Source organism: Gorilla gorilla, chromosome 7 (genome assembly GCF_029281585.2).
Source record: "Gorilla gorilla gorilla isolate KB3781 chromosome 7, NHGRI_mGorGor1-v2.1_pri, whole genome shotgun sequence".
Lineage (NCBI taxonomy): Eukaryota > Metazoa > Chordata > Mammalia > Primates > Hominidae > Gorilla > Gorilla gorilla.
In genome coordinates this window covers 115,768,610-116,922,042 of record NC_073231.2, presented here as the reverse complement: position 1 = coordinate 116,922,042, position 1,153,433 = coordinate 115,768,610, and the positions used below count along the sequence as shown (strand labels likewise).

The 1,153,433-nt window shown below is 34.5% G+C and overlaps 1 protein-coding gene, 1 long non-coding RNA gene and 1 pseudogene across 5 annotated transcripts; 1 reads left to right on the top strand and 2 right to left on the bottom strand.

Moving 5' to 3' along the window:
* Positions 1 to 240,971: 240,971 nt before the first annotated feature.
* LOC134759115 (uncharacterized) lies at positions 240,972 to 1,131,980 on the bottom strand. Of its 4 annotated transcripts, XR_010135028.1 has the most exons (6): positions 1,130,897 to 1,131,327; positions 1,055,740 to 1,055,835; positions 819,053 to 819,110; positions 687,591 to 687,682; positions 479,585 to 479,676; positions 240,985 to 242,308 (listed from the first exon to the last, which is right to left on the bottom strand). It is a non-coding gene; the product is annotated as an uncharacterized lncRNA (long non-coding RNA). The 4 variants fall into 4 exon arrangements; XR_010135027.1 differs by lacking the exon at positions 819,053 to 819,110 and having other exon boundaries at positions 240,972 to 242,308; positions 1,130,897 to 1,131,325; XR_010135030.1 differs by lacking the exons at positions 819,053 to 819,110; positions 1,130,897 to 1,131,327 and adding an exon at positions 1,131,902 to 1,131,980.
* Positions 551,658 to 570,405, bottom strand: LOC101124755 (ataxin-3-like; annotated as a pseudogene).
* On the top strand, positions 1,130,687 to 1,142,057 carry KCNV1 (potassium voltage-gated channel modifier subfamily V member 1). Its single transcript, XM_004047449.5, has 4 exons — positions 1,130,687 to 1,130,941; positions 1,131,368 to 1,132,633; positions 1,133,765 to 1,134,294; positions 1,137,946 to 1,142,057. The coding sequence occupies exons 2-4, from the start codon at positions 1,132,173 to 1,132,175 to the stop codon at positions 1,138,455 to 1,138,457; spliced, it is 1,503 nt and encodes a 500-aa protein (XP_004047497.1). The 5' UTR covers positions 1,130,687 to 1,130,941; positions 1,131,368 to 1,132,172; the 3' UTR covers positions 1,138,458 to 1,142,057.
* Positions 1,142,058 to 1,153,433: the final 11,376 nt, after the last annotated feature.

Here is a 1,153,433-nt window from a genome sequence, read left to right as displayed (position 1 = left end):
ACCTATTAAGTCACTCACAGAAAGGCAAGAAAGAAGAAACAGTGGAAAAAGAATCAGAGAGAAGAAGTGAAAAACAAATAATGAAAGACAAACTTAAGAGAAAAAAAATTCTGGTCCAAAATTTGAAATCTAAAAATGAAATATTAAATAATAAAACAATCTTTAGCCAAAACAATCTAAGAAAGAAAAACTTAGAGTTTTTAAAGGGTAAACAAAATAAAAGAAGGAAATATGCTAAATTATTCAGGAAATAAATTGTAATTGAAGACTTTTAAAAGTAAATCCAGGTAATGTATTTTGCATGTGGCTATAAATATTTGAATGAATATTATATTTTCCCATTAGGAAATTTTTAAACCTATTTATTGATAAAGAATTTGTATAGCACATAATTTATCTATTTAAAATGTACATGTCAATGTTTTTAAAAATATTTTCACAGAGTTGTAATATCATCCCCACATTCTAATTCTAGAACATTTTCAACACTCAAAAAACAAAAACAAAAAACTACATACTCATTAGCTGTAACTCTTTATCATTGCCCTTTCCTTACCACATGCAACTACTTGTATGGTCATAGACAACCATTGCCTATAGTAATCAATTGACTAATCAATTGCCTGAAATCATAGGCAATCATTAATCTACTTTCTCTCTACATATATAGATTTGCTTATTCTGGAGATTTTATGTAAATCGAATCATAATACAATCTTTTATGACTGGCTTCTTTTATTTAGCATAATGTTTTCAAGGTTAATCCATGATGCATCTTGTATTAATACTCTGTTCTTCTTTTGGAATAATATACCATTTATGAATATATGACATTTGGCAAATCCATTTATCAGTTGATGGATATTCGGGTGGCTTCTATTTTTGGCTACTATGAATCATATATTAGCATCCACGTAAAAGTGTTTTTTTTTTAAATTTTTTGGTGCATATAGCTTTTCTTTCTCTTGAATATATACCTAGGAGGAGATTCTGTGTTTAACATGTTGATAACTGGCAAAGTCTTTTCCCAAATGGTTGGAACATTTTATAATCCTACCATCAGCACATGAGGGTTCCAATTACTCCACATTGTCTCCAGAGCTTGTCTCTTTTTTTAATTATACACATCCCTGTAGGGTCCAGCCCTACTGGTTCTGTGGGTTTTTTTCTTCTCGTGTGCGGAGATGAGAGATCGTAGAAATAAAGGCACAAGACAAAGAGATAGAAGAAAAGACAGCTGGGCCCTGGGGACAACTACCACCAAGACGCTGAGACGGGTAGTGGCCCCGAATGCCTGACCGCGCTGCTATTTATTGTATACAAGGCAAAAGGGGCAGGGTGAGGAGTGTGAGTCATCTCCAATGATTGATAAGGTCACGCGAGTCACGTGTCCACCGGAGAGGGAGCCTTTCTCTTTTAGGTAGTCGAGGCGGAGAGAGGAGAGAGGACAGCTTACGTCATTATTTCCTCTATGCTCTTCTCAGAAAGATGAAAGACTTTAATATTCTCACTAATTCTGCTACTGCTATCTAGAAGGCAGAGCCAGGTGTACAGGGTGGAGCATGAAAATGGACCAGGAGCATAACCGCTGAAGCACAGCATCACAGGGAGAGGTTTAGGCCTCCGGATGGCTGCGGGTGTTCTTGACTGATATCAGGCCTTCCACAAGAGGAGACTCCCTTTCCCCGTCTGCTAAGTAACGGGTGCCTTCCCAGGCACTGGCGCTACCGCTGGACCAAGGATCCCTCTAGTGGCCCTATCCAGGCGTGACAGAGGGCTCACACACTTGCCTTCTGGTCACTACTCACGGTGTCCCTTCAGCTCCTATCTCTGTATGGCCTGGTTCTTCCTAGGTTATAATTGTAGAACAGAGATTATTATAATATTGGAATAAAGAGTAATGCTACAAACTAATGATTAATAATATTCATATATAAACTTATCTATATTATATTTCTAGTATAACTATTCTTATTCTGTATATTTTCTTTATTATACTAGAACAGCTTGTGCCCTCGGTCTCTTACCTTGGCACCTGGGTGGCTTGCCGCCCACACTGCCTAGTGATTATGATGTATTGCTGTCATTTTGATTCGCATTTTCTTATTATTTTTGTATTGCTTAAATGTACTTGACATACTTATAGGAGTGACATTTTGAAATAGAAGACTTTTTAAAACATGTTTATTAAAACAAGAAAGAAGGACTAGAAAGAATGATGCCAAGTGGAAAGAGCTGTATGGTTAACACTAAATTAGTACTCTTTTCAGGCTTAGGAAAATCCAATTACCCATCTTACTAAAGATGCCGTTTGCTTTCTTTTAGCCCATTCAGACATGTCAAGGGAATAAAACATTATTTTCATATATTTTCTCATAAAATGAACTCAAGTATGTTAGAATACAAGATACATTATTTATAGATAATAAAAGTCTAAAATAACTCTAAAAATATTACTGTATTTATTTTACAATTTTAGATTTCACTGGAAAACTTCATCAGAAGTAGATTTTCTCTATATTGTAATGTATTTCCAGAAAAGCTGAACACATACCCATCGCTATTAAATATAACTATTTAAAACATTTTTTCCGAACCCCCTAAAAAAACACTTAAGAAAAGTGTTCTGCAAAAATCATCCACAAAGTTCTCCAATTGAAGCGGCAATGGGGGCCACTCATTCTTCCAGGCCTTTGGTCCCAGATCATGTATTGTATCTCCTTTGATTTTCAATTATCATCTATTTCTTGAGGTCATTTTATGGTACCTTACCTGCAATTTAAAAGACTCGATTAATCTGATTAATCTTTTGTGAGCCTTCTAGATGTCATATGATGTTATAGTGTTACTAATTTATATTGTAATATTTCTGGATACACCTAATGCTTCAATACTCATTTGCATGACTAAGGTAACCAAGCAAGTGTGTATCCTGTTGAGGCCTTTAAGGAAGTGTAGAGTTTTGGGAGATAGATTGCATACTCAGAGCATGTGAATGCAGCACAGACACAGAAGGAAACTGAGCTTTAGTAAATTAGGGAAGAAAGATAAAAACTGGAAAATGCTGTTGGAAATTGCTAAATGATGTAAAGTAAGACCATAAAAATAGATATGAATTCCATCAGTGAAATTCCTATCTACATTTCTGAATAGACATTTATCAGGTCTGATTTAAATTAGAATAATCTCTTCTCAAACTAAATATTGAATAGTCTTGTCTTGTTCATTTTCCAAAGTTAGCATTTTACTTAGCAAATATGATTATGTTACTTCACTGCTAAAACCATCAATTGGCTTCTACTTCCTCTAATCTACATATCAAGTATATTTATTTGTTATACCAGGCATTCATTTTGTGAATTATGAAGAATTCAGTGTTTCAAAATGTGTGTACATCAAAGATACTGCATGACCTTGCTGGTGTTTACTTCTCCATTTTAAGACTCTTTTTCTTTTAACCATTCCAAACTTCAGATCTTACATCACAATATTCTATCAAGAAATTGCATGGGGACTGGAGTCAAAGGCCAGTTCTGCTTCTTCCATCCTAAATGCACAAGTCGTTTTTCTTGATCTTCACTTTACTCATTTCAATAACGAGAAAATTTTACTTGTCTTGTAGGCAATGGCCTGTACCAACATAATTATTTAAAGTAATTTGTAGCATATGTCCAAGCAAAGAGCTGCAATTTAAATAAGGCTATTTTCAAAGGGGAGTTTGCTTTTCCTTTTCCTACATTGCAGGTATTAGTAAATCTTTTATTTTTCATATACTGATATAATTTGTTTTATGAGCGCCTATATATTTGCATGTATACTGATAATCTATTAAGTGCTGCACATTTTATATAGCTAAATATTTTTATTTTCAAAATTCTTTTGAAGCATTCCAGGAAATTGTGGAGCTCTACGAAGAAGATCAAGTATTTTCTTATTTTTGAAGATATTGCGGAAATAAATAAAACAGCATCTAGATAAGTGCAAAATGTTGATTACAATTAATATAAAAGCACAGCTTTCTGAATGATTTCCTGTTATGAGAAAAGAACAGTTAGGAAAGTAATTGACAATTACTTATATGTTCATTTATTTAAAATATGTTTGAAGACTGAGTAAACTATTAACATATTAATATACTCTGATTATCTATTTCACTAATTAATACTCTTAGGTATATATACATGATAATATATAATAATAAGTTACTCTTTAGTTTTTTTTGTCCATTTTGAGAGTTTTCTATTCTCAAGTATACTCCCCAGGCTAGAGGGGAGATGGTATTATTGGTAAATGGAAACTTTCAGAACCCTTTAAATCACACTAAGCAAGCATCTACTCCAATCTCTTCCCATTTCAAAGTTGCATAGGAGAAAAAAATACCCTTTTGTTAGGTCAAAAGGCTCATGTTAGGAGCGCTGTACTATAAAGTAAACAATTACTGAATCTCTGTAGGTTTAAATGCCAAAGATAAAAGGATGTACTAGACCTCTGAAATTCTGAAAAGTTCCAAATACTTCATAACTAAAGAGGAGAGAGCACTGGTGATATTACCATCCTAAATACCTCTTTTTTTTCTTCCTGAGATGGAAGCTTGCTCTGTAGCCCAGACTGGAAGTACAGTGGAAAGATCTTGGCTCAAGCAACCCCAGCCTCCTGGGTTCAAGCATTTCTCTTGCCTGAGCCTCCCAAGTAGCTGGGACTACAGGTGCCCACCACCACACCGGCTAATTTTTGTATTTTTGGTAGACACAAGGTGTCACGATGTTGACCAGGCTGGTCTCGGAACTCCTGACCTCAGGTGATCCACTCGCTTCCACCTCCTATAAATACCTAATTCTAAATAAAATTAGAAGTTTTGAAAATAAAGCAGGCCACTTACTTATTAGACACAAACGTGGACCTTTACATAGTGAGAAAACAAACAAAAGATACTCCAAATAATTCAAAAGGTTTAGAAGCAATGTAAAATACATGAAATTTATGGTTAGTAATGTGCTTTAACTTAATTCATACATACTTTTAGTATTACATCTTAATGATCAGCTTTTAAGTATAACCCTGGAATAAAGGTGATTGATAAGTTAACTGATAAAGTTTTAAACATTGTCTTTCTTAAATTATGGTTAACAATATTGCACCTAGCATGTCATTGTCACATAATCAATTTTGATGGACACAGGATTTATAATTCTATAATGAAATACAATAAAATATTTTTTAAAAAGATGCTTCTATCAACCTGCATTTGAATGCCTTCCAAGTGCTTTACTCATAACACTAAATTAATGACATTAGTGTCATTTTCTCAGCAAGAAATCATCAAAGAAGGCTTAAATGTAGGGGAAAAAAGACTTTTATTCAAGCACACAACTTCAATAATGCAAGGGGAGTGTACCCAATTACCAGTAGGCAAACTGGTTTTTGTAGACATGTTCTACCATTGTCAAACTTTCTCCAGTGTGAAATTTCCAACCAAAGATATCAAATATATATATACACACATAGTGCCATTATCTAATGAATTTCATAGGATTTGGTGACAGATGAAAAACACTCTGCTACACGAAAGCAAGAGCTAAATTCCTATCCATCACGAGTTTAAATATGCTATTGATATTTTTAGCTACATTGTATTTTATATAGGTTCCTGAGACTTGCAGAATTCAGTGAGAGGCAACATTTAACCTATGAATTACCACTGAATTGCATTAATATTAAAAGTACTTTATGTGTGTGTGTGTGTGTGTGTGTGTGTATGTCAGTAAGCTACACAGAATTTATGTTTGGAAAGATGCAAAATAACAAAGAATAGGCTAAAAATAAGATTTTGTAAAGCTAAAGTAAAAGGGAGTTATCTATATCTGTATCCTAGATCTCAATTTCTATCTAGATAAATGTATTTGTAGGCAGATGTAGACAGAAACAGATATAGAATAGTGTTTTATTACTTGGAAATATGTATGCTATCCCTCTGTGTTTAAAATTATCAATTTTATAATTAATTGCATTAAAGAAATCATGCACCATTAGTGAGAGTTATCAAAGAAATGATGAAGATTAGTCCACAGTTTTGGTCTTACAATCTTATTTATTTTCTGGTAAAACTACCAACATTCTCATTCTAAAATCAATTTTAGTACTCATTCTTCTTTAGAGTAAATGTAATAATGGTTCTGACTTTATGTTTTTAGGCATATTTGCCTGTCATCATTTAAGTTTCACCTCTTCTTCTTCCGGTTCTGCCCCACCTCAAGGCAAGCTAATACAAAAGCCTGGGTGCTCACTCCTTTGCCACTGGTAGGAAGGTCTAACCACGTAAGCACCTAACTTCACACAGCTCCATAAAAACCATAACCCAATCATCCAATCATCTTTTCCTAGTCTCTCCTCTAAGGTGCACTTTTGTACCAGTTTGGGAAACCTGCATTATTCTCTCCACAAAGCTTCAAAATGTTGGTCATTAAACTTTTTAACTCCTCTTGGGGGGTGTGTGTGTGTGTGTGTGTGTAGCATCAGTCTCAATATCTAAACCAAATTTTGGCTACGAATCCATCCTGACTCTGAAAAATTGCTCTAATAGTGAGAACCTTACAATTGCACATATTTTGTTAAATTCAACAATTATTACAATTTGTATTATTATCATAATTTGATTTAATATTAATTTTGATGCAATTTAAATAATATAACTAAAACAGAACTATAATTAAAAATAGAAAACATACCAAAGTACGGACTTAATGTGTACATAAACTTAAAACATTTCTTAAAAAGTTACAGTTGCAATAAAATAACACATTGCCGTAACATAAAGCTAATTCCATTATGTCGAAAAAAATGCCTGAAATGAATATTCAATTTTAATTTTTATTTATTTGGCAAAATGGTAAAATAAACACATTAGGAATCATGCACCATAATTACTGATTTCCACAATATGACATGGCAGAATTTATAACTCTATAGTCTGCATCACAATCTACGAGTCTAATGTGTTTCGTTATATAACTGTTATTAATATTGTAAATATGTGACTGCAGTAAAATTATAAAATTTATAATTATGAGAATTTCAATATTAATTTCTATGTGTAATAATTATTTTTAAACAGATAAAATATTTTTTAGCCTACATTAAGAAATGCTAGTTTTATGTTATTTATTTTTAAATTAAATTTTACAAGAGAAATTCAATGTAATTACTAATAGAAATTTAAAAAATGAGTTGTTCTAGTATTATCGGGTCAGCATTATTTATATTGACACAATTTGTTCATATCTAACCTTTTTGCACCAATGAATGTTTGCTACAATATGCAATTTATTAATGCATTATGCCATCTTGGTAATTTCAATATTTTTATAACTATAAATATTGATTTATTTTAGTCATAAAATATTAATACCTGACATTAATAACCAAATTTTCCTCTCTGATTATTAGATTCATACCCAGCTACCTATTTCAACATTATGTAGGTGTCAACTAAACTTTTTAAACTTAGTGTGTCCAAAACTGAACTTCTAATACAAGTTTCTATTTCTCTGCAATTGCAACTCTTTTTGTAGTGTGTAAACCCAAGTAGATGTAATCATTCTTGTTAAATTTTCCACCTCTGCTGTGGCTTGAATATGTTCCCTTTAAATTTCAGATGCTGTCATTTTGATAGTGTTAAGACATAGGGCCTTTAAAAGGTGATTGGGCTGTGAGGATTCCTCCCTTGTGAATGGAACTAAGGCCCTTAAGAGAGGGACTTCACACATTATTTAGCTAGCTTGTGCTTCTGCCTTTTGCCATGTGAGGACACAGCAAGAAGGTCCTTACCAGATTAAATGTAGGCATCTTGATCATGCACTTTCCATATTCCATAACTGTGAGAAATAAATTTATAGTATTTATAAATTACCTGGTCTCAGGTATTTTGTTGTAGCAAGACAAATGGACTAAGACAACATTAAATGTCACATTAGTCTGCCATCTACTACTTACACCTCTATTCCCAAAATATATCCAAAATCTGACCAGTTCTCAAACCTTAGAATTTTGCCACATTTTGAGCTAAGCCAACATCGCTGCTTAAAATGATCCTTGAAGATCCATCTTGGTGGCCTCTTTCTTCATAACTACTATGCATATCTCAACTCTTCAGCAAAATTGATTGCTTTATATGCTATGTCATATAGTACTTAATGCATCTTTACTACTGTATTAGATTCCTCTAGCTACTTTAACAAATTACCTAAAACCTGGTGGCTTAAAAACAAAAGGAATGTATTCTTTTACATTTCTGGAGTCTCACATTCCCTTCACAGGCCCGAGGGAACAGTGTTTCCACACTGCATCTAAATTCTTAAGAGTTTCTAGTGTCCCAGACTCTGCTTCCATCTTCATGTAGCCTCCCCCTCCTCTCCTTGTGTGTGTCTTTTCTGCGTGTCTCGTATAACAACACTTGTCATTGGGTTTAGATCTGATGCAGCTAATCCATGATGACCTCATTTCATTATCCTCAATTAATTATGTCTTCAAAGACTCTTTTTCCAAATAAGGTCATATTTACAGATTATAGGATGATTTGGATGTATCTTTTAGGGGCCATGATTGAACCCACTATAACAACTATTTATATATTTAACAACTATTTATATATTTATTTCATCTGAACTTTTTTCTTTCTCTTTTCTCCCTTTCTCCCTTCCTCCTTCATTTCCTTTCTTCCTTGGACTAATGTGACATGAATGAGGTGACAGCATCACAATATTTAAGGAAATAGACACACATACAACTAATATTCAGAATAAGTAACATTATAAGATATTGTTTAAAAACAATGAACCAAATGCCAATATTTTTAATAAAGACAAGGTCAGAATTACTAATTATTTTTTTTCAAGCACTCTAAAATGGTGCTTTTTTATATATGTCAGTTTCAGGTGTCTCTAATTCTCTCACACACAAAACAATGTTAAATTCCTCACTACAGTCTTAACTTTTGTTAAAGGTCAATAATTATCTTTGTCTATTTCACCACAGAATACAACATATAGCATTGATACAAAGGATGCACTAAAGGATGGGCACAAATGAAGGAACTGAGACATGAATTTGTTGTTAAGGAAATTATTCTCCATTCTTTGAGAAGTCAACTGAATAGGATGAAGAAACTGCTCTATGTTATCAAGTTTTTAAATTTTGTATTTACTTATTTACTTTTGTTGTTACTTAAATCAACTTTAAAATAAAATAAAATTTATATTTGAGTACAAAATGGTGCAGAATTCTTACAAAAATAAAAGAAAAAAATAAAGCCTGCCTACAAAAGGAGGGAGAGTTTTACAAGAAAAAAAGAAGTACAATTCAGAGAAATCCATCAGGAGAAGAGATTCTTCCAATGATATTTTCATATAATACATCTCCATTTAGAAAAGATTTGCCAAAAGTTTTGAGCACCAAAGATATATCAGGCCTTAAACAGCATTACATTGGAATCCATGAAAGCATAGTATCTCTGAAAGTATTGTTTTTGTCTGTATTTATGGGGTCAAAGGCAAAAACTTCGTTTATTCATTCTCTTACAGCTCGGGAGGCTCACATTCCCTCCAGAAACCCCAGAAGTAATGTTTGGTGCACTAGGAATGTTTAGAAAGGCAATTTAGACTATCTCATAATTATTTAAATATACCTATTCTATTTCTTTTCTCCTTTTACATGCACACACACACACACACAGACGCACACACTTTTTTTTCCCATATATTACAGGAGCGACTCTTCTAAAGCCATCTAAAACTTCAGACAGGTTGATTGTGGATATGGAAGCAAAAGGGCACAATTTCCCCATTCTCAGAGCCTTAATTTCAATATATTTCAGGTACTTTTCTTCTCATTAATCAATACATCACCCAATATTTATTGTACCAATGTACAGATGTACCGCATACTGTGCGAATTGATAGGGTGCAAGAGAGAACATGACAGACGGTGTCCTTGTTCTCCATGAAGCACATGCTATAGTGAGGAAAAAAAGAAAACAATTACTTAAAGCATTTAAATAAATACATTATTTAAATAAAAATCATCATTAGTTTCATGAAAGAAATAAATTGGGTTCTTTGATGAAGACAATCAAAGGCAAATCCCTTAGAGTGTCTCTAAGAAAACAGAAAGTCTCTTTGTAAAGGGTATATTTATGCCATGTATGTAGAAACCAGAAAGGTGAGAACAAGCCAGGAGTAAAAAGATCTAAGGGGTGATACACACACACACATACACACACACATTCACACACACACACACAGACAAGCACATGCATCTATATTAAATAGTTGTAAAATCCAGGCAAGTTGTTTGAATTAGGACAACCTAAGATCTGTATTTTTTATCAAATCACATATCTATAAATAACATAACTATGAAAAAAAACTATGTGAAATTTTTATAAGTTTTAGAGATATTAAAAATGGTGTTCAAAGGGAAAACTCACTTGTAAGGAAGTAAAATATATATGACTAATGTTTACATTTTATAGAAATATAAATGAGACTAAAAACCATGACAACAAAGAAATATATGGCATAAAATAATGTAAGGTCTTTAAAAATATTGTATTAATAAACAAGTAAAAATTAAACATCAATGTATTTCTGCCAAGAAAATGTTTAATCTTTTGAAATATTAAACAATTTATTACATTAGCTATCTGTTGTTTTTGTTTGTTTGTTTTTGAGATGGAGTTTCACTCTTGTTGCCCAGGCTGGAGTGCACTGCTGCAATCTCGGCTCACCGCAAACCTCTGCTTCCCAGGTTCAAGCGATTCTCCTGCCTCAGCATCCCGAGTACCTGGGACTACAGGCGTGTGCCACCACGTCTGGATAATTTTGTATTTTTAGTAGAGACGAGGTTTCTCCATGTTGGTCAGGCTGGTCTCAAACTCCCGACCTCAGGTGTTCCACCAGCCTTGGCCTCCCAAAGTGCTGGTATTACAGGTGTGAGTCACCGCACCAGGCACATCAGTTTTTAAATAGTGAAGGTACAACCATGCAAATCTATCATGGCTATCAAGTCAGTGACAATGTTACATAATTAGAGAATAGATGGGACACTTCTCAGAGTATTTTTCCAGCTTTACTGAGGTACAATTGACAAACGAAAATTGTATATGTTTGAAATGCAAAACATGATGTTTTATATACATTGTAAAATAATTACCACAATCAAGTTAATTAACACATCCATCATCTCACATAGTTGTCCTATGTTGTTGCTATTGTAAACTCTTAAGCCCTACTCTCTGGAGTCTGGTTAATGGTACAAACACACAGTTAGATAGAAGAAATAAGTTTTATTGTTAGCACAATAGGGTGACTATCAGTAAAAACAATGTATTGTATATTTCAAAATAGTTAGTAGACAGGGCTTGAAATGTTCCCAACACATAAAAATGCTAATTACTCAAGGAGAAGTAAATATTCTGACTTGATCATTACACATTCTATGCATGTAACAAAATATTGTAAATATGTAAATAGCACGTATCAATTAAAAATTGATGTGTTCAACGAACTGCAGGTAGATATTTTAAAACAATAATAAATTGAGGAAGCACCTATAAATTTAGAGAGTAAAAAACATATTAGCCGATTACAGTGTATGGCACTTATGTGAAGAATAATCTATTTTAAAAATCACATTTCAACAATAGAGAAATTGTGAATACTGACTATATAGTTTTATAGGTTAAAGAGTGCTATATTATAATTCTTTAAAGAGTCTTTATCTTTTAGAGATACATACTGAACAATTTGCTAATGAAATGTACGGGATTTTGTTAAAAATGAGTAAAAAATAAATAAAATAAATAAAACAATGTTAGCCATGGAAAAATCAATGATCTTAACAAATTTGAAGTATATATTATTAACTACAGTGACTATACTACATGCTAGAATTCCAGAACTTATTAACCATATAACTGAAAGTTTATATTCTGTAAACATAACTTATGCACCATTATTACAATATGAGAATATTCTGAAATTGATTATAGGTTTACCTCTACTAGTGACTTTTATACTTTCATGTGTTTTCATGTTGTTACTTAGTGTCCTTTAGTTTCAATCTGAAGAACTCCCTTTAGCATTTCTTGTAAGGCAGGACTAGTGGTGATGAACTCCCTAGATGTCACCAAAAAAGGGGCTTTTATTTCTCTAAAAATGTCTTTACTTCTCCTTCATTTCTGAGAACAGCTTTGCTAGGTATAGTTTTGTTGGTTGACAGGCTTTTGTTTGTTTGCTTGCTTTTTTTTTTGTTGTTGTTACCACTTGAGATAATCCTACCCCTTCCTGGCCTAATCTATCCTCCAGTTTCCTGATTATTCTGTATGATTGATTCTGCTGCTGAAGATCTGCATTGATTGTTTTTTTTCAGTTATGCCACTGTATGCTTCAGCTCCAGAATTTCTGTGTGGTTCCTTTTCATGGTTCCTATTTTTTTCATTAAACTTCTAATTTTGTTCATGTATTGTTTTCCTGAACATTATTTAGTCATCTAGCTATGTTCTTTTGGATCACATTGGACTTCTTAAAGATGAATATTTTGAATTATTTGTCAGGCAATCTGTAAAGCTCCATATCTTTGGTGTTGATTACTACCGGGGCTTTATTAGTTTCCTTTAGTAGTTTCATGTTTGTCTGATTTATCATGATTCATCTAGCCTTACATTGATGTCTATGCCTTGGAAGGAGCAAACACCTCTTCCAGTGTTTAGAAACTTCTTTCAGCAGGAAAATGCCTTCTCCTTTCAGGTTCCTGGGATGATGCAATTGCCTCTGTAATCATAATAAAGTGTGGTCAAAGCTGGTTGATGCGGCTTTTGGTGGGTCTGCAGTTAGTTCTTTGTTTGGCAAACCTGTTACCAGGTACTAGGGCAGCTATGGATCCTGTCTGGACCTTGACAGGCTGGCTGCCTCCAAGACCCTGTTCAGTAGGGCTAGTACTGGAACAAGGGCCTGCTTCAAAGTCTGCAGTTGGTCAACAGGTGGGGGGGTCTAATACCAGGTGCATGGATAGGTGAGGCTCTCACTATGCCCTTTGGTAGGTCTGTGGTTGGTCAAGACTGGCCCAAGACTGTGGCTAAAAGGTGCTGGGACCAACTTACAAGGGTTCTTTAGGGTGTGCAGTCTGCAGGCCTGTCTCCAAGGGCACAGATGGGCATGCTTCCTGCTGGCTTCCTAGGGTACTTGCCTCAAATAGTGTTTCAGTGAGTTTTAAACATATTCTATTAAAATGTTCTGTGATATAGTTAATTATGAATAGGAACAATTAGTGCCTTTGTAGTAGTTAAAATACCCAAACACTGAAATAATGATCTTCTCACTATTTTTATATGTACAAAACCAATGTAATTATTATCTCTGCCTACAAAGAACTTAGTTTAATGGAGAAAATACGTAAAGAAACAACTATCATATAAAGTGATATATTCTATTACAGCTGTAAAGCAGAAGTTTTGGGGAATATAGGGTTATGGTTAACCTGGTTTAGATAAGACAGTAATTTTCTGAAAGATGTCAGATATATGCAGAATTATAAAGGAATAATAAGTCAGAATACAATGTTATATAAGGAGATTTCAGATATCTGCATACACACACATACACCCACATGCAAATACCAACAAGTTTTCAAGTATTAATGAATTAAACAAACTCTACAATAGCAAAAAAGGCACATAGAAAACCTATTCCCAAAAGCAGCCCCATCTAAAACATTGGTTTCTTATACTGTTATAGTTTATTTCATACTAATAATCATTACTTCACATTAAGTTGCTTACATATTTGTGTACTTTTTGTCTAATTTTTACAAGGTCCTTAACTAGTTCCCTGAGAAGTGAGTCTCACACACACACACACACACAAATGATTATTTAAACATTTTTAAAAAGGAGTAATTGCTATTATAAGGTGTAATACAGATGGAGAAAATATGAATTATGAGAGAAAAAATAGGAGTATAAATTAAAAGAACGATTAGAAGAGACATTTATGAAGAAGTAATATTTTGGTGCAGACAAAATCAAATTTACATTAGAGTTTGATGAAACTTTTCCAAGTATTTCTATTCCAGGGAAATATTAAGATAAATGTGCTATTAGAATTTTGTCCTTTCAATATCAAACTACTTCAAAGAGCTTTGTTTGTCAGGTATGGTGATTTATTTTGCTAGCTCAAATAAAGGAGTAGAGGAATAGTGTAAAAACATGAAAGAAAACCTATTAGGATTTCAAGCCAATGTTTATCCATGCTTCAGATGAAGAGGACCTAGAAAACTGTAGTTGTTGAGGTCAGTTTCTCCTTTCTCAGAATATGTATGCTTTCTTTATTCCTGTTTGTCTCTCATAGTCCTTATGATTTCTTTCGTTTCTTTTCCTTTCTTCACAGACTGTACTCCTGGAAGATTATTTTGTTTGCATGTAGCCCAACACAGATACTTTCCTAAGTAAATACCAACATACATTCCAGTGGCCACCGCCAAGAGATTATACCCATAACATCTAGCAATAGACAATGGTAAGAAAAAATACTTTAGGTGGTTTTTTGGACAAGGTGCCTTGTGTACGTTTGTTTAACCTTGTTAAAATAAGCTGTTACTCAGAAAATCATGTATATTTTATTTTTTTTTAGAACAACATTGGTGTAATGGTTAATTTTGGTGTCAACTGACTGGATTAAAGAATACTTAGCTGGTATTCTCAGTGTGTCTATGAGGATGTTTCTGAAGGAGATTGGCCTCTGCCCTTAGTGTGTGTGGATACCATCCAATTGGCAGGGAGCCTGGAGAAAACAAAAAAGGAGGAAAAAGAATTTCCTCTCTCTCATACACTCTCACCTGCTCTTGCCCCTCTGCCTTCCACCACGGGATGACAAAGTAAGAAGGTCCTTGCTGGATGTGGACCCCTTGACCTTGGACTTCCCAGCCTCTGGAACTGTAAGAAATAAATCTCTGTTCTTTATAAATTACCCAGTCTCAGGTATTCTGTGTTAGCAGTACAACTGGGGTAAGACCAGTGATTTGATTTTTATTTAGAAAATGTTTCCTATTTGAGTGGTCTAAAGTACACTTGTATTTTCCTAGAACTTTTTTTATTGTAAATGGCTGATGGTGCTTCATATATGGATTTTCACTTTAACTAAAATACACAAATTGATTTAATTAGCAATTAAGATTGACCATGATATCTTCTCCAAGTGAAGTAAGAAAACAATCAAGTTTTGTCACTTGATAGTTCATAACTGTGATAGACCCTAAAATGGCTCAAAAATGATTCCTGACTTCAGGTGTTCATGTCTTTTTATAATCTGTTCCTCTTGTGTGTGGACAGAAGCTGTGACTTCTGTCTAAACAATAGAATTTGGCAAACATTAGGAAAGATTGTTCCTGTGATGTCATACTTTATAAGATTCCATTTTGCTAGTGAAAATGGGCCTTATTATCCCCCTAGCTCAAAGAATAAAGCTGCCATTTAGTGAAAGAGTCTATGGAGAGAACCACAAGCCAATAAACTGCTGGAGATTTCTAGGAGCTGATAGCAGGCCCCGGACAACAGCCAGCAATAACTTGGGACCTCAGCCCTTCAACTGTAAGGAGAGTTCTGCAAACATCCTGAGCGCACTTACAGAAGGATTTACCTCCAGTTGAGTTTCCAGATGAGAACCCTGCCCTAGTCAGTCAACATGTTGAAGATACCTTTTCAGAGGAGCAAGATAAGTTGTGTCCAGACTTGATAACCCACAAAGACTGTGAGATAGTAAATGTTATTTGATTTAAAATGCTAAGATTTTGGTAATGTGCTACACAGCAATAAAAACCCAATAAAAATTCTCAAAAAAAAACAAAATAACATCAGTGTTGTTGTTAGCTAGTCTTAGACAGCATCTTATGTAACACTCCAGGGAAGTAACTTTTGGCAAAATGTTGTAAATGTGTTTCTATACAATATTTAAAGCAACAAATTTCTATTTTCATTTACTTGCTAATTGTATTTTGATTATATAATATTGGTACTTTTTCTAAATAATTACATAAAATACAAACATACATTGATTATAAATAATTCATATGATCTCATAACTGTTGCATACTTATGGTGACTTTCTGTTGAAAATCATTTTGTCATGTTAATACAATATTCCAAAATGTTAGATTGCCAGTAAATTATAAATAATTCTATACTTTCCTCAGACTCATCTTCCAAATAATTTATAAACTTCAGTAATTACTTGTGGAGGGGCATTTTGCCCCTGCATGATCAGAGATGCAACACATTGATATCCATCTAATGCTCTTGGCATTCTTTACTCAACTGGTCCTACTGCCCACCTGTTTTTACGCTTACAATATACAGGTCCTAAAGTTAAGGCTTATCTGAATGCTAGAATACTCCCTCACTTATGTGACTTTATTTCATTATCTATATTTTTCTTCCGTAAGTTATGACCCCATTTATTAACCTTAGTCCCTCAGATAAATCTGTCTCTATCTGAATCCCATGTGTGGCCTGTGTTTAATAACCTCTCTTCCGGGAGATTCTTGGCCACCTGCAAATATAGAGGTATGCCAGGGCTTCTAATTACACTTATGTAAATCCCTGCAAATTAAAAAATCTCCCCAGGTTCACGGCACTTGGGAGTTGGCTTTCCCCAAATCATCCAAAACTTGTCTAGGGCATATAATAACATCAAACAACAGCTTAACAAATACGTATTTAGTACTAACCATAATATAAGATTTTATTATTATTATAAACTCAGGCCAGGCCCAGTGGCTCATGCCTGTAATCCCAGCACTTTGGGAGGCTGAGGCGGGAGGATCACGAGGTCAGTTGTTTGAGAGCAGCCTGACCAACATGGTGAAACCCCATCTCTGCTAAAAATACAAACATTAGCTGGACGTGGTGGCGGGTGCCTGTGATCCCAGCTATTCGGGAGGCTGAGGCAGGAGAATTGCTTGAACCCGGGAGGCAGAGGTTGCAGTGAGCAGAGATCGCACCACTGCACTCCAGCCTGGACAATAGTGGGAGACTCTGTCTCAAAAGGTAAAAAAAGAAAAAGAAAAAGGAAAAAAAAACTCAATGTAAAATAAAAAATTAAAAAGAAGTATAAAAAATTAAAGAAAATACAAAACTCCACCATTCATATACACCATTATATCTCTTTACTTAAGGCAAGCATTCTAAATTATATAATTTATTTATAATACAAATACATAGACTTTCTATTTTCAAAATTATTTTTTAATTATAAATTTTAATTTAAAATACAGAGGTGCTATGGATTGAAAGGTAATGTCCAAAACCTCATGTTAAAATGCAATCCTCAATGTGGCAGTATTGAATGGCAGGGCTTGGAAGAGGTGATTAGGTCATAAAGGCTCAATCATGAATTGATGGATTAATGAGCTAGTAGATTAAAGGGTTAACATGGGGGTGAGAGTGGTAGCTTTGTAAAACGAGGAGTATAGACCTTACCTAGTATGTAGCCTATTTGCCATATGATGCCCTGCCCAGATTTGAGACTTTACAGAGTCTCCAACAGCCAGAATGCCCTCACCAGATGTGGCTCCCCAACCTTAGATTTCTCTGCCTCTATAAATGTAAGAAATAAATCCTTTACTATGTGCATCGCCCCGTTTCAGGTATTCTCTTACAAGCAAGAGAAGACGGACTAAGAGCTATATAGTATATGCATTTTGAAACATTACCTGGTACAAATCCATCTTTAAATAATTTGTGTAAATTTTAATATATTTCACAAATATATACAAATACACACACACACACACAGAAATATGATTATTATAGGTGGTTTTATAATGTCCAAAATGATAAAATTCAGTTTACCTTGACCTTGTCAATACATCATATAATTCTCAAAATAATTTTGTGAGGTAGGCAACAGAGATAAATTTACCTTCATGATACAGTAAAAGTATGGGCTCCAAAAACCTAACACAGTATTTTGTCACAGAATTTCAGTATCCTTAAAAATGCTGGAATCAGAATTCAGTTAGAATGTTCCAAGGTAATGCTAAATGCTTCTGCCAAATTTTCTGGAAGCTGAAAGTTGGTAAAATTAAAAATATGCTTAAAATAACTAGAAATTCAGAAATTTTATTTGCTTGATTTGTTAGCAGCATGGGGGAGTTAACCTCTTGTCAACGAAATTTTGCAATCATAATCCCAGAAAACCTCATTTCTCTGAAAGGCAATTTTCAGATTACCCTGATATTTATTGATTAATTTAAATACAAACAATGTGTTTCTATCATCATTCATTCCTTCAGCTAGTACTTCTTGGCTGCCTGTCTGGCACAATACATAATGTTAGGCTAGATACTCTATCTTTTTATTTGAAATATATAGAGAAATTATCTTTATATTTTGTTGCTGATTGTGTTACAGATTTGAATCCCCATCTGTTGCAAAACTAAAGGGAGTGGACTTAACTTGGTCTTTTGGAACATATCGTCTCTTTAATGTAGTTATTTGTTTATTTTCCCAAACAATATATTCGATGCCAGTGAATTCAGCCCTGTGTGACCTGCACAGAGTGGCTCCTTTCTGAGTGATTGATTTTGACTGATTTAATAATATCAATATATTGAAAGAATGTCTAATAATGCTGATTATTAGACATTATAGTATATTAGACTTTTTAAAATATATTGTTAGACATTATATATAATACATATAATATATTATTAGACATTATAACATGATGTCTAACAATCAGCATTTTTAGACAATATATTGAAAGCCTTTTTAATAATGCTGATTATTAGACATTATAGTATAACAAACGTTTTTCATCTATGTTGTGAATAGCTAATATATTCATGGTTTTAATATACCACTTGCCTATATTAAAGTATTTCATTAACAGCCAATGACAAAAGCAGCTTTCAAAAAAGAAGTCTCCTCTTCTCAAATTATATATATGTGTATACACACATGAGAACACAATAACTGTCAATGAATTAATTACTAAAACTAAATCAAACCCAGTATGTGGAGAACTTAGTATGTTTAAAATTATTCTATCATGGTGAAAAAACACAATATCAAAACAATCATCTATGATTAAAAAATAATCATCCAAGTATATACTTTCATATTATTCTGGTAATATCTTTAAAGGTAAACCACTTTTAGAGCACAAGTTACAGAAATGATTCACATTCAATTATTTTTAATGAACATTCATTTATTAGTACATTAAAGACTCTATATTGGGCACTAGGGATTTTAAAAAACACAATTAGAACTGGGTGTGGTGCCTCACACCTGTAATCCCAGCACTTTGGGAGGCTGAGGCAGGCAGATCACGATGTCAGGAGTTCGAGGCCATCCTGGCCAACATGGTGAAAACCCATCTCTCCTAAAAATACAAAAATTAGCTGGGCATGGTGGCACTCGCCTGTAGTCCCAGCTACTTGTGAGGCTGAAGCAGGAGAATCACTTGAACCTGGGAGGCAGAGGTTGCAGCGAGCTGAGATCATGCCACTGCACTCTAGCCTGGGCAACAGAGTGAGACTCCGTCTCAAAAAAAACCCAAAAAACACAAACAAAAAAACAAAAACCCCCCATGGTTAGAAAATAAACCTTGCTGGAAATAAACTTAGAAAAACATGGAAAAGATATAAAAATTAACTATAAAAAATAATAGTTTTATTATAAGTAATAGTGATAGGAAAACAATGAATAATAATTATTTTTTGAAACTCAAATATTTCATTAAAGATGGAATTTTTGTATTGGGCATGGGTGATGATTGGTGATTTTCCAGATAAACTGGTAGATCATTCCTCAGGCACAATGGGTTAAAAAAAAATGAATACTGTGAATGAGCAGTGTGGAAGGTAAAGAAGAGAGGGGAAGCAGAAGTGGATCAGGGCAGAGGAGAGCTGGGTCATATATATGCAGTTTGGCAGAGTGACCTAGAAGAACACACAGTGGTAGGAGATTAAATGATTGGTGATCAGATTTGTAAAAGGCGATGAGTAGAATACAAAACATCATTTGAAGAGGAGAGAAAAATAAGCAGAAGATGATGGGGTGGCTATTTCAAAGGGCAATGATGAGAAAAATGTTGAACATACAAATGAAAAGAAAAAGTATATAAAAATATTGAATCCATAGGATATAGCAGTGAAGTACAAATCACAGAGCTCTAGTTTGGAGGTTATTGCCAACTAAAATACTGAACATGGGAAGAAAAACAATATGCTGATAGAGATAATCATTGATTTTTTATTTCTTATTAAATTGCATTAACATGTATATGTGTTAGGAAATTCTACTTCTTGAAACCTAGATGAGAAATACAATTATATTAAGCAAAGTCACTTAAATTAAGAATGCCAGTATTTCAATTTTAGCACTTTCTGTGAAAATACATAAGAAGATGGTGAGGAGTTTTGGATAGACTGACATGAATTGTGAACATATAAACAACAACTAGAGTTGAAGGTTTTACTAACTGGAAAACAGATGACCTGAGTGAATTAATATTTACTTGTGAGAAAGAGGAGCAAGATGGCAGAATAGAAGGCTCCACTGATTGTCCCCCTGCAAGAACACAAATTTAACAACTATCTACACACACACACACACACACACACACACACAAACACCTTTGTAAGAACCAAAGATTGGGTGAGAACTCACAGCACAATGTTTTAATTCATGTCACTGAAGGAGGCACTGAAGAAGTGGAAAAAGTCTTGAATTGCTGATGCCACCCCTCCCTCATGCCCTGGCAACAGCAGCATGGTGTGCCCTAGGGAGAGGGAAAGCCAGCAATTGTGAGGCATTGAACTCAGTGCTGTCTTTGTTACTGAAGAAAACAAAATGCGACCAAACTCAGCTGACACCTGCCCATGGAGGGTGCATTTAAACCAGCCCTACCCAGAGGGGAATCATCAATCCCAGCAATGGAAACTTGATTTCCCCTAAGCCTTGCCACCATGGGCTAATGGGATCTGGAGCTCCAAATAAACCTGAAAGGCCTACACCTAGATGAGTCCCAGGGCTGAGCTGAGCCCAGAGAGAGTGGATTGGGTGGTGGGGGGTTGGGGTTGCAGGGCTGGGGGCACATGACCTATTGAAACACCAGCCAGGGTGGGTAAGGGAATGTTGGCATCACCCCTCCCCTAAACCTAGGCTGCTCAGCTTGCAGCTCCAATAAAGGCCACTTCCTTGCACTTGAGGAGAGGAGACAGAAGAGTGGGGAGGCCTATGTCTTGCATCTTGAATACCAGCTTAACCACAGTAGGATAGGACACCAGTCAGAGTTGTGAGGCCTGTTCCATACCCTGGCTCTCAAATGACATTCCTAGACACACCCTGGCCCAGAAAGGAACTTTGCTGCCTTGAAGAGAAAGACCTGCTTCTGGGAGGCTTCATTACCTCTTAACTGAAGAGCCCCTGGGCCCTGAATAACCAGTAACAATAGCCAGGTACTACATTGAGAGCCATGGGAGAGATGCTGAGACTTGCTGGCCTCAGGTGAGCTTCAGCACATTCCAAGCTGTGGTGGCTATGGGGCAAGAATACTGCTTGAGAAAGCAGAGGGAAAAGTAAAGAAGTCTTTTTATTGCACCTGGTACCAGCTTGGCCACAGGTGGGTAGAGCACCAAGTGGGCTCTTAAAGTCCCTGATTCCAGGACATGACTCTTTTACAGCATTTGTGGACCTGCCCTGGGTCAGAGGGGAGACCCCTTCCCTGAAAGGTGAGACCTAGGTCAGGTAGTTTTCACAACAAGTTGACTTGAGAGCCCTAGGGCCTTAGGGGAACATCAGTGATAGTCTCCTCTTGAACCTCAGGTGGAGGTGGCCACAGGGTGAGGCTCCTCTTTCTTTAGAATGGGGAGGGAAGAGTGAGAAGGACTGCATCTTATGGTTTGAGTGCCAGCTCAGCCACAGTACAATAGAACACCAGGTGGACTTCTAAGGTTTTTGACTTTAGTCCCTTGCTCTTGGACAGTTTTTCTGGACCTGCCTGGGACCTGGGGAAACTCACTATCTTGAAGGGAATGGTATAGGCCTGACTGGCTTTGCCACTTGTAGATTTCAAAGCTCCAGGGCTTTGAGTGAACATAGGTGGTAGCAAGGGAGTGAATGAAAGTAGACCCCCATCTCCTGCAATATACAAAAATAAAATCAAAATGGATGATAGCCTTAAATTTGAGACCTCAAGCTATGAAACTACTACAAGAAAGCATTGATTAAACTCTCTAGGACATTAGTCTGGGCAAAGATTTCTTGAGGATTACCCCACAAGCACAGGCAACCAAAGTAAAAATGGACAAATGGAATTATGTCAAGCTAACAAGCTTCTTCACAGAAAAAGAAGCAGTCAACAAAGTGAAAATACAACCGACAGAATGGGAGAAGATATTTACAAACTACTCACCTGACACAGGAACAATAATCAGAATATATAAGGAGCTCAAACAACTCTATGGGAAAAAATCTAATAATCCAATCATAAAATGAGCAAAATATTTGAAAAGGGATTTCTCACAAGAGGACATAGAAATGGAAAACAGGCTTATGAAAAGGTGCTCAACATCATTTATCACCAGAGATATGCAAATCAAAACACAGTGAGATATCATCTCACCCCAGTTAAAATGGCTTATATAAAAAAGACACGCAATAACAAATGCTGGTGAGGATGTGGAGACTAAAGAATTCTTGCAGACTGTTGGTGGGAATGTAAATTACTACAACAACTATGGAGAACAGTTTGGAGGTTCCTCAAAAAACTAAAAATAGAGCTACCATATAATCCAGTATTTCTACTGATGGGTGTACGCAAAAAAGAAAAAAAAAGAATATATTGAAGAGATATCTGCACTTCCACGTTTATTGCAGCTCTGTTCACCATAGCCAAGATTTGGGAGCAACCTAAGTGTCCATCAACAGATGAATCGATAAAGAAACTGTGGTACTTATACATAATGGAATACTATTCAGCCATAAAAAAGAATGAGATTCAGTCATTTGCAACAACATGGATGAAACTGAAGACCCTTATGTTAAGTGAAATAAGCCAGGCACAAAAAGACAAGCATTGCATATTCTCATTTATTTCTGGAATATTAAATCAAAACAATTGAAATCACGGAGATAGAGTAGAAGCATGGTTACCAGAGGCTAGGAAGGGTAGTGAGGAATGAGGGGGACATAGGGATGGTTAATGGGTATGAAAAGTAGTTTGAATGAATGAATAAGGCCCAGTATTTGGTGACACAACAGGGTATCTATAATCAACAAAAATTTAATTGTACTTTTAAAAATAACTAAAAGAATACAATTGGATTGCTCATAACACGAAGTATAAATGATTGAGGGGATGAATACTTCATCTTCTGTGATGTGATTATTATACATTGCATGCCTGTATCAAAACATCTCATGTACCCCATAAATGCCTACTATGTACCCATAAAAATTAAAAATCAAAAAACAAATTTAAAAAAATTTGTGAAACATTCACTTTAAATCCTTACAAAATACCCTTGCTCGATTTAAAGTGGAGAGGGTGACACTTCATTTTTCTCCTAGTCTTTATCTGCTGACATAAATATCCAGGTACACACCACCATAAAATGAGAGCAACTCTTCTTCTTGTGCACAAGTGAATAAAAGCCATAATTCCATCCCCATCTCTATCTCAAACACTTCAGATATCTATTCTGATTATTTACAAGAAGGGATTGTGGATGGAAAGGTTATTCATTCAAAGGATGAGTGGAAAGGCTGGGAAATATGGGTGGGATTTAAAATGTATACATTAGATTAAATATAATTTTGTCCTTAGTATCACTTTTGGTTGGTATTAACAGCTCCTAAGAAAACAGAATTAGCTGACAAAAAATTGTGATTTCATGATTAAAACTAAAATATTGATTAGATGCAAATTGAGTTTCATAAACCATCACATAGATCATTTTGATAAAGACATGCCAAACAAGCAATGCAGTGCCAGTAAATATTCAAGGCAGATTTTACAAGTCAAACTGTTGTTACATATAAACAGCTGTGAAGAACTAGTATTGTGTTTATCAAAACAGCAACTATTTTCTGCTTACATATTTAACAGAGAAAGACATATAAAGTTGATATTTACTACTTAAATCAATATACTAACCTGTTACAATATACCTTCCAGCTTTAATAAGTGCAGAACCGTAAGAAGAATATATTTTTAGAATTGCAATCAAGCCTAAAAATCAGACAATAGGCAGATATTAACCACATACTTAAATTCAGAGTCACAAAATGCATTTCTGAATAAAGCTAACATAATTTTTTCTCTATCACTAATTTAGTGTTGACTTAAATTTGAAAAATATGAACACACATATTGTTTGATTAAAAAGAGGAACTTTATGAACACTCTATTGGCTGTGTTCAAGTTAAGTGCTTTATGTTTCACTGAATGTCATTCATTGATGAGTTAATACTGTGCAAGTCATCTGTAGAAAATGTCAAGAGAATTTGCCTGGTGATAAATTCTTAATGTTATTCTTAGGTCATAAAAAGTAATTTTTATTCACTATTAATGCAGAAACAAATAATCATATATTTTCGCACAAATATTTTAATTTTCTACTAGGTTTGCAATTATTTTTTTAAATTACATAGATACAAAATGATGTTTTAGTGAAAAAATTATACTTTAAATATTTGGATACTTTATAGAAAACCTAAGGGTTTATATTAAGCTTTCATATAGACATACATCATTAACTAACTTAAATCTCAACTTTAAATAAATAATAATAATGTGTTAGTCCGTTCTCACACTGCTATGAAGAAATACCTGAGACTGGGTAATTTATAAAGAATAGAGGTTTAGTTGACTCACAGTGCCACATTGCTGGGGAGGCCTCAGGAAACTTACAATCATAGCGGAAGGCAAAGGAAAAGCAGGCGCCTTCTTTCCGGGGCAGCAGAACAGAGCTAGTGCAAGCATGGGAAATGCCACACACTTACAAAACCATCACATCTCTTGAGAACTCACTCACTATCTTGAGAAAAGCATGAAGGAAACTGCCCCCATGATCCAATTACCTCCACCTGGTCCCACTCTTGACACATAGGGATTATGAGGATTATAATTCGAGGTGAGATTTGGGCAGGAACACAGAGCCAAACCATACCAAATAATGAAGACCATACACATGTACTTTTATAGAACAAAAAAGTGTATCATAAATACTTGAATGTTGGTGCAGGATCAGGAAATATGGAAAAGAAATATAAGTTATAGTTGTAGTAAAAATGTATATTTGAATGTCTCAATTAACATATCTGAACATTAGTTTAATAATTTATGGGCAGTATTAGTCTACTGGATGATTGCTAAATTCAGTGAGATTTCTAACACGCACATATACCTAAATATTTATCATGGCATTAAAAGATTATTCATGATATTATGACAGTTTTCTTCCCAATTGACTATTACTAAATATTTTATTTTACACTGCAAACATAATATTTTCAATGTTCTATAGACTGTATTTGTATTCATTTCATAATTTTGGCCCATTTGTTTTAGAATCTCCCTCCTGCTTCATACGTGACAGAACTCATACTTGTCATCACATTGTTTACCAAAGCTGAGTGAAGAGCATTTATCAATTGTTTCCATGTGTTCTCATCAAAATTTCATTCTAGTAGTACTCACACTATAATCACTTTATTTCCAAACTTCGTGTCCAGAAAGTTAATGGATATAGGATTTATTTCTATTTTATGTTGACTAATTTATTACAAGTACCCATCAGAATGCATAGCAGGTGCTTATTAAATGTTTACTGAAATAACACATGTTAAATTAAGTCACAACTAAATATAAAAAGTGTAACGCTATATAGAAGTACAATTCAGCAGATATAAATCTAAAGTTTAAAAATATACCTAATCCATTATGACTTTATGTTTATATTTAAACACTACTCATCATAAATTTGAGATAGAACATTCAAATTTTGTGTAATTGAAAAAGACACGATATAAAAACGAGTAGCTATCATTACATAATTTCTAAACTTTCCTAAAGGTATCCTTACATGTGTTTATATTTTATCATACTCGCAAATGATAAAATAAATCAGATGGTCTTATTCACATTTTTCCTCCTGATAAAACTAAGTTTCTAAGAAACTATATAAATTGCTTATTTTCATAATTATATGTTATAGCCAAGATTTCCAGGTGCAGATTGAATCCCTTCCCTCCTTCCTAACCTCCTCCCAAAATATTAAGACATCTCTTTAGCAAAGATAGGTTGAATTAATCTAAAATACATCTGGTTCCAGGATCCCCATTAGAAAATGAGGCTCATAATTTGTTCCTGCATTCCCAAGCTTTCCATAATCCAATATCTAGCTTAATCTCTTGACATTTAAAAAAAATCAATTGGATACTAATTTAGATTTTTTTCACTTACCATAATTTTTTGAGTTTCATTTATGTTGGTGCATGTAGGAATATTTTATCACTTTTTATTGCTGTATAGTATTCCATTGTTTAGGCATATTAGAGTTTTATAACTAATGATGGTTATCTGGGTTATTTTGGCTATTATGAATAACAACATTGTAGAAATTTGTGTACAAGTCTACGTGAAAATATGTTTTCATTGCTCTTGGTTAGATATCTAGAAGAGGAATTACTGGAACTTAAGAGAGATTAATGTTTAAGTTTTCACAAAACTTCAATAAGTTTTCCACAGGAGCTGCAGTACTTACATTCTCATAAACAATGTATAAGTGTACCAGTTTCTTTATGTCCTTGTCAACACTAAATATACTTGCTAATTTGATTATAGCCATTCTAATGAATGAGATTAAACTATGGTTTTAATTGATATTTCCCTGAGGACCAATGACGTTGCACATGTTTTGATGTGCTTATTGACAATTATATTCTTGGATAGAATGTCTATTCAAATATGGTGTCCATTTTTAAATTTAATTGTCCTTTTATTAATAAATTGTACACTTTCTTTGCAAATTCTAAAGACAAGAGTTTCCACAGATATAGGATTCTTGAATATATTTCTCCATTTTGTGGATTATCTTTTCATTTATTTTAATGGTGCCTGTTGTAGTGTAGATATTTTTAAATTTGATGAAGCCTAATTTACCTTTTTTTTTCGTGGATTGTGCTGTTGATGTTCTATATAGGAAATACTTGCCTAAGCAAGTCCATGAAGATTTTCTATTACATTATCTTTAAAAGTTTAATAGTTTTTGTTTTTACACTTATGTTTATGATTTATTTGAAGATGATTGCTTTGTACGGTATGTGGTACAGGTCTTAATTCACCCTTCATATATGAAGAGCAATTTTATAAATACTGTTTGTTGTAAAAGCTCTACTACGTCCATTAAATTGGTATGCCACCTTTGTCAAAAATCAATTGTCTATAAGAGTTTATTTCTAAGTTATTAATTCAGTTCCATTAATTTATAAGTGTATCCTTATGCCAGTACCATACTTCATTACTTAGCACCATAGTAAATTTTGAGATCAGGAAGAATGAGTCTATAAACATTGTATTATTTTTTGAAGATTTTGTCTACTCTGTGTTCTTTGCATTTACTATAAATTTTTAGCAAGGACTTGCCAATTTACCTAAAAACATATGCTGGTATTTTGATAGGGATTACCTTGACTCTAGATTGTCATTTGCATAGAATTGCTATTTTTTATATGGCTGAGTTTCAAATGAAGAAGGAATGTCATTTCATTTAATTAGATCTTTTTTTTTTTCCAGCATTGTTGTGTAATAGTCAGTGTACAAAGTTTATACCTCTTTCGTTAAATTTATTTCAGGCCAGGCCACGGTGGCTTGCGTCTATGATCCTACCTACTTGTGAGGCTGAGGTGGGAGGATAGCTTGAAACAAGGAGTTGGAGAATAGCCTGAGCAACTAGTGAGACCCCCCCCATCTCTAGAAAAATAAAAATAAATTATCTGGGTGTGGTGGCACACACCTGAAGTCCCAGCTACTCAGGAGACTAGGGTCGGAGGATCCCTTGAGCCCAGGAGTATGAGGCTGCAGTGAGCTATGATCATGCTACTGCACTGTAGCCTAGCCAACAGAGCAAGACTCTGTCTCTGAAAACAAATCCAAAGGATGTTGTTCTTTTCAATATTATTGTAAATGAAATTAGTTTCTTAATTTTAATTTTTGGATTGTTATTGTTAATATATAGAAATATTGTTTTTATACTTTTTATATTTTATAATGTTTCAATAGTTAAAAAGTATTTGTGAATACTTCATAATTTCTAGATAAATCCCCTCTTTTTGACAGTAGTGAACAATGGAATATGAGTTTGTTTGAATTTTGACTGATAGCCTAGGCAGTTTGTCACGGACTGGCTTCTCTGGAATGAGACACTGAGATATAGTTGGGATAAAGTATTTTTTTTTTTTTTTTTTTTAGAATTTATACCAGTGAGAAGGAGGGAGGAACAGGACTGGGATGAAATAAGGTGAACAGCAGTGCATGACAGAGAAATGCTGACCATTCCAATAGAAGGCTCTGAAGTGAATATTCCCATTCAAATATTCTGTGTTGTCAGGCTGAAATGATCAGGCTTTCATACATTCACCTTACTCAGTCACGGGCTGTGGGCTACCCAGGAAGGACATCACTTAACTTCTTGGAGCTGAAAAGTCAGTCATTCATTGAAAGTGAAAATGGGCAGCACACCTTCATGTCTATCCATGTAATTTTACATAATTATTCACTGAAAGTTTGAAAAAAGATGAAGTTGCTCGCTGCCTGAAAATGGAAGCCATGTTTATAATACTGTCCTTGAGTTACATACTTTTTACTACCAACCCATGTAATAAATTATTGCTCTGTTAGAAGCAGAGCTAGTACCTTGCATGTAGTTTCATAAAGATAATCCAGAATTTGTTGTGGCATGTTTTAGGGCCTTTTCAGTTTTTAGCATAGCCTTAGCCTCTGTAAGCCATAATTTTATGTAAAGGTTAGAAAAAATAATTCATTCAATTACTATTGGAGTTTTTTGGTTTGTTTGTTCAAAAAAAGTTTAATTCATTGACTACTTTGTGTCTTCAATGCTTTAACTTTACCAAGGAAACATTCTAAAAGGTAAAAAGATTATTACATATGTTAGGAAATTCTCATTGGATAAACCGCTTTCTGAAAGTGAGAAAATTATTTTTAGAAGTTTCTTTTTATCCTTTAGTCTTACCTTACTTTTTGTTGTACTCAGGAAACAGTTTTCTCAGTGGATAGAAGAAGTTCACACAAGTCCCACAAAGTGCTAAATAAGCCCCTGCCTATGTATTATTTATAAAGAAAATCTGGCCCTATGTGCTTTTTTCTTCAACATTTTCATTCTATTTCAACCCTAACTTGCTTAAGATATATTTTTTATTCCCATCTTTAAAAAATGTTAAAATCCAATGAAACACAAAAAGAGAACAGTAAAATTACTTAAATTTTTGTACTATCATCAATCTTTAGAAATTTTATGACAAGTAAATCTATAGATATTAAACCAAGCATATATAAGATATAAGGTACCTTTGAAAAGCTCATGTGAAAAGGACAATATTTTAATCTAGATTTTCATAGTATAAATTTTCCGCGCATGATTGAAAATCAACTCGTTTATTTATTTATCTTTTTCTGCCACATCAGGAAGTCATTCAAGAAAATGGCAACCAAGTACCAGCTCACAAATAAGATGAACTATATTTTAAAATTCCTGTAAATATCTGTTATAGAATTTTATTAATATTAAACCTCAAGAAAGAGGCTGCTTTTGTGTCCAATTTAAGTTTAATCTTTAGCTCATATACCTATAAAATGTGCCTTTTTAAATGAATAAATTGAGCCAAAGCCATCTAGGAAATGTATACTTCATATTCATGTATTTATTCTTCTTATAGCATAATAAAAACATGAACTACAAGAATGAAATCATGAGTAAATCATATTGTTAAATCTAAATATTTCTTGAGCAAGCAAAATTTGAAACAGACATTTTGGTGTTAACTAGTGAGTTCTAAACATATTTCTATCATTTTAAGAAAATGAATTTTAAAATTCTATCATAAACAATAGTAGTCCCAAATTAATCCCCGTCACATTAAAATTCACTTTCCCATTACATTCCATTAATTTCTTATCAAAATACAGAAAGAGATTATGATTTTCAGTAAAGTACCAAGTTCAAAATTCTAAATAAATGTATGGTGAGAGTGTCTACTAAAGGCAATTTTGAAAGCTTCTAGCCATTTTAAACAACATGATTTACATTTTTCTGCAAATAATAATTTGAAACTAGAAAGAAGATATTTTATAAGGTCAGCTTTCCTCCTGTTTTACTCATAATTTTTGTATTATTGGGGCAAATGAATATTGATAGATGTTATCAGTATTTGTAGAACAACTTGTTTGTGACAAGAAGACATTCACATGAATAATTTATTGTAAGGTTTTCATTTATTTTTATGTGTGTGTATTCCAGAACAAATTACCTTATGCAGTTGGGACACTGCAATATCATACAAGAACATAGTGAAACCAAGACTCTCACTGAAGTCCAGAATGAACCATAGGTATAGATTCCCCGAGTAAGACCTAGATCAGACTCCAGGAGAGGTTTCAGGATCCAGGAAACAATAGCAAACAAAGTACTGTTCTTCATAGTTAATTGTTCCTACTCGATTATGACAAAATAAAATTCTCTAAATCTGCCTATCTTTACTTATATCATCATAAAAAATTAGCAATTTTTTGCATACCCACAAATATTCATATAATCTATTAAAATATACATATATAAAAAAATCCCCCCTCTACAAGCTCCCTCCTCTATGGATCCTCACAAATCAGCACATCTTTGGAATCAGCACCCAGGTCAATAAACAGACCATTTATCTTCATGTGTTTTGGTATTATGCTTACTCAAACTAAAGAGTACTTTTTTTTTTGTTTTGATTAACAGCTTTATTGAGATATAACTGATATACAGAATGCTGTATAGGCTTAATGTATACAACTTGATGAGTTCGAACATATATGCATTTACCCATTAAACCATCACCACAATTAAGGGAGTAAATATATCCATAATCTTTGAATGTGTCCACATACCCTTTTGTGGTTTGTTTTACGTTTTCGTGATATGAACATTTAACATAAAATCAACACTCTTTAAATTTTTTAATTGCACAACACAATTCTTGTCTACCCAAGAATTCTGTTATCAACTGTAAGTTCATAAGGTTTCCAAAACTCCCCTCATGTTTGATAATTTGCTAAAACAGACATACAGAACTCACAGAAGCTTATTATACTCAGATTTATGTTTATTATAGAGAAATTATGCATTAAAAGCACTCAAGGGAAAAAAACATATAGGGAAGAGTCTGGGAGGGTTCTGAATGGGAATTTTCCACATCCTCAGAACATGTTACCCTTCTGACATTACATACATTACATGACAATGCACTAGAGGTATTGCCAACCTGCAACTATCACCAAAGCTTTAGTGTCTAGAGTTTTATTGAGGCTTCCCTATACAAACACGATTGATTGATTCATTGTCAGTGTGATTGAATAAAATCTCCAGGTCCCTCTCTCCAGAGGTGAGGCAATATCATGTGACCCAAAGCTTCAACTTCCTAACATTGTTGGTCTTTCTACTGTGGCCATATTCCAAGACTACTGGATGTGCCTGCCTGGTCCCACCATCAGGTTAGCACAAACTGTCAGGTGTGGTCCCAGGGGTCTACTATAAACAACAAAGATACTCCTGTCACTCAGGATATTCAGAGGGTTTACCTTCTGAATTACTTTCAAGGAGCTTGAATAAAGATCAGACCTCTTTTTGATGTGTCCACCTTATTATACTGAAGGTGAAGCAGAGAGAATTGTCTTTATTATTTTGGGGTATCTCCAAATTTTTCCCAAAATATACACTATCTCCAGCTTCCAAGTCACATTTATTATTTGAATATTCAAATTCAGAAAGCCTAGAATATGCAGGTACACAATGAATCCCATGGGGAATTGCCTCCCAACATCTTGGTTGATCCCTCCTTTCAACACTTGGCATTAGTTAACAATATATTATAAAATTTGAATATTTTAAACTGTATTCAATGTGTCATGCTTTCAAAGAGTGATGTTTTTATTTAAAGAAAAAGTGAACATCAAATTTTCTGAACTAGATTTTCACTATTAAAGAAAATGTAATGTCTGCTATTTTAATGTAATGTCTGCTTGTTTGTAAGAATGTATAAGTTTAAGCTCATCTGCAAAGTCTAATATATAAAAGTAAAACATTTAAAAACTATTTTAATTTTTGACATGTAATACATTTAATAGGTATAAAGCTTCATTTAAAACAAGATATTTGTTTTGTATAAAAGTTATACACATTGTATTTATGAGTATTGAGTGTGTTTTGGAAAATAGATTTTAGAACATGGTTTTATTTAGCTTAGTTTTTGTAAAACATTTTAAAATCAATTATTTTTATAAATCTTAAAATAGTTTTATGTGGGCATGAGTCATATAAGTTAATATATCAAAGACTTGAAGTTACTTTATATTAAGTAATATATAGCACATTTTATATTAATTTATGTTAATGTGTTACATATCTGTCATAATAGCTCAAATTTAAAGGTTTTTATTAAGCAAATTGTATATGAAAACTGTGTTATGAAAAACCATACATTGAACCAAGTAGGTATTCAATGCTATAAAATATTGAACTAATATTACAAATACTAATTACAATTAACATTACAAAATGCATTTAATTCAAAATAAAATAAGGTAGATCTTGAAATTTAATAAGATCACCCATAAAGCTGTGAGTTTTATCCTACATTTTAAGGTTTCTTAGGCTAGTGGCTTTTGTTTTTCATAGTTTTCAACTCCAATAACACTACCATATTAGAAATATTATGGAATACTATGCAGTCATGATATTTTTAATGCAGTAGTGTTACTGGAATACTATGCAACCATGGTAATAGTTTGGGACATGGATGAAGCTGGAAGCCATTATCCTCAGTAAACCAACACAGAAACAGAAAACCAAACACTGCATGTTCTCACTTATAAGTGGGAGCCGAACAATGACAGCACATGGACACAGGGCAAGGAAAGACACACACTGGTGACTGTTGTGGGAGGGCAAGTCTGCGGAGAGCATAAGGAAAAATAACTAATGCATGCCAGGCTTAATACCTAGGAATTGGGTTGGTAGGTGAAGCAAACCACTATGGCACACATTTACCTACGTACCAAACCTACACATCCTGCACATGTACCCTGGAGCTTAAAATAAAAAAGAAATTAAAAAGAAAAAATATATAACATATATTAAAAATTATCACATATGTTTACTTTGACTGTTAGACACAATTAAAAATAATTATTTCATAGTCAAGCTTTAAATAAAATATCACCTAAACATATACTTGAAATAATGAAAGTGAAAAAATATTTGAACTAAATATGAATTGGACTATGAATATTTACTTTTAATAGTGTATCCTTCTTACTAATGCCAAGTAAAATTAATAGTTGAATCTATGCATGAACAAGTTTAAAGTGGAGTCTGACTAGATCAGAAGCTCAGTAAGAAAGGTAATACTGCGTGTGAAATGCCAAAGTGTGGAGGGAGTCAAGAAATAGGCCATTCCCTTTTTTCAATAGAGGGCTGCATTAAAAATTTTTTAAACAGTGTGCGCATATGAGCCAGGGGCTTAGTGGAGAATCAGATGCAAGCAAAATATACTTTACAGTAAATTACAAATTCAGAATAGAACAAGGATTTTTCTTGATTTAAGTGCACTTAAAATCTAATGCTAAAAATGTCAATTCTCTATGAAAAAAAGTTCTGTATTTCATAGACAATGATTATAATTGACAGAGTTTTCACTGTTTTTAGCCTTTCACTTTATTCAAATAAGCATTTTTCAAATTTCTAAATATGTGCAAGACTGCTAGTTGCTGAAGGGTTTATAAAGGTGAATAAGATATTGAAACAATTGAGTATTTTGCAAGGCAGATTGAATTTAGTACTAAGTAAAAGAAAAATGTGCTATTGTACAGACGGAAAACTTATATTGTTCTTATATGAAAGACCAATTTACATTCTAAACAACAAAATTACAGCCAATAGAAAAGCATATACTTTTATCAAATAACCATATTCACCACTTATGTAATGTGAAACAAAATTTTCTTACAATACATTTAAATAAAATAGATTGAATATTTTCAAAGTGTTTTTGAAGCACAAATTATCACTCTTCTTTACTACTTCATAGGACTTTCTGGAAAGAGAGCAGCACATAATTGGTGGCCTGAAAATAATGCTGCTCTAAAATGCAATGGTATTTACCTTTATGACCAAATGAAGCAAAAAAAAGTAAAAATGAAAATAAAATCAAACGTTAAACCAATAGAAAGTTTAAAAAGCCAAGCAGAAGAGAACCTATAAAAGTACACTGAATATATATATACAGAACAATCATTTTCTAAATATGCTTTATTATTTCTCTCAGATAAATTTTTCTAAACCAATGGTAGCTACCTATATAAATAAACACATGGAAAAGACATTATTTTGTCTAGTAATGTACAACCACTGTGATGTAAATGTCCAAAATGAAGTCAGAGGTGCTCAGGGCTAACTTTTTGTAGTGTTATCTACACATTTAGTAGAGTACATTTTGTTTGAGTGATCTAAGTTTTTAATTCTTTTATTATAAATCCACCTGATTTTATCATCTCCTCTCTATATACATTGTCTTCTACATTAAGTGGACCAAAATGGTCATGCTCTTTATTGAAACTAATTAAAGAACTTTTCAAAATTATTTAATATTATTTTATTTTTGTTATATCTATACATGATGCTACAGTAAGCAATTTTCACCCATAATATTCTCCTTTGGTCTTTTGATGAAGCCTCTTAACTGTCAACTGACCTCTGCCTCTGTCATGGTTGAGAGGACTTTGGTTCACAACTGGGCTTCTCAAAAAAGTTGTCTATTTGTGCACCCCTCAGTTATTCATGTTGCATGTCATTGATGTTCCCAAATCCAAAGAAAAATATGATTTATCGACTCTACATATTTCTTATCATCCTTTACACTATCTTTTTCTAAAAAAAAAAAAAACTTACCTTTTGAAATATTTTCTCTCAGATTCCATAATATTATCAGCATTTTTTCATTAATTCACCTATTGTTTAGTCAACAAAAATTAATTTTAGGATTAGTAAACATTTCCTTCTCTCAAGTGGAATGTAGAGGAATAAATGTATTATAAATTGGTATCATTACTCCCATGATAGAGATAAGTATCCCGTACTAATAGAACAGTGAGTCAGACACAATACAGTTGGTGATCAGAGTAATGGTTATGGGTGTAAGTACAGTTTTCCTGAGGAGGACTATACATGACATAAGCATTAAAAGTGAGTTGGCATTAGCCAAATGAAATGAAAATAAAGGAAAAAGCCAGGTAAGGTAGAAAGGACAGTCTTATCAAAAGAATAGCAATAAACTATGTAGTCCAGTGTCTTACTGTTGCTGGAAATCACAAAGATAATTTGCTGGAGCATAAATATGAAATAAAAAATTAAAGAAAGAAGTTCTCAACAATTTTTTTCAGAAGGAAATATTTCTCATTAGTCATTTCCTGAATGTTTAATTTTTTATAATGTCAATATCTATATGTGCCATCCAGTCTTAACAGTCCATTAACGAGGGTACACATGGAGCCTGTGATGTGAGTTAAAACATATTGATATATCCATATTATATGTTACCACATTCTGCCAATGTATTTCTTTTTCAAAGAGTCCACATAGTGCAATGAGATTTTAAAGAAAGAATATATACTCTATCATGGTCAACAGTGTGAAAGAAAATAAAAGAATATATACTCTAACAATAGGAATCTAAAATAGCCTTACTATATTGAGTTTCCATAAGTATGTTTAGTATTTATTTTTACTTGTCTCTAATAAAAATAAATATAATTGAAAAGACACTTTTCTTCACCTTAAGTCTATTATAAAATGGATTTCTTTCCAAAAATGGAAGCCTAGTTCACTTAGACTAACTAGCTGTCAGAAAACAATGAGGACGTTTAATTAAATCTTTAAAACATCTTACTGAAATCATCAGAAATCTAACAACTCTTTGAAAAACAAGGACGAAATGCTAGATTCAAATATATATATTTTGCTTACAATAAATTGAGGCCATAATTTCGGGAAACTTTTCTCTTAGAAAAATCTGCAATAGTTGATGGGTGCAACAAACCACATGGCAGGTGTATACCTATGTAACAAACCTGTACATTGTGCACACATTCCCCAGAACTTAAAGTATAATTTAAAAAAACCACCAACACAAAATAATCAAATGAACTATACACCTATGTATATTTGCCAACACTTAATAAAAATTTAAAATAGTAGAAAAAGAAGAAAATTAAAACGTGCAATAGTAAAGTGGTGGCTGAGAATCTTGGAAGCTCTTTTAATTCTCCTTTTGGTTGAGGGAGACACATTTTTTAATTTCATAGTCCACCGAATGTGTTGAAACTAATGCTTCCCTTTACATATTTTTAAATGGAACCCAAAAGGATACAACCATGGAATGAAGTAGAGATTGCCTGGTTTTAAGGAAACTAAACTCAAGCTTCAATTATTTTAACCTCCACGATAAACTAGAATCATCTGGTGTTGTTATTGCATTTAGACTCCAGCAAACATAAATTATCTCTGTATGAAGCTATTATCCAACATCTTCAATAATCTCTACTCTTTCCTCATACACTATCCAAAACTCAGTTTAAGATAGCGAGGCTTTCTAAGATATGAGTAAACAAAGAAAAGAACTAAAATGAAAATAGTTACCTAGAGGTTCTTGACAATGGAAATATGATAAAAATAATATTAATACAACTATGCTTAATATGGTTTCAATAGACTATAGCCAAGAAAAATCATTTCTCAGAAAACTGGAAACTCTAAAAAAGAACAAGCCAAATAAAACAAAACATACAAAAAATTCAGAATTCAATGACTTGATTTAATTATTAATGATTTAATCCAACAGTAGATTTAATACAAATAAGGAAAATCTTGTGAAGCAAAAAAAGGGAATAAAGCATAGAGGAACTAAATGATGTAAAATGCATATAAATAGGGGTTGGCAGGTTTGGTTTCTCCTGAGGCCTCTCTTGCTGAGTTGCTACTTTCACCCTTATGATCTCATTAAGCCTTAATTACCCCTTTAAAGGCACTGTCTCCAAATACAGTCACATTGGGTTTAAGGCTTAACATATCAATTAGAGAGAGGAAAACAAAACTTAGTCCAAAACATATGAAAAGGTCAAGCATACATATAATTGGAATTCTAGGAAAAGAAAAGAGACAAAATACCAGAAAATAAAAATGTTTGAAGGAATAAAGGCCAACATTTTACCCAAACTGATGAAAAAAAAAAAAAAAAGATATCAAGTAGCCACTACAAACAGCAGCAAATCAAAGAAACTCCTCAAAATATAGAAAAATATCTGAAAATCAAATCAAATACAAAATTTTTAAAGAAGCCACAGGACAAAAATACATATTATGTTCACATGACTAGAAAATATACTGACAGCATTCTCGATAGAAAAAGTAGATGCCAAAAAAAAAGAAATGGCAATTTTAATGTGTTAAAAGAAAATAAGAATGATATATCCAATAAAAGGATGCTGGATTAATTAAATGCAACACTTTTTTTTTTTTTTTTGCCAATCAAAATCAGAGGAAATACATTACATGCAGACTGAACCAGACGGATACTCAGAAATTCATAAAGGGTAAATATGCTGTCATGAAAGTATTGACTGGATTAAAAATAACATCTTACTGGCTTTAAATACTACAGAGAGTAAAAACACAGGTAGCATATGAGATGTGAAAAGTTGCATGGATTCAAAGTGTCCAAAAGTCCTTGCATCATCTAGAAAGTTGTAAAAGTAACAATACATATTAGACTTTAAAAGCCAATGGTAATCACTCAAAAAAGTAATAAATGAATATACCAAAAATGTTATAGAATGAATGAAGAGCGATTTAAAAAATCAATTATAAGTTAAAAATTAGCCAGATTAATTTTTTTAATATAAAAATGTGAGACAATTTAAACTTAAAGGAAGGGAATAATAAGATGTAATAGTTAAACACAATATATCAGGTTTTGCAGTTAATGAGAATGAACTAAATATTCAAACTAAAGAACAAAATGTTGTAGGCTTTAAAGAATTCCTATACATCATCTTTTATGGAAATATAAATCTAAATATAACGAGAGTTTTTGAGAAAATAAAAATAAAAAATGCTACATAAATACATACAAAAGCAGTTTTTGGAAATGCAAAGACATCTATCACAGACTTAGGATAAATCTCAAGTATTGTGGTACTTTTATATCTATTATTTTTTAAATGTATTTTTGTATAACAGAGTTTTCAGAAACTGCTAAGAAGACAGACAGGGTAGGTGTCAAATTAACCTTTGGACTTAGCAGTAAGAAATTTGTTAGCAAGTTGAGAAATAGCAGTTTTGATGGAGTATTGATTTGGGATTCAAATTGATGAGATGTATGCAGTAAGCAGGATGGAAGTAGGAGTGTCAGTGAAGGGGACTTATGTGGATTGCTTGAGGTACATGTGCGACCTTAAAGAGGCTATCCTTAGGGTAAATGGAAACGTAGGGATTAGGTGAATTTGATTATTCGTTTGTAGGAAAATGAGAGTATTCCTGTGGTATGTTTTCAGTTTACTCTGAGAAAGATATTAGCATAGTGATATTCTGTATCCAGGTGTTAATGTCATCCAAATGAGAAGTACATCAACAAAATGTTAAATTTAATATATATATTAACTGTATATAACTTTTTGAAATATTTATCGTCAAATTGTACCTTTACATATAACTTTGTGTATTTCATAGATATTTTTGTCCCAGCCTTTATATGTCTACAGGAGTATCTAGAGGCAAAATAATATATGCCACCTACTGTCTTGATGTTCGTGGCACAGAACTGTTTTCCCACTGGGCCCCAAGAAGGATCTTGATCTTACTGGAGGTCAATGTAAAAGAGGTTACATGTGACAAATAGACCCAGGCTAAAAATAAAAAATGGGTTTGAGAAAGAAAACAAAAGTCAACTAATCTTTATTGAGAGAAAATATCACAAAATTAGAGATTCAAGGAAAACATACATATTATTTCAAATATTATTTTGAGAAGAGGAAATCTTATATGACTATGGCTATTATTAATGAACATGTCTAACCTCTTCATAGTCATTGTAGCCTAATTAGCTAGGGTGGTCTTATATTTGATGCATATTATTCTGTCTTTGAATTGTCTCATAGGAACACAAATGCATAGGACCACACAGGCTGCAAATTTGGGTTTACTATGTTACATTTAAAATGCACATGTATATCTTGGTATGGTTTGTCTGAAGGACATGAAAAGTGTTTTAAGAAATTTCGGGCTGGGTGTGGTGGTTCACGCCTGTAATCTCAGCACTTCGGGAGGCCGAGGCGGACGGATCACGAGGTCAGGAGATCAATACCATCCTGGCTAACACGGTGAAACCCCGCCTCTACTAAAAATACAAAAAAAAAAAAAAAAAATTAGCCAGGCATGGTGGCGGGTGCCTGTAGTCCCAGCTACTCGGGAGGCTGAGGCGGGAGAATGGCGTGAACCCGGGAGGTGGAGCTTGCAGTCAGCAAGATCCTGCCACTGCACTCCAGCCTGGGCAACAGAGCGAGCCTGTCTCAAAAAAAACAAAACAAAACAAAAAACAAGAAATTTCTAGAAAATGATGTAAGTATTAATAATGATATATCTGTGAATGCAATATGTACACATACGCAAACATATTCATCTAGAGTATACCAAAATGTATCTATGTTTATATTATATGTGCCTATATGTATTATAAGCATGTATACATTATATATACATATGTATGTATATGTGTGTATGGATATGTGTGTTTGTGTATCTCCTGAAAGACTAAAAGAGCTTTCGTAAGAGACTAAAAAGAATATAAAAATATACTCCCTGCCGAAAGAATATTTTGAAAATAAAATTATCATGCTAGGACAATTATTCTAAATATTTTGATTAGATAATTATCCACTATTTCTTTCATTTTTTGAGCATGAATCAAAGTATAAATACAGATCATTTAGCACATAGCTAATAACAGAGAATGTTATCATTTCTATTCTATAGTACATGCAGTTTTGTACAAAAAGCTCCTGATTTCACATTGCTTAATTGTTTTTATCTTCCACCATAGGGTTCTTAATCCACTTTTTGTTGATTTTGGTTTTAAATTATTACTTGGTAGAGTTTACCACCTATCCAAACTCCCTGTAGGAAAAGCCTGTATTTTATGGCTCTTCTATATTTAGCTAATTTTTTAAATTTAGATCTCTTTCAAATTTGTCTTTATGCATGAAGCAAAATATGATTGATCATCTTGACAGTTTATTGTGTTGTACTTATGAAAAAGTTATTTTCTAAGTATTCCATCTTACAGTTGTATTTCTATTTTATGACTTGACTAACAGCATCTCTCTTTGACCAATGGCGAAAACATACTTTTTCCACTAGTCCTAAGTTGAGTTTTTAATACATCAATTATTGGTTTCAAGAGTTTGAGTTTGTTTCTCTAATCACAGAATTTAAGGTGAGAGCTTACATTAAAATACTTTTTTAAGAAAATTATTCCAAAGAACATGATTAGGAGACTTGGAAAAGGGAAAATAGATTAAATGAAAGCAAATCCTAATTGTACTGTTAATCTAGGGACAATTGGAATTCGACATCCTTTAGGACTATCTGAGGAACCAAAAATGGATCTCAGAATTGTCTACCTGACATATAGAAGAAAGTATTTTTCACTGACTCCTTTTCCCATTGATCAATAGTTATTCCCAGGGTTTTCATACCCTTGCATTTTTAGGTTTGACAAAAGTTCCTGTGGAGACTAATGCAAAAAGTTTATTTACTCACTGGGAAAATACCTTTAAGACAGAAAGCTACAGATATCTGTTGCAGTTGAGAAAAGGTGCTGCTTCCAGACTATACCGAATTGAAATCTATTGCCAAAGCAATGGCTGGAACAAAATGAAGGCTAAGAAAATACGAGATATTTATTAATTTCCTACATCCTAGTTTACTTCTTTTGTCCTTTAGATATACCCATTTCCTATATAAAATCCAATTTATTAATATATATTATATGTATATATCTACATCTGTAATATATACATGCATAAATATACACACATATATGTTCACATATATATATACACAAATGCATGCATATATATACACACATATATGTGCAGCTTTAGAAATGCAACAGAGAAGCATTTTTAAGTGTGGAATATACTGCTTCCAGTATGCAAAGAAGCCAACTATGCAATATATCCATTTTTAGTAGTTATAATGTAAGAGGTTCAAAGGCTTGTCCTTTACTACACACAATACATCCTAGTACCCCAAGCTCACTGAACCCATAAAATTTCATGTGTGTGTATATATATGCACATATAGACAACAGTGCTGTTCTCATCTCCTCACCTTTTGTCCATTGTAGTACCTCTTTGCTATAAATTTTTTCCTTATTTCTGAGGGCTATTACATAAAATCTTATATCAGTAATTGGACATTCTTTATAATTGCAATAGGGATGATGGCAGTGATACTTTGTACAAATAAGACAAGTAATTTCTGGAATTTATAATAACTCCCAGAAGTATGAATCTCTGTCTTTTACAGGACAGACATGTTCTACTATAATTAACCTGAGACTGAATGTTGGCTTGTTTCATTAAGGAGTAGCACCATATTGAGTGGACTGAGTTGTTTAACTGCTGACAGTTTGGACAATCAGCAGTGGCAGTAGCATGACCAGCATTTGTGAGAAGGTCAGCATCCAGTAAAGTCTGTGTATAACTTCTATCACTGTATCAACTCTGTTTATAGGACTCTTACACAACTATTGGGTTGTGTAATTAAAAAAAACAGACTAGTTCATAACCACTGGCCTAGTTACATGTATTAAGTATCTATTTTTTGTAGGGATTTCCACAGATTTCACAGATCTGTCTACCTGGTTATTGAGTGGTTCTTCTGTATACCTGGTTATTGAGTGGTTCTTCTGTATACCTTATGAGATGTTTGCTTTCCGTCAATTAAATAGGGCCCTCTGCATATCTCTTTGCCATACATTCTTGCCCTGATATCAAATTTTTACCCTTTCAGCTCCCAACAAGCCAGTCAATCCATTCACTATTTCCCTTGAGTCCATCTACCTCTGAATTTCAGGGAAATTCTCTCTCCACACAAACTAATTTGCTAAGAGCAGTACCTGCAGACCTGTGGGAGATGTTCCCTTCCTTGCTCTCCTTCAGGTTAAAGCTGAGTGTGCTTGCTGTGTGGGATAGTCCATTTTTAGCAGCACAAGCCTAAGGAGTCAACAAATGTATGCACCAGGTCCGAGATTCTTCTTCCTCTGTTGGTTGTTCATATGAAACTTGCCAAGAGTAAGTAGATGTGAGCTGATGTTGGAGCAACAGATTGGTGACGGAGTCTGGAGTATCTGTTAATACAACTTACTCATTAGCCTCTGAACATTCTCAGGACCAGCACTAGATGTACTGACTCCATTATATAATTTCTGCTAAGTTTACCTGACTTTATGAGTGTGTGCTTCTGATAATACTTAGATCCTGATTGACAACTTTGAGCACATAATTACTTAACATCGAATAAATGTAATTGGTACCTCTCTGGGTCTTGTAACAAGCTGAGAAGTTCATTCTGAGCTGTTCTCTACTATAAAGGACTCTTGCCTCAGACATGTACTAAGTACCTAAAATTATTTTCCGTAGGAATTTTCATACATTTCACAGATTTTCCTTCACAACCTAGAGATACTCATAGCATTATTATACCTACTTTATGAGATGGTCCAAGTGGAAGGGCTGCTTGTACCACAGCTTGAGCTTACTATAAAGTCTTCTATTTTTCTGGACCCTATTCAAAACTGGCAGCTTTAGAAATGTGGCAGTGAAGCATTTTTAAGTGTGCAATATACTGCTTCCAGTACGCAAAGAAGCCAACCATGCAACGTATCTATTTTTTAGCAGTTATAAGTTAAGAGGTTTGAAGTCTTGTTCTTACTACAGACAATACATCCTAGTACTCTCTCAGCTCAGTGAACCCACAAAATTTCATCAAAGTGTTATTATCTGTCTATGAGGATCTTAAGCATCCAGAGAAGATGCAACTTTCTGCTCACCAGGTGTACTTGTTTAATGTCAACAAACAGTGTACCAGAATCATGTTCTGCAGAATTTTGAAATGATCAATTTTTTCTGCTCACCAGGTGTACTTGCTTAATGTCAACAAACAGTGTAACAGAATCATGTTGTGCAGAATTTTGAAATGATCAATTTCTCTTTGGATAATGTGAAGGAGAATTAATATGGTTGAAGAGCGAAACAGTTAATATTCTCTTCTAAGAAACACAAACTAGTTTAGATTTTCTTTATGGATAAGGATTGAGAACACATTGACTTCATAAATATTATTTTTTATCAAGTCCCAGAGACAAAACTCATCTGTGCCAGTAAAAATGCCATAATAGGAACATATAATTCAAGGTTGGATAGAATTTAGTGAAGACTATGGTAGTCTAAAATAATCCACCATGATCTATCTTATTATTGAAGGATATATAACTGAATTGAATAATTACATAATAGAGAACCATCTTTTTATATTTTATTCTTTGAATATGTCACTACTTTCATACATTCTACAAGGGATCAAATATTTCTTCTATTTTAATATGATGGCTGGAAGGTGGGTGGATTAATTTTCACTTGAATGCTTCTATTAAAATTATTCTTACTTTACACATCAGGCATAATGTGAGGAGTCTGACAGGTCCCAAGTTTAAATATCCAATTTCGAATTTGGTGATTTGAATGTAACTACAGCATCAAAGATTGAAACATATTGGACCTGCTGTGAAATGGACTTCGATCAAGATTGTTTTAATAATTTTAGTCATAATGGTATTTCAGCCCCTCTGATTTATTTGTGCTTGATCATATCTTGTATTCCACAGCCTTCTAGAGTTTAGATATCTCTCTTTCATAGCATAAATGTTATAAATGTCTTGTAAATCATGTTTTGGTATAGTTTTGGATAAATGCTTATTTTTTAACATTTATGTTTGGTATTAATTCTCAAGGAAATCTAGCTTCTACTTTAAGCAGTATCCTCTGGATCTGATAATTGTCCCAGAAATAAGTGAGGAATTTCAATTCCTTATTTGAGATCTGACACAGCTTTATTCTTCATACCCCTCATTATCTCATTATGGTTTATGGTTTTACATATATATGTGATATATATACATATAATATGTATATAATATGTATAGATATTATATATAATATGTATAGATATTATATATAATATCTATATATATCTATCTATAGAGAAAGATAGAGAGATAGAGAGAGAGAGATGTGGTGTTTAAACATGTCAGGTTAACATCTAGTCAACTGCACATTCATCCATCCCCTAGAAACACTACGTTCTATTAATTATTCCTCTGCTAATCAAAGTGTGATATATCAGCAGCAGTAGCATCATATGAGAACTTGTTAGAACTTCAGAATCTCAGGTCTCAAACCAGATATCTTGAATTATAATCTATATTTCAAAAAATACTCTCCTACAGTTTATATGATTTTTAAAGTTTCAGAACCACTATAATAGTGAGTATCACAGATTTCTCTAGTTGAAGGCACCTGGGCTTCTATTTGAATCTTGCTGTCCATTAGAATAACTTTTAGCATTTGTCTCAAAGAGTGAATTCTGCTACTTAGAATCTACTAATATGGAATTCTATAATTCTTAGATTCCTGATTACTAAGAAGCTAAGTTCCATGGTACCATGCTCTATTATCAACCTTGGCCTAAAGAGGAGAGCTACTCATGAGCTTTTTAAGAAAATGGTTCCGTGTGTTATTATAAACTCATTCTATTATTTTCACCTCTGTGAGTCTTTTGATTGCTTTCTCATCACTTAGGCAAGAAAATTCTGGCATTTACTGCAGGACATTGCCATATATTACATTTTAAGTAATTATTCCTAGAGTGTATTTCAATGAATTCCAGGTGCTCTAGTCAGAATTTAAAGTCCTGATTCATAAAAAATATTTAACATATCAACAAATGGTCTCCCGTGTCCTTAGCATTGAACTGGATGTTCTAGCCAGTGCAATAAGGGAGTTAAGAAATCAAAGAGGATTCAGATTTGTTTTAAAAAGAAATAAAGCTGTTTTTATATGCAGACAACATGATTGTCTATTTTGACGATTAGATGACTGTTAAAGTGCTACTAGAGCTAACACCTAATTTTAAAAACTTTTAAGTATAAAAGAGCAATAAAACTGATTTTGCTTCAAAATGTTAGCAACATTTACTGGGGGTCATATTTTAAAACAACACTACTTATAATAGGACCAAAAATAATACATGAAAATAAATCTGAAAAAAACAAGTGCAAGGCCTGTATGTTCAAATCTATAAAACATTGTGGGCATAACTAAAGACTGATTAAATAAAATATATACCATTAGGGTTTATATACCTTAAAGGTAAATGAACTAAACTTTTTAATTTAAAGGCAGAGGTTGGCAGATAAATTTTAAAACATATATGAAACCACTACATATTGTCTACAAAAGACTCACTTTAGGTCCAATTAAACAGATAAGTTCAGAGAAAAAGAATGAGAAAATATATTCAATGCAAATGGTAACCAATTAAGAGCTAGGATGGCTAAACTAATATCAGAACAAAATAGACCTTAAGTTAATTTTTTTTACAGGGGACAAAACAACATTATATAATAATAAAATTCAAATCCATCTTGAAGATATAAAAATTATGAACATATATGCTCCAAAAAATAGACTCTCAATACATATGAAACATACACTGAGAGAGTTGATGGGATAAATTGTTCTATGATAATAATTGGAAACTTTAATATTCCACTTTTAATAATGAATAGGACTAAAGAGAAAAATTAATAAGGAATAGAGGATTTGAGCAACAGTAAAAAACAAGCAGACCTAAAAGACATATGCATGGTAGCATGCAAAAACAGAATACATATTTTCAATTGCAAATGGAATATTTTCCAAGATAGATTATGTATTAGTCCACAAAACATTACTCCATAAATTAAAAAGTTTGAAATCTTACAAAATATCTTCTTTAGCTCAAATGGGATAAAAATAGATATCAATAAAATAAAGAAAACTAGAAAATTCACAAATAGGTAGATTTTAAACCACACACTTTTAAACAACCAATAATTCAAAAAATAAATCACTGGGAAATGAAAAAATACTTTGAGATGAATAAAAATGAGAATACAACCTACCAAAATTTATATTTAACTGCAGTTAAAGCAGTGATAAGAAGGACATGCATAGCTATAAAGGCTCATATTAAAAAATAAAAAAGAATTTTAAATCAATACTTACCTTTACAATTTAAATAATTAGAAAAAGAACAAACTATAAAATTATTTGAAGAACTAAAGTAATAAAGATTAGTTCAGAATTAAATGAGATAAAGAAAAGAAAAACAATAGAATCAACAAAATCTAAAATTAATTATTTGAAAAGATCATTAAAACGACAAAACGAGGTAGGCTGACTAATGAAGGAGAGAAGAAAATTATTAAAATTATGTATGAAAATGAGATAACTGACTTTTTAAAAATAAAAAATGACAGAAAGATAATGCTACAAACAATTCTACAGCAATAAGATAACACAAAATGGATTAATATTTAAAATATACAAAAGTTCTAAATGAACTGGAGAAAATTAAAGACCTGAACATACCTGTAACAAGCAAACAGATTGAACTAATCATCAAAACCCTTTCAACAGATAAAAGCCAAGGAACAGAAATTTTACTCATAAATTTTACCAATGATTTAATGGATAATTAATACAAATTCTTCTCCAGCTTTCCAAAAAGTAGAAGATAAGGGAATATTACTATCTAATTCTATAAGGCTAGCATTACTTTGATACAAAAGATAAAGGCATTTCAAAAAGAAAACTGCAGAACAATATTGCTTATAAGTACAGACACATAAATTCTCAACAAAATATTAGCAAACCAAATGCAGTAACATATTCAAATCATTAAACACCATGACCAAGTGGGATTTATTCCAAATATGCAAGACTTTTTTTTTTTTTTAATGTTGAGACCTCCAACTTTGGTGCTTGTTCTTTTGATGTTGTATCTAAGAATTCATTGCAAAATCACAAAAGCACAAGCAATAAAGTTGGAGGGCTCAACATACAAAATTAATCAATGTAACATACCACATTAATGGAATAATATAAACCACATGATCATTTCAGTTGATGCAGAAAAATCATTTGAGAAAACCAGCATTCTATCATTATTAGAAAACAATAACAACAACAACAAAACAGTTGACAAACTAAGAATAGGAGTTAACTTTCTAAACCTAATAAAAGGATTTAGGAAAAATCCATGGCTAACATTATACTCAATGGTCTAAAAACTAAAAGTCTTTCTTTTAAATCAGGAACAACACAATGATGCCTGATTTTACTACTTTTATTCAACATTGTGTTGGTAGTTATAACTAGAGAAATTAGACAAGAAGAAAAGTAAAAATACATTTTGGGAAATAGAAGAAAAGACGTATAGCTAACTTATTCACAGATGACATGAATATATCTATTCAAAAAATTCCAAACATTCCAAAGAATTCACAAAAATTGGAGCTAAAAAACAAATTCATCAGTTATGTGATACAAAATCAACTCATACAGATAAGTTGTGTTTTTATAAACTAGCATAAATAATCCAAAAAAGTTAAGTTCATTTACAATAGCATCCAAAGAAATAAAATACCTCAGAATCAATTTAACCAAGAAGGTAAGACTTACATAGCATAAACTACGTTACATTACTGGAAACAATGTTAAAAATTTGAATAAATAGAAAAATATCCCATGTACATGCATTGGAAGATTAACATTATTAAAAGGGAAACACTACCAAAAATGACTTACAGATTCAATATAATCCTACCCAAATCCAAATGACCTTTTTTTTTGCATAAATGGAAAATGAATCCTAAAATTCATAAGAAAAGGGAGCCTAGAAAACTAAAGACATATTGAAAAAGACAAAGTTGGTAGGGTCACACTTCTTAATTTTCAATCTCACAACAAAGCTATAGTTATTAAAATGGTGTGGTATTGGCATAAAAATAGACTTTTAAAATAGTGCAATAGAATTGAAATTCCTGTATGAATCCCATTCCTTTATGACAATTGATTTTTCACAAGGGTGACACTACCATTTGAAGAGAAAATAATAGTCTCTTCAACAAATGTTGTTAGAACAATTGGATATCCATATACAAAAGACAGAAGTCGTGTCCTTACTTGAAACCATATATAAACATTAACTTAAAATGAATTTATAAAAATAAATTTTAAGAGCTAAAACTATTAAACTTTTAGAAGAAAACATATGGGTGAATATTTATGACCTTGAATTCAATAATACATTCACAGATAGTGTAAAATAAAAGCACAAGAAACAACAACAATATAAAAATTTGGTTTCATTAACATTAAAAACTTTTGTGTATCAGAAGGCATTATCTAAAAAGTGAAAGGGCAATTTCTGAAATGGAAAAAATGATATGCATATATTTCATAAAGGTCTAGAATCCAGAGTATATGAATAATTTATGCATTTCGACAGCAGATATAAAAACTAAATTAAAATTTGACAATGCAACTTAGTAGACATTTATTCAAAGAAGATTTCAAGTGATCAGAAAAATGCATTAAAATGCTCAACATTATTAGTTACAAGAAAATGCAAAGCAATCACACAATGAGATACCACTTCAAACCCACTAGGAACATTTTAAATAGAATAAAATGGAATATAAGTGTTGAAATGGAACACTTGTACTTTTTAGGTGGAAATGTAAAATGGTACAGCCACTGTGAAAAACATTTTGGCAATTCCTCAAAAAGTTAAACCTAGATTTACCATATAATACAACAATTTTGTTTTTAGTTTTATACCCAAAATAATTAAAAATAGGTACTCAGACAAACACTTGAACACTGATGTTTCTAGCAGCTGCATTCACAATAGCCAACAACCAGAAACAATCCATGTTCATCAATGGAAGAACTGATTAAAAATTTGTTATAGGCTGGACGCTGTGGCTCACATCTGTAATCCCAGCACTTTGGGAGGCCAAGGCAGGTGGATCACGAGGGCAGGCATTCGAGACCAGCCTGGCCAACATAGTAAAATCCTGTGTCTACTAAAAATACAAAAAATTAGCTGGCCTGGTGGCAGGAGGCTGTAATCCCAGCTACTCTGGAGGCTGAGGCAGGGGAATCGCTTGAACCTGGGAAGGCAGAGGTTGCAGTGAGCCAAGATCGTGCCACTGCACCTCAGCCCGGGCGACAGTGTGAGACCCGGTCTCAAAAAAAAAAAAATTGTTGTAAATATGTATGTGTGTATGTGTGTGTGTGTGTGTATATATATATATATATGAAATTGAATATTATTCACCTGTAAGAAGGAACAAAGTACTGATACATACTGAAACATGGATGAGCCTTAAATATAGTATGCTAAGTGAAAAAAAGCCAGATTCCAAAGCTTATGTATTATAAAATTGCCCTTAAAAAATCATTCAAAATGGGTAAACCTATAGAGACAAAAATCATGATGGTGGTTGCCAGAGTCTGTAGGGCAAGAGAAATGGAGTGTGACTGTTTAATGGGTACAGAGTTTTTTTCTGGCATCATAAAAACATTTTGGAACTTGATATGGTTGTCGTAGTTGCACAACATTGTGAAAATACTAAATTGAATGCTTTAATATAGTAAATTTTATGTTAATGTGAATTTTACCTCAATTTTAAAAAGAAGAAATAAGTGAATGTACATATACCATACTAATTCTACTCAAAAGAATGCTGGAGTAACTGTACTGATTATAGAAAAGCAGATTTTAGGATTAGGAAGATTACCAAGGATAAAAGGGGATAAAGGTGTCAATTCTCCAAGTAGGCATAATGTCCGTAAATGTTTATGCATCTCCAAGAGAATATTAATATACATGACACAGAACCTGCTAGAACAGTGGAACAAAATAGTCAAGTCCAATATGATAACTGAAGATTTTGACATCTCTCTCGATAATTGATAGATTAGTAAGGATATTAATAATCTAAGCAGCATCATTAATCAACTTGATCTTATTGATATTTGTAGGCTACTTTATTCAATATCAGCAGAATAATGTCTTTCTTACAAGTTTGTGTGGAACATTCACCAGATAGACTACACTCAGGGCCATCAAATGCATTGTAACACATTAAAATAATATAAATAATTCAGCCTATGTTTTCAGACCTCAAAGGAAATAAGGTAGAAATTATTAGCAGCTAGATAGCTAGAAAATTACAAAAATATTGGGAGATTAAACAACATATTTCTTTCTCTCTTTTTTCTTTTTTTTTTGAGATGGAGTCTCGTTCTGTCACCCAGGCTGGAGTGCAGTGGCACAACCTTGGCTCACTGCAAGCTCTGCCCCCCGGATTCACACCATTCTCCTGCCTCAGCCTCCCAAGTAGCTGTAAACAACATATTTCTAAGTAACACACTTATCGAAAAAAAAAGACATTTCCAGATAATTCCAAAATATTTTGAATAAAATATAATTAAAAAATTATCAAAATTTGTTGAACGTAGCATAAGACATGCTTAGATGAAAATGTGTAAATTGAATGCGTATATTTGAAGAGAAGTAAGACCAATACTCTAAGATTTCACCTTAGGGAACTAGATAAATTAAAGCAATTTAAGAAACAGAAAATAGTAAAATTTAGAGCAGAAATCAATACATTAACAGCAGGAAAACAAATGTCTTATTCTACAGACATCTACAGACATTGAAAGGAAAATAATGCAATATTATAAACAACTTTACTACTCCAAATTTTATAACTTAAATAGATCAATTCCTTGAAATTCACAAACTAACAAAATCACGAAAGAAGTTAAGAATAGCCCTAGATCTATTTTTTAATTGAATAAATAATTTATAACCTAACAAAAAAGAAATCATAAAATTCTAGGTGGATTTATTGCTGAAGTATACCAAACATTTAAGGGATAAATTATACCTATTTTTTTTTACAATCTCTTCCAGAAAATGGAAGCAGAGGGAACATTTTCTAATTCACTTAATTAGGTAAGCAGTACCCTAATATGTAAATCAGATAAAGACATTACAAGAATGAAACACATAGACCCACGTCTTATGCACATAGGCACAAAAGTCTTTAACAAAATACTATCAAATTGAATACCAAATTTATAAGATAATTTATTTACCTTGATCAATTGGGATTTTTTCAGACATACAAAGCTGGTAGCTCAACAATCACAAATGAATGAATGTAATATCTACTTCATCATTAAGCTAAAGAAGATAAATCATATAATCCTATGAATAGAAGCAGAAAAGCATTTGATAAAATCCAACACCCATTTATGATAAAAGCCATAGCAAACTAAGAATAAAGAGGACTTTCTCAACTTGATAAAGAATATCTATAAAAATTCTGGAACTAATGTTATACATTATAGTGAGAACCTGATGTTTTCTCTAAAATTGAGAACAAAGCAAGAATGTCCTCTCACAGCACTCTCATTCAACAATGTACAGTACTCCTGTTTTATTTCCAAGTTTTTTTAAAAAATTAAATTTTCATATTTTTGTTAATTCTTTGGAATTTTCTACATAGAAAATCATATCATCTGCAAGTACAGGCAGCTTTAGCTTTTTTTTCTTTTCCAATCAGAATGCTTTTTATTTCATTTGTTTTTTTCCTTATCATTTTATGTAGGATTTCCAGTATGGTATTCAAGAACTAAAAGACTCAATATATTTAAGATAATGATTTTTATTATCTTAATCTATAGATTCAATGCAATCCCAAACAGAATCCCAGCAAGCTAATGTGTTAACATTGACAAACTTATTTTAAAGATTATGTGGAAAAGCAAAACTCCTAGAATAATCAAAACAATACTAAAGAAAAAAGTTGGAGGACTCGCTATACTCCAGTTGAAGACTTACTGTAAAGCTACAGTAATCATATAAATTAATTGAACAGGATAAAGAGCAACAAGGGAGAATCTCCAAAATGTGTAATCAATTGATTGTTAACAAAAGTTCAAAGGCAATACGATGGTGAAAGAATAGTCTTTTCAACAAATTGTGCTGGAAAAGTTGTTGACAAGTACGTAAAATCTGTCTCACACACAGACACAGAATTTACACATTTTACAAATATTAACTAAAAATGATTTAAAGACCTAAATATAGAAATAAAAAATATAAACCACTTCTGGGAGAAAATATTGTAGAAGAGCTGTATTTCAGTTTTTTGATAAGTTTTTAGATATGACACTAAAAGCACTATCAATGAGGGAAAAACTTAAATTGGACTTCATTCAATTTAAAAAGTTTTGCTTTACAAAGGACAATGTTAAAAAAGTGAAACACCATGAAATAGTGGAAAATATTTGCAAGATACATATTTGATAAAGAATTTGCATCTGAAATACACAAAGAACTTTTACATTGAAAAATAAGAAAACAAACGAAACAATTTAAAAATGGGCAAAGGATCTTAATAAGCACAACCACAAAAAAGATACACAGATGATATCTAGACATGTAAATAGATTACAATATCATTTGCCATCTTAGAATTGCAAATTAAAACAACAATTTAATACTAGTATACATACCCATTAGGATGGCTAAAATTTGAAAAACTGACAACACCGAATGTTGACAAGGATGCTGAACAATAGGAATTCCCATTCACTCTTGCTAGGAATACAATACTGTACAGCTCCTTTGGAGAAGAGATTGAGAGTTTCTTATGAGACTACACAATCTTACCATATGATCAGACAACTGAACTCCTAGATATTTATGTAACTAATTTTAAAACATATATTCACACAAAAACCTGCATGTGAATGTTTGTAGAATCTTTATTCAAAATTGTCAAAACTAGAAGGATCAAATATGTTCTTTAATAGGTTAGTGGATACACAAGTATGGTAAATTCATACAATAGAAAGTTATCCACTAATTAAAATAATAAGCTATCAAATCATTCAAAGACATGAATAGACATTAAATATATATTGGTAAGGTGACAGAAGCAAGTCTGAAAGACCGCTATATACATCCAACAAATTATGAGACATTCTAGAAAAGGTGACATAATGATTATATTTAATGCTGTATCCTCGATGGAATCCTGGAACACACAAAGAACATAAGCAAAAACTAGGAAAATCTTAATAAGATGTGGATCTTAGTAAATAATTATGTATCAGTATTTGTTGATTAGTTGTGATAAATGTACTATACTGGCTGAAGAGGTTAATAGGGGAAACTAGGTATGTAGCATATGAGAATGTTCTTTCCTATCTTTGCAAATTTTCTTTAAATATAAAATATAAAAGGTTATTTAAATAACCCACATATTACAAATAAATATGAATTAAATTATTATGCCTTAAGCTGCTGTAAAGGATTCTTTTCCCCATTGATTTCCCATCAGTGTACTTAACATTCATACAAACACCTAGGATTCTCCAAGCTCTCTGCAGTGAGAGGCAAATGTCAGTGAATAGTAACTAAATTACTAAAATGATAAAATTTCCATCTTAACGTGTTATTATAATAGTAAGTATTATTATTGCAACTATTTTGAGTTTACTGTATGCTTTATCATTCTAAATAATTTATACTATAATATTATCACTGATTCACTAGAACAGCTGTATGATTTACAGTATTGATACCTTCATTAAACAATTTTTTAAATATATAAAATTTGTACATTTTTACAGGGTACATGTGTTATTTTGGCGCATGCATAGAATATGTAATGATCAAGTCAGGGTACTTAGGGTATTCCTCACCCAGAATATTTATCATTTCTATGTGTTGGGAATGTTTCAAGTCCTCTCTTCTAGCTACTTTGAAATATATATTAAGTTGTTATTATAGTCACTCTACTCTGCTATTGAATATTGGAACTTATTCCTCCTATTAACTATATTTGTACCCATTAACCAAGCTCTCTTCATCACACTTCCCCCAGTGCACGTGCACGCGCGTGCACACACACACACACCCTTCTCAGTTTCTGATAACTATTATTCTACTTTCTACCTTGATGAGATCAACTTTCTTAGCTCCCACATATGAGTGAGAACGTGCAATATTTGTCTTTTTGTGCCTGGCTTATTTCACCTAACATAATAAACTTCAGTTTCAACCATGTTGCCGCAATTGACAGGATTTTATTCATTATTATGGCCAACAAGTATTTAATTGTGTATGTATACCATATTTTATTTATCTATTCATCTATTCGTGGACACTTAAGATAATTCCATAGCTTTGCTGTTGTGAATAGTGCTGCAACAGAGGGGTGCAGGAATACCTTTAATACACCGTTTTTCTTTCCTTTTAATAAATACCCAGTAGTGGGATTGATGAATCATAGGGTAGTTCTATTTTTAGTTTTCTTAAGATATCTCCATACTGTTTTTCATAATGGTTATACTAATTTACATTCCCAAGAAAAGTGTATGAGAGTTTCCTTTCCTCTGCTTCCTCACTAGCATGTTTTTTTAAATGTCTTTTTAATAATAATCATTTTAACTGGGGTAAGATTACATCTCATTTTGGTTTGGATAGGCATTTATCTGATGATTAGTGATGTTGAGAATTTTCAAATATACTTGTTGGCCATTTATATTTCTTCTTTTGAGAAATATCTATTCATGTCCTTTGCCTACTTTTTAATGACATTGTTAGTTATTTGCTATTGAGTTCCGTATATATTTTGAATATTAGTCCCTTGTCAGAAGAATAGTTTGCAATTTTTTTCCATTCAACAGATTATCACTTCACTCTGTTGTTTCCTTTGCTGTGCAGAAGCTCTTTACTTCAATATAGACCAATAGAACAGAATAAAGAACCCAAAAGTAAATCCACTTTTTTATATCTACTTGATTTTTTTTAAAAGATGCTGAGAACATCCACTGGCAAACAGACACCCTTTTTAATAAATGTTACTGGGAAAACTGGATATCCATATGCAGATGTATATCTTGCATTATATATAATACAAAAATCAACTCAAAGTAAATTAAAGACCTAAATATAATACACAAAACTGTAAAACTACTAGAAGAAAACATAGAGGACATACTGCAGGATATTGGTCTATGCAAAGATTTTATGGCTAGGACTTCAAAAGCATAGGCAACAAATACAAAATAGGCGAATGATACCCTCATTTTACAGAAAATCAAAGGGAGCCCCTGGGAACTTAAACATTATGTACCTATCAAGTAGCAAGTCATGCAAGATGTGTTAGCATCAGACTACTATGAAAAGTTTCTTTAGAAAACTCCTTTGATAAAAATATTACAACTAAAAGACTGCCTGGCCTGAATCAGTGGCTCTCTGTTTATAGAAAGAACTTTTTCAGTAATTTGAGGAGTGGCTTAGGTTTCAGGCATGTATACTTTTTGAAACATGACTTCAAGTCTACTATAGAATTCATGAAAAAGTGTTCATTTGAGTATGTGTGCATGTGAGGGTTTGTTCAGTCATGGCAGGATGACTATTAAAGACTATGATAAAAATCAGAAATATTGATTAGGTAACGGACATACAGAGTTTAGGTGTGTGGTCAGGATGGAAAAAGTGTTTTGAAATTTTTTACCTGTAACTGAACACATGGAAGTAAAATAGCTTTTCCAGAAAAGGAAAATAAAAAAAAAAAAAGTAGAGAACCACTCTCAGCATTTTAGTTGAGAACAACACTGAGAGTGGAAGGAAGGCATATATGAATACTACGGCAAAAAAGTGGGTGATGGCTGAAAAGTTTAGAATAAGAAGCAATGGAGAAACTGACTTTCAGGGTGGAATAAAAGTGTCCCTATTTCTAATACTTCGGAGATGATAAGAAAAGAAAATTACTGCTATAGTTGGCTTTTGTCATGCTCATTTGGGCTAAGGTAAGGAAACAACGAGGTAGCAGGCTCTGAAAAAGTGGGAATAATGTAAGCCATTATTTTGAGGATCCAGAGTATGAAAAGATTGTTAAAATTCAGTAGCAGAAAGGAGGCATAGATTAGAGCAACTTCAGCCCATTTAATTTATAACTAAAGTGTGAGATTGTTGTTACGTAACTCATCCTTAAGTATCTTGACTTTATTTACATAAACACTATTGACCTGGGGAGAGAAAACTTTATATGCAGTGCAATGCTGGCAATATGAAAAGACTACATATTTGCCATGGTTGAATTTTAAAAGATTTTTTAACTCAGCTGTCCTTTGAGAAACAAGTGAGTCCTAACTTCCCTTACATCCCTGTCAAATTGAAGCCTGGAGCTTTTATGATATTTATAAGGGTGTCTTCCACTAGAAACAATGATGTTGCTGGAATTACTGAATCTATTAAATGTTATCCTAACATTTTCTTATGTAGGCACATCAAGGGAAAGCATTAAAAATTACATTATAAAACTGCACAATTATAATATTTGTAGAACCATAAAAGAAAAAGAAAGGTTTATGTTACAAATTGGTCCTGTCTTTTTGAGTCTTAAGAACTGGCCTAAAGTGCCTTATGCACAATTATTTCAAATTTGTATTCTTAAACTTCTAATAATTCAGTGGCTAGAAACAGCATTCCATTTAGATTCTGGTGTTAGTGGTAATGTTACATTTTGTACTTTGAAAACATATCAGCATGAATTATCTCTGCTTGCATAATGACAAAATCATTTTAAATACTTATGTCTGGAAGGTTATGTTAACCATGTCTGTGCACAACTAGACACTATCACAATAAAGTGCCCAGAGTTAAATATTTTATTTTGTTCTCTTTTAAGGAAACCCAAAATAGAAAGTCTCAAAAAATGTATTTGTAATATTTCAAAGCCAATTTCCATTTCCAATGGATTATCTCTTTATCATATGCAAATCAATGTCAATTGCCTAAGAAAATCATTTGTATCCATTTCTCCAACAGAGTCACAAACTTGCCCTGTTTTACTGTAACTTATATATCACTGTATTTTAAATTAATAAGATGATTAATTTCTTCCCCTCCACTTCACAGAAACATTTAATTAACTCTTCTTACCCAAATTCTCTTGAGAAGTTTCTAGGTGAAGCGTTTCTAATATCGTCATCTTCTATCACCTTCTACATTTAGCACTTTTATAAGTGTATGCACACAATCAATGCTCCATAAATCTTGATAATAAGTTAAGAGGGAAAAATTCAAATGCTATTTTTTTATGATACCATTCTTTTGTTCAAATGTTAGGGTTCTTAGAAATTTTGTCATTAAAGTACACTATTTTTGTACAATTAATTGTACAAATGCATATTACATGTAATTTTTATGTTTTGCATAACATCCAAATACATTTTTACTGCATTACTAACGAAATATATATATTAAGTATAATTATGTTAATATGGCTAAATTTATATGGCTTTAATTTATATATTAAAGCTCAGACTGATCTTTGACCCTTCTCATTCTTCTCTATTCACCATATCTAATATATTAACACATCTTGTTGGAACTTCATTCAAAATATGTTAAAAATTATCTCATATCTTTTCAACACATCCGTTGGTTACCTTGACCTAGGCCACCATTAATTCTCAGTGAAATTACTGCAATAGTCTCATTACAAGAATAAAAAACAAACAGATTTTAGCCAGTAAATGAGACAAGAAAACTAAATGTATAAAGACGAAAAAATCAAAAAGTAAAATAGATTTCATTTAAGATGACATGCTTATGTTATATGAAATCTTTAGAAATATACCAAATCTCTTTCTTCCCAAAACACAGCAAAACAAAAGCCTAGAGCTCATAAGTAAGGTCTAGTGTGACAGGTCCCCCACTAGATTACTTAAGGATGTAGGCCTGCTGCTTGAACCTTAAAGGCTAGTCAGTGAGTCAAGGCCATGGGCTCTCAGGGACACCAGCCATCGGATTCTTAGGGATGCCAGGCGAGAAGCAGGTGTCCCTGAGAACCAAAACATCCCAGCGAGTAGCTGAGAGCCTACCAAGGAAAACAGTCCCATCTCACACACGCACAGTAGGCAAAAAGCCAGAAAATTAGCTTGAAAGCAGCTTAAAGATGAAAAGCGGCAGGACTCTTTAAAGCTGCCCGGCTGCTGCTCAGAAGTCTCCCATATGTAAGTGTTAATCAACTTACCAAACTGGACTTGTCTGAGTCATCTTTTGGTTGCCTGGCAGCCTTCCAGTTTGGGATGGTGGATGTTACAGTCCCAAGTTTTTCTCATAACACAAGGTTGGTAGAGCTACAGAATACACTACTAATGTGCATAATCAATTGAATTTCTATGTCCTCAGAAGAAACAACCCATAACTTAATAAACTAATTCAATTTAAAACATCAATCATTATAAAACATTTTTACACAGTTTTTTTTTAAATGGGGACCTGCAGCATTGCAAATTACAACACATTGCCTAGATATATTAAATAAGAGGCAAATACATGGAGAAAACTACATGTTCATGGGTTGGAAGTCTTAATAATTTTAAAATGGCAGTTCTCCCTAAATGGACATAGAGATTTCGTGAAATTCCTATAAAAATCCCAATAGCACTTTTTATGGAAATTGGCAAACTGATTAAAAACTATACATAAAAATGCAAATGATTTAGACCAACCTGAAAAGAAAAATTATTGAAAAACAAGAACTTACACTTTCAGGTTTCAAAAATTCCAGTAAAGCTAAATAATCAAGATGCTGTGATACTGGCATTAGGATAGACACATAAAGCAAGGGAACAGACTAGAAATAAATGTGACATAAACCCATTAAAAGATGCTCACCATCATTGGTAATTAAGGTACATGCAAACATACATATACAAAAACACACACACATGTGATTAGACACATCTACACACTTACTACAATGGTTATTAAAACTAATGACAAAAATCAAATATTACAGAAGTTGTGTAGAAAGTAGAGCCCTCATACATTGCTTGCAGGAACATAAAATAGTATAAACATTACAGCAAACAGGGTGGCAAATTATATATCCTCATGACAAGAAAAAAATTAAAAATCACTTATATATAGAAAAGATAGTAGGACAGCAATGCACAGTTACTCTCTTGCCCAAGGGATACACCAACTTTTCAACTGTTTCATATTATATTCTGTGGGAACCTTTAACATATTGATACTGTACAGAGCATCACACAGGTGATATAGCAATGATAACATGTTAATCAGAATGAGTTAACTACATGTTAACATCCAATTACAATGGATGTTATAGTAAGACCCATGTTCATATGGAGGGGATAAAGTCTGCACAAAGTGGTTTCCCCCATTTGTGAAGATTTCAGGAGTTCAAAGATCTGAATCATATTGCAACACCCCTTCTAAGATTAAGATAAATAAAGTATTGTACTGTATATCCCTTTGTCTCCAAGAAAGACAGCTAGTGCTATTTTTCTTTTCCAGTTAAGGTATCACTATTCACATACCCTGTTCCCTTATGTCAGGTCTACTTGACATTTAAGGTGATACATTTCTTCTCTCAACTACTGTTCATTTTCTTACTAAAAATAATAGTTCAGATAAAGTAAATTTTTTACATTTTTCTTCTATACAACAAAAATTTTGAGAAAAATCTATAAATTATAATCCTTACTCTCCAAATTCTGCAATCTCAGAAAGGTTACTTTAAAACAGTAATATTTAACTAATGTCTAACCCAATAGCTGACTCCTAATTATACATAACTATTACAATAGTTAATATTATAATAAACCCCTTCCTGGATTTCTACACTTCACCACACTTCATCTCTATCATGAACCCAATCATTTGAGTCACATCACTTTATTAACATAGGTATAATGTGCAGTTTCAAAATATGTAACTTTCTAAAAAATGATAGTCTGGGCTGAGCATGGTGGCTTACGCCTGTAATCCTAGTACTTTGGGATACCAAGTCTGGTGGATTGCTTGAGCTCAGGAGTTAGAGACCATCCTGGAAAACATGGTGAAAACCTGTCTCTACAAAAATTATCCAGATGTGGTGGTGCACACCTGTAGTCTTAACTACTCGAGAGGCTGAGGTGAGGGAATGGATCATTTGAGGATGGAAAGTCGAGGCTTCAGTCAGCTGTGATTGCACCACTGTACTCCAGTCTAGGAATAAGAGACCCTAAGAAAAAGTATTCTTACTTTCCTCTTTTTAAAAGACATCTTTGAATCATTGCAAAAAGTACAATTTTTAAGAGGCTTTTACATGAACTTTCCATCTTTTTCCATTATTCACTATGGCCCTTTCTTAGAAAAGATTGGCCTTTCAGATTCAATGTGCATTTGGATTTATGCATTTTGAAAATGTGTGCCCCTAGAACAGATAACTACATGCCCCCCTTTCCAGGAGTATAAATTTTCCTGAAAGTTTAGGAAAATATGTTAATATGTAATTATCCAGATATATTATTTAAGGTAATTACATTAATGTTAAAGTCAGACTTCAAATACATGTTACATTGATTAATATTACTTTGAGGTACAGCCTCTGACACCAGGGAAACAGGCACACTATTCTCATTGCACATCTAAAATCAAAGTTCCTGAAGTAAATTTTACATACCCTGTCTGTAGTATTGAGAGGTGACAGCGTGCTGGCAGTCCTCACAGCCGTCGCTTGCTCTCGGCGCCTCCTCTGCCTGGCCTCCCACTTTGGCGGCACTGGAGGAGCCCTTCAGCTCACCACTGCACTGTGGGAGCCACTTTCTGGGCTGGCCAAGGCAGGAGCCGGCTCCCTCAGCTTGCAGGGAGGTGTGGAGGGAGAAGCGCGAGCGGGAACCCGGGCTGCGCACGGCGCATGCGGGCTAGCTGGAGTTCCGGGTGGGCGTGGGCGTGGTGGGCCCCGCACTCCCAGCGGCCGGCCGGCTCTGCCGGCCCCGGGAAGTGAGGGGCTTAGCACCAGGGTCAGCGGCTGCGGAGGGTGTACTGGGTCCCCCAGCAGTGCCAGCCCACCGGCGCTGCGCTCGATTTCTCGCCGAGCCTTAGCTGCCTTCCCGCGGGGCAGGGCTCCGGACCTGCAGCCCGCCATGCCCGAGCCTCCCACCCGCTCTGTGGGCTCCTGTGCGGCGGGAGCCTCCCCGATGAGCGCCGCCCCCTGCTCCTCGGCGCCCAGTCCTGTAGACCACCCAAGGGCTGAGGAGTGCGGGCGCACGGCGTGGGACTGGCAGGCAACGCCACCTGCAGCCCCAGTGCGAGATCCACTGGGTGAAGCCAGCTGGGCTCCTCAGTCTGATGGGGACGTGGAGAACCTTTATGTCTAGCTCAGGGATTGTAAATACACCAATTGGCACTCTGTATCTAGCTCAAGGTTTGTAAACACACCAATCAGCACCCTGTGTCTAGCTCAGGGTTTGTGAATGCACAAATAGACACTCTGTATCTAGCTACTCTGGTGGGGCCTTGGAGAACCTTTGTGTCCACACTCCGTATCTAGCTAATCTGGTAGGGACGTGGAGAACCTTTGTGTCTGGCTCAGGGATTGTAAACGCACCAATCAGTGCCCTATCAAAACAGACCACTGGGCTCTACCAATCAGCAGGATGTGGGTGAGGCCGGATAAGAGAATAAAAGCAGGCTGCCCCAGCCAGCAGTGGCAACCTGCTCGGGTCCCTTGCCACACTGTGGAAGTTTTGTTCTTTTGCTCTTTGCAATTAATCTTGCTACTGCTCACTCTTTGGGTCCACACTGCCTTCATGAGCTGTAACACTCACCGGGAAGGTCTGCAGCTTCACTCCTGAGCCAGCGAGACAACGAGCCCACCGGAAGGAACAAACTCCCACACGCGGCCTTTAAGAACTGTAACACTCACAGAGAGGGCCCGCGGCTTCATTCCCGAAGTCAGTGAGACCAAGAACCCACCAATTCCGGGCACGGTATGAATGAAAATCCAGTACTTTATATTAGTTTCTCCTTTTGGGGGGAAAAAGTATTATGGTGTGATTCCAAGAGCTTATGAGGTGTTCGTTACCTGGATATCTATCTATATATACCACATCCAATTTTAATAAGTAAATTTCCATCAAGTGATATATAGATGCGTACTAACTATTACATAATAAACATTGGAGAGTCTTTGGTACTAGCACAAGCTGGAAAAAGTAATGTGATGCTTTTTTTTTTTTTTTTTTTTTTGAGACGGAGTCTTGCTCTGTAGCCCAGGCTGGAGTGCCGTGGCGCCATCTTGGCTCACTGCAAGCGCTGCCTCCTGGGTTCACGCCATTCTCCTGCCTCAGCCTCCCGAGTAGCTGGGACTACAGGCGGCTGCCACTGCGCCCGGCTAATGTTTTGTTTTTTTTTTTTTGAGATGGAGTCTCGCTTTGTCACCCAGGCTGGAGTGCAGTGGCATGATCTCGGCTCACTGCAAGCTCTGCCTCCCGGGTTCACGACATTCTGCTGCCTCAGCCTCCCTAGTAGCTGGGACTACAGGCGCCCACCACCACGCCCGGCTAATTTTTTGTATTTTTTAGTGGAGAGGGGGTTTCACTGTGTTAGCCAGGATGATCTCGAACTCCTGACCTCGTGATCCGCCCGCCTTGGCCTCCCAAAGTGCTGGGATTACAGGCAATGTGATGCATTTTATACAAAGACAGGCCAGAATACGTAGGCTTCTATTTTCAAATTTTGTCTTCTGGCAATGTTGATACATTTGCACCATTACATCTCTTAGGTAATTTTCAAGCATTTGCCTTTCTTTGTTATATAAATCTTCTCTTTCTAAAGGGATCAGTTGGGATTAGAATTTTATCCTACCGCTAAAACATAAAGCAAAAAGGCCAAAAGTGATCTCACCTTTTCAGAGTAACGCATTTAAATAGCAGCAGCAGGTGCCTCTCTTTTCTGAGCTTCCCTTCACCTGAATGTGGTTCTGGTACTTAAAGGTACAGTATTTATTTTTTACATAACATAGCCCTAATGTAAGCCAATTGCGTACCATGTGCTGTTACAAAGAAGTATTGATCCATTTTCCTGTTGAAGGAAAAGTTGCTATTTTTGGACTTATTGAGAGATGATAGGTGGATTTCCAGCTTGATGTCTTCCTAAGGGATTTAAAGGTGATTTTTGCTTTAAAAGAGCTGAACAATACTATTTTTTAAATGGAACCTTTACATACTGGCTAAGTCATAGATATTTTATTACTTAGCAATATTGTCTGTTTTTCTCTTTATTGTAAAGACTCCTACATATATAATTATCTTACTTGCTCAAAGGTATATTAATAAAGCAAAAAGGTATATGTTAAACTAAAATTCAATGGTTTGAGAAGAAATTTCCTGACACAGTAGTTGAACAAAAGTCTTAGATCGTTCCATCTGAGCTTTCATAGATTACATGTTATTCTTCTTATGAGCTTGTCATAAATGAACCTTGTAGTACTAGGGCACTTTAGTTTACAGAGTCTAATGAGTTTGTAATACAGTAAGAATGGAAATCCTCTTTTAAAAGTAGCTTATGTTTTAAAAGCACATCCTGTCCTTTTATAATGTCAAAAAGTTTAACAAAAATTTTATTTAAATTCACAAGATTAAAATTTTTTTATTTAACAGTCTACTTTGATTCTGATAAGATAAACTAAAAATTGTGACAATCCTAGGCAAAATGTATAGTAAGCTAAGTCAGATTTTAATGTAACTCTCTGTAGCCTAAATTTTCTTAGAACCCAAGAGTTAGCATAATATACTATTAGCATAAAAATTACAGGATTACTCTGGAAGTGCTGTTGTTTCTGGACCATGTTGGGGATTTTATTTCTACTATTCCTACCATCAGTTTTTACATTCATTCTGAATCTGTTTGGGTGACTGTGATTGTTGGTGGCAGTAGATGTGTGCTAACTCGTAATATTGGAAGATGCTTTATCTTAAAGTAATGTAACTCTGCTATAGAAGAATAGTCTGTCCTCCAAAGAATTAGTGTACTTTTATTAATAACTTTAAAATATTAAAGACATTCTCTTCTCCCCAAATATCAGTATCAAACATTGTTTACCTCCTTACATCTTAGTTTCACATGCATTATCTCTAATTTTACAGCAAGTTTGAATTAGGCAGAGACATTAATATCCTACTATTATAAATGATTACAGAAAGCTTTATTAACTTGCTAAGGTTTATACATCTAGTAAGCAAACAGTTGAGAATTCACATACGGATTTTCCGATTTCTTCCCCAATGTGCTTTCCACTGTACCATGCAATATTTCAAATGAAGTATCACTATGTTGTTGACTGTTCAAGATTAAATATGCATGAGAAATAAAAATAAGCATAGAGGATGAGGGTGATAGTTTAAAAGTAAGTAAAATATTTTTATCTCCAAAAAGCTAAAGAAGGAATACTATAAAAGAAACTTTAGTAATTAATATATCATAATAATATTTATATAATTTATCTTATGTATGTACTTAGTATAAGTAAAATTTGTAAACTTACTTGGAACAAAATTTCAAGTTACAGTTTCGATTTAATAGAAAATTTGCATGTTTCATATTGGTGTTGAAGACACTTAATTTTCACACAAAATCTTTCCCAATCCTTTTTCTAGCTTTCGCCTGCCATGCAAACTGAAAAACCAAAAGGCCACTTTCTCGGTTTCCTTTACTTGCATGGAAACCAATCAATGAGAAGTGAACAGAAGTTGGCTAATTAAAATTAAATTTAAAAAATAATATTATTATAAAAAGAGACAAAGTTTACCGAAGCAAACTTTCTCAGTTCTTCCATCATGCTTTCTTTAAAGTGAACAGGTGACTATAGCCATAGTAGCCATCCAGCAACCTTGTGAGAAATATTAACAGAAGAATCATAGACATGAACTTAAAGGTGGTTGAACCATGAAACCAACATAAGCAGCATCTACTGTCGGACTTATTATATCAGGAAAATAAAATTCTATATCTATAATATAATTAAGTTAGGTTTTCCCTTACTTACCAGAGAATTAATGCTTAACCATTTCAATTATTCTTAAAATTTACACTTGGAAAACAGTAGGTGTAAGTTACATTCTTTAAAAGGAAAGTAAATATCATCTGTGAGCTTTTATGACATTATCAAAGGTGAAGATGAATATAAAGACAAAGTCAATATTTTGATAAGTGCTTTGTTTTAAATTTGAAAGGGGCTGTGTCAGTCTAATTCTCCCTCTCCTTTTAAGTTTAGTGACTGAAGGGCCAAAGAGCTGGCAAACGTAGTTTGATATAAACAAACATTACCACCCAAATATTACTTAAGTGGTAACTGAAAGAAATTCATTTCTCATTGATTGCTCTTTCCGAAAACAGATGCATTGGAAAACTGCAAGCTTCTGTATTGCAATTAAAATGGTGAACATACAGCAACTATATAGTAGTTAAGATTATTAAGAGCAAAGCCTTATTAAATTACATATAGGAAATTATTCTTAGAAGAAACAAATTATGACAAAAATGATGTATTTCCTGAAGTTTTGTCTACTTTTCAAAAAAGTATTCTTTTCCTGGATGATATCTGATACTCTTATGACTTGGTTTCAACTACTCACTTTATGTTGGATATTCAAATATGTAGATCAGCAGTTCTAAATCATGTTTCTAAAAACTTAGTACTTATCTTCCAACTCATGTTAACTTCTCTCAAATGCCTTTTGATTATCATGTACCATGAAAGTATTTGTTCTCCTGTATTTTCTACCATATTTTAAGGTACTTTTACCTCCACAGCAGTCAATATTTAATCCAGATCCAGTCTTTTCATTATATTTCATTATATTTCCAGTGTCTCTCAACATCCTGACCTCTTATTCATTTTCACTGTCATTTTAGTTCTTCATTATCTTCCATGGACTACTAAAATAGTGGTAGAGGAGCATATTTCCCTACTTGCAATCATTCCATTTTCTATACTGACTCTTTCCTCAATATGTGTCTATTTTTGTAAAAACTCTTCAGTAGCTTCACAGTGGCAAGCAAACTCATTACAGCAAATAAGGCCATTCACAATCTGGCTCTATCTATATACAGCCTTACGTCCTGTTCTTTCCATAACCAAAGCTATGCTTTGCACAGATAAAACCACATGCTAGCTGATGAACACACAATTATTTTTCTTGCCTCTTTTATTTTGCTCATATTTAAATGCCCTTTCACCTGCTTCCACTTGTTGAAGCCCTATTCATCATGTAAGACATAGGCCAAAGTGTGATACCTACTGATACAACTCCCTGATTTGATAAAACAACAAATTTCCTGGTAAAACTCTGCCATAATGTCATCAGAAGAATTGTCTGAATGAACTTGCTATAAAGAACAGGAGCCAAGAAGGATTCTATTCTATCTGAATGCATTTTATTGGTAGATTTCACAGTAGTGATTTCCTTTGCCCTCATAAAATCTGAACTTATTTATAACATGTTACTTCACATATTGTATTTTAATTATTGTCAATTATGTTTATTACCTCTGAGAGCCTGTGAAGAGACCGTTTCATATACTTTTTATTTAAATACTTGCTGTACACAGTGTCTGGCAAAATGTAGATGCACAGTCAATGTGTTCAAATACTATAAAAAGTCAATGAGACTAAAATTGACAAAGTATGGTTGATACTATGGTTAATTCACTGAACAATTCTTCTTGTTTTAACTTTACTATGATGAAGCTTATTGGCCATAAACACATAGGATAAAAATAATTTTAATGGATTATTTATGATTTTTTGAAGTTTGCCCATTATGTTTCTTTTCTCCCAACAATTACTCAATTTATTATAATAAACATTATTTTTTGCACATACAAAGCAAAAAATATATAAACACTGATTACTACCTGGCACTAAAGTGTGCAATGCAGGTTATATGGCCATAGAAGAGCTACATTCCCTGACATCATTTGTAATTCTACACATACACACCTAATAGAGCTTTAGTGAGTATATTTTTCTTAAATTAATTTTTTCTACAAGTTCTAATACATTGTATTTGAAAAATATAAAAACCTAAATTTGGGAAAAGATGGTTTTGACCAGAGAGATGTGGAAAGAAGTGATATATGCTTCTGATGCCTGAAAAATTAGAAATGGAACATTTGCTTAGTCCTGGAAATGAAAGGCACATGCTGAGCCTCACAGAATGCTGTATCGCTAGATTTAAACAACTTTGGCCAAAATATTCTTCCCAGGTTTTCATCTCAGATTTTTATGGTTTGAGGTCTTACATTTAATCCATCTTGAATTAATTTTTGTATATGGTGAAAAGTGAGAGTCTAGTTTCAATCTTCTGTATTATGCCTAGCCAGCTATCCTAGCACCATTTATTGAATAGGGTTGTTTCGTCAACCTTGTTGAAGATCAGATGGTTGTAGGTGTGTGGCTCTATTTCTGAGTTTTCTATTCTGTTCCATTGGTCTATGTGTCTGTTTTTGTACCAGTACTATGCTGTTTTATTATTGTAGCCTCATAGCATAGTTTGAAGTTGAATAGTATGATGCCTCCAGCTTTGTTCTTTTTGCTTAGGTTTGCTTTGAATATTTGGGCTGTTTGTTACTTCCATATGAATTTTAGAATTGTTTCTTTTCTAATTCTGTAAAAAATGACATTGGTAGCTTGATTGAGATAGTGCTGTATCTGTAGATTGCTAAAATGACAGTATGACCATTTTAATGATATTGATTCTTCCAATCCACAAGCATAAGTGGTTTGTCCATTTATTTTTGTCATCTCTGATATTTTCAGCTGTGTTTTGTAGTTCTCCTTGTAGAGATCTTTCACCTCCTAGGTTAGCTATATTCCTAGTTATTTCATTTTCCTTGTGGCCATTGTAAATGGGTTTGTGCTCTTGATTTGATGCTCAGCTTGGACATTATTGGTGTGTAGAAATGCTACTAACTTTTGAACATTGATTTTTGTATTCTGAAATCTTGCTAAAATTGTTTATCATTTGTCGTGTCTCTTCTGGATTTTGGTATTGGGATTATGCTGGCTTCACAGAATGAGTTAGAGAGGAGTCCCTTCTCCTTGATTTTTTTTTTGGAAAAGTTTTAGTAAAGTCGGCCTTGGCAAAAAAATTATGGTCAAGTCCCTAAAAGCAATTATGAAAAAAAAATTGAAAACCAGGACCTAATTGAACTAGAGAGCTTCTGCATAGAAAAAGAAACCGTCAACAGAGTAAACTGACAACCTTACAGAATAGTAGAATATATTTGCAATCTATGCATCTTACAAAGGTCTAATATCCAGACTCTTCAAGGAATATCCAGACTCTACAAGGAACTTAACCAGAGAAAACCAAGTAACACTATTAAAAAGGGGGCAAAAGACATAAACAGATACTTCTCAAAAGAAGACATAAGACATAACATTATGAAATGTTCAACATCACTAATCACTGGAGAAATGCAAATCAAAAGCATAATGAAATATCATCTCACACCAGTCAGAATAGCTATTATTAAAAAGTCGAAAAACAACATATGCTGGCAAGGCTGCAGAGAAAAGGGAATGCTGATACACTGCTGGTGGGAATGTAAATTAGTTCAACCACTGTGGAAAGCTATTTGGAAATTTCTCAAATAAATTAAAACAGGGCTACCATTAGACTTAGCAACCCCATTACTGGGTATTTAGCCAAAGAAATATAGATCATTACACCAAAAAGACATATGCACTCATATGTTCATCACCATGCTATTCTCAATAGTAAAGGCATGGAATCAAATTAGGTGTCCATCAATGGTGGATTAAATAAAGAAAAATGTGTACATGTACACCGTGGAATACTACACAACCATAAAAAGTATAAAATCATGTCCTTTGCAGCAACATGGATGAAGCTGGAGGCCATCTTCCTAAGTGAATTAACACAGGAATGGAAAATGAAATACCTTATGTTCTCATTTATAAGCAGAAACTAAATATTGAGCATATATGAACATAAACATGGGAATGATAGTCACTGCAGACTACTAGGGAAGGGAGGGAGGGGGACTTGGTTTCAAAAACTACTTATTAGGTACAGTGCTCACCACTTGGGTCAAATATACCCATGTAACAATCCTACATATGTACTCCCTGTATCTAATATAAAAGCTGATTTTTTTTTTCCTAAAGATGTAAATATGGATTGCTCTCTTGTCTTCTAAATTTAATGGTACACATAATAATTCTGGATGTGGCATGAGTTTGGTTCCTTCGCAGGTACTTTGCATTTTATTTCCTTTTTTGTTCATTTATTGTTGTTTATTGATTGTTGTTGGTTGTTCCTAGGCCTGTTAGCTGGCAAAGCAAAAATTTATATGTGTGTGTATATCAACCTCTATTTGGATACAAATCTATACGTTTTCCTGCATGAAACCACTGTATCATTATTGAGCTAATTCATTACCACATACATCATCCCAGTCTCCTCTCATTGCTGATCTGTAATCTAACATTCAAACTAAGAAACCCGGTTTCTGCCATCTGCTATTCATTTACTTAATTGTTCACTTTTTGCATTCTTGTATATTGGCTCCAGAATTGTTAACTCATTCCCGTATAAGACACAACTTTATAGAATAGAGTATAGTGCTTATGAATAGTTCCTTTCACCTGTATTTTTTCATATGCCACTCATCAAAGTTGCTCAGGTTAACATCTCCCCATACCATGCTTCAGTGAAGTTGTTTGCTACACTTGTAAAACAGTTAAATTATTTTGTCACATTTTACATTCCATCCTGGGAAGTTCCAACTTCCTAACTTTTTAAAAAATCTTCATATGTTAGGTTTTACTATTTGTGCTGTAATTCACTATTTTGTCATAACTTTCAATTGGTATTAATAAATGTATAGTGTCATTTTCTACTATTACAGCATCACAAGAAATAGTTGCATAATGCCATGACATTCTCTGTGTTTTATTTATTCAGACTCCCTCTTCTCAAACTCTAGTAACCATTGACTTCTTACTGTCTCTGTAGTTTTTCTTTTCCAGAATGTCATATAAATGGCATATTATAGAATATAGCCTTTTCAGAGTTTCTGTCACTTACGTATATACACTTAGGATTCATCTCTGTATGGGTTGACAGCACATTCCTTTCTATCCTTGGATATACCCTATTGTACAAATGAACCAGTGTTTGTACACGTATTCGCTTATTGATAGGCTTATTGGAGACACTGCTTGCTTTCAGTTTGGGTTAGATTTTAAATAAAACCACTATAAATAGTCATGCGCATGATTTTGTATGCACGTATGGTTTTAAAAGTTGGCTAAATACTTAAGAACACAGCTGCTGGATCTTATGGTAAGATGATATTCAGCTGTGTAAGAAACTGATAAATCATTTTCCAAAGTGGCTGCACCACATAGGAGAATTCCCTGTTGCTCTTTATTCTTGTCAGCATTTGGTATTGCTAGTTTGCAAGATTTTGGTCATTGAAATAATTATGTATTGATACCTCATTCACGTTTTAATATGCATTTCCCTCATGACAACAGAGGTTGAGCATCCTTTTGTATGTTTATTTGCCATATGTAAAGCTTCTTTGGTGAGGTATTTGGCCAGATGATAGTCCATTTTTAAGTTAGTTTGTTTGTTGTTTTATTGATGAGTTTAAATAATTTTTTGTATATTTTGGATACAAGTTCTGTATCAAATATGTATTTTGCAAATATTTTCTCCCGATTTCTGACTTTTTTCATTCTCTTTACAGTGTTTCTCATTGAGCACAAGTATAATTTTAATGAATTCTAACTTATCTTTTTTTTCATGAATTATGCTTTTGGTGTTGTAATTCAGATTTATTACCATACCCAAGGTATATAGATATTTTTCTATGTTAGGTCCTAGAAGTTTACAGTTTTACTGTTTATGTTTAGATCTATGTTCCATTTTGAGCTAATTTCTTGTAAATGGTAAAGTCTATCTAGTACCACCATTTTGCATAGGGCTGTCTAATTATTTCAGCAACATTTTTGAATATGCTATTATTTCTCCACTGAATTGCCTTTTTGTGTTTGTATAAAACAGTTGACTTATTTATGTATGTCTGTTTCTAAGTTCTTTATTATACTTTTTATATACAACTTAGTTTATGTGTCTATTCTTTTTTTTATTTTTACACACATATTTTTTAGATAGGGTCTCACTATTTTGCCCAGGATGGCGTCAAACTCCTGGAATTGTTGTATTTTGTTTTGGTTTTGTTTTTGTTTGGCTTGGTTTGGTTTTCAGACAGTGATATAGTTTGGATATTTGCCTCCTCCAAATCTCATGTGAAAATTCATTGTTAATATTACAGGTGGGGCTTAGTGGGAGGTATTTGGGTTTGAAGGTGGATCCTTCATGAATGGCTTGGTGCCTTTCTCTTCCTCCTGGTAACAAGTGAGTTTCCATTCTGTCAGTTCCTGTGGGAACTGATTGTTATAAAGAGACTGGCACTTCCTTTCCCTCCCTCTTTCTTCCTCTCTTGCCATATAACGCCTGCTCTCTTTCTCCTTCCACAATGAGTGGAAACTTCCTGAACTCCTCACCAGAAATAGTTGCTTGTGTAATGATTCTTATATAACTTGCAGGACTATGAGCCAAATAAACCTTTTTTTTTAAATATAAATTACCCAGACTGAGGTATTTCTTTATAGCAACACCAATGAACAAAGACAGACTGTGTCTATAGTAAGTATTGAAATCAGGTAGTGAAAGATCTACAATGTTGCTGTCTTTTTTAATTTTTAGGGAAAAAAATGAAGAAAATAAATGACTTTAACTTATAAGGTTGTTTGCCAAAAAATATGCCATTTAATTTGGAGGAAATAAAGTCATAAAAGGCATAAAATAATAAGTAAAACATTTTCTAGAAAATTATTAGTAAATTAATTTCCTCTGATGACAATTGGCACAGGTATGGAGATAGATTTGTTGTCAATTCTTGGTTCTGTCACATTAGGTATATGACTGTTTCAATGTTATGTGTAAACAGTAATAATAAAGACTACCTCAAGAATATACGTAAGGATTAAGGTAAAAAGTATGCATTCAGCTGAAATTGTTGTTAGTGTTATTTTTAACATGATTATCCTAATAAATGACTCTGTGGAAAAGCATTTGGAAAAAAAGTTAAACGTGAGTGACTGAAGTGGTTTCATGATTGTAACATTTGATGTAACCTTAAAAATCATTATTAGGTAGAATTGCATTGAGCAACAGTTGACACTCAAAAAGCAAATATCCAATATATTATTGTGTCAATATTTCTTTGCTGGTGTCCCTTTGCTATAAAGTTTTCCTTTTTATATTGTGCCTTTGTAATGGTTACTTTATTAGGTAGAAATTTCTTGAAATCTTTTTTGTAACTTAGAGAACTGAATAGTTTCCTTTTGTACTTGAAGTGTAATTAGATAGAGCTAAGATACTTAGGACTATAATTTGAAGACTAGCTGAAATCAAACAGATGACACCTAACACCAAAGACTCAGAGTATTTTCAGTTCAGATCACAGCTTTTAAGAACTAATAGATGGATGGTGTAAATCTCAAAACAGATGATATACTATTTTCAATAGTTGTTTAGTAGTCCTGTTTTCGAATTAGAGGCAAAACGTCATTAATTCTAAATTAAGAGGCAAAACATCAGTATTTCTAAGTTTAAGATAGAAACACAAAATTCAAAAGAGGTTTTAATATTTAAAAATTATATAATAATTTCTAAAATTTTCTATTATTAATGTGGAGCTATTTTGAAACATGATTACCCATACCTTCTCAAGGTTTCTTATGTAAACTGTGAGTACATCAAACTGGCTTTTTCATAGATTCAGTATTGCTAAAATGGCTATGAGGATTTTTGTCTAAACCATCTCTCTTTTGTATAATATTATTTAAGGAATTGCATTTTATTAGCTCCTATAAATCAAAAAGATGGAACAAACATGAATGACATCATTAAAGAGCTTATTATCTACAAGCAGATAAAGACCTATATATAAAACAAAACCACAAGCAGTGGCGTGTGCCTATAGTCCCAGCTCCTCCAGAGGCTGAGGCAGGAGAATCAGGAGTTGGAGACTGTAATGCCCTGTTAATGCACCTGTTAACAGCCACTGTACTCTAGCCTGGGCAACATAACATGACCTTAACTCTAAAAAAAAAAAGATAAATAAAAAAATTAAAAGTCTAAAGTATTATGTGAGTTTTTAGGACAGAATGGTAAATTGCAGTTTGAGAAATTAGAAAAATCTTTTTTGTTTTTAAATAACCTACTTTTTAGTATAAACTAGTGAATACTAGCTTTATATATTTTCAAGATGATTAACAGAAGAAATAGGAATATAAAATCACTAAGCATCTTAGCACAATGGCAAAATATATTTTATAGATTGATAAAATACATTTTTAAAATATACACATAGCTATGTATATACACACATACAAACATGCTTATATTTATTGGAAATATGTATGCAATGTCAATTTTGCATACATATAGGCATATACATATCTACACACCTGCATAGACACATTCGTACAGACACATATGTGCATGTATGCATACATACATATATATGTAACTTTACCTAAGTGACATACACGCATGCATACAAACACATTGTATATGGTGTTTTCCTGTTAATATTTTATAAGCAATTATATTGGGACAATTCTTCCTCCAAAGATTTCTCTTCTAGCAAAATGGCAGACTAGGTACCCTGAAATAAGTCTGTCATCTAAATTAAATATATCAATATTAAACTAAAAAATTCTAGATACATATTCCAGATCTTATATTTTAAAATAAAAGACTGCACTTGAAAGAAAATGAAGTAAATCCTTTACTCTCGGTTAAATACATAAGCTTTGAAGTAACTAGCTGCCCCACTATCATTACCAATACAAGCAGATTGAGGGTTTTGGTTTTAAAGACAGCTTGGCAAATGGTGTGAGATGGGAGTGGATAGCGGGGACTTGGACCCATGCAGAATCTGAAAAATCTCTGCATAAATGTCAAAAATAATACATCTATATGCTCAAAAAAGTATAAACTGGATATGAAATCCTGGCCCACATAGACAAATGTCAAAGAAACTTTTCCCATCACATTATCGTTTATTGCAAGAAAAAACATCTCTGCTGAGAATTTGAGGCCACTGGCTAGTCTCATTTTGGTTTGGGCTTGAATTGAAACATTTTCATGGCCAATCCAGGCCTACTATATTAATAGCAATTTAAAAGACCCCAGACTTTTGATACGAATAAATACGAAATTTCTCAGGGGTTGGGGGAGAGGGAAAGACTTTCAAACTAAACCACAAAGAATCTTTTAAAGGAGAATGCAAACAAATAGGAGCTTATAGACTCAGTAAAATTTCTCTATAAACTGAATGTCAGCTCTGAAATGTGCGTTCACATCAATAACGGCATCCAGCATGAAAGCTGTAATATAATAGTTTGATTGTTCCCTTTCCAGTCTTCCTTACAGTCCCCTCTAAAGCAATTATTCTGTTCAAAAGAGGATTTGTTTGTGATATTCCTTTAAGAATCTTTATTCCCCCAACAGTTTCTTTTTCTGCATCCGCTGCTCTGTTAAGTGATCACCACATTCATTGTTCTCGTTTCTATTATTTCTGAAAAAAATCTTCAGGATTCTGCTTGTAGGAGTGGATGACATTTTTACAGTGTTTACAGGTAAGGTTTTTTTTTTGTCTAAGTATTAGTTATTATAAGGAATTTACTGAGTATTTGAAACATTAAATCCAAGCTCAAACTCAATTAAATATTGAGAAATTTGTTTTCTCACATACTGGAGATTTAAAAGTAAGGCAACTTCAAACATAATACAATTAGCAGTTTTGCAGCTTAATAAAGCTACTAAGAACCTAGGTTATTTTCTTCCTTCCAAAATAGTAACCCGCTAATAAATAGGTTTTGCTTTCAGAAGGCTAAATTTTGTTGCTTTTGCCAGATTGGGTCACATACCTACCTTTAAACTCATGATCAATAAGGGTCATGGTTCCACTAAGACAGATGAATCACGAATTTCATATAAGCTCAGGATGTGGTCTTCTATATGTAAGTCACCTAGAGGCAGAGTGATGTCTAATCACTCTGATTAAATAAAATCAACATATTTTGTTAGCAAGAATATTGGTTGAGTAACTAAACTTCTAAAGTAGACATAGTTAAAAGAACGATCTTAATTGTTATTTTAGATAAAATGAAACATAAATGTGCTTCTATTGACTTTAAAAGAGTTAAGAATGTGAATATGCCATAATTTACAGAAAAATTATAGTACTGTTATTATTGCTCTAATTTTCATCAATTTTTTGCTATTGCCTAAATAATGTTGTAATGAGAAACTTTGTACTTAATATTTTGCCTTCATTCTGATTATTTCCCCTTACCTATTCATAGAAGGCAAATTAATGTTTCAAATCACATTTAAATGTTCCATCTTAGATATTATGTAAAATTAGTTTTTCAGAAACATTGAATTTATTTCTTCATCGACAATGTAAAATATTTAAAATCTTATAGCTCAAGTCAGAAAGAAATATTTTTGGTTACTTCAACTTATTGACGAATTCAACTTAATTGATTTTGAAATAAAATATTATTATTATTTAATTTAATGGATTTTAAATATTACAAAGCTTGATTATAATATATAATATGAAATCAGTAGCCTACATACATATGCATGCACACTTATTCTGCAAATTGCTTATATACTTTATTTTTCTTTTGTTGACTTTTTCTCTTATGAATATTGGAAACCTATACACATTAAAAATGAACTTTTTGTAATATGTACTGTAAATATTTCCCAGTTTATTTTTTATTTGCTTTTATGGCACTTAATTTACAGTTTAATATTATTTGTATACAAATGTATATATTTTTCTTGTTTTCCAATTACACAATATGTTCCACAATGATCCAACATAATCTGTATTTTTCCACTTATTATCTCTCTGACATAAGCAAGTTTCTTCTGTCAATCTTCATTTCTTAATATGTAAAAGGGAGTGAAAAATGTATTTACTCCACTGAATACCAATGAGAATTACTTAGACAAAACCAAGCTTAATTTAAAAATCAAAAATAATTATTAAATCACTATAATCCTGCTAGTTGGGTAAAATATTGAAAAATCGATTTATCTGTTTATGTTAAACATTTTAATTGTTTATATTAATTATTTTAGGTTGATTATAATAATTTTTCTAATTTTTAAATATTTAGTTTGAAAAATCTAAACAAAATATGCTTCAGAGCATAAAATTAGTGTCTAATGAAAGCATCTTTGTGAACACAATGCTGGATTATTTTATTGGTTAATTTTAAATTATGTCAGTTATCAATGTGTTGTTAGATGGCTTCTGCTTATTCAAATCATGTAGTTTCTAGATATAAAACTAACCCCTCAGTTTTAGTTAGATTCCCTATGCCAAAAAGCCTAATTTAATTTTTCTAGCTTTAGGAAAAAAATAAGAATAACTTTTCAACTCAGTCTATTTCCTTTCAATAACTTCAAATGATGTTTAAAAATCAGCACATTACAAAATTATTTAAAATGTGCTTTGAAACTTTGAGGCTGGCTCCTTTAGTTACTATTCAGATTGCATGTTCCCTTTTATAAGTTTGCTAACCTCTTCTACAATTCGGAAATTGTCAATGATGTTAGGCATTTCTCTTCTACCCTCTGCTATTATTTCACCCAGAATAGACTGGGTAGGGCATGTGCAGCCACTTCAACTTCCACCCATTTTTTATCAACTATTTTCCTAACTAAAAACAGATTCTACATGCCAGTTGATTTTTTAAAACTCTTGTTTTCCTATTCAGATTTTCTACCACTTATTTATTACCTTGCTTTATTTTGAATATTGCTCCTCCTTCATCATTTTTTCTATTATGGGATATATATATACACACACACACACACACATTAAAAATGTAAATATATATATATCCCATAATCTTACTGTGATGCGTCCTCTACATTGTTGCATAGGTGGAGAGAGAGTGCTCAATAACTATTTGTTAACGATAAATTTGCCTATACTTTGAATTCTTTTTTTTTTTTTAAGAGGGAGTTTCGCTCTTGTTGCCCAGGCTACAGTGCAATGGCATGATCTTGGCTCACTGCAACCTCCGCCTCCCGGGTTCAAGCGATTCTCCTGCCTCAGCCTCCCAAGTAGCTGGGATTACAGGCATGTGCAAACACGCTCAGCTAATTTTGTATTTTTAGTAGAGATGGGGTTTCTCCATGTTGGTCAGACTGGTCTCGAACTCCCGACCTCAGGTGATCCGCCAGCCTTGGCCTCCCAAAGTGCTGGGATTAGAGACATGAGCCACTGTGCCTGATCTACTTCGAATATTTTTATAAGATGATTTTGTTTGGCTAAAACTAAGGTTATGTTTCACAAAATTAGAATCAAGCTTACATGTAAATAGACTTGATGTCCAGCAAAAATAGAGGGGATTCATCATTACATATTAATTCCTCCCTTGACTTTTTAATTCATCACAGGGAGCTTAAATGTTAGCTGGGTCAAACTATGTCATGAATTAGAAAGTCTAACTGTCATGAATAATTCCATAAATTTCTGATAGTCTTCTAATATGACATATGAAAGAATACTATTTCTCTTAAAAATAACACTGAGGTGAAGCCCATCTTTGTGCAATGATAAAATTTCATTGTAAGCATGCAAATTCAACCCATCCAGAATATCTACTTAAAATTTTTACATCCTCTCTTCACATTCTCAAAATATTAATAGTAAGTATCTGTTATGATTTACTATTAGTTAATTTTGCAACACTTTGAGGTCAGTTTAGAGATGGTAACTTAGTCCAATATTTTATACAACTCCATACATACGCATCATAACTTAAATAACTGTCAAGTTATCAAGTTTATAGCATAGGAATTTGATTACTTTTATTCAAAAAAAACACATCAATAAATATGAATAGGTTGTCTATGAATTATATAATCACTTAATGTGTTTAGCCAATAGTTGGTGAAACCTTTATTATATTCAAGTGCTATGTAATCAGATAGAAAGAAAGAACATATATGATCATTATGAAATGCACATTCTAGAGAAGATAACATTAATTATAAAGGAAAAAATATTTTCTGAATAGAGCTGCAGTGAGAGCAATAAAGAAATATAGGGAAGATAGATTAAGAATTAATAATATGAGTAGAGAATTAAAGAGATTAATTGTAGTTCTCTTAGGTCCAAGAAAGAAAAAAATATTTGCAGAAAAATGCATTGGTATATACAAATCAGTAAAGACTTAGCATATGCCAAGAAATAAAATAGTTAAGAAACTGCTCATCCAGAACCTTGTGATTTGCTTATTTTTTGTTTGGGGGACAAAGGCTGTTGTGTAATATGGGAAAATGTTAGGAATTGAAACTAAAGAGAAATATACAGGTATTTTATGTGATGCAAAATAATTTAGAATGTATCCAATAAAACATGCTTAGTCTCTGAAAATATCTGAGTCAGATGTGCATATTTGTTTGCTATAAAGATCACTCTAGTGGGAGCATTGATGATTAACTTGAAAGTAGCTAGCCTAAAAGCACCAACTTCCTGGTAGTCTATTTATAGGTCTTGGAACTGTTAATCCAGTCTTGGAAAGCGTTGATGAAAGCTTGCATTATGCCAGTGTGAATGCTATTAAAGAAAAAGAGGCATATATAGAATTTGATTCAAAGATAGAAGAAATAGAATGACTGATCAGATGTTTATCCAATCGGCCATTATATTTCAGTGTTGGAAGTGAAGCTGGGTGAAGATTTCCGGGTAATTGTCAAATATCTGTTAAGCCCTTAGGTTTTAAGAGTTAATGTAATCTCTGATAAATAATGTTCACAGAGAGTGGGGGAGTAGTGTCCAAATTACAGTTTATTTTGCCCTCTCAAACCACCTGAAAAACTCTTTAGAAAATTGTATAAATCAGAGTAAGTAAAAATAACACACATTTCTGAATACCTATTCCCACATATAAATATTTTCAAATTTTGGCCTTTCCGTAAACCTGAGATGTAAATATTCCTCTTATGTTATAGTTAGAGATGTAGTCTATCTTTTAGCTATTGGGTTATAAGAAATATTCCCAAACTCATACTAATATTACAAAAATAATACAATACTGTATAATTATAGCTCATGTGTCATTGGCTGAAATTCACTGATCTCAGTGGGGCTTAGCTTATCAAGGCTGTCTGGCTGAGGTAAATGGGACATCTGGGCTCAGTGTCTGTCACATTTCTCTCATCCTCCTTTCGGAGTAAGCAGATTGGACTGGGACATGATCTTCTCTTCAAGAGGGCAGAAGCACAAGGCCCAATGTATAATTGCTATTCATAACTCTACTTATGTCATATTTGTTACCTGGGTCCCTACATTAGCCAAGGCAGAACACATGGTCAAGCTGAGGTGCAGAGAATTGCACCTTGACTACACAAGAGTATAAATACAAGGAGGAGTGAAACTCCAGGGCCATTACTGTTGCCAATCTAACACAAATAGGACACTCCATTTTTTAAGATTGTAAGCTCTGCAGGAAAAATGCCTGAGTCAATATCCTGGCCCTACCAGGAGCTCTGTAACCTTGGAAAAATTACTAAGCCTGGTTTCTCATTTTAATAAGGAAAGACAGCAAAACTATACCTCATATCATTAATGAGTGCACATTTGTGAGCCCTATATCTAACACAAAATATGTACCAAAAATATTAATTGTATTATTCCATATATGTGGGCATTGAGGTTCACAGGAGTTGACATATTTAAAAATAAAATTTAACATTAATAATATGTGCTGAAATTGTGCTTGAATGCAGAAATTCAGATTTCCTGACTTTGGATTTCAGGTTTGTTAAACAACATCCTGCTATTACTATGTAAAAACATTGAAGTATAATCACTGTAGAAAAAGGAAATATAATTAATCAATTATTACATTCTTTCTTTCTTTCTTTTTGGGGACGGGGTCTCGCTCTGTCCCCCAGGCTGGAGGGGGGAACATCTCAGCTCACTGCAACCTCTGCCTCCTGGGTTCAAGTGATTTACCTGCCTCAGCTTCCTGAGTAGCTGGGACTATAGGCACCTTCCACCATGCCTGGCTAAGTTTTGTATTTTTTGGTAGAGACAGGGTTTCACCATGTTTGGCGAGACTGGTCTTGAACTCCTTACCTCAGGTGATCTACCCATCTTGGCCTCCCAAACTGCAGGGATTACAGGGGTGAGCCGCCGGCCTGGCCTACATTATTAAATTCTTAAACTGATGTTACACAGGCATCATTATAAAAATTACACGGTAGGGAATTAGTTGATAACTACTTTAAAATCTTTAAAGTATGAAATACATACTTTGTTCTATTTATAAAACATGATATGAAATAAATGACATATTAGCTGTATTAAATCCAATAAATTGTCAAAAATAGATGCATTACGTGTAGACTGGTATGGATTATTGAACAAATGTAATAATTACATTTTTAAATTCAAGCTGTCTGATACAGAATGTAGAACTAGGACACTTGCAAAGGTAGCACTGTAGTAAACAGTTTATCTTAATGATATTATGCTACTTTAATACAAGGATTACTATGTAATAGCACAAAGTCAACACTTTTAGGATGCCCGGGTACATACTGGAAATTGACCATTATATTCATTTTTTTCTACAGATATTGAATATTCTTTTAAGGGATACACACAGACAACTAGCTCTTTCTACCAGAAAAGTGTTTTTGTAGACACATTGCAGTTTCATTTTTCTTTAATGACTGACACTGCTCCATATGTTCAGAGCTCATACTTCTAAAAGAAATTTGACAAATTGTTTGCTGTGCATAGATTTTTTTTCTGTCTTTTGAATAAAACTTCCTTGTCTATGGTACATTTTACAAAACAATTTCTGCACATGTGACAGGTGGGTGACTTAGTACACAAATTGTCAGGATTCTGGCCTGTGCTGCTTCAGCGATTTATCCTCTAGGGACAAATAAAGTGTTCCTCTTCCATGGACATTTATGCTCTAACATTTTCTACCAAAGGTAAAAGAGCAATACATCCATTTTACTTTCACTGATCATGAAAATATTCCCATAATCATCATACACAGAATAAATATCATTGCTTTATTTCTGCTCTTCTATCTGAAGGTGCCTAAATTTAAACTGCAACCTCTATGTATCATGGCATTTGCTAACTCTCATCATTTCATCATGCTCAAATTACTTAAAACTAAGATTGGTTCTGGAGTACTCTCAAACAACTTCTTTTTTTTACATAGAAATATTATTGAATAATGGATCTAGGATATCACCCACCTAACTTTACTTGCTCCAGTGTGTATGAAAGGGAAGAGAGGAACCGAGGCAGAGAGGGAGCAAGGTCTGGGTAATATTTACCACTTAGGCAGTGCTGAATATGGGTAGGCGCTATTCTATATCAATTTAGACTTAGATTTATCCTGTGAAGTGGAGATCGGTATTATGTATATTTGCCTAACAAGAAAACTAATTACACAAGTTTACTTGATCAAGTTCACACAGCTAGCTAATGTCAAAGTCAATCAATCTGTCTCCAAAGGCTGGCTCACTACAGTGCTACATTCATTGTTCTAAGACAGGCTCAGAGGAGATGAAGAGCACAGCATAGCAGCTCACAAACAAAACACAATTGATGTCTCAGTTATTTAACATCCAAAATCACACTATTAAGTCTCCATCTTCTCTTATAACATATTAGTCTCTCTGATTCCTGACAATCAGCTTATTGACTTACTGCAGACAAATTCATGGGAATTCACCATACAACATGGCTACTTGGAAATAATGATAGAATAAAAAAGACTTGTGTCAGCAACCTGGCTCTTGTTAGCTATGCCATATAGATATAGATAAGTAGGTAGGTAGATAGATAGATATGTATCATATAAATATATTAGATACATAGTGTATGCATGTATTAGAAATAATGCATAATTTTTCTTTTTGTATAATTAGTTTCTGGTTATAATTCCCTCTTTCCAGTGGCATACAAACATGACAAGCATAATCTCATAAATGAGGAAAAAATAAGACATTAGCTAATAGATGATATCACGGAAAATGTTTATTTAATATGTGTAAGAGAATAGATTAGATGGAAACTGAAACAAAAGAGAACTACAAAGAAGTAGCAAGAAGGACTTAAGAAAATACAGGATATTGTAATGAATTTGATTGTAAAATAAGATGAAATAGTGAAAAGAGAAAAAATAGACAAGTGAAAAAGTAAACAGTGAAAATTAATTAAATAACAATATTTGGAAGTGTGGATAGTTTTCAAGATATTTGTACCCATTTTTAATGAGACTTTTGACAAGCATGGTATCTTTAGAAGGAAAATTTCCAGAAATTATGTAACATTTCATATTAGTGTGTCATTGAGTACACTTAACAAAATACACATTTTATAAGATGCTAACACAATGAAAAATTGCTATAATTTATTTTATTTTCTTATTGAGGTTGGTTCTACACTTCCTTGTAGGTCATTCTTTCTAAGGTTTCTTCAAATCATCTAATTACCTTAGTTTTTCTTTACTGGTGGTAGTTACACCCTTTCAAAAACTCTGTAAGATCCATGTGAAGGTGTGAGCCTACCTTACCAGAACAAGCTTAAAAAGTTAATTTACTTGTAGTTCATATTAAGAAGACTCAGGATTAAAGTTTATAACACAAATATATAAGATTTTTAAAGGTTAAATTCAGTTTTTAGATTCTAAATTAACATACTTAGAATTAATTTTGCTCACACTCCACTAAGAATTCTTGCTGTGCCCGATATTTCAGCACCTCTTCCTGTAATTTGTTTTGACTGTATGGTTTCTTTCAATACTTCTCCTCTCCCAGTCCATTCACATTTCCTCTAGAAATTATTTTGTTCCACAACAGTCACTTCTGCATTTCAAGCTCTTTACCAGTGCTGGCTTTATATTGCGAAACACATTTTTCTACTTGTGAAACTTTTCATTTAGTTCCAGATGAAATTCAACCCTAATGCTTAAACTTGGTAATAGTGCTGCTGTATGCCAAATGTTACTTACCATCTCTGTCTCTCGGTTTCTGATTCCTTTCAATCGTTTCTGTTTATGGGTTGTTGTAATTCAAAACAAGTGCTCTCCATTTTTTTTATATTTGGTGACTTCAAATGGGACACTACCCTAATTATTTTCATGAAATCACTCCAATCATTTAGACTCATATGGGAAGAATGTTTCCACTTAAAATATAGGGAAATGAAAGGAATTTATATAGAAAGACATTCCCTTAAAAGGATTTTTGCATTGCAACTTAACTCTAAAATATTAGGTATTCCTGTCCTTGAATTCTCAGTTTCTTGGCCATCTCCAATACCTGAGGTTTGTTATTATGTGACTTTTTTCGCAGTCTTTCAACATTCAATATTTAGTGCCCATGCAGAATTTCTGTTAATTTCATATGAACAAACATTTATTTGTGTGTCCAGATCTGAAGTAACGTATAAAGCACACTAAACAAAATAAGCTCCCTCTCTCAGAGAAACTCTATCAAATATTTAGAATTTTTCAAATCTTCTTGTTTTCTTACACTTCACTCTTATTTATATAAATATTAGTCACCTAAGCACTAAGAAACTAAAATACTCTTTTGTAAGCGCAGTGTGCTCAATTGGTACTCTTTGATTGTTAAGTTATACTTTTTATAGTACTTATCTTTTAAAAGCACATACATTTTACTTACACAAATCATTAAAGTCAGTTGTATAAATCACTTCAAATTCATTTAGGGAAATTAATTTATGCTGTTATTCAAATGTATAGGAACATGATTGCTAAGTTTGAGATTGATATCTGAGACTTATGTGATATTTTTATTATTAATCTCTAACAGAATGACAATTATTGTATCTTCAAACTCATGTTATACCATTAGGGAATACAAAATGTATTAGCATAAGTATGTAGACTAATTATTGGAACGAATGTAACTTAAACATATCTGTCTCCTCTTCTACCTCTCTGGTAGTACAATTTAGCAACCAAATTAACCATCACAAATTTTTCGAATCTGAAGATCCTCATTACATTTAAGAATATGAGTTCTAAATAGGGCCAAAAGAAATGCACATGGAGGTATTTAATGTTTTTGGCATCAAGGAAATTATGAAGACCTCTGTACCTTAGAAAAAGCTATAGGGTGAGTCTAACCAATCTCTTGATTTTCTGAGCAGATCAGTATGACATCCCTAGCTGTAACTGTAGGAAGATTAAGATTTTATATTACTTCTTTTAGCATTGATAGAGGATTAATGTCAACTTGCCAATAACCTTTTACATATTATATTTGAAAAAAGATGGGTCTTTCAACATAGGCTGCCCCTAAAAAGAAAGGAGTACTATTTGTTCATCTAGTCAACATCAGGCCACTGAGAAAAATACTCAGATATTATTTTTATTGTCTGTTTAGTCTGAAAAGCCAAAACAAATGTTGAAAGATACCACACACAATGGCTGAAGTATCATGACTGAAATAATAAAAAGAAGAAAGAAGACCAATATAAATACATAAGTATATTGCCATAAAGGAGAGCTTAGTGAAAGCAAAAGAGAAAACCAAACAAAACAAAAGATTCCAGGAAAACATTAAGTTACACAAAAGAAATTTAGAAATTATAAAATAAATTTAAAGAAATCACCTCTTTCAGAAAGAGATACAAAATAACTTTATATTTTGAAATACAAAACAAATAAAATATGGCACACACCCTGGAATGAAATTAGAATGATTTGAAAAACACAGAGATAAGGTTAAAAGACATGACAAAGAGTTCCAGGAGAGCAAATATTTAAATAATAGAAGTTACAATATAGTAAACATCAACAGATGGAGGAGAAATAATAAGAACAGGAATGAATGAAGAAAGCTTTCTACACCATTGATGGAATTGTGTTTCAGTTGAAAAGGTTTACACAAAACTTAAGGAGTAATACTGAAAAAGTAACAAATAACATATGCTGGTGAAATTTCTGAAATCCAAAAAAGAAAATAAATTTTAAATACATTTTAGATAGAACAAATAACAAAGTAAACTGATATGATAATTTACATTTTTATCACCTAAAATTGGAAATATGATTAATATTTTTATAATAGGTAAAATAATGCTTCTTAGAAATATTTATAGTATCAGTTGAAATTTAAAATTATCCTACCTATAAGTAAATATAAGGAATGGTGCACACCAAATTATTAATTTTGATTTCTCCAGAGAATGCAATATGAAAAAGGGTGCAAAATATAATTAGAAGAGGTAGAGGAATTCTGTTTCTGGCTCTGTTGGAGTAATTTGTAATAGAATGACTTTACTACTGTAGTTTAAAAAAGTGGTAAAGTATATACATTAGTCCATTTTCAGGCTGATGATAAAAACATACCTGAGACTGGGCAATTTACAAAAGAAAGAGGTTTAATTGGACTTACAGTTCCACATGGCTGTGGAGGTCTCACAATCATGGTGGAAGGCAAGGAAGAGCAAGTTACATTTTACGTGGATTGTGGCAGGCAAAGAAAACTTGTGCAGGGAAACTCCTCCTTATAACACCATCAGTTCTTGTGAGACTTATTCACCATCACAAGAACAAACATGAGAAAAGACTTGCCCCCATGTTTCAATTACCTCCCACTGGCTCCCTACCAACACACGCAGGAATTCAAGATGAGATTTGGTTGAGGACACAGCCATACCATATCATTCTGTCCCTGGCGCTTCTCAAATTTCATGTCCTCACATTTCAAAACCAATCATGCCTTCCCAAGAGTCCCCCAAAGTCTTAAGTCCTGTCAGCATTGACTCAAAAGTCCAGTTCAAAGTCTCATCCAAGACAACGCAAGTTCGTTCCGCCTGTAAGCCTGTAAAATCAAAAGCAAGTTAGTTACTTCCCAGATACAATGGGGGTACAGGCATTGGGTAAATATAGCCATTCCAAATGGGAGAAGTTGGAAAAACAAACAGGAACTACAGGCCCCATGAAAGTCCAAAATCCAGCAGGGCAGTCAAATCTTAAAGCTCCAAAATGATCTCCTTTCACTCCATGTCTCACATCCAGGTCAAACTGATGCAAAAGGTAGGCTCCCATGGTCCTGGGCAGCTTCGCCTCTGTGGCTTTGCAGGGCACGGTCTCCCTCCCGGCTTCTTTCATGGGCTTGCATTGAGTGTCTGCGACTTTTCCAGGCACACAATGCAAGCTATGAGTGGATCTATCATTCTGGGGTCTCCAAGACGGTAGCACTCTTCTCACGGCTCCACTATGTGGTGCTCAAGTAGGGACTCTGTGTGGGGGCTCTGACCCCACATTTTTCTTCTGCGTTGTCCTAGCAGAGTTTCTCCATGAGGGCCCTGTCCCTGCAGAAAACTTCTGCCTGGGCATCGAAGCCTTTCCATACAACTTCTGAAGTCTAGGTGAAGGTTAAAAACCCCAATTCTTGATTTCTATGCACTGGCAGGCTCAACACCATGTGGAAGCTACCAAGGCTTACAGCTTGCACCCTTTGAAGCCACGGCCCAAACTCTACATTGGCCGCTTTCAGCCATGGCTGGAGTGGCTGGGATGCAGGGCAACAAGTTCCTAGACTGCACACAGCGTGGGGACCCTGGGCCTGGACCCCGAAACCACTTTTTTCTCCTAGGCCCCTGTGATAGGAGGGGCTTCTGTGAAGACCTCTGACATGCCATGGAGACATTTTTTCCATTGTCTTGGGGATTAACATTCGGCTCCTCATTACTTATGCAAATTTCTGCAGTTGGCTTGGATTTTTCCTCAGTAAATGGAATTTTCTTTTCTGTCACATTGTCAGGCTGAAAATTTTTCGAACTTTTATGCTCTGCTTCCGTTATAAGGAGGAGGCCTCACAATCCTGGTGGAAGGCAAGGAGGAGCAAGTCACATCTTATGTGGATGGCAGCAGGCAAAGAAAGCTTATGCAGGTAAACTCCTCCTTATAAAACCATCAGATCTCATGAGACTTATTCACCATCATGAGAACAGCACGGGAAAAGACCTGCCTTCATGATTCAATTACCTCCCACCAGGTCCCTCCCACTATACATGGGAATTCAAGATGAGATTTGGGTGGTGACACAGCCAAACCATATCAGTATATGAATTTATTATTTTCAGAGGCTGTAAAAACATGTAGCAGAGGATTAGGATTCCCAAGTTATGGGAAGCAGGCAAGATAAACCCTAGAGTCACAGAACACACAGAGGGCTAAAAGATGCTTGTGTTAGAATTTGCAAATGTAAAGACACCTGGACATTTAGTGAAAACTTCACAGTTGCAATGTTTCACTTGTACAGCTAAAATAGTCCAAGTCAGCTGTTACTAAAACACTTTAGGAAAACTTAAAAAAAATTCAATCAATTCACAAATAAATTGTCAGTAGAAGCAAAGAACATCACCATTTACAGGAAAAAAAAACACAATCAATCACTCGAAAGTATAATAGTTATGATACCAAATGTCCAATCAAATATACCGTCATGCAAAGGTAGGAAATTGTGGCCCTTAAGAAGAATAAATTCAATTAGTAGAGAAAGACTTAGAAACAACATAGATAATGAAAAATATAAATATAAAATTAAAAGACATCAAGAAAAATTCTGGGAGAAACAATACTCAAATAATAGAACTTATAAGATAAATAAATGTAAAGAAGTAGATAAATTATAATTACAGTAATGATAGAAAATGATGAGAAATGATAAGGTTGGTGAAAGAAGCAGGCAAGGACTTTACAGCAGCTATTACGAACAAGAAAAATGAATATAATGAAGTGAAAAATGGAAAAGATAAAAATGACTCAAATCAAGCTACTGGAGATGAAAAATACAATAACAGAAATTAAAATTATACAGAATGAAATTAAAAGCAGTTTAGAGAAAGGAGAAGAAAAAACAAATATATTAATAATTAAATGCGTAGCAATAAAAACAATCTAAACTAATGTAAACAGAAAAAACAACTAAAAAAGATAGAGCCCAATTGATCTGAGATAATCTAGGGCAGTCTGACATACATGTAATTTAAGGCCCAAAAGATGAAATGCAGGAATTAGAAATGTATTTTATAAAATATTGATTTAATATTCAAAACTTGATAAATCATTATGTTCAAAAATGCAAAAAAGTTTATACAATCAGAAAAATGCAAATGAAGCCATAAGTACAATATAAAGACACTTCTGAAAACCACGAATGAAGATAGTATCTTTTAAGATGCCAGAGAAAAAGACATATTACATACAAGAGAAAAAAATTAGAATGACAACCAATTTCTTGAGAGAAACAGTGAAGATAGATCCTGGCACAGAACAGTGGATTATCACAGTAACAGTCAAGCACTAGCTCCAATTTTTATCGTGTGCCAGTGTAGTATCAATTTCAGGAGCAGATTAAAATAGCTTCAAGCACGTGCTCTGCAGCCATGGATCTGGCAAATGTGCTTTTCCAGACATAGAAAGAGCAAGAGGAGAAGTTCACATTTACCTAGTAGGACTAATAGTTATAATTTTAAAGTTTTGTCTTAAGTCTTTGTTAGATCTCTAACTTGATGTTTCAGTATGGAAGAACATGGACAATCTGAACATTTCTTAGAATATGACATTTATCCTCCATCTTGCTGACATCAGGCTAAATAGATTGAAAGAGCAAGATGCAGCAAGAACTTTGGTGAGATGCATGCATTCCACAAGATGGGAGATGAATTCTATGAACACTCCAGGACCTTCCACATCGGTGGTCTGGAGCATGCAGGGACATTTTGTCCAAAATAAAAATTATAGTGTCTCATATCTCCAACCAAAGAAGAAAAGATGATATATGGTGGACTTCTTCATGATCTAGAAAATGCCTTGCTAAATGGGCCGTACAAACAAGCAGACCCTATGTAGCTTACTTATGCCCTTACTTATACTTAATTGCAACTGATATTATTAGTTATCCTAGGTGGAAAAAGAACCCATGTGGAGTTTCTAGTAGTTCCCAGAATGTTCTGGCATATGCCTGTACCACTTGCAGCAGAAAATTATACATATTACCATAAACAGTTCTAATCATCCTAAGAAATGTAATGATGAATATCTGATCATGACCTATCAAGCAGAATTGCCTATCATAAGCTGTCTTTTCTTACATCCTAAAACTTATAAGGTTCAGGGAGAACAAACTGGTTCATTTAGAATTAAGTAAGATCAGGGCCAGAGAGCTTAAGTGAACTGCATGAGCCATGACCCAGATTCCCAAATGATCCATCACACTGCAGCTCTTTACAAGCCCATATCTGTGGCCAAATGAAGAGTTTCTTGTAATCAACAGATGGAGGAGAAAATGCCAAAATTGGTTCTGTAATGGGTCAGCTGAGTATATGGGTATATGCTGAAAATGAAACACTGCTACACTTCAGCCCCATTTAAGTACTTGGAAAACAGTCATCAGGGGAAAACACCCTAAATAGGAAAAACTTCAAAGAGTATACATGATCACGTGGTTATCTAATTTCTGGAGGAATATATGAAGTCTGAGATAAGAACATTTGCAGATTTCCAAGTATATGTGAATGGCTTAGTTCATTGTTCAAGGCACATGGAATGGAATGATTGGAAAATTGTGAGGCGGTGCTCTACAAAGGTCCTGCTTTCAAGATGAAGGAGCTTATTCCTAAACTTCCACAAGTGTGGGCTGCCTATGAGAATCACATCTTCTAGACTAAACGGAGCTGCCTTGTGAAAGTTTGTCTCCCTCCACAGGGAGGATGCTGGATGACAAAGGCATGATCTCCTTTCTTCAATATGGGACATTTGTGAAAGGCCATTTTATCTCTAGAGCTGCCTATAAAATTGGCTTCAGGTGTCAGCCTCAATAAGCTATGCTTGCTCCGTTAAAGATTTTATTATCTAGAGCATTTTTTGTTTAAACATCTGCATGTAGTCAGTTTCCCTGAAATCCTGACCAAAAAGTAGATGTTTTATTATACCTAATGCTAAATGATGAGTTAATGGGTGCAGCACACCAACATGGCACATGTATACATATGTAACAAACCTGCACGTTGTGTACATGTACCCTAAAACTTGAAGGATAATAATAATAAAATTTAAAAAATTGCATTGTTATTAATTGTAAAAATAATAATATATAATAAAAAGAAATAAAATACAGCCACTTCAAGCTCTCAAGGCAATTAAGACTTTTTAAATGAATTCCCTTTATTGTGCCAGGCGTAGTATTAGACGTTGAAAATACCAACGTGTGGAGTCATAGTATTCCTTCTCATGAAACGTACTTTCATTTTACCTTTATTTGCCTGATTTTGCAAAATTATAAACTGTGCTTAGATACCTTCCTTGTTATTCCATATATTTAAACAATTTTAATTGTTAATGGGAGAACTGAAGGAGTAATATGTGGCACACTTGCAGAACAGAAGTTTGTCATCATGTAGATGAGTGTTGCGAGACTTTCTTTCTTGGAGAATTTAATACTTAGTGACAGATTTTATTCTTTAGAAATTTGGCTACAGTGGTTATTTCTTTACACATCCTGTCTAATTAAAATTGGAACAGCTCATGTAGAAAATGTCCTTAAAGATTCTGAAGTGTTTTAAAATAAGTATTTGAAGGTTTTATTGTTTTTATTTCTAACAGTTCATTTTTGCTTGTTGATTATTTTTCTTACTGATTGATTTGTCATCACAGAAAACAGTTATATTCATGCCAATGCAGTAACTTTCTTTAACTGTTTAGTGTTTAACTTTCCAATGTTTCTAATTTTGTTAAATTATCCTGTTATAAAGCTGTACTTTTCTTTGTAATTACTTAGTTATATTTGGTAAGAGGAAAAATTGAGAGATCTATAAAAATAAGCAGGAGCAAATTATAAAGGATAATTAGAAACTGGAAAACAGTGAGCACAGAAGTACTATATGTGTTATAGGTATCAAGGTTTTTTTGTTTGTTTGTTTGCTTTTTAAGCTTCCTATCAGTTTGTCTATGAAGAACAAAATAATGGAGAAAATGCATTCAGAGGAAAACAGATTGGCTATTATTACATAGTAGAAGATAAAAATAAACATTGCTTTTAATTATACCATCTTAGCAAATTATGTATGTTACATTTATTTACTTAATTATAAGTAAGTTATAATTATATGATTACAGAAATTATAAAACATTATAAGAACTTATAATGGTGTACTAAATGATATACATGTCTGAAAAAAGCACACAAGATGAACTTAAAAAAATATATATATATATATGTATTTTTTTTTTTTTGAGACGGAGTCTCGCTCTGTTGCCCAGGTTGGAGTACAGTGGGCAATCTCAGCTCACTGCAAGCTCCGCCTCCCGGGTTCACGCCATTCTCCTGCCTCAGCCTCCCGAGTAGCTGGGACTACAGGCGCCCACCACCATACCCAGCTAACTTTTTGTATTTTCAGTAGAGACGGGGTTTCACCGTGTTAGCCAGGATGGTCTCGATCTCCTGACCTCGTGATCCGCCCACCTCAGCCTTCCAAAGTGCTGGGATTACAGGCATGAGCCACCGCACCCGGCCTGAACTTAAAATATTTTAACTCTGGATCTAATTGAACCAGCATGAGTGATTTGCATTCTAAAGTATCATGGCAATTGCTTTTTAAAAATGTGCTGACCCCAGTAAACTAAATGTAGGATATACTTGATGATGTCTATATTTCTGAGCTACTTAACTGACATCTTGATTCATTTATGCATATGGTTTATTATGCACACAGTCTAGATTTATGGTTGACTTCAATTATTTTTCTTTTCTATTAGAGGAGAAGATCTGAGTAGCATAATATTTTGGAGAAAATATGAAATGAAATTTTTTCTTGTGAAAGATACAGTGTAAATTAGTTTTATTTCTGACTAACCTATGGATAACTATAATCAAACATGTATCAAGTAGTACCACTGAAGAAAGTGTTTGAGTTTACTGGGAACACTTATGACTCAGCCTATTACCCTGGCATAATTATTAATAAAGACCTTTTTGTCCTTCTTAGAAGTGAGCCATTTGGGGTAACACCTTACACTGTCATACTATGTTTAGGTAATTAATTTGTTCTTCTGAATAACCTCTCAACTCCTTTCTTACACCCAATTTTACACAAATTTAGTTTTAATTACTGCTTTAAGAGCTCTCTGAAACCAGGAACTCATTTCTGAGGCATAGTAAATCCTGAGACCACCATGCTCACACAGTGCTATCATGTACTGTATGAACTTTGTAAAATAGAGCTTAATCTTATTTTATAGTTTAAGATAATTCAGCGATTACCTTGGTCCATGTCATTCACCTAGTAAGTGGTGTCTGCATTATTTAACTATTTTATACATTCATTTATTTGTGAAATGTTGGGTACCAATTATACTCATGTACTGCAATTGCAGAGATGAATAACATGTAATCTAGGAACTCAAAAAGTTTAGCATCATTGTGTGGGTGACATATGATTTGAATTAAAGCTTCTGTTTCTTTATCTATCATTCTTACCACCATACACATCGCTTCTTTAACTTCTTTCAAATTAACACAACAAATACTAAGAATTTTATTAGCTGTGGTGTACATCCTAGGTTTATGAAGTAAAATATACTGTTTCTTTTCTCCCACAGTGTATTATTTTTTTATATCAGAATGCATGACCCTGTAGTATTTTTGTAGCACATTTACTAAAACTATAAGGTATTATATTTAATGTATATGTTTTTACCATATTTATAAGCTATCTCTTTCTACACAATTTTATCATGTGCTCTCACACACGTACACATCTGCATTTTATCTTCCATAAGAGAGGTACTGATTATATATGAATAATAATATGCAAAAGTAATCATAATTACCACATAAATGAGCAGTATTAGAATTTAGTAATAAAACATTTTGAATTTTTTGTTCATAAATAGGTATGGTACTGATAGTCACACATGTGTATTATTATCTTTAAACAAAAAACCTTTTAGAATTCATGAGATATAATATTTTCAAATTTTATGTTTTCAAGAGAGATATTTGCCTCCAAAATTCACTCTTATATTGTTGCGTTTTTAATTTTATCAAGATAACCAGTTGAGTTGAATGCATATATGGTGCCATTTCTTTCAGATAAAATTGTTAACATCACTTTAAAAAGATTAGAAATTTGAGGCCAGGCATGGTGGCTCACACCTGTAATCCCAGCACTTTGGGAGGCCAAGGTGGGCGGATCACTTGAGGTTAGGAGTTCGAGAGCAGCCTGGCCAACATGGTAAAACCTCGTCTTTACTAAAAATACAAAAATTAGCCAAGTGTGATGGCACACGCTTGTAATCTCAGCTACTTGGAATGCTGAGGCAGCAGAATCTCTTGAGCCCAGGAGGTGAAGGTTGCAGTGAGCCAAGCTCCAGTTTGGGTAACAGAGCAAGACTTCATCTCGAGGAAGAAAAAAAAAAAAAAAAAGTTAAAAATTTGAAATGATGCCAGAGTCAATGTAAGATGCAGTTTTTTGCCTTACATTGCATTTGATGGAAAATAAAATTGACAGGTCTTTGCAAAACTAGTCATGTAACTTTATTTGGGCAAAGCTAAAATTTCACGCGCAAATAATTCATTATTCATAATTAAATGTTACATTGAAACATTCAAGTTCAAATATTATTTATCTTAGAGTGACCAGCAAGCAGAAATATGTTTTGTTTTTACTTTTTACATATGAAATAAGGTTAAATTTTAAATTCACCTAGAAAATTTTAGATTGCAATGAATACCTTCTTTCTTATTTTGCAATAATTGTTTTTGTGTTTTAGAAGAGTACTTAAAATTCAGAATAGCATGAAGCAAACACTTTAATTTTCAGACATGTATTTCACAACATCATATCTTTTGGAAGAGAAACATCAACAGTACATTCGTTAGAAAAATAAATAATGTGTCTGGGCATTGTGGCTCTCACCTGTAATCCCAGCACTTTGGGAAGCCAAGGCGGGCGGATCACTTGAAGTCAGGAGTCCAAGACCAGCCTGGCCAACATGGTAAAGCCCCGTCTCTACTAAAAATACAAAAATTAGCCAGACGTGGTGGCATGCGCCTGTAGTCGCAGCTACTTGGGAGGCTGAGGCAGGAGAATCTCTTGAACCTAGGAGACAGAGGTTGCAGTGAGCCAAGATCATGCCACTGCACACCAGCCTGAGCAACAGAGTGAGACTTGATCTCAAAAAAAAAAAAAAAAACAATAAAAATAATCAATAAATACATAAAGTATATATATTAAACCTTAATATGCGTGTTACCTATGATACAGCAAGACCATTAATTTTAATAGCATATATGTGTTTAAGTATTCATTGTAATTTAGCTAGTGGGAGCAGTTAACTAAAAATACACTAGAATTCCATTAATAGGATAACAAATAAAATATATGTTGGATGCATAATATAGAATACTACTAAATAGTTAAAAGCAAAATGAATATATATTCAGCAATGTGATTAAATTTAAAAATCATAGATATGGAAATGTAATAAGAAAAATCTAAAACAATATAATTGGAGCTAATTAAAATAATCTATACATACAAAAACAGTGTTGCATATATTACCAGAAGATATATCTCAATAATACATTAAATGAGTATTCACCTGAGAGAGAAGGAGATAACAAAGAAGGAGGAATTTTTAGTGTAATTTAATTACATTAAACAATAATAAAAATATCCAATCAAAAAATAGGATAAAGTTTATCCTATTAATGGAGATGAATCTGAAATCTAAATGGAAATGAATCTAAAATCTAAAATGAATGATCATAATATGTCTTCAATTGAGGAGCATAATTATCTATATTACCTACTTGGAGTTATACAAATTCCTCCAAAATGACAATTGTATATGTGTATAAATAAAAAATAAACATGTACACCTGATTTATTAGATGTCAATATATATTAGCATCTGTTGTATGTTTGGAGTATTGTGCTATAGGTGCCAGAAAAGGAACTTTAAACAAAATCAATTTTTTTCTTTCATGGATCTGACTTTCTACCTCTAGGAAGCAGACAACAAGCACATAACCAGATAAATCAATAATATGTAAAAGTAAAATGTGAAAAAAATAAACATCAGAATAGTCTTTTATAAGCTAATATTTGGACAGAGACCTGTATGAAACATGAAAGAAAGATATGCATGTTTATGCGAAAAGAGATTCTAAGAGCAGACAGTGAGTACACCTCTAAAGCAAAAGTTGATGCTTAGTTTTTAGGTGGTAGAAGTAGCACAGCTAAAGCTCTCGATATAACGTGAATATTTCAAGTTTATATTCATTTTTTCTCCAGGTCAAAATTGACTTATTTTAGACATAAATTTTTAATCAAGAATATTTCATTTGGTGACATGACAGAAACCCAACTCGATCTGTAATAGGCCAAAAGGAAAATCCATTGATTCATGGTACCTAAGTGTAGAAATAAAGAAAAAAAATGACTGCCATCGTTGGAATTCAGATATGCTGTTAGGAATTTGTGTCTGTATTATTTAAAGTTTTCAGTCATCAACATTAGAAACCAAGTTTTGCTAATTCAAGCAGTAAATAAATGGTTGGAAAGAATATTTTGTAGCTCACAAAATTTGCAAGAATTTTCAAGAACCAGACTCAAAAAGTAGGCAGGGAACAAAAAATTTTCTCAGGAAGGCCAAACAACATTTCTCACTAGGGACTGCCTTTGGGACCTTTTGAAATTTATTGGTCCATTTGTGGTTTGAGGATTTGCTATTAACATTTAATATGTGGAACCAGAGATTTTAAATATGCTGCAATGCACCGGGTAGGTCCTAGACCAAGAAAAATGTAGTGACAGAATTAGAACAACACAGAATATTCACTGCTATGTGCCTGGACTCTGAATTCACTGTTCTAAGTAACCTCTATTCCTCTATTTTTACATTATTCTTTCAGTATTAAGCTTCCCAAATTGGGCTATTATTTGGTCATGTATACTTCACATCTTATGGTCTTGCTTTTGGGAATAGTGAAGAGAAAACGTCTACTTTATTTCTCTTCCACACTGAGATTCACTTGTAAAGAAGCCGTTTTCAAATGTTAGGTGACTAAAAATTTCAAATCCCTAGCACAGTATCTCATGACTGCTTCTGCTTAATTTTATTTTTATAGACACAAAATGAACAAGATATCTGTGGCAACCCTCAGGCCATTGACGCCTTCTCTCCTATGTATCAAATCACACATTTGGACTTTGACTGAACCCTCACATGTCAGATGCTCAATATTGAGGTAAACACAGTTGCCCCATGAACAGCTGCACACAGTCTGTGGCTAAGAGTCAATCTCTACCCTATTTGAACTTTATGGATGAGTTCCTTACAAGACATAGAAGTTTTATTTACAGAATAAGTGAAATGATGCTTGAGAATAAAGACAATAGACATCCAGTCCTGTCGGTATGTAGACACGTATTTTTTGTGCATACAAAACTCTAAATTGAGTTATTCACTAATACAGTTTTTTACAAAGTTCAGATTTTTAAAGTATTTTTCTGATGAAAAATACCTCAGGATATACATATAAAAAGTATCTTTAATGCGGAAAGAGGAATGTATAAACAGTTCTTTCCACTTAAAGGCCTTTAAAAAATAAACTTTGTTTCTTGTTTTTAAGGCCAAATAAAGTTATATTTTATTGTTGATACACACATCTACATCTTTACTATTGTGTTTGGCTAAAATTGTGTCTTTGAATTTTAAGTGAACTAGGCAAGAAAAAAAGTGTATTCCTCATTTCTATTATTAATGAAATAAAGACTGAATGTAGAGGAGCTAGATTTAAGACCATTGCTTGAAATGTCAACTAATATCAATGGACCATGGAATGTGCAAAGTTGTAAAAAAAGCTTGCTTTGAAATCTACCAACAAAATATTATTTTAAAAAATCATCCCTAAATCACTCTATAAGATTTTACATTGGCTTCTAGCACAAATAGACATGCCACATATTGTCCCTCCTAAAACACTCTCATATTGTATCACTCACAGGTATAGTAAAAGGGAGCATGAACTTGAAAAAATACGCTTTCAACACAAAGCTGTAATAATATAAGGTCAAATCAGATTCTGCATTGGAGATAGAAAACTCTGAAGGAAGGTAGAGCTGTTTTGTCCGTATCCTAAGTGTCAGTAGCTCTGTGACTTTGTGTATTATTTAAATTCTCTAAGCATTTTGTTTTTCAACAGTTTTAAAAATATTAATTAGTATACCTAATGCTATAAAAATAAGAGGTAATAAATGTGATTTGTGAAATCTTTCCTCAGGATTCTTGAAGATCATAGGCACCATACAGAGTAGAAAATTCCAGTAGACTGTAATAACTACTAAAGTAGCATTAATGCTAGATACTAATGGGAGCAAATACAGGCGTACTTACTACAGTGTAAAAAGTCAAAAAAGCTTTCCATGGAAACTAATGTTGTAAAGATAGCGGTTTAAGCAGATAAAGAGGATGATGGAAAGTATTTCAATACAAATTATAGTATTTGTAAAGTCTTAGAAATGAGAGAGAGCCTAGGCATTTGAAAGAGAAAAAAAAGCACAGAATGGTCATAGCACAGAAAGTGTGGAACTGGTTTAAAATGAGGCTGGAACATTATAATGAAACCAGTTTCTGACATTCCCTATAAGGTATTTTCAAGTTTTTGGCTGAGATAAGTAGAAAGAGCAAATAAAGAGTGAGAAGTGAGGAATAGATGAGGGAGGTGACTTCAAATCCAGATATTCTAACTTCAGTTTCCAAATATTTTACATTATTACATAGATAATACATTTGCTTCCACATTTACTGACCCTTAGCTTTACTTTGATTGTTCTGACAATCATATTTCTCTCTTCTGGTTTCTTGCCTTTCGGTACACATATCTAACTCATGCTTAAACAAAAGCCTTTCCTTTGATAATAACATACATGTTATTTAAGAATTAATGGTTTTTTTAAGAACAGGTTTAGTTTCAAAGCGAACTTGAGAAGGTACAGAGATTTCCCATATACCCTCTACCCAACACATGCATTCCTTCCCCTATTATCAACATCCCCCCACTAGAGTGGTACATTCATTACAGTTGATGAATCAACATTGACACAAAATCACCAAAAGTTTATCATTTACATTTGGGTTTGCTGTTGATGTACATTCTGTGAGTTTGGACAATTTACCCTGACATGTATCCACCACTATAGTATCATACAAAGCACTTCCATTGACCTTAAAATACTCTGTGTACCAACTATTCATCATCTCCCCTCCTACCTGCCCACTGCCAACTCCTAGTAATCATTCATCTTTTTGCTCTTTCCATAGATTTATCTATTCCAGAATGTCATATAGCTGGTATAAGGTATGTACTCTTTTCAGATTGGCTTCTTTCATTTAGTAACATGCATTTAAAGTCCTTCAATGGCTTGAGAACTCATTTCTTTTTAGCACTGAATAGTAATAGTTCATATTCTAGAAGTACCATATTTTATGTATCCATTCATCTCCTAGGTGTATCTTTGTTGCCTTCATGTTAGGGCAATTATGAATAAAACTACTATAAATATCCATGTGCAGGTTTTGTGTGAACATAAGTTTGCAACTCCTTTGAGTAGACACCATAGAGCACACTTGGTGGACTGAATGCTAAGAGTATGTTTATTTTTATAAAAAACTACCAATCTCTTCAAAAGTGACTGAGCCATTTTACATTGCAACCAGCAATAAGTGATGCTTTTGTTCCACATCCTTGCTAGAATGTTGTGGTGTCTGTGTTCTAGATTTTGGTTGTTCTAATAGGAATGAAGCAATATCTCATGGTTTTAACTTTTATTTCCGTTTATTATGACATAAGGTGGGAATTATTTCATATGTTTATTTGCTACCTTTATGTATTTTCGATAATATGTCTGTCAAGACCCGTTTTTTAATCAAGTGTTTTTGTTTTCTTATTGTTGAGTTTTGAAAACTCTTGGTATCTTTTAGATAACAGTCCTTTATTATATATGTCTTTTGCAACTACTTTTTCCCAGTCTATAATGTCTTCTTGTTCTCTTGACATTGTCTTTAATTTTAATGAAATCCAGCTTATGAATTGTTTTTTCATGAATCACGCTTTTGATGTAGTATCTAAAAAGTCATTACCATATCTAAGGTCATCTAAGTTTTTCTGCTATGCTATCTTCTAAGAGTTCTATAGTTTTGTGTTTTACATTTAGGTGTGTGATCTATTTTGAGCCTGTTTTGGCAAAAGGCATAAGATCCGATTAATTTTTTTGCATGTGGACAGCCAATAAGTACAGCACAAGATCCTGATCTTTTAAAACATATTCCCATGGGTTATACTATTTTTGAACCAAAACTATTTAGCAGATACAATTTAACCCCACTGTATAAATAGATTGAAAAAGTCAACCAACAAACCATTTTCCATTTTTTTCTGTTTTCTCTCTGCTTCTAATGCTGTACTTGAATTGCTTTGCTACTCAGCATCCTTTGACTTATCATGAATCAGTTCCAATGAAGAAGCTCATCATGGTCAAGTTTTAGTCAGAACTTAATGCCTTTGTCTACCAAGTGTAACCTGAAGTCTTATAGTCACATCTCTCTTTATATATAAACTATCATCTAAAGAAAACATCACTCCATATGTGAATTTATGTGTCTATCTAGTTAATTCAAAATAAATTAGAAATATATGCATACATTTTATGGATCACACATAATATTTATCAAATCAATACACATTTAACAAAATGACTGTTAGTGAGATTATTCATAACATATAAATTGCCAGAACAAAAGAACCATGTCTTAAAATTTTCTGACAGAAACTTGACAATACATAGCATCTAGCAAAGTTGTGGTCTCTTGAAAGCATTTAGCAACACTTGTTAAACAATCTGATCTTTGACAAACCTGACAAAAACAAGAAATGGGGAAAGGGTTCCCTATTTAATAAATGGTGCTGGGAAAACTGGCTAGCCATATGTAGAAAGCTGAAACTGGATCCCTTCCTTACACCTTATACAAAAATTAATTCAAGGTGGATTAAAGACGTAAATGTTAGACCTAAAACCATAAAAACCCTAGAAGAAAACCTAGGCAATACCATTCAGGACATAGGCATGAGCAAGGACTTCATGTCTAAAACACCAAAAGCAATGGCAACAAAAGCCAAAATTGACAAATGGGATCTAACTAAACTAAAGAGCTTCTGCACAGCAAAAGAAACTACCATCAGAGTTAACAGGAAACCTACAGAATGGGAGAAAATGTTTGCAATCTACTCATCTGACAAAGGGCTAATATCCAGAATCCACAATGAAGTCAAACAAGTGTACAAGAAAAAAACAACCTCATCAAAAAGTGGGTGAAGGATATGAACAGACACTTCTCAAAAGAAGACATTTATGCAGCCAACAGACACATGAAAAAATGCTCATCATCACTGGCCATCAGAGAAATGCAAATCAAAACCACAATGAGATACCATCTCACACCAGTTACAATGGTGATCATTAAAAAGCCAGGAAACAACAGGTGCTGGAGAGGATGTGGAGAAATAGGAACACTTTTACACTGTTGGTGGGACTGTAAACTAGTTCAACCATTGTGAAAGACAGTGTGGTGATTCCTCAAGGATCTAGAACTAGAAATACCATTTGACCCAGCCATCCCATTACTGGGTATATACCCAAAGGATTATAAATCATGCTGCTATAAAGACACACGCACACGTATGTTTATTGCAGCACTATTTACAATAGCAAAGACTTGGAACCAACCCAAATGTCCAACAATGATAGACGGGATTAAGAAAATGTGGCACATATACACCATGGAGTACTATGCAGCCATAGAAAAGGATGAGTTCATGTCCTTTGCAGGGACATGGATGAAGTTGGAAACCATCATTCTCAGCAAACTATCACAAGGACGAAAAACCAAACACTGCATGTTCTCACTCTTAGGTGAGAATTGAACAATGAGAACACTTGGACACAGGTAGGGGAACATCACACACTGGGACCTGTCGTGGGGTGGAGGAAGGGGGAGGGATAGCATTAGGAGATATACCTAATGTAAATGACAAGTTAATGAGCACAACACACCAACATGGCACATGTATACATATGTAAGAAACCTGCACGTTGTGCACATGTACCCTAGAACTTAAAGTATAATTAAAAAAAAAAAAAGAAAACTTGAAGACTTTGCCTCTGGGTCTAAATCCTTTCTCTACCATTTACCTATTAGCTATGAGACTTGGTGAAATTACTTAAATTCTTTGTTCCTCACTTTTAAATGTCAATAATAGTATTCATGGTGTTGTTGCCAAGTGTTACATAAAACAATATATGAAAGTGCCTAGCACAGTGCATAGTGTGTCATAAACTTAGTAGGAGTTAGTTCTTTTTATTTTGTAAGTCTGCTGCTTGTATATCTCATTATCTGTCATAGCATATATTATGTCCAACCTATAATTTAATCACAGAAAAATTAAAATGTGAGATTCAGAACTCATCAGATAAAGTGTTAGTGCAGAGAAAATATAAAGTTAACAATGATGATGAAACTTTTAAAGTCTTAGCATTTTATTTTAAAATATCTGCCCATTGTGGTCTTTTGCTTTCTTGATACCATTTTGATAGGTCTGACTCTTTTTGAATGTTCTGAGATATGTAAGATTTTGTATATATCGGACGTCTTCACAACTCTATTGAGCTGTTTTCCTTTATAGACAGAGACCATGGGATCTTATTTCTCAGCTTCTCAAAATAAAATTTAGGTAAATTCACTGAAATGCCAAGGGAAAAGTTAAGAGATGCTATAATTAGAGCTGTACTGTCCAATATGTAGTGTTTGGCAGCATTTGGCTATTTAACCTTGGAATATGGCCAGTCCAAATTCAGAGGTACTGTAAGTTTAAAATGTATGTGAGTTAGTATGAAAAGGTATGAAAAAATTAATGTAACCACCTCAATAATTTTATAGTAATTATATGTGAAATAATGCTTTTGATATATTGGGTTAAATAAAATACATTATTAAAATTAAAAAAAGAATTAACTAATTTAGTATGCATGGGGGGAAAAGCAAATATTGAAATACAAACTGAGTAAAAGGAATAAAAAGTTCTAAAACTTACTAAAGCAGTATTGTTCGATAGAGCTATGATGATGGAAATGTTCTAGTGGCTAATAGCATTTGTATAGGATAGTGCAAATCAAGGGTTCATGAACTAGAATTGATTATCACGTCACTGATAAGACTGCAGGGCAATTTTAACACTTAAACTCATTATAACTGTTTGAATTTACTTCCTGATTGAAACATTTAGCATACTGTGTTCATAACCATGTAACTAATAATTTAAAAGAACAGAAAAATCATATTATAAAACTATAGATGGATAGGCGCAGTGGCTCACACCTGTAATCCCAGCACTTTGGGAGGCCAAGGTGGGTGGATAATCTGAGGTCAAGAGTTCGAGACCAGCCTGGCCAACATGGTGAAACCCCATCTCTACTAAATATATATAAAACTAGCCAGGTGTGGTGATGGGCACCTATATTCCCAGCTACTCGGGAGGCTGAAGCAGGAGAATTGCTTGAACCCAGGAGACGGAGGTTGCAGTGAGTCGACACGGTGCCACTGCACTCCAGCCTCAGCAACAAAGTGAGACAACGGAAAAAAAAAAAAAAAACCTACTGGAATAAAGATTGAATGGCAAATCTTCTAGACTCAGCAATTAATATCACTGTGATCCTTTCCTCTTTAGAAATTGAGTATAAATAACATTTCAGAAATTATGGATAGTATTTATCATTCTCAATCACAGATATACAAATAATAAGCCTTTCCAATTCTTTTTGTGTTTTTTTTTTTTTTTTTTTTTTTTTTTGAGACGGAGTCACCCAGGCTGGAGTTCAGAGGCGCGATCTCGTCTCACTGCAAGCTTCAAGCTCCGCTTCCTGGGTTCACGCCATTCTCCTGCCTCAGCCTCCAGAGTAGCTGGGACTACAGGCGCCCGCCACCATGCCCGTCTAATTTTTTTGTATTTTTAATAGAGACGTGTTATCCAGGATGGTCTCGATCTCCTGACCTCGTGATCCGCCCACCTTAGCCTCCCAAAGTGCTGGGATTACAGGCGTGATCCACCGCCCCCGGCTAAGTCTTTCCAATTCTATTGAGTATAACCATGTTATCCAGGATGGTCTGGATCTCCTTACCTTGTGATCCGCCCACCTTAGCCTCCCAAAGTGCTGGGATTACAGGCGTGATCCACCGCCCCTGGCTAAATCTTTCCAATTCTATTGAGTATAACCATGTGGTTATGAAAATGTACTCTGGTGACAGACTTTCTTTTAACCCCTATACTCATCTATATATAGTTTCTAGTTGAAGCTATATTTTAAAATGTACCCTCTGCACATTTTAACAAAATAACGCAATCTGGTTATAAGTTGCATTACTTAATGTGCTTTGTCATTTCAATGACACAAAAAAGGGTAACTGTACTTATTTAGAAAATATCCTCCATGTGAATTTTACAAGAAATTGTTCCCTTTGCCCATCCAAGGGACATCTGGAGCAGAGCGCCCCTTGTGCATGAGAATTTGTAAAGTTTATGAGATATGCTCCAGAGAAGCAGTTCCTAAGTTGTGATGTATACATCCTAAAGTGTATTCATTGGTATAACAAACAGAAATTTGGGGAATTTTATGTTTTTTTTTTTAATCTCATGCTCTTCAATTACTATATTTTTGTTTTAAATGCAAATAATAAATTTGTTTACTGCATATCATGTAATTTACAAACATAATTAAATACACATATATTGAGATACAAACTCCAAAAATTTAGCTTATGAAATGTGAAATTTTGAAATCACTGACCAATATCACTCCATTGAGATAGCACAAGCATTCTAGTTATTAATACTTTGGTTTGGTAACAGGAAGCATTTGTTTTTCTTCTAAGTTCACCAAGCCAAATTTACACACAAAAGTCTCTTGAACTTTTATTATTCAATTTGGGTATTTTTCAGTCTCTTTCTTTCCATATTTTGTGTTTCAGTGTTTTACACCTGAAAAATAAAATAGAAGATACTGAAAAACTAGGCATGGAAGCCTACAAGCCAAAGAACAGACTATAAGCCAATAGTAGAATTTCTAAGGTAGCATATTCTCTAAACTGTCACTCAAAGTTTCCACTACAAAGGGACACATTAATCTGAAACACAATTCTATATATTTCTAAAGAGCTTCCTCAAATTTAGCTCTTTATTTATGTAATGGTCCCCATCACTTATTTGCCTCATGTGTCCAAATTTTTTAGTTCTCAAGGGATGAGTTCACATTCTACTTTTCCAGAAAAAGTTACTTTAGTGCTTCCTATCTTAGGCCATGGTATTGAATATTTTTGACTAATCATCAAAACAAGATACCATTGTTTTCCAGCAAGGCATAATAGTGTGAAAAAAAAATTTTGGAAGAAAAAGCAACAAATCTTACTTTCACTTCTGCCACATATTCTGGTATTTGGCAATTCAGCTAATATGAGTCTCAAAATTCTAGTTATATGTTTTTTAGTTATTATATACTAGGATTCTTTTGTTTCACCAAATTTTCAAAATAACAATAAAATAACACTATTCATGTGTGTAATCAGTCTTTGCAATATATCAGCAATGCAGATCCAATTATAATCAACCACTGGAATGTCATGTGCCAAATATAACTTTGAAATATTATCATGTTTTATGTTTACTGCTGAAAGAGATTAATCTGGACTAAGAATTCTGACTTCATAGCTGCAGTCTCCCGAGAGGCTCTGTCAGAAACAGACTAATTTAGTTTACTGCAATCAAAAACAAATTATGTCATCTCTAAATTTGTCTTCCAAATGACCATGAGGAGAAGCAGCATTGTTTCTAAAAACACTAGGGACTGAAACTCCAAACAAGAGAAAGTTGGTATGCTGCAGAAAGAAGAATGTTTAGTTTCAACAGTGTAATTAACACCCAAACCTTAGGCAATTATGTAGCAAAATAAATATGACTATATGCAAATATAAATATGACTATAACTTTATAGCTAAACACTAGAAATATCCAAAGAAAATAAAGCGGCTAACCAGTTCAATTAATCAAGGCTCTATAACCACTTTTAACAATGTTTGCAAATGAACACTCTCTTTTTGGTATATCATTGCAATAAAAATATTTTAAATAAAAACAAAATTAGGCTTTCACAGGTATTGTTATTTTCGCATAGCTTGTATTTTTCATAAAATCCACAATATTTTCATATTTCTTATCAAGCTATTACTCATAATTTTTATACTCCTACAAAAAGCACAAATTATTATTATGTTATAGAAATACATTTTTTTAAACGTGATGCCTCATGATAGGAAAAGTAAATAACTGATGAATTAAAAACATGAAAGGAAATCACTAAGTTAGGAGTAAAGCAGAATTTCGTGTCTAAGTTCTTGGGATCCGGGCTATATCCCAGAAATATAAAATATTGAAATGAAGATGTGAGTTCGAACAAAAGAAAAAAATAAACGTCTTGGGAATCCCAAAAATAAAGCAGTTTTGGGAAATGTATAACTGACTCCTGTAAAATGGAATGCATTTTCTAAGAGAAGTCGTAACCTATCAGAGACAGAACATGTTTATTTATTAAGTATGGAAAATATGTGAATAATGATGCAAGAACATGGGAAAGCAGATATTGCTTTGACATACTGATTTCATTTCCTTTGTGTAACTACCCAGTACTGGGGTTTCTGGGTCATATGGTAGTTCTACTTTTAATTTTTTTTGGGAACCATTATACTATATTTTTCATAATGATTGTACTAATTTACATTATGACTAACAGTTTTGTATATGGATTCTCTTTTCTCTACATCCTCTTCTAACTTGTAATCTTTTGTCTTTTGGACAATAGCCATTCTAACAGGTATTAAGTGATATCTCATTGTGGTTTTAATTAGGATTTTCCTGATAATTACTTATGTTGTGAATTTTTTTAGATACCTTTTGGCCTTTTGTCTGTCTTCTTTGGATAAATGTATATTCATGTCCTTTGCTCATTTTTAAATCAGATTGTTTTCTTGGTATTGAATTGAGTTCCCTATATATTTTGGATAAGAACTAATTACCAGATACTAACTAATTTGTGTGGTTTGCAAATATTCCCCCCCCAACAGACTTATTTATTAAGTAGAGGAAATATCTAGATGTTTTCTAAACCACCTACTAACTGTTGGATACTATATTAATATAATTAATTTTTGATCTTTTTATAAAACTTATCTTACTGTTTTTCAAGGTAATTCTAGCCTCTTGTCTTTAGAATGAGTCATTAAACACAGACAAAAGTTAAAAACAATCATATTTTTTATACAATTAATTAAGTGTCTTTGAAACACGTCTAACAATAAATGATAGAAATATAAAGGGAAAAAGATTATGTGACAGTAAGTATGGCTGTAGAAAATCTAAAATGGCTTGATTGCAAAGTGTAAATAGTATGCAACAAACAAAGCTAAAAATAGAAATTTAATTTTAAATGATGAGGGAAAAGTCATATTATTAGTTTTCAAAACGTATTTGAGAGTCACAGTAAATAAAACTGCATGATTATAATACAATAATACACAAATAGAAAAGGGAAGTGAGTTTTGTGTTCTTTAAAATCCATGGGGAATGAATATATTGCTTAGATGTTGTAATAAACTGAGACTATTTCTTACGTGTTCAGAAACATTCAAAAACTTACTAAAATCAGGTCGTGTGATGCCTCCCAATTTGTTCTTTTTGTTTAGTCTTACTTTGGCTATGCAGGCTCTTTTTTGGTTCCATATGAATTTTAGAATTGTTTTTTCTAACTGTGTGAGGAATGATGGTAGTATTTGATGGAGATTGCATTGAATTTGTGGCTTGCTTTTGGCAATATGGTCATTTTCACAATATTGATTCTACCCATCAATGAGCATGGGATGTGTTTCCATTTGTTTGTGTCGTCTATTATATCTTTTAGCAGTGTTTTGTGGTTTTCCTTGTAGAGGTATTTTGACTCCTTTGTTAGGTATATGCCTAGGTATTTCATTTATTTTTATTTTTTTGGCAGCTATTGTAAAAGAGGTTGAGTTCTTGGCTTGATTCTCTGGTCACTATTGATGTAGTAGAAGAGCTACTGATTTGTGTACATTCATCTTGTATCTGGAAACTTTGCAGAATTATTTTGTCAGTTCTAGGAGCTTTCTGGAGGAGTCCTTAGGGTTTTCAAGGCAAACAATCATATCGCCAGCAAACAGGGACAGTTTGACTTCCTCTTTACTGATTTGGATGCCCTTTATCTCATTCTTTTGTCAGATTGCTCTGGCTAAGACCTCCAGTACTATGTTGAAGATCTGATTTCAAACTATACAATACGGCCATAGTCACCAAAACGGCATGGTACTGGTATAAAAATAGGCACATAGACCAATGGAACAGAATAGAGAGCCCAGAAATAAACCCAAATACTTACAGCCAACTGATCTTTGACAAAGCAAACAAAAACATAAAGTGGAGAAAGGACTCCCTTTTCTCAGAATGGTGCTGGGATAATTGGCTAGACACATGCAGGAGGATGAAACTGGATCCTCATCTCTGACATTATACAAAATCAACTCAAAATGGATTAAGGACTTAAACCTAAGAACTGAAACTATAAAAGTTATAGAAGATAACATCATATATATCATATATATGTGTGTGCGTGTGTGTGTGTGTGTGTGTATCTCACAGTTAGGAATACTACTCAGCCATAAAAAGGAATGAATTAACAGCATTTGCAATGACCCAGATGAGCTTAGAGACTATTATTCTAAGTGAAGTAAATCAGGAATGGAAAACCAAACATTGTATGTTCTCACTGATATGTGGGAGCTAAGCTATGAGGACGCAAAGGCATAAGAATGATGCAATGGACTTTGGGGTCTTGGGGAAAAGAGTGGGAGGGGGTAAGGGATAAAAGACAACAAATATGGTGCAGTGTATACTGCTCGAGTGATGGGTGAACCAGGTTCTCACAAATCTCCACTAAAGAACTTACTCATGTAACAAAATACCACCTGTACCCCAATAACTTATGGAAAAGTAAAATTAAAAAAACTTACTAAATATTGAGCACTAGAAGGATGCTTAAAATATCTGTGGCCAATTTAGACAATTTGGTATTATAGAAAAGATTAAAATAATAAAGTATGCCTTTGTGCTTCAACCTAGAATATCTTCAAAATATAATGTTAACTGAGTAAAAGAAAAAGTAGAACACAAAATGAAACATAATTTCATTCTGAACAAATAATAAATGAATCAAAACTATTTTATTTGTATGTTTGCATGTATGTAAAAATATTGAAGTAATTCTAATAAATAATCATCAAATTTTGAGTGAGAGTGAAAAAGGTGGTTGAAAGATGATTTAAAATTAACTCCATAGATTTTTTTAATTGTTCACATTTTAAAACAATAGTATATTTAACAAAAGAGATTTTAAGTGCTGTGGTGAGCTACTGGAAAAATACTGGAGGACATTAGGGCGGAGCTTGTTCAAAGTGATCAGGCCATCTATATTGTGTAATGGCTGATTGTTTACAAAAGGCTTCTACACTCCCTTGCATAATTGGCGACAGGGGCTCTTTCTTTCTTAGAGCTTTGTTGAGCTATAATAGATTTACAAAAAAAAAAAACCACATATTTAATGGCTACAATTTGATAATTTGAACATGTGTATATACCTATGAAACCATTACCACAATTAAGGTTATAATCATATCCATAACCTCCAAGAGCTTCTCTGTGCTCTTTCTTGTGTAAGTATTTTTTCTTGTTGTTTTTGCATGCCTGTGTGTATGTTTATGTGTGTGTGTGTGTGTGTGTTACAAACACTTAACCCAAGATCTTCCCTCTTGACAAAGTTTTTAAGTGTATAATATAGTGTTGTTAAGTATAGTCACCAGGCTGTACAGCAGATCTCTAGAGCTTATTATCTTATCTAACTGGAACTTTATACCCATTAAACACCTTCCACTTTCCTCCTCCCTCAAGCCCCCAGCAACAACCATTCTACTCCCTTCTATGAGTTTGACTATTTTAGATATCTTATATAAAGAAAATGTAGCATATGCATACAGTGAAATATTATTCAACCTTAGAAAGAAGGAAATTCTTCCAGGTCTGACAACATGGATGAACCTGGAGACCATTAAGCTAAGTGCAATAAGCCAGTCACAAATGACAAGTATAGCAGTATCTTCCTTGAGAAAGGGGTTTCTGGGTTGTGGAACTGGCCAGAGACTAGAATAAGATGTACATCTTAAAGGGGCAAAGAAAGTGTTCATCATTGCAAGTTTTCTGCAAGTAGATGTTTGGGAGTTCAGGGGCGTACAGTCAGGAAGAAACCTGTCTAAAGTTTAGCCAAACTGAGAGAAACAACGTTAAGGCCTTCTTGGTCAATACTATTTGTGTCAACATTCCAAAATGAGGTTTTGACTTGAAAATAAGCAAACTTTCCCATGAGGACCTTACACAATATTTTTCTCACTCTACTCTTTTCTCTATCTCTCCGTAACAGAGAAAAACATTGGGAAATTAATCTACTATCAATGTACAGAAAGTCAATTCTTAAATATAAGCTGTAACAATAATGAAACATAATATTGTTTAAGTTTACCCAGGTTAAGAAACATCTCCACCTAAGTTATCTGATCAGCAGTTTTCAAGCTTGAGTCCATTATTATATTAAATTGCAGAGTTAATTGTTGCGAGTTTTTCTAAGTGTTTTTACCTATTACCTACTGTAAGGAATCCATTATTTGTATTAAAAAAATAAAAAGAAAACATTGATTTAATTCTGTTATATCTATGTAACTTTGAAAAGATATGCTATACAGATAATTTGTATGTAAGAATACCCTGACATATATACCCTCCTCAGTAGTATGTAGGTCATGGACAATGCCTTTCATTTCTATACCACAATGAATTAAGTCAATGCCTCACAGGTAGTGAAAACTCCATAAGAAATGGCTGAATTCACAAATGAATGAATGATAAACTGGATATTTGGTCGGATATTAGTTGTAGGAAGATTATCATTAACTCTCATAGTATTAGTTAAAAGCCTTGTTATTGTATGAAAAATTATATCTCTTGATTTAACAATTTAAAGGGTTGGAAAATCCTCTTTAGTGTTTGTTTAAAAAGCTCCTTTGTACAAACATGGACTTGACCTTTAATAGTGTAGGAGTCAATTTTATGAGAAAAAAATAAGTGATCATTAGATTAGAATATTCTTTTACTTCTAAATTATAGCCTTTTCCTCTATTATTATGTTGGATATTATTTAAATTCCTCTTTAGATTAATAGGTGGCCATTTGCAATAGAAAATCTTTTGACAGATTGAAAGAGCTTTCGATTTTCTTTTGGTAACAATTTTGAAAGAACTTTTTTTTAGAAAAAAATGCATATAGTCCCCCACTTCTATTGCAACACACTTTGCTAAACATATTATGAGTAACAATCACGTGGTTGTAAGAACAGAGCACACATGTTTATTTCATATGTAATATCTGATACATTACCAAACAGCAGTTCCTGAGAGATACCTTTTTATACGTTATCATATTCCATTACCACAATTAACAGTATCTGCATTTTAATGGAAGGGAAAACTAGTTCAAATATGTCATTTTACTGTATCCAGGTTACAAAGCTATTATGTTTCAGAGATAAGATTTGAATGCAAAGCAGTTTGTTCCAAGACTGTGCCATTCCTTAAATTACCTATCTCTACTCTTGGTTTTGTTCATGAAATTATTGTGAGAAAATAGTGCAGATACTCAGATTTCTCTTCTGTTTGTAATCATTAAGAAATAAGTGGTTATCAAAGTCTGTATGTTTCCGAAGCACTTCGGAGAAAATAACTTATATGAAATCTCTCTGATCTCTATCTTCAATAAGTTTATAATGGCCAGAGAAATAAGGCAAAAACAAATGTAAGAGGCCTATCAATGTTTTAAAACTAAAGCCTATAATGGTTAGTTTCACAGGCTCAAAGAACAATAATTAAAATCAAGTTGGATAAGAGGATCCAAAATGAAAAACACACAAAAGCAAATGAACCTAACATAGTACAAATGCATATCATAATTGCACACAAAAGAGAGTGGAGGTAGTGAAGAAAAGAACTAACTTAAGTAACTTTGGAAAACGGTATTTTCTCTATATCTGATAAAACTAAAAGAAAGAACTATAAGCAACTGTGTTGTTGCAGTAAGTAGCTTGCTTTGCATGGGGTATAGATTAGCAATTCCACAACTATTTAATCTATATTCTAGAATTAAACAAACAAACAAAATGTGGATAATAAGAGGTAGATTTTTCACTGTCAGATAAACCAGATAAAAATTAAAAAATGAAGGCTAAAATAAACCTTGTGGACCAGGTGTCAGTGTGAACTCAGGTGGAGGGAGGGGGGGTGGGGGAGAAAGAGAGAGAGAGAGGTGTGTGTGTGTGTATGTGTGTGTGTATGCATGTGTGATGCATTTATCTCTATCCCCTGAGAAGACCGATAAGTAGTGACAACTCAATGAGTATATCTAAGACCTGGATATTATTTTGTGAATTTCCATCTCCAGAATTAGAAACCAGACTCATTGGAGAAATGGATAATTGCAGGAGTAGCATACAAATGTTCAAAATGGAACTAGAACCAATATAAGAATGGTCCCAAAACGTATGAAAGTATTCAAAGGATGATGAAGATGTGTAATAGACAGAAAATCAATTTAAGAGGTTCATAATGTCCAACCAAACATGAGACAATATGAGCCACAAAAGATAATGGTCCATACTAGAGTATTACACAAAAAATAAAATCAGAATTCATGAATCTACACTAATGTAAATGAGCAATGTAATGCATACTTTTTTTAAAAAATAAGGGAAATTTCTTTATTATAGTAGTATTACAACTAATGTAAAATATAGTATAAATAAAAAACCACCATTTGACAAACATTATGGTAATAGGTATAACATGAATTTTATCAATGGATGGTAAAAATAATTGAAAATTATGGTAAGAGAAAAATTTCAAAGAATATCAACAAAACATATTTTTAGTTAAAGTAGAAATGTTGTTAACAGTGGAGAAACTTAGTGGACAACCCCATAACCAAATAACAAAATTAACACAACTAACAATGGCACATCTGATGCCTTGTGCCTGCTGATATGATGCCCTGAGAAATAATAACTAAGAAATATCACACAAGTTCAAATTCTACAAAATAAGTGGCCAATATTTTCAAAAATGTAAAAATCATATTTTTTAAAAGACTGGGAAAACAAAAAATAAAGGAGAATGAAAAAGCATGACAACTAGATTTAATCCTAGACAACAAAAAGTACACTTGTAAAACAACTGTTAAAAGTAAATTAAGTCTAGAGATTATAGTATTGTATCTATGTTATGTTTCCGGCTTTCATATTTGTACTGTGGTTTTGTAATAAGTTTTTAAAAATATGATATACAAGTAACTATAACTGTTTCTTTTTGTTTTGCTTTGTTATTTTCTTTCTACTTTTATTTTAAATTCCGGGATATATATGCAGGAGCAGAATTGTTTTAATTGATTTTGCAAAATTTTTGATCATCATCTGAAATTCTTTCCAGATAAAAAACTTAAGAAAAAAAGATCTAAAATAATTCCTTAATATATGCTGAGTCACATTTTATCTGCTTCACGTTAAGAAGAGAGAGATAAATACATAGGAGCCATTTTGAAAGGCTTTCATAAAAGAGGTAGGACTAATGGGTGCCTTAAACAGAGAAAATAGAGTATATATATGGAATCATATAATGAATGCAGAAATAGATATAGAATATTTGAAGTTGGTGAGGATACAAATGGTATCCAAACAATAAATTATATTGGTGAGCATAAAGATAACAACAACCAATTGACCACCTGTAACATTTTTAACTTAATTTGATAGACTGCTTACTCTCTCTCTCTCTCTCTCTCTATATATATATATATATATATATATTTTTTTTTTTTTTTGAGGCAGAGTCTTGCACTGTTGTCCTGGCTGGAGTGCAATGGCACAATGTCAGCTTACCGAAACCTCTGCCCCCCAGGTTCACACGATTCTCCTGCCTCAGCCTCCTGAGTAGCTGGGATTACAGGCACACACTGCCAGACACAGCTAATTTTGTTTTTATTTATTTATTATAGTAGAGATGGGATTTCACTATGTTGGTCAGGCTGGTCTCAAACTCCTGACCTCGTGATCCATCCATCTCAGCCTGCCAAAGTGTTAGGATTACAGGCGTGAACCCCTGCACCCGGCCTCACAATATTTTTTATGGTCAAAAGTGAATGTGTATGTATATGTTGTTATAAAGAATGTTTTCATAAATGGTTAATATTTCGCATACTCAAAAAAATAACTAAAATACACAAGGAAGAGATGGAAATCCAACATGGAAATCAAGTGAGTCCACTGAACTGATGGAAAAGAATGGACAGGATGAATCTAAGTAACTTTTGATCTTGCTTTAATTTTGAGTTATTTAAAAAAATAAATAAAATTCTTAGCCATCTCTGTGGCAGACCTAGTTAGACATATAATATTAGGTTTCTCAGTAAACTTAGGAGGCCATGTAGTAATGAACATAATCCTGAATTGGTGGTTTTAAGAACAGATTTCATGTTCCTCATTTTCCATACAGGATATGACATTGGCCGGTGTTTTGATGGATTTGAGTCTCTGTTTTTTACTAAAATGAAAGTAGTGTGATGAAGTAATAATAACACTGAATTTAGAAATAAAACCAACATGCAAATATATGTATTTGCATGTTTCTTGAAAGTTATTGTAAACTTATACTTTTATTGTCAGAATCTGAGTGACTGTGTTTGTAAATGGGAATGATTATTATGAACCACAGGAAATTTTTTTTAGAGTCAAATAGGTTAAATGTGAGATTACTTTATAATGTATGAAACAATATGCAAACATATATTTACAGCACTGGTGACTTTTCAAAAATAAGTTCCCTGACTGCAGAAAAAAAAAAAAAAGCATCTTACGTTGTTTCCTAACTCCAGTACTGATCACAGTGCCTAGACTGTAGCATACATTCAAGTATCATTGAACTGCCTGTACATATTAAAGCATGGAATTACGTATTTCAAAATATAGAAATAATGTGAAACCTCATAGGATGCATATACTTTTTGGCTTTAGTGAATAGATTATGCTTCAAACAGTATTATTAATATTTTATAGACATTTTGTTAACCAGAAAACTCTTACATTGTTGCCCATAGCAATAAGGCATTGTCTACTTAAATCAGTAAATGTTGGTACATCATAACTCCACAGTAAGATGGTTTTATTTAATGGTTCCGTCACACTCTGTTGAATGTAGTGCTTTTTATGAGATTACCCAATTTTTAATTGTTTCATTCACTCGGATCTTCAGAGACAATGTAGATAGGAATTTAAAAATCACAGTTAAATGAATATCCTTGTAACTTACATTTAGTATGTGCAGGTATTCAACGATTAAGGTTCCATTTAAATGTCTTTTTTTGGCAATTCTCAAAGGAAATAGAGTATGTGACACATGTAAGCCAGCCACAAACTATATTAGTTTTAGAAGATAACTATAATATCTATTTGCATGATTCATTTTTACTTATAAAATAGTTATACAATTGTGGGCATATATAATGCTCTAGAGACAAGAAATAGCTTATAAGTATGTTTTCAGAAATTTGAATGTGATTTCATTTTGCCTAGACTGTTTTCTGAGCTGGCCCATACTGAGAAAAACATATATGAATTATTTAATGACATGTTTTCAATACTGCTTTTATTACAAAACATGATAAACAAATTTTACTTCCCGCAACAAATAATAACTTGCTCAATATGCTTTTGTAGTAGAATTTAGATATAGTTCCAAACAAAAATTTCCAACTTATTTTTGAATAGTCAAATATTGCTAATATAAATTATGTATCTGAAATAGAGTAAGTTTATTTAATATAGTTGAGATTATTTACTAATTTATTATTCTTAATTTTCCCCAATCTAGTAACATTTGTGAAAAAGTGAAATGATAGTTGCTGGGTATAAATAATGTATTAATTCACCAGGCTATTAAATATGTCTTAAAATAAACATGTCATTATTTGATCAGAACAGTTGCTTTACTGTTATTTTTAATTAGTGGCAAGTAATTTTTTATTAAAAGTGTAACTCAGAAACATTAACTATATATGCTGTTTGCAGATGACATGATTGTATATCTAGAAAACCCCTGCGTCTCAGCCCAAAATCTCCTTAAGCTGATAAGCAACTTCAGCAAAGTCTCAGGATACAAAATCAATGTGCAAAAATCACAAGCATTCTTATACACCAATAAGAGACAAACAGAGAGCCAAATCATGAGTGAACTCCCATTCACAATTGCTTCAAAGAGAATAAAATACCTAGGAATCCAACTTACAAGGGACATGAAGGACCTCTTCAAGGAGAACTACAAACCACTGCTCAATGAAATAAAAGAAGATACAAACAAATGGAAGAACATTCCATGTTCATGGGTAGGAAGAATCGATATTGTGAAAATGGCCATACTGCCCAAAGTAATTTATAGATTCAATGCCATCCCCATCTAGCTACCAATGACTTTCTTCACAGAATTGGAAAAAACTACTTTAAAGTTCATATGGAATCAAAAAAGAGCCTGCATTGCCAAGTCAATCCTAAGCCAAAAGAACAAAGCTGGAGGCATCATGCTACCTGACTTCAAACTATACTACAAGGCTACAGTAACCAAAACAGCATGGTACTGGTACCAAAACAGAGATATAGACCAATGGAACAGAACACAGCTCTCAGAAATAATGCCACATATCTACAACTATCTGATCTTTGACAAACCTGACAAAAACAAGCAATGGGGAAAGGACTCCCTATTTAATAAATGGTGCTGGGAAAACTGGCTAGCCATATGTAGAAAGCTGAAACTGGATCCCTTCGTTACACCTTATACAAAAATTAATTTAAGATGGATTAAAGACTTAAATGTTAAACCTAAAACCATAAAAACCCTGGAAGAAAACCTAGGCAATACCATTCAATACATAGGCATGGGCAAGGACTTCATGTCTAAAACACCAAAAGCAATGGCAACAAAAGCCAAAATTGACAAATGGGATCTAATTAAACTAAAGAGCTTCTGCACAGCAAAAGAAACTACCATCAGAGTGAACAGGAAACCTACAGAATGGGAGAAAATGTTTGCAATCTACTCATAAGACAAAGGGCTAATATCCAGAATCTACAATGAACTCAAACAAATTTACAAGAAAAAAACAACCCCATGAACAAGTGGGCAAAGGATATGAACAGACACTTCTCAAAAGAAGACATTTATGCAGCCAACAGACACATGAAAAAATGCTCATCATCACTGGCCATCAGAGAAATGCAAATCAAAACCACAATGAGATACCATCTCACACCAGTTACAATGGTGATCATTAAAAAGTCAGGAAACAACAGGTGCTGGAGAGGATGTGGAGAAATAGGAACACTTTTACACTGTTGGTGGGACTGTAAACTAGTTCAACCATTGTGGAAGTCAGTGTGGCGATTCTTCAGGGATCTAGAACTAGAAATACCATTTGACCCAGCCATTCCATTACTGGGTACATACCCAAAGGATTATAAATCATGCTGCTATAAAGACACTTGCACACGTATGTTTATTGCAGCACTATTTACAATAGCAAAGACTTGGAACCAACCCAAATGTCCAACAATGATAGACGGGATTAAGAAAATGTGGTACATATACACCATGGAATACTATGCAACCATAAAAAGGATGAGTTCATGTCCTTTGCAGGGACATGGATGAAGCTGGAAACCATCACTCTCAGCAAACTATCACGAGGACAAAAAACCAAACACCGCGTGTTCTCACTCATAGGTGGGAATTGAACAATGAGAACACATGGACACAGGAAGGGGAGCATCACACACCGGGGCCTGTTGTGGGGTGGGAGGAGGGGGGAGGGATAGCATTAGGAGATATACCTAATGTTAAATGACGAGTTAATGGGTGCAGCACACCAACATGGCACATGTATACATATGTAACTAACCTGCACATTGTGCACATGTACCCTAAAACTTAAAGTGTAATAAAAAAATAAAAAAATAATTTCAGACAGTACCTGGCATGTGGCAAGAGCTCAATATTTAGCTTTTCTTCTTCTATTGCTTATTCTGGATATCTGGTATAAATGGAATTATACAATACATGGCCTTTTGTATCTGTCTTGTTTCACTTAGCATAATGTTTTCAAGGTTCCTCCATGTTGTAGCATGTATCAGTACTTCATTGCTTTTTATGGTTGAATAATATTCTACGATATGGATATATCACATTTTGTTTATGTATTCATCAACTGATGGACATTTGGGTTGTTTCCACCGTGTCGCTGTTTTCAAAATAGAGTTGCTATGAACACTGGTAAAATAAATAAATAAATAAATAAAATATAATAAAATAAAGTATTTTCTGGATATTTTGATATGATTCTGACCACTTATTTTAAATGAACTAAATTTAATACCTCCAGATTCACAAAGTAAGTAAGATAATTATCTCTAGTACTTCATAAACATTTCTTGGTTAGCACTGATGCACACTATTCCAGAAAGTCTGCGCATTCTGATGTTCTTGAATTTAATTCACCAGAAATATTCTTTATGACTTGTTGACTGAAAAATAACAAGTTCTAAAACAGCTTGCCTTATATTCATAAGAAAATAGGAATGTGAACCTTAGTGCATGATACATGAAAAAATCATGTATTTCAGTCTTATAGAAAATGACTAAATTTGCTTTCTATTTTTAAATACAATATCTACATGTACATTATTAAACTAACCAAATGATAATTTTTTTATTCTAATTTGCTTTCTCAGGTTGAACCAAATGAAAATTTCAAAAACAGATAAGAATGAGAGGAGAATTAGTATAAGCCAATTTTGCTTGTGTTTATTGAAAGTCGTAAATAAAATATTAACTACTTGAAACCAATAGCATATGAAAAATTATAGCACCATACTTGCATTATTGGAGGTACAGTGACTAAAGTGTTAGAAGACAAACTAAATTGCAGAGGGTTATCAAAGACAGATACTATTTTTCTCATGCATACTAGTAAAAAAATAAGTGTCCAACTGATGCTATGGTTCTACCATTCTTGGCAATGTGGATTGTCAAGGTGCTCCAATTATGAGTGTGAATTAAGTCTATAATAAGTAACTTCCAGGAAATTACCCAGATATTTGTTCACATCACTTTCACTCTCATACTTCAGGCATGAACTAAGCCATATGGCTAAAATGAGCTGCAAAGGAAATTAAGAAATGCAGCCTTCTGATTAGCAGCTACGGGCCCTCCAAGTACACACACACGCCCCAAACAAACAAGAATGAGAGAGGGGAAAGAGAGGCATACACACAAACAGAAAGAGAAAGGGAGAGAGAGGGAGGGAAAGAGAGAATAGATACTGGGCATAGTTCAGTAATTGCTATGATGACCTCTTCTACCTAAAGTCTGGATCTGAGTGTACCCATTATACCCTTCCTCCCACGCAAAGAACACTAATCATTCCTAAGGAAGAAAATTAACAACGCCGTGAGTTATAATATCTGGTTGAAACTGAAGGAGTTCTGTGTAATTAAAAGTCCTTTCTGCCCTGCCTGGCCATGGTTCTGTATGCATTGATGTCTTACAAACTGAAAAAAAAAAGTTATTTTCTCATCTCCATTCCCTAGCATAGACATATTACATGATGTGGAATTGAAACAAGAAAATTGCATTTTAATCTTCCACTCAAAACATAGAAGAATGAAACAAACAAACAAAAAATACTCTATTGTCTTAGTCTACCACAAGCAAAGTCTGGCAGTCTCTTTGCTTTGGTAATGGCATAAATTCCTTGATTAGCCTATAGGATAGCCCATTGTTCTGCTCTCTTAGTGGAATAGCTAGCAGTTGCTTTGTCATTTTTTCCCCATGGTTCCTACCATTAGTGTTGGGAGGTTTCTTCTTTGTTTTTTTGAGAAAGAGGAAAAAGTTGTTATTTTTCATAAAAACTTAAATTTCATCCAAAATACTTGGTTTTCATGAAGAAAGTAAATATCTCTTCCCCTAGTATACATGTGTGGAAACTTTCAGAACCCTGAAGATAAATACGTTTCAAACAAGTGAGTTTGAAAATATCAATAGCAAAATAGGAAGTAAGCTAATTAGAGAGGTAAGAACTAGATGGCTTAGCATTCCAATAATAATATATAACCTTCTTTAAGAGTAAAATCTTGGTGAAAAGACAGATGAAAACTCCAATAAAATTTCACAACTCATGGAAAAGTCTATCTTCATAATTCTTTATGAAGCAAACTATATATATATGTTTTATATATAAAACATATATATATATTTGAGACAGAGTTTCGCTCTTGTTGTCCAGGCTGGAGTGCAATGGTGCGATCTTGGCTCAGGGCAACCTCTGTCTCCCGGGTTCAAGCGATTCTCCTGACACAGCCTTGTAAGTGGTTGGGATTACAGGTGTGTGCTATCATGCCCGGCTAATTTTGTATTTTGAGTAGAGACGGGGTTTCTCCATGTTGGTCAGGGTGGTCTCGAACTTCCGACCTCAGGTGATACCCTTGCCTCAACCTCTCAAAGTGCTGGGATTAGAGGCTTGAGCCACCACGCCCAGCTGCAAACATATTTCTTACATTTTCCAACATCACAAAATTTTACTGAGCTATGATATGTACTAAAAGCTGATAAAGATGGTGTTGTTATATTTAACAGTACTCTGAATTTTGTTGCCATTTCTAAAATTGTATTCAGAGGAAATTATGCCCATGTTTCTATAGAGAGAATTTAAAAAAATACATGAGCATACAAATTTGAGCAACGTTGATTAAGGTTCCATAAAATTGAAGCAGGAAATAGTATAGAATATACTTTTGCTCACTCTATTAAAATAAGTCTCTCATAAGTATGCTTCAGTTAAGTTCGAAGGGTAGGAAAATTAACCTGGAACGGGGCATTCAGATATAAGTAAGTTTATTTTGGAGAAATTTCTATGTCAGCTGAGATTATTTTCTATAAAAACAGAAGAAAGATGAATATCACTAATGATAGCACAAACCACTAATTAGAAGGCAGTATGTAGAATTTTTCTGGAAGAATAAAACTATAAATGACAAATTAATTTTATCAGAAATTGTAAGAAAATGCAATGAGGGTAATAGGAATGTTATATTTGAATACAATGGACAGCAAATTGTAAACTGAATGTATTCACTAACACAAAAGAGAAAATTACTTTTAATGATTGCCTATTGTTTCTCTCTACATAAAGTTTGAGTTTCATGTCTGATGACCTTATGGCTTTTTAAATAGACACTTCATGTGACATCATTAAATTACTTTATACAGTATTACTACATTTCTATGGTAAAATTTAAGCAAGAGATTAATTTTGAAAGACTTTCAGAGAAAGACTTGTAAATACAGACATGAGACATAAATCTGATGTGGGCCTTTGCTTTGTTTTGCTTATTTTCTTTTAGTTTTTGTTTAATAACAAAAAATTGGGGTTTGTAAAAGTTTAGAATACTCGCAGGAATGTTGTCTAGCAACATTTTTGGTTATATTAGTAACATCAACTACATGGAATAACAGCAAGAAATTTTCTTCCATGAAAGATTAATTTTCCATTTCTTTTGCAAGGGGAGAGAAAAAACTAAGTGCTGCATATATCCCCCAAATTATATTTAATTATTTCATACTTAAATTTTCTTTGTTACCACAGCATAAAGGGTTGTCACAGTGCAATGGTGGCACCTATTGGCATATGGGATATATGACATTAAACTGTCTGAATTTTCCCCAAATTTTCTCTTTTCAGTGCATATAAGGTCTAGAATTGAAGAAGGCATGGCTAAAATCAGCACTTTCAATTTTAAATGAACAAGTTTAAAAGCCAACACTAAATGCAATGTGTAAGGTGGCATGAGTCATGAAGGTTTTCTGACCATGGGACATTAAAAATAATGAGAAGAGAAAACAATGTCAATATTTATTTCACAATAATGCTTTTGTGAAACAGTGAAATAATGAAAAATCAGAAATATAGATAGATAGATAGATAGATAGATGCAGATATACACCATAAAGACATACACTAATCAGGGAGCTATTCACTGGAGAGAAAAGATTAAACTAATCAGGTTAATAATTATGTATATATAGAAAAGTGAATCATATACCATATTTATAGACTCACTGTGATGGATCAGTTTTCTCTATATAACATCCAAGCATAAAACGTGGAGAAATCAGCTAATGAGGAGTTCAGTCAGATCTACAAAACAATGATACTGATTCCTTCTATATAATTTTTCTTCTTAGGCCTGGATATATTGTATATAACATAATATTTAATTTGTACTATTTATGATATATAATGTGCAATATATAATGTAAAATAAGATTAATTTTGGAACATGCTCTTACGTTATTGAAACAGATTAATAATGTATATATTATATATTACTCATTATATATATCATTACTGTATATATATTACCCATGCCTTCAGTCACATGAAGAGAGCTTCTAAGTATTAATGTATGACATACTAAAATGAATGAGCATTCTCCACAAAACATACTTTCATCAGCCAATGAATATTTATATTATGTTGCCGATTACAGAGTAGGAAGTATTGGATATAAATACTGTTCTCATGGAGCTTACAGTGTTAATGCATTTGTCTTTTATATCTAATACTTATTATATTATTTCCCTTATTATAAGGGAAATGTATGTTATAGTAATGACAAGGATAATAACAATGATGCAATGAAAGAAAGAGGTGATCAAGGACAAGGGTTAGAATGACAAAAAGAAAAATAAGGTAGTGTTAAATTATATGAAGACAAAGTAAGCAAGAGGAGTTGGTAGATGGATTGTGGGTGGGGGTGCACAATGTTAAACAGGTGATTCATGTAGTCTTCAGTGATATGACATTCAAGCCAAACCTGTATTAGGTTAATCAATGCTGAATCCATTTTTTCTAATGTGGAGTGAATAGTGATAGCACAATTTCTAGAGGAAAATTTAGGTTTGGGGTAGAAATTTAGAAGTCATCAAAATATGTATTTTATTTATGCACAAAAGACTGGATGAAAGTACTAAAAGAGGGTAAATGTTTACAGAGAAAAGAAGAGTTCCAAGGGTTCAGTCCTGAAGTACTCCAGCATTTGTGAGATTGATTAAAACAGAAAGAACTAGAATGAGCGACTTAAAAAAAGAGGATGTGGTTGTTGGAGAAAACACAGAAGAATGTGGTATCTTCCCCAAGAAGAAAGAATAAATAAGAATTTGTGCTAATGATTGCTGATAGACCTAATATGAGGAAAACTGAGTGATTACTATTGAGTTATCAATGTATGTACACCACTGGTGACCTAGAGAAGTTTGGTGAGTGCTAGAGGCAAGCTCCAGATTGAGCAGATTCAAGAGGAAATGGAAACAAGTGAATAGAAGAAATGAACAGAGCTATAAGAATACAGACAGCTTTATGTATGATCTCTGCTCTAAAGAAGAGCAAGGAGATTGGGAGGCCGAGGTGGGTGGATCACCAGGTCAGGAGATCGAGACCATCCGGGTTAACACGGTGAAACCCCGTCTCTATTAAAAATACAAAAAATTAGCCGGGCGTGGTGGCGGGCGCCTGTAGTCCCAGCTACTCGGGAGGCTGAGGCAGGAGAATGGCGTGGACCCAGGAGGCGAAGCTCAGTGAGCTGAGATCGCGCCACTTGCACTCAGCCTGGGTGACAGTGCGAGACTCCGTCTAAAAAAAAAAGAAAGAAAAGAAGAGCAAGGAGAATTAACAAACCATCTGTGTTTTTTTTATGGTTTGTTATACAAGTGTGTAGAGACTCAGCAACACTCTATGTCTATTAGCAGAGTGTCTAAAGTACAATATAGTAAGTGGACTAAGGGATAGTTCAACTTGGTCAGATTAACAGGCAAACATCATAATTACAGCTATGCTAAGTGGGCAGTCAGCATACAATAAGCACTTTTCTAAGTGCTTTACATACATTGTCATAATTAATCCCCATCAAAAACATAGAATATCGTTATCTCATTTTTATAGAAAGAAACCAAGCCATAGACAAGTAAGGGAGTCCTACGGCCATACCACCCTGACTGTGCCTGATCTCTTCAGACAAGTAAGGGGCTTGCCAGTTTTCAAAGGTACATAATTAGAGAACAAAAGCCCAAATAGTACATTCCTCTTACCAAAATGAATACATTTTCCACTATCAAAACTCTTTCTTTGTGAGTAGAAGGAAAACAACAAGGAAATCATACTTGAGCAGATGATATAGAACATAGAATGGCTTGCAAAGAGCTTGCAAAGAAGTTGTGGGAGGTTTTAAAGCTTATGAGTGTGACTGTGGCTTAGAATCATTTTTATTTCAAGAATGAAAATGAAATTAGTTTCGGTAAAAAATGATGGGACTGTCTTAGAACATAGAATATAATATGGACAAATAAATATTTAATATATGAGAATGGAACACAGGAGAGGAATTCTAGTCGTAAGTGCCACTTTGGATGTCATCTGCATAGCATTGATATCCATTAGTTAATGAATTCTATAGTATTTGATCACCTAGTCTCTGAGTACTGAGCTACATGTTACAAGTACAGGAGTGAAATAGACAGACTTCTGCTGTCAGCAATTTTACTGAAAAATAGACAATATTGATAAAGAAGCATAATTAAAATACATTGTGGTGATTGCTTAAACATCAACATATTATATCAGCATATGTAAGCATCTCTAATCTATATTTGGAGGATGAGTGTTAGAGAAGGCTTTCAGAGTAGATGAAATTGTTATTTTTTTAAGAGAAAACATGCAAAGGAAAAACTAACCCAGATCTTTCAAAAATATCTGAAAATAAGACCAAGAGAGTCAAAGAAGGAACAATTTTCTAGTAGAAGATGAATAAATCTATAGACTTTTCTGCAAAGCAATGTGAAATACTGATTATAAAAGGAAACATTTAACAAATACCACCTAAAGCTTTTTTTGATATAAAATTAGAAAAGTACATATGACTTGCTACTGAGTAGTTTCCTCTCTGACAGAGGGAAGGCAGCTCTCTGAACATGTTAAATTAAAGAATAAGTGTCTGGTTAGGAAGCACAGGCAAGAAATAAGGGCTAAAGCTTTCAAAAAGAAGAAAGGTAAGTACAATACTGAGGGAAAACTGTAAAGGCATTGCCATGAAGGGAGAGAAATCACTTACACAGATCAGAATCCAAGAACAGACCAACATAAAGTCAGTCTCTAGACCCTGAGCACTGAATGCCCCCGAGTGAACAAAAAGAAGGCTTCATAAGCAGTGAGCATCAAACATTAGAAGGAATTTCAAATGTGTGTGATCTCTTTATCCTGATGGCTGTTCAATTGCATAATTTTCCATTAGATTGGACAAAGATTGTTGACCTCCCTCTGGTGGACAGGAGTCACCTAAATCAATGATCTGTGGTACATATACTGCCACCTTCTCCCTTTCCCCATACCTATATGCACAGCTTCTGAGACTAAAACAAATGCTGATTTATGCTGCCAACAATCTTCCAATAGTCATAGACCTTACTTCCAGAACAACATACTCTCAAGTAGACAGAGTGAAAAGATTGATCAATCCATAAGAGATCTCAAGTCTACTTTCAAATGTCATTTTGCTTATGATTGAAATGTTTTAAGATAGCCTCACTGAACTCAGCATTATTTCATGCTGGACAGCTCTCTACAGTCTATACCATTCTAGTACACTACAGAATGACATCTTATTCAAAGATGGATACTAAAGTTAGCAGAAAAGACAGATGTCACATAATTGAAATCACAGTTGGGAAGAATTTGGGAAGACATCATGCACATATTCAGTGAGCAACTAATATAGTTTTTATTTGCTAATTTTTATTTTTATTTGAAAAATAACAATGATAAGAGTACAGTGTGATTCTTGATATATGTATACATTATGCAATGATTCAATTAGGCTTATTAACATATCCATCACCTGACATACTTATTTTTTTGTTTGGTGAGAGCATTTAAAATCTACTCTGTTAGTAATTGTGAAATATACATTACATTACTATTAACTATAGTCACTGTGCTCTGTGATAGATCTCAAAAACTTACTCTTCCTGTCTAACTGGAAATTTGTATCCTTTTACAAATATCTCCACACTTTCACCCCACCCCCACCTCCACGGCACAGCTCTTGGCAACCTCCATTCTATCTCCTATTCTATGACTTTTTTAGATTCCACATGTAAGCGAGATGATGTAGTGCTTTGTCTTTCTGTACCTGACTCATGTCATTTAGCATGCTGTCTGATAGTTTTATTCATGTTGTTGCAAATGATAGGATTTCCATCTTTTTAAAGGCAAAATGGTGATCTAATGTGTACACATACCACATTTTCTTTATTCATCCATCTGTTGATGGACACTTAGATTGATTCCACATCTTTATTATTCTGAATAGAGCTGTGATAAACATGGAAGTGCATATACCTCTTAAACATACTGATTTCAGTTCCTTTGCATATACACCGAGAAGGGGGATTGCTATGCACTTTTTATTTTTCATACAAAATTGGAAACCAATACTGCATTTTTGATTGAGGTCTTATTTGTAAAAGGGGCTATGTTGAACCTTGACTAGGATCTTTCTCTGAACACATTCAAGTTGTCAGAAAATTCTCTCACCTACATCTGCCCATCTCTCCTCACCTCCAGCACTTCATCTTGAGACCAAACTGGAAAAGTCTTTTATTAGAATTTTCCCCCAATTGACTCCAATCAGCTTTTCCTTCTCCTACCCCATCGTTCCCTTTAATTCTCAGCACAGTAGGCACGGATCCTGTTAAATAAAAAATATAAAATGTCAGCCTTCCACTCGAACCTTCCTAATGGCTTCCCATCTTGAGGCAGGAGAATCACTTGACCCCAAGAGATCAAGACCAGCCTAGACAACATAGTGAGATCCCTGTCTCTACAAAAATTACAAATAATAACCATAATGAGGCATGGTGGTGCATGCCTGAGTTCTCAGCTACTCAGGAGACTGAGGTGGGAGGATTGCTTGAGATCAAGTCTGCAGTGAGCTATGATCATACCACTGCACTCCAGCCTGGGCGACAGAGAAAGACCCCATCTCAAAAAAATAAATAAGAAATAAAAGTAAAGTAAAATAAAATAAAAGTGAAAATTTTTATTAATACCAGGTAAACTTCTACATGAGGAAAACCCCACCCCCTCCTTTATCTTTCTAAACAGATTCAAGCAGGTCTCACCTCAGAGCCTTTGGACTTGCTGTTCCCAATGACAGATGTGCTCTCAACCAAATTTCATTGTGTTTAAGTTCCTTTACCTCCATTGGTATGTTGCTTACATTTTGTCTTCCCAGTGTTGTGGCCAACACACAGGCACATACATGCACATGGACACACACACACACACATCCACACACACACGTCTTTTAGCTTTGATCGGATTATTGCACTAATCACATCAAATGTATCACTTATTTAGCCTTTTTTTTCTTTTCCATAAAACATAAGCTCCATGAGGACAAAAACTTTTGTCTGTGTTGTTCATTGTTATATCCTCAGTTCCTTAAGAATGTTAGAGGTGTAACAGGTATTCCATAAGTATTTATTGAATTAATGTTATATACATATATATTTTTAATCTTTAAAATTAGGCTTTACACATTAACATGTTTAAACTATAAGTAGTATAAATGGAATTGTGGTTCAAAATTGCCTGTACTATTTATACTCTTTCCTGTCCTCTCTTCTCCTGTTGTCCACTCTTATTCTCTCTCTCTCTATTCATCGATGAATTAACATCTCATAATCTTTAGTTTTATTCCCTCCACAGTCAAAAGAAACAGTCTGAATTTGCCTGTTTAGAATTTTTTCCTCATCCTCACCTCCTAGTAATATTTTCTGTTTCACTAACTCCTCTTATGGGCTGTTGTGATGTAAGATTAGAAGAAAAAACATATAGGAAAATGGGAGGGAGTGGGTTAATACCATGAGCAATATGTTCTTTTAACTATTTTGTTTCTGTTGATCAGTTTTATTTTATCTTCATATGAGAATTTTAAGGCATAGATTAATTAATCATTCTTGTGATGATATTTTTATAATTACAAAGATAAGCCTGTAGTTGTATCATCACAAGAATGAAAAATTACACATTTAAGACTATATCAAAGTACATTTTATTTAGCAGTTATAAAACAATTGGCATAATAACTATATATAAAATGTGAACATTATATTCTGATAAAATATAATTTCATTATATATAAAATTTAATAAATATATTTTCCCATATTAATTAATATTTTCCCTTAAAAAACATAGCTCAAAAGTTTATACTAATAGTATCTAGGGATACAATATTCCTACTTTAATAAATGGAAGATTAATTTTTAATATTTTAATATAAATTGTTTCTCATCCTATGTTACATTTATAAAGGTTTTTTTTGTGTAAAAAGAGAAAACAAATATTTGATTGATATAGACAATTTGTTTACCTGGAGGAGGATCCAAAAACAGTGTATATGGATACCTCTGTGCTTCCTTGCCATCAACTTTCATACTTGTATTTCTAAATGTTAAAGAGACAGAAATTCTCCCAGAAGTTACCCACATCTGCCTTCATTTCTCTTTTGGTAAACCATTCACAGATTTTGTGAGAGCAGATGAGAGATACAATATTATGAGAATTTCACTTTCATAAGACAGATGGTCTATGAGAAAAAATGTGGCATACCTATAAATGTGTATCTTCTTGTAGCATATAGGAATCTATGTCATTTAGCGTATGTATCTATGAATGAGGACAGGTCATTTCATTAGGTTATTTCATTCATATTAATTCTTGTTCTCATAATATTAAAATTTCATATTTTGTGGTTCTCATGAGTAATGTTAAGATAAACACACAGTACACAAAAATATAGCATTGCCCTTTCAAGGAAGCATGAAATTTATACTTAGTTTGGGTTAAATGATATGCCAAATTAAATATCTCAAGAGAGATGGATGAGTATGCATGTATACATGTTTATGTGTGTGTGTGAATTTAGATATCATATTCCAACCTACAAAATTGTATATTATCCGATATTGAGAAAAAAATAAACAAAATGCTTGGTCAAAAGTTATTGAGATGGGATTATTATCATAAAATAATATATTTTCCCATAAACACAGTAAAATTTAGCCATGAATATTGACAATGATTAATTAGTATTATTTAAATTTAATAATAATTTGTTCAACTTTTAAAAAAACTTTCAGTAATTTTATTTTACTATGTGTATAGCAAAAAATACATTGAGTACATTTGCTAAAATGCACATCTGATTATAATAAACAGTTGATATATTTAGAAATTGTCCAAAATTATCTTTGAACAATTTCTAAATGCACAAACTTCAGCAATTACATATGGACATTCAATCAATCATCATTTTGGTTTAAGTAGAGTTTTTTATTTTCTAGTCATATAGATTTGTGCGATTTATTACTCATATTACAAAGAAAAAAACTTAATGTACCATTTCTTGACATTTAAACATTTCTTCACAACCACAGGGGAAAATTAATGGAAAAAAGCCTCTAGAGATCTGCTTGTTACTAATGTTACAGATATATGACTAGATGCCACATCAGTTAACCCCCTTGCTATATTTGAAACCCCATGTGATTTGGGAGGGGATACAGATATTAATTTTTCAAATCTTTAACCTACCTGATTTGTAAAGGTGTTATGAAGGATTATCTTAAATATATGTTACTTATCAGAAAATTATAAATCCTAGAAGAAAGAAGGTAAAATTTTCTGTTCTATGAAAAAAAGATTTAAAAAAGTGAATTATATTTAATTTTACTCCTCTAAGATATTATGGTATAATAAGGACTGAGGCATTTTAATATATATGGAGATGAGTGTTAAATAAGTCAGATAAAGATTTCTATGTTTTATGAATACAAAATCTAAAAATAAAATTTATTGCTTGCAGCATCATGAAAGCTGAACGTTACAGATCTCAACAAATGCTAAAAAATTTACCCTCTAATACATACTGGTTTTACCTGCATATTGTCTGATTCATTTAATTACTCTAAGCCTGATAATTATTTATCCATAACATATAGACATTAACCTTGATCTTCGTGTTGGTCAGTGATATTTCAATTTCAAGGCCAAAACTCCAATCCAAAATATCTCAAGTGATAAAACATGTCCGTTTTTGTAAAGGGGAAGTGCAAACAAAGAAGCTCATTTTATGGATAGCCGTTCATCTGTTCAAGATTACCAGCTCTCTCTCTCTTCTGTTGACCACTGTTATTTTTATTCTGAAGTAGGCTTTCTCCATGCAGCATCAAGTATTGACCCTAGGAATTACAAGCTTATTTATCTTTAACAGTATATATAATTGCTTATATATACTTAAATGAGAGAGAGGCAGAAAAACAGAATGAAAGAGGGATGTCCCTCCAGTGTTATACAATGGTTGTTTGGTTACATGTCAAATTAATGTCTGTATCTTGAGTAAGATCACAATATATTGAGTGGAAAATCTATGTGAGTACTACAGTTATATGTAATATATGGGTGTAATGGAGAAACTAAACAAGAAAAGAGAAACATATGTGTATGTATTTTCCTTTTCGCATAAGAATAACATCTACTTAAAAAAATCCAGTGTCTTTATAACACTCTTGGACAAGGAGACTCTCCTTTCAAAAGGCCTACCATTGTTATTTTCATGTTTATTTCTATAGTGTGAAATAAATAAAAATAATATTTCAGTTACTTAGTAACCAAGATTTGAATACCCAAACGCTTTTGCCTTTAAATATGCCTTTCTTTTCTTTTGCTTTTAAAAATTAAATCATTGGTTACAATATTAGCAGTTTTATACATTGATATATTTATATGATATTTATCTAGACTAATCATTCAAATATTGAATTATAAGGGTAACTTTTAAATAACAGTGTATATATTCTCCTGGATGGTGATTAGAAATAAGTAAATACAAATAACTATATATGTAGTACCATTATAAAACAGACCATTAGTTAAGATTTGCTTCATTTTAGCTCGCTTTTTTCCTAATCACTTAATCCATGCGAGCAAGACGCAGGAGGCTATTCTGAATCACACAGCAATGTTATATCCTACAGAGCTTTCAATTATTGGTTTAAGAACATGATATGTTTTGAGATATATTTTTATTCACTATCCTCAGCAATACTATGTGCAGTGTCTCTTTTGTTGGAACCCATTCAGAGGCTCTGGGAGTAGAAGTTATGCCTGTAACTATGTTTGTATGCACTTTATAGCATTTCCCTATAAATTGGTTTATGTAAATTATTTTAAATGAAATATTGCTTAGATGGCAATACCTTTATTAATTGTTTCAGTATACCACCTGATAAGCTTTTCAGTTTTGGTTAACTTGTATTTATTTTTCTTGCAAATAGCATAGTAATTACAAATAAAAAGTCAGTTGTACTGCTTTAATATCATTTTTACAAAGTACCAAATGATTTAATTGTTTTATAATTCAGTACATTTTGTTATATGTGTGGGCTAACAAATACAAATTTACTATACAAAATAGCAACTTTTAATCTTAAAATTTATATATAGGTTTTGCATTTACTTTGTTTTTCTGCCTCTCTCTCATTTCAGTATATATAAGCAATTATATATACTGTTAAAGATAAATTAAATAAGCTTGTAATTCCTAGGGTCACTTGATGCTGCATGGAGAAAGCCTACATTGGAATAAAAACTCTTCTAAATAAAACAGAAAATTTTTTGAACACTATGACTTTGAAAGCTGTATAACATGAGAAGCATCCAATTCTTTATTTTGTTTTTAAAATTTTGCAATGAATAAAAAAAATGTTTATAACCTGAGACGTAGGGCCTAGTAAAGATTCATTGTTCATGCCCTATTACACTTGTGAAAAAATTCTGGTATTCTTATTTTTTAAGTGATATTAACAGTCTCTATGAAGAGTGTACATCCTATATATCTGGATGAAATGCCCAAGGGAGTTGTACAGTGTTTAATTTTTAAAATATACAATGAGAACTAGGAGAATAGTTTGTGTTGGCTACAATATTGTCATTGAGTTTCATATAATCAATTCAAAAGGAGGAGTGAGTTACTTAGTTAATAAAAACTCTTTCAGGTTGCTATCTAAACAGTCACATGAAAAATAAGCTATGCCATCACAAAATATATATCAAAATACAATTAAAACCCTCATGAATCCTTCATATTCACTCTAATATCCACATTGATAATATTCTTAACTTCCCTGTTTGTATAAAAATATTATCCTCACTTTGGTTTATTTTTGACTCTGCATCCTTTATCTCTCTTTCTCTCTGTCTCTCAAGAATTATAATCCAGATTTTTAAAAAAATCCTCCTTAAAATCAATACAAAAGACAAGATAATAAAAAAGATAATCGTTATAATTAATAATTTATTGATTTTTACAGCATTTAAAAATTCTAATATAGAAATCACAAAGACATTCCCCTATATATTCTTACAATATTTTAACTTATTATTGTTTAGTCTACAGGAAATTGATTGATACATTGTAACTACATGGATGATTTAAATAAATTGTGTAATATTCCAATTTTATTTTGTTTCCCATAGATTACCTATCATCCATGGCCAAGAATTAAGTAGTTGATTGGCTCTCCAATGAGTAACAATTCTATCTCTTCATTTTTTATATATGAAGTTTTCATTTTGGTTGTTGATACTTTTTGAGCTATTTTATTTCATTGGTCCATTTATCTGTACATGCATCAATAAAATATTTTCTTTAGAGAATGGTAATTATCAGATGTCATATATGTCTATTCACACTTTGTCTATTCTCATATATATATATGATTAACATATAAAATAGTAGTAAATATATATTCTAATCAATATCTTTGCAGTCTTTTAAAATACAAATTGACAGATTCTAAAATTTTATGGAAATACAAATGGCTTTAGATTGTTAAATTTATCTTGCAAAAGAAAAAAATGAAATACTTAAATTATTTGCTTTCAATAATTACAATAAGGCTATATTAATCAAAACAATGCAGTATTGGCTTAAGGATAAACAAATAAGTAAATGCAACAGAAGAGATGGTCTACAAATATATCATAAAGTTGTTTTATTTTTATTTTTTGTCAATGCCACTAAGTAAATCAAAACCAAAGCTCAAAATATTTCCAACAAATGATGATGAAATACCGGATAAGTACATGGAAATAACATAGATCCATGCTTCACACCATATAATAAAATTATCTTAAGATCAATCATGGTTCTTTACTTAAAAACTAGACCTATAAAACTTTAGAAGAAAACTTAGAATTTTAAAAAATATTTTTATTATTATGTCAGGCAAGGTTTTTATTTTTTTTGTAACAAAGTTCCGAAAACATGAACCGTGATTTTAAAAATTAATAAAATTATCTTTATTGAAATTAAAATCATGTGGTCCTCAGAAGACACACTTAAAGAAATAAAGACTTGTCAAAGTCTGAAATAAAGTTCAGAAAACTGTGTATCTGACAAAGGGTCAAATCTAGATAAAAATAAGAATTAAACAATAATAAAAACAGACTAATTCAAAAGGCCATAATCTTTACAATGGGAGATAGACAAATAGCAAATATGCATGTGAAAAAATGTTGAATGTCAGTAGTAATCATGGAGTTGAACATTTCCATGTCATATATATTAGAATCACTGAAAGTAAAAAGTCTGACAATACAAAATAGAGATCGGGATGTGGAGAAACTAGAATTCTCATACATTTCTATGTATACCATAAAATATTACAACCATTTTAGAATCCAGTTTGTCGCACTTTTATTAAATTAAATATATACCTACCCTATGAATGTGTAGTTTCAGACCCTGGAATTTGTGCATGCTAAATGGGTAAATTAAAGAGAAATAGAGAATGGAATAATGATAACCAGAGGCTACAAAAGGTAATGCGGGAGGGAGAAAGTGGGGATGGTTAGTAGGTACAAAAGTGTAGTTAGATAGAAGGCATATGACCTAATAGAACAACAGGGTGATATTACAGTCAACACTCATGTGTGCATTTTAAAATAAATCAGAGTATCACTGGAATGTTGTAACACAAAGGAATTACAAATGCTTGAGGTGATACATGAACCATTTACTCTGATGTTTTGATTTTGCCTTGCTTGCTTGTATCAAAATATCTCAGATACCCCATAAATACATACATATCTATTATGTACCCATGAAAATAAAATAATAAGTAAATAAAAGGTCTTCAAAATTTTTCTTCAATAATGTTTATAGCACCTTCTTTATACTATAGAATTTGAAGCAAAATAAATGTCCATCAACAGGCATTTATGAAATTATATTCATAACATGTTATAAATCAAATCATGTGATATTCATATAATGATATTCTACTCTGAAATAAAAAAGGATGAATTACCTGCACATGCAGCAATGTATATGAATCTCAAACCACTATGCTAAGCAAAAGAAAACAGACCCTAAAGAGTAATACTATGTGATATTGTTTACAGGAGTGCTAAAGTAGAGACAAAATAAAGCAGAGATGGGGATTAATGCAAAAGTGACAGAAGGGAACTTTCTGATTCAAAGGAACTGTTCTATGCCTACATTGGGTTGGTGGTTACATGGCTGTAGTTTTCAAAATTCAACTTAAAATTTGTGGATCTTACATATAAATTATGATTCAACATAATGTAGTACTCTAGCTAAATCGCCTATAATTACCACTCTGATTTTCCTTTAACTTATTGTATTTGATTAATTGATATTATTCTTATTTACTTATGAACTCATGTATTTAACATTCTTAGATTTTTTATAGTGACAAATTCCTTCAAAATAAGTAGTCTGTCAAGCTGCCAAATAATAGTATTCAATACTGTCTTTTTGCTACAAGTTTACTTGAGAGTTTTAGCAAATAAATTCTGCAAAATGTCAGTGTTTGAGATGTTTAACCATGCTTATATCCATAAAAATATATAGTACATTAACTTCAAATAAGTATGTCAAGTGTCATTATATGGGGATTCTGGCTTAATCTCAGACTGAATAAAAATTTCTGGTATGCAATATGTCAAAACAGCAATGCAATATATAAGAAGTTAGAGATATAGAAAAAATAGCAATTACAAGTAAGTAGGAAGGAGAGACAAGAATTATATAATAGTAAGATAAGATATTATGAATAAGCATAGTACACAATTTCATGTGAGCTGAAATTCCACATATTCTACAAATGTGACACCAACTTTCTAACAGCTCTTTCTAGGAGAGAGATACAAACATACACAAAACACCATGAATTTAAGATTGTTATGTTAGCCTCAAGCACGAATCTTCTTAGTATTTATTTTCTACAAATTATCTAGAACAAATCATATAAAGAAAAACAAATTCTATTGATCAATGTCTTCCACATCATCCATCCAATATATTGAACAATGGGTTTTTAAAGTTTATTATATTATTATTTAATAAAGATTAATAGATTAAAATTACTAATTATAAATTGATACAATACAATGCAATTCAACAAAATCAAATTGTCCTGAGATAAATCAACACTGTACAGGTTTAAGTTTTTCTGATCGTGTGATTTGATCAAGGATAAAAATCTAGGAGGTTTATATTCAAACCTTGTAAATATTACTGGGGGAGATTTTTTTTAAGAGCTACACCTATTTATTTGTCCACATCTATCGATTGGTTTAATTTTTTATTGGGTGGAACGCAAACTAAACCTGTTGTTTCTCAGTGCTAGCAAAAAGATTAAACTTTTATCCATAAGATACAGAGCATGCCAAACTGCTTCTTTGGTGATTCCCTATTAATAACCCTTTCTGCTGAATTTTATGGACCTTGCCCAAGTGTACTTTTCTCTAATGCCTTCAGGTATGAATCTTTGAGACATTCATTAATTTTCAGTAGGGGATATTAATACTCCCCTTGCTCCATTAATGTTTGAATATTAAGGCATTTGACCCAGTAGCTAACAAATATCATATAATAAATGAAAGTATCTCCCAAGATATATACGCACGCAGGCACAAACCCACCCACACATATATAGTACATAAATTCATTGCTACAAAACGTTTAAAATTCAGAGAGAAGTAGCACTTTATGATAAGACAGCATTCATGTTTTACAGATATATTCCTTTCATCTTTTACTTTAAAATTGCATTTCTCAAATATATCACAAAATTAGAATTCCTGGAGTAATTTTGTTAAAGAGGTAAATTTATTTCCTATTGCTGCCGTAACGAAGCATCATAGCTCTGGGTAGCTTAAAATGAACTATAATTTATTGTGTCACAGCACTGGAGACTGAAAGAAATCTGATACAAAGGTGTGAGTAAGGCAGTATTTTATCTGTTGGTTCTAGGGGAGAATGCTTTCTTGCACCTGCTTGCTTCTGGTGTTTGCCAGCAATCCTTGGCATTCCTTGGCTTACAGATGCATCACTCCAGTCACAAGCCTGTCTTCTTTCTATATGTATTCACATTGCCTTTCTTATGTACACGTCTGTTCGTGTGTCCAATCCCCCCGTTTTTGAGAAACACACCCAACATATTGATTAGAACTCACCCTAATGAGCTCATGTCAATTTGATTACCTCTTTAAAGACTCTATTTCCAAATAAGACCACATTCTGAAGCACTAGAGATTAAGATTTTGACATAGCATTGTGTGGGGACACAATACAATCTGTAACAATGCATTGCACCCTGCTATTATTATCAACCATAATTGATGTTTTAGGTTTGGGATCCAACTCTTATTATTTGTGTAACATGGGAGCATTTACTTAACCTCTCTAATCCTCTGTGGTTTGGCCTGTAAAATGTAAATGTTGGTGTTCCAATTAAATGAGACAATGCTTGTAATTGCTTAACACAGTGCCTGGCAGGAAAAGAAGCTATTTTTATCAGGAGAGGTGATGTGCAACCATAAATCTAAAAATAAACTATCACAGAAATGCTTATCTAAATAACTGAGAAACAACATGCTAAGCACTATTATAAATAAAATAAAAATAATAAAAATATAAAACAAGTGTATATATGTATATATAACTTTTATAAAAAAAACGTTAAAACAAGATTTTAAAATATTTTTACCGGGCATCAATTGATGCTTTTTACAACTTTTCTAAACCATTTCGAACTCCCTGAAAATTCTGCATACTACAAGCAAAATTTGTGGCTGTGGCTGTCACAATCCAAATCAGGCTTCCTAGAATTGCTATGGAAACCTCACTTAAGGCATTGAAACATTCTAAGATTACAAGTAAATGAATCCTCCTTATTTTTTTATTTTCTAGAAAATCTGTTCAGAATTTTTTACAAGAGATGCTGTATTTTTTCATTTGTAATTTTATTTTGCTTCTTGATCATGCAAAGGTTTATCTACTATGAGAATTCAAGTGGGATTGCGGGGTGAATAATAATTCCTCCCTCCATCCCTACCTGGCATCAAGCAATGGCAGCACCAGAAATCAAATTTCCAGAGTTGGATGTAATCAATCACTTTTTTTCATGTCCTATAATTAATGTCACTACTTCTTTGCATTATTACTTTTTTAATTTTTAAGGATCAAAGGACTCTGGGTACTGAACAGCTGGCTTTCCAGGAATGGCTGTAAGAAAATGATCTATACCCTTGCTTTCAAAGTTCTGCTTACAAAGTCATTATCATACTTACCCCATAAATGAGAAAATAGAACTGGGACAATATTCCTGTAGTGTAGTCTTCATTTGAGAACACCTTACCACTGTGGTTCAAACTGCACCTGGAACCTAGTATGACATTCTGAGAGGTTCAGAGACAGTGAAGGACTCCTCAACTTGTCCTCAACTCCATGAGTTGGTACCTTGTGATCTCTACTGGTAGTCCACAGAGCCATGTACAGGCATCTAAATTTTATTTTATCATTTCTATACTCATTCATCTTAGCTGTCATTTCTAAGGGACACTTGAATGATATTGTATTGAGTTACTATCTCTATAAGGTCCACAGTCAATTTATTTAATAAACTTGTTTTACAATTTTGCTTAAATCAACACAAAGTGATTTTACTCTGAACAATAAAACCTCATATTTTGAATAAATGTAAATACTGCCAGAAATTTATCTGCTTCTTGTTCTTTGGAGCACAGGCTGTTCACATTTAAGGGGAAATGCATGCTTTGGAGTTAAGTCTGTCTGATGATATTTGCTTGTACACTCTTATACACTTAAAAAATACATTTTCAGGAAATTCTGAAACAGAGAAAAAATGATTTTTTTGGAATCTTGTCACTCACATGGTGTTAATGAAATTATCATTTATTATTTGCTTACTATATAATCCAGGCACTTCTAGATGCCTTACATATATTACTGAATTTACTTTTCACAATAACCTATGCAGTAAATATCATTTTGCATTATATTGTCAATATTCTAAAAAAGAAAACTAAACCAGGGTTTTATAATTAGCTAACAAACTAGAGTACTTTTTAAAAAAGAGGTATCATAAGAATTTAGTCCACCCCCAGAAAAATGTTCTTACAATAATTTGTGTAGAAATCGTCTTCCTATTAGAACATTAGTGCCTTAATAGTGTTCACTATTGAAAAAGACAATGTATGCATCATAAACAAAGAAAGATTCTAGATTTATGGAATTCATCTGAATATGGGTATTAGGAGTTTCCTTTTCCATTAAAGAGATAAAAATCTAAGTATATTAAAATTAAAATGTATTTCTGTATGTGTATATAAATATATGTATGTGTCTATATATGAGTGAGCTTAGTTATATGTTAATTATGACAGGGACTGGAGTGTGGTTATGAAAGGAGCTATGGACATGCAAATTGAAATAAAAATCATTTTTGTTGTTTGTTGCTTACAATTTATAGTACTGTATTAGGCTGTTCTTACATTGCTATAAAGAAATACCCGAGACTGGATAATTTATTTTAAAAGGAGGTTGAATTGGCTCAGGTTCTGCAGGCTGTACAGGAAGTATAACACAAGTATTTGCTTCTGTGGAGGCTCAGGAAGCTGACGATCATAGTGGAACGTGAAGGGGGAGCAGCCATCTCACCTGGTGGGAACAGAAGCAAGAGAGAGAGAGTGAGTTGTCACACACTTTTAAACAGCCAGGTTTCATGAGAAGTCACTCAGTATCGCGAGGTCAGCATTAAGGGGATGGTACTAAACCATTTATGAGAAACCCACCCCATGATTCAAAAACCCCCCATGAGGCTCCACCTCCAATATTGGAGATTAGAGTTCAACATGAGATTTAGATGGGGACCCATATCCAAACTATATCAAGCAATATTGAAAATTTAATAAGGAATGATATAACAAATAATGGAAAATAAAGGATAAAGATATTCTGAAGGTAACCAGTGGGGCTAAATTTCTAGGACCAGAAGTATATATTTTCTAAGTAACAAGAGGAAGAGAGAATAGAAGGAACTGCCTAAATTTCAGTTAGGAAATGTATATTGAGTTCTATGCTAGATAGGAATGTAATGTTTGTCTGGAAGCCATTGTAAAAAAAAATCTGGTTTTGAATAGAAGTCAAATATGTTTGTTTGTTTGTTTGTTTTTATTGTAGTAGAGGAGAGAACAGATGTGTGTTGAAATGTAGTAAAACTGCATTACAAATTAGATTGTTGTGAAATTTCTCCTGCATGTGCCATTGAGGATTTTCTAGAAGTCTGTTTGTAAACATCAATTATATTTTCATATTTTATTTATTTGTATTATCTTAGACCACTAGCAACGTTTCCATAAGGATCAATGTTAATTAGTACATTTTATATTAAGATAGCATGAGCACTTTACTAATTCACCTTTTCCTTATATTCCTTATGGTCACATAAAAGTATTTTAAACCTTAGTTTTACCTATGTCTAAGGTTATTAAATCAATCTAAAAATTTTCTGTGAATGTTAATAACATTTTAAATAGAATCATAAAATATTTAAGTTCTTTAATTTTTATAAGAGCCTCACGAGAATTTAGAATAAATGAAATGATGGAAATGAAACAGAATTGAATCAGGAATATCAAATATATATGCAAACATGACTTGAATTTTTCAAATATGGTTCAATGGAAAAGAGAATAATATGTGTTAAAAACCGAGTATATGTAATAGAACCTCTTTTAAAATTATGTTTATTTCCAAATTATTACTTTGGGAAAGATATTTGAAAAGAAAAACAAAATAATAGCAAATAACAACAACAACCAACACACACACACCAAAACACAAAACTCTGCGTGCAATCTCCCTAAAACTAGAGACCTCATTACTACTTCTTTTGTTTGCATCATAGAGGCTAACAGAGTTGTTTGAGCCCTTTCTAATGTCTCCATCTCAATGACTTCTTTAGAGTTATTTAATTCATAAAACAAACATGACATATATATATTTTACCTTAATATCTAAAGTGTCATATGGCAATTTTTTTATGTTTCCAAATAAAATTATAAAATTATTAATGTTTGCTAGAATGAAACTTAAAGTCATGAAACATAGCCTCTGGTTTAAAGTATGGAAATAGAGAAACACGTTTGTTAAGTATGAGTAAATATATACACATATGCCAGATGTACATAATTAAATATCTTCCTATGCATATAGGGATGCTAAAATATAATAATACACGCCATAAAAATAAGTCAATTCACTGGGTATTATACAGCAAAAAGAATATTTGTATCTTAAATATAATGTACACATATTACACACACACACACACACACACACACACACACACGGGGATTGGTTTTTAAGAATATTTGTATCTTAAATATCATGTACACATATTACACACACACACACACACACACACACACACGGGGATTGGTTTTTCATGTGATTGTACAGGAATATATATAAAGATTGAGTAAGATTAGTAAATTAGGGTCAGTGAATATACTCTAGAGAAGGCAGAGCATTAGCTTTTCAGCCTCGTTTAAGAAAAAATATTTCACTTAATAATACAAAGTGAAGTCAAAACTAAAATAGGACCATAAGAAGAGTGACTTAAATCAAGAAATGTATGATCTTCAGTCAGAAAGTGTGTGAAAAATCTAGGTATGATTATTCCAAAAATGCCAGACTGATATCCTAATTAAATCTCTGTAATTCAAGTGTGTATATGAAATAGTATGTTTTCTCTTTCAAAAGGAAACTGCTTTGTTCAAACACACACATGCATGTGGACTCATGAAGAGGGACACAGTATAACTAGAATATGGAATCACTGGAGCCAGCAGGCCTTTGAAAGAAGAAAATCCAACGCCATGAACCTGGAACATTTCATGACGTATAAGGGCATTACACTTATTCTAACCATTCCAAGTTAAATATATCAGTAAAAACACGGTATTATACCATTTACCGATGTTTCAAAAACATACATAAACAATATATTGATAAAGAGAACTAATATATGTGATAAAATGATAAGTAGAACAAATTTGGGGAAAATCACAAAATTGATAGTAAAAAATTTGAAGTGCCAACATCCAGTCCTATCATATATTAATTAGAAATATATTTTGTATTTCATAAATATCAAACAGAAACTATATAGAATAAAAGAGAAAAAAAATCAAAAGAAAAAAATGGCCAAGAAAATGTTGACAGCACATCTGTGGTTGGTGCTGTGGTTAAAAACCATGCTAAGCCCAAGTAACTTTAACAATACAAATAGAAGCATACAAAGGACATATAGAAAAACAGCAGGACAAATCATTTTTATTATTTTATTATTATTATCATTAAAATAAAATTTAAATATAGTGAAATAAACAGGTCTGAAGTATATAATTTAATGTATTTGTACCATGTATTATATAATGAATGGTGTAACCAAAACTTATATAAAAATACGATAAATTTTCATTACCCCAGAAAGTTTATTTCTGTGCCATTATATTAAAACCAACCCCCATAAAAACTGCTATTCTGATGTCTATCACTATAAGTTAGATCTTCCTTTTCTGGAATTTCATATAAAGAGATTCATAGAATATACACTTTTTTATTGTGTCAAGCTAAGCAGTGTGTTTTCGAGATTTATACATGTCATTGCATGAATCAATAGGTCAAATTTTTTTACTGTCAATTAGTATACCATTGTGTGAAGATATCAAAATTTTTCATATGCTCTCCAGTTAATGGGAATTTAAATTGTTCATTATTTTTGGCTACAATGAATAGTGCTGTGCATATATTTTCATGTGAACACATGTTGTCATCTCTTGGGTACATATTCATCTCTTGAGTGAAATTACCAACTCACTAGTTAAGCATATTTTAATTTTATATGAAACTATTAAATAATTTTCCAGTTTGACTCTATCATTTTTATTCCCATCAAAAATGAAAGAACACTGTGAAAAAGAATAGCAAAATAGCATCTACTTATACTGAAATTTGGGGAATCTATTTCTGAGGAGGAAATGAAAGGCGAAAAAGAACCAGTCGTATGAAGAGACACATACATAATGTGCATCTTATACCAAGGCAACAAGGTAGAAAATAACTTGGTATGTTTGAAGAACTAAATGAGAGGAACATGAACTTAGCATGAATTACAATAATTAAGGTTGAAAGATTTGACAGACTCTATTATATGCACAATAGGGATGTGTTGCAATGGGTCAACTAGGAGTAATGCGAAAACAATATGAGTCCAAAAGATTATCCCAGTTTTGTATGATAATAGAATTGTGTAAACACCAGTCTAAAATAAGCAGACCACTAAGAAAACAAATATGAAAGAGCAGACAAGAAATGGCATGAATAGGGAATAGTTGAGAAAGGAATGGTAGAATTTCACATTTTGTATATCATTATAAATAGAGCCATGGACATTTGGATGTATTTCTACAAGTGATTTTTCTCATGTTCTTTGATTCTTGATCTTTTTAAATATGCATATTGTAATTTAAGTGTATTAAAAAATTTGTACTAAATTTTATTTTGACAACTGCATACATTTCTTAACTTTAATAGCTTTTACTCTTTCTCTGAAAGTTCTTTTTCTATTTCCCTTTATGGATTCATGGCTACCTCGTCTGCTTGGATATTTGTCTACTAACTAGAGATTTATTTTTAAATATTAATCTCCCACCCACACCAACTATCTCTTTATGCTGCTGTTTTTTCTCATATAGCTGTGATCTTGACTTGCTCCGTACTATTTACAATTTAACTATTAATAATTGGAGATGAAGGTAAACATTTCAATACTTCACCCTATTACCGTATAAGAAAATCTTTGCTGCACCACAGATACTTAATTCAATATTGTCTTTCTTACTGAATCGCCAGGGATACAGGAAGTCTCAGTACAGTAAGCCTGGACATGGCCTACCTGGTGCTTCCTTTAACTGGGGGGAACAATAGATCACTGAAATTGCCTCATGGCAAAATGTTTTCTGATTTTGAACCTGTCTAGAATCAACTTCATAGCTCAGAATGGAAGAAATCAATGCTTGTCTCCTATATTTTTCAGCTATATCTTATTACTTGAAGTGATTGTCCCTGAATTAATTTGTTAGGCTAAATAAACTCACTGAGAGGTGCGAGTCTCCACATATGGCTTCTCTGTAGTAAGCAGGTGAGTAAAAAATCAGTCTCCAAGGCTTTTCTCTGAGGAAGATGTCAACACAGTGGCTGCATTCCTCCTGCTACTTGCTAAGATTCCTTACTATCTCAAACATTTTTAAAGATAAAAACATATGTTAAAAACTAAATTTTCCAACATAATATCTATTAGGAAGAAACTGTTCTGTATGGTTTCATGCTATTGACTGGTTTTCTTAAGTAGTGTCCGCAACTTTATATTCTGACTGTCATCTGTGGTAATTTTGATGGGTTCAGAATCAGGATAAGTTGTTTATCATTGTTTAGGTAATGTCAAAACACATAAGTCTCAATGTCAAAACTTCTCATGAGCAAGATATTACCTCACATTTGTTTATTTTACTTTTGTAATATTCTATGTATGAGTGTGAAAATGTTTTAATTTTATCAGTGTGTTAGAAGTGGTATTGTTTCCTTATGCTTGGTTCTGGCATAAGTGATACTGAATAAAGCAATTAAGAACTTACCTAAACAGTTCTTAAAATAAAATCATTATCAAAAAATTAAAAAATATATAAAACCAACTTACTTCCTTCACAGTGAATACATATTAGAAAATCACATTTGCACATTGGGTCTTGGAAAGCACAGACCTGTGGCTTTAATTTAGATTATGTTGACAATTATTCAGCCTCAGCTTCCTTATTCCTGGCAAAGAATAAGTTTTGTAATAAACGAGAGAGAGAGACACACACACAGAGAGAGAGACCAACACAACCACAGCAACTATTATATTAATTTTTTTAAAGCGTAAAGTTTGAATGGAGCTAAGGGAAATCAACATATTGTGCCATAGCTAATTCATAAGAATAGACAACAACCACAGAGTTGAGGTGAAAGGAATGTTAAGAAGGGAAGAATGTCATATTATCTATTTTTTTCCCAGTCATTTTCTTCCACTAGTTAAGTAGTGGACACCATCATCTCATGCTTCAGGACTTTAAGCGAAGAAGATAGCACAATGAATATATTTCATGCCTACAATTTTCATAAACTTCACTTAATTAAATGATCTAGTAAAAAATAATTTCTGGCTAAAGGTGTGCTGTCATTTAATATCCTAGAGTTATTATTGTTCTACTATACTTAGAATTTTAAACATCAAGCAATTTCAAGGTCAATTCTGTTATAAACAAAATGGTTCTTACCAACCTTTTGCCTCCAGCATATCATGTTGAATTGCCAAACCTTAGCTGTGGTTCTTATTATACTTTTTTTCAAAGTATTTGAAACATTGAAACAACACAATTTATTCAACAAGTATTTGTTGGTCATCTATTCAGTGTCAGGCAGTGTTCTATGTACTACGTACATAACAAGGAATAAAAGGAGACAAATTTCCTGCCCAGTGGATTGTACATTCTTGCTGAAGAGACAAACAGCAAACATAAACATACACACACACAGACACACATACACATTGTACACAGAATGATAGCTAGAGAAACTTAGGGATTGTATTGTGTAGGTTACATATGGTATAAGCTGTATGATACTGACTCCATATCATTTGGATATAGATTGAACATTGATTAAAAGATTCACAGTGCATAATAGCTGCTCACTTCCAGTTTATATAAACTCAAAATTACAAAGTTGGTAAAGAAACCCACAACCAAACAGCAGCAGTCACATTGAAAGATAAGAGTACAGGTCAGGTGGTGCTTCCAGCCCCAATTGGATGCTCCATCCACCTGTAATGGACCTACTTTGTTTGCAACATATATTTTTAAAAAAGCTAGAATGACAATATTGGCAGGGAAAAACAGAGAAAACAGAGACAGTTATGTAAATATTTGATGGGCCAATATCTAAATTTTAGAGTAGTTTTGGCACCAGTAATTATTGCGTGAGTGCTTTCTAAATTTTACTGCAAAAAAGAAGAAAAATAAAAGAAGAGGAAAAAGGAGGATCTAAATATTTCTACACCATACACTGATGATCACAACTTTTCATGGCAACACATAATAACAAGCTTGTCTCAATTCTGTATCATTGTTGAAATGAAATGCATATTAGCTCATATTCAGTTTTACTAGTAATACAACTACCTCTTGAAATAGAGAAAATACCAAATATCATTAACAAAAAGTATATATGTAGGGAGTTTCCCTGAATCTGCTCTGATTCTGGGGGCTGCCCAATTCGTGAAACATTCATTGCTCAAACTCCTTAAAACTTAATTCACCTGAAGTTTTTCTTTAAACAGATGGTGTCAGAAGCAGGGTCTGAAGTAGAGCTTCTAACGACCTCCAGGAGCACTGAGAGAACAAGCAAGGTATCTGCAAGGACTCATTTGTGTCCCTTGATCTCAGAGTGACTGGGAATTCTGGGTAAATTCTCTCTCCCATTTCAGAGCTCCACAGATTTGTGTTTTGAGCTCTCTGAGTTTCTTTGAGCAAATTTCTGATCCAAACTGGGCTTGAAAAGAATTTTTAAAAGAATACTATGGTTAAAAGTCAGCTTAATTGGGGCTGGGCGCTGTGGCTCACACCTGTAATCCCAGCACTTTGGGAGGCCAAGGCAGGTGGATCACAAGGTCAGAAGTTCAAGACCAGCCTGGCCAAGATGGTGAAACCCTGTCTCTACTGAAAATACAAAAATTAGCCAGGCACAGTGGCAGGCACCTGTAATCCCAGCTACTCAGGAGGCAGAGGCAGGAGAATCTCTTGAACCCAGGGGATGGAGGTTGCAGTGAGCCTAGATCATGCCACTGCACTCTAGCCTGGGTGAGAGAGTGAGAATCCTCCTCCTCAAAAAAAAAAGTCAGCTTAATTAAAAACAGATAGTCAAGTTCTAACAGCATGGGACTCCTTGGGAAAAACAGAGGAGGCAGCACAGAACTCATTTTGGGAAAAATCTCTGTTTTCCTCATGAAATCCCAGAAATGGGAGGTGGGTAGAACACTCTGAAGATGTTAAGACTAGATATACTTTTAGCAATGGTTAATGGCAGTTATGGGGTGATAGGAGGCTCTTGGCACATTTGAATAAGAGAAGTATGGTCTTGGCCAACTGGAAGGTATGACAACGTCAACATCCCCACCCCCCGACTAAGAAATAAGGCTCCCATGAAGGATGGGCTAATTGCAAAATGGGCTAATTGATTTAGGGTTGCCATGCAATAAAATGCATAGTAAAAACATTGCACTGTCTTCTGCCGTAGCATTTTCCTCCTTTTCGGGATCTAAGATCTGGTATAAAAATGGGACCCTTAATTTTGGGGAACTGTTTTTGTCTTCCAGCTGTGCCTGCTTATTAGGCCCTAGAAACTGCATGTTTTTCTAGCCCTGTTTCTTGAAGGGCTCCACCTTGAGACCAGTAATCCAATTCAGAAACTGGCAAATGAAACATGCTACCACTGCTGGATCTTCTGTCTGTCTGAGTAGTTATATATGTGTTGTGTGTGTGATGTTTATATAAAAAAGAACTCTAATTGGCTTAAGGAGAAAATAAGCACTTAAATATTTTAAAAGAAAAATAAAAACTATAACTTATTTTAATGTAACTTTAGCAATCTTTGGGAAATATAAACAGCTTTAAGATTATTGGTAAAATAAAGACATTTGGTCTAAATTAGGCAGGTCAGATATTAGTCTTACTAAATGCTTTAAGGTCATAGACTGCTTCTTTGGCTTTTGAAAATTGTTCAACTTGCCTGCTTTGCAGCTTTGTAAGGCCTGGGGACACGTGAAGTTAGCCATGCCCCTAGCTATGCTGGAAAGAGTCAGACCTTAACTCCACCTGGTATGTAATTAAAATAACTTACCAGATTTTTCACCAACATTAAAAATTGCTAAGAGTTACCATTATCACACATAATGAAGATTGCTGAAATAAAAAGCTGTATTACATGCAAGGTGTGTAAGAAAAGTAAAATGTGTTAGTAAATGATTATAAGAAGGCATGTGAATGTAAATTTTGCCTAGTCTGGAGGGATTGTTTAAAACTGAATAAGGTTGATAGGATTGTTTTAAATTGAATAATATAAAGCTAAAGGTTTAAACAAGTTGTGGAAGGTTTGTAAAAAAATCTTGTAAAAAGTTCTATGTGGACATTGGCGAAAGTTAAAAGGATATTTTTAAGTTTTTCTATAAATTGAGCATTGGAATAAAGTCACAAGAGGTTTTTTTTAGAGCACTAATATGCTCTTTCACAAAAATGATAAAGGGTTATGAAATGTTTATGAAAATCTCACCTTATGATCAAACTGATTAAAATTGGATAGATTTGTCTCTAATGTTTTAATAAAAATTGTTATTGACATTAATAGTACACTAATGCAAGGATGAAATTTGTCTTTCTCTGTTGAACAAGATTTTCATGTAATATTAAAAGATAATGAAAGATTTTGTTTGCCTTTTGAATAAACTACTGATAAAAGAAGGAAATGCCAAAAGACAGATTGTTTGGAAATCTAAGTGTTCCCTCTGTTAATCAGTAAAAGGTTTTGCCTTTTTAAAACTTTTGATTCATTATTTCAGCTAAATGAATGACTTACGGTAACCTGGAATTCTATTTCATAATATCAAGTGTTTAAACCTTTAACATATTTGATAGTCTTCCCAAAATCAAATTTCAGCTTTAAAACTGTCTTTTCTGACCTCTAATTTTGCAGTGCCATAGAGGGCTCCAAAGCCTCTAACAGAGAGGTAAACAGGATTATTTGACATGTTTAGTTACATGGGAAGCATTGTAAAAAAAAAAAAAAAGAAAAAAGATTAATATTTAACCTTCTTCAGGTTATATTTTTGTGTATGTCATCAATATGTTCCAAAATCATATGGAATCTCTAAAATTCTAATATGCCTGAGTATATGCTATCAATCATAATTATGGTTATCATGTTAAGTTATTGTAGACCACAGAAATAACCAAATCTCCTTGTCAATTGTGTTTTTAAGTATAACTGTTTAAAGTCATTTCCACAGTTAATTGCTTCATGCTGATGCATGAAGCTTCACAAGTACACAAAATCCTAGAATATGGTGTCTTTGAGGAGGTTCATGAAAGGATGGAAAGGACCCTGAAAAGCACTCTTGAATACAGGTTTCTAATAACATTAAAATCATATCATGGGTAAGAATTCCCCATGAATTCCCCAATTCCCCAAGAATTGGACTGGATAAGAATTCCTGGAACTTTAATGAAAAAAACTGACTGAGTTATAAAACTGCTAACCCAAGTAGAAAAAAAATTAATTGAATATAAAGGAAATACTTTGCCAGATTTGCATGCTAAATCAGACAGTACTGAAATTGTTTATATATACAATTTGAATGAACTCCATGGTCTAAGTCAAATTACCCATGCAAACCCATCAGTTATCAATGCTATGCACTTAATTTGGAGAAAAAAAAAACTGGTATTTAAGAGGATATAAGTCTAATGTTAATTAAGCATGGACACTTGGAAAACTAGAATGACCACCTTGTCCTTCCTGAGTCCTTAAAGCTTTTGTTATTAAAAGTTCTGCATTCCATGACTCATCATGGAAAAGATAAAATGATCTGAATTAAATATATCAGTGTGGTATCTTATGGATTACTTAAATAGTTTATAATCCATGTTTGGTTTGTCAAACCCATATTCCTAGGAAAACAATCAAAGCTTCAGGTACATTTGGCTACTTGATGGGGCCATTTAAACATTTATAAAGGAATTTCATTCAGTTATCGTTTTCATTGCTTGTTTTCTGGTTGTATAAAAGCTTTCCCATGCAAGAGGGCTAATGTTATAACAGTAGATTATTATGCTACAGTGTATTTTCACCACATCAAGAAAGCTCTTTATGGTTCTCTGACTGGGAAAATCAACCCTTTCATAATTTAGAACCTGAAGATTGGATCTTCTGAGAACATCAGAGAAAGACTGTCCTTGCCATCCATACTACAGCAAAACTTTGGGACCTTGAACTTTGGTTTCACAATCTCACAACCAAGAAGGATCCCTCTACAATTTTGGAACAGTACACCCATTGGAAACCTTAAGGTAAAGCTAACCAGGAAAGTTTCTCCCCAGAAGAAGATGGCATCCTTGATGTGAACAGCTTTTCCCAAGAACATGAATTCTCTAGAACTGTTATCAGACTCTTATCTTAGAATATTTTCCTTGTTTATGACTCTATGAACAATAGAATGAAATGAAAAGGGGGTTTGTTATGTGCACTTATGGGGTATAATTTTATGTGTGAATGATTTTGCACCCAGCCTTATACATGGATAAACTTATACTTTAATAGATAAAAAATGAAGGTCCAATGTAAGTGAGAAACTTTAATGGTACATATGTTGCCTCATAATCAGTCAAAAACAGAACATTGATTCACTCCTTTTAACCCACATCATAGGTTAAAGAGAACATTGCCAGGAGATCTTCAGTCTTCTAGAAGGGCCTCATTTGTTAGGTCCTTTTTCCATGGTTTGGAATAAAAGGGGCAATGGTTAGAAATGTATCCCTCATGATATGCTCTATAGAAGATTCTACTGTAAAAGCTATGGTTACACAACAGACTTTAAATTCTCTTGCGAAAGTTATGTTAAATAATAGAACTGGCTGAACAGAAAAGTATCTGTGGAACTGCTGGCACTTATGGCCTATGGAGAAAACATTAGGTATTACAGAGATTCAATTGCAGGGGATTAACAAAGAGACTGCTTATTGAAGTGAATAGACTCTTTAGCCCATTCTTTGATATATTTGATTTTAGGTTGCTCGGTTTATGGGGACCCCGGGTAAGGAGCATACTCCAAACTCTTGATATTATCTACCTGATAGTCATAAAAATAGTCTTCCTGGTGCACTATATTCTCTCAAAGGTTTTAAATGTTTGCATACAGCTATCTCTAGAATTTCAAATGTTCTCTCTCCCACTGGAATAGCAACAGCTGAAATAAATGTATGACCATGAAGACACTGTAACCTGTGAATGACATGTTGAGGTCAGAAACCCAAAGTGATTGTAACTGGGAATTGCGTTAAGGCCCTAAGTTTTGTCCACACTCTCACCTAAGTGAGAACCTGACCAAAAAGGGGGAATTTTTTTTAAAAACAAAATTATAGGAGGCCCTTGTTTTGGACTGAGCTCATTCCCTACGCGCCAACAGACAAAATTAAACCAAAATGGAGTCACTCGTGCTAAATGTGACTAATCAAACTAAGACTTTAAGGAAACACATAGATCTTAGAATATATCCAGGTTAGTTTTTCTCCTATAAACAGGATGTTCCAGCATAAGGAGATACCTTCTACTCAGTCCTTGTTCCTATCTTTGCAAAACTCACTATATACAAAAATTAACTCAAAATGTCTTAAAAGATTAAATGTAAGACCTCATAATATAAAAGTCCTGGAAGAAAACCTAGCAAATTCTCTTCTAGACATTTGCCTAGTCAAAGAATTTATGACTAAGTCCTCAAAAGCAAATGCAACAGAAACAAAATTGACAAATAGGACCTAATTAAACTGAAGCACTTATGTACAGCAAAAGAAACTCTCAACACAGTAAACAGATAACCTAAAGAATGGGAGAAAATATTTGCAAACCAAGCATCTGACAAAGGGCTAACATCCAGAATCTTTAAGGAACTTAAGCGAATCAACCATTTAAAAAAATTTTAAAAAAACATTTAAAAGTGTGCAAAGCATATCAACAGACACTTCTCAAAAGATCTATAAGCAGCTAACAAACATCACTAATCTTCAGAGAGATGCAAATCAAAACCACAATGAAATACCATCTCATACAAGTCAGACTGGCTATAAAACTTTTAAAAAAGAACAGATGTTGACAAAGTTGCAGAGAAAAGGGAACACCTATGCATTGTTGCAGGGAATGTAAATGTGTTTGGCCACTGTGGAAAGCCGTTTGAAGATTTCTCAAAGAAGTAAAAATCGAATTACCATTTCAGCCTGCAATCTCATTACTGGGAATTTATTACCCAAAAGAAAATAAATCATTCTCCCAAAGAGACACCTGCATTCATATGTTTAGCACAGCACTATTCACAATAGCAAAAGACATGGAATCAGCCCAGATGTCCATCAACCGTGGACTGGAGAAAGAAAATGTATATATACACCATGGAATACTACACAGCCATGCAAAATAACAAAATCATTTCCTTTCAGCAACATGGATGCAGCTGGAGACCATTATCCTAAATGAATTAATGCAGAAACAGAAAAACAAATGCCACATGTTCTCACTTATAGATGGGAGCTAAACATTGAATACACATGGACATAAATATGGGAACAATAAACACTGGGGATCACAAAATGAGGGAGGGACACAGGGAGGCAAGGGTTAGAAAACTACCTATTGGGTATCATGTTCACTACTTGGGTGACAGGATCATTAGAAGGCCAAACCTTAGCATCATGCAATATACCCATGCAACAATCCTGCACATGTACTCCCTGGATCTAAAATGAAATAAAAATAAACCACAAAAAATACATTTTAAAAACAACATAATTCATATTTATTATATTTCTGATTACATAAACACTTGAGTGCCCCTCTTATAAAATATTTACCATGTAAGGAACTACATTTTAGCCTACCTCAGAAATAATGTTTTATGCACAAGTATTTTATCATTATTTTTAAAATTCATGCTTGAGATTTTCACACTCCTTGATCTTTCAAAGAGTTTTTATAAAGGACAATTTTTCACGACCAATTTGGTATTTAAGGCAACTGGCAATCTTGCGCTGTTGATCATTGTTTTCTCATATTCACATTTTTATTCCACACCATTAATCTCCTGCCCCCTACCAACTCCTACACTAAAGCTAGCACATCACTGTAGTACCTGTTTCTTTCACATTAAAAGTAAGTACATTTAAAAAGCAAGTACATATGGTACTTACTCGTGAAGTTAGTACTAAGTACCCAAATCTAGTACATTTCTTATAGCATAATTAAGGGTAGGGATATACTATCACCAGATGTACATTCCTCACATCGTAACACTATCTAAACATTTCCTAAAATTAAGAAACAGGCAAATATTTGATAGATTGACATTTGTAATCTCACATGTCAACTGTTATTCACCTTGTACCTAGCAAGTTGTAATCAGATATGCTTCATGTGTCACTTTGGAAATTTCCACATCTGTTCCCTTGAGACTGTGGACTTTCTAAAGAAATATAAAATTCATTTCCCTTTATATCTTTGTTCTTGATAAATGTGAAAAACTATGTTCGTGCCTTTTGATTTATTTTATGGGCAACTTTTTATAACATTCAGAAGAAGAGTATATGCCATATTTGCTTGTTCTCATAGTATGTCTTGATTTTTCAAAATTATTTCCATAACTTCAATTATACAATATTATTCTTAGAGTACATTACTGCATTAAGTCATATTACATATTACAAGTCCCTGAGACAGGGTTTACACCTGGCAATTTTCTTAAAAATTTAAATATTATTTATGCAGAGTTTTATATTACCTTTCCACATATTCAGTAGCTTCTTCATGTCAAAGATAAGTCTCTGGCTTTTATGTCCAAATTTTTATATAACAATGTTCACTAGTTCGGTGTGGCCATTTTTATAACTTCCCTGGTTCTAGATGAATAATTTTACTTTTTCTACCAATGCCAATTTTTTATATATATGGATACACAATTGTTGTACATATTTATGGGGTACATGTAATATTTTGATACAGGCATACCATGTGTAATATTCAAATCTGGGCAATTGGGATGTGTATCATTTCAAACATTTACTCTTTATTTGTGTTGGGAACATTCCAAATGTACTTTTCTGGCTATTTTGAAATACACAGTAAATTATTGTTAGCTATAGTTGCCCTATTGTGCTACTGAACACTAGATCTTAATTCTTCTAATTGCATATTTGTACCCATTAAAACCAATCTCTTTATCCCTTTCTCCTCACCCACTACCCTTCTGAGCCTCTAGTAAACATTATTCTACTCTCCACCTCCACTCCATTAGATCAATTCTTTTAGTTTTCACATATGAGTGAGAATATAAGACATTTGTGCTTCTGTGTTCGGTTTATTTCACTTAACATAATGTCCCCCAGGTCCATCCCTATTGTTGCCAAAGATTAGATTTCATTTTCTTGTGGCTGATTAATATTTCAATGTGTATGTCATATTTTCTTTCATCCATTGATGGGCACTTAGGTTGATTCCTTATCTTGGCAATTATAAATAGTGCTGCAATAAACATGGACTACAAATTATCTGGAGTGTAGATATCTCTTTGATATACTGATTTCCTCTCTTTATGATATATACCCATGAACGGGGTCACTAGGTCAAATAGTAATTCTGTTTTTAGTTTTTTGAAGAATCTCCATACTGTTTTTTTATAGTGGTTATGCAAGTTATATTCCTACCAGCAGTGTACAGGCATCCTCCCTTTTCAGCACATTCCCAGCATTTGTTACTTTCTAATATTTATGAATTAAACATACTACTTGCATACTCTTAATGGACTTAACAAAATAAGTTATTCCTGCTATTATCTCACCTTATTGAGGATCACACCTCTGGCTTCAAAATTGCTGTCAAGAAAGGTAACACAAAAGCTGTGGTTTGATGATGAAGTGACATTAAAATCTATCATATCTGACTTCCATAATTCATAAGTTTAGTGACTTGGCTTATTGCTGTAGTATCTATATACAAACAGGGCCCAGGATCCTCTCTGCAGCAATAACTGTTACAGGTTATAAAGTGATTGTATCTACTTGTAGCCATTTGATCATGATAACCTAAATCACTTTCTCTTACCTTCTCTCTACCACCCATACATTTTCCCAGATTATCTACAATCATCTGTCTGCCTGGCTGACTGGGTGTCAGGCTGACACCACATGTTTCCTCTGCTAATTATTCCTCATTTCTCTGTATTAGCACCTCTTTGGCTTTCCACTCTATCTTTTTTATTTGTTTGTTTGTTTGTTTGTTTTGAGACAAGATCTTGCTCTGTCACCCAGGCTGGAGTGCAGTGGCATTGATCATGGCTCACTGCAGCCTCAATCTCCACATGCTCAAGCTGTCCTCCCATCTCAGCCTCCCAAGCAGCTGGGACTATAGGCACGCACCACCATGCCTGGTTAACTTTTTTGTATTTTTTAGAGATAAGGGGTTTTGCAATATTGCCCAGGCTGGTCTTGAACTCCTGAGTTCAAGCAATCCACCTACCTCGGCCCCTTAAAGTGCTGGGATCACAGGCATGAGCACCACGCCTGGCCTCCATTCATCTTCATCCCAGGACCATGCCAAGCTCATACTGACAGTGATCAGGATGTAAAAAAAAAGATCATGAATAATGTTCATATTCAGTCTATGTCAGTACTTTTGTCTGGCTACCTTTACTAATTTTATCCAACAACTTTTGTGAGCCAGTATTTAACATACTTAAAGTAAGCCACCAGGATTCTGCTCAAATTGACCTCTAACAATAATAATCTAGACTATCTACAGGTTAGTAATAATACTACTGGCTCTCCTTTAGTATTTAGTCTGGAGATTTGCAAAGCCAAGAAAAGCAGAAAAGCTATTCAGCTGACTCCTAGGGAGAAGTCTAGTATTTTCTGGGTGGAGTTTCAAGAACACTTGATGTGGTGGAGGTGTCATTTGTTGAGACATAAGCATGGTCACTGACTAGGTACTGGATACATTTGAATTGTCCCTGTAGTGCTGTGCATGGAGCTATGATATGCATGCCTCAGCTGTGATACAATCCTTGCTGGTGTTGACACATGTCCCAGCTGTCAGCGACAAGCATTACAGCAGGGATTCTGATATTTATCTTGATCTATAACACAAGTCTACTCAGCACCAGTATAGAAATTGTTCCCTCATGGAGTGACCAATCAACAGCTAGCTTTTCAACAGCCCACCTCTAAGAGACAGAACTGGATCTGTTAGAGGCTCTTTTTTTTTTTTATTTTGAGTTCCCAGGATTGTCAAGGGGTTAGCTGGCAGATGCTAATTTAGGACCATCTCATTATTCTTAATAGTATTACATTTTGATGTTTTTAAAGTTATGCCATTATATATTTGAAGTACAAATTATAAAATTACACAATTCAAATGTTCTGTTTAATGAGTTTTGACAATTGAAGACACTCATAATCACAACTAAAATGACGTATAAAACATTTCTGTCATTCTAGAAAATTTCCTTGTGCTCCTTTTCTAGTCAATTTCCAGTCCACAAGAGGTGATTAGTTTCTAAATTTGATCACTATGCAGCCAGCATCATCAGTGCACTTTTTAAAATATATCAGGCAATAAATATTGCAAGTTTTGTGGGCTCCATATTTCTGTCTCATATATTCTTCTTTGTTTTTTAATAATCCTTTAACAATATCTTTTAAATGCTCTATTCAGTGCTATACATATTCAAAATTAGGGAGCAGAATTGATTTGGCCTTGTGCTATAGTTTTCTGACTTCTACTGCAGGTTAGTTTTGAATGTCTTTAAACTTCATTTAAATGGAATAACACAATATGAACTCTTTTGTTTCCTCATTTCTTAGCTCAATCTATTGTATTTCTGGTTCATCTACATTGTTGCACACATTAAGAGATTATTTCTTTTTATTTCTTGGAAGTATACCATTAAATTTTTATACTACAATTTTTAAATCCATTTCTCCAGTTGATAGACACTTAAGTTGTTCTCTTTGGAATTACCTGTGGAATGGCCAGGACGTGGGATATGTGTATGTTTACGAAAATTTGGCATTCCATTCTCCGAAATGATTGTATTATTTTGCACTCTAGTAGCAATGCACATTTTTTTTCCTAGGCTAACACCTTCAGGTAATGGACTCATTTCAACACCTTCAAATCTGGTGTCCTGTTAATAATTAACCAAATCACCAATTGTATCTTGAATAGAATAAACAAGTAGCAGCAGAAGGTTCTGGAAGCATCATCACGATGCAAGGACTCACTCTAACATGTCCTTATGATATTATTTATATACTCTCAGATTTTCTTCAGCAACATTAATACTAATTTAGCAAAGACCTCTTGGCACCAGACACCCTTGTTATGTATATAAGGGTATGAGCTGTCACTGAAGCACAATATCTGAGAAGCTGTACATAGGGCAGAAAAAGAGGCAAAAAAATGGAATATGTTCTTGAAGATTATTTTCAGAGCTTACAGCATGTGGCATATGTTGCAGCATGTACTTTAGCAGAGATTCACCAGAAGGACTGGTCTAATATCCAGGGAAGAGGCTACCACTGACCTCCTGTTCCACAGCTCAATCTTGTCTGCTTGGGTCTTGGTATCCTACATACCGTATCTTCCTCCTCTAAGAAAAACTCTTTCTCAATATTTACTTAGATTTTCTTTGCCATTGCATTCCATATAGCACTACCATATCTCCCATTGCAAAAGTCCACTCTCACAACCCCCGAGAGCCCTGGTACTCAAAGTGTGGTTCATGAAGCATTAGCATTGTTTTCTAGTGTCTGGATCTGCCCCAGACCAACTGAATCATTATTTCAGTTTTAGTTAGATACCCAGTATGATTCACATGCACATTAAAGTTTAAAAAGCATATATGGAAAATATTCACAAATTCAGGTAAATGATCCGGCAGCTCAATATTTCTAACGTGGCAGGCTTCTAATGAGGACTTGTGTATTCTTAGGGCGTTTATATGTATATGTGGAAGGAGGTTCTGTTCACTTTTCTCTATCCTTCCCACTTAAACAAAGTCATCCTGAAATTAAATAAGCAAGCCAGTCCTTCTCTAGGTCTATACCAGGTTAAATCTGAACTAGATTCAAGGATTGTTAAAAATAATCTCTTAGCTATTACTTAACCATTTTTTTTTTTTTCCATTTCAGTTTACTCCTACATCAGTAGAGTAAAAGAAAATGTTATGGGTTCACAAAAAGAGGATGCAAGTAAATAGGTAAAACTAAAGCCCCCAAGTCTCCATAATTTCCTATACATGTAATGCAGCTGGCATGGAGCAAGGAACCCTAGGTAAAAGGGGCTAGAACATGGTTTTATTGTCTTTATTCTGTTAGGATAGAAAAGTTACCTTTCAGAAAGACATCTCTAAAGGCTTCAGGTCATGCTATCACTTACACCAAATGCACTATTTCAGTCAATTTAAAACATCTCCATTATTATCTCTTATAAATTATATAATGGACAATGAAATTGCAGCAGGCTATGTCCCCAAATTCCATAAATCCCACATCTGTTTATCATAAGCAGTTGTATACAGACATCTTATGGTGCATCTTGCTATCAGCATTCAGTTGGTAAGAACTCTGTATTTCTATAGTAATTGTTATCTAGATTAGTATGTTCACAAATGGGGATAGATCTTCCCTGTTTTTCTTCTCCCTCTCTCCCCCACATCCTTGGGATAGAAAAAAAACTGGTTGCTCATTAGCTATTAACACTTTCTTTCTTAATCTGCTACTCCTCTACATCCTCAGGCGTACGATAGGCCTGGCCACAGCCTGCCATCTACTAAACCCTAATACTAATCATACCTGTTAACATTTTATAGGTAGGGAAAGCTATGTTATTTTCCCTCTTTTTCAGAACTGCAGTAAAACTTGTTTTGTCCTACTCTTTTTTTCAATTATGCTTTGTTCAATACCCCTTGTATCCAAATAATATATTATCAAAAAGATTATCTGAGGATCTAAGGGTTGCTTATACCCATGGAATACCAAAGCTAATAAATACAGAAGTAGGTGCTTTTCTATTTAATTGCCCTATTACAATCAACTGTACTAAGCTTTCTCAGACATCTGAATGTTATAGTGCCTGACAATGAGTCCTTAAACACTTGTTTTATAGTGGATTCTAACACCCACTGGGACTTTTCAGCTCAGCCAATAATTGCATCGCCACCCGTTGTTGCCCTTTTAAATCATGTCACCATGGAACTGAGTTTAAGAATACTAAGTATCACAAATTGAGAACATTCTCAGAAAGTGCTAATCACTTGCTTTTATTACTTTAGAATATATACCATCTATATATCAATAAAAAATAATGAAGATTTTCTTAGATGTAATTTTTAAAGGAAAATTTGAGAGAAGGAAAAAAAGAGAGAAAATGAATTTATTTCCATAGATTTAGATTTTTTAAAAAATATAGTTGATCTTAGCATTAACCGTGAAAGTAACTCTGTATCAGTCCTGGAGCTCTTTGAATTTGGGAGTCAACATATGTCATAACTGAATGTGCTGCTCTGACCCATTTCCTGTGTAACATGTAAATGCTAAAAATGAGTAGGGTTTAGAGCAAAAGAGACCTCTGCAGCATGTTCATAGGGCTGTGCCAGTCCCTCTGCCACATAAGCCTTATGACACATCAGACTTAGTTTGTCCGAATGTGTCCAAGGTAAGGATGCTGTATAGAGACTTAGAAAAGAATCACAGCATAAAACTCTTGGGTTTTGAGGCAAGTATTTAGGTTCTTCTCTATGGTTAATATTTTCTTTTTGTTTCTTTTACTCCTATTTTAGGTTCAGGGGGCCCATGTACAGGTTTGTTACATGGGTGTATCGCATGTTGCTGAGGTTTGGTGTATAAATGATCCCATCACCAGGTAGGAAGCATAGTACCCAGTAGGTAATTTTTCAACGCATACTCCATCCCACTTTCCCCTATCTAGTAGTAGTCCCCAGTGTCTAATGTGGCCATCTTTATGACCACGTGTACCCAATATTTAGCTCCTGCCTATAAGTGAGAACATGAGACATTTGATTTTCTACTCCTGTGTTAATTTTCTTAGGATAATGCCCTCCAGTTATATCCATGTTGCTTAAAAGGAAATGCTTTCATTCTTTTTTTATGGCTGCATGGTATTCTTTTGGGAACCAGCTCATTGCATGGTACAGAACCCTGGTAAAGACTAATTGTTTAATAATGGGGCACCAATTACTCTATAATCTCTGTTGCAATGAGGATCCATCAAATCATAGTGCTAATCACATGCAGCAGGAACCCATTATGAAATGAAAGATATATGTACCTGTGTAAGTGTATATGAAATTAGGCTTGAATAGATTGCCACAAATGAGTAATTTGTGTGAGCGGGGGGCTCAGATTCTCAGGACACGTCTGCTTGCTGCATCACCATTCCACTGTCCACACATGCATGTGGCCTAATAAGGAGTTTCCTAACCCCAGATTAAAAGAGGGAAAAAATGAGCTTGTTTTACACAGTATGCTGTCAACTGTTGGAACTGGACTGCTGGCATAGTTCAACTACTGTCTAGAGTGGCACTGATGGACAGAAAAGTGAAATCCTCCAAGTGGGAAGAACTTTGGAAAATACATTTGAATGACCATTTTGCCTCACAGGAGGGAAACAGTGATAGAATAATGCCTCTTCTGAAAGATGGTCCCATTCTAATCTTAGGAACCTGCAAATATGTTACCTTATAGTGCATAAGGGCCTTTTCAGATGTGATTGAATTAAAGATCTGGAGACAGAAGAATTATTCTGGATTTTCTGGGAGAGGACAACATAATCACAACATAAGCACATTTTTTTTTCTCTCTCTGATGTCCTGCCTCCTTCTTATAAGGATAATCACATAATTGTATCATGATAAGAAGGAGGCAAGAGGTCAGAGAAAGAAGAAATATGCTACAAAGTTGGATATGAAGATGGAGGGATGGGTCACAAACAGTCTCTAGAAGCTGAAAATGTCAGAGGAAAGAATTCTCCCCTAGACCCTCCAGAAGGAAAATAGCCCTATAAACACTTTGACTTTAGCCCTGTAAGGCACATTGCAGACTTCTGACCTCCAGAACTGTACTATAATAAAATAAACCTAGGTTGCTTTAAGCCACTCAGCTTAAAGTTATTTGTTACAGCAGCAATAGGAAATTAATACAGATAAATATATTCCAAATACTTGACAATGGCTAATTGTTTGTTTAGTTGGTCAGGTATTAAAAAAAATTTAAAAACCTGTTTTCTGCTGTAATGTCATCTCTATTATTTCAGGCCTGATTCTATTGTTTAAATTTTCTCATTTTGTACTGTATTTTCCTTCTTATTTGAATGCTTGGGATTTTTAAAAATTGTAATCTTGGCATTGGCATTTTTAACTTGCTGGGTGCTGGATGACTTTTATATACCTATACATGTTCTTGAACTTTGTTCTGAGGTGCAGTTACTTGACAGCAGTTTGATCCTTTCGAGCCATGCTTTTAAGGATTTTATGTAGGACCAGTACAGTTTCTAACTTACAGCTAATGTTGACATACTACTGAGGGAATATCCATCTGAGAACTACAGTATATTCATTTGTCCCTGGGATTATGAGGTGATTTACTCTGGATAGTGAAATAGAAACTATGCCAGAACCAAGGATGGCACTAGGTGTTGTTCCCTCTATTTTTGGGGGGAAATATTGTCTCTGCTTCAAGTAGTTTCATCACATGCATTAGCAGATCAATATTTAATTGAAGAATTGAGGGGTACCCTCTTCATATCTTCTTAGCTCTCTCAGTACAACTCTCTCTTCCCTGGTATTATGCCCTGCAAAATCAATCTTCCTTAGTCTCATAAACACTCAGATTGGTCTCTTTAACCCACAGAGATAGTCAGGCTCCCCCCTGATTACCCTCCTTTCCTGTGGCCTGGAACTCTTTCCAGGCAATGAGCTGGAACAAACATTTGCCTTAAATAATTTGCTTACCCTATCTCATGGATTATTACCCAGGACTGCTCAATGTCCAGTGTCAGAAAACTGATATTTCACAGTTTATCCATTTTTAGATATTCTGGTGGGTGGGAAGGTTTAGTTACTTATTATTCCATCTCAATAAACAACAGAAATAATTCACTTGTGAGTTTGAATAATTATATTGCAGTCTTTTTTACTTTATTCTAACAATTACCGCATTTCTACCACTCAATCTGAGCACAAGCACTACAACCCTATCAATATTCCACACCTGAAATAAACTAACATGACTAACACCTATAATTCCATTAATTTTATTATCCCTAGGAGGTTTACCCCCATTAATGGGATTTCTCCCTAAATGAGTTACCATCCAAGAACTTACAAAAAACAACAGTCTTATTACCCCAACCATTATAGATATTATAACCCTACTCAACCTATACTTTTACACACGCTTAATTTACTCTACCTCAGTGACAATATTCCCCACATCTAATAACATAAAAATAAAATGACGGTTCAAAAACACAAAGTCCATATTACCCCTCCCCCCACTTATAATCTCCTCTACCCTCCTCTTACCTATTTCTCCATTAACACTATCTATGATCTAGAAATTTAGGTTAAATAAGACCAATGGCCTTCAAAGCCTTTAGCAAGTAAATTATACTTAATTTCTGCAACAAACCTAAGGACTGCAAGACTCGACTCTGCATCAATTGAACGCAAATCAACCACTTTAATTAAGCTAAGCCCTCTCTAGATTGGTGGAATTAAACCCACGAAAATTTAGTTAACAGCTAAACACCCTAATCAACTGGCTTCAATCTACTTCTCCCGCCTCTGGGAAAAAAGGCGGGAGAAGCCCTGGCAGGATTGAAGCTGCTCCTTTGAACTTCGTCTGAATTTTCATGTTGAATTCAACATGAAAATCACCTCGGGACTGGTAAAAAGAGGCCTTAACCTCCATCTTCAGATTTGCAGTCTAATGTTTACTCAGCCATTTTACCTTTTTCACTCCACTTGTGTTCATCAACCATTGATTGTTTTCAAGTAACCACAAAGACATGCGAACATTATACTTACTATTCTGTGCATGAGCAGGGATAGCAGGCACAGCCTTAAGCCTCCTTATTCAAGCAGAACTGGGCCAACCAGATACTCTGCTAGAAGATGATCAAATTTACAATGTTATTGTTACCTCCCACGCATTTATCATAATTTTCTTTATAGTTATACCAATCATAATCAGAGGTTTTGGCAACTGATTAGTTCCTCTCATAATTGGCTCTCCCGATATGGCATTTCCCCGAATAAATAACCTGAGTTTCTGACTTCTCCCTCCCCTCCTTTCCTGCTATTATTTGCATCCTCAATGGTAGAGGCTGGCAGTGGGACCCACTGGACAGTTTATCCTCCCTTAACAGGAATCTTAACATGCAGGATCCTCTGTGGACCTGACCATCTTCTCACTTAATTTAGCAGGCATCTTTTCTATTCTAGAAGCTATTAATTTTACTACCACAATCATTAACATGAATCCCCCGGCCATATCCCTACATCACACACCCCTCTTTGTCTGATCAGCCCTAGTTACAGCAGTTCTTCTACTTCTTTCTCTTCCAGTCCTAGCCGCCGACATTACTATGCTATTAACTGACTGTAATCTCAACACTACTTTGTCTGACCCAGCTGTCAGAGGTCACCCTGTCCTGCATTAACACTTATCTGATTTTTTGGCCACTCTGAAGTCTATCTCCTTATCCTACAAGGCTTCTGGATAATCTCCCACATCGTAACACACTATTCTGGAAAAAAAGGATCCATTTGTGTGCATGGGCATAGTATGAGCCATAGTATCAATTGGTTTCTTAGGATTATCATATGGGCTCACCACATACTTACAGTAGGAATAGATGTAGATATAGGAGCATACTTCACCTCTGCCACTATAATTATTGCCCTCCCCGCGGGCATCAAAGTCTTTAGCTGGTTAGCTTCACTACATGGCAGCAACATCAAATGATCCCCCACAATTCTTTGAGCCCTGGGATTTATATCCCCTTTTACATTAGGAGGTCTGACTGGCATTGTACTAGCTAACTCATCACTAGACATTGTCTTGCATGGCACATATTATGTTGTCCATTTCCATTACATCTTATCAGTAGGAGCCGTATTTGCTATTATAGGAGGCTTTGTCCACTGATTTCCCCTATTCTCAGGTTATGTACTTAGTCAGACCTATGCTAAAATTCACTTTTCCATCATGTTTATAGGTGTTAATTTGACTTTTTTCCCACAGCATTTCCTGAACAGGGAAAAGTTGAAAGCATTCCCACTGAGAAATGGAACAAGACAAGGAGACCCACTCTTACCACTTCTGTTCGACATAATACTAGAAGTCCTAGACAGAGCTATCAGAAAAGAGAAAGAAATAAATGGCATTCAAATTGGTAAAGAGGAAGTCAAACTGTTGCTATTTGCTGGTGATATGATCATATATCAGAAAACTCTAAAGACTCCTCTAAAAAGTTCTTGAACTGATAAAGGAATTCAGCAGAGTTTCAGGATACAAAATTAATGTACACAAGTCCATTGCTCTGCTATACACCAATAGCAACCAAGCTGAGAATCAAATCAAGAGCTCAACCCCTTTCACAATAGCTGCAAAAAGTAAAATAAAATACTTAGGAATACATCTAACCAAGGACATGAAGGGCCTGTACAAGGAAAACTAAAAAACACCACTAAAAGAAATAATAGATGATACAAACAAATGGAAACACATCCTATGCTCATGGATGGATCAAATCAATATTGTGAAAATGGCCATAGTGCCAAAAACAATCTACAAATTTAATGAAATTCCCATCAAAATACCACCATCATTTTTCACACTTCATGATTCATGGAAGGAGGTCAAAACAAGAGCTTGGAAGTAGTTGATTTCAACCCTCATGGATGACTTTGAGGGTTTCAAAACTTCAGTCACGGAAGCAACTGAAGCTTTGGTGGAAATAGCGAGAGAAGTAGAATTAGAAGTGGAGCCTGAAGATGTGAATGAATTAGTGCAATCTCATGACAAAACTTGAATGGATGAGGAATTGTTTCTTATGGATGAGGAAAGAAACTGGTTTCTTGAGATGGAATCAACTCCTGATGAAGACACTGCAAAAGTTGTTGAAATGGCAAGAAAAGATTTGGAATATTACATGAACTTAGTTGAAAAAGCATTAGCAGGGTTTGAGAGAATTGGCTCAAATTTTGAAAGAATTTCTACTGTAAATAAAATGCTATCAAACAGCATCACATGTTACAGATAAATCTTTCATTGAAGGAAAAGAAAATAAATGCCACAAATTTCATCTTTGTCTTATATTTTGAAATTATCACAGTCACCCCAACTTTCAGCAATCACCAACCTGATCAACAGCCATCAACATTGAAGCAAGACTTTTCATCAGCAAAAATATTATTACTCACTAAAGGCTCAGATAATCATTAGCATGTTTTATCAATAAAGTATTTTTTAATTAAGGTATTTCTATTGGCTTTTTTGGCCCTGCCAAGTCTTATGTTGAAACTTGATCTCCAGTGTAGGAGGTGTTTGGATTGTGGAGGAATGTCCCTCATGAATGACTTGGTGTCATTCTTGCAGAGTGAGTTTTCTTGTTCCCATGAGAACTGGTTGTTCCAAAAGACTGTTACCTCCTCCTCTTTCTTTTTTGCCTCCTCTCTTGCCATGTGATCTCTGCAGACAAGCTCCCCTTCCACCGTGAGTAAAAAGCAGCTTGAGACCCTCACCAGATACAGATGAAAAAGCCATGCTTCTTCTACAGCCTGCAGAACTGTGAACCAAATAAATATTTTTTGTTATGAATTACCCTACCTCAGGTATATCTTTGTAACAACACTAATGGAATAAGATAGATATGTACTTTTTTAGGCATAGTGCTACTGCGCGCTTCATAGACTACAGTATAGTATAAACATAACTTTTAAATGCACTGGGAAACCACACAATTTATGTCACTTGCTTTACAGCAGTATTTACTTTGTTGCAGTGGTCTGAAATTGAACCTGCATTTTCTAGAGGTGTGCCTGTACCTATAGGTAAGTGCACCAGGAAACCACGCAATTTATGTGACTTTCTTTATGGCAATATTTGCTTTATTGTAGTGGTCTGGAACTGAACTATCAATATCTCAGAGGTGTGCCTGTACCTGAACCTGAACCTGGAGCTATTCTACACACAGACACACAGACACACACACACACACAGGCACAAACCCATTTTATTACATGTAAAAATCTGATAAAGGACTATGCAAAAAGGAACAATTATATTTAAAATACTGCAATGATAGAATATGCCATCTGACCCCAGTGATGTTCTTTCCTTTCTACCAAGCTATCAACTTATATAATTAGAAAACAAATAATCTAAGATGCAATGTTTAGATGCTGCCATAAAATTCTATTTTAATTTGATAACTGAAATTCTCAGATATAGAGAAGCATTTAATTATCTTTGTAATATATTACTTATAATTTTTCATTATTAAATAACATAATTTGGGGTTAGTATTTAGTTTTAACATATAAGGGTCAAATCAAATATAGGAGTGAGTTGTTTTGAAGCTGGATTTTCATATTTCAGTTTTTATGTTTATTATGAGTTTTAGAAAAGTATCATACTGGTGTTAATTTAAAATCAAAGGCATATAATAAGCTTTTTAATAACTATTTTTGAATATGACTTTCTGCCCACTCATGAATTTTGAGAATATTTGACTAAGTCACATATCATTTTTAAAATGAACTAAAAATGGAAAACTTCATTAAAAGAATATGTTAGTTAACACATACATAGTTATTAGTGCAAGTACCTAGATGTATCCTGTACCACATAGAGTTAATTTTGACTCTTAGCTGTGACAAGCAAAGATTTGTTGAATGGTACAATTAAAAAAGAAGAGCATAAAATTGCAGACACTCAATTCTTCAATAAGGAAACTTGATATTATCTATACTCAGTGTATAGGTTGGTGTTGTCCTAAATTGTGTGATGATGCTGCTAACTACTTTTATAGTTAACAGCTTTATTGCCCTTGGGCTATTTTTCACTTTTCCAATTTGGTTTGCAACATTTCTGACTTTACCTATTTCAATCCAAATCTAATAGAAAACTTGAAAGGTTTTGTTGACTTTTATTTTGTATCTGGGTATTGAGTCCAACCAGAGTCTCAAGCAAAATGTAAGAATTGCACATCTATCCAAACTGAAACAATAACATAACAGTTCACAAGCACTGAATGACTGAAACAGAAAAATGATAAATTTTGCCCATCCTTGGACAAGCTAAAAACTGGCAAGTAAACATAAGAAAAAAGGAATCCCTCTAGGCTTTCTATAACAGAATTTAAAATCATATAATAATTGGTCATCATAAGTCTAACACTTTTACTCTGTAGCAAAACGTATTTTAGAAATGTCAACAAATGGGATGCAAGCATAATTATTCTCCCTTTCTGTACTATTTAGCTATAATTGATCTCATGCCCTTAAACCTTGTAGATTTAACTATGTTATTTCAGTGGTCTTAAATAAAATCAAATAAAACTTACTAACGTTGTTGAGAATGTAAAAGTTAAGACTTCTGGAATTTTAGGTAATATTTCAGACTATAAAATTAAATGCTGTCACTTTAGATATTAATGGTTATATAAATATATATTAATTGTATAAATATGCTTAGGAAAAATATGTGTAGTATTACTCTATTCTTAGAGTAAATATGAAGTATGACTTTAACCTTCAGTTGTGAACATAAAGAGTCTTTATATTTTATTCAAAATAAGTGAGAATGCATTTTCAAAGAAGCTTTAGGGTCTCAGCAATTCAATGGACAGTAGTGAGATTATTTTTTGGATTTGACCTCTAATAATGACAAATAGCTTTGCGGTCCTTTCCCATGTATTGTGTAAAAATGAACTAGGTCCATTTTTAAATAATAGAGTTACACACAGCTCTGTATCTCTCTCTGTCCTAATAGCTTAAATGCAACAGAATTATTTTGGGTCCATGAAACTTTTTATTTTTTGAGACAGAGTCTCACTCTGTTCCCCAGGCTGGAGTGCAGTGGCCCCATCTTAGCTCACTGCCACCTCCACCTCCCGGGTTCAAGCAATTGATTCTCCAGCCTCAGCCTCCCGAGTAGCTGGGACTACAGGCACACACCACCACACCTGGCTAATTTTTTGTGTATCTTTAGTAGAAACGAGGTTTCACCATGTTGGCCAGGCTGGTCTCAAACTCCTGACTTCAGGTGATCCGCACACCTAGGCCTCCCAAAATGCTGGGATTACAGGCATAAGCCACTGTGCTCAGCCTTGAAACTCTTTTTGAATTGTGAGTATAGAAAGGTAAAAAGATAATACTGAACCTATTGGGTCTGACCTGCAGACCCTGGCTGAACTACGGATGAACAAATGCACTTGGACAGCGATATCCAGTGAAAGAATGGGCTAGGGGATCGGGCCACCCACAGACACCAAGGAAGGTGCTGTACAGAGTCAACAGCCACAGCACTGACAAGCTGGCATTGTTGGCATCTATTCAGTATAGATTTAATGACAAAGGCCTTGAGTCAACACACTTGTGGGCAATTCACGTAGTCACACCCCCACCCCCCCATCTCCCAGAGAGAGTAGTCCTGCACGCGAATGATTAAAGGCCAGGTTTCCAGGCTTAAGTAAACTAACTTATCTAGATCAATTCCCTTACACTTCCTTGTTATCTACTCTGAAAGAATTCAGCTGCCTTCAGCCAAACCCTTTTCTGAAGCTTTCGTAAAACCTTCCGGCCTTCCAAGAAGCTTTGCATCTTTCTCCAAATTTTCCTACCACCCTGACCGATCTCCTACATAAACTCATGATGATCAAATGGTAAATAGCATTAAATGAATGATAGAGGGCTTTTACTGGATATTTTGATCAATCTATTTTCATCAAATGGATGTTTCTTCAGCAAATAAGTACCTGAACATCCTGAAGAAATTGGACACTGAAAATGATTAGCATCAGGCCAACCTTTGATTCATCCTGTAAAGCAATGTGTCTCAAATATTAATGTGCCCACTTATCTATAAAACTTGTTAAGATGTATATTCTAACTCAACAGGCCTGGGATAAATTCTGACATTCTACATTTCCTGTGATTTTCCAAATGATGTCAAGGCTGGTGGGCCTTACATCATATTTTCATAAGCCAGTTTCTAAAAGATTTCCTCCCCATAAATTGATTTTAGATTTTTTCTAGTTCCAATAAAATTAACTATACATATATTCAGAGTCTATGTGAAATTCAGAGACTAAAACCATGGAGAACTATTTAAAAGAAGAAAAATGTCTAGACCTCATTTTGAACAGAATGGAGAAAGAGCTGATTCTGTCTATAAGCCCTGAGAATGTATATAATTCCAAGAAGATTTAAGAGACAGTCTCATGTTAAAACAATCTATGTGAGATCATCCTGATTCTCAACAAGTTCATTTGTAGAAATTCTACTTCTTCTACTAATATATATATATATTACTATATATGTTATATATATTCAGAACAAATAGTATTTATTTTATCTACCATTAAGGAAAAAAGTTTTAAAGTGTCTAAAATACGGATAATTACAATTGCTTTAGTTTTCTCCTTTATTTTGAATTTGAATTTCAAGTTCTAAATTGATTTACTCAAACGCTTGAACTAAAGGCTTAGCAAAAGGAAAGCTGTGTCATTTCCAGGCATAAAAACTATTTATGTGAGGGGGCTTCAAGAAGACTGACTACAAGCATCCAACACTTGCCATCTCTGCAAGGAAGGACCATATTAGTGAGTAGAGAATCACAAGTTGACTAAAGCATCTAAGAGAGAACATCAAAATTTAGCAGTTAAGTGGCAGAAAAGCTGTGGAGCATGAAAGAAGAGGAAAATGAAACAGACAACCTGACCAAGATCAACTTGGAGCCAGGAGACTCTTCTCTGTGCAGGAGAAAAGGTGAGTGAGAGATTCCCAGTGGTCCACATTCTCACTATGATCCTCTGTATTTCTAGCCATGGGAGAGGCCCTCAGCCCTTGCAGGCACTGAGACTGGTATAGGGAGTGGCCTGGATGGCATTGTTCCAAAGAGAGAGAGGTCCTGCTGGGCCCCACACAACTCCCAAGAGCCAAGCACCTGAAGCATGCTGCCATTTTAGAGCCCAGACTCCACCAGACTGCACCCTGCCCTGGGGCCTAACAGCCCCTGCATCTCCACATCCCAAGATCACTGCTGACATCTCCCCACATCCACTCCAAGAGCTGCAGCATCACAATGCCAGCTCAACTGAGCACTGCAGCTGGGTTACATACTAAGCAGAGATCCATGAAAAATCTTTCTACCAAATTCATTGATACAATTGCAATTCATGCCATGTTTGAGTTACCTATATATACAAATGCATTTCCTTCCTTCTTGTTTTCTTTCTTCCTTCCTTTCTCTATTCATTCCTTCCTTCCCTTTCTTCCTTCTGTTTCTTTTTCTTCCTTCTTTCCTTCCTCTCTCTCTATTATTTCCTTCCTTCCTTCCCATTCTCTCTCTACTTCCTTCCCTTTCTTTACTTTCTTCCTTCCTTTCTTTTCCTTCCTTCTTTCTTTTTTCTTTCTTTCATTCTACCTTCCTTTCTCTCCACCCTTCTTTCTCTCTCTTCCTTTCTTACTACCTTCCCTCTTTTTTCTTTATTTTCTTCTTTTCTTCCTTCCTTTCTGTCTCTTTCTTGCTTGCTTTCTTTCTCTCTCAAGTCCTTTCTTTTCTATCTTCCTTCATTTCTTTCCCTTTTCCTTCCTTCTTTCCTTTCTCTTCTTTCTCTCTTTTTTGTCTCTTTTCTCTTTCCTTTCTTCCTTCCTTTCTTTCTTCTTTCCTTCTTTCTTTCTTTTTGTTTTTCTTTTTCTTTTTATTTTTTTCTTCTTTCTTTCTTTTCTTCTCTTTCCCTTCCTTCCTTTCTCTCTCTCTCTTTTCTCTCTTACTTTTTTCCTTCCTTCCTCCCTTCCTCCCTTCCTCCCTCCCTCCCTTCCTCCCTCACTCCCTCCTTTTCTCTATCTCTTTCTTTGTTTGCTTTATTGTTCTTTTTCTTTTCTAATACACAATTATCTTGTTAATTCAGTGTGCTACCTAAAAGGAAATTTCATTGTCTGTGTTCTGTCTTCCTCTTTCCCTCCCTCTCTTCCATCATGCTCTTTGATTCCCTTAATACAATAATTGCTGCATATCTTTAGAAAACTGAAGTAGCCAAAAAAAAAAGACAGCTTATAGAAATTTTATGCAGCACTTCTATGACCTGCCATGTAGGGGTCAGCATTGAATATGGTCAATATAAAGGTAATCTCTCATTATGAAGGCTCTGTAAGAAACAAATTAAGAAAAAATGGAATATGTTCCTTTCATTTCCCATTGCATGATATTATTTTGTTTTTCTGGAGTGTGATTTGTTGGCTTGTTTATTTTTATTTATTTCTTTTTACATTCTCAAGTCTCTTGATGTTGAATTAGTACGAACTTTCAGATTGTTTTTACTTCCAGATTTCTGCTCTTTTGTTTTATATCTTTATTTAAAATAGTCCTAGGTATTTTATTTGAAGCTTGTTTTTAAATCTAATGTTTTCATTTTTTTTATCATACTTTAAGTTTTAGGGTACATGTGCACAACATGCAGGTTAGTTACATATGTATACATGTGCCATGTTGGTGTGCTGCACCCAGTAACTCGTCATTTAACATTAGGTATATCTCTTAATGCTATCCCTCACCCCTCCCCCCACCCCACAACAGTCCCCAGAGTGTGATGTTCCCCTTCCTGTGTCCATGTGTTCTCATTGTTCAATTCCCACCTAAGAGTGAGAACACGTGGTGTTTGGTTTTTTGTCCTTGCGATAGTTTGCTGAGAATGATGGTTTCCAGTTTCATCCATGTCCCTACAAAGGACATGAACTCTTCATTTTTTATGGCTGCATAGTATTCCATGGTGTATATGTGCCATATTTTCTTAGTCCAGTCTATCATTGTTGGACATTTGGCTTGGTTCCAAGTCTTTGCTATTGTGAATAGTGCTGCAATAAACATATGTGTGCATTTCTCTTTATAGCAGCATGATTTATAATCCTTTGGGTATATACCCAGTAATGGGATTGCTGGGTCAAATGGTATTTCTAGTTCTAGATCCCTGAGGAATCGCCACACTGACTTCCACAATGGTTGAACTAGTTTACAGTCCCATCAACAGTGTAAAAGTGTTCCTATTTCTCCACATCCTCTCCAGCACCTGTTGTTTCCTGACTTTTTAATGATCACCATTGTAACTGGTGTGAGATGGTATCTCATGTGGTTTTGATTTGCATTTCTCTGATGGCCAGTGATGATGAGCATTTTTTCATGTGTCTTTTGGCTACATAAATGTCTTCTTTTGAGAAGTGTCTGTTCATGTCCTTTGCCCACTTTTTGATGGGGTTGTTTGTTTGTTTCTTGTAAATTTGTTTGAGTTCATTGTAGATTCTCTATATTAGCTCTTTGTCAGATGAGTAGATTGCAAACATTTTCTCCCATTCTGTAGGTTTCCTGTTCACTCTGATGGTAGTTTCTTTTGCTGTGCAGAAGCTCTTGAGTTTAATTAGATCCCATTTGTCAATTTTGGCTTTTGTTGCCATTGCTTTTGGTGTTTTAGACATGAAGTCCTTGCCCATGCCTATGTCCTGAATGGTATTGCCTAGGTTTTCTTTTAGGGTTTTTATGGTTTCAGGTCTAACATTTAAGTCTTTAATCCATCTTGAATTAATTTTTGTATAAGGTGTAAGGAAGGGATCCAGTTTCAGCTTTCTGCATAATAGCCAGTTTTCCCAGCAGCATTTATTAAATAGGGAATCCTTTCCTCATTTCTTGTTTTTGACAGGTTTGTCAAACATCAGATGGTTGTAGATATGCGGCATTATTTCTGAGGACTGTGTTCTGTTCCATTGGTCTATATCTCTGTTTTGGTACCAGTACCATGCTGTTTTGGTTACTGTAGCTTTGTAGTGTAGTTTGAAGTCAGGTAGTGTGATGCCTCCAGCTTTGTTCTTTTGGCTTAGGGTTGACTTGGCAATGCAGGCTCTTTTTTGGTTCCATATGAACTTTAAAGTAGTTTTTACCAATTCTGTGAAGAAAGTCATTGGTAGCTTGATGGGGATGGCATTGAATCTATAAATTACCTTGGGCCGTATGGCCATTTTCACGATATTGATTCTTCCTACCCATGAGCATGGAATGTTCTTCCATTTGTTTGTATCCTCTTTTATTTCATTGAGCCGTAGTTTGTAGTTCTCCTTGAAGAGGTCCTTCACATCTCTTGTAAGTTGGATTCCTAAGTATTTTATTCTCTTTGAAGCAATTGTGAATGGGAGTTCACTCATGATTTGGCTCTGTGTTTGTCTGTTATTGGTGTATAATATTCTCTTTGCCTGAAAAGTACCTCTCAAACTGACAACTTGTGTTGTTAGAAATAGCCTGTGTTGGTAATATAGTAATCTGCATGCCATTTAACCATTTAACGCCCCCCTCCCCCGCTCCACTAATATTTATGAAAACTTATACTGCATATCCTATTTCCATTATTTGTTTTTTTATAGTACTGTCATCTCAATACCTTCTAATTCCACCTCAAATTGTCCAACCATATCATGCATTTTGTGATTTTTTGTTGTTGTTTTAAAAAAATAAGCGTCATAATGGGGAGAAAAATAAATTGTAGAGTAGAATATTATCAATATCTTGCTGGCTCTAATTTATTTATCTTTCTACATATGTTACCGGACCTCAAATATCTCATGACATGAAGCAGAATTTATAGGTTCCTGACTCTTTTCAGCATTCAGAAAGCCCAGTTTCTCTCCTTAATTCAAATGCCTTTTAAGAGGAGAGATTGTAGGATTATCTTTAATGCTAAGAAATTGGAGACAACTTAGTTGTCAATTAATGGAGGAATGTATGTATAGCCTGTGGTAAATGTAGCAGAAGAAATCAAAGTTCTAAATGTTAATACCAATATGAATGTGTCTTAAGCACATAGGGTTTAGTAAAATACTAATAAAATGGTATAATGTATATAAATGTATTATATGTATCTAGTATGGCTATTCAAATTTTCCAAAAGCATATAGAACCACAGAGGTAATAAACATATTAGATGACCCCTAGTCATCTAATGTCATCTATTGAAAGAGAAATTGAATTGGGGGTAAGGATATAAGAAGGGAATTAAACAAATAAAACGAGAGATTTATCATGCCTTGAAAATAGAAAATTTAAAATGTTTTCTCACACTCCTTTAGGACAACTTTATGAAGTTCATTCTTTTAGTTTCTATTATTTCCCTACATTCAAGGTCCTGAAACTATGTCATGATAAAAACACATACAAATCTGTGTGTGTGTTTGTGTGTGGGTAATTTTAAATAAGTGACATAATTATCATACACAGAGACATATTTAGGGCTTTAAGCAGGCAAATGATACATAAGATATCTCCAGGACAATTCATCTTCCAAAAACATAATGGCTTATGGGAATAAGGATATGATCTCATCCTGATGAGCATCCAGATCTACTACAGATCATGTAATACCTGTTGGGCTTAGCTGAGCTGTTTCACCCCACGTCCAGGTCTTAGCTCCTCATCGCACATGGGGTTTTATCATTTATGTATTTAAAGTTAAACACACACACACACACACATCCATACACACACACACCCATTAGTATTGTTTCAAAGCCCAGCAGACAGGACAGCAGATATCCAGTGAAAAGTTTTCTGATGGCATGGGCAGAAGAACAAGTGGGCAAGAAGAAACATGCAATTCTCCTTAAGACCTAGGGTTTAAAATGACACATGTCACTTTTACTACATTTTTTTAGCCAAAAATAGTGTTAACAGTGGAGATCAAATTCAAGCCTGGAGAGGAATTTCTCAGATCTCTGCCTAGGGAGCAGCCATTCTTTATTCCTTTACTTTCTTAATACACTTGCTTTCGCTTAAAAAAATAAACAAAAAGAATTTCTCTATTCCTCTAGTGAGACAAAATACATAATGGAATGTGAAAGACTGTGGATACAGAGATAATTAATAAATAGAGGCTAACAATTACCTCTATCGCATTCACTCTCTTGGTTACAATTACACATATCTCTCTCATATGGAAATGTATTCACTTTCATATCAAGTTCTCACAAGTCCTTTTTATGCATGTTATTAGCCTTGAAGTTCAATATACCATGTTCTACATTAAGGTTGGATACAGCTCTTCATGATCTGAAGATTTATGAAAATACATGTTAATTGCCAAACATACCCAATGATGGAACCAGGACAGAACAACTGCAATAAATACTCCCTTTGCAAAAGGGGAGAATGAGAGTTCCAAAGAAGAAAGAAGTTACTGGTTCATAATTATTGGAAATCCTACTTGGAAAATATTGTCCTTCTTCCCTATAGACTCAGATTATCCTCTCATTATGCCTCAGCTTTGTTCCCTAAAATTTGCTCCCCAGTGCATTGTTTTTCAAAGCTCTTGGCTGATTTCTTTAAAAGGTTTGTCCTTTCCTGCCTTCCTGCTTCCCCGCTTCTGCAAAAGTAATTGTAGAATATGCCTTTCTTTGTAGCTCAGTTGCTTTATCAGCTTGCTTTCTCAATGTAAAAAGTGGAGGAACAGAAGTATTTTTCATATTAAACCATCTTATTCCCTTTCGATCCAGACTGTCATCATTTTTGCCAACACAACTCTCAAAAAGCTTCTGGTTTTCTTCATATGGTTCCAGTCTGGTCTATGTATCAAAATTCACACTCAAATTACTTTTTTCAGACATACCTTTTTAGACTTAATTAAACAAACCACAGACACTAGCAAATATTCAGTTAATCTTTCTAGAAACCTTTTTTTTTTTTTTCTGGCTAGAGTATGTTAGGCATTTTCTTTACTTTTTCAGAGGCTTTAACAAAAGGTTCCATGGAAATACCTTTTTTTGGCCATAAAAATTAGTCTCCTTTCTTCTCACTCTCTCTCTCTCTCTTCCACCCCCACCCAACCTCCCTATACTTCTCAGACAGAGTAGGAAATAAGGGTTTATTTTCCTGTATTGTAAGTTAAAACTGTCCTTACATCCAGCTCCCTCCTCACTCTACATTTAATATAATACTATTATAAAGCATTGTATTCATTGCTAGAATCTTATTAAACAACACTTATTAAGCACTTACTTTGTGGCAGACCCTGTTTATTATGATCTATGTGAAAGTTATTTTTAATGAGTAAGCTCAAACAAAAAGAAGTAATTAATTTGCCCTAAGCCCTTCTCAATTAATTACTATTTGAGAGGAGAGTAACCAAAGCTATTGATCTTGATGAAGTTTGTATATGGAAAATTTCTGAGAAATTTTTATATCCTAGCAACAGCTCTGTGTTAACTCTATTCTCCTAATTCTCAGAACAGTTTAAAATAATTACCTTTGACAGTTAGGAGTACCAGTCTTCTCATTGTATCCCAGTTGCATCTTACCCCATAGGTGTATTTTAATCAGGACTCATGTAGTTATAAATAATGGGAATGGGTTAAAACACTTTGAGTTAAATGACAGGAGCAGAAGTCATATTAGTCTCTTGTTTTCAAAAAGTTGTTAGTTGCATAATGAAATACATGCTTAAAGCAAAATAATTATGATATATTGGCTCCACTGGGAAGCATAGTTTGGAAAATCTCTGCTCCTTGTCCCAGTATATATATAATTCTTGGTCCCCTTCCACATTTATTGAAGACTTTGGCACTAGGCTCATATTCTTCTCTACATTTCGTTCCTTAGCATCATGTAAGGTCTCAGTATCCACTTAAATAGAATAATAAGCACCATAAAATAAACTTTTGTCTCTTCAAATGAAATGACTTCACCTGCTCTCAAATTCAACTTCTCAATTCCTTGGCCAGAAGTGAGCCTTGTAATCACCCTCAGAAATAATAAATCTTAATATCTGTATCTTCAGTCAGAGCTCCATATTCATATCTCTCATTTATGTGTCACTTTGCTTTCTCATCAAAGAGTTTTGTACGTTTATTCTCCAGTAAGAATCACTTTATCTGATGCTACTGATCGAATTTTCTCTTTTATTTAATTTGTATTTTATGATCAACCACGTAATCTTCCTCTTTCCAGCTATCTAAGGGCCATTACACTCTTGTTATGTTGCATTTTCTGCCCTCAAATAGCCACTCTGGGATCAGTCCTACAAACTTTCTTTTCTCAGGTATACTGAGCCATGAAAAATTATTTGTAGAGAAAGATACCAGCATTCTGCAGAAAACTCTTTAGATTTTCTGCATTTTCAAACTTTCTTTTTCTTCTTAGCATCATTTTAGTCCTGAATCAATCTCCATAAACCCTTACTACTACACTTCCTATTATCTTGCTATCTTCATTGTTAAATAGAGTGCATTAGCATTAGCTATTAATTACCTAAACTCTTTCTACTCTCCCACCTTTTTATTTTATTTTATTATTATTATACTTTAAGTTTTAGGGTACATGTGCACAATGTGTAGGTTTGTTACATGTGTATACATGTGCCATGTTGGTGTGCTGCACCCATTAACTCGTCATTTAGCATTAGGTATATCTCCTAATGCTATCCCTTTCCCCTCCCTCCACCCCACAACAGTCCCCGGAATGTGATGTTCCCCTTCCTGTGTCCATGTGTTCTCATTGTTCAATTCCCACCTATACTCTCCCACCTTTTAACAATACAGCTCAAATTTACCTCACTTTAATCATTAATAAACATTATTTTTCTCTACCTTTTCAAAGTCACTCTCTCAATGGAAACTTTAACCACATCCATATACTCAGAAATCTATTTTCATAAATAATGTTCTTTCCTCTTCATTGTTTTTCTCTCCATGGGCTCATTGAACACTATAAACATAGATTCAAGCCTATGCTAGCTTAAAAAGTAAAATAAAATAACTACCTTTGACCCTAACAATTGCTTGCTATATATCATCACCTTCCAATTTAAAATTTTTAAGAGTAGATTTATGCACTGTCAGCACTTCTCAGATCACACTCACTGTTCAGTTCTGTGCAATCTGGCTTTCATTACGAGATGTGTACTGGAAGTTTTCTTATTAACATATTAGTTTCCAAGTAAAAAAGACAGAAAGAAAATAATCCAGTTTACTTGGCCATCTCCAAACTTTTGATGCTTTAGACACCATTATCTACTCCTTCTGTGAATACGTACTAGTATCTTGGGTGAAGCACTAATGTATCTACTCCTCACCCAGCTAACTTATCTTGGTTTACAACTAATTTTTCTAAGTAGGGCTTGATTTTAGAAGTTAGCATAATAAAATAGAAACAGTGCTGAAGAATTGGCATTTGATCACGATTAAAATATTACAGCTGCCTCTTAAAGAACTCAATATAGATACATTGAATGTGACAAGATCAGAGTATTTTGAAAAGAGTCAACCTAGGTAGTAAGCATGAGAGATACTTTCGCTTCCATTTTTTTTTAAGTGTATAGTGAGACTGAGAAATCAGATAAGAAGTTCCTGCATTCAGGCCACGTCACTCAAAGGACACCCATACAAAGTTGACCCTTTGGAAATAAACTGATCATGCCCTTGGCCTCTAAGCCACAACAGGAAATTGAATTCTCTGCTGTGTCATTGAACTTAGTTCCTGACAAGGACTTCTACTGTGTTCATTCTTTGCGGTTCAGCTGAAAGCTCAGATTGGGAAAGAAAGAAGGAAATGTCAAGTATCAAGTGGAAGTCATGGGCACAGCATAATAAATTAAATTCAAGGGAAGTAATCTCAACATTTTAAATATGAATGTGGCTTTAACTCTTTCTGATCATAACAATTCTTAAGACATATTCTAGCATATTTGCAATATTTTGAAATATTTGTGCTGCTTCTACAGAAGTGTTTTATAACTTCACATATAATTTCTCTTTTTATGTGTTCAGTTTTGTTTTCCAGCAGTATTGTGTGGCTCTTGAAGATGTAAAACACACACACGTGTGCGCTTGCACATATATACATACACGTCTGTTAGTTGACTTAGTTCTACTGCTTCAGTTTCTCTATATTATTTAGCCAGTGTTTGCATGTAAAACAGACTCTTAATAAATACAGATATATACTGCCTTGATTAAATGCAGATGATACTTAAATATTAACCAATACAACCTAAACTTTAGAATAATTTAATGCTTGCAATATTTACAAATAGAATTTGAAAAGACATGTTTATTTCATTGTTTTAAATGTGCAGAGGTAGATATGTTTTAAATTCATTGTCTTATGTTTGGGAGCACTAGTTGCAAAAGAGATGTGGGTATTTACTTTTTCTATAAGTTCCTTATTTGAAATATTTATGCTTAATAATTTTAATCTTCTCTGTGGCTATTAATCTATTCTATTTATTTGTTTTAATACACAAAATATTTTATGTTACTAAGTACATCAAAGCAGTAGTAAAACTTTTCATAGTTTGAATTATTAAAAAGAGCGTTTAAGATTAATTTTGAGTTTATTTTTATAACAAATATGGTTTATTGAATTATTTCATCTTGTTCCAAATGAGAAACATATTAATTATTATAAAATCTTGAACAGAATGAAACACAATTGAATAAATATAAAATTTCTCTGTAAAACAATTTTAAATTGTAACATATCATTACAAAAATTAAAACACAAATTAATATTAGAGTTAATTTCAGTTTCTTGGTTTTTAAAAATATTGTGTATCAAGAAGTGTTTTAATTTTATTATAAAGGGGTCAAATGATTTAAATTTACAGTTCATGGTGCTAAACCGTTGTTAGTTACCTGTAAGTCATACTTTTCTTCCTGTTCATAATTTGAGAAACTACATTTATAAATATAGCTTCTCAAACAATTCATAACTGAATTATGCTATCCTACTTGCAATTACAATCATCACTATATATATAAATTAAATTAATAAGGTATATTCATGACTTTTTATTATCAAGATTTTTCATGCCATTGGTGTTTGACAAAGAAACCCAACACTTTCCAATACAGGACCCAGTAGTAGATCTCTGCTCAATGGCTTCCATTAATCTGGGAGACTTGAGAGGCTTAAATAGATATTACAATGACAGGGTAGATTTTAGAATTTGGCTATTAATAGCATCTGAATTTGTGTTTTTTTCTTAGTTTCTGAGAGAAATGAAACTGGCTGAAGAAGAGCCAGCTTTTTCTAGGTCAGTAGCCTAGGATGTCTCCTTGTGTCAGGAATCACTCACTTTAGAAATGCAATGTCAGCATAATGTTCATGTTGGAAACAGAATTGTCACACATGGTATGTTTTAAAATATAACCTGTAGTGTATATGAATTAAATTTTACCCTATTGGGAAAAATATAAAAGTAGATCTAATTGAGGCCAAGATTTGAATTCCCACTGAAAATCATGGAGAAGGAGTGGTTCACTGGAAATTTTAAAATTTCTTTCTTATTTGTAACAATAATCTAGTAGTGATGATAACATGTCTACATGCATGCACTTTATTCTTGTAGGAAATAAAGAATATTTTTTAAAGTTTTAAAATATTTGTAATTAACTAACTGAATAAACAATAAAAACTTGGCAAAGGCTTATATTTTGCCACAAAAAAATTAAAACAAAGATTTGTATATTTTATATTTATTTTTATATTCTTATACCAGTTCCCACTATTTTTTATTCATTTATGTTAGAGATAACTGAGCAAAACATTTCAAGATCTAATTGAATGCCCAAATTATACAAAGAAAGTGATAGTACTATTTTAACTCATTGCCTACAAAGATCAAAGTTCTAAACTAAATATATAATCACTCTCAAATCAAGTTTATTTTGTTTCACATTTTGTAACAATTTTTTGTTTGTTTTGTTTTTTGTTTGTTTGTTTTAGATGGAGTCTCCCTCTGTTGCCAGGCTAGAATGCAGTAGCATGATCTCGGCTGACTGCCACCTCCACCTCCCTGAGTTCAAGTGATTCTCCTTCCTCAACCTCTTGAGTAGCTGGGACTACAGGTGCACTCCACCATGCCCAGCTAATTTTTATATTTTTAGTAGAGACGGGGTTTCACCATGTTGGCCAGGATGGTCTCAATCTCTTGACTTCAAGATCCGCTCACCTTGGCCTCCGAAAGTGCTGGGATTACAGGCATGAGCCACTGCACCCGGCCAATCGAAACAATTTTTATATCCCTCTGAGAGCCTGTACTTTTTTAGGAAAAGGAGTACATGCAGGTGAAACAGTCTTAGCATGAAGTTAGAAGACTTATATTTAGGTTCCAGAATTAGCCACATAATTGTCTATCCATTTTGATTTTGGAAAAACTACTTACATATTTTGACCCTGTATCTCTTCTTTTTTAAAATAAGACACTAATATATTTTTAACTTATTATTGTGTAATGCAAATAAAAGATACTCTATGAAATTTCACTGATCAATGTAATAATCACATTATTATTACTAATTGTTACCATTAAATATTTTTCCTTCTTACCAACTCAAGACATGATCTAATGTAAAATGGTCAGTGCAGGTAATTATAAAATTAATGTCATTATCATCTTTTTAAAACATCTCAGTATAAAAAAAAAAAACAAAACAATGAAACCAAAAGAAAAAATAAGTGGTTGACGAACAAAATAGAAGAACAAAAGAAACGGATTGTAATTTGAAGTGCCAAATATAGAAATATTTGAAACCAAAATTAAACTCGTTTTCTGTTACAGAGTTTGAGAAATCTGAATCAGCAAGAAGTATTTTAAAAGGTTTAAGGAAATGGTAAAACAAAGTTAAGTTCAAGCCTCTTATATTCAAAACAGTTTATGCTAGTCAAAAGAGTATTAAAAGACAAAAATTCAAAAAGCATAAAATAGAATGTGATGAGATGATATATAACAATAAAGATACAGTAGCAGTGTGATAAAATTACATATCTACTGTAGAATATGTATGACTGTGATAGGATAATGGTGATGAGTTGAAAGATAGTTGACACAAATAAGGAATAACTTAAGTTTCTTTAATTTAAAGGACATAGAAGCTTATCTGCTCCAAGGCAGCTTCAAAGAATAGAGATTAAATAAAGGTAGTTTTTAGGCAGAGACACAGCTTTACTAGCTCTAAAATTTCCACATTGCTCCACAGTGCTGAAAATATGGCCAGAGGTTATAAAGTATTATCAGAACTTTTGAGATGCTTTGGTCCTCTTTTCTCAATAGCTATTTTTACTGTCCTGGCACTTCCTAACTCTTCTGGAAACCACCTATCAATCATTCCGACCATATATCAGAAATCACTGGTATGATAAACTTGTATATATTCCTAACTGTTTACTCCTAGACTAAATTAGTCATAGGTCAGGCCAAGCAGAACTAAATCTCAGGCCTCCTTGAGCTTTTTCCTTTATCATTAAAAGTTTCAATATTGCCAGAAACTGAATGTTTTCGTTTCTGCAAAATTCATATTTTGAAACCTAATACCCAATATGATGGTATTTGGAAGTGACACTTTTAGGAGGTAATTAGTGCCCTTATAAAAGAGATCCCAGAAAGCCCCCTGGCCAGTTCAGCTAAGTGAAGATACTGCTAGAAATTGTCATCTGTGAACCAGGAAATGGAGCCCTCATCAATCATCAGAACTGCCAGTGCGCTGGTCTTGTAGTTAGCAGCCTCCAGAAATGTGAGATATGCTTGTTACAGCTGCCAAGTCTATGATATCTTTGTTATATCAGTCCACACTGATTAATACAATTATACTACCTCCAAGGAAAATGCTCACATTCTTTTATTGTACTATGATTTCCTTACTTTTTATTTTGCATTAAAATAACAAAAATAGTCTTGGGACATAGTTCTTCCTTGTTTTGATTATTTAAAGTTTTACAGCAAATTCCATTTTTAAAAGCTTCATAATATTGACTGATTTAGAAAATGTATAGACATTTCAGGTTTTTTTCTGGAAACAGGGTTACATTTATAATTGATATAATTTTAATAACATTTTTTCAAAAACTAGGGTTCCGAACATAACCATGTATTTTTTTTTTTAGGAAACTTATTTTTATTTCATGGAGTGATGTTGGTTTGTTTTTGTTTTGTTTATTTTTCAATAACTTTTGAAATTTATTTCATTCTTCTTAGTATACTATAAGTTTATAAGTTTCACAGAAAATTTTTTTTCAGATTTGCACTTGGTATGCATATATTCTGGAAGCCATTTCTCTCTGTAAAGATTATTTAAAGTAGGAAATTACTGATAGTACTCATAAACCTATTAGAATTACGTAAACAGTGACTATGCCTGAAGGTTCTTCAGTCTCCTCCACTAACTTAAATCTTTTCACTGTGAGAAAATATGGTATATAGCCCTCAGCCAGTAATACAGCTGGCAGTGGCCTAAAAATATATCCATTTTATCAACAAAAAGTATACTTTGTGATTTTAATCCTCCTTTTTTAAAAAATTAGGTTCTCTTTAAAATACTTTGAAAATATTTGCTTTGGCTTTGAAATTTTCCGTTACTGTTTCATATATGAAATAACAGAGTTCACAAATTATGCATTTGTAAACTAAAAATAAGTAATAATGCATAGAAAGTCTTTTAAAAGCTAAGATTCTTCAAATTAATTTAGCTCCCCAAACAAGAACAATTTTTTTATCGAAATCCAACACTTGAACTATAAATTGAATAATTCTATAGCTAGTGAGTTGGGGTAGAATGGGAAAGTTGGGCATTAGCGACTGTGTGTGTGTGCTTATGTGTCTGTGTGTGTGTGTATTCTCACTACGCAGTTTATGAAATTGTGAGTCTTAGATTGGGTTAATTTGATGTTTAGTGTGGATTGAATATAAGTTTTTGATTTAACATCTTTTCAGCTAATTATTTGTTTATTCTACTGTATTTGAAGCAACATTGCTGAATAGAGATCTTTTCCCTACCCTGAATCAGTCATTTATTAATGTATCAAGAAAACCTAATTATTGATTTTAGACAAATTTTACATGTGTGTAAATACATATATGTATCAATTGCCATGAAAGCAGATTCCTATTCCAAAAAAAATTATTTATTCCCTATATAGATATATAAAAGTATGTGGCATATATTCTGAAAATAACAACATTTTGACAGGAAATATATTAAATGAAATGTGTAAAAGTGCCAAAAATGAGTTCTAAATTAGTTTGGAAGAAAAAAGACAAACCTATGTGTTTTCTCGTGGTGGTGACAATAGTGTTTGTATATTTCTGTGTGTGAGTATATATAATTTATGAACTCAAAAGCTGGTGATTAATAGAAATGGGACTTACACAATTTTTCTGAGAAAAAGTGATTACTAAAAACCTGAAACATTGCATGTGAGGTTTTAAAAAACATCATCTTACAAATTAAAATACGAACATATACGTGAATATTTATGTAATAGCAGAGTAAAATAAAATGGCAAAAATGATTATTGCACCCTTTATAGAATTGAATGTTTATGGTATAATTCATTATTTCTGGGTGGTTTAGTTTTATGTGATTTTGACATATTTAATATTTTCTGAGATTTTCAAAATTGCTACAATGAATATGCATTATATGTAAAAGTTTTCAGAAAGTTAGATACCTTCTGTTTAAATAATTTTAAGTTCTTTTGCCACATGGTATATCTACCATACACCAGCTCTCATTATGTATGATAACTAGAGTAGATGGAACTTATGTAAATATTCTGATAAATATTGTTATGAAATACTTAGAAACATTAGGAATAGGTTAATTAAAATATTATCTTAAATACAAAACAGGATAATTGTAAGTGGTTGCATATGAATTTACAGGAGACTAGAAGAAAGCAAAATGGTAAAAATTATTGTAAAATAGAATTTTATATGTATATGTGTATGTGTTTGTGTGTGTGTAGACATATTTTATTACTAGATGTTCCTGGGTGGTGGTGTTTATGTGCTTTTAGTGTTTTTTAAACCATATACTATATTCTAGGTTTTCAAAATTGCTACAATAAAATAGTGTTTAAAATGTTATTAGAAAAATAATAAGTTAAAACATTTATGCCCAGGTGATTTAATTTTTAAGCCCCCATGATAACTGAACAGGTAATTTCTGTACTATCATCCATTGTGTTAACTGCCCACATTCCCTCGGGAGGGCATTCTCAGACATTTTCTGTGTATAAAAAATGGCTTCTTCATCTCTCTGCCTGTGGGTCCTCTGGCTGTGGAAGCTATTCCGCCCACAGAGGGGGGTAGGCTGAGAGTGCAAACAAATTAATGTTTTGAGGATTCATCAATGAGAGAAAAGAGTTGATAAATAATTTCCCTATTTTTCTCATCCCTCAGGGGCACAAGTGTGTGGCACATATTCTGAAAATAGGTTTCACAAAGTTGTTCAGATAATCTCAATTAAGTAGCATTGAGCCCAATTACCCATGGACACAAACCTGTCGCTAAACATATATATTTTTAATGTCTTATTTTTGAATTGTTAATGTTTATGAATCCATACTTTTTATTAGCTGGCCTCCTTTCTCTCCACTACTTCTTCACTCCCACTCAGTATTCCTTGAATTCACCTCCCCAGTAAAGTACTTGTACTCATAGTCTTGTCTCAGGATCTCCTTATGATGAAATCCAAACTAAGACATATAAACATATGTCAATCAGGTTTTGGTCCTTTACAAATATTTGTTCATTGAATAATAAATGGATATACCAACCACAAAACCAAAGAGAATACATGGAGGCATAAAATTAAAGGAAAGAGGTAATGAACTCATACTTTAACATGACTGGTTTAAGATGACTAGGATTCCTGTAGTCTCTGCTCAGATAAGCTTGGTAATGAACGCTTAACAAATGGGATTCCTGGACAGCAGGCACCCTTCTCAGGTACACTCAGACAAACATTTAAGCAACAAAATTATTTGCTTTATCCTTTTATAGTTGGCATTTTTGGTATAAATTTCAGGGGTACAAGTGTAATTTTGTTACATGGATATATCACATAGTGGTGAAGTCTCAGCTTTTAGTGATTTCATCACTGAACTAATGTACATTGTACCCGTTAAGTAATTTTTCATCATCTACTCCACTCCCATCCCCCCGCCCTCTGTATCCCCAGTATCTATCATTCCACAGTGTATGTCCATGTATATATATTATTAGCTCTACTTAAAATTGAGAGCATGTGGTATTTGTCTGAATTTTTTCACTTACGTAGTGGCTCTCATTTTCATCCATGTTGTTTTAAAAAACATGATTTCATTCTTTGTTATGGCTGAATAATAGTCCATTGTGTATACATACCACATTTTCTTTATCCAATCATCCACCAATGGACACTTAAATTAGTTCCATATCTTTGTTATTATTAATTATGCTGCGATGAACATACAAGGGCAGATGTATTTTTTATATAATTGTTTCTTTTCTTTTGGGTAGATATTCAGTAGTGGGATTGCTGGATTGAATATTGATATGGTTTGGCTGTGTTCCCACCCAAATCTCATCTTAAATTTCCAAGCATTGTAAGAGGGACCTGGGGTGGGAGATAATTGAATCATGGGTGGAAGTTTTTCCCGTGCTTTTCTCATGATAGTGACTAAGTCTCACGACACCTGATCATTTTATAAAGAGGAGTTTTCCTGCATGAGTTCTCTCTCTCTTTGCCTTCTGCCATGATTATAAGGCCTCCCCAGCTTTGTGAAACAGTAAGTCCATTAAACCTCTTTCTTTTGTATATTGCCCAGTCTTGGGTATGTCTTTATCAGCAGTGTGAAAATGGAGTAATACAAACATAGCTGCAATTTTAATTCTTTGAGAAATCTTTATATGTTTTCCATAGATGTGGTACTAATTTATATTTCTACCAATAGAGTACAAGTGTTTTATTTTCTCCATATCCTTGCCAACATCTGTTATTTTTTGTCTTTTTAATAAAAGCCATTCTAACTAGTGTAAGATGATAACTCATTGCGGTTTTTAATTTGCATTTCTCTGATAATTAGTAATGTTGAGCTTTTTTATATGTTTGCTGGCCATTTGTATGTCTTCTTTTGAAAACTGACTATTCACATTTTGTGCCCACTTTTTAATGGGGTTATTTGCTTTGGTGGTGGTGTTGAGTCGAATTCCTTGTAAATTTTGGATGCGTCCCCTGTCAAATGCATATTTTGAAAAAATTGTCTTTCATTCTTTAGGCTGTGTGCTCACTCTGTTGATTGTTTATTTTTCTGTGCAGAAGCTTCTCAGTTGAATTAAGTGACATTTGTCTACTTTTGTTTTTGTTGCTTACGTTTTGAGGTTCTTAAGTCATGAATTCTTTGCCTAGACCAATGTACAGAAGAGTTTTCCCTAAGTTTGCTTCTAGTATTTTAATAGGTTCAGGTCTTACATTTAAGTATTTAATTCATCTTGAGTTGATTTTTGAGTTGATCTAGTTTCATTTTTCTGCATATAGCCATCCAATTTGTCCAGAATCATTTATTGAAAACAGTGTCCTTTCCCCAGTACATATTCTTGTCAACTTTGTCAGAGATTTGTTGGCGGTGGATAGATGGCTTTATTTCTGGGTTCGCTATTCCATTCTATTGACCTATACATATGTCTATTTTTATAATAGTACCATGGTATTTTGGTCATTGTAACCTTGTAGTATAATTTTAAGTAAGATAATGTGATGCCTTGAGCTTTTTTCTTTCTACTTAGAATTTCTCTGGCTATTTGTGGTTTGTTTTGGATCCTCATAAGATTTAGGACTTTTTTTCTAATTCTGTGAAAAATGTGATGTTGGTAGTTTGATAGGAATTGCATTGAAACTGTAGATTGCTTTGGGTAAATGTTCATTTTATTTATTTTTTTTAAATTTATAAGTTAAAAAATAGAGAGGAAGTTTTGCCATGTTGACCAGGCTAGTCTTGAACTCCTGGGCTCAAGTGATCTGCCCTCCTCAGCATCCCAAACTGCTGGGATTAGAGGTGTGAGCTACCATGCCTAGCCAGAATGATCATGTTAATGCAATTAATTCTCTGATCCATAAGCATGAGACAACTTTTCATTTGTTTCCATCATCTATAATTTCTTCCATCACTGTTTTGTAGTCTTCCTTGTAGAGATCTTCTACCTCCTTGGTTAAATATATTCTTAGGTATTTTATTTTTTTGTAGCTATAGTAAACGGAGTTGCCTTCTTGATTGGGTTCTAAGCTGGGTCAATATTGGTATATAAAATGATATTTTGAAAGTTTACTGAATCCATTTATCAAACTAAGAGTTTTTTGTTGGAGTCTTTAGGGTTTTCTAGATATCATATCATCAGCAAACAGGGATCATTTGACTTACTCTTTTCCAATCACATCAAGAGTTTTAAGGAGAAATTCATATGACCATCTCAATAGACACAGAAAAAGCATTTGTTAAATTCAACATCCCTTCATAATAAAAATTCTCAACAAACTAGGCATAGAATGAACATACCTCAAAATAATAAAGGCTATATATTACAAATCCATAGCCAACATCATTCTGAATGGGAAAAAGTTGAAAGCATTCCATCTAAGAACTGGAACAAGGAAATGATGCCACTTTCACCACTCCTATTTTACACAGTCATGGAAACCCTAGCCAGAGTAATTAGGCAAGACAAGACAGTTGATGTATTTAAGCTATGTCTAAGATGCTAGACTCCACAGATAGATCATGTATTAAATGTTAGGATTTTTAAGGCTTGAGGATCAGGAGCCCAATAATGTAATGCCAATAGTATTGCACAGCCATAGTTTGCAAATATTCATTTTATTAAACAGTCCATGTAGGTTTGAAAATAATGTTGATATTTTCCCTAGGTTATATTTTAAATTATGATATTCACTTTCTGGGAAATCTGTATTCATAAATGTTTTAGTATAAAATGCACATTATGAGTAGCTTTCATTCATACAATATAACCAATGTCCTGGAACCAAATGATGCTTTTCTCTTCTGCAAATTTAACTAACTAAGTAAAAGATGATTGTCCCCTTACACTGATGGTTATGTTGAAAAGTAATTAACATTGCACCAATTGATATATATTTTTTCATCCTTTGATTTATTTGGAGGCACAGCATATAGCAACAACCTGTTACCTTTGAGCATTATAAATACCTTTCCTGACTAGGATAGCTTTTTTTTTTTAGAATGTTAAGCTAAGTTAAATTAACACTAATTTTACCCTAAATAATTTCTCTAAATTTATTTTCATGTGCATAAAACAAGAACCGATGCATAACAATACAATTTTAGTAGTGGCCCGCCTTGTCCAAAATGTCTTACAATAACACATAGCTATTTTAACATGTAAGACATTGATGGAGAAAATTATCATCCAACAGATAAAACAAGGACTGCAAATAAAAAATTGCAAATACAAACATATATATAAATGCGTGTTAACTCATATGCTAAAAAAGGTATAAAGTGGCATTGTTGCCTAGTTTTTTATAATGTAGTTATCACTTTCAGAAAAAGAAAGCAATGTATTTGGTCAAATTGACTATCTAGGAAATCATGCCCTAATTATATGACTTTTCTCAAACACCAGATTTATTTCTGCTTCAAGGCCTTTGTACATACAGTTACTTTGCCTGAAAATTCTTTGTTCTTCTTTCATCGTTTGTCTTTAACTGGTATGGGTGGAAATTCTCCATGCTTTCTTTAGTAACCTGTCAGCTAAGTGAAAAGGACTTTATAATAATAGGGGAGGAATCAATCACCGTCTATGAAGAAAATTCTGAGAGATGGAATAACAGTTTCCAATCTGGAGCATAAAGATAGCATGTAAGGCAGTGCTGGTGGATTTGACAGGAATCAAAACGGTACAGACAGAATAAAAGAGTGGTTTGACAGATGTGAAGCTGACTATGTCAATTATGTTCTTATAGATTAATGGGTTGAAATCTATTAAATTATATATATTAAGGCATCTATTAGTAATTTTGAGACAATGAAACATAAAAGTAAAACACACATGACCTATATAAAATCACTGAAACAAAATGATGCTCATTGTAAATAACTTCTGTGTAATTTATCATCCAAATATGGTAATATTTGAGAAAGATGCTGCTATTAATAATAATGCAGTATAATATTCATAGATTGATAGTGATGCAGAAAAACCAGTATGTATGGCCATCCCAATTATGTAGAGAAATAATACTTCGTATGCTTACATAGAAACAGAGGTAGAAAATATTTCATGAAAGCATAGTGGAAAAAAATAGCTGAGATTTCTATGATTGAGAAAACCCATGTATATCTAAAATGAATAATTTTTATTGATATAGACAGTCTTTCTGTGGTTTGGATCACAGGTTAGAAAACCATGGACTACTGGCTAAATTCAGCTTGCCTCCTGTTTTGTATAGGCATAACTTGGTTTTCATTTTTCATTTTTAAGTGGTGACATTTTAAACAATGTTATCAAAAGGTAATATAATCATCCAGATTTTGCCTTTTTCCAAGTCCTAATTCTATTTACTGCATGACCCTTGAAGAAAAAAATTGTCTACCTCTGCTCTAGTTAAAAAACCACCATAGAACTTCCAGTAAGACATGCTTTATAATATAGAAATATCTAAACTATATATTTCACCCGTTAAAACTCCGCCATGTTCTTGATTTTGATACCACTGTCTGTTCTACTTAGGTGGACAATTTAAAATAAATATATATATAATATAATAGATTAATAATTAATCACCAATATATTATTAATTGTATATTCAGTACGCTGAATTTTATTATTAACAACATATATGCATGAATATATGTACTCCAAATAATTCATATAAATACATGTAGGAAATAATCAATTTCAATGGTCTGCAAACACTACTACACACAGCAATCCCTTACATTCCTGGGGTCTCAAACTGTCTTACTTCTGAAATCATATCTCCACAGTCTACCTTTCAGCCTTACCTGATTACTTATCCAAAAACAGGCATTTGCAGAAACGCTTTGAAGATGGGAGATTATGTGGAACCAACGATACATTGAATTCCATAGAATTTCATAATAGTATTGATGACTTTGGACTAGTTGGCATTTGACTTCATGACTGGCATATAGTAGTGCTTTATTACTAATAAATCCACAAGATAAGCTTGTGAGCACAAGCTTTTTTATTATTCATATTTTTAATTGACAAACCCTAATCATATATATTTATGGGGTACAAGGTGATGTTTTGATATATGCATACAAAGTGTAATGATTATATCAAGCTAATTAACATATCTGTCACCTCATTTACCCATCAATTTTTGTGGTGAGACATTTGAGAGTTACTCTCAGCAATTCTGAAATGTACACTACATTCTTTATTTGAACTTTTCTAGTATAACAATAATAACACACATGGGTAGTCATTGTGTTATTTTTCCGTTCTCTATTCATATAAGCTTTATTTCATTTTCTATTCATACAGCAGTTTTATAAAATTTATGTATTTAGTTTACATTTTGGTTTTCCCATTTTTATTTCTTTATTACTCTTACATGTGAAATACACAATTTTAGATAAAATGTGTTTTCTTTATTTCCAAAAAAACAGTTTTTTTCTATGAATTGTATGAATTTTTGTAGTTTATTTGTATGAATTTCAAAGATATTCCTTAGGCTTCACTGGAGGTTTGTGATTTCTTTCTTCATGAATTCTCAGAGACTTCTTTCAGTTTGTAATTATTTTGGATCAAAACTCTGATCAACTTGTTTTATTTAGTCCCTTGATTCCTTCTCAAAACTGAAAAAAAAAGTTTACTCTTAACAAAGATAGGCCACTAACTATATAGTATATTTTATTTATGGTCCCTGGATTTCATAGCTTCTTCTATCCATTCCAGGTCTTAGGTTTCAGTAGTACCACAATCTCCTGAATCTTACTACAACCTTCCATCTAACTCATTATTTTTGTTTATACTACTTACAACTCAACTAACATGAACTTTACAACTTGAAGGGGATGCCAGGAATTTTCTCTTGAATTACCAGCTGTGGCAGAAAAATATAGGGAATAAATGTGAAAAGTTGTAGTAAAGGACAATGACATACTTAATGGCTTGCTACATTTGTTTTTAACGATGTTACAAAATAATTAAGAACTTTAATGTAAATTCCAAAACAAACATTTGTATTATTACATATGTCTACTCATTTTTTCTCACCTAAATTAAATGCATAAAAATATGTAAATCATTATTGAATTATTGAAATTTAAATGCATTTGTAAAATAAAGTATTTTTTCTTTTTTTTGATACAGAGTCTGGCTCTGTCGTCCAGGCTGGAGTGCAGTGGCGCGATCTTGCCTCACTGCAACCTCTGCCTCCTGGGTTCAAGTGCTTCTCCTGCCTCAACCTCCCGAGTAGCTGGGACTACAGGTGCATGCCACCATGACCAGCTAACTTTTTGTATTTTTAGTATAGACGAGGTTTCACCGTGTTAGCCAAGAAGTAAATTTTTTTAACCTAGAATATCTCTCCATTTATTTAGATTTTTACATGTATATGTATATATGTATATACATGTGTATGTATATATGTATATGTATTTTACATGTACTTTAATACATATACATATATGTATGCATGTGTACGTGTGTGTATATGTATGTGTACATATATGTATGTGTATGTGTACATATATGTATATGTATGTACACATGCCCATATACGTGCATATATGTATATGTATATGCACATATATGTATGTATGCACACATGCATATATGCATACATATGTATGTGTGTATACATATATGTATAAACATACACACACATATATGTATACACATATATGTATATGTATTATATATGTATATGTATTTTACATATGTATTTTACATGTATATGTACATGTATATACGTATGTATGTGTGTGTATATATACACACCTAATTATTTATATTTACAAAAATATATGTACGTATACATAATTGTATTTATTTTAACGTATTCTGTTGTATTAAAATATGGTCCTTTTAAAATAAGACTTAGGAATAGAATCAGGAATCTAAATGGTTGGGTGTCAACACTGAGATAATTTAATCATTATTAAATTTTTCCTAATATAAGCACAATAAGGCAGAGAGTGTTATTGATTTCTGTTTTCCACTGTGTAGAATGAAGCATCAAAAAAATAAAATAAAACAAATAAACTCTTCAAAACAACTCAGTATTAAGTGACAAAGTTAACTGTGTCTTCATGTAGTGTAATTTCTTATATTTGTTCTGGACTGACAAATAAAAATTGCATGTATTTGCATGTACAACATGTTTTGAAATATGTATACATTGTGGAAAGGCTAAATTAAGCTATTAACTTATATATTAGATCACAAACGTCATTTTCCATGGTGAGAACTATTAAAATCTAATTTCTTAGCAATTTTCAAGAATACAATACATTTTTATTAACTATATTCACTATGTTGTGTGATAAATGTCTTAAACTTATTCTTCCTATCTAACTAAAATTTGTGTCCTTTGACCAGCATCTTTCAACCACCATCCCCCACCTCCTACACCCCTGGTAACCACCATTCTATTCTGTATTTCTATGAGTTCAACTTTTTGCATTTTATCATACATAAGTGAGATCAGGCAGTAGTTGTCTCTCTGTGCCTGGCTTATTTCACTTAACATAATGTCCTCCAAGTTCATCGATATTGCAAACAAGAGTTTTTTCTTATTTGAAAGGCTGACTAGTATTTCATTTTGTGTATTTATACCACATTTTCTTCATCCATTCATCATTAATGGACACTTAGATTCCACATCTTGGCAATTTTAAATAATGCTGCAATAAAACATGGAGTGATATGGTTAGACTTTGTGTCACCACCCAAATCTCATCTTGAATTGTAATCCCAAGGAGTTGAGGGACAGACCTGGTGTGAGGAGACTGGATCATGGGGGACAGTGTCCTCCATGCTGTTGCCGTGATAGTGAGTGAATTCTCATGAGATCTGATGGTTTTATAAATGGTAGATTTTTCCTGCACTCTCACGTCTCTCTCTCCTGCCACCATGTAAGACTTGCCTGGTTCCTCTTCCACCATGATTGTAAGTTACTTGAGGCTTCCCCAGCCATGCAGAACTGAGTCAATTAAACCTGCTTTCTTTATAAATTATCTTCTCTCGGTGTTTTTTTTTTTTTTTATAGCAGTGTGAGGACAGACTAATACATGGGGTAATTTCAAAGGCTTTTTTCTCAGCAAACAAACTATCCCTGACTCCCTCCACTGTCATATGCTATTATCACACAAGTTATTTTACAAGAAGTCAATTGCAAATACTGTGGATGCAAATCTGAAACAATCTGTAAAAGAACCTTTTCATCCCTAAAGTTCAACAGATTTATATCTTAATTTTCATACCCCAAATGAGATGCCAGATTTTTTATATTTAGATGGTTCATTAAACATAAGTTTTGATAAACAAGTGCCTTTAAGTTAGTCATCAACTGATCTTTCCTAATTAACATAGTATAGAAATGAAATAACTTATTATACTTCCTTTATTAATGCGAGCTCAACTATTTCTCAAAGAAATATTCTTTGGTGTTAGGTCTTTAGAACAGCTTGGGTACTATCATCTCTGTTTCATGGAGCTTGTTCAGGTACTTTAAATTTGTTGTTTCTTGCCTTACTGCTGACGCATTTGTTTATTTTAGTTATTACTTCACACTTTAAAATAAAAACTGTATTTGTCACGTTTTGATTACATTATCTACAAATGTATTCAGTCTCACAATGATATGTTCTACTAAAACATGACTCAGCAATAAAAAAGCAAAAATCTAATTTCCCAGAAAGTAGAATAAGATACCTAACATTCAGCAACAGCAAGGCAAAACTGGAAACTTTTTCTTGTATATGGGCCAAGAACATTCCATTGCCATTCAGTGTGTACTTGATGTTGCCATCTACAGTTCAGTATCAGCTATATTTCATAACAAGCAAAATTAATATATTTTAATATAAAATTTTATATTTTCCCATGGCTCAATATATGTCAGGCATAACATTTACTAAGGATAGAAGTCATTTTTCAGTTAATGAAATACATTTTATGTTAGATAGTATAAATGAGCTTAAAAATAGTCATAATTACTTAAATTATTTTTTCTATTTGAATCTTGGAATCTTGCATACAAAAATCGCTTTTAGAAATGCTAAACTGTTTTTTCTCATGCAATGAAGAGTAATATTTAAACATTCTTAAAATTATTTAAGTGCTCTAAATTTCACAATTAACTAAGAGAAGTAACATAAAAACACACTAAAAGTATTATAATGTTTATGTGGAGTAAATTTAAATAAATTTCCTATAGTGGAATTTAGACAGCTAAGAAAGAGAGAATGTCTTCAGGGGGAGTATGATATTAATTAATATGAATAGAAAATGTTTAATGTCTTTAAAATTATACCAGAATTTTAAATAAAAAGAAAAATAAAAAGAAATAAAGAAAAAATTCTTTTTAAAGCCATTAAGTATGCGTTGTTAAAGAAATTTTATACTTTCTGTAACATTCTCTTTACTATTAAGAAACTGTACATTTATAAAATATATTTACCAATATTTGAATACATGTAATAGGAAATAGTACACTGCAGTTAAAATTAGTAAAATAAAGTATAAGAAATTCTATTACTGTTTAATTGAGCTACTATATAGTTTTAAGTTGTTATTTTCCTACCAAGTACAATCATCATGCTAAATTGATGGCTGGTGCATTTGGAACATGAAATGCATTTCAAATTAATATATTCCCTAGAGTTAAGGAAGCATATTAGTCTCTCTTCTGGAGAGAGGGCTCAGGGAACAGTTTTCTTAACCTTCAAATATACTAATTTAAAAGATGGATTTTGTTTTTTATTGCGTCTAAGCACTATCATCAGACAACAATTAGAAATTCCATTCTCTCCAACATATCAAGACAACCACTCTATCACTTTTCTTTTCTACCTACTCCCCTTCCTCATCCAAGAACTTTTTCTCTCTGACCATATGACAGCTTTTAATGCAATCTGTACAGGTATTATGTTATTGCTTATTCTGTTTACTTTCAGCAGTTTTTGTGTTTTTATTTTTTATTTCCATTCTGTTCATACTAATTGCTGAGGCAAGTCACATGATATTTCAGGAGACCTTGTTTCCCAGATGTCTCTTACTCTGGAGAAAACACGTATATCTCTAATAAATGCTGTGACAATCAGGAACTGGATAGCTCCACAAAATATAGGGAAATACGTTACTGGGTTTCAGCTTCTTTGAAAGTTAATATATTACACATAGAACAGGAAAAAATTGTTCCCATTACATATTTTGTTTCTCATAATCTGTTATGAACAACAACAAAACAACAATTGCAACATATATTTTATTCATCCACAAAGGTCTTGAGATGCTGAGTATAGAAATAGATAAAATACAGATTATATATAACAATAAAGCTCTGACCTCCGGCCTTTTCTCCTACAATCAGTCCAAGAAGACAAACCATAACCTCTACAAGAGTCAGTCGAATACAACCAGTTATTGGTCAATAATTCCCAGCATCTCTAATTTTGCCCCTGCTTTCAACCTATGACCAACCAGAGAAAGCAAAAGATGGCTCTCTAGCCAATCACATAGAATTCCTTGCTTCTACTTAGCCAGCTTACAGCATCCCCATGCCAGCAACCTGCAATTAGTGCATAACTTTTTTCACTATAAATCTTTGACACTTTCCTGCCTACCTCTGAGTCTCTGTCAAATGCAAGTGATGGTGGCTAACTGCCTTCCTATAGCAAGCTCTGAATAAATACCTTTTGTTTGTTCTCATTTAGGTTGTCTTCATTCATTTCCACAGTTTCTCTGGAGGTTCTAACAAGACATGGTCTCCATTGCCCGTTGCTCTGGACCCCAGCCATCACCCAGTGCAGCCGTGATGCCTTATGACAAGTCAGCGCCTGGTCTGAACTCTGCTCTCTTTGCACTGAATTCTTTGACTTTTTATTCTAAGTTCAGTCGTTGGTTTTAGTATTGGTTCCCATCTGCTTGACATCCTTGGTGGAATCGGGCTTCTTTTTTCAATTTCTTTTTGCTGTCTTTTTGTTTTACTGCGTTGAGTAGTGCTATCTAAATGTGTTTATCATAAAAGAAGCAGCACATGATCATAGGCCCATGAGCCTGTTTTTCAAGCCAGCCAAACAGCACATTTAGTTTGACATTCACACTGGACCTCTGTCCATTTTTATAAACTTCGCTGTGGGTCATCAATAAAACTAAATGAAGTTCTCTCCTGATTTTCTGTTATTGTTGTTCTGCATACCTGGTAGTGATCCAGATACAAAGATCACAGTTTCCACCTGCCGAAAAAGCATAGATTTTTAGATCTGCACTTGGAGATAGCCACTGTTGGGTTGCATTGGACTTTCCAGTGATATATGAAATAGTGTTATAAGAGACCCGTTAAAGTTCCGATAGATTATACCAAAGTGTTACCCAAACTTTCCCAATATCCCTTAAAGCTAGAAGCAAAAGAAGGGCTCAGACCTATGATGAAAGCTTAATACATGAAGGTATTATACCCAGCACTAGTCCTTGTAACACTCCCTTCCTATCAATAAAGAAACCAAATGGATGAGGACATCAATATGTTCAAGACCTCAGGACCATCAACAAATTTGTTATCCCTCTCTTCCTGATAATACGTAACCCAGTGAGCATCCTGTCATTAATTCTTCCTGAAGCAACTTGCTTCACTATAATATATCTTTGCTCTGACTTTTTCAGTGTGTCTCTTGACTAGGAAAATCAATACCATTTTGCCTTCTCCCGGAAGGAACACAACATACCTGGATAGTCATGCTCCAGAGAGTCTTTGATAACCCCTCTTATTTTTTCTCAGTCCTAAATCAAGACTTAAAGGAATTACATTTCTCTTGAGGTTCAGTTATGGTGCAGCATGTGGTGCTCTTTTACTTTGCTCAGAGAACAAGGGAGGTCTTTGAAAGGTTTTGTTTTATTTTTGCTCTCAGACTTTGCAGGAAAGGGGCACAAAGTTTCAAAAGATAAATCACATTTTTCCCAAGACATTGTTCATTATTTACATCATGGTATATCTTGTCAGAAAAAAATAGTCTGTCCTGCTAGCTGGAAGACTAACCAATCTTAATTTTTTTTTGAGATTGCAATATCTCTTTATGAATTGACTAAGTCCTTGGTGACAGACCCTCTACTCCGGGAGCCCAAAGATGAAATGGACTCTCTAATCTTAAGATGCTTTTTAACAGCCTTCCCTAGGTGTTACTAACTATTAAAAGTCATTTTGTCTATTTGTGAATGAAATATCTGGGCAAGTCCTTGGAGTTTTAACTCAACTTCATAGGAAACATCAAAAACCTATAGCTTCTCCACTGGCCTAATTGCAAAGATTCATTCTGTTTGTCTTAGAGCAATAGCTGTGCCTACAAAAGTTGTTGATTCCATGCTTCTAATGAAATAGTCCTAGGTCCCCTACTTGTCCTCATGCTTTGTCATGCAGAACTGACATTACTACTGATGGAGAACATGCAACAATTTTCAGCTACCCAATTAACCTCTTTTGAGACTCTCCCTATTACATTATTATTCACTTCTGAAACACTCTAAACCCCACCACTCTCCTGCCCTAACCAGAAATAAACAGAACATCAGTTCTTATTACCTCAGTTAGTAATCTCTGTACCTTGACTGGATGTATTATAGGCACCCTTCAATAATTCTGATCTATTATTTGTGGATACCTTAAAACTGAAACTAGAGGTTATCAAATAGAATATGCTGTCACTAATTTAAGCTCACTCTTATAGTAGTAGTTCTCTACCTGAGGTAAATCAGTACAGTTGGCCACACTTACTGCATTTACTAGATATATCATCAACTAGCCAGACACTAGAAATTAAAGATATATGTAAATAGTATGTATGCTTTTGTAGCATCACATAATTTTGGCATACTTTGAAAAAAAAAAGGTGTCTTACCTCTGCTGGAACCCCCATCAAAAATGGACACTAAGTTAAGGAATTCTTAGATGCACTCCTACTTCCCAGAAAGGTGCCTATGATAATAATTGTGTATCATGCAAATAATAATAAAAGAGTTAAATGGAAGCTACAGAAAATGTTCTAGCAAATTATTATGCCAAGATAAATCAGTATTAATCAAGGTTAAGAGTCTATTTAAATCTTCAAAGAATAATTCTCTGGAGGAATTCAAAGAGGTAATTATAAATCTTCTACATTTAGCCCCTGGTTTTCCAGAAGAAGACAAAAAATAATCTGATTGTAACCTTTACTCTGATCACATCTGATACTCAAAGCAGCTGCTTGGCGGCACTAGATGATTTCACATGGATTTTAGATAAATTTTGCCATGAAACTACTCATCATGGTATAGACTCATCACTTACTATTTTAGTTTATGTTGGTAAGAATCCCTTAAAAACACAGCTGAGGTTATTTGCAAGTCATTTATCACCTGTAAAAAACATAAACCTAAAAAAAAAAAATAACGGTAGGGCATGGCCAGAAACCAAACCCCAAGGGACCTTTGAATAACTTCAGTTGAAATTTATACAGCTTCTACCCTCCCGGGGATTTGAATATATTATATGATGGTTTGGAGCATTGTTCATATTAGGGATGAACTCTTTAAACACAACAGAAAGGTCAAGAATTTCTGGCAATACAGTTTACTATGGAGATAACTGAACAGTCTCTGAACAGTGAGGACCTTAATCTCTAGGCTTCCAAGTTGTTTAACCTCACACCATTAGAAAATGATAAAAAGCAGAAGACTAAGAGACTAAATGTACAATGGTCAGAACTTATACAAAAACAGCGCTATAATGCACAAACTCTGCCGCAAATCCCTTGGGAACCAAACCATTACCTCCCCACAATGAGCCAAAAGGGACCAAGAGTTGATCAGTAACTTGTAGCTTTCCTAATTGTTTTCATTTTCCAGAGGGATCAGATAAACCAGAGAAAGCTGAATATGCTCGTTAACCAAACTAATGGAATGTTCCACCTCTATTTAGCCTGTCTTCAACTTTTTCATGCTAACAGTCTCCAATCGGAGGTTACCTGAAGTCTTTTCCCACTATCAAGCTTGCAAACTGGCCTGCCTGCTACTGAGTCTCTATCAAATACAAGCGGTGGTGGTTGACTCCCTTGCCTTAGCAAGATTTGGATAAATAATTTTTGCTTATCCCATTTGGGTGGTCTTTGTTTATTCCCACATCTAACTAGCCAACATTTAATTGAAGGAAGTCTTTTTTTTTTTCCTACTTGATGTAAAATCTGGTTCCTATGAAGAATGTTAGAGTTGTTTTTATTAGCAGTGTACACTAATGCCAATATCCTAATTCATACTATATTCAAGCCACAAATCAGCTTGAAATCGTAACTAAATATATTCATTTAGTTCATTTTAGAAATTATAGAGAAGCTCATGGACAGGCTTGCTTTATTCCAGATCAATGGGAGAATCAAAAAACAGGAGTCTATTATGGTGAGACAACAACAACTAAAAAACACTTACATAGTAGCTAAAAATGAGGTAATTGAGTAGAATATGGACTCTATTCCCATCTGACCAGTAAAAAATTCAATGAACCATGGCTTTGGATTCTTGGAGTGAAATTTATTACTATCAAGGGTTGCACTGAACATAGGAATTAAAGGAAGTTCAAGAATTTCAAGTGAGGCTAGAGGGATTGAGAGGCATAAGGAGATCTAGTCGTTTATTTGAAATTTTACATTTTTAAGTAAATTTTAGTAATAATGTGCTGCTTCCAAAGCTGAATATTAAATTCTTAGTTCTAGAGTATTTAACTCTATTATTCTACCCTGAAACAACCCTTGTCAATTTTCAGCCCCGCCTCAGTCCATGTCAGTCTTGACCTCTTTTTGGCAGGTATGGACAACCCTAATGATAAGAAGATCCTGGCAGAATTAAAACTGTACCATGGTTCCCAACACTCAAATGTAATGCTCTTTCTAGTGTGCCTTGGAACTCCAGGGAAAAGTTTATTTGGTAGAATGAAACAAATCAGTGTGTATAATTTAAATTGCATCAAGCAAATAAAAGAATAAGAACTACATGTAATTGCATTATCTGCATAAATCAACTTAGCAGTATTTTTAAAATAAATTCAATAGAACCTTTTTGTGACTAATGCATTGAGAGTTATGTAACATTTATCAGATGTAACTTTTATGTATCACAAAGTCTTTCCTAAAACTAAAAAATATATAGATTTTTTCCACATCCTTGAGCAACATTTCACTCTGTGATAACCAAAAATATATGTGCTTAGTGAACTTAATCCATTGAGCAGTATTTTCACAGATATTTTCATTTATACCTGAAGTATATTTTAAAATTTAAAATAAGTTACAGGGCCAGAGAATTTTGAAAATTTCTTCCTCATATATAGAAATGAACGTCCATTATTTTTATAAATATAAAATTTAGGGGAATCCAAAACCTTTCTTACTACTACGTGCATTTCTATAATGAGTAAAACTTTCAAATCCTTTACAAAGCATAATTATATATGCTTATAACAATCATTTTAAGTTAAAATATTGTGAAGATAGTTTATTAACACATTAACTAATGTTATATAGATTTTAAAATGTTCACTGTATTTTTTGTGCTTCATGTTCTCAGTTACCACTAAGACTCATATCCTCATTATGAATAGGGATTCGACAGACAAAGTCATCTCTGTTTTTTATTTTACTTCAAATTCTGCATTAAAAAAATTACAGCTCTGTGAAGCTCTAATAATAGTTCTTTATCAAAATATTATTTTCTTATGCCAGAACATGAGGATCAAAAGCTAAGTAGTAAGGAAGAGTATAAACGCTGATTTATCAGGCTGATGTTACCATTAGTATTATTCAGATAGCTGATTACACAATTTTCAGTTCTACTCTGCTTAAATTCTGTTGTATGATTAAAACATACATCCCATTTAAAAATGAATCTGTTCAATATTCAGGTCAATGATTTTACATAGAATCTTTATTCAATTCTTAATCAGTGCTAGGATGAATCTTAAAGTGTCACTGGCAGAAGGTATTTTACCTACTTTATTAGAATTCAGACATTTATCTTAAAGACAAATGTCCCTGACGGTGAAACATATTATTAGAAAGAGTGGCCGGGCGCGGTGGCTCATGCCTGTAATCCCAGCACTTTGGGAGGCCGAGGCGGGCAGATCACGAGGTCAGGAGATCGAGACCATCCTGGCTAACACGGTGAAACCCCGTCTCTACTAAAAATATAAAAAAATTAGCCGGGCGTGGTGGCGGGAGCCTGTAGTCCCAGCTACTCGGAAGGCTGAGGCAGGAGAATGGCCTGAACCCGGGAGGCGGAGCTTGCAGTGAGCCGAGATCGTGCCACTGCACTCCAGCCTGGGCGACAGAGCGAGACTCCGTCTCAAAAAAAAAAAAAAGAAAGAGTACTGGGTGGTGAAGTAAAAGATCATTGATGAGGAGCATCTGGGGAGTGCCAGAAGTGGCTCTGAAAATTATAACATGATACTTTGTGGAAAATGATTCCACAAAGACAATATGTGTAAGGAACATGGCTGTGCTTTGGTCAAGGATAGGCCAAGGTAGGATGTTTACATCATGTGTGACTCAGCGAGTTTAGAGAGCAGGCATGTAACTCCACTAGTTATCACAGCCGTGCAGCCACAATGCAGGAAGGCTGTCCTTGGCCCTATGCCACTATTGTCAGTAAAAGGTATAACTGCCAGGCTGACACTGTGCACGGGGCTCAGCTCAACATGGCTTGACATGGCGGGCATGCTGGTACCCAGAGAAAGAGAGGGAGCCAGAGTTGTCCATCTTTGCAGACAGACAGGGGGAGCCAGGACATAGCATGGCTCTGCTTGTGCCCAGAGACGAAGAGTTAAGCTGCTGACCCTGAAGGCAGGCTGTGTAGCTGTGTGTGGGAGCCAGCTGCTGAGATGAGTCACTGGACTAAGCAGTTGAGACAGGGCAGACAGTGTGAGAGTAGGCTGCTGATGAGAGCTGCTGCTGAATAAAATCATCTTTCAGTTGCCTACGGCCCCCCGAGTGTTCTTTCTGCTCATCCACCCACTCCCTCTGGACCACAGCATAGGCTGGAACCTGACCCTGAACATAACATTTGTCATAGTCATGAACTTGATAATTGGCATAGTCGGCAGGGTGAGGTTAGTAGATCTTCAGCCCTTGGGGCTCCCGGGTCAACTATGTGGCTGAAGCATGGTTTGTGGTACCGGGTGGCAGCGGTGATGCTCGCATGAACCCAAATGGAAACGTGTGAGGCAGTGGACAGGTCTCCTGCAAGTGTGGAGAAAGCACTGAAGCAGCTGGAGGCACACAGCACCAAGAAGGAATGCACGTTCACTGGCCGAGTCAGATGGGCATTTCTGACTGCACTGTGTGAAGTACATGCTCAGTCCCACAGGTAAGGAACCTCCCGGTGAAAGGTGCATGCTTGGGGGCCCAAGTGCACATCTCGGAGCAAGACCTCAGGGTAGTGGACTTCCAGGTGCAAACAGGGCACTTAGAGACTCAGATAAACAATCTGGAGCCAGAGTTGGAAACAGGTGTCAGCACGCCCCTGCGCCCATCCTCCCAGCTGGACGCTCTCCTTTGGTCTGATGCTGAGGAGGAGGAGGAAGCTCCTCCTCTGTGGTCTTACTCTGTGATCCATCAGAAGATAGAATATGAGAAGCTGATGGGACCCCAGAGGAGAGCCCAGGGACCCCCACAGTTACCTGTGGGACTGAGCATGTACTTCACACAGTACAGTCAGAAACGCCCATCTGACTCGGCAAGTGAACGTGCATTCCTTCTTGGTGCTGTGTGCCTCCAGCTGCTTCAGTGCTTTCTCCACACTTGCAGACCTGTCCACTGCCTCACACGTTTCCATTTGGGTTCATGCGAGCATCACTGCTGCCACCGGGTACCACAAACCATGCTTCAGCCATATAGGGACCCCACACAGTGGTGGAACATACCTCTTATGGTGCTTAAACCTGCACTGAGTTGAGGGAGTTGGGTAGACAGTGCTGGCAGTGTCTGAAGGAGCTGACAGAATTTCTTGCTCTGCCTCTGAGATGGAGAAGCTGGCCTCTATCACAACTCACCCCTCCCTTCATCAACAGCTGCAGCTGGTTGGCACAAGGGCACGGTGACCTCACGGTAATTGAGGGTCTGATGGCAGCCATACGGACTGTTTGGAATGATGCCGGAGACATACCAGAAACTGAGAAAATGGCAATCATATACCGATTTGGTGCAGGTACTCCAGGAGATGAATGTGCAGCAGGCTATGTTTGATCTGAACACCTGGGGGCCAGATAATGAATGCTTTACTTCTCACATGAGAGATCTTGTGCTGGGCTCAGCGTCTCCCAGTGCTTTTGGCTCTCTAGCTGCTGTTCTCACCCCATATGTGGGGCACTGAAGTGATTACCGTTATGGTAGCCCTCAGGGAGGCAGAAGACCATCCGCAGGACCGGGGAGTCCACGCCATAAAGAAGGGGAAAGTGCACCCTCTGCAGGTGACCACCCCACAAGATAAAAAGGGGCCCCAGCAGATGACCTGCATGCAGAGGTCGATTGATTTAATTGCAGCTGGGGTTGCACAAGAGAAAATTGGCAGTCCACCCAATGGAATGCTATTGGCTCTATGGCAGCAACTGTCCCAGAGCAACAATTCCGGAAAATGCCCAAGAGGGGACAAAACAATGTTGCTTAACCCAGCCCCGCCTGGATGCTGCAGCTCAACTTTTTGCAGACAGGCGAAGAGACTGGGCCCTTCCTGTTTGATTTGGGAACTGGCCGAGGTGCCTGGCTTGGTGGGGGGAACTGGACAATCAGATGCTATATGTGGAGCTGGCAAGCCACTGGTCCCCCACTAGTATACAGAAGGTCCTAGCACTGGTAGATACTGGTGCAGGCTGCAGTCTAGTTTATGGGAACCCGATAAGTTTCCGGGCAAAGCTGCATTTATTGACGGTTATGGCAGCCAGTCAGTGAAGGTGAAACCTTTGTCTTTGCACCTTGTCATTGGCTGCTTGGCTCCCTACCTATACACTGTGTATGTCTCTCCCATACCTGAATATATTCTGGCGGTGGACATTTTGCATGGTCTGGACTTACACACTACAGTCAGATAATTCAGACTCCGAGTTCTTGTAGTAAAGCTGATATTGCATGGATATACACATCACCAGCCCCAAGTTTTGCCACAACTCCAATGGGTTACCTCCATTCATCAATACCATTTTCCTGGGGGTCATATGGAGATGACTGAGACTACTGAGAAGTTAGAGGAGGTGCAAATAGTGCATGGAACCCATAGCCCCTACAATTCTTTGGTATGGCCAGTCAGAAAGCCTGATGGGACTTGGTGGATGACAGTGGATTATCGGAAGTGAATCAAGTAACACCCCCTTGTGATTGCAGCTGTACCTTCCATCACAGACTTGATGGACCATTTGACAATGGAACTGGGACAGTACCACTTATAGTGGACTTAGCTAATGCATTCTTCTCCACTGACATTGCTCTAGAGAGCTAGGAACAGTTCACCTTCACATGGGAAGGACAGCAATGGACTTTCACTGTACTGCCACTGGGCTATGTGCATAGCCCCACCATATGTCTCGGTTTTGCTGATGATGTTATAGTAACCTCTGATTCTCTTGCAGGTTTAGAAGCGGCAATGCTCCTCTTGCCTGGAATTGGGATGAAGTGGTTGAGACAGCCTTCCTGGTAGCCAAGCCGGCTATTTAGCAGGCACAAGCCCTATGGGTAGTCGACCAGGGGTGCCCATTTAAGCTAGATATGCATGTGACCACAGATAGCTTTGGTTAGGGCCCATAGCAGTGCATGGAGAGCCTGAGTACGCCAGTAGGTTTTTGGTCCCAACTATGGAAGGGAGCTGAGCTCCAATATTTGTTGATAGAGAAACAGTAATAGAAGGATGGATGCATTCATGAGTAAAGACCCCCCAGATAGGGACAGCACAGACATCCACTTTAGCAAAGTGGGGCATCTACTTAGAACAGCAGAGTACGCTGAGTATAAGTCCCTTAGCAGCAGAGTTACAAGAGGTTTTAGGGCTTGTATTCATATGCGAGATAAGGTGATGGGGCCTGAGGCACCCCTAGACTCTGAGCCATTACTTTTTAAGGAAGGGCATCCCGCCATTCCTAATGAGGCATGGTATACAGATAGGTCTCGCCAGAGTACTACTGCTGCCTGGACTGCTGGTGCAGTCTAGCCCACTACTAACACCATATGTTTCAAACCAAGTGCGGACAAAGTAGCTAATAAGCTGAATTCAGGACAATGTAGATGGTGATCACCAAGGAGGTGACACCTATGGTAATCTGCAGCAATAGCTAGGCAGTTTATTGAGGCTTAACCTTGTAGTTAATTACCTAGAAATTACAGAATTAGCTAGTTAGTCACTGACTTATATAGGGCCAGGTCATGTGACCAAATCTATGAGAGGAAGGATGACTTTCTCCAACCAGGTATGGGGACGAAAGGTACTCTGTTATTGCCTGCCTCATTGCCCCTAAAGTTTGGGAAACAAACAAACAAAAAACTGATATTAGCCATGGACTCTCCAAGCCCTTCATTGCAGATGGTTGGCTATCATAGACCCCTGGGGAGAGGGTCTAAGTATGACTGACATGTTACTCCTTGGGTATTTAATGTGTGGCCTCCACAATTGACTTTTTATAAGTGAATGGCCAGGAAAGGAACCTTCCTCAGAGAGATATATATACTGTCTATATGGCCTATCATAAGCTCCCCTATGACTTTGGTATGTGTACAGGACCCAAAAGAATCATGGGGAGCTGATAAGGTGTGGTATCATTGCCCAGGGCAGAAGCCCTTGGCAGCTGCATAGTTATCCAGAGATGAAAAGTTGGCTTGCATTTTGTCTAAGGGATATGATTTACCCTTGTTAGTACCTTGCTTGCTTTATTGTTTCAGCCTTAGGTTGGCATGCTCCAATGGCATCATGGACTGGACCCACATCTATGCTGAGGTGACCAATGTCTCCAACTGTTGAATCTGCACCACCCTCCCAGCAGCAGCTGCAGACAGCTTGCCCTGCCTGGCATATGCATCCAGCTTCTATGCAGAACTGGACATGGCTAGACACTTGAGGCCCCATCGACAAAGGGTTGGGATGCAACATGGCAAGCTTTGGATTGCGGGCATCACAAAATCCATGGTAGGCTTAATACACAGTAACTGGTTTAAAGAGTACCTCCCTTTTCCCTTTACATTTTTGTCACAGTTTTAACTATCACTACATGAAAAGAGTTGATTGCATTTCTGATACATACATTTTTATTAATGTATCCAATAGCAAATTTAAAATGGTACATTGAGGGTGGGTGCGATGGCTCATGCCTGTAATCCCAGCACGCTGGGAGGCCGAGGTGGACATATCATTTGATCCCAGGGTTTTGAGACCAGCCTGGCCAACATGGTGAAACCTCATCTCTACTAAAAATACAAAAAACAAAAACAAAAACATAGCTGGGTGTGGTGGTGTGTGGCTGTAGTCCCAACTACTTGGGAGGCTAAGGCAGGAGAATCGCTTGAACCTGGGAGGCAGAGTTTGCAGGGAGTTTGCAGTGAGCCGGGATCACACCACTGCACTCCAGCCTGGGCAACAGAACGAGATTCTGTCAAAAAAAAAAAAAAAAAAGGAAATTTATTTTTTGTTTCTTCAGTAACTCCAAAGATTAATGTACACATACATTTGATATGAAATAACTGTGCAATAGAATTATATTTAAAAAGAACCTGAGCTTAAACTTAATGCCGTGAATAATATGCATGGGTATGATGACAGCTTAAAGGCTTTATTTTTCTATGTAGCCTTATATATTCAAGAATGAAAGCATGTTACTTCTTCTTCAAATTGTTTTAGTGGAAAATCATCTTTCCTCCAAGCATTATAAAGCCATCCAAACATTTTCTTGTAATAATATCTACATTCAGAGTAAACACAAATATTCTTAATCTCTGTTAATAATCCATTTTAACTGTAGTCAGTAACCCTTAGTTTTGGCTGTACTTAGTTGTCATCCTTAAATACCAAATAAAATCAGTGTTCCAATAATTCTCCCAAGTTAGAATAAAATTTTCTTATTATAATATTTATTCTGCCTCAAAAGGATTTTTCACGGGACTAATTTGATCAATATTTGAAGTAGTTTTGCATGGTGGAAACTCTAAATCATATGTAGTTTAAAGATGTATAAAACGTGTTTAGAGAAAAACTCTCTCAAACCACGTTTTTCCTTTACTCTCAAACCACCACGACAATCATCAACACAGAAGAAGACGTCTGTGGGCAAAAATCTGGGTGTTTTTTTTTTCTGTACACGAATCAGCAGACACCAGGTGGGTGTCCTCCAATTCAAATTTGACACTGTCTACCTGAAAATAGTGTCAGATCCCACAGGTAAGGGCTCAGTCCCCAAGGCTGCCCCACCCCCTTCAGACACCAGTGCACCTCAGGCCTCTGGAACTTCTGACCCACTGGCTTCATGTCGGGGTTCCCATGATCTCCTTTTGGGGTTCTAGCAATTTTATAGAGGATACAGATGAAGACATGCCTAATGTGTAGTATGGGGAAAGGGGCATGCAGCTTCCATGCCCACCCTGGGTGTTCCACCCTCCAGGAACCTCTGTGTGCTCAACTATCCAGAAGCTTCCTGAACCCAGTCCTCTTGGGTGTTTATGGAGTTTATGATGTCAGCATTCCTTCCTCCAGGGTATAGGAAGGGGCCCTCTCTGGGGAAAGACTTAAGTCCCAGAATCAGAAAGGCAGAGGAAGATTACATTTCTGCCATGGGGCAGGTGAAAGGAGGGCAGGAGAAGGTCCAAGAGATGCTGTTTCCTGAGACCTAACATACCCAATATTATAACAAAAGACTGTAACAAGGGCTATGGAAGTTATGAGCCAGGCAAACTAATATATATATAGTTATATATATATCTATATATATAGTTATATCTATATATAGTTATATATATATCTATATATATAGTTATATCTATATATAGTTATATATATATCTATATATAGTTATATATATCTCTCTATATATAATTATATATATATCTATATATAGTTATATATATAATTATATATATAACTATATATAGTTATATATATATCTATATATATAGTTATATAGATATCTATATATATAGTTATATAGATATCTATATATATAGTTATATAGATATCTATATATATAGTTATATAGATATCTATATATATAGTTATATAGATATCTATATATATAGTTATATATATATCTATATATAGTTATATATATATCTATATATATAGTTATATATATATCTATATATAGTTATATATATCTATATATATAGTTATATATATCTATATATAGTTATATATATATATAGTTATATATAACTATATATAGATATATATAGATATATATAGATATATATATCTATATATAGTTATATATATAACTATATATAGTTATATATATACATCTATATATAGTTATATATATAGCTATATATACATCTATATATAGTTATATATATATAGTTATATATAGCTATATATATAATTATATATCTATATATAGTTATATATAGCTATATATAATTATATATCTATATATAGTTATATATATCTATATATAATTATATATCTATATATAGTTGTTATATATATATCTATATATAGTTATATATATCTATATATTTATATATATCTATATAGTTATATATATATCTATATAGTTATATATATGAACTATATATAGTTTATATATATTAGTTTATATTAGTTATATTATATATAATATATATTATATATTAGTTTATATTAGTTATATATATTAGTTTATATTATATAAACTAATATATATTATATATTATATATATAAACTAATATATCTATATAAACTAATATATATAATATATAAACTAATATATATTAGTTTATATATATACACACACATATATACATAATATATATAGTAGTATTGCTTATATATGTGTGTGTATGCATATATATAAAATATTATCGCTCATACGTGTGTGTATATATGTGTGTGTATATATATATGCATATACACACACACACACATATATGAGCTGTGAGCCAGTAATCTTAAAACAAAACTATATATGATATATATATATATACTCATAACACCACAAAATGTAAAACAAATTGTGCTAGAAATTTCACATAAAATCATCTCCATATAAAAAAGCATATTATATTTGCTTTACTTTAGGTTAAATATTTTATGTTAAGTGTGCACCATACAAGTTATTTAAAAATGTAGAAAGTTATGTGAAAATTGTACAATGACTGTATATACATTATTTTGCATTAAAAAGAAAAATTATTTACCTGGAAAATGCTTATTAGGAGGTTGAGAATAGAAAATAAGATTATGTAATATAGAAAATGTCTAAACTTTCCAGAGACATTTTTAAAGAAAACTATATCTTGAAATAATTTTTCTCAGGAAGACGCAAATAATTGGATAATGAGATCTGACCACCTTTCATCCAGCTTCCCCCATCCAACATTGACATTGTGCATCACTATGGTACAATATCAAAACCAGAAAATTAACATTGGTACAATTCATAGAGCTGGATTAAATGTCACCAGTTATACATGCACTCACTTTTGTGTTTGTGTACATTTAGTTATACAATTTTATTACATGTGTAGCCTTGTGTAAATATCACCAACATATTGATCTATACCATCACCACAAGACACCATCAATTTATCCATTATAGCCACATCCACCTCAGCAACACTATCGTTGTTACTTGACAACCACTAATCTGTTCTCCATCTATATATTATATTATTTGGCACATGTTATATAACCCAAATCATATAATAAATACCTTAACTTCCAGTTTAATGGAATCATTGTTGTGTTTCCTGGTGGCAGTGTTCCTATGTCTGGAACTAAGACCTCCAGGCCAGCAGAACGTAATGTCCCAGGAAAAGGAAGCAACAATTTTGCTAGTGGATTACTAGGGGTGATGATGGGTTAATCCAAGTTGTTGGAGTATCATAAACTTCATTTTAAAAGAAATATTTCTGAAACATATTCCATGGTATAAATGTTGTATTAGTCACGGTTCCCTAAAGAGGCAGAACTAATAGGACATATATAACTATACATAAAGGGGAGTTTATTGAGTATTAACTTACATGATCACAGGATCCCACAACAGGCTCTCTGGAAGCTTGAGGAGCAAGGAAGTCCAGTCTGAGTCTCAAAAGTGGAGAACTTGGAGTCTGATGTTTGAGGGCAGGAAACATCCAGCACAGGAGAAAGATGTAGGCTGGCGGCGGGGCTAGGCCAGTCTCACTTTTTCACGTTTTTCTACCTGCTGTATATTCACTGGCAGCTGGTTAGATCATCCTACCAGATTAAGAGTGGGTCTGCCTTCCCCAGCTCATTGACTCAAATGTTAATCTCCTTTGGCAACACCCTCACAGACACACCTAGGAACAGTAATTTGCATCCTTTAATCCAATCAAGTTTACACACAGTATTAACCATCACAAGTCCACCCCTTGCCAACTAGAACCCATACACATCTTCTGGGATCATAATAAGGTAATAATTATGCCTAACATAATACAACTATCCTTCGTACAACTGAAAATGCACCAATCAAGCCCCAACACAAATACTATTACATAAAGTTAACAGTACTTAAAGGTTGATATGAAGTCAATACATCTTATGTCACATGATAAAGGAGAAAGGAAATACAATGAAGATTTTTCTTAGTACAAGTGTATACATGCACAAACATGCTTTTAACAATAGAAGGAGGAAATACTCATGACAGTTACAGTCCTCGTTTCTGCAGCTGGTCACGTGGTCGTAGCTGGTATTGATGACTACCTTCTTCTACTACACATTCTGTATTCCCTTTGCCTTCAACAAACACCTCAGCAGGTCATGATTTTTTTTCCGGGTGGAGTGGCCCAAACTTTCATTCCTGAGGGGTCTGGATCATTTGTAGTCCTGCCTGGACTGTGCTGTTGTAGTTTCCCATTGACTTTAATTACAGGGTATGGTAATACTAAGGGATGCCTTAATGGGTCTCCTGTATTCCATACTTACTCTTCCTTACATCCCTTATGGAGTAGTAGGCTGATTTCATTCATCTTGGTAGTCTGGGTCAATAACCCCAGCCAACACTGTAACTCCCTTCTTAGCCTGTTGACTTAAAGGTAGGGAGAGCCCAAAGTGTCGAGGTGGCAATCTTAACTTCCAGTTTAATGGAATCATTGTTGTGTCTCCTGGTGGCAGCATTCCTCCCTCTGGAATTAAGACCTCCAAGCCAGCAGAACATAATGTCCTGGGAACAGGAAGCAAGTATTTTGCTAATGGATCACTAGGGATGATGATGGGTGGTGCCACTTCCAATTCCACCCCTTGATTCCTGGACCCATGAATCCTGCCTATGGGAGAAACAGTACCGTGTACTGGATGCTGATTCAGAGCATACACAGCCATCTGGAGAACTTTGCCCCATCCTTGCAAAGTGCTGTCACCTAGTTAACATTGTAATTGTGACTTCAAAAGTCCATTCCACCATTCTATCAATCCAGCTCCTTCAGGATGATGGGGAACATGGTAAGACCAGTGAATTCCATGAACATGAGCCCACTGCCACACTTCTGTAGCCATAAAGTCAGTGCCTTGGTCAGAGACAATGCTGGGTGGAATACCATGATGGTGGATAAGGCATTCCATGAGTCCACGATGGTAGTCTTGGCAGAAGCATTGCATGCAGAATAGGCAAACCCATATCTGGAGTATGTGTCTATTTCAGTGGACACAAACTTCTGCCCTTTCCCTGATGGAAAAGGTCCAATATAATCAACCTTCCACCAGGTAGCTGGCTGATCACCTCAAGGAATGGTGCCAGATCGAGGGCTTGGTGTTGATCTCTGCTTCTGGCAAATTGGACACTCATCTTGGTGAATAGAAGACCATGTTGCTGAGTCCATGCATAACCTCAAACCCTGCCATCATGGCCATTTTGTTCATGGGCCCATTGGGTGATAACAGAGGTGGCTGGAGAAAGAGGTTGAGTGGTATCCACAGAACAGGTAATTCTATCCACTTGATTATTAAAATCCTCCTCTGCTGAGGTCACCCATGGGTGAGCACTCACATGGGATACAAATATCTTCACAGTTTTTGGCCACTCAGAGAGGTCCATCTACGTACCTCTTCCCCAAATTTCTTTGTCACCAATTTTCCAATAATGCTTCTTCCAAGTCCCTGACCATCCAGCCAAACCACTGGCTACAACCCATGTATGAGTATATAATCACACATCGGGCCATTTCTCCTTCCATGCAAAGTGCACAACCAGGTGCACTGCTCAAAGTTCTGCCCTCTGGGAAGATTTCCCTTCACCGCTGTCCTTCAGGGAAGTCCTAGAAAGGGGCTGTAGTGCTGCAGCTGCCCACTTTTGGGTGGTGCCTGCATATCATGCAGAACCATCTGTGAACCGGGCCCTAGTCTTCTCTTCCTCTGTCAGCTGATCACAGTGAACTCCCCATGAGGCCATGGGTGCAGTCTTGGGGAGAGAAGGCAGGGTGGCAGGAATGGAGACAATTGGCATTTGAGCCACTTCCTCATATAACTTACTTATGCTTTCAGGACCTGCTCAAGCATGTATATACCACTTCCATTTGATGATGGAATGCTGCTGTGCATTCCACTTTATGGCTAGATGGCTCAAAAAGCACACAGTTCATGATAGGCAGTTTAGGTTACATGATGACTTGATGACCCATAGTCAAACACTGAGTTTCCACCAAAGCCCAGTAACAGGCCAAGAGCTGTCCCTCAAAATGAGAGTCATTATCTGAAGAAGATGGCAGGGTCTTGCTCCAAAATCCTAGAGGCCTCTGTGGTAATTCACCTATGGCGGCCTGCCAAAAGCTCCAAACAGCATCCATATCTGCCACTGACACCTCAAGCACCATTGGATCTGCTGAGTCATATGGCCCAAGTTGCAGAGCAGCTTGCACAGCAGCCTGGACCTGTTGCAGAGCTGTCTCCTGTTCTGGACACCACTCAAAACCAGCAGCTTTTTGGTTCACTTGATAAATGGGCCATAGTAACACACCCAAATGAGGAATATATTTCCTCCAAAATCCAGATAGGCCCATGACACATTATGCTTCTTTCTTGGTTGTAGGAGGGGCCAAATGCAGCAACTTATTCTTCACCTTAGAAGGAATATCTCAACAGGCACCACACCACTGGACCCCTAGAAATTTTACTGAGGTAGAAGTTTCCTGAATTTTAGTCAGATTTATTACCCATCCTCTGGCATGCAAATGTGTCATCAGTAAGTCCAGTGTGTTTGCTACTTCTTGCTCACTGGATCCAATCAGCCTAATGTGATCAATATAATGGACCCAGTGTGATATCTTGCAGAAGTGAAAAGCAATCACGGTCTCTCTGAATAAGATTATGACACAAAGCCAGAGAGATGATATAACCCTGAGGAAGGACAGTAAGCATATATTTCTTGTTTTGCCAGCTGAAGACAAATTGCTTCTGGTTGGCCTTATGGACAAAAATGAAGAAAAAGGCATTTGCCAAGTCAGTGGCTGCATACCAGATACTAGGAGATGTGTTTATTTGCTCAAACAACAAAACCACATCTGGTAAAGCAGCTGGAATTAGAATCACCACTTGGTTAAGCTTACAATAATCCACTGTCATTCTCCAAGATCCATCTGTCTTCTGCACAGGCCAAATGGGAGAGTGAATGGGGATGTGGTGGGAATCACCACCCCTGCACCTTTCAAGTCTTTGATGGTGGCACTAATCTCCACAATCCCTCCAGGGATACAATATTGTTTTTGATTTACAATTTTTCTAGGTAGAGGCAGCTCTAATGGCTTCCATTTAGCCTTTCCCACCATAATAGCCCTCACCCTACAAGTTAGAGAGCCAATATGTCTCTGCCAATTATGCATTCTGGCACTGGGGAAATGACCACAGGATGAGTCTGGGGACCCACTGGTCACACTGTAAGTTGGACCTGAGCTGAAACTCCATCAATTACCTGACCTCCAGGAGCCCCTACTTGAACTGGAGGACCACAATGATGTTTTAGGTCCCCTGGAATCAACATCAGCTCAGAGACAGTGTCCTGTAGTCCCCTAAATGTCTGATCATTTCCCTTTCTCCAATGCAGTTACCCTGGTAAAAGGCCAGAGGTCTCCTTGGGGAAGGATGGGAGAAATATTCACTGCATAAATTGTCAATAATATACTGGGGTCCTTCTTCAAGGGGACCCAGCTTCCCTTTCATTCAAGGGGTTCTGGGTCTGTAAACTGACTCAAGTCTGGAAATATAGGGGCCGTGATTCTCTGTTTTTATAATTCAAATTAGTCTTTAGTCCATTCAACCTAGTAGTTTTCTCTTTATATAAATTAAGTAGGAATGGAATAGAATTCCTATCAATTTATATTCTAGGAACACTGTGATTAATTAGCCAATGCCAGAGCTCTACATGAGTCAGACTATTCTGACTGTGGCTTTGTCTCTGCTGTCCACTGCAGTAACTACACCCACCTTGCCTTTCATGGTCGAGTGCTACCACCTGGCCTCTGCCACCTCAGGATCAAATTATTCCCATTGTATTTTAAGTTTGTAGTTGAGTGACTATGGTTCCCTTTGTTAGATCTGGCATACGGAGAAGAGCAGTTACGGGGCTCTTCAAAGTTGCAGGTGCCGCCAACACAAATCTATTTTACAAGGCATTGGTCAAGGGTATATCTTCTGGACCCTACCAGCTGGGATGAGTAGATCTAAAGTGACTAATCCACTCCAGCACCCCAATGTCCCTAAGCCTTTGGATCCCTTCCTCTACATTAACCCAAAGGAGGTCAGGCATTTCCAGTTCGCTCACAAAGGGCCATCTTTTAATTCATATCTCAGCCAGCCAAGCAAACATACTATTAGAACCTTTTTTAACTCCCTAAGCTGCAACATTAAATGCAGAGTCCCTATTTAGTGGGCCCGGATCAATAAATTCAGCCTGATCCAACTCTATGTTCCTTCCACCATTATCCCATACCCTTAATATCCATTCCCATGCCTGTTTTCTAGATTTCTGTTTATATAAATTAGAGAACTTAAGCAATTCTTTTTGAGTGTAACACACCTCCTCATGGGTCACTCTCAACCTCACCTCTAGGGGCCTGTCAGGACTTTAGTCTAGTTATAGTTCTAGAAGAAAACAGAGGTGTTGGGGATGGCTCCTGAGGAGAATCAACATTATCTTGCCTGGCAACTGCCTTAGGGGAGGCCATCACTGTTGGCTCAGGCAGCACAGGGTTTATCTCCTCAGACAAAGGTGGAAAGGCTGATGGCAGCATGAGTCGGGAGGGAATGTTGCCACTACTGGGAATGGGGAAGCTGTTCCTTCTGTTGATACAGGTTTGTCAGAGTTAACTAACTCAGCTTCATCAGGGTCCTCCCACACATCCAGATTCCAAGTTGCAGGGTCCCATTCTTTTCCAATCAATGCCCTCAGTTTAATAGACACCTGGAGAGACAGTCCGTGCACCTTTTACTGCAGATCAGTCACTCCCATGATAAGAGCTTGTGTCTGTTTTTCTACAATTTCAGCTCTTTTTCTACAAGATATAAGACTCTTACTCAGGGCAATCTTAACAGATATGAGGCTCAGTGTCTGCTTCTGAAGCCAGGAGACAGAATGTCTGAGTTCATCATTTTCTTTCATCACTTTGTCCACTGAACTTAGGAGCAACCAACTAGCTTCATTACCTTCCTTGGTTCTCCACATATGGTCGAAAGTATGGTGTATAGAATCACTCAACTCCTTACCTCTCACAAGCAGTGAATTAGGAATGTCAAATGCATTTATTTTGCATAACTCTCTAAACAGTTAACACCAAGAACTATCAGTGTTCTCCATACTATTAGAATTAGAGTTCTTAGCATTTTTCAGTCTAATCATATTAAACAGCTAACTCAAAAAAAAAAAACAACAAATTAAAGAATTCCATCCTTAATATTCTATTCCTCTAGGACCACTCCTGGTACCAAAATCTGCATTAGGTAGGGTTCCCTAGAGAGACAGAACTAATAGGATATATATATATATATATCCTATATATATATAACTATATATATATATTTAGGAGATATATATCCCATATATATATATATGGGAGATTATAGGCTGGGTGTGGTGGCTCACTCCTGTAATCCCACACTTTGGGAGGCTGAGGCATGCCAATCAACTGAGGTCAGGAGTTTGAGACCAGCCTGGCCAACATGGAGAAACCCCGTCTCTACTAAAAATGCAAATATTAGACAGGCATGGTGGCAAGCGCCTGTAATCCCAGCTATCCGGGAGGCTGAGGAATGATAATTGCTTGAACCCAGGAGGCAGAGGTTGCAGTGAGCCAAGATCACACCACTGCACTCCAGCCTGGGAGGCAGAGTTAAGACTGTATCTCAAAAAAAAAAAAAAAAAAAAATATATATATATATATATATATATATATATACATATAACATATGAGTCAATGGAATTTTTCACACCAACTCAGGTTAGCTTAAAATGTTAAATTTATTCAATGTAATTCATCATAAAATACAGTATGTATGCCAGTATGATAATATATATCTAAATTGAAAAAGTATATTTGTATTGTAGACAACAAAATAGAGTATGTAGAAAATCACATGCAATCTGCAAAAACTCTACTAGAACGAATAAGTGGTTTTAGCAGTATTTCAGAATATAAGATCAATATAAATGAAATTATTTCTATTTCTACATGCAAGCAAGGAAAATTATAAATAAAAATTACAAAAAGTACCACTTTCAATAGCATCCAAAATAATGAAATACTTAGGTATAAATCTGGTAAAAGTTGTGTAAATTGTATTCAAAATAGTTTTAATTTGGGGACACATTTTTCAGAATATTTTCTTCCTTAGTATTTTTTCACATATTAAAAAGAAACATTAATTGAAATGATAATTAAACTAAAATAAATTATCATTAATCTATTTATATTTTACCGTTTCTAAATCACTTGCTTCTAAATTCAGATCCATATACTAAAAATTAAAAACATTGCTTTTTTATGCATTTTCTCTATACTCTAGTTCTATCTTGAAATTATGAGATCATGTCCTTTTCAGGGACATGAATGGAGCTGGAGGCCATTATCCTCAGCAAACTAACCTCAGAACAGAAAACCAAATACTACACGTTCTCACTTATAATTGGGAGCTAAAATGATGAGAACACATGAACACACAGAAGGAAACAACACACTGGGGACTTCTGGAGGGTGGAGGTTGGGAGGGAGAGGAGGATCAGGAAAAATAGCTAATGGGTACTAGGCTCAATGCTTGGGTGATGAAATAATCTGTACAGCAAATCCCCAAGACACAAGTTGACCTATGCAACAAACCTGCACTTGTACCCGTTAAATTAAAATAAAAGTTAAAAAAAGGACCATATAGTGAAAAGAAGAATGTTTTTATCTTTCTGTATTTTCTATATTTTACAATTTTGCTTCTATGAAAATCATCTAGTTTTACCAAATAAAAAAGTTTTAAAATTAGTTCTATAACACCAGTTTTTACTGATTCCAAACTATAATTCTTAAGAAAACACTCTTCAATTTAAACACGTAAATTGAATTTAATGGTAACATTGTTAGTATTTCAATTTAAATGAAAATGTGTTGGCAGGGAAAGAATGTGTGACCAATATCATAGATGTATATCAATTTCTTATTGTTAGGGCTGCTATTTAAATAAAACGGGACCGTGAAACTTAAGTATAAAGGGTGTTAAATGAGCTTATTTTCATAAAGAGCAAAATGCTGTTTCAAATTACACTGTTATGTTTTGAAAAGGTTAAATGAGCCATTTCTAAATGGTTCTTAGAAAATATATGAGAAGAATTCTCACAAATAATAGAGAAGAGTACTTAAATCAGTAAGTGAAAATTAATTTACCAAGTGCTGTGTGATGCAAGAAAGTAGAGGGCGGGTAGTAATTTTGGCTATTAACAATAAACTAGTAGGTTAATTCCTCATTCAATTTCAGAGTTGTCTTATTAATATCTTAATTAAATACATAATGAAATTTGATGAGGCATGATCAGGTTTTGCAGCAAGATGTTTTTATGCACAATTTGAAAGACCAACAAAGAAATGTTCATTCGAGATATGATCTAATAAAGATATGAGATCATTTGGAAACTTGCCAATTAATCTTGGGCACATGAACAGCCATATTTATTCTTTTCCTTACACCTGCTTTTTGATTATTTGAGACATATTATAGTAACTTTGACATACTGTTTAAACATGTTACTGCCATACTGTAAGTTAGATTCTAAATTCTGTAGAATTTAGACAAAATTGAATTATCATTCTGGTTCTGCCAATTATTTTTGAAGTTGGATAAGTTATATACAATTTTAGTCTTTTTGTTCTCAATATTCTTCCGAGTATTTTTTGTAGAAAAGAAAGTTTGAATTTTAGTAAAAATAATTTTTTTTATTTTATTGATTATGCTTTACTGATGTATCTGAAAACTCAACACCAGCACCAAGGTCACCTAGATTTCCTCCCATGTTTTCTTCCAGCCATTATATAGTTTTACATTTTACATGTAAGCCTGTGGTCCATTTTCAGTATAAGTTCAATTGTTCCAGCAACATTTTTGGAAATAATATTCTTTCTCCATTTAATCGCCCTTTTGCCTTTATCAAAGATGAAGTGACCAAATTTATGTGAGTTGGTTTCTGGGGTTTCCATTCTGTTCCATTGGTTTTCCTTCTATTTGGCTGCCATTATCTTACTGTCTTGATTACAGTAGCTTTATATTAAATCTTGAAACTGAGTATTTCTTCCAATTTGCTTTTTTCTCTTTCTTTCTTTCTTTCTTTCTTTCTTTCTTTCCTTCTTTCTTATTTATTTTTTCTTTTTTTTTGGTGGGAGGACTGAGTCTCACTCTGTCACCCAGGCTGGAGTGCAATGGCACCATCTTGGCTCACTGCAACTGTTGTTTCAAGCAATTCTCCTGCCTCTGCCTCCCAAGTAGCTGAGATTAAAGGTGTGTGCCACCATGCCCAGTTAATTTTTTTGGATTTTTAGAAGAGTCGGGTTTCACTTTATTGGCCAGGCTGGTCTTGAACTCCTGACCTCAATTGATCAGCCTTTCTTGTCCTCCAAAAGTGCTGGGATTGCAAACATAAACCACTATACCCTGCCTCAATTTGTTTTTCTTTCTCAGTATTGTGCTGGCTGTATATTTTGTCTTTCCATGTGAACAATTTTATTAGTATCTCCAAAATAACTCCTGGAGATTTTATTGAAATTTTAGTTAAATTTGGGAAGAATTTATATCTTAATTTTACCAATACATTAACATAGACTGTCTTTCTGTTTATATTTTCTTTATTCATTTCATCAGTGATTGGTAGTTTTCTTCATACAGATCTTGTTCATGTTTTTAATCTTTTATGTATTTATTTTTAGTGATATTTTAAAAGAAAGGTTAAAAATTTTGAATTCCAGCAGTTCACTGCATATGTTCAAAAAAGCAATTGAGTTTTGTTAAATGATCTTTTATCGTGTGTCCTTGCTTACTAGTTTCAGCAGACTTTTGGATATTCTCTAGGATTTTCTTGATAATCTTATATCATCTGCAAATAAAGATAGTTTTCTTTTTTTCCTTTCAATCTGTATACATTTGACAGTTTTTTTGTGTGTGTTTTCCTATGTATAAATTCCTGTGCAATCTTAAGTAGGAGTAGTGAGAGAAGAAGACAAAACTGCTTTGTTAATAATCTCAGGAGGAAAGCACCTAGATTCTCACCATTGTTTGATTTTCGATGTAGGTTTTTGTAAATGATCTTTCTCAGTTTCAGGAAGATGCCCTCTATTTGTGGTTTGTTGATACTATCTGTGTTATGTGATGCTATCTGTAGTTTTCTATAGTGTTTTCATGAATGTGTTTTGGATTTTGTTAAAATAATTTTCTGAGTATATTGAAATAATCATATATACTTTTTCTTTTTTAGCCTATTGATATGGAAAATTTCATTGATTGGTGTTCTTAAGTTGAACTAGCTTTGCATACCTGGAGTAAATCCCACTTGAGCATGGTATATAACTATTTTTATACATTAATGAATTACATTTGCTAATATTTTGTTAACATTTTTGTATCTATGTTCATAGCAGTAATGAGTAGTTACTTTTTCTCCACTGTAATGTCTTTACATGATTTCATTATTAGGTTAATGTCTTTACATTATTTCATTATTAGGTTAATGTTGGCATCAGAGAATGAGTTATGGAATGCTCCCTGTGCTTGTATATTCTAGAAAATATTGTAGAGAATTAATGTTTTTTTTTTCCATAAAAGTTTAGTAGAATTTAACAGTGAAACCATCTGGACCTGGTGCTGTTCTGGCATGGTTATTTATTTTATAATAAATAATAAATTTTAATTATTTTAATAATTATTTTATTATTATCAATCTTTTTGGTAGATACAGAGCCATTAATAAAATCTATTTTTCTAGTGTGAATTTTGGTGATTTGCATCTTTCTTAGAATTAGTCTGTTAAATCTAAGTTATCAATTTTGAGGGCACAGAGTTCATCGTAGTATTTTTTTATTATTTTTAATGTCCATAAGATCAGTGGCCATAACCAATCTTTTTAATTAATATCAGAAACATCTTCTCTTTTTTGTGTTTTTCTCAGGTTATCCTGAATGGAGTTTTATCAATTTTATTGATGTTGTCTTAGAGCTAGCTGTATGTATTGTTGATTTTCTTTATTTTTCTGCTACAATTTTCTCCTGATTTATGTTAATTTGAATAGCCCTTATTTCTCTAATTTTCTTGACGTGGAAGTTTAAGGTATTCCAGGCTATCTTGTTAAGTCTAAAAAGTTCTGAAATTCTCAAACACAATTAATCAACAAATTTTATATAAGGAATTCCATACTACTGCATTAACAATTATTAAGAAAAAAACACAGTTATTTTCATGAATTGTTTTCTTTTTGACAGTTAGATGTAGCAGTGTCCTTGGTTTATTACTTACTTTGGTGAGCCTTAATTAACTTAATTCAGAAAACATTTTGTTAATTTTTTTTCAAGAGTGCACAACTTTCCCTTTCTCTCATCCAATTTATCTTTCTTCTGTAGTTGTAGTTCTCATTTGTCAAATATTACTGCTTCTGGGATGATCTTCGATACCTCTTCCTTTTCTTTTTGGTTTGAATTTTGTGCCAAAACGATATTAATTGATTTAATATTCCAGCTGACTAAATTCCTGCATTCAATCAGGTACCTATGAAATCTACTGAGTGGAATTTCAATTATTATGTTTTACCATTCCAGATCTCTGCTTCTATTTTGCACTGATCAGCCTGTGCATTACGTCAATAAAATAATTTTATCCTTCTTATACTATTAGCTGTACTAATTTTAAAGTTTACTTTATGACCTATTATCTCTGTTTAGGTACTAGAATTTTTTTTAAACAAGAAGTTTATTTCAACAAGACATTTGACTTGATCATGTGGGATACCATCGGGGGAAAAAAAGAGACTTGAAAGAAAAACTATCCAGGATTTATTTTGAAAATAATTTGGCTGGGTAATTATCTATCTTCACCATGATAATTTAACATGATTCTGTCACAATGCTCATTAAGCAACTGAGGAATCTAAATCTCAATATTCAGCTGAATTATCTATGCAACATGCTTTGGGTCATTGTCTTAAGGCTGAGGCTGAACTTTTGTTCTCTGAGTCAGATTTTCAAAATGACTCATTCATGATACTGCTTTTAGCAAGGATCTTATTCCTTCTAAAACTCATGGGTCAGTGGTGCTAGGAGTTGTTAGAAAATTTATTCACTTGAAGCTTTCGATGTATCAAATGTCATGCTTCTGTGCATTGTTTCAATTTTTCATTAAATTATAAGAGTGTTAAGAACATTATTGTGTGTAATATTGTCATGCTTTATAAAAAGGGCTGGAGATAGCAATTCTCCATTTACCTCTTCAGCTAACCTGGTACAGAAAAATGATTCAGTAAGGGAGGTAGCTCACCACAGAATCATGGTTCCAGCAGATATTACTAAAAGAGAGAGAGAGAGAAAAAACTCCACACATATTCCTAAAGCTCTTCCATTGCCACTTTGTTATTGTCTTCCCCATTAAATATGGCTGCCCTGCTTTTCATTTTAGATTGATTTGATCTGTATAATAATGCTCCTACTGAATGCAAAGAAGGTGTTTGATTCACTGATACACAGTGATGCCTATTCAGGATCTGAAAACCATCTCTAGTAAGAACTGATAGCTTTGATTATTGATTAAAAGATCGTACACACATTTTCCTAGTATAGCCAAGCTGTATAATGAGTCCAGTGTGAAAGAGTCAAGAATTCTCTTCATGGTTTATTTTATTTGGGGTGCATATTTTCATAAAGTTTAATTGAAATGAAAGATCACATAAACAGTGGAAAACTGCCAGTCTGACTCAGACTTTTTAGTTACTATGTTCTAGAAGGATATACCAACCTGATTAAACTTTGAAAATAAAGATAAAATAAGGTGGGTATAGCATATTTACATTTCAAGAATAAACAAAATTAGACATGTTTTAATATGCCTGGAAAACTGAAAGAGAAGGTCACCAAATCTGATTTACATCAGGGTTAATAAGGCTACTGTGATTCAAGTACACTACATGACCCAATAAAAATGTTTGGTTGTTAGAGGAGAAGAGAAGATGCTGAGTTTGGTATAGTGCTTGCTGTCCACATTGTAACTCGTTCCCCTCCACTGGGCTCATTCATGCTTTATACAAGGCCCTGTGGTACGTATTCAAGGAAGGAAGAAGTAGACCAACAACAAAAAGGGCACACACCAAAAGCAAGACTCTTGAGTTTGATCTGTAACTAAATAGATATCAACTGTAGAATTAAGATAAAATATTTCATATCAGAACGTGTACAAGTAGCATTTAAAACATATTTATGCAGCCTGGGTAAGAGAGGGAAACCCCATCTCTTAAAAAATTTAAAAAATTACCCAGGCCCATGGGGTGAGTACCTGTAATCCTAGCTACTTGAGAGGCTGAGGCAGGAGAATTGCTTGAGCCTGGGAAATTGAGACTGCAGTGAGCTGTGTTGATGCCACTGTATTCCAGCCTGAGCTACAGAGTGAGACACTGTCTCAAAGAAAAAATAACTGTTTTTAAAATTTTGATTATTTATTATTAATTATGGGTTAGCATTTACTGTTGAGGTTTCTTAAGTCTTAAATAATGTGCTTTAAATATTATTAGTACAGAAATTATTGAACTTGTATGGACTGGGGAATAGAAAAAAAGAAAGAAAAGGAATTTTAAAGAGTTATAGCATAAAGAATCTGTAATGTATAGGTATTCTAAAATACCTATTTTAATATCCAAAGGGAAAGAAAGAAGGAGAGAGAAAAAAAGAAAAGTAAAGAAAGAAAGAAAGGAAAGGGAAAGAAAAATAATCGAAAGGAAAGAGCTTTGTTATCCTGGAAACTCTTCAGCTAGTGCTTGAGCAGAAGATGAGATGCTTGTTGGATAAAACTGTCTTTAGCTCCTGCTTTTAGGGATAGCTATGACTGGCAGGAGAAGCCATTCTCAAGAGCACATAAAAGATGCCACAGAAATATTTAGAAGGATTAGTTTGACAGACTGCAGTTTTTATATCTGAGGTTATAGGAAAGAAGCTATGACATCCTGGTTAATCCTATTATAAAATCCTGTCTATAGAGACAGTTGGGGAGGCCTGAAAAACCTGGATTGTACTTAATCATTGTGGAAAAAAAAAAAAAGAAATAGGTGTTTCTGTTTTGGGTCTACAGAATATCTCATATTAAAAACAAAACAAAACAAACTCAAAAACCCTGATTTTTTTTTAAAGTGTTTATTATCAACATCAACAGCTGCTGGGTCAGATAATGGTTGGTCCATTTAGTCCTTCATTAGTTTTCACTGTCCTAATTTAACTATTCCCTAACATATTGTTTGGGCATATTTCAAAGCATATAGAAACCTGTTTTAGAAACAGTTTTAGAAATGTTTTACATATATTTATACCTCTTTTATAAATAAACAGCATTTATTCTAGGCTGTTGTCATCCAGAATTTAAAGCAAAATCAGAAATTAATGGTAGGGCCAACTATAATACAAAATAGCCTAACCTGAATTTTTTTTACAAAGGTAAGGATAGATTATGATTAATTTACCTGCTTTATTCTTTTCACCACACTGCAAAACTCACTGTTTGTCAGTGTCTTGCTGATCTTCTGATTTTATAGGTATAGGGCCTTCGTTTGTTTTTTGGAAACTCTGGAGTACTCGGCATGCTACCGAGACCTCAAGCTCTTATCACCACAAGCAAAACTGTCAGTTCTGAAATACTGCTGAGAAGAAGACTCTCAGGCAAAAAGGAATGCAAAACAAGCACTTCACAAGGAAGAGGGGTAGGCGCTGCTTCAAGATTTATTAATGAAAGATTAAATGTGTAAGAATAATGCTTTGAGTTCCTAAAGTTTATTTACCACTCAAAACTATGGGATTAAAAATAATCACGTTAGCACAGTTTGCAAAAGTTTGGAGGAGTGCTTTGTGTTAGCTCAGCTAATAAATATTTTCGTTTTGTTCATTTTGCCTTCATCATGTAAGAACAATATAAGCAAATATAATGCACATATTTTAGCACTTTATATTCCTCTTGTATATATATGGGCAAAGTGAAAAAAATTAAATGTTGCCTTAAAACTTTAGGCAGAAAATAAATGCAAAAATGAGGACTATTACTCTATGAAAAAGATTTAGAAATCTAAAGTAGACTCCAATATACCATTTAAATTTTTGAAACTTCCATCTCATTCATTTTTAAATATCAAGACATGAATAGAATTTAGAGGACTTACATGCGTAGAGTTTTTGGTACCCCAGAGTAGAGCAATCTACGCCTATTTTTGTACAAAATCTCATTTTCTCTGATAGCTTTAGTTATCCGCTTTTAACGTGGGAAAGCGGAGGTCCAAAAATCAAGATTGAGTTTTGCCAGTCCTTGTGGCTTTTTATGGCAGGGTTGCTGTTGTATAAGAAGGAGGATAGGGAAAGTCCAATGATAGAAAAAAAAAGAACAGAAAATTTAGGGTAAAACCACTCTCTCCTTTTCCCCTTACCTCTATTTAATACTTTTTTATCAGATAAACTGACTTTTGTATATTTTCACTCTGGGCACCGATATTCTTCTAAAACTCTAATGTCCCATTCCTCAGAGTGTAGTAACAGAGTGATTAGCAGGGAGTTCTCACTGGTGAGAAGTCTGCCTAGACCTCTTCATCTGCTTCTCATCCCGTCTTAACACTGCTGTGTTGAAACTCTGGCAGACTTTATACTCCTGGACCAGTGTTGCTGTTTGTCCTTTTTATGTTGTTGGGGGGGGGGGAAATTTTCACCTAAACTATCCCCACACTGTGGCATTCAAACCTTCTTTACTCTGGGCTGGGATATTCTCATCTGACAACCTTCCTTCAATTTTCCATGGATTTCTTTGTCTTTTTTATTTGGTTTGAAGATCCACATACTCTCATCTTTCATGGTATCTCTTGAGTTGGGGCAAGATGGGGAAATGGAAGTTGGCATTCTTTGCTAGTTCTTTACATCCTCATATGAATGAAATACATAACACTGTCTTAGACTCTGTTTTAAAATTAATTTTACATCATGATTACTTTTCAATTTCAGTAAATATTCTTTGATAACATCATCTTAACGTCTTATAATATTTCACCTATTCTTGTTTGACAATCTTTTCAAGATCTCATGTAAATAACAATGGAGAGAATAGCTTTGCCAAGAAACAGTACTTTGAGCCTCTCATTATCTGAATCTATATACTATTTTTCAATGATATATCTTTCCTAGACAAAGACCAAAAATGAAATTAGAAATCTACTTTACTTTAAAAATGCAGATAAATGAGCTAATCTCAGATATGCCTTTACATAGTAAACCAAAATTATTTCAGCTCCTCCAAGAAGTTTACTGTGACTTGACTCCCTGTCAAACTTGGATAGATTCCCTGTCCTTACTACAATGTTATTTTTTTTTTCTGTTACTGATGTTGTTTATTTCAACTATATGATAATCTGAAGGGAAACAGCTTTTAAAAAAAAATCTGTTCTCTCCTAAGTGTACATCATGTATTATTCATCTAGGTATTATTAGAGACTGGAATATAAATATATAGTGTGTATTTGTAGAATGAATGAAACTGGCACCCATACTGTCAACCTGTCAACCTAAAAAAGGAACATCAGAGAAAATTATATCCAAATATGTTAAGTTTACTCACAAATAAGAAATAAGGATTATAATCTGGAATGCATGGAATTACCAGCAGTACATCTGGAGAAGAATAATAAATAGATGCTTTTATTAGCAAAATGGGAAAGTTTCACATAAGCAAGAAACTAAGTTAACTGGTTCCAGAGACTCAAAGATAAAGTTGTCAGTTTATTGATGGAGATGCCGTTATTGGGAAAGTATTCTTGTGAGAGCAACATCTTATTTGAATTACTGCAGTCCCAAAGAATGTCCAGTGATGGACCTTGTCAAAGCAGAAGATGTGTGAAGGGTGTAAAAGGGTTTTCTGTGACATTTTTAAAAAGTCCTTGGAAACAGTTCTTATCTCAGACATATAAGCACAACACTCCTTTTTTGTGCCTTCCTGGCTCTATTTTGTCTGGGTGTAACAAAAGTGTTTTCATCCTCATATCTTTACATTTTACAACATCTAACACATTATGGAAGTCTAAATAGTTTATTTAAACTTGAGAGTGTCAATTTCATTATATGTAATATTATAAAACTTTCTTCCAAGTGTGTTATATTAGCGTCCCAACAAAATAATAGACAAATAAATCTAAAATTCTGAAGATAATTTAATGAAGATATTAACAGACTAGTAGAAAGAGTTAAGAGAACAGACAACAGATATTGAATTATCCAAGGACAATCTACAGCCAGATGCCATTTCCTTCACTAGACCTGAAGAAATAGTGGGAGAAGATGGTGTTACTGGATCCAGAGGTAGCTAGAATCCTGAAATGGAACAGAGTAAGTCCATCACCAAGATCCAAAGTGAAGAAACATCACAATATCTCACCCCTCCAATCCAGTCTTCCACTTGCACATTTCCTTTTAATTAAACCAGAAGCTAGAGGGTAATGGCTACTAGTAATGAAATATATGAATATCAACCTTGTAGACAACAGAGGAATGAAACTAAACCACAAGCATCGATTATTAACTACATTAAAAAATCATGCTTGTTATGAAAGAGATTTTTGTAATATTATTTATGAAAAAGTATACCGTCATTAATAACATAATATAAAATAATGTTTTTTATTTTTGCATGTATACATGTGTGTGTGTTTATAAACACATACATATACATTAAAAACAGGTTGAAAGAAGATTGAAATATGCCAGACCCACAGTGCCACAGTGCTCTTGATATTTTTTATATTTTAAAAATATTTATTTGAAAATGATTCAAATTAGTATCTATTCCATCATTAGCATCATAAGTATTAGGTTCTGACCATGATATTAACAGCTTTTTAATGTTAATGAATACCTTAAGTGTGTATTTCTATGATTTGTAACCACCCTATATTTTTTATTTTTACCTAAATATTATCATATTCTAAAATCTAGATAGAAAATTATATAGAAATTTGAAAGATCTAGAATAACCAAAACGATTTTTTAAAAATAAAAATATTGGAATACTAACACAATATAATGTCAAGGCTTATTGTAAAGAAACAGTAGTCAAGGCAGTGCAATGTTATATTTCTACACGACACAATAGAGGGTCTTGAAATATACCCACACATTTATGGAGCCTGATTGTTGATAAAGGTACAAAAGCAAATCAGTTGGGAAAGAATAACCTTTTCAGCAAAGGGTGCTAGATATCCCTATTTCAACAACAGCAACAAAAACATTGGTTTATAACTCTCACCATTTCCAAAATGTAACTCACAATGGATCACTGACCTAAGTATAAAACTTAAACCTATAAGCCTTCTAAGTTGGCCTTCTAAATTTGACATTAAATTACTGAAGGATTTCTTTGATTTCTTGAACATGATCACCCATAAATCAATAAAGTAATAGATTAAATTTTATTGCAGTGTTAATAGAATTAAGTGAAAAGCCTCAGACTGGAAAAAATCTTCACAAAGCATCAATACAGTGAAGGACTTACATCCAAAATATTTGAATAACTCTCAAATACAACAACAAGAAAACAAACAAATTAATTGTTTTTAACTAGCAAAAGTTTTGAATACACATTTCACTCAATAAGATGTATATCTGGCAAACATAAAAAAATGTTCAACATCACTAGTCATTTGGAAATGCAAGTTAAAAACTACAATATGATGTCACTATACAACTATGAGAATGCCTAAAATTAAAATGGCTGGCCATACCAAGTGTTGGCGAGGATGTGGAAAAAGTGGAACTCTCACATACTGTAGGTAAGAATGTAAGATGCTACTGTCATTTTGGGAAACTTTTTGGTAGTTTCTTAAATAGTTAAAGATAACAGAAAAAAATGAGTGCATAATGTATTGTTTCATCTATTTGAAATCCTAGAACTTGCAAATTTATATGACCTAAAAAATATCAGTGATTGTCTGGATGCTAGTACATAAAAGAAGAGAGGGATGGGTCACAGACTTATCAAAATATACATTTGAGATATGTGCAAATGACAGCATGTCCATTATATATCAATAAATATATTAGAAGGACAGTAAGACTACTTTTATGTAAATGACAAGTTTTAAGTTCACACAAGCAAAATAGTTTTTCTGCTATCACCACTCTATAAATCATAGGACAGGTACTTAATTGTGGTGTATTCTGATTTCAAATCTCATTCTCATTCATTATTTCAACAAATTTATTGAGCACATATTATGCTAAGCCACTAATTTAGGTATCAAGGATACAACAAATTTTTTAAAGCAAAAAAAGATGAGTCCATATTACAGCTGTTATGTATAATACACACTTTTATGAAAAGACATACAATAAGCAGTATAAATAATCAATAAAAATATTACATAGTGATTAGTGCTGAAGGATGAGAAATCAAGCAGTGAAGGTAAGAAAATATGAGTATGTGATATTTAATTAAAATAATTAAGAAAGTCCTTTAGAAATCTGAAGTTTTAGTAGCATTCACGAATGTAATGAAAGAGACAATCCTGTAGATACCCATAGGAAGAACATTCTGGAAGGCATATGAGAAGAGCAAGTACAAAGACCCAAGCATGAGTTTTTCTAATGTGTTATACACATAGAAAGGAGGCCAGTGTGGCTGGAACAGAGTAAGAAAGTGAGAGGGATACAAAGTATGAAGTCGGAGATATAGGAAAATACATAAGAAGGATGGATAAAAGCATAGAAAGCCAGAGTTTTACTTCATGATGGAAGATTTTGAGCAGAGAAATAAACATCTGACTTACATTTTACAAAACTCATAGTCTTCAATACACACTGGAAAACTCTCTCTACTTAAACTTATGATCTCTCACCCATAAATTGTCACCTCGCTGGATACTGTGATCATGTCAGTACACCTAGATCATGATGTTCTGTAAATGTTTGCTGTATCTTTAGCAATTTCTTAAAAAATTTTAGCCTATTTCCTACTCATGAAATGTTTTCTTGATGTGAAGTGTGTATTCATTAAGAATCACTTTAGTGCCATAGGTAATTAAAGCTCAACTCAAGCTGTGTTAAGAATAGAAGGGGGCTGGGCGCGGTGGCTCACGCCTGTAATCCCAGCACTTTGGGAGGATGAGACGGGAGGATCACGAGGTCAGTAGATGGAGACCATCCTGGGTAACACGGTGAAACCCCGTCTCTACTAAAAATACAAAACAATTAGCCAGGGGTGGTGGCGGGCACCTTTAGTCCCAGCTACTCGGGAGGCTGAGGCAGGAGAAAGGCTTGAACCTGGGAGGCAGAGGTTGCAGTGAGCCGAGATCGCGCCACTGCATTCCAGCCTGGATGACAGAGCGAGACTCCGTCTCGAAAAAAAAAAAAAAAAAAAAAAAAAAATTGGAGGGGATGTGGCATTATTGAACCATATAAATATGACTAGCTTCATACTTAGATCTAACAGTTCAAAGGAAGGACCAGTGCTTTCTCTATCTTTTCCTGTAGGTATGTTTGGCTCTGTTTACTGACTTCATTTGTTTTGTTTTTGTTTTTGTTTTTGTTTTTGTTTTGACGGAATTTTGCTCTATCGCCCAGGCTGGAGTGCAGTGGCACAATCTCGGCTCACTGCAATCTCTGCCTCCCGGGTTCAAGCAATTCTCTGCCTCAGTCTACCGAGTAGCTGGGATTACAGGCGCCTGCCACCATGCCAGGCTAATTTTTGCATTTTTAGTAGAGACACGGTTTCACCATCTTGGCCAGGCTGGTCTTGAACTCCCGACCTCGTGATCCACCTGCCTAGGCCTCCCAAAGTGCTGGGATTACAGGCGTGAGCCCCTGCCCCCGGCCTGACTTCATTCTTTAAGAGGTTCTGAATGCCTGGGGAAAATGGCAACTATTTGCAACCCCAAGTCACATTCCAATGGCTTCCTAATTCAACTACTTAAAATGTCTTATCTTTCTCAGAGAATATAAATTGAACACATTAAATGGTTTTCACTGGACATACCCAGTTAATTTATCTAACCCCAAGCCCAATACTTTGGCCAAGAGGATACATTTTCTATCTGACAGACATGATCTACTCCTATGGTCTAGGAAAGGCAGGTCACTATTATTTACAGCAACTTGTCTTGGTCACATACCTTACTCCTGTGGCCTGAGAAGGGCGTGCCACTGTGACTTTTAGCCACCAGGCATGAGGAGATGTCAGGTCGTGAAAAAACTGCAGTTCTGTAAATGAAGATTGGAGTAGTGATATCAAAGAAGATAAACGGTAAAGTTTTATGAGCAGAGGAAAACCACCAGTACCATAGTCCAAAATGGACAGTGGTCAGGAAATTCAAAGGCAGGTAGGATTAAGAGGAATTCAAGAAATAGATAATACACAATGTTTTATGTTATATAAAACAATCTTACACATGGTTGGCGTAGCACTTTAAATCTGTCAAAGCTTAACTTACTATGCCTTCCGATATTTCACTTCATGTAGGAAGCTTACCTGACCAACTCCATTGAGTTGAGTAAAAAGAGAAGGATGTGGATGTGCATATGAGCATGTAAAATGTATGTTTGTAGGCAGATGTAGGCTAAAATATATCAATATGGATATGTATATAGGTGTATACACAGTAGTAGAGACAGTGACTTTGTTTTTGAACCTCTAACACCAACGACATTAAAAAAATAATAAATTTCCAGTGATAGATTACCGAAACAAGTAATAAATTATATACATGTTTCACATGTGATGTAAACTGCAAATATTGTTTTCAATGTAGTCGTTCTTATATGCAGTAAGGCTCTCTTTTTTAAATAAAAGAAGCTAAATACTAAAACGATATACTCTAAAATTCCTCTTTATAATTATTCTTTTTTTATTAAAATTTACTTTTAAACTTGGAATTAAAATAAAAATTATTTATAGGTTAAATTATGAATACTGAACCAAAAACAAAATTGTAAAGCATGTATGCATGTGTATATTTTAATTAACTTTTTCTTTTACTTATTTTGTTTCTTTTTCATTTTCTTGGAAGAAGTAAAACTAGGTTTTGTATTGCTTTTTTTTTTTTTACTGCTATTACATTTAGAATGAATGAGATTTGCACTATTTTATTAAACACATTCACATTCATTTATGTTATATAAACATATTGTGACAATTGTTTCACCACCTTAAGTTGTTTTGTACAGACAGAAAACACATCTGCTGAACTTGATGATCCCATCTCTACCAAAACATTTGGCAGCCATGACAGGATGCAATTTGTTTTGTCCACATAACAATGACTAAGATGTGCTGATGTTACATCAGCTTTCTAATGTTCTACTATCTGACGCGTTCATTTTACACGAGCTATCAAGTATAGGTCACTGGATATTTCTGAGTACAAGATAATTAAATGAAATGAAAATGAAAAACAAAATCTTAGTTTCTTTATACCGGGTAGTGTAAAATTACAGTAGTACATTTTATATTTTCCAGGGAAGAAGTCATGGGAATCAGCCTGCACATTAAAATATAGAATTTTTATTGTCAAGGGATTCAGCAGAAATTAAATTATCAATTTCATGGGCTGGACATGTGGCAATGTTGCCGTGAAAGATGTGTCTCTATTGATTTATTAATTGCACATTATAACTAAAACAGAAGGAAAAGCAAAACACACACACACACACACAAACGAATCTTGTTTAAAAACTGTCCTTTCATGCAATAATTCTCTAGAAGTCAAATTAACATTTTTCGTGTTTTATAATTACCTGACACTGTAATAAACCACGTTAGATATGCTTCTGTTTGTGAAGCAAAAATTTATGACCAGTTTTCTTTAAGATGAATAAAAAAGAGGCTATTTATTCTGTTAACAGATTTCCCCCACTGACTATCCTCTCCCTTCAAAATATAACATTTTGATTTCTATGTGCTTGCTATACATCTGTCACTAATACATATACACGTGCGTTGCTTGCTAAGTGACCTTGTTCTAAAGAATTCATTTGCAGATACTATCTGTCAGGTATCCTTTCTCAGCAATCTCAAGATATGAACTCAATTGGCAAAAGGCTTTATTGTGAGGAACTTCGTACATTGTTCTCATCACTCTTAAGGCATTTCAGAGTCTGCACAGCTGTAAAATTGTTTTATCTCCTCTTCTTTCTCCCAATAATGATTAGCCAAGGTCCAAGGAGTGTTACAAGCCTGATAAAGCCTTGAGTGCTTTTACACTGAACTTGGAATGAGTCCAAATATTTCTAATTTCAATTTATCAAACTTAAAGTATCACAGAAAGCTCAAGTGGTTCAGAAATCCTCACTGCCTTCAGGACTGAAGTACTCATTCCTCCACCTGCTGGGACTATAATCTCTCAGCTGAGTCCTTCTGAGGAAATGATCAGTTTGAGAGAGACACCTCACCAAGGTTATGTTTCCTTTTGGTGATATAGCCCACATCCGATAACTGGCCGACACAGAGGCAAGGAGGTGATTTGGAGCTGAGGAACTCATATAAGGCCTAGTCCTGTCCTTCCATTCGGGACAACCCTGCAGAGCCACCTGGGCTCTAGTCGTATCAGCTGAAGTCTTTGTGGCAACGACATGCAGTTCTAATTATCCCTCTGCCCAATTCTGTTGTTCTGCTCTGCCATAGATGTTACTCCTGAAAGCAATACACTTCTTGCATGCAAGTCTCTGGAGCACAGCCTATTTCCTAGAGACACTGACTTACAACACAACTCACTTAAAGTAAGAAAATGCAAATCTAACTTGTTAACAAACCAGGAAATTAATACAGAAAATCTTCCTTCACTAGCCTCACTATATGAAATTACAGTGAACAGAATGACAATGATGTGGCACTGTGGGGTGACATTTTTATTGGGTCTGAATATACTTTTGTTTCCTTGATTTGCCTGTAAATTATAAATCAATGTCTAAAGTACAAGATAGTTGTTATTGAGGTTTATTCTTTGCACTCCTGTATATTCTTTCAGAGCTGACTCTCTTTAAAAAAAAAAAAAAAAGGATGATCCCTCTATCTGTATGTATGTGGATGGGGAGGGGCTGTGGAAGGTGGGAGGTTTAAAATCAAAGTTTTACATCATACAATGTTACACTCAATTATAATACACACTTTAGAATATGCCTAACAATTGTTTCTTTGATTTTTATCCATTTCTTATTTACAGTTTCAAAGTTCAAGATATGTTAAAAAGTATCCTGTGGCCTATTTTCTCCCTTCCCCTGGGTCGCTTGTGTTCTTCTTTGCCCTATCTTTTCTGTGTTTCTCCCTGTAAAGTCTCCTGCCGGGTATTAATAAGTAGGCTGCCTCCCATGAACAGTATAGGAGAGTACCATTTTACAATGTTATCTGTACTCCATATTATCTTGTTTGTTATTTTTTCATTTGTCAACATAATAGATGAAATGCGATATAGCTTATTGTTTGTTTTTCCTGTCCAAGATAACTACCAGAATTAAAAATATTTATATACTGACTTTCAACAACATAGTAGAATAACTTGTGGGTCCCTATCACAATATGAATTAATTTAAAAATTGTTCCTAAGCTATTGTCCCTAAAATTATTTCTAATCCAGGTGGGTTAGTGTCTTGTGGTTGCCCTATGAAAGGCAGGATAAAATCTTCACCCAAAATATGGTTTCATTATTCAGAGTGATAATGTTACTCAAGCATCAAGAGGTATAGAATATTAATTACTCACACTGTACAGTTTTCTTGGGAAAGAAAAGAAAGCTTTGGGGTGGCTATGCAGTTACAGTTCTTACAGGCATGACTGGATTATGCATGGTTTGAACTTTCCACCAGAGCCAAGGGAGAGAGACTGTGGACTTTTAAATTATCTTGCTGAGATGTGAGACAAGAGGTGTGTAGGGAGGCCTTGGGCTTGGAAGATGTTAGAGGTCGAATATACAAAATGGAATTAGATTCTATATTACAGTTAGGAATAAAGAGAGTGAAGTACCACCAAGTGCTAGAAATAGAGAACAAACTAAAACCATCGAGGGAAGAGCAGACTGAAATCCTGAGAAGAGCATGTATGTTATGAAGCTGGTTATTGTCTATGGAATCTGATTGACTGAGATGATGGGATGGCTTTGTGTCTTCCCCTAAAGGAATTGGGAATTGGCATTTCTCAATAAAAGCATAAACTTTTAAGTGCTGTCTTGTGCCTTAAAAATAAACTAGCAAACCACCCTGCATCCTTCCTAACCTTAGCTAGAAATATGAAATGATGTTTGTCATCTGTCTATGACTTTAAGTTTTAATAACTTACATTTTTAGGGAAACTGAAGTCTTTAATATGAAATAGATATGGATTTTATAACCAGAGATAAACATTTTTATCACACACTCAAGTGTAGGAATTTACATAAAAGACTTACTGCAAAAACTGATTCAGAACGTGGGAAATATATTGGACTCTGGCAGAACTAGCAAAAAACCTACTTGTAGAAATATCATGAGATACTTGTGGTGTCACTTTGCCAGCCAGAAACGTTTGTGGATGATGGCACCTTTGCCCACGTTTTGCTTAGGCTCTCTGGGCTTGTTCTGCCCACTTGGCCTGGCAGGCTGCACTCAACTCATGCTACAAGCCTGGATCTCACACCTGCTAAGGGCAAACCAGGTGCAGAGCAGTGAGGGGTGCATGCGCAAATGAGCGCAGGATCCAGTCACTGGGCACAGCCAGGCATGCTAGCTTTGGCTAGGTGGGCAGCTCCAGGTTCCTGCACGGGCACTGGCTCCCTGTGAGGCTGAAGCTGGACCAGATGTACTGCAAGCAGCTTCCACTGCTCTCACCAGGGAATACAGTGGTGCCCCAAAACTTGGAGATGCCAGGAACTGCAGAGCCCCAAAGAGGGTGTCACATCCCTAGCCTGGGGAGCTCCCAGGTAGGGGCTTTCCAAAGAGCTGCAGCTCTTCTCTTCTCTCCTTCTAGTGGCCAGCAATGTGGAGAGCATGGGGGTGTGTTTTAGCCCGGTTTGTGTTACAGCTCTTTCAGTCCTGCCATTTGGCAGTTCCCGAGTTTTTGCCCCTCATCCAAGAAGAATGAGGTACAAAAACAACTGGAAGGCGAGCAAGGTGAAGAGATGCTTTTATTCAGTTACAGTACAGCTCTCAGGAGACCTGAAGTGGGTAGCTCCTTTCCACAAGCAGGACATCCTGACATCTGCAAATCTCAATGGAAACAAGACCATAGTGGTAGCTCCTACCTGCGGACAGGTCATCCCAATGAGTATACAGCTTTCAGCAGAGAGGAGACCCACAGTGGGTAGCTCCTCACTGTAGGCAGGTTGTCCTGACTTCTGCTCAGATCTCAGCTGAGAGGAGATACTCAGTGGATAGCTCTTCTCTGCAGGCAGGTCATTTTGACATCTGCTCAGCTCTTGGCTGAGAGAAACCCACAGTGGGTAGCTCCTTTCTGCAGGCAGGTCATCCCAATGTCTGCCCAAGTCTGGCTGAGTCTGGGGTTGTTATGCGCTTCACAAGGGAGGAAGTGCATGCTGATTGGTCCATAGGCAGTCATGGTCAGGCCTGGAAAACGTACCATAAGTTAGCACTCCTGTCCACTCCAGAGCTGGCAGTCTGTCCTTCAGGTTTCAGGCCATCCTGGCCTGAAAGTGGGGCTTCACTGGGGACCTGCCCCTTTTGGCCCAGGAGCCTGTCTGCCTCCTGCTGTCATCAACATCCTGTCTACAGTTTCCAGGCTGTTCATGCCAAGGAGTGTCTGAAGGCCTACACCAAGCTGCCCTCAGCTCCCCTTTGGCCTCCTTCTCATGATCATTGGCATCCAAAGTTTGGAGGGGGCAGACACAGCAGGGGGCTGGTGTCAGTGCCACCCTGAACATATGCACATATAGCGAGGTCATGATAACACCTGGGTTTGGCCGTGACTTTGCTCCAAATTCAGAGCAGTTGCTGAGAGTAGGTAGAGGTCAGGCCACAATAGCAGGCACTTTCAAGCCTGTAGGGGCAAAGGGCTTCCTGGGTCCCTGAGAGATGCCTAGGTCTGCAGCTGTGGCTGGGTGGCAGCAGCTGCATCCAGGAGCGTGGGGCTCCCCTTCCCACTAACTCAGAAGAGGGCGGGGCCCCCGCCTGTTCCTGGCTCCCCCTGGCTCCACTGAGCCTGCAGCCCCAGCCACACTTCCCCTGCTGCAACTGGTATCTTTGCAGCCGCCACTCCAAACAGGCCACTGCTGCCGTCAGAAACACATCTACAACTGAGAGAAGGAATAACAAATGAATAAAATGATATCTGATTATGATAAGATTACCTTAAAAAATGAAAAACAATGTCAAGAAATGAACCTACCAAAAAGGCTAGAACAAAACCCCAAAGAATTAGCATCCATTGAACAATTTAGAAAAAGTATAACATGAGTGTGTTTAAAAATACAGAAATAGCTGGGCAGAGTGGCACAAGCCTGTAATCCCGTTTAATCAGATGGCTGAGGCAGGAGGATCACATAAGCCTAGTAGTTTAAGGCTGCAGTGAGCTATGAGAGTGCCATTGCACTCCTTCCTCGGCAACAGAGTGAGATCCTGTGCTTAAAAAAAAAATACTAATAAAATAAAAATCTTGAAAAATAAATAAAAATAAAAATATATATAAATAAAACTCAAAAATTATACAATTTAATGAAAAGCACAATATTGAATAAAACTGAAGAGAAATTATAAAACAAGATATGATTATCAAACTGTAAAACGTAATGAATAGCCATGTTAAATAGAGTGAAAGAAAGTCTCAATGATGAAGAGACTTAAAAAACATTGACCCCCCAAATACCTTACAGATACATATCTCAAAGTGACACAGAGGCCATTGAAAGGGCTCCCAGTGGCCAAAGATAGAACAACAAAATTAGTAGGGTAGGAATTATGGCTGATAGTAGAACATAATTATATAAATATATATTTAAATCAATAAACTAATGAGGGAAAGAGACAAATCTCTGATGCAGAGTAATTTCAAATAATGTATGTAGATATTCTGCCCTTAGGCAGGGAGAATATAAATTCACACTCTTTATGTATGAACTGTGCCCACTGACTTTTTTCCAAAAAGTACATTATGGAAAAGTGGTCAAAAGCCTAACTTTAGATAACTCTGGCAAACCCTACTTCAGACAAGTCACACTTTGGGTAATCTAGATCAATATCTACAGTGATAAATCATGTTGATAACACGTACCCTTGATTTGATGTGCTAAAAACCTCACTTTACCTTTATGGTCTTTCTCCCAAAAACCCTGAGCACCAGTCTAATCATGAGAAAATGCCAGAAAAATTTCAATAGAGGAGCACCCTACAAAATACTTGACCAATATCCTTTAAGGCTATCAAGGTAATTAAAAACAAGAAAAGGCTAAAAAATCGTCATAGCAAAAGGGAATCTATGGAGACATGATGACACAAATTAGTATAGAATCCTAGACAAGATCCTAAAACAGAAAAAGGCCTTACTTAAAACTAATAAAATTTCAGTAAACTATGAACTTAGTTACTAATAATATATTAATATTGACACATTAATTTTGAGAATTGCACCATACTAATATTAATGTAAGGTGTTAATGAGAGGGGAGACAGTTTAAAATATTACTCTATATATGAATTATCTGTACTATGTTCCCAATTTTTCTGTAAATCTAGAACTGTTATATAAAGTCTATTAAAAATAATTTACTGATTTCCACCTTAAGGAAGATGAAGTGTATGCATTTTTCTTAATCTTCCCACTAAATGCAACTGAAAATCCAGGATATTATACATAAAATAAACAAGATTCTGAAAGACAGAAAGAAGAAGACAACCCTGTATAAACTCCAAGGTCTGAAGGTTGACATGGTGATGAGTTGCCCAGGTACATACCACATTTGGAGCTGAAGAAGCCAAGAGCCCAGAAATGCTCATGACTGAAGACAAAAAAAAAAAAAAAAAAGAAAAAGAAAAGGAAAGAAAGAAAGAAAGAAAGAAAGAAACGTAAAGAAAAAAAAAACAGCCCAAATAAAAACTTGCTGTCTCTTACCAAGGATCAAAAAGAGAAGGTTCAGTAAGACACAATAATTTTAAGCAATAACTTCTCTACCAGCCAAATCGCATAAAATAATTGTGTGGCCACATTCTTACCAACAAACGCTGAGTAGGGAGCGTATACAACCATCTTTGCAAGCCATCCCAAATCTCCCACATGAGGGGTGTCAGAGAAAGCCAATTAGGAAGTAAGGAGCAGGACTGAAATCTCAAAAAGTCTGTAATGATCTCTCCCTGACACCCCAGCATCAGTAAAGAACATGGGGGTAACTCAGATCTCCAACTATTAGCAGGAATTAGATGCTTATGTCTCCCACTATAGTGGCATGCCATAGGCAACCTAGTGAAGGGTCAGGACTTTGATGTAACCCAAAGGTAAAGAGGGCACACTACCACAATGTCAGTGAAGACTCCATGGAGAGTCGTAATTACAATCCCTGCATAGCAGTAATACATAGATTCCCCAATATCAGATGTCAAGGTAGGCCAAGTAGAAAACCTAGAATTCCACTTCCGTCTGTCAGTAATAAGGCTCACTCCCCTTGCCCTGCCAAAGTGGTTTTAGACAAAACCCAGGAACATAGAAATTTTAAGTAAAATCCTGAGACACATAATACTAAAAGGTTCCAGGTTAAAATTCAAAATCATTTATCAAATTGAGAACCAGTAAGATTTCAAAGTGAATGACAAAAGACAATTAGTAAATTCTAGCACTGAGATAAAAGCTGTGTCAGAATTATCTATGTCGAAGATTTCAAAGCAGCCATTATAAAAAATGCTTTAAGAAACAATAATTAACACAAATGAAACAAATGAAAAAAAATCTTCAGGTGAAGAAAGAGAATGTCAGCAAACTAACAAGATATAGAGGAGAACAAAGCTGAAATTTTTGGAGTGCAAAATACAATAACCAAAATAAAAGGCACAAAGGATTGACTCAAAAGAACACATAAGGGTACAGAAGAAAAAATATCAGTAAATACAAAGAAAGAACAGTAGAAAGCACCTAATATGAAAATAGAGACAATTGATAGGAAAAAAATGAACTCAGTTTAAGGTACCTGTGGAACAATAAGAGATCTAATATTTTCAGTCCTAAAAAACTACTAGAAGAAAATACGTCTGAAGACTGTAGATTTGTAAATAAACATGAACTTTCGAGTTCAAGAAGTCAAGTGAAACCTAAACACAATAAACATAAAGAAATCCACTCTAAGGAACATTATCATTAAACTTCTTTTAACCTTTATTTTAGGTTCTAGGGTACATGTAGGTAAATTGAATGTCACAGAGGTTTGGGATACAGTTTATTTTATCACCCTAGTAATAAGCAGAGTATCTGATAGGTAGTTTTTTGACCCTCACTCTCCTTCCACCCTCTGCCCTCACATAGGCCCTTTGTGTCTATTGTTCCCTATTTAAAAAGAATACTCTAGAGACAGTATGATACTGGCACCCAAATAAGACAACTAGATCAAAATAACAAAATAGAGAGTACAGAAATAGATATACATATATATTTTGATTTTTGACAAACTGATATTTGGCAAAGAACAAAGCTATTCAGTAGAGAAAGGATAGTATTTTTAACAGATTATGTTGGAAAAATTAGGTACATATATGCAAAAAATGATCCATACCTCACACCATATAAAAAACGTACACAAGTTTGTCCAGCGTATAAATGTTAAATTTGAAACTACAAAACTTTAACATTCAATGTGATTTACCACTACTGAAGATTATTTACAGTGGTACTTAACACTTTAATATCTCCAAAAAGTGGACATTAGTTTTGATTTACTATATTGGTAGATACAGGCAATTTTAGGGGCTTCTACTAGGTCTTTCATGTAACAACAACCCTCACTTCACAGGTTAGGGAAAAAATATGCAGGTTGTGTTTGGGTCTGAGTATGTCTGAAACACAGACACAGAGAAAACATGGAGACTAATGAGTTCACCGAGAGACAAACCACAACCAAAATTCAATTAATCTTCTGACTTTGGCAGTTTTCTAATTGGTTAATCCCAATGACTTTTGAGGTTTCAGGAATTAGTGTTAATTCTGAACCACTGCCCACAGTTCCATAAAATTATGTTTCCCTTTTTCCCAGTGCTTAGTTATACTAGTAAGTGATTTCAGGTCACTTGGAAAAGACCAAAAGAAACACTTAAATACAAATTTCAGCATCATAGCAGGATTATTCTTCAGATTACTGTATTCTTCTCCATTAAAGAGGCTTTGAGTCTGAATTTAAGAACTGATGGTTGGGCATGGTAGCTCTCACCTATAGTCCCAGCATCTTGAGTTGATAAGGTGGAAACGTCGCGTAAAGCCAAGGAGTTTGAGATCAGCCTGGGCAACATAGCAAGCCCTGCTCTCTACAAAAAATAATAATAATAATAATAATTTAAAAATAATTAGATGGTCATGGTGGTATGCACATTTAGTTCCAACTATTTAGGAGGCTGAGGCCAGAGGACTTCTTGAGCCTCAGGAATTCCAGTCTACAGTAATCTATGATTGCACCACTGCACTCCAGCCTGTGTCACAGAGCAAGGTCCTATTAAAACAAAACAAACAATTGGTTAATGTCATGTGGTCACCTGTTAAAAATACCTAAAGATTTTCCACTTAAACAGATCAAGTAACACTACTTTTGGAGAGAGATTGTCCATCATTTTAGCCCTCAGGTGACCAAGAATGACTAGTCAATAACATTAAACATATCTGCTTATCAAACCATTCTGCTTTGTTTTTCAACTCTACTGCCCATTATGGTTATCACAACTACCTTGTCTGTCACATGTACTTCCTCTATGCATCCAAATTTCTAACAAAATTCCAATCTACCTCTTTATCTGCCCTTGAAAAATTTCAAGTTAAAAAACACTCATCATATTAAATACTGGCCAATTATTATTTTCTTCTTTATGAAATGGCTTCATCTTTTACCTTGTCTGCATCTTGAAATACTTTTATCACTACCTATCACTATGATGTCTTTAGAGAATATTTTATGTCTGATTTCTGTATATTTTATGTCTGATTTCTATATATTTTATGTCTGATTTCTGTACTGTGTTTAGATGATTTCTAACATCATTTCTAACAATTTCTACTGAATTGTGCTGTGATTTTCTTTTCTAATCTATTCCAAAGTAATTTATATTTGTTGTCATTTTAACTTCAATGTTTTCTTCTGAGTCTTTGATGTAATTCATTGAGTTTATTATTCTGTTTTATAACTTGTTAAGAAAACAACTCAAATTTAAATTTGTAAATTTAATCTTGCCTACCTCAGTGATCTCTAATAAAACTAACATTTTATTTTTATGTCTTCAACATAAATCATTAAAACAGCAGTTATTCTCATATGATAATGTCTTCCACATACTAGAAGAGTCAATGCTTATTTTTCAGAAGATCTATAACATTAGTGTGCCATGTTTTAAAAAATAAAACTTTTTCTTTCAAATTTCTATAAAGAAATATACCTTTCTAAACAGGTCCTTGAGTTAGATTTGTTGAAAACTTGCAACATATATTTATGCTTATTGGCCATCATTGCAAATATTTAAAAAAGTCATCTTTGATATTTCATAAAGGTTTTATTGATACTAAGTCATAATTTTTCCTCATATAGTGAATACCATACCTTTAGATCTGGGGGGCAGGGAGAGAACAATAAAAATAATAAAATAGAACAAAGTAAAAGTAACATTATATCTGGCATTATTGAATTTTCTCTTTATTATCATTGTATCTATTTGATTAGTTATACTTGGTATATTATAGCATTTAGAAACATTTACATTTCCTCCTATAAACTGAAATTCTACATTTTTATTTCATATTCAAATGAATAAAATATGACTATTGGACTTATTGTCTATCGAATATGTATTACAGGTTTATGTAAGTATTCTATTTTCTCAAATTGTGTTATCTTGACATTTTAATGTATCTGAAAAGATGACATTTTTCTTTTGCACGTCTCCTATCTTGCTCTAAAAACTTGTGATTTCAAAAAATTTACTTTCTCTTTTTGTTACTTTTGTAAGTTGCTATGCAACTAAAACAGGGGCTTTGCTATAATTTTTTTTCATTTGAACTATTTGCTGTTACTTCCTTTACATTTTTAGGCTTTCAGTATTTATGAGAGATAATAAAACCTATAATGTTAGCCAAATAACAAAATTACTCTTATCATGAATTTAATGTATCAATAATCAAAATTAACCCATATGTTGTTTACTGTATGGATATTCATTTTGGTTTCAGAATTATAAACTATTGAAATTTAATTACTGTGAGAGCGTTGTGATTTTATTATAAAATTACAAGAAAGTAAAGTTTTTCAGAGTACTAAAAACGCACAACAGACTAAAATCGAAATCATTCGTTTGTTAATCTTTGCTTCATTTAGCTAGTCTTCCAGGGTCTCATTTTTTTCTGATATACAAGCTGTAAGCATATTAGTAATATTCTTAAATTAGTGAAAAATTCTAAAGGTTAATCTTGTAGACTAATAATCCAAAGGAAGATCAATATATTTTTCACATGGTCAAATTATTGGGCTAGCAATTTGGATTCAAAAATAGTTACTACATTTTGATTTAAACACAGACCAGGAAGAAAGACAAAAAATAAGTTGAGCATGAGGAACAGTGGAAGGAAACACGAAAAGGGGAAAATGAAAATGAAAGAGGCCAGAAAAAGAGCTGAATTTGTAGGCTGCACTAAGCTATTTGAGATGTTTTTCACACAAGCCTGCCCATATGAGTATGATATGTAGATCAAACATAAATGCTGCATAGTGCTTACGTTATTAAGCCTTCTACAAAAGTGTACTGTAGCAGTAGACCCTTGATTTTATTTTAAAACAATCGGAACATCAGACCTGTAGATTATTAGGATAAAACACCAGACCTTCACAGTGAATATATTAGTAAATGGAGAAATAGCTCTCCATAGCCAGTGGATGGGAGGGACACATAGAGGCAAACACTATTTAGCTATGACTATATAGATATAGGGCATCTATTCACATAGCATAGAAAAAAGTAGTTTTACAATCGCAAAAGTAAACAGAAAAGCAAATATATTTGCTCACTTTAAAAAACATACACGAATAAGGTAGAAAGGTAGAAATTGTGTGGGAGCATCTATCTCTTTCTAATTTAGGCAGATATATTTATAAATATGTCAACACTAGCCCCAAACAGATTGGTTCTCACTGTCAGCAGTTGACTACATCAATGTGAAACTGATTAAGAAGTAACTAAAATACTTTCTGTGTCTCAAAAATAAAGTTTGAGAAGATACATTTTTTTTAGCCCTTGTTTCTCACTGTTTATTGTGGTATTAAGCTTCTTTCTTCCTAATGGGGATTAAAGCAAAAAAAACACCAGCATGATAAGAATGCATGTGGAAGGGAGAAAAATGAGAACAACAACAACAAAAACACGCAGTGAAAGAATTACTGACCTCTGCTCTCCACAAATATTGTTATGCTACAATTTAATGATTGAGCATAAAAAGTCTCCAAATTTTTACAATTTAATGATTAAGCATAAAAAGTCTCATAATGATGAGAAGAAAAACTTTCCAAAGCATGATTAATTATTCACTTAGCCAATGGTTTTCCTGGTTAATTTTAAGGACCTTTAGTTAGAAGGAAATATAGATATTTCTTGGGCATTTTAAATATGCACCATTCATGCCCAAAACAGGATTAAAATTTAGAACCTTATAAGTGGAAGCTAAACTATGAGGATGCGAAGGCATAGAAACAATACAACAGACTTTGGGGTCTTTGAGGGAAGGGTGAGAGCGGTGTGAGAGATAACAGACTACTTATTGTGTACCGTGTACATTGTTCGAGTGATGAGTGCACCAAAATCTCCGAAATCCCCACTAAAAAACTTATCCGTGTAACAAAACACCACCTGTTTCTCCAAAAATCAATTGAAATAATAATAATAAAAAAAACAAATTTAGAACCTGAGACGTACATATCAGCCAAGCTGAAGCCATTCAATAGGCAATGTCAAACTGGCTTATAGATTTTCTTTGCCATTTTCCTCCAGCCTCCCTTTAGTCCTCTCGGCTCTACTCTCATTCAGAATTAATGCCACGATTTGATCACATAGATGACATAATGAAAGCAAAACTAAAATTCAACCAAAATGACCTGTATTTAAAAATAAATAAATCTGCAGCTTTTTGTCGTCCCCATACTTAGTACTTTCAAATCATTATAAAAGGAAAGTGGGAGTCAGAGAGGGAAAACAAACGATTCATAAAGCAATGTTAACATTTGTTACACATACTTCCAATTTTCTCTGACTGTAATCATACAGTAGATACCAAACAAAACACTTGGCAGTGGATGATCTGCTGAAATAATCACTCCTGCTCTGAGGACTGCCTTCTCTCAAGACTGGGTGAAAACAACCATGTTTGTACTCCTTGATCTGTCCCACTGTCTGGCTATGGCTTATGATAACAGGAGGGGATACCTGTTGAAAACAGGAATACTGATTCATGTTCTAGTGATTTGAAATTGGGAGAGATTCTAGTTTCTTCTGAGTATACTTTTAAAGCATGATTATTTAAACGCGGCAGGTGGTTTTTCACCATGTGAAAAGTTCAGACTACTGGCCTGGTGTGGTGGCTCACGCCTGTAATCCCAGCACTCTGGGAGGCCGAGGCGGGCGGATCACAAGGTCAGGAGTTCGAGACCAGCCTGACCAACATGGTGAAACCCCGTCTGTACTAAAAATACAAAAAAATTAGCCAGGAGTGGTGGCGCACGCCTGTAATCTCAGCTACTCAGGGGGCTGAGGCAGTAGAATCGCTTGAACCCAGGAGGCAGAGGTTGCAGTGAGCCAAGATTGGGCCACTGCACTCCAGCCTGGGTGACAGAGCAAGACTCTGTCTCAAAAAAAAAAAAAAAAAAAAAAAAAAAGTTCAGACTACTGAGAAAGACATGGAGAATGAAATTTTGGCACCAGACTGCAGAAGAAAGAGTCTGAAAGAGTGGCTTTCTGCAGTCAAGACCAGGTTCCTCATTTCCATATTTTTGGTGGTCAGAATACTCTCTTATATTTAGCCTGGTAAACTTCTAATGATTTTTTTTTCTTGCTTAATGAATCTCAAGTTTGTTTCTTGGAACAAACAAATAAAAAAAAATTTGACTTTATAACTTATTTTGATCACTACTTACTTTTAATAAGTATTAATTGTGCTAGGGAAAATTAATAAACTTAAGTTGTTTTGTAAGCTGCTTTTCAAAATTTCAAAAACAACATATTTCATGTTCAGATGCATCTGAGCAAATACTCTCATATGCAAATACACATAATTAAGAAAATGGCTGTTAATTAAATGCAGGATCACATATAAAACACAATCATTTGTCCTGACAATAGAGGTATAAATAGGAATTTAACTACCATCATTAAAATTTCTGCTTAAGGATTTATATAAATGGAAATGTATTCAGATTTTGCCTAAGCTGAACAAATAATAATGTTTCAACCTATTCACTTACAAAATAGGTTTATTCATGTGTTTGTTTTAAGGGGGTAATTGGACATTAAGGGGGGATTTTTTTTCCTGTTAGGCAGCCAAGGTAATAATTTACTTAACAAGAGAAATATTATTTGACTAACTTAGAATTACCTTTCAAATGCCTGAGATTCCAGACTGAGATGGAGCCATCAAGCAGAATGTTCCAAATGACCTGATGCATCCCATGAGAAATAATGACTTAAATTGATTGGTAAAAATCAATGGTATCTGAATTGCTTTTTGCCCAAGAACTTTTTATCGTCATATTAAAACACTATCCAAGAAGCAACGTAGAAAAGTGACAACATGACAGAGTAAAGTTGGGCTATGGAAATCTATTGTACATCTTCTATAAATTAAGCTGAACACTTGGTTCTTTAAGATGAAATACAATGTGGTGATTTCCCTTTTCTGAAGAAATGTTGCAGCAATGTAGATTTCCATGAATTTTTTTGTGAAAATGTCCATGTGTTCCCTCTTAAATGAAACCTGGTTTCATGTTTCAGCTTATTCAGGTTTCATTGCATTTTCATTTTACAATAGTGTATTATAATATGCTTCATTATTTTACTTAAAATTTTTATTTCAGTCATTACAAATGAGGATAAATGTGTTTCTGTGCTTATTTCCTGAAACATACTAGAGACTCAGTAGACGTTTGCTGAGCAAGTGGCTTAATAACTGGACTGGCAGAAGTGGATGAATGGATAATTACTGATTATATTCTTATGTCAACTTTTGAAAATTGCCTACTTAAATCCTTTTATATCTGGATTTTTTTTAATTAATGATGTTTCAAAGTACACTATGTGTGAATTTTAACATTCTGACTTTCAATTTTGTTTATATTTATATTATGTGGAATTTTAAAGTATTTTCTTATCATATTTAATCATTTTATTTATTATCACTTTGTTCTTACACTTGAAATGTCCTGCTTTCACTGAGACTAATTATAACCCAAACTATTTGTGTCCTTTAATTTCTTTCATTATAATTAAAGAATTCATTTACTTCAAATCATATTATTAAGTCAATCAAATTTTTAAGAAACATTAATTAATTAATTCCTAGGGCTCTATCTGGTCATAGTTCCAAATACAGTTAAATAAGTGTACTTTCTATTATACACATATATGAATTACCACTTTGACTTAAATATCAAGTTTTTGAAAAGCAATAGCCTGCTACCAGAGGAATTACTTTCCTATGTTATAAATTAATTTATTTCATGTGGCAATGTGAGAAAGTTTCGTGATATCAAAGGACAGAAATCAAACAATATTATAAGCAATCTTCTTATACATTCTACAGAAAGTGATTTTTTTAAGGGAAAATTAGACATTACCGCCACTGAATTTTTTAGGCCTTTGCTGGTGAATTTTCTCTTACTTTCAGATAGCTGAAAAGTAAAGACTAGAGGCAGATGGAATGAAGCTCACTGATAGACAATCTTGCACAGCACTCTTTTTCCAGGGTGATATGTCATGGCCACTACCTCAGCAAGCAAGGCGATTGATAGCAATAACACTTGATTCATTTCTCGTTAGGGGTATGAAGATCACGCTTCCTTAATATTCCAATACATTTTTTTTTCATAAAACCTATGCACAATATCTTAAATTATAAAGCAAGATTGAATCACCTATTCAGAATGGGCCTATACAGTTGAAACACTGAAGAGTATTGTGTCTTTGACAAGCATAGATAATTCCCATGTAGCTTCCAGCCACACCGATTAAACATCATTTTTAGTTCCTTTTTTAAAAACCTCCAGCTATCTTCTGAGTTGTTAAAGTAAAGATACACTGGGTGACTTGAGGCTGAAATTGTTTCCCTATTTATGTTGCATATTTTATATACCTCTTTGCTGCAATGTTCAAGTTATATAACCATTCCCCTTAGTGTTTTTAGAAGATTATTCTAATGTCAATTACTAAAAGTGACCTTATATAGAAAAAAGAAGGTTGTTACTTTTCAGCAGCATATTTCTCAGCTGTATAGCGCAAAACAAAGTTGCAGATTACAGGCTTTCATATTGTAGCTGAAAATACAGGTGGATTCAGGGTGAAAGAATAATGTAGTTGGGTCTTTTTCTACTAGTGACAGCAAACAATCTCCTGGGGAGATTTTTATTTTTTCTCTCAATAATTTTGATCTTTGTCCTCTCATTTATTTCTTTCTGAGTCATTTCTGCTCCCGATAGTGACATATCCATTCCTCTTGCATGAATCATCGATGACTGAAATAGAGCAGTAGACGCAGACACTTTGAGTGTACAGTGACAAGAAAGCACAACTGAATTTGTAGTAAAATATATTTTATTAACATTCCCTTTAAACCAAGCTTTTCTCCTTCCTTAAAGTAGATGAATACACTTACTTCATATGGTTTTAATTGATATTCATTTAAAACACTTAACCAACTCCATGGCACGTAGTAGAAAAAATGAATATCAGTTTCCATTTCCTCACTTTCCTCAAATATTGTATATAAAATTTATTATCAAAATGATGAATAATACATAGATTGTCCAGTTTCCTACGGAGACATTAATTGGCAACTGAAACTGAAATACAGAGCATAGTAGTAATACTGTTGGAGGTTGTACTAATTAATGAAAATTCACAGTAAATATTCATAAAATATTTGCTATAGGGGTTGTGGTGCTATATTTGATAATATTCTATCTTTGATCGCCTACATTCAATGTATTACTATTTTTGAATTTGTTTATTTTAAATCGTCACCAATTTTTCTCCTTATAATTTTTCTATTTTTAATTTTTATACACACATAATAGTTGTACATATTTATGGGTACATGTGATATTTTGATACAAACATACAATGTGCAATAATTAAATCTGGGTAATCGTGATATTCATTATCTCAAACATTTATCATTCCTTTGTATTAGGAGCATGCTAAATCTTCTTCTCTAGCTATTTTGAATTATACAATAAATTATCGTTGACTGTGGTCACCCTATTGTTCTATCAAACACTATAACTTATTTCTTCTATCTAATAGTATTTTTGTACCCATCAACCAAGTCCTTCATCCACCCCTCCCCACTGCTATTTCCAGCTCCGGTAACCACCATTCTACACACTGCCTTCATGAGATCAAATATTTTAGCTCCCACATATGAATGAAAACATGTGATTTTTGTCTTTCTATGCTGTGATTATGTCACTTAATATAATGTCCTCTAGTTTCATTAATATTTCTTCAAATGACAGGATTCGTTTCTTTTTTTAAGGCTGAATAGTATTCCATTGTATGTATATATACTATATATTTTTTTATCCAGTCATCCATTGATGGACACAGGTTGACTCCATATCTTGGATTTTGTGAATAGTGCTTCAATAAACTTGGGAGTGCAGCTATGTCCTTGATATACTGATTTTCTTTCTTTTGGATATATACCCAGCAGTAGAATTGCTGGATCATATGGTAGTTCTATTTTTAGTTTCCTGATGAATCTCCATACTGTTTTCCATGGTCGCTGTACTAATTTATATTCCCACTAACAGTGTACAAGCGTTCTTTCACTGCATTCTTGCCAGCATTTGTTATTTTCTGTGTTTTTGATGATAGCCAATTTAACCAGGTTCACATGATACTGCATTGTAGTTTTGATTTGCATTTCCAAGATGGTTAGGGATGTTGAGCTTTTTTTTATATACTAGTCGTCCTTTGTACGTCTTGTTTTGAGAAATATCTGTTCAATTATTTTGCCCATTTTTAATTGGATTATTTGTTTCATTATTGAGTTGTTTGAGCTTCTTATATACTCAAGTTATGAATCCCTTGTTGGATGAATAGTTTGCAAATATATCTTCTCTCATCCTGTAGGTTGTTTCTTCATTTTTTCGATTGTTTCCTTTACTCTGAAGAAGCTTTCTAGCTGGAAACCCCTGTCTCCCACCATATGAAAAAAAAATAAAAATGGATTAAATACCTAAATTTAAGACCTGCTACTTTTAATTGCTAGAATAAGACATTCAGAAAACACTACTGGACACTGGTCTGGGCAAATATTTCTAGAATAAGACCTCAAAAGTACAAGCAAGCAAAGCAAAAAATGACAAATAGGATTACATCAAGCTAAAAAACTCTGCACAGCCTCTTAGAATTTATTTCTACTTTTTCTAAAGTAAGTTTTTCACTGTTAGTTCAAACGTGGTTTTGGTTCAACTTCCAAATTGATACATTTGAAGACAGCATCTTTTCACAATTTTGATTTTTGAACTGCCAGATAATATTTCTAATGCATTTTCATAATGCAGTTTGTGCCTTGCCTACCACATTTATTCCAAATTACTTGGCTTAATACTAACACTTTCCAAATATGGTAACATTTACTTACCCAAACTCTATCTCACTCTCTCTAATAATATGTTAATTTAAAAAGAAAGTTTTTCACTTCTAACTGAAAAAACAATAAAAATTTCTAGGTTTGGAAATTTGTTTTTATTAACATTCTTATCAAGAGATAGCTTTTTCTAAATTACCTAATTCATTCTGGTAAGTAATTTTCTTTGTTTCTATCATATTTAGTATCAGTATCATAAAAATGATATATCACTTTTTATGTTCATTAATGTTGTCTCAAATTTACCTTTGTATACCACACTATATTTTACTTTTATTTTTATTTATTTATTTTTTTGAGATGGAGTCTCGCACTGTCTCCCGGGCCAGAGTGCAACGGCATGATCTCAGCTCACTTCAACCTCTGCCTCCCGGGTTCAAGCGATTCTCCTGCCTCAGCCTCCCAAGTAGTTGGGATTACAGGCGCCCACTACCACGCCCGGCTAATCTTTTGTATTTTTAGTAGAGACAGGGTTTCATTATGTTGGCCAGACTTGTCTGGAACTCCTGACCTTGTGATCCGCCCGCCTCAGCCTCCCAAAGTGCAGGATTACAGGTGTGGGCCACTGCGCCCGGCCCACACTATGTTTTAGAATGGGAGAGGCACTATAAATAGCTATTGAATCTATGGATTAATGTAAAATTAATTACTTAATAAATGGCCAGGTGAGCCATGAATAAACAAATATAATAATTTGCGATTACTCAAACATAATTTCAGTGATATTATTAAAAAGATACTAATAATTTGAATATATATATTTTTTGACCACTTACTTAAGACTAATAATCAAATCACTCCCCAAAGAAACTATATTAAAACATCATAGTAGCTGCTCAGAAATGTGAACACTTCAATAATAGACAATAAAATAGTCATATATAATATTAGAATTATGGTCAATTTCTTTGGTTATGAAGTTCAGAAAAATTACAAGATATTACTACATTTTAAAATTTAAATATACTATTTTTTGTTATTGTTTTACTTATTTTGTGAATTATGATAATTGCAATTCCTTCTAATTGATTTAGCTTATAGTATTTTTAAGTATTCTATTTAGCTCTATTACAGATATCTTAAGATTTGCATTTAACATGTAGAAATACACATTGATATATTTATTTTTATATTGTTAATATACTATTTTCTTAAGTTTTACAACTATAAAACATAATACCCAAGCATAATCTGAAAATATCACATCAGAATGAAGAGAAACAGAAAAAATTTCATTAATAAAATTAAATTCAATAATTATTATTGAGCATCAAATTCCTTCAATATTGCCTCTTTGCTTATTTCAACCTCACTTTATATCACAAAATATATTATTCAATATGCCTTATACATAGGTCACTTTTAATTACATTTTTATGGCATTTTTACAACCACTTGGAGTAGAACTATCTGAAGATGTTTAGGCATATATGTTTATGTTTCTATAAAGGTAAGTGTACGTATATTTTTATAAGAGTTTGTATTTTATTTCATGTAAATTTTTGCTATAAAATGTGAAATTAACAAATGAAATCTAAATGTATGCTCCAACATTCATCATTTGGTAATAGGTCTTTGAAACTATCAGATATTGCTGAAGTACATAATACTATCCCTAACACAATGAAGCTGCTTATCTGGACCAAGATTATCAGACATAAATATATTTGACAAGCCAATGAAGCAAGTTCAGAATTTCAGCTGTGTTTCTTTTATTTCTCTCTCTTTTCTTCCTTCTATTTATCTTTTTATTCACTCTAAGCAAACTGTAAAAATCTATCTTGACCTCTTTATCTCTCATCTATCATTGCTACATAATCAGACAAAATTATTTGTTTAGTAAATTCATAACGTATTCTTCATGTTACACAATCAAAATTTTGAGACAAGGGTCTTCAACTCTTCACATATTTTTACCAGTTCTGTGATGTGTTTCCATTTATTTAAATTAAAACATATATTGTATAATAAAAGGAATGTAATAAATTTATATTTCAGTTTTTTAAATTTTAAGTTACTTAATGACACTGCTTACTGTAAATACAGAGCTCACATACATATGAGAGAACATTATTTTGGAAAGATGAAGCATTACATTGTGACATAATATTAACTACACAATATAATAGTTATAAATATTGGTTTATAATATTTTAACTACACAATATAATAGTTATAAATATAGTAGTTATAAATATTGGTTTATATATTAAATAAATAGAAATTGTGCTATTTCTAAGATTGTCAGTCATAAAATGTTCTAGTTGATATCTTGTTAAGACATCTAAAATTATTCCATAGCGACATTAATAGAGTACTATTATTCCACAACTAACATTAAACTTTTTCAGAAATACAATAATTTTTAATAATGTAATTTACATAACAGAATAGCTAAGATACTGGAATTCCTCTGGTCTATGAGTCTTTACACATTCAAAACTACACCTTAGAAGAAGAAAGAAAGTTCTAATTTTTTATGTCTCTTCTGGTATATGTTTGAAAAATTACTCTTTCAAATGTCAAATATTGGAGTTGACATGGTGACTCAGGACTGTAATCCCAGCTACTCTGGAGGCTGAGGCAGGAAAATCTCTTGAGACCATCATGGACAACATGGGAAGACCTTGTATATACAGAAAGCTTAAAAAATTAGTGAGGCATGGTGGCGCATGCCTGTAGCCCCCACTACTCAGGAGACTGAGGTGATTGGACCACTTGCACTCAGAAGTTCGAGGCTGCACTGAGCTGTTATCAAACTACTGCATTCCAACCTGGATGACAGTGAGACGTCATCTCTAAATAAATACAAAAAGACATAAATATCAAATGTTATAAATACAGCCTTGTTTAGTAAAATAGAACAGCCTATTTTATTTCAAGTTTGTATATGTTTTACTCTACTCTTGCACATCAAATAATGTGATTTATTATTGGCTCTTGCTGTACGAACATGTAGCATTATCAGCCAAGATCTGCACACGTTATGTTTATTGGTTGCTCCTCAGTGTCTACCTTAGAGTCTACCTGACATATATTCTTCTGGCATGACAGAATAAATAAATATTTAAGGTATTCTTTTCTACTTGTTTGAGCATTAATTTAGAATTGATTCTTAGAAACAAGGAAATTCATCTATTTTAATGGTTTGGGGAACCATATGTATAACACTGGCAGCAGGTAATTATTCCTGAGAAATCTAAAGAAGAAAATAGGTCATTAAATTAATGAAATTAAAAGGTGAAAAAAATAGTAAGTAATCAAGAAAAAATTATTTTATGTTGGCATCTGAGATGTAGTAATTTAATAATGAAGTAATATCCCAAAATGTTCAATATTTTGATTCAAACATCTTTGAAACAGGCTTCTATATTCAGTTTTTTTATATTTGTTTGTTGCTAGCTTGAAATGTATCTACCTTATTTGATCTCAACATGGCTGTCAGATTCTACACTAATTGCTCCTAGTTTTGAATTCCTTCTCTGATTTCTATCCTCAGCACTGCTGTCAGGGTAATGTTTTTATTTATTTAAGAAAAATTTTTTTAGAAACGTAGTCTCACTATGTTTCCCAGCCTAGTCTTAAACTTCTGACCTCAAATCATCCTCCCCTTTCAGCCCTTCTAGTTGCTGGAATTACAAGTGTGAGCCACCACACTCAGCTAAGGGTAATATTTTTAAAACCTAATTTGGACAAGTCACAAATTAGAGGCTCAGAAATGTTTTAATTTCTTTTAAAATTACAATTAAAATGCCAGGACAGATTGTGTCTTTATATTAAATCAGTTATAAAATACACTTAAAAAAATTTAATTCAGTATATTCAAGGATGTGTCAAAGAGTAACAGCAACCAAAGTTGTCACTAAGAAATTGGTTTCACTTACCTACAATATTGGTAATACCTAAAATGCTAAATGGGGTATACTCTTGCAAAGGAACTGTATAAAGGTATCAATGAAATACAAGGAAAATGGCCCAAGCTGTTATCCCAAGTACTGTGAAAAATCACTCACTATCCTTACATCTCGTGAAAATTGTCCAAGGATACATTTTTTTGTAGTCTCCTCTACCCCACTGATTTCACAGTATCAATTCATAGTGATGCACTCTTTGGCTGTTTATTTCACTGTGTCTAATCTTGCTTCACAAACAGAGCACAATCCTTTATTCTACTTTCTACTAAAATACTCTTGGTATATGACTGCTATAGATTTATTTTTAATTCTTTATTCCTTTGAACTTTAGGACAAAATTGGTTATCTCTCCTGATCATTGCTGGGTAACTTCTTAAAAGTGACTTCTACAGATATTTTAGTGTAAAAACCTGAATGTTTATGATTAATTTATTAAACTCTACCCTCCTAATATGTGATATGTCCAAATTAGGCTTTAAAAATATTATCCATAGCTGAGTGTGGTGGCTCACAATTGTAATTCCAGCAACTCCTAATAAATTGAAATTACAGCTTTCAGCATTTTATTATTTTTGAATATAAGATAATCTGGCTTTAAAAAAAATTATTTATCCTTGCTTTTGCATTTTCTGAATATCTTCATTGACTTGTCTCTGGTAAAATTTCAGGAAGTAACACTCACTTGAAAATTTAATAATGATGACTTATATAATGTTCACAAAATCTCATTACTATCATGTTGACAAATTCTAGTGATCAAACTGTTATTCACAAAAGCCCGTATTTTTAAAGTGCTTCTTGATATTCAGCTAAAGTGAAGAAATGCATTGTTTCAAAACAAACTGAAATAGCCTTAAAACCTAGAGATATTTTTCTAAAATTTATTTTAAATCTAACACCATACCTCCTTAAGAATAGTTCATTATAGAATGTACTTTTTCTAATAGTGGTTAAGAAAATGCTTATGAATTATTGCTCTGTAAATTAAGGATAATGTAATAAAATCAATATTAAAAAATATAACCTATTAGTTGATAATAGGTATAAAAAAAGTAAATTTCTGCTAAAAGTAACAAAAACTGTATTCATGATTAGCAAAAAGGTACCTTATGCAACTTTCAAAGAATACGATAAGTATGTAAACATATAACTACATTTGAGCATATATGCATAAGTATTTTAAGTATATACATATATACGTGTATGTGATACAATAAAATATTTGTGAGGTTCTAGAAAACAGAAGTTTCTAGGGGAATATTTTAGATTCAATAACACTTCGAAATCTGAATAGAGAATCTGAAATTGATATATCCTTTGTCTCTCAAAGCAATACCAGCCAATACAAATAAAGAAAATTTCTAACTTTATAATCCCTTTAATAGCCACATTTTATTTTTTAAATACTTTAAATCTTCAAGACTTTGGATCTCACACATCTGACCTTCCCACAAGCAGCCCTCCAACGGCCTTTTTAGATCACCAAAAAAGGTCATATGGTCTCTACATAAAATGAGTATGTAATGCTTTGAAAGTGAAATATGATTGCTAATTATTTAATAGGGATTGAGTAATGAGATTAAATAAAAATATCAAAAATTGAAGATTGGGTATATGTTAAAATGCACAATACAGTAACTTCATATTTCATTTGATATTATTGTTGACTCCATGAAAAGATAATACTTAAGACATTCTAATTTCAGCTGATATCATTAACTGGAAATGGTACATGGAGCTGAATTTTTTGGACAACTTAGGTTATTGATTGTGACAGATTTATTAAAGTAGTTAATCAAAGGTTCAATTTAAACATACTTACATATAAATTGGATGTTTTTAAACAAAATTGCCATGAGTTTTCTTATATCTTTATGTTTGGTCAGGCAACAAAACCAGAAGAGAGAAGAAATGAGAAACAATATTCTGACAAGCAAAAAAGCAAAATTATATGGGTAATGCTACCCAGTGGCAAATATTTATAAAGCATAAGCTTCAAATTCCATGAGATTCATGGACTACACACCATCTAAAATCCTATAGTTCAATAAAGCCATTTGTATCTAACACTGAATATAATTATTAAGACACCAAGACTTCAGACTTTTAAGAGGCTCTCAGCTAGCAGTTTACTAAAAATTATGTCACAATTACGCTCTTCAATTTTTTTAATTTTTGCTCACATAACCATATGACAAGGCAACACATTAGGAAAATAGAAATTACATTATGAGGATTTAGGCTGCTACTCAAAAGTGTCTATTTAATTATGATTCATATAAATGCCCATACATTTTAACACTTACAGCAGAGATTCTGAGGGTCATTTGATAAGAAGAGATAGGGAAATGAATAATCAGAGCTTCAATTCATTAAGAATATTTTATGTAACAAACCTCACATTATGAATAGTTGTTCTCTACCTTCTGTGTGTGACAGAATTACCTAGAGAAATTTTGAAACAATACTGATACCCTAGCACTATGAAGATTCTGATTCAATTGGTTAGGAATAGGGCCCAGCCCATCCTTTCTCTCTTTCTTGCTCTCTCTGTGTCTCTCTCTCACACTTGCTCGCTACCTCCCTGGTAATTTAGGTGCATAGGGATATTTTTTAATGTTCACACTCACCTTATAACTATAATGTGTCTTGATTAAGGATGAGGGCAACAAAGTTTAGCAACTAATGGTATCATACGTAAAAAATACCAAGAAGTACTAAAATTAGAATTCAAATTCATTTCTGCATGACTTTTCATACATGTTTGTACTTTTCACTTTTGTGCATAAGATTAATATAACTATGAAAATATTTGAATTTACAATCTGATTTACCAAAGCCCTACAGTGGGTAATTATATAAATATTCCCCCACTATTCTGTGATATTCACCGGCAATGACTAAAGGCTTTCCTACTAGTAGTCGTCGTCATCATAAGTAAATAGTGATACTTAAAAGTTGCTTATTTTGCACTTGGTAATCTCTTCATTTGAAAGGAACACTGCTATGTGCTTGGTAGATTACAAGCAAAAAGGAAAAAAAAAAAAGAAGGAACAGTACTAAGCAATATTGCATTTTCTGTGCCCCATGGATAACAAAGCAGCCTTGAAGTGGGGTGCCTCCATTTCCTGGGGCTTCCATAACAAAGTACCACAAACTGAGGGGCTTACAACAACAGAAATGTCTTCTCTCACAGTTCTGGAGGTCAGAATTCCAAAATCAAGGTGTTGGCAGGGTTGTGGTCCTTCTGAGACTCCTTCCTTGCCTCTTTCTAGCTTCTGGTGGTGGCCATAAAGCCTTGCTATTCATTGACTTATAGTTGTATGACTCCCTCCATCTTCACAGGGTTTCCTTCTTGTGGGTTAATTTCACATTGTCTTCTTACAAGGACACCAGGCATATTGGGATACAAGCCCACCCTAAAGACTTCATGTTTATTTTTTCATGGTGATGAAAACATGGATATAACACTTACCATCTTAGCCATTTTTAAGTACATAGTATAGTAAAGTTAACGACACGTACGTTGTTGGACAACAGATTTCTGGAACTAATTTATGTAGTAACACTGAAACTCTGTACTCATTGAAAGATTTTACTTTTCCCCTTCCCTAGTCCCTAGCTACTACCTAATGCTATTTTCTGTTTCTAAGAATTTGACTGTTTTAGAAATCTTATATGAATGGTATCACACAATTTTTTTTTTGTGATTGGCTTATTTTACCTGGCATAATGTCCTCAAAGTTCATTCATGTTGTAGCATATGAATGGATTTTCTTCCTTTTTTAAGACTAAATAATATTCCATCGTGTTTATATGACACATTTTCTTTATTCATTCATCCATTAACAAACATTTAGTTTGCTTATGAATTGAATATTGTAAATAATGTTGTAAAAAACATAAATATGACAATATCTCTCCAATATCTCATTTTTAATTCCTTTGGATATATACCCATATGTAGGATTGCTGGAACATTATTGTAGCTATAAATTTAATTTTTTGAGGAACCTCTATATTGTTTTCCATAGTGGCTGCCCCATTTTGCATTCCCAGCAACAGTGCATAAGAGTTCCAGTTTCTCCATATCTTTTCAAATACGTATTTTCTTTTTGGTTTGGTTTAGTTTGGTTTTTAAAAAGGAGTATCCATCTTAACAGTTGTGAGGTAATATCTTATTGTGGATTTGATTTGTATCTCCCTGATTATTAGTGACAATTACCATATTCTCATATGCTTGTTGGCCATTTGTATGTCTTCCTTGAACAAATGTTTGTTCAAGTTCTTTTCCCATTTTTAATATTTTTATTGCTGTTGTTTTTGCTGTTGCTGTTGTTGTGGTGGTGGTTGTTTACTTGTAGGATTTCTTTATATATTTTGAATTTTATGCTTTTATCATATGCATGGTATGCAAATATTTTCTCCAGTTATGTAGGTTGCTTTTCACTCTCTTTGCCATGGAGAAGTTCTTAAGTTTGATGTAGTCCCTTTTGCCTATTTCTCCTTTTGTTGCCTGTGCTATTGGTGTCATATGCAGGAGATTATTGTCAATACCAATATCAGCAAGGTTTTTCTCTATTTTTTCTTCTAGGAATTTTATAGTTTTATGTAGTACATTTTGGCCTTTAATTCATTTTTAGTTAATTTTTATGTTTTTAATTAAGTGTCTAACTTGACTCTTTTCCAGGTGAGCATCTATTTGTTGGAAAGACTATCTTTTCCCCATTTTATGACTTGGCATCATTTTCAAAGATCGTCTGACTGCATAAATGTGGGTTTATTTCTAGGTTCTCTATTCTGTTCCATTAGTCTCTATGCCTGTCTTTATGTGAGTACCACACCTTTTGATTACTATTGCTTTATAATATCTTTTTTAATTAGTCAGTGTGAGAACTCCAGTTTTGCTTTCTTTTGCAAGATTGTTTTGGCAATTTGGGATCCTTTTAAGTCCACATTATGATTGTTAAATTTACGTGTCACCTTGACTGAATTAAGGGTTACCCAGATAAGTTGATTGATGTTACTTCTGGGTGTATCTGTGAGAGTGTTTCCAGAAGAGATTAGTGTGAATCAGTAGACTGGTAAAGAAGATATGCACTCACCAATTTGGGTGAGCATCATCCAATGCCTTGAGAGCCTTAATAGAATAAACATTTAGGGAAAAGGCAAACCTTTCTTTTTTCTCTTGAGCTGGGACATGCACCTTCACAGGCTCTCAGACATCAGAATTTATTATTTTTCAAAATAAGCTTTCTTCATTATTTTTTTTTCTCTGCTCCTTGTGAGATACCAATAATGGATACATTTATCAGCATGCTGGTGTTCCATGAGTCCTTTGGACCTCTTTATGTTTTTTATTTTCATTGTTGTTCTTCCTCTGACTCGATATTTTTAAATGACCTTTTAAGTTTAATGACTTATTCATCTGTTTGATCAAGTTTGCTAATGAGTCCTTCTGGTATTTTTTAAAAGTTTATATTCTCCAGAATTTCTATTTGGTTCTTTTTTATAGTTTCTATCTCTTTCTTAATATTTTTATTTTGTTCATGCACCATTTTCCTAATTTCATTTAGTTTTCTATCTGTGTTATCATATCACCCTTAGCTCCTTTAGAATAATTATTTGGAATTCCTTGTTTTATATTTCATAGATAGGAGCAGTTTTGGAGATTTTTTTTTTTCCTTGATTGAGTCATGCTTCTCTGTTTCTTTGGGTATCTTTTTATTTTTTGTTATGATTCTTGCCTTTTTAAAAAACAACCTCCTGTCTCAGTCCTCATGAATCAGTTGTATACACGGAAACACTTCCATAAATCAGCCAAGCTGGAAATTCTGGGGACCTCTCAATTTTTCATGGAGATTCTTCTTCTCTGGGCTTGGAATGTAATTTTTGAATTAGAGAGGTTTGCAGGGTTTTTTTCTCTTCTTCCTTTTTTTTTTCTTTTTGACGCCTTGTAGTTTCTTACTTCCCGTTGTCTAACTGTGGCATTGTAGATTCTCTGGTGCTGCAACAAATCCAGCGAGCTCTCTTTTGTGCTCAGCAACCACAGGCATTCAAAGCATGTGTTTTTTCCCATCAGTGCCATGAAATAGATGAGAAACAGAAATCAGTTCCTCAGGCATCTAACCCCTAAAGCTAAAACATTTGAAGTATACTCCACTCTTTCCTTTCCCTCCTGAGGAAGCAGCCACAAGTTGGGCTTATCCTCCTCAAATGTGAGCTGTTCTGCTTTGAGGGAGAAACAGAAACAGTTGAACTGGAACAATTTTCTTGTTCCTTTAAATGAGGCTATTTCTGGCTTTGAGCTTACCTGGTTACTATTAATACAAGAGTTATTAAGAAATTATTTTTAGGCAGCTAGAAAGGGTAAAAGAGTTCTTAGTGGAATTTTCCTTTAATAAAAAGCAGCCCCCAAACCATTTTTGTTCTAACAGAAAGCAGTCTTAAAAGTCAAGCTGCAAGCATAGATATGCAAGCCAGCGGCTTTCATATGTAAATGCCAGCAGCCCTACCTAGAAGCCAGGTACATTCAATATGGTAGTTCCTGCTCCTTTTTTCTTGTCACCATGTGTGCCGGTGTCATGGAACCATGGCATCAGCCAGGTAAAACCACATGTGTAGGTGTCATTGTGACCTTTGGGTAGAAGCCACATTTGCATAATAAAAGATTAGGGTGAGAAGGCCCAGTCTTTTTGTGGGCTATGTAGATGGCACACCTGGTCAAGCCAATCCCCTGGGCCCTATGTAAATCGATTGCTGCCTTCTCAAGCCTCTGTACAAAATCAATTGTGTTCCATCCAAAACCCTGAGACGTCCTCTTGGGCAACTTGCTTTCTCAGCATGAGGAAGATTTCTCTCTTTCTCCGTCTTTGTCAATTAAACATCCTTCTCCTAAACCCACTCCTCATGTGTGTCTGTGTACTGAATTATTTCTAGGTGTGAGACAACAAACCACAGGTAATTCCCCAGACAACAAAGCCGTTTCATTTGGGGACTCTTTTGGGATCTGGATCAGAAGGGAGATAGAAACATTGGAGTGGTGAGTATGGAGCGAACCTCAAATCTGTCCTTTAGTCTCAAGACTCTCTTCAAACAAATTTTATTTCATAGAGAACCTTGACATCATGTGCGGGTGGGAGAAATACTGGAGCAACTGAGGATTTTTGGCCAAAGCACAACATGGCATTATTCAAAGGCCTCCAACAGCCCATCTGGTTGTTGGTAATGGATCTCCAGCTATCCTGTCACAAAATTTTCCTTCTTTTCTAACCACAGTTGCTATGTCTTCTATCCTCTCTGTTTATGCAATGTGCAGGAAGTTTTACAGTTCATGTAAACAGTTCTGTTGGGAAAATGCCATAGTACTGGTGAGCACATGGTATTTCTCAGCCAATATCACCACCTATTGGAAATAGAAACCCTCTTGATTGGGCACATTGTAGGTCCTTTGCTGTTAATACAGCAGCTTCCCAATTCTCTCTTTTTGTGCCTCTAGAAAAGCCCCTTCTGTAAATGGGAAAGCTCTGCCTTCAACAGTTAGGAGTAAAATGTCCTTTGTAGCCAAATTTTAGTTCCAATACTGTCCCATCTACAGAAGAAATTGCCATTAGGCCTCTACGTTCATTTCAGGCACCTATTCTGTCTCCCAATTAAAATAGTACTTGATTAGGTAAGGGGATTTTAAGTTTAGAATGTAACCGGAACCATTTTCCTTAAGGGTGAATGTTTTAGCACAGGGCCATAATAGCAGGCAACTAGCACATTCCCTCCTTTAAAGAAGCCTTGCTCAAAAGTGACTATTACAGTCTTTCAGAGATCCATTTTTTCAGAGAGCCAGGCAGATCACACGAGTTTTGGAAATCAAAACGGATTCACAGGAGGATAACTAAGGCTGTGTGGGTAAAGCGTGGTTAAATCCCATTACTTAGTTCATCCACTTCCATGGCTTGGAGGGCCACACTTGCAACCACGGCCAGGACATTTAACTTGGTGCCAGGACTCAGGAACCAAGGAGAGAAAACAGTCAGGCGGACGCTCCCACTGTATTCCACTCCACCCTGGGTCACAGTGAAAGGAGAGAAACTAAAAGGACACTTTTATTCTCATTTATTTTTGTAGATAGGTAACAAACCAACTTCAGCTTGCACCCCACTGGAGTGCATCCTGAAACACTGGTACTCCTTTAACTTCAGGACTTTGAAGAGAAAAGCAACTCATTTTCTTTTGCACAAAGGCATGGCATTTCTACTAAACATTTGCAAGCATTGTAAGGTCAACCCATCCTTTTTAACAGGCATATCAGGCAGGCCTATAGAGAATAATCCCCCAGAATTAAAAAAGCAACTTCCAAGGGATTCATCTGAGAATCCCCCTTATTTGGGGCCACCTCAAGTTCCCTTCTCATTACAGGCCCTTAGGCAAATAAAGACTTAGACCAATTTTCTGACAACTCCAATAGGTACATAGCTTTTCAGAATTTAACTCAGATGTTTTACCTCAGATAGAAGGATGTTATGCTGCTCCTAATCCAAACCTTAACCACAAATAAAAAGCAGGCAGCTCTGCAGGCAGTAGAGAATTTCAGAGATGAGCAATGTGTCTCCTATAATACACTAAAAGGGAAGAAAGGAGATAGGGAAAGTGAAGAAATAGCAGAAACTCCATTCCCAATAGGAAGTGAAGCAGTTCCTCTTGACAACCTTGATTGGAACCTCAATGGCTCTGCAGATAAATGGAAAAGAAAGGACTTTTTAAAAGGCATATTAAAGGGCGTACAAAGAACTAAGGCCAAATCTCTCAATTATTCTAAACTGTGTATGATATACCAAAATTCTGATGAGAATCCTGCAGCCTTTATGGAAAGACTGAAAGAGGCATGAATAGTGCCCACCTCCTTATCCCCTGATTCAGTCAAGGGACAGCTCATTCTAAAGGACAAACTTATGGCACAGGCAGCTCCCAATATTACAAAGAAACTACAGAAGCAAGTTATAGGACCAGAGAGCACCTTCGAGAACCTCCTGAAGGTGGCCACTTTGGTCTTTTATAATAGGGACCAGGAGGAGGCCTAAGAGAAAAAGAGGAAGCTCAGGAGAAGAACAAAAGCTCTAGCAGCTGCTTTGCAGGATTACAAAGTCCAGGACCCCTGAGGCACATCGGCTAGTTGCTATCAGTGTGGCAAGCAAGGGCATTTTAAGGAGTGCCCAAACAGCAAGAGGAAGCCACCTTGACCCTGTCCAGCCTGTGGTGGAGACCACTGATCAAACTGACCCCGGAGGTAGAGGTCACCAGGTTCGGAACCAGTTTCACAGATATTCCAGTAGGACCGATGGATCCCAGGGCTCAAACCCCCGGCTTCAGTAGCTCAAACTGCCATTACAGCACAAGAGCCCTGGGTGATTCTGTAAATCGAAGGAACTAAAGTAGACCTCCTTCTAAGCTCTACAGCTAGTCTCTCTCTCTCTTCACTTCTCTAATCCAGGCCTCCCCTCTTCCCATAGCACCATAAGGCGCATCTCAGGAAAAACTCTAATCCAACATTTTTCTCAACCTCTTAGTTACAGTTAGGAGAACCTACTGTTTACATACGCCTCCAAGCCATTGTCACCATGGCTCTACTAGTCAGAAAAACCTCAGAATTAGCCCTAGGAAATAACTGTTTATACCCAACATAATGTGGCAAATTACTGTACTCTAGGGGGAGCCCTTAGCTCACAAACAGCCAGTAAAGCAAGCGATGCATAAGGCAGGATATGCACTAGTCACTCTAAATAACATCTCTCTCCAGGCACAAGTGCTCAATTAGCTGGACTAATAGCTCTTACAGAGCAGTTAAATTAAGCACGGGAAAGGTAGTTAACATTCACACTGACTCCAAGTATTCTTTCTTAGTTCTCCATGCTCATGCTGCCATTTAAAAGGAAAGACATTTTCTTACCACTAATGAATCTTCTATAAAATATCACCAGGAAATAAATAGGTTACTGTCCTCAGTTTTCCTTCCACAAGAAATATCAGTGATACATTATATGGAACATCAAAAGTGAACAAATAAAGCAGCCAAAGGAAATAGGTTAGCTAATGAGGCACATAAGTGAGCAGCAAGGAAGCTTCAAGGCATCAGCACACTTGAAGCCCTTCTAATCTAGGAAGGCTCCATAAGACAAATTAAACCTCAGCATTCCCCTGCAGACATAAAATAGGCCACTTCTCAAGGGTATTCTTTCCAGCCCTCAGGATGGCTGCAGTCAGAGGATGGCAAACTCCATTTGCTAGCCTCCAGCCAATGGAAAGTCCTTAAAATTCTTCGCCAAGCCTTTCACTTAAGAAAGGATAAAACTTATCAATGTGCTCAGAGATTGTTTTCAGGAAGAAAACCTCTAAATTGGTTAAGCATGTAGCCTCTCTAGCTCACTTCCAACAGGAATTAACACAACTAGCAAAAGCCCAACCCCAATAAAATAGGACCACTTTTACTTAACCCAGGACATTTGGTATTAGTGAAAATCTCCTCTCTCTCTCCTTCCCTAAACCCAAGCTAGAAAGGGCCCCACACTGTTCTTTCAACCCCCCGGCAGTAAAAGTTACAGGTATCAACTTCTGAATGCGTCACACTCAACTCAAAGCCTGAAGAGCTGAGGAAGGAACCCCTGACAGGCCAGAGGAATGTCCTGAATATCGATGTGAAGAAACAGAAGATCTTGAGCTGATAATCATAAAAGATAAGCAACTGAGTGAACGCTACTCATCCTACTCAGTCCCATTCCACCTTACCAGATACTTCTTTATCATTTCTACCTTTCCTCTCAAAATTCACTGCCAAATATTAGAACTCCTTTTTAAAGCATACATGCAGGGAGATTTTAATTATACATGGGATTGCATTTGTAACATCATAAATCCCCAAAGGGAAATATTATATCTTGGCAAGTAAAGTTTTAAATGTAAATTATTTTATTATACCACTCTTGCAGTAATTGTTATACTTACTATACACCGTGGAACCCACAATGTGAAATTCTGGTTGTAAAACTCTACTTGCTACAATATTTCGCCTAATTATCATCTTTATAACAGGATTAATAATTGCAGGAAAGATTTAATCAAGGTTTTTTTGCTTATAGCAGGAGTAATAGTTATAGACAAGAAGTAAGCATGAAAGTTTTACTATCATTAAGCTTGTTATAACTTTTTATTAAAGATTGGTAATGTAGTGGACTCTAAGCTATGAAAAGAAAATTATAAAGAAAGAGATTTTATATAAGGAAGGATCTTATAAGGCAAATTCTTGTCCTAAAACTAAATGACTCGTTGTTTAATGGAAGAATGTATAGGACAAATCAGAAAGTTTAAGTATGTTGTAAGATTGTCTATGGAAGTCATGAAAGAATTTAATAATTAAATGAAAGGAATTGCCAAGATTAACACTAAATTTAACTACCTGATAATATATTTCTCCCAATCGTATTCCAAGTTATAAAAATGGCCTAAATCTAAAATTATTCCCTAATGGCAAGTCAAGGGAGGCATGTATGTTTTTTCTCAAATAAAATGTTACTTCCATATTAATATTTCTGGTATTGTACAGTGACATCTGGTGGAGGGAAAGTGATATTACAATCAATTGGTGTAACTAATAGCTATCAAACTCTAGTATATAACATAGTTATGGTCCATAATAACCCCACTAATAGTGGTAATCTTAATACTCATATTCTAGCCCTATATTTTAAACCTTCTTATAAAATTTGTCTCTTCTCACTAAGAAGCAAACTCCAAATGGTGCTGCGAACAGAGCCGCACACGGACTTGCCATTCTTCTGAGAACCCTTAGATCAGCCTCAGGAGGAGCCCCAACTGCTGTCCCCTCACGTGATGCCCCTTTTAAGCAGGAAGTAGCCAGAAAGAATCGCCATCCAACACCCACTAAAAGCAGTTAGGGTTACATCTCCTGAGGGGAGAATAATACAGGAGTTGTTAAGGAATTAAATTTAGGCAGCTAGAAAGGGTAAAAGAGTTCTCAGTGGAATTTTCCTTTAATAAAATGCAGCCCTCAAACCATTTTTCTAACAGAAAGCAGCCTGAAAAGTCAAGCTGAAAGCATAGATATGCGAGCTAGAAGCGCTCCTATTTAAATGCCAGCAGCGCTACCTGGAAACCAGGTACACTTAATATGGCGGTTCCCGCTCCCTTTTTCTTGTGGCCACGTGTGCAGGTATCAGGGCACTGGCCAGATGAAACCACGTGTGCAGGTTTCATGGTGACCAACAGGTAGAAGCCGCATTTCCATAATAAAAATTAGGGTGGGAGGGCCACTCTTTTTTTGGCTATGTAAATGGCACACCTGGTCAAAACAATCTCCTGGTCCCGATGTAAATCAATTACTGCCTCCTTAAGCCTCTGTACAAAACCAACCACGTTCCTCCCCTAACCCAGAAACCCTCTCTTGGGCAGCCCACTTTCTCAGCATGAGGAAGCTTTCTCTCTCTCTTCTTCTTCTTTGTCTATTAAACTTTCCACTCCTAAACCCACTCCTTGGCTGTGTCTGTGTCCTGAATTCTTTCTCAGCGTGAGACAACGAACCATGGATAATTCCTCAGACAATGGAGCTGTTTCACTATGACTTCATAACTGGTTTCTGGAGTTCTTTTAAAGGTTTTTTGGACAAATATATGTTGCTAAGTCAGTGCTTCTGTGGGGCAGTGAGGTCTGCGGCTTCTTATACTACCAAACAGCTGACATTATCCCTGATAAAAGCTCACGTTTTAAATATCAAAACCAGATTATTCATGTAATAATATGACTTCCATTATTTTGTATGTATACATATATTCGATTTTTATTCATTTGTAATTTCCTGATTGTGAGATAAATGGCATTACATTTTTCAAGAATGTTAAATAGACATGAGCCTCTCATTTATATCATTACTCAGTGAGTAATGATAACTGATAACATTGACACAATTACTATTTATTGCAGTGACAGAACTTCCTAAAAATCTATTGGGTTTGTTCAAATTCTAATAAGCCTATGAAACATATAGCATACTAAAATTATTGGTCAGTGAAGAGCAGGTGAAGAAATCCAATTGAAGAAATTACTAGCCTCCAAATAAAAAATCATATTTTTTCAAAATTGATTAGTTTAATGAAATAGCATTTTTATCTTTGGAGCCCTGAGGTTTGAGAACCTGATGAGTACATCTAAGTTTTAAATATTCCAAAATGTTAGCTTATAAACTAACATAAATCTCAAAATAATTATAGACATTTTTGGGAGAAAAAAGATGACAATTTCGACAGGATGAGAGGAATTAACTGGTACATTTTTTGGACATCAAATTAAAAATTAAATTTTTCTCAGTTAGTCCTCTTGCCTTTCTACTTCTCTTATTCTGTCTACTGAAGCTATCAAACCCCCACCCCAAAATTTTGCTATCTTCTACCTTCTTTTCCCCTTTAATGGAAACTTTATACTTCCTAATGCCTCACTTTCTCTTTCACTTGCCTTAAGGCTGTAATACAATTTAGATATTTATTTTGGTTTTCCTAGCATAAGATTATTATAATATCACGAAGTTGTGTATTTTTATGAATTCACTTAACACATATTTTGTCTTATTCTTAAACAATGCTTTGAAACATACTATACCTATTGTACAGGGTACATACATTATGGTGTAATGTACATTGTGCATATGTTTTCAAACTCTAAGTTTGTAAACACTCTTTCCAGAAGGAGAAGTAAGACACTGGCTCTAGTCTCTCTAATAGTTGGCAAGTTCATAGTAACTGTATTTACATCTCATCACATCCAAAACAGGGCGATAAAAAAAACATTTGCTATATGATGCTTGATGTGGTGATAATAGATTTTAGGCTAGAGAAAATTAAAAATTACAGTCTTATAATTTTGAACATCATTTCTTATCTCAAAGTTATTACATAACTGCTATAGTCAAGCTGTTATGTATGAAATCTATGCTTTCCTAACATAACAGTGTATAATATAGTATTAATCACTGAAGTTATTTTCAGTTGCATATTTTGATTAGATTTCAATTTTTTAAACTACATGAAAGTCTCTAAACCATTTTCAGATTCAGAAACCTTATTTTAAATATATATGTTCAGGAATTTCTATTTCTGCTACAGTATGAAGACCTTAGAAGGCATCACTGTCATCCTTCCTTCAAGAAAAAAGAAAAACTGAACAAACTAAAAATCAAAAAGCATTCTTAAGTGCATCCGAGAATTAAGGTTACGTAACGGACTGATGCTCTTAAAACCAGAGAGACTTTCAAATACAGAAAGTTGCAGCTCACCAAGAACAGAAGATGCTAGAAGAGGAAGAAGAGGAAAACTTAAACGGTTGCTGATCAAGTGTTGGTCACGTTGTGTGTAAAAGCTTCAGAGCTAAAAACTACTGAAGATTCAGCCTTAAGGGTCACTGTAGTGAGCTTTATCCCCAGGAGCTCATCCAGATTCTCACAGCGAAAATATGAAAAAAGCCCCTCATGCTTCAGGAAAAGGAGAGGAAAACTAACCATCATGGAGAATGCTCATGAGAAAGTAACTAATTTGAAATATACTAAAAGTTTATTTTTCTCTGTCCTCAAAGGAAACCACTTTGCAAGAAGTTAACTAAAGTAAAGGTAGGTAAATACTCAGTTTCAGCCTTCTCTGGTCTTAGTTGAGAAAGTTCTGTGTGTATGGTGTTAGTCTGTGTGTGTGGTGGGGGAGGAGGGAGGGACTGAGGGGCACTTACAAACATCACACCTTAAGGACACAGGCCCACTAAAAGACTGAGATTGAATCATGGCATTATTGAAGGCTTCCTCTCCCCACACACCTTACCACCACATCAACAGAGTATCTGTGTCATAGCAGAAGATTACATCTGATAGAACTACAAGGCTCAGACTATATTTAATGAAGAATTTCTAGGGAAACCTAAAGACAACAGGAAAATCAAAACAAAGACAGTAGAGGAAATTGAAGTCATGCATTGGTGCGCACAGCAAACAGTAAAGACTAAACAACTTTCAGCCTCGTAAATGTAAACTCTTATACACAATTTCTATTTCCAAATATAACATGTTTGACTTCCAACAACAACAAAAAATTACAAGGCATGTTTCAAGGCAAGAGAAAATATAATCTGGATAGACAATGAAATTTCAATTTCTTAGAAAAATTCAGACAAGGTGGTAATATAGTCATTTTTAAAGAAAACAAGCATGCTTTGGGAGGCTGAGGTGGGGTGATCACTTGAGTTCAGGAGTTTGAGACCAGCCTGGCCAACATGGTGAAACCTCATCTCTACTAAAAAACACAAAAAATTAGCCGAACATGGTGATGGGTGCCTGTAATCCCAGCTACTCGGGAGGCTGAGGCAGTAGAATCCCTTGAACCTGGGAGGCGGAGGTTGCAGTGAGCTAACACTATTGACTCCAGCCTAAGGAACAGGAGTAAAATTCCATCTCAAAAAAAAAAAAAGGAAAAAAATGACCTAAACAAGTTACTTGATGATTAGTTTGATGGCAACAGAATATGCAATCTTTGAAACACCAGAAAAATAAGTTTGTTTTCTTATTAATACAAATTATAAATGTGATGCAGGGAGTGAAGTTTCCTAAGGAAAACTGACAAGATTGGCTGCTAAAATGCCCTTTTTTTTATGAAAAATGTACATTGCAAAATTTTGAGTGAATTATATTCTTTTAAATTTTTGGATGATGGTGGGTTTTATGTGTGTAAATTACATATTTCTCAAAGAAAATAGCATTATTTGGAGTTGTCTAAATGGCACAGTGAGATCAGAGGAGTTAATTTCAGGAGGGTTGAACAAAAAAATTTATTCAATCGCAAATTGTGAAATCAGATTAACATTTTTTACTTTTATTAAAATATATGTTTTTGTCATTGCTTTTCTTAGAGGTAATCACTGTGCTTCACCTTTTGATAATTATTTTTATGCTTTTTTGTTTAATAGTTGTATGCATCTCTACATAACAGAGTTAAGTTTTGCTCAATTTAAACTAATGTGGATACAATCTTAACGGATGTATTATATTTGATGTTGTCTTGTTTGCTTCATATTATGTTTTATAGATTAATCCCTGTCATAATTTATAATTTTTAGTTTTCATTCTTCTGATATTTATTATACGTATGTAAAATATTTATTTTGCAATTTTATTCTTGATGGATGACTATTACAAACAATTAATTATAGGCATTCTTAAACATGAACACTGGAATGAAACATTTTTACAAGTAGAAAGAATATTGTATAGATAAATGAAAATTTATTCACTGAGAGACCTACTTTTTAAAGTGTAAATGTGTGTATAAACATGTCTTAACATTTTAGAAGCCTACTGTGCACAGACTTACAACACAATTGTTCAAGGGAAAATATTATTATTGAACAAAAAGCTTTGGATTACAGTTCAATGGTAATGTTACAAAACTAAAGATCAAGCTAAACTACAGATTAACTCTTTTCACCCTTTTTGACCTCAGCACTTTCTCTTTAGCATCTAGACTAAAAATGGTAGTCTTGCTAATTACCAATTGACAATTGGCTTTTTGGGGGCTCTTCAGAAACTAATGTCAAATTGACTTTGCTGTTCAATAGCACACTATTTGAAATAAATGATATATTTATGGATTTGGAAAATTCACTTGGGCCCCACAACATATACTCCTGAAAGTCTGAATATTTTCTTTTTTTATTTGTATTGCTATAGCCTCTGTCTAATTATTAGGCCAAAAAGAGTAATCAACAATTATTTTTGAGATAATATATTCATTTAGTCAAATAATAAGATCTATAATATTTATTTATAAGAATTTGTAAATATTTTTCAAAATCAGTTTCCTTGAGACCTCAGGTATATAGTCATAGAGCACAAAGTATGAGAGCCAGGAAGTTGACAAGATTGTGGAGAGGAGGAAAAATACTATTAATGTGAGAGGTGCATATATTTTTTATTTGTGAGGGAATAGCCTGCTGACAACTTTGATGGTCACTGAATGTGTGTAGGGGATCTAAGTAAACATGATGAGACATAAAATATTTGAACTACATCTGAAGTTGCTTAAGTAAAAATTCATGCTGGATGCTTTTTAGAGTCTCTTTATGGCTTTCTGATTTTTGCCACTTTCGAGCTTTTTAGATTTTTTTTTTTTTGCCAGTGATAGATTGCAATGTCTGCCACAAACACATTTGCCTGAAAAGTGAGATAGAGATTATTTAACAGGGAATTTTTTATTACTCTTTTCATGACACATTTATTTGCATCATCTGTTTTTATACTAACTAAATATTTTAACCAGCAGCTATTTCCCTGAAAAGGCCCAAAATAGCTCACTGAACTAACATCCACCATACCTCATTATTGTCCATCTGATTCTGAAACCTGTAATATGTACGTAATATTTTTACCCCTTAACTGCAATGAAAAAATGTAACTTTTTAAAAATTATGTTGTTTTTCTACTGTCCTTTTCATGGTTATATGTATATAATTAGCTAAACTTTTTGATTTTAGAAGTTTAATTTCTACTTTTAAAGATAAGCTAATGCTAAGGGAGGTAGAATCATTGAAAGATAATAAAGTAAAATGTGTAATATTTGTGATTCCGAAGTAAGACTTTTATAATAGACATCATCTTAATATGTTTCTGTAATTTTGGCCAAGAAGAACATCAGCTTGTTAATACATACTTTTGTTCAGCTTTTATAGTTTTGTATCACCAGCTTACAAAAGTTGCATGTTTATAAAATTCTTACAAAAATAAAATTTTGCAAATGGCAAGTAAACAATCAATTGCTAAAAAGAGGGTAATAATGTAACTATTGCAATTATGGCCTTTTGTTGTGGCTACACATTAATATGTTGAGAAAAGGCATTGCAAAGCAGACTATAGAGGTATTTATCTTAGTTGGCAATTCTGAAATATCAGTTGCTATTGAAATTCAATATGATTCAAATGGTCCCAGATTTATTAATTTATCCTGGTGTACCTTGATGAAAAGTGCTCTTATCTGATGTAAGGAAGGAAAACCTTGCCATGGCTTTGAGTTTCTAGAATGTCAATCTGTATTCACAAGATTGCAATAAACTTAAACCAATAGCACTAAAGCATGTGAATAATGTATTTGCTGACAATTTAGTATACTAAAAATAGTAGTATAAAGAGCATGTTAATGAGTATACATGTTATTTCCAAGGTGTACATATTTTTCACATTTTCAAAAAGATACCACATTCTGATTTTATTATCTTTTTATTAACTTATTTAATATATATCATTTCATATAACATTAAAATTTTCATAGAATATATCTGACAATATAAATAATATAGCATAGAAATTATTTCAAATGCTTCAGCTTTCTGTTTACCATAAAATCCACTGAAGTAATTAACTGAATGTGGAAAAAATGACAGTTAAATATTTCACTGATTCAATATAATGTCAGAAAATAACTCATTCATTATACAAGATGTCTCAATACTATAGTAATTTGAGATGCCAATTTCTAAAATAATGAGTAAATGCTTATTTCTAAGTTCTAGAGCACATATGAAATACAATTAGAGTTACACATTTTAATTACCGTAATTACAAAATATTTTGGCTTCCTAAAATCCTTTAAAGGCTCTCACAGTCCTGGAGTTTTTCAATCTAGTCCTCTGTCATTTTTGCAACATCTTTTGATCAGATTTTTTTTTTTTTTTGCTTTACTTACCCACAAGTTCATGGTATATCTGTAACTGTGGAATGTATTACAAATTATATCCATATTTATTCTTTAGAGATTTTGTTTTGAAAGAATACTGTATATTGGTCAACTGCTGACTAGTATAGAGTACAAAGCCTCTTTGAATATTTATCTACTTGATAAATTTTTGTAATTATTGTAGGGACATCTGTTGAGCTTTAAATATTATACCTCTAAAATTGGCAAATGAACACTAAAATGTGTATTTATATCATTAAATCTTTAAAAAATGGGCGATAATTTTTATATTGATGAATTAGATAAACTTTATGTGAAAAATTCTCCCTGCTTATAAAAGGGAACCCTAATATTATGCATAAGAAAGGTGGTTAAGAGTCTTGGCTATGCGGGCTCTTTTTTATTTCCATATGAAATGTAAAGTAGTTTTTTCCAATTCTGTGATGAAAGTCAATGGTAGCTTGATGGTGATAGCACTGAATCTATAAATTACTTTGGGCAGTATGGCCATTTTCACGATACTGATTCTTCCTATCCATGAGCACAGAATGTTTTTTTTCATTTGTTTTTGTCTTTTTTGTGGGGTCCAGCCCTACAGTGCCTGTGGGTTTTTCTCCTCGTGTGCAGAGACGAGAGATCGTAGAAATAAAGACACAAGACTAAGAAATAGAAGAAAAGACAGCTGGGCCCGGGGGACCACTACCACCAAGATGCGGAGACCCGTGGCGGCCCCGAATGCCTGGCTGGGATGTTATTTATTATATACAAGGCAAGGGGGCAGGGTAAGGAGTGTGCGTCATCTCCAGTGATAGGTAAGGTCACGTGAGTCATGTGTCCACCGGACAGGGGGCCCTTCCCTGTTTGGTAGCCGAGGCGGAGAGAGAGAGGGCACAGCTTACGTCATTATTTCTTCTATGCATTTCTCGGCGAGATCAAAGATTTGAATATTCTCACTAATTCTGCTACTGCTATCTAGAAGTCGGAGCCAGGTGTACAGGGCGGAACATGAAAGTGGACCAGGAGCCTGACCGCAGAAGCACAGCATCACAGGGAGACGTTTAGGCCTCTGGATGGTTGCGCGTGGGCTTGACTGATGTCAGGCCTTCCACAAGAGGTGGTGGAACAGAGTCTTCTCTAACTCCCCCAGGGAAAGGGAGACTCCCTTTCCCGGTCAGCTAAGTTCCCAGGCACTGGTGCTACTGCTGGACCAAGGTCTGCTAAGGAACAGGTGCCTTCCCAGGCACTGTCGTTACCGCTAGACCAAGGAGCCCTCTAGTGGCCCTATCCGGGCGTGACAGAGGGCTCACACTCTTGTCTTCTGGTCACTTCTCACCGTGTCCCTTCATCTCCTATCTCTGTATGGCCTGGTTTTTCCTAGGTTGTCAGTGTAGAACAGAGATTATTATAATATTGGAATAAAGAGTAATGCTACAAACTGATGTTTAATAATATTCATATATAATCATATCCATATTCTATTTCTAGTATAACTATTCTTGTTCTATATATTTTCTTTATTATACTGGAACAGCTTGTGCCTACAGTCTCTTGCCCCGGCACCTGGGTGGCTTGCCGCCCACACTCTCTTACTTCCTTGAGCGGTGGTTTGTAGTTCTTCTTGAAGAGGTCCTTCACATCCCTTGTAAGTTGTATTCCTAGGTACTTAATTCTCTTTGTAGCAATTGTGAATTGCGGTTCACTCATGATTTGGCTGTTTGTCTATTATTGGCGTATAGGAATGCTTCTGATCTTTGCACATTGTGAATCGTGGTTCACTCATGATTTGGCTCGCTTTTTGTCTATTATTGGTGTATAGGAATGCTTGTGATTTTTGCACATTGATTTTGTATCCTGAGACTTTGCCAAAGTTGCTTATCACTGTAAGGAGATTTGGGGCTGAGACGATGGAGTTTTCTAAATATACAGTCATGTCATCTGCAAACAGAGACAATTTGACTTCCTCTTTTCCTAATTGAATAGCCTTTCTGTCTTTCTCTTGCCTGATTCCCCTGGTCAGAACTTTCAATACTATGTTGAATGAGAGTGGTGAGAGAGAGCATCCTTGTCTTCTGCCAGTTTTCAAAAGAATGCTTCCGTTTTTTGCCCATTCAGTATGATATTGGCTGTGGATTTGTCATAAATAGCTTTTATTATTTTGAGATACGTTCCATCAATACCTAGTTTATTGAGAGTTTTTAGCATGAAGAGCTGTTGAATTTTGTCGAAGGCCTTTTCTGCATCTATTGAGATAATCATGTGGTTTTCGTCATTGGTTCTGTTTATGTGATGGATTACGTTTACTGATTTGCATATGTTGAACCAGCCTTGCATCCCAGGGAAGAAGCCGACTTGATCGTGGTGGATAAGCTTTTTGATGTGCTGCTGCATTTGGTTTGCCAGTATTTTATTAAGGATTTTAGCATCGATGTTCATCAGGAATATTGGCCGGAAATTTTCTTTTTTTGTTGTGTCTCTGCCAGGTTTTGGTATCAGGATGATGCTGGCCTCATAAAATTAGTTAGGGAGGATTCCCTCCTTCTCTATTGTTTGGAATAGTTTCACAAGGAATGGTACCAGCCCCTCTTTGTACCTCTCGTATAATTTGTCTGTAAATTCATCTGGTCCTGGACTTTTTTTGGTTAGTAGGCTATTAATTACTGCCTCAATTTCAGCACTTGTTATCGGTCTGTTCAGGGATTCGACTTCTTCCTGGTTTAGTTTTGGAGGGTGTTATGTGTCCAGGAGTTTGTACATTTCCTCCAGATTTTCTAGTTTATTTGCGTTTCACATGTGAAAGCTGTTTCACATGGCTTTCAGTATTCCTCTACCTTAACTTCATCTGTCTTATATTTATCTCACTTAACCTTGCTGTAGTTTATGAGTGTTTAGAGTTTCTTTGAATCTTATAATGAAATAATATAAATTAAAATAAACAAGACGTTTTATTTTTCCCTGACACAATAACATAACCTATTTTTTAATTTAAAACCTGTGTAGTTTAACAAAGAAGTAAAAATTACTGACCTTTTTAAAAAATTTGCAAAAACACAGTATTTTGAATTAGAAATTAGTATTAATATAGAATAACATTTTCACACACTCTTGTGAATACTGTCAGTTATTCCTAAAATTAGAGAATAGGAGATAGTAATAATACATTCTGTAAGAGCTGAGAAAAATTAACTTTAGAATATGAATAAACTTTATGTTTATGTCACACTAAAACTTATTTTACTAAATTACTTGTGCAAGCATGTGCACTTGTGTGTTTTATGCTAAACCCATCGAGGTAACTCTGCTTTGTTTTGTATTCAAATCTAAATAAAATTACGTTCAATAACTTGATTGACTGATTTTAAAGAATCTCTTTGAAAGTGACTATTTCTTTATTCTGCTTTTCCAAAATAAGTTTCAAAGTAATTATGTATCCCGCAATATGCCTTAACAAAATTTTAATAGAAATACAACCTTAGACCTTGTCAGTTTTAAGTTAGGAATCCATTTACAAATGAAATTTTAAAACCAAAACACATTTATTTAAAACTAATATGCGATCTAGACAATACACTACTCTTATATTACAAAACATTTCTAGGATCTAGAGTCTAGAGGCATACTGGGCTTTGATTTAATTTTAATTCTTTCAACTTCAATCTAGTTTCTGTGGAAAAAGTTATTAGAGATTCTAAACTAACATATTTTCCACTTAAAAACAGGAATAGCAGTAAGAATCTGTTAGATTTTCTGAGTCTTAATTAATGTAGACTATCTGAAAAATTCCCAGGGCAATGTTTGAGATACAGAAGGATGTCAGGCCGGGCAGGCGGATCACAAGGTTAGGAGATCGAGACCATCCTGGCTAACACGGTGAAACCTTGTCTCTAATAAAAATACAAAAAAAATTAGCCAGGCATGGTGGCGGGCACCTGTAGTCCCAGCTACTCGGGAGGCTGAGGCAGGAGAATGGCGTGAACCCAGGAGGTGGAGCTTGCAGTGAGCCGAGATGGCGCCACTGCACTCCAGCATGGGTGACAGAGACAGACTCTGTCTCAAAAAAAAAAAAAAAAAAACCAAAAAACAAAAGAAAGGTGTCAGTTGACAGTAACCATTACTAATATAAGTGCTTTATTATATCAACTGTAGCAATATTTCATATTTAAATCAAAAGGGCATAAAATATTGGATCAGATTCATGTGTTACACAATGCTGTTAATTATCTTTATATATCCATTCTAATAATAATTTGATATATCCAGTTAATAAATATAAACCGCTGATTTTTTTGCAACCAGAGCCATATTGTTCTGTGCTTTATTGTTAATTTCATACATTCAAAAATACTTGTGTAATGGTTACTCTTCTGTTAACAACGCAAATTCAAAGATTCGCCGATGCCACTTTGAGAATCAAACTTGATTTTTCTTTGAGAATAAAACTAATGATACAAAATGGGTTTTATCCAGTATCATGACTACTTCACTTTGAAAAAGCACTGGACAGGCAGCACAATATGCATTAACGTAGTGGAAGTCTTGTGATTCTGTTGCAACAATTTTGCTATTTCAATTACTTTTGAAAACTAGGTAACAACAAAGAGATTGCCATGGAGGAAATTATCTAAAATACACATACACTCAATATTTTCATACCATTGTAGGGTGTCATAAATCTTTCTATTGCCTATTAGCTTTGAATCTAATATTTAAACATGAATCTAAATATGGTTTATTTATTTTGTCTCAAGGTGAGGATTAAACTGCTTTACTAAAACATTATCTTTTCATGGGATTTCCATGCAACTCATTACTATATTTGAACATGATTAATGTTATTTCTGTTTCCTTTTACCATTTGGAGATATTTTACTATTACATTTGAGCTGATGAAAGAGAACTTCTTATTAATTGTATGGCACACTTTTCTCAGTGCCTCAATTATTTAACATTTAATATAATAAGACACTTTAGAATGCCCATAAGAGATGTGCCTCCTACATGCAGAAATGCATCACCCTGGTTTCTGGTATTCTCTGCTATCAGATTTTAGGACCCAAGAAAACTTTTTATTGAGTATTATTATCTCAGTGGTCCATGACTCAAGCAATTTAGAGTACTGACACCATTTCTTTCAATGGTATAAGGTCTTCTTACAATGCTCTGCTTTAGTTTCTGTACATTATGTCTTCTTTTCTGAGGAACCCATGGTACCTCCCTTGTCCTCACTAATACTGCAACATATTCTTCTCAATCAGGAAAGAGACTTGTCCTTTCCTCTTCTAGTAGAATGGGATACAGTGTAAGAATCAGAAATATTCCTTGTGATAGTTTGCTGAGAATGATGGTTTCCAGCTTCATCCATGTCCCTACAAAGGACATGAACTCATCATTTTTTATGGCTGCATAGTATTCCATGGTGTATATGTGCCAGATTTTCTTAATCCAGTCTATCACTGTTGGACATTTGGCTTGGTTTCAAGTCTTTGCTATTGTGAATAGTGCTGCAATACCCTAGTGCACATGTATCCTAAAACTTAAAGTATAATAAAAAAAAGAATCAGAAATATTCAATTTCCCTGGTAAAATATGCTAATAATAGGAGGAGATATGATAATATATAGTCTAGCTCCTTTCTTTTCACATTTTAACAAGGCATTTCACACCATTTTGGGTGGTTGCTATTTCCCACATCAATCTAATCAGAAAGCTTGGGTTTTCACTCATTAGGTACAAGCAAATGAGTGAGTCAAACCATCCTTCTATTTCTAGTTTTCTTTTTTTTCCTATTTTTTCTTTCATTCAATAAGCCTTACACTCCTATATTTCTAGTTTTCTGAATTTTTTTACACCATGAGACAGTGTGAAATTTTGTGAAATGCTTTTTCTGCATACATTATGATAATTATTTTTCCTCTTTATTCTATTGATGTGGTGCATTATTACATATTATATAATATATATCTACATATCTATATTAAATTAATTATAGATTAATTTAATTATAGATTAATTTAATATATCTATATTAATATAATTAAAAAGAACTATATATAATTTAATTTATATTTAATTTATATATGAAAAAGAACTACAGATAATAGCCCTTATAAATATAGAAGAAGGAAAATGCTAGTAAGCCAAACCTACCAGTATATTAAAATGATATATACATATAGCTATATATCTATATAGATATATATATCAATTCAAATCTATATAGATATATAGATATAATATATATTAATTATATCTCTAAATTAAATTAATCTATATAATCTGTGGTGCATTATTACATTGATTGATTTTCATATGTTAGACCACCATTGCGTTTCTACTTGGTTATGGTGTATAATCATTCAATCATAAAATGCCTGTAATCCCAGCTACTTGGGAGGCTGAGGCAGAAGAATCACTTGAACTCAGGAGATGGAGGTTGCAGTGAGCCGAGATAGTGCCACTACACTCCAGCCTGGTGACAGAGCGAGACTCTGTATTACTTAAAAAAAAAAAAAAAAAAAAAAAAAAAGACAACGCATGATGCATAATACCTACTATGTAAAGTTTTTCTTTATTGGATCACTTTGTTGGCTATCCAGGTTTGTATTTTAACATATTTCTCTAAATTTATTGAATAAAATTACCATTGATTTTTAGTTCTTTTCCTTAGTTGCTTATTAATAGGTAAAATACGTAAATTCAAGACTAGGCTGTATACTTGGGTTTTGCCTTTATTGCTAAACTTAAATCTTTTCAGCTAACACTATTATTTCATGTATAGGAAACTACACTTCACAGCAATGTATTTCAAAGACTATTTCAAAAATCATGTAAACCTGAACCAGGACACAACTCTTCTGCAGACTTAAAATTTTTCTGCTACAACACACTGCCAAAGGCTGCAAATTTACTTTTATTTCATAGTCAAAACTTTATTGATTTTTTCTTTTTAAGACTTAGTATCTCATTTGATAGAGGTTTAAGTTTTTATAGTTCTCCAAATACCTAAATAATAAATTAGTATTTTTGAGATGAAAATTTTAAAAACAGAAGTAGTGATTTGGAATGGAAAATAAACCAGTAACAAACACAAAGAGTATTGTCTTATGACCTAGGAACCTTGATTTTGAGGCAAGGGTAAATACATTGAAATTTTAAAATTAATTTTGTATATTTTAATGATTATAAAAATACATATGTGTGGTTGGTAATTTTTAAAATTTTTATTAATATATAATATTTATACATACTTTTGGGGTATGTGTGATATTTTGATAAATACATAAAATATGTAATTATTAAGTCTCAGCATTTAGGATATCTATTACCTGGAGCATTTATCATTTCTTGCGTTGGGAACATTTCAAATCTTCTCTTCTGGCTATTTTAAAATATGCGGTATATTGTTGTTAACTATAGTGATTCTATTGTGCTAAATAATTTATATGGTGATAAAAGTTTAGCTCTATTTTCATCTTTTGATTTCCATATTTATTAAATGTAAAGAGCATGTATTAACTCCATATTTATAGAAGATAAAGAATAAATAAACTAAATATCATAAACTTTCTGCCTTCATGTTCTTATCGAGTTGTTTGTTTTTCTAGTTATGATGATACTTCTAGTTCTTCTAGTGATCCTATTTCTAACATGAAAAAAAAAAAACAGTTCAGCCTCAAAGTCTTGATGCAACAAATACATAGGGGACTCTATTAAAAAAAAACTATGTATTACTTTTATAATAGTATGTTGCATGCTTTTCTTATACAGATATGAAGGAGTTTGAAACATTCGTGTAGTGTAGAAGTATGAAATAAAATAGCATTTGTGGAATCACATAGTAAAGAACTTGACATGTACAGGAGCTTGGTGGAAATAAAAAATTATTTTCCCCTGGTTGCTTCCTCATTCATGCTCTAAGTATATCAAGAGCTGCTTTTAGTGAAACTTGCAGCTAACCTACTTGGAAAGTGACCTGTTCCTAAAAGGACTTGCTTTATATTTTCTATGAGTGGGTAAATTTAGAGTGCAAGGGTCTGTGACACTTTGTATGCATTATATCTTTTATCACCACAGTAAGCCTGACATTATTATGCATATTTTATAAGTAAGAGGGAAGTATGGTGGATTAAATAAGTTTCCTAAATTCACCTAGTTGATAAAAAGCAGAGCTAAGGTTAGAGCCCAGATTTTTTTCTTAATCTATTCACTAGAGTATATGGTCTATTATGAAAGAGAGTTGCCTATTACAACTATATTCATTATATTTTTAGAAAAGCAACTAGAGAGACTTTTTCCATCACATTATATGTCTGAAAAGTTTAATGTTTTCACATAATTGATTTAAAAATTGAGAGTTATTATTTTCACCATTTTTTATATTTATCATTTTAGAAATTAAAGGATAAATGTGATATATGCTTTTGGAACAAGAGAAATAATAGAATAATATATAAATAAAAATATGTATTTTCTCTCTCTTCCCCTGCTTCATGCCCCATCCCAATAACATAGAATTAACCAAGCTTAATAGTCTGTTTTGTAATCCTCTCAATTTTCTATTTGTTCTTCTGGACCTATACCAGTGTGCACACATGCAATGGAGAACATAGTGCATAAATTAGTCAGAGGCTTTTCTTTTACTTAGTATAGGATAGATATTCCTAAAAATAATTTTAGACTTTATATAGATATATGCATACATGTTTAAATAAAATGCGACATGAAGCATATAACCAGTGCATTTTTATGTTCTTCTGAACTCTTTCTACTAAGGATGCTGCCCACAAGTTCCAGTCATTCAAAAGAAATGACATTTTCTAAAGATTACCCAAGCCCATTGTATAACAAAACCTTTTGATAAATTCTTATGTGCATTTATTATTAGAAATAAAACAAAAAACTCATAATACCAGATAGAGAAGAAACTTTCTGCACATTCTACAGGAATAGACATTTATCCATCAAAGCTCAGGTCATTCATAATAGTGTAAAATTAGTACACACCATTTCAAATAAAAAACAGGAAACAACACAGTGATGCTTGCTAAAGTTATGTCTTCCTTTATGATAATATACCAATATTTCAAAGAGGTATAGTAAGACACAATAAAATATAAACTTTAGAAAGGGAAAAAAATTACATTATTTTTAGATAATGTGATTATACACAGAGAAAACTCTAGAGAGTCACCAGAGAAATTTATTTGAATTAATAAGATTTCAGCAAGGTTGCTGGATATAATCTTAATATACATAATTCAGTTCCACTCTAATATTACAGCAACAAACAGTTATAAGTATTTTAAGAAAAGAATAGTAGCAAAGCTGTAAGAAACTTATTTAAGATCCCTTTATTAAGTCTATAATTGCATATGCTCTGTGGAGTCCTGTAAACTATCCAATATGTGAAATACGTGTAGTTGGTGTAGTTTGCAGGACATTTAAACTGATTTCTGTTTCTATAATGTTTAAAATGGCTAAGGCTCTATTTGAGGACAAGAAAGATGAGAAAAGAAGTGAGGTGAGAAACCACTGTTGCCAGGTTGAATTCCTGGCCATTCCTGTGGGAGATCATGTTCTAATCAGCGAGAGGAATAAAAACATATCAATGACTCTTGGAGTTGGAAGATCTGAGGTGGAGAAAATTAATAAATAGATCATAAAGGAAATCATATGGAAGATAATTCAACCAAGTTTGTGGTTTCTTGAGCACTTTTGCTTGTTTTAGCAAAAAAATGAAAATAAATAAGAAACATTTCAAGGCTGTTTGAACTCTCAGGATATGAATAATGTTTCAGTCTATAAATGCAATGCATATACCAACAAACGGGAGTTGGGGAGATACCCATTTTGATTGGAATATGGTCCTTGTCTTATTGATATTCAGTAAAAAATTATATAAGCCACAGGAATAAAGAATCAAGAGACTACTAAAATTTGGCAATATTTGAATAGACAGTTATGGTTCTTTTTCACCTTTATCAAATATATTATTGGCATGAGTGGAGTGCCTGTATGTAGGACATTTCTGTTACAGAAATCATGAAAGAATGGATTGCTATGCACATCCATTTTCATTCATGTTTTAATTTGATATGTGGGATAATACAATTATCTTTGGAAAATCAAGGGGTTAATTTAAAAGTATATAGAAACAATTAGAGGACATCAAGATATTCTGGTATTAATTAAAATATGTTGGATACATGTGTACTAGTGTCCATAAAATTCCGTGTTTAATACATTACTAAGGCATGTAAGATAAGTTGATGGATTTTGGAGATTTTAACGAAATAACACTTCTTTTTAGTATCAGCTGTGCCTTATATGAAATTAACAATGTACGTTGTGCAGAAAGCTCAGGGAGGTTGGTATTCCTTGACTGATTTTTCTAATGCTTTTTTTTCTTCTATTTTGGAATAACATCAAAGCCATTTTGCATTCACATGGGATGGACTCCAACACACATTTACTGTCCTTTTACAGGGATATTTAAATTCTACAACTTCCTATAGTAAGTACTAGTAAGAACACACTTAAATTTGATTCCATGGAGAAGGACTTATCTATTATTCTCATGATACAATGTTGATATTTCAAACTGAATTCAGAGCTAAAACTAAACTACAGTTTCTTGTTAATCTAATCGAGGATGGCCGATTAACTCAATGAAAGTACAAAGCCAAATTAAAATGATGCCAAGTAAAAATTTACACATAATTTAAAAGGGAATTGTTGATGGTTACGAGGCTTTAGTTGAAATAACATTACAGAAGAAATAACATTTTTCAGGCCTGAAATAGCCAGTTCTGGTTATATCAGAATACTATTCCATCAGGAAGAAAATGCTCAGAATTCCCACATTAGATGGGAATGGTGTGGACTTACTAACTATCTATTCATCACCCAAAAATAGGCAGCTGACACAATCCTTTGGTCCTACTTTAAATACTATAGGCAAATTGGACAAAGAGCAGCATGGTGTGCAGTTATTGACGGATTGCCAAAAATAAGCATGGTAGCTCAAGAGTGGGAGGCCAGCATGCAGTCTAAAAAGCAGTTACATTGTGACTGAGTGATGGCTCCTTTTTGGCTCAGGTTGAGAAAAGATATACCTGTTCAATGGGCAGACTTAAAAGATGTGCTCCTTATGGCACTGGAGAAATTGGATGGTAACAGTAATGATATAAATTTTATGGCTTTTTGGATAGTAAACAATGGACTAACAGTATTATCTGAAAGGATGATCTTAGAAAACTGGGAGAAAAAGGCAACCCTAGCATAAAATACTATGTTATGAAAAACTTCATGACCTTTGGTGGGAGGGAGAAAGTGAAAGCAGAGTAGGGGATAAAATGTAAGTGGGGCATGCATGTGCACATCAAAAGGATATTATTTCAAATTTGAAATATGACTGAAACCAACAATAATATGCCTTCTTTTAATATTTGTTTTTGGAAGTGTTCTCTTAAGTACACAGGATTAGTAGCTGCAGCATGATGGCATTCAAGCAATGTAACAATAAGCAGAAAAAAAACCAAAGAAATAAATAAACATGTATTCCATTATCTCTTTCAGAAGCTTGAAATGTGACTAACATTTGTTTCTTTGTGAATAAGAAAATTAGAAAATATATCTAATCTACCAGGATGGTCTGGACCAACCTTATCTGGTAGGTGAATTACACTGGTCTGCTGCTTATGGTTCCATGTGATTACAGGAGAATCTTGACTAGGATAGATACATAATCTGAAGTTTTACTTGTATATCCGGTAACTGAAGTAAATGCCTTCAACGTAAATAGATATCTAGAGAGAAAATCTTTCATTTGGTATCATATATGATCAAAGAATTTATTTTACTACAAATGCAGTGTGCCAATGTGCTAAGAAGCATCATTTACCATGCACTTATATGGTATATAATACCACAAAGTAGTGCACTGAATGAATACTGCAATGGGCACTTGTAACAGCTACTTTTTAAATGAGGGTAGGGAGAGTTGTGGCTAAAAAATAAGGGGATACATTGGTTTGCCTATTTGAATAAATATATAATAAAACAATATATGTAATACTAAAGGTGATCAGCTTTGGAAAAATTGTTAAGGTATTATGCAAAAAGTAGAACAGAGGATGTGAGAAGTGACAGAGGAACTATATATACTCTTCTCTGCATCTATTTTTTATTCTCCATATTTGCTTGATCCTGTGGTGCCAGCAATTGGATTATATTTATGACTCAGAGAGAAAAGATCAGTTGCTACCCTAACAACATGACAACATCTCAAAATACAGTTGGCCTCTCACATCTGTGGGTTCTTCATCTGCAGGTTCAACCAATTATGGATCAAAAATATTTTTTAAAAACACAAAATAACAATAGAAGAATAGAAATACAAATATTATCAAGTAGAAAACTATATATATTTATATTGTACTGGATGCTAGAAATAATCTAGATATGATTTAAAATGTTCAGGATGATGTGCATAGATTATTTCCAAATATCACACCACTTTATCTAAGGGACTTGAGCATCCCCAGATTTTGGTATCTGCAGGAATCCTAGAACCAGTCCCTCACAGGTACTTAGAGACTACTGTATTATTTTGAATTTCTAAGGAAATGATGGGATGAGCTGCTGCTTTTTTTTACTTGTATAAACTGAAATTAGAAGTGTCTATCTCTATACTGCCCACTGAATGACACTCTAATACATTTACATTTTTCCTATCTAGTTTTTATGGTTGGCAATGTATGAAGTGGGGGCATTAGGCAAACTCATACTTCCATCAGGTGTCAGCCTAAAGAAAAATCAGAGAAAATATTGTCTAATAATAATGATTTTATTCATTAAAAAGCAGAAAGGATTAAAGGAGTAAGCAGAAATAACAGCTATCACAAAGCCACGGATGCATTCAGACAGGAGAGGGTAGAACAAAGCCATTGCTGGCAAAAAGGAGAAGTTCACACAAACTGCTTGAAAACAGAGTTCATTAGCTCCAGAGGCTCAAAGCCAGAGTTGGCATCAGTTCATTGGTGTAGATACCCTTACAGGGCAAGTATTCTTTCAAGAACATCTTATCTGAATTGCTACAGGTCAAAATAAGAAATTTATTGTGGGGTTATATTATAAATGACCCTGAGACATTCCATATCTTATATATACAAGCGTGAGCTCTCCTCCTTCATACTTTCTCAGCTTCAACTTGTTTGGTTCTAACAAAAGTGATTTCACCTGGTGTCTGCAACTTTCACACAGGTCTACTGGTAAATCTTTCAGCTGAATCCGACAGTCTTACCCTTAAGTTGGGGGATGGGTCTGGGTTAAAATTTTTTGACAAATGGAAAGAAAGGAAAGTAATTGCTGATTGAAAGAGAGCCAGTAAGTTCATAATGTAAAAATGAAAATATAACATTATGTTGAAAGTGCACAGCTAAAAAATAATATCTTCATCGTATATTATAAATGCTTTTTTAAAAGTAAGATGTAATAACTGTTGCCCCGTTCATGCACACAAAGGACAATATGTTTGGTAGATAAACAATATTGGTGGTTCATCGATATGATTGATGGATAAGCAAACATTGGCCAAAACATTCTACAATAACCACGGGTGGAATTATTATAACACAGGAAATGTGAGTAGGCAGTCATGGTGTTCTCAGCTCAGGTAGCCTACCTGACCCATCAGCAGAAGTTGTTGTGGGTTTATAAGTGGGTGCTGTGACACCTCGATTCATGGTGCATTCACAAGGACAAAGACCAGTACTTTCCTTGTTTGATGAGAGCCCAGAATGAAAAAGATATAATCAGGACCACCCAGCTGCTGAGGGGGACAGAGGAAGAATTCTGGCACTGTCAGCCTCCACAGCCATGAATCTTCCATGGCTGTCTGGAGGGTACCTCCAATGAGAGATATAAATGCTACAAGGTTCCATAGTGGTTCTTAGATAATTGGCTTCCTTCTGAGAAGGCAATGTATCCTGACTACTGTGCCAAGAGAGAGCAGTGGAAGTAACTGTGGAGAGAAAGCTGGGAGTGAGAAGTTAAGCAGCTGCAAGAGGAAATCCCACCTGGTGGTCCTAAGATTAAGCTCTGCTCCCTTCAGGAAAGGAAAGCAATTTTCTCCCACTGCAGTTGTGTATTGTGACCAGACTCCAGGGAGTAGCCCATGTAGAGAGAGAGAGAAACACCTCACCCTTTATTGTTGCTAGTGAAATAAGTTACAGGACATTCATATGCTTGTCATAGTAAAAATAATTGAAGTGGTCTGGTAAAAAATTAAAAATAAAGAAAGAAATTAATACAGGTCGAGTCTCAGGACAAGCTGAAATTACTTTGAAGGAGAGGAGCCATACGGACTTAGCCCGCATTGGATACTTAGATGTTATTTTGGAAGAAAGAGAAAGATTGGCAACTGGCTTGGACATTCAACACAGCTATAGAAATGCATGAGACAAACTCAAAAGATATTTAAACAATACACTAGGAAACAAATATAGGAGATACCATACATTCTGAACCAAGAGGATCTATTGAGCATGCTTCTTTAGAAACAAGGATAGTCTAAGATTTTGGCAGTGTAAACACAAGAAATACACTCATGACATGATCTATAGCTTCAAGGAATTCATAAATGTATAATGTAATTTGCACAGGTGATTTTGACTGCCAAAGCCCTATATATAAATAACAACCAAATGTATGCAATAATGCAGTTACTAGGAATGGAGAGTCAAGTTAAACTTGACCCAAATTTTACCAGGAAATGAAAAATAGAAATGACTTACAGATAAATTCTACAGGAAATCTTTATCAGTATATTAGTATAAAACAGAATTGTGCTCAACACAATAATGGCTCCTCCTAATCCTTGGAACTTGTTACCTTACATGGAAAAACAAACTTTGCAGAAGTGATTCGGGTTACAAATTTTGAGATGCTGATGTCATCCTGGATTATCACACAGCCTTTAAAAGTAAAGAGCTTTTTCTGGCTGGGTCAGTGAGAGATAAGACTCTGAAGAAAAAAAGAGAGCTCTGATGCACGAAAGGGACACAACCTGCCACTGTTATCTTTGAAGCTGGAAGAAGAAGACCAAGAGCCAAGGAATTTGGATGACCTCTATAAGTGGGAATGGGCCTCAGCTAACAGTCAGCCAAAAACAGGATCTTAGTTCTATAACCAAAAGGAGCTGAATTCTGCCTATTAATCAGTCAGCCAGGAAACAGACCCTCAAGTAGAGATTACATGAAGGAATACAGTTCTCCCAACAACTTATATTTAGCCTAGTCAGACTTGTGTCAGACTTCTGAGCAACAGAATTTTAAGATGATGTATTTGTATTATTTAAGCTACTAAGTGTGTGATAATGTTTCTACCCAGAATTGGAAAACTAATACAAAGGTATATGGCTATTCCCACAAGAGACTTAGAATTAGGAATTAACTGAAACTTAGTCCTCGGTATTAGTCAGTAGATATCAATCTATAACACCATTTGTTATGTAGACAGGGTCCTAGAAAATATTGCTGTAATTTTAATTGAGTGATTTCTTTTAATGACGTTAGTCTGACTCACAATATATCTGCTATTTGGTATAATATTTGTTCAATTGCTAAAATTAATTTCATTAATTGTAACAAAACCTTCTATAATGCTGACATCTGTGATCAAATGCCTTAGGAGATTAAATTTAAAACCTCATAAGATATTGTTCTGATGAAAGATTATTAGTCAAAGTATCTTTTGTTAATAATCAGTTAATTGTTATAGTAAATATATTTATTGATATATCTTATAAAAGTTCAACTTTTTATAATGAAGGAAGTTTTACCTTTCCCCCTCTTTTACAGATGTTAAGCTTGTATATAATTTGAACAAACTTATGCTAGATAATGTGGAAAACTCAAATATTTCTTTAAAGTTTTGCCTAAACTATATTGAATCATAAAAATAATGAGTATTTTTATATTCGTGATTTTTTTCTTTCCAAAAATGGTGCAAAAGATGCAGAAAACAGAATGACATTGGGTAGTTAAAATTGAAGAAGAATTGTGAATGTGGCCTCTTTTAAGGCAAATTAACTTAAAAATGGACTGAGATCAGATTTATCTTCTGGAATGCCTGTGAGTTCAGTACTGACCTGAGGAGAAGATAAGCCAAGATGGGCTAACTAGTAATTGATCATGAGCTATTTAATGTTTGAAATGCCCTTGGTGGCACATGACCTGCATGTTTACATTGTTCAGAGAACTTAAACACTTGTTTCAGGTAATTACATGGTCTGGCATGGCTATATGAGCAGTGGAATATAAAAGGTCCCTCTGTGAACTATCACCCAAACTATCCTAAACCAGATGCTACCTGGTGATTCATAATTGGGAAGAAAATCTCATCCTGTGTGACTTAGAAAGGATGCTGTGTGTAAAATTTTGCCTGGAAATATTTTAGGACTCCCATTCTTGCGTGTGCTTTCTGCTACTGTACCATGTCATTCACATTTATTAAATCTACATGCTCTGTGGAGTTTTGAGAGTTCTTTCAATTGTGAAATACTGTGAAATTGATGGAGTGCCAAGTGGGAAACAATCAATTTAACCAAAGATATCCAAGACATTTATTGAAACAAAATACAAAACTTTGCAGAAGGATAGTTTAACAAATGCAATGTACATACACAAGGTAATTATTTAACATAAATATCTCAATCTTACTCAGATTAAGCTATGCATTCAGTACAATCATAATGAAAATATCCGCAGTCAATTCTAAAATAAATCCAGAAGAAAAAAAAGGCCCAAAATTGTCCTCTTTCCTTTCTCGGCCAGTATACCCAGCCCCCAGTTTCTGTAAGTGTTGGTTCTCAAAGGCACACTGCGGCCTTCTCTGTAGAATTGCCCTCAGTCCCTTGGGAGCTGCCCTGTCAAGGTTTCCTTTCCTCACTCATAAGGAACAGAGAATGGCTAATGGCAAGACAATAGTTGTCTTCCTTGCCTCAATGAGAAACCAAATGAACGGAAAAATTTGAGGCCTAGAGTTCTCCCTGGAGACAGACTAAAGCTCAATTCAGATTCTTGCATAGCTTTCTTCTGCTCCTTTGCCCTGCATCTTTTATTTCCTATCTCCAAAAAACTCTTCCTCTACAGTCATTTAAAGAATAACTCAGTGGGAGTTCAACAATAAGAACACATGGACACAGGGAGGGGAACATCACACACCAGGGCCTGTCAGGGGATTGGGGGCAAGGGGAGGGATAGCATTAGGAGAAATACCTAATGTAGGTGACAAATTGATGGGTGCAGCAAATCACCATGGCACATGTATGCCTATGTAACAAAACTGCACGTTCTGCACATGTACCCTAGAACTTAAAGTATAATAATAATAAAAAAAAAACTCCAGCCTGTGGTTCTCTTTCATTAAACATGTCCTATAACACACATGCTATGAGGCTAATGTTACCTTTAATCAGAGATGTTGGTAATATGAAGAAACACAGTATATGTATGTATTTTTATGTATGTGTACATATATAGATAGGTAGATAGATATAGGTATATTTAACAATATCCATTTATCTATCTACCTATCTATATACAGTCATGCACTGTATAATCACCTTTTGGTCAATAATAGACCACATATACAATGGTGGTTCCATATGATTATAAGTGAGCATACATATAAATCTTATATATGGCACTTGATATTGGCACTGCAGGTCAAGTAGAGGACATCACTGATAATCAATAGTGGTGCTGGGACTTTTTTTTTTATATAAAAATATGTGAATAAAAATATATATAACAGCTAACGTTGCGTAACTATATTCTATGATATTTTAGGCAATGATGGAATCACCTAATGATGCATTTCTCAGAATGTATTCTGGTTGCTAAGTTATGTGTATGTATATACACACATATTTATATACATACATGCACACAAGTGATATTGTTACCATTATTATATTTGCTTATATATATTGCCGATTTCACATAAGAGGATTCGGTGAGGATTCTGTCTCTTCACACTACCAGTTACAACGTCATCTTAGGATCTCTTACCACCAGAATGAATATGGAAAGGGATACCTTAGAATTAGAGGGTTGTGGATGGAAAGTACGTGATAGAGATATTCAACGGATGTCTCAAAAAGAGTTATCCTAAAGATGATGTGACTGCTTGGTTTCGTGGCCATTAACAAAAGCCATTAAATGTGTGGATATTTAGTGTGGCAGAGGAGATCATCCTCTTGCCACCTTTCAGTATCCCTGTCTCTCACTTCAAAGATTAATGCACAATTTGAGCTCCAGTAGTTTCTTAACCCATTAACTTTGCCTTTTCCTACCAGAGACCAATGATTATTTGATGAATGTTTTATTTTAATTGCATGTAATTTTCTAATTTTATTTAAATTTAAATTTTAGTGTTTACAAATTCTTCTTTACTGATATTTTCATGGAAAGGCGAAAAAGAATTGTTTACACACTACTAGATTGATGCTACTCCAATAAAGATAGAAATAACTTTAGTAATTTCCTGTCCAAGTGTAATAAATTGGTAATGAACACTCATGTACAGTTGGTCAACCATCTCCTTAACGTACAATTATTCATATGCCAATTGATTAATCTATTCAAAAAATAAATATTTGCTGGCCCACTTTAGTAGATTAATAATTTCTCAAAAGAGACGTGCTTTGTATTCCAACTATAACATTAATTGCAAAGCACAAAATAGTACAAAGAAAGATACACAAGATACATACTTTTGCACAGAATACAAAAAGTGCACACACAATGTGATAAACCAGATAGATCGATAGATTATAAATATTAGGATTCAATTGTTACAGGAAATAAATTTTATCCTGGGGATTTTAGATTTAAATTTGCAAAGATTCAAAATAAAGGACATGTCAAACACAGAAATTTAGAAAGACACAGTGAATACTCAGAGACTAGGAATAATTTAGTTTGGTGCATACTTGCAGAAAGAAGATTAGAAAGGTTAATTGAGGTTAGAGCTTAAAAAATTATTACTTCTAAATGTACTTAAAATTTGTCTTGTAGATGATAAAAAATATTACAATTGTTTAGTAGAATATTAATACACCAAATTGTTAATAGCTGCCATGTAAAAGACACTCTCTAAGCACTTTAATATAGTACTTATGCAATCATCATGAAAACTGTATGAGGTCTTTATAGAGATCATAAAAGCTCTATGCAGTTTTTCAAGGGTGACAGTTGAAGAGAACTAAAATAATTTAGAACAAAAAAGGGTTTCCATTTTAATTTTCTAACTTTAATCAATTCAAATTAATTTCATATGATCAGAGTACAGTAATTTTCAAATTGCATTTATCTATTTGATAATTTGTGATGAAAATGTACATTGATGATATATTAATAACCAAACAGCTGCTACTTGTCTTAGAATGAACATTGATATATATAAAACTGGCTGCTTTGGTTGAATTGCTATTTTGAAAATAAATTTTAGATCTTTTATTTTATTTTTTATTTGAGAAACCACGTGCAGGTTTGTTACATGGATACATTGTGTAATGGTGACGTTTGGGCTTCTAGTACACTCATTACCAAACAGTGAACATTGCACCAATATATTTTAAATTATTTGTATAACTACACAATATTGGGCTTTATTTAGACAGCAATTTCTCTGGGTTCTTTAACAATACAAAGGTATTGTTCTTTTGTTGTTTGTTACAAAACAACTTACTTAGCCTTCCTGTTTCTGTCAATTAAGCACATATCTTTTCATTTTCAATCTCAAACTTTCCATATAACATATTGTAGTTTGCCAAATAATTTAGAAAAAAAAACCCCAAAACACGGTATGATGAAATGATGGGGCAGAGGTCATTTTTGTTATTAATCAGGATAAACTCCAGGAGAAACAGAGGCAGAAGCCATCTCTAATAATAACCAACTACATGTATCTGGTCTCAAGCACTGTGCAAGGCACATTAAAGGAAACAAAACTCCTTAGCAATACATAAGGCATTGATACAAAGGATACTAACATACATTTTGTATAAACCTGAGAAAAGTCTAATCTACAATGTAAAACAGAAAATGAGGATGGTAGTGTCCAATTTGATTCCAAGGTTTGAGAAGCTGTGCATCCTCAACAAACATCCATATCATATTAGTAATTGAGATTATTAGGAATGAATTTAAAAAATTTTTTCAATTTACTTATTTATTTATTTTTAAAATGGCTATTTGGTAGCTGCTAATTATTTTAATGCTTAAAAACTAGTTCATGTTCTGGTGAGGATGATGAATAACTGCAATCCTCATTTTTATTTCTGGGTTGCAAGATAGTATAGCCACTTTGGAAAACAGCTAGCATTTTATTTTATAATATATTGTGCACTCACCATATGATCCAGTAATCTTGCTCTATTTACCTCAGGATAATGAAAATGCATATTCATACAAAACTATGTTTGTGAATGTTTAAAATACCTTTATTCACAGTTACCTAAAACTGGAAGTTACTGAAATATCTTTCAACTGCTAAATAAATAAACAGTACTGTTTCACAGGTATATAATAGAACTCAGTTACAACAAGGGGGAACAAACAGAAACTATTGATCAATACAACAATATGGATGAATTCCAAATGCATTATGATATGTGAAAGAAGCCAGACTTAAAAAGCTTCATGTTCCATGATTCCATTTATATGACATTTTGAAAAATGACAAAATCATAAGGACAGGAAACAAATCAGTGGAGGTGGAAAAGCCACCAAGAAGCCTCAGAGTGCTGATGCCTGGACACAGGAAGAGGTTCTGCAATGCTCTGTTTTGATGCTGATGAAGTGCTAATAAGAGCCAGCAGTAGAGAGAGAGAGAGAGAGAGAGAGAGAGAGAGAGCACTTAAGCCCCCTTCCAAAGGCCTTCCCATCTCCAACAAGCACTTCTCACTGTCAGAATTTAACTAGTGGTCTGGAAGGGTATCTAAGAAATATAATTTTCGGGGGTCTCGGCTCCCTACCCTCATAAATAAGTAAAACAAAAAAGGATGGGGGGAAAATCACAGAAAAGTGACTTTTATACAATGTTATTTTCTGTTTTCTAGAGGCTTAGAAAAAAAAAACCAGCATCAGTCATATCACCCTACAACAATGGGAGAAGATACACAGATATAGAGACAGAAATATTTATGGATATTTTACTATATATATGTATATAAATAGATTTTTTTCTATTAGTTGGAAAGAGCATTCCTAATTTAGATATAGGTTTAAATATCTAAATTATATTATTCTGCAGATACGAAGAGAATAAATATTTTCTTAGTATTGTATGCTCTTCACAATGTCATGTCACTAATAATACTAAATATTACTTTTTACAAAAAAAATTATTGATAGATTTCTAACCAAACTATGATGTCATTGATCCAAATGCCCAAACCAATCTGGAAACCACTTTAGCTGACATGGAAAGTTTATGTACTGTAAGTTTTCAATACTTAGATAAATTACTCCTTGGAATGTGTTTAAATTTGTTTTTCAAGAAATAGGCACAAAATTGGCTGGGTGTGGTGACTCATGCCTGTAATCCCAGCACTCTGGGAGACCCAGGCGGGTGGATCACTTGAGGTCAGGAGTTCAAGACCATCCTGGCCCACATGGTGAAACCCCGTCTCTACTAAAAATACAAAAATTAGTCAGGTGTGGTGGTGGGCCTGTAATTCCAGCTACTCAGGAGGCTGAGGCAGGAAAATCACTTTAACCCAGGAGGTGGAGGTTGCAGTGAGCTGAGATGGTGCCACTGCACTCTAGCCTGGGTGACAAAGCAAGACTCTGCCTCAAAAAAAAAAAAAAGGCATAAAATTGAAAGACAAGAACGTGTAAATGAATGTGTAGTAACTCAGTAACTGTAGGCGCAACAGAGACTTATTTTTTATTGCATAAATTTGAGGTGTACCACACAATGTTTTGAAATACATATCCAGAGTGAAACAATTACTACAGGTAAAGAACTTAACCTATCCATCACCTTCTAGAGCTAATTTTCGTGTGTGATAAGAGCTCTTAAAACCTACTCTCAGCACATTTTCAATACACAATTTATTGGTCTTATTAACCAAGTAAAAGCCATATGTATTTACAACAGAAGCACTGGGATCCACTAAATTCATCTTCTCTCTTATGTCCCTGGCATGTCTTTTCATCACTGGGAAAGAAACAGTGCTTCTATTTCTACCTTAAATGTCCTCTCCCATTCGGAATTATGAAAAGGCTTACATATACAGTTACCCAATTCATCAATTATAAAAAGTTGTTTTGTTTTCACCCCTGCAAAATCAGCTTAAAATGAAGTTGAATTACGATACTGACAAATGCAGTGTCTTTAGAAACTTCTGATGTTCATTCACTACAGTGAAGAGCAAACATTCACAAAAGTGCATTGGTGACCACTGTAGAGTCCTATAATCATATCTCGGTTATTCTGCACTCAAGTTTTCTGCCTGCAACATCGATGAGACAAACTCTAAATTATTTATAAAAGAAAACTATGTTTCCTGATTCTCTAACTCTTCCCACTCTCTGATAGGCCCCAGTGTGAGTTGTTCCCCTCTATGTGTCCATGTGTTCTCATCATTTAGCTCCCACTTACTAGTGAGAACATGCAGTATTTGGTTTTCTCTTCCTGTGTTAATTTACAAAAACTCCATCTCAAAAAAAAAAGAAAGAAATAGGCATAAAATTGAAAGGCAAGAATGTCTATCCATAGACATTCTATCCAGCTCCATCTATGTCCCTGAAAATGACATGATCTCATTCTTTTTTATGGCTGCATGGTATTCCATGGTGTATAGTATGACATTTTCTTTATCTACTCTATCTTTAATGGGCATTTGTGCTGATTCCATTTCATTGCTATTGTGTACTAGGCTTAATACCTGGGTGATGAAATAATCTGTACAACAAGCTACCATGAAAATTTACCTGTGTAATAAATATGTACAGGTACCCCTGAATTTAAGAGTTAAAAGAAAAAGGAAAGTATTTTTGAACAATTTTTTTCCATCTTGTATTTTCTGTAAAAGCACTTCCTCTTTCTGCCACCGAATTTAAATTGGTTTTAATAACAATTTATAAGTGAAAGCATACTAACCTTAAATCAATAAAAAGAGCCTGGCTGTTTGAAAATGTACTTCTAAATAAAAGCCAACATATTTTAAGTGACTAAGTTATTTAACAGAAGCATTGATGTATATAATATTCAATTCAGATAATAATTACAAATAAACAGAAGCAAAGAAGATGACAATATGAACTATTTTTAAAAAGGCTTAGCATTAGAGTAATGGAGTTATAATTCTTCAGAGAGATAGAAAAAAAAGGAAAGAAAACTAGAAACAGCTCTTGAGATTAACATGAGGACAACTGAATGTTAACTTCCTGGTTATCCTCAATATTCCTATTAAAGGTGTTTGCATGACCATGTAGTAAGACTGTGATCTGAAATATAAGGCTCTGAAATGGGGGTAAGGGGAAAATATATGTCACTCATTACAAACAATATTTCAAAATGATAATGATAAATGAAATGATATTTTTGTAGAGTAATCAATAATAAAAATGCTTGAGGGAAGAAAAAGTCTGTAATTTGTGGCCTATACAGTTTTTGAAGTTCATTTAACAATTTTAAAATGAGAAAAAAATAGATGTGGATTCTGATTTCATGCATCTACCAAGTATCAAAAGTTAGTGGGAATTAAAAATGCTAGGATGGTTAGTAGACAAGGAAGCACTATTAACAGTATTGCTAGAGAACTAATTGTCTGAAAACCCAGAGAGGTAGTTTGATAGAAAATAAAAGTGCAAATAGGAGTAAGTGCAGAGTGAAGAGTTGGAGATCTCTCTCTCTCTCTCATTCTCTCTCTCTCTATATATATATACACATATATATAAAACACACATTCATATATATTTCTTACAGATGGAAAGGTTATATTAAGTCATATTAAATCTGTCTATCTCCATGTGTAGACATTTATTATTCTTATTATTATGGGATTTTTTTTAATATGCATGTTTCCCATGGGCTTACGAGTTTCTCAAAGGCAAAGATAGGGTATGGCTTTGACCCATTTAAATCCTTGTACCAAATTTAGTTTCTGACAAATATTACACATTCAATGGATATTTGTGAAGTAATTAATGTAAAAAAAAAAAAAGAAATTGTTGCGGGAAGTCAGCGACCCTGAACAGAGGGACCATCTGAAGCCACGGCAGAAGAACATAAATTGGGAATATTTCATGAACATTGATTAGTTCCCCAAATTACTACTTTTATAATTTCTTACGCCTGTCTTTACTGCAGTATTTGAACATAAATTGTGAAGATTTCATGGACATTTATCACTTCCCCAATCAATACTCTTATAATTTCCTATGCCTGTCTTTAATCTCTTAATCCTGTCATCTTCGTAAGCTGAGGATGTACGTCGCCTTAAGACCCTGCGATGATTGCGTTATCTGGATAAATTGTAAAACATGTGTGTTTGAACAATATGAAATCTGGGCACCTTGAAAAGAACAGGATAACAGTGATTTTCAGGGAGCAAGGGAGATAAACATAAGGTCTGACTGCCTGCGGGGCCGGACAGAACAGAGTCATATTTCTCTTCTTGCAAAGGAAATAGGAGAAATATCACTGAATTCTTTTTCTCAGCAAGGAACAGCCCTGGGAAAAGAATGCATTCCCAGGGTCGGACTCTAAAATGGCCGCTCTAGGAGTGTCTGTCTTATGCAGATGCAGATAAGGGATGAAATATGCCCTAGTCTCCTGCAGCGCCCCCAGACTTGCTAGGATTGGGAAATTCCAGCCTGGTGAAATTTTAGTCAGACTGGTTGTCTGCTCTCGAACCCTGTTTCCTGTTAAGATGTTTATCAATGCATGCACAGTGGGACATGAAACCTCATCAGCAATTCTAATTTCGCCCTGGACTTGTGATCTCGCTCTGCCCCCATTTGCCTTGTGATATTTTATTGCCTTTGAAGCATGTGATCTCTGTGAACCACACCCTATTCATACACTCCCTCCCCTTTGAAAATCGCTAATAAAAACTTGCTGGCTTTGCGGCTTGGGGGCATAATGGAACCTGCCAACATGTCATGTCACCCCTGGAGACTCAGCTGTAAAAATTCTCTCATTTGTACTCTTTCTCTTTATTTCTCAGAGCAGCTGACATTTAGGGAAAATAGAAAAGAACCTATGTTGAAATATTGGGGGCTGGTTTCCCTGATAAGAAATAACAACTTTTATAAGTTTGATGCTAGCTTATTACCTCATGAAAACAAATGAAAATTCACGGAGACAACTAGACACCACTGAGATAAATTAAAAGTTTTCTGGTTTTGAAAGACTCAAATTTCAAAATTTTCAAGTCTTATGTTTTATATATATTTATATTTTCTCCTCTACACATATGTGATTTTATTCACAGACACGAACACACACACACACTATATATATTTTATATATTTATATATATATATATATGCATGCACACACTTACCATTACAGAACATATGGTAAGTGCTATAAGGTGAAATACTGAATTACAATTGAATTAAAACAACAGTATTACTTTCTTTTTTGATATCAGGAAAATAATGGCAAAAGATAATTAATATTAATGAGCAGTTTACTTATTTACTTAGTGGACTGGGTGGTCAGAAAAACATTAGTCATCTGAAGAGAAGGATCAATACTAGGAGATAAAAGAAATGTCAGATTTTGGTTATGAAAAATTTCTTGTGTCATTTTTTTACTTTTTCTTAATATCATACGCAAAGAAGACCCACAGAGACATTTTCAGATGATGAATGACATGCATAGGTTTGCATTTTACCAAAATGATACTGACTATAAGGAAAATAAGGAAAGATCAGTGTGAGACTTAAGTTAGAGAAATAAGTTAAAATACATCTAAATAAAGCATAAAAATGATGCTTTTTTGTGTGTATGGCACTATCCTTTGGTCCTTTTGTAATACTCTATCCTTTGATATTATAGAAGATTATGAACTTTCTTTCATTGATTTGTATCTAGCAAGAGAATAAGAGTCACATATAGAAGTGATTTGAGCAATTTAATACAGTGTGGAATAAGTGACATACCATGAATATTCCAAGATATTTTGTTTTCTTTTTTAATTTTTGCTGATAACTTCAAAAAAGTTATTTGCTTCAATCAAAACTAAGTCTGAGAAATACATAAAATTTTTTGTATTAACTTCAAGACTACTGACTGAAATGTTGTGAAATACAAAATAGTTTGTTCTATGAAAATAGTAAATATCATTATTCTATTAATTATATAACATATCCTAGAATGTCAAATGACTTGGCTTAAATAGAATTGTTATCTTCTATTGTATGTCATGCCATTGTCAAGATGTAAAGGAATAAATAATATAGTCGTCTCCTACAAAATGAATAATAATGCCAAATGGATGTATTGCTATTATAAATATTATTAAGAAATGTCAAACATTATTAAGAAAGTGGAACAAATATGATAAATTCACATAAATAATGTTTTAGAAAATCATCATGATCAGCTTTGATTATCATATATAATAAGCATTCAAATTACCCAATGTTTCATTTATCAACAGTTTTATGGCATTTTATGATATTCTAATATATTAAAATGATCACCTATAGTTTTAAAGTGAGTTAGCACTTTAAAAGTAGACACATACATATATACGCACATACATATATACCTGCTTACATATATTCATGCATGTATATTTATACACACACACACACACACACACAAATTGATTACTTATCAAAATATCTTCCTTCCTTTCAAGATACAACATACTGTGGTCAAATTCAGTCACCTCCTTCTTAGGTACAAGTCGTTGCTAAATAGTAAACATTCATATAAATAGTAAAGATTTTTATTATCTTTAGAAAATATCCATCCCAGCTCTAAAGAAAGTTTATGTTTATTGTATTCTATACAGTAGTTGTGTAGAGTTAGAGATTACTACTTTTCTATTTTCTACATCACAAAATAATGACTACAATAGTGCACTTTCTGTAAGAGTTGTTCAGAAGAGCAGGAGTCAATAAAAAACGAAATGCCCTAAAATGCCAATTGGCTGAACTTTTATATCATAAGCAATAGATATTCTTTAACAATTCATAAGTGTAATGCTTCACTAGTACTTCTCATTTGATGAAAATAAATTTTATTCTGAAAAAGCTGAGAGAAGGGCATCTAACTTAAAACGCTCAGACTGAACATTCCTTTGGGCTAGGTCTCTAATTAAAAGGTCAAGTGAAGTTCCAGTTTTTCTGGGAGGAAGTGGAAAGGATGGTATTCTCTGGGGTTTATTTTACCAATAAAGTATGAATATGTTTAACAAACATTTATATAGAACTTAGAATTATTTTTTAGACAATATTTCAAGCTATTAATAATATTATTTTACCTCATAAAAGTTCTATGAGGCAGGTATTTATTATTCTAGGCAAACCTTTGCTATGATCTTATAATCCTTTGAACTCATCTGTCACAGCACTTTTTATATTGCTTTGGAAGGAGACCTATACCACAGTATTTTAAGTATGGCTTAAAGCAAGGATGATAAAATAATCATTTTTGTACATTCAGCAACAAAAAATAGATAAGTTAAATAATAATCTGTTACATTTATAAAAATGCATACTGGGGTAAAATATGTACCCATTGGTCAAATAAATAAAAAGTAAATTAAAATGGAAATTATATTCGATATGTGTAGAAACAAAACTTAAAAAAATTCAATTTTGAGTTTAAGTCATCAAGTATCACCCCATCTTTACTGTTTTAATTAGATGGTGGGAAAATTTACCCATTTGGTAACAGCAGTGATTCTTGAAATTGTTGATGTCAATATCACTTCACACTTTTAAAATAATTCAGAAACCCAAACAACTTTAGTTTATGTGAGTTGTTAGTAATTAAAACTGTAAAATGTTTAAAAAGACATTTGATTATGCAATTATTAAAGACACAAAAATGTCTTAGTATAAGAACAATTTCAAATTTAAAAATGACCATATTTTCCTAAATAAAATAAAATTTACTGAGAAGAACAACGAAAATTTATATTTTTGCAAATTTCTTTAACATCTGATTTAATAAAAGAAGACTGGATTGTCTTATCTGCATTTTCTTGCAATATGTTGTGATATTGGTTAAAAATTTCAAAGAATTCTAGGCTCACACAGATACAGTTGAAAAAGAGCACAGTATATTTATAGGCTTTCATAAAATTTTGAATATTCTTTACTGATTCTATACCAAAATTGGCCAGCAGTTGTTTCTTACAGGGTACTTGCAATGTGGCATCTGAAATAATATGAATGGTCTTTTAATACACTGTTAAATTTTTAAAAAGTATATATCTTGTACTTTAAATAGATCTTATGATTCTTTCATAATTTTCAACCATAATGCATTGGTCATGTGGAAAATATTGGTTTGATGAGTTATACAGCTATTCCAGATTTCTAGCATTTCCTTTTTTTTTTTTTTTTTTTTTTGAGAAGGAGTCTCTCTCTGTCACCCAAGCTGGAGTGCAGTGGCGTGATCTCGGCTCACTGCAAGCTCCTCCTCCGGGGTTCACACCATTCTCCTGCCTCAGCCTCCAGAGTAGCTGGGACTACAGGCACCCGCCACCACACCTGGCTAATTTTTTTGTATTTTGAGTAAAGACGGGGTTTCACCGTGTTAGCCAGGATGGTCTCGATCTCCCGACCTCGTGGTCCACCTGCCTCGGACTCCCAAAGTGCTGGGATTACAGGCGTGAACCATAGCGCCTGGCCTCTAGCATTTCCTTTTAATTATTTCTTATACTTTCCCATTTCTCTGCTTACACTACCCATGTATTCTTGCATATAATGCACTTTTTTCTATTATAGCCTTTAGCATATTAATCATAGTTCTTTTAAATTTTTAGTTTTATAATAGCAATGTCTGTCATGTGTAAGTTTCAGTCTCACACTTACTCCATCTTTTCAAGGTATATTTTTTGTCTTAGTATCCCTTGTCATTTTTCTGTTGAAAATGGACATGATACATCTGATAGTAACTCCCATGGAAGCTTGTTTTTTTTAATGTTTACCAGTTTATTATAAAGAATATTAGAAGGAATACAGATGAACAGATGCCTAGAGCAAGGTGGTGGAGAAGAGCTTCCATGCTCTCCCTCCCTAGGGGCTCTACCCTCCAGGAACCATGACTTGTTCAGCTATCCAGAAGCTCTTGGAATCCTGTCCACTGTGGTCTTTATGGAGGCTTTATTACATAGGCATGATTGAAAACCGTTTAGAAATGTGATTGGCCCAAAATCACAGGATCTAAACCCAGCAAGGCCGATCTGTTCAGACTTTTCTTGGCCTGTGTAGCATTCCTTCCTCTAGGGTATGCGGCCCCAGCTGGACGCACTCTGGAATCAAGGTCTTTTGACCCACAATTGGATTAGAGTCCTGCCTTGGACAGGTGAAAGAAGAACAGAAGAAGCTTAGAGAGAGAGATTCTGTTTCCTGAGGCCTAAAGTGCTTCAACATTATAACAAAGACTATGAAAGTTAGGAGCCAGGAACCTTGGACAAAAGCCAATATATAAATATATTACAACAACACAGGCCTCCGCATGGTTTTTGAGAGCAGATCCCTTACATCAAAAGAACATACAACTCAAAAGGCACCACCACATTACTAGAATCCCATTCAGTCATTAATACTTAGTCTGGTCCATTACAGTGAATGAGTATCTCTTAGTATAAGATCACTCAGCTTCGTAGTCTTCCTTTCAAACTTGTCAGGTTCCAAAAGCAGGAGTGCCATTGGTAAATACACAGCTTCACATTGTCAGGCATCTGGAATAACTGAGCTAGGAAACAGTGTCATCTCTTGCTCTGAGACTCTTTTGAGTTGTTAATGTAGTATTGAATTTCCCTCAGTTAATAATCCACTTATTGACTTCCTTATTCTCAGCTATGATTCCTTCTTCTCTCCATTATTATCCAAAATTTTTCACCTTTGAAATGGCTATCATCTGAATTGCCAGTGTGTTGATCTGTATTTAGGCTGCAATACTAGTCTAGCAAGTACCCCCTCCTCAGACTACTCTCATTCAGATAGGGGAAGGTTATATAGGTACAGAACTAATGAGCTATTTTTGCCACCAGGTAATATAGGTGCATTCATGATTAGCTCCAACTTTGCTACATGGGGTGAAAGTATAACCTACCCCCCATTAAGACTTTAGAAATTTTAACATAATGTTTGAAAACGTGGTTACAGTTTATTGCTTAGAAACCATACCTGTTTCTAGCACTTTTTGTAGCCCTGGTCCTAGGACCACTGCATCAAGTAGTAAATTAAAAAAATAATAATTATTATAGGTAATTTGGGGAAAAAAGAACAAAATTGATTCATTATACCAATGTACTCTCCCTTTGTCAAGAGTTACATAGTCATAGTAGTATCCATCCTCCCCACCCTTTCTTCCCCAGATCACCCAGGAAAACAGAAAAATTTACTGGGGAAACACCTTTATTCCCACTCATGTTGAATGTGAGCACACATTCATGAAGGTGAGTAAGCCAGCCCTTCATGTTTTCATTTCCTCCTGTTTAGACAACCAATGTTTTAATTGCCTGTTCTACTTCTCTATCAAACTATTGCACTGAGCAGGCTATCTCTCTCTCTCTCTCTCTCTGCCCATTATTGGACATTATGAGATGTATAATGTGTTCCTTGATCTGAAAAAGTAATGCCTGACCATTCAAATCCATGCAATATCTTCTGTTTTGTGTGTGTGTGTTTGTGTGCGCGCGCACGTGGTGTTTTTTTTTTGTTTGTTTTCTTTGTCACTCTCATTATTTACATCCTCTACTGGGAAAGCAAAGCCTGTCTGTGTCTATTCCTGTCAAGACCCGTTTGTAGCCCCTTAGGGCTATCAATGTCAGTTTACCTCACAGGTCTTTCCAGGTATGTTCATGGCTTTCCCACTAGGGAATCTGCCCCACAGCCATGGGCAGTCTCTCTCGTTGAAAATCAGAACAGTTCTTACTGGCATTGTGTACCTGAGAAGGTACAAAAGGAACATTATCTAGATTCAGCCCTTCTCTGCACTGCTGCAGTACCCCCACCTCCATTTATTTCATGGACCCAGGTGACCACATTAAAGGAGCACATGAGGATACCTGCTTGTCAATTCCAGTCACCTTCTGAGCCTGTAAGGAAATTATCCTGATGGACATTGACTTATTTGACTTTAATGTTCAGATAAATTTCCATAGGGCCATACACCATATGGACATTCTTTTAATAAGTCAGGCATTCATTGCCATTCTGCCTGACTCTATGGCCAGGCCATTGGTCACTGCCCATGAGTCAGTAAAATCCCAAAACAGGGGCTTCTACCACTATTTAATTCATGCAATTCAGCCCACTGAGTTGATCTGTTTTTAACCTTCTTTGACCAAAGTAACAGACTTCCAAACAGAATTTTGTCTATTCACATTGGAACTGCTGTCAGTAAACCAAGAAAATCTTTGTTGGTCAATCAAGAGCTGTTCATAGGACATTGTCTAGTTGTCCATAAAATCCAGCAGCTCCTCACACCACTCCAAAGACAGCCCTAGGATTAAAAAGCTCTCTACCTTTTAGTATTCTCTTTTGCATTTTCCAGATAGCACAATCTTGAATAAACCATTTCTATTTTATTACAGTATTCTTCTGGGTACTACTGTCTCCATTGGAATGTTTGTCTAACTTCATTCAAGACAGCAGGGGTAGTTCAGGTGTTGAGATCATTTTACATCTTTCAGTAATAGGAGCTTCAGTGAACTTCCCATATTAAGGCAGTAAATGCACCTCAAGTGAAAATCCTGCAGTCCAAAGTCCAAAGTCACTGGGAGGTGCTCACAGGCTTTTGCCATAAGCCCTAGTACACACATTCCACAGAGGACTATCAGGTGGAGAATTCCTTCCTACCAGCATTCCAAGTTCTACTCTACACTGTGTGGGCTCAGACAGTATTACTGATCCCCATTAAGTTTGTCCAATTAAAGTTGCTTGAATGGTGGATTTACATGCCTGCTGTTTCACAGTGCTAGGTAGGGGCAACATTCCCCAGTCAGATACAATGTCCGTTTCAATAATACAGTCAGTTAAAACAGGCACAACAAGCATATACCAACTTTCATAATCTTATCAACCCTTACATTTTTATGTTCTGTTCCCAGAAACTTCTCTTTTCCACCCCTAGACCGTTTTACCCTCTCTTGTACAAAAGGTTTTGGGTTCACAGCCAAGGATTGGGCCAAGAGACCCTGGCCTCTCTGTGAATTTTTACCTTGATTAACCTGCCAACCATTGTCCCTAGGCAATTTTAGATGCAGTTCCTAATTGTAATGTTTACCTTTGTGCTTTTAAAATGTCTCCAAGTGGGGAGAAACACAGCAAACTGGTTTGGGGCTCTTTAATGTTGGAGGAACAGCAGGACTCCCTTTGGTCCACCCAACCATTGGTAATATTGTATTAAGACATTTGTTTTAACCTTACCAATTCCCATTTTATTCATTCCATTTTTAAATAATCATCTAAAGATTTCCACTCTATGGGACAAGTCCCATAACTCTCCTCATTCTTTTTCCTCTTAGTTTTACCACTATCAATGTTCTCCTTATCCATCTTATTTTCAAATAGCCATGTAAAAATTTCTACTTTTCTGGATGAATCCTTTGACTCTCCCCTCTACCCTTCACCATTCTCTTGTTAATTAACCTAATGTTTTTATTAGCATCATAAGATCCATGAGGAGAGGCTGAGGTAACAAATTTGATAAAACTTCTTGAACTGTTGTTTGAGTCTGCAGGATTAATGTCATTTGGGGTGCCCATGTACAAAGCGCCCCCTTAACCATAGCATATTCCATGACCTGAGTAATGGGAATATTCAGTGGGTGAATCTCCCTGTCATCATAAAGCCAATCCCACATGGCTTGGGCATATGAAGCATATCAGCTGCTTCATCTAGGGCACTCCACTTGGCATTTATAGGTCAAGTTGGACATCCTCCTTCTCAGGGTATAAATATCTTACAGTGGCTTTTATCCAGTCCAATAGGCTGGCCGTTTCCTCAAGAATAACTTCCTGTGTGTCCAGATAATCTGTAATTATTTGATAATGAGATGTGAAATCACCTTTTCAAAATTATGACAGTAAGAGAAATCTGACTTAGTTGACTCCATCCAGCTTGACTTCCAAGCTGTGTCTTTGCTCATTTCTGGGTGTAGGCCAGGCTAACTTTGGGGAGAATTTAGTTTATAGTTTAACTTGAAAGCAAGGATGAAAATAGTCTCTCCCTAATCCCCTCCTTGCTCAGGGACCAAAGATTCCCTTTGTAAGACTAATGAAAGGCCACAAGAACAGGATTATGGGAGGGTCATGAACTCTGCTACTCTGTAGGCATAGTTTCTATAATCCCTTACTGCTCAGGCATTATGTGGCCAGAGGTCACAAGATTTGTGAATTCCCCAATTTCTCCTAAAAATGATAAAGCTAAGAACCTAAGATTGTTGAACCTAAGATTGTTTTTCTGAATCTTTCAGACTGATTCCACCCAGACTTATGACTGATGACTCAACAGATTCTGTGGCCCCACCCAGAGGCACATAGGGACCATTTTCCACACTCCTATGATTTCATCCTCAACCAATCAGCAGCACTTGTTCCCTAGCCTACCACCCACCAAATTGCCCATAAAAACTCTAATCTTTGAGCCTTCCAGGAGACTGATCTGATTTAAGTGGTAACTCCAGTTCTCCCATGTGGGCTGGCCTCTTGACAATAAAACTCTACTGCAATACCATTGTCTCAGTGAACTGGTTTTATGTGTGTCAGAGGCAGGAAGAGCCTGTCAGGTGACTGTAGCTGTAAGTCCTGTATCAACCAAACATGCTCTTCCACTCTGCAGAGTTTAAAACCAAAGACACTGCTCCTAAATTAGTTATTAGCACAATCAATTTTAGTAAAGGTTCCTCAGAAAGCTGATGATACGGAACAACAAAATGGAATAATTTCTTCACACTTTACCATCTGGTTTCAATAGTTTTGTGGTTTTGTCCTTCCCCCACATTGACTACTTTCTTGGTAACCACAGGTCTCAGAGGTACTTTCTGTTGTCTCTGCATAATTTTGTCCTTAGGGATCAGGTTTGAGGCTGGGGGCTAAAAGTCACACTCACTGAAATCTAAGCTTGGTGTACCATCAAGGCCAGACCCAGCACTCTGCTTCAATTTCATTTTAGCTATTATAGATAACAATAACCAAGGGATTGATTTTGCCTTTTTTCTTATTAGTGTAGATTTCTTTATGCATCTAGTGAACCATCTTCCTGGGAGTTTGATCCATCTCTAAATTCCATCTGATACCAAATTCCACTGATAACTTTTACCTTTAGTAACTGAGAACAATATAGCTTCATGCCATGGGTGACCAGGTAGCCACTGAGGAACCAAATGTTCCTCACTTGCCACCCTTTCATCTTTTCTGTTCCTAAACTACATGTTTCCCTGAGCCTAGGCTATTCCAACAAATCGCACTAATCTGATACCAATTATTTAGGAAAAAAAAAAAATCTCTTAAACCAGGTTTTTTCTCTGTTCTCACACCACAACTATCAACACAGAAGACTTTGTTGTCCAAATGTGTGGGGTTTCTTTCCCCACACATCAAGCAACAGACCCCAGCTGGGTGTCTTCCAATTCAGTCCTATGCTATAGCATCATATCCCACAGGATGAGGTCTCAGTCTAAAACTGTACTCCCTTCCTCCCGGATACCGGCCGCAAGTCTGGGCCTTCAGAACTTATGGCCATCTGGCTCCGAATTGAGGTTCTCATCACCCCTTCTTTGAGTTTGATTAATTTGTTTGAGTGGCTCATAGAACTCAGGAAAAAACTTACATTTACTGGTTTATGATAAAGGATATTAAAAAGGATACAGATGAAGAGACCTCAGGTTGAGGTATGGAGGAAGGGGTGCCAAGTTTCCCTGCCCTCCCCAGGCACACCACCCGCCAGGAGCATTCAATGTGTTGAGCTCTACGGGGACTCCCCAGTGGAGGTTTTTTATCTTGGGCTTCTACTTCAGTATGTTGTGATTCCGCGTATACCTCTGTCTCTACAATTCTGAGGACAGCAGTTTGCCCCGTGACCTCAATTCTCTGATTGATCAAGGAAGACCTATTAAATTTCAGTATATTCAACTATTTTCTGTTGTGAGAACAAGATTGATGACTTCCAAGCTCCTTACATACTGAACTGAAAACCAAAAGAATTTATTTTTTCTCCTAAAATTATGTGGTAGTAAAGAATGCAATAACAAGTACAACGTGTTGCCACTTACTGATTTGTGTGTAAATGTCAACAGTTTTACCACCGTTGCTTTTTGCCACTAGCACAAAGTACAATACTCTAAATGAGGTACTAACATTATTCATACATTTACTAATAAATCTTCAATTTGACAAGTTACTGTATCATTTAAAAGTGGCATTTCTGTGGTTTCCTTTACTAACTTTTTATTCTGCTAGCATTTAACAATATAATATGTACAAAACTTTTTTAGTCTTTTAGCTTTTTGGGCTCACATCTTCAAGAAATGCAATGTAATAACTTAGTCTGTGTTTCCATATTTGTTTTGTTTCCAGTGTAAAAATTGTAACAAAGATCTTCATGTAAATTTAACATTTTCTTTTAAATTTTAAAACATTGATCTTCAAATGATGACACAACTGGCATTATGTATACTATTCAATAAAGTTCTATTTCAAAAGATTAAACAAATTACTTGACATTTACAAAGTCAAATATAGATATGTCATATTCTTATTTCTTTTTAAAATTTTTATTATCATGTTTTTTATTTTTTCTTTTTTGTTTTTATTGTTTTTCTTTTTTATATTTTTATTCCTTATTTACAATTCTGTCCAGAAGAGATTCTTGTTTCCATAAGTCAAAGAACTCTCTGATATGTCAGTTATATCATTTTAACCATATTTGGATCTAGACAGTTCAGCTGCGATTGAGAAAGTGAGTCTTCTAATATTTTTCTTAATTCAGTAATCAATTTTTAAAGATAAAAGGCACGTACTTGTTCCAGAATAATTGTCAAATACTAAAATAATAGTCATTTTAAACTTTAAATTTTAAACGCTTTTAAGACAACAAATTACACTTGTTTATGTGTGTGTGTGTCCTTCCACATGGGCTCAAGGAAAATTTAGGGATTTCAAAATATCAACATTCTGGATGAAAATGAAGTTAAAAAGATAACACATATAACAGAAAGCTGGCAGCAAGAGCATATCAGTAATACTGAGTACAATCTGAGTTAATATCTGAAAATGTACACATATATGCCCTAAAATTATCCAACTTCTTGAGAAAACAGGAATACATATTTATATATTCTATTAGCTGTCAAAATGATGGTGTCATCATATTAAAGGCAAATATCATTTTATTATTATTACAAAACATATTTTTGGTGATTCAGATGGCCTGGTCTCAACAGAAACTTTACGTTTCCTTGGACCACACTTTAAATACCACTGGTTAAAAAAAAAAAAAAAATCTCACATGTACTTACTTTGTTCAAGTGCATGTAAGTGTAACTATGAAAATAGGTTGGTTTGTTTTTAATTTCTCCCTCCCCTTTGAGCTCAATGAGAAAATGACATTTAAGAAAAGCCTGAAGGAATAATTCCCGTAAGTTGATAGAATAAGAAATCCTCTACTTATAGACTACACAAAAACAATAATTTGAAAGCTATCTATAAACTAACATGACTTTGTGGGAGATTTAGAACTCAGGATGTGGTTGCAAAACCCCAGTGGAGCCCAAGACTGAGAAAAGCCATTTTGATAGGGAGGACTGTGCCCAGATGGCAGGTTCACTGATCATGGTACTAGCTATACAATGGAAAACTTCCATGAACCTTTGTGGACTAAGCTAAAGCCCCATTGGTTTTGGTCCACCATTGCCAAAGATGCAAGAGGAGTCACATTCACTCATGTCTCAGATAACAGGTTCAATGACTTTGATCACGGCTGTGGACCTGGAAATAGCCTGTGATCCAGCTAAAGCCTTCTCAACGGTTCTGGCATATTCCTGCCCATTCAGGAACCTGTTGGGAGACATACCTATCCATGTCCTGGGAGGGAAACTGGGAGGGAAACCAGCCAACCTCACTTTAACTGTAGATCCTAAGACAGCCATGTCACTTGGCTCTAGCTTCTTTCAGCTACAGATCAAGAACAGTTCTTTCCACTCAGGGACCCAGCAGGAGAAACAATCCTACAACAAAGGCAGGCCTACCAACCTTGGTTATGGTGTTGAGTGCTGAAGCAGTCTCGTGACCAGGATATAGTCTCATTCAAACAGGAAAAGATAAAGCCTCCCCTAGACAAATAAAACTGAGACGATTCTTAATCACCACACTCAATCTTACAAGAAATGCTAAAGAGAATTCTTAAATATGAAAGAAAAATGACAATGTGAAAAAAAAAATTGAAAGTACAAAACCACTGGTAAAAGTAAGCACATGAACAAACCCAGAATACTCTAATACTGTAATTGTGGTATGTAAATCACTAAGGTCTCTAGTATAAAGACTAAAAGACAAATCTATCAAAAATAACAACAGCTACAGCAAGTTGTTAAGAGATAGGCAATATGAAATATGTAAATTGAGAAAACAAAAAGTAAAAATGTTGGGGGTGGGGATTGAAGTTAATGTGTAGATTTTTTTTCAATTTTTCCTTGTTTGTTTGTTTCTTTTCTTTGTGATCAAGAATTACTTGTCTTTGGTTTAAAATAATGTGTTACATCTGTTAAGATTTTTCTTGTAAGCCTTATGGTAACCACAAAGGAAAAACCTGTGACGGATATACTGAAAGTAAAAGGCAACAACTTAAATTTTATTATTATAGAAGATTACTTATCCACAAAAAAAGAGACAATAAGAAAGAAAGGAAGAGAGGAATTACAAAACAACTGGAAAACAAGTAGGAAAATGGCAATATTCCCTTCCTATAGTCCCTTCCTATAAATAACAACATTGAAGGCAAAGGACTAAATTATCTAATTAAAAGACAGAATAGCTAAATGTTTTTTTTGAAAAATGACCTAACTGCATGCTGCCTACAAGAAACACACTGCACCTATAAAGACAAACATAGACTGAAAGAAAATGGATAGAAAAATATATTTCATGTAAAACCAAACCAAAAAAGAACAGGAATGAATATAGCTTACATAAAATAGACTATAAGTTGAAGACTATAAAGAGACAAAGATGGTAACTATATAATCATAAACGGGTCAATTCAGCAAAAGGATATATGAATTGCAAATATACATACACTGCTATAGTTTGGACATTTGTTCCCCCAATCTTGTGTTGAAACTTGATCCCCAATGTTGGAGGTGGTGCCCAATGGCAGTTGAAGTCATGGGGGTAGGTCACTCATGAATGATTTCGTAACATTTTCCCAGTAAGGAGTGAGTTCTCTCTCAGTTCCCATGAGAGCTGCTTATTAAAGTTCCTGGAACCTCCACACCCCTCCCTGCTTCTTCTCTCACCATGTTTTCTCTGCAGACGCCAGCTCCCCTTCACCTTCCACTAACATAGCAAAGAGATCTCTGCACTCCCATGTTTATTGCAGCACTATTCACAATAACCAAGATATGGAATCACCCTGAGTGCCCTTCAATGGATGATTGGATAAGTAAAATGTGGCATGTATACACAGTAGGATATTATTCAGCCATAAAAAATAAAAGGCTGTCATTGCAGCACCATGATGGAACTGGATGTCACTATGTTAAGTAAAATAAGCTAGTCACAGAAAGACAAATATCTCATGTTAATCACTCATATGTAGAAGCTAAAAGAAGTGTATCTCATGAAGATAAAGGGTAGATGGGCAGTTACTAGAGGCCAGGAAAGGTGGGAGGTTGGGGGTGGTAGTATGAAGAGAGGTTGTTTACTGGGTACCAAAAAAAAAACACACACACACATAATAGAAACAAGATTTAATACTTGATAGATCAGTAGTGTGAATATAGTTAATAATAATCTATTATATATTTCAAAGTATCCAGAAGGGAAGGATATGAATGTTCCGAGCATAAAGAAAATTAAATGTTTGGGGTAATGTGTATCCTAATTACCCTGATTTCATCATTACACATTATATAAATGTGTCAAAGTATCACATGTACTTTTAAAATATGTACCTGTATTATGTAAAAATGAAAAAAGGTATAAACCATGATCAAGAGAGATTCTTCTCAGGAATGCAAGAATGGTTCAACATATTCAAATTAACAAATATGCTACACTACATTTTAAAAAGATAAAAACCATATGATTATTATTACAGATGCAGAAAACACATTTGAAAAATTTTAACATTATTCATATGAAAGGTAAATACCTCAACACAGCTAGGGCCATATATGACAAGCCCACAGCTGACATCATACACAAAGGTAAAAATGTGAAATCCTTTTCTTTAAAAGCAGATACAAGTCAGTGTTGCTCACTCTTGCCATTTCTATTTACCGCAGTTGTGGAAGTACTAACCAGACAAATTAGGCAGGAAAAATTTAAAAAATGAATCTAGACCAGAAAAGAAAGTGTCTCTGCTTCCAGATACCACAAACTCAAACGTGGAAAATCCTAGTGACACTACAAAAACTGAAAACTAATGTACAAATTCATTATAGCAGCAGGATACAAATTCAACATGCAAAACTGTTTTGTTTTTCTATATTAGCCACAAACTTTCTGAATAAGAAATTTTAAAAACTTTCATTTACAATACCATCAAAAAAATTAAGTACTGAGAAATAAACTTAAGGTGAACGTTATGTACACGGAAAACTGTAAGATATACGAATGAAATCAAAGAACACAAATATATGAAAAGATAGCTCATGTTTATAAATTAGAATAATTAATATGTTTTAAACATCCATAGTACCAAAATCAATCTACATATTAAATGCTATCCCTGTAAAAATTCTTATGGCGTTTTTCAGAAAAACAGAAAAAATTCTAAAATGTATACAAAATCACAAAGGGCTCTAAATAGCCAAAATATTCTTAAGTAAAAAGAACAAAGCTGGAGATGTCATATTTATTGATTTCAAAGTATGTTACAAAGCAATAGTAATCAAAAAAGTATAGTACTGGAATGGAATAGTCACATACACATAGACCAATGGAACAAAATAGAGATTCTAGAAATAAACTCATGCATATTGCAGTCAACTAATCTTTGAGAAGAGTGCCAAGAATAGACAGTTGAGAAAGAATAGTCTCTTCAATAAATGATAATAAGAAAACTAAATATCCATATGCAAAAATATGGAATGGGGCCCCTATTTTACACTACTTACAAAAATTAACTCTAACTGAATTAAAGGCTTAAGAGAAACTTAAATTCCTAAAGGTAAACATAGTGAAAAATCTCCTTGTCTTTGGCCATGGCAATAATTTGTTTGGATATGACACCAAAATCACAAACAATGAAAGCAATTATAATCAAGTGGCACCACATCAAACTAAAATGTTTCTGCATGGCAAATGAAATAAAATGAAAATGCAACCTACAAAATGGGAGAAAATGTTTGCAAACCATGTATCTGTTAAGGAGTTAATATCCAACATATGTAAGAAATTCATACAACTCAATAGCAAAAAATAAAACAAAAAACCCCACATAGCCCAATTTTAAAAATGAGCAAAGGATATGAGCAGGCTTTAAAAAAAGCATATTAACGGACACCAGATATATGCAAAGGTACTCATCACTAATTATCAGTGAAATGTAAATCCAAACCACAATAAGGTATCATCTCACACCTGACAGAATGGCTATTACCAAAAAGCCCAGAGATAATAAGTGCTAGTGAGGCTGTAGAGAAAAGGAAATATTTGAACACAATTGATAGAAATGTAAGTTGATAAATCCATTATGGAAAACAGTATGGTGGTTCCTCCAATAATTAAAAACAAAACTACTATATTATGCAATCCAGCAATTCCACTTCTGGGTGTATATCCAAAGAAAATAAAATTAGAATATTGAAGGGTATCAGCATTTCTGTTTATTGCAGAATTATTCACAATAACCAGATATAGAAACAACCTGCATGTCTATAAATAAATAAACAAAATTATACACATATACACATATATATAATAAAATATTATTTAGTCATAAAAAAGAAGGAAATATTGCCATTTACAACAAGATGGGTGAACCAGAAAGACATCAAGTTAGGTAAAATAATCCAGGCACAGAAACACAAATTATTTATGATCTAGAATAGGGAGATGCTAGTCAAAGGATACAAACTTTCACTTACAAGATTAATATATCTTGGGTTTCTAAAGTACAGTATGGTGACTGTAGTTAGGAATACTGTATTACATACTTGAAATTTGCTAAGAAAGTAGATTTTAAATGTTTTTACCACATACACACAAACGGTAATTACATGAGTTAGATGATGTGCTAATTAGCTTGATTTGCATAATCATTTCGCAATGTATAGAAAATCATTGCATTAAACACCTTGAATATATACAGTATTTATTTGTTAATTAGACGGCAATAAAGCTGGGAATCAACAACAAAGGAATCGCCAAAGGAGATGAATGAAATGTTGACCCTCAAAGACTACTCTAAAGACTGTAAGCACATTTGACATGTCAGATATTTGCTCCAAATGATAGAGCTAGCCAACAGAACAGTGAGGATTCTCTTTCGTTTTCTAATTTATTACTGTCCTCCATTTTTCTGAGATGCAGGAAGAAAAATTAAAAGATTCTATAGAATCAGAAGGAAGTCTGTACAGTCCCCAGAGTATTTAAAGATATCTATGCTAATAAATCTGACTTCAAATGCTGACACAAATATTTACTATGTGACATTGACCCATTAAAAGGAATCAAATCCAATTTTGAAAATTGGAGCAGTTTCTTCTTGCATCTAGGATATTTAAGATATACAATCAATCGAAATAACTAACAACTTTCACCAAAAAAACTAAATCAGAACAAAGAGCAAATTAATGACTACATAAATATAATGTATGCATTTAATTATTCCTTAACCTTCCTAATAGGTTAAGAAATTAGAAACTCATATTATATGCTACTAAATCATCATTTTATTTAAAGATAATTATTTGAAAATATCTGATTTAATAATGGTCACTATTATTTTTATCCATCCTTTTCAGATTCAGAAATATAATTATGATCTATAAATAATGAAAGGTGTACAATATAACATAATTAAAATGAGAGCAATTGTATTTATGTTTAGCGTAAAAATATTTTCATTAATATTGACTTCATCTCACTTGATTGTATGTTAATTTACCAATGTTAATAGTTGTTCACTTATTTTCACATATGAATAATACATAGGTTTTAACAATAAGCTATTCTTTGACAAACACAAATATATAGTTTAAAACCTTTTAATGAATTGAAGTTAATTGAAGAACAGCCTTAAATAAAGGAAAAGCTTAGAACATAAGCAACAGAAGTTCAATTCTTTCTGAAAATGAATATTAAATTGTTAGCAAATCTAAATTTAAGGATCATAGCAAGTTTGGGGATACTCTCTAATAATTGGGCTACTCTCAAAGAATGGTTAATAAATGTTATTTAGTTTTAAAGACAAGCTGTGCATAAAGTACAGCTATTTAATCTTGCTAAATTATGCACTACATTTTCTTATTAAAGTTTTGTGCCACAAAATATTTAATCCTCCAAAAGGAATGTGTATGAACAAAAGTTACAAAAAATATAATCTTACCTTGTAATCACTCATAAAGATTAATTCTGGTAGCATAAAAAGTTGAAAAAAGTTTGGCACTCTAGTAGTTTTAGTTGAAAGGAATCCATGCTGACAAAAGATATTAATGACAGTGACCCAAAATGAAGATTCCTTTATTATTGCCTTCCTCTAAAGAATGTTTCCAAAATGAGTTAAGAAAACATTAAATCAGCTTCTGATTTATAGAAGCAGCTCATTTCTTTAGAAATTGCGTTATATTTTGGTTCCCGGCTCTGTTTATTTGTAATGAATTCATCTACTTCAAGAAATATTTTATTTATGAACTTCTGACATGGCAGTGAAAAATTAAAGAGAAAGATTGCCAGTTGTTTATGTTGTAGGAAAATCTCTTCCTGTTGCCAGAGAAAACTTGAGGTAAAAACAAGGCAAAATTGAAGTTGATATATTTGTTTTCATATTGGAAAAATTTATAGGTTGGAAAAATCATATTATATTGATTTCCTTTTTTACACAAAATGCTTATCTGGAGGAATATTCCATGTTGGCTGATCTATGCTGATACAATAGAACAAATTGATTATTGTGCTCTTACTCAGAAATTGAATTCTGATTGGCTTGAACAGTCAGGCATTTAAAATTTTTGTGTAGTTGAAATTGTTAGCACACAAAAACACTAGAGTTCAAATGCAGGGTTGTAGAACTTTGTTTTAGTTTTTGTCTCTGATCATACATTGCTACTTCTTCCTTCTATTTTATACACTTCCCTTTAAAATGTACTTACTCCTTTCTACTATAAGCACTTTTCTTAAATGTTATTTTTAAAAATAATTTTAACTCCCCAAAGATAACCAACACTCTCCTTTGATTGTTGTCTTAAACAAAATGCCTGTCTACCCTCAAAAAAGAGAGAAGCCAGTAAGAATGTGCTGCCTGTTTCATCTTTCTTTCTTTTACTCTCTAGTGTATTGCTCTGCTAATTTTTAATTATTTGTTTTTTAAGTCACATATTTTAAGTTCCAAAGGCCAAGATTTTCATTTTATTTTATTTTATTTTATTTTCTTCTGGGATACATGTGCAGGATGTGCAGGCTTGTTGCATAGATAAACATGTGCCATGGTGGTTTGCCACACCTATCAACCCATTACCTAAGTATTAACCCAAGCATGCATTTTTCCTGATGCTCTCCCTTCACATTCCCTCCACCCCAACAGGCCCTAGTGTGTGTTGTTCCCCTCCCTGTATCCATGTGTTCTCATTGTTCATCTCCCATTTATGAATGAGAACATGTGGTGTTTGATTTTCTGTTCCTGCATTAGTTTGCTGAGGATAACGGCTTCCAGCTCCGTTTATGTCCCTGCAAAGGACATGATCCTATTTCTTTTTACGGCTGCATAGTATTCCATGATGTATATGGACCACTGTTTCTTTATCCAGTCTATTATTGGAGGGCATCTGGGTTGATTCCATGTCTTTGGCATTGTGAATAGTGCTGCAATGAACATTCATGTACATGTATCTTTATGATAGAGTGATTTATATTCCTTTGGGCATATACACAGTAATGAGATTTCTGGGTCGAATGGCATTTCTGGTTATAGGTCTTTGAGGAATTGCCACACTGTCTTCCACAGTGGTTGAACTAATTTCCATTCCCACCAACAGTGTAAAAGCATTCCTATCTCATGACAGCCTTGCCAGAATCTGTTGTTTCTTGGCTTTTTAATAATCACCATTCTGACTGGGGTATCTCATTGTGGTTTTGATTTGCATTTCTCTAATGATCAGTGATATTGGCTTGTTTTCATATGTTTTTTGGCTACATAAATGTCTTCTTTTGAGAAATGTCTTCTTCATTTCCTTGGCCCACTTTTTAATGGGGTTGTTTTTTGCTTGTAAGTTTTTTTATGTTTCTTGTAGACTCTGGGTATTAGACCTTTATCAGATTGATAAATTACAAAAATATTCTCCCATTCTGTAGGTTGTCTGTTCACTCTGATGATAGTTCCTTTTGCTGTGCAGAAGTTCTTCAGTTTAGTTAGATCCCATTTGTCAATTTTTGCTTTTGTCGTAATTGCTTTTGGCGATTTCATTATAAAATCTTTGCCCATGCCTATTACCTGAATGGTATTGCCTAGATTTTCTTCTAGTGTTCTTATAGTTTTGGTTTCTACATTTAAGTCTTTAATCCATCTTGTGTAAGGAAGGGGTCCGGTGTCAATTTTCTGCATATGGCTAGCCAGTTCTCCCAGCATCATTTATTAAGTAAGGAATCCTTTCTCCATTGCTTGTTTTTGTCAGGCTTGTTGAACTTCAGGCTGTTGTAGATGTGCAGTTTTATTTCTGAGTTCTCTACTGTGTTTCATTGGTCTATGTTTCTGTTTTTGCGCTAGTACCATGCTGTTTCAGTTACTGTAGCCTTGTAGTATAGTCTGAAGTTTGGTAGTGTGATGCCTCCAGCTTTGTTCTTTTTGGTTAGGATTGTCTTGCTATATGGGCTCTTTTTTGGTTCCATATGAATTTTTAAATAGTTGATTCCTATTCTTTCAAGAATTTCAATGGTAGTTATTGGGAATAGCATTGAATCTATAAATTACTCTGGCAGTATGGCAATTTTCATGATATTGGTTCTTCCTATCCATGAGGATAGAATGTTTTTCAATTTGTTTGTGTTCTCTCTGATTTCTTTGAGCAATGGCTTATAGTTCTTTTTGCAAAGTTCCTTCACTTCCCTTGTTAGATATATTCCTAGGTATTTTATTCTCTATATAGCAATTATGAATAGGAGTTCATTCATGATTTGGCTCTCTGCTTGTCTGTTGTTGGTGTATAGGAATGCCTATAATTTTTTCACATTGACTTTGTATCCTGAGACTTTGCTGAAGTTATTAGCTTAAGAAGTTTTAGGGCTGAGATGATGGGGTTTTCTAGATACAGGAGCATGCCATCCGCAAACAAAGACCATTTAAATTCCTCTTTTCCTATTTGAATGCCCTTTCTTTCTTCTGTTGCCTGAATGCCCTGGCCAGAACTTCAAATACTATGTTGAATAGGAGTGGTGACATAAGTTATCCAAAGGTAGAGATTTGATCCAGTTTTACAGTTTGTATTGTATATCTCATATCCAGCAAACACAAAACAAACAATAATAATAGACAAAATGTAATTTTCTTTAATAATTTTAAAATTAGTATTGATAGATAAAATTATAATTCTGAGAAAAAAATACTGAAGTATCTATGTTACCATATTTCCATAGGTGAAGTGTAGCAAAATGATTAAAGAAATGGATCCATTTCTACATGTTCTTCCTGTATTCACACCCTTTGCAATATGACTTTGCAACAACTCCTATCAAGAGTTGAAGTTTATTTTATGGCTTCTTAAATTGTGAATAGTCTTATGACTTGCCTTGGCCAAGAGAAGGCAGCAGATGTGACAGTGCACCAATTCCAAATGTAGCACTCCATGGTCTTTGCACACTTTGCATGATTGCTCTTGGACTTTTGCCTCAATGACAAGAAAGAGCTACTGCCATAAGAGACCCTATGGACCAGAAACAAATTAGAACACTAGTCCCAATTAAGGCTACAGACATTTGTGATCAGCTGGGATCAACCATGCCCAGCTAAGATCAAAGGACTCACATGTTCATAAATAACAATAAATATTTTTATAAGGTTAAGATTTTATTAGTCAGTGTGTAGCATTATTATTAAAGATAAATAAAGCAGTAAGAAAAGTAACCAAAAGAATGTTTATCTTATTAGAATGAAAATAAGAAGTATCAGATTAAGGAGAGATTATAGTCTACTCAAATTTATGCAAAAAAAATTAAGGCAAATTTTGACACATATGGCTTGAGCCATGTGTGTCACTAAATTACATTACATTACAGTAATGTACATTACAGTACATTACATGTACTTCAAACATGTAATGTAATTGTATAGAAATAATTATAAAAATTATTTTTCTCCTTTTTTAATGCAAATCCAGGAACTTAAAGCCTGAATCTCTCTTAAGGATTAGGTTCAAGAAGATGCATATTTATTATTTTATAAATGTTATCTAAACTTTGCAAAGATTGAGTCTTTCATTTTTATTTATAATATGCAGGTGTTCAATAATCTAAAATGCATTTAATTCTGAATAGCATAGATTCTAAATCATTTGCAGAGTAAAGCAGTTGAAAATGATGGCATGAACAAAAAAAAGTTTTGAATTGATATTCGACATATAAAAAGACAGCCTCACACCATTGAAAAATATAAGTTTAGAAACATGTAATCTGAGGATATGCATTAATCACTTCTTAAACATAATGATCTTTTACACATTAACTCCCTATACCAGCTGGGCATGGTTGTGTGCACCTGTAGTGGGGTTAGGGTTGGGGGTGAAGCAGGAGGATCACTTGAGCCCAGAAGGTTGAGAGTGTAGTGAGCCATGATTGTGCCACTGCACTCCAGCCTGGGTGGCAGTGAGATCTTTTCTCAAAATAAAAAAAGTGACAGTGGTGTGAATGATCATTTTAATTAAGCTATCATTGCTCATTTTCCATTGATCCACAATTGTTTGCTATGCTTTCATATAGTTTTAAATAGGGACCTACTATTACTCACACTTTGAGCAATAAATACAAAAAGAGAGAGGTGATAATGTATTTTTTTTACATATTGATCTTATTTTAATTCATTGGTAGTGTAAAAATGATTTATTTGTTTTTTTCCAGTTGATCAACTTACAAAATACATTTATTCAATAAGTACTTTCTTTCTTACTACTTTTATTTATTCTATTATTACATATCACAATGTATTTCAGAGTATGAACAAAGTCTGTTTCTGGGCTATCAATCATTCTTTATATCGATCTTCTGTTAATTTAACAATAGGTGATAAATTCCATCTTGGATTGAATACTGATATAAAACCATTATTCAAAAATAATTTGAAAATAGTTAAGTTTTATTTATCAACTAAAAAATGCAATGTTATTACTATTACTTTATTAAATTTTATGTATATTGAGCTGCAAGAAAAACAAAACTAGTGATACTTAGTTTTTATATTATCTTATTAATTACAATTTAAGGTTCTTTTGTACAGTAAAGCCATCCCATTTGTGGTTTCGCTTTCTGTGATTTCTGTTACTTGCAGTCAATTGTGATTCAAAAATGTTAAATAGAAAATTCCAGAAATAAACAATTTGTAAGTTTTAAATTGCATGCCATTCTGAGCACTGTGATAAAATCTTGCACAGTTATGCTCCATCCCACCTGGGGTGGAATCATCTCTTTGTCCAGCATATCCACACTGTAGATGCTACTTGCCTGTTAGTCACTTAGTAGCCATCATGGTTATCAGATCAACTGTCATTGTATTGCAGTGCTTGTGTTCAAGAAACCCTTATTTTATTTAATAATGTCCTGAAGGAACAAAAGTAGTTATGCTGGCAATGTAGATATGCCAAAGAGAAGACATCATGTGCCTTCTATAAGTGAAAAGGTAAAAATTCTCAACCTTAATTAAGAAAAAAAAATGTATGCTGAGGTTGCTAAGATCTACAGTTAAAAAAAAAAGCAAACAAATCTTTGAGTGAAATTGTAAAGAAAAAAAAAGAAACTTGTCCCAGTTTGGTTGTCACACCTCAACCTGCAAAAGCTATGGCTACAGTCCATGACACGTGCTTAACTGAGATAGAAAAGGCATTATTAAATTTGTGGGTGAAAGGCATGGACAGAAATGTTTTCACTGATGGCCCTCGGGTTTGGTACTATCCCTGGTTTCCAGACTCCACTAGGGGTCTTGGAATATATCTCCCATGGATAAGTGGGAACTAGTGTGTTTCTTATAGGCCCAACAATACAATTATATACATATTGTTTTCTACAATTCATTTTTAAATCAGTTACAGAAAGAGAAAAGAAAGATATGCATTTATACCATTTATTATAATTACATAATTACCTTTCTTGGTGCTCTTTTTTACTATTTTTTTATTTGTATTTTTTTTTTGAATAGAGATGGGGTTGCCCTATGTTGCCCAGGCTGGTCTCAGACTCCTGGGCTCAAAGGATTCTTCTATCTTGGCCTCTCAATGTGCTGAGATTACAGGTGTCAGCCACCATGTCTGGCCAGCTTGTGGACATTTGTTGTGGTAGTTGGATTTGAATTTTCCTCTGAGTTTACTTGCTTTCACCTTAAAAATACTTCCTTGAATATTTCTTATAAAAGTGGGACTGCTAGCAGAAAATTCTTTCAGTTTTTATCTTGGAATGTCTTTATTTGGCCTTTATTTTAGAAAGAGAGTTTTGTTATATATCAGATTCTTGAAAGACTGTTCTTTTCTTTCAGCATTTTCAATATGTCATGTAAATGGTTTTTACTCTCCTTTCATTCTTATGAGGTGTCAGCTGTTAATATTACTGAAGAATCCCTCATAAAGTAAGAATCTTTTCCTTGTTGCCTCAAGATTTTCTTGGACTTTGATTTTCATCATTTTATTTAGCATGTGCCTGGGTTTGAACCACTTTGCATTTATCTGATGTGCACTATATTGAACTTCATAGCTATGCATATTGTTTTTCAGATTTTTTCTAACCATTTTTATATTTTTTCTTCCATTTTCTCCATCTGCTCTCTTTCTGATATTCTCGTTATGAATATGTTGGTGAAATTAAAATTGTTCCACATATCTCTGAGACTTCGTTTTCCCTTTGTATCCTTCAGATTATATAATCTTTATTGATACATCTTAAAGCTTTCTAATGCATTCTTCTGCATTAGAAGTAAATTCTTCAAGTAATTACTTCAAGAAGTAAATTCTTCAAATTTACTAATAAGGTTTCTACTTAATTTTTCGTTTAACTTATTGTAATTTTCTACTTCAGAATTTTTATTTTATTCTTTTGTTTAGAATCTCTATATCTGCTATATCTGTAGTGATATTCTGTATTTGATGTGACATTTTCATCATACTTTACTTAGTTAATCATAGTTTCCTTTAGTACTTTGGACATATTTATAATGACTACATAGAAGTCTTTGTTAAACCTGACATCTGGGTCCACTCTCAGGCAATTTCTGTTGGCTGATATACAATATTTTCCTGTGTGGAACACTTGTTCCCCTTTCTTCGCATGTTTCATAATTTGTTGAAAACTAGATATATTAGCTAATATATCAACTGTAGATATTACTTTCCTTCTCCACTCTTTAGTGCTATTGCTGTTGTTCTAGTTTGACTCTTTATTTGTTTTACAAATAGACTAGGTTATATTAGTAGAGTCTATTTAGTAAGCAGTGAAGCCTTTAAAATCATTCCTTGGAGGGCATAGACTTGAATGTGTGCCGTTATCCTCGACGACAGAGGTTTTAGCAGGGATCTTTTTTTGTTTGTTTTTGTTTTTGTTTTTGTTTTGTTTTGTTTTTCTTTTATTATTATACTTTAAGTTTTAGGGTACATGTGCACATTGTGCAGGTTAGTTACATATGTATACTTGTGCCACGCTGGTGCGCTGCACCCACTAACTCATCATCTAGCATTAGGTATATCTCCCAATGCTATCCCTCCCCTCTCCCCCCACCCCACAACAGTCCCCAAAGTGTGATGTTCCCCTTCCTGTGTCCATGTGATCTCATTGTTCAATTCCCACCTATGAGTGAGAATATGCGGTGTTTGGTTTTTTGTTCTTGCGATAGTTTACTGAGAATGATGATTTCCAATTTCATCCATGTCCCTACAAAGGACATGAACCAAAAAAGAGCCCGCATTGCCAAGTCAATCCTAAGCCAAAAGAACAAAGCTGGAGGCATCACACTACCTGACTTCAAACTATACTACAAGGCTACAGTAACCAAAACAGCATGGTACTGGTACCAAAACAGAGATATAGATCAATGGAACAGAACAGAGCCCTCAGAAATAACGCCACATATCTACAACTATCTGATCTTTGACAAACCTGAGAAAAACAAGCAATGGGGAAAGGATTCCCTACTAAATAAATGGTGCTGGGAAAACTGGCTAGCCATATGTAGAAAGCTGAAACTGGATCCCTTCCTTACACCTTATACAAAAATCAATTCAAGATGGATTAAAGACTTAAACATTAGACCTAAAACCATAAAAACCCTAGAAGAAAACCTAGGCATTACCATTCAGGACATAGGCATGGGCAAGGACTTCACGTCTAAAACACCAAAAGCAATGGCAACAAAAGACAAAATTGACAAATGGGATCTAATTAAACTAAAGAGCTTCTGTACAGCAAAAGAAACTACCATCAGAGTGAACAGGCAACCTACAAAATGGGAGAAAATTTTTGCAACCTACTCATCAGGGATCTTTTTGACTTTCCTTCCTTGATTGTTCTATTACCCTGTCTGGATCTTTTGATATTACACAAAGTCTATGAAGCTTCACTTACTGCGAATGCATTATTGTATTGTTTTTCACAGTGCTTTTGAGATACATTGCTCATGAGTCTGATCCAATTAAATTTGGTTAGGGATAATTTTTGAATCCAGTTTTTGTAGTTGGTTCTGACCCCAGAAAGACTCTCTTTAATTATCTCTTTTCCTGGTTCTTCCTGGTGAACTAGTTTAATTTGTAGTTTAACTTCTAATTAATTAAGATGTTTTATTCTTTTTGAGAGCACCCTTAGGTCCTGACTTCCCGCAATCTGTTTCAAATAACCTCATTTACTTTTGGGACAGCTTATCAGCTCTCTTTTCCTATGGACTGCCTCTCCTGGAAAAACTCTCTGAATAGCTACTCAACCACCGTCTTTCTGTGCCCTTGTAGAGCCTTTTATCTGTGTGCACATGGAGAGAGAGAGCTCTGATGTCTCTTCTTCTTCTTCTAAGAAAACCAGTCCTATTGAATTAGGGCCCACCCTATGACCTCATTTAATCTTCATTACCTCTATAAACGCTTTATCTCCAAATACAGTCATATACTGTGATAGTGCAGCTTAGTGCTTCAACATATGAACAGGAAGGAGGAGGGGCACAATTTAATCCATAACAATGACCTAAAAGCTCAAATTATATTGAATGTTGCAGACATCAATTTCAATAACAAACTAAAAAGGAAGGATTGTTCAGAAAAGCTTATTTAGGTCATGGGTGTACTTTTCCCAAGAATTTCCAACAGTCAATTGCTTGAGCAGCAGTTTTTGAAAAATAGTATGTTAGAAATAATTATAACAAAATTGACTCATTGTTACTGAGGATCTTATGATGTTCTAATTACCCAATGTAGGCTCGCAACCGGTGGGAAAGCTGAATCTCATGATAAAAGGTATTCTGAAAGATAAAAGATTACTCAGTTTATGTAAAGGTATTAAATCTGCTAAACAAAAAGCAAAGAGGCAGTATGGGCACTGGCAAGAGTAGCCTGGAAGAGGCAGCAGGAGCTTATAGAGGCACTGTGACCAGAAGTGCATGCTCATCTTGTCACCATTTGTCAACTATCTCTTGTCAGAAATAATTTTCTAAAATTTGAAAATATCATGACATTTTGGATTGAATTATAAGACTCATAGCCTTTACTTTTGTACATCATGAATTTATGGATTTTTGTGATACATTTCTTCCAACTTGTGGTTTTTCCTTTTTTTGGTCACGTGGATAATGTCAACCTTTTATACAATCTACTAAACTCAGAAAAATACTCCTTCTGACTCCATTTATTTTTCATAAACTTTTAATTCTGAATCTCTACAATGCCATTTTTCCAGGATAGAATTAAGACTGAACTACACTTTGAATATTCATGTTAATTGTAAATATTCATGTTTATGTAATTAAAATTATAATTGATTGATACATATACACCTTCCTTTAAAAAACAGCATTAACTATCAGAAACTTGCTCACCAGCACAATATAAGCTATAGTTGTCATAACATAATTCTCTGAAATATTTTCATTCCTATATTATTCTGCCATTAGGATGGGAATTAGTGATCTTGTTGAATATATGCAAAGAAAATACGAGGTAACCAAAAGGAAATGTTAAATTCATAGATTACCAGTTTTACTACATTTTGTAATACAGAGTATAGGTATGTTTGTATTTTTAGTGAGGTGGTAACCTAGGTATAGTTAATATAACATTATAGTGCTTATTCACAATTAAACACCACTTTTAAAAATATTTAAGAAGAATTTATTTTATGCAAAATAGAATTACTTAATTTTATTGAGAAAAATATTAAGTTCAGTTAAAGAAATGCATGGTAAATTGTACTTTCAGTTTAATGCATTTAAGTAGGCTGAGTTTTGCTTAATTTATTTGAACAGATTGTTTCCTCTTGCTACAGTGTCTGAGAAATTCTGCATTAAGAGGATATTTCTGTTACTATGAAAGTCACTAACGAGTAATTTTTCAAATTAAATTGGTGATCTTTGAAGACCAAAAATAGCCTGGCTCTTTGTTATATAAGCTTTATGTGTCTTTCTTTATAATAGACTCACAGTGAATAACAAAATGTGTTGATTAAAAGATAAATGATTATATGCTTGGTGGTGTGCATGCTCATGTTTAGAAATAGTTTCCATAATTGATGTTCAAGGGCACCTTGATCCAATAGGAAAAAGTAAATTAAAGAATATTTGAGCCATTTTGACTATTTGCAATTATTCAAACTTTTTTCCAAATTAACTAAACATATTACAAAATTAAAACTCTCAATAACATATTTATCCAAAATATTCAAATATGAGTAAAATAATAATTATAGAATGTATGCGCAGAATATATGCATCTATTTTAATGTCACATTTTTAAAATATTTTAAAAGTTTTACTTTAGACAGAAAAACCTGAACAGCAATCATATAGAACACTAAAGTAATATGGTTAAAATGAATTTAAAGTGCTATGAGAGATATCAGAATGACATTGGTGCAAAAATTAAGTTAATTTTTAAAAAAAATATTCAGCATTGAAAGAAGTAATGATGAAGAAACATCTTTGATCAATCTTTTCTTCAAGTATTATAGTATGCATTTCAATAGTGATTATACTTCTCTGTGAAATAAATCCCTACAAGAGAAACAGGCTGAAATATTAAGAAAAAAAGATATGCTGAAATAAATGTATATAGTGTCATAATACATTCTAAAACCAGAAAATGAATTAGGATGATGATGTTTGATGAAAATGTATTTTGGTAACTATGCATGGAATTATTTTAAATGGAAAACATTTCATTTGCAAAAGACATGTGAGTAGGCTATCATGGAAATCATAGTAGTAACAGCAATAAACACGAATGAATGAGATGAAGATAAATGGAGAGTAATGTTACAATATACTGATAGGGTTTTTCATATACCGCAGAAAAGACTGGGCTGACTTTCAACCAGTGAAGAATCAGAAGACTGAGGCTGCAATCCCACGTCTAATATTTATTTGTGTGATAGTGGGCAGGCCACATCATCTCTTTGTGTACCCATTTCTTCATCTAGATACTGCTAAGAAGCTGTGATTAGATTCCTTTGACAGTCTGATTTTCTATAGCATTAATTACCTATTTCTTTTATTTGCCTGTGTAGAGATAATTTCAGGACAGAAGTTCTAAATTGCCTGAATCATGAATAGTAACAACAGCAACATTTACTTAGTACCTAAGACATGTCAGACATTGGGAGGTTTGACAGTTATCAAATCATTTGATTCTTACCACAGTACACTGAGGAGGACTGTTTTTATGATTCTCTCCTCTATTTAAAATTAGGTAAGCTGAGACACAGAGAGTTTGGTTAATGCATACAAGATCACACAGCCTTCCCATAAGGCGAGCAGACTTTGAATTCGAGCAGCCTGGCCCTATGTTTCTTCTCTTAACTCCCATTTTATACAACCCCTCAACTCAAGATGCTTGCTCTCATCTTAATGCATGTGTTATGGGATGATGGACTTATATTTTTGAAATTAAGAACTATTATGGAAAGTTCAAAATATCTGGTCTCTTTTCCTATAGGTAAAGTTAGGAATAAAAGTAAAAAAGGATATACAAAAAAAGAAACATGAGTGTCTTCAATTGCAACTTCAGTCTTTTTTTTTTCTTCTACCTATCCTTTTAGAGGTGAAACACCTCAGTTGCCAATATATGAATGCAATAAGGATGATTGTTTCCTTCAGGCTTTTAAAATAATTTCGATTGAAAATTATTTTCTTTAACAGGTAAGTGATGAATTTGTTAATTTTTATGATTCTTTAACAAACTTTAAGTAAACAGGTTACAGTTAAATTACAGAACAAGTGTTTTCTTTCTACAAGAACATATTGACTAAAACTAAAATAAATGATTTCATATGTAATAAAATAGATTTTTTTAAATTGAAGAACTAGTGGAATAAATTAACAAATTTCTTAAAAATTGTATATAATAATAACTACACATTGGGCTGCTTCTCAATTAGGACTGGTGGTTGGCAGTTTGATCATGGATTCTTTGTGTTCTTTCAAATTTCATAATATCTAAAAATTTATATTTAGAATTTATGCTTTAAGTGCATAAAAGTTTGTGATAAAAATACATTTTAAAAAATGTTTTTAACAGGAAAGAAAGCTCTTAAAGCTTTCACTTCCTGTTCAGAAATGTACTAATGACTATTTTAAAAGCAGATATTAACACACAGAAGATTTTTGACCTTTATGAAAATTATGGTATATTATATATCTACATTACTTACAAATATTCAAATGATCATTTTTGGTCAATATATTGTTGCTTGTTATTAAAACAAATATTAAGTTTTTCCTAATCCAGAGAACATTTGGCTCTTCCTTGAAGAGGTTATAAATCTGATGACACAATTTATAAAGGAGATAGTTTTTCAAGTGCTGTAAATTCTGTTACTAAGCAAAATAAAGTGAGGTTTTTAAAAAAAAAACTTTTCTATGCAACTATAAAGAAAATTAATATCATTAAACAAACTAGTTTATAAACTAGTTTATAAACTTTGTTTATAAATTTTGTTTGTAAATTATAGAATTTATAAATTGAATCATAGGCATGGCTTTAATTTCTACATATAATTCCTTAGAAGTATAAAATGCTCCTTTTATGGCAGGAGATATTAGCTTTTTTCTCCATAAGTTTCACATATACTGTGCACACATATATGTACTCATATAAATGAATGAATTCATAGAATATTTTTTAGATCTCAAACATTTTCCTCACTCTTTATATAGTGAAGAAATATTATATAAAATATATAATATATTTTATTATATACATTATATATTATATTTTATATTTTCTGGTTTATGCTAACAATTTTACCCTATCTTAAGCTGCTTATTAAAAATTTAAAATCAGAAATACATATTAATTCATAATTTAAAATCTCTCCTATTTGGACTCTCTTGTGCTTATATTATATAAAATATATAATATATAATATATATAATATTATATATATATAATTAACATATTTATATATATATAAATGCTCCTTTTATGGAAGGAGATATTAGCTTTTTTCTCCATAAGTTTCACATATACTATGCACACATATATGTATTCATATAAATGAATGAATTCATAGAATATTTTTAGATCTCAAACATTTTCTTCACTCTCTATATAGTGAGGAAATATTATATATAATATATAATATATTTTATTATATACATTATATATTATATTTTATATTTTCTGGTTTATGCTAACAATTTTACCCTATCTTAAGCTGCTTATTAAAAATTTAAAATCAGAAATACATATTAATTCGTAATTTAAAATCTCTCCTATTTGGACTCTCTTGTGCTTATATTATTGTGTTTTGTGTACTAATCTCTACACACACACTATGGATAGCCTGATGGATTACAAATATTTTCACAAATTCAAAAACTTTTAACAGTGTAACTAAAATACGTCTGTATACAAGTATTGTGTACCTCTTGCACATTTCCATGCAAAAATAATTATAGAAATCCTTATATAATCTTTTGAAAGTTCTCTATCTTTTAAATAAAGTAAATTAAAATACTCACAAATTACATTTATTTTCAACCAAGTGAAACAGAGTGAGCACCACATTCAGGGAGGAAGGTATTTGATTTTTCCCATATTGTCACTAATTAACTATGTAAATACATCCAACCACTGCACTTTTCTGTGCCACAACTTTGTTATCTGTGTATTGTTAAAACTTTGTATTATTATATATCTATATGTTATTGAAACTCAAATGTCTATTCTTTCTCCCCACAAAATTTTGCATTTTTGGTACAATGTAGAGAGATGTTGTGGTGAACTGAGTTTTCATCTCTTGCAAATCCAAAAATTGTATGATTTTGATAAGTAAAGCAAGCATCTTCTTTTGGAGGTATTTTGAAAACACACTGTAGTAATGCAAAATATTGAAGCAGTGGATTAAGCGTTGTACATCTGTCCATGTTGAATCATAACTTATTATTGCTTGGTATATTACTTTTCCTAGGGCTTCTATAAAAAGTTACCACAACCAGGGTGGCTTAAAACCAACAAAAAAAAATTCTACCTCATTTTTGGAGGTTAGAAGTCTGAAATCAAGGTTTTAGTAAGACAACGTTTCTGCTGAAGGATCTAGAGAAGAATCCTTCCATGCTTCTTCTAGCTTCAGCTGGCTCCTGGCAATCCTTGGCCTACCTTGGTGTGTAGATGATGAATCAATCCAATCTCTACCTCCATCTTCACATCTTCTCTTCTGTGTAGGTCTTCTCTTCTTCTTATAATAACAGGAGTCATTGAATCTGGGGCACACCCTAATCCACTATGACCTCATCTTGAAATCTATAACTAACTACATCTCAAAGGCCCTATTTCCAAATACAGTCACAATCTGAGGTCCCAGGTTGGGAACACATTTTTTGGGACACCATTCAACCCACTATACTGGCGCTATTGTTAGGCTAGACTTTTTTTCTCTTGAAATCAATTTTATTAAGGTATGATTTATAAAAAATTAAGTCCATAATGAGTGTACAGTGTGATGAGTTAGGACCCTAGTAACCACCTCCTGAATCACCCCTAAAACACCCTTTTTCCCTTTGATAGTGCATCCTCACACCCAGGCCCAGGGAATCACTAATCTACTTTCTATCAGTATTGACTAAGTTTGCCTGATACGCATTTTCATACAAACATAATCACACAGTAATTTTTAAACTTATATTCTTCACTATATTTTTCCTGATTCTTCTATGTTGTTGTATCATTTATTTTTATTGCTGACAGATTTCTCATTAATATACCACATGTTATTCCATTCACTTTTGATAAACATTTGAGTTGCTTCTAATGTGGAGCTATTATAAACTGTTAAACAGCTATTATAAACTGTTAAACAGCTGTTTAAGCTGTTAAAACATTTCTGTACAAAACTTTCTGTGAAAATATGTTTTTATTTATTTGGGGCAATTACCTTAGAGTTCAATTGCTGAATATTATGGTAAGTTTTCTTTAAAGTTTATAAGAAACTGCCAAACTATTTTTCAAATTGGTTGTACCATTTCATATACCCAAAAGTAATATTAAAAAGTCCAATAGCTCCACAAAATGTTTTAATGCTTTGCTTATATAAATAGTGTAATCTAAGAATATGAAGTAGGGGGAATTATTAAACATATAAGTAAAAGCTTTAAATAACCATCAGACAGTTATTAGTAAATAGTTTGAAAATTTTGTGGCGTTTTCTTCTATAAGAATACGTTTGTATCCTATTGATATTTAAAAGTTAAAATTGATATTCTTTTCTATACTTTTGTAGTCTTTCTTTTCACTTAAGATTATATCATAACTATTTTTCTATAAAATTAATTTATATACAGAGTTAGTAACTAGCACTTAATGTTATTATCATTAATAGTAGTATTTGAAAATTGTTTTTAATGGTTATATAACATCCTCTTTTGCACATGTATCAAACTTTGTTTGGAAATACCCTAGCGGTTGGTATTATAACACAACTGTTTTCCATTAGTAACTTTTTTTATGAGAAGTTTAATTATTTTTCAAAGTTATAGAGGTTTCACACTTTCAGATAGTCAGAAATGTTGAGATGCTTTCACCAAAATAAAAGGACAATTGACTTTCCTTTAAAAGAAGAGTGCTTATTTCTCTGTAAAATATAGCATGTAAACACCATAATTGAGTCTTCCTTTGCCTGGGAGATTTATAAATACATTTGAACATAACACCAAGAATAGAATCATTTCTAAGGGATGCACTCATATTAACCATTGAGAGAGCTGAGTTTTGTTTTATAACAAACAACAACTGCCACATCTTTCTGGTCTCTGCTCAGTCGTCATGTTAGGAACATTTAATTGGAGAGGTTTCCCTAACGACTCTATTAAAAGAGCATTTTCTCCCCTGTTCCTATTATTCTTTGTGATCCTTATACTGCTTTTTTTTCATTATAAAAGCACTTTTTACCACATAATATTTAATTGTTAGTTTGTTCTCTGAGTACCTTCACACTCCCATTAAATTACAGACCAACGAAAATAGTATTGTGGTCACATTGTTCACCAATATATCTACAGGCCTAGAAGAGGGTCTCGCAGGTAGTAGGAGCTCAATAACTATTTGTAGATTGAACAGATGAATTAAATAAACTGTTTTAATTTTATGAGCCTTTCCTGAGGAAAATTTAAAAAAAGAAAAAGAGAAAGAAATACCATAGCCACATAGCCTATAAGGATATTGTAGAATTTATTGTTTCCTTGTAGGAAAAGTTATCTCTACTGAAAAAATAATTTTGTTTTCTGAGGACCTCACATGATCCTATAAACCAGTCACAGTAACACTTAATTCTCATTTCCACATTGGGAAGCTGACGATCTTTCATGGAAAGCATTTATATAAACGATCTTGCCCATGACTTTACAAAGTAACTCTCGTTTCCTTATAATTTGCCATCATTTTTACCTTGCTGCATTTAATATGTTTTTTAATAAACTGCCTAAGGATAACACTAAGAAAAGACAAATAAATTTGAATGCTTTTGCATTCAATAATTTCCAATGATTCTCTCAAGTTTGTGGCGACACTTTTCTTTTTCTTTTTTCTTTTTTTCTTTTTTTTTTTTGAGATGGAGTCTCGCTCTGTCGCCCACGCTGGAGTGCAGTGGGGCGATCTCGGCTCACTGCAAGCTCCGCCTCCCGGGTTCATGCCATTCTCCTGCCTCAGCCTCCCGAGTAGCTTGGACTACAGGCGCCCGCCACCACGCCCGGCTAATTTTTTGTATTTTTAGTAGAGACAGGGTTTTACCGTGTTAGCCAGGATGGTCTCGATCTCCTGACCTCGTGATCTGCCCGCCTCGGCCTCCCAAAGTGCTGGGATTACAGGCGTGAGCCACCGTGCCCGGCCTGTGGCTACCCTATTCTAACTTCTTTAGTTTATTTTTAAAAACATATTTTATCTGTATTTTTATGCCCATTAACTGACCCTCTTTAAGATCTAGTGTTTGTTAGCACAGTAGGTTGACTATAGTTAACAATAATTTATTGTATATTTCAAAATAACTAAAGGAGTAAATTTGAAATGTTCCCAACACAAATAAATGTTTGAAGTGCTGAATATCCTAATTATCATGATTTAATCATCACACCTTATATACTTCTGTTCAGGTATCACATATACCCCATAAATATTTACAACTATTATACACTTATGAAAATTTAAAATAAAATAATAAATGAAAATACATATCTATGACTTTTTTATTCTTCATCTTCCTCTCTGTAGGGTGCTAGCTAGTTCTCATTTTCTAAAAAATAGATTTTTATTCTTTTATTGAGATGGGGTCTCACTATGTTGCTGACACTGGTCTCGACCTCCTGGGCTTAAGTGATCCTCCTGCTTTGCTCTCTGAAAGTGCTGGGATGTGCCCGGCATCTCATTATACTTTTTTTTGGTAACTTTTATTTTAGGTTCAAGGGTACATGTGCAGATTTGTAACACAGATAAACTTGTGTCATGGGGGTTCGTTGTACAGATTATTTCTTCAACCAGGTATTAATCCTGGGATCCAAAAGTTACTTTTTCTTCTCCTCGCCCTCCTCTCACTTTCTACCCTCCAGCAGACCTCAGTGTCTGTTCCCTTGTTTGTGTTTATGAGTTTTCATTTTTTAACTCGCACTTGTAAGTGTGAACATGTGTTATTTGATTTTCTGTTCCTGTGTTAGTTTGCTAAGGATAATAGCCTCCAGCGTCAACCACGTTCCTGCAAAAGACATGATGTTTTTTTTATGGCTGCATAGTGTTCCATGATGTGTATCTACCATATTTTCTTTATCCAATCTGTCATTGATGAGCATTTAGGTTGATTTTATGTCTTTGCTATTGTGAATAGTGCTGCAATGAACATTAGCATTCATGTGACTTTATAGTAGAATGATTTATATTTCTGTGGGTATATATTCAGTAATAATACTTCAGGGTCAAATGGTTGTTCTGCTTTTAGCTCTTTGAGAACTCTCCATACTGCTTTCCACAATGGTTGAACTAATTTACACTCTCATCAACGGCATGTAAGAGTTCCCTTTTCTCGACAACCTTGTCACCATCTGTTATTTTTTGACTTTTATTTTATTTTATTTTATCTCATTTTATTTCATTTTATTTTATTTTCTGGAGACACAGTCTTGCTCTGTCACCCAGGCTGGAGTACAATAGCGCAATCTCAGTTCACTGCAAACCTCTGCCTCCAGGGTTCAAGAAATTCTCCTGCCTCAGCCGGGCAAGTAACTGGGATTACAGGCGTCCACCACCATGCTTGGCTAATTTTTGTATTTTTAGTAGAGATGGGATTTCACCATGTTGGCCAGGCTTGACTTTTTAATAATAGCCATTTTGACTAGTGTGAGATGATATCTCATTGTGGTTTTAATTTGCTTTTCTCTAATAATTATTGATGTTGAGCTTTATTTCATATGCTTGTTGGCCACATGTATGTCTTCTTTTGAAAAGTGTCTGTTCATGTTCTTTGTCCACTTTATAATGTGGTTGTTCGTTTTTCTCTTGTACATCTTTTTTAAGTTCCCTATAGAGGCTGGATAGACCTTTGTCAGATGCATAATTTGCAAATATTTTCTTCCATTCTATAGGTTGTCTGTTTAATCTGTGGATAGTTTCTTTTGCTGTGCAGAAGCTTTTTAGTTTAATTAGATTCCATTTGTCAATTTTTGCTTTTATAGTAATTGTTTTTGGTGTCTTTGTCATGAAATCTTTGCCCCTTCTTATGTCCAGAATGGTATTCCTCAGTCGTCTTCTATGGTTTTTATACTTAGGGGTTTAATGTTTAAGTCTTTAATCCATCTCGAGTTGATATTTGTATATAATGTAAAGAAGGGGTCCAGCTTCAATCTTCCGCACATGGCTAGGCAGTTATCCCAGCACTATTCATTAAATAGGGAGTCTATTTCCCATTGCTTGCTTTTGTCAGCTTTGTTGAAGATCAGATAGTAGTAGGTGTGCAGCCTTGTTTCTGAGTCCTTTATTCTGTCCCTTTAGTCTATGTGCCTATTTTTCTACCAGTATCATGCTGTTTTGGTTACTCTAGCTCTGTAGTATAGTTTGAAGTCAGGTAGCGTGATTCCTCCAGCTTTGTTCTTTTTGCTTAGGATTGCCTTGGCTATTTGGGCTCTTTTTTGGTTCCATATGAATTTTAAAATAGTTTTTTCTAGTTCTGTGAAGAATGTCCTCGGTAGGTTGACAGGAATAGCATTGAATCCTATAAATTGCTTTGTGCAGCAATCTCATTCTTAACAGTAAAGATTTTTAACAAATTTAATGAATTTTGCTAGAAATTATATAGTAAACACACACATATATGTGCATCTGTATTTTTGCTTATACCCTTTGTTTATAGTTTTATTTTAAATCCGTGTTAATTATTATTGATATAAAATGTTATTTTTGTTGTAATTAATTTATTAAGGCAGATACTTAATCATATATTTTTGTTACATTGTCAGTATCATGACTTTTTTTTTTTGCTTCATAGTTAGATTTCCTTCAGTGACTGAAATAGGATCTGGCTCATGGGTACTGCTGGATAAATTCTGTGTTCATTGACTAAATTTGTAATTTTTGCTGGAGTATATCTAAGTCTGCTCTAATAACACTGTATCTTCCTAGAATACGTGCTTTCCTAATTTGCTAACTAATATGCTTCATTAGAACCTAAATGTTTTAATCCATGAAATTTTGATCGTGCTGATTTTCTCTGTATTCTATTTTCTCTTTACAGGATTTCTCTAATTTTTATGTTAGCTCTTAGATTCAATATCTGTCACATTTTTTCCTAATAGTTTCTTAATTTTTCCCTATTTCTGAGATCATTTTACTGTATTTCTTAATTTACTTATTTTTGCAATGTGCACACTACATTTTCTTTCTCTTATCCTGATTTAATATAATTTCTCATCTCAGCTGGTTCTTGTCCAAAGCTGCTTGCTCATGTTTTATAATCGCTTGGAAATTTATTGAAAACATGAATAAGGCACATCTGAGCACATAATTTATTTCTTAAGAAAAATCTGTTCAGATGATAGAATTTCTTGTAATAAATTTTTTTAAACAATGTTTCTCAAAGTGTAGCATCCTGAATCCTGGGAAACTCTGAGGGCTTTAAAGGTACTGTGAAGTCAAAACTATTCTCTTAATAATATAAAAAATTCATTTGGCTTTTTCACTCTCATTCATTGACTAGAGTACAGTGAAGTCTGCCAGAGGCTATATGAAATATATTATCACCACACATTTAAAAATGCAGAAAAACATTAGAATTCAGCTGTCGTCTCTTAAGCCAGGTATTAAGGAGATTTGAAAAAATTTAAATGAGCCTCTCACCCTTTTCTCTAATTCTTGGAAAAATACAATTGTTTTCCATAAAATGTGAGACATTTATGTTAATAAATATTTTAAATTTCTTAGTTTTCATATCTAATATTGTAAATAGTAATGGACATAATCCACATAAAAATATTCTTTGAGGTTCTTGATAGTTTTTAAGAGTATACAATGTTGCTGAGGCCAAAAGTTTGAAAATTGCTGCTTTGGAGTGTTCTCATTCTTTTTAATTATGGCATATATTTTTTCTTAAAATAAGTAATATATTTGCAACTTTCTAATAATGACTTATGAAGAGACTGAAATGTTTTTTGTTAAAAATTTTGAAGATGTGTGATCAATGAAACATGGGTATATGGCATTAATATTTAAAATTTGGGTATCTGGAAGCTAGGTGCAATGGCACGTGCCTATAGTCCCAGGTATCCAAAGTCTAAGGCTGAAGTAGGATGATCACTGGAGCCAAGTCTGTCCTGGGCAACATAGTGAGATTTTGCCTCCAAACAAATAAATAAAATTTAAGAATTAGGCACCTAGAATCGTAGGACTTGTGTTGGATCAGAAGATGAAGCTGTAGAGAGTTATCACATGTAGCATCAACGCTGTTAAAATAAATAATCTAATTTCCATAAAACTATCTCTTGTGATTGATACAGCTAATGGGATAAGGAACCCTTAGCTTCTAAGGGTGCCAACACATGTCTGCTAAGATTTTCTTTATTCGTTATTAAGATCCATTGCTCTCTCGATGATGGTGTAAGCAGGAAGTTATCACGGAAGAGGGGGGTGGGATTTAACACTTTACAAAAATTTAACACCATTGTCAGTGTACCAAATATTAGAAGAAATTTCTTCTTATAGTATCACATGTATGGAACATACAGAGCCTTCATTTCAGGCATAGATATACATAAACCCATAAATGTTTCCCCAGTTGTGTGTTTCAGTAGAAATTAAGAATAGCCAAATGCCTCTGCTCACAATATCATCTTGCTTAGAACTCTGAGAAGTCACTTTCATTGTTAATCAGTATTATTAAAAAAAAAAATGCCCTGTTTTGGAGAATATTTTCACAGAAGACATTTTCTTTTTGGTTTCTTACCTTCTGAAATCTCTCCTAATTTCTCATGTTCAGATTGAATAAGGTCACACTGGTATTCGCAAATCCTTAGCCAATTAGACACTGACCTAAGGCCTGATATAGCATATTCTAAAAATAAAATAACCAGATATAAAGTAATATTTGCATTATGCATTAATATTTATACATTTACACAGCTTGTCTGTTACCTAAATTGGTAACAGGCAAAGAAACTTGGGATACTAACCAATATTTTTCTTATTTGAGGCCAAGAAAACTTCTGGCAGTTTTCATTTGAGTTAGTTCCTCAGTCTAATGTTGATAATTGTAGTGAATTTAACTCTGTATTTTTTAATTACACAAAGCACAAATAAGAATGTGAGCATGCCTCAACAAAATTTAGTTCCCAAAACCATGTTAAGCAGCCGGTAGGATCTTATCCTTCCCTGAACCCACATGCAACTAAGAAGTCAGTTAAGTCAGTGAAATCATTAGTGTGATTTGTTCTAAGTGTCAAATAGGGAAAAAAAAATTCCTCCATCAAATAAATGAACTACAATGTGTAGCTTTATACTTATTATATGCTAAAAGGGATGTGAGAGTGCTATAAAGTCCTATATGCATGCGAGAAAATATTCTGTTTTTTAAAGCTTGGTTTGATATCTTGCTTGCCCAATGGATTTGATTGATAGTTGTTATTGTTGATTTGCTTTTTATGGAATATGCCTGGGGCAAAAACAAAATTTTCATGAATGATTACCCCAGAATAAAGCCTTACACTGGAAGAGGATCAAAATATTATTAAAAAGAGTTTTAAAAACCACAAAGTGTTATTATCTCACTCTCTCAGACATTGTAGATTCAGAAATAGTAAACATCTGAGTTATGAGCAATAACAGCATCTGACATTATTGTTGTTAGTGTTTTTTTGTTGTTGTTTTTGTTTGTTTGTTTGTTTTTTAAACAGAGTCTGGATCTGTTGCCAGGCTGGAGTGCGGTGGCGCCATCTCGGCCCACTGCAACCTCCGCCTCCTGGGTTCAAGCGATTCTCCCGCCTCAGCCTCCCAAGTACCTGGAACTACAGGTATGCACCACCACACACAGCTAATTTTTATAATTTTAGTAGAGACGGGGTTTCACCACGTTGGCCAGGATGGTCTCCAGCTCTTGACCTCATGATCCCTCTGCCTCGGCCTCCCAAAGTGCTGGGATTACAGGTGTGAACCACTGCTCCCGACCATGTTTGAATTTTCATAAGAGTGACACCATAATCTATATTACCTTTCATAATTAAATAATTCAGAATGCTAGTATTTCCCTTGCTTTTGTCCTTCTAGTTATTTCAAAAAATTTTTAAATATCTAATTAAATATAAGAAAATAGGAAGGGAAAAAGCAGATTACTCAGAGATAAAAGTATGACTATTCTGTAAAATTTAATTAGAGAATTAAATTTATTTTTATCTCTGCAATAATAATTTTATATTAAATTATAGAAACTAATTTTAAAAGTAAATATATGCATAAAAACTGAAATAAACTTCAAAAGCAAATGTTTCTATTTTTCTGATTTTTGTTTTTACTGTTTTAAAAATTGAACAAAGACTGATTCTGTATTTGATCACAGTCCTTAGAGTAGAACTAAAATACTATTCTTCCAACAGGAGTGTGATATAACGAATAAATAGGATGAAATAAATTAACCGAGAAGGAAATATTGATGGAGTTTTCTGGTGTGTTTTTAATTTAATACCGGAGTTTGTATTTACATGGCTATATGCTCTGCCAGATGGAGGAAAGGAAAGAAGGAGGAAAACTTTATTACATCAAATATCATATTTCCTTCTATCTAATACACAAGCAATCATAAAACACACTATAATAGTATATACCACCAAATAAATTTTTTAAAACACCATCAGTAAAATACAAAACACTGTTCTCTTACCATGTGAAATTTTATTTTAGACTTTTTAGACTTGTTTTAAGAAATTATTATGTGTCACTCTGGGATGTATGCAAAACAGGTAATTAAGGTCTTCCTAGGTCTTCTGCATATTGAGAGCCCAACCTCTCTGAGTCACCTTTCAATTCGTGTAATGGATATTAATGTTGTTTCTCAGTATGTTGCCTACAACGTCATCAGTAATTTGGGGATGCAACATTTCTCAAAGTGTGGCTGTGTTGTCATCTTCAGGATTATCTTACAAACAGCAGCTCACAATGATTTGCAAGCTTGAGTGTGAGCATAAAGACAATGAAAACTATGGTAAATGCTAGTCCTACTGCCTAGTCAACAGCAATTATAATATGCACCCCCACTTCATAGATATTAAATGTATTAGAATCAATGAGATAAGAAGTTCATGTCTTTTTCCCTTCATATACAATGATTAAAGTTTCGTATTTTCATATATTTAGCAATATTCTTCTGCTTAATATGCTGTTTGGGAGGAAAAGCACCTCAAGTAATCAAATAATGGACTAGTAAACGAGCATATCTTAAAAGTCTTAATTCACTGAGAACATTTGCAACTTAGCTTACTAATCTTGAATGAGTGTCCTATCTCATTGAAAGAGCATACTGAAAGATATTGAATACTGTGAATGTCAATAATATCTTAAATTAGAGAGACAACTGAGCTAAATCAAACTGTAGTAAACAACTTTACAAAGCATATAATAGCTCTTTGTATGTTCAATTTATTTCCTGCAGCAATCTACAGGTTTCCAATTGTGGCGAAGTATAAAGCATACTAACAAATTGCTTTCAGAATATTCAGAAAGTGTTCGTTTGCTTTAAAAACTGTCCTTGTCCTTAACATTTGTTTTCTGAACTTTTATTGTCTAAATATATTTACTATTTGATTTTTTGACAATATTAAGGCAGTGTTAATAATATGGTTCATTATCTCTATCAAAAGCCAAGGTTGTAAGCTTACATTAATATTTGTGAGAAAATGTTATTAAATTGTGAAATTAACTTTCTATATTTAAAAAAAAATAAAAACATACAAACACTTGCTTATTTTTAACAAGTAATTCATGCAGTCTCCTGGTCAACAGAGATACATTTACTGAGATACATTTATTGATGTCTCATATTCACTCAATTTCACAAGAAAAACAAAATATTTCAAAAGAATACAGTTTGATAGACAAAACCAATGTGCAAGGCTTACTTCAGGTAATACTTTGTATTACACAAACTGCTGATAGGGATAACGGAAGTTCCGCCTTTATATTTTCAGCTTCAGGATAATTTATTGATGTTTTCCTTACAAGGTTAATTTTTGACCTGAAATGTTATCCATTCTCAGTTACATTATATATTAAGCCTATTCTACCTCTGTTTTTCAAATGGAAAGAATTAGCTTGTGGATTCAACAATAGCAACCATTTTCAGATAACAAATGAGTTGCCTAAATTCTTAGGCAACAGTTATTATTCTTCTTGCTTTGTTATTATAAATTATATGAATTATAATTTCTTCTTGCTTTGTTATTATTAATAACTGAATGTAATTTTTTTTTACAGTTTCTCCTTTATTATTGATTTTCCCTTAGTAGAATATCAGTTCCATGTAGGCAGAGACCTTGTCTCTCTTTTTATCACTTATAATCCCAATACCAAGATTAATGTCTGAAAGATAGTTGGTACTTAGTTAATATTGGTTTAATTAATAAATATATAAATGAAAATTACTGAGTTTGACCACAATAGCAATTCTATTAAATCTTGTATATGACTTTCACATTTCTCTTAATCAGTATTTCAAAGAAAGTCATTAGAATAAATCTAAATTCTGCCATATTATAGGATGCTATTCAGCATTTTTCTTGCACAGATCAGTTAGTTTCTAAAGTCTGAAATTCTAGATTTAAATGTTTGTTTTTTTATCTGCTATATGTAATCATGAGTAAATTATTTAATCTCCTTTAAATGCAGTTTATTCATCTGTAAAATAGTACTCCTAACAGTACTTATGTAAGTACAGTATTGGTAGTTTTGAGAATTACCTGCAATCATGCATTTAAATACTTAGTTCAGTGCATGCAAATATGAACCAGCTACGTTTAGTTTATGTATTTGCATCTGTCTTTATGACATATAGGTTGTTATCCTCACATTGCATCACAAGCATTAATACATATATTTTGCTTTTTTACATGTAATTTTGGTTTAGTTCTCAGGTTAATACATTAGAAACGTGATTAAATTTCAAATCCTCTATTTTAGGGTAAACATTTGGTACAGTATTTAATATTTCTAAATATTGGTTTCTCCATATGTAAAGCTGAGATGATACAGTTGTTTTATGATTAAATGAGTTAATTAATGTAAAACACTTAGCAGTGTGCTTTGTATATCGTTTATATTGAATGAATGATAGATAACAATGATAAACATTATTATTAGCCAAGTATTTTATTATATTGTGCACTTTCCTTTTTATACTCATATCTTATTCCTCTATTACACATTGAGATCTGTCATTATATTCTATAATTGGTTAAAATTATTATGATTATGACAAAGTCAGTGATTTAATGCTAATTCATTTACTTAAAATTTGATTTTTGTCTCATGTTAGTTTTTCAATGCTGGCATAAATAATGTTTTAGGGACTTAGTTATCTTAATTGTAAAATGGAATAAAGAATAGCTCAAGGTTTTTGGAATAATTAAATTGTCATAGAATATGTGAAAATATCTTACACACATTAGTGTTATGTGAAATTACTATACACATCCCCCTGTATCATATATGCCAATCTGATCAGTTGGCAAAGCGATTATATAGAGATTTTGCTCTACCAAAGCGATTATATAGAGATTTTGAATGTGATTGTCTTCCTTAAAAAATTAGGATCAACTCATGTCTTTATTTTCTAAGAAAAATGTTGGCTCCTTAAAAATGTTTCAATGTGTATTTTTATGTAATAAAATACATATGGTCTTTCATTCAAAGACCATAATAGCCAGCAGAATATTAATCCAAAAATATTAAAACTATAACTCTCCTTTAGTAATTAAGATATTTGGTTGCAAGTGATAGACATCTAATTCAAACTTATTTTTCAAAAAGTTGTTCTAAAATTATCATGAGTCATTAAGATATAACCATGTTCAAACAAAAAGTAAAATAACTCAAATGACATTGATCCATTCAAGCCATCAGAACTTTCAGTGCATATTTATGTGTTCTTTCAAGAGTTTCTCTTTTTCTAGATGCTCTGTTATTTTTCTGGTTCACAAAGCAGGAAACGTGACTGCCTATACATTGTAAGCGTTCAACACAAGAAACATTTTTTCTTTCTTTGTTTAAGTAGAAATAAAAATCCTGAGCGAAAATAACAGTGAGCTCAGCTTGAATATGATTTCTACCTTTGGAAATACAGACCCTATAGTTATAATAAGGAGGAGTTAAACATATTACACCTAGAAAACTGAATACTAGAACACAAAATTTATTGCTGTCCACTTTATTCCTTTCAGAACTCCATAACACTGATTTTTTTCAAAACTTGATTCTGCTCCATCTTTAATTTTTTTCCCCTACAAGTTTCAAAATGTATACTATTAATAGTAAAATCCCCAGTAAAGTGAACAACCACTTTTCATAGTTGCATGGCTGACATTTGGTGTAACATTTCCAGCGCCAAAATAAAACTTCCCTCAGAAAATATTCCCGAAGAGTAGCAATTTGGCACATCTAAGCTACTGCTGAGTAAATCAACTTCATAGCATATGTTTATTTTACTGTCTATTTATTAGAATAGATTTGAATATTCTTAAACATTCAATACTGAAAACTAGGATTCAGCTGTATATCTGTAACATTCAAAAATTTATTTCAGACAATCAATGCAAATGTGAAAGGGCTTTACTTAGTTAAGGTGATGGACTATTTTTCCCCTAGGAAGAATTAATTTGGGTGAAATTGGAGATGTATGTCAAATTAGTAGTTATTTATTCTCATGTATCTATGATATTTTAAAAGTAAGACAAATATAAGTTCTTTTAACTAGAATGTTACTTGGGGTAGAAGGCTATTTCAGTAAGGAAAGGCATGCCACGGGAGAATTTATTTTAATCTTGAGAATTTATAATTCAACCTCAAATAAACATATAATATGTGTTTCAGGAGCCTGAGACAGAGGAGAAGAAAGGTTATAAGAGAAAAAAAGTATTCTGATATTTAGAGTGGAGTTTAAAGAATCCTAAAAATAGGTTGAGACTAAAGACAGAGGTGATGAAAAATGCTGTCATGATGGGTATGGCTAAAGGACACTAAGAGAAGTTAAATCTAATTAATTTTTAATTATAATAATTTATAATATCAATTATTTATTAAAATATATTGTACACACAAACTTTTTTTAGTCCTCACCTAGGAAATGAAAGATAGGGAGAAAACAGCTGTTACAGATAAAAGAGGGATATGTGGCATTTTGTGTTTTTCATGCCTTTGAACAACTGTGAGGTTGTTTACCTTCAATGGGAGAGTAATATGACTTAACCATAATACTAGCTCATAATGCCAGTTTATAATAATATTTCTGTCTAGATGTTACCATCAGATTAGTTTCAAGAAATTGGGGAAGAGAAAGACCAAGCTAATGGGATCACAGAGACCAAGCTAATAGGAATTTAAGAAGTAATTGATAAAAATACCACATTTTACAAGTTTAGCGCTAATAGAGATTGTGGTTTTGATTGTCATATCCACAGTTAATCAGTTAAAATATAACAATTTGTTCAAACACATTTCAATAAATGAATTACAGTTATTACCTTCTTAGGTTATCTTGCACTGCAATTGGAAAAACATTTATTTTACACATTGCGTTTTAAGTCTTATAGTAGCTTCATGAGTAAGCTATGTTACAGGCTGCCAACTGCATCTCTTTATCTATTAAAAAAGATTGGTGAAATAAATTACATTAGAAAGTTTCACACCTTTATTTTAGTTTAATGGTTCTGAAATCAGGCTCTATGTTGGGATACTAAGCACTACTCCCCCAGAGTTCCTAATTTAGTCTTGTTATATAGTAGAAATCAGTATTTTAAGTTTAAATCTATTTAGGTAGTTCTAAAATAAAGTCCATGTTGAGAAATCATGCACTATATTATATATAAAATCAATAATTTATTAGTATTTGTGTACCAATCTTTTGTTGCTGGATATGTAGAAACCAAGTAATATTTTTAGTGAAGCCTAGATCATTAATCAGTCATCATAAGTGATATCTAAAAATATGCTATGTGTTTGAGAGAAAAAAAGGGGAAGAACTGTTTCAAGTCAAATGTTGCAATAAAAATATTTTGGAACCCATCCTATATCATAATGTTTCTTCCTTCCCCCTTAGTATAAAACATAGGTAAATTGTTCTCTTTTGAGAAAGAGCTGGAATTAGGAAAATGGTTAATGCTAAAAAGAACAGGTTCTGCTGGGAGGCAGAGCTTGCAGTGAGCCGAGATCTTGCCCCTGCACTCCAGCCTGGGCCACAGAGCAAGACTCCATCTCAAAAAAAAAAAAAAAGGTTCTGAAAGGAGTTAGACTGTAATTTCATATATCTTTGGACCCTGTAAGCTCAACACACACACAAGATTGGTTTGTATTTGTTGTCTATATGATTTTCTAGAGCTTGGATTTTTGTCAGCTGTTGAACAATAAGAAAACTGTAATTGGAAACTGTCTTGCAGCAAAATATTTTATTTTTGTCACACAGAACCTACAATAATTAGCAACACAGACTATTTTCCTGAGTGTTAATAAATTTAGTATAAGATTTTATTGCAAGTGAAATATATACCTGGAGCTTTCTATAGCAATACAAAATGTCATTTTTGCTTCCTTTTTTTTGTCCACAGATTGGTTAATGTCGTAGGATAAAAGTATATATTTTGAGATTGCTGTAATCATAGAACATTGGGGGTTCAAAACACCTTAAATATCATCCATTCCATACCCTTTTTTTGATAAATGGAAAATAAAATAGACACATAAAGACGTACTATAATGAAGGGGTATCTCTTCTAACTAAAATAGCTCTAAATAGTGCTTAGAGAACTGGAGCAAAGGCATGAATCAACCAAATGTATTCTTGTTCTTTAAATTTGAGACTATTCAGAAAAAAAATGTATTAAAGTCGAATCTCTTTTCTCTTTCAGAAACAAATGCAAACCATTTTCAGGTGTTTAGTTCATGCCCAAATTAGCCAAACTATTCAGCTATGGTAGAATAGTTGAGGATCAAAACAGCTTTGGGCCATGATAAATAATGAGCGAGAGAATGGACTAATTAATAATGCCATGACAGTGTAACTCACTTCACTGGAGCTTAAATTTTGGATGCCAAGAGCTGCACACAAGTGATTAATATTCACTACTTAAGGTCAATAAAATTTATTTTCAATATAAAGGAATCCAATTTTATACTTTATAAGCAGAGAAGGAAGGTGAGACTAGAGAAGTTTATGACAATAAGGATACAATGCAATTTACATACTATGATAAGAGAAAATGATGGATCTCATTATTATGGAAATAAGTTCAAAAGGATTTTTTTATTAACACATAAGACATTTACAAATTAAAGTGACATAGTGAAATCATAGATTCTACACAATTGTTTCAAAAAATAATTTACCAAATTTGACATACTCACTGTTACTTTTAGGTTTAGAATTTTATACCACATGAATGTATACTTAAGGTTTAATTTTTTGAAAGAAATATAACTGTTAAGATTTCACAAAAGTTTTCTGTTTATTGAGAACCTTGACTTTTTCTAATTTTCTTCTCACATCCCTCAATTATTTGCTTCCCATTGTTATCAGGATCAAGAAGGACATATTACAATATTTGATTCTACTCCCGACATCCAACTATAGTTATGGCTTTAGAAAAACAAAGTCTCACACAACCTCTCCACAAACTTAGATTCTCCATCACTGTCTCTAGCTCATTTTCTCTCTTTCTCTGACTCTCTCTCTCTAATACTATTGCATTAATTAAAAATAAACAAAAAGCAAAGACCAAAGCCACTAAGGGCTTATAACACAGTAAAGGTGAAACATCCAGATAAATATCATATTTTTTATTCAGTCAACTCAATATACTGACATGACTAGAATCTTCTTATCCCTTAAAGTCAACATTTCACAAATTCGCAAAGCACACAGATGCTGCTTCTCTTCTTTTAGTTGTAACTGAGAAAAAAATCATATGGTTGTTAAGAGGCAAACCACGGGGCCTTGCAATATCAACCAAAGCCTAATTGACCATGAATGCTTTAATAATTAAATTTAAAAGAATATTCAAAAACAATATGCATCTATTTTCAAGTATATTTTCTACAAAGAGAATTACTAAAAAACTCATTCTCAATATTCCTTTTTACATATTTATTGAAGTATAATTGATATATAACAAATCTGCACGTTTAATATGTACAATATCATGAGTGTGAACATGTGCATACGTCCTTGATATCATCACTGCAGTAAAGAAAACAAGCATATCCATCATCTTCAAAAGTCTCCTTGTGTCTTTTTGGTTTTTTTGTAAGATCATTTAACATGAAATCTACTCTTTAAAGAATTTTTTAAAAGTACAGTACTTCATTGTAGGCACTATGTTGTACAGCAGATCTTTGAAATTTATTCATCTTTCATAACTGGAACTTAATACCCATGGAGCAACAACCCCCCATTTTTTCTTTCCTCCTGCACCTGGCAACCCCATTCTATTCTCTGCTTCTAAGAATTTGGCTACTTTAGATACCTCGTGTAAGTGTATCATGCGGTATTTGTTCTCCTGTGACTGGCTTATGCTACTTAACAAAATGGTTCATCCATAATATTGTAAACGGTAGAATTTCCCAATTCTATTTTACTTATATACCACATTTTCTTTATCCATTCATAAGTAATGGATATTTGGGTTGTTTCTATAACTTGGCTACTGTGAGTAATGCTGCAATGAACATAGGAGTGTGTGTATCTTTCTAAGATCTTAGTTTTATTTCTTTGGACATATACCCAGAAGGGGAATCACTGTATCATATGGAAGTTCTATTTTTAAATTATTGAAGAACCTCTTTGCTGTTCACTGCAGTGGCTTCATCATTTTACATTTCCACTGAAGTGTAAAAGATTTCCAATATCTCCACATCCTCACCAATCATCTTTTTGTATCTATTTTTTTTTCCAGTAGCCATCCTAGAAGAAGTGAGGTGATATCTCATTGTGGTTTTAATGTGTATTTCTCTGATTAATGGCCTGGTAGCCATTTGAATGTCTTCTTCAGAGAAACATTTATTCAAGTCCTTCATTCATTTTAAAGAAAACAGACGCAGAGATCTCGCTATGTTGCTCAGGCCAGTCCGGAATTCCTGGATTTAAGCAATCCTCCTGCTTCCTCCTCCCAAAGTGCTGGGGATATAGGCATAAGCTACAATGCCCAGGCTCTTTGCCCAATTTTTAATCATTTAAAAATTTTTTTTTTTTATTATTTGTGTGTTTTTTGTGTGCTGTTGAATTATAGGAGTTTTGTGATAGTTAATATTGTCAACTTGATCGGACTGACAGATGCAAAGTATTGTTCCTGGGTGTGTCTCTGAGGGTGTTGCCAGAAAAGATTAACATTTGAGTCAGTGGACTGGCAGAGGAAAACCCACCCTCCGTGTGAGTGGGCACCATCCAATTGGCTGCCAGCATGGCTAGAAAGAGCAGGTGGAAGAAGGTGAAATATGCCACCTTGCTGAGTCTTCTGGCTTTCCTCTGTCTCCTGTGCTGGGTGCTTCCTGCCCTTGAACATCGGACATCAAGTTCCTCAGCCTTCGGACTCTTGGACTGACACCAGTGGTTCGCTGGGGACCCTTGGGTCTTTGGCCACAGACTGAAGGCTGCACAGTCAGTCTCCCTATTTCTAAGGCTTTGAGACTCGAACTGAGCTACTACTGGCTTCTTAGCTCCTCAGCTTGCAGGTGACCTATCATGGGACTTCACTTTGTGATCCTGTGCGTCAATTCTCCTTAATAAACTCCCTTTCATATATACATGTATTCTATTAGTTCTTTCTCTCTGGAGAATCCTAATGTAAGTTTCTTATATATTTTGGGTATTAATTCCTTACCAGGTAAGTGGTTGCAAATAATTTCTCTCATCCCATAAATTGCGTTTTCACTCTGTTGATTATTTCCTTTACTGTGCAGAAGCTGCTTAGTCTACTTTTTCTTTTTTCTGCCTGTGCTTTTCAAAAAAAAAAAAATTGCTGCAAAAACCAAAGTCAAAGATCTTTCTTCTACTTTTTTCTTGTAGAGATTTATGTTTATGACTTTAATCCATTTTGAGTTTATTTTGTGTATGGTGTAAATTAGGAGTCCAGTTTGATTCTTTGCATGTAGATATCCAGTTTTCTCAACACCATTTGTTGAAGAGGTATTCTTTTCCCATTGTGTGTTCTTGGCACCTTTGTGAAAGATCATATGACTATATATGCATGTATTTATTTCTTGACTCTCTATTCAGTAATTCTTAAATAATACATCCTTAAAGTACATAGCACTTACTATTTGAATTATTTAGTAAATATGCATTGCAGATTATGTATGTGAGTGGTACTGAATCTAATTTCTCAAACAGCTTAACACCTTTTTAAAATTATCTGAAATTTTTTACATCTCCTTTCCTCACCTAAAGTACAGAAAAGCACCATTTCTTTTTAAAGTCAATGCTTCTAGCAATGATTTAGGAATTTAATCTGTAAAAATGATGACTTTATATTTTTATTCCTAATCTTTCTTTTCCAAGGAATTGCATCCTTTGTTTCCCAAAAGCTTTCCAGATGGATCCAAGCTTTCCAGTTACCTAGTATTGCTACACTTAGGGAGTTAAAAGACTTAGGTTATAACTCAGCTGTTAAATTGTGAATTAAATTTGCATTGGAAATCTTGGATTTCTCATAAGTCTAGATAATGTTCCACTTTAAAACAAAATGGTAACTGGTGTATTTTGATGAAATGTGATAGAGGGGCTAAGGAAACAGAACTGGAAATTGATTACAAATGTAAGTTTTCGTATCTTGACTGGAGGTGTCCTTAGCATTATTCTATTAATGTTAGAAGGCAACATGACATCTGTAATAATTTCCTAAGATTCTGTAAATCAGACTAATCTCTGTTTCTCTAAATTACTCTAATCCTAATAGGCTTCCTTTATCAAAAGGAAAATCTGCTTTCTGACCACCCCTTTAAATCACTAATAGTATGTTCGTATTTTTTAATTTTTTCTCTAAAGAAAAATGTTCTCTTTTTATTTTTAACTTCTTAAAAATTATTGACAATTATTTCCACTGCCACGTCTTAATTTAGAACCTTAACATCTTTTGTATGGAAAAACAAACAGGATAAAAGATGGGAAAGGAAATTTGTTATTGGGCTTTGTATGGGGGAAATTCAGCCCCCGATATTCAATGTGAGTCCTTTTCTATTTTCCCTAAGTGTTGGCCAGTCTGAGAAATAAAGGCAAAGAGTACAAAAGAGAGAAATTTTAAAGCTGGGTGTCCAGGGGAGACATCACACGTCAGCAGGTTCCGTGATGCCCCCTGAGCCGTAAAACCAGCAAGTTTTTATCAGCAATTTTCAAAGGGGAGGGAGTGCACAAATAGGGTGTGGGTCACAGAGATCACATGCTTCAAGGGCGACAAAAGATCACAAGGCAGAAGGTCAGGGCGAAACTAGAATCACTAATGAACTTCCATGTCCTGCTGTGCATGCATTGTCAGGGTTCAAGAGCAGAGAACAGGTCTGACTAGAATTCCCCAGACTGGAATTTCCTAATCCTAGCAAGCCTGGGGCTGCTGCAGGAGACTAGGGCCTGTTTCATCCCTATCTACATCTGCATAAGGCAGACACTCCCAGGGTGGCCATTTTAGAGGCCCCACCCTGGGAATGCATTCTTTTCCCAGGGCTGTTAATTATTAATATTCCTTACTGGGGAAAGAATTCAGTGATATTTCTCATACCCGTTTTTGGTAATAAGAGAAATATGGCGCTGTCCTGCCTGGCCCATAGGCAGCCAGACCTAATGGTTATCTCCCTTGTTCCCTGAACATCGCTGTTATCCTGTTCTTTTTTCTAGGTGCCCAGATTTCATATTGTTTAAACAATTTGTGCAGTTAACGCAATCATCACAGGGTCCTGAGGTGACATACACCCTCAGTTTATGAAGATAATGGGATTAAGAGATTAAAGTAAAGACAGGCATAAGAAATCACAAGAGTATTGTTTGGGGAAGTGATAAATGTCCATGAAATCTTCACAATTTATGTTCTTCTGCCATGGCTTCAGCCAGTCCCTCCTTTGGGGGTCCCTGACTTCCCACAACAGCTTTGAAACTTTTTTCTTGGAAAATACCCTTAAGAGATGATTTTTGTTTTTTAAAAATTTAATTTAAGTAAAAAATCTTCATTAACTGTATTTCTATAAGCATGATTATATCTGTTCTCAATTTATTATTATGAAAATTGTTTTACTTCTGTGGCTTATCTAGGACCTCTCTTCTAAATGTTTTCTCTTTAATATTCAAAGTAGCATTTTATAAATTGAGCCTCAGTATCCAAAAAATGAGTATTTCAAAGCATAAGTTAATGCTTATAAATAGTGCCATTTTGTTCTAGTATATTAACTTATTTGATGACCCTTAGTTTCATAATTTATAAATGAAAAATAACAATATTTGTTATTATACTGCATTATAATATTATATTTAAATTAAATATCTGCTTTTCAAAAATATTTATCCCAGTCTCTAGTCAATAATAATTGCTAAGTATGTATTCATTGGTACCTGGCACAAGTGTCTAGAATTTACTTGATGTTCAGTAAATATTTACTGTCTAGTATTTTCTAGATACCAGTTAAATTAGAAAAGACTCCTCTTGTCAGGCGTGGTGGCTCACGCCTGTAATCCCAGCACTTTGGGAGGCCAGGGCGGGTGGATCACTAGGTGAGAACATTGAGACCATCCTGGCTAACACGGTGAAACACTGTCTCTACTAAAAACACAAAAAATTAGCCAGGCGTGGTGGTGGGCGCCTGTAGTCCCAGCTACTCGGGAGGCCGAGGCAGGAGAATGGCGTGAACCCAGGAGGCGGAGCTTGCGGTGAGCCGAGATCACGCCACTGCACTCTAGCCTGCGTGACAGAACGAGACTCCGTCTTAAAAAAAAAAAAAAGGAAAGAAAGAAAAGACTCCTCTTTCTAGGGGCATGTTTCTTTGAGATTAATTATGTCAATTCCCTTATTTTTGGCAGAAAATTAACAACATCCACATGCAATTCTAGCTCTATGGACATTTTCAACTTTGTTCCATTCTTTACACATGAGTCAGTGCTTATAAGCACAGGCTGGAACTTAGGTTTGAATCTTGGATCTGAACTTGCATGAATTACCTAACATCTCGATGCTTTGATGTCTGATTTGTAAATGAGGATGATGGCTACCTCACAGGGCTTTGAGCAGCTTTTAAATGAGATAAGATGTTAGGGCCATTATAACAGTATCTATCATACAGTAAGCACTATCTAGACATTAGCTGCAATTGATCTCCCTATATTATTAGACAGTCTCAATTGAAATATCGATAATTAATTAATTTAGAAAGCACTCTATAAGGGCCATTAAATTGTCATCAGATATAATTCTGAGATGCCCATAAGTTAGGATAATAAAAAAAACTCATAACAATAAGGTGCTTTACCTTAAATTTCCCTTTTCTGATCTACATTTCAACATGAATACACATTTCAGCACTAAACAATTAAACCCTTTGCCTCAAAACATTTTAATGTTTACCCAATAAAGTCAAAGCATTTTAGCATGATTTTAAAAAGACTCCATTATAATACAGCAGCTTGTCTTCCTTCCTACCATATGATTCTCAGCTATTCTTCTCTATATACCCAATATTATTTCCAAAAACAGAACACTATTTGTCATGATTTAACATTACCAGTGTTCTTTTTTCTTTCTAAAACACCTCACTCCCAAAATAGACAATACATATTGCTAATTTAAAATGATGCCTCCTCTAAATGCAAAAACCAAAATCCAACAAGCCAGACCTATGTAGCCATACATTTTTTTTTTAACCTTTTTGTCATTTGCCCTGAGAATACTCACCGGCAGCACTTGCGACTGCAGTGTTTACCCGAGATAACTTTGCCATGAAATATCTTGCTTTTACTATTTTTTTCACATTGTTCTAGTATACCAACTTTGGAAACAAACGACTTCATTCTATTTATAACATTCTGGGGTTTTGTTTGTTTTGTTTAGGTTTTCTTCCTGAGTCTCTCTCTTCTGGGCCAGCCTGGAGTGCAGTGGCCCGATCTTGGCTCACAGCAACCTCTGCCTCCTGGGTTCAAGCAATTCTCCCTGGCTCAGCCTCCCTAGCAGCTGGGATTGCAGGCACCCGCCACCATGCCAGGCTAATTTTTTGTATTTTTAGTAGAGACCGGTTTTCGCCATGTTGGCCAGGTCTCGAACTTCTGACCTCAGGTGATCTGCCCGCCTGGGCCTCCCAAAGTGCTGGGATTACAGGCATGAGTCATGGCGCCAGACTGGTTCACATTATATTGATCATTAAATAGTTTCATATTATATTGATCATTGAGTAGTTTCATTAAAATTCTGTTTAAGAAGGCATAAAAGAGTTGTAATGTATTTTGGGAAAAAAACAACACCGGTTACACTAAATGTAATAAACAAAAAAGCTATGCCCATGGTTTAGAAAATTTAGCTCTATTTTTCATTCCATGATGAATATAGTGAAGACAATAGAATTATACCATCATTACACCATAATTCATATAGGAACAAAGCTTATATAACACCTGTATATTCTCCCTATGGTACTTATGCTTACTTCAAGTTTACTATGTTTAGTAATCATTTAAAATAGCAAAACACAAAAAGCACAAACATGCAAAAATCATGGTTGGAGTAAATATAGTGGAAAAAGAACACTTGTTTGTAGTATAAGAGATGAAGCAAGAAGGCAATGCCATGTTGTTTGACCTCATCTGGGAATGTGCATCCCAGGTGACAAAGTATTCACTGCTATAAGCAATTACATTTCTACAAGTGACTGAAAAATCACCGTGAATATTGATTTGGGGGTTACAAATAAATTATAGTTAGTAGGTAGATCTTCAAATACAGATCTGCAACAAATAAGGATTGATTGTGCCATTTTGTTAGAATGCTTTCTATGGAATTCCATTGTTTTTCTACATACTGACTTTGTCTGGTGATATCTCTCTTGTTATTAGAAATTGGAAAGAGTCAAAATGATCCTTCCATCTCCAATTATTATCTAACGACGTTTTGTTATATGTTTTTAATACAAGCACATAGTTTCAAATGACAAAAAACTCCACCATTTAATGAAATAATTCAATGTATTTCCTCAAGCTTTATCACTTTGCAAGTTCTATTCCCACAAACAAACTTAATTTTAATTATTTCAGACACCTTCTCTGTTGTTTATTCTCATATTATTTATTGATGTCCACACTAACTTGGTAGGTGTGGTAAGGTAGAATAAGATGGCACTTTGTTTTGATGAGCATATATTCAGTGGTGCCTAATCTGCAGCTGAAAATTCACATCAAGTCTGCATCTAGGTACTATACATAAACAGACTGCCTGTAGAGTAGAAGATTGAATTATATTAAAAAACTCCAAACATAAAACACAAAATGTTCTGATCACAATTTTAAAATTACTTGCCTTAAAAAAGAAACAAAACAGTGCAACTGGAATGAGAAAAAATAACAAATTGATGTGAAAATTGAGATGAGTCATATAGTAAAATTATGTAGCAAATATTTTAATAAGTAATTCTATAAAGGCTTCAAAAATTATGAAAATACTTGGAACAAATATAAAATGAAAGTCTAAGTAAATGAATGGAGATAAAAACAGGAAACAAAGAAATTTTAGATGAAAAAATGCAACAATTGGAATGTAAGAAAAGCATCAGATTGGCTAAATAAAAGATTGAATATGGCTAAAAACAGAATAAGGCAACTTTAAGAGCAACAAAAATAATCAGGCTGAACAACAGAGAAGAAATAGACTGGAAAAAAAATAACCTCATGAAGGCGAGATAATATAAAATCTGTTATTTGCATAATTTGATTTCCAGAGTGACTAAAATTAAATAATAAACCTACAGATGCAAGAAGTAGAACAAATCCAAAAAAAGAAATCCAAAGAAATCCATGCCAAGGCATATCACAATCAACTATCCGAAAACTAAACACAAATACAAATCTCAAATATGGCTACAGAAAAAATAAATATAGAGAAACACCAAAGCAAATGGCAGTGGACTTCTCATCTCTAATCATGAAGACCAACAGAAAGTGACACACATATTTTGAGTGCTGAAATAAAGTAACTGTCAACCAACACTTGTATTTAGTAAAAGTATTCTTTAAGTATGAACATGAAATAAAAATAATCTCAGACCAAGGGAAACAATCAGAATTTGCTATCAGAAACATATCCTAAAAGCATGGTTAAAAGCAGTTTTCCAAACAGAAAAGAAACAATAAATAAATATTTGTGGAACATCAGAAAAAAGGAAAATAATAAAAAGTATAAAAATATGTATAAATATAATAAATTCTCATTCTGTTTTTGAGTGTTCTATATGGTATTAGATTGTGGATGCCAAATTAGTAACATTATCTGATATGGCTCTCATTGTACATAGAGAAAATATTTACTACTATACTAAAAAGGAGAGAGGGCAAAGAAACCTAAATGGAGGCAAGGAATGTATTAGTATTGTTATTTATTTATTTATTTTGGCACTAATGTCTGATAAGTTATGTATGTATAATAAAATACAGTGACTCCTAAAAATTTACATGGAGACACAGTAAAAATCTCTACAGATAATCAAAAACAGAATGGAAAAAAAATTCCCACACTAATGAAGGAAAAGTAAAACAGAGAAATGGAAAACATAGATAAATAGAAAATATACAATAAAAGGATAAACTTAACCCTAATATATGCATAATTACATTAAATACAAATGTTCCAGATGCACCATTTAAAAGGCAGAGATTGAGATAGTGGATTTGAAAAGTATGAATCAGCTATATTCTGTCTATAAGAAACTCACTTGAAATATAAGATTAAAATAAATGATTTAAAAATATATACTACAAAAATTTTAATCAAAAGCAGACAGGAATGGCTTTAATAATGTTAAAAAAAGTAGAATTCACAGCAATGAAAATTGTCAAGGATGAAGAGGGACATTAAGAAATAATAAAAGTGTCAACTCATCAAAAAGACATAACAATCTTAAATGTTCCAAACACCAGAGTTTTAAAGTATAATAAGAAAAAAAAAACCTGATGGAAATAAAGTGAAAATTAAAAATTTTAAATTATAACCAGAAATTTGAAAAAATACTCTCAAAACAATTGACAGAACTACAAAAGAGAAAAACAGCAAAGATACATTCTTACAATAAAGCGAGCTAGAGAAAAGAAAATGTTGTTAAGAAAATCTTAAGAAGAGAAAACACACTTAGAGTACTGTACTTTTTTATCAGTACTGTTAAGTTTATGTCATCTGTTCACAAGAAGAATCTTCTGTCTGAAATGGTAGAAAACCATAGCTGCAAACCTCAATCTTCAGTGCCTATCAAGAAATTCAACTTTTTTTGTAATGTGATGACTTTTCTCACTACTTGGGAGTATTTCCAGTATTATTAGTGACACTTCGAATGAGTTCCATGGTGTTATTCAAGGTATAATTACATACACACATGCATCATTTGATACAGGAATGTAAAGACATTGTCTACCAATAGGGTTTAAATGGCATGTATAGCACACTTCACCCATCAACAACAAAATGAACACTATTTTCAAGTGTCCATAAATGGTCACCAAGACAGACCATACTTTGGCTCATAAAATATATGTCAATAATCTGTATGAGTTAAAATAATCTGGACTATATTCTCTAACCACATGAAAGAACATTAAACATCAATAATAGATAAAACTTTCAAAAACTTTGAAATAAAACAAAACAATTTTAATGTACATTAAAATTAAAAGGGGGAAAAAGAATGTCTCAAGTGAAATTAAAAACAACAGAACAAATAAAGCAATAAAATAAAAACAACATTTCAAATTTTGAGGGATACTGTAAAACAAACAAATTCATGCTACTAAAGGCTTACAGTGGAAATGAGAGTGACATAAGCAAGATGGCTGACTGTAAGTGTCCAGTGCTCACCACCACACAAGAAAAGACAAAAAACAACAAATAATAACTAAAATTTGACTGGAGTGTTGGATACAGAGTACTAGAGTACAGCAAGATAACGGTGAGGTCAATGTGGTGGTTAGAAGTCCAGGATGACAATGAAGAAAAGGAAACAAGGCATCTGGCCTCTGCTGTTTCATCTCCCCTGCAAGACTGATTCAGAATCAGGATGGACTTCCCTTGTGGAGAAAAGGTAAGCAGATTAAGCAGATAACTTCATCCATCTCCCGTTGCCACTACATACATTTGCAGTCCTTACTACGGGAGAATCACACAGTCCTCACAAGCCATGAGCTCAGATTGAGAAGTTGCCTGGAATTCATGTGGCTGCATTGCTCCAGATATGGGTCACAAATTGTGCCCCAATCCATGACCCATGCTGCTACAGAACAGCCCTGAGCAGACATAAGTTTGAGCCAGATGAGCCACTACATGTCTATGTCCTAGACTGGAGTAACAGCCTAGTATCTCCAACCCCAGCAAGCCAGTCCCTGAGCTGGCAGACCCTCCATGTGCATGCATACCCCCAGCCTGAGGGACAAACTGGTGAGCCCAGCCCTGGCAAAGCTATTCCACCAACACTACAAACTTCCACAGTCTTTGCAACTGAGACACGCACAAACATCACCAAGATGTATTACAGTTGAATAAACTATGCAGAGACTACACTACCAGCATCCACCCAGAATGAAAGCTAATGCACCCCACCCAACGGAGACCTCAAGATCCACTTATAGGAGTAAGTCTTTCCCTATGAAACATATTTTATATAATTGGAAGAGGTAACTATTCCACCAGATGCACAGATATCAATATAGGAACACAATAGATGTAAAGAAAAAAAGGTAACATACCCTTCAATAGGAACTCAATAATTCTTAAGTAACAGACCCAAAGAAATAAATATACACAATGCCAAAAAAGGAATTCAAATAATAATCTTAAGGAAACTCAACAAGATTTAAGAGAATACAGAAAGGCAATTCAACAAAATTAGAAAAAATTATCATCCAAATGAGAAATTCAATAAAAAGATTGATATAAAAAAGAAGCAAACATAAGTCAATGAGTGAAATAAATATAATTGAGAACTTCCACAAATGACTAGACTAAGCAGAAGAAACAATCTCTGAACTTGAAAACATATATTTTGAAACAACCCAGGCAGTCAAAGAAAAAAAAAAAGAAACATAAAAAGAATGAAGAATGGCTACAGGAACTATGGGACACTATGAGACACTATTAATCAAATATTTAGGGACACTATATGGATTCCACAAAGAAAAGAGAAAAGCTATAGAAAACGTACTTAATAAAATAATAACTGAAAATTTTCTCAAATTTTGAGAGAGAGATGAACATTCAGATCCAAGTAGCTCAAAGATCTTCAAATATATCACACCCAAGCAGATTCTCTCCAAGGCTCCTTTTAGTCAATCTATCAAAAGTCAAACACAAAGAATTCTAAAAATAGCAAGAGAAAAGCATCAGATCACATAGAAGGGAATATCCGTTAGGCTAACAACAGATTTCTCAGAAACCTTAAAATCTAGGAGAGAATGGAATAATATAATGAAAGTGTTAAAGAAAAAAAAAAAGAACTTCTCAGTCAAGAATGATATACCCAGCAAAAACTGTTCTTCAGAAATGAAGGAGAAATAGTTTTTCACAGACAAGCAAAAACTAAGGAAATTAATCATCATTAGATTGGCCTTACAATAAATGCTTAAGGAAATTCTGCATCTGGAAGTGAAGAGATGATCACTATTATCATGAAAAGATGCACAATTATGAAACTCACTGGAGGAGCAGATATACCGAGGAGAAAGATAAAGGAATCAAACCTCATCACTGGAAAAAAAAATGTAAAACATCACAAACAAACAATGAGACAGGATTAAAAAAATAAAAGGACACACCAAATAAAATCCAGAAAACTATAAAATGATAGAGCATGTCTTCACCTATCAATAATAACCACGAATGTAAGCAGATTAAATTCTCCCATTAAAGGATATAGACTGGCCAAATGGGGGGGAAAAGACCCTAAAATATGCTGCCAATAAGAAACCCACTTCACCTGTAAGACACTACATGTCTTACAGGTAGTGTAAACACATACACTAAAATAAACATAAACACATACACTAAAAGTGAAGGGTTGGAAAAAGATATTTCTTGCAAATACAAATCATAAGTGAGCAAGAATAGCTATACTAATATATAAAATAGACCTTAAATAAAACCTATAAAAAGAGACAGGAGGACATTATGTAGGAATAAAGGGGTCAATTCAACAAGAGTATATAACAATTGTAAATACATATTCAGTCTGCACTGGAGCACTCAGATATAAAAAGCGAATATTAGATCTGAAGAGCAAGATAGACTCCAATACAATAATAGTTGAGGTCTTTAATACCCCACTTTCAGCATCGGATAGATCATCAAGACAGAAAAACAAAGAAACATTGAATTTAAACCATACCATAGACCAAATTTATCCAGCAGACGCTTGTAGAACATTTCACCCAACAGCTGAAGAACACACATTCTTTTCATAAACACATTAAACCTTGTCCAGGTTTGACCATATGTTAGCACAAAAAACAACTCAAAAAATGTAAAATATCAAAATTATATAAAATATACTTTCTGATCACAATGGAATAAAACTAGGAGTGAATAACAAGGAGAACATTTAGAAATGTACAAATACATGGAAATTAAACAACATGCTCCTGAAAGACCAATGAGTCAAGTAAGAAATTAAGAAAATGTAGAATTCCTAGAAATAAACAAAATAGAAAAACAGCATATGGGATATCACCTATGAGACGCAGAAAATCAGTATTTGCAGACAAGTTTGTAGCAACACATATCTACATCAAAAAAACTAGAAAAATTTCATATATACAACCTAATGATGTACCTCAAGGAGCTAGAAAAGCAAAAATTAGCCAAACCTAAAATCAGTAGAATGAAAGAAATAATAATGATCAGAGCAGAAATAAATGACATTAAAACTATAAAAAAATCAAAAAAATTAAAAGTTAGGGTTTTTTATTGGAAAAAAGGAAATGATAACATGTCTTAACCATATAATCTAAGCTCTAACCTCAATAAAACTAAAATACTAAAAGAAAATAAAACCAAAGTGAACAGAAGGCAGGATATATTAACTATAGGATCAGAAACCAGCAAAACGATTTAATTAATAATATAAAATGCTGGTTCTTTCAAAAAAAGAAATTCTCACAATTTTAGCAAGACTGACAGATAAAAATGAGATTAAACACAAATTGCTAATATCAGGAATAAAACAGGAGATTTTATTATATATCTGACATGCAATACAATAAAAGAACACCATGAACATCTCTAATGTAACAGCTTAGATAAAATAGAACAAGTTTATGGAAAGCACCGAATATGAAATAAATAACTGAGTCGTCCTATAAATACAAAACAAACTAAATTTCTAAAACCATTTAAAGTTTGAAAGTTTGCAAAAGAAAAAAATTGGAGATATACTTTTAACCAATTTTGTCTATTTATAATATATTGCTATAACAGTAAAAGCAATGTTTTATATATAGAGAGATAGAGACATTCATTAATGGAACACAGTAGAGAACCCAGAAATAGATCTGCAAATGCATGATAATTTTGACAATTTTAACCCAGCTAATTTAAAAGAGAAATAACTTCAAGTACTTGTGCTACAGCAATTCGAAATTTGTAATCCATAATAAATAGAAACTTTTACACCTCTCACCATATATAAAAATTAGCTTGAAATAAATCATAAATTTATATGTAAAACAAAATACTCTAAAACTTTTAGATATAAATATAGACAGGAGGAATTTATGATCCAGAACTAAGTGAATAATTCTTAGACACCAAAAACATGTTACATAAAATAAATTTATAGATTGAACTTTATGAAAACTAAAAACTTTCGCTCTGAGATTGTAAAGGGGATGAAAATACACGTTACAGATCGAAAGTGTTTGCAATCCATCTATGTTAGAAGACGTGAATCTAGAATATATAAAGAATTCTCAAAACTCAACAGTAGAAAAAACACACAATACAATTAGAACATGAATAAAAGACTTGCATAGACATTTTATCAAAAAGAATATACTGATTCTAAGTAAGCACATGAAAAAAGATTTAATATCTTTAGCCATTGTGAAAATGCAAATTGAATCCTATGAGATATTGTTATATACTTATTAGGACAGGTACAACTTTTTTTGTAAGAGAATAATATCAAATGTTGATAAGAATGCAGAAAACCTGAAACTTTCATGATGGTGATACAAGAGAGTGCATCTACCCTGGAAAACAGCAGTCAATTTATTTAAATGTTAAGTACGGTCATGCACCACATAACGGTATTTTGTTCAAGCGCAAACCACATATTTGATGATGGTCCCATAAGATTATAATAGAGCTGCACATTTCTATTACCTAGTGATGTCATAGGTATTGTAATATAGTGCAAAGCATAACTCGTGTTTGTGGTGGTGTTGGTTTAAACAAACCTACTGTGCTGCCAGTCGTATAAAAGCATAGCACGTATGATTATGACGGAACATAATACTGATGGCAGCGGCAGCCCATCTGGAGCACCTGCTGCAGGGATGCCAGCTTCAGCGGGGGAGGCATGGCCGGGGCTGTGTGCTCCACAGAGCCAGAGGGGGCTGGGTTGGGGTGAGGTGGCCGGCCAAGAGCCCCATGTTCCCGGGAGCAGCTGCAGCCACCCAGCTGCGACTCCAGACCCAGATATCCCTGTGTTCTCAGGCACCTGGGAAGTCCCCCAACACCTGTAAGCTCAGAAGGGCCTGCCCCTGCTCTTCTCTGCTCCCGCTCTTCTCTGCTCCCAGCACCAGCTCCAATTTTGGAGCAAAGTTGAAGACAGGCACCTGCTCCAATTTTGGAGCAAAGTTGAAGATGAGCGTGGAGGCTGCTGCAACCCAGCCAGGTGTGCGCACACTCGGGCAGTGATAACCCTCCACCTCCTCCTGCTGCGTCAGCCCCCTCTGAAACTTTGGGCACCTAGGAGCTCATGGAGGGAGGCGAGGATTGGAAGCTGAGGGCGACTCAGTGCAGACCTGCAGGTGCCCCTTGGCACAAACAGCCCGAGCACCATGGAAGACATGTTGGTGTGAGGCAGGCGGGTTCCTGGGCTAAAAGGGGCAGGTCCCCAGTGAATCCCCACCTTCAAGCCAGAGAGAGCCTGAAGCTTGGAGGGCTGGGCTCAGTTCTAGGTGGAGTCCACGGCCTGGAGTGAGAATTTATGGTGCTTTTTTCTGGGCCTGCCCATGTCTGCCCACGGACCAATCAGCACGCACATCCTCCCTTCTCAGCCGGTAAAAAACTCAGACTCAGACTCAACAGATGTCAAATGACCTGCCTGCTGAAAGGAGCTACCCACTGTGGGTCTCCTGAGAGCTGTTCTGTCACTCAGTGAAGTTCCTATCCCCCTTGCTCACCTTCCAGGTGTCCATGTATCTCACATTCTTCCCGGACATGGGAAAAGAATTTGGGACCTGCTAAATGGTGGGACTGAAAGAGCTGTATCACAAACAGGGCTGAAACGTTGCCCCACTCACCACGTTGCAGGTTATGAGAAGGAGAGAATACCTGCAGTCCTTCAGGGAGCCCAGACCTCGGGGCTCCCCGATCCAGGGCTGTGACACCCTCTTTCGGTCTCTGCGGTTTCTGGCATCTCCAAGCCTCCGGGAGCCACCGCATTCCCCACATCCAGATGCTGGTACCCACAGTGGAAACCACTTGAGGTGCATCTGGTCCAGCCCCAGCCTCACACAGAACCGGCACCTATGCCGGTGGCTGCAGCTCCCCACCCCACCACAGCAGCTGAGGCACCTGGTTGGCTGTGTGCAGTGCCCAGACCCCGTGCTCACTCACTCACTCATCCCCTGCTGCTCCGGGACTGGTGCAGCCTTGGCTGGTATGGGACCCGTGGCATAAGCCAAGCACAGCTGCTGGGCCTAGTGGGCGAAACAAATCCCGCAGATGTGAGCAATATTCAGACAGAAGGCACCACTGGCTACAGAGGTTTCTGGCTGGTGAAACGACACACTAAAGATCCTGTGACAATACTTGATAATAAACAACTATGTTACAGGTTTATATATTTACTGTACAATACTGTTTATCATTATTTTAGAGTATTTACCTTCTGGAGCAATGCAAAGAATGAAAGATATAATAAATATCACCCTACACATGAGGATACCTATCCTATAGGTTAGAAACTCATAAGATATTAATCTGAGAGTTTATATGGGAAAGGGATAGCTCCTCCCCAACACCCACTTCTGAGAAAGAGAGGGAAACCTTTGCTCAGAATGTGAACAACAAATTCTCCTTGGGGTTAGATGGGAAGAAACATAGTTTTTTATTTTATTTTTCTCTTTAGACTACAAATAAATGTCTCCAGGGTGAAGATAAGACAAGAGTCACCCAGTTTAAATCCCATGGAATGTATCCATGGCTGCAATCTCATGCTACTTTGAAATACAAACATTTACCTTTGGAAAATTAAATCTTTTATCAGTAACTTCCAAGGCTGCTTCTTTCACCCAGGTCCCAGTAAAACTTGTTTGGAAATGCTTATCCATGAAGAAATATTTTATATATACATGTATATATACGTATATATATATACATGTATATTTATGTATATATATACATGCATATATATGTGTATATGTACATGTATATATGTGTGTGTATGTATCTCCAATTATATATGTAGTGTATATATATACACATGTAGTTACATGAATGTTATATGTATAAGTATATAATTTTTTCTCTATAACACATTTATGTTTACACCAAATTTCATACAACAATGTCCATAACAGATTTGTAGTCACACATGGGAAATAAATGCCTTTCCATGAATGACTCATTAACTTGCAATACTACTCAACAACAAAAAGGAACATACTATTGACACACACACAACGTCTTGGGTGAATCTCAAGGAAATTATTCTGAGAGTAAAGAGCTAATATTGGAAGATTATATACTATATAAATTCATTCATATAAAATTTTTGACGTGATTGAATTTTAGAGATAAAGGACCAGTTAGAAATTGCCAGGCATTAAGGACTATGGGAACATAAAGGGAGATGAGCTGACTACAAAACTATCCAATAGTTCTTTATTTTGATTGTGGTGGTGGTTACAAAAATCTATACATAAAATAAAATCGCATAAAACAACACAAAGGTATGCATGTACACACAAATGAATGCATGTAAAACTGGTGTCTTGAATGTTGTATATACAAATGTCATTTTCTTGGTTGCAATATTGTACTGTTTGTGTAAAGTGTTGCTTGCTACTGGTAGAAAATTGGTGGAAGGTTTGAAGAAATTCTGTATAATTTTTGCAACATTTTGTGAATCTATAATTCTTTCAAAATAAAAGCTTAAAAGATTATGTGCTGATGGACAGGCATTATTACTTTTCAGTACCTATATGTGTAAAAAACCAGTTTCAAAAATCATATATATAGAATCTCATTAAAGATAGGTGTTAATAGATAAACTTTTGCAATGAATTTTAATAATAGGAAACATATTTTGAACTTCTTTTAAATAAAATGTTTATTCCAAAACAGGTTTAATTTTTCTCATTAGTAGACCTATATTATGAAAACTATGCATATACCATTATTATTTTTAAATTTAGAATTTTACCATTAAAACTTTGTAAAATTTGTTTCTCTCTTGTTATATAAGTAACTATATGATATCCTTTATTTTGCCTCTTGAACTGCAAAAACCTAAAATAATTACTCTCTGGCCTGTTGCAATGAAAGTTTACTCACCTTTTGATTAGTTTTTCCATTTGAAGATGTAATGTCAGCTGTATCTTTCAAGGTTTTGTTTTGTTTGTTTTTGAAGGGACTTTTCTTCCAATTAGTCTTCCAGTGAAGAAGCTATGGATTTTCCTGCTTTAGATGATGAACCTGGAATTAATGTGTTATAAGCCAAGGAACAAAATTAGGTGGCAGAGCCTCACCCTCTGATATGAAGCCTCTCATCTAAACACTTCTACTAGAGGAAATCACTCAGATTTCCCTGTGTCTGAAGTTTAGGCTATCATGAAGGAATAATTTCCTAACCTTTTGAGAAGTTTGGGATGGGTTGTATTCAAGGAGTTGCACAAGGAATTTGCAGTAGAGGTGGTGAAGATTTAGTATTTTAGCTGCTCCTTTCACAGACTGTCACGCGATAATCCATTCAAAACTACACTTTATCCTCATCTTTCAAGGTTCTCAGTGTTATTCATTGCTGAACTTTTCAGGGATTCTGCAGAAAGAATCAGCCTTTTTCTCCTTCATATTATCTTTTGTGATTACTCTGGTATCAGCATTTTTTACCCTGATAAGCCAGTTATGAATCATCCCTCTGCTTTTTATCTTCTAACAATGTATTGGCATTTCTTATCTACTTTTATTCCCTCCCTCTTTGTCCTTAAGGATTTACATCATTTTTATTTATTAATTATATTTTAGGAAAATTTTATGATAAATGAATTTTTTGGTAATTATTTTCCATGTTTTATGGGAACTTATTTTCTTTAAATTTAAAATAGCTAAACACGTAGGGAAGACCATAATAGCTATTATAACTTTCTTTCAGTGAATAAAAACATTTCATCAAAATGGTTTAGAATAATTAAATACTTTTTGTTTTTGTATGTAATATTAAATAAATGAGCCTAGATATCAGATGATTTATGTAGATTCCATATTGTTAGTTCTGGAGTAAAAATGTAATGCAACTTCTTTCTTTTGCAAGGACTCACCAGAAATAATTGTGTCAATGCTACCTAAAATTCAAAAGCTTAAACATTTCTCCAAATTTTATATTCACACTTCTGGGTATAAGTTGCATCTTATATCCAGAATATATATAAGGTACAAACTGTCAGAAAATATATGGAAAAATGTAAATCTTAAATACTACGTATTCTACCAATGGAAATTATTTAGCTATACTTCTCTTTATTGCTTCTGGATTCATAAGATGCAGATATGAAAAAGGTAAAAAATGAAGAATGGGAATACTATCTGGAGTGGATATTCAATACAGAGTCACAGGATACGGCCAAACCCTTTTCATGACTCCTACCCTGCTCAGTGCCTGGGGGCTTTACATTGTCTTTAAGATAATCTTAAGATGAAAATGCTAGAATGTGTTCAAGTGTAACTGCATGTTCAGTTAAGCACAGAATTGTCAGTCTGGGGAAGCAAGTTAGACCTATCTTACTGAAAAGGAACCCTACAAAACCTAAATGTACCACTCTACTGCTATAGCAAGATTGTGCACAGTTGTAAAGCTCTGGCTCAAAGCAATGTAGAGGTGTAAAATTTAAAGGGCAAAGGGACAATGAGACCAAGTTAAAAAAAATCACATAGCTCAAGGATTTAAAAAAATCCTTGTGTGTGGCAAGCCATTTTTTGATAGATTGGTGCTGCAAGTTTTTGTGCCCCAGAGCATACAAATGGAAATTTTAACCTCTACTAAAATGATATTAATCAGTGATCTGATATTTTAAAATATTGAAATATCTCCACTGAAATGAACTCTCTTAAAGGGAATTCTTACAAAAGCCAAAAGTTAGTGGCTGTGGAATGATTTTTAAATAGTCCTATAAAAATATTATATTCAACATTTATATAATCAAACCTAGAATTGAATATGATACTTTCACATTTACAGTGAGGCACATAAGTCATGTGGGCCAAATTGAATGGGCTTGAAATTGATAAAAAGAATTAGGTATAGAGTAAGAAGACATGGCATATTGAAATTTGGTAGTGTCTCTTAGAGAACAGAAATCCCTGTATATATATATATATATATATATATATATATATAAAAATATAAATATATATAAAACTCTTAAATCAAGGGAGTCCAAAATTAGTTTAATTTAGAACGATGATTGATTAGTTCAGTGGTTACAATATATTAATAGAAAATGTAGGATTGGCTGTTACTGTGGAGTTCATTGACAAGCTGTTTTTCATAAGGATGGTCAAAGTGAGAAAAAAAGTGGTTATTTTGTTTTTCCTGTTCTTACAAATAATGATCTAAACTTCTCTTCTTTCTTTCCTAATTAATCTCTCCTTTTGAAAAATAATTTATCTACAAAATAATGTTTTCCTCCCTCCTTCTCCCCCTTCTACCTTCCATTTTCCTTCTTTTCTTCCTTTGCTCCTTCTACTCTTTCTACTTCCCTCACTTGTTCTTCCTTTAGTCCTTCTTTATGTTAAATACAAGGCTAGAAGTAATTGAAGTACAGATTTAAATCCTTGCTTTGTGATCTTAGGCAAGATACTTATTTTTCTAAACATTAAAAAAAATCTTTGAATTGGATGTAATTTTATCTTAGAATATTCTTCGAAGCATTAAAGATCCTATCATTTATGTTCCTAATTCAATGGCTGGCAAATGGCTGATATTCAAAACAGGATAAATATTATTTTATCTTTTTTATACAGTATTATCTTGGTAATTATCCTCTCTTCAACTCTATTAAATCAGCTATCCTTAAATTCTACAATATCACCTAGTAACCAAGAGGCTCAGTTTTATATATAACAGGAAGAGATCTAATTTTGAAATGTAATGACTCTGTTGTGTGTCTAAGAGAATGAGTCACAATTAGACAATCCATCTTTCAATATGAAATGCTATACAGAGTTTTTAAGGGTGGGTTATGTATGACAGACACTAACAGCTCAGTAAAGGCTCTCCTGATAGTCTTAACGCAATTAATAAGTTACCACCCCCAGTCCCTCAAAAAAATAAAACTAATGTCTTTCTAGAGCCTTCTTAATTAAGATTGGCATGGAGAACTAGTCACTTAAAGAATTCCAAAGTCTTTTCCCAACCTATCTTTGCTGAATCAACAACACAAACCTTGAGAATCTACTAAATTCATACTCCTGTCTTTCCAGGAATATACCTTGAGCATTTTTTCCTACAGTGTCTTACTTATGACATCGTTTTTCCTACAGCATCCTTTATTTACCCATATAATACCAATAAAATTAGTTAATCTACATCAAATCAGGGCATTAATTATATCTGATTTTCCCAGTATTTAGTCAGGGAAACACTAGTATCAAAATCACCTTTGGAATTCATTTAAACTGCGAAACCTTGACTCTCACCCAATAAATATTAAATAAATCAGAATGGGGGTTGGTGTTATTAAATTAAGCAATCCTAAGGGATCCTGTGTACACTGTAACTTGAGAACCACTGATAATAGAGACAGATAGATGATAGATAGATAGATAGATAGATAGATAGATAGATAGATAGATAGATAGATAGACAATAGATAGACAATAGATAGGCAGATGATAGATAAATAGAGATAGAGGTAGAAGAAAGAAAGAAAGAAAGAAGGAAAGAAAGAAAGAAAAGAAAGAGAAGGAAAGAAGAGAAAGAAAGCAAGAAAGAAAGGAAATGAAAAGAAAAGAAAAGAAGGAAGGAAGGAAATAGAATAGAATAGAATAGAATAGAATAGAATAGAATAGAATAGAATAGAATAGAATAGAATAGAATAGAATAGAATAGAATAGGAGTAGAGTAGAATAGAATACACAGATTGTAGTTTCTTAAGGTTGTTACAACAAAGTACCACAAACTAGGTGGCTTAAAAGAACATAAATTTACCCTCTCACAGTTAAGGAGACTAGAAGTCCAAAACCAAGCTGCTGGCAAAGTCAGTTCCTTCTGGAGTCTCTGAAGTAGAATTTGTTCCATGCCTCTTTCCTAACTTCTGGTAGTTGCCAGAAATCCTTGGCATTTCTTGGCTTGCAGCAGCATCACTTCAATCTCTGCCTTCATTGACATGCATTTTCTCTTTGTGCACATAAATCTCCAAATTTTCTTCTTTTTCAAAGGACGTTAATCATTGGATTAAGGCCCAGCCTAATTTATTATGACCTCATCTTTGCTTCACTACATTTGCAAAGACCATACTTCCAAATAAGATCACGTTCATAGGTACTGGAGGTTAGAATTTCAGCATACCTTTTTCAGGAGGTTATAATTTGACACACACAAATACACACATGCATACATAAATATAGTCAATCATGTTAAGCTAGGTTATGCTCTGGAAGAAAAAAGAAGTCGTATTGGTTTAAAGCAATAGGTATCTGTTTTTTACTCCTGCTATTCTATCATGAGACTCAGTCTGACGAAACCTCATAACCTTTGATCATCATTAGTCACTGTGTCAAAGAAAGTGGGAAAACATATGCTGTTCCTTAAATCTTTTTGATTAAAAGTGGCATGTTTGCTCATCATCACCAAAAAAATCAAATGGCCACATACAATTTACAGAGATACAAACAAACTTTGCACTGAAGGTAAATCTGGCCATATACCTGAAAGGAGGAGAGTTTATTCAAGAAAAATCATGATAGATTCATTTAGGTTAATTGTGTACACCTGCACTTTAAATTATATTTTACTCTAAGTTAAATTCCAATGCAGAAAAAATACTACTTTATATTTCTGAGTGTTTTTAGTTAGTAAGATATGTATATATATTACCTAATCTTCAAAAAAACCCTATAGATTTAATAGTGTTAACTTGTTTTTCACAGATTAGGAAAGCAATGTATAGACATAGTTATTTACTAAACTCAGATTTTGCCTTCAGGTTAACTTTTGAAGAAGAAATCACCTTGCTTTTCACTTATATTTTAATGGAACTAAGCTGTGGCATAAATAAGTACACAAGAAAGTAAGTATGTATGTAAATAAATAACTAAACAGATAAGCAAATAATCAAACACATAAAATTCATAATTTTAACTTCCAAAATACCAAGAAGAATGCTTAGTTGATACAGATCTTCCATCTTCATCTGTGACCCTCCATCCTGGCTTGCCTGGGACAGTGTCACCTAACAATTGTGAATTCATACAGAAGAAATTTGTCTAATTGTTTTAATCTGTGTGACTGCATTTACATACATTGTGAAAAAAAAGAAAAGAAGTCTAACCCACCGTCAGAACCATAAACACTTTTTGGAGAAGAGAGGAGTTTGTGATTTGGAGGATGCAAATCACAGGCTTCGGGGATGTTGGCAATGTTTCATGTCATGTCTGATTGCTGGTTACATGCACGCTTTATATATTTATTTATTTATTTATATTTATTTTTCTTTTTGAGATGGAGTCTCATTCTCTTGCTCAGGCTGGAGTGCAGTTGCCCTGTCTTGGCTCACTCCAACCTCCCTCTCCCAGATTCGAGAGATTCTCCTGCCTCGGCCTCCCAAGTAGTTGGGATTACAGGCGTGTGCCATCACACCCAGCTAATTTTTGTGTTTTTAGCAGAGATGGGGTTTTGTCATGTTGGCAAGGCTGGTTTCAAACTCGTGACTTCAGGTGATCCACCCGCCTCAGCCTCCCAAAGTGTTGAGGTTACCGGCGTGATCCACCGGGCCAGTAGATGCATATTTACTTTAAAACAAAGCACTAAGCTGTAAGTTTTGTCTTTTTACTTTATGGAATTTTCTATATGGCTTTTCTTTTAATAATTAAACATTTTTTAAAGAGGAAAATATTCAACAAATAGAGAAATATCAAAAAAGTAAAATTACACCTGAAAATTTTAGATATATAAAAAAACAAATGTATCTCTCTACAGAAATATGAATGCGGTTGACTGTGGGTGCTCCTCCTGACTCTGCAGGGCTTGTCAACTAAGCTGGAATCCTGAATTCTAAAACATAATGAGATTTCAGGTGTTTTTGTTGAGTTAAAAAAATTTATGGACATGAAATAATAATTATGTGAACATATGAGGATGTTTGAGTATATAAATAGATAAGAACCAAATTTATTATTTCTAATAGTTATTATTTTTTATTCTTTGTAATGATCATGATGACCAACATGATACCAGAGCTCTACTAATTGATGATTAATTTTTCAATGACAACAACATTGCATTACAGTGATTAGGATTTTTGCCCAAAAAGACATAAGGAGCAGTACTGATAAGTTTCCTGTATCTAACTGTCCTCTCAGCCAGTGTTGTTGTTGTTATTGTTGTTCACCAATGTATTAGACTACTTGTGATTTAACTAGATACTCATATCAGAGATGTCATATTTTATTCACAGATCTTAAAGGGGTAGGGAGTTCTTATATTCCTGATTATAATTTAGGGAGAATGATAGAATATAGACTAGAGTAGGAGGCACAGTAGGTCAGGCACAATGTGGAATCTATAACACTGACAGCTAATTTATATTAGAAAAGCTCAACCGGAATAGTTTAAAATTATATTGAAGGCATTGATACCCACAAGCGAAAATGGACCGAATTCCTGCCAGGACTCCTTGACATTTTCTAAGTAAAATGTTAATACAAGTTTAGCTAAGTGGTCTCTTTCTTCAAAGCTGTCTCTTGTGTTTAATTCTCATTGGCCTCTAGAACAGACAATGCTACTTGTCGTTAGTTTGTCATTTATGGGGTTGAACATATGGTTAGCCCAATCATAATTAAAGAAATGATTTAGCATAAGCATGATAAAATTAAAGTTCAATAAATAATAGTATAATTACAATCCTATTTTGGGAAAGGTGCCCATAAATTTGAAGTCATCAAGATGAAATAATTATATTACATTTGGACATTTGGAACTGTTACTCCACAAAGCAAAATTGATGCAAAATAAGCTGTCTGTAATTCTTTTGCAGCATTACTCACAAAGAAAAATGAAAACACAAACAAAAATAATAGATTTATATACAAAACTTTCATAGAAAGAGTTTCTAACTTACTAGTAGGCTATCCATTATTTTTATTGGTTTACCATTTTTTTTTTAAATTTACCATATCATCAATATGGGTATTTAAACAAAAAAAGTATTTTCTTAAAAAAGAAAAATTAATTTGCTGTGTTCCAGATGTCCACCCAAAGCACCATATAGAAATGTCCCTAACACTGATAAACTTATCCTCTGACAATATAAAAATATTCCATTAAAAACTCAGATTTTCACAATGAGACAATGATATCAATGATGTTAAATATTTACTCATGACAATTTTCCCAAAGCTTTGATCTCTCTAAAGTTGGGGCATGAAAAGTGAGAAGCGGTAAGAAGAGCTTTAAAATTCTGGTTTGACTAGTACTGTCGTGTAATTTCTAGGGCTGCATTGTATGTAATTCCCCAACACCATGATCAAGGATTTTCAACCTGTATTACTGTAAGTTACCAGGAAAAATGTTTAGATTATGGACAGTACCTACTCCTTTTTCAATCATTCTGTAGCCAGTAGTGCCCACAATTTCTTAGGCTGATTTCAATTTTCTTTCTAGAAGGCCCCGTGTCAAGGCAAGACCTAAGACTTGATGTAATTTTGCTTTATACATATATATTTCTGCCTGATTTCTATGGCTAGAACACATTAACTTTCCTCAGTCTGAGTAAATTATCTTAAATCCTCTCTTCCTTTTACTATGTTTTTTTTTCTGAAACTTATTATATTATTTGTTCTTTATCTAAAATATTCTTTCATCATTTTATTTATTTGTTTTTCACTCTATTTGGTTGAATGGTTCTCTGTTTTTCTAGTTTTTAATAGAAAAAAGGCACATACAAAATATTCTATAAATAAATAAAACTTACAGTTTAATGAATACTTTTAAAGTAAATACTCATGTAACCAGCAAGCTGGCATGACATGAAACATTTCCAATATCCCTGAAGCCTATTATTTGTACCTTCCAAATCACAAACTCCTGACTTCTCCAAGAAGTAATTAGGGTTCTGACTATATGTCACTTCTTTACTTTTCATCATAATTTATATAATTAAAGTCATACAGAAAGAATCTAATTTTTTCACTTAATAGTTTGTGAGAGTTATTCACGTTATTTTGTAAAGCTATAATTTATCCTATTTTATCATTGTATAATTTTCCATTCTTTACAAATAGAAAAAATAATGTACTTATTCTTCTGTTGATGAATTTAGTTTTGGGATATTATAGATAATTCTATATGAGCCTTCTTATATACATCCCCTTGTGTGCACATATATCTAATACTGTTAGGTACACAGCTAGGTGTAAACAAATTTGTCTTATAATATATGGATATATTCTTCGCTAATGGATCCTGTGAAATGATTGTCTTTCACACAGGGCTTCTACTAAAAGACCATTGTTCCACATTCTTATCAACACTTGGTATTGACAGATTTTTCTTCATTACCGTGTAGTGAGTTATTGATTTACATTTCTGAGATTACTGAAAGAATTAGTGACCTTTACATTTTCACTGGTTGTTCAAGTCTTTTGTCCCTTTTACTATTGGCTGTTATCTTCTTTTTTATGATTTTCTTTTAATCTGACTTATGTCTTTACTGAATTTCGTTTTTTATTGTATTTATTATTTTTTTTAAAGATAGGGTTTTCCATGTTGTCCAAGCTGCTCTCAAATCCCTGAGCTTGAGCAATCAGCCGGCCTCAGCCTCCCAAAGTGCTTTGATTACAGGTATGAGCCATAATGCTCAGCCTTTTTATTGAATTTCTTAAAATGAATACTACAATATTAAAGTATTTATTATTTTATTGTTGCAGTATTTTATATTATTCATGTCGAATCTCTTCTAATTTCTTTACAATTCATTTTAGACCTTTGTGTTAATTTCAAAATATTGAGAAAACATATTATTTTATTAATTTTCGGCTTATTTTATTGGTTCGGGAAACATGCTTTGTATGATTTCCATCTTTGAAATGTCTTAACAGTTGCTTTATGGTACAGTATATTACAATTTTTTCTTTATTTTTATTTTATATATATATATTGTATATTACAATTTTTAAAAAATGTTCTGTTTGTGTGTGATGTCTAATACTGAGCGTCAATTTGATTGGATTGAAGGATGCAAAGTGTTGATCCGGGGTTGCTCTGTGAGGGTGTTGCCAAAAGAGATTAACATTTGAGTCAGTGGGCTGAGAAAGGCAGATCCACCCTTAATCTGATGGTCACTATCTAATCAGCTGCCAGTGAATATAAAGCAGGCAGAAAACTGTGAAAATGTGAGATGGGCCTAGCTTCCCAACCTACATCTTTCTCCTGTGCTAGATGCTTCCAGGAGTACTTGAACATCGGACTCCAAGTTCTTCAGTTTTAAGATTCGGACTGGCTCTTCTTGCTCCTCCAGCTTGCAGACAGCCTATTGTGGGAACTTGTGATCATGTAAGTTAATACTTAATGAACTCTCTCTCTCTCTCTCTATATATATATATATATACCCAAACATATATATATATATACACACACATATATATACACACATATATATACACACACATATATATACACATATATATATACACACACATATATACACACACATATATATACACACACACACATATATATATTATATACATATATATATATTATATACACACATATTTGGTTCTATTAGTTCTGTCTCTCTAGGGAACCCTAATTAATACAGATTTTGGTATCAGGACTGGTTCTGGAGGAACAGAATATTAAGGATGGAGTTCTTTTGTTGGTTTTGGGATTTCAGGAGTTAGCTGCTTAATGTGATTAGACCCAAAAATGCTAAGGACTACTTCTAGTATGGAGAACACTGATAGTCCTTGGCATGAACTGTTTAGAGAGTTGTTCAAAATAAATGCATTTGACACTCCTGATTCACTGCTTGTGAGAGGAAAGGAGTTTAGTGACTATATAATACCTTTGACCATATGTGGAGAATCAAGGAACATAATGAAGCTTGTTGGCTGCTCCTAAGTTCAGTGGACAAAGTGATGAAATAAAATGATGAACTCAGGAATTCTGTCTCCCTGCTTCAGAAGCAGATACTGAGCCTCCAATCTGCTATGATTGCCCGGAATGAGAGTCTTATCTCATGTAGAGAAAGAGCTGGAATTGTAGAAAAACAGACACAGGCTTTTATCATGCAAGTGGCTGACCTGCAACAAAAGATGCATGTACACGTTCACCAGGTGTTTACTGTTAAAGTGAGGGCTTTGATTGGAAAAGAATGAGACCCTGCAACTTGGAATGGGGATATGTGGTAGGACCCTAATGAAGCTGAGGACACTGAGTTTGGAAACTCTGATGAAACTTTTTTGCCAGAAGAAACAGCCTCCCCATCTCCAGTAGTGGCAACATCCCCTCCCTGACCCACACTGCCATCCACCTTTCCACCTTTGTCTGAGGAGATAAACCCTGCGCTGCCTGAGGCAACAGTGATGGCATCCCCTGAGGAAGTTGCCAGAGAAGATAATGTTGATTCTCATCACAAGCCACCCCCAACACCTCTGTTTGCTTCTAGACCTATAACTAAAGTCCCAGGGGACCCCTAGAGGTGAGGTGTTGAGTGTAACCCATGAGGAGGTATGCTACACTCAAAAAGAACTGTGAGTTCTCTAATTTATATAAACATCAATCTGGAAAACAGGCATGGGAGTGGATATTAAGAATATGGGATAATGGTGGAAGGAACATAGAGTTGGATCAGGCTAAATTTATTGATTTGGGCCCACTAACTAGGGACTTTGCATTTAATGTTGCAGCTCAGGGAGTTAAAAAAAGGTTCTAATAGTTTATTTGCTTGGTTAACTGAAATATAGATTAAAAGATAGCCCACTGTGAGTGAGATGGAAATGCCTGATCTCCCTTGGCTTAATGTAGAGGAAGGGATCGCAAGGCTTAATGAGATTGGGATGGTGGAGTGGATTAATTACTTTAGACCTGCTCATCTCAGCTGGGAGGGTCCAGAAGGTATACCCTTGACCAATGCCTTGCAAAATGGATTTGTGAGGGCAGCACCTGCATCTTTGAAGAGCCCTGTAATTGCTCTTTTCTGTATGTCAGATCTAATGGTGGAAACCACAGTCACTCAACTACAAAATTTAAATACAGTGGGAATAATTGAATCCTGAGATGGCAGGGGCCAAGTGGCACCTCTCAACTGTCAAAGGCAAGGTGGGAGTAGCTACTATAATGGTCAGCATATGCAAAGTGGCAATTAGAATAGTCCGATTCGTGTAGAGCTCTGGCATTCGCTAATTAATCACAGTATTCCTAGAAGTGAAATTTATAGGAAACCTACTGCATTCCTACTTAAAGTATACAAACAGAAAAATCTAGGTTGAATGGACAAAAGACTAATTGAATTATAAAAACAGAGAATCATGGCCCCTTAATCAGTTTCCAGGCTTGAGCCAGTTTACAGATCCAGAACCCCTTGATGAAGGGGAGGCCAGGTCCCCTTGAGGAAGAACCCCACTACATTACTGACAATTTATGCAGTTAATCTTTTTCCTATCCTTCCCCAAGGAGACCTCTGGCCTTTTACCAGGGTAACTGTGCACTGGGGAAAGGGAAATGATCAGACATTTCAGGGACGACTGGACACTGGCTCCGAACTGAAGGTGATTCCAGGGGACCCAAAACCTTATTGTGGTCCTCCAGTTAAAGTAGGGGCTTATGGATGTCAAGTAATTAATGGAGTTTTAGCCCAGGTCCAATTTACAGAGGGTCCAATGGGTCCCCAGACTCTTCCTGTGGTTATTTTCCCAGTGCCAGAATGCATAATTCGTACAGACATACTTAGCAGTTGGCAGAATGCCCACATTGGCTCCCTGACTGGGAGGGTGAGGGTTATTATGGTGGGAAAGGCCAAATTGAAGCCATTAGAGCTGTCTTTACCTAGAAAAATAGTAAATCAAAACCAATATCAATCCCTGGAGGGATTGCAGAGATTAGCTCACCATCAAGAACCTGAAAGACATCCCCGTTCAACTCTGCCATTTGGCCTGTGCAGAAGACAGATGGGTCTTGAAGAATGACAGTGGATTATCATAAGCTTAACCAAGTGGTGACTTCAAATGAAGCTGCTGTACAGATGTGGTTTCATTGCTTGAGCAAATTAACACATCTCCTGGTACCTAGTATACAACCATTGACTTGGCAAATGTATTTTTCTCCATTCTTGTGCATAAGGGCTACTAGAAGGAATTTGCCTTCAACTGGCAAGACCAGCAATATATGTTTCCTATCCTACCTCAGGGGTATATCAACCCTCTGGCTTTGTGTCATAATCTTATTCGGAGAGACCTTTATCGCTTTTCGCTTCTGCAAGATATCACACTTGTGCATTGCTTTGATGACGTTATGCTGATTGGATACATTGAGCAAGAAGTGGCATACACACTGGACTTATTGGTGAGACACTTCATGACAGAGGATGCGAAATAAAAATGACTAAAATTCAGAGCCCTTCTACCCCAGTAAAATTTCTAGGGGTACAGTGGTGTGGTGCCTGTTGAGATATTCTTTCTAAGGTAAAGGATAAGTTGCTGCATTTGGCCCCTCCTACAACCAAGAAAGAGGCACAATGCATAGTGGGCCTATTTGGATTTTGGAGGCAACATATTCCTCATTTGGGTGTGTTACTCCTGCCCATTTATCAAGTTATGTGAAAGGTTGCCAGTTTTGAGTGGGGTCCAGAACAGAAGAAAGCTCTGCAACAGGTCTAGGCTGCTGTGCAAGCTGCTCTGCCGCTTGGCCCATATAACCCAGCAGATCCAATAGTGCTTGAGATGTCAGTAGCAGATAGGGATTCTGTTTGGAGCCTTTGGCAGACTACCATAGAATCACAGTGGAGGACTCTAGGATTTCGGTGCAAGGCCCTGCCATCCTCTGCAGATAACTACTCTCCTTTTGAGAGACAGCTCTTGACCTGTTACTGGGCTTTAGTGGAAACTGAACATTTTACCATGGGACATCAAGTCATCATATGACCTGAACTGCCTATCACGAAGTAGGTGCTTTCTGATGCATCTAGCCATAAAGTGGGTCGTGCGCAGCAGCATTCCATCATCAAATGGAAGTGTCAGTATATGATCAGGCTCGAGCAGGTCCTGAAGGCACAAATAAGTTACATGAGAAAGTGACTCAAATGCACATAGTCTCCTCTCCTGCCAACCTAACTTCTCTCCCCCATCCTGCACCAATGGTCTCATGGGGAGTGCCCTATGACCAGTTGACAAAGAAAGAGAAGACTAGGGCCTGGTTCACAGATGGTTCTGCATGATATGCAGTCACTACCTGAAACAGGGCAGCTGCAGCACTACAGCCCCTTTCTAGGACATCCCTGAAGGACAGCCAGTGAAAGGAAATCTTCTCAGTGGGAAGAACTTCGAGCAGTGTACCTGGTTGTGCACTTTGCATGGAAAGAGAAATGGCAAGATGTGTGATTATATACTGATTCTATATATATCCTTTTAGTTCTTTCCCACTTAGAGAACACTAATACAGTGTGCTAGAAAGATACATGTTTTTTGTCATCTAGTTTTATATATTTCTGTTTAAAAGGAAACTGTTTGATTTTGTTCTTATATTAATATAGCCTATATTTTTTTCTGTTTCTTACTGCTTTTGAAAATTCTGTCTTTTGATTTTCCAGCTTGTAATGTGTCCAAATGTGATTCATTTTTGTTTATTCTTTTGGGGTGTTATTAGATATCTTAAAATTTTGTTAATATTTTTTATTAACATTTGATTAAACTCTTGCCTTATGTCAAATATTTAAATATGATTTCTACCTTAAATTGCTATTTTTTTCTGGGACTCAGTTACTCATATGTTAGAAAATTTCAAATATCCTATGTTTCTCTTAACCAGTATTTTGTTTTCTTGTTTTAGTCTAATTTTTACTTTATTCTGCTTTATTGTGGAAAAAGTATTCTAACTCTCTTGCACTTTATTCATTTTCTTTCTAGCTGTGTCTAATTGTTAGTAAGTAATTTTATATATCATAGATTTTAGTTTTAGAATTTAAATTAATTTTTTAAATATTTACATTACTTTAATTGAAAAATAATTGTATTACATTTATGGAGTAAAATGGTGATGTTTCTATACATTCATACAATGTGAAGTCATTAAATCAAGCTACATTTTTGAAACTGGTTGTATTATTATTAATAGTTTGGTATTATCTGCAAAAAAAAGTTTTTAAGATATCCTTGATTCAAGAAAACATACTTATTTTTAAGTCTGCCTTATAACTTCAATATTTATAGTTCACCATGGACTTATACATTGCCTTAAATTTACGTCAGTTTTTAATGTTATATTTTATTTTAAAAAATTACGAACTAATTCGTGAGTCAAGGTGATACTATGTTTCTTCAGGGTATTTTTTTTTCTTCCTACTGCCAGGTACCTGTGAAACAATAGCAATCTAGGATCACCTTTATCTACTTTCTGGCGACACAGAAGGCTTCAATCAGTTACTAGGTCTGTGAAAGTACTGTGTTACTCCTGGTATCCAGCCTTTATGAGGCCTTAGGGAATGTGTAGAGTTTTACGGCTCTGGACTCCCATTATTTTTCTTTTAGCTTCATAAGGCTGTAAAAAATGCTTTTCGTCCCTTTAGCCTTTTCTTTCTGAGTATCTGATATACTTAGTGCAAAGAGCCCTAAATGTTGTACACAACTCTCTCATGTCTTTTTCTGCTTGGTTTTGTTCCAGTAATGTTGCACTGTAGTGTTTACTCTGTGAGGCTTTCCAACATACTTTCTTTCTGACAGGATTTCAGTTATTCTGAGCAGGAGAGTTGATACAGTTATCTCATCTGCCAATATCAAAAATGAATTCTTTTCTGGATTTTTAATTTTAGGATTTCTAATAAATATGGTATTTCATTAAAAATTAAATTTTAAATTATTTTTCATTGTTGTTTGTGCCAATTAAAACGATGTTTTGAGACTTTATTGCCTCTTTTGATTTTTTTAAAATAACCCACATTTTAATTATTTATTTGCCCTTATCTGAATGAATCATCCTTACTCAATGGTAATTTCTTTTTGTTAGCATTTTGTGATGTTAAGTTTCCATAAATCTCTGTAACTTGTGTTAATACTATTCTTATTAAAATATGACAAAGAATTAATCATAGGACAAATAAGATTAATCTAGGTAATGGGCATAAGGTTTTCTTTTCTACTCTTCATCAACCACTGTCCTCTAAAATATGTGCTCCCTCAAGTGTGTTACAATCTGAGTTGATGGATTCAGATTATAAAACCTAGTACTCTCTCATGCAGCTTATTACATTTCTTTGAGATTTTTTCTCTATTAAGGACTGAACGTAAAAGCTACCAGTGTAGTCATTCTGGTAATGGTGTTGTTTTCATTATTAATTCAAGAAACATTCATGTAATGTGTCCCTGGAATTGCTTCAGCTGTTTGCAATAGCAATTTTTATAATATGTATTTACCTTTCTCCAAGGAATTTGAAATTTATTGGGATAGTACGTTATCTAAATTAATAGTTACAGTAAAATGTAATGTTATTTTTACCATCATGAACATAGAAAGTGTTGTAGAAATAAAGAAGGAAAATTATAGCAAGATAGTAATTGATAACTAATTTTATTTTAAAAGATAGTTTCTTTGCTGTATGAGATAGAATAAATTTTGGTATCTAATTTCTTCTCATAGAAACCTTTAGTCAGTTTTTATTTTTTCAGATCCACCTATAGTCTTTTATACAGAGATGTTTGAAACCTCCACTGTGGAACTTTCAGAGTTTGGTGGTATAAATAACTTGCCTCATGGTTGCCCCTATTTCTATTAAAGGTTACATGGTTTAAGGCTTATAAACTCAGTTAAAATCCTACATTTGCTTTTTAGCTCCCAAAATTGGATGGTTGCCCTTTCCTATACTTTCTGCTCTTGAAACTGTATCTGCTTATATTGTCTCATCTTTTTAATTGTTTGTTTAATCTATTAATTATCTTATCAGTTGAGTTTTGATAAGGAGAAAAGGCAAACAATATATGATCAATTAGATATGTTTTCTATTCGTCGTAATTTGAAGTCTCTGAATATAATTTAGTACTTAGAATTGCAGAGTGAATTCAATATCAATTGTACAGTATTTTTTCATTGGTATACTATGTCTAATTTATTTTAGAGAATGAATGAAAAGACAGGTATAGGAAGTTTATAATAAATTATTTAGTTTTTGTCCTTGTTTGGTCATTGGCAGATATGAGATATGTTGGTAGTTGAAACACAATTAAATGGAAAGGGAAGATAAAAATAGAAAGCAGAGGAATGAGAGAAGAAAGGTCAGACTAACTTTTAGTGAGAAAGATAAAAATTACCAAAATATCCTCCAAGGAATAACCTTAAAGAATTTCTAGGAGTGTTTTAATGAGAAACTTTTCAGTTCAGTGGTTTAGGTTATTAGGCGAAAGTAAGAGCTCAGGATAAAAAGATCTCCTTTCAATTTTGATTATACCAATTACTACTGAGTAACTAAAATTCATGGCTTCTAACTGGATGCTTTTTATCCAGTTGTTAGTTTTCATAGAGAATATAAAAATTAAATGAAAATGTACTATGGATTATTAACATCATTAAACAGCATTCTTAAATTTGAGTTATGGATATAGAAATTGGAAAATTGCAGTTATTATAAAAACATAGATATTTAATAGTGTTTTCTTTATTACTGCTTTAGAAGGAAAAAATAGCTATAGTATACAATAAGTTTATGTGTCAACTCAACTGGGCCACAGGGTGCCAAGAAATTTAAACAAACTTTATTCTGGGTCTGTCTGTGAGGGTGTTTTATGATGAGATTAAAATTTCAATTAGCAAACTGAGTAAAGCAGATTTTTCTTTCAAATGTGGGCCTCTTCCAGTCAACTAAAGTCCTGAATAGAACAGCAACAACAAAAAGGCTAAATAAGAGAGATCTTCTCTTGTCTGACAGCTTACTTGATTCCTGGGTCTTTTTCAGACCTCAAATTTCATTGGCCATCCTGGTTCTCAAGAGTTGGAATTGCAGATCTTAGGATTTCTCAGTCTGTATAACTGTATGAGCCAATTCTTTATTTTACAGAGAGATAGAATGATCGATAGATAGATATTCTAGTTCTCTGAATAGCCCTAACATAAAGAGTTTAAGGCTTATAATCCAATGCTATGCAATATTTAGATTACTTAAACATTAAAATATGGTGCTGTTTCTTATACTTGCTTTTATGGATTTTTGTGCACTTTAATTATTTTAAATTTATAGAAACAATTGCCCAGAAATTATGAGTTACTCTATTGACCTACCAACTTTCAAATTTTAGATTTAAGGCCTTAATTTTTCAGAATCACATAGGGTAGTGCTAGATTACCCTTCCTTTAGATTAATTTTCTCTTAGCATCAATCATACTTAATTATGTTTGAACATTTTGTAGTTTTACACTTTTTTATGGAATTAGTATAGTTCTTAAGAGGCTTTAGCTCAGACTTTGCATTTTAATCCATTAAAACATGAATGTTCTCCTTTCAGATTTATATTACAGTAATACTAATAGAAAAAATTCATAATTATTAACATTTCTGTGTAATTACTAATGCTGTTCTGCATGCTTTACAGGAATAATCTCGTCTAATTCTCATAGCTACACTATAATTAGGAACAATCATTATCTACATTGTACAGATGACTTAGTGATATTAAGTGACTTGTCCAAGTTCACAAAATAATTGGCAAAGAGGCACTTCACAGCCAGGCAGGCTGACTTGGGATGTCACACTCACTGGATGGACTCCTAAGTTCTCTCTCCCTTAGTGGGACAGAGAATGGGAGCGGTGGTGACACAGAAGGTGAAACCTGATTTGTTAGGCCAAAGAAGCATTGTTCGTTTACATGGTGATTTTACCATGATCATTCTGTAAAGTCACCTATCATAGTTTTGCATCTTTCTCTGCCCTATTGTAGGTCAACAATTTCCAAATGTGGCCCATGGGTTCTCTGAACATGCCATGGTAAAATAAAAAATTCATTGTCAAATAATGTTAGAAAATTTGACATTTCATAATTTTCTCTTTAAGATTCAATATGTAAATTAACATATTAAAGTCTCTAAGAATTCCTGAGTCAAGAAATGGTCTACTATGGAGAAGTGTTTTGATTTAGACCACTATTTATAAAATCGTTACCAATATTCATGATAGTAAAATATCTAGAAAAGTTTGGCCTCAGAGAATAATCATTAAAATATAGATCATTCATATTTTCTTTAATCCAAAAATGTTTATTTAGCACCTATATGTGGGCCAAGCACTCTGCTAAATTATGGGGTGCAATGGTAAGAAGACACAGTATGTGAAAAAGTTCAAAGTCTACCGAAGGAGACAAAGAAGTTATATTTATAAATATATGCCACAATAATGTGCCCTGTTATTTGAAAACATGTCCCAGTACAAAAGAAGCAAAAATCTGGAAGTTGAAGAGAGAATGGCTAGGTTGGGAATTTCCATTTTGTTCGTATGACTGGATCAAGGCATTTGAAGTGTGCCAAATTTGAATTAGAGTGGTGATAAGATAGCCTATCATGAAGAGTCACAGCAATTCTAATAAAGAGTTAGGGCTCTGTAGAGATATTGTAATGAATGTTACTGAAATGTTCAGAGTCTTTCATGATTTGGCTGTTGCTTTCTTTTGTGTTTGCAGAGCGATCCTCGGGCAGAAATAAATTATTTTTTACATAGTCAAAAAAAGGCACTGGTCAAAAAAAGCACTGGAATATTTTCATCTTTGCATTATATTCTAAAGTAATAATTATTACATCTATTCCACAAAACACATGCCACACAAACACACTCTCTGATACACACACACACATATACACACAAACAACCACAAAACATTTTAAGAAAATGTCCCATTTTACTAAAAGGAAAGAAAATTTAGTCTCTGCTATAAACTAAATATGTACATGCCCTCAAAACTTATATATTGAAGCCTAATCCACAATATGATGGCATTTGAAGGGGCCTTGGGTGGTAATTAGGTATGAGTGTGTAGACCTCATTCGTGGGATTAGTGCCCAGAGACAGGGCAGAGCTTCTTTCTCTTTTGCTGTTCTCAGTCATATGAAGATACAGTGAGAAAATGGTGACCTACACACAAGCTGGGAAGCAGGCCCTCGCAAGCGCTCACCAGACACTAGAACTGTAGGTGCCTTGATGTTGGAATTCGCAGCTTCCAGAACTGTGAGAAATAAATGGTCATCATTTGAGCCACCCTCTATGTTATTTTTTTTTATAACAGCCTGAATTGAGTATTACAGTCTCTGTAAAGATACTGATACAAAGTTTTATTTATAAAAATGACATCTAACATATTCCCAAAGGAAGTAATCATTTTTAGATATTCATATTGTATTTAAATAGTTTCATATATAAAATTAATTTAATGGACATGAAGGTGCTTCCAAAAGAAAATAAAGCAAAACAACCTTGCTTTCCTCAAAAATTAGGCAGTAATCACACAAAATTTCTTATAATTAGCTGTTCATTTATCTTTTGAGGTGAAATAACTATTTCTATCACCTTGACTGTGTACTATTTTGAATATTCTACGTAGTGCAAATTGCTAACTGGGGCTCTAATTGCTTTAAACTACTTGTTCACAACTCTCAAACATTAGGAATAACTGACAATCATAATAGAGTGGACATTTCTATATATATTCATAAACTGTAAATTTTTAAAATACATATTTGGTTTTATAAATTGCTTAATTGAATAAATAAATTGTATAAAATATTTAATTCAAAAATATTTTTGTTACTCTTTTCTAGTATTTTAAGGTTTGAGTAAACTAGTATATCTTCTCATACAATAGTTTCTTTGGACACTATATAGTCTATTTTTTGCAAGCTATTATTTATAAGGTGCTAAATATATTTGTATGCATTATATAGATCAAAATAAATTTTATAGGTTTATTTTCCAAATTATATTATTTTTCTAAATATAAAATTACACAAAATTAAACACAACTATATTTAGTAAAACAATAAGTAGATTATAAATACCGTTAAATATATTTATTAGATAAGGAAATGTGGAAATCAGAATCTCATTATATAGAATTCTAAAATCCTTCGGAACATCCTATAATGAAAGTTACCAACTTCAGCAGTGTAAACTCTCATTACAGTGAAATTGTCAAATTATTATGTGTTTCTGATAGCCAAGATATTCTGGTCTAAACTCCAACAGAGACAGATATATGCTTGCTCTGGGAGGTCTATGGTGATTATTCTATTTTCTTATGCATCCTTTGTAATTATGAGAATGCATAACTAGAAAAAATAAACTTATCTTGAAACTGGAGGTGCAAATGAATAAGCTATTTATCCTGAATTCTTTTATGAGTAATTAGGGAAAATGGAGCACTGTAGCAGAATAGAAAAGTGAAGCAAAGATGAAGAGGTAAATTTTGTTTTGTTGTTTGTTCTTTTTAGGTACCAAATGAGTTCCTAGAAAAGCATGGAAACATATAGCAAATACACAAAGGTTAATGTAAAGTGTACAAATCACAACCTTCCTGAAAAGGCAATTGGAAATACATGAAACAAACTTTAAATCACCCACAGCTGTTGATCCAATAATTCTATTTCTATGAATATTCTCTAAGGACATCATCAAACATTAGCGTAAAAATGTAGTGCAAACTCATATCTATCTATATGTTTAATATCTAAAGTTCAACAGTGGAAATGATTGAATAAGATCTTCATATGTTATAAGTCCACTTCATTGTACAATCACATAAAGCAGGGAGGTGGTCAAGTAAAATGACAAACAAAACCTTTGGACTATGATGAACTAAACAGTAGATCATTATATTATTATCTGTATTATATTATTAAATATTTAATAATTAGAATAATAAACAGAATTAGAGAAATGCAAGAAATTATAGTATATTGCCAAGTGCCAAAAATACATTTACTCTATGCATTTTACATAATGCATAAAAATTGGAAACAAATTGATTTAAAAAAATGGTTAATAGATTGTGTATAGTTATATCATTTGATGTGTTATTTTATTTGTTAATAATAAGTACTTTCTTTACAAAAGAGTATGTTTTTAAAAGAAATACAGAGAAGGAGAAAAATTAGTGTGTAATTAAATATTTAAAGTGTTTGTCTAATTAGGGTTGCCAGATAAAGTACGGGATGCTCAGTTAAGCTTGATTTTCAATTAAAAAATGGCCTATTTTTAGTATGTCTTGCATTTTCATAAAGTAAGTGAAAACGTATAAATTATACTTAAAACACATTGACTAATATAAATTTAGCTTTAAAGGTTGTGAATAACACACTGGGAATCACTTATTTCTATCCAGAGAGATTTAATTTCTATAGATGTATTATTCTATTCAGGCAATTAAAATGTTTTGGCTTTGTTAAAATGCATCAGGTTTAGGGGTGACAAAAACACTAATTAAAATATGTGAATATTTATTCACTATTTTAAAACTAAAAACTAAAAACAAAGAGGACAAATCTTACAATTAAATTAAGTTTTTGCTTGGATGATAATCATTAACTTTTATATCTTAATTAAAGGCAGACTTAGTTAAGTTTCTTCTAGGTACCAAGTATGATTTACCTCTGTCACCAAACTGAACATGCCAATCTCTAGTTGATAGGCTGAAGGGGAAGCATTATAAAAAGAGTAGAATCATCTCTTCTTAGCAAGAATAGAATAACTGTGCTAATTCATGTTGACCACAATGATGACCTAAAGCAGCCATCTTGGGGTGGGTGCCAGTGGAGACAGTGATAGGGTTAAATGAGTACATGCAGATGAGAAGAGCTAGAGGGAATTGTTTCAGCATACATATTCTTCTGGAGCTTAGAAAATGTATAAAAATAGTTGAGAGAGAAAATTTTGGCTTATGTCACTGTGTCAGTGTTTATGCCATGCTCCTTCCTATGTATATGAAGGATTTCAAATTTACAACCCCACCCCAAAAAAGTGTATTTCAAGATAAGTAATTTAAAATTCAATTGAATTTCTAATGAATAATTCATATACTTAATCCTGTATGTGGAAGTGCATTAACAAATATTGTGTATACATTAATTCTGATATATCCATAATAATACAAACACACGCACAAATACATTCTCTAAAGTCAATAGTCTAAATGTTCTTAAAAAGTCACAATTACAACATTTTATACCAATAATCTCTAAATACATATTGTAATTTTAATTTTAGTATCAATTATACAGAAGACAAAGAAACTGAGTTTACATTGACATGATGTTTGCTTCGTATTTTGCATATTTTTGCTGACATAAAAAGGGAGTATTTGGGGATCAATTACATTTGGTCTTCTTGGTTTCTTTGGAGACAAGATTGAAGTTCAATTTCTGGATGACTTATTGTTTTACTTCTTTTCTCAATTACTAATGTAAAATCAGTCGGAAAACTGCGAAACCCTGCTGAAATATCCCAGTTTGATTCCACTGAAATAGATATGCATGAGTATATATTGAACTCATCAAAAAAATAGCTGTCTTTTACTTTTTAGCTTGCTTGTCCTTTACACACAGTCTCTTTTTCTTTTAGTACTTTATTTTTAAATTTTACATTTATTTTTTTAATAATGGACAAATAATAATTATACATATCCATAAGGTACATAGTAATGTTTGGTACATATAATGTATAGTGATCAGATCAAGGTGATTAGCATGTACGTTAGGCAAACATTTATCATTTCTTTATTCTGAGAACATTCAATATCCTCCTTCTAGCTACTTGACACTGTATAATATGTTATTGTTAACTACAGTCATCCTACAGTGGTATAGAACACTAGGAATTTGTATATTTACCAAAAAAATTCACATCTCCTGAGCCACATGCTGATACTTTTTTTTTCAAATATTGACATCTAAAAATGTGTCTCATTATTTTACAATATGTCACCTATTATAAAATAGTGTGCTCTGCTCCTTTCTTTTTCCTCTTTTTGACAGATTCCTTTTATTTCTATCTGATCCCTTTATGACAAAGATACACGTTGAGCCTTATGGATTATAAAACAATCATGGCATTTCTATTAGTTTGCTAAATATTTGCTAAAAATAACAAAAGGAAAAACCAAATGCCATAGCAAAAGATTGATATTCAGTTTTTAAATGAGTTTGAAACAGTTTATATGTCTTCTTTGTATTCTTAATAATTAAAAGAATAATTGACATGCACACATATATACACATGCTCACATTTCCTGAAAGCTGCTAACTATATATGCTAGCTTCCACCATGCAACTTGACATCTGTGAATGACAGACTAATTAGTCATTTATGGTCATGAAACTGTTGAAGTCTGACAAAACAAATTTACACTTTCTTCTTCTATAAGCAATTCCTTATCCTCCACTTCCATTGCCATTTTTACATAGTTATTGACTATTGCCATCCCTATTTACATAGAACAGAGGAAATTAACTATAATCACAATTCCTTTCAGGGGAAATTTTTATGCCCAATCAATATAGGTGGATCCTGACTTTGTGGAACCTGAAGCATATAATTTAGTGGGGGAGTAGTTTAAGAAAAATTATACAAAACTACAAATTCATAATCAAACACAACAATCAATATTATTTGGAACAAAAAATCACAACCAATTATGTGTAAAAATTCTATAAACATACAAACATAAAATCCAGAACAAGTATATAGTATTTTATTAATTTTCCAGACCCTCTTACACAAATATTTAACTATACTTTTGTAGCATAATCTTTGGTCATTTCTTTTATCAATAATCTCATAATTGTTTTTCATAAAGAGAATATAAAAATAAAACTCAGTATTTCCTCTATCAATTAGGATTGAATGAAGGGATCATTTGAAGCAGAGTCACTGTTATTGGTAAAGTTAGAATTATTGCAAAACTCTAGAAAACTAAGAAATTTCTGACATATATGAGATTTAAATATTTTTTTATTTTTAAAACTAGTACAAATCTTTTTCTGTACACACAGAAATAATGTAAAGTTATACTGTGTGCAATTCTTATAAAAAATGAAAATGTGGTGTATTTATAATTGTATACACTGTCTTGTCAAGTATATTCCTCACAGGAGAGAACTTTTATTTTTTTACCAGATATCAGTGAGAAATTAACTTTCTGCTTACAGTTTTATATATCTTATGGTTAGAAATAAAGAATGTAGCCTCTGCTATTGTCCCAGGTGACCACCTGGAGAGATTTTCAAGTTTGCAGTACAAGGGGAGCCCAGCATTCTCCAGAGTTGAGGCAATGAAGCTGAGAGACCTGAAAGATCAAGGCAGCCAGATTGGATTTATATTCTCACTGGGAAGTAAAAGGATTACTTGAATTTCCTTTGCTTTGAAACAATCTGTGATATGTCTTGGTAAATCTTAAGTGTTTAGCCTATATAAAAAAATAAAACAAGTTCTGAATTATTTTGTATTATTGTCTGGGGGTTTGTTATCTGTAAGTTTATATCATCTAACTCTTTCTAACTTATGTGATTAATTTCATAAGTAAACATAGCAATGCTACCCATTTTGAAAATTCTGTCTAGAACTCTCTGTAATGTACATCTTTGCCATAACACAAAATTTCACATTTTACAAATTTTATAAATTTAACATTTTCCATGTGAAATGATTATGATAAGATATTCGTGGCACATGCTTAAAGTTAAGTGTCATTGATGAATTAGGTAATACATTTAGACATACCATGGTGGCCTTGATATTTTGTTTTATCTTCCCTTGTTTGGGTCCATCTTTTCATGTGTTTATTTTTTTAAAAAAAGTTTTCTAGTTAATATCATATTGCTAAGATCCTCACACATTTTATGAAAAAAATGTTTTTACTATGGATACAAACTCACACAATGAAACTGAATTTCATTAAAGCAAATTAAAAGCTTTATTATCATAAGTGTAGTTAAATAACTATAAATAAGTAATCAGTAATATCTCTCAATTTTTAAATCTATCTCTTAATGTTATTAAAATTTCATTTTGTAGAGACATTTGAAAAGGGCATATTTTTCATCTTGATTTTATTTATATCCTAACAACAAGATACAAGGTTTAAATAAACATGAAATTAGAACCAAGAACTTAGAGCTAATTTGCTACTATTACCTAAAAGTTTCCTAACTTTATATGTGTTACTTCTCTCATGTAATTCATTAATAGGTCCTTTGCAGAAACAATATAAAATGCCAAAATTATGAAATAACATAATTATTTTTATCTTATAGATATGTAAACTGAGGTACAAAGAGATTAAATATATACAGGATTTAAGTACAATTGTTAGAATACAAACTTAGGTGTATTTTAGAATCTATAACGACTCTGCAGTATTACAGTATACTGCCAATAACAATTCTACATTTATACTGTAGATATCCTCTTCTAATCTGTAATTCTAATTTCTCATTAAATTTAATATCAAAATTTAAATTTAAAATAATGATAAATAATGATACTACAGAAGGTAAAACAGATATTTTGGTTTTGTTATTACAATGTTTTGAATCTCGTGGAAAGTCAATGTGGAGGGAACAAAACAAACTAAAATATGATTTGAGAAAATTGTGGTGAAAACTTGCAGTGAATTAAGAGAACCAAGCTTATGTAATGCAAGAAATTATTGTTGTAGTTCCTTTTAATTTCTAATTTTTTTTTAACATTCTCAACCATAGCAACAAGAAGTCCCAAAGCTGTGCACTCTTTGTTGACTTACTGAGCAATTATATGGTCTAGATTCTCTTAACCAAGACAAAAAGTTGGCATAATTTATTGTTCTCTCAACTTATATGATCTTGGTTTTGGCCTTAATTACTCAGGCTCTCTGATATCACCAACCTACTGATTATTTAATCTCCCACCAAACAATTACATTTCTACTCTCTAGATTTTCCAGCATGGTAAGAGACTGAAATATAGACTGCTATTTGGTTCATTTTGTTGTCACTAGGTACAATAAAACCCTTATGAGAGCAAAACTTGGAAACTTTTCTCAAATTTTGAAATTAACTGGTCAGTTAAATGTTTAAAAATAGTGTACCACAATTTAAAAGCTGAGTTAAAGAAAGAAACAACTTTGGAAAATAGTCAGTCTCTAGAACTTCTTTGTATATTTGCAGGATTTATTTTCTAAATTTATACAAAAAAAGAAATATGAGATTATTTAAATTTTCTTTCCTAGAAAAATTTGTGCCCTGCATGGGGATGGAATTTGTTATATTAAAATGGGAAAATTATAAGATGTGTATGCGAAAATACTTGTATCTGTGTTAAGAGAAAAAGAAGAAAATAGCCTCTGACATTGTGTATGTAAGTAAAATAATAAATAGAATAAACTGGTTATTTGATATTAACTTTATGATTAACAGGAAGCATGATTGGAAGGCCTCGAACAACTTACAATCATGGCAGAAGGTACAGGGAAAGCAAGCACCTTCTTCACATGGTGGCAGAGGGGGAGCGAATGAGTGAGCAGGGGAAGTGCTACACACTTTAAATAACCAGATCTCATGAGAACTCTATCATGAGAACAGCGATGGCGAAGTCCACCCCCATAATTCAATCACCTCCCATCAGGCCCCTCCTTCAACAGTGGGAATTACAAGTTAATAGGAGATTTGGGTGGGCACACAGAGCCAAACCATATCATACACAATGAAATATAATTAGTCAAAAAAATGAAATTGTGTCATTTGTAGCAACATAGATGAAAGTAGAGATCATTATGTTAAGTGAAATCAGCCAGGCACAGAAAGACAAAGACAAGTATCACATGTTTTGAGTTATATGTGGGAGCTAAAAATGTGAATCTCATGAAGATACAGAGTAGATTGGTGGTTACCAGAAGCCAGAAAGAGTAGTAGGAGGAAAACAGCATAAAGAAAGGCTGATTAATGTGTATAAACATATAGTTTAATAGAAGAAATAAGACCTAAGGCTTTATGAGTAAGTAGAGTGACTCTCGTTTACAATCATCTGTAGCATATTTCAAAATAGCTAGAATGCTGACTGGGCATAGTGGCTCATGCTTGTAATCCCAAGAATTTGGGAGGCCAAGTTACAAGGATCACTTGAGCCCAGGAGTTTGCGACCAGCCTAAGCAGACCATGTCATTACAAAATAATCAATAAATAAAAAAATTAGCTAGACATGGTGGCATGCACCTGCAGTCCCAGCTACTCAGGAGGCTGAGGAAGGAGGACAGCTTCAGCCCAGAAGGTTGATGTTGTAGTCTGAATGCTTCTTAAAAATATTATATAGTTATAAAAAAAAAGGTCTCTGTTTTGTTTTGAATTAAACCCAAAATATTTGTTATGTTTCGATCAATGTAAAATGAAAACTGATTAACCTGTACTTGTGAATTTTGCAACCAATTATAATTTTAACAGAATATAATTAATTAATAGGCTAATAAGTGATATCCAATCAGAATACAGAATGATGGACATCTGGAAAGTTGGAGAAAACATATTTGAAGGCAAAAATATGATGTGGTGGCAACTAGCATAGTAAAGCTGAAATCTGACAAGGAGAGCAGATAATACACTGAATGCAAGAATCAGAAAAAAGATCATATTTTCTTGCATTGTATTTGTGTCATCCAAAGACCAAACAGTCAGACAATACAATTCTTAACCTGCATCAAGATTTACTAATGATTAGCAAATGTACAAAACAGAAAATGTACCATATGCAACTTCAGTATCTCGGAAGCCCTGAACCTGTCAGACCCAGCATCAGCTCTTAAATTGCAGACTTACTTATAACAACTAGACATCAAAGTGTACCCTTCAAAAGCATTTCTAGTTCACTGCTGAGATCACTATATCTGTCTCCCAGTAAACTCTGTCGATAGATGTTTGCAAGAGGATATGCTTAGTGTCAAGCTTGATTATTAACTCTTTTATTTGCAATATTGAATATTTAAGAGCATCATGATCTTGGCATCTCACAGTATATTGTTATCAGAACAGCCATTCTCACATTGGAATGATACAAAGATTACACTGTGTACAATAATGGGTAATAGAATGTTGGAGTATTACAGATGAAGTGAGATTTTCTCATTATATATTTTATACTTCAAACTTTTTTACTTAAGGCAATTTATAATAAAATTTTCAGTAGTACTATGAAAGTTTAAACAATATGATATTTCCTAAACATATAATCTAAAATATAACCACATACTTCTGTTTCTATCATTAATTTTCTATTGGTAATCATCATTAAATAATTTAATAAGTTGAAAAGCCAATCATAAGGTTAACAAATAATATGCTTACCATCTCCATATTTTATAAGGCACTTCACATTATATACTTTGGGGGCATAATACCTAGCTTTTAGAGTTTAAAAACCTCCAATTGTTACATGAATCATTATTGTATTAAATTCATATAAAAACTATCTATCTCCATCATTCTCAGTAAACTATCGCAAGAACAAAAAACCAAACACCGCATATTCTCACTCATAGGTGGGAATTGAACAATGAGATCACATGGACACAGGAAGGGGAATATCACACTCTGGGGACTGTTGTGGGGTGGGGGGAGGGGGGAGGGATAGCATTGGGAGATATACCACCAGCATGGCACATGTATACATATGTAACTAACCTGCACAATGTGCACATGAACCCTAAAACTTAAAGTATAATAAAAAATAAAAAAAATAAAAAAAATAAAAAAAATAAAATAAAAAATAAAATTTAAAAAAAAAAAAAAAAAAAAAAAACTATCTATCTCAATATATGAGAGCTCAGTTTACACACTGCACTATTGACATACAACTCTTCCTATGACATAAGACATTCTTAACTTGGATTTAAGCCATAACTGTATTTCAGTTTCCAATGCCATATCTCGATCGTTTTCCAGAATTCTTGAGTACATTCACAGTGAAGGACTTAATACCTTTTCAGTCTACATCATCTAGGAGCCACAACATGTGCAAATTTTGACCTTTTACGTTGCTCTCCAGTGACAGATTTTTAAACCGAAGACAAAGAAATAAGAAAAAACTGCTTACTGAAATGTTAAATTTTCCTTAGCACTATATAGTTTTTCTTCGTTTTAATAAAGTTGAACTTATAATTGTTTACTTTTCCAAAGAGAGGGGATGAGACTTAAACAGGTAATGAACTATTCTACTCTCAAAGCACAGAAAGCAGGCGTATAAAATGGAGAAGTCAAGATAACTCAAAAACAGTTGCCTAGACTCATGTGTTCTAATTCTCTCATTCCATTTAGAGCCTACTAAACTCAGGATTTCTTCCTCGCTATGCTATCATGGTATTTTTGTTGTTGTTGTCAAGTCCTCCAGTTGCCTCTCCACATTTCTTGGCTAATAGTCTTTAGGTTTTATTTTACTGAACCTGTCCATAGCATTTGAGAAAACTCAACAGTTTTCCCTTAAAATACTTTCATTTCAAGACACCATGTGCATCTGACTCTCTCCTCTCTCATTGGCTACTCCTTTTAAATCTTTCCTGATTTTTTCCCCTGTCTTCCCCTTTTCCTTAAGGTTGGCATTTTCAGGACTCCTTCCTTGTACATCCTCTGTTTTTTTTTTTCAGTCAACCCTCACTCCCTTGGCAATATCATCATCAAGCTACCTAGCCATACATATGGTCACTCTCAAACTTAAATCTGTAGCCTACATAACTTCCCAGAACAGGCTGACACAAGCAACAAACCATTCAACGTTTTCAATGAAAAGTTTTGTAAAATCATCAAACTTAGCTCCTGCTGTTCAGCCTCAGCGCCACCAAATAAGCTTCTAACTCTCTACCCAAGTTTGGTTGTTTGTGCAACTCAAACACTTAAAGTCCTTTGATTCACTCTTAGTTTTGATTCATTCTCTCAGTAAACACTTCCAGCTCTATCTTTGCACACATTAAAAAAACTTTGAGCACTTCTCAGTAATTTTATTGCTACCACTATAGCCCATGTCATCATCATGGGCTTGAATAATTGCAACAACCTATCAGCTAGAATTGCTATTTCAACTTCTACCACATCAGTGTATTGTCAACGCAGCAGTAATACTGTTAAAATAAGAGCCTACACAGTCTATATCCAGTAAATAGAAACATATCAAATCTGTTAAAGCTCATAAGGTCATAGTAATACTTAAACTAAACAAAACAAAAACAAAATGACAAAAAAAATTTTCAATGCCTACCTATGGAACATGCTTAATCTCCTAACTTATTATTTTGAAAATAGGCAATTGAAGCAAAATAAAGAAGGTTATAAAAAAAGCACTATTTTAAACTCTTTAATAAGAGAATGTATCTAGCCAATGATCATTTATAGCTACTAATATTACAGGGATTTCGTGCTTCTTATGGAGGTGGAAAATAATAAGAAAAAAATATGAAATTGTATTGCAAGCAACCAAAACACAAAGACCAACGAAGCACTTTGATAAAGACATCAATGTATAGAAAATGCAGCACAACACAATAAAAACACCTTAACAAACCAAAACCAAAAAATAAACCAACCAAACAAAAACAGTGAAGAACATGTTAAATGACACGAAGGAAAGGCGAATATCCAAACTAGGAAACCATACAAGGCATATATACCTTGTTTTCTTTAGCAGCTATATTGCCAGGGGATAAAAAATAAGAGAAAGATATATTAATTCATTTAAAAAGACTAAATAATCTATCAAATGAAATGTTGAGATTTTATCGAACAAAACTACAAATGCAACAGAAATAATTAACAGTAGGCCTTAATATAAATCCCTTGTTCTCTCCTTGAAAGATGTTGGTCTTCACTAGAGCTCTTCGCTTTCAGCAGGATTGTGATATATATTTGAATTTTTTAATTTATGAAAAATAACTGACTAGAGAAGAAAAGCTAGTTATGTATATGCATATAGATAGATAGATAGATAGATAGATAGATAGATAGATAGATAGATATTATATATATATATAATCCCTGGGTTATTAACCAGATATGAAATCTAAGAGATCACAAATTAAACACCTCTCTCTGATTATGTTGACTACATACATGGTTAGCACAGTGCATAATCTTTAACTAAAATGTGTGTGTGAAAGGAAGGGGTAATCAATCAGAGAGTTAGATTTTAATATTACTACCCTCAAGAGAGAGGGATGCTATGTTGGTACCTCTTTTTATTTTTATTACTTGAATTATTAGGAAAGTTTAGCATTGGGTAAAATCTATGATTGCTATGAATCTCTTTGACAAGTTAACACTTGTGATAATGAAGAAAGCAATTGGGGAAATTTGGACTCTGATGGATATTTTATTTTATTAAATAATTATAATTTTTAGGTGTAACTATTTTAGTTATCTTTGGGTTTTTTTGGGTTTTTTTATTTTTTATTTTATTATTATTATACTTTAAGTTTTAGGGTCTTTACTTTTAAGAGTTATATACTGAAATATGTGTTAATAAACCAATCTGATGAAGTATGTACTGAAAATAATAGAGAGAACTGTGAGGAGTAATTAGGTTTGTAGATTAAACCAAATTGGCTAAATGTTGATGATGGAAGTTAAGCAATGAGCTCATGACAGTACATTATACTATTCTCTCTGCTTAGGAATATTTTTTAAATATTCTATTCATATGCATTTATAAAGGAAAACATGTTTTAGAAGGCTTGAAAGTAGTTGTTAATCTTACAAATAAACAAACAGATGTGGGATGAATCGCAGAGATATTTGAAATAAGCAGTCATGATATGTCATTTAATTGCTGATAGTTTTCGAAGTTTAGGCACCACTGCAATTCAAAGCAGAATTTGTTGTGACAATGTGCATCTCGTGTACAGAATATACACCGGTGAATTGCATATGGACCAGAAGAGAACACTGACAGTTCTCATAAGAAAGTGAATGAAACTTGATTGGGATGTCTGGTGTTAGGGTTAGAAAGAAAAATAGCTTAGAAATAGTAGTTCTAAATTTAATATGCATTCATGAATTCTGAAATAAATATGCTTTCTCAAGCGTCTCCACACCTACTGATAGTAATAATGTAGCATGATAGAAAATGTAATGCTAGTGTCCAGGGCTTCTTGAAAAGCAGTTAGGGCAAAGATAAAAATGAGCTTGAGATATATTGTTGGGAGGCAGAAATATTCTCAAGGATTTCTCATCATACAAAAATATAGGTAAGTGAAGTGATAGACATAGTAATTAGCATGATTTAATCATTCCACATTGAATAAATGTGTGAAAACATCAAATTCTACCCACAAATGTATATAAGTATAATTTTTCAATCAATAATAATATTAACATTTATTTTTAATAGGACAGAAGGCATACAAATTAACATGTAAACCGAGGAGACTTCAGAATGAAGTCCCAACTTTCCAGTGAGTTACATAAATTTATATACCTTCTTGAGATTTCAGAAAGAATGAGGGCTTGCATCCTGGTAAATAAAATAAATTATTATGGGGGAAAAGAGAAATTATACTGAGGGGCAATAAATGATTGTTAAGAATAATGATTTGATGAAGGAACAAGAGATTAACTTGTACATAGTTTTCTTTGGAACTTAAATGATCCTTGGAGAAAGTCATTATACTCATAAAAAGCTCTGTTTAGGTATAATCAAATATTGGTTTTCTTTTCTGCAATACATAATGAGATAACAGAGAAGGGAGGAAAAAAATCCATTATTCTCCTGGGTGGGTCTGGATCTTCAGCTTCTTTGGAAGAGACCATGAGAAGTTTCAGATGAGGATGTTGGAGCTCAGAAACCATTACTCTAAATGTGACATTTTGACATGCTGAACTGAAGAAGAAAAATAATAATAATCATCAGTTTTAAGGAAATATTTTGTAAGGTACTGTTGAGATGAGCAATGACCAGAAAGTTAACGAGATATCTATCCAAAAATTTGGCAGAGCAATGATTGAATGAGTGAGAATAGCAATAGATATTGCCATCTAGAACAAGGCAAATCTTAAATATATATATATATATATCTATCTCAAATGTATGTTAATAAAAAAGAAAATAATATTATTTTACTTATTAAATAAATATTTAATATTATTTTATTTATTAAATAAATATTATTTAATAATATTAATTATTTTATTTTATTCAATTAAGTACAGTTAAATTAAGTTTATTGGAATTTTCTAAAAGCTCTCAGGCTGGTTATCACAATTTGTGAGATTAAGAACAGAGGAAATTTCCAACTTGTTTATGAACTTCAAGTATCATCATTATTGCTCACCTTGGAGACATGAATGTTTCATTTCTGAGTAAACTAAGTTATCCCCAAGATAAGATAAGTCAGCTAATAATAATTAGGTCAGCCTTATCTAATGGGTAGAAGCTTGGGAGAAAATAGACCTATGAAAAATAACTTCCAAATTCTGATTAATAACCTTGACTATGCACATCATATAGAATTGTGAGAGTGCACATCCTTCTAATGAATTTATTTTCTGAGACGTGGTTAAGCCCATGATGTTTATGAGGTACCCAGTGCAACTACATCATTTTCAGTGAAGCAATGGCTATCTCCAAAGCATATGTTCACTCCATATTTGAGTAGCAGAATCATAAAGGAAACCTGTCTTGGTGCTTGGAGGGCAGTGTTCAAATAAGTTTATATTTGTTATCACCCAAATAATAGATCTACTTTTTAAATAAATTGACACAGAAAATATGATTTTCCTAGCTTCACGGGTTCTGAGTACGATACATTATCTGTCATCTGTATAATCAATACTCTGTAAGTCTTTAAGTTTTACTCAGAATAAAAGGCGCCTCTCTTACATTGCCTGCAGATTTTATGTAATCCACACCTTTCATATGTTTTGTTTCCTCTCTTGCCTACTTCTCACTTGCTTACTTTGCTACTTTGCTTCAGACAAATAAAGACAATGTCCTTGATCCTCAAACTCACCAGGTGTGATGTTGCACTTGTTGATTCTTTTAACCAGACCTCTCCATCACAAGATATTAGGCTGACTCACTTCTTTACCTCTGTCAGAAGTGTACTCAGATGCCGCCTACTCAGCAATAACTTCCATGTAATTATCTTTATAAACTCCAACCTAATCTAGCACATCCCACCAGTTTTCCATAATTTATTTTCGTAGCCATCCAACACAGTCTATTTTTTAACAATGTATTTTTTTCCTGACTCCCCTCAATAGAAAGAAAAAAAAGACTCCATGAGGGATAGAGTTGGGGTCAGTTTTGTTTGCCTCTGTGTTTCTATCATCTAGGACATTACCATTTAGATAATAGGTAAATTTAAAAGGATATCAGTTGAAGAAGAAAAATAGCTACACATATCTGAAATTGGACTTTTGTATGTTCCTCTAAATACTAGAATATCTTAATGAGATATATAGAGTTTAATGTTTATCATTATGCAATTTTACTCATTTCAAAGGAAAATGAGTTATATATAAAACCTAGATACAAAAGGTTTTATTTCAGATGATCATTGACATTACTTTTGTCAAGAATTGTCTTGTTTTCTATCTACAAAAGAAAAATACATATTATAACCCTTTTTATCATCTTATTAAGGCAGGGGTTGTCTTTGTTCCATTGATGAACTAAAAAGACATTTATTAACCTATATTTATAAATAAATGCTTCTATCTTTCATTTGGGGAAGACAAACAAAAAACAAAACAAAACAAAAAACCTCTAGGAGTTTATGCCCTTGAATAAGCTACTGATTCTGGGAGTAACTAATGAAAGCCTGTTATACACATCTACTCCAAAGTAGTTCCATCTCTCTTCTCCAAAGCCACTTTCTTGCACTTACTTCAAGCCTGACTATTGTTAATTACTGTTTCTCCCTTCAGGATTTATTGTCCTCACATCTACATTACTTACAGAGGCTGAGAGTAACATTTCCAAATCTTTTAAGACAAAATGTGCTGATTCCACAGCATGGTATCTAGGGATCTCCATGATTATTCTCTACAACTAACTATATTTTCTGACCTGCTGCTAGATCACAGATTTGTTCTTGTCTGATCAAACTATTGATAGTTTTCTGAATTATCATATTATCCATATTTTTCCTTATGATCAAAATTCCTTTCATGAATTTCTGCTCTTCCTTCAAAGCGAATCTAAACTACTGGCTTTTTTTGCAATTTATTTATTATGTCCTATTTTTTACAGTATATTTTAATTCTTGACACATTTATAATGCTGTTATCTTTGTTTTCAGGAACTGTGTTACACCACTTTTAGAACTCTAGTTTTTAACAGAGCCTATTTTCTCAAAAGCCTAACTCAACACACAAAAGAATTTCACAACATTTTGTAGATTTACTCAAGATACGTAATATAATTCTGAGCATGAAATCAAAAATTTTACTATACTTCTAATTTGTTCATGGGTTTTGAAATGCTGTCAATTTTCTTTCCTTTAGAATTACTACACTCCTGACTTTTAGAGCTGACTCATCTTTTAAAATTTCTGGATATGTCATCATAGCAAGATTACCTCAAAATTATTTTTTGAAATTTTCTTATTTTTAGGCAAGAAAAGTGGTTTAAGTTGCCTACTGTGGAGTTAAAATGAACCAGAGAGTTTCATATAACTTGCTATGCAACTTTCTCTTTACTTCCAACTCTTCAGCCAGCTCTTCCTTATTGATAGGAAGTCCAGTGTAAGTTTCCCTCCCCAACCTTTTATCTGAGTGAGAGCTGAAACTGTCAGTCAAGTCAAAATTTTTTTAGATGCTCAGTTTTTAGCAGAATATAAGCTCCAAAGGAAATTTGTCTCATTTTCTTCCATTTTTTGCTCTATTTAAATGTGATCATCTACTTAAAAAAAAAGTCAAAGCTTTTCCCTGCAGAGTGAAACATAAACACATCCACACACACACACACACACACACACCCAACACACCCACCCATACACACACACACACACACACATACACTACACCTTGCTGTCTTTTCCTTTCATTTTCCTTCAAATTAACTTCCTAGAATATTATTTTCACTCTAAATTTTTGGTTTGTTGGGCCTTCTGAAAACAGTTCTCTAATCCCCACTTAATCCTTAAAACCAAGGAAAGACATCACCTTACATTTGGAAGGAATATGAAAGTGCATTTTCTTCCAATACTTCTCAGGCACTTAAATTTCTACAAACATTTTCAATAAATGTTCACCAAACCTCAGCTTGAAAATCTCACATTTCCAATGTGAGAGTTCTCCGTGAAGTTGGAAAAAACAAAAACAAAAACAGAAACAAAAAACCTCAAATGTTAGAATAGCCCAAAGACAAAATGGAGTTTTTGTTGCTTCTACCGATTGGCTGGAATTATACTCTTTGGTATAATACAGAACAGGTACTTGAACTTCCAGAAGAAAAGTCCTTCAAATATTTGAAGGGTGCTGTAATGATTTACTAAACTTTTTATTTGTTAGTTATTTTTACTGTTAAGATATTTTCAAAGTTTAACAAAGGGAGCAAGTAAAAGTTAGCATACAGTTTCAGATATCTTAAGACCAATAAAAATCTTTTGAGTTTGAAGAGAACGAGGTGCTTTAAGACTGACAAAAGCATCCTCAGGTTGCTGCCAATAGGCTTCACTTCCAACGGTTCGGAGGCTAGGACCAACTGCATTTTCAACCTCATGCTTTTGTATCTGCCAGACTACTTTTAACCTTTTAATACTTTCAATTATGTACAAATGCTTGCATTGTATACAGGCAAATACTTTCTTGACAACATACCTACTCTATTATCCTATTAGACTTCTTCTGAAATGCAAGAAGTTTTGCTTATTTTTCCATGTTTGTGCATCATTTGTGATTTTTAAAATTTATGTATCTGTCATACCTGGTGTTCTTAAGTTTGCTTGATTAAAACTATTTTTTCTGAACATTATTTCTTCTTCTGGTTATTTATTTTGTTTTATCTTATTAAATTCTGCTATAAAATTACAAAACTAACACAATCACCATAACAAGTAACACAATGTAAAATAGTAAAATATGTAAAGAAAAAATAATCATCATTACCTACTCCTCCCCCTTGCTACCGCATTTGCCTAAGAGAAGCAATGTTGAGAAGATTGTAAACATCTTCCACAATTTCCCCCATGTGGATAGAAATGTGTGTGTGTGTGTGTGTGTGTGTGTGTGTAAAACAGAAATATTTTATTGTTTTTATTGTTGTAGTCAATTTACCATACCATATGTATTAACCTACATTTTTTCTCATTTAATAATATATTACATTCTTTCCTCTAGGTCAATAAATAACATCAAGAATGCTCATTTTTATAGCTGTATAATGTTCTATGGTATTTTTGACCCACTGTTTTACATAAATATTGCTCTAGGTGTTTTTTTTAATATTTTGTCATTCTTTGGCTGAATGATGGTAACTTATTATCACTTTAATATGCTTGTCACATTAAAACTCTTGGAGTGTTTTATAAAATTTTCTGCACTACCCTTTTATTCTCCTTGTCGTGAGTTACACTGTCTCCATTTTCATGAAGTCATGATTTTCTTATCAAAATAATTGACCCATAAACCTAGCCTTATGCAATTTAAGCAAGTGGAACAGGTATTGCTGAAAATACTTATCCTTCATGTATTTGCTGTATATGTATGTACAACTCAGGTTTATTTCACCTGGACTATAATGCCACCAAAAATACTACTACATTGCAAAACTGCGGGGATTCATTATCTGAAAACCTAAGCAAATGCCTGTCAGGTGTCGGGGTTAAACGTTTTCTTCTTTATAACAAAAGTCTACCCAATTCATGACTTTTAACTAAAAGTAGAGATGAGAAGACCATCTCAGTCTCTGTTAGCTTCAATGTGATGAAGGAGACTCAAAAGTCACTAAAAATCTAACACTTACTCTAGCCACATGTTAATTATCTTATGAAACAGTGAAAATTAGCAGTAGAGGTAGTCATTTAGAATGCACACAAGTTGATCTTTGAATAACTTCGCTTATATCCTGGCTAGGTAAAACTTTCAGAGATGTATTTACCTCATTTATAAAGTGGAAATAATTGTACCTTCCTCACAGCTTACCTGTAGATATTAACAATATAAAGAATATTGGTACTTATAACCACAGCTTGGGCATAGTAAACTTATTTTTATTTGTTCACTTATTTATTTATTGTTTATTTAGAGACAGGGTCTTGTGTTGTCACCCTGGTTGGAGTGCAGTGGTGCCATCACAGCTCATTGCAGCTTTGACCTCCTGGGCTCAAGTTATCCTCCTATCTCAGCCCCCTGAGTAGCTGGGACTACAGACATGTGTTACCATGCTCAGTTTTTTTTTTTTCGAGTATTTTGTAGAGAGGGGTCTCCCTATGATGCCCAGGATGGTCATGAAATCCTGGGCTCAAGCAATTCTTCCTTGGCCTCCCAGACACTATTATAGGAGTGAGCCATCACACTTGGCCTAGTCAACTTGCATAATGTGTAATAGCTAGAATAGCAGAGTCTCTGTATAGTAATTCAATAAGCATCTTTTAGGCATCTACTGTGTGTCTGGTACTATTCATGGCCCCAAACTCAGTGACAATTTAAATATAATGCTGCTTCTCATGGAATTCATAGAAATGGAAAAATTAGTGAAAGCTGGGTGATTATTAAGGTCTTCAGTCGACGGAAAGGTGACAAAAACCTGGATGTGAGAGAACAGAAGGCATATGGAAACAAAAGCATTTTGTTTGATACAATAGGATAAAAAATATTAATAAAGTAATCGGATATAGAATTGGTAACTTAGCTGAAGTTAGATAATTCAAAATTTTAATGCCACTTATGTACCCCATTAGTAGTCTTCAAATATCATTATGCATTTCTTCTAAAGTGGCAACATGATTCTTCATAACATATGCCATCCTGTATTTGGGGGATCTTTGTGATATATTGCAACAATTACCTTTCCAGCAAAATCTGACTGTAACTTATGACAAAGTAGCACTGTGTTCCATCCAGATGTCATTGATATGTTTATTCCTGTCCCTTTTATAAGTTCCTAAGTAAATACTAAATCAATTGTTTCACTATTTACAGCTTTTCTACTTAGGAAGGAATTTTCTTTCCTACGTAAAACATACCTGTCTTTGCATCATTTATGGGGAACAAAGTATTACTTAACAAAGACTTAGAGAATTTTTCCATGGTTTCATAATTCTCTTTCACTAATGCAATAGTTATACTAGTTACAGAAATACTTAGGTATAATATAAAAATAACCACAATAGCCTACTTATCATTAATCTAAATGAGAAACTCATAGCATTTTTTATTCCCACTAAAAATGTCACTGAATAGCAGTCCCCAAAAAGTGAATATTCACTCATTCTATTATCATTTATAAAATGTAAGAATAAGTTAAGAAACAATATAATATGAAATAAATTTATTTTAATATATGTAATATCTAACAAAAATTGAAAGATTGAGTTAGTTATTAGGATAATTTAAGTTTTTAAGGAAATTTATGGAATTATCTATCTTAAGCAAATGAGCCTTTTATCTCAATTTATAAAAAGTGACCTTAATTTTTTATGGTATTCTGCGTAAAGTCAGGAAAATCCTATATTTCCTTTTTTGCTAAAATAAAAATAGATATAATGAAGAGAAAGCAAAATCTATACTGTATTTTATGATAGCTACATAACTTTCCCTTTAAATTATATGGTTGAATCTTATCTTTCAAAGCAAAGCAAAATTATTTTAAGGAGAATAGATCTGTATATTGTTCACATATATTTTATAACGTGAATGTTTTCTTCTTCCTTGATTATGTTTTTTACACACAACATCAAATGTTATCTTGCTTTGTAACTATCTGTAATAGTCTAATTGAGAAAAATGGGATAATTCCTACACATTTTTCAGCAAGAAAATGGATTTTTAGAGACCAGAAAAGTCAGGAACAGGTGATGATAAACTAAATGTGTTCCTCTAACTTTCTCCCCACCAAGAAATATAGTTTGCTATTTTAGGAGGCCCATGCTTTTGAAGACTATATAGTCAAAATTATCAGTGTATGTAACACATAATGATATCCCTAGCTTCTTATATTTTTAAAGAACATAGCTTTCTTGTAGTAGCTTAAAAATGCCCTTTGAAAAGTTTACATGCATCCGAAACCTCTGTCCTTCCAAGAATTCTAATTTAAAACTCTTTTGTAGTTATATTAACCCTACATACTGAATTGAACTCATACTTTTATTTCAGCTGATTAATATGAGTTTTTACTTTCTCAGATTATTTGATAATCTGTAATAGAGAAGATACTTGAGTTTGATAGATTTGAAACAAGATTCTTTCAAGGAAATAACAAATCAATGACTGAATAGAAAAAGAGAAAAGAAAGCAAAAAAAATTATATATGGACAGGGAATAAAATAGTGGACCATTACTCTCAGGAAATATTGCGCACAGTTGAAGCATGCTCCTGGCTTACTGAAAAGCTAACATAGTTAATGGCTCTTCTATGGCTAAAGGCTCTGCATCACCTAGATCTTGATAGAATTGCAGACTTTCCGGACCCACCTAGGATCCATTGAATCAAAATCTACAAGATCTGCAGGTGATTAGTAGACAACTCAGTTTTCAGTTAGTGGGCAACAGAGAATTTCTGGATGTATTTGATTATCGATGATGATGATGATTGATGATGATGATGATGATCATATGAGTAACTATCGGTTGAACACTTACTATATGCTAGCCTTTGTTGTAAGTCCTGTATGTTGATTGTCTCATATAATAACTTTTATGAGTTAGGTGCTAGCATGATTTCTGTTTTATAAATGATCTCATGATCTTGATGACCATGTTACAATGCATATACAAGCATCAGAAGAATCCATGCATGGAATAGGTGCAAATCTCACGTGCAAAAACTATATCAGCAACTTTGTCTGTAATGTAATCTGTTTCAGAAAGGGAGAAGCAGAAATATTTTTGTTCCATTGGTTTACTGTTTTGTTAGTATATTGTTTCATTTTGTAATATTTTTCAAATTTACATAATAGTCTGTTATTCTACCAAGCAAAACAAAAACAAAAATGAAAAAAGCAAAAAAATACTAAAAATAGAGACTTATTGGAGAAATAAATGCTTAAAAAAAGGACAGAGAGTGAACTTTCATTTAGCTTTAAATAGGCTATAATTAAACTGAGGAACTTTTTAAAAATTTAAAACCTCCATTTTATCCAGTGAAATTAAATAATTCAAACTTAAAGTTGCTGGAACTTTAAATTATCCTGATCCTTGAGAGCAATGTGGCTATTCAGCCTGACTATAAATGTGGCATAGAGTTTCGACTTCTGCCTTTTTTTCCCCTAAATAACTAGGGAGATCAAATAGCACCAAGGATAACTCCCCTCAGATTACTACCCCTCCTCATGGAAGAATAAAATAATCTTCCTTGGAATGTAGAAATCTGTAACCAATCAAATTTGCTGTAATATATGCATTGGTTCATATGGAAAATGTGATCTTGCTAAATTTTTTCTGTGTCTGCCTATGTAAGTGAAACCTTAACTTCTTCACTTTAAAACTCTGACCCCATGTTTTTGGAGTCTGTGTTTCCCAGGTGACTCTCCTCATCTTCAAATTTTTCACTCAGATGAACTTTATACTTAATCATATTTTCCAAATACTATTCTTTAAAATTGACAATTCTTAAAGGGTTATATAAAGGAAGGAAATCCATTTAAAAGCAAATAAAATTTTATGACCCTCTAAATTTATTATGCTAATGGAAAAGTTAAGCCCTAGAGATTGAGTTATGTAGCATATATCTTCTGCTTCTTAGACTATGGAGTAAGTCTCTTCTTTATTGTTCCTGTTCTGTAAATGACTAGGAGAGACCAGACACCAGGTCTCCTTCCCTGCCAATCTCTGATCTTTGTTACAGATTAACTGTCTCCTTTGTTGTTCTGCACCTAGCTCAAACCAGATGGCACAAAAGATCTCATGACTGTTATATCTTCAGTGGGGAATATTAAATACACCTTTCCCAAAAGAAAACTACCATCTGAGCTAATCAGATTGTTGTAACTATTCACTAAACTTTATGTGGATAGATGTTGAAATTCTGTAAGGCTTCCCTAAAATTTGTCTATACAAACTTTCCCAAACTTCTATACTTTGGAACACTAACCTCCATTCTTTGGAATATGTGTTTTCCAGGCAGTTTTCCTCAAACTTTGTGTTGAATAAGTTATCTTTAAACTAGATTCTGACCCTTTTGATTATTTTAAGTTGGTGTCATTGACCTTGAAGAAAATCCTTACACCTCTCTAAAGGAACTTCTTTCAACAAATGCTTTTAACAGCAAACAAGTATTAATTGAGTACATTATTTTATTTATTTATTTATTTGAGATAGAGTCTCACTCTGTTGCCGAGGTTGGAGTGCAATGACACAATCTTGGCTCACTGCAACCTCCGCCTACTGGGTTCAAGCAATTCTCCTGCCTCAGCCTCCTGAGTAGCTGGGATTACGGGCGTGCACCACCACTTGTCTAGCTAATTTTTGTATTTTTAATAGAGACGGGGTTTTACCATGTTGGTCAGGCTGGTCTCGAACTCCTGACCTCGTGATCCCCCCTCCTCAGTCTCCCAAAGTGGTGGGACTACAGGCGTGAGCCACTGCGCCCGGCCATGAGCATATTATTTTAAAAAGGATGCAGTATTGAAAATTTTTTTCCTGTCTCTATAGACAAAATTGAAGAAATGCTCTTGACTGAAAAGAATATGGAAATATAAAAATGTAAATGTATTGATGATGAGCACTGCATAATCAGGTTAGGTTATAATTAGGAGCTTCGATGTGCAGATCTTTCTAAGTTGTCCCTCTCATGGCAACACATTCTTCACATCCCTTGTTGTTTAAAGGATTCCCCTGGATCTTGCTACACAGCCAGTGATATCACTTGCCCCCTCTCTTCTCAGAGCTCCTACTATTACATGGCACAAATATTTCAAATAATCTTAAAGTTTTGAGGAAAAATAAAACAAAATCATTTTCTTAGTGAATAGACATCAATCTTTAGTTAATGAAGAATCACATGATTTTAGAGTAAAAGGGAAGTGATTACATTTTCAAGATACTAGTCAGGCACAGTGACTCATGCCTGTAACCCCAGTGCTTAGGGGAGCTGAGGCAGTAGGACTGCTTAAAGCCAGGAATTTGAGACCAGCCTGGGCAAGGAAGCAAGATGCCTCCATCTCTACAAAAAATTAAAAAAAATAAATAAAAAATAGATGGGCATGGTGGCATGGGCCTGTACTCCCAGCTACTCGGGAGGCTGAGACAGGAGAACCCATTGAGCCCAGAAGTTCTAGGCTGCAGTGATTGCAACTCCAGTTGGTGTGACTGAGCAAGATTTCTAAGTTAGCAAATATCACACACCTAGTATATTGCATGGAAGATATACTTGACTGCATATGCTATACATTCAGACAAAGAAGATGATAAATAAGACTTCTACTGATAAAAAGAGTAAAACACTGTACAATATTTGAAGAGATTTATTCTGAGTCAAATATTAGTGACCATGACCCATGACACAGCCCTCGGGAGATCCTGAGAATATGAGCCCAAGATGTTTAGGGCACAGCCTGATTTTACACATTTTTGGGAGATATGAGACATCAATCAATCAATCAAATACACTTAAGATGTATATTGGCTTGGTTCAGAAAGGTGGGACAACTTGAACTGTTGAGAGGGGCTTCCATGCTATAGGTAAATTTAAAAATTTTCTGGTTGACAATTGGTTGGCTTATCTAAAAGACCTGGGATGAACAGAAAGGAAATGTTCAGGTTAAAATAAATGGTTGTGGAGTTCAAGGTTCTTTTGAATTCTTATAGTGACTGCCCTTAGGGACAACAGATGACAAATGTTTCCTATTCAGACCTTTAAAAGGTGCTGGACTCTCAGTTAATCTCTTCAGGATTAGGAGGGCCTGGAAGAAAAAGATCTAGCTATGTTGGTATAAATTCATTACAGATATAAATTCCCATCCTCCCCTTACCACCTCACAAAGGATGGCATTACAGGGCCATTTCAAAATATGGCAAAAAAAAACATGTTTTGGGGTAAAATATTTTGATTTTTTTCTTTGTTATATAATGTTATCCCAGAGTCAGATCGAAAAGAAAGTCATGATAAAAAGGGTTAAATAAATCCCATCTGAGGAGAATTTATGGTTCCTAGGGCCTGACTCCCCGACCCTTAGATAGGAATCTGGGCAACATCAGGAAAAATCAGAGCTTAGTCCTCACTTTTATCCTGAAGACTCTAAGTACTTACTGTTCATGTTACTATTCAGTGTGACAATGTGATCATCTCTTAATAGCTGAACTAGTGCCCTTCCTTTATGTCCAGGGCACTAATTCATACTGAGATAAGTATAAAATGAGACAGTGGGGGAGTCTAGCCTGACTGTCAGAAACAGGATCTTTTTTTATGTAACCATTGATAATATGACATTAATTTTTCTAGTCTTATTTCACAATAAAATTGACACAATAAGGAAAATCACCACCTTTCTCTTGCTAATGAAGGCTTAATTATTTTTTGACATATTAAATAGAGTTTGGGTATTTCAGAAGTGTAATAAAGCTTTGGAAGGAAAGTTGATACATTTGGGAGAACTTGAGTAATGAAAAATTATTTTCCTGAATAAAAATGAAAGAATAGTAAGTTGGTATAATAAAGTTTCCAGAGAGTTTTGCTTTAAACTTCAAAACTTAAGTCTTATTTGGCAAATACATACTGATGCATTTATTGCCCTGATATGGTGTTATTTATATATCAAAAATCATTATTTTTGAAAAAAATTACATTTTAGATGATATCTGGGATTAATACAACTCATAAAGTAGTAGAATAACTCTTTAAAAATACATTTATATATATCACCATCTCATTATCAAAAGGATTCAAGGTAGTAAATACATGTACATTAATTTTGATTGATTGAAATATCATTACCATACTAGTTATTTTTAAACATTCATATTCATAATTTAGTTTGCAGTTTATACTTACTTTTGTCTTTTCAAGAAGATATATAAATCACTTTAGAGAAGTATATCTGTGCTTTCCTTTACTCTTAGGATAAAATCAGAGACTAACTAAATTACAGGGGCCAAAAGGCAGTGGACATGAGGCCACAGTTACTCCTTTGAAATTCCTGGACCCCTCCTGCTTAAGTAAAGAGTTCCAGGAACTAAGTTAACCACAAACTGATAATGACTATTTCAAGAAGCACTGTAGCCTTTAGCCAACCATCCCTTAGCTAGTTTCTGTTAACCAATGGTATTTCTATTTGAAGAGGCTGAGACTGTCTTTTTATATCTCTTCATTTTGTCCTTAAAAATCTTCTGTAACCACCGCAACTAGGAGCACCTGCCGTACTTGGTTTGGAAGTGTGTTTTCAGGGTTACAATCCATAGATTTGGCCCAAGTGTACTCTTTATCTGAAGGCATTTGCCTTAGTTCTTTCTTTCAGGCGGACATTACTAATATGTATTATCGACTAGCTAAAATTGTCAAAGTTAGAGAGAGAGAGAGAGAGAGAGAGACAGAGAGAGAGAGAGAGACAGAGACAGAGAGACAAAGAGAGAGGAGATAAAAGTGGCTTTTTCTTGGTTTGTTCTTTCCATGAGGATGTAAATACAGTGTTCTCCCTCATGACAGCTCTCATATGCACACACACACATACACTTTTTATATTTCAAATTGATTTTTAGTCACAGTTACAGGGTTTTATTTATTTATTTATTTTTAGTTTTTACTTTAGTATGATTTGGTTCCCTGGCATCTTTTCAATAATCTCCCTTCTTAGAAGCTTGGTTTTCATGGCCTTAGTGTTCACAATGCATTCTAACTTTTCAGCTTTTCTCTACTCATTCTGATTTTCATGCTTTCATTTGTAAGTAAATGGAAGGCCTGAAGAACCTCCCTGCTGTGCAGGAATGACTTTAGAATGTGACTTTCTAATGACTGAGAGGCTGTCCTTTAGGAAATTTTACTCCTATCACTACCCCCCGACAATGGATCACCTTTTTAGCATTCTTTCATATTTTAGAGATCTCTTTGTCTAGAACTCATTTAAAGCAGTGTAGCCAAGTGGAAAGAAGGATGAACTGAAAGTCAGGGAAATCAGGTTGCCACCTGGCTCTTGTGCCGCATATTCACTTACTCTGTGTTCTGAACTTTTCCGTGAATGTTAGAAAAATTAAATTATCTTCTCTGCTTTCCACCCTCTCCCTCTTTTGCATTCCCATCCTCTTTGTCCTTCTTCCTCCTTTTCATACTTAAAGGAGGTTTGAAGGATAAATTACATACTAAACCAAAAACTTTACATAAATGTCACAGACGTTTGAACCAGAGCAACTCCATCTTAAACAGGGACTTGGTAATGGGCTGCATTCCAAGGTTAAGGCATTCTTAGTCACAGGATGAGACAGGAGATTGGCACAAGACACAGGTCATAAAGACCTTGCTGATAAAACAGGTCTCAGTAAAGAAGCTGGCCAAAACCCACCAAAACCAAGATGGTAATGACAGTGACCTCTGGTTCTCCTCACTACTACACTCCCACCATCACCAGGACAGTTTACAAACGCCATAGCAATGTCAGGAAGTTACTCTAATGGTCTAAAAAGGAGAGGCATAAATAATCCACTTCTTGTTTAGCATATCAAGAAATAACCACAAAAATAGGCAACCAGCAGCCATCGGGGCTGCTCTGCCTATGGAGTGGCCGTTCTTTTATTCCTATATTTTCTTAATAAACCTGCTTTCACTTTACTCTGTGGGCTCGCCCTGAATTCATTTTTGTATAGGATTCAAGAACCCTTTCTTGGGGTCTGGATCCAGACTCAATTCTGGTAACATAACAGTGAGATGTTTTTAAGCAAAAGAGTTACAAATCAGTGTACTGCAGGGAATTGCTTCTTCTGTTCAATGTACAATAATACATATATGTGAAGGGCTGTGATGAGAGAATAATGCCTTTTACTCAGGGTCTACTATGCACTAGTTGTTGTGGTAGGTGCCCTACAAACACTATTTTATTTATTCTTCGCTACTGTACTATGACATGTGTATATAATCTCAATTATATAAATAAAAAATAGGCCTGGAAATTTTATTTTTTTTTTACTAATTTTGTAAATTTATAAAAAAACAAATGAAACACAAGTGCTGGTGTCAATATGGGGAGAGTGAGCGTTAAGGAGTAACTACTTACTGGGTCCAGGATTTAGTTTTCAAGTGATGTAAATGTTTTGGAACCAGACAGATGTGGTGGTGGTGGTGGTAGAGTAGGTAGTTAGGAAGTCAGGAGCAGGGCAGGACAGGGATGTCAGATGACCATCAGGTGATGGTCAGGCAGTTGTTAAATTGTCTCTCTAATAAAATAATAATTGGTTGCAGCCAGCACCAGGAACACGCTGTCTTCCAACAGATGGAAAACACCTGAAGCAGGTGATCAGCAGCTTCCCAATAAGATCTCATGGGTTGGGCAAGCGGGCCCACACATGCTCACTAAGAGACAGAACAGGCAGAGTTTAATTGGTATATGATCTTCTAGGAACATTCGACTGGTAAGGAAAAAAAAATGCCTCAAATGAGCATGTGCACAACTTCAGTATACACATGGCAGATGCGGCCCTTCCCAAGTGCTGGCAGGCCACTGTGCATGTGGAGAGCACACTTCAGGGGAAGAATCAGACAAAAGGAGACACAAACAATGGAACCATGCCAACGTCTAAAACTCCAAATCAAGGCTGAACGGCACACTTGGATTTCTCAAGTTGCCCGCTTGGCCCTCTTCAAGTGTACTTTACTTCCTTTTATTCCTGCTCTAAAACTTTTTAAGTAACTTTCAATCCTGCTCTAAAACTTGCCTCAGTCTCTACCCTTGCCTTATGCCCCTTAGTCAAATTCTTTCCTCTGAGGAGACAAGAACTGAGTTGCCACAAACATGTACACATTCACTGCTACTAACAGTGGTACAACATTGTGAATGTACTAAAGGCCTCTTAAATGTTCACTTTAAAATAACTAATTTTATGTTATGCAAATTTTACCTCAATAACAAATAAAAGTAGTGTGTAAAAAAGTTATACGAAGATAATCTTGCCTGGTTGTATTTTATATTAAGATTAACATACTAGAATAATGCCTCCCATGTCATCAAACTTTATGAAATTCTTGAAGTAGGATTATAGGTGAGAAAAGCAAGGGATAAAATTATATTTTTATCTGAGGCCCTGGACTCAAATCTCAATATGGAACTCCATAGCTCGGTAGATAGTGTAGAAGACTCACATTATTCTGCAGGTATGTTTTAAATGCTAAAACCAGAGCAAGTGGAAAAGCTTATCAACCTTAAATAATGATATTTCAACAATGTGATTAAGTATAGAGTTTACTCAAGCAGAAATTATGAAGATGGCCACCTGGGAAAGTACTGTCTCCAATCAAATGAGGTCAACATTTGCAAAGTGGAGAAATTAAGGTTTTACTTATGTAGACGAAGATGAAAAGTTCCAGGAGGGTTATGTTTTTACACTGGACAGGTCATATGCCACAGCAATTTGGCTGGTTTCAGATTGCTGCATTTCAAAGATTACTTTATTACTCTGGGAGGAAGAGCAGTAATTTGAAAAAGTCTTACCTCTGATGCCCTTTGGTTTTAATTATTTGCAGGAAACAAAAAATGAAGTTTCAGTTGCATGCCACATGACATGGGTTGTATAGTCACATTCCTTCAAGGCTCAGGATAATTTAAAGTTTCAACAGCATTAAGTTTAAATTATTTTAAGTTTGAATTATTTAATTTTCCATTTTCTACATTTCATCAAGATCTTTCAAAGAAAGCATTGTAGATCAATTCAAATGGTTTGGCTCCTTTAATATATAGAAGCATAGTCTCAAATCCACAGGACACTAGGAAGCCTCATTTCTAAAATGTCATATCCCACAACAGGAAGAATTTGTCAGGCTACAAAGCTGATGAGGTATAGAGCAAATTTAAAGCAACATGAGGGGAGTGACTTTGTGATCTGAGTTAAGATACATAACTGGATTTCAGTTAATGCAATATTTAAAGTGATCATTATTTTAATTTTTTCAGTTCTATGTTGGCTCAATTGCAAACAAGTGCTGCAACACCAGTGAAAACAAAAACAGAACAAAACATAAATGATTATAATTTCTAGAATAAGTAACAGCTTTTGCCACCAAGCTCCCCAATATTCAAAACAGTTGCTTAGCCAAGCATTTAGAGAGGGTGTTGGATCTGAAAGGACAGTTTTTTTGGTTTCATATTAGTCATTAATTTATAATGCTATCCGATTCATTTGGGACATAGACACAACACAGTGTTTGTAATAGTGCAGGTTCCTCCTTGGGCTGCAGCGAGTATGTCTAAAGCCCCACAGCTTTGTAATATAGCCTTTCTCATAAAAGTAACTTAATTCTTTTATAACAAGATATTCATGCACTATCATTTATGTTCTTTTGTGTATAAGGGCCTCTACATGCCAAATGACATCCTCAATACCCTACTGTAGCAAAAAGATGGAAAGTAAATGATCCTACCAGTGATATACAAACGAACCCAGTAAGATTGTAAATGAGGAAGTTGTGTGGGCTTTGAAAGGATGTGAACCATTCATCCTTGTACCCAGGCATAACCTAAAAACCACCATCTTAACCATGTTGGGTGTAATTGTGGTCATAGATTGATGCCACACAACCAAGAGATTTCATTTGGAGCTGGCCATTTAATACTAGTTTGCTGCGCCCGTTCAGTGGCCAGTCAATCAGCACTTTGTACTATAATGGTGTGGATACACCGTTCTCTGAATATCTATCTCATTGGTGCTATTGGGCTATGTATCTTTGGTGCAATAGTTTTGTTCCCAACATAAAGGGGAAAGATGACAAAACTGACCAAAAGATGGGGTATGCCAGATAAAATCATCCCAGATTTGTGTTAATACTATCCCAAAATTGAGTTGTCATCTCAATTGGGGTAAAATCTGTGTGAAAGCTAATAAACCAGTTTGTTTCACCAAAAAGCTCTTCCCATGCCCTTTGACTTTGTAAAGTCTTATTAATAGAAAAGTGATGCTGTAACATACCTGGATGTGCTTTGGTCAAGGAATAGGCTGAGGCGGATATCCAGGCCTGTGTGACTCAGGGAGTTTGCTGTGCAGGTGCACACTTACAGTTGTTATATAACCTGTTTTTGTAAGTTCGTACTTGGCTCTGAGCCACTATTTTCTGTAAAATGTATAATTGCCCTGCTAACACTGTACTGGGGGTGGGGGGGCATCTCTTGGGGCTTGGCTTGGCTCAACACGGCTTGACATGGTCATTGTGCTGGTGCCCAGAGAAAGAGAGTGAGAGAGCGAAAGCTGTCTCTCTTGCAGACGAACAGGAGGGGTCCAGGACACAGCTAGGCTTGCTTGTACACAGAGAGAGAAAGAGTTAAGCTGCTGACCCTGAAGGCAGGGGAGAGCCGGCCGGCCATGCAGCTGCAGGTGTGAGGGTGGGAGGAGCGGCAGAGCCTGAGCAGACAGCCAAGATAAAGGTAGACAGTGTGAGAAAGCTGCTGATGAGAGCTGCTGCTGAATAAAATCATCTTTCACCTGCCTACGGCCCCCCGAGTGTTCTTTCTGCTCACCCATCCACTCTCCTCGGACTACAGCATGAGCTGGACCTAGTCCCCAGGACCTGGCAGATGCACATTGTCCTTAGTCATACTAGTGTCAAGCACCAATGACTGTTTGTGAGAAGCTTAGAGATATTTCTGATATTCTATCCAATCATGTCCTTGGAGTGGAGATACCCACCATGGTATTCCAGAACCTTAGGGAAGGGACATGAAGCTGCATATCTCACAGCTGTTTTTCTGTAATCCTTTGGCATAGTCCTGAGCCTACGGTAAGAAGAGGTCTGCTTCATGGGCAACAGCTAGCGATAGTAGAAACAAAATATAAGAACTAGGGACTAAAAGAAAAAAGAAATAAGAAATAAGATTTTGTACAAACTTATAAAAGACCTTCCCCCTATATTAATGATCATTAATATTACATATTTCTTATGAGAAAGGCCTGATCCACTTTCTTAGAAAAGCTAACTACTTCAGATGGCATATTGTTCTTGTTCTTGCTGACTCTGAGGAATTTTAATTATAGATCACTAGTTTGAGATGAAGTTCAAATTGACAAAGCAGCTTTCTTAAATAGGTGATGTGTATTCAGGAATCAATTCTTTTTCTTTTTTCTTTTTTCTTTTTTTTTCAGCTGGAGTTTTACTCCTGTTGCCCAGGCTGGAGTGCAATGGCACAATCTCGGCTCACTGCAACCTCTGTCTCCCAGGTTCAAGCAATTCTGCTACCTCAGCCTCCTGAGTAGCTGAGATCACAGGGGTGTGCCACCATGCCAAACTAATTTTGTATTTTTAGTAAAGATGGGGTTTCTCCGTGTTGGTCAGGCTGGTCTCGAACTCCCAACCTCAGCTGATCCAACTGCCTCGACCTCCCAAAGTGCTGGGATTACAGGTGTAAGCCACCGCTCCCGCTCAGGAATCAATTTCTTTACATTTAGCAACAAAAGGGCTGGCTAAAAGCACCTGATAAGATTCCTTCCACCTTGATTGGAGAGTTTTTTTTTTTTTTTTCTATTTCTAATCGACAAAATCTCCCAGTTGAAGTCCATGGTCCTTGAGTATTCCATCTCTTGGGAGTCCACGTGGAAGAGTCTTTTACTAAATTATAGTTTTAGTTAGCTATCTTATAAGGCAACTGCAATAATACAACATATTTCCTTTTAATATCATAGATTCACAATTTCTTGGAGCAATTTCACAGGTCTGTCTGTTATAATTTCAAATGGGTACAGTTAGTATTTATCAAAAGGAGGTTATCTTAAAATAACCAAAACCAACGGGAGAGCTATTGGCCAAATAATTTTTAAAACCTCAGTTAATTTTGAGTTTTGATTACGTCGTGTGTTTCACTAACGTAGATGTCTAGGGGGAATCAGCCCAGTGAAAATTTTGGAGAATTAGCCAGATTTTGGATACTGACTGGATTATTCGTCCAGTAAAATGCGTACCTTTGTCACTCTTAAATAATAGAGAAACACCATAGGTTGGAATAATTTTACATAAGAGAATGCCACTTATTGCTAAGGTTATTACTCTTCTGCATGGAAACGCTTCTGTCCACTGACAAAACATACAAACCAACACTAGAGCATATGGGTATCCACGTGATGGCAATAGCTGGATAAAATGTAATTGCCATCCCTTGAAAGTGTATCTGGTGAAAGAAAACAACCTTAAGAATTATGTAAAGTTTCCAGGGGTTATGTTTAAGGTAGATGTGGTGGCAATCATTTACCTTATTAGCAAGGATAGGAGAAGGTTTCTAATAACACTACTTTTCTCAAGCAATCATCTTATCAGGGTTTCATTGAGTTAAAACACATACTGAGAAAGATGACTGTGATTTGGTTGGAAGTATGAGTAGAGCATTTGCTCCATATCATAGCCCAGTCTCAGAAGATTAAGTACCTAGTTTTGTTTCTCAGTTTTCTTATTGTTTCTGGGGCTATAGATTGGGCTAATTTTATATTAAAATTGAGTGCTTCCTTGAAAGCTAAGATGGGTTGATTTTCTTCTTCAAATATATTTACAGCAGCCCTTTTGTTATACTCTCCTGGAATTTATTTCTCTTGCTTTCTGGAATGTCTGGCTTTGGCTTGGATACTTGATAGTAGCTAATGATTGTGGCCATAGTATGACTTCCAATAATTCTAAAACAAAATGTCTAATTTTTATGGACTGACTAGAAGAGGTTAAAAATTATCTTTGTTTCCACAGCATTCCAAAGTCACAAGCTACTGTGAAAGCATATCTGGTCTCTGTATAAATATTAACATCTATTCCTTTTGCCAATTGATAGGCCCTAATTGAAGCTATTAACTCTGCTTATTGGCAGCAAGGTCACTCCTGGAAGATAGGCAGTTTTTATTTCTTCAGTCAAAGATGTTACAGCATAACCTGAACAATAAATTCCAGATTCATCCTTTAAGTAAGATCCATCTGTAAACTAAATAACATCAGCATTAGTAACAGGAATTTCTTTCAGGTCCATTCTAGGAGAAAGAAGCTGGTTGGTTAAGATCATACAATCATGTGGTGTTTCATCTGAAGCCAGAGACAGAAGAGTGGCAGAATTTAGATGACTACATCTGGAGATTATAACATGGGGACCAGACAGAAGAAAAAAATCATGATAAGCTATTATACTAAGTGAATAATTTTGAATGTGGTGAGAGTTTAGAAGTGCTTCCACAGAATGTGCAATGAAGGGAGAGTGAGAGGAGATCAACTCCACTATTTCTTCAGTTGCTCTTACTTACCAGGCAGTAGCTGTTGTTGCTCTCATGCTAGGTGGCAATCCTTTATCCACAGGACCCAGTTGTTGACTATAGTATCTACAAGTCTATTTTAATCTCCATGTTTTTGAGTCAGAACATCAAAGGCATCTCCCTGATTTTTATGAGCAAAAGTAAAATTTTGTAATTTGGATGTATTAACACTGGTGCACATATAGGTCTTTTTAATTTCTTCCTGTGTTAACTGATTTTCCTCTGTTCATTCCAGAGGGTTTGGATTATCTTGTTTGAAAAGAGTATAGTAAGTCTCAAGTTTTAAGGAGAAATTTGTAATCATATTTCTGCACTATCCTGTTAACTATAAAAATTCTCAGTTGCTTCTTAGTTTTGGGGGTGGAGAAGGTCAATATTCATTTTAATCCATCTGGATTAATTAAAAAGCCTTTCTTTGATATTAGGTGACTTAAATATCTTGTTTGTTTTTGACAGAATTGAACTTCTGCTTTTGAGGCTTTGTGTTCATTTGAAGCTAATTGTTGTAACAAATAAATTCTATCCTCTCTGGAGGCTTGCTTATCCTCTCATTGGAGAAGTAAATCATCCACATACTGCATCAAGGTGGATTCTTAGGAAATCGACATCCAAAAGGTCTGCTTTTTAATATTTGTAAAAAATAATTTGGGCCCTCAGAATATCTTGGAGGCATCAGTGTCCCTGTGTATTTTCTGTCTTTTCATGTGAAGATGAAAATACATTGACTATCTGTATCCACAAGAATGGTAAAGAACGATACATAGGTCTATTCCAGTAAAGAACTCACCTTCTGTTGGAATAGCAGTCAACAACATATATTTGGTACTACTGGATGTTAAGGAATGGCTATCTTATTAATTTCACTCAGATCCTATATAAATCACCATCTACTATTTGGTTTTCTCATGGGGAAGATTGGAGTGATACATGGGCTTGTACCACTAATAATCAACCTTCTTTTTTAATAATTCAAAATTATAAGTCTTATCTCTTCCAATGCCTCTGATCTTAAAAGGCATTGTTTAAGGTTCAGAAGAATTTTTGATATATATTTGAATTGTAATATGTATTAGGTCTGTGATAAGAATTTACTATTTTTTTTAATGTGGCCTTATTTGTTTACTAGACTTTAAACTTATAGAAGGAAAAGAAAGCTTCTTGTTCATCTTTTGATTCCCCACAGCACCTAGCACAGTGGCTTCCTAAACTAGAAACTTAAAAATTACCTTTTAGAATAGATGATTGAAAAAGATATACATTGAATATTTAATATCAAAGAACTTGATTACATTGATTGCTTGATTATGTCTTAGTTTATAAATTGCTCATTTCTAAGACTAGTAATCTGGACTTCTATACTATAAAAAATCCTACATAGTCATCATTAATAATATATTTTTTTAATTTTAGAAGCAGTCTATTTAGAAAAATACTGCTCAATGGTATATAAACAATTTGTATTTGATAAAGTTTATTTTCTAAGGTTTTTTTTACAATTTGCAACTAATATAATGAGAAGCTAAAAGTATTCTCCATAAACATAAGTCATAGCACTGTTGTTCTCATTAAAAAAAAGGGTATGCAATTGTGTGGAAAAGTACTGATAAAATCCCATTCCAATTAAGAGGATACAGATTTTACACTTTCAACAATATTCACAACAGGGACACTCAAGCTTCTTTAAGTACTAATTACTTCATAGAAAGATTTTGGAATTTTAAAAACAAAAAACATAGTTTTTTGAGTCTTAATTATAGGCTTCAAGACTCAAAAAATGTATATCTGGAATTAAGGTAGATTCTTTATCATAATAAATATTCTCATACTGTCACTCTGTGAAGTCTAGGAAAGTGCTCAGCTTGATTGAAGGCAAAGATGAGTCAAGCAATTAGGCAAGTTATCTAAAAGTAGAAGGGACTTGGATTTGATATTCACAAATGTACTCAAAAAAGAGCTTTAACCCAAAACAACAACAGAAAAAATAGGAAGTAGATACATACCCTTGTCCAGAATTCAAATGAAGTCAAAAATTCAAATGAAGACCAAAGAGAGTAATCTATGGGACATAGACTAATTTCTAAATGTGAAAAGCAATCAGGGAAAGGCCATGAGGAAAACATCAGAGATTCAGCTGTGTGATCACCCAGGGGCACTTGCAGAATATAGTCTCTGAGAAATAAATTTCTAAGTTAAAATGACGAAAAGTAAAAAGAAAATATTGATAGTAAATTGGTATTTCTCAGAATAGAACTGCCTTAAGCACAATGAATAAGGGTCAGAACTGATTCAAAATCATGTGTCATAGCTGACTCATTAGGTGGTAATTAAGTTTACAACATCCGTGTTACAGGAATATGAGGAAGGATAGGCTCTCCTCTCACAAAAATCCAAAAGATATAAACGAGTGTGTCATATGCCAATTAATTTACCTAATTACTAATTTTTATATCTTTATTTTTATATATTAAAACTAAAGCTTCATGCTGACTATGGTAGTCTAGATTCTTCTGAAGCAAACAGTCCCCTTATTTTTTTATTTTTTTTTATTTTTTGAGACGGAGTCTGGCTCTGTCACCCAGGCTGGAGTGCAGTGGCGCGATGTGGGCTCACTGCAAGCTCCGCCTCCCGGGTTCACGCCATTTTCCTGCCTCAGCCTCCCGAATAGCAGGGACCACAGGCGCCTGCCACCGCGCCCGGCTAATTTTTTTTTTTTTTTTTTTTGTATTTTTAGTAGAGACAGGGTTTCACTGTGTTAGCCAGGATGGTCTCCATCTCCTGACCTCGTGATCCGCCCGCCTCGGCCTCCCAAAGTGCTGGGATTACAGGCGTGAGCCACCGCGCCCGGCCAAGTCCCCTTATTAAGAACTAGGATCTTTAGACAATGTATCTCTCTCTTTAATACACACACACACACACACACACACACACACACACACACACACACACATTCCTGTTTGATAGTTTAAGAAAGTTAAAATGGCAGGAAAGAATTGAAGGATCAAGGTATAAGAGAGAAGAAAACTTCACAGATGTGAGCTTGAAATTTAGTGATGCATTTCCTATAAAGCAGTGGTCTTCAAAGTAGTGACCCCAAATAAGCAGCATCAGCATTGTGTGCCGACTTAGTAATATAAGTTATTGGGCTGTACTCTGGATCTAATAAATGAGAAACTCTGAGGGTGGAAACCAGCAATCTGTACTTTAACGAACAGTCCAGGTGACTCTGATCTACACTAAAGTTGCACAATCACTATCCAGGAAGAATTTAATGATTACAAAGTTGGCATCATAAAATGCTTTTGGTAGGATCCTCATGATGGGGGGATAAATTTAAGTTTTTCTCTAACAACAAAAAAAGTGACATATCCAGAGGCACATGCAGAAATTTCTTCATGATGTTAAGATAGAGGCATATTTCTTAAACTGGAAACAAGGTGAACTAACAATGGAAAATGATAAATTGGACTACATTAAAATGTGCATCTTACGTTCATCAAAAGATACTACTAAGGGGAACAAAAGTGAATCACAGAGTGCGGGAAAATATTTTTATCTCACCTCATTAATAAATGGCTCACATTTGGAATATATTTTTAAACTCTCCTATACATCCATGTAAAATAGACAATGTAAAATAAAAAATGAATTAAAGACTTGAACAGGCACTTCCAAAAGAAAATTACAATTTGGCCATACTGGAGAAGGGAAAAATACTAGGTGAGCATTTGAGAGGCTCCTGTGGGACCATAAACACTAACTAGAAGTGACATCTAGCCTAAAAGTTGACATCTAGGCAGAAGTGAAGTAAAATAGGGGAATGGGGTAGGTCTGAGGAATATTTGCATAGGAGAGAATAGCTATCACAAGTCCTCAAGGCAAAATAGAGAGTCCAGTGTATTGAGAAACTGAGAAAAATTCAGCATTTCTGGAGTTTAATGTACACAATGGATGGTGTAGCCAACAGATGATAATGGAGCGGAAAATAGTGTCACTGCTGCTTGTAGATATAGGATAGTAGAAGGTAAACAGAAGAGAGTAAGATAGTAGGCAGACCAATTAAAGGGCTCTGGTCTTGATTCACGATAGATAGAAGAGCTGCTTTCTATGGAAGTGGCAATTCGGAAGGAAAGATATAGTATAAATCTGAAAAATATGTGTGTGTGTGTGTGTACATATATACATATGTAGGGGGCTTGATGAATGTTGGAATGTGAGGTGTGATGAATAAGGAGGACACAAATTTAAACCCACGTTTCTGACTTACACATTAGAAAGATAATGAGTCATTCACCAAGGTAGTAAATCAAGAGGGGGAAAAAGGTAGTTTTATTGTTTACTTCTCTATTTTTTTAAAAATACTAAATCAAATACATATCAACAGGTACAATATCAGAATTTTTGATATTTCAGGCAGTGGTTAGTATAGGTATCTTTCTTTTTTATTTTTCCATAGGTGTTGTTCCGTTACGTTCCTTAGTTCTTTAGTGGTAATTTGTGAGATTTTGGTGCAGCCATCACCCAAGCAGTATACACTGCACTTCATGCTATTTGTAGTCTTTTATCCCTTGTCCCCCTCCCATCCCTCCCACCAAGTCCCCAGAGTCCATTGTATCATTCTTATGCCTTTGCATCCTCATAGCTTAGCTCCCACATGTCAGTGAGAACATATAAAAGGGAGTGAATTAACGGCATTCACAGTGACCTGGATGAGATTGGAGATTATTATTCTAAATGAAGTAACTCTATTTTTAATAGTTATTTATTTCATAGAGGAAGATTTATCGAAAATATTGAAAATCCAAGAACAGAGCATTGAAAATATTGAGGTCCGACAATGTTCTCCAAAGGCCAGTGTCATAATCAAGAAATTAATTAATTAATTAATTAATTAAATAAATAAAAGACCATGCTGTTTTATAAGAACAGAAAAAGTCTCTTCAGAGTAAAGAATGCTTATTCGAAAAGATATAAATAATATAATATATCATATATATTATTATATATATATGTATATATATACATATATACATATATACATATATATATATACATATATACATATATACATATATATATATATATTATTATATATATATCATATATATAATATATATGATATATAATATATATAATATAATAATATAATTTGCCTAGAAATAGGTAAAAGATATGAAATGTAATATATTCAAAAAGAAATATTTAATCCTGCTTAGAAGTTCTTAGCCATTTTGGATCTTTCTAAGATAGAAAATAACATAATTCTTTCATCAATTATTAAATCTATATTAGTGTTCTATAGGTGTCAGTGTCTGAAATGATACCTGGATATTTTGAGGCAGTGAAAGATAATTTACGCAAAGGGAACTAAACATATAAATATTTGATATTACCTTGTACCCCAAAAGGTAATGGCTTAAAATAATATTCGTTTATTATTATTCACTTATCTACAAGACAGTTACAGAAGATTGATCTAGGTAACATTTGGCTTTGCTTCATCCTCTTGGGAGCAGCAGGTTATCCCAAGTATATTATTCTAAGCTGGACATGGTGGCCCACGCTTGTAACCTAAGCAACCTTGGAGGCTAAGGGAGAATAAGGCAGAGTATCACTTCAGTCCAGGAGTCCAGGAGTTCAAGACCAGCCTGGGCAACATAAGGAGACCCTGTTTCTAAAAAAAAAAAAAAAAAAAAAAAAAAAGTCTCATTGTGCAGGAAGGAACATTTCAAAAGTAAAATTAAAAAAAAAAATTAAACATAACCAGGGAGGCTGAGGCAGATCACTTGAGCTCAGGAGCACTAGGCTGCAGTGAGCCATGATCACAGCACTGCAGCCCAGCCTGGGCAAGAGTGAGACCTTGGCTCAAATAAAAAACAAACAAACAAAAAAAACCACCAACTATATTATTCTAATAGCAAAAATGCCAAACGACAAGGGAAATCACTGGAAAAATGCTTCCTAAGTTCACAGCTTGGAAGAATTCTCATTTGATCAAAGCAATTCATGTGTCCCAGATCATGGCTGAGACAAAGGGATGTACATTCTGTCCCAGATGAATCTATGGCATGCATGTAGATAAAGGACGAGGTAAAGAATTACAGTCAACAGTTCAATATATCATAGTTAGAAACTTGCAAAATCTAAGAAAAACATAAACTAGGCTCTAGGAAGAAGAGGAACAGGAAGAATCTCAATCAGGAACTCATGGAGAGAGTCTCATTTAGACACCATGCTGCCTACAAACTGGCTGGCCTCCTACTGGCTTCTGTGAATGTCTTATTCTAACAAGATAGAAACACACATTTCTAGTTTCAAGAGTGGTGGGTGGAGGTGTTATTAGCCTGACAGTTAATAATTGTACCTGGACCATAGTGTGAGGAGAATTAATTCCCCAAAGGAAAAGAGATCCTATTTTGCCAAACATATTTGAAAGGTATGCTTGACTGGTAAGAATAACTGATGTCCACTACAACTGCTTTGGATGTTTCAACATCCAGCTGCATATTATTCTTGTCAAAACAATCACATCTGGGTGTGATGTCAAGATCATCACTGATGATGAGAGAAACAGACATAGTATAAACAGATTGCAGATGAACTAAGGAATTTATTCCCAAAGGGCCAAGAGAAAAGACAAACATAAAGACTGAAGGTTTATTTTACAAGATAAGATTTTAGATATTGGAAGAAATACAGGACATCGATAATTTTTAAATGTAATTGGGTCTTTGCTGCTTTGGACTTCAGAAGCAATTGTGTCAACCTCTTTTCTGCCTACAGATGGAGTTACCAGGTCATTTTGGGAATATTCTCTTTACTATTGGAAAAAAATTAAATAACTAAAAATTCCTTAGTTATGTAAATGTAGAAATAGAAGCAATTCCTGCCCTGAGGAAATGGTATAAAATGATCTTTTTACATTTCTTAAGGTTTAACAATTTTTTTTCCTTTCCCTTAGTCTGCAGAATTCTGAAGACAGAGGTGTTGAGCCTGTCTGGTTTAAGAATAGTAACCTATCCATATTGTAGCTATGTGATAATTTTTTATAAAAGTAACTTATGAAAAGTAAATTAAGTACTAGTGAGGCAGGCTTGAGAAACATTAAGAGAGTATCAGTGCTTATTTAAACAAATTATATCTTTCTCAAATTTTAAGACCAATATTGTCAACTCCAAACAGAGACTAAAATCTAGACGTCACGTCTCTTCATGACCCGTGTGCCAATGTCTATTGAAGGATGGAAGATAGAGGATAAACGCAGGCATAAGCAGACAATTCCTTTCTCTCCTAAGGTCGTACCTAAAAGATCTGCCCTCCCCACCCCTTTAATTGTTGTATTTAACAAGTAATCACGAGTACTGACCTCGTGTTAAAACTTTATCAGACACTAAGAATACGTCTATCAGGTGTGTGTTGTGGGGCAAGGAACAGGGTGTGCAGATAAAAGTTTTTGGCCCTTTGAAGGGAATTTGATTTTGGGCTTGTATGGCTGATATACTTATGAAACATCCAAATCAAAACATCAGTGTACAGTGGTGTTTGAAATGCATGAAGCTTTCATAGGAGGACTGCACAAATCCCATGCAATGGAAGGAAAAGGACCAAGACTGCAGAGGCACTCCCCTTAGCATGAGTAAACTTTAGACAAAGTTTCTCTCTGCCTCTGAAGAAGACCTTTGATCATTTACATTAAAATACTTGTAAGTGTAAATTATTTCTCTGTCATTTTGAGATATAAAACTTTTCAAAAACCACTGGCCAGTTTTACAAGCCAGAATTGTCTTTCTCAAGGACTCGGGAGCCATCCTTTTGAGATGGTAGTCATCAAGGAAGGTAGTCCAGTTTCTGCAGGCAAATAGGAGCCTAACTTAGGTGGGCACCTTTCTCCAACTGTAAAACTACTTGTCATGAAGACAGGAGAAAGTTTACTTTTCCCTTGGGTAAAGCCAATTAGCAAACAGAGGTGGCTCCAAGACCCCCGCCTCCCACTCCAGCTCTTAAAACTTCAGCCCTTTGTTTCAGATGAGTTAATTTCAGACTGAGTTCTTGCCTCTTGCCTACTACAATGGTCTTGAATGAAGGTTTTTTTGTTGTTGTTTTTTGTTTTGTTTTGTTTCCTGATTAAATTTCTCTGGAGCAATTTTTGCTTTTAAAAGAGATTTTATCTCTCTATAAACGAGGTGATTTGTTCAGGATAGATAAATGAGATCATAGTGAAAGACCACTAATCTTTTCTGAAGCAATTAAAGAAGTAAGCACTGACCTGATCAAGGACTTAATAAGCATATGAATGCTAATGAGCTGGTAATTAACAATATAATCTCCGAATTTCATAATGCCGTCCTCCCTTGGCATTTATGGGAATTGATTTCAGAACCTCAGGAAATCAAAATCCTGTGATGTTCAAGTCCCTGATATAAAATGGCATAGTATTTGCATATAACCTATGCACATTCTCCCATATACTTATAATACCAAATGCAATGCCTACACATCATTCTATTCACATAAACTCAGTGCTTGGTGTGCAGCAAATTCAAGTTTCACTTTTTGGAACTTGGTAAATTTTTTTTTCCCAAATATTTTCAATCCATAGTTGTCTGAATCCATAGATGCAGAACCCACAGATAGGGAGAGCTGACTGTACTTTGCAGTAACCGTTTAAGGAGTTTAATATTAATCAGAGAAAATACATATGTCCTTTAGTATTATGCCCAGAAAAGAATCATTAGCATGAATCAGCACACAAAAGGTCGTGTTCAAAAGTCTTTCAACTGACCATTAGAGAACCAGTAATTTTGAGAAAAGGAACTTGAAGAATTTATATTTTATATCATGTCTCACTGATGCAAAAAATAAAATGATCTTAATATGTCCTTCAGGCTCTATCAGTTAGAAAGATACATCAAAATATGTGTGTATATGCGTGTGTGTGTATTCACCATCAAAATTAAAGAGGCATTTGCCATATTTGCTTTAGACCATGCTCTTTTTTTATATTTATCATAATATGATACAACAGAAACATGCATGTTTTTCCTCCCTTTAATTTTTAAGTTAGATTAATGTAAGCATATCAAATGCTTGTTTTAATTTACATTTTTATAATTATTACTAAAGTTGAGCAACACTTTGTGAGCTATTGGCCATTCGATATTTTTGTCTGTGAATTACATTTCATATCTTTTGCCTATTTCTAGTGGATTGTTTTTCTGTTTGTCTTCTTGGTTTAGAAGAGTTGTTTGATTAAGCTTGGTTAAAACATTCCCCCTGTTCCTATATTTCTACCTTGTTTATTGTGGTTTTTAATTTTAATGTGGAAAAAAATCATTTCTTCTTTTTATGCTTTCTAAAATTTTATTTTATGGTTTATATTATTTATATCTTTTCGAATAAGCATTCTTTACTCTGAAGAGACTTTTTCTGTTCTTATAAAACAGCATGGTCTTTTATTTATTTTATTTATTTATTTATTTATTTATTTATTTATTTATTTATTTATTGAGACAGACTCTCGCTCTGTTGTCCAGGCTGGAGTGCAGTGGCGAAATCTCGGCTCACTGCAAGCTCCACCTCCTGGGTTCACGCCATTCCCCTGTCTCAGCCTCCCCAGTAGCTGGGACTACAGGCGCACCACCATGCCTGGCTAATTTTTTTGTATTTTTAGTAGAGACGGGGTTTCACCTTGTTAGCCAGGATGGCCTTGATCTCCTGACCTCATGATCCACCCGCCTTGGCCTCCCAAAGTGCTGGGATTACAGGCGTGAGCCACCATGTTTGGCCAGCATGGTCTTTTGAAGTTGTTATTTTGCTCAATGAAAATTTGTGTGTATGTGTATAAAGCAAAAAGTAGGAATATATAACATTTTATATATGAATACCAATATTTCTATTGCCATTTTAAATAGTTTATTTCTACACGAATTCATATTATCACTTTTGTTTTATATATAAGCTGTTCATATTGCCTTGCTCATGTATTTGTTCATTCTGACACAACGTTATTTTTATTAAATATGACTTTTTAATAAGTGCTGAAATTCATGAGTGATTTCTCGCTCCCTCTTGTTTCTTCCATCTTATTTTTCATCATTCCTGCTCCACTTCCTTTTTTTTAATACCTTTTTCTTTAACTCTTTAAATGCAAGCCATATATCCTTGAACACTTCTCTTTCCATATACGTTCAAGACCAGCCTGGCCAACATGGTGAAACCCCATCTCTACTAAAAATACAAAAATTAACCGGGGGTGGTTGCAGGCACCTGTAATCCCAGCTACTCGGGAGGCTGAGGTGGGAGAATCGCTTGAACCCAGGAGGCAGAGGTTGCAGTGAGCCGAGATCGTGCCATTTCACTCCAGCCTAGGGGACAAGAGTGAAACTTCGTCTCAAAAAAAAAAAAAAAGATCATATATTCAAGTTTTATTTAAAAATCTCTCGAGATTAAATAATAAATTAATCTGGAGATACTTGTCATAATAATGATCTTAAATCTTCCCATTTATAGCATCCTATATCTCTTATTTATTTCACTATTTTTACATATTTTTAAATACATTTTTAATATTCTCCTTAAAGATTTTGCCCTTCTTTGATGAAACTAATTTTTTTCCCTTGTGGATGTTGTAATAAACTCTGCCTTTACAACAACTTTCTCAAATCTCTTTACTGCACTGACTATAAACTCCAGAATGATGTTGAATAGAACTGCTGATTTTAATGTTCTTAAATGTAACATGTTTTTTATTCTAAGCAATCACCATGAATTATGTTTGCTATAGATTTTTGTAAATGCTCTTTTTCCAGGAAAAAAAAAGTACTTTTATTTTCTGTTTTGTTTTCCAATTGGCAAAAAATCAAGTTCATGTAAGATTTGTCCCCTATGCCTATATCTGAATATCTTGAGCACTCAGGCAGCTTGTCTAGAAGACAAACCACTGATTTTTCTGTGTATAGACTTTCTGTCATTGGAACATAAAAGCCAGAAAATGTTGTGATTAATTACTGCATGTATTAAGTGAAAAATTCTTCCCACCTAGGATTGTGCAGGTGGGTGGGCAAATACACCAACTAAATTTATGCCAATATCCTGTGTATGGCTGTCTAATTACTTTACTTCAGGAAGGGAAGTTCAAGAGCCTTCTGCTATAGGGAAGTATTTCAGCAAGCTGAAGTGCAGAAATTGAGAAAGGAGAAGTGGTTCGTTATCAGCATGCTAAGCCTGTTGGAGACACTTTCCCTGAGCAAAGAAAACAATGGACTCAGCAGTTGCTATTCCTCAAACAGGATTTTGCTACTGGCTGTTAACCTCATTTCTTTTACGCAAGAAAGATCCAAGATAACTGTCCATTTCTGTTTTGCAGTGTACAAGGGTGAAATTTGAAGAGGCTTGCTCAGTATGCAATTAATCTTAGCTCAATTCACAGAAATCTTGGGGTAACGCAGAACAGAATGGTCACTCTGCTGGAGTGAAGCGCCAAGAATTGTAAAATGAGGAACAATTTTTACCAAAGAATTGAAGATTATAGCACAGACTTTATTCTCAGTCTCACCAAGGGTGGTGCAGGTGTCTATTGGGGTATCAAGGGTGGAAAACAATGGAGCAGGGCAGGAAGGTACTTCCCAGAAATAAATTACCATCCTTAGAAAAGCATAGGTTAAATACTAATGTCATTAACTGTAATCAATTCAGACTGACCTAGACAGAAAATAATGTAGAATTAGATTGAATAAAAGGTAGCAGTACTTAGCCATTTAGGCATTGAAAGCACCTGTTTTTAACTCATTAGGGAGTAAGAAACAAATAAAATAATCAGCAGTGAGTCACAGCTGGCAAATGAAGAAGGTGATAGTCACCCATGGCTTGGGTTGAAATACTTGTCTAAATCCTTGAGACAGACATTATCCAGAATTAAATTAAAAACAAGATGGGTGATGTTCCCAAGCAATAGGAAAGAGGACCACTGCCATAGGCAAAGGCCTGAGAAACACATTCTCAGCACCCCACACAAGGATGACAAGGTTTGGAAAAATGTCTAGGCTTACTCATCTAGTTAAACCTAGAGAAAGCATCACCTATGGACATCCTGGGTTGATTTCTATATGCAATTTCTACTCTGGGAAAAGAAATCCTGGACCAAGACATACTGCCAGCCTTCTTGGGAAAGGAAGATTATCCTTTTGAGAGAAAATATTACTGGGGACATGAATGTTGAGGGATGATAACTTGATTAATCTTTATTATCTTTTTAGTAATTTCTCATCAACAACTGATTTATACTCATTGTAATCATTTCCATTAAGTCACAATATTGAATTATGTCACGGTTAGGCTTTTAAAACAAAAGTATAAACTTGAACCCCCCCCCAAAAGAGTGACTAATCAGCTTTATTCACTTTAAAATGTCAGTTCGAAATTACATTATAATAACAATAAATTTAAAAGTTCACTCTGTCATCCAGGCTGGAGTGCAGTGGCGCAATCTTGGCTCACTGCAACCTCTGCCTCCCAGGTTCAAGTGATTCTCCTGCCTTAACCTCCTGAATAGCTGGAATTACAGGCATGTGACACCATGCCCAGCTAATTTTTGTACTTTTTGTAGGGACGGGGTTTCATCATGTTAGCCAGGCTGTTCTTGAACTCCTGACCTCATGTGATCCACCTGCCTCAGCCTCCTAAAGTGCTGCGATTACAGGCATGAGCCACTGCACCACGCCTCAATTTTTTTTTTTTTAATTTATATAAGTTGAGTTATCTTGGTTTCAAAGATACAGGAGTTGAAGGAATCAATACATAAAGCTGAAGGAATCAAATACAAGTTCATTCATTCATTTAGTCATTTATCCATATATGCATTAATGGATTCTTTCATCAGAATCTCTTCTGTGCTAGGCATTGGAATAAACACTGAGGATACAGCAATGAATACACTAAAAAAAAAAACAAAAAACAAAAAACAAACAAAAAAAAACTCCCTCATGGAGCTGACACTCTACTTATAGTGAAAGGGGGAAGCTCATCTGAGAAGGCAGTATCATGCAGATGCCTGAAGGAGGAGGGAATAAGCCATGAACTCTGTGAGAGGAGACAATTACAGAAAGGAAAAAGCAAAATCCACGAGACAGAAGCATAACAGGCATGTTTGTGGGACGGCAAGACCAGTGAAAGTAGATGGAAGGAAGGAAACAAAGGGAAAGACTGGTAGGAAAGAGGTCAGAGAGGTGGAGAAAAACAGTAGTATTTACAGACTTGGCTTTTATACTGAGTAAGGTAGAAAGACAGGGAAAGGATTTGAAAGTTCAACATGATAACACATGTATTATTAAATTGCCATACAAGCTTCTCTATTAAGAGTAGGCTATAGAAAATTGAGTGCAGAAGTAAAGAGCCTGTCAGAGAGTGAAATAGTAATCCAGCTTTTAACTTTCCTGATATGCTCAGAAGTAGCAATAGTAGTATAGGTATGACAGGAATCAATTGCCTAAAAGATTGATCTAAAGTAATATGTCTTTAAAACAAATCTTATGAAATTTCATTAGTCTTACATTAAATACATGTTTTCTTAGATTTATAGACTGCTGTTTTCAATTTGTCTATTTCTGCACCATTACTATAATGTGCCATAGTACTTAGTTGACTGTTACGACGTATTTACTATCAGAAAGAGTCACTTCACTAATTTTTTTTTTTTTTTGGGAGATGGAGTTTCGCTCCTGTTGCCCAAGGTGGAGTTCAATGGCACGAGCTCGGCTCACTGCAACCTCCGCCTCTCAGGTTCACACAATTCTCCTGCCTCAGCCTCCTGAGTAGCTGGGATTACAGCCATGCCACCATGCTCAACTAATTTTTTGTATTTTTAGTAGAGATGGAGTTTCACCATGTTAGCCAGGCTGGTCTCAAACTCCTGACCTCAGGCAATCTGCCCACCTACGCCTCCCAAAGTGCTGGGATTACAGGTGTGAGTCACTGCGCCGGGCCACTAACATTTTTTCATAATTTTTCTGCTCTTTTTAAGATAAAAAAAAGTAGTTGAATTTTGTCAAGTGCCTTTTTTTTGAGTATTTTATGGATTATACAAACGGAATTTCCACAAGCAAAACCATACTTAAGATTTTGAATTGAAATACACTTAGCTATCATTATTCTTCTATCTACTTTTTAATTTTACATGGTAGTATTTTGCTTATAATTTTAATGCCATCTATAAATGATGCAATTAGAAACTTCTATTCTTTGCTGTTATTCAAATTTGACAAATATCATATGAATCCTAAGGTAAATTTGGAATTTTTATTTTTTCATCTTAATATTGGTTGGAGCAGGAGACTATCTAATTAATTTTATTTAGTAATTTATTTTTTCTGCTTGGATTCTCTAGAATTCCATTTTATTCTGATATTTAAATAACCAAATACATTATATTTAAGTAAATTAAATTAATTTTACTAATTTACTTTAAGTTATTAAAACAATTACTAACGCAATTATGTATAAATGAGCATGCCTTGGAGATATTGCAGGTTTGGTTACAGACCACCCTAATAAAGCAAAGATAGCAACAAACCCAGTCACATGCATTTTTTGATTTTCCAGTAGAGTTAAAAGACTAATTTGTAGTCTATTAAGTGTGTAAGAGCATTATGTCTAAATAACGTGCGTATCTTAAAAAAGAAAAAAAAACTTTATGGCTAAAACATACTATGGTGATCTGAGTCTATAACGAGTCGTAATCATTTTGCTGGTGGAGGGTCTTTCCTTCATGTTAATGGCTGCTTATTTATCACAGTGGAGGCTGTCGAAGGTTGAAGTGGTTGTAGTAATTTCTTAAAATAAGTCAACAATGGAGTTTGCCTTATCCATTGACCCTTCCTTTTACAAAAGATTTCTTTGTAGCATGTGATGCTGTTTGATAGCATTTGACATACAGTAGAATTTCTTTCAAAATTAGTCAGTCTTCTCAAACCCTGCTGCTGCTTTTTGAAGTAAGTTAGTGTAATGTTCTAAATCTTTGATGTCATTTCAACAACGTTCACAGCGTCTTCACCAGGAGTAAAGTCTATCTCAAAGAAACACTTTCTTTGCTCATTCGTAAGAAACAACTCCTCATCCATTTAAGCTTTATGACAGTGCAGCAACTCAGTCACATCTTCAGGCTCTACTTCTAATTCAAGTTTTCTTCCTATTTCCAGAACATCTGCAGTTACTTCCCCCACTGAAGTCTTGAATTTCGGAAAGTCATCCTGTTAATGTTGATATTTTGACCTCCTCCCACGAATCACAGATGTTCTTAATGGCATCTAGAATAGTAAATCCTTGCCAGAAGCCATCAGAGGAGTTATTATTTATGGCAGTGATTGCCTTATAAAAGTTATTTCTTAAATAATAAGTCTTGAAACTTGAAATTACTACTCGATGCATGGTCTGCAGAATAGATATTGTGCTAGCAGGCTTGATAATAAGAATAGTTATTTCAAAAATAGGCTTCAAATGTTTAGTAACCATGCTGTTAATGGATGTGCTGTCATCCAGGCTCTGTTGTTCCATTTATAGAGCACGGGCAGAGTAGATGTAGCATAATTCTTGAGGGCCCTAAGATTTTCAAAATGGTAAATGACCAGTGGCTTCAACTTGATGTCACACTAGCCACGTTAGCCCCTAACAAAAGAGTCAGCCTGTCTTTTGAAGCTTTGAAGACTGGCATTGACTTTTCACTATCTATGAAAGTCCTAGTGGTGTCTTCTTCGAATAGAAGGCCATTTTGCCTACACTGCAAATCTGTTGTTGAGTGTAGCCCCCTTCATCAGTTATCTTAGCTAGATCTATTGGATAACTTGCTGCCACTTCTACATCTGCAACTGCTGCTTCATGTGGCACTTTTATGCTATGCAGACAGCTTCTTTTTTTAAAGCTCATGAACTAACCTCTGCAAGCTTCAAACTTCTGTAGTTTCCTCATGTTTCTCAACCTTCATATAATTAAAGAGAGTTAGGGCTTTGCTCTAGATTAGGCTTTGGTTTAAGGAATTTTGTGGCTGGTTTGATCATCTATACAGACGACTAAAACTTTCTCCATATAAGTAATAAGGCTCATTCTCTTTCTTATCATTCATGTGTTCACTGGAGTATCACCTTTCATTTCCTTCAGAACTTTTTTTTTTCATTCACAACTCTGTTTTCAGCATGTCTTCCTCACTAAACTCAATCATTTCTAGTTTTTGATTTAAAGTGAGAGATGTACAACTCTCCATTGCACTTGAAGAATTAGAGGTCATAGTAGGGTTATTAGTAGGCCTAATTTTAATATTGTTATGTCTCATGGAGTAGGAAGGTCCAAGGTGAGGGACAGGGGCCAGCTGGTTTGCGGAGCAGTCAGAACACACACGATATTTATCAATTATTTTACCTTCTTACATGGTGTGGTTATCTCAAGGCAATTACAGGAGTAATATCAAGATCACTAATCACAGGTTATCATAACAGATATAATTATAAGAAAAAAGTCTTAAAGATTGCAAGAGTCACCAAAATATGACACAGTGACACTAAGTGGGCTCATGTTGGTGGAAAAATTGTGCTGATGACTTACTCCACACGAGGTTGCCACAAATCCTCAATTTATTTAAAAAATGCAGTATCTGTGAAGTGAAATAAAGTGAAGTACAGTAAAACATGGTATGCCTGTATACATGTGCACACATACATACATGTATGTCTCCTGCATTATTTTCTTTAGATTATGACACTCAGTGAAATTCTAAATGTTATATTTTTAATCTTTATTTATAATTTACCCATAAAATAACTTTTAAATTTTAATTTCTCCTTTATTTATTCTCTTCTATACTTCAGGAACTCAAATTATCTATGTTTGATTTTCATTCTTTGTCAGCCATATGTATTTCTTTAAAATTACTTTTATCTTTGTCAAAAAATTTCTTTCCATTCTCAGAAATTTTCATGTCAATAATTTGATTTTCAGATATGTCTACTCTGAAACTTGGTATGTCTATTTAATTGTTCATTTATTATTTCTATTATGATTAATACTCTAATGGTGTTATTTAGTAATGAATTTATTTGCTTATACATGTAATTGTGTATACTGTTTTTTTCATTATATAATCCTAGCTTGTGTTTTTACCTTTGTAAAACTTAGTCAGTTCTTGAAGTGTGAATCATTTGTTGGAGGAAATGTCTTTTATTTCTTTAGGTATGTTTTCTTCCTGAATGTTTCTTTATTTTTTTGTTGTAATAATTTTTATACAACATAATCTTCTTATTCATCTTTTATCTTTTTAATGATACCTCTACCTTCTCTTAACCTAAATATATTGTACTTAATTTTTTATTAAATTCCTGCTTACTCAGTTTTCCTTTCCCTTTAGTAATATGGTATGGTGGTGTGATATTGATTGTTTGGATTTTGTTTACTGTTCTTCTTCTTTAGTTGCTCATACCCTATGCCAGAAAATATGCCCATCATTCCCCTATTAACGTTTAATAACAATATTAATATTGAACACTGAAAATAGGTGAAGCTAGACACAGATGTTATATTCACTTGTATTATCACTCCCAGTGGGTATTCTAGATGCAAAGAACCACTGCAAAGTCCACAACCCATGATTCACTGAGGAGGAGTCTTTTCTTATGTCATCTTCCCTGGAAGCAAGCTAAACATTGAACCGTTGTTCACCCACACAACTTACAGAGAGTAAAAATTCATAAGAGTCAGAAGATATCTTTGGATAAAATACAAGAAATTTGATGTTTTCTGTTTAATATACTTAGAATTTTATGATTTCATATATTCTCGGCCTTGTATTTTAATGTCTTCCTTACCCTACCATACCAGTAATTTGCAATGTCAAAGAAGAGGTGCCAATATCAGGACATCTGTAATTGTTCCAACTGGAAGGAAGATGCTGTTGGCCTCTAATGGGTAGAAGTCAATGACACTGCTAAACATCCTATAATGAACAGGACCCCCCCCCCACCCCCACAACAAAGAATTATCTGCTTCAAAATATTAATAGTGCTGACATTCAGAAAATGTTCTAGATCACTCTGTTTCCTTTGCTCTAAGTTTCCACTTGAACTTCTTTGTCCTGTATTTTAGGTACTCCTTGGTTGCTGTCTGCCAGAAATTTTGTTATCAAATATCATTCTGTCTAACATTATTCTTTTCCTGGTAATGGCCGGCAACTCTTGTCTTGAATAATTCTTATTAATGTCAGTAGTCACTTTCCCAATATAAGGAAGTGCAAAGAATATTTGAGATGTAAAATAGATTAACAGAATTATTTTAAGGCATTTTTATAGTTCATATTCATTATAAGTTTTCATGGAAAACTATAAGGATCACACAATGTAATTATCTGTTTACCTAGTTAGGAACAATATTTATAGTTAACTCTAAGAATATTTTAAGGCTAGTTGTAATTTACATTTTCTACTTTTATTATCACTCCCGTGTATATTCCAGATGCAAGAGGTAAAATGAAAGGGCAAAGCACACATGTATTTAGCATCACTTATGAACTATGAATTTACTGGAAGTGTAAGGATATATAAACCTTATTACCCCCATCTCCAAGATTTCACAATAAACTGGGGAAAATACCCACATGTATAATCTATTCAAAAGGAATATCATATAGATGATATTTAAGGCCATGAAGCTAGATAAAACCAAGGAAAAAATTAGAGGCTAAAAACCTGTATAGGTTAAAGGGCAGAGCTTTGGGCTCTCCAACACTTCGAGGTTGGTAAAATGAGGAATATAAACTCTAAACTATAAAAAAAGACTAAGAACTATTTAAAATGGTAAAAATGTAGGAGAAAATCTAGAAGGCAATGATATCCTAGAAGCTAAGTGAATAGCTTGTTTCAAGAAGAGAGAAAACAAGTACTTCAAATATTGCTGACACATAAAGCAAGATAAGACTAAGAGATGACCATTCAATGTAACAAAGCATAGGTCTTTTGTGATTTTGTTGAAAACAATTTTAGTGGATGGTGGTAATTAAAACCTGATTATAGTGGATTCAAGACAGAATGAGGAAGGAAAAGGATTTGGAGACTATGAGTTTAGAAACCATTTCAGGATGAATGTTCCTAAAAAGAAGGAGAGAAGTGGGTCATTGCTGAAGGGGCATTGAGAACAACAAAGATTTTTGTTTGTGAGATTGCTTAATAAAATGAGAGAAATAATGATCATATACTTTGTGAAATGATCCAATAAAGAAGGAATATTTGATGATGCAACCAAGAGATTGGATAATTGCTAGAGCCCTCTTCTTTAGTTAGATATGAATAGGGAACCAGATCTGGTACTCATCTGTAGGGACTGGCTTATCTAGGATTGGGGAAGCCCTATGCACATAAACAGAAACCACGTGTATCATATGATCTTGATTGAAATTGAGACTAGTCAGCTTGGTTGTGAGGTTTTCTCAACCAAGTTAGTTGTGACAGTAAAAGTATACAGAAGGCAGAAAATTGAATATAACGATGATTTTTAATTTGCCTACTGGGTTTAAAGAAAAAAGCAAAAGCAAGAGAGCAGCAAAGAAATTCAGAGTTGTTCAAAAACAAAGTGATTAAGAATGATTCTAATGTTAATGATAGCATACTGCAGAGAATGCTAGGCAAAATGAACTGAATTTTAAGTTTCAGGACAGACATCCTTAGCAAGAGACAGACTCTAACATCACATTTCATTATGGACAGTTGAAGAATAAAAACCAGATTCTTAAGAAGGCATTTGAAGAGGCAGGGCAGGACAAAACAAGATTTGGAAAATAGAGACCAGACAGATTACAAAATAAAAATATGAGGGTCTAGAGATGTACTTTTTTAATAACACCTGTAGCAAGTTTGGAAGTATCAAGAAAACCGAGCAAATCCGAACATCTGTAAAACTTGAAAAATTAAAGATTTAACAATGTGCTATGGGAGCAAAAGGCAAAATAAAATTACTTATGGAGTGGAAGAATCATGGGGGAAAAGTAGCTTGAGTTATGTCTTAAAGTATAGAATGATAGCAACAGGCAAATAAGACATTCTCTCTCTCTCTCCTCTTTCTCTTTTATTATCTGCCAAGCTAAACAGTTAGAGTACAAATTGAAAGATTTTATTGGCAAAGAAAATCAAGTAAATATAGTATTTCTACCATAAATTAAAGTACTCACTTTTGATATCCTACATTTACTTTCCATCATTGTCAGGTGAAAAACAAACTATAATAAATATATATTTCATGTTAAGAATATGCAGTTTTGACTTATTAAATGTACTCATTCTATCAGAATAGCTTGATTATGCCTTAAAAACAAACTCAACAATTTCAGTGGCTTAAAACAACCACATTTGTTTTTTCCTCAAGCAACGTCCACTGCAAGTCTAAGCAACTTTCCATCGGCAGCTGGGTGTTGTGTTTCTACATTAGCAGTACTTCTGCTTTTATCACAGGAGAAGGAGAGCAGACTGGAGAACTGGATGCCAACTAAACACTTCCACCTGCAAGTGATACACACTTCTGATTATATCATTACCCACTGGAGGTCAAATGCTCATGTCTAACTTCAAGAAGGTGAGGAAATACAAATCTCTTGTGTTCTTTTAAACACAGGAAAACAGGATATTGGTGACTTGTAGATATGCCCAACTAAACATATGTTATGATGTTTCTCTTATTCCTGTTTTATTATGATAGAGATTTATAATAATTTCCTAAATGTCCCAGCAAATTGATTTTTTTAAAATCGATGGCAATATAGTTCAAACATAGGATCTATGTTTGTTTCTCAAATCTGTTGTTAAATTGCTTGATAGAACAAAATAGACAAGTCAGAGATATCCACACCCCTGTGTTCATGGCAGCACTATTCACAATATCCATATTATGAAATCAACCTAAATGTTCATCAAGAAATGAATGGATTAAAAAAAAACTGGTATGTATACACAATGGAATTCTATTCAGCCTTAAAAAGAAATCTGTCATTTGAAAAAATATTGATGGAACTGGAGAACATTATGCTAAGTGAAATAAGACAAACACTGCATGTTTTTACTTGCCTGTGGAATCTAAAACCATTGAACTCATGGAAGCAGACAGCAGAAAGGTGGTTACCAGAGGTTAGGAAGATAGGGAGAATGGGAAGATGACTGTCGAAGGGTGAAAATTCTTAGTAGAAATGTTTGATTTTTTTTTCTTTTCTTTTGAGATCAATCCCACAGCATGGCGAATATAGCTAATAATTATTGAATATTTACATTTCACTGAGAATAAATTTCAAAAATCCGTATACAAAATTACTAAATATTTGAGGTGAGGCATATGTTATTCATCTTGATTTAACCATTTCACAGTGTATAAAACAATTATAATACTGTTTTTTAATCTATAATTTGTCAATGAAAGTCATACTAACCAAGAAGATACATTTCAAAAATAGTTAAAATGTGTGAGTTCACTTATTTGAATTACACATATTCATATGTTCTTTAGAAAACTAATCATAATGCAGTCTTCATTTACCAAAAACTAAATACACATTTTGTGATTTGATGATATGATTTTCAATCTAACAACAAAAACAATAAGACTGTGAATTCACTGTGGAATGTAAGAATTTGAAAACATGCATTTTTTCTTTTAAGAGTTTTCTGCTCTCAATTTTTCTCAGCTATTATTAGGTTTTTTTATTGCCAAAATAATTTAGAAAGTGACAGAAGCACTTTGGGAGGTGAAGGTGGGAGGATCAAGAGGTCAGGAGATTGAGACCATACTGGGTAACATGGTGAAACCCTGTCTCTACTAAAAATACAAAAAAATTAGCCAGGCGTGGTGGCGGGTGCCTGTAGTCCCAGCTACTCAGGAGGCTGAGGCAGGAGAATCGCTTCAACCAGGAGGCAGAGGTTGCAGTGAGCTGAGATCGTGCCAATACACTCCAGCCTGGGCGACAGAGCGAGACTCTGTCTCAAAACAACAACAACAACAACAACAACAACAACAACAACAACAACAACAACAGCAAAGAACCCAAAGTGACAGAAGCATGAAGAAGGAAGGAGCTATGAAATGCAATTATGCTTCTAGCTTTCCTCAGTGTTTCTGAATTGGCTGATTTGAAAAAAAAAAAAAAAAACAAGAAGACATTTTGTTTGTTACAATAAGCACTAAGAAATAGTAAATTGTATTTTTTCACAGAAGTGCTTTAGTGTACATGTCATTGGAATAAATCTGTGCAGATTAACTGAAACTTAAGAAGTATTTAAAATGACCCTTTCCTTTCTAGCACAGTACCCATGGGTGCTCCATAAGTGGTAGTCGATGATGATGGCACAGAGATATTGAGCATGGTATTTAATAGCCTTTCATAGTGAAAGTGGATATGACTTTTAAAAATACTCATGTTAGTTACATTGAAAATGTATGTATCCTCTTTATATTGTGAATAGCAAAGCTAGAAATCAGACTGTGTCTACATAAGACTAATCATCCAGATACGAAGTGAAAGATGCCGTCATTTCTCCTGCCGTTTGAAGGCATCAGATATTCTAAATGCATTTAGGGGAAACTATGACGTGCTGAGATAATTATCCATGTGTTTGCAACTCCTGTCTCTTACAGCTATCAGATTTTTAGTTGTTTGTTTTAGGATTCCATGCAGTAAAGTAACAAAACTGCTATGTAGTTCATGAGTGTTGGGTTTCTTTTTTTAGAATAAACTTAACATTAAAAAAAAAACAAGATCAAAGAAGATAAAAATGCACATAAGTGATGGTGAACACTGTTCAATATATAGTTTTTGTTTCATTTCTGCATAAAATTCTTTACAGCTCTGGATATTGTAGAACTGCCAAGGTTTACATGTTTATATGAAAGGAAAAATGGATTGTGTTTAGATGAGCAAAACATTGCAAAATGATCTGTGTAGGTGAGATTGGTTTTGGCTGGCAAAAAAGACTATGCATTTCGCTAAGAGTGATATATTAGCAGTCACTTTTTTCTTGACACATACTTAATTATAAAACTTATAATAAATGGAATATCTGAAAAACAATGAAAAATATTCTTATGATGATTAACTTTAATCATAATATTTGATATAAGAAATCACTAAAATTTTTGGTCACTGAATATAAGAATAATAATAAATTTTGCTAAATCTGGTTCACAGACTGTAATATTAAATTAACTGCACTAAATAATCATATCTAATAGATAAATTTACAATGTTTACTTCAAAATCCCCTGAGCTCAGTGTTGGGCATTTTAAAGGAATTATTGTGAGGCTCTTTAATAGTTCAAGTGGTCAGTAATTATAAATAAATTATCTTTTCCAGTCTCAATAGAGTGATTCTCCAAATGCTGGAGCAGGGTTGAGATGCTTTGTACAAAAATTCTGGCATCTTTCTGATCTGCCTCCGAAAAGAAGATAGTTGACCTTCTATCTTTGTCTGTAGTTCACTGGTTTCACTAATGTTCACTTTCAGCTTTTATGAATAGCTGACTAAGAACATGTATTGAAACATGTCCATGTTGTAAAATGTATCAGGTAGTTGTGTACCGTTCTGGCTGAACATTTGCTGGAGAAGCTGCTCTTTAAAAATCGTCAGCTTGGAGTCAGCAAGTTTGTTTTCAGAAGAATCTTTGACAGGCAGCTTTCAGAACCTTCTAAATTGGACATTAGTACCTAGACAGAAGTTACCACATCAAAAATACATTGGACTGCAGAGCTCAGAAGAGTTAAGAAAAATTTCATAGTCAACAAGGATCTTCCTGAGAGGAAAGGGATTTACATGTTGAACATTTTAAATAGATTAAGAAACATACCAAAGGCCACCCAAGGAAAATTCACAGTGATTAAAATCTAATATTTACATGGCATTCCTATGTATAAGACACTGTTCTAAATTCTTTCATAATAAACTCATTTAATACTCCCATTGACACTATGAGGATCTTAATATCCTAATTTTAGAGCTGAAGAAACTAAGCCATAGAGAGGTTAAGTAATTTCCACCAAATCACACAGCAATCAAGATAAGGACTCATCAGCATAAGTGGTTTTGCCCCCAGAGTTCGAGCTCTTAACTATTACATCACAGTTGAAATCTGAACTGATAACCTGGTCTCCACTTCAGGACCTAGATGGCTGTGGATGATATCTGTTTCTAGACTGGCATCTGAGTGCAGCTGGAAGCAGTTCACTCTCTCCCACTCCCACACCCCCACCTACCCATCCTGAAATAGTGTACTTTAGAACAAATTTTATGTCATATTAAGTGTACAGTTGAAACATTAAAGACCCATCTGGAAGATATTTCAGGCAGAGAATATAAGTAGCCTTGGGAGATAATATTTTAACAAGGATAGTATTGATGGCTATAAAAACAATAACAACAAAAAGAGTGTTAGTGGCTGGAAAAGATATTATGATTTTCCTTCTATCAGAGATTTAGGAGCAGGAGTTTGAAGTGAGTAAGCATCAGTGTTCATAGACTGGGGAAAAGAGAAACTTCAGAAAAGAGATGAGTGCTTATTTTAATTTAAAAATAATTCCATAAATCCAACTTTCTGTGGAATGAACATATTTTGATAAATATTTCAACAATTTAGGAATTATGTCATCTATTCTTTTCTTGGAAAATAGATGAAACTGTTTTTTCCCCCTTAATGTGTTAGAATTTTCTTTTTTAAATCAATAATAGATTCAGGGGGTACATGTGCAGGTTTGTCACATGGGTGCACTGCATAATGCTGGTGTTTGGGCTTCTAGTGAATTCATAAGCCAAATAGTGAACATAGTATACCGTAGGTAGTTTGTTCAACGCCTTTCTTCTTCTCTTCCCCATTTTGGGGTCCCCAGTGTCTATTGTTTCCATCTTTATGCTCATATATACCCATTGTTTAAACACAAGTGAGAACCTGCAGTATTTGACTTTGTGTTTCTGCATTAATTTGCTTAAAATTATGGTTTCCAGCTGCATTCATGTGGATGTGAAGGATATGATATTTCATTCTTTTTTATGGCTGTGTAGTATTCCATAATATGGCTGTGGCACATGGTGTGTACATACCACATTTTAAAAATTGTTGGTGCACTCTCAGGATTTGAACAGATACAAGAACCTTACAGGTTCCATTTGAATTTTAGAATAGTTTTTGTTCTCATTATCTGAAAAAATGTCATTGTTAATTCATTAGGTATTGGATTGAATCTGTAGATTGCTTTGGGAAGTATGGTCATTTAACAATATTGATTCTTCTGATTCATGAGCATAGAATATTTTTCCATTTGTTTATTTCATCTATGATTTCTTTCAGCAGTGTTTTGTACATATTATTGTAGAGATCCTTCACCTCCTGGGTTGAATGCATTCCTAGGTATTTTATTTTTGTGTGGATAGTGTCAGTGTTATTGAGTCCTTCATTTGGTTATCAGCTTGAACATTGTTGGTGTATATAAATGTTACTGATTTTGTACACTGATATTGCATCCTGAAATTTTATTGGATTCATTTATCAGATGTAGGTGTCTTTTAATCCTTAGGAGTTTTTAGATACAGGATTATGTCATCAGAGGACAGAGGTACTTTTACTTCCTCTTTTCTAATTTGAAAGCCTTTTACTTCTTTTTCTTGCCTAATTGCTCTGGCAAGGATTTCTAGTACTATGTTAGATGGGAGTGGTGAGAGTCAACATCTTTGACTTGTTCCAGTTCTTAGGGGAAATGCTTTCAACTTTTGCCTCGTCAGTATGATGGCTGTATATTTGTCATAAATGGCTCATTATTTTGAGTTCCTTTGATGCCTAGTTTGGTGAGATTTTTTTTTTATCATGAAAGGATAGATTTTATCAAATGCTTCTTTGCATCTATTGAAATGATCATATGGTTTTTGTTTTTAATTCTATTCATGTGGTAAATCACATTTATTGATTTGCATATTTTGAACCATCGTTACATCCCAGAAATACTCGCATGAATGAGATGAAAAGATTAATTATCTTTTTTTTTTTTCAGACTGGGTCTTGCTCTTTCACTCAGGCAAGAGTGCAGTGGCGGAATCACAACTCAATGTGGTCACAAACTCCTGGGCCCAACTGATACTCCCACCTTAGCCCCTGAGTAGTTGAGACTAAAGGAACGTGTCACCATGACTGGTTATATATGTGTAGCCAGATTTGATTTGCTAGTATTTTGTTGAGGATTTTTGCATCTATGTTCATCAGGGATATTTGCCTGTAGTTTCCTTTTTTTGCTGTGTTCTTACCAGAGTTTGGTATCAGGTTAATACTTGTTTCATAGAATGAGTTAAACAGGAATCTCTCCTTTTAAATTTTTTTGAATAGTTTTAGTAAGATTGGCACCGAGTCTTTTTTTTTTTTTATTTTTTAACACCTGTTAGAATTCAACTAATTTTTTGTTACTGTTCCAGTTTTGTAATTCATGATTCATGATTGGGCTGTTGAGGATTTAAATTTTTTTCTACTTCAATCTTGGAAAGCGATGTGTTTCCAGTAATTTATCAATTTACTCTAGATTTTCTAGTGTGCACAAATAGAGATGTTCATAATAGCCTCTGAAGATATTTTATGTCAATTGTCATGTCACCTTTGTCATTTCTGATCTGCTTTTTGAATATTCTTTCTTTTATTCTTGGTTAATTTAGCTTGTGATATATCCATTTTGTTTATCCAAAAAGAACCAACTTTTTGTTTCATTGATCCTTTGCATGGTTTTGGGGGATCTATTTCATTTAGTTCTGCTCTCACCTTTGTTATTTATTTTCTTCTGTTAGCCTTGAGTTTGGCTTGTTCTTGATTTTCTTATTTCTTTAAGTGAAATATTAGGTTGTAAAATCTTGCCATTATTTTGATGTAGGCATTTAGTACTATAAACTTTCCTCTTACTGTATCCCAGGGGATGTGGTATGTTGTATCTCTATTTTCATTTGTTTTAAAAATTATTTGATTCCTGCCTCAATGTAGTTATTTACCCAAAAGTCATGCAGAAGCAAGTTGTTTATTTTCCATATACTTGTGTAGTTTCGAGAGTTCCTCTTGGCATTGATTTCTAGTTTCATTCCACTGCGGTCTGAGAATATGCTTGATATGGATTTGATTTGTAAAAATTTATTGAGACTTGCTTTATGATCAAGCATGTCTCAATTTTAGATAATATTCCCTGCGCAGATAAGAAAAAATGTATATTCTGTGGTTGTTGGATGAAGTATGCTGTAGATATCTATTAGCTCCACTTGATAAAGAGTCCAATTTAAGTTTAGAGTTTCTTTGTTAGTTTGCTGCCTCAATGATCTGTCTTAGTGCTGTCAGTGAGGTTTTGAAGTCCTCCACTATTATTGTATGTCTGTCTATCTATTTTCTTAGAGCCAGTAGTATTTGTTTTATAAATATGGGTGATTTAACTTTGGGTGCATATGTATTTAGGATAGCTAAACCTTTGTGTTGAACTGAATCATTTGTCACTATATAATGTCCTTCTTTGTCTTTTTTTTGTTTACTATTTTTTATTTAAACTCTGTTTTATTTCATACAAGAATAGCAACTGTGCTGTTTCTTGTATTCTATTTACATGACAGGTCATTCTCCATACCTTTACTTTTAGCCTATATGAGTTTCATTACATATGAATCTCTTGAAGACAGCCAAATGTTGAGTCTTGTTTTTTGTCAATTTGCCACACTTTGTCTAAGTGCAGCATTTAGGTCATTTATGTTCACTGCTAATATTAATATGTGAGGTTTTGTCTTTGTTATAATGATGTTAGCTAGTAGATTTGTATAATGACTTTACAGTGTTTGTGAGCTTTGTACTTATGTGTGCTTTTATGGTAACAAGTATCCTTTTTTCATATCTGGTAGCAAGGATTTTATTATGGTAGCAAGTATCCTTCTTTCATGTTTAGAATTCCTTTGAGTGTTTGTTGTAGGTTCAGTCTGGTGGTGACTAATTCCCTTAGTGTTTGCATGTTCATATTAATCTTGGATATTCTGATGACTTTAGCCCTTGGGTACGGTCATCTTGTATACTATCTTGCAGGTGTTCACTGTACTTCTTGTATCTGGATGTTGACCTCTCTATCAAGATTAGAAATTATTACCTCAAACGTATTTTCCAACTTGTTTGCTTTATCTTCTTTTCTCCCAGGAATGGCAATACGACATGAGTTTGATTGCTTTACATAATCCCATATTTCTCAAAGATTTTGTTTATTTTTTAGAATTATTTTTTCTTTATGACTGGGTTAATGTAAAAGATTAATCTACAGTCCTGAAATTCATTCTGCTTTGTCTAGTCTATTGTTAAAGCGTCCAATTGTACTTTGAAATGCCTTTAGTGAATTTTTCAATTCCTGAAGTACGATTTGTTGTTTCTTTTTTTAATATAGCTATCTCATCTTTCATTTCCTGAATCAGTTTTCTGGTTTCTTTGTATTGGATTTCCACTTGCTCATGGATCTTGTTGAGCTTCCTTGCTATTCATTTTTTGAATTCCTTGTCACTTCAAATTTTTTGGTTTTGTTAGGATCTATTGCTAGAAAGATGGTGAGATCCTTTGGAGGTGTCAAGACACTCTAACTTTTAGCACCAACACAGTTCTTGTGCCGATTCATTGTCATCTCAGGAGGCTGTCACTTCTTATTTTTTAACTTACTATCATTTGAATAGGACATTTACTTTTTTTAATTCTTGTTTCCTTTGGGGGTATGACTGTGGTGTATATTGCATAAGATCATTTTGCTTTATTTCTGGATGCTTTCAGTGGGCTGAGGTCTGTATGGGTTTCTTGGTTGTTGATAGCTTCTGTGCAATGGCTTTCTCAGAGGCTGCTTGTTGTAATGATGGATTGGATGTATGAGCCAATATTATCACCTGGAGGGCTGAAGGTGCGGAGGTCTCAGGAAGCTTATCTTTTAGACTAGCACTAAATCTTTCTGATAGCAAGTTTTTATTTGGTGGTGTAGTTCAGGCTGCCACACAGTAGGTGGCCCTTAGAGTAAAATTCAGTTCCAGCTCAGGTAGGCTGATGATGAATGGAGGCTCCCACTCTGTTGGGGGTGCAGGAATGCTGGGATGCAGGAGTAAGAGGAGCAGGGGAGATTGTGTTGGGATGAACTTAGGTCTTTCAGGAAGGGGCTTAGTGGAGTAACAGCTGTTCACTGTGAGCTGGCAGGAACACAGTCCACTTCCCTATCATGCCCCTGTTGCAGGGCTTAAAACCAATGTTCATAGACAATTCATCCTTTGGTTTCTAATCACAGTGTGTTTATGGGCTGAAGATATGCCTCTCTGAGGGCTACTGCCAAAATGTTCTTGGGGCAAAGCCTCTTCCCCAGTCCAAGGCAGCCAACTTTGTGACATGTCTGTCCTCCATTGCTGGGACACTGTCGCTCTGTGTAGGGAAGTTGGACCCTGCCCTCCATGTAAGTTCAAGTGGCAAAGGCTCATTTTCAGTGGAAGTGGAGGTGCCACCAAAAAAAAAAAAAAAAAAGCATAAAAATGCTTTCTCTTCACTCAGAGAATATGCTGGTCTTTAGCAGGAAGAAGCACTGCTATGTCCATAGCAATGTATGAGGTGAGTGAGATGACACCCTCTCTATGTCTATGCCGGGGTATCACTGTTGTTCTCTTCAGAGATGGGCACCATATCTGTGTTTTCTTTGTCCCAATGGGGCTCTGGTGGGCTGCAGAACAATCCTTGCTCCCTTATGTTTAGCTCACACCCTGGGGACCAACCAGTCCCTTGCACTTGCCAAAATCAGAGTGGGTTGTGGGGTATGTTTCTGCGGGATCTGATGGTATGGTGACTAAAGGGCAGAGAAATCCCAGGCAGAACAGTGTCCCGCGATAGGTGCTCAACAAGGATGGTGTTTGCCATCCCAGTTAGGGTCTCAGAGGAGTGCAGGCATGCCTGCACTTGCTGGCCACCCAGATCTCTGTCCCTGAGAAATTCTCAAACCACACACCAGCAGTGTTTCCCTAGTTCACAAGAGCGGAGAGCCTCCACAACTTTTTGACAGTCAGAAGATTGTCAAAGTGGAGAGAGGAAGCAGAGAATCACTTCCACCTACCTTTTCTGTGGGGCTCCAAGTTCCCTGGGAGTAGGTCTCTGCCAGGGTCTTGCTGTTTCTAGTTGAGTTTTCTTTGGTAAATTCATTTTAGAGTGGGATTCATACTCTGCCTTATTTTTATTTTTAATTATTTGCTGTATTATACATTTTTATTGAAGTTGGGTTATTATTTAGCATGGTGACTAACTTGAAAATTATTCTATCTTTTCTTAGCGACAACCAATGTTCTTCGTATTTCTACGATTGGAGTCACACGTGGGTAGTGGTGTTAAAATCTTAATATCTAACTGTTTATTCAATGAAAGCAAAGATTAGAGCTTGGCTCGGCCAGGATTACCTCTTTCTTCCTTTTTTGTTGGATAGTTCCAAGAGTAAATTAACAGAATTTTTGTCTAAGTAATTCCCATGGCTCATGCCACTTTGTTCATCTCAAGCTTTAGGCTAGAAATGAGGTCAGGTCTGCAATCTCTTAATTCTGATCCAAGAAAAACTTCAAGGCTACAAGTGGGATAAGACTACAAAGGCAATTTTTCTCTCTCTTTTTTTTTATTATAAGACTCAGAGTAAAGGGCATAATATTAGGTCTGCCTCTTGACGCAATAGAGCATTATGGAAATTTCCATTTGAATTATATTTGCTTAATTCTTTCTCCATATTAGTTTTTTTAAAATGAGAAACTAAAAGATGACTCTCCTCTTTTATTCACACTGCATCTTCCTTGAACTCACGATTTTTAAATTCATTTTAATTTGTACACATACATTCATACTAGCTTATTAACTTTATCAAATCATAGCTGAGAGCAAGAGGCAAGTTGAAAAGGGGCAGGCACCCTGTGAAGCAGAACTAAAGGCAGGAAGCATTAGAAGGACATAATAAAACTGATGTGCTTTAATTAATGAAAATAATGGCTCTGTGACACTGAGAATATATTATACTTAATGGCTTACTGTTTAACAAGCAAACATTGTGACTAATGCATTTTATTAACAGATAATTTTTTTCATCCAAAATACTAAGTGTACCCTCAATAGTATAACTTAGTTTTGGAAATTTCTTAAGGCAGAACACATGTTGCTAGCTAAATATGGACTAAAGGAACTGCAGCTCTATACCCTTTCTAGTATTAGTCTTTTATTTGTGCACATACCTTGCTCTCCTTTAACTTGGTCATGTGGACCTAAAAGTGAGGATGATACATTGTAATTCTCATGCCTTTTGGACATGGTATAAAAAATGCTGGACATTAAGTGTTTGAAAGTTATGTTGCCTGTGCAACTTTATAGTCTTATATATTTTACTATATATATCTTACTATGGTTACAGTGAAAGGAGATTGTTCAAATAAAATTACTCTCAATGGTTAATGCTGAAATGGATGATTTAAATAATTATTCTAATTCACTTTAGGCAAGCATTTTATTTTGATAATTTTTAAAAGAAAAAAACGAAACATATTTACAATGTGCAGATAGAATGGAGCGAATTTATAATGTGGGTGTTTGGAAGCCCTTACGAATCAGATTTTTATAACAGTAATGTTTATGTCAATATGAAGTAAGTGTTGATTTATTAATATAATCATTGTTTGTCAAGTGCATACTATGTACCTGTCATTGCGCAAAAATGGGAATAAAAAGTGAGAACTGATATAGAACCTGCCTTTATTGAGGCTGAAATACAGCAAATTAGGTTGGGCAAAAAGAAGCAATTTAAAAGGAATGATACTGGCTCTGCTCATGAAAGTGAAAAGCACTGGTGCATAAGATGACACCACCTAGGGCAACCTACTTGAAGAAGGAAGTAATGAGAAGAGACTGAACAATGACGTGATATTGCCAAGTGTGTCTGATACTTACGTCTCATTCATACAAGGAAGCTTAGATCTACACAATCCTCCTCACCCACCTATCTTGAACACTATTTTACCAATTAAAAAAAAATCCTATCATCTTTTTTGCTAATATTCAAATTCTTCTTGGAGATTTTAAAGGAAATGAAAAATAAGTGCTGAGTTGTCAAGTGTGAAAGATTGACTTTCTGATTAAAATTCTTTAACTACTAATTTTTCCCTTACCATAGATAAGTACTAATTCGTATACACCTAAATCACACAGTTCATACTGAATTACTTTAAATTATCACACAGAAAATATTGTGATAACTATTTTAAACTCTTCAACCATCCAGACCTGATATGACCCCTGAAAATCAATGCCCATTTGTTTTTATTTGTTTCCTACTACAATGGTGAGTTCCCAGCACACTGAGCCTGGCAGTTTTTCAGGGACAGTCTAAGAAATTCTCTGGATTAGTTACCATCAGCAAATAGAAAACATTCACAGTTATGTTATCTAGTCCACATTCTACAAACCCACACAAGTTAGAGCAAGTTTTCTGACATAGATTCTATATCTATATCTTTAGCTATATCTTCTTCAACAGAATTGAAGCTAAAATGTAAGAACACAGAAAATTTGGGAATAAAAGGTGGAAAACATATATTCAAAACATGAACAAAAGGAAAGCTAACATTTTTAAAAATCACACAGAGTGAACATTAAGCATTTTTAAAAGTACTAGAGATATTCTTTGGAATAACTAGAAGTTGTGAGAAACTCTTTCATTTTAAAATAACTAGATCCTAACATTACAGATTTTTTAATGGATTTGTTCATTTCAAAATATGTAGAAGCTATCTCCATGAATCCTTGCGAAAACAGTGAAAAAACAAAGAAAGAGGCACACAAATATGTGAGAGCTCAGCCTGGAGCTGAAGGTAGATGAAAACTAGGCTACCCAAAAAGCTATCCAGGAGCCAGAAAGCACAGGCAGTCAGGAGGCCAATTATGAGGGTCTTTTTCATTGGAAGAGAAACAAAGAAGGAAAGCCAAATCTGACAACATTTAATTTGATCTAAGACTCTTAAAACAGCCTGAAAATGTCCTGGAATGGGAGTAACAACTAGCATCCAACTAATGCAGAAATATAGCCTCTTTGAAGAGAAACTTTCTCAATGTAGTCCTATTAGATTTCCACAAATTAAAATCAATTACCACCCTAAAACAGCAGAAGGCAAGGCATTCTGACATGGAGGCAACAAAATAAACCAGAGATTTATTTTAGGATTGAAAGAACTGCACAATAGGAGGGGTTATGCTACAGTGGCAGAAAGAATAATAAACAAAAGCTTACTTTTTCCTAATACTGCATATCACACATAAGTAAGCAGAAAGCTCTGTTCCACATAGTCACTCAAGGAAACAAGCTATCTTGAGTCCTACTATCTTGTAGCTTACTAGGTTGCTGCAACAGGAAAAGAGGGAGACTGAATAATTGTGCATGGATTTTGCAATGCCTAAGGCCAGACATGACACATGGCACTTCTGCCTACATTTCACTGGTCAGAACAAATTACATAAATAGTAGAGAAGCAGATAGAATACTGATTAGCATAAATGCTGATGTCACAATTGAACAAGTTTATTCGGTCAAATACAGACTATAAAATAACTATAAGAATGTTGAAATTAAAAACATAGTTGGGGATGGGTAAAAGGACAGATTAGTCCTAGTTTTAAGTGAGTGAACTGGAAGATGTAATAAAATAGAACAAAGTCACCTAATAAGTAAAGTCAAAAGAAATAAAGCAAAAACTGGTAAAGTTCAGGAAAAAATAGAGCAATCCATCATAATGGTAGGTTTGAAAGTAACACTATTAATTGTTGACAGGTCAAACTGGCCATAACAATCAATAAAGGTTTGAACAATAAAGTAACCAATTTAAATCTGATAGGCATCCAGCCATTTAAGTGTCCACATTAGCCTCAGGCACTCATATGTGAACTAGAAAAACTGGTCATTTATTAGGCAGTAAACTATTTCTCATCAAGTGCAAATATAATGTTACACTGACCAGTCCCTCTAGCAATTCTGTGGGTAGTACAGCATCTTTTCAATAAGTTTATTTTCTGTTAAACTAAGCAATAATTTCATGATACTTATTATCAGTAATGAAATGTTATCATTCATATGAGAATTTATTGACTACCAACCAAACTTTTATTTTAGAAAAGCTTAAGTTTAGAGAATATTTGAAGAGATCGTACAGAGATTCTAGTTTTCTCTAACATATTAGCATGATACATTTGTTAAAACTAATAGACAATTATTAACACATTATCAACCAAAACTAGTGTTTTATTCAGATTTTTTTTGTTTTAACCTAATATTCTTTTTCTGTTTTATGATCTCATTTTAAGATACTATAATACACTTAACAGTCATATCTCCTAACTACAAAACTTTGGCTGACAATTTCTCAGACTTTCCTTTCTTAATAGTTTTGAGGAGTACTGTTCAGATTTTTTTTTTTAGAATATTCCTCAGTTAGAATTTGTCAGATGTTTTTCTTATGATTAGACTAGATTTATGAGTTTCAGAGAGGAAGAAAACAGATATAAAGTGTCATTTTCATTACATCCTTTCAAGGATACACAGTATTAACAGAATGTATAATCATTGATGTTAACCTTGATCTGCTGATTAAGACAGAGTTTGTCAGGATTCTCAACCCTTAAGTTTGTATTTTTCCCGTTTCCACATTATGCTTTCTGGAAGGAAGTTACTGTGCACATATAAAGAATGAAGAGTTATGTTCCACCACCTTTTTTTTCCATTCCCTTAAGTGACATTGTTTCATATATTTGTAACATGGTATGTTCTTTTGTCACATTCTGGAATCTCCTGACCTCCTAAATGGCTTATAAAAATTGCATGTGTTAATATTTACTCTTTGTGTTATAAAGTCCTATGGATTTTGACAATGTTTAGATGTGCATATACACAATTATGGTGACATGCATAATAGCTTTACTGCTTTAAAAAATTCACTACATTTCACCAATTCAGCTCTCTCCCCATCCTGCCAAACTCCTGAAAACCAATGACCTTCTTATCATCATTATGGATTTGCCTTTTCCAAAATGTGATAAGATTAGAATCCTATGTGTAGCTTTTATAGACAAGTTTCTTTCACTTAGCAAAATGCATGTAAGTTTCCTTTATGTCTTGCTGTGGCTCAATATGTTCTTTCGTTTAATAATTTAATAATATTCCATTTTATGGATGTGCCACAGTTTGTTTATTCAATCACCTATTGAAGGAGTATGATCAATGGATACAAAACAATCTTGATTAAAATCTCAGGAAACTATTTATAGATACTGAAAAACTGATTATAAAGTTAATATGGAAAAGAAAAACAATCTAGAAAAAAACAAACACGATGCTGAATAAAAACAATATCTGAGGACTTACATTAACTGATTTAATAACTAGTATAAAACTACAGCAATCAAAACAGGATAGTATTGGCAAAAGAATAGACAAATAGATTGATGGAACTGAATAGAGAGCCAAATAATACAATTGGGCTTTCCTACGCAAAAATAGAATGTAGACATGGACTTTACAACATTAAAAAAATACTTAAAATGAATCTAAGACCTACATATAAAGTACAAAACTATAAACTTCTAGAACAAAACAAACATAGCAGAAAATTTATGTGACCTTGAGTTTGGTGATGAGTTTTAGATACAACCTTAAAGGCATAGCTCCTAAAGAAAAAAAATTGATGAATTAGACTTTATTAAAATTAAAATCCTCTTTACGAAAGTCACTATAGAGAGAATGAAAGACAAACCATAGACTGGAAGAAAATATTTGCGAAAACAGACATCTGAATAAGGGACTTGTATACAAAATATATGCAGATCTCTTAAATTCAACAATAAGGAAACAAGCAACCCAGTTAAAGGATGGGCAAAATATTTAACAGACATGAAAGAAAATATACAGATAGCAATTAAACATATGAAAAGTTGTTCTATATACCTTGTCATTAGGGTATTGCAAATTTAAACAATGATGCTACTACACAGCTATTAGCATTGCTAATGTCAATTGAAAAAGAGAAAATATCAATTGATAGTAAGCATGTTGAGTAACAGAAATATCCATTGAGTGCTAGTAAGAATATAAGATGGTACACTACTTTACAAGACAATTTGGTAGCTTCTTATGAAGCTAAACATGGTCTTACCCTATGATTCAGCAGCAATTATGTTCTTCGGTGATCCTCAACCAACTTGAAAAAGTGCATTCTCACGAACATTTGCTCACAAAATATTCATAGCAGTTTTTTATTTGAAGCAGAAATGGGCAATTCAGTTAAATCTGGTTCCAGTCACTATGCAGAAATAGTTCAAATGTATAGCTTTTATTTTCAGCTTGTTGCCAGCTTGGAACCTGGGTTGTAAGGGTGATGAGTTCATTATAGTTTCATTTTAGAGAAGTCAATCATCAAGTAAGTATACCCAATAGGTTGTTGGATATTTACATGTGTAAATCAGGAGAAACATCTGAATTGCTAATAAATATTTGAGCTTGAAATCAAACCAACTTGGTTTCTTGGTAATGTGTGTATACCAGACTCGTTCAACTTGGACTATTCATGCAACCTGTAATTGGCTGAAAAAATTACGTTGGACACCTCAGGTTAGGTAGAGTTGACTTCAATGAATCAGAGCTGCCAATTCTGATAAAAATAAATGCCTCTATAAAGAAATAATGTGTTTACAACTACAAAATCAAAGTGGAAAAATGAGCCATTTATTTAAAAAACTTAGGGTCCTGATCCAAATTTTGTTTGTATTATTAAAACCATTTTTTTTTTTTTTGAGATGGAGTCTTGCTCTTTTGCCCAGGCCGGAGTGCAGTGGCGCTATCTTGGCTCACTGCAAGCTCTGACTCCCGAGTTCACGCCATTCTCCTCCCTCAGCCTCCCGAGTAGCTGGGACTACAGGTACCCACCACCACGCCCGGCTAATTTGTTTGTATTTTTAGTAGAGACAGGGTTTCACCGTGTTAGCCAGGATGGTCTCGATCTCCTGACCTCGTGATCCGCCTGCCTCGGCCTCCGAAAGTGCTGGGATTACAGGCGTGAGCCACCGTGCCTGGCCAAAACCATATATTTTTTTATTTCTTTTTATTCCCAATTTTTTTTTTTTGTTTTTCAGTGCTTCCTGTTTTGCTAGCATTGTGTATGGTGATGACTATCAAATCATCTCAAGTTCTATTTATTAATATAGTTCTAAGCTATTTTTTGCCACAAGACAGTAAGTGACATGAAAGCAAAAAATATTAATACATTAAAAAATTTCAACTTTTATTTTAGACTCAGAGGGTACAATTGCATGTTCGTTACATGGGTATATTGCATGACACTAAGGTTGAGAGTACAGATCCCATCACCCACATAGTGAGTATAGTGCTTAATAGGTAGTTTTTCAACCCACACCTCCATGCCTCCCTCCTGCCTCTTGTAGTGCCCAGTGTCTATTGTTCTCATCTTTACGTCATGTGTACTCAATGTTTAGCTCCCATTTATAAGTGAGATCATGTGGTATTTGGATTTCTGTTCCTGAGTTAATTCACTTAGGATATTGGCCTCTAGCTACAACCACGTTGCTGCAAAGGACATGATTTCATTCTTGTTCATGGCTGCATAGTATTTCATGGTGAATTTGTACCACGTTTTCTTTATTCAGTCGATCATTGATGGGCACCTAGGTTGATTCCATGTCTTTGCGATTGTTAATAGTGCTGCAGTGAACACACAAGTGCATGTGTCTTTTTGGCAGAACAATTTATTTTCCTTTGGGTATACATCCAGTAATGGAATTGCTGGGTCAAATGGTAGCTCTGTTTTCAGTTCTTTGAGAAATCCAAACCACTTTCTGCAGTGGCTGAACTAATTGACATTCCTATCAACAGTCTATAAGTATTCTCTTTTTGCAGCCTCATCAGTATCTGTCATTTATTGACTTTTTAGTCATAGCCAGCCTCATCAGTATCTGTCATTTATTGACTTTTTAGTCATAGCCATTCTGACTGATATGAAGTGGTATCTCATTGTGGTTCTAATTAGCATTTCTGTAATGATTAGTGATGATGAGCAGTTTTTCATGTTCATTGGCCACTTGTACATCTTCTTTTAAGAAGTGTTTGTTCATGTCCTTTGCCCATTTTTAAAATGTGTTTTATTCTTTTCTTTTCATTCTTTCTTTTTCTTTTCTTTTTTAATATTTATTTATTTATTTATTTATTTATTTATTTATTTATTTTTTGAGACAGGATCTGGCTCTTGCCCAGGTTGCAGCACAGTAGTGCAATAATAGCTCACTGTAGCCTCTACCTCTTGGGCTCAAGTGATCTTACCACTTCAGCCTCCCCAGTAGTTGGGATTACAGGTACATTCCACCATGTAATGGCTAATTTTTATTTTTTGTAGAGACGGGAGTCTCGTTATGTTGCCCAAGCTGGTCTCAAACTCCTAATCTCAAACAGTGCACCAACCTTGGCATCCCAAAGTGCTGGAATTAGAGGCATGAGCCACTGTGCCCAGCTGTGTTATTTGTTTTTAGCTTGCTGATTTGTTTAAGCTCCTTATACATTCTAGATATTAGATCTTTGTTGGATAAATAGTTTGTGAAAATCTCCCATTCTGTTGGTTATCTGTTTACTCTATTGATGGTTTCTTTTGCTATGCAGGAGTAGTTTTAATGGAATGTGACACGTATTCTATGAATATATGTAGGGAAATTTTTATGGAATATGACACATTGGCATTCCAATGCATCAGCTTAGAAAATAGATGTTCTAAGTTCCTTACTCTTTCTCCCTCTCTCTCAGGAATGCCAATGTGTCATAGGTTTGGTCTTTTTACATAATCCCATATTTCTCAGAGGTTTTGCTCATTCTTTATTTTTATCTTTATTTTTATCTTATTGATTTGATTGGAAGAACAAGTCTTCAAGCTCTGAAGATTTTTTCCTCAGCTTGTTCTAGTCTGCTGTTAGCACTTCTGATTGTATTCTAAAATTCTTGTAGTGAAATTTTCAGGTCCAAAACTTCACTTTGGATCTTTCTTAAAATGGCTATATTGTTTTTCAGCTTTTGGGTAGTTTTACTAGATTTCTTGGATTGGGTTTCAGCTTGCTCTTCAATCTTGAGCTTCTTTGCCATCCAGGTTCTGAATTCTATGTCTGTCTTTCAGTCATTTCAATTTAGTTAAGAAAAATTGCTGGGAAACTAGTGGACTCTGTTGGAGGTAAGGAGACACTGGCTTTTTCAATTGCCAGAGTTCTTGCATTGATTCTTTCTCATCCAAGAGGGCTAGCATTCCTTTAACTGTGGTGGGAGTTGAGTGTAGTCAATTGGCTTCATTTCTGGATGCTCTCAGAGGGCCAAGGCTCTGGGTAGAATCTTTATTTTGTGGTTGCATTCTTGTGCTGGTTTCCACAGTGGTGTATATTGGCAAATTATTTTTTTGTATTTTTTTATTATACTTTAAGTTCTAGGGTACATGTGCACAATGTGCAGGTTTGTTACATATGTATACATGTGCCATGTTGCTGTGTTGCACCCATTAACTCGTCATTTATTTTGATCCACCCTCCTTGGCCTCTAATAATATGAAATTTTATAGAGGAAAACATAAAACAAATAGGGCTTTGAACTCTTAATTACTTTCTCTTTTCATAAAGCCCACTGATTCTCAATTCCTTTAAAGCACATACAATTTTCTCTATGTAACTTCAGACTCTGAATTGTATGTAATTTTCCAAATGATGATAAAGAGTCCATTGCCCATTTTTAGCAGATGATTTCACATCACACTAAAAGTATGAATTCATGGTTCAGAATTACCATGAATCTTCAAGACAGCATCACGCTAACACAATTCTATTCCTGTGGGGCTCCAAGGAAGTAATAACTTTGAACATAAATAATGTTGGGAAGATATTTGTATTAACACAGGTGCTGTAGATGTTTTATATGAAATATTTTTTTTCAAATAAGTTTAAAATAACAGCCAAAGCAAAAGCATTCTTTGAAACTGTTTGAAATATCTTTGGAAAACAACTAATATCAATAAAATCATAACAAATCAAAAGAAATATAGGGAGAGTGGTTAGATCTAGTTACTAATTTATCAATGCATTTAAACATACATTTATATTACTGGTTCTCTATGAGGTGCAATGGGGACCCAAAGACAAATTGAATAGTCATTGCCCTCAAGAAATTTGAAATCTATGGACAGAAAACAAAAATGAAATTTTAATTAACTGTGATAAATGCTATCATTATGTAAATGTTACTAGGGTACAAGGAAGAAAGTATCATTCTGACGTGCGTGAGTGAGTGTATTTGTGTGTGTACATTGCTTGAGGAGTTAGGAGCGCAGTGGGATTTTTCACTGAAGGTTTTCCAAAAGAAGTTTAAGCTGAGATGAGGGGATGACATAAGAGATAACCAAGGAAGGATCACTGGAAAGATATTGCAGGCAAAAGAATGAAAATTGCAAAGATTGGGGGCAGAAAAGAATATGAAACCATCTGGTAATTGCAGGTGTTTCCTATTGCTAAATAAACCTAGTAAAGTTATCCAGTGGTCAGTATGTCCTGAAGTTACAGGTTAAATCTATAATAACTGGAGGATAAAAGACTTAATATAAAATCCTATTTATTTGGCCATCCTACTGGGTCACACATTCCAGAATCAAATGTAGCAAATATGTCTTTATGCATACTATAAAGAATGAAATAAACTACAACAAGTATTTTGTTTAAAAAGTTATCTATTAATTCCACTCAAACACAGATGATCACAGTATTGAATTATTAGTTTTGGGTTTGTGTTTTGTTTTTGAGACAGAGTCTCACTCCAGTCACCCAGGCTTGAGTTCAGTGGTGTTACCATCACACACTGCCACCTTGACTTCCTGAGCTCAAGTGATTCTCCCACCCTTCAGCCTCCCAAGTACCTGGGACTACAGGCACTTGCCAACATGCCCGGCTAATTTTTGCATTTTTTGTAGAGAAGGAGTTTTGCCATGTTGCCTAGACTGGTCTCAAACTTCTAGGCTCAAGCCATCTCCCCACCTCCACCTCCCAATGTGCTAGGATTACAAGTGTGAACTACAGGGCCCGGGCTTGAATACTAGGTTTTTTTTTTTAAGGTAACTTTTAAGAAGATTGTGTTGACTCAAAGGGCAAAGTGTATACAACGGAGGAAAAGGAAAAATTTTACCATATATATATATGGAAAAGGATATATATATATATATATGGTAAAGGAAAACTTCTACCATATATATATATATATATATATATATATACACACACACACACACATATATACACACACATATATACACACACACACACACACATGAATATATACAACTTTCCCATTTCATATACGTATAGAGATACACACACACACACACACACACACACACACACAAAGAGAGAGAGGGAAATTTCTCATAATTTAAAAAGAGCCCTGACAATGAAACATGTAAAAAACCATTATACAATTATAAAATTAGTATGGACATTCAAAGATAATATTTATTCCAAATAAAATGGTAAAGCTTTTATAGTCATTGAAATAACAGTAGCTTAACAGGTTTCTGGAAGGAAGTACTTAATTTAGGAACACCTAACTAGTAGCAGCTATGATGTATTTTGGTACTTCAGAATTTGTGATGGGGAGTTCACAGTTTTAGACCATGATGTACATGATAGGCATAATGCTTTGGGATTTACATTTAAGATTTTTCATAATCTAAGAAAGCAGAAAGGAGAAGAAGGAAAAAAAACAGAAAAAATCTAAATAAACTTAGTAAAATTGTTTGGAGTCCAAAACCTGTAGTATGCTTTGTTTTAACAGCTAACCCTGTAACATACATTCTCTTAACATGGCAGACATTTACAATGCCAATCGTCATTTATTCAGCAGGGGTCAAAAAGCTAACTCCTCAGCCATGTTCAAAATAGTCTTGAAGAATTGCTGAAACTGCCCTTCCCATAATGCTAAATAGCACTTCTGTCTTTTTGAAACATAGAGTGAATATAACATTTATGACCTCACAATGTCCTGATTGGCAAATTGAGTGAAGGTAATATTCTTGTTCAGCTTAGATACATGGCTGACTTTGGGGCCAGCTTGAAAACAGGACACAATTATTTTTTACTCTTCCATGTAGGGAGCTCTCAGATTGCCAAGGCCCATGGTTGTGCAACTGTGAAATGGACTGGGTATGTAAATCTGTCTAAAACCTTAGGGCTGAGGTTTTAGCAAGTACTTTTACTAATACACCTAAGTTATATCCTTATTCCTACTTTATCAATAATAAGGCATACTTTTCAATCTTTACCTGCTAACTCCACTGCTTTGCAGATGGATACAGTTGTGAGGAAAGGCATGATATTTATTAGATCATAGAACTTCCAAAGATAAATAAAAATTCTTTCAGTGAGTCTTTTGCAAAACTAAAAGATTTATGAGTTAATACAAATAATTCATACAGCTACATGCTACCTTTTTTACTAAAAATTTTAAATTATTACTGTTTTCTTTTTCAAAAGAGTTGCTTCTGTGGTGATACAAAATCTTTGATCCTTGAATCAAATCAAATTAAAAATCACTGGACATAAAAGTAAACCGAATATGCAATCAGTTACAATGATATAATTAAGAATTCTCCTTTTTCTTTTTCGTAAACATTTTTTAGATCTGAATAAATTCTTAAGTTTCTTAGATGCCTGCCATCACTTTGCTTACATTTGTGTAATTCAGTTCATTCATATGGCAAAATCACAAAATTCTGTTGATATTTAATGTTGCATTAAGATTTTAATTTTCTTTAGCCTAAAGCTATTTAATGTATGTTTCTTTCTACCTCTCTTGTATTTCTTAGTCTCTAGTGTTGGAGAGAAATGCAATTTGAGGGAATATTAATGCATATCAGAGGGGAAAAGATAACAAAATTGATTTCAGAAGTAATAAGAAAGTATGCCTCCTTTTTAATGCAATATACTCTAACAAAACTCCTTAAGTTATTAACTGTATTCTACACCTGTTTTTTCCATAGTAATTATATAAATAAAGCAGAAATAATTTGTGAATCAGTATATTTTGTGATTTTTGAAGTTCTAACTTTATTTGGGCTGGATTGAAAGTTATCAGAAAGTTAAGCGTCCAGTTTTAAAAGGAAAATTAGCATACTTTATTTTCATCAGTTTCCTTTCTTTGCTATTCTCTTCCCTCTTTCCTAAACTTATGCTTTTTCATTAATGAAACCTTCAGGAAAACGTCTTCTGTGTCATAGGTTCCCCTCAGCTAGTGATTTTACGCTGTTTACTGCACACAGTGTTCATTACCAGTTTAAGTAATTGAACTAAGATGCTTATTGAACTTGTAGCCAGACAGTTCAGTCCATACCTGATGACTCACTGTCTGTCCAGTGCAGCACTGAAAATTGGAAAGCACAATCCCTAGTTTTATCACAGGTTAAGTAAGCCTAGACCGACAAATTTACCATCAGTCTTCTTTCCCTACTATTTTAAAAAAGAAACTAAAAATAAATGTGTCTTCTATTACAGATCTTATTTTACATGCTGATTCTGAAAAAATGCATTCTCTTTCTCTCTCTCCCTCACACAGACACACACATACACACACACACACACACACAAACATGCACACACATATGGCTGATGTGCTCTTTTATGGTGCTAAGCAATTAATAGGGACCACAAGGGCATATTGCTTTCATTTCATCATATTTCAGTTAATTCAGTCAGCATTTCTTGAATTAGAATGTAACAGAGATAAATAAAAAACATACTTTGTGTCTTCTGGGAATTTCAATCTACTGGGTTAGACACATATGCAAATAAGTAATTAAACTGCTGTACAATGTGAAATAAGATTATTCGAGCAGACATTTTCAACACTTTACCTCAATCTACTCAAATCTTAACACTTCAAAGAGGCCAGTACCTGAATCTTTTTGACCAAAGTCTTTCTCTATCTTCTGATAAATTAGCAATTTAGTAGAATTCCAGAGAATTAATAAACCCTAGAGATGACAGGAGTTAATGTAAAAATATGCTGCTTTCTTTCCTTAGCTAGACTGGCCATTATGTGGGATTGAGCTTCAGTTGTCCACAATGGTAATTTGTTGGATATTCTTTTTTTGCTTCATTCTTTTCCCCGTATCATTTTTCCATTTCTATATTTTCTGATATCAACTCCCAAATAAACCGCTTGCACTCACAACTTGTCTCTAGGTCTGGTTGTGCAGAACATGAATTAAAATAATTGCCTAATCAATGTTTAACTTATTATTGTGCCTATAATAAATGTCTAAATAAATAATACATATCTAATTTATTATTTATTATTAGGATTATGGGGGGCATTGCATGTTTAAGTAACCATAGGCAGTTTGGTGTTTAGAGAGTTATGAGAGATGAAGAAATAATAGTTGACATAGACCAAATTATGATGGAGAAAATAATTTAAAATGTGACAGGGTATCACTGAAGGTTTAAATCAGGAAAATGATTTATTTCAATATACAGGTCATAAAAGTAGCCGTAGCGCAAAGCAAGATTGGACACGTACATGTACGTTCCCCCTACACACACACATACACACACACAAAAACACAAGAGATTATTGCAATGACTGGCCTAATTATTTTCTTTTCTCTGGGAATAGAAAACATTTATCCCTTAACGTGCTCTTATGAATGGATCTGAAATGTTGTCCTTTTAAAAAATAAAATATGCATAGCCTCTATTACACACCAGATATGTAAAATGTACAGTGGAAGACAGACTGATGCTCAAACCTGGTTCTGTCCTCAATTAAAAAATAGAACATTAGTGAATACCAGTATTCAATGGATGAAGAAGGATAATCCATATTGAAAGGGTTCTGAGAGCCTGGAAGAGAAGAAATCAATGGATAGGAGAGTCTGAATAGAGAGATTGGTCAATAATGACAACGAGCACAAAACTCATAAGGTAAGATAAACACTGAAAATAAGATATTTAATTTCAACATTTCAGTGCCAAACATATATCCCAATTAACAAGGACAAACAATATCTATGATATTTTTCATTGAAATTTAATAAACAGCTACCAGAGTTTATAATTTATGAGCAATGCTCCCACATGATGCTCATCCTCATATGCTATTTTCCAAGTAAAAATATCTGTCTTAAGGTGACAATATGAATAAATATACCGATGTTTTGATATTCAAGGAAATTCTACATTCTGAAATTATGTACTTTTTATATTCTAGTCATTTAATTATCAAAAGAGATCACAACTGATAACACAAAATAAAATATAAAATAGATTGATACTAATTATAAGGCCTAAGAGTGACAATACATCTAAATACTTTAATACTTTGTTGATGACTCATACTGTATGCAAAATATAAACATTTCAAATTTTTCTCTAGTTAAAAGAAGAAACAAATTAGCATACACAAATATACTACATTTCACCTTTGGTCTTTCAAGTGAGCAAATGAAAATGAAGGGAGAAGCAGGAAATGCAATATTGTATGTGTGTGTGTATATATGCTGTATATATGCAGAAATAAAGTTGAAGGTGAAAAGTCACTAACAGACAAGATAAAATCTGATTAAACCATTAACACTTGTCATGGTGGACACCTTCAGACTCCTCAGACCTACTCACTTCTGCTATGAAGCCCCATCTCTCTTCCCCTCCTTCGTCTCTTCCTCCTTCCTTTTTCACTGGCTCTCCACCATCCTCCAGGACATTAGAGAGTCTAGAAGTCAATACTCCCTGGTGGAGCTCCTCTTGCAGGAGCTCCATTGCTTGGCAAATACTTGACTAATACACCTTTGAATTGCTTGTGATCACTGGCTATGGTGTGGTGCATTTAGATGTGGACATTACCAAAGAGGAGAAAAAGGCAGACCTAGCTTTGGCCTAGGAAAATACTAACAAAAAATGAATACAATAGTTATACTAAAATACAATAAATATATTTTAAACAATTCTACAATTGCTTACTTTTATATAAAGTAGAAACGTATTGAACCACTATATTTTTTGGCATTTGTAATTATATATCTTTTTTCTTTTTTTCTTTACCATGTGGCTCATTCAAACGCAAATAGATAACTGGATAAATACAAGTTAAAGGTTTAAATTTTATTTAATACGTACAACAAAACTACTCATAAAGCCATAGCATATTCCTAAAATGGTATTATAGAGTTGGGATCAATTTCAAGTCTTCAAGTAATATGCAGGAATTCAAATATATAGTTACAATAATCATCTGGCACTTCTACATCCCTCAAATACATGATATTTAAAGGAGTAGACCTGTTTGCTTCCTTTTTATATAAAAGTTTCCATAACAAATGATGAGAAATTCAATGTAAAACTGAGAGAGGACAGATATTCATATATTTCTAAGCAATTGAATCTGAGAAGCCCATATTCCAGGGGCAATTTTAAGAGAAGAGCTTTGGATGATTTGGAGGCTGTCATCGGGTTCAGAAAAGCAGTAAAGATGATCCTTCCTTAAACTATGTGTTCATGACACTTTATGGACTGTTGCTTCTGCCTGAACCACCAACCATATACTATATACAATGTTTCCCAAGAAATGACTCTCATGGCCACTTGGAATATTTTTTTAAAAAAAGCAGAGGGCAGGAAAAAAAATCAATTCATATAACCAGTTGAAGATACATAAATAAACACATAGGAAAAAGCCTCAAGTAAAAGAATAAGTTCAGCACTAAGGACTTCAAGTTATTTGCATGAATGTAAGTTCATTTATCAAAATAATTTGTATTTATTCTCGTGTCATCACACAGCAGATAAATATTAGCTAGGGATGTGAATCACATGGCAAATTTTCTTCAGTGATCTTTACAAAGAAAATTAACCTGTTGAATCACTAGGAAAATTATGATGGACATCAAGAAGACAAATTGTACAGTTATTAATTCTAAAAGTAAGTATTTTTTCTATGACTTTTGAAAGATGAAGTCCAGAGAAAGTAGAACTCTTAGAATTCATAAGCTGATATGGTCTTGCTATTAATTTTTTATGTTTTTGTTTATTTCTATTTGTTTACTTCAAATTTTAATTTTTGAAAAAGTAATACATTCTTTGGGCTCAGATAGACATGGAAAGAACAAGAAATTCCACTCGTGGGTGTATAAGCAACAGATATGCATGCATATTTTCACAAAAATTTATTTACTACAATGATCATACCAGCATTGTGTATCTTTGAGCAGTATATATTCTCAACAGCCCCAAACTGGAAACTATCCAGATATTTCTATCAAACATATCTAGATGGTCACCAAAATTATAATGAATACCTTATACCATATTCACTCAATATAGTATGTGTATATATACAAAGGAATAAAAAATAAAAGACAACAACCTATAGATTAATCTCACAAACATATCATTATTTAAAAGGAGCCACCTAGGATAAATTCTTGAGGAGATGAACATCTCATTCTCTGTATGATGTTCTCACTTCACATTGCATGCTTGTATCAAAACATCTCATGTACTCCATAAATATATATATCTACTATGTATCATAAAATTCAAAAAATAAAAGAAGCCACACACATAGATTACACACCATATAATTACTACTTACAAAGTAAAAAGGCAAAATTAAAATACAGTATAAGAAATAAAATTGATGGTAAAACTCTAGATAGTATCTAGACTACAAGAGGGTGCAGAACAGAAATATTTCAGAGGTGGCAGTTTATTTATATGTTATTTTTCTCCACACATATATTTTCAACATAGTAGCAAAAGAAAAGGCTGTGTCCAATCTCTTTGCTTCTGCAGTGAGACCCCCACCAACCCCTGAACAATGTCTCACCAACCCCTGAACAATGTCTCACCAACCACGTAGTGCCTTTTACAGCTTTCCAGATCTTCTCTAGTTTAATAGACACTAGCTTGTTTCCTATCTTTAGTTGTTATAAAGTTTTGCAGTAAGAATTCCTCTGTGTTATTTTTATATGTGTGTGACTATAATACATCAATAGGATAATTCCCAGGAGTAGAATTGTAGCACTCTTGGTAAGAGTGTATGTCTGTAAACATACTGCCTTTCACTGGGGATGTACCAAAGCATACTGCCAGCAATATACAATATAAAGCTTTCGCAAGTAGAACAATGTGATCAAACTTTTCTATTTTCACCAAATTATTAAGAAATTTGTTGCTCAGTGTGGTCTTAATTTTAAATTCTCTCATAGATGATATTTTTACATGTCAAGGGTCATTTGCATTTTATTTTCTCTGAATTGTCTACTTATTTGCCATTTTTTCTATTGGTTTATTGGTGTATGTATGTATAATTCAGGAAATTCATTTTTAATTTATGATATAGGCTACAAATATATATTTCCATTTTTTATTTGGCTTTGATTATGCCATATTTTAATCATGTCTATTTATGTTTAATAGTCTATGTAGTAACATTTATCAAATTTCTTTATGGTTTCTGAATTTTGAGACACAGTTTGAAAAGCCTTTTCCATCCTAACTTTCTAAAAATGTAAGCGCTATCTTTCAGTTCATTAATTATTTTTAAGAAGCAAATTTTGGATCCATATGACATTAATTCTATTTTTTATTAGGATGTTCATTTCACAAGTGTATTCACATTCAGAAAATACTTCAGAATGTATGTTTTTGATAATCTATGTACATTTCTCTAAGTATACCTATGTAGACATCACATTTTTAAAAGGCATATAAGAAATCTAATGTTTCATTTAAACTTTTACTTTAAAAATAAATATATGTTAGCTGAATGAGAAAAAGCATATCTGGGCATCCTAAGCCCTCTGTAAGAATTAGACAACATTGTGAATCTCACACATGATATCCAAATGTGATAAAGATTTTTCCCAGCCTTAGTTTCTAACATATATAGACACATATATACATGCATTAAAACAAAAGAATAACAACAAACAAACAAATAAGTAAATAAATAAGTATAGAGAAATAGTTGAGAATATATGTTTTATTCTGGGAGTTGCAGGGGAAAAGAAATTTACCAAGAAAACAGAAAGAGAAAATTAATTGTAAGACAAATAATAAAAGACATTGAACTTAAGTTCATGTTGGCTCCTTTTTATCTGCACCTTTCTCCTTTTCCCCTCTTGCCCATTCCACCCAATTAATCCTGACCTTTTATCTGTTTATTAAGCTTTGAATCTTCTTCACCACAAATTGCCTGCAGAAGATTTATGTTAACTCTGCCTGGTGTCCTTTTTTTGCCATTTGTCATGACTAATCCCTACTCATTCTTCTGAACTGAAATGCATGCCTTTCAAATGAGTTCCATTGCATTAGTGTTCCTTGTTTTATGTTTTAATTGTACCTCAAAGCTCTGATTAGAGCTTTAATATAGTAAAAAAGAACAATGAACACTCTTGCAATCATGTAGCATGTTGCATTTATATTCACCAATTTGGAAGTTCTCAAATTTGAATAGCTTGCTTCTGGGCAACTAATGTGTTCATGTTGGACTAAGGTTGATTCCAGACTAAATGTATCTTCTTTGGCCCTGGAAAATCCAAGAGGTGGTTCAATTTGGCCAACTCTGTTTTAGCCCCAAGGAAAGAAAACAGAGACTCTAAGAAGGTGGCAGATTAAAAAAGCCCTGGTGAAGTCTGTATTTTGTGCTAACACAGGGAACATGTGAATAGCAATAAAATTTCTCTCTGAGCAACAAAGGAGACTAAAAGATTTTAGTGAAAGAAGCTAGTAAAGAATGCAGTGGCACAGAATACCTTGGGCATCCATGGAGCACTGGAAGGACTCTTTGAAGGGTAAACCAATAAATGGAGAATTTCAGGTAAAGCATCAAAGATATATTCATTTATTCAGATTATGTTTCTTTATTGCCTGCTTATGTCATAAGTTATACAGATAAAGTAGAAAATAAAATAAACGATCACATTACTTATATAGGGCTTTATGCCTTAGGTAATATGGCCTATTTATCTTAGGGAGGTTATTTACATAACTTGGATATCACCTTTGTTTCACATATACTCTATCATTAGTATTTCAGGTTAATAATTTGAAGACTGCTCTTTAATTGATATGTTCCTTTACAGTACTCAAAAATTTTTAACTTTTACTTTAATATGCAGGCAACTACCTACCTCTCTGTCTTGTAACCTTTAATTAAATAAGATATAAGAAGACTATTTTAACAGAGGAATTATAAAATATTACATTTATATATTATATATCAAGGCCTCACTAAACCTCAGATTTTATCAGATATTTCTGTATAATTATAAAACTCAGAGGAAATGGGAAGAAAATAGGTTAGTCAGAATATTCTCCTGCCAGAAAAATGAATGTCATTCTCCACCAATTTAATGGCTTATAGCACATAAACAAATTATTGTTTCATAGACATACAATGAAAGGTTTAAAGATGGCCCTCATTCATTTATTCAGATTATGTTTGTTTATTGCCTGCTTATGTCATAAGTTATACAGATAAAGTAGAAAACAAAATAAACAATCACATTACCTATATAGGGCTTTATGCTTTAGGTAATATTTTAAAAAGCAACAAAAACCTATGAAAATTTTTTTTTTAAATCCTACATATAAACACTGCTTTTCTATACACTCACCATTTTCTGCCTTTTCATAAGGTGATTAAAAAAGTCTGTATGAGCCTTCAAGTTACTGTGGAAAGAGAGCTTCTGCTCTGGGAACCTCTTTCCACTTACGCCAAGTGTCTTTAATGTTTTCATTTTTTCTCTGTTTTATATTTATAACCAACCCTTATCTCATATTTCTACATGTCTTTCAAGTGAGGAACTAACTGTTGTTATGAAAGCGTTTCAAGAATGTTTATACATTGGAGGCTTAGAAGATAGAGATACTGTCTCTCTGCAAAACAGAGGACAGGCAAACTTGTATGTGAAGTAAAATCTGAGAACACTTAAAGTTCTTGATGTCTCTTCCTGTGGAAATGTATTACTCCATTTTCAAACTGCTATAAAGATATACCTGAGACTGGGTAATTTATTTATTAAAAAAAGAGGTTTAATTGACTCACAATTCCATATGTCTGGGGAAGCCTCAGGAAACTTACAATTATGGCGGAAAGGGAAGAGGCATGTCTTACATGGTGGCAGGTGAGTGAGAGCAAGCAACAGCAGGGAAAACTGCCTTATAAAACTATCAGATCATTGCTTTTGGTGTTTTAGACATGAAGTCCTTGCCCATTCCTATGTCCTGAATGGCAATGCCTAGGTTTTCTTCTAGGGTTTTTATGGTTTTAGGTCTAACGTTTAAGTCTTTAATCCATCTTGAATTGATTTTTGTATAAGGTGTAAGGAAGGGATCCAGTTTCAGCTTTCTACATATGGCTAGCCAGTTTTCCCAGCACCATTTATTAAATAGGCAATCCTTTCCCCATTGTTTGTTTTTCTCAGGTTTGTCAAAGATCAGATAGTTGTAGATATGCAGTGTTATTTCTGAGGGCTCTGTTCTGTTCCATTGATCTATATCTCTGTTTTGGTACCAGTACCATGCTGTTTTGGTTACTGTAGCCTTGTAGTATAGTTTGAAGACAGGTAGTGTGATGCCTCCAGCTTTGTTCTTTTGGCTTAGGATTGACTTGGTGATGAAAGCAACGGCAACAAAAGACAAAATTGACAAATGGGATCTAATTAAACTACAGAGCTTCTGCACAGCAAAAGAAACTACCATCAGAGTGAACAGGCAACCTACAAAACGGGAGAAAAGTTTTGCAACCTACTCATCTAACAAAAGGCTAATATCCAGAATCTACAATGAACTCAAACAAATTTACAAGAAAAAATCAAACAACCCCATCAAAAAGTGGGCAAAGGACATGAACAGACACTTCTCAAAAGAAGACATTTGTGCAGCCAAAAAACACATGAAAAAATGCTCATCATTACTGGCCATCAGAGAAATGCAAATCAAAACCACAATGAGATACCATCTCACACCAGTTAGAATGGCAATCATTAAAAAGTCAGGAAACAACAGGTGCTGGAGAGGATGTGGAGAAATAGGAACACTTTTACACTGTTGGTGGGACTGTAAACTAGTTCAACCATTGTGGAAGTCAGTGTGGCGATTCCTCAGGGATCTAGAACTGGAAATACCATTTGACCCAGCCATCCCATTACTGGGTATATACCCAAAGGACTATAAATCATGCTGCTATAAAGACACATGCACACGTATGTTTATTGCGGCATTATTCACAATAGCAAAGACTTAGAACCAACCCAAATGTCCAACAATGATAGACTCGATTAAGAAAATGTGGCACATATACACCATGGAATACTATGCAGCCATAAAAAATGATGAGTTCATGTCCTTTGTAGGGACATGGATGAAATTGGAAAACATCATTCTCAGTAAACTATCGCAAGAACAAAAAACCAAACACTGCATGTTCTCACTCATAGGTGGGAACTGAACAGTGAGATCACATGGACACAGGAAGGGGAATATCACACTCTGGGGACTGTTGTGGGGTGTGGGGAGGGGGGAGGAATAGCATTGGGAGATATACCTAATGCTAGATGACAAGTTAGTGGGTGCAGCGCACCAGCATGGCACATGTATACATATGTAACTATCCTGCACAATGTGCACATGTACCCTAAAACTTAAAGTATAATAATAAAAAAAAACTATCAGATCTCATGAGAACTCACACACTATCATGAAAACAAAATGGAGGAAACTGCCCCCTTAATTCAATCACTGCTTACCAGGTCTCCCCCTAAACACTTGGGGATTACAATTCAAGATGAGATTTGGGTGGGGATGCAAAGCCTCACCATATCATTCTACCCCTGGCCCCTCCCAAATCTCATGTCCTCACATTTCAAAACGATCATGCCTTCCCAACAGTCTCCCAAAGTCTTAACTCATTTCATCATTAACTCAAAAGTCCAAGACCAAAGTCTCATCTGAGACAAGGCAAGTGCCTTCTGCCTAGGAGCCTGTAAAATCAAAAGCAAGTTAGGTACTTTCAGGACACAATGGAGGTACAGGCGTTGGATAAATGCTTTCACTCTAAATAGGATAAATTGGCCAAAATAAAGGGGCTACAGGCCCCATGCTAGTCCAAAATTCAATAGGGAAGTCATTAAATCTTAAAGCTCAAAAACAATCTCCTTTGACTCCATGTCTCACATCCAAGTCATCCTGATGCAAGAGGTGGGCTCCCATGGCCTTGAGCTGCTCTGACTCTGGCTTTGCACTGTACAGCCCCACTCCCGGCTGTTTTCACAAGCTGGAATTGAGTGTCTGTGGCTTTTCCAGGTGCATGGTACAAGCTGTCAGTGGATCTACCATTCTGGGATCTGGAGGATGGTGACCCTCTTCTCATAGCTCCACTAGGCAGTGCCCCATTGGGGACTTTGTGTTGGGGTTTCAATCCCACATTTCTCTTCCTCACTGTGCTAGCAGAGGTTCTCCATTAGCGCTCCACCCCTGGAGCAAACTTCTGCCTAGACAGCCAGACATTTCCATACATCCTCTGAAATCTAGGCAAAGGTTCCAAAACCTTAATTTTTGACTTTTGAGCAATTGGGAGAAAGCACGCCAAATGGGAATGGGAGTTCTCACTCTGGTCCAAGGATTTTATCTGGAACTGGTAGCTTAGTTTTCATGCTTTAGACTGTTCTTGGCTTGAAGGTCAAGTTTGACTGGTGACCTATCCCTGTCTGCCTAGGAATTTGCCTGCCTCCTTTTGCTATCAATACTAAATAAAACATTGATATAATATATTGGCTGTTACTACTAGAGCTTAAGTTAATTAAACATGAATATCTAGAACCAAACCAAGGCCAATTAAATATCTAAATTCTTTGACTCAACTTATTAATATATACTTTCAAATTTATACTATAGCTTAAATTAAATATCATTGTTTTATCAACAGTATTGACCTATTACTTTTTCTATTCAGATACCACAGTTTTGTTGGGAGACAATTTTCTATACAGTTTTCTATTGCATGTTTTGTAAGCAGAAGCACTGATAGTTTCTATTCTAAACTGTTATTGCTTACATAGTGAAGTACTTTGAAAGGTACAGGTAGTATCTTCTCCTGAAGCAGAAGGCATATTTGTTCATTCTCCAGTATCCTTTCAAAAAATTATACCTTTTGAAGCATTTTGCTTGCACCTATTATTAAAAATCAGTTCCTTAAGCTTGGGCTTCCTCATTTGTGACATAAACCTACTGTGTATACAACATGTATCTGAGCCACTTCATGTCACTCCTCAGGGACTTGGAGGGTAAGAGAAAGCAACATAAACTTGAAGCTCATGCTGCTTGCTATGATGTGAGTGATCTCTGACCAATGAGTTCCATCTGTATCTTCTGTTAGAATCTAGGAAATTGTGGCAGGATAATTTGTCAGTTTGCATGTATGGTAAAACCTTATACTCATCTCATGTTTTGAAAGTTCTGTGATGCATCAAGATTTATAGTTTTAAATGATTGAATTCATAATCAAGGCCTCAACTAAATGTCTTACTAAGTTAGAATACTAATTGAAAGAAAGTCATTCATTTCTGAGATAACTGAAATCGCTAATAATCAGCACCATATTCTCTAATTAATAACAGTTCAAGGCATAAAATCTAAATGTGCTAGAAAGAGACAAGATTTTAAAAAATTCAGTAAAGTGTCTTGTTGATTAAGAATTGTGCTTATCTATCTGCCTTGCCTGATGAATTGATTTAATTTCTTCAGTCAGAATGAGCTAGAGAGAAGACAGGGAAGTAGGGTATTTAATTTCAGTTAGAATGTTTTATTTTTCATATTTATTTTTGCCTAAAAAGAAGAACCACTTAATTATCCCCTCCATTGCTAGAGAGCAAGACATGGTTTTATAGTTGAAAGACTTAGTAAATATTTTAAAACAAACCTGGAAAGTATTTCTAATTTTACACAATTAAGTAGTACAGATCAAATCAGAAATTCTAGACCATTTAGACACTTTCTATTTTATCTTCATATTAGTGACGTAAGTCAGTGTGATACCAAAGATATTGTACATTTTGAAAACATTCAAATGTATGCTTTTTTATTGTTATGAGATACATATGCTAACGTGAAAGTGTTGTTTAAGGATTCTAATATTGCTAATTACATATAATGAATAAATTTCAAAATCATTACATATCAATAAAAATATTTTAAATTAAATTTTTGAAAAATATGTATTGTTTTACTTAATATTTTAAGTAAAATTAAATCTTCAACAATAAAATCTTAAACAATTAAATCATAATTGTTTATTAAACAATAAAATTCAAAATTCAACAGTTATCTGATTCAAGATCCAGTGTAACCCTATTATTAAAATGAAAAGGTAAGCTTAAAAGCTATTATACCATCACCTAAAATCCATTTCTCAGTTCATTAAATTACTTCTTACAGGTCATTGACTTTCTTTTTTTTTTCCCCTTTTTTTTTGAGATGGAGTTTCACATTTGTTGCCCAAGCTGGAGTGCAATGGCATGATTTCAGCTCACTGCAACCTCTCTCCTGGGTTCAAGCGATTCTCCTGCCTCAGCCTCCTGAATAGCTGGGATTACAGGCACGCACCACGACGCCCAGCTAATTTTTTGTATTTTTAGTAGAAACAGGGTTTCACCATGTTAGCCGGGCTGGTCTCGAACTACTGACCTCAGGTGATCTGCCCGCCTCGGCGTCCCAAAGTGCTGAGATTACAGGCATGAGCCTCCACGGTTGGCCAGGTCACTGACTTTCATTGTATAATAAAAAAGGACTGAGTAGACTTTTTAAAAATAATTGATTACTTAACTGGCAGTTTGAAAGGGTTAAAGTCATCAAGCGTAGTCAAATACCTTGTATGAGCCTTATTAAAATTACCACTGTACTGGTTTTCCTTTCGATAATTGCTGCAGTAGTGGAGTAACACTCATGCAATTAAAAGAATAATAATGAAGACATTAAATGTCTATATTCAAAGAAAGAAGAAATTTTTAAGACTTGGTTTTCATTTGGAATGACAAATTTTAGAAATTACAAAACTACCTTTAATTGAGCACACATGAAAATTTGGGAAATCTCTCATAATTAGGTACAAACATCGTTTAACTCTTTCAATATCCAAAAGGTATCCCTTCATAGAGTACTTTTCCTACTACCAGTGAATACATAGTTGTGTTAGTTATTTTTTTGCAACATAACCAACCAGGCCAAAACTTATTGGCTTAAAGAAGCTAACGTGCATGCTCACTATTTGGAGCTGGGATTACTGGGCAGTTCTTTTGATCTCATAGGCCTCATTCACGCAACTGCAGGTTGGTTATCTGTTGGGTGATGCCATACACATATATTTAGTAATAATGGCCTCTGGCCACACATGTTGGTATTAAGGTTCTAAGGAATAGAGAGAAAAGCATGCAAGGCCTCTTGACAACCTGGCCTAGAACTGGCAACCTATCTCTTCTGTGTCTTCTATTAGCAAAATTATATCACCAGACTAACCCCATTTAAAAGGTTTAAGACATAGATTTTACCTCTTAAAGTCCCTTTGCAATGAGAATGAATAGAGACAGGAGAAAATTGTGGCCATTTTTTCTTTGTAATCTAACCAAAGATAGTATATAAGGTAGAAAATTATGACAGCAAGATTTGACCTTCAAATTGCTTTATATTAATGTAATTATAATTGCCCCGATTCACAAACTTGAGGGTTGTAAAGTTACATATATTCATCTACCTGGGAAAAATTGTTACTGGCACCATGGTAATTTTGGTAAGTATTTTACAAGCAATTTTATTATTTTTTGTTCTCATATATGTGTGTGTGAATGCATGTGCATGCATGTGTGTTGATGAGTGAGGAATAAATGAAACATCACAAAAAAAGGAGAAAGAAAATCATGCTCAAGACACATAGTATACAATTGGAAATTTAGACTTCATTGGTATTATAGGGGAACAATTGCATCATGGCATTCTGGTGACTTTGCATGTGTCCATATAGGCCATGTAGGCAAAAGTTTGAACCACAGCTAATCTGAGCCTTGGTGGAACAACTTACGGGCTTTCTGGAAGACAAAAGCCTTCTCATAAAAGGATATGAGAAAATGCCATGAGGTCATATCTACTCACCTTCTTATATCACATGGGAGGCTGTCATGCCTCCGTTTCTCATTATTTCCCAGGTTCTGATGAGGGAAGAGGCTTTCTGCTCCGTGCCCCTTAGGTTAAAGCTGCAGTCTATAAACATATGTAACAACCTTCTGGCACTGAGTCCTCAAGAACACAGTGTCCCTTTCACTGCATTGTCAACTAGCCGTTTTTGTCTGAGTTTTACACTTTTGAGTGTGGGGGACAAAGAGCATAGTGCATTGTCTCCTTTTGCTGTTCTTCCTTTTTCTGGCCAAGTAATAAAATGTTTGAATCTAAAAGGGGCTTGCCGTATTTTACTGGCTAAATCTGTCTGACAGGCCTTGGCATGGGCCTTGCCTGCTGCTCTGTGCTTGGCATGGATATATTTAGAAATATGGCTGCAGCTATATTCTGACTTATCTCTCTCCTCTTTTGCTCATCTTTCACCATCACAAAAACTGGAAAACGGCAGGTAGTGTTTCTCCCTAACAGCATTAGATAGCATACTATATTGAGTTTCCAATAAAGTAATTGACTTGGCTTCCATAGCCCTGTATCTTGACAGGGACAATTCCCACCGGGATTGTTTGAAACCATATGAACAAAGCTATCCTAACAAGCTCTTCAAAAAGATTCTTGCTTATCAACTTTGAATCAATATCATAATAAGAAACGTAAACCTTAGTGTTATCCTCCTGTATGTGGTAGGATTTATGTATTATTCCCACAGGATAAGAGAACTCTTTCTGTTTTTTTATGTTAAGGGCAGTCATCTCAGAGTCAGGTACCAGTCTCTAAGTCTTTGACTGTAAATAATGCCTAGTTTGAAATAGATTTTTTAAGTTGTGGAAACCTATGACTCTTCACTCTGTCCCTCACTATGAATATAACAGGTAGACTCTGTCAATTGTGAGGTGATAACCAAACTTGTTTTGTATTCTAAGCATTTTTTAGGTTGAGTATCCCTGTAATAATTTAGTTTTAACATGCGATATTGACAGGAATAAAAGCATTTCCATAAGATGCTGTTAGTTTACACAGGTCCCATGGAATGTAATCCATGATTCTTAATGGCCCAGGAACCAAGCAAAGTCTAAATCAATGATATGTTCTTCTAACAACACTTTAAAATCACATCCACTAGCCACATACCCTTTGTTTAGCTTTCCTTTAAGTGTTTTCAAAATCTTCTATATTTAAAAAAAATGTGGTCACAGATTTTCAGTGTGCTTTGACCAAAACTGGAATGTACTGGGTGATGTGTTGTACCAAAAATTCTAAATTCATATTCAACTACATTTCTTAATATTATAGCCTGTGATATCTAGCATACATATATTTTTAAAATACTAACTTTTCATTGTATCAAAAACTCCTGAACTTTTGACAGAAATTAACTAGCATAAGAACTGAATATATAACATAAATTTACTAATTCCAAATACAATTTTCAAGAATAAAATTTGTGTACTTTATAAGAACAGTGAATATTATATTTCTTGTATGTTGATGTTTAACCTATATGTGCCTAAATATCATAAGGTTATCAGAATTACACGATTTTAAATGACAATTTAAAATATGATTAACCGCAGTGAGCAGAATGTAATTGAGTATTCCTATACAGAGATTGCCTTCAAATCTGTCAGTTTTGTTTTTCCTTCTAGACAAACCAGCAATTTTTGATAGATATGAATTGCAGGAATGATTCAATTTCCCCCAGAAATTTCAAATTGATTTTTAAACAATAATGATTTATCTTTATTTTAAAACTATGCACTCTTGTATTCTAGGCTAGCACTCAGATTTTCATTTAGGAAAATGACTTTGTGAAAAGAAAATGTATTATTTGGAAACTTAAACACATAGTCAATTTCTAATGAGTGAATGTAATCTTACACATATCAAGCCTTTTCTTCATAAATAATAAACAACTTATTACATGTGAAATATGTAAGCACTTCTAATCTCAGTTTTGTGATTGTAAATTGTTTTAATTATAAAAAGAATTATGACTCCTAAATGTAAACAGAGTTTCTGTAAATACTTACCTTTATGCTTCTTTTTTATTAGTTCACCTTTTCCTCTTTCAATAAACCTGTTTTATATGCCAAGTTCTTTATTTACCTGGAGGATCACTTGATCCCAGAAGTTCGAGGCCGCAGTGAGCTAGGATTGTACCACCGAAGTCCAGTGTGGGTGACAGAGCTGGACCTTGCCTTTAAAAGAAAAAAAAGAAATGTAAAGGGGCCTTATATTCATATTTGCCTATTAAACTATCCCAAGGCTAATTAAATGCCCTAGAAATTATAAGAAGAGAACAAAGAGTCTACAAGTTGGATATTTTTATGATTTGTGTTTACTTGATGATTTTTACATTGGAAGTGCAATGCAAACATCTACAACATAATGTAACATGTTGCTGTCATGTCACCTTTCATTCTCACATGTGGTTTATTGCAGTAATTTAATTACACAATTACATTTTTTCACCATTGCCATATCTAAAACCTAGCTAGCATTTATTTTTATTATCATGAAGCTATGATCATTTTTCTGGGGAATTATTTTGTCTCCTTATACAAGTTAGCCTTGTATAAAAAAGTAACATAAAATGAATATTATTTATTTAAGATAGAGTTAATGGAAAATATATATTCAAAATTAAGAAATGAAGTATGTCTTTATAAGCCTTTCAAAAATGGCATGACAAAAATCTTAGGAACAATTGTGGAAATAAAACAAGTCCTCAACTCTCTTTTCAGGAATAAAGGAATGCCCTCATAACTAACTATATAACTTCTTGTCATACTTGGAAGTTAACAGAAAAAAAATCAGAACTGGGGGGAAGAAACAGTTAACTTAGAAGTGTTATCCAGATTTGGAGTTAATAATTGCTATTAATCTAGGATATCGACCACGTGCTAGAAAGAGACTATTCTTCCTTCAGAACCGAAACAAGTACACAAGATTAAAAATTGTACTCATTATGACTCAAAATGAACGCTGCATGAACCTACAGCATTACATCTTACACTATGACTTTTCAAATAATTGTGCTTAACATATTTCCAATCTCAGAAAATGGACAGTCAAGTGAAATAAGATTAAGAATTGAAGACTCCTCACTTCCATTTTGCCCTAGTGATCAATCCACGGGTCAACGAATTTAAGGTCAACTTTCATCTCAGCATTAAAATTCTAACACTGTTTTGAATTCTAGTTCATTGGTTGCCTTCAAAGTCACACTTGAAATTTAAGTCAAAAAAATGACTGGTATCTGGCATCACATTCTGTGATTGTCATAACACAGACAAAACTTTAAACCACCGAAGAGGATTTTTAAAATATAATTCAGTGGTAAGATCAATAATGAAAGAAACTCATGGAATGGACAAGTATTTGTTAAATACTATAAAAATAACTCATTGACTGTTTAATAAAGAAATAAATTAGGGCTGAGTGTGGTGGCTCACACCTGTAATCCCAGCACTTTGGAAGGCTGAGGCAGGCAGATCACCTGAGGTCGGGAGTTCGAGACCAGCCTGATCAACATGGAGAAACCCCACCTCTACAAAAAATACAAAATTAGCCAGGCGTGGTGGCACATGCCTGTAATCCCAGCTACTTGGGAGGAGAATCGCTTGAACCTAGGAGGCGGAGGTTGCGGTGAGCCAAGATCACGCCATTGCACTCCAGCCTGGGCAACAGGAGCGAGACTCCATCTCAAAAAATAAATAAATTAATTAATTAACTAAAACTCAGATGTTATTCTATGTGTTCAAATGTGTAGAAATATGAATTAATTAAATATTTATTCATCAAAGAGTAAACTCCTCTGAACAGGCAGCATTAAATAGTTGAGTATTTATTAACCCTCTAGAGGAGAAAGAATTACCTAAACTTAGAAGCAATTAAAGAAATAATAATAGTTAACAAAGATAACTTCCTCTGTGACATGAATTTCATCTTTTAAATAATATATTAAATGCTTTTCATCTGCATACCAACCCTACAAGGCAGATATTACTGTCAACTCCACTTTATAGATGAAGAAATTGCAGCTTAGAAAAATAAAGTACATTATCTAAAGTGATAGTTAATGGCAGGGCCAAGATTTTAACTCAGGGATTCTGATTCCAGAATCCACATAACAATGTAACAAATGGGAAGAATTAGCCATATTAAATCAATTTTATTTGCACAAAAAATAAAAAAAGTATAAATGTATAAGCAAAATATTAACATATTTATTGTAGAGTAGTTCAGGTGCACCATTGCCAACCGTATAGGTGACTTGTTACTTAGATCAGCTTCCTCATTGAAAAATTGAAATATAGCATATTATATTTTTAGTAAAAATAAATATTAAAAATTGAAAAATAAAAGTGAAAAATAATCACACTAAAAAAGAAGCAAATGACAGGTAATATGTGGAGCCAAAAATGAGCTTTAAACATTATAGTATTCACTAAATTGAGTCAATATTAGCATAAGTTTTATGGCCTTGCAAGACTTGGGGCACAGAAAATAAGGTCTAGCTCATGCCTCAGTGGGAGATTCTAATAGGCCCACAAAGGACTACATACTTAGTAGCCTTAATGTGTAAGATTTTCTAGTATGCACTAGAAAGAGAAAGACAATACATTTTTCCTGGTTGAAACTTTGGTGCCTAAGGAAAAAAAAAAAGCAAGGAAAGAAGGAAGGTAGGAGAGAAGTAAGGAAAGGAAAGAAGGGAGGGAGAGAGGAAGGAAGGAGGAAATAAGGAAGTCAATAGAGTGTTCATGTGGATTCATAGCCTAAATTCTCTCTACCTAAGTAATCTGTAGATCCCCAAGCCCAGTTGAAGGTGGGTCCCAGACTACTAGCAGACCCAAGAAATTCATAAAAGCAAATGTAAATTCACTTAAGAGGGTCCCATCTTCTCAAGAGTTAACAAATTATCATGAATAAAGTTCCAAAGAAAGTGAGAAATTTAGTAAAAAATGAAAAAAAGCATATAAGAACACAAGCTATACTATTACAAATATTAAAGTTCAATACATTAAATTAAACACTTCCTTGAACATTTTAACAGTAATTGGTTATCAGTAAAGAGAATAACCTGGAATATAGAAATGAAGAAATTATCTATAATATATTACAGAGATACAAAGAGACAGCATATAATTTAAAAGGAAAGAAAAAAATGAGTTTATATGTAAAATTGTAGCTGATTTCTTACAAGGAGCAAGAGAAATCAGAAGACAGAAAGATGGTACACTGAATCCATTTCAGTAAAAATGACTGCTAAGTTAAAATTCTAGACTTAGCATATGTGCTGATGAAGAAAGGGAATCATAAAAGCATTTTCCACAAAACATAACAATAGAGATAATTCCCAGCAGACTGCCACTAAAGGAAATTCTAGACTGTATTTCAAGCAGAAAAACCATGAAGATTTAAAAACTTGTAAATATTTGAATGTGTTCATACAAATCAGAAAGTATAAAAAAGTTATAAAGTGTTTTAAAGTTAAAATTAAAAAGCCATATGTAAAATATCTTTAATAATTACAAATAAGAGGTTTGTGTATTGAATTAAATTATAGCAAGGTATTTATGCTGTTTAGGATAACTAGGGTGTACTATACTGTATTTTGCTAAGCTATGTGACTAGAGGTGTGGTTAGGAATATGGAGGGCTGCAAAGACAGGCACATGACAAAAAAAGGATTCGTGTTGTCCTTGGTTATATTATGAATTTTGGAATGTATGTTAAAGTCAATAAGCAAATAAGTTTCAGTGTGGAGAATAAACTGGAAAGAACAGTAAATGTAGAGAGAACAGAAGTCCAGGCCAGATTTTGGGGGGATGATAAATGAAAATAAGAAATAATTAAAATATAAAAATAACAGGACTCATTCATTGATTGGCTTCATAAAAAGGTGAAACCATGTATAACTCTGAGGTTATTATCATATTAAAAGTCAATATATAATTTTCAGTTTCCACTCTTATGTGTACAGAGACTTAAAGTTATCACTCATCCTATAACAATAAATAAGTTAAACAATTTGAAAACAAATGAGCTTTCTTAGACCCACCAAAGAATTGAAGTTACAGGGCAAACACTACCCTGAAATCTCTTAAAAACAGGTAAATATAGTGAAGTATAGCCAAGATCTGTTTACCAAAAGCAGAGGCCACCAGAGACATAAACTGACAGGAACACTTAAACAATAGTTGCAGAGGGACAAAACTAAGAATTTCATTAACTCTGTTCTGAAACTGGCAAGCAAGAGGTGAGTAGAGTAAAATATGCAAAATGTTGGGAGACAATAAAAAAGAAAACCCAGAAAACTAGAATTTTATATCCATCATAAATATCCTTCAAAATTGAAGGAGAATTAATAGAATTGCTCAAAAAAAATGAGGAAATTCATCACCAGTAGACATACACTGTAAGAAATGTTAAAAAAAAGAACATAAAAGTTTTTCATGGAGAACGAAGGGGAGATAGTTTCAAACTTCAGTCTAAATAAAGAAAAGAAAATTGTCAAAGAATAAATAAAGCATTTTATTTGATTTATTCATAATTGATTCAATAGATATCTGCTTAAAGTAATAATAATAATAATGTCTTCGATGATTACACTATATAGATAAGTGAAATAAATGGCACTAATGTTATAAGTGACTGGATGGAAGAATTGGGAATACTCTGTTATAAGGTAACTGCACTACCCATTAAATAGTTGTTATTCGAGAGTGAGATTAGATTGAGAGTGAGATTAGATTAGTTCTAAATGTCTATTGTGAAATCTATGGCAAACATTTAAAGAAAGTATAGCTAATATGCTAAGAGAGGAGACAAAATAAAATAATGTAAAATATTCAGTTAAAACTAGAGAAGGCAAAACAAGAAGAAAAAAATAAAAAAAGAGCACAAACAATGAATAGAAAAATATTTATTAACTTAGTAGGTATTAAACAAATTATATTAATAAACATTTTAAATATGAATGATTTAAATACACTACTATACTCTCTAGATAGAGAGTACTAGAGTGGATTTCAAGAACAACAAAAGCCCCCTCAAAAAGACCCATAACAAGATCCAGCTATATGTTGCCTCCAAGAAACTCACAAATTGTTTCTGTTTTCTTTCTTTCTTATGTTTTTAACTTTTATTTTAAGTTCAGGAGTACATGTGCAGGTTTGTTACATAGGTAAATGTGTGTCATGAGGGTTTGTCATACAGATTATTTCATTACCCAGGTATTAAGCCAAGTACCCATGAGTTATTTTTTCTGACCCTCTTCTTCCTTCCACCTTCCACCCTCTGATGGGCCCCAGTGTGAGTGTTGTTCCTTTCTATGTGTCCATGAATTCTTGTCATTTAGCTCCCACTTATAAGTGAAAACATGTGGTATTTGGTTTTCTGTTCCTATGTTAGTTTGCTAAGGATAATGACCTCTAGCTCCATTCCTGTCCCTGCAAAGGACATGCTCTCATTCTTTATGGCTACATAATATTTCATGGTATATATGTACCACATTTTCTTTATTCAGTCTATAGTTGATGGGCGTTTAGGTTGATCCCATGTCTTTGCTATTCTGAATAGTGCTGCAGTGAGCATACATGTACATGTGTCTTTGTAATAGAAATATTTATATTTTGGCAGATATATACCCAATAATAAGATTTCTGAGTTGAATAGTGTTTTTGTCTTTAGGTCTTTGAAGAATTGCCACACTGTCTTCCACAATGGTTGAACTAATTTACACCCCCACCAACAATTTATAAGCATTTCATTTTACTCCACAACTTCACCAGCATCTGTTATTTCTTGACTTTTTAGTAATAGCCATTCTGACTGCTGTGACATGGTATCTCATTGCGGTTTTGATTTGCATTTCTCTAATGATTAGTAATGTTGAGTTTTTTTTCATATGATTGTGGGTCATGTGTATGTCTTCTTTTGAGAAGTGCCTGTTTATGTCCTCTGCCCACATTTTAATGGGGTTGTTGTTTTTTTCTTGTAAATTTTTTTAAGTTCCTTACGGATACTTGATATTAGCCCTTTGTCAGATGCATAATTTGCAAAATTTTTCTTCCATTCTATAGGTTGTCTGTTACTCTTGATAGTTTATTTTGCTGTGCAGAAGCTCCTTAGTTTAATTGGATCTCATTTGTCAATTTTTGTTTTTGTTGCTATAGCTTTTGGCATCTTCATCAAGAAATCTTTGCTGGTGACTATGTCCTGAATGGTATTGCCTAGATTGTCTTCTAAAGTTTTATAGTGTTGGGTTTTACAATTAAGTCTTTAAAATGTACCTTGAGTTAATTTTTGCATATGGTGTAAGGAAGGGGTCCAGTTTCAATCTTCTGCATATGGCTAGCCAGTTATCCCAACACCCTTTATTAAATAGGGAATTCTTTCCCCATTGCTTGTTTTTGTTAGGTTTGAAGATCAGATAGATGTAGACGTGTGGTCTTATTTCTGGGTTCTCAATTCTGTTCCATTGGTCTGTGTGTCTGTTCTTGTACCAGTACCCTGCTGTTTTGGTTATTTTGAAATTAAAACCAAATGGCATTTATAATAGTATCAAATATATGTAATATTTAAGCATAAGCATAATTAAATATGAATAGAATTTATGTGTGGGAAAAATACAAAACTGATAAAAAGTGAAAGAGCTGAACTCATGGAGAAAGAGTGCATTCATGGACTGGAAGACAAATATTTTTGGTGTATCAATGCTTTTTTTTTTTTTTTTGAGACGGAGTCTTGCTCTGTCACCAGGCTGGAGTGCTGTGGCATGATCTAAGCACACTGTAACCTCCGACTCCCTGGTTCAAGCGATTCTCCTGCCTCAGCCTCGCTAGTAGCTGGGATTAAAGGCGAGCACTACCATGCCCAGCTAATTTTTGTATTTTTAGTAGAGACAGGGTTTCACCGTGTTGGCCAGGATGGTCTCAATGTCCTGACATTGTGATCTGCCCGTCTCAGCCTCCCAAAGTGCTGGGATTACAGGCGTGAGCCTCCGCGCCCGGCCGGTGTGTCAATTCTTTTTGGCTGTATCACAATACAATCAAAATCAAAATCCCAGACAGATACTTTGTGAATATCAATAAACTGATTCTAAAGTTTATGTGTGAATACCAAAGACCCAAAAAGACCGAAAATAACCAACACAATACTGAAGAACAAAGTTGAAGAACTGACATTACCTAGCTTCAAGACTTCTAAAGCTACACATAAATAAATACGGTATGGAGAAAGAAGAGACACATAAATTAGTGGATCAGAATAGAAAGCTAAGAAATAGACTGACACAAATATAATCACTTCATTTTTGACAAAGGGACAAATGCGATTCAATGGGGAAATGATCATCTTTTTAGCAAACGGTCCTGGGACAAATGAACATCCATATGCAGACAAATGAATCTAGACTTAGAATTCACAGCTTACACACACACACACACACACACACACACACACACACACACACACACACAATAAATGAACCATGGATCTAAATATAAAACAAAACTGTAAAACTTCTAGAAGAAAACATAGGAGAAAATCTATATGATGTTGAATTTCTTGATACCTGTCTAGATAGAGTATAAAATGCTTGATCTATGAAAGAAAAAATGGATGAATTTAACTTTCTTAAAATTAAAACTTCTGGTTTGCAAAGGACATTGTTAAGAGAATCAAAAGCCAGGCCACTGACAAGAGAAAAGTATTTGCAAAACACATATCTGATAAATAAAAATTGGATCCAAAAATGTACAAAGAACCTTTAAAACTCAACAATAAGAAAACAAACCGAATAAAAATTGTACATAGGTCTTGAACAGACACCAAGGATATTATACAGATGACAAAGAACTATATAAAAAGATCCTCAACATAATTTGTTCACAGGGAATGCAAATTAAAATAAAAATAAGACATTACTATATGTCTAGTCTATAGAATAGCTAAAATCAAAATAAATAAATAATGCCAAGTGCAGGCAAGACGGGGAGCAACAGGAACTATCATTCGTTGCTGGTAAAAATGCAAAGTGCTGCAGTCGTAATTTTGGAAAACATTCTTGTAGTCTTTTATAAAACCAAACATAGTCTTATTGTAGGATTCAGTAATTGTGCTGATACTTATCTATCCAGTTAATTTGAAACTATATGTTTATATAACAATCTGCATACAAATATTTATAGCGCTTTTATTCATAATTTACAAAACCTGAAACCAACCAAGTGGTCCTTTACTAACTGAATGAGTAAACTGTGTGGCAACCATACAATGGAATATTATTCAGCAACAAAAAAGCTTTTTTTGAGACATGAAAAGACATGAAGGGAACTTAAATGCATATTGGTAAGTGAAAAAAGCCAGTATGAAAAAGCTGCATAATTGCAATTATATGACATTCTGGAAAATATAAAAGTAAAGAGACAGTCAATTGGCCAGTGGTGGCTAGGTACTTGAGAGGTGGGGGAAGGTGGTGGTGGAGGAGTGTAATAGGTGAGAAATAGGGCATTTTTAGAGTAGTAAAATTATTCCATATGATACCATAATGATGGATAGAAGATATTGTGCATTTGTCAAAACCCATAGACTTCTATAGCACAAAGAGGTTATATGTTTCAATAAACAGTATAAATTATTTAAGAAGAGGGGGCATTTCAAGAAGAAATGCAGACTGTTACAAGATAACACTTGATATGATGTAATAAAAATGACACTTTACATCTATAGTCTTCCTCCCAATAACTCATAACCTCAGTTTTATGAGAAAAACTTGTTTATATTGGGCAATCTACAAAATACCAGACTAGTACACTTCAAAACTGTCAAGGTAATCAAAAAGAAAAAAGTCTAGGCCAGGCACAGTGGCTCATGCCTGTAATCCCAGCACTTTGGAAGGCTGAGGCAGGTGAATCACTTGAGGTCAGGAGTTCAAGACCAGCCTGACCAACATGGTGTAACCCTATCTTTACAAAAAAAATAAAAAATTAAAAAAATTTTTAAAAATTAGCCAGGTGTAGTGGCATGCCTGTAGTTCCAGCTACTCAGGAGGCTGAGGTGGGAGAATGACTTGAACCCAGGAGGTGGAGGCTGTAGTGAGCTGAGATCATGCCACTGCACTCCAGCCTGGGTGACAGAGTGAAAACTTGTCTCATTAAAAAAAAGAGAGAAGAAGAAGAAGAAGAAGAGAAGGAGAAGGAGAAGAAGGAAGAAGAAGAGGAAGAAGAAGAAGAAGAAGAGGAGGAGGAGGAGGAGAAGGACAAGGAAGAGGAGGAGGAGAAAGAGGAGCAGGGGAGGAGGAGGGGCGAGGGGAGAAGGGGGAGGAAGAAGGAAGAAGAAGGAGGAGGAGGAGGATGAGGAGGAGGAGGTCTGAGAAATAGCCACAGCCAAGAAGAACATAACATAATGTGTTATCCTACATGGAATCCTGAAACCAAAAAACAAGGACATTAGGTTAAAAACTAAGAAAATACAGAGACGCCACAGATTTCAGTTCAAAATAATGTTTTAATATTGGTCTATTAATTGCAACAATGTATCATGCCGATATAAGATATTAATAATAGGGGAACCAGGGTGCAAAATATATGAGGACTCTTTCTATTTTTCTATAAATCTAAAACTTCCCAATGAAATAATGTCTAATGTAAATAAAACAAAGCAGGAATAGTAGTATCTCTGTGAGGATCAGAAAAGACCTCTGAATACGACAAAGCTCCAAATAAGATGTATAATTCCTGCAGTACAATTCCTTGTTGTAAGAAAGTAATTTCCACTTGTTTCTAGTTTCACATAAATGTTAATGTAGGAGTTCTTAAGTCTGATTACTGGATTAGTAGAGTAACAACTAAATTAGATTTAATTGACTAAGGAAAGAAGGATATATATTCTAGAAATCTCTCAAAATATTCATATTGGTTTGAAATGATATTGAGCATTATGATTGTTTAGCATAATGATTTGAAACTTAGTTGGGGAGAGGAGTTTCATCTTTGAAAATTAGCTAAAATACTGCTTTTATAATGTCTCATGCCCATAAATGTTAGTCCAATAAAGCTGAAAAAACCTGACATGTACTCTTCTTAATTCTTTTTTCCCAACACTTGTTAATCAATAATATAATGTACAAAATTCATAGTACTTTTTTTAAGAATAAAGAAGACTTCATTCAAGTGTGTGTGTGTGTGTGTGTCTGTGTGTATATACATATAATTATTATACTTTAAGTTCTGGGATACATGTGCACAAAGTGCAGTTTGTTATTTTTAAAGTTTGGATTTATGTATAATAAAAAATCTAAAATATGAGGAGTGACTGGTTTTATCTTTCTTAAATCAATTTTATTGTCTGAATTTTATATTACTTTCAGTGAAAAGCATTCAATCAGCAATAAATTAAGCAATTATTTTAATTGGCTCTCTACATTTCTCTAAGAAAACAACCTAACAAAAGTTTGTACTGAAAGAGGTAATATTCTTTCTTTAAAACTTATTTCTCAGAAAGTAAGAATAGAGCATAAAGTAAATTAATAAAGTGCTTACTTATAGCTCTTGGCACTCATTGTATTGTGTAGTATACTTAATTAAAATGTTGTTATATTTTACCTCTCCATCAAAGCTGAAAATTTGCATTCTACTTATCTTACAAGGGCAATAATCATTCAAATGAAAACCTCATTGAATAAAATATGGGTGAAAATGTGTTTCAATGGTTTCATCACTTTGTATAGTGACTCAGAATAGTGTTTGATGCCAGACATTAAGACCAGTGTACTTACTAAAATGGGAGAAAGAAAAATAGGGGCAATAATTACTTGACTATCCGCTAGCATCTCCATAAGAGGCTTGAAACTTTTCTACATAGTACCTTACTAACTAATACAACAGGAAGGAAACTCTATTCTTGCTATTTTGAACATCACAGAACTGAAGCTCAAAATGCATAAATAACTTATTGTGGGAAATTATGCAATCAATAGCTTACATTGCAGGCCACAGAGTGATGGGGGTAGAGAGTTTTCAAATAAACCTATTACTGGCCCAATAAGCACAGAAATGTATACTCATGTATACAGTAGACTACCTCTGAGATTAGCTCCTTAAAATGTGTTTGACTGTACCACTTCTACTTTATGAATGAGTTTGCTTCATCACCTCCTCGAATATCTCTCTGATACTAAGACGATATGTCTTGAGAGTTCTCCGATGCTCTCCAATGGTGGAGGCAGTTTAGAAGTCATCAACTCTCTTTCATATGGAACATATGAGCAGCTACTTGAGGAAGAAAAGTCGAACACCAAGTACCCTCCTTAAGAAGTCCTATTAAATTTCTGCAAAATACTTTGGTCTACATATCTTCTTACTGCATATATGACAAATCTCATCTGAATTGTAGAATCATAAGATCCAAGTGAGTTAATTCTGGTACTACTCTCTTTTTTTAAAAAAAAATGTTTCTGCTTAGAGTTCTTTGAAAAATCAGATTTTTCTGACATTGTAAATAGGGTCTAAAGTAATTTTTAGTAAAGAATATAATTTTTGCCAAAATCCAAATATCTCTGATATTATCTGGACTTATTTATTGAAAGTGTTTGTTAGAGGTAATTATTTTAATGGTCTGATTACTCTTTCTGTTTATGCCACTATATATAATTCTCAAAAATTCAAAAATTGGGCTAGGGCTTAAGTGTCAGCTGGATTTATCAACCAGGCTGTATTTGTTGTATATGTCATTATTGTCGTTTATCTCTTGAGCTTCTTCCTTCGATGAGTTAATTAACATGTTATTACAAATGTAGCACACTAACATGCTCTTGGTGGTTATGAACACCTCCAGATTTTCATTGTTCAATATGGAAGTCACCTGCCACAAATAGCTATTTAAATTTAAGTTAATGAAAATTAAACAAAACAAATTTAGTTACGCTAATCACATTTCAAACATTCAATAGCCAGATGTGCTTATTGGCTATCCTATTGGAGAGTATAGACATTGAGCATTTTCATAATAATAAAGAGTTCTATTAGACTGCACCATATTAGATTATAAAAATATGTCATCAAACTCTAATTTCCCTATGGCAGTGCAGTAAATATGTACTAGGCTACATTCTGTGAGGATGCAAATTGCACCTGGCTGGACTCTGAAACTGGATTGGAAAAGATTGTGTTAGCAAGGTTTATAATGTTGTACCAGCCCCCTTGGTATTTTGTACATCCTGCATAGTTTTCATCACTTCTAGACTAGCTGAAACAAACAGAAGAATATCCTTCCTTAATATAGTCTAATTTTAATATCTAGGAACTATCTACTTTATTCATTGGTCAGGCAGGACATTATTAGGAATCAATATTATCATAATTTCTTTGATCAGATTAATAAACACTTAAAGACCTGCTGGAATCTGAAATTGCTTGATGCTTACTACTAAAACCAGGACAAATCCAATGGCTCTCTCAGTGTGACCAATTTAAACTATGTGATGTTTGGACTTGGACAAATATCCACATGAAAATTGCAATGCCCACAGGCCGCATTCACAAATAATATTCATCCAAATTATACATTCATGTATAGGTAACACAATCACCAAATAAAATCTCTAGTTACACATTCCAATTCCTATGTTCACTTCTATTTTGTTCCTCTCACCTACAGAGTATCCAACCCTAACGGTTTCAAATACAAGCCTTTCCGATCACCATCCCCATTCTTCTTAAGGATTACTGTACACTGAACAGCACCTTCATCTCGCAATCGTTAAGTACCTCTGCATATCACTTGCAGGCTATTCACCCAAATCATTGCAAGAAGACTAAGATCGCTGTCATTTTAGCAGATTGCAGCCTCTTAACCATTTTTTTTTTTCAGACTCTATGGCTTTATGTGAGGGAGTAACTTCAGCCCTATTTCCCTCCAGATAAGAAAAAGAGAGAGAGTAAATTTACCGTTTTGCTTTAACAGGTGGGGTTTCGGTAGCATTGACTCTCCCACCCCCCCCCCCAAATTTTGATTGTGCACTATATAACTGCTTATCACAAACACCATCAATTTCTTCTCTTTTTAAAATAAAATATTTCTGAAAACCATCTAAAGAGATGTACCTTGTTTCCCACTTGCCATTTTTTCATGTCTCTGTATTTATCTCCCTTTTGTTTATTTGGTACTGATATTTTGGATATTGTGTGGCCATATGCACTCTACCTGAGGCAGCAGGTAGGAAAGATCCTTGTCTTACTAAATAAAAATTATATACGATGACCAAGATTAGAAAAGCCATGCCCCCTCTTTGTTATTTCTAGCATCATGATTGTCAATTGCATTAAACCACAGTCATCATGAAGTCACACTAATATCTCCTATATGTATAGCCTTCCACCTGTTTGGAAAAGAGGATTCCATTTGCGGATGGAGGTGTAATAAAGGCAAATTTTCCTCTCAGGATAGGTTTGCCAAACTCTCCAATTAACCTACTGCACCTGATTTGCTGTCATATCATGATAAATCATTTGGTCACAAATATTCAAAAACACTTGGGGATTAGTTATCCTTATTAGCAGTACTGACTGATGTGTAGGGGTACAAGATGGTGTTACGTCCTTGTTGGAGGCAACTCTGAAAGGCCATCTGAGCTACACAGCTTCTGTTTATTTGCTGAGACCTCAGTCACACGAGTGCATTGGAGATCAACTTCTCATTTTGTCCAACTCTACTTTCTTTATTTTCTTATTGAATACCTGCTAAGGGTAATTTTTCCCTATTAATTTTCTGACTGTGACATCTCATAAAAGTATTTAAAATAACCTCATCTGAGTCTGAATGAGTTAGTGGTTCATTTTGAATTTGGGCGTTGCTGAAGATGATTTATTGGACCATTTCTTTTTTGAAAAATTACTGATGTTGATAATTGTTGGTTTTTCTTTGTGGGCTACTCAGATTTCTCAGTAAAGATGCTCTCAATATGTTGCCTTTGTGGCAAAGGACTAGTTCCCAGGGTTCTTGGAACCACATGCTGGGGACTATGGTTCTAAGAATGCTAGAGTGGTTCTAGAATGCTGAGAGTCCCTATCACTCAGCATAAAGTGTTAGGGACTCTCTGCAGTCAGCATATGGTATTTTCACAATTACTAAATTCCCTTGTTTTAGATACTGTATGCATGTTCTCAACTCTGGCTGTGGTCACCCAGTGGATAGATTTTCTGCTTTTCCCTCTCCAATGAGTAAATCTTCAGCTTTCTGGGGGAAGAGCAATTAACCAGTGAAATGGATTTGGAAGGAAATCTTAGGATCAAACTTCCTAAACAAGTTTCAATCCTTATTTAGTTATCTCCATTCTCTCATTCCAGGTACTGGTATTTTCTTAGTCTTTTGAGGATTCTGCTTTAGAGTTCAGGCTATTTTTTTTTTTAGCATCCTTTATATCCACTTCAGGATTTGATATTTTCTAGTCCTATTAAGTCTGTTACTACTCACCTATATGCTTGCCAAAGTTTCCAAAATATTTTCACCATAACTGCACCTTGAAGTTCTGTTTTCCTTTCTATTGTTTTATAGTTGATTGATGAAATTAAAGAGAAAAATTCTTCAAAAAATTAATAGGTATTTGATATAAAGAAAATTTTCCAGTTGAAAAACTAACATATTCATCACATTAACTGGTGACCGTAAAAATAAGTTCAAAACAAGGAATATGCTCCAATAATTTGTTTTGAGATCCCAGACCTAAGTCTTAATACCTCCATTTGAAAGATGAAATTAAAATCTATACCTGAAGACCTCTTATATATTTTTTTAAATCACATGTCAAAGTGTAAATCTGTATTAAAAGTAAAATATTTTTGCAAATTCTAAATAACAAAAATGTTTTGTTAGGCATGCTTTTTTTTTTTTTAGGCATACTGTATGCTGAATGCTGAGAATCTAAAAAAATACATTTTTCTGTTTTTATGTCAGGAAATTTAAAAAGCATTATGCTAAGTATATAATGGATATCAACCAATCCTTAAACATTTAAGCCTAGTAAATGCTTTGAATGTATATACCATATCTACAAAATTATTATGAGGTAAGAATGCTCAGAAGGTTTCATATTGATTCCCTTTCTCAAAAAATTGTATATATAAATTATCCAAGTTTTCTGAAATAGTTTATGTAATTCTATTTTTCAAACTTGGCCTTTTATAAATTTTCATATTCCATTTAATGTTACAAGAGCGATGGTCAATGTCTTATCTATGTGTCTAACAAAGTTAGGTCTTTCATCAGTTATGCTTTCATACACAATCTCATGTTCATATCAAACATTTTTAGATATAATTTAATTGCATGATATTTTCTTTCATTCTCCCCAAAGTTCAAAATAAAAACGTTTAAAAATTTATAACACAGTATTTTTGAAATCTTTTAAGTTTTTAACTTGTAGCATTTTAAATAATTAAATAATAGCTTAAAATCAGTAAAAATTATCTCTTACTTTTTGATAGGCCTTTTTAATAATTAATGTCAATGTCTTCAGACATGGGCTATTAAAGTCCAGCTATATTATCCGTAGTTATTTTGCACTCAAGCTCCCTCTATATAGATAGATAAATACAGTTTAAAAAAGAACATATAAAACACACTTATTAATTCATCTTTGAGGTTAAATCACTTGTCTTTCCTTACCAATCCATCCAAATCCCTTCTGAAGTATACGTTAGATGATTCATGAGTACAGAAATAAAGGATAGTCTTTAGAAATCTCATCAGTGTTGATATTTCATTTTGAAACATGCATTATATTTTAATCAATTTTCCTCTGCACTCTCAGAATAGCATCTTTCTTTTCTTTCAAGATGATTTCATTTTCAGTACTGCCAACTTGGGAGCTCAAAGCTGTGTTTAAAATCACATCAGACTGCTTCCCTGCTTAAAAAGCATTCAGTGGCTCCCGCAGCACTTAGAATGAATGCCAAACCCCTCACCCACTCTTCCTACATCACAGTGTGCTGTTCCTACCTGTCAGTCACTAATTCTAATCATAACCAAACTTCAGTTTCTAGAACCCATTGAGCTCAGTCCAAACTCTGCCTTCTGGCCAGGGGCAGTGGCTCACGCCTGTAATCCCAACACTTTGGGAGGCCGAGGCAGGCAGATCACCTGAGGTCAGGAGTTCGAGACCAGCCTGTTCAACATGGCGAAACTCCATCTCTACTAAAAAATACAAAAATTAGCCAGCCTCATGGTGGGCACCTGTAGTCCCAGCTGCTCAGGAGGCTGAGGCAGGTAGAATTGCTTGAGCCCGAGGTTGCAGTGAGTCGAGATTGCGCCACTGTACTGGAGTACGGTACTGCCTGGATGACAGTGTGAGACTCTGTCTCAAAAAAAAGAAAAAAAGAAAGGAAAGAGAGAGAAAAAAAGAAAGAAGGAAAGAAGGAAGGGAGGGAGGGAGGAAAGAAGGAAGGAAGGAAGGAAAAGAAAGAAAGAAAGATGGAAAGAGAGAAAGAAAAGAAAGAAAGAAAGGAAGAAAAAGAAAGAAAGAAAGAAAGAAAACCTCTGCCTTCTGTCTCTCTATAATATTCAGTCTACCTGGAAAATTTTTCCCCTAGTGTTTTATATGATTCACTGCTTCCCCTCCTTCAGGAATCAGCATAGAGTCACCTTTTCAGTGAGGCATTAGAAAACTACATATTTGTAAAGTAGATATCCTGCTACCTTACATACTTGCTCAGTAACAGCATCCTCATTGTAGCCTTCATAAAACTTACCACAGTTTCCAGCTTAAATTTACGGAACTCCTCATTTAGATTACAAGTTTTATGAGAGATCATATCAGGATTATACAGCCTCCAGGTTGATGCCTAACTTAATGAATAGATATTGGATGCCCAAGTGAAATGTATATAAATGTATACATGACATTAATTTATTCTATATTAAAACTAAACCCTAGAGTCTTATTAGATTATAAAAACAACTTAGGTAATGTAACAAACAGGCTGACTCAAAAAAATTGATTAATAACAACTTTTAAGCCTTATGTATCTTCCCCTTCTGTCCTACATCTGGGCAGGCTGATAATAAAGCCAGGTATTCTCTTCTTTGGTAAAAATGGGAAACTCAAGCCATGTTTGGAAATACTCATTTTTTTTTCCAAACCACCATAAAAACCTCAAGCCAGTATCATTTCCTTGATCTCACAAGCCATTTTTGGACCTAACTGGAGATTCCCTGGTCTCCCTAGAAAACCTTGTTCTGTGAATAATAAGATGTTTTATGCCCCCTTTGTGTTTGCGTGACATCATCAATCTCAACTACCAAACCAATTTTTTAACTGAGGGTCCATCCTGCTTTTGCAGTGTGGTGTGCAACAGGTAAAAATACAATAGTTCAGAAGTCCTGAAAATTTTCTTGGCCCATTGTGCTCTTAGCATTTGAGTAGTATTTTTCATGTCACTAGTGCACCCCCTGCCAAAAAAAACCAAAAACCCAAAAACAAACCTAACAGCTCCATTTATTAAGTAGTGAATAAGCACCTCAGTAAATATAAGTGCTTATATCCTGACAACTTGGTAGCTATTTGAAAAAAATACACATACATGAAAGTAGCTTTTGTCATATCGAACAGATGTCACTGCGATTCCCTTGAAAATGTAAAATATCTGAAAGTGATTCTGTGAGTTCACTGAGGCACCACCGGGAGTCTAGAGAGTGTGGCAATGGCAGATGTATATGGTACCCTCAGCTCATCTGTTTCTAGTCCAGCCAATGTTGTCAGTGACATGCATATTACCAGCATCGTATCTCAAGCTTTGTGCCCTGGTAGCTCTTTGTTTTGCACCTCAGGGATTTCTCCAGAGACATAAAATGCCACTTAGAATACAGATAGTGTCAACTTAGTTCAGAGTAGTTAATGCCCAAAGAGGTAAACCTCAACCAGGGAAAAGGGTGTTTGATAAAGGACTTAGACTTCCCATTCTTTGGTGATTCACATGTGAGGAACATTCTACAAGGCTCCTGGGATGATACCCAATGGAATTGAGTCCCAGCTATCCATAGCATCAGAGAGTTTAATAAAATAACTTTTTTTCCCTAGACATTCTTCTTCTGTCTCACTGTACCATTTCTTCCATTATTCTTCCCGGGATCACTTCCGAAATAAGCTACCACCAGCACACAACTTCTTGTTTCAGGACACATTCTAAATGTTCTAAATATTCTAGACATGAAATTTTTTAAAAAAACACATAATTTTAGTGGAGTCATCTAGCTCCTTCCAAACATCTGTTATACACATGAGAAACTACATAAAATATGGAATTGAATTTAAGGTTCTAGATGGACACTATTTGCATTCTTACCTTTATGTACGGAATGGATCTTGCAAAAGCATCAATATCTCTAAACCTTCTACTTTTCATCTGGATACTGGCTGTAATTAAATTTAGCTAATCAGATTTTTGCAGGGATTTAAAGACATAATACCTGTAAAACAACTACTGCAATATTAGAATTATATTAATTATGCAAGGTACATTAGCTGTTATTGTTAAATAAACAAGACTAGGAAGTGGTCTTTCAGTTTCCATTGGTAGAACTTACTAATTGTATTAGTTTTACCACACTGAGTCAGCAGCATTTCCTAGCTACATTCTAGTTTGACAGGGTTGTCTAAAAGGTGGTGGTATGCTTCACTAATTCAGGCTAAGAAAGAGTTTTTTGTGTAATATATACTATCAAAGTCCAAATGTATAAAAATAAGGCAGTCTTTAAACCTTATCTAATAACAACAAATCTATCCTGTCACTTCTTCAAATATGCATATTCTAAGACTCAAAGATTTAGAAACAGTTAAAATCATGGAGCTTTTGACTGGGAAAATATTCTCAATTCAATAGCAACAAAGTAGGAAAGTCAAGTGAAAAACATGTTTAGCATACATGATCTATAGTGCCACAAACTATGAATTTATTTTTCTTTCTAAATCATGATATACTCTGGCATAAACTTATTAGAAATTGGCTAAGAGATTTGAAACACTTGTTCTGCTGTTTTAGGATTCATTTTAATTGTCTAGTATTTCAAGTTACTGGGGCAAGGGTTAATATTATTTTTCACTTGACTTATCTAAGTAATTATCCCAATTTTCCACTTCATTTTTCTGCTGTCAATATAACCTTCGGCTATTTCTTTAAAGAGTTATTTGACATAGTGTGAATTAGTTCTGCCTTTTAAAATAGAATGTGCCACATTTGGGTTTTCACAATAGTAAGTGAAGTAAAGCTTTAGGAATTAGGGAGTTAATATAAGTTTGATAAGTGTAATTAGCCAAACTAAGTAACTGACAAATTTCCATTTTATTTTATTACAAATTAATGGTGTTGGCGTTAGCAATTTAGCATCATACATAATGCTTTCTTGCAAATATTTTTTTCCGTTGGTTACTTCTAGAGATTTCTATTCAAACTAAAATATACTGGTAGATGTAATAATCAATGCTTTTATCCATCCATTATTTTTTTTTTAATTTTAAGACATACGTATTTGAATGAGTCTTTAGAATTTCCAAGTGGTTTCATGTTCAGTAACTGTTCTAATGTTATAATTTACTTTTGTTTTGGTGGAACAGATAATAGTGAGGATTTTTCAGTCAGAATTGCTTTCTCACTTCTAGACATAATACTAATTGTGTTACAGTGTCTACTTTTTCTCAATCTGTATTCTCTCACTGATATAGAATTATATATTCAGTATCTTTGCAATTTAATGTTGGAGTGTCTCTGACTGCAGTTACGGAGTATATTTCCCTGTCTTATTCATGTTGCATTTGATGGTAGAATGTTATACAATGTGACACAAATAGAAACTTTAAATGTGCTTGGGCAATTTGGCTTAGTCTCTTTGTGTACTTCCACCATCTCCATGAGAAGACATCTCTTTTTGCAAGTTGTATGATGAGACTTGTAGGGCAGAACCTTACCAGACTTAGCCTGGAGCTGATTTTATCCCATCTACTGATCAAGGCACAAGAAAAAAAAATTTGTTATTGAGGTGGATTTGCTATGCACTTCTATTATAGCAGAAACCTGACCAATTCCCATATACAATATTTGGATCTCCATGGTAATATATGTATTATGAGACTTTGCCCTCTTTCCTTGACTGATTCTTCTAGGTATAGAAATCTCACTCCAAGTGAGGCTTAGTACCACAAAAGAAAACAGGAAACAGATTTCTATCATTTAGGGGTCGTGTGTTACAAACACTAGCTCCTTGCCTGTTCATCGTACAGCACTGTACACATTCCATCCCCACAGAATCAAGAACCTCATACAATGGGGAAATTTGAAATATAAAGAATAGATCATTAAAAATAAATAAATGAAAAAACTGGGGACTTCTGCTTCTGACAAAATGAAGTAAACACACTTTTCCTCTTTTTCACATTAAATACAAATAAAAACCCTGGATATCATATATAAAACAAACATAATGAGACTCTAAAACGTAGGAAAAGGGAGAATGGCTAGGGACATTAAGACCCAAAGAAGGGCATGGTTGTTAATTTCTGCTTGTTTTTGTTGTTGTTGATGTTTGTTTGTTTGTTTTGCCCTGTATTTTCCAGACTTGGAGCTGAAGAAGCTAACACTGAAAAATACCAATGCATGCAGCCAAGGCTCCCCTAAAAGCTTTCATTTATAGCCAAAGGTTCAAGAAAAGGGTGGCCTATTAAGACAGAAAACTTTGACAAAACAGCTTTACTCCAGCAAAAAACACAGAAAAACAAAAACAAGCAAACAAATAAACAAAAATGGTGTTCTCACCCCCAACCATAATAGCAAATTCCCAGTGGGAGCTTAGATTTCTAGCATCCTCATGCTGTAAAGAACCTTCTCAGCTCTTGCGCTGGGATGGTAGGAGAGAAAGCCTAGTAGGGAGTCAGATTTTCCATCCTAGCCAGGAAATAACAAGGCCACCCTTGTGGTGTCAGTGGGGATTGCATGAAGAGGTTGGGTTTTCAAACCAACCTGTCATTAAGGAGGTAACCCTTTCTTCACCCCACTGAGAGTGTCAGAAAGACCAGCCAGAGTCATAAATTTTATCTCAATTTTACAGCAGTTATGAGGCTACTTTCCCCCAAGTATCCATGGGGTTTATTAATGATATACTCCTGAACCTCCTGGCCAGAGACAGTATATCATTGAAGGCATGAAGGGGAACTAGAACTCCCACCTACACGAAGTTGTGACAACAAGCACTCCCTGTTGTGTGTCAACATAGGCTGAGTGGGAACTATGGACATTCAAACCTCCTCATGGTAATGAGGCAGCAGGCTCCTTTTATTTGTAAGAACCGTATTTGAGAGAAACAGCAAAAACAGAAATTTTAAATAAAGTTCAGAACCTCATTACCTCACACCTAAAATATTAAAGTTTTAATAAGTGTATTAGTCCCTTTTCGTACTGCTATAAAGATACTACTTGCAACTGTGTAATTTATAAACAAAAGAGGTTTAATTGACTCACAGTTCCACATGGTTGCAGAGGCCTCAGGAAACTTATGTCAGAAGGCAAAGGTGAAGCAAGGCATGTCTTACATTGCTGCAGGAGGGAGTGCACACGTGGGAATCTGCCACTATTAAAACCATCAGATTTTGTGAGAACTCCCTCAGTATTATTAGAACAGCATGGGGGAACCTCCCCCATGATTCAATCACCTCCCACCTGGTCCCTCCATCAGTACGTGGGGATTACAAGATGAGATTTTGGTTGGAACACAGAGCCAAACCGTATCAAGAAGCAACCACTTGTCCTAAAAAGAATTATAGAGATCTCAAACTATTTATAGCAATGCAAGTAAAAAAATCTCAAACTGAATGAGAGAAGACAGTCAATAGTGGCCAATACCAGGATAATAACGATGTCAGCATTATCTGACCAAGGTATTTTAAGGCAGCCATCATAAAAATGCCATGACAACCAATTACAAAAATGTTTGAAATGAGTGAAAAAAAAAATCTCAGGAAAGAAACAGTTTCAACAAAATACAATAACTGATAAAAATAAGTAAATAAAACCTCAGTGTGTAGGCCGAACACCAGAATGGAAGAAATAGAGAAAAACAAATAAATAGGTGAATTTCAAAATAGAACAATAGAAATTACATAATCTGAGCAAACGAGAGAAAATAGAGTTAAAAAAGTGAGTGGAGCCTCAGAGACCATAGAACTATAGCAAAAGTTTTAATATTTGTGTCATTCTTATATCAGAAGACCATAAAGAGGGTACAGCTAAACAAATTATTCAAAAGACTAGTGGATGAAAAGTTTCTGATATGGTTTGACTCTGTGTCACTGCTCAAATCTCATGTCGAATTGCAATCCCTAATGTTGGAGGTGAGGCCTGGTGAAAGGTGACTGGATCATGAGGGCAGTTTCTCATGAATGGTTTAGTACCATCCCGTTGGTGCTGTTCCTGTGATAGTGAGTGAGTTATTGTGAAATCTGCTTATTATAAAAGTGTGCAGCAACTTCCCTTGCTCTCTCTCGCTCCTACTCTGGCCACGTAATGTGCCTGCTTCTCCTTCACCATCCACCATGACTGTGAGTTTCCTGAGGTCTACCCAGAAGTTGGGCAGAGGCCAGTGTCATGCTTGCTGTACAACCTGCAGAACTGTGAGCCAATTAAATGTCTTTCCTTTATAAATTACCTAGCCTCAGATGTTTATGTATAGCAATGCAAGAATAAACTAATATAGTTTTCTAATTTAGCAAAACATTTAAATCTACAGAGTCAAGAAGCAGAGCAAACACCAACTAGGATAAATTCAAAAAATTATACACCAAGACACAGCATAGTCAAACTTCTGAAACCAGATATAAAGAAAATCACCCTGGGAAACAATGAGAGAGAAATGACACCTTAAGGAGAATATAGTTCAAGTGACAGTGGATTTCTCATCAAAACCCATGAAGGACAGAGGAAGCAGCACAACATTTTTCAAGTGTCAACCCAGAATCCTATGTCAGATAAAAATATTCCTTAGGATGAAGAGACAATCAAGACATTCTCAGAAAAAGTTAAACAAAGAGAATTTTTCTCCAGCAAATCTATGCTAAAAATGGCTAAAATTTTTTTTCTAGATAGAAAGATAACAATAAAATAAGTAAACTTAGAACATGAGAAAGGAAAAAAAATATGGTAAATAAATTTATAGGTAAATACAATAGACTTCCTTTCTCTTCTTGAGTTATCTAAATTTGTTTAATTATTGAAACAAAAATAATAATATTTATTGGTGTGATTAAAATGTAACCTACAGAAAATATTTTTTAAAATATATAAATAAGGAGGGTAAATGGACATAAAGAGATTAGGGTTTTTATACTTCCTTTGAACTGGTAAAGTAACAACATCAGTAGACTCCGTTGTTTTGTCTATCTATCTATCTATCTATCTAAAATACCTAGAGCAACCACTCTAAAAGCTACAGAAAGTTTCAAAGAGAAACTGTACCAGACACTTGCTAAAAATGACAAAGAAGGCTTTATTCAAAACTATTGCAATAAAGTAGGGAGACTATCGCAATAGGAGAGACATCAAACTTATTGCTGTTGATACAAAAGGCAGGAGAGTCTTTAAGCACAGGGGTGAGGTAGTGGAAAAGTTCTGGAGGATATTAGGGAGAAATTGGCCAGTGTGATTAGGCCACCTGAGTTTGCTAATTGGCGCTGATAGAAGTTAAGCTCCTAACTTTCCATAGACTGGTAGATGATAGGTATGCTATTTAACTTGAGTATTATGTTTCAAAAGGATGGTTTCCAGGTCCTTGTAAAAGATATTCCTGGATGGCAAAACTGTAACGGAGCTGGGAGATGATTTACATTTGAAATATGCAGAAAAAATACAATTGCAAGTTTTCTAAGTAAATGCTCTGTAAGAAAACGGATGCCAAGGGTCCATAGTCAGAAAGAAACCTATTTAGATTTTAGACAAGCTGAGGGGAGCATTAAGGATGTGCTGGTGAAAAGGATACTCTGAAACACACTACATATAAATCAGAATGAAATCCTAAAACATTGTTGAAGTTACCCACAACAAGGCAAATAATCTAAACCAAACAACTAAAAACAAAGAGGACAAACAGAAGAATGTCAGTACTAAGCTCTAACATATCAAAAATTAAATTAACTGTAAATTTTCTGAATAGCCAAGACAATTCAAGATAGAGGTTGACACAGTCAATTGAAAGATATTGCCCAATGATATATAGTCTTCAAGAAACTTACTTCAAATATGATATGGGTAGACTGAAAACAAAAAGATGGAAAAAAGTATATTATGTGATCATTTCAAAAGAAAGCAGGGATGGCTACTCATATAAAGTAAAGTAGACTTCAGAGCAAAGAATATTAACAGAAAGAGATTTTATATAATAATTTAAAAATGGTTAACACAGCAAAAGGACACATCAATTCCACATATATGTGAAACAAGCAACAGAACAGCAAATTATGTGAAGAAAACATACGACAGAGCTAAAAGAAGAAAAAGACAAATCTAATTATAATAAATGAGTTGTCTCACTCAAAAACTGATAGAACAACAAGTGAGAAAAGCAAGGAAATAGAAGAGCCCAACACCACCATCAGCCAACAGGATCTTACTGATATTTATCGAACACTCCACCCAACAAGAATGGAATACTCACTTTTAAGTGCCTGTAAAATATACAGTAAGATAGAACATATCCTGAACATGAAACAAGTTCAACAAATATTTTAAAAATAAAAGCATGCAGATTATGTTCTCTGACTACTGTGGGAACAATCTAGAAATCAGCAACAGAAAGATAAAAGGAAAATCTTCAAACTTTTAGCAACTAAATGCCATTCTTCTATATACTCCATAGTTCAAAGAGAAGGTCTCAAGAGAAGTAAAGAACACATTGCACAGAAGGAAAATGAAAATGCAACATATCAAAGTCGCTAGGAGAAGCTAAAGCACTAGGACAATTCATAACACTAAATGTTTATGTTACAAAAGAAAAAAAGTCTAAAGTCAATCATCTAAGCTCTGACATCAAGACCTTTAAAAAAGAACAAAATAACTCAAATAATTGAGCACAAAAAGTAAAAAGATAAAAACAGAAATTGGATATAAAAAAATAGATAAAATCAGTAAGAAAAGCAAAACTGGCAGAGAGAGAGAGAGGGAGTTGGGGAGATACAAAATACCAATATACCAATATCAGGAATAAAACCAGTCTTCAAAAGGATAACAAGGGACTGCTACAGAGACATCTGTACATGTAGATTTGACAACTAAGATGAAATGAAGCAATTTATTGAAAAATACAAATTACTACAAATTATTCAACAAGAAATAAATAATTTAAATAGCAATATAACTACTAAGGCAGTTGAGATAACTTAACAACTCCCCAGAAAGAAACCTCTATACCTCAGTTACTTAACTAGAGAATACTACCAATGATTTAAAGAATTAACATCAGTTCTACAAATCTCTTCCAGAATGCAAAAATAGAGAAAACACTGTCCAATTTATTTTATGAAACTAGTCTTACACTGATACTAAAACCAGATAAACACAGTATAATAAAAGAAAATTACAGACCAATATCCATTGTGAATATAAATATAATAATCCTTAACAAAATATTAGTAAATAAAGTGCAGCTACATGCAAAAGGAGTGATAGATCATGACCATGTAATGCTTATTCCAGGGACACAGTCTGGTTCAATATTCAAAAAATCATTCAGTGTGATTTACCATATTAACAGTAATGTTTTAAAAAATAACATCATATCAACCTGTGGGGCGGGGAGGAACTTGGGACAGTTATTCAACATTCGTGCATGATAAAAAACTCTTAGGAAAACAGAAATAGAGGTAAACTTTCTCAACTTGAAAAAGAGCATTCTTAAAAAATAAAATAAAAACTACTAGCATGATATTTTCTCCCTTATGATCAGAAATAAGATAAAGAACACATGCCCTCAGTTCTTACTCAACTTTGTTCTGGGAGTTCTAGGCTGTGCAGTAAGCTAAGCAAAAGAAATAAATATATACAGAGCAGAAAGGAATAAATAAGACTGCCTCTATATGCAAATAACACAAGTGGCTACAAAGAAAATCTCAAGAAACCTTAACTAAACAAAACAACCTCCTGGAAATAATGAGTCCCAATAGCAAGGTCACTATGTAACAAGATCGACATAGAGATATTGATTTTGTATGTATATACTACCAATGAATGTATTTACACAATAATTAAAAACACATTTATCATTTATAATTACTCAGAAAACATGCTTAGGTATTTCTAATGCTAACAAGAGGTAAATCTAAGAAAACAAATTGGACTTTTTTCTTAAAGGCTACAAAATAGTGTTAGAAGTAGTGAAATAAAATCTAAATATAAAGAGGGACATACATGCTATATATTTGGTTTGGAAGACTGAACATAGTAAAGATGTCGAGCTTCCCAAATTAATCCACAGGTTTAACATAATTTCTGTCAAGCAGTGAACATTAAAAATTCAATATGAATATATAGTATAAAGATCATATTACACAATTATGTGTAACACATATAAATATATATTATATAACCTGTACATTTATATATTATAATATAATATATATTTTTAAATAGACCTTTTGTTACACCAAGTAAATTTTATATAATTGTCATCAGGTTTTGTCTCTCTAGGTTTTGTTAATGTCTAGGTTTTGTTAATGTCTAATTACTTGCTAATTTTCAGTTACATTACCCATTTGTTATTTTAACTACATTTAATTAAATTAATTATGGGGATATGAAGACAAGTCTTTCTTCTAATTGTAGGTTGATAAAATGAATATGCACAGTCATAATTAAATGTCTATTTTTAAAGAATACAGAAAGATGGGAGATTAATCAGAATTTTCTTTCTTTATTTCACTTGTGATATCAAAATACATTAAAAATTAATAGAAGGTCCCAATATATTTTCTATTTGTACTAATTAATTTTCAGGTTTTCATCCACTGTTTTAGGGTATTCACTCTATCTCTTAAATTGCAAGATATTTGAAAAAATATAATAGTTTTTTGTTAAACAAATACCTGATGAGTATTTCTGTCCTCAAACCTAAGTTTCCTGACTTTTCTAATCAGAGTGAGAGATTATGACTTTAATAGTCATACAGATTGTTTCCATTAACAGCAATTCATTACTCAGAATATGTCAATTTCTCTGTTTTGATTCCATCATTAACATAAAATATGTTGCTTGTTATTACAATGATAATTAAAATCACTCAATGCATTAACACAAACATAATAACTGTTAAATAATAATTTATGTTATAATTAGTATAATTATAATTGTGAACTACTTTTCCTCCACATTGTTAAAAAGGCATAAGGTCATAAATATAAATATAAATAACTACAAAGCATATCATGATTATTCCTAAAACATTTATTAAATGGCTAATTGTTAATTTTTTTTTTCTCTTTCAATTTCCTTTTGGCATTTATTTCATTTTCTCTTTTGAAGTTCCCCCTTCAGACCTTTCCCTCTTTTGCTATTTTTAAAAGCATATTGCTATAGTTTAGATGTTTCTCTTCCCCAAATCTCAGGTTGAAATTTGATCCCTAGTGTTGGAGATGAGCACCTAATGAGAGGTGTTTGGGTCAGGGAGGGGATCTCCATGAATAGATTAATGCCCTCCTTGGGGTAAAGGGTGAGTGAGTACTCAATCATTAGTTCCAATGAGAGCTGATTGTTAAGAAGAACCTGGTACCTCCTCCCCTTCTCTCTTGCTTCTTCTCTCATCATGTGATCTCTGCATGTGCCAGCCCTGCTTCACCTCCTGCCATGAGTGAACACAGCCTGAAGCCCTCCCCCAGGAGTGCTTGTTTCTTTTACAGCCTGCAGAATTGTGAGCCAAATAAACCTCTATTATTTATAAATTACCCAGCCTCGGGTATTTCCTTATAGCAACACTAAATGGACTAAGACACATATGTTCCTTAAAGTATGTTTACTACCTTTTTATTTTCTGTACCATCCTCTGAACTGCTCATTTAAACAAACAGAGATAGAAAATATACTACTAATAAAATAATTAGCTTAAAAGTAAATACAAATATGTAGTAATTTAATATACTTTCATGTTCATTGTTGTTTACTTCAAAATAATAATTGTGCATTTTCCATTTTCTGTCTCTTATACTCTAAGGTAAATTCCGCTTCTTGAATCTATCACATTATTTTTTTCTGCATGTAGAAAATGAGCAGAAAATGAATAGAATGCTTCTTTTTTTTTAATAAATGGAAAATATCTTTAGGTTTTAACTTGGAAAAATTTATTTAGAAGTATTAGAATGTAAGAAATAAAAGCATCCCTGTGTTGTTCGATTATATATGTATACTTACATACATATACATATGTGTAATATGTATGTGTATATGTATATGTTTGTATATGTATATATGTATATGTATGTATATATGTATATATGTATATGTATGTGTATATGTATATATGTGAAATACACATATATACATATGTGTATTTCATTTGTATATATTCAGCTATGTTTTTGAATTTTACATTCATAAACATATGCAATTTATAAATAAGAAAAATATTAAAACAAAATTTAAAACCTTTGTGTGTTTAACATAAATCCAAACATTTTAGTGTAAAATAGCAAACAAACAAGAATTTACTGTATTTTCTCTATTAGACTTCATTAAAGTTTAAAAAATACATAAACACAGGAAAATATATGTTCAATAAACTCCTGAAAAGTGGAAACCAGATGGAATGAGTGGTGGTAGATGACATAGGTGAAGAAAATGTCATAAGGTGCTTTAAGTAGCTGTCTCACCTTGCAAAACTTTCTTTGAGAAAACAGCTCAGGTCAGAAATTGATAACATCAGGAATTATGGAAGACATGCAGCTAAAATAAAGTGCACGAATAGGCACCTCCAAATGAAACGGTGATTGTATACACACACACACACACACACACACTCTCTCTCTCTCACACACTTATGGCATACTCACAAAGTAGACCATTATTCCTTCTCGCTACTTTAGTGCTGCTGGGAAAAAAAAAAAAAAAATCAGAGGTTTTTTGTTTTTGGTTGTTGTTCGTTTGTTTGTTTTTCCCAAAGTAATTAAACAATCTGTCTTCGTAGCCTGGGAAACACTAAGGAAAATTTGAAAGTTGATATACTAAAGCAAAGTCTTCTGCTTTCTGCAATTATTTGATTCAAAAGAATGATGGTTGGTACTTTGTATGTCTTTCCTAAAATGAAATCTGGAAATAGATGTGCTGTACTGTGAAGTTATATATACTACTTCCTTGTTATCACACCAGATATTTGAGAAATTAAAGAAAGAGAACAAGGTATAAAAAATGAAAAAAATCTAATGAAAATGGATAATTCAACGGATAAATACAGAAAAATATAATAAAAAACAACAGCAAAATTTTAACATTCAAATAAAGAATCCCAGAAATATCTGAGAAGCTGTTACATCCATAATATGGATCTGCCCAAGTGTGGACTAAGAGAAAGGGAAGATAAGGAGGGGAGGAAAGGTTAAAAACTAACTATTGTGTACTAGTCTCAGTACCTGGGTGATAAGGTCCTTTGTAACCCAAACCTCAGTGTCATACAATATACCCAGGTAACAAACTAACACATTTATACCCCTATATCTAATATAAAAGTTGAAAATAATAATAAAATACAAAATATATAAACACAAATTACATCTATGAGTCACAATTCTGCACAATAGAATACTATGTACCAAGATTCCTGTCCCAGTATTAATTCCCTACTTATAATTTCCAGGAAACCAAAGGCATAAAAGTACTGGCTTGTTTAGACACCCAGAGATGTGAGCATGTTCCCATATAACCCCGCCAATTCCATCCTGACCCACAGCATCCCCTGCTGTTTCAGTTCTAAACAAAGATTTATGTCAAAATTTAAAAATATATATAATCAGCTCTAAAAATGGTCTCTTAACTCCCAACTTTGAAGGTGAGAATATTACACTTTTGATGTATTTCCCTTTTTTGATGCTAAATTTTTCAAATTTACTTTATTTTTTATTTTTTATTTATTTTTTTTTTTTAGACAAGATCTCACTCTGTTGCCCAGGCTGGAGTACAGTGACACCATCACAGCTCACTGCAGCCTCAACCTCCCTGGTTTCAGGTGATGCTCCCACCTCAGCCTCCTGAGTAGGTGAGACTACAGGTGTGTGCCACCATGCCCAACTAACTTTTGTATTTTTTTGTAAAGACTAGGTTTCACCATGTTGCCTAGGCTCGTCTCAAACTCCTGGGCTCAAACATCTGCCTGCCTTGGCCTCCCAAAGTTCTAGAATTATAAGCATGAGCCACGGCACCCAGTGATTTTTATTTTTATTTGTCAAATAATATAATTGGTTATATTTATAAGACACAATGAGATGCTTCAATATATATTTACCTTGTGGAATGATTAAATCAAGCTAATTAGCATATTTATCACCTCACATACATATGGGTTTTTGTGGTAAGAATATTTAAAATTTAATCTTTAAGCAATTTTGAAATATACAATGCATTTTTAATTATTGTCAGCATTCTGTGAAAAAGATCACTAAAACTCAAATCATAAGACATTGCCCTACCTTGTAGATAAAAATAAATGTCAAAATATGTCTACATATACAAACACACACACATACACACATTCATACTTGTATATATATAATACAATTAGCATGTTTAATGCAGATTTCAATCAGAAATGACTTAAACATTCATATGATTGTTATGCTGCCACAATTATAAAAATAGTATTTGCTCTCCCTCAAGTAACACAAAAATCTTGTGTTCATATGTTAGACTGCCTAATATCCTCCTTTGCCCAGGAGGTACATGATACAAGCAAGCCAATTGTAGAACAGTATCCCTTTGGATACAGTAATAGCTGCAAACATTTATGAATTTGACACAAGCATTGGGAATTCCTAGTCTGAACATTCCTTATATTATTCCTTAAGAAGTTTCCTATAGATAGTATATAGTTAATGGTTTTGTTAAATGTGCATATATGTGATTATTGATATAATTTGACTTCTACCATTTTGATATTTATTTGTGGTTTGGTGTTCTATTATTTGTTCCCTAAGTTCCCATTCCTTCTTTCTTTTGTATCTTTTGTATATATCTTAGCAATCCATTTTAATCTTCTCTCTCAGGGGAGTAAACTTTTTACATAATTTTTGTAATGGTGGTTTAGAGATACTCTGATATTTTATAATCTTTTAGTTTTAATATTTTCTGACTGCTAACAAAATGTAGAAGTGTTACAATCATTACATCCCCTTGCCCCATTTCATATGTTATAATAACACAATATATTAATATTGTTTGAAAACTACCAATAATATGCAATATATTGTATGATTATAACATACGTAAAGAAGCAAATGTTTCCTACCTGCTCTTTGTAATTTATAATTTTAAAAAACTTCAACTTTACTGTTTTTTTCTTTATCTTTATTATGCTCTTGAGCCTATCCTTTATATATTTAATTCAAACATATTTTTTATTTCTAAAATTTCCATCTTTTTATTGTTTCATTTTCTCTACTGAGAACTTTATCTTTTCATTTATTTCAACTGTAGTTACTATGACCTCATGGAGAATAGTTATAATATCTGCTTTAATGTCTTAACCGTATAAACCCAGTATCTGGGTCATTTTGGATTGGCATCTGTTGTTTCTCTCTTTTTTTTTTTTTTTTTTTTTTGAGGATTAATGTAATTTCCCTCAGTGTTTGGATATTGACTAAATTTGGCTTTTATCATCAAAGTTTTGAATATTAAGTTTGTGGATTTGGCTACAAACTTAAAGACTATAGACTATTAAAATATTCTAAAGCAGAGGTCAGCAAGCTTTTTATGTAAAGAACTGGATAGTAAATATTTAAGGCTTTCCACACCCTATGGTCCTGTTGTGACAAATCGACTCTGCCATTTTAGTGCAAAGACAGCCACAAATGGTCTATTAATGAATATGTGTGCTGTATCCAATAAAACTTCATTTACATAAAAACAGGCCGTAAGATGGACTTGGCCCTTGAGCTTTAGTTTGCCAACATTTTGCTCTTAATAATGTTGATCTGGCCAGGTGCGGTGGCTCATGCCTGTAATCCCAGCACTTTGGGAGGCCGAGGCGGGTGGATCACGAGGTCAGGAGATCGAGACCATCCTGACTAGAACGGTGAAACTCTGTCTCTACTAAAAAATACAAAAAATTAGCCGGGCGTCCCAGCTACTCGAGAGGCTGAGGCAGGAGAATGGAGTGAACCCAGGAGGCGGAGCTTGCAGTGAGCCGAGATCTCGCCACTGCCCTCCAACCTGGGTGACAGAGCGAGACTCTGTCTCAAAAGAAAATAATAATGATGATGTTGATCTATTTGTTTTAGTAGGTATTTACCCTGGTTTGGTCAAGACTACGAATTCTGTCTTGGCTCTGTGATCTGTATTCCCAATATCAGTACAGTTGTCAAATGTTTTTTTGCTCTGCTCCTTTGGGTCTCTTTTATGTACTACTTTTGGTATTAGTCTGAATCTTGGGTGGTCGCTTAATCTCAGCCCAGCCTTTACATATTTCTTTGTGTCTTCGCAACACAGGCTCACAAGGTTGGCAATTTTTGTGGTAGTTTAAACTGAGGTTCAGTTTTCTACAAATTTGCTGTTCTACTTTTGGTCTGTCATGTTTGTATGGAGCACAGAGGTAACACTGGAACTTGTACAGTTTCATATACACATGAGAAGTAGGATATTTCAACCTCCAGCTCTCTTCTCTCTGGGATTTCCTCTATACTTCCTGGCTGAAGATTTTTCCTGTTTTTTTTTTTCTTTTTTTTTTTTTGGTCCTATAACAGGCTTTTCATTTTAAACTTTAGCTGTCTGGGCCACCACCACTGTGACAAAATGCTCTGACTACAGTCTACGGTTAGGTTAAATCTGCAAGAGAAAAGATTATGTGTTGCTTTACCAGGTTTTAGCTTGCTTCCAAAATCCATCTTTTAGTTTACTTTTTAGAGACCTTGTGAATTATCCTGGTGGGCTCATGTAATTGTAAGTGTCCTTAAAAGACAAAAGAAGGAGGCAGAAGCCAAGACTTGGAGAGATATTTGAAGATGGTCCACTGCTCGCTTTGAAGATGGTGAAAGTAGACATGAGCCAAGGAATGCAGATGGCCTTTAGAGGCTGGAAAAGGTCAGAAAATAGATTATCTCCTAGAGCCCTCAAAAGGAACACCTCTGACACCTTTATTAGGCTCACCAAGATATATTTTGGAATTCTGACCCCAGAAGTGAAAGAGAATACCTTTGTGTTGTTTTAAAATGATTAAATGTATGATAATTTGTTACAACATTATACGAAGCTGATATAATAACTTATCTATTACTACCAGAAATTGAAATATGATACATAATTTCTAAATAATTCTAAGAAAAAATAAATACAAAACAAACACAAAACAAATGAAATTAAAATCATAAAAGAAAATGATTAAAATACCTGTTAATATTTATTTGTTTGTCTTCAGAGGATACACAGAAAACATAATCCCACAGGTTAGTTAAAAATAAAGAGTTTTGAAACTCTATGCTAGGCAGACTATAAGCCAAAAGGAAATTGGATATGGCAAACATTGCTAGTGTTTACTTCCAACTTTCATATCCAAATCACTTTCTCACCAAGATGGCTTAATGGGACAATGCCAGATGATGACACATAAGTATAATTAGTGTCCTGGGAACAGTTTACTTTTCTGACAGAGGCATCTGTCAGTTTTCCTCCCCATTCTTTTCTGCTGCAATATAGATGGCATGGCAGAAACTTCAATACCCATTCTGTGTCTGGTTCAGAACACTAGATGGTATTAACAACTATTGCCCTCTCATTATTAAGCTGCTGAATCAGAATAAAAACCGTCCGCCTGCAGATTTTTTTTATATGAGAGAAATAAAGTCCTACGTTTTTAAGTCCCTACCATACGTTTTTCTGTTCCTTGAAGCTAAACACATCATTGATTTAATACGAGGGCAGTAATTTTACTACCATTCAGGTGAAATTTAAAGTGAGCAATAGCATAGTAGATAAAGATAGCCATGGCTTTGGAAAAAATAGAGTAACATCAACATACTATAAAAATACTGTAGTTATGTTCCTAAAATATTTTTTGAGATGCACACACACACACACACACACACACACATATACGTACATACACACCCATATGTATGAACATTTCAGGAATTCAAGGATAATGCAATGTCAAAGAGCTCCACTGATGTAGATTTTGAAATTCTAAAATTTGTTTCTCAAGTGGACTAATCTACTGATGTAATCTGCCATATTTATAAATTACAGAAAAAATGATACTGTTATCATTTTTATCTACATGTAGATAAAAAAATTGCTATATTTGAAAACACAAATGTAACTTAAAAACTCTTCAAAAATCTAAAAGTAGGCTGAAATTTCCTTGATTATGTAATTGCTATATACCATAAAACTACATCAAATATCATATTTAATGATCAAATATTTTACTTAAGATCAGGAAGATAGATGCCTGCTATTAATTATAATAGATACCAGTTTTTAATTATAATATATTGTCAGTAGCAAAAAAAATCAAGCAGGCATGTATCACATTTCAGTTTTAGCCTTCATATATGGCCAAAATTTTCTATTAACTTTATTTTGGCTTTAGAAAACAAATTTGTCAAACGTATATTTCAACATCACTTATGAATCCCCTACACTGTTGTAAGAATGTACCCTATCATTCTATTTTCATGAAAATTCTGAAATTAGTATTTATGCCTTGAAATCCAAGTTGTAGATGGAAAATCAGAAATAAATAGGTTATTTTGAAGGTCTTTGAAATGACTCCCAACATTCACTTCCTTGTATTCACTGTGAAATCCTCTCCCGTTGTAACCCCCTTGGGCTACAACTAGTCACTTGCTTCTAAAAAGTAATATATGGCAAAAGTAATGACTGTCTGCTCCAAAATTCGGTTCTAAAGCTGGGGATATCCATCCTGCTCACACTCTCTCTTGCCCTCTTACCAGCTCTGACTCAACCAGCTGCCATGTTGTGAACTTCCCTAAGGAGAGAAACACATGGCCAGTAACTGAGGGTTACCTTCAGCCAGTAGCAAGCAAGGTGTTATGTTCTGAATGTTTGCGACTCCCCCAGTACCTATGTTGAATTCTCATCGCCAAGGTTATTGTATAAAAAGATGGGGGTCTTTGGGAGATGATTAGGTCATAAGGGCTCTGCCTCTCTAAATGGGATTAGTGCCCTTACAAAAGAAGTCCCAGAGAATGCCCTTGCCTCGTCTACCATGTGAGGGCCCAATGAGAAGGTGCCACTTACGAATCAAGAGAGTGGGCCCTCACCGGACACTGAATGTGCTGGCACATTGATCACAGACTTCCCAGAATCTAGAACTAAAAGAAATAAAATTCTGTTGTTTGTCAGCCACCCAGTTTATGGTAGTTTGTTATATCAGTCCCAAAGGACTAAGACACAAGGAATCAAAACACAGGAAATGAAAACAACCTGTGAGAAACAGAATTTAACCAATAAGAATGGGTGTAGAAGTGATTCTTCCCCAGTTGAACGTCCAGGTAACTACAACCTAGGGGACACCTTGATTGCAGCTTGTGAAATACTCTGAAGCAAAGAACCCAGATAAGCTATGCGTTTGCTATAAAACTGAGATGACTTAGCTATAAAACTGAGATTATAAATGCTATTTTAAGGCGCTAATTTTTGACATAATTTCATATGCAGCAATAGATAACTATGACACTTCTCTCTCTCAGAGCATAGTACAATGGAACAAGACATCCTGTGTCCTGCTAAAGTTATGAGATGTGAATTGACTCTTGGTCATTATTTTATGGGTAAAAATTGAACATGAAATCCCTTTAGGCAGAATCCTGCCTAACATTATATTTTCTGTGTATTTGAATTAAAATATTGTTATGGCTGTATTGAAACTGTGAAAGACAGTAGTTATAGTGTTATACAATACTGTTTTAGATGTTTCCTTTTTTATTTTTTCTAGCAATTTATCAACATATGGAGGTTTTTTTCAAAGCTGTGTTTTATGGACCCAGCATGTTCTGTACTTATCTGTCAGGCATTTATAAAAACTAAATTCATTTAATATTTAAAATATTAATATATAGATATATTAAATATTTTGCATTACTAAATAATGTGAGAAAAATAGCAAATAAAATAGACAAAACCTCATATCCTTTTAATGACACTAATAAATGTTTTAGGTGGCAGCCAGATATGAAAATAGACTCAGCAGCATGATGATTTAATGAGCACTGGGAATATGTGAAAAGATTATAAGTAAACTAATGAAGTGAAAATGATGTGAGTCTCTCTATTTTGCTTATTCTGTGTAATATTTTATATGGCAAATAAGAGAAAGATTTATTACTTCGTGAAAGTTTGGACAAAGATATAACAAAAAAGAGAAAGGGGATTTTGAAGAGTTTAGGTTCATTTTTAACACATCATTAAATAAACTGGCAAAAATATGTAGGAACATCTGTAGTGATGGTACAAAAGCCAAAATGAGAACACAGGATTCATTCCAAAATGCAAATTAGGAATCAAGGTATATTTCCCGGAAAAGGGCTAGGTCATAAGAAAATGCTCACATCTTTCTAAAGAGTTTTACAGATTATCAAATATATGAAACTATGGTTTTTTGAATATGAACCTTTCAGTTATTTTTAAATGAATATTGTGAACTACTGAATTTTCCAAATCCATTGGTTGATTTAAATCAAGTGATGTGCACAATATCAAGGACACAAATAATTGTCCTGTTAAAAAATGATTAAGAAATTCAATTTGTCAAATAGTTATCAAATATAACATAAGAGGATAGAATGCAAATTATGTTTTTCTTAAATAAAATCAATAATATGAAAATATTTGATATCAATGTTAAATATATATTGATATATTTTTTACTTTAAAATAACAGTGATAAAATTAGGCTTATGAGTTAGGCATTGAAAAATAATGGATTTATATTTTTTGATGATTTTTAAACATAAAATGAAGATTTCTATATCTCTAGATAGCATTTTTATATAATTTTGTATATGTTTGTACAATAATTAATATATTCAAGTATATACAATTCAGGAAGCATAAAAATGAAATATACAGATATGCATTCTCACTAACTCATTCCTCTGACTTAACCTAGATGTAAAAACTATTTTGAATTTAATGTTTATCATTTCATTGCTTTTTTGGGAAGAACATTTCCATACATCTATGTTTTCATGAAAAACTATTATTTGTACTTGCTTTTGAATGTTATAGAAATGATATGACATTTTCATCTATTCTCAACATCATATTTTCAAGATTCATTTTGTTGGTGAGAGTAGTTTTGTTCCACTCATTTTTATTACATTTTTGTTATATTTTATATGTATAATATAATTTTTGATTTTCCTGTTAATGTATCCATAGAATGTTTTCAATTTTTGTATTATAAAAAATGTTGTTATGAACAGCCTTCTGCCCTGCCTGTCAACTGATGTATATATGTATGTGTGTGTATATATGTATATATAACATATATAATACATAAATGCATAATTTGTCTACATTATGTAACTAAGATTGAAATTGCTTGGTCATAGGTTGTATACATGATCAGCTTTATCAAACAAGTTCAAATTATTTCCTAAAGTAGTTGTACCAATTACACTTCCATTAGTTGTGCTGGAGGATGCTATTTTTCCATCTCTTTGCCTGTACTTTGGTTGAAGCCTATCTAGTGGTTGTAAAAAATTTCATCTCATTGTAGCTCAATTTCTATTTACCAGATTGTTAAGAAAGTATAGCATATCTTCATAGGGTTATTTCCCATTTGAATTTCCTTTTCTATGAAGTGCTTGTTTATGTCTATTGCCCTTTGTGTAGCTTATCTTTAATACACATTTTAAAACAATTATAAAATCTTATCAGAACTACTTGTTGCCCCCTTAAAGCTGAACATTTTTAAATTGAGAAAAGCTATAACCTTGAAAAATTGTTTTTTCAAAATATTTTTCTTTTAGCTTCATTGAAAATATGTTTATTCACATAGTGAGGTGAGATTTCAAGGCAAAAAACACAGAACATTTCTCACTTATATTTTTTGAGGAATCATATTTTATACATTGTGTAACAAAAACAAAATATAACATATGAAAACATTTTAAAAATTATAAAGTTACAGTAAAATGTAAGTCTTGTTATGGTTAATATATCAAACTTGAACTCATAGATGATTGCCTGTGGACAATTGTGCCTTGAAAACAAAGTGTACACTGTCGTATTGACAGCAGAAGTCTCAGCATTAGGAAGCATCTATTAAATCCATTTCCAAGTCAGTTATTGCAGTACTGGCAGCTTACTTCCACAGTGGAAGAAGTGTCTTATACTGCAGGCAGCATTTGGTTGCCTTGAAAAGAACTGTACCCTGGAGTCAGCATCTGTTTCAGGGGCTTGGTGCAAAACTTTGAGTATAATCCTAGATAGAGTATTAAATCAAAATAATTCTGAGACTCCTACTATTGAGAAACATCATTATAATGTACACTAAGTAAGTATTTATAATGCCATCATAAAGTCTCATGGGTAAATGTCTAGAAAACAATCCTTATTGCAGCAATGTTTACCCAGGATTTTGTCTCTTTCAGATGTGATTTGCAGTCCCAAATACACTTTAAATTGGTGATTTAGTCTCTAGAAGAACCCAGGTAATAATTGAGTTAGGTCATTAATGAGACGTGTTATCAGTGATTCATACCTCATGTGTATAGTGTGCTTTGGAGAACTCCTAATTGCAGTGCTGGGAATCCTACTCTCCAAACACAACTATGCAAGATCATTGTGATTCGGCGTACTGACCTGCTTTGGCATAAGGTATATTTGTGTAGTAGAAATCATCTATATTTACAAAATATATCAATTCTCCTCTGTAAAGTACCTCTCTCATATTTCCTCAATAATAAAGTTATCATTATGCAGCCACTTTCTTCTTGGGAGGCATAGCTATTTAATGTGACGTTAGGAATTTTACGCTCAAGACAGCTATACTGAGAATGTGATGAATGAAAAAATATTAAGCTTTTTCAATGCGGAAAGCCTTATTTGGAAGAAACCTTGCATCCATGGATCACAGAGAACACTGCCCTGTAGGTGGTTTTATATCATTGTAATAAAGAAATCTGAGACTTGGAGATATGAATAGATGATAAGGATGGTGTCATTATTGCTTGGAAAGAAGTTCTTTCCTAATTTCTTTTTTCCACTCAGTGATAAACAATATAGCATATTTTTTTCTTTCTCTGATCATAGGTACATTTCAGTTGTCCATCAGTGTTCTTGCAGTAAAAATTAGTATTATATAGTGATATATGTAACTGTGTAACAGTAAATTACATTTATTATAAGTCCTAATTTTTAATGTTAATTAAATAAAATCACCCTTACAATTAGATATACATATCACCACTTCAGAGATACTTAGAGGTCTTTTTGAAGGGAAGTTATAAGATTTTTCATGTCATTTTTAATGCTATCAAAAAATAGATTAATTATAAACTATTTTAGTTGTAGCTAAAAACTAGCTATACTGTGCCAAAGAATAGGGGATTAAAATTGCTGCTGTCACTTGCATTATCTACCAAATTGAGAAAATAACGAATAACAGAGAGAAAAACATTACATTTGCTTGGGAATTTAACTGTAAATTGAGAATTTCTAAGGCAAAAAGGAGTGACTCTGGGGAGAAATGGGTAATGGTTACACAATTTCTTTTAGGGGGTGATGAAAATGTTCAAAAACTGATTATGTGATGGTTGTAGAATTCTGTGAATGCACTAAAACCCACAAAATTTTGCACTTTAAAAGAACAAAATTGAATGGTATATAAGTTATCTTTTTCTCTTTCCAACAGTGTAAACAATAGTGGCACCAACTTATTTAAAAAAAAACAAAAAATCAAACAAACAAAAAAACAGGCCGGGCACGGTGGCTCATGCCTGTAATCCCACTTTAGGAGGCCAAGGTGGGCGGATCATGAGGTCAGGAGATCGAGGCCATCACCCTGGCTAACGCAGTGAAACCCCATCTCTACTAAAAATACAAAAAAAAAAAAAAAAAAAAAAAAAAAAAAGCCGGGTGTGGTGGCGGGCGCCTGTAGTCCCAGCTACTCAGGAGGCTGAGGCAGGAGAATGCCGTGAACCCGAGAGCCAGAGTTTGCAGTGAGCCGAGATCGCGCCACTGCACTCCAGCCTGGGTGACACAGCGAGACTCCGTCACAATAAAACAAAACAAAAAAAACAGCAACTTCCCTTTAACATAATAATTTCTTTCTTAATATTATACAATCTGGAGAAAAAGAAATACTGCCATAGAAGTTAATGGTATCTAATAAAAAATACAGCCTTATGAGAAGAAATAATATTTGAAAATATTAGAATACTTTTACATAAATGCATGCTTTAACCCTTTAAATGATACAAAATGCTTGGATCACGATTTTAAAAATTTCTAAATAATCACTTTCTTATCAAAATGCCATTAATATTTCTATAAGAAAATTATTCAAATCTCAAGTGCTAAATTAATTGCCCAAAGACATAACACTTTTATATAACAGAATATAGAATAAAAAGAAGAGAAATTACTGCTTTAACTAACGTGTTATTAAAGCCATGAATATGAATTATTATTTTTTTCTGAAAAAGCAAGCAGTGTGGTAAATTACAGAATAAAATAAAATTAAACAACTTTAATTGATTTATAAGCCTTGCCTCACATATGCATTAATATAAAATGACTTCAAATATTATGCAATCTCCCATTTTACCTTGAAGGATATTTTCAAAAAAGTAAATTTATGTCAAATTAAATGTATTACATTTAGAGTTGTAGATTATATTAGGAAGGACCTATGTATAATATCTGAAATATGTATTTGGATATATAACATTAAATCAACATTTATTTGGGGTATTTTTCTAAAAATCATAAAATATATAATATATAAATTTTTAAGTAAACAATTTCTATGTAATATATTATTATAAAAGGAATTATAAATAGAGGTAATATGTATATTATAATTCTGTATGAAAAAAGTATACTTTAGGACAAAGAAAAACTGAATCTGACTGAGTCTTACATACATCTCTAATCTACTCTATTGCTGATGGGCCTACTCATTCTGAAAGAATCAGCTTGCCCATATATGCCTCTGTAGATTGATCACACTATATGCTCTGTGAAGTGTATTGGTCCCCCTATATCCATCTGTCAAGTTTCTACTTAAGACTGAATCAATATTCTTCAAAAAGTCAAGTACTCTTGGCTGGCTTACGCAATGAAAAAAGCACCACTAATATTCTAGCTACTACTGAAGGGTGGCATGATGAATTCACATAGTCACTGAGAGCAGGAAAACCAGAAAAATGGTTTAATGTTTCACTGAAGCTCCACCTTAAGGATTGTGACATTATTAGAAGATTACATACATGACCAGAGATGCAAGACCAAGAATAACTGGAAAAATAACGAAGAAAGGTGGTCTTTAATGAGCAGAAGTTCTGAATAAATGGGGCTAAAATGTGTAAGTGATCTAAAAATAGCATGTCAAAGTGCAACAGATTGTCCTTCTACTGGCCAGAGATAACAATTGAAATACTTGTATTATAAGACTACTCTCATTTCTTTCAAATGATTTGCCTACTACATTCAGCCTATCTTCTGTTTTATTCAATTTTCTCATATTGGTTTCCACATTTTCTGGAGATACCAACGCTTCTAAGACATGATCTTAAGCCATTGATAAATTATATGTGTACATATATATATTTTTTGACAACTTCTAGGTTGGCTTACTCATTTACTAGTTCTACCTTGCCTATTTTTAAAGATGCATCATCATAACTTTGATTCACTTGCCATATCTTTTGAGTTTACCTGTAAGAAGGCAGGATATACCTGTGGTGCTAGAAATAGTCTCCAGAAGTGGGTATGAAGACATGAAAGATCATGCACACTAAATGACCAATTTAGTCAGTGATAAAATTGCCTGTCTAAGTATATAGACAGAATCTCAGAAAATAATTATTAGGTTCTTCAAGTTGCCATCATTGCTCCTACAAATATTGTCATTTGGAAATTAGTTATTTAGAAAGGCTTGTGACCAAATCAACTATAATTAAATACAACATAAATTCCTCATAAGATATAAAGAGATACCAAAAATGAGATTTTTTAAAAATTAACTATTTTTAAAATGTAAAGTTATTATGACTAAACTAAAATTCACTTGTTAGAATAAGTTTATATGATCATAATTAAAAGTCTAGTGTTTTAACCTAAATGCCAATTAAATAAATAAGTTAATATTTATGTGTGTGGATATACAGATGGAATTAGAAAAAAAAGGTAATGTAAAATGTTAAAAAGTCAGAATTATAACTAGATATTTAGTCAGTTGTTAGAACAGTTGACAACTGACTAACGAAATACGCTGTTTATTTAATTTGGATATCCTATCACTGTAAAACATATTGCAAAGTTGGAACACATTATAAATTGGGTTACTTTTCTAAACAATCACCCATTCCTCTCTGGGTAGTAACCGCTAAATTTATGACATTGACATTTAGATACAAATAGTAATGTAGTGAGAATATTTTCTTTTTATCTTATTCTTTGGTGTGCTAGCCTCTTATGAGGAATTTAAGATTATATTTTTGTTTCTAGACACAGCCTGATTTATCCTTTAAAAAGAAGCACAATTTCTTATTTTGACAGGAGGTAAGCACATGCTTTATCAAAGCCAAGAATCCTGTCACACTCTTTTCCACAAATTTATGTTGGTACACAGATAATATGGATCATTAATATATGTCAAATATAGATTGCCTTTTAATTATTGATACTAAAAGATTTATTTTTAAGAGCAATCTCAATGTTAAGGATCACCAAACACAAAAACCACTAGATGAGTTAAAGATAAATTTCTCCCCAAGCTGATGATTCATATATCTCATCACAAAATAAGGCATTTATTTTTAAATGCAGTAGACATGGTTTCATGATTAAGGTTAATGACACAGCTTATTGCTATTCAAATCTCACTGAGACAATTTCAGGAGCAAGGTACTAGTGAGAAGCAGCTACCAGTATTTAATAGAGTACAACAATGAAATATTATAAACTACAGTGTGCTGCTCATATAGGAATTCTGATTTGCCCTAAGGGAGCCAGGGGCTTCAGCCTTTTACATAGCATAAACATACATAACCTCAGAGGAAAAAAGAAACTGAAAAAAATAACAGCCTGAACAAGTGAGAATATATATGATGAAAAAAGCAGCTGGATCTCACTTTCTTTTCTACTCAAAAGAAAATTTGAACCTCAGGAAAATATCTTAAGAAATCATTGCCATGACGCATGTCTAATGGATAGGAAACATAGAGTATAGCTATTGAAAAAGCAATTGACCTTTGTTTTTGAGGCAAAATGAAAAAAAAAAACCTGCTATTGTGTTGACAAAAAGGAATTGGACCTACAACTGCCTACATGCTGGTATATAATAAAGGGTTTTTACATGGAAATTTACTCAGGCTTAAATTTGCTTACCATATTCTATGCAAGGTTGAAAATAGAAATCAAACTGTAGTTAAGAAGTTAAATGTAAAGACACTCAATCCACAATATACTTAGTCTCCAAGAGATTGCCCTGTGTCAAAACAGTGGGCAGAGCAGGCTTCACTAGTCTCAGAAAAATAAATGTCTCCATTCTATTGTCTTTTTCACTTGTCACATACAGGGTGACTGTAACTATGGCAAAGAGAAGAGAGATATGGTTCTCACACCGCTATAAAACTTAGTTGAAATTGGTAGAGGCATTGGGATCCACATTCGCTTTTCAAGTGGCCAAAAACGCAGCTCCGGCTGAGATTGAGATGATGTGACTCAGTTTTGTGAGGTCCCAGGCTCTAGCGGATCTGTGTCTATTAAATCTTTCTGCTTAAAATCTTTTAATGATATGTATTACTCTTTAATATAGCAAAACTTACCAAGACCCTCAACATGAGACCTTCACCTATCTTGCAGCCTCAGTACTTTCATTACTCCCTACTCTTCAGCTATATAGGATTTTTTATGCATTGCAAATAGATTATGTTGTGGTTCAAGTTCTTTAATTTCCCCAAAACAGTCTGCAAACATTTTAGTGACCAAAGTTATCAAAATAACATGTACATATTAAAATCTGACCTTAAACATCAATCCCTCATTTTGTGAACTCCAGAAAGACATTGTTAATTCCATTTTATACACACTTCTATAGCACACTGTATTCTCCTATTCATTACATCAAAATTCTTGTAATTTTATTTACTTTGTTTTCCCTGTTTTTCAAGGCTCCATGAGGGCAGGGGAAAACATCTATTTTGGTTACTACTATATACCCCCATTACACTGCACAATACTGGATTTAATTGAATTTAATCAGTGCCTTGAGGTAGTAAGCTAGCGTTACAGACACACAAGCTGTTCTTTATCATCCAGTGCCCAGTGTATCTGAGTCTCTACCTAATTTCCTCTTCAATTTTCAGTTTCCTTGGTCAGTCCACTTAAATTTTCTGAATTATTCTCAGTATCTTTATTTCCTTAGCTATATAACAACTCTGTGGTGGGCGAGAGGTTGGGATATAGAGGACAGAGAATATAGTTTTCAAAGTTATATCTTTCCATGATTCATGGAAATATGTACTCTGAAAGAAAATTAATAAATGATAGTAAGATTTTCAGGTAATCTATAAAAACATATCTACCCTATAATGTAATTGCACTGGTAAGGGCACCCACTTTGAAATTTTAAAATTTATTTGCCAAGTGGACTAATCTATATCAGGTAAATCTTGTCATAATTTATAGAAATTTATCTCACCGAAGAGTACACTTTATGTTTCAAAGACTAAAATACTTCTGAAATTTTGGAAACCAACTCTGGAAGATTGAGTCATATAAAATGCCAAACAACAGTGGATTAACAAGACAGAAGACTATTCCTGTCACATAAAATAAGTTTTGAGGTAACCAATTTAGCTTCATGAAAATTCTAAGCTCTTTAGGCCAGGTGTGGGGCTCATGCCTGTAATCTGAGCACTTTGGGAGGCTGAGATGGGAGGATTGCTTGATCTCAGGGATTCAAGACTAGCCTGGGCAACATGGTCAAACCTTGTCTCTACTAAAAATACAAAAATTAGCTGGGTGTGTTAGCACATGCCTGTAATCTCAGCTTCTCCGGAGGCTGAGGCATGAGAATCACTTGAACCTGGGAGACAGAGGTTGCAGCAAGCAGAGATGGTGCCACTGCACTCCAGCCTTCCAGCCTGCGTGGCGAAGTAAGACTCTGTCTTAAAAAATATATAGAAAATTTGAAACTCTTTAAAACTGTATGCATTATGTTTTCCCTTCATTCTTAGCATGCAGTTTTTACCTAATGGTTAAAGATAGCTAATTCAGCTTCAATCATCACAACTGCTTTGATTGTTAATACTGAATGTCAACGTGATTGAATTGAAGAATGAAAAGTATTGATCCCGGGTGCGTCTGTGAGGGTGTTGCCAAGGGAAATTAACGTTTGACTCAGTGGCCTAGGAGAAGCAGACCCACCCTTAATCTGGGTGGGAACCATCTAATCAGCTGCCAGCATGGCTAGAATATAAAGCAGGAAGAAAAACATGAAAAAACTAGAATGGCCTAGCCTCCCAGCCTATATCTTACTCCTGTGCTGGATGTTTCCTGCCTTCTAACATTGGACTCCAAGTTCTTCAGTTTTGGGACTTGGACTGGCTTTCCTTGCTCCTCAAGAACAGAGAGCATATATAGATATATATAAAGAACTGATCAGATATATATAGCCACAGACACTTAACATCTGCCATGAAAGCAGCCTATAGGAAGGCTGTACCCTAGGGCCATAGGGGCGGAGCTGCTCAATACCATGGGAACCCATCTACTCCATCAGTATGACCTGGATGTGAGACATGGAGTCAAAGGAGACAATTTTGAAGTGTTAAGATTTGACTGCCCTACAGGATTTCACACTTGCATGCACCCTGTAGCCCCTTTGTTTTGTTTAATTTCTCCCATTGGGAATGGCTGTATTTCCCCAATACCTGTACCCCAATTGTATCTCGGAAGTAACTAGCTTGCTTTTGATTTTACAGTTTCATAGGCGGAAGGGACTTGCCTTGTCTCAGATGACACTTTGGGCTGTGGACTTTTGCATTAATGCTGAAATGACTTAAGACTTTGGGGGACTGTTGGGAAGGCATGATTGGTTTTGAAATGTGAGGACATGAGATTTGGCAGGGGTTGGGGTGGAATGATATGGTTTAGCTCTGTGTCCCCACCCAAATCTCATCTTGAATTCCCACATGTTGTGGGAGGGACCTGGTGGGAGGTAATTGAATCATGGGGACAGGATTTGCAGTGCTGTTCTCGTGATAGTGAATAAGTGCCACAAGATCTGTTGGTTTTAAAAAGGGAGTTTCCCTGCACAAGCTCTCTTTTTTTGTTTGCCACCATGTGAGATGTGCCTTTCACCTTCCACCGTGGTTGTGAGGCCTCCCCAGCCACATGGAACTGTAAGTCCATTAAACCTCTTTCTTTTGTAAATTGCCAGTCTAAGGTATGTTTTTATCAGCAGCATAAAAATGGACTAATACCACTGCCATAACCATTTCCTTCCAGCAAGAAAATCAAAGAACATAGTGGAAAAAAATGGTACATGCTAGCCATCTGCTAAGATTCCCCAAACTGCCATTTTCACATATATACCACTGGCAAGAAGTTATTCACACAGAAAGCAAGAGAGGATAGAAAGCAAGAGAGAGTAGGCTATTACTGTCTATTCTGGGCAGTCAAATGGAAAACATTTATAGGAGGGGATGGAGTGGGAGTGGGGTACTAGCAGACTTTGCCATTGCAGCTAATTTGAAAGTTAAAACTCATAGTAAAAGTCTGAGTAATTAAAAAGCAAGATTGACATTATATTTCATTTAATAGGATACATTAAAATTTACTTGGTACACAATATACCTAATTTTCCTACTAAATACTTTGAAGAAAATGAAGCAAGAAGACACTTCATAGTAAATAAAAAAATACTAAATGCAATATTGTGTTCCCATTCATTATTAACATTTGGGGGAAATTGTAACTATAAAAGCATCATAACTAACATTATGTATATTAGTAAAATAAATGAGAACATTACATGTAAAAAATGTTTCCATTTGTTAAGTTTAAACTCTGTAAGTTTTGTTTGTTATTGCTATTAGCTATTGAATTTATTCCTTTCTATTGATATCTACACTAGGTTAGTACAGAATTCAGCAAAACATAGTGAATGTAAACATGATTTATATATGATAGTTATATTCAAGTTTTTCTTACTTATCTTCTAGTTACATTTACTGAAATAATATTTATATCACTACATTATATTTATATGAATATTTGCATTACCTAGAAAGTAAATTCCATGAAAGCAGGAACATTAGTTTGTTCACCACTATATACACAGTGCCTAGAAGAGTGCCTACCACAAAGATGTGCTCATTAAATATTTGTTGAAAGAGCAAATATGTAGAATAATAGTTTTGAAAATTTAATTAAAAAAACAGATCTGTAATAATCAACTACAGATCTGTAGTATCAATTGTAATATCAATATATACCACATTCTCCTGATATCACTTGTCTGCCCATAACGTCATTTCTGCTCTTTATTTTAAATTAACTCCCTGAAAATATTTTGATTGTTGCTATTTATTGTTTTAAAAATCTTTCAAAGAAGAAATGTCACATTGATATTTCGTGTGCAAATTCACACAAGGCAGGCTAAGATTTTCTTTTTCTTTTTTGCCAATTGTTGGTATTACTTGGTTATTCAAATGCATTAAAATTTCAATTTACCTGAGTGTTTTTGTTTGTTTAATCATTAAAGCTGTGTTTAGATGAAAACATTCAACCTAAAATATGTGATTTTTGAGTTTTGTTCCATTTTAACAAGCAAATCGCATTGCTGTTGCAATTATTCTGATCAATCACAGTTGTTTATATTTATGTTCTACATATAATTCTTAGAGCTTTATATGCAATATCACTTCGATTTTCCCAATAATCCCATTAAACAATGGATTGAAGAGTAAATAAAAGCTAAGGAAGATTTATTAATTTCCTTGATACCACTTTAGTATGAAATTATTGAGTCAGAATACGAGTCAAGGTTTAATACCAGAAAGTGTGCCCACTTCTTTTCTTTCTACCTTTGCAGTCTCATTTAATTATATAGTTGTTGCTATGGTATGAATCTGTCTCCCCAGCATTCATATGTTAAAACCTAATCACCAGTGTGATGATGTTATGAAGTAAGACCTTTGAGAGTTGATGGGATCAGCAGGGCAGAGCCCTTAAGAATGGGATTAGCGACCTTATAAAAGAGAACTGAGAGAGACTTATCTTTTCATCATGTGAGGACACAGCAAGAAGGTACCATCTGTGATCTATAAAGCAGGCCCTTGACAGACATCAAATATGTGGGCACCTTAATTTTGGACTTCTCAACCTTCAGAATTGTAAGAAAAAAAATTCTGTTGTACATAAGCTGCCCAGTCTACAGTATTTTTCTTATTGCAGACTAAATGGTCTAAGACAGCTGTTAAAATAATCGATGATTTTTTTTCATCTGCCAGAAGAATTTCACTTCTCCATAGAAGCTAAATGATCACACAGGTACATCCACATGAATCGGCTGAAGAAATCACCAGGAAGTGCTTTGACTCTGACTATGAGGAAGCGTCTTTTCCTATCTTCCTATTTATGTCTCTTTTAAGAGATTAACATCAGAAGGCTCTTCTTTGTATAAAGCATATTATCACTTGTTTATATTTTCTTAAACATATGTGCTCATTGAAGGGTCTGGAGTAATTTATCCTCTTCTCCAGGAAATCATCCAAATTTAAATTATTTTTGAAAGACATTGTCTACACATATAAGCCTAGAATAAAATGTAAGTGCAATAAATGCCTAGCATAATAGCATTATTTATACACATTTGTGTGTGTGTACATGTCTGCAGCCATGAAATTTTACTATTAGAGATCCATTGCACACCTATCACAGTATGTCATATATGATCTGTAATATCACACATATGCTAACATCCCTGCTTTCCATATAAGTAAATCATCTCCATGTCAACATCTATTTTTTCTGAATTGTCACAAGTAGGTCCTAAACCCCACATTTCTCATCCTAGCACATCTGTATTTCATTGGTTCATTTCTAGAAGTATTTTAGAGTAAAAGATATATTCCAAGTCTGATAATTTTACACATTAGCAATAATTGGCATGTATTAACTTCGATCATATACACAAAATGCCTTTCCCCCTTATTTTCACAACCATACTTTCAGAAAATTAAACATCATTTGCTGAAACCACATTGAACAGAAGTATATTTGAAGAAATTCAAAATAATCATAGTTTGATGATATTACAACCTTTCATTTGAAGGTTTATGATGAAAATACAGAATTGCCCAGCTTGCTATTTTATTCTGAAACATACCCAGAAAATTTCTGATGATGGAAGAGGAGTAGCAGAATAAAGTAGATATTTTACAACACCATTATACTGAAAACAAAAAACAGCCTTGCTGTTAAAAACTGGTTATTCTTTCCAGGACTTACAAAGTTTTTCCTTTATCCTTATAACTATATATCTAAATTATTGTCTGTATAGCTTGGTGTGCTCTTATACAGCTCACAATAAAAATCAGATTGTGGCAAGTTTGTTCCTTCTGTTATACAATTGAACAATGTGAAATAATTTGCATATTTGGTATGCTTGCTAGGACTTCTTATATTATTAATTCTAATTCTATATTGCATTGCAGTAATCCTATGGCCAAAATATTTTTACAAACTTTATTGAACAAAGCTTACATACTCTTTCTTGTATCCTCTTTTGACTCAACAGAATTGTAACTAGGGAGACATCAGAAAAATACGGTCTTCTAAAACTTGACTTCAAAATCACAAAATCATAAAAAAGTTAATAGGTTTAATGACCTATCACATGTAATTATATGTAATTATATATATGTGTATATATATTCATATATATGTGTATATACATTCACATATATGTGTGTGTGTGTATATATATATATATATATATATATATACTTTTTTTTTTTTTTTGAGATAGAGTCTCCTTCTGTCGCCCAGGCTGGAGTGCAGCGGCACGATCTCAACTGACTGCAACCTCCGCCTACTGGGTTCAACTGATTCTCATGTCTCGGCCTCCCAAGTAGCTGGGACTACTGATGCACACCACCATGCCCAGCTAATTTTTATATTTTCAGTAGAGAGAGGGTTTTGCCATGTTGGCCAGGCTGGGCTCGAACTCCTGGCCTTAAGCCATCCACCTGCCTGGGCCTCCCAAAGTGCTGGGATTACAGGCCTGAGCCACTGCACATGGACCATTTTATAAGATTTTTAAAAGGACATAATTAACAAATTTAACAGAAAGGTGACCAATTAAGAGATGGTATGTTCACTGTTTGTGACTACAAAGTATTAATATAAATCTTCCTTACACCTTATACAAAAATTAATTCAAGATGGAATAAAGACTTAAATGTTAGACCTAAAACCATAAAAACCCTAGAAGAAAACCTAGGCAATACTATTCAGGACATAGGCATGAGCAAAGACTTCATGTCTAAAACACCAAAAGCAATGGCAACAAAAGCCAAAATTGACAAATGGGATCTAATTAAACTAAAGAGCTTCTGCACAGCAAAAGAAACTACCATCAGAGTGAACAGGAAACCTACAGAATGGGAGAAAATTTTTGCAATCTACTCATCTGACAAAGGGCTAATATCCAGAATCTACAATGAACTCAAACAAATTTACAAGAAAAAAACAAAAAAACCCATCAAAAAGTGGGTGAAGGATATGAACAGACACTCCTCAAAAGAAAACATTTATGCAGCCAAAGACACATGAAAAAATGCTCATCATCACTGGCCATCAGAGAAATGCAAATCGAAACCACAATGAGATAACATCTCACACCAGTTAGAATGGTGATCATTAAAAAGTCAGGAAACAACAGGTGCTGGAGAGGATGTGGAGAAATAGGAATGCTTTTACACTGTTGGTGGGACTGTAAACTAGTTCAACCATTGTGGAAGACAGTGTGGCGATTCCTAAGGGATCTAGAACTAGAAATATCATTTGACCCAGCCATCCCATTACTGGGTATATACCCAAAGGATTATAAATCACGCTGCTATAAAGACACACACACACGTATGTTTATTATGGCACTATTCACAATAGCAAAGACTTGGAACCAACCCAAATGTCCAACAATGATAGACTGGATTAAGAAAATGTGGCACATATACACCATGGAATACTATGCAGCCACAAAAAAGGATGAGTTCATGTCCTTTGTAGGGACATGGATGAAGCTGGAAACCATCATTCTCAGAAAACTATCACAAGGACAAAAAACCAAACACCGCATGTTCTCACTCATAGGTGGGAATTGAACAATGAGGACACATGGAAACAGGAAGGGGAACATCACACACCAGGGCCTGTTGTGGAGTGAGGGGACAGGGGAGGGATAGCATTAGGCAATATACCTAATGTTAAATGATGAATTAATGGGTGCAGCACACCAACATGGCACATGTATACATATGTAACCAACCTGCACATTGTGCACATGTACCCTAAAACTTAAAATATAATAATAAAAAAGTAAAAAAATAAAATAAAATAAAAAATAAATAAATTTTCAATTAAAGTAAATTAAACATTTATTGTGGTATTACTATGTGCCAAAACTGAGCTTTGAATTTAGGAGAGGAATCTAAACAACGCTTTTATTTTCTTAATGTTTATTTCTTGTAAGATAAATTTATTAAAGTATGCTAAAAAAATTTAATATTCCTTCAAAAGTGGGATCTTATTCCTCTTTCCTTGACTGTGAGGTGGACTAAGTGACCTATACCTAATAAACAGAATACCGTGGAAGTGATGGTGTTTTACCTCTGAGATTATGACATAACAGACATTGTGGTTTTCTCCTTGCCCTCTCTTTTGCATCTCACCCTTGGAGATGCCATCTGCCATTTTTCAAGCACAATAAAACAGGCTTGTGGAACAATACACGTGGAGAGTAGCTGAAGCATTTTGCCAATGGCTATGTGAGTGAAACATCTAAGAGGTGAATATCAATCCCCAATTCAACCTTCAGGTGATGGAAGTCCAAAATGACATTTTAACTGCAAACTGAAAGAATCTGAGCTGGAACTACTTAGCTAAGCTACTTCTAAATTGTGACCCACAGAAACTGTGAAATGCTAAGTGTTTATTCTTTCAAACTTCTAAATTTCGGGCTATTTTTGACACAGCAACAGATAACTAATACAGACAAAAATGGTATTGAAGACACAATGATTAACACTGTGGAAAGAAAGACAAGGGAAGAAGTGTTTGTCATGTAATTGATGTATGAACAGTTTGGAAGGAAGATGAAACATTAACTAGGTGATTGGAGAGAAAGGCATGTTATTTACAGCGTATTTCTAAAATATAATATCACATCATTTTTTATGATCAGGTATTATGTGCCTTGGAAAAGTTAAGCGTAAAACAAATTTGAAAGTCAGTTTGCTAATGGGTCTTCAAACATCTTTCCATATTTTAGACAGCAAGAGAAAGCTGTATCAGTGATGCTTTCATTTGGGTATAGTGGTTTGACCCCTCCAAATCTCATGTTGAAATTTGACTTTCAATTTTGAAAGTGGTGCTTCATGGGAGGTGATTGTGTTATTGGGGCTACTCCTTCCTGAATAGATTAAGGCCCTGGCGTGAAGGCCAGTGAGTGAATTCTCAATCTATGAGTTCTCAGGAGAGGTGGTTGTTAAAAAGAGCCGGGTACCTCCCTCCCCCGTCTCTCTTAATTTCTCTCTCTTACCATATGATTGCTGTACACCCTGGCTCCCCTTCCCCTTTTGCCATAAGTAGAATCAGTTTGAGGCCCTCAACAGATGCAGATACCTGCACCATACTTCTTGTACTGACTACAGAACCATGAGCCAAATAAACCTCTTTTCCTTATAAATTATTTGGCCTCGGGTATTCTTTTAGAGCAATACAAACTCAGACAAGAGATTATTATGCTTATGATAGAAAGTAAAAGATGCTAAGTTATAGAGCTTTACCTTCCAAGATGTGACTAGGATGCAAATACATTTAAAAATTCATGGGAGTCCAGAGATAGGAAACGGATATCTCACTATAAATGGGAATTATTAGCCAAAAAAGCATGAATTATAAAGAGGAAAAAAAAGATAATTTCTATAGCTGCAGTCTCAAAGGTTAATCCTAATTCCTTATAAAAGAGACACTAAAATTTGCTTATTTTTTAGAATTACTTATGCACACATACACGTATTAAACTTTGCATAATCTTTGTTCTAAGTAGGGTTCCATTCCTTATTATAAACCTATTTCCCTTCTTCATAATTGTTCAAGTTAGATAATCCTTTTAAATATTATTATCTCTAGACACTCAGAACGACTGGACAGTATCTGTGTGCTAAAATAAGTATCCTGGTATTTAGATGAGTAGGCTCGTGTAAAAAAACACTGTTTACAGAATTGAGCACTGAATATTTTGTTATTCAAAGACAAAATTGGAGGAGAAAAAGCAACAGGGCAGTGTATACATAGTCAAATTAATTTTAATTAATATTTCTTTCTTTTTTCTCTGCCTACCTAATTGTTACAAAAATCTTATGTTTACTGATTTTAACTTTATTATATAAAAAATGTGAAATAAAAGGGCATGACTATTTACTATTAGGTTAGTGGAAAAGTAATGGGAAAGGCCAGGCGCGGTGGCTCACGCCTGTAATCCCAGCACTTTGGGAGGCCAAGGTGGGTGGACCACAAGGTCAGGAGATCTAGACCATCCTAGCTAACACGGTGAAACCCCGTCTCTACTAAAAATACAAAAAATTAGCCGGGCGTGGTGGCAGGCGCCTGTAGTCCTAGCTACTCTGGAGGCTGAGGCAGGACAATGGCGTGAACCCGGGAGGCTGAGCTTGCAGTGAGCCGAGATCGTGCCACTGCACTCCAGCCTGGGTGACAGAGCGAGACTCCAGCTCAAAAAATAAAAATAAAAATAAAAATAAAAATAAAAAATAAAGGGAAAAACATAATTACTTTTGCACCAACCTAATATTAATTCTCATTATTCTAATTTTAAAAACGTGCTCCTTAAAGTTGTGTTTTGTTAGAATTTGGATGTTACATGCATGTATGTTTGTGTGGGTGTGTCTGTGTGATGGTGTATCCATGTTTTACCCAGGGACTGTTTTCTACTTTCTTTCTAATTCTGAAGACTTCCTAATTCTAAAGACTTCTAAAAGAAGTCTTAATTATTCATCTGAAATAATTTTTGAACACCTGTTATGTGCCAACCCCTGAGGATAAAAAGGTAAATTAAAAACTATGAAGTTTTTCTGCGTTCATAGAACATACAGTCTACTGTGGAAGTCAGACCAAAAACATTATACAAAAAGTAATAAGAAGAAAAATAAAATAACTGCCATGAAGGGAATAAAGGGCTTAATTTGATCTACTTTCAATAACATTGTTATAAAAAGCATCTCAAAGAAGAGGCTTGAGTAGAGATTTGGAGGATGAGAATGAGATGGCATTGAGAATGATGCAGGAGGGTGGAAGCTGACAGCATCCCAGGCATGAAAACCGCTCATAGCAAAGATTATGTGGAGAGTGCAATATGTTGACAGAATGGGAAGAAAGCCAGTATGATTGGATTATACTGATAAGAGGGCATGCTGACTTGAAATGAAGCCAGAAGGAATGAGATTGGTGAAGTGGTAAGTAATGAAGATCTTTGTGTGTAATGGAAAGTTACGGAAGCATGTAGTATGGGAATTATGTGTACTATGTAGTTTATCCTTTAGGTTTTATAAAGCTAACAGACTAAAAAGGTGATAGATAATGTGGACAGGAAGGAATACAGATTTAGATGTGTCCAAGTGAGGGATAATGGCTGCTTGGACAATATAGTTTCAGTGCTGATGGAGAGAAGCCAATTAATTCAAGAGAGTTTGTTTATTTGTTTGTTTTTTAGACAGAGTCTCACTCTGTCATCCAGGCTGGAGTGCAATGGGGCAATCTTGGCTCACTGCAACCTCTGCCTCCCAGGTTTAAGCGATTCTCCTGCCTCAGCCTCCTGAGTAGCTGGGGTAACAGGTGCATGCCACCATGCCTGGTAGAGATGGGGTTTCATCATGTTAGCCAGGATGGTCTCGATCTCCTGACCTCATGATTCACCCACCTTGGCCTCCCAAAGTGCTGGAATTCAAGAGATGTTTTTAAATAGTATTGGCAAGTATTGATGATTTTGTAAATGAAGGGAGAGAAATAATGAAGGCTGACTCTCCGAGGGTTTTGTTTATAGCTTCTGAATACATATGGTTATCAATATTAAATTAGTTAGAAAAGCATATTTAGTATTTCTCAGTAAGTGTATGGGAGTTGGTAGAAAAAAATTATAATGATAATTCCTGAAGTTTAAAATATTGTCAAAATATTGTCACTTCCAATTCTAGGGTTTTGCATACAACTATGTGCTGAGTATTACGTCCATATTAAAATATCTTTCTATTTTAGGCTCTTCCCTTTTTTGATTTTTGAGCAATTTAACTAAATTAGCAAAATAACTTTGAATTCATATATTGTCTACCTTAGTTGAAAATGTTGAGAAAGTTTTTCTATTACTCTATGCAGTATCAGTGTAACTTCAGCATAATCGCCACAAAATTCTCTGGACACTTGAGGCAGAAAGGAAAAAAAAGAAGGAAGGAAGAAAGGGAAAGAAAGAAAAGAATAAAATTAAAGTATTTATTGTTGCACTCTCAAATAAAATAAATTCTCCATTGATAGTCAACAGATGGTATTATGAAATGCTTATCCATGACCTTTCACTATGTGACACTACTTAATATGGTTTGGCTCTATGTCCCCACCCAAATCTCATCTTGAATTGTAGCTCCCATAATTCCCTTGTGTTGTGGGAGGGACCTGGTGGGAGATAATTAAATCATGGGGAAAATTTCCACCATAGTGTTCTCATGGTACTGAATAAGTCTCATGAGATCTGATGGTTTTATCAGGGGAAACCTTTTTCACTTGGTTTCCATTCTCTCTCATCTGCCACCATGTAAAACATGCCTTTTACCTCTGCCATGAGTGTGAGACCATCCTAGCCATGTGAAACTGTAAGTCCATTAAACCTTTTTTCATCTAAAAATTACCCAATCTTGGGTATGTCTTTATCATCATGTGAAAATGGACTAATATAGTAAATTGGTACTGGTAGAGTAGGACACTGTTGTAAAGATACCCAAAAATGTGGAAGCGACTTTGGATCTTGGTAACAGGCAGAGGATGGAACAGTTTGGAGGACTCAGAAGACAGGAAAATGGGGGAAAGTTTGGAACTTCCTACACACTTGTTGAACAGCTTTAACCAAAATGTTGATAATAATACGGACAATAAAATCTAGCTTGAAGAGGTCTCAGATGGAGATGTGAAACTTGTTGGGAACTGGTAAAGAGTAAAGGTGACTCTTGATATGTTTCAGTAAAGATTGAAATGGGAAAGTTTTGGATTCATCTTATTTAAAATTGATGCTACAATAAAGTATTCCTTCTTCCAAAAAAAAAAAAAAAAAAAAAGACAGACTGGAAACATAGAGATTTGCGGAACTTCAAACTTGAGAGAGATGCTTTAGGGCATCTGGCAGAAGAAATTTCTAAGCAGTAAAGCATTCAAGAGGTGACCTGAGTGCTGTTAAAAGCAGTTTTAAAAGGGAAACAAAGCATAAAAATTAGGAAAGTTTACAGACTGGCAATGCAATAGAAAAGAAAAACCCATTTTCTGAGGAGAAATTCAAGCCTGCTGCAGAAATTTGCATAAGTAATGAGGAGCTAAATGTTAATTGCCAAGACAATGGGGAAAATGTCTCCAGGGTATGTAAGAGACTTTTGAGACAGCCCTACTCATCACAGGCCCAGAGGCCAAGGAGAAAAAAATAGTTTCATGTGCTGGGCCAGGGGCCCCCTGCTTTATGCAGCCTAGGGACTTTGTGCTCTGTGTCCCAGATGATCTAGCCATGGCTAAAAGGGACCAAGGTATAGCTCAGGCCATGGCTTCAGAGGGTGCAAGCCCCAAGCCTTGGCAGTTTCCACATGGTGTTGGGACTGCAGGTTCACAGAAGTCAACAATTGGGGTTTCGGAACCTCCACTTAGATTACAGAGGATGTATGGAGGACCTGGAGGTCCAGAGCCCTCATGGAGAAACTCTGCTAGGGTAGTGTGGAGGGGGAATACGGGGTTGGAGTCCCCACACAGAGATGCTTCATGCACTCGGAAAAGCCACAGGCACTCAATGCTAGCCCAAGAAAGCAGCCAGGAGGGAGGCTATATTCTGCAAAGCTATAGGGGCAGAGCTTCCCAAGGCTGTGGGAGCTCACTTCTTGCATCAGCATGACCTGAATGTGAGACACGGAGTTAAAGGAGATTATTTCAGAGCTTTAAGATTTAATTACTGACTTGTTGGATTTCAGACTTGCATGGAACCTATAGCACCTTCATTTTAGTCAATTTCTCCTGTTTGGAAAGTGTGTATTTATTCAATGTCTGTACCCCCACAGTATCTAGGAAGTAACTAACTTGTTTTTTATTTTTATTTTACAGGCTCATAGGCAGAAGGGACTTACCTTGTCTTAGATGAGAACTTGGACTGTGGACTTTTGAGTTAATGCTGAAATGAGTTAAGACTTTGGGGGACTGTTGGGAAGGCATGATCAGTTTTGAAATGTGAGGACATGAGATTTGGCAGGGGTCAGGGGCAGAATGATATGGTTTGGCTCTATGTCCCCACCCAAATCTCATCTTAAATTGTAGCTCCCATAATTCTGATGTGTTATGGGAGGGACCTGGTGGGAGATAATTGAATCATGGGAGTGATTTCCCCCTTACTGTTCTCGTGGTAGTGAGCAAATCTCATGAGATCTGATGGTTTTATAAGAGGAAACCCCTTTTGCTTGGTTCTCATTCTCTGTTATCTGCTGCCATGTTAGACATGCCTTTCACCTTCCACCAAGAGTGTGAGGCCTCCCTAGCCGCATGAAACTGTGAGTACGTTAAACCTCTTTTTCTTTATAAATTACCCAGTTTTGGGGATGTCCTTATCAGCAGTGTGAAGACGGACTAATACAACTGTTGCAAAACGTCCATCTGGTACAAGAGCCATCATTTGACAATTGAAGAGCTTTATAATACTTGATATGAAACACAGTGATAAGCAGTCACTCTATTTCTTAATAGCCACTCCGATTCAAGTCCATTTTTTCTGATTAATATGTTTTCTTGGCACCCAGCGAGTCCCAGGTGTTACTAATGAATATGTGCAAAGTTCTCACCTTTTTGTACTCTTGAATATGACCATGAATTTAGCAAAAGTCATCAGACGTCCAATGTATGCAGTGAAATGCAGAATTTGTAGAGAAACAGCTGGCAATATGTGTTGTATTCTTCATGAAATTTCACTAACCTGTGTTAGGCTTTATGCAGTACATTTTAATTGCCTAATTTGCAAATATTCTGGCTCACTGTAGTCTCCATTATAAATTGTTTATATTGTTTACATGCTTAATTTGCTATATTATTTATATATGTAACTTATATTTATATATTTATATTTACATATGTAACTTGTTAATTGATTGTTAGAATATATATTTTAGAAGTAAGTTATCAAATAATATTTTATTAAAAATATTTATCTCATAATTCTAGTAAAAAGTAATAACAAAAATTGGTAAGTTAGTTATAATAAATGATAAGGTCTACATATTCCACGAGCCAGATACATCACGTTTTCTATGTTTAGTTTTTCGGGGAGACGATGGTTGCTTGCTTCTCACCTGTGTTTTTTGGTCCAGGCTATTTACTGTTTGTGTGTAATATCACACATTTTTTTTACCTTGATCTCCTTGATCTTTTCTGGGTTTTGGCCACTTTGAATTTGTTCTTGTCCTTTTTACCTGTCTTTCCTAGTTAAATAGTCTTTCTATGCATCTCTCTTTAACCAGTTAAATTATGCTTTAATTTAAGACCACAAGTTTATTATGTATTTTCTCAGGGAAATCTTTCTTAACAAATACTCAAATTATGGCAGGAAAAAGTGTCCTCCATAGTGCCTATCACAACTGAATGTTTGTATTTCTTTATATGAACCCAGTATGGTTTGGCTGTGTCACCACACAAATCTCAACTTGAATTGTATATCCCAGAATTCTCACGTGTTGTGGGAGGGACCTAGCGGAAGGTAATTCAATCATGGGAGCCAGTCTTTCCTGTGCTATTCTTGTAATAGTAACTAAGTCTCACAAGATCGGATGGGTTTATCATGGGTTTCCTCATTTTCTCTTGCTGCTGCCATGTAAGTAGTGCCTTTCACCTCCTGCCATGATTCTGAGGCCTCCCAAGCCACATGGAACTGTAAGTCCAATTAAACCTCCTTTTCTGCCCAGTCTTGGGTATGTCTTTATCAGCAGCATGAAAACAAACTAATACAGAACCTTTAGTTTTTTTTATATATATATTAAGTTCTGCTACGGTTTGAATGTTTGTTCCCTCCAAAACTAATTTTGAAATTTAATTGTCATTGAAACAATATTAAGAGCCAAGACTCATAAGAGAAGAACAGGACATCAGGCTCTACCCTCATGGGTAGAATTGGTACAATTATATATGGGAAATTTGGTCTTGGTCTCTTTTGCTCTTCTATCTTCTGCCCTAGGCTAATGCAGCAAGAAGACCCTTACTAGATGCCATCACCTTAATCTCAAACTTCTCAGCCTCCCAAACTGTTAGCCAATATAGTTATATACCTGCTATGTACTTTCAGCATTAGTTTCCTGTTATACAAAATGAGGGTTATCATAATACAAACAAAAATACATAAAATTTATTTAGCTTTGTTATGAACCAGGCACTGTGCTAACACAGGATTTTGAAATATAGATGGTATCAGCAAATGGGTTTTGCTAAATCTATAGTATTGAGCATTTTACGTGTCGGTAAGAAATCTTTTTTTGACTTATGAATATGTACCATTTCTCAAACTTTATTAGATAAAATTGAAGAATTCTGTAAGTTCTCTACATAAGTCTAAAGAGTTCCAAGTTATTAAGAAACATTCATCCTGCATTTCATAGGGAGAGACAATTGGTAATATAATATTTATGACCATTCTGAGTTCCCTCACTTGCAACTCCAGGGAAGGAAGAGTGATTTAGCTGATAAGTTTAAGTGAGGAAACACAACTCATGTTTTCTTTTCTTTCTTCTTATGTCTTGCCTGTTCTGAGATTATGCTCAGAGCTACTCTCATTGCAGCAATAATGTGAAAAGGATAGGACATTTCCATTAGGTGGTCCTACAGTGTTCCTCCTGTGCCAGTGACTGGTGAATACATGTGTCTAATTCAGGGTTAAATATGAGTAAATCAGAGCCCAAAAAGTGCTTCCTAGGGTCAGCTTTATTACAAAATAAACTGAGAGTTTGATCTCTATCTGTCTGACACTTGCATTCATCTTTCAGTGTGTTTTGAACTTAGGTGAGAATGAAAGTCAATCTTTATTAGACCAATAAATACTCCAACAGCTGTTTTTATACTTAACTCTTTAAATTATGTGACATGTAAAAATTTCAGTGAAGGCATCATGTAATAAAAATAAAACAATGTGCTAATAATAAACAATGTATTTATTTTAAGCCTATTGGATGTTAATGCGTCTAAGTAGAGATAATTTTATTTAAAAAAAAACTTTCCTCTTGATTATGAGATACACTAATTTGAAAGTACTTTGTAAGTCATGAAATATTAGAGCTGGTAAACTTCTATTAACATTTATATATATATAATGTATAATATCATGTATGCTCAGTTTCTCTTATTTAATTCTCTGTGTGATATAGAAGGAGTGCCACAGTGCCATGAGGCTGTCTCTTCAGAAAACTTTAAGCCATAGACTCAGGTTCAAGCTAGACATTTTTATTCTGATTCTGTACTTTCATGATTGAGTCCAAATATCATCAGCCTCTGAATTTGGAGAGAACCATTTTCTCTTTATCAGGGCATGTGGCATGGCATATAACATGCAATGAACACACATTTTATCCGGGGAGCTTATAAATAAGGTGGACAATCTATTCTGGCTTATCTGGTATAGTTTTAGATTGTTCATGTTGTGTTGGTAGGATTATTAATGGTTTCTCAATCACTTTCTAAAGTGCTCTACTATGAATGATACATTACAAGGTCACCATGTCTGTAAGTAAACCAAAGGAGCAAAATATCTGATTTACATTACAACACTTGGTATTGTCAGGTTTAACTTTATAATATAAGCTAATGTTAGGAAAAATTCTACTCCTGCTTTGTGATATACCTTGTTTAGGACATGGAATGTTACACTTAACATTTATTCAAATTCACTAAGCTCATGAGTAAAAGAACTGAACTAGAACATGAAGCTTTAAGCCCTTGAGTCTTTCCAGTGTTTTTCACTATCGGTTTCTGGATATTTTTCTTAAACTATCTCAAGTATTCCCTGAAAGGAAGAATTCAAGGTTCAGACACAAAAGGCAGCCAATTGGACATCAGCCTGATGACTCCTTTGGCTGCCTGCTTTCTCACATAAATCAGTTCAGGGATCCTGGAAAGAGACTCTGGGATGGAGAATAGAGTGCACGTGGCTTAGTAGGTACTGGTCTTCAGATTTCCACCTGTAGAAGGGGAAGGATGGAACCAGGATTGGGTAGAGTGGGGAAGCTGGACTGTAAAGCAGTCTCAGAAGAGCATATGAGGAGATCTGTAGCTTGAATAGCCCTTCAGAATTATCCTGAATTCATGCAAAGTGGCTAGGTACATGCACACAGCTCATCAACCCGTTGTTGGAAGTGGAATGTCCCCCAAAAGAAGTATGACCTTGTGAAGTAGCTCTTTTCATCTAAGGCAATTTGGATTAGAGGTGAGAATTAAAGGCTGACTCTGGTACCACATCCAGTCACTGCAAAAGTAAATCCTTCAGATTTAAAGCAGAATTTTGTCAGTGACTCATAATATCCACTTTTATATACTATTCAAACTATTTATATTATGGTATTAAATTCCTCTAAAAATCATGAAACTGTCCATTTAGAAAGCCCATAAGTAGGCTCCATGAGATCTGTGAATCCCTTGAAACTGGATATTCTGTATACAACACGTTGAAAGCATATGATGATTTTTCTATGGAAAGTTGTTATAACTTTCATCAGTAAATCAAAAGGACCCGGATCTTCAAAAATGATAAGAACACAACTCTTTTCAGTAATTAGCAAAAACTACTGCTAAACTCTCTGAACCTAGAGTCCCTGACTTAAATTATTAAGAACTATTTATTCATTACTTTTTCTAGTGAGGAAAGTATAAAATAGAGATAAATAAGACAATAGTCTCTGAAGTTTCTCCTTTCTTGTCTCTCAAATAGAAAATTCTAAATCTTTCATATCTAAAAGTTGAACAAAATAGCCCCTGCCTTGAGAAAGAAGAAGAATACTTATTTTTTAGTTATCCAAGTGTGAGAAGGCAGTATGAATATATAGACAGAGATGTGATATGATACGATATGATATATTATGAATGCTCACATTATTAATAGTAACTCATTACCCATAGAGTAGGGGGATATTGCGAACTATAAATGCAGGGCCTTGTTATTTATATAACAGGTCAAGGTTTTTCACTCCCTCACCTTCTTTGTTTCTTCACAACTTACCCCAGATGAGGAGGGTCACTTAGTTCACTATGGAAATGAGGTTATGCAAAGAGGAAGTTTATTCTTCAGGTGTTCCCCCTAAAATATATTAGAGTCCTTTATTGCTCTTTATGGTCAGAGTGGGATTTGATTGTCATCATCCTTGACCATGGGATGGTGGAAAGTTGAATCTCAACAAAAAAGAAAGCACAGAGAAGAAAGGAAGGGAAAATGAAAGAAAGGAAAGAAAGAAGGAAAGAAAGAAAGAAAGAAAAAGAAAGAAAGGAAGGAAGGAAGGGAGGGAGGGAAAGAAAAAAGAAAGAAAGAGAAAGAAAGAAAAGAAAGAAAGAAAGAAAGAAAGAAAGAAAGAAAGAAAAAGAAAGAAAGAAAGACCAGTCAAATAAAGATGAACTATTTCGTGTCCCCTTCCAATGATTCTTTTGTATCCTTTTCCAATGAGGCTCTTGGATAGAATGAAATAGGAGTGATCTATCCAGTCTTGCATATGTAGTTCCACAAAACCAAATATTTATTACTATTTCTAAATAAGAAGGTGTTCACTCTGGTAATCCAGTGTATCTACATGGATTTCAGATATTGCTGTTCATAATACAATATTAAATTGAAAGAGGTTCTAACATGTGTCAGTTATGCCCTTACAAATATCATTGTTCTCAAATGGGTTTTCAGAATACAAAATGGCAAAGGAGGGCAATGAACCCGAGTATATTTGAGTTGTGAAATTATGAATTACATTTTTGTATGTAGCTTAGGTGGAAAACTTTCCGATTTTAATGACTATGAGTTTCAATCTAGATCATAATATTAGGAGAAATACTACAACTTGAGTAATATCCCATGGCAGAATATGATTTATTTGGACTCAAAAAAATCTACTTCCGAGCTGACAACCTGTCTTTAACTAGCGCATGCATATTGGAAGAGCGTTAACGGAATAATGCAGTTGCCTAAAGTATTTTTTTCTTTTTTGGCAAAGAAACAACTGGAAAATTCTTAGTTTAGTTTGTTAACACATGTGGGACTCAGAATGCCACTGGCAGAGTGACACTTTAGGATTGGTTAGTTTTTTACTTTTTACCAGGTACCAGTGTTGGCAGGGATAATCTGAAGAACTGGAGGAATGTAGAGACTTACTTGGCTGCATTCCAAAGAAGAGACAGGTTATCTTGCATTGATGCTATAAAGAAGCAACTCCAAACTCAGTTATTTCACTAAAGCTAAAACTGTATTTCCTGCTATAAGTATTAAGGAAACATGGGTAAACCTGAGACATAAGTATCAGTTTTGTTTTGTTACCTTATTACCTGCTTTCACTACCTTTTATCCAGGAGTATAGCTCCTAGGACTTACATAATTCTGTATGTAAACTTAGTGAATATAGAAACATCCATTGGTGCCAACAGCACTGATAGGAGAGCACCATTTTCCTCTCCAAGCCCTAAAGCACATTCTGAAGTCTTTCCTCCATTTGCAATTAAAAAGAAAAATTTTAAGTTATACAGCATTATGTTATGGGATACATATACATAGTGAAAAAGATTGTCACTAATGTGAAGCAAATTAATGTACCCAACAACTCACATACCTACCCATTTTTTTGGTTTGTTTTTGTGTCAATTTTTAAAAACTTCTGTGGGAGGGTAATCTAGTTCAATAGCATTAAATTGTTGAAAGAATACATCACTTACAATCAGAAATTTTGATGTCAATGGCCATTTACTGCTATAACCTTTAAATTATCACTAATCCTCCCACTATGTTCCCATCTTAAAAATGGAAAATATTTTTCTCAAGATTTCCAACAGAGATAAAAGGATAATAGAAAGGTAAGCAACAGTGGGATCTCTTAGCACCCACCCATATAATTTTTCAGGTAATTTATAATCATTTTCCTCTGGTGAATGACTTTTAAGATAGGAAATTGGTTTGATTTTTCAACAGATCAAATGAGTCCTAAAATGATAGGGTGACTATAACAAATAACAATGTAGTGCATATTTCAAGAAAGCCAAAAGATTTTGAATGTTGTCACATATAAATGATAAAGGTTAACAGTGATGGATATGGTAATTACCCCTGATTTGATGATTATACTGTGTATACATGCACTGAAACATCACATTGTACTCCATAAATATGTGCAATTATTATGTCACTGATAAATAAGAAACATAAATTTTGAAATGTTCCTTTAGTTTTGGCCTTAACTTCTCTGTGAAATGATGAATTTAATGGCAATTAGACAGAAATAAAGAAAAGCATTTCAAGGCACAATTATGAAGCTGCTAATATCCTTCATGAAGCACAGCATGATTTGTTTCTGCTGCCTTGTTCTGTTTCATTTGGCTGGAATCCCAATTGATTCAGGCATTCATGTATGCTTGAAATCAGTGAAAATCTCATGCTTCTAGATTTTTTCCTCACTTCTTTTTTTAATACAATACCTGCTTTCTTAATGTTATTTTTTCCAGTTATCCAGATACTGAAACACAAAGTATAAAGGCTCATTTATATTCTAAACCATGAAGATCATTTTTAATCCTGTTTTTCTTAATATTCTAATTTGTTTGCTATTCAATGTATCTTCTCATACCCCTTTTTTGTTTTGTTTTGTTTTGTTAATTCTACAAGTGCTTAAAAATTCAAAAGAAAACTGTTTTGGCTCTAACTACACCTAACTGAATTAATATTTTTTATTTTAGAAATAATTAAAAAGAAATATTATTGGAAATATTTATACTGCATAGTTACATCTACTGAAAGGAAACAGAAACACACAACATTTCACTTTCAACCTCTCAGCTTTCTTTCTTCCTTTCTTATTGTCTCTACTGCCATTCCATCGGAGAAGAGACTTCTTGAAACTCATATATTTTTTTTCTTTGTGTGACTCTATCATGTTTGTTTATACATTCACTTGTTATTGGACATTTCTATCATTCCAGGTTTGGACTATTATGAATAAAGTATCATGAGCATACACATACAGATCATTGTGCAGACATAGTGTGTAAATTCCTAGGAATGGATTGACTGTCCATCTGATTTGTATATGTTTAACCTTATAAAAACTGTTGGCCAGGCGCCGTGGCTCATGCCTGTAATCCCAGCACTTTGGGAGGCCGAGATGGGTGGATCACGAGGTCAAGAGATAGAGAACATGATGACAACATGGTGAAACCCTATCTCTACTAAAAATACAAAAATTAGCTGGGCGTGGTGGTGCACAACTGTAGTCCCAGCTACTCGGGAGGCTGAGGCAGGAGAATCGCTTGAACCTGGGAGGCGGAAGGTGCAGTGAGCCGAGATCGCGCCACTGCACTCCAGCCTGGGTACAGAGCAAGACTCCGTCTCAAAAAATAAATAAATAAATAAATAAATAAATAAATAAATAAATATAAATAGAATTGTTAGATTTTCTTTATTTTTAATAATTATTACAATTTTTTTAAAAGTTCTGGGGTACATGTGCAGGATTTGCTGATTTGTTACATAGGTAAATGTGTGCCATGGTGGTTTGCTGCACCTATCAACCCATCACCTAGGTATTAAGCCCAGCACTCATTAGCTACTTTCCCTAATGCTCTCCCCGCACTCTCCCTCAATAGGCACCAGTAAGTGTTGTGCCCCTCCCTGTATCCATGTGTTCTCATTGTTCAGCTCCCATTTATAAGTAAAAACATGTGGTGTTTGGTTTTCTTTTCCCGCATTAGTTTGCTGAGGATAATGGCTTCCAGCTTTATCCACGTCCCTGCAAAGGATATAATCTTGTTCCTTTTTATGGCTGCATAGTATTCCATGGTATATATGTGCCACATTTTCTTTATCCAGTCTATCATTGATGGATATTTGGGTTGATTCCATGTCTTTTCTACTGGGAATAATGCTGCAGTGAATATACGTGTGCATGTATCTTTACAATAGAATGATTTATATCACTTTGGGTATATACCCAGTAACAGGATTGCTGGGTCAAATGGTTTTTCTGGTTCTAATCTTGGAGGAATCACCACAGTGTCTTCCACAGTGGTTGAACTAAATTACATTCCCACCAAGAGTGTAAAAGCATTCCTATTTCTCTGCAACCTAACCAGTATTTGTTGTTTCTTGGCTTTTTAATAATCACCATTCTGACTGGTGTGAGATAGCATCTCACTATGGTTTTGATTTGCATTTCTTTAATGATCAGTGATGAGCTATTTTTCATATGTTTATTGGCCACATGTATGTCTTTTAAAACCCCAGAAGAAAATCTAGGCAATACCATTCAGAACATAGGCATGGGAAAAGACTTTATGATGAAATCACCAAAAGCAGTTGCAACAGAAGCTAAAAATGACAAATGGGATCTAATTGAAAAAAAGAGCTTCTGCACAGCAAATGAAACTATCATCAGAGTAAATAGACAGCTACAGAATGGGAGAATATTTTTGCAATCTATCCATCTGACAAAGGGTTAATATCCAGAATCTGCAAGGAACTTAAGCAAATTTACAGGAAAGAAACAAACAATGCCATTAAAGAGTGGGCAAAGGATATGAACAGACACCTCTCAAAAAGAAGCCCAATATTTTAAAAATTATGAATCAACTCCCCTCACTTAAAAAGACAAAGGCAAATTGAAAAAAAAAACAACCAAATTCTAATTAAAACATTTTGTTGTTATTTTAAAATATTCCTGAGAATGAAAAAGTCTTGTTCAATTTTTGGCTCTTGTAGAAAATATCAAGTTTAAATATAGTCAGAATCTAAAACTGGTTTTAGAAATGTCCAGATCAAGTGTGTGTGTGTGTGTGTATAATATATATATAATATTAAATGTATATAATATAATAAGTATATATTAGTGTGTATCATATATTCTATAAATATATATGATGGTGATAATGGGAGGCAGCAGAGAAGTGCTGGGTAGAGAAGGGCAGGGTCCCCGGTGAGGGTTCCATCTTCAGGCTTCTGCCTGCAGACCTAAGTGAGAATGGGCACTCCTGTTTTTGTGCCAAAATGTTGCATTTTCCAAGGCCACTCTGGCACACTATGCCTCCCATCCCGTACCCATGTAAACCTGAGACCTTAGTGGACACACACCCACATGGTTGTACATCAAGAGGAGCTGTGGAGAGCAGCAGAGAGCGGAAGAGAGTGGCAGGGAGTGGCAGAGAGCAGCAGGATGGTGTGACAGAGAGCAGCAGGATGGTGTGGCAGAGAGCAGCAGGATGGCATGGCAGAGAAGGAGAAAAGAGGCACCTGAACGTCAAGAGGAGTTCGGTCATTCTTGGTTAATCTCCCCTTGGATAATCTCCAGGAGAAAACTATCTCCCCTACCCCTCCACCTTCTGGCTCCCCATCCATCTCACCGAGAGCTACCTCCACCACTCAATAAAACCTTACACTCATCCTTCAGGCCACATGTGATCCGATTCTTCTGGGACACTGGGCAAGAACTCAGAATACAGAAGGCTGTCACACTGGCCCTCTGCCCTTGTGATAAGGCAGACGGCCCACTGAGCTGATTAACATTCAATCTGTCTGCAGACGGCAGAGCTGAAAGAGTTTTGTAACACTGGGGCTGCAGGCAGTCACCCCTAGACACTACCATGGGGCTGAGAGACCAAAGCACTCACCTGGGCCTCTGCACCTGTCCCTCTGCATGCTCCCCCTAGGGGCTTGAGCTGCAGTGCAACCAAAGAGGCAAGCCAATCCCCTGTCACACGTCCTGCAAAGGAAATAAGGGAACTCTCCTGTTTCAATCATAAGTAAAATGTGCATTATGTATATGTGTGTGTGTATATATATATATATATGTGCATTATGTATATGTGTATATATATATACACACACACACGTATATATGAGATATATATATACACACACACGTACCATGTAGTATATGTAATACTTAAAATTCATTTGAAATGAAATATATAGAAAACCCTCAAAAAATAATGAAGGAAAAGAGTGAAGGAAAACTGACAAGGTGAAATTTAAAAGTTTTATTATAATTTTGTTAAATATTTATGTGTGTACATACATTATCTATATATATAGTCTTTATAGCTATATAATATCTATATACTATAAACAAATCAAAGAGAGAGAAGCAGAGAGAAAGAGATACAGAGAGAAAAATCTATATGCCTCCTCTCCACATAAACATGGTGCTGGAACAGAGAAATATAGAAAATTAGATTCAGTTATTGCCCCAAAGACACATTATTCAGATTTGTCAGGAATACAAGACACAGAGACCAGGTAAGTAGAAAATTCTGTGTTGGAGATCTCCTTGTGTAGCTGTTTGCATAGCTTCCCTACCTGAAAGATCCAACATTTAAATGCTCACATAAAATGTTAAAAAAAAAGAAAAAAATTAAATGTGACTGAATACACCATTAAATCTCCTAACATAACTGCAGCATTCTAACCACTATTAGTCATTCAAACAAGAGTTATGAAATACTCAAAACAAGGCTTTTTCTTTCATTTTTAATTGTGTTTTTAGGTAGAAATTATTCTCATTCATGAACCTGCAGGGGATAGTACAGATGGAAATGGGAGCAGGAAGGACTTCCATCAGAGTTGAAAGCAAAGGAGAGAAGAGGAACACTTAAAAATAGATTTCCAGATTTAATCATCTTGAAGTATGGTGTTTGTTAGGTTTTTAAAATGCAAAAGACATGCAGCAGTATTTTGTTTTGAGCTCCACAAACATAACAGGCTGATTTGGTACACCTGTTGTCATCACTATTTAGCATAAGACACATATCTTGAGTGCATGTGCAACAAACCGAAAATCTTAAGTATATTTTGCACAACACATGTGAGATTCTAGATGCAGGTGTTATGGCTAAAAAATGTGTTCCTATAAAACCTTGACAGATGAGTAAACAGAAATTGAAATGATCTTGTGCTGTTGGAGTATAGCAGAATATTATGAATTACAATACCTAGCATTTTCTCTCAAGGTATGGATTTCCATTAACAAGAATGCAGAATTAGCTTTGCAAATGGTAGGTGCAGGTAGGTGCAGGAAGCCATTATTTCTGAATGCCAGGTGGTAGCCACTGCTATGATTATACTGGTACAGGAACCATTTTGTCTCTAGTTTTCCCCATATTATCCTTCACAGAAAGTAGAATGATGACAATACAGTAGGTATTTGTTTTACTGGCATTGTCCTCATTTCCAGGCATACAATCTAACCTAATCACCAACCACTGTCACATCTCTGTATCTAGTCAAAGACTAGTTTGGAAGAGGAAGCACCTGGATTCTATTGTGCTCTCTTCTACTGTTCATTGTAAATTGAGAGTATTTTATTTCTCTCCATTATTTCCAATGTCCAACCGATATGATCTCTCAATCAATGACAAGATATGTATGCCATTGTTGATGCATTTTTCTTACTACATATTTTTGATTTGTCAAGGATTCTGAAGCTCTGCTACTTACAAATATTTTCTCTTATCTATTGCCTTATTTTTAAAATACACACTAAAATGTGCAACAAATTCCCCTCCAAAAGACTTTCCAGTGTCTCAGCTCTTATGTCATTATCACCACTCACACGCATGCATTCACATGCACACACACATACATGCCTGTAAATGACTTAGCTACTTTTCATAATTCAACCAGGGGTCTTCAGGTATTCAGGGCTAATTTGCATAGTATAAGTGGAGAAAAAGAGACAGATGTATTTATATCTTTCCTAAGTGGTCCTTTATAACTATTCAGATGTCTTTAAAATAGAAACTGTAAGAGTTGGCATTTTATAATTTATCCTGCTTTTCAGGTGATTTTTCTTTCACACAGTGTTGGGAAAAATATATTTCTGCCAAAAGTATTTAAGAGAGTTGCTGACAACTATTAAAATAATAGTAGTCCAGTGTTAATCATAGGTTATTAATACAATTAAATTCAATTTAAAATGTTTTCACAGTGGGCCTAATTAGAGAAAAGCACTGAATTAAATTGTCATAATTGCAAAACTTCATCAGGTGGTAAATCCCATAGATAAATAGAGCCATACTCACAAGTGTATGTGTCAATAGAGGTACCTATCTGTGTGTTCATTATTAAAATAAAAAAAATACAGAAAACCATATTTCTTCTGTATGATGCAATGAATGCAACTGTTAACTTTGGAAGAAAACACAACTCATAGAAAATTTTTAAAAATTATACTGGAATTAAGTAATCCATGGATTATACCATCTTCTTGTTATAATTCAGTACTTAGGTAGGAATATGAAAGGCCTGGTTAAGTACCTAAGTTAATCATGGTGAGGAAAAGAAGCTCAATTTTTAAAAAATATTTTAAATTTCTTTAATTGCTGAATGCCTCTTTGGCTAATATTTGAAAGATCATTATTTAGTCCTACAACTGATGCATTTTCCCACTTTCTCATTATTTTGTTTGCAAGCCACCTAAAAGTCTTATTTCCTCATATATTTGACACACTACCAAAATGGACCTGAGCTGTTATCCTATAGTATAATGTTGGAATCCTATGCTGTAATCACACAGGATAATATTGGAAAAATAGGAGTATTTAAATTATTTATTTACTTATTTTTTATTCTTTTGAGACAGAGTCTCACTCTGTCACCCAGAGTGGAGTGCAGTGGCATGATCTCGGCTCACTGCAACCTCTGCTCCTGGGATTCAAGCAATTCTCATGCCTCAACACATGTAGCTATTACTACATGTGTGCACCACCACAACTGGCTAATTTTTTTGTATTTTTAGTAGAGATGGGGTTTCGCCATGTTGGCCAGGCTGGTCTCGAACTCCTGGCCTCAAGCGATCCTTCCACCTTGGCCTCCCAAAATGCCGGTATTACAGATGCGAGCCACCACATCCAGCCTAAATTATTTTTGAATGATATTTTTTCCTTCTGTTTTCAAATTATTTCCAACAGTTTCTAAAGACATGGTCACAGCTGCCTGAAACATGGCTTATTCACTCATATCACCTAGATCACTCCCAAATGCTCCTGAACTTGTGGTCAGCCTTTCACATGGATATGAAATTTGTCCTGGTGAATCTACCTCCTGCTGCTGCTGCTGCTGCTGCTGCTGCTGCTTTTCAAATAGGTTTCTCTTCCCTTCCAAAGCTCTTTTGAAGTGAGATTTGTCCCTGAGGTCTATGGAATATCTTGAGATAAATTTCTGGAACTGCCTTGCATACTTAGCTGAATAGCTCTGCAGAGATCTGCTTCTTCATCTTCCAGGTCAATTACTTGGCGACTTAGTCCCAGAGCCCTCTGCAAATGCTCCTCATCATCTATCATTTCTGACCCATCATTTGCCTCTAAGACTTATTCCAGGTCTGTTTTATGGAACCTTTGCTGTTAATTTATCTAAGTCTTCTGCAATAAGTTTTGGTCCATGCGTTTATTGGACCCTAATCATCTGCAGGAGTTGGTTGGCCTCACAGTCTGGCAGATCATCCTTAACAAGAAATATAGAATAACATTCCTGTTGTAATTGAGCTGAGAAAAGTGCAAGGTATTTATCTGATGTTAAGTCTGAAACCGTCAAGAAAGTTTTTGAATTAAACTTTGTTTTCCTAACTTTCTAACTGTAAACAAGTATTATTTGTAATTGCATATAAATTATCTTACATTTATAGGGTTGATCCTGAGCCTTTGATACTTTGGACTACTGAACAAGATTAGGTCTAAACCCCAAATTTTCAAGGCATTGCTTATAACTTGAATAGAGAAAAAACAAAAACAAAAGGAAAAAACTGTCACTTATATTTCCAGAAGCCTGCTGTAAAAATGTGTTTCTAGTTTCTTCTCTAAAACTCCTCCTTCTGCCATTCTCATCCTCTGTTCTTCAACTAGCTGATGTACAATTGAAGATAATTCCACAGGGCTAAAATATTCTCCTTATAATAAATCATGCTGGCAATGCTGAGCACAAAGCGAGCCTTCTTGTTTGTCATGAAAGATGGACTCCTTGTTTATTTGTCTAAGAAGCTCGATTTTTAACCATTTATCTTAATTTCAAAAATTGTTTCACTGTGTTTTCATTTTCCTACTGTGTGTTTTCTAAAACATCTGTTTACACCAAGATATCTTAATTATGCTTTAATGTTTTTCTTGCTGTGGCATACCAAAATTTCTGTTGGAAAAAAATGTATCCCACTTTCTTTGGTTAATGGGTTTGATATTTAATTATGTCCGTTGAGTAGTACTAAAATTATATCTTATGTTAAACTGACATCCCAAGGATTCTATGGCAATAGTCCAAAATCATAAGAAGGACTATGGGCTTCTAGTAACGGTTATTAATATAGCTCTTTAATGTTTTTAAGACAACCTTCTAAACAGACTAAATTTTCTATTCCTGTGTAAATTGCTCTAAGAATTATTAATAGCAGCTTAAAACAACAAGCATTTATTATCTCACATAGTTTTTGAGACCAGAAATTCAGTAGTGGTTTATATAGCTCATCTTGATTCAGGATCTTTTATAAGATTTTAGTAAAGCTGTCAGTCAAAGTGCAGTCACCTGAAAGTTGACAGAGACTGACGGATCTGCTTCCAACGTAGCTCACTTGTATGGTCACTGGCAGAAAGTCCCAGCTGATTATCACATGAGTCTCAACATAAAGCTATGCTCCCTTGCAGCTGACTTCTCCCTAGTAAGTCACTTTAAAAAGTGAGATACTAATTCACATACCCACAACAGTGTATAAACATTCCCTTGTCACTACAGTTACACCAACATCTACTGTTTCTGATTTTGTAATAATGCCCAGTACCCATAATGGAGTAAGGTGGTAACTCATTGAGGTTTTAATTTTTATTTCCCTTATGATTAGTGATATTGAGCATTTTTTCATATTTGTTGGCCATTTGTATATCTTCTTTTGAGAAATGTCTGTTGTTATCATTTACCCACTTTTTAATGGGATTATTTGGTTTTTTTTCTGGTTGATTTGTTTGACTTCCTTGTAGATAGTGGATATTAGTTCTTTGTTGGATGTAAAGGTTGCAAATTTTTTTCCCAACTCTGTAGACTGTTTATTCAATATTTCTTTTGCTGTGCAGAATCTTTTCAGTTTAATTAGGTCCCATTTATTAGTTTTGGTTTTGTACCCAAAAGAAAAGCAGTCACAATTTTAAAAAGACACCTGCATGCATATATTTCTTGCAGCAGATTTCACAATTGCAAACATGTGTAATCAACCTAAATGGTCATCAGCCGATGAGTGGATAAAGAAAATGTGGTATATATACAACATGGAAAAATACTCAGTCATAAACAAGAATAAAATAATGAGTTTTTTCAGCAACTTGTATGGAACTGGATGCCATTATCCTAAGCGAAGTAACTCAGAAATGGAAAATGCAATACTACATGTTCTTACTTAGAAGTCAGAGCTAAGCTATGGATACACAAAGGCATGCAGGGAGGTATAACGGAAATCGGAGACTCAAAATGAGGGAAGGTGTGAGGTGGATGAAGGATGAAAAATCACCTATAAGGTACAATGTACTCTATTCAGGTAATGGATACTCTAAAAGCCCAGGCCTCATCACTATACAATTCATCCATGTCACCCAAAACCACTTGTACTCCTGTAGCTATTGAAATTACAAAAACAAAAAGAGGGACCCAGATGGAGGTCACAATATATTTTATAACTCAATCACAGAAGCAACATACCATCAATCTGTCATATTCTACTGGCCACATAGATCAACCCTAGTAGAAGGTGGGAATGGACTGCACAATGGTATCAACACTAGGAGGTGGAGACCAATGGAGGTTATCTCAGAGGCAGGCAGCCATATACATGATTGAGATAAGCCCACATTACTTAGTATTTGAGAACTAGAATAAATTTCTTAAAAGTGTCCTTTAATAAGCCCATCAGGGCTCTAGGTGAAAAAAGTCCTCCTAAAGCCATTTTATAAATAAGCATAGCTTATATTATTCTATGACATTTCCTTTTGGTCACTGCTTGGTTATTTATAGGGCCTCTGTTCCACCTGCTGTCCAAAGCAACCAGAGGGACTACATAACACTAGTTAACTTGATGAGCTCTAAATATGTAATATATCTCCCTCCATTCCCCAACACATAAGCCTGAAACTTGAATAGTTATAATGTTGTCCTGAAGACTATAAAATGTGTTTTGAACTAACAACCAATCTTTGAAAAATGTCCTCCCATAAGTAGAATGCAGTAGGAGACAAAGGACAGAAGTTGAATTACACCTAAATACATACTTGGGAAAAAAGTGTATTCTTATCCCCCATGATTTGTGGCTTTCCTCATTTGAAAGTCTGGGCTCTGAAGAATGCTTCCAAGAGATTGCCTCTGGCCAATGTAGCTTTTCATATGATTAAGTCAAAAGTCAAAACGGGATATTTATATTGACTGGGATGATCAATCCTCACCATCCAAATAGGTAAATATTACATAATGGAGGGAAGAATACGGATAGAATTCAGATGAGCCCATACTGCACCCACTAGCACAACAGACGGAGGCCTAAATGTTATTGTAATCTGTACAGGCAGGAACACCAAAGTCACAGATATTTCATTAACGTAAGTTTGGATCAAACAATTAGGTAGATAACCCTGTCAGGTTGAGATTGCTGTCTCAAAGCAAGAAGAATTTGAAATGGGTGATAAAGGAGGTAATTTGTAAATTATGTGTCATAAACACAAAAACTAGAGCCTTTATCCATTTTTAAATCTTGGCTAGTGTTTGCACTTATATTTATATTGTAACAAATTTCCTCCTGTAAAAAGCAGTAAGTATTTTCTAGAGAATTCAAACATAGAATTGGATGCAAAAATTACTGAAATTTTAGGCAATTTTCCCTTGGAAATGAAATTTGTTTCAGTTGTACAATAAATAATTGTATTATGTCATATAGGATCTTTTTTTTCTAAATAAAAGAAGATTGCATGTATAATTTTGGTTACAGTAGATATTTGCTACTTGTTAATTATCCATCATGTAAATATCCTTTAAATTGTGAAGGAATCCCTAGTGTGATGGCGGAACTTGGGGCAGGCAGGGCCCAATCCTACATTCACACCGTAATAGCTCATAGACATATAAACTTGGGTTGAGCTTGAATTCACATGTTTCTTTCTTAGGCATTGAATGTTAAGGGAAAGTGAAAGCTATTCAAGAAAATTTCAGGTTATTCAAGTCAAAAGAGTCACATTTCCAAGAGTGGCATTCCTGAGTGGTGACAGGGCTGTTTCCAGAAACATTAATATTCAGAGTAGCATCTAGCCAGTCTGTTTCAGTAGTCTGTTTCTACTGGTTAGTTACCTTGTTCTTGCTTATTTTTTTTTTTTTTCAGCCTGGTCCTCCAGATTTATCCTAGGAGCAATTTTATATCATCTAGTAAGCTATTTTCATTTTCCTGTTACATTTCTGTTTTTGCTACTGAGTAGTAGGAATTTGAAAAATGCTGCTTTGATGTATATAGCAAGTATATACTTGTCCTTGATGGAGCTCCTGAATATAAGATAAAAAAGTCAACAATCTGTTGATGAAAAGAGAAGAGAAGGTGGAAATTATCAGTTTACACTGCACCATTTATCAAGTAAATATGGGTTTGGAACATCTATGTCAAATTTATTGCACAATAAAACATAAAGTATTATGGTTGTGTATTTCTTTTTGAGTCTATCTTAAACTGTTAGTAGTTTATAGGACAGTTGGTAGAAGTTGGAGCAGCATATAAAATATTGAATATTGCAGTTAGGTAAGTCCTAGGGCTGTGAAATTTGAAAAGGTTTGCTAAGATTCTTTATTAAATCAAGAGCCAACTTTACAGACTCACAGTGACTCAGAAAATTGTATTTACTTATTTATGTGACAGAGAATGAAACACAGCAATGCCAAAAGATCAAACTGAAAAATAGTTTTAATATTTTGTTTAAGAAAGTACAAATAATTTTAATCACTTCATCTGCTTTTTCTGAATTTTCCTGTTATACTTGTTTTCTCAATCTATTCTTTTCTTCTTGAGATAGTGTCTCACTCTATCACCCAGGCTGAAGTGCAGTGGACAATTATAGCTCATTGCAGCCTTCAACTCCTGGACTCTAGCAATCTTCCCACATCAGCCTCCCTACAAGCTAGGACTACCTGACTAATTTTTTTGTTTGTTCTTCTTTTTTGTAGAGACAGGATCTCCCTATGTCACCCAAGCTTGTCTTGAACTCCTGACTTCAAGTAATCCTCCCACCCTGGCTTCCCAAAATTTGGGGAAGGCACAGGTAGGAGCCACTGTGTTCAGCCTCAATTTTTATTTATACATATCATATTGTTAGCTCACCTATAAAGTCATTTTTTATTTACATTTTTATGTGATCACATCCAGTTTTATAGCTTTAAATAACATCAATATTCCAATGCTTCCCAAATCTCTCTCTAAATCTGAGCTTTTCTCTGAACTGCAGATTCATATACACAACCACATAATATTAGCTGATGAAACCATATGAAATTGATGACATTTGACTTTTTTGGGCTCACAAAATATTTATATTGTTCAAATTATCCATATCTTCACTTGGGTATTATATAGTAATATCACATTTTACATTTTTGAAACATAGCTCATAATTTCCATCCCCTTAAACTCCTTGTTAAAACTTTTCCTAATACAGGCTTTCAGTCTCAGTAAATGGCAACACATTTTACACATTTGCTCATGATTGAAACCAAGAAGGTTCTTGATTGGTTATTACCTCACATAACTCTAAATTCAGTACATAAATAAGCCCTGTTTTTCTATTTCCAACATATCTGATAGCCACTTCTTTCTATCTTTAGGAATAAAATCCAGTTGAAGTCACCATTACTTCTTATATTGGCTAGCATTATGGTCTCCTGATTAATTTCCCTGTCTCTACATATGACCACTTTTAAAGGGTCTATTCTGTTCATAAAAGAGAAGGTATTTTTAAGATGTAATTTATATCATACCATTCCTATACTAAAAATAATTGTCTCCATATCACATTTAGATAATCAATATTATTTATTTATTATTTTGGGTCATTTTTATTTTGATATAATTTCAAAATTACATAAAATTTAGAAGAATAGAACAAAGAACATTCATACCTAAGCAAAGGATATATGAATGGTAATTTTTTTAATGTTTCTACCCATTTGTTTTATCACTCCTCTCTGTTCTCTCCTCCTCCCAACCTTCTTTCTCCTCTCCCTCCCCCACTACACTGATTGTTTTTGGAGCCATCTGACGGCAAGTTGGAGACATCATGACTCTTGATACGATTCACTAAGAAGGATACAATATTACCTCCTTGGCATCCCTATGCATAACCTAAATCTAATCATGAGGATACATCAAATAAGCCCAATGAGAGGGGCATTCTGCAAAACATCTGGTCTTTACACTTCAAAAATTCAAGGCTGTGAAAGATAATAAATATTGATTATTTACAAAGCCTATAAAATGCTACATATTCTGAGTCCAGCTATTTTTCTGACTTCATCCAGCAACACTCTTCCCTTTCTCATTATGTTCCAGACACTCCATTGTTTTTTGTTTATATTTTTCTCCTGCAACATGCCAAGCTTGCTCCCCTTCCTTAGTATCTTGCTGGAGAACTCTTATCTTAGATCTCTTACCTTAGATTTTCCTACAGTGATCACCTTCTTGTTATTGCTTTTCCAATTCAAATTTTATCTAACAAAAGTAACTTCCTTTAGATAGACTTATATTTCTCTCCCACAGTACTCTGTTTTCTTTACCTCATAAAACTTCACGAGGTATAGTATAGTACTTTTACTTTTTATTACCTGGTTTTTCCTATCCTCCCTCCCCTTTATCTTCCAGAATACTAATTGTTTTACAATTGGGGCTTGCCTACCTTCATTACTATTATAAACTCTGCACCATGTTCCAGTCATCTGGTAGTCAATTCATAAATGTGTTGAAAGAATGTAGAAATACATTCCGTAAACTGATAAAATGACATAGACTATATATTCATTTTTAAGAGGTTCATGCACCAAGAAATGTGTAAAGCAATATATTTTGATAAATTATAAAATACTTCATGAATATTTTGTCAGAATTTTTAAATATTTAATAATTTGATCTGATTTTTATATGTATGAATTATTCTTTAAGTTACCTTGGGTGCACTTACAAGTCTAGATGAGCTATCACTTAACTACCTTGAAAGAAGGGTTTGGGGTCAATAATTGAGTTACAGTTGCAAAAGACATAGCACATCTTGTTAAATTTTGAAACATGAGTATGACTTCAAAATAATTATCTAGATTCTGGCTATTAAAGAAAGAGGAAATTAAGATGGCAATAATTACTGTGATGTTGTCTTGTATAAATTTAGCTAAACTGGAATTATGTAATTTCAAATTGCCTTTCCTTTAAGGTTCTAGTGTAGTGTTGGCTACAAAATAAATTTGTGCAAGGTTTAGAAGGTGGAAGTGAAGCAGCAGCAGCCCATGTTTAAACTCAGAAATGTGATGTAAAGTTAGGTATGGTTTCAGATGGCTCATATTGTACAAGTCTGCCAGATTATCTTGTTGGCATGAGGAAGTAGTTGGATCTGCAGCACCTGGCGCTCCCACTAGGTCTCTGTCTTCAGCATCTTCAAGTACTTGGCCAAGTGCTTTTGAAGTTCCATGGTAAAGTGCATCAACTCTATTGTAGGTCATGCACATTATAAAGTTGGAGGCTTCAAAGCAGTAAGAGAAAAATGCAAGTTCAAATTTCATTTATTCTCATTGCTTACAGGCCAACTACATGGATTTTTAGTTTAGTTAGTTTTTTTTTTTTCATCATGCTTTGTAGTGATTTAGCAGCCTGGGACAATGTAAGATACAATTTCTCAATTAAAGACAAGTTGCTGCAACTGTCCCCTCCTTAAATTAAGAGTCATGATGTTTGTTGAGATTTTTAGATTTACTAAGTGACAAATACCTCACTTGGGCTTGCTAATCCAAAACTTTTATCAAGTAACCTGAGAAGCTACTAGTTTGGAGTGTGGCTCCAATCAAGAAAAGGCTCTTCAGCAGATCCAGGTTGCTTGCAAATTGCTCTGCCACTTGGACCATATGACTCAGCAGATCCAATTTTTCTTGCCATTTCTATGACAACCAGGTATGCTGTATAGAGCACTTGGCAGGCATGTGCAGATAATCATAATGCACCTCTAAAGATTTTAACAAAATTACACCACCCTCTAGGGATAACTATTCTCATTTAAGAAAACGATCTGTGCATGTTACAGAGCCTGAGTAGAGACTTAATGCTTGACCATTAACAACAAATTTATCATGTGAACATCATGAAAAGGTTGTTGTCTGACTGACTGAACCATAAAATTAGGTGAGCACAGCAGCACTTCATCATCAAGCAAAATTGTTATATATGAGATTGAGTTCAAGTAAGTCCTGAAGGCTCAGATAAGACATCTTAGAAAGTGGTCCACATGTCCATTGTTCATATGCCTGTTAAATTGCTTCCTCACTTTCAATACTTGATATGGTTTCTTATGTCCATTAGACTGAAACAAATACTCTAGCCCATTTATAAATGATTCTACATAATATGTTGATACTACCTGAATGTGGAGAGCTACAAAGTTTTAGCCTCATACTGGAAGATCATTTAAAAATCATGATAAAGGAAAATCTGTCCAGTGGACAGAATTTTGAGCAGTACACCTGATTGTTCATTTTACCAAGAAGAAGAAAATGCCAGATGTAATGGTCTAAAGTCATTCATGACAAGTGGCAAATTATCTGGTTGGATGATCAGGGATGTGGAAGGAACACAATTGGGAAACTGGTGACAGGGAATTCTGGGAAGAATTATGTAGATAAACTTCCTCTGAATGGGAACAAAATATAATGATATTTGTGTTCCATATGAAGGAAAGCCAAAAAGCATTTCAGCAATCTTAAAACCCATGTGGACAAGCGGAACCGTTCTGTGGATGCAAACCAGTCTCTGCCCAGATATCTCTGTTGCAGCCCAGTGGGCATAGGAACTTAGTGGTTATATCAGCAGGGATGGATGTTATGCTGTGCTCAGTAATATGGGGCTTTGACAGCCAGCTTGATCTGGCTAACTATGGGTGAGTGACCAACATGCCAACAGCAGAGATCAATACTAAGTTCTAATACTGTGCCATTCCCCAGGGGGATACTGGCATGCTGATTACATTGAACAGCTTTCATTGTGAAAAGGGCAGTGCTTTGTCTTCTCTAGAAGAGATACTCTGGTTATTAATTTAACTTTCCTATCCAAAATGCTTTAGTCAAACTCATCATCTATGGACTTATCAAATACCTTAATGACCCCCTCAGTATTCTTCACATCATTCCTTTTGAACACGGAAGTTATTTTATAACAAACAAGGTTAGGCAATGGGCTCATACTTGTTGACATAACTAGTCTTACCATTTCCCTCACTACACTGAAGCAGGTAGCCTGAGAGCATGATGGGTTAGCTGTTTCTGACTACTTAGTTATGGTACCAGCTGGGCAGCAAACACCTTGCAGACTGAAATAATGACTTTCATAATATGGTATATGCTTCATATCAGAAACCACTATATAGTTTTTATGTTCTTCTCCTATTCAAAATTAACTGTCCAGAAATCAAAGGGTGAAAATGGGAGTCATTTCTATTACCTCTTGTATTCACTCGTGACATTTTGCTTCTCTTTCTCAAATTCCTAGAATTTGGGGCTCTGCAAAATATAGGTGTTTGTTTCCATGGGATAATATTTTCACCAGAGGACACAACAATGATAAGCTTTTGGAGAAATATACTGCAAACTTTAGAGAACAGAACATGTTAGAATTTGGAGAGGAGGCAAATTATCATTCAAAACAAGAGTGTTAGAAGAGACCTCATAGACAAAATCATATTTAAACAGAGAGTTGAAGTGGGATACAATGCCATGAAGAACTCTGGGAGGTACCAGCAAAGGGAACAAAAGCGCAAAGTCCTCAAGACGATATCATGCTTCACGTGTTCGAGATCACCCGTTCTTAACATTTGTAGGGTCATGGACCAAAGTACAAATAGAGGTTTATAAACCATATATTTAAATACTTTAAAACTATAAATCAAGTTAACAAATCATTATAATCTATATTTGACAATTAAACCTTTATAATGACTGGGATTTGGGACTCTGAAATTCCACACAGGAGCATATACCATTGTGGGAAGGGCAAGCCCTCAAAGTGGGACACCAGACTGATGTTCACCTCTTTTCTTCTTCCACCCTGGGCTTTTGTATCACACCACAAAGGGTCACATGTGTTTGTGGGAATTACTCTGGCATATCCAATCTCTTATTCACTTCCCAATGAACACAGCCTTTGGCCACTCCGGGCCACCACACTTGTGAAGGTGGTCCAGGGAAGAGGCTTGTGTAGGCCCTGGAGGTGGGATTAGAATCTTTTTGATAGGGAATCATGGGATTCCAGGTGTTTGTAGCATATTCTAGAATTGCTATGTGCATTGGTACATTCTCTGTCTCCACAGACTCCCATTTAGGGGAAGAGTATTGCTACAGGAAGGCCGACTAGAACCATTTAAAATATCCAGCTCAGAAAAGGAGATCCTTCTTTATCTAATGGCAGTAGCAGTTTGAGGACTATCCACCAGGCCATGTGACTGCAGTAGAGTTGGAAAGAAAGAATGTGCTAGATAAAGTTATAGAGAAGTAGGAGCTAGAACACAATTGTCAGTGGTTATCAGCCCCAGTTGCCCATTAAGATCACTATGAAAGTACCATTGCTTGGTTACCAACTCCACAAATTCTGATTCAGTTGATCTGGTCTAAGGTTTAGCCATAACAAATTTAAGAATCCCTGATGACTGAATGTAGAGTCAAATTTGAAAACCACATATATATAAATATAAATATATATATATATATATATATAAACTTTGTTTTTCTCTCTGAGATAAGAGGTTATTGGATAATTTTGATTAGAAGAGTGCCACAAAATTATGCACATTCAAAAGGAAATTAAAATAGCAGCAGGATGAAGAACAGTTTCTAGGGAGTATAGAGAAGATGTAGTGAGATCAGTTTAGGAGGCGATTGAAACAATACTGGAAAGAGATAATGATGCTTTAGACCAAAATGGAAACACTAATAGAATTCTAGATGATAATACTGATACAGAAGTCTGAAGTTCAGGATAACTCTCTATATATACTTTTTTAAATAAAATAACTTTGCATCTACAAGATTTTGGAATAGTACAGCTTTTAGACATGTTTATACAGTCTCAGCTTTTCAACAGTAAAACTTGAACAGAGTTGCAAATAATGATAATCTTTTCACTTATTTATAAATATTCATGATAGCCAAAAAATACTTAAAATGATATAGAAACATGATAAATCATATTTGTACCTTGCTATTTATACCAGCTCTAGATAAATTCTATGTGTATTATAACACATTAAATACTATTTGAGTTACTAGGTTAAAAAAGTATATATATATATATATATATATATATATATATATATATATATATATACATACAATAGAGCCTCAAGTGGTCCATCATTTTCTAGCTTACAACTCAGATAAGTTTTATTAAAAATCATCATTAATGTCAAAATTAATGAAGACAGGTTTTTTTGCCAGATGGTAAAAAATTGCATACTTTCCAGAACTATGGTTAAGTTAGTAAACATGTGATTTTTGAATAAACTGGCTCCGAACCATTATTTAAATACACATTAGAAATATTATTAGCTTTTATAATTTTATTACAGGAAAAAGTATGGACTTATTCCCTCGAAAAGAGAACTAGGGCAGGTGGGATAATTTAAGGGGGAATGGTGAGAAGCAATGTTGAGGTATATTATTATTTTAAAATGCAATAACTGAAATTATAAACCTTCAGATCTGTTTCTCTCTGTTACTTGCCTCATGTTAATATTGTTTATGAATATGCTGCAACATGTGCACTGTCAGAACAAAATCTAGAAAAGACCCTGAATGCCTAAGCATTTCAATTCATGCTTTTACCTATCTATTTTTCATATGTTATATTTTTATTGTGTCCTATTAACCCCATTAATAAGGGAGGAATTCCTGCCTTAGGATTATGAAGATGGCTGAACACATGACTCTTAACACTGGACAGATGAAATGGACAGCAGTTCATTAGTCACTTACACTCACAGTCCAGTGGAGGAGGACAACCCATGCCATATTTGGCAGTTGCACTTGGGAATGGAATGGACAACCAGGTACTGTGGGAGGCACGCTTTGTAGAATCTAGAGTAGAGTGACTTTTGGTTTCCTTGTGGGGAAGTCCTTATGTTGTTTGCATAATTCTGAAGGCTAACAGGAAACTGAAATCCACCACTCAGAGATAAGCAGAAAGTATACCTGTTCTCTGAGATAAGGAGGTTTCTTTGACTAGGTGTCATCTGCAAGAGCAGAGCAGGCAGATATCTTGCCAATTAGGTCATTTGAGGCCCTTCTCATTTTACCAAATGTCAAGGCAGCACATATTTAATTTTAGACCTTACACGACAAGTTACATGGAACGCTTATATATTATTTATCTATAATTTTTATCTATCTATCTATCTATCTATCTATCTATCTATCTATCTATCTATCTACCTACCTATCTACCTACCTACCTACCTATCTATGACATTTAGGGAGAGGATGAATCCTTTGTGCCCTCTTCACATCTTCTATAAGAACATGCTCTTGGCAGCTATGTATGGAGCTGAAATGTGGCCAAACTGCCCAAACCAACAGGCAAACCCAAGAACAAGGAATAAATGCCTAATGTTGCATATGTCTGATTTTTGGGGATGATCATTTCATACTTAACAGAAGCTGAGTAATGTAGTAATCAATCCAAAGTATTTTAACAATGAATATGTAAATGATTGAAAGGATTCATATTAATCATCTATGGAGTACACACATATGGGTTTCTGATTATGTAGATTTAATTTTTATAAAAAACATTTCTGACTGTGTCTCACTCTGGGTAAGCCACACACTATTACAGTTTCTTTATTGCATCCACCTTTTCTCAGAATATATGCAGAATTTGAGCAGTAAATTTCAATTATTTGTATATTGCTTTGTAAATAAATACATAGATGGATAGACAGATAGATAATTGAATGATAAATTATAAGGAATTAGCCCATGTGATCATGAAGGCAGGCAAGTCCCAAGATCTTCAGGATAAGTCAGCAACCTGGAGAATTGATGGTGCCATTCTAGTCCAAAGACTGGCAGCCTGGAGACCCAGGAATAGCCAATGTTTCAGTTCTAGTGTGAAAAAAACAAGTGTTCCAGTTCAAAGCCCATCAGGCAAGAAGAGTTCTCTTTTAGTTGGCTGGTGGGAGGCAGGGATTGGCCTTTCTCTTCTATTTAGGCCTCCAACCAATCAAATCAGACTCACCAATATTACGGGGGCAATCTGCTTTACTCAGTATATTCATTTAAATGTTAATCTTATCCAAAAACAAACACTCTAACAGAAAAACCCAGAGTAATATTTGACCAAATATCTGTGTACTCTGTGATCTGGTCAAATTGACACAAAATTAACCACCACATTATGTAACCCAGACCTATCTGGAACAATGTTATCACCTTGACATGAGAATAAGGGAAGGTTAGCGTACAATTCAACTGTAGGCAGAAGGCAGATAAAATGAAAATCACATACCTATGGAAGTACCTGTATCATAGAAAGGTTAATATCCAGCAGGCTAGAGGTAGAATTTAGAATTGACTAATTTAAACTGTGCTAGAGTTGGTTTTTATCTCATGTTCAATAATTAATTTTCACCAAATTGTACAAGAAAATGATACAAGAATTTGTTTCTGATGTTACAAAAAACTAATTTTTCTTCAATAATCCTTTTTTTTTGCATCTGTTAAATCAATTGACTCTAAATAATATGTCACTAGGAAAAAAGTCCACAAATAATCTGTCATAAAAATATTGAATTATTAAATGGTAGACAAATAGGCTTCATTAATTTACTTAATTTTTAGAGACAGGGTCCCTAAGTATTTAAGTAGTTTAATAAACTCCTTTCCTCTCTCCCAGGCTGGAGTGCAGTGGTGCTATCATAGCTTACTGCTACCTCAAACTCCTGGTGTCAAGCAATCCTCCTACCTTAGCCTCCCAAATACCTGGGACTACAGGCATGCACCACTACAACTGGCTAATTTAAAAAAAAAAAAATTAACAGACAGGCTTTTGCTGTGCTGCCCCGGCTTGCCTCAGGCTCCTGGCTCCAAGGGATTCTCCTGCCTACACCTCCCAAAGCACTGGGATTTACAGGTCTGAATTTAAATATAGTTTTATTCAACTAGATGGTCTCATCTTAAATATTTTTCTTGACAATAATATGACCAAATTATCAGTATAATAATACATTATTTTCCAAGAGATCTGACATTTTTATCAAATTAACTATTGCAATGAAAATTAATGAATAAATTTTCAAGTGTTTGAAAATAATTATATATTTGGTCAAAAGGAACATATTATGCATGTACAATAATATCAATATCTAAAAAAGGCTCTGTGAAATATTATGGCACATAGAATTCAAACCTACAAAACTGGCATAAGCAAATATTTATTTTATAACTTACTTTATCATTTTAACTGTTAAAAGTAGGCATACATGTACATTATTGTGATTATGCAACAAAACACTAAAAGTATGGAAAAAGTTGAAAAATGTGAAAATACATTAATCAAAATATTAGGAATAAGTATTTCTGGATTCTGGGATTATGGCAATTTGTATTCTTATCTTTTTTGTTTATTTTAATTTATTGAAAATTAACTTCCACAAATACTAGTATTTGTGATAATATTATCAACAGATAGCATATCTTTTTCCTTCTGATTGGTTGTTTAGCATGTATTTGTTTCCTAAGTTACGTAGTTAATTCCAATAATATTTTTGTGGATCTATCATGTGTCACAAGTGCACAATCATTCTGATCACAATTATGAAAATCTAATATTTTCATTTCTAATACATTACTTTTATAATACATTCATCTGATAGTTATTATTTCTGTTTCATTGATTAAATCATACTGGGAAAATAATTACCCTTATATGCTGTTGTCAATACGGTTCTCTTCTTCCTCACCTAACATTGGAAAACATTTCAAAAATAAAATTATAGATTTAAGGAAAGATTTTGAAAGCAAATATAATGGAAATTTTCAAAAATATAGTAAAAAGAAGAAAAGTATAATAAAGGCTGTGAATGCATCAGCAGCTTCAACAAGTAATTATCAACAAATGACTGTTTTATTTCATTTGTATCGACAGTTATGTTACTCATAGAGAATTATTTTGGGGAAAACTCAGATTTTTATCCATACATCCAAAAATAATTAATCAAAGATGTATTTCTTAAGAAAGGCATCCTTTTAATAGGAGAGCCCTAATGTGTACTACCTGTTTGTAGATGAGAACAATCTAATAATACCGTCAACTACACAGTCAAATTTAAAGTTTTCTAATTTTCTAAAAGTTTTAGATAGTTGATTCATTTGAGGAAATACCAAGTATGTTACTATATTATGGTTTTATTTCCTTAAAGCAGCTTATAGTTAATAGATCTCCTTCAATTCTTTTTTCATTATCATGAAGAACATAATAAATGCATTTTTGGAGTAGAATAAAGTCCAACATTCTATTACTTTGTGTCAAGTCACTGAAATTGCTTATTATATTTCCATTTACTTTACATTTTTTAAAAAGTTCAACTTATATTTTAAATATAGAAAGTATATGTGCAGATTTGCTGCATGGGAATATTGCATGATGCTGAGGTTTGCAGTACAAATCCCATCACCAAGATAGTTAGCATACTACCTAATGGGTAGTTTTTTAACCTACCCCCTCCCTCCACCCTCTAGTAGTCTCTATTGTTTCTGTATTTATGTATACATATATGTTTGTTCAATGCTTAGCTCCCATTTACAAGTGAAACTATGAAGTATGGGATTTTTCTGTTCCTGTGTTAACTTACTTAGGATCATGGCCTGCAACTCCACTCATGTTGCTGCAAAGGATATTATTTTATTCTTTTTGATGGCTTCATAGTATCCCATGGTATGTATGTATCACAGTTCCTTTATCCAATCTACTATTGATAGGTACCTGGAGTGATTCCAAATGTCTGAAATTGTGAATAGTGCAGCAATGAACATATGAGTGCATGTCTTTTTGGTAGAATAACATATTTTCTTTTCGACATGTCTACAGTAATGGGATTGCTCGGTCAAATGGTTGTTCTGTCTTAATTTTTTTTGAAAAAAGTCCAGACTGCTTTCCACAGTGGCTGGACTAATTTACATTCCAAACAACAGTGTATAAGCATTCCCTTTTCTCTGCAGCCTCACTAGCACCTGCTGCTTTTTTGACTATTTAGTAATAGCCTTTCTGACTGGTATGAGATAGTATCTCACTGTGGTTTTGATTTGAATTTCTCTGATGACTGCTGATGCTGAGCATTTTTTATATGTTTCTTGCCCAATTTTATGTTCTCTTTTGAAAAGTTTTGTGCATTTTTTTAATAAGGTTGTTTGTTTTTTGCTTGTTGATTTGTTTAAGTTTCCTATAGATTTTGGATAGTAGGCCTTTGTCAGCTGCATAGTTTGCAAGTATCTTCTTTCTTCCATTCTTTAGGTTGTCTACGTGCTCTGTTGATACTTTCTTTTACTGTGCAGATGCTCTGTAGTTTAATTATATCCCAGTTGTCTTTATTTGACTTTTATGTCATAATCTTATAATGCAATAACTATAGAATAGAAACATACTATATTCAGAATTTAGTAAGATAAAATGTTTTATAAACTACTTTCTTAGATTTACTCTCATATATTATAAGTGTTTTCAACATAAACATACATGAAACGAAAACATTTAACAAAGTTATGGTCTGAATGATGAATATCTTTTATTTCATAAGGGAAATAGCTGTAGTCACTAAGTAAACAATATATTATAGTTATGGTATATACACTAGTGTTAATAAAAATGGTCTGACCATTTCTTCAACTCTAGTTGGAGAAAAATCATAGCAACATGGTCTCATTTCTTGTTTGCTACTGAAAGCAAAATAACTGTGTTTTGATTAATAATTATCTCTAAAATTTTAAGTGTATACAAATGAGGTGAAACACAGCGGGATAGAGATGCACAGCATGTCTAATTGAGAAAACTGCATGATCAACAATATTGTGTTATACCAAGAGACAGACGATAATCAATTTTGCAGAAAATTGGCCTATGACTGATTAACAAAACAAAGATAAATGAGACTAAAATATTAGCTGACAATATTTCATATAACAGCAGAAACATAAAATGTTCATGTTTCTAAGTCTGAAAAGTACAAAAAGATGATGAAAATAGAATAGTAGTAATAAATTGTCAAAGCATCATAGTAAAATTATCAATTTTCTAATTCAAGGGCAAAAACTCATCAGAAGAAATAAAAATGCATGGGTCTTTAGTGGAAAATGCTTTTCAAAAATGTTTCATGATACCAGCTCAGGTCATGACTCTTAGCTTATCTTGTTTAGTCTGTCAAAAACTGGTGACTAAGAATCTAAGTGTTGACAAATGTAGAAAAAAAAAAAAAGAAAGTGCTTATTTTGTTTGATTTGATTTGATTTGATTTGATTTGATTTGATTTTGAGATGGAGTTTCCCTCTTGTTGCCCAGGCTGGAGTGCAATGGTGTCATCTCAGCTCACTGCAACCTCCACCTCCTGGCTTCAGGAGATTATTCTGCCTCAGCCTCCCGAGTAGCTGGGATTACAGGCATGCGCCACCACGCCCAGCTAATTTTGTATTGTTAGTAGAGACAGGCTTTCACCATGTTGGTCAGGCTAGTCTCAAACTCCTGACCTCAGGTGATCCACCAGCCTCAGCCTTCCAAAGTGCTGGGACAGGCGTGAGCTCCCACACCCAGCCGAAAGTGCTTTCCACTTACACCCTAACTGAGAACCTGTTTTTTAGTTGTTGGTGTTTAGGTTTTAGGTGCATTTAAACATATATATTTTAAATGATAATCAGTAGATAAATCAGTATACATACTGTGCAATACTCATTAATCAGTTGTAATCAGGACATCTGATGTATTTTACATGGTTTAAAACCAGAATTTCTTTGATACAAAAAAAAAACACTCAAATTTTGACATAATGGAGTATGGTTTATTTTATAGCTAAGGGAGCTGATATTTGAAGAGAATAACCTGCTTATACAAATAAGTATATATGACCCAGAGAGTTTGCCACAGATCAGACTCATTATGCTTTTCGATCAAGAACAAGACTGTTCAAAAAACATTATGCTAGGCTTCATTACATCGTGTGTTTTAGTGTTTGTCTTATTTTAGGTTTTGATTTTAACCAGCAGAATTTAATTTTATCACTTTGTATCACACATATACACATTCCTTCTGGGAACTTTGAACATGAGATTAAGCCACCTTGGCTTGGCTCTGGTCCTACCTGGTTCCCTCTGCTGCTGGTGGCCTATGCCAAGGTCTTCATCTTCAACATTATTTGTTACTCTGTAACTCTTCCTCCTTCTTCCTTTGGCTCCAGTGACATGTTCTCTGCGTTTTCCTAATTCATCCTCACTCATGCATATTTTTCTTGGTTATATCCTATTTCTTTTCTCCATTTTTAAAACTAAAAGTGATCAAATCCTCTTTTATATCGACATTTACTGGTGATGCCTAATTTTTCCCACCTCAAACTTCATCTTTCCTCCAACCTTAGAAATAGCACTGTCATTTACCAGGTTGTACAACATCTTGAAATCTACCTTGACTCCTTGATTTTCTCCAGCCCATTTTCATTTGTCACATATAGGATTTTATTTTTGAAGCATATCCATTTTGACAGATTTCTTCATTGATGCTGTTATAATATATTCTCTTTTTCTCCTAACTTTCTAATTGCCCATTTTTAATCTGCCAGCAAAGATCCATTTCTCTTTTGTCTCTATATTATTTCATGCTTCTAGAAGTGCTGTTATTTTGTCATTCAAATAACTGTGTTCTGATAATTCCTGAATCTATACCTCCAAGCCAAAACACTGTTCACATAAAATCTGTGTAGCCGGTCTCATTTCTGGAATGTCTTCTTGAATATTTCATATGTATCTAATAATGATACAATATGTAAAATTATTGAGTGCTTATTATGTACCTGGCCCTAATCTGAATGTTTCTATTCTGTTTTTTTCTTTGAACCATCACAGTAACCCTATGCTTTTGTTTCTATTGATATCCATACTTGATTACGGAAAGCTTAAATAACACACCTAAAATTCACAGTAAATGACAGCACTGGATTGTTAAACCCACATAATCTAGTCCCACAGAGAACACCTACACAGCAGACCCACTTAAATACACAGAAAAAGCAAGTCATTATTTCCCTTTTCTCTATCTATTTTGTCTCAATAACTCAAGAACTACTAAAGATAGTAAGACTATCTTTATAGTGGATTTAGCTCCAAAGCTGGGGCATATTCTACTCCATCCTATTCTCCTATATGGCCTCTCGATCCTACACATATCTACTAAATCACGATGTGTTGTCAATTCTAAAGCCTATTTATCATTTAAATTTGTTCACTTTTCTCTATCTCCTTTGCTTATCCAAATTCAGACAACTATCACCTTTCAAAACATTCACAGCTTCTCAAAACATCCCGTTGCCATCAAGGTAGGCTACTTCTTATTTCTTTTCTATACTGTAGCCTACACAATTTTAATAAGATATTCCCATGTCTTCTTGAGCTTTAAATACTTCAACTGATGTGCCTTTTAGTTAAATTACAAAAGTAATAAATGTAACTTACAAGGTCCTTATGATCTGGCTCATTCTTCCTGAAGCACTTGATCCTTTCATTTAGTTTGGCTAATATTCACTGGTATACAAATCTATTTGGAAGTTGCTGTCATCAGGTGATGTCCTTAACCCTCTCCCTACCACCCAAATCATGGGTTGGTAGCCAAACCTTGCACTTCTAGCACCTCATAATCTCCTCTATACTTATCCTGCTTGGCCAAAAGTGATAGTTTATTTTCTATGACTCTCACTGGAATTCAAGCTCAATGTGGGAAGGGCAGTGTCAGTTTTGTTCACCACTGAATAAAAATCTCTGCCAATTTTTATTGTGTTCTAGGCACTCATTAAATATTGCTTGAGTGAATGAATTAATACATTATTAAATTATATTCATTTGTATCCTAATTTTTTATATATCATTACTTTCAATTAAAACTTTAAGTTATTACACATACACAACTAACTAATATGTTTCCCTGGTGCTGATATTTTACAAACTCAAATTATTGTCCTTTCTAGATATAGCTTTTAATTTATGACCTAATGGTTTAGGAATGGTGTACATTTGTATTGAATGTCTTCCTCAATGCAAGTTTGCTTTGTATATACTAAAAAAAGTCTTAAGTGAGATCACTTAATGTAGGTATTTAGATACTGCACTGTAAATGGCATGTTAAATAATAAACCAATGAGTGAATGTTGCTTGTCTTTTATTTTGCACCTCTTCTGTGAGCTGTTTATGAAATCCAACAGAGAGAGAGTTTAGTGACTGTACATCACTAACTTTCCACACAGCCTTGTCAGTTCAATTTTTCATCTTTCTATTTTCATCGTCTTTCATCTCAGTAAAATTGCTATGGGCTACTGATCTTAAATCAAATTTATCTGAAATTCAAATATAATAAAAATGGGAACTGATGAATGGAAACTAGTCATAGCCATCACTTTAGATCTTAGGCAAATAAATTCAAGTTATAGAACATCAACACTTGTGCCTGCGGTAATAGGATCAACAAGATAAATTAATACAGTAGTGAATTACAACTAACTAGTGTACATATAGTACTATTTGAATATAGTAATTGTTTAAATATCCAATGATTTGTTTCTGTCATTCAATGTCCTATTTTAGCTACTGAAGATTTTAAGTAAATGTCATTGACTCATTTTCTCTATTTGTTATGAAACCAGAATATAAGGTACATGTCAGAAAATGGGAATTTATTTGTGGTCATCAAAGTAAGATTCATGTAATTTATTGTATGTTTTTCTCCCTCTTGGTGCATAGAAAATATGTGTAGTGCTGAGTAAGAATAAAAAATATAAACAGGAAGAAAGATCAAAACTTCTCATTCTTTCCTTGGGTCCTAGTCAAGGTTAATTCTGAGAGAAACTCCTAAAGGCTGTTGTCAAAGAAGATAATTGAAAAACAACAAAAACAAAAACAAACCAACAAAAAACTGCAAATATTTTCAATTAAGATAATGGGCTTCTTGTTTGAACCAGTTGGTATGATGGTTGCTTTAATAGATGGTTTTGTTTCAAATAGATCTGCTGTTTCTTTGGATTAGAACAAATTCATATACACATATCATCATTGTATTAGTCAGGGTTCTCCTGAGAGACAGAACCACTAAGACAGACAGACAGAGAGACAGAGAGAGAGAGAGAGAGAGAGAGAGAGAGAGAGAGAGAAAAGAGAGAGAGGAGAGGCGATTTATTAAAATAATTGATTCATAATTACTGAGGTTGAGAAATTATTGCATTCTTTGTTAATATGATTAATATTTGCTGAGCATTAAAGATACAGTTTGGTGGGATTTTAAACCTTATTTCTTTGATATTCCAATTTGCATCTGTACTGGCAAAGTTTATTCATATCAGGCTCTAATTCCAATCTTCATATATCATCACTATTTCTGTTAAAACATGCCATTACTGATCCTTTAGTAGGCCAGAGGCTCTGATGAACCTTTGTGCAAATATATGGAAAAGACATTATTAAAGTGGTTTTTCAGAAGCTTTCTACTATTTTTTCAAACATAGCATTTCCGAACTCACATCACTCTGGAACAAAGGACATGTACCTGTATATGCCAATGATTGTGTAAATAATATTTTTTGTTATTGCTTAAATAAATATTCACTTATTAACTCAAATTAATTGAGGACAAAGAAAACCCTAGCTTTTCAGGCCGGGCACGGTGGCTCACGCCTGTAATCCCAGAACTTTGGGAGGCCAAGGCGGGCGGATCATGAGGTCAGCAGATTGAGGCCATCCTGGCTAACAAGGTGAAACCTCGTCTCTACTAAAAATACAAAAAAATTAGCTGGGCGTGGTGGCGCGCGCCTGTAGTCCCAGCTACTTGGGAGGCTGAGGCAGGAGAATGGCGTGAAGCCGGGAGTCAGAGCTTGCAGTGAGCCGAGATTGCACCACTGCACTCCAGCCTGAGCAACACAGCAAGACTCTGTCTCAAAAAAAAAAAAAAAAAAAAAAAAAGAAAACCCTAGCTTTTCTCTTGGCTCAAATCTGAAATGTAAGAAGTTAAGTAATATATTAAAAAGTAAAATATAATTTATGTATGTTACATAAACAAGTAAACCATTTTAATTAATGTTTTTCAATCACATATTTATCATTCTCTGGAGCATTTAAAGGTTTTATTTTCTCAAATATATACTTATTATTAACTTAATAATAAGTTTTCATTGTAGATGTTTAGATTTTGGTCACTTATGACCTTTGCAAAAGATATTTAAAACCTTAGGAATTTTTGGAATATTTTGAAAAAATAATAAGTTAAAGATAATTTATTTCTAGTTAATAAATAAATTATCAAATAAATTATTCAAGAAAATTTACTCATTTTATAAAGGCAAACATTTTAGCATCTTTTTATTTCTCTATTTGAAATGGTATCTTCAGCAAGAGAATTCAAGATGCCTAGAAAGCAAATATTGTTTGTTAATTTACTCCAAAATTAAGATGTTAGCTTCATATTTTCCAATAAATTAGTAGCACTTTAAATTGACTTTCCTTACCAAACATTTTATAATAATTTTACTGTAAATTAGTCTTCATTTCTATAGAAAGTAACAAAGCATTACACAGATATTTGAGCTCCATGAGTGTAATTTGGCACCACTTAACACTTAAAAATTGTGATTTATTTCAATATATACAAAAGTAACTAGATTGAACTAATTTTCAGATTTTATAACAACTTTAAAATGCATTGCATTTACTTTATGAATTTTTGATTTTGGTGGATCTCAAATAGTTGAGGAACTTGACAATTAATCAGACATATTTTTAGGGTAAAGTGCTCCTTTGTATCATATGTATATGTGAATAACTGGTTTATTGATCTATATCACAGCTCAGATAGATTAAAGGCAGATAAACAGGTCTGCTGCTTATGCATACTCCATCAGAGAACAAAATACTAGTTCCTTTTTATTGTAGACTCATTTGAACCCTATAATTTATTTTCTTGGAGTCTCTATCTTCTCTTACTTTCAAAGAAGATCATTATGTAATAGGGCATAAAAATATTTAGTACAAACAATGCTTACAAATGTTGACTTTCTTTCCACTCCTCAATTTTGTTTACAGTTTGATAAGATTTATTAGAACAGTGGTACATGGTAATAGTAGTGCCAGTTTATTAACCTCTTGATAAACTGTAGCAGAAGTATGTAACTCTAATTCTTAGGTAGTCTCCTTCATAATATAAGGGTATTTATTATCTTCTCACCTATAACTTTGGGTCATCATGGTCAATTTTGGGGCAGCAAGAAAAGTCCAATTTAACATCTCTCTACTTTCATTGTGCTTTTTTAATGGTTTCTTTTATATCAGTTACTATACAGTCTAAGCTGCTGTAGCTAAAAAAGAAAAGATCCGTAGCTTAAACAAGATAGAATTTGATTTTTCTATTATGTTAATTAGGTGGACTAGAGATCCAGGCTAATTTTATCTTTTTACTCTATAATCTTGAAGCATGTAACTTCCATTGTAAATTCTAAGATGTTTTCTTCACTGCCAATCATGATGTTCACACTCTAGCCCCGCAGAAGTAGAAAATGGGCCAATGAATGACATGTTTTTAAGAGAATATCCAGAGGTAACACATTTTACTTATCTGGCAATATTGTATTGGCCAAAACGTAGCCACATGACCACATCTAGCTTCCAAAATTTCGAGGCAATGTAGTGGGATAGCTGGGTAATAATGTGCTCAGCTAAAACCTGGGCATTGCATTATTAAAGAAATAATATTAAATAAATAATTCTGAATATTTTGGCACAATAAGTAGTTTCTATCATTTCTATTAGTGGAACATATCTGAATAAGTAGTGCTTTAACCAACTGTCTAAGGGCAAATTATGATGACTGAGAAAGTGTCCATATTTTTAATATTAAGAACTTTACATTAGTAAATCTAAAATCTGGAAATGACATATTATGTTACTATAGTTTCTAACCACATAAAACTGATGCTCCAGTTACAAGGGATATATCTGTGTACTTAGAACAAGCCTTCATGTTTTTATGCTACATTGTGCTTGCATGTTGTACCTTTTCCTTGTACTGTCATTTTCATGAAACTTCTGTTAAATTTTAACTCAAAATTCAAGATCCAGCTCAAAAGTATTCTACTCATTCAAGTCTTCCTAATTTCATCAGGCCAGAGTGATTTGCACACTACTGGGGTCCTATAGAATTATATGCATGTTTTCATGATAGCATTTATGTACATTAATTATATGTGGACATGTTTCATAAATGCAAAGAATCAATGCTTACAGAATTGTGGTTAATCTTATTAAGTTAAAGAATAATAAATCTACCTCCTAAGCACAAAATAAACCCATGTGTTTCTGACTCCAAAACTAAATTTCCTTTCCACTGATTTCTACAATCTTCCAGAATGGAGAATTTCCACATTTCTCCATTCCTACTATGACTAGCCAGCAATAACTTGATGTCTGAGAGATTTAGTTCAGACATTAGAAAGCATAACATTTCTTTTACTAAGAGCTATGACATAATAAAATACATTATTAATTGCAGAAGTCAATTCTAGAACATTAGATCATGGTAAGTAAATATGTCTCAGTCTCAATCTTTGTGATTTGTCTCTACAGATATTAAATATTTACTTAAGTAACAAATACTGTTTAATTAATATACAGATTTGCATATTCAGTTTATTTAATATTTATTATGTTCTTGGAACTGTGCTAGCCCTAAAGATTTAGTTGTTAAGGAGATGACATAAGTTGTAGCAAATCTGGAGCTTGTGTTCAGAGAGTAACTGATAGTGCAGGTGTCAAGAAGGAGATAAATGGACATTACACTAGCAGCCATAGGGATAAGGAACTTTTCCATAATATTAATGCTATTGAAAACAATAAAATAAACATAGACTGATGGAGTAGAAAGACTGGAGAAAATATTCACATTTCTTGGTCATGGAAATCCTCTCTAAAGAAGTGACATTGAAGCAATATTAGTGTTCCGAACGAAACTCTTTGAGAGTTTCTTCATCAACTTAGGTGATTAGTACTGAAGCCACCAGAGGCCCAGAGAAAGGGCACCTTTGTGGCCAAGGCTGCTCTGAAGGGATGCATGCAAGAAGATCCACTTGCATGGGTCCCTTCAGGGCAGCCTTGTCCACAAGGTAAAAGCATGAGTTTATAGTACTTACAGACCCTAAGGGGTAACCAGAATACCTAAAGGCCACACACATAGACGTCCGGAAGTGCAGCTGGAGAGACAGAAGAGACCACAGCAACTAACCATATATATTAGGGCATAGGGTTTGGGTCACTTTAAGTTCATGGGCAAATGCCTGAATGGTCCCTTTAAAGGGAGTAGTGGGAAAGTGGAGAGCTTAGTCTTCTGGGCAGGGGAGATGTTTCCTCATTCTTATCTCTGGCCACTGGCTTGAGCCATTTGGTTGTGAGGTGGAACTGAAAAATATGTTAAGGGGTGATTAAACCCTGCCTCTATTATGAGAAAGCTAAACATCTTCCTAAGAACTGGAACAAGATAAGGTTGCTGTACTAGTCTGCTTTCATGCTGCTGATAAAGCCATACCTGAGACTGGGCAATTTACAAAAGAATGAGGGTTAACGGACTTATAGTTCCATGTGGCTGGGAAAGCCTCGCCATCATGGCAGAAGGCAAGGAGGAGCAAGTCATGTCTTCCATGGATGGCAGCAGACAAAAAGAGAGCTTGTGCAGGGAAACTCCCCTTTTTAAAACCATCAGATCTCATGAGACTTATTCATTATCACAAGAACAGCACAGGAAAGACCTGACCCCATAATTAATTACCTCCCACTGGGTCCCTCTCAAAACACATGGGAATTCAAGATGAGATTTGGGTGGGGACACAGCCATACTAAATCAGATGCCCACTCTCATCACTCTTATTCAACATAGTACTGGAAGTACTAGTCAGAGCAATTCAACAGGAGAAAGAAATAAAAGGCATCCAAATTGAAAAGAAGGAAGTCAAATTATCTCTGTTCACTGATAAAATTATCTTATACCTAGAAAACCCTAAAGACTTCTCCAAAAGACTCCTAGACTTGATAAATAACATCAATAAATTTTCAGCATACCAAATCAATGTACAAAAAACAGTAGCATGTCTATATGCCAATAATGTTCAAGCTAAGAACCAAGTCAAGAGCTCAGTCTCACTTAAAGTGGCCACACACACACACACAAATAAAATACCTAGGAATATATTTAACCAAGGAGGTGAAATATCTCTACAAAGAGAACTGCAAAACACTGCTGAAAGAAATCTTAGATGACACAAACAATGAAAAAACATCCCATGAAAATGGATTGGAAGAATCATTATTGTTAAAATAACCATACTGCTCAAACCAGTTTACAGATTCAATGCTATTTCTATTAAATTACCAGTGTCATCTTTTACAGAATTAGAAAAAAAAATTAAAATTCATATGGAACAAAAAAAGAGCCCAAATAGCCAAAGCAATTTTAAGCAAAGAGAACTAAGCTGGAGGCATCAAATAATCCGACTTCAAATTATAATACAAGGCTATTATAACCAAAACAGCATGATACCGGTACAGAAATAGACACATAGATAAATCGAAGAGAATAGATAACCCAGAAATAAAGCTACATACCTAGAATCAATTCATCTTTGACAAAGTTGACAAAAGACAATAAAGAAAGGACAATAAATGGTACTTGGAAAATTGGATAGTAATATGCAGAAGAATAAAACTGGACCACTATCTCTTATCATATAAATATTATAAAACTCAAGATAGATTAAAGATAGATTAAAGACTTAAATGTAAGACCTGAAACTATGAAAATACTAAAAGAAAACTTAGGAAATGCTATTCTGGACAGTGGTGCAGACAAATAATTTATGACTAAGAGCTCAAAAGCAAATGCAACAAAACCAAATATAGAAAAATTGGACTTAATTAAACTAAGAAGCTTCTGCACAGCAAAAGCTGTATTTTTTTCATTCTGTAGGTTATCTGTTTATACTGTTGATTAAACAATCAACATTATTTATTCAATAATGTAAACAGATAACCTACAGAATAATAATAAAAAAAACAGTTGCAAACTATGCATATGACAATGTGTTAACATCCAATGTGGTTAGGCTTTGTGTCCCCACCCAAATCTCATCTTGAATTGTAATCCCCAGAATCCCCATAATCTCCATGTGTCAAGGGAGAGACCAGACAGAGGTAATTGAATCATGGGGTGGTTTTCCCCATGCTGTTCTCGTGATAGTGAATGAATTCTCCCGAGAGCTGATGGTTTTACAAGGGGCTTTTCCCCTTTCTCTCAGCAATTATTCCTGACACCCTGTGAAAATATGCCTTGCTTTCCCTTTGCCTTCTGCCATGATCGTAAGTTTCCTGGGGCCTCCCAAGTCATACTGAACTGTGAGTCAATTAAACCTCTTTCCTTTATAAATTACCCATACTTGACCAGTTCTTTATAGCAGTATGGAAACAAATGAATACAATATCTAAAATAACGAAACTCAAACAACTCAACAAGAACAAAGAAAATATATTAAAAAGTGGACAAAGAAAATGAACAGATATTACCCAAAGATGACATACAAGAAGCCAATAAATGTGCAAAAATGCTGAATAACACTAATCATCAGAGAAATGCAAATTAAAACCACAAATGAATACCATCATACCCAGTTAGAATGGCTATTACTAAAAAGTCAAAAAACAACAGAGGATGAGGATTTGAAGAAATGAGAATGCTTGTACACTGTTGGTGAGAATGTAAATTTATAGAAACTCTATGGAAAACAGTATGGAGATTTCTCAAAGAACTAAAAATAGAACTACCATTCAACCCAGCAGTATATATATATATATGTCATATATATGATAAATATATATATTTTTATCATATATATGATAAAATGCCTGGATTTATATGTTTATTACAGTACTATTCACAACAGCAAACTCATGGAAAAAACCTCAGTACCCATCAATAGATAATGTAATAAAGAATATATACAACATGTAATACTATACAGCCGTAAAAAAGAACAAAATCATGTCTTTTGCAGCAATGCAGATGGAGCTGGAGGTTACTATCCTAAGTGAAATAACTCAGAAACAGAAAATTGAAACCACATGTTTTCACATGGGAGCTAAACAATGGGAAAACATGAACATAAAGATGGAAATAATAAACACTGAAGACTCCAAAATGTGGGAGGATGGGAAGAAGGTGACGACTGAAAAATTACTTATTGGGTACAATGTTCACTATTTGGGTGATGGTTACACTAGAAATCCAAACTTCATCATTATACAATATATCCATATAACAAACATACACATATATCTGCTGAATCTATAGTAATTTTACAAATGGATACTGAGACAACATAAAGTTATAAGCATTCCCTACCACCAGGAACTCTACATTTCTCAAAGATACAATGATATGAGACAAAAAATTCAGAAAAAAGTTTCTGTAATAGCAAAAGAAATCTATAAGTGTTTCACAGAGCTTTGTATATTCAAGAAACAATAGAAGTCTATTTCCCTGGAAAAGCATAAGCCAAAAAAGAACAGCTAAAGATGAAGTTAGGAAGATAAACAAGAGTCAGATTCTATTTGGCCTTGTGAAATATTGTAAAGTGATAGAAAGCCACTACACATTTTGGAAGCTAGGAAGAAATATAAATCGTTTTACTTTATTAATGGTTGCCTTTGCTACCCTAGAAAGAAGAAAGGAAGACTATTTTGAAGTAGGGTAGGTAAGGGATGACACTGATCTAAATTAAAATTATAGTAGTAAAAATCAATATAAGTGGATGAATTATGAACAATTTTTAGTTAGACATAATCAGACTTATTTATGAATTGGATGTAAGGTCTGAAGTCAAGTAAGCAATTAATTATCATGCTTGGGCGAGGCCTGAGAACTGGGTAGATTATTGCATCATTTATTAAATTAAGAAATATTCGGATGGGGCAGATATGCATGTGAGAAAATCATAGTTATGTTCTGTACCTTTATGACTAAATCACTATTGGCTATTCAACAATTATTTAATGGTACAGAGCCCAGGAGAGAGGTCTGAACTGAAGATAAAGACCATTTTTACATACCCACCTTGAGAAAATATAGACAAATACTACTAAAAGAGCTAGGGATTAACCTTGAGACATTCCAATAATTTCAGTCCAGCACAAAAAGCACATTTTGTGGAAAAAAAGAGATAAAAAAGCCAGAAAAGAACTAGCCACTAAAGAAGAGGAAGGAACAAAAAGAAGAATAATAAAGAAACCAAGAAAATATCCTTTTTTTTTAAGAAGGAAGGTATAGTCAACTGCATAAAATGTTGCAGAGAAAGAAAATGCAGTAGAACAGAATCTATGCCTTTAGATTTGGACAGACGCAAGTTTCTGGTGTCCTAGATTGAGTTTATTGGAGTGATGAGTAGGGAACACAGAGTAACTTAAAAAATGAATGAGAGGTGAGGACATAGACACAGTGCCTTACAGAGAATCTCTCAGGAGTTGTGCTACAAAAGGATAAAGGAATGAAATTAAGATTAAAAGGGGCAGTTAACTTTCCTTAATCTTCTTTCTTGCTTCCTTGCTTGATTGATATCTTTCTTCCTTTCTTATATTCTTCCTTTCTCCCTTTCCCTTCTTTCCCTTTGTATCTTTCCCTTTTTTTGGGGGCGGGGTGGGTGGGTGGAGGGGGGGCTTAATCTTAAATAAGTTTGATTTTATATGAAGTTTAGATTTACAGAAAAATTGATGATAGTAGAGTTCCCACATACCCAATATTCAGTTTCCCCGATTATGTATATTTGCTAAAATTAATGAGGCAATACTGATATATTATTATACTAAGGCCCATATTTTATTTTTATTCAGATTTCCTTATTTTCACTGAATGTCCTGATTCTGTTCTAGGATCCCATGCAGGATATTACATTCCATTTAGTTATCATTTCTCTTTAAGCTCCTATTGGCTGTAATACTGCTATTGTTCCCTGTTAATGATTGCCTTGACAGTTTTGAGGAGTACTGATCAGGTATATTTTAGATTCTCCTTTAATTGGGATTGGTCTGCTGTTCTTCTCATGATTAGACTGCGTTTACGGGTTTTTGAGAGAAAGACTACAGAGGTGAAATCTAATCCCATCACAAAATCAAGGGTGCATACCATCCACATGATTTATCATTGTAGATGATAACCTTGAGTTCCTGGTTGAGGTAGTGATTCTCAGGTTGCACTACTTTAAAGTCACTATTTTTCTCTTTCCTTTGGAAAGAATTAACTATGTGCAGCCCAGGCTCCAAAGAGTGGCAAGTAATGTTACCCTCCTCGAGAGTGCCGCTTTCATATAAATTATTTAGGATCTGTCAATATAAGATACAGTATAAGATATTTGCCACTTTTCTTCCCCTCTATTTGTGTACACATTCAATAATTTACTTATACTTTTATGGACTCCTGCATATTTATTTTATACTTTCTATTAGAATCTAACAATACTACGTATTATTTTAATTTGTTTTGCTTACATTGTTCCAGAATTAGCCATTGGGAGCTCTTTCATTTGGTTCCTGTGACCTTTTGATATGCCTTCTTCATTGTGCATTTTTTGGAGCACTTTTTTTCTTTCTGGCACTGCAAGACACTCCAGGTTCATCTCGTATATTTCCTGCTCTATTCCTACGATCAGTCATGTCTCCAATAAGCTCTTTGTTTTGTATTGAATGAGGAATGGTGTAAGAAATCATATCTGATTGTTAAAGACTCTTGTTGCTAATAGTGTTTTCGCTTCTGAAGCCCAACAGCTGAAAGAGGAAAGAATGTGTGTATACTAGCTTGTGTATACACAATATCTGTAAATATTTTCTGTACATATACATCTGTATCTCTATTATGATAAGCATGATTTATACTCATGAGATCATATCTCTATCTCTAATTCACTATTATGTGAATCATTTCTGTTTTCCTCTCTTGCTTATCTGTATACAAAGCTCTGAAATAGTGAGAAATATAGTTTTCACAGAGCAATATTCGCTTTTTTACTTACTCAATTCTAGTACATATGTATCAAAACAGAACTAACACATATTCCTGTGAAAAACAATTTTGTCAATTAGAATACACTTATCATTTACAGTTTACTTTTCACTTAGACTTGCAGTTTCAAAGCTTACTTAGGTCAGCATTTTTCCCACCACCACCTTTAGTGAGATTGTTTTATACCTTTGCAATATAGTTAGTTTTATCTGCTGTCATATTCTGCATTGATCCTAGAATCTCTCAACTTCTTAAAGGATTTTTTAATTGCAGACCTCAATTTGTGTAATGTAAAATTCTGTATATTTGCAAAAATATAGTGACATCTGTCAATGATTATAGTATTATACAGAATAGATTATCCACCCTAAAAATTCCCTAGTGCCACATTAATCCAATCCTTTTCTTTCCCCCGATTCCTGTCAACCAGTGATCTATTTCACATATCTACGGATTTGCCTTTTGCAGTAGATCATATAGTTGAAATCATACAGTATGTAGCCTTTTTAGGAATATTTTACTTAGGAATATACATTTAAGATTCATTAATGATTGTGCATGCCTTGACAGCTTATTTCTGTTTATCACTAAATACCACTCTATTATATGGATGTACCACAGTTCATCTATTCACCTATTGAAGGACATCTTGATTATTTCCAGTTTGGGGAGAATATACATAATGTTATTGTAAACATTTGTGTGCAGGTTTTTTGTGGACCTGAGTTTTCAAATCAGTTGAGATGAAATATGTTGGAGCGTGATTTTCTCACTAATGTGTTGAGACTATATTTAACTGTGTAAAAAAATTGCCAAACTCTCTTTCAAAGTGGCTGTAACATATGGATTCCTATCAGGAATAAATGAGAGTCACTGTTGGTCTATATCCTTACCAGAAATTGATATTATCTGTATTTTGGATTTTAGCAAATCAAACAGATGTGTAGTGGTATCTTGTTATTTCAATTTGTGATTCTATAATGACAAATGGTGTTCAGTATATTTTCATATGCTCATTTGCTATCTTTATATCATTTTTGGTGAGATATCAGGTCATATCTTATCTATTTTTAACTAGGTTGTCTGTTTTTTATTGTTAAGAGTTTTTGTTAAAGTTTTAGATAACAAGTTCTTATGAGTTTTGCATATATATTCTCCCATTTTTGATTTGACCTTTTAGTTTCTGTAATAGGTTCTCCAGATTAAAAAATAGGATATATCTATATCTATTTCTATATCTATTTAATATATCTATATTTAGATAGCTAAATAGATGTAGTGAAAAAGTAACATAAGAAATTATCTCATACTATAGCCTTCCCACTTTGGGGAAAACAATCTGCTTTACTTAATTTACCAATTAAAATGTTAATCTCATCCAGAAAAAATCTCACAAACACACGGAGAGTAATGTTTAATCAAATATCATGGCACCCCATGGCCTAGTCAAGTTGACACACAAAATTAACCACTACAGTTTCTTAATCATGTCTTTTGTGAAGAAGATTCTAATTTTAATAAGAAAGATTCAAAAGGAAAGGCTAGAAATCAAGAACAGTATAAAAAGAAATAATGACAAATATGTCAATCTAAGAGAGTAGACAGCCCAGAAATACACTCACACAAATATAGTCAAGTGATCTTTAAGGAAGGAACTCAAGTAATTCAGAGGGGAAAGGAATATTTTCAACAGTTGTGCTACAACAATCGGACATTCACATGCAAAAAAGTGAATTGAACCACAGACTTTACACTTACAAAACATTTAAATCAAAATAGATCACTGACGTAAATGTAAAATGCAAAACTCGAAGGCTTCTAGAATAAAACAGATCAATTTTATGTAGCCTTACACTTGGTAATTTTTTTTAGATATAATACCAAAAGCATAATCCATGAAAGAAGAAAAGTGGTAAGTTAGGCTTTATTAAATTTTAAAACTCCACTTCATTGAAAGAGACTTTTTACTAGCTCACTGATTTGGAAAAGAAACAAAGATTTCAAGAACTGGCTGCTATTTGAATTTTTTCTGACCTAATTCCATGCCACTTTACATACGCAACTAAAGTATGCTCTCTCAAAAGAGAAAGCAAAAAAGGAAATGAAAATGATAAAAAAAAAAAAAAGAAAAGAAATATAGCTGTTTGCTTGGAGGCAGAATTGGTCACTTGCTTATTGAGAAATGGGTCTTTATATTGACATTAATTCCTTAAATGTAACAATGAAATAATTTTATTATTTAACAGACACAAAAAAACCCATCTATTTCTATAGTTAACTATTATTGGAACAAACAATGCAGTTTGTATCTTTGTCTGAGAAAATTTTATTTTGCATATAGTGCAGTAAAGTACCAGGAAAATGAAATGTGGAGTCTGACCATCTTTAAGTCAAAAATGCAGTACAGACCTAATGTTTAATAGCTATATGACATAATGTACTTAACTATCCTGAGTCCTCGCTTCTTTTTCTGTAAATTTTTGTTAGTACGCCATTGATATATTTATTTTGATCAGGGAGAAACATGTGAAGTTTGTCATTCTGTGTCTGGCTTATTTCACTTAAAATAATTACTTCCAGTTCCGTCCATGTTGTTGCAAATGACAGGATCTCATATTTTACAGATGAATAGTGCTTCATTATGTATATATACTACATTTACTTTATACATTCCTCTGTTGATAGACATTTAGGTTGCTTCCAAATCTTGGTTAATATGAAGAGTGCTGCAATAAATACGGGAGTGCAGTTATCTCTTCGATATACTGATCTCCTTTCTTTTTTTTTTTTTTTTTTTTGAGACGGAGTCTCGCTCTGTCGCCCAGGCTGGAGTTCAGTGACACAATCTCCACTCACTGCAAGCTCCGCCTCCCAGGTTCACGCCATTCTCTTGCCTCAGCCTCCTGAGTAGCGGGGACTACAGGCGCCCACCACCATGCCCGGCTAATTTGTTGTATTTTTAGTAGAGACGGGGTTTCATCGTGTTAGCCAGGATGGTCTCGATCTCCTGACCTCATGATCTGCCCGCCTTGGCCTCCCAAAGTGCTGGGATTACAGGCGTGAGCCACCGCACCCGTCCTGATTTCCTTTCTTTTGGATATATACCTAGCAGTGGGATTGCTGGATCGTATGTTAGTTCTATTTTTAGTTTTGTGAGGAACTTCCAAACTCTTCTCCATAGAGGTTGTATTAACTTACATTCCCCACAGCAGTGTACAAGGGTTTCTTTTTCTCCACAACCTCACCAGCATTTGTTATTGTCTGTCTTTTAAATAAAATCCATTTTAGCTGGCATAAGATGACATCTCATTGTAGTTCTGATTTGCATTTCTCTGATGATCAGTGATGTTGAGCACGTTTTCATAGGTCTCTCATTTGCATGTCTTCTTTTGAGAAATGTCTGTTCAGATCTTTGACCTATTTTTTAATCAGATTATTAATTTTTTCCTGTTGAATCATTTATATGTTCTGGTTATTACTCCCTTGTCAGATGGATAGTTTGTTAGTATTTTCTCCAATTCTGCAGGTTGTCTCTCCACTTTGTTGACTGTTTCCTTTGCTGTGCAATAGCTGTTGTTGTTTTTTTGTTGTTGTTGTTTGTCTGATATAATCCCATTTGTCCATTTCTGCTTCGGTTGTCTGTGCTTTGGGATATTACTCAAGAAATCTTTGTTCAGTCCAACATCCTGGGGCATTTCCAGTAACTGTGCCTGGCTCATTTCACTTAAAATAATAACTTCCAGTGGACAGATCTGGAAGTTATTATTTTAAGTGAAATGAGCCAGGCACAGTTACTACAATGTCTTCCTGTAATAGTTTCATAGTTCGAGGTCTCAGATTTAAGTCTTTAATCAATATTTATTTTATTTTTGTATATGACAAGATATAGAAATCTAGTTTCATTCTTCTGCATATGGATATCCAGTTTTCTCAGCACCATTTATTGAGGAAATTGTACCTTCCTCAATGTATGTTCATGATACTTTTTGTGAAAATGAGTTTTCTACAGATGTATGAATTTATTTCTGAGTTCTCTATTCATTCCATTTATCTACGTGTTGGTTTTCATGCCAGTACTATGATGTTTTGTTTACTATAGCTGTATAATATAATTTGAAGTCAGGTAGTATGATTCCTCCAGTTTTGTTCTTTATGCCCAGGATGGCTTTTTTTATTCTTTTTTAATTTTCATTTATTTATTTATTTTTTTGTGTGTGTGTGTGGTTCCATATAAATTTTAAGTTAGCTTTTTATACTTCTGTTAAAAATGTGATTGGTATTTGATAGGTATTGCATCAAATCTGTAGATTGCTTTGGACAGTATCTTCATTTTAACAATATTGATTGTTCCTGTCAATGAACATGGCATATCTTTCCATTTTTTGTGTGTGTGTCTTCTTCGATTTCTTTTGTCAATGTTTTATAGTGTTCATTGTAAAGATCTTTCACTTCTTTGATTAAGTTAATTCCTAGGTATTTTATTTTATTTGTAGCTATTGTAAACGGAATTACTCTTTTGATTTCTTTTTCAGATTGTTGGCCGTTGACACATAGAAAAGCTATGGATTTTTGTATGTTGATTTTGTATCCTGCAACTTTACTGAATTTGCCTATCACTTCTAATTTTCTTTTAGTGAAGTATTTAGGTTTTTCCAAATATAAGGTCATATTATCTGCAACCAAGAATAATTTTACTCCTTTCTTTCCAATTCAGATGCCCTTTATTTCTTTCCTTTTTTTCTTGGTTGGCCTAGCGAGGACCTCCACTAGTATGCTGAGTAACAGTGGTAAAAGGGAGCATTCTTGACTCCTTGCAGATCTTAGAGAAAAGGCTTTCAGTTTTTCCGCTTTCAGTATGATCTAGCTATGGGTCTGGCACATATGACTTTTATTGTATTGAGTTATGTTCCCTTTATACCCTGAATAATCTACTTTGTTTAAGTGTACCTCTCTTGTTCTTGTTTGGGTTCCATTATCATTGAACCTTTTTCCATCTCTTCAATTTCACTCTATCTGTATCTTTATAGGTGAAGTGTGTTTTTTTGTAGGCAAGAGCTCATTGGGTCCTGCCTATTTTTTTTTTCAATCCATTCAGCCGCTGTATGGGTTTTGATTTGAGAGTTTAGTTCATTTACATTCAATGTTAATATTGATAAGTAAGAACTTACTTCTAGCATTTTGTCATTCATTGACTGGTTGCTTTGTGGTCTTCACTTATTTCTTTTCTTTCTTCTTGTCTTCATTTCATTGAGGATGATTTTCTCTTGTAGTATGTTTTAATTTCTTGATTTTTATTCTTTATGTTTCTATTTTAGGTCTTTTTTTATTTGAAGTTTGAAAATAAATTTTCAATAATAATAATAAATATTTGAAAATAACACCTAATATCCATTATTTTAAACTAACAAGTTAACATTGATTGCATAAACAATCTAACAGATAAGCAAAGAGAAAACTAATAAAAACTGAACAGTAATTTCATCCCTCTGCTTTTAAATTTATTGTTGTTTTTACTTATATCTTATGCTGTCTATGTCTTAAAAAGTTGTAGTTATTATTTTTGACTGGTTAATTTTTTAGTCTTTCTACTCAAGATAAGAGTAGTTTACATACCAAAAGTACAGTGTTATAATATTCTGTTTTCTGTGTAATTACTATTACCAGTGAGTTTTGCGTCTTCACATGATTTCTTATTGCTCATTATTGTTCTTTTTTTTTTCAGATTGTAGAACTACGTTCAGCTTTTCTTTTGGAAAGTTCTAGTGTTAATTAAATTCCTCAGCTTTTGTTTATCTGGGAATATCTTTATTTCTCCTTTGTGCTTGAAGGATATTTTCTCTGGATATACCATTTCAGAATAAAATTCAAAATATAAAACTAAATTGAATCTCTCTATATTATGACTATAATTAATATTGATATATACATCGTGCCATTCACATTATCAACATAAAAAATACCTAGGGATGAACTTATTGGAAAATGTGCAAGACCTGTACATTGAAAACATCAACATATTGCTGAGGAACATTTTTTAAAAAACTACATAATTTGAGATATATCGTGCTTCTGGTCGAGAAAGTTTAATATTGTTAAGATGTCATTTCTCCCTAAATTTATCCATAGATTTAATCTCTATCAAAATCTCTTTCAAAATCTTAGCAGGCATTTGTGAAGACGGTTAAGTCTATCTCTAAAATTTATTTGGGAAAAATAGGGAATAAATGGGAGAAATGATATTGATGAACAAAAGTGTCAGACCTGATTTCAAAACTTATGAAGCTAAGTGTAACTGGTGTACATACCTATATAGAAGAATGAAACAGAATACAGAGTACAGAAATAGACCCACATATGTATGGTGTTTTGATTTTCAACAAAGTGGACAAAGTGAATCTTTACTCCAGAGATTTCTAAAATATTATTGCATCCAAGCTCATGTGGAAAATGATATTACCTGTAACTTAAACAAGTAACTCAAAAACTCTGTTACCTCAGACCCTCTCTACAGGCTTCAGGGTCTAAAAGAATATCTTGGTACATCTGTAACCTGGGACACAAATTTGTGAGTCCTGCCTCATTGAACTAAATTTACTTGTAAATGACTAAATAAAGTCCTATTGGGAAAAATGTTAGCTTGAGAGCTAGGTGAAAATAAAATTACATTTTTGTACAGTTGAATTTTTTAAACATCACTATTTGTGAAATTTCAACTCAGCCCTTGTTACTATTAGTGGTATGCCCAATGCATGAACCAAATTCTAGTTCTACTCATGGGCAATCAGAAGACAAGGGCTGAAGCCTCACTTTCTAAAGACCGAAGTAGCTTCATGTCTGGGCCATTAACATTGACTTTTTATTGTGAGATCCTTTTTTATTACTTCTATCCCAATGTAATTATTTGTTGCAGTGTATTTGAGAACAATAAAGAGCAAGAAGCCAAAAACATAGACATTCAAGGGCATTGAAATAAAATCAGGTAATTCAGAGAGAATCAATTAAAACTGCATCCTGAGGTGAATAGACAATAGATATAAAGTGGGATCTGACAAGATGAGAGCAACACAGAAAAACATGTTCTACTTATTGTAGGTTCAATATAGTCAATGCATAAGAAAGAACTGCTTACTGGTGTTGTTAATAACCTGGAACAAAAGACTAAGAATGAGTGTGAACTTTCTCTGGAAGTCTCTAAAATTATAATGGGTATGGAATAACCTACCCTATATTGCCTTAAAGTTGAGAGGTATAAAAAAAAATCTCTACCCTCATTTCATTCTAAAGTCACAGGGGAAGGAAATCAAAATTTTTCTTTCTATATACTAAGTACAAGTAACTTTATAACATTTATATTTTCATGTGGTGGGCACATTTTCATTAGTGCTTCTTACAGGTAAAGAAAGACTCAGAGAAATTAAATAGGTTGCCAAAGAACACACAGATGGTAAGTGGTGAGCTTGGACTTTGTGCTTTGTTTTAAATCTGAATTTTGTGATTTTTCTATTATGCTAGGGAAAAATAACCACAATGAGAATTTTCACATTTTATATAGAGCAAAATTATTTTAGTTCTTAGTTTATTTTCAATAGCATATTTTAAGTTGCTTAAATAAACATTTCAAATTTCATTTCTAATATCATTTGTTGAACTTTCTTACTATCCTGGAAAAGTTAGAAACTGACGTTTCCATTATCCTTCAGGAGGGAAATTGGAAAAAAAGAAATTGCCTTTTATTTAAAATCATCCACAAGGTCTATGGAAGAGCAATACGGTTTCCTAGGTCCCTGTAATAGCAGCTTACACCAATAGCATTCCTTTAATGACACAAAGCACAACAGAGGATTATAAATATGAATTTGCTGAATTAAATTATTTTCCTAGATATATGGAACAAAGTGCATGCTCACCCTGGCATAGCCACTTTTCCATTTCTCCTTAAATATTAAGAATATGTACAGAATTAATTTTGATTATTTGATCACTTTTTTAACCTCTGGATAAAACTAATCATTAGATTTACTGTTTAAAGAAATATAGAGACCATATGACCAATTCTTATTTTTCAGAAAATATTTCTTTTTTAATTTTATTTTTCCATTTTTTTAATATTATACTTTAAGTTCTGGGTTACATGTGCAGAATGTGCAGGTTTGTTACATAGGTACATATGTGCCATGATGGTTTGCTGCACCCATCAACCTGTCATCTAGGTTTTAAGCCCCACATGCATTAGGTATTTGTCCTCACGCTCTCCATCTTCGTGCCTGCCATCCCCGACAGGCCCCAGTGTATGATGTTCCCCTCCTTGTGTCCATGTGTTCTCATTGTTCAACTCCCACTTATGAGTGAGAACATGCAGAGTTTGGTTTTCTGTTCCTGTGTTAGTTCGCTGGGAATGATGGTTTCCAGCTTTATCCATGTCCCTGCAAAGGACATGAACTCATTCATTTTTATGGCTGAGTAGTATTCCATGGTGTATATGTGCTACATTTTTTTTATCCACTCTAACATTGAAGGGCATTTGAGTTGGTTCCAAGTCTTTGCTATTGTGAATAGTGCTGCAGTAAACATACATGTGCATGTGTCTTTATAGTAGAATAATTTATAATCCTTTGGGTATATACCCAGTAATGGAATTGCTGGGTCAAATGATATTTCTGGTTCTAGATCCTTGAGGAATCACCACACTGTCTTCCACAATGGCTGAACTAATTTACATTCCCAACAACAGTGTAAAAGCATTCCTATTTCTCCACTTCCTCTCCAGCATCTGTTGTTTCCTGACTTTTTAATGATCACCATTCTAACTGGTGTGAGATGGTATCTCATAGTGGTTTTTTGATTTGCATTTTTCTAACAACCAGTGATGATGAGCTTTTTTTCATATGTTTGTTGGCCCCATAAATTTCTTATTTTGAGAAGTGTCTGTTCATATCCTTTGCCCACTTTTTGATGGTTTTTTTTTTTCTTGTAAATGTGTTGACGTTCCTTATAGATTCCGGATATTAGCCCTTTGTCAGATGGATAGATTGCAAAAATTTTCTCACATTCTGTAGGTTTCTCGCTCACTCTGATGATAGTTTCTTTTGCTGTGCAGAAGCTCTTTAGTTTAATTAGATCTCATTTGTCAATTTTGGCTTTTGTTGCCATTGCTTTTGGTGTTTCAGTCATAAAGTCTTTGTCCAACCCTATGTCCTGAATGGTATTGCCTAGGTTTTCTTCTAGGGTTTTTATCATTTTAGGTTTTACATTTAAGTCTTTAATCCATCTTGAGTTAATTTTTGTATAAGGTGTAAGGAAGGGGTCCAGTTTCAGTTTTCTGTATATGGCTAGCCAATTTTCCCAGCACCATTTATTAAATATGGAATCCTTTTCTCATTGCTTGTTTTTCTCAGGTTTCTAGAAGATCAGATGGTTGTAGCTGTGTTGCATTATTTCTGCAGCTTCTGTTCTGTTCCGTTCATCTATGTATCTGTTTTGGTACCAGTACCATGCTGTTTCGGTTACTCTAGCCTTCTAGTATCATTTGAAGTCAGGTAGCATGATGCCTCCAGCTTTGTTCTTTTGCTTAGGATTGTCTTGGCTATACGGGCTCTTTTTGGTTCCATATGAAATTTAAAGTAGTTTTTTTTCTAGCTCTGTGAAGAAAGTCCATGGTAGCTTAATGGGAATAGCACTGAATCTATAAATTACTCTGGGCAGTATGGCCATTTTCACGATATTGATTCTTTCTACGCATGAGCATGAAATGTTTTTTCATTTGTTTGTATCCTCTCTCATCTCCTTGAGCAGTGGTTTGTAGTTCTCCTTGAAGAGGTCCTTCACATCCCTTGCAAATTGTATTCCTAGGTATTTTATTTTCTTTGTAGCAACTGTGAATGGGAGTTCACTCATGATTTGGCTTTCTGTCTATTATTGTTATGTAGGAATCCTTGTCATTTTTTACACATTGATTTTGTATCCTGTGACTTTGCTGAAGTTGCTTATCAGCTTAAGGAGTTTTGGGGCTGAGATGATGGGGTTTTCTAAATATATGATCATGTCATCTGCAAACAAAAACAATTTGACTTCTTCTCTTCCTATTTGAATACACTTCATTTATTTCTCTTGCCTGATTGACCTGGCTAAGATCAGAGCAAAACTGAAGGAGATAGAGACATGAAAAACCCTCCAAAAAAATCAATGAATCCAGGAGCAGGTTTTTTGAAAAGATGAATAAAATAGATAGACCACTAGCCAGTATAATAAAGAAGAAAAGAGAGAAGAATCAAATAGACACAATAAAAAATGATAAAGGGGATATCATCACTGATCCCACAGAAATACTAACTAGCATCAGAGAATACTATAAACACCTCTACTCAAATAAACTAGAAAATGTAGAAGAAATGGGTAAATTCCTGGACACATACATCTGCCCAAGACTAAACAAAGAAGAAGTTGAATCCCCAAATAGACCAATAACAAGTTCTGAAATTGAGGCAGTAATTAATAGCCTACCAACCGAAAAAAGCCCAGGACCAGATGGATTCACAGCCGAATTGTACCAGAAGTACAAAGAGGATCTGGTGTCATTTCTTCTGAAACTATTCCAAATAATAGAAAAAGAGACCCTCCTCCTTAACTCATTTTATAAGGCCAGCATCATTCTGATACCAAAACCTGGCAGAGACACAACAAAAAAAGAAAATTTCAGGTCAATATCCCTGATGCAGATTGATGCAAAAATCGTCAGTAAAATACTGTTAAACCGAATCCAGCAGCACACCAAAAAAATTTCCGCCACGATCAAGTTGGCTTCATCTCTGAGATGCAAGGCTGTTTCCACATGTGCAAATCAATAAACATAATCTATCACATAAACAGGACCAGTGACAAAAAAAACACATGATTATCTCAATAGATGCAGAAAAGGCCTTTGATAAAATTCAACACCCCTTCATGCTAAAAACGCTCAATAAACTAGGTATTGATGAACGTATCTCAAAATAATAAGAGTTATTTATGACAAATCCATAGCCAATATTATACTGAATATCAATAGCTGGAAGCATTCCCTCTGAAAATCGGCACAAGACAACGATGCCCTCTCTCACCACTCCTACTCAACATACAAAGTATTTGAAAAGTTAGTAAAGCAATGCTGCACCCAGAATCTGGATCTCCTGACTCCAGATAATTGTTCTATCTTCTGTGTCCCACTGACTTTAATTGACCCATGTAGTTTATTACTGTCTAACTAAAAACAGTTTTTTAACATTTGAGAATCTTTTTGAGAAACTCGATTGTTGTCAAAGAGTATGTTTACATAGTGTTCAAAACGCCACCATACTGAGTATGCTGCTATAATAAGAAGACTAAGCTGAACCCTACTGCCAATTTTGAAAAGCAGCAGCACAACGAAAATCAACAAACTCTAAAATCTTGTCATACAGTGTATGGACTATTGTTATGGCTATTATTTCTCCTTGGCAGCTTCTGAGTGAGAATTCTAATGTTTCATCTTGTCTGTGTTTTACACTGTCAAGATAAGTTCAGAGACATCTTACAATTAATGTATGTAAGAATTATAAGCAATGCAGAAGCTTATCAGAGAAATGTCAGTTTCAATAGAAATTCTACCTAATCTTGTAGTATAGATTCCTGTAAAAAGTTGTCAAACCCACCCCAAAATAAGAAATTTAAAAACTAACTGAATTACATGTGCAGTCTATACAATTTAATATGACAGTCAATACTTAGGATTTTATTGTTATTGTTGTTGTTGTTTTAAATATCCAGGGAACTGAATCTAAATAGTACAGTTTGTGGTAAATGTAAAGAAGTTATTCTAATAAATGCCATTTTAATAATTAGATGGGAATTGTTCTGATTATTACACAATAAATAATCTGTTTCGATAGAAGGATCAAAGGTGTAAATTTCATGACCATTCAGTAAAGGCACTTATTAGAAATTTTACTGGAGAGGAAAAAGGTAGGGAGGGATAACAATCTATAGTAAAACCATGCCACTTAGCAATACTATTGGTTTCTGGCTTTTCAAATATATTATGCACTTAATCCTCTTTTGAGAGAGCAATTATAATAATTTTAAACACATGAAAACCAAAAATGAATTTCATTAAAATTACATTTCCCAGTTAGGACAAAAGAAACGCAAAAGTATGTTTCCTAAAGTTACAATACAGGTTCTCATTGTGAGATTCAACGAAATTTTATACATCGCCTATCAGCAAAAAGGAATTAACAAAATATTTGTTATTCTCTCTTCTTATAATTTTATTTTATTTATTTTTTGCTATAGAAGAAGAAGTACTGAATAGGTAAATATGGAACACCATAAAGATATGGAGGATACTCTCAAAAACAGATTTTTGAGAGACAATATTAACATGTATGAAATAATTCAAACATATGCAACATACTGTTCAACCACTTTTCTAAGTCAGAGACTGTTGAGCTGGGTAAGACATTGACCCCTCAGCCCTCAGGAAAGCCAGGGGCCATTCGTTTATCCCTTTGTGCTATATAAATATTATATGTTTTATGATATTGCTAATGGTAAAAAATATTGGCCTGGACAATGCATTTTAAAGAGTGCTTAAAAAGGGAAACATCACTATGCATTTCAGGGAAGAAAAAAGATGGGGAATGTGGTTGATAGGACGCTTACAGTATTCAGGAGATATATCTGCTTTCTTTCAAGTTTAGAATGCTTAGCTCAAAAGAGACCTGTCTGGCTGATGTCCTGTCTGGCTTCTCAAGTCATACTTTCTGGCTGCCTATGTATATTTGGGGATAAACAAGAGGGAAAGGAGGATAGTGTGAGTGTGAGCCAAGGTGATTTTAGAACTCTTGCAATTGATTCACCAATTCAAGAGTCCTACAGGATTCAAGGTCAGTCTAACTCTAAGGTGAAAAACCCAGATCAGTTTTGCAGTGACTGAATGCTTCCCACAGCCCAGGCATATCCAACCCATATGGAAAAATGTATTAGATTAGTGCCTTTAGTTTATGAACCAGGCATGACTTATCTGTCCTTTAATGGAGTATAAAATAGTATTTCTAGTATCCCCCAAAGTGACAAAATATGCTTTTAGAGATTCAAAATGAAGGTTCTCATTAGAAACTATTCAAAAATGGAAATAGACAACAGACCATTAATCTTTTAAAGCAAAGGTTTTGTAACCCTTAATTTTTTACTTTACAGAAACTCTAATTTTACTACACTTATCAAAATGTAATCAATGTATTTTTAGAACATTTTTTAAGAAATTCACATTCTGCAGTTTTAGATGATCTAACCAAATTTATTTTAACTGTAAGAAACATGTATAGGCAAAAGTTATGCTTTTTAAAAATTTTTTTGTTAACTGGAACACATAGCTAGCTCATCTTGCAACTACCTTTACAACATAATGAGTTCTTTTTTCCAAGAGACGTTTATGTATTTATTTAAGAATAAATCAGATTTCTGAAAATGTTGTCAGGGAATAAATAGCTTTAATGTCTTTTTATTTTAATAAAGTTGGTAAAGCAATGAAAAGTTATTTTAAAGTAAGCTTAATAAATATTAAATGTATTATTATGGCATTCGATGTTCAAAGTACCTATACACATTTTACAGACAATTTTTATATTTAAAACCCTTTTATTTCTCTGAGACCACTATTAAAATAGCTGACAGGGGATAATTTATTTTGTACAGTGAATTCCTGATTGTCGTACAAGGAAAAGTTCTCTCACCTTTCATTCAACAATTCATCTTTCTGAAGTGATTTATTTTACTATTTCCAGACATGCTTCATTACCTATAGACTTGGCATGTGCTTTTTCTTTCTTTCTTTCTGGAAATTGACTGAGTCCTAACTAGTATGCACATTATAACAAGCTATAAACTTGCAACATTTTACATTATTACAGAAAATTCTGTTGTCTTGTTTTGCACAATTTTACAAACATGCGTATATGCTGTTGTATAAAATTAAGAGAAATATTAAGATGTAAATATACGTAAATTATGTCAGACTACCTTTGATAAATAAGATGCAATTATAGGGCCAGGCCCTGTGGCTCATGCCTGTAATCTCAGCACTTTGAGAGGACAAGGTGGGCAGATCACCTGAGGTCAGGAGTTCGAGACCAGCATGGCCAACATGGTGAAACCCCATCTCTACTAAAAATACAAAACTTAGCCAGGCTTGGTGGCACACGCCTGTAATCCCAAAACTTGAGATTCTGAGGTAGGAGAATAGCTTGAACCTGGGAGGCAGAGGTTACAGTGAGCCTAGATTGTGCCACTGCACTCTAGCCAGGGAGAAAGAACAAGACTCCATCTCAAAAAAAAAAAAAAAAAGTAGTTGTATTACATATTAGGTGGCAAAATCAATAGTGAAATAGTATTTGGGGTATCAGAAATATTTGTTGTTATCTCATGAGAGTGTATCTGCTTAGTTTCTGATTACTAAAGAAATGCTCCAACATGCAAGTGGCATTTATAGGAAAGAAAGAGAAAAAGATTACTTTATATATTTTATATACTAATGATATTGTGTTTATCTTGATGGTGTGAAAGAGAAAAATTAAAGACTAATAATTTTGATTAATGAGATTAAAAAACTCGGATCCAATGGATATAAACACTATGGCTTGTCGATGTCTGTGTCATTGGCAAAGTCATTTTCTCCAATTTTTTTATTTGTAAAATTTCCCCTTCCAGCTCTGAAGTTCTATAATCATCTGCCACCAAAACATGTTACTGTAATTCTGAGATTATTTTACATATATTTCTTTCACTTTACTCATATATATAATATATATATATATGTGTGTCTGTGTGTGTACAACATATATATTTTGGTTTATTGACAAACAATAGAATGTCTAGGAACAACTTTTTTTTTCTTCTTTTTGTTTTTAGCTAACAACTATTAATTTGGATTCTGATCCTTAGACGCACTTGCTCACAAGTTCAAAATCAGGCTGTGTTTGAAAAGGCAAAATTTAGATAATAAATAATTACATTAGGGAACCACAAATTGCTTTTGAACACTGGCTTGATCTATTATTCTTATTAGAATCTCCTTTGAAAAGATATTCTTCAAAGTGAGGCTGTACTTTTGAAACACGACAGAAAGCTTGTGGAAAGTCTCAGGAAAAAGTTCAATAGGAATAAACACATGGAAAATTTTCCTGCTTTTGCTCAACGATTAATTTTATGTAAATAAGAAATACATTGGCTCCCCTTTGTTATAAAGGTCACTGCTAATGTTATCTTTCCTCCAGTCTCTGGTTTGCTTTTTTAAACAATTTTAATGACTCAGCATGCTTTATAAGCAATGTATGCCATTTTCTATTTGAAAACTCTCCAGATGGAGAGTTCTATCATGAAGCTGAGTGCCTTTATCTCAAACCTTGCCAAGCAGAAGACAGAAATGTGGGAGTCATGAGTATATAAATGGTTGATGAAATTGTAAGAGTGGGTTATATGAGATAGAGGGACATCAAATACACACCAACCAAGAAGAAGTATTCTGATTGGAAAAGGAAAAGGAAGAGTGTGTCATGTTTTAGAAGGTAAGGAACAGGAAAGTTTTGGTAATGAACAACTGGTGCATACTGCCTAATGCTTTGGATTTCAATTAGGATAAGAGCTGAGTCATTCACATTGGCATTAGATAATATAGAGGATTAATGTTCTTGATGAAGCTGGATTGGATAGACTTTGAAGAAAAATGATGAAAAGTATTCTTAGTTGAAGAATTAATGTGAATATAAGAAAGTCAATTAGTGAGTCTAAAATATTCTGAAAAGGTAAGCTGAGTAAGAATGTAGAGCTAAATAATGGTAACTAAATGTGATATATATAGATATATATATATTGGTTAGAAACATGTACTAAAATGGGAAACTAAAGGCAATAAAGAGGGAGAGATTAAAGATACATAAGAATAAGGAAGGCATTTGAGTCAGAAAAACACAGCATTACAGAAGAAAGTAGCCACACATATGGGGCAAGTAAAGTGAGAATGGGTGCATATACAGAAAAATGAACACATGTGGATGGGAACAGAAAGTTGGTCAACTGCACTCTTATAATTCCTTTATATAGTGAATGAAGAGGCTTTCTTATATACTTAAAGACTATGTATTTTTAATGTAATACATTAAGTTATAATTCTAGTACAAAAAGTCACATTTTGTTTCTTCTTCCTTTTCAATATCTAGTGATACTGATAAGTGTATATTTAATAGCATGCTCTATCTTATGGACATTAATAAATTAGTTTTCATTTTAGAGGTAAAGACTATATCACCTTCTAACTAGAGATGGTCTCTGAAAACTAATAGATTATTAATGTTTTATTTTACAACTAAAATTGTCCTATTCAAATATATGTTATTAAAACCTCTTATGAAAAGCCTTTTGAGGTTTGTTATTCCAGAGCCACTGCTAAAAATGTGATGTGAATAGTTACGTTTGGGGTTGTGCAATGTAGCAGTTGCTTTTATGATCCAAGGGTCACGGATCCTCCCCATGTTCCACTTGGTCACAAGATTACTTGATTACTTCTCTGATGGCTACAAGGAAATTTCAGAGATTAGATCCATGCATAAAAAGAGCTCTAATTTGTTGTATTAAAGAGCAAGGGTGATAGTTACACAACTGTAGGCCAGCTAGTGCTTTCCTCATTTCCTACATTCAGATATTAATAAAAGCAACTCAAGATACATATTTTAGAACACTATCATGCTTGTATAAATGAAGTCTGTTTTCAAACTATAGAATCCTCTCATATTTTAACTAATTTTTATATATAAATTATATATATTTCCATAAAGTATATATTTAGAAAAAATTCCAAAAATTATTTTTCTTTCTCAAATTTTTAGCTGATAAATAATTACATATTAAGAATTCATTAATCAGTTCCTACTCAATGGAACTCTTCAATGATAACTAGTCTTAACAGGAATTATGAAGTAAATTTCTAGTGTATTTCAAACATCCTTATCTTTTAGTTATTTAATATTTTTTAGATATTTAATACACTCAATATACTTGACAGTGCACTAGAAGAACAAAATAAACAGAACATATATTTCTGTACTTTATTGATGACATCTTGCCATTTGTTTTGCCTCAAAGAAAGAGATTGGCATCCCTCTTTTTTCTCTAGAAAGCACCATTTATTTTTCCTCAAAGCCATGGAAGGTTTTTTTTTTTCTTGTGTGTTTCTAAAGCATTCAGACACCCACAAAGTCAGTCTCACACTTAGTGATAAGCTGAAAACCATAATAATAATTTGTGGATTTGCAGATGATTATATATAGTTTAGACATGTTTAAGGGAAGGAAAATTGAAATTCTCTGCTTAATAAGAAAACTCGAGTTTCGTCTGGGGCTTAGCAGAGGAAAAGGAAAGAAAGGCCTTGGCAAGATGACAAGGGTCTGGAGCAAGAAGAAAACGAATAGTCAGTGAAAAATTACCTTTCTTAGGAAATGCATGATGTATTTCTAGAAAAAGTGATGCCTAAATTGGATTTAAAGTTATTTTCCCATGGGAAATGGTAGCTCATCCCTGTAATCCCAACGGTTTTTGAGGCCAAGGTGGAAGGATCACTTGAAGCCAAGTATTCAAGACCAGCCTGTGCAACATATTGAGACCTCATCTCTACAAAAAACTAAAGTTATTTCCAGCACCATATGATAATTACATTCTGCTACTACCTAACCTTTAGAAAGGTCTGCCAACTAAAACCACCTGGTGATAGGGTAAATAGGTGTGAATGAAGTAACAGTGACAAAATCTAGCAAAGGTCAACACTATAGAAGTGAGTTAAAGCAGAAAAGGCAGCTGTGTAGGCTGATTCATCAATAAAAATGAAAGAAACCACTTGTTCTACATATAATAGAAGAATGAGAGCTTTAAGATGGAGGACAGATGTTCAAATGCTACTTAACATCTATAGAAAATACTAACAATGCCTAAATTGCCTCATTCCCAAAGAAATCTGGGTGAGACAGCAGAGCAGGGACAACATAGATTCATTGCAACCCTTTCTATGTCACTATTGTCTTCTAAATTTGAAAAGTATTAAAAATAACATGCAATAAGTTTAAATTAATCACCCAAAAGCAAACCACATTAAAAATGTGAAAACACACTTTCATATATTTACAGTGTGAACAGGTGGGTAATTGAGAAAGCTTAAGCAGTGTCCCCTTTCAAGAAGAGGCGAAAACTTTCGTGAGGGTTTGAAGAAGGCAAATCACTGAGAAGTTGCTTCCTGAGCAAGAACAAATTATGTTCCGGGGCTAATGAGAACATGAGAGAGGGTGAGTTATCAGCCTCTTATGGCTATTATTAATCTATGGTTTCCAGCAATTTCCTTGGATTCTAAGAAACATCCAATTTGTGATAGTAAACAAAATCTTTCTCTCTAGCATAAATATTTAAGGCATTTCGAGGCAGGCAAGACTCTGAGAGGCATCACAACATTCTTGTAAGCTTCATTATGAAACAGTTTAGTCAAAATTCTATTCATTAATTTACCTGATTTTTTCTCTCTCTTTTTTTTTTTTTAGTATTTACCAAACCCTGGAGAAGCAGCTATGAATAAGACATATTTTGGTTTTGCCTTTCTGGAGTTTGTTCATATTCTGGAAGAGCAGGGAAACAATAAGAATGCCTCTTGCTCTTTCTTCTGGTTACTATGACTACCTAACCAATTACCCCAAAATGCAGTGGCTTAAAACAATAACAAACATCCATCTGCCATTTGCACAGGACTAATAGGGACAAAGGTTAGGGGTTGAAATCATATAAGGGCTCATTATTTACATGTGTAATGTTGGAGGCTGACTGTGAACTGAAACTTTTCTGTCAGGTGGAGGAACTATACACAGGCTTACTATGCCTGAGCGTCCTCAAAACATGGTGTGTGGATTCCAAGTACTAGCAGTCATAAAAAGAGAGAGAAGAGAGGAGAAAGAGAAAGAGAGAGAGACAGAGAGAGAGAGACCTGTACTTTTATTGTTTTTGGTTTTTACCTATCCTTGAAAGTCACCCAGCATTATCTATTTCAGCACGTTCTATTCATTGCAACAGTCATTATGTCTCACCCAGATTCAAAAGGAGGAAAAATAGACACCATTTAATGTGTGGTGACAAGGTTCTAAAAATTTGTGAAATGAAATATGGCTGTGGTCATTTTTGGAATATGCAATTTGGCACATTATGTTATTTCAGCTTCTAATTTGGTAAACAAAAACTTGAACATAGTATTATTTAAAATACACATTTACTTAAAATCTTTGATATATTAAATTTATTTATGACTCTTTAGAGTTTTATTATTTACTACTACTATCATGATAATTGGCTTGTAAATTTCCAAATCCCATTGGCCTTTTTCTCAGCTAGAGACTAAAAGTTTGAGTGTAACATTCAAAAGTCAACATTGTAAGAAGTCTAGTGAAAAGAACTATATTAAATTTATTAGTTCAGAATATTTAATTTGAAATGTTTCTTGAAAAGAAAGCAGCACTTTATCAAGTGGTTTTTCACATTAACCTATAGAGAAAATATCATAAATAGACTGTGTCTACTATCCCCAGCTCACTCCAATAAGAATTAGCATTTTGTCTTACTTCATGGTCATTTAACCTAAAATAACTTGTTGCCCTGGCATAATGTAAAGAAAGCTTTATCCCAAGTGAATTCTGTGTCATATAATATTGTTCTAACACATTCTCTGTGTTATGTTATACAGTAGAAATTGGTTCACCCTTAAAAAAATGTTAGATGCAGCTCCAGGTAAAGAAAACAATGAAAAAAACCAAAATTCTTAAAAACAATGTATTAGAAAAATGCAAGGAACATGCCAGTTTTGTTCAGATTAAACGTAGGGGTTCATTAAAGTAGAAAGGGTCACTGCTGAAATGATTACAGTAGTCAAATGACATCAACAAGCCTAAACTTCATCTTTTTTTTTAAAGGTTAGTAGGCGAAAGACTCTCTGCTCTTTGAAAATGTCAAATAAAATGCTACTTTTCCAAAGTGTGAATCATTGTTAATCTAAACATTTCAAGGACAAATAATATTAAGGAAATAAATTTAATAATTATTGTTATCAGAAATTACCATATATTTCTAGAATGTTAGGATGTACTCAAAGAAAGTCTGAAGTAGAGTAAAAACCCACATTTATTATGCTTAAATACATTAACATTAATATAAGGACACTGAAAGAGAAAGAATAATGAAAGACTTATAAATGCAAGTAAAACAGTAGAACTAAAAGAAAACAAAAAGCAGAATGGTGGTTACAAGAGGAAGGAGGGTGGGGGGAATGACCAAAGGATATAAATCCTCAATTAGACAGCAGGAATTTTTTTTTTTGAGACATATTACACAACATGATGAATATAGCAAATAATATATTTTACATTTCAAAATTGCTAAGAGAGTAACTTTCAAAAATTCTCATGACAATAAATATTTGATGTGATGGATATGTTAATTAGCTTGATTTAATTATTCCACATCTTATTCATAAATTATAACATCACTTTTAACCCCATAAATATATACAACTACAGTTTGTCAATTTACATTTTAAAATAAAATTTAGAAGTTCAAGTACAGAGAAAATTACTAAAACAGAAATAATAGGCAGAATTAAATGAACACAATTTGTGATAACACAATCTGATGTACTCATTTAAGAATAGGAGACCAGGGTACAGTCTTTGCAGTACTTAGCTATTACTTCATCTATCTCTCTGTACTTCAATTTCTTTCTTAAAAAAGTTATATTTGTCATGGACTACCTGGCAAGGCTGCTGTAAATTAATACTAGTTTGTTTGTAATAGTTTTACATTAAGTTGGAGGCGGTTTCCAATTTTTGTGATTATTTTTAAGCATAGATCTTTTGCACATAAGCTAATGCATTGATATAACTGACTTTGTAAAAATAGAATTTCCAAATAAAAGAATATGTGCATTTTTAATTTTGAAATATGTTAAACATATAGTTTATAGTCTACAACACTGGCAGCTTGGCTAGTCATATTTCTCTAATAAAATCACACAAGATAAGCCAATATTTTCAACCACCTGGTATGTAAAAACAAAAGAATGTGGAATATTTGGGAGTTCTTTATTCTTGAATTCCTGGTGCCTAGAAGAGACCTAGTGTATGCACAGCACAACTTGCTGAAGTGAACCAAGAGATTAAAAATGGTCATCAAATCCATATGCATGTCAAACATGGGGTCCATTCTCAATAAACATGTCTCTCATGACATGTTCTTCTCACATGAAGTACTCTTCTTCAAAGCTCATAGAGGTTCTTGTGAAGAATGACATATATAATTTACTGTCTTATATACTTCAATCCACAGTTGCTTATTCTCTTTTCTTAGGCAATTATACAAACTCCTATCAAACAGAAATCCATAGTAACTCTACTTTTTTAAAAAAATTATGTCTTAAATTTTATTTTTTATAAAATGTATGATTATCATGGGATAATTTTATACATTTATGAGAATTTTTAATACTAAAAATACATTAAGAGCTTGGAAGGCATTCTTGTTCTTCTTAGAAGAAGAAAGAAGCTAAATAAACAGAATGTCAACAACTTTTATCAGACACATTAGAGAATTCATGCCACAGGACAACTTGTTACCCCAAAACTATAGCAATAGAAAAGCCAATGCAAAAAAGTGATCATTTTTATATACTCACAGAGCTCTCTGTTCTCCTTAGCCAGGCCTACTGTCAAAAGAAACTATTTTAGCATTGCCAAAACAACCTGAGTTTTACCAAAACCTGACCAACCTAGGGGAAGAGAAATATCCAACCCTTACCCCATCTAGTCTTCAATTTAGAAAGAGAGAAATACCCAACTTAGGCTCACTAAAACCTAATTGGAGGACCACACAATGTTACCTCCACCACCACCACTCACACATGCCATATCGTCACAACAACAGAGCTCCTGTATAATAGCAAGGGGTTAGAGCTTATTTAAAGAGTCCCAGAGAAAACCCAAATACAAAGGACACTAAAACAATAACACTAGGAAAACTTTTAGTTTCTTACACTACAGCTATAACAAAGAATAAATGAATCCTAACTCCTGGCTAGATAAACAGAAAACCTCACACTCAAGTCATGTCTTTGTTAGTTTCTATAACTCAGTTACAGCATGCCCACTTTTTTTTGTTTGTTTTGTTTCATTTTGTTTTGTTTTGAGACGGAGTCTTGCTCTGTCGCCCAGGCTGGAGTGCAGTGGCACGATCTCGGCTCACTGTAAGCTCCGCCTCCCGGGTTGACGCCATTCTCCTGCCTCAGCCTCCCGACTAGCTGGGACTACAGGCACCCGCCACCACGCCCGGCTAATTTTTTCATATTTTGAGTAGAGACGAGGTTTCACCGTGTTAGCCAGGATGGTCTCGATTTCCTGACATCATGATCCTCCCACCTCTGCCTCCTAAAGTGCTGGGATTACAGGCGTGAGCCACTGCACCCGGGTAGCATGCCCACTTTTAGCAAAAAATTACCTGGCATATTAAAAGACAAAAAGCACAGTTTGAAAAGAAAAGAAAGCAAGCATTAGATCCAGGCTTAAATATGGCAGAAACTTTGAAATTATTAAACTGAAAAGTTTAAACAACTCACACATATGCCAAAATCTCTAATGGAAAAAGTGAACAACATGCAAGAATAGATTGCTAATGTAACAGAGAGATGGGAAATGTAAAATAGAATCAAAACAAAATACCCCAAATTAAAAACATCATAACAGAAATGAACAATGTCTTTGGTGGTATCATCAGTGGACTGGCCACAGACAAAGAAACGAATCATTGATCTACCCTATGTGTGGAAACTTGAAAAAAAAGGAACTTGAAGATGTGTTAATAGAAATTTGCAAAACTAAAATGCAAAAGACAAATGAATGAAAACAGAAGAGCATATCCAAGAAATATAGGTTAATTCCAAAAGGTATAACATGGATGTAATAAAGATATCATAGGAGAGAAACAGAAAAAATAAGTAGTAATGATTGAGAAATTTTCTTTTTTTGTTTTTTTTTTGTTTGTTTGTTTTTGAGACAGAGTCTCGCTCTGTCGCTCAGACTGGAGTGCAGTGATGTGATCTCGGCTCACTGCAAACTCCGCCTCCCGGGTTCACGCCATTCTCCTGCCTCAGCCTCCCGAGTAGCTGGGACTACAGGCCCCCGCCACCATGCCCGGCTAATTTTTTTGTATTTTTAGTAGAGACGAGGTTTCACCATGTTGGCCAGGTTGCTCTCGATCTCCTGACCTCGTGATCCACCCGCCTCGGCCTCCCAAAGTGCTGGGATTACAGGCTTGAGCCACCGCGCCCGGCCGAGAAATTTTCAAAATTAATGACAAACACCAAATCACAGATCAAATAAGCTCAGAGTACACCAAGGAGAATAAGTACTAAAAACATACACATAGACATATTATTTTCAACCTGCAGAAAATCAGAGCAAAGAGACAATCTTGAAGAAGTTGAGAAAACAAATAAACAAACACCCTACTTATAGAGAAACAAGGATAAGAATTACATTAAGTATTTTGTCAGAAACCATGAGGGTTATTAGCTCAACAGGGTTGTTCACACCTAAAATTCCAGTGCTGTGGAAGGCAGGAGGATCACTTGAAGCCAGGTGTTCCAGACCAGCCTGGGCAACATTGAAGCCAGGTGTTCCAGACCAGCCTGGGCAACATAGTGAGATTCTGCCTCAAAAAAAAAAAAAAAAAAAAAAGACAAAGAAAAACTACCCAGGAATGATGGCTTGTGCCTGTAGTCCTAACTACTGCAGAGGCTGTCGTAAGAGGGCTGCTTGAACCCAGGAATTTCAGGCGGCAGTGAGTTTGGAGGGAATAGAGTTAAATGTTCAAAGAGAAGTGTTGAAAACCAAAAACAAAACTCCACTAACCTAGAGTTCTCTATCCAGTGAAATTATCCTTCAAAAGTAAGGACAATAGACTTCCTAAGATAAACAAAAAATAAGGGAATTTGTGACCAGTAAACATGTCTTGTGAGAAATGTTAAAAGAAGTTCTTGACAGAGAAGGAAAATAATATAGGTCCGAAGTGTGGATGTACCTAAAGAAAAAAAAAATTAGAGAAGAAATACAGTTAAAATTAAAAAAATTAATTTATATTTTTAATTGACCTAACAGATAACAATTTGTTCAAGGTAGCAGCAATATATGTGGTGATTACAGAGTATGGATAAATGAAGTAAATGACTGCAGTGTTAATAGGTTTGATAGGGTAAAATTTGGAATGCTCTGTTGTAAGATACTTACACTAACAGTGAGGTGACATAGTTATTTGAACGGGGACTCAGATTAGTTATAAATGTATATTGTAAATTGTAAAAAACTCATTAAATTTTTTGAAACAATACAATTGTTATAATAAAAGAGGAAATAATATGAAATTATACAAAGGCAAAATTGAAAGCAGCGGAGGCAGAAAAATAGAAAACGAAAAAGGAACAATAAGGGCAATGAATGGAAAACAGTTACAAATAATAGACACTAATCCAATGATGACAATAATCACTCTTAATGTAAATAGTATAATATGAATTTTAAAAACAGACAAATAACATCATGATAGATACAAACATAAGATCCAACTATGTGTTGTCTACAGGAAACCCACTTCAAATATAAAAACATAGATGGAATAAAAAGTGATTGGATAGAGAAAGACAAATCATGCTAAAACAAATTAAAAAAAAAAAAAAAAGCTGGGCTAGGCATGGTGGCTCACGCCTGTAATCCCAGCACTTTTGGAGGCCAAGGCGGGCAGATCAGGTCAGGAGTTTGAAACCAACCTGACCAACATGATGAAACCCTGTCTCAACCCAAAATACAGAAATTAGCTGGGTGTGGTGGCGCAAGCCTGTAATCTCAGCTACTCCAGAGGCTGAGGCAGGAGAATCACTTGAACCCAGAAGGCAGAGGTTGCAGTGAGCCAAGATCATGCCACTGCACTCCAGCCTGGGTGACAGAGCAAGACTCCATGTCAAAAAAAAGAAAGAAAATAAAAGCTGGAGTAGCTATTTAAGTAGCTATTTTAATTTCAGATAAATCAGACTTCAGAACAAGGAAAATGTTCTGGAATATGAAGAGGCATTAAATAACCATAAAGAGTCAATTACTTAAGAAGAAAAAATAGTCCTTAATGTGTATTATATCAGAAACAGAAGATGACTCTTGAACCTTTAATTTCATTTAAAATATGATAAAAATACTATGCTTGCAAATTTGATAACTTAGATAAGAAGGATAAATTATTTAAATATATAATCCAGAACATACTTTTTAGAAGAGGTGAATAATTTCCTGTTACTGATTTACCTTGAAACAATTGATATTCTAAGCATTCAGTGCCATTTCAAAAGATTATATTGCTTTTTATGCATTCATACAATCTATTTAATGGAGACTGCTTCTACCATATTGTCAGTCAACTCACATTCCTTGAACACTTCTCATTTACCAGTAAAATAGTATTTCTCACATTGTATTAAATATCAAACCCACTGGTGTTATCAGAAGTAAAGAAAATTCAAACATTTACACCTTCCCTTTTGATTTGTGTCTTTCAAGTGCTAACATAATCCTTCATAAGGAAGATATTCTCAATTATATCATGTATTAGTTTGTTTGCAAGCTGCTATGAAAAAATACCTGAGACTGGGTAATTTATAAAGAAAAGAGGTCTAATTGACTCACAGTTCCACATGGCTGGGGAGGCCTCAGAAAACTTATAATCATTGTGGAAGGCATCTCTTCACAGGGAGGCAGGAAAGAGACTGAGTGCTTAGTAAACGGGGAAGTCCCTTATAAAACTATCAGATCTTGTGAGAACTCAGTCAGTATCACAAGAACAGCATGAAGGACACCACCATGTGATTCAATGATCTCCACCTGTTCTTGCCCTTGACATGTAGGGATTATTACAATTCAAGATGAGATTTGGGTGGGGACACAGAACCAAATTACATCACTCTGCCCTTGACCCCTGCAAAATCTCATGTCCTCACATTTCAAGACATAATTATGCCCTTCCCACAGTACCCCAAAGTCTTAACTTATTTCAGCATTAACTCAAAAGTCCACAGTCCAAAGTCTCACCTGAGACAAAGCAAGTCCCTTCCACCTATGGGCCTGTAAAAGGAAATCAAGTTAATTATTTCCTAGATACAATGGGGATACAGGCATTGGGTAAATACACCCATTCCAAATGGGATAAATTGGACACAACAAAGGGGCTACAAGTCCCATGCAAGTCTGAAATCTAACAGAGTAGTCATTAAACCTTAAGGTTCCAAAATGATCTCCTTTGACTCCATGTCTCACATCTAGGTCACACTGATGCAAGAGGTGGGTGCTCATGGACTTGAGCAGCTCTGCCCCATGGTCCTGCAGGATAAAGTCCCCCTCCTGGCTGCTTTCACAGGCTCGTGTTGAGTGTTAGCAGTTTTTCAAGGTGCATGGTACAAGCTGTTGGTGGATCTACCATTCTGGGGTCTGAAGGACAATGTACCTCTTCTCACAGCTCCACCAGGCAGTGTCCCAGTGTGGGGTTCCAACCCCACATTTCCCTTTGACACTGTCCTAGAAGAGGCTCTCCATAAGGGTTCCACCCCTGCAGCAAACTTCTGCCTGGACATCCAGGTGTTTTCATACATCCTCTAAAATCTAGGTGGAGGTTCCCAAACCTCAATTCTTGACTTCTGCACACCCGCAGGCCCAACACCACATGGAAGCTGCCAAGGCATGGAGTTTACACCCTCTGAAGCAATGGCCTGAGCTGTACCTTGGCCCCTTTTAACCACAGCTGGAGCAGATGTGACACAGGGCACAAAGTCCCAAGGCTTCACACAGCAGGGGGGCCCTGGACCTGGGCTAAGAAACAATTTTTCCCCACTAGGCCTCCAAGTCTGTGATGGGAGGGGCTGCTGTGAAGGTCTCTTGACATGCCCTGAAGACATATTTCCTATTGTCTTGATGTATAACATTTGGTTCCTTGCTACTTATGCACATTTCTGCAGCTGGCTTCAATTTATTGCCAAAAATGAGGTTTTTTAAATTGCATCCTCAGACTGCAAATTTTCTGAACTTACATGCTCTGCTTTTCTTTTAAACATACATTCCAATTCCAAACCATATCTTTGTGAATACATAAAACTGAATGCTTTTAACAGCACTCAAGTCATCCCTTGAACAGTTTGAGGCTTAGAAATTTTTCTTCCAGATACCCTAAATCACTTCTCTCAAGTTCAAAGTTCCACAGATATCTAGGGCTGGGGCAAAATGCTACCAGTCTCTTCACATAGCAAGAGCCACCTTTACTCCAGTTCTCAAGAAGTTCCTCCTCTCCATCTGAGACCGCCTCAACCTGGACTTCATTGTTCATATCACTATTAGCATTTTTGTCAAAGCCACTCAACAAGTCTCTAGTAAGTTCCAAACTTTCCCACATTTTTCTGTCTTCTTCTGAGCCCTCCAAAGTATTCCAGCCATTGCCTGTTACCCACTTCCAAAGTTGCTTCCACATGTTCCAGTATCTTTACAGCAGCGCCCCACTCTCTGTGGTACCAATTTACTGTATTAGTTTGTTCTCACACTGCTATAAAGAAATACCCAAGAATGGGTAACTTATAAAGAAAATAAGGTTTAATTGAGTCACAGTTCTGCATAGCTGGGGAGCCCTCAGAACACATAATCATGGCAGAAGGCAGCTCTTTAGACAGTTTCCAGAGAGAGAACCAGTGCCAAACGAAGGGGGAAGCCCCTTAAAAAACCATCAGATCTTGTGAGAACTCACTCACCATCATGAGAAGAGCATAGGGGAAACTGCCCCCATGATTCAATTATCTCCACTTGGTCCTGTCCTTGACATGTGGGGATTATTACAATTCAAGGTGAGATTTGGCTGGGGACACAGAGCCAAACCATATCATATTATTTTGAATACTTGAGTATTACAGATTGAATAATATAATTGAGAATATAAATGATATTGTTATTTATACAATTATATTATTCTGAATATTGAGTATTATAAATCAAATCTCTTTTTTCTATCTCTCTCTGTCTCTCTTTCATGCTCTCTCATGCCCACCTATCTCCCTTCTACCTTGACTCCCTGTTTTCTTGCACATAAATACATGCATAGACATCATTGTCTATGTTGAACATTTTGCACAAAACTGCAAACTATATTTGACAAATTTTATCAGATAGCCACTACCACTTTGCTCCTGGGGTTGGATCATGATTGTTAGCCAAAAATAATGACTTATCCTTATCCAGAGCTTAATTCAAGTTAAGTATGTGGCAGCTCTTGCTAATAAGATGTATGAATATTCTACTGGACAGTGTGTGTATATGCATGGCAGAAGATTTTTGCTGAAAAATCTTTTCTTTCTTGTAAATGTGATAGATGCCTTTTGCTCTCTTCTTTTCCTTACTGTTTGGTTGTTATTTTTTTGATGGCATGTCTGGAACTCTACCAGCCATTTTGTAATCAGATGGCAAGTCTGCGATTCAAAGCTCTCAGTGTGGATAGAAGCATGGATATGTAGAAACAGCCTGGGTTTCCTACTGATATTGTTAAGGTAATACACCAACTTTGGCTTCTAATAAAAGGTCAATATTCTCATGATATCAGCCATTGCAAATGAGGTAATTTTGCCACAATGTCATACTTGGCACAACTGTTCACAAAAACAAACTTGCCTATTGGTAAGACAAACTTATTTAGATATAGCTGAACCAAAAAAAAAAAAACCCTGAAATGAAAGAAGAAAGGTATTCATGAATAATTGTTCCTTGTGTTTTTCTAAAGGAAGAAAAGAGTACGTATATAACTCCTCCTATCCAGGGATGAGGACTAGCAAGAAGAGAGTTTTGGAAAAGTGGGAGAGAAAGCATTAACTGCCCTAAAAACATTTTTACAATTTTCCATTTAACTGGCTCTGGTAGGGTACTGAAAATATGATAAAGAAAGATATTGTTGTGGATAGAATAGAGGTTGTTAAAGGGAAATTCATGTCCAAGTGTCAGATTGCCCAAATTTTGCCACGTTAAAGTTGTTTGATTTCTTGCTGCTGATATAGTGCTTATAACTAATAGTGCTTATGACTAATATAGTGCCCCAATTTTACATTTGCCTGAAGACACATGATCTTTAAAAGTAAACTCTATAATGTTATTTCCTTTCAGTTTACATTTGCAATATCAATTTTGATGCTAACTTACACATTTTGACTATCAGGTGGCTGTGATAGGTGGATATATGGATGAGTCTGACTCAAGACTTTAAAGATACAAAGAACATGCACAAAATTGAAAATCATTCTCCAGGAAATCAGTGTTTATAAAGTACTCTGGGATATTCTGTAAATGGTTTATTATAATGTCTGTTGTTATAATAACATCTGGTCATAGAAAAGTGAACCATGAAAGAGAGAAAGTTAAAGCAAGACAGTCTCCACTGGTAGTAGCTTCCAAGGGATGAGTCCTCTTTACTGACATTTTAAAGCATATATAAAAATACTTAATGTGTTTGGGTTAGTGTTGATGATGGATTGTCATTTAAGCGTATCTTCTGTGTAAATTCTTCTGCAAGTTCAACCCCTTAAAAGGCAGATGTTTCAGGTATTTTGGGTCTTACAGATTTAATGGGTTACTATTTTTGTGTGTGCGTGGCAAGTGGTGTTTCCAGAATGATGATGTAAGTTTTCAGAATAGCTAATGTGATCGAAGTCTCTGAAATTATAATTATGTGCCTTGATTTTGTTTATAAAGAAATAAATTTGGTGGCATCAGTTTCTTAAAATAGGCAAAATGACACAGTACTCTACTGATACTTGTTTGGAAATATAGATAATATGAGTTAGAATGAATTGCTTGTAGTCAGGAGAATTGGGTAACTTCATGATCTTTTACTTGTAATGTCAATTAGCTATTTCTCCTCATGTTTATCTGATCTATAGATGATTAACCATAAAGTCACAAAGACTAGTGGTATGAAAAAAATTTAAGCCCTCAATAAGTATTTCTTTAAATTAGTCCTAATATGGGCAACTTACCTTGACACTTTACATATAATTATTTTGAATTCTCACTTCTTGACCTTCATGTGTTACTTAAAATTCCAGTCTTTTTCATATATAGTTTACTCTTTCAACACTTTGTCCCCACTCATATGATAAACTCAGATTTAATCATCCTTTGGGTTCCTGCTTAGATTTCTGTTTATTTCAGTAATCTTTTCTGTCCAGCAAATCTGAATTAGGTGTCTTGTTTTTTAAATTCCATAATTCCTCTGACAAAACATGTTATACATTTAAATTGTGTTTATCTCTGTGAAGTCAATGTTTAAAACTCTCTATAACACCATCATTCTTACCACACTGTATTAAAATGTAGCAATGTAAATATTAACAATGTTTAATAAAGTGATTTTTTTAAATCATTGAGTATTAGAGAAAAGATTTACTTCCAAAAAAAGTTACTACTCAAATTTTTCTATAAATACTTCTAAGCTATCTGGTTGTATTTGTGTTCTGTGGTTTCCATAATAAATTACTACAAAGTTAGTTTCTTAAAAAAATTATCATCTCTTCTTGTAGTTCTGTATTTCAACAGTTTTGTTTGTTGGTTGGTTGGTTTATTTTTAAGACAGGGTCTCACTATGTTGCTCAGGCTGGATTTGAATTTCTGGGCTTAAGTGATTCTTCTGCCTCAGCCTCCTCAGTAGGTGGGGTTACAGGCATGTGCCAACATGCCTATCTTTTTATGTCAGAAGTCATAAGGCCAGACGAATAGCAATCTTATTTCCATCTGCAACCTTCATTAATAAAAACAAATTAACTGACAGATAACAGTGAATTGTGTTTGTTTGTTTTGGTTGTTTTTTTTTTTTTTCTTTTTTTGAGATGGAGGCTTGGTTTGTCTTGCCCAGGTTGGAGTGCAGTGGTGCGATCTTGGCTCACTGAAGCCTCCACTTCTCGGCTTCAGGCGATTCTCCTGTCTCAGCCTCCCAAGTAGCTGGGACTACAGGCGTGCCACCACATACGGCTAATTTTGTATTTTTAGTAGAGATGGTGTTTCACGATGTTGGCCAGGCCACCCACCTCAGCCTCAGGCGATCCACCTGCCTCAGCCTCCCAAAGCTCTGGGATTATCTGAGTAAGCCACCACGCCCAGCCGATACACTAACAGTGTATGTTTTTATTGTGTACAACATGATTTTTGAAGTATATAAACATCGTGGAATGGTTAAATCTAGCTAGCTAACAAATACGTTACATCACATAGTTATTTTTGTGGTGAGAGCACATAACAACCACTCTCCTTACATTTTTCAAGAATATATTATATCATCATTAACTACCAGAGGCTTTGGTGATTAGGGGAGATGGGGCAATGGGAAGATCAAAGGGTACATAAGTACAGTTAGAAGGAATAAATGTCAAGAGACCTATTAAACAACAAGGCAACTACAGCTAATGGTGATATATTGAATTATTAACATTTGATATTGTATTTGAGCATACTTAGAGGATTCCGGTATAAGAAAGGGGGAATGTTTGGGGGGGAAACCACTCAAATTAGTTTTGCTTCTTTTGTTTTGTTTAGCTTTATATTTTATTTTCCAACTGAGACATCTGTAGATGTTTTCTATTTATGAAGTTGTAAAGAATATTTTTAATTGTAATACAATCAATCATATAGTAAGTCCTCACAGAGGGACTTCCAGTGTTAATTTACTGAGTCCATCAAATAACTTAAAATCCTTTTTTAAATAAGTAAGAATTACTTATCTCCATTCAAAATAAGAGTATTTTGTTGTTGTTGTTTTTCTCCAAATATAAGAGGAATTTTAAGTACAAATGTTAACTGGAGTCTTAATTGCAACTAGAAAAATTCAATGTATCTTTTAATGCATTGAAGGATATTGCATTAAATAGAAATACAATGGTGAATAACATTGTAGCTGAAATTTTACAGACACAGCTAATCCTCAGAACAACTGGGCCAGGAACTTGAACAAAGCTAAGACTTTACCTTCCTTATTATCATTTTTTTTCTTTGAATACACTTCATTGTTTTCACTCACGCAGACTTTCTCTTTATAATGAAAACACGTCCTCTTAAGGTGTTTGAATTTTGCATCTCACAGCTTCAATTGCTGGAAAGAGCTTTACTATATACTCTTGGACCAAGTTTAATAATCCTAGATCAGAAATTCTTTCCACATTTTGTTTAATTATCCAAATGTGGAGTAACAGAAGGCAGGAGTGAGTGCCAGAGTCACATTCTATTAAAAATACAATATCCTTGTGTAATGGATAGAATTCCTAGAAAATACTGAGGAACCAGTACCACCAATACCAAAAGAAAACATAAGTATTATGTCTAATATATTATTAGACATAATATATTGTGTCTAATATATTATTAGACATAATATATTATGTCTAATATATTATTAGACATAATATATTGTGTCTAATAACTACCAAATGCCTGAGTAAATAAAAAACAATTAGTGTGTTTTGGCTTTAAATAAATAAATTCTACCTTGAATCTTGATATCATCAATAATGTATTACCATGCCCTACAATTTATCATTAAATCAATTACAATGAGAATTAAATGTTCTTTATAGATATAAGATATACAATAATTCTTATTCACCAAAGCAGTATTTTGTTAGATTCAATGAGTTCTAATTACCAATAGAAATAGATACATTGGAACTCTTTTTCATAGCCACCATTTAAACCAAGTAATTATTTCTTCTTTTTTAAAAAAAAATTAGTAAAGACTTAAAATAGAATACCCATTATTTGAGCATTCTTGTAAATTAGATAATAATTTCTGTATGCTCACTTTGCCTGGCTCCAAGGCTTGTGAAAATTCCCTTCATTCCTTGTGGTATATTCAACACCTGGTGGTATATAATGTGCCTTAGCTGCTCACGTTTAGGGGATATAACGCAGTTAGGAAGTGATTGCATAACTTCTAGCTTATTGCTGTCTATCAAAGAGAGATTTATGAATAAAGGCAAATAAAATAGCAAATGTAAAAATGAAAACAGCTACCATTTTATACTAATTTTTTAATAAATCAATTTCAGGGCATCTTTGTTATCACAGCTACTGGTACTACAATACTCTTCAACAATTAGAAAATTGTATCTCAGAAACTTTAATGTTTTAAGGTCATGGATTCATTAAAGATGGATCTAGGTCTCATTCTTTTTTTTTTTTTTTTTTTGAGACGGAGTCTTGCACTGTCGCCCAGGCTGGAGTGCTGTGACGCGATCTCGGCTCACCCGGGTTCACGCCATTCTCCTGCCTCAGCCTCCAGAGTAGCTGGGACTACAGGCGCCCGCCACCACGCCCGGCTAATTTTTTTTTTCTATTTTTTTTTTATTGTATTTTTAGCACAGACGGGGTTTCACCGTGTTAGCCAAGATGGTCTTGATCTCCTGACTTCGTGATCTGTCCGCATCAGCCTCACAAAGTGCTGTGATTACAGGCATGAGCTACCGCACCCAGCTGGTCTCATTCTTAATACTATAAATTTTTTAGCATGATGTTGATACTCATCTTTTTTTTCCTTCATTTTATACTACTTGCTTGTAAATGTCTATGTAAAAATAAACGTCACAAATATGTCTATACATACTGGCAAGAAATGTGACTATATTGGGGCTGGCACGGTGGCTCACGCCTGTAATCCCAGCATTTTGGGAGGCCGAGGCGGGCAAATCATGAGGTCAGGAGATCGAGATTATCCTGGCCAACACGGTGAAACCCCGTCTCTATTAAAAATACAAAAAATTAGCCAGGCGTGGTGGCGGGCGCCTGTAGCCCCAGCTACTCGGGGGGCTGAGGCAGGAGAATCGCTTGAATCCCGGAGGCAGAGGTGGCAGTGAGCCAAGATCAAGCCACTGCTCTCCAGCCTGGGGACACAGAGAGACTCCATCTCAAAACAATGACAACAACAACAACAAAATAAATATGACTATGTACTATAATTTGTCAATTTTCAATGACATGTAAGGGAAAAATGTGTTTAATAAGAAAGTGTTTTTTTTTTTTTTTGTCCATATAGGTAGGATGGGAGAAAATACCCAGTAAACAGGAAGCAACAAATAAGAAATGACCTTATTTTATGTTTTATTTTTGTGGGTACATAGTAGGTGTATATACTGATGAGGTATATGAGAAGTTTTGATATAGGCATGCAATGTGAAATAAGTACATCATGGAGAATAAAGTATCTATTCCCTCAAGCATTTATTCTTTGAGTTCCAAACAACCCAATTACATTCTTTATTTTAAAGTGCACAATTATTATTGACTATAGTCACCTATTGTGCTATCAGATAGTGGGTCTTATTCATTCATTCTTTTTATTTTTGGAATCATTAACAATCTCCCCTTACCCCAATCCCCCTGCTACCTGTCTCAACCTATAGCAACCATCCTTCTACTCTCTATGTCAATGAGTTCAATTGTTTTTATTTTTACATCCCATAAATAAGTGAGAACATATAATGTTTGTCTTTCTGTGCCTGGCTCATTTCATATTAACATAATGATCATCAGTTCTATCCATGTTGTTTCAAATGATGAGATCTCATTCTCTTTTTATGGCTGGCTCGTACTCCAATGTGTAAGTACCACATTTTCTTTACCCATTCATCTTCTGATGGATACTTAAGTTGCTTCAAAATCTTAGCTATTGTAAACAGTGCTACAACAAGCATGAGAGTGTAGATATGTTTTTAATATGCTGATTTCCTTTCTTTGGGTTATATACCCACCAGTGGGATTGATGGATCATACGGCAGTTCAATGTTTAGATTTTTTAGGAACCTTCAAACTTTTCTCCATAGTGATAGTACTAATTCACATTCCCACCAACAGTGTATAAGGGGTTCCCTTTTTTCAACATCCTTGCCACCATTTGTTATTGCCTGTTTTTTGGGATATAAGAAATTTTAATTGGGGTGAGACGATATCTCATTGTAGTTTTGATATGCATTTCTCTGATTATCAATGGCACTGAGCACTTTTTCATATGGCTGTTTGCCATTTGTATGTCTTTTTATGAAAAATCCCTATTCAAACCTTTTGAACTTTTTTTGGTTATATTATTAGATGACTTTCTACAGAGTTGTTTGAGCTCCTTATATATTCTGGTTACTAATCCCTTGTCAGATGGGGAGTTTGCAAATATTTTCTCTCATTATGTGGGTTGTATCTTCACTTTGTTGATTGTATCCTTTGCTGTGCAGAGCTTTTTAACTTGTTTATTTTTGCTTCAGTTTCCTGTACTTGTGGGGCATTGCTCAAGAAATCTTTGGCCAGATCAATGTCCTTCAGATTTTCCTCAATGTTTTCTTGTAGTAGTTTTACAGTTTGCGGTCTTAGATTTGTCTTTAATCCATTTTGATTTGATTTTTTAAAATGCTGACAGTTTCATTCTTCTGCATATGGATGTCCAATTTCCTCAGCACTATTTAGTAAAGAGGCTTTTTTTTTCACTGTAGGTTCTTGGCACCCTTGTGAAAAAAGAGTTCACTGTACTTAGATGGATTTGTTTCTCGGTTCTCTACTCTGGTCCATTGATCTATGTGTCTGTTTTTATGTCAGTACCATGCTGTTTTCATTACTATAGCTCTTTAGTATAATTTGAAGTCAGGCAATGTGATTCCTCCAGCTTTGTTCTTTTTGCTTAGGATAGCTGTGGCTATTCTGGGCTGTTTGTGGTTCCATATAAATTTTAGAACTGTTTTCTTTTTCTATTTCTGTGAGGAATATTGCTGGTATTTTAATAGAGATTATATTGAATCTGTAGATTGCTTTGGGCTGTATGGACATTTCAACAATATTGATTCTTCCAATCCATGAACATGGAATATTTTCCCATTTTTTTGTCCTCTTCAATTTCTCTCATAAATCTTTTACAGTTTTCATTATAGAAAACTTTCACTTCTTTGGTTAAGTTAATTCCTAGGTATTTAATATTCTGTGTGGCTATTATAAAGAGGATTACTTTTTAAATTTCTTTTTCCCATTATTCACTGTTGGTATATAGAAATGCTACTGATTATTGTACGTTGATTTAGTATCCTGAAACTTTATTGAATTTGTTTATCCATTCTAATAGTTTTTTGGTGGAGTCCAAATGTGAGATCATATGACCGGCAAACAAGGATAATGGTACTTCTTTCTTTTCAATTTGGATGCCCTTTATATCTTTCTCTTGTCTGATTGTTCTAGCTAGGACTTCCAGTACTACGCAGAATAACAGTGGTGACAGAGGGCATCTTTGTCGTGTTTTAGGTCTTAGAAGAGAGGCTTTCACTTTTCCCCCATTCAGTGTGATACTAGTTATGGGTCTATTGTACATGGCTTTTATTATGTTGATGTATGTTCCTTCCATACTACAGATTTTTAAGGTAATTATCATAAAGAGATGTTGATTCAAATGCATTTTGGGCAGCAATTGAAATTGATCATAGGGTTTTTGTTCTTCATTTTGTTGATATAATGTATCACATTAATTGATTTATATATGTTGAACCATCCTTGCATCCTAGGGATAAATCCCACTTGGTCATTATAAATAATCTTACAATGTATTATTGAATTTGGTGTGCTAGTTGTTTGTTGAGGATTTTTGCATCAATATTCATCAGTTATATTGGCCTTTAGTATTTTTTTTTGAGGTGTCTTGGTTTTGATTTCAGGGTAATATTGGCTTCATAGAATGAGTTTGGATATATTTACTCCTCATCTATTTTCAGAATAGTTTGAGTAAAATTAGTATTAGTTTTTCTTTAAATGTTTGATAGAGTTCAGCAGTGAAGCCATCGGGTCCCAGGCTTTTCTTTACTGGAAGGCATTTTTTTATGGCTTCAATCTTGTTAATTGATATTTGTCTGTTCAGGTTTTAAGAACTGTTCAGGTTCTCCCTCGTTCAATCTTGGTAGGTTGTATTTATCTAGGAATTTGTTCATTTCTTCTAGATTTTCCAATTTATTGGTATATCATTACACATAGTAGCCACTAATAATCCTTTGAATTTCTGTAGTATCAGTTGTAATGTCTCCTTCTTTACTGCCGATTTTATTTATTTGGATCTTCTTTCTTTTTCTCTTAGTCTAGCTACAAGTTTGCTAATTTTATTTGACTTCTTTAAAAAACAAGTTTTTGTTTCATTGATCTTTTGTATTATTTTTTTCATTCTTGGCCTGTAATGTTTCCACGGAAAAATCTGCTGCCAGACGTATTGAAACTCCAATTATGTTATTTGTTTCTTTTCTCTTGCTGCTTTTAGAATCCTTTTCCTATTCCTGACATTTTGTAGTTTGATTATTAAATGCCTTGAGGCAGTTATTTTTGGTTTAAATCTGCTTGATATTTTATGACCTTCTTCTACTTGAATATTGGTATCTTTCTCTAGGTTTGGGAAATTCTATGTTATTATCCTTTTGAATAAACTTTCTACCCTTATCTCTTTCTCTACCTCCTCTTAAAGACCAATAACTCTTAGATTTGTCCCTTTGAAGCTATTTTCTAAATTCTGTAGGTGTGCTTCATTGATTTTTATTCTTTTTTTTCTTTTGTTTCCTCTGTGTATTTTCAAACAGCCTGAGTTCAAACTAACTAATTTTTTCTTCTACTTGATCAGTTCTGCTATTAAAGGACCCCGATACATTCTTCAGTATGCCAATTGTATTTTTCAGCTTTAGAACTACTGCTTCACTCTTTTCAATTATTTTAACTATTTTTAAAATTTATCTGATCAAATTCTGAATTCCTTCTCTGTGTTATCTTGAATTTCTTTGCGCTTTCTCAGCACAGCTATTTTAAATTCTCTGTCTGAAAGATCACATATCTCTGTTTATCCAGGATTGGTTCCTGGTAACTTATTTAGTTCGTTTGGCAAGGTCATGTTTTCCTGGATGGTGTTGATGATAGTAGATGTTTTTCAGTGTCTGGGCATTAAAGAATTAGCTATTTATTGTAGTTCTCACTGTCTGGGCTTATTTGTAACTGTTCTTCTTGGGAAGGCTTTCCAATATTTGAAAGGGCTTGGCTCTTATTATCTAAGCTGTATCTGCTTTAGGGACACCCCAAGCCCAATAATGCTGTGGTTCTTGCAGACTCCTAGAGTACTGCCTTAATGGTCTTAAACAAAATCTGGAAGAATTCCTTGAATTACCAGGCATAGACTATTTTTCCCTTCCCTTACTTTATCCCAAACATACAGAGTCTCTCTATTCTGAACCACCTAAAGTGGGGGTGGAGTGACACAAGCATCCCTATGGCCACCCGCACTATGACTGCAGTGGGTCAGACCTAAAGCCAGCAAAGTGTTGAGTCTCACCCAATTCTTGTTGTAACCACTCCCTGGCTACTGTCAATGTTCACCTAAGGCCCTAGGGCTCTACAGTCAGCAGATAACAAAGCCAGCCATGGCTTTGTCCTTCACTTTAGGGCAACAAGGTTCTCCATGCCCCTAGTGGGTCCAGAAGTGCTATCCAGGAGTCAAGGACTAGATCCAAAAACCTTAAAAGTCTTTCTGGTAATCTATTGTATTGTGGCTGAGCTGGCGCCCAAATCACAAGAGGCTGTCCTTCTCATTCTTCCCTCTCCTTTCCAAAGGTAGAGGTGCCTCACCCCATAGCCACTGACACCAAAGGCCACAAGAAGTACTGTCAGACTACCACCAGTTTTCCCTTAAGTCTCAAGGCCTCTAATTATGAATACTTATGTGCCTGGCCTGGGACTCACCCTTCAGGGAAGTGGGCTTCCCTCTGGCCTAGTGCAGGTCTAGAAATGGTATCCAAGAGTCAAGTCCTGAAATTGGAAACCTGAAGGACCTACTTGGTGCTCTACCCAAGTATGGCTAACTGAAGAGCCCAGCTATCTCTAAGGTGTAAGACAAAGACCCCTTTACTTTTCCCTCTGCTTTTCTCAAGCAGATGGAGTACTTTTCCCATAGCCACCACAGCTGTTAATGTGCTGAGTCTCACCTGAAGTCAGCAAGCCTCAGAGACTCACCCAATGCCCTCGATGTAGTACCTGGGTATCACTATTGGTTATTCAGGGCCCAGTGGCTCTTCAGTTAGCAGGGGGATTGCTAACTGGGGGATGCTGCCAGGAATGATTCCTTTCCTTGAAGGTAGCAGGTTTCCGTCTGGCCCAGGGTGTGTCTAGAAATATCATTTGGAGGCTAGGGCCTGGAGCAGGGGACTCATGACTCTGACCATTGCTCAATCCTGCCATGGCTGAGCTGGTATCCTGGATACAAGACAAAACCCTCCCCACTCTTCAATCTCCTTTCCTCAAGTGGAAGGAAGGGGTCTATTTGGGGACTGCAAGCTGTGCTGCCTGGGTTCAAAGAGGGCCAGTGCCAGCACTCACTTGGCTGCCTCAGCTCGTGTCTTAGTATGTTATGTGCCCCTCCAGTCTACTATCTTTGGGTCTGGTTTGTGGAGATAGCAATAATAGTTGGTGGAAATGATAAATCAATTTAAAAAATAACTTTCAATGACTGTAAATGGCATCAGTCATGGGAGAACACTCAAGAAAGTCATTTAACAGGACCACCTCTCGAGTGATTGCTCAAGATGTATTTCTCATCCCCCATTTAGCTCCATTCATGCAAATGTTACAGAGAATCTTAAAAAGAATGACACAATGACATATCCAAATCAAGTTGCCAACAAAATTAATAATGCACTGACTTAAATTGTGATCAACAATAAAATTTCTTAAGGGATGCAATGACACAGCTCACTCAGTAGGAGTACATCTTCGGCTACAAGGAGTTTTGGGACTCAAGCTGCCCTGTAATCGCACATCTAAGAATCAGAAGAGCTGGTTTTCTGTCATCAAACAGTCCAGAATATTCAAGCTATGAATTGTGTACTGATGATTTGCATTCTCCCTAAATTACCAAAATCATTCATTTTACAGCCAGCCTTTACAAGTAAATTGCGACTATTTCATTATGTTTTATAGAGGAAGACAAAAGATGTGTGCATTTGCAAACTATTTTTGACATAATTAGGTGAACTTTTGGCATACAAAAGTCTGTGAATTCTTTTCAACCAAAAATAAATGTACATTTTAAATCCCTCCAGACCTTTGAGATGCAGGAGTGCTTAGATAACTGGAGACATGCCTGCCTCCACTGTTTCTATTGTAAACAAGAAATCTACACTGAGCAGAATTCTACTAAGTCTAAAGTGAATTTTTATAACCTATGTCTTATCTAAACAGAAACGAGACATGTCTAAATGTCATTTCTGCAATAGGCAAGGTTTATATAGGACATGAAATTTCTCTTTATAATACTTTCTATGCCAAGGCTCCTTGTTCTTCATATGTAATTCCTGTGCCTTAAGCACCTTTCCTCATTACATCACTTTTTTTTGGCCTTCCATCTATGTGCATGGTCTAATATATTGAAACATTTATAAATAATTTATAAACATTATTTGAATAGTTGCTATCCAGCAACCACTATTTTATGCAGAGCATCACAGATATCAGCTATATGAATATGATCTATGCTCTCTCAAAAGAGAGAATGGGAATCAGATGCACAAAAATTCTTTGCATACACAGTGGCTTAGGGCTGTGTTCAGGATATATAGTGGATTTTGAAGACACATGGTGAGAGTAGTCAACTCTACCTAGAATCAGCCTGAGAATGCTTCCCAAGTGATTTAAAACTTGAAAATGGAATAAAAATTTTGCAGATGATTTAGAAGAAAAGACATTCCAATAAAAAGACTAGCATGTATAAAGTCCCAAAACTCTGAACTGGTATGAATATATCTGCAAGAATTTTATTATAGTTGGAACTCTAAGTATTGAGAGGGAGGATGGGAAATACTGAGAAGGTGTGGGAGTTAGAATAAATACAATGATAAAGAACATTAATGTGATTTGGCTCTGTGTCCCCACCCAAATCTTATCTCAAATTGTAATCTCTACATGTCAGGGGAGGGACCTGGTGGGAGGTGATTGGATCATGGGGGTAGTTTTTCCCCATTCTATTCTCATGATAGTGAGTTCTCATGAGATCTGATGGTTTAAAATTGTGGCACTCCTGCCTCCTCACTCTCTCTCTCCTGCTGCCTCATGAAGTAGGTGTTTGCCTCTTGCCATGATTATTAAGTTTCCTGAGGCCTCCCCAGCCATGCAGAACTGTGAGTTGATTAAACCTTTTTTCTTTAAAAATTTTCCAGTCTCAGGTAGTTCTTTATAGCAGCGTGAAAACAGACTAACACAAGCATTAAACATGCATTATCACATTTAATTGTCTCCAGAAACCTCCAGGTAGTATTATTTTTTACAGAAGCTAAAACCCAGGGACGTTAAGGAGCTTGTCCAAAGCCAATAGCTCCTCCAGGTCTTAAACTGTCTCATATCAGGCTATTACCCCCTTTATAATGCAGAGTACAGATAATGATTGAAGTACTTTTAACCTTTAACCACTGTCAAACTAGCTATGCTATGTGCCCTTGAGACATTAATAGCTGACTAGCTAATTAATTTAAATTTTTTAATGTTATTAGTGGATGGCAACAGCTTGCTTTGAAGCTTCCTGAGAAAGAAAGAAAGTAAATACAGTCATGCATCACTTAATAATAGGGATATATTCTGAGAAATGCATTGTTTGATGATTTTGTCATTATGCAGACATCATATAATGTACTTACACAAGGCCAAATGGTATAACCTACTACATACCTAGACTGTCTTGTGTAGACTATTGCTCCTAGGCTACAAACCTGTGTAATATGTTATTGTACTGAATACTGTAGGCAATTATAACAAAATAAGAAGTATTTGTTCATCTAAACATATCAAAACATAGAAAAGATAAAGTAAAAATATAACATTATTATTTCATGGGAATACCATAAAATATATGGTCTATTGCTAACCCAAATGTTGTTATGTAGTACTCGATGGCATATGTATGTACATTTTATACGTGTTCATATAAATACAAATTTATACTTTATGCAAAATCTGTATGTAAACATAAATTTTATTTTAACTATATATTTATATATGCACTTATACGTACATATATGCATGCATACCTTAATAGAAACTTTCAGTGGTAATGCAAAATGTAGGAAACTAGAGAATAAAAATGCACGTTGCAGAGTTACAAATCTTTGCAAACCACTATGTTGATGGTCACCTTCTTTACATAACCATAGCATCATTCTTGTTCAGAAAATTCCAGAGAAAAATCAAAGAGGCCAGAAAGTTAGTCTTCAGGTCACATTGAGCTACAGATGCTCCCTGACTTACAGCCTGACTTACAGTGGTGTTACACCCAATAAACCTATCATAAAGTCAAATCACAACAAATCAGGGATACTTTATTAGTCTGTTTTCATAATGCCATAAAGAACTGCCTGAGACTGGGTAATTTATAAAGGAAAGAGGCTTAATTGACTCACAGCTCTGCAGGGCTGGGGAAGCCTCAGGAAACTTATAATCATGGCAGAAGGCAAAGGGAAAGCAAGGCACCTTCTTCACAAGGTGGCAGGAGAAAGAAGTGCCCAGCAAAGCAGGCAGAGCCCCCTGTAAAACCATCAGATCTCATGAGAACTCACTCACTACCACGAGAACAGCATGGGGGAAACCACCCCCATAATTCAATCACCTCCACCTGGCCTCTCCCTTGACACGTGGGGATTATGGGAATTATGGAAATTATAATTTGAGATGAGATTTGGCTTGGGAAACAAAGCCTAATAATAATCAGACGCTTTCATTGTACAAGAAAACCAGTTTTATTCACAACCAGGAATGAAAGCCTGCAGAATAGACAGCAGACTCAAAATTTATAGCATGAAGGTTACACATATTTTTTTACCTCCAGCTAATGTGCTGGAATTTAGTTCAGTGTATGTTTTTTGAAAGAATATGGGTACTATAATCCTAGGTGCTAAATACATACACAAAAATAGATGCAAATAGTTTCAGACAAAAATCATAATAATTATTATTTGAGGAGAACAGAGTCCTTGATTATTAGTTGTTCTCAAAATAATATTATATTAAAACAGTGAGAAAAAAGCAATTTAACTTGTAAAATTGAAAAAAGCTAAATTTTTGTATAATTTTGAAACAGGAAACTAATAACAGTAGGTAGGGAACCAAGACCTCAGAATTTCTATGTATGCTCTCATTGAGTTTTCACTCCATTAAATAAAAGAATAAAAAGAATCTGTACTTAGAACATCAGTTTGTCTATCATTAAGCTTATATTATCAAGTTTATTCTAATAAGATTAAGTTTATGAAATCATACATTATTTGAGATTGATTACGTCAAAAATTATTCAAAACTCGTGCTCAGGAAGTCACTTCTTTTATAACTTATTGATTATGGTGTGCCATTCTTTCTATTTTTCAATCAAGTAGCAATTTTCCTAAGAGCGTGAATAGTGTCTTTTTTCTCTCTACCACCAAAACTTTGTTTGGTCCAAGACAAATAGCCACATAATAAATCTTGTTTGTTTAGATTAATTAATTATTGAATACAGGAATGATTTTTAACAAACATACTCATAGTGACATACCATAATCAGGCATTAAAATAGAAATATTTTAATAAGGTCTTTTACACCAATTGTGAAAAATAATTACCATGATTTTTTAAATTGTAATACAGACAATATGAAAAGCAAAAGCACTCATTTGTGTATCTTTCAATGTTGATTCAAGGTATTCCCAAGTTTAGACATCTATTTTCATTTTCTTTTAGATATCCACACTTTGAGTATTTTTTTTTAATATTATAAGCTTACACGTTAACTTGTTTCATTACATTTTCCAAACTATAAAAATAGCAATTTGTCTTGGTCTGTTAGGGCTACTATAACAAAACAACTCAAGAGTGGGTAACTTATAAACAATAGAAATGTGTTGCTCATTTTCTGGAGGCAAGAAAATCTAATATTAGGGCACCAACACGTTAGGTGTCTGGCAAGGGGCCCACTCATAATCAATGGCACCTTCTCTGTATCTTTACATGGCATCAGTGCAAACATTCTCTCTCAAGCCTCTTTTATAAGGGACCTGATCGCTTTCCAAAGGTCCTGTCTCTTAACACCATCTTTTTGGGGGTTCTGAGTTTTAGCAGTGGGGAGCCACATATGTTCAGAATATAGCACAATTAAAATCAGATGAATTTTGCAATCACTGTTGTAACAATTGATGATGGTAACAATCAACAATGTATACTAAAACCAGAGTGAAAGTTTGTTGGAGGTAGAAAAAAGGTCTAAAATTATCTAAAAACTATGTATGATACATACATAAGTCAAATGTACCTGTATGATATATACCACCTTTATCAAATTCTGGACAATAGCATCACAACACTGGAAGAAACTGACATTATATAGTTCTTGATATATTTCAATGATTAATACACAATATAAACTATATAGAATTTATCAAAATATTTCCCCAAATCTAAACATAAGGGAACCACTTGGCAAGTCCAGGACTGGGACATCCTATAAGAAAACTAGCCTGGTTTATTGAAAAATATTAATAAGTTAAACACCACACACTCACATAAATACATACACACACACACACACACACACACACACACACACACACACACACACAAAACAGGGGCACAGCTCGAGGAAAGAGGAAACTCAAATACAAAAAAAAAATTAAATACAACATGCAACCTTGATGGCTCTCAGTTACAATCTGAACATGATGTATATATTGGTAATATTATGAAATCTGTTTTAAATGTCTTAAAAGCATCATTAATATTCTGATTATGTAGAAAATGTGATACTAAGCAGATAACTGATAACGTATTTAAAAATAAGTAATATAATATTTGCATTTTACTTTGTAAAAGATTCAAAAAGAATACAGTAAGACAAAAAGAAAGCAAACATTGCAAAATATCAACATTTAAAGCATTCAGGTAAAAATATATTACTTTTTTGAATTTATGTGGCTTAAAATTTTTTCAAAATAAAAAAATTAAGGGAGTCCTATGCACAAATTAGATAATCTAGATGAAATGATCAAGTTCCTAGAACACACAACCTACCAAGACTAAATTATGAAGAAATATATAAAATGAGATTAACCCTGTAACTAATAAAGAGATTAAATCAGTAACCAAAAGCTTCTGAATAAAATAAAAGCCCAGGACCAGACGGCTTCATTAGTGAATTCTAGTATATATTTAAATAAAATTAAAACCAATTCTTTACAGACACTTCCAAAAAATTCATGATAGGGAATACTCACAAACATATTCTATGACATCAGCATTCTCATGATACCAAAGCCAGACAAAGACAGTGGAAGAAAACTACAATTCAATAGTCCTTATAAATGTTAACCTAAATAGGTTCAAGAAAATAATACCAAACCAAATTCAACATCACTTTTAAAGTGTTATATACAATAACCAGGTGGGATTTAGTCCCGGAATGAATGGATGCTTCAGCGTATGGAAATCAATCAATGCAGGATACCCATTAACAGAATACAGGGTTGGCGGGGAAACATATAATCATGTCTGTTGATGCAGAAAAGCATTTAACAGAAATCAACACATTTTCATGGTAAAAAAAATCAACAAATTTGGAATAAAGGGACACAATTTCAACCTAATAAAGGCCGTATATGCAAAGCTCATAGCCAACATTATACTAAAAGGTGGAAGACTGAAAGCTTTTCTTCTATTTTTAGAAACAAGACAAAGATGACATAGTTTGCCATTTCTATTCAACATAGTACTACAAGCCTTACCCAAAGCAAATAGAGGAGAGAAACAAACAAAAAAAGAAATGGTATCTAACTGGAAAGAAAGAAGTAAAACTATCTCTGTTCACAGATGATTTTATATATAGAAAATTTTAAGTACTCTGCAAGCAAAAAAATTCTAAAACTAATACATGAATTGAGCGACATTGTAGGATTCAAAATCAAAATGTAAAAATCAATGGCATTTCTCTAGACTAACAATTAAGGGAGCAAGGAAATTAAGAAAACAGTTCCACTTAGAGTAGCATTGAAAAGCATACAATATTTAAGAATAAAGTTAACCAAGAGGCAAAAGACTTGTATACTGAAAGCTACAAAATGTTCCTGAAAGATATTAAAGACAAATAAATGTTCATAAATTCTTCATAAATTGAAAGACAATATTGCCAATACTAGTCTTACTATCCAAAGAAATCTACAGATTCAACACAATCCCCATAAAAACTTCAATTAAGACTTTTGATGAAATAGAAAAGTTTATTATAAAATTTATATGGGAATCTCAGATGACTCAGAATTCCCAAAAACAATCATTAAAAAGAAGCATAAACTTGGAGATCTTACCCTTCATAATTTCAAAACTTACTACAAACCTGCAGTAATCAAAATCAAAACAGTGTGGTACTGGCATAAAGGTGGAAATATAGGTCTAGGGAATACAGAGCCCCAATATAAATCCTCACATGCATAGTTAAATGATTTTTGACAAGGGTGCTAAGACCATTCAATAAGGCAATGACAATCTTTTCAACAAACGATGTTGGTAAAAATTGATATCCACATGCAAAAGGTAATCCCAGCACTTTGGGAGGTCAAGGCTGGCAGATCATCTGAGGTCAGGAGTTCGAGACCAGCCTGGCTAACATGGTGAAACCCCATCTCTACTAAAAATGCAAAAAGCCACGCATGGTGGTGGCTTCCTGTAATCCCAGCTACTTAGGAGGCTGAAGCAGGAGAATTACTTGAACTGAGGAGGCGGAGGTTGCAGTGAGCTGAGAACATGGCATTGAATGGCACTGAACTCCAGCCTGGGCAACAAGAGGAAAATCCTTCCTCAAAAAAAAAGAAAAAAAGAAGAAATAAACTTGGACTCATACCTTATGCCATACACAAATACTGATTCAAAATGGATGAAAAATCTAAGCATAAGGGCTAAAACTGTTAATCTCTTAGGAAGGAATATATGGAAAATCATGATATTGAATTTGCCCATGATTTATTAGACTTAACAAAAAATTGCAGCCAAAAAATACATTAAAAAATAGATAGGTTGGACTTAAGATTAAAAACTTTTATGCATTAAAGGACACTATTAACAGTAAAATGACGGTCCAGGGAATATGAGAAAATGTTGGAAAATAACATATCTGATAAGGGGTTTATTCCCAGATTATATAAAAGAATTCCTAAAACTCAAAAATGGCAACAATAAACCAAAAAATGGCAAAAGACATATTTTTTCTGAAGAAGATACACAAATGACCAATAGATACATGAAAATATGTTCAACATCACTAGTCATTAGTGAAATGCAAATCAAAACCACAGTGAGATACCACTTCATGCCCACTAACATTGCTGCTATTAAAAACAAACAAACAAAAAGACAAAACCAGAAAATAACAAGCGTTGGTCAGAATGTGGAAAAAATTGGTATTTCTGGTAGGACTGTGAAGTTGCTGCTGGAAACAGTATGATAATTCCATACTATATTTAAAAAGCAAACATGAAATTATCATATGATTCAGCAATCTCACCTCTGCATATATACCTTAAAAAAGTGAAAGCAGGGAATCAAATATTTGTACATCCATTTTTAGAGCAGTATTAGTCATAATAGCTAAAAAGTAGAAGCAATTTCCATCAACAGATAAATGCATAAACAAAATGTACTATATACATAAAATGGAATACTATTTAGCCTTTAAAAGGGAATAAATGTGGTATGTGGTATAATGTGAATGAGTCTTGAAGACATGCTAAATGATATAAGCCAGTCCTCAAGGGTTAAATACAGAATGATTGCACTTATACTAGGTTTTTAGAATATTTCAATTAATAAACATAAAATGTAGAATGACATTGACAGGGAATGATAGAAGGGTGAAATGGGGGTTAATATTTAATAGGTACAGAGTTTTAGTTGGGGAAGATAAAAAGGTTCTGAAGACAGATGGTGATCGATGCTCAATAATGTCAATGTACTTAATGCCACTTCACTGTATTAAAAATAGTTGAAACGGTAAATTTTATGTGATGTATATTTTGCCACAATGAAAAATAAAAATAAAATAAATGTGAATAAAAAATTAAAATAAATTTGAAGAAAAAAGAGATTAGTTAAATGTGACATTAACCCCTATGATTCCTTGTTATAATTTGGGAGCATTCTATTTTCACTGAAAGTAGTTGCAATTGACAAGCTGTTTCATGTTTTTAATAAGGAATTGTTTCACTCTGATTGCTCTGCATGTTCACTTACTATGTCTTCTCTACCAAAGCATCATAGGATAATGCAAATAGAAAGTACCGGAGTTCATTAGATTCAAATCCTTCGATTTATGGGAAAGAAAATACAGGCTTAGAGAGGACAGTTGTCACACTTCTGAAACTATCCAGGCTTTAGTGCCAAAAGACTAAGACTAAGCGACAAGACTTAAGATCTCCAAAGGCAATTAATATTGGCATAGTTGAGCGGATATATATGTTTTACTAGGATGCCAGAGTTGAGAAATAGCAAAGGACTTTTGCTTTAAAAATGTAGCACATATGACATTTACTTCCCAAACGCTAATAACCAGAAAGGATCACATTATTTTAAAAAATCGCATTACATCAGACTATAAAACCTTTTTCTCACTACTTTAGTTAAAATTCAATCTATGTATTGTTGGACCTACCTGCCCATTGCCACATCCACAATGTGCCTCTATGGACACCCCAAGCACCTTTGTTCTACATTCCACTTTTAAAGTCATAAGACCTTGTTAAGTTCTTGAAGCTAAGAGAGCCCAATTTACGCCAGCATTTCTGATTTGTATACCTGGCTTAATATATTTTTACTCATCTTGCATATTTAAATAGCTTCTCACTTTACAACTGCTGTACTACAGTATGAAACATTTTCGTATTGATTTATTTCATATTGAATTATTTAACAAACATTTAGTAGATACTTTCTATATAAAGGATTCCAGAAATGAGTAAGCAATCAATTTATACTCTCAATGAATTTTCATTTTACTGAAAAAAACAGTTAAGTTAGTAGATTACTGCACTACAGTTTTTGAGAATAGCCTAAGGTGAGATGAGATATGGCTTTCTAGAAAAGATGCTGCCCTCACATACGAGATAATTTTGTCAATGACATACTTAATTCAATAGCCCCATGCAGGATTTTTTTCAGGCTTACAACTAAAATATCTGATATTTTTCTACCTTTGCAAAATTTAACTAAATTTAAACTATTTAAATTAATTAGTATCTTAATAATAAATACTAATGTGGTAAAATGACTTTAAGGACAGTGGCAAATAAAAAATAAACATTATATCTACCTCAAGAAGTTTGTGATTTAGTGGTATTGAAAATTGTGAAAGCTATGCATGCATGCAATCAAAAGCTTAAGAGTTATCTAGATTCATTGGTTGCTATTTCAAAATGATTGCTGCTAGGAAAATGTAGATACTTGATAAGAGAACTATAAACCTGTTTTGTTTTTCTTTATTTGGGATTGATCAAAGTATTTTAAGTCAGAAGTGGCTTGTATATAAATTTATGCAGGTAAGAAAATATATTTGGTAATAAAATGACATTGCAGGAATTTGAATAATCTGGTTTAGTACTTCCTTGACTATAAGGATAATTTAATCACGTTTCAACTCTTTTGATTTGATTTATTCTGAAACATAACTTGAGTTTAAAATAAAAATAAATTTCTGCTATTCAAGGGGAAACTAAAAACAATTGCCTAGATTCATACTTTCTAAGTGAAAGGGAAAGGCTACTTACAACTTACTGTGAGTAATTTATTGGCAAAAATAAAGGCTCATCAAATTCAAATGACAGTCTCTATGCCAAAAAATAAACTGCCATTTTCAAAACTGGAATTTTTATAAAGGAATGCCTGAGAGAAACATTTAACAATTTTGTTGATTTTTCACTTCTGATTTTGAAGATAAAACTTGAAGTATCATGTGCATCAACACTCTAGAGTTTTGGTTTTATGTTTTTTTTTTCTCTCTGTGGATGGTACAAAACTGTTCCAGCCAATTTCACCTCAATCAATCATCCCGGGTCTACACACATGGGGGGCAGAATCATCAGGGATTTGCCGTGCTAGAATCTTCAATTCCTCCAACAGAGATTCAGGCTGCTCTTGAAAACTGTAGCCAGAACTGTCCTAAAATCATTGTGTTTTTGAAAGTCAATGTGAGTTTCAGAAACAGATTATCATCACTCACTGATTAAGAAATCCTAATTTGGATGAAGCTTGGTTTCACCTCCCTCCAACCAATCAAAGTCTCCATTTTTAGACATAAAGCTAAAAAATGTAGTAAGTTGGGGGAAATTTGCATACTGCATGTGGCTATTTTGTAAGTAGATATTTATTTTGTTCCAAACAACATCCAAATCCATCTGGAAGTGGCTGAAGAATATTAATAAACTTCAGTGTAATTTTGTGGTTAATGTATGACACTTTTGATGTGGTAGGTGTTCAATAACATTTCTAATAATAAAACAATGTTTATATGAAACTACATATATTATATAGACTATGTTATTGAAACGTTTGATATTTTGAAGAGCTCATATGCAAGATGCCTTTTGTACCAAGAGGTAGGAAAGCTAGGCCTCTTGTATTAAACAGTTAGCTAAATTGTGGATGCAGAGGAAAGGTTCATGAAGAAAATTACAAGTGCTACTCCAGTGAACACATGAATGATAAGAAAGAAAAACAGCCTTATTGCTGATATGGAGAAAGTTGTAGAAGTATGGATAGAAGAGCAAACCAATCACAACATTCCCTTAAACCAAAGCCTAATCCAGAGAAACACCCTAACTCTCTTCAATTCTATGAAGGCTGAGAGAGGTGAGGAAGCTGCCAAAGAAAGGTTGCAAACTAGCTGAGCTTGGTTCAAAAAGCTTAAGGAAAGAAGTCATCTCCATATCCTAAAAGTTCAAGGTGAAGCAGCAAGTGCTGATGAAGAAGATCCAGCAAGCTATCCAGAAAACCTAGCTAAGATAATTGATACAACTGTTGTTAGTATAAACAACAGCTGCTATACTAAACAACAGGTTTTCAATTGGAATTAGAATTCTTCTGTTGGAAGAAGACACCATCTATGACTTTCATAGCTAGTGAGGAGAAGTCAATGCCTGGCTTCAAGGCTTCCTAGGATAGGCTTAACTCTCTTATTAGGGGCTAATGAAGCTGGTGACTGTAAGTTGAAGCTGATGCTCATTTACTATTCCAGAAATCCTAAGGACCTTACGATTTATGCTAAATCTACTCTTCTTGTGCTCTAGAAATGTAACGACAAAGCCAAGATGACAGCACGTCTGTTTATAGCATGGTTTACTGAATATTTGAAGCCCACTGTTGACACCTACTGCTCAGAAAAAATAAAATGGTTTCTTTCAAAATATTGCTGCTCATGGACAATGTACCAGACAACACAAGTGCTCTGAAGAACATGGACAAAGAGATTTATTTGGTTTACATGCCTGCTAACACAACATGCATTCTGCAGCCAGCAGATCAAAGAGTAATTGTGACTTTCAAATCTTATTATTTAAGAAATACATTTTGCAAGACTATTGCTGCCATAGAAAAGTGATTCTTCTGATGTATCTGGGCAAAGTAAATTAAAATGCTTTTGGGAAGAATTCATTATTCTACATGACCTTAAGAACATTCATGATTCATAGAAGGAAGTCAACATGTGAACATTAACAGGAGTTTGGAAGAAGTTGACTCCAACCCTCATGGATAATTTTGAGAAGTTCAAGACTTCAGCAGAGGAAGTAACTACAGATATGGTGGGAATAGCAAGAGAATTAGAATTAGAAATGGAGCCTAAAGAGGTAACTGATTGAATTGCTGCAATTTTATGATCAAACATTAATGGATGAGAAGTTGCTTCTTATGAAACCTACTCCTTCCTGGTGAAGATGCTGTGAATACTGTTGAAATGACAAAAACAGATTTAGAATGTTATGTGAAGTTAGTTACTCAAAACGTGGCAGAGTTTGAGAGGACTGACTGCAATTTTCAAAATACTTTTATTTTGGATACAACGCCATCAAATAGCATCAGGTGCTGCAATCTTTCATGAAAGGAAGAGTGAATCAATATGACAAACATCATTGTCTAATTTTAAGAAATTGACACAGCCACCCCAACCTTCAGCAACCACCTCCCTCACTCAGTAGCCATCAACATCCAGGCAAGACCCTCCATTGGCATAAAGATTACAACTTGCTGAAAGCTCAGATGACTATTAGCATTTTAATAATAAAGTATTTTAAATTAAGATATGTACTTTTCTTAGACATAATGCTATTGCACACTTAAGCGACTACAGTATATTGTAAACATATCCTTTATATGCACTGAAAACCCCCAAAAAGGGTGTGGCTCATTTTATTTCAACATTTGCTTTATTGGCATGGTCTGTAACTGTGCCCACAATATCTCCAAGGTATACCTGTATTTTTAAAGGTTGCTTTTCCCTTCATGCTTTGTATGTCTCTCTAAGAACAAGATTTTTTTTCCACAATTACCTGTGTTTAGCCCACTTTTTGAGGAGATTATTTTTCTTTCTTGCTGATTTGTTTGAGTTCCTTGTAGACTCCGGATATTAGTCCTTTGTCAGATGCATAGTTAGCGAAAATTTTCTCCCACTCTGTGGGTTGTCTGTATACTGTGCTGATTATTTCTTTTGCCATGCAGAATCTTTTTAGTTTAATTAAGTCCTATTTATTTACCTTTCATTTTGGATTCTTTGTTATAAACTCTTTGCCTAAGCCAATATCTAGAAGAGTTTTTCTTTTTTCTTTCCTTTTCTTTTTTCTTTTTCACCGATTCTCACTCTGTCGCCCAGGCTGGAGTGCGGTGGCATGATCTCAGCCCACTGCAACCTCTGCCTCCCAGGTCCAAGCCATTCTCCTGCATCAGCTTCCAGAGTAGCTGGGATTACAGACACCCACCACCACACCAGGCTAATTTTTGTATTTTTAGTAGAGATGGGATTTCACCATGTTGGGCCAGGCTGGTCTTGAACTCCTGACCTCAGGTGATCCACCTGCCTTGGCCTCCCATTTTCTAGAATGTGTAAGTTTTCAGGTCTTAGATTTAAGTCTTTGATCCCTCTTGCATTGATTTTCATATAAGATGAGAGATGAGGATCCAGTTTCATTCTTCTACATGTAGCTTGCTAACTATCTCAGCACCATTTGTTGAATAGGATGTTCTTTCCCCACTTTATGTTTTTGTTTGCTTTGCGGAAGATCAATTGGATGTAAGTATTTGGCTTTATTTCTGGGCTCTCCATTCTGTTACATTGGCCTATGTGCCTATTTTTATACCAGTACCATGGTGTTTGGATGACTATAGCTCTGTAGTATAGTTTGGAGTTGGGTAATGTAATGTAATGCCTCTAGACATGTTCTGCTTGCTTAGTCTTGATTTGGCTATGCAGGCTCTTTTTTGGTTCCATATGAATTTTAGGACAATTCTCAAAGGCACATGTGAACATTAACAGGAGTTTGGAAGAAGTTGACTCCAACCCTCATGGATAATTTTAGGACATGCTGCTGTGAACGTAAACTAATACAACCACTATGGAAAACAGTATGGAGATTCCATAAAGAATGAAAGTAGAACTTCCATTTGATTCAGCAATCCCACTACTACCCAGAGGAAAAGAAGGTCATTATATGAAAAAGCCACTTGCACACACATGTTTATAGCAGCATAATTTGCAATTGCAAAAATATGGAACCAGCCCAAATGCCCATCAATCAATGAGTGGATAAAAATATTATATATATATATATATTTGTGTGTGTATATATATATATATATATACACACACACACATATATGTATATATGTGCGCTATGGAATACTAGTCAGCCTCAGAAATGAATGCAATAATGGCATTTGCAGCAACCTGGATGGAGATGGAGACCATTATTCTGAGCGACTTAACTCAGGAATGGAAAACCAAACATTTCATGTTCTCACTTATAAGTGGGAGCTCAGATATGAGGATGCAAAGGCATAAGAATGATTCAGTGGAGTTTAGGGACTCAGGAGAGGGGGTTGAGGGATAAAAGACTAAACATTGGCTACAGTGTACATTGCTCGGGGATGAGTGCACCAAAATCTCCAAAATCACCACTAAAGACCTTATCCATGTAACCAAACACCACCTGTTCCTCAAAAACGACTGAAGTAAAAACAAAACAAAAACAAAAACAAAATTACCTGTGCTGCTCACCCCCAAAAAGGTATATGCAAATTTCGAGCTCAGATCCTCAGAACGTAACATAGATTTTAAAAATAATCAGTGCTAAGTAATTTTTGTTAAGTAGAATAAAGTAAATCAATTAGGCGTATATTTTGCTGTCATGTTTTTCATTCTCTCTGTTTCCCATACTCACATTCTGAAATTGATTTGATTAGAGAGAAAAATCTCTTGTCACTTGAGACAAATGAGCTGCTTGTAGATGTTTCCAATTACCTTGCCTGAAAATGCCAATACAATTCTTAAATTACAAACAGGAATGAACCATTCTTGCAGTTTCCCATAGATGCTATTATCTGAATGAGTTTGCATTCCACTGAAACATTCATATAATTATTTCAAATATGGGTTAAGTAGTTATGTCAGTGTTTTGTTTTTAATTATTTGCTGGACATAATATTATATTTGTGATATTATCAACCTTAAATTAGTAAGATTTCTACCTTCATCAGTATGGAGATATAGATTCTCTTATAAAGTTCTTTTTCTAGAAAACAACTAGTTCTGAGATAAGTTATAATGTAACTCATTTGAAAGTTACAGAAATATTCAGGTAATAGACTACAATGGGAAGTAAGTGAAGCCTAGAGTAACACTGGGCACATTAGGTGTTTAATAAGTATTTGAAGCAGTTACTAATGCTAGTGTTGCCCAGTGAGCAAATGCTGACAAACAGGGCCCAAAAAAGGAGGGATTGTATTTTTACAGTATTGAGAAAAAATAACTGTATACCTAAAATTTTGAAACCAGAGAATATACTTTTCATGAATGAGAGTAAAAGAAGTACATTTTCAAGTACAGAAAAATGAACAGAATTTACAGCCACATGCATCACTAAAAAAGTTTCTAAGAATGTAGTTCTGGAGGAAATAAAATCACCCTGACATGAAATTATGAGATGAAAACAAAGTGAATATGTAATTATATCTAAACAAAAAACATATGAATATGATAAAATGCTGCCTAAAGTGTGAGATTAAAAGGAAAATGAGACAGGACTAAACTAGACAATAATAGTGTGCTAGCTGGGAGGGTGTTAACAGTCCATGTGTTCTAGGATTTTTTTTACTATTTGAAAGAAGGGATAAGACATACATTAAAAAGATATTCATGTTGCAAAGTTAAGTACCAACCACGAATAGATATTAAACAAATAATATATCATGACCAAGTTTGGTTTATCACAAAAATGCATAATTGGTTTTACATTACATATTCAATTAATTAACATATCACATTCAATTATTAAAATCCCTAAACCATGTAATCATTTCACTTGCAGCAGACAGCACATTTGGTACAATTCAATAACAATTTTTTATTTTATTTTAAAAATTGAACATGTAGATGTGGTATAGATGCTAAAGCCTACATAATGCTTCATGGAGAAATATAAGCATTCCTCTATTATACACACAAAACAAGTATGGCCACTCTCAACATTTCTATTCACATTGTATTTGTGTCTGGTCAGGCACGGTGGCTCACGCCTGTAATCCCAGCACTTTGAGAAGCCAAAGCAGACGGATCACTAGAGGTCAGGAATTTGAGATCAGCCTGGCCAAAATGATGAAACCCTTTCGCTACTAAAAGTAAAAAATTAAACAAATTAGCTGAGTGTGGTGGCAGATGCCTGTACTCCCAGCTACTCGGGAGGCGAAGGCACGAGAATCACTTGAACCTGGGAGGCAGAGGTTGCAGAAAGCCGACGTCCTGCCACTGTAGTTCAACCTGGGCAACAGTTATTGAGACTATATCTCAGAAAACAAAACAAAACAAAACAAAAACATTGCATTGATGCCTTAGCCAGAAGTATAAAAAAGAAGAGACAATATGTTTATTATTTTTAGAGATTACATATATATTTTAAAACAATCTAAATTGAAATAATAAGTGAACCAGAAACAATCTTTAAAAATGTACCCAAAACTCTTTCAAGATAAGTGTAAAATGGAGTGGAATATATTAAAGAATACCTGAATAAATAGAGAGGCATGCATGTTGCTGAATAAGAAACCTAACATGACAGCGTTAGATAATCACAGGTTGATTTACAGATATAATTGAATAACCATAACAATTTGACACAGGATTTTTCAAGTAATATTCTAAACTTTAAAAGCAGAGAAAAAGACTAGGACTATCAAGACATTCTGGAAAAGATGAAAGGGAGAAATTAGAATATTAATGCTTGCTTAAAGCTATATTAGTTTTACTAATTTACATACTGTCAGCACAAGGATAGACAATGTAACTTGTGGAAAAGAATAGAAAAATCAGAAGCAGATATTTGCAAATATTAGTAAGAAGCATGATATATGTAACACATCTGAAATTTTGAAGCAGTGAGGAAATTATTAACATTCAAAATGGTATGGAACAATTGGTTATCCCTATGATTAAAATGAAATGTAATGCCTAAATCACACTGAATTCAAACATCAAGTTCAAATTATGTAGAAAATTAAATGAGAAAGACAAACTTTAAGACATTCCTAAAAAAAAGTGTGACTATCATTATGATCCTTGATCGATGAAATATTTAAGATTATTAAAACAAGCTGACCATTAAGAGAGATAAATTTGATCACAATAAATGGATAAGTTTTGTTAAAAATATGTAAAAAGACAAGCCACAAACAGGAAAAATATTTGCAGCATATTTAGATAACAAAGTATTAATAATATTAAACAACATTAAGAACTCCCGCAATTTAAGAAGTAGGTCAATGACTCAATTAAAATTTTTTTGAAAGGCTTGAGTAAGCTTTTCCCAAAAAAGAAACCACCAATGAATGGCCAACAAATGAATAAAAATATGTTTATCCTGTTTTGTAATGTGGGAAAGACAATTTATCTCTCTGAATTAGCATTTTACACGAACTAAATTTGCAAACTTTTTTTAAAAGTCAAATAATTCTAAGAATAGCTGCAGTTGTGGGGCAATAGGGATTTATACATTGCTGGTGGAATTTAAATGGATACAATTTCACATTGGAAAGTAAAGCATATATCTTTGATAATTTCTTGTGAGTGCACATCAGGAAATATAATAGGAAATTAACAACATGTAGCCTATAATGTACTTTGAAATAATCAAAACATCCATCAACATAAAAATCAATAAACACAATATTTACACAATGGAGTATTATACATACTAAAATGAATTAGCTGTGGCTACATACATCAACAAGTATGATTCTTAGAAACATAATGTGAAACATTATGTTTCACAGAAAATCACATACATTATTTTATTTTTATAATGCACTAAACTAAGCAAAAGTCAATGAAATATTTCTTAAGGACAGATATGTGTTTTCCCATGTACTCTGAAAAAATGAAGAAATTAGGTGATAGATTTACGTGTTGTGTAGATAGATACATACATGAGCAAAGCACGACAATAGTAAACACAAACTCTACAATTGTATTTAATAGCACTAGGAAAGGTAGGAGGTACAACTAGAGAGGTTAAACTGTGCCTTACTTCATTATTTGGATGGTAAATTCATAGTATTTTGGAAAGATGTTCAATAGCTTACATATAAGACACATATATCCTTTTATATGTATCAAATGGAAATATGTCAATGATTTTAAAATTGCAAGCTGGTATAAAAGCTATAATTTTGTAGGTTTTGTTGTTGTTGTTGTTGTTGTTGTTTTGCCATATCCCATATCTGTTCTTCCAGAAGTCTTGGCATGTCCTTGACTGCTCAATAAAGAAGGACGTCCTGAGAGACTCACAGGGGCGAGGCATACTTATTGAAGGTCCACCTGTATAATCTTGTTTACGCGGCACGTTCGATGAGTTTTCATTCTTATGACAAAACCACACACTTTGCAAGTTTAGAAGGGGTTAAGGGGTTTTCCATAGGTCCACTCACCTACTCATTTTCTCTTTAAGCCAAGGAGAAGATTTATAAGCATATATTTGATTTCAAACTTAGTGTACATGAATTGTTTAAAATCCAGAACCTTGTATCTCCCTTAGGAAATTTTTTTTGTTTTTGTTCTTTTTTTCTGATGTAGGTACCAAGAATCGGCAGTTTTGACTCACAGCTCCAGAAGAAATAAATGAAGTAGCCTTCTAATGGAAATTTGAGAATCCATTCTACAGGAATGAAATTGGTACATTAATTGTGAAGGATGATTATTGCTAGTTTCATTTTGCCACAAATCTCCTTATATCCTAGCCTTGCCATTTGTGCGAAAACATTGGGCTTCAATAATTATTATTTTCAATGTAAAGGGAAAGGGACTCATTCGTCACTGTGTTGTCACAATTTCATATGTACTTTTCATAGCCAGGCTATTCTTAATGAAATCTTGCCAGGTCTATAATAATATACGTACAGATTTTGTGTTTCTTCCTATGTTTTAGTATTGAGAGAATTATGAACCTGTGTCTTTTGAGCGGAAATCTTGTATTTGTTAGAACTATAAATCATAAGGTTTGCCCTAATTGCCATCCTCCAATAATCATGCAATCTTAATTTACACACAAGAAAAGAAACATTGATTTTGGCTTGTGAGTAAAGCTTACAGTGACAACAATTAATCTTATTTTGCTTTTTAAAAACTACACATTTGGTGTGACAATTATCAAAGATTAATGATATGGAAACCACAATACTGTGTTCTAATCATAATTATAGTATGATATTTAGCAAATACTAGTTTCAGAAGAGATTCTCAGAATCTCTTAGCAAATACTGTCATGACAGTCATGAAATGCAATGGTCTAACACAGCTTAAAGATATACCTAGACATTCTTAGTACAATATCTTGGTGTTTTCTGTCTCATGGGTATTATCTAACATCTAATGTTCTTACTTTGCATGGCTGTCCATGCGGACATTTTTTTTCCTTAGGTAAGAACTGAAGTAATAATTCAGACATTTTAAACTTATTGCTTATATTACAACCTTAATAATTTGAAAAACATCCACACCTGAGATTGCTTCTGATATAACAAATGTCCGGCCGGGCGCGGTGGCTCACGCCTGTAATCCCAGCACTTTGGGAGGCCGAGGCGGGTGGATCACGAGGTCAGGAGATCGAGACCATCCTGGCTAACACGGTGAAACCCCGTCTCTACTAAACATACTAAAAATTAGCCGGGCGTGGTGGCGGGCGCCTGTAGTCCCAGCTACTCGGGAGGTTGAGGCAGGAGAACGGCGTGAACCCAGGAGGCGGAGCTTGCAGTGAGCCGAGATCGCGCCACTGCACTCCAGCCTGGGCGACAGAGCGAGACTCCGTCTCAAAAAAAAAAAAAAAAAGAAAAAAAAAAAACAAATGTCCGCCCATAAATATCAAAGGTTCATTCTAAAATAGTTCCTCTTCCAACTATAATGAGATCCACAATCATTTCTTGTCTTTGAAAAAGTAGGAGAAAACATAGAATATGCCATAACTTCTATTTCAATTCTACTCAAAATGTACCAGCTAACGAATTAGAAAGAAATGATCATACACACTATCTTGGCAAGGAAGCATTTTTTTTAATATACAGAAAATGGCTTTTAAATCTTATCTATACTGAACAGCCTAGACTTGACCCAGAATTGCAATCACTTCCAATGCAGAAAAGTAATTGGATAGGGTCAAGTTTGCAACCATGATTTTAAAATTTATGAGAATCTTGACTGTAGTCTTAAACATTGCCAGGGAATCAGACTGTCACAACTTAAATCTCAAGAGTCTGTATAAAGAAATATTTGGCAAGTTTCATGGTTGTAATCACTAGTGAATATGGGGACTAAGATAAGATTCTTCATTACAATTTAAGGGAAGAGGCCCTACCATTCATTTATAATATTGCAATGAAAATTAAAACGTAGACCACAGACCAAATCTGAGTCCATTTAAAAAATATTTGAGAGAGTCAACTTACTGGTATGTACCTATAAGGCCTCTAGTGATAGCTGTTTATTTTTTAGTATACACAAACAAAATAAGTTTAACGACGCATCATTACCCATTTTGCCCATCATAAAATATATTCTATAGTAAAATGAAACTCCATTTTATCCAACATGCACTTAATTCCTCTTATATTTAATGAAATAATAATTTATTTTCTGTGATATACTGTTTCTATTCCTGACCTTGATTCTTTTCATTCTAAACTTTGAGAACTGAAAGCATCATATATTCAGATATGCAAAAACAAACAATACAACTAATTAAAAGAAAAACATCACTTTTTTAGAGATTTAGAAAATAAATTAGAAAATATGAACAGCTAACTATGGCACACCTTCTCAGTGGTATATCATTACACTATTATTTAATAAAAATATAGGTGGGAGTAAAAGACAAAGCTGTAAAGATAAAATGTTATATAATAGTTGTATATAAACGTGAACAAAGACTGGAAGAGAACATGGAAAATATAAGCAATTAGTTTTCAAGTTATATTTGTATAACACTCATTGAGTTTTAATCGGTAATTTTTTACGATATATCTTAAATTCTAAAAACTCTCTGAAAAATGAAGGAAATTATCACCTGAACAACATCCACGATATATTATGAATGTTATCTTTAAATATCCATAAGTTTACCAAATTTTCAAATTACAAGTTATTAGAAAATTTAACAATGTTTGATTTAAGAACAACATTTGAGGAATGCTAGCTTAAATCAGTATGGATGAGTAGCCCTGGGCTGGGCTTATTAGACATGGCTTGTTCTTTGCCACGGAGAGTAAATTAAAGTATTAGCATGGTGCAAAAGTAATTGCGTTTTTTGTCATAGTGCTTTCCATTGTATTTATCTGCCATCTGGTAGGGAATTGTCCTCCTGTGCACCTTAAAACCCAGTCAAGAATTTTTCTGTGATCATATTTGAGAGAAGGGGAATAAAGTGATCACAAATAACACTCAGATAAGAGATCTGGCACACATCAGCTCAGCTCTTAATTCACTGAAGAAAGCTTGGTCATATATCCATACTTAGCTGCAAGAGAGTTTAGCAAATATAGTCCAGCCATATTCATGGGTATAATTATATTACAACAGAGCAAGGAATAATGTATTTTGATGGACATCTAGCAGTACCCACTATGATCTATCACATAGCTAGCTGTTCATCCATGTGTGAAGTATTGGAATAAGTTCCCAACTGTAAAGCAAGATGACAGTTACCACAAGGCTCCACAATTAACTCTGTATAGATGGAGAATGAGAAGTTAGCCTCACTCTTTTAGGAGAGAACACCTTCAAATGTAAGGCACAAATTATCCTCTCTCACAGTTATTCTCTGTTGAGTGTTTTTACAAAAACTGAGTACAAGTTACCCTGTGCGATTACTAGGCCTATTTCCAAATACAAAGGCCAACCAGCAGGCAAGTACCTGAAATCATCTCTAGTAATCAGCAAAAATTCCAAAAGTGAATTATTTTATGTCAATAGGGAACAAGTGATTAGTCTTAGTATAAATATTTACAATCCTTTAGTATACTCTAAAAAATTGGTTCGTAGGATTGAAAAATAAAATAAAAAAGAAAGAAAAGTGCAAAGGATTTGCCAACTTAAGAAAAATCATAAAATAGACTTTGTAAGAATACTCATTTTAGGTACTTTTCTCTATAATTAGTATAAATTATTAGTGTCACACAGTTTTAAATATAGATTAAATGCAACATAATAGTTAATTTCAGAAAAGTCAAACAACCATGTGCAATGCACATACTAAGTTGAAGCATTAAAAATTGCTAATATTTGTTTTTAATGTACTAAATTAGCTAATTCATGTGGTTTAACCTAGGATTATAGTCCTTAATTAACACATTAAAAATATGCAATTTAAAAAAAGAAATTGGTTTTTTCCATTTAATAGATATAGAATAAGTGTTTAATAATGTTTCAATTATATTATCTGATAAATTCATATTTATCTGATTTTTCCTGACTTCAGCCCTATTCCTTTAGGTCTACTTAATATCTTTGCCTTTATAATGCTATATATCTGTATAGTGTTTTACTATGTATATGGTGTTTTTACTGTCACATCTGATCTACAGAACATTTGGGTAAAACAATTAAGGCAGTTACTGCATGTCCTATTTTATAGGTAAAGAGATAGAAACCTATCTTTTAAAAGTCAGGTTCTAACATAATCTCTTCTAAGATATCTTTCTTTACTCAAATGTGTGATAGAGATGGTCCTCCTCCATGTTTCCATGATACTCATGCATACCTCAATGATAGCACTTATTATGGGCACATTAAATGCTTGCCCAATTGACTTGTAAGCTCCTATGCACCTCTTCCTAAAATGACCCTGTGTCTCCAGCAGCCAGTAAAATGTCTGGCAAATAGCAGACTTTCAGTAAATATTTGCAAATGAGTGTATTCTTTACCAGTAACAAGACAACCCCCCCAAACACATACATACACACAGACACAGAGTATTTGAGTATACACTGTAGTATATAATAGATTTTATTGAAAACTGAAGTCGGTTTTGTTACAGAAATGTAAGCAACTTCAAATTGAACAAGCAACATTATTATTTTTACGTATGTTGTAGCTGTCGTAGCTTCTCAATCTCTAAGGAACTTCCTTTCACCCTCTACTCTCTTCTCTCTTCATCTTTTGTTCTTTCCCCCTTACTATAAGCACTTTCCCCCATTTCAAATAGAAAAGCAAATTCCTTTCTTTATATCATACTTCCCTCTCTTTCACTCTCTCTCTCTCTCTTTGTCCCTTCTTGACCCTGATCTACTACACAAGGAATTTTAGATATAATTTTTCCAAACAAACATAGTTCCCTCAACAGAGAATTCTGGTATCAGCTGTTAATATTTTTTTAAGATTCCTGTATATATAAATCTTACCAACCAAGCAAGACGAAAAGTGGAAAATCTCATCATACTACTAAATTCTACCCTAAAAAATGTAAAACTCAAGTGTGAGACAGAAAGATGCAGATTATCAATGACTGACACTAAATAAATGAATAATATTATCAAGCTGAAAAATTACCATCTGAGGGCAAAAAGAAAAAAGTATAGACAAGGCAACTTAAAATATCTGCAGAATTTAGATCTGTGACCCTTAAGCTGCTTGCCTCAATTCTCATTGATTATCCCACATATAAGCTTCTTGAACAGAATTAATAAATGAATCACATGATTTGCTCCAAATCAAGCAGTTGTTAAGTAAGAGTCAGTCTAAAAACCCAAGTGTTGGATTTCAGGGTCAGGGTGCTCAGTCTTCACTACAGCCCATAATTTACCTGCAGTTATTTGGGGGGAATTTAAGGAGAATAAATAATTCAGCTTATGCATATTAAGCATGGCATATGTAAAACTGCATTTACATAACTTACTCAATTTTATACCATTTCCATCTCACCTTACATGTGGTGCAGTATTTAGCCTTTTGCAAATTGATTGAACTTAAGGTTTATGGATTCTTTAGTCTCCAGGGAAACACTGACAATATTTTTGTGTATTGAGGGTTTTCTTTTGTTGATATATGTTAGCTCAGCAAAATGTTCAGTTATCTCAGATAAATTGAAAATACAGTCTGCTGAAGCAAGTATTTAAAATGAATAGTCTTTTTTATTCTTTCATCTACCTTAAATAAATAGCTTTGTACTAATACTGATTTTCAAGTTAAGAGTTCTATTCTGAGGAGTCACATCACCTTAGCCTCACACACTAAAAATAATAATTCGTTTTTTATATCCTTGCTTAGTATTTGAAATAGCTTTCCAGGTAGAGAATTTTAAATGGTAAATGAGTTCAGTACACGAACTCAGACCACCTATTTAACTTGCGAAAAGATACATTTTTAACAGTTTCACTGGGCAACCAATTCCCAACAGTTTGACAGATTCGGGTTTAAGGTCTAGTAGTATATGCTGGCCATACCTCACCACACAATTTTCAAGGGCAGCTTGAGGTCAATTTGCATTTTTGTAAAACCACTGTAGAGCTGAAGACAGACAGCCAGGGCTGTCTATGATGATTGCTGTGCCACTTTTCTTGAACTTCTAGACTTTGATAAGCACAGTCTGTCAACACGTATGTAAGTATACTTAGTGTAACCCGGTGCTTTACTATTTATTTTGCACACCAGGCTGATAAAATTGAGCCTTGACAGAGTTGCAAGATTTTTCAGTGTTGATTTTTCTGAAAACTCATTCCAAAGCCATTGAATTTTGCAATTTAACATTTATATTTCATTCTTTCAAATAACTTATGAAATCTTGTTATTGAAGGCAAGAATTAGTGAAACTAAATTAATTCTGATTTTTCCCTGCAGGAAATGAGATGTAATATCCAATCAAGTCAATGGAATCTCTAGATGAAATGGTTAAAAGGCAATTCTCATGTTTTCTGGGACCTGAATAATTTTAAAACAGTTTAAAAATTCAAGCCTCTCTTATCACAGGTCACTGCTCTTTAATGAATCACAACAGACAAATCAGAATTTCTCAAACTACTTTGTTTTGAACATCATGGTCAAAGTTCACTAAATACTTGAGATCCTCTTTGAAAAAAACAATTTATTTGATGATGTCAAACAAATTAGAAGAAAAAAACACTTTATTTGTATTGTTATGAAAAGATAAACTGAACTTACATTCCAAAATTTAGCCTTTTCTCTGCATAATAATTACAACAGGAAATAATCTCTCTTATAGGAACAGCTCAGTTCCCATGCCATTTCTGATGGTGTTTTTTTAGTTTGGTGTCTTTCAACAGAGCCAGTAGAAAAGAACAAACTAGAGCAAGATAAAGGTTTAACTTTTTTTAAAAGGGGAGGGCAGAAAACCAAAAGCAATATTTGAAATTATACCCTAATTCAATATTGAAAATAAAAAACTAATCTGCTACAGGGTGTACCTTTAGAGGTTTATAAAGTTCAATTTCCTGTGGCTTCAAGAATTATATCAGTCCCTCTGCTTATTCTATGTTACGTCTGGTTTGAAAACAAAAAACTTATTTTTTCCCAATCCTCAAACACAATTATAGTTTGTAGAAAAATAAGGGAGTCAGTTGACCTCAGTGTTGAAACACCTAGATTTCACTGCTGGGATTTCGTATTTAGAATAACAAGATAAAATAGCATTTCAAATGAGTTGTCCATAGACAATATCATTTAGGTTGACACTTGGATACAATCCTGCTTCTCTTTATAGAACTGAGCAAAGACTGATCATTTTAGGAATGTACCTCTCTGTATATAAAATAAGAGAATCAATAATAAGAAATTTGTTCAAATTACACATAGATTCCATATTTTAATTGATTACTATTAATAATAAGAAAAGTTCTCATAATTTTACTAAATCAACCCCAAGATTATGAAAAAAATTAACAGGTTGAGCATGAAAACAGCTTTATTAACTAATTTATCCATTTTCTATCTTAACTGTGCTAGACCAAGTCAATGAGTGGGTTTGAAGTTCACAAAATAGATAAAAAATGAAAGTGGATCTCATTAGCATTTACTATGAGTCATGCACATGGATGAAAATTCCAAAGGAGAAAGTGGAAATTGAGGTGTTGTTCAAGAATTTTATTCCAGGAACATCGACCTGAAAACAATTTTCAAAGAAAGAGAAGACCATGGCAGAGACAAAGGGGCAAAAAAAATTAACAAGGTATAATCTGACAATTATTGTGTCATAGGAACCACAGAGAAAAGCTGTTCAGAGAGAATTATCACCTGCTAAACCCTGTGGAGAGGTCAAATGAAAAAGGATTAACAATGATTCATTGTGTAACAAAATATGAAATACCTTTTGCTAGCTACAGCACTTTTGGTAACTGGTAACAAAAGAAGCTAAATTTTAAATGTTTGCAGTTGAGAATTGGAACCTTGGAGACAATAAATGAAGACTTTTGCTTGTAAGGGAGACAAACACAATACACAATACTAATTAGAAAAAGGCCAATTTTCTTGCTTGATGTTAAAAAATAATTAAACCGGAAAAGGTGACCATGCTGAGGTAAATAAGTTTGGAGCATAGAAAAATGGCTTAAGCATAACGATATGCTAGAAACGGTAAGAGAGAATAGACTCACATTCTGTGAGTAAAATTTCTTTTGGAGAAGAAGGGGAAGAGATCTTTCACTGATACACAAAAGGTAGAGGCAAAAGGAAGCACAAATCTAATGTCAGTTATGAAGGTAATTGAGACTCTGCTATGCAGGATCCCAGACTATTAAGAGTTTTCACTTGTGCCTTCTTCATGCTGCTTTTTCTTCTCCTAATTTTCAGCATTACCTTTGCATTTTTGTCATACGTTTCCCGTTCCAATTCCACTCAAGTTCATCTTACTATGGTGAGCTTTTCTCTTTATCCTTTAAAAAATCTGTTCACAAGATAAGTAAGGCATTCACAAGACATTTACAACCTACATGCTAAGTGTTATGAAATACTCTCTGTTCCTGGCGTGGAGCCCATTATTTTGTGATGGTGAATCATGCATGTCCAGAAAGAAGATGATGTGTATTAAATAGGTACTGACTCATTTCTGGTTTTTCATTAGTCGGCCAAACTTAGGTATTTCAAATTTAAGAATACAGAATTGATCTGGACCTGCTTTTGGTTTCCTACCAAGATTCAACTTGAAGATGTATTCTTTTCTTTTCCTGTTTAAACCAACAGAATTGGGTAAAATCAATGAGTAAGATGAATAGGGCCAAGGAGCATGCTCTTTATCATATTTTGGATACATGTTGGTAGAATTCACTATAGTATTGAATTAACCTTGTCAAATCTATCATATTTTGGATACATGTTTGTGAAATTCACAATACTTTTAAATTAACTTTGTCAAATCTACATTGAGCAGCCTCCCTACGTTTTGGAAGAAGCAATCAAACATCAGAAACATGTAACACAATTCCTTATTGGAAGGAATCCACTTTATTGTATAGCAAAATATGGAATCCTTCTTCATTTTTAGAATATCAGAATTCACCTTGATTCAAAAGAATAGCATCTTTGTGAAATGATTCCAATTTTTTTTAGCAGCTGTACTGAGGTATAATTGATATACAATGAATTTTACATGTTTAATATATGAAATTTGATGAGTTTGTATATATTCTTACTATTGTGATACTATCACCATAATCAAGGTAATAAACATGTCCATCACCTACAAAGCTTTTTGTGTGTTCCTGTGTGTGTGTTGGGGAGGGAGGTGGAGTTATGTGTGCAAGATAAGAATGATTAATGTGAGAGCTACCTTTTTAACAAAATTTTAAATGTAAAAATCATGCTGATAACTACAGGCAACACGTTGTACGGAAGATTTCTGAAACTTATTAAAATTGCATAGCTGAAACTTTATACCTACTAAAAACAACTCCCCATTTCTCTTCATCCCCAGTTCCTGGGAAAAAATAATTTCATTCTCTGCTTCTATAAGTTTGGCTATTTTAGTTACCCTATACAATACAATATTTATTTTTATGAGACTGGCTTACTTCACTTTGCATAATGTTTTCCAGGTTTACCCATGTTGTTGCAAATGATAGAATTCCCTTTCTGTTTTAAGCCAAATAGTATATATACCACATTTTCTTTACCTATTTGTCTGCCAGTGGCTATTCGGGTTGTTTCTATATCTTGGCTATTGTGACTAATGCTGCAATGAACATGGGAATGCAGATGTCTCTTCAAGATACCAATTTCCTTTCCTTTGGATGTATACCCAAAAGTGAGATTGCTGGATTATATGGTAATTCTATTTTTAACTTTTTGAGGAATCACCATATATTTTTCCACAGTGGCTGCATTATTTTGCTTTCAACCAACAGTGTATATGAGTTCCAATTATCCACATCCTCACCAACATGTGTTATCTGTCGTGTTTTTTTTTTAATAATAGCTTTCCTAACAGGTATGAGGTGATATATTATTGTGGTTTTGGTTTGCTGATAATTGGTGATGTTGAGCACCTTTGAATCCTGATGATTAGTTATGTTGAAAACCTTTTTCATATACCTGGTAGGCATTAGTATGTATTATTTGAAGAAATGACTATTCAAGTCTTTTGTCCACATTTAATCGCTCGACAAACTAAATATAGGAGAAATGCAATATAATAAATGCTGTTTCTGACAAGCCCATAGCAGCTAACATCATGCGCAACAGTGAAAAACTGAAAGCTTTTCATCTAAGATCAGGAATAAGACAAGGATACTGACTCTCACCACTTCTATTTAACATAGTACTAGAAGTTCTAGCCAAAACCACTGTGCACAAAAAAATATAAAGTATATAAAAATATATAAAATAGGAAAAAAGGTAAAAATATGTCTATTTGCAAATGACATAATTTTATACGTAGGAAACCCTCCACAAAAAACTGTTAGAAATAATAAATTTATTAGGTTACAGAATACGAAATTGACATAGAAAAATCAATTACACTTCTACACACAAACAACAAACTATCTAAAAGGAAATTAAGAAAACAATCTTATTTACGATGGCACCAAAAATAATAAAATACTTAGAAATAAACTTATCCAAAGGAGAGAAAGGCTTGCACTCTAAAAACTGCAAAACATTGATGAAATAAATCAAAAAAGACTCAAATAAATGGAAAAACATTCATGTCCATGGATTAGAAGACATAATATTGTTAAAATGTCCATACTTCACAAAATGATCTAAAGAGCCAATGTAATCCTCGTCAGAATTTCTATGGCCTTTTTTTTTTGCATAAATAGAAAAAGCAATCCTAAAATTTATATGGAACCTCAAAAACTCGAAGTATCCACAAGGATCTAAAGAATATAGCTGAGGGCATCACACTTATTGATTTCAAAATAATATAATAAAACATAGTTATCATAACAGCATGGTATTAGCATTAAAATAGACATATAGACCAAAGGAATAGGATACATAGTACAAAAACAAACCCATGTTTTTATGGACAACTGACCTTCAAAAAGGGTATCAAGAATACCCAATGGTGAAAACACAGTCTCTTCAACACATGTTGCTGGGAAAAGTATATTTATATGCAAAAAAAATTAAATTGGACTCTTTTCTTACACTATACACAATAAAACTAAAAATGTATTAGACTTAACAGTAAGACTTAAAATCATAAAACTCCTAGAAGAAAGCATAGAGAGACTTTTCTTTGATATTGGTTTTTGGCAATGGTTTCTTGGATATGGCACCAAAAGCACAGACAATAAAAGCAAAAATGGACAAGAGGACTACATCAAACTAAAAAACCTTCTGCACAACCAGAGAGACATCATCACAAAAGTGAAAAGGCAACCTATGGAATAAGGGTCAATATTTGCAAACCATTTTCTAAAAATAGTTAAATATTAAAGTACATTTAAAAACCTTCTACAACTCAAAAGCAAATAATAATAACCCAATAAAAATGGGCAAAGCCCCCTTATTTTTTTCCTATAACATCCTCTTGCTTTTGATTATCTTCTTCTTTGTTATATTACCATTTATTTCTGCTGTATTTTCTCAATTACAAATTCCATCTCACACTCTTAGGAAGGAGTTCCCCTAAAGCCCTTTTCTCTTTCATTTGAGAAAGGAAACAAAGTTGGTGATGAACTCAGATGTAAAGACAAAATTAACACATGGCCAGAAGGTTAATGGGGTATTTTTCACAGCACATATTTCTCAGCTCTTAAACTTCAATACGTTTTAGTTGTTGTTGTTGTTGTTTTAATAAAATTGCTCTGATTTCCCAGGCATGTTTATCTCTTGCTATCACCACCTGGTGATAGCATTAAACTTCCGTTAAACTACTAGGTGCTAATAAGCAGCATGAATTTCTTATTTCATGTTAGAAAGACAATATAGCCTTCATTTCAAGTCATTTAACATAACTCAAATTCAGAGTTTTCTTGAATAAATGGAAAAACATTCATGTTCATGGATTGGAAGACTTAATGTTGTTAAAATTTTTATGCTACACAAGATGATCTAAAGATCCAATGCAATCCTCATCAAAATTTCTATGGCCTTTTTGTTTGCATAAATAGAAAAAGCAATCCTAAAATGTCTTCTTTTGAAATGTGCCTGTTCATATCCTTTGCCCACTTTTTGTTGGGGTTGTTTTCTTCTTGTGAATTTGTTTAAGTTCCTTGTAGATTCTGGATATTAGCCCTTTGTCAAACACATAGATTACAAAAATTTTCTCCCATTCTGTAGGTTGCCTATTCAGTCTGATGATAGTTTCCTTTGTTGTGCAGCAGCTCTTTAGTTTAATTATATCCCATTTGCCAGTTTTGGCTTTTGTTGCAATTGCTTTTGATGTTTTGGTCATGAAGTCTTTGCCCTTGCCTATGCCCTAAATGATATTGCCTAGGTTTTCTTCTAAGGTTTTTATGGTTTTAGGTCTTACATTTAAATCTTTAATCTATCTTAAGTTAATTTCTATATAAGGTGTAAGTAAGGGGTCCAGTTTCAGTTTTCTGCATATGGCTAGCCACTTTTCCCAACACCATTTATTAAATAGGGAATCTTTTCCCCGTTGCTTGTTTTTATCAGGTTTGTCAAAGATCAGATAGTTGTAGCTGTGTGGCATTATTGCTGAAACCTCTGTTCCATTCCACTGTTCTATATATCTATTTTGGTACCAGTACCATGCTGTTTTGGTTACTGTAGTCTTGTAGTATAAATTCAGGTAGCATGACGCCTCCAGCTTTGTTCTTTTTGCCTAGGATTGTCTTGGCTATACAGGCTTTTTTTTTGGTTCTATATAAAATTTAAAGTAGTTTTTTTCTAATTCTGTGAAGAAAGTCAATGTTAGCTTAATCGGGATAGCATTGAATCTATAAATTACTTTGGATAGTATGGCCATTTTCACGATATTGATTCCTTCTATCCATGATAATGGAACGTTTTTCCATTTGTTTGTGTTCTCTCTTACTTCCTTGAGCAGTGGTTTGTAGTTCTCCTTGAAGAGGTCCTTCACATCCTTTGTAAGTTGTGTTCCTAGATATCTTATTCTGTTTGTAGCAATTGTGAATGAGGGTTTGCTCATGATTTGGCTCTCTGTTTGTCTATTATCAGTGTATAAGAATGCTTGTGATATTTGTACATTGATTTTGTATCCTGAGACTTTGCTGAAGTTGCTTTTCAGCTTAAGGAGTTTTTGGGCTGAGACAATGGGGTATTCTAAATATAAAATCATGTCATCTGCAAACAGATATAATTTTATTTCCTCTCTTCCTATTTGAATACCCTTTATTTCTTTCTCTTGCCTGATTGTCCTTACCAGAACTTCCAATACTATGTTGAATAGAAGTGGTGAAAATTTCTATTGACCTAGTTTCAGATTTTTGTCTTCTTTCTTCAGTTGTGTTGAGTTTACTGATTAACCTGTGAGAAACATTATTCTTCTCACTTATTTTTCATTTGTGATATTTTCATTTGATTCTTTCTTATAGATTCCATTGGGTCAAAATTTTCCATCTATTCACATATGTTGACCAGCTTTACCACTAGAGCTATAAATACATGAATCATATTATTTTAATTCTCCTGTTCATTTATTCCAATATTTGGATTATAAATAGGCCTGATACTGTTGATTGATTTCTCTCTTAATATGCTTGTATTCTTTTTGCATTTTTCCCTAGATTATTTGTGTGTTTCACAAGTTTTGGTTGGAAGTTAAACAAGTTGTGTTCAATAGATGTATCTGTTAGGGTTCAGCCAGGGAAGACCTCACCAGTAGGAGATATATATCAAAAGATCGATTGTAAGAAATCAACTTAGAGGGGAAGCAGAGCAAGATGGCAGAATAGAAGGATCCACTGATTTCCTCTCCCCACAGAAGGACATCAATTTAACAACTATTTACACAAAAATAGCACCTTCATAGGAACCAAAAAATCAAGTGAGCACTCATAGTATTTGGTTTTAACTTTGTATCACTGAAACAGGCACTGAAGAGGTAATAAAAACAGTCTTCAGTAACTGACGTCACAACTCCCCCAATCCCTGGCAGCAGCACTGTGGTGCAGAGAGCATTTCTGCATGCTGGGGGAGGGGACGTGCACCAACTGTGAGGCATTGACCTCCGTGCTCTCCGGTTATAGCAGAAAGACAAACAAAACAAACAAAAAAACACAGCTTATGTCCACCAATGGAGGGAGCATTGAAACCAACCCTGGCCAGAGGAGAATCCCGAATCCCAGAAGTCTGAATTTAAGTTCCCACAAGACTCATGTCTGTAGGCTAAAGTGATCTGGGGCTCTAAATAAACTTGAAAGGCAGTCTAGTCACAAGGACTGCAACTTTTAGGTGACTCCAAGTGCTGAACTGGGTTAGAGCCAGTAGACTGCAGTATCATGTGACCTACTGAGACAGCTGGGGCAGCTAAGGGTGTGCTGGCATCACCGCTGCCCTTTCTTATGCTTGAGGAGAGGAGACAGAAGAGAGGGGAGGACTTTGTCTTGCAACTTAAATATCAGCTCAGCCACAGCAGGCTAAAGCACTGATCAAAATCACAGACCAATTGAACAGAACAGAAAACTCAGAAGCAAATCCACCATCACGCCACAGTAAACTGATTTTTTTGTTTGTTTGTTTGTTTGTTTGTTTGTTTTTGACAGGGAGTCTTGCTCTGTAACCCAGGCTGGAGTGCAGTGGTGAGATCTTGGCTCACTGCAACCTCCTGTTCCTGCTCCTGGGTTCAAGCGATTCTCCTGCCGTAGCCTCCCGAGTAGCTGGGACTATGGGCATGTGACACCATACCTGGCTAACTTTTTGTATTTTTAGTAGAGACGGGGTTTCACCATGTTGGCCAGGCTGGTCTCAAACTCCTGATTCAGGTGATCCACCCACCTGGGCCTCCCAAAGTGGTGGGATTACAGGCTTGAGCCACTGTGCTCGGCCTTAAACTCATTTTTGACCAAGGTTCCAGGAACATACACTGGGGAAAATAGAGTTTCTTCAATAAATGGTGCCGGAAAAAATTGGATATCCATATGCAAAACCATGAAACTAGACCCCTATTTCTTGACACAGACCAAAAAAAAAAATCAAAATGGATTAAAAACTTAAATCTAAGAGCTCAAATATGAAAGTACTACCAAAAAAATTTGAGGAAACTCTCCAGGAAGTCAATCTAGGCAAAAATTTCTTGAGTAATACCTCAGAAGCACAGGCAAAGAAAGCAAAAATGAACAAATGGGCTCATATCAAGTTAAAAAGCTTCTGCACAGTGATAAAAACAATCAACAATGTGAAATGACAACCAACACAATGAGAGCAAGTATTTGCAAAGTAACTATTTGACAAGGGATTAATAACAGAATATAGAAGAAGCTCAAATAACCCTATAGGAAAACATATAATAATCTGGCCAAAAAATGGGCAAAATAGTTGAATAGACATTTCTCAAAAAAAGACATACGAATGGCAATCAGGCTTATGAAAAGGTGCCCAACATCACTGATCATCAGAGAAATGCAAATCAAAATTACAAGTAGATGTCCTCTCACATCAGTTAAAATGGCTTATATCCAAAAGACAGGCAATCACAAACACTGGTGAGGATGTGGAGAAAAGGGAATCCTCCTACATTGTTGATGGAAAGTAAATTAGTACGCCCCCTATGAAGAACAGTTTGGATGTTCTTAATATGCAGAAAATGGAGCTACCATATGACCCAGCAATCCCACTGCTGGGTATAGACCTAAAAGAAAGGAAATCAGTACATTGAAGAGATATCTGCACTCCCATATTTGTTACAACACTGTTTACAACGGCCAAAATTTGGAAGCAACCCAAGTGTCAATCAATGATTGAATGGATAAAGAAAATGTGGTACATATATACAATGGAGTACTCTTGAGACATAAAAAAGAATGAGGCCAAGTCATTGGCAACATTGTTGAATCTAGAAATCACTATGTTACGTGAAATAAGCGAGGTACGGAAAGACAAACATCTCATGTTCTCACTTAGTTGTGGGACCTAAAAATCAAAACAATTTAACTCATTGACATAGAGAGTACAAGGGTTGTTACCTGGGGCTGGGAAGCATACTGGGAGGCTGGGGCAAGGTGGAGATGGGGAACAGGTACAAAATACACAGAAAGAAGGAATAAGACCTAGTGTCTGATAGCACAACAGGGACTACAGTCAATACTAACTTATTTGTACCTTTTAAATAATAAAGGGTATATATAATTTGATTATTCATAACACAAAGGATTAATGCTTGTGAGGATGGATACCTCATTCTCCATAATGTGGTTATTATGTATTGCATGCCTGTCTCAAAACATCTCCTGGACTTCAAAAATATATACACCTACAATGTATCCATACAAATTAAAAAATTAAAAAAAGAAATCAACTTATATGATTGAGAGAGCTGGCTAGGAATGTCCAATATCCATAGAACAGGCCATCAGGAAATGTGTGATTGAACTCATAGGCATAGATGAAACGTGCTGTCCAAAGGCTAAATTTAATCTTCTCTCGGGGAAGCTTCAACTCTTAAGTCCTTTCAACTAATTGAATCAAACTCACCAATATTATATGAGATTATCTCCCTTATTTAATGTCAACTAATTATGTACTTAATTCACATTTGTAAAATATTTTAACAACTCTTAGATTACTGTTTCACTGAATAACTAGAGGCTATAGTGTGGCCAAATTAGGACATCACAAAACCTCTGCAATATTCAAGAATGAAATAAAAATGTTTCTCCCTGGAAAAGGGCTTGTCTGTGGGAGTGAGAGGCAATGAGAATTTGAGTCAATACAGCCAGGAACTGAACTGTGCTTTCATTGTTGTTACTGTAATACACCATAAGCTTCTAATTCTTCCAGTATTACTGTATGTTTAGTCTAGGGGACTGTGTGCTAGAAAGTTTTTCTTAATATTTCTGCTTTATTTTCATCTTTAATCTCTTTGTGAGCTTTTGTTTAAGACATGCTCTCACTCCTTCATTTTTCCTTTGCTCTGGCAATAGAGCCTTGCTATTAATTATTTGATGGTGCTGGACTCATCATACAGTGTGGGAGTGGATTTTTCTTATTCTGTTTCAGCCTCTGTTTTAGGAAAATTCTTCCCCGGGACTCTAGGATAAGGACTTCCCACTGATGCTACCCCTCTGCCAATGATAGGGCATCTCTAAAGTTCCATGCCCAGGACAATGTCTCACTCCTTTCAAGTTGTAGGAGGTACCTTGCTATCAGTATCCCCTTTCTTCATCTGATATGTGTCTTCATCTGTGCCATTATGAAAGCAAAGTTTTCTGTCCCCTAAGCAACGTAAGCTTTTTCTTCCATAGGGTGGATATCAAATAAAGTTCCAGGTAAAATTCTATGCTTTGTTTACAGCTGCTCCCCTGTCTCTGAGCTAGATCATCAAGAGAAGTTTCAATGTACCCCATTCCCAATTTTTCTGATGAGAGTACATGGAGAGTCTGTGGAGAAGAACATGTGAGGGGACAAAAATTCTTCTTCTTTCACCCATTCCCCAGAGTTCCACACTCTCAGACAAGATACACTCAGTCTTCAGAAATTTGTTAATAGTTTTTCTTTTTTCTTATTCTTTCTTTTTTTTCCTGAGACAGGATCTCACTCTGTCACCCAGGCTGGAGTGCAGTGGTTCGATCTTGGCTCACTGCAGTCTCCACCTCCCGGGTTCAAGCAATTCTTGTGCTTCAGCCACCCGAGTAGCTGGGATTACAGGCATGTGCCACCACAGCTGGCTAATTTTTGTATTTTTAGTAGAAACAGGGTTTCACCATGTTTCCCAGGCTGGTCTCAAACTTCTGGTCTCCAGTGATCCACCCACCTGGGACTCCAAAGGTTTTGGGATTATAGACATGAGCCATCATGCCAGGCCCAGAAGATATTTTTTTTCCTGCCACTTCTATGACACATGGTGTCCCTCCCAGGAAAGCAAGTTTTCAATCCTATGTATCTTTGGGAATGCTTATTTTTCCTTGTATTCCAGGCTAGTTGTTTGTCTTTCAATCTCAGCTTTCCATGTGGGTTCAAGAAAGGTTATTATTTTGTAGATTATTTGGCTTTTTCTTGTTAATTTGGCAGTGATATTCTTTACAGCTTTGTACAATGTCATGGGAAGCTGGAAACTTCTAGCCACTTTTAATTCAGAAAACATTTAAACAGGAAAAAGCAATGGAGAACATAGGTGAGTCTCAATACAGCTCTCTTCTAAGATCATATTTTCTTTACTATTACCAATTTAATAAAAACTATTGTTCTTTTTTCAAATACTTCACATAACTTTAATAGTTTTCTTATCAAGAAATTTGTTTTATACAAGCTACACTCTCACAGCCGGAGGAAAAAACAAACAAACAAACAAACAAACAAACAAACAAACAAAAAACCTCTTGTAACTATTCTGCTTAGAATAAGCCAAAGGGACCAAGAGCAGATGTCAGAAGAACAGTTAGGAGGCTTTATAAGTGAATAAGAAGACAGATAAAATTGCAGGTAGGAAAACTGGATGTATTCTAGATAGTTTTGAAAGTAGAGCTGACAGTATTTGCTCATGGATTAAGTATGGGTTATGAAAGCAAGAGAAAAGTTAAGATGACACCAAGATTTTTGTCCTAAATCATGTGAATCAGGGAGTATCTATTTACCATGATAACAAAATCGTAAAAGAAGCAAATTAAAATAAAATTCTGAGGAACTGAGCTTTATTCATTTTCTACTTTAAAATTTGATTTCAAAGTAGAGATGCTGAATAATTGAGCATATAAATCTGTACTTCAAGGAAGATATTAGGTTTAAAGTGTTACAAAATATATGTTAAATTATACATATAAATATATTTTCATCCTGTAATTCATTCCCATAACATAAATAAGATCTTTAACCTATCGATTTTGGAAGTCATTTAACAGAGATATCTCTAGAGATGTACTATCTCACAGCATACCTTGATTATTCCTACCATCAGCTGACAATTTTTACTAAGGGTTATTCTCTGACTTATTCTGAGAAACAATGTTGAAAACACACCTTGGTTTATTCTGATTCTTGGCATTAGTAGACAAGCCATTATCGATAAGATGGCACAATGTATTCTCCAAGCATCATGGTAAACTTTGCATAATTCTAATAAAATAATTTTTGTGACATTTCAGAAAATCAGAAAGGCCTACTGTTAGCCTGTGTGTGTACTTTAACTATATTATTTGACTAGAGAATCTTTTTCAGCAATATATAGTTGGTTTCTTTTTATTTTGCTTTTTTTGTTGTTGTTGTTTGTTTGTTTGTTTGTTTTGAGACGGAGTTTTGCTCTTGTTGCCAAGGCTGGAGTGCAATGGTACAATCTCGGCTCACCACAACCTCTGCCTCCAGGGTTCCAGCGATTCTCCTGCCTCAGCCTCCTGAGTAGCTGGGAGTACACGCATGTGCCACCATGCCTGACTAATTCTGTATTTTTAGTAGAGGCAGGGGTTTCTCCCGGTTGTTCAGGCTGGACTCGAACTCCCGATCTCAGGTGATTCACCTGCCTTGGCCTCCCAAAGTGCTGGGATTACAGGCGTGAGCTACTGTGCCCAGCCCTTATATAGGTTTTTAAATGATATTTATTTTGCTGGTTAGTCTCTCAGGACAATACGTGCCCAATTATTTGCTACAGAAATTGAAAAGATATTTTAATTTTTGATGAGCCTCTCCTTTATCCAAGAAAAATATAACAGAATTTTTTAAATATTTAAAATGTGAAAATAGGTATAACGTGTTACCTTGTAAGACTACAAATTTTGATAAAGAATTTAATAATTAAATTAAGCAGTTAACTCTAGGGTTTATTCCAGAAGACTTTAGTTTTTTAAAAAAACATTAAGATGTGAAAATGTAACAGTATTATAGCCAGAAATACAAATTATACATTACTCATAGGTGTTTTAGTTTCCATCAATTATTTTATACAATTCAACACATTTTTATTATTTTATATATGAAACATTGACTTAAAGTTTTCTCATTTTATTTGTTTATCTCAAGACAATGAACTTCCAAAGGAAAAAAATAACCAAATAGTTCAATATCACTTTTTCCTGCCAAATTAAAATATATTTTCTGCTCAGAGCTAATTTTTTAAAATTATTACTACACTATTTTAGAAATACATAAGCTTCTTGTATTATTCAGCAAAGTTTTGGACCACTGACACTAATTCCACTGATAACTGAATTATTTTCATAATAATAAGAACAATCTTGGAAGTTCTAAGCAACTCTAATAACAAGAAGATTAAGATATAGACATACTGTAAATATTTAAAGGTGCTTTATCATGCTAGGAAACATATGATCAGATATTATTTACTCTGTGTCTTCTTTTTCACTTCCAAACCACCACTGGCTTGAGTGTTCCTAAGGGTAATTTTGTTTTGGTCTCTGTCTCTCTTGACCCTCTGAAATGTATGTGCACAAATTCTGTACTTTACCCAGCCCAATACTGCCAAACACTGAAAGACCAAGTTTCAAATACAATCAAGGTAAAATTATACTTTATATTAACATTTAGGGGACACTTTACTTTTACACCTATGTTTTATTTCTGCCCTTTGGTCTCTTCTCCTGTTCCATAACTGCTCTTGACTTTGCTTCCCTAATTTGGTATCCCGTGGACCCTTTTTGACAGATACATATGCTATGTTACTACCCCAAAACGCAGGCAGGCAAATAGTGAGGGACAAGAAAGGGGTTAATAGAATTGGTCAGAAGAATGCAAGCTGTTTTCTACCTTCATACTAGCTTCCATTGGACCTTTAAATTTTATTTTATTTTAATGTATTTGCAGGACTTTCCAATAAAATATTTAATATTATTGATATTTCAGCCTCATCTTTTCTCTTCTGGAGTAATACAACAATGCCTTAACTGGGCTACTTGCTTTACACAGGTACCTGTGATGTAAATTAAATATTGTGTCAAGCTAATGCCTACAATTTCTTAATAATTGTCCCTTCATTTGTATAAAATTCTAATTCCTTTAAAAAGTCGAACAAGATAACAAGCATCTCCAGTCGCATCTTTGCCATCAACATTCTTCTGATGTCTTCAAACTAGCCTCTAGTTTCCCAAACATGTTCCACAGATGCTATTCAGTGGCATATTCATAACTATTATGCAAAGCAAGTTTAATCTGGATAAGTAAATTTCATAAACTCTGGACTAAAAGATTGTAAAAGATTTTTTTAACAGAAGATTTTCCCAGAGTAATTAGTATGCATTTTACTTCTCCAAAAAGAGTATAAAACACTTCTCCAACCATCTGACTGTAGCTCCTATAAAATGAAGCATCTTGAGTAGTGTCATAGCCTTATTACTTTTAGGTAGTATGCACTCTCTTTCACCTCAAGGCTTTTGTCCATTCCAATCCTTCTGCTTGAAATGCCTTTCTTCAGCTATGTTAACCGTTAAACGTTGGCTCACTCACCTATTTAACCTATTTAAACCCCTTTGAGCTTGCCTTCCTACAGTACAGAGGCAAAAAAGGCTAAATTATGTGTTCAGACACTCTTGCAGCTAAGGTTTGCAGACTGCCTGGTCCACTAAGGAGAAGCATCCCTATGAGATTTGACAGCAGAAGTAAGCAATATAAGGCAATGACAATGAAGTTATTGAATATTCTGTCAAGCATCATTGTGAGAACTTGTTATCGAATAGTTGGCAAAATATTAGAAGTGCTGGAAGATGGGCAACTGTAACAGTGGCTCAACTTTTAGAATGTCATGAATTAAGGTAGCAAATTTACATTTGCTGCTATGATTCTTTCTATATGATATCCAAGCCTGATTCTCTGATCTTTCCATAAATTTTGTAAGTTAACCAATTTATTTTTTATGTTTATGGGTACATAATAGTTATATTTAAACAATAGTTATATTTTAACCAATGTCTATTTTTAACCAATTTAACCAAGTTTTATTTTAACATATTTAAACAATATTTATATTTTAACGAATTTCTTTAAGTTAATCTTTACTCTGCATTAACTACTTGGGGTGGAAATGTAGGATTGTGTTGCCTTAAACTACAAAAATATTACTGATAGAACAAATATTAATAAAGAAGGTATTAGATTAATATAATAACAAATTGAGAATCTAGAAATTGTTATTGTTACCTGAATGATTTTTAATTTAGTGAAGACCCATTTAGCATTTGATGATAGTAGACTGATAATCTATGGCATACTGTGGTTAAACAGTTAAATTAGTAACTGAATTTACACATGTACTAAAAACAAGGTGTTGGTGAAAAATATACTTGTTTTTAGACTACTACTGAAAGATGTAAGGAATATAAAGTTCAGTGTTCCCTGATTCTATCTAACTGCACTGGAAATCTTAAAGAAAATATCAACCTCAAAGTTTCAAAATCTTAGCTAAATACTTGATAGTAGAAAACAAGTTTCTTTGTCTACCTTAAAATTTTTTTTCTCTCAAAGTCACAGAGTTTATAATCAGAGTTATATCTGATCCTGTTACTCAAATAGAGCATAGATTGAATTAACAGAATCAAGGAAATGTACAAAATATGGGGAACTCCAAAACTTGAGTGGTAATACTTTATAAAATTCAAATGATTATGAGTACACCAAATCCTACAGTCTCCTTTGCTAATACTGCAGGCCCTTCTCTGTCTTATAGGGTTTGTCCTGCCTTAATTAAACACTGTATAATGATGTAACCTGAAAAAGTTGCCCTGCAAGAGATCCAATTCTTTCAGCTTTACCTTATTATCTTATTGCCTTCAGATCTAGAACTAGAAACAGATTACTTTATATCCCAGTGGGAAAATCACAACCACAAATTCAGAAGGAAAGACTTATATACCAAAAGAATCACAATATTTTCCTCACTTATATTGGCAAATTTGGGGGAACATTTACATAATGAATTCTGAAGGTGCTTCATTAGGGAAGGTAGAAGTCGATTCAGATTGGAGTTAATTCATTGAAATGGTCACACATACAAGGTAATCTCCCCTTAACGTTTTAACACATACAGCTAGTGATACCTGGTTAGTTGAAAGAAGCAATGGTTCAATGGCACCTAAATGAAGTTGACAGAAATTCTGGGATCTAAAAATCAAAACAACTGAACTCATGAAGATAGGTAATAGGATGGTTACCAGAGGCTAGGAAGGGTAGTTGGGGGATGATGGGAGGTGGAAATGATTAATGAGTACAAAAAAATAGAAATAATGAAAAAAACCTAGTATTTGATAGCACAACAGGGGGACTACAGCCAATAATAATTTAATTGCACATTTTCAGATGACTATAAGAGTATAATTGGATTGTTTGTAACACAAAGGATAAATACTTGAGGGGATGAATACCCAATTTTCCCTAATGTGATTATTATGTATTGCAGTCCTGTACCAAAATAGCTCATGGACCTCATAAATATATACACTTGTTAAGTACCCACAGAATTAAACATTTAATAAAATTTAAAAATAAAATAACAAAATTTAAAAAGGAAGTAAAAAGCTTAGGCAGATTAACATTAAATGTTGTTACTACATGTTAACTGAGACTAGGTCCTTGACGAATCTTTGAGAACCTACATGTGAAAGCTTTTCCAGCCTCTTTGGAAAGTGATATGTTCACTATTCTTTGTGGGTAGGGGTGCCATTAGTACTACTGTGGATGATAGTATTCCAAGTGGCTGATGCCAAATAATAGCACTTAATCAATATATGCAGGTTACTGTAATAGACATACAGCGCTTATCTACTAAAAAGAATATTGCTGTGGTTACCATAATAGACAGAAGGAACAGACTGGTAATAGGAATCATTTGACCCAAATGGATATTTGGCAATTCAATTGATAACTAAATCTCTGTGATCAAAATACAAGGCCAGTCAACTAGGTTCTAATTTCATATATAAACTGGAGAAAGAAAAACAAATCTTTCCAGGCCTGAATTAGAACAACAATAAAAATATTCAGGTATCCTTATCTAATTCCCAAGACTAGGTTTACAGAGTCAGAGACCTCTGAATAATGGGAGGCCTGGTAATCTTGAGAAAATTTCTAAAACTACACACCAATATGTATGTGTGTGTGTATATCTATATCTATATCTATATCTATATCTATATCTATATCTATATCTATATAGTTATAGATATATTTATTTTAGGTCCAGGGATACATGTGGAGTTTTGATAGATAAACACATGTCATGGGGGTTTGTTGTACATCTTATTACATCATCTAGGTATTAAGGCCAGTACCCTAATAGTTATCTTTTCTTTCCTTCTCCCTCCTCCCACCCTCCCCACTCAAGTAGACCCCAGTGTCTGTTGTTTACTTCTTTGTGTTCATAAGTTATTATTATTTAGCTCCCACTTATGATAACACGCAGTATTTGGTTTTCTGTTCCTGCATTAATTTGCTAAGAATGATAGCCTCCAGCTCCATCCATGTTCCCACAAAAGGCACGATCTCATTAATTTTTCCGGCTCCATAATATTCCATGGTGTGTAAGTACCACATTTTCTTTACCCAGTCTGTCATTTATGGACTCCTTAAGTTGATTCCACATTTTCTCTACTGTGAACAGTGCTGCAATGAACATTTGCGTGCATGTTTCTTGGTAGAATGCCTTAGATCCCACTGAGTATATACCCAGTAATAGGATTGCTGGATCAAATGGTAGTTCTGCTTTGAGCTCTTTGAGGAATCACCATACTGCTTTCCACAATGGTTGAACTAATTTACATTCCCACCAACAGTGTATAAAAGTTCTCTTTTCTCCACAACCTTGCCAGCCTCTGTTATTCCCTGACTTTTTAATAATTGCCGTTTTGACTGGTATGAGATGGTATCTCATTGTGGATTTGATTTGCATTTCTCTAATGACCAGTGATCTTGAGTACTTTTTTATATGCTTGTTGGGCGTATGTATGTCTTCTTTTGAGAAATGTCCGTTCATATCCTTTGCCCACATTTTAATGGGGTTGTTTGTTTTTTTCTCATAAATTTGTTTAAGTTCCTTAGAGATACTAGAAATTAGACCTTAGTCAGATGGATAGTTTGCAAAAATTTTCTCCCATTCCATGGGTTGTCTGTTTACCCTGTTGATAGTTTCTTTTGTTGTGCAGAAGGTCTTTAGTTTAATTAGATCTCACGTGTCAATTTTTGTATTTGTTGCAATTGCTTTTGGCATCTTCATCATGAAATCTTTGTCAGTGCCTATGTCTTGAATAGTATTGCCTAGGTTGCCTTCCAGGTTTTTTTCCTAACAGTTTTGGGTTTTACATTTAAGTCTTTAATCCATCTTGAGTTAATTTTTGTTTACGGTGTAAGGAAGACACCCAGTTTCAATATTCGACATATGGCTTGCTGGTTATCCCAGCATCGTTTATCGAAAAGGAATCCTTTCTTCATTGCTTGTTTTTGTCAGATTTGTTGAAGATCAGATAGTTGTAGGTGTGCAGTCTCATTTTGGGTTCTCAGTTCTGTCCATTTGACTATGTGTCTGTTCTTGTACCAGTACCATGCTGTTTTGGTTACTATAGCCCTGTAGTATAAAGTCAGGTAGCATGATGACTCCAGCTTTGTTCTTTTTGCTTAATATTTATTTGGCTATTCAGGCCTATTTCTGGCTCTATATGAATTTTAAAATCGTTTTTTCTATGTCTTTGAAGAATGTCAATTGTAGTTTGATGTGAATAACATTAAATCTATAAATTACTTATAAATTTATATCAATTTTCTATAAATTTCATTTTAGAGATTTTTCATCTCTCTCATTAGCTGTATTTATAGGTATTTTATTTTATTTTTTGCTATGGCAATTGTGAATGGGATTACCTAATTAGACTCTTGGTTTTGCTGTTGTTGGTGTATAGAAATGCCTGGGATTTTTGTGCACTGATTTTGTGTCCTGCACTTTGCCAAAGTTGTTTATCAGCTGAAGGAGCTTTTGGGCTGAGATTATGGGGTTTTCTAGATACAGAATCTTGTCATTTACAAACAGATAGTTTGACTTCCTCTCTTCCTATTTAAATGCCTTTTATTTCTTTCTCTTGCCTGATTGCTGTGACCAGCACTTCTATTCTAGTCTATGTTCAGTAGAAGTGGTGACAGAGGGCATCATTGTCTTGTGCTGGTTTTCAACGAGAATTCTTCCAGCCTTTGCCACTACAGTATAATGTTGGCTGTGGGTTTGTACCACAGATGGTTCTTATTTTGAGGCATGTTCCTTCAATACCTAATCTATTGAGAGTTTTTAACATGAAGGGATCTTGCATTTTATTGAAAGCCTTTTCTGTATTTATTGAGATAATCATGAGTTTTTGGCCTTTAGTTCTGTTTATTACCCCAGTATATTTTGTAAATCTTCCTCCTAGCTTTCTCCAAAGGCACTTGCAACCATTTATCCAGGTAAATGTGTGCCGAGGGAAACAAAATACCTTGATTTGGGGGTATTATTGGATCATCTTCTGAGCTCACACAGTAATCTCAGAGGGATCTGAAGGTCAATCTACTTCTTTAGTCAGAGTGGAGTCTAATGGGACTTGGTAATAAATGTGCATAGTTTTGGACCAAATCTACCTTTCAGTTGGCCTAGCAGATCTCAGAATGCATTTTGTATTTCCTGATACTTAACATATGTAATTTCAACAGATACACTCAAACATCAACAGGATCCTCACATTGGTTCCTGACCAACAAATCCATTGCTTCCATTAGAAAAAGCATCAAATGAATTTTTTCTCTATTGTTCTACCAAAGTTGTATATCAAAAAACAGTACTATAGCCCTTGAAAAACTGCAAATCAGTGACATCCTCAAAGACTTGAAGAATACAAGGAGAGTTATACCTATAATATATAAAGAAAACTTACCTGATGAGCCTACTAATAGTCTTGAGGAATAATATTTAAGTAAGTATTGAAACAAATTGAAGATGTAGTTCCACAAATGGTTTCATTATTTAAGTGAATCAACATCGCCCTGGTACTTGCTATGTAATATTAATCTAACAAATCTTCCTCCCATCCCCAAAGAAAAAAGCTGAAAAAGCAGCTTTCTTTCATCTGGCATAGTTAACAATATGAATATACTGTATCATTTTAGAGCTGTGTCTATTCCTTAATTTTATATATAATTTAGTCTTTAGAAACATTAATCATCTCACCATATTAGCGAATACCACTCTGATCTTCTGGATTGATAATATTTAGATGACAAAACCTAGTGATCAGGAACTAGAAGTACGTTGATACCAAATGAAGATCCATGCATGCATAAAATGGGAAATGAGCTCCATAAAAATTCAGTAGCCTTCGTTTCAGTAAATACATGATGATTGAAGTCTAGACTGTGTTAGGATATCCTCTTCAAATTAAAAACAAATGCTATGTCTTGTACTTTATAACACTAAAAAGGAAGCATGCTCATTAAAAACTCTGTCCATTCAAAAATTATCTGAGGCTGGCAATCTGTAATGTGTTCCATAGAAATAGAAGGCTCATCAGCTGTCGCAGGCTGGAATGCTTGTTTGAACTAGGTGATTGTTTCTAAATGTATTTTTGGTAGGTTGTAATGCTGGCTGGTGTTCATGTCAAGCCTTAACTGGGGAATAACAGCCAATGATCTTAGGATTTTATAAAAAAAAAATGTCCTCCTCATTAACTAACTCTACCGTTTCTGAGAATTAGAAATAGATTTTGTTTATTCTTGATCTATGTTAAAGACTGAATGCTTTTTTATGGAAACCTAAGTAGCCCAATAACTTGAGGTTGCCCTCCTAAATTTGGTGATATCTGATCCATTAAGCCATAAATTCAGATATCACCAATGGGACTTTATCCACAAGTAACTTATATTTTCAATGTACCAACTTCTGCTACAACTTATAGCTATAACATCTTTGTGAGTTCTTTATATCTAATTGGCTGAGATGAACAACAACAAAAAATGAGCCTGGTTTACAAAAGGCTTTAGCCTTTTGTAAAATAGTTTTAGCTATTGCCAGCTAGAAGTAAACTGTGATATCTTTAGGATCCCACTAATTGACCCTGATGGAAAGTATATAATGACAGTTTTCACAGATGGCAGAATTTTGATCTATCCCTTCAGCTATCTTTCTAGTTTTTATGAAAAGAGAGATGTACAGAGGTGTGTGTGTATATATACATACACATTAATATGTGAAAAGTGGTAATAGCTTATCAGGATGATTGGTTAATTATACAGAAGTAGATTGGACTGGTGACCAGAATGTCTAATAAACAGTGGTTGGAACTGTTGGAATCATCATAAAATGCTCACCAGTAGATCCTCTCAACACAATTATCTTCATAATAGCATTATCAAAATTATCTATCTGCTCCTCAGCCAGCTCCTATCGTCATCCATCCCAACACCTGCTTAGTTGAAAATGAATATGAAGACAAGAATTAAAATTTTGCATGACCCCAACAATATGAATTTCTCCTCTGCAATGATGATTGTTTAGGTGTATAACAAGGCTGTTTTTTTCTTTCTGGAAAAGTAGTTAAAGGTCATTTTCCAGCCTCTTTTCATTTGATGTTAGCTACATAACTATCAGCAATGGTAAGGTGAAACATTGCCTCTTTTGGAGAGTAAAGAGTGAGTGTTCTCCCTCAATACTCATTTTTCCACGTGCACTTGGAGGCTATATGGTTGAAATATGTTAGCAGCATAGGATGGAAGAGGCATGGGTAAATACATGAGCAGGGAACAGAGACCCCTTTATCTGCAATATTATGTAAGAAGAGAATATGTAAGAAAAGACAATTATGTAAGAAAAGAATAATTATTTCATTTTATGAAACCACCAATATTAAGAAGTTTGTTTCTGCATTTATCATATTTTGACTAATAAAGACAGTAATACTTTCAAGTACTATTGGTTTAGTGGCCATATGGTGAACATTAAAGGGACATATATCAGATATAGAACAATATGTTTTATTCAGTAGAAAGTTGGTAAAACCATTGATCATGATAACTTGGAAGGCAAATCCTGAATTTGCTGAAGCAAAAGCTCTAGGAAAGTGGTTAGAAAGAACCCCTATGTAGTTTCAGCAAAAGTTGGCTACATTTGGCAAGATAGTGCAAGAAAAATATAAATTTAGGAAAAAAATCAGTGGTTTTGAAGAAGAAAGAAAAATGAATTGATACAATTCAGAAATACAGGGCCTTGAAGGAGTGGAAAAGTTGTTTGCTTTTAGACAAATTTTAAGAAAAATGAGATTGCAAAAACCTTTAGTGAGGAAAGCTCATTAAGTCTCAACATTTGAACAAAGGTCATATTAGAGATGAGGATTTCCCATTCTAGCCAGATAGCCTAAAGATAATCCTTATTTTCCCGAAAGAGAGACACAGAGCACTAATCTGAGAAATGCTTGGTTAGGTCAATGGAGCCCTAGAGAAAATATTTCTCATTAGAAGAATTTTACATTGGACAGAATTGGCCATCACTAGGAAATCTGCCATGTCTTGGCATTGTTTGAGAGGAGCTTAGGACTGTGGCCTCCAAGGGAAAATTGAAATGGATCCTAAAATTGCCGCCGCTGGAGGCTGTCAGCCAACTCCTAAGTAGGTTTTTTTTCGAAGGTAGATCAGGTCACAGTAACACACGTGAATGGCTGCCACAGGGCAGATGACTTTTCTTTTTATCAAGCATCATAAAATCTAAGATGCCAGTTATTGTAATTGTGTCATTACTTTATGTAGCACTAAAATTAAAATTTTAAAACACAGCCAAAATTATATGACATGGTGCTTTATTATCATTTAAATTTCTTATTCAAATACTTCAGATTCACTGTCCTTTTCTTGAATCACTTTTTGCAGAGTTTTCATTGTTAATATTTTTGAACAAAATGTCATCTTTTGTGCCTTCAAGAATGAACAATATATGTTTTGTTTTATTCACCCATAGCCAGAATACAGAGGTCTGGAAAATAAAAAGTAGGAGTTGAGAGATGTCTCTCATTATTGCACTTCATGACTCACTTAGAATTTTTTATTTTTCTTTAGATTTGTTTATTTTTTGTTTTGTTTTACTTGTTTGTTTGTTTTCTATGCCTATGATGCTGAACCATGGTGATTTACAGATCTTAATACCCAAAGGAGAACTGTCCACGGTAGAGGACATGCAAATGGGTTCACTAAGTTGGAAGCTGAGCTCATTATTTGACCTTTCAGGATTTCTCATTTCACTGAACAAGCAAACACAATCCCAATATGTAGCCTGGGGTGCATAATTGAATGAAAAATTGGGTTTTACTCTGCAATGAGAGCATATGTGGAGCCTGAGGAAATCCTCTGAAACACCTTTTAATACTGTGGTATACAGTGGTAAAAGATCATAGATTGTTCTGAAAGGCTAATACAGGTGAGATCAGCAAGTGCTCTCAAAATCCTGAGAAATGAAGGTTTGGATCACTCCATTAGATAAAGAGACCTGATCACATGAGCTTCTGGAAGAAGGCAAAATATGTGTGTAAAAGGGGAAGAAAATTGTAAAGAAAAGCTATCAGGTAGGTAGAACAAGGACTATAATAGATACTATATTTTTTCTTTGTTTTAGTTATTCATAATAATTTTCACTTTTATCAATTCATTTTCCTCTACAATTTTATATATGATGGGTTGGAGGTGGTTATATATACAATTATTTAACATATGACAAACTATTAAGATGATATAGTAAACTAAAGGAAAATTATCTCCCAGAGATGGACACAGGAAAAACAAAACTTTAGAATTATGCTTCTGGATTTTCATGGACACACAGATGGCTGTATTAGGCTAAGTGTAAACATGTTATTATTATTGTTATTTCAAAGTTAGATATGCGAAATCAGGTGCATGTGTGTGTATGAGTAGCCAAACCATGGACTCTGCAGTTGCTGTTAGTTCAAAAGATGTTCATTTAAAACTCTTTTTCTAACTTGTCATCCTATGCTATAGAACCTGGAAATCTAAAACAATCTTTTCTAAACTTTCTTGCAATAAAGCCTTATATATGACAAAGTCCTCCAAAGATAGATATCTGTGTGAGATTTGGAGACAGACGTGAGATGTATAAAGTGGCAGCTGTACACTTCTCACTAAAACATGCCTGTCATTTTACTGCCTCCACTGAGCTCCCTCAGCCCCTGCCTTCAGTCTGTGTTATGTGTTGTAAGCTACACTTTGGGCAACTATAATTTAACACCCATCAAAATAGTTACACTTTACTGTACTCTTCCTACTAAAAATAATGGTGGTACTAAACATGTATTTAGCTCTTAATATCCATAAATATTCAACTAAGTGCTTCATATGCATTATGACATTTTATAGTGCTTCAAACAGCTCTATGAAGCTGGGTTTATATTGTGATTATTAACATCAATTTTCATGATATTAATCTGGAAAGAGGTCTGCTAGTTTCAGACCTCTTTGACGGTAAAGACCACAACTGCTATCATAATTTATAGCTTCTAGTGATATAAAAGACTATTTGGAACCTCTGAGGTTGTCAATGAACATTTATTGAGTAAATTCATAGCTAGGTAATATTTTCTTGCCTCTAAGACAAGGGCTATCTTAAGGGTAGGAATGAATAATCTCAATATTGCTATGCACACTTATATGGGAGTTGGGAGAACTGAATGTATCATATTATACATGTTATGTAAACTCCAATATGACTGGGATAGATATTTACCAGATTAAAAAAATGCTGCTGCACAATACATTTAAGTGGCAGAAATAGAGAAGCACCAATAGAATCAACCCTTGGTGGAGTAAACTATATTACTGTGAATAAGAAAAAAATAACAAATGTAAAGCTATATTTAACTCTTAAAATATTTAAAAACCCAATTTTAATTATGACTGTTCTATGAAGTAATTTTGGGTAGTGTGACAGAATTTATTTTCTACAAGTAACATAAATCTCTTGAAAACTTGATATAATAATTCTATTATAAATTTTACAGATTTTTCACATTCCTTCATTGTGTTAATGATTTTTTTGTTAATTTAGTGAAAGATATTTCAAATTTTCTAGATTCGGTTAACTAAGAAAAAAAATAATGTAAGTGACAGTTAAAGAAATCAGTGCATATACAAGTGAATATTTTTGAAAATTAAATAGTTAAATATCTAAATATAATTCCTTGTCTTCAAATGAAGCATGTGTGTATATAATTATACCTTGAATAACACCATGGAACTCATTCAAAGTGTCACTGATAATACTGAAAATACTCCCAAGTAGTGAGAAAAATCATCACGTTACAAAAAAAAGTTGAATTTCTTGATAGGTACTGAAGATTGAGGTCTGCAGCTGTGGTTGTCTACCATTTCAGACAGAAGTTTCTCCTTGTGAACAGATGACATAAACTTAACAGTACTGATAAATAAAGTACAGTACTCTAAGTGTGTTTTCTCTTCTTAAGATTTTCTTAATAACATTTTCTTTTCTCTAGCTTGCTTTATTGTAAGAATACAATATATAATACATATAATGGACAACATGTATGTTGATGAACTGTTTATGTTAACTGTAAGGCAACCTATTATTAGTTAAGTTTTAGGGGAGTCAAAGTTATACATGAATTTTTGACTACGTGGGAGGGTCAATGCCCCAATCCCTACATTATTCAATGGTGAACTGTAATTGAAAAATGCATTCTGTTCAAAAAGAACAGGAAATCTATTTATGAGGTAATGAGAACTGACTTGATATACTAAATGTCAAGAGAAGATACTGATGTGAATTGTTTTGGATCAGGTCACTGTGATAAAAGTGCAAAGAAAAGTTAGGAGTGGACAAGAAAAGATGTTTACAAGTTAGTTGTGGGGGCATGGCATGACACTTTCCAGGAATGATATCGAGGTTAGCTTAAACTAAGCTGTTATTGGCAGAGAAATGGAATAGTGGCAAATGTTATAATTTAGCAGGTACAATAGACACAACTTGCAGATACTGTTTTGGATAAAAGGGTTTCAAGAAAGATGTCAAATACGACTTTTGGGTTCCATATCTTTACAGAGGCTCATGCTACTCATTGTATGATTTCTACTTGTCCTTCCATTTAAACTCAAATTGCACTTTTTCAAAAAACTAATCCAACCTATTTAACCTCACACAGCCCATATATTTAATAAACATGCACACACATACACACTTACACACACACACACATTTTCTGTATTAAGCAACAAGAAACAAAGGGAACGGGGTATATTTGAGAAAATTTATTCCCCACAGCAATTCATCAAACCAAAATATCCTTAAAATGTGAGAATTTGGGGGAGAATATAGGAGGATCTGAATATAAATCAGTAAATTGAAGAAAAATTACAGTGCTAAGAATTCTGAACAGATTAAAATTTAGTGGGACCAGCTTGTCAACACTTCAAGGTGAAATAGAGGAACAATTGGCTATAGATCTCCTCTGATATCATAGAAAAGAGAGAGGTGTGTTTCTAACACCTAAACTGAAGATTAATTTAAAAGTATATAAGGTACACCATATTATCTCTTTTCCTTTTATTTTTTAATTGATTATCATTAATATAAAATAAAATTCACTCTTTTAATAATATAGTTCTATAATTTTAACTTCTTTCCCCAAGGATATGCTGGTTCCTATTGTTTGGTCTATGATAGAATGGAGTATAAATAGAATCAACCCATATGCAACATTTTAGTCTTTCTTTTATCACTTAGCATAATGGAATTGAAATTTGTATTAGGCTGAAAGATGGCCCCAGAGATATCCAGTCTGTATTAGTCCACTTTCACACTGCTGTAAAGAACTATCTGAGACTGGGTAATTTATGAAGAAAAGAGGTTTAATTGGCTTACAGTTCTGCAGGCTTAACAGGAAGCATGACTGAGAGGCCTCAGGAAACCTACAATCATGAAGGAAGGTGAAGAGGAAGAAAGGATCTTCTTCACATGGTAGGAAGAGACAGAGTAAATGAAGCAGAAAGTCAGACACACTTTCAAACAACTAGATCTTGTGAGAACTCACTATCACAAGCACAGCAAGGGGAAGTCTGCCCCATGATTCAATTACCTCCCACCAAACCCCTCCTCCAATACATGGGGATTACAGTTCAAGATGAGATTTGGGTGGGGACACAGAGCCAAACCAGATCTCAGTCTTAATACCTAGGACTTGTGAATGTTACCTTACACAGTAAAGTTTTTGCAGATATGGTTAAAAATTTTGAGATGAGGAGATTACCCTCTATTATCCAAACAGGTTATAAAGGCCATCATAAGTATCTTTAAAATAAAGAAAGTAAAGTTATACACACAGAGAAGAGGAGGAAGTAGACATTGCAGTGATACAGTCAAAGAATGCTAGCAACCACCAGAAGTTAAAGAGGCAAGGAACTGGGTTCTCTCCTAGAGCCTCTGGAGGGAGGATGGTCCTGCTGCCACCTTAATTTTATCTCAATAAAACTGATTTTCTACTTCTGGCCTCCTCCCATGATATATGACAGTATAAATTTATGTTGCTATAAACCCCCACATGTGATAATTTGTAATAGCAGCCATAAGAAACTAATATTCTATGAGTTTCTTCCATGATGTTGCATGCTTCAATAATTTATTCCTTTTTAATTGCGGAGAAATATTTCAATGTTTGATGGGTATGATTTATTTGTCCATAAACCTGTGGGTGAACACTTAGATAGATTCTAGTCTTAGAAAGTTATTATTAAAAGCTGCTATAAATATTAACACACAGGCCTAGATATAAACATATATTTTAATATCTTTTGAATTGTTACTAGGAGTGGGATTCCTGGGGCATATGTGGCATATATGGGTCATATAAGGTAAATATATGCTTAAATTTATAAAAAAATACTAAACTATTTTCCAAAGTTGCCTTTCCAACAATTCTGTCAGAGTTCCAATTGTTCCTCACTCATGCCAACACTTGGTCATTTCATTCTTTTTAATTTAAAAAACATTATAGAAGGTGTATAGAGGTATCTCATTATAATTTTAATTTGCACTTCCAAAATGATTAATTATATTGAGCATCTTCATGTGTTTATTGATGAATTTCCAATTTTTTAATTTTTGGGGGGACTGATTCTATTTTTTGGTAGTTTTCTAAATAATTAAACTGGATTATGAGAAATATGACAAAATTTAATTCTCATATTATTTCAATTTAAGTATAAATCCTCACAGAACTCAGGTATTATGAATATATCATGAAGGCCTCAGGATATTAAATGGTTTTGGGGCACACGTGTAGGTTACAATGCTGAAAGCTTTGTTTAAAACACGTGCCTATCTAGTTATACAAAAACATACATAGACACACACATGAAAAATTCTAAAATAGTCGTACATTAGAAACAAAAAAAACCTGTGGTCAACAAACATACAAAAAGAAGCTCAATATCACTGATCTTTAGAGAAATTCAAATCGAAACCACAATGAGATACCATCTCACATCAGTCAGAGTGGCTATTATCAAAAAATCAAAATATAACAGATGCTGGTGAAGTTGCAGAGAAAAGGGAACACTTATACACTGCTGTTGGGAGTGTAAATAAGTTCAACCATTGTGGAAGACAATGTGGTGATTCCATAAACACCCAGGGACAGAAATATAATTTGACCAAGCAATCTCATTACTGGGTATATATCCAGAGGAATATAAATCATTCTACCATGAAGACATGTGCACATACATGTGAATGTTCATTGCAGCACTAATTATACAAGCAAAGACATGGAATCAACCTAAATGCCCATCAATGACACAGTTGATTTTTAAAAAATGTGGTACATATACACTATGGAATACTATGCAGTCATAAAAAAGAAGAAGATCATGCATTTTGTGGGAACATAGATGGATCTGGAGGCTATTAACCTCAGCAAACTAACCCGGGAACAGAAAACAAAATACTGCATATTCTTACTTATAAGTGGGAGCTAAATGACAAGAACACATGGACACATGGAGGGAAACAACAGCCACTGGGATCTACTCAAGGATGGAGGGTGAGAGGAGGGAAAGGAGCAGAAAAGATAGCTATTGAGTACTGGGTATAATGCCTGGGTGATGAAATAATGTGTACAACAAACCCCCATGACTCAAGCTCAAGTTTACCTACCTAACAAACATTTGTATGTACCCCTGAACTTAAAATTATAAGAAAAAGAGATACCATACACATTAGCAAAATAAAATGTTTTAACTTAAAAAAAAATTAAAAACACATTACCAGAACTTTTTTTAACCTCAATTCCTTAACACTTTCAATATTCGCTCTATTGAAGTTGTCAAGACTAGAACTTATATAAGATTATTAGTTTAAGAGTTTAATTCTATGCTTTTAATAGATTTGTTTATTTTTCATTTATTTTCATATCCATCATGAATGTAGTCATTGTATATTTACTTTCAAATCCATTCTTTGCTGTGTTGTATCCTAGCCATTGATACATCATCACAGTAAAAAAGAAAAACAGTTCTTAACCTATTAATATTATCAGGTATTATTTGCATGCACATATTAATTCTGAGATCTATAGCTCTGAAAGTGTTATCAAACCTGTGGAAAATGCTTTAGTGCTTTACATTTAGAAAAATGCTAAAGTACTTTACAATTAAAGCATTTTAGCATTTTTCTGTTTGGCATTAATTTGCATATTACTGCCTCTCAATGACTATCTTCTGTGTTTCTTTACATTCTTCAGTCAGAAAACATTTCAGGGGTTCCTCAGAGCTCTTCCATTGAGGTTTCAGGATTTTCCCATACCTCAGAAAGGGGCCTCATATAAGTAATCTTATATGATCTAACACAATTATTCTTTATGTCTCCTATTTTTGTCTTTTTAATTTTTTGAACAAAACTACTTCATTATTGCTTTCATTAAATTTTATCCTGAAATATCTGTCAGACTATAATGTAAACAATACAAACATATATTAATATTAGGGAGTATATCCACAAAGTAAAAAATGAGTGGCCATTATTCATGCTTAGGACATATAAAACTATGAGTCAACTCCAACAAATTATATGAAAGATTATGAAAGGTAGGCAGATAGATGGATAGATAGATGAATATTCATTCTGTGATGTGAAATAAATATACTAAAATAAAGTAACAAGCCTATCTTTGGAAAAATAATTAATTTCTCTTACTTACAATATATTAATGGAATATTATTCCATTTGAAACTCAGGAGTACAACTAAAAGTCTCTTTATCTCATCAAACAAATGAAAGTTGTGATAATAGTAAAGGTTGACTCAAAGTTTTTATTTGATAGAACTTTAACTATTATACATTATTTGAAGTCACACATGGAAAATATCATACTTTGTTTAAAGCAAAAGTTGATTTGTTTCAGATATTAAGAAAGAGAAATGATCAGCAATTGGAATAACAATAATGTAGAACATAGGCAAAATATCAAAACACTCACACTAAGAAGCAACTGGAGATCCAGAAGCTTATCTGAATGATTGAAAAAATCAACTTATGTGTATAAAGCATGTAATGCTAATGTTATTTCATCATATTTTTATCAAAAGTTTTTCCTATACTAATTTCTCTTGCCTCAAGCTACACTTCTAATTTCTTCCCTTCTCTACTAAACTTCTCAAAAGGCTATATAGGAGTCAGAAGTATAAATTTCAGAATCCTGGAAAATTAGCTGTAAATTTTAGTTCTACTTTTCAACTTGTTGCTACCTTAGCAAGTAACTTAATCTGTCTTTTCCTTAATTTACTCATCTATAAACAGTGGTAATAGTACTTGACTATAAAATTAAGAAGAATAAGTCATTTCCGATAATGTCATATTTTAGCATTAGCTTTATTTCTATGGCGGAAGTAGGTGTTAACATGCGGGTAATAATGTTAGATAAACCATGAGAAATGTTCTGTTAGATTCTGCTGTGCATTATTGTAGGGCTATCCTAGATGAAGCTACAGCTAAAGATCTTGTATGATATAGACTCTCTGGCTTCATAGGGATTTTCCATGAATAAAATGAAGTTATGAATATTAATAGTATTAATAGAATGTCACCAACGTTTTCACTGTAAATAGTACCAAAATGTTTTTGTTTTAACTATGGCTCTATCGTTGCTAGTGATTGGAGTAGGGGCCTAACATCTAGAAAATTATTATAGATTTACAACTTTTAAATCCCTCTTGTTATTTCATGAAATGTCCTGAAAGTATACTATAAATTCCACTAAGTCAGAGACTGTCATTTCATTTACCATTGCATCTCTATTTCTTAGCACTGTGCATGGCTGCTGATAGGTTTTGTCATTCTGCTTCATATCTGAAAAATGGTTTTGCCAGATAAAAGATTCTTACTTAACTGTTGTTTTCTTGATGTATTTTGATTGTCATGCACTGCCTTCTGGCCTCCATTACTTTTGATTAAAATCAGCTATTAATCTTGTTGGGGTTTTATTCTACGTAAATCTTTTTATTTTGTTCCTTTAAAAGTTTATTTGTCTTTAAATATTTTTATTATATGTCTTGGTGTGGCTCTGTGTGATTATTCTATATGGATTTTGTTGATATTCTTGGATGTGTAAATTAATGATTTTTTTTTGTAAATTCAGGGAGGTTTCAGACAATATTTATTTGAGTATTTTTTCTGCACTCTTGTATTTCTTCTCTTCTAGTACACCCATTAAGCATATGTTTGTGGACTTAGTGGTGTTCCACATTTCTCAGAGGCATTGTTCCTTTTGGTTTATCCTTCCTTTTCTCTGTACTTTGCATTCTATGATCTGTAATAATCTATCCCTAAGCTTGCACTTTACTTCTTCAGCAGTTCTAAAATAGAATATGTGCCCCCAAACAATAAAACACTGTTGAGCCTTCTAGTACAATTTTTCATTTCAGCTATAGTATTTTTCAACTAAAGAATATCTATTTGATTTTTTATGTCTATCTTTTTATTGCTATTCTCTATTTGCAAAAACACAAAATGGCTGACAATGGACTTTAGGTATGGTTTATTAGACTGAGAATTGAATTACAGCCTTAAATAAGTAACCAAACTGGTCAGTTAGAAATATTAGGTCTATATTTTTAAATCTTTAAAAATATTTAAAAAGATTTAAAAATATATCTATAAAATATAAATAATTAAGGGATTGTTCCTTAAATGTATGCATAGAGGTTAAGTTGTTTTAGGTTACATTACTGAGTCAGTAAAATAAAATTATCATGAGCCAAACTGCCGAGAACCAATTCTGTATCTCCGAACACAATTACCTGTGTGAGCTTTGGGATCAGAATTTTATTTAGCCTTTTAAGTGCTTCAATTTTCTTATTGGTAAATTAAGGAGAATAATATTTGCTATTACTTAGTATAGTTATGAAAACTAAATAAGTTAACCTTTTAAAAGCCTTATAATTCTGGCATAAACTAAAGGCTTAACAAGTGCTAGTTACTATTGAGTTACTTTGAGCTGGTTAATAGTTCATTTTTTTAACATAATTCAAATTTTGCTTGTTTGTCTTTTCATTTGTTCCATTTCAGGGTCATTTTTCTTTGAAAGTTATACTCCTTTTTTTATAAGTACATCAAATTTTATATATATATGGCCAGTGGAAAAATGACTACTTATATTTCAAATTTGTAATTATGGGCAGTATTTTTCAGTCTCAATACAATTATGTCATATTATTTTCCTTTCGTTTTCCTTCATGTCTTAATTAAGACATGGGTAACTCCCCCCAAAATATCTGTAACAGAAGATAGCTGAGCTTACTTACTATAAATCCTTCATTCTATAGCCACAGGCTAGAAAAGGGAAAAAGAAAAAGCACCCACAACATGCTTTTCCCAGAGCCATGGGCCCCCAGTAATTATCACGGAAGAATAATAGGTTGAGAGTTGTTTATATCAGAGGATGTTATTTTCCTCTATGTAAAGGCAGAAACATAAATCCTAGATACTTCACTGTTAAACGTGTTTCTCAGTGATTTGTGGCCCATTGGCATCTGAATCAGAATCACAAGGAGGCTTATAAAAATCCTGATTCCAAGTTCTCAAAATAATTCTATTCAATCATAGTATCTTGAATACAGGTTGGTAATTATTATTTTCAAAAGCAGGCAATGTACTCCTAAAACCATGCTTAAGAAATAACTGCTAGAACCATTTTTTCTTCTATATGAATTATTTTATTTATTTATTTATTTAGAGGCAGGGTCTCCCTCTGTCACTCAGGCTGGAGTTCAGTGACAAGATCTCAGCTCACCATCACCTCTGCCTCCTGAGTTCCACTTCAAGCCATTCTCTTGCCACAGCCTCCTGAGTATCTGGTATTACAGGCGTGTGCTACTACAGTAGTCCAGCTAATTTTTTTGTAGAGACGTGGTTTTACTATGTTGGTCAGGCTGGTCTTGAACTCCTGGCCTCAAGTGATCCACCTACCTCAACCTTCCAAAGTGCTGAGATCATAGGCGTGAGCCAGCACACCCAGACATATGTAGGAATTTAATAAACTGCTAAGGCTGCACACAGTTAAAAGTTGTAAACATAGTGGAAACTTTAGTTAGTTGTGCCTATTTCTTTGAAATGTGGAAATTGAGAACTAATTTTAATGTACTCATTGAATGGTATTATTCATTCTTGTATTTCTTTTTCACTAAAAGTAAAACCTCCATAGAATTGAGACATTAACATTTAAAAAGCACAAATTGGTGTAATGTAACTCAGAGAAGAAGCATTCATCAAACTAAGAAATTATCAAATTAGTTATTAAAATTTAGAAAAGGAGAAAATTTTATCAGTGACTTCAATTATTATTAGAGTATTTTATATTTTATATACTGTAAGTAATTATTACAAAATTAAAGACTCAGGGATAAAAATGCTTAATTTATGTTAATAATATGCAAATGTATACTCACACAACAATGATATTTATATAATAGTGATAAAGGATTGTTATTATATAATTTGCTATTTTCCACTTAAGTTTTGTTCTTGGAAAATATCTCTTTTTTTTCAAAGTTTCTGTAAATTTCAGCAATTGTCTATAGGTTATTGTAAGGGAAATACATGATTTTAAGGCAAATGTAAAATTATATTTTAGGCATGCTAAAATCAGCAGATTTTCATAGTGCTAAAGTAGCATCTGCACCTATGAAACATTTTTCTCTAGGGGATCCATTTTCTGGTTTGGAATTAACAACCTTTGTTATTCAGTCCTTTGAAATCCATGAAATATTGTAAAGTTACATAAGGTTACAGAGTTTGTCTACTTATTTTTCTAGGGGATGAAAATAGAGAATAAAAGTCCAAAAGTCAGTTTTAACTTATTCTACAAAGGGAATAAGAGATGATGGGTAAGCAAAGGTGCCATGATGGTTTAGCAAGAATGAGGAAATATTGCTTGCAAGGACATAATGAGCTACAATGCATGTGTTCATATGGACCACTGATTTAATTAACATCAAGTTAGTCATTAATCAGTTTATAGATAATACCCTAAATTTAATTATTAATCAATTGCTTATTAAACTATTGCTATGTTTTAGTCACTATTATAGGTATAACAGATATAATGGAAAAAATGAGAAGAAATGTAGTTAGAAGGATAACAGGAAGTTGTGCAAAATTTATCATATAGGAACTTGTAGACAATTGTAAGGACTAGTTTTAGTCTGGGTTAAATGAGTAACCACTGGAAGGTTTGAGCAAAAGACAAGTATTTAAGTTTTAGGGGAAATGATTGACAACTAAATTGAAAATAAACTATAGTAGTAACAAGAGTACAGACAATAAGAATTATTAGAAAATTATACTAATAATATCAATAAATTGTAACAATAACCCAGATAAGAAATTACAGTGGCCTGCACCACATGGAATCAGTGGAATTAAAGAGAAAGACTGATGGTTTACTGGCATATTTGATGAGGACTGTGAGACAGAAAAGAGTCAAAGATGACTCCACGTGTTTGGGCCAACACAACTGGAAGTATAAAGTTGCCAGCGTCTTAAATTGATATAAATGTTGGTGGGCTTGAATGGTGAAGATTAAGAATTTAGTTGAGGTTGTATTGATTTTGAAAATATTTTGGACATCCAAGTACAGTATTAAATAGATATATGTATGAGTCTGAAGTTTATGAGACAGATTTAGGCTGGAGATATAAATTTGGAAGTAACCTATACATATAGACAGTGTTGAAAATCAATATTCTTCTTGGAGTCACTTAGGGAGTGAGTGTAGATAGATAAAAGAAGTTGTTTAAGAATTTCAGATAAAAGAGGAACCAAAATGTTTGTGGTGTGCTGGAAAGTAGTGAAGACAATTTTTCCTGCTGAAAGAAGCAATCAATTTTATAAAGTAATAAGGATATAGGACAAAGTTGACATTGATGATCTTTATATTAAAAAAATTAATTTCTTCAAGTTTCTGACAAAACATTTTTTCCATCCTTGTTATTGCTGTTTTTATGTGATGCTATTTTTGTCCTCGTCTTTATAATTAATTTAATGAAAGATGAGAGTGGATCACAGACTTTTACATCATTTGTATTGCCAGCTCTCTTCCCAAAATTTTTAGGGTTAAATTATTGAAAAATGAAGGAATAGAACATGACAATTATGTAGGATGGGAAAAAAGGCACTGGAGAACAACTTAATACAATTTTTATTAGGATTTTTATCCTCTGGGGATATAAACATCTAGAATATTGTACTTCCATATTTACCCATGTCAAAAGCTTAAATTGTTCCTTCATTGTTTAGCAAATGTTCATCTTCATATGTTATTTGTGTATTTTCTCAAGATATAATGCTAAAAGAATATCAGAATAATCCTTCTCAGGACTCTTTGTTATTTGCTTTTTAATGAAAACTGGTCAAAATAAATAAGAAAATAAATAATGTTAAACTTAAAATGTTAACATTTTTGTGATTTCTATGACTATAATAGGATTTTCCTCCAAAATCAATGAAGTCATCAGTTAACCAAGGGTTAATATAGTTTACACATTACTTGTCTCAGAAGATCCCAAAATAAATATGATACTCTACATTTACACCTAGTTTTTGAAAACCAACACAATGATCCAAATGTAATTGAAAAGGGAATAATAAGAAAATAGATTTATAACAAAAGAGCATGTAGTTCAGGACTTAATTATATAGGAAGAAACAAAGAAAATGGTCAGAAATTTGTGCTCATAGCTAATATCTACATGAATACTAGGGCATCAAATAAAAGCTGATATGAATATGTAATATTATTCCCTTAAATCTCACTACTGAGATAAAAATATGTGATTTTTTAAAATAATGAATAATTTTTGTTTAGTATCTAAATTATATTTAAATATAGTATATTAATATTGCTATACAGTATAGTATTACATATTGTCATACATAAATTATATTTGTGTTAATAAATCAGGGTGGTGCATACATAATTGCAGTTTTTGCATTGTTGAAATTTGCAGTTTGATACTGGAATTCATTCTTAACTGTGGCTATGTTATATATCACTTTAATACACATTTCTCACTTTCCTTTTTTTTGCTAATGACATTACTTGCTGTTTATTTTATATTTATTTTAGACAATGGAAATTATGTTAGACAAAAAGCAAATTCTAGTGATTTTCTTGTTCGAGTTCAAAATGCATCATAGAGCAGCGGAGACAGCTTGCAACGTCAACGCCTTTATTTGGCCCAGGAACTCCTAATGAACTCCCTTTCCATTTGACTTATGCATGGCCATATTACTAAATTTCTGTTCAGTGAAATGAGTTTAGAAGTGACATGAGCACCTATTTAATCTGTAAAGGAAAGAAACATCTTCCCTTCCAATTTTCCTATTTCCTTCCTGCTAAGTGAAATACAGTGCAGTGGTTTTTCAAGAAGTTTTGCAAAGGAGACAAGAGCTTTGAAGATGAAGAGCATAGTGGCCAGCCATCGGAAATTGACAATGGCCAATTGAGATCAATCATTGAAGCTGATTCTCTGATAACTACAGGAGAAGTTGCTGAAGACCATTCACCTAATAAGTTTAAAATATGTTAAATATAATTTTTCTTAATTTACTTCTTAGTTGCAATACTAGAATATTTGGTGGTAAAATATGCCCCTCAAACACTTATTCATAAAATAAAGTTAAATTCTATGCTCAGGTAATTATGAACTACATCAATTTCACTTGTAAAATTTATGTAGACAAAATGACCATTTTTAAAATACGTTTAGACTGTCCAACTTTTTCTAGGAAGTCTACCTTTTCAAGACAAATCCAGTGACCACAGAAAATAATGAATAAGATATTCCCCCTCAATAAAGCAGCCCCAGAGGCTTCCAAGGAACTTATCCCATTACCAGGACAGGAAATTTTACAATTTGCCCAGAAATATTTGATAATTGCTGCAGACCAGTGATTTACACATGTTCCCTATTCATTCTTTTTTCTGAAATAGTCTTTTAGGTAGATTTACCTTGATTTTGCTTCACCTTGTTATTTTTGAGTTGAAAAATTAGTATCGTTCTTTAAGTTTATAGATCACTGAATTTGACAGAGAAAATTATCATGAACATTGAGCTCGTTTCAGTAATTGGATGGGACTTAGTGTTTTCCATTATGGAGAGAGGGTAATATTGCCATGTAGGAAACAGGGTACGCATAGATATTTGGGTGACCAGAGGCAAGGATTCAAGCAAAGATGTCAGTTTTTTCACAATACTATCTCTTTCCTTCTTCCTTTAATAATGAACGCCATGAGGTTTTGTTGGCTATATGGCAACTGAGTTAAAAACCACATCTCCCAGCCCATTTCTGTTTGACTTATGCATACCCACGTTACTAAATTACTGATCAATGAAATGAGATTAGAAGTGATATGGGCACCTATTGAGTCTGTAAATTGAAGAAACATCTTCCCTTCCAATTTCCCTCTTTCCTCCCTGCTAAATGAAATGCAGGGTGAGATGCTGGATTAAGCATAATAGAGGCAATTCAATAGCCAGATTGAAGATGATAAAGAAAGAAGAGGAGCCTGTATTTTTAACTTCCCAAAGCTGTCATAACAATCCTGGAATACCTATACTCAGTCTATTATGTTGAAGAAATCTCAATTTTCTTGTTTAAACCACCATGAATTTTTACTTTTGTTTTAGAAACAAAACTTGTTTTACCTTAACTGATACAATCTGCTAAGGTTGTTTAAAGATTAAAAGATCATACAGACCTCTAAGCATAGTATCTAACAAAAAACAGATTGATTCTCAATAAAATAAAATAGCATTTTATATGTGCTTGTAACTCGAGATAAATGAAATACAGACACTATTTAATGGAAGGTCAGAGTTAATGAGATAGAAAGAGTAAATACATTATTATCATTTGCTTTGCAGTATGGTGTTCCAAACGAGTAGAGTTTATCAGTTAAATATTTCATTTTTCCAGTAATATTCACATATTCATTCACATATTTCATTAAAGAAACTCTGTTGCTCCATTATTTCATATTCTACATTCCTCAAAACAAGGAAAAATATTTATTGAATATTATGAACCAAAAGCAAGAGATAAGGGTATAACTTCCCAATAGGCTCTCCTTGCCCACTGCCTAGACGGGGCCAATTTATCAAGACAGGAGAATTGCAACAGAGAAAGAGTTTAATTCATGCAGAACCAGATGTGTAGGAGACTGGAGTTTTATTATTATTCAAATCAGTCTCTGAAAATTTGAGCATCAGGGTTTTTAAGGATAATTTGGTGGGTAGGATATTTTGTCAGTTCAGAGGTAAGATCATATGGAGCGGAAGTGGGTTTTACCTGCTGTCTTGTGTTGCTGGGAGGAATCACAGAATTGGCTGAGCCAGATTGCTGGTCTGAGCGGTGTCCACTGGTGCATCAGAATGCAAGGTCTGGAAAATAAAGCACTGATCTTATGTTTTACAGTAGTGATGTTATCCCCAGGAGCAGGTTCAGAATCATGCAGCCTCCAGCTGCATGACTCCTAAAACACAATTTCTAGTCTTGCAGTTAATTTGTTAGTCCTACAAAGGCAGACTTGTCCCCAAGCAAGAAGGGGGCTTATTTCAGGAGAGGGCTATCATCTTTGTTTCAAAGTTAAACTTTAAATTAAATTCCTCCCAAAGCTACTTTGGTCTACACCCAGGAATGAACAAGGACAGCTTGTAAGTTAGATGCAAGATGGAGTCAATTAGGTCGGATCACGTTCACTGTAATAATTTTCTCAGTTATATTTTTTTTTTTTGCAAAGGCAGTTTTAAAGATGTTGCCGATATTTTAATTCCCCACCCTTCATTTAAATGTAGGATGCTTTCATAGTCTGGGCTTTTGTCTTTTAAAGATTCAAAACTTGGCTACATTAGTTATGTTTTCTTCCATCATTATTAAATGTTTTTAAATGTGGGAAATCATGAGGCTATATTAGATCTACACAGCAGTGGAATAAACAGGATGCAGATGCCAATAACAATACACTTTATTACTATACCCTTGTATTTTTATACCCACAATGTGCAGGTGTACAGATGTGCACACACATATGTCCACACCCACTCACATATATTCTTAATCCAGAAGAAATAAGATAGCATTTACATAATACTAACATAGGACATTGCTGTTAACTAAAGTTCATAATTTACATTAGGGTTTATTCCTTCTGTTGTACAGTTCTACAGGTTTTTGAAAATGCATAATGTCACATATGCACTCTTACAGTATCATATAGAATAGTTACACGGCCCCAAAATGCACCTGTTTATCTTTCCCTTTCATGTTCCCATGAACTTCTGGAAACTAGTCATCTCTTCACTACCAGTATAGTCTTATCTTTTCCAGAATATCATATAGTTAGAATTATACAAAATATAGCATTTTCAGACTCATTTCTTCCACTTAGCAATATACATTTAAGGTCCCTCCTGTCTTTTCATGGCTTGATAGCTTTTTTTCAACTTCTTTTTATTATTATTATTTTTTCCTACCCCAGTTGGAGAAGAAATGGTTTTTTTAAAGTCACCAAATAATATTTTACTATTAATATATGGATATCTCACAGTTTGCTTATTCATTTACCTATTGGAAGACATCATGTTTGCCTGCAGGAATATTTATAAGAACTGAACATCGGCTAAGGTAATCCCTCTTTGAACTTGGAGTAAAGTCCAAATTCCTTTCCTTGTTTTACACGGTCCTACAGAATTTGGTGTCTGTAAACTTCTTCAATCTTAATTCATGCTACTCTCTGTTTCTTGCTCATTGCTCACCAGCATCTGAGGATTCACAGTGATCTCCTTACTGCCTCAGAGCATTTGACCAACTCATTCTCTCCTGGGAACGTGGCTCCTCGACTCCTGATTCATGGCTGATTCCGTGTCATTTTTTTTGAGCTTCAGTATAGATACTATCTTAGATACTATCTCCCCTGAGAGGTTTTCTCAGAAAGACCTGTTCTCTCATTATCTATTGCAGCACTCTCTGCTTTCCTGAAATACCACTTACTTTATATTGCACTTATTCATTTTAATATTTATGTATTAATGTAGTTATTATAATTTTTTTATTTTTCTGGAATAGACAGCAATTCCCAGAGGGCAAAAATTTAGATATTAGGTTAACAACTATATACTCAACACTTAGCATGGAAGCTCAATAAATATTTGTTAAATTCAATGAACATTATTTTAATGTTTCCTAAGGGTACTACACACACACACACACACACACACACACACACACGCACACACACACATGCTTATTTTCCCTTAGGACTTGATATGTAATTTTTATCAGCTCATTACTAATAGCTCAACTCTCCTAAAGAATCAAAAAATTTACTTGTAGAAATCAAAATGTATCTCTAGATTTTTTGCTGACCAGCACACATAAGGGGGAGGGAAGCTGTATTCTTTTTGGAGTTTATTTTGTTTTTATTATATAGAAAATATATTCAAATTACTCAATAAACTTAAGTATAGAGAATAAGCAATAAAGAATTTCTTCACGTTTTTCCATAAGCAAACTTACACATTATTCTTTACTGAATTTTTTATAACAGTATATCTTAGAAGTTTCTTCATATCAATATTTAAAATTTTAAATTAAAATGTACTCATCTGAGCCACAAAATTAATAAGACCTTTTCATGTGTTCTCTAGGAGAAAAAAATCAACAGTATTCACTAGAAAATTCTTATTTGCAGACTAATGCATGCTTACCCTTTCTTCACCACACCTAATGCTACATAATTGTAAATGAAATTAAAATAAATTTAATATAACTATAATAGATGTCTTTGTGGAAGCATTACTTATTATTTGATGCCACAGAGAAGAAAGCAGTTCTACCAGGGATGTGAAGCAAGGCTTCATAGAGAAGGAGATATCTGAAACATAAGCTTGACATATAAAAAGAATTTAATTGGATTACAGAAAGTGGGATGTGGAAATTTATATAAATCCTTAATGTCTGTGAATAAAATAAAACAGATCATTTAGTATGGCAATGGAGAAAAAAATATCCCTTCAGACAGCAGTAACAGGGCCATATAAATGTCAGCTTAAGTCATTTAACATTTAATTTCTTTTTGAGAATCATTCACATATTGGAGTTATTCACTGTTTTTACTGACTTCTAATGAACACAAATGTCAGTCCTCATTGAGTTTAGTTTACACTCAAGGAAGGGGTGTAAATAAACTATCTAGAATATATAGTAGGTTCAAAATTAAAAGGGATATGGGAAAAAGCTGTATGAGGAAGAGGGAAAGAACGTGGGTTTTGAGGGGTGAAATTTTAAACAGAATGTCAAAGAAGTCCTAAATTAGAAGGTGACACTTAGTAAAATCTGAGAAAGGTGAGAGAAAAAGTAATGTCTGTTAGCTTGTGGATGTGGTTCACCGTCATTAATTTCAGAACCCAGAATAATGCCCACAACATAATTAGTAGTCAATAAATGTTTGTTAGATATATAAAGGAATGATTTAATTTGTAGAGTAATGACAAAAAGATTTATTGAAAGTATCAACAGAAGATACTGGGAAATTGTGTGAGCTGAGTTTGAGAAACAATATTTATTTTCTGTTAAAAAATTAACCCCATAGGCAATAGGCTTAAAGTCCATGAGTACTTTGATATTATATTAGACTTATTAATAATGTTATCAAATAATATTTGCTTTTTGGGAAAATTATATTGAAAAAATGGTAAAGTGAATAGAGACAATTTTCAGACAGCCCAGTAAAAAAGAAGCCAATGACTTTGGGAGGCCGAGGGGGGCAGATCACAAGGTCAGGAGATCGAGACCATCCTGGCTAACACGGTGAAACCTCATCTCTACTAAAAATACAAAAAATTAGCCGGGCCTGGTGGCAGGAGCCTGTAGTCCCAGCTACTCAGGAGGCTGAGGCAGGAGAATGGGGTGAACCCGGGAGGCGGAGCTTGCAATGAGCCCAGATCTTGCCACTGCCCTCCAGCCTGGGCGACAGAGCGAGACTCAGTCTCAAAAAAAAAAAAAAGAAGAAGCCAATGACAAGCCCAGTGATATCTGATACTGGGGGCAGAGGTGACCTAGAGAAGTTATGATGGCTCAAACATGCTTTATTAAGGAGGTACTGATAAGATTTACTCACAAAAATCAATTGATAATGAAAACATAGTGAGGTTATTAACAATTTCCAAGTTTCTCACTTGGTGGCTGAGAGAGATAGATGGTAATTCAAATCACTTACATAATTGATTAGAGTATGAGCAATTAAGCTTGGGAAGACAAAAACACTGAATTCAATTTGCACTTGCTGAGCATGCTGTGTCTTGAGTTACAGATAGAGCTATTTGGTTTTATTATATTATAGATATTAAACGAAATGCTATAAAGACAAATAGGAGGCTAATTATTTGTGATTAGAAGTGAAGAAGTTTAGGGGAAGGAATAAAAGGAAAGTAACATTTGAGGCAAACCATGAAACATGAGGTAGCATTGTCCAGTGACAAGAAAAGGTTATAAGTCATTCGGAGCAAGGAGAAAACCCTAATTTCATACAACACTGAAAGTATGTTATTGAACAGGGAGGAGGTAATATATTAATATTATTGTTATTGTTATTTATATGGGGAATATAAACAACCAGGCAAACTTAAGTTGTGCATGGAAATCGGTTTCTCACATTGATTTTTCACATGAACTATTCTTTGCTTTTATTCTTCAGGTAGTTTACCAGCTTATATTTAAAGTCCTTAGGAGAATATTTGTTTCTGCAAAACATAGGCGTGATTCAGAAAGCTGTAAAAGACTGTTGGATTTGGCTATTATGATACAGTCTATCACCATAGCCATTTAAGTGTTTGAAGAATATTTTGTTTACAATGGAGTGTTTGTGATATTGCTTGTCACTCCCCATTACCTTTTGATCAACACGATAACAGGAATAGCACTGCTAGGAGCAACTGATTTTGACATTGTGAAGGTGTTTAATGGAGTTCAGTTATGGCTATAAGTTTCATACACTAGCCATCTGACTTCTACTATAATCAATTATTATAACTGCAAGACAGTTAAATTGCGTGACCTCTAGGGCTACATGCTTGAAATGACATTTTAGTAAATCTATATAATATATAGTTGATAAATCTGAACTTCAGTTCATGGAAGTATCACTTAAATGAACTTGGCAAATAGCCTATTTAAGAATATGACTGATGCCTGTGCAAAATACAATATTTGTTTATGCTCCAGTGGATCAGACAGTACTAAAGACGACTCTAAAAATCTAAGAACAACTTTTTTGCCTTCCTTATTGCCTTTATCACACATTTTTAATTCACTTTAGACAATGCAAATTTTACTATTTACATACATTTATATATACATTAAGACACATTGCTAATAAATTTAGGAAGTAAAATTTTGGTTATTTCTATAGCTTCTTTAAAATGTTCAATGTTTGGCCTCAGAATGCCATAATAGCCAATCTGGCATTAACTAAGCAATTGATCAAGTATCCATTTAATGCATGTTGTAATCAACCTTAGTTTTATATGTATATCCAGAACTAAAAAAATATAATTTGCAATAATTTGACAAATGCATCTTCTCAAGGTATTATGACTGTATTAACAAGGGTATGACTAAAGTATATGACAAATATGATAAACACTGACCTCTGACCAGCATAACGGCCATTTTCTTTTATATTTACAACTTATTTCCTGCTGTGTTTCCCCACTATGAGTCTGTTTTCATATGTTGAAATTTCATATTGAAACCAATATCGATTTATCAGTTGTAGGTATGAGTGCTTAATTACTAGTGATTGATTTGTACGTCATCATTCTAATGAACCACAATTTCTCAGCCTTGGGCACAGATTAGATGTCATGTTTTACAAAGGAGTTTTCTGTCTCCTTTATATAATGTATTTTTCCCCCAAATATTAATCTTCAAGTAGAAGCATTCGACATGAGCTACGATAATAAAATTTCTCAAAAAGATACTGTTAGTGGAAAGCTATGCACAATCTGACTCTGTAATGCCCTAGGTGTCTGGACTTCTTATATTTGATATATCAATACTCAAAAACCAATTATTAGATTCCTGTTAAACGTTCTATAAGAATTTAAGTAACAATAATAAGTGATTATTATATTGCAAGGACTAAGTGAGTTTAGTGCATGCCACATAAGAACTGATACATACAAAGGTATTAATAAGTGTTATCTAATAATGGGACTAGTATTAATAGTAGTTCTATCATGATCATTACTACTATTATTACTTTGTTTTGTGCCACATAAAAGAGATATCTCCATTCATTTTATTATCATTGCTTCAGTTGGAATGAAAATGGAGATTAATTTTGTAGAGTGATATATGGAAAGAAGAAAATGCTTGCTTACTATAATGTAAATATACCTTTCTTCCTTTACTTATTCTATAAAATTTCTGAGAAGAAAATAGAATCAAAGGTTATGTGAGCTATGTTTATCCAGAAATGTTTGAGTATTCTCCTTACATATTTCTACAGCCCTCTAAATTCATTGTTCAATTTTATTTTTTATTTTAGTTCTGCACTATTAACATAAAACTGTCGTTATTAAGTTCAAATAATAATAAAATAATTACTGAGTCATAAGCAAATAGTTATAACGAGTGCCATTTACAAATTTTAATATCTCATTTGGTGCTTTTTCCAGATCTTTAATAAAGTTATATAATAATATGACTAACACTGACCACCGATGAGCATAATAGCCACTTTCTTCTGTCAATATTTACAACCTATTACCTGCCATTTTCACTATTTGTCTGTTTTTATACACTAAAAATCTTTAAATTGGAACCAAACTAAATTATTTTTAGGGTAATTTTATTAGACACTCCATCATCTTTTTAGCTAAGAAACAAACAAAAAAATATATGTAACTCTATTTTATAATTCTGCAGTTTTTCAATTCCTTTCATTTTTTCATTACTTGTTTCTATGTTGTGACAAACACACTGCCTGTGTTTAAATCAGAATATAAACACCTATAAAAATTATCATACTATATATAGCATTTGTTATCATTTACAGATTTTCCATGGACAAATGTGTTTTAATTTCAGATAGAGTTCAACATGTGCATTGTTTTTATACTGTTTCTTTCCATGTATCTGTTTTCTTCTTGTCCTTCATTCATTTATTAATATCTGACCGCCATCTTACTTATGTCAATTTATTCTAAAATGTCATAAGTCACGTGACTAGATACTTTTTTATTTAATTAAGTATTCATTTATTGGATATATCCAAATATGTCTGTTCTACAACTGCCTACTGAAGACTTTTTATCTTGGTTCCGATCTGAATAGTGAAAAGAAATGCAAATGTTTACATGTAAGGTATTGGGTGACACTATTTTTCTTACACCTTTACTTATTGCTTGTTGTCCTGGCCATTTAAAAATTATTACTATTCAGTTGAAATATTAATGTTGAAGTTCAGAGTGTCTCTCAGGACAGTCTAATTTAGCACACAGCTAGCAAGACACATCCCCTGAAACTAGGTGATTATCTCATGGTTTTCACATTGCTGTTGTGGCTATGTGTGGTCTTCAATAATGAAAGCAATTATGATACATAATATGACAAGACAATGACAAGTTTAAAGAAGACATCATTTTTGTTTTTCTCTAAATGTATGCATGTATTTTATTGTACATATTTAAGATGCATAACATGATGTTTTGATATAAATATACATAGTAAAATTTATTCACTCAAGCAAATTAATATTTTTTTACCTCACATTAGTTACCTTTTTTGTAGTGGAAACATCTGAGATCTACTTTCTTAGAAAATTCAAGTACACAGTACATAATTAACTAGTCATCACAATTGATCTCTAGACTTATATGTCCTACGTAATTATAGGTTTGTTCCCTTCAGCCTACATAGCCCCATTTTCTCCCCTTATGCATAACCGGTAACCACCATTCTACACTCTCTGTTTATACATATTTGACTTTAAGATTCCACCTAGTAAGATTATGGGGTATTTTTCTATTTGTAGCTGGCTTGTTTCATTTAACATACTGTCTTTTACATTAATTCATGTTGTCTTCAATGATGGGAGTATTTCCTTTTTAAAGGCTCAATAATATTCCATTTTATATATAGATACATACGTATACATATAGAAATATATATGTGTATACATATAGAAATATATTTATAGAGAAATAACTATATACAGAGAAATATCTATGTATATCTATAGAAAAATATGTATATATGTTTATAGGTATATATATCAAAATTTATTCATTTATTCTTCTATTGACAGTTTGTTTTCACATCTTGGCTATTGTTAATAATGCTTCAGTGAAAGGAAGTGGAGCTGTCTCTATGAGATGATTTCATTTCCTTTGGATACATAGTGAGAAGAGAGATTACCAGATCACATGGTAGTTCTATATTTGATTTTTCAAGAACTTTCATTCTGTTTTTCATAAGGGCTGTACCAATTTACACTTGCAACAATAGTGCACAAGGGTTTCCATTTATCCACATCCTTACCATCACTTGTCATCTCTTGTCTTTTTGATAACAATCATCCTCATAGGTGCGAGGTGGTATCTCATTTAGGTTTTACTGCCTTTTCATTGTGTTGTTGCTTTTGTTATGCAGATATTTTTTATGTGAACCCACTTGTTTATTCTTGTTTTTGTTGCTTGAGCTTTTGGAAAAATATCAAAAAACAATGCCATTGCCAATAGGAAGAATATTTTTCTATGTTTTCTTTTAGGAGCTTTATGGCTTCATGTCTTACATCTAGGTCCCTAATCTATTTTGAGTTGATTTTTGTGTATAGTGTAACATTGCACCAGCTTCATTCTTTTGCAAGCATATATACAATTTTACCAGCATCATTTATTGAAGAAACTATATTTTCTCCTTTGTGATTTCTTAGTCAAAAATTAGTTGACCATATATTCAAACTGAATTCAAAAACACATCACAAATATTATACCCCATGGACAAGTGGGGTTAATCCCTGAGATGCAAGGTTGCTTTACATTTTCAAATTAATCAAGGAATCAATTATTCAGTGCAATCCTATCAAAATTCCAATGGCATTAATAGAATAAAAAAATTAAATGATCATCTCAATAGAATGAGAAAGAGCATTTGACAAAGTTCACTTTTTTATGTTAAGAACTGTCAACAAAATAGGTATGGAAGAAATTTCCTCTACATAATAAAAGTCATTGGTGAAAATCATAATAAAAGGGGGAAAATGAAAGCTATTTATCTAATATCTGGTATAATGCAAAGATGCTACTCTCAATACTCTACTCAATATAGTACTGAAAGTAGTAGCAAGAACAATCAGACAAGAAAAACCAAAGACATCCAAACTGGAAAAGAAAAAGTAAAATTATCCTTGTTTGCAGATTACTTGATCCTACATTTAGAAAACCATGAAGTCTCAAAAAAAAAAAAAACAAACCTATTAGAATTAATAAATTGAACTGAAACCAGTAGGATACAAAATCAATGTACGAAATGAGTTGCATTTATTTTCTTTTTTATTATAGGTTCAGGGGTACATGTTAAAGTTTGTTACATAAGTAAACTCATGTCACAGGGGTTTGCTGTACAGATTATTTCATAACCTAGGTATTAAGCTCAGTATCCAATAGTTATATTTCTTGCTACTCTCCCTTCTACCACCCTCCACCCTTAAGTAGAGTCCAGTGTCTGTTACTCCCTTCTTTGTGTTCAGGAGTTCTCATCATTTAGCATCCACTTGTAAGTGAGAACATATGGTATTTGTTTTTCTGTTGTTGTGTTAGTTTGTTAAGAATAATAGCCTCCAGCTCCACTCATGTTCCCTTATTTCCTTACTGAAAAAGGAATAAAAAAATAGCCTATTTCCAACAGCATTAAAAATAATAAAACATATAGAAATAAATTTCACTAAGAAGCGAGAAATTTCTATACTGAAAACTATAAAATGTTGATTGAAGAAATTGAAAACGGCACAAATAAATGGAAAAAAAATCCTGTGTTCATGGATTGGAAGAATTGATGTTAAAATGTTCATTCTACCCAAAGTACAGATTCAGTGCAATCCCTATCAAAATTCCAATAGCATTTTTCACAGAAATACAAAAAAAAAATTCTAAAATTTGCAAGGAATCACAAAGGATGCGTAATAGACAAGGTAGTGTTGAGAAGGAAAACCAAAGCTGGAAGCATCACATTTCCTGATTTCAGAAGACATTACAAAGCTATAATAATCAAAACAGTACAGTACTTGCATAAAAACAGACAAATAGACCAATGGAACAGAATACAGAGCCAGAAATAAATTTTATTTTAATAGAGATTTTTAAAACTCCATTTAGTGGAGAGACTTGGGCATCACAGTACTGGTCACAGAATGGGATACAAATATTCACTGCTTCTGAATTGTGTTCAGCTCAGCCAAAAGTATGATAACATGATGAATTATGTTTTATGACATAAATAAAGGTCTATTTTGAATTTTAAATTATCATGTAGTTTTTATTAACTGTCAAGATGTTTCCTATAAGATAAGCCACATTCTCATTTATAAGAAGAGAAAAAATGTTCATATCTCAGGATACCTGGGATGAGTGGTAAACATCACAGATCTTATCAGCTGGGTAACTGAGCTGAAAAGTTGAAGGCCTGAAAAACATTTTTTTTTCCTATCCTACAAATAGAATTTTCTTTACCAAAAAAGGCAAGATGAAATGTAATGATTTAGATTCCTCATTATTGAAAAAAGAAAATTAGAAGTTGTAAAAAATAAGACAGAATACATCATTTATATCCATTTCCAGACCCAAATCCACATATTCAAAGCCACTCAAATATAGACTAGGCATAAAATACACAAGGGATCATCTATTACTTTCCCTCTAGAAATATTAAACACAGAGATGCTTTACCAATTAAAGTTGTCAGATGTGAATTTTCTTGGTATTAATATCAATATAAAAATGGTTCAAAGGATAATGCCAATTTTTATATTCAAGCTTCTCTCAGGCAATTTCAAATCTTACTAAATAATCACTTTCAAGATCATTCTACTACTATGCTCCTTTTCTTTCCATGGAAACTACAAAAAGGAAGATAGTGCACCAAGATTCTCCCCTTCCTCTTCATAACAAAATTAAAAGTAAATAAAATAATGTTTCTCTCACAGAATGAGCATGTTTGGTAATTATGACTTGACTATTTCTAAGTTTGTAATAATAGAATTAAATAAAACTAGCAAATAGATGTCTTTCAAACAAAAGATTTTTCCCCAAACACAAAATTTCTTTTTGTAATACTGAGCATAGTATTTATAAATGAAGTTAACTTGTATTAAAGTAAGAAATTCATTATTATATTGTCCCTATAATCAAACACTTCAACTTTGATACTGACCATGTGGAATAAAACAAGCATATTCTGGACTATATAAAATTGTATGTAAAGACCAATGGAACTATGAGATCAGCACTCATGGAAATACCCAAATTACTCAACCCAGAAAGCATAATAATTAGAATATGAATTTTTAACCTTCAGGCTTTAGTATGAATAATACATATTCAGTGAAAATATGTTCATTGTTTATATTGTGGGTTTAATCAGGCAAAGAAAAGATATTTAGTTACCATTTCAATCTCCACAATTAGCCATTGTGATTTTTAAGACAATGAGAAATTCATTCAAATGAGTTAAAATTTTGGGGGACATAGAGAAAAGAGGGCAGTCTTTCACCGATTTAAACACCTTTGTTTCCAAATAGGCTTACAGAATAGTGCCAGAAATACTAATTGATTAATTAATTATGTGATTTTTGCTTTGAGCAATTTCCATCTGCTTCTCAAATGATCACTTTTCTAGTACACTGTTAGGTTCTCTATGTCTCAAAAACACCTAGCCCTATTTGTCAAAACAATAAAAATTTAATCAGTCATTTAGATGATTGATCTGTGTGGTAAGTTCAATTAATTTAGATAATTTAAAGAAAATCATTGCTAGCCTGACTACACAAAACGTAAAATTTGCTTTTCTGGTCTCATAATTAAAACTACTTAGTTTTATCATCAACCACGTAGTTTGTTTGTTTATTTATTTATTTATTTATTTATTTATTTATTTAGGGTCAGAGTCTCGCTCTGTCTTCCAGGCTGGAATGCAGCAGCACAATCGTGGCTAACTGTAACCTCCACTCCCAGATTCAAGCGATCCTCCCACCTCAAGTGATCTTCCCACCTCAGCCTCCAGAGTAGCTGGAGTAGCTGGAATTACAGGTGCATGCCACCACGCCCAGCTTATTTTTGTATTTTTAGTAGAGAAGGGCTTTCACCATGTTGGCCAGGCTAGTCTCAAACTTCTGACCTCAAGTGATCCAACCACCTCGGCCTCCCAAAGTACTGGGATTACAGACGTGAGCCACCGTGCCCGGTCCCATGTAGCTTATATTTTAAAAGCAAAAAAAACAAACATGGGATTTCATTGTTGTTTAAATGTTTCTGTATGGGATGATATAATGGAGGAAAAGAGATACGCTTATCTTCAAAATATTTTCAAATGTCTTATTTGTATTTAAAATTAAGAGCAATTGGCTTGAGGAAAAATTAACATAGGGAAAATTTACAAAATTTCCTGTATAACGTTTGGCTGTTGCTTTTGTGATCCATTTAATTTAAAGACTTTGAGAAATCTGTGGGAAGCAACAGATTTCAGACTCCTCTGCAGAGGTTATTATATATCCGACCTTAGTGCTTGAACAATTACCTCACATGCTGTTATTTAGAAAAATACATGTAATGTTGTGACAGACAATCATTAAGAGAACAATCCCCACTAAGAATCAGACACAGACTACCAGCCTATCAATACAAATGTAAAATACGAATATAAAATATAAATAACTATATAATATAAATAAAATATAAAATATAAGGCATTCAATACACTTTATCTCCATAACTCAAGTAGAGTTTAAGTGTTTTAGTCTTTATAAATCTTATTCTAATGTCTTATTGGGACTAGTTTTTCATGTACTTCATAAGAAAATTAACAAGCCACTCTCATTTAAGAGATCCATAAATAGTTCAAAGTGAATTAAAATACACTCATGTCCCACAATATGAATGGTCTTTTTCTATGTTTGGCTAAACACAAAGTAAGTAATTAAAATTAGTTACTAAAGATAAAGGTTTTTCAGTTTCATGGGCTGATTTTGTAGTGTACTGATTTTCTAATATAATACAGTTGTTCTTGATATACTGAGTGTTACTAATCGATATTAAATGTGATGTTTTTAGCTTCAAGTAACAGCACCTAATGTAATAAATTAAACAAAACCCAAATATATTGTCTCTACAAATGGAAATTGTAGGGTAAAACAAATCTCAGGTATAATTGGATTGAAGGACTCAAATCCCTCTCCATATCTTAGTTCTGTTTTATGTTGTCAAGCATCATTTCCTTCTTTGTAGACCAGGCTTTCTGTAGGTAGAGAACAGCCTGATACTACTAGCTGCTGCTTCACATACATCCAGCTCCATAACTTAGTCAAGACTGAGAGGAGCTGGCTTTTCAAACAATAGTTTATCCATCAAACAACCCATTCCGACCTTCTTTTGAATTAGTACTCTACCCTTGTTCCAGTCATAAGTTTTTGATAAGACTTCCAATTATACTGTTTCTCAGTCTTAAAGTTAAATGGAATTTTAGTGCTCAATTTTCAGGATGTACTGATTAGTTTGGGAGAACGAAAATGACACATTAAGGCCAATTAAAGGTCTTTTCCTGGATGTTCCTTTTTGACCTATAATTATAGGAGCCAGGAGTCTTCAATTTAAGCATTTGCTTGGTACTAGTGCTCTAATTATTGATTCTGTCTTCAAAAACTAGCCCAAAAGTAATTTGCATAATGTTTTCATTTACCGTGATGAATCAATAGGCAGCAGGTTATTAATTAAATTAATCCAAATTAACAAATATATATTGAAGATCTGCTATGTGTCAGGAACTGTTTTGGATGCTACAAACTTACACAAGAGATGAAACAGTCACTTTCTTTATGCTTATACATGGATTTACTCAATGCTCATAGAAATTGACCACCATGTTGGCAGATAAAGATGTTGCCTGAGGAGTGCAGTGGTTCTCAACTCTATCAAAATTAAAGTTTCCCCTTCTATAAAGTTAATATTTGTAATAGTCTCTATACACATAAGTTAAAATAAAAAATGTTCATTTAAATATATAAGTGCTATTTGAAACCAAATGACTATCGAAGGTTCACAGAATAGTCCCGACATGCAGTGCTCCATCCTAGGTTTTGGATCCCAAAAGAATGAGGTGGTTTGATTGCATACGGTAGTTACATGTACTTGTTTTGTTTTATTTTGCCTTTAACTTCCCAAATCTCCATGCACTGTACTACAGAAACCTGCCCATCTCATCTGAGCATATTGAGTGTATAAAGATAGCAGTTAAGACATGAGAAATGCTTTTCTAAATTTTCTGAATAATTACTTCAATTTATTTAGCTTCTACGACAGAAAAGTTTTTAATTTAAACACTCTATTGCAATTTTGTTTTATTTTCTTAAAATGTGATGATCCATACACTACATTCTTCTAGGCTTCTTTGATGGCTGTAATGGGCCACTTTACAGTGGCATTTTTAAGCCTCTGTTGATCTTACATTTGGCTGAATTTCTTACAGCTACTAAATGAAAGATGCCAGATGAAAATGCTTATTTATACTCCATTTATTTAAACCCTGGAAAAACAAACCAGTTTATAGTGACAGAAAGCAGACTGGTGCCTGGTTGGGATTAGGTAGTGATGTGTGGTGGAGAAAAAATTTCAAAGAGACAGCAGAAAATTTTTGGAGGTGATATACACATTCACTTTTTAAATTGTGATTATTTTATGGATGTATGCATATATCAAAATTCATCAAATTGAACATTAGAAATGTGTAATTTAATATATGCCAACTATGCTTCAACATTAAATGTTGCAAAAAATTATTAAAATTCTACATGATAGTAGTAAGGCAAATAAAGCCCCTTAAGCAGCTTTTTTTTTTTTAAAAAAACCTAGGATTGGGTATGGAAAGATAACTAATATAGCATGGTTTAGTATAAGAACTTATTTGATCACATTTACTTTTGTTTATTTTTTTATTTATTCATTCATTCATTTTTTGAGACAAGGTCTCTCTCTGTTGCCCACACTGGAGTGCAGTGGTGCAATCATGGCTCACTGCAGCCTTGGCCTCCTGGGCTGAAGTGATCCACCTACCTGAGTATGAATAGCTGGGACTACAGGAGTATGCCACTATGCCCCACTAATTTTTTTAAATTTTGTTTAGAGATATGGTCTTGCTATAATATGTTGCTCAGGCTGATCTTGAACTCCTGGCCTCATGTGATCCTCCAGCGTCGGCCTCCCAAAGTGTTGGTATTACAGGTGTGAGCCACTACGCTCAGCTACATTATTTTTTTAAGTACTCACTGGGAATTTTATTTTGGCTTGTATACTAATATGATATAATGTAGGAAGTTGATAATTCTGCATCCTATGTTTTCTAATCCAAATATTATGGGGAAATTGGAACTGGATTTATAACAACAATTAGGAAAGTTAAATATAAATAAGGGCATTGCAAACCTGAGAATAAATATTAGAATTGATCACTGCATTGAAATTCACAGCATGGTAAAATTTTGTTGCCATGTGTAAACAAGTCCAGAACTTTTTAGAGTTAAAACTCTAAGTTACAGTTAAAACTTTAGTTGGCCATCATCTTAAGAATACACTATAAAGAACTGGCAGCACCCTAAAGAAATATGGTGTTTAAGCAAGAAAATTTGGCCAGGGCAATTTGGCAAATCAAGTAAAAGGCAATAATTCATCTGCCTTATATTTCTTAACTGCTTTAAAACTTTCACAAATATTACCTTAACAATGATGTTCAGAGAAAAATGATATATGAATATAATGCTACATTCTATTCAGGGAAGGCATTCTTCTTAATCTTGTAAATAATAAGGTAGTATAATTATGAATAAATATGTAAATTCATAAATAAAGTATTGATGAATGTATTATATATGACTGTAAATGAGTTGGATTGATGAAACTCAAGACAAATATTTTTTATTCTAAACTGACCCTTATAGATATTAAACGGTTGAAACAGAAAGAAATACCTTCATGTAAAAGCCATATGCAAGTTTTAATATCTGAAGATTGAAATTTGAATTCCAACATGGATTGTCTTTATTTCGGATCAATCTTGTGACAGATACCTTTAGTGGCATGAATGTAAAGCAAAAGCATAGTCATTCTGGAGAGGATTAGTGCACACCACAGCATGAGGGTCTGGAATTTTCCTTGAAGGAAGGATCATCCACATTGACAGTTGTCCTGAAATGGGCATGGTTCTGAGGCAGAAAATGAGAACTAATTAGGTGGGTCACATGTAGAGGAAGAGAGGGTTGTTTTTGTTTCTCTAGTGACTTGTTATTCAAGCCTGTCAAAGATACTAAGAGCATTTCTAGTAATCCAGGAATGATTTCTGGTGAGAAAAATACTACTCCCTAGTGTTCCTTTAGAAAGGAAAAAAAAAAAGTGATTTCTTGGTTGCCACTTAATATAATTAGAAGAAAGAATCAGGGATGCTAGTCTTTCTGTATTATACACACAGTACTGATAAATGTTCACTGAAATTAAAAGCCTGCTTAAATTATCTGAGTTCAGAATCTAACTCTATTGTCCATATAAACCCAAGTGGTTTGGGATAAATTTAATACACACATGCTTTTCCTGTAATGTGACTTTTGTGAAAATCGAGGTAAATTGTATGTTCTTTGTACATATTCACTAATGGTGACACTGCTGTGGTATGATACTTGAATTGTTAGCACAACATGTGCACATCTGTAGCACCTGCATCATTGTTACCTACATTGTAGCAACTGATTCTACTTATGGTTACTAGCTTTAACTATTTTTCTTTCGTTTTCCTTTAAATATGTTTTTGAAGAGATATGTATCTATGTTATATTATTTATGAATTTTAATATGTTAAAAAGAAATGAGAAATAATTGTGATCAAAAGAAGAATTCACTCTAACAGAGCTGAGAATTACTGACATAGTAGACAAGAACTAGTCAAGGAGTGGCATCATACGTTATCTTTATGCTAAACTACATTTCTATTATGATAAGCCTCCTTTAAAGTGTTCCAAAAATCTCAGCTGGATATCAGCAGAAATAAGGAAAATTTGAGAAAGGTCTTGGGACTTGCTGGCAATTAGAAAAATGAATATTAGAAGTATTTCTCATTGACAAAATGCTAATTGGCTAAAATAGTTTAGAGATGAGTTCAACTCTGATGTAAATAAGCTGGAATTATCTAGCATTCCTGTACCTTCTAACATCAGGGAAAATACCTGAAGATTGACCTCTGAATAATCCTGATTCCAGGCATTGGTTTGGAGGTTAATTACATCTTTCCCTCAGAATATAGAATATTATCACATTTATCTTGGCGAAACTTTCATATAAATGCATTGAAAGTACTTATAAAACCATAATGAGGAGTATGACTTCAGTTTTGGATATTTCACTGAGGACAATTCTAAGCCTCACCCTTTCTTTCCTCTTGTGTGCACAATCTAGACAAACTGATAAGAAAGCCTGGGTGTCACTCCTTTGGCATTGGCAGGAGAGTTAAACCACATGAGCCCTTTCCAGCACAGAGAAGCTCTCATCTCTGCCCCATCCCCTAACCGCAATAAGAAACCCAAGCCAGACTTCCTCCTTTGCTTTCTCAAGCCATTTATGACCTGCCCTGCTTTCCCCAGATATCTCAATTATGTAAGTAATAAACTTACCTCAATTATGTAAGTAATAAACCTTCTCATATCCACTTGGGTGTGTGTGTGTGTGTGTGTGTGTGTGGTGTGTGTTTAATCAACAGTCTAAGCATCCAAACTAACTCTTGGGTGGGGGTTCACCTGCCTTTGCAGGGGGCAGGGCGGGGGCATAAAAAAAGTAGAAAGATAGGAATTCACTGGGCTATAGAGTAAGTTTCATGAATTGTTTTTTTTACTTGCTGGCCAAGTGTTTGCTTAATGAATGGAGTGTTTCAGAGCTATGTGGTCAAAAACACGCCTTCTATATAGTCTAGCTGTGAGTTTGGAAGGAGATGCCTTGCAAGTGGTTTAAACATCAGTGGCTGCTGTTACCTACAAAGGCTAACTAATACATTATGGTTGTGCATTACCAAATTGATGTAGATAAGTCCACAACATATACACAATCTCATTTAGTCTTCACCATAGAACTATGAATTAAGTACTCACTAATTGTAGAGGTGAAGAAATTCAAAGTTACTATAGTTAAATAATTTACTCAATACATACAAGTTAGAAGTGAGACTCAAACTAAGTTCAATTCCAAACACCTATTCATAATGGTTTCATTGTTAATATACCCTTTAATTTTAAATCTTTAACAATTAAATTATAATGAATTCCAATCAGGAAACATTCCTGTACTAACACTATTTAGAAAAGTTTCTAATGAATTATAACTGGAGACCAACTGAGTGAAGGGCTTTATAATTACACATTGATAAAAAACAAGGTGAGATGTGAAATACTGGTAAAATGTAAATAAAGGAAAAGGAAAAAGAAAAAAGAAACATCAGATTTATTCTAGGTTAAACTCAAATCTTATATTCTTTTAAAATTGGTAAAATTGTATAATTATTCCTATATCTGTATATTATTAAATATTCTCCATTAATTGATATTCATTGTACTAATGTCTTTAAATACGTAAAGTTGGTAATTTGTGAAACATTGATTTTGTTCAGTTCCCAATTTTCTAAAGAAAAATTAAGCAGTACCATAATTAGCAATACATTTTTCTACAGCTTGCTATTTTTTTAATTGTCTCCTTTAACTTGGTAGATCTAAATTTATTCAACCCTTATTACAAGGCAAATTAGAGACATAATACACAAAGATGTCTTCTCAGATAATCTGTGTTATTTAATGAGGAGTACTTCCTTTGCTTTAAATTGCACAAAGGTATAGGTGCGGAGTCAAGGTGAGAAAAATGTGGTCAATGTCAAAATTGACTTCCTCTTCTTTCAGTTTCCCTGACAATATCCAGTAAAATAATTAACAGTAAAAAGTAACATCTAACATTTGTTGAGAATTCCTTATCTATCAAATTTTTAAGTCACTTTACATGTATTAACCTATTTATCTCTCACAAAACTCAAGATGCAAGTACTTACTCTCATTATTTTGTAGATTAAGAAATTCAGAAAGCTTTTCTTTATTTTGCCAAAAGTCACAACTACAAATTTTAGAGATGGGCTATAAGTCAGATTTCAGAGACTATGCTTTTAATTATTTCTCATATTGCTTCCCTATCATGGCAAAATAACACAACTTTCAAAATGTAATAGGATTGTGCTTTTTAATTTTTTTAAAAAATTACTTTATCCATCCAATGCTTAAAGAGGTTTAATGTTCGAAGGACATAATGAGAGAGTTTCAAGTATAATCAAGTCTATTTGAATATACCACTGATTTTCAACCTTCAAATTGCATTGTAAAATCAATTAAGTAGATAACTCTTTTATTTAGATAACTCTTTTACTTAGAAAAATAGTTCATGGCATTTAGAAAGAGTATGAATTGAATCAGAACTTTTATTTCAATTACATAATATAAAAGATATATGTATATACTGGGTCAAAATGTAAAGTACATCTTTTGCTATGGATAAAAAAAAGTTTAAAAAATATCCAATGGGTCATGGTTATCACTTTATAAGTTCATTATTTAAATATTAATAACTAGCTTAGTAAGATAAGAACTTTTTTAACCTAATTTTTAAAAATCTATAGAAAACTGACAGGTAACCACATTTAATGGTAAAAGACAGGATGCTTTCAACTTAATACATGGAACAAGGCAGGGGTGTTCTATTTCACTACTTTTATTTAATGTTGTACTGAAGGTTATTGTATTAGTCTGTTCTCACACTGCTATGAAGAAATACCCGAGACTGAGTAATTTACAAAGGAAAGAGAGTTAATTGACTCACAGTTCTGCATTGCTGGGGAGGCCTCAGGAAACTTATAATCATGGTAGAAAGCAAAGGAGAAGCAGGCACCTTCTTCACAGGGTGGCAGGACGGAATGAGTGCAAGCAGAGGAAATGCCAGATGCTTACGAAACCATCAGATCTCATGAGGACTCACTCATTATTATGAGAGCAGCATGGGGAAAACAGCCCCAATGATTCGATTACCTCCACCTGGTCCTGCCCTTGACAGGTGGGGCTTATAAGGATAAAAATTCTAGGTGAGATTTTTAGTGGGGACACAGCCAAACCATATCAGTTATGGTCAATGCAATCAGGCAAGAACAAAAAAATACACAAATATCCATATTGAAAGAGAAGAAGTAAAACTGACTTCATTCGCATGCAACAAAATTGTCTATGTTGCGAGTGTGATGAAATTTACAAAATGAATTTACTAGAATGGATCAGTGAATTTGGCAATGTTGCAAGACATAGGTCAATATAGAAAAATCAAGTATATTTATATGCGAGCAACAAACAATTAGAAATTGAAATATAAAAGAAAAGACCCCTACAATAGCATCAACACATGAAATATCCAGGGGAAAATGTGAGATAATTGATAAAAGACTTCTGTACTTAAAATACAAAATATTATTGGGATAATTTAAAGAAAATCTAAATGAATAAAGGGATAGCTTTTTATTGTTTGGAAAGTCAATATTGTTGAGATGATAATTATTGATAAATTGATCTACAGGTTCAAAACAATCCCAATCATAATTTCAGCAGGAATTTGTTATTATTGTTGTTGACACTGACAAGCTGATTCTAAAACAGAATGGCCAAAACAACATGGAAAAATAATACGTACTTGGAAGGCTAACACTACCCAATTTTAATAATTAGCATAAAGCTACAATAATCAAAAATAGCATGGCAGTAGATAAAGACAGACAAGCAGCTGAATGGAATAGACTGAAGATTCCAAAAGTAAAATTAAGGATAGATTAAAAAGTTGAGTTTTGACAAAACTGCGAAGGCAACAGAAGGGCGAAAGCGTAATATTTTTAACAAATGGTGCTGGAAATTGGATATCAGTATGCAAAAATAAATAAATGAACTTGGTCCCATAGCTCAAATAATATACAAACATTAACTCACAATGGTTGATTCATCTATTATGAAACCTAAAACTATAAATCTTCTAGAGAAGGGGTCCCCAACCCCCAGGCCATATACTGGTACCTGCCTATGGCCTGTTAGGGACCAGGCCACAAAGCAGGTGAGCGGTGGGTGAGTGAGCATTACTGCCTGAGCTCTACTGCCTTTCAAATTAGTGTCAGCATTAAATTCTCACAGTAACCTGAACCCTGTTGTGAACTGCACGTGTGAGGGATCCAGGCTGCATGTTCCTTATGAGAACCTAATGCCTGAGGATTTGTCACTGTCTCCCATAACTCTCAGATGGGACTGTCTACTTGCAGGAAAACAAGCTCAAGACTCCCACTGATTTTACATTATGGTGAGTTTTATAATTATTTCATTATGTATTAGAATGTAATAATAATAGAAATAAAGTGCACAATAAAAGTAATGTGCTTAAATCATCCCAAAACCATCCCGCAAACCCTGTCTGTGGGAAAATTGTCTTCCATGAAACTGGTGAAACACAGGTTACAAGTGAACTTTTTTGAGTAAGAATCCTAAATTCTAGGTTAACTAAGTTACCATGTCTATATTGCAATAACTCATGTTGCCTAGACTAGAAATAGAGCTGACCAGCCTATTCCATTCTTTCTTGATTCCACGTCTGATTTCCTACTTGATCTTTTATAGGGAAAACAAGGAAATATGGTACTTTTTTTTTCCATATAGTCTGAGATTTTTGAGGGCTCTGAGCTTCTAGTTACCATACACTTCTCAGGTGGTGATTTCTATCCTACACTATCCCTCCACTCTCATGTTGAGTAGAGAAGTACCAGGACATGTCCTGGGCTAGTCACTTGAATGTTAAATTTATTTGACTCTGCTCTTGCTGCATAAAAGATGTCCTGCCTCCTTCTGATGATCAGAGTCATTGACACGTTTCTTTTCTCAGTGGCCTTTTGGCAAAAAGAACACAAAGAAACTTTGGCATATAAAATTTAATGGGATATTCACTATGTTGACTGATGTGATCTTTCTTGTCTGAAAACCAGTACCTTTAACTGCACAGAGCCCAGAGTTGAGAGAACAGAAAGCACAATTGCACGTGGATCACCGACAATGCCCATAAAAGGAGACTCCTACTTCTACACTTTGGTTCTCAAACCCATGTATTCTATCTACTGGAGACACAGCACTATTTACCAATCACTGTTTTGGGATGAATCTTGTATCACAGGGAAGGGCACCCATCCTTACAGAATATCATCACCAAGCTGAAGTCCCAACTCCACTTTCATTAGGCTGTTTCATCACATTATCAGGAAAGCAGTTGTCTGGATGGTCTGGAGGGTAGAATACGTAAAGAGATGTGTGCATTCTCCTGGCCACATACATTCAGACACAGCTCCTTTGCTATGAAATAGTTCCCTTTGTCTGAAGTAATCTTACCCAAGAGAGTCCTTGTCAATGGATCAAACACTCTTTAAAAATGTGAATAGTGGTGTTTCCTGAGACCTTGTTGGCAGAAAAGACAAACCCATACTTGGAATATGTGCCAATTCCCATCAGAAAGAATCACTTTCTCTTCTAAAATAAAAAAAAATTCAATGTATTAAATTAGTCACCAAGTGACTGATTGTTCCCTTTCGGGGTTGCTTTCTATTAAAGTGTGGATCTCTGTGATTGTAGTTTGGATCTTCAGGAGTGAAAGTATACAGATAACATTTGGTAATTGAGGGCCCATGATTATTTATTCCATTAACAGCCTCTACCCCTACTACCACAGCTATTCAATTATGTCAGTGCTAGGATGGTTAATGACTAAGACTGGTTGATGTTGAAAGGCCACATCGCTGTGTTTACTTGATTATCTTTACTCACATGGTGGATGCTCTCTGATGGTTATTAACGTGACAAAAAGATATTCACACTTTGTATTCATTCTCATTGGTCTAGCCATATTCTTTTTTTCATATTACCTATACCTTATAATCTAAACTTTTTCTTAAAGATCCCTGAGCAACCATCTAAACTATCACTGCTCAATAGTTGATATGCATATTTACATTAGGCTGTTTGCTTTTAAATATAAAGTGATGATGATGTGCTCTTACCAAACTTGTACCAATTATGAGAATTCCATCTCCATAAGTAGAGTTGTAGTGCATAGCTGCCCAATATCAACTTGTACCACACACAAAGTTAAATTCATGAAACAGGGTTAGATTTTTATCCAACAATCACTAGTCAAAAATATGTTCCTCACACACATAGGTGGTCATACCTGTGAGCTGAGGGGGATACATTGGGAAATGATATGGTACCTGTATTAGTTAGGGTCATCTAGAGGGACAGAACTAATAGAATATATACATACACATATACATGTACTATTAGTTATATATAATATATATATTTTATTAAATATCTATCTATCTATCTATCTATCTATCTATCTATCTATCTATCTATCTATCTATCTATCTATCTATAAAGGGGAGCTTATTAAGGAGTATTAACTCACATTATCACAAGGTTGCACAATAGGCCATCTGCAAGCTGAGGAGCAAGGAAGCCAGTCTGAGTCCCAAAGCTGAAGAACTTGAAGTCTGCTGTTGCTATTTTGTTTTTAAAGAAACTGCAAAACCATTTTTCGGGGGTGGGTTGTGTCATTTTGCATTTCCACTGGCAATATATGAGTAAGCTAGTTTCCCTGCATCCTGAACCATATTTGGTGTTGTCACTGTGTTTTATTTTAGCTATTCTGATAGGTGTATAGTGAAATCTCACTGTGCTTTATATCAGCATTTCCCTAATGGCTAATGACATTGAACATCTTTTCATGTGCTTATTTGCCATCTGTGTATTCTCTTGTGAAATGGCTCTTCATGTCTTCTCCCATTCTTCTCATTAGATTGTTTGCTCTTTTACAGTTGAGTTTTGAGAGCTTTTTAAATATATTCTAGATATAGTGCTTTTTTGAATATGTGGTTTGGAGCTTATTTCTTCATCCTCTGAACAGGGTCTTCTGATGATTATTAATATTAAGCAATGTTTTATATGTTTGTGGGCACTTGCATGTCTTCGTTCCAAAATGTTTGTTAATGTCCTTTGCCCACTTTTTAATAGGGTTGTTGTTTTCTTGTTGTTTTTCTTGTAGATTTTGTATATTAACTCTTTGACAGATGCATAGTTGGCAACGATTTTAACCCATTCTGTAGGTTGTTTGATTATACAGTTGGCTGTTTCTTTTGCTAGGTTTTCTTCTAGGGGTTTTTTTTTCTTTTTTTTAGACAGAGTCTCCCTCTGTCACCAGGCTGGATAGATAGCGCCAGGCTGTGGCACTACCTAGACTCACTGCAACCTCTAATTCCCAGGTTCAAGCAATTCTCCTGCCTTAGCCTACCGAGTAGCTGGGAATACAGGTGCGTGCCACCACGCTCAGATAATTTTTGTATTTTTAGTAGAGATGGCATTTCACCATGTTGATTAGGATGGTCTCAGTCTCTTGACCTCCTGATCTGCCCACCTCGGCCTCCCAAAGTGCTGGAATTACAGGCGTGAGCCACCACGCCCTACCTCTTCTAGGGATTTTATAGTTTCAGGTCTTACGTTTAAGTATTTACTCCATCTTGAGTTCATTTTTTGTATATGGTAAGAGATAGGGGTCCAGTTTCATTCTTCTGCATATGGCTTTCCAATTTTTCCAACAACATTTATTGAATAGGGTGTCTTTTTCCCAGTGTATATTTTTGTTGACTTTGACAAAGATCCCTTAGCTGTCCACATTTGGCTTTATTTCTGTTTTTTGTTTTGTTTTGTTTTGTTTTTGTTATGAGAAGTAGTCTCGCACTGTTGCCCAGGCTGGAGTGCAATGGAGCGACCTCTGCCCACTGAAACGTCCACCTCCCAGATTCACATGATTCTCCTGCTCCAGCCTCCTGAGTAGGTGGGATTACAGGTGCATACCACCACGCCCAGCTAACTTTTTGTATTGTTAGTAGAGATGGGGTGTCACTATGTTGGCCCGACTGGTCTTGAACTCCTGACCTCGTGATCCACCTGCCTCAGCCTCCCAAAGTGCTGGGATTATAGGCATAAGCCACCATGCCTGGCCTATCTCTGGGTTCTTTAATCTGTTCCATTGATCTATGTGTCTATTTTTTATGCCAATGCTTTGTTGTTTTTATTATTATAGACTTGCAGTATAATTTGAAGGCAGGTAATGTGATACCTCCAGCTTTATTCTCTTTGCTTAATATTGCTTCAGCTATTTGAGCTCTTTTTAAGTTCCATATGAATTTTGGGATTTTTAAATATATTATATGATGAATGGCATTTCTACTTCCATGGAAATTGCATTGAATCTATAGATTGCTTTAGGAAGTATGGTCATTTTAACAATACTGATTCTTCTGATCCATGATCATAGGAATGTTTTTCCATATGTGTCATCTATGATTTATTTAATCAGTGTTTTGTAATTCTTCTTCAAGAGATATTTCACCTCATTAGTGAAGTATATTCCTAGGTGTTTTGTTTGTTTGCTACTGCAAATAAGAATGAGTTTTTGATGTGGTTCTCAGCTTGATTTTTATTGGTGTATAGAAATACTACTGATTTTTGCTCATTGATTTTGTATCCTGAAATTTTACTGAAGTCCTAGAGCAATAAGGAAAAATAAAAGGCATCTAAATTGGAAATAAAAAAGCCAAGTTTTCTCGGTGCACTGATGATATGATCTTATACCTAGAAATCCTTAAAGACTGACAATTTTATTTTAAATCTATTTATATTTTAATATTTGAAGTGACTTTATTATAAACATATGGTTGGGTCACATTTTTCTCATACAATGTGCCAATATCTGTCCTTACATTAATCTCTTAAGACCATTTACATTTGATATAATATTTGATAGGACGGGGTTTGAGGCTGACATTTTTTTTTCTGGTTTGTTCTCTCTGTTTTTTTTTTTTTGTGTTTATGTGTCTTTTTTTTTCTTTTTCTGCCTTCCTGTATTACGTAAAGATTTTTAAAAATTTATACACAGTTGTTTTATTTATTTCATATGTTTCTTACTGGTATTCCTATGTATTACATTATATCTATGTATAACTTATATCAGCCTACTGGTAGTATAATTTCACTGCTTCAAGTGAAGTATGAAAATCTATCTTCCTCTATATTATTTTATACTTCATAATTTTAATATATTTGTATTAAATATTTTATCTGCGTATGTATCATTCAGTATTCTGCAGAGATTCAGAGCCTCCCAAGGTGTATAAACCAGATTGGTAGGCTGTAACCTTAAGTTAGAGTTTATATTGTAGGCTTGAGTCTGAAATTTGTAGAGCAGACTAGCATACTGTAAACTCAGTTAAGATTTCCATGTTTCTTGGGAGGCAGAGGCAGGCGGATCAGGAGGTCAGGAGATTGAGACCATCCTGGCTAACATGGTGAAAACCCGTCTCTACTAGAAATAGAAAAAAATTAGCCGGTCCTTGTGGCGGGAGCCTGTAGTCCCAGCTACTCGAGAGGCTGACGCAAGAGAATGGTGTGAACCCAGGAGGTGGAGCTTGCAGTGAGCCGAGATCTTGCCACTGAACTCCAGCCTGGGTGACAGAGTGAGACTCCATCTCAAAAAAAAAAAAAAAAAAAAAAAAAATTCCATATTTCAATCTTAAAGCAGAATTTGAACTGATTGAATGAGGCCCACCCACATTATCAAGAGGAATTTATTTTACTTAAAGTCAACTGATTGTACATATTAATAATATCTACAAAGCACCTTCACAGTGACATCTATATTAATGTTTGACCAAAGAACTGGGCCCACAACCTCGGAAGGTTGACACATAAAATTAACCATTGGAACATACATTTAGAATACATCAGACAGTATTTTAATTTCTTTCTTCCTAAGTCAAACATAATTTAGAAAGAGGAGGGAGAAATTTTCTTCAGAAACAAGAGAGAAAACATGGATTAAATCTAACCATTTTTTACTATTATTTTGTTATTTCTTTTTTTTGTGTGGTGTTTTAAGATTCCTTTTACTCTTTCCTTTCTATTTGGAGACCTTTCTTTAGCTATTTAGAATAGTTATATGGACAACATGTTTCTTAGTTTTCATTCATCTGAGAATGTCTTGATTTCTCCATTTTTCTCAGAAAACTTTTATATTAGATACAGCATTCTGAGTCGACAATTCCTTTTTATTCAGCACTTGAAAAATACTGTGACACTTCCCTCTGGCCCCCATAGTTTCTGACAAGAAACTTGCTGTCATTCAAATAGCTTTTCCCTGTAGGTAAAGTGTCATTCCTCTGTTGCTGCTTTCAGGACTTTCCTTTGTTTGTAGTTTTCTGGAGGTTGATTAAGATGAAGTGTGAGTTTCTTTGGGGTTATCTTGTTTGGGGTTCACTCAGTTTCTTGATTCCATTAGCTTCTCTTTTGTTAAATTTGGAAAGTTTTACCATTCTGTTTTCAAATGATCTTTAGCCTTGCCTTCTTTCTCTTTCCTTCCATACATGTTATGACGTGAGTGGTACATGTTAGGTATTTTTTAATAATCCCACAGTTCTTGAGGCTCTGTTTATTACTAGCCCCTTCCCAATCTATTTCTCTGTTTTTCAGATTAGTTTCTAGTCTATCTTTAAGTTCACTAATTATTTCCTCTGTGTTTTCCATTCTGCTTTTCGGTCCACCCATTGAGTTTTCAACATTCCAGTTACCGTATGTATGCAGTTAAAAATGTACATTTATTTATTCTATAAATGTTTTATGCATTTTCTGAGACTTATGGTCTTATTTTTGGAAGTTTCTGTTTTTCTCAGTAATGTCCGTAGCTGCACATTGCGATTTTTTTAAATGATGGTTGCTTTGAAATCTTTGTCAAATATTGTCAGATACTGTAACATGTCTGTCATTAATCAGTTGGAATCCATTGAGTTTTACTTTTCATTCAATTTGAGATCACACTGGTTATTAGTACAATAAATAATTTTCATTACAAATTTATACGTTTTAGTTATTATGTTATGAACCTCTCAATCATATTAAAAATTTTTATACCTGCCTATCTCTGACACTGCTGTAACAGGAGAAGGGTGTTGTTGCCTCATCTCTGCCAGATAGAGGCTAATGTCCAGTTTTCTCACTTTTCCTTCATTAACACACCAGAAGGGGGATTTAGATACTATTGAATGGGGATGGGAGTATCTACTTCTCAATAGTCTTTCACAGATACCTTCCTGTTGAGAGAAGTAGTAGATCCTTGTTAAACTCCTCTTGTGAGTATCACTGGCATTAGAGTGGTGGGGCTGGCCTCATTACTAATGGGTAGTGGTAAAATTCTGACTCTCAACTAGGCCTCCCCTGACATCATCCCAGTAGAAGAGGGGAGGGACAGGCTTCCCACATAGGACCCAGTGACACTGAGGGGAGAGTGGTAACTTATTACCCATGCAAAGGTGGAAGTCCTTGATTCTTTTTTTTTTTTTTTTTTACAAGCAAATGCTGAGAGATTTTGTCACCACCAGGCCTGCATTACAAGAGCTCCTGAAGGAAGCAATAAATGTGGAAAGGAACAACCAGTACCAGCCACTGCAACAACATGCCAAATTGTAAAGACCATCGAGGCTAGGAAGAAACTGCATCAACCAACAAGCAAAATAACTAGCTATCATCATAATGACAGTATCAAATTCACACATAACAATATTAACCTTAAATGTGAATGGGCTAAGTCCTCCAATTAAAAGACACAGACTGGCAAAATGGATAAAGAGTCAAGACCCATCAGCGTGCTGTATTCAGGAGACCCATCTCACGTGTAGAGACACACATAGGCTCAAAATAAAGGGATGGATGAAGATCTACAAAGCAAATGGAAAACAAAAAAAAGCAGGTGTTGCAATCCTAGCCTCTGATAAAACAGACTTTAAACCAACAAAGATCAAAAGAGACAAAGAAGGCCATCACATAATGGTAAAGGGATCAATTCAACAAGAAGAGCTAACTATCCTAAATATATATGCACCCAATACAGGAGCACCCAGATTCATAAAGCAAGTCCTCAGAGACCTACAAAGAGACTTAGACTCCCACACAATAATAATGGGAGATTTTAACACCCCACTGTCAACATTAGACAGATCAACAAGACAGAAAGTTAACAAGGATATCCAGGAATTGAACTCAGCTCTGCACCAAGAAGACCTAATAGACATCTACAGAATTCTCCACCCTAAATCAACAGAATATACATTCTTCTCAGCACCACACCACACTTATTCAAAAATTGACCGCATAGTTGGAAGTAAAGCAATCCTTAGCAAATGCAAAAGAACACAAATTATAACAAACTGTCTCTCAGACCACAGTGCAATCAAACTAGAATTCAGGATTAAGAAACTCACTCAAAACTGCTCAACTACATGGAAACTGAACAAGCTGCTCCTGAATGACTACTGGGTACATAACATAATGAAGGCAGAAATAAAGATGTTCTTTGAAACCAATGAGAACAAAGACACAACATACCAGAATCTCTGGGACACATTTAAGGCAGTGTGTAGAGGGAAATTTATAGCACTAAATGCCCACAAGAGAAAGCAGGAAAGATCTAAAATTGACACTCTAACATCACAATTAAAAGAACTAGACGAGTAAGAACAAACACATTCAAAAGCTAGCAGAAGGCAAGATATAACTAAGATCAGAGCAGAACTGAAGGAAATAGAGACACAAAAAACCCTTCAAAAAATCAATGAATCCAGGATCTGGTTTTTTGAAAAGATCAACAAAATTGATAGACCGCTAGCAAGACTAATAAAGAAGAAAAGAGAAAAGAATCCAATAGACGCAATAAAAAATAATAGAGCAGATATCACCACCAATTCCACGGAAATACAAACTACCATCAGAGAATACTATAAACACCTCTACTCAAATAAACTAGAAAATCTAGAAGAAATGGATAAGTTCCTGGACACATACAACCTCTCACGACTAAACCAGGAAGAAGTTGAATCCCTGAATAGACCAATAACAGGCTCTGAAATTGAGGACCAGATGGATTCACAGACGAATTCTACCAGAGATACAAAGAGGAGCTGGTGCCATTCCTACTGAAACTATTCCAATTAATAGAAAAAGAGGGAATCATCTCTAACTCATTTTATGAGGCCAGCACCATCTTGATACCAAAGCCTGGCAGAGACACAACAAAAAAAGTCAATTTTACACCAATATCCCCGGTGAACATCGATGCAAAAATCCTCAATAAAATACTGGCAAACTGAATCCAGCAGCACGTCAAAAAGCTTATCCACCATGATCAAGTGGGCTTCATCCCTGGGATGCAAGGCTGGTTCAACATACACAAATCAATACACATAATCCAGCATATCAACATAACCAATGACAAAAACCACATGATTATCTCAATAGATGCAGAAAACGCCTTCAACAAAATTCAACAGCTCTTCATGCTAAAAACTCTCAATAAACTAGGTATTGATAGGATGTATCTCAAAATAATAAGAGCTATTTATGGCAAACCCACAGCCAATATCATACTGAGTGGGCAAAAACTGGAAGCATTCCCTTTGAAAACTTTCACAAGACAGGGAAGCCCTCTCTCAACACTCCTATTCAACATAGTTTTGGAAGTTCTGGCCAGGGCAAACAAGCAAGAGAAAGAAATAAAGGGCATTCAATTAGGAAAAGAGGAAGTCAAATTGTCCCTGTTTGAAAATGACACGATTGTATATTTAGAAAACCCCAGCTGGGCGCGGTGGCTCATGCCTGTAATTCTAGTACTTCGGGAGGCCCAGGCGGGCGGGTCACGAGATCAGGAGATCGAGACCATCCTGGCTAACACAGTGAAACCCCATCTCTACTAAAAACACAAAAAAATTAGCTGGGCATGGTGGCGGGTGCCTGTAGTCTCAGCTACTCTGGAGGCTGAGGTAGGAGAATGGTGTGAACCCAGGAGGCGGAGCTTGCAGTGAGCCAAGATCGCACCACTGCACTCCAGCCTAGGTAACAGAGCAAGACTCCATCTCAAAAAAAAAAAATCATCTCAGCCCAAAATCTCCTTAAGCTGATAAGCAACTTCAGCAAAGTCACAGGATACAAAATCAATGTGCAAAAATCACAAACACTCCTATACACCAAAAACAGACAAACAGAGAGCCAAATCATGAGTGAACTCCCATTCATAATTGCTTCGAAGAGAATAAAACACCTAGGAATCCAACTTACAAAGGATATGAAGGACCTCTTCAAGGAGAACTACAAACCACTGCTCAATGAAATAAAAGAGAACACAAACAAATGGAATAATATTCCATGCTCATGGATAGGAAGAATCAATATCATGAAAATTGCCATACTGCCCAAGATAATTTATAGATTCAATGCCATCCCTATCAAGCTACCAATGACTTTCTTCACAGAATTGGAAAAAACTACTTTAAAATTCATATGGAACCAAAAAAGAGCCTGCATTGCCAAGAGAATCCTAAGCAAAAAGAACAAAGGTGGAGGCATAATCCTACCTGATTTCAAACTATACTAAATGGCTACGGTAACCAAAACGGCATGGTACTGGTACCAAAACAGAGATATAGATCAATGGAACAGACCAGAGCCCTCAGAAATAATACCACACATCTATAACCATGTAATCTTTGACAAACCTGACAAAAGCAAGAAATGGGGAAAGGATTCCCTATTTAATAAATGGTGCTGGGAAAACTGGCTAGACATATGTAGAAAGCTGAAACTGGATCCCTTCCTTACACCTTATAAAAAAATTAATTCAAGATGGAATAAAGACTTAAATGTTAGACCTAAAACCATAAAAACCCTAGAAGAAAACCTAAGCAATACCATTCAGAACACAGGCATGGGCAAGCACTTCATGTCTAAAACACCAAAAGCAATGGCAACAAAAGCCAAAATTGACAAATGGGATTTAATTAAACTAAAGAGCTTCTGCACAGCAAATGAAACTACCATCAGAGTGAAAAGGCAACCTATAGAATGGGAGAAAATTTTTACAATCTACCCATCTGACAAAGGGCTAATATCAAGAATCTACAAAGAACTTAAACAAATTTACAAGAAAAAATCAAACAACCCCATCAAAAAGTGGGGGAAGGATATGAATGGATACTTCTGAAAAGAAGACATTTATGCAGCCAAAAAACACATGAAAAAATGCTCATCATCACTGGCCATCAGAGAAATGCAAATCAAAACCACAGTGAGATACCATCTCACACCAGTCAGAATGGTGATCATTAAAAAGTCAGGAAACAACAGGTGCTGGAGAGGATGTGGAGAAATAGGAACACTTTTACACTGTTGGTGGGACTGTAAACTAGTTTAACCATTCTGGAAGACGGTGTGGCGATTCCTCAAGGATCTAGAACTAGAAATACCATTTGACCCAGCCATCCTATTACTGGGTATATACCCAAAGGATTATAAATCATGCTGCTATAAAGACACATGCACAAGTATGTTTATTGAGGCACTATTCACAATAGCAAAGACTTGGAACCAACGCAAATGTCCAACAATGATAGATTGGATTAAGAAAATGTGGCATATATGCACTATGGAATACTACGCAGCCATAAAAAAGGATAAGTTCATGTCCTTGGTAGGGACATGGATGAAGCTGAAAACCATCATTCTGAGCAAACTATCGCAAGGACAAAAAACCAAACACCACATCTTCTCACTCATAGGTGGGAACTGAACAATGAGAACACTTGGACACAGGAAGGGGAACATCACACACCGGGGCCTGTCGTGGGGTGGGGGGAGGGGGGAGGGATAGCATTAGGAGATATACCTAATGTAAATGACGAGTTAATGGGTGCAGCACACCAACATGGCACATGTATACATCTGTAACAAACCTGCACGTTGTGCACATGCATCCTAGAACTTAAAGTATAATAAAAAAATCATCAAAGTAACTATAGCACGAAGGTATTCATTACCACATGACTTGTAATAATTTAAAATGAAATAAACAAAACTCCAAACCCTAGGTAGACTAAATCTAGGTCATTGGTACACTAAAAGATTCTGTTGGACGAGAGATGGGAATTGCATGCTATGGAAGAGTAAGAATTGAAGAGAAAAAGAAAGAGAGAGAGAGATGCCTAAATGCCATCTCTGTATGAATGCACAAGGATTTCAGAGAGAAGTAACAGACAGGTAGATGCTGGAGAACAAGCAGAGTTGGGAATGCGGAGGGCAAACAACATGGGGGGAAGCTAGAATCCCAGCAGCTTAAATGGCCAAACAGTTTTCAAAGAAAGGGATATCTGGAAATTAACACAGCATCTTCATTGTTGTAGCAAAAATCCTTTTCTCCTTAATAATTCACTGAATCTTTGTAGACGAACAAAAGAGTGCTTTTCTTACTTGTCCTGTAAGTAAGAAAAGGACAGGGCTTTTTAATCTAGACTCACATAGTGAGGACAGGAAAAAAAAATAAGCTTCATGAGAGATCTCTAAACTAAATCAGCAGGTAGAGGCCCTGAACCTATATATTGAATAAATAAAGGAATTCATTCATATGAATATGAATAGTATTTCATTTTAATTGGAAAGACTATATTCTCATACATGGAAAAGACACAAGAACATACTTTTGAGTAAAAAAAAAAAATATTTGATAATTGGGCAACCATGGGAAAATTAAAGCAAATAGAAAGCATTTCATGAAATCTGTATTTTGAGAAAACTGAGCGGCAGAGACATTTCTAATGAGGTGTCTATCAAGCTCTGATCTGTCATGCATAGGTTGAATACCATTTATAAAATATGTACCTATGTCTCCCTTTCATGTGAGACCTAAAAGTGCATATCTTTAAAGTTTCTATTCTCTGGGGCGAATCTAAGCAGCAGGTAAGAATTCCTGCTGTGGTTCACTTAGAAACAGAGAGAATCAGGTTAACATAATAACAAAGAAGGGCTCAATTTATAAAAGGTGGGCTGGAAAATGTATTCTAATATTTTAGTGAGAAGTGTTTTGGCTTTCAAAAGCCTGAGCGTCCACATGTGTCACCAAATGACTCAACATGTGAAGAAAGAGATGCAAGGAATACATTTTGCAGTAGCTTTTGGTTGAATCAAATATTCTAGGTAATGTGAAAAATAAACCTTTTATAAAGTAGCTATCATGAGATGTTAAGGTGCATATTCACTAGGAGATGTCTTTAGTTTCTAATGCAACTCAAAAATAATAAATACATATCAAAAAGTCTAGCTTTGATTTTTTTTGTGTGTGAGTAACCTATCAATTTTGATTTGGGAAAATAGGCCTGACAACTAGGAGTGCAATATATGAAAATGAAACAAAATGGATTCAAAAACCCATATGGAACTAAAAAGATTATCTCTATATATACCAGAAAGAAGACCATAAAGAATTCTGATTCTTTTTACACATATACAACTTACAATCACAAATCATTAGCATTAGTATGTGGACCTTAGAATTATGAATCATCAACAAATAGTGACCCAGTCTGTCACTGACCACCTAAAGTAATAATACTTTCTATTCCTTCTGAGGTTAGTACCTCCAATCTCAGATGGCTTTCATTGTTAGAGCTCTGAAATAATTACAACTCCATTAGGTAATTGCATTAGCTAACTGAGATTTTAAAACAGCACTTTATTAAGAGTTCTAAAAACATATTGATAGAGTAACTACTCTTGGGTGACCTGTAAAAAGTCAAATTATAATTTGAGCTACATAAGAGCAACATATAAGTAAGGAGTTGAGTTACACAGCTCAAGAATAATTTTCAGACTTAAAGTTTCATGGTTACTAATGATAAAATATTCAATAGTTTTTTCTCCCTTGCATTTCTCCTTTCCTTTCCTCACTACTTCCCTTCAACAGACACTAAGTACCTAATATTTCCAAAATTATACTAGATTCTCCTTATACATTATTTTTATAACTATATTATGAAGTATATAATTATCCATTAGCTAAGCAGAAATGAGATGTATCTAAGATCTCAAACTCTTTCTGATATTCACTCTTTCTGGTATTCCCTCCCAGAAATAATACATTCAAAAAAACATGTATAGCTTAATAAAAGGAATTATACATTATACTTATTCATTAAATGTTTCCAAACAATCTGTTTAGTGGTATTCAGTAACAAATTTATCTCTCTTTTGCATCCATTCAATAAAAAAATTAATTGGGTGAAAATAAATATTCAATAGTTGAGAGCTATCATTTTCTGTGTTAATTTTCCTCCTTGGAAGACTTTTAAATTGCAGACCCAACATCTTGGGTCCTCCCATCATTCCTTATATGATGTGGTCTTATATGATGTTCCCTTAGCATATAATCTCTTCCTCTAGGTTAGGCTTCTAGTAATTTGCAGCCTTTTGAAAACAAAATACCTAAAATGTCATACAATACTTCAGAAGACGACTGACCAATATTGAGTAGCATATAACTCTAACCTCCCTTTTTTCTAGATATTATTTTTCTGTTTAAGCAACATCTGCTATGAAAATCAATGTATTTTCTTTGAGATTATATATGTACATTCTCGTTATTTTGTTGATATGTTATTTGCAAATACCAATTTAACTAATAGTTTAGAAATTAACTTTCAAATTTCTATGAAAAAATACAAATGCATCATGAACACAGACTTTTCTGTATTCTTCCTGAAACACAGAAGGCTTGCTCCTGCCTCAGGGTCTTTGTATTTGCTGATTGCTTTCAAAATTCTCTGGTGGAGTTGTCTGCATGGCTCACTTATTATCTCACTTAAGATATTTGTTAAAATGTTACCTTTTCAGGAATGACTGCCCTGATCACTCCATTGAAAATCATAAACTCCCATCTTGAAATTTTTTATCTCTTTATCTAACCATTATTATTGTCTAATTTTTATTTACTGTACTTATTTTTGGAAATTGACTGTCTTGCCCTACTATTTTAGAATTTTAGTTCCCTTGATGCCTGGAATTTTTTTTCTATTTTGTTTACTGTTGTATTCCCAATGATACAACAGTGGCAGAAAGAAGCAGATGTTCAATAAATATTTAATAAATAAATGCTTTCTTTTGAAAACATGTAGTAATTTCACATCTTCTTTTTTTCATTGAAAAGGAACTCAAAGTCTGGTAATGTAAAAAGTGACTGAGAAGCAAACACAATAAATAAAATTTTGACCCAGTTAATCAAAACACAAAATATGTTTTGTAATATATATACACATTTCAAAAATGGAATATAGATGTTTTGAACTTCCACTTCAGAAGATTGCTCCAAAACCATTGATGAAAACATTATTGAAAAGGAAAATGAATGACTTCTTTGATTATTCAAGTATAAAAACATTTTAAATACAAATTCTAACATTTAAACAATTTCACTGCCTGTTTGATAATATTCTACTTTAAATCTTTATTGGTGGAAATTACAATTTTGTAACCAATGTAAAAGTCAGTCTGTAAAGTGACTCATGAAAATTTACCAGGATGTTATTTAAGATCATGTTACTTTTCATTTAAATGCCATTAATAACTCATTAATTTATATTTCAAAGTAAAATGTGCATGTAAATCACAATTATTAATCTTCCACAAATCCTGTTACTACAAAAAATTTAAATGTCTTTTTATTTCTTTTACTTCCATGGGGTATAATTGGATTTTAATTATATTAACTTAAAAAAGTCACCTGATTCTGAATTTCAAATTTAATAACAAAAATAAACATACTAAAATACAACTTATCCTTTCAAATAGGTATTAATGCTTTTATTTTTATGTTTTTATTGTTGTTGCTCTTGTTACTTGAGCAAAAAGAAATATCAAAGATGAATGGACTACAAAGGAAAAATAACAAATATTTTGCTGTCTAAATCATCAAATGCACTAGATTAAGGCATCTTTCTTTCCTCAGGTAAACTATGAAAAATCAGAATTTAAATGTCAAACCTGAATGTTCAGATGCATTTGTACTAGATTAACTAAGGTTTCCTTAAGTTTTACCATTTTAAAACTATTGTGCCTCTTCAAATCAAATGTTAAATAAGACATACCTGTGGTTTTATATGACCACAATGCTAATAAATACAAAGTTAAATATTAACAGCAGCCCCAACCTCAACTGCATATCAAACCCTGTGTCTCAATTTTCTTAACAGAATTCAGTGTTCTTTCAGATGAAATCTATTCAAACATCAGGCATGAAAATGTCAGCATCATTTAGGTAACAGAGATCTTTGATTTTAAATAATTAATTCTTTTCACTTTAACTAAGGGCCTTCATGGTATTTTATGTGAGAATTCTAGGTAATAAAACTATATATATTTCTATTGAATTCATAAAAAAATTAGATATGAAGAAACGTTTTTCCCTTCCAAATTTTGCTATGAGAAAAAGCCAATGCACTACAACTGCCCTAATCAGTTATCTTATCCATGTACTTGAAAAGTATTCCACAAATAATTTCACCATTAAAAAAAAATAAGGCTGGCTGAAATGAGGGAGTTGATTAGATTTTTTTAGCAGAAATAAAGAGTTAACAGATTCTTTTTTCATTTAATCTTTCAGTCAACATGGCAGAGGGTTTTACATCAGTGTATCCTATGGTTTCAATGGCTGGGAGAGGATTCTTACATATTACTAATTGTTCTTCCAGGCACTGACTCCCTGCCCTATGCTGGTCAAAACTTGCCCGGCTTGCTGTCTTCTCATCAGACTAAATAGATGGTTGAGAACCAGTAATGCCTATTATAAATTTTATTTATTTTCATCAGCACTTCTTTTCAGAGAGTGAATAAGAAAAGGCATCAGGGGACCCACTCCTTCGGATTATTTATCAAAGAAAAAGAGAAGTCATCACGAGGCTAAACTCAGATTAGACAATCACCAGAAAGTGCTGTGACATGGAAGAAATTCTAGACCACATTGAGCACTTTTTTTTAACTTAAATAATGCATTCACAGTTTATTTTCTCATCTAGTGATGCTGTCCGCTCCAAGGACTCATCGCACATAAAATTTAAATATTCAGAGAGTTATCATCAAGAGTGTTTACCTGACTAATCATATTTAGGTACAAAAACAAATGCAAGAAAGAATCACAGCTGCACTTTCTAAAACAAACTGAAAGGAGATCATGATCTTCAGCATAGTGAATTTTTATAACCCAACCTAGAATTTTGGCTCCAGATGTGAAAATTTAGAAATTTTCTATCAGAACTTTCCCAAATCAACCAGACATTCTTTTTAAAGAAACGATTATACTATTTACAAAATCAGTAGCATATAAGGCCTAGAAGCAACAGCTGCAGGGACTATTAAAAAGAGAGTGTACTATTATAGCCATTGTGCAAGAGCTCCAGGCTGGGCATCAATCTTATATCTGCATATCTGAACCTACCCTATCAGAAAATTTGTCTTCATATGAGATGGTGTACATGCTCCTGAATTTTTATTCTTATGGGTCAAAAGTAAGATAGTTTAAATAGAATCTGAAAAGAGAAAATGAGAAACGTAGATGTATATAATATTGCAGGTATTTTTCATTAAAATAAATTATTTTTTGTGAATTCAATATATGCATATTGAAGGGGGTGTGTGTGCGTGCGTGTGTGCGTGTGTGTGTGTGTGTGTGTTATGACTAGATTTCAAGCCTCTCATCAATCACCAGTAACAGAGGCTAACACCAGGACAAAAGTCAAACTGATAACCTTTATTTTAAAACTCAAAACCAATGTACAAAAGCTACTGTGAAGAAGTAGTCACCCAAGCTTGGTGCAAGAAAAGAAATTCCACTCGTACAAGCACCCTAGCTTTCTCTTGATATAAATTATTATATATATTAAGGTCCTTATTTGGGCTTGATAGCTGAGTATTATGTTAGAACTGCCCTACAATCGTTATAAAATGTATACACAGGGCCATACCAAATGAGGTACCTCTTTAAAAAATTAACATAATTGTTAAGTTAGTCTTTAATGCATCTCATTTTTCTTGTTAATTCATTGCCATTCCATGCCGTACTTTTGAACACTTTAATCCAGCCCACTGCCCCACAAGCCAAGGAACTTGCTGATCAGCATCACCTTTTGAGTAATAGTTATTTATGCTTATTTATCAACCAGTTATATATTTATTTTAATAGCTTGGTCTAAAAGCATGAAGTGAAATGTGCTTTTTTTATTAAAATAACTTAGGTAGAAAGAAATATAATTTTCTGGAGATCTTCTACTACACAAGTAAGTCATATATTAATAGTCTAGTAGAACAGTATATTGGTATAAAGATTTAACATATTTCCTTAAATTTTATAGTGCATTTGGACAGTTAGATCAAACTGATGAAATTCCATTTTGTCTTAAAAATGAAAAATATTTCCCTTCATCCTTGAAAAGGAAAACTGTCCATCCAAAACAACTGTCATCTTTCGCTGAGATAATAACACAATCCATGAGCATGTCATTCATTTTTCATCCATTCTTTTACTTATAAAACCATTTATTGGACAAATTTTACTGTGTGCTTATTATGTGCCAGATAGTGTGTTATGCAATAAATGTCCTATGATGAATAGATTCATGGTGGGAAAGGACTGTTGGTAAAAGACAATCATAATTAACCAGGATTCCAGTAGATTCTTCTTCCTAATGTGGGGTGTGTGTATGTGTGCGTGCGTGTGTGCGCACACACACATGCTCGTGTTTACAGAGCAGATTTAACATGAAAAAAGCTTGCTTTTTAAAGCTACACCATACATTTAAGTCTTACACCTGCTACTTATTACCTGAGCCAACATGACTATATTACTTAATTTCTTTAAAACTCATTTTTAGCAGTAAAATTGATATTGAAATCATCTCATAGGATTGTTGTGACAATTAAATGTTTAAAGTATATAAATTACTTAGAGAAGTAAATAGAATATATTAATTGGTATATGAAGGGTATGTTTTTTTTGAACTATGTGTTCAGTATAATTTAGGCGTGATGGTTAGTTTTATGTATCAAATTAATTAGGTTATACCACCCAGTTATTTAATCCAATACTAATCTTGACATTGAAGTGAACATATTTTGTGGCTGTGATTATCACCTACAATCAGTTGATTTTAAGTAAAGATTACCCTGGATAATATGATTGAGCCTCATCCAATTAGTGAAAGGCTTTAAAAGCAAAAACCTAGATTTTTGCAAGGGAAGAAAAAATTATGTTCAAGTTATCTACATTAACTCCTGCCTGAGTTCCCCGCCTGCTGGCCTTCTCTACAAAGTTTTAATTTAACAGTCCCAAATATCATGAGAGCTAATTCCTTAAAATGAATCAAACCTCCTTGAGACTGGGTAATTTATAAAGAAAAACTATATAATTGACTCACAGTTCCTCACAGCTGGAGAGGCCTTAGAAAACTTAAAATTATGGCAGAAGGGGAAGCAGGTAAGTCTTACATGGAGGCAGGTGAGAAAGAGAGCGAAGGAGGAACTGCCAAATACTGATAAACCATCAGATCTCATGAGAACTCACTCACTATCACAGAGCATGAGGAAAACCACCCTTATGATCCAGTCACCACCCACCAGGTCCCTCCCTTGAAATGTGGGGGTTACAATTTGAGATGAGATTTGGGAGACAAAAACCAAACCATATCACTTCCCATGATTAAACAAGATACAGCTCACCATTTTGTTCAGTAATTACATGGTCTTCTATAACGTATTATAATACTTAATTAAACATCTTAATTTAGTCTTAGTTTATTTATACATACATTTTGTTGTAACGGTGAATGGGATATGCCTATTTCAATTTTGTTTTGTTTTTGTTTTTGAAACGGAGTCTCACCCTGTCGACCAGGCTGGAGTGCAATGGCGCCATCTCGGCTCACTGCAACCTCCGCCCCCTGAGTTCAAGCAAGTCTCCTGTCTCAGCCTCCCAAGTAGCTGGGATTACAGGCGCACACCACCACGCCCAGCTAATTTTTTGTATCTTTAGTAGAGATGGGGCTTCACCATGTTGGGCAGGCTGGTCTCAAACTCCTGACCTCATGATCTGCCTGCCTTGGATTCCCAAAGTGCTGGGATTGCAGGCTTGAGCCACTGTGCCTGGCCTGTCTGTTTCACTTTTAATTCTAATATTGCTGATTTAAAACATTTAATTTTACATAATGTAACTTACTAATCATTTGGATAAATTATTAATTTCAATATATAGCCTCTCTTGGATTTTCTGTGGAAATTTATATATCTTCTAGGATTTTCTATGGCTTAGTTTACAACTTCAACACATTTCATTATTATAATTACTTATATATGTATATAATTGGCTGGAATCTCCACTAAAATGTTCAACAGAAAGGAATGGAATAATACCAAGAACATTCAACAATCGGAAAATTGTATTTATCTAAACATTACTTTAAAAAATTTGAATCCATAAAATGAAACTGAATTAAAAAAAAAGTTTGAAAATATCCTCATTATTTTTAGTTTCTAATTTAATTCAACTGTTATCCAGAATATGTGTGATAATTATTCTTGGAAATTTGCTGTGACTTATATTCTATATATCACATAGTTAATTATTTAGTTTATATATAAGTCCATTTTCATGCTGCTGATAAAGACATACCCAAGACTAGGGAATTTACAAAAGAAAGAGGTTTATTTGAACTTACAGTTCCACATGGCTGGGGAAGCCTCACAATTATGGCAGAAGGAGGAGCATGTCTTACATGGATGGCAGCAAGCAAAGAGAGCTTGGGCAGGAACACTCCTCCTTATAATAACCATCAGATCTCATGAGACTTACTCACTATCATGAGGACAGTGTGAGAAAGATGTGCCCCCATGATTCAACTACCTCACACCGGGTCCCTTCCACAACATATGGGAATTCAAGATGAGATTTGGGTGAGGACACAGCCAAACTCTATCATTCTGTCCCTGGTCCCTCCCAAATCTCATGTCTTCACATTTCAAAACCAATTGTGCCTTCTCAACAGTCCCCCAAATTCTTAACTCATTTCAGCATTAACTCAAAAGTTCGGCCAGGTGCGGTGGCTCATGCCTGTAATCCCAGCACTTTGGGAGGCCAAGGCGGGCGGATCATGAGGTCAGGAGATAGAGACCATCCTGGCCAACACAGTGAAACCCTGTCTCTACTAAAAAAAATACAAAAAAATTAGCCGAGCGTGGTGGCGGGTGCCTGCAGTCCCAGCTACGCGGGAGGCTGAGCCAGGAGAATGGCATGAATCCGGGAGGTGGAGCTTGCAGTGAGCCGAGATCGTGCCACTGCACTCCAGCCTGGGTGACAGAGCGAGACTCAGTCTCAAAAAAAAAAAAAAAAAAAAACCCCTCAGAAGTTCACAGTCAAAAATCTTATCTGGGAAAAAGCAAATCCCTTCCACCTATGAGCCTGCAAAATGAAAAGCAAGTTAGTTACTTCCTAGATACAATGGGAGTACAGGTATTGGATAAATACAGTCATTCAAAATGCGAGACATCGTCAAAAACAAAGGGGCTACGGGCCCCATGCAAGTCCAACATCCAGTGAGGCAGCCAAATCTTAAAGCTCCAAAATGATCTCCTTTGACTCCATGTCTCACATCCAGGTCATGATGATATAAGAAGTGGGTCCCCATGGTCTTGACAGCTCCACCCCTGTGGCTTTGCAGGGTATAGCCCCCCCTTCCTGGATGCTTTCAGGGGATGGCAATTGAACAAGCAAAAAACCAACCACCAAAAAATGGGCAAAGGGCATGAACAGACACTTCTCAAAAGACATATATGTGGGCAGCAAACATGAAAAAATACTCAGCGTCACTAATCGTCAGAGAAATGCAAATCAAAACCACAGCAAGATACCATCTCACACCAGTTAGAAGGGCTATTATTAAAAAGTCAAAAACAACACATGCTGGCAAGGTGGCAAGAAAAGGGAACACTTATACAATGTTGGTGGGGACGTAAATTAGTTCAGCCACTGTGAGGTAGCAGTTTGGAAATTTCTCAGACAACTTAGAACTACCATTTGACCCAGCATACCTATTACTGCGTATATTTCCAAAAGAAAATACATTGTTCTACCAAAAAGATACATACTCTTGTGTGTTCATCACAGCACTATTCACAATAGCAAAGACGTGGAACCAACCTAGGTACCCATCAACAGTGGATTAAAGAAAATGTGGTACACAATAGAATATTATCATGTACCACAACCTTATAAAAGAATGAAATCATGTCCTTTGCAACAACATGGATGCAGCTGGAGGCCATTATCCTAAGCAAATTAACGTAAGAACAGAAAATCAAATTCCACATATTCTCATTTATAAGTGGGAGCTAAACAATGGATACTCATAAAGATGGTAACAATAGACACTGGGGACTACCAGCGGAGAGAAGGAAGAAGTAGGGAACGGTTGAAAAACTACCTATTGGGTTACTATGCTCTCAGTACCTGGGTGACAGGATAAATTATACTCCAAAACTCAGCATCATGCAATATATCCAGGTAAAAAACCTGCACATATACCCCCTGAATGCAAAATAAAAGTTGAAATTATTTTTTAAAAAAGAATTAAAAATAAAATTTATCACCATAAATGCCAAATATTTTATTTCCTTCTAAAATCGAGTCAGTTTTTAATTTGCTTTTGCTAAGAGTTTAAGATACATAACATTTTAGGATGTTTATATTTTCTAGGGAGTTATTTTTTAATTGGCATGGTATACAACGTTTAATATTTCATCTTTTCCTTTCTTCATGTGTGGCTTTGTTTTGGGTATGTTTTCCATAAGTCATATATATCCAAAATTGGTGTGTGTGTGTGTGTGCACGTGTGCACGCATGTGTATGTTTTTCCCTAAAAAAGTCCCATAACTGGATATTTTTCGTGATTATGTTTACAAACTATTGGAGGAGGGGTACAGAGAGAGACAGAGAGACACCTTTTAGGCACTCATCAACCACTTTAAGAAAAAAGAAAATGTTTAAGGACTTCATGTCTAAAACACCAAAAGCAATGGCAACAAAAGCCAAAATTGACAAATGGGATTTAATTAAACTAAAGAGCTTCTGCATAGCAAAAGAAACTACCATCAGAGTGAACAGGAAACCTATAGAATGGGAGAAAATTTTTGCAATATACTCATCTGACAAAGGGCTAATATCCAGAATCTACAAAGAACTCAAACAAATTTACAAGAAAAAGACAAACAACCCCATCAAAAAGTGGGCAAAGGACATGAACAGACACTTCTCAAAAGAAGACATTTATGCAGCCAAAAGACACATGAAAAAATGCTCATCATCATTGGCCATCAGAGAAATGCAAATCAAAACCACAATGAGATACCATCTCACACCAGTTACAATGGCGATCATTAAAAAGTCAGGAAACAACAGGTGCTGGAGAGGATGTGGAGAAATAGGAACACTTTTACACTGTTGGTGGGACTGTAAACTAGTTCAACCATTGTGGAGACAGTGTGGCGATTCCTCAGGGATCTAGAACTAGAAATACCATTTGACCCAGTCATCCCATTACTGGGTATATAACCAAAGGATTATAAATCATGCTGCTGTAAAGACACATGCACAAGTATGTTTATTATGGCACTATTCACAATAGCAAAGACTTGGAACCAACCCAAATGTCCATCAGTGATAGACTGGATTAAGAAAATGTGGCACATATACACCATGGAATACTACACAGCCATAAAAAAAGGATGAGTTCATGTCCTTGGTAGGGACGTGGATGAAGCTGGAAACCATCATTCTCAGCAAACTAACACAAGGACAAAAAACCAAACACCGCATGTTCTCACTCATAGGTGGGAATTGAACAATGAGAACACTTGGACACAGGAAGGGGAACGTCACACACTGGGGGCCTGTTGTGGGGTGGGGGGAGGGGGGAGGGATAGCATTAGGAGATATACCTAATGTAAACGACTAGTTAATGGGTGCAGCACACCAACATGGCACATGTATACATATGTAACAAACCTGCACGTTGTGCACATGTACCCTAGAACTTAAAGTATAATAAAAAAAAGAAAAAAGAAAATATGACAAGTTGCTAAAGCCTTTACTATATTCCTCCCCAGTGTTATCTTCTTTTCTTCCTCCTTCCCCAAGGATATTCACTATTCTGAATACTATGTTTAATATGTGTGTGCTCTTCATTATAGTTTTATACCACATGTTACATTTGTATGTTTTGAATAATCTATGTGTGTATATGTATATACACAGTTTGCATCTAATTATTTTTCAATTATTCTTAAGTTATTATGTTAAAGAGTGTAAAGTTCCCTCATTTCCCCTTCTATATAATATTTTTTAGTATTCTATTTTAAGAATACACCAAACAATGTATCCGGAATCTTGTTGATGGATGCTTACGTTTATTCAAGTTTTTGCTATTAAAAACAATGCCGACATGAGCATCATTGCAACATGCCTGCTGCTTGTGTGCTGAACTATCTCCAGGAAGGCATGAGTATGCATATTTCAGTCTATTAAATGATGTCAAATTTTCTCCCAAAGTGATTAATAGAAAAGTCCTTGTGCATAATACAAAAGTCTGTTAAAAAATGCTTTAGAAGCATGTGGTTAACAAGGAAGGCATACTGTTACACGAGTAAAATAAATCTCTTTCAATTGGAAGAGTTAACATGTTAAAATACTGTTATTTATTACACAGACCATATTAAAATTTCCCACGTGTCACAATAATATGCATTATAGCTAAACAAACATTAATGACTCAAAAGTCATTCTAATTGGTTTTCATGACTCTTTAGACTACTTTCACCTACTTGAACATCCACCATCCCTCAAACTTTCTTTCCTCTCATGACATGGACACCTTTTAAAAATCCAAAGCATTTATTCTCCAGAATCCTCTAAATTTACATTTGACTCATTATTTCCCCAAGATCCAATTAATGTAAATTATCTTGTTATACCATTAAACAGAAAATGCTGTGTCAATTTGCCCTATCATTGGTGAAGTCTGATACTTGATAAGGTAATAAGGTGATGAATATTTTTTTCATTTATGTATTTAAATGGTTACTTTCATTCATTTATTTGTTGAAACTTTTTTTGAAATCCTCATAATCAATAAGCACCTTATCGAGTTAGATTTTGAGTGTGTGAACATAATTTTCTTCAAAGGTTTTCAACTTTCAATAATTTTAGCAAATGTACGTCTTTTAAGTTGTGAAATTCTATTCTAATTAATTATATAATTCCCCCCACCCCATCAGTCATTGTTTTATTTACACCTTTTCTTTTCCTTCTTTCCAACCTTGGTTGGATCAAAAACATCTTTTCTTTACTTCCTAAACATTTGGTTTAGCAGTTATTGAGTATATTTCCAATATTTTTATAGTTATCTTTTTCAACTTACATACCTCATAAAATTTACTAACAAAGCATAAAATCATAAAGTTTTCTAAAACATCAAATAGTATTCGCAGTTTCTACCAATTTGTCTATTAAAATTATAATTTAATTTTGCTCATAATTAAATTATGAATTATGATAAAAAACAATCTTAGCCTTATTTATTTACTTTTATCTCTTACCTACCATCAGAATTTTATAATGTCCCTGTTTCATTTTTATAACTTTAAAAATGAACATACCCTACTGGAATTTTTTTTAACTGGAAGTGTTAATTAAATGTAATTATTTGTAAAATTTTCCTCTTAACATCTTTCCATATCTCATATATTTCTATACTTATTAATATTTAATAAGGGCTTCCTGGAAGTGAATTCTCTTAATTTCTGTTTTTATAATCTATTCATATTTTGTGTTTGTTATGATTTTTTTCTTGATTTATGCTGGAGAAAAATTCTATAGATTTATGCTGAAGACTCTCAAACTATTCTCCGCATCCCTTAAGTGTTCTTTCATAATTGTTAAATCTCTTATTTCTTCTTGTCTGTAATCTGTGGGAATTCCTCCGTATTAGATTCTGATTCGTCAATATTTCTTTGCATGTTTATCCTAGGATTATCCTTCCAGTGTAGTACTTTTATTTCAGTTGTGAAATGCTTTATTTCTAAGATTCTAACTTTTTCATATTTACATGTTTTTGTTCCTCCCTACTTCCTTTTGAGTGTTTCTTTTTTAATCAATGTAATTATATCATGAGCATAAAGAATTATAATTCCTCCAACTCTCAAATTTGTATGCAAGTTTAATTTTATCTTACATAAATTATTGTGTGGTTGTTGATTTTTGAGGGGAGATACTGTTTTCTCAGTGTTAAATGCCTTCATATATTTTAGAATTTTATTGTTAGATTGAGATTAACCCTCTCTCACTCTCTCTCGTTTCTCTTTGTTCACTTTTTTATTTCTTGATTTTAAACAGTTTTATCTTAGGACTTGGGCTCCCATTTCAAAAGTAAATATATTTTATTATGGAAATTGGAAATTCTTGCTCCTGTCGTAGAAAGGATATTAAAAATAAAGCTATTGACTGGATAAGTTAGTTCCATTTTTTCTTAATGAACAAGGTTCATGTCTCTGTCACTAAGGCTGCAATTCACTGTAAGATGCACTTCAAGTAACCAGCCGAAGCGTATAGTTCAGTCTCTTTTTCAAAGTAGAAGAGACCCAAATTTGTCCTTAGATTAAGAAATAAATCTGAATCTAGATCAAATTCATTTGGAAATTGTTTAATCTTCACTGTTCCACAGACACACTTTAGTGACTAACTCTCAACCTGGAGTTTGGTAGGTTCATAGTTTTCTTTACCTTTCTATTCTGCTTTTGTTTTGTGAAAATGTGATATGATATTTGCAAACAGAAATAATATCTTGGTTTTCTGTTTTGATATTGTGTCTGTCATTCTGTCGTGTCCGTATTAGAGAGTGGAGCAGAATGTGAGGTCTTTGCATTGATTTGACCAGAACCCAGTATCTGCTGGCATGTTCTGTGGTATCGTGCAAAAATTTAAGAATGATATCCTGAGAAGCTACACAGCTAGACACTAGAGCTCTCTCTGTGTAAACTGCGTGTGTATTGCATTGCAGCCTATATGTTACAATCAGTAAATTATCAGATACCAAAAGCTCAGAAAAGCAGTAAGCAAGGAGGGTGGCATATCAGTGTCTCAAGGTGAGAGTCCATTTGAAATGTGAAAGAGGAAAAAATAAAACTTTCATATAGGAATAAAAATTAGAAGACACTAAGTCTGTACATTGCTCTCCTATCTCATGTCTTCTATTTTGTGTGTGATAAGGGATAGAAAGTCAGATATTTTGTTTATGGTGGGTTAATGGATGTAACGGAGTAAAATGGTCAAAGATTGAGGAGAGTAGAAAAAGTACATCATAATACTTCCCTAAAGTGGGTGAGAGGACTTCTGTTTCTGGAAAGGTGGAGTAAAAGTACCCTTAGAACAGATATCGATTTTCAGATTTAAAACAACTCAACACATGCCCAGTGCAGTGGATGAAAATAGACACATATATCAAAGCAAATATGAAATTTCAAGACAGCATGAACAAAAATGATCCTCTCAGCTTCCAGACAGCAAAACAATAAGTCCTAAGAATTCTTTCTCATAAAGCCATTGATATATGTGTTTCTCAAAAACAAGGGAATAAATCATTAAAGAATAAGATATAGCATCCAAGCAGAGAGAGAGAAAAAAAGAAGATAGAGGCAAACGAAACCCCATAGTGCCAGAGAGAAACAAATTCAGACTGAAGCATGTCAGATGAAACTGAAGTATATAATACAGCTTTAAATTTATGGACAGTAGATTTTTAACAAGTGGGGAGATTTTGAGTGTTAATGGTAGGTACCTAGTAAAGAAAGCAAATGAAACACTTGATCAATGAAAAAATCTTGAATAAGAAATAAACATATTCATAATAAAGAATCATTTTTCATCACAAATATGAATATTTACCTAATCACAATAATATAAATTTCACTTTTCTAGCCAAAATTATAACTTCTGAATGAAGTGGGAAGGGGAGACAGACAACATGTGTTCTGTGTTTGGATCTGAATGTTTTAAGAAGTATAACCACAACTTCAGTGGTAGCTAGTCAGTAGGTAATATCTAACACTAAAAAGTTTAATAAAAGTATAATTTTTTTAAGTGTTTAGAGCTACATACCAAAATAGCTAAAGACTTGATTATGATGGACTGTAGGGAGTTGGAAGCTGGGAAGATTCTATTTTTATGCAACACACCTTGAAGTTTTATTTAACACTTTATACAATTTTTTTTTTTTTTTTTTTTTTTTTTTTTTTATGAGACGGAGTCTCGCTCTGTCGCCCAGACTGGAGTGCAGTGGCAGGATCTCGGCTCACTGCAAGCTCTGCCTCCCGGGTTCACGCCATTCTCCTGCCTCAGCCTCCCCAGCAGCTGGGACTAGAGGCGCCCGCCACCACGCCCGGCTAATTTTTGTATTTTTAGTAGAGACGGGGTTTCACTGTGTTAGCCAGGATGGTCTTGACCTCCTGACCTTGTGATCCGCCCGCCTCAGCCTCCCAAAGTGCTTGGATTACAGGCGTGAGCCACCGTGCCTGGCCTAATATTTTTTATATATTCTTTATATAAATATATAACTATTTAAATCTAATTTTATTTCCATCAAACAGAATATAACTTATACACAGGCAGACAAAGCTATGGATTTATATATGAATTTATATTGTACAAATTTATGAAATCTTTGGCAATATTTTCAACATCTTTGAATCTACCTTTTTTCATCTGTGAAATTAATATAATATAATCTACCTAAAACAGGTGCTACTAAAAGGAAGTTATAGGCCATGTAGTGCTCTTGATACGTTGTCCATCACATAATAGGGACTAAAAATATAAAGTTTAAAATATACATAATTGAAAATTGATTTGTAAAATATTTTCAAAGCTTTTAATGGCTATTTTGCATCTTGTTAAATTAATGTCTTTCCACTACAATGTACAAGAGAATTATGTACTCTAGCAGATGAAAGTTTAAGGGATAAGATGAATAGGGTAAAATAAAACTATTCGTGTAGAATAAAACTATTGAAAGATCAAATACGTCTGTAGCAAGGTTTAAGATTTAGATTAATATTCAATTACTGACCATTAAGAATCTGGTTTCTTATTGATATATTTATTCTCTCTACATGGTAAAATGTTGAATACAATTAGCTTTACAGTGGACATTATAATATTAATTATACCCATTGCTTTTCTTTCTGCTCATAACTTGTTTTTTGACGGCAGCATCCTTTTGCTCTGAGTCCAACCAGTCCTGGACTAAGTGCATCGCATCGTCTTATTGCTGCTTACCCTTGCAGATGATGCAAAACCAAAGCTATTTCACTTTCTAACGGGTCTTCCTGAACAACAACAAAAGTTTACCTCACAGTGAGGTTTTATATGATGTTCCACAACAGAGAATATCTTATACTTGGGGAAGAGATGTCGTTGGGCCCAAATGGAACCTATTTGAAATGTGAATTTTATTTTGATTTCCTAAAATTATTAAAGATGAATAATTAGAAATAAAATTGGACAGAAATGTTTATCATTATTATAGATATTTATTTTGAATGTTTATGGCATAAATATACATTTCAATAACTTTATAGATGTTCTAATTGACTAATAGTAATGGGACTGTCTTACATAAAATTACATAAAATTCAATGTATAAACTTAACCTCTCCCCAACTTGTGGGCAGAGTATGAGATGGGAAGAGGGACCGAAGTGTTTTTTTTTTTTTTTTCTGAAACAGGTTAATTTTTATGAAAAAGCTGATGCTCTTTTTAATCTTATTCTGTTTGTTTGTTTGTTTTTTGGTTATTCTTGTTTCCCCTATATTTGTGCAAATAATAGCTAACATTTATTGAGCATTTTTTTATTACTATGGTAAATTCCATTTCTATATCATTTCATTCAATCCACATGATAATCTCTGATTTTTTTAACTATTAACTTCCTCATTTTACTTTCTCATGTGGAAAAAAAGAAACTGAAAGTATGGAAGGGCAAATGCATGGCCCAGAACCTCAGAGCTAGTAAGTTATTTATTTATTTGTATAGATATATATGTACTTATTAATTTTAATTAAGAAACAAAAATTGTATGTATTGATCATGCACATGTTGTTGTAAAATATGGATATATTATGGAATGACTAAATTGAGCTAATTAACATATGTATTACTTCACTTTTTTTTGTAAAGAACAATTAAAATCTACCCTCACCAACTTTTAATACAATACATTGCTATTAACTACAGTGATCATGATGTACAATAGATCTATTGAACTTATTCTTCCTATCTAACTGAAATTGTGTATCCTTTGACCAACATCTCCCCAACTCTCCCCTCACTCTGCCCATAGTAAGCACCATTCTACTCTCTACTTCTTTGAGTTCAACTTTTTTAGATTCTACAGATAAGTGAGATTATGCAGTATTTGTCTTTCTGTGCCCAACTTATTTCACTTAACATAATGTCCTACAGGTTCATCCATGCTGTCATAAATAAAAGAATTTCCTTCTTTTTTAAAGCTGAATAGTATTCCATTGTGTATATACCAAACTTTCTTTATTAATTCATTCATTGATGGGCACTTAGGTTAATTCCGTATTTTGGCTATTGTAAATAATGTTTCACTGGACATGGGAGTGCAGATAGCTCTTTGACATACTGTTGTATTTTCCTTTGAATATATACCTAGTAGAGGGATTGCAGGAACATATCTTTATTTTTTTTTTTGAGGAACTACTATACAGTTTTTCATAATTTTGTGCCAATTTACATTCCTACCAACAGTGTTCAAGACTTCCCTATTTTCCACATTCTTACTAAAACTTGTTCCTTTCTTCTTCTTCATAGTAGCTATTCTTAAAGGTGTGAAAGGAAATTTTACTATGGTTTTAATTTACATTTCTCTGATGATTAGTGATTTTGAGCATTTTTTATGTCTCTGTTGGCCATTTGTATTTATCCTTTTAAGAAATAACCAGTCAGATCATTTGTCTATTTTAAATCTAGGCCTGGCACAGCGGTTCACACCTGTAATCTCAGCACTTTGGGAGACCAGAGCAGTGGATCATTTGAGGCCAGGAGTTCAAGACCAGCCAGGCCAACATGATGAAACTCCATCTCTACTAAAAAAAAAAAAAAAAAAAAAAAAAAACAAAAACCGAAAATTAGCCTGGCATGGTGGCACATGCCTGTAGTCCCAGCTATTCGGGAGGCTGAGGCAGGCGAATCACTTGAACCTGGGAGATGGAGGCTGCAGTCAGCCTAGATCACGCCACTGCACTCCAGCCTGGGCGAAAAAGTGAGATTCCATCTCAAGAAAAATAAAATACCTGGTTATTTGTTTTCTTACTACTGAGTTGTTTGGATTCCTTAGGCATTTTGGATATTCACTTTTCACAAGATACATTGTTTGCAAATATTTTCTCCCATTCTGTAGGCTGTCTCTTTACTCTGTGGATTGATTCCTTGGCTGTGCAGAAACGTTTTAGCTTAATGTAATTCCATTCATTTATTTTTGCTTTTCCTGCCTGTACTTTTGGATTTATATCCAAAAATACCATTGCCAATGACATGGAGGTTTTTCCTTGTTTCCTTCTAGTAATTTTACAGTTTCCAGTCTGCCATTTAAGTCTTTATTTTGCATTTATTTTTATGTGTGGTGTGAAATAAAGTTCTGGTTTTATTCCTGCATATAAATATCCAGTTGTCCCAAAACCATTTATTGAAGAGACTGTTCTTTCCGCATGTGTGTTCTTGGCACCTATGGTGAAAACCAATTAATTGTAAATGTATGGATCAATTTCTGGGCTTTCTATTCTGTTCATTTGGTCTATGAGTCTGTTTTTATGACAGTACCATGTCAGAGCTAGTAATTTTGATGCTACACTATGTATCCAGGTATTATTTCTTCACATGTCATGTTATCTTTACAAAGAAAAGTAGGAGGTTCATTGAAGAACATGCATAGACAAGTATTTTCAAAGAATTGACACTTTTTCTTAAACTTTCATCATTAAAACTAAATTATTTTGAATTCAATAAGCATTCTTTTAAAAGTAGGCATATTACTTAAATGATATGGTATTAAACTGAATATAAAGGTATTTAACATCATAGGGAAGACTACCAGGTATTTGCACAAAAATAATTCAAAGAGAAAACCTCTTGTTTCTTGAACTAGTTTCAGATCAACAAAGTCATACCTTCACTTGGAGAGAGAAAGTAGAGTTAGTGCCTACATGTTGACAAACAATAATGCAACCCAAGTATTTCCAATGTTCTGGGAAATGGTTTCTTCTCAGTCCATCTACTATGAGTCAATGCCCTTTATTTGGGTAGTTCTGACATTGAGTTTAGTCCAATGACATCAATGAAAAATTCATTCTACACAAGACCAAACCAGAAAATTTCACTATCTTGCCATTACTACTGGGCTTTTTCCCTTGTTTTCAGGTTTCTAGAAGTGAGGGGTTGCCAGGATTGTAGACTAATGGTCTGATAGGAGAAACTTAAGAATTTGAAGTTGTAATAGGCCTGATTCTGCTGGTCTAAATCTCTCTGAATTTTATTTAGATTATCTCTGCAGCACGAAAGGTGGTCTTTCTTACAGATTGGGTTCTATGAAATTAATTTTCTGCGGGCAATTTGATTTTATTTCGAGCAAATGGGTTGTTCTCAGGTGCGTAAGAACCAATATCTGTCACTTTGCACACTGTCCCATGATGGAAAGTTATGCACCTCTGAGACTTCAATCATTCATTCAAGGCTAGAACATCATTTCGCTTATTCCAACAGAAATTTGCTAAATGTTAAGGAAGCATTTAGCATACTCTAAAATTTATACTCATCCGGAAATGACTCTATTATCTTACCAGTTCAAAAGAATTATTGCTGTAAATTTTTAAAATGTGGAAGTTTTTTATCAGGCAGTATATTTCTTAAGTATTAGGACTGCTTGGCTCTTTTAGTTTCATTTGTGTAATGTTGCTTTTAGAATTTCATAGTTTAGACACATAGCATTTTTCTAAGCAGAAATCAAACTGCCTTATGGTAAAAATAATAAAATAGCTTCAGAAAATGACTTGCAGAACAGTAGGTGTCCACTACTATCTCTCTCTCTCTCTCTCTCTCTCTCTCTCTCTCTCACACACACACACACACACACACACAGAGCCCCCGCATTGTTGTTTCACTGATTACCTTTCTTTTCTTTTTTTTTTTATTTTTTGTCTGTTTTCTCTAATAAAAATCTCTTGACCTCCAAATAGAATATTTCCTCCCGGTATGCAATTTTCCTACCCTGACATTTATCACAGTTCATAGTTTACTTAATTACCTGTCTGTCCCCACCAGACTCTATATAATTTTTAACAAGGACTATGCCTATGTTGTTCCTGGTCATATTCCTAGAATTTTGCACAGTGTAAGGCATATGGCATTGTCTCAGTAAATATTTGTTGAATGAATTCAGGAATTAATACGATTTTAACTCAAGACTCAATAGTGATCCATGATTACCTAGCCTGAGCTTTTGAAAGTATATATCGTGTGAATACTTATCAATATACTTTTATGTATGCAGTTTCCTGATTACCATCATATCCCGCACAATGACATTATTTTTAATGTTTCCTTCTTCCTAATAGAATATTTCAACAAAAACACTTTATTTACTGAAAATAATTTCTTCTAAACAGAACAAAATATAATATTTTAAATAAAATATTAAATAAAATTCTAAATAAAATCTTTAAATTAAATATTAGATTTTGTTCTGTTTACCATGAAGAAAATCAGAAGAGAGTGCATGAATGTGTGTGTATACGTATGTGTATATGTGTGTGCGTGTTCCTTAAAGTGGCTGATAAGGCACACTTCAAGGATGAGAAAGAATCCTGGATTATGTTAACCACCATAAATAATTGGAGGGCACATGTCTTGCTAACTATAACTATTCAGATGCCAATCAGAGGCTCACTAGCCTTACAAATATCAATCTCATGTGTTCTCTGTACTATGTATGTTCTCAGAAGACTAATGAGTCACATTAGATATATATAACAAAGCCCCTTATAAGAGTGCATTTTCCCACTACCTGGGTATCACACAAATGCTGAGGAAAGTTAAGGCAGATGAAAAAGCACAACTGAAAAATCAAAGGTCAACTTTTAGTCACCTTAATATTACTGGGGAGAGAATAAGAGGGGAAAAGTGATGAGGTGGAAAGGAAGTATGATTTCCTATAGCCAATTCCACATACATAAAATTAACAGAAAATCTATTCAGAACCCAACATACTTTATTATCTCTTGCAGACAATACAAATAGGAAGCTTATATCTTTAAATATACTAAACATATATACTTTTTCATGTAAACAGTGGCTGATCCAGAATTATAGTTATTAATTAAGCCTACATTTCATTTACAGAAAAATAAATTTTCATCTTTGAAATGGTAACCTTAAACTAATGTTAAAATTATAGAAGCATCTGTACCAGAAAAACAGCCACAATATGAGCCAAACAAGCAAATGCTTGACCATAAATACATGGATAGTTGTTTCTAGTCCTGTCATTTACTACCATTTTGGCCTTAACTTTTGTAAGCCTCAGTTGTCTGATAATGCAAAATAGGAATAATAGTCCCACCTAAGTAGATTTCTAGTGAGGATTAATAATATAAAGCCCTTAGTACAGTGTGTGCTACAAAGTAGGCATCCAATAAAAAGTATTATTGTTCGTTTGATTTAGAGTATGAGATGAGACGACTCAAATACACATACATTGACAATTATGCTATAACATAATTTCTAAACTGGTAAATTAAATTTTGTAAACCATTCCTGGTTTTTTAAATGTAATTTTTTTCCTCAGTAACAGACAAACAAGCAAGGACAATTTAATGCCACTTCCAGCATTGTTTGCTCATTTTTTTGTTTCCCCTGATTCCCTATCACTGCCTATTTTATTTTCCATTGCTTAACAGATTGGAAGTGAAAAAACATAAGCAAAGAAATACAGCGAAAAAAATAGCCCCCATGTTGACTGAAGTAATTTCAAGAGGATTTCAACAATTTCCATCTTCATCAATCCAGATTAATTGGAAACCCTTTGGTATTTGTCATTCTTCACAGATCCTAATGAACAACTTACTTTGGCAATATGAACTATCCCAATCCAGCTATCTCATCTGGATGTTTTTCCTATTAACTAACTTCCTCTGGCTTAAAAGATAGTAGTACAAGGATCTGAAAAAGCAAAAGGCCAAAAAGTGAGTTCTAGACATCATCCCATTTTCTCCAATACCTAGTCACTCATCTTTCCTGTATCTAGTTTCTTTTGGCTAAGTGAAAGTTAAATGACTAAATATGGGAGAGTGGCAACTTGGATTGCCAGAACAATTTTCAACATTAAGATTGTGGATTGTCCTTAATTTGCATATTGCTGCAGACTTGACATAGTTTCAATGCTTTATGACTCAGGGTTCTCCACAGAAACATAACTAATAGGAGATGATAGATGGATATTTACATAGATAGAAAGATAGACAGACAGAGAATTTATTAGTATAATTGGCTCCCATGCTTATGGAGGCTGAGAAGTCCCAAGATAGGCTGTTTGCACTCTGGCTCCCATGCTTATGGAGGCTGAGAAGTCCCAAGATAGGCTGTTTGCCTACTAAAAACAGGGAAGTCAATGGTGTAACTCATAATCTAAGGCCAAAGGCCTAAGAACCTGGAGGTTATTGGTGCAAACCCTGGAGTTCAAGAGCCAGAGAACATGGAGTTCCAATGTCCAAGGGCAGAAAAGAAAGTTTTCCCATCTCCCGAGAGGAGAAAAGGAATTCACCTTTGCTCTGCCGCTCTGTCTTTTTATTCTATCCAGGCCCTCAGCTAATTGGCTGGTGCCCACCTACATTGGTGAGGGTGAAACTCTCTTAGTACATTGATTCAAATGTCAATCTATTAAAGAAACATCATCACAGGCATAGCCAGAAATAAAGATTTACCAGCTATGTGGCTATCTAGTCAAGCTGACACCTAAAATTAATCATCACAGGTGCCATCTATTAAGGCAAAATATAAGGAAATAAATTAATCATGAAGAAGCCATTTTATTTTCTAAACCAAAATATATATCAGGGCAAATGAAAAGTAAGTATAAGATTTGGTGCCTTCCCCAAAAGAACATATTACATAAATATATCTATATTTTGAAAGCACATAAAGGAGTCACAAAGTATAAAACAACAATCCAAAAGGTGCCAAAGAGAAGACCATGTAACACAGGGAAATTAGAGTAAGGAGAAACTAAAACAAACAAAAACAAATACACTAAGTATACAGAATGTTTCCACTTTCTATGAGTTATTTTCCTAGGTGACATTTAAAAACAAGCATAAATAAATGAAAAGGAAGAAATGAGGCTGAGTTAGACAAGTAGAGTTGCCCAGTATGAAGATGAATATATGACAGTAGATAATACTAAAAATGTAAGAAAGTATCTATACACTTAAAATACAGGTTTTTTTCTACAGTTTTTCTAGGAGATAAGAGCTGAAGCATTTATGTGTTAGTCAGAAAATGTTTTACCACATCCATTTTTCTTTGTATGGATAGATGCAGAGAGCAGCAAAAGTGGACTGAGCAGCTTTCCTTGAACCTAATATATTTTGGTATTTTTTTTTAAGAGCTGCAAATGACCTGTGAAAAGGGAGGATATACAGTCAACTTTATTTTCAAAAAAACATTATCCTTAGAGCATTTTGTAATTTGTCAACAGCTCTATAGTCTTACGGAAGATCAGCTCCAAAATTTTCTGAAACACTTACATATCTCAGACAGGTAAAGCAAAACTGGAGCTGCTCTTTTAAAACTAGTGGTTTTGACTATTGTCCAAAAATAAAAATAAAATAAAAAAATAGGCAGCTCCTTCATGAAAGATAATGGAAACTAATTAAAAAGAATAAATTTTGTATAATTGCCTAGGTAATAATGACTTTTATGCCTTTACATCCTCTTATCAGTCAAAATGAACCTACATAAAAAACTTTTGTATTTGTACCATATTAACAAGAGCACAGACAACATTATAGAAATAGCTCTTTTTTTCCATTTTTGTAAAAGTAAAGGAATGCAAGTCTTGCTGTTTACAGTGCAATTACTGTGAGGTGACAGTTACTTATGTGTTAGTCAATAAGGCAATACTCATTTCTCTCTAGGATTTTCTGTTTGGAGATGACCTGAGTAAAACAGGACTGGTCCTTCACTCAAAATCAAATTTCGTTTATATATGAAATTTATCTCATACCTTCTAAAAGTGTGAGTTGGTCAATCATATCATTCAATTCCTCCTACCCTCATGACAGTACCTGGTTACAACAGGCAGTCAGAATGGATTAGCAATTTGAAACATAACTATTTTTAAAACAGATATTAAAGTTTCTCCTCAGTGGAATGTTGACTGTCATAACAATTGAAAAAGGGTCATTTACAATTAGACACAGCAAACCATTTCTGTGATTAAAGCATTGTCATTTGTATAATACCTGAAATACTAACACACACACAAAATCCATTACAAAAAGACATTTTGAAGTCTTTATGTAAATTAAAGTTTTATGACATCAAAACAAACAGGAATTTTATTTCTGGAAGTGTGTGCTTTTAAATAAATATTTTCTAAACAAGGTGTGAAATATTTTGTGTTTACTTTCTTATGTAATCCTCAAAAGTGCTCTATACACTACCTCACAGAGGGAAAAATTTCAAAAAATTTTATGTATTGGAAGTTGTCTGCATCTGAGCTTTTGGTATATCATTAGAATATTCTGTAGCAAACTAATTTGTTAGTAAGTATCATAATAGTGTTTCAAATTACTTATTTCATATGAGATTTATGCTTTAGATTGAATGCATACATATATTTAAAGGGAATTGTTTGAATATGCTGTACATGTATTTGAAGATATTACACTGTCCAAGTGCATCAAACTTCCAGTATGTTGTAAAAACATTAAGCTGCAAAACATTAAAAAACCTTATTCAATTTTTTTATATTATTCATTTTCTATGGCTTAATTTTTTAGTATTTCAATTTTTAACTACTGTGTAGTTTAAATATTCTGTCACGGAATAAGCTAAGGCATAGGTTTAAAACTTGACCCTATGTGAAATTGTTTTTGATGTTCCTAATAACTGTCTTCCAAATAAATTTATGAAACAAATCTATTTTTGGGAAGGTATCTGCCTATAGTGTAAGTGATTAGCCACTATTGTGCAAATATATTTCAAATGACCCCAAGACACTGGATGTACATGCATCAAGGAAAGAATCACAATGCAAATAAAATACAAATATAAAACACAATATGCACTCCAACTTTAAATACACTGGCTAATTTAGTTCATCTATCTTGCAAAGTTAGGTTACCATAATTATTATCATTGATCATCACACACAATTTTTATGACATTTAAAAATCTATGCAATGGCTTATTGACTTAAATATGCACTTTTAAAATAGGACTAGGACATTGTCAATATGGCCCCGTAGGACAGATTAACATTAGTATGTAAGATTTCCTTAGTGCAACCATAGAGATGAACCAAGATCAATCATCAAATCAACAGTCAGAAATAGCCCCAGGCTACAGAAACACGTTTTTTAAAAGGTCCCCTCCCATACCCCAACTCCCCACTGCAACCAGCCTGGATTCAGTAGAAATCTGGCAATTCTGAAATATTAAAGATAAAGATATTAGCAAAATTGAACTTGAAAGATCTTTTTTCAAATATCTCCTTAGCTGAATACTATGACCCAGAGCTTTACCTTTGAATCAAAAGATTGGTTCGTGGAGATGCAGGGAAAATATGTTTATCTCTTATATCTGATAAATCTATATTTACAACAGAATGTACATACAATTAATATGCACTTAGAACAGAAATGCATATTAATTAGATTGACATATTTATAAGCTTTAGTAACAGGCTGAAATAGATTGACAATCAAATGAGAGATCAAGGAATTATCATAAAAAATAAATTTGCATGACAGGTAAAAGTTATTCTTATATTCATGTGGACAAATTGTCTTTTAGCCAAATCAGCTGTAACTTGCAGCTGATATGTGAAATCAAAATTGTTAAGCACATCCCCCAATATCTTGCCATATTAATTAGAAAGCTTTCTACACTATTACAATTTAGCCATGAAACATGACATCAAAACTTATGATTAACTGCTAACTGGTGATTTAGATGATAGAAGTTACATTTGCAGTTGGAAAAAAGAAAATGGCCAAGGAAAATTGTGAACTGCAAATGCAGTAAAATCAAACCTGTATAATGTCTTCAAAAAGTAGATAGCGATTTTGAATTTTATAGTCTTATGCTTAAGAAATGTAATAATTTTACTTTAGAGTAAATGTTTGCCCATAGTTAGATTTTATATATTTTTGAGAATCCAACAATATTTACCAACCTATAAACTTTTTTTTTGTTTTTTCTGGAGACAGAGTCTCACTCTGTCGCCCAGGATGGAGTGCAGAGGTACGATCTCGGCTCACTGCAACCTCCGCCCTCCCGGGTTCAAGCGATTCTCCTGCCTCAGCCTCCCAGGTAGTTGGGATTTTACAGACATGCACCACCACGCCTGACTAATTTTGTATTTTTAGTATAGACGAGGTTTCTCCATGTTGGTCACGTTGGTCTTGAACTTCCAACCTCAGGTGATCTGCCCACCTCGGTCTCCCAAAGTGCTGGGATTACAGGCATGAGCCACCATGCCCAGCCTCCTATAAACTTTGTAGCAGTCCTATGCATGCTGACATTTTGCTACAGAATGAAGTTTTGAGTAAATATTATCAATGACACAATTAAACAGCTAATGATACATAATAATGTTTTAGATAGAAAAGGATGAGGTTTAACCATATGCAACAAAAGTGTCAAAACAATGGTAGCTTAAATAAAGTCAATTTTTTTTCTCCCATAAAGCAAAGACCTCTTCAGTATTTTTGCTTTATCATCTTGATTGCATGGATTTCTTTTCAAAGGGTACAATATAGTCCAGGAAACGTGTAGTTTACATAATCATACGCATATTACAGATAGCAAGAATACAAAAGAGAGAAAGAAGATAATCCATCTCACTGAAATGCAGCTCCTATGTCTTTCTCAAAATGCTCCAAGACACTTTTATTTGCATTTCACTGGCTAGAATTTGGTCACAGGTCACTCCTAGCTATAGGAAATGTTGGAAATGTGGTCATTTAACCACCCACTTGCTGCCTAAATAAAAACAGATGTTACATTAAGCAAGTAGAGAATGGATATTAAGTGGAAAATTATAGTTTGCTAGAAATAGTATTTTGGGTCATAGATGCTCCTGTTTTTTTTTTTCTTATTCCATCATATCCTAACTTCTTTAAAATAAACTGTTAAGTCCTTAGATGAGTGACATAGCAGTGCATACAATGTGAAAGAAACCTAGAGAAAGTTCTGTAAGGACAGCAGATACTGCTATATTGGTTTTAGCCAATCTAGGCACTAAAATTACGATGCTGCTTTACAGGTAGCATATACTGTGGCAAATTACCTATATAAAAGAAATATTTAAACTGCTTATTCTTGTTTTTTATGTACAGATTTTAGAAATATTAAAATTTATTCTGTTGAGCAAGATTAAACCTTCTGTGTGTTGAAGGCCCAGTCCCATAAACTATGAGCAATATCTGAAAACACCCTGATGATAACCAGAGTAGCTGGAGAAATGCTCTCTGCATCGTTACTGTTGGGATCTGTTTGATTTCATTCCCCCTCCATGATATATACTAGAACTTCAAATTGTTCTTTTAAGTCCCTTATCACTAAATCCTACTCACTTGCTTATGTTTATGATTCAATAGAGTTATTAAATATTGAGGCTTCTCTTGTTGCTCTGGGATTATCGTCTTTACTCTGTTTCCCCAACTTTGAATTATCCAGGCAAGCCCAAAATGCAATCACAATGTAGCTTATAAGATGGCAGCAGAGGGAGATTTGATATAAACAGATAAGCTAACATAAGGATAAAGGCGAAGGTAAAGATTTTAGAGATGTAGCCACAAGTCACAGAATGCCAGTAGCCACTAGAAGCTAGAAGAAACTAGCGATGAATTTTTCTCTAGAAGTTGCAGATGGAATATGACCCTTTGACACCGTGATCTTGGCTCAGTGATACAGATTTCACACTCTAGCTTCCAGAAAAGAGAATAAATTCCTGTTATCTTAAACCACCCAGTTTGTGGTAGTCTGTTACAGTTTCCACAGGAAAGTAATACAATAATTTTATCCAAATAAAAATATTTTGAGTCTTAATTGTTGCCTTTAGTTTTTTAATGTGGATTTATTTTTTTTCTGCTTACCTGCACAACTAAAATTCTGCTCACAACTGATTTCCAAAAACTGATAGCAGGAGTGACTTTTTGTAACCACTATACACTGAGAGGAGCTGTTAGAGGTTATTGATGACCTATACGATGTGTCAGGCTATATACATGACACTGGATACAAAACAGTAAACCAGAAGTTGCAAGCCCTTTCTGCAAAGATTGTACAGTCTGTTGGAACACAGTAACAGGTAAAACAATAAATGTTTATGTTATGATTCAGTGTGGACTAGCAATAGAAGGACTCATTTTAGATTGGGCGGTCAGGTGCAACAGTCATGAATAGATTATAATCTTTAATTTGAAACCTAAGGAATGTCAATGCCTTAGTGATATTATAAGTAAAAATTAACATGTAATTTTACTCTAGGTTTCAATACAACAGTGGCTTATAAAATCAATTAAGTGAGTCATTACTACCCATTAAAAATTTTAAAAAATATTCAGAGGTGTCACATATGGTAAGGATAAGAATAAGCACTGTTTTGTAAACTCTAGTTTCAGTTTTTACACACGCACATATATGCACCCACACATGCTGCATGATGGTATGCAGTTTATTTTTTATTGTGGACTATGGCCACAAAAGCTGAAAAGACAATATTCCAGGTAAAAGACACAGTAGGTGTATAGGTCTTAAAGAAAAACAAAAATTTGAACTATCTAAGGAACTAAAGCACCTCAGTGGACCCTACCTTAGTGAACACTGGGTGGAACAGTGGTGGAGTGGGGCAGGTATGTGGAGGAAGGAGTTAGGAATGAGGATGGTAAGGTCAGCAGGGCCTGCTCATGCATGCTGTTAATTAGAGGCCCTGCCTTCCATTTACACATGTTTACTCAGCTGTGTGAAAAACACATTGGAAAAATCAAGAGTAGAAGCAAGAATGCCACTCCGCAAGGTACAACAGTGGTACAGGCAAGAGATATTGGTGATTTATACATAGGTGACTGTGATGGTGGAAAGAAGATTCTATTGGGAAAAGGTTGAAAACTGTGTACTACAGTAATGCCAAAACTATAATGTTTGCCTACTTTGGAACTGGTTTTCTTTTTACCTTTATATCTTGTATCTGGATAGCACTCATCATATAGCCATAGAATTGGAAGAAGATATGTTATTGTATTTAAATTAAATGTATTTTATTTTCTTGCCTCAATATGACCTACATTTTTCCTTTACTTGTCTCCTTTCTACGTCTTCAATTCTTTTTGTGATTTTCTGAAAAACAAAGACTACAAAGTATTTGAAATTGATAAAAATCAAAATGAAAATGAAGGAAAATTAAAATAAATTCTTTGTCCTTCTAAAGATTGCCATGCAACATATTATCCAGTTTCAGAATCTTACCTACTTTCAACTGCCAACTTGAGGCTGTGGTCAGCCAGCTGATTCCAGGACCAATGATGCTTCTAGTGGTAACCATTTAATCTACACATTTGTTTCTAAAATACACAATAGGTTAGTGACTGCAAATATTTTGTAGGTAGTTTCCTTACTTTTGCTATTTGTTTTTATTTTCCATTTGAACATCTTTTCTGCCTTTTCCCCTAAGCGTAGCAGGCATAACCTCCTCTAGAAATGTAAAGAATCAGAGGTAGAGTGGGGTTCTAAGGTAACTAGTACTCTATATTAATGTATTTTAGTGTTCTTTCAGTGACTTTTCCAGACCAGGAAGCTTTTGTTTTGTTTTTGTTTTGTTTTGTCTCTCTCTCTTAATTCTACCATATCTCATATGCAAAAATAAGGGGCAGAGAAAATTTCTAGGAGAATTTGGCATGTGAAAATCAATTTACATTCTCTTTTCCCATCTGAGCTGCTGCTTCTTTGCATCATACGTAAGGTGCCTGTGGGTAGAGATATTTTATTTAATGAGGATGAGTTATTTCCACATTGTGCATACACACCCTGGGCAATCAGCACATCCACACAAGTCCTCAAATGCAGTAGAAGGGAAGTACCACCCTCATGATTTACCAGTCCAGTGCTTTACCATTCCCCTTATCTCTTAAGGAAAGCTAGTTTGGCAAGCTGCCGGTATACTTTTAGGCATTTGCTAACAGCAATATTTTTATGTACACAATTAATACCTCCATGTATGAGGGTTCCCCTTGTGTGTTTTCCAAATATAGATTCTATCCAAAGTGGCTTTAGGATTTTCTGAAGCAAATAAGCCCCTTATTGTGGTCTTTGATTGTAAACTCTGTGTCCTCTCTTAAGTTTTTACCTATATAATTTTACAAGGTTAGTGAGCAGAGAAAAGTTTGAGGCACTGTGACATGCACACAAAGCATTAATAATCCATACAAGTACCTATTAAATAATCCATTTAACAAATACTTTTAAATTCACACCTGTGTTTCAACTTATAATTACAAGTACCTTTTTATCTTAAGTGTTGATAGTACCTGACTGGGCTAAAAACGGGCATATTTGTGGTGCTCACAGAGCAATGATCTAAGGACTGTACTAAATCTTGATGACACAAATACATTTTGCTTCAGTGAGAGAAAACTCACAACATGCAGACAGTGGCCAACTGGGGACCCTCAATGTCTGATTCAGGAACTTCAGGCTATTACAATTTAGTACAGAAAAATCCATTCCTTTTGGCTTTAATGTATCATCTATGTTTATTCCACATTAAAAAAATCAAAATAATAAAGACAAGAGGGAAGATAAGGTAAGCCATGAAATCATTTCAATGACAACTATATTTTTTCTTTCATTTTATTCCTTGCTCCTTTCTTATGGGTACAGTATATTCTAATATCAAGATTAAAAAATCTAGAAAGAGTGATTAATCCTGTTTCCAGTTGTTATAGTTGTATGCTTTCTCAGGAACTTGTATTGTGTTATGCTTTCAAATTCCATTAATAGTCATTTGCCTTGACAGAAAAATCTCTGCTATTCTGTACTTTCTTAAGACAAAAATCCCTCTAATGGAATTTACCAAAAAGCAAGTGCTTGAGTCTCAGTTTTGTGAGCTGAGACTGGCACCTACTGGTAAAATAAATATAGATCACAGCTGAAATAAAATTTTTCAGTCATAGGTAGAAGTATATTGGTTCGTGAGCTACTGTGATATTGCTTTCTTTCATTTGAGTTGGTAATATCAAAATTAAAAATTATAAATTGTGATTTTCTATATTCATATTATCTAAGTAACATTTAAAAGATAAAAGGTGGCTAATGTCCACTGATTTCAAGAAACTTAATAAATCTATAAACTACTTAAATTTCAAAACAAATTAGAATGAATCTGACTGAATTTATTATCAAGAATAAGTGTGTCCCAAGCAACTGAGTTAAGAACTACAATGGATAATACATAAATTGTCTCAGATATGCCTCAACATTAATTTGAAATCAGGAGTGCCTTATCTCATAAGGTAATTTTATCACTCGTGTTTCTAAATCCAGGCTGGATAAATATCAGTCAAGAAGACCATACAAGTGATGTACATAATAAACATGAGGTAGACAACAACATTTAAGATACTTGTTTTCTGCCCTTCATGTCGGTTCTCACAGAACTGGTTTGTAGCCTCAAGGTTTATAGAGTTGCTTAAACCCAAAAACGTTAAGAAGCATTCTTGATTTCATGTTATTCCCTACTCTTTCCATCCATTTCCTTAGTACATTTTAGCTCTCCATCAGATATATGTCCTATATTCATCTGTTTCATTTAAGCTTTACCGCTCCCCTTGCCAAATCACCATCTTCTCACCTGGAATACTAGGCTGTTAGTTGACAGTGGTCGGGGGAGGATCTTCTGCTAAATTGCAATTCTAATAATCCTATTTTGAACACTGCAGAGTGATATTTAAATGTAAATCCCATATTTAAATTGCATCATGAGCTACAGAAGAAAAAGAAATGTTTCTGTATTCAGGTTGGTGTTTGGCACATATTATATCTATAGTATTAGCAATATTTGCTATCACATTACACCAATCAAAATTTCTTTACATTTCAAAAACAGGATATTAAACTCCCTAAATCACAAGGCAAATTTAACTAGATGATGTTTTTTAAAGATGTATAAATAGTAATTCATAGGATTAAATTTGTTATTAAATTGATTACATATTTGATACATTATACTACAGAGTCTCCAGTTTTAGGAATATCTTAGCAGAGAGAAAGTTTACATTTTATTATTGCAATTCCATAGATTTTTGTCCTGGGAGTAATAAAGTTATACATGTTAATTATTCATCTTCAACCTTTTCCATTAGGCAGTATGAATATCTAAATTATAGGCGTCAAGTGCTACTTTGGATATCCAGAATTTTTTTAACAGCTTTATTAAGGTATAACTGACATTGAGAATTATATGCTCTCTCTCTATATATACAAATGCTATAAAAACTTTCAATAATATACTTCCATTTCTCCCTGACCAGTTGAGTGAAGTTTACTTTTACATATGTTATAAACACTTCAATACATTATTATCTTTGTTTAACAATTGTTTTTTAAATAAAGTGGCCAAGTGTGGTAGCTAATACCTGTAATCTTGGCATATTGGAAGGCCAAGGTGGGAGGACCCTTTGAGACTGGAGTTTGAGACCGGAGTTTGAGACCAGCCTGGGCACCACAGAAGGACCTGCATTATCTACAAAAAAAAATTAGTCAAACGTAGTTGCACATGTCTGTTGTCTCCGCTACTTTGGAGACTGAGGTAAGAGGATCACTTCACCACAGGAGTTTTAGGCTGCAGTGAGCTATGATCATAGCACTGTACTCCAGCCTGGGTAACAGGATGAGATTAAAAAAAAAAAAAGAAGAAGAAGAAGGCAGGCAGGCAGGGAAGGAGGGAGGGAGGGAGGGAAGAAAACAAAGAAAGAAAGAGAAAGAAAGAAAGAAAGAAAAAGAAAGAAAAGAAAGAAAGAAAGAAAAACGAAGGAAAGAAAGAAAAGGAAGGAAGGAAGAAAGAAAGGATAAAAATAAATTAAACTAATAATAAGCAATCTTACAATTTGTTACAAGAAAAATTTGATAAAATAGATACGCTATCTAAAAAAAGAACTAAGATCAGAATATTTATCCTTGTGAAGATCCGTATTTCTTTCTCTTTTTAGCTACAGTCTGAAATTATTATATTGTAATTAGTTATGCTGGTAATGAGTTACTTCAGCTTCTGCATGTATGTCTGGAAAAGTCCTCATTTGCTATTATTTTAAAAGCCAATTTCACTAGGTATAGTTTCCTAGGTTATTATCTTCTTCCTTTTCTTTGTGCTTTAAAGATGCTGCTCAATTATCTTCTTACTTACATTATAACTGGCAAGAAATATGTTGTCATTCTTATCCAAGTTCCTTTTTATATAGCATATCTTTTTTTGCTCTAACTAATATTATGATTATTTTTTCTTTTTTACTGGTTTGAGCAATTTGAATATCATGTATGTTGGTAGAATTGTCTTCATGTTTCTTACACTTGTACTTGAAATTTATTGAGCTTCTTGGGTGTCAGGGAATAGAGAGGTCATCAAATTTGGAAACTTTTTAGCCATAACTTCTTCAAATATTATTTACCCTCTTTCTCCTATCAAGCGTCAGAGAGCAGAGATCTGTACACAGGCTAAGGCAACAGGGAAGCTTTTGCTTGGTGATAAAGCATTGAAAAACCACACAAGCCATTGCGGAGTGAAAATAGAAGTTGAATTAAAAGAAACAAAGAAATATTTATGAATTTTGTTGTCACACCAAATAACACAAGCAGTTTAAATTAATGATCTTTCTTTTGTGCCATTGGGTTGTTTTAGTGTAAAATAGAAACTTCCTTGAGTTGATTATAACATGATACATAACCATTTCAAAAAATGACCCAATGTGAGCCTGTGCCTTGCTCTGGACCCAGTCTCTTCATACAGCCTTTTTCCTCACCACACTTTAAGCTTCAGGAAAACAAAGGCGATGTCTGGCTTTTTTCCCATTGCTATATTCTCTGTATCTAACAGAGTTCCTGTTATATAAAGGGGACTCAAAAATCGATGTACTAGAAGAATAAGTGATCAACAGCTAGAAGAACTGGAAGAGAAGAATGAGAAGAAGTATTTATACTTGGGAGAACAGCGTATATGTAGGCAGAGAGTAATAAAAGAGCATATTGCAATTAGTTTACTGTAGGTACCTTTATAGAAACAAAGAAAACTCAGAGGGGAATGATAAGGTGTAATAATGGAGGTCACAAATAGCCTCATAGAGCTGAGAAAAAAAGAAGTGCTGCTTTATTGTGGAAATTTCAGTGAAATATTGAAACATAATCAACTTAAGGATTAAAATGAGTAGGTTCAAATTTTTGAAAGTTCATGCAAAAATGTAGAGGCTAGATTGAAAACGGTAAAAACATGAGAACAATAAACTAATTAGAAGTCTATTGCAGTAGGTAGAAGCACCTGGGCTAAGAGAGAAGCAACAGAAATAAAATAGGAGGAAATCTATTCAAGGGAATTATAATCATATCCTAAAAACATGTTTTCTTTTTTTTTCAGTGAAGGAGTGGTGAAATGAAGTAATTTAGATTTATAGGTGGCATTTAAAATCATGTTGGGGAAGAAAGAAAATAAATTAAGGTTTAAAAACTTAAGTTTGAGGTACTTGTGAAAAATCTAAGTGAAAATAGCTACTTAGCTTTAAAGGTCTGAGACCTAGTATACATTCATTCAGATCATCAGTGATTGTTTACTGAGAATCTTTTCTTGTGTGTTCCAGGCACTGTTATAGTTGCTGAGGGTTCAGCAGTGAAGAAGTACCTGCACTCATGAAGCTTAGAATATAAAGTGGGTATGAACAAAAATCAAGGAGACAAATGAATACACAGTGGAATTTCAGTTAGTGATGGGTAATGAGAAGAAAATAAAGCAGTTTAAGTGTCTAGAGTGAGGCTATTTTAAATTGGGTAGTCAGAGAAATCCTCGTAGGCTAGGATATGATATTTAAACACAGACTTTCATAATGAGAATGCATTTTGTCACATTAGCTAAGGGAGAAGAAAATGTTAAGTGGTGGCAAGTTATCAACATTGTCAAAACCTACAGAGATATAGCAAAATCAGGGTATATAAATGTTCTTTGGCTCTAGCTATTTGGAGGCTACTGGTGACCAAAATGAGGACAGTGTAAGTAGGAGAACAGATGTTGGATTGGAAGAGAAAGGAGTAACTGGGTTTGAAAAAGAAAAGTTAGCATAATTTTTAAAAGAAAGCTTGGTTGCAAAAGAACAGAGAGAGGTAGGACTGATTCCAGGAGTGCCAGGAGAGTAATTTGTATGTTTTTCCAATTATGTTTTTATGGCTCTTCATAGTACATTTTATGCAATTCTCTTGAGAAAATATAATCGAACTCACTGAGAAAATAATATGTTATTTTGGGGTGTGTGATAATATATTTTTCCTAGACCATTAATTCCATGGAGAACTAAAGTGGACAAAAGCTGCAGTGCTATAAGTAAAATCTCTGCGTGCTCCATGGTAAAGAGCATTGAAATCCAGCCACTCATGGCTTATACCATAATGGTTTGGGCTTAATATTTTTAAAATAGTTTTAAAATTAAGGGGTGAGACTTGTTCCTTGAATCATTGTTTTTATAACAAGATTTTAAACATCCTTTAGAGAATGATTAAAATATTTGCTCTTTCTGATTCAACATCATGGGAGCAAGCCTTGGTAAAAATGTTACACTTTCGATAATAAACATGCAGATATGTCTCTAAAAATAAAAGCTGAAAGACTAAGTATAATTTGGTCTAATAATCTCAGTTCCACCATGTTGTTACTCTTCTGAGTGTACGAGCAATTCTTATTGTACCAAGTAACCCTTAAAATGTATTGTCAAACGATGACAACAATCCTTATTTTCTTCTCCTTTCAGTGATTGTTCCTTTATAGTATCAGGCAGTGATGCTTTTTCTGATTTTTAAAATAAGATTTTCTAGCTATTTTTTAAAGCTTTTATCAAGAAAGCCTCTGGTGCTGAAAATTAAATGTCTCCAGCAATGTTTTTTGTCATTAGAATGTGAACTAATGATCTGATTGGGTCTCTACCTAGAAACTGCTCAGGAGACCTAGATTTTAATTGAGTCTAGGAAGTAAAATAGGGCTGTGCTTGCCATGCCAGGCAACCTTCAGGTCTCAGACAAGTTGCTGAGCATTTGTCATTACCAATTAATATAAGACACTTTAAATAATATGGCTTTGCTATTCTTTACTGAAAAACAACTAGGGCAGGATTCCTAATTGAAAGAAATGTTAAGAATATCTTCAACTCCCGCAATTAGATTTCTATTCAGAATTCTCTGCAATTATTTCTAAAGGTAACAAAGGCGACTCTAAGATTTTCCACATTCTTTAATAATCTAAAACTTTCTTACCACAAGAACATTGTCTACATTATGTGTGTGCATAGCTGCTGACAATATTTAGGAAATTACAATAATTTATCATCATTTGGTGAATAACAAATAAATGACTTTTCTTTTGGATCTGCCAAATCATTTCTAATTGAATCAAATTATTGTACAGGCTAAACCATTTTTTAAACTAGGCTTTAGGGGACTTAAGATTTTTTTTTAATCAAGACCTTCCAGAGAAACATGAGTCTGTAAATTAATCTTTACACTGCTTTGTCTATAAAAGTGAGCAAAGGAAATGTAAAAATCTATATTTATTCTATACTATAAATTCAGACTTCATTATAGGCAGACTTCATATTTTCTCTGTTCTAAAAGGTTGTTTGGAAACGGGTTGTTTTCAACTTGAAAGATATTTCTGATAGCAAGAAAATTAAAATTGATGATGAGTATTTAAGCTCCCACAAGTCCTATTTATTATTGTACAGTCTACTCATATTACTAATTGGAATAAAATTAAATGGAGAGATTTATATAGAGAGTGGAGGTTTTTGAGTCTTACTATATGTATTCTCAATAAAATATAGGCTTTTGGAGGGATAGAAGGAGATGTAAATTGTGGGAAATAATTCCACAATAGCCACACACAAAAAATTAAATACCAAGAAATACAGCTAACCAAAGAGACAAGAGATCTCTACAAGGAGAATTACAAAACATTCTTGAAAGAAATCAGAGATGACATGAATAAGTGGAAAAATTTCCATGATAATGGAATGAAAGAATCAATATTGTAAAAACGGCCTATACTGCCCAAAGCAATTTACAGATTCAACGCTATTCCTATAAAACTACCAAAGTCATTCTTCACAGAATTAGAAAAAAAGTATTTTAAAAGTCATAAGGAACCACAAAAAAGAGCCCAAATAGCCAAAACAATTGTAAGCAAAAAGAATAAAGCAAGAATCACACTACCAAAATTCAAACTATACTATAAAGCCACAATAACCAAAATAGCTTAGTACTGGTACAGACACAGACACATAGAGCAATGGAGCAGAACAGAAACCTCAGAAGTAAAGCTGCACAGCTACAATTATCTGATGTTCAACAAGGCTAATAGAAACAAGCAATGAAGAAAGGACTCTCCATTCAATAAATTGTGCTGCGATAGCTGGCTAGCCATATGCAGAAGAATGAAACTGGACCCCTATCTCTAACCATATAAAAAAATAAATGGACGTTTTTATTTATGTATGTTGAAAGAGTCAATGAAGCTACTTAATATATTCACCACCTCATCAATTTATCATTATTCAGTAGTGAGAGCATTAAACATCTATCCTTTTAGCAATTTTGAAATATAAAATACATTGTTATCAACTGTGGTCACCATTCAGTGCAGTAGATGACTAAAACATATTCCTCCAGGCTAACTAAAACTTTGTACCCTTTGGTCAACATTTGTCCTTACCCCATCCCCTAGATTGCCATGTAGACTGTACTATCTGTCTAAATTAAATTCAAAATAAAGAAGAAAGAATAAGAGTAAATTATTTCCTTTTATTTTCCTGTATCCAAGACTGGTCTTTAGCAAAATTTTCCAAAGTCCTGTGTACACCCAAATCCTACCATCTTCTCCAGCTTCATAGATTGTCACAACTTTCTCATAAAGGGCAAAGGCCCTCTAAAGAATCACTAAACCAAGTCAAAAGAATAACAATTGAAGAGTAAACGTATTTTTAACATACATAACAGACAAATAATGACTAATCCTACATAGCGCTTTTTACATATTGTTACAAAAAAAAACAACAACAAAAAGAAAACTGATCAAAAGAAATGAATAGGTAGCTCAGAAAAAATAAATGAGAAAGTGACTCATGCTCATTTGAAAGGATATTCTACTTCTCTAAGAAATGAAAGTTAAAATAATCCTTTGGAAATCACTTTTTCATCTACCAGATTTAAAAATTATGAACATTTTGTTATATTTAATTTTTTTCAAATGAATGGAAATTTAGAAAATCTTATTAACATTAGTGGGAAGATAAAATGATACAAGGTGTAGGAAGAGCAATTCAGCCAAATCGGTCAGTGACTAAAATGCACAAACCAATTTTTTTTGTAACTAAGTTGAATTTAAACTTTTAAATTCAACTAAGTTGAATTTATCTTTTTTTCCACTTTTGTTTTAAATTCAGAGGTACATACGCAGGTGTGTTACATCAGTAAACTTGTGCTGTGGGAGTTTGTTGTATAGAATATTTAATCACCCAGGTACTAAACCTAGTACCCATTAGTTATTTTTCCTGATCCTCTCCCTCCTCCCACCTTCCACCCTACGATAGGCCCCCGTATGTTGTTCCCCTATGTATCCACGTGTCACTAGTCGCAATTGCAACAAAAATATTGTTTTACCTTTATTATTTTTAAGAATGTATAATAGACATATCGATCTCTAGATATGTAAGCACAGTCAATGAAAGCAAAGACATACATTCTTTGATATTCATATTACAATTATCTGAAATGGTAAATGACTAAAAGGTAGGTTTATGTGCCAATTGATATTTATGTACCATAATTTATTTCATTAGAGAGTAGTTTATTTCACTCCTCTTTAGTGAAATAAATTATGGTACATATGCCACAATGAAAAAGAATGAATCAAATTTAGGCATCAAAATAAAGATACTAGAACAATGGTATAGCATGGTCTTATTGGTATAAGAAAAGTCAGAAATACATGGATGGATACTCAAAACTCTTCATGGCTGCCTATGTGGAATAAACTTGTAGCTATAAGGTGAGAGGGAGACTATGTTTTAGAGCAAATTTTTTCTATATTTTTAATATTTAACATGTGCATGTAGTAATATTTCTAAAGGTAGTTCTGATACACATGCCATTATTTTTAAAATGTTTCCTTCTTTATCCATATAATCTGATTTTTACTAAATCAAATTAAAATTTGAATATATTCAATAGCCTTATAATCTGCAATTTCAAAAATGTTTTCAGGGGAAAGGAAAAAAATAATTGAGAACATATTCTATGCTCTGTCCAGCTTGTTTCTCACAATTTTCCTATGAGGTAGACTTTGCAATCTATTTTACTGTTGACAAAACAGAATCACTATATTAATTTGCTCAAAGTCACAAACTAGAAAGAGGCAAAGCTAAAATTCAGAGTTTAGTATCTGATCAAAGACTCAATTTAAAAAATGCTACAAATAAAAATTTTCAGAAATTTCAGTGATTTGAAACATTTCAGTCATAATTGAATAAAATCAAAGTAGGAAAGAAAGGACATCTTGTTTCTCTAGTTGTTTATTTTTTAGATACCTTTTGCACTTTTAAGATGCATAAGTTTTTATATTTTCTTCCCTTTTTCACCTTTTAGCTTGTGGATTCTCATGAAGTCCCTTCCCCACCAGAGCGGTTAAAGAATTACCAGCTGGCAAGAATCAGTGCATAAAGACAGAATCCCTTATGGTGAACATGTAGAGGAGAATAAAGACGGCACTTGGAAACTCTCAATACGTGAGGTATGAGGGGAAGATCAAGGCTTCCATTACAATTACATCCACATCATTGTACCAATACACAAAGTGAGAATTTAAAAATTTACACAAAGAGATTTTCATGTTTTAGAGCAATAATATTGGTAAAAATAAAACAGGATTGCAAAGCCAACCTCACAGAAAATTTGGGAGCAAATACCCTGCCCAAGTCTAAAAATTAAGACTTGTAGGTGTTGTCTCTCTTTCCCGAAAAAAGTTGTCTAGATTTCTAAGATTAAGAGCATATAGAAAGATCAAGTAAAGCAAGGAGAAAAGATATTTGCTTCTTTTAATACTACATGCCATAATGAAGTACCAATGTGTTCAGAGTGGAAATTAAAAGATTCACACAAAGGCATTACTATATTTTAGGTCAATATTATTAATTTAACCGCACAAAGCTCAATCAAATAGAATGCAGTATTTAATCAATTTGTTACGTTTGGCCTATCTATAGGAACAGAATTTATTTACCTGCTATTGAGACTTTATTTTAGTTCAGTATTATTTGATAAGCTTGTTTAAGCACCTCATTTTTCCCACACCATTTGCTAGGCACAATAGAGAAAAATGAATAAGACAGGATTCTTGACCTGGACAATTTCACTGTTTTCTTAGGTATGACACTACTTGAGTTGTTTGAAAAAAAAAAGTTGAGCTACCAGATTGATAGCATCACTTATATTTACCCAATAACTTGAAAGAAATCAGATTTCATATTTGCTGGAAAATACCTTAATCTTGCACTAAACCTAGTGACAAGTTGTTCTGTTTCTCAACTTGTGTATTACACTGTCTCAGTCTTTTGATTTCACAGTCCAGAAGAGACAAAAGCATAGAATGAGGCCTAACCACAGTCAGCTACTGCCTAAATAAGAAATCTTACTTGCCTTATACTGACATTAATGGGATGTTTTATCCCGGTACAGGCAGAACGCTAAAAGCCTGACACTGTCTTCAAAAAAATGTCCCAAGTCTTGAGATTCTTACTGTCATCTTGGAAACAAGTGTATAAGACAAAAAAAAAAAAAAAAAGAAAAGAAAAGTAGGAGATTGTTGTTCAGAAAATATCACAGAAATCCATTACATAATTAATTAAATCTGTGAAATTAGGAAATAAACTTACATTTAATCTCTTTCCTAGAATTTCATATTTAGAGCCTAGCCAAGATATAGTATCTGTTACTGATAAATGACTTCTTTTACATTCATATAAAACATTTTTGGAGGAAGTAGAATAGCTTATTATATTTAAACCTTGAAATAAATTAATACGGTTTAACAACATAAATTTGTGTACATGCACGACAAAAGATGATGACAAATTATTCCAGTGCCCAATGTGGGTTTAAGTATTTTTACCTCTCTGTGGTTTTGCATGCTTGTTTCCTCTGCAATAGCTATGCATAGATTTTGTGTATGTCTTTCTAGTTATTAGTTATCTTCAAATGCAGCAAACATGTCACGAAAAGTATTGTGGGGAGAAGATGCAGTAATTCTCAAATTATATTTGGATTGGCTGTCTCAAATCCCTGTAACCTAATTTGTATTTCCTTCTCATGGGGAACATTACCCCCTCCCATATCTCCTCTGCATCAAGTTTTTGATATTCAGTGGGTCAGAAAACTTACTGATTATCACCTGCTCTCGAGGTAGTCATCTAGCAATACGCACAATGTCTTTCTCGTTGTGCCTCACATTCTAAGCTCAAAATTTAGCTTTATCAATTGTTGTTGTTGTGGTGGTGGTGGTGGTGTTTGTTCAATAGTTTTTTTCATGTTACTATGGGTTTCGGTTGTGCCTCTCAGACTAAGACACTCTCCTATTTCAATGTGATTAGCACCAATAAAACCCAAGCTTGAATAATGTGAAACAAATTCAAATGTGTGCACGTAACCTGGATATTCCTTAGGCCTCACAAATGTATGAGCCTGACTTGGGGAAGATCGTTGTATCTGTAGGTTTGTATACTGACACAGCCACTGTTTCTGCTGTGGTACCTGTTATTATTTGGCCAGGTCCCCACCCAAATCTCCTCTTGAATTCCCACATGTTGTGCGAGGAACCTGCTGAAAGATAATTGAATCATGGGGCAGCTCTTTCCCTGTTGTTCTCCTGATAGTGAATAAGTCTCCGGGAGATCTGATGGTTTTAAAAATGGGAGTTTCCCTGCCCAAGCTCTCTTTGCCTGCCGCCATTCACGTAACATGTGACTTGCTTCTCTTTGCCTTCCACCATGATTGTGAGGCGTCCCCAGGCATGTGGAACTATAACTCCATTAAACGTCTTTCTTTTGTAAATTTCCCAGTCTTCGGTATGTCTTTAATCAGCAGTGTGAAAACGGACTAATTCAGTACCCCACATATGGCCACTGATTACTTCTTGTTTCTTGATACTTGAGGCATCTTTATTCTCTTTACTACTTTCCTCCATAGTTTAATTGCTGTCCCTTCTTATGATTGCGACATCTCATCCTCTCTCCCAAAAAGAAGTACATTTTTCTTTCAGAGATTGTTGGGGAACAGGAAGAGGAGTTCTTTAGCAGAGAGGTTGACATTCCCAGTGAATCAGTGCTTTAGTTTTCATGCAACGCTTTCCCTCCAGTTCTTTTAAATAGAGCTTCTGGGATTGGGAATGTCAAGGCCTGTTGATGAATAACTGTTTATATAACTGATATGTTTTGGCTGTGTCCCCAACCAAATCTCATCTTGAACTGTAGTTCTTATAATCCCCATGAGTCATGGGAGGGACCTGGTGGGAGGTAATCGTATCATGGGGGCAGGTTTTCTCTTATTGTTCTCGGGAGAGTGAATAAGTCTCACCAGATCTAATGGTTTTATAAAGGGCAGTTCTCCTGCACAGCTTCTCTTGCCTGCCACCATGTAAGATGTGCCTTTGTTCTTCCTTGCACCTTCCATCATGACTGGGAAGCCTCCCCTGTCATGTGAAACTGTGAGTCAAATAAATCTCTTTTTCTTTATAAGTTACCAGTTTCAGTTAGTTCTTCATGGCAGCATGAGAACAGACTAATACAGTATCTGTAAAGATTCTGTGAGAGTCGAGAAGTTTAGTTTGACCAAAGTACTCAAAGGATTTTCAGGGTAGGGGCTAAAAAGCTGAGTTTATATGAATACATAGGCATATACGTATGCACATACACACACACACATATGCATATACATGTTTATATATATAAATGGTGTTATATATGTTTTATATGTATATATGTTTATATATATAATGTTATACAGAGAGATCAAATGTTACATAATTTTACAGAATTATATTTAACATATCCTAAGTTCTTTAAATATAAAGTAGCTCCCAACTACCACATTCCCTTATTTTATTTAGTCCTTAAAAAACTGAGGGATGTTGGTTACTAAATGTTTTAAACCTAACAATCAAGAATGTAAGCAACTTGCCCTGTCATATAACTATTAATGAGTACAGCCAGCAGTACAGCCAGTTTTGAAAGGCATTGTGGCCCATGTTCTTTCCGTTACTCCTCATCCTATCCTATTGACCCATCATTGTTGATACAGTAAATCAGTAATAAAATTATAAAGTTTTAAAGAGTTTAAATTTCTCATGTTGTAATTGAATTATTTGAGCTGAATAACTGGCCAGTGGCTTTGTAAAGTTACACAGATTGCTCATGGTTGAGGTAGGACTGAAGGCAATATTTTGATTCTTGGTAAATCCTTATTGTTCTGATAAAGCAACATGCTCCAAATAAGTTATTAATATGTGTTATTATTAGTTAAGCTAGAATTAGTGCCAGAACTCAAATCCATACTATGTTTTCTACAATAAGACTTCTAGGACATAAAACAGGGACCATGGATAATTAATTGATATTTCTTCTAATGGAGAAATAAATATTTTAAGATACCATGAGAGTAATTTGCTGAAATTTTAAAATAAAATTTGAAGAAACATTTTTATATCTAGCAGTAAAAATTAAATTAAATGCACTAAAATCAGTGCAATAAAGAAATAGAATTAATTACACACTCAAAACAGAGAGTTTTTATAACAACTAGATATTTAGAGAAAACAAAATGAAAACATTTTTATAGCCACTTACATATTTCAACACTAGTATTTTTCATTCAGTTTACATTACTATCTAGTGAGCAACTATTCTAAGGCTGTTTGCCAGCCACAACTGCTTTGGTTTACCAAAAAGAAATGAAAATAATATTTTTTATAAAACAGGAATTTATCGACACATATACCCTAGAAGTATTTTAATACAGGCAAGCATGACTGGATCTGCTGGATTAAATAATGTTACTGAATTCCAGTTTCTTTCTGTCTGTCTATTCTGCTTTTCTGTATCTCCATTCCCAGGCCCTTAACCACCCCTGGTTTGAACCATCTTTATTACCAGCAATATCAGTTGGAAAACATGGACCTTCTTCCTAAGCACTCCATAAGTTCATACACCTGAACTCACTGCTACAGTCAGAAGGATATAACGATCTGATTGGCCAATCCCAGGTCACATGAACTGGAATATGATGCTGGAATAAACTCCAGAGGAGGTCGTTAAAAGATGTAGGGTGTTTTCCCAATAAAGGGAAGGGTGTTAATGAGAAGGGGGAAGATGCTTGGGCAGAATAAAGCAAATGGCATCATCTACACACGTGTCTCAAAGAGCTTACAATTTAGTAAGATAAAGCAATAGACTCATAACCATAATTACCACTTAATCCCACAATTAAATGTAGCTTTTTACCAAATGATGGAGTAATAGTTCCTTTAAAATTTTACTGAGTTCAAAGCAGAGCTTTTCTGGGTTCAAAGCCACGCTATAATTTATGCTGTGGAATTGATGAGGCATAAGTGAAACACAGTTTCTGGTTTTAATTTATCTTCTTTGAGGGACACAATGTGATACCATATAGGTAGGTAGGTAGATACACAGATAGATACACAACTAAAACTGTGGCAAAAAAATGAACAGACAAGAGAGGTAAAAATACACTCAAATCAAAAGGTTCAAGATTTATTCTTTTTTCTTTATTTTACTAGTTAGGAGACTTCGAGCAATGCAACTAATTTCTCTAGGTTTTATCTATAAAACTGAAATAATAGCATTCATATATCTCATACTTTTGTGGGAGTTAAATGTGACAAAATGTCAGAAAATTCTATGTCATTGGTGAAACACTTTCCCAATGAAGGCTTTAAAAATGTTCCACATATAAATAAGTAGTTTGTGCTAATTTGTACCATTAGCTTACTGTTTTTTCAGTTCTATTAATTTACTTTTGGGTTCAGTGGCTGCTTGAAGTTTCAAAAATAATAATAAACAAATAAAAGATATATATATATATATATGTCATATATATGTCATTTAAGTTAATTGAGGGATCTTTTGGCATTAAATGTCCTTAAAGCCCAGGGAAAAGCTAAATTAGCAATGAGAAATACATTAACAGTCTGATTTGGTTTGGCTATGTCCCACCCAAATTTCACCTTGAATTGTAGCTCCTATGATTCCCACGTGTTGTGGGAGGGACCTGGTGTGAGATAATTGAATCATGGGGGTGGGTCTTTCCTCTGCTGTTCTCGTGATAGTGAATAAGTTTCATGAGATCTGATGGTTTTATGAAGAGGAGTTCCCCTGCACAAGCTCTCTTTCTTTGCCTGCTGGCTTCCATGTAAGACGTGACTTGCTCCTCCTTACCTTCCGCAATGATTGTGAGGCCTCCCAACCATGTGAAACTATAAGTCCATTAAACCTCTTTCTTTTGTAAATTGCCCAGTTTCAAATACATCTTTATCAGTGTCATGAAAATGAACTTATATACAGTCATTTGTAAAAATCTCTCATATGAGAGAAATAAGACATAGTTTTACACATACAAATTGAGAAGTGACCAGAAAAGAAAAGAGTATAATTACCAAAATATACACTGACGGAGCACTCTGTGTAAGGCAAGGAAGTTGTTTTAATTATTGGCTATGTTGAGGGGTTAGTGTAGAAGACGGAGGTCAAAAATCTTTTTTGTAAAATGCTAAATATTCATGATTTTAGGCTTTGAGAACCAGAAGGTCTCTGTAATTAACTACTCTGTCATTCTAGAACAAAAGCAGCTATAGATAACATACAAACAAATATGTATGACTGTATGCTAATAAAAACTTATACACAAAAAACTGTCTGGATTTGGCCCAGGGCCGTAGTTTGTAAACCCTTGATTTAAGGCAACAAAATCATTAACAAATTTAGCTAGACATAAGTCAAATTTGTATTTCCTTTCTCATGTCTAGCTTTTGTTAGCTTTTTTGCAAAAGGCAAAGTGGAAGGAATGATTTCAAAAGTGTCATAATATGATAAAGTATTATTGTAAAATTTAACCTGAAGCATAAAGTGTCTCAAAAGTCATTTTTACAAGACCCATTTTGATGTGATTTAACTGAACAATGCAACTGTATCCAAAAATCACTGCATCTCTGACTAAAATTTACTTATCTCACTCACCATAAAAGATTCCAGTTCCATTAGCATCACTTAAAAATTCAAAACTCTTTAATTCATATAGAGGCAGTTAAAGATCAACTTTAAGATTTTCCACTAATTCACAAAACAATTACCAAGGAAAGGCCTTAATTATCATGGGTTGCTTTTACAATTACATAGAAAAAGGTAATCATCTGTCAACTGAAAAGAGAAAGATATGTATTAATAATACTAATTGTGTATGTTTGCATATGTGAGGAAGCAAGCAGGGATATATGATATATAAATAGATACATATCTATGAAGATGAATAAAAATAGTGGGAAATGTAATATTCATCTATTTTTAACTTTCTGAAACCATTTCAGCATTTTTTATAACAGCTCTGCCAACGTTGAGGAATTATTCTTTCCTACTCTCCCATGAGTTTCTCCCATTTTCTACACATAGGCCTGAATACTTAGTCCAAGAAGAGCCAGTAAGAGCATCCATCGCTTGGCTGAGAACTGGAGGAGTTGATACAACCCCTTCAAAACTTTCCCTGGAATTTAATGACTGAAGATGGGAAAGTCACTATTTAGCCTGCCAGAATTATGCTAGATGTTTATGGAAATATTTTCTGATTATGAATTTATATTTATGTACATGAAAATATAAGATCATCAAATACTCTTGTAGTTGTCTATTTTTATGGGAAAATGTACACTTTTATCCATAATTAAATTGTAAATTACTTATGTTACTATAAGTTATCCAATTCAGTTTAATAGGATCATAATATTTTGTATACACACAGATACAAATTTGTCCCTCCAAAAGAATTTACCACATAGTCTCTCAAATGTGGAATGACATTTACAGCTAATATCCATTGAACATTTACTGTGTGCCAGATTTTTTTTCAGGTATTAACTTGTGTAATCCCAATGAAATCCCTATTAGGTGGTGGTTGCGTTTGTTATTATTATTATTATTGTCATTATTATTATTCCTTTTCAGAGATGGGAACTAAGGCCCAAAGAAGTCCATTAGCTTGTCCATGACAATACAAGAAGTGGCATAACTGAGAGTTGAGCCCAGCAATCTAATTTCATAAGACCAGCTCTTAACCATTATGTTATTGTTCTATGTATCTGAGAACAAGTATCTAAGAATGTTTACTATGCTCTTGTTAACATAAGTACTGCCAGTCTTTCAGATTTTATCAAATTAATGGTTTAAAGTATTTCACTTCAATATATTTGATCAATAGCAGGTTTAAGCATCTTCGTAGCTGGCCTTTGCTCACTTGTTTTTCTTTTATGAATTACCCCTTCAAAGGTGTTTTCTATTTTTCTGTTAGGCTGCATGTTCTTTAGTTATTGATTTGAAGGAAGTAAGTCTGTTATAGGTGTTGCAATAATTTTCCTTTATCTTGGCGTTTACCTTTTATATCTATTTATGATTTTATCTCTGTAAAGATATTACAAAAGTGTCATGTGGTCAAAACTATCAATCATTTCCTTTATGAATTATTGATATTGTGACTGGCTGAAGAGAAACCACTACTAGAGAATACAAATACATTTTCTTCTAGTGGTTTTGCTGTGTTATAATGTTAAAATATTTAGCATTTTGAATTCAGAAATAAAAGACCTTAAGGTGTCTTCATCAAAATTAATAAACAATTACTTTTGTCTATTGAAAAATCATTTTCCACTGATTTTAAATGCCAGATATATCATTCCCAAACTTCTACAAATCCTTGGGTCCTATTTCTGAAGTTGCTCTTTTATTCCACTGATGTCTGTTTCTTTTCCTAAGTAATTTATTTCTATTACTTCTAGACATTCATAATACTTTTAGACACCAGTTAAAGCTGGTCCCATTAAATAGTTATTTGTTTTCAAAACATTTTAACTATTCCTACAAATCTTCCAGATAGGTATTATAGTAAGTGTTGCATATTAATATAAGTATACTTTACACTCTTACTATATTAAATCCAGAAAATGTTTATTCACACTATTTGTACAAGGCTTTTATTGTTGTACCTTAAATCTTCCCTTGTATATTACCTGGACATTTCTTATCTACTTGTTTTGATGTTTCTATGTGGGCACTATATTTTTCTCCATCATATTTCATTACTACTTTTTAATTATCACACCCAAATTAGCTTTATTTTTAACTATATCTTTAAATTTTTAATTGAGATATAAAATGTGTATATATTTGCCACATACGACTTGTTGATTTTGAAGTATGTATACATAGTGAAATGGCTAAACTGAAAAATTAGTGTATTTTTGAACATTGCTATGAGAGTAGATTTTAAGTTTTTTCAACAAAAAAAGATAAGTTTGTGAGATAATGAATTACTGCTTTTGTATCAAAATTTTGCCTATAATTCAGTCATTCTACTAAACTTTTATTTCAGTCCTAACAGTTTGTAACTGAATTAATAGCATTTTCCTGGTAGATAACTCTATTAGCTATCACTAAGAATCACTCATCTCCTTTCTAAATCTGTAGTTCTTTATATTCATTCTTTATGTCATCTTAAGTTATTAGAAAAAAACATTCAAAAAATAGTTGAATAATATTTACACAGTATGCTAATACTGTATTTGGTTGTATGACATTCACAGAAATTAATATCTTCTACAGAATCTCAGAACGTGGCTTTATTTTGGAAGAAGGTTGTTATAGATGTAGTTAGCTAAGATGAGTCTATCGTAGCAGGACAAACATCACATTAAACAGAGTCAGAGATTAACATAAACCCAGGGATGCTGAAGAATGCCACCAGCGACCAGAAGCTCGGAGGGGAGGAAGGAGCAGATTCTCCCCAGTGCCTGCTACAGGAACCAGCCCTGCCGACACCTTGATTTTGGATTTTCAGCTTCCAAACTAGGACTGAGAGAGAACAAATTTCTGTTGTTTTAAGTGGCCTACTTTGTGGTACTTTGTTGCAGCTGCCCTAGAAAACAAATACATGTGTTGACTGTAGCTTTTACTAAGGTAAGATGACGTCTTTAGGGCTCTAAAGATATTCTTCATCAAGTTTAAGAAATATCCTTCTATTCCTCTTTTACATAAAGTTTATACTATGTTTGTTAACTAGAATCACTTCTCAGCAGGTATAATTAATATGATCCTACTGTTTTTTTCTCCTTTATTAATATTGTGACAGATTGCAAGAACCTCAATAAAAACCTCTCTTTCCTTCCTGTATGTACAAATCATTACAATGTGCCTTTGCAGCTCCTGGCAGTAACAGGAGAGGTCTACTTCTCTATCTTTTGAAGTTCTGCTGTCCTTGTGCCTTATCTTGTGCAACAGAATGTAGCAAAAGCAATATTTTTCTATTCCAAGCCCAAGCCTCAAGAGAATTTACACTTTTTGGTGCTTCCTTTTGGAACCTGATCACCACCATGTGAGCAAGTCTGGGCTAGACTGATGGATGATGGATTCTTCCTGAGCTGACAACCAGCCAACTACCCCATAATATAAGTATGGTTATCAAGTGCTAACAAACCACAGAGGCATGAGTGATCTAGCCAAAGTCAGCCAAATCCAGCCCAGACCAGGCACACTGCTCAGCTGACCCACAGACTCAGAGGGATAATTAATGGTCACTGGTTTTGGCTGCTGGGATTTGGAGTGATTTGTTATGCAGCAAGAGCAACTGCTAAAAATATAAACAACTAAATAAATATGTGTACATGCATATATAAACTATATAAAAATATACAACTGATATATATATGCAGTTTATCAATAGATTTATATAATTAAAGCATCTCTCGTTTCTTTTTAAAGAAAGGGTCATGCTATGGAATTATTATAAAATAATGTTAGATGTAAATTTTTAATGTATCATTCAGAATTTTTTAAAATCTATGTTCCTGAATAAACAATCTTAATTCTCCAGTCATTAAAATACATTAATAGGGCATTAGAATTCAAATCCTAATAGGAGTAAAAAATAAATCAATTTTGAGTCAATATAAGATATTGATACAATTGGGCAAACTTGGTTTGCCAATTGGGGCAGGGATAAATCTATTTCAAATTCATACAGAAATAAATTTGAAGTTAAAGTTTTTAAAAATTATTTTAAAATGAAATCAGTATTCAAAAACAAAAGTGAATCTTTGTAATATCTTGGTCTTCAAAATTATTTTAAAAGATAATCAGAAGCAGAAATAATAAAGAAATTAGTGATATTTTTAATACAAACACTTTCACATTCTTGTAATTTAATCATAAAGGAAAACAATCCCCCAAAAAAACCCTGTAATGATAAATGTAAATGACAAATGGAAAATGATTTACAATGTTTATGCTAAAATTATTAATATACAAATATATGCTTAAGTATTAACAGTAAAATCATGTACCATCCCATGAAGACAAATATGTAAGAGACATGACTAAGTAAGTCTTTGAGAGTAGAAATTCAAATAGCTATTGATGGGCATTGGAAACCTGCCCCTAAACTCAGGAAGAGGAGAAAGCCACAGCTCATTAGTGATGTATGTCATGGGCTCTGGAGTGAGGACAGGAGAAGTATCAGAGATGTTTGTCATTCTTTTGTCATTTCCCCTGATGAGAAGTCCTTACATGCCTTTCCTCTGCTTCTCCAAGTTCTTTTTCAAAGATTCAGCTCAAGCCCCACCTCTTCTACAATTATCTCACTAGCCCATCTATCCAAGCCTGTGATAATTACTGCCTGTTCACATACGACTTACAGCCTGAATCCCACCTTTGGCTCTGACATGTCTTACTTGAAAGGTCATTCATCTTTTCATCCTAGAGGTCTTATCATGTCAAAATGTGCTTCTTTCTAGAATGTAGAACTTTGCTTCAGTACATAATCTACATAAATAATACATACACAGATATGTGATCAATCACATTACTTCTTTGTCTTTCAGTGACTGGTCACCGCATGTGTGATATTCACTTTGCATACCAATAGTTAAATGTTGTTATTTATTGGTATCTAATAGGAAAGGTGACGCCTTCTTGTCTCCCACTGATAAATCTATGTGACATTTTCAAAAGCGGATAATAAAAAGAGGGACTTGGCCATCAAAGATGAAAAGATTCCCTATTTAATAAATGGTGCTGGGAAAACTGGCTAGCCATATGTAGAAAGCTGAAACTGGACCCCTTCCTTACACCTGACACAAAAATTAATTCAAGATGGATTAAAGACTTACATATTAGACCTAAAACCACAAAAACCCTAGAAGAAAACCTAGGCAATACAATTCAGGACATAGGCATGGGCAAGGACTTCATGTCTAAAACACCAAAAGCAATGGCAACAACAGCCAAAATTGACAAATGGGATCTAATTAAACTAAAGAGCTTCTGCACAGCAAAAGAAACTACCATCAGAGTGAACAGGCAACCTACAGAATGGGACAAAATTTTTGCAACCTACTCATCTGACAAAGGGCTAATATCCAGAATCTACAATGAACTCAAACAAGTTTACAAGAAAAAAAACAAACAACCCCATCAAAAAGTGGGCAAATGATATGAACAGAGACTTCTCAAAAGAAGACATTTATACAGCCAAAAAACACATGAAAAAATGCTCATCATCACTGGCCATCAGAGAAATGCAAATCAAAACCACAATGAGATACCATCTCACACCAGTTACAATGGTGATCATTAAAGTCAGGAAACAACAGGTGCTGGAGAGGATGTGGAGAAATAGGAACACTTTTACACTGTTGGTGGGACTGCAAACTAGTTCAACCATTGTGGAAGTCGGTGTGGTGATTCCTCAGGGATCTAAAACTAGAAATACCATTTGACCCAGTCATCCCATTACTGGGTATATACCTAAAGGATTATAAATCATGCTGCTATAAAGATACATGCACATGTTATGTTTATTGCAGCACTATTCACAATAGTGAAGACTTGGAACCAACCCAAATATCCATCAATGATAGACTGGATTAAGAAAATGTGGCACATATACACCATGGAATACTATGCAGCCATAAAAAATGATGAGTTCATGTCCTTTGTAGGGACATGGATGAAGCTGGAAACCATCATTCTCAGCAAACTATCGCAAGGACAAAAAACCAAACACCGCATGTTCTCACTCACAGGTGGGAATTGAACAATGAGAACACATGGACACAGGAAGGGGAACATCACACACCCGGGACTGTTGTGGGGTTGGGGGAGGGGAGAGGGATAGCATTAGGAGATATACCTAATGCTAAATGATGAGTTAATGGGTGCAGCACACCAACATGGCACATGTATACATATGTAACAAACCGGCACGTTGTGCACATGTACCCTAAAACTTAAAATATAATAATAATAAAAAAATTAAAAATAAAAAAGAAAGTACAGCAAAGAAAAGAAAAGTTAAAATTCTGGAAGTGAAATTTGAATCAAAGGTAAAAGGTGTTATAGAAGAAATCTGTGTGTGAGTATGTTGACACTGCCACCATTTAAGGCTCTAGATATGTTGCCTGATGAACTTAGTGAAGGCAAAATTATTTAGGTAAATGAGGAAAGGGGTTGTGAGGCTCTGTGTCCCAGAGAATGTGACAATGCCAACAAAAACAACAACAACAACAAAACACATTTTACATTAAAGAACCATTTAGAGTTATTTCACAAGATTGAAAGCACAAAGAATAAAATGTTGGAAGTTGATCAAACTTAAAAAGGAGAACGCTCTATTGTAATTTATAAGACAAATGCAGAAGAAAAGCACTGCTCCAACTGTTAGATAAGATTTTTTTACAAGAAATAAAGCAATTTATTTCCCAATGTTTCTATTTTAAATAACAGTGTACTGGCCGGGCGTGGTGGCTCACACCTGCAATCCCAGCACTTTGGGAGGCCGAGGTGGGTGGATCACGTGAGGTCAGGAGTTTGAGACCAGCCTGGCCAACATGGTAAAATCCCATCCCTACTAAAATACAAAAACTAGTTGGACATGATGGGGGACATCTGTAATTCCAGCTACTCGGGAGGCTGAGGCAGGAGAATCGCTTGAACCCAGAAGGCAGAGGTTGTAGTGACCCGAGATTGCAGCATTGCCCTCCAGCCTGTGCAAAAGAGAAAGACTGTATCTCAAAAAAAAAAAAAAAGAAAAAAAATTACGGTGTACTAAATATTAATTTTACTAATTTTAATATCTACATATACTAATACCTACAGTAAGATAATTTTTAATGTCTTGACAAAAATGTCTGAAGTTCAGAAACAATTGTAATTTTTCCCATTGAGATCATTTTGTATGCTTTCCACTTTCACAGTCATTTTTGCATTCCTGCACTGCTGCATTTCCTTCCCTCCAGATAGATAGATAGAAACATACAAACATACATACATACATATAGCAGTTAATAATAAATGCTATCAGGAAAAATAAAATAAGTGGTACAGAGTGACAGGTGTGGCTGTTTGAGAAATATATTTCTATTGTCATAAAATGATCCCTTTAGGTAAGTTATTGTTGTCCTCCACCTTCTCACCACTTCTACATTATATGTGAGTGAATTAAGGCTAAGAAATCAGTAAAGTACTGATCCATGGGCATGAAAATATCAAGTGCTAGAGCTTGGAATCAGACTCATCTTTATCTGAATATAGGCCACATTCTTTCCACGATACTATACAACTTCTCCAAAGAATTTGTATACACATGAAGACTGAATGCATTTTTAATGTAGCAGGTCTCTTAAATGGCTTTAGCTGATAGTCTGTAGTGCAGCTAAAGCCATTCATATACAGGTTTTGCTGATAGAGAGGCCCACAGTATGTGATCAACAGTCTAGTCTTTTCGAGTCTAAATAAACAAGACGTTCAGTAGCTCACTGCCAACAGCACTTCAGGTATTCCACAGTCCATTTTACTGGTCAAACATTGGCATGTTACCAAACGACAGTGAAAGGAGTATTTGCTTAAGCTAACACGTGTTCCATTTAGAAAGAAAGAAAAATCATATAGCAACATAACTTCACAAAGGAGAGTAACTGTAGATAGCACTGTAACTGCTTTGAGAGATGTGGATAGAGATGTTCTGTGATTTCAGAACATCGCTTTTTCCTCCTGGGAAAATTAAATTCTGGTAATGATCTCTAAGTATAGGGAGCAAAAATTGGTCTTTGATTTCTTTGCATTTAATGGTCTTTAATTCCCTTGCATCTAAAAGTCTTTGGCAAACATGCAATCATCAAAACACTTCAGCAACTTCTTAACTAGGAAACTTAACACCTACTTACACTATTGTTAGCTTCAGTAGTTCAAAAAATGCAAAGTCAACAGGAATTAGGAAAGAAAACCTCTGAGAAAGGGAAAGATAGTAATAAAACACCTAATTGTTTCTCTTAAAACCTACTACTCCCTTAGTACCTTCAAATGTTAATGAAATGTCATTTCCCCATGACAAGTAGCACACAGATCTTTTTCTTCTTGCGTAGGAAAAAAGGCATACTGTGACAACATATATAATACTATTCATTACTAAAACTTACATTATTCTAATGTTACTGGCTTATAATTAATGTGTAAGTGATTCTAGAAGCTTAACCCCTATCCCCCTATTTGTTGCTTAGCAACAATCAAGCTGAGTAAAATACTGCTAGGCTATTGACTATGGGTCACTATGTGAAAACTGGCTTGGGAATTATTCAGTTGAGATTGCTTTCTCTGGAGTCTTTTAAGCATTATCTCTATGTAATTTAGTTGAGGCAAACTTGCCTTGCTAATGGGAAATCCTGTCTAAATAAATATAGGGCCATATGAAGACAGGATTACTTACTGTTGACTCTTTACTACAATAAATATGAAGATTATTTTTCAAGAACACATTGAATTTCACTGTTCCTAAGAATGTCTTGTTTAAAATATAAATTAGTATTAATTGCCCTTTATGGTATAAATGCAATGACTGTTTCTTTTCCTTGAGGCTCAGCAGAATAAGCAGGTGTACATTGTATGTGGCTGGGGAACATTTCTACACCAACTAATGCAAATTGAAGTGAAAGATGGAGCCAGTTATCAAAAAAAATTCAGACTCCGATTTCTTCTAATAAAACACACAAGAAATCAAGACAAGTGTAAAGAATTCTGTTGCGTTAAAATGGTCTGGAGAATCATGTGGTTGTGTGCACTACTTACATGACAATTTGCCACCTAATCAACTCAATTGCTACTTTTGGCGGCTGATAGGTCAGATAAGAAACTGATCTGAGGAAAGCTTAAAGTCAAATGCCTACATGAATTTCTCTTTCTCTCCTTCTCTTCCACTTCCTGCTTTGAATTTTCCATGTATTACAGAGATATAGGCATATAAAATATTATTCTATCATTCTAAAAATAAAATGAACATTTATTGTTACTGATTCAAACTTCAGTTTTAGTAGGGAGAAAAGGGATTATGGTTACCCAGTCAGCAATTTCTCAACTTCAGTGGCAGCAAATGTGACATTAGAGTGTTACTATTTTTTTTTTTTTTTTTTGGCGGGGGTGGAGTCGCAAGACAATGTGAAATCTCTCCATTTTTAAATGTTGGTTTTATACACACACACACACACACACACAAATTTTTAAAAATCCTGTGAAGGCCAAAAGAAAAAAAAAAGCCAGATATCTGTGCCCATTTCATCCCAGAGCTACCAAATTATAACCTCTAGTTTATATAGCCAAAACAAAAATATGGAAATGTAAGTGATGTCCTTAAGGCAAGGAATTTGTACTTGTAGATTTTTGCTATACATGAAACTATGAAAACCAGTAACAAAAGCAGGTGTTCGATTGGGACTCACTTAAATATTTAGTGAAGGAAACAAATTATTTTCTCATAACTTTTACTGTATTCTTTTTTATCCATTTTGAATAGTGATTGAAATTTTTCTTATTCTACTACATAAACAGAATAATTTTCTTTATCATTTATTCTACTAATATGTTACTAAATTAAATAAGATATACATACTATGAATGGTAGATAATGCACAATTTGTCACCCAAATTTATAGTGACTTAAGTTTTCTGTTAGATAGAAAACTATAACATCAAAATTATTTTAATCCTCATCCAGACGATGTTAGAAAAAGTAATTCATCTCTTTTACCTAGAATGCTGCTAAGACATAAGTGAAAACATTCTTTATTCCGATCTTAATATCATCTGATAGTACGCCACAACCTTCATAAGGAAGGTCTGTAAAGAAACAGCCCACACTGAGATGAGTAAATATGTGGTCGTGCAAAGACTTTGTAAATATGCAAACTGAATCATATAATTAAAACTAATCCTGCACTTAAGTGATTCTTGCTAATTAAAGATCTGAAGTGAATCTAAAATAGGTGCAAGCAAAGAGAAAGAACTGTCAATATGTTTCTAGTACTGTCCATTAAAGAGTGACTGATTGCCTCGGATATTTGAATTTACTATGTTGAGTGTAATCATTAGGTGGAGATACTAGGTTCCCATAATCTAATCAAATTAGCCATTCATCAATTACCTAGCCTTCTCTGTCCTAATTAATTACTCATGCTGAACAACCTTTACATTACAATTTAACTTCATATTTAAATTTGCCTTCAGAAAGGTGATAAGCAACTGATAAGATAGTTCAATAATAATACACAGCAATTTTATTAGTTATCACATGTATGTGTGCATGGGTGTGCATACACACATCACACAAATTACTTTTTGATTGATTTCCAACATGCTATCAATTAAGCTTTATTATCACATGTCAGGAATCTGAACATAATCACTTCTGAATGCAGGCTTAATTATGTTCATATACCTGTAAAATATGATAATTGGATGTCAATCTTCATGAACTTCAGATTTATCTAAGGAGATTTTATAAAGTAAACACTCAATGAAAGCACTTCCAGAGATTCTGATTAATGAGGTCTGGAATTATATCTCCACTTTTAAAGATATTCATTTCTGGCATAATGGGGTGAATAGCTCAACATAGCCTCTTTCCAAAAATACAACTAAACCCAAAGCAAACAGAAAGAAAGAAATCTTAAAGACTACAGGGGAGATAAATGAAATAGAAAACAAAATCAACAGAAAAAGTCAATGAAACCAAAGTTGATTCTTTTTTAAATATCAACAAAATTGACAGTTTAACCAAATAAGAGAAGACACAAATTACCAAAATCAGCAATAAAAGAGAAAACATTACTATGTATGATGCTTCAGATATTGACTAATACAAGGGAATATTTTGAACAAAAATGCCATCAAATTAGACAATTTAGATGACATAAAAATTTTCTAAAATGACAAAATTACCAGAACTAAATTATGAATAAAATTTTAAAAACTGAATGGTAAATATGTTTCATTAGTCATCTAAAACCTTTCTACAAAGAAAATTCTAGGGCCTTATTGGTGAATTCTGTCAAGTTTTTCAAAAAGAAGTAATGTAAAATTTCAAAAACACTTTTAGAACTTCAGGAGAGAATCTTTCCCAACTCATTCTATGAAGCACTGGTCTCAAACAAAAAGGCATTGAAGGAAAATAAAACAAGGATCAACATATTTAATGAGCATAGATGCCAAAGTCCTTACAAATTATTAGCAAATCAAGCTTAGCAACACATCAAAACAATTATACATGATGATCCTGTAGATTTTTTTTACCAGAAATGAAAGGTTGATTGACCATCTAAAACTCAATTAATATTATATTTTATATTTCTAGATTAAAGGATAAAAAACAACTGATCACCTCAAAAGACAGAAAAAAAGCCATCAAGAACATTCAGCATTAATCCATGATTAAAAATCTCAACAAACTGGTAACATAAGGGATTTTCTCAACTGGATATAAAAAAAAAATCTCCCAAGTAAAACCTGTATCTAACATCACACTTAAAAGAGATAAAATGACTTATTTCCTCCTAACATCAGAAAAAGGCAAGGATGTACTCTCACCATTTCTATTCTATTCAGCATTTTGATAGAGTTTGACAGGTATAATGAAACACACAAACAAAAAAAGAAGTCAAAGTCATCCTAATTGGAAAGAAAAATTTAAAGTCTATTTTTCTGAAAATTACATGATTGAATATTTAAATGTCATAAGGAATCCACGATAAAAGTATTAGAACAAATGAAGTTTTTGAAGGTCTCAGGAATTAAAATCAATATTTTTTAAAAAAATCAGTTGTTATTTAATATTTCTGTATACCATCCAGAACCATTCCAAATGTGAGATAAAGAAAATAATTTCACTCAAAATAGCATTTCAAAGAAAAATTAAATTATAAATAAATTTAACAAAAGTACAAGATTTATATGCTAAAAGCTATACATTGCTGAGATAAATTGGCAAGACCTAATTAGATGGAGAAATTTTCCATGTCGGTGGATTTGAAAACAATATTATGAAGATGGCAATTCTCCTAAATTGATCTACAGTATCAATGAAATTATAATCAAAATCTCAGTGACACATTTGTTAAAATTACAAATTACTTCTAAAGTTTATATGCAAATATAAAAACAAGGTAGACAAATCAATCTGGAAAAGAAGAACAAGACTGTGTTATTTACATAACCAGTGTCAACATACTGTAAAGTTAGTATTTTAGTGTGCTGTTGGTATAAACATGGGTACATAGAACAATGATTATTCATGAGATTATTTAAGGAGAAAAATGTCTGGATAATTGAAACAAACAAACAAAATATAATTAAAGATTAGTATAAGAATATAATCACTCAACCTTCAACACCTAAGGTTCCCTTCAAATTAAAAATGTAGGGAGGTTAAGGGAATAGAAGGAGGGAGGAGAGAACAGGAATGATGAGGACATAGGGAAACTGTCAGTCACTTTCCATGCAAGGTAAGGTTTAATATCATATTCATACAATAATATTAGGCATATAAAATGCCTGAACACTTCATCAATGATGCTTACAATTTAAAATTATATTTGTAAGTTTAATTATGGTCCAAGAGAATAGCCTGCCATAATGTTGTGTATAGTAATATTAAAAGGCAAGTTTGAGAAGCAATTTAGTAAAGATGAAACTAGTACACTTTTTCCAAATAAATACAGAAGAAGAGTAATATAAGCACTCATAGTTATTCTATTTCCAAAGAAAGCTAACATTAACTTTTAAAAATATTTTCTTCTAGTCTTGTCTATGAAGAAGCTTTATTGTTTTCCATATAGTTTGGATTATGTTAATTATCTGTATATTATTTGTTAACTTCTTTTAAGCATTTTCTGAGCAATAGTTATGTTATCCTATATTGTTGAATAATATTTAATATTTTAATATTTTATAATGCTTATTGTTTGATTATACAATATCTATTTTAAGAAATTAAAGTCTCTCAGCTTTTCAATAATTTCTACTTAGTCTAAAATTTATTTGTTTGTATGTTTCAAAATTTGTATTTTTTTCTTTGAGAGGTATGAAACTATGTGAATATAGTTAAGGCTTTTGATAGACAACTTCCACTGATTCAAATTGACTATCCAAAAAGCAGCATCCTGGTGACCCTAATATCCATTCCACTGGTATACTTCTTCACCCAATTCCAAAATCATACTCTTTTGATTTTGCCTTTTTGAGGTAAAATTTAGTATCTATTAAAACTACTCTCCCTTTCCCCAATAATCTTATTTTGTATAATATTTTAGCTTGGGTATTACTAGATGTTTTTTTCTTCCACATGAATTTTAAAGTTATTTTATCTGATTTTTGTAAAAAGCATCATAAGATTCAAATTAGATTTCCACTAAACATATATTGATTTTTTTGTATATTTCTTGACTATGTACTTCAATAAAATAATGTCATTTTCTCACATAAATCTTAAATATCTGTTACCTGTATTACCAGATATTTTTAATGTTCATTATTATTTTACTAAGCATCTTTTTAAATAACTTTTCTCTTCCAGCAAGTCATCGCTAGAATAAAACAATTTATTGTTTGCATATTTGGCTTGCATTCAGCTGTCATGTTAAATTCTCTTAATGATTCTGATAGATTGTCACTCCAATCTTGCCTTTTTGAAAACCACAATTACATAATACTGGAAGAATGAAAGAATGCTAATGTCAATATATTAGATAAAATCTTTAAAATATTGTTAGATGTTAAGTAAAGCTAGAAAGATTGAATGAATGGATCTCCTTATATTGAATTGCGCTTGGTTTCCTGAAGTGAATTATATTTGGTTATAATATAATCAAATTTCATCACATCATTAGTCTACATTTGTTAATATATTACTTAGAATATTTGCATCTGCATTCATATGGGAAGTTACTCTATATTTTCTAGTTATCTCAAACATATTTTGATGTTAAGCTTACGCTAGCTGCATTATATGAATTGTGGAAAGTTTCGTGTGTTTGTAGATCTAAAACTGTGAAGAGTATTAACATTTCCTGCTTTTAAAAGTTATTTAATACTCAGGTATAAACATTTGTCTTTTTGTTTGTTCTTTTTTGTTTTTTTGTTTTTATTTATTTTTTTTGTTGTTGACAGTGTTTTAGTCTGTTGGCCAAGCTGTAGTACAGTGTCACAATAATGGCTCAATTCAGCACCAACTTCCTGGGCTCAGGGGATCCTCCCACCTCAGCCTCCCAAATAGCTGGGACTACGATTGCAGGCCAGTACACTCAGCAAATTTTTCTTTTTGTAGACACGGGTTTCCCCATGTTATCCAGGCTGGTCTGGGACTACTGGGTTCAAGCCATCTGCCTGCCTCTGCCTCTCAAAGTGCCAGGATTACAGGTGTGAGCCACCATGCCCAGACTAAAGCATCAATTTTTAAAATCTTCAATTTTATCTCTTCATTGCTAAGAAAGGTATTCAAGATTTAAAATCTTCTTGGGCCAATTTTGAAAAACTACTTTAAACTTGTTTTCTCTAGATGTTTAAATATTTCATTGTTTCATAAGCTTTATAACTTACTGTAATGTCTTCTATATGTAATTTTATTTCCAAACTAATTCCTAAACTTTTATATATTTCTTTCTTCTTCTTTTTTTTAAATCAGATTACTATAAAAATTTTGGCATTTTTGTTTCCTAAAACCCAACTTTAGAATTTATTTACCTATTCTTTTATTTTTCAAATTCAATACATTTTCATGTGAATTTTCTCTTTTTATTATTTTGATTCACTTTATTGTCATATCCCTAAATCCTTAAAAGTAAGTACCTTAGTTCTTTTTATTTTTTTAGAGACAGGCTCTTGCTCTGTCACACAGGCTAGAGTTCAGTGGTGTGTTCATAGCTCACTGCAGCCTTCAACTTTTTGGGCTCAAGGAATTTTCCTGCCTCAGCCTTTCTAGTAGCTGGGATTACAGGCACAAGCCACAATGGCCAGCCCCTTAGTTTTTTATTCTTGGTATTTAAATTATTCATTTTCATTGGAATAATGTAGCTATACTAATGTTTTAGTATAAAGTGCTACCTTTTTATTGCTCCTTAGTTTAAAATGATAGTTTAAATTTTATTTTTGTTCCAGTATGTAGTCATAAAAATATTTATCAATTTGCAATTAGTAAAGACTATTTTTTCATTTATTATCTATATGAATCATTCTTTATCTGATTGAAATATTATTGTGTTGGGAACAGGCCTCCAAATCTGGCCATAAACTAGCCCCATAACTGGCTATAAACGAAATCTCTGCAGCACTGTGACATGCTCGTCATTGCCTTGACGCTCATGCTGGAAGGTTGTCAGTTTACTGGAATGAGGGCAAGAAACACCTGGCCCACCCTGGGTGGAAAACCGCTTATGGCATTCTTAAACCACAAACAATAGCATGAGCAATCTGTGCCTTAGGGACACATTCATGCTGCAGATAACTAGCCAGAGCCTGTACCTTTATTTCCACCCATCCCTTTATTTCCCATAAGGAATACTTTTAGTTAATCCATAGTCTATAGAGACAATGCTTATCACTGGCTTGCTGTCAATAAATATGTGGATAAATCTCTGTTCAAGACTCTCAGCTCTGAAGGCTGTGAGACCTCTGATTTCCCACTCCACACTCTGTATTTCTGTGTGTGTGTCTTGAATTCCTCTAGCGCCGCTGGGTTAAGGTCTCCACGACCGAGCTGGTCTTGGCATCATTGAGATTATTGCAGCTCAGGGTCAGTTGTCAGAGTGTCCAAAAATCTAATATCTAACTAGAAATTCTGACCTTGTACAAAGTGCTTATGTATGAGAGGGGGTTAAGCTAGATGACCTCCAAGTTACTAATCTTAAAATACATATATTACAATAATATATTATTTTAATATGTATAGTATATTACATAATTGTAAAATACATATTTTACAATTAGGAACCTGGAGTTCATCTAGCTTAGCAGCTATACACACACACATGCACACACACACACTGTATATATATTATATATGCATTATATATATATATATCTTTATATATGCACTATTTTGGGGAGCAGTTTTAGATTCACAGAAAAATTAAATGAAAGATACAGAGACTTCTCATGTACCTCTTGCCCCCATATGTACACATCCTTTTTACACTTTGTTAAACATGTTGACCTTTGAAATGTTGGAAAAATAGCACCTTTTTACATCTCAAAATCTATTTTTACAGGTAGAAAAATTCTTAGCTTACAAAAAATAAAGTTTTTCTTTTTATAGAAAGAGTAAAAATAATTTTCAAAGACAAAGTAAGAAATATTCAGCAATAAGTAGACCAAATATTTAATTTATAATATTTAGAGATTTTCTAATATCCATGAACTTCAAGGACCTCATTCTAGAAATTATATGAAAAATTCCAGCATACTTTTCTTTAGAAATACTTTGTGATTATTTTCCCACTACTCAGAATTATTGCATGTAGTTTTACTTTTCTATTGGTTCAAGTAATATTTTCCAGATTTCTCACTTCACAGAAATTCTGATGCTTTGTGATTCCTACTTTCGCCCCATGAATTCTAACAGCATCTTTACCTACAATCCTTATTGCTCAAATAACAGTAGCTCCATTTTAACTGCTGGAAATTTTATTAGTACACAAATATATTTATAGCTTAAAGACAGAATTTTTTTACATTTAGAAACATTTCAAGTGTCTGCTCTCATTTTAATAGTATTTCACATTTTTTTGGCCCTGCATTTGACTTTATTATCATTTGGTAATTTCCTGTCAGAACATTTAGATTTAGATTTCAATCCAATGATTTCCCTCTGGTTTATTCTTTTGTTGCAAGCCTCATAGGCAATTAACTTTCGTTGCATGGCCCTCCTGCTTGGCCTCGCATAACAGCGTTACGAAACATCAAGAGAGCAGTTTCCTTCTGATTCTTTTTTTTTTTTTTTAGCTTAGATTTCTCCTATCTGATGATTTCAGTCAAGAATTGCCACTCATTTCTGAGGTATTGCTCTTCTCACCATTTCCATCTCAGGCTAACTAGCCAGAACCATAATTCTGTTTTCCTCCAGGGTAAACTCCTTATTAAAAGAAATTTTATGTAGCTCTGACATTACCAATGATTTTAAAACTTTCTAGTGGTTTCCAGGCTAGTTGTTAATTAATTCATAATAAATCAGGGTGGTCACATTTCAGGAATGGGTGACACTGGGTACCCGAGACCAAGGGATGTAACAGAAAGTGAACTATGAGGAAGAATTTCAAGAACTAGTTTGCTGTGGCTAGGATTCTACTAAATTCAAGTTATTTGACAAACCTGAAATTCTCTTTAACCCAGCATATATAATATAAAATTTGATTGACTGTATTGCTAGAACAGATTTGAGACTGCCCTACAAAAGTCAGTAGGTAATGTTTCATTGAAAGTCCTATCGTTCTTGAATTGCCTGTGTGGTAACTTACTTATTTCAGTCTAAGTGATATGAGGTGTATGTGTCCACATCAATATAATTATTCTGACAGCTGTTCGATTACCTTAACCAGGAATCAATATTCCCAAAATACTGTTTGGTTAATTTCAGATATCATTATGGAAATCTGCATCAGACAGTTTGCTCATTAGCAAGGGGATTTTAGAGGAAATACTATCACTGGTAAAATAGTGATGTTCAAGAACAGTGATGTGAAAAATTCGCATACCCGTTACTTTTCTAAGATTAGTTACAAGAATTTGGAAAGTAGGGCCGACAGCTTTTGAGTTATATAACCTTGTTGATCCTTGTGGTGGATTATTTTAATGGGCCTAGATTTTTACCTTTCCCAATATGCACATTCTTTGCCATTTGACTTTTATGTTTCTGACTTAAGAGGTGAACTCTGTTCTTCATTACTGATTTGGCCATATGACTTGCTTTATCCAAGGAATATTAGTGTAAGTGATATAACCAAAAGCTTACCAAGCACCTGTCCAATTGAGTGTGCCTTCTTTTACCTCTACTATTCCCATAAGATGAGCTTCCCCAGGGGGCTGCTTCTACAATTGCCTGAGACCCAGAGGAAATCCCATCTCAGCTAGGAGCCAAGCCCAGCTGGAGCTACAACTTAAAGCAGAGTCACCCAGCCAAGCTTAACATAGATCAACCAGACACTCCACCCTAACCTGCCAACATTAAGAAACATGAACTAAATATATATTTTTTAAGTTTTCTTAAATGTCATTGAGAATTTGTGTCTATTATGAAGTAATACTGTAGTCATTGTACACTGGTACATTTCTACATCCTAATTCACAGGGAAGTTAAATTTGCCCTCATTATCAGGTTGGTAAGTTTGTTCCTTAAATAATCCATGAGTCTCCCTTGGAGTCTTCATGCAAAGTGCTAGGGAGAATGTCTAAGGTAGAGAGAGGTACTTGTCCAAGCTACCAGATAGGTTATATGACCATTTCATGAATAACTTGCTATTAAATATTTGTACGTTAGGCAGTATTTGCTTTTTTGATACCTACCACCTGGTACTAAGGATCTGAAAGAAAGGAAGTATAGTCCCCACCTCCCTCTCAACCCCAGAGACTATGAATATTTATCAACAGATCCCTGACATTTGCTGAATGGTCAAAAGGGCTTAGGTCAGTTCTCAACACTGAAGAATAGTAATGTTCAATTTTAGAAAATCACAGACCTTTTATCAGGAAAAATTTCATATCTGCTTCATGGGAAGATGTCTCATTTTACACAGCTATATTCGTCCTACCCCATACACATAAGAATAAGACACAATACTTTCTAAATTGGCAGCTAACAACCTCAAGGTCTGGGATTATATTTTACTGTAAGCTATAGACAGAGACGTTTAAAAATTTATATTTTCCTAATTTATGATTTGTGGATTTCTATAATTTATGACAAGAAAAAATTTCTCAACCTCTCTTATATACACAATGTTTTTCTCACTGCTGAAATTGATTTTGCATTTTCTTGTGCATTTCTCCTCTCCTTTCCTCACATGCTGAATTTATACCAACTACCAGTTTTCAATCCTCAGAACAATAATTCAAGTTAGAAATTACTACCTAGAGTTGTCCTCAGTTATTCAAAACATATTCTAAATCCTCTGATTTCCAAAACTCAAGTAATTTTAATTCCTTTAAAGCATAAATTCAATGTCATACAGATGTTTAAAAAAAGGGAGAGCTATTTTTAAAAATACACATGAAAACAAGAAAAATATGTACAATATACCTCCAACAGCTCAAGGTAAGTAATTCTTCTCATAATAGGATAAAAAAGTTTCCTCGTCTTGACTTGAATGTCATTTGATATGAAAGATAATAAGAGAAAAAGCATTTTAGTGTTATACAGCTCTCTCTTGGTATCTGTGGGGGATTGGTTCCAGGACTTCCTGTAGATACCAAAATCTAAGATGCTCAAGTCCCTAATATAAAATGGTGTACTATTTGTACCTATTTTCATATACTTTAAATAATCACTAGATTACTTGTAATGCCTAATACAATGTAAATGGTATATAAATCATTGTTGAACTGTATTGTTGAGGGAATAATGGCATGGGAAAAAGTTCAGAACTGAAAAAATTTCTTTTATGCAAATATTTTCTATTCTTGGTTAGTTGAATCCACAGTTGCAGAACCCACAGATAGGAGGGCTGACTGTATTCATAATATCCTGATGCTGGGAGATTTCTTTTAGGAAAGACCAAGAAGCCCTAAGTTATGTTTTAGGAGATTACAGTTACATGGTAGGACAGAATGAAAGGATATTTTCATTGCACCCACATTTCCCAGAATACATTTTTTAAATTCATTAGTAGCTGAAATCTTTGGATACTTTTGCTCTAATCTAAATGTTGACATCATGGATTTATCAGAATAATTAATAAATTTATATTTGACTTGGAATTGCACAGAATCAGAACTGTCTCAGAAATCACAATATGGTATTCAAACGAGATAATCATCCACTGATCCAAATTGCTTGTAGTGTCAGAATTAGATATTTTGTCCTGTATTAATCACCCAGGTCACATGCTTTTGGTTTACTAGTCTTTCAACTACACATTATTTTGAATATTTAAATATTGAATTTTTCACATATTTTAAGATAGCTATTACAAAATAATCATATTATGGCAATAAGATTTGCATGCATTTACTTGGTCAGACATGTTTCTCATAGCTAATACATTTTAATTATGTTTAATTATTTTTCCTACATGTGACTATTAAGCTGCCATTTTGCAGTGCTTTATGTCAGAGAGTAATAATTGCTGATCCCAATATCTGCTCTCCTAATCTCTTTTAGCAGAGAACCATGAAGCTCTGCAATTAAGTTTTGACCAAAAAGACTAAAGTGGAAACGATGGTAACAGCTCTCAAGAACACACTTTAAAAGACAAAGTATGCATAACCTTTGCCCCTCCTCCAATTTTGATCATTTCCACAATGTTGCTGTCCGAAAGCTAATTTGCACAACGAAAATAGAACTCATGTAAGCAATCTTGGAGTGAAAGGAGAAGGGACCCTTCTGAGTAGATAATATTTATATCTGGCCAGGACTGCTTGCTTCTGGACTTAATTCAAATAACAGCAATTTAATCTCTAATGTATTTTAAGTGCCAAATATTTTGGAGTCAGTTTTTTGTGTGTGTTTTTTTTCCTTCAGCCCATCCTTAATCCTAATTTATATACTCTTTAAGGATCAGATATAAATATTTATTTGCATAACTTTGGTTTTATCCTTACTTTGAAACTATCAATGTAAAACATAATTCAGGAAAACCACTGTTTAGGGAATCAATATTCACATTTTCTGAAAAGACAAGCAGAAATAACTAATGAGCAAAAAAGTCTGTTTTTGTGTGCCAAGACAAATCTACCACAGAACATGGTTATGGTTACCAAGACAACACAGTCTCACCAGGAACAACAGCTTATGATACAGCTATTGCACAGGTAACACAATTTGTGGCTTGTGTTTGAGTCTCAGGCCCTTTACTGTGATGAATCCTACTCCTCTATGATCTATGACAGAACTTGCTGGTTTAATTATATGCCCTAGGTTTATGTACATAGCCCACCCACATGCACACACACAAACACAGATATGTGTAACCCATAGAGACACACATCTACTTCATTTGTACACATACACAGTCAACAATTTAAGGTAGGTTGTAATTTTGCCAAATAATTGTAAAACAACAAATTATATAAAAGCTTAGAGACATAAGACATCACTTGGCAGCAAGTTTCCCAGAATCAGAGGAGCTTGAGCAGTTGCTGGAAGTTTAAATAGAATATGGAAGAATTGAATAGAAAGAAAGTGGTTATTAATAAAAAGATTATGAAGAAGCAAAATGACTGGAAAGAGTAGAAGTTTTGAGGAAAAAGGAATGAGAAACTACAACTTTGTTTGGCCTATGGTAGCTGCATTGAATATGGCCAGAACTCTGAATAACTGGTTTCTCTACAAGCCATATGCCATCACTTCAATATTCTGAGAACTCTCTTTAAAATAAACCAGGACCTCCTAAAGGATATTTAACAGATCAGAGATCTTTTTGAGATATTCTGTACAATAAAAGGATTCAATGATCAAATAAAATGGAAAATGCTTTGTAGTGATCATTATTTGGTCTGCCCAATAACATATGCTCTTTTCAAAAGCACTTTATTTTTCTTTTTTGAGCTCTTTACTTCTAAGCTTTAGACATATGGATCTAGAGATGAACCAATCATAGTATTCCACCCCCAAAGCATGTTCCAAACCAAGCCCATTATATGCTTTTTAGGTTTTATTCTTTTAATTGGAAAAAGGGCATTTTCTCTTTGTAAGCAAAGCCATGAGGTACTAGTTTGCTAATGTTAGTTTTAATGTACCACGTCATTGAGAAAAAGACAGTCTGTAAAGAATGAAACTGATAAATAGAAGCAGATCCCTGTAATTCAATTCCTGGTTTGAACTACTGCTCACTTTTGCCATGTATTTCTGTAGTTTGGTGTCCATAAATTGTGGGGTTTTGCCCTCCTTAAACCCATTCCAGATCGAGTTCTCTCATTTCCAACAAACATAAACCAGGTTAATTCAAGCTGTAGACTTTTCTCATCAGATAAAGATTAGCACTATATATTAGCGTATACAAAGTTTTAAAAATTACTCTTTTGGCTGTTTAACTTAACCCAGAATCTCTCCCTAACTGTAGAAAAGGAATCTCCATTATTTCTTAGGGTGGTGGCTCCAAATCCATATAAACTCTTCCTTCTTCTTTTGAGCTAAATTACACCATGGATGCCCTGTGCAAGCTCATTTTCCTTCTATTCTTAGAAGGGATGAGAAATATGAATCCTCTTAAGTACTAATTCTGATGGATTGGGAATGGCTATTTGGAATGCTGTGTTAAGAAGGATTTGCGTGCTGCACGGAGCTTAGTGAAAAAGAGTGCCATATTGATTAGTAGTATCTGACAGGGATGACCGTGTAGAGTGCTGATGCAGGTAAAACAAAATCTTCCTCCTTTAAATTAATAGGTGGGTGGATTGGAGTGATGTTGATCAAATAACATAAAATGTCAGAAGACATAGGTTCAAGAAATCTATTAATACCATGATGACTATAGTTATTAACAACATACTGTATACTTGAGAATTGCTCAGAGAATAGATTCTTTTTTAAAAATGTGTATTTTATTTATATTGATACCTAATAACAGTACATATTTATGGGCACATATGATATTTTGATATATGCATATAATGAGTAATAATCAAATCAGGGTATTTAGGATACCTATGACCTCAAATATCTGTCATTTTCTGCACTGAGTACATTTCAAATCTTCTTTTCTAGCTATTTTGAAATATGCTGTCAATAACTAATAGACTGTTTTTATCACAAAAATGGAAACCATGTGAAGTAATGCATGTACTATGTACTTTGATTTGGCCATTTTACAATGTATACACATATCAAGCCATCATGTGTACACCATAAATATATAGAATTTTAAACTGTTAATTTAGATTTTTTTTAAAGTAAGCTAGTCCATATGTTGACCTTTCATGACCCTCAGTCATAAAAAGATGGATCTAGAACAACTAAACACAGTTTGCTCAAGGTGCTTCTGCAATGCTTTTTTTTCTTTTTTTCTTTTTTTTTTTTTTTAAGGAACCACACTAGGTTCTTCACCTTCTAAACTTGGAGAACCCTTTCATGTTAGGACAGGCTCAGGTTCCTTGTGTTATACCAACAAAATGAAATTCATAAGAAATAGAAAGAAAACTGAGGAAAAAGAGCTGCTCAAAGGTACACAATAAAAAGCAAAGACAATTGATGATCTGTTATTTTTTTCCTCCTAGAAATGCATATTTTACTTTTACCTATATAAGCTCTCTTCTTCTAGGACATTCAATATCATGCACTCTAATCCCTTGCATGGGCCTTCCATTGTCCAAGTCAGGGACAAGGAAGCCTAGATGATGCAATCTATACAGGACAGATGCTATGATGACACAAAGAGGTTATTAGAAGAGTGAAAAGTGGATCTGGAGGGGTAAATGAAAAATATCCAGCACAGATGCTATGGGCCAATAGGAAAGGAATCAATAACAACCTTATATCTGAGCTAACAAACTGGAATCATAAGTGTTGTAGGTATAAAACTAAAACAAGACTCCCATTCTTTATAAATTCACATAATTAGCATGACTGACTACTAGAAATACCAGAGTAAGAGAACTCTCAAAGCATCAGAGTCACAAAAAGACAGGGTAGGAAAAGAAACAGTGGGAATTGAAAATAGATTAATTACAAAGGTAAATACACTCTTCCCTCTTCTTGTGAAGTAAGTTACACCATGGATGCCCTGTGTGAGCTCATTAATATCAATCCTCTTAACTGCTAATTCTGATGGATTGGGAGTGGCCATTTGAAATGCTGTGTTGAGAAGGATTCTGGTGCTGCACACAGCTTAGTGAAAAATAACACTTCTTTTCTTCACTTCTAAGCTTTAGCCATATGGATCCAGGAATGGATCGATCATCCCTAGATGGTAGCAAGAACTGAGCATATTTTAGGTAACAGTTTACATAACTCTAAAATATATAGTAGGAAGCCAAGAAAATTTGTTTTGTTTTGTTTTGCTTTGCTTTGTTCTGTTTTGTTCCATTTTTGTTTATTTCACATTTAGTTGGCACCATTTAATAAGCACTGTTACAACTGATTTGCAAATGTTGACTTATATAATCCATTTAACACTAAGACATAAGTGCTATACCTCTTTTGGGGAGAGCAACAAATTCATTACAGTGAAGTTCTTGACCACAGAAGGCAAGACAGACAAGTGAAGACTCTTCCCTGACAGGCAACCTGACAAAGAAAATTGTATTCTCCCTAATAAGAAAGATCGTCTCAGGTAGAATGTCACCAACTCCATTTTAGAAACATGGCATCAAAGACATGAGATGTAAAATATTCCTTAACAATATCCATTTGGATAACAAATAATTCCTTAAATTACTATTGCCATCCTATTTTCCTGTAACCTCCCCAATCCCCTCTATTTTTACAGAAGTAAACTTAGGTTAACAATAGAAGTCATATTTGCTACATTCCATCGAATACTTCAGAATCCTAAATATTGGCTAACTCCTCAAATCCATTGTCTTAGTTCATTTTGTGTTGCTAAACAGAATACCACACACTGGGTAACTTATATAAACAAAGATTTATTTCTTACATTTCCATAGGGTGGGAAGCCCAAGGTCAAGGGGCCCATGGGATGACAAGTACCTCTTTCTGTGTTATCCCATGGTGAAAGGTATAAGGGCAAAAGAGTATGCAAGAGAGCAAGAAGAGGACAAACTTGCTTTTATAACAAGCTCAATCTCATGATAACAAACCCACTCCCACAATCACAACTTCAATCCATTTATGACAGCAGAGCTGTCATGTCTTAATCACCCCTTAATGGTCTCACCTTTTAATACTGTCACAGTGGAAATTAAATGTCAACATGAGGTTTTGACGAAACATTCAACTTACAGCATCCATAAAACTCTTTTTTCCCCCAGTTCTACTGCCAATAGCTGTCTGTCTCAGAGGCAACCTCTGTGGGCATAATTCTCAATGCATTTTATCAGGATCATACATACTATCTCCACTAAGTCTAAATTCTGTTTTTAAGAGCCAGTAAAAACCTTAGATTCTTCATGAATATTTTTTTTCTCATCATCCTTAGCTAGAAATAATATTTTCATCTATTGATATGTTTCTCAGTTGATCCTCAGCCCATTTCATTACAATTACTTGGAGTTTTGGTTAGGAATGAAAATTCTAGGCCCATTCTAGAAAACAAAGAATCCAAATCTGCATAATTAACAAGGTCTCAGAGATTCTGATACCAAATTTTAAGAAACACTGTTCTAAATTAATACAGCACTTTTCTTCTCTATTTCTCAAGGCACTCATCAATATCTGCCATGATTCTAATTATTTTGCATCTATCACTAGATTGTAGGTACTTCACAACCATGAAATGGCTTTTGCACAATACACAATTTTTTGTATTTTTATCCTTTATAATATCTAGCACATGGCTCAGTATTAGATATATTTTAAATAAATATTTGTTTCATTTTTACAATTTTCTGGGAAGAATGAGGGTTTTTTTTAGATATACAGTCAGTCATGCACCGCATAGTGACATTTCGGTCAGTGATGGACCACACAACATACATGATGGTGGTCCCATAAGATTATAATAGAGCTGAAAAATCCCTATCACCTAGTGATATTGTAGCCACTGTAACATCTTAGCACAACGAATTACTACTGTGTTTGTGGTGATGCTGTACTGCTAATCATATAAAAGTATAGCTACAATTATGCATTGTCTACATTTATTCTGATAAGAAATGAGTGTGTTACTGGCTTATGTATTTACTATACTATACTTTCTATTATTGCTTTAGAGAGTACTCCTTCTACTTATAAAAAGCCTCAGGTATGTTCTTCAGGAGATATTCCAGAAGGCATCGTTATCATAGGAGATGATAATTCCTTCAATGTTATCAACTCTGAAGATCTTCCAGTGAAACAAGATATGGAACCAGAAGATATTGATGATCCTGACCCTTTGTAGGCCCAGGCTAATGTATGTGTTTATGTCTTAGTTTTTAACTAAAAAGAATTTTAAAATGAATATATAAAGATTTTAAACACAGAAAAAAAGCTTGTAGAATAAGGATAGGAAGAAAAAAAATGTTTTTATGTAACTGTGCAATGTGTTTGTTTCCAGCTGTTATGAGTCAAGAAGTTTTTAAAAAGTTTAAGTGAAAAGTCACAGGAAGCTAAGGTTAACTTACTATTGAAGAATTTTTCTATAAATTTCATATAGCCTAAATGTACAGTGTTTATACTATCTACAGTACAGTAATATCCTATGACTTCACATTTACTCACCAGTCACTCACTGACTCACTCATGACAACCTCCAGTCCTGTAAGCTCCCTTCATGGTAATTGCCCTATACAGGTATTCCACCTTTTGTCTTTTACACCATATTGTATTGTAACTTTCCCATGTTTAGATATACAAATACTTATAATTGTGTTAAAATTCCCAATAGTATTTGGTACGGTAACATGCTGTACAGGTTTGTAGCCTAGAAGCAATAGGGTGTACCATATAGCCTAGGTATGAACAACAAACTGCCCTAAGGACTCATTTCTCAGAATGTATCTTTGTCATTAAGTGATGCATGCATATAGTTCCATTATTGCACAAACAATGTTAATTACTCCTTTAAAAAATTTCATAGATGATAGATTAACATGCATAGCGATAGCTATAGATATTTACATATATTATTTTTGTGTATATTTGAAAATACTACTTGTTTATCAGCATTAACAATAAAGCATGAGGCTTGAAAGTTACTACCAAGATATTTATACAGTAGGAAACCCAGGATAGTGGAAAAATGTAAAAATAAAAGATGTAAGAAGGGTCCAAGATATCACTTGAGCTAAACAGAGATCCTACCTCAATGACAGAAATATCTCCAAGGAATATGCCCCCTGATTTACCCCATGCTTCCTCTCAGATCATTTAAACAGAGCCCAACTAGGTTGTCTGCTTCCTTTTGAAATTATATCTGCTTCAAGCAGAGCTAGGCTCAAAGGGACCAATTACAGTGAAAAGTGTTGAGGGGTGGTTATTTCCCTTTAAAGTACCCTTTTTAGGCCTTTCCATACAGTCTTTTTTGGGACTATAAACCTAGATGGGCAGACTGTTTTTTCCCTTATAATTCCCTATAGTAACTCATCCAGTGCTCCCTGTACCATACCCAGAACTTTCATAAATTGTGTTAATCAAGCTGAGGATAAAATGTTCATTTCTGTGTTTGTACTCCAAAGTGTTTAGTTCATTTAGTGGAAGTTTAGCTTTATAAAAGCACCACATTTCAAGCAGAGAGGATTTAGCTCTGAATTTTTGGGAAGGTTAATATCTATCTAGTTATCCAGAAAGTTTCACATGAAGATCAATTAACCTATTTTTTTTCCCCTCAAACTAGGCTTTCCTGTCTTTGGGGAGGTTGACTATCTTGAAAGCCAGTCAGAAACGTTTTTATTAAATAGCTCTACAGTCTAGCAACTTTCACTCTTTGAAAACCTTAGCCAGACATATTACTACAGAGGAGACCTTAGGCAAATAAATCAAAGAAACCCAGGGTATACACCCATTATCCATGTTTCAACAGTTCTCTTTCTGACAGATGCAACTCAGGTGAACCTCTCTTTTGTAATTTCTCCTCTCAAATTTGACATGGTTCTGTGAAGTCTGTCACAGAGCAATTAAAAAGAAAATCCAATCACACAGTTCAACTGTATCTTAAAATTCCAGCTTGTTCAGCTAAGACAGCTGAGACTTTTAAATAAGGAAAGAAGAAAAGCTTCCATAATGCCCTTTCTATATCATTTTTATTCAACTATGCATGTGTGTAGAGCATAGAATGACATTTACACACTTTCACTACTATATTAAAGTGTTAGCTAAACAATATAATCACAAGTTTACTGTGTCAAATACTTTAATATTAAGTAAATTAAAGTTATATTTAGATACATATGTTGTTTTAATTATAGCTTTTCTCAAGCAATGCAAAACTTGATTGGTTATTATTCCAATTAGTCTAAATGCCTAAGAGGATCTGGGGAAAGTTCTGTGTTAATGAATTATCACACCAAGTCTTTTATTTATTTGGGAGCTATTAATAAATATATACTAGGGAAAAAAGGAAGAAAATCCATTCTGTGCTATATTATGAGTCTTACAAAGAGATCTAGGCTGGAGTTTCTAAATTCTAATCCTCATTTTACTGCTATTGCTTACAAAAATAAAAATCTTTGAGTGAAAGCAGAGATGACAATAGATAGGAAAACATACAGTTTTTTTTATTTTGTTTTGTGTTGTTTTGTTTTGAGACAGAGTCCCACTTTGTCACCCAGGCTGGAGTGCAGTGGTGCTATCTCTGCTCACTGTAACCTCCACCTCCCAGGTTCAAGCGATTCCGCTGCCTCAGCCTCCTGAGTATCTGGGATTACAGGCACACATCACCATGCCCGGTTAATTTTTTTGTATTTTTATTAGAGATTGGGTTTCACCATGTTGGGCAGGCTGGTCTCGAACTCCTGACCTCACATGATCTGCCCTCCTCGGCCTCCCACAATGCTGAGATTACAGGAGTGAGCTACTGCACCCGGTGGATGCTATTTTAATATTCATTACATGCCAGAAACTACACGCTATTTCATTAATATTACAAATAACCTCCTTATTTCTTCCTTTTTTTTTTCTCACTCTGTGGCCCAGGTTGTAGTGTAGTGGCAGGATCACAGCTCAACGGTAGCTTTGAACTCCTGCACTCATGGGATCCTCTCACCTTACCCTCCTAAGTAGCTGAGATTACAGGCAGACACCACCACACCCGGCTACTTTTTTATATTTTTGTAGAGATAGTGGTCTATTTATGTTGCCTAGGCTGTTCTCAAACTCCTGGGCTCAAGCCATCCTCCCTCTTTGCCTACCCAAAAGTGCTGGGATTATAGATGTGAGCCACTGTGCCTGGCCTTATTTCCTCTTAATCAAACAGAACAGACATCTGTATGTGGGTCAAGTCAAAGTATCTTTTATTGGATCAGTCATTTCTAAATGTCTTCTATTTATAAAAGCTCAGATTTTATCTTCCTAATAGAATGCCAATTCTTAATTTTTGCACTGGACATGCAGGCCCCAAAACCAGAGAGCAAAATATGAAACTTTTGGGTAAAACAGTCCTGAAGTTTTGGTCCTTCCGGATCATCTCCTAGTCTTAAAAATCTAGATCTGAGGTTTTAAGAATCTTATGGATACAGGAATATCAGAGTATGTGGAGAACAAAACTGTGAGTCTACATTTCTAGTGAAAGGGTAGACTAGGAAAAAAGAAGAAAAGAAAGAAAGCTTATCTGCTTTCTGACCTAAGTAACAAAAATAGTCACCCCCAAGAAATCTGTAGCCAGAAGTCTATCCTGCTGTGTATTTGATATTGAATTAGCACTCTTTGTATTGTTGCCCACAAACTCCAAAGCTTGAGAAAGCAGAAAAAGCAGAAAAGCAGAAAAAGCAGAAAAGCAGAAAAAGCCATCCCAGGCTTTAATATTTCTGTCAATATACCAGCTAAAATATGCTTTGGAAGTATACATTCTCATCCCAAGTCCTCATAAAATTCTCTCAGATAATGCTCTAGTGAGCGTGAGTTCACAGGACCAAACTTAAAAATACAACAGGAAGTTAATCAATATAAGGCAGAGTTTGCAGGAAAAGCAAACAGCAGAACCTGACCTACAACAAATTCAGATATAAAACAAAAGTGGAGTGACAGGTTTAAATTGTTACAAAGAACTTCATATTATGGGGATGGAGGGAGAGAGAAGAAAAAATAATAATTAGTATTCATCATTTCTAAAGAAGTATCTGTATTAACATTTTAAGAGTATCTAAAATAAAAATGAAACATATGTACTTCAATTTGTTGTCAAGGTTGTGGGGGCATTCAAATAAAAATCAATTAAAATATATAAAGAAAGCATATTATCTAGGTATATCAGATTAATATATTGTAAGTCATATGTAAAGAAAGCAGAAATTAGCATATATGTACAAAACTATCATTAATTATAATAAATACTTATTGATTGAACTCAAGAGTTAAATAGGAAAATAGGAAAAGGGATGATTTTGTTGGATAAAATACAATCCAGCTATCTGCAATTTAAAATCTGCCTGTTCAAGACATAGGAAACAGAAACTTTGCATGTAAACTAACAGAAGAATGTGACTAATCATAACCTAAAAATCCATCAGGCAAAAATATAAATAACCATAAAAAGTAATGGGCAAATCCATAATCAATATAGTTTAATACAACTCTCATAACTGATGGATCAATTTAAAAAATTAATAATAAAGAAGATTTAAACAAAGTGATTACAAATTACCTAATAGACACAGATAACCCAGTAGTCAACAGAGAATACACATTCTTTTCAAGTATTTGTAGAAAGGAAAGTAATATTTTTATTAGATTGAAAGGAAAAGTACTGAATTTTTTAAAAAATACAAACAACACTCAGACATAATTATCATTAGATACCAACACATAAGCAAAAATAATAAAATAAATTAAAAATTAAAAAGCACAATTCTGAGCATAAATCATGATGGATATCTGAAAATATGTAAATATAATGAAAATGCTATCTATAATTTTTCCTTTAAGTGCTTATAAGAGGAAATAAACCTGAAAATTAATAGGGTAATTATTTCAAAAAATCAAAAGTACATAGAAAAGTATACAATAAATATAAAATTAAAATTTAATGAAATTGAAGGTAAAATGCAATACATAAGATTCTTAAATCTGAATATTGGTTATTTAAAAGAGAAATTAATGAAATAGATAAACCTATGACAATTTTGATTAAACAAAATAAAATAAGTTTCAAATAAGCAATATTAACAGTACAGAAGGGTAAATAACAGCAGTGTTTTTCAAAAGATATATAAAAATACATACACTATGACTACTTCAACTTGAAAACATCTCACATTCTAGAGAATACACTAGAAAAATATAATTTACAAAAATTAACCCAATAAGAAATAAAAAACATTAATAAGGTCTACATATTGATAAGATAAATCACTGCTTAAATATCTAATCCAGAGAGAGAGGAAGAGAAAGAAAGAGAGACAAAGGAAAAGGAAGAAGGGAGAAAAGGAGGAAGGAAGGGAGGGAGAAAAGGAAGGAAGAAAAATAAAACATCACACACAGATGGAAAAATAAATGATTCATCATATATAAATTGTTCCAAGAACTTGAAATACAGCAGTCTGTCCTATCAATGCATGAATCAGTATAAATTATTGTGATAAAGATTGGTAAATGTGGTAATATAATCCATAAAATTTTGCCTGGGCTCATAGGCCACCAGTTAGATACTACATTTCTTATTATTCCTTTTTTTAACTGTTATTTTAGGTTTGGGGGTACATGTGAAGGTTTGTTACACAGGTAAACATGTGTCACGGGGGTTTGTTGTACATATTACTTTATCACTCAGGTATTAAGCCCAGTACCCAATAGTTATCTTTTCTGCTTCTTCTCCATCTGCCGCCGTATCTCCTCAAATAGACCCCAGTGTCTGTTGTTTCCTTCTTTGTGCTGATAAGTCCTTACCATTTAACTCCTACTTATAAGTGAGAACATGCAGTATTTGGTTTTTTGTTCCTGAAACACTTGCCTGCATGTGTCTTTGTGGCAGAATGATTTACATTCCCCTAGGTATATACCCAATAATGGGACTGTTGGGTCTAATGGTTGTTCTGCTTTTAGCCCTTTGAGGAATAACTATACTGCTTTCCACAATGGTTGAACTAATTTACACTCCTACCAACAGTGTATAAGTGTCCCCTTTTCTCTGCAACCTTGCCAGCATCTGCTTTTTGACTTTTTAATAATAGACTTTCTGACTGGTGTGAGATGGTATCTCATTGTGGTTTTGGTTTACATTTTTCTAATGACCAGTGATGCTGAGCTTTTTTTTTAAACATATGATTATTGCCTGCATATCTTCTTTTGAGAAGTGACTGTTCATATCCTTTTCCCACATTTTAATGGGACTGTATCTTTCTCTTGTAAATTTAAGTTCCTTACAGATGCTGAATATTAGACCTTTGTCAGATGCATAGTTTGCAAACATTTTCTCCCATTCTGTAGCTGTTTACTCTATTGATAGTTTGTTTTGCTGTGCAAAAGCTCTATGTTTAATTAAATTCCACTTCAATTTTTGCTTTTGCTATAACTGATTTTGGTGTTTTTGTCATAAAAATCTTTGCCCGTTCCTATGTCCAGGATGGTATTGCCTAGGTTGTCTTCCAGGGATTTTATAGTTTTGGGTTTTACACTAAAGTCTTTAATTCATCTTCCATTGATTTCTGTGTATGATGTAAGGAAGGGATTCAGCTTCAGTCTTCTGCATATGGCTAGCTAGTTACCCCAGCACTATTTATTGAATATGGAGTCATTTCCCCATTGCTTGTTTTTGTCAGCTTTGTTGAAGATCAGATGTGCGGCTTTATTTCTGGGCTCTCTATTCTGTTCCATTGGTCTATGGGCCTGGTTTTGTACCAGTACCATGCTGTTTTGGTTACCGTAGCCTGGTAGTATGGTTTGAGGCCAGGTAACTTACTGCCTCCAGCTTTGTTCTTTTTGCTTAGGATTGCTTCAGCTATTCAGGCTCTTTTTAGTTCCATGTAAGTTTTAATTACTTTGTTTCCCCTAATTCTGTGAAGAATATGGTTAGTAGTTTGATAGGAGTAGCACTGAATCTACAAATGGCTTTGGGCAGTATAACCATTTTAATGATGTTGATTCACTCTATCCATAAGCTTGGGATAATTTTCCATTTGTTTGTGTCTTCTCTGATTTCTTTGAGCAGTGTTTCGTAATTCTCATCATAGAGATCTTTCAGCTCTCTCATTAGCTGTATTCCTAGTTATTTTATGCTTTTTGTGGCAGTTGTGAATGGGATTGCCTTTCTGATTTGACTCTTGGTTTGGCTGTTGCTGGTGTATAGGAATGCTTGTGATTTTTGTACACCAATTTTGTATACTGCAACTTTGCTGAAGTTGTTTATCAGCTGGAGAAGTTTTTGGGATGAGGGTTTTCTAGATATAGAATCATGTCATCTGCAAACAGATATAGTTTGACTTCTTCCCTTCCTGTTTGGATGACCTTTCTTTCTCTTGCCTGATTGCTTTGGCTAGGACTTCCAATACTATGTTTAATAGAAATGGTGAGAGACAGCATCATTGTCTTCTTCCAGTTTTCCTCAAAGCTAGATAGGCTATGAATCTATATTTTAGCCAGTAAGAAACAAGCAGAAATCATTTACAAAAACTTTGGAATAACATCCTTAAAAAAAGAAGCTAGTTGCCTCTCATTTTCTCTTCCTCTCTCTAAAGCAATAAAAGTGGATTAAATGCAAATGACTAGTTTCCATTTAGCAGAATGAGGATGATACAGTGAGGTTTTGTGTAGGGACAGTTTAGAAGCAACTTGGTCTGTAGATGTCTTAATATCTGAAACATCTGCCTGAATATGAACTGAGAAATAATCTTTTCTCTTCTTTGTGCTATGGTGATTGTATCTCTGTATAACACTATAGTAATCTTTATCCTACAATGCCAACTCCAGACAAGGATATCATGACACAATAAAGGTATTAGCTAATTTTACTTTTATACGTAAATGCAAAGGAACAAATGAAATGCAACCAAAGTGAATCTTCTAAAATATATTTAGAAAGTCATAACCAAATTCGATTATTCAAGGAATATAAAGATGGTTTAACTTTAGGATAGTACTTTACCATATTACCAGATTAAAGGGAAGAGAAAATTATCAGCTCACTAGGTGCAGAAACAAATATTTCACTAAAGTTTTCAAATTCAAGATTAAAATTAAAAATATAAACAATTTTTCAGCAATCTAGGAATAGAGCAAATTTTTAAAATTGAATAAGGTGCATCTATCAAAAACCCTACAACAAAAAATGGATATAAAAATGTTAGAAATATTAGCTTTAAGAGTTTGAATAAAACAAAATCCTTTTATCATAAAGGATATTAAATATCGCACTAAACAATTCAGTCAGTGCAGCATCTCAAGAAAAACAAATAAAGGTGTAACATTGAAATAGAAAATACTCTTATTCATTGACAACATAATTATTGACTTAGAAACTGAAACAAGTTATTTTTTTAAAAAGTTAAATAAGGATATTGAATATAAGATTATCCAAATAAATGGGTTAAATAAAAATAATGCATAAAAATTAGTAATAAGTATTTAGAAAAATGTGCTTTATAATAATTAAATGTTCTAAATTCTATGTATGTGTGTATATAAAATAAAATACTTCCAGTAAAAATGTTTAAGTTTTTGTGCGCATCAGGGCAAACTTATTCAAAAATTTGTATGAAAGAGTAAAAGGCCAAGTACAGTTAAAATACTTTGTAATTAAAACAATTGGGGGGTGTCAACTTGCCCTATTAGATGTTAAATGTTATGACAAATTTATAATAGGACTGTAAGTACAGTATTGATGTAGAGATAAATGAGCAGACAGAAGAGAAAAAGAGCCACAAAACAAACATATGTCTATAGGGAAATGTCATTGGTGATAAAAAAAATGTAATTGAATATCACTGCAAAAAGGTCAGACTGATTTAAAACCTACAGTTGGAATGATATATTAAACTATATAGATTCCTATCTCACACTATACACAAAAGTACATTACTGAGAAAAATGAGAATTTTAAAGCTTTAGGAAAAAAATGAATTTTTTTTTTAATTTCCAAAAAGGGATCATTTTTTTCTTAAAAATAAAGTATACATAATAATTTAAAATATTGAAAGTTTAGCTTTATTTAAATAAAATTTTATGCATGTCAAAAAACAACATAAACAATAAAGAACATGTCACAAATGGGGATAGTCAAATTGCAATGTTTATATTATCAACATAACTTAGTAGCCACACATATTACAAATATCTGTTGTCAATAAGTATCTAAATGTTCAACCTCATGGGTAATCATGGAAATATACAGAAAGCCACAGTGAAATTCAATTTCACATATAACAGAACGGCAAACAAATATTTAAGTGAATGTGAAAAAACTAAAATTTTAACCACTGATGGTGAGAGTGCAGTTTAGCACAATGGTATTTGATAACTAAGTTGGTGAATTCCTAATAAAGTTGAAAAACTGCACATGCTTCAACTAAGTGATTCCGCTATAGGTTTATGTCTTAGAGAAACTCTTGAATATTTTCTCTTATAGACATGTACAAGAATACTCAATGCAGCACTATTTGAAACCTCAAGAATTTCAAAATAACTTAAACGTCAAAATAACATTTGTCAAAATAGATGATAAATGTTAGTATATGCATATTAGGGCATTCTACAGGTATGAAAATAAATTATACAAAGCTCCAGGAATAATCATAATTGTATATTTCAGTATATATTACCACATGAAAAATACTACTATACATTGCATTAATTTGTATACATATATAATAAAGTGCATAGGAAAAAATGAAATTTGTAAATGCTAATTCAAATTTAAAATGATGATTAACTCTGATTGGAAGGGTGGAGAATATAATTCAGGAGAATTAAAAAAGTTTTTTTGAAATATTATTTTCCTCTCTTTCTGCTTTTTGAAATTACTTCACAATTCATATAAAATGTATCAATATATTAAGATAATTTTTGTAGTATGTGACTACTGAGTACAGTTGTAGGTGAATATTAAAACATAAACAAAATTATATATAATAATATAACTACATTAAAACAAAGAAACAAAAACACTGAAGTTATATCATTTTAAGTGAGTTAATTTAATATTAGATACACCAATTTTAAGAGTAGAACCTAAGCCAATGAAGCCATTTCTTTGAAGGATCTAATCTTCCCTGTTTTAGCACAGATAAAATTTTCCCAAACTCAGGAGCATGTGAATAATAACACTATAAAGATACTTGGAGGAACAAAGAATTTGTCACCATGCTAGGAACTCATCTGCTTTTCTGATTAATATTAAATGTGAGCAATTTCAGACTACTGATTAGATTTATCAATAATTAATGCAATGTTATTGTGGATGATTGAAGTTATTTCTTTTAATGGGATTCTCAAATCACTTTTAACATCATGTTATAAATTTTTTATGACATATAGCTCTGCATACACTTTGGCAACCCTGTCAGACATGCTTTGTAATAATAAATCAACCAATCTCAGGGCACACAGGAGGAAAACATGTTTTAGGCTAATATCTAATAAATGCTTACAGAAAAACATTAGGGGTAGCAAGACTGTTGTTCTTTTGCATCTCTGTGACTTATTTTAATTTTTAATTTATTTCATTTTAAGGTATGTTTATTCTTTTTTTTTTTTTTTTTTTTGAGATGGAGTCTCACACTGTCACCTAGGCTGGAGTGCAGTGACGCGATCTCAGCTCACTGCAGCCTCCGCCTCCGGGGTTCAAGTGATTCTCCTGCCTCAGCCTCCTGAGTAGCTAGGATTACAGGCATCTGCCACCACACCCGGCAAATTTTTTGTATTTTTAGTAGAGATGGGGTTTCACTACGTTGGCCAGGCTGGTTTTGAACTTCTGACCTCGTGATCTGCCCGCCTTGGCCTCCCAAAGTGCTGGGATTTTACAGGGGTGAGCCACCGCGCCCAGCCAGGTATGTTTATTCTATAATTTTATCTGCATATAAGAAAAGACAGTCGAAATAACAGCTTCACAGTCAATTTAGTGTATCATTATTATAATATGTATATTTGTAATGAGAGTTTTTGTTATATTTGGAGACCTTATAAATAAGTCTATCAAAACAAAATGTTGATATTCATTCAAAAATAGAAATTGTCATTATATCAAAATGTCATTTTTTTTTCTTTTGAACACTCCTGTTCCTTGGTTCACAGAATAGTTACTTTAACTAAAGGAAATTAATACGTATTTGTATGCTAAGTCTCTCCTGAGAATATAAAAGTTGATGGAATAGTGAGACAACTTATTGAGAATTCTTGAGCCAATGAAAATGGCTATTGAGGAAAATGAGTGATATCCACAATTTTAGAGGATCTACACAACATTTGCTCAGAACTCTACATGACATCTATGAGTTTGAAAGTATATTCCTGAAAGAGTGTAACTTCATCCCAGAAACACATTTTAAACTATTTAAAATATTTAAAATATATAATTCTATATCTAATTGAAGAGTTTCACATAAAACTATACATTCAACTTTTTTGTAATAGCAAGCAAAAAGTGTCTATGTGCTGATTGAATTAGAAATGTGCAAAACCAATATAAAAAGCTGATAAACTTTTCCTTGAGCTATATATGTATTTTTTAAACAAATGAAGGGATACAATGTATTGCTTGGTGAAAAAACAGTTGTAAAATATTAGCTTCTCTTAAATTATTCCACATACTTGGTGTAAATACCTGTGAGTTTTTAAAAAATTTTATAATTACTCTGGACAAAACAGTAATTATATAGCAATACTTCTTAGTCAAAGACAACCCTATGAGGCAGGTATTTTACAGATGATGCAATTAAGACTAAGACAGTTTAAGTGTTTGTTATTTTCTGATATTATCCAGCTATAATTAGTGCTGCTTTTAAATTCAATTTTCTCTGCCTCCAAAGTTATTTCTGTCAAAAAAAAAGAAAAACTATGCTCTTTTGAAGAAAAAAGAAAAAAGACGGAAAGAAAACAAGAGGAAAGGAGGAAGAAAAAAAGAAAACAAATAATTAACATATTCTGCTACTGTGTCAGAAACAGACTGACAAAGCAATGGAAAAAAAAATGGAAACCCATAGGTATATATGTAGATATATATGTATTATATCATTACATATACAATATATAATAAAATATTTGACATAAAATATAATTATCTATGATTTATATATGATCTAATTATATATGATTATACATAATAAAAGAACCATTTCAAATCAGTTAAAATACAGCAAAAATAAGTGAAGTTGTGACAAAAATAAAACTAGAGCTCTGTTTCACACAACAGACTACAATAAATTATGAGTAATAAACCATTGTATAACTTGAAACCATGACAAGCAATAAAAATGGACAAAAGGAAACTACAAAGCAATAAAATAAAAACATAGGAGGCTATTCACATGAACACAGTACAGAAGACTTTTTATATTTAACCCCTAGGACAGAATTCTATAATTCAAAAATTTCTAAAAATGAGTTTTTTTAAAACTCATCTGGCAGCAAAACCTGAATTCTCTTAAACTGAGGCAACAAATACTGTCCTGAACTAATATAAGGTTATTCTCCCACATACTGCAAATTTCAGTTATTTTTTCTGAAGAAACCTCAATGTTAGATTATAGGATGTTTCCCCAGACCTCAGCAGTGTGTTTAAAAATATATGGTATACACACAGTACTGCCTTTTAAAGTCAGAAAAATTCTGAACTCTACTACACATCTATCCCAAGGGTTTTCGTTTGTACTGCCTATTAAATCAGAAAAGCACCAAAAATAACTAGAGGCATTCAAAAAAAATTGCAAAACATTCCAAAGATTTTATGCCCTTAATATAAAATGAGTTCTTTGCAGTCAGAGAAAAAAATGTATTCACTATACTAATAGAAAAAAAGAGTTGTGTTGGGTTAAAAAAGCAGATAAACCACCAAAGAGGAAAAACAATTGGCTCATAAGAATAAATAACAATGCAAAATGTCACTGGTATATAGATACAAAAAATAAATTATTGCTGAGATATCATTTTTCCTTTGTACAATTATCAAAGATGTAAAAAGAACACTAATACCCAGAATTGGCACAGGTTTATTGAAATTTCAATAATTTGAAGAAATGGACATTCACATACTCAGCTGGAAATAATGTAAATCAATAAAATCTTTTAAGGCTGGGCGTGGTGGCTCATGCCTGTAATCGCAGCATTTTGGAAGATCAAGGCGGGTGGATCACTTGAGGCCAGGAGTTCAAGATCAACCTGGCCAACATGGTGAAACCCCAGTTGGACTAAAAAAAAAAAAAAAAATACAAAAATTAGCTGGGCATGGTGGCAGGCACCTGTAATCCCAGCTATTCAGGAGTACTGACTGGAGGTCATTATCCTTATCAAATAAACATAGGAACAGAAAACTAAATACTGCATGTCCTCACTTATAAGTGGAAGCTAGATAATGAGAACACATGGATATACAGAAGAATTGAAAAGTTTCAACTGACTCTTTCAAAATTTTAGGTCCCAAATTTGTCCATTCATCTTCCTAATCCCAAATCAATTAACAGCAGTATGAGTGTTGGTATCCTGTAAGCTGCCTGAGGCAGGAGAATCACTTGAACCCGGGAGGTGGAAGTTATGATGAGCAGAGATCACAACACTGAACACCAGCCTGGGTGACAGAGCCAGGCTCATCTCAAAAATAAATAAATAAATAAATATTTTTTTAAAGATCGGTTTAGCCATCCCTACCAACCAGCAACAGAATTTCTTAAAAAACAGATTTAGCAAATTATCTTAAAGATTAAAAAATTATAAAAAAATTTAGCTATTATGATAGTCATTGCCATATTATGAATAATGGAAAGTTATAAAATACTTAATACCTAACAAGAGGTTTTGTTGATAAACAATGATGTATCGGAAATGATCACCACCAAGGCATCAAAATTATGTTTTTGAAGAAGTATTAATGAGAGAGATGACCTGGTAAACATCAGGTTACAAAATAATATGCATATTATGGCCACATTTATTTGTTTTACAATTTTCATACACACACATATAAAAATACATAAACATATTTATAGAAATTTTTTTTTGATTTTGTAATCAAATTCAGTGGAGTTCTATGTCCCAAGCGTTCACTGGTCTGATTTGGGAATTATCCAAATATCGGCCCTTATTACCAATCACTCTTTGGCCTTAAATCATGAAAAAATACCCAGGCCTATTTAGTTCTGAAGATTTTTTAAAAATACTTTTGTTTAGGTCCATTTAAAACTCCACAACTTTGTTCTCTATAGAAGTCACTTCATTTATTCTTAAGTGAACTTTGATTATCTGAGCTTTCCCAGTACTTCAGTACAAATTGCAATGTGCATGCATTTTTTAGTGATCACTTAGAGAAGAAATTGTCTTTGATCCTTGAAAAATAAGATTTGATTAGATTCTGCAAAATGGACTGTAAGGTCCATTTCTATTTAACTTTCATTTTCATAAGAAAAAGCCTTTAAAAACGTAACCTGTAACTGACTGAATGGTTAATTTTTTAAAAATAAGTTTATTTTCAACAGCACTCCAATCTTGCTGTTTATGCCCAATTGGATGTGGTAGAAGTAATATAATATATTCACGAAGAGCGCATTCACTGAAATCATATTATTCTGCTTTGAACTGCAGCTCTGCTGCTTACTAGCTGTGTAGTCTTGACCAAAATCCTTAGTTTAATCTCTGCCTCAGTTTACTCATATTTGAAATAAAAATAATATCTATCTCATAGGATGATTATCAGAATTACGTTGGTTACTAATTGTAAGAATCTTAGAACAGTCATCAACATGTAGTAAGCACTATGTAAGTCTTCATTAATGAATAAATTATAAAGTATTCAAAAGCAGCATATCTGTTTCTTTATACTTGAATATAGTAATTTGTCCAGTGGTCACTAAAAATCCAGAAAATGTTCAGCAATAGGAAAAGAGATATATAAATTAAACACCCATTATCTCAATCATTTATTAATAATTTCACAAAGATGAAATAATGATGTGTGTTCTAATGAGGAGCAAGATGATTCAGGATTTTATGACGCAGATAGAGGAAGATTAAAGTTCACTTTTATTTCAAGAACTGTTCCCTGTTCAAATTCTCAGAAGGCATGGGGAAACAGAAGATGTGTTATTCATAAGGTATGTTGTGGGATATCAACACTTATACTGCTATTAATTGTTTTGGAATTAAGAAGAGGAATGGACCAATTTGGGGGCTAAAAGTTTGCAAGAGTTAGTTGAAAATTTCCAATTATTCTATGTGTCCACGTGTTCTCATCATTTAACCCCACTTATAAGTGAGAACATGGGGTGTTTGGTTTTCTGTTCCTGTGTTACTTTGATAAGGTTAAGGACCTCCAGTTCCATCCATGCCCCTGCAAAAGACATGATCTCATTATTTTTTATGACTGAAAATTATTTGATGGTATATATGTACCACATTTTCTTTATCCGGTCTATCTATTATTGATGGGCATTTAGGTTGATCCCGTCTTTGCTATTTGCAATGAACATACACATTCATGTGTTAGAATGATTTATATTCTTTTGGGTATATACCCAGTAATAGGATTGCCAGGTTAAATAGTATTTCTGTCTTTAGGTCTATGAGGAACCGCCACACTGTCTTCCACAATGGTTGAATTAGTTTACACTCCCAGCAACAGTGTATAAGCGTTCTTTTTTCTCCACAAACTTGCCAGCATCTGTTTTTTTTTTTTTGACTTTTTAATAATAGCCATTCTGATTGGTGTGAGATAGTATCTCACTGTGGTTTTGATTTGCATTTTTCTAATGATCAGTGATGTTGAGCTTTTTTAAAAATATGATTGTTGGCTGCATGTATGCCTTCTTTTGAAGTGTCTGCTCATGTCCTTTGCCCACTTTTTAATAGGATTGTTTTATCTCTTGTAAATTTGTTTAAGCTCCTTATAGAAGCTGAATATTAGACCTTTGTAGGACGCATAGTTTGCAAAAACTTTCTCCCATTCTGTAGGTTTTCTGTTTACTCTATTGATAGTTTCTTTTGCTGTGTAGGAGCCCTTTAGTTTAGTGTGGACTGTAGGAGGAGGGAAAGGATCAGGAAAAATAACTAATGGGTACTAGAATTAATACCTGATTGATGAAACAATCTACAACAAACCTCCATGACACAAGTTTACCTATGCAACAAACCTGCACATGTACAACTGAACTCAAAATAAAAGTTATTGGGTAAAGGAAATGAATGATATTTACACACAATAGAGTACTATTCAACCATAAAAAAAGAATGCAATCCTGTCATTTGCAACAACTTGGATGAAACTAGAGGTCAGTATGTTACGTGAAATGAGGCAGGCACAGAAAGACAAACATTAGAAGTTCTCCTTTATTTGTGAGATGTAAAAATAAAACAAAATGAACACATGGAGATACAGAGCAGAAAGAAGGTTACCAGATGTTGGGAAGGGTAGTGAGGAGGTTGGGGGAGAGATGGGGATGGTTAATGGCTACGAAAAAAAATTAGTAAGAATGAATAAGACCTGGTATTTGATAGCACAACAGGGTGACTATAGTCAATAATATTTTAAGTGTACATTCTAAAATAACTAAAAGAGTATAATTGGATTGTGTGTAACACAAAGGATAAATGCTTGAGGGAATAGATACTCCATTTTTCATGATGTAATTATTATTATCATGCATTGCATGCCTGGCCTGTATCAAAACATTTCATGTACCCCATAAATACATATACCTACTATGTAACCGAAAAAATTAAAAAATTGAGAATGCATGTATACGTATGTAACAAACCTACACGTTGTCCACATATACCCTAGAACTTAAAGTATAATAAAAATATATATATAAGAAAAATAAATGAATAAATAATTCAATTTTCCATCATTTTTTATACAAGCAAGGAGAAATAAAAGAGAAATTGAGGAAAATTAAGATTCCAGTAGGCCGGGCGTGGTGGCTCACACCTGTAATCCCAGCACTTTGGGAGGCCGAGGTGGGTGGATCACTAGGTCAGGAGAACAAGACCATCCTGGCTAACACGGTGAAACCCCGTCTCTACTAAAAATACAAAAAATTAGCCAAGCGTGGTGGCGGGTGCCCGTAGTCCCAGCTACTCGGGAGGCTGAGGCAGGATAATGGCGTGAACCCGGGAGGCAGAGCTTGCAGTGAGCAGAGATCCCGCCACTGCACTCCAGACTGGGCCACAGAGCAAGACTCCGTCTCAAAAAAAAAAAAAGAAAAAGAAAAATATTCCAATAAAGGATAATTTGAGGGTATTCCTATTCCCACCCTCAAACCCAAACAGAAATAAACTCCTCTAGCTATGCCTGGAGCTCATCAGAGCCTGGGCTGTATAAATGTGTGGTTTCTGTTACACTCCCGCTGCAGTGAGTTACTTTAATCAGAATTACACTCCAGGGGTAGTGAAGCAGCATTAGAAAGAGAAAGGAAACTCTCCCAACTGGCTACTCCTGCCAGAGGCTCTGCTATAATCGAAATGAATGTTAGAAATAGATTTTTATGGATAAAATTAATGTCTGTTCATTAATATATTCAAATTGCGTTATTGGTGAAATATTGAGTAATATTCAAGAAATATGGTCTGGATAAACTATCAGAAGACTACTCTTTGCATGAATGAATATAAGAGACTGTTAAGCCCAATAGCCTCTATATTTAGGGACAGCGATCTATATACTTAAAGCATAAATGATTACATGTCCTCTGACTATTTTTAAAAATCCAAGGTCTCCTGATTCAAACAGAAGTTAAACTAAGCCCCAAACTGGAATGCTGTTAAATTTTCCTCAGGTAAAACTTTGAGATAAAGTGTTTTCCAAGGTTTCCAAGGACAAGAGAAACAGAGAGAGAGAAGGGGGGCGGCAAGAATTTGGTTTCTGACATTTTTCTTTACAACCTAGTTGCAGGACAGGTAATTTTCTCCTCCAACTACCACTGCCAAACAAAACCAAACCAACAGACTCACGAAAAAAGCTGTGTATTGCCAAATTGGGATAGACTAATTCATATTTTTAATTTCATAACAATTATTAAAAGTATTATTTCTCATAGCAAACAATTATAGTTACTCAAATATATTTAAATTCCATGTCACACTATTCAATCATATGCTATCGCCATTTTCATAGTGCACACACTTAATTTGAGTATGGGACATGGAAATTTGACTCCAAATTTTCTAGGAAATCTAGAAAAATATCTGAATTAATCTAGAAAAAAACACTAGCTGAGAAAGAAATATTAGGGAGTTATCTCAGAAAAAAAAAATATTTCATGGGCCAGTGGGTTCCAATATGACTTCTAGGTAGCTGAAGTTAGTGCTACTATTAACTGTCAATTGATTTATTTGACACTTATCAAAGAACACTGTGAACAGCACAGTAAGCAATGTACTTTTACAACAGACTTAAATTTGCAACCATCTGTGCAATTTAGAAACAGATGGTAAAAATTCTGGCCTTTTTTTTTTTTAACCTGGCTTTAAGGAAGGCGAAAAATAGTCTCATTTCACAAAGTGTTATATTCAGCTACATTTAACCTATTTTAGTCTCCATAGGATCTGAAACAACTGCTTTTATAAATCATTATGGTATCTTTAAATAGAATAATTTGATTTAATTTACATATGCATTATGTTTCTTAAGTTAGATCTATGTAATAAAGAGGAAGAACATATTTATATATGTAAATACTAAACTAAAATAACAACTACATTAGCATGGTCATTATATTCTGTTAAAGTACTTCCCTAGTTATCTCTAAACTTATTTTTATTGAATACTTGCAATACTGGCAGAATAAAAAGAGGTGCATTTGGGAGTTATTGCAGTTGCTACTTTGCTTTATATTTCAAACAAGTTGCCTAATTATCTGCTGGATGTTAGAGACTAAGACTCCCCAAAGAACAGATGATATAGAGACTCCTTCTGCATTGCTTATCAACATTCTTACTTGGCTTGGGAATGCCTTAGGATTCAGAGAACTCTCAGTGTACTGCAGCTACTCTCAAAAATGGCTAGTGACTGACACATTGTGATAAATTTAAATTTCAACAAAATATGTTAGAGTGGTGGGGATGTTATATGGCATCAGACTAGTTCAAAAAATGCCCAGGACTACTCCCACCCAGATTTTCCAGGCAGTGGGAAATGGAAGTATAGTGAAGAGAGAAGAATGACAAGAAAGAATTTCTATTTCATAGAATATTCTCTGTTTGATGACCAATGTGTTACAAAAGTTGACAGATTATAGGTTAACCCCTAAGTATCTATGCCCACCCCATTAATCCACACCCAAATTTCCAGTCTATCTGCATGAATTTGAGTCTGGCCTGAAATCAGAAACAAAGATGGGGCCAGGCAAGTTGGAAAGAGAATACTTGGTCTGGCATGAAAGCATTGAAAAGCCAGAGCCAGCAGCAGAGTTAGGGCCAGCTGGATCCAAGGAGGAACTGGCATGAAACAGTGGTGGGATCAGTTCCCAAAGCAGAGACGAGGCTAACCAGAAGGGAGGAGAACAAGTGGCCACATGGCTGAGAAGAGAGCCAGGCATTCAGGATTCCCATATATCCAAATCAGCCTCATTCCCCAGTGATCCAGATATAAAAAGTTTTGTTTTATTTCTACATAAAGACACAGTATTTGGTATGAAGCCCAGTGCAACGTTTTTGCCAGCAATCATGGCCCAATTCAGTCAAAATTCACAGGGAAAATTTTTTTTAAAAGAAAAACACAAGCACAGTTTCAGTTATGTATTATGTTGCAAATACTTGAATTTCAGGGTAATACTTATATTGACAATGTAATGACAATATCAAATTGCTATGATGTGTAGAAAATTCAAATAAAGACAACATAAAAGGATTCAAATGTAATCATTATAACATATTGCAGACTGCAGATCCGATTTTAGAAATTTAATAAAGATAATGGTAATTTTTTTTTTCTTTCTTTCTTTTTTTTGTCCTTTAGAGAGAGTCTCACTCTGTTGCCCAGGCTGAAGTGCAGTGGTGCAATCACAGCTCACTGCTGCCTCCAACTCCTGGCCTCAAGCACTGCTCGTCTTGGCCTCTCGAAGTACCGGGATTACAGGTGTGAGCCACTGCACCTGGCCCTGGTAATACTATTTAAGAAAATAGTATGTTTGAGTTCTTATATAGTATTAGTCAGACATGACCCTTTTTCATAATATCACCTATGTTCTGAATTCACAGCCCCTTGCTTTCTCTTTTTTTTTTTTGAAGAAATTTCCACATCTACTGGCTTCCTTTTATGAATATTTAAACATGTTCAAGTCTCTCCTATATTGAGGTAAAACATCTTTCCTTGAGACAACATGATCAGGGTTTGATACTTTCATATCTATAATTCATTAAAGGTGGGCCGTCCCAGGAAGGGGTGTGAACTGGAAATCTCTGAAGAGGCTGACACCTGATGGCTGTTGGCAGAGAGCACTCCCAACAGTGGATTCAAGTCCTTCCTTGAGAAAGATTGGCTGTCATATCATAGTGTCCAGTACAGTTCATCCTTTTAGTTATGTGGATTTGCTTCTTCAAAGACATTTCTGGAAGTAGCTCCTCCAGAGATTTTGTATTTTTTCCTAAGAGTATCATAGAAAAAAAAGAGGTAGTGTCCCTACAGCTGTAGTAGGTCTCACTGTCTTCTTCATCAACTCATCAAGCACATCTACTATCTTGCTAGCTTACATATAAATGTTATGACACAGACTCTCATGTCTCAGGATTATAGTCCTCTAATCATCAGGCCCTTCACAGGCTAGGGTTGATGAGCTTGTCCATTTATCCTCAAAAGATAATAAATTATCTGGCTGACGAACATATTCCTCCGTTTTGTTTAACTGGAGCCTTATCTCTTTCTACTTAAGATCAGTTATCCCGGCTGGGCACGGCTGTAATCCCAGCACTTTGGGAGACCGAGGCAGGTGGATCACCTGAGGTCAGGAGTTCCAAATTAGCCTTGCCAACATGGTGAAACCCCGTCTCTACTGAAAGTACAAAAAATTAGCAGGGAGTGGTGGCGGGCACCTGTAATCCCAGCTACTTGGGAGGCTGAGGCAGGAGAATCATTTGAACCCAGGATGTGGAGGTTGCAGTGAGCCCAGATTGCACCACTGCACTCCAGCCTGGGCGACAGAGTGAGACTCTGTCTCAAAAATAAATAAATAAATAAATAAATAAATAAATAAATAAATAAATAAATAAATAAATAAAAATCAGCTATCCCAAACTGGATATTGACTCCTCTTTCCCTTTTTCCCTTCTGGTGCCTTAGTACAAAGAGCCTGTAGTTCTTAAGCAGCAGTTACAACTTATAATGCAATGGGTCTCTTATGTCCCTGACAGAAGTATCCCCTACTTTAGAAATGAAGTTTTCTAAACTAGCAGTGCCCATGAGTGAAAGGATTGGAAGTAAAACTTATGCAAATGGGTCAACCTTTTGTTATCTTTTTTTTTTTTCATAACATGAGTAGAGCTTAGCAATGATCATTTACTTGCCCTTTTCTTTACATTTCTAATTACTCATGATTTCTCAAATACGATAGCTATATCATACAAGTGAATACATCTACTTCCACCAGTATAACATTCCAATTTGCTACCTGGTGCTAAGATTAACAGCTCCACCTACTTCAATGATGAAATCCTCATTGACAGCTTCAGAACTTCCTCTTTAGCACTAGCTTTCTTAGATAGTTTGGGTTTCCCTGAAGTATGCTCTAACATGGAGTTTAGCATGCTAGTGGCTTATTATAGAATGAGAGGAAGGAAGTGGGGGGCAGCAGAGGGAAAATCAAGCTGCGATGCAGACCGAATCACAGTCTTAGCAACTCTGTAGGAAACGCTAGAGCTAGAACGGCCTTCAGAGATTTTCTGAACTAGACAGAGATCACCAGAGCTTCATCTGTCTGTATCAGCCATTGGATGTGGGATGTCATAGAAGGGCTTCGGCTTTGTAGCTTCTTTTCAGCTGAAACTTCTCTTGGAGTGCCCTGAAGGGGCTCAGACTAAAGGCTGTCCACTGACAGCATCCCCAGTACCTAGTACCATAAATATTTCATTGAAAGAAAATCTATTAGGCAAATCACTCTGTTTACCACATTTGCAGTTATGAAAGTTACCTTCAATTCTATATTACTCAGGAGTACAATTGCTGGGCATATGCTTTAATTTTGGCAAATACTATTAGATGTCTTTCAGATGGTCTCAAATATTTGTATTTGCAGAGGCATCTAGGAGAGTTCCAACTCCTCACCATATCAACCTTAAGTGATGTTAGATAATAACCTGCTTTTCTGATTATAGTTCTTCCATTGACTAAAGGGCAATTTTTATTACTTTTATCACTACTGAATTTAATATCTATGCAGCTGTTAGCCTTTGGGGGTTCCCCTCTGTGAGCTGCCTGTTCACCTCTATTAGCCGCTTTTCTATCCAGTTTTATTTCTTTTCTTTTTTTAGAAATTAACCTCTTGTCATTTTCAGATGTTGCAAATATTTTTTCTCAACTTGTCACCTATCTCTTCAGTTGGTTTATGATCTTTAGAAATATTTAATTTTAGTATAGACTAGTTCATCAATGTCTGACTATACTAATTGTAATTTTGCAGTTTTTTCTACCTCAAAGTCACAAAAATGTTGCTTTATTTTCTTGTTTGATTTTATTACCTTTACATTTAGGTGTTTTATACTTTTAGAGTCTACATTTATATACACGACCAATTTTGGCAATTTATATACAATTTCATCTTAGTTGTCCAATGAAGATAATATAATCATTCATAATATTATAGTTTTTAATCTCTATATTGTAATTTTGTCTCCTTTTTTACCCTTGATTTGTATTTTTCTCTCGTTTCTAAATAATTGGATGTGACATACCAGGTTTTAATATTTGAATGACTAAATGGATACAGGATTTATATGGCTTAAGTTCTGCACATGCTATTTTATAAAAATGGAGACAATGGTAGTATTTGCCTCATGGTGCTATTATAAAGACAAATGAGAAAGTAGGAGAGGGCAGAGGAAAAGTCAAGCTGTGCTGCAGGCCCAAGGACAGTTTTAGGCAATTTTCATTGCCTCAATTGAATTGTACATAGACTACTTTGAATGTAACGTGAACAAAGCAAGAGCTTAATAAATGCTATTCATTATTATATTAATACTACAATTATCATTTATTATTTCATCAATATTATTATTTGCAGGTGATTCATAATATAATTTTAAGCTTTCTAGCAACCAGCTTGAAAAAGATAAACCTAATCAAGTACACAGTTCACACAGTCCAAATATTTTGGGACATTAATTTTTCCTTTCTGAATTTTCTACTCTTAGCTTCTCCCCAAACACCAATACACACACACACACACACACACACACCCATCTGCAGGAAATTAGCAGGTATAGCTCTATTGTTAAAAAGGAAGGAAGGTCTGGAGTAGAATGTAAAACAGCCTGAAGGACACAAGTAATTATTTTCTGCCAGACTAAACTGATATTTCCCTGTGGGAGAATGGTGTGGTGGAAACAAAGCTTATGGGTATCAATAAAATGAGATGTATGTCTTGTCTTTGTCAGAGAGTGAGGGCCTGGAGTGAGGCCACAATCCCAGACAGGAACGCAGAAATGGCTGCAAGAAGCATATAGGGATATGGAAGGACAGGTTTCAAGATGTCACCCTCATCTATTATCTGCTGATTCAATTAATATTTAACTTAACAGGTCATAACTTGAAATTTCTTTAAGTCAAACTTCCTAGGCTTTATCTCATAATTATTGAAATGAATTCCTGGGGCAGAAGCCCAGAAAACTTTTCATTGAATGGCTTTTTTGGAATGATGTTTAAGAATAGCTAAAGAAATGATGGAGAAATGAATAAGGCAATGTCTCTTATTCAGTTATTATATCCAATCGTGCTTGCATTTCTTCACTCCTGCACAGGCAAAATATTTACTGATTTCTTAATATATCCAACACTGTGGTAAACATTGGGAGGAGAACAGACATAATTCATGCTTTACCATAGAGTACTGTTTGATAAGTTATATAAAGAGGTAACTTACATGACAGTGTGATAGTCAATATGACAGTGCTGCTCCAATGATGATGATGTGGGAGCACCTAAAAGGGGATATTTTCAATAGATTTTGAGAAGCTTTGATAGACAGATTTTCAGCAGTAAGCTTGACATTGTCCTACCCTGGAAAGTATGTCTCCAGGTAATACAGTATCCCCAGCACAACGCCATCTATTTCTCAGAGTGATTGACTCAACAATTGCTTCCAGTAAATTTTCTCATCATTATTTCTAATTAACTAATGTGCTGGAATCAGGCTGGCAACCTTCCAACTATCTTAAGGTTTTATACATCCCTAACAAGTGATTTGGTTTTGTTATTTTCTTGGTATCACTGCTAGATAGCAGCCGACATTTAAGTTCTCAGATGAGACCTCCTTTGTTGCCTAGGTCTTTCAAGACACATGTTTCAAGTTCTTTTTAAAAACAAACAAAAAAAGCCACTTTGCATTAGGAAAGTAAGCATATGAGGCAGTGAAAATGTAGTGGTCTTCACATACCTTTTGATTTCTTTACTTAGAGCCTAGACATAGATTTGAGATCCCTCAATTCAGTTCTCTGTACCCTTTCAAGTTGTAGTAGTCCCCAGTGTCTTAAAAATTGTCAAAATTAAGGTATTTGGAGGATTGAAGTGATCCTAAATATTGCTCTTATTTAGCAGCGGCATACATATCCAAATCAACACCCAGGAACATAGACACTATTTCACTCGGTGGAGTCAATAAACCAAACTTTACAAAGATCTTGTGTAATCAATAAAGCATGGAAACTAAATAAGATTGACATTTTTGGAACTGTCTGGGGAGTTTTAAAACCAAAACTAAAATAAAGAAATGAAAGTACAAACCACTGAAGAATTACAGGATATATTCTACAGTTGTAATTTTCTTAAAGCCTTAAGACTATTTTCAGAATGGAAAATTGAAAAGGAAAAGAAAAGAATGTTTCCAGGCTGGGCATGTTGGCTCATACCTGTAATCCTGGCATTTTGGGAGGCCAAGGAAGGAGGATCACTGAGCCCAGAATTTCAAGACCAGACTGGGCAACATAGTGACATCCCATTTCTACAAAAAATAAAATAAAATACATTAGACAGGTGTGGTGGCATGCACCTGTAGTCCCAGCTATTCAGGAGGATGAGGTGGGACGACAGCTTGAGCACAGACGGTAGAAGCTTCAGTGAGACACGATTGTGCCACTGCACTCTAAGATGAGTGACAGAGCAAGACCCCATTTCAATTTTTTAAAATGTCTCCATAAAAGTTTTGTGTAAAGGAAAAGTAGAAAAGGCCCTTCAATTATGAGACTTAGTAAGACCAGAGAGTAAAATGGAAATAAATAAAATAGTTTCAAGGGTTGGTCAGATTATTTATTGTTTGTTTGAGCAGACCTTTAAAGAGCTCAGATTAATCTCATTTTATTTACTTCAGTGAGACTTGAACACTTCTGATAAGTTAGTAGGAAAAAGGAATAGGAATCGGATGTGAAACTACTATAAATAGATAGTTTATATTCCTTGGATTTCATTATGAATGCAAAGAGCATATTTAGCAAAATACCATGAAATTTCATTTGGTATTCTTAATTAAATCTCATGAAATACAATAAAAGAAATAATAATAAAAATGATATTTCCAACACTTTTTCCAACAAGTGAATGTTAAAACTGAGCTAGTGAGACAATAATGGTTCTGAATGCTAACTGCATGTAATATTCAGTTGCAGATCAGTGAGTCGTTGGGTTGAGTTATAACATCACTACAATTGTGTATAATCTTAGAAAAATTTTGTATAATTTTAGAATAAGTTCTGTATATTGGCTAATAAAATCAGATAATTTAATTCAGAAAATTGGTACAAAATCAATAAAAATATTAATAAAGGGACTCAAGTACTAGGATACTCTGTGGCAAAATTAATCTTGTTTTATTTTCATACCCAATACCAAAGTTTAGAAGTTATGAAAGCATGAATGTTCATCCCTGACTTATTTTTTTAACTCAATGAGCTGTGATTTCTAATTTTATAGTAGAGTTCTCTAACTAGCTGACAGAGCTGTTCAAAGCTTTGTCCCTAAAATTTTGCTAATCTCATTGTAGAATATTTTGCAGCAGATAACACTAACAGTGAGCATGGGTTACAAAAGGGTTACAAAAGAGAGAGAATTGATACCACTTCCCAGACAGAAACTCAATGTTCTCACAGTGTTCTTTGAAATGTGTCTCTACATGTATAGGAAAGATTGTGATCTCAATAGCTCTTTGCTGACAGTACACTCAAAGGCAAAATAAAATATCTATTCCACCTGCCAATTAGTTTCTCACTTAAAGCACCTTACTCTACTCTAAATGGTCCTCTATTCCTCATTTCTGCCAAGAAAAAGCATTATGAAATTCATAATGAAATGACTTGCAGTAGTGCCAAAATTGTGCTTCATTTTTATCCAAACAAAGAAATTCCAAAAATACAGGAGAACCCATGAAATCAAGGAAAAATGAATAAGGATAATGGATGCCATATTAAATAATCAACAAATATCAACACCTTTACTGGATACATGCCAGAACCATTCTAACAGATTTAGAACTCATGGGAGGCTACCTAATGTAATTAAAATTTTGATTTTTTTCAATATTTTAGGTAATTTTGCCAGAGAGCATAAGATTAAATTATAAAGATGGGGCTGGGCACAGTGGCTCATGCCTGTAATCCCAGCACAATGGGAGGCATAGGTGGGTGGGTGGATTACTTGAGGTCAGAAGTTTGAGACCAGCCTAGCCAACATGGTGAAAACCTGTCTCTACTAAAAATACAAAAATTAGCCGGGTGTGGTTGCGGGTGCCTGTAACCCCAACTACCCAGGAGGCTGAGGCAGGAGAATCACTTGAACCCAGGAGGCAAAAGTTGCAGTGAGCCAAGATCATTCCACTGCACTCCAGCCTGGGCGACAGAGCAGGACTCTGTCTCAAGAAAACAAAAACAAAAACAAAAACAAAAACAAAAAAAGGAGAACTTTTTGCTTTCTTAATTATATTTAGACCATGTTGAAGCTCAGACTGGCTTCCTTATAGGAACTCTTAGCTCAGTGAGTTTTCTACTGGAGAAGTAAAAAGGACCAGTCAGGTCAAGACGAATACTGTGTATCTTATACAGTAGAATATAGGAAAGTGAAAAAACTCTTTACTTTTTTGCCTAAACAAAAAACATTGGTATTTACATAATAGATTGTTGGGGCAATTGGAACGAGCAAAAACCTAGAGCAAATTCATGTGTAAAAACGCTGGTATAACCTTAAAATATATTGGATATCATAACCTGATATGTTTTCTTCATAATTTACATGGGATGGTAATACACTTTAGAAGAAAAAAAGATTTCTATGTACAAAAAAATGGCAAGCAATGGTTTTGACATGTTAAACTATATGCAGTAAAACAAAGTAAATATTCTCAAGGCATTTATTTTATGATTTCTATATGAATTTCCAGGAGGGCAATATAGAACTCAAGTAGCATTTACATTTACAAATGTACTTGGATATAGAGTTCATTTCTCATCTAGCACAACCTGGGTTTAAAGTTATGTGGAATACAATTAAAGAAATGCTGAATGAGTTAGAGAAAATGGGTATGAAATAGAGCCATTCTTTAAGCCATTCTTCCATAAAGGCATATGGATATAATCAAGTTCTGGCTTGTCTAAATCCAATTCCAGTTTATTTGTTTGTTTTAATATTATCTACCAGAAAATATAGTAGTCAGAATTTAAAATAAAATCATGTGCAACTGCAGACAAAATATCTGTCACAGGCAACAAGTGACAACCATTGAAAGAATAAATTTTTCTCCATTTACTGTCAGTCATTCAGAAAATAGTTATCAAATAATACATGTCAGACATGATGTGAGATGCTTGGTTTCCAAATATAAATAAAACAAATAAACCATAATCCTTGCACCCAAGGAGCTCACAATCTAGTGGTTTGGCAGGTGGGAAGAGGGAAGACATTTAAAGAGATAATACAATCTACATTGTAGATTTCATCAAAGAGGAAGCACATAATTCAAAGTCATGCATTGTTTATGAAAAGTCGCTAACATAAGCTTTACATCCAAAAATAATTTTCAGCAGTATTCACTTTTAGTGCATTTTAAAAGAACTATAGAAAAGTGTTACAATTCTAAATTCCATGTATTCTTCTAAATAACATGGTTATTGTATGAAATCTAGACTTTCTTTGTGCATATTACCAATTATCTATTTTACACTTACAATAACATGCTGTAAATCAAAATCAAGCCTCCAAACATACCTTTGAAGAGACAGAATTACAAATAATATACAAAGGCAAACAGCTGTTGCACTAGATTACCCTTCCTGAAAAATGTGATAATGCAGACCCTTTTCTTTCCTGACAGCCATTTAATAAAATAAAGCTCCCCCAAGTGAGAAGTGCCTGCCAACAAAGCTTGAAAAAGGTGTTATGCACTCCAGCATCTTTTTTGCTGTGTCAGGATCCATACGGAAACATTGTAAAAATAACTTCCATAAATCCCTTTCTTTTGTTCACATTTTTCCAAATATTTTTGTTCTGTTTGATCTTTTTCTTTTCTTTTCTTTTCGCTTGGCTCAATAAAGTTATGTGATAGTTTTGCAATTTGTTCTTCTAGGATTATCTAAAGGTGTCATTTATGTACTCTTGCCACAATGTCCCAGAATCTGTCACCTAAAATAGATTAACAGCAGCTGGCTTCAATGATTATGGTGTTCTCTTTGCATTCTGTCTCAAGAGAAGTTGAAGTAGAAAACAGGAAATTTTGTAATTCTTGGAAAATGAAAATAAACTAGTAGTTGTGCTGAGGAGAGATTGTAACTAATGTTCTCCATAAACACAAATAACTGAGTTCAGAATAATACATAAGCTTAATTAATAACATTGCTTTTAAGCAGTGTAAGAAATAGAACATTTTATTTTTTGTTCATATGATATAATTCATATTTCTGAGGTGAAACCAATGTACTAAAGACCCAGTCTTTGGAATTTCAAATGTTGAGAACTTTTAATTCATTAGTTGATTTTTTTTTGATCTCCTACTCAAAATGTTGTGTCTTGACGATAAACCAAAAATAAACTTAAGAAACATGGAAATATACTAACTCAAGTAAGGAAAAACTCTAGAGCTAAAAACTTCAGATATGGGTGAATTCAAGTTTTATAATAAACAGTCTGTTTCTTTCCCACTGTCACTTATTGCTACTCTCTTAATGGTAAAAGTGATGGCCCAAGACTCATTCTATTAACTGATCAACCTGCTGCAAAGAGAGTGACCTTAGCAACATAACTCACATAAATTCCTAAATGAATACTGATTATTCTTAGCTTAGGTTGCTCCAGTGTTACTCATTATTTCCAGGGAGGTGGAGTATTTTGATTGGCCAACCCAGATTATGTTAGGCATCTGTGAAAGAAAAAGATCATCTGATAATTTTAAAAGTCCACAGAATCACATGGAGTAGAATAAGGTTATTTTCCAAAGAAAGAATCACTAGGCAAGAAAAGAAAATTGGCACATGTCTCCTGTATCTTACTTTCAAAATATGTCTTTAAAGATACCATAATTAAGCTGTAAAATATTTGAGTAACAATAAAGAAAATTAGTTGACTATAAGTCCACTACCCTAATATAACTGTTGCCATTTTCATTTATTCTCTTTTTACATATATACAGACAGATGATAGATAGATAGATAGATAGATAGATAGATAGATAGATAGATAGATAGATAGATAGATAGCAGACTTTACTGGCATAATCATGCATACAAATACAGTGCTTTTTTCTTAACACTAGAACATAGACTTTTTTCATATGTTAGTTTTCTTTTTTCTTTTTCTTTCTTTCTTTCTTTTTTTTTTTTTTGAGATGGAGTCTTGCTCTGTTGCCCAGGCTGGAGTGCAGTGGCATGATCTCAGCTCACTGTAACCTCCGCCTCCTGGGTTCAAGCAATTCTCCTGCCTTAGCCTCCTGAGCAGCTGGGTTACAGATGCACGCCACCACGTCCAGCTAATTTTTGAAATTTTTAGTAGAGACAGGTTTTCACCATGTTGGCCAGGTTGGTCCCGAACTCCTAACCTCAAGTGGTCTGTCCACCTCGGCCTCCCAAAGTGCTGGGGCTACAGGCATGAGCCACCATACCGGTCTCATGTGTTTGTTTTCAAAAGTACTTGAACTGGCCTCTTTTGATGACTTCTTAAATTGCTTCACATTTTCATTACAATAATTAACCTAATAATGAATATTATTGTGCATATATTTTCTCCCTCTTTTATATTACTTGCATAAAATAAATTTTAGGTAGATTCAATAGCCTAAAGCTTAGGAGAATTTTATGGTAAAAGATAATTTTTAACAAAATTGTGTACGATACTTTGTAAAAATCCTCTCTGTTGTAGAACTTATTAGATTCTGATCTGTTTCCTCAGAGTGCATACAATTCTGAATATTGATAATTTTTCTCATAATACTGTTTTTAAACTAGGATTTAAATATTCTTATTATTTTATTTTACATTTTAAAAACCTGACAGGTAACACTGCATGTATTTATCATATATAAGGTGATATTTAGAACTATACATCCATTGTGGTTTGACTACATCTAGCTAATTAACATCAACATTACCTAAATGATTATGAATTCTGTAATAAGAAAACTTAACATCTACTCTCTTAGCATTTTTGAAGAATACAATAATTTTATTAACTAGAGTCGACATGCTATACAATAAATCATTTGTAATTATTCCTTCAACAAAATGGGGAAAGACGGTACCTTTGATAAATTGGCTTGGCAAAACTGGATATCTACATGCCGAAGAATGAAATTACACCATTTTCTCACAGCATACACAAAAATCAACTAAAAATGGATTAAAGACTTAAGTATTAGACCATAAACTATGAAACTGCTAGAAGAATACATAGGGGAAAAGCTTCACTGTATTGGTCTAGGCAACAATATTTTGGATAAGACCCCAAAAGCACAGACAACAAAACCAAAAATTGACAAATGGAGTTACCTCAAACTAAAAAGCTTTGGGAAACAATCAACAGAGTGAAAAGACAATCTATAGAATAGGAAAAAAAAATTCCAAACTAGACATCTAATAAATGGTTAATAGCCATAATATCACATAAAAAACTCCACTCAGTAAAAGAAAACAAATAACTTGATTTTAAAAGATGATTTAAATATTATTTAAAATATCAATGATTATAAATTTAATGCCCATTGTGTGACAAGTGCACATGTAATTTATACTATGAGGTTTTGATATTCCTATTTTTCAGATAAGAAAACTAATTTACAGAGAAATAACAAATTTCCAAGTTCTCTCAACTGGTACAAAATGTAAATTAAAGACTTCCCAACATAAATACTATCAACCTTTCCCATTACTTCTGTGTATCCAAATTTGTGATCTTCCACCCATATCAATAAGAAAATACTTGATCCTACACTACAAATACGTGTTTGCATAAATATATATATATATATATACAGATTTTATGTTTGTGCTACTAATACATCATGTATATTTTTGAAACAAATTTCAAATATAGAACTTCAAAAAGTAAAATATAAATAAAGAGTGAGTCTGTTGTTTCTTTACGCACCCCAGAGCAATGGCTTACATATCCCCACCCTTTCTGGCAGCCTCTCTTGGCTGTTCTCTTCCCACAACTAAGATTATCTGACTCTCATCTGCAGAATTCACTATTCCCATGGCTCTAGCTAAAGGAGCATCCTAGCTAATAAAACATCCTAGCTAAGGAAACAACATCCTTAGCTTGAGGTATATAAGTATTTAAATTTAGGGTGAATTCATTTTTCTTTCATAATGATACTGTTACATTTCACTTTGATCTCAGGTTCTAGTGGGACAACTGCACTTCCTAAGTGTAAGTGTTCTGTGTACCCTAGGCTGGTAATGAAGTTCTACCATCCCTCTTCAAATTTAAGCCTTAATAACCAAAACAGTACTTTGATACCTTTAGGTTTTGGACTCTATTTTCCATCCCAACTCCAGAGAGAAATATTTTATGTAAATCACAGGATGATTTAACTCAAATACCAATGGTTTGCCTACTCTAATTTACAAATACCAAGTTTCTTTTCTTGCTCTGTTTCTTCTGCTCTGGGATTTATCTTTAGTTATTGCTTAATTATCTTATGCAAATTATTTCCAGGTTTAGCACCTATTGCTGGCCACCATAATCTTAATTTTGTTCTATGTAAAATAAAATCCATCTCCTGTTCCTTACCAGGGTTTGGCCTCACATCCTTCTAGATCCTGAAGTCAGGCTCCAGTTCTCATCCTCATTTGTTCTACCTCACTTAATATAATTACTCTTCTATTCTGCCACATATCATCTGGGTTACCATATTTCAGAGAAGAGGAAATATTGTTTTTCTTTCTATTTGGGCTGATTCCTAATTGAGATTCTTTAAAATTAGCTTTACACAATAACTAAATGGTTTTAGAAAAATTTTTATATTATATATGTATAATATATGTGCGTGTGTGTATGTATGTGTGTGTGTATATATATATTTTGTGTATATATATAACTTTTTTATGCAGACCCTTGATAATCATAGTATTCCTTCTCCCTCTGGAAATCAGTATATTTAAGAATACTCTTTATGATTTTAGACTATAGATTAGGGTCCAATTATCTCACAACTGCCCAAGGGACCAGGTACAGAAAGATGTAAAAATTCATCAACATTTCTGCAAAAGCATAACCTTCAACTTTATCCTAAATGTGCATTGATAGCAATGCTGGTCCCAGGCAAAATCAAGAAGTTGAACCACCTGTATTACCTTCTGAAATGCATCTTCAATGTGGAACACCTTTACTTCACAGGTGTTTTTATACTGTCTTAAATCCATCTGTAAAAAGAGGAGCAATGTAGACAAAGATGTAACACTATTGATAATATCATGGATTCCTCTTCCCAAGATATATTGAATTTTATAAGATAAAAAAATGGGAAATCTATATTTACCATGAGAAAACATCAACATTATCAAATACATCACAGTTTACCTATTCTGTCCAGAGGATCCAATCTCAATTTTTAAATAAATGTTGAAGGATATTAGTTCTATAAAAACTTACATCTATTAAATTATTCAATTATTTTCAAAATAACTTTATTAAAAGTAAAAGAATGTACTAATTGAACAAGGGATTCTTAATAAACAGTACAGGAATTTTTAATTAGTTAAAATAAATATTTTTTAACATTTATATAAAGATTATATAATTCCTTTTTTATAGTCCATAAATGTAGGTGCTGCAGTCTTGAAAAATTAGTTTATTTTGCCAAAATTACATTGTAACCCTTACTTCTATCCTTCTTATTAAAATAGAATGCACTTCTCTTATGGTTACTTCATTATGAGGCCTCATATGCATACTGCATTGAAAAAAATAGAATAAAAGAAGAATAAATTAATATCTTCCACAGTTGCTTATATCCTTTAATTGATACTCATGGCTCAGTCAATAACATCTAGGTTCAAAATTTTACAAAGTCTGTTTTCAATTTACCTGTTCTTTCTTCAATTTATACCTTAAATGAATCCTATGTTCAAGTCAGATTTGAAACAACTCAATATTCCCTGAACTAGCCATAAACGCTCCTACCTTACCAGAATGCCCATTTTACCTCTGCCTCTCCAAATTCTTCAAGGCCTAGTTTAATCATTGGTAATACTTCCTATGTAACATAGGCTATCTTGAGAATCTGTGGAATGCAATGGTATCTGTTGATAAAACACACACATACACACACACACACACACACACACACACTTCAGTTGTAATACCTGGGCTCTATGTTCTTTATATTAGAAACCTCTAGCCTACATGATATGATACGCTGCTTCATCAGTGAAATCTTTTTTTTTTTTTTTTAGCAATGTTATATAATAAGAAAAAATGTTAGATGGTGATGCAAAATATCTGGACTTGGAGCTCTGCAACTAACTTGGACAAGTCACTTCATCATCTTGTGCCTCAGCTTTTAGTATGAAATGTGATAATAATGGCATATATCCATGAGTTACTATCCTATTTTTAATATTCTGATTTTGAGATCCACATCCCAAAATATAATCATGGAAAGCTAGGCTTCTGATTGTTTATTTTCATTCATTAATTAATTTAACCCATGTTTATTAAAAACTGACTTGGCACTAGATATTGTAGTAAAATACCTTAATATTAGTTTAATGAGACAGAAAACTCTAGAACTTGTCAGGAGATTTTAGTGAGCTAGCGGGTATACTCTAATCCATTTGCTCCCTAAAGCAGACTTCATTTTTTCAGCTGGGTATCAGAATCCAATATTTCTTTCAATGCCCACTTTCTTGGGTGGCCAATAAGTCCTGAAGAAGTCTATAATTGTCCATCTCTCTGTCACTGTTGCATGTTAAGCAATTGGACTTCATCATAATTAAAATATCAAGGAAAAGCACAAATGACCTGTTTTATTATTATTTAATATATATTCTTAAACCTTTAATTTTGGGTATTGTCTAATGTTTGTTTCTCTCCTAGATTGTAAACTGTTAATAGACAGTTACAATTTCTTGTTCATCTTTATATTCTATATGGCTTGTATATAATTGGTAATCAATATAAATTTACTGATTTATTTATCCAAACACATCCCTCTCAACCATAGTGCATACTATTTCACAGAGAAAGAATTCCTGCTGCAAATTTGGGTCATCCAGTTAAAACAGCCTCAAGGAAGAAATATAAGTTCTTCCCTACTATTTAAGCTACTTGCAACTCTTCTTGGGTAGCTGGTTATTCTATTACTCAAGTAATAGTTAAGTCCTGAATAAGCACTGCCTTATGTACGTACGCATATTTGGTAAGTTAATCATTTGTTTAAAAAATAATTATTTGCTGCCTACTTTGAAAGAAAAACTGCTATAGAATTTGAGTATCTATAGGACAGAGGTAAGACAGCTAAACCCTCAATGAACTTTCATCCTAGTGAGAGAGACAAACAGTAAACATATACATAAATGAGCAAAATAACTTCACAAAATAGTATATACTATGAGAAAAATGGAAATGTGTTGACACCATACATTGCACAGCAAAGGACTCTGAGTAAATGAGAGTAAGCTCAGAATTGACTGACAAGGTCAGCAATGTGACAGCTGAAACACTCTAGGTAAAAAAAATGGCAAATGTTTCCAAAATGCAGTACCAAATGCAGTGTGGCTGAAATCTGATTCTCTAAAATATGTTGCAGTACATTACATTCAAAGATATATATATAGGAGCTAGAAAAATGTGAAAAAATCTAAAAAATAAAGTATATACCAATGAATTAAAAATTTCATATCATCTAATCCAAAATTCAGTAGTAAATGTGTTCTTCCTATTTCATAGCAAAACACTTTGGGAGGCCGAGGTTGGCGGATCACGAGGTCAGGAGCTCGAGACCATCCTGGCTAACATGGTGAAACCCCGTCTCTACTAAAAATACAAAAAATTAGCTGGGCATGGTGGCGGGCACCTGTAGTCCCAGCTACTCGGGAGGCTGAGGCAGGAGAATGGCGTGAACCCGGGAGGCGGAGCTTGCAGTGAGCCGAGATCATGCCACTGCAATCCAGCCTGGGATGGAGTGAGACTCCATCTCAAAATAATAATAATAATAATAATAATAATAATAATAATAATAATAATTTGCAACTCAAAGACTTTGTGTAACTTTACCAAAGAGATAAATGGTAGAATTGGTGTTTGAAAACAAGAAATTTTCTTTACAGAGCTCATACTCATCTCACTATACTAGCCTACCTTGACTGTGTTTCCCAGTTTTTTTGTTTTTTGTTTTTTGTTTTTTTGAGACAGCGTCTCGCTCTGTCGCTCAGGCTGGAGTGCAATGGCACTATCTCAGCTCACTGCAACCTCCGGCTCCCGGGTTGAAGCAATTCTCCTGCCCCAGCCTCCAGAGTAGCTGGGATTACAGGTGAGCGTCACCACGCCAGGCTAATTTTTGCATTTTTAGTAGAGACGGGGTTTCACCATGTTGGTCAGGCTGGTCTCAAACTCCTGACTTCATGATCCACCCTCCTCGGCCTCCCAAAGTGCTGGGATTACAGGCGTGAGCCACCGTGCTCAGCCTGTTTCCCAGTTCTTGATCTTGGATCCTTTTAAGAACTTATATGCAATGCATCCTCTAAGCATCTTTCCTACAGACAAATGTCTCACTTAAATTTTGAAGTATCCCTTGACTAATTTTTTGGTACCAATGGTCAAAATCCTCCCATTCTTCTGCTTTTGGGATTTGTTTTTTTATTAAAACACCTTCACCACAATCAAGGTATTACACATATCCATCATCTTAAAAAATTTCCTTGTGTTCTTTTGTGTTTGTTTTCCCTTGATGCTGTGCATTCCTTATATTTCATTTTAGTCCAGCCCTCTGTTGTGCCAAATGGGATAGCCTCTCTGGAATTCTTAATTTGTAGATTAAAAATTATGTAATTTCTTTTAAAAAGTCATATTTTTTAAAGCAAAAAGAAAATAAAAACATGTCACAAATACTCTTTTTGGATTACAAAATTCAAAAAGTGAGTAAGCCATAAAGAATGCAGAGATCGAGAAAGAAATTTTGTTATAAACAGAAAAGAAGTTTTAAACAGATGGAATCTTTAATGAGTAGGATGATAGAATCTAATCAAGTTTTGCTAAACAAGATTGAGTGGTTAAAAAACCGAAGTTGATTGTGTATTGCTAGACTCCAGGGTCGGCGAATTCTAAAGGAGAAGATGATTTGATTGCATTTATGGAAATACGGATTCCTAAGTTACTGGGGACTGATACTGAGAATGATCAAATTAGAGTAAAAGGGCATTTTAGATGCCATGGAGAACATTAATAATGTAAGAAAACAAGCATCTCCAAATCTCTGATAACAAAAAGTACACAGACATTTCCATAAAGGGATATAGATAAATTACTTTTTAAAATTATTATTCATTCTGCCAATCTTATCACAGCAAAGAAATGAAAGATAACTCTTCCACTTACTTGTGCCTTAAAGAAAATAGCTATGATAAACAAAGACCCCAGAGAAATCCTTAATCAAGAGGTTCTGCATTTGTTTTCCTTGCATCTTGACAAGACCTATAGTAATAAGATTCAACAACAATGGATAATCTTATAAAAAGATGCACCAGTCCACTTGGCCATCTATTTAGAATTTTAATAGCTATCCCATACAGTGCATTCATTATATATCAGAAACTTTTATATTTTTCTATTTTCCATTTATCAACTCATTTTAATCCTCACAATAACTTTCTGAAGTGAATCTTACTATATCAACTTTATAAATGAAAAAAAAAAACTGTGTCACAGAAATGTTATATATCTTGCTCAAAGTTAGATGGTAGTGAGTAAGTTATGGATCTTGGATTCAAACCCAGGAAGTCTGACTCCACATTCTGTGCATTTCATCACAATATTTTGCTGTCTATGTTCTGCCACAGTGTAAGGGATCTCAAGATAAAGCAGTGCACACAACTGGCAAGTTACAATATGTAAAGTTCCTTTACTCAATTAACTTGACTTTGAAGACATAATTTTACTCTTTCCCAGGCAGCCTTAATATGTCTTCTTAACAGGTATAGTTAATTTTTTGGAGTCATTCTACCTCTTTTACCAGTTAATCTTTACTTCTGCCTCAATCACAATCTGACATTATTTCTGTTATCTCCTCTGATCAAAGAAGTGAATGTATTTTCCACTTCCCAAAAAACATATTTTCTCAAATAAACATTGGCATAACCAATAAAATTTGAGGAGGAATTATCTTCAAATTGCAAAAATTACCCTGCTTAGCCATTTCCACATCAACCTTTAAGAGATACCTTCCTAATAGTTGCCCCCAGTCATCCCATTAGATCTCTGCTTCTATCGTCCCACTATCCCTAATTACTCACCTGGGTACAAATCTCTCCTTCTAGCAATTTCTATAATTTGTTGGCTACATAGCTCAAGTTAATATTCTAAAAGTTTTTTTCCATCTTTAGTCTTATATTTCTTTGATATTTCTACTTGATTTCAATAAAATCATCCTCTGGCATTGACCTTCTTCACAAGAGGTCTTCCCATTTCTTTACTTCCAAGAAACCTGTGTTCGTCCTGATATCATCCCTTTCCACAAACATTCACCAGTTCCACTGTACCATCTCCCACTTTCCACAAAGAAAAGTAAGTTTACAAAGGGGATTGGAATATTCTGCTACAACTTTCAGCTTTTTAAAATTTCCACATTAGTCATACAAACACCTTTTTACTGGCCTTCATTTCAGGCAAAGCTCAATGGCTTTAGTAACTGAGTCACAATTTTCCTCTCTATTCTAATCCCTCCTCTCTTTTTTCTATAGTTTGCTCACAAATTTCCTACCATGATCTTCAACTTTGGGACTGCGCTTCACTTCCCCTCAGCTTCATAAAACAAGCACAGTCCTACCAGAGGTCTTGTAAGTCATTCAGAATGTTTTAAACTCTGAGATCACAGACTGTAAAATTTATTTTTCTAAACACACTGTGATCACCACCCACTTACCACATTTCGGTTGTCCTTCTGGAATCTGCTTCAGAGATTGTAATTCATTTTCACAGAAATCTAGAATTGGAAATGGCCTGTTCCAAACTCTAATAAAGAATGCCTAAACTACTCTTGAAGGTGAAATTCTTTTCTGTGCTTAAGAAATTTACAAATGGAGAGATTAATACTTTGAGGAGAGTGATGTCAAGAGGTAGTTAATTTGGACTTGTGCAGACATAAGTCCTATTTAATGTTTAAATTCATCTGTAGGCTTTAGTTCTCAACTTCAAAGCAACATACATTTTTTTACTCTCTCAAAAATCATAAATACTTAAGATACAAATACTTCAGATAAACCTTCTTATTTTTACTGATTTCATCTTTTTTCCTCATCATATTTATTATTGCTAAATGCACGCCAATGCTTTGTCAATAAATCCATCAACTTGAGGTGCAGAGAGGGGAGTAGCCTTCCTCTAGTTCAAAAATACATACCATCACAAAGACATCAGGTGTGGAGATATGCTTACCCCATCCTCAGTACTGAGAACAATGCCTAACACATAGTAGATACCCCATATATATTTACTAATCAAATGAATGAATGCATAATTTGAAGGGTATACTTCAGATGTGCTATATTTAACACACAATATAGTGGAGTTATTAGCACTTTAACACTGCTTTAGTTTACAAAGCCAAATATTGACTCAATTTTTATAATAGCCTTGTTACAGAATAATACAGTTTATGGTTTACCACAATTTCCAAGTCTTGACTAGGCTGAATTTGTTTCATTATGAATTAGTTTTAATTGTGCCATCACCTCCCTTGAATTCAATGCAGTTTTGTTTGTTAAATCCAAGTGTAGTTTTCACAGTTTTCCTGTTACATTTCACTTTCTTAGATGTAGCCTATTTCATCATTTTATTTGAAATCTTTCTGAGTCACAATGCTGTAGTGCATCACATTAGGGATTCTTTGCTAGCTTTCGGTCATTCATCTGTTTGATTCAAATAACCTATTTAGAGCATATGGTAAAGAGAAATTGATCATTATGTCTATATTCCAAGCATTGTGTTAAAAATGCATAGAGCTTTTTCTAACGTATCTAATCCCTCTGCCATCTTCTCTGGAGTTTCCATGATTTTGAAAAGCCATCTATGTCTTTATATAATTACTGAGTAAAACAGGACATTTTTGCACAATTCTGCAAGGTATCCCACCCCAATGATGATCAGACATTCCTTGATTCAGTAAATATTTAATAAACACTGTATGCCAGTAGGTGTAGAGTCAAAGTTATTACATTAAAAACAAGTCCTGATATTTGTGGTTGAGACAAATAACTTCATAATGGTAGATACTATCTAGTGCTGTGTAGAAATAAAAATCTATGGTAATGCAAATTGAGTATAAGTGTGCGTATTCTAAATAAGTGATCAGGGAAGACCTTCCTAAGGTAATATTTGAGCAAAGACTTAAATGAAGTGAAAAAAAAGGTGTTACAATATCTAGGTGAGGAAAAACAGCAAAACTTTGGGGCATAATTATTCTTGATCTATTCAAGGAACAACAAAAAAGCCAGTATGGCTGAATCAAAGTAACACCAAGAATGAATCAACCAATTATGCAACACTTCTTGAATATAATCAGGCATGTAGTCACTTATTCATATAATCACACTATCTTCTAGCTAAAATACCTCCCTTTGTGAGCAGGGTAAACAAGAGAAATAATGTCAAATGCCTCACTAGATTTCATATACATCATATTTCTGTTACTGGGTATGTAACTCCTAGATCTCCTAACTCCATTTACCTTCCAGATCAACCTGAACAGGAGTATTAGCCATTCAATGATAATTTCTATGTTATTCTACAATCACTTACCTCTTTATTCTACTAAAACATATGCTATCTAATCTCCCCTTAATCCTCAGAGTTGTTTGAGTATCTCTAAATGATTCACTATAATGTTATTAATGTCAGCAATTCTAAAATCTTCTCTACTTTTTATGCTTTCACAACAACTTCCCAGTTGAAGAGTATTGTTTTCTTATGACTTTTCTCACTGATAAGCTTTTCACTACTCTCTTGTCATTTCTGGCTTTCTTTGATGTGCCCTCTACTGCTCTCACACATTGGTAAATTTGATTTTTCATAATTGGGTATGATTTTAGAGAGTTAGAAGCCTACCAGATTTAGATGTAGGTGAAGTTTTCTTTGTTGATTTTCATGAATGACAAGACATTGAATTGTAATGTCTCTTTATGCCAATTTCCTCATCTGTGAACCGGAGATAATACGGTTTTTTGCTTGGGCACTTACATTGACCTTAGAAGACTTCTCTCCAGCTCAATGTTGTTCCTTCTTTAATCCACGGGATTCTCACATCTCAGTAAATATTTTATCCTATGATACTGCAACTCCAAAATCATGTCCTTGCACATGTTACCCTCTGCCTGGAATACTGTTCCCTCACCTCACCTCCTTCTGTTCTTGGTAAGTGCCTATTGCTTTCCCACACATAGATCAAATATTTATTCCTCTGACACAGCTCGTTTAGGTTATCTAGGCAGTTGATTTTACCTTATTTAGCATTTTCATAGGACTTCGTACATGTCTCTAATATTATATTTTATTTGTGTTTCCTAGGGGACTGGAAGATACTCGGGCTGAAACTATTAATTATTTATATATGATCACCTTTAAAAACCTTAGAACAAAGTGGAATATAAATATTATGTTTGTATTGTCTTAAAAAATCTTAGAACAAAATGGGATATAAATATAGCTACCTATCCTATGTACAATTATGTGTATATGATTACATATGTATAATATATACACATATAGCATATTACATGTTATGTGTTTAGAGTGAAAGCAGCTTTTTTTTTTTTGAGATGGAGTCTTGCTCTGTCACCCAGGCTAGATTATAGTGGTGTATTTCTGGCTCACTGGACCCTCTGCTTCCTGGGTTCAAGTGATTCTCCTATCTCAGCCTCCTGAGTAGCTGGGAATACAGGTACGCACCACTATGCTCAGCTAACTTTTGTATTTTTAGTAGAGATGGGGTTTCACCATATTGGCCAGGCTGGTCTAGAACTCCTGACCTCATGATCCACCAGCCTCGGCCTCCCAAAGTGCTGGGATTACAGGTGTGAGCCACTGTGCCTGGCCAAGATGCAATATTCTTAAGAACCCAAGCTCTATGGTAAGGTTTTTGGGTTTATAGTCCATGTCTACCACCTCAGTGTTCTATTACCTAGGAAAATTCACTAAATAATCTTTGAGCTCAGCCTCAGTTCCTTACTCTTTTAACACTGGTTTATAATTATTCCCACATCACAACATCGTAGTGAGAATTAAATGAGTGCCTACAGAGCACTTGGATATTTAAAATCTTAAATATTATCCCCCTTTCTCTTCTAATACATTTTCCTCTTTGAGTCTAGCAATGTATCTTGTACATGTTAGGGGATCACAGGCATCCACTAGTGCACAGAGCACAGTCTCTGCAACATAGTAGATAATCAATAAGTGTTACTGAGTGATAAATGGACAGATAAAACACTGCCTTTCTACAAGTAAATTTCACAGAAATTTTACTGAAGGGAAAACTTAAAATCCCAGGTATAAAGTCACTTGTCTGAAAATATAAAGCCAGCAAGTAAAGACCAGAGCTCAACTTTTTACCATTCTATTTTCATAAAGTACTCCTCACTACACTGCATTTTCACAACTGATGTGTGTGTATTATAAATAAATACAAGGAATGAAGGAAAAGTACAAGGAAAGAAGGAAAAGTGAAAGAGTAGGGGGAAAGAAGAAAATATGTTCACTTTAATTACAGTTTATTTTCCATGGTCCCTGACTAATTGCGGGAACTTTATAAAGTTTGCCATTTTTTGACCAAACTCATATTTGTGATTTGGAGATTTATAATGCTTCCCTTGACCACTGCTGTGTCTATACTGCCCTGTTTTTTCTATAGCTAAGCACATACTATACACTCTTCCAAATAAAACATACCTGCCAGTATTCCTAACCATTTGTTCTATCTAGAAACAGATTGTGTTATTCAAATAGAATCGTAACTACATGAAATACAATTTAATTAATATTTATTGAGAGTCCCTAAGGTGCATTCATTAACTAAATGAAGAATGATTTGTTTTTAATTTAATAGCAGCATGACATAATACCATCTGAAAGTATAGTTGGAAGCTCCTACAATCAGTAATTAAAGAAGAATGAGTATATTAATGACCATGAGGGCCTTTGCCACTGGGAAGGGGAGATTTGGATGACACACATCATCAGCAATGAAGCAAAGGGTTGGTTTATTTTCCCTTTATAGTCTCAATCCAAACTTAATGGCTTGGACACTAATATAAGTTAATGAGAATTTCACAGGAGAAATTCTATATAGTGTATGCTGACAATTCGAGTGCCGTGAACTGACTAAAAGCAGGAACATTCTTAGCAACTTGAATAAAGAAACCTTTTATAGTCAAAGATTTTCATCATAGGTAATGAAATAAAATTTATATTGCCTATTTCTCACTAAGCAGATCACTTGAAAAATACACTCACATGCATATAGTTATGTATATTACACTAAAACACACATTCACACATACATGAGTAAACCAGAATGTCTTTCAGAAGACCTACAAAGAGTAATTCTATCAACAAAGCTAAAGTTCTCCTTGGTGGTTATGTTATCCCATCCTTTTTATAGTTGTGGTACATGAATTACTGCAGATGACACCTTCAGTGAGACAAGTTATCAACATAAGAAATTTCAGGAACAAAGCCAACTGGAAAGATATGCCAGTTACAGCAGAATAAAAGACAGTATGACTCCAAAGTATTTATAGAACGTGTGCTGCTCTAAGGATCCATAAGCACAGACACTGCAATGTTGTCTGCCAGGACAGACTGGGGCTCAAATGTCAACAATGTTCACTACTGAGTCAATCATCCCTGAGTATAATAATGGCATACCTGAAGTAAGTTTTCAGTAGCTTTTTAATTCTTTCTTTTCACTGTTCATATCTCTGTTCATCTGGACACCCTCTATTTAAGTGGTAAAATTCAGTCTTTACACATCCCTTTACTGAATTGTTCCGGCCAAGTCCTTTCCTTCCACAGTGGAAATGCATACCATTTTCTTATTTTCTCCTAAGATTATCAAAATTCAACTCTTCTACCTCCTCACTTCTACCCCGTTGCAACCGTCTCTATAACTGACATCCTGTAAAACACTGGGTTCCAAACTCTAGCATCATCAGAATCACCTGGAGGGTTTTTTTAAAACACACATTGCTGGGAGCCACCCCCAGAGTTTCTGATTTAGAAAGGCATTTCCAGGAAGTTCCCAAGTGAGGCTGTTTTAGCAGGGTATTTCCAGGAAGTTCCTAGGTGATGCTGATGATGCTGGTCTAGGCGCGATTTTGAGAATTACTACCCATAAGGTATTTACACACTCATTAGTATTTATCCATTAAAGGACAATGATAATACCCCATGATCCCTTTAAGTGTATTTTGTAAATGTACATAGTATAATTAATACCAATGACTGTACCTTTCAGAACATGAGTGCCTAGCACATAATAGTTGTTCGATAATATTTTATTAAATGAATCTGAGTGCAAAATAATAAATATATAATACATTTGTACCACTAATTTCAAGATTAGGCAGTAACTTGAGAGGGAAGAGCCTTTCCTCTAGACAGTCGCCTGCTCTGTGATATAGGAAAAGCACAAGAGCTCACAATGGTAATGACAATGATAGTAATAATACAAAACATTTCCATAAGGAGAATTTTGAAGATTTTAAAACATTTTCATAGCCTTCATATACTGGACACGAAACAGTTAAACAACACATCCGAGGCTGCAGCATACTAGAGAAATGTGTGCAGCACAGCACAGTACGTGTCCTAAAGTCATTGACATCTACACAGCAGGGAAGGCTTTCTCAGGCTGTGACCAGCTGAATGTTATTCACTTACAACCAAATCCAAAACAACCCCGGTGTCCCTTCCCTACTAGAAAAGGCTGCTACTTCTGGCTTTACAGGTAGGCACTTCACAGAGCATATATTAAAAGAGAATACACATTCTTAAAGTTGCAGCGGATCTAAAATTCTAGTCAGAACCAAATTAGAAACAGCGAGAATCAGAGCAATACAAATCCATGAATGTAGGAGATATCATTTAAGAACATGCAGATAGAAAAAAGAGGGCTCCCTAAAGGTAATTTCAACCCTGGAACAAAGATGCATCCATTTTAATTCAACGGATATGAGGTAGAAACAGCATGGGGCACAGAAGATTAGTAGGGCAGCAAAAGAAAAAGTTTCCAAGAAAGATTAGGACAGAGGCAATTCCATAAGCCATAAATACACAATTCTTAACTGTTGAGGTAAGGGAGATTCAACATTATGTGTAATGGGAAACATACAAGCTTATATTCACTGTATCTAGAAAATTGAACATTTAGAAACTATTGAAATTATCCTAGACAAATGCAGTATACCTTAAGGCTTGGTTTTATAACAAGGCATATTTCTTTTTTTATGTTATCTTTTTAAAAAATGTATTTTACTTGAAGTTCCAGGGTACATGTGCAGTATGTGCAGTTTTCTTACATAGGTAAACATGTGCCATGGTGGTTTGCTATCAACCTATCACCTAGGTATTAAGCCCAGCATACATTAGCTATTTTTCCTGATGCTCTACCCACTCCCCTCACTCCCCCAACAGGCCCCAGTATGTATTGTTCCCCTCCCTGTGTCCATGTGTTCTCGTTGTTCAACTCCCACTTATAAGTGAGAACACGTGGTGTTTGGTTTTCTGTTCCTGTGTTAGTTTGCTGAGGATAATGGCTAAAAGCTAGATATAACTTATTGACCCTACACACTTCATTGTGCTTCCCTCTCTTTCTGAGACCTTTAAATAATAAACTGTTTCTGTTATTTTATGTTGTTTTGTTGAGTTGTCTACTCTGTGTTTTACCTGAATGAAACACCAAAACTTCTTTCCCAGTTAGAACCTCCTATAGAGTCAATATCTTGGTAGGAATAAACTGGACTTCATTCAGCCATGAAGATATGTTTCTCTATGGGTAGCAAAGCACTTCTTCTCAACCCTAAACATTCAACACTGTGAAATCAGCAATGTTATGCCCACTTTACAGATAGAAAAAAGGTAATTGAGGCTTAGAGCTGGGACTTGAACTCAGGTTATCTGAGTGCAAACTCAGCATGTGTTTCATATACACATCTGTCTCTTTTTGGTACCTTGCAGTCAAATCCCTGGTAATTATTTAACTGAATGTCATACCTAGGAAGAACATTAACAAAGAATATTCAGGTCTATTCTTCAGACAAATTTACAGTCTACATGATTTTGCAGCAAATATCTCAGAAAATAACTCCTTCTTATCAGTCTATTCACATTTATGGTAAAATACCAACTTTTGTGGCAGGATTTTGAATACACAGAAAATGTAGCTTCTCAATGGGTTCACAGGAAATCTTATGGTATTATGTATTTAAAAAAATGTAGGTTACTATTTTTAGACTAATGGTTCCACCATTCTTTATAGCCTATACTTTACCATATCTCTTATTTTAATTTGATACCAGTATTTAATTAGAAAAATATTTCTAATGTTAACAAAAACAATTAAATGGTTGCTATGAAAGCAGCTTTACTGTTGAGTCACTGATATTTGTGAATACAGCATATGTCATATGAATCTTGGGGTCTGAAAGTGCCTTATTAGGGATTTACTTCAACCGCCCACTGAAGTGCAATGAAAATGCAAATATGGATTGGATAGACCTGAATTTGAAATCCAGCTCTGGCACATATTAGCTGTTGGATGTTAACCTGTCTGAGGCTCAGTGTATTTATCTGTAATTAGGATTTACAGCAAATTATAATTTTATGTTGCCTTTGCATCCATTTTGAATATGTTTAATTTTTTCATATCAGGATGAGGGCATAGTCACCCTTGTTTACAGTTTTCCACCTCCATCTAGTTTCTTAATGTGTCCAATCCAGATATCTACTTTATACAACCAACTCCCGGTGACCATCTCCCTATGGAAAAGCCTAGATATCATCTATTGACCCCACACACCTCATCCACTGCTCAGATACGCCACAGTAACTGCCTCTCAGTCACGGTGGACTCCATGGAACTCATCCCCGCTTGCTCTAAACTCACCATCAGAACTCTCCGCAGGAAACCCACCTAAGTAATGCCATGGATTGTATTAAAGACTTCAGCGCACAGATCTCTGGCTCACTCTCATTCACTCCCCACCCACTGGTTGGGCATGCATGTCCTGGACTAATCGCCTTTTCCCCTTGGTCCTCGGGGGTGTGCTTCCCTCTCTTTCTGGGACCTGTAAATAATAAACTGTTTCTGTTATTTTATATTGTTTTGTTGAGTTGCCTACTCTGTGTTTTACCTGAATGAACCACCCAAACTTAACTCTTTCCCAGTTAGTACCTCCTATAGAGTTGATATCTTGATAGGAATAAACTGGACACAGGTCGAACAAAAGTCACAAGGGTGTCTTAGTATAAATAAGTTTCCAGAGGGACACCTTGTCACAGATTGGACACTTAGGCATTAGGTAGTCGGCCAGAATAAAGAAATATCTGATGTAGTCATCCAAGACTAAGTCCCCTGAATTTCTGTTCAGGCAAGGCTAGAGCTTATGGCCACTATCATGAGACAGGCCTCGAGACCAAACTGGCAAAAAACATATACAATAGCATAGAGATAGGAAAACCCTGGCAAATTTTCAAATATATCAACTATGCCCTCTATGTGCACTTTATTCATATTTTGAACTTATTATAATATATACTTAATTATTTGTTGACTTTATTATCAGTCTTTACCAAAGGAATGCTCCATGAGGTCAGAAAACACATCTGTCTGTTTGCCACTGCAACTCCCGTGTTGAACATTATCCTGGTGCACAGTTGATGATCATACCTTTTTACTAGCAGCTGGGAGGGAGAGACGGAAGAAAGGAGGGAGGGAGGGTAGGAGGGAGGAAGGAAGGAAGGAAGTAGAGAAGGAAGGAGTGAAGGAAGGAAGGAAGGAAAGATGGATGGAAGGAAGGTTGGTTGAAGGTTGGTTGTGGTGGCAATTAAATACTCCATTAACATTAATCGATATTATTATCATTTATGCAAGGCACGAATCTCTTACATTATGTTTATGAAAGGTGGGTATAATCTTTGAGGACAGTCTCCAGTGAAAGCACATTTATAGTTCTTGAGGTGGCCCATTCCATATCCAGCGACTCCGAATGGCAGCATCATCTCTGCAAACCAGAGAAGAAATTTCCAGGTATTGGATCTTGTTCTCACTACTTATATTCCACAGAGCAAGTTTATTCTCCATTCGCAGAAGTATCCTTCAAATATTTAAAGACAAAATGTTGTATCTGTTTCCTTAAGAAAACTCTTCTCTCTCTCTCTCTCTCTCTCACACACACACACACACACACACACACCAGCACAGGCCTTATTTATTTAGATTTTTTTCTTTGAATTTTGTTTCCGCTTAAAGTTACGGCTTCTTTTATCTGGTTAATTGAAAGTCTTTTGGAGATAATGTTCAGAGTTAGGTCCACAGATATGGTTTAACAGGCTAGAGGCGAATAGAACAGTATAACCACATCTTTCCTTCTAGAATCTATACTTGCATTCATTTTATCTTCATGCTCTTCAGGCACTTGCCTACTAAGCTAGCCAGTAGAGTGAAGGTGTATGTTGCAAATACTACATTTAGTACTTACAAAGTAGTGAGAGAGGCAAAAATATTCCAGAGAATAACTTTAAAATAATAATGGGGAATTTAGCTAGGAGGGCCTAATGTATGAATGCAGTAGGAAGGTTATAAAGTTTCATTGGAAGGAAAATGCACATTTGATTTGTAAAATGAAGGGAGAAGGAGACATTTTTAGAGAGGATATTATGGTCTGTATTAGTCAACTTTTGTTGTGTAACAAACCATCCCAGAATCTCAGTTACAATAATTAATTATTTTTCTTGCTCAGAGGTCTGCAGCTCACTGGGGGAAGCTCTGCTTCAAGCTGAAGAATGGCTGGACTTTCCAGGCCTGAGGGTGAATTAATTCTACTCCACGTATCTCTGCATTCTCCTTGAATCAGAAGATGTCAGCTGCCTTCTCATGTGAATCCAAGAGTGCAAGAGGGGAAGTAAAAGCTAATAATTATTTATCATACCTTGGCTTAAGACAGTCTCAATCAAATAATAAAGTCCAAAGGCAACAGGATGGGGAAGTATTCTATACCTTTCTTTTTTTCTTCTTGTCATTATTCTCTTTTTTTCATATATATTTTTATTATACTTTAACTTCTAGGGTACATGTGCACAACATGCAGGTTTGTTACATATGTATACATGTGTCATGTTCGTGTGCTGCACCCATTAACTCGTCATTTACATTAGGTGTATCTCCTAATGCTATCCCTCCCCGCTCCCTCCACCCCACAACAGGCCCCCCTGGTGTGTGATATTCCCCTTCCTGTGTCCAAGTGTTCTCATTGTTCAATTCCCACCTCTGAGTGAGAACATGCAGTGTTTGGTTTTTTGTCCTTGTGATAGTTTGCTGAGAATGATGGTTTCCAGCTTCATCCATGTCCCTACTAAGGACATGAACTCATCCTTTTTTATGCCTACATAGTATTCCATGGTGTATATGTGCCACATTTTCTTAATCCAGTCTATCATTGTTGGACATTTGGGTTGGTTCCAAGTCTTTGCTATTGTGAATAGTGCCGCAATAAACATACGTGTATATGTGTCTTTATAGCAGCATGATTTATATTCCTTTGGGTATATACCCAGTAATGCGATGGCTGGGTCAAATGGTATTTCTAGTTCTAGATCCCTGAGGAATCGCCACACTGTCTTCCACAATGGTTGAACTAGTTTACAGTCCCACCAACAGTGTAAAACTGTTCCTATTTCTCCATATCCTCTCCAGCACCTGTTGTTTCCTGACTTTTTAATGATTGCCATTCTAACTGGTGTGAGATGGTATGTCATTGTGGTTTTGATTTGCATTTCTCTGATGGCCAGTGATGATGAGCATTTTTTCATGTGTCTTTTGGCTGCATAAATGTCTTCTTTTGAGAAGGGTCTGTTCATATCCTTCACCCACTTGTTGATGGGGTTGTTTTTTTCTTGTAAATTTGTTTGAGTTCTTTGTAGATTCTGGATATTAGCCCTTTGTCAGATGAGCAGATTGCAAAATTTTTCTCCCATTCTGTAGGTTTCCTGTTCACTCTGATGGTAGTTTCTTTGCTGTGCAGAAGCTCTTTAGTTTAATTAGATCCCATTTGTCAATTTTGGCTTTTGTTGCCATTGCTTTTGGTGTTTTAGACATGAAGTCCTTGCCCATGCCTATGTCCTGAATGGTATTGCCTACGTTTTCTTCTAGGGTTTTTATGGTTTTAGGTCTAACATTTAAGTCTTTAATCCATCTTGAATTAATTTTTGTGTAAGGTGTAAGGAAGGGATCCAGTTTCAGCTTTCTACATATGGCTAGCCAGTTTTCCCAGCATCATTTGTTAAATAGGGAATCCTTTCCCCATTGCTTGTTTTTGTCAGGTTTGTCAAAGATCAGATAGTTGTAGATGTGTGGTATTATTTCTGAGGTCTCTGTTCTGTTCCATTGGTCTATATCTCTGTTTTGGTACCAGTACCATGCTGTTTTGGTTACTGTAGCCTTGTAGTATAGTTTGAAGTCAGGTAGCATGATGCCTCCAGCTTTGTTCTTTTGGCTTAGGATTGACTTGGCAATGCAGGCTCTTTTTTGGTTCCATATGAACTTTAGTTTTTTCCAATTCTGTGAAGAAAATCATTGGTAGCTTGATGGGGATGGCATTGAATCTATAAATTATCTTGGGCAGTATGGCCATTTTCACAATATTGATTCTTCCTATCCATGAGTATGGAATGTTCTTCCATTTGTTTGTGTCCTCTTTTATTTCGTTGAGCAGTGGTTTGTAGTTCTCCTTGAAGAGGTCCTTCACATCCATTGCAAGTTGGATTCCTAGGTATTTTATTATCTTTGGAACCATTGTGAATGGGAGTTCACTCATCATTTGGCTCTCTGTTTGTCTGGTATTGGTGTATAAGAATGCTTTTGATTTTTGCATATTGATTTTGTATCCTGAGACTTCGCTGAAGTTGCTTATCAGCTTAAGGAGATTTTGGGCTGAGACTATGGGGTCTTCTAGATACACATTCATGTCATCTGTAAACGGACAATTTGACTTCCTCTTTTACCTTTCTACTGTTGCATAATGGCACAATACAGAGGTTGGTGGCAAAGGATTGAGTGCACAAGGCATGAGTATCTAGTAGCAACTAACTCTTTCACACATAGGGTAGTGGTGGGGAAAATGTCTGACCAGACCTACTTGTGTTCCATGAAGTTGTATGTTGATCCCTGCCATGGACTCTGTGATGCACAAAGCCACCCCATTATCAATCAATGTCAAGAATAAGAAAATCACAGCTTTATGTACACATGTAATCTGTGTTAAAAATAGAGGCTGAGAAGTCCTGCCATCAAAAAGATTGAGAATGTTCTTAACAAAATGGTTTTATCATTAATTTCATGGTGTAAAATTATGTAATTTTGTAATTTTTATAAAATAAGATAAATAGATACTTATCTTATTCTTGGTAATATTTTGAATCTTTTGATACAGTAATCTTTCAATGCAGTAAAATGTACTTGGAATTGCTTCAGAAGTACACATAATGCATAATTATATTAGAACAAACTGATATACCAATTAAAATATAATGGAAAAACGGATTGTAACTTTTAGTTTTTAAAATAAATACATCAAGTAACAGTAATACAAAAGTGAAGTGATGAAACTAACATATGGAATTGTTTTTTAGAAAAAGAAAGTCAGCATGGCAATGTATGTTTTGTTTCTTTTCATTGTTAGGACTTCAGAAATGTCTGAGCTTTTGAAGAGTGGATATAAAAATTAATATAGAGGTTTTTAATGAGTATTAGATTTTTTAATGTCATTCTTCTAAGTTTTGGTTGCATTTTGTTCAAATCAGTTAAAAGCTGTAACCAAAATATTCTTAAATCGGCACATAAAAAATTTCAATTGTTTAAGCTTTAATCAAATAACAATTTTTGAAAGGAATTCAATTCAATTCGAAGTTATAACTTTGAAATTTATATCTATCAATGATGGGGGTAACTGGTAAGTTAAATTAGGAAGATCAATTAGAATACAAGATTTAATTCTGATAGTTATGATTGTGCTTTGAGATATCTCAAATTATAGAAACAACCTATTGCTGAGGCCGTATTTTCTATTAGATAAATTCATATTCTTATTTGAAATAAAATTGTATTGTGAAAATCTGCAACTGTTGCAACATGTACATTTCTAGAATCATTGAAAGAATTATAAATAGAGACAGATTAATTTAAGGCCTTTGTGTTAAAAAGATATTCATCATAAGATGTTACTCTTAATGTAGTCAAAAAGAGAGTAAGTGAAACAGTTGGTGTAAAATATTTATACATTTCATTATTAATTTATGAATTATGAATTTAGGCTCATTAGAAAGAGCAAGTTTGTCAAAAAATGACAAAACTGCAGTGAGAGAACACAGAACAGTGGTTGTTGGGGGTTAGGAGTGGAGGGAGAGTGTGACTACAAAGAACAGGCACAGAGCATTTTTGAGGTGAAAGAACTAATCTGACCCTAATTATATGAGTTGTTACACGAATCTATACATGTGTTAAAATTCTTACAAACGTACATCCAAAAAGTAAATACATGTGTATGATATTTAAAAAAATAAACTATATCATTCATTGCCTACAGTGAAAAATCAACTGCTATTACCAACAGTTTCAAATGTATTATCTTTAAAATGTAATCAATTAGGACAGCATGGAGTGGCTGGCAAGATGGCCAAATAGGAACAACTCCAATCTGCAGCTTACAGCAAAATCAACACAGAACGCAGATGATTTCTGCATTTCCAACAGAGGTACCCAGCTCATCTCATTGGTACTGGTTAGACAGTGGGTGTAGCCTATTGAGGGCAAGCAGAATTAGGGTGGGGCGTTGCCTCACCTGGGAATCACGAGGCATGGGGGAACTCCCTCCTCTAGCCAAGGGAAGCCATGAGGGACTGTGTCGTGGGGAACAGTGCATTCTGGCCCAGATACTACGCTTTTCTCATGGTCCTCACAACTCGCAGGCCAGGAGATTCCCTCTGGTGCCTACACCGCCAGGGACCTGGGTTTCAAGCACAAAACTAGGCGGCTGTTTAGGCAGACACTGAGCTAGCTGCAGGAGTTTTTTTGTTTTGTTTCATTTTGTTTTGATTTTCCATATCCCAGTGGTGCCTGTAATGCCAGTGAGGCAGAACCATTCACTTCTGGAGCCAGGGAGCCAAGTGGTCTTGCTCAGCGGATCCCACCCCCATGAAGTCCAGCAAGCTAAGATCCACTGGCTTGAAATTCTCGCTGCCAGCACAGAAGTCTGAAGTCGACCTGGGATGCTCCAGCTTGGTTGGGGGAGGGGCGTCCACCATTACTGAGGCTTGAGAAGGCGGTTTTCCCCTCAGTGTAAACAAAACTGCCATGAAGTTTGAACTGGGCAGAGCCTACTGCAGCTCAGCAAAACTGCTGTAGCCAGACTGCCTCTCTAGATTCCTCCAGTCTGGGCAGGACATCTCTGAAAGAAAGGCAGCGGCCCCAGTCAGGGGCTTAGAGATAAAACTCCTATCTCATTGGTGTTGCGGGAAGTCAGGGACCCCAAATGGAGGGACCGGCTGAAGCCATGGCAGAAGAACGTGGATTGTGAAGATTTTGTGGACATTTATTAGTTCCCCAAATTAATATTTTTATAATTTCTTATGCCTGCCTTTACTGCAATCTCTAAACATAAATTGTGAAGATTTCATGGACACTTATCACTTCCCCAATCAATACCCTTGTGATACCCTATGCCTGTCTTTACTTTAATCTCTTAATCCTGTCAGCTGAGGAGGATGTATGTCGCCTCAGGACTAAGTGATAATTGCGTTAACTGCACAAATTCTACAGCATGTGTGTTTGAGCAATATGAAATCTGGGCACCTTGAAAAAAGAACAGGATAACAGCAATTGTTCAGGGAATAAGAGAGATAACCTTAAACTCTCACTCTGGTGAGCCGGGCGGAACAGAGCCATATTTCTCTTCTTTCAAAAGCAAATGGGAGAAATATTGCTGAATTCCTTTTCTCAGCAAGGAACATCCCTGAGAAAGAGAATGCGTGCCTTCGGGTGGGTCTCTGAACTGGCCCCCCCTGGGCGTGGCCGTCTCTTATGGTCGAGGCTGTAGGGGTGAAATAGACCCCAGTCTCCCACAGCGCTCCCAGGCTTATTAGGAAGAGGAAATTCCCACCTAATAAATTTTTGTCAGACCTGTTGATCTCAAAACCCTGTCTCCTGATAAGATGTTATCAATGACTATGGTGCCCAAAACTTCATTAGCAATTTTAATTTTGCCTCGGTCCTGTGGTCCTGTGATCTCACCCTGCCTCCACTTGCCTTGTGATATTCTATTACCTTGTAAACTACTTGATGTCTGTGACCCACACCTATTTGCAAACTCCCTCCCCTTTTGAAAATCCCTAATAAAAACTTGCTGGTTTTTGCGGCGGTGGGGCATCACGGAACCTACTGACACATGATGTCTCCCCCAGATGCCCAGCTTTAAAATTTCTCTCTTTTGTACTCTGTCCCTTTATTTTTCAAGTCGGCTGACACTTAAGGAAAATAGAAAAGAACCTATGTGAATATCGAGGCAGGTTCCCCAATAATTGGGACAGTGCACCTTGGGGAAGGGGCAGCTGTGGCCACAGCTTCAGCAGACTTAAACATTCCTGCCTGCCAGCTCTAAAGAGAGCAGCAGATCTCCCAGCACAGTGCTCAAGCTCTGCTAAGAGACATTCTGCCTTCTCAAGTGGGTCCCTGACCCCCATGCCTCCTGACTGGGAGACACTTCCCAGCAGGGTTCGACAGACACGTCATACAGGAGAGCTCCAGCTGGCATCTGGCGGGTGCCTCTCTGGGAAGAATCTTCCAGAGGAAGGAACAGGCCACCATCTTTGCTGTTCTGCAGCCTCCGCTGGTGATACCCAGGCAAACAGGATCTGGAGTGGACCTCCAGCAATCTCCAGCAGACCTGCAGTAGAGGGGTCTGATTATTAGAAGGAAAACTAACAAACAGAAAGGAATAGCATCAACATCAACAAAAAGGACATCCACAGAAAAACCCTATCCGAAGCTCACCATCAAAGACCAAGGTAGATAAATCCACGAAGATGAGAAAAAAAACAGAGCAAAAAGGCTGAAAATTCCAAAAACCAGAACACCTCCTCACCTCCAAAGGACCACAACTCCTCGCCAACAAGGGAACAAAACTGGACAGAGAGTAAGTTTGACAAATTGGCAGAAGTAGGCTTCAGAAGCTAGGTAATAACAAACTCCACTGAGCTAAAGGAGCATGCTCTAACTCAACGCAAGGAAGCTAAGAACCTTGATAAGAGGATAGAGGAATTGCTAACTAGAATAAGCAGTTTAGAAAATAACCTAAATGGCCTGATGGAGCTGAAAAACACAGCACGCGAACTTTGTGAAGCATATACAAGTATCAATAGCTGAATCGATCAAGTGGAAGAAAGGATATCAGAGATTGAAGGTCAACTTAATGAACTAAAGCATGAAGACAAGATTAGAGAAAAAAGAATGAAAAAGAACGAACAAAGCCTCCAAGAAATATGAAACTATGTGAAAATACCAAACCTACATTTGATTGGTGTACCTGAAAGAGACAGGGAGAATGGAACCAAGTTGGAAAACACTCTTCAGGATATTATCCAGAACTTCCCAAACCTAGCAAGGCAGGCCAACATTCAAATTCAGGAAATACAGAGAACACCACAAAGGCACCCATCGAGAAGAGCAACCCCAAGACACATAATTGTCAGATTCACCAAGGTTGAAATGAAGGAAAAAAATGTTAAGGGCAGCCAGAGAGAAAGGTAGGGTTACCCACAAAGGGAAGCCCGTCAGACTAACAGTGGATCTCTCTGCAGAAACCCTACAAGCCAGAAAAGAGTGGGGGCCAATATTCAACATTCTTAAGGAAAAAAGTTTTCAATCCAGAATTTCACATCCAGCCAAACTAAGCTTCATAAGCAGAGAAATAAAATCCTTTATAGACAAGCAAACAATGAGAGATTTTGTCACCACCAGGCCTGCCTTACAAGAGCTCTTGAAGGAAGCACTAAATATGGAAAGGAAAAACCAGTACCAGCCACTGCAAAAACATACCAAATTGTAAAGACCATAGACACTGTGAAGAAACTGCATCAACTAACGGACAAAATAACCATCTAGCATCATAATGTTAGGATCAAATTCACACATAAAAATATTAACCTTAAATGTAAATGGGCTAAATGCCCCAATTAAAAGACACAGACTGGCAAATTGGATAAAGAGTCGAGACCCATTGGTGTGCTGTATTCAGGAGACCCATCTCACATGCAAAGACACATACAGGCTCAAAATAAAGGGATGGAGAAGATTTACCAAGGAAATGGAAAGAAATAAAAAAAGCATGGGTGGCAATCCTAGTCTCTCAGAATTAGAAAAAAACTACTTTAAATTTCACTTGCAACCAAAAAAGAGCCTACATAGGCAGAAAAATCCTAAGCAAAAAGAACAAAGCTGGAAGCATCACGCTACCTGACTTCAAATTATACTATAAGGCTACAGTAATCAAAACAGCATGGTACTGGTACCAAAACAGATATATAAACCAATGGAACAGAAGAGAGGCCTCAGAAATAACACCACACATCTACAACCATCTGATCTTGACAAACCTGATGAAAACAAGCAATGGGGAAAGGATTCCCTGTTTAATAAATGGTGTTGGTAAAACTGTCTAGCCATATGCAGAAAACTGAAACTGGACCCCTTCCATACATCTTATACAAAAATTAACTCAAGACTTCAACCTAAGACATAAAACCATAAAAACCCTAGAAGAAAACCTAGGCAATACCATTAGGGACATAGGGATGGGCAAAACTTCATGACTAAAACACCAAAAGCAATGGCAACAAAAGCCAAAATTGACAAATGGGATCTAATTAAACTAAAGAGCTTCTTCACAGCAAAAGAAACTATCATTAGAGTGAACAGGCAACCTACAGAACGGGAGAAAATTTTTTCAATCTTCCATCTGACAAAGAGCTAATATCCAGAATATACAAGGAACTTAAATTTATAAGGCAAAAACAAACAACCCCATCAAGAAGTAGGGGAAGGAGATGAACAGACACTTCTCAAAAGAAGACATTTATGCGGCCAGCAAACATATGAAAAAAAGCTCATCATCACTGGTCATTAGAGAGATGTAAATCAAAACCACAGTGAGATACCATCTCATGCCAGTTGGAATAGCAATCATTAAAAAGTCAGGAAACAACAGATGCTGGAGAGGATGTGGAGAAATCGGAACACTTTTACACTGTTGGTGGGAGTGTTAATTAGTTCAACCATTGTGGAAGACAGTGTGGTGATTCATCAAGGATCTAGACCCAGAAATACCATTTGACCCAGCAATCCCATTACTGAGTATATACCCAAAGGATTATAAATCATTCTACTATAAAGACACATGCACATGTATGTTTATTGTGGCACTATTCACAATCGCAAAGACTTGGAAACAACCCAAATGTCCATCAATGACAGACTTGAGTAAGAAAATGTGGCACATATACACCATGGAATACTATGCAGCCATAAAAAAGGATGAGTTCATGTCCTCTGCAGGGACATGGATGAAGCTGGAAACCATCATTCTCAGCAAACTAACACAGGAACAGAAAACCAAACACCACATGTTCTCACTCATAGGTGGAAGGTGAACAATAAGAACACATGGACACAGGGAGGAGAACATCACACTTAGGGACCTGTCAGGGGGTGGGGGTCTAGGGGAGGGATAGCATTAGGAGAAATACCTAATGTAGATGATGGGTTGATGAGTGCAGCAAACCACCATGGCACATGTATACCTATGTAACAAACCTGCACATTCTGCACATGTATTCCAGAACTTATAGTATAATAAAAAATAATAATAGTAAAAATAATAATAACTTACCAAAAATATCCTAATAAGAATATTTTCCAGATTCTGGAACAACCATGAAACTCTTAAGTATACAAAGAAACACTAATTATTCTGCTTCTATTGAATTTAATGTTCAGATAATCAAATTGAAAAGAGGATTTTAAGTTATTCTTTAATATGCACATTATTTCTTAATTTTTAGAAAAATTACTTTTGAATTAGATTTTATTAGAATTATTAATATGTCTATCAACATATAAAACTCAATTTGTGGGTCAATAATATTCCAAAGCATAATACAATTTTAATTATCAGTCTTCTCTTTTTCTCCCAAATGCATCCCAGTCTGCATGACAAATTATATTGTTCTTCTACACACCCACCTAGTTCTTTCATATCTCTTAGTTACCTTCTTAGCAATATTGTCTATGTGAATCTCCTTTTTCCTTTGTCCATCTGACAAACCCCCATTCATCCTTTGCGTTTCAAGTCACCTCTGAGCAACTAAGTGATGACTAATTTCTAAATCAGTAACTGAGTGTCCATAACACCTCGGTATATCTGAATTTAATATTTATTATTCTGAGCAGTTGTCATGCATTTAATTTCATGACTTGTTGGTGGGTGGTACCTTGTGGGAAAGCTGTGAGGAGGAATCTTGTCTTATTCATTTTCTCCTTTTGTCACTTTATGTACTGCCTGACAATGGTTAATTACTCAGCAGATATTTGTTTAGTAAATACCTTTAAGTCCTATATAATAAATAATATCAGAATATTTCATTTATTTCAATATTAAGTATGAAATAAAGCATATAATTTAATGTGATTTATTTTAATATACTCAAAGGAAAATAAAACGCAATTACCTAATGACAAGTTATATTTATAACCTATGTTATAATGCTTTTGTGAGGGTTGTTGTTATGGAAAGCATAATTCTGTATTTTGTAGGTCAGTAGCATCATACACACGCACAGGTAATATGATCTCTTATATTGCACAGGTATATAATACTCTATTATATAAAAATATGAGTCTGTGGTGTAAAACAAGTAAATCTTGCTGGGATATTTCATTAGTGAACTTTGAAAATCCATGAGCAAATAGAAAACCCCAGGCCTTATATTTACATAATTTTCATTTCAAGAAAAATCTATGCACTATTAAGCACCCAGAATTGTTCAAGGCTTGGAAATATTCCATTAAAATACAAGTAATTTTGTTGTTGGTATTGTGATTTTATCCCCCTTTCACCAACTGCATAGCAGCTTTATGGTTAAGAAGGATCCAAAACTACTCTCGGCTTAAAGGGCATCCCAGCTGTTGAGTTCTTTTTTTTTATTCTTCTTGCTGCCATGATTAGTTTAAAAATGTCAGTGAGCAAATTTTATCCAGTGCTAAATCCCTTTATGTATGTGAATGGTGTGTTGTATGGATGTGAGGTCCGGAACTCCTCATTACACTTGGATGCCATGGAGGAAGTCGATGTAGCCTATGCATAAAAAAGGAAAGAAAAAAAATTGAATCAGAGCCCTCATTAAACTATGCCTGAAGCCTGATATCTCTATGAAATTTTCAGTCTTACTATTGTAAAAAAAAAATTCTTTGCTGGAACAGAAATGATCTCAATTGATTCCTACGTAGTATTATTAAGAATTCCTTTGTGAGTTTTCCATTCTGAAATGGCAGTTACTCTAATACCCAAGACTTGAATTACATGTGACTGACCTGGTGGAAGCCATGCTACCCAGAAGTGAGGGAAATTGTGAGGATTACCTACTTTTCAGCAAGAAGAGCTCATTAGCCCACAGCTAACATACCATGCATTTGATTAAATGGCTGTGAGAGGAACCATATGTCCAGTAAGTAGAAATGTTCTCCTTGGGAGTCATCAATGCTAGCAATAATTAACACCATACTATAAAATAAAAAGAAAGAATGAAGTCCATGCACCCTCATGTACCTCCCATTCTCTTTTAATTCTCAGTCCAGATCATAGAATGGAAATAAAAAGTTCAAATAATCTGAAGGTTTGTCAACAGGCATATTGAAGGGAGTGTGGTATAAAAGAAGACAGGAAAATTAATTACTATTAAACAAGGTTAAATGCTATACATTTTAAAAAAGGATCAGATTATATGAGATCTGATTGTTTTAGATTAAATGTACTATGCTTTTTACCTGTGCGTGAATATAAGTAACTCAGTTTCCCATGTAGTTAATAAATTCATTTTCACTTGCTTCCTACGAAACTAAATGTCTGGCGGCAGCAGCAATCTCTGGGGCTTTAGAAGTGGCTTTTATTCCCTGAGATAAACACTATCTTCTTGATTTCTGCTTTTGTATTTTCATTTGCTCTAGAGGTAAGTTCTATTTGTGAAAGGCTGTGCAGACTTTCCTGAGTACCATCTCCTGGGCATTTTCAATTCTTGAGTTTAGAAAAGAAGATAAACATTTTTACAGTTTTGATCACTAAGAAGAATTCATCCAAAATCTGTCAAAAATAACCATAACATGAACATTTTAGGCAGGACTTTAACGTTTCTGGAAAATACATTCTCCTAGGACTCTGCTTTTTCTGGCAAGGCAAAGCTTTTGAGTTTATCAAAATCTTTCTCAGCAGTGCTGCTCAAAATTATGATTAGTGTCCTCTGTATTTGGGAGGTACATGTGTTGTTAATGTCTATGGAGAAAATATCAAGTGAGAATGTTTTTGAGGAGCCAGGCACATGTAATGACAAGAATGACAAAATTCAAGATACATTTTGTGAATAAACATTACAAAATTTGCCATGACTTTTAATAAATTATTTGAATCTATTTAAATAACATGATTATATGATCTTCAAAATCAATCTTCAAATGTTTTTATTGTTTACTAAAGTTCACCTGTGCTTTTTGTATGTTGATCTTACAAAAACTATTTCATCCATGGAAGAGATTAAATGTACAGCATACTTGGTGCTTCCTGGTTTGGAAATCAATTCAAAGCAATATCAAGTCTTGAAATTTTACAAAGTTTGTGGCAAACCCATGAGGCCACACCAAAAGAAACTATTTTTAGATCTTAGAAAATCAAGTTTAAAAGTGACTTCATTTCATGAAATACTGTCTTCAACTCCCTTGTTTCTACGACACTGAGTTTATTTTTGATTGTTGTATCTACAGAAATGCTGATCAAGCAAGAAAGTAGGGTTTTAGGTTTTTATTCTCTATGAAACTAGAACTGAAGAACACAACACCTAACATTTATTTTTCACAATTATAATATTAATTTTTGATGAGGGTGTTTTCTGGGAATCACTGAAGGTAGCTGAATTGGGTTGGGTTGCCTAAATTCATCTGGGAATGCAAGATGTCTATGAATAATCAGTTGGTCTGCATGAACATTTTTTTTTCTCTAAATGACACCACATAAGAAAAAATATAAAGATGAAAGGGCTTCACCTTACCTCCATTTTTGAATGCCAACTGCTTGACTTACATTTACTTATTTACTCCTCACCAGGAGTAATACACTATCATTAGCCCCATTTGGTGAGAAAATTTCTTCTTATAGATTTACCCAAGTCCACACCTGAAGGGAGAGATTGAAGCTCCATATTTTTTTCTTTTTTTTCCCCATTTCCATAGGTTATTGGGGAACAGGTAGTGTTTGGTTACATGAGTAAGTTCTTTAGTGGTGATTTGTGAGATTTTGGTGCACCCATCACCCGAGAAGCATATACTGCATCCTATTTTTAGCCTTTTATCTGTCACCCCCTTCCCCACTTTCCCCCTAAATTCCCAAAGTCCATTGTCATTCTTATACTTTTGCATCCTCATAGCTTAGATCTCACTTATAAGTAAGAACATACAATGTTTGTTTTTCCATTCTTGAATTACTTCGCTTAGAATAATAATCTAGTCTCATCCAGGTTGCTGTGAATGCTGTTAATTCATTCATTTTTATGGCTAAGTAGTACTCCATCATATATATATATATATATATATATATCATATATACATCATATATATCTCATATATACATCATATATGATATATATCATTATATACCTTATGTATTATATATGTCATTATATACATCATATATATTATAATATAATATATCATATATATTATATGTTATATATATGATATATTATATTATAATATATAATATATATTATATATAATTATATAATATATAATATATATTATATATAATTATATAATATATAATATATATTATATATAATTATATAATATATCATATATATTATATATAATGATATAATATATCATATATATTATATATAATGATATAATATATCATATATATAATATATAATATATAATATATATTATATATAATATATAATATATAATATATATAACATATAATATATAATATATATGACTCATTCAACAGGAAGACTTACTTATCCTAAATATATATATGCACTCAAATGGAGCACCCAGATGAATAAAACAAATGCTTTTAGGCCTACAAAAAGACTTAGGCGACTGCACACAATAATAGTTATGAACTTCAACACCCCACTGACAGTATTAGATAGAATATTGAGGCAGAAAACTTACAAAGATATTCTGGATTAAATTAAATACTTGACCAATTGCACCTAATAGACATCTACAGAACACTCTACCTATCAAGCACAGAATACACATTCTTCTATGTACATGGGACATACTCTAAGACTGATCACATTCTTGGCCATAAAGAAAGTCTCAATAAATGAAAAACATGGAAATCCAAACAATCATACTCTCACACCATATTGGAATAAAAAGAGAAATCAATACCAAGATCTCTTGAAACCAGACAACTACATGGAAATTAAACGATTTGTTTCTAAATATCTTTTGGTTAAACAAAGTAATTAGGAAGAAATTTTTAAAAATATTTGAAGCAAATGAAAATTGAGACACAACATACCAAAATCTCTGGGATGCAGCAAAAGCAGTATTAAGAAGAATGTTAAAATCAGTAAATGCCTACATCAAGAAGTTAGAAAGATCTCAAATCAACAACCTAACATCACAACTAGGCAAACTACAAAAATATATAATATATATGATATATATATATAATATGTGATATATAATATATATCGTATATGATATATATAATACATGATATATATCATATACGATATATATTATATATATGATGTATATATGATATCACAGCTTGATATCATAGTTTCTTTATCCACTCATTGATTGATGGGAACTTGGGTTGGTTCTATGTTTTTGCAATTGCAAATTGTACTGCTATAAACATGTATATGCAAGTATCTTTTTTGTATAGTCCACATCACCTCTTTTACTTCATTTCATCTAAGGTAAGCTAGATTACTAACATGCAACAAGTCTTTTCTTGTTTGTCATTTCAAAAAATCAACTTTCAGTTGTGTTGATCCTTTGTATGGATTTGTATATCTCAATGTTGTTCAATTAGGATCTGATTTTAGTTATTTATTTTCTTCTACATTTATTTTCTTCTACAGAAGAATGTATACTCTGTGCTTGATAGGTGGAGTTTTCTGTAGATGTCTATTAGGTGCAATTGGTCAAATGTTTAATTTAATCCAGAATATCCTTGTAAGTTTTCTGCCTCAATGTTCTATCTAATACTGTCAGTGGGGTGTTGAAGTTCATAATTATTATTGTGTGCAGTCGCCTAAGTCTTTTTGTAGGCCTAAAAGCATTTGTTTTATTCATCTGGGTGCTCCATTTTAAGTGCATATATAAATTTAGGATAGGTAAGTCTTCCTGTTGAATGAGTCATTTATCATTATCTAATGCCCTTCTTTGTCCTTTTTTACTGTTGTTCATTTAAAGTCTGTTTTATCTTATATTAGAATAGTGATCTCTGCTCTTTTGATTTCTGTTCATGTGGCAGATCTTTTTCCATCCCTTTACTTTGACCCTATGGGTGTAATTACATGTGAGATGAATCTCTTGAAGAAATCAAGTGGATGGATGTTGTTTTTTCATCGCTTTTTCACTCTATGCCTTTTAAGTGGTGCATTTAGACCATTTACATTAAAGGTTAGTATTGATATGTGAGGTTTTGATTCCATTGTGACGTTGTTAACTGGTTGCTTTGAGTATTTGGTTTATAGGGTCTGTGGGCTCTGTACTTAAGTGTGTTTCTGTGGAGTAGGTATTAAAACTGAGTAAGAAAAAAAATGACCAACCAAAAAATAGCCTGAGACCACAGGGTTTCATTGCCACATTCTGCCAAAGTTACAAAGAAGAGGTAGTACCAATCCTCCTGAAATTATTTTAAAAAATTAAAGTAGAGGACTCCTTCCAAATTTATTCTATGAAACCAACATCACTCCGATAGCAAAAACTGAGAGTAGCACTTATTAAGCAAAAGTAAAGCCCTCAGCAAAGAGAGGTAACCTGAAAGCAAGGTTCCAGAAGTGGGGCTGAGTTCTGGGTCTTTTATATTGCGAGAGCTTCATGGAAGTCTTCTGTGGGTTCTGCAAAGACACAACAATAAAAGAACACTACAGGCCAATATCCCTGATGAATATAGATGCAAACATTTTCAAGAAAACACTAGCAAATTGAGTCCAGCAGCACATCAATTTTTTTTTTTTTTGAGACGCAGTTTCGCTCTTGTTGCCCAGGCTGGAGTGCAATGATGTGATCTCAGCTCACCACAACCCCTGCCTCCTGGGTTCAAGAGATGCTCCTGCCTCAGCCTCCTGAGTAGCTGGGATTACAGGCACCCACCACCATGCCCGACTAATTTTGTATTTTTAGTAGAGACAGGGTTTCTCCATGTTGGTCAGGCTGGTCTTGAACTCCCGACCTCAGGTGATCCACCCACCTCCACCTCCCAAAGTGATGGGATTACAGGCATGAGCCACCACACCTGGCCCAAAAATTTAATTCATCATAACCAAATAGGCATTATTCCTGGGATGCAAGATTGGTTACACATATGGAAATCAATACATATGGTTCACCATATAAATGGAACTAAAAACAAAAACCATAAGATTGTCTCAATAGACACAAAAAAGCTTTCAATAAAATACAACATCCCTTTATGATAAAAATCCTCAGCAAAGTAGGCATTGAAGGAACATACCTCAAAATAACAAGCCATCTACGACAAACCCACAGCCAACATCATTATGAACAGGGAAAAGCTGAAAGTATTCCTCTTGGAATAAGACAAGGGTGTCCACTCTCCTCATTCCTATTCAACATACTACTAGAAGTGCTAGCAAGAGTAATCAGGCAGGAAAAAGAAATATAAGACATTCAAATAAGAAAAGAAGAAGTCATATTATATCTTTTCATTGATGATATGTTTCTATATCTAGAAATCCCTAAAGACTGTCAAAAGGCTCCTGGAACTCTTAAACAACTTCGGTAAAGTTTCAGGACACAAAATCAATGTATACAAATCAATAAACTTTCTATACATCAAGAATGTTCAACTTGAGAGCATAATCCATTTATAACAGCCAAGAACATAATTCTTGTATAATAGCCACAACATAGTAAAGTATCTAGGAATACATCTAACCAAGGAGGTGAAAAATCTCTACAAGGAGGACTACAAGACACAATAAAAGAAATCATAGATGACACAAAGAAGTGGAAAAACATAACATACTTATGGATTGGAAGAATCAATATTGTTAAAATGGCCATATTTCTCAAAACAATCTACAGATTCAATGCTATTTCTATGAAACTTCCAATGTCACTTTTCAAAGATTTAGAAAAAAAGTCTAAAATTCATGTGTAAGCAAAAGGAGTCTAAATAACCAAAACAATTCTATGCAAAAAGAACAAAGCTAGAGGCACCACATTATCTGACTTAAAACTATACTATAAGAATACAGTAACCCTAACAGCATGGTACTAATATAAAAACAGATGCACAGACCAAGGCAACAGAATAGAGAACCTAGAAATAAAAATGCACAGCTACAATCATCTGGTCTTTAATGAAGTCAAGAAAAATAAGCAAAGGAAAAATGTCTCCCTATTTAATAAACGGTACTGGGATAACTGGCTAGTAATATGCAGAAGAGTGAAACGAGACCCCTACTTTCACCATCTAAAAAATTAAATCAAGATGAATTAAAAATTTAAATGTAAGACCTAAAACTATAAGAACTCTAGAAGAAAATTTAGAAAACACCATTCTGGACATTGACCTCAGGAAAAAAAATGACTTAAACCTCAAACGCAATTGTAACAAAAACAAAAATTGCCAAGTGGGACCTAATTAAACTAAAGAGCTTCTGAACAGCAAAAGAAACTATCAACAAAGTAAACAGACAACCTACAGAATGGGAGAAAATATTTACAAACTATGCCCCTCACAAAGATCTAACATCCAGAATCTATAAGGAACTTAAATAATTGAATGAGAAAAAAAAACATAGCCACATTAAAAAATGGATTGAAGACATAAACAGACACTTCTCAAAAGAAGACATACAAGTGGCCAACAAACATGAAAAAAACACTCAATATAACTAACTATCAGATAAATGCAAATCAAAATCACAACGAGATGCCATCTTGTTGCAGCCTGCTTCATCCCTAATTCAGCTAGATCTGAATTCTTGTCCCATGACCAAGAAGAAGAAGGCACATGAACACTGGAGAGTGAGTAGAGTAGCCCTTAATAAGCAAAAGGAAAGCTCTCAGCAAAGAGAGGGGACCTGAAAGCAAGGTGCCAGAAGTGGGGCTGAGGGCTGAGTTCTGGGTCTTTTATGTTCAAGAGCATGGAAGTCTTCTTTGGGTTCTGCCCAAAATGGGAGGGTTAAAGTTCTCTCCTAAGGGTGTTGCATCTGCACATGCCTGGGGTTGGCCAGAGTGACTTCATCTTAGTTACTACCCATGAGTACCTAAGTGAAACATATGGTGGGGCTAAAATCTCAATGCTAATGTCACATTAATAACATTATAATGAGTTGGATCAAGTTAAGGACATTTAGGTTGATTTATTGCCCCTGCACCTAAGTTGGGACAGTCCTTTCTGAGCAACACCCTGGCATAAGGGAATGATCTTAACTACATTTATTCCCATTAGCTACAGGGCCAGTGCAGCTGCAGTCATGTCAGTAATTTTCTACTCCCAAGACCCTCCCTCTCTATCTACGTAACCAGCCTCTAACTGCCTCCTCTCTCAATCTCATACCAGTCAGAAAGGCTATTATGAAAAAGTTAAAAATAATAGACGCTTGTGAGGCTTGGAGAAAAGGGAATACTCATACATTGTTGGTGGGAATGTAAATTAGTTCAGCCGTTATGGAAAGTAGTAGGGAGATTTCTCTAAGAACTTAAACCAAGACTACTATTCAACCCAGCAATCACATTAGTGCGTATATACCCAAAGGAAAACAAATCATTCTACTGAAAAGACACATGCACTCACGTGTTCATAAGAACACTATTCACAATAGCAGACATGGAATCAACCGAGCTACCCATACATAGTGGATTGGATTTAAAAATATATATATAGCACATATACCCATAGAGTACTATGCAGCCATAAAAAAGAACTGAATCAGGTCCGTCACAGTAACATGTGTGGAGGTGGAGGCCATTATCTTAAGCAAATTAATGCAAGAACAGTAAACCAAATACCACATGTTCTCACTTATTAGAGGAAGCTAAACACTGGGAACACATGACACAAAGATGGAAACAATATATAACGGGGACTCCAAAAACAGGAAAAGGGGAAGGGGTGAAAGGGTTGAAAATGTACCGATGGGGTGCTATGCTCATGACCTGTGTGACGGATCATTTGTAGCCTAAACTTCAACATCACACAATATACTAATGTAACAACTTGCACAAGTACCCCTCAATCTATAATAAAAGTTGAAATTTTTTAAAATGTCTTTTTAATTTTAGTCTCAAGATATATTTGAGGAAGAATCTATGGGGAAGTGATTTGAAAACTCTAGGAATAAAGTGCTGGGAACTCAAGTAAAAAATGAATCTTCCTGCAGGTCTATACCAAAGGCAAGTTTAACTTTTGTATAATATCAAATATTCCTACAATACATTGCTCATATTTTTCCATGTGCACATGAAAAAAATACATAAACAGACAAATTATGGAGGTACATTGCTGTTTGCAACACAGTTAAAACGTGCAAGAACTTTGTCAAACAAATTTAGCAAGTAATAACAAAATTATTGGAATTCACCATCCCATTAAAACCAGCTTTTTTTCTCTTTTAGCACAGTAGTGACTTTCAGTTCTTTTCAGTTAGAGCTGAAAAGAACAAAATATACAATATGAAGTCTTAACTACCAGTAAGTCCTTCCTAGACACCTTCTGGCTTTGTGATTTTTTTTCCCTCAGTCTTTTGAAATAAGTTTCATTTGGAATACACCCTGAAAGCCAACTGTGTTAGAAAATGTTCACAATGTTCTTATAATTTTTAATCTATTTTCTAAACCAATCACCAATCATGTCATATAAAAAACTGTTGAGTGCCACCCAGAGGCAAACATTTTATATTAATGTTGAAATACTCAGTGATTTCTTAGAAAATCAAATACCTCTAAATTTTAAAGGATTACATTAATGACTAAAGGGTAACATTACTAAACCTTTATTTCTCCCTTTAGAATATTTAGGAACTGCAAATTGGTTACATTCACTTTTGGAAAATGTCCTGCTATGCAATAATCCAATCCCTTCAATTCAGCCCATTAAAAAAAAATTCAAAACTAATAATAATTTCTTTGGGAATTTTTATTTTCAGTCACTTGCTTTCTACTAGGTTCCAAAAATATTGGTTGTGTATGACTTAGAGCAAATTTTACAAATGTAGAAATTTATTTCAGTGTTTACAACTTCAGCTACATGTAATTTCAGTAAATTTTTTAGAATATTATCTTTTTGTACTCTTCTACTCATAATCACCTGTTACTGGGTATTATTTTAGTAATTTCTATAACTTTCATTTATATTTTCACCCAAAACATAACATGAAATACTAATATAAATAATAAAAATGACAATAGCATATCCATCTTATATTTGATTGCATCTATTATATCTTTATTCAACACACACACACTTTTTTTCTGACAGATTAAAAGCTCTTGAGGGCAGAAAAATATTTAATTCCTTTCAGTAATACTGCTTAGAGGCATTCAATATATATGGTTAAGTGACTAGAATTAAGCAGAATTCTGTCATCAGGAGGGCTACAAATAAAGGGGCAAATAAATTGATGTAAAGAAGAGAGATCTCTTGGGAAAGCACTTACTTAAGCAACTTCAACTATATAGTGCCTTATCACTGCACTACAAAATACGGTGGTGGAAAAAAATCACAGTGGAAAAGATGGATTCCTTAACTTCTGATTTGGAGCTAATGCTTTGATTCAGCCTAGATATAATGTAAAGCCAGGAGTAATAAGAATCATGGTAGCCATTGTTAACGTATCTTATGCTTTAAGGAAGCCAACTTTCTATAATTAGACTCATATAATTAAATCAAACCAATAATAGACAGGTCAAACTTGAGTTATGTTTAAAACAATAATATTTATTGTGTTTGACTTAAAAATATTATAAGGATTTGACAAAAAAACTTTAATAGTCATTATATATTAGTGGTGCCATTATTAAAGTTTAAGTGCAAAACTACACTGGAAATTGACTTGTGAGAAGATTGTATGCTGAGCAGGTCTGCTCATCAGACTTCATGGAGCATTTAACATATTAATATATTTTGAATTAAGAATACTTTTAAAAATATATTTTCCCCTCAGATATTAGCCTATTTTTCTTAGTTCATCAACCTTGTTCCTGACATGGTCACTAACACTACATGATGCTGTATAATGCTACATAAGTTTTGGATTATTTAATGGAAGTGAAAATAATTTTGAAGTATATTTTCAAATATAAGAAAATGTTCAATGTCTCTTGCAGTCAAGTGAATAAGAATGCTCAGGCCAAAGCTGAGATTAACTGGCTTGTAACATTTTTGGTTCTCTTTATAGGTCTCAAAGAACATTCAATAAATTATTTCAAAGTCAATGGCATTAAATGGCATGTACAATACAATGTAAAATTTTAAATTCATTATTATTGTTTTTAATAATCTGTTGTTAATAAAATGGAATGATTTTACATAAGCATGCAGGTTAAATATTTAGTTGTATTTAAATAATTATTGCTCTAGTCTGAATGTTCGTGTTCCTCAAAATTCATATGCTAAAATCTGAACCCCCGTGATGGTATTAGAAAGTGGGGCCTTTGGGAAGTGATGAGATCATGAGAGTAGAGCCCATATAAAAGAGACCCCAGAGAGCTAACTCGTCCCTTCTACCATATGAGGACACAGGAAGACAACGCTGTTGGCTGGGCGTGGTGGTTCATGCCTATAATCCTAGCACTTTGGGAGGCTGAGACGAGTGGATAGCTTGAGCTCAGGAGTTCAAGACCAGCCTGGGCAATATGGTGAAACCCCATCTCTACCAAAAATACAAAATCTTATCCAGGCATGGTGGCATGCATCTGTGGTTCCAGCTTGGAGGCTGAGGAGGGAGGATGTCTTGAGCTCAGTGGGTGAAGGCTGCAGTGAGCCGAGATGGTGCCACTGCACTCCAGCCTAGGAGACACAGTGAGACCCCACCTCAAAAAAAAAAAAAAAAAAAAAGGTGCTGTCTGTGAACTGGGAAGAGAGTTCTTACCAGGCATTGAATCTACTAGTGCTTTGATCTTGGACATCCCAGCCACCAGAACTGTGAGAAATAAATTTATCCAGTTTATACCATTTTGTTATAATGGTCCAATTATACTAAGACAGTAACTATTTTATTTTGTTACAAGTAGTAAATAAACTTTAATTGATTCAGTTAAACATACATTATTTGGATTTTGTTCACAAGAAACAAGTAAATATTTGGTTTTGTATTAGACAGATATTGATGTTTTGTCTATCAGTCATTTCCCTTCATTAATAAGCATCACCTATTTTTATTTGGAGATCTACCTGGCCCTCATTCAAAGCCATTTTAATTTGAATAGAGCTAACATTAAACCCTACCTCCAAGAATGCCACATGGGCCAGGGTAAAATCAATATGAGTATTCATACCTCTGGCAAAAGAATTGCTTTCAAGTACAAATGTGTAACTTAATTCTGCCTAATAATGATTCACCCTGGTCATCTGAACTACTGAGAAAAATGAATTCTTATTCTCAGAATCTTTAGCCAGTAAACTATATTTTTAAGCCGAAAAAGCTAGTAACCATCTTGTCACCTTTTGAATACTTTGTATGAAGCAGATACTAAAGAAAGCTGAGATACAGAGTGATAGATTTCCAATGAACTGGGTTCAGCACACCTGAAGCAGCACTGTGGACATTGCAAGACACTTTCCCATTATCTGTTTCAGCTTTCTTCCATTATATGGAAACCATATCATTTTTGTGGAACTGACTATAAACCCAGTTTGAAGAATGGGTTGTGACTGCCCCATTCCACCAAGCTTAATCATATTCCACAAGCCATAATGACTAGTTCACAGATGGATATTTAACCCATAATTAAATTAATCAATAGATAGCATCTTTTTGTTCACAGTGATGGACTCAGGATTAGAAAAATGTCATAACTTGATCTAAAAATATTAGATTTTAGGCATTTGGATAAAGGTTGTGGGAAAAAGTTTTGTCTTCCTCTTGGACATTCAATGCATCAGTGTGAGGCTTGGATTTGCTTCAGGCATTTGGCCACCATCATGAGCCTCAACTTCATGATGAAACTGACATATGGGCAGTGTAGAGAGAAAATCACACAGAAAGGAAGCCAGAACCCCAAAAAATCTGTTCCTCCCTAATAATGGATTTTTTAATTAAATGAAGTAATAAACTAATAAGATTCTTGAAATATCTTAAGTTGTGTTTTCTCCTTGAAATACACAAAAGTATTCAAATTGACAAACTTTTTCTACTCCTGGGCTTTTGGGTTATATAAACCAAATAATCCCCTTTATTTGTTCAAGGTAATACAGACTGACTTTTGTCACTTGCAAGTGAGAAAACACAGAGTAAGGCAAACAATTGTTTTGGGCTTCAGACATACATATAAATCTTCTAACCAGGTCATTCATACATACAGATAGATGATGGATAGATAGTAATTTTTAACCACGTTGGCATATGAACTTTGTCTTATTCCTATTCTAAAAGTGTTGTTTTCAAGTAATAGAAAAGGGTCATTCCTTAAAAGAACTAGCATGTCTACACATACTTTAAAAATATCTTATTAAAAGCACTATATTTTTTAAGTTTACTTTTAACAAACTTTTAATTTGAAACCCTGACAACTCATTGAATTAATTCTCAAGAAAAAATAATAAAACATAGTTTATATTCATCAGTAGAGACAAAGATAAATCCTTCCATATCGACACATTATTTTATATATCAAGTACATGAGCTGCTCCTAGTCTCCAAGAATAATCCAACTACCTGAACTCAGGTTTCCATTTCCTTGTTCTAAGAAAATTGTTTCCAGTTGTCCCTCTTTCCAGCAAGTCTTCAACACAGCAACCAGATTTCTAGAACACAAATCAGATCACGCGTTCCTCTACTCAAAATGCTTTTATGTCTTCTCATCACTTAAAGAGTGTACTCTTAAGCATGGCATTCAAGGGCCTTCCTGAACTGGCCCTGCCAACTTAACTATGCACTTCTACCACTCCCTATTCCCCATTACCAGATTTGTGTTTTAGAAACACTGAACTATAAATACTTTCCCAAACGTGGCTTGTCCTTTCCGGCCTCCATGCCCTTACACGTGTTGTTCCCTTTGTCTTCCTTCAATGATGCCAAGGACTGGCCCTATACATCCTTCCAGTCTTACCTCAAAAATTACCCTTTTAATGTAACTTTTCCAGTGCTACCACCACACTTTGTATATACCTTTATTAGAGTATACATCATATTATTGTGCAAATATTTGTTTAACAGAAGCTGTTAATCTACTTGACTGGCTAAAGAGATTAATCGAGTTCACAGGTTTTTTGGGGGGTCTACATAGTATTTCTTGACATACTAAAATATGAAATGTTTCCAACAAAATATCTCATTGTAATTTTCTTTAGTGTAGATTGATTTTATTGTATTTTTTTTTGTTTCAAAGAACAGAACTCCAATCCAAAAATCTAGAATCCATGTGAGAATACATTGCTCTATGATAGATCCATAATGTATGGAACATTATCTAACATAATCACAAATATCATTTAAAAAAGAATAGATCAACAGCGTCAGCATGTCTGATGATTAAATGTCATTTTAATAATAAATAAGTCCAGGCTATTTTATTTTTCTTGACTCCAGTTAATAGTATGCATATTGAAGTGTAAAATCCTTACACTAAAATATCCACCATGATCATGAGAAGACAGCCATAGACTGAGATAAGAAGCAAATGACCCAACTCAAAAATGGACAAAAAACCTGAACAGATACCTCATCAAAGAAGATATTTACTTGGGAATAAGCATATGAAAAGATGTTCCTTATCATATGGCATTAGGAAACTAGGGAATTACACATTAGAATAACAGTGAGATACTTCTACACACCTATTAGAATATCCAAAATCCAAAACACATAACACTAAATGCTGGTAAGGATGTGGGTCAACTAGAACTCTCATTCTTTGCTGGTGGGAATGCAAAATATAGCCACTTTGAAAGATAGTGTGGCAGTTTCTTACAAAACTAAACATAATCTTACTACATGATCCAGCAATTACACTCTTGGGTATTTATTCAAATGAGTTGAAAACTTACGTACACACACAACTTTGTACACCAATTTTTATAGCAGCTTTATTCATAATTGCCAAAACAAGGATGCCCTTGAGTAGGTGAATGAATATGTAAACCGATACATTTAGATAATAAAACATTATTCAGTGCTAAAAAAGACATAAGCTATCAGCACATGAAAATATATGGGGGAAACTTAACTGCATGTTACTAAGTGAAAGTAGCCCATCTGAAAAGGTGACATATTGTATGATTTCAACAATATGACATTCTGGAAAAGACAAAACTATGAAGACCATAAAAAGAGCAGTGTTTGCCAGGGATTTCAGGGGGTGAGGTAGGAATGAATAGGCAGGGTACAGATTTCTTAGGAAAAACTATCTTGTATGATACTTTAATGTTGGATATATGCCATTCAATTTTCATTAAACCCGAAGAATATACAACACCAAGAATGACCTTTAATGGAAACTACTGACTTTGAGTGATATTGATGTGTCAACGTAGGGTCATTCATTGTGAAAAATAAACTAATCTGCCGCAGGATGCTAAAAGTGAAGAAAGCTGTGGCTGTGTGGAGCAGAGAGTACATGGGAAATCTCTATCGATTCTATTTATTTTTGCATGAACCTAAAGCTGCTCTTTAAAGAAGTATATTTTTAAAAACTCTAATAGAATTTTTGTTGAAGCTCCCAAGTTCTAGTACATACAGATAATAAAATCAGGCCTCATTTATACTTCTAAAAATCTACAATTTTTGTTCAAATGAAAAATCACTGCAGAACTAATCCAAAAATAATGTTTGTGCAATACATTGTTCCTGATATATCAGTATCAAACACTCATGGTTACATTTCTAAGCACGTGCTTATATAAATATGCCACAAAAACAACATTACTTAGTAATAGTGACAACTATAACAGTTATAGAATGGCTCAGGTGTCAACTACAGTGAGTAGTAATTAATCTATCGTCAAGAACTATAAAGGATCTGAGATTTTATCCTTCTTGCAAGCTAACAAGTTAAAGTGATAAAATTTTATGGATTCTGACACAAGACATAAGACTCCTGTGTCAGAAATGAAGTATGGATTATTATAGCAATAGCAGTATCTCCAGTAACGACATTCCTGTGCCATTTCCCTAAACTATAATTCCCAAATAGCTATATGAAGTAGGCCAGATGACAACTAAATAGGCAGTAGGTTGAGTTTGGGAGCAAACCTCTGAGCTTAGGAAACTTAAATACTTCATAAAGAGTACTGAGCATGTTTCATGTTTGTTCCAGAGGAAGTCATTGCCTTTACTCTGTTGACAATAAGCATATTTGCATATTGTTCCAGAAGGAGATCGTATCTGTAGCTTCCAAGATTGTTTGCTATACAAACATTTTAGAAAAAATAGCAAGGATCAAAGGGCAGTCAGTGTCTTGCTTAAAAGATGTGTAGCAATGTGAGAGATTCATAGAGAATTGTCCCCCAAATTCTGTAAATATCTAAACATTTTTTTTACTCTTTAAAAAACTAAACTATAGTGTGCCCTCCAAAATTCAATTTCTGTATCAAGCTATGAAAATGAAGTTTTAAGGAAAAGTGTTTCATTTAGTTCTCTCTTTATGTGATTTATTTTTCTTTTATTTATCAGGTATTTTTGACATTGCATTTGTCACTGAAATATAATTTCTGCATATCCAAGGGTTGAGGATCACTGAAATTCACTTTAAATGTTAAACTACAGGAGCTGAAGGTACCTGACACTATTTACAATTAGAGATTCAGAACAGCTACATATGAACAAATGTTTAAGCACTCACAGAGGTGAAAAATGACTTTGATCCAAAATGAGTTATTTTTCTTTTATTACTCAACAGTGCAAATAAGCCTCAAGGTGATCTTTGCATCTATTTGGAAAATTAGATTGTAGCGTCATTATGTCTCAATGTAACCTCATGAAATCCGAGAATATTTTTTTCTTCTCCCAAACTGAACACATTACCATTAGAATTTCCTACAAGGTGAAAGCTGATAAGTTTATCATTGAGTCCAAGTTCATGCTTTATTTTTAACAACTTCATTCTGTATAACAGAGTGAACTGAATATCACTGAGACAGAGTAAAACAAAATTACAAAAAAAATTAAAATAAAAACCCATCAAAATTGGTTTTATATATCTTTTTAGATGTTTCAGAGTATCATCACACTAAAACGATTGAGCTTTTAACCATATCAGGAATAAGACACCTTGTGCAACTTAAAGCAACTGTAATCAGTTTGGGGGGGAAAAAAAGACAAAACCAAAATGAACCCAGCACTTATAAGCAAAGGAAGTTCTACCCTAAAGATAAATATCCAAAGAAAAATAGATATAATTTTTCAGGAAATAACATTTTTTTCCTAATACAATGGGTTAAAAATAGGCATCCCAGAGAAAGGAATAGGCTCTCCACATCATAAAATATGACTTCAAAAGAACAACAATATATTTTTTGATCATTGGACATTATTGAAATCATGGTACATCTGAGTTACAGTGGCAAATAACAAGATAATGGGGTTTTCAATTTCCACCAAAATGTCCATAGTCCAAAGAGAAAAAACTTAAAGTATAGCACTGTCTCAAGGAATTTATAATTTACTTTTGAAATATTAGAATGTATATAAGAAAAAGAAAACCAACAATACAACGCTGGTTAACTCATTTTTCTTCTTTCCTTGATACACTTTTCTACTTTAGGATACTGATGTATGTACCTGCCTGTGATGGTTAATACTGAGTGTCAACTTGATTGGATTGAAGGATGCAAAGTATTGATCTTGGGTGTGTCTGTGTGGGTGTTGCCAAAGGAGATTAACATTTGATTCAGTGGGCTGGGAAAGGCAGACCCATGCTTAATGATTAGATGATGACCCATGGGCATCATCTAATCAGCTGCCAACATGGCCAGGATAAAAAGCAGGAAGAAAAACACGAAAAGGCTAGACTGGCTTAGCCTCCCAGCCTACATCTTTCTCCTGTGCTGGATGCTTCCTGCCTTTGAACATTGGACTCCAAGTTCTTGAGCTTTGGGACTAGAACTGGCTTCCTTGCTCCTCAGTTTGCAGACGGCCTATTGTGGGACCTTGTGATCGTGTGAGTTAATACTACTTAATAAACTCCCCTTTATATAGATATAGATATAGATAGATATATAGATATACATATATATAGATATATAGATATACATATATATAGATATATAGATATACATATATATAGATATATAGATATACATATATATAGATATATATACATATATAGAGATACAGATATACATATATATAGATATATAGATATACATATATATAGATATATAGATATACATATATATAGATATATAGATATACATATATATAGATATATAGATATACATATATATAGATATACAGATATGTGTTGGTTCTACCCCTCTAGAGAACCCTAATACACCGTCTCTATTACCAAACCATAAGCTTTTTTTAAAATGCAGATGGCTCCTTTTTAAGAGTTCAGGGTGGAATCACATAAGAATATGAGCTTATGTAGGTCATGGAAGCTTAATCACTTGAACCCCTTGGTCTTACCTTGTCAGAATCAGCCTTACCATCCTAAGCTTCCTAATTATATGAAGAACCAATGATTAGCTTAAGAACCAATTTAAACTAATTTAAGTTGGGTTTATGCTACTTGCAACTGAAAGTGTGTTAGTACAATTAGAATATGGTATAGTAATTATTACATGTTTCCCAAGTATCAAAAAGTGAATCATTATCACTTGCATGCAAATAGAATTAATTATGCATCTCTCTTCCAGAATGAACATACAGCAAAATTATATCAGTATCTTGAAATCGGCCATGGTGGAATATTTACACCACAGAAATTGGCAAATGCTTCACACTAGGCCCTTCTCAGCTTTTCATGGAGCCATTTACTAAACATTTACAAGAACGTCAAGGGATATAATCTACAGAATCATGTCTTCCAAGTTAGATTGGTATGGCTATATCATCCAGCATGTAGCTTTTAAAAATTGAAGAGCTATTAATAATGCTAATTTTCCTCATGTCTGGGGATATTTTTTAAACTTTTTGGTTGTAATTATAAATTATACTTATGCAAGTCAACCTTGAAACCAAATTTGACTTGATGGGAAAATATTCAAAATGATTTATGATGTTACAATTTCAAGAGACTTCTTATACACTGGAATGAAGCAGGGCTTCTGTGTATCTTAATAAAGATAACACACTTGTTTGGCTTTTTTATACCAAGGAGACTTGCAGCTGTTATTACCAATATTACTTATTTAATTTTAATTAGCCCCTTCTTAATAAGTTTCTCCTATGATTATGTATTTTATTCTGCTTGTGAGTTTTTCTCTGCATCTTCCACATTTTTCCCCTCACATTTTTAAGTCTCGTTTATTTAGAAGTTTTTATTTCTTTCACTCTATGTGGCTCAATAATCTCTCAAAGCCACTCTACTTTTGCTTCTCTGTTTGAACATGTTTGTTCATCTGTTTCTACAAAGGGCTTGAGTTAATGTTGTTGTTGCTTAATTCTAATGATATCTGAAAATACCAAAATCTGAATAATAATCGTAATTTTAATAACACTTTATGAATACAAAGTTAGAAATACTCTATCTCGGCCAGGCACAGTGGCTTATGCCTGTAATCCCAGCATTTTGGGAAGCCGATGAGAGCAGATCACTTCAAGTCAGAAGTTTGAGATCAGCTTGGCCAACGTGGTGAAACCCATCTCTACTAAAAATGCCAAAAATTAGCTGAGCATGGTGGTGGGCACCTGTAATCCCAGCTACTCGGGAGGCTGAGGCAGGAGAATCGCTTGAACCCAAGAGGCAGAGGTTGCAGTGAGCCGAGATTATGGCATTGCACTCCAGCCTGGGCAACAAGAGCAAAAACTTCGTCTCCAAAAAAAAAAAAAAAGAAAAGAAAAGAGAAGATATTCTATCCAATAAACGCAATTATTTTAGTTGAATTCATTATGCCATTAATTTATTTATTTGGCATACAAATTAAGTATAAATTATCTTCTTGCCTCTCTGTTAAGCACAGGCAAATTGAAAAGCAATACTTGCTGTCTTTCTCTAAAGAATAATAATCCAGATTCATACATGTGCTTTTAAAATACAGTCTGAGAAGAGTTTTCTGGTTGTATGTACACGGCGTACCTAAGAGAAGCACAACAAATCAGGAATTAAGTAGTCAGGAAAGATTCAAGGAATTACTGCTGCTGTCTAAGCTGAGATACGATGAAGAAAGTGCTAACTAAGAAAAGGAAGGAATGTGAAGAAAAAGAATGTCCCATGTAGAGAGATGATCATATGCAAATGCATCAAGTTTAGATAATGGCTAAACTTGAGTAATGTACATATGAGGATTGGTAAGGACAAGGCAGCAGCTGTTTACAATTGAAGATGTGTGATCTGTATGATCTGGAAAACTCCTTTTTATCTGACTTAGTCTTTTGTATGCCATTTACTTATCCATGGGCAACTCAATCACACAAAGATTGATTTTTCCATTTCTTGATCATTTGACTTAAGCTCTTTGTTTTTTACTATCCTTCTGAATATTTATTTGTGAATTATTCTCTCTCACTCTCCCTCTCCACCATCTTTCTCCATACAACTGCTATCTTCTCTCTCCTGCAACACCTCACTATTCAATATATTTCTCACCATTGCCAGAACAGAACAGTGTGGCTTGATCTATATTCTATATTTTAGACTTCAAATGTGTTTCAAATAATCTTAAATTTTTATTATTCATCATTATCTACCTGTGTATACTTTACCTAGGAAAATTTAATTCATTTGTATGACATTTTGAATTTTTTTCAACTGATGCCTTTTACCTCACAAGTTTGCAGAGAGTTTTCTGGGTACAGTGGGAGGCATGGTAAAATATATTTTTTTCTAAAGTCTAGAACACCATATACATCACAGGAGGCACCATTTTCCCACTTTCACCCCAAAGTTAGGAAGACAAATCGACAGTCACTGTTATGTTAATAGGTAACGCATGCCTTTAGTGGGTAACGTTGGATCAGTTTCTCCAAGCAGGTCTACCAAGAGTTCTCAGTAAATCCTTTCACAGGATCCTCTTATTCAGCCTCTGCTGCTAGAAAACCTGACCAGAGACAGGTTTTCTACCTACACTTTCTCTTGAAAGATAGGGCCAGAAGTTTGTGAAAATTTGACATCCCAAGCCCCTATGTGCTGAAGTTGAAAGAGCACCAACACAGCAGGCATCAGGGCACCAAATGCATACCTAAAATCATAGAGAAGGAAAATAATGTTTGAAAAATATGGAGTGTTTAAAAAATGAACACAAATGAGGATTTTAGTATGTCTTATTTTTGTTTGCCTACTTTATGAAAACTCTCTGAGTTGATGTGTTTCTGTGTGACATTGTGAGATATGGATCCTGTAGTATAATCTATTCCCCTCTGCTAAAACTTAGTTAGCATGTGACAGAATATTACAGAAGGGCTTTAAAAAGTTCTGTGCAAAACCTGGCCACATTGAGAAAACTCCCTTAACTTCCAGCCAGAAGTCTGGATGCTGGGGTGGATGAGCTGCCTTATACTTGTGTTTTTTTGTTTGTTTGTTTTAATTTTCTTACTTTTTATGATATCTTCCTAATCCCCTCCTCTTAGCTTATAGGGCATTCCAAACACCTACTTTGTGAGACAGTGTTTGGATTCAGTTTTCTTATGTTTTAGGTATATTAGCTTTTCTAAGCTGCTCCTCTACTTCACCCACCGCTCCTGCTCCCAAGAGGTATGGCTCTGAGATTTTACCATTATTCAACTTCTCACAAAGGAAGGTAGAAAATATATTTTAACATTTAAACTTCTAAATTATTTTTCACATATTTCAGGCTAGTAAGTTTGGATTTACCTCAAATCCACATATTCTGTAAGCTTTCTATACTAATAAGCTCTCTCCAGTAGAACTTTATGAGATGATGGAAGTTTCTACGTATGTTAAATATGGTAGCATGTAGCATAGCCACCTGTAGCTATTAAATACTTAAAATGTGGCTAAAAATTATATTTCAAAATTTCTGTATTTAAAGGACTTCATGTGAGTAGTGGCTACCATCCTGAACAGGACAGCCACAGATCTTCAAATAGACATTAGAGGAAAATGTACAAATTGGTTCAAGTACTACTATTCTGTTTATTTTGCCAAATTTTTCCATCAATTCAGAATGAAGTTTAAAATACCTCTTCGGTGTTACTATTGGAAGAATATTTCTTCTTAATTATTTTAATATATATAAACATATAACACCTGATTCTTTGTGGTAGGTAGAAATCATAAAGAATGAAGGTAAGTGGGTACATGTCAGAAATCTATGCTTCATTTTTTGTTCTTATCTTTTGTAATTCATCATCAGCCCTTAAACTTCCAATTCTGTTTATTAGGTGCTCAAATAATTTCATTTCCCTCCCACCAACTTTGCTCTGTGCCTTACACTTAAAAAGTACTAAAACTACCTATTTGTTTGGTCCCCAATGTCATAAAATATGAGTAGGAATTTGTCAGGTAATGAAGGAGAAAAGAGTGTTGTTTCAGCGAGAGACAGCAGAATATGGGAATGCCTGTAAGCAGACAAAAAGTTCAATGAGCTAGAAAGATAGTCCTGGAACAAATTAATGTAGAGCCCATTAGGGCATACTGATGATGCAGAACTTTATGCTATGAATGACAGAAGAAAATATTGACATATTTTGGATGAAACATGGCCTCGCTCTGTCACCAAGGCTAGAGTGCAGTGGCACAATCTCAGATCACTGCAACCTCCGCCTCCCAGGCTCAAGCAATACTTCCACCTCAGCCTCCTGAGTAGCTACTCAGGGACTAGAGGCACAAGCCACCATACCTGGGTAATTTTTGTATATTTTGTAGGGATAGGGTTTCACCATGTAGCCCAGGCTGGTCTCAAACTCCCAAGCTCAAGCCATCTGGCCACCTCAGCCTCCCAAAGTGCTGCGATTACACGTATGAGCTACCATGCCCGGTCCCAGAGTAGAACCTTTAAAAAAAAAAGTTTGGCTACTATGTAAGAGAACAAAGTGTGAGGACAGTATAGCATTATCATATAAGCAATGATACTGATATTGACTAGGGAAATGTCATCAGACATGGAGTTAATACATTTAAGATATATTTAAGAATCAGACTCAAAGAACTTGAAGGTGAGTTAAAATAGAGCAATTAAGTAAGAGGAAGAATTAGTAATATAAATAGTCTCTGTCGTGAGCAGCTGGATGAATTAGGATGACTTTTACTGTGACAAGAAGCCTAAGTAGAGGAAAAGATTTCCCAGGGTGGTGACACTTTATTTCCCTAAACCCATGACCTAATTATGGTGTTATTTAACAAATATGACAGCCATTTATTTAATAGTTACCATTCATATCTGTTGGCAGTGGGTTAGAAAAATGATGTAATTAGAATACCACAAAAGTGACAGAATATATGTGATTACACGATGTCAAAGATTATATTACATATGATTGCAATTTGCCTTCCTAGGAACTCTTCCTGGCTGACTTTGAGGAAAAAGGCTACTGTGTTGGGAGCCATGACACATCAAGGAGCTGAGGGAAGCCTCCAACCAACTGTTAGGGAAAACTGAGACCTCCAATCTGGCAGCCTGTTAGGTACTAAATGCTGCTAAAAGCCACAACACGAGTGTAAAAGCGGATTCTTCCCCAGCTGAGCCTCAGATGAGACTGTAGCCTTGGTCAATATCTTAACTGCAGCTTTTTGAGACCCTGATGTAGAGGACCTAGTTAAGCCATGCCCAAACTTCTGACCTACAGGAACTGTGAGATTTAAAAACAAGTGTTGTTTTAAGCCTTAATGTTGTCAGTAATGTTATGTGGCAATCTTTAATTAACACTTCTACTCACAAAGAAGAAAAAATCTAGACATGCTCTCTGCCTGCAGTCCTAAATTAAGGAAGTACCCTTTTTTTAGATATTCCCAGAAATATTATCCAAGCTAGCTTAGATCAAGTGGCCATTATTGAACTATTCACATTGCACTCTGATTTGCAAGGTTGGGTCATATATAAATGCCAAGAATTATGGATACTGATAATATTGGAGGGCCATTTCTAGAAAGAAAAATAATGGTTGGATATGACAGAGAGGAAGGAATTCTTACAAAAACATATTTCTACCATAACACTCCTGCATTGCAGCATGAATCTTGCTCTCTATTCGAAAGTGATCCAGGCTAACATGATAAGTGGTTGCTGCAGTTTAACTTACATTTTGAAAAGAATTAAACATAAATATTTTGGAGGTCATAATAACAAAAAAACTGAATCTGTTACTAAAACACCAGGTGTTTGCTCTAGGTCTCATTGCTTATTACACAGAAAGCCAATCACTGAGAAGAGTATTGCCAAGGAAAAAGGCTTTATTCAGGTGCTGCAGCAGAGATGGGAGGTCAGTATCAAATCCATTTTTTTTAGCCAATGAAAATTATGTGCTTATATGGAAGGGAAGAAATGTATCCATGTTTGAGAAAACAGAAATGTGGGGGGTAAGAAAGAGGAGTTGGACAACTCCTGGTCAGATAAGCAATCATAATGGTTGAGGGATCTGGTGTCTGATTTTCCAGATGCAATGATCTGGCAAATTTCAGTTCCTTAATACTCTCTGGGGGGCCTGATGGTTGGTTTCCGGAGAAAGGAACTCAGAGATAAGACAAATGTAACTTTCTCAAGTTTTAAGACTGGTGGGTCAATTTCTATATTTATTCAAAAGAAACCATAAATATGGGTTTTATGGGACAATTAGGCCAGTTTCAAATCCTTGAAGAGTATTCACTGATATGTGACTATGAAATACAAAAATATTTCCAAAAATAAAAAATAAAATTTTGAGTTTTATACATTTAATACAGTTGTCTAAAGACTATTAGATCACTGTTATCTAAGATGATGACAGAATATCCAAAATATTCAAGCCATAAGTATTGTTTCTGGGATTAACTTTCTATATTGGGCTTAGAGCATTCACCAGAAAAACTAGAGTTTCTGATTTTCTTATTTGTCATAGATAGAGAGTTTTAAAGTTATTATTGCAAAAGCAAGGCTACTATGGCAATCACCTACTTATCAATTAAATGCATCCAAAGACTCAGGTTTGTTTGCAAGCTTATTGAACCTATTCATGCATTCTTTGAAGATATTTTGTAAGAATTAGTTTTTAGATATCATGATGTTTCTCCATATTAATACAATTGTAGCTCATCTCATATACAAAAATCAACTCAAAATCAATGAAAGACTTAAATGTTTGACTCAAATCTATAAAGCTAATAGAAGAAAATATAGGGAGAAAGCCCTAAGACATTAGTCTAGGCAATGATTTCTTGGGTAGAACTCCAAAAGCAGAGGCAAAAATAGAGAAATGTGATTGCATCAAACTAAAAAGTTTCCACACAACAAAGATAACAATTAACAAAGTGAAAAGACAACCCATAGATTGAGAGAAAATATTTGCAAACCATACATCTGAAACAGAGCAAATATCCAAAATATATAAGGAACCCAAATAACTCAATAGCAACAAAACAAATAACCCAATTTACAAATGGTCAAAGGTCTGAACAGACAGTTCTCAAAAGAAGAAATACAAACTGTCAACAGATATATTAAAAATGATCAACATCTCTGATCATCAGGGAATGACAAATTAAAACCACAACCAGATAGCTCCTCACTCCTGTCAGAATGGCTACTATCCAAAAGACAAATGATAACATGTGTTGGTGAAGACGTGTAGAAAGAGAACGCTTGTAAACTGTTGGTGGGAATGTAAATTAGTACATTTTGGAAAATAGCATGAACATTTCTCAAAAAAAAAAAAATAGAGCAGCCATATGATCTAGCAATCCCCTTTCTAGGTATATATCCAAAGGAAGTGAAATTGGTATAGGGAAGATATATCTGCACTTTCATGTTTATATAAGCATTGTTCATAATACCTAAGATAAGGAAGCAAACTAAGCATCTATCAGTGAATGAATACATAAAGAAATATGGTATATACACATGATGGAATACTATGCAGCCTCAAAAATGAAGAAAATTATGTCATTTAAGACAACATGGATGGAAATGGAGGACATTATGCTAAGTCACATAAGCTAGGCACAGAAAGACAAACACTGTAAGGTTTCAGGTATTTGTGAAATCTAAAAAAGTAATATATGTGGAATTTAAAATGTCTATCTCAGATTTGAGTAATATATTACTCACATATTTGAGAATATTCTATGTCCATTCAGCTTCTCTTCCTCTATAGCACTATTTTTCATTTATTTATTTATTTTTAGTTAACAAATAATAATTGTGTAGATTTATGAAGTACAATGTGATATTCTGATATGTATTCATTTTCATTTTTTAAATTTTTATTTATTATTTCTTTTTAAATTTTATTTTAGGTTCACAGCTTTTCAAAATACAAGCAGCCAAGTAACAAAAACATTACCCAATTTATTTGTATTCTTTCTGTTCATAGCCAATAACAAAAAAGTTTGGCTGGGAAATTTCCCCTCATTCTAGAAAATCAAACATATTTAAAGAAGTTTTAGATAAAACACGTCAGAAAGCAAATTTTGTCTCTTTATTAAGAGACTAATTAAGAAACTAATGCTATGTTCATGTGGCTTGATTTATCACTTTACAAAATACTGCCTTGTCATTCAGTGTAGTAGTGAAAAGTAAGTTTCAGTTTCTCAACAAAGGAGAACTCCAAGAATTTGAGAATGAGTTTAGAAAATGTTATCACTGAAATGAAAGCTAGTCAGCAGAAAAGTCAAATAAAGTAACTATTTCCAAGAATGCACCTATGTGTGGAATTCAGATATATCTTAAGTAGCTTAATGTGAAATGAATCTCAAGTCACCACTGAAAACACAGAGATGACCTACTTCACTGACATAAGAGTAAGGCAGCATTTTATGTAAAGGGGAGAAAGAAGCTTGTGTAACATTCAAAACAATCCAGAATTTAAGTTGTGTAAGTAATTATTATAAGTAACATAGGACTGGAAAATTAGAGGCATATAAGGGAAGATCAATAGAGAAAACTATCAAATTTACCCATTTAGTAAAAGTCTCAAAACAATATAAATACATCACTAGATCTAAGATGATGATGGAGTAGACAAGATGTGCATGGCATAACTGATTTTTCTGGATAGATATGTTGTAGAGAAAGACGCATCAGATATTATTCATGACTACCATGTCTTTTTGCTCTTGATATGTGGTTCCTAAACCATTTCCATTGGTCCAAGGGAAACAATCAAAAAGTAATTGAGCATCTTGTATTATTAAATAGAGATTTCTGTTGACCTTTGCATTCTGAACCCATGCCTTTCAGCCTGATCTATATCAAGGTACAGATATGAGACACCACTGAAAAAGGCTGCCGTCTCTTTTTCCCTCTCTCTCCATCCCGTATGTTTCTTAATTACACACCAGGAGTATGAAAGCTTAAGTATTTTACACAGAAGGAATTTTCTACAACTCATATATTATAGTGATAATATGCAATAATAGTTCCAAACTATACCGACTAATTGGATATTTATTGTGAAGAAGAGCAATTCATATGAGCAAAACAGAAGCTATGAAATGGATATTGAAATAAAGAGCTACAGAAAAGTAAAGGAATTTTAAATTAACTTATATTAAAATACTATTAAAACTGAGGCAAGCCTAATTGTATATTCTTGGTGTTTGATGAAGATATTTAATCAATTGTTACATAAAATCCATTTTATACTCTACTGTACACCAACATTTTTTTAATTGCCAATACATAAGTAGAGCTTAAAACTATGAAAATGTCAGAATATCAATAAGATTTCATCTAACTTTGACTCTGGTTAACCTGAGCATTAATAGAATTTGAATTGATATTAAATTAGCAAAGATAATTTATTTAAACTAAATTCAAATTTACCTTAACCCCATAATCCTGTTAAAGAAAAAATGTGCTATTGAGTTTCTTGAATTAAGAAGATTTATGAAAAATATGTTTATGACTTGAAAACAATGTCTAATCATAACACAGAAGTTATGTTTATCTACCTGTTCCCTATTTTGGTCATGAGAAAAAATAAAAGAAAACTATATCTATATCCTTCTTGCTTAATTGATGATTAAGCTTTCTAATCCAGCTTCCAAGATCCAGACATCAGATTGCTATTTCCAGCTACAGATGGAGAGTAGGCAAGCCATTCTAAGATATAGAGGCGGACATAGAATTGGGTGAGAATTTAGTTGAAGAGAAGCCAGAAGTAAGGCCTGCCTGAAAATAACCGAAGTCAAAGAATGTCTGAATTTAAACCTCACTCACAATAACTGTGATGAGGAATGAATAAATATAAAAGTTCACAAATGCAAGTTGGAACTAAGTTTATCTTATAGTACAGGGAGAGGAGTCAAAGGAAAGTGCCACCTCTATGGTATGCCATGAAGAACCCCAAAGACATAAGTCTGTGGACATGTTATTCACATTTTTTTAAAATACAAGTTTCTAGTTCTAGATCCTTGAGGAATCGCCACACTGTCTTCCACAATGGTTGAACTAATTTACACTATTATTTGACCCAGCAGTCCCATTACTGGGTATATACCTGAAGGATTACAAATCATTCTACTATAAAGACATATGCACATATATGTTTACTGCAGCACTATTCAAAATAGCAAAGACTTGGAACCAAGCCAAATGCCCATCAATGTTAGACTGGATAAAGAAAATGTGGCACATATTCACCATGGAATACTATGCAGCCATAAAAAAGAATGAGTTCATATCATTTGCAGGGACATGGATGAAGCTGGAAACCATCATTCTCAACAAACTAACACAGGAACAGAAAACCAAACACCACATGTTCTCACTCATAAGTGGGAGCTGAACAATGAGAACAAATGGGCACAGGGAGGAGAACATCACACACTGGGGCCTGTCAATGGGTGGGGATCAAGGGGAGGGACAGCATTAGGAGAAACATCTAATGTAGATAAGGGGTTGATGGGTGCAGCAAACCACCATGGCACATGTATACCTATGTAACAAACCTGCACGTTCTGCACATGTATCTGAGAACTTAAAAGTATAATAATAAAAAAGATCAATGCAGAAAAAAACTCAAAAAATATGTTTCTTCATCTTTTAAATAAAAGTGCAAGTAATAGCTCATGAAAATAAAAATTCTGTAAAAGTTAAGTCAAATAATAAATATAAAACATGTTGCTGTAACTACTATTTAAGTGGCCAATAGAGAAGGATTATTAATAGAAGAATTATCTATTGTAACACCTGCCTAGAAGATGTAACATCTAAGTTATTTCAGATAATATTTGTAAAGGTATCAACTGACTTTCTGCTGAGAACCAGAAAACCATCAGAAGCAGCTGGAGTAGGAAAATGAAAAGTTTGAAAATCAAAATTGATGGAGTCCTGCACAAGAAAAACAACAAAAAAACTGGAAACATTGTCTAGGATAGGCCCTTGTTGACACTGAATGAAGTGCTACTTAGTAATTATCCAGAGTTAAAATATGTGAACTTGATTTTGTCACTTTTCTATAATGTCAATGTGTACAAATAGCAAGTATTTTAAAACACAACCCAGACCCTCTATATCTTGGCAGAAATGCTAAAAGAAATACTCAGTGGATTTGGCAAGAACTTTCTATAGGCTTTAAATTTTGATTTCCCAACTCTCCCCTCTGTAATTTATTCTTGGGAGACACATTTATTTGCTATACTAATGGATCAGTAAAGAAAATATCATTCAGTTAAGCACATGCACATAAAACTGAGAATTACAGAATTTCTGATAGAGTTCTGAGGTCTATAGAAAAGCCTTTGTTTCATTTGAGACTTTACAGATTTTTTGAAAACTTAGCACTGAGATTAAATATGTGAAAATGTTCTATAGTGTTTGGGACATTGTTACAAAAATATACCATTTACAAAAATATAGACATGAAACCTATTTATTTTTATTACATATTAAACATTTTTTAAACACCTTTTACATGTAACACTGCTGGGGTATATAGGAAATTGTAGAGGAGTTATAGTTTCTCTAGAAACACAATTTTTTTCCTATTTATGCAGCTTTTGAATTATTCTCACAAGCTAAAATCAAGCAACTGGTCTTCATTTTCCCTATTTACAATTTATTGATTTATCTTATACAGGCAATAAAAGAAAATGTCAAATTAAGATAAGAAGAGTTTAAAACTATGGAAATATCATTTAAATATGACACTGCAAGAATAATAGAACAAAGAGTTTGCCACATTTCAATCTCAGAAGGTTTCGGTGAGGTAGATTTAGACCTAAAAGTATGATTCTATTATAAGAAACTAGAATGTAACTCCATAGACAGCAAGATCCTACACCTTGCTACAGTTATAGCTGTTACTCAAGCCTACAGTTTAACCTTCAACATTCTGAACAAAGAAAACTATAGATTATAACCTTACTTTACATATATTCATAGAATTAGCCATGAATAAAAACATTGCCTAATCCAATTTAATCTTCAGAGTCATATAAATTAAGGTAGATTTATTTCTTAGTATTTGATAGTCTAGATATATCCTTAGGTTTCCAGCCCATGTAAGCGTTTACAACACTTTTAACCTAGTATTTATAATAATATATTTGAACAATCAGGATGTTAAAATGATACTGTCAAATATTTGCATTAACTAAACGAAATTTAGCCCCGTGGGCAATTATATCCTAATTGGCATTCTAATATGTGTAATTAGAATGTTAAAAACATACTTTCTATGAAATATTACACACAAAATAATATGCTTAGGCACATGTTAGCACCTCACAAAACAATGTATTCATATATTTGAATTTCTCTATTGCTCATTTTTTTTAAGTAACTAAATATGAAAAAAAAATTCATGATGAAAGTCCATTTCACAGTAACCCAAGGGCCCACCTTATAATGCTCCTGATTTCTAACCTCATTAAAATTTAATAAATACCATTTGAAAACCCAAATACTGTGTGCTTGGGGGGAAGGTCTTTTACATTCATGTTGTGAGAACACTGCCTGCTTTTCCTTTTCCTGAAGCACTCGGCTCTCCAAAGCTGTAAGTAACAGAGGTGGAAACAACAAACTCCCCAGAGGATGGCCAAGGATTATGCTTTATTAGATAACACATATAGAAACTGCGGCATATTTTTCAGTATTTTGAAGGCGCTTTTGCTTTCCCAAGTAAACCACCCTTACCAGGTAGATTTTTGATATAATGAATGAGACCAACCTTATAGGCTAAAACTGTCCAGGGCTTTGTTACTGCATTGTTCTAGAGGTTAGAGTGATAAAAAAAAAAATCTGTATCTAAAGTACCAATATGCATGGGAGATGTTTCTGGAGTGTGGGTAAAGAAAGCAGAGGGAGGAGATAAATTAGACAACCATCCACTAGTCATATAAATTTTCTTTATTTTTACATTTTATCCTGCACCCACCACCACCCCTTGCTAATTTTTTGTTTTTTAGTAGAGACTAAAATTTTTTGTTTTTTTTTGCCATGTTGGGCAGGCTGGTCTGGAACTCCTGACCTCAGGTGATCTGCCCAACTCAACCTCCCAAAGTGCTGGATTACTTGCATGAGCTACCACACCCGGCCACAAAATCTTGATTTTTATGCTGTCCAGAACCAGGGGAATACATTATATTTCATGTCCTCCCTACCCCCAATTAGAATGCAAGCATTTTCAAGACAAGGAATTTTGACTCTTTGGTTTACACATGTAGCCACAATTCTAAGAACACTGCCTGGCACATAGCAAATGCTTGATAAATACTGAATGGACAAGTACATTTTTCATCACATTTTCCACAGTTCAATATTTTCTCTCTGTCAAAACAGTAAGTGTGAAGAAGACATAATATGAGTGAAATGTTGGGATACAATTTCTGAACACAGGCATAGACTACACTTCTAAACCCAGAGAAGCTTTCCTAAAAACACATGACCTTAATCACAGAGAGGATCAGGTACAAATGTGACTTAATAGAAATATATCATCATACTAAAAGAAAAAATTGGATTTGTCCGAAGGCTTAAAACACTTAGTCAAAATAGAATCACAACTCACTGTGAAATAACAGTCATTGATTTCACCAGAGGGACAATCAAAATATTTCAAAGGCAAATGCAGAAAGTTGCATGGATATTAAACACACACACACACACACACACACACACACACACACACACACACTCTCTCACACACTCATGAAGCACAGAAATTATCTTGATAAAAACACAAACATTTTATTTTTTAGGCCCAGACCAAAAGGTAAAGCAACAACAATGACAACAAAAAGCCCTCCTACACTGATTGCCTCTTCTTATAGGAATCTCATTTTGATAATCTGAAAGTCAAACCTGATGAAAAGATACTTGAATTCAATTAAACACTGCAAAAGTATATTCCCAAGGTTATTAGTGTACTTCATATAATGGAAGAAATAAACAAGAAGACTTGTACCTTATGCATGGGAATGCATGGCTTTTAGGAAAAAAAAAAAAGTAGAACACGTGGAATTTTCTGGTTACATTGAGCAATTCAGATACATCAAGGAAAGCAGAGTATAGAATCAAGTAATACCAGAGGGAAACGTTGCTCTCCTAGGCCTTCAAGACAAACATTTTTAGTGTTGGGCTTCAGTAGCAGAGACAGAAGGAAATGAAGCTGGAAACCATCATTCTCAGCAAACTATCACAAGGACAAAAAACCAAACACCGCATGTTCTCACTCATAGGTGGGAATTGAACAATGAGAACGCTTGGACACAGGAAGGGGAACATCACACACCGGGGCCTGTTGTGGGGTGGGGGGAGGGGGGAGAGACAGCATTAGGAGATATACCTAATGCTAAATGACGAGTTAATGGGTGCAGCACACCAACATGGCACATGTATACATATGTAACAAACCTACACATTGTGCACATGTAACCTAGAACTTAAAGTATAATAAATATATATATATAAATGTAACAAAAATAAAAAAAATAAAAAAAACATGGCAGAAGCTGTAGAGATAATGCTCTGAATATCAGAGAACAGTGACTTTTGAAAAATGTTTCTTAACTTACTATAGTTCAATGTATCCACACTGAAGAGGGTAAAGCTAGCAAAGAGTATGACCTGGCAAATCAAGGTACAAAATTCTATGGTGTGAAAACTAAGAATGGCAAAATTGATTTAACTTTCTTTGCCAAAGTTAAGGTAGCATAGAATAACCTAAAGTGATGGAAGATTTGTAAGTAAATGTGCTTTATTAATTATTGCTGTCTTTCCTTTCCAATTCAGCAGCTAATGCATGTGTTGAAGAAAATACATACACACATATGTATGTTTGTCGGTAAAAAAAGGAGAGGGAAGGAATAAATCAGATAACAATCCAGTATTCATAAATTTTCTTGTTTTCATGTCGTATCCTAACCAAAAATTTGATTTTTATGCTGTCCAGAACCAGGGGAATACTATTATATTTCATGTTTCCCCAATTAGAATGCAATCATTTTCATGACAGGGGATTTCTATTATTTGGTTTACACATGTACCCACAATTCTAAGAATAGTGTATACATGTATACACACATACACACATTTTATGCACACACACACACACACACACACACATATTTTTTTCTTCTCTAGCTCCCTCATGGCAATTGAATACTTGGAGTCCTTCAAGAGTTTCAACTATTTAGGCAACTGAATATTCTCCCTCAATTTCATGAAATGCTTAAGCTAACTAACTGCTCGATAATATTAGAAATCGATACATGTCTAAGCTAGAACTGTCTTAACTATATTAACTTTACATCACAGCCTCATAAGAACACTGAACAAAGTCAAGCCAAGTGTGAGGTGTGAGTTTTCTGGAAAATCTTCAATGTGGGGGTGAGAGGGGTGTTAGAATTTAAATACGTTCCCAGAGTAAAAATACATGTCAGCAGGAGGAAACCACAAGTGGAAAAGGATGGAGCTGAGGTTGAGAGGAATGTGTCAGAGATGTTATAATTTGATTCAAGCAGAACACCCACACGGGGGGACAATGGGATCAGTTTGCAAGCAAGCATGCGTTAACAATGAATGCCTTCTCTCTCCCTTGCTTGAATTATGATCGTTTCACAAGACTCTTTTTGACATTCTCACCTTAGTGATTTTACCTAAGCCAGTAACTTCAACATTATCCTTTTCATAGCTTCCCGAATTATTATGCAGTGGTTTTGAGTTACACAGACACGGATCTAAATCTTTCTTTAAAATACTCTTTTTAAAATTGTTATTTATTTGTGAGTAGCTAGCAGGTACTCACAAATAATTAAAAACATATATGTGTGTTTTAATAATTAAAAATGTATATATATATTTACGGGTTACATACAATATTTTGATACAGGCATGTAATGCATAATAATCACATAACACTGGCGTATTCATCACCTCAAGTACTTATCCTATGTGTTACAAAAATCCAATTATATTCATTTAGTTATTTTTAAATGTAAAATTAATTTATATTTGACTATATTCTCCCTGTTGTGCTAGCAAATAGTAGGTCTGATTCATTCTCTCTAACTATTTTTTGTACCCATTAACCATCCCCGCTTTCTCCCCACACCCCCACCCCTACTACCTTTCTCAACCTCTGGTAATCATCCTTCTACTCTCTATCTCCATGAGTTCAGTTATTTTAATTTTTAGCTTCCAGAACTAAGTGAGAACATGCAACATGTCTTTCTGTGTCTGACCTATTTCACTTAACATTAACCTCCAGCTAATCCAAACTATTGCAAATAACAAGATATCATTTTTTCATTATAGCTGAATTGTGCTCCATTGTGCATAGGTACCACATTTTCTTTGTCCATTCATCTGTTGATGGACATGTAGGTTGCTTCCAATTCCTGGCTATTGTGAATAGTGCTGCAATGAACATGGGAGTGCAGATAGCTCTTTGATAAACTGATTTCCTTTTCTTTGGGTATATACATAGGAGTCGTATAGTGAGATCATATTTAGCTCTATTTTTAGTATTCTGAGGAACCTCCAAACTGTTCTCCATAGTGATTGTACTAATTAACATTTCCACCAACAGTGTATGAGGTTTCCCTTTTCTCCACATCCTTGCTACCATTTGTTATTGCCTGACTGTTGGATTTAAGTCATTCTAACTGTGGCAAGAGGGTGTCTCATTGTAGTTTTAATTTGCATTTTTCTGATGACCAAGGATGTTGAGCACCTTTTCATATACCTACTGGTCATTTGTATGTCTTGCTTTGAGACATGTCTATTCAAATATTTTGCCCATTTGTTTATAAGATTTTTAGATTTTTTTCTATATAATTGTTTGAGCTCCTTATATATTCTGGTTATTAATCCTTTGTCAGATGGGTAGTTTGCAAGTATTTCCTCCCATTCTGTGGGGGGTCTCTTTACTTTGTTGAGTATTGCCCTTGCTCTGTGATATGGTTTTGCTGTGTACCCACCCAAATCTCATCTTGAATTGTAACTCCCATAATCCCATGTCATGGGAGGAACCCAGTGTGAAGTAATTGAATCATGAGGCCAGGTTTTTCTCTGTGATGTTCTCATGATAGTGAATAAGTCTCATGAGATCTGATGGTTTTATAAAGGCAGTTCTTCTGCACACACTCTCTTGCCTGCTGCTATATAAGACATGCCGTTGCTCATTTGCCTTCTGCCATAATTGTGAGGCCTCCCCAGCCATGTGGAACTGTGTGTCAATTAAGTCACTTTCCTTTATAAATTACCCAGTCTTGAGTATGTCATTATTAGCAGAATGAGAACAGACTAATACACTGTGCAAAAGTTTTTCAACTTAATGTGATCCTATTTGTTCATTTTTGCTTTGATTGCCTGTGCAGAGAGGGTATTACTTAATAAATCTTTGCATAGTCCAATATCCTGGAGAGTTTCCCCTATGTTTTCTTCTATCAGTTTCATGGTTTGAGATCACAGACTTAAGTATTTAATAAATTTTTATTTTACTTTTGTGTATGGTGAGAGATAGGCGTCAGCTTTCATTCTTTTGCATGTGAATATCCAGTTTTCCCAGCACAATTTATTGACCAGTCTCCTTTCCCCAATGTATGTTGTCAATGCCTTTGTCAAAAATGAGTTCAACGTAGGTATATGGGTTTATCTATGGGTTCTCTATTCTGTTCCACTGACATATGTGTCTATTTCTATGCCAGTACCATACCATTTTGGTTACTATAGCTCTTTATTATAATTTAAAGTCTAGTAATACGATGCCTCCAGTTTTGTTCTTTTTGCTCAGGATAGCTTTGGCTATTCTGGGTTTTTAGTGGTTCCATATAAATTTTAAGATTGTTTCTTCTATTTCTGTGAAGAATGTCATTGGTATTCTGACAGGAATTGCATTGAATTTGTAGATTGCTTGAGGTAGTATGGACATTTTAACAATATTGATTCTTCCAATCCATGAACATGAAATATCTTTCCATTTTTGTGTCTTCTATTTCTTGCATCAATGTTTTATAGTTTTCATTGTAGAGATCTTTGACTTTTTGATTAAATTATTTCCTAGGTATTTAATTTAATTTGTAGCTATTATAAATAGGATTACTTTCTTGCTTTCTAGTTCAGATTGTTTTCTGTTATCAAATACATGTGCTACTGATTTTTGTATGTTGATGTTGTATCCTGCAACTTTACTGAATTTGTTTATTAGTTCTAATAGTTTTATGGTGCAGCCTTTAGGTTTCTCCAAATATAAGATCATATCATCTGCAGACAAGGATAATTTGACTTTTTGCTTTCCAATTCAGATGCCCTTTATTTCTTTCTCTTGTCTGGTTGCTCTGGCTAGGACTTCCAGTACTATGTTGAACAATAGAGGTGAAAGTAAGCATACTTATTGTGTTCCTGAATTTATAGGAAATGTTTTAAGTTTTTCTGCATTCAGAATAATACTAGCTTTGTGTCTGCTGTATGTGGCTTTTACTATGCTGAGGTACGTTCCTTCAATAAATACTCAGTATTCTTTGTTTTTAATTATAAAGGTACGTTGAATTTTACCAAAGGCTTTTTTCAGCATTAATGGAAATGATCATATGATTTCTATCTCATTCTGTTGATATGATGTATCACATTACTTGATCTGCAGATGCTAATATACCCTGGCATCCCTGAGATAAATCCCAATTGGGCATGGTAAATAATCTTTTTAATGTATTGTTGAATTTATTTTGCTAGTATTTTGTTGAGAATTTTTATGTCATTATTCATCAGTGGTATTGGCCTATAGTTTGTTGTTTTTTTTTTTAAATTGGTGTGTCTTTGTGTGTTTTTGGTATTAGTGTGAGAATACTGGACTCATAGAATATGTTTGGAAGTGTTCCATCCTCCACTATTTTTCAGAATAGTTGGAGTAGGATTGGCATTATTTTTTCTTTAAATATTTAGTAGAATTCATCAGTGAAGTCATTGGGTCCAAGGCTTTTCTTTAGTGGAAAACATTTTATAATGACTGCTATCTCTTTACTTGTTATTGGTCTGTTCGGGTTTCATGTTTCTTCATAGTTGAATCTTGGAGGGTTATATATTTCTAGGAATTTGTCTATTTCTAGGTTTTACAACTTATTGGCATATAGTTGCTAATAGTAGCCTCTAGTGATCCTTTGAACTTCTGCATTATCAGTTGTAATGTCTCATTTTTTCCCCAGTTTTATTTAATCTGTACCTTCTCTCTCTCCTTTTTCTTTCTTAGTCTGGCAAAAGGTTTGTCAATTTTGTTTAACTTTTTAAAAAATAACTTTTTGTTTCATTGATCTTTTGTATTGTTTTCTTCGGTTCATTTATTTCTGCTCTGATCTTTATTATTTATTTCTTCTACTAATTTTGGGTTGGGATGCTCTTGCTTTTCTAGTTTGAAATTATTGTCATTTTTGATGTAGGCACTTATAGCCATAAGCTTCCCTCTGAGTACCACTTTTGCTGAATACCACAGTTTTGATATGTTGTGTTTTCTGTTATCATTGTTTTAAGAAATTTTTCAACTTGCTTCTTAATTTCTTCATTGATCCACTGGTCATTCAGGAGTATATGGTTTAAATCTCCTGTACTTGTATAGTTGTAAAAATTTGTCTTGTTATTAATTTCCAGTTTTATTCCATTTTATTTTTTGAATATTTTAAAACTTGTTTTGTGACCTAACATATGTTCTGTTGTTGAGAATGATCCACTTACTGAGGAAAAGAATATATATTCTGCAGCCATTGGATGAAATGTTCTATGAGTATCTGTTAAGTTTATTTGGTCTATTGTGCAGATTAAGTTTGATATTTCTTCATTGATGATCTGTCTGGAATATCTGTTCAATGCTGAAAGTAGGGTGTAAAGTCATCAGCTAATATTGTATTGGGGTCTATAACTCTTTAGCTCTAATAATATTTGCTTCATATATTAATATCTGGTGCTCCAGGATTGAGTGCATACATATTTACAATCACATCCTCTTGCTAAATTGACCTCATTATCATTATATAATGGCGTTCTTTGGTGCGTCTTATGGTATTTGTTTTGAAATCATTTTGCCTGATATAAGTAGAGCTACTCCTGCTCTTTCTTGATTTCCACTGGCATGAAATATTTTTTCAATCCTTTTATTTTCAGTTTACGTGTATCTTTATAGGTGAAGTGTGTTTCCTGCAGACAAGAGATAATTGGGTCTGGTGTCTTCATCCATTGAAGCACTCTATGTCTTTTGATTAGAAAATTTAGTCCATTTATATTCAATGTTATAATTGATGGGTAGGGACTTACTCTTGCCCTTTTGTTATTTTTTCTGCTTATTTTGTGGTTTTCTCTTCCTGCTTTCCTTTCTTCCTGTCTTCATTTTGGTGAAGGTGATTTTTCTCTGGTGGTATGTTTTAATTTCTTGCTTTATACTTTTTGTGTATCTGTTGTAGGTTTTTTTTTATTTGAGGTTACCATGAGGCTTGCAAATATTATATTGTAACCCATGATTTTAAACTGGTAACAAATTAACACTAATATGCATTAAAAAACACAAAAAACTACTAAAAACTACAGTGCAATTTCATCCTTCCACTTTTAAACTTGTTTTTTCTCTTAATATCTTATTGCACTGTCTTGAAAAGTTGTTGTAGTTATTAGTTTTGATTGGTTCATTATTTAGTCTTTATAGTTACAATAAGCATAGTTTACACACCACAATTATAATGTTATAATATTCCATGTTTCTCTGTGTGCTTACCATTACCATGAGTTTGGTACCTTCAGATTATTTCTCCTTGCTCATTAACATCCTTTACTTTCACATTGAAAAATCCCTAGCATTTCTTGTAGGATAGCTCTAATGGTGATGAAATCCCTCAGCTTTAGTCTGTCTGGAAAGGCCTTCATTTTTCCTTCATTCTTGAGGGTATTTTTGTTGGATCTACATTCTAGGGTAAAATTGTCCTCCCCCACCTTTTTGGCACTTAAAATAAGTCACACCCCTCTCTCATGGCCTGTATGGTTTCTACTGAAAAGTCTGCTGCCAGATGTATTGGATCTCCATTGTATGTTACTTATTTTTTCTCATGCTGCTTTTCAGATCCTTTATCCTTGAGCTTTTGGAGTTTAATTATTAAGTATTAAATAGTGTTTTGAGGTAGTTTTATTTGGGTTACATCTGCTTGGTGTTCTATAGCCTTCTCATACTTGAATGTTGATATCTTTTCCTAGGTTTGGGAAGTTCTCTGTTATTATCCCTTTGAATAAACTATCTACCCCTATCTCTTTCTCTTCCTCCTATTTAAGTTGAATGACTCTTAGATTTGCCCTTTTCAGGCCATCTTCTGGATTTTATTGGTGTGCTTCATTTTTTTTATTTTTTCTTTTGTCTCTTCTGATTGTATATTTTCAAACAGCCTGTGTTCAAGCTCACTAATTCTTTATTTTCCTTGATCAATTCTGCTATTAAAAACTCTGATGCATTCTTGAATATGTCAATTACATTTTCAGCTCTAGAATTTCTGCTTGATTCTTCTTAATTATTTTGATCCATTTGATGAATTTATCTGATAGAATTCTGAATTTCTTCTCTGTGTTATCTTGAATTTTTCTGAATTTCCTCAACACAGCTATTTTGATTTCTGTAACTATAAGGTCACATATCTCTGTTTCTCTAGGATCAGCCCCTCGTGTCTTAGTGTGTTTGGTGAGATCATGGTTTCCTTGATAATCTATATGACTGTAGATGCCCATTGGTGTCTGGGCATTTAAGAATTGGGTATTTATTGTAGCCTTCACAGCCTGGGCTTTTTTGTGCCTGTCTTTCTTGAGAAGGATTTTCAGGTATTTGAAGGGACTTGGGCCCCAGGCCTAGTAACACTGCGTTTTTTTCAGATTCACAGAGGTACCACCTTGGTGGTCTTGGGTAAGATCTGAAAGAATTCTGTAGATTACCAGACAGAGATTATTGTTCTTTTCTCATACTTTCTCCTAAACAAACAGAGTTCCTCTCCTTGTGCTGATCCACCTGGACCTGAGTGTGTGGTGATGCAAGCACCGTATAGCCACCACCACTGGGGCTGCACTGGGTCAGACCTAAAGCCACAGCACCGGCTGTTGCCCAATGCCCACCATAACCACTACCTGGCTAACACCTATGTTCACTCAAGGCCCTAGGGCTCTATAATCAACAAGTGGCAAAGGCAGCCATTCTGTGTTCTTTCCTTCAGGGTGATGTGTTCCCCTGGCCCTGTTCAAGTCCAGAGATTCTGTCTGGGAAACAGAGATTGTAGTCAAATACATTAAAATTTTATTTGATATTTTATTATAAGCTGGAATGCACACCACAATACAAAGTCCGTCTTACTCTTCCCTCTCCTTTCCACAACAGCACCAGTGGCACCAACAGCACCAGCCCACAGGGTGTTCTGCCAGGCCACCACTGATGTTCACTTTAAGCCCAAGAGCTCTTCAGTCTGCTTGTAGTGAATGCTGCCAGGCCTGGGACTCCAAATTCAGGAAAGTGGGCTTTACTGCTTTACCAGAGCAGTTTTCAGAAATGTTGTCTAAGAGCCTAGCCCTGGAGTCAAAGACTCCAAGAGACTGCTTATTGCTCCCCCACTATGGTCGACCTGGCACGTAAGGTGCAAAACAAAGTCCCCTTTATTTTAACGTCTGCTTTTCTTAATCAGAGGGAGTCTTTCACCATAGTCACCACAGCCAGGAGTTTGCTGAGCCACACCTAAAGTTAGCATGTCTCAGATCCCAAGGCCCACAGTGTACTACCTGGGCATTGCTGATAGTTATTTGGTGCCCAGGGCCCTTCACTCAGCAAGTAATGAATCCTCCCAGGACTGAGTCCTTCCCTTCAAGGCTGCAGGTTTCCCTTTGGCCTGGATGTGTCTAGAAATGTCATCTGGGAGCTGGCTGCCAGAAAGGAGGGCACATGACTCTGACTGGTGCCCTATTGTACTGTGGCTGAGCTGGTATTCAAGATACAAGTTCTTATTACTCTTCTCTCTCCGTCCTCAAGTGGAAGGAAGGTGTCTTTTTTGGAGCTATGCACTGGGCAGCCTGAGGTTGGGAAGAGGTAGCACAAGTGCTCCCTTAGTTCCCCTGGCTAGAGTTTCAGTTGGTCACATGTCTACCTGGCTCACTGGCTCTGAGCTCAGTTCAGCACTTTTACTCACCTAGGAATTTCAGTCCTTGTTGCCTAGACTGCCTTTCAAGTTTATTTAGGACCCAAGAGCACTTTAGTCTGTGGCAAGTGCTTGCTGGAACTCAAGTTCTGATCTCCAGAATGAGAAATTTCTCCTCTGGCTAGAGCTGGTTTAAGTACTCCCTCTGTGGGTTGGCAGCAGGTGAGTTCAGCCTGGTTTTGCTTTCTGCTATGACAGGGCACTGATGAGTTCAATGCAATATCTCACAATTGCCACATTCTCCCTCTCTCAAGTGCACAGATTCTCTCTCTGTGCTGTGCAGCTACTGCCAGGTGATGGGGAAGGGGTAGTGTTGACGATTCAACCCTGTCTCCTACCCTCCTTAGTGCCTCTTTCAGTGATATGACGTTAAAATCAGATACTGTTAGTGCTCACCTGATTTTTCATCCTATGAATGTGCTTTTTTGTGTGTAGGTAGTTGTCAAATTGGTTTCCTTGCTGGTGACAAGTAAAGGCTTCTATTTGGCCACCTTGCTCTCACGCTCAGGTCTGAATCTTAACATATCAAATTACTAAAAAGGAAATATTGTAATAAAACTCTTTTATTTGCACAATGGACATAATATTGGCCTTAACATATTAAGTTTATTGTAAGGATTAAATAGCAAAATATATTTTAAAGTGCATAACAAAATATCAGCCCTAGCAAGTACTCAGTAAATGTTGTAAATTTTAATGATTATTCCTATGCAAATTTAATCTTATATTTTCATTGAATCTACACACTGATTCATCCTTTTAAGCCTATTGTCTGCAATTGCTTTTCTTTTTTAGAAGTGTCTTTTTTTCTCCATGTTTACTATTTGAACAATGAAAAATGTAGATTTATTTTCTACGCACATAGTTTAGTTTTTACAAAAAATTATATAATCTGCCATCTTAGCAATTTAATTATGGCATTTTCCTCATGAAATAATTGCATAAATATTGTTTCAATGGTTTTATAGCATTATTTTATGCTAACATATTAGAATCTATTTAACAACTTACTCTGTTTTTTATTGTGTAAAGAGTATTACAATGATTGTGTATAAGAATTTTTTTGTGTTTGGGTGTTCTGTGAATAACTTTCCCCCTTAATATAAATGCCTTCAATTGATATTTCTGACACATATAGAATGAGTTTATACATCATACTTTTTTATAAGTAAATTAATGTCCTAAGATTTTGCAGTAATATCCATGCTGAGCAGTCATGTACATTTTACTTTATTCTCACATGTACTTGGTAGTGGTTTTTAAAAACAAGTGATAATTTGATAGTGCTGGAATGGCTTTCGATTTCATATTCCTCACTTCAGTTTTCTTTGCATCCCATCCACCATACCACCTCTAGGTTAATACTCATTAATCACTGATTTTATATGGCAGTTCCTACACAGATAATTCAATAACTTCCATCACCTCCCAATTGAAATTCCAGCTCTTTATCTTAGAATCAAATACTTTAACAGTCTGACCATAACCACTGTTTATGCCTTCTCCACTTATTTATCCACCTAAAATTGTAATTTTACATTTATTTGGGACTGACCATCAAGGCTTATTTTGTAAACCCTGAAGAATCTCTTATTTATATAAACTCTCTACAGATTCCCAGTTCTTACATTTAGCTGACTTCTTGATATCACCACTTGAATGTTCAAAGACACTATAACCCTAACACATTAAAAATAGAACTAACTAAAGCATGTAGGTTCCACATTCTTTCCCATTTGTGAACATGGCAACACCACCCACACAGTTGCTCAGGTCGGAAACTCTCTTTATCAAATCCACCATCTAAACTAGCAGCAAGCATGACGTCCCTACCTGCACAATGTATCTCAAGTCCTGGCATGTGTCTCCACGCTCACTGCAGCCATCTCATCCAAGTCACCTCCCTCTCTCTCTGGATAATGCTGCAGCTTGTTAACACATCTTCCTAACTCCATGCTTCACTCTCTCCCTTCTATTCTTATATCAGCGAAACTCACAGAAAAGTTTACAGAAATAAAAAACAATCTTGTCTTTTTTCTAAGCATGTGTCTACTTAAATTTTTCTAAGCATGTTTCTACTTATTTAGTATAAATAAAAAATATATTATACATTTAAAATTGCATAAAATATTTTAACATTGTTGAGTAAAAAAACACAAATATAGCATCATCTCTCTCATATGTGGAATGTAAAAATTTGATCTCAGAAATAAAGAATAGAATGGTGGTTATCAGAGACTGGGGCTGTTGTGAGGAAGGAGGATACAGCTATTGGGGAGATATTGGTTAAAGGATATAAAATTCAAGTTACATTGGAGGAATAAGTTTAAAAGGTCCACGGTATAGCATGGTGACTGTAGTTAATGAGGATATGCTGTATTCTTGAAAAATGCTGAGACTGGATGTTAAACATTCTTACTACAAAAATGACTATGTGAAATAATGCATATGTTAATTAATAGATTTCAACTGTTTATAGTATATAGGAATATACTTAAAAACATCAAATTGCATACTATAAATATGTACTATTTTATCTGTCAATTTAAATAAATACATACATAAATTTGAAAAAAAAAAACTAAAATCTTCAATGGCTTTCTATTGCACATAAAATAAGTGCAACCTGTTATCATAGTATATTAGGCCTTAAACAATATGGCCTTGCCAATCTTTCCACCTCCATTTTATGCAACTCTCCCGCTTACACTATACTACAGTTACATTAGCCACTTCTCAAACCCTCAAAAATGCCAAGTTCTTTCTTGCCACTGTACTTCTGCACATGCCGTTTCTACATGAAAAATCGAGATCAACTTCTCCTTTCATTTTGGATGCTATGTTTGTTTTTACAAAAAAATACAGCTATTTGCTACTCCTATATGATAGTAAATACTGTAGTGGATTCATGGGACCTGTGCTGAAAAAGGAAAATATATAATCACACAGAGGCAGTAACATAAACCACCTTTATTTGGTACCTTTATTTGGCTGGTTTGGATGCAGGGGAGCTTCCTTCTAGCATCACACCATTCAGAGGTTAATTATTAATAATAGCCATTCTGACTGGTGTTAGATGATATCACATGTGGTTTTGATTTGCATTTCTCTAATGATCAGTGATGTTGAGCTTTTTTACATGTGATTGATGGCCGCATGTATGTCTTTTGAAAAGTGTCTGTTCATCTCCTTTGCCCATTTTTTCACGGGAGTTTGTATTTTTCTTGTAAATCTGTTTAAGTTCCTTATAGATGCTGGATATTAGACCTTTGTCAGATGCAGAGTTTGCAAAAATGTTCTCCCATTCTTTAGGCTGTCTGTTCAATCTGGTAGTATCTTTTTGCTGTCCAGAAGCTCTTCAGTTTAATTCGATCCCATTTGTCAATTTTGGCTTTTGTTGCAATTGCTTTTGGTGCCTTTGTCATAAAATCTTTGTTCTTAACGTGTCCTGAATGGTATTGCCTATGTCGTCTTCAAGGGTTTTTATCATTTGGGGTTTTACACCTAAGTTTTAATCCATCTTGATTTAATTTATAGAAAAGACATGGAATCAACCTAAATGCCCATCAATGATAGACTAGATTTTTTAAAATGTAGTACATATACACCATGGAATACTGCGCAGCTATAAACAAGAACGAGATCACATCCTTTGCAAGGATATGGATGGAGGGCATGATCCTTAGCAAACTAACACACGAACAGAAAACCAAATGCCACATGTTCTCACAAATAAGTGGGAGCTAAATGATGAGAACACACAGACACACAGAAGGGAACAACACGCTGGGGTCTTTTGGAGGATGGAGGTTGGTAGGAGGGAGATGATCAGGAAAAATAACTAATTGGTACTGGGCTTAATATTTGGGTAATGAAATAATCTGTAAAACAAACCCCCATGACATAAGTTTACCCATGTAACAAACCTGCACTTGTATCCCTGAACTTAAAAGTTTAAAAAAAAAAAAAAAAGTCAAGGAAATTCCTAGGGGAGAGTGGAATCCAGAGAGGAGCTTTAAAGTATCTAAATGATGTTGTACAGCGACATGGTGTGAGACTGTGGGTTAGAGAATTCTGATGTGTAGCAGTAGGTTGGGTCTTCATAGCCCCAGAGTTTATCAAACCCATAGCTAGCAGATGTTGGGCACAGTTTCTCTAGCTATTCAAATAAGTCAGTCTCTGAATGATTAAAAGTCTGCTATTTTGGGCTATTTTAAAAACAACTGTATTAAAACAATTGCCACAGGCACAAAAATGTATATTTTCTGTTACTAAACTATTGTCTTCTTTTATATGCAAAACAAAGATTATGGTTCCTGCCATTTATACGTTGTAAAGCTATTTTTACTTGTTTACGAGATAGCTTAGTGTTAGTTGAATCCTTTAATCTTTATTATATCTCCATACAACCTGAACTATTGTTTTGAAGTTTATTTTAAATCAGTACCTTTTAGTAAGACAGTGTATCACTGCAGTCATATTGAATAGCTATTCATTATATTTTTCTAATATATACAACCTAAACTATATTTTGTGTAGACTAAATATATAGTCTTGTTTGTAATTTCAATCTTTAATAACTTCTGTAAAATGAATGCTACAAACTTACCAAAAAATTTTAAATTGCTACTAAATTCCCTTTATACTTATTTCATTTTTTAAATTTTGAATAACGAATGCATTTTTAAATTTTAGTATGGTACAATATATATGTAACATAAACTGTGCCATTTGACCTATTTATAATTGCACAAGTAGTAACATTAATTATATCCACAATGTTATACAACCATCATTACTATCTATTTCCAAAACTTTTCATCACACCAGAAAAACTCTGCACCTAATAAGAAATAAGTCCCCATTACTATCTCTCTCCAGTACCTGGTAAACTCTAATCTGATTTTAGGGGAAAAGCTTTTGATTTTCACCATTACACATGATATTACATTTGTTTTTGTTTTTGTCTTTTTAATAAATACTCTTGATTATGTTGAAAAAAGTTGTCATCTATTCCTAGTTTTCTGATTTTTTTAATCATGAAAGGGTATAGGAGTTTGTCAAATGCCTTTTCTGTGTCAGTTGAGATGATCATGTGGTGTATGACATTGATTATCTTTTGTTCAGCTACCCTTGCAATCCTTGGATAAATTCCACTTGGTCATTGCTTATGCTGTTGAATTTGACTTGCTAGCATGGTGTTGAGAATCTTTGCATCTACTTTCATTAGAGATCTTTGTACTTTTTCTTTTCTTACAGTTTATTTATCTAGCTTTGGTATCAAGATCAGGGCAATTCTGGTCACACAGAATGAGTTAGGAAGTGCTCTTTCCTCTTTTATTTTTTGGAAAAGTTTGAGACAGATAGGTGCCAATTATTTTTAAATGTTTGGTATAATTTTACCAGGGAAGATATCTGGTCCTGGACATTTGTTTGGTGGGAAGTTTTTGATTACAGATTCAATCTTATAATTGTTACACATCTAATGATATTTTTCTGTTACTTCTTAAGTCAGTTTAGGTAACCATATATTTCCAGAATTTGGCCATTTCATCTAGGTTGTTTTTTGGCATATGATTGTTCATAGTATGCTCTCATACACTTTTGTATTTCTGTAATATCAGTAGTAACGTCCCTACTACTTTCAACTCTAGTTTTAGTTATTTGTATATTTTCTCTTTTTTCCATTAGTCAAACTAAAGGATTGCCATTTTTTATTTTTTTCAAAGAACCACCTTTTGCTTTTGTTGATTCTCTCTATTGTTATTCTATTGTTATTCTCTATTTTACTTATCTCCAGCCTAATCGTTACTAGTTCATTTCTTCTGTAAGCTTTGACTCAGTTTTTTCTTCTTTTTCTAGTTGCTCAAAATGTTAAGTTATTGAGATCTTACTTCTTTTTAATGTAGGATTTAGAGCTATATATTTCCCTTTAATTACTGCTTTTGCTACATCATAAAACTTTTGATTATGTTTTGCTTTCATTCTTTTCAAATTATATTCTAACTTTCTTATCATTTCCTTTTTGATCCATTGGTTGTTTTAGAGTGTGTTTAATATACACATATATATTTTTAATTTTTCAATTTTTCTTCTATTGTTGATTTCTAGATTCATTCTATGTTAGTAAGAGAAGATACTTTGTATGATTTCACTCTTTGCTTTTGTGGAATTTTGTTTTTAATCTAGCCTCGGTAATACCCTGGAGAGTGAGTCATGTGTCCTTGAGAAGAATGTATGTTCTGTTGTTGTTGAGTAGAGAGTGCTGTGTATGTCTGTTAGGTCTGGTTGCTTTACAGTATTGTTCAAGTCCACTCTCCCTATTGATCTTCAGTCAATATGTTCTAGTAATTATTGAAAGTGAGATATTAAAATTTGTTTGGTTACCGTATTTGTCTGTTTTCCAGAGTTCTAACAATGTCAATTCTGACAATTTCCATTTGTTCTTTGATGTTTTTGTGGGATAATAATATAAGCTTGGAGCTGCTTATTCTGACATTTTGCTGATTCACTTCTCTATAATTGTTTTTTAAATCTTTTCTATGTATCACCTAAAGGCTTCTTGAAGATGACCAGTGGAACACACATTATAGTTTATAAAAACAATAAACTATGGTATATTCTGAAAATTCAAGCAGAGACATTCTACGTTAGAAAAAAACTACAATTAGAGTATCTTACCCTTGTTAATCGTTTCTAAACTCCAACTTTTTTGGCTTTAAAGAAAAACATTTTACTGGATTGACAGAAATGAAGAAACATAAGAAAATCTAGCATGTATATTTAACTTTGTAATAGATGGAGATAAATTTCTGGGTAAAGGAATGTTATTGATATTTAATAAACTGAATTTAGGATAGATAAGAAATATTCTAGAAGTAAAGATTTGGGGGAAGGATGTTTAGAAGGATGATCAATACCAAGCAGATGATTGATAATAATCATTTCTACATTTGTTCAGTCCCATTACTAGTAGTAAAGCAAAAATGAATTAGGAAAAACTGATGAGTTCAGTATGGTACAGTTCCCAAAAAGATTTCTTAGAAAGAAATAGAAAAATGTGTAAATTTTATAAATTATTTTGGACCCAGAAGATTGGGTGACCACATATGTAGGAGAATCTCAATGAAACAGTTATCATTTCTTGTGCTATAATAAGCTTTCTTGGAAGAAGCATTTCTTATAAGAATGAGCCAGAAATGGTCTCTGCTTGTTGGTCTAGGTTCTTCACAGTAAGGTTCACTAGGTTCTTCACAGCCTGTGCTTCTTCACAGTACAGTGAAACTCCTTAGCTGAACAGCCTGCTGCTGCCAAACTCAAATTTTTAAACATACAGTTGTATGTACATAGAAGAATGCTCAGGACAGAGCAGGTACTAAGTATAAATGAATATTTTTGAATTGACTAACATTGAGCCAATGTCAAATATATATGTGTGTGTGTGTGTGTGTGTGTGTGATACTTAAGACAAAGGATAAATCACTAAGATTAAATGGAATAGATGGCAGCTGATTTGGTAAAGCAACTTCCCAGTGACTCTTCCTTAACTAAAATTAAAGTTTATTGGCAGCAATCTATCCTGCCATGGCCATCAACTTTGCAAGTGGCCAGGTGGGATTTTAAGTATTAAAGGCACCCTATGAATCTGCCACATCTAGCCACCAGAAGCTTTTGTGTACTTATAAAATGTATTTCCATCCCCCTGCCTCTCATAAACTCTCCATAATGCCATAATGACCTCAACCCTCATTGATTGTGTCTTGTTAAATGGGATCCTACCGAGAGGTGACGGCATGCTGGCAGTCCTCACAGCCCTCGCTCGCTCTAGGCGCCTCCTCTGCCTGGGCTCCCACTTTGGCGGCACTTGAGGAGCCCTTCAACCCGCCGCTGCACTGTGGAAGCCCCTTTCTGGGCTGGCCAAGGCCGGAGCCGGCTCCTTCAGCTTGGGGGGAGGTGTGGAGAGAGAGGCGCGAGCGGGAACCCGGGCTGCGCGCGGCGCTTGCGGGCCAGCTGGAGTTCCGGGTGGGCGTGGGCTTGGCGGGCCCCGCACTCGGAGCAGCCGGCGGGCCCTGCCGGCCTCGGGCAATGAGGGGCTTAGCACCTGGGCCAGCGGCTGCGGAGGGTGTACTGGGTGCCCCAGCAGTGCCGGCTCACCGTCGCTGCGCTCAATTTCTCGGGCCTTAGCTGCCTCCCCTAGGGGCAGGGTTGGGGACCTGCAGCCCGCCATGCCTGAGCCTCCCCTGCTCCGTGGGCTCCTGTGCGGCCCCAGCCTCCCGGACGAGCACCGCCCCCTGCTCCACAGCGCCCACTCCTATCGACCACCAAAGGGCTGAGGAGTGCGGGTGCATGGCGCGGGACTGGCAGGCAGCTCCACCTGCGGCCCCTGTGCGGGATCCACTGGGTGAAGCCAGCGGGGCTCCTGAGTCTGGTGGGGACGTGGTGAACCTTTATGTCTAGCCAAGGGATTGTAAATACACCAATCAGAACTCTGTATCTAGCTCAAGGTTTGTATTCACACTAATCAGCACCCTGTGTCTAGCTCAGGGTTTGTGAATACACCAATCGACACTCTGTATCTAGCTAATCTGGTAGGGACGTGGGGAACCTTAGTGTCTAGCTCAGGGATTGTAAACACACCAATCGGCACCCTGTCAAAACAGACCACTGGGCTCTACCAATCAGCAGGATGTGGGTGGGGCCAGATAAGAGAATAAAAGCAGACTGCCCCAGCCAGCAGTGGCAACCCCATCTGGTCCCCTTATGCACCGTGGAAGCTTTGTTCTTTCGCTCTTTGCAATAAATTTTGCTGCTGCTCACCCTGTGGGTCCACACTGCCTTTATGAGCTGTAACACTCACCGTGAAGGTCTGCAGCTTCACTCCTGAAGCCAGCAAGACCACGAACCCACCGGGAGGAACGAACAATTCCAGACGTGGCGCCTTAAGAGCTGTAACACTTGCCACGAAAATCCACAGCTTCACTCCTGAGCCAGCGAGACCACAAACCCACCAGAAAGAGGAAACTCAGAACACATCCGAACATCAGAAGGAACAAACTCCAGACGTACCACCTTAAGAGCTGTAACACTCACTGCGAGGATCCGCGGCTTCATTTTTGAAGTCAGTGAGACCAAGAACCCACCAATTCGGGACACACTATCATACTGATTTGGGTCACTTTTGTTATTTTTTGAATTTTAGGCCTTGCTAACACAGAATCTATAGTATTCGTATCTGTTTTAATCCCTAGAAACTAGAATCTCATCCATCAGACAGTAGTTTTAAATTATTTGGTAACAGAATGTTTGGGGTGAGAAGGAATATAATAGAGAAAAATATACTTTTAAAAATATTTATCCTTTAAATAAGGAACACTATATTCACAGAAGAAATAAAAGTAGAAGTCACACTGTGCTTTTAGAAAAGTGGTTTTTCTGGCAAAGTCTCATTCAAGACACTGTGAACTTTGTCAAAGCCTAAATAGGCCCTGCCTCAGAAGCAGTTTTCACACTAAAACTGAAATAGAAAAGAAAAAAAAATTCTGTGAGTTTTCTCTACAAGTGGGATATATTTAATACAAATTAATGGATTCATTAATATGAAATTGTGTACTAAAGATTGTTAGATTCAAAATGAAATCCAGAGAAGGAGCATTAGGGCTAAATTGCTTGTCGTTGTTTTTCGTTTCCATGTGTAGCAGCATGGCCTTTTAAAGGCAAAAATAGAAATGGAATGAGCTTGTAATCACAGAAACTGCATGTGGCAGTGAAGGAAAAGTGCACTGAAGATGTAAAAGCACCAAGTGAATATACAGCACATAACAAAAACATACTGTTGTCAAGCTAAAGTACAGGCATTAACGTTGTTCACAATAGGCTTTGACACTAATCCTAATTCTTAAGGAGATACCAGCTGAAAACATAAAGTCTAGTGAATATCTCCAAAGAGAAAAGGAGAAAAAAGTATCCTTACTGGTATTACTAATTGTAGTCTTTGAGCATGCAAGTAAGAGTTTAATGGAAGGCATATTAAACTTAATTTAAATTTCATTTAAAGTTATATTATTACAGTCTGTTTTCAATAATCAAAGAGTATATATTGATTATATAACCATGAACTTTAAAAAATCTAACATTGGGCATTATTTTCTAGAGGAAATATGAGAATATTAAATTCTCAAACTAAACTTACAGACACATGAATGTTATGAATAAACAAGTGATAAAATCAAGGGATTATATAAAAGATCAAAGGTAGAGAATAGCATTTTTCACAGGAAAAAATATATCAAAATTGTATAACACTATATTAAAAGTCATTAGTAAATATGTACACTGCACTTTTCTATGTAATGTTTATTGGAATAATATTTCAATAAAAGTCAGAGTCGTGTTTTGTTTGTTGTGTTTCTCACCAGCCAGACAGTAACTGCCATGGAAGTAGAGATCACACTGTTCATTATCACATCTTTAGTGCTTAACACCATGCCATCCATGGAGTAGGCAACTCAAATATTTGCGGAATAACTTAAGAAGAATACTTTGGGGAAATCAAAGTGGTTAGGTTCAGGTGAAAAACAGATTACAAACTGGGAAAAAAGAATAGAAGACATGAAACCAACACTATTAGAAATTCATTAGCATTTCAAAGTCAAGAAAGAACCACACCTATTTCTAAAGTATTATGTTAGCTTTTCTACACCCACATTGTTTTTGTAGAAAATCAGAAGGATTTTGAAGCAGCTCTAAGGAAAATGCTATTATATGAATAAGAAAACTTGAACTTATGAAACTCTCTATAAATGTATATATGAGAAGTCTCTCAACTTTTTAAACAAGTTATATTTCTAAAAGAACCAGAAGCCTGTGACTGCTCCCAAAATAACCAAAGTCCTAAAACTGTACCAACAGCAAGAAAACTAAAAGTTTTACTGCCCCCAAGAAGTCCAGTCTATCCAGTGGACATTAATAAGGGACAAACAACAATTTCTGAGTTCAAAACAAGGCCAAGAAGGACAATACACAATATACAACGGGAACCCACACTTCTACCCCTGAAATACAGACAGAGGGGTCACCGTATCTGGCAACCAGAGCTGTTATTCCATTTCTGGTACAGAAAGAGCAGATAGATTTCATAATTTTTGTTCAGGGGGATTTATTGATTACTACGGACCAGTGATTAATGTCTATTTTTAGTCTTTACATTACTCAACAGCAGTTTTATGGCATCTGTTTTATTCTTACACTGTTATTTTAAAATGGGCATATGTTGGTTATGGGTAGGGGTCAGTAGATAGCTTATCTTGTATTTTATAGTGGGTCATATCATGAGTAGTCATATCCTGACATAATGGAAAGAATGACACTTCATTTCTATTTTGAACTGGACACAATAACTATGGTCTTTAGGATTGTTCCTTGGAGAAGGGGCAAGTAGATTCTGTGTGTAGGGAAAAGTGTCCATAGGCACTTAACTAGTCACAGTACTCTGCTTTAGAAGAGATTATTTGATATTTATTTTTCACCTCTTCAGTAATAGTTTTGGCTAAGAACATAGCCACCCAGCAAATCAGTATGTTTTCAGCCTTCCTTGCAATTAGGTATGGCCTGGTTTCTGTGCTTTGGACAATGGAGTGTGACTGAATCTAATGTAAGCAACTGCCTGGTCAAATCCTTAAAGGAAAAGAGACACTCAGCATTTATTTTTTCTACTCTTTCCACTGATAGACTTCAGATGCAATGCCAGGTGCTGAAGCTGCCATCTTATATGACAAGATGGATGTGTAGAGAAGAGAGAGGAAGCAGACAATCCAGGTACTATGGTGGCTACCATATTATCAGCTTTGAACTTTTATTACGCTAGTTGTTACAGAAGATAAACCAGTATTTTGATTATTAAAGTAACAATGAACAATTTTCGTATTTTCCCTTTCAATTTCTCCATATCTAAAATGAAGATAATCATAGCTACTTCTTAGGATGAATATGAGGATTAAACAAGATCATGCCTAGAAAGTACTTAATATAGTCTGCGGTATATGGCAAGGATCAAAAATGGTAACTATTTTAGCAAGTTAATTTTAACTCTTGGTATACGAGAGTGACCACAATTAAGAGTGACACTCAGCTGGACGTGGTGGCTCATGCCTGTAATCCTAGCACTTTGGGAGGCTGAGGTGGGTGAATCACTTGAGGTTGGGATTTCAAGACCAGCCTGGTCAACATGGCAAAAACCATGGCGAAACTAAAAAAAAAAAAAAAAGAAAAAAAAAAAATTAGCCAGGCTTGGTGGTCCGTAGTCCCAGCTACTCCCGAGGCTGAGGCAAGAGAATTGCTTGAACTCAGGAGGCAGAGGTTGCAGTGAGCCGAGATCCTGCCACTGCACTCCAGCCTGGGTGACAGAGCGAGACTCGATCTCAAAAAAAAAAAAAAAAGAGTGACACTCTACCTACTCCATACCTGGCCCTCCTCACTCACCAAGCTACACTTTAGTATGTTAAAAGTAACATATTTTGTTAAAGTTATATATAGATTTATGTTGAGTCTTAGTTATTGATCATACTCATCACTCCACACATACCACTCCACACAGTAAGTTCTGAGAAGTAAATGACACTATTGAAAATCTCACACAACTAAATTATTTTTAGACTATATTAAGACTGTGTATAAAGTAAAGCTTCTTTTTTCCTTTTTTGTAAGTCTATTTTATTTTCATAAGAATATTTTGACCCAGTTTTCAGGTAGATATCCCAAAATAAATTATTTTCCTATGTAAACCATAAGTAATTATCTCATTTAAAACTGCCTAAATTTAAATCACTCATTTATGTAGCTCACCTATCTCCATACTAGGGAATTAACTTCCTTCTACGTTCAATATTTATTTTCAAAGTTTTGCATATAATGAGCCTAACAGACCCTAATAGCTATGATATATGTTAATAGAATATTTTATTAATATGTGTTAAGAACAGAATCAGACAACAATTAATTGGAAAGAAAACCTCACAATACTCTCTGATAGTCAATTACATTTAATATCTTTATGGATAAAGCTCTAACCCATTATTAATATCAACACATAACCTTTCATGGATCAACTTTATTAAATAATGCCGATGAAGGCTTAGCATTATGTTGAACCATGGCAACATTAATTGATACTGCTACATACCTAATAGATCATAGACAAAACTGACCATCTAGGTGACAGGATGCCTGATTTATGAGAAAGAAGGGTTGGCATATATTCTGGAATTCTATATTTAGCTACAAATATTCATTTACTTGAAAATATGAAATACAATTGAAATGCTTATTTTGGTTCTTCTACTCGACTATATGGTTCTTAGCAAGTCAGCTGCTCAACATTGCACTTTTCTTATCTATAAAAAGGAAAGAGTAATACTGTACCTCAAATTGATATTGCAAAGATTAAAAGTAATAATACATATATAGTGCTTATTGTGTGCCTGGAAAAGTGAGTCCCTGCACATTATAGATACTACCCTATTTTGTAAGTTTTTACTTTGAAATAATTATAGATCTACAAAAGTTGGAAAGAAATGTGAGTCCTCATCTATTTGCATCCTAATTTCAAGGTTTTTACCATTGATTTCACAATAGCCTCAATCTGCACTATGTTAAAGCAAAGCTTGCATCTTTTTGAAAGTTTTCTTCAATACATTTGCTGCTAAAAAATGAAGAAGAAATTACAAGTAAGTTCCAGGCATCCTTTACTCAGCCTCCTTCTATGTTAATATCTTGAATAATTATAGTACAGTATTAACAACAGGATATTGACATTAGTACAATCTATAGATCTTATGGATTCTTAGATTCTTTCCATCATAGATGTATTCATGTGTGTGTGTGTGTGTGTGTGTGTGTGTGTGTGTGTGTGTGTCTGTGTGTAGCTGGATGCAATTTGTCAGATGTGCAGCTTCCTGCAACGGTTACCAAAATCAAGATACTCATTTGTACCATCACTACAAGGCTCACTCATGCTGCCTGTATTTGTGTATTCTCCATAGAAACAGAACCAATAGGATATAGACATACATATTATGAGGGGATTTATTACAGGAATTGGCTCATGCAATAATGGAGGTCAAGAAATCCCACGATACATCATTTGCAGGCTGAAGAACCAGGAAAGCCAGTGGTGCAATTCAGAGTCCAAAAGCCCAAGGAACCAGGGCAGCCACTGATATAAGTTCCACAGACTGAAGTCCCAGGAAACCGGTCAGGAAAATATGGATGTTTCAGCTTAGGAAGACAGGGGGAATTGTCCTTGACTCCACCTTTGTGTTCTATGTGGGCCCTCAAAGGATTGGATGATGCTCACGCACATGAATGAGGGCAGATCCTCTTTACTCAGTACATTGCTTCAAAAGCTAATTTCTTCTGAAGAAACTCTCACAGATACATCCAGAAGTAATGTTTTACCAGCTATCTGGGAATCCTTTAGCCCAATCCAATGAACAGATATAATTAATCATCACACTACACCTTGATAGCTATACTGCCTCCTCAGCCTTCCCATTCCTAACTCCTGGCAAGAAATAAGCTGTTTGTTATCTTAAAAGTTCATGTCATATTTTACTCTAATGTGAATAACAGAATAATAATTGTTCAATGCCAATTGTGTCTTAAGCAATAGTTGTGTTTCATAAAATATTATAAGAGTTCCTTTTGGTATAATATTGTTGAAATACTTATGTTTCACTCTTTTCTCCTGGTCACTATGTACAACAAACCACCATGATACATGATTACTTTTGTAACAAACCTTCACATGTACCCCCAAACCTAAAATAAAACTTAATAAAGATAAAATAATAATAATAAAGATATATTTTTCATAACTAGCAGAAACAAAAATGTTTTAAAGTATGTTAAAGGACCACATACTTCAGCATTTTATTTTTAGTTTCCAGTGTTTACTAGTGTTCCACACTTAGTCCAAGATTTTAGAGTCCTGGCTTACAAAAGGATTTTTTTGTTAAGACTAGCCATGTGCAGAAAACTGTAACTGGACCACTTCCTTACACCTTATACAAAATTTAACTCAAGATGGATTAAAGACTTAAATGTAAGACCTAAAATGATAAAAATCCTAGAAGAAAACCTAGGCAATACAATTCAGGACATAGTCATGGGCAAAGACTTCATGTCTAAAACGCCAAAAGCAATGACAACAAAAGCCAAAATTCACAAATGGGATCTAATTAAACTAAAGAGCTTCTGCACACCAAAAGAAACTATCATCAGAGTGAGCAGACAACCTACAGAATGGGAGAAAATTTTTGCAATCTCTCCATCTGACAAGGGGCTAATATCCAGAATCTGTAAAAAAAACTTAAACAAATTTACAAGAAAAATAAACAACAACCCCAACAAAAAGTGGGCAAAGAATATGAACATATGAACAGACACTTCTGAAGATAAGACATTTATGCAGCCAACAAACATATGAAAAAAAAGGTCATCATCATTGGTCACTAGAGAAATACAAATCAAAACCACAATGAGATACCATCTCATGCCAGCTAGAATGGCAATCATTAAAAAGTCAGGAAACAACAGATGCTGGAGAGGATGTGGAGAAATAGGAACGCTTTTACACGGTTAGTGGAAGTGTTAATTAGTTCAACCATTGTGGAAGAGAGTGCGGCGATTCTTCAAGGATCTAAAACTAGAAATACCATTTGACCCAGCCATCCCATTACTAGGTATATAACCAAAGGATTATAAATCATTCTACTATAAAGACACATGCACATGTATGTTTATTGTGGCAATATTCACAATCGCAAAGACTTGGAAACAACCCAAATGTCCATCAATGATAGACTGGATTAAGAAAATGTGGCACATATACACCATGGAATACTATGCAGCCATAAAAAATGATGAGTTCATGTCCTTTGCAGGGACATGGATGAAGCTGGAAACCATCACTCTTAGTAAACTAACACAGGAACAGAAAACCAAACACCACATGTTCTCACTCATAAGTGGGAGTTGAACAATGAGAATATGTGGACACAGGGAGGGGGAACATCACAAACAGGGGCCTGTCGGTGGGTGGGGGGCTAGGGGAGGGATAGCATTAGGAGAAATACCTAATGTACGTGATGAGTTGATGGGTGCAGCAAACCACCATGGCACGTGTATACCTATGTAACAAAACTTCACGTTCTGCACATGTACCCCAGTCTTTAACATCACAGTTAAAGACTCTTAATTTCCAAAGCTGAAGAAAAAAGTATCTGCATTAACATATTTTATTTTAATGTTGATTGTTTCATTAAGAGAAAATGAGACTAATGTGTATAGGGTTCCAACAATGTGTTCATGTACAGCGTACTGTGCTAATAAGCACTTTATGTATTTTTGGTTGTTTAATCATTATGAAAACTCTGAAAGAGATGTATTACCATTCCAGTTTTAAAGATAATCAATCTAAGTCTCAAGTCAGGTAAATATCCATTTGTGTTTCTTTTCGATCCATCAGCTAACAGATGAGTATAAATCTTAATATTTGTACAATATCTCCTTACAATCTATAAAGTTTTAATGATCCTCTTTGGGTTCTACCTATAAAAATATCAACCACTCATTACTTAAACAAAACACAGTTTTTATGTCTAATAAAGTAGTTGCTCATTGTAGCAGAAATACTATAGTAGTACAAGCTTCTGTTTGTTTTAGATTATCAATGTCTTACCTTTTGCCAAGTTTCCAGCCATTTCATGGATTATGTATATATATATATATATATATATATATACTTTTTAAGCTCTGGGGTACATGTGCAGGATGTTCAGGTTTGTTACATAGGTAAACGTGTGCTATGGTGGTTTGCTGCTCCTACCCACCCATCACCTAGGTATTAGGCCCAGCATGCAATAGTTATTTTTCCCTAATGTTTTCCACCCCCAGTCTCCCCACCCTTTCCCGACAGGCCCCAGTGAGTGTTGTTCCCCTCCATGTGTCCATGTGTTCTAATTGTTCAGTTCCCACTTATAAATAAGTGCATATGGTGTTTGGTTTTCTGTTCCTGCATTAGTTTGCTGAGGATAATGACTTCCAGATTCATCCATGTCTCTGCAAAGGACATGATCGTATTCCTTTTTATGGCTGCATAGTATTCCATGGTGTATATGTACCACATTTTCTTTATCCACTCTATCATTGATGGGTATTTGGGTTGATTCCATGCCTTTGCTATTGTGAATAGTGCTGCAATGAACATAGGCAGCATATGTTCACGTAATAAAAAATCATAATAGAATTATTTATATTTCTTTGGGTATATTTCCAGTAATGGGATTGCTGGATCAAATGGTAATCTGACAAAGGTTTAATAACCAGAATCTACAAGGAACTTAAGCAAATTTACAAAAAAAAACAAAGAACCCCATTAAAAAGTGAGCAAAGGATATGAACAGACATTTCTCAAAAAAAGACATACAGGTGGCCAACAAACATATGAAAAAAAGCTCAACATCTCTGATCATTAGAGAAATGCAAATCAAAACCACCATGAGATACCTCTCATGCCAGTCAGAATGGTGATTATTAAAAGTCAAGAAAGGCCGGGTGCGGTGGCTTACACCTGTAATCCCAGCATTTTGGGAGGCCGAGGCAGGCGGATCACAAGGTCAGGAGATCGAGACCATCCTGGCTAACATGGTGAAACCCTGTCTCTACTAAAAATACAAAAATTAGCTGGGTGTGATGGTGCTTTTTGTGCCTGTAGTCCCAGCTACTCGGAAGACTAAGGCAGAAGAATCCCTTGAACCAGGGATGCAGAGGTTGCAGTGAGCCAGGGTCGCGCCACTGCACTCCAGCCTGGCAACAGAGCAAGACTCCGTCTCAATTTTAAAAAAAAAAAAAAGTAAAGAAAAAACAGATGCTGACGAGGTTGCAGAGAAATAGGAATACTTTTACACGGTTGGTAGGAATGTAAATTAGTTCAATCATTGTGGAAGACAGTGTGGCAATTCCTCAAAGATTCAGAACCAGAAATACCATTTCATGGATATAATTATGAGGTCTTAAAGAAGACAATGATCACCCACAAAACTATTCCAACAGTTTCTTGGTTCAGGGCTGATTTATAAAATATGCAGAATCTGGTGGCTTTCATAATCATCCTGGCCACTTATTCACTCCTCAGTTGAAACATTTTAGAAAACTCCTTCTGTTTCCACTAATTAAAAAGAAGAAGGTAACAGTACAAACTATATTTCAGGCTGCAGGAAATGGTGACAATTGGGTGCTACAATCTGCAACTCTCCTGCATATCACAAGAAGACGAAGAAGAAAAGATACTAAGATTAATGAACAATAAAATATTTTTGGAAAATAACCTATCTCTGATCTCCAAATTTTCCTTGAACAGATAAAAGGAGTAATTTTTATGATGGCAAAGTCATGGGTAAAATTTCCTGTCTAGATACTTCAAATGGTGGGTATAGAGCTGCATATTTGGTAGAGACTGTATGTGTGTAAGCATTTGAAATGAGCATGGCCACTACAATGCATTCAAAGCCCAGCAAGTCTTAAGTTGCAGAGCAAATGGCAAATCAATTCTATCAAACTACAATGGCATTTATTTTGCCTTGAGAAACAAGCAGGCGTATCTTCATTCCCTACTGCAACATAAAGCATACATAATTTCTTATAATACCATATAATTATTCATGTTAACTGATTTATAAGTAAACAAAAAAGCCTATTGCTTTTTTTTCTCATTTAACCCTACAGTTTTTATTCCTGACATCTATTCATTAAGCTAATATTTTATATACTAGGTCTAGAGTTTGTCTCTAGCAAGTCAATACCCCACAGTTGCACAGTATGTCTTATGACATGATGGGCAATAAAAGAGGTTCTCTCAAGAGCCAGATAATCTGGGTTCAAATTTTGACTACACTGTTAACTATAATGTGATCATGGGCAATTAAACCACCTCTCTGACTCTTTTTATACCAGTAAATCAGGGGTTTTAATAATACCCACTTCAAGGGCTCCTATGTTAAATTATATGAGTCATCTAAGAGTTATAGTATATTTTCTGGTATAGTAAGCATATTGAATTAGAGATATTACTATTATAGTAATAAAGATACATCAGATACTATATTGATTCCCAAAGACTTAAAAGTGGATAAAATAGGATAAGCTTATATAAATAAGCTCCATGTCTAGTAGGCATAACTTCTAGAAGAGAAGTTTACACAAGGTAAAGTAGGAACAGATCAGAGAGTTACCAACTATGTCTAAAGAAATTAGCAATGGTTTTCTTCAAGAGGCGTCATTTGTCATTTGATCTGAACTTTAAAGAATAAAGAGGAGGGGGCCAGGTGTGGTGGCTCACGCCTGTAATCCCAGCAATTTGGGAGGCTGAGGTGAGGTATTCAAGACCAGCCTGGTCAACATGGTGAAACCTCATCTGTACTAAAAATACAAAAATTAGCTGGGCATGGTGGCACAGGCTTGTAATCCCAGCTACTCGGGAGGCTTAGGCAGGAGAATCACTTGAACCCAGGAGGTGGAGGTTGCAATGAGCCGAGATTGTGCCACTGCACTTCAGCCTGGGTGACAGAGTGAGACTCTGTCTCAAAAAAAAAAAAAAAAAAGGAATAAAGAGGATATCAAGACAACAAAAATGGGTCAAAGTATTCCAGAAAGCATGAAAAATTATGTGCAAAGTCAACGAAACAAGGCATTTTCAGGGAAAGTGTGGTATGGCTCTGCTGAAGAATCAAGTATAATAGAAAAAATGGTGGCAGCCAGAGCTAGATGGGAAATTGGGATCCTGGTAATGTATTCTGTTAAGGTATGTGAGCATTTTTATTAGAAAATTGGAGTAAATTGGTCTTTAAAAGATTTTTTAATAAGGAAGAAATAGGATTCCTTAAGGGTCAGTAAAAAGTTAACTGCAGGGATGTTTAACAAAAGAATTAAAGAAAATTAAACCATGACCATAAATAATCACAATAACTGAGCTGGAACTAACGTTTCTGAAGCTTTATATTCCTGTCTTACTCTCAGTTGGAAAAAAAAATCTACAGATTGTGGCTTCTAGGAAAGTTAATAAAACAAAATCTAAATATAAGGAGCAAGCTGAATTAACAAACCAGGTGGTGTGGAGGAGTGATTTAGACATGTCTCAACCACCCTACACAAATTAATCTATTTATATTGCATCATTATCACTATCATTATTAGACAGAAAAAAGGGACAGGAGGCTAAGGATGCATTTTACAGATATAAAATACATATTTAAATATTATAGAAAGTTGCAGAGCCAAAGTAGATATAGATTAGTTTTAATAAAATTCTTTTGATGAATTCCATAAAAATGAATAAAATGAAAAGTTCAAATAGAAATTAGTTTTAAATTACAAACATTCAGTGAGGTTGTGGAAAAAGTAATAAAAGTGTTGTCACTGACATCTTTAAAATGACAAGATTAGTTTTTACTGATACAATATTTTCCAAGTGTTTTACCTGATTATATCTATACACTAAATTAAATTTAAATTCTCCTAAAATAGCTTTGTTTCTTATAAGGTGTATTAAACTCAATACTTGTTAAGTTTTCATATTCTTTCAGTAATTCAATGACTGGCTTGTGAGAATCCACCAATGGTTTGAAGTAACTTACTTATGAAAATATTAACCAAGCAGTTTATTCCCTTAACACACACACACAAAATTTCTCATATAAATTAGTGTAATATTTTTTAAACAGATATGTCTTTTTGAAATATGGAGATTTTAAATTTTAAAATTACATGACTGTTTACATATATCTAAGTTCATAAAATTGTATGTGCTAAATATGTATACTCCTTTGTATATAAATTATACCTCAATAAAGCTGTTAAAAAGCAAATATTTCCACCACACATGCACTTACAGGCTCAGCCTGACTGCAGCCAGCACCTAAGCACACCAGGGAGAGCCTGGAGATCACCCTGTCCTGCCCAGCACAGCCTGTTACCGATGCACACCGCAGGGGGAACTGAACCCAAGCCCACATTGCCCAGTGCTGCGCCTTCTATTGTCATTGCATTGTCCAAGGGCAAGGGATCACCTTGCTCTTCCTGCTGCCACCTGTGCACAGCTTTCTAGAGACCAAAGAGTGGCTTGCTCAGTTCCCAGAAACTGGAAAAATTGACCAGACACACCCATCACAGCCTGTGATTGAGAGCCTGAGGACAGAGCAGCTCACCCAACATATGCCCACCAATGGCCACATGCATCATCTGGGGGCCCGGGGATTGACTCACCCTGCCTGCCACAGCCAGCATCCACTCCTACCCAGGGCCTGAGAAGGAGCCTTCCAATCCTGCCAGTACCTGCCCATGTCAGCTGGGAGACTAGGGATTGATATGCCTGACCCACCAGCATCTGCAGTATCCACACACTCCTCCTGGGGTCTGAGATGGCCTTCCCATCCTGCCACCACCATGACGTGTGGCTGGCACTCACACATGCCACCTGGGCACCTGAGGAGTGCTACGTCTAGCCCACTGCTGCCGCTGCTGGCACCCCTGTATGCCATCTGGTGAAATGAGGGTTGGCCCACCACCGCTACTGCCAGGTTCACTGCTGGAACCTGAGCAGGCCACCTGAGGTCCCAAGGATTGACCCACTTCAACCCACTACCACCAGTGTCCATGTGTGCCTCCAGTGTATCCAAGAAAGGGCACACTTGGCCTACCACCAAAACCACTGGGGCCCAAGGACATGCCCACTTTTCATCCCTGTCTCCAGAAAATTGTGCCACAACCTACACTGAAAACCACAGGCAAGCCACTAAGAAACTCAGAGACATCACTGATGCTCACTACAGCCAAATAAACTATACAGAGACTACACTACTGCATGCATGAAGAATCAGAGCTAAAGTGCCCTATATAACCAATGCTATAGATGTATCTACAGAAAAAGTATTTCCCTATGAAAGCCAATCCAAAAAATTAGAAGTAAAAGAAAGATGACATCTACAAAGGAACATGATAATTCTCCAGCAACTATTTCCAAAAAAAAGAAATTTATGAAATTCCTGAAAAATCATATCAATGAAAATATTAAGGAAGCTCAATAAGATATGAGAACACAGATAATCAATATAAAAAATAAGATGAATCAGAATCTGAATGAGAAATTCAAAACAAAGATAGACATCTTTAAAGAGAACCAAACAAATACTGGAAGTAAGGAATTTAAATAATAAAATAAAAATAAAAATAAGAGCTTCAATAATTTACTAGAGCAAGCAGAAGAAATAATTCTTGAACTTGAAGACAGATCTTTTAAAATACCCAGTCAGAATTTTAAAAAAAAATGGAGAATCAAAAAATAAAGAAAGCCTACAAGATATATGGGACACTTTTTAAAAAATTTTTTTTATTATACTTTAAGTTCTAGGGTACATGTGCACAACGTGCAGATTTGTTACATACGTATACATGTGCCATGTTGGTGTGCTGCACCTATTAACTCGTCATTTACATTAGGTATATCTCCTAATGCTATCCCTACCACCTCCAACCCCACAACAGGCCCCAGTGTGTGATGTTCCCCTTCCTGTGTCCAAATGTTCTCATTGTTCTATTCCTGTCTATGAGTGAGAACATGCAGTGTTTGTTTTTTTGTCCTTATGATAGTTTGCTGAGAATGATGGTTTCCAGCTTTATCCATGTCCCTACAAAGGACACGAACTCATCCCTTTTTATGCCTGCATAGTATTCCATGGTTTATATGTGCTGCATTTTCTTAATCTAGTCTATCATTGATGGACATTTGGGTTGGTTCCAAGTCTTTGCTATTGTGAATAGTGCCTCAATAAACATACGTGTGCATGTGTCTTTATAGCAGCATGATTTATAATCCTTTGGGCATATACCCAGTAACGGGATGGCTGGGTCAAATGGTATTTCTAGTTCTAGATCACTGAGGAATTGCCACACTGTCTTCCAGAATGGTTAAACTAGTTTACAGTCCCACCAACAGTGTAAAAGTGTTCCTATTTCTCCATATCCTCTCCAGCACCTGTTATTTCCTGACTTTTTAATGATCACCATTCTAACTGGTGTGAGATGGTATCTCATTGTGGTTTTGATTTGCATTTCTCTGATGGCCAGTGATGATGAGCATTTTTTCATGTGTCTGTTGGCTGCAAAAATGTCTTCTTTTGAGAAGTGTCTGTTCATATCCTTCGCCCACTTTTTGATGGCTCCTAAGCCAAAAGAACAAAGGTGGAGGCATCACGTTACCTGACTTCAAACTATACTACAAGGCTACAGTAACCAAAACAGCATGGTACTGGTACCAAAACAGAGATACAGACCAACGGAACAGAACAGAGCCCTCAGAAATAATACCACACATCTACAACCATGTGATCTTTGACAAAGCTGACAAAAACAAGAAATGGGGAAAGGATTCCCTATTTAATAAGCAGTGCTGGGAAAACTGGCTAGCCATATGTAGAAAGCTGAAACTGGATCCCTTCCTTACATCTTATACAAAAATTAATTCAAGATGGATTAAAGACTTAAATGTTAGACCTGAAACCATAAAAACCCTAGAAGAAAACCTAGGCAATACCATTCAGGACATAGGCATGGGCAAGGACCTCATGTCTAAAACACTAAAAGCAATGGTAACAAAAGCCAAAATTGACAAATGGGATCTAATTAAACTAAAGAGCTTCTGCACAGCAAAAGAAACTGCCATCAGAGTGAACAGGCAACCTACAGAATGGGAGAAAATTTTTTGCAATCTACTCATCTGACAAAGGGCTAATATCCAGAATCTACAAAGAACTCAGAGAAATTTACAAGAAAAAAACAACCCCATCAAAAAGTGGGCGAAGGATATATGGGACACTTTAAAGCAACTTAATATTCAAATTGTGTATGTTCAAAAGGTAGAGTTATTGTATAAATATGTAGAACACCTATTTAACAAAATAATAGTTGATTTTTTGTCTTTCAAGAAACATAAACATTCGGATACAAAAGTTTAAAAATTTCCAAATAGATTCAACTTAAATAGGTCTTCTCCAAACCACATTATATTCAAACTATCAAAAGTCAAAGACAAAGAATAAATTCTAAAATCAGCAAGAGTAAAGCATTAAGTCATATATAAGGGAATATCCATCAGATTAAAAGTGGATTTATCAACAGAAATCTTACAGGCAAGGAGAGAATGGAATGATAGATTCAAAGTGCTAAAATAAAATAAAATAAAAAAACTGGCAGCCACAAATATTATGTCTAGCAAAGCTACCGTTCAAAAATAATGAAGAAATAAAGTCTTACCCAGACAAGAATAAATTGAGGGTGTTCATCACCACTAGACCAGCCCTACAAGAAATGTTTAAAGGAATACTACATCTGGATGTGAAAGTACAGTATCTAACATCATGAAAACACACGAATGTATAAAACTCACTGGTAAAACAGATGCACAAATGAAAAAAAGAAAGGGCTCAAATGTTACCAGTATTGAAAACCACCAAACCACAATGATAAAATACAAGAGAGTAAGAATGGAAAAAGGATACAAAAACACCCAGAGAAAAATTGACAAATGGCAAGAATAAGTCATCAACTATCAACAATAACCTTAAATGTGAGAAATATTTAGAATGACTCAATGGATAAAAAAGAAATAACTCTACTATATGTTTCCTGCTAGAAAATTGCTTCACCTATGAAGACAGATACAGGCTGAAAAAGTGAAGGGATGATAAAAATGTATTTTACACAAACAAAAGCCAAAAGAAAGTAAGAGTGGCTATACTTACATCAGATAAAACAAAATTTAAGTCAAAACTGTAAAAGAGACAAAGAACATTATAATAAAATAAAAAAGGATCAATTCAGCAAGGGAATATAATAAGTATATATATATATGTATGTATGTGTGTGTGCATGTGTGTGTGTTTGCGTGTGTGTGTGTGTATGTAGCTCCCATAATTTCCACATGTTTTGGAAGGGACCCAGTGGGAGGTAATTGAATCATGGGGTCGGGTCTTTCCCTTGCTGTTCTTATGATAGTGAATAAGTCTCAAGAGATCTTATGATTTTATAAACAAGAGTTCCCCTGCACAAGCTCTCCCTTGTTGGCCGCCAGTAAGACATCGCTTTGCTTTTCCTTCATCTTCTGCCATGATTGGCGCACCAGATACCGGATACATACGGCAATTATTATTAGATATAAAGAGAAAGACAAACCCCAATACAGTAATAGTTGGGAGCTACAACACCCCACTCTCAGCATTGAACAAATCATCCAGACAGAAAATAACAAAGACTGAACTTAAGCTACACTTTAGACCAAATGGACCTAATACACAGTTACAGAACATTTTATTTAAAAGCTGAAGAATACACATTCTTCTTGTAAGCATATAGAACATCCTTCAGAATACACCATATGGCAGGTCACAAAGTGAGTCTCAACAAGTTTTTAAAAACTTGAAATCATATCAAGTATCTTTGCAAACCACATGGAACATATAGAAATCAATTACAATAAGAACCATATAAACTGTACAAATACATGAAAATTAAACAATATATTCTTAAACAAGCATTGGGTCAATAAAAACATTAAGAAGGAAATTTTAAAAATTTGAAACAAATAAAAAAGGAAACAAAATATACCCAAGCCTATGGGACAAAGAGAAAGTAGTGCTAATAGGAAAGTTTATATCAATAAACACCTACATAAAAAGTAGATATATTTCAAATAAACAACCTGACAATGGACCTTAAGAAACCAGAAAATCAAGAACAAACTAAACTCAAAAATTGTGAATCGACAGAAATAATAAAGATCAGTACAATTAAATAAAATAGAAACACAAAAATTCATCAACAAAGTAAAAATTGGATATCTTGAAAAGATAAACAAAATAGATACACTGCTAGTTAGACCAACTAAGAAAAAAAGTAAGCAGACCCAAGCAAACAAAATTGGAATGACAAAAGAGATATAAGAACTAACACCACAGAAATACAAAGAATCATCAGAGAATATTATGAACAATGATACACTAACAATTGTTAAACCTAGCAGAAATGGATAAATTCCTGGACACATACAACCTACCAAGATTAAATCAAGAAAAAATAGAAAACCTAAAAAGAAAAAACAAGTAATGAGATTGAATCTTTAATTTAAAAATCTTCCAACAAATAAAAGTCCAAGACTGGATGTCTTTACTGCTGAAAACGATCAAACTTACAAGGAAGAACTAATACCAGTACTTCTTAAAATATTCAAAAAGTTGAAGAGGAAGGAAATATTTCTGATTCATTCTAGGAGTCCAGAACTATCCTAATACCAAAACCAGACTAGGACATTAAAAAAAGGTCAATATCACTGATGAATATTGATGCAAAAATGCTCAAAAAATACTATCAAACTAAGTCCAGCAACACATATAAAGATCATTCATTATGACCAAGTGGGATTTATCCCAGGGATGCAAGATGGTTCAATATATGCAAATCAGTAAATGTGATATATGACACACGTAGAATAAAGGACAAAAATCATATGATCATCTCAATAAATGCAGAAAAAGCATTTGATAAGGTCAACATTCCTGCATGATAAAAACTCTCAACAAATTAAGTATAAAAGGAACATATCTCAACATAATAAAGGCCACATGTAACAAACCCACAGCTAATATTATATTGAATGGGGAAAAGGTGAAAGTCTTTCCTCTAAGAACTGGAACAACACACAGGTGCCTACTTTCACCACTCTTATTCAACATAGTATTGTAAGTTCTAGATAGAGCAATCAGGCAAGAGAAAGAAACAAAAGGCTACCAAATTGGAAAAAAAACAGTAAAATTATTGTTCTTTGCAAATGAAGTGATATATGTATTTAAAACTCTTAAAAACTCCCCCATAAAAACTCTTAGAACTTATAAACAAAATCAGTAAAATGGCAGGATATAGAATCAATCTACAAATTCAGTACATTTCTGTATGCCAAAAGAGAATAATATGAAAAAGAAACCAATAAAGAAATCTCATTTGCAATAGCAACAAAAAAATTAAATTACCTAGGAGAAAAATTCCTACAAGGAAAACTACAAAATGCTGATGAAGGGAATTGAAGAGGACACAAATGGAAAGATATTCCTACTTATAGATCAGAATTAATATTGTTAAAATTACCATATTACCCAAATGAATCTACAGATTTAATGCAATAGCTATGAAAAAAATAATGATATTCTTCAGATAAATAGAAAAAAACTATCCTAAATTTCATATGGAACCAAAAAACAGTCCAAAGGGCCAAAACAATCCTCGGCAAAAAGAACAAAGCCAGAGACATTACACTACCTGAATTCAAAATATATTACAAATTAATAGTAACCAAAATGCATGGTATTAGTATAAAAATAGACAAATAGACCAATGAAGCAGAAAGATAACCCAGAAGTAAATCCACACATTTACAGCCAACTGATTTTCAACAAAGGTTCCAATGACATACATTATGGCAACAACACCCGTTTCAATAAATGACGCTAAGAAAATTTCCACATGAAGAAGAATGACAGTAGACCCCTATCACTCACCATACGTAAAAATCAACTTAAAACGGATTAAAGACAAAAGTAAGAGTGGAAACTTATAGAACTACTAGAATGAAACACGGGAAACACTCCAGGACATTGGGCTAGGCAAAGATTTTACGGGTAATACCTCAAAAGCACAGGCTACAAAAATGAAAATAGCCAAATAGGACACTCTTAAGCTAAAATGCTTCTGCACAGCAAAAGAAACAGCAGATTGAAGAGACAACTTACAGATTGGGAGAAAATATTTGCAAACTATTCCTCCAACAAAGGACTTATAGCCAGAATATACAAGAAATTCAAACAACTTAATAGAGAAAAAAACAAATAATATCATGAAAATGTTGGCAAAAATCTGAATATGCATTTCTCTAAAGAATATTAGCCATGGTGACATATACCCATAGTCCCATCAACTTGGGAGACTGAGACAGTAGAATCACTAGAGCCCAGGATTTAAAGTTCAGCCTGAGCAACATAAAAAGCCCTCATCCCTAAAACACACACACACACACACACACACACACACAACATAGAAATAGTCAACACATATGTATATATAAATAAACAACAAATACTGATGAGGATGCAAAGGGGACTGTTATACATTCTTGGTGAGAATGTAAACTACTATAGCCAATATGAAAAACAGTATGGAGATTTTTCAAAAGACTAAAAATAAAACTACCATAAGATCCAGCAATCTCAGTACTGGGTATTTATCCAAAGGAGAGGAAATCAGTATAACAAAGGAACTCCCTCCCCTCCTATGTTTACTGCAGCACTACTCACAATAGCCAAGGTAAGATCAACCTTTATCCATGAATGAATGACTGGATAAAGTGTGTGTGTGTGTGTGTGTGTGTGTGTGTGTGTGTGTGTGTGTGTGTATGGATGACTGGATATATATATACACTTTAGTCATCCATTCATGGATAAAGATTGATTCTTAGCCAAATTTTATATATATATATATATATACATACACACACAATGTAATACTATTCTGCCATTTAAACAATGGAATCCTGTCATTTGCAGCAACATAGATAGAACTGGATGTCATTATGTTAAGTGCAACAAGTCAAGCAGAGAAAGACGAATATCACATATTCCCATTCATATATGGCAGTTTTATAGTGTTTGATAGCACAGTAGTGTGACTAAAGTTAACAACAATGTATCACATATTTCAAAATAACTAGAAGACTTGAAATGTCCCCAAATAAAGAAATGATACATATTCAAGGTAGTATTCTAAATACCTTGATTTGATTATTATATATTGTATGTCTATATAAAAACACCACATGCACCCCATGTATATGTACAAATGTGCGCATCAAAAAATGTTTTAAAAGCAAACAGGCAAACAAATTTTTAAAAAACCCTGGCCAGGCGCGGTGGCTCACGCCTGTAATCCCAGCACTTTGGGAGTCCGAGGCGGGTGGATCACGAGGTCAGGAGATCGAGACCATCCTGGCTAACATGGTGAAAACCCGTCTTTACTAATAAATACAAAAAATTAGCCGGGCGTCATGGCGGGCACCTGTCGTCCAAGCTACTCGGGAGGCTGAGGCAGGAGAATGGTGTGAACCCAGGAGGCAGAGCTTGCACTGAGCTGAGATCGCGCCACTGCACTCCAGCCCTGGGCGACAGAGCGAGACTCCGTCTCAAAAAAAAAAAAAAAAAAAAAAAAAAAACCCTTTGAAAACAAGAGAAAACCAAAAATATTACCATGTACTATTTTCTTTATTGAGAATTGTGGAAATAATTTTCTAAAATATAATTTGTTAATTAATAAATTGTCAAATACTTATGGCTAGTTAGCTTACTGGTTATTTTTCACCTATAGATATGTGCATTGTTTATTTTATTGTGCTGTCAAAAACAAAAGCTAATGTACGTTTCCAGGTCTTGTCAAAAGTTTATAAAACTTAGTTTTGTTTTTTTAAAATGATTAAGTCTATTTCAGGATAAAGAATCAAATAAAAATCAGTAGCATTTGTTAATAGTGAAAAATCTGAAAGCAAATTAAAAAGTTATCTCATTTACAATAGTCACAAATAAAATTACATATGTAGGAATTAACCAAGGAAGTGAAAGTTCTGTATAATGAAAACTATAAAACACTAATGAAAGAACTTGTAGAACACACACAAAAAATGAAAAAATATCTCATGTTCATGGACTGGAAAAAAACAACATTGTTAAAATGTCCATACTATTCAAAGCTATCTACAAATTTAATCAAATTTCTATCAAAATAGCAATGATATTCTTCTCAGAAAGAGAAAAAAACAATCCTAACATTTTTTGTTGTTGTTGTTTTGAGACAGGGTCTCACTGTCACCCGGGCTGGAGTACAGTGGCAGGATCTCAGTTCACTTCAACCTCCGCCTCCCAGACTCAAGGGATCCTCTCACTTCAGTCTCACGAGTAGCTGCAACTACAGGTACATGCCACTATGCCTGGCTAACTTTTTGTATTGTTTGTAAAGATGGGGTTTCACTGTGTTGCCCAGCCTGGTCCTGAATTCCTGGGCTCAAGGGGTCCACCCACTTCGGGCTCCCAAAGTGCTGGGATTACAGCCGTGACCCACCATGCCTGGCTGAAAAAACAATCCTAAAATTTATATGGAATCACAAAAGACCCAGAATAGCCGAAGCTATTCTGAGCAAAAAATAACAAAACTGGAGGAATCACATCACCTGACTTCAAATTTTACTACAGACCTATAGGAACCAAAAGAGCATACTGGCATAAAAACAGACACATAGACTGATGGAACAGAATAGAGAACCCAGAAACAAATCCATACACCAACAGTGAACTCATGTTTGACAAAGGTGCCAAGAACATATCTTGGAGAAAAGGCAACCTCTTCAATAAATAGTGCTTAGCTGGGAAAACTGGATATCCATATGCAGAACAATAAAACTAGACCCCTAGCTCTCACCATGTACAAAAATCAAATCTAAATGGGTGAAAAAAGGCTTAAATCTAAGACCTCAGACTATGAAACTGCTTCAAAAAATATTGGGGAAACTCTCTAGGACACTGGTCTGGGCAAAAATTTCTTTAGTATTACCCCACAAGCAGAGGCAACTAAGGCAAAAGTGGACAAATGGTATTATGCCAAGTTAAAAAGCTTCTGCACAGCAAAAGAAATTATCAACAAAGTGAAGAGACAAACCACAGAAAGAGAGAAAGTATTTGCAAACTATTCATCTGACAGAATATATAAGGAGCTCAAACAACTCTACAGGAAAAAGTCAAATAATCTGATTTTAAACATGGGCAAAGAATCTGAATAGACATTTTGCAAAAGAAGACACGCAAATGGCAAATAGGCATATAAAAAGGTGCTCAACATCACTGATCATCAGAGAAATGCAAATCAAAACTACAAAGAGATATCATCTCACCCCAGTTAAAATGGCTTATATCCAAGACAGGTAATAACAAATGCTGGCAAGTATGTGGAGGAAAGGGAATCCTCGTACGTTGTTGGTAGGAATGTAAGTTAGTAAAACCACTGTGGAGTTTAGAGATTCCTCAAAAACTAAAAATAGAACTACCATATGATCCAGCAATAACACTCTTAGTTATATTCCCAAAAGAAAGGCAATCAGTATATCAAAGAGATATCTGCATTCCAATGTTTGTTGCAGCACTGTTCATGATAGCCAAGACTTATGAAAACAATCTAAGTCCATCAGCAAATGAATGGATAAAGAAAATGTGGTACATATACACAATGGAGTACTATTCAGCCACAAAAAGGAGAATGCGATCCTGTTATTTGCAACAACATGGATGGAACTAAAGATCATTATGTTAAGTTTGTCAGGCACAGACAGAAACACAAATATTGAATATTCTCACTTGTTTGTGGGATCTGAAATTCAAAACAATTGATCTTATGGGCATAGAGAGTAGAAGGGAGATTACCAGAGGCTGAGAAGGGTAGTGGGGGACTGGGGGTGGGGTGCAGGTGGTTAATGTGTACTAAAACAATAGTTATAATGAACAAATAAGACAAAGTATTTATATCACAACAGGGTGACCATAGTCAATAATAATTTAATTGTACATTTAAAGAGAACTAAAGGAGTAATAAAACAATAGTTATAAAGATATATACACTTAAAGATAACTAAAGCAGCATAATTGGATTGTCTGTAACACAGAAGATAAATGCTTGAAGGGATGGACACCCCATTTCCATGATGTGATTGTTACGCATTGCATACCTGTATGAAATATTTCCCGTATCCCATAAATATAGATACCTATTATGTATGCACAAAAATTAAAATAAAAACATTTTAAAGAAAAAAGAAAATGATTCAGTGTGAAAAAGAAATAAAATATGAATAGAATCTTGCTTTATTTAAATGAGACCAAGAGGGTTCATCTTAGCCATTATGCTTCTTAGTATCATGGGAAGTGGCTTAGTTCAAGTGGGCACAGCCGTCTGCCAGGGCTTGACTCTGGTACAGGTGTTAACTTACATATTGCTATTTTTGCTTGCATGACCTTGGATAGATTAATTGACTTCTTTTATCTTATGGCAAAAGAAGTGTCATCTTTTATCTATCAGATGAAAATTAAAACAGCATCTAAGCCGTAATGTTAGGAGACTCAAATAGCATTATAATTTAAAGCACTTAGAACTGTATGAAGAGTAGAGTCAGGACTATATAACTGTTATCTATTACTTTTTATAAACATCTTTTTATTGTAGTTTTTCTCTCCTCCACCTCTACACATATGCATACACACACACACACACACACACACACTCGCACACACTTACATATCAAGATATTTCAGGAAACAGCAACCACATATGCAAAGGCTAAGAGACAAGGCAATGTTTTCAGGCATAACGTGGTTTGGTTCTAGGAGAGAATCGGTGTAAGATGAAACTGCTGGGAACTAGGGAAGACAGGAAATTGAGATCCAGGTAATGTTATGCAAAGAGAGATACCGTTTTCAAATACTTATTGATCTTACTACGCTTGCCCAAAAAGACAACACTAATTTACACCTTTATTTCAAAAATAGACAAAAGCATTTATCAAGGGCCTACTAAGTGTGTGAAACAGAAGCTAGGTGCCGCAGCACACCCCTTAATAAACAGAAAATGATTACAGCTTTCACAAATGTTAATCTATTAGAGTACATCATAGTAATAGAACACCAATCGCTTCAATAGAAGACTGAATATGGGCCATCCTGGGTCACATAGCAAGACCCCGCGTCCACAAAGTTAAAAAAAAAAAAATAGCCAGGCTTGGAGGCATGTGCCTGTTGGAGTTCCAGCTACTCAGGAGGCTAAGATGGGGGGATCACTTGAGCCTAGGAGAGCAAGGCTGCAGAGAGCCATGATGTCACTACCGCACTCCAGCATGAATAACAGAGTGAGTTCCTGTCTCTAAAAAAAAAAGGCTGAATATGATGAATGCCAGAAAATGCTCTCAATATTTACTTTTTAGAAGAATATGAAAAGGTTACATCTAGTTGGAGAGATAGGGGACAGTTTTAAGAATGGAGTGACATTTAAGGACATGCACAAGAGAAGGGTCAGATTTCAGTTTCTGGAAGTGTAGTTTCCAGCACCTTTCCATGTCTTCAGTGGAACGTCACAATCCCTTTCTTTTTGAGGCAACATAGCCACACACTCCATTATTATGCAATTTCTAGTCAAAGCCTGGTTAATGTAATTCAGGTTGTATTCCTCAATATCTTCCTTAAGGGCACCTTGAAATTAAATAAGTGATATGGTTGAAACATCTTCTAACTTCATGACATCAGAATCCTGGGCCAGATGTGGCTTTTGCTGGCAGGGAGCCCTGATTTTTCTTGGGCTGGAACAACAAAGTCTAACATACTATTAAATATTTACTCATACATTTTGAAAAATTCCAGACTAAATTACTGGACAAAATTCAAAAAATTGAAATAATCCCCAGATACATACATATATGTTGATAATATTTTCACAATTCTATTTATTAAAATCAAACATTATGATACATACACTTTAAAAATGTCATTTAGTAAACAAAAACGAAAGCAAGTATTGACCAAACTTTTTTTGGGTTTGACTTTAACGCTATAAACTTTTCAATATGAAAGATATAAACCAAAAGATAAGGTCATTTTCTGGGCCAAACATACATTATTCAAGAAGGAAGCACTTGCAGACCACGGTGACCTCAAGAAAGCTAGAAAGTGCAGCCATGCATACTGCATTCCAAACATGGGAGAAGCGAATAAGCAACCCTGATGCTTGATTCTAGAGAGATGTCTTTTCCTTAACCTTTGTTTCTGTGCTCAATATTAAGTGTTCCAATCTCTAGCAATCTTATATTTTCCCCAGCTTTGTTTGCTTGGAGTTTCTTCAGGTAACAAGATACAAAAGATTGCAATAACAGACAAAGGCATATGTGAGACTGAATATTGTCAGGAATTTAGAGACTGCAACGTGGTATAGGAGGAAAATCACAATATTTTGTAAAAGACAGCCTGGGTTCCATTTCAGATCTGTCATTTAATGGCAGGGTAACCTTTGCAGGTATTTGATCTCACTAAGCATCACCATTAAAATGACTGGTAATGGCCTCCCTGAGTTATTGGGAAAGTTACATATGGTAAGATATGTGGAGCATCCACCTTACCATTCCCTATGCCATGCAGACTCTGTAATGTAGGTTATTGCACTTTCTATAAAAATACAGATATGGAAACCAGAAGTATGCAAGTGATTTTTTTCAAATACAAGCAATGACCTAATTACCAAATTTAATTTTCTTGTTCTTTTTCTAGTTCTCATGTTATTCATTGAAACTTTTTGCTTCCCCATGTCCACCAATATGATTTCTTCTTCCTTTAAGTACTTTCCTTTCTGTTTCTCATTCTGTATCTCAAACGATTGTTTCTTCCGTTTGTTCTTCCTTTTACTGAATATCCTTAAATATTAGATATGCTGATATTCATTAGAGTTCCATTCTTTGTTCTCCTTCTCTAACTTACAGATTGACAATTCATCTATGTGGATTAACTTCTACTTTTAATTCAATAGCTACAAAATCTTAGCTCCTATGATTTACATATGTTATTTGTAAATGCCTAAGTTGCATTCATATTCACATACCAAACCAAATTCAATATCTTTCCTGCCAAACCTAAGCTTCTGTAGCAGTCAACAAAATTAAAATCTCAGATATGTGATTCTTTTCCTCACTTCTCACTCACAATATTAAATCTATAACTAGGTTCTGTTGACTACATTTTCTAAATAATCTCTTCAATTGATTCATTTCTCACCATTCTTACTGCACCACTCTAGTTTTAACCCTCATCAATGTTCTTTACTAAGAAAAATATCTGTATTCATTTCCAAGGCTTTAACCATTTATCCCTCATTATCCAGTGTAGAAGGCACTAATCACATGTGGCTGTTGAGCACTTGAAATTTCATGGCTAGTCCAGATTCAAATATAGAATAAGAACAAAGTAAACACACCAGTCATTATATAAGGAGAATATAAAACATTAAGTTAATAATTTTTATATTCATTACATTTTAAAATCATAAAATTTGGGTATTTTGGATGAAATAGTACATTATTAAACTGAATTGTACCTGTTACTTTTTACTTTTCAGACATTTTTAGAAGTACATATATGGCCTGCATTCTACTTCTGTTAGGTGCCTCTGTCTAACCTACTCCTCCATTTTCTTGGCAGAGTCATTTTTGATACAAATTGGATTGTGTCATTTCCTGCATTAATCATCTTGAATAGGTCTGTCATATCTTTAAGCAAGGTTACCTCATTGTGCAATTATAGAATAAAATGAGAATGGTGTTGCCTTCAGTTGTACAATTCTACCTGCAAGACAAGCTTAAATTCTCTACCAAGGATTAAGAGTCCTCTTAATTTATTTTACCATCTTTATCCATCCCATGCCCTGACCTAATATTGAACTCTGACCACCTTAGCCACACTTGATTAGTTGCATTTCCAATCTACTCACTTTTATGACTTTATGCCATTTAAGATCCTGTTTATAAAGCTTTGAAATGCCCTATTCTAAGCAATCACTTACTATTTTTAAAGGCCCAGCTGAGACTTCAACTTTCCAGAAAGGATTTTCCTTCTAACCCTCTACCAAAAAAACTAATTACTTTCTTCTTTGTTCTTAATAACCTTTAACTCATGCCTGTATTTTGTACTTATTACTTGTAAGGATTAGTATATATGCATCTCTCACATTAGAATGCAAGTGGTTCAGACAAGAGACCATTTGAATTCTAATGTGAGTGACATGCATGTAAATGCATGTATAAAAATATGTGTGCTATGGTTAAGCCCATATATTTTCTCTCTACCTATATTCTATTCTGCAGTAGTCTAATTCCTTTTCATTAACAGAAAGACAGAGACATGGCTGGGCCTGGAGAAAATACTGGGGATTCTAGCATTCTTTAGAACATTTTTTAAAATACAGTTATTTTTCATCTAGTAATAAAAGCCAGCCTTAAAAAAGATAAATAGCACATGATCCCATGAATAAGTGAAATCTAAAATGTTGAACTCATACCAGTAGGGAGTAGAATGTTGGTTACTAAAGACTGTGTTTGTGTGCCTAGGGGAAACTGGGGAGATGCTGGTCAAAGGTTACAAAATTTTCAGTTAGATAAGAGAAATAAGGTGAAGAGATCTATTGTACAACATGGTATGTAGTTAATAGCAATGTATTGTACTGAAAATTGCTATGACAATAGATTTTACGTGTTCCCATCAAAAAAAAAAGGATGTGAAGTAATGCATATATTAATTAGCTCAATTTAGCCATTCCACAATGTATACATATTTTAAAGCAGCATTTAATACACAATAAATATTATAATTTTAAAATAAATTTTATTGTATATATTTTAGGTATAAAATATGACATTATGAGATATATACAGATAGTAAAATGGTCACTATAATGAAGTAAATTAACATATCAGTCATCTCACATATTTACCCTTTTTTAATTTTTGTTTTGGTGGCAAGAGAAGCTAAAATATACTCATTTAGCAGAAATCCCAAATACAGTACAATGTTATTAACTATAGTCCTCATGGTGTACATAGGGGTCTCCAGACTTGTTTATTTTACATATTTGTAACTTCATATCCTCTGACCTGCATCTCCCCATTTTCTCCCCCTCTCCACCTCCTGCTTCTGGTAAACACTATTTTATTCTCCATCTCTCGTATATCTGACTTATTTTTTAAAAACAACTCCACATGTAAGAGAATCATGTAATGTTTTTTATTTCTGTATCTGATTTGTTTCACTTAGCACAATGTCCTCCAGTTTCACCCATATCATGGCAAATGGCAGGATCTTCTTCTTTTTCAAAGGCTGAGTAATATTCCTTTGCATATGTATACCACATTTTATTTAGCTTTTGTCTGTCCACAAAAATTTAGCTTGCTTCTCTATCTTTGCTGTTGTGAATAATGCTGCAATGAACATGGGATTGCAGATATATTTAGGAGGTGATGATTTTACTTTTTGCAGATATGCCCAGAGAGGGATTGCTGGATTATACGGTAGTTCTACTTTTATTTAGGAAACTCCATACCATTTTCACAATGACTGTACCAATCTGCATACCCACCAACAGTGTTCAAGTATTTCCTTTTCTCTATATTCCCACATTAAACAAATGGTGTGTATGCCATTTATTATCTCTTTATTTTTGCTAATATCCATCCTAATAGGTGTGAGGTGATATATTTGTGGCATTGATTTGCATTTCCCTGATGATTAATGATGTTGAGCATCTTTTTATTATCTATTGTACATTAAGTCTTCTTCAGAGAATGTATCAGCAAGTCTTTTGCCCATTTTTTAATTGGGTTTTTTGTTTTCTTACTAGTAGCTATATGAGTTCTTAATACATTTTGGATATTAAGATATATGGTTATAACTCTTATCAGATATGGTTTACAAATATTTTTTCCCAATCTGTAGGCTGCCATTTTATTTTGTTGATTGTTACCTTTGCTATGCAGAAGTTTTTAGTTTTTATATAGTCCCATATGTATCCTTTGTTTTGTTTTCACCACAGAGAACAAAGCTGCCATAGTCTCATTGAAAAATACAAATGGTAATTTGGCCACGTTATGCCCTGTTTTGCTTAAATAATCAAAAATTACCCAAATTTACCTGAGAGTCTTTGTCTCAACATCTATGCTAAGTTACCAATTTTAATTTCAGTGCCTTTTCTGAGTCCATAAAACCACAACAACACAAAATTATAGCTGTGTATTAGTCTGTTCTCATGCTGCTAATAAAGACATGCCCAAGACTAGGTAATGTATGAATGAAAGATGTTTAATTGACTCACAGTTCCACATGGGTGGGGAGGCCTCACAATCATGGTGAAAGGCAAAGGGGAAGCAAGACACGTCTCACATTGCAGCAGGCAAGCGAACATGTGCAGGGGAACTGCCCTTTTATAAAACCATAAGATCTTGTGCGACTTGTTCACTATCACGAGAACAGTAAGTGAAAGACCTGCCCCCATGATTCAATGACCTCCCACCAGGTCCCTCCCATGACACGTGGCGATTATGGGAGCTACAATTCAAGATAAGATTTGGGTGGAGACACAGCCAAACTATATCATTCTTCCCCTGACCTCTCCCAAATCTCATGTCCTCACATATCAAAACCACTCATGCCTTGCCAACAGTGCCCCAAAGTCTTAACATATTTCAGCATTAACTCAAAAATCCACAGTCCAAAGTCTCATCTGAGACAAGGCAAGTCCCTTCAACATAGGAGCCTGTAAAATCAAAAACAAGTTAGTTACTTCCTAGATACAAAGAGGGTACAGGCATTGGGTAAAAACATCCATTCCAAATAGGAGAAATTGGCCAAAACAAAGTGGCTACATGACCCACCCAAGTCCAAAAACCAGCAGAGCTGTCAAATCTTAAAGCTCTCAAATCATCTTCTTTGATGCCATGTTTCACATTCAGGTCATGTTGATGTAAGAGGTGGGTTCCCATGGTCTTGGGCAGCTCTGCCCTGTGACTTTGCAGGGTACAGCCCCACTCCTGGCTGCCTTTACAGGCTGGCATTGAGTGTCTGTGGCTTTTCCAGGCACACAGTACAAGTTATCAGTGGATCTACCATTCTGGGGTCTGGAGGATGGTGGCTCTCTTCTCACAACTCCACTAGGCAGTGCACCAGTGGGGGCTCTGTGTGGGGCCTCTGATCCCACATTTCCCTTCTGCATTGTCTTAGGAGAGGTTCTCCATGAGGGCTCCACTGCTGCAGCAAACTTCTGCCTGGACATCCAGGCATTTCTGAACATCCTGTGAAATCTAGGTGGAGTTTCCGAAACATCAGTTGTTGACTTCTGTGCACCCACAGGCTCAATATCACGTGGAAGCTGCCAAGGTTTGAGGTTTGCACCCTCTGGAGCCACAGTCTGAGCTGTACCTTGGCTCCTTTTAGCCATAGCTGGAGCAGCTGCAATGCAGGGGACAAAGTCCCTAGGCTGCACACACAAGGGGGGCTCTGGTCCCAGCCCACAATACCATTCTTAACTCCTAGGTCTCTGGACCTGTGATGGGAGGGGCTGCCACGAAGGTCTCTGACATGCCCTGGAGACATTTTCCCAATTGTCATGGTGATTAACATTGGACTCCTTACTTATGAAATTTCTGCAGCAGGCTTGAATTTCTCCCCAGAAATTTTTTTTTTATTTTCTATTGCATCATCAGGCTGCAAATTTTCTAAGCTTTTATTCTCTGCTTCCTCTTGAACAATTTTCCACATAGAAATGTCTTCCATAAGATTCCCTAAATCATCCCTCTCAAGTTCAACGTTCCACAGATCTCTAGGGCAGGGGCAAAATGCTGCCAATCACTTTGTATAGCAAGAGTGACCTTTACCCCATTTCTCAGCAAGTTCATCATCTGCCATTCATCAAGTCTCTGGGAAGTTCCAAACTTTCCTACGTCTTCCTGTCTTCTGAGCCCTCTAAGACTTGACAAAGTTCCAAACTTTTTCACATTTTCCTATCTTCTTCTCACCCCTCCAAACTGTTCTAACCTCTGCCGTACCCAGTTCCAAAGTTGCTTCCACATTTTCAGATATCTTTACAGCAGCATCCCACTCCTGCTACCAATTTACTCTATTAGTTTGTTCTTGCGCTGCTAATTAAGACATACCCAAGACTGAATAATTTATAAAGAAAAGATGTTTAATTCACTCACAGTTCCACATGGCTGGGGAGGGCTCACAGTCATGGTAGAAAGCAAGGGGGAACCAAGACACATCTTATATAGCAGCAGGCAAGAGAGCACGTGCAGGGGAAATGCCCTTTTGTAAAACCATCAGATGTCATGAGACTTTTTCACATCATGAGAAGAGCTTGTGAAGGACCTGCCATCATGATTCAACTACCTCCTACTGGGTCCCTCTCATGACATGTAGTAATTATGGGAGCTACAATTTAAGTTGAGATTTTGAGATATGGATGGGGTCACAGTCAAGCCATATGACGCTGACTTTGAAAAAGATGGAGAATGTACTTGGAAGATTAATAAAGGTCCACATAATTAATGGAGATTGAAATTATTGACTTGATAATGAACAGAAACTAAGATATCTCCATATTTTAACAAGCAGGGAATTCTATCAGTCTTTGGTCGCAATGTCCTTACCATAGATATGTAGGTTGTCTTCAGAGGTCTTTGGAGGCCTCCACTGAAAATCTGGAGCACATATTTATTTTGTGGACCTGGAGCCTCTGCCACCATAACACCTCATGATTGATGAAATCTCTATTTAATTATTTAGCTTCTCAGTGACTGCAACTTTATTCTTTGGTGTCTTGCCCTTGTGAGAATAGCTAAGAATGAGGCCACAAATAGAGGCATAAGTGAGGCTCACCTCAAAGTTTAACCCTTTATTCTGAGATATTTCCCAGAGTTCTGAGTGTGTTAATTGTTCTCTGATGTTTCAATCAGTTAATTTTATAGTTTGTATAGATTTCAAAGATATACTACTAATTAGTAGTATATTAGAAAGTACTCCATTACAGGCAGAAGGTGATGACCCTCCATTAATGGCATTTTGTTTAGAGGTCTTTGAATGTAAGTCAATAATTTAGACTTTCTAATTGGCCTACATGCTGGATTATAGAATAATTTACCAACGCAGTAGATACAGGAAGAAGAAAAGGTTGAAAGGGATGCATAGAGGGTACGCTGAGTAATAACTCCACTTTAATACATGATGAATTAATATTAGAGGGAAAAATTGGTGAAATGTGTAAAGCTCCATAGATTTTATGCATACTAAAGTTATTACTAGACATATATGACTGAGTCACTTGATTATAAACAAATGTGTCCTGCTCATATAGCTCTTGATTTGACTTCATCTTTCTAGTAGCAAGGTAAGTCACACATGTAGGAAGCATAAAATTTGAAGCAAACATAATGACGTACTTTCTCTAAGTGAACACATCCAATGATGCTATGGTAATACTAAAGATTTTCACATAAATCACTTTATTTTAAACATTGTAAAGATGATATGTCAAGTTTTCTAATTAGTTATCCTGAAATATTCAATTAAGCGAAACAGGAAGTCAATGAATTTTCACAAAATTCTACCTAGAGCTAACTTGTAACCTCACAGTTCTTCTAGGATATATCTTGATATTCATCGGTTCAAAATATTGGAATATGTTAGATTCTGAAAGAAAAACTACCATCTCTAATGTCTTATATGTTTTATTTGTATTCATCAGTCTAAATTGGGTAAAGTTGACTTGGCAAGACCTCTTTACCATTGTCTGATCTATGATTTATCTTTTTTTCTCATCAAATAACACATTTTAAAATACATTGATATCTTTAAAACTCAGGCTGCTTCCTCAGGTTACCCACAATCTTTCTAACCTAAGTGCTATTTTTTAGACTAGAACTTTAATAAAAATGAAATATCAAATATGGTAAGATTTTATATATTAAATTTGTCAATTGCTAAAGAAAGTTCACAGAGGCCTAAGGGGCAAAAGCCTTTTCAAATGGATAACTGTTCCAAAGGTCATAAAATGTACCCAGAGCCTTTAAACTAATTAGATTGAAAAGCTTGATTCAGCAAATGGAGTTTACTTACTACAAACCCCATTTGACCTCCACCAAGTTTAGAAATGATTTACATTACTTGTGACATTACAGTGATGCCTCTATAACTTTTCTTCAATGTAACAAGGCAAATTTTCAACCCTGGAGATGATCTATGGTCCACCTCCTTACAATTATTAGCAAATGCATATAATTCATGAGTGCTTTAGAGTACAATGTCCTGACTTACCTTTTGCTATGGTTTGAATGTGTCCTTAAAAGTTCACATGTTGGAAGCTTAATCCCGATGTTGAAAGGTGGGGCCTAATAATAAGTGATTAGGTCATGCAAGTTCTGCTTTCATTAATGGATTAATGTTATCACAAGAGTGGGTTAGTTAGAGTGAGAGTGAGCTTGCTGTAAAAGTGAGTTCCAGCCCTACTTGCTCTCTTGTTCTCTTGTGCTCTTCTGCCCTTCTGAAACCTTCTACCATGAAATGACACAGCAAGAAGGCACTCACCTGATGTTGAAATCACAACTGTGAGAAATAATTTTTTATCTATCTAAATTACCTAGTATTTGGTATCCTGTTATAGAAGTATAAATAGACAAGACACCTTTTTGTTTTCATATATGAGAATATATCCCTTTAATTAACATCTATTGCATGCAATGTCCAACCTTGGTGTCAGACAACACCACTGTGAAAATCACAAGTGAAGGGAATTAATTTGTTTTTCTAATTTAATTTACCTTATAATTTTGAACAAAAATCACATAGTGTATATCTATGCTACTAATCACAGATGTTTAGTTAATCTGCTTGTTAATCACCAAAACTAATTTTTGTCAGTATTACATGGATCTCATTTATCTTGAATATGTAACTAGAAGTAGATTTTAAAACATTAGTATATAAAATTAAGGAGAGGTATGTGAAAGGAGAAGCAATTTGTCTTAATTTGTATATAGTTCAGCTAAGGTGTTTTATTTCTGTTTGAAGTCAAACACATTACATAAAACATAGAAAGTGCATTATATATTGGGAAAATACAAACCAAGTATAGTGGCTGCCTGGCTCACAATTCTTACCTCTTCTCTAAGAATGGCCAGAGAATTCGAGGGTGCCATCACGTCTACCCTAGTATCCGTAAATGTTTGCTTGACCCAGGCCAATTTGATCCACTATTCCTATGGAAATTTAAACTTCGATGAAGAATCAAATTGACCTGGAGGTCACTGAACCTGAGTTGTTTGAACTCAAGAAGCAGCAGCCACTGAAACCTTACCTTTATAATACTAAAAGAACACTAAGCCTTAGCTTTTAGCTGTTACATCGATTTTATTAGTTATTCCAATATATTTCCAATAAATTACCTTCTTTTTCAAAACCTTATAGGTAAGCAGTAGGAATTCAACTCTGAAATTGGTAGAAGGTAGCCAGATGTTATCTCTTTTGCACATTCTTATACATGTATTTCTAATGCAGAGAGATAGTATTGTATAATGATGAAAAACAGGTATTTCTGTGATCCAGTCTTAGCTCCAAAATTTATTTAGCTATTTAACCTGGGGAAAACCATGGTTTTTCTATGTCTCTGTTTTCCCATTTCTAAAATAGAATAATGGTTCCATATGTCTAATATAGTTGTCGGCATTAAATGAGCAAACACAAATAAAGTAGGAGATTTAAACCTAGCACATAGAAAACAATATTTGAGTGTCATCCATTACTATTTCATAGCTATTAAGTCATAGATAGCTGCAATTTTTAGAGAAAAAGAGAACTCAGAGCTGGGGTAAATCCAAAAGCAAAGACAAAAGGGGCAGACTAAAGGTTAGGATTCAGGAGCAAGTTATGCAATGATGTTTTCCCAAATAATTGCTTTCTATGGACGAACCTCATTTGAAAAGCCATGTGCTTGTTTCCAAAAGTCCTGCCTCTTTTTAAAGAAATCGCACTAAGAATATAAAATCCAAAAATTGTATGCTTTTCTCATGCAGCTCTTTTATAACAAATGAGAACTAAACTGTGAACTGTTGATATTATTTAGGTTGTGCCATGTTTTATTTGTTTCATTTTCTTAAGGAAAATATAGGAGAAAACAGGTGTGATTGAAATAATGTATACTTCAGGATTGTGGTATAATAAAATCATGTCAAATAGTAGAAAACAATACTTAACTAAAATATTAATAAAAGGAAAAATACCCAATGACTTAAGAAACAAAACACCATAGCTTGGTGTCTACAAAATGAATGCTTTGTGAAAAGGAGTTATTTGAAAACTTTTTTAAAAAATTTGGTTCAATGAAATAAAGACTCATAATAAAATGTGTATTGTTTCATTTCATGCTTTGTGGCTAAAACTTAAGATATAACATCTTAGGCATAACTAACAAAATATTTACTATCTTTCAATGCTTTAAAAAAAGTATTATGCCGGCTATGTTGGATAAGCATTCTGTGTTAGTTCGTTTCCACATTGCTGTAAAGAACTACCTGAAACTGGGTAATTTATGAAGAAAAGAGATTTAATTGACTCACAGCTCCACAGACTTTACAGGAAGCATGACTTGGAAGATTTAGGAAATTTACAATTATGGAGGGAAGCAAAGGGGAAGCAAGGATCTTCTTCACATGGTGGCAGAAGAGAAAGAGAGTGAAGGGAGAAATGCCACACAATTTTTAAACCATCAGATCTCATAAGAACACACTATCACAAGAACAGCGAGGGGGAAATCCACCCCCTGTTTAATCACCTCCCACCAGGCCCCTCCGCCAATTCGACATGAGATTTGAGCAGGGATAAAAATCCAAACCATATCATACTCTAAAGTTAGTAAAAATTAATTGTTTTTGCTATAAGGGTAAAATGATAAAAATATATGTAAAAGGATGACTTGCCTTTTTATACAATTTAAATTTATTAGAGAGACAGATGTGTACCAATAAACAAGTACTATGCAAAGTAACATGAATTAGAATGGAGCAAAGTAGAAGATGGAGTGTAAACAAGCAGAACGAAGTTACTAAGTCCTCCTGTGAGACTAGGAAAACCACAAGAAAGTAACACTGGAGCTGAAGGGCACTATATGCAAAGATATGCAAACATAAGACAGCATTTCATCTTTAAGGAATTAAAGATGGTATTATGTTTCTGAAGTTTAAAGCATCAAAGAGGATACCTAAGGGGAAAAAATACTGGACATACAGGCAGGGACCAAATCTATATTAGATATATGAAATTATTATTCAACTTTAAAGATGAGAAAATTGAGACATAGAAAAACTATCTTGTCCAAGTTCATATAGGTAAATTATAAAGGAACTATGCTGGGTCCAGGAGTCAACATTATATCTTACAATAAGAATACATACATTGAAGAATTTTGAAGAAGCTCTATGATACTTGGATAAAACACCTTTATTTGTAGGAATCAGGCTATAAGTCATTAGTATTTGATACGCATTCAGTGAAAAAATGAATTGATCAATTGCAGTAGAAATATTAAATTACAAAAACATATACTTGAAGTTACTCATGATGAGATATGAACCTTACTATTAATTGATTTGAAAATTACTATGAAGCACTTAAATTCATCAGGTTTGACAAAATGATTAGAGAAAAAAACAGCAACAAAAAAAATTAAGTGTTCGCTCAAAGCAAATGACTTTCTTTAAACTTAGTATAATCAGAAAAGTCCCTGGATTAGGAATAAAGAGGTCTTAATTCTACACCTCTTACTATTTTTATTATCTAACTACCTATTAACAGAACATGACTTAAAAACTAGTAAAAACAAAAAAGTACTGATTAATGCATTCTCTATTCTTCTGATGAAACATATGAGCATCCTGAGTTTTAAGCAGCAGCAATAAAATTTAGGATGTTATATCCTTATTTATGTTATTAACAGTAACTTTTTATGATGACCGTAAAATATATGGATTCAAAGGTTGTAATTTATATTTTACTATACAGACCATCTGCTTCCAAGTACTTGTCATTTAATCTAAATGATGGGAATAGATAAGCAAATTCTACTTTCTGGATTTCCTGGCTAATGACAACTTAAAGCCACTTCCACAGCAAATGGGTACATTCTTCGTTTTACTTCAGAAAGCAAATAAGTGGTGCATGATACAGGATTTAGGTTATTAACAAAAGCACAGTCCTCTTGGCTAAACAGAAGACTACAAATTATGACATAGTTTTGGCTAGTCTAAAAGTGACCTAAATAACAGTGGCTTAAGCAAGATAGATTAACATTTCTCTTTAAGTATAAGTAGTCCATCAATAATAAGTTGACTCTGTGGTGGCAGGAATCTGATACCCTATCTTTTTATTTCACTATGGAGTCTTGTCCTCTTTTTCATGGTTTGAGATCATTCACTACTACCATATAAGTATTATTACAGCCAGTGAGGACGGGATATCTCACACCTACTTAGTCATATCTTCTTGGCTAGCATTTAATCACATGGCCATTCATAGCTGCAAGATAAATTTGTTAATCTAGTTTTTATTATGCGTAGCCATGTGTTAATTTAAAACCTGCAGATGTTATTCCAAGGAATACCTGTCAGGAGCATTCCATACCTGCCACATCCCTGATAAAATTTTCATGGAGAAAACAGTGATAAGCTTAGAATTGAGGCATTAATTATATGATATAAAAAGAGTTTCAACTATTTGCAGTAAACATCTATAAATCTTCTACAAATTTCTGTCACTCTCAAACAGACGTTTATTAAGGGGATAAAATATTTTTACTAAGTATATTTAAATCTGTATAGCTATTATTTGTAAATGAGGTTTTAAATAGTTATTTTTATTTATTTTACCAATGAAAACTCAATTTTCTTTTTTTTTTCTTTTCATACCCTGCAGATTACTAGGAAAATCTCTTGTTGGGAGAATGAATGAATGAATGAATGAATGAATGAATGAATAAATAAATAAATAAATAAATAAATAAATGTTTAGTACAGGAATACTTTAAAAACATAGTTTGATTGCTTTGTATGTGAAAAGTATGTCAATATGGATTCTCATGTCAAGGATTATGGATTCTTGTGTTACGGGTTCTTCACTCACCAAGGGTGAGGAAGCTTATTACACCAAGTTATGCACTCCAAGTTTATTACACCTCCTTTATCTTAATTTTTTTGTGTATTTATCTGCACATTTTCTACCTCCTTCCATGATCCTATATTCAGCAAGCTTTTGTATTAATCTTATTCATCTCCTTTAAGATGCCCCATAAACCATTCCTATTATATAGCGTTAGTGAGTCATGATACTTCTCTTTGCCAAATGATTTTATTTCATATAATAACTGACAATGAAGGATAATGCATGACCAGAACAAATGAATCTAGAGCAGCTATTTTTAAGAGACTGAAGCACTGAGTAGGAGAAATAATTTTCAAGCATTTTTGCCTTTTCAATGCTCCTCAATTCACAACCCATTAATAGATATCTATTCTCTTACATAAAGACTGTTTCATCTCAACACATGAAACATAAGTTAACCAGACATTTCTTTCATTGAATTAAATGGAATGTTTTATAAAAAGCTGAAATCACTTTAATAATGGTATATCCAACAAATTAAACACATCAATATAATTAAAACATTGAATTCTCATTCCATCATTCAATTTGTCATTTTTTGCCATGTATATGTGGCTATAGAACTTACTAAGCTCTTTGTAGAAGAAATATTTAAACATTATAAATAATATACTTAAAATACTTTTTGAATATGTATGGCTGAAGCTTAATTTTCAACTTAACTCAGGACGTGTGATTATCTTCTTAAGTATGGGCTGCATATTTTTCTACTGATTGAGAATTTTAGTAGGATAATTTTATTATTGAATCTTTTTGAAATAAGTCATACATCTTCATGGAGATGTAATTATTATTTTCTACATAGCATTCTATTTCTAAATGCAATAAGAAAGTGATGTCATTCAATGCACAAATTGGGTCATTAGAATTTATTTGCATGAAGATATGATAAATAATCTTTAAATTTTAAAATAGATTCTAAGATTACAGTAAGGTACTTCAACACTGTGTTTTGGATTGTATAACTTTTATATAAAAGCTTTAAATTTAGACAATGAAGAGCATATATATACAATGTGAAACAGAAACTTTTAAACAAAATCTGAATTACTTGATACAATTATATGAATTTGGTGTAAAAGTCACTATTTCTGAACTAAATTGATAATTTTTAAAGCCTCAAGTATATGATATGCACCAAGTATCTTATTCCATATAACATTTTTGTATACTGAGGTAACTGAATTCATCTCATATTGTCACGAGTCCAAAAATGTGTCAACCTGGTAAAAATATAAGCTTTAGAAAAGAGGCAACATAGAACAGTTGAGAGTGCAGACCCTGGAGCTATACTGACCAGCTTGAAATTCTGGCTCTATTGCTTATTGGCTGTGCAACCTGGGCTGAGTTACTTAACCTCTCTGGAATTCTGTATATCCATTTTTTAATTACATTAATACGGTACTTAGGATTGTTGTGGAATTAAAATTATTTGATACAACATAGCACTTTTTCTCATGTGGAACAAAATGGTCATTTAATTCCTTAACCAGGTGGTTAGAATAGTCACTGTTATCTTTATGCCTTTCTGTTATTGCTGTTGGGTAGTTGTTTCTAGTGTAGATGATGAATGGAAAATTTTTCTAAAGGCATGGCTTGTCTCTCATTTATCATCTCTATTCTCAAGCCACTAACTTAATTTTATCAAAATATGTAATAACAAGTGATAGAAATTATATTTTGCCTAATAAATATCAGATGATCAGACATCCATTTTAATCTTTATAATATACTAGTTTTATATTATTTTAATCAATTATTTTTTATAATTTTAATTTTATACATTTTTATTATGAAAGCAAAGAATGAAATTTTAAAAAAATTATAAAGGAGAAGAAAAATTGTAATGCTCTCATGCCATCACTTTTAGTATTTTCTTTTCTTTCCCTATATTATTTTTCTCTGCACATTTTACTTAGCCATAATTACAGTGCACGTAAAATTTTATATCCCGCTTTTCTTCCTTAACTTTGTAACATAAACTTCTTCTTACTAGTACATGGTCTTTATAAGCATTATCGTTTAACAGCTGCGTAACATTTCTTACGAGTCTCATAACAATTAACCATTTCACAAACAACTTTGTTTTTTATTCCCTATCTCAGTGAATAACATGTTTAATGTCTAAACCAGAAGCTGAAATCTTGCTTGACTCCTTTTTCATTCACTGCCACCTTTCACAAATCTCATCAATTGTAAAATTGGATATTCTTATTTTCTCAATTTAAGGTGAATGTAGACACCTTTCTCCAGCAACTCTGCTGCTCTCTCAATTCAGGACATTATTTTCCCTAGTATGAATTACTGTACGATCTCTTAACTAACCTTCCTGCTGACTATCTTGCCTGTTAGAAATCTATTATCTACTCTACAGTCAGGGTGATTCTTTTCAATGACAAGTTTAAGCAGTAGCTTTCATGCTTAAAATGTTTAGCCAGTATTCTCAAGAGTAAAGTTCCAACTCTTTAATGTTTCACATAGGCCTTCCCTGATTTGTAAGTCTGATAGCTGCACTAGCCTCATTTCATCATTCTACTCTTTGTACTCTGTCCTCTGTTCATAATGAAACTTTTGCATTTGTCTGTATGAATCATTATTACCCTGGACATATATGTACATGCTATTTCCTTTACATGAATTACTTCCTTGCTTTCCATTCTACCTTTACTTCCAACAACAGATACTCACTTAAAATTAATTTGAGATATTCACAATTAAAGCAAGGTCTTGATTACAGGCAAAGATGAACTGAAAGCTTCTTCTATGGACTTTCATTAAAACGTGGCTTACCTCTATGCTGACCTTTATCATACTCTATTGTCCTTGCCCTACTTATAAGTCTATTTTCCACAATCAACAAAGTAATCACAGGCTGGGACTAAATTTTGTCCATCTCTAACATAGAATTGCGTCTTGAGTTTAGCAAAATTAATTAAAAAATGGTTAAATAAACTAATGAGTATTAATTTACCTTTTTTTTTGCCATTACAAAAAAACACTTTTATAAACAGCTTTATGGCAGCGGCTTCTTCTTTTCTTTCTTTGTTTTTTTTCTTCTCCTTCTTCTCCCTCCTCTCCCTCCTCTCCTTCTTTTCCCTCCGCTCCTTCTTCCTCTCCTTCTTCTCCCTCTCATTCTCCTCCCCCTATTATTTTTCACATTTATATGTTTTTAATGCCATTTGGGTATTCTGACTCTACATTCTGATACAAAATTTTTAATTAAGTAGATTTTGTGTAGTTTTAAGCCTTTGAACATACTTCTAGATGTAGGTTTATTATTAATCTACTGAACTTAGTGGGATGGTCAAATACAGTACTCTCCAAGCGTTGGTTCCTTAAATTAGTACTTTTCTTCTAGATTGGTTTTATCATTGAAAGATCTTATTTCTAGAACCAAGAGTACTTTCCCTCTGGTAATTCTGTATGTGTTTCACTTCGTTCTGCCCTATGTCTGGGGAACAGGACATTGATTAATATTAATCATCAGTACAAGAACTTTGTAATTTGTCAGTAATTCTCTCTTTTACACAAGATACTTTTTCATATTTGTATTACATTCATCATTAAGATATAAAAGAGAAGAAATATGGTATTGCTATGGTTAAAATAAGTGACAATATCTAGAGATAAGTTTTTCTTGAAAGTAGAGTAAAAATATTCATTCATTTCTGTTGGTTTGTAAAGCTGCCATAACGAATTGCCAAAAACTTGGTGGCTCAAAGAATAGAAATTTATTCTCTCGCAGTTCTGAAGGTTAAAAGTTGGAAGTTAAAGTGTATGCTGGGCCTCTCTCTCTCTAAAGGCTCTAGGGGACAGTCTGTTTCATGACCTTCTCTTAGTTTTTGGTGTTGCTGGCAATCCTTGGTATTTTTTGGATTGTAGATTCATCACCCCAATTTCAGCCTTCATCATTACATGGCATTCTCTATTTCTCTGTTTCTGTGTCTTTCTTCTTTACACAAGGATGGAAGTTATACTAAATTAAGGGCCTATCGTTCCCCGTTGTTCCCTCATCCAAACTTAATTACATCTGCAAAGATGTTATTTCCAAAATAGTTCATATTCTGAGGTTCCAGGAAGAACCCAAGTTTGGGGGAGACAATATTCAACTTCATACGGTTTGTTTGTTAGTTGTCATTATTATCACTAATGAAGGATTGTTATGAACAGAGAAAACAAAAAATAATGAAAAAAGAAACACTTTAAATGCAATTGGAAGGAAGAATATTTGAAATGGTTAGGGTTTAGCATATATCCAATTCTCAATAAATATTTCTGAAATGAATTCCTAGAGATATAAATAAATATTACTACAGGCAGGCTTATTTATTTTAACTATAAACCCTCACTCCAAATTGCTAAGGGTCATTAGTCTGAAATTGGGAAACCTCTGAATTTTTTAATTAAATCAAAGTTGTCTAATGTTTAAACATTATTGAATAACTAAATTATACATATAAAATGTCACCAGTATATTTTATTAAAATTATCCTTTGACTTGATAAATATAAGAGTGGATCATGGGTATCATATAACCTCCGACAAACAAAAATCAAAGTGCTTTAAAGATTTTTGTTTTCTAGGTATGGTAAGAACGTTAATAAAAATTCACATAATTACATGTAAATTATAAATTATCACACAAAGAGGAAAACATCTTTATATATATATACAGATTGAGTGTACAGAAATAATCATGTGTTCCTTCAGAATATGCAAGAAACACTTTATTTAATTGTTGAACAAAATTGTCCAACAAACAATCAAAATTGGCATATTCCAAATTAAGGAGGTTTAACTGAGTGTATTTGCAAAGTTTATTTCATCTTAACAGCCTCTAATAATGAACTTTATTCTTCATTTCCATAAAAATGATAGAATGAAAGTTGAGAATTCTATGAGTTTTTATTTTTGAATTGGAAAGAGAAAGACATGTTTGTGGTTTTCAGCAAACTGTTTTATCTTTGATTCACACACACACAAAAGCTTCCAGAGTGGCCCATTTTTCTACTTTCCTTGGAAAATAAAATATGCCTTTGGGACCATAATTTTTCTATATTCTCACATGAAAGAATATGAATAAATAAGCTGATGCTTACTATTAAAGGAAAATTGAGAGAAATGAGAAAAAGAAGGAAGAGGACAGAAAGAAGGAAGGAGGAAGACAGAAGGAAGGAAGGAAGGAAGAAGAAGGAAGGAAGGAAGGAAGAGGAGGGGAGGGGAGGAGAAGGGGGAGGAGAGACGAGGGGAGGGAAAAAAGAAGGAAAAGGAGGAAGAATGGTGCTACCATAGAGAACTGCCCTAGACTGGGTAATTTATAAAGGAAAGAGTTTTAATTGACTCACAGTTCTGCAGGGCTGGGGAGGCCTCAGGAAACTTACAATCATGGTGGAAGGGGAAGCAAACATGTGCTTCTTCACATGGCGGCAGCGAGGAGAAGTATGAGAGAAGAAGTATGAGAGGAGAAGTATGAGCAAAGCAGGAAGCCCTTAATAAAACCATCAGATCTCATGAGAACTTACTCACTATCACGAGAATAGCATGGGGAAAATTGCCCGAATGATTCAATTACCTCCTACTGGGTCCCTCCCAATGCATGTTGAGATTATGGGAACTACAGTTCAAGATGAGATTTCGGTGGGGACACAAACAGACCATCTCAAAAGGATAAGGATATGAAAGGAAGGAAGGAAACAAAGAGAAAGTAAATAAAAGAGTTAAGAAAGAAAGAAGGAAATAAACAGTAACTTTGGAGCTTTTCTTAATCATGTCATATGGTTGCTAACTTCCAGATGCATATATTTGTGCTTTGATATTTAACACTGTAGTGATTCAACAGAAAAGAGCCACCAAATGAAACAAGTTTACTTCTTTTCTAACTAGTATGATTGATAATTTTGTCTGGTACTGTTTCTTAATTTAATCCAGATTTATGTAAAAATGATTATGTTTTCTAATTCCACCTTTTTCCATAAAAAATGCATGTGCGAGTGTCTAGTACTTTTTAAAAAATATTAAGCTATTTAGGCAGGATGAAAAAGAAATAGAAATGGCAGTATCCATCACAAAAATACAGTAAATTACTTATTTAAATTAATATTGTAAATAAACCACAGGCTTTTAAGGAAATCATCAAATGAGTTTTATTAGAGGATTACAGGACATCTCAAAACTTGGTCGTATCAAATAGTCATCAGGACAGCACTATTTTCAATCAATGATTTGAAAATCATGAGCCTTGAAGAACTCATAAAATATCATTGTAAAAATGTTTTTTTACAAAACATGGATATTCTTTTTTAATAGATTTGAAAAAATAGCCAGCTATTAGGCTCAGGGAAACATATTCAATGATTCCAAGCAATTGAGCATTGATTACATCTATATCATCCTTACCAAATAATCTTAAATGTTCTCCTGCATGTACCTATGGGGTTGGCATTAACCTAAATCATTCGAATCATAAAAGTTAATGACATAGTACAGGGAAATTCAATATGAACATAAGTAAAGTGCAATGTATTATACATAAATATGAAAGAGACAGAAATCAAATTGAAGTTGTTAAGAAGTTAGTATTAGTCGGTAAATTAGATACTCAATATTTATGTCATACCTGGCTCATTTCTGTGAATTTAGCAGTAATTCCCCAGAAAATGTGACTTTCTTTGTTTTAGTCCTTCCTGGTTCTTGAACAATAAAAACCACAGAGAGTGAGTAATCAAAAATCATCATCTTCACACCTGGATTCCTAATGGTGAATCACCTTAACGACAGGATATCTCAGTATTAACCTCAGAGTCCCTGCATTATTATTTCAGTCCTTTCTCCTAGTAGCCTGGCATAAAAATATGTGCTTTTTGTTGGCCACTGGTCACAGGAAATGTTGCCACTGCAGTGTTTTTTCATCCTGTGCTGAATCCCAGGACTAATGTATCACCTGGAGACGGGCTTCTGCTAAATATCTAGTGTCTAGATTGTATTTGGATACAAAAACTGGTTTCCACTCTCATCCTAGGCACAGAAATATGCCTTTAGTTTGGCAAATGCAATTCCCAGGCACTGAACAACATTCCTAATCCAAGCTGTGACACCGAGGCCCAGATATTCACAAATGACCAACTGTGATTTCTTAAACCAGCATCCTTGAATTTTTCCCTGAGTGTTTGCTGGAGAAAAATGATGAGGAGAAAGGGAAAAATTCAACCTAAAATTGGAGTGATTAACAAAATAAGAATTATAACAAAGACCTGGAAAATTTCAGTGAAGAATTAACCAGCCAATCCAAGGTGGATAATCCAAATTTATTCTAATCTTACTTAGTTTCATTATTCAAGAGATCAGACAGAACTGGAATATCCAGTAATATTGTTATAAGCATCATTTAGGAGTGTAACTTCCCTACCAAGAAGATGCAAATCGGAATTCTAGAATATGCGTTCAGCCCTGGGGATGGGATTGGTAAGGGGGCAGATTCCTTAGGATATTAGAATAACAGTCCAGGGCAGGATCTAGTCCCAACTCTCGTTGGATTCCTTCTCTAGAAAAAAATCAAGAACCAAAGCTTGAGCATAAGGTTACTCAACCACTTGCATTAACAAATGACATGTGAATTTAAATCTTTCATGTTCATTAATAATATAAGTAGCAATGTTCAGATTCACTAACGAAAAAAAATTATTCTGGTAAACATTAGACAATACCGTCCCTGCCTTTGGATCTGAGGAGAGAAAAACCCCAAGATATTGGTCCTTTGGTCTGATGTTCTACAATCTGATTCTTCCAAGACTTCAAGAACGTAAGTGTCAAATGAGTGTTAAATATTATAAATATTAACACCATATGAGTATGGAAGAGGTAAAGAGCTTTGTTCATGAAACTTTTTCCTGAAAAGGTAGAACTTGAGCTGAGATTTGTAGGATAAATAGGAAAAGTGTGATAAAGTGATCAGGGTATTTTAGGAAGAAGGTATATGAGAACCAAAGGCCCAGAGGCAGGAGAAATTTGCCTATCATATCTAGAAGACTTAGAGCAGACAACTTGCTGTTGTGTCTATATTATACACATTTGCATTTTAGATAATAAAATCCTGAATAATAAGCATTAATTTGTACATAATCTGGGAAATTTTAAAGAAAGAGGTGGAATTTCATAAGATCAAGTGATATTTTATTATATTTTACAAGTTTTTTTCCTTTAAACACTATCAAAATTCAGTGAAAACTGAGAATTTAAACAACATGTAGAAAAGAGGCAAAACGTATTTGTTTTGCTTGAATTATAAAGCTCAATAATTTAATTCCTTAGCTGACTTTTTATAATATTACTATTGAAGAGGGTGAGAAGGCAGCATTCAGTAAATTCAAGTGGAAAAACTAAAGAAGAAAAAAAAACATCTATCAGTATGCTACATTTCTAGGGCATATAAGATAGTATTAGTGTCATATTTGGTCCCATTCTTTAATAATCTAAACTAAAGATGAAGTCATTTTTATTTTCTAAAAACATAGAAACCTTCATAGAAGACTAACTTCAAAGTTAAACTATTCTGACTTCATTATATAGCCAACAGCTTGAGGACATGGATGACACATAACTCTCATAACCTATAAAGTATATTGCTCTCGTAAAGATACAGCTTTTGGCTAGTAGGTTGCATCTAGTACCATGCTCAAAGGTTACTATAGCAACTCTTTTATGCAAGCATGCATGAGCAGTCTTTCACAATTCTCGGATGATTGAAATAAGGGAAGAATTAAAGCATATGAAAGTTCTTTGGAGACTGCTCAGTTGTCAGTATTACTCCTTTGTCAGGTAGCCACTAAATATTTTTAATGCATCATTTTATTTCATCCATGGGGATGTTTTATACCTACTGGAATTATTTTTCCTTTAATTATGTGTATTATAGAGCAGAGCTACTAAATTAATCTCAGGAAAAATGTAAATTGTTGTTTTTTCTATTTATCCAGCTTACATAGAAAAAGGAGATCTGACTAAATATCTCAGATCTTTGTGTCTGAGATATCCTGCTGTTAGGAGAGAGAGAGGAACAAAGCACAGGCTGTCCAGAGAAGTTCCTCTGTAACTCAGGATGTTATTTTCCCTAGCGGGGACAGGAATAAGGTCCAATATAAGTTTAATAACAAATGGCACATGTTAGAGTCATGAAAAGAACATGATTCCTCCCAAAACTGAACCAGGAAGAAATTGTATCCCTGAATAGACTAATAATGAGTTCTGAAATTGGGAAGTAATAAATAGCCTACCAACAACAACAAAAAAGCCCAGGACCAGACAGATTTACAGCTGAATTCTACCAAAGGTACAGAAAGAAGCTGGTACCATTTCTTCTGAAACTATTTCAAACAATTGAAAAGGAGTGACTTCTCCCTAACTCACGTAATGAGGTTAGCATCATCCTATACCAAAACGTTGCAGAGATATAATAAAAAAAGAAAACCTCAGGCTAATATCTCTGATGAACATCAATGCAAAAATCCTTAATAAAATACTGGCAAACCAAATCCAGCAGCAGATCAAAAAGCTTATCCACCATGATCAAGTTAGCTTCATCCCCAGGATGCAAGGTTGGTTCAACATACACAAATCAACAAAAAGTAATTCATCACATAAAAGAACTAAAGACAAAAAAAAATACATGATTATCTCAATAGAAGCAGAAAAGGCCTTCAAGAAAATTCCACATCCCTTCATTTAAAGCTCACAATATACTAAGTATTGAAGGAACATACCTCAAAATAATAAGAACCATATATGACAAACCCACAGCCAATATCATACTAAATGGGCATAAGCTGGAAGCATTCCCCTTAAAAACCAGCACAAGATGAGGATGCGCTCTCTCACCACTTCTATTCAACATAGTATTGGAAGTTCCGGCCAGGGCAATCAGGCAAGAGAAAGAAATAAGGGGATTCAAATGGGAAATCAAACTGTCTGTGTTTGCAGATGACATTATTGTGTATTTTTTAAAAATAAGAAAAAAAATAACTGTTTAAGTGGTTAAGTTTAATTAAAATGTAACACATATTTTGAGCAATATGCATTGCTTTGTTTAAAAGTTTGAAACGTGTTCGCATTGTTCAATTCCCACCTATGAGTGAGAATATGCGGTGTTTGGTTTTTTGCTCTTGCGATAGTTTACTGAGAATGATGATTTCCAATTTCATCCATGTCCCTACAAAGGACATGAACTCATCCTTTTCTATGGCTGCATAGTATTCCATGGTGTATATGTGCCACATTTTCTTAATCCAGTCTATCATTGTTGGACATTTGGGTTGGTTCCAAGTCTTTGCTATTGTGAATAGTGCCTCAATAAACATATGTGTGCATGTGTCTTTATAGCAGCATGATTTATAGTCTTTTGGGTATATACCCAGTAATGGGATGGCTGGGTCAAATGGTATTTCTAGTTCTAGATCCCTGAGGAATCGCCAAACTGACTTCCACAATGGTTGAACTAGTTTACAGTACAGTGTAAAAGTGTTCCTATTTCTCCACATCCTCTCCAGCAACTGTTGTTTCCTGACTTTTTAATGATTGCCATTCTAACTGGCGTGAGATGGTATCTCCTTGTGGTTTTGATTTGCATATTGCATATCTCTGATGGCCAGTGATGGCGAGCATTTTTTCATGTGTTTTTTGGCTGTATAAAAGTCTTCTTTTGAGAAGTGTCTGTTCATGTCCTTCACCCACTTGTTGATGGGGTTGTTTTTTTCTTGTAAATTTGTTTGAGTTCATTGTAGATTCTGGATATTAGCCCTTTGTCAGATGAGTAGGTTGTGAAAATTTTCTCCCATTTTGTAGGGTGCCTGTTCACTCTGATGGTAGTTTCTTTTGCTGTGCAGAAGCTCTTTAGTTTAACTAGATCCCATTTGTCAATTTTGGCTTTTGTTGCCACTGCTTTTGGTGTTTTAGACATGAAGTCCTTGCCCATGCCTATGTCCTGAATGGTAATGCCTAGGTTTTCTTCTAGGGTTTTTATGGTTTTAGGTCTAATGTTTAAGTCTTTAATCCATCTTGAATTAATTTTTGTATAAGGTGTAAGGAAGGGATCCAGTTTCAGCTTTCTACATATGGTTAGCCAGTTTTCCCAGCACCATTTATTAAATAGGGAATCCTTTCCACATTGCTTCTTTTTCTCAGGTTTGTCAAAGATCAGATAGTTGTAGATATGCGGCGTTATTTCTGAGGGTTCTGTTTTGTTCCATCAATCTATATCTCTGTTTTGGTACCAGTACCATGCTGTTTTGGTTACTGTAGCCTTGTAGTATAGTTTGAAGTCAGGTAGCGTGATGCCTCCAGCTTTGTTTCTTGGCTTAGGATTGACTTGGCGATGCAGGCTCTTTTTTGGTTCCATATGAACTTTAAAGTAGTTTTTTCCAATTCTGTGAAGAAAGTCATTGGTAGCTTGATGGGGATGGCATTGAATCTATAAATTACCTTGGGCAGTATGGCCATTTTCACGATATTGATTCTTCCTACCCATGAGCATGGAATTTTCTTCCATTTGTTTGTATCCTCTTTTATTTCATTGAGCAGTGGTTTGTAGTTCTCCTTGAAGAGGTCCTTCACATCCCTTGTAAGTTGGATTCCTAGGTATTTTATTCTCTTTGAAGCAATTGTGAATGAGAGTTCACTCATGATTTGGCTCTCTGTTTGTCTGTTATTGGTGTATAAGAATGCTTGTGATTTTTGCACATTGATTTTGTATCCTGAGACTGCTGGGGACTGTTGTGGGGTGGGGGGAGGGGGGAGGTATAGCATTAGGAGATATACCTAAGGCTAAATGACGAGTTAATGGGTGCAGCACACCAGCATGGCACATGTATACATATGTAACTAACCTGTACATTGTGCACATGTACCCTAAAACTTGAAGTATAATAATAATAAAATAAAAAATAAAAATAAAAATAAATAAAAAAAGTTTGAAACATGTAAGAAACCTTGAATTTGCCCATATTTCTAAGGAACCTGGAAATGTTGTTCATTGCTTCTAAAAATGAGTTTGCATTCTTTTTGTTCTTAATTTGCTTTAATTTTGAGTTGAATTAAAGCAATACTGACATTTTTAAAAAAAGAAAATAAAACCCCCAAAACTCCTTACGCTGATAAGCAACTTCAGCAATATCTCAGGATGCAAATCAATGTGCAAAAATCATAAGCATTGCTTTACACCCACAATAGACAAGCAGAGAGCCAAATCATAAATGAACTCCCATTCACAATTGCTACAAAGAAAATAAAATACCTAGGAATACATCTAACAAGGGAAATGAAGGACCTCTTCAAGGGAAACTAAAAACCACTATTCAAGGAAATTAGAGAGGTAACAAACAAAAAGAAAAACATTCCATGCTCATGGATAGGAAGAATCAATATCATGAAAATGACCATATTGCCCAAAGTAATTTATAGATTCAATCCTATTCACATTAAATTTCCTTTGACATTTTAACAGAATTAGAAAAAAACTATTTTAAAATTCATATGGAATCAAAAAAGAGCCCTTATAGCCAAGACAGTACTAAGCAGAAAGAACAAACCTGGAGGCATTACACTACCAGACTTCAAACTATACTAACAAGGCTACAGTAAGAAAAACAGCATGGTACTGGAACAAAAACAGACAAATAGACCAATGGAACAGAATAGAGAACTCATAAATAAGACCACACACCTACAACCATCTGATATTTGACAAACGTGACAAAACCAAGTAATGGAAAAGGGATCCCCTATTTAAGAAATGGTGCTGGGAGAACTGGCTAGCCATATGCAGAAAACTGAAACAGATCTCTTCCTTACACCTTACACAAAAATCAACACAGCATGGAATAAAGACTTAAATATAAAACCCAAAGTTATAAAAACCCTAGAAGAAAACCTAGGCAATATCATTCAGGCCATATGCATTGGCTAATATTTCATAATGAAAACATCAAAAGCAATTGCAATAAAAGAAAAAATTGACAAATGGGATCTAATTAAACTCAACAGCTTCTGCACGGCAAAAATAACTGTCATCAGAGTGAACATACAACCGACAGAATTAGAGAAAATTTTTGCCATCTATCCATCTGACAAAGATCTAATATCCAGAGTCTACAAGGAGCTTAAATACATTTACAAGAAATAAACAAACAGCCCTATTAAAAAGTGGGCAAAGGACATGAACAGACACTTCTCAAAGAAGATATTTATGTAGCCAACAATCCTGAAATAAAGCTCAACATCATTGATCATTAGAGAAACGCAAATCAAAACCACAAAGAGATAGCATCTCACACAGTTAGAAAGGCTATTATTAAAAAGTCAAGAAAAAGCAGATGCTGGTGAGGTTGTGGAGAAAAAGAATGCTTTTACACTGTTGGTGGGAATTTAAATTAGTACAACCATTGTGGAAGACAGTGTGACAATTTCTCAAAAATCTAGAAGCAGAAATACCATTTGACTCAGCTGAGTCATATACTGAGTATATACCCAAAGGAATATAAATCATTCTATTATAAAGATACATGCACACATATGTTTATTGTGGCACTATTCACAATATGGAAGACAGGGAATCAACCCAATTTCCCATCAAGGATAGACTGAATAAAGAAAATGTGGTACATATACACCATGGAATACTATGCAGCCATAAAAGGAAATGAGATCATGCCTTTTGCAGGGATATTGATGGAGCTGGAAGCCGTTATCCTCAGGAAGCTAACGCATGAACAGAAAACCAAACACTACATGTTCTCATTTATAAGTGGGGGCTAAATGATGAGAACACATGGACACACGGGGGGAAACATACATTGGGGCTGTCTGTGGGGTGTGGGGTGGTGTGGAGGGAGGGAGAGCATCAGGAAGAATAGCTAATGAACGCTATGCTTAATACCTAGGTGATGGGTTGATCTGTGCAGCAAACCACCATGGCACACGTTTACCTAAGTAACAAACCTCAACATCCTGCACATGTACCCCAGAACTTAAAATAAAACTTGATGGAAATAAAAGGTAACAAGATCGTGTCCTTTTCAGAGACATGGTTGGAGCTGGAGGCCATTATCCTTAGCAAACTAACACAGGAATAGAAAACCAAAAACTGCATGTTGTCACTTGTAAGTGGAAGCTAAATGATGAGACCCATAGTGGGGAACAACACACATCGGAGCCTTCTGGAGGCTGGAAGGTGGGAGGAGGAAGAGGATCAGGAAAAATAACTAATGGGTATTAGGCTTAATATCTGAGTGATGAAATGATCTGTACAACAAACCCTCGTGACACAAGTTTACCTACGTAAAGAAAACCTGCACATATACTCCTGTACTGAACAGGTAAAACAATTTAAAATTATTTAAATAATAAAAAAGAAAATAACATGGGTTCTAAATTATAAATACCTGAGTTTGAGTCACGGATTCACAAATTGCTACATAAGTGAACTCTGCACATCATTTGAAATGATCTCGACCTTAGTTTCCTACATTTTAGAATCACAATAATAATGCCAACCTAGTAGTATAATTGTAAAGATTCTGTAAATGTATATGAAGTACGTAGCATAGCAGATGGAATACCACAATTTCTACTTAATATTTTCGTTATAACAATGAATTTTCAAGGGGTATACATCTAGGGTCATCACTGTTTCAAATAAAGGACGGTAAAGTTCTAAGCTAGTTCATCCTGGGGAAGATAATTTGGCGAAGAGTAAAACATGATGTCAGCCCTGAAATCATCACATAGTAATAATTCCACAGTGTCTCCCTTGATAATGCTGAATCCATCTGAAAATTGTCTGTGAATCTGCAAATATATAAATATATTGTATAAATCTAAATGTGTACATATATGTTTGTATATGTATATTGATGCATATACGAGCATGTTATGCATAGATGTGTAATTTTATATACATGTATATGTGTGTGCATATAGATATGTCTGTGTATATGTGCATGTGCATACACACAAACACGTACACACCCAAGAGGATATTAAAATGCTTACAAAGAGCTCTCCAAGGTGCTGAGAACTGATTGCCTAGATCCTTTGTCATTTTTCCCTGTTGCTACATGATGCCTACATAAGTGGCAGAAAAGTGAATATTAGCATTGCTCCACAGAGAAACTTCACTGTCACTATATCTCATCCAAAGATATAATACCAAGATGGCAGATAAATAAACAGACCATAAACCTCTTGAAGGACTGACCAAAGTCTTTTGTAATAAGTAAACATGAAAATCTTCTATCACAATAGCTACATATGAAAAAGTAATGATATAAAGAAGAATACTGCTTTGACTTCAGGATTATAGGAAGCTAAAGAGGTTACAATGGGAGTGGAAGGGATGGAACAGGTTTACTGTGTTCTGGTTACCAACTGATATGGTTAGGCTGTGTCCCCACCCAAATCTCCTCTTGAATTGTAGCTCCCATAATTCCCACATTGTGGGAGGGACTCAGTGGGAGATAATTGAATCGTGGCGGCAGTTTCCCCCATACTGTTTTCGTGGTAATGAATAAGTCTCATAAGATCTGATGGTTTTATAAGAGGAAACACCTTTTTCTTGGCTCTCACTCCCTCTTTGCCCGATGCCATGTGGCATGTACTTTTCACCTTTCGTCATGATTGTGAGGTCTCCCCAGCCACATGGAACTGTGAGTCCACTGAACCTCTTTTTCTTTGTAAATTACCCAGTCTCAGATACGTCTTTATTAGCAGTGTGAAAATGAACTAATATACCAACTCGTCTGAGTCTGATGAAGCAGAACACACTCATATGCAACGAGTTATATGAAGCAAATGTGTTACTTATAGATAGGCAGCAAGAAACACAAGCAGCCCATGAGCCATTGTGAGTCAGTCTTTCAGGGCTCAGAAAGCTGTCTGAGGGTGAATGGGGTCTGATCCATGTGCATCACAGCTGAGGGACCCCACAAAAGGCTCAGGGTCGTATATCACAGGAACATCATGAATCACTGGAAAAAAGCTTCAAAGATACCCTGCTTTTAGGAGAGAGAGAAACAAAGACCATCCTGTCCAGAGAAGCTCCTCCCTAATTCAAGATGTTATTTTCCATAACAGGGACAGGAACAAGGTCCAGGTTGTTTCAGGCAGTTTCTATCTTCGGACATTCCATTCTCACATATACTGCAGTTATTCTTGAGAACTACAAGCCAAAAAGGGAACATAATTACAAGCAAATCATGGGGGAGAACACGGTCACCTGGAGAACTGTTTTGCTGGGGGACAGATCATTAAACTGTCTAGTTAGTATAGTGTTTAAAAACTGATTAAACAGTGAGATGTTTAAAGATAACAAATGGCTCACATTCTGATAATTTCCTTGACTCACAGGCTTTTTTGCTTGCCTTCAACTATTGAAGATGATAAAGATCATTTATATTAGCTAACGTGAGAAAAAAATGGCTATGTCATTTCCAATTCTAGGCTACTTTTCATGAGTTCAGAAAAGCTATCTTTAGCTGATGTTTGACCATTGGCCTTGGCTTTGAGATTCCAAAATAGAATCTGTTGCGGCATTAATAGTTATTCAAGAAACCACTGGATACCATTCAATAAGAGAAGGGATTCTTTTCCCCTTTTTATATTTATTTCATTAATTAAAAACTTATTGAGCCACTGAGTGACCTTTTTCCCTTCATGTCATCAGGTAAAAATGAGTTTAAATTTATCCCATCACAAAAAAGAGATCTAGAGGGGCCGGGCGCAGTGACTCACGCCTGTAATCCCAGGAATTTGGGAGGCCAAGGCAGGCGGATCAGGCCAAGGTCAGGAGTTCAAGACCAGCCTCGCCAACATAGTGAAACTCCATCTCTACTAAAAATACAAAAATTAACAGGGTGTGGTGGCACATGCCTGTCATCCCAGCTACTTGGGAGGCTGAGGCAGGAGAATCGTTCAAACCCAGGAAGTGGAGGTTGCAGTGAGCTGAGATCGCACTATTGCACTCCAGCCTGGGTGACAGAGTGAGACACTATCTCAAAAAAAAAAAAAATAGATCTAGAAATAAATGCAAAATTAGTTTATGCCACTATAGTCTAGAATAGCAAAGTAATTCAAATATCTTTATAAATCAAACATTATAATAGATAACATTGTTGTTAATGAACATACAAATCTCTAATTGAAAAATAAAACACCTTCTATTTTTGCATCTCTGTCTGATTAGAACATGAGAATATCTGCAATAGAATATTCTGTGTATGCCAAATCCTTATCAAATACTTGACACTCACTGGCACTGGAATTAAGATATTAAGCCATTTACTTGCTATTTTCCTGCTACCTAATACATTTACTCTACATGATTCAACTATAATCTAAAAAAGTAAACCTTAATTGCAATTTATCTTAGTTTTATTTTCCCTCATTTTTAGTTGTATTCTTGTAAGAGATATTATTACTAAATAGTTCCAGTGTGTTTCTTAAGCCTTCCAAGTCAATTTAAATGTGATACACTGAAGGTCTTCACATTTCTATTAGACAACAGAAGATCTAGCAAAGAAGGTCTTCACATTTCTATTAGACAACAGAGGCCTTGGGATTTCCTTGAAACTCGCATCATATGCTTATTCTCTCTTCCTAAAGCCATGGGAGAAAGGGTTTAAAGCAGTACTGTGAATGGGCAGTTAGTCTATGTTAACTATTCAGAATAGTCTATGAAATGCATCATTCCTGATGCAGTTAACTTATTTCCTGAAGGAATCCAAGAGGTCAAATTCATTATTTAAAAAAAAAAAAGAATCTAAAATAAACGGTCTATTATCAAAAGTCACTACTCTAGTTATTCATGGCATGGTTCTGACTGCTGCCAGCTCTCACAAATGAAGCAGAGTTGGATGGTCACCTCTATAACACAATTAAAAAATGTGCTCCATGGTATTGCAGAATTGCCAAATAGTAGCTGACAATGTCCACTGCAATACTAGAGTAGAACAGTTTCCAAATAATTTTAAAAGCACCTTTTATTGACTCATGGGGGATTTTTCCACCATCTTGGAAGAGCATTCTGGAAGCCAGAATACATTTTTAGAAATAGTTTACATAGACAAGAAATGCCAAGAAAGATTCCATCTTTGTGGAAGTCAGTGTGGCGATTCCTAAGGGATCTAGAACTAGAAATACCATTTGACCCAGCCATCCCATTACTGGGTATATACCCAAAGGATTATAAATCACGCTGCTATAAAGATACATGAACACGTATGTTTATCGCGCACTATTCACAATAGCAAAGACTTGGAACCAACCCAAATGTCCAACAACGATAGACTGGATTAAGAAAATGTGGCACATATACACCACGGAATACTATGCAGACATAAAAAAGGATGAGTTCATGTCCTTTGTAGGGACATGGATGAAATTGGAAACCATCATTCTCAGCAAACTATCTCAAGGACAAAAAAACAAACACCGCATGTTCTCACTCATAGGTGGGAATTGAACAATGAGAACACATTGACACAGGAAGGGGGACATCACAAACCGGGGTCTGTTGTGGGGTGGGGGCAGGGGGGAGGGATAGCATTAGCAGATATACTTAATGCTAAATGACGAGTTAATGGGTGCAGCACACCAACATGGCACATGTATACATATGTAATGAACATGCACGTTGTGCACATGTACCCTAAAACTTAAAGTATAATAATAAAATTAAAAAAATAAAGATTCCATCTTGAAGCAATAATACTAGGTTACATCATCATATACTCCTCTAAGAAATGTCTCATTATTTTCAAAGGGAACTGCCCTCTGTATGCCAAGGCACAAGATCCACATTCCTGAGACAAGTATCCCCAAGTGTAGGGATGGCACAGGCCCCCCACAGCATCCTTATTATATTAGTACATCAAGCCCAACGCTAATGGTAATCAACTACAGAAGCTATAAAAGCATTCCTATTTCTGTTTTAAATGTCTTAACATGTAATAGCTTATTTTAGAACACTCCAAAAAGAGTCAAAATATTCTAAAACTGAAAGAAAAATAATAGTACTAATAGTCACCATTTTTGGAGTAGCTATTATCTGTCAGGCAATTTATATCCTTTTTAAAAATACTGATACATTTTTCTGACATATTATAGATTAAAATGGTGGGGGTGGTCAACAAATGTAAAGCATTTGTCTAAGGTTATTCAAAACCACGAGAGGTCTTTCCACTACCCAACACCATTGTCAGGAATGGTTTTCAATCATATTTAGCCATAACAAGAACTTGTAACATAGCTTGTAACCATTATAAGCTATGCATAAGGAAGGATGGAATAGAAAGAGAAAAGTATGAAAAAAACAAAAACAAAATTCTTGGCCACTACAAAGAAATTCTGTGCATATCTGTTTTAAGCCAATGCAAAGACAAATTAGATATATTTCATCAGATAAAAAGTTTAAATGGAAAAAAATGGTCACTCAAAAAATTAGACATACATAGATATGACAATGATAAAAACAGAATTTACTATATTCTATGTCCTAAATCCTGAAGTAGAGGACTATCACAGGAGCCGTATTCCATTTCATTTATAGAAACAACTGTGTAACTTAGGTACTATTATTATAACCATTTTACAGATAAAGAAACTGAAATGGAAGAAAATGAAGAAATTTTGCAAAGATTACACGGCTAGTTGGTGGCACACTTAAGATTTAAAACCCAGGGCGTTTAACACAGAGATGCTGTTCTAAATACTACTACGCTGGCAGTCCATATCATTTTCTCTATTACTTGTGATATTTTGATTTGCTCAAGATTTAAAAGATGCCATTATAAATGCTAAAATAGCCTTCAAAGTGATGATCTCACTATATTCTCCTACATAATAATCATTCTTGTGTTTTTCACTAATATACCAGAGCATCCCCCTGCTTCATTGTCTAGTCACATATATGTGTGTGTAAATATCCAAGAAGTAGGAGCAATATTCAGGAATTCCGTTTTATCTATTTTTCTCTTAAGCTAAATATTTCCATAGTGTTTCAACCTTCCAAAAAACTTCCAAAATGTCAACCTTTATTTTTCCTAACACAACCTAAGATTATTAAGCCATTTCACAAATTTAGGAATTCAGACTTAGAACAGAAAAGTGACCTACTCAATATCACATACTAAGAGGAAAAAAAGTGGGTTTTCAGCCTAAGATTTCTTGCCTTGGAGTTCTTTCCAATATTTTATTTTTAAAATAATTTATTCTTCTTTTTAGAGAGTAGAAATTCCTAAATTTGGTTAAGGAGGTCACTGTTATTAAAAAGAAAGATATATTTGTTTCTGAGAGTTATCTAAATGACCCATTGCCAAAGTATTTCTCTACAAATATAGGGCAATACTTAATTTCCTTATGATATTGAAATTCAGGCTTGAAAACCACCACTTACTGTTTTGTTTGGGGCAAATAAAAGTACAAAGTCTATAAAAAGAAAAAAAGAACACTGACTTTATGGTTTTATTACTGGCCTTAGGACACAAATCTAAATAAAAATTTTGTGTGGGATCTGGCTGGTGCTTTATACCTCTCTCTAAAAAGAAAATTCAAAGCATGCTTACCATTTGTATGCAAGAAAATTAACACAGAAATTTCCACATTTGAATTCAACAAGTTAGGAGTACAGTGCATCACAAATCACATTACTGCAACACTCTCTAAAGCGTGGTCATTCACAAATTGTCTGTGTGGTTCAAAATATCACACAGTGCTGAGCTTTCTTACCTATCTGCATATATTTGTGCTTTATACCTGCAAGGCCAAGGCTGCAGTGGGGATCTAGGGTCTCTTTAATTCCCAGTATAGTTTTCAGCAGTCAAACTTAGGCCAAACTATATAGAACTGTGTGTAGCCAAGCAACAGCTTCTAATTTGCTGCAGAGTTTGAATATTGCAGAGTAAGTGGGACTTTGAAGCCGTCCTCCAGGGATGAGTAAAGCAGCAGTTCACTTGCTCCTCCATTTGAACCAGTGACCTGAGAACCTTAGGTTCTACTTTGGGATCAGACAAGACTTTGTGAAGATTGCAAAACTCTCCTCATGTTTTTTTCTATCTATACTTCTGTAGAAGAGAAACTGAGACTGTAGTGTCAAAAAGTGCTTCAAAAGTATATTTATAGCCTACATCTGAGTATACTGAACAACTTCAAAGGAAAACTGACTCCATTTATATTTTAAGAGCAGAAGCTTGTGTAACAGAATTAACTCAATGAATGCAGAAAAATCATGTCCTCTCCCCTTTAGCAAGACTTGAAACATATTGTTTCCCTTTAATTTATATTTTCTATAGCATAATAATCAGCCTTTTGTCATTATCTGTAGGCACCATTCATACTCTAGTAATCATTTTCATTTTTTGTTTCCTTGACTTCTTTTTCCTAGAATTATAATTGCATCATCTTTCGCCATTGATGAGAGGGTTGAAATGTATCTTTAAAAAAATTATTTTTCCAAAAGCTGTTTAACATGGTAGTGCATTATAATGATACTAATTTAAAGTTAATATCTGAATATCCCCAAAAGGAGAGATTTCATCTAATATTTTATGCAATTACCCCAACTTATCTGACCATAAAAGCCAACATGCTATCACAGATGGCCATTATAAAGACAGGCAAGACACATGTCATTCTTTTTGGCTGCCCATTTGATGTCTCCCCTTCCAGTGTTGGCAAAAACTCTCACCTTATGAGTGTTCTTGCAAACATAGAATCTGAAAATGCCAGAAATTCATGTCCAAAGCTTCCATGCATATTGTTAGCAAGCACATGACCTAGACTCACCAAAAAATGCACTCACCAAAACTTCAAAGGAGGGAATAATGAAACAAGTGAGTAGTGGATTACCTGGAGGTAGTGATATTATCCGGGAGCTGAGTTAGTGATGTTGATGGTGCAGGCTTCCTTGGCTAATATGTGGTCATGGCATCAGGATGATTACCTGATACCATTTCTGAGATGTAATATGGAATCTATTTGTTACAGCTGCCCAGTCCTCAGTCTGTTTCAATCTTTCCTGCTGATTTTATGAACATCAAAATTTTCTTAATAAAATAGGAGCCTTGTCTTTATTTTGAAATCCATTTAATAAGCTTTGATTTCTAGGGATATAAAACACTACAAATGAAATGTAAATGTTGCAAACTGCTACCCAATATTACACTTCAAATACATATAACACTGAGCATTTAAGAAGAAAAAGAACCCAAATCCTAAAATTACAGACACTAGATATCATATATAATACATGTATTAGTTTGTTTTCATGCAGCTGATGAAGACATACCTGAGACTGGGTAATTTATAAAGAAAAAGATGTTTAATGAACTCACAGTTCCACGTGGCTGGGGAGGCCTCACAGTCATGGTGGAAGGTATGTCTTACATGGCAGTAGACAAGAAGGAATGAGAGTCAAGCGAAAGGCCTTTTCCCTTATAAAACTATCAGACTTTGTGAGACTTATTCACTACTATGAGAACAGTATGGAGGAAACTGCCCCCATGATTCAATTATCTCCCACCGGGTCCCTCCCACAATACAGGGGAATTATGGGAGCTACAATACAAGATGAGATTTGGGAGGGAACGCAGCCAAACCAAATCAATACTTAAAAGACGGAACATCATTATCTTAGTATAAACTAATCTCTAAGAAGCCTAAATCAAAAGTTAACCGCTAAGTGCCCCACGACACTCTTTTTCTTAAATCAAAGGTGTTCAAGAACAATGGTATATGCCTAAGTCAGATTTGACTTTATAACTCACCCAATTTCTGATTGAATACTCCATTTTTAATTTTTTTTTTTTTTTAGGACTGGGGTCTTGCTTTGTGGCCCAGGCTGGAGTACAGTGGCATGGCAATCGTACTTCACTGCCACCTCAAATTCCTGGGCACAAAGGAACCTCCCACCTCAGCCTCCCAAGTACCTGGGACTACAGGTGTGTGACACTGTCCTTGGCTAATTTTTTAAAACTTTCTATAAATATGAGATCTCACTATTTCTCCCAGGCTGGTCTCAAACTCCTGGGCTCAAGGGATCCTCCCACTTTGGCTTCCCAAAGTGCTAAGATTACAGGCGTGAGCCACTTCACCAAGCCTTAATACTCTATTTTTAAGAGGCTATCAACATCTGCATTTTTGAAAAATCAAGATAAAATCAAAGTAGGAAAACACTAGAGTAAAGAGATTTATTTGCTGTGGGTCAGAAGTTCTGGATAGTCCATTTAGCATACTGATCATTGACCTTTGTAAAGAAAAATAAATCTACAATGTGATGATGGTATCTGGTAAAGGCACAACTAGAAATCAATAATCAGTAATGTACAAATTTAAAAAGTATTCTTTTTTTTCAAAAAATATTCCACCTTATTTGAGGATTAGTCTACTTGTTTCTAGATAATTTTATATAATGTTGAAGCCAAATTTATGCTATATAAAACGTTTTCAACAGATGTTTTCCATCTACTACTCTCAGACTATATCCACCCAAGATGAGACATCTGGATGAAAATTTAAAAATTAACACTCTAGGTAATTCCAAATTCACAAATATGTAGAATTATGCTAATACAATATTTGAGGAAAAATTAGCCTTGAAGGAACTTACTTAAAGCTCATTGTCTGGTACTGTATATTAGAACAGATCCGGCAGACTGGAAAACCAAGGGTTTCATCAGTGATCATTGCAAATTAGCAAGAATCTTCATCTTTTCTAACTGATTTAAATAATGTTTCTATATTTGCAACCGTGTACTTGAGAGAATTCTAGGAAACACTGTTATCTTGCATGCCCCTGAATGAATACTCATGGAAGTGGAGAGGTATGGACTCTCATCTCATCAGCTGAATTATCAATAAATATCAATGACTATTTTTAGTATAAAAAACAATTTTGAAGCCATAAAAACTTGAAATCTGGGTGAGAAAGGAGTAAAGAAAGAAAGAGGTCATAGGTTTAGAAAGGGAGAATGAAATAAGGAATCGGTACTTTCCTGGCCACCTCTAGTTCCAAAGCTTCCAATCACAAGAGATAAATATGAATTTAACTCTAGAAAGTTATAAAGAAAAAAATGAACTTCTATTTAGAATTTTGGATAAGATGTTTAAACATGGAAGTAAGCCCCTGCTTTATATTGCCTCTGCAAATTAAATGATTTAGAAATACTAAAATTTCCTTATGTAATTGATGTAAATAATCCTTGAGATAATATTACTTGTCCATGGCTCTTGTGAAAAAATAATCAAATATCTTGCTAATTGTTCTCATAAGACAACATATTTTGCTAAATCCTGTTACTCTTGGAAAACAAGGAAAAACAGTTTGAAATACTATTATCTTAATCTTACCTCACTGAGAAACGTACGTATATCATATCCACAGAGATCTTTCATAGGTTGTTTTGGGTAATTATATTTACTAAATATTTATGTTAAGAGTTGTCTGTTTGAGCTTAGTTGAGATCAGTTCTTAAATGAAACACTTAAATTACAAGGCATGATGTAATTACTTCTCTTCCTACGAGGAAATGCATCTTGCGTATTGCTAGGGACTCTCAGAGTCTTGCACCGAAAAGATTCATATATATGTATTGTTGCCAATTGATTTCAAGACTAGCACACTGACAGCTTACAAAATCTTTTACAAATATAACTGTTTTTCTATGGGAAAAATGTGTCCCTCTTTTATAGCTATGATTCAATAATAAGGGTTATATAGTCTGCCACATCAAGCCTCTTCTGGATCACAAAGGCTCCAGTTATTCCCTTTAAACAAAATGTTTCATAGATGAACAGTGCTCTCCTGTGATCAAAGAAAGGAACTGCTTTCATCATAAACTGGATAAACACTGTCTTTATTGTCAGTGTTTCACCTCCTGTTTTCCTGTGGTTATTAGCAGGATTTTCTTCTATAATATTACGTCCATTATTGCTCAGAGGAAGTCTTCCTCTTTCTTTTCCAAAGTGAACCTATTACTATATTAATTATTTTATTCACATAATTAAAATTCTAGCTCATATTTAACCTTGTTAGAGCCATAGTAGAAGAGTTTGTAAGGATAAAAAACCTTTCAAGAATTGATCACATAAATGTTGGCAAATCAAAAGATACTTTATTTGCAAAATATTCTCATATAAGCCAATGTGCTCATATAAAATTAGAGCCTTGAATTCCAGTTTGTTTAGTCCTGTCTTTTACCAAAAAGAAAGAAAGTTTAATGCCGTATCTTAAAGAAATAAGCTTCTATGGATATTTGCCATTTTCAATGCCCACTACACCTTGCAAAGCAGTAGCATTTATTCTCTAACATATTTTATTTTTATTAAGAAATAGAGGTTTAGGCTTCTACCAATGGTGTTCTATATTCATAAGAAGAGTTTCCTGAGGTTTCTGTAAAACCACCATAATTTCCACTGACACATTTATCTAACAGTTGATGTCATTTTGGTGAGAGGAGGACAGCTAGGAAACTTGTTCCCTGTGAGCACTGATCCAGAACACACTGCAAACAAGTCTGTCAGAGCAGCCTTCTGTGGGGAGAGTATGCCCAATTGCCACATAATCAGGCTCTGCCACCTAGATTAATGCCTTACAGAAAAGGCTAAAATGTGTGTCTCTCTTAAAGTGGTAGACACTTATCTGTCACATAAAACATAGTGTAGGGTTTCTGAGAAATTCTTCTATTATATGTAAATTAATATAAAGCTAATTACCAGAATATATTTATATTATATATTAAAGTATATATATAATATGTGTATATGTATATGTGTATATATATATGTGTGTGTATATGTGTGTGTGTGTGTGTATATATATATATATATATATGTATTCTTGCTGCAGCTGGGCACAATTGCAGCTGGCAGATATTAGAACAACCACCTGACACACACCTGCTAAAGCCACTGCTGATAGTGCTAACAGCAGTGAAACAAGGAATAGATTTCCCAGAGAGAATAAGTCAGAGCCTTGGGGAAAAGCAATTCAGGGAGGTACATAAGAATCTGACTTCTGTATAGTCTAGTGTAGATCATCTTATTTGAGCAAAGAGAACACAAATATTTAGGGAAACAGCTCAGCAGACACTCATATAATCAGCGTTTCAATTACTCATTGAAACACTTTGCTACTTAAGATTTTTAGGAAGATCCACGGAATGGATTGTCTAGATTACTGAACAAGAAACTCTGAGGCAGTGAAACCTCAAGCATCAGCAGTGATGGTGGAGTCAAGGATGAGGATACCAGGAGAAGAAGAGATGTTGCAACACAGAAAGTATGTCATTTTCCCATAATAGTAATTATTTTTTCAAGTAGTGAAAACAAAAAAAAATCAAAAGAAAATCTCGATTTTTTTTTCAGAAAAGAGATATTGAGGTAACCAGTCCTGGATATGATAGATAACTGTACCTTCTCTACACGTTGGGAATTGAAAATCCATACCCTCATCCCAACATATACATACCCCAAGCTTCCCTGGATCAAAATTTGACATGTGTGATAACAAAGTGAATATTAACAATTTAAATGTCAGGCTGAGATGTACGGTTCAGGAGTGAGAACATGATCAAGATTTAGCCAAAAACATTCTTCCCAAAAACTTGGAACTGAAACTGATTAAGAGATAAAAGAGTGAAAGGAACTGAAATACTTGTTTGCTGTGGATTTCCTATGTTAAATTTATATCAAGCAAATATTGTTACCTTCTTAAAACATAGAAGTATAAAATATTTGTTAAAACAAGATAACTATCTAAAATAACAGTCTAGTTTTTCATAAGAAGATTTTAAATCCATTGCTTCATATTAAAGTCAAAGGTGAAATTAAAACACTGTGCATTTTATCTTGTTTGATGTTGGAGCAGGATTCTGGAAACACTCAACTCAAAAATTCAGATAAAAAATACAGAGTAATGAGTTGTAATTAACTTAACAGGATAATTACCTGTCTGTAACGCGTTCCCTTGCTTCAAGTGCCCCTGTCAGCAAATTAGTTTCTGACTCTCTGTATTACAGAAATCTACTTTTAATTTGCATCCTTATTCCAGAAGGGAATAAGACAAGAACAAGTACTTATACAGAGATAGCAGAGTGTGTTTATTCAGAAATGAGTCGCTCTTTCTGTACAGCTCAACAAATATTTGTAGAATGGGATGGACACTGGGGAAAGGACTGAGAACACAGAAGTAGGAAGCCATGGTCTCTGGAAAGGAGTTGCTCAGACAATCTATTGGAGAGGAAAATCAGTAAACAACTGGTCTGATGGTCTCCAATACTCTTATCAAAATGAACAAAATGGAATAGAACCACAGAGATGGGAGTGATTAGTTTTGTGAGGAAGGATGCCTAGAATGCCCCCAAAAGTACATTCAAGTTGGTGCTTGAGGTACAAGGCAAACCCATAAAACCCATAATACATGAACACTTATTTGTTTTTTAAGAAAAAAATTGCTTTAACATGTACAAAGCAAAAAGGAAAAGAAAAGAAAAGTCGTGATTTTTCTAACAGTTTCCTTTGGAAACAGTGTTTCCATTTCACCTTTGACTTTAGTTTCCTTTAGGAAACTATTAGAAAAATAATCAGAAGTCCATATAAAACATTCATGCCATACTTTGTCTAATGGCTGTCGCAAGGCCAAGCTCTAAATCTCTTGATTTTCATTGCTTAACACTTCTCCATCATGGCAGGAAAAGGAGGTTGGAAAGGCAGGAAGGGGTACAAATCAAAATTCTGAAAACACAATCCAAGACAGAATAATCCTGAATGTTGAAATCCTGAAACATCAAAATCTCAAAAATATAATTGTGGAAAATTTATTTTAATTCTTTAGAAGATATTTATTTACATTTTTAAAAGAGATTTATTTGAGAAGCATATAAAACAGGATAGAACAATTTATAGGCCACTTTACACAATAAATAGGCAATAACATACATATTTTTGCAAGCATAAACTCTCAGGACTACTAACGCTGGTTGCAGAGGTGTAATAGTTAAAAGCAGATAAGCCATAGTCATAAAGAAATAGGTCAAAAGGGGAATGTTTAAATTCATATCACCATGGTTAGTAATTGTGTTTCCAGCGTTATAACTACTCTCATCTGAAGTGCTGTAATGAAAAACCTGTCTTTCAATGAGATCCACCAAAAACTTTTGTGGGCCACCACCTCATATGCAATCACCCAAATTGCCAAGATCTCAAAAAAATTATCTTTCACAAACGAAGATGTTAAAAAAAGATATCTCTTCATTTATTGAGGAAGTCTCAATGTTTTTACATATACACACAATGCTTATAAAGTAAATGTTGTCATAATGCCCTTTCAAGGAGTCAAATTTGCAGAAAATGCATAAAATGAATTAGAACTCTCAAAAAGTCCCTACACAAGTTATAGGCCAATACTGGAAATGATGATAACATGAAATGTATGGCATAGTGAATTGTAAAAAATAATCCTGACAATTTAAAATTATAAAAAAAAACTTTTTTAAAAGATAAAAAACTAAAAGAAACGAAAAGAATATTTGACATATGAAAAAGTATATGACAGGAATAGATTATGGGCAATTTCATGGAGATAGTCAATATGACCTGACCAACTTACGTGATCATTAACTATATTTTGAAGTCTTGTATCATAATAAATAGCTTATTTTTATGTTTTTGGACATGGCTGTCCTTGGAAAGTATGTTCACGTTTATTTATTATGTGTCACTGCTCTTTTTGAAATTCTTCTATGGTTTGAGATACAGCAACATGAGCACTCTCTATGAAAATTTTCCATCTTCTGTGCCTGGCTTCTATGTTGTTTTGGGTATGTGGTATATGTACTCATATACAGACCACAGAATGAGCCAAAACAATACCACCTATAGAGAAGCAGCACCATAAGAAGACATAGTGTCTTCTTATCCCACTATTCACAGAATTATTTTTGAACCAGTGAGTAAGTTCACTGGCTTCTTCAGGAAATTTGAATTTGATTCATGAAAAGGTCCTGTAATGTCATTAGCTGAAAGGAATACCAATGCAGGCAAATGACACATTTTTATGTATTTTTTTTTTTTTTTTGAGACGGAGTCTTGCTGTGTCGCCCAGGCTGGAGCGCAGTGGCACTATCTCAGCTCACTGCAAGCTCCGCCTCCTGGGTTCACACCATTCTCCTGCCTCAGCCTCCCCAGCAGCTGGGACTACAGGCACCCGCCACCACGCCCGGCTAATTTTTTGTATTTTTGGTAGAGACGGGGTTTCACCGTGTTAGCCGGTATGGTCTCAATTTTCTGACCCTCATGATCTGCCTGCCTCGACCTCTCAAAGTGCTGGGATTATAGGCGTGAGCCACCGCGCCCAGCCGACACATTTTTCAACTGAAGTTTTTATTGTTACTGTATCTTGTGGCTAACCCACTCATCTGAATTTTCCACCAAATGCAAATGAAGACAATAAAAATAGTCCCACCTAACATGAGGCAACTAACATGATATAACTATCCTGCATACAACTAATCCCTTCTCCAGAATTTGGCCTTCAGGATTTCAACATTCAGAATTTTAATCCTTCAGGACTGTGATTCTGGGTGTTTTAGATGTTTTGGATTTTGATCGTTAGGGGTCTCCGCATTAGGGATTATGATGTTTGGGATTGTGTCTTTTGGGATTATAATCCCAACCCAGTGGAAAGAAGAACAGATGAGTTCCATTGGTAAGTGGCTCTGGAGCCTGATACAAACTACAAAAAAAAAAAAAAGTAAAGCTGTATTTGATGAAAGAAAATTACCATACCCTGTGTACCCTGGGTGTGCCAGACTTCACACACATTAGCTCATTTTAATCTATTGACTATAGTAGCCCAATATAATCTATTGACTAAAGTAGTCAAGATGTGATGGTTTTGCGATGTTATTGCTGTTAGTTTTTATCCTCGGGATGAAAGTACACATCATCAGTTAGATTTGTTATTTCAACTTTTACAAAATAAATGTTATACTCTTTAATTTCAGTAATAACCTCGTATCCTTACTTATTTTCTTCAAATATCTGTTAAAAGGGCATAAATACTTGCTTACAAAAAGCAGAAAACAATGAGAATTCCCTAAAAATATACTTCCTGATAGTCCAACATCAAACTAATATATGAATAATACTTGTTCACAATTCTAAACATTTATTCATAATTAACATCTTTGCATAAAACATGGAATATATATTTCCATTTAAAATTAATTTCCAAAGCTTTTTGACAAATATTTACCAACACAGGCAAATGGTAAGCACTGTCAAGTTAAAAGTATTCCTATTTCTTTCATTTATGAATTAAGGAACGGGAAGGTTTCATAGGCAAAAGAAGTCACACATAAACCTGAGTTGTGCCTAAGGCCAATATCACCATTTACTTTGTTTGTAATCTACCAGTTTTCTGCTGGTTTAATTTCCTTTTTAATTATATTCATACTAAGGCTACCTTGCTCAAATTCAAGGTTTCTTGAAAGAGCACTATAAATAAAGAAACAATAAAATTCCCTTTGACTCTCTTTCTCTGCAGCTGAGGAGATATGCAGGGATAGTTCCTTTCAGACAGCTGCTAAATTTATATTTATGTCCTTCCTGTATTTTGTCTCTTGGCTACCGAAATGCACTGTTCATATGTTTCCACATTCTTTGGGTAGAATCTGATGTAATTCCTGGCAGATGCTTTAAATGGGTTCCAGGCTGTTAGATTCTGGCACTAGGGGCTTTGGAGGAAGTCAAGCAGATCTTTCATAATAAGGGATGGTTGAAAGGTGCTTTATACACTTCACAATAGCTATGAAACTATACTGTGGCACATTCTTCTTAGCCTTGCTGTCTCAACAGTTCTCTTATCTGCAACAGAGCCTTCTACTGGACCTTTCTAATCCTGAGAGCATGCTAAAATTCTAGTAACCCAGTAATTACTGGCAGCTTAACAGTAATTTAAGTGTAGCTGCCACCAAGTCACATAACTATGCGTCAAAAACAGAGAGAATATTTTTGAAAAAATGAGGTACATCTCATTCAGGACTTTTTTTATTGTTTTACATGTCCAATGTATTTTGACTATTGTAGGTTATCCAATATTTTTTCCCTCACTTTAATTTTTGTTTGATGTGAATTGGATAATTTTCTTTTTATCCCTTTTCTTTTCTAGCCAGTGAAATGTATTGTTCTCCAGAGAGTCCCTTCATGAAAATTATATTGGAAGTATAAAATATAAAGTAATTACAGTTTTTATGGATTTAGGAAACTTGCACAATTGAACATTATTATTTAACCTTCAGAAATAATTTACAAGTTGATATCTGTTACAGACTATAGAGCTATAAATAAAAATTATATACTACCAAAATTCTACTGCTATCACCTACCATCCAAAAAAGAAAAAAACAGCAGGCTGCATTGTTTTTGAAGATTCTTAGAATATTTTCAGACAGTGGATCTTAAGCATGATTTTTAAGAAAGTTTCTGGTGAGACAAACTGTTTAAGATCTCATTTTCATAGGAGTGACCTTGTTCAATTAGCTAGAAACTGTTAAGTGAATGAGAACAATATATTATGGTCCTGTGTTTCCTCCCAAAGGACCAGTTTAGATTCTATTGTAAAGCTACTCATTTTATACATTTCTAAACTTTATTTTAAATTGTCAAGTACCTTTATTCAAAGAAAGAGAGGATAGAATAAGCAAACTAAAAAAAAAAAGTTAGACAAATCCAGATTTAAGTCTAGGCCCCTAGAGAAAACTGGAATGTCTGATTTTCTCACTCAGTGACATTCATTAATAAGTTGCGACCATTTGATCAGAACTCCAAAGCTCCAGTCTCCTCTTTAATGTGATATTTTGTTAATATTTAGAAAATCAGAACAACTATATAGAAACTTGACTAGACTCATGAGATTCTAATAAACGTCAAGGAATCCTGAGCACAAGCCAGACATCAAGTTAATACAAGGTGAGATCCTTCATATTTTTAATAGCTTTATTAATATATATTTTGCATGCCATAACATTCACCCATTTCAATTTACAAATCAATGATTTTTAGTAATTTTATTCAGGGGTTCAACCATCACCATAAATTAATTTTAGAATGTTTTCGTCCCCTGAATAAAATCCCTCATGCCCATTTACAGTTAATTCCTATTCTCCTTCCAGCCTCAAGAAATTACTAATTTACTTTCTGATACTATAAATTTGCCTTTTTGGACACTGCATATAAACAAATTCATATAATATATGATCTCATATCTGGATTATTTCATTCAGCATAACATTTTTGAGGTTCATTTATGACACAGCATGAACCAGTAATTATTTTTTTCATTGCTGAATTATATGCCATTGTATGAAGACCATATTTTGCCTGTCCATTTAGCAACTGATTGACATTAAAGTTAATTCCAGTTTTTTACTATTATGAATAATGTTGCCATGAACATTTAGGAGCGGTCTTTGTGTGAATGTGTGTTTTCATTTTCATTGAGTAGATATTCTCTAAAGTGGTTGCAGTATTTTATGTTGTCACAAGCAATATACGGTAATTCCTGTTAATCCACATCCTTGCCAATATATTTTATTGACTGTCATTAGTTATTGACATTCTCTTGGGCATGAAAGAGTGGTTTTTATTTGCCTTTTCCTCCTAATGATGTTGAGCATCTTCTCATTTGATTGTTAGTCTTTTTTGGTGAAATATCTGGTCATATCATACAAGCCCTTTATCAAATTGGGTTTTGTAAATGTTTCTTCCTCGTAAATTGTTTCTCTTTCAATTTTTAATGGTGTCTTTTGAGGGAAAAAATTATAACTTCAGTGAGGTCTAATTTATCTTTTTCTTTTATGGGCTTTGCTTTCATTATAGTACTCAAAAAGAGTTTACTTATCCCAGTATCTCAAAGATTTTCTCTTATGGTTTCTTATAAAATTTCATTGCTTTAGCTCTTTCAAATTTAAGTATATGATCAATTTTTGAGTTAATTTTTGTGTATGGTATGAGATGAAGTATAAATTCATCATTTTCCATGTAGATATCCAATAATTACTCCACCATTTGTTGAACAGACTATCATTTTCCCACTGAATTTATTTGGCACCTTTGATAAAAATTACTTGGCTATAATTATAAGGACTTATTTTTGTGCTCTAAGTGCTATTCCTTGATCCATTTGTCCAACCTATATTAGTACCACATTATGTTAATAACTCTAGGTTACTGGTAAGTTTTTAAATTGAGAGGTGAAAGTCCTTACACATTCTTCTTTTTCAAAGTCTTTTGATTATTCTAGGTGTTTTTGCGTTTCCACATAAAATTGAGGGATATATATCTTTTAAAAAAAGCTTGATGTAATTTCAATAGTGATTGTGTTGAATTTATAGATCTACTTGAGAACTGTCATCTTAATATTAAATCTTCTATACTTGAATATGGAATATCTCCCCATTTATTTAGACCTTTAATTTCTGTCTACAAAATTTTGTGATTGTTAGTACACAAGCTCTGCAGTTCCTTTGTTAAATTTATTCTCCTCATAGATTTTTTGTTGGTGGTGGTATTTATTTTCGTTTTAATTTTGGTAAATGGCTAAATAGTACACAACCATAGGACTCTTGTAATAGAGCAGGCAGGGAGTAAAAAAGGTATGAAGAGATAAGGAACTGGAGCTAATGGGAACACTGGACATGACATGTAGCAGTGGTGGCCCTGGGAAAGGACCAATTATAAACACAGATAAAGTACAAATAGATTATGATTATTTTTAGTGTAGATACAATATATATTAGTGATTAAAAATAAAATGCTGGAACCAGACTTCTGGGGCTCAAACTTTGATTTTAACAAATACTAGATTTTGGCCTGGGGTAATTTATTTAACAACTCCATATCTCAATGTCTTCATCTATAAAATCTCTAATATAATACTATTGGTGTATACCTCCAACTTTATAGACTTGTGAGAATTAAATTAATAGCTATTTATAAAAGTCGTAAAATAAGGCCTGGAACACAGTGAACATGCAAGAAAAGTTAAATATAAGCATTCTAAGAAATTCCAATCAGAAACACAATGAAATGTGACTTTAGAAATGAGGAACAGAGAAAAATTAGCTTCTAGAAATGTAGGGCACATTTGCCAGAGGATAACTGATTACCAACAAGGCTGGGGAACACAGGACAATATGCAATCAGTTACACATATTTTCAGCTCCTCGTGTTTTTAAATGGATGGACTAACCTAATAGAATCCTCCTGGCTTCTGTTTCCATCCTATTGAATTATTCTCCCCCATGGGAAAATGAAGGTCGTATTGATTGATTATCGACAGAGGGTTGGGGAAGACCCAAATATTAAAAAAAAAAAAAAAGAAGGTCCAGGGAACACAGATACTTGTTCCAAGATTCAGAACATACATTCCAAAGTTTTTGGGGTTTCCAAACACAAAGCCACCCAAACTACATGTAGATCCCACTGCTTAATGAGGTATAAAAATTTCTTGCCCTTCTAGTTAACCTGAATTTAATTTCAGGGGAAAAGAAAGGCAGCAATCAAATATTAATAACTAGAACAATGGCATAAACAGCTGACTTAAAGTATAATATTATTAGTTATCAAAATTCAGGTATATTATTAATTATGACTCTTATTAAAAATGCAATTCCCTTGGATTACCTAAAAAAATTCTGATTTCTTAGATCCACGGAAAGCCTGGAAATGTGTATTTTAGGAAACACTGATTCAAGTGGTCCACACTTTGATAATCATTTGACAAACATGAACTTCTAGCAGTTTGATGTGGCAAAAACATTTGCCCCTGCTCTTTTTGCTAAATGATAAAAGAGTCCAACTTGTGGCAGCTTCTAGAGAACAAGTGCAATGAATATGCAGAAAATACTCAGTTTCTCAGAGATAGATGGCAAAATTGGGCAAGGTCTCAATATTTTCTTTTGAAAATCTATTTTCTTATCAGTATAAAAACAATACATTGTGTAGGCCCACTATCTACAGACAATAATATCTACTGGAATAATTTAATCTCTTTGGCAACTACTGGTTTGTTAGCCCCAATTTCTCAATCTGGGGTTGGGGGGAAGTACCAAAGCATGTCTATCTATAATCAAGAAAACACCTGAAAATTCTAATTGCGTGATGAATCGTGTAACTTCCTGTATAAGCTCCTCAGATGACAAAATGCTGCATAAATTCAATGTATTATAATGATGAGTTCATCTTACTGGAAAATATCTAGCTTAAAATTAAAAGATAAATTAACCTTTGCATGATAACTGAAATCAATAAAAATAAAATAATTTGTCTTCTAAATGTTAAATATGACTCATATTTTTGACCTTTCCATTCTAACTATATTATCTTTAGCTCATCTGAGCATTTGTTATACAAAAATAACTTATTTCCAGAAATTTTTGATAGTCTAATACATCATTAAGTATCATGGATGCCTGTCACCACATACACAGAAGACACAGCTGTGCAGTTAGACAGGGACCAAATGAGTAGTGGTGAATTAGATGAGCCTTTGTCCAAGTGTTCAAATACTTCAATTCTTCAAAGCTCATTTAGTGTTGCTACTAGAGTCTAAACAGATTAATCAAATACACATAATACTTTATTGACCATATATATATTTATATATCTGTCTTTACTATACTATAAAATTCTTGAGGACAGGACTTCTATATTATTTTTTGTTTCTTTTTGTTTTGTTTTCTCTCCAGAACCTAGAAGTATAGAATTGTAGTTAAGCACTAGATCTTTAGACTTGGGAAGCCCTGATTTCAAATTCTGATTCTGTCACTTAATAGTTGTGAACTAAGACATGTTGCTTAATGTTTCTGAGCCTCCATTTTCTTATCTTTAAAAGGAGACACTAAAATTGTCCTCATATAGGTGAATGAAATTTTAAATGAGATGCTGTCTGTGAAACTGTACCTTGCACATAAGGCGGCATCAATATGGTAGCAGTTGCAATAGCCGCTGTAGCAGCATATATTTGACACAGAATATTTACACAATAAAAAGTTACTAAATTGGATAATAAGCATGATTTGTATATTTGGTTTCTGTTGGCATTATGATCAATATTAGTATTTTCTTATGTTTAAATATACTTACATAAATATAGTCTCTTACACATTTTATGGTCTCTGTGCCTTGAAAATGAACTACAATAAAATAGAAAGCTAGTTAATTAAGATCCCAACACCCTGAACTCATAATGGGTCCCCTATTGTTGTCACATGGAGATACAGGAAGTAGAATGGGGACAGCATATATAAAATAAATGTTACTCCTGTATCCTTTGACTCCAAACTCCATTGTCATCTCCTGGTGAATTTGGCCAAATAACTCATGACCATGAGGAATTCTTCTATGTAGATTTGGCACATTAAGATGGCCTAGATCATTAGTCTGTCCCCTACACCCTACCTGGACTAATGGGGGAGTGAGACCTAAAACTTTAATCTGCATAGAGTTCTAAGACAGAAAAGCAATTCAAAGAGGAAATGTGAATTCAAAAAAGAATATTCCAAAAAGGCCAGATGATACAGTAGCAGAGTCATTAATTGCTTTGTTCCCTAAACTAGAAACCCTAAATCTGAGCACTGTGCATAATATCTTAGATTTTTTTTAAAGTACTGATCTTTCTTGGGGTTGAAATGTCAGGAAAGCTGCCTTGAACTCTCCTGAGATGATAGAACACCAGAAGAAGATACAGAAATTCACATTTCTAATGGACAAATTTTATTAAAATTGACAGACGTTTACAAAACATTCACAAAAAAAAATTTAAATAATATGAAAAATATGTGTTGAAATAATATGAAATTACAGAAAGATACAAGAAAGGAATTCCAAATTTTTTTAAGAAAAAAATAAATAATAAAATACAAATGAGATAATCCCTTGAGATGAATTCCAACTTTATAATTAGCTATCCCATGGAAATAATTACTATTAGCTTCATATTTAATATAATTTATGACTGAATACAATTAATACCTTCCCAACACTTAAATCATTTTTAAAAATTAAACTTGGAATCTACGAGTTAAGATGACTTTTAAATATCACTATCTGATTTGCTATCTCTTTACCTCTCATCAGAAAAAAAAAAAACATGGAAAGGGAAGAACCCCACAGGAACAGAAGAATATTAATAACAGATTGTCAGATCCTGGAAGAATTTCATCTACAATTCATCTACATGAATGGAGCTAAAGAAAGTCAGATCTATGGCACATACAAAATTAGAGCTTGAAACAAATAGCCATGGATAGAGAGAAAGGAAGAAGAGATTTCAAAGCATTTTACTTTACTTCTCTGTCAAAATTCAAGGCCAGCATCAAAGAAAGTAAAACACTTTTTTTACTATAGCCAAGGAGAAGGGCATTTTCTAATATTGCCAGGACCTGGATAAAGCATTCCACATATACATATACATATACATATACATATACATATACATATACATATACATATACATGAGAGAAAGTTTCTCTCTCCATATACATATGTGTGTGTATATATATGTATATGTGCATATATACACACATATATCAAGACAGTCTCACCTTGTCATCCAGGCTGGAGTGCAGTGGCACGTTTTCAGCTCACTGCAACCTCCGCCTCCCAGGTTGAAGCAATTCTTATACCTCAGCTGAGATTACAGGTGTGCGCCACCACACTGGCTAATTTTTGTATTTTTTGTGGAACCAGTTTTCAGCATATTGGCCAGGCTAGTCTCAAACTCCTGACCTCTAGTGATCTGCCCATCTTGGATTCCCAAAATATTGGGATTACAGCCTTGATCCACCACGCCTGGCCACTTTCCTGATTTACAGATAAGAAATCCCCCTACCAAAAAAAAATGATTTAAGAAGAGATGATCAAAAATGGCTATCTCTTTGGGAAAAGAGATCAATCAATAGATCTTCACCTCACATCATAGCCTCCACAAATTACATTATGAAAACTCAAATGATAAACTATAGAATTAAACACATATGAATATAAATCTAATCTTAAATCATGAATAAACATAAAAACTTAAAAACAATGGAAGACCTTTCAAAGAGAAAAATGAAAATATTGTAACTGATGTTGTAAAAATGATTAATTTTAATACATGTAAGCTTATATAAATTGATAAGAAAATATTAAAACTCCTAATAAATAAGTGGAAAAAGTACATGAAATAAACACAGACACACACACACACATACACACACACATACAGGAAAATGCAAATAGTTAATAAACACCTGAATAAATAAAACTCACTGAGAATTTAAAATAACTATGAATGATAAACCTTGCTTCTCAGTACTAGAAGGGGTATCATGAGCTATCCTATTAAAAGAGAAATTTTAAAATGTATTTATTTTCATTTTTTAATTTTTATGGATACATAATAGTTCTATATATATATGAGGTACATGTGATGCTTTGATACAGGTATACAATTTGTAATGATCAAATCAAGGTATTTGGGTTATCCAACATCTCAATAACTTATTCTTTTGTGTTAGGAATATTCCAATTCCACCCTTTTAGTTATTTTTAAATGTACACTAAATTATTGCCAATTATAGTCGCCCTATTGTGCTACCAAATGCTAGATCGTATTCATTCTATCTAACTGTATTTTTGTACCCATTAATCATCCCCACTTTATCCCTCACTCGCTGCTACACTTTGCAAACTCTGATAACTATCATTCTACTCTCTATCACGATGAGTTCAGGGTTTGTTTGTTTGATTTTTAATTTTAGCTCTCACGTATGACTGAGAGCATGTGAAATTTGTTTTTCTGTGCTTGGTTTAATTCATTTAACATAATGTCCTCCATTTCTATCCACGTTGTTGCAAATGACATGATTTCATTATTTTATGTTTATGGAAGAATAATATTCCATTATGTATATGTAACGCATTTTCTTTATCCATTCATCGATTAATAGACACACAGATTGTTTCCATATTTACCCATCTGACAAGGGACTAATAACCAGAATTTATAAGGAGCTCAAACAACTCAATGGAAAAAAATTAAATAATCCACTTTAGAAATGACCAAAATATCTAAATAGACATTTCTCAAATGATGAGCTACAAATGGCCAATAGTTAAATGAAAAAAATGCTCAACATCATTAATTATCAGAGACATGCAAATCAAACTGATTTGATATCAATGAGATATCGTTTCACTCTGGTTAAAATGGCTTTTATCTGAAAGACAGGCAATAGTGAATGCTCGCAAGGATGTGGAGAATGGGAAACCCTCATACACTGTTGTTAAGAATATAAATTAGTACAGCCACTATGGAGAATAGTACAAATGTTCTGCAAAGAACTGAAAATAGAACCAACATATATACTATCCAGCAGTCCCGTTGCTGGGTATGTATCCACAAGAAAGGAAATCATTACATAGGAGAGAGATCTACAGTCCCACATTTACTGAGGCACTATTAACAACAGCTATTTTATGTTTGTATTTTGCTGGTATCCTAAAATGCACACAAACTGACTAAATAATTCTATTTTAAGGAGGCTATTGTTAAGTCTATAATGTAAAATGTACCAAAATGGTTCCATAAATGTTTATGATAATGATGAAAACCTTAAATTGTGTCCAACATTAAGAAGGTGAAATAAATTATTCTACATCAATATAATTACACTTACAATTATTAAAAACCATGTTTGTGAAGTATTGAAATATCATAGGGAAATATTTTTGGTTCATTAACTGAAAGAAGCATTAAGCTTAAATATACAGTTTTAATTTATGTGAAAAAATACATATGCTCAGAGAGGAATTGTCAGAAATACTCTATGATGGTAGATATATTATCACTTTAAGTATTTTTATTTTTTTCTATATGTTTCAAATATTAGAATGGCCAAGAATTAGTTTCACTTATGTATTACTTATATTTTATTTTTAATTTGTTTGGGGGTAGAAATATCCACAAGGTATCACAGTCAAAACAGTGAAAGCTTGACCTCTCCATAATCACATCTATTCAGTGTCCTGGGTATCCTTTCAAAGATGATGTATATAACAAATATCCCCTTTTTAAAAACCACATGGTAACATACTATACACACTGACTTGATGTGTATGTGGTACTTGGCTTTACTCACTTAACTATATTTTTTGGAGCTCACTATGGGCTATTTTGTCTTTTGTGCTTTTTTAGACGCTGCATATTATTACATTGTAGGTTTGTTTATATATTTCTCAGCATAGTAACTATATAATTTCACACATATGAATATATTTACCTTATAAAGACATGAGTGGGATAACTAGATTAAAGTGCACATGCATTGATCATTTTAGTAATTATTATAACAGTTTCTTTTAGAAATTGGACTATTTACCACAACCACCATTAATGTATGAGACTACTTTTTTTAAAACACTGGTTGATAATGTCTTTTTAAAAATGTTTGTATACTTTCCAATCAGAAGAAAAATATCTTAGGTTTCATTTGCATTTTATGGTTATAATAAGAAAAACATTTTAATAGATTAACTTGTCCATCACTTTTCTAAATGTTTTTCACCACAAATGATCACCATTGTTCCAACCCTCAAAGCTTTCCCATATACTTTTGATTGCCCAATTTTTCAGCTTGTAGATAGGCCTATTGTTCACACACTCCAAATAAATGTTAAACCAGAGCTCTCCTTTAAGCTCAATTTCCTAATAGGATTTTCTTTTCTAGTACATAATGCCAAAACTCATTACTTTGGAAGAGGGTAGATATACCTACAGTCCTACCCTTCACCTTTTAACAGCTGCCTGTTTTGTGGTAAAGATGTATGGAAATCCAGGCTAAAACTATACCCCCTCTTCCAACAGAATGATGTTAGAACCAGGAAATAGCCCTCCTTTCACCTCTTTCACATTGAACTTTTTGCCCATTGCAATTATGCCCAAGGAGGAAGGCATGAGCCTTCTGATAAGTATAAACCTGGGCATTCTCCTTAACTCAATTACTGATCCTAGGCTAGGCTTAGCCGTTATTAATCAGGTGCCATGATTAGCTTGGGTGCTATGTGATTAAGTTTCAAGGGCAGTCAGTATATTTGGAAAGCCTGTTCTCCTAGACAGACCAAAGGTGAAATAGAAAGCCTGTTTTATTGCCATAGTCCCTGAATCCTTTTCCTGTGAAAACATTATTATGTAAGCAATAGAATGGAGTAAACTTTTCAAAAACAGTTTGCTATTTCTTCAAGGAAAATACCAAGTTACAATAATTCCAAGTGGTTGTTTTTAAATGCTCCTTGAAATCAAGTACCATGTGATGCTCTGAGGCTAGGGACTGGAACTCTTTCTGATCTGCATCTTGAATTTAAAGTTTAATGTTTGCATAATGAAGCAAAAGAAAATTCTAAATTAAAACCTAAAATCATTCTGATTCCATTATAAAGGTAAAAAAATTTAGCATTACTTCATATTAGTTTGTTTATATGAAAATAACCATTTTCTTTCATCAATCTTTTCGAGAGAGCTGTCTTACTTCAATCTGCATCTGCCACAATAACAGTAACCAAAAAGGGAAAAATGAAACGTTCTTTATCAAAGTGTTTTGTATTTGTTTTCCAAAAACATGTGGTTGATATTTTACATATCATTCAATTCTCAGTAAATCAAGTCAAATTTTCCCTAGGTTTTCTCTCTGTTTTTTGTTTTTGTTTTTGTTTTTTTTTGTAAATCATAGCATTAAAGATGTTGAAGAATATAATCCTCCCATCTATGGCCTTGCAAATTCTCAAATTCAAGAAAAGATATCACTTTTCAAGAATAAGGTGTTTCTAAGAGTTCTGTGTCTTGAGAAAACACCTGAAAATGCTAAATGCCCTTTATGTCAGGCCTTAATTTTCCCCCAAAATGAAAGAAAGCCCAGTATCTGCTCCAGGTTTTGATAATAGCTCTGCAGCATGTAAGCTTGTTTTCTTTGTATCAATATCAAGTTTGGTTTCTGATCTCAAGTCACTGCTGCCAAAATGTTTACCACATCTTTGCTTGAGTATGTTGCAATCAGCTCATTCCACAATACAAAGTACGTCCTGTTCTTTCCTCCCCTTTCCATAGGCACAGCCTCTGCCTGTAGCCACCACCACCACCAGCTCATGGAGGGTTCTGCCAGGCCACCACTGATGTTCACTTAAAGCCCAAGGACTCTTCAGTTAGCATGTGGTGAATGCTGCCAAGCATGGGACTCACTTTTCAAGAGAATGGGTTCCTCTCTGGCCCAGGGACGCTTCATAAATGCTGACCATGAGCCTAAGCCTGAACATGGGGACCCCAGGAGCCTGTTTGTTATTCTACTGTGGCCAAGCTGTTACCTAAAGTATAAGACAAAATACCCTTCACTTTTTCTTCTGCTTTTCTCAGAGTCTTTCACCATAACCACCACAGCTATGAGTTTGCTAATCACTCCTGAAGTCAGCATATCTGAGCCCCAGGCCCACTAAGTACTACCTGGGTATTGCCACTGGGTTTTCGGGGTCTAAGGGCTCTTTAGACAGCAGGTGACGAATCCTGCCAGGACTGAGCCCTTCCCTTCAAGGAAGTGGCTTCCCTTTTAGCTCAGGGTGTGTCTAGAAATGTTACCTGGGAGGTAGTGCATCCGGAATTTATTCCTTCTGGTGGGTTCTTCGTTTCGCTGACTTCAAGAATGAAGCCGTGGACCCTTGCAGTGAGTGTTACAGCCCCTAAAGATGGTGTGTCCGGAGTGTGTTCCTTCAGATGTTCAGATGTGTCCAGAGTTTCTTCCTCTTGGTGGGTGCGTGGTCTCGCTGACTTCAGGAATGAAGCCACAGACCCTCGCAGTGAGTGTTACATTTCATAAAGGTAGTGAGGACCCAAAGAGTGAGCAGCAGCAAGATTTATTATGAAGAGCAAAAGAACAAGGATTACACAGCGTTGAAGAGGACCCGAGCGGGTTGCGGCTGCTGGCTGGGGTGGCCAGCTTTTAGTCCCTTATTTGGCCCCACCCACATCCTGCTGATTGGTCCATTTTACAGAGCACTGATTGGTCCATTTTACCGAGCGCTGATTGGTCCATTTTACAGAGTGCTGATTGGTACCTTTACAAACCTTTAGACAGAAAAGTTCTGCAAGTCCCCACTCCACCCAGGAAGTCCAGCTGGCTTCACCTCTCAGTAGGACCTGAAAAAGGGCCGTCATGACTCTGCCTATGGCCCTATCCTACTGTGGCTGAGCTGATATCCAAGATGCAAGACAAAGTCCCCTCTTCTCTTCCTTCTCCTCTCCTTAAGCAGAAGGAAGGAGTCATTTTTGTTGCTGCAAGTTCTGCAGCCTGCAGTTGGGGGATTCGTGGCACAAGCACTCCCTCAGCCACCCTAGCCAATGTCTCCCTAGGTCCCATGCTACCCTAATCCACTGGCTCTGAGCCAACCCCAGAGCTAGGAGTTGCCTAGAAATTGGGTCCTTGTGTCCCAGACTGCCTTTCAAGTTTACCTAGGACCCCAGAGAACTTTGGCCTGCAGTAGCAAGACTTGCCAAGAAACACAAGTTACAACTGCTTGGAGGGGTGATTCCCCTCTGGCGAGGGCTCTGCCAAGTGCCCAGACTCTGGAATGTCAGGGCTGCTACCAGGGGATGGGGAGGGGTGGCATTGGTGATTCAAAATTGTCTTTCCTCTCCTTGTCTAGTGCCTCATTCAGTGATATGATATTTAAACCAGGTGCTGTGAGTGCTCACATGATTTTGGGATCTTTTTGTTAAAATTTGGTGTTTGAGAAGGAAAGGGCAGGGGGCACAAACGGTATAGGGTTCTATTCTGCAATCTTACTCCCTAACCTGTATCCATATTTTCTATCCCTACTAATATTGCCCTAATCCAGGCTCTCTTCATTTCTTACCTGAAATATTGCAATTCTTTCTCCCTCCATATTTATATTCCTTCAAGGCATTCTCCATTTTTAGAGTAATTGCTATTAAGTGCAGCTATTATGAGGCATTCCCAGTCACCATCACTTTAAGCTTCTTATTACCTATAGCAATAGTTTTACATTTTAACTAAGACAATTTCCATTGAAGAATGTCCTTACTGAGAAAATAAGTCTTAAAACCACTGTCCACAAGAATAAAATAGAGCCTTCTCAGTATAGCATGTCAGGCCCTCATAACCTGACATATGTCAATAAACAGAAGTGTTACTATCTGTTCTCTAACTTCTCTTTAAAACCTTTTTCCTGCATGCGGAGTTATTCCTGCTTCCTGCTACATTTACCTTTGCCTCCAGGTTGTGGATCACATCGCTCTTTTGCCTGGAATACCCTTTTCTTCACCATTCTCAGCTCTTTGGAGCCTTGCTGTCTCATATGGTAAAACTGAATTCACCTCAATTGATTCAACCCCTATAGATTTCCAGCATATACTTGTTAACACATTGCAATTACTTTGTAAGTTTGTCTTTTCACACTAGATTATAACCTCTTTAGGGCAGAAAATGTAATGTATTTATCTCTGTATGCTCAGTGGCTGGCTATACACACACACACACACACACACACACACACACAAGACACTGAGTGTTAATTTTAAAAACTAGCAAGTAAAGTAAATTAATTATTTACTTTGGATCCCTAGTATTGCTCACTTTTTAATTAAAAGGAGAGAATTAAAGTTAAAAAATCTTAGCTGACCTAGAAAGAGAGACAATCATTACTAAATGTGGAATTCTAATAAAAGAGCCAAACACAAAATGAGTGACACCAGAAGGACGAAAAAAAAACATTGATCTGAAAACTCTCCAGGGTGTTACATTTGGAAACAGAAGTAAGCACAGAGTTGAATTTCATCTGCAAGTCAGGCATCAAGACCTCATGTAACAGGTGCCAACCAAAGCAAAGGCACCACCCGACAGGAGGACGCACTAATGCAGAACTTAGAAAACTCCAAGACCAGCTTTTGGGAGATGGTGATTCTCCATGAATGCCTTACATTGCATCAGTTTGAGTTCTCTGAGCAAAGTCCTGTGTTGCACACGTAGGAATGTTTGTGTAAGGAGACATTACGGAACAGTAAATCTTAGATGTACCTCCCTCCCCAGAAATCATCCAAGTTTGTAAAGACAAAGACGGCTTTTTTCTCCTCTGCATAGTGGATCTGCTTGTATTTTAGAGTAAAGATAAGGTTACTCTCTGTGGAGAAGATGGACAGGTGGCAAGAAGTCCCATATATGATCAGAGTTGTTGTTTATTTCTAATTTCTAGGTTATTCTCCTGTAATATGTCTCATGTACAGGTACCATCTTGCTCTCAGCAAATAACACTGGGTTGATTGGGACAGTACTCTGGATGCCACTTTTATTATGAGTAATTGGGTAATTAAATGACTTTTTTCCCTCTGACCTAAAGGCCTTCTATTTTCTGTCAGTAATATTTATCCACATATGTATGTGTGTATATACATAATGATATGTATACAAAATATACATATATTATGCCAGTTTTATATATTTAGATATATGCACACAAACATATTGTCAGTTATACATAGTTGCCAAATATATTAATATGACATATATAGTGTGCGTGTATTATATGTACATATATTATGCTAGAAATATACACATATTGTCAGTTATACATAGCATATGTATATTATGTATACATGTATAATATACATATGTATATTACATATACATATATTATTTTATATACATATAATTAGCATATATATTTTATACATACCATTATGTACATATATTATTTATATGTGTACATATATATTATTGACAGAAATAATATATGTAATATACACACATATTATGTACATGTATATACATTACTGGCATACTATGAGTGTATATTTATACACATACTATTATATATAATATAAAAATACTATATATAGTAGTTAAAATATTTAACCCTATTTAGAATCATTTTAATATAAAAATACTTATATAATATACATATTTTAATATAAATAATTTTAGCCGGCTAATTTATTTTCTAAATAGGGTTAACTCTTAGGACTTTCACAATTTCTGACTTAACACTAACCTATATTATTCTGTTTATTAGGTAAGTGGTCTTGCCTATTTTTTATTAAAGAACTATTACTGAATTAGCAAATAAATACTACACTATTTTATGTTCTTACTTAATTTTTTATGACCTTGCTGCAGTTCCTTGAAAATAATAAAGGCATTTCAATATGGTTTCTCAAATAAAATAAATGCATTATTTCTCACCCTGAATAGTGAAAAAATTCTAAGTGGTAGGTTTTCTTGCTGATAAGAAAACCAAACTAAATAAAAAAGGCTCTGTTTCCAAATTGTTGAATATTCAAGTTTCACTCAGTTGCAGTTCTAAAGTTTTTACTATTTTTCTTTTAATGCATGAGGTTATAGGCATCCTTTACATGTGAATAGCAATGATGATAAGACACACTCATTTGAAGAGTGAAGGATGTAGAGACATATCATCAGACACAATTTTATATTATGTGTTTATGTGTTTATAAGGTTTAGGAAAAATTTTCCAAAATAGTAGACAATGAAAAGAAACAAAAAATGTATTAATTTGGGAAAGACCAATTTCCATGCTGAAGACAGAACAACACATTATAAATAGGATTAAAATCAGAAAAATGAATTTCATTAATTTTTAGCTACAATTTTACTTATATAAGTATATTTTGTCCTCCACAAAATTGGGAGAGTTACTGTACTACCTTATCCTCCTAAGGTCCCTTCCACCACCAGATATATAATATGATCAAGTTATTAATTTCATGTCAAAACTTAACACTTGTTTACATTAATCTTGGGTAATGTGATTTTTTAAAAAGAGCTTCTACACTTATGTATTTGGTTGAGGTAAATCTATTGTATTAAGCTTACATAATGTGTTTTGAAAATAGGATGAGAGGGTCAAGTTAATAGAATTCACTTATGATGGTCAAATTCTAGATTTTTACATAACTGAAAAAATGGCAAAAGGATATGATTTTCCACTGTCAGTGACACAGAGCATTTTGAAATTGAGTTTCATTTAAAGTAATGAATTTTAATTGAGTAATGCAGAATCATGTTGAAAGGCTCTTTTTATTAATCTACTTTCTTTGATAAATGTTTAGTTTGATGTTCTGTATACTACAATACTTTTAAAATACCTCAGCTTTAGTAACAGTTAGGTTCATTTCACTAATGGAAAACCCAGATGAATACCTTGATGATGAAATTTGATTTCCCAGCATATAGCTTTGTGCAACATTGAAGTTTCGGCTTTTGATTATCTGTGAACCATCTTTTTCATGCTTGTCATCTATATGATGAAATTATTCAAAATATATGACACAGACTGTGATCAAGTTACTTTTAAAATTTGATAGCGAAAAGTGTAACAAACTATAATAAAAAGAAGTAACACTGTTGCTCTCACAGTTTGAAAAGTCACAGCATCATTTCTTCTCTCCTTTCAGACTCATAATGAAACGGGAAAGATTCCCTTGTTCCACTCACAGGAAGTGTGATGGGGGTGTGGCTTGCTTCTTCAGTGCCCCACTGCTCACACCTCTAGGGGAGCAGACAGACATGCAGGGTGTGGGGCTCCGACCCCATGGCAGTGTCTAGGGGTGAATATTTACAGCTCCTGAAACCCCAGTGGGTGGGTGTTGCAGGGCGCTCTTTTAGTTTGCCGTCTATAGGCAGCTTATGTTAACCAGCTCAATTAGACCCTCTAACTTGTCACAAGGACAGAGGACTTTCTGTATCCCGGGGTTTCTTGCCTTGGTGTACCAGAAGAATCGGATCACAAGTGGGCTTGAAGAGTGAGCACGAAGTTTTATTGAGTAGAAGTAGCTCTCAGCAGATGGGGAAGCCAGAAGGGAGATGGTTTTCCCCTGGAGTCAGGCTGACCCGGCCGGACTCCAGGTTGTTCCACCAGTAGGTGCCTGTTGGCGCGCTCTTGACCACGGACTACTTGTATCTTCTTCTGCCAATGTGTTCTTCACAAAGTCCAGCTGCTTGTGTGTCTAACTGCTAGGGTCTCAGAGGGGTTTTATAGGCACAGGATGGGGATGTGGCAGGATGGGGATGTGGCAGGCCAGGGTGGTCTTGAGAAATATAACATTTAGGCATGAAGGCAGGAGTGCCTGTCCTCACCTAGGTCCATGGGGGTGGAGCCTTTGCCAGGGACCACGCCCTCTTTTACCCAGCACTTCCCTTCCCCTCTTCTGTGTCATTTAAAGGGACCATGCTTTTCCCTTCCCAGCACTCCCATATCAATAACAGGTAAGTAATAGAGCTTTAAATAAGGACAGTTAACAATGGTAAGCTGAAGAGTCCTGTTGTCTAAGAAATTTCTAACTTCACTTTAATTATAGCTGTTGAGTGTCAAAGGACATGAAGTACCGAGAAGCCAAGAATAAAGAAATATTAAGTAATCTTCAGTGTAGTTTTACCACCACCATTTATAGAAAGCACAGGAAAAACAGTCATTTGGATGATGTAAAATTATACTTACTAAAACATGCCTAAGGTAATAATTCCACACCGTTAGGTAAGGTACTCTAATGGATATTTTACTCATCAACTCTTTGAATTATGCAAAAATGCGTGTGAGGTTTTTATATAATTTGTACAATTAGAAACAAATTCTGTCCTTCATTATGCATATTTCCCTTTAATTTTGATATATGCTACACATTTAAATACCTTGTCCTTTTCAGAACTTGAATGTACCTACTCACATTAAGTAGAAAAACTCTAGTAACTCCTTCTCATTTCCCCGATTTTACTCCTACTGATAATTTGTCTATAAGAATCATAGGCACAAAATTATGTGATGAACAGGAATTTAAATCCACAAGAGCTTTTCTTTTCTGGCATTTATAAACCTGGTAAATTTACCCGGTAACATTCTGATGCTAGTAACACCAGTATTATTAGCTTCTTTGCTTCTTCTCTTTAGAGGCCATATAGATTAGTTCAATGGTGTAAAATGGGACCACACTCCTAATTCTAATTATCCATTTTGTAAGTTTTCTCTTGAATATATTGAATACTAAGAAAAAAAGTGAGAAAATAGGACATATTATAAATATATTATTCTATATTAAAATAACACACTATATTAAAAATAACTTACACAAACCATTTTATTGACACAATAATATCATGACACATACATACACATACACATACACACACGTGGACACGGGAGTATTTTTCTCATAATGAGCGGTAACAAGGATTTGTCCTAAGCAAAATGGAAAATCACAGCGCTACTAAACATTATTCATTGAGGAAACTAGTAATTAAATGACCAGAGTAGAGGTCTAGAGGATCAATCATAGATCTACCATAAACTAGATATATAATCTTGACCAAGTACCTATTTTTTTCCATAAAAAAGATACCAAATAATTTCTAAATTCTATCTCTAATTCTAAATTATTGGCTACAGATTTAGTCAAGTGATATTAATTTACTTAATATCATATCTGATATCTGTCATATCTTATTGATATGAGTACTATCCGATTAATATTTAATGTCTTTTGGTTTTATCTCAAGATAAGCTGATTTGAAGAGTGTCCATCAAAACCTTTGATTATATAAATTAACACAAAGACTGTATGTACATCTACCTATTACATTTGCATATAAACTACCTGAGAATTATTTTTCCATCATATTCATTTTACGTGCAATAGATTCTAAATTACTTAATGTCACTCAAGTCTTTTGTTTCTAAATAATTTTCAGAAACTGAGATTTCTGTAAACAAAGCAATTTCTTCACTGACCTTGATTTGTTCTCACTTACCATAAATGATATTCTAGTAAAGTCCTAAGATAATATTTTTGTCCACTTATTCACAAATGATGCAATAAGTATGTACTATTGCAGACAAAAAATGAATAAAGAGAGATAATCCATGCTCCTCAACCCTGAGAGACTAAATGGATTTGGGAAAGAAGAAATCACAGACAGGCAGTAAAAATAATATAGACAACACTAACCATAAAATTAATAAACAGAAAAATAAGATGTAGACAAGTTCTATTGAGCCATCTATGTGGAGCCACATGTATGTGGACAACTGTAGAAATCCTATCAAATTCACTAAACAAATTGTATAGACAGTGAATTACAAAGCACATGATATCCATGTTACTAAAATTATTATAGCCATTTTAAAAAGTTTTGTATTTCCTCATATAATTATGGGTAAATTTGAATTCTATGTAAAACAACTTTTAGAGATTAAATACACAGGGAAAAGGCACATCCACAAACATGTGTGTTATAGTTTTGATTATCACAAATCTATAACATCATTGGAATTACCTAATTATACAAGTCCCTAAAAAGTTTTTATAAAACCAAAATCCGCAGCTGTTTACAATACTCTACCCCAATCTTACTCTGCCCATATAAAAAGAGATGATACTCTCAAGAAAGATAATTATGCTTATCTTTAAAGAAGTGGCAAAGAATCTTCATAACATCAAGATACACAAAAAATGTATGAAGCATAAAAATACAGATATGAACTTAATTAAAACTAAAACATTTCTTAGGCCATTTTTATAAAATTATAAATTTTATCTTGTGGAATGATTAGAATAAATATTCCACCCATTCTGAAATTAACAGTTTTCTCTCCTGGAAAAGAGAAATGAATTATAAACTAGATACCTCATATTTATTTGCTGGCTTATATATTAAGGTGGGGTCAGGATTCCAAATTTCACAATTAGGTATTAGTAGTAAGATTTTAAGAATTGTTCAAAACTAAAACTGTTGGTTACTCATATTTTCAATCTCACCTCAATGCCCTCAGGGAGAATGCTGATGAAATTTCCATACTTCCTGGAAGATCTCATGATATTGAAGGTTTCCATGATTTGGGGACTGTTTTTCTTCCTTTTCCCTTCTAATGCCCTCAAAAATAAATTAAATAATGTATTGTCCTACCTACATACCACAATTACATCTGTCACAATTACAATTACATCTGTCATGCTTTCTATCTAATGACACCTGGATGGAAAACAAAGAGCTCTATAAATTTGCCTAATATCATGTTTTAAATGTCCCATATTTTATCCATATTTTCACTGACTTCATTAATTGTCAATTTGGGATCTCTCCCCAAATCAAGTAAATATGGTCATATAGACATAAACAAAGCAAATAAAATCACTTATAAAAATAATGAGAGATTTTATTCTTAATACATCATTGCGTTTTTATAGAAAGGCATTCATTCACAATCACGGATCATAAAAAAGGTAGACTCAAAACATTCACACTTCGCTGCATATGGTATTAATGGCTCTCAATATTTTTCTATTGTCTCCTCTTACATTTGGCAGATATTAGAAAAATAGGAAGAAACCAATGTTATCCAACACCATGAGTACTGTCTAAAAGATGTGTGATTTTACACTTGGAATAGCAATTATTTCCAAAATTTTCTTTAACTCACTAACACACCTTTAAAATCATATTACTATATTATGCATAGGAAATAATACTGCCATAGGCTAGTTTTTTTCATGAGATTTGAGCCATCAAGCAGGGCATATTTTGAATATTCACAAATCTGGAGTAATACAGACCTTACCAATGAAACAAAGACATAGGATAAAATGAAAACCAAATGCAGCTTTCATTTTGGTGTATTAACTATGTTTCTTCAATATAGATAGTCTGTGTTTCTAACATAACAGAATGGATAGCACCTACATTTTCTCTTCTAAAGCAGCGCAGTAAAATATTCTGGGTGTCCATGAAATTTTAATTATAAAACAAATTATTTTTTACATGATACATAAATGTTTTAGTAACCTATAAAGTATCAAATGCATATGAATGCTAAAATTTAAAGAGAGCTATACTTGCTGAACAAATTTATGATTTAACAAGAATCACCAAACAATCACCTCCAGAAAGAGAAAAGTATCCTTTTATTTTGTGCACTCACAGAAAAATCATTGGGATTTTTTAATGATGGTTAAGATAATATATTTCTTAGAAAAATGTTCCTTTTATGAGGTTTGAAACATACCTACATGATTTCAACATTTTTTGTTAGTTAAAATAAAGTGAATATTGGCTGTAAGCCAGAAAAGTAATTCCATTTTTTAAAGGGTTTTAGCTTAAAAGTCTTTCGAGGAGAAAATGATTTTCACTTGCTTCTACTATACAGCAGCAGCAGCAAACTTTTTGGCAAAAGGTTTGGGGCTTCATATTATCATAGCATTACAGACATGGAACTATTCACAGACTCATTTATCTTAACACTGGTTTGGTATTATTTTCTCTGGAAAAAAAATGTTTAAAAAGATGCAGAAAACCTTTTTTCTATTTGACTCAGTAGTAGGTGAATAAAGAAATTTATTACAGAATCAAAATTGATGAACTGTAAAACAATGAAGAGAATTACCTTCAAGAAGAAATAGGGGGAAGATTTACCAACTGCCTTATAAAAAATTTCCAGCATCTGAAATTTCTTGTTCTCATTTTCTGAGGTTAACATTAATCATGCATTTTCTATATCATTATTATTTGTACTTTATTAGGCCATAAGATATTTTTCAGGTGGCAATAAAAATACTCAGCAAGTGAGGACTAAAATAATTTCTAAATATTAATTTTGGAGCTCCAACATGGAAACTGGCAGAAAGATAAAGCATCATTTTATTTGTTAACAGAAGTTAAAATTAATATAAATTAATCAGAGTATAAAATATATTCCCTTTATGGAGTCATTTAGGATAGATGTCAATGACTTCAACTCAGAAAGCATTTCAGAAAAGAGAAAAATTTAGGCACAAGTTGGAATCAATTGTTTCATTGCAGTCTATTTACCTGCTCTATAGGATGATGGTGATTATTGCACAAGAAAAATTTACCTGCTAGAGTACATCATTAACACTTGCATTTTAACATATGTTAATAGTAAAATGTCACTGCATAAATGAAGCTTCTGTACTATCTCCCGTTAGGATTTATAATATCTTCTCTCTTGGTTTCCATAACTACTCACATATAATTTTAGATTGAACTTTGAACTCTAAGGCATTAGAAGGCTACAGAATGAAAAATAGAGAAACTAGAAAGCAAATATATTACCATGAGCTTCATACTAAAATAGGAAGTGTTTTTCCATCCCTGGGGGCCACAATCCTAACTATATATTACAAACCTTAAAATACTTTTTTAAAATTCTGATGTCTGGAGTCAACCACAGACCAATTGAAGACAAATCTCAGCCTCAGGTATAAGGCCAAGATTTTAATTTTAATTATTTAATTACTTAAGATAACACAGCAGTTCATAAATGACTCTTGAAATCTCTTTATTGTCATGTTGGTTAAGATAGTGTATTAGTACCTTCTCACGCTGCTAAAAAAGACATACCCAAGAGTGAGTAATTTATAGAGGAAGGAAATTTAATTCATTACTGTTCAGCATGGCTGGGGAGGCCTCAGGAAACTTAAAGTCATGGCAGAAGGGGAAGAAAACACACCCTTATTCACATGGTTGCAGCAAGGAGAAGTGCTGAGCAAAAGAGAAAAAGCCCCTTGTACAACCATCAGATCTCGTGAGAACTCACTCACTATCACAAGAACAGCATGGAGGTAACCACCCCCACGATTCAATTACCTCCCACCAGGTCCCTCCCAGGATAACTTGGAATTAAGTGAACCACAATTCAAGTTGAGATTTGAGTGGGGACACAGCCACACCATATCAGCTAGAGAACTCTGTTATAAAACTACCTGGGTTTGAATCTTAGATCAGCCTCACTATGCACATGACCTCAGCAAGTTTCCTAATTTTGCTCAGTTTTCTCATCTGTAAAATAGTTATAATAATAGTACCTGCTTCACAAAGTAGTTTCAAGCAAATAAATGGAAGCAACTTGGGACAAAACAAGACACATAGTATGGGCTCAATGAATAATAGCTGTTGGGATTTTTATAATTATTATTATCAAAATTGATATTTTCAATTCTTTAACAGCACCTTGAACACAATATTACTTCTTGTAATTATTAGACACAGAGATATGCCCATGTAAACAAAACTAAACATCTATCACAAAAGGAAAACAGTTTGGTTTAAACTAGTTCAGTGATTGGCTCTACTACTTTCAGATAGTTATTTGTTACCAGTGATTCATGAACCATGAGCTATGGGAATTTACACTCTGCATTCTAAAAATGAGAAAAATAAGGACAATCTTTAAAGTCTTTTCTGGTTTTAATGCAATGAGTGTATTTTAGAACATATTAAATGCTAAAAAAGATTGTGATACTAGGTTTCATAAAAAGCAATATTAATAAAATTTATAAAACTATCCTCAACCAAAATTTTCAAACAGCTAGTATTGACAAAGATATAGAGGAAAGAGAACACTTGCATACTGTTTATGGGAATATAAATTAGTACATCCATCATTGCATACAGTACAGAGATTCCTCAAAAAACTAAAAGTAGAACTACCATATGTTCCAGCAATCTTATTCCTGGGTATATATGCAAAGGAAATGAAATCAGCCACTTGTAGAGATTGTTAAATTCCCATGTTCACTGTAGCATTATCCACAATCACGGAATCAACCTATATGTCCATCAGCAGATGAATGGATAAAGAAAATAGGGCATATACACACAACAGAATACTATTCAGCCATAACAAGAAGAAAATCCTATCATTTCTGACAACAAAGATGAATCTGAAAAGGCATTATGTTAAGTGAAATAAGCCAGGCACAGAAAGACAAATAGCACATGATCTCATTTACATGTGGAATCTAAAAAATTTAAACTCATAGAAGTAGAGAGTAGCATGGGTTGGATGGGTTGTTGGGGAGATATTGGTTAAAGGATACAAAATTTCAGTTAGATAAATAGGAGGAATAAGTTCAGGAGACCTACTGTACAACATAGTGACTACCGTTAATAATGATATATTGTATTATTGAAAAGTGCTAACGGAATGGATGTTAAGTGTTGTCACAACAATAATGATGAATATGTGAGGTAATAAATAAATTACCTTGAATTAGCCATTCCATAATATATATGTATATTTCAAAACAACATGTTGTATATGATAAATATCTCTAATTTTATTTATCAATTAAAAATTAAATGTTAAATAATATATAGCCAACACTTACATTGCAGACATGATTCTTAAGAATTGAAAGTGTTCTTGGTAAAATATGAGAGTTCAATTCTCTAATTCCCCTGCCTTTTCCCATGATGAAAATCATACGGCCATGTTAAGGAAGCAGGCTGAGCCACAGTAGTTGAAAGTCCTTTCTGGCAAATGGGGAAACTTTAAAAACATATATACCAGTATATTATTTATGGTCACAGACAAAATGGTAGTCAGTAGCATAATTGATTCACCAAAAAAGGCAGCAAAAGAGTTTTTCAGTATTATGTTTCTTTCTTTTTTTTTTTTTTTTTTTTTTTTTTGAGATGGAGTCTTGCTCTTGTCACCCAGGCTGGAGGGCAGTGGCTCAATCTGGGCCCATTGCAACCTCCACCTCCCAGGTTCAAGCAATTCTCCTGTCTCAGCCTCCTGAGTAGCTGGCATTACAGGTTCCCACCACCACCCTTGGCTAATTTTTGTAGTTTTGGTAGAGACAGGGTTTCACCATGTTGGCCAGGCTGGTCAAGAACTCCTGACCTCAAGTGATCCGCCCACCTTGGCCTCCCAAAGTGCTGGGATTACAGGTGTGAGCCACCCAGCCTGGCCTCAGTATTATGTTTCTAGTTCATTTTTTTTAGTTCTGTAGCATTACATAAAGCTCCAACACAAATATTATATTTTAATCATATAAAAATATTGCCTATTAAATTTTAAAATTGTAGCAAATAATTATAACAAATAGAAACAAGCAAGCAAGGAAATAGATGAAATTTCTTTTTTTAAGTTTTATTTTAAGTTTAGGGGTACATGTGCAGGTTTGCTTTATAGGTAAACTTGTGTCATGGGGGTTTGTGGTACAGATTATTTCATCACCCAGGTAATAAGCCTACTACCCATTAGTTATTTTTCGTGATCCTCTTCCTTCCACCCTTCACCCTCCAATAGGCCCCAGTGTGTGTTGTTCCCCTATATGTGTCCAGGTGTTCTCATACTTAGTTTCCACTTATAAGTGAGAACACGCAGTATTGGTTTTCTCTTCCTATGTTAGTTTGCTAAGGATAACGGACTCTAGCTCCATCCATGTTCCTGCAAAGGACATAACCTCATCTTTTATGGATGCATAGTATTCCACGGAGTATATGTATCACATTTTCTTTACCCACTCTATCACTGACAGGTATTTAGGTTGATTCTATGTCTTTGCTATTGTGAATAGTACTTCAATGAACACAAATGTTCATGTCTTTATGATAGAATGATTTATATTCATTTGGTTATATACCCAGTAATGGGATTGCTGGGTCAAATGGTATTTCTGTTTTTAGGTCTTTGAGGAATTGCCACACTATCTTCCACAATGGTTAAGCTAATTTAAACTCCCAACAGAAGTACTTAAGTGTTACTTTTTCTCTGCAGCCTCCTCAGCATATGTTATTTTTTTTTACTTTTAATAATAGCCATTCTGACTGGTGTGAGATGGTATCTCATTGTGGTTTTGATTTCCATTTCTCTAATCATCGGCAATGTTGATTTTTTTTATATGACTGTTGGCCACATGTCCTCCTTCTTTTGACAAGTGTCTGTTCCTGTCCTTTGCTCACTTTTTAATGGGGTTACTTGTTTTTTTTTTCTTGTAAATTTGTTTAAGTTTCTTATAGATACTGGATATTAGACCTTTGTCAGATGGATAGATGCAAAAATTGTCTCCCATTCTTCAGGTTGTCTGTTCACTCTGATGATAGTTTCCTTTGCTGTGCAGAAGCTCTTGAATTTAATGAGATCACATTTGTCAATTTTTTGCTTTTGTTGCAAGTGCTTTTAGCATCTTTATCATGAAATCTTTGCCCATTCCTATGTGCAAGATGGTATTGCCTAGGTTGTCGTCCAGGGTTTTTTATAGTTTAGGTTTTTCTTTTAAGTCTTGAATCCATCTTGAGTTAATTTCTTGTATATGGGGTAAGGAAGGGGTTCAGTTTCAATCTTTTGTGTATAGCTAACCAGTTATCCAAGCACAATTTATTGATTAGGGAGTCCTTTCTCCATTGCTTGTTTTTGTCAGGTTTTTTGAAGTTCAGATAGTTATAGATGTGTGGTCATAATTCTGAGTTCTCTATTCTGTTCCATTTATCTATGTATCTGTTTTTATATCAGTACCATTCAGTTTGGGTTACTATAGACCTGTAGTATGATGCCCCCAGCTTTGTTCTTTTCGCTTAGGATTGTCTTGGCTATTCAGACTCTTTTTTGGTTCCATATGAATTTTAGAATAGTTTTTTCTAGTTCTGTGAAGAATGTCAATGGTACTTTAATAGGAATAGCATTGAATCTATAAATTGCTTTGAGCAATATGGCCATTTTCACAATATTGATTCTTCCCATTCATGAGCATGGAATGTTTTTCCATTTGTTTGGATCATCTCTGATTTCTCTGAGCAATGTTTTGTACTTCTCCTTTTAGAGATCTTTCACCAGGGGATGGAGATTTTTCTTTTCCTATGAAGAAATATTTAGATTTTAAAACAGACTGAACACAGAGAAGGACCAACATTTTCAAAAGCACAGTTAGTCCAAGAAACTGGGAAAAAAAAATTGTCTTATATTGAAAATAGATGGCTCCTTTCCACACTACCTGGAGAAGGGTTCCTATAGTGTCCTTCTGGATTCCCATTGTAACAAAAAGGGGAACTCACAATGTCTGGAGCCCTTGAGGTCCTGCAAATGAAGGAGGAGGATGTTCTCAAATTCCTTGCAGTAGCAACCCACTCAGGTGGCGCCAACCTTGACTTACAAATTGAACAGTATATCTACAAAATGAAAAGTGATTGCACCTATGACACAAATGTCAAGAGGAACTGGGAGAAGCTTCTGCCGGCAGCTTGTGCCATTGTTGCCGTTGAAAACTCTGGTGATGTCAGTGTTATACCCTCCAGGAATCCTGGCCAGCAAGCTGTGATGATGTTTGTTGCTTCCACTGGAGCCACTCCTATTACTGGCTGCTTCACTCTTGGAATCTTCACTATCAAGATCCAAGAAGCCACATCTGCTGGTGATTACTGATCCCAGGGCTGAGCACCAGCCTCTCAGAGGCATCTTATGTTAGTCTGCCTACCATTGCTCTGTGTAACACAGACTCTGTAATATGTGCATATTGACTTGTCATACAACAAATAGGGAGTTCACTCAGTGGGTCTGATATCGGGAATGCTAACCTGGGAAGTTCTGTGCATGGGTGGCACCATCTCCAGTAACATACATGGGAGGTCATGCCTGATCTCTGCTTCTGTAGAGATCCTGAAAAGATTGAAGAGGAAGAGTTGGTCACTGCTAAAAAAAAAAAAAAAAAAAAAAAAAAAAAAAAAAAAGCTGTGACCAAGGAGATGTTTCAGGGTGAATGAACTGCTTCAGCTCCTGAGTTCACTTCGACTCAACCTGGTTTGAAGGCATTCAGGTGCCCACTGTACTTATTCAACAGGTCCTCACTGCAGACTAGAGCACTCAGCCTGCCACTGCAGCGGGTGTGCAGCTCCCACTGCTCAGGACAATGAATAAATATGAGCAACCACTGAGTGGTCTTAAGCTGTTCTTCCACAGTCTCTTAAACAAGATGGAAACAAAAATGACTGAAAATAAACATCAGTTTATTAAAAAATTATCTATATCCTAGGAAGAGTTTAAGCATATAAACTAGAAAACTGCTAATAATCTATTCTGAATAATGTCTGACACAGTGCCATATATATATATATGTATATACACACATGCACACGTATATAGAGACTTGATGACATTTAAAAAATACCTTTTATTATTTCTCAACAAGATAGCTTTGAAATTTTTTATTCAAACTAGATAAATTAATTTATTTGATCCTTGCAAATATTTCACAAAGTAGTAAAACAAAAAAGGGAAGAATACATGAACTAATTTCCCAGTAAGGATATAACAGTGAAATCTCCCTGATTGGTTATCCAGAGAAACACGGCAGTTTTTTATGCAGGGTAGTTGAGAGATGGAACATAGTAAGAACCTATTGTTTCCATAGGAATAAGAAGTTTTGCCAAAACAAGAAACCAATCAACGGCACTAATTTAGCAAACTGAAGTCATTTCAGTTCAGCCAATCTTACTGAAAAACAATTGCCGTCTTGAAAATGGGAAGGACTAAGTGGTTATCCAGAGAGAAACTCAGCAGGGATAACATTTTTGAAATTTCACAGCCTGAGACCTCAAATATGCAACGTATTTAAGGAAAGTGATTGAAAAAAATATCCTAATGTTCTGAGAATAAATTTACTACCAATGTAGAAATGCAGTTAAGAGTTCTTAGCAGCTCTAGGATGTTTCAGTTCTAGGAAGAAGCATTTAAACACCAAAGATTTGGATGATCACCATTTCATCTCCTTCACTAACTCATACTTTGATCACTCTGTGAATTAATAGAAGAGAGGGTCAGTATTATTATTATTTTTTTGTTGAGACAGAGTCTCACTCTGTTGCCCAGGCTGGAATGCAGTAAGCAATCGGCTCAGTGCAACCTCTACCTTCCAGGTTCAAGTGATTCTCCTGCCTCAACCTCCCAAGTGGCTGGGATTACAGGTGCGCCCCACCACACCAGATAATTTTTGCAGTTTTAGTAGAGACAGGGTTTCACCATGTTGTCCAAGCTGTTCTCGAACCCCTGACCTCAGATGATCCACCTGCCTTGGCTTCCCAAAGTGCTGGGATTACAGGCGTGAGCCACTGTGCCAGGCCGGTCAGTATTATGTATGTGGAAACAATGTAGAATAAACAATCCACTGGTGTTCACTAAGATTCTGCAGGAGGCTGTGTTCATCCAAGGGCACCTGGAGCACCATGTATGTCTGTTTCCAGCAAACTAACAGGATCTTTCTTCCATATCTATGCCTTGGTTTCTACCACAAACCAGTAACAGCTCCAAAGACAGCATAAAATAGAGATGGTGCAATTATACTACAGGTGTAGACCTTCTAATTCTGGCTCTGTCCATTTTGGATTACATCCCCAAAATCATGTTAGTTGACTTCTCAAACATTGTTGAAAAACAGTAATTCACCTCAATATCTAAAAATAGCATAAAAATTAATAGTTCAAATGGTATTTATTAATTTCTGGTCAATATCAGATATTGAATATACAAGACAATTGAAGCAGGGCCACATTCTTTAAAGATCTTTCAGGAGCATTAGCAGACAGCTAGGACTCCATCCATGTTACATGATAAACTCCATCAAATTGGCTTAAGAAGAAAAACAGAAAACATATTGCTTAACTAACTGAATAATGCATGAGTAAAACTAGCTTCAGGTGCAGTTTGATTCAAAGGCTCAAAAGACAGCATCAGGACCCTGTTTTATTTCTCTCCACTGAATACGGCTCTGCCCTAAAAGCTAGTTTTACTCACATATGGGTTTCTCCCTCAAGGTTCAAGATCTGTGCAACCAGGTCTCTGTTAGAGACCAGCAGTTCCAGGTGCAAAGTCAAAGGTTGGGAGAAAGGAGAGAGAAGAGACCTTAAGTAGAGACAGCTTCTCTCTTCTAGTAGTTAAACAAAAATCCTGTGTGTGCTTCTTTATGTCCTGAATAGGGTCACATTGTGACCAGAAGTATGAGGATGCTAATGGGCTTATGTCTTTGGAACTAGGCACAGGGTCAACTTCACCCAAACCATGAGGATAGAGAGCAGAGAAAAAAAAAATGTTTCTCATTGTGAATTGACTGTGTGTTATCTGACAAAGGAGCAATGAATGCTGAGGAGGTCAGCACCAGGTATCCAAGATGTATCTTATAGACTGTTTGTTTGTTTTAGGGAAAAGGCTATTTTCCTGGAAGGCTGACTACTGGCCTATCATCTCCAGCTGGGAGCCTGGATAAAATTCATAACTTTACCTCTGTGTCACAAAAGGATAGAAAAGTCTGTTATGTCTAGTGGAAAGTTTTTCTCTGTAGAATATACTATAAATGCGGAATTTTTTCCTAACGAAGAGTTTTCTTCTATGTGCTTCCTTCTCAGATTTCTACTTTAAAATGTTCTTTCAAAGACCTCAAGGAGTTTAATGTACAGAATATCTTTATTTTTTTAAAAAACTAACAACAACAGCAAATGTAGCCAAACCATATAAAATTTAAGGTTGGCATAGCAAAGTTGCTGCCTATTTTTTAAACAGTAGCAAAGCAGAAAAGGGGTATAGATCCTGCTGAGGGTAGGCCACATGACAACAAACATTTGCCAGTGGAAACGGGGCTCCTGCATGCAGGCTACCGAGCACAGGCAAGCCTAAATTAGCATTTCTGGGACACAGCCTCCAAGTGTCCCCTGGGGGAACAGTGGTGGACCATGGTAGACAGTTGAGGATGGAAGGCCAGCAACTGGGTCAACAGTGTGGAGCTACCCTGCTACCCTGCTAGGAGTAAAAGAATAAAATAAAGTACAGAATAAAATTAGGTCCTGGTAAGAAGTCTTTATTAGTCTTTCTGAAAACCAAGTGAAATTTCTGTCCAGAAAAATACATAAGGGCACACAAAATGTTGTATTCAGTTACAGGGCGATCAAAGCTGCCCTAAAGTACAACTATAAACACCTCCATGAATATAATCCCCAAGTTAAGAGACCCTGTTATGAACTAAAAATATTAAGTCATCCAAGCAAATAATTTCTTGTAAGAATAGTGTTTTAAAATAAAGCACCTTACAATAAAAATAAAAACAGGAATAGATTGTAATAAAGAAAGAAGCCTTATTGCAGAAACATAAAATCTGAAGTGATTGCATATATACTCAAAATACACATCAGCTTGGTTTAAGATGACTACCTTGTTATATTGAATGTGACAATAAATGCCAGGAGATATGTATTACCAAAGAATTTTACATGACAATCTAAAATACAAAATGAGGAATATTTTAGTGGAACCATTCCCACATAGTGCTATAATCAATTCAAAGACTTTAACTACATTGATTTTAAGAAGCTATTTTATTTGAGTGTTTTCCAAGTATTCTTAACTTTTCATTTTTGTTAAGTCTTATTTCATACACTTGATCTCAAAAAATAACCTCTTCAAGAACAATGACCCAGGAAACAAAATCCATCTATCATTTCCATAAACTTAGTCTGAGGCAGCTCTTTCAGGGTCTGTCATTGCACATATCACACTCAGTAAGCTGGGTGACTAGCTAGGTGACAAAGATTCTTGGAGGTCCCCACTATGTTTTAGGGGCTTCACAGCTTCAGCAAGTTAAATTGAACCACAAAAGTATGCATTTACTACTAGAAAAAGCAACTGCATTTACAGAAGGTGAATTAAAAAAAAATTTGGTGTCAGAAAAACTTCTAGATTGTCTCACACATGGTCATACATTTAGCATTTTCCTATAATTTCTAAGGAAAGATGAAATGGAAACAGCATTCTAAAAAACAAATATTTATCATCTAAATCATTCTTTTAAGTTGCAAAAGTGTTCAATCTAGCTAATAGGAAGTTCATCTCAGAATTCTAAGAAGAAAAAGAAAAAAATAAAATACATAGTTTATAAATGTTGAATTAAAGCAAAAAGACAAATGGGTAGGACGTAAAACATAGAAATGTTCTATTAAGTCTAATGCCCTATTTTCTTGGCTGCAATAACTTAAATGATGATTATATTACTAAAATTCCTGTCTGAGAAACTTCAGCACAGAGTTAACATGACTAGCACCCTGAATAAACCACACTTCTCTGAGTTCATCCCACCTTCTATACTACTCTGTATCTACACTGGCAGGACACAGAAGAAAAACAAATAACTTCATTTCAGTGGACTTCAAATTCTGGAGAGAGAGACACTGAGCAGCCCCTTAATGGTTCAAGTTACATGTTTTGTGAAATAAAATGCATAGCGATTTCTTTATAACATTGGCTTGAAGGATCAGAATGAATAGTATTGGAACAAGCTTTAATAAAATGTAATTACATTTGGACCTTAATATATGATTTTGGTTATGATAAGTTCCATACACAAGACAGTGGTAAATAAGTGAACCTTCTTATCCCAAGAAAAATTATCTTGTGAGCCCCAGTTGAAATTATATAAAATAAGGTTTATAGGAAACTATAAACCTATTCCTATAAATTAGAAACTATAATTTATAGTTTATAGGAAACTATAATTGACCAAATTAAAAGGAATGACAGTGAAATTCAAAAGTACCTTAGGCTTTGGAATTATATTGGCATAGTTCCAGCTCCTCACTGCTCCTTGGGAAAAATGTCATTGTTTCTCATCAAGTTTTTCTCATTATCAAAATATAGATTACAATATTTTATAAACTTCATGGGAGAATTATTAAATGGAGTAAGTTTTAGAAAGAGCCAAATAATGCCTGGCATATAATAAGCATTCAATGAAAGAGTTAACCAGAGTAAGAATGAAGTTAACAGGGAGTCAGCTGTTGATTTTCATAGTTCCAATATGCTCAAATTTCAGTTTTACCACTAGCTACCTAAGTATAAATAACCGATTTCTCCCAACATCATGGTTCAAATTTTAGTTATTATAGTCTATTAACTAATTACATAAAATATAAATTTTGTTGTTAAATCTTTGGTCTAAAAATCATAAATAATCGATGCACATTATAATTAGTGACCACATCACTTTTTTGGAGTCTTTTGGTGACTGGTCACTACATGTCTATTATTCAGTCTCTGCACAGACAGCAAAGCATTTAGTTGTACAGCATACTCATCGCCTAGTGAGAAACCCAAATACCATGAAGCAGAGAATAAATAATCGAAGGAGAGAACTGGCCAACAAAAATGAAAGTGATGCAAACAAACAAAAATCTACCGAAAATAAAATACAAATTAATGTAATTGGAGCTATACCTAATCTTGGAAATGTTGACATTATTGGCATGCAAAAGACTCCAGAAACTCCAGACACAAAGTCAGAGGAAATGAAAACGTGATTGTGAGAAAAAGAATGAAGATGTCCCAGAGGAAGTAACACACTGAAAGTACAAAGGATAAAATTTTGGAAGCCGACACAAATTTTAAAAGAATATAACAATTTGTTGCCAAGGCATTGAGGAGATACTGGTTCCATATTGTAAGTTATGCAACAAGACGAAAAAGACAAGCACTATTCAAACTGTTTTAACAAGAGGTTTACAAACACCTGTTAATGTTTCTAATGTTTTAAAATAGTGTGCTAAATAAATATTAGTTTAATTATTTTTCCGTTTTTCTATAAATCTATAACAGACATCAAGAGTGTTTAATGTTGTAAGAAAAATCTTTAAATGTCATTAAATAATCATAATTGCATCCACTGATTATTAAGATTATTTTGCATGCTGTCAGCCTACACACCATTTTTGTGGTTCTGGACTGCCACACCAAAAAAAGGACTGTGTGTATTTGTTTTGAGACCACTGTGTATCTTCCCTACTCTGCATCTTTCCCCTAAATTCTCTACTAGTATAGAACCTTACTTCCTGGGCTTGAAGTATGAGAAGGGCAGAGAGCAGAGGACATAAGGTCAAAAACTAAGAATTGCTTAAAAAAAAAAAAAAAAAAAAAAAAAACTATTTTGGAAACAAGTAGTCTATTCTCAAGGTATGTATACCACACTCTCCTCTCACTCATTCCACTAAATATGCAGTTCCTGATAACTAAAAAACATGTAAATTATGAAAAAATAAGTACATTATAGTTTTTACAATAGTCCTTTAAAAATCAGAAGCAATAGTAGAAAAGAAGATGTATTGAATCTAAATAAATCTCTCTGCCTGTGCAAAATTACTCTCTTCAATGCACTTTGAAATGCTTCAACCAGGCTTGTTCTAAATGTCCCCATGGATTGTATTAGAAATATTGTATAAAATAACCCAATGCTTTAAGCTTTCTAACCACAATGAGTTGTAATAAGAGTGAAGTGGCAGCCAGAATAATATTTTCATTAATCTTTGTGAATTTAAGTTAATCATATAGTGATATTCTTTAGTGTGGATATTTTAAAATTATCTTATTTACTGGTATTACATGTAATACAGAAAATTCAGAGAAGAATGAATCTATTTTCTGGTCCTAAATGGCAGGCAGCTGGATATGTAATTATTATAAATGACATTCATACTAAATTAAAGGCAGGTAAAAGTTTTGTTTAACATTTACAGAATAAATGGACCAATAAAAGACTACACACACATGCACACACACACACACACACGCACACAGCTGTTGTCTTAAATCTATTGAGAAATAGCTTCATTTCAAGAGATATATTGAATTTTAAGAAAAGCAAGAAAACCTTGAGGGAAGACATCGATCAATGTCCCTTCTTCTCACATACAAAATGTAAGGAAGATATCAGTTCATGCTTTTCTTTGAATTAGTTGTGAACAGAAGTATTTTTTCAACTACCTGATTTCAACTCATTTCTCAGGACAAAACTTTTCTGAAATTTAGTTTAATGAGTTGCAAATCAGAGACAATAATGATAGTGTAAAGGTTATTGTTTTGAATAGAAAAGAAAATGTATGAAAGTCTTCCAGCACAATATCTAGAAAGGTGAATTGACTAAGACTGATGGTAGAGTTAAACATTTAAATTTGCATTCTGAAACTTAGCTATTAGATATTGATTCATGTCTTGCAGTGGGTTACTAGCAGTGCACTGATTTGAGGTTATCTTATCCAATACTTATTGGCTAAGGGATTTGGAGAAACATAGTTAACATCTCTATAACTCAGTTTTGTCTTGTGTAAGATACAAATAATAATAGTACTTACTCTCAAATTCTTGCTGATACTTCTCATTTAGTTCAATGAGATAATATATGTAAAGCACTTACTGCAATGCTTGACATGAAATAAGAACATCATTTATATCATAAAAAATACTGAACACCTACTATATAAATGAAGAATTTATCTAAGTGCTGGAGATACAGCAGTGAACCCAATGAAGCCACTACCCTCAAGTAGTTCATTGTGGGAAAACAGGCCTGCAAAGTATTTCCAAATCAAATAAAAAATATTCTATTAGATAACCATTTCTGGTTCTAAATGGAAGGCAACTGAATATGTAATGATTAAAAATGACATTAATACAAAATTACAGGAAGGTAAGAGTTCTGTTTAGTATTTACAGAATAAATGGACCAATAAAAGACTGTCTATATATATGAGGAGGATAAAATATAACTAGAGTGTGTGAGTACAATTTTAGTATAGTGCTCAGAGAGGACTTCTAGATGAGCAATCCTGAAGGATGTGAGACAACAATCCATTATGCAAATGTCTAGAATCAGCAGGTGCAAAGGTCTAGGATGAAAGTTTGCTTGGCATGTTAGGAACTACTAGAAGGCCAGAGTAGCCAGAGTACCAAGGGTAAGGAAGTAAGGTCCAAAAAATAGTAGAGAACAATATTCCAAGGGAAATATGGTGGAATCCCTAGGCAGCATAAAGAGCTACCTTTTACTGAATTAAAAGGAGACCAGGCCTGGTACAGTGGCTCACACCTGTAATCCCAGCACTACGGGAGGCCAAGGATGGAGGATTGCTTGAGGCTAGGAGTTCAAGATCAGCCTAGGCAACATGACGAGACCCTGTCTCTACAAAAAAAAAAAAAAAAAAAAAGAATAGCCAGGTGTGGTGATATGCCTGTTTCAAAAAGAGAGAGAGAGAGAGAGACAAAGAGAGAAAGACCAGCTAACATGATTATGGGTATTTGTCTAGTTGCATTCATCTGCTTCTATTACTATTTTACTTATCCCTTCAGGTATCAAATTTTCTGTGCTCTTCTTCTCTTCCTCATGATCCCCTTCTTCCTCCACCTATTTGCCCTCCTCTATGATTGTTGTTATTGTTACAATCATAGTTTTTCTCTTCCTTTTCCTCCTCCTCCTCTTCCCCCCTTCCTTTTCTTCTTTTTTTCTCCCCTCCTTCTGATTCTTCTTCTTCTTTGTGGTAATCGAGATATTTACCACATAAATATCAAAATAATTTACCTTTTTGACTTACCATGCATTCATCAGCAAAATCGTGTAATAGAATTATTTTGAAGATTATTGAGATAATGCATGAAAATATACACTATCATGAAATATAATCAGCTGTTGAAAAATAATAGTTCTGATTATATTCATATGTGTTCAATGATAGTTGAAGCTGAAATATATAGAGTTTGAAAATGTGGATATTTGAGGGGTAAGACAGAGTTTTCCCTGAATCTCTGAGAAATAAACTTTATACAATGTTCTCACTAGCAATAGTTGTTTTACTAGGAGCTTGAATTGTATAACAAATCTCTCTCTGAGCTTCTTGTGTTTAACTCATTTAACCCTAATGGAAATTCTATGAAATATTTCCATTATTACATCCCCATTTTACAAATGAGAAAATTGAGACACAAAAAGATTAATGCCGATGTTGCAAAGGGATTAAATGATGAACCATGGTGTAAACCCAGGAATTGTCCTCCTCATTCTGTTATTTAGCCTGTCCACTATGCATTGGTTAAATCCTAAACTTAAGACTATCAGAGAAAATACCAAGGACAGTCATATCAAGAAACCAGCATGGGCTATTATGGCAGCTCACACCTGTAATCCCAGCACTTTGGGAGGCCGAGGCAGGTGGATCACTTGACCCAAGGAGTTCAAGACCAGCCTAGGCTATATGGTGAAAACCCTGTCTCTATACAAAATACAAAAGTTAGATGGGTATGGTGGCCAGTGCCTGTAGTTCCAGCTACCTGGCAGGTCTAGATGGGAGGAAAACTTGTGCCCAGGAAGTCGAGACTGTAGTAAGCTGTGTTTGCATCACTACACTCCAATCTGGCCTAGACAACAGAGCCAGACCCTGTCTCAAAAAAAAAAAAAAAAAAAGGAAAGAAAAGAAAAGAAGAAAAGAAACCAGCATGATAATGGTAGAGTAGAATATTTACAGTTTGAGAAGATGAATATTTGAAATCAAAACAACCAAGAAGGAAAAAAATGGGGCTATTTTTCTCTAATTCAGAAGCGTAACCCATGTGACTAATCAGAAAACATTAGCAAGTCTAATATGTACAAGAGCCAGCTAGTGTATAGCATAATCTCAGGCTCCTGCTCACTTCTGCCAGAATCATCAACCTCTATTTATTTTTCTTTATCTTTGTTTATTATTTTTCCATTTGAATTCCTCTGTAATGTATCTAAACATTCATTTTATCATATGCCTGTTAACTATACAATTTTTTCTTCCTTGCCTTGCTTATTTACATTATTTGTCCATTTTCCCATTCATTTTCTTACATTCTTCTTTTTGGCATGTAGCAGTTTCTGCTTATTAAAGTCTGTATTTATAAACACATATACAAGCAATAACTGTATTCAATGTACCAATATAAAATGATATTTGTAAAATATTATATTTGCAGAGCTGAAGTAAAGCAGAAAGACAACTAAAAATTAAATTCTATATCTGTATTGACACTGGGAACCTCATATCAAAGATAAAGTGTTTTACGTAGGACCACAAAGTACCACCAGATGGTGGTAGAATTAGGATAGGACTCCAGTTGCCCTAATTTGAAATTCAGTACTTATTTCCAGCAGGTCATCCTTCTCACAAAAGAGGGAGTGATCCAGGTTTATGTGATTGTATATGTATGTAGGTTTATGAAACATTTTGCTAGAATGTTAATAGCAGTAGTTAAACATTTTTTATCTAAATGTATTTTCTCTCTATCAAAGAGCATATTTTGATTTGGCTGAAAATAAAACAAGATGAAACAAAAGGTCTGTAATGACTTTTTTTCTATTTAAAGTCTTGGTGAATGAATAACTTTGTTAAAGAAAACGAAAAGCATATGCTATTAATGGCCAACTCAAATTCAGAAAAAAATAGCACAAAGAATACTCATTCTTATACAGTTGAAGCAGCTTAAAGTCTTATTTTCAAATAAATAATTTAGGTAATTTGATGATATCTCAGTAACAAAATGAATCTGTAGGTAAAACTTTGAAATTAAACTTAAATATACATTACTTAATCTCAGGATCCATTAATTAAAAGTCTGAACTATTATCATTTTATCTTTAGTTTCTCTATTTTATTTTATTTTCTGAGACGGAGTCTCGCTCTGTCACCAAGGCTGGAGCGCAGTGGTGCAATCTCAGCTCACTGCAACCCTGCCTCCCAGATTCAAGCCATTCTCCTGCCTCAGCCTCCTGAGTAGCTGGGATTACAGGTGCCCACCACCATGCCTGGCTAATTTTTGTATTTTTAGTAGAGATGGGGTTTCACAATGTTGGGCAGGCTGGTCTTGAACTCCTGACCTCAAGTAATCCACCCATCTCGACCTTCCAAAGTGCTGGGATTACAGGCGTGAGCCACTGAGTCTGGTCTAGTTCCCCTAAAATAATAAAAGCTGGAATGTATTGACAAAAACCTTCTTAGGAATATAAAAACATATAAATTCAAATAATATAGATTGCATATGGAACTTACACATGCCTCTCAAAACTATTTTTAATATTATAGAGAGGTATATCAAATACATTCTTCTGAGAATCAGAACTGTAACTAGAATTTTAGGAATCTGTAACCTCTTACATGTGAACTTCAAGAAAGAAAATTTGTTATTTTTTAGGTGAAAACTTCTATTTTTATGCTATAATGAGGTTTACAATAATGAGAGTATCATAATTTTACCTTAAGTTGTTCCCTTTTTAGTGATAATACATTATTCATATAACTGGCCATTAAAGTGTGTCTGCCTTCTTGTTTAGAGATTTTCAGAGCCAAAATCAGGCTGTCAAATCTGTATTGTTTTGCTACTACTGACTATTCTAGCCAATTCGTATCAAAAATCACCCAAAGAGGATCAATATGAATTCTTTCTTACATACAACAGGGAAAAGACATCTCTCTCATTCTCACATAACAAGAATTTGTTCACACCCATAATTGCTTACCTAAGAGCCATAAAAGGAGCCTCAATAATTGCATCTGTCATGTCAATAACATTGAGCCACAATACAAAGAAGTCACTGTGATTTAATATCTTAGAAGAGCTAATCATATCATGACCTTCTTTCTGCTTGCTCATTCAATACCATACCTGAAAATCTTAGTTTACATTGGAGGTATGTGAAATTCTGTAACTTACATGTGCAACTTAATGTAACTTCAGTCATTCAATTTCTTTAATAAATACTCTTTAAGAACTATGTACCAGAAACTCTATTAAATTTGTAGCTAGAAATTTGTAGCTAGAAAGCTCCTTGGCAGTCTTTAATTTTCAAATGTACAAGAAATAAACTGCAGAGGCTCTGCCATGAAGAATGTGGCCTTTATAGTAAGGCTGAAATAAAACAAACAACAACAAAAAAACTTAGGGCATGATGAGAAGGTCCATGGTTTATCATAACTGTGAAGCTAGGTCAGGACCTAAAGACCCAATATACAGAGAAAATTTGCACATTTTCACCCTGGATGCTATGGATCTTTTATCTCTGACCCTTGTGAGTAGTGTGCCATGGCCCAGAGTTTCTGAACAGAAGTAATAATTATAGTTTGATTGACTGGTTGTACCACATATCTTAGTTCATTGTTTGGACTGAAATAGAGCTAAAGTCAGTGACTGGAGGAAAATATCAAGGTACTTTATGGAAGAAAAAAATGAATATACTTCTGAAAACCTCTAAATAGACAATGTATATGAGTGGAATACACGTGTGATTAGGGTGTTTTATATTCAAGAAACCAAGGCATTTGGACTAGGCATTCATATTGTGATTTAATGAAGAGCCTTAATAGCTTGGAAGGAATGAGAATTCTCAGGAGCATATTCCAAAGTTGTACTAATAGGGAGTACTTAGAAAGCACAAGTAAACCAGATAGCAGAATAAGAAGGTCAAAAAAGGGGAAAATGCTCAATAATAGCACTGATTAAAACCTCAGATTGCAATGGAAGGTCTGTAAATGAGGAAATTTCTTTGGCTGTCTCAAAGGCACTTCAACATTGACAGGACATAAAGTAAATTCATAAATTCTGTTTTCCATATTAAACATTAATTCACTAGGGTTCACTGGATCATATTTCAATCTACCAAGTCCCTCAATACAGAAGTCCAGGACCCCTCCCTGACACCTCCATCTCACCCTAAAATTCAATTCAGTACTAAATTTTAATAATTTTAATTCCTGAGTATCTATCCTTCACTTCCATTTCCATTATCAACAGCCTACCCAAGCTATCAGCATCTTTTTTTTATCTACTTCACTACACTACAGTGAGATTGATCTTTTTAAAATGCAAATAGGATTATGACACTCCTCTGTTTAAAGTCATTCAACAACTCCCTAATGTTATGAGCATCATGACTTGAATCTGAACATAGCTGCATTTCCATGCTATTATTTCACCTCCACTACAGTCTCATTTTGCCCCACCTTGGCTCTAGTTACACAAGTTTATTTCAGTTTCTCTAAAACTTATACACATACACATACACAAACACAATGTTTGGCTTAGAATTACATGTGAAAATTTTTAGAAGAGAAATGATTCTCTATAAATGATGGTTTAGAGGTGCAGGAAAATAATGTGATAGTCACCCCATGGAATCATATAACCAGTGAAAACATGATTTACTTCCAGCAGTATTGTTATAACAGAAAAAAAAAAGCAACCAGGAGACTGGTTAAATGAATTATAATATACCCAAAATGGAATACTATGTGGCAATTAAAAACGATGCTGTATAGAAAAGTTTCTCAATTCTTAATTTGAATGCAGCTACTCAAAGATAATATTAAAATTCAGAGTCTGACTCAGTAGAATTTGAGTGGCATCTGTGATAATAGATTTTTAAAAGTAACTGATATCCACATTGTTCATTCCATGGACCACGCTTTTAGTAGCAGGGCTATAGAATTACATGTAATATATGATAATATGGTAAAGACCTTGATATTTGTTTTAAAAACATTCCAGTAGAATATATACTGAATGATACAATATTTGACAAAATATAGTTAAATAGACAGTGGCAAATAAAGGTAGACACATCACAAATGTTAAATGATTGGGTTTCTCTCTACCTTGTGTAAAGCAATTATGAGTAAGTTTAAATGTTTATTTTTTATTTGTTTTCAATTGTAGCAATAAATTGTATTATGTTTGTAATAATAGAACATTAAGATATTTTAAATGTAATAAGGAAATTTGACTATGTTTAAAATTTTAAATGTAGAATTTAATAGCAAGTATATACATGAGTTCCACATGCTGTTTGAACTAAAACTAAAGACAAAATGAAGAAAATTTTCAACAGGAGTGATTTTGGGGGCTATTATTTCTACCGTTCAGTATTCATTAAATTTTCCATAATAAGTTATTATTACTAACATAATGGAAATATTTATTTACATTATTTTAAATAATTACTTAACAAAATTCCCATGGGGAATAAGATTTATGTATTTGAATGAGTATGTAAATGAGTCTGGGAAATACAACGACAAGTAGTTTTTTCTTCAAGCAGCATCCTTATAATGAAAACTGTGTCATGACAACAAATAATTAGCAAGTTAGTAGTGTCCTTCAGTTATTACTGATCTCAAAGCAATATACTTATTTAAACTTTTAAAAATGTTTACAGAATAATTATTTTACATTGAGCTCTGATAATTCTCTGGAGATGTACAAAGAAGAAGTAACTATATCCTTGAGTAATATATAAGTTCTACTGGGAATTGCCAAGAAATGAACACATCCTTTGATGAGCAATATAATAAAAATATGCACACATTTCTATGGGTACACAGATAAAAGAGGAACTCTCTCCACGTAGAGTATGTGCATGTCAATTTCATGGAGAACATGATATTTGCATTGAGTTTCAAAGAATGTATAGACATGTCCCTGGCAGATAAAATAGAAAAAAGTCATTTCAGAGAGAGAAAATATAACTCGAAATGAAGGCATTCCTTGTGGTGGGAGTTTAGGAAAGATGGCAAAAAAAAAGTACAGATTAAGATTGGGATTGTTTTTTGCTTGTTCAGTTGTTTAAGTTTCTTATAGTTTCTGGATATTAGAAAAAAAATTAAAATGGGCAAAACACATTAACAGACATTTCTCAAAAAAAGGCCTACAAGCAGCTAACAAACATCTGAAAAGATGCTCCACATTAATAATCATCAGAGACATGCAAATCAAAACCACAATGTAATACTATCTCATACCATTAGAATGGTTATTATTAAAAAGTCAAAAATCAACAAATGCTGGTCAGGCTGCAGAGAAAAGAGAATGCTGATACACTGTTGATGGGAATGTAAATTAGTTCAGCCATTGTGGAAAGCAGTTTGGAGATTTTGCAAAAATCAAAAAGAACAAACTGTTCTAACAAAAAGACACATGCACTCACATGTTCATTGCAGCACTATTCACAATAGCAAAAACGTGTAATCAACCTAGGTATTCATCAGTGATGGACTGGACAAAGAAAATGTGGTACATATACACTATAGAATACTGTGTAGCCATAAACAAGAATGAAATTATGTTCTATGCAGCAACATGGATGAAACTGGAGATAATTATCCTACGCAAATTAATTGAAGAACAGAAACCAAATATCGCATGTTCTCATGTATAACTGAGAGCTACATATTGGGTACTCATGGACATAAAGATGGCAATAACATAACTGGGGACTACTAGAGAGAAGAGGCAGAAAGGGGGACAAGGTTGAAAAACTAACTGTTGGGTACTATTCTCCATATCTGGAAGAAAAGATTATTCATCCTACAAAGCTTAGCAGTACAAAATACACCCAGATAATAAATCTAAACACGTATCCCCTGAATCTAAAATAAAAGTAGTAAAAAAGCAAAATAAAAAATAAATAGGTTAGAATTGCATTGAAGTTTTAAAAAAGGAAAAATTCCAAGATGCTATGCTAAAAATGTCAAACTTACATAATAGGCCATTGCCTACAAAAGTGGTATGGTTTGACTGTGTCCCCACCCAAATCCCATCTTGAATTTCAGTTTTCATAATCCCCACGTGTCATGGGAGGGACCTGATGGGAGGTAACTGAATCACGGAAGTGGTTATCTTCATGCTGTCCTCATGACAGTGAGTTCTCACGAGATCTAATGGTTTTATCAGGGGCTTCCGCTGTCACTCAGTTCTCATTCTCTCTCCTGCCACCATGTGAAGAAGGATGTGTTTGCTTCCCCTTCCACCATAATTGTAAGTTTCCTGAGGCCTCCCCAGCCATGCTGAACTGTGATTCAATTAAACTTCTTTCCCTTATAAATTACGTAGTCTCAGGTATGTCTTTATTAGCAGTGTGAGAGTGGACTAATACATGAGGCAAAATAATTTTTAAGCAAAAGAGTAAAATCAGTCACAGTTCTTTCTTTTGTAGAGAAAAATGTCAAAATTAATATGAACAATAAATTGTAAAGGCTAGAGAATATGACTATTGTGCAACATTTGTCTATTAAAGAGGTACCAAGAAACAAGTATCCACAGATAACAAAAATATAAATGCAAGAACAAAGTGTCATTTCATTAGACTCATCTGAAATCCAAAAATAGTACTATGTATTGCATTGCTTAACATTTATATTGTTTTTATCTTTTGCAGGAAACAAAATAATTCAAAAAGGTTTGTTACAAAGGAGTCAATGTAATTTAATTCATTCATTGAATGTCCACTATACACTCCACAGCCTATGAGTTGTTGAATAGTTAGTTATATAAATAATGAAACCTTTGATCAGGATCGACCTATATCATTGAGACTGCTTGGTAGTAAGAGTTTTCCATCTCTGTCGGTCTGTATAAGTTATATGCAGTCTATCTATATTGCTTCTCTAGTTTACTGAGTTTTAAAATTGTGTTGTTCTGCTAATATCACTGCATTTTTTTCTTGGTTAAGCATACAGAAGAATTACAGAGCAATTACAGAACACTGTCTCATGAGAAATTGAAGGGAAATTATGCCTAATATGAATGTTGTAGCTAAGAAATAAATATTGGTGGTAATGTTTACAAAAACAAAAAAAATTAAATACTCTTTTGACAAGATTATTGTTCAGTATTAAAACAAAACAACAAAGAGGGACTGCAGTGTGGTTCATCCAGACACGGCCTCGCTGGGTGAATGTGCCTTAAGATACACGCCTGGCTAGGCTTGGCTTCTTGCCATTGGGTAGGCTCACCTCTTCTCAAGATTCCTTGAACAGCAGGCTAGCTGAAGTTTGTTTTTCCCATGGCAATGGCAGAAGTGGAAATTATTAACAAATTGTGTCCCGATGGAATATTGTAAAATTATCAAAATCTAAAATATGAATACCATTGCAAAAAAAGGGAAATGTGTGTGACTTATTGAATGTAAAAATGATATAAACAATACAGTTTTAACTACATAAAGATTGTGTACATGTAACATAATGTGTAAACATTAATTGTTACACATTTAAAATTATAAAAATATTTTATTATTTAAAACTGTTTCCAAGTGTTGGCTTGATTTTTAAAATTAAACCATTTTCTTTGATTTTTCTTTCATTTTTCTGAAATTTGGATATGCATTTTCAGAAATATGAATGTGCCAGAAATGATAAATGTTTTAAAGTTGTTTTCAAGGCAAATGTAACAAATATAGAGAAGAAACACACATGCTATATGGACAGAACTAAGGAACCTCAATGTCAAGTAGATTGCAAATTCATAACATGGAGTAATAACATTATGTCTACATTTATTATACTTTTAATTATCAGAAAACAAAGTTAGTAAAAAGTGTGAACATTATTTCTTATAAATATTAGATGTACATATCTAATAGCTTAGTCAATCTTATAATTCACCAATGAAAAAGTACTCTACAATGATAATAAAAATATTTTATTGTGCCCAACTTACTGACTTACTGAGAAAAATTACACTATTAGAATTACAGGAAGGTTTTTTTTACAAAGCATAGCGTTTACTGAAACTTGGACATACTTGGTTTACCTGGCTCAGTTACCAAGGAACTGTACAAAATGAAATGATTCCAATAGTCAAGGGTTTCCATTAACCTGGCACTGTACACAATGAAGCCTCCCTGTATGTCACTTACACCATTGAATCTTATGTTTATACAATTTTATTGTGCCAAAAAGGAATAATAAATAGTTTAAACCTTTGAAATACTCATTGGAGAAGTTGGATTAAAAAATCTAGCTGTTCTTGATAAAATTTGCTTTTAAAATAATGAAGTAAATTTTAAAAATCAATAATGTGTTCATTTTTAGTAATGTTTTTGTTTGTTAAAATTTAACAGTGTTTTAATATAAATATTAATAATTGAAATATGAAAAATATTTTTCATGGAAAGATTAATTTTTCAAACAAATAGATCATTCTATAAGATAATTTTACCTGAGATGGTAATGGAACAGTAACAAATTGAGCAATACTCTGGCTGGTACAGAGAGAATTTTCAAATGCGTAGAACTAGATGAATTATGCAAAATCCACTACACTAATGTGAGCAGTTTCAAAAATAATAAAAAGAGCAAACAACTCATGTCTAATTAGTCAAAGAGACAAGGGACTACTTCCACACTGCATGTAAGTGGCCATCAACATTACAGCAGACTCTATTCATATTTACTCTAATAAAAAGGCAATAAAAAATTGAAGATATCTTAAGCAGAATGTACTTATCTGTTAGCACATTGAAATTTTTTAGTTTCCAGAGATTTCTACAAAACAGAGAGAGTTTTCTATTAGTAATGAAGATGTTTATCTCATGGAGAAGATTTTTATGTCATCCCACTTGTTTGTACTGAAGATACAAATTTAATCAACAGTTATTAATAAATGTGTTCTTCTCTAGCAGCCATTTTGTGCCTATGATGTGTGATGCATGAAGCCATAAGCAGGATTTGCCCAGGTAGCTTTCTGCAAGGGGTGCAGCTTATCTGTCAGCCTGATTGCGTGAATTATTGACTGGAGATCTATCATGATCAAGGACTTCGCCCTTCTTAAAAATAACCTATTGGATTCATTAATTTAAGTAATTTGTGAAGATGACAAGTACATTTGTTGAGAAAAATCCAAACCAAACATTTTATAATAAACCATGTGCAGTTCACTTAAATAAAATATAATCATAACTTTGATTTGGGTGTTCAGAGTTATAAACTTTCCCCTTAATTCTGCTTTAGTTGTGTCCCAGAGATTCTGGTAGCTTGATCTTTGTTTTCATTTGTTTCAAAGAATTTCTCGATTTCTGCCTTAATTTCATTATTTAGAAAAAATATTCCAAAGCAGACTGGTTTATTTTATTTTGGTTTTTATTTTTTTAGACAGTGTCTCACTGTGTCACTCAGGCTGGAGTGCAGTGTCACAATCATGGCTTACTGCAGTCTTGACCTCGTGGGCTCTGATGATCCTCCAACTTCAGCCTCCCGAGTAAATGGGACTACAGGTGTATGCCACCACACCTAGCTGATTTTTGTATTTTTTGTAGAGATGGCTGGTTGCTCTGTCCCCCAGACTGCTCTGGAACTCCTAGGCTCAAGCAATCTACCAGTCTTAACCTCCCAAAGTGCTGGGATTACAGTCATGAACGACTGTGCCTGGCCCAGAAACACATTGTTTAATTTTCATAAAATTCTGTGGTTTTAAGAGATCTGATTGGTATTGATTTCTATTTTTACTGCACTGTGGTCCAAGAGTATGGTTCATATGACTTCCTTTTCTTTAATTTGTTGAGAATTGCTTTATGGCCAAATGTGTGGTTAGTTTTGGAGTATGTCACGTGCAAGTAAGACGAATGTATATTCTGTTGTTGTTGAGTAGAGTGTTTTGTAGATGTCTGTTAGGTCTATTTGATCAAGTGCTGAGTTTAGGTCCAAATATCTTTGTTAGTTTTCTGTCTCAATAATCTGTCTAATACTGTTGGTGTGGTGTCAAAATCTCCTACTAATATTATGTGGTTGTCCAAGTCTTTATAATTCTCTATAAACTTGTTTTAGACTGAAAAACTATATAAAAAATCAAATAAGTCAAAGAGAATCAGAAATGACAAAATGAGCATTATTACTGACCCCACAGAAATATATAAAATCCTCAGAGACTATTACAGACACCTCTATGCACATAAATTAGAAAACCTAGGAGAAATGGATAAATTCCTGGAAGCACACGACCTCCCAAGACTGAAACAGCAACAAATTGAAATGCTGAGGAGACAGATAATGAGTTCAGAAATTGAATCAGTAATTAAAAAAAAAAACTTACCAATCTTTGAAAAAGCCCTGGACCAGATGGAGTCATAGCCAAATTCTATCACACGTATAAAGAAGAGCTGGCACCAATCCTACTGAAACTATTCCAAGAAATCAAGGAGGGACTCCTCCCTAATTCATACTATGAGGCCAGCATCATTCTAAAACCAAAACCTGGCAGAGACACAATGAAAAAAGAAAAATTCAGGCCAATATCCCTGATGGATACAGAGACAAAAATCATCAACAAAATACTAGCAAATTGAATCCAGCAGCACATCAAAAAGTTAATTCACCATGATCAAGTATGGTTTATTCCTGGAATGCAAAGTTGGATCAACATATGCAAATTAATAAATGTGATTCATCACATAAATAGAACTAAAAACAAAAACCACATGATCATCTCAATACATGGAGAAAGGCTTTCAATAAAATTCAATATACCTTTATGTTAAAAACCCTCAACAAACTAGGCACTGAAGGAACATATCTCAAAATAATAAGAGCCATATATGACATACCCATAATCAGTATAATTCTGAATAGCCAATAACTGGAAGTATTCTCCTTGAGAAGCAGAAGAAGACAAGCATGTCCACTTTCACCTCTCCTATTCAACATAGCTCTGGAAGTCCCAGCCAGAGCAATCAGGCAAGAGAAAGAAATAAAATACATCCAAATAGGAATTGAGGAAGTCATACTATTTCTCTTCACAGACGATACGATTTGATAAGTAGAAACCCCCACGGTCTCTACTTTAACTTCCTAGATCTGATAAACAACTCAAAGTTTCAGGATAAAAAAATTAATGTACAAAAATCCATCGAATTTCAATATACCAATAACATCCAGGCAGAGAGCAAAGTCAAAAATGTAATCCCATTCATATAGCCACAAAAAGATTAAAATACCTAGGAATACAGTTAAACAGGAAGGAGAAAGACTTCTACAGCAAGAATTACAAAACACTGTTGAAAGAAATCAAAGATGACATAAACAAATCGCGAAATATTCCATGTTCATGGATACGAAGAATCAATAAGGTTAAAATGGCCCTACTGTCACAGGATCCTTTGGAGTGTTGCTTTACTAGCTGGAAACTTCTGTGGATGGTGATGCCTTTGCCCGAGTTCTGCTCGGAACCTCTGGGCTCGTCTGCCCACTCGGCCTGTCATGCTGTGCTCAGCTTGCGCTACCAGTCTGGATCCCACACCTCCCAAGGGCAAGCCAGGTGTGGAGCAGTGAAAGGTGTGTGAGCGAGTGAGCGTGGGGTCCAGCCACTGTGCACAGGTGTCAGAGCCCTGGCTCGGGGAGCTCCCAGATCTGAGCTCCCCGAAGAGCCGCAGTTTTCTCCTTTTCTCTCCTCTACCTCTCATCACAGGCGACGTGGTAAACAATAGGTGTGTTTTAGCCTTGTATGTGTTACAGCTCATTCAGCCCCACCATTCAGTAGGTCTCGAGTTCTTGTCCCACATCCAGGAGGACTGAAGTACATGGACAAGTGGAGGGTGAGCAAGGTGAAGAGGTGCTTTATTGAGCAACAGAACCACTCAGAGGAGACCCCCCAGTGGGTTTATCCTCTCCACAGGAAGTTTGTCCCAGTGAAAGCCCAGATCTCAGCAGGGAGGAACCCGACAGTGGGTAGCTCCTCTCCACAGGCACGCCATCCCATCATCTGCTCAAGTCTGGCTGAGTCCAGGGTTTTTATAGGGCTCAGAGGGGAGGAAGTGTGTGCTGATTGGTCCATTGGTAGCCATGTGTGGGCCCAGAAAAAGCATTATAAGTTTTCTCTCTGGTCCGTGGAACTGGCAGGCTGGCCCCCAGTTCTCAGGCTGTCTCTGACCTAATGATTGGGTTTCACTATGGACCAGCCCCTTTCCACCCAGGAGCCAGTCTGCATCCTGCCACCATTAACCTTCCATCCACGATGCCCACAGTTCCCAGGCTTTTTGTGCTGAGGGGTGCCTGCAGGCCTGTGCCAAGATGCCCTTAGCCCCCACTTGGCCTTTCTCCCATGTTGTCAGCATCCAAAGTCCAAAGCGGATCGAGGCAGCAAAGTGCTGGCATGTCAGTGCTGCCCTGAGAGTGTGCACACCCAGCTGGTTCATGACAGCACCCTGGCTCTCCCACAACTTTGCTCTGAAATCAGAGCAGGTGCAGGAAGAGACCAGGCAGTAGGAGCAGGCACTTCCACACCTGCATTGTCGGGGGGCTTCCCAGGCTCCTGAGAGTGCAGAGATGTCTGGGTTCGCTGCCTTGGTTGGGCAGCTGCAGCGCGGTTCCCACTCCTCCAACCTGGAAAGGGGCGGGGCTTCCACCTGTTGCCAGCTCCTGCTGGCTACAGGGAGTGCACAGCCCCAGCTGCACCTATCCCACTGAAGCTGGCATCGTGGCAGCGGCTGCTCCAGATGGGCCTTTGTTGCCATCAATACTACCCAAAGCAATGTACAGATTCAATGCTATTTCATCAAACTTCCAACATCATTCTCCACAGAATTAGAAAAAAACTATTCTAAAATTCATATAAAACAAAAATGGAGCCTAAATAGCCAAAGCAGTCCTAAGTAAAAGGAACAAAGCTGGAGGCATAACATTACCTGACTTCGAATTAAATGACAAGGTTATAGTAACTCAAATATCATGGTACTGGGCAAAAACAAACACACCAACAAAGGAATAGATTAAATAACCCAGAAATAAAGCCACATACCTAAAAACCATGTGATCTTTGATAAAGTTGAGAAAAACAAGCAATGGAGAAAGGACTCTATTAGATAAATGGTGCTGTGTTAACTGGCTAGCCATATGCACAAGTTTGAAACTGGACCACTTCCTTTCACCATATACAAAAATTAACCCAAGATAGTTAAAGACTTAAATGTAAAACCAAAAGCTATGAAGAACGTAGAAGAAAACCTAAGCAGTACCATTCTGGATATAGGCTGTGGCAAAGATTTCTTTATGAAGACTCCAAAAGCAATTGCAAAAAAAAATGACAAATGGGATCTAATTAAACTAAAGAGCTTCTGCACAGCAAAAGAAACTATTAACAGAATAAAGAACTTACAGAATGGGAGAAAGTTTTTGCAAACTATACATCCAGCAGAAGTCTAATCCAGCATCTATAAGGAACTTATAGGAGAAAAACAAGTGGGCAAAGGACATGAATAGACATTTTTCAAAAGAAAACAAACATGCAGCCAACAATCACTTGATAAAAAAGGTCAACAACACTGATCATTTGAGAAATGCAAATCAAAACCACAATGAAATACAACCTCATATCAGTCAGAACTGCCATTATTAAAAAGTCAAAAAGTAACAGATGCTGAAGAGGTTGTAGAGAAAAAGGAATGCTTATACATTGTTCGTGTGATTGTAAATTAGTTCAACCATTGTAGAAGCCAGTGTAGCCATTACTCAAAGACCTAAAGACAAAAATACCATTCGACCTACCAATCCCATTACAGAGTATATACCAAAAGGAATATAAAATTTTTCTATTATAAGGACACATGCTCATGTATGTTCACTGCAACACTATTCAAAATAGCAAAGACGTGGAATCAACCTAGATGTCCCTCAGTAGTTAAATGGCTAAAGAAATCATTGCACATATACACTATGAAATACCACACAGCCATTAAAAAGAATGAAATCATTAATTACTAATTTATCAAGATGTCTTATTTAAGGTGAACATGTGGGCAATCTTGGTAGTCATGGACCTGAAGTAAGAACCAGATGTAAGGTATAGTTTCAGTATAGTCACCCTCAAGGTTCATGGGCCCTAAGCAAGGAGGTAGAACTTCCCGAGAGGGTAGGTGATTTCTCAAAGCTTGGTAGTTAAGAAACTAGGTTGCAGGCGATAAGCATATTGAGCAAAAATGATTGGACTTAGATGTACTGTGTAAGATGAATGACTGAATATACTTAGCATGTCCTTTGTAGAAACATGAATGTAGCTAAAAGCTATTATCCTAAGCAAATTAACACAGGAACAGAAAATCAAATACTTCATAAGTGTGAGCTAAACATTGAATACACATGGACACAAAGAAGGGAACAATAGTTACCTATTCAGGGTGGAGGTGGGAAGAGGGTAAGGAATGACAAACTACCTCTTGGGTACTACGCTCGCTATCTGGGTGATAAAATAACAAAACTCCAGTGACACACAATTTACACATGTACCAAACGTGCACATGTACCCACAAACCTAAAATAAAAGTTGGAAGGAAAACAAATAAAACATAATTATTGGTTGTAACAAATAACTATTAGGGAACCATTCTTTTCTCATCATATGGAAGTGCTAGAATGAAAAGATTGTCCTCTTTCTCGTCAAAGTCAGTATTTCTCCTAAACAGACATGATCGATCTCATTGGTGAGTTTAAGAAAAGGAACAGGCAGCCACCATTCTACTCTATGATTCTAGGAGTCAATGATTCCACGTAAAAGTGAGATCCTTCAGTATTTGTCTTTCTGTATGTGACTTATTTCACATAGCATAATGCCCTCTAGGTTCATCCATGTTGTTACAAATGGCAGAATTTCCTTCTTTAAGGTTGAATAATATTCCATTGTATAATATGCATACATCACGTTTTCTTTATCCATTTACATCTCAATTGATATTTAGGTAGTTTCCATATTTTGGCTATTGTGAGTAATGCTGCAATGAAAATAGAAGTGCAGATATCTCTTCAGAATCCTGATGTTAATTCATTTGGATAAATAACTAGAAGTAGGATTGCTGGATCATATGGAAGTTCTGTTTTTGGAAGAACCTCCATACTGTTTTCCACAAAGACTATGCCAATTTCTATTCCAAATAAAAGGGTACAGAGTTTCAGTTATGCAAGAAAATTAAGTTCTGGAGATCTACTAACACTATAGTGTCTATAGCTCACAATACTGCAATGTATGCTTAAACTTTGCCAGAAGAGTAGATCTAATGGTAAGTGTTCTTGCCATAAAAAATTAACAATAATAATAAAAATAATAAAGAGGGTGGGAGGAAACTTCAGGAGGTGATAGATATGTCTATTGTCTTGATGGTGGTGATGGTTTCACAGCTTTAGGCTTATCCCCCACTCATTGAGTTGTTTACATTAAGTATGTACAACTTTTCACATGTCAATCATAACAAAAAAATGCTTTCTAACAAACAACCCCATCAAAAAGTGTGCGAAGGATATGAACAAACACTTCTCAAAAGAAGACATTTATGCAGCCAAAAAACACATGAAAAAATGCTCATCATCACTGGCCATCAGAGAAATGCAAATCAAAACCACAATGACATACCATCTCACACCAGTTAGAATGGCAATCATTAAAAAGTCAGGAAACAACAGGTGCTGGAGAAGATGTGGAGAAATAGGAACACTTTTACACTGTTGGTGGGACTGTAAACTAGTTTAACCATTGTGGAAGTCAGTGTGGCGATTCCTCAGGGATCTAGAACTAGAAATACCATTTGACCCAGCTGTCCCATTACTGGGTATATACCCAAAGGACTATAAATCATGCTGCTATAAAGACACATGCACACGTATGTTTATTGCGGCACTATTCACAATAGCAAAGACTTGGAAACAACCCAAATGTCCAACAATGATAGACTGGATTAAGAAAATGTGGCACATATACACCATGGAATACTATGCAGCCATAAAAAAGGATGAGTTCATGTCCTTTGTAGGGACATGGATGAAGCTGGAAACTATCATTCTCAGCAAACTATCGCAAGGAGAAAAAACCAAACACTGCATGTTCTCACTCATAGGTGGGAATTGAACAATAGAACACATGGACACAGGAAGGGGAACATCACACACCAGGGTCTGTTGTGGGGTGGGGGGAGGGGGGAGGGATAGCATTAGGAGATATACCTAACGCTAAATGACGAGTTAATGGGTGCAGCACACCAACATGGCACATGTATACATATGTAACACACCTGCACATTGTGCACATGTACCCTAAACCTTCAAGTATAATAATAATAAAATTAAATTAAATTAAAAAGATAGTAAAATTTTTAAAAAATGCTTTCTAAAAAAGAAATAAAGCAAAGGAATAGGACTTGCTTCTTTCTTTTATTTCAGATATGCTGAGCTGCAGAAAGTACACGATCTCTCTTCAACCGCATGACAATGTTTTAGGGTAGATCCTGCACTCCACAGCAACTTCTTCAGTATTGGGAGGGGCGATAAGTTTTGTAATGGGTTAAACTATAAGGAAACCATTGTAACCACCATCTCAGTCACATTCTCCACTTATAATCACCATCTGTCTGACACCCAAGTGTATCTTTTTACTGGACTAAACCCAAGAAAGGAATTAACAGGTATGATCTATTAGGTCTCTAAAACCTAGGAAATATTAGTAGGGTGTGGTTCTGGAGTAAACTCCTTATTCTGGTTTTGGGCTAATTTGATACCAAGTTTTTGTTGTTTTTCTTATTACCAATCTGATCCTTCCTCATTATTAAATGTTCTTCCAAGCTCCACTCTGTTTCTATTCCAGGTATGTCACTGTCTGCATAATATGCAAACCTAACACTTGAGTGCTGATCATGTAAAAGATACTGTAAGTTTACAAGTACCATTGAATTTAAATGAAATTTAAATTCAAATCAACCATATAATATAGGTACTTTTATTTTTCCAATGTAAACAATTTACCAAGCTTAAGGAACTTCAATAGCCATTATGAGATCATATATCTGGAAGATGGTAGAACTGAAGTTCAAACCCAGTTCTAGATAATTCTAAATCCCACGGTTTTGAAATGTTTCAGGTTAAACAATCCTGACAAAAATCCAGTTAATTCTACAGATGTAATAGTTATTTGTTCTATTATTTAAATAGTTGAACAACTACCTAATAACTATTTGTAATGTGCCATTCACTGTTGTATGTGCTGGCCATAGAATACTGAACAAGACTGAGAAATTTTTTTGCTCAAGAAACATGACGGGAGGGGGATGAGTAAATTACTAGATGGATGGATGGATGGATGGACAGATAGATAGATAGATAGACAGATAGATAGATAGATAGATAGATAGATAGATAGATAGATAGATAGATAGATAGATTTAAATAGTGAAAGGGTGCTACAAAGAATATAAAAAAAGAAGCTAATGGAATCAACACTGATGGAATTGAGAAAGGGGATGAGGCAAGACCAGTTTAGACTGGATGATACCAGGAAGCCTCTCTGCATCAGTGATTTTTTTAGCTCAGCCCTGAATGAGAAGTCAGCAAAGAGAAAATCTTCAGTTATGACATGGATGAAGCTGGAAACCATCATTCTCTGCAAATTATCGCAAGGATGAAACACCAAACACCGCATGTTCTCACTCATAGGTGGGAATTGAACAATGAGAACACATGGACACAGGAAGGGGAACATCACACACCGGGGCCTGTTGTGGGGTGGGGGGAGTGGGGAGGGATAGCATTAGGAGATATACCTAATGTTAAATGAAGAGTTAATGGGTGCAGCACACTAACATGGCATATGTATACATATGGAACAAACCTGCATGTTGTGCACATGTACCCTAAAACTTGAAAGTATAATTTAAAAAAAAAAGAGAAACAGAAGTGTGAAAGGGAAACAACATAAATTCTGAAGGTAGGCCTTTTGCATTTGAAACCTGTAGAACATACCACATGTGTGACCATATGCAAGCTATTCCATGTTATTGTTTGTCAGTTTTCCTTTATAAAATGGAGAAGATAATCACACTTCATAGGTTTGTTATGACATTAAATGACTTAATTTATACAAAAGGCTTAGGCTAGTGCCTCAATGTAGCAAACAATATATTAGTGTTTGGTACCACCACCATCACACTATCGTCATCTTCATTATCCTCATTCCAAGTAGAACAAGTGGCTTTTCAAGGCTTTAAAGCTGCTTTCTGACACCACTATTACTATTACCCCAAGTTTACAGAAGACTGAGGCCAGACTCAGCTGATTTTCTATTCCAGCTGTCCAAGTACACTGAATAGTAAGAAATGCACTGAAGTTTAATTGTTACTTTCAGTTTTTGTGTCTGAGGCTAAAGGTAATAATCACTTGTTTTAAGAAATATAAATAATTTGGAGTTAAATAAACTTATAAGGAATTATGCAGATATTAGTATTTTATTACCATAATATCACAGTACTGGATAGAGATCATACTGGTTTTTATAAAATAATATTTGTACTCAAATGTATTAAAATAATGGTACAAAGAAAATATTTTCTGTATTTGTGGATCCCCAAATCTAAAGTTCTTATTGGAGTATTACACAGTATATTTTTCTGATTTCTACTGATTTAATCATAAGAATATATATTCACTCATACATATATTCAGTTAAATGAAAATTACTCAAGACAAGATATTTTAGTGAATCAATTATACTTGGGTAACATTATTTTCACAGTCTTACTTCAAGGATCTGGAAATAGTTTATTCTTATAAAATATTGATAAACAATAGTGAAAAATGAAGTAAACTGAGGAAGGTGATTTGTTGTCATTAGACTTGTATGTACTTGTACATAATTGGATTAGCTAATTTAGAAAAAATAATGATATGTATAAATCTTTCCTAAACACACAAACATCATCAGAATTGTTCTACTGAAACGCTTTGAGAATTGAAACCTTTGTGTAGATTCCAGCTTACAGCCGTTATCTATCACTGTCATTATATGAAAAAAAAGTACACTTTCTCATGCTGAGTTTGAAAACACAGAAGGAAAATGGCGAGTAAATTTTAATGTATAAATTGATTACTAAGATATTCCGTGGCAATGTAGCTCTCTTCACCAAGTCAATTTTAATGCCTATATATTTTTTAAAGAATTCAGAATAAGCAATCACTAACATAAATTCACCTGTGGCTGAATCAATTTATTTAAGTGACTAGGAAATACATTACTGAGAGGAAGAAAAATTGTGAAGTATTTACATGTGGCTTGGATTATCATTCCCTGATTTTCTATATCTATAGCAATATCTGCTTTCTATTTCTGTACTGTAATATCTAGTTACATCCGTTAAACATGTGATAAGCTTTTTTGATGGTGATAAAATTTTAAGGAATTTAAAATATTTTCAATGTACACATTAGGGATGTACTCCTCAACATGCACGTATGAAACTAAACTACAGGGTTACAGTAACCAAAACAACATGGTACTGGTACAAAAACAGGTACATAGACCAATGAAACAGAACAGAAAGCCCAGAAAGAAGGTCGCACATCTATGACCATCTTATCTTTGACAAAGCTGACAAAAGCAACGGGGAAAAGACTCCCTATTTAATAACTGGGATAACTGGCTAGCCATATGCAGAAGATTGAAGCTAGACCCCTTCCTTACACCATATACAAAAATCAACTCAAGATGGATTAGACTTAAATCTAAAACCCAACACTATAACAACCCTGTAAGACAACATAGGCAATACCATTACAATATTACAGTTACTTATATAAATAGAAATATTTAAATAATTTATTTGTTTACTCTTTTCATTTAAAACACATTTTTAAAGCTATTTTTTGTTTTTAGCACTTTTTACTCTTTTTAGCTCATGCACAGGTGGTCTTGCATTATTATACATAAAATTTATGTAAGTCTAATACGGGGTTAATCCCATTTATATTATCTTTGTGAATATTTTATTTTTATCAATTTCTTTTGGTGAAGTAATATAATGCAGACTCTATAAGTAAAAGTCATATGGTCATATAATCTATGTTAAAGGAGAAAATACATTTTTTATCTCATTAAACTATAATTTAGTATTACTTTAAATTTCTCTCTCTTTGAATATCCTTGCTCTAAACTTCAAATTATTTTTTGATTCTTTTTTCCCCTTTCACCTCAATACATTCATTTAGATACTAATTCATGTAGCTTTTTGTCCCCATATTACTTGAATTTAATAAGGAACATAGCAAGTCATAATTTACCTTGCATTACATCCAATCTCATCTACTTTTATTCACTTTACATTGAACTCTTTATCAAGAATGGTACTAATAATTTTACTCTTTGCCTCATAAACATTTAGTTACCTACTGATACAGTTCAGTCTGTTTGTGCTACTATCCAAGGTCAGAAATCTAAGTTTTCTTTGTGGAGAGAATTATGTCAGCTGAATGAGTCTGTAATTTCAATAATAATGTCTAGAATATTGACTAAATTATTTTTTCAACCAAAGGGCTCTCACGGCACATGCATGACATTCTGCTGCCTTTATGGACTACATTAGAACCTCTGTGTCCCAAATTGTCTGTAATGTATTCTGTGATCCTGTATAATTCCATTATTATTATTATACCATTACTATTCCTATTACTTGCTTGCTTAGCCCCGTCTTGCCTATGTTTGGTTAGGTATTGGTATGGGCAGAATGTGTCCCCCCTCCACCCCACTTAAGTTTGTATGTTGAAATGCTAACTGCCAATGTGATCGTATTAGGTTCTGGGGCCTTTGGGAGGTGATTAGATCACAAGGGTGGAGCTTTCAAGAATGGAATTAGTGTCCGTATAAAAGAAACCAGAGAGCTTGTTTTATGTCTCTGCTCTCAGTCATGTTCATTTGCATAGAACATTTATATTTAACTACCTTTAGTGTTTTCCAATGAAAAAGGTAACACAGATATTTATGGATAAATAACAACAGACAGATCAAAATCTTAAGACTGACAGACCCTTTCGCACTTTTTACATTTACTCTATAAACTGAAGGACACCCATCGCTCTACTCTGCTATTGAAATTGTAGCACAAAATTTGAAACCCAGAGAATTAACAAACAATTTACAAGGAAGCTGATATTTTGCTTGGAATTTCAGTTTGCATTCATCTTCAAGCTTTCTTGTGAATAATTGTGTAAAAGTAAAATTCACATTACAATTATTTCTGTGAAAACATACTGCTGAACATCCATTACGAATGTAGCATATTTTTAGACATTTTTGAGGATAGGGTGAAAGAATTAGCTCTAACATAAACACATATAAGTAGTGAGGGAAACTTCAAATAATTTATCATCAAACATTGTAAACGAATTATACAAAGTACTTATACTACTTAAAAGAAATCGAGGTCAATGAAAGTTAGATAAGTCAGTAAAGACACATCTAGGATGTAATCTGGCCATTTATTTATTAGGGAGAAGATAAAATATATAATAACCTATAAATGAAAATAAATAAATAAAGTCACAGTATAAGAACTACGATGTTCAAATTTGCATTTTAGAGAAAAGGGAAATGGAAATGCTTGGCCAACTCAGGACATAGAATAGCTTATACAGCCAAAACAACTATGTGCTTTCTTATATTACTAACTGGAAACAAAGATCTCTACTTTCTGCAACTCACCCAGAGTACTGAGCATGCAAGAAAACCTTGTGGTCAAAGCATCCGAGGATAGATTCCTGGCACTCTACCCGTCTTAGTTCAGGTTGCTATAATGGAAACACCATAGACTAAGTGGCTTAAAAGACAGAAATCTATTTCTCACAGTTCTGGAGGTTAGAAGTCTAATATCAGGGTAACAGCAGATCTGGTTTCTGGTGAGCACACAACTTCTGGATTTGCAGATGAACATCTTCTCCTTGTTCAGCTGCTTTTTGAAAACTTACATTGATTCTTAGCGATTACATTGTTTTCTATATGTTTAAAACTGATCTGCATAATATTTATATTTTTTCCCAAAGACCTCCAGTTTACATAATTTGTTAGCTACTTTTCCTCTAGTTTATCCAAACCTCTCCTCTATTCTTTATTTCTTACCTCTATCTGATAATTCACGCCATATATGTTGATATTTTGATTACTGGAATCTCTTTTATTTTCTTAGCCTATCAGAGATAATTGACAGTGGTTCAGATTATGTAAACCCATTTTATATAATGAGGGCATAATTAATTTAAACAACTAGGTGCTTTAAAAACTGCGTTTCTCATCAATTATTGCTTTATAATTGAATATTTTACCCTCCTGGACATAGGAACTGGCAAAGATTTAATGACAAGGATACCAAAAGCAATTGCAACAAAAGCAAAAATTGAGAAGTGGAATCTAATTAAACTAAAGAGCTTCTGCACAGCAAAATAAACTATCAACAGAGTAAACAGAAAACCTACAGAATGGGAGAAAAATTTTTGCAAATTATGCATCAGATAAAGGTCTATCCAACATTTATAAGGAATTTAAACAAATTTACAAGAGGAAAACAAACAGCCCCATTAAAGAGTGAGCAAAGAACATGAACATATACTTCTCAAAAGAAGATATTTATGTGGCCACAAGCACATTTTAAAAAGCTCAATATCACTGATCATTACAGAAATGCAAATCAAAACCACAGTGAGATACCATCTCACAACAGTCAAAATGGCTATTATTAAAAAGTAAAAAACAAAAACAAAAACAAAAACAAACAAACAAGAAAACCAGACGCTGGCGAAGTTGCCAAGAAAAGGGAACATTTATACACTGTTGGTGGGAAGGTAAATTAGTTCAACCATTGGGGAAAGCAATATATAACAATTTCTCAAACTGCTAAAAGCAGAACTACGATTTGACCCAACAATACCATTACTGGCTACACACCCAGAGGAATATAAATTATTTTACCATAAAGATAGAGGCATGTGAATGTTCATTGCAACACCATTCACAATAGCAAAGACATGGGATCAACCTAAATGCCCATCAATGACAGATTAGATAAAGAAAATATGGCACATATACACCATGGAATACAAAATACAGCCATAAAAAAGAATGAAATTATGTCTTTTGCAGGAACATGGATGGAGCTGGAGGCTAATATCCTTCTTAAATACCGCATGTTCTCATGTATAAGTGGGAGCTAAATGATAAGAACTTAAGAACAAAAGAAAGGTACAACAGACACTGGAGTCTACTTGAGGGTAGAGGGTAGAAGGAGGGAGAGATGCAGTAACAATAACTACTGGGCACTGGGCTTAATACTTGGGTGATAAAATGATCTATCCAACAAACCACCATGACACGAGTTTACCTACATATTATAACAAACCTCCACATGTACCTCTGAACCTAAAATAAAAGTTTAAAAATTAAGTATAAAAAATTATCTTTCACTCTTTGATTTTAAAAAGTCTGGAAACAGTTGTTAATATGAACATTTATGTATTAAAAACAAAACTCAAATCAACAAGTTGGAATTCTATCTTAAAAGAAGCAACATAAAATTCAAAGAAGGTCAAATATAACATTCTGCATTTATACAACAGAAATCAATTGGGTATGTATATAGTCTGAGGAATACGAATAAAAATCATTGCATGTGGAGGAAATTTAGGAATTATCTAAATGTAATTTGTCCATATTATACTCTAAACCAACAGTGGGACGTGTCAAGACTCATCAAGGGGTAGGTCAGTCTGTCATAGAAATGAGAGTGATACAGAAATAAGGATTTTGGATAGGCCCTTGGAGAAGCAATTTCTACAATCATCCCAGGAGGTTTACAAGCCAACCTTGGACAAGGAGAAATATGCTTAAATAAATAAATAACATAAATAGCATAGACAATAACATAAGTAGCATAGACAATAACAAAAGACAGCATAGAGAATATGGTTACAGAAGTCCATAAAAATTAGTAATGGGAGTTTCTATAGATGTAAGGATTAATTCAGCTTAAAATCTCAAAGGCAGAGCTTACATAAGGTGTCATAAGTGTACTGAGGTGATAAGGATGGAAATAATTCACATTTAGGAGTTTACAAAAACACTCAATCTTATTCATGTTTGTATCACAGGGTCTGATACAAGGTAAAATATTATTGAGTAAATTACCATCAAAAAGGACAAAATCTTATACAGGGAAAGACAAAACAGATATAAGATTAGAAGTGGAGGTTGGCTTTGTTATTTTTTTATTTATTTTAAATTTTAATGGCCAACTTGAAAACCACTGTGTTACAAATTTCTTACATTAAGGCCATATTTTTTACTTAAAAATTGTAATTTCTATCCTACCCCCTGGTCAGACCTAACATTTTCCTGGCTTGGGTAAGCATTCCCTGAGGAATTACAGATAGGAAAAAAAGGCTGCCCATGGAGGAAAGAATATTAAAGCCAGATTGTAAAGGGTCTTGAAGATGGTTCTAAGGAGTTTGGACCTTATCATGAAGAAAAATATCATAGCAAGTTCGTGTCTCTTAAAGTAAATTTTGTCTTCATTATGTCAGATAATTTAATGTAGAAATATTAGAGATAAGCAAAATTATTGCGAGATTTTACAGGGTTAATAATATTGAACTACAAAAAGTAGAGCAATAAGTTAAATGACATTATCAGGAGTCAAATAAGATCAATTCAGAAAATGCGGAACATTCTAAAATACAATTGATCTGTTTATTCCCAATAATATATTTATGGGAAAAAATAGGAAGATGAAAAGATATTTAAGAGACAAAATAAATAAAATCAATAATATTTGATTGGATACTGACATCCTCCCCCAGGGAAAAAAATACATTTTTGTGACTTGGGGAAATCTGACTTATCAGTTGTCAGGTTATTAGACAATCTAGTAATGTTAGTGGATAACTTTCAGAAGTTATGTGTAATTTTGATATAATGACATAGAGTTGTTAATATATTTAGGGATGAATTGTCACCATTATTGTATTGTACTATAAAATGCTATAGCTAAAAATAAATATATAAACACATAAAATATACAGGTGATATATAAAATATGCAACGAATATAAAATATTGAAAATAGTTTTGGATAGAGGTGATGAGTATGTTGTACTTATTTTAATATTCACTATGCTTTTAAGTATACTTAGCTGTTTTGAAATAAATAGTTTAGAAAATCTATTACATTAGTTTACGTTTTAGAAAACCTCAAAATGCAAGGATCAGCTAGGTAAGAAAACCAGTATTTTGGAAAATGAGAAAAGCACTTTGGGAGGCCAAGGCAGGAGAATTGATTCAGCCTAGGCATTTGAGACTAGCTTGGGGCAACATAGTGAGACCCTATCTCTACCAAAAGTTTTTTTAAAAAAAAAAATTAGCCAAACATGGCAGTGCATGCCTGTAGTCCCAGCTACTCAGGAGGCTGAGGTGGGAGGATTTCTTGAGCCTGAGAGGCTGCAGTGAGCCAAGATTGTGCCACTGCACTCCAGACTATCAGACGAAGCAAGACTCTGCTCCAAAAAATAAATAAATAAATAAATAAAGGTGGGGGGTGGGGGGGAGGAGAGAGAGAAGAGAAACTAGAATTATGAATAATACTAAAGCACAAAATTTTATAAAGTAGGTGGTACTTCAAAAACGGGTCTTCAAAATAATGTGGTTTTTATTTCCTTCTTCAGGATCAAGCCATTTAAAATTTGAAATGTAAAACTCATCCATTATTATCCATCTAAAATTGCAAATTTAATAATCACATAGAATAAAAATGCTGCATCAAAGTAGTTGTTAGAAATCATTAAAGCTAACTTTTGAGAAGGGCAGTTGCTTTTGTAATATTTTTACCCATCTTCTCTTTACATGGGTGTTTATTCATTTAAACTTGGATCTGTACCTGTTCTCTTTCTATTTATGAGTTCCAGCTTCTCATTCTTGGGTAATTGAAGTGTTTCATCTTCCAAGTACCTCTTCTCAGGTCCTGAATAGCTTACATCCTAATTCTCTAATTCTCAAAGGCTTATCTGCTACACTGATATCAGAGGGTCCTTATGAAAGAAACATTAAGGACCATACGAGATGACAGTTAAACTCAAATTATGTAATGAGGTTCCTCTGTGACTTTAGAATTTGTCATAGTCTGTCGCATCTGGGTTATTCCTTTCAAGTCGTATCTAAGACAGCACTAACTATAAAATGCACCACTAACATGCATTTGCCACTAGGGTCTTTACCTGTGTCATTTACTCTTTTTTTATTTTTATTATTTTTATTTTTTATTTTATTATTATTATATTTTAAGTTTTAGGGTACATGTGCACAATGTGCAGGTTAGTTACATATGTATACATGTGCCATGCTGGTGTGCTGCACCCATTCTCGTCATTTAGCATTAGGTATATCTCCTAAAGCTATCCCTCCCCCCTCCCCCCAACCCACAACTGTCCCCAGAGTGTGATGTTCCCCTTCCTGTGTCCATGTGTTCTCATTGTAAAATTCCCACCTATGAGTGAGAACATGTGGTGTTTGGTTTTTTGTTCTTGCGATAGTTTACTGAGAATGATGATTTCCAATTTCATCCATGTCCCTAAAAAGGACATGAACTCATCATTTTTTATGGCTGCATAGTATTCTATGGTGTATATGTGCCACATTTTCTTAATCCAGTCTATCATTGTTGGACATTTGGGTTGGTTCCAAGTCTTTGCTATTGTGAATAGTGCCATAATAAACATACGTGTGCATGTGTCTTTATAGCAGCATGATTTATAGTCCTTTGGGTATATACCCAGTAATGGGATGGCTGGGTCAAATGGTATTTCTAGCTCTAGATCCCTGAGGAATCACCACACCGACTTCCACAGTGGTTGAACTAGTTTACAGTCCCACCAACAGTGTAAAAGTGTTCCTATTTCTCCACAACCTCTCCAGCACCTGTTGTTTCCTGACTTTTTAATGATCGCCATTCTAACTGGTGTGAGATGGTATCTCATTGTGGTTTTGATTTGCATTTCTCTGATGGCCAGTGATGATGAGCATTTTTTCATGTGTTTTTTGGCTGTATAAATGTCTTCTTTTGAGAAGTGTCTGTTCATGTCCTTCGCCCACTTTTTGATGGGGTTGTTTTTTTCTTGTAAATTTGTTTGAGTTCATTGTAGATTCTGGTATTAGCCCTTTGTCAGATGAGTAGGTTGCGAAAATTTTCTCCCATTTTGTAGGTTGCCTGTTCACTCTGATGGTAGTTTCTTTTGCTGTACAGAAGCTCTTTAGTTTAATTAGATCCCATTTGTCAATTTTGGCTTTTGTTGCCATTGCTTTTGGTGTTTTAGACATGAAGTCCTTGCCCATGCCTATGTCCTGAATGGTAATGCCTAGGTTTTCTTCTAGGGTTTTTATGGTTTTAGGTCTAACGTTTAAGTCTTTAATCCATTTTGAATTAATTTTTGTATAAGGTGTAAGGAAGGGATCCAGTTTCAGCTTTCTACATATGGCTAGCCAGTTTTCCTCTTAAAAAGTTGTACTGCTGCAGTGATGTAGTCACTGCCTTAAAAATAGGTTGTAATTGTCCTCTTTCATTCACAGAAAAATCTGGTGAGCCGTGTAAACTTGAATAGCATTTAATTTCTAAAATAAGACTTGCACCAGAATAACAATGCTTCACATATAATGGCAATACTGATCCTCTCAACTGTATCTTTTGTCCTTTTTCTGAGTAAAGTTTAGACTACCCTTATTCTGAAATATTTCTAAATCTATTATTTAGATATGTTATTCAGTATATTCTCTCAAATGATAAATGCCTAAATAAGTTTAAGACACTATAAATGACACAGAACATGACCATGAAACATGCTATTAAAAATCCAAAGCAATGAAATAAGGCTAAAATCAAATCAGCCTTTGAATGTTTTAAGGAGCTGGACGCCACAAATGGTAGAATTCATATTTTGTGATACTCTCCACTGAACAGGACGTGTCCAGCACAAAGCCATGAAGAATATAGTTAAGATAAATTTTTAGGTCCAACCAATATCTCAATGATTATGTGCAAAAGGATATGGCTATATTAATTTCATCTCTTGATTAAAGAAATCATAAAAATCAAATAAGATAGCCCACCATTTTAGTTATTACAAGGACATATACAGTCATGTATCACTTACTGATGGTGATAAATTCTGGAAAATGTGCCCTTAGGCAATTTCATCATTGTGCGAACCTCATAGTGTACCTACACAAACCTAGATGGCATAGCTTACTACACACCTAGGTTACATGGTATAGCCTACTGCTCCTAGGCTATAATATATACTATACTAGGTACAGCCTCCTGCTCCTAGGCTACAAACCTGTGCAACATGTTACTATACTGCATACTGTAGGCAATTGTAACACAATGGTAAGTACTTGTGTATCTAAATATATCTCAACATAGAAAAGGCATAGCAAAACCACAGCATTATACTGTATCATAATCTTATGAGATCATCATCATATATGCGGTCTGTCATTGATGAAATGTTCTGCAGCTCATGACTGTATTTTGAAAGGATAGGATAGTATTTAGAACACATAGAAATATTCTATTATACAAAGCAAGACATTTTGACAGTGTATTTAAAATACTGTTGATTCAAAATATAACTATTATAAACATATTCAAATATTTTTATTATCTGTAGCAAATAAAAAACATTAACCATATTTAAATGTATTACTGTATTGTATGGCTTCCAACAAAATGGAATTAATATCACATTTGAGATATTTCATCTACAAAAAACACATCTGACTCAAAGAATACATTGCAAAATGTTTACTAAGTAATACCTAATGGTATGTAGAAAAATAGAGATAATAACTATATTTTATAATGACACTTTTTTTCTTTAGAAAATCAATTTTTGGTGACTCAAGTGAACTGCAAAAAAAAAAAGGCAGATCATAACAGCACATTGAGCGTGCCCTACTTACAATCCAGCTAACTGCTCAAAAGAAAGACAGAGCTCGGTAGGACAACGATGCTTTCCCTTGTGTGCCTTTAGCAGGCAGTATCCCACACAACTACACAATATCACCCAGGGAATCATCAGGGTCTGCCTATTGATGTTGTGCTCTTCATTGTTTATGAATTGAGAAGGTGAGTTTCAGCACAAAGTGTTCTAGAAAACACCTGTCATCCTTCTGTTTTTTTCTCTTTGTTTTTGAACTTGAGGATCATAAGTTTGTTAAAATAGTTTCTGTTGACCTCATGGGCTGTATAGGCTCAACCAATCTCCTGATCATCTTTATTCTGTCTATCTGATGCTTTCTGATAGTAAGCTGTCATTTGTAACTAAGTTCATTCTTTCAAAAGTTTTATGACTTTTTTTCCTGTGGCATAAAGAAATCGGAATGATAACCTCCTTTTTGCTGTTTTAATTCAGCCAGGGTAACGTACCTTTTAATAGTAACCTCTTTTTTCCTTGTATTTGATTTTTGCGATCAACTATATTACCACTTGCTGGGTGACAGAGTAATACCCAGTCTCAAAATAATAATAATAATAATTGCCCTCTATCTGTCTTTCTGAGTTCCAGTAACAATCTCCTTCCTCTGTCTCCTTAAGCCAAAGGTGATAATAGTTTGACACCCCTTTTCCCTTCCTCTACATCCTTCCCACATCTTCATAAATCACCCTTTATTAAACAATTTTTTAATGACTCCATGTTCATCCCCTTCTACTTTCATACTGGGACATTCATAATATTTTACTTATGTTTGTACCATAGTGCTTAAAACACTATAACAGGTTTTAAGTAGTTTCATAAACATTTATTTCTCCAATAAAATATGAGTTATTTGAAAAAATATCTTGTTTATACATATTTGTATCTTTCAGCACATGTAAGTGTTTTCCACATTATTGAGTACCCAATAAATATTTTTACAATTGAGATTTACTTTGAGATATTTGGTCTTTCATATAAAGATAAAGAACAAAAGTTCAAACCCTTACTTTGGAAGCTAACATTTATCAGCTTACTGACTTTGCATATGTAATTCAATTTCTTTCTTAAATCACCTTTAGACATTGATGGAATTACGTCAGCTATTGGTGAATGCAGAAAACCTTTAATGAAAGGTCATGGCCATGATTAGAGAATCAATGCTCTAAAGGGCACTGAATTAAATTTTTATCTTATTCTGTGGAAGATTAATTTAAGTGATTTTATCTTTTGCCAAAAAAAAAATTTGTCTTTTTGTTGATACCCTATGCACTGATGAAAATGCGTGCTGTTATTAAAGAAACAATCAGGACCATTCTGTGATGGAGAAAATAATGCTGTGGATGGCAACAGCCAACTTCAATTTATAACATTCTTCTAACAATTCAATATATGGCATCTATAAAAAACCTAAATAAATAAACTAATTAGTACTGGGGAACTTTCATCTCATATTCTTTGCTTCTTATCCAATGACAAGATATTTGATTTTTTTTTTACAGGCACACTTAGACACACACACACACGCACACACAAAATCAAATGGTTATTGAATGCTTAAGCAGAACACTCTGTTAATCCTTAATAAATCTGTAATATACTTAGAAAAATAACAGATATATAACATTTATATGGCAATATAAAAGAGAAATGAAACTTCTATGCCATACCCAAAAATCATCCCTAAGTAGGTATGGTTATTGATCAAGTAAATGGCACAGGTAGTGATCATTATGAGACTTAAAAATTAAATCATTATAACAGGTCATGGAGGAAACGTGGTTTAAAATGGAAACTGAAGGACAGAAAAAGTTGAAGGAATATCTTTCAAACTAAGAAATACAATACACAAAAATACAAAAATGGAAAAGTATCAAGGATATTTAAAGAACAGCAATTATACATGACTAGTGTTGAGTACACTGACCAATATTTGGTTAATATTATGGCATAATTTGAACACCATTTGAAGGAGAATAATAATGTCTGAGTTGACAGTTGAAAGCTACATTTTAGCGATACAATTCTTTTTTTTTTTTTTTTAAGGAAACTAGATGTCCATTTACCTACCAAATAGATGTCTTAGATAAGTTACCTCACCTCTCTTTGCCTCGATTCCTTCAACCACGAAGTGGCATAGGAATATTGAAACAGGAAAAGTTCCCTTATGCCTTTGGCAGGGCATGCAATGAAGGTGTGGCTCGCTTCTTCGGTGCCCCGCTGCTCGAACCTCTAGCAGGAGCATGCAGACAGGCAGGTTGTGGGGTTCCCACCCCACAGCGGCATTTAGGGCTGAATGTTTATAGCTGAAGCCCCAGTGGACATGTGTTACGGGGTGCTCCTTCAGTGTAGCCATCCATAGATAGTTTGTTAGCTCGATTAAACCCCCTGCCTTATCGCAAGAACAGACGACTTTCTGTATCCCAGGGTTTCTTGCCTTCGTGTACTAGAATAATGGGATCACAGGTGGGCTTGAAGAATGAGTGCAAGGCTTTATTGAGTGGGAGTAGCTCTCAGCAGATGGGAGAGCCAGAAGGGAAATGGAGTGGGAAGATAGTTTTCCCCTGGAGTCAGGCTGCTCAGCAGCCGGGCTCTCTTCCAACCTCCGGGGCCAAATTTTGTGCCATTCTGCCAGTCAATGGCAGCTGACCTGCTGGCGTTTGCTGGTGCATGTTGGTGTGCTCCTCCACTGGTGTGTTCCTTTTGATGTCCAGCCACTCGTGGGCATGCCCGCTAATGTGTCGGGGTTTTTATAGTCACAGGATGAGGGTGTGGTGGGCCAGGGTGGTCTTGGGAAATGCAACATTTGGGCATGAAAACAGAAATGACTGTCCTCACCTAGGTCCATAGGCACAGGCGCAGGGGTGGAGCTTTAGCCAGGGACCGGCTCTTCTCTACCCAGCACTTCCCTACCCCCCTCTCATATCATTTCCCCCCTCTGAAGAGGTATAGCTAATTGCTATTAGGATACGGACGGTGACCAGACTTAAGCTACTTCCTGCTGACAGGTGGCATTGTTTTGGGGAAAACAGCAGTCAGATCCCTCCCAGAGATCTATCTAAGGGTTTCTATCACAGGGAAGCCATTGTCGGAGGCTGCGGTTGCCTGACTATTTGGAGTTTGGTAGCTTCTAGGCGTGAGAGAAAAAACAAGTTTTATAAGGCTAAGTGTGCATGGGTTAAACATGTGTATTATGCAAGGAAATAATCTAGTGCCAAAGATTACAGAGATAAGAAGTGAAATATACTAACAGTAACATCGTACCCTGAGCTGTTTCACCCTGGTGAAAGAAATTAAACCTTGTATGGGACTGGTTAAACTTTAGAAGAGAGCTAGAATTGTTCTTGTAATATCTTTAGCAGGTAACAGATGTAGCCTGAGAATTCTGGGGTTTGTGGGCTTGCCCAGTGGCTATTACAGCTTCTGCATCTTTCTTGTATTTCCCTTTCTCTATTGTAAAAGACCAAGGTAGCTATTTTCAGGAGGCCCTCTAATGTACTATCTGGTCCCAGGGCCTGTTTCTGCAACTTCCTCTTGCTATCAGGGGCTGCCTGAGTAATAAATTTATCCTTTAGGATTAGCTGTCCCTTGACTGAATCATGAGATAGAGAGGTTTGCTTTACCACGGCTTCTCTTAGCCTTTGCAGAAAGGCAGTAGGATTTTCATCAAATGCCTGGTTGATCATGGACAACTTAGGATAATTGAGGGGCTTGGACTTAGTCCTATGTAAATCCTCCATTATGTACACCTGAAAGTGACTCCTTTTTCAGTCTTCCATTTCATCACTAGGACCTCATTTAGGGTCTTTCATGGGTACTGCTTCTCTTCCAGTTGGATAACGTTCATCCCATTCCCTAACACTATTTGTGAGGCAAAGCTCACCCCCAAATCTCTCTGGCTGCTTGCAGAGCAACCCATTTCTCAGTGTCCTTCAGGGTCTGATTCAAAAGTAACATAATGTCTCTCCAGGAGAGTTCAAATATTTGGGTGAAATTCTAGACAGTCTCTACATATCTGTCAGAGTCATCTGAAAACTTGCCAAGATCCCCCTTAATTTGCTTTAAGTCCTGTAGGGAGAAGGGCACCCGGACCTTACTGGCTCCAAATTCACTGGGCATTTGTTGAAGGGGCAAGAGTGAGACTGGGACTTGTTTAGGGTGAGGATTTCTAGGAGGGGACAAGTGAGAGGCTGAAGCTGGATAGGGAGATGGGGGTGGGCCCAGAGGAGCAGGGCTTGAGGGAGCTAGCTCCTCTGCTGGGGGTGCCTCTGGGATCCATATCTTTAATTCCCTGGACTTGCCCCTTGCAGCCTTCCCTGAGATGTCAAACAGGAGCGCTGGATCAATCCTACATTGTTGGCAGATATCTAGATTGCCTGGCAATGTATAGAAAGGCTGCACGTACGGGGCCTCAGACCATCTGTCCTCATGTCTACAGAAACGTTCCAACTGCTGGATGGTATCAAAATGAATGGTTTCTTCCTGAGGCCAAGTCGATCCTTGCTGTAAATCATAATTTGGCCAAATCTTTGTGCATAGGGCTATGAGGTGCTTTTTCTCCAGATTCTGAGGGTCAAAGCAGTCCCAATGGTTCAGGATACACTCCAGAGGAGTATAAGCTGGGGGTGGTGAAAAAAGCTGGCTGCCCATTCTGAACGACAGGGAATAGAGGCACCCCTCATTCCCTCCCTTCTTCAGTGAATACTCAGGGTGTGATGGAGAGAGAAAACGAATGTTCTTCCTTTCCATTCCTCCTCTCATCTCTTGAGTCCCAGCAACCTTAGCAGGTGCCGACCATCAGTACCGATGCGGTATGCACCCACGAAGCAGGGAAAACCTGGAGAATAGGAATTGACCGCCCTCACCTGTGCCTCCCTTTCTCCCTGCTGTTGGCAACCTTTGAGTTCCCTGGCTCTGTTTATGCCATGGAGCATGGCCTCCTGTGGGGTGGGGGGTTTTGTCAGCAGGAATTGGTCCTGCCCATTTACATTGTAGCTGTTGCCTGGCTTTGGATCCCTCAAACCTTGTTTTTCTTTTTAGGCCTCAGTCTGAAGCTTAGAATTGAGTTTGGGACTGAAAAGGTATTTTAGAGGCTGTTTATATCCGCCTAAAGTGTCTCAAATAAGCCCTGACGAATTTGCAGTTATCAGCCAGCAGGGCTTGTTCCTCCGTTAACTTTGCCATCAGAAACAGAGTGCTGGGAGTTGGGGGAGCCCTCTCACTATGAAAAGAAAACAAAATAGAGAGAAACAGTTTAAGGGACAAAAAGGTGAAATCCTGGGGGAACAACCCCTTACTCAGTGCAAGTGGATCCCTCTAATCCTTATATCTTTCCTCTGGTTCAGAAATTCCTTGACCAGGGGAGAAACATTCCATTGGCAAGGCAGGCGAGAAGCGCCCATCCATTGGCCTGTGGGGCCGCAGCTGTGGCGGGGTTTTCTCCCGCCCCCTCGTCCTAGGCAGCAGAGGCGGCTGCAGCTGCGGCATTGCTCTCCCCGCGGCCTCGTGGCTGTTGGGTTGGGCCTTTGCCTGCTGCGGGCACACCCAGGCACCTGAGCTGGGAGGGGAAAGGATAAGGAGAGGTGCCCTGAGCCCTGCGTGCCTGCTGCTGTCGAGGCGGAGGCATAGAAGATACCTCTAGGAAAATAGTTGGTCTGATCTGCACCTTTGGCAGCTGAGCCAAATGCTCGTGTTACTTAGTAACATTGCCGCAGCCAGTAGCAAAACTCAACATTATAAAGTAAGATAAGAGCTATTTCAAACCGTGAGAGAGAGAAAAGAGTTGAAGTCTGGGGGTTTTAACCAGCCAGGGTTAGGGTAGAGTTTTTAAGACTCCATGAAGGGCAACAGAGCCTCTTACACGCAGGAAAGGAAGAGAAGTGGCAGAGTTTTGGAAGAGTGGCAGACCTGACAGTTTCGCATTCGCACTCACCTTCCAGGATCCTGGGCCAGGTCCCAGTAGAAACAGGAAAAGTTCCCTTGTCCCCTTCGCAGGGTGAGTGAGGGCGGTGTGGCTCGCTTCTTCCGTGCCCCGCTGCTCAAACCTCTAAGGGGAGCATGCAGACAGGCAGGTTGTGGGACTCTGACCCCACAGCAATGTCTAGGGTGAATGTTTACAGCTGATGCTCCAGGGGGCGTGTGCTACAGGGTGCTCTTTCAGTTTAGCCAACTGTAGGCAGCTTGTGGTAGCTCAATTAGACCCCCTGCCTTATTGCAAGGACAGAGGGCTTTCTGTATCACGGGGTTTCTTGCTTTGGTGTACTAGAAGAATCGGATTACACATGGGCTTGGAGAATGAGTGCAAAGTTTTATTGAATGTAAGTAAAGTAGCTCTCAGCAGATGGGGGAGCCAGAAGGGAGACAGAGTGGGAAGGTGGTTTTCCCCTGGAGTCCGGCCGCTCAGCAGCCAGACTCTCTTCCAAATGTCCTGGCCAAACTCCGCATCGTTGCGCCAGTTGATGGCCTGCTGGCCTGCTGGCCTGCTGGCCTCTGCTTTTGCCTGTCAGTGTGCTCTTCCGTCAGTGTGTTCCTCTTGACATCTAGCCACTTGCGTGCGTGCCTGCTAGGGTCTCAAGGTTTTTAAAGGAACAGGATGAGGGCATCATGGCCCAGGGTGGTCTTGGGAAATGCAACATTTGGGCATGAAAACAGAAATGACTGTCCTCACCTAGGTCAGTGGGCACAGGCCCTGGCGTGGAGCTTTAGCCAGGGACCCGGCCTTCTCTACCCAGCACTTCCCTGCCTGCCTCCCATCTCAGTATTATCTACCATATAAGGCCATTCTATGGAACAAATTGGATAATCTTTACAAAACACTTAGAAAAGTCTCTGACACATTATAAGCACTTAAAACAGTTATTAACAGTTTTAAGCAACAGCTGTTGCTTTTGTTGATGGTGGTAATGAACGTGTTTAATAATATGCAGATGCAAGAAAAACAATTAGAAGAACATTTCTTCAGTAGTCTAATAAGATTCTTATATAAAATGGTAGTGATGACTGTGAGATAATAAAGATATATTGTTTTAATCTACCTAACATGTGCTAGTTTGCTATGCCAACAATAGGAAACCAATACACATGTTAATACCTAAAAACATGGAAATGCCTTTGCAATTGGTCAGTTGGAAGAGGCTGGAAAAAGTTTGAAGAAGCATGATTTTAAAATCCTGGGTTTTCTTAAACAGGCTACTAATAGAAATGTGAATGTTAATGGCTGATGATGAAGTCAGTGTGGAATATGGAAGAGGAAAAACCTTTAAATTTGAATTGATGCTATAATGGATTGAGACTTTTAGGGATATTGGAATGGAGCACATGTATTTTGCAAGTGGTACAAATGTGGCCCTTTGGGGGGCAGATGACTGCGATAGGCAGAATAATGCCCCGCCAGTAATGTCCATGTCCTATGACTATGTTACCTTATATGGCAAAAGTAACTTGCAGATGTGAGGAATTAAAGACCTTGAGATAAGGCAATGATTCTGGATTATTTGGGCAGATTCACAGGGACCCTTATAAAAGTGAAAGAAAGTATTGAGTTAGGGTAAACAGACAGATTTGATTATTCCAGCTCCTGGATGTAAACAAGAGGAATGAGCCATGAGCCAAGGAATCTAGTCAGCCTGTAGAAGCTGGAAAACACAGAAAAACTGACTCCCCTAGAGCTTCCTGAAGGAAAGTGGCCTACTGACACTTTTATTTTAGCTAGTAAGACCCATTCAAACGTCTAACACTTATAACTATAATAGATTTTTGTTGTTTTCAACCACCAGATTTGGGACAGTTTATTACAGCAGAAATAGGAAATTAATATATGGTGAGAATTAAAAGGAAGAAAATATTATGAAGGATCAGCAAAATGTGGTCACTGATTATATGTGGAGGGTGGAAACAAATAACTGAGGAAGTTAATAATATCATTTCAAGCCAGAGAGTAGGGGAGTAATGTCTCCATTTCACAGACATTGCATATTAAAATATTTTATTATTTCTAAAAGCCCACCAGCTGTCACATTATACCTTGAAGTTCTACTCTCTAATTTGTCTCAATTATAACTCTGTTGAGGAATTTTGGTGTCGTCATGCTAATGCTAATATCTCATCTTTAGAAATATCACTGAACCTGTGGTTCTTTTCATTATAATGTAATGTTTGTGGTTCTCTTCACTTCTGTGTTGAAAATGAGACCCCATAACAGCAGGCACATTGCCCTCTAACTCTGCAAGGCAAAACTGAATAAAATAAACCTTGAAATAAAGAAAAATTAAAATTTTCATTCACTTTTCAAATGCACTGTGCTTTTCATCACAAAATAGAGCTTTAGAAAGGACAGAAAGAAGGTCTTCCTGTGTGTGACACACAGTTCTACAGCACAAATTCTGATCAGTCTTATAAGATGTTACATCTCTATTTCAGGAATCATCTTTTGTACATTGGCCAAGATAATTTATTCAAAAGACATGTTTTTAAGTTGTGGCACACCAACTCAATCAATAACTCTCTACCTCACCACTGATGAAAGTTACACAATGATTAAGGAAGAAAAAGCCTCATAAATGGGAAAGTAGAAACTTATACATACCTTGCTATTTCTGCCCTCTCCAGTATATATAATTTCTTCCCACCACCTAGCTGTCCCACCAGACTCCTGCTACCATGTGATTTATAGAAATTTATCCAGTAATTTCAAGTAATTTTGCTTAATTATTTTTTACTTAGGAGGCATAATGTAATTTTGACCCGTACCAAAGCTCATAGTCCTTCCAGTAAGGCAATAGAACAAGGTCTTTGAAATTTTACTTACACACAGAGAGACATAAACATACATTCACAAACTTCAAGTGATTATTTAATTTATATTAGGCAGGACACCATTAATCCTTAAGAAATTTACACTCCATTTGCTTTTTGTTGTTTCTGGGCAATAACTGCTTAACTAAGTAATGATCCTGATTGCTTTCTCATTCACAAAAAAACACCTTTTGTGATTGATTAAATGCTAAGGAATGGACATCTTAAATAACTGTGAATACAGCTGATACAGTTTAATAGACTTAATGGTAAATATTAGTGGTTTTAGATTACAGGGCAAACCTAAAAAGGCAGTATGGGGTTTTGAGAGAAAAGAAAACTAACTTCAAATGGGACTGAATGTGAGTCTCAGCTTTTTCTGGTACTACTAGTATTAAATTGGACAACTCAGCGAAACTCTATGGGTCTCGATTTTCTTATATGTAAATCTTAAATAAAAATACCTACCTTGCATAATTGTTGAGGCAAGCAATATTATACTGTGCATATAACACGAATAGCACATAATATGTTCAGTAAATGATGTTTGTTACTTAAATAACACTCTTCTCAACACTTAGTTGTCTGAGTAATGTTACAGAACTTTTACACTTTTGATTTAAGATTTCATAGACACATTGGAGAGGAAATGAGGAAGTGCTAACTTATGACAGATTCTTTTCTGGTGCCATTAACCCAAAGTCTATAATTATCCATGAAAGTTTACAAAAGCAAGAAAATATAGTCCGTTTCACCCCCAGGCTTCTTACTGAAAACATTGTTCTTTTTAAATAAAATATTTAACCATATTTACCTCAAACATGTTCTGATCATCATCTTGACTCTCAAATTAAATTATGATCAAAGCAGTTGTCAATGTATACCAAAGTTTAAATAAAGCCGAAAATTTATGGTGACTGGTTTGCATTTAGCTATGTGTCTTAAAGCTTTACAAATAATGGTCTCTCCACTTGAAAAAAATATCAGTCTTTAGTTAAACTGACAGTTCATGACTAACAGGGGTTTTCAAAAGCAACCTGACACAAAGCATTTTCCTTCTTTTGTAACAAATGGATACTTCATGTGGCCATAGTTTCATTTTCATGTATCTACTATTACAGCCATAATGTAAAAGTTAAACAATGTTTTATTTTAAATTCTTATTTCTACTCACCACTGTTACTGATTAGTTCAAAATAGGAAACTAGCTATAATAATCTTAGTCCTTAATAGCAATTATTTTGACATCAAGCAAACTTTTACTCTAGAAAATGTTTCCTGCAGTTACTTTTACTGACTGCTTATAAGGTCCCACAGTTTCCATATTTGAATGTTGTGGAGCCCACACTTAAATTCCCAAGAGGATTTTAATTAGGGCCTGAGCAATGCTGAACGCATATGTATTTTGTTTCCATTCTTAATGAAGCAAACCCACCTCAAGAGCATATACAGCTTATAAACTACATTGATTTCTCAAATATTTTTCAGTTGTATTTATATGTAGCTAATATTTTACTCTCTCCTCTTCATGGCATTTCATTTTTTATTCCCTTATACTCCAGAAAAGGCAGAAAAATATTTTGGGAAGAAATTATTGGGTGCACATATACATGGATGTTCATTTTTCAGTGAGAGAATAAAGTAATCAAAACATGTAATTTATATTTATGTGTTCTGCTTTATTAAGGATTCAAATATGCTGGAACTGATTGCCTGTTAATGCTTCATAGGCAAATGGGAAAGATAGGAAAGCATAGGGTTAAAATATTCCTTGGGACTAATTAAACTAATTTTAGAATCACATAAGTTTCTTCAAATTAAGTGAATTTCCCATCTTTGTACCAGTCTCATCTTTTCTGTCTCTCTTCTTTAGTTCATTCCTCCCAAACTCCTGAAATGCCAGTCACTTTTTCTATGTACTTTACTCTTCTGCACATAAAAATGCTGCATAATTGCTAATGTATGCTGTGGTATCAGTGTGAAGATACTAATTTAGTCATAGGAATACTAACTGCATAAGAGTAAGATGATTATGGGCTAACTGAAACATAAAACATGAAATTAGATACAGGTAAGAGGTAAATAACTGGAAACTGTGAAAGATAAATACAGACATGTTTCAAAATCATATTGACCTGATAGTAAAAGTTGAAAATGAAGTTCTCAAAAAGAAATCAGTGCCATGATATTCCATGTAGGAAAGTAGTTTTAGAATACATATATACTAGATTTCAAGGCAACACTGAATCGTGCAGCGAAAAAAGATGGTAGTGAATCTAAAAGCAAAATATTTCATCCAGATACCTGGATGACAACTTAGTTGTTGGATACCATAGAGGCAAATCATTATTTTAGATACAATAAAAGTTGATGGAGGGTTAATGCTACCAAGAATTAGTAAATTTTGATGTCAGGTAATGTTGAGAGCATTTATTCAATATTGGTGAAAAATGTTCAGTAATGAAACTGCATCTGGTCTGAAACTAAACCAGAATTAGTAGTAAAACAAAATAGGCACTAGATGGCAATATAAATGCTGATATACATATTTAAATATATCTATTACTGATTAGGTGGAATATTCTAGAATTTACTGTTGCTAATACTAGTAATTATGAAAATACTAGTAATTATGGCCTGAGAACAGCAAAGTATGTCTCTTACTTATTTTCCCCTGACAATATGTATTTCCTAGCTTCCAGAGCTGCTCAAGTCACACAGTACTGTGAAATGATGAAAAGAATACCTGACCTATCAGCCTCAGTTTCCTTAGAGTTGCATTTGCAAAAGTGCTTTATAAATTGCAACTATGTAGACTAGTACTATAGAACACTATCCTGCATGTAGAAGCCAAAGCTTAACAAATATTTTGAATGAAAAAGAAATTCATACTTCATAAAGACATTGATTTTACTCTAATAAAATTAATCCAGAAAATCAAAATCCCATTATCTTTGTAAGTTCTTTAATCTAGATGAAAATCACTTTTAGATAGGGTTTTAGATAGGTTAATGGTTTTAGATATGGTTAATGGTCTTTAAGGAAGGGCTAATACTACTGGGCTTTAAAGGCTTTGGAAGGCTTACATAAGAACAGACAGACAGTATTTCTGACTCAGATAAAGGCCTATAGAAGATGCTCAATAAATAATACTTACTTTCTGTACACATTGTCTACCTTTCCTATGCGTATCACTCTGACAGTGAGCCCCATACCTTCTCCGATATACCAAATGACCCCATACCTTTTACTCAAGTCATTTTAAAGCAAGTTTTTAAAATATTGAACCATTTCATTTGACTTTTTTACATTGTAACCAGAGGGTATGAGGTTTCTGACTATCACATACTTGGAATTTGTTTCCCCTTGAGTTGTTATACCTGGCATGTCAAATTGTTTTACATGCTAGATCCATAATTTAAAGAGGGAAAATACACTTAGTTCCTAGTCAGAGAAATTCGATATGCTCTTCCAAGTCGGTGACAACCATAATTAATGCCTCCATACATTTAAGCATTTCCATTTAGGGTGGACAAAATACATCTATTGAGGTGGAGGAGAGTATATTTTTTCTTTACATCACTTCACACAAGTAAATATTGCTAAAGTTTAAGATACATTAGACTGAAAAACATGAACACTGAAACTTGTCTCAATAATATCGCCAGTGTCCTCCTTGCTAAAAAATCCAATGGAGTACTTTTTGTTGTTTGGGGTTTTAGGTTTTGGCGTTTTTTCCTCCTAACTTTTCTGACGCCTTCGATGAGGCAGGCTTCTCAAACTTCAAGTCGCAATTCTCCAAGTGTGATCTGTGTAACCCTAGGGGACCTTAAGACCCATTCTGGAGGTCTGAAAAATCTAAACAATTTTCACACTGACACAAAGTCATTATTGGTCTTTCTTGCTTTTTTGACATTTGTATTGATTGTGCAAAATCAATGGTAGTAAAACTTCTGGTACCTTATCATGAATCAAGGCAGAGGCCCCAAACCTTTCCATAATTCTTCACTACAACATGCTCACAGTTAAAAAAAAAACAAAAAAACAAAAACAAACCCAGCCATTTTCACTAAATAACATCTTTGATGAAGTAATGAGAATTATTAATTTTATTAAATCTCAACCTTTGAATACAATGTGTTTGTAATATGCCATGTGACAAAATGAGAAGTATATATTAAGCAAATCAGTTGAATACCAAAGGAAAGTGCTTATGCAATTGAGTTGTAAGCTTCTGAATTAGCTGCTTTGTTCATGGAACATAATTTTTACATGAAAGAACACTGACAGTTAAACCATGGTTACTGAGACTTGGGTATTTGGCATATATTTTGCTAAAAATAAATTTAGTAAACCTATCCGTTCGCTACAAACAACTGATAGTATGTGTTGCCAATGATCAAATTTGAGCTTTCAAGAGAAAATTAAATATTGGGAAACTAGTGTCTGCCACTGTACCTTGACAGCTTCCATGTTCACTTTTCTAATATGAATAACAGTTATATTGATGAATGCAATTTTTCATATTATATAATGAAATGTTTCAACATTTGGAAGATCTGTATAACTAAGTGAGCCACTATTTTCCAAATGACCAATGAGAGATACTACAAAATTATGCGTGAGTTAAAGATTCACTTAAAGTTTAAATATACTGAGGGATTTTAATGTAACAAAGTGCAAAAAGTTAATTAATATGGTTTAAATTTCATATTGTAACTAACATTTAAGAAATGATCATTAAAGACAAAATTCATAATTATCATGAAAGGCTATGAAAATACTCCTCTCTTTTCCAACTGAATACGTATGTATGTCCCAAAATACCTTAACCCAAACAATATACTGCACCAGGTTAAATGCAAAAGTATATATGACAGTCCAGCTACCTTCTATTAATATACACACTTAAGATATTTACATAAAACAATGTCACCCATCTCACTAAATGTTTTTAAATCATCATTTTGACAAAAGTATGTTATTTTAGTAACATCCAATGAATGTATAAATATTTTAGTTAGATTAACTAATAGAGTTTTAAATCTTCTCAATTTTATTTCTAATATAATAAATATTAATAGTTATAATCTATATAAACAAAAATGCTTTGGATTCGTCAAAATTTTTTAAATACATAAAGAAGTTCGGAGACTAAAAAGTTTGAGTATCGCTGAATTGAAGCATAGTGTGTGTGCTCTAAAAGTGTAATCTTTAACTCCTAAGGTTATATGTCATCACTCTCCTGGATGTCGTTCTACTTCTTTAGTAGCCCCTTACACTCTCCCCTTCCAGTGTTCCTCTTTATTTCCTCTTCCCTTAAGTGTTAGGGACTCTCATGATTCTTTCTTTAGTTCAGTTTTGTCTCATTCTCTATTCTCTCAGGACTTTTCCAGAAGGTTTGAATGTGCTGATCACTCCCAAATCTACATTAGCAGAGCAAAACCAAATATTTTAAGGTTCTTATCCTATATCTACATGTCTACTGTGTATTTCTATTTGTCTGTACCACCAACATAATAAACTACACAAGTCTAGCCATGAGCCCATCGTATCTTTGACACAGAAGCCCTAATCTGCAGTCTTACTTTTCATGAATGGTATCACTATTTATCCAGTTATTTAATAAATTTATGGTAGGGTAAGAGAATGCCATCCTAGGCTCTAGCCTCTCCCTTAATCCCCACATTCAGTCACTATATCTTATAGACGTTACCCCCAGAATATTTTGATAATTGACATTTCTTTCTCCTTTTCCACAGCCACTTCTTGGTTAAGATTATTATTCATTAACTGAATTATTGTAATAAACTCTTAGCAGATTTTCTGTCTTTAGCAACAGTCTCTTAAAATCCGTTTTCTACCATGAGCCAAAGCGATGTCTCAGTTTCTTCTCTGATTAGAATTTTCCCCATAGGTTTCAGGATAAAATTAAGTCTTTGAATATCAGACCTTCATGATCTGGGCCATATCAAACTCAATACCTTCATCTCTCACCACTGCTCAAAATAAAGGACTAGAATTTCAATGACTAGCTCTCAGACAATTGATCCCTCATCTCATCTCTAGGCAACATCAAAGAATACTCAAGTTGAAAGGATCTTTAGAGATAAAGTAACCATATAATTTATCATCCAAACCAGGACACTTTTGAGAATGAAAAGGGTGCTATTAATAATTACATTGGGATAACAGATGTAAACCGGGACTGTCTCCAGCAAAGGAGCCTGTAGGATCACCGTCCCTGGAGATCAACTAGTCTATGAGAGAACTTGAGTCATTAAAGTGAAAGTGGCCATGCTGGTCATAACAATGATTAGATGAGAATCAGCCTTTCCTATCTCCTGTTCCATTGCCTTTTCTTCCACATTATGCTGCTTTTCTAATAACTTTCTCAAGATAAAAATCACATAGCCTTGACTTTTCACAGAAAGATGTTACATATCAAAACATATGTCTTTTTAATATAATTACAGTAAATATATGTGATAACTTTATCTACAGTCAAAAGTATCACTATTAAGGGGAGCTCTGTAATGTGTAAGAGGGATCAAAAATATCAGCTTACATATGCAAAAGTAGCTTTTGTTTCAGTAGGAAAGTATTATCTGGTAATAATAAAAGATGTCCCAGATCCAAAATCCCCAAATACTTGACTAGGTAACTTAGCCACTGCTACTCCAGCTGTCTGTGTGTGTGTGTGTGTGTGTGTGTGTGTGACACAGGGAGAGAAAGAGAGAGAAAGAAATCCTCATAAGATTCCCTGCCCACAGGAACTAGACTGAATCGTATTTTAAAAACCCAGAGACTCATTTATCCTGGCCCTTTGCTAATTGCCCACCCTGCAGTAGAGGCAGGCACATATGGCTTCTTGCCTTCTTTCCCATGAACCTATCCAGATCAAAAAGCTAAGTTCCAAAAGCTAAGTTTTCTTCAACTTGAATATTGTTCAAAACTCATTGTTTCAAAGCAGGGCATGAGATAGAATGATCCCAAACAAAGCAATGCAAAGGTTCCTTGAAGACAGAACTTACCCCTCTCTTGTCCCCCGAACATCTCATTTTCATCATCCATTAAGCCGTACCCTTCAACTTCATTGTTTCCATTGTGCCATATACAAGTTTCTTTCCCTTGAAGAAGAAATAAAATTAGAGAAATCTTGAGTTATCTTTAAAGGCTATGGTATGAGAATAACAAGGGGTTCATCAACTGAAGTGATAATGTGTTATGCTCCAATAAAACTTCCTGCCTTTAAGACTAGAGTCTGAGTTTAAATTATTAGCATCAAGATTATACTGAAACAGAAATCTAATTAGAAAGCCATTCATAGTCCAAAACAAATAAACAAAATCAAGATTGTGTATGTCTATAGCACCTAATTCCTATCATTGTGACATACTCAACTTATATATATTTGTATATATGATAGAAGGTTATACTCTGTATTTTATGTTAATGTTATAGAATACATACTTTTTTCATTTTGCTGCAGATTGACATCTCAATTTTACAAAGAAGGTAATAACTTTTGTTCCTCATAACTAAGGGAGGGGAAATGTCTTCTGTTCTAGTCTTCCCAATCATAACAAAGCACTTCAGTCATAGTGCATATAAAAATCCCATAAGCCAAACACAAATATCGTTGCATCAAAAGAAGACACATGCTTGATATGAGATTAACATTTCCCAAATGCTTTCTATTAAGGACATGTAAGAAAAATTCCTAAAATTCTGTCAATGTGCGGATGTCTTTCCAGTTACAAAAATAGCAATAATATTAAAAAGTGTTTCCTTGTATTGTACTTCCATTGTAACTTACATGCCAGGAAGCATAATTCAGTGGTGAATCTATCCCTGCTTCAGTCAACAGGGATATTAAATAGTATTTTCCAGTAAAAGATATGGACTTTCAAGCATTTGTGAAATGGTTGATCAAGCCCAGTTAAATTTTTTCTTTTTCTGGACAAAAATCAACCAGAATAATGCCATTTCAATTCTCTATAGCACAGTAGAACAAAGAGGAGCTCAAAAGAATATCAAGTAAAATGTTGTAATGTCACATAAATACTTCTATCTCCAGATTATTAATACTTCTATCTCCAGATTATTAAAAACTGAGAGATGACCATACTTGAAAAATATATAACAACCACATTACACAGCATTTTAATTTGCTATATATATTTGTTTAAGATAACTATATTGAGAATGCTACATTGTTATCTTTCTATAGTATGAGTTTGAAGATTCTTAATGCTTTTGCTATTATCAAGAAGTCTTCTTCAATAGTTCGGAGTTAGACATTTTAATCAATGTTGCCCTAAATGCCTGCTCTCAAGATTCTAGCACTCCCCACAAAAATGATATTTTAATAACGTTTTTCCTTTGCATGCTAAATATTTTGCCTTTATCTATGCTCTATTGACTGTACTATTAAAATTTACTAAACATTCCCTTCACTTCTTTACCAGTTTTTAACTCCCTCTCTCAAAAATCCAGTTTTACTAAGGACATTGTTTCTTAGACCCTTCCCTCCATTCTGGGCCCAGCAGCTTCAGAGCCAGCCGAATTAACCAGTGTCATCTATACAGAGCTTGTCACTGCTATGCTCCAAAACTTCAAATCTATCGCTACAGATGTGCTTTGCCTCCTAGAGCATCTAAGATGACAACTATCCCATTAAAATAATAAACAATGTTAATAAAGAAAGCCTAAGAAGTTTCACTTTCTTCCTAAAAAGAATGAATGCATTCCAAAGTGACATTGCTTCATTACTGGGCAGCAGTAATTCTAAATATAGAAACTGGATGTCCAGTCACAGGGAGAATAAGATGAGTACGAATTTAGAGAACTGATACTTCCCTGTGATCTCCATCATGGAGTACTATGATGCAGTTTATTTATTCATTTAAATATGTATGTTGAGTCTTTACTGTATGTCAGGCACTGTTACAGGCACTGAGGCTAAATAAATAATATTTCCTCTCCCTCAGTATCTTACAGTCTAAGAGTAAGCAATATCTACATACAGGAACACCTCTGCTTAAGAAATCTCCTTGGGAATATCATGCGTTTTAAAATATTAAAACTAGAAGAGCTTATAAACATCATCTAATCTATCCCCTTCACTTTATAGATGAGGAAACTGAAATTCAGGAAAGGTAGTTAAATTAACTACCTTCAAAAGCCCAAACTAGATCCCAAGTGTTCCAACTCCCAGTCCAGGGCACTAAGCCGCAATATTCCTCTCAGGTCAGGAATATCTCAGAGACATTAAAAAAGAAAAAAAAATCCAGGCCGGTCTACAATGGCTCATGCCTGTAATCCCAGCACTTTGGGAAGCCGAGGCGGGTGGATCACCTGAGGTCAAGAGTTCAAGACAAGCCTGGCCAACATGGTGAAACTCTGTCTCTACTAAAAATACAAAAATTAGTCAGGCATGGTGGCAGGTGCCTATAATCCCAGCTACTCGAGAGTCTGAGGCAGGAGAATATCTTGAGCTCGAGAGGCGGAGGTTGCAGTGAGCTGAGATCATACCACTGCACTCCAGCCTGGGTGACAGAGCAAGAAAGACTCTGTCTCAAAAAAAAAAAAAATCCTTGTTCCTTTCTTGGGATTTCTCCCACTACAGGGAATGTGACTTGGTACTGAAATGAAGCTTTGAAGTGAGACAAAATAAGCTTGGACATAACTTTACTAAAGATCCAGACATTGAACAATGGCATCCAGCCAATAACCATAGTCCTGCAGCATTGTCATCTGTCACCTTTCTTCATGTGTTGACTAGAGAGAGGAGTTGGCAGCACATTGGACGTAGACTCTAATTCCATGCAGCTAGTGGTTTGCAACTAAGCTACACAGATTGTGAAACAATGGCCAAAAAAAAAAAAAAAAATCTGAAATTTAATAAGAAAAAAGAAATGCTCTAAAAACAGAGATATTGTCAGAGAAGACTACTTTTAAAAAGCGATATGGAGCCACCTAGTGACAGAATTTTGTGTTAATAGAATTACATTTGGCCATAAACAGCAAGTTCACAGACTGAAAGATATAAATGGCTAGGTCAGGAACAGAGGCTAGTTTTGTGTGTATATAAGATCTCAATTGTGAAGGAGACACGAATCATCCGTCAAGATCTTCTTTTAAATTATTTGTATTTTGCATTTACTGTCAGCAGAAAGCTTAAGTGTGCCTTCTGAAACAGCTCAAAAAGTTTCCAATTTAATAGCTCTTCAACAAAGTATACAAGTTAGAGATAATTGGATTCCATTTTTAAATTTTTATATTTCATCCAACCAAATTAGGCTCAAAAAGTCAATTTCTTTTCATCAGAAAATATCTGTCAATATTTTCAAACAGAATAGAACAGGCTTTTTTTTTTCCCCCTTATGAACTTGTAAGAGGCTTTTATGAGTGAGACACATTTTAATAACCAGCTACATTTCTAAGGTAACTAAGGCAGCAGAGAATTGTCACTCCAATTAAAACGCTTTGTATGTTCAAATAAAATAGAAATAACAATTGTATGTATTTACTCAAAGGAATTTGTACAGAGGCATACTTAATTAGAACATTTCAGAAATGTTGTGATTGTTAGGACAAATCCTGAGTCAGAATCATATCAGCTTTTGTTTAATCCTTAAATCTATTTTTTATATGAGAAATGATTTATCATTAATTAATCCTGAAATCTTTCAGAATGATAGATGTTTGGTAATGATGAATAAATACTAAAGATTGGTATAAATATCAACTTACACTGTTACATAACTGAATCTTCTATTATGTAAACATTCAAAGAAAAAATATTAAAATTGTTAAGAGAAGAAGGTGAAAGCTAATTCAAAATAGTTTATTTTAGCTTTATATGGTCTTTGCTTGACCAAAAACAAACTTGAAAATATCTTTTGCTTTATTTCTTAATGTTGAAAATCATTATTAAAAATACTGGAGGCTTGCACTCTTTGTTGACTGAGCCTCTGCCCTATAAGGGACAGGGAAGTGAGAAAAAAAACAGTTGCAGAATCCCCTGAGTCTTATCTATGACCTAAGACAACACACATAAAGTATACGTTGACTTCTGATGAATGAGATTTTATTGTATCATATTGAGATATCAGCACACTATTAACTTCGCATTATTTTTTTCTGAGCAGTTCTACTACATTCAGCCACAAGTCAATCAAATAATATTTGCAATAAGATAGAGGTCTAGGAAACTGAAATCCTGGGCATAACATTTTTAAAGTTTTAATAAGAAGAAATAGAATCAGATAACATCACATAAATGTGTTTTTTAATGGTGTGACTGATCCTACCAAGAAAAAAGATAGCAAAGTTAAGACAGCTTTGATGTGTAATTTTAGATAATGTGACAATGGGAAATGTAATATGACTATGGAAAAATCAAGGAGGGAGAAAGACTGACAGAAACCTAGAATTAGGGATATAGGTTTGATTAAATATCTGTGGCATATTTCAAACCAAGTAAGTGATGTGCATATCAGCAGGATCCTCAGACAGTCACTATAGCTACAAATCCAAGAATGGCCACCTGTGTGTGTTGTGCAGACCAAAAAAAAAAAAAAATTCACTCACTGTGGATAAGGCTATTTCAATGATGTCACCATTGAACACAAAAGAAAGTAGGATAAACATAGCTATCATTATGAAATGTCTACTGTGTATTTGACACTAGGCTAGGAGTTTTATGTACTCCATTTCAGTTAACATTTACAGACTCCTTAAGCTGGTGTTAATTGTTGTATTTAATAAGAAAAGAAACGGACTCTGAGAGGTATTCTGAATCCTCTGTCTGCCTCCAGAACCATTCTTTTTTCTCTGTATTTAGTGAGCTACATAGTAAATACAAGTATGCCTGATACATCACTATTATAAAACTGAAATTTTACTCTAAATCTGTTTACCTAACAATAAAGAAGCTACTTTTTTCAAGATCAGAGAATGCTTTATAACAGGTAAATTAAAAATGCTCACTCCTTTTTCTTAAGAATAAAAGCCCAAACAGGAACCAAACTCCAATTTTAACAGATAAAATAAAATAGTTTTTTAAAATACAATACAATAAAATATTTTAACATATTTTTTAAAATTCGATACACTCTATGTAGTTTTACGATTCATCTTTACAACATAGTTGATAATTTATTTATGGAAGAAATTTATTTTCATTGTATTTTCTAAATATGAGCAATATATAGAAACTTAAAGAATTTTGGTGGATTAGTCTCAAAGCTGACATTGACATTCAAACATAAGAGACCATAAGGATCACCTCCAAGGCTTTTTAAAATACAGAGTCCTGGGTCCTACTACTGAGAGAATCTGGCTGAATGGTTTGAAAGTGGAGCCTAAAAATTTACATTTTGACTCATACTCTTTCCTCCACTGCTCCAAGAGATTCTGTTGCACACAGTCCACAAATTATATGGGAAACATTCGTATTATTACTGCTTCAAATTTTTGATTGATTTTCATTAAATTTCATGTCATGTCCTCAAAGCAGCTTTTTATTTATTTATTTATTTTGTTGTTGTTGTTGTATTTATATCTTTTTTCATGGTAGATCTTATCAGAATTTTTACCTGGTCATAATTGCAAGAAAAAATGGTCATTTTGTGGAGTTGATTCTTAAAGATTCTTAAAATATTATATTTATTATGTAAGAAAAGCTATGACTTATATTTTTAGAATTTCGAGTAAAATAACTATGCTATCAAAACATCAATAACATCTACTGTGATTGTTATAAGGTCTTCATTTTATTTAATATATTCAAAATTTTATATATGTGAAAAATCACTTGTACTGAGCCATTCCTGTCATCGTACAAATGAGCAAAGAGATACACAGATACAAATAAGCATAATCTAGCACTGGACATCAAGTGGCAGCAGGAGCAGGTCTCTCAATGCACAGCCCACTGCTGTTACCAGGACACTGTCTGTCACCCCCCATGTGAGCATTCACCCACAAACCTGAATCTTAAGTGAATACTGCACAAGGTCCTTCCCTGTGCCATTCAGAGCATAAAAAGATGAAAACACTGGACTCTTTTCCTCTTGCCTAAAATCCCAAGTACTGGCAAAAGAAAATGGATTTATTCAAATGATCCTTTGCTAAACTAAGGTCCAGAAAAAGGAGGCATTTAAGTCTTTGTTGTTGATAATAACAGAAGATTTGAGTTAAAGATGTTTTCCAGGAACCCCCTTCTGTGGAATGGCACCCAAAAGAAAGAATCCATTTTGCAAAACCTAAGGCTATTTAAGTGCTTATTTTTCACCTCAACTCTTAGACATAGCCACTGGGTTGTATTAGGCTGATGCAAAAGTAACTGTGGTTTTTGCCATTGAAAGTAATTGCCAACCTAATATATGGCTCCCTTTAGCAAACACAGCCTGGTCCCTTTAATGCATGGAACATAGTCATGTTCCCAGTTGATTTTCACCTCTTCATCTCCCACACTAAATTATTCCCTTCTACTTGATGCCATCAAAAATATCCTTCTATTGTGTATATATACTATTTATACTAGTTTCATTTATCCATTCATATGTTGATAGACACAGGTTGATTCTATATCTTGGCTACTGGGAACTAATTCTGCAATGAACATAAGGGAGCAGATATCACTTCAAATATTGATTTCAATTTTTGATGATCTCATTTATGTAGGGAATCTAAAAAATGTAAAATTCATAGAAGTAGAGAGTAGAATAATGGTTACCAGAGGCTGGAGTGTCAGGGAGAGAATGGGAACTTGGTCAAAAGATACAAAATTCCAGATAAGCAGAAAAAAATATGCTTTGAGATCTATTGCACAGTAGGATGACCATAGTTAATAAAAATGTATTGTATATTTTAAAATAACTAAGATCATAAATTTCAAATGTCTCACCATCAAAAATAGTAAGTAAGCAAGTTGATGGATATGTTAAATATCTTGATTTATTTATTCTACATTGTATACATATATCAAAACACATTTTATGTCATAAGTGTATACAATTATTATTTGTCAATTAAAATAATATGTAAAATAGTCTTCTACAATACAAATTCTGCTCTTTTCTATTTTTGAAGGATCGTGAGAATAAACTGCATCAACACAGAGAATGTACAGGAGTAAGTCTTGAATGCAGTATCTACATATCTATTCCACTATTTTCATCAGTTGCAATACAATTCTACTGTGTTATAAAAATAATGCCAGTGCTCATATTGCTAACATCTAGCAGACCACAGCAATAAGTTATTATTTGCTAGACTCTAGATGGCATCACATTTTCAACTTATCACACTTTCAACTTCCATTTTACAATGAGTAATAAACTCAATTACATCTCCAGCCATTTCTTAGTGGCAGTGCACCTGCAGCTACAATCCCTTATAAGACCCCTATGAGTCTAAATTCTTCCCTTATTCTCCTTCCCCACCAACACCATTTTCCAGCTGGCTCTTGATAAGTTCTGCTCATTTTGCCTTTCCCTGCTCAAGCCATCAAATTAACTCTTTCACACTTCTCTGAGCCATTTATCCTTTTCCTGCTGCCAACAGCAGTTTTTTTTGTTTGTTTGTTTGTTTGTTTGTTTTTTGCTGATAGCCTTTCTGCTTTTCTTCCTCATTAGATTAATTTTAGAGAATCTCTTAATGTTTTGGTTGCAAAATAACTCTTACCTAGAGATATATACACAATGTATTTTCACAGTTTTCTGGAGACCCACAGATGGATCTTATAAAACGGTCATATCACTGAGTGAGCTCTAGAAATTAGGAGCTATATTTACTCTAAAAAGGTAAAGCTAGTGAGAGTCTTTTTTACATTTTTTATAATACAGTAAGATAGTAAAGTTGTAAAATTAATATTCATATGTTTTGTCAGCCAAAAATATGTATGAGAATATACCTAAGGCTATTAAACAATTAAATATACTTAACAAAATTGCTAAATTCCATCCACTATGATTGTTCATATGTAACCTCAAAAGGTACTTGGAAATGTCTGGATATTAATATGTAATACTAATAAAATATTCAAATAATAAATAATTATTTTTATTTAAATATTTGGCATCACCAATACCATCTTCTGAGACCATTTTTATTTCACAGCTATGTTTTGTGCAAATCAAAAGTAAAATCAGATTAAGGAGTTTTTGGACAGAGACTATGGGGTTGATCTGATAAGCAACTGCAGCAAAGTTTCAGGACATAAAATCATTGTACAAAAATCAGTAGCATTCCTATGCTCCAACAAAATTCAAGCTAAGAGCCAAATAAAGAACACAATCTCATTCACGATAGCCACAAAAAATAGAATACCTAGGAATATGGCTAAGCAGGAAGGAAAAAGAATACAATGTCAAGAATTTACAATGAAAATTACAAGACACTACACAAAGAAATCAGAGGTGACACAAACAAATGGAAATATATCTCATGTTCATGGATTGGAAGAATCAATATTATTAAAATGGCCATACTACCCAAAGCTATTTATAGAATCAATGCTATTTCTATCAAGCAACCAATGACATTCTTCACAGAATTAGAAAAAAAAATTGTTTTAATTATATGGAACCAAATATCCCAAGCAATCCTAAGTGAAAGAACAAAGCTGGAGGTATCACATCACCTGACTTCAAACTATACTATACAACATGGTACTGGTATCAAAACAGACACATAGATCAATGGAACAGAACAGAGAGCCCAGAAATAATGCAGTACACCTGCAACCATTCGATCTTTAACGAAGCCAACAAAAAACAAGCAATGGAGAAAGGACTCCCTATCCAATAAATGATGCTGGAATAACTGGCTGACCATATGCAGAAGACTAAAACTGGACCCTTATCCTATACTATATATAAAAAGCAACTCAAGATGGATTAAAGACTTAAATCTAAAACAAAAACTATAAAAACCCTAGAAGAAAATTTAGAAAATACCATCCTGGACATAGGAACAGGCAAGGATTTCATGAAGAACACACTGAAAGCAATTGTAACAAAAACAAAAATTGACAAATGGAACTTAAGTAAACTAAAGAGCTTCTGCACAGCAAAAGAAACTTTCAACAGAGTAAGCAGACAAGCTACAAAATGGGAGAAAATAATTGCAAACTATGCATCTGATGAAGGTCTAATATCCAGAATCTATAAAGAACTTAAACAAATTTACATGCAAAATGCAAATAGCCACATTAAAAAGAGGGCAAAGGACAAGAACAGACACTTTTCATAAGAAAAACAGATGGCCAACAACATATAAAACAATGCTCAACATCACTAATCATTAGAGAAATACAAATCAAAACCACAATGAGATACCATTTCACACCAGTCAGAATGACTATTATTAAAAAGTCAAAAATTAACAGATGCTGGCAAGGTTGTAGAGAAAAGGGAAAGCTTCTACACTGCAAGTGGGAAAGTAAATTAGTTCAGCCATTGTGGAAAGCAGTTTGACAATTTGTGGAAGAACTTAAAACAGAATTACCATTCAACCCAGCACTCCCATTATTGAGTATATACTGCAAGGAATATAACTCATTCTACCATAAAGACACAAGCATACATATGTTCATGGCAGCACTATTCACAATAGCAAAGATATGGAATCAACCTAAATATCCATCAATGGTAGACTGGATAAAGAAAATACATTACATATATACCATGGAATACTATGCAGCTATAAAAAGAACAAGGTCATGTCCTTTGCAGCAACATGGATAGGGCTGTAGGCCATTATCCTAAGCCAACTAACACATGAACAGAAAACCAAATACTGCATATTCTCATTTCTCAGTGGGAGCTAAACATTGGGTACTGACGGACAACACAAAGAAGAGAACAACAGACACTGGGCCTACTTGAGGGTGGTGAATGGAAGGAGGGTGAGGATTGAAAAACTACCTATCCAGTACTATCCTTCTTACTTACCTGGGTTATGAGCTAATCTGCATACCAAACCCATGTTACACAATTTACCTGTATAACAAACCTGCACATAAACCCTGAAGCTAAAATAAAATTGAAGAAAAGTAAAACCACAAATATATATCTAACAAAGGTAGATAAGAATGTTCAGATTCAGGTATGAAAGAATTTAGTGATAGGGTTGGGGTGCCAGACAAACATGAGTTTAACCTTTGCCTCCATTTTTCTAACTGTTTGAACTGGAGAAACTCACTTGTATCAGTAAAATACTGATTCAAGTACCACTATTAAATGATAACAGAATTGAAGGCACTGTTATTAGGTACCTAATACCAAAGCTTTCACATACTAGAAGTTCAAATAAATGGCAGTGTTTTTCCACCCTGAAGCTATTTTCTCTTTTCAATTTTCACACAATATCCTACAATGAAGCAAGAGATTCTTGAAGATGATGTTCATCCTAAGCTAAGCCACATCTAGCAAATGAGGAGCCTTACCCTGTGTAAGTCAAGCCTCCTTTTTGTAAACATAACAGGCTGTGCTATCTCCAACTCATGAACTTTTATTCATTACAGTTCCACTCATAAAGTAATAGGTATAGGAGTGCCTATAAACACTTTAATAGATACCAAATTGCTGCTAGGAAAAGGGATTTGTTTTCCCCTTAAAGCCAATAACTCCATCTCACATTTACTTTGAAACAAAATGGATTCAATTTGTTAATAACATTTTGTGACAGTGATATTTAGCAATTTTTAAAATGCCTAAAACATAGCTTCCTCTGCCCTAAATACATAGACTAAACATTTTATACATTTTTATTGCAGAATTAAAGAAAGTAGCTTATCATATCTGTCACACACAAGGTAATACATTACAAATTTGCCTTTTTTTAACTTGGATTAACTCATATGAATTTGTACATAGTACTATCCAGTGTTTCATTCTGTGCCTGTAATTCTTTAAAGGATGTATGTAGCATGCTTTTAAATTTAATTAATTTTTACTTTTTAATGTCACATTCTACTCTTATACTCTAGTTCATTAAAAGTATATGCCCAACTTTGAAAATTTTAGTATTGAAGCAAAATTGAATGGTGAAGCTTCTAAATCTGCCATATATCTAAGAGTGAGATTCCAATTGCTTTAATAATGAAGAAAGAGTCACTAATATACACTCTCTACTGCTTTATTCCATCAATGTATATCTGGTTTGAACGAGAACAATTAGAATGCAGTGTTATAGTTTAAATATTTGACTAGCCAAAATAATGTTTTGAAACCTAATCACCAACATGATGATATTAGAGGGGGCCTTTGGGAGATCATTAAGTCATAAGGCCAGAGTCCTTATGAATGGGTGTAGTGCCCTCATAAAAGAAGCCCCAGAGAGTTGCCTTACCTCTTGCACTATGGGAGGACACAGCAAGAATACAACATCTATGAACCAGCAAACCCTCATCAGACATTGAATCTAATGGGGCCTTGATCTTGAATTTCCCAGCCTCACAAACTGTGAGAAACAAATTTCTGTTGTCTAAAAGTCACCCAGTTTATGGTATTTTGCTGTAGAAACCTGAGATAAGAGGTAAAAATAATAGCAAAGCTAATGTGTGCCTATTTAGGTGTAATATTTTCAAGTAAAATATTGAATGCCACAGACTATTCACTAAAAAATAGACAGTGTTTATTTTATTTGCTTATTTATTTTTTCTTTTGACTATCAAGTTCAAAAAAGTGGAGTTAAGCATGTTTCCTGCATCAAGTAACATTTTCCTCATGATCCATGTAAGACTCCACTTCTGTTTCACTTTTCTCTTTCATTCCCACTCCTCATTTGCATCCCATCTCCCCAAGTCATCCACTGTAATGTGTTGGGTGTATCTTTCTTGTAAAATGTGTAATGTTAATTGATATGTGGCTGTGGATTTTATTTACATAATATATATGCATGCAGGACTCATGATTTATTGCAAATATATTAGAATAAGCAAATGATTTATAACATAATTCTTGCTGCTGTGAGGTTGCAGGACAGACTTGTGTGAACCAACAGTAGAAACAGGGAAGCTGTTGCCAGAGAGTCATGTTGCAGTAAGTCAGGAAAGGTGGTTTCAGCAAGGCTAGCAGTAATGGCAAAGACAAGTCTCCACATCGATTTCAAAGGAAAATTAAACAGATTTACTGGTAGATTTGATGTAGACTCAGCAAAAGAGAGAATCAAAGATGACCCAACGTTAAGGAGCTGAGCTGAATAATGAGAAAGACTATAAATGAGCAGCATCATTTTGAGGGAAGAATAAGAAATCAAAGTTCTGTTTTAGATAGGTTAAATTTGAAATGCTTATTTGATATCCAAAGAGCTAACACATAGACATTGAGATCACTTAGATCTACATCTAAAGTTTCATGAGGACAATAGGATAGAAATGTGAATGCTATTTTTTAAGTCATGGGCTTGAACGAGCTCACTTCTGAGAGGATCAAGATCCAAGCACAGAGCCCGAGAGCATTCTAAAAATTTAGAGGCCAGGAAGACAATGTCAGCAGAAGAGACTGAGAAGGATCAGCCTATGAGTTACAAGCCAAAACAAAAATCATAACACAAATTTAAAACATGAATCTGGAAGTACTCTGAAAGCCAAGTGAAGAAATGGTTTCAAGTAGGTGGTGAGCAACTCCGTTGAATGCTGCTTAGAGCCCTAGTGAGATGGAAACTGAACTGACCATTATATCAAGGTAATGATTCATCTTGACAAGAGCAGTTTCAGTAGAGTGATAAGATAAAGGCCTAATTGAGTGAAAAAGAATACTAAGTAAGGAAGTATAGACAAGAATAGACAAAGCTTTTGAATAGTTTTCTTATAAAGGGGAGCTGAGAAATAAGGTCAGAGGAGGATTTTTTAATGGAAAATATTGCAGACATTTTTCCTGGTAATGGGAATGATCCAGAAAACAGGGGCGGGGTTGGGGTGTATTAGTCCATTCACACACTGCTGTGAAGAAATACCCAAGTCTGGGTAATTTATAAAGAAAAGTGGTTTAATTAACTCACAGTTACACATGGCTGGGGAGGCCTCAGGAAACATACAATCATGGCAGAAGGCATCTCTTCATAGGATGGCAGGAAAGAGAATGAGTGCCAGCAGGGAAAATGCCAGACCCTTATAAAACCATCAGATCTCATGAGACTCACTCACTCTCATGAGAACAGCATGGAGGAAACCACCCCCATGATCCAATTACCTTGGTCCTGCCCTTGACACATAGGGATTATTATAATTCAAGGTGATATTTGGGTAGGGACACAGAGCCAAATCATATCAAGGCAATTGTTGATGAGGGTTAGAGAGGCAGAATTTCAGGTTCAGTGTCTTGTTCAGGTCAGAGAAGACAGTGCCCTATGGTGAGCTAGAGCCTTGGGTTGGATGGGAACACGGTCTACGCCTCTTCAGGAGTACATTTCTATTTCCTCTTTCCTGTAAAAGTGAATTATCCACATCACATTTCTCATAATACCATTAGTTTCCGCTCCTACGTTATTTAGTCTATTCTTTTTTACAGCAGTGAGAGTGACACTGTTACACTCTTTTTTTTTTTAATTCAGGAGGTAGATGTGCAGGTTTGTTACATGAATATATTGTATAATGGTGGGGACACGCTTCTTTAGAATAATTTATGTTTACTTACAGCTAACTAGCAGTTGACTTTTATCATTGGGTGATTGAGACCCAACAAATAAACTGCTTTAAGTCAGAGCTTTATTAGATCAGTTTTTCAACACATGGCCTTATGTTCCCTCAGGTGGGGGTCTCTGAGACCCATTCAGAAAATCAACGAAGTCCACATTTTTCCAGCTGTATATCTATGTGAGGTCAGATTGTCTTATTTAGAGACTTCAACCAAAACAACATACAGGAAGATATTGAATGCATGAGCACAAATGAACATAAGAGAACATCTCTTCTATTGAAGAGATTTGCAAACCTCTAAAACAATTCTTTTTCTGATTTGCAAATCTCTAAAATATTTTTTTTGTTTTCAAAGACATAGTCATTGTAAATAAAATGCTGTTTATTTTAACATGTAATGTGTTTTCTATTATTTCTAAGTGAATTAATGATTACATATTTTTAAAATTTCTGTTTTAACTTCTAATATAGTAAACTGGATAGGTGTGAATCATAAAATTCAAAGCTCTTTTGAGCCTTCAATATTTTTAACAATATTTTTAACCCCTTATTTTAGTGTAAGGGGTTCCTGGAACCAAAACCTTTGAGAATCTCTGTACAAGATAAGCACCAATGTTCCTTGCCATTCTAAAATAACATGCCTTAGCTCTGTGCCATCTCTCCTCAAATTGAAAGCAAATTGAAGGCAAGAATCATGAATTTTTAAAGGCTATTTATTATTTTTCTCTTTATTAAAGATGGATTAAAGACACCTACTTTTTTACATTCTCTTGTTTTTTGGAGTCTAATTTTCTCCTTTTTATTTACCAACTTTTTTTTCCCCTGCTACCTTTTTATTATTATTATTATTATTATACTTTAAGTTTTAGGGTACATGTGCACAATGTGCAGGTTAGTTACACATGTATACATGTGCCATGCTGCTGAGCTGCACCCATTAACTCATCATTTAGCATTAGGTATATCTCCTAATGCTATCCCTCCCCCCTCCCCCCACCCCACAACAGTCCCCAGAGTGTGATGTTCCCCTTCCTGGGTCCATGTGTTCTCATTGTCCAATTCCCATCTATGAGTGAGAACATGCAGTGTTTGGTTTTTTGTCCTTGCGATAGTTTACTGAGAATGATGATTTCCAGTTTCATCCATGTCCCTGCAAAGGACATGAACTCATCCTTTTTTATGGCTGCATAGTATTCCATGGTGTATATGTGCCATATTTTCTTAATCCAGTCTATCATTGTTGGACACTTGGGTTGGTTCCAAGTCTTTGCTATTGTGAATAGTGTCGCAATAAATATATGTGTGCATGTGTCTTTATAGCAGCATGATTTATAGTCCTTTGGGTATATACCTAGTAATGGGATGGCTGGGTCAAATGGTATTTCTAGTTCTGGATCCCTGAGGAATCGCCACACTGACTTCCACAATGGTTGAACTAGTTTACAGTCCCACCAACAGTGTAAAAGTGTTCCTTTTTTACATTCTGTAACTAAAACTAACTCACAATGGGTGTTCAATAGATATTAGATGGATTCTTAAGTGAGAGACACTTACATAAATGATTAGGAAACAAGGGAAAGGTTTTCAAAGTGAGAGTGCTGGGCCGGCTTCTTAGCGCTGAGACTTGAGCCCATTGAAGTTGCTATTTCCTTTGGGTTAGTTAGTATATATGTATTCTGGTGATGGAGAAAGCATTCTTCCCCCTTTAACGTGCCGTAAAGTGTAATAATTAAGCTCAAGCACTTTGAGACCAGAAAGTTCTAAATTTAAATCTAATCTCTGTTGCAAAATGTGACCCTGGGTAGAGTGCTGAAGTGGCTTGAACCTAGGGATTCACATATCTAAAATTGGAATAATAGTGCGTAGCTCAGTTTGTCACATTGCTTTTCTTGTGGACAGAGCTAGAAAAGTGTTACTTAAACTTTTAGTTGCTGGATCATAAGAAGAGGGGATGGGTAACTGGGGCCTAACATTAGGGGCAGTGGGGGAATTCAAGGTCATAGTTATTGACCAACAGGTATAAAAGTATTTCAGTAGTTTAACAGTAGTAATGTATTGCCAAATGGCATGTAAAAACTGAATATCACTTGTAGTCATTGATAAAGGCGATACATGTGTTCACCTCAAGTTCTCACCATATGTGTTGTAGTAAAATAATCTCTCAGGTCAAATTCTGCCATTCGTCTAAACATTGAGATAACAAGCACAAAAACAGTCACGTAACTTGTTGAGGGAAACCTACTCTCTTCTCTAAGCATCACATTTAGCATTTTGCATAAAAGGACCACTCTGGGCAGATGCAAGGAAGCATGGAGGGCAGAAACAGCAAGCATGTACTAAAATCAGGTGACAAAATCCTCTGTGATGTCGAAGCACATAGAACAAACAGAACTCTAAACCACCGACATGATACTGCTGGGCTTGCTCAATTGATGAAAACCACTCCTGCAAGAGAGTGGGATCTGCACAATCTTCCTAATCCATCTTCTTGATCCTATGTTAAATGCCATACATTTCATTAATTAAAAATAATCTGTAATCTCTTATGACAACATATGCCCTCTGATACAGATTTTAAGACTTCCCAAGTCATGAGCACCAAAAGGTTGATTTTTGTTTAAGGGTCTTCAAATTTTAAGTAATTGCCTCTCTATTAGAGATCTTACTTATTATTACACACCTGCAAAACATTGTTTACACTAAATTATTTTTAACAATCATACAGATAACAAAAACATGATTGTGAAGTCTTTTAACTATCCAGACCAAATGCTGGACCCTCCTGAAAATTTATCTTCATCCATTTCTCTTTCCATACCTGCAATGAATCTCCAGTGCACTGAACCAGGTAAATTTGCAGTGACAGGCTCAAGAAGTTCCCTGGATCTATTGTGCTCAGCAAGTATCAGGATTTCACAGAGATACGCTCTATTCACATGATGACCACAAAGCTGCATACCTGGAGCAAATTGCCTGCCATTCATTTGTTTTTAATCCCTACTAAAGTCAATGGCTTTAGTGGTTTAAGGTGATAAGAATGTAATCTAATTAAAAAACATGAGATGCTACAGACAGAAAACTGCAGAAGTCTCTGTATGTTATAGCAGACATTGTTTTAATTCGCCCATTTTAATTTATAAGCAAATAAAACTAGAAAGGAATTACTATATTCATTAACATTTATTCAGTTTAAGAATATTCTAAATGTTTTATCCTGAATTATATATATTTATATTATATATAAATAAATATCATAATCATTATATATAACTATAATAAAATATTATAAATATTTTATATATATATATATTTTTTTTTTTTTTGAGACAGAGTATCACTCTGTTGCCCCGGCTGGAGTGCAGTGGCGTGATCTCGGCTCACTGCAAGCTCTGCCTCCCGGGTTCACACCATTCTCCTGCCTCAGCCTCCCGAGTAGCTGGGACTGCAGGTGCCCGCCACCATGCCCAGCTAATTTTTGTTATTTTTAGTAGAGACGGGGTTTCACCGTGTTAGCCAGGATGGTCTCGATCTCCTGACCTGGTGATCCGCCCACCTTGGCCTCCCAAAGTGCTGGGATTACAGGTGTGAGCCACCGCGCCCAGCCTATTATACATATATTTTTTAAGATAGAATCTTGCTCTGTCACCCAGGCTGGAGTGCAGTGGTGCAATCAATCACAGTTCACTGCAGCCTCAAACTTCTGGGCTTAAGGCATTCTTTCACCTCAGCTTCACAAGTAGCTGGAACTACAGGCATGCCCCACCATGCCCAGCTAATTTTTTATGTTTTGTAGAGATAGTTTCTCACTATGTTGCCCAGGGTGATCTCAAACTCCTGGGCTCAAGCAATCCTCCCTCCTTGACCTCCCAAAGTTCTAAGATTACAGGTGTGAGCCACTGCACTGGGCCATGAATTATATTTTATTTATTGATTTGATAATCTGAAAAATGGATTCAGTCCAGGATCCAAGAGCTATTTATCATAAATTAAGTTTGTATAGTTTACTCTTCTCTATGTATAAGCTTACCTTAGCATAGGTAATTTCTAATATCCAATTTAAATAAATTCTAAATACTTTTTTGGAGTTTAAGAGAAAAAGTATTAACACTAATATTCCTGTACCTTGCATAGTATGCCATTAGTAGTTTCCACAAGCTTTTGTTCTAACTCCTTGATTATATCAATGTCAAGGTTTTCCCTTCTTCTGCTAAACTGTGCTTCTGTCCCATAATTCCTTGACATGTTTTACGGCGAATACAATGCATAAATATTTGTGTTAGCCATTCATGATTTTTACCAAAACCATCCAGATCTTACTCTTCCGGGCACTTAGTAGAATTGTACTTCCTGGTCCCTTTGAGGAAGAGCAAGGTAGTATAACATCCTAGCCACTGAGTCATAAGTAAAAGTGACATGTCACCCTCTCAAGTCAAAGCATATATTACATACATGAAAGCACCTAGAGCTGTCTTTATTTCTGCCATAGTGACCGCAAAGCTTCAAGATGGTGGCTATTTTGTTTGCCTGGTCTCTGAGTGACCTCCGAGAGCAGAGCCCACCAGCTGATCTATGATGAACATGTAGCTTGAGGAAGAAAGAAATCTTCTTTGTTTTCAGCTAATGATAACTGGGCTGTTTATTATTGCAAGGTAATGGAACCTATCCTGCCTGAACCTGCTCCAGCCATGTGCACTTTCAATTCCTTCCTCAGGCCTTGGTCCCCAGTCTTAATCTAGCAAGGTAAGCTGCACATAATAAAGGCTTTATAATCACCCCTTTGTCCATCTCCCTTGAAATTAGGCCAGGACCAAGTTCCAGCGGACTTCTTTTATTATTTTTCAGGGCATAGTCGTTTTCTAGCATTGCTTCTAAAGCTGAAGTCACTTCCTAAGATAACAATACATTAAATCCTACTAATCACTCTGCAAACAAACAATGTTTTTCAAAGTATGTCTTAGAAAAACAGAGTTGGTCCCACCAACAATTTCCTTTTGAAGTGTCCATACTTAAATTTAATCGTGTGTGTGTGTGTGTGTGTGTGTGTGTGTGTGTGTTTAGCCTTCATTGCATTTTTTTAATTTGGGGAACTGTTAAGAATGATTCCTCCCCAATTCTAACAGATTTTAGCTGTCAATCATGTTGGCTGAGAATGTTAGGTGGGTCACACCTGTAATCCCAGCACTTTGGGAGGCCAAGGCGGGAGAACTGCTTGAGCCCAGGAGCTGGAAACCAGCCTGGGCAACACAGTGAAACCTCGACTCTACTAAAACAAAACAATAATAACAATAACAAAAAGGGATATGGGTGTCACTCAGGCTAGCCAGTCAGAGTACATTACTATGAGAAGAACATAGTTGACACAAGGACAGGCACTGGGCCTAAACAAGGCCAGCCATAAGCCCTTTGAGTGGTTGACATACATTCTGGCCCAATAAGGGCTGTGCTCTTTTTCCGTAAGATCACAATGTGTAAGGATGATATACATATACATACTAGTCTACCAGGGATCATCCTATTGTTACGTGGAGAAAGCATGCTCAAAAAAGGAAATGAAACTAAAACTGAGAAAAAGAGTTGTATTGAGGGGTGTGGGGGGATGGTGAGAACAGGTATTTCTGATGACATCAACTGACTCCTTTTAGTTATATCATGCCTAAGTTTTGGATCTCCTAATTTTGAGGAGGCTTATATTTTGTGTTTGTTATTTGTTTTGTTTTGCTGGAGCTAGTTTTAGTTGGCTTATCAACAAAAGTGTCTTTTCCCCTGACTCCTCTTCTCCCACATATCTACATGGATCCTCCTCACATCCCTTTTGGATTTCTAAGTAAAAACAGTCACCAACACAGAGGGCTCTGGCCTGGCCACATTGATGTACATAACATTTTCACTTTTGCACTTATAAAAGTTTGTGTTTGTTTGCCATGATCCTGTAGAAAGCAAAGTTTTTAAAATGTAGTTCATTGTTATATCTCTCATAAGTGTCAATATATATTTGTCAAATACAGGAATAGATAAATAAATGTGTGTTCTTTCCCCACTATGGCCACATTAGTTGTCTTACCTAATTTTACCTTTCCCTGGAGTCACAAGATCTTTATCTATATGGCAAATATGAAAATACTTTTATGACAAAATTTGAACTAGTCATGACTTTAACTTTCCCTGTTCTTCTGCCTAAATACAGTTTTTTGCAGTAGATTGTTCTTGCTGTCTAGCTACATTCTAAGAAGCTACACTACTTTTCGAAATCACCTGAATTATTTAGTAAATTACACTTTCAGTAATTTTATAGGTTTAATACTTAAACACTTTAAGGGACTAATTTACTGAACTGTGCCCTTGTGGCAATGAAAACAAAAACCAACTTCTTCCAAAAGTCTCTACGTCCCTGACAGGGAGTAGCTAAGACAAAGACGTAAATTTTATTTTGTTATCTAATTTTTACTTTTTTATCACTACTCAGCCTCACAAACCCTTCCCCCAAACTACTTTCCCGTTCTGTATTCACTGACAGCACAGTTGACCATGCAAATCAGATAGATAATAGATAGATAGATAGATAGATAGATAGATAGATAGATAGATAGAGGTATATATGCATTACACACACACACACATATACACATACCCTTGCATTCACTTATGAAATGGTGTATTGCCTCAAGAATTATATCAGTACAAAAAAATGAAATCCAAAATTAAAAATGGATTATGATTATTGAGAACACACCTCTTTTTCCTCTTTTCCAAATCTCCTCAGAAAGGGAAATTGTTTTAAAAGGCCAGTCCACAAAGGAGAGAGCAGAGACAAACCAGTAATACAGATTTAGACGTCGAAATGCAGATGCATTTGAGTAAGCCAAAGCTTAAATTGCAATGAGGAATTTCAAGGGGCAACTCAGTTTACCATCCAGAATTACCAAAGTGCTGTGGAATTGGTAGCTTCCAGTCCTTCTAGAGACTGTGGAGAAAAGAACTATTTCTTATTAATAAGTGATTGATTGAATATTTAAGAAACAGTAATACCTCCAGAAGCCCTCCCTCACATTTGCAAAAACTAAAGTTTTACTCTGCAACAGTAATGCAGAGACTTCCTATTTCAGACTGTATACAAGATGCAAGGACTCTGACCCACTTACCTCTCTTGTATTCCAAAAGGCTGACATCTAGGCTTTTGCCCTTCAAAAGAAAACTAGTTAGTTTCTGCTTTGAGGAATATGTACAGTATGGCTACACAGCCCTGCCAGAACATCCTGTAGTAAAGCTCGCAGTGAACAAATCCAATCATGTTCTCAAAGTCCCCAACCAGCCTTTAAGTTCCTCGCTGCAGGTGAGCAGCATCATAGATTACGAGACACTTGAAGGAAGCCTCTACGAAAAAATCAAGGCCAAGTAAAAACAGAAAAGGGTAATTTAAAGGGAACAGAGACCATGAAGTGTTAGTATGCATATATTAAAAAGGAAAATATTATAATAATAAAATTAGACCCAGATACTATAAAAATGAAGCATTAAGATAATAAAAAAGAAGTGCCCTTGAAAATTAAAGAAAATTATAGCAAAATGTTTTAAAATATGCATATGTTAAAAGGCAGAATTTAGGACACCTGTTATTTTTAAAAGTTTTTAAAAGGGGATGAAAATAAGAGATAAAAGATAAAACTAAATCAGCAGACCATTGCACAAATTTCAATAGCCAAAAGATAGCAGTTCCAAAACAAATGAACAGCAAAAACTGAGGAAAAGAAATACTCTCTGAAACAATTAAGAGATCTTCCACAAATAAGACCATGAGTTTGTACATTGAAAGGACCCATCTAGTGCCCAGCATGAAGGAAGAAAACAGACTAACTCAGCCATTTTATCTTTCTTTTTTTTTTAATTATACTTTAAGTTTTAGGGTACATGTGCACAATGTGCAGGTTTGTTACATATGTATACATGTGCCATGCTGGTGTGCTGCACCCATCAACTCGTCATTTAACATTAGGTATATCTCCTAATGCTATCTCTCCCTGCTATCCCCACCCCACAAGAGGCCCCGGTGTGTGATGTTCCCCTTCCTGTGTCCGTGTGTTCTCATTGTTCAATTCCCACCTATGAGGGAGAACACGCAGTGTTTGGTTTTTGGTTCTTGCGATAGTTTGCTGAGAATGATGGTTTCCAGCTTCATCCATGTCCCTACAAAGGACATGAACTCATCCTTTTTTATGGCTGCATAGTATTCCATGGTGTATATGTGCCACATTTTCTTAATCCAGTCTATCATTGGACATTTGGGTTGGTTCCAAGTCTTTGCTATTGTGAATAGTGCCGCAATAAACATACATGTGCATGTGTCTTTATAGCAGCATGATTTATAATCCTTTGGGTATATACGCCGTAATGGGATGGCTGGGTCAAATGGTATTTTTAGTTCTAGATCCCTGAGGAATCGCCGCACTGACTTCCACAATGGTTGAACTAGTTTACAGTCCCACCAACAGTATAAAAGTGTTCCCATTTCTCCACATCCTCTCCAGCACCTGTTGTTTCCTGACTTTTTAATGATCGCCATTCTAACTGGTGTGAGACGGTATCTCATTGTGGTTTTGATTTGCATTTCTCTAATGGCCAGAGATGATGAGCATTTTTTCATATGTCTTTTGGCTGCGTAAATGTCTTCTTTTGAGAAGTGTCTGTTCATATCCTTTGCCCACTTTTTGATGGGGTTTTTTGTTTTTTTCTTGTAAATTTCTATACTACAAGGCTACAGTAACCAAAACAGCATGGTACTGGTACCAAAACAGAGATATAGATCAGTGGAACAGAACAGAGCCCTCAGAAATAATGCCACATATCTACAACTATCTGATCTTTGACAAACCTGACAAAAACAAGAAATGGGGAAAGGATTCCCTATTTAATAAGCAGTGCTGGGAAAACTGGCTAGCCATATGTAGACAGCTGAAACTGGATCCCTTCCTTACACCTTATACAAAAATTAATTCAAGATGGATTAGACCTAAAACCATAAAAACCCTAGAAGAAAACCTAGGCAATACCATTCACGACATAGGCACGGGCAAGGACTTCATGTCTAAAACACCAAGAGCAATGGCAACAAAAGCTAAAATTGACAAATGGGATCTAACTAAACTAAAGAGCTTCTGCACAGCAAAAGAAACTACCATCAGAGTGAACAGGCAACCTACAGAATGGGAGAAAATTTTTGCAATCTACTTATCTGACAAAGGGCTAATATCCAGAATCTACAATGAACTTATCTTTCATTTTCAAATCACTAAAGACAAAGAACAGCTCACCTAAGCTTCCACAAAAGGAGAAGAAAAAGTCACATACATTGGATGAGGGACTAGTAAGGCTTCATATTTCATAGCAAGAAAACTAAAATATATACACAAAAATTATTTTAAATTTAGAATTCTATATCTAACCAAACTTGCACCTGTAAGATATCCCATTCAAGGCTCAGTGCAGGAAACAGAGACAACCATAGTTAGTGTTAAGTAGTATGGCAGGGTATCAAATGACGGAAGAAACAGACTTTATGTTGGGCTTTCAGGAATGACTTTGAGAGCTGTGCTAACAAACCAGGCCACCAAAAGACTACTACCTCCTCGTCTATTCAAAAGTTACCACACTCAGGAAGCCTCCATGATCAAAATACACCTGTCCACAGTGGTGCTTTCCAACAAAGCTTGGTGATTCCTCATTAATAAATTTGAAATTTGTGTAAGTGTATCTTATTTGTACAAACTACAGGACTTTTAGAACCCCACTGTGTGGAAGTCTCGAAAATATGATTTTTAGCTTTCAATACACTAAAAGACATTTGGAATTCATGCTGAATAACAAGTCATTGTACCCATGACACAAAGTCTCAAAAACATATTTCCCAAGTATTCTTTCTCTTGAAGTTGCTGGAGGGCACATTTCATCTCTCTAAACCTAGAGACAGTAAGACATATACAGAAAACAAGAGACACAACAACATGGGCAGAAGATGAGAGGACCTCCCAGGCAAATCCAGGATAACAGCTGTGTCCCAGGCAAGGAGGGCAAACTAGCATTGGAGCAAGTGAGAAAGTTTTGAGAAAGACTTGTTCAGAAAGATGGAACAAATAGAATACCTGCAGTCTTGGTTTTAGTGAATAACCAATTTGAGACTGGATTAATGAGAAACACATTGAAAACTAAGCAAATGATAAACATGACAGTTTTGGTTGGGGAGTGGTGGGAAAGTGAGCAGGAAAGGAAACTTATCGAAATTTCTACTCACATATACGATATATCCTCAGAAAAGAAAACAAAAAGCATTAACTCCTCTTCTTCTCTATAGCCTAAAGTTGAAAAAAATCAAGGAGTAATAATAAGCATGTTATTTCAGGCATAGAAGCAAGTATTAAAATAACTAAAATTAAGTGAGTGTAATTGCCTTTAGGGAAAGAAATTAGGGGAAAAGAGTGGCATGGATTTCTGTTTTCTGTATCTAATCATATAGAATTGTTTGACTATTACAACTACAAGCATTTAAATGTTGAGTAAAAATTAAAACGTGGGGGAGGATTTGAGAAATAAATTTTAACTCTTTATGTAACCCTATTCTTAAAATAAATCTATTCTACAAAGGCATACAAACATTTTTAAAATTAATCTCACAATCAATTCCTCTTTCAATCTTGGCTACATCTGAAATAGCAAAGGCTGCCCCAAGTCTAGAAATAAGATGACATATGATTCAGCAGTAGCTTTAAAAAAGTTCATATGCTATTGGCTTTTGAGAATTCATTAATCATTCACTAGATGGGGCTAACACACTGTGGAGAGGTGATGACTAAACTTCCATTTTGTAAGTAATAACCGCATTTGAAAGGAAATATACTCTGTAGATTTGTTAGGTAAAACTTTGCAATTAGACAACATTATTTAAATTCTATTTTATAATATAAACAGAAATTGTTCACTTGTAATAAAAAGGCAAAGTATTATAGGATTTTAGATTTAAAAAAAAAAAAAACCTTTAGTTGTTATCTAGTTGAACTTTCCAGTTGTATGTATAGGAAAACTGGTCCAGAGAAAAAGCTCTTGCCTGACATAGAGCTAGGTATAGTGCCCAGGCCAAATATCCAGATCTGCTCAAAGAAAAAAGCCTACTCTCCTGAGCCATATAGGCAAAAAGCTTACATAACGAAAGTGTATTGAGCATTGTATTGAGACACTGGGTTTAGGGAATATATAAAGATGAATCAGAATCTCATCCCATTCTGAGGCTCTTGGGAAGGGGTGAGCCTTCACAGAATGTGGGGGAAAATGTAAACAATATGTGGCAAGAATGCAGGGTTTGGTAAATTAAAAATGGCCAAAAGTTATTTTCTAGTCTTCATATTGAGAGATAAAGCTTAACTTGGTTCCTTTCATGACTGGCCTGGCATTAGTGACTTGTTTGGCCTATAGAAGGCAGTGAAAGTGGGATTTGGGATTTCCTTAACCTGGCTTCCAAAGTTATGAAGTCAAGCAGCCTTTTAGAATGTTTGCTTTCAGGATGCTTGCTTTTAAAATCTGCTTACCCTCCTGTGAGTTGCCTAAGTGCTGTGGAAAGACCACCTATAGTTGCTCAGACCTAACAAACAAATGAAGAATGCATGCATTATTTTAAAAATGATACTGATACAACTATTTGTAAAAAATCAAAAGCAAAATAGATACCTTTATCCCATTATACTCCCATTATACATTATAAAACATAAATTGCAGGTAAATTATATATTACAATGTAGTACTTAAAATTTAGAAGAAATAACCAAGTGAAATTTCTCTAATCTGTAGATAGAAAGACTTTTGTATATAAAAGTAATGGGAAAAAATTACAAAGCAAAATATCTGTCAACTTTAACTATAAAAATAATTTGTTAAAACTTCTAGACATAGAGAAATGACTAGGAGTTAAAAAAATTTATCCAGAATAAAATGTTTCATTTAAAAAAAAAAAGATTAATGAGATATAATTTCCGTCTTAAAAAGAGTGAACAAATTAATGAGAATGATATATATCCAACAAATATAACGGATTCAAAGCAAGGGAAGAGTGTGAAAGAAGAGAGGTTGACTGCATGTTTAATGTGTAAGCTTTTCAAATTAGGAATTAGTCACGGTTTTCTTTTAAAATGTAATCTTAGCAAGGGTAGGGTGAGTCCACTAGTGTGTGGGTGCAAGAAAGCTAAACGGATGTTAGACTGCCTTTAAATAGTTTTCTATTGAGAAACCCTATTTCAGCATTGAAATACATAAACTTCCTAATGTTTAATCACTAATATAAACTTTATTAAAATGAAATACATTTTACCCTTATCAAAATACATTTACCAGTTAGATAGGCAAAGACTTAAAAAAATTGATAACACTTAATTTTGGAGACTTTGCAGAGAAGCACTCTCATTCACACCCAGTCACTACTGATGACAACATAAACAGGCCTAAACTTTCTTTCTATAAAATTGGAAAACATACATTCTGTTTGAATTGGCATTTAATTTCTGAAATTAATCACAAAAGTTGATGTATTAATACACAAATATGCAATGTTTTCTTTACAAGGATATTATATTATAGCATTATTTATAATAGTAAAATATTTGAACCTAAATGCATAACAACTGTACAGTGGACACAATAAATCTTTATGCTAGTCTCTCCTTGGGTTGTTTACCCACACTTTCATGTGTTAGAAACCATCCTTTACTCTTGTCTACCTGTAAATAACAAAAGAATCCTAGCAGCCACTTTACACATGACCTTATGCCTTAAACCTCATTAAAATGAGGTGAGTGTAATCACCTTCAGGAAAAGAGTGTAGCAGGGAATGTTGTATTTTGTATCTAATCATGTAGATTTATATAACTATTTCAATTACGTGAATTCATATGTTGGGTAAAAATTAAAATTTGGGGGAGGATTTGAGAAACAGGTTACAACTCTTCATATTACCCTAATTTTAAAATAAATCTGTTCCTCAAAGGCATGCAAACATTTTCCAAAATAATTCCCAAAGAAATTCATGTCCTGACTCTGGCTATATCTAAAATAGCAAAAGTTCAGACCTCACCTAAGTTGGTTCAGTGTTTTGTAGCCCAGGAAGAGGTTACCAATGACTAGAAAAATAGAATCATTACAAGCTAAATTCCAATACATGATTATTCATTGAGGCTGCAAATAATTGCTCTAACATCTTTTGCAAGTCAAATATTTGAATGAGCATTGGGTTTGATGATACAAGCATCCAGTTTTAAACAAAGCATTGACATTTCATTAAAAGTATCATCATTGAAGACAAAACCTTCGAAGTTAAGTTGGCAGCTAGCTATAAGTATCTGGTTTGCGAACTTTCTTGTATTCAGGTACAAATATCATGTCCGGTCACATGCACCAGAAGATCTTCAGTGGATCCATGAGAGACCATTGTTACCCTAAAGCCACTTGAATTGTGCGAAATCCAATTACCTCTAACACCTACAGGCCATCCTGTGAAGAAATGATTTCAACCCTCCATCCCTCAGGCTCATGTGAAGTAACTGATTGCTGATCTATTCTCCTATAGAAAATTTTGTTTGTGACCCCAAGCTGGAGAATCCAATAACTTGGATGTAGAAATTGTGACAAGGAATTGAATATTTTTATTAGATCTAATGAAGCTGTGTTTACATTACACTTTGTCTGTGTCACCTGGAAACAAATCTGAAAACTCTCTGGGTATAGTACTGGATGTCACATGTTCATTCGTTGTTATTAAAATAGCTGTGAGAATTCTCATTGTCTTACTTTTACCACCAAGCCTCATCCCTCTAAGCAGAATTTGATGTACAGTATATTATGTTCAAATATAACATCTTTGTTATTAATCAAAGTTTCCTTCCCCATATTTCCTGATGCCTCTATTTTTTCCTGACATTCAGGTAGCAATGACACTTTTATATTTACACTACCTTCAAAGGGTGACCAAGAACAGATAGTCAGTTCTTGACCTATAAAATTCTTTCTTCCAGTTAACCCTGTGACTTACTAAGGAAAATGATTTCCCTGGAATCACGGGTTATTACAGAAGGAGAAAGATATTGCCTCAGTAGAAATTACAAGATGCAGAATCTGGATGAATCATCACTACTGTGGGTTAAGAAATTCCAGTAACCACATCTTTTGAGTTTCTCATAAGCTTTTCATTTAGTCAAAGTATGCAGCAAACATGTGCCTTGATGTACAGCACTTTAGATAACTGATTGAAGTTAATTTCTGCCTCACATGATTAAGTCTTATACCAAGTCATTATGCCATTTTACCTGTTCTTAGCACAGTAGATATTTAACTTTATGAGCAATATTTTCCACTTATTTCAGCCCAATAAATGTTTACATACTTAGATAAAATAAATACATAATATATTTATATGAAATATCTACACTCATAACCATGTTGTAACATGTTATTTTGGGTCAGTAATAGAGTAATATTAAAGACTAACTTATTAATTTCTACATTTCCCCCCCACTATGCTATATATAAAAAATAGCATCATATGTAGCATGATGAATTATCTCATGAGATAAAGATAAAATAATGCATATTCGGAGTCAGCAAATTTGTGTTTAAAACGTGTCTTCACCCAGCACTAACAAGGTTATCATGGGTAAGTCAATTTACCTCTCTATGAAATGTTGTATTCATTAATAATGATAATAATAATAGTAATAGTGAAAGAATAACCTCTACTAAGTACTTTATGCCAGGCACTGTCCTAAGCACTTTTCATGTAGTAATTCATTTGATTCTCATAAAAACCTTTGATTTTGATAACTATTTAAGTCTCATAAGTGAAAAGTCTGAGACACAGAGAGAGTACTAACTTGAATAAGGTAGCATAGCTATACGTGACACATCAATAATTTGAATTCAGGAAGCATGCATCAGACTCTACACACTCAATACTACTCTATATCACCTCTCTTAAAGTTAAGAATGGAATTAAGTAGATTTTTTAAAAAGTTTTCCCAATGTATAAATAGAGAACATATGTAAAACACTCAAGCCAAAAAGGAATTGACAGGGTAGAATATCAGTATTTGGTGTCTTAATAATTTGTAGTTGTATGATATAAAAACATTAGATTTATTAAACAATAGTCTATTAGTATCACATTTATTTAAAAGAACAGCAGAGAGGCATGGTTCTAACACCTAATTAGTGGCTGGACTTGTAGTTTTCATATCCACTATGTCATCTGTTCCTAATTATGACTACTAAAAAAAAGTGTTTCTAGTTAACAGTTCATGGTGCTAAGCTAGGAGAGGTTAAATAATTTGCCTCCATCCCAGAACAAGGAAGTGGAAGAGCCAGGACTTTTCCCCTGGTTCTGCCCTTAAGAGCTCACTACATCATTCAGCAAAACCCCAACAGATGGCACTGAGTCACTAAAGTCCAAGTGACATGCAGTTTTTGAAGGTTATAAAAAGCACTATCATACTACATTGTACACATGTTAAATAGTAGGGTCTAAGTTGTATTTTACTGGAAATTATGGTACATCATGAACTTATGACTGAAACAATTAGTAACAGCTCATAAAATCTTCATTGCCATAAGAGTTACACATTTTTATCATCCTGTTGAATTAGGAGCAAAACATGATTAAAATTGGGGTCAGTGTAAATGACATTTCTATAACCATAATTATTGCATTCTTGTAAGTTATTTTGTATAGATGAAAGAGAAAGGGTTACATTAGATATAAAAAAACTTGGTGTAATAGTTTATTTTTATCCTTCAATTAAAAAGAAATCTTGCCATGGAATACTGATAAAACCCATCCTATGGAAAAATATTTTCACTGACAAAAAGATACAATTGAAAGCAGTTTTCCATTTCTATAGTTGACTAATTTAGCTGAATGTAATAAACCGATGATAATAATTATGTTATAGATAATCAAAAGATACAAATCTTCAGTTATGAACAAGTTCTGATGATCTAGTGTACAGCATGAGTGGTGATGGATGTGTTAATTGATTGTAATAATTAATATAATATTTTCATATTCAATGTATATGTGTATCAATCATATTGTACATTTTGAATATATATAATCCTTATTTTTCAATTAAATATTTTAAATCTTTTTAAAGAGGAACTGAGGCCCCAAGAGAGCAAGTGACATGCTCAAGTTAACCCAACCAGTCAGTGGCAGAGTTGAAGTTTGACCACAATAAATACTAATTAATTTAGAAAGGGGTATAATTCAGGAAACCAGAAATGAAAGGCATTTTAAAAAGTTTCATGAAGACAGTAAAAAAACTAAGATTGGAATTGCAGGAATGGTGATGAAAGGCAGTATTGATTAGTGGTTAAATATCTGGGTACTGGCATGAAACTATCTAAATTTAAATCTAATCTTTATCAGTTATTTGCTGTGACTTTAGTGGAGGGCATACAAAGTTTAGGTCATAGACTCTTTACCTATAAAGTGGTGATGATTATAAAAGCACCTCTGAGTTATTGTGAGAACTTAGTGAGTTAATGTCATAATCTTTATAGGAGAATGCATGAGATATAATAAATATTAAATTAGTATTAATTATTATCAGGATGACTTTTTTAAGTTACAGAGTGGTCAACTTTCATATATTGATAAAGAGATGAGGCCGTCTAGGGAAAGTACCTAGTGTAAGAAGATGACCTAAGGGAGGTTTTTTAATTATTCAACATTGAAAGAAGTGATGCTGGGAAACAGGTCCCATGAAGAGATTATTAATAAGGAATATTCGAAGAATTAAGGAGAAAGATTGAAAATGCTAATGTCATAAAAAGCCAACTGTTTTAGCAGCAAATTCTAGAGAAATGGTAACGCAAGTCCTTTATTTTCTGTAAGATTTCCTTGAAGATAATATGTTTCCAGTTTTATTGGGGCATAAGCTGCATAAAATAAAATTCAGCCTTTTTTATTTTTTTTCTGAGACGGAGTCTCATTCTGTCACCAGGCTGGAGTGCAGTTGTGATCTTGGCTCACTGCAACTTCCAACTCCCTGGTTCAAGCAATTCTCCTGCCTCAGCCTCCGGAGTAGCTGGGATAACAGGCACGTGCCACCACGCCCAGCTAATTTTTGTATTTTTAGTAGAGACAGAGTTTCACCATGTTGGCTAGGATGGTCTCAATCTCCTGATCTCATGATCTGCCTGCCTCTGCCTCCCAAAGTGGTAGGATTACAGGCGTGAGCCACTGGGCCCGGCCAAAATTCAGCCATTTTAACTGTACAATCTGACATGTTTTGGCAATTGTATACAGACATGTAACTGCTAATAAAGAATGACTTTTAAATGGTAAATTCATGACTCCCATACAAATATAAAATAAACATTTGTCAAAGATTTTATTTAATTCAGTAATTAATAAGAGAACCAGAAACACACTATACCCATTCAAAGGAGAAAACAAAAATTATATGAGCACATCAGGAATGTTAAATTGAAATTGCTAATAAATGAAAAAATATCAAAACTGGTAAATATCCACAAAGCAATAATCAATTGCTATCCATGAGACAAGTCTCCATTTCTATTAATAAGAACTATTTCCCCTATTAGTAGTTTTCTACAACTTACAGAGTTGGAAAATATATTAAAAAATTGAAAGTCACAGAAACCTTATACAGCCAAATAACTCAGAATAATGTTCTCTAAACAATCCATAGTTCCATTGAAAACTCGGCAATCTTTTAATCCATTTAAAATTCTTTCACAATTTTCCCACACTACCACCACAATCAAAATGTACAATATTTCCATTCTCAATAAAATTTTGCATTTCTTTTCTGTGATGCATGAAAGATAGAAAACAAATACGTTAAACTTCAGCTTTCAACCTAGAGAGTTTCTAGGCTGTGGGGCAGGAAAAGAAACATTCACCCAGACTTAAACAGAGCTGGGAGTATAGAGAAGCAAATCAAATATATATACGTGTGTGTGTGTGTGTGTGTGTGTGTGTGTGTGTATGTATGTATGTATATATACACATATATATACATATATATATATAATGACCAAGTATAATTTAGCACAATAATGCAAAATTGGTTTACTATTCAAAATCAGTCAATGTAACTTTACCACATCAAGAGACTAAATTAGAAAAACCATAAGATCATCCAAATTGAGGCAGAAAGGCATTTGAAACAAAAAACCCATAACCGATTAAAAATAAGCAAACAAAAACATACTGTTAGGAAATTACAAAAAAAATGAAACACCCTCCATCTCATAAAGTGAATCATGCAAAAAAACTTGCACCTATCATATCCCATCTACCAGCACCTATGCCCACACACATCATCAGTGGGCCTGAGAAAAGACCCACCCTGTAGGCAGCATCCCTCCCAATGCCTGGGTATATTGTCCAAGGGGACTGGGGATTGATCTGCCTCACCTGCTGCCATCAGAGCCCACTAATGCCTCCTGTGAGCTGAGGAGAGGCCACCGAGCCTGTCACCACCACTGCCACCACTACTCACCTTCATGTGCCACCTGGAGGCCTGGGGACTGGCCTGCCAAGTCCACTGCTGCCACCACTGTGCCCATGTATGCCACAGGAAGGTCCCAAGATTTACCCACTACTGCTACTGCCATCACCAATGCCATTCTGCTTCCCAGAGGCCCAAGAACCTGCCTGCCCATCCAGTCCACAATTGCCCCTGCTGGCACCTAAGCAAGTTACCTGGAGGCCCAAAGATCAGCTCACCCAGATTCTTTACCACTGGAGTCCACATACACTACTTGAGGGCCCAAGGTCTGGCACACCATTGCTGCCACCACTAATACCTAAGGACTGACCCACCTGGTACCCCTCTCCCCAGCAAAGCTCCACTGCACCCTTCATTAACAATCACACTCTAAGCCACCAAAGAACTTAGATACCACTGATACTCAATAACAGCTGAAGAGATCATATGGAGTATACACTATTGAGCCCACCCAAAATCAAAGCCAAAGTACCATATCCAATGTACTCTATAGATACGTCTATAAGAAAATATATATTCCTATGAAAGCCAATTCATAAAATTTGAATAAGTGATACCTGCTATACCAAATGTGCAGATATGAACATAAGGACAGAAGAAACATGAAAAAGAAACAAGGAAACATGACATCTCCAAAGGGACACAATTATTCTCCAGCAATAGGTTCCACGAAAAAAGAAATCTATGAAACAACTGAAAAAGAGTTCAAAATGATGACATAAAAGAAGCTCAATGAGATGGAAAAGAAAAAACATAAAAAATACAAAGAAATTAGAAAAACAATTCATTATCTAAAGGAGAAATTTAACAAAGAGTTAGATTCAGAAAAATGAAGCAAAAACCCTGGAACTGAAGAATTTAATAAATGAAATTTTAAAATACAATAAACAGTTTCAATAGACTAGATGAAGCAGAAGAAAAAATTTCTAAACCTGGAGACAAGTCTTTAAATTACCCAATTATGCTCAAAAGAAAGGAAATCAGTATATCAAAGAGATATCTGCACTCCTATGTTTGTTGCAGCACTGTTTCCAGTAGCTAAAGTTTGGGGCAACCTAAGTGTCCATCAACAGATGAATGCATAAAGAAAATGTGGTCATATATACACTGGATAACTATTTGGCCATAAAAAGAATGAGATCCAGTCATTTGCAACAATATGGATGGAACAGAGATTATTACATTAAGTGAAATAAGCCAGTCACAGAAAGACAAGCATCACGTGTTCTCACTTATTCGTGGAATCTAAAAATCAAATCAATTGAACTCATGAATATAGAGAGTATAAGGATTGTTACCAGAAACTGGGAAGCGGGGGTGGGAGGAAGGTGGAGACAATGAATGAGTACAAAAAAAAAAAAATAAAGAGTGAATAAGACTTCCTATTTGATAGCACAATAGGGTGACTGTAGTTAGTAATAAATTACTTGCATATTTTTAAGTAACTTAAAGAATGTAACTGAATTATTAAACTCAAATGATAAATGTTAGAGGGGATGGATAAAAAATAAAGTAAAATAAAACTACCCAGTTAGATAAAGAGGAAAATAACAAAGCAATAAAAAACAATAAAAAAATCTTACGTGACATAGGGGACATCATAAAGTAACCAAATGTTTGAACTAGGTGTTCTAGAAGGAGAAGAGATGAATGGGCAAAACATATAAAATCGTTTAAACAAAATAATAGCAGAAAACTTCCCAAGTCATGTAACACATATAGACATTCAGATAGGGGAAACTTAAAAATTTCCAAATTGATTTAACACAAAAAGATCGTCTCCAAGGTATATTAGAATCAAATTGTCAAAAGTCAAACAAAGGGAGAACTATAAAAACAGCAATTATTATAAAAGAGATAATGTCAAGTCATATATAAGGGAATCCTCATCAAACTAACAGCAGATTTCTCAGCAGAAATTTTACAGGCCAGGTGAGAATGGGATAATATATTCAAATAACTGAGAAAAAAAAAATGCTAGCCAAGAATACAATACACTGCAAAGCTTACCTTCAAAAATGAAGAAGACATAAAGTCTTTCTCAGACAACCAAAAACTGAAGGAATTCATCACCAATCAACCAACCCTAAAGAAATACTTAAGTGAATTTTGCATGTGGAGAAAAAGATAATATTTACAAATATGAAAACACACAAAAGCATAAAACCACCGGTAAAAGAGACACACAAGTGAGAAAGAGGAATGAATCAAATGTTACCACTATATAAATCCACCAAACCACAATGATAAACAATAAAAAGGGAAGAAAAAATTACAGGATATATAAAACAATCAGAAAACAAATAACAAAACGAGAGTAAATCCTCATTTATCAATAACCTTGAATGTAAGTGTACTAAATTTCCCACTTAAAAGACAGAGACTAGCTGCATGAATTTAAAAAAAAAAGACAACTATATGAAGCCTATAAGAAACTCACTTACCTCTAAAGACACATATAATCTGAAAGTGAAAAGATGTAAAAAGATTTCATGAAAATAGCAACAAAAGGTGAGCAGGAGTAGCTATATTTATATCAGATAAAACAGACTAGCCGGCTGGGCACAGTGGCTCATGCCTCTAATCCCAACAATTTGGGAGGCCAAGGCGGGCAGATGACGAGGTCAGGACTTTGAGACCAGACTGACCAACATGGTGAAATCCCATCTGTACTAAAAATACAAAAATTAGCCAGGGGTGGTGGTGCGTGCCTGTAATTCCAGCTACTCAGAAGAATCGCTTGAACCCAGGAGGCAGAGGTTGCAGTGAGCTGAGATCGCACCACTGCACTCCAGCCTGGGCGACAGAGGGAGATTTTGTCTCAAAAAAAAAAAAAAAAATTATTCAATTCAAAAGCTGTAAAAAGAAACAAAAAAAGGATATTATATAATGTTAAAGGAATCAATTTAGCAAAAGGATATAACAATTCTAAATATAAATGTACCCAACAAGAGGGCACCCAGATAAATATAGAAAATATTATTAGATCTAAAGAGATAAATTGCCGCCAATACAATAATAGTTGAGGACCTCAACACCTCACTCTTAGCATAGGGCAGATAATCTAGACAAAAAAAAAAAATCAACAAAGAGACATTGGATTTAAACTGCACTTTAGACCACGTAGATCTAACAGATATTTACAGAACATTTCATCCAACAGTTGAAGAATATACATTCTTCTCATCAGCACATGGAACATTCAACAGGATAGACCATATGTTAGGCCACAAAACAAGTCTTAATAAATTTTTTAAAACTAAATTATATTAAGTATTTTCTAGGACCACAATAGAATAAAACTAGAAGTTAATAACAAGATAAATTTTGAAAACCTGCAAATACATGGAAATTTAACAGCATGCTCCTAAATAACCATTTGATTAATGAAGAAATTAAGAAGGGAATAAAAGAATTTTTTGCAATGAACAAAAATGAAAATACAACATACTAAATCCTACGAGATACAGCAAAAGCAGTGCCTACGGGGAATTTTATAGGAATTAACACCTATAGCAAAAAAGTAGAACGATTTCAAATAAACAACCCTAACAATGCACCTCAAGGAACTAGAAAAGAAAAAAAATTAGTAGAAAAAAATAAGAATCAAAGCATAACTATATATAAAATGTAAAAAGCAAAGGAAAAACAAAACATAAACAAGTTTGCAAAATAACCAGCTAGCATCATAATGACAAGATCAAATCCACACATAATAATACTAACCTTAAATGTAAATAGACTAAATACCCCAATTAAAAGACACAGAATGGCAAGCTAGATAAAGAATCAAGACCCACCAGTATGCTGTCTTCAAAAGACCTATCTCACACACAAAGACCACATAGGCTCAAAATAAAGAGATGGAGGAAAAATTACCAAGCAAAAGGAAAATAGAAAAAAACAGGGGTTGCAATCCTCGTTTCTGAAAAGACAGATTTTAAACCAACAAAAATCAAAAAAGACAAAGAAGGGTATTACACAATGGTAAACAGTTCAATTCAACAAGAAGAGCTAACTATCCTAAATATATATGCACCCAATACAGGAGCACCCAGATTCATAAAGCAAGTTATTAGAAACATTCAAAGAGACTTAGACTCCCACACAATAATAAGTGGGAGACTTTAACACCCCAGTGACATTATTAGACAGATCAATGAGACAGAAAATTAACAAAGATATGTAAAACCTGAATTCGTCTCTGGATCAGGTAGACCTGATAGATATCTCCAGAAGTCTCCACTCAAGAACAATAGAATATATATTCTTTTCATTGCCACGTGGCACTTACTCTAAAATTGATCACCTAATTGGAAGTAAAACACTCCCCCAAATGCAAAAGAACTGAAATCATAACAGTCTTTCAGACCACAGTGCAATCAAATTAGAACTCAAGATTAAGACATTCATTCAAAACCATACAGCTACATGGAAATTGAACAACCTGCTCCTGAATAACTTTTGGATAAATAATAAAATTAAGATAGAAATCAAGAAGTTATTTGAAATTAATAAGAAAAAAAAGAGACAATGTGCCCTCACCTCTGGGATACTACTAAAGCAGTGTTAAGAGAAATATACATATAGCACTAAATGTCCATATCCAAAAGCTAGAAAGATCTCAAGTTAACAACCTAGCATCATAACAAAAAACTACAGAACCAAGAGCAAACAAACCTCAAGCTAGCATATCATAAGAAATAACCAAGAACAGAGTAGGACTCAAGAGATAGAGAAATGAAAAACCCTTCAAAGAAATCAATGAATCTAGGAGCTGATTTTTTGATTGACTGCTAGCTAGGCTAATAAAGTAAAAAAGAAAGAAGATTCAAATAAAGACAATCAGAAATGATAAGGGAGATATTGCCATTGACACCATAGAAATACAAGCAATCATCAGAGAACAATATAAAAACCTCTATACACTATAAACTAGAAAATCTAAAAGAAATGGATAAATTCCTGAACATATACGCCTTCCCAAGACTGAACCACAAAGAAATTGAATCCCTGAATAGACCAATAATGAGTTCTGAAATTGAAGCACTAATAAATAGCCTACCGAGCAAAAAATACCCAGGACCAGACTGATTCCCAGCTACATTCTACCAGAGGTACAAAGAAAAACTGGTACCATTCACACTGAAACTATTTCAAAAAATTGAAAAGGTGGGACTCATCTCTAACTCATCCTATAAGGCCAGCACCATCCTGATAACAAAACCTGGCAGAGATACAACAAAAAAGGAAACTACAGGCCAATATCCTTGTTAAACATGGATGTGAAAATCCTCAACAAAATACTAGCAAACTGAATCCACCAACACATTAAAAAGCTTCAAGTAGCCTTCATCCCCGGGACTCAAGGCTGGCTCAAAATATGCAAATCAATAAACATTACTCATCACATAAACAGAAATAAAGACAAAAACTATATGATTATCTCAATAGATTCAGAAAAGGCTTTTGATATAATTCAAAATCCCTTTATGTTAAAAACTGTCAATAAACTAGGTACTCAAGAAACATGCCTCAAAACAAAATGAGCCATATATGACAAACTAACAGCTAATATCATACTGAATGAGCAAAAGCTGGAAGCATTCTCCTTGAAAGCCAGCACAAAACAAGGTTTCCCTCTGTCATCACACCTATTCAACATAGTATTGAAAGTTCCGGCCACAGCAATCAGGCAAGAGAAAAAAATAAAAGGCATTTAAATAGGAGGAGGGGAAATCAAACTATCCCTGTTTGCAGCTGACATGATCCTATATCTAGAAAACTCCATCTTCTCAGCCCAAAGGCTTCTTAAGCTAATAAGCAACTTCATCGAAGTCTCAGTATACAAAATCAATGTGAAAAAATTGCTAGTATTCCTATACGCCAAGAATAGGCAAGCTGACAGCCAAATCATGAATGAACTCCCATTCACAGTTGCCACAAAAAGAATAAAATACGTAGGAATACAACTAACAAGAAAAGCGAAGGGCCTCTTCAAGAATTACAAACCACTACTCAAAAATATCACAGATGACACACAAAAAAAATGAAAAAAACATTCCATGCTCATGGCTAGAGAATAATCAATATGTTAAAAATGACCAAACAGCCTAAAGCAATTTATGTATTTAATGCTATTCCCATTAAACTACCACTGACATTCTTCACAGACTTAGAAAGAACTACTTTAAAATTCATGTGGAACCAAAAAAGAGCCTGAATAGCCAAGGCAATCCTAAACAGAAAGAATAAAACTGGAAGCATCATGCTACCTGACTTTAAACTATACTATAGAGCTACAGTAACCAAAACAGCATGATACTGCTACAAGGATACATAGACCAATAGAACAGAATAGAGGACCCAGAAATAGGACTGCACACCTACAACCATCTGATCTCTGACAAACCTGATGAAAACAAGCAATGGGGAAAAAATTCCCTATTTAATAAATGGTGCTGGGATAACTGTCAAGCCATATGCAGAAAATTGGAACTAGACACCTTCTGTATTAGTCTGTTTTCACACTTCCGTAAAGAACTACGTGAGAGAGAGTAATTTATAAAGAAAAGAGGTTTAATTGACTCATATTTCCATGCTTAACAGGAAGCATGACTAAGAAGCCTCAGGAAGCTTACAATCACACAGAAGGCAAAGGGGAAGGGAGGACATTCTTCACATGGTGGCAGGAGAGAGGGAGATGAAAGGGGGAAGTGCCACACAATTTTGAACAACCAGATCTCATGAGAACATACTCACTATCATGAAAACAGCAAGAAGGAAGTCCACCCCCATGACCCAATCACCTTCCACCAGGCCCCTCCCCCAACACAAGTGGATTACAATTTGAGATGAGATTTGGGTGGGGGCACAGAGTCAAACCATATAATTCTGCCCCAGGCCCCTCCCAGATCTCATGTGCTTCTCAAATTGCAAAACATAATGATGCCTTAACACAGTCCCCCAAAGTTTTATCTGAGACAAGGCCAGACCCTTCTGCCTATGAGCCTATAAAATCAAAAGCAAGTTAGTTGTTTCCAAGACACAATTAGGGTATAAGCATTGGGTATTGGGTAAAGGGTCTCATTCCAAATAAGATAAATTGGCCAAAATAAAGGGGCCACAGTTCCTATGCAAGTTTGAAGCCCAGCAGGACAGTCATTAAATCTTAAAGCTCCAAAATAATCTCATTTTATCTCCTTTGACTCCATGGCTCACATCCAGGGCACAATGATGCTAGAGGTGGGCCCCAAGGCTTTGGGTAGCTATACTCCTGTGGCTTTGAAGGGTACAGCCCCCACAGCTACATTAACAGGTGGACATTAAGTGTCTGCAGCTATTCCAGGCGCAGGGTGTAAGCTGTTAGTAGATCTACCATTCTGGGGCCTGAAAGATGGTGGTTCCTCTTCTCCTAGCTCCACTAGACAGTGCCCCAGTGGGGACTCTGTGTGAGGGCTCAAATCCCACCTATTCCCTCCATACTGCACTAGTAGAGGTTCTCCATTAGGGCTCTGCCCCTGCAGCAGACTTCTGCCTGGATATCTAGGAGTTTCCATACATCCTCTGAAACCAAGGTTTCCAAGCCTCAACTCTTGCCCTTGGTGCAATCTGCAGGCCCAAAACCATATGGAAGCCACCAAGGCTTGGGGCTCACACCCTCTGAAGCAACAGCTGGAGCTGTACCTTGGCAACTTTTAGCCATGGCTAGAGCTGGAGTGGCTGGGATGCAGGGCACCATGTCCCAAGGCTGCACAGAGCAGTGAGGCCCCGGGCCTGGCACATGAAACCATTTTTTCCTCCTAGCCCTCTGGTCTTGTGATAAGAGGGGCTGCCATGAATGTCTCTGACATGACCTGGAGACATTTTCCTGGTTGTCTTGGCTATTAACATTAGGTTCCACTTTAGTTACACCAATTTCTGCAGCCAGCTTGAATTTCTCCCCAGAAAATGGGTTTTCCTTCCTACCACATGGTCAGGATGCATATTTTCAAAACTTTTATGTTCTACTTCCTTTTTAAATATAATTTCCAATTTTAGACCATCTTTTTTTTATGCATATAAGTGTACACTTTTAGAAACAGCCAGGTCGCATCTTGAGTGCTTTTCTGCTTAGAAATTTCTTCTGCCAGATACCCTAAATTATCGCTCTCAAGTTCAAAGTTCCACAAATCTCTAAGGTAGGAGTAAAATGCTGCCTGTCTCTTTGCTAAAACAAAACTAAAATAACATTTACGCCAGTTCCAAAGAAGTTCCTCATCTCCATCAGAGGCTACCTCAGCCTGGACTACATTGTCCACATCACTGTCAGCATTTTGGTCAAAACAATTCAACGAGTCTCTAAAGAGTTTCCACACCTTCCTGTCTTCTTCCAAGCCCTCCGAACTTTTCCCACTTCTGCCCATTACCAAGTTCCAAAGTCGCTTCCACATTTTCAGTTATCTTTATTCCAATGTCCCACTTTCCTTGTACCATATTTCTGTATTAGTTCATTTTCACGCTGCTATAAAGAACTACCTGGGCCAGGTGCAGTGGCTCATGCCTTTAATTGCAGCACTTTGGGAGGCCAAGGTGGGTGAATCACTTGAGGTCAGGAGTTTGAAACTGGCCTGGCCAACATGGCAAAACCCCGTCTCTACTAAAACTATAAAAATTAGCCAGATGTGGTGGTGCATGTCTGTAATCCAGCTACTCAGGAGGCTGAAGAAGGAGAATCTCTTGAACTCGGGAGTTGGAGGTTGCAGTGAGCTGAGATCGCATCACTGAACTCCAGCCTGGTGACAGAACGAGATTCTGTTAAAAAAAAAAAAAAAGAAGAAAGAAAGAAAGAGAGAGAGAGAGGGAGGGAACGAGGGAGGGAGGAAGGAAGGAAGGAAAGACTACCTGAAACTGAGTAATTTATAAAGAAAAGAGATTTAATTGACTCAAAGTTCCAAAGGCTTAACAGGAAGCATGACTGGGAGGCCTCAGGAAAATTATAATGATGGCATGAAAAGAAGGGGAAACGAGGACCTTCTTGACATAGTGACAGGAGAGAGAGCGCAAAGGGAGAAGTCCCACACACTTTCTAACAACCAGAACTCATGAGAACGTATTCACTATCATGAAAACAGTAAAGGAAAAATTTGCCCCCATGATTCAGTCACCTCCCACCAAGCCCTTTCCTGATACATAGGAATTACAATTTGAGATGAGATTTGGGTGGGGACACAGAGCCAAACCATAACACCTTCCTTACATCATATACAAAAATTAACCGAAGATGTATTAAAGACTTAAATGTGCAACCCAAAACTATAACAACTCCAGAGGAAAACCTACACAATTCAATTCAGTACATAGGCAAGGGCAAAGATTTCATGACAAAGATGTCAAAATCAGTTGTGACAAAATAAAAAAATGACAAACGGGATCTAAAAAGAGTCTCTGCACAGCCAAAGAAACTATCAACAGAGTAAACAACCCACAGAATGGGAGAAAATTTTTGCAATATATCTCTCTCACAAAGATCTAATATCCAGCATCTATAGGAAACTTAAACAAATGTACAAAGGAAAACAAACAATCCCATTAAAAAGTGGGCAAAGGACATGAACAGACACTTTTCAAAAGAAGACACACAAAATAACACAGAGAAGGAATTCAGAATTCTATCAGATAAATTTAACAAAGAGATTGAAATTATTAAAAAAAATCAAGCAGAAATTGCAGAGTTGAAAAATGCAATCGACATACTAGAGAATGCATCAGAGACTCTTAATAGCAGAACTGATCAAGCAAAAGAGAGAATAAGTGAAACTGAAGATAGGCTACTGGAAAATACAGTCAGAGGAAATTAAAAAAAAGAATAGAAAAGAATAAAACACACCTATAGGATCTGGAAAATATCCTCAAAAGGACAAATCTAAGAGTTATTCTTTTTAAAGGGGAGGTAGAGAAAGAAAAAGGTATAGAAAGTCTATTCAAAGGCATAATAATAGAAAACTTCCTAAAACTAGAGGAAGATATCAATATCCAAGTACAAAAAGGTTATAGAACACTAAGCAGATTTAACCCAAAGAAGACTACCTCAAGACATTTAAAAAACAAACTCCCAAAGGTCAAGGGTTAAAAAAAAATCTTAGCAGAAAGAGAAAAGGAACAAATAACATACAATGGAGCTCCAATACATCTGGTAGTGAACTTTTCAGTGAAAACTTTAAGTCCAGGAGTGGCATGACGTATTTAAAGTGCTAAAAGCAAAAACTTTTAGCCTAGAATAGTCTGATGAAAAATTTTTTAAACATGAGGAGAAATAAAGGCCTTCCCAGATAACAAAAGCTGAGAGATTTGATTACCACCAGATCTGTCTTAAAAAAAAAAAAGGAAAATGGTAGAGGGAGTTCTTCAGTCTGAAAGAAAGCAGCATTAATGGGCATTAAGAAATCATATGGAGGTATAAAATTCACTGGTAATAGCATACACAGAATATATACACCAATCATAGTGTGTAAAATACTGTTAAGCAGGAAGACTGAAAGATGAACCAAGTAGAAATATCAACTATGACAACTTTCCAGTTCATAGATAGTACAATGAGACATAAAGAGAAATAACCAAAAGTTAAAAAGTGTGGGAATGAAGTTAATATGTACTGTTTTTATTAGTTTTCTTTTTACATGTTTGTTTATGAAATCAGTGTTTAGTTGTCATGACTTTAAGATAATAGGTTATAAGATAGTACCTGCAAGTGTCATGGTAACCTCAAATTGAAAAACATATAACACACACCAAAATAAAAAGCAAGAAATTAAATCTTACCATCAGAAAAAGTCACCATCCCTAAAAGGAAGAAAGGAAAGAAGACCACAAAATAACCCAAAAACAAATAACAAAATGCAGAAATAAGTCCTCACTTATCAACAAAAACATTGAATGTAAATGGTCTAATCTATCCAATCAAGATACATAGAGTGACTGAATAGATTTTTTAAAAAGCAAACCTTAATGACCTGTTGCCTATAAGAACAGAATTCATCTCTAAAGATTCACATAGATTGAAAATAAAGAGATGGAAAATATATTTTATGCCAATTGAAAAAAGAAGAGCAGGAGTAGCTATACTTATATCATACAAATCAGATTTCTAGACAAAAACTAAGAAGAGAAAAAGAAAGTCATTATATAATGATGAAGGAGTGAATTCAGCCAAAGCACATAGCAATTGTAAATATATATGCATGCAACACTGAAGCACCCACGGACAGATCTTCCAGACCAAAAATCAGCAAAGAAACATTAGACGTTATCTGCATTATAAAACAAATGGCCCCAATGGATATTTACAGATCACTTTATTCAAGCATCATTCTTTATTCAAAGAATGTGCAAAATATATATTCTTCAGCACATGGATCATTCTGAAGAACAGACCATATGATAGGCCACAAAAACAAGTCTTAAAACATTCAAAGAAAATTGAAACAATATCAAACATATTCTCTAAACAGAAAGCAATAAAACTAGAAACCAATAATAGGAATTTTGGAAAATATATGAACATATGGAAATTAAACAATATGCTCCTGAATCACCAGTGGGTCAATGAAGAAATTAAGAAGACAATTGAAATATTTCTTGAAATAGATGGTAATGGAAACACAATATACCAAAACCAATAGCATACAGTGAAATCAGTAATAAAAGGGAAGTTTATAGCTATAACTTCATACATCAAAAAAGAAGAAAATCTCTAAACGAATAAAGTAATGATGTATCTTGAAGAACTAGGAAAGCAAAAGGAAATCAAATTCAAAATTAGTAAAAGGAAAATAATAAAGATCAGAGCATAAATAAATAAATTTGAAATAAATAAAACAATACAAAAGGTCAATGAAATTAAAAGTTGGTTTTTGATAAGATAAAATTGAAAGACCTTTAGACAGACTAAGAAAAAAGAGAGAAGACCCAAATATTTAAAGCACAGATGAAAAAGGAGATATTAAAACTGATACTACAGAAATTAAACAGATTATTACTGTCTACTATGAGCAAATATATGCCAACAAATTAGAAAATCTAGAGGAAACTGATAAATTCCTAGACACATATGACCTACCAAGATTGAACCAGGAAGAAATCCAAAACTTGAACAGATCAGTAACAACTAACAAGACCAAAGCCATAATAAAAAGTCTTTCATTAAAGAAAACATTTAAAGAAAAACTAATATCAAGCCTACTCAAACTATTCCAAAAAATAGAGGACAGAATATTTCCAAACTCATTCTCCAAGCCCAGTATTATCCTGATACCAAAACCAGACAATGACACATCAAAAAAAGAAAATTACAGGCCAATGTTTTTAATGAATATTGTTGCAAAATTCGTCAATAGGGCTGGGCGCAGTGGCTCATGCCTGTAATCCCAGCACTTTGGGAGGCCGAAGTGGGCAAATCACAAGGTCAGGAGTTTGAGACAAGCCTGACCAACATGGTGAAACCCTGTCTCTACTAAAAATACAAAAATAAGCTTGTTGTAGTGGTGCATGCCTGTAATCCCAGTTACTCTGGAGGCTGAGGCAGGAGAATTGCCTGAAGCTGGGAGGCGGAGGTTGCACTGAGCCAAGATTGAGCCACTGCCCTCCAGCCTGGGTGACAGAGCAAGCCTCTGTCTCAGAAAAAAAAAAGAAAAATCTTGAACAAAATACTAACCAACAAAATGCAACAATACATATGTAGCTGCCACACAGTAGTATTATACTGAACAGGGGAAATCTGAAAGCCCTTCCTCTAAGATCTGGAACACGACCAGCTTGCCCATTTTCTTCACTATTATTCAGCATAGTTCTGGAAGTCCTAGCTAGAGCAATCAGACGAGAGAAAGAAATAAAGGGCATCCAAATTAAAAAAGAATGAGTCAAATTGTCCTTGTTTGCTGACGATATGATCTTGTATTTGAAAAAACCTAAAGACTTCAACAAAAAATTATTAAAACTCATAAACACTTTCAGTAAAGTTTCAGGATAGAATATCAACATACAAAAATCAGAAGCATATTTGTATGACAATAGTTGACAATATGAAAAAGAAATCAAAAGAGCAATCCTATTTACAATACCCACAAATAAAATTAAATACAAAAAATTAACCAAAGAACTGAAAGATATCTGCAATAAAATCTATAAAACACTTTGGCAGGAAATTGAGGACACACACACAAAAAAATGGAAAGATATCTCATGTTCATGGATTAGAAGGATCAGTATTGTTAAAATGTTCATACTAGACAAAGCAATCTATAGATTCTATGCAATCCCTATCAAAATACCAATAACAATTTTTGAAGAAATAGAAAATCAATCCTGAAACACATATGAAACCACAAATCACCCAGAGTAGCCAAAACTATTCTGAGCAAAATGAACAAAACTGGAAGAATCACAATACCTAACTACAAATCATAGTTTAGAACTATGGTAACCAAATCAGTATGGGACTGGCATAAAAACAGACACATAGACGAATATAACATAATAGAGAACCCGGAAATAAATCCACACACCTACTGGTATGGTTTGGATCTGTGTCCCCAACCAAATCTCATGTCAAATTATAATCCCTAATGTTGGAGGTGGGGCCTGGTGAAAGGTGATTAAACCATGGGTGTGGATTTTCCATTTGGTACTATTCTTATGACAGTAAGTAAGTTCTTGTGAGATCTGGTTGTATAAAAGTGTGTGGCATCTCCCCCTCCTCTATCTTGCTCCTGCTCTGGCCATATAAGATAGGCCTGCTCCCCCTTTGCCTTCGACCATGAATATAAGTTCCCTGAGGCCTCTCCAGAAGCCAAACAGATGCTAGCAATGATCCTGTATATCCTGCAAAACCATGAGCCAACTAAACATCTTTTCTTTGTAAATTACCCAGTCTCAGGTATTTCTTTATAGCAATGGAAGAATGGTCTAATATAGAAAATTGGTACTGAGGAGTAGAATATTGCTATAAAGATACCTGAAAATGCAGCAACAACTTTGGAACTGAGTAATGGGCAGAGGTTGGAACAGTTTGGAGGGATCACAAGAAGACAGGAAGATGAGGGAAAATTTGGGAATTCCTAAAGACTTGAATGGTTGTGACCAAAATGCTGATAGTGATGTGGGCAGAGATGACCAGGCTGAGGTGGTCTCAGATGGAGTTGAGGAACTTATTGGGAAGTGGAGCAAAAGTCACTTTTGTTATGCTTTAGCAAATAGCTTTGCTGCATTGTCCCCCTGCTCTAGAGATCTGTGAAACTTTGAACTTGAGAGTGGTGATTTAGGTTATCTGGCAGAAAAAATTTGTAAGCAGCAAAGCATTCAAGATATGGCCTGCTGCTTTTAACACCCTGTATTCATACACATGAGCAAAGAAATGATCTGAAACTAGAACTTATATTTAAAAGGGAAGCAGAGCATAAAAGATTGGAATGTGATAGAAAATAAAAGCCCATTTTCTGGAGAGGAATTCAAGGAGCCTACAGAAATTTGCATAAGTCAAAAGAAGGAGCCAAGTGCTAATACCAAGACAATAGGGTAAAGGCCTGGAAGATATTTCAGAGACCTTCTCGGCAGCCCCTCACATCACAGGCCGAGAGTCCAAGGAAGGAAAAATGGTTTGGTAGACCAGGCCCAGGGCCCTGCAGCCCTACACAGCCTTGGGACACTGTTTTCTATATTCTAGCCACTCCAGCTCCAGCCATGGCTCAAAGGGGCCCAGGTACAGCTCAAGCTGCTGATTCAGAGGTGCAAGCCATAGCCTAGGTGTCTTCCTTGTGGTGTTATGGAGCACTGCCTAGTGGATCTGTGAGAGGGACATAAGATTTGGAAGGGGCCAAAGGTGGAATATCATTTGGATCTGTGTCTCTACCCATCTCATGCTGAATTGTAATCCTCAATGTTGGAGGTGGGCCCTGGTGGGAGGTTGATTGGATCATGGGAATGGATTTTCCACTTGGTACTGTCCTCATGATAGTGAGTGAGTTTTCATGTGATATGGTTGTTCAAAAGTATGTATCACCGCCTGGCCACCTTGCTCCTGCTCTGGCCACATAAGATGAGCCTGCTCTGCCTTCATGTTCTGCCATGATTGTAAGTTCCCTGAGGCCTCCTCAGAAGCCCAGCAGATGCCAGCATGGTGCTTCCCACATACCCTGCAGAACCATGAGCCAATTAAAACATTTTTCTTTATGAATTACCTAGTCTCAGGTATTTCTTTATAGCAATGCAATAATGGTCTAATACACCTACAATAAACTCATTTTTTGACAAAGGTGCCAGTTAAAATGGAATGCAAGGATGATTCAACATACGTAAATCAATAAATGTGATATATGATATCAACATATTGAAGGACAAAAACCATATCGTCTCAACAGATGCAGAAAAAGCATTTAATATAAATTTCAAATCACTTCATGATGAAATCTCTCAGGTAATAAATGCTGGGCAAAGATGTGGAAAAAAAGAGAACCTTTATATACTGTTGGTGGGAATGTAAATTAGTGCAACCACTGTGGAGAACAGTTTGAAGGTTCCTCAAAAAACTAAAATTTGAGCTACCATAAGACCTAGAAATTCTACTGCTGGGTATATACCCAAAAGTAAGAAAATCAGTATATCAGAGATATCTGCACTCCCATGTTTGTTGCAGCACTGTTCACAATAGCCAAGATTTGGAAGCAACCTAAATTTTGTCAACAGATGATTGGATAAAGAAAGTGTGGTACATATACATAATGGAGGACTATGCAGCCATAAAAAGGAATAAGTTCCTATCATTTGCAACAACATGGATGGAACTGGTGGTCATTATGTTAGGTGAAATAAGTCAGGCACAGAAAGACAAACTTCACATGTTCTCTTATTTGTGGGTGTTAACAATCAAAACAATTGAACTCGTGGAGATAGAGAGTAGAAGGATGGTTACCAGCGGCTGGGAAGATGAGTGGTATGGTGAGGGGGAAGTGAAAATGGTCACTGGGCACAAAAATACACAGATATAGTTAGAAAATATGAATAAGACCTACTATTTGATAGCACAACAGGGTGACTACATACAATACTAATTTAATTTTACATTTTAAAATAACTAAAAGAATATAACTGGATTGTTTGTAACACAAAGGATAAATGCTTGAGGGGATGGGACACCCCATTTCCCATTGTGTGATTATTACTTATTGCATGCCTGTATCAAAGTATATCGCATACCTCATAAATAGATACACATACTATGTATCCATAAAAAATTTTAAAAGCATAGACAAAAAATTCCTCAACAAAATACTAGAAGATTGAAGACAACACAGCATCGTAAAGATAATACATCATGATCAAGTGAGATTTACCCAAGGAATGCAAGGATGATTCAACATATGTAAATCAATAAATGTGATACATCATATCAACATAATGAAGTACAAAAACCATATGATCATTTCAATAGATGTAGAAAAAGCATTTAATAAAGTTCAATATCATTTCATGATAAAAAAACTCTCAACTAATTAGGCACAGAAAATGCATACCTCAAAATAATAAAGGCCATATAGACAAAACTGCAGCTAACATCATACTGAATTGGGAAATGCTGAAAGCCTTTCTTCTACGAACTGAAACTATACAAGATGCCCATTTTCACCATACTTACTCAATATAGTACTGGCAGTCCTCGCCAGAGCAATCAGGCAAGAGAAACGAAAAGCATTCACTTTGGAAGAGAGAAATTAAAGTTGTTCCTCTTCACAGAGGACATTATCTTTTATATAGAAAACCCTAAAATCTCAACCAAGAAACTCTTAGAACTGATGAACAAATTCAGTAAAGTTGAAAGATAAAAAATCAACATCCAAAAATCAGTAGTGTTTTGATACACCAATAACAAACTAGCTAAAAAATAAATCAAGAAAGCAATCCAATTTATAGTAGCTACAATAAAAAAAGTCCTATAAATAAATTTAATCAAGGAGATAAAAGACCTCTACAAGTAAAACTACAAAACACTGATGAAAGAAATTGAAGAGAAGCAAACATATATAAAGAACATGCCATGCTCATGGATTGGAACAATTAATATTGCTAAAGTAGCCATACTAGACAGAGCAATCTATACAAGCAATGCAATTCCTATCAAAGTACCAAAGACATTCTTCACAAAAATAGAAAATACAATTATAAACTTTGTATGGAACCACAGAAGACCCCAAATAGCCAAAACAGTACTGAACAAAAAGAATGAAGGGAGAAGCATCACATTACCTGGCTATTCTCAAAAAGACAAAAAATAACCAATACTGGTGAGGATGTGGAGAAAAGAGAACTCTTATACTCTGTAAATTAATAAGGCCATTTGGAAAACAGTATGGCATCATCTCAAAAAACTAAAAATTGAATTACCATAGAATGCAGCAATCCCACTACTGCATATTTGTCCAAAAGAAAGGAAATCAGTATATCAAAGGGATACCTACACCCCCATGTTCATTGCAACACTATTCACAATAGCCAAGATATAGAGTTAGCCTAAGTGTCCATCAATGAATGGATAAATAAAATGCTATATGTAGACACATTTGAATACTATTCTGCCATAAACATTAATGAAATCCTGTTATTTGTAACAACATGGATGGACTTAGACATCACTATGTTAAAGAATATAAGCTAGGCACAGAAAGACAAATAGCACATGTTTTAACTCATATATCAGAGCTAAAATAATTGATCTCATGGAGGTAGAGTGTGGAATAATAATTATCAGAGTGGGAATAAAGTGAGGTTGGTTAATAGGTATAAAATTACAGTTAGATAGAAGAAATGAGTTTTCCTGTTCAATAGCACACTATGTTTTAAAATAATATATTGTATATTTCAAAATTGCTAGAAGAGAAGACCTGAAATGTTTCCAACACAAGAAAAACCAATAAATGTTTGAGGTGATAGATATCTTAAATATCCTTATTTGATCATTACACATTGTATACATGTATCAAAATATCATGCGTATCCCATAAATATTATGATGTATCAATTAAAAATAAAAACATAAATTAAAAAAATAAAAGTTTACAATTACCACACACTTATTGGTAAAATACTGAATGCTTTCTCCCTAAGATCAAGAAAAATTTAAGGATGTCTGCACTCTTAGTTTCTCCTGAGTATTTTGCAAGAGGTTCTAGCCAGTGCAGTATGTCAAGAAAAAGGAAAAGACATCCATTTCAGAAAAGTAAAACATTCTTTATTCATAAGTAACATTATCTACGTAGAATGTCTTCTGGAAACAAGAGAAATTAAACATATAGCTACATAAAGACTTGTACGCTACTGCTCATAAGCTGCTTTATTTATATTAGCTAAAAATCAGAAAAATCTTAATGTTCATCAGAAAGTGAGTGGATATGGCCAGGCAACACTATTGTAAGCACATGGGTATTCCACACCACAAGGCTGCAATTTCAACTGCAGGATGTTCATGCTTATGCTATTACAGCAGTAAGAAATAAACCTTTTTTTAAAAAAATTTGAGTGGATAAAAAATCGTATATCCATAAAATGGCATACTATTCAGTAAACTGAAATGAACTGTGAATACACTCTCCAAAACAGACAAATCTCAAAACAGTATGCTTATAGAATGAAGCCAAACAAACCAAAAAATGCATACTGTATGATTCCATGTATATAAAAATCTAGAAAATGCAAACAAACTTATGGTAATAGAAACATACACACACTGTGTACCAAGTTGTAGAGTTACCCTAACCACAAAAACGAAAACAAATTGACCTCAGCAGTGTGATTTTACAGAAAAAACAAGGTCTCTCAATTAATTATTGACCAGGTAAGAAAAAGAAAAAAGCCATTTTAACTCATTTTGTCTTTAAGAATATGTTTCCACTTCTTTTTCATAACATTTTTTCGAGATATAATTCTATTACTTACAATTCATTCATTTAAAGTATACACTTCAGTGGGTTTTAGAGTTGTACAACTATCACTATAGTCTATTTTAGAACACACTCATCACTCCCAGAAAGAAGCCCCATTCTCTCTGGAAATCAACTGCCCCCTATTTTCCCCACTATTTCTCCTCCTTATGCAAGCAAGAATCTACTTTCTGTCTCTATAAATTTCCCTATTGTAGATATTTCATGCAAATGGAGTCATGCAATACAGGGTCTTCTGTGACTACTTTTACACTTAGCATGTTTTCAAGGCTCATTCATGTTAATATTTAATTCCTTATTGTTATTGAGTAATATTTTATTGTATTGATATGTTGTATTTACTTTAACCATTCATCAGTTGATTAACTGATTTTTGTTTATGTCTATGAACATACACATGAAAATGTTTGCGTGGGCATGTTTTTCTTTCTTTTCATCTATAACAACAGTGACTTGCTGAGTCACAGGGTAACTCTGTTAATCTTTTTAGGAACTGCTAGTCTGTTTGCCAAAGCACCTTTGCCATTATGCATTCCCACCAGCACAAATTAGGGGTCCAATTTCTCTTTCTTTGGTTCTCCTTGGTCAACCAGCGAGCCTTAGGTTTAGGTTTTTGCTCTCTTGGATCTATCAGCCTCATCTCAATTCCCACAACTATTTTTTAAGGTACTTTTATGTTTGAATTTTCTCACACTCTGTGTGAGCTTTGGAGCTCCCTGTTCTTGTTACAGGTAGTAGATAGGCATGAGCTGGGCAGGAGAGGGCTCTCCCCCAACCCATTAGGAATGTCAGGTTACTGTTTGACAATTATCACACTGCCTCTCTAAAAATGATAATTTGGCAGCCCACCCAGGGTGCCAGAGAGAGGCCATTTCCTGATGATCCACAGCTATTAACATGAAAGCCTTAACTGAATGCAGATACCAGGGAGAAAAAACTTCCTGGGCATGAGCACTAAGAGATAAAATGGTGAAGTATGACCTTCTGGGTGCATTCCACCAGAAAAAGGAAGAAAGCCTCAGACAGGCACGTGTACAACTTCCTAAACACACTGCATGAGCTCAATTCTCAAGGGTAAAGAGAGCACTGTACATGCAGGAAGCCCACCCTAAGGGAAGAATCATGGGAAATAAATGAGCCTATAATGCCTTAGGATCAAGGTTGAACACCCTTTTTTTTTCTTTTTAATCTTTTTAATATTTTTTCTTTTTAATCTTCATGTGCCTGCTTGGGTCTCTTCCAAGCATACCTTCCTTTCTTTCCTATTCTAAATCGTGGAACCAACCCAAATGTCCATCAGTCAAGGAGTGGATAAATAAACTGTGGAATATGTGTGTGTGTGTGTGTGTGTGTGTGTGTATAATATGATATATATATCATACATGTGATATATATCATATATATATATATATGATGGAATACTACTGAACCATAAAAAGGAATGAATTAACAGCAATTGCAGCGACCTGGATGAGACTGAAGACTATTATTCTAAGTGAAGTAACTCAGAAATGGCAAACCAAACGTTATATGTTCTCACTGATATGTGGGAGCTAAGCTATAAGTATGCAAAGGCATAAGAATGATACAATGGACTTTGGGGACTTGGGAGGAAAGGTGAGAGGGGGGCAAGAGATAAAAGACTACAGGCCAGGTGCAGTGGCTCACACCTGCAATCCCAACACTTTGGGAGGCTGAGGCGGGCGGATCACCTGAGGTTGGGAGTTTGGAGTTCGAGACCAGCCTGACCAACATGGAGAAACCCTGTCTCTACTAAAAATACAAAATTATCGGGGTGTGGTGGCACTTGTCTGTAATCCTAGCTATTTGAGAGGCTAAGGCAGGAGTATCACTTGAACCTGGGAGGGGGAGGTTACGGGGAGCCAAGATCACGCCATTGTACTCCAGCCTGGGCAACAAGAGTGAAACTCTGTTCAAAAAAAAAAAAAAGACTACAAATAGGGTGCAGTGTATACAGCTCAGGTGATGGCTGCACCAAAATCTCACAAATCACTACTCAAGAACTTAATCTTGTAACCAAAAACCACCTGTACTCCAATAACCAATAGTAAATACATAAATAAATAAAATTTTAAAAGTTATAAGGGATGTAGTCAAAAAATAATGAAATAAAAATACAAACATTTTAAAAATGCCAGTCGTGGTGGCTCACGCCTGTAATCCCAGCACTTTGGGAGACCAAGGCGGCCTGATCACTTGAGGTCAGAGTTCGAGACCAGCCTGGCCAACATGGTGAAACCCCATCTCTACTAAAAATACAAAAAATTAGCTGGGCTTGGTGGCGGGCACCTGTAATCCCAGCTACTTGGGAGGCTGAGGCAGGAGAATCGCTTGAACCCGGGAGGCAGGGGTTGCAGTGAGCCAAGACCATGCCATTGCACTCCAGCCTGGGCAATAAAGCAAGACTCCATCTAAAAAAAAAAAAAAATTAAAAATATAGTCAGGCATGGTGGCTCATGCCTGTAATCCCAGCACTTTGGGAGGCCAAGGTGGGTGGCTCACCTGAGGTCGAGAGTTCGAGACCAGCCTGACCAACATGGCGAAACCTCATCTCTACTAAAAATACAAAAAAAAAAAAAAAAAAAAATAGCCATGCGTGGTTGCCGCACACCTGTAATCCCATCTACTCAGGTGGCTGAGGCAGGAGAATCACTTGAACCTGAGAGGCGGAGTTTGCAGTGAGCTGAGATGGTGCCACTGCACTCCATCCTGGACAACAGAGAAAGACTTAGTCTTGAAAAATTTAAAATATAAAAAAGTGTATATATATATATATATATATATATATATATATCCATTTAAAATAAACTTTCACTCCTGCTCTGAAATTTGCCTTGGTCTCTTTTTCTGCTTTATGCCCCTCAGGTGAATTTTTCTTCCGAAGAGGCAAGGAGTGAAGTTGCTTCAGACCAGCCAGTAACTCGGGGTACCTCGGATCTCTTCTATCTTCTCTAAAAATAACATTCTTATGGACTGCCTCTCTGAACCACTGCTGCAAAGAGCCTGCTTCTCTCAGAGCAACATCCTTGCTTTATGAGCAGGGCATGATCCAGGGGTAGTAGCCTTGTTCTTCTAGGATTGTATCTCCCAGCATGAAACCTCTACCTACAAGTGAGCTGTGGCAAGAGTGTTTGGGGTTCCAGTGTTCTCAATCTGCTTTGCAGGGGCAACTAAGGTGAAGCTTCCCTTCTATTAGTGGGGATGGAGTGAAGGAAGGGAAATCCTGAACTCTTGACTATGCTGTCACCTGGAATTTGGCCTCTGTAACACAGAGCTGTGGGTAATGAGAAATGCTGTTGCCCTGCCTTTCGTGGGGAGATACCATAGCCCTTGACTGGAACCTAAGAGTACAGAGGGCCCCTATCTTGTTGGCCATACCTGCCAGAGTAAAGCCTCCATCACACTGGACTGGAAAGGGACAGAAAGGAAGGGCGTTGTGGTTCAAATGCCACAGACTCACAGTGTTGTTACAAAGATTTAGATTTTTTTCAATAAATATTTCTCCATTTGTTTTATGAACTTAAGACAATTTCCATAGACATTAAATTCTTGATTTTTAAAATAATTTTCACTTGTTCTAGGTGCTTCCCTAGAAGTCATCCATGGAGCTCCTCAGACTATCTTTTGTGAACTGGAACTCACCTTCTGTTTCATTATGTGGCAAGAATGACATCTATAGGTATGATTTTTAAAATCATGTATCGTTGTTGAGTTATTGTGTTTTTTCCTCTGTCAGCTCACCAAAAAAAAAAAGAAGCGCATTTTCTTTTTTTGTAATTATGTGATTCAACTCACAAAAAAACTTCAGTTTTTACCTGACTGCATTAAAAAAGTATATTTTGTCTTATATACAAATGTATGGGAAATTCAAAACTGAATTATGAAGAGATTTCTCACTAATTTCTTGACCATACATGATTGTCATTTTTAAAGGAAGACAGGAAGTTTCCATCACAAGGTTAATGCATTCAAGTGAAATAACCATGTCTCCTAACACAGAAAGATGAGCTATAGAAAAGCTGTTTCAAATTTCCTCCTACCCCAAAGTGCTGTCAACACCATTCTGTAGTCTTTCAATTACAAGACTCAAATTAGCAGCAATTGTCACTAATAGCTTACTAATTAATGCATATTCCCCTGGGGCGTCTAGTCTATCAGATAGACTTCAGCTCTGAAAAACATACTGGGCCCATTTGCCATACTATCTTATTCTATGAAATTCCTGTCATCAAACAATAATACCAGCAAAACTAGCCTACTTAGACAATTCCTTTTTTCTGTTTCCTTTGATTAGCACTGAAACTACACACCAAGGTAAATCATAGCTAAAATTTTGAATTAGATTAAATTTGCCCTTGAAGCTCTCTCAATTAACCTCAGTGCATTTCTTTCTTAACTCCTGACACTCGTTTCTCTAAAGATAATGTCATCAGAGAGGTTTATTTTAACTGGAAATGTCTCTACATTCCAAAATTATATTTCCACATCTTGCTTCCATCTCTAGGGTACCCCAACTTTAACTGGATGATGCTATGTCACATAAAGCTGTACATGGACAATGACACTTCAGTGCTTTCCTCTTCTTGGGGCTATTTTTATTATTTAAGTAGACACATTATTGTATGCAAGGTACCAATGTGAAATACTGATGCTAGTGATGACAAAAATAGTCAAACTTTGTAAAATATTTGAAGAGATTTATTCTGAGCCAAATATGAGAGACCACAGCCCATGACACAACCCTCAGGAGATCCTGAGAACATGGAATGAAGGTGGTTGGGGAGCAGCTTGGTTTTATACATTGGTTTGGTCCAGAAAGTCAGGACAACTTGAAGGGGTGGTGTGCTTTCAGGTTATAGGTAGATTTAAATTTTCTTGTTGACAATTGGTTGGGTTTATCTAAAGACCTGGGATCAACAGAAAGGAAATGTCTGGGTTGCAATAAGAGGTTGTGGAGAGCAAAGTTTAATCATGCAGATGAAGCCTTCAGGTAAGGGCATCATACAGAATAGATTGTAAATGCTTCTGATCAGACTTAAAGGTCTGTATTGATGTTAACAATGGAGTAGTATAATGAGGCTTGTCTGAACCCCACTTCCTATCATGGCCTGAACCAGTCTCTCAGGTTAAATTCTAAAAGTGCCCTGGTCGAGGGGGAAGTCCATTCAGACGGTTGGGGTGCCTTAGAATTTTATTTTGGGTTACATTAGGAATTCAAAGATGAATGAAACAAAAATCTGCGACTTCAGTGAATTCCCCATTTTAGGAGAGACATCGATTTGTTAACAATAATAACAGTATCTAGCATTTATTAAGCCTCTATTGTGTGTGAGGCAATGTGCTAAGCTTTTCTTTGTATTACCTTTCTTTAAACCTCACAGCAACCCCTCAATGTGGGCATTATTTTTATTCCCATTTTACAAAAGAGAAAACTTCCAAAGAGTAAAGTCACATATCTAGTAGAAGGCCAGCCCAGAATTTGAACCTACATGCATCTGTTCTCAAAGTCAGAGTTCTTAAAGCCTGTGCTATACTATTTGCCATACAATAAAACTGATATAATAATAAGAAAAATGCTTAGTAGTTGCCAAGCAGTGTGCTAAGTGTTTTTATGTCTTACCACAAGCACTAATCATTGCAACCCTATTATGTGTTAAAAACGTAAGGCAAATTTAACAGAGTTTTATTGAGTAAAGAACAATTCTCAAATCAGGCAGTCCCCAGAAGAAGAATAGGTTCAGAATGACTCTGGGGCTACTGCATGATCGGGTAACATGAAAGGGCAGAAAAAGGAGAGTGAAGTTAGGTAAAGTAACATCTAGGATGGTTACAGTTCAGCATTTGACATCATCGAATATGCTTAGAACAGGTGGATACCTGTGATTGACTGAAACTCTGTGATTGGTACAAGAGTAAGCTACAGGCTCTTTACACATCCATTTAGGTTACAGTTTACTATGTATGGAGAAATCGTTAGGCCAAAATTTTGGACTAAAGATTTATGTGACATAGCATCATCCAGCTAAAATATGTAAGATGGGAGCTTTAGCTAAACTTTATTTTAACATATGGAAGCACCATTATTTTCTAGAATTTAAAATGAGAATACTAAGACTGGTTGATTTGCCCAGAGATACAGAACTGTGTGGGATATGATGAGGTTTCTCTTCGAATAATCTGATCAATCTTTTATCCTTTAATTCATGCCCCACTTTCTCCTTTTTCTCCTTTTTTTCTTTGTTAGATGCCCAGGCACACCACAGTACCAGGCGCTATCAGTACCAGCTCACCTTCCTTTCCCTATTTGGAAAGAGGACTAACTTTCTAGCTCATTACAGACATCTCTTCCCCTTCCTCTCCACTTTCTTTTACATGCCCACCTTACCCAAAAAAAAAAAAAAAAAAAAAAAAAAAAATCAAATGTTTAGCCAGCCGGGATTAGTTTAGATTGTACGACCCGACCCCAGCCAACGAGGAAAGGGTACAGGGGCAGGACTTGCATCAGGAATAAAGGCTCTCTTGTCCCTTTGTTCAGGTGTGCTCTCATGGTGACTGGCCAAGGAGGCACCCCTCTGCACAGAAGTAAAATTGCTTTTTTAAGAATCCTTTGAACGACTGTTCAATTTCCTTAGGATTTTGAGCGTTATTCCTAACAACTGGTAAGTAGAAGAATTAGGATTTGAACTCAAGTTGAGACAGTGCAAGTGGCAGCTATATCAATAATCTGATATATTTAGAGAAAAAAATTAAGGAGGTATTAAACTACTATTTATAATATCGGAAAATCCCTTTATTTGTTGAAAAAAATACTAGGGGCCTATTGAGTGCCTATTAAGTGCTTGTCTCCAGAGTAAAGGCAAAGAACAAGAACTAAAAACACTCATTCCCTTTAAAGTGGGTGTTACGGGTGCGACTGGCTGGGGCCAGTGTCGTCGTGGGTGGTAAAGGATTTTACCAAGACATTCGTAGGTGAAGAAAGGAAGATTTATTACAGGGAAAGTATGTTGAAGGGAAACAACAGGCAGCACAGCAGAGAAGGGGTTGTCTGCAAAGAGGCAGGGGCTGGAGGGAAGTTTTGTAGGCCTGTGCTAAAGAGGCTATGTGCGGAAAGAGGTGTTTGGGAACAGGATGTTGTGCCAGTAGGTTGCTTGCAATTAGCCATTTCTCAGAGCATTTGTTTTCCCTTACCTGGGACCCCTTCCTTGTTGTTGCTTACCTATCTTATCAGGACTCCACAGTGGACCTCAGTCTCCCATGAAAAACAGCAGATGGGTAAATAAGCAATCACTCTGGTGAGATAAACTCATAGGGGATATGGGACAACAAAGAAGGAGCACCTAGTTTAGACTGGGTGGAGGAAATACCTAGGTTGAAACATAAAGAGTCAGGTAGGTAAAAATGAAGAGGAAAGTTGCTCTACCTAGAGAGTGTGAAGGCCTAGATGCAAAAGACAACAGGACTCATTCTCAGAACTGGGGCAGCTTAGGATAGCAGAAAAAAAAAAAAAGAAATAAGAGATGAGACTGGGAGAAGACTCTAGATCCTAAGCCACTTTGTTTGAGTCTTGACAAGAAATTAAGCAAGAATCTTGAGAGTTATGCAGAGCCCTTAGAGAGTTTTAAGTAGAATGGCATCGCCAGATAAACCATTTTAAAAGACTGCTCTGATTGCTAAGCAAAGAATGGGTTAGAAATTGGCAAAGAGTGAAATTTTAGACAGAGAAGTTAGAAAACTTTTGTGGTAATCCATGAAAAATATCGTAGCAGCTTAAAGGAAGAAGGTTGGCAGTAAGCCCTAAGATAAAGATAAATTTACTATATCTTTGATTCATTTTTTATTGTGCTGTTGTGGTGGATCTAGTCAGATATTAACATAACTAATAGAACTTTTGAAAGGGTGTACTTTTTTTTTTTTGAGACAGAGTCTCGCTCTGTCACCCAGGCTGGAGCAAAATGGCATGATCTCAGCTCACTGCAACCTCTGCCTCCTGGGTTCAAGCAATTCTCCTGCCTCAGACTCCTGAGTAGCTGGGATTACAAGCGCGTGCCACTACACCTGGCTAATTTTTGTATTTTTAGTAGAGACAGAGTTTCACCATGTTGGTCAGCCTGGTCTCTAACTCCTGACCTCATGTTCCACCCGCCTTGGACTCCCAAGTGCTGGGATTAGAGGCGTGAGCCACCGCACTCAGACAAAAGGGTGTACTTTTTATTATTAAAGATGAATATTAAATATGCAGTAGCTGGAATTTTTAGTAGTGTGAATTTTAGTGGGATTTATGTACATATAGACCTTCTCAAATTTGTATATAGTAGGTGTCTTATCGATAAATTAGAAAAGTTTTCTATCCATAATTTGAGCAGTTTGAACTAATAATGATGCATGTATTTAATGCAATGCTTTTATATTCCAAAACTGAGGCTGAATTACATATATAATACATACAATTAAAATTTGTGACTTGCAAACTAAGAAACAAGAAGTCCTAAATGTCAATGCAAGCCTTAATTATAGATATAAATCGAAAAGATAATTAACTCTCTAGTACGTCTTAGAACATCTTGTTACTGTTAATTTCAATAAAGTCTGTAGAAAACCAAACATTCATCATAATTGACTAAATATGAAAGACTATAAGGCATAGTTTAATCTTTACTAACATAACAAGTTAGATTTCCTATGGGTATAGTTTGAAAAAGTAATCCAAAAGAAATGAAAGTTAATTTACAACACAGTCAAGTTTGAAATTATGAACATAGAAAAGCATAATAGTTGATAAATAGCTTATTCTAACAAAGATGTATTTTCTCATACTTCCCCCTTCGATTCCTACCTATAGACTTATTTGAGCTTTGTGATAGAACATAATACTCATCAGGTAAGGCAGATTAGTATCTCACTTTTTTATTTCATTATACTTCACATTTTCCAAAAAATATTTAAGATTGCTTAAACAGATAAAAAATAAGACAAAAGAAAAAAGTTTAGAAAAATAAGCTAGATGCAGGTGGAAGGCAATCTACTGAATTTGGCTGTGTTCACAATTTGGTTCCAATGTTTTCTAGTTATATGACTGTGGATGATTATTTATTCTTTCTGTTCTTAGTTTCTTCATCTGTAAAATAGGATTAATAACAATATGCATATCATAGGATTCTGAGAATTAAATGGAATAATCCATATAAAATATTTTATAGGATACTAGTGAGACAGCTAAGTAAAAAGGAGTCCCCAGAGGATCTCCCAATAGCCTATGCACTGGGAGGATGGGGTGGAGCCTCAGGAAGTTTGCTCCCTTTGCATAGGGGAGAGCCTGGCCTCTCCTGTTCCTGTGTGGTAACCTGGGATTCAATCTGCGAGATGGGGGCCTGTTAACAGGAACCACTTTTGCTTTGCTGAGTTTTTTCCTTTTAGCCGAATAAATTCCATTCCTCCTCACCCTTCAAAGTGTCTGTGAGTCTGTCACATGACAAGAACCCGTTTTTTTCTACAACACTACCTTGTGGTAAGCACTTCATAAATATTAATCATGTTTAAAAAACAAACCTCCCTGAATAAATCTTCTATGCTCCAAAGCTCATAGAGCAAAAGAAATCCATTGATAACAAGTATTCCTCTATTTGAGAGTGAAGAAAATTGTATAGTGGAGATCCTAACAGAGAGGACAGCATGTAATGGAATGGGTCTCATCCTCAACAACATCATTTCATAAATACAACAATGACCTGCTTAAGACTCTTTAGTTTAAGGCCCATTGACATAGGGCAGCAATGATAAACCAAAATGTAACTCAGTTAAAAATAAATTCTGCATCAGACCAATTTGGTATGATCCCAGTGAATGTCTTGATAATCGCCTGACTAAATCAAAGTATAAAATATGGAATAACTAGATTAATAATGGGCTGAATATTTTTCAAGAAAATTTCCAGAAATATATTTCTCAGTATTGCTAAGCACCTGAAAGATATTTAAGAGCACTGAGCTTCAGATTATATTCTATTATAATTGATATAACATAAATCTTATCTTTAAAGCCTCCTGGAGATTATTTAAGCCAGAAAAAAAGCATTGCTAGGAAGAGATAATGTATCTTTGCGATATTCTAAGAAAGAACAATAAGCAAGTCTTAACGAAGACAGTGGCCCCTGGTATGCTGTAATTTTTTGTTTATATATATATATATATACACACACATATATATGAAGTATCTATTTGTAAATAGTTGTATTTATATATATATATGCACATAAACACACACACATAAACAAATATCTCCAATCCTGAATTTAAGAACTGCTACATTGCAGAGTAACATATTAAAATTGTAATAAATAATTGTCTATGCAATCAGTAAACATTTATCGAGTGCCAGTTATATGAAAGGCCCTGTATTAGGCTCTGAGAACACAGTGGTGTACAACAAAGGTGAGACCACTATCCTCTGGAGCTTACATGGTTGTGTTGGTGAGAGATGAGGAGGCATTAGGTATTAAAAATACCCTTTTCTTCCCCACCTTATAACTGATCCTAAATAAGACAGAAGGGATAGGCAGGATAAGATCAAAATGACCAGCCCATGTGGTTACACATAAGTTCTGGGACAGGTCAATGAGAAGAGCAGAAGCCTTGAAGGTCATGGAAAGTAATTTAAATTTTATTCTGTGTGCAATGAAAAGGAATTAAAGGCTTTTAAGTAGGGATCAGTGTTACATAATTTAAATTGTGCAAATGTCATGATGTAGCCTATGGGAATTTGATAGATATCAAGAGTGGAAGCACTGAAGCTTTTAATGGACACAAAGAGTTGATTCTCAGACTAGAATAACAGTGGGGAAGTAGAGAACAGGATGGATTAGAAAAATATTTTGGAGAGAAAACAAAGCTCTTTAATTTTGTTTAATGCAAACACACATTTGATTTTTTAAGAAAATATTTTACAGAACATCTTTTAATAGCCTGATAGAGTTCCAGAAGACTTGGGAAATGTTAACAGAAGCAGTTCATCCAAACTTTTTCCACCTCATACCACTGAGCAGCAAAAACAAGTAGGAAGGACTGTCATTGCCAAACACATTCTACATACTGAAAATAACCCTCATCAATAATAAAATAGTCTGTTACTAAAATTAGAAGATAGGCAGCTCTGATCTACCTTCAGACCCCACTGGGTTAAGAATATGAGAATGATGGGTAAGGTAAGGATGCCCAGACATGTGGTATCTATGGTGAACAGAAGCAGAGACAGCAAGAGCCGAAGTAAGAAATGGAGAACAGATATTGTTAAGAGTGTGCTGAAGCTCAGTTTCAAGCAATAAATAAGATTCCCTGAATGCTTACAAGGAAACACAATCAAGCAAGCCAGGTGTGCAGTAATCAGAGACCAACTGGCTCTTTTTGTGTCTAGAGTGAATTTTAAAGAAAGACAGCCTCTGGAATAGAGGATGAAATCAAAAGGAAAATGACTCTTTTGTGTCTACAATGTGTTCCAGGGAGAAATGACTATTGAGAATTTACTGCTTCTTTTTCTTATCAGTCAAACACACAAATAGCAATTGCTAAATATTAGTAACACTTTGTATTTTATGCCCAGGAAAGAAAACAAAAATAAATAAGTAAAAATGAAAATAAATCTTACATCTCAAAATATTTCACAAATTATCTTACTTAATCCTCCGATTTGCTGATTCCCATAAACACAACAAACTTTCACCACAAAAAAGTTTGGATGTATTAATTTATAGACCTTATTGCTCTCTGCCTTTTCCACCTTACCTATCTTTAGGAAAAACACTCCTATTTCATTTGTTTCATAGATTGATACTTAGTTGAACATTCCACAAATGCTGTTTCTTAGCAACCTATTCATAGCACCCCATCTAAGTCTTCATCTATTAACCTTTTCATCTGTCCGTTAAGCTTGGTCCTTGTACTCCAGTGAATACACAAAACTTTGCTAGATTATCATTCCTTTTTTTTTGTCAGTTTTTAAATACTTCTGTGACTTTTCTGATTCAACTATCTAATCTGTCTCTCATTGCAGATTACTGAACAAGTGTCAGGGAGCAAAATGTATGAACGAGTTTCCAGTTCTGCATTGCTCATGAAAAATTTGAACTGTATGTTATAATTTCAGAGTATGCTAAAAAAAACAATCACTTTACATAGTTACCAGTATCTTTGAATCCAAAATGTCAAACAAAATTTACTAAATTCATATTAAGGGTGACAGATCATGAACAGTAAAATAGTAACCAAAATTGTGAATACTGAAAACAAAAGAAAAACTACACCACAGACTCAAAACAAACTTCAACGGTAATACAACTTCTGGCAGAAGCTATCTTTATTTTCAATTTGACATTTTACAAAAAAGCTAAAAAAGAGATCAACCAAATACAAAAATTCTAAAAGATGACATGAGCTTCTCTTATGATACTGGTGTCAATAAAATAGCTAATTCACCTCAAGCATGCTGTGAGGCAGAAGACATTTAGAGTATACACAGTGTACTGGAAATTGTTATAGTTTTTGTAACTTGTGTGATAACTCACACATCATTGCCTTTTTCTGAAATTAAAACATCTCCAAAGCTTTCACAGATTCTGAATCACTCCCTATTAATTCACAACTCAAGAAATATTCATTATGCAACTTCTTTAATTTTCTCTACCAAGAAAAAGTCAAATTAAATGTGTTGCTCTCAGCAGACATGAAATATGCCCAGTACTAAATGTATTTTTAAGAAAAAAAATAGTAAAATTAAATGCAAACTATAGATAGTTATAGGGGGGTCTACCTTGGCAAATTTTTCACATTCCAGTGAAAAATATGCAATTTGAATTCTTTCAATATTACACATTTTCTAAAGAATCAATATTATATAAGTTATAGAGAATTCTGATTCCAAAACACAAAGCTTATCAATAGAGTTCTAGGAATTTTGTATATGACTATTATGCATATGATATACATTTTATTAAACAGAGTAAGGTTTGGAATATTCTGAATGAACTATATCAAAAAATAACTAAGGGACATTTTATTAATTATTTGCACTCCATTTAGTTATTTTTACATGCAAACTTCTCACATGCAAGGGGGTCAGAAACTAAATCAATAAAAGAAGAACCAGATGAATAAAGTATAGAGAAGTGGATATGAAAGCACTGCAAAGCCATTCTGAAAACAATGAATCTTGTTTGCCCTTTTGGACATAAAGCTGGCAACTAGCAAGGAGATGGTTCAAGATATTCTGTCTCTGAGAAGGCTCACCAAAGATATTTTAAGAGTTATTTAAGCTTTTTATGAAGTCTTCCCGGAATCTTTAGATAAAAGTTCAGCTGCGGAGTATGTATGACATATTATCTCTACAATGTGTGCCACAGTCCACCCATTAGCATGTCTACTTCAGTGAAACCAGGTCTGTGCCTTCTCAACAGTTATCACAATAAAACAGTGTTATTTTACTGTAGATTTTAAATATATGCATATTTATATATATATTATTTCTTGTGCTTAATGTGTCATCTCTATGCAACGATACTAGAAAAAAGATTACAAATTCAAAAGTCTTATGTACATACTTTATAAAATGACCATAATACCTTCCGTTTTTCTGATCCATGACTTTTTTTTCTTGCAGTCAGTCTAAGGCTTTCATCTGGAGGGTTGTGGGAAGGTTTCACTAATTAGTGTTGCCTTGGTTATAGAGACCATGGCTAAGCTGTGAGGCTTTCTTCCCTGGAGTCTGAGGAATTTGTATCCTAGAGCAGTGTTTTTCATGAGAGTGCTATTAGCATTTGGGAAATGTCAATTCTTTATTGCCCATAAAGTAAAAGATGTTTAGCATCTATAGATCCAGGGTAGTACTTGTCAATAATATTCTCCAATCACTGTGACAGGTAAAGACACCACCCACCATCAACACCATGACCACATTTCCAAATATGTCTTTAAGATGGCAGTACTAACACTGATTGAGGACCCCTAATTTAGAAGCAGAGGGAAAAAACAAGTGACTAATTATTTAAAAAGATAGGTGATGGGAAGAGGTAGAGAATACACTTATTTTGACAATTTAAGTATAGGATTTATAATGTTTACATTGTTCAGGAATGAAAGAAAGACGTATAGGACTTGTCTTTCTATGGCTCAGCTACAGGACTTATGTATCCTCTATAAATACAAATACACATTGATGGGAAACCTCAGCAAGTCAGGGAGGGGCTTTTAGAAACTTCCAGAAGGTACTGGCCAGCCCAGGAACATGTGAGTTAACACTTTTCAATTGGTGTTAGTGAAAAGCTATAAGCTTTAGGAGATGCTCCATACCCTGCCACAATGAAGCAGTTGTCATTTTGTGGAAGCAATAGTAGATTACAGATAGATAAACCTAAGATAGATAGAAGTGGCCCTTTACACTGCTAAGGAGATACAGAGTTGAGGTGCTGGAGAGGCCTGATAAACCATTTATAACCTGAAGCCGATGGGAACAGGCCTAAGTGAGGAAGAATGTAGAGAACAAAAGCTAATGGCCTCTAGACTTCATACCCATAAATACCCCAGTAGCTATTAGTCCAGAAAGGCTGGACTAATAGTCCTGTTAACCGGTGATCCAACTGACCCCACTTAGACTAGACTAGAAAACATTATCTCTTTGGGCCACTCACTGCCCATTTGGAGAAGGGTAGAAAGGATACCAAAAATCTGAGAGACTGAACATTTTTTTCCCACAAGACTATGCATTACCGAAAGGAAATATTTAAATTGTTGGATTAGATTATATTTATTTAATTATACTAAAAATGTAGGATTTACCTGATATCTAGGGTGAAGAAATTTATAAGAAATAGCTGATCAATTGGAGGTAAAATTAATCATATTTTTTCTGCCTGCCTAACAATATGTAAATATTCATATGTTCACCTCTCTCTCTCTCTCTCTCTGTGTGTGTGTGTGTGTGTGTATATCTCTAAATAAGATATATTAGATACAAGAAACATTTTGTTGAAACCACGCAAAGAAAAACATACAAGTCCTATATGTCTTTCTTTCATTCCTGAATGATGTAAACATTATAAATCCTACACTTAAATTGTCAAAATAAGTATATTCTCTATAACAATAGTTTTCAAAGTGTGCTCTATAGACCGTGGGGTTTGATTAGACCCTTTGAGGGGTCTTTGATGTTAAGAAAATGGTTGATTTCTTTTTATTTTAAGACAATATTTGTGTTTTTCACTGAGTCTGTTTTCACTGATGATGAAAATCAATGATTGGTACAACTGCTTGTGTTTTAGCACACCTCAAAGCAGTGGCACCAAACTATACTAGCTGCCACTCTGTTCTTCACATACTTTCAGGAAATAAAATTCCAGTTTCACTTAATAACGTTACCAATGAACAATAAGAAAAATAAATTTTATTACATTTCATAATGGAGTACATGTCTTTTTAATGTTTTATTTGACTAAATTGGAAGTACACTGGAGGCCTTCTGCAGCATATCTCGGTAACATGCTTATCTCCCAACAAAGCATTAGTGTGGCTGTTTTGGGTTGCACAATGAGTTAGCCACTGTTTCCATGGATCACCATTTTCACTTGAAAAAAAAAAGGCTGGTAGATGAACTACGGTTATTCAGAGGTTTATAATAATTTCATAAAAATGAATGCATGGAACCTGTCACTGTCAAGGAAATCTAACAATATTTTTTTGCTGATGATAAAATTTGAGCTTCCAAGTGAAAATTCGAGTTTTGGAAAACACATTTGTACTACCATATGCTTGATAACTTCCCAATCATTAAAAAATTGTCTGATTAAATTGGTAACATTAACAAAAGTAATTGTTTTGTTGTTGTTTAGTAAAATATGTCACCTTTGGGAAGGTCTGCATATCTAAGAAACAACCATTTTCTAAGTGACCAGTGCATGACATAACAAAATCATGTATGGATTCAAAAGAAATCATTCCAAGGACAGGATAGTTCATGGATTTTAATGTAAATGGGTATGAGAAATTCATTGATACAGTTTCAGACTTCATATTGTAACTAATCTGTCAGGTTCTGGAGTAGTATCAAAGACAAATTTATGTAAAATATATGCCAAAGTTATCAAAATACCCTCTCTTTTTTAACTGCATATCTGTGTGACACTGGTTTTCTGCATAAGATTCAACCAAAATACCAAGTTGCAACAGTTTGAATACAGAAGCAGACATTAAGTCAAATATGAAAGTGATGTGAAAAATTGTAAAACAGTGTCACTCTTCTCACTAATTAAGGGGGGACAAATATATTTATTTTCAAAAATGTATTTTTCTTTATAGGTATTGGGTTTGTTACTATTATTTTTAAATAATAAATGAATATTTTAATTTTTTTGTTTTAATTTGAATATAGTTAATATTAAGATATAACCCACATGAATAAAACCTTTTTGGGGCCCTCAACAATTTTTAAGAGGGCAAAGGGGTCTCAACGCTGCTGCTTTCTATAACAGCCATAATTTCAAAACCTAAAGCCATGAGAACAACTTTTTTAGTAGAGTACAAGTTCTATACTTCTTTCTTTCATTCCTGAGCAATGTAAACATTTTAATTCTTATACTTAAATTGTCAAAATAAGTACATTCTCTATAACAATAGTTTTCAAAGTGTGCTCTATAGACCCTGGGGTTTGATTAGACCCTTTAAGGGGTCTTTGATGTTAAGAAAATTGTTGTTTTCATCCAGTTTTTCTTCTATAAGAAAGTGATCTCTATCACTTTATTGGAGGGAGGCGCACTTACTTTAGGAGTCTTCTTGCTCCAGGGACAAGTGCTGATTCAAATACGATTTAAAAATGATGAACGTGGATCATAATTTCACAAGCAAACATGGCTTCCATGTCAGGCAATGTTTGCCCATGCTGACATTGTCAGAGGCCACACACTGCTTTCTCACGGTCTTATCCAAGCACCTGTATGTTCAAATACACCCAAACTTGCTTTTTGTTTTACATCTAGTCATCAATAAATATTTTACAAACAGCTACATTGCCAGCTATTAACACGTTATTACGAAAAAAAAGTGAAGCAGGCCAAAAGTTAACCATTTTCAAATAGGAAGTGTTTTTTTCTTATGCTTAAAATTGTTTTGATACTTTCCTATTTATTGAACAATATTAAGTGATAAAATACAATTTTAGTATACCTATATTTTATTTATTTATTTATTTATTTATTTTTTGAGACAGAGTCTCGCTCTTCGCCCAGGCAGTAGTGCAGTGGTGCGATCATGGCTCACTGCCGCCTTGACCGCCCTGGGCTCAAGTGATCCTCCAGCCTCAGGTTCCTGAGTAGCTGGGACTAGAGGCACATGCCACAATGCCTGGCTAGGTAATTTTTAAAATTTTTTTTAGAGACAGGGTTTTGCCATGTTGTCCAGGCTGGTCTTGAACTCCTAAGCCCAGCGATCCACTCACCTCAGCCTCTCAAATTGCTAGGATTACAGGTGTGTGTCACTCCACCTGGCAATGTCTTCATTTTTAAAAATCAAATTAAAATACTTGCTCTCCACACACATATAAACACATACTCAAATTTTCCACTTGTTTAGTCAGTAATTATCTGTTCTTAATTTTTCATAAGCTTCTGCTATTAAAAGGGGCCCAGAGTCATCGTAAATATTGAACCTATGACTACGTTGATGATTTCTTAAATTTATTTAAAAGTCTTATTTATTTTTTCTATTCTTTTACAAATTATTTGAGATTTATTTCCATTTTTTAAAAAATTATAAGTATAACATGATATTTCTTGCTGTCACCTTAATAATAAAACATTCGCTTGTACTAAAATGGATAAATTTGACCTTATAGCAATCAAACAAAAAAGCAGGCCTGTGACAAATTTACTATGTTTTGACTTCCCTCTGGATTCTCATTTGGTTTAGATTTCCGGGAAATCTGTTTGTGGGAGAACTGTGAGGCTGAGTCTATAACTGAGATGTCAATCTGATGCAGTGGTGTAAAGGAGAAGCCATATGGCTCATTGCTACTCTTCATGTTGCAAGACCTGACAAATTTGTATATTCAGTTGCCATCAATATAATTACACGGTGTAGAGAAAATATATTCTGGGATACATGCACTGATTCTGGGCTCTTTTTTAAAACAACAAAACAAGATTCATGTGTACATTCCTTTTTTTTTTTTTTTTTTTTTTTGGTACCAAAGAGAAAACTGTAAGAAAGTAGAACATGCTGCTAAGTTTAAAAAGCATTGCCTTGGGAGTTAAAACAGAATTGAGGTTATCCCATTTGTGTGCAATGATTTAATATGTATAATATTTACATTAGTGTTCTATGTGCTTAAACTGAGATTAGAATAATAGGTATTCTATACAGTTTCACAATTCGTTTTCAAAAATATTTCGGCACAGATTTTAGCATATGTGTCCTAAAAAGTTACTTCATATTTTTTTCTTTTATTAGATTATATGTTTAAAATGCCATGGAGATGCTATTTAAAAGGACTATACCATATAACTAAGAACCATTCTGCAGAGAAAAATTGCCTTTCCTCTTGCTTGTCTTTACTATTTTCCTTACATTGTCAATGATTGCTCATTACTTTTCTTGCATAGAGTAAGAAAATGTAATCAACCAAACTAGTATTCATTATAAACTGTAATGTTAGTTTTTCATATGTGGGTGTTGAATGTGTATATTCATATGTATTGTATATATGATATATGATACTTTATACACATATTTTATCTGTGTATTCTCATAACTACCCCCTGAATATTGTAAAAGTACATGTCCATAAATATTTACTGAGTGATACACTTCTCATAGGGAAAACCAAGGAAAATTAACATTAAAAACCTCGCGGGCCGGGCGCGGTGGCTCACGCCTGTAATCCCAGCCGGGCGAGCGGATCATGAGGTCAGGAGTTCAAAACCAGTCTGGCCAACATAGTGAAACCCTGTCGCTACTAAAAAATACAAAAAATTAGCCGGGCATGGTGGCGGGCACCTGTAATCCCAGCTACTCGCGAGTAGAATCGTTTAAACCTGGGAGGCGGAGGTTGCGGTGAGCTGAGATCTCGCCATTGCACTCCAGCCTGGGCGATGAGAATGAAACTCTGTCTCAAAACAACAACTACAAAAACCTCATAACAGTATGGAGTGCAAAGGTTGCCTTTCTTCCAATTACAAGATAAAGTTCAAGTTTAATGAGTTCCTTAATAATGAAGGAAAGTGCTAAATAGAATAAGGAATAAGTCTAAAGGCAATTTTACTTCTAGTATTAATGAATCATATACACTCAAATGACAGCCACAGTTTTTAATGGTTCCATATGACTCCACCTTTTTCTATTAACATAAGGGAATTCTACAGAGCTGAGTAAGAAGTGTTTAATTGGAATTTTCAACTTCAATATTGGGTTCACATAACAGGTCCCAGAACATGATGAGCAGAGAACTTGAGATGCTTTTGCTCCACTGCTTCTAAATCTTGTTTATAAAAGTTTAATTTCAACGTAATTATAATAATTAATCTGGTGAACAATAAGTGTCCTGAGTCTATGCATTTCTTGATAATTCAAGAACAATTCAAAATGTCTTTGGTATATAGTAGTGACAAAGTGAAAAATCATTTAATGATCAATCCAATCGCCTATCTCCTTTGGAGAATGATGATTTAAAAAATCGAATTATTTAAATGTGAAATCACAGTCATATGTTGGTTATTGCTGATAAGTATAGTCATTTCTTAATTATTTGGAGCATATAATAGAAATGTTCATTTCTCAAAATTATTTGTAAAGAAGAGAAGAAAATGTCCAACAGTGATTTCTCATCATCACATTATTTTTATATCAATGCCCTTCAATGAATAAAGGCTTTGAGTCAAACAAATGTGTTCAAATCTACATCTACTATCTGTTTGACACTTGGAAAATTGTTTTAACACTCTGATCCTGGTTTCTCATCTGGAAAACCAAAATCATAATATTACCTTCATTGTTGGGTTATGTAAAATATAAAGGAAATGAGATAATGTTTGTAAAGTTCTTAACATAATGCCTATCATCTCGCAGGTTTTTAGTTAGGACCTTGGGGGTAGGGGGAAGTACAAAAAAATTCCTGAAATGTAACAATAATAAAAGTGATAAGAATGACACTGCACTATACATTTTACATGGATTATCTCATTTAAGTTTAAAACGATAACATAAAGTACTATTGTTATCCCCATTTTACAGATGAGGAAAGTGAGATTTACAGGGTTTAAGAAACTTGTTAAGGTCATGCAGCCTATAGAAGGCAGAACAGGGACTAAATACATAAAGGCAACAGCTATTATTATCATATTATTATCCTCACCATCACCGTCATCAACCCATCATGCTATCTGTGTAGCAGACTAGGCTATAAAAATGATTTCTTGGGTACTTCCAAAGATAATTGCCTTCCCTTGGAAGAAATCCAGAACAAGCCCACATTAAGCTAAATTCTGCATTAGAGTGGGCTGTCATACAGTTGGAAGGATTTATTCCAAGCGCCTAGAAGGCACATGAAAGATGAATAGATATAATTTGTCATATTTTCTTTTACCTTTAAACATATCCCAATGCAATGAAGGAAAAAAAGATAAAGCCATTTTGTTCACACACAAAGACATTTTTAAACATCATCACAATTGGTACATCTATCTGGTTGTCAGTTCCTGAGAAATCAAAGACAGAGCCAAAGATACGCATATCTCACACAAAACATTGTCTGCATTGTTGATGAATGATAAAAATTAAAGGAATTTAGTGTAAATGTATGAAACTACAGTGAAGGAATTAAAAATAAAAATCTAGATTTTACTTAAGTTGAATTTTATAAAGCTGTTTATTCAAAATTATCCATTAATTATATTTCCCAGGTCTATCTAATTATAAAAAAAGTTTGCAGTATTTTGGATATAAATTAATAATGAATGTACATTTTCCTAAAAAAATTTAATGACATAGCTGTGTAATTGTTTTAAACATTCATATTAGAGATAAGCATTAACGATTTCACAGAAATATTATAATATATTGTTCAAAAGTATCACAGTTAAACAGAATATAATATTAACATAAATATCCTCATGATTTCTTCAAAACCTAAATGAAGTGTTACATATTTTTAACAGTAGGATTTTCTAATAAGCTTAAAATGACTTTTAACTTTTATTTTCATAGCTGTTATTTAGATGATTAAAGTATGCCATGATTTTTCTTTTGATCTTATTTGTAACTTTTAAGAATATACACTATTCATTAATAAACTTAAAATACTCATAAAAATGGAAAGAATTAAAAATACTAGTTGTCGCTGGAGATTCCATATTCAAGTCAATACATGTAGAATTGATAGATGAAGCCAAAAGCAAATAGAGTATTTCATAACAAGAGTCTTAATGGAAAATCACTCGAATATAACATCTGATGACTAGGGAATATACCCAAAGCCTTTAGACTGTCGAGTTTTCACATTGCAGTACTGAGCAACCTCCCACATGACAATCACATTCCTCCTATGCTATGTAGAAATGAAATGGAAAGCAAGACCTCACCACCCCCAACTACTTATCAGCAGTTCTCCTTTGACATGCCTCAGGTTATACCTCAGGTCAGGATTAGGGCTAAAAGAAGTATCTTTCAAGTGGACATGTTTCCCTTCTTATTCTATGGTATGCTCTTCCTTGGAGTCTCTTACTAAAATCTGGGCCATCAAGGAAGGAAAATCAACAGATTTAAGGGAAAGGCACAGAGCACAGGTGGGGATTTGTATTACTCAAGACTCTATATTTTAAAAAGGGGTCATTTATATTTATATACTCCATGTTGACTAATCATCCCTCTAGTTATGATTGCCTTGATGAGTGTAAATTGCTATAACTACAATCAGTGCCCAATTGAAACATTTACGCTGTTAGCAGTTGAGATAGAGTCAGAAGTCAGAAAGGGCCTGTTTCAAGCCTTTCACATACCCCTTTACATATACACTATGTAAGGTAGAAAGTTACTTTCTTAGTGCCTATAAGCATCCAAGTTGAAATCTATAACTAAGGATTACAATGCTTACTTCATAGGATCATTGTGAGAAGTCAGATGTGTAGCAAACAGCCTGACTCTTAAGGAGAGGTTATTATAACTACTTCTACAGGACAACATTCATCATAACTGAGGTTCACTGGCTTAGTTGCAGGGGAGGAGACCTGGAAGCCTCAGTCATCTTTCACTAACCTCTGGTTACCTGTCCAAGATCTCTCTCCTCACCTAAAGCTGGCATTCTCCTTTGAATGCTTTCCTCTTTCCTCACCATAATCTGTAAAGCTAGTATAGACTTTCATTGCTAATCATGGTATGAATAAGCCTTAACAGAACTATGGCCTTTTGCTTTTTTTCAATACCTATATAATCTACAATTGAGATGCTGGAGGAGTTTTCTTGCTGTGCAGGGGAAAGCTCTGCTACATTAAAAAATAATAACGATACAGTACCTATACAGAATGAAGAACTATTGACTGAGATAATTCTAGCATTTCTGTATTTACTGTATGGAAGAGTTCTTTACGGAGAAAAGTTAACCAAATGGATGGCTGTCAAAAGAACCATGCTTATAAATATTATAGTTTAAAAAAGTTTATTGAAGTCCCCCATTTATTCTGAGGATTACTATAAGCTCCACAACAACAGAGATCTTGTCTATTCTTCATTGATATATTGCAAGTACCTTGAATAGTGCCAGTATATAGTGAATGCTCAGTAAACTTTTGTTGAAAGAGTGATGAAAATACCTCATTAAACTCCTGTCCTTCATTAGAAACTTGCAAACAAAGAAAATAAAAACAATCACACTGATTTATCAACAAAAAATAATGTTTCTAGCATTTTGTTTATGAAGGCAGCCTCTGACATGTAGTCCTGGGTTTGATTTGAACTGTGTGGCCCTTTGCAAATCACTTAATTTCCCTGTGCCTCACTTTTCCTTTCTGTAAAATGGATATATGCTACCTCATAGTGTTGTCATTATGATTAAATAAGGTACTGCATGAATAAAGAGCCTACAAATTTCCTGGCATAAAGTAAGCACCCATTAAATGTTGGGTGTTTTCATTAAAGCTTGAAATTTCACTGAGGAAGGCACTGAGACCCTCGAAGTAAATGATAGCTAGACGTCCCACAGCCAGTTGGCAAAGCTAGAACTAAACAGTCACGTTTCTGTCCAATCTATGAAAAAGCTTATTCTACTACATCAGGCTGCCTGCTTATGTCTTTACATATACTACCTAATATGTGTGTGTGTATGCTTTCTAATATATACTTATATAAGTGTATCCATAATATACGCTTTCCAATATGTATTCTATATATACATACTAGAAAACAACGAAGATGAGTGTGGTTCACTCTCTCTGGCAAAGACTTGAAAAATGCATGATTCTGAGATGCCTGCTGAAAATGTGAAAACCTTGAACCATGCCAAATGAAGCAGTTAATATAACTGCCCTAACCTCAAGTTTAGCACACTGAGTCCAGTTGGAAATTTTGCTCTGGAGCATTTACAAAAGCACAGATCCGGGGAAACGGGAATCAAATGCGGTAATTCTGCAAGTGTATTCAGGATGAATGTAATATTGAGTGTCACCGGGCACCTCACTACCCCCGCCCCCACCCCCGCCCCCACCCCCGCCGTCTCACCTCCCTCCCTTAGATCCTGCCACTCCCCTCTGCTGGTGGTGGAAACACTGGGAGAGTGGCTCTCAGAGCTAGAGCGGGCGGGGCGGACACGCTTAGCCTAAGCCCAGGGGCCAGGAGCCCGGAGGGAGGTGGAGGCGGGGCAAGGCAAGGCAGCAGGCGCTGGGTAGAGCTCAGCTGGAACACAGTTTCCCTCCTGGACCGGTCGAGTCAGACCTCACGTGTAGACTAAGAGGATCAAAGGAAGAGTACGTTACCTGCGGCGCCGGTTGTGCGCAGACCAGATGTGCCGGGAGCTGCAGGTGAGTCACTTGCTCTTCCCTCCCATCCCCACCTCCTCGCCCCGAGTCCAACAGGTTGGCTGGAGCGCAGCTTCCAGGGGCCCCGTGGGTACACTTCTAGTCTCACCTGGGCGCTGGCCTCGGCTTCTCCCTTTACCGAGGGAGGCCGTCGTTACTATTTAAATTCCTGCCCCAGCCCACGCTTGTTCTATTCCTTGTCTTTTTGGCTTTCCTTCTAAAATGAGAGCTCCGCTGTGCTCAGAACACCTGCTCTCCGGGAAACTTGTAGGGACAGAAATGGTTAAAAGGAAGGGTGCCTCAAAAAAGTGCCTCAACACGAGGTGGACCCTCGACAGGGTGAGAGCTGACAGTGACACTCCTAGTTCTTAGTGACCCACTGGGTCTTCCATAAAAAGTCATCATTAATTATTCTTGTTTCTCAACCAGGAGGTCAGAACCTAAGGGAGACGGCGGAAGAAAATGGAGCGTCAGTGATCATCAGACTAGAATGAGAGTGAATTGGGAGAAAATGGTGCGGCCCCCTCACCCAGAGAACCCTCCCCCACCTGCTCACACCCCCAGCGAACACCCCCGGGGAGGCCTATGAAGCAGCAGTAAAAGAAAAGGGAGGAATATAAATTCTCAAGTTGGAAGGGACCCGGTTACCACTTCCTTTGCTTTCTGAACTTTTTGTTTTGGTCTCCTGCGGGCAGGAGTGAGTCTCGCCATCCCCCTTGCTTGCTTGCTTGCTTGCGTTCAGCTAAAAGTCATCTTCTCTCCTCTTCGTCCTCCTCCGCCCCACATCTCCCTCCTTCCTCCCTTCCCCAACCCCTCCACCCACCAAGTAGCGAGTCATTCAATCTGTACACCTCCTGGGCTGGGAATCGCAATTGCGAAGTTGGGAGGCGGGGTGAACAACGTTTGGGAAGGGCCAGGGCGACCGGCAGTGTGCACAGGGACTGTGTGGGGCTTGGACCTCACCTGATCCTTTCTCTTAGCGCGACCCTTCCTCTGCTCCCAGTCTCCTCTTTCTGCCACTTGTGCGCTGCTTCCGCGCACTCGCGGCTCCCTAGCGGCAGGAGGAGGAAGGCTCACAGCGGGTGGAGAGGGTGCGCCAGGGAGAGGTAACCCCTTCGGGAGCCCGGGGAATCCCGGCCGCCACCAGGGGCCGTGCCACCGCCCTCGCGGGACCAAAGCTTCCGGCGTGTCCCCAACTTTGTGGCGCCCTCAGGCCGCGGCGACTGGGTTAGAGATGCCTTCCAGCGGCAGAGCGCTGCTGGACTCGCCGCTGGACAGCGGCTCCCTGACCTCCCTGGACTCTAGTGTCTTCTGCAGCGAGGGTGAAGGGGAGCCCTTGGCGCTCGGGGACTGCTTCACGGTCAACGTGGGCGGCAGCCGCTTCGTGCTTTCGCAGCAGGCGCTGTCCTGCTTCCCGCACACGCGCCTTGGCAAGCTGGCCGTGGTGGTGGCTTCCTACCGCCGCCCCGGGGCCCTGGCCGCCGTGCCCAGCCCTCTGGAGCTTTGCGACGATGCCAACCCCGTGGACAACGAGTACTTCTTCGACCGCAGCTCGCAGGCGTTCCGATATGTCCTGCACTACTACCGCACCGGCCGCCTGCATGTCATGGAGCAGCTGTGCGCGCTCTCCTTCCTGCAGGAGATCCAGTACTGGGGCATCGATGAGCTCAGCATCGATTCCTGCTGCAGGGACAGGTACCCCGGAGGCACGCGGCGGCTGGGCGGGGAGGCGGGCGCGGCAGAGAAAGAGAGGAAGGCACAGGTAGATTTGAGGCTTTACACAAGCTTCGCTGGAGCCAGGCCTAGCAATAAGGTGTGGCCACTTCTGGGCTGACAGGTGGGGTGGGGGTGGGGGACTGGAAAGCATCAACGCCAACTTTTGAATAGAACTTTTTGAATCTCTTTGTTCCCTTTTTTGAGTATGCTAATTTAACGTATAAGGCAAGGGACTTCAGGCCCACAATAAATATTTGGTGACTGAATAAATGAATCAGAAACGCCATGCTCCAAAAATGCATGCATAGGGATAAAAGATTTGGCACGCAGCATTATCACTTATCAAACCTAGAACACTGACTTTGAAAAACTTGAATGGAGAATTGTTTTAAATATAGAAGATAAACGGTTGGTCCCTTGATTGAATGATTGTGGAACTCTGAGGTTACCTTGCTATTACTACCATTTCTTCATGAATACATTTCCTTTACACACACAAAAAAAAGTTCCACCTGCCAAACATCTGTTCTTCTTACCAGAAAATGGGTAATAAAATGTATTAATCCAAAGTAGCTTTACTATGTATACACTTCTACTAAGAAAGTGTCATTTTAAAAATTATAATCCAGGCCGGTCGTGGTGGCTCACGCCTGTAATCCTAGCACTCTGGGAGGCCGAGGCGGGTGGATCACTTGAGGCCAAGAGTTCGAGACCCCCCCTGGACAACATGGTGAAACCCTGTCTCTACTAAAAATACAAAAATTACCCGGGGGTGGTGGTGCGTACCTGTAATCCCAGCTACTCAGGAGGCTGGGGCAGAAGAATCGCTTGAACCTGGGAAGCGGAGGCTACAGTAAGCCGAGATCACTCCGCTGCACTCCAGCCTGGGCGACAGAGCAAGACTCCGTCTCAAAAAAAAAAAAAAGGAAAAATAATCATAATCCTAAGGGAGAAATTCTGAATACTGTGGGTAAGACACAACCTAAGTAAAATATGAATTGACATTTTTCTGCATTTTGTTGAATGAAAAAGTCTGACCTCCCTGCCATGTTTAATTACTTCTGTATTTTAATAAAGTTAGACTAATCACCAAATTGTTTTCTCTAAAAGATACTTCAGAAGAAAAGAGCTGAGTGAAACTTTAGACTTCAAGAAGGACACAGAAGACCAGGAAAGTCAACATGAGAGTGAACAGGACTTCTCCCAAGGACCTTGTCCCACTGTTCGCCAGAAGCTCTGGAATATCCTGGAGAAACCTGGATCTTCCACAGCTGCCCGTATCTTTGGCGTCATCTCCATTATCTTCGTGGTGGTGTCCATCATTAACATGGCCCTGATGTCAGCTGAGTTAAGCTGGCTGGACCTGCAGCTGCTGGAAATCCTGGAGTATGTGTGCATTAGCTGGTTCACCGGGGAGTTTGTCCTCCGCTTCCTGTGTGTGCGGGACAGGTGTCGCTTCCTAAGAAAGGTGCCAAACATCATAGACCTCCTTGCCATCTTGCCCTTCTACATCACTCTTCTGGTAGAGAGCCTAAGTGGGAGCCAGACCACGCAGGAGCTGGAGAACGTGGGGCGCATTGTCCAGGTGTTGAGGCTGCTCAGGGCTCTGCGCATGCTAAAGCTGGGCAGACATTCCACAGGTATTCACATTTCATTGATGCCTTTTAATTTGCCATTGCATGTAAGCATTCGTTTTTTGACCACAGTACAAGGAAAGTAACGCTGAACTGATTCAAAATTACCAACTCCCATACTTTACCTGATCATGACCTCTAAGGAGATATTGGGAGGCAAAACATTGAAGTTGCTATCACAGGTATAGAGAAATGAGCTCTCACATACCTCCTCTCCGTAAGAGAAATGTTGAGAGACAATTTGACCATTTGCTAACCTCAGTTTATTTGAAACCATTACCCAGAAGATATACAAAAATTAAAGGCACTCTGCCTCTTCAAGGTTCTGGACAAAACAGGCATAAAGGACACATAAAAAGATACACATAAATTATATATGATATATAGGGACATAAGCCAATTTCTCTTAAGTATCCGAGAAGTGCTTGCCACATATGCTCCTTGGCAGAAGAGTAAAGTCAGCCCTTCAGAGCCTTCTCTGGCCATGCAGAAAGAGAAATGACTAGGTGCAGGTGGCCTTTCCAAAATTTTCAAAGAAGCAATGAAAATATTTTGCTTTGGGAGAAAGCAAAATAAACTAATTAAATGCTTTATCTAGTATCTGAAGGTTTTCTTGTCCCTAACCTGGGATGTATGAGAGAGGGGAATACAGAAATCCGTTAGTTTTTTGTGTGTCATAGAGCCTTTGAAAATCTAATATTTTCCTAGAAAAGTCTCCATATAACACACACACAAACACATAAGATACGTGAAAATTATAATCAGTATCAGTGAAAATCACAGGAACTGATTAAAAATCATTCTTGTATCCCCAACAGTAGTAGTTATCAGTGGCTGGCCTTGCAGCTGTCAGATATTGTGGAGTATATGAGTTTCCTTATGACATGCCTTAATAAAAATAAGAATCCCCAGGCAAGCTTGTTGAAATACAGCTTCTGGCTCCAACCCCCAGAAAGCCTGAGATCGGGTCTAGGAGCACATATTTTATAAATAATAAGTTCACCAGTGACTTTGATGTAGGTGGTTCTTGGACCAAACCTAGAGAAACACTGGAGTATGATGCCATATTAATTTTATATATGTTGATACAAATACATATTAGCACAAACAAATTGGCTAGAGATCACTATCCTTATTTTATTTCCATAGATATGTGCCCTGACTGACCACCTAAAAAAGGTTGATGGTAGTTGTCCTTCCTATAAATGTCGGGTGAAATTACTTCTGATATGTTTTTCTTCAACATTTCTCTGACAATTAGAACTTATTATAATATAATTTTGGTAGTGTATTTTCCTAGCTAGTCTCACATACCAGGAATTTGATAATGGGGTTTCCAACAACTTTTACAAGTACCACTCTTTGTTTTCTGACACAGATAATGGGATGCTTTCTTCAAGTATTTATAAACTCTTCACAAGACTCAATTTAAAAACACCCAGTAAAAACTACATTTTTTTCCAAAAGAAAGGAAAAGGAAAATAACAGTAATTTCCACAATGTCTCCTCTTCAAAGATTTTCTCCATTCTAAAACAAGTATAAAGTTTTAGTAAACCCTTAATTATTAAAAAATATGTGACTTGCATATTTGACAATTTTGCCTCAACACTACATTTATTAAAATGTAAACATAGATGACCTATTTCCCCATGTATTAATTATAAATTCAAATTGAGAGGTGTTATAGGATAATGGGTTTTTGGCCAGAAACTAGGTTTAAATCCTGGCTCTGTAGCTTTCTACTAGATAAGCTATCTCTTTATGCCTCAGCCTCCTCGTCTGTATAATGGCATAACAATTACCATGTCCCTCTTATATCCTTTCTTTTGAAGATTCTCTGAGTTAATAGAGATAACATGCTAGAAATTCCACCCACTTTGTTTTCCTTTACAAAATTGTTTTGAACATTTTGCCTTTAAACTAAAACAGTGTTCCCAGACAAATGCTATGCATCTCCTCATATGCTGTGAATTTATTTAAGGAACATAATTCCATGTAGACACATCAAGGCCAGTTTTTTATAAAAGTAAAGGTATTATAAAGGTATTCTGAAAGATATTCTTTTGAAGTTAAACTTCAAAATACTCAATGATCTTTAAAAATAGCTGGTTAATAATTCAAGAATATCTCAAAATTTGAAGAGCAAAATTCAAAATCCTAAGAGTATGATTAGTATGCTAATGCCTTTGAAATAGTCTCTAGTGAGTGAATAAAAACAAAAAATGATTCTAAGAGGTATTGTTTTGGACTTCTGGGGCAATATCATTTTGACATCACGTTGATATAATTTCAAAATGTGGACAAACTTTAATAACCACCTCTCTAGTATTAGGGAATAAATCTTATGGTTCATTCAAAGCCTGGTTCCATAATGGGCTTTTCTTTCTTTCTTTCTTTTTTCTTTTTTTGAGAGGGAGTCTCATTCTATTGCCCAGGCTGGATTGCAATGGCGTGATCTTGGCTCACTGCAACCTTCGCCTCCCAGGTTCAAGTTATTCTCCTGCCTCAGCCTCCCGAGTAACTAGGATTACAGGCACGCACCACCACACTGGGCTGATTTTGGTATTTTTAGTAGGGATAGGGTTTCACCATGTTGGCCAGGCTGGTCTCAAACTTCTGACCTCATGATCTGCCTGCCTCAGCCTCCCAAAGTGCTGAGATTATAGGCGTGAGCCACTGTGCCCGGCCCATAATGGGCTCTTACTCCCCTTAGGCCTAGTGTCTTCAGAGACGGAATTGGACTATCGTGGTTCTGTCTCCCTGGGGTTTAATAAATCCTCAGATCTAGGAATGGAAAAGCAGCCAATGCTTCATAAAGAGTAAATTCTCTAGTGGTTCCATTTCCCATACCTTTTTGCAATGGAGGAATATTCTGTATTCAGGTCTATGTTATTATAGGAAAGCAGAAATTTTATGTACTCAAGGGAGATAATTTCTTACAGCTTTGGTATTAAGGCCTAGGGTTTCAGTGGGTGTCTTGGGAGTTCAGACCTCCTCCTGACATACTGCTGAGAATGTCCCCTGAATATACATGTGATGTTCTCATGTCAATTTTATCACCAATGCCTAACTTGCTTCTGCTGCTTCACTTTGTTGCTATGGTGCCCATTGTTTACTTTTTCTGGCTTTCCTGTAATCAGGTTCCTGATTGTCTTAAACTTTACAAGGAAGGTGAGAAAAACAGACACATAAAATACAAGACAACATAAAACTGGCATTCGAAACAAGTGCTAAAATGATGCATTGAAATGCAGGTGTGACCAAATATGCCCTCCACATGCAACACCGCAAAGGCCTCTTATTGTACAGACTAAAGTACAAAACTCCTATCATACCACCCCTGCCTGCCTTCAGTCTTACCTCTCGCCTTCTTTTTAATAGTAGAAGTTCAATAATTCTATAGGTGAATTAATGAATCTAATTATATATTTCTCTCTAGCCTTCTCAACCTGGCCCCATCAACTAGACTGTGAACTTCCTGAGCACAAGGATTATGATTTAATCAACTTTGTATCCCCAGAACATTGCCCAGTGCTGGGGACATTTAAGTGTGCAGTGCAGTTTATGGGTGGCAGAGCAAGGAGGGAGAGGGGAGGGGAGGGAAGGAAGAGAGAGAAGAGGGATGCCAATGACTGACAGCATTTGTTCTGTTGCAGGATTACGCTCCCTTGGGATGACAATCACCCAGTGTTACGAAGAAGTCGGCCTACTGCTCCTATTTCTATCCGTGGGAATCTCTATATTTTCAACTGTAGAATACTTTGCTGAGCAAAGCATTCCTGACACAACCTTCACAAGTGTCCCTTGTGCATGGTGGTGGGCCACCACCTCTATGACTACTGTGGGATATGGGGACATTAGACCAGACACCACCACAGGCAAAATCGTGGCCTTCATGTGTATATTATCGGGAATTCTTGTCTTGGCCTTGCCTATTGCTATTATTAACGATCGCTTCTCTGCTTGCTACTTCACCTTGAAACTCAAGGAAGCAGCTGTTAGACAGCGAGAAGCCCTAAAGAAGCTTACCAAGAATATAGCCACTGACTCATATATCAGTGTTAACTTGAGAGATGTCTATGCCCGGAGTATCATGGAGATGCTGCGACTGAAAGGCAGAGAAAGAGCAAGTACTAGGAGCAGCGGGGGAGATGATTTCTGGTTTTGAATTAATTTTCAATTTATTTACAAAAGCTATGTACAATTAACTAAAATGATAAAGCAGTGATGTGGATTTCTGTATTCTGATGATGAGTCTCTTCAGAGTACTGCTCATCTTAATTAATTTTTGCTGATACATTGCTTCATCTACTAGAATATTTCACATCACCTATAACAACTGCACAGTGTTCTGACACATTTGAGTGTCCAAAATAGCCAATTAACACAACCAAATACAACCGGGCCAATATAAACATGTTTGAATTGTCAAATATAAAATAATGTTATTGCAATACATACAAAAAAGTTAAAGATTTTATGTATCACTAACATTAGAAGTTTTTTGCACCACTAATTTTTTAAAAATGGAAGGTAAACTGCATAGCCCAGAGAAAGATTAGTAAATATTTAAGAACATATTGAACAACTTTGCTATTTAAAGATATTATCCAAGTACATAAATTACTCCTTTATCAGTTAAAGCTATTGAATATAATACTTAGCTTTAAAAGAGAAAACCCTTATTTGATGGGCAGAGATTATATCCCTATCTTCTTTTTCGTGTAAACCACTGGTCACAAATGAACTGATCTCTGTATCCCATTATTACTATAAGAGGTGGGAATCCCAAAACTGCTTAGATTGCAGTACATGAGTCTACACAAAGACTTCAACAATTGCACATCTTCATTCTCCCAACTGAGTGTAGTATGTGGAGAATAAAACAGCATATTTCTTAGTATTTCATGAATATCAGATGGTCTTTAAATGTCTCTTTATGGATATATTGTTCATGTTATGGCTTCAAAATAATGAATATGTAAAAGTGAGGTAGTGAACATCCTAAATTTCTACACTGGAATTACTAAATAATCTTATTTCATAAAATGGGAAATATATGTTAAATGACATCACTGGATGAACTTGAAGATCTTTTACTTGTTAACAAAAAAATACTATGGACAGCTTTCTGATTGTTGGGGTAAATAGCAAATGTTCAAACTTTGCAGGCATTTTGACATTCATCATCATAACACAATTACTAGACATTGTATTATATAATTAAAGCCAAAACCTCTAAAGCTAAGAACTAGCTCATGATTCCCATTATTTTAGTAAATGAGATTCTACAACCTAAGAATAACAAGGAATGCATCACTTTAATACCTACATTTCCAATATAATAGAGCCCCCAAGGGGAAGAAAATTGGTTCTTGAGGAAAAAAAAATCTTATCACTTCATTTACAAAACACAGATAAGCATATTGAGTATATCTGTGGTATTAACATTTCATGGGGGTGAGATGTTAGGGAAAAAAGCCTAGAAGGCTCTTTGCCAGGGGTGAATGGTGATAAGAAATAAACATTGAGGACTGCTTTAATATATAGCTATAACATATTTCATAAACTCTATTTAAGACATCCTATTATGCTATGCACTACCAAGAAAGAAAGATGCCAGTCAATTGTAAGATGCCATTAACTGTAAAATGCATCCGGATTTCAGATATGTAAAAATTTAAAATAAGCACCTTAAAATCAATGAAATATCGCATGTACTACCTCCTGTTTTCTGGTATGCATGGTTAAGCTCTGAAAACATTTTCACTGATGGCATGAGTTTTAGATTGTGTGCTAAAGTACTTTAATTCATTTAACTTGTTTCCACTTCTCCTAAATATTATAAAAGGTTCAGGAGATATGAATATTAGTAAGATAAATATTTTACTTCTTACACACATACATGGGTGCTAGATTGTGGCACAGGGCCACTAGTCATAGTATAAATCCCTTCCACAATCTGAAGGGAAAGTAGAAGTTAGACACAGAAGGTAAACTTACTCCAGCTTTTCTAGAACTTTCCCTAATAACAACAGTTACTCTGATCCAGGACTATGCTCTGTATTCATCATGTATTATGCCATTTTATCCTCAAAATATCCCTATTATATAATTACTATTCTTATACTCTTCAAAATACATATTTTATATATTTATTAACTCAACAAATATTTATTAAGGATCTTTGGTGTTCTGGGGACTAGGGAGTCTTTCTCAAACAAGACTAGGTCCTGTTTTCTTGTAATTAATATTCTGTTCAAAGGTGTGTGAGGAAAAGACAGCAAAACTGAAACATTAAAAGGTATAAACTTGCCTAAATTCACACAGGCTATAGACGGCAGAGCCAGTGCTGAATACCAATCTGCCTGACCCTGAAAACGACACTCCTAAAAGTCAAATTGCAGATTTCATTCTTCCTACACAAGCTCTGCATAGAAATTTATTTTTTAGGCAGGCAAGCCAACTTCTTGTGCATGGAGAAGTTCAATATGCCTTAAGTAAAATATCAGCTTATTCTCAGAGGTGGAATGGTGCTTTTAAGAAAAGGCTGTGGTGACACCTTATAGTCATTATTAGATTAAAAATATATTATCTTTAGAGTAAATAGTAGTTGGAAAATTAAAAAATTAAAAACTATGTGTATACATATGTATATATGTTTTTATCATGGAGGAACCTAAACATCTTCTCTACAAATGTGCTGTTAGCTATATAAATGTTGTCAAGATGTAGGTATTCAGAAAGAAGTTTTAAAATATCATTGCTTACTCAATTTTGCTGTTAAATAAAATATCATTTTATTTATTCAATGAATGTATATATAAGCAAACCAAATTTCATTTAAGTAAAAAAATCAAGGCAGGAACTCTGCCAATTTTATATCCCATTATTTTAAAACAGTAAACACTTTTTAAACATCTAAGAATTATTGTTATAAAACAATATTTAATTTTTTAAAATATAAAATAATTGAATTATTGTCTTTCTCTAAGCTATTTAGAGAACACTACTTTCTTTGTTTTGTTTTGGTTTGGTTTTTTGAGACGGAGTGTCGGTCTGTCGCCCAGGCTGGAGTGCCAGTGGCGCGATCTCGGCTTACTGCAAGCTCCACCTCTTGGGTTCACACCATTCTCCTGCGTCAACCTCGCGAGTAGCTGGGACTAGAGGCGCCCGCCACCACGCCTGGCTAATTTTTTGTATTTTTAGCAGAGACGGGGTTTCACCGTGTTAGCCACTTTCTTTGTTAATTAAACTGTTATTTTAAGTTCAGGGATACATGTGCGGGTTTGTTATACAGGTAATCTTGTGTCATGAGAGTTTTTTTGCACGGATTATTTCATCACCCAGGTATTAAACCTAGCACCAGTTAGTTATTTTTCCTGATTCTCTCCCTCCTCCTACCCAGCACCCTCTGATAGGCCCCAATGTGTGTTGTTTCCCTCTATGTGTTCATGTGTTCTCATCATTTAGCTCCCACTTATAAGTGAGAACATGTGGTATTTGGTTTTCTCTTCCTGCATTAGTTCGCTAAGGATAATAGCCTCCAGCTCCATCCATGTCCCTGCAAATGACATGATCTCATTCTTTCATATGGCTGGATAGTACTTCATGGTGTATACATACATTTTCTTTATCCAGTCTGCAGTTGATGGGCATTTAGGTTTATTCCATGTCTTTGCTACTGTGAATAATGCTGCATTGAACATACGTGTGCATGTATCTTTATAATAAAACAATTTATATTCCTTGGGTATATACCTATTAATGGGATTGCTGGATCCAGTGGTATTTCTGTTTTTAGGTGTTTGAGGAATTGCCACACTCTCACATGGTTGAACTAATTTACACTCCCAGTATCTGTGTATATGCATTCCAATTGCTCCATAACTTCGCCAGCATCTGCTTTTTTTTTTTTTACTTTTTAATAATAGCCATTCTGACTAGTGTGAGATGGTATCTCATTATGGTTTTGATTTGCGTTTCTCTAATGATCAGTGATATTGAGGCTTTTTTTCATATCATTGTTGGCTGCATGTATGTTTTCTTTTGAAAAGTGTCTGTTCGTATCCTTTGCCCACTTTTTAATGGGATTATTTTTTTCTTGTAAATTTGTTTAAGTTTCTTATAGACGCTGGAATATTAGACTTTTGGAGATGCATAGTTTGCAAATATTTTCCCCCAATCTGTAGGTTGTCTGTTCACTCTGTTGATAGGTTCCTTTGCTCTGACAAAGCTCTAGAGTTTAATTAGAACCCATTTGCCAATTTTTGCTTTCGTTGCAACCACCTTTTGTGTCTTCATCATGAAATCTTTGCCTGTTAGAACTACTTTCAGACATTTAAATGCATATAGGCAATGCTTAAGTACCTAAAAAAGCAATTTTAAGAAATTACTGAGGTATCTCTATTAAGAGTGACATATTCATATTTTATTTTATGTATATATTATTTCTATAACATACAAGAAATTGTTGCATTTATCATTTTAATGCAAAGTAGTATCAAGTATAATGAATTAGATGCACAAATAACTGAGGTAGGAATCTCAGTTCTGTGTTTTAATGTGGAATTCTTATGCTTATTAAAATATTTTGATTAGCTGTTGCAGAAAATATATATGCTGACCAAATTTATCTAAGCAAAACATTGTCATTGGATAAGCTTAATACTTTGAGAAATATTTTTACTGATACATTATGTTAACAAGAAAAGTCTCTTCTTTTGAAATATTAGCCATTAATAACTGTCTTATGAATCCTTCAGTTCAGATCCAACAAGATATTGGATAGCAGGCAAATGATGTGTTCTGATGATTTCCTTCATGATTTTTCTTTGCAAAGCATCACCACCCCAGAACTCTCTCCAAGCCATACTAATATAAGGAAGACAAATGTCACACAGGGAGAGCTTTACTCATCAACAGGCAGTTGCCTACATGGTACATTTTTAGGGACGATAGGAAAACCTGGATACTCACCATCCTTATGTTCTCACTGTGCTTATATTATATTATATTATATTATATTATATTATATTATATTATATTATATTATAATCACTCCCTTGCTTGCCTTTTCAACTCTAGTGCCCCTTTCTTCCTTCCTGGTATTAAATTGGCAATACCCTGACCCTAATTAAATTCAATCCAATGCTTTCTTGTGCCTGCCCTTGTAGAGCAGATCATGCCCTACAAAGAAAAACACAATGCCTGCAGACTGCTCTCACTTTACATTCATGCCTACAACCCCAAATGGGTTCTTAAAGCTTCCAGGCAATCTCATACGGCAATTCCTGAGTCCATTCACTATCCGGAGACAAGTAAAAACCTCTAACACCTCCCTTGGATTCCGCTTTTACTCAGAAAATAGAATCAGAAGAGATTTTTTAAAAAAGAGTCATCACCCACATTTATCCACCTACCTCCATCTGTGCCTATTAACTCTGCCTTTCCTCACTTTACGAGGGTTGGATCGTCCATCCACACTTTATCTCGGACTCCAGGACGTTGCTACAGAGAGCTTTTCTCCTCTTCTTACTGTATTATCAAATTTTCCGCTTCCTACTTCCTGTCAGCACGCAAACATGATTTTTTTCCCATCTTAAAATTAAAAAAAAAAAAAACGTCAAAATTCCTTGAATCTATTTCATCCTCTAGAATAGAAAACATCGAATTCTCTTCTCTTTTTTTATGGCAAAACTCTTTGACAGCAGTATCCATACTCACTCTCTCCCTTTGTATATTCACTGTTTATCTTCTCATTCTTTCTGGAAAATTCACATAAGTCTACCACCCCTACAACTCCTGTAAAACTTTTCCTTAAGGTCAGCAGTGAGTCCATCATTGCCAAATCCAATCATTTCTTAGAACTCATATTGCCAGATTCATCAATAGCATTTTGCAAGATTAATTACAGATTCTTCCTTAAAACAATTCCTTTACTTGACTTCCAGCCCTTCATGCCTTCCTAATTTAATCCCCACTTCACTGTTCAGTCATCTTTTCTAATTGAGGTCATAAATCAGAGCTTAATCATCAGTCCTCTTCTATGCTTCATTTATTCTGCTCCCTTGACAAAAATCATCTGATTTCATGGCTTACGTATCATTGATTCTCGGTCAATTCCCAAATTCCTACATCCAGATTAGAACTTTCCTCTCACTTACTGTATTTCTAGATTTGTGAACTAACTGCTTATTCAAAAGATGTCTAATAAACATCTCGCAATTTGCATATCCAATATCAAATTATTTATCTTTTCCCCAAACTCTAAGTTCAAGTCCTCTGAGAGGCAGATGCCAATACAGGTGATTTTTACAATATTGATTATGTGCAAGATATTTACTTGTGGAAAAATGGTTACGAATAATAAAGAGAAGGAATCTTGAGAAGGTGGGAAGAATCTTCAGACCATGATGAATGTCTGACAGCTATGAAGAAGAGGGAGAAGGAGGACAATTGGGGGGGAAAAAAAACACTGATTACATCCCATTCCTAAGAAACTTCAGCCAGTTTGATGGAGAACACTTGAGAAAAAGTAGCCCACTAAGGAGTCCTACTTTTTTTTAGAAATGGGACTATTGGCACATCTTGGAGATATTACAGGTTAATTTCCAGACCACCCACAATAAGGAGATTATCACAACAGAGTGAGTCACACAAATTGTTTTGATTTTCCATTGCATATATAATTGTGTTTACACTATATTATAGCATATTAAGTGTGCAATAGCATTAGGTCTAAAAAACAATGTATTAACAATTTGAAAATATTTTATTGCTAAAAATGCTAATAATCATCTGAACCTCAGCAAGTTGAAATCTTTTTACTGATAGAAGGTCTTGCTTTAATATTGACGGCTGCTGACTGATTAGGGTGGTGGTTACTGAAGCTTGGGGTGGCTGTGGCTATTTCTTTAAATAAGACAACAATGAAGTATGTACATTGATAATTGACATTTTCTTTCACAAAGAATTCTCCATAGCATGAAATACTGTGTGATAGCATTTTACCCACAGTAGATCTTCTTTCAAAATTGGAGTCAATCCTCTCAAACCCTGCTGCTGCTTTATCCTATATCTTTGTAATATTCTGAATCATTTGTTGTCATCTCAACAATATTCACAGCATCTTTGCCAAGAGTAAACTACAACTCAAGAAACAACTTTCTTGCTGCTCATCTATTAGAAGCAAATACTCATCCATTCAAGCTGTGTCATGAGATTGCAGCAACTCAGTCACATCTTCAGATATCACTTCTAATTTGAATTCTCTAGCTATTTCCACCCCATCTGCAGTTAGTTCCTCCACTAAAGTCTTGAACCCCTTAAAGTCATCTATTAGGTTTTGAATCAACTTCTTCCAGTCTCCCATCAAAATTGATAGTTTGACCTCCTCCTATGAATCACAGATGTTCTTAGTGGCATCCAAAGTTGTGAACTTTTTCTAGAAGGTTTTCAAATTACTTTGCTCAGACCCATTAGAGGAATCACTATAACAGCTATACCCTTATAAAATGTATTTCTAAAGTAATAAGACTTGAAAGTTAAAATTACTCCTTGATCCATGGGATATAGAATGAGTGTTGTGTTAGCAGGAATAAAAACAACATTAAACTCCTTGTACATCTCCGGCAGAGTTCTTGGGTGACTAGATGCATTGTTAATGAGAAATAATATTTTGAAAGGATTTTTTTTTTCCTGAGCAGTGGGTCTCAACAGTGGGCTTAAAATATTCAGTAAGCCATGCTACAAGCCGACATGTTGTCATCCAGGCTTTTTTGTTTCACTTATAAAGCATGGCAAGAATAAATACAGCATAATTCTTAAGGGCCCTACAATTTTTCATATGGTATATATGTACTGGCTTCAACTGAAGATCATCAGCTACACACATACAAAGATAGCCTGTTTTTTGAAGCTTTTAAGGCAGGCATTAATTTATCCTCTTTAGCTATGAAAGTCCTAGATAGCATCTTTTTCCAATGCATGCCTATTTCATATATATTGAAAACCTATTGTTTAGTGTAGCTACTTCCATCAATTTTCTTTGCTAGACCTTCTAGATAATTACTGCAGCTTCTATATCAGCACTTGATGCTTCACCTTGAACTTTTATATTAAAGTTTTTAAAGTTTCTGGAGACAGTTTTTTTCCTTAAACCTCATCAGCCAAACTCTGTTAGCTTCAAATTCTTCTTCTGCAGATTCCTCACCTTTCTCAGCCTTCATAGAATTGAAAAGAGGGAGAGCCTTGCACTGGATTAGGCTCTGGCTTAAGGGAATGTTGTGGCTGGTTTGATCTACCTAGACCACTAAAACTTTCTCCATATCATCAATAGGCTGTTTAACTTTCTTATCATGTGTGTGTTCACAGGGATATAATTTTTAATTTCCTTCAATAGTTTTTTTCTTCATGTTCACAACCGGCTAACTTTTTGGCACACAAGGCCTAGCTATTGGCCCATCACAGCTTTTAACATGCCTTCTTCATTAAGCTTAATCATCTCTAGCTTTGGACTTAAAGTGAGAGATGAATAGTTAGGTCCTTTTAGGGTTATTAATTGGCTAATTTTAATATTGTCATTTCCTCAGGCCTAAGGAGAGGAAGAACGGCTGGTCGGTGGAGCAGTCAGAATGCACACATTTATTAAGTTTGCCATCTTATATGCATGAGGTCTGTGGAGCCTCAAAACAATTACAATAATAACATCAAAGGTCACTTACCAGAGATCACTGTATTAGATATAATAATAATTTTAAAAATTGAAATATCGTGAGAGTTACCAAAATTGGACACAGAGACCTGATGTGATCACATGCTGTTGACATACATGCAAAGCTCAATAAAGCAAAGTGCGATAAAATAAGGTATGCCTCTACACTAATACTCCAAAAGGTCTACAGCTCAGGCTGTCAGTCAATTATACTTCATTCAGCAGGAGATATGAAAAGTACCTTTTTATTGCCACCACAGGTAATCCATAGAGCTAATGCAGGTTCAGAAGTAGCCCCACCACGAATCCCATGGACTCTTCTGAGAGGAAGCTTAGTAAAAGAGCTGGCGAAATAAACTAGAGCCCTCATTGTTGCAGTTAGTCTCTGGACAGCAGCTTGTGGTCATTTGCTCCTTCTTCCACTGTCCACAGTACTCCATCAAAGCACATAATTGCTTCCACTATACCCCAGCATCCTAAAAAAGTTAGAAAGAAAATTTTAGCCTGCCTATATTAACCTCAGAGAATAATTTTACATGCTAGAACACACTTTTTATTGTGTACTAAAGCACAGCATAGTTTTCCTGCACAAGATTGTCATTGTCATGCTATTTACCTTTATTATTGAACAAAGAAATGGCATGAGTAAAAGTATTTCAGGGGGAGATTTTACAACTATCTAAATCTCATTTTTTTTCTTTTCTAAACTGGTAACATCTCACCCAGAGAAATACTGTTTCAATGGACACTAGTAATAATCCAATGACTGAAAAATAATTTCATGTTTACAAATTAACTTCTGGAAGGCCATTGAGATAAATAAATATATTCACTTTCAATAGCATGATGCAACTTAATTAACTAACTTATGGATTTCCTTCTCAAGTTAATTGGCAGTTCTTCCAATTATATGAAACCTTGCTTTACCTTCTTTAGAAAACTATGGTCTAAGAGGTTTGGTAAATAAAAAAGTTAATTTTAATGCACATACTTTCTACATTATTCTGTTGCCCAATACCCAAATTGTTTCCAAAGAAGTAGTAATTGAACTAAAGAAGATTTGAGAAGTCAGGAATGTGCATGTAAACATACGCAGCACAAGAGAAATGAAAACTTTTGGTAACAAATGGAATTTTAAAATCATAGTAGGGAAAATGTCCCTTGACATATCTCAATAGTCATCTCAAACTTCACACTGGATATTTAGATAGAATTTCAGTCATCTACTTAAGTAAGAAAATCAAGTCTTTCTTAACAAGTAATTTAAGTTTCTCTAAACCAGAACTATTTTTCTGAAACCCTGTCTTTATACATGTCTCTGCTGTACAGAAAATGTTTTAGTTTAAGTGGTCTATAATTATTGTCAACTAATTCTAAATGGTACATGTGAAAATAAAAGACAGTTACAGTTGCCATGGAAACTATACTTCGTAGGAAATTTATTTCAACGAGTCTTTCTTCTAAAATTAAAAAAAAAATTTACAAACAATAATACAACTCTGACCACAAGCTGTCAGGAAAAGAAAAAAAATGAATGAAAAATGTAAAAATGAAATAATTCTTCCACTGTTAGCTGAACTTGTAGCTTCTTTCCTCATACAAGCTTTATTTATTTAGTTAGTTTTCTTTAAGATTTTAACCAAAGAAAGTAACTACTCCCTGAAAAAAACCTCTAAGTATAACAGTACAATTTGTTATATAATTTTAATGACAGAATATCTAATTTTGTGATAATAATTTTAATAAATGTATTATCAAAAGATATTTAACAAATCCTTCTAATTTAGTATGCCTCAACTCTCCCTTTTCAATAAAATATCCTATATTATTTTTTACACAGGCTAATAAAATATGCAAAAGAAATAACCTAAATAAACCAATTTGTTTGATTTCAAAATCTGCAATCCATGGACAAATAGGTCCTATCTCTTCACTAAGCATCTATCTTATTATATTGTAAATAAATCTTCAGAGAACTTTCAGCAAGTGTATCTTATAATTCAGTTAGAAAAATCATTTCTCACATATTGCTGACATTTATTTTCCAGAACTGTTCTTCAGAGCACAGAGCAAGACTTTTTCTTTTAATTTTATATGACACCCTTTTAAGAACATTGTACATGTTCAAAGAGAGGGGCTAGTTAATTGGTACAGATATGAATAATACATGATCTAGAAAAAAAAGAATTGTGGCAAAATGTGTCCAATTCATATTGGAACTGGCCAAGACAGTATAATAACAGTCTTTTTCTATCTTCTTTTAAATTTTGAAGAAAAATTTTGTAGATCAAACAATGAATAATGAAATGAAGCAATCATACATATTGGAGTCACATAAAAGTAATTTTTATAAAACAAACACTGGAGCTGTTTTGATACCTGTATAGTAAAGGTATAATTCTGTGTTATTTTAATAATAAGGAAAAGTTTCTATTAGAAGTAATTACATGGCTCTTACTCCAAGATTTGGAAACAGCTTGAATTATTTTAGCATACACAGCATGCTATTTTTAAAACTGCAAATCAAAGGGAATTAATGGGCTATAAAATATATTTGAGCTGTGACTACTGCCTTTAAAAAATGGAGCTGAAATAAAATGGAATGGGTAGAATAGAACAGAATAGCATAGAATGGGATAGGATGGGAAGGAATAGGCTGTATAGCATAGCATACAATAGAAGATATTAATTTGCACCTCACAACTTCTAAGCAAAAACTGAAGACATTGCAAAAAGCATTGCAGTAAGTTTGTGAAGGGATTTGGAAAGGGACATGCAGGGGATGTGCTCAAAGCACGTATTGGCTAGGAGAGGATAACTTTATCTTATGTATTGATTATATGGTATATGATTTTGACTGTCATTATAACTGGGGTGTTCAGATTTCACAGTTCAATTTTATATCAACATATTGCAGTGGGTTCTAAGGTAGGATAAGTAAATTTAACCTGCTATTGGCCAAAAAAAAAAGGATATCTGATACAACAGTCTTTATATTTATGGTAATAGAAATATGTTAATTTAATTGAAACAAATTACCCATAAAATAGATTGCTTTATTATCCTAAACAATTATAATGAGACTTATAATTTCTGATTCAGCATGTAAGGAGCTTGGAAGTCACCACTGTGTCCCAACAACAAATAAAAAGCTGAATATACAGAAAAATCAACAACTCTCCTTGCATTTGTAAGAGAGGCAAGGACATAGGGCTAACTGCTGCTCCCAAAATTGGAGAGACAGGCAAAGACAGGCAGTCACATCCTACTGGAGCAAAGACTCATCACTGGAAACTACTGCAAGAAACAGTCCTGGGGTAGGAAAATCTGAACTGTAATTGATGAATTGCTGAAGACTCAATGTGGACACATCTGAGTGGGGGGAGGGGGGAGGGATAGCATTAGAAGATATACTTAATATAAATGACGAGTTAATGGATGCAGCACAACAACATGGCACATGTATACATATGTAACAAACCTGCAAGTTGTGCACATGTACCCTAGAACTTAAAGTATAATTAAAGAGAAAAAACAAAACAAATAAACAAACAAAAACTCCAGGGGGACCCTGTCATGGTGGGAAGGGGAACACAGTGCTGTAAGATTTAACTCCAGGAGAGAAATCAAATTCTCACAGTAAATATCAGAGAACAATCCCCTCATGCTTTGGGCAGGGAGAGGAAAAATGAAACCATGTTTAAATACTAATACATCAGAGCGCTCTGTTCTTAACAAGGCCTGCCCTCAAGAGAATTAGTTTACCAGAGCCTGATTTGCTGGGCTATTCTTAGAGCCTAACTTACCGGTGAGAAGGGAAATACCCAACTCTAGTCCACTCTAGTAATCCTGTTCCACCAAAGGGTTGGGATAGGATGGGTGGCAAGCTGAGAAACACTTGTGAAGATAACAGTCAGAGGCATAAGGTTACTAAAAGACTAATACATAATCACAGCACAGTACAATGATTCCCCTCCCCCACATCATAACACCACATTACTAAAGGCCTATTTACTGTAGTTCCTTTTACCCAGTACACGATGTCTGGCTATCAAGATAAAACTACAAGGCATACCAAAATACAAAAAAACAAACAGACAAAAAAAAGCAATTTGAAGAGACATAGCAAGCATCAAAACCAAACATGAAAAGGATGTTGGAACTATCAGGCCAGTAATTTAAAACAACTATGATTAACATACTAAGGACTCTAACAGATAAAGTAGATAGCACACAAGAACAGATGGGTGATGTTAGCAGAGAGATGGAAATCTACGGATGAACCAAAAGGAAATGCTAGGGATCAAAAACAACCGTAACAGAAAATTTTAAAATGCCATTGATGGACTGATTAGTAGACTGGATATAGCTCAGAAAAGAATCTTTGTACTTCAGGATATATCGATAGAATGTTCAAAAACTGAAAAGCAAAGAGAACAAGGACTGGAAAATGTACTAGTTAATGTAATAAGACAAGAAAATAAGGCACACACAGTAAAGTTCGAACACACAGGGGAAGTTCAAAATGGCTGACTAGAAGCAGCTAGTGTGTGCCACTCTCATGGAGAGGAAACAAACTGGAAAGTAAATACTAACTCTTAAAGTAGATCACTTAAGAAATTATGTTAGGATTGATCAAGGGAGCCAGGGGACATAGACAACAGAGACGAGCGATGTTGGGCAGTCACCCACCTGGGACCAGCATGGAGCCAAGAGAAGCTCCCTAACACAGGGAAAGGGTGAAGGAGTAAGAATCCCCAGATGATTCACATGCCCTACAGGGACCTGTGCAATCCTGGGAATGAGAGAACCAGTTTTAGCACCCTGGACCTCTAGACAGATACAGAGATCCACATGGAGTTTTTTGCAGAGGCACCACTCAAAATCACAGGAAGCCTCACAGGTCTTGTATCCCTGGGCAGCCCAAAACCAGCTGCCATAAGCCCTGATGGAGGCCATAGTCACGGTGCCAGGAAGAAGTCAGACTGCTCCACTTCTTGCCAGACAAGGCTCAGCTCCTGCTTCCAGCAAAGTAGCCCCACCCCTTCATGAACTCCGCCAACAGGCACAGCTCTCTGTTCCCCCAGGAAAGACCTGGAGGTCAGTCTGTGCCACTCCACCCACTCCTGCTGCTGCTAACTAGCTGGGACAGACTCACAGGCTTGGGCTTCCAGCACAGTGGCCCCGCCCCTGCTTGAACGCTGCAGCTGGGCACAGCTCTGTGTTCCCCTGGGAAACACCCAGGCAGCAGATTGTGTGACTGCCCCCCACCTCACCCTGCCACTGCTCCTAGCAGGCAAGACTTGCCCATTTGGGTGGTGCCCATGCAGGGGAGGAGCCTCCATTCTCAGAACACAGAGAGGTGAGATGACCTGGTTTGTGGGCTGGCCAGGGAACAGGGCATGCCTCCTTTCTCTGGAAGGGAATAGCCTGTCTGCCAGCTGTGACCTCTGCCTGAGAAAGTCCCCAGGCCTGGAACACCTAACAAAGGAAACACGGGTATGGCACCAGTGATTGGGGAGGGGCTCCTCTGATGCCCAGTAGTGGATCTGGTGAGGGCATCGTCTCTCTCTTCCCACTATCAAAAAGCACTACTATGGATGTGCTGAAATACAAAATTGCTGCCTAAGAACTGCCAGCCATTACTCTTAAGCACCATCTACTGGATTTCAGCCCAAATTACAACACCAAAAATATTTCGCTATTAAGTAAAATAAGTGTTACTTCAATTAAAAAAAAATAACATATTTTGGCAGTGTACAAAGCCTGTGAAACCTATCGCAAAAATCCAGCCATATATAAAGGATCCGGTACAGAGATTTAGCAAACTGAAAACACCCACAAACAAAGCTAGCTGATTCTAATTCATCTTACATCATAAAGGAACACCAGCCCTCTCAGATGAGAAAGAATCAGTAGAAGAATTCTTACAATTTAAAAAGCCAGAATGTCACTTTATCTCCCAATGAACACAATATCCCCAAGCAATGGTTCTTAACCAGATTGAAATGACTGAAAGGATATACATAGAATTCAGAATCTGGATGGTAAGGAAGCTCATTGAGATGCAGGAGAAAGTTGAAACCCAATCCAAGGAATCCAAGGAGTCAAGTAAAACTATCCAGAAGCTGAAAAACAAAATATCCATTTTAAGAAAGAACTAAAGTGAAATTCTGTAATTAAAGAATTCTCTACAAGAATTTTAAAATACAGTCAGAAGCATTAACATCGGAAGAGACCAAGCTGACAAAAGAATCTCAGTGTTCAAAGATGGGTTCATTGAATCAATTCAGTTAGACAAAAACAAAGAAAAAAGAATTTTTAGAAAATAAAATCTTTGAGAAATATGAGATTATGTAAAGAGACCAAATCTACAACTCATTGGCATTCCAGAGAGAGAAGGAGAGAGAGTAGGCACTTTGAAAAATA

Excerpts from the sequence above, each read along its gene's own strand:
- KCNV1 (XM_004047449.5), top strand. The coding sequence starts at position 1,132,173 with ATGCCTTCCAGCGGCAGAGCGCTGCTGGACTCGCCGCTGGACAGCGGC. Across the intron at positions 1,132,634-1,133,764 it reads GATTCCTGCTGCAGGGACAG|ATACTTCAGAAGAAAAGAGC; the intron begins GTACCCCGGAGG and ends TTTCTCTAAAAG. Across the intron at positions 1,134,295-1,137,945 it reads GCTGGGCAGACATTCCACAG|GATTACGCTCCCTTGGGATG; the intron begins GTATTCACATTT and ends GTTCTGTTGCAG.